Raw genomic sequence first — 1,023,649 nt, forward strand, 5'->3', positions numbered from 1 at the left:
CTGAATGGGGTGCCTCTTCTCGCCTCCCTCAGGAATGTTGTAATCCAACTGTGTTTGTCAGAAAGGACACAGCCAGTAGCTTGAAACAGACTCTGTAAATTTGGGGGGATTTGAAGGTGCTGGCAGTTCCCCAGAAGACCTGCTATGGGTGCAGTGAACTGGGGGGTCTATTAGGGTGTTTGATGCTGCACCTCTAATGATGCCCAAGCCACATACTTGTAAATAAGGACACATTTTTACAAAACCCCATATAACCCTCCGGTGACCTGCTTTCAAAGGAAACCAAACCCCCTGAAACTTCTCATGACTTAGAGAAAAAGTGGAGTGAGCAAAAGAATATCCTTGAGTTGGGGTTGCCCAAACTGAAACTAGGATCTCACTCATGCACATCATGTGATCTTCCATAGCCTTTGTCCTGGATACACTGCCTTTCTTTCAACACATACCCAACAAGCACCACAATTGAAAACCAGCTGGGATGGTCTCCTAAGTTAGTGTTCATCAAACCCCATTGGTCAAACTTTCTCTTTCCTCTACATGGCTTATCTAGAAACACCCTACCCTTATCCAGAATCCTTTAAACACTTTTAAGCTTATTATTGAATTCTAGAGACCGGTCTAATGAGCATTCATTTTGATTTGCTTTGGGAAGACTAGACAACTTGTGCCAAGCAAGTATTATCCCATACTTTCCGGTGCATCTTCTTGTCGCTTTTTATGGCAAAATGTCCGATCTTCTGAGGAAGAGGGTTTGTTTCACAAGAGCTCCAAATCAGCTTTAATTGCTCAGCCTGAGTTTGTTCGGCTTAACAAAATGCCACCTGAAAAATAGCGACAGTCTGGAAGCAATCTTGTGTTGGTAGGATGGGAAACTAGACAGAAATAACCTGTTACACAAAGTACAGTTTGGAGAAACAGAAAATTCAAATTTCTTGCTATTTTGCTTGAAGTTGTCAGACCAGCAAGATGTGCATGGAAAACATGTGAATTAGAGAGAGACAAACCTGTGGTTTCTCCAGTCTTAAGTTCAGTTCACATCAGTTTGCAAATTTCATATGTAAAGTCCCCTACCCCTCCAAATGTCAGCATTATCTTAATGTACATTTCTCCGAATACACACGTTTTTGTATGCAATCTGGCCTTGCACACATTCACAAACAATTTCCCTTAATATAATGTATTTTTATGATGTGTGTGTGTGTATATATATATATATATTCATTTTTTTTATCTAAAATTTTTATTAGGTTTTCACATTTTATAAAACAAAAACAAAAACAAAAACAAAACATATATATTTTTAAACTCTTATTTTCATTACCCCCTTTCCCTGACTTCCCCCCACCCCCTCTTCATACATCCCAATTCCAAAAATTAGTTCAGCAAGTTCTTATCTCCCATCTTTAACATATTATTGTTATTTTTAAACTTAATCCTTTTTACTTATCCAAATTTAATTTATCCAATTCTCTTTTAAACATTAAATCTTTTTTTTTCTAAGGTCGACCTAATTACCCTTCCACGAATTTCTCCCTTTGTATTTTTGTTAATTATATGTCATAATGGCCAAATACAAAAATCATAAAATTTTGAAATTCTGTTCTCCCCTCCCTCCCTACCCCAGTTTCCATCCCTTCCCAAGCAATTATCCTAGCCCGGATTCCTCGCATCAGAGGCCTTCAAGTCTCTGTCAGTCTCTCTCTGCCGATTTTGTTGGTAGCCCTTTTTGTTGGTCCTCAGGTCGCGAAGGAATTCTATCTCAGTCACATCATATTTTCTTCCATCCAAGATACTTAATAGCAGTTGCTGCAAAAAGTCAGTTGATCTCCCATACTCAAGGAGGAAGTCCCAATCATATTTCTTTACTCTTTTGAATTCCAATATTCCAAGTGCTCCCGGGACTTCCTCCTTCATCTTTCTCATCTTTCGCAGATTTGTAATCCAAAGATCTTCTTCTTTATTTCCTGACAATATGGGCTTCTGATTGATATTTTCCTGCACTTTTTCCATTCCTTCTTTTCTCTCCACCGGTTCCAAAAAAGTTTTTTCTGGTTCAGCTGCAGATTCCTTATCAGGCAAATCCTTTATGCATTCAGCAGAGTCGTTTGTTTTGGAATTCAAGGTCATAAGTTCTTTGTTCATAGCCGTACTCTGCTCTTGCAGGATTCCCACGAGAAAAAACATTCTTTCTATCTCTACCAGTAATTTTCCCTCTGCAGCCATTGTAATGTCTCTAGTTCCCCCTAGGGGGATTACAGTTGCTTGATAGTCCTTTTCCAACAGCCCGTTACTTTGTTGTTTATGACTACGTTGTTTCCAGCCACCTCAGTTCAAAAGCAACACTTTTAGTTCAGAAAGTTATTAAATAACAAAGTTCTTAAATTTTAGCCGCCCGTTTGACAGCTCCTTTGACAGCTGTCAAACTCCTTGTTCTTTTTCCTCCGGCTCACACACAGGACGCTCCCGGGTTCAGGGGGGGGGGGGTTTACACAAAAGCTTCCAAAACTCCTCACTTTCTCTCCAGCACAAAGACTTCTTCTGTCAAACTCATGGAAATATTTTTTATCTAACACCAAAAACAGTACTCTCCACCTTAGTCCACCGATCCTTGCTTTAGATCGTTTGTAGATAGGGGGGTGCGGACTTCCCTTTAGCACATCCCCCGGTTGTACCGAATTCAAAGATATAGATTTTAAAGTCCAAATTCCATTCTACTCACGGGTTATTTGTTTCCAGTCCGAATTTTGGGAAAAAAGTCAGCGCTGTCCAGCCATGGCACGCGGCTTCGCTCCACTGAAGTAGCGGTCTACTCTCAGCACCACGCCGCTCCCCGTACCCTCTCCGTAGCCTTTAAAAAGGCTCTTCGTGGGTCAGGGAGGGCGCTTAAAGGTGCCCACCGAGTCACCAAGTCCGCAGGCTTCCGCGCCTGCGGTTTCTGAGGGTCCCCGCGTCACCGGCGCGGTAGGACCCGTCTTCAGCAGAGCCGATTCCCTCCGGAGCTCGGAGGGAATCCGCCATTAGCCGATCGCGCTAACCCGGAAGTCTATATATATATATATATATATATATATATATATATATATATTCAGACTCACTTTCCCCTAATATACAAGAGAAGAGGCCTGCTGGATCAGGCCAGTGGCTCGTCTAGTCTAACATCTTTTTCTCACAGTGGCCAACCAGGTGCCTGTGAGAAACCCACGAGCACCACAGCACTCTCTCTTCCTGGACTTTCCAGCACCAGATATTCAAAAACATGTACACGTTTTGGTACACATTTTTTTGGCTGGAGAAGTGCATTGCACAATTTTGAGAAATACAATTTTTAAAGGATGACTGCATTTCAGTTTACATATTGTTTTGGGAAGTTTGAATTAGTTACGTACGTTTGCATATAAGTGCAAACCGATCCAAATTTCTCCCCTAATATGCACCATTCAGTGATGTATTTCTGAAGCAAGTATTTCTGAAGCAAATTCTTCCTGGAAAGAATCCCAACATGCCCTTTAAAAGTAAACTGCTGGTCTTAGTGGAGTCTGAGAAGGGCCTAAACAGGGGACAATAAGTCGTTCTAAAGCCTATAAAAGGTTTGTGTTAGAAAAAGTATAATGAGAACAATTGGAAGTTTTTTTTTACAGAAAACTTTATTGGATAAGACATGATGTTTTATAAACATTTGGTTCTTTATTGTTATTTTTCCTTTGTTTCAATATTTTTAAACACTTTTTTGTCTTTTTTGATGTGATGAATTCTTTTTTCTTTTTCTTTTTCTTTTTCTTTTTCTTTTACTTTTTCTTTTTCTCTTTCTCTTTCTCTTTCTCTTTCTCTTTTTCTGTACCTAATTTTGTTATACTTACCTTCGTTGTATGACTGTATTTTAAAACAATAAAGACTTATTTTTTAAAAAAAGGTTTGTGTTTGTGTTTATCACAGAATTGTAGAGTTGGAAGGGATCCCAAGGGTCATCTAGTCCAACCCCCCGCAATGCAGGAATCTAAACTGAAGCATCCATTACAGATGGCCACCCAACCTCTGTGTAAAATTTTTGGTTGCAATAAATCTTCTCATTCCACTTGTTTTAAAGACAGTTGTGGAATTTTGATCAGCAAATGCAAATCTGTCTGTCACCCAGGATGGCTGAGGGGAAAAATCAGTATTAAAAAGGGATTAATTTCATTCTGAAAATAAATGGCATGACAGAAGTGGAACATGAGTATGCAAATGTCTAGTACTGTCTGAATCCATTGTGATTTGTAATGGGTAGTTGTATGCAAATTATTCAGAGCTATTAGGATACATTTTCTTGGCATTTCCAAGTACTGTACAAACTATCCACTGCTTTGTAAATAAAAATAGACACGTGCCAACTTGTAATCACATGGAGGACCAAGAGGGAAAGGATGCAGAAAAATTCAGGCAACTTTGTTAGGGGCCGAAAGGTGAAATGCTTGACATTTTTGAGCAATGATCAAGGCATCTTTCCCATAAAAGAAGATTGCATAAAGGAAGGTATAGCAAAGGATACTGTTATGGGTTTGTGAGTGGAGTGTAAGCAGTATGCCTGAGCCCCCTTCAAATTCCTGGACCCAGCAAGGGTTAATATCTAAGCAAGGATTAATATTATTGAAAGAGCCAGACAACTTTTGTGGTAAGCACCATCTAACATGGGCCATTAAGGTAAAAAAAGAAGTGGCTCTATGCCAGTTGAAAATTGGGTGGGTCCCCTCCCTTAGCTCACTGGTAGCCAGAAAGACAAAAGCCAGAATAGAGCTGGTGTGTGTGTGTGTAAGCTAGAATCTGGAAGCAAGACAGAGCCATGCTGGACTTCTGCTGGAACCTAAAGCTGTGGCTATAGGAGAAGAAAGCCCCTCTTGGGGTGTTACTGCTGTGAGCCCCTCCATCACACGCTCAGGTTGCATATATGTGTAAATAAACTATACAGCCTAACGACACCATAGTCTCCACCGTCTCTCATTCTGAGGAAACTGAATCCTTGGTAAATGCCTGGAATCCCACATCACTCAGAGATTGGGGTGGTATGTAACAATACTCTCAGGAGTTTGCCAGGAACCAACATGATACAATCCACAATCAGATTTCCTGAGCTTTTAAGAAACAATCTCAAATGTAGCTGTGAGATGCTCTGCATTTGATCAGATCAAGCGGGGACAGAGAAGTCCTGATCAAAATCACACTCATACACCTGACTGTTGTGTGTCCTGCAAGGCAGGATGGGGAAAAAGGTTTTCAACCTTTTTGAGTCCACGGCTCCCTTGACCAACTGCATTCTTTCTGTGGCACCCCTGTGGGGCTCAGAAAGTTAGTTATGTTTCCCCTTGCCTGCAGAGCTGGCAGCCTCTCACCCTTTTTCAAACACCCTCCTTTGTGGAGTGTTCCCTCAGCCTCCTCTCCCCCCTCCTTGGGAGTCTTCCTGGAAGCCACCACAGCCCCCCCCCCCTGGTCTCTGAGCTGCCTCAGCTCCTGGCTACCAGTGCCCCCTGATCAGCCCGAGAGGCACCATTTGCCTGGGGAGCTTGTACCCAGGGCTGCTGCAACAAACAGCTGTGCAAGCTTTGGGGAGGCAGAGATGTGAGAGGGCATCAGAGGAGGGAGGAGAGGCTAGTGTCGCCCGCGGCACCCCTGGCCATCATTCAAGGCGCCCCAGGGTGCCATAGCACACTGGTTGAAAAACACTGGATTAAACACACCCATGCTACTTTGATCAAATTCAGAGACACCCACTACCCATCAACACCAACACAAAGCTTTGGGAGATCCAATGGCAGGTGTCTCAGACAACCTGTCATTTAGCAATGAGCCCTGGGGAGCAAATTTGTGGGTGCTGAGGGAGCAGAGTGCCTGAAGATCATGGGTTGGCTGTGCTGTTCTGACTCATCCCAGGATGCAGTTCTGCAAGGCACAGCAGAAAAGGAGAAGTCACTGCTGGAGAAGGAGGAGGGTCCTTGCCCCTTGGAAGCACAAACCAGGGAATTTTAGTCTTACTCATCATATTATTTTTATATCTGGTTTTTCAGATGTAAACCTCAAGGCTTCTGTCAGCGCATTAACTCTTGAGTTGACTGCCCCACACCCAGCAGAGGCCTTGATTCCTAATTCCTAGTACCTTTGCCGGGGCAACAGATATACAACTGTTAAATAATCTGCTGTGGGGAATCCAGAACTCTTTCCTCAAGGCAGCTTCTGTGTTACGGGGATTTGTCACATTTTCCCTAGCGCTCCAAGCACAATATTTTGTCACTAGGGGAAAATACTTATTTCTCCCTGCCCCCACAGCCAGTTCACACTGAGGGCTGTGAGGAGTGTGGCTTTGTGAGTATGAAGGGCATCTCCCAGATGGTTGGTTGTTTATTTAAAGCATTTTAACTTTGGTCTCTCAAGTGGCTTAAAAAATATCAGAACTACAATCTAAGGCGGCATACAAAGCACATCTCCCCCACCCCACCCTCAAGTTCTGGGTACTATAGTTTATTAAAGGATGCTAGGAATTAGAACTCTGCGAGGAGTAAACTACAGTTTACTACAGTGGTACCTTGGGTTAAGTACTTAATTCGTTCCAGAGGTCTGTACTTAACCTGAAACTGTTCTTAACCTGAAGCACCACTTTAGCTAATGGGGCCTCCCGCTGCCACCACGCCGCCGGAGCACCTTTTCTGTTCTCAACCTGAAGCAAAGTGCTTAACCTGAAGCACTATTTCTGGGTTAGCAGAGTCTGTAACCTGAAGCGTATGTAACCTGAAGCATATGTAACCCGAGGTACCACTGTACTTGTACAACAATAGTAGAAGCAGAACGAAAAGAGAGAGAGGTGTGGAACCATGGAGTGCTTCATCAGACAAAACTAATTTGGAAAATGGGTATGTTCAGCTTTGGAACTAGGTGTTCATCACGAAGGTGACTTTTTCATGCAAGGACTTTTTAGTGTGTGACAGAACTTCCTCTCTTTCCCCTGAATGCCTGTATGCCGCCCCCACCAAATCTGCTCCAGTGGGTTGGGAGAAAGGGAAACCCAGAACACATCTGGGGGTCAGGTGGTGGGGGGGGAGGAGAGGGAGGGGAAGTTCCGCTGCTCATAGGATGACTTTGCTAGATACTATTCAGTGGTCTGGTAATAATCAGCTGAAATGAAAATAATTCAGGGAGGGGGGGGGGCAAACGTTGCTGGTCTCTGACAGAGGGGCCTTCCAGTGCTTCAGGTGGTATGGGATGCATGTAAATGTCAGGCTGCTGTCAGCAACTTCCACGGCCAGTTGCCCAGGAACATACAAAGACAAGGAATGTTCTTACCATCTGCTTTTTATTCAGTATTTACAGAGAGAGGCCTTAGAACCCAGCCTCTTGGATAATGGTGTCCCGAGTGAATCTCCCTCCCCGCTGTTTCTCCCACTTCTTCATTCGTCATCCTCCACCTCCATAGCTGTCAACTTTCAGATTTGAAAATAAGGGATCAGCAGCCTTGAAAATAAGGGATCAGCAGCCTCACCTATCCCGGAGACAGTCTACAGGATATCTAACAATCTGGGATAGCAGTGGGAAGCAGCGGGAAATGGGGCTGGAATAAGGGAAGGTTGACAGCTATGATGGGTGCTGATGAGTGCCCTCTGTCTGTGAGCTCTTTGCCCTCCTACTTGCAATGCTTGCTGAGTTCTGGGAGAGGGAGGGTCTGGAATACTTTCTAAAGACACTGTGTTTGTCAGCTGTCACCACCACCACCCCGGTGCTTCCTCCTCCTCCTCTCCCATTATTTCCCAGCTTTTCCCCTCATCTACCTCTGAGCTGTGACCTCCCTTAAACCCCTGTTGTAATTCTAAACTGTCTTCCTCTTCTCTGGAAGGGTCAGGCTTTGGAAGGCAGTCTCCACCATTCTTCCTCTGCTCAGTCCCTGACAGTAAAGCAGTAATGCAGAGGTTTTTTATACAGCAAAGCACATGCCAATGAAAGATAAGAGAGCAGAAAAAAAACCAAGAAATTTTGCAAGAAATAAAAAGAAAAGAAAAAGAATCAATACATTCTCCTCAAAAAGAGATAGTGAAACAGGATATCAAGATGTTGCAAATGCAATATTCAATTATAACAAACCAGGAAATAGATCTGAAAATTAAATATTTGAAACAAAAACAATTTGAACAGGTTAACAAGCCGGGGAAACTATAAGCTCGGCAAAGAAAAAAAGAAAAAAACCTGCATTAATAGAATAAATATAGGAGGCAGAATTGTGGAAAATCAGAAAGAAATAGATCAATTTGTGAATTTTTATACAGAACTATATTGAGCCAAATGAGGTAATTTAGAAGAAATGGGTAAATATTTAGAAGACAGTGAACTACCTAAGATACCAAAAAATAAAATGTAATTTCTGAATGGACCTGTGACAATGATGGAATTACAGCAAACAATTTTACAGGCAAAATTAGGGAAGGCACCCAGACCTGATGGACTTTCTTTTTTAAAAAAAATAATTTTTATTAACAGGCCAATCACATCACATTATCCAAATCACATTAGTTCCAAATTATACAGCCAAATTTTAAATTTTGTTGGGGGTACCCATACATCAAGCTCCGCACAAGTCCAAAACTCTGAACGAGTCCAAACATCACTTATATTACTGCTTTAATTAGACAGTTCTATCCAGTTCAATCCAGATAGTCCTTTATTACTTTCTTTCTCTTCTTGTTGTTATCGTATATTCCTTTCTTTGCAATCTCTGATAATCTTCACAAGCAGATTGAAAACAGGCATCCTCTGTGTGGGTTTTGTACTCTTCAAAGATCATATCACTCAAGGACAGCTTCTGTTCAACGCTTCCATAAAAAAAAAAAAAAATCTTCGGTCTGTCCTTTACTTTTCTCAGGCTTGCCAAATAAATCAAATGAATCAGGAGGCTCTGTCAGGTCAAGCTTGCGTTCCAACATTCCTTCTCTTTCGAACGATCCTGATTCTCCTCCCCCTGTCCTTCTTTCTCCAGCAAGCCTGTCTTGGCAAGACGCCATTTTTTAACTGCGTCATAAAAATTTTTCTCTTTCTCACCGTTCACCAATCCTCTCTCCTGTTATAATCCATCCCACACAGTTCTTGAATTCCTGCTTGTGATTAATAAAAACGCAACGATCTTATTTCTATCTGGGGTGAAGGGTTATTAATATCACATCATGCAAAGAAAAAAAAGTTTTTTCCTCCACCCCCCCCTTCATTCCAAACATACAGTCTCCTAGTGGTGATTCATTAGAAGATTTACTTATCCATCCGTCACTCCCGGTCACAGAGATCCATTAATCAGAAGTCTTATCTCTCGAACATTACTTGATGTATGTGCTTCAGCTTCATTTCCAATCATATGTTTCCAATTATAATTCCGAGCTGAAGCAACCAGCACGCGCTAATTGGAATCGGCATCAGGAAGATCTGACTTCACCGAGGGCTCGTGCCAAGTGTTCGGCACCCCCATCTCTCGGATCAGGGGGTGCATTGTGAACACCGCTGGCAAGGCAGCGCCCCCCCCGTCTCCTGGGGGGTTAGGAAGACTGCATACTTCCCATAGCAGCCCCTTAATTACCTCGTATGGGTCAGAGAGATGTTATTGTCGGCCATCTTCCAACGCGCCACCTGGTGGCCCCCCAGACCTGATGGACTTTCAGCAATCTATTATAGAAAATTACAAGATTACCAACTACAACCTTTAAAATATATTATGAATATAACTTTGAATACTTTGAGTTACCAGAATCCTGGAAGTTACCAGAATCCTGGAAGAGTGCATACAGTACACAACTTTGATTGATAAGCAAGATAGAGATCCAGAGCTGGTTAAGAACTATCAACCTATTTCATTGTTGAATAATGACTATAAAATGTTTGCAGACATATTAGCTAGTATATTGAAAAATGTATTTAAAAAGGTAATCCATCAAGATCATGCCAGATTTTTGCCAGGCAGACAAATGAAAGATATTAGAAACATAATTGATGTAATAGAATACTTAGAAGTAAGAAATTAAAAACAAACAGCTTTAATGTTTTTAGACGCTGAGAAACATTTGATAAAGTAATATCTAAAATGTATAAGATGTTATTGGAATGGGAGACAAAAAAGTGAATTCTTCAATGATACACTGGGCAATAGATATTGATCATGATATAGAAATGGATGCATGGGAATGTTTATGGAATGTGGATATAAAATTTACAGCATGTTATAATTTAAGAGAAAACTATCTGAAAATGTTATATAGATGGTACCTAACACCTAGTAGGGTTGGGACGCAGGTGGGGTTGGGATGCGGGTGGCGCTGTGAGTTAAACCACAGAGCCTAGGACTTGCCATTCAGAAGTTAGCGGTTCGAATCCCCGCAACAGAGTGAGCTCCCATTGCTCGGTCCCTGCTCCTGCCAACCTAGCAGTTCAAAAGCACGTCAAAGTGCAAGTAGATAAATAGGTACCGCTCTGGCGGGAAGGTAAATGGCGTTTCTGTGCGCTGCTCTGGTTCGCCAGAAGCGGCTTAGTCATGCTGGCCACATGACCCGGAAGCTGTACACCGACTCCAGTAAAGCGAGATGAGCGCCGCAACCCCATGGTCGGCCATGACTGGACCTAATGGTCAGGGGTCCCTTTACCTTTAACACCTAGTAGATTGGCTAAAATGTATAAATCCAAATCAAATATATGGTGGAAATGTAAAGAGAAAGAAGGTACCTTTTTTCATATGTGGTGATCTTGTAATAAGATAAAAGTTTTCTGGGAAATGATATATAATGAACTGAAAAAAGATGTTTAAGATAACATTTATTAAAAAAACCAGAAGCTTTTCTTTTGGGAATTATGGGATCAGAACTACCTAAACAACACTGCTGTTGCAGAACCTGATATTTCAGAGATCTAAAATAGCATCCTAGTCAAAGCTGCATACATCTCTCTCTCTCTCTCTCTCTCTCTCTCTCTCTCTCTCTCTCTCCTGCTTGTCTTAAAATGTGAGATGAGCTATTAGGGTACACTGGGTGGGGTGGGATCTGATTTTCAGGTTTTATAACATTAAGAAATCTTATATTGGAAGACTACACACACACACAAAAAATGAACACATACACCTGCTTGCCAGCACCACAAAAAGTTTGACCCAAGACATGGATCCTTATATATCTTCATGTTTGCCTATAATGTCAACAAAACTACCATCAATTCCTAGAACACAGATGCGGACACAGAAGTGAGCTATGATTTAATTGTGGTTTCGCAAGTAATCCCGTGTAAAAATTAAGCTGTATTTCTCTCCTTGTGTCCCTCTGGCTGTAAAGGTTCGTCAGCCTTGCTTTAGCAGTTGATTTCTCCTCAGGATTCTAGTTCTGAAATGGTTTGCTTATGCTGTTTTCCTATTTACAAAACAAAGAAGCTCTGCACTGTAGGATTCACAGAGAGCCTAGATGGCACCATGTTGGGAGTGGCAAAATATAACTTTATTGTACATATTTCTCTGCTTGCAAATCTTAAACCTCCATCTGCACAGCGCCACCTACTGGCCCTTGTGCATCACACACCCCTTTCTAAAGTGGTAACTATGACAACATCAACAAATAAAACCCATTCAAATGAACTTAATAAACACAGTATGATTATTATAATGTCCCGTGAAGGTCAGGGAGGATTCTGTCCTATGGACAATCCGTTACTAACTTTTTCTTTTCTTTTCTTTTTTGTGGACCACCCAATGTTATGTAATCTCTCAGGACTGCTGGTGGTTGTCTGAGAGGATCAACACAGGGTACCCTGAGCTATAGGAGTCACAGCAAAATTAGGGCTCTTGCAGAGAAAATGCCTCCACTGATAATGCCTTCATTGCGTGATACGCAAGAGCCAACCCGTGACAGGCTTCTCTTCCCCCAATATGGCTCTTTTTGTTGAGTAACTGATTGATTTTGCAAGAGACAATGACATGAGGAGATGACAGCAGATTCGCACATCCAGGTTGCCATCATGAGTAACAGAATTTGTGGGTTTTCTTTCATTTCTTAGATTTTCATCTTTTCTCGGACGATGAAGGATCTGGAACACACAGGGCTAGGGGTCGCTTTCCTCCTTGCCTGCCCTTAGCCCAAGTCCACTCCATGGATTGCAACACCCAAGGTCAAAGGTTCTCACATCCTCTTCTCTCTCTGCATTCTAGAGTTGGGCTACGCAGCTGCCCAGCACTCCTGACAGAGCCCAAAGGAAGTTATACAAGAACACTTTGTCAACATTCGTTCCCATACAGGCCAGCTCTTGTCTCCCTTGTTACCGTAAATTGGCACAAAAGCTGCTGAATCATGAGATGAAAGAGTCTCAGAAAAGTTATGAGATCTTCTCTCCCCTCTCCACAGCTCAGAGTTTCCCTTTTGTCTAGAAGTAGAGGGCCTGAGTTTGCCTTTCAGCCGCACCTCCCCTTCCCACACAGTTTTCCATCTGTGCAACTCCTTCATTATAAGAGAGCCATTCCATGGTTTCCATGGACAATTACTCTTGAGAGTCCCATGGACTGCAAGAAGATCAAACCTATCCATTCTGAAGGAAATCAGCCCTGAGTGCTCACTGGAAGGACAGATCGTGAAGCTGAGGCTCCAATACTTTGGCCACCTCAGGAGAAGAGAAGACTCCCTGGAAAAGACCCTGATGTTGGGAAAGATGGAGGGCACAAGGAGAAGGGGACGACAGAGGACGAGATGGTTGGACAGTGTTCTCGAAGCTACCAGCATGAGTTTGACCAAACTGCGGAAGGCAGTGGAAGACAGGAGTGCCTGGCGTGCTCTGGTCCATGGGGTCACAAAGAGTCGGACACGACTAAACGACTAAACAACAACAACAACATGGACAATTACTTTTCACAGAATCATAGAACTGGAAGAGATCCCGAGGGTCATCTAGTCCAAGCCCCTGCAATGCAGAAATCTCAATGCATGGTCCTCCATCCAATTTGAAACCATACTGGACCCTGCTGAGCTTTGCAAATGTGTTAGCTGTTTTATTGCTGCACCACTAACACAAATGTGTAACTCCTATGTTATAAGAAATGCAGACATCTCATTTTAAGGTTTTTGCCTCTGTTGCAGGAAAACGGCCTTTTTCTATAATTCAAACCACAAATTGTGGTTGCTGGGAAAATACAATTCTCCTTCCACAAGCAGGAAAAGAGTTGTGCAACTGGTGTTAACTTAGTTGTCCAGAGTGTGAGTCAAGAAGTCCCCCATTCAATTTTTACATCTGCTCTGAACTTGTTAGGCAAGTTGGTGTTAGGATAAGATATGCACTCACATAAAAGGAACAATCTCATGTAAAGATCTGCCTCAGAGAGCTTGTGCCATGTGCCCCCACCATCAGATGCACAGTGGGTGATTACTGGGGCAGGGCCTTCTCAATGGTGGCACCAAAATGAAAGAATTTCCTCCCTAGGGAAACATAAAAAACAAAGGCAGCCATACTGATCCAGAAGACACCCCTGCAAAAAAATTCAAGTTTGCTTTGTGCCTTACCAGGTGGTTTTGGCACTATTTCACATGTGTGTGGGAGGGTCCTCTAGTTGATTGGGTTTTTATTTTTTATGATGCTTTGTGATTTTGTTTCTTTTATGTCATTACTGTTTTATAAATCTTCCTCAGGAGCATGGGCATAGCCAAGGGGGCGTGGGGGCAGCTGCCCCCCTTAATCAGTAAAAATCAATACAAATCTGAGGTTCTGCCTCGCATAACGAAAACTGCCCCCCTAACAAAAGCTTGCCCCCCCCCACAAAAAACCTGGCTATGCCCATGCTCAGGAGCATGTATTTGCTAGAGCATTGCCAGTACTGATCATTATCAAGCTTATACCCTGTTATTCCCCCATTGTGCAAGTGATGTAAAACAACTGAACCTATTTCCTTCCATCAGTGGTGATACTCAAGACTCCAATAAGCTCCAGTGCATGACAGTTTGGAACCAGCTGGTTCCTCTACACTCTGTGTACACACCAGAATGTCTGCGCTAATGTCCACATGAGTTGCACAGAACCAATTTTCCAGTGTGCGATTTCAGTAGAACTCAATGGGTAGAATTCAGCATTGCACGGTTCTTTGCAGCTTGCCATCTGGAACAAACCCCTCTGCTTCCCCACACTGTTCTTGGGGTTCTCCCAATCCTCCCAGAGCCAATTTTGCGGCATGTGGATGGGGGGGGGGCACAATCTGCTGCACAAGTGGAAATCCTTGCGCAGGGCTTCAATGACCAGGCTTGTTAGGTCAATCCTGCCCAATGTTTCCTCTCCAAACTAGTGGCTTGTGTTTGATGGGATGCATTTGCACTGTGTGCCGTTGTCCTCTCCCCTCACTTAGTGCTTCCACAACCTCCCTGAATTCCAGTAATCTAAGGTCCATTGTGTGCACAAGGCCATTAAAAGACAACAACACTGACCCGGAGGCTGTATGCCGGCTCCCTTGGCCAATAAAGCGAGATGAGCACCGCAACCCCAGAGTCGGTCACGAGTGGACGTAATGGTCAGGGGTCCCTTTACCTTTACCTAATACTGTGTAATATTGTGTTTTAATATTAATGTTGTGTTTTAATTGTTGTAACCTGCCCTGGGACCTTAGATTGAAGGTCTAGAGTGTTATAATAACAATAATAACAATAAAAATAACAGAAGAAGAAGTCCAGAGTTGGGTAACATGCAATTTTATGTTGGATTCCTGCCTTCCCCCCCTTACTACATTACCTGCAGATGAGGGGAAATCTGAATTGAACAGGAGAAAAGTACAGGCTTCCATTTGGATGAAGGCAACACAAAAAACATGCCGCACGTGGTATGCATGGTGAGCTATTGTGTGTACACAGACTCTCTCACACACAGCCTGATCATCTATGATGGCATGCACTGTATGCCCTCATCCTCTCCTGTACCCTTTGGAGACAGGCCTCTTGCCACAGTGCTTGTGGGAAAGGGAGGAACTGGAAGCTGTCTGAGAGAGATAAGAGGCTGAGGTTAGGAACAGACCAACTGTTACACCCCAAGGGATTTGCTGCTCTTTGTATAACCTTATTGTGGCTAAGTGATACAGATCAGCACTATTTTGATAAATTCCTTCCACTGAGGCAACCAGCAGTACATTTCCAAACTCTTTATCCCCTCAACATATTAACGCTGGACTCCAGAGGACCAGTACTGTCAATCCACCGCAAGGAAAAGACAAAGAGTATGACAACACCTTAAAGGTTCCTATTTCTTGTTGCATGGATTTCCATAGCAAGGAGGTGTTTGTGTCTCGCACATACATTTGGATTGAAGAACATTTGATGAAAAAATTGATAGTGGGTGCTTACCTGTATTATTATTGTCACAGATTTCTAGCCTGCCTTTTAGGGTGTTTACCTGTAAATGTCTGTGCCTCAATAAACTAATTAGTCTTTACAATATCACAATTTTCTGTGATCCCCACCCCCCCCCCCCCCGTGAAAAGCTATCAAGGTGAAAGAACTAGAATTAAGAGAACACATAGTCTGCTGATGCGTCAGAGAGAATAAAGTATGTAACCAAATGAGAGACTATGCTTTGTTCACTGAGAGGATGATACAACAGATGTGTCTGTTAGAAGAAAAAACTGCTCCTTTTCCCTTAAAGGGTACCCAAGAGCCTATAGAGTCCTTATGTAGGTTCTCTATCGGTAGGAGAAAATAATAGAGGCCAACCATAGAATACTGAGAAGCAAAGCAGCTAGTAAGCCTGATCTTTATTAAACTGTTGCAAGAGGGTGCTCACACACACCCAACGCAGGAAGGAGTAGAGACCCATATCATTGGTGTGCAAGCTCTTACATAGACTTTTGAAATTGCCACCCTGTAGCTCAAGATCACCCCCCCCAATAAATCATACATACATCACAGAAGAGGCAGTCTACAGCAGAATCCTATCTGCCAGGATACCTGATAATGGTTACTGATTGCTTTTACCAGGGCATCCTGGCCATTCTTTTGTGATGGTAAATACTCAGTTCCTGAATCCAGGTCACAGGCTCACCCTATTCATACACAGATATGCCGTTAAGACAGGATTTGTGAGCAAAGAGACAATGGGCAGGCTTTCCCATTTCCTTCCTCCTTGCAGAGAAACATTTGAGGTCAATTTGGGAGAGTCAAAATGGTTTTAGGACGGTCTTGCTGTACTGTTTCAGACATGTGGTTTATATATTTATGTACGTGTTTGCCTTGCACGTTTATGAACCTTTAATTTATATATTAGAGACCTTAAATTCTTATAGCACGTCTATGTAGCTGGCTTGAAGTGGATTGGATGTAGTCACAAGACATCAGTGCCTTTAGCCCACACTGTTCCTCTGCTTGTCCCTTCCTGTCCAAATCATAGTTTAGAATGCCTTCTTTGGCTGGGAAGAGCACCCTTTGACCCTGTAGGGTCAATGGATGGGTGTTGTCTCTCAGATAAAGAGTCCAATCAAAGCACTTCCCTTTCTTTCTTTCTTTCTTTCTTTCTTTCTTTCTTTCTCTTTCTTTCTTTCTTTCTTTCTTTCTTTCTTTCTCTTTCTCTCTCTCTCTCTCTCTCTCTTTCTTTCTTTCTTTCTTTCTTTCTTTCTTTCTTTCTACAGTGGTTTTAAAAACCCACTAGCACAGATCAATTGGTATACATATTCAGAGGGAAACGGTTCTCTATTCTTTTCCAGCACACCTTTCTACCCTGCCTAACAGATTGGCCCTATGTCAACTCTGTCATTAATAGGAGGTCTGGTCCTTTAGACTGGGCGAGAGGTGAGATCACACTTGTAACAAAGCAGGCCAGTCAAGTAACAATGGCCTCCTCGTATATTGTTGGGAATGGCACTGAAAAATTCAGTTGTGGAACCACGAATCCTCTAGAGCAGGAGTCATATTTTCACTGTGACAGTGTGTGACCTATATGGGAGTGTGGAAATGAAATTTATAATTGTGATGAAATTTTGTTTGAGGTGGCACTTACAAACAAAACGAATGTGCTGGCCAGCAAGGATGTCTCCCATTTCCCCCCACAATACTGCAGTTTGCGTGCTGTGAAAATGTGGCCTCCCTCACAACAGAACTGTAATAGTAATGACCAGAAAGACTCTCATGTGTTATTTGGCAATTTCACAGTACCACAGATGTTGTGTTGCAACTTTCTGATGCTTCAGATCAAATTAACTGACAGAAGGGGGGAAATCATAATTAAAACTTTCCAAAGCACGTTCTAGTAAGAGCCTGATGAGGTGGATCAGCAGAGAAAATAAGTAATTCTGAATTACTGATTCAGTCTCTGTTCTGTAATTGATTTATTATTTGCAAAATTTCTAACCCACCCTTATCCCAGAGCAGACTTGAAAGCAAGATATTTTATTTCGAAGTAGAGTACAGAGTAAAAAGCCTCCCAAGAGTTGTCATAAATCCTTCTCAACTGTAAACAAGAGCCTGGCTAAATAATGATGACTAGAAGCCATTCCCAACAACCGCCTTTTCCCTCAGAGGACATCTTCTCATTTGTTGAACACAATCTCACCCATCTTCCTTCAAGACTGCACTTCTGCGGTGAGGATAGGACATTCCCTATCAAGGGGGGGGGGAGATTCTCCCCCAAATTCTTTGACCATGTAGAACTGGGTTAGGAGTGGTTTAATACATAAATAGAAATGCATGCATTTAAAGCACATGGCTTCGCCCAAAGAACCCTGTGAATGGTAGTTTAGCCCTCACAGAGCTAGAATTCCCAGCGTCCCAGAGCACACTTTCCTCCTCTCAGATGCCAGGGGTGGTGCAATCAGCATAAGCAGTCGGGGGGCTTGGGGAACAGATGGCAGGTGTTGCAAAGTCCTCTCCTTGTTCCCACTTCTCTGACTGTCAGTATTTCTCTGCTGTTGTCAGGAGCAGCTGCAGTGCATCTCCTTTTACAGATGGAACCTGGATGTGATGATGAACAGCATTCTATCCACCCAAATCCCATGTACCTTTTTCTTTTTACCTTTACACCACCCCTGCACATTTTCAAGGTTTTCCTTCCTCCATTCCCCATTTCAGATCATTTCTTGCTCCACCTAGGTAAAGGTAAAGATACCCCTGCCCGTACGGGCCAGTCTTGACCGACTCTAGGGTTGTGCGCCCATCTCACTTAAGAGGCCGGGGGCCAGTGCTGTCCAAGGACACTTCCAGGTCACGTGGCCAGCGTGACAAGCTGCATCTGGCGAGCCAGCGCAGCACACGGAAACGCCGTTTACCTTCCCGCTAGTAAGCGGTTCCTATTTATCTACTTGTACCCGGGGGTGCTTTCGAACTGCTAGGTTGGCATTAACTTCAGAGGGTCTACTCTGAATAAAATTCACTTGACTACCATCCCATGCCTTTACTGACAATACAAGACAGGCATAAAAACGAAGAATGGAGCACAATTGGTGATAATTTTACAATTGTTTTGATACCAGGTCCAATGAATAGAGTTCCACCTGTCAAAATTCGGCCCATGAGGCCAGTCCTGAAAAGAATCTGGCCCATGGAGCCGAAAAGGTACCCCACCCTGGTCAAGGAGGATATTGTAGCATTGGGAAAGGTGTAGAAAATGGCAATTAAAATGATCAAGGGGCTAGAGCAACTCACCAGTGAGGAAAGGCTTTTTAGCTTAGAAAAAAGGTGAATTTAGCTTGGTGTGCACAGTGTGGAGGAAATGCACATGGAGAAGTTTTTCCTCTTTCATAATTGTTATGTAGTGAAGTTTCACCCTGGGCCAACAGGGGGATACTGTATATAGTTTTCACTCAGGTCTGTAGATCGTTTTCACTCAGGTCCACGTCAGTTATTTTAGGCGGGAACTCTGGGCTGTTGTTGCTACAATGTTGACAGCCGGCTGCCTATAAAAGCAGGCCGGCTGAGCTGTTTGCAGTCAGTTCTATTCCAGCTTACAAAATAAAGAGCTACTTGGAGAAATCGCTGTGTCGTCTGCTATGTCAACCCACAACTTAACACTGGCGACGAGGATGGGATCGATGGACATCAGAGCACAGCCAGATGCGGCCAGCCTCTGAACTGAGCTGAATCACTGAGCTGAATCACAGAGCGAAATCACTGAGCGAAATCACTGGACAGAACCAATTCAGAGCTGACTGTTCTGGCTAAGAGCACTGTGTTCCATCCATCGCCCTTCACGCCGGCATCGGAATCATGGCTTCACTTGTGCCTCTACCGCCGTTTGCGCCAGCCTCTGAATCATGGGACTCCTACCTCGCTCGGTTCGACTGCTACCTCCAAGCCAACGAGCTGACAGCAGTATCAAAGGATCGGAAGCGGGGCCTATTCCTCAGCCTCTGTGGGCCTGAGGTGTTTGAGACGGCCCGAGCATTGGTTGCGCCTGAAGCAGTCCAGGCAACACCATGGGACACGATCCAAGAGAAGCTCCGCAACCACTACGCACCAAAGCCGTCCAAGATTGCTGCCCGCCATGCGTTCTACCACCGGAACCAGGCAGAGGGGGAGTCAATCAACAACTACACCACCGCCCTGCGACAGGCTGCAATGCACTGTGAGTTCCGAGACTTAGACGATGCCCTGATGGATCGAATCGTCTGCGGGGTCCGGGACATCCATCTGCAACGGCGTCTCCTTGCCAAGCCAGACCTCACGCTACAGAAAGCCATTGAGGAGGCTGTGGCCTCAGAAGCTGCTGAACGCTCCGCCCAGGAGATCCGCAAGTCCAGCAGCCTGCGTCTTGCTAGGGAGCCAGTTCCGGTGCATCATGAAGAGGCCAGCAGTGATGAAGCATCCTCCAGTGAAGACGATGACGTGCACCAGACAAAGCGGGAGCGCAGGAAGTTCCAACAGAAGTCCAAGGGCCAACCGGAATGTGCCGGCTGTGGAGGCAACCATTCCCGTGCCAAGTGTCGATTCAGAGACGCCATCTGTAGGAAGTGTTCCAGAAGGGGCCACATCGCTAAGGTCTGCCGATCGGCTCCGTCTGACACCCCCCCTTCATCGACTCGCAAGTCCAAGTCTTCACTCCAGTCTGCCAAGGAAAGTTGTTTCGCTCTCACCAACTGCCGCTGCCCGTCTGGAACCACGATTGGCCAAACCGACTTGCCTACGCGACGCAAGCTGAACGTCACGGTGCTCATTGAAGGAGCTCCATGTGACATGGAGATCGACACCGGGTCTGCCCTGTCCATTGTGTCATGGAGCACCATCAAAAGACTGGTACCCAGAGTGTCCAAAAGGCAACTCGACTCTCACCGCGTACACCTGAGAGACTACCAGGGAAACGACATTCCCGTGGTAGGCGTTGGCCGGTTCCGGATTGCCTTCAAGGATTTTTCGGGCCTGCTCCGGTTGGTGGTGGTCGAAGGTCAGCGGCCAAGCCTCCTAGGGCTAGACTGGTTTGATGCCCTCGGCCTGGAAGTCACCGGCATCAACTGCATCTCTAACGCAGAGACTGAGGGTCTGGTCAAAGACTTTGCCGAGGTTTTTGATGGCACCTTGGGGCAATATACAGGTACGCCCATCTCCTTTAGCCTTGATCCACAAGTCACCCCTCATGCGGCCACAGGGCGGAGTCCTGCTGAACTGCTTATGGGCCGCCGCCTCAGGTCACCGCTCGACCGGCTACACCCGGACTTTGCCGTGGCTGAACCCCCAGGCTGTGCCAACGCGCCACGGTCATTTGTCCCAGGAAACCAGGTCTTTGCCCGGAACTATGTGGGGGACATTCCTTGGGTGCCAGCCACAGTAGTGGGAGTCACTGGACCTCGCTCGTACCAGGTGGCACTCGAAGACGGACGCTTGTGGCGACGGCACATAGACCAGCTTAGGCGCAGGGTTGGGGACTTGGACACTACCGTGGTGCCCCCAACTGCGCTTGCGGCTCCAGAAGAGACACGTACAGATGGCGAGGCCCCACCTCGCAAACTGCCAGCGTGGAGCCGAACCAAGCCGCTTCAGAGGGTCTGCCAGACTTACCACAGACTCAGACCACTCCACTTGCGGAGGCTCCACCCACAGCAGCGGATCCAGGGGAGTTGGTTCCAACGCCACCTAGGGTCGCACCACAGCCTCAGCAAGAACTGTGTGGCCCTCTGGACTTGGCTACCAGTCCCCGGCGGTCTGGCAGAGTTTCCAAGCGCCCAACTTATTTAAAGGACTATGTTGTTGGACATGTATCACTGTTGGTCTAAGTATGGGAAATGTAACCGATATGCTTTTGTGCCTAATTGAACCATTACGCGTAGTGCTGTATATAAGGAAACCATTACGATTGTAACGAACGCCTTATCTCGGTGGGGAGGGGTGTTATGTAGTGAAGTTTCACCCTGGGCCAGCAGGGGGATACTGTATATAGTTTTCACTCAGGTCTGTAGATCGTTTTCACTCAGGTCCACGTCAGTTATTTTAGGCGGGAACTCTGGGCTGTTGTTGCTACAATGTTGACAGCCGGCTGCCTATAAAAGCAGGCTGGCTGAGCTGTTTGCAGTCAGTTCTATTCCAGCTTACAAAATAAAGAGCTACTTGGAGAAATCGCTGTGTCGTCTGCTATGTCAACCCACAACTTAACAATAATGCCTTGTGTCATCCAAGGAAGTTGAATGCCAGATTCCGGACAGGCAAAAAGAAGCATTCCCATCCCCCCCAAGTGCTTAGTTAAATGATGGAATTCACTACCACAAAATGTAGCAATGGCTGCCAACGTGGACAGCTTTAAAAGGGGATTAGACAAATCCACAGAAGGAAAGGCTAACAGTGGCTATGAATGATCATTGATGGCTGCACACAATCTCTATGATCAGAGGCATCATGCCTCTGAATACCAGCTGCTGGAGGGATGGTCATTGTGATCATGCCCTACCTCATCCTATAGGCACCAGTTTGGCTACTGTAAGAAATGGCAGAAAGCTGTACTGGACAGGCCATTGGACTGAAATGTACCTGTTCTTTTGTTCTTGTTCTTGTTTTTATTATGTATTTTGTGCTTTCTTTCTTGCATTTTTATGTTGTGAACCACCCTGAGATCTACGGATGAAGGGTGGCATACACATTTAATAAATAATAATCAATAATACACAGCAAGCAGGAGAGCAATAATTTTCTAAAGCGATGCTCTTTACAGCATAGTGGAACTAGAAGCATGGTGAAAATCCTGAAATATCATTTTAATTAAGTCAAAAGGTATATACTGGCTAAATGCAATAATTCACAAGCGAACAGCCTGAGCTTTGTTAATTAAGAAGCAAAAAAACCCAATGAAGCTTATTCAAGTGACAACAATCTGACCACATAGATTATTACGGTCTGAAGGGTTGATGCCCGGAATTGCACAGAGGCTGATGGGTCAGCAGATTTCTCATTGCTTTCCCTCTGGAGCTCACCAAGTGTTCTGTTAACGTTTTGCAACAGGTTCTGCAGCTCAGTTCACTGGGAGGGTGTAAGAGCCCACTGCTTCCTGTGGTGGTGGTGCTTCCTGTTTTCTCAAGACTGATGGAGACGAGCTGGCGGGGCTGATGATTTTGAAACCAGGACAACTGCATGATCGCCTTGTGAGAGCCAAGATGGGAACAATGAATCACCACCATCATCCTCACAAAAAAAATCCAAAGTTGGAATTCAGAAGGTGCAGAGCCTCACTTTCCAGTATCAAAGATGAGGAGGGCAATGATAACTGTGGCTAAATCACTCAGATATACGTTCTGTCTTGAGCTGTAAATGCACCTGGCAGAATATTAAGGGGATCTCTTCACCCAATGCAAGGAGCAAGACAAACACATTTTCATGTGAATGCATGTGGCTGCAACTATGGTTAAAATCTTAGTTCCTTTGGAGTTTCCAGTATCACCTGCTGCCACCCAACCCAAGAACCCGAACAGGACTTATTGATGGACAGAGCATAAATTAAAGGTCAACCCAAAAGGCTATTTCTCAGTCCCAAACCAACAGGAATGCTGGAACTAGACAGCTCTCTCTCTCTCTCTCTCTCTCTCTCTCTCTCTCTCACACACACACACACACACACACACAGAGGGGGGGGAGGAGGAGGAGGAGGAGGAGGAGGAGGAGGAGGAGGAGACGACGACAAAGAAGAAGACAGGTCCCTGTCCTAAGAGCTTAAAATAAAATAAAATGAATACAGTGCATCCAAGAGGAAAAGAGCAAGGAAGCGAAAACAGAGGTAAACAAGGAAGCAACATCTCATTTCTACAGTGACACATGCTTAGGCTTATTTTCAGGCTAACAAGGAAAAGATAGGCTACTGTTCTGCCCTTGTCACATTTATTTATTCAGTTCTGTAGTCCACCCACACGCCTCTGCCCCAAAGGCCCATGGCAATTAACAGTAATTAAAAATAGACAGAAACATATGCACCAGATCACATAAGCACATATTTATAACAGAGGATGGGCAGAAGGCATTTGGTACAGATTCATCTGTCTTTTCCCCAGCAGACAGACCAGTGGAGGCAGCCTGAGAAGAATTATTTTTGGCAAGGAAATGGCCCAAGAGGAAAGGATTAAGAAGCCCCTCTCCATCCATGCCAATCTTCTGCATCAGATTACAGTCTCCACAGTCTAAAATACAGTTTTGGATACAAACCTTGGGGAAAGCTACATGCTATTCAGAATGACTTTTAGTTTGGCCCTGTGGTAACAATATGTGAAATGCTTTGAACGTTTTCCCCTCCCCCTTTTTACTCTTTTTAAAAAACAACAACACACAAAACCTTATGGTGTATCTAGTATGGCTGAATGCCCACCTGTGTTCTGAAATTCTATCATGGGCCCTTCCTGACTGTTCAGAAAACAAAGAAAGAGAAGCCTCCAGTTTCCTGTTGGTGCAGCTCAGGCGTTCCACTTTCTCCTCACCTCATTCACTAAAGCAAACCAGAAGCACTCTTCATATAACTTAGCTTTCCGCCCTGCTTTGTTAGAAGGCAAAACATGCTATGATAAAGGTGGGTGAGTGAGGAAAGAGTTAGGCAGGAGGGTGAAAAGTGGCCAAGATGAGAGATACCGAGGCAGATGGAGGCTGAATTTCCCCACACAAATGGAGGTGAACACCCTACAACTTCCTGTGGCAGCATGGAAAATTCTAAGGAACGCCTGACATACATTAGTAGCATTGTGTTCATAACTAACCAGTAGCCATAGGGGCCAACTCTCCCCAATGAAGTATTTGAGGGAGCCGGCCCGCTCCAAGGTTGATGGGCATTGTCATTCAAATGGCGTGTGTGTGCTGCATCTTGTGATCGATTATGCGGGGCTTACCACGCCCCCCCAATATTTTATTCAAGTTGGTACCTCTGCCAGTAGCACAGGTTTTGTGTCTTAAGAACAAGCATATAGCCACACAGTCATTCACAGTACTCTATTACTGTCTAAGGTGGGATAGGAATCACTGCAGTGCAGGAAACAACAAAGCGGGGTGATAATGAATTCTGAAGGGTTATTGTGGTCCTCCCAGGCTTGCCAACTCTAGGTAGCCGAGGTGTCTTCGGCGCCCTTGATATTTGTTTGAAGGGATCCTGGCCCCCCTCAAAGTTGAGGATGTGATGTCACTTGTCGGGAGACCACATGGGGACTAGTGCGGCCTAGCAGAAGGCTGCACCAACCTGTGTGGTCTTGGGAGGCGTGTGTGATGTCACACACATGCAAGGCATGCTGGGCCCTTTCAGTCCTGGGGGCAACTGGGCACCTCTATGTCCTTCAGAGTCCAAAGAAAAAACAACTCAGAATCAGGGCTATTTAAAGGCAATATGTTGGGTTTTTTTCTTTTCTTTTCATTTGCCTTGGTTGTCACTTCCTCTTTTCTCTTCACCAGCTCAGCAGTGCTAGTAGCTTTTTATAAACCATGATTCCTACTGCTGTCAGCTCAGTTAGCAACTCCATGTTCAGTTGTGTTCTGTAGTTTCAAGTGCTCGAAAGGGTGGGGAGAGGAAAGAGGAGAGCAAGAGGAGAAAACAGATTCACCCATTCTGTGAATTTATTCCCATATGCCATATAATTTAATCCTCTGTTAGCACCACTCTCCACCTGCATATCATGTAGAAATTACACTGGAACGCCAGAATGAGCTGCTTCATCAGTATATTTCATGGTAAACCTACAAGTCTCCTAGTAGGTCACATAATGCTTCTGTGGGCCATGCTGTCTTGATGGACAGATCAATGCCCTCTTTCATTCCTGGTAAGGCCTCATCACTGACAACAGACTGCACCTGAAATATGAGGCACTTGCCCAAGGTGGAAGCTGAAACCAATCTTTGCTCAGGCTGGCAGAGCTATTAAGAGATTTTGGGGGAGAAGCAATTTTTGCTTTGGAACTACTGCTGCCTATCTCTGTCCGTCCCTCTGGAGTCTCATTATCTCTACTTATTCTGTTCAGTTGTAAATAAACAGACCTCTTGGTAATCAGACATGTCAGATCAGTTTGTGCTAACCATAGGCGAGAGCCAGCACCATGGGTGGATCTCCCAGACGTATAGTAGTCAAACCATAGTTTAGAGCTATTTGGTTGCTTTCATTTCCCACCTGCTTAACACTTAGCTATACATACATTCCTAAATTCACATCATCTTCATGGCACAGCAACCTCTTGAAACAGGCCAGTGGCCATAACTGTGAATTGTCAATGGTTGTTGTTGCTGCTGCTGCTGCTGCTGCTGCTCCTGTTGTTATACCACCATTTATGAAAAGATCTCAGGGTGGTTCACAAGATAAAAATACAAGGTAAAAGCACAAATAAATAGTTAAAACGAAAACAACAAAACACTAGTCCCCCTCCCAAAAACACATTCATTTAAAAGGCTGTAAATATTAATCAGCAAGGAATGTTTTCACCTGGTGCCTAAAGATATACAATGAAGGTGCCAGACAAAACTCCCTGGGAAGAGCAGTCCACAAACAGGGAGCCAATGCCGAAAAGGCCAGTGCTCATGTTGCCATCCTCTGAACCTTTTGTGGAGGAGGCACATGAAGAAGGGCCTCAGAAGGTGAACAGAGAGTCTGGTTCAGTTTATATGGGGAGAGGCAGTCCTTGCAGTGTTGCAGTCCTGAGCCATGAGCTGACGTGTTAGGACATAAAACAAAGCGTGTCATGGCATCATATCTGAATGCAGTTCTGAAGTCTCCAGAGCAATGTCCTCCAAGCCAAGTGTGACGGTGGCTATTTCATTGTCCCTAGCTTGCAGGACCAGTGGTCAGTGGTCAGGGATGATGGGAATTGTAGTCTCAAAACATCTGGAGGGCCGAGGTTGATGAATCCTGGTCTTCTTTAAATATGCTTAAATTTGGAGGATCTGGTTTTTACAGCAAAAAAGGCGCACTGGTAAGGCATGCTAATTTTGTACCCACCCACAGTTTACTCCTTTGCATTCTGTTCTCAGCTGAGCTGCAATATACCAAAAGCGAGCGTGGCTAGAAGAAAAACATTTATGAGGAGAGGCTACAGGGAGGAAAGTGTAAAATACAGGGACCATTCATCTGCCCCTTAACTATGCATTCCTTTGGTCCTAAAAAAATCAACCCCACACTGACTTCTGCTTTAGATATCTGAATAATCAAGTCTGTGGTGTCATGTCTAGTTTGATTCTAAGCTGACCATGCAAAGTTTGCTCTGAACTTTCCACCGCTTGAGGGGAAGGGGTGCATCGGGGCTGCCCCTAGACCATGAAGGAAAGGCTGTGACACCCCCGCCCATTCCACATGCAAAAGTTGGCCAGACTGCCAGATGGATCTTCCATTGACAATGAAAGAGGGCAGTGTCCCCCATCACACCAGAGGGCTAGTTTAGGAGGTATAGGGGAGGCCACGTGACACACACAGCTCTATTCCCCACCACTCTACATTTGCCACCAGAGGTGGCTGCTACACTTTGGGGCCCCTCCACACGCCCTTTTTATTGCACTTCACGATTATTTGCACTCACAATGCCATTAGGGCGGTCACATGCAATCCTGCTTCAAATAATGTTTGCTCCTGCAAAATGTTTTGGAGTGGTCACACTGCTTCACTTCCAATCAGTGTATATCTCAGAACTTCTTGCTGAAAGCACACAATGTTTTTACCACAAATGTTCTGGTTTATTTTTGTTCCACCTTTGCTGTTCTGTAGGCCATGCAGACAGCAATAATGTGTTAACACTGAGGAAGCATCTCAGAACAGCTGATAAATCCACCACTAATACACTATTATTGTGTGAAGAACATGTACAGGATACCCTTGGAAAAACAACAACTCCAAAACACTCATCTGGAGGGGTTTTCTATGTCATGGGAGGGCCTGCTTCAGGGCTCATGAAACAATGCTCTCTTTCCAGAGCTTCTCCACCTGCACTACAGTTTTGGAACTAAAGCTTTAAAAAACTAAGGGTGAAAGAAGCACCAGAAGTCTGAATTTTCTTCCAGAATGCACACAGCCCTCAGTTTCACATTCATGCTGTTGCATTGTTAAAGGAGGACTTCTTCTCTTGCTTCATCCTGGAACTCACAGGACATGGTTGTGCAAAAATGTCTACAAAGCAGCCACTCAGGCTTCTTACATAGCAAGAAGTTACAGTGTGAAGTTACAGTATCTTGCTTTCCCAGCTGCATAACTGTTGGTCAGCGTCACTGATGCAGAAGAATAGAGTTTCATGTTAATGAACACATACCACATAGCTTCTGGCAAATTGTTATCACCTGTGGAGGAACTACATGTGACAGTGGCAGACCTGCTTCTTTGAACCACTCAGTCAAGCAGCAGTAAAACACGGGTTAGGATTTCCTCTAGAGCTGTTGTAAGTGGATGGGAGGTGCTGAGCCCTTCAGCCATCTCTCCTTCTCTCCCCAACTGCTTTTCTGTTGTTCTCCCAGTCTGGAAATTAGCCCAGACAAGGGAAACTAGGTTGTGGGGAAAGATTTTGGAGGGAAGATGATGGGCTGAGGAAGGATTTGGCACACTCACCTCATCCACCCTTTCTGATTTGAAACAAATCTCTCTCAAAAAGGACATAGGTAAAGGGCCCCCTGACCATTAGGTCCAGTCGAGACCGACTCTGGGGTTGCGGTGCTCACCTCGCTTTAATGGCCGAGGGGGCCGGCGTACAGCTTCCAGGTCATGTGGCCAGCATGACTAAGCCACTTCTGGCGAACTAGAGCAGCACACAGAAATGCTGTTTACCGTCCCACCAGAGCGGTACTTATTTTTCTACTTGCACATCGTGCTTTTGAACTGCTAGGTTTGCAGGAGCAGGGACTGAGCAACGGGAGCTCACCCCGTCATGGGGATTCGAAATGCCGACCTTCTGATCAGCAAGCCCTAGGCTCTGTGGTTTAACCCACAGTGCCACCCGCGTCCCTCAAACAGGACATAGAGACCAACAAACTAGAAATCCTAAAGAGGGATTCTTCCATAGAATCATTGTGGGTGGTGATAAGGAATTTAGCATTGTGGACATGCTGTCATTCCCCTCATGAAAATGTTCAGGGTAATCTTGAGATGGAGAATGAAATCAAGGAGGTATTCAAAAGAGGAGATGCTGTAGTTATAGGTGACTTCCATAACCCTTACATAGACTTAGTATGATGTGTGTTCTGCTCACGACAAAGAGGTAATACTTAGATATACTAAGTGACTGTAGTCTATTAGAGACAAGGTGTGAGAGACAAGAAGACTTCATTTAGAAAATGGAGATCTCATCTGCATGAGGGGAAGGAAAAGGAACACAAACCCTGGGTAAGCATCTGAAACCCCTGGAATCTCACACCACTTGGGAGAGTGGGATGACGTGCAACAATATGATTAGTAATAAATGCAAGGCATGGCCTGGTTCAGAACTTGTGGGCATCATAGAGGTTTGGGTTTGTCTACATAAGAAGCTTTCAGCAGAATTCAGGCTGGTTTTAAAGTGCGCATTCATCTTCTTCTTCTTCTTTGGAGATCACTCGTAGCCAAGTAAGATTGTCTTCCATAAACACGGTTTTAACAATGAGTCTGTAAGTGACTGTGGAGGCCAATTCTGGATCCACACGTCCTTCCACAGTGGGGACATAGGTTTCTGGGTGGGATTTGATCATGGTAAGAGTTTGCCAAGCATGCCTTCCTCTTAGCGCATTTCTCCCTTTTGTCCTGAGTTCGAGTGTCTTCAAAGCCCATGATAACTTTGGTAAAGGCTGTTCTCCAGTTGAAGTGCTCACAGGCCAGTGTTTCCCAGTTGTTGGTGTTTATACTACATTTTTTAAAGATTTGCCTTGAGAGAGTCTTTAAACCTCTTTTGTTGACCACCAGCATTAGGCTTTCTATTTTAAAGTTCGGAATAGAGTAGTTGCTTTGGAAGACGATAATCAGGCATCTGCACAACATGACCAGTCCAACGAAGTTGATGTTGAAGAATGCTTTGACACTTTGCTTCTTTCAGTACACTGGCATTAGTTCTTCCCAAGTGATGTGTAATTTTTTTGGGAAACACCGTTGATGGACTCTTTCGAGGAGTTGGTGGTGGCGTTTATAAGTGGTCCATGTTTCACAAGTAAGGTTGGAAGTACGATAGCTTTGTAAACAAGCATTTTGGTTTCCCTGCGAATGTCCCGGTCCTCAAATATTCTGCACTTCAATTGGGAGAAAGCCGCACTCGCCTAGCTCAGGCGATGCTGGATTTCAGCATTAATGTTGTCCCTTGTGGAAAGATAACTGCCCAGGTAGGAAAAGTGATCAACATTTTCCAACATTACACCATTGAGTTGGATTTGTGGCACTGTAGACGGGTTGTTTTGTACTTGTTGGTGCAGCATGTTGGTTTTATGGATGTTGAGTGATAGACCAAGCTTTTTGTTAGGATGGTTTGAAGGTCATCCTCTGAGTGTGCACACACTACGTTGTTGTCAACATACTGATGATTCATAATGAGCCATTTGCAAACTGTTTTCAACATGCCCAGCTAGGACTTAGTACTAGTTATGGAGGAAAATCCAAAGAGCTTCCTAAAGGTTACCCAAGAGCTTGGGCAGGCCAAGTGGGCCTATTGACCTTTTCCCTTTGAATGGCATATATCTCCCACCCTTCAGTTTTAAAAGAGGTTTCCCCGTGTTTCATTACAAGCAACAAGAAATATGAGTCCAAAGCCCCCTGAGGCATGTCATACTAGTCATGTGGTTATTTGGATGCAGACCTGATAGTAGAATTTGTGTGTGGACAAATTCCCAGACAAAATGGAGAATAGTAATTTTTTTAGTATTAACTGCTGAATACTGCAACAAAGAAGGTGACTAAAAAAAGGTCTTCCTTAATGACCGGATTAACAGGAATTCTGCCTTTGTACAAGAGAAGCCATAAAAATTATAAATATACAGCCTTGGTTTTGTTTTAGTGTTGGCTCCTCCTCGTCTCCTACCACCATCTCCTGCTATGAAACAAACCATTTCCCTTTTTTCAGTGACCACACACATCATTTAGGGAAATTCCAGAATATGCTGTGCAAATTCTGATTCACTTTTACCCCCACAAGGATTTAACTCATTCTGGGAATTGCCACAAGCGAATCCAGTCCAGCACGCTAAAGATATCGCGACTTCCCTTTTCTTTGTTTGATTGTTGTCAGACTTCATGCAACATCTTAATGTCCCAACTTGTTGTCACCCAAGGGCCTGAGCATGAGGGGCAGGCAAAGTAACAGGCCTCTCTGGGGTAGTTTGAATTTTCACACCATACGAAATGTAGAACCAATAGATACAACACCGTGCACACAGCTCAGGTTGTGGGTCCTTTGTACTTTTTTATATAAAAACCACAAAATTCCATAGCAATGTACTTAAATTATTCTCACCAAGAAACTTAAAAAGTCAAGAATTTAAAATGACCCAACATGCTACTGATTATATATTTAATGGCCTTGAATTAGGGATTTAAAGCAGGGGGACCAGCGCAGAGATGAAAAGTAAAAGTGAGGGCGTGTCTGACAGCAGGAAACACAGAAAGATAGAAAGTAATAGTGTACCTGTTTATATTTGCAACTCAAACAGCAGGTCAGGAAGGTAACAGAGCAACATAATTTGAACAGAATGGAAAGGGAGGTAAAGAGAAGAGCAATCAAGGAGCATGTTTCATACAACTCCTTACTCCTCTCCACTTGACTGGCAAAAACAGCATAATCTATGTTCGTTAAGCAAATAGGCTTCATTTTCACAATTTATAGATGAATTTTACGTTTCTTGGTGGAGAAGAATTTAAGTACAGTACACTGCTACAGAATTTTAAAAGCCAGTGCAACTTCTGCATAGCACCCAGAACTTTGTATGCCCTTGAATAAAAATTGGGACAGTCTTATCCCCCTCCTCTTTAGGTAGAAATGTGCACTACTAATTAACCTCAGCATAGCACCTCCTTCACCCACCCCCCAGAGCCACACCATTTTTTTGCGGCTGCTGGCCCCTTCCCCCTGGCCGCCATAGTGCATCCTGGTTCCTGCCAAACCCAGATTTCAATTTTGAACCAATCTGTAGCGGCCTGGGGGCAAGGTCAGGGAACAGACCTTGCTTCCGTAGTCTTCACTCAGGTCTGCTCCCTGTGTATTTAAGCAGGCCAGAGTGGCCTGGCTCCTGGGGTAGAGGGTGCTGTGACTGGGTACGCAATAAGCCAGACTTGCTGCTTTTGGGGCCTTCTTATTCACGCTTCTTACTAGGGCTCTAGACTGCCACCCCAAAGTCCTGGAGTTGGCACCACTGTAATGAATTACCTCTGCACACCAGTGTTGACTTTTATTCAAGGACATACAAAGTTTTAGGTGCTTTACAGAAGTTGCACTGACTTAAAAAAACCCCACACTTTATGATGAACAATTTTATAAATTTCAAATATACCTTCCTTGTCACTCATGGCTGTCTGCAGCAAGATTTTTTAAAAAAGAAACAAACCTAAAGACAACATAAAGCTGCAATAAAACATCAGCAGGAGGCATAAATGACCTACCACACAATCCTCTAATACAGAAAGACATCAAAATACATAATTTCATAGTAGTAGCCAACATTGCAAATGTTTACTGAAGTGAGCCTTGTATGTCTTCCTGAAAGTAAATTACCAAATGGCATTTCTATAACTCAAGAATGCCAGCATACAGAGGATCAAGACGCACACAAAGCTTCCAGCCAAGCAAGCACCAACTGTAAAAAGTAGAATGACGTGTATTTCACAGATGTTTCCTGTGGGGTTGGTGAGCCAGTGTTCTCCACATCCAGAAACTAGCAAAATAGCAAGTAAATGTTTTTTTTTGGGGGCGGGCAGGGAGGGCAGGGGGAAAAGACATATCTACAATATAGACTTAAAGTGATTTAACAGTCATTTCCCACTTCCTGGGAGAGGGAATTCCAGGGACTATAGTTCTGTGAAAGGGTTGGTGGTCTATGGACATTTAACAGAGAATTCCCATCACCATCCACAAATGACATCTCCCATAATTCTTTGAGAGAAGACATGACAGTTAAGCCACATCTGCATGATACATTTAAAGCACCATTATACCACTTAAACTGCAATGGCTTCCCCCAAAGAATTATGGGAGTTGTAGTTAGTTAAGGCTGCTGAGAGTTCTTATAGGAGACTCTCATTCCCCTCACCGAATTATAATTCACAGAGTGGTTAAACAATGGATCACTCTTCCCAGGGAACTTTGGAGAGCAATAGGGAAGCCCTTTTGCATAGAACTCACTAGTTGAATCCCACCCAGTGTTTTCCTCTTTTTCAATCTCTTTTCTTAAAAACTCCAGTATTCCTCTCCTCCCTCAGTCATAAGAGACTTAGAACCCTCATTCAAAAAGTAGGTTTTCTTTAAATCTTGGTCTGTTTATTGGCCTACAACAGCAATTCCTATATTTGGCATAGAGAAGCTTTTGCCAATCTGGTGTGTGCTAGATGTTTCGGACTACAACTCTCATCAGACTCAGTCACCATGCCTATGTTGGCTGAGGCTGTTGAGAGTTGGAGAGCACCCAGCTGGTGAAAGCTGACATACAAGGGCTGACAATTCTTCAGAATCTCAAATTTGCACATGAGAGAGGAGTTTCATATATGACTTCACATTCATTATGTCAACAATCCTTACAACAGCCGTGAGGTATTATTATCTGCATACTGCAGTTGTGGTGGAAAATGTGACTAAGAGATAACAGCTTACCTAAGATCACCTACTGAATTTGTGGCAGAGATTGCTGTATATTTGAACAGGGGACTTCATGGATCACATGTCAGTTTCTTAACCTTTATGCTATAGTAGCTCTGCAAGAAGCATAGTATAAGGGAGAAGAGATACCATGATCTATCCATAGAACCTGGGAGATTTAGGCTGAAATGCTAAACACACTCACATGGGAGGAAATCCCATCAGTTAAGAAGGATTCTGATAAGCTGGAACATGTCTTGAGGAAGGTGTGTGGCTCAGAGATCAACTTCTATGAGGAAAAGTTGAAGGAACTGAGTATGTTTAACTGGGAGAGGAGATTATTAAGAGCTGATATCATAGCCATTTTCAAATGGCTGAAGGGCTGTAATATAGTAATATGATGGAGCAGATCTCTTTTCTTTGCAAAGCAATGGGTTCAAATTACAAGAAAATTGGTTTAGACTAAATGTCAGGAAGAACTTCCTGATGATGCAGGCTGTTTGGCATAGTGGAGCAAATTATCTTGAAAGGTGGTAGGCTTTACTGGAGATTTTTAAAGCAGTGTCTGGGTGGCTACCTATAAGAGATGTTGCAGAAATAGAGTTTCTGCATTGGTAGATGGTTAGACTTCAATGCCCCTTCCAACTGATTCTATGGAGTAGATTACCTTTGATGTCCCTTCCAGTTAAATGATTCTATGAACTGAAGGTGACTAACTTCTGAGTAGGCATGCACAGCGTTGTGCTGCACTGCTGCAGTCCTACCCACATACTTAGCTGACAATAAGTCTAATGGAGCTGAATGGAACTTAATTCTGAATATATATATATATATAGAGAGAGAGAGAGAGAGAGAATCTTATATTCAAGATCACTTCCATGCATGCAGTCACACATGCAATGAGATTAAATGTAATTTTTTGTGTGGAAATATATCTATGCAAATCATGTCAATGAAAAGTGACCTTCAGGATGCTCTGGTCCTCTGCACCTTAACTGTCTTGAAATGTACACATTACCTTTCAGCTGAGAGACATGTAAGCAAGATTTGAATAAAGATCAATAACTGTGAAAATGATGAGATATGAGGAAAATCTCATTCCTATTCCTTTGTCCTGTGACTTGTTTAAACTGTCTTAATACTGTGTTTTAAATTGTTGTAACCCACCCTAGGACCTGCTGTTGAAGGCCAGGTAATAGTAATAACAGTAATAACCATAATAATAATAATAATGGCTGAGAATCTGCACTGTGCAGAGAATATGTCTATTCTAGTACAGAGAAGGCATGAAAGAGGCAAAATCTGATTGTTAAGAAAGTAACTGAAATAAAAATCAGATAGGTGATTATTGATGTGGTTTGGTTGGGAGGAAAAAGAAAGCACCTTAAATTGTGTGCAGGATTTGAGGGGAAACCACCTCAGTCTGATGTGGCTGGAAGCTATTGGGAGGGGGTAGAAGAACTGCTCTTCATTTCTGCAGTGGTATTTGCTTCTGATGTGCAGCACTGGATCATAACTATTCAGTACAGTGATGTTGAAGGAATATGATGTTCCTCCACACCAAATCTAACAACACAGGTGTCAAAGCTTAGACCACTTTCACATGAAACACATCTGCATCACAAACATATATTGGTTTTATTCCAGCCTAACTAGCATGGTGTTTCTGACAGAATCCTGAAAACTATAGTTTACGGAGAGGGCGTTGAGACCGCACCATTAGAGATATGCAGATTGGTTCAGAGTTCCACACTTACTAGAGTTACCTTGACAGAAGTTATAATGAAAACAGAAAATTTAAAAAGCACAGAATGGAAAGGGGTAGAGTACTGGGTGGGGGGCTCATCACTAATGCTGCCCCACAGGCACTGTTCTGTAGGTGCCTATGGCTCTCACACTGACACAATCCCATGTTGCACAGCACTCTATAACAGCAATGTGTGAACTCCCTGCAGGAAGAAGTGTAATGACAAATATATTAATGTACCAATGTCCCCAGGAAGCTACAGTAAGGTAGTCTCTCTTATACTTCCTGTCTAAGCTTTCCTAGTTCTTTCCCTAATTCCTCCCTGCACATCCCTGGAATCTGAGTCTTTTGACACAGTTCCATCTTTTCTATTTTAAAAATGCATTCAATATATAGAAACAATAAATCTTTATACTGTACATCTTAATCAATTCTTGCTTGGGATGGGCAAATCTGTGACTTTCAGTTTCCCAGTCTTAGTTCAGTTCTTTACATTTCCACATCAGTTTGCATTTTTTTTAAAAAAGAAGTCATCGTCAAAATTCATCAGCATTTGAGTGTGAATTTCTACTAATGTACACATTTTTGCATGCAATTTCCCATAATACAAATACACCAGCAAAACAATTTCCCATAATGTTATTTTTGCTAACATATACATTTTCATGGTCATTTTACCCCAGTGTATGCACTTTTGTACACATTATTTGACTGAAGGACTGCACTGCAAAATTCAGAGGAGTGTGAATTTCAAAGGATATTTGTGTTTCGGTTCTTGTATTGTTTTGGAAAGTGCAGATTAGAGAGGCTTGCCTTTAAAACCAAACTGAATCAAAATTCCCTGTCACCCCTATTTATGGCCCAACCCAGCACCGGCTTGCTAGTATGTAGTGGTTTTGCTTTCGTTTTGCTGTTTCATTTTGCTTCAGCCAACATCTAGTGGCCACCATTTTATTTTCCTCAAATTCCCCCACTGTTGCATGATTCCAGGGCATTCGATGTGTGGGGGAGAATTGGTAGGGCAGGTATCTCCAAAAAAATGGCAGCAACCAGTTCCCCTTAGAACATCCTTTCTCCATCTTGGTTCCCACTGGAAATTTTGGACGACAACTTCCAGTAGCCCCAGCCTGCATGCGCAGCACAACATCGTGGGCATTCTAGAAAAATAACATGGTGGCTGCAAGGAAGCAGCCAATGATATCAGCTGCTACCACTGGGAAAAAGTAATTCCCACTGCTGAGTAAGCTATTTATGTGCATAAATGGGCGACAAAAAACCCTCATGCAGACTCATTCATCACTCATGGCATATGTTTTGAATAGTTTCCATATTAATTTTTTTCATTCAGAAGGAATGAATGTGCACAACTGCTAGCACTAAAAATTTCTCAGGGCAGAACCTGATCTCTCTACCTAATAATAATAATAATTTATTATTTATACCCTGCCACTCTGGGCGGCTTCCAACAAAACACTAAAATACAACAACCTATTAAACATTAAAAGCTTCCCTAAACAGGTCTGCCTTCAGATGTCTTCTAAAAGTTTGGTAATTATTTTTCTCTTTGACATCTGGTGGGAGGGTGTTCCACAGGGCGGGCGCCACTACCGAGAAGGCCCTCTGCCTGGTTCCCTGTAACTTGGCTTCTCGCAGCGAGGGAACCGCCAGAAGGCCCTCGGCGCTGGACCTCAGAGTCCGGGCAGAACGATGGAGGTACCTGAAACTTCTTTAGATACACCAGCATGCACTTGTCTTCCCAACACTGAGTGTCAGTGCTGCTTACCAAGAGCAGTAGGGGCAAGGCACAGAGGGCTCAGTGTGGCACAGTGGCAGGAGTGATAGACTGGCTCTGCCATTGCCCCTGCACCAGGCAGAGCTCCTTGTGCCTCACCACCCTCCTTTTGGGTAAACGGCAGCGATGATTGCCGCCAGGAAGCCAGATACGCAAAGCCACCCACCTGTGCCACCCCACTGACCACTGCTGACTGCAACCATTGAGGTGGACCGAGGAAAGGTTTATCTGTATTGGTCTCAACTGATTTGTAATCAGAAGGAACTATTGTATGGTGTGAAATGTACCAGAAGAAACACTTCATTTGATAGCCAATTACATCTTTTCTTTCATGCACACCATTGCTCTGTCTCTGATCAGGATCTGCTTATGTATTCAGCTGGTCGCTTCCGTAACAAGACTGCAATCTCTTTTCAGATGTGAAATTGCTTCTTCTCCTGGAAGATTTGTTTTTCCACTTAGTTGCATTATTCAGGATACAGAGAGTAGGAATTTGATGAACCTACTGGAATATACTGAAGAATCTCAGCCAGAAACACTAGGAGTCAGTTTCTCTCACTTACTCATAGTTACTAACAGGTTTTGTATGTTGAAGTTGGAATCCTAAAAGGGATAATTTTCAGTGCAGGAAGGAGATAAAGGCATATGGGAGAAATGTGCCCCCCCCCAAAAAAAATTATTTAATGCATTATCTGAGGAAGGAACACAAAAGATCTAAAGGTCTCCTCAAAAGTTTGCATATGTAAAGGCATGACAACATCACTAATTTAAACTGGTTTAACAGTAATTCTCACTTCCCATGGAATTATGGGAGCCTGGGAATGGTAGTTCTGTGAAGGAGAACCAGTGCTTTTTTCTGGGGTGTCGCAGGGGTACGCATACCCCTAAACATCTTGTGAATCTTTGTACTTTTGTCCATTTGCGTGGACAGGCGGAGTCCCCAGATCCCGCGCGGTCCCCCCGTCATGTGGAATAACGACTCAAGACAACGTGCTATGGGATTAAATTGGCCACAATTTTATTAAATTTCAAATGTGGGTAGACCTTGGCTCAGGCATTGGGCGTTCTCCCTCCCCAGTCCCCAGCCGGGGACCTAGGGAGCATCAGGGTTATCCAGTGTGGGGGGGAATGGGCTGGCTCTGGAGAACATATGTTCAAACAGAGATAGCCGCCCCCGTTACGCCGCCGCAGGGGAGAGCAATGACGACCTTTCAGCGTACGGCCAAAGCCTCCCTTCAAAAACCCCTTTAACGGGGAACCCTGGTATCACCGCCGCAAAGAGGAAGATGGACTAAAGGATTCCGCCCAAGGCCTGATACCGCCAAAGTTGTGACGTTTTGCTACGGGAAAGGCGAAACCTGCTAATGCAGGGAAATTCCTTTCCGGCCCTTTAACAGCGACCTTAACGTAGCAGCGCCCGCATACCTGTGCAGAAAAATTAACCTGCAAAACCTGTGAAGAAAAGTTAACCTGCAAAATAAGACATTAACTGAGGGTGGGTAGGGTGGGAGAAGCCCTGGAGCCAAGTGAGGATTCCCAGGTAAGATCCCCCATCTATTGTGTGGGCAGGTAATCCCTCCCCTACCTGGCCTGGTCTCCTTGGCAACACTTCCCCCAGGTGGGATTGGACAACTGACTGAGGTAGGTGGAGACCTCCAGGTATCCCACCTGGGGGAAGGCAAAGCCAAGCCTATGCTGTTGGGGCCGCTCCAGATCTAGGGGCTGCACGCGTCCATGCAAAGGGCGCCCCCCATTTTAAGCGGGGAGCGGTGATTACTGTATTTATTTTTCCTGATTTGAAATATAAAATGGTGATTTTCTTGAGTCAAAATGAGAGTACCCCTAAACATTTTTTTAATAAAAAAAAGTACTGAGGATAATTACGATTTTTAACAGATTTCAATATCCCAAGCTGTCCCCACCCCCTTTAGGGGGATAGTGTGGGGAGGGAAACCATGACAGTTGAGGTGGCATAATTCAATATATACTCGCAGTGTAAATAGATAAGGTCTCACTCTTCATGGCTGTCTATTACGATTATGCAAGTTTCCCTCACCATTGTTTGTTAGCTCTCTGAGGAATATTTATTGGTGGATGGCCATATAAATGTAATCAATAAATATTCAATAATATTATTCAAATGGTTCCTAACAGGGCCTCACAGACCCAAGGCCTCTTTCCAGGTCTTAATACACAGTATGATAAATGTTAATTACCCATTCACCAAGTTTCTTTCTAAATTCTTGCACAATTTTAGATCACATTTTCTGTCTTTTATCACAGAATCAGAACAGAATCACAGAAACGGGTTCATGTTCCTGAATGTGTCCTATAGACAGTTGTCACAAATGACAGCCTGCCTAACTAGATTATTCTGGAGAAAAGTGCAAGTATCACAACATAAACTCATCATGATTTCATCTAGAAATGTTATCTATCTGTACCAAGTTGCTAGTTCTTGCCTGGACTGGGCAATAATGTTTGCTGTTGGTTATGAAGCAAGTACCCGATCAGGCTGGCGACAGACTTCCTGTTAACAACACCACAACTCCTTAAATGTAATTTATGCAAACTGGTTGAAAGGCCGGGTTTTGTTCTGATGTCACGCTGGGCTACAACAGCTCAAGGGCTATCTCCATCCTACAGATATGTAGTGAAATCAGGAACTTCAGATACGTCGAAGGGAAGAACTCACCTCCAGACCTTTTGAGGGAAAGTATGAAAACTAATTAGGGTCCTTCCTGTCCTGAGGTCAATCACTGCAAAGGGCCTTCAAGGAGTTCTGTTTTAATTTTAAAAACAGGATCAATGTTTTAATTTTTATTTATTTATATTTTGTTTGATGTCTTTTTACAAAGCTGGATAACTGAAATTAGAAAATTAGTTCACAAAGAAGTTGACTGAATGTTGCAAACTTGCAAGATGGAAGGATTTTCCCTCATTTCCCCTGTGAGTATATGGCATTAATTCCAGTTTTGTGTCTTTGGCTTTGCCAACAGACTGCAAAACAAAATATGTATGATTTGTTGTTGAAAAAATGCTGTTCTTTTGTTATTTATAATACTAGAAAGTTTTCTGCTGGCTCGTGGGTGTATAAAATTAGTGATTTGTTATTTAATGAATGGATGGGAAGTTAGCATTTCCCCTCTGCTTCTTTTATCTTTTCTGCCTTTCACTGATATGACCCCATACAGTATTATTTTATGGGTATAATAAGCCAGCAGGCATCTAGGGGGGGAAACTTGGCTTTGTGGTTGACTGTTGGGTTTTGTGTGATACTGTAGGTATATTGTAATCTATAGCTAAATATAGGTTTTGGTGTTACCATACAGTATGGTTTTAGGCGACAAGGGAGAAAACAAAATACAAAGGAAAGAGAGTTATGTTCTATGCATTTTAGGATTGTCCTCTCTTTTTAGGGACTGTATTTTCTTGTCAGTATCCGGATATTTCAGAGGAATTTCATATCTTTGTTTAGAACTCTTAGCTGTTACATTAAACAGAAGCAAAATCTCTTGAGCTCATCTGGTTTTCCCAACTCCTCCATCTTAAATGAGACAAAGGGGCAAGACCTTCCTGCTTAGGTTGATCAGATGGAATGTTCAGGGGATAAAAACTATTCTCTCTCTTTCCCCTCCTGCAGACTGAAACATTCATTAATATTTTACTATATGCTTGTTCCAATATTCTTGGTCGTTTTTATTTTTATTTATGTTAATTAGTATCAAATTAATAATTAATTTGGCTGGCATTCATAGTTTTCTAAGCACACAAATGCTGTCTTATATATTTGGAGTAGATTTCATCTGTGCTTGGAAAATTGGCAGGCCAGAAGTCCACTGAAATAGGACCCATTGCTAAACATGTTTTCTCAGAAATACGCCTTTCTTGATCAAGTGGGACTTCCTTTTAAAAATATTTAGGTTTGTAGAATTTAAACAAATGCATATTTAATTTCAAAGGTGCCAATGAATCTTGCTTAACTGTGTAGGAGTACATATTAGGAAAAGCAAGATAAGCAAATTTGATTTTTTTCTTATCACCTGACATATGGCTGTGTGGTTGAGCAGGGCAGGCACGTTTTCAGTTGCACTTTAGGATGCAGTGAAAGTAAGTAGAATACTAAATAATTTTGGATGTATCTTCATCAACATCACCATCACCACTGTAAAGTAGTTAGACTATGTAGAATACTAAATTATTTGGCATATAGTTAAATGCATTTGCAAAACCACCCCTTAATAAGTCAATATGAACTACTTTGCATTATCTCAGGCTACTATTTTTGCACACTTAGAAGGAAGCCTCACTAAAATAAGTGGGCTTAACTTCTGAATAACCATGTGTAGGTTTGCACTGTAAAGTACTTTTATTGCAGAAGATTCTACAGGTTAATATATCTCATTGCACTATTTGCCAGAATGGGAATATTCCATGAATACCGAGAGCCAACAAAACATATACCTAATACTCTGTGTTGCTGGTTTACTTGCCTACTTGGTCTTTTTTTATCGAGCATTCACCCTGATTTGTTTGGACAAATTTTGCATTGAAGTTATACCGCACCACTGTAGTTGTTTGTAAACTTACTTTATTTAACTTTGCTGTTCATGGAGCATTCATTAAGACTTGCTTGTGCACTGCAATTATCCCACACTTTCTGGTGCATTTTCCTATCACTTTTCTCATCACAAAAGTTCATGTTTGTTTTTGGTTTGGGTTTTTAAAAAAGCACTACATACACCATATTTGTGCAGCATCTGATTTAATCATACCCACAAAATAGTGGCAGTTTGGAAGTGGCCTTTGAGTATTTTCACAAAGGATGCTTGGACTGCAATTGTATGTAAACTTATTTGGGAGTAGGTTCTATTCTATTCAGTGTTATCAGGTTGCAGTAACTGCTTTGTAATGCGGCATGTGCCACTTATGAATGGTACACAAAATACGTAGCATGACTTTTGAAAATAAAATGTACATTCTAGTCAACGTCATGGGCAAATGTCCCACCCTGGACTCCTCCTTTGGAAGGGTTTGATAGAAATTTGATAAATAATAATTTGTAAAAGTTCAAGCCATTCCTTGCTAAAAAGAAAAAGTTACAGAATGCTGAAAAATTAAATAATGCTTACTCAGTTTAAAAATGCCAAATTGTGGATAGTCATGAGTGCCAATTGTGACAGCTTCCCATGGAATGAGAATTGCATATTGGGATTTTCCTGATTTAAAGATGATTGGAGTTATATTCTGATGAGAAGTTATCTATAATTCATAAGCCCCAACATCTTGTAGCTTTGCATGTATTTACCCTAGGTTGGGGTTGCAAATTCTTGTGTGTGTGTTTGTGTCCACGTCGGATAAGGCAATATCCTGTTTAACAGGATGTAACCAGAAGCAGTCATGGGGGTATATGATATAACCCTTTCCAGTTAAGTGTTACTAAAGTTGCAGCCCTATGGACACTTACCAGAAAGCCGGGCCAGCTCAAAACATATCACCACTAGAGGCAGGACAGCAAATTACACTCTCCCCCAGGTCAAAGAAGTTAATAATACAGAAAGTTAAGAACATAAAACAAACCTGCTGGATCAGGCCAATGGCCCATCCAGTCCAGCATCATATTCTCACAGTGGAAACAGCACTCGGCTCACCTGCAATTCCCAGCAACTGGTCTTCAGAGGCATAATGCCTCTGACAGTGGAGGTCAAGCATAGGCATTGATCCCCTTATACAGTGGTACCTCTGGTTACGAACTTAATTTGTTCCAGAGGTCCGTTCTTAACCTGAAACCATTCTTAAACTGAGGTTACCACTTTAGCTAATTGGGCCTTCCGCTGCCGCCATGCTGCCACCGCAAGATTTCTGTTCTCGTCCTGAGTTAAAGTTCTTAACCTGAGGTACTACTTCCGGGTTAGCGGTGTCTGTAACCTGAGGTGTTTGTAACCCGAGGTACCACTGTACTGCATGAATTTTTATAATCCTTTTTTTAAGCCATCCAAAATGGTGGCCATTACTGCCTTCTGAGGGAGCAAGTTCCATAGTAATTGCGTGCTACGTGAAGAAGAGCTTTCTTTTATCTGTCATGAATCGTCCTACATTCAGCATCATTGGATGTCTATGACTTCTAGTGTTGTGAGAAAGGGAGAAAAAGCTTCTTGACCCACTTTTTCCATGCTATGGGTGGCCAATTTATTTTTCATCTGAGGCAGAGAATTCCACAAGCACGTTTCCCTGGCAATAAAAATGAACATGTCTGAAATCTTAAAAATTGCTATCCTTTCATGATATCCAGAAGGTAGCTGCCCAACTTTGATCTTTGGTAGGTTTAACCCTGCTGCAAAGTAAGTTCCACTGAAGTCACTGCAACTTACTTCTGAGCAAAAATGCATACACTTGGACTGAAAGAGCTGTATGGCTGCCAAGGCAGGTTTCATGATGTGCTATTACAATTTTTTAGTTCCCTCTAAAGATTAAGCATGTTTCTGTGCACTTTTTAAATGTATTTTTTGTTGTTGTTGTCATAGGGGCGTTTAAGTGGTTCTATGTGCACATACATGTAGAAATGTTATGAGAGAATTGGCAGTTTGCATAACTCCTCCTGGGGAGATACATTTTTAGAACCCTAAATATTTGTTGAAACCTGTTCACAGATTTTCACTGGAAATGGGACGTGGACAACTTGGCTAAAAGTTGGGAAACAAATGTAACCAACAAATAAAACAAAGCATCTGAAAAAGCAAGCTATAGAGCTTGTTTTTGATTTTGCAATGAAACTCCTGTTTTGGTTCTAGTTGAGGGAACAAAAGTCTTTTTCTTTTTCTTTTTATAACCGTTTCAGTCTTTAAAAAAGGGATGCATAAGAGAGTGAGGGCAAGGGAAGGCCCATAAATTGTTCTCCACAATCCCGAGGGTATCTTTTTTGACGTAGATAAAGTACTACAGGAAAGGACAGGATAAAGTACTTGAGGCTTCTCTGTGGGAGGGGGGGGGGTAGGGATTTGACTCTTGAATGACAAGCTATACCTGCTGAAATCCCATCTTTTACACAACTATTAAAAGTGCAGGACCTCTGTCCTCTTTTTCACCTGGCCACCCTAGTCACCAGTAACACATAGGTGCAAACCCTGCCTTTCCAAATTGTTGCAGCCCCAAGAAAATGACAAGCTCCAAGCTTTCTGCCATAGAAATGCAAGGTTAATCATACAGCCCTAGTGTAAAGCAACCCCATTGTATATGAGGGCAAGAGTGGTTCTGCGTATTCCCCTACCAGGTGGCCGACATGGCTCACAGATACCCTTGTTGAAGTAGCGTAGATAATATAGTTGACTGGAGTCTTCTGGGGTGGGGTCCTGCCTTTTCCAGGGATATTCCCCACGCTCCCACTTTTATTAGGACATGAATATCTTCATTTCCCCAGGACAGCCCATCTATTTGTCATTAGACCTTACGAGGGTCCTTTGCCACCCCACCTGTCAATGATTAGGGCCAAGCTAAGTAAGTAAGGTGACTGGCCACAAGCCACACATTTTGAGGTACCATTAAATAGCAGTGACTAGTCAATAGGAACATAGGAAGCCGCCTTGTACTGAGTGAGTCCACTGGTCCACCTAGCTCACTGTTGGCTACACTGACTGGTATCTCCTCCAGGATTTCAGGAAGGAGTCTTGCCCAGCCCTACCTTGGAGATGCTGGGCTGGTAAAGGTAAAGGACCCCTGACAGTTAAGTCCAGTCACAAACGACTCTGGGGTTGCGGCACTCATCTTGCTTTACTGGCCGAGGGAGCGGACATTTGTCCACAGACAGTTTTTCTGGGTCATGTGGCCAGCATGACTAAGCCGCTTTTGGTGAAACCAGAGCAGCGCACGGAAAGGCCGTTTACCTTCCCGCTGGAGTGGTACCTATTTATCTACTTGCACTTTGATGTGCTTTCGAACTGCTAGGTTGGCAGGAGCTGGGACTGAGCACTGGGAGCTCACCCCGTTGCAGGGATTCGAACCGCCGACCTTCCGATCCGCAAGCCCTAGGCTCAGTGGTTTAGACCACAGCGCCACCCACTGCGCTGGTACATCCTCCTAATTATTTAAGTTTATGTAGTACTATATTTTAACACCATTGTATGAGACATTTGGCTTTCCCCTGTCAGGCACCAAAATGCCTTGGCCAGACTGTGGCTGGGTCACAAACCAAAGTAGTGGCTCAGTGTTGAAAAACAGTATTGCCAGCAAAGCTCCCCAGGCTTCTCCTCATCTGTCTTCTCATTTGCCTTTCACTGTTTAGTTAATAACTCATTTGTTCACTGGGGCTTTTAAAAAAACACCAAGCAGAAGTTGCTCCCCTTGTTCTGCTGCTATTTAAATGTTACTTATATTTTTTAAAAAAATTGCTTCAGTTAATTTTTTGTTTTCCTTTGTTTTTATTTTATGTATTGTTTTTATTGCAGAGCTTAATGGTTGGTTGCACGTTGCCCTTTGGCAACTTCTTGGGAAGATGATTTTGTACCTATCATGCAAATGAAATCTAACTAATGTTTTTGGCTTCATCACTGAATCCTACCTTTCCCTGAGAAGATGTTTGGAAGTGCTGCTCATGCAGTCAATATCGCATGCTCAAAATGTAAGACTTAGCAGGGAAGAAAGAAATCCAGGACGAATGATGAGAGATGTGCATAATAAATAAACAATATCCAGAAGCCAGGGAGGTTGATATGCTCCGAGAAGGAACATTTAATATGATCTTCTAATCCTTTCTAAAAACCATACAGTTATTTTGTAATTCTTTCCAAGGAAATGAGGTTAGGTCTGTCCGTTAAACCAGCCTCAGCTGTGCATCACGGGGAGTCATGTTGGGTATTTCTGAATCATCTGCCAGAGAAAATTCATATCATAATTTAAAATAGCAAGATTAAAATGTGGTGCATTTATGGAGGAATTGGAATTGGCTGTATCTGGAGATGGACTAATCTCTCAAGTTCAGCTCTCCAAGTTTCTCATTTTACAGTTTTTGATTCAGTTCTCAATATTTCTGCAACAATGTGTAAATTTAAATTTTTCATGAAAATTCATCAGCAAATCTTAGTGCAAATTTCTCCCAATAAACCTATTTTTGTATGCAGTTTTGACTAATATACAAATTTGTGCAAGCAATTTCCCCTAATATAATGCATTTTGTATTCTTCTTTCACTAATATATGCATTTTATGCACACTTTATACTGGTAAGGTAAAGGTAAAGGGACCCCTGACCATTAGGTCCAGTCGTGACCGACTCTGGGGTTGCGGCGCTCATCTCGCTTTATTGGCCGAGGGAGCCGGCGTACAATTTCTGGGTCATGTGGCCAGCATGACTAAGCCGCTTGTGGTGAACCAGAGCAGTGCACAGAAACACCGTTTACCTTCCCACTGGAGTGGTACCTATTTATCTACTTGCACTTTGACATGCTTTCGAACTGCTAGGTTGGCAGGAGCAGGGACCGAGCAATGGGAGCTCACCCTGTTGTGGGGATTAGAACCACCGACCTTCTGATCAGCAAGTCCTAGGCTCAGTGGTTTAACCCACAGCGCCACCCACGTCCTTACTTTATCCTGGTATATACACTTATTTGTTCAGATTCGTTTCCTGGAGAACCTCGTTACAAATCTGAAGACGTGTGAATTTTGAATGGTAGTGAACAGAATCAATTTTCTCCCCAGCTGTATCAGAGGTTGCATAAGTCATATATTGTTGCCACTCACTGTCTCCCATAGTTATGATCTTGACTAACGTTCAGATTGTGCCCTAAAAAAGTCTTCTATATTACAATTTCTCTCAGTGCATAACAACTGACCTGCAGACAGATACTCTTTAAAAACATACAGTCACAAGTCATTCTCGTAGCTATTGGGGGCAGGGAGCTAGCTGGGGGTTTTTTGCCCCGGGTGAAGTCTCCAGAGGGGCACCTTTGAGGCTCCCAGCCTGTGTAAGCAAATCTGCATGGGTATGTGTACCAAATTGGGTATCTGACTCGGGTAAAATAAAGCCTAGTTTCGCCCGTGCACAACATAATATGGGATTCCTGTCTGATAGTTTAAGGACTACCAACTTAGAATAGTGGTAGAACAACTAATGCCAAAAATAAAGTGAATCTGTACTATAATGATTTATGCACTGGTGTGAATCTAGGAGATTTATGCAGCATGCAATAGAGAGCTAATTCTGTAGGGAGGGGCTCGGCGCTCCTGAAAACAGGATTGACATCAAAATAATAACTCCAATTGTACAAAAGAAAATAGGAGCCTAGGAAGAGACCTTCTGGATCAGACCAAAGGCCTATCTAGTCCAGCATTCAATTCTTGCAATAGTCAACCAGAAGTTTACTGTCTCGTGATTAACAGCCATTGAGAGCCTTTTCCTCCATAAATGTGTCCAACAATCTTTTAAAGCCATCCATCATGGCAGCTGTGTCTACAGTCTTGTATTCTTGTAGCTCTGTAATGTGGTGTATGAACGTAAAAGGCTCCTTCAGCAACAGCTAGGATGTTCTCACTGAGTAACCTCCCAGCTCGCACTGTCATGGGGTTCCAGTATGAACTTTTTACAGAGTCACTTGCATTCCAGTTCATTTCCTTGCCAGAATGGCTGCTTGTGCTGTTAATAAGGCTTACGATGAAAGAAAAAAACCTACAAGATGGTTAAGTGTTTCACCTTAACTCTGCTTCTTAATGACAACAGGGTCATATGATTTACTTTACTGTTTGTCACTGTAATGTACTTTATGGGGGAAATACAAGCAGACCCCACCAAGACTAGAAATATAAGCAAAGAATCGGGGGGGGGGGGCAGAATGCAGGAAGCACAGTTGGTGCAACAGTTCAAAGCAAAAAACCACATCAAGCATTACTTTCTTTCTTTTTTTGCATTAGAGAAAGTAAAATCACATGGACTTTAAAAAACTATTATCACAATAGGATGCCTTCTAGATATATACTTTCTTGTGATCTGAATAAGAACTGATATTTAGTTTATGGTAGGAGATGGCTGTTGATCTGCAAGGACCAAATACACAATAAATACATATTTGTGTTTAATATGCATATTTTTTAAAATGCTAACAGCCACTGGCAGGAGCCCGGCAGATAAATGTTTGAGACTGCAGCATATGTGAAGGGAGTGTTTAATTTTTTCCTGCCCTCTTGTTATTCAGATGAAAACTGATCTTCCAAAACTGCACTTGCATTGGGATGGAAGCTCACATGCTTCTCTGTATGCAAGAACCCTGCTGAATCAGACCAAAGGTTCCTTTAGTCAAGAATCCTGTTTTCTAACAGTAGTCAAACATGCCTCTTGGAAGTTGTGGTGGGACTATATTCTATCCCTATGTGTAAGCATAGGAAATGTTGTGGCACTTTGGGGGAAGAGCCATAGCTGAGTGGCTCTGGTCGTGATTTGTATGCAGGAAGTCCCGGCTTCCACCCCTGCCAACTCCAGGTAGTTCTGGGAAAGACTGTTGCCTGAAGACTGGGATAGCTGCCTCCAGTTAAGAGGAGAAGAATCAATGGCCCAATTTGGTATAGGCCAGCTTCCTATATATTGTGAGAATGCCACAGAGCCCAGGTTGCACTCCACTGTGCCCCTCTTGTGTCTTGTGGAGTGTTGCCCACTCTTCTCCAGCCTGGTAACTGGAGCCAAAGCCTCCATAAGGTACAGGAAGTTTCGAATGTAGTGTAATATACATAAAAGTGGCACCCAAAGGCTGCCCACCCATGGTTTCAGAGGTATCATTTTCCAGGAGTCTAGATGTTCAGGGTGTGTGAACTCCTGCTGGTTTCTGCCTGTCCACCAGCTGGCACAGATATGGTCCTGTCAGCAAGGCCTTGCGCTGCCTTCGGGGTTTGTTTCCTCAGCTTGTTACAAGGTTGCCCAATGAGAAAACAGACTTTTCCCCAGCGCATTTCCTGAGCTCCTAGTGAAGGCGTGAGAAGCCTCCATCTGGATGAGCCCATAGTCCACAAAGACTGGCCACAAGACCAGAGAGAGGAAACAGCAGGCAACTTTCAGATCCCTTTCTGACTTACAGTTCTTTGAAACGCACATAGGCTTTTCTTTTCTTGGCATTATAAACACAAATGTTGAATGGAAAAAACCTAAGTGGCGACTTGCAGGAGGGTTTTCAGGGCAGACTTTGTATCACCCAACCTCTCCAGTTGTACCTATTTGATTGCCATTGCATCTGCTATCTAACTTCAGTGGTGAGTAGCACGTTCTTAGCATTTATTTGCAGGGCTTTACTGTCACATTCTTAGGCTGAAGGCGCCTCTTCTTGCACAAAAGGAGTGCGTGCTGCTGACCCACACCTGCAAAAACATGTGACTCACCAAGCCAAATACTGCAATGTACTGTGGTCCAGCAGGTGTTAAGCAACCTTCCTGCTTACACAGTCTTAGTCAGACAGCATGCACAGGTGGTTTCTTGAGCTCCCTGTTGGGTGCTGTGCAGGGACTGATGGCCTCTATTCCTCTTGTTTGGTCATGATTTGTACATGCCCACTTTAGTGCCTGTCACTGCAATCTGATTGAGCCATGGAGCTATGAATAAAAATCCCACTTCAAAACTGCAGAAAAATGCTCAGGGCCTTTAAATAACTCTTTTCTCCTAGAATTACATAGTTTCTTTGGACTGGAAGGCTGTAAATTAAGTTTCTGTTTTGGTTCTAAGACCATGTATCATTTTAAAGTCTTAGATTGGTATATCACACTGAAATTACACAGAGGGTGCTAATGAGATCCACTTTTGTGATACCCCAGAGGGTTCTTCTGAAAAATACCAGACACAGGTCAGTTGGAAGCTTATAGTTTCAAGGCACGAGCTGCTTACTCCATGTGCAGAATGGCTTCTTCACAACTGCTGCATACTTAGGAAGCCCAGCTGCATACTTCTTAGAAGCATCTTGTAGACAAAGTCTAGGAAAGCCACGTCAATGCCAGTGCTTGAGCATGCTGGCTGGGCTAAAAGGGACTGCAGTCAAGCTACTTGGAACACCTCTAGTTGTCCCTTTTATTGTGTGGGGGCGGACCATGTGGATCAGCCCCACCTCCCTGCAGAGGGAAAGGTCATGGAAAAGTCTAGTTGCACCAGGAAGCGATCTGACCATGGCACTTCTTTGTTATGCTAGAACTTAGTATCAGATCACCCACTTCCACAGAGGTAAACACCAGATCTAAGGCATGTCCACGGTAATGAGTCAGGCCAAACTTATTCTGGGACAGCCTCATGGAGGCCTTGCTTTCCAGAAAGTCGTGAGCGGCCCCTTGTGAGGTTGTGTTGGCATAGATGTTCTAGAGCATGAGACATCATTCGCTAGGTGTTGTGGATTTAAATTCCTCTGTCACATCATTGTAACTAACTGACAAAGCCAATTCTTGTTCAATGTACAAAATCATGAATGAAGGGTGGGGTAGACAACAATGCAAACAAATAAGGACAAGAAAGAGGTAAAGAGGCAAAAAGCTAACAGAGCAACCGCAATAAACAGGGTCAAGAAGCGAAAACAGGAGACCAGAGGCAGGGCATATCTGGAGGGATGAGGGTGGGATGGCTCCTCCCCCCTGTTTCATGCTATAAAAGCAGCCCCTCACTCACAAACAGTGGCAAGCAAGCTCAGATGGAGACAGGGCCATCAGACAGACGTAGACAAAGGCAGAACAAAAAGGCTGGAAAGAATCTGCAGCTGCCGCCTGTGCCACTTCCAGGGATAGCAGAAGATGCAGATCCATTCCAGCCTTTTTGTTCTGCCTGTGTCTTCTTCCTTGTGACAGATAGGTAGCCGTGTTGGTCTGCCATAGTCAAAACAAAATAAAAAAATTCCTTCCAGTAGCACCTTAAAGACCAACTAAGTTAGTTCTTGGTATGAGCTTTCGTGTGCATGCACACTTCTTCAGATACACTGAAACAGAAGTCACCAGACCCTTCTATATAGTGAGAAGGTGGGGAGGGGTATTACTCAGAAGGGTGGTGGGATAGGGTGATTGGCAGATAGCTGTGATGAGCCTGTTGACGACTCTTAACGACTGCAATAGGTCTTACAGGAAAAAGCAAGGGGTGAGAAGGTGAAAAATGGCTTTGTCATGTATAATGAGATAAGAATCCAATGTCTTTGTTCAGACCAGGTCTCTCCATGGTTTTAAATTTCAGAAATAGACTGGAAAGAGAAGCTGCTGAATTGCAACTTATCACCAAACTTAAAACCATGGAGAGACCTGGTCTGAACAAAGACATTGGATTCTTATCTCATTATTCATGACAAAGCCATTTTTCACCTTCTCACCCCTTGCTTTTTCCTGTAAGACCTATTGCAGTCGTTAAGAGTCGTCAACAGGCTCATCACAGCTATCTGTCAATCACCCAATCCCACCACCCTTCTGTGTAATACCCCTCCCCACCTTCTCACTATATAGAAGGGTCTGGTGACTTCTGTTTCAGTGTATCTGAAGAAGTGTGCATGCACACGAAAGCTCATACCAAGAACTAACTTAGTTGGTCTTTAAGGTGCTACTGGAAGGAATTTTTTTATTTTGTTCTTCCTTGTGAGTCATGCTAGGTGAAGGAGCTGGGTTGCTGCTCCATACTCTGTCCTTCTCACCATGATTATCAGGTTGTTGTTGTTGTTGTTTTTTACAAAAAACTTTGTCAGATGGTCTAAGGCAGGGGTGCCCAAACATTTTTCAAAGAGGGCCAAGATTTGATGAAGTGCACATGCGTGAGGGCCGACCAAAGTTGCTGAGCTTTTTTTAAGCCCCCAAAATGGACTTTGGACATGCCTGGTCTAAGGCCAGGGTGAAAAGGTGTTTCTTCAGGTGAAAACTACATAATGAGGATGCCAGACACACTTCTGTGGGGAGCAAATTCTACACCTTAGAGGCGATGACAGAGAATGCCCCTTCCTGGACTGCTACCCCCCCCCAGCTTCTAAGGGTGGTAAAATGATCAAGGCGGGCCCCCTCTATCTCCCTGAGCCTCTAAATGCTTATAGTTTCTTATTGATTGACAATTGGGTTGGGGGATGCACATCATGAGATTAAATTCCCCTTCCTACATGATACAGGGAGTTTCAAGAGGGAAGAAAGAGGAAAGAGCACCTTTCCCACCCTCTAGGACTTCCCCTTCCACACTACATAGAAATAAATCAAAAACTCAGATTCAGGGCTGACACTAACAGTCAAAAACCTGAGTCCCAAACCCAAAACAGTCCCAAAACAGTCCCAAACCAAGGCAGGAGAGGTTTCAGAGCAGGGGCAGGGGAAAAAGTATGTTCCCCCACTCTCTTTTCTAAAACTTTTTTTGCCCCTCTGCAAATATCCAACAGTCCTTCAAAGTTGCTGTTCCACGATGACTGGATCCTGTTAGCGTCTGGGAAGTACATTGATATATTTTGTGGTTCCCCTTTGTGTGCGTTTGCAATATCCTATCATTTTGTTAGCCTTTTATGTTACTGTATCTCCTTTATAAATTTTTGCTTTTTAATAACTTATTTGGAGTGTCTATTGCTCCCATACAAACATCATTTTTTCAGCCTTTGTTTACTTGCCTTCTATGGAGAAATCTAGATATTGTCATCATCATCATTTATTTATTTTTATGCTGCCCATCTAACTAGGTTGCCCCAGCCACTCTAGGCAGCTTCCAACAAATTAAAACATCAAACACAGTAAAACATCAAAAAACTTCTCTTACAATCATCAACATCCAACGTTTCCTGTGTTTTCTCTGAAGTGTGTCAATTATTTTTCCGCACAATACAATTGCATCACCAGCCTGTCCAGTGTGGGCAGGGAAATATACATCTCAGGGCTTTTGTGTCTTTAATTTAATATCTCCTGTTTGCAGGTCTAACCTTGCAATTGCGTCTCCTGCAGAGGATTTCTTACAGATAGCTTCCTGTAATTACTCCAGAATCCATTCCCAGAAGAAAACTGCTTTCTTCTCAGTATTCTCTTTTTGTTTTTCCTCACATAAAACAGAACTACACTGTAAAAAATACACAACAAGTTGACAAGGAAAGCAGTTATAAAGACCTCCCCTCTATATAAGAACAGAAATGACTTTGCTTCAAGTAACAGAGGTCATTCAAGAGCAAATGAGACCCTATTCTTCATTAATCCCACCCAGCCACAATCAATACCAACCATCAATCAATAGGAACTCTAAAACAGGCAGGACCTGCAGGAAACTGTCTTGTTTCAGGCTAGACCCAGACTGGTGAGGATCCACAGCAAGGTGTGCCGGCAGTCCAGAGACGGAGTGTACAGCAAGCAGTGCAAGCAAAGTCAAGAGCCATCTCAGTCTGGTCACACAGAGGTAGTAGTTCAATCAAGGGCCCATAAACGGTAGGCCAAGCTAAGTGTCCAAGAGGAAGGCACAGGGTTGATGGGAATACAATGTTCCAGGTTACTCAAATGCAGGATCTAGACACATCAAAGAAGCGTTTCAGTTAAACACGTTGCAAACTTTGTATGAGAAATCAGGTTAGCAAAAACAGAACTCCATAGTTCCATCTGGTGCCACAGTGTTAGAATGCATAAACAACGCATATAAAGCACTTTTTCTTTGCCAGTGCAGCTGAATCCCAAGACTTGTATTGAGGCTTTTAAGACAGAGCCCAACCCAGAGCCCAGCTAAAGCCCAAGTTTTCAGCAGAAAGCCTTCCTTATGAGGAGGGCCCTACTCTTGAGGAGCCTTTTACTCACAAGGAGTCCTTCTGTGCAACTGAGCACTTCTCATTACTGTGAGGACCTCGGTGTGCCTCTTGAGATGCTATTGCTCTTGGGGGATATTCTGTCTCTGCTTCATAAGAGGAGGCATCTAGTGTGAGCATGACAGGCAATGATCTTTGGCTGAATGGAATTTAGAAGTGAGCAAACATAATAGAGGGCTTGGGGGCATGGAGAAAGTCACTGCTGGATAATAAAACTCCATTCAAAGTGTATTGCAGGGCCTCCGTTTTAATTTCACTCTCAATTTTGGAAAAGCAATACCTCAACAACATTAAAGAGCTCTAACATGGGTGTAACCAAACTGCTATACAGACGCATAGTATACACTGTTACTCATTGCATACGTAATACCAAATCTATTTATCTATCATTAATTCTGGTGAGAGCTAAAGCCATAAACTGAAGATTTTTGCTGTATACCCAATGTGGGCATTTGTATGCTATTCTTGTTTTCATAATTTGAAAGCTACAGTGTTTCCAGATCAGTAAAAAATGTCCTTAAAAAAACTTGTAGCAGGTAAATATAGAAATCAGTTTCATAATATTCACAATATTCCAAGCCTTTCTATAACTATTGAAAAATACTACATTTCTGCATTCAGCTTCTAACTTTTAGTTTAGACTAATTTAGCAGCTCTAATAAAATTGCTCAGTAAAGAAAGGTTTTCCATTGCCAAGCATCTGAACAGTAATACTGTTGGGTTATTTCAAAATCTTTATTGAATTCTGAACTAAGTCCATGCCAATTTTGCATGGACAAGATATTGCAATATTTAAAATGGAAAGAGAATTGGAGCATTGAAAAGAGACTTGCAGAAGAGCTAAAATTTTGTGGTAGTTACAAACATAAATCATCTTACAAAACCAAACACTGTTTGGGAATTGTGTGTTACTGGGCAGAAAGTCCCAGAAAACGCATACTGTGACAATTAGCTGTCTACAGAAGCACTAGGGCCAAATTTCAAAATACTCAGAGAAATGCAATGCACTGACTGAAGGATCAAATTTGCAAATGCAGAAAATGAAATGGTTTCATTCATCCATTCTTTTTGATTCTCTGCCATCTCAAAAATGTTTCCCCAAAAGTTGAAAGCCAGTTCGAATCCTATGTTTCTAAGAATGTCCTGTTTCCATGAAGTGAAAGATAACACGAGCTTTTTGCTGTTGTGTTTTATTGGCATAAGAATAAGGAGATCTACAGGTGCTCTGGCAAACTGGGCTGGGACAATCCGCCAATATACTTCCATGGTCTGATTTACTTATTAACCCTCTGCATCTGTAATACCAAACTGCTTTTTAATTTTAGCTTGGATTCTGTAATCTCCCTAATGATGTTATAGTTTGTATCGTTGTACCCTTCTGATTGTGGTGATGATACATATTCTGCCCCCTACTGTATTTCTCCCTACTAATACCACTCTTGTGCTGGATCCCTAAAAATTGCTGATATGCCCCAGCTAAGGCTCTCAGCTATTCTAAGGTCTAAACACATGGGAGAGAGAATGTTTTAATGCTTTCCAGACACTGCTTCAATACATTCTCCACCATTCATGTTAATATGTATTGTTCCAGCCTACATACATATCTGCAGTGTTTTGATCTTCCCCAATCCTATCCTTTTTGACTGGCAGTGGACATAATGTTTGTCTTTGAATGCTCATGTCCAACAATTCCTCCCTCTTGCAGCCCTCTGAAGATCTGATATCCTATGAGTCAGACATCTACAGGCAGTCCCATGACAGTTACCAGTATCTGAACAGTGATGCAGATAGTCATGGCGGTAAGTGAGCTGTAAGACTAGAAGACTAGAGTGATGGGTTTGGGGACATTTGGAGGAGGAATGATGTGTCTTGTCTATTAAGCACATTTTTCAGTAATGATGTTTCATATGCTTTATGCTAGCACTGCTACTTAGTTAAAATAATTCCAGAACACAAGCAACTTTCAGGAAGTAGTTAACTGTTGCACCATCATCTCATAGACCAGGTGCAGGGAATCTTTAGTCCTCCAGATGTTGCAAAACTACAACTCTCATCAACCCCAGTTAGTATGTTCAATGACTAGGAATGATTTGAGTTATATATCAGCAATGTCTAGGGAGTCAAACGTTTCCTGCTCCAGTCATAGACTATAAGCTAGATTGTTTGCTTATTTTCATTGCAGCTCCCACAATACAATATATTGGTGACAAGGGATTGTTTGCTGTAAAGCAGGCATCCCCAAACTCGGCCCTCCATATGTTTTGGGACTACAACTCCCATCATCCCTAGCTAACACGACCAGTGTTCAGGGATGATGGGAATTGTAGTCTGAAACCATCTGGAGGACTGAGTTTGGGGATGCCTGCTGTAAAGGCACCTCTGGAATTGTTAGAACAACATTCAGACTAAAGCTGCGTACACACAAAATTTTATTCCAGAATCCATGGAGTCCAAGTACTTATTTTTTTCCTAGTCCACGCAGTCTAGATCTATTGCAGGCATGGCCAAACTTGGCCCTCCAGATGTTTTGGGACTACAATTCCCATCATCCCTGACCACTGGTCCTGTTAGTTAGGGATGATGGGAGTTGTAGTCCCGAAGCATTTGGAGGGCCAAGTTTGGCCATGCCTGATCTATTGTATATATTTTTGCCCTTGAAAAGCACATACTGAGAAATTATTAAAATTGATTCTGTATTACTTAGCAGTGTATCCATTTGAAAACCACAATAGGGGGCGTATCCACACCTGTCCAATGGCATTGTTGGTGGGTGTATACCAAGATCACAATCACCACTTCCTTCTTTATTCACCTGGGGCATGTTCAGGGAGGAAAAGATGTGGATATTCTAATCAAGGGGAGAATTTTCAAAGGTGTATCAAGAAACCATAACCATCCTTGTAGATGGCAGATCTAGACTCAATCTAGATTGAAAGCAGCATGTTGAGGACGAACAGGAATGATACCGGATTGAGAAAAACTACATTTTGTGTGTGTGCTACAAATGGATTAGTGTGACTGCAGCCTATGTCTGTTAGAAAGGAAGGGAAGTGTTCCCCCCGCCATCTCCACTATGACTAAAATGGCTGCATTAAGCAATATTTAAAGTGAGTAGGCCAGCTTCTTGTGACTATTCTCCTGAGTGGCTTTCCTGTTTCCAATAAGCTAAAATTATTTTGACCATTTAGACCTCTTTGGCATTCCCCTCCACAAAACTGTAACTTTATTGAGAGGGAGAACAGAACTCAATCAACTAGAGTTGACCCCACCATCTTGTTCCCTACTATGTTCCTCCACTCCAATGGAGGACACAATCACATAGAGGATAAGAGAGTGAAAAGGGCTAAAGTGGTGCCCAAACATTTGCCATTGCTAGTTCCCTTTACAGAGCCTTCACGAAATTATAAAGACACAACACAATTTTATTTACTGAAGAATCTATATATTGCCTTTCAAAAGAGAATTTTCTCAAGGTGGCTTGCAATTAACAGAAACATCTAAAACTGATTTCTAAAAATATTTAACTTAAAACAACAGCATATAACACATTCTGATCAGCCAAAAAGCCTTACATTGTTTTAATACAGATAAAAGACATATCAAATCCCACCTCATCATTTCAACTGAATTGAAATAAAAAAGGCATTTCAAACCCACTTAAAAGCGAACAGAGACGAAGCACACATTTCTAAACTGGCAAAAATAGCTAGATAGCCAACCATCTAATATGCATATTGTTGTTGTATCTAATACTCAGATGGTGGTGGTGGTGTCTAAAAATTTTTGGCCTTGTGAAATAATACAGGTCTTCCCCTTATAGAAGAGAATAGGGAATGGAGCTCTAAATCATGGGCTGTTTTCCCCATTCCTGCTAAGGAATAATGCATGTGTCTACAAAAAAGAGCAATCTCTTAATTTAGGTGTTCCTGGACTACAACTCCCATCATCTTTGACCCTGTTGGTCATACTGGCTAGGGTTGATGTGCATTGGAGTCCAACAGCATCTGGAGGGACGCAAGTTCCTCATCCCTGCCTTAATTGGTTCATCTTTAGCTGTCAGACTAAAATGGGTTTATCTGCACACTGTTATCCTCATTGTCAGGAGTCAAGCGTAGGTTAGCAATAAACACCTGGTGTCAGTGAAGTTAACTTTTTATTCAAAGAAGCCAAAACAGCACAGGCCTAGTGATCACAGCAACTCTTCCCAGTAGGTATTGCCCCAGTGAGGCAATTGCGAGGACTGAAGGTCCCTGCCTTCCCACAGCTGCCTAAGTCCCCTCCTCTCCAGCATTTTCCCCAAGCAGTCATAAATTGCGACTGTGTACAACCAATCTCTTTTCATTTCTCTGCGTGTTCTAGGACACCAAGGGGAAGAGGAGCTTGTTGAGGCAGGAGGGGGAGACTCTCTGGCTTCTTCAGCAGCTGCCTCATCGCTGCCTCTTGGCCCTCATCCACTTCTGCCTCTGAGCCTGGACTGCTCTCTGCCACAGACTCTTCCTGCTCACTAAACCCTGTTGCCCCTTCAGCTTCTGACACCTCCTCCTTCCAGTCTTCTCCTTCTGACCACTCATCATTGTCCCCCAACCAGTCCCCTAGTTCTGAGCCTTCTTTCCCTGGGGGTTCCCTTGGGGGTTCCCCAGCTGGTGCCTCCCACCACTCCTTTGTATCCAGTCAGCCCATAAGTCTGATGTGTACAGGCACATGAATATATGAACCTTCTTAAGTGCTTGGAATAAAACCCTGCCTTGGGAACACTTTTCATTTTAATATTTGCACAGAAGGAATGCTACAATAAAGTAGCTCTCTTAGGGGACAAGGGACAACTACATGGCAGTAAAGAATGTCCCCAAATGTCAGGCTCAGTCACTTGTCATTCGCAGTTTTCTTTCTGTAGGACCAAAAAAAAACCTACCCTGAGGTTTAGGGTGCTTTTTCATCCAAGGTAATATAATTTTGTTCTAGACAAAACAAACTAACAAAAACACACACCCTGACCCAGATAGGCAACAATGAGTGCCCAGATTTCAGATTTTTCTGAAAGACACAAAGGTGCCTGGGACAAAAACAAATCCCAAGAAACCTACTGATTTTTGTCACTGGAGTGCTCCCCACCCCACCCTAACCACAGCCAATGGAAAATATAGAAAAACAATTGATGGGAATTCTCAGACAAACTTAATGTATTCTGCCACCACACATGTGGATTTGTTTTGAGACATTTTACTGTCTCTACTGATGCATTTAATTTGACTTAGGGTAGTAAAATGTCCTCAAACACTGTTTGTGTAAAATATTTTGCCCTGCTTAAGAGGCAAGATTTATATACTGCCACTTAGCAAAGCTTCTGAGGGGCTTACCCACACACCCACACCCCCCAACTCCAATCTCCTTTGCCCATAACAGTTGCCCTGTTAATTAACACATGGGAGAAACAAGCCACCTGGGCTGTTCTCTTGTCAAATAACTATGATATACGCAGAGGAACTAGACTTCTTTGAAGAAAGAGAAAAGAGAAAGGTCCATGCTAATTTGTATTTTTCTCTTTTGTTGTTGTTCTTTCTCTTCCCACTTTCTGTATCCTTCAGTCTCTCCTCTTGGGTTAAATCTTGTTACTACTGCCAATATGAAAATCTGACCAACTTTTGTTTGAAGTTCCAAAGAAGGAAGGAAGTGGGTTACAGAAACACCCCGCGTGTAGCAGTCACCTAGAAAGAGGGAGGGGTAGGCCACAAAGAATTTTGCCGATCATACCTGACAAAAGTCACATTTTGATTTTGGATTGTTTTGTAAAAATCCTGTGTTAAAGTTTGATGAAATCAAGAGTGAAATATAAGAAATATGGATGATTTCTGGGTAGCTAGTAGCTAATATTTAATAAAAGACAGAAACATGTAAAAGTCCTCCCGTATGAATGATTTTCTGTGTTGCTGCGGACACACTGTACCTTTAAAGCACATTCAGAACACATCAATTATGGGCGCTGCAGTTTGTTAAGGGTTGCTGGGATTTTTAATTCTCTGAGGGGTAAATTACACTGCCCAGAATTCTTTGAGGGGAAGAATGGGCTTCAAACCTACAGTGTGTACACATCTGAAGTGGGGAGCAAATATACCACCACTCTACCCCATGGGTAGAGATAGAGGAAGTGTGTCTTGTCCTTCCTTTAACCTTTCACTACATTAGACAAACACTTTCCATGTCTCTACAGCAAACAATTCTCTCACATCCTCTTTCATTTCACATGACATTTCTCAGAATGACTCTGGCATTTAAAAGCCACCCAACTTGTACGGATATTTCACTGGAGAACAAACAAACAAAAACTTCACCCTTTCTCCACACCATCTTTAGAGCTGGACATAGGAACCAACTTCTAGAGGCCATAGGGGCTTCAGCCCCCACAATAAAATATTTGAGGGAGCTGGGCCCCCCACAAAGTTGATGGGCATTGCCATTCAAATAGTGTGTGTGTGTGTATCATGTGATCGATTATGTGGGGCAGGGCTTACCTGGGCCCCCACAATATTTTATTCAAGTTGGCACCCCTAGAGCTAGAAGCGAGGGAAAACAGACAACCACCACCACTGAACATTTGTGAATTGCAAAGAATGTGTAGGAGTGTAAGTGTCATAGCTTAGTAGCAAAACACATTTGCATGCACGGGGAGTTTCAGATTCAGTCCCTAACATCTCCAGTTGGAAGGATCTTGGGACTGGAGGGGTGGGAAAGAACCAGAACTTTCAGTTGGGTTTGGAAATGAATCAGGATCCAGCAAAGATAATAAAGTACTGGCATAACATGTTTCTAACACCCGATCTGTTAGCATGCTGACGTTTCCAACCAACTCAAATTTCTGTACCATTTTCAAAGGTAGTCCAAGTGAATAACTCCAACCAGAAGGTTACAAGGTCATGGCTCACTGAAGCCAGGCTCTCTCTGTCTAGATCAGGGGTCGTCAACCTTTTTATACCTACCACCCACTGATGCATCTTTCTTGATAGTAAAATTTCCTTACTGCTCACCAGTGCTTGATGGAAGGAGGATTCAACTTGTGGCGTAGAACCCCCTACCACCCACCTAGAATCCTGAAAGGCCCACTAGTGGGCGGTAGGGACCAGGTTGACAACCCCTGGTCTAGATTGGTCTATAATTGGCATACTACCCTAAGCCAATGAAAGTGTTCTGAGCTTTCTTGTGTCTCTAGGGACCAAGCAGCTCCATACTATGAAACTCCTTCCTTAAACATGAAACCCCCTCTAATATGTTGTACACTACCCAACCAGGCAGACAGATCACACAGTTATGGCACCTATACATTGACTTGGGTTTTGCCATCACCTAATCCATTACCATGGGCAAGAACTGGTTTAGCACCCGACCTGAGTGGAATGAAAAAGAGAGATAAGTGTTATCCATCTACACAAGACAGTGCATTCCAAATTGATGGATCAAAACTGAGATCCAGGCACTGAGTGCTTGTCGTGCTGCTCCCTGTACTTGCTTGGGCCTACCAAACAAGGATTGATCCAGTGGCGGACGATGGTGAGCGCACTGCCTTTTAAATGTCCAACAATGCTCCAGAGTGGCACTTTATCAGGGCACTGTGGGGAATTTTAAGTGGAGAGCAGCTCACAGCTGCCTGCTGATGATTGCAGTGCTGTTGTTCACTGCCAACAGTAAGTCGCACACGCACAAATGACTCATTGCTCTGAGTTTGTGTTTCAAACCTGTTGAGATCTGCAGAAACCTAAATCCTGCCCCAGATAACAAGATCCAGTTCAAATTCCACGTGTTTGTCTGGAAACAAGATCCATGTTGAACGATACTGGAAAGAGTTGTAGCTAGCTCCTTGGTACTGTTCATAAACAGTGAACTGAATGATTTGCTTCTGTGTTTAGCAGGTGAATTGTTTTTATGTCCATCAGACCACTGCTGGGAATATCACCCCCACCACCTGCACCCAGAGTTTGAGACCTTTGGGGACAACCACTTTGCAGAGCTCCAAAACGTCCAGCCACCTCAGTTGCAGCAGCTGTACCGGCATATGGAGATAGAACAGATGCATGTTCTAGATCCTGGGATCCCTGCCACACACTTTGGGATCAACCACAACCATCAGGTACAAGCATCACCCTGTTACATACCTCTGTAGAAATGCCTTATTGCTTTTCTTTCTTTTCTTTTCTGAACACCAGGTTTCAGTATGAGGGAGAAGAGACCCTGGCAGGAAAAGTTATGGGAAATCTGATCCACAGCAGAAACTGTTGCTGTTCAATCAAACCATGATACTGACATAGATGAACAGAGATACCAAATGAGGGTTGAGATAGATGTTGCCTGCAGTAGTTTGTAGCCTTCCCTTGACTTGAACAACAACACAATACAAGCTGTCACTTCAAGAGCCAAATTAAATGCAGCACTTGAAGTTGCATACTTATTTTTTTACTAGAAACAGTAGGCATGAGGACATTAGGACCCAGACTCTAGGGCAGGCATGGCCAGACTTGGCCCTCCAGCTGTTTTGGGACTACAATTCCCATCATCCCTGACCACCGGTCCTGTTAGCTAGGGATGATGGGAGTTGTAGTCCCAAAACAGCTGGCGGGCCAAGTTTGGCCATGCCTGCTCTAGGGCATAGAAGTTTTAATAGCCCCTTTCTTCCTTGCTGTTGTCCCAACAATAATCACCCCCCTGAAGGTGCTATTAGCTCCAGAAGGGAAGTACCCATTGGCTCCTTATGGGGAAATGACAGGATGGAAGGAATTGCATGACATTTCTTTTATCCAATCCAAATCCCACACACCGCTAAGCTTACCCCCCCCCTCTCCATGCCTTCCCTCCTACCCAGCCTTAGTAGGCCTGCAAAGAGAAGTACAGCGGTACCTCGGGTTACATGTGTTTCAGGTTACATACACTTCAGGTTACAGACTCTGCCAACCCAGAAATAATACCTCGGGTTAAGAACTTTGCTTCAGGATGAGAACAGAAATTGTGCTCCAGCAGCATGGCAGCAGCGGGAGGCCCCATTAGCTAAAGTGATGTTTCAGGTTAAGAACAGTTTCAGGTTAAGAACAGACCTCCGGAACGAATTAAGTACGTAACCAGAGATACCACTGTAGAATGTTTTGCCCAGTGCTTTTTTCCTTAAAAAAATGTTTAGAAGTACTCTCATTTTCCTACTCATATTGAAATACTGCCCCTCAATGAGGCCAAACTTTCACAGAATGTTGAGGGGTATGCATACCCCTGCGCCCCCCAGGAAAAAAGCCCTGGTTTTGCCTACACAGTGACTCAGAGAGCAGCTGGATTCATTGACCACTATTGGGTGTAACCAAACTGTTATGGCTACTCTGTTGTAGAGATGGGAATTTCCTTTCCATGGCAGAGAACACCAGCTCACCAAAAAGAGGAAAGGCACTAATATTTTTGGACTGTAAATTGAAATTGATTTTAAAAAGAAAAAAGTGGAGCAGAAACCATAAACAAACAAACAAACAAACAAATTAAATGAGCACACAAGAAGAGCAGCTAGGCAGGGAAGAGTTAAACATCCTTTCCTTGCACAATGCAGTCTTGAAGGAAATCCCCCATGCACCCACCTACCTAGAATCCCTCATTACATAACGTAACGTAACCACTTCAAGGTTTCAACCGCTTTGAGGGTTGTTGTCTTTTTTGCAATCAAGTTGAATATAAATTTTACAAAATATATAGTAAAATAACATGTAGGCCCTCAGAAACTGGCTGTGTGTTTGTGTGTAAATATTACAAATTAAAACACAGTTTCTTAACTCCACACTCACTGGATCCTCTTGTGCCTTAGGGCATCACACTAACTTTATCTGCACTCCTTCCCTCTTGGCATTGCTGGTGAAGGAATACATTTTCATTGCCTCTAAGAGCTTTCATAGGAAAGCATCTGCTGTTCTATGTGAGGGAGAATAAACATGTTACTTACATGGCACAGTGAAACAGTTACATTATCTTGCTGCTATTGTGGGTGAAACCCACAATAGCTTTAATTGAAACCTCTTGAAAATTAATACAGTGGTGCCTCGCAAGACAAAAATAATCCGTTCCGCGAGTCTCTTCGTCTAGCAGTTTTTTCGTCTTGCGAAGCATCCCTATTAGCAGATTAGCGGATTAGCACTATTAGCGGCTTAGCGGCAATTAGCGGCTTAGCGGCAATTAGCGGCTTAGCGGCTTAGCGGCTTAGTGGCTTAGAAAAAGAGGGGGGAAAGGGAAAAAACTCGCAAGACTCGCAAGACGTTTTCGTCTTGCGAAGTAAGCCCATAGGGAAATTCGTCTTGCGAAGCGCCTCAAAAAACGAAAAACCCTTTCGTCTAGCGGGTTTTTCGTCTTGCGAGGCATTCGTCTTGTGGGGCACCACTGTATTCCACATGCTATCACCTCAGTAAATGATGCTAGAAGGGGAAAAGACATGCTGGCTGCATGAGGGGCAAAATTTCACAGGCAACATTGTCTTCCCTCTTGGCAGAGAGATATTATTATTATTATTATTATTATTAATTACACCCTTCGTGTGCAGACATATAGAAGCATATATTAGTTTAAATAACTTACAAAAATGCATGAAACTCTCAACTTCCCTTGCCTCTCTACTACACACACACCCCATCTCTAAGGCTGCAGTTTTGTTTAACTATAAGGTGCTCGGTGTGACTCAGTGGATAAGGTCAGTAGTTTTACCCTTGAATATTTGGCAGGAAATGTGCACACACAGTTACCCAATCCCAGCCCTTCCAACCTTACGCATCTCCAGACAATTTGCCAAGTCATTAACCGCTTGTTGCTGTGCCCCTGAAGCAACATAATTGCACATTCTTTACTGAGGCATTTCGGAATAACATCAACAGAAAAACATCAGATGTCCAATGCCTGACCTACTGGGCAACCAAAGTCATGGGCAAAGTTCCATTACTTATCTTATCTTTCAAGGTGCCCTTTCTGTCCCTCTTTGTTCCAAACACACTTGTGACATATTTCTTGTACATATGACCAAAGACAAGGACCAGGCATTTGCTTTTATGGACAGTTCTCTCTCTCTCTCTGTTTTCCTCAGCGAATACTACTGTGCCTTTTTTGCAGGTAAATGCACCTGTGAGTTGGCATGCCAATCAAAATGACATATTTCTGAACTGCTCATGAGTTGTTTGTAAGAAGGGGCCACATCTACACTAAGAAGAGAGCTCAAAGCATGCTCACAGTGCTACGAGACCCTTTTAGTATTATAATATTTTGTTGGAAGCTGCCCAGAGTTGCTGGAGAAACCCTACCAGATAATAATAATAATAATAATAATAATAATAATAATAATAATTGTTTGTCTGCATGGATCCTGAGCATGCTAATGAAAAGAAATAACTTAAATGTGATTGACTGAGAGTTCTTTAATTTCCCGTGTCACTCTTGCGGCGACATCCGCCTTCTTTAATTGGAGTATTTTCCATTCCCACCACACTCCTTTATCCCCAATACTTTTTTTGCTTCTGACAGGTTACATTTGTGCCTCGTACCGTGTGTGTGTATCCCTCTCACCACCGCAGTTCTGATGACGAAGATCCAGACAGACAGAGTCCACCACTGGAAGTATCAGATGGGGAGACTGATGTTAGGGAACCTGGCCCTGGGATTATAAGTGGAGAAGCAGGTAGGTGATCAGCACTAGGAATGGAACTCACTGTTGTGTACCAGTTCATCTTTTGGTTGCTTTATCATTACTCTAACTTGGTCTGTTGTGGTTCACATTTCATCAAATTTGGAGCATCCCAGCCTGGCATGGTGATTTGCAAAAATAATATTTGTTATTCTCTTGACAGTAGCATGTTCTCCTTTTACATAACGGATATCATTATATTCCTATATTTTTCACTATTTACAATACTGCTACTGCTATTGATTGCCCGTTATCAAGCAGCCGTCCCCTGTCCCCCCCTAGCAGTTTTACTTTAAGCCATATTTACTTGGGGTGGGAAACAAATCTAAAAATTAAAAAACATTGCTTGCATGTAAATGACAGAGATCACTAGCAAGACATCCCTGACGGGAATGGGCATTGTAACACAGCAACAAATCTCTATCGACTTCCCTTCCTCACGCAGAAGAAAAGATGGCAGGGCAATTGCTGCAAAATGCAAAGAAAGCAGCATTTTAAACTGACCTATATTTTGGATTATGGCATGTGTGCAGTGGCAGAGCTTCATGCTTCGGCACCGGGGGGCAGAGAACAGGCTGGGGCATGGCTGGTGTGCATCCTGGGGGTGTGGTGTGCCACCTGCAGGGGTGTGGTGCCCAGCGTGGGCGGAACCCCACCAGGATCGCGCTGCCAGGGGTGGTGCACTCCTGCTGCCCTCCTCTTCCTCTGCCAGTGCATGTGTTTGAGTCTGGTACAGAATGTTCATTGATGATGATGAAAGGAAGGATACAAAGTACACAGATGGGGTAACGTCTCCCTCCGCCCAATGAAATGTTGCAGAGGCTGGATGGGTGGATTTTTCCTTAGCATTTTGCAATAGTGAAACTGACATAGCTTTTGTGCAGCAATGTATGAGACGCTCGGAGAAACTCAGAGAATAATCATTTATTTTTTAAAAAGAATGCATATGTGTTTATAAAACTACTCCCATTCAATGTTATTACTTTAACTCGCTGCCCAAACATTCCCACACACAATGATGCAATGCAGAACTATTTAAGTAGGGAGACAGGGTAAGAAATACAACAATGAATGTTAATGGCTACCATTGTCACCTCAATAAAATAGAGTTCAATTGGAAATAAACTTCAGCATATCTGAATTGCACAACCAAAACAATGACAATAAAGAGAGTAACGTTAGTTTAAGAAATAATTGTTCAATATGGCAAGGTTTTAAGGAAGCAGCATTGTTCATTCCATCAGATTGTGTGTGTGTGTGTGTGTGTGTGTGTGTGTGGTATCAATAAAAACAACCTGCTTGCCTGGTAAGTGAGTGAACTGCTGCAGAGCTCGTGTCCCTGTTTGATTATTGCAAAATTCCCTACCATCCCTAATCAACACCTTGCCCCATTCTACCTTTCTGTCCTTATTTCCTTCTCTAGCCTGCCAATGGCCATACTTCCCTCTTCCAACTCATCTATACTGAAAACCTCCTGTTTTCTTGAGCATCTCCCTTGCCATCCCTTGCTGCACATGCAAAAATTCCAGGTTCAATCCTGGCATCCTTATGTAGGACTTAGACTCCTGTCTGAAACCCTGGAGAGCTGCAGACAGTCATTTTAGACAACACTTCAACAAATTGTCTCATTTGGTATAAAGCAATTTCTAAGGTCCTCACTAGAGCTGTGTGCAATTTGCCTCTCAAAATTCCCCACCTCATTTGTGAGGAGAAAAATTGGGGGAAATCATTTAACTGAATTACCTCAGCATGAAGAGAATTTCTCTAATTGTTTCTTGAGGGTGGTGCTCCCAATTCAACAGTGGCAATAATATTGTACCATTCATTTTTTGTAAGTTTTTGTGTTTGTGCATTGCTGCAAGTGGAATCAGCAGCAACTATGATGGCAGTTTGGCCACCATTTTGCAGCCTCTTCCAGTGCTCTGAATCTAGCGTTGTTCTGGGCTAGCAGCAGCCACAAATATGTGGCCTTTTTTTCTAGAAGAGGGAATGAGAAGAAGAAAAATCCCAGGAATCTTCTTTAAAAGATGTGACGTTTTGGCTCCTTTTCAAACACGGCTTACTTTATTTCTTCCTACAGGCAGTAAAAAGAAAATCCGACTGTACCAGTTTCTTCTTGACCTGCTTCGAAGTGGAGATATGAAAGATAGCATCTGGTGGGTGGATAAGGATAAGGGCACTTTCCAGTTCTCCTCCAAGCACAAAGAAGCACTGGCTCACCGCTGGGGCATTCAGAAAGGCAACCGCAAGAAAATGACCTACCAGAAGATGGCACGGGCCCTGAGAAACTATGGCAAGACTGGGGAGGTCAAGAAGGTCAAGAAGAAGTTGACCTATCAGTTTAGTGGAGAGGTGATGGGAAGGAGTGGTATAGATAGGAAGCACTATAGTCTTTGAAGGAGAGACACCTTAATAATGAAAAGCCAGATAATAAAGACACATGAGTTGGACTTAGCATCAGAGGTTACCAAACACATCTTTTACTATGCTTCCAAAGCCCTCATCTCTATCTCATTGAGGCGAAATTTCAACAGTGTTTCTGGTACGAATTCCCTTCTTCAGCTTTGAAATTCCTACAGAACCCAAATGCAACAGGTTGGACACCGCAGGGATTTTCATTTTTTTAAGGGAATGTATAGATATATTATTTTCAGAAAATATTTCATTGTGCTGTGATTAAAATTTGCAGCTGACGAAGTTTTTTGTCCTTCACAGGCAAGTCGCATTTCACCTTCAAAGATTCTGCCTTAGCTTACAGCTTAAAACTAGCATTAATACAGGCTCTGCTATAGTTCTCCATGGCTAGAGAGAAGTTTGCAGATCTTGGGAATATCTTACTGTGCAAATATTAATAACGTGTAAATATTTAATAAAATCAGGTTTAAGAAAAGCGTATTCCTGAATTAATCTGTAATGGCTCATGAGTAAGTCTTGCAATCCCTTAGTATCTATCCACAACACAGACTTATTATTAATTAATCTGTAATGGTGCATATCTGCAGCCCAGATTTATTATTAATCATTCAAGCATAAAATGGTTAAATTGTAATGTGGAATTATTCATTTACTTAGAACGAAATATATGATGATTTCAGGTTTTTATTTTCACAGTTTCCTGATTTTATGATTCATCAGTGCAATCTTCAGGTTGTTAAAGTGTTGGTTTAACTCTCATAGTCTCCCTTTTTTCCCCTTTAAAAAAACTGTAGAGGAAAAGTGATTCCCAGTAAGAATACCATAGCAATGAAAGATCCATAAGAACACAGGGAGTTGACTTATAGTACAGTGGTACCTCGGGTTGCATATGCTTCAGGTTACATACGCTTCAGGTTACAGACTGCGCTAACCCAGAAATAGTACCTTGGGTTAAGAACTTTGCTTCAGGATGAGAACAGAAATCGTGTTCCGGCGGCACAGCAGCAGCAGGAGGCCCCATTAGCTAAAGTGGTGCTTCAGGTTAACAACAGTTTCAGGTTAAGAACGGACCTCCAGAACGAATTAAGTACTTAACCCGAGGTACCACTGTATACCAAGTCAAAGCAGTGGTCCAATACCAGCAGTATTGTGTATACTCTTAAGGGGTTTTCCAGACAAGGCTCCTTCCCTGCACTGTCTGGACTTGGAGATAGCAAGGTTTGTACCTGGGGTTTCCTTTTTGCATGTTCAGACCCAGAAACCTCCCCCCTAAATAAATTCACACTTGACTCAAATTTTGGTTTTGGTTTTTGGCAGAATTTAGGCCACAACTTTATTGATTACAGAAAGTGAATGGTTGCATAGGCTCTGGTTCGACTAGCTCCCTGCCATGCAGGTAGCGCTGACCCAGGGTTCCAGCATAGGTCAGCCGAGGGTGAACACCTGGATAAGCGGAAAGCCAGGAATGGGCTAACTCTGCCACCCAAATGTCCCCCTGGACTCAGGCACAGGCACAACCCCCTCACAGGGGTTGACCAAACAATCAAGTCCTTGGATTCCTTTAATGGAATACCCTTCACATAGGGATGGCGAGAGCATTCTCCCATCCCTATCACCAGAACCAGAGCCTATCCACAAGCTTACAAGTTGTGACAATTGCTACGCGGTAGACGAAACCCAAATGGCAACAGCCAATCAGCCAAGTGAGGTAAATTCCTGCCGTGCCCCTGTCCCAACGACAGACAACACATGACAGCATAGCAAGGTCAAGCACAAAGCCCTAAAAATAGGGAGAGGTGGGCGGGTGTTCCGAATGCATGGGCCGAAAGAGGAAGCTCTTGGTCATGTGCATGGGTATAAATAGGCCCATTGGCCAGATTGCACCCAGCTACAAGGGACCTACCAATCGGGTGTTGTGGCTGACCACTCGTACCCACCCACAACACAGGGGGTCGGTTGTCCAGGTCTCACCGCAATACATGCCCTCTTTAAGGGAGGACCCGATGTGCAGAACATGTGCTAAAGACCCAGCCCTCCTCAGGCTGTATACGCTTCACCATTGTACCGTGTAAGTATGACAAGCCAGAACAGCCACAGCAGTAGCAGAGCTGAAGCATCTTTTCCACCTGACCTTATAAGTCTCTGTTTCATGCAAACATCAAGATTTCTATATTGTTTCGTTCCAATCTTCCTTTCCGTATATAGGGTGAGAGTTAACACCTGCACTCTTCCCTCATGCCACTGAGTGATATATTTTGGTAAAGGGGTGCATAAAAATCAATATATTAGTAAAAATAACATACAGAAAATGCATTCTATGTGGGAGAAATTGCATGCAAAACTCTAGTACATGCAAAAATGTGTTCACCAGGGAGAATTTCACACTAAAATGCTGAATAATTGTCATGGTAATTTCTACAAATAAAACATGCAAATTGCTGCAGAAATGTGGAGAACTGAACTGAAGAATGGAAAAATGAGAAACTGGAAGCAAAATTGGCAGGATCTTTCCATCCCTTGTTTTCACTCATTAACATTGTTTCACTGAAAGTAACTGCAATGAAATTTCAGGACTTCACTCACTGCATAGGGGAGGGTGGGCACTGCGACAGGTACCGCAATGTCAGATTAGAACAATCAGACATTTTATGATAGCACACATTAAAAATAATTGTGGATATAATTTCATTTTCATTTCAAAGATTTCCCCCCCCTCTTCCTCCTCTTTTCTAAAAATACTACATTTGAGATTGGTTAGAGTTTCCACCACAGCTGTGAAGGGAGCCTCATGCTCTATCCAGCTGCATTTATCAGTCTACATTTGTTTTACACACCTGCATTTTTCCAGACTGGCAACCGTTCCATCCAAGGTCTGTCACTGTGATCTAGTACTGTAGTTCTTTATCCTTACACACACATTCCACTCTCCTATATTCAGGGATTCTTGATTTCTGTGTGCACATTGCTACTTTAGAGCACAGGGAAGTTGTCATCCCACCCCAGCAGTGTGTTTCACAGCTCTTTCTCTCCCAACTGTTCACATCAGCACGGCTTCATTAGTGTCAGATTTATTTCAGTTTGTGTATAAACGAGGGGGTGTTGATGGGGCAGGGATGACTTTACCCTGTGCAAAGGTGTCCACACCTTGACTAGAGGTTAATTAGGAACCACTTAAGGATTCCAACTTGAGCAAAGCTTGTTTGAGAAACAACACATCAAAAAGTTTACACTTCTGTGTAACAAATGCTAAGGATAAGCAACAAAGCAACACCACAGCAAAGTGCTTCCTGTGTTCTTAGAGCATTGGTGTCTATTACTTTCACAATTCCCATATCACACATTGGAACAAACAACCATTAAATGATTATGTTTCAGCCTTATTGAGGAAGACCTTGGGGTTATAATGGATTACATGTTACGTATGAGTCAGCAATATAAACTTCTTCCAAAAAAGGCAAATGCCTTGTTCAGTTGCAGACGTAACACACGCAAGATACAGGAACTGTGACAGAAAGGCTGAAATCTAACACTGAGGCAAGGGCTTCCTTTCACCCTGCTGTTGGTAACATTAGTTGAGAAGTAACCAGAATGCAATTTGCAAGCTTTTAAGATGGGCATAAAAAAAAAATTGATGTAGTTAGGGCTTCTCCACACAGTGTGTGTAAAACAGCGTTACCAGAGAATTGTAACCATAGCACAACACCCATATAAATGACCCTTGAAGGACAAAAAGCCAACTCCCTCTCTGCTGATGAAGTAAAAGGCAACAGTGGAAGCTGGTAGAACCTAGACCTGTTGGGGTGCCTGGGAGGTCCGCAGCCTCCCATCATGAAACAGTGAACACCCAAGCAGAATAGCTGTACAGTACGAGTATTGAGCATGGAAAGCACCTTGGCTGAGAAGGGGTCTCTCCTCTTTTCAGTTTTGCTAAACTATGCTGAAATGGCAAAACTTACAGGAAGAATCAGAAACCAGGAAGAATCAAATTTTAATAAAGAATGGGGAAGGTTTATAATGTATTTTAATAATTATTGTAAACAATTACATTCATTAGTAGGTTTGACAGAAAACTTGTAGCCAAAATCTGAATGATGGTTTAGCAAAGGATTTATAACAATAAGAGTTACTGAGGAGACGCAGAGGGGAAAACGTTACATAAGGACCCACAAAGGGGAGGGGGGAGGGAAGACAAGGGGGAATTATGTTTTTATTGAGTTTGGCTTTATTTTTTCTGTTACTGTATGTAGAATTGAAAATGCAAAAATAAACTATATCTATCTATCTATCTATCTATCTATCTATCTATCTATCATCTATCTATCTATCTATCTATCTATCATCTATCTATCTATCTATCTATCTATCTATCTATCTATCTATATCTATCTATCTATCTATCTATCTATATCTATATAATACTGAGCTAGATTGACCAGTGGTTTGACTCAATATTAGGTTCTGTGTTCCTACATAACACAAAGACACATAAAAAAAGAAGAGAAGGCATCTCTGCTGTCACAGCTGCTTCTCTGCTGGGAGACAAGTTATGTGCCCCATGCCTGTTTCTGGTTCTTTCTCTATCCTTTTATTTTGCAAAGAAACAACGGACACTTAACCACTGCAGTTTTGTTAATACAGTACGTAGCACTTAAGTGTCTTACCTTGTTTCAGAAGGGACCCCCGCTGAATTTCTAGTGTAGATTCATGCCAAGGAAACTGTACATTATTCAGAAGTGAGCCCCACTGAATTCCATGAGATTGCTTCCTGGTAAGTATGTACAGGATTGCAGCCTCAGCAGTTCTCAGACTTTTGCAAGTATAGGAGCTAATGTGATCGATAGTGTGGGGTGGGGCTTACCTGCCCCCCTCCATATTTTATTCAGGTTGGCACTCCTGTTTGCAACAGTTTAACTGCAATTCTTGCAAAAGATTTGAAGCATAGCAGTGACCTCTGCTGCCCCCCCTTCCACCAAACCCCCAAACTTACCCTTGGGAAGATGACTACAGTGGAGGCAGGCACTGCCATAATCTGCCAGATTCTCAATTTCTACAAAGGCTTGGAATCTGTGGAAAAAATGATAAAGCTAGCATCAGCTTCTAGCCAGAATTCTGAGACTAGCCCCAGCGCCTGGTAAAAAAAGGTGATTTCCCGGGATCCTGGGAGTATTGTTGTAACCCCCACCACCTGGGTAAGTTATTGGTTTAGGAGAAGGGGGAAAGGACTTACAGGATCCATGTAGCAGTATGGTATCTGCAGCACCATACTTAAATGCAAAGAATACTGTATAGGATATCTAGCCAAGTCCAACAGACAGCAAGCAATTGCCAACTCTTCTCACCTCTGAGCAGCAGGACTGGGCCTTTCCATCTGTTCCACCTGGCCTGTGAGTAATAGCAGGAGAGCCTTGTGCCCTGGGGGTGGTGATATCAACTAGGCTCTGCAAGCTCACCTGCTGCGATAGGAGTGGCAAGAAATGGACAGATTTGAGCTAGGCCCCAGAAGATTAAGGCTCAGCCCTAAGACCTACTGCTTCTGGTTGTGTTAAGAGTCAAGTTGGGGTCACCATCTTGCCTAGTCTGAGCTCCCGTTGCTGGCCATTTTGGACATGGTAGAGTCCAACTCTTCGACTCCAAGCATTTTCTTATCTAGCTAATATGCTGTTCCCAAGCAGCTTTGTTCTTTACATGACAGCCTTTTCTCACCTATTGTTGTTTAGTCATTTAGTCATGACTGACTCTTCGTGACCAGAGCACACCAGGCACTTCTGTCTTCCAGAAGCATGGTCAAACTCATGCTGGTAGCTTCGAGAACACTGTCCAACCATCTCGCCCTCTGTCGTCCCCTTCTCCTTGTGCCCTCAATCTTTCCCAACATCAGGGTCTTTTCCAGGGAGTCTTCTCTTCTCATGAGGTGGCCAAAGTACTGGAGCCTCAGCTTCACGATCTGTCCTTCCAGTGAGCACTCAGGGCTGATTTCCTTCAGAATGGAGAGGTTTGATCTTCTTGCAGTCCATGGGACTCTCAAGAGTCTCCTCCAGCACCATAATTCAAAAGCATCAATTCTTTGGCGATCAGCCTTCTTTATGGTCCAGCTCTCACTTCCATACATCACTAGTAGGAAAACCATGGCTTTAACTATACAGACCTTTGTTGGCAAGGTGATGTCTCTGCTTTTTCTCACCTATAGTTCCCTGGAAAGAGTCCTACTCCAGGGGTCTCCACCAAACCAAGTAAGTAGGGTAACCACTACAGACAGAGCCTTTTTGGTAGTAGCACTCTACCCCTGGGAGGTTTGTCTGGCACCATCTTCATTGACTTTTCAGGTGAAGCGCTCTCTATTCACTCAGGCCTAGGCCTCCCTGTTTTAAATTGAATTTTAAACTGTTTTCATCGTGTTTCAGCTTCTCAAAAATAATTTATTCCCTTATTTTATACTGTATTTTAAATTAATGTTGTATTCTTTTGCTTTGCGGCAGCTGTTATGTGGCAGCTATATAAATGTAATAAATAAATAAACATCAAAATAATAATAATAATAATAATAAGAAGAAGAAGAAGAAGAAGAAGAAGAAGAAGAAGAAGAAGAAGAAGAAGAAGAAGAAGTAGAAGTTTTTATTTATACCCCGCCCTTCCCGGTTCAGAAAACCAGGCTCAGGGCGGCTAACAACAAATTTAAAAAACTTAATTGATGCAATAGTAATAATTAATAGTAATAATTCCATAAAATTTTACATCACTTTCAAGTGCTCAAAATGCCTCATATGCATTATCTACTTATAATCTTTAACAGCAACAGTGTAAGGTAAATCAGCATTATTAACCCCCCTCCCATTTTTTATTTTTAGGTAGTGGGGTTGAGGCTGGGGACGAGTGGCTTGGAAAAGGCCACTGAGTTCCTGACAGAAACAAGATTTGAGTGGGGAACTTTGAGATTCATAGCTCAGTCTCTTAGCTGTGATAATATGCCACTATGTGTGGTCAATCTCTGGGTGGCAAAAGAAATGTTATCCATTGCACCGAGGCGGATTCTGATGGCTTGAAGCAAACCTTATAAAGTTCAGTGTCCAGTTAATGACCTCAAAACTCCTTACAAAGGGAAATGAGTGAGCTCTGAAAATCGGAGTATGTCTGTGAAGGAACATAAAACTCAGCGCAAACTGGGTAATATGTATTATATCATTACAATGCTGCCATCTGGTAGCTAGCAGCACAGTAGCAGCGGGGGGCGGGGGGGGCATAAATCATTCCTTGTCCATTTGTCCTTTGAGCATGAGGACGAGATCTGAGCCAAAGAAATAAATATGTGTTTTAAAACAGAACAGCTGAGAAGTTTATATAAGAGCCACAAATATGATTGGGCTGCTTGCCAGTTCCCAGCCCAATCTTCATAATGGAGGGAGGTGGAGTTAAACTATTTAAGAGGAGTCTGCATTGGCAAGGTAGATATGGAAAAAAACCTCTAACTCAGTCCTAAACCACAGTTTACAGGTTCACTTTCAAAAGAAGAAACCTTATGCTAGGCAAAAATGATGCCGCTGTCATTCTTTGTGTTCAAGTGCCAATGCACAAAGAGAGGAAACCTTCTGCAAGCATGAAAAGTAAACTTAACTTTTGATAAAAGCCTGACTGCAATCTATAAGGTTGATATAAGTTTTTATAATGTGTGGATCACAGATACCCAACTGAGTGAAGCCCTGTTATATTCCTCTCCCATGCAAGTCTGTCCAAGTTTTGGGAGTCAACTCTCTTTCAACGCTGCTGCTAGTCAGGTTTGGGTACCCAAGTCTACCATTTGTCACTGTCGTTCCAAAAACAAAGGAGACAATTCAGCCAAAGCTAAGCCTGTTTCTATCCCACTGATTTCAGTGGGAGAGATTTGAGCATTCACTCATCACCTCTCCCATTTAAATGAAGGGGACTTGAAAATGCCTAACTTTGACTGGATCATGCCCATAGTGGGCACTTCCAGGCTGTCACTGGTTTTGGATGTGATTAAGTCACATGCCGGCAAATTCAGGTTGTGCAATTAAAGTTCCTCTGACCATCTTCCACATCGAAAACCCTTGTACCCCCCTCCAAAATATTTATTTTTTTACTTCTTGCAATGCATGGGGAAATGTACTGGAAAGTGTAGGAAAACAATTGCTTGGTGCAACATCATACAACCTCCTTGTAAAGAGATCAGAATGAATGCTCAACAGCTGATGTTATCTGACCTCCTCACAAGCTTCGTGCAAACAAATCAGGATGATGCCCAATAAGCAGCATTGCCTGGAAGAAACCAGTGTATTTAGAGGTTCAATGTGCATGGTCACATATAAATATGCAAATTGCATGTGGCAGAGAGGGTGAGGCAAAGAGCATCATGGTGTGCGCTTGGATTTTTCTTCCATCAAATGAGCAGCAGGGCCTGTTCTTGAGTGGTTCACACTCCCTGACGCATGGTACCCAGCTATATTTATCCTGGCTGGAAGAATTCTGTCAAGTGCTCTGTGCTGTTGATAAGGTAGTGGTGCTGACAACAGTTGGGGAACAAGAGGGAGGAGCAGGAGGGGGCATCCCAGTAGTATTTCTTTAGCAGGGGGGCTTGGAAGTCATTCAGTCTCCTTGCAGTCTCACTCAGTCAGCTCCTGGTGAGCCAGCCTTAAGATGCCAGAACCTGTAAAGAAACCAGGTAAGGACTTCAACTAGAGACAGGAAAAAAATGAGCATTGCCTTCCTCTTTGGGAGAGAGACTGCTAGGTGGAGCAGGTTTCTTCATCAGGCAGTGAAACAAGATTCCTTAGCAACAACTGTACTGAAGGGGAAACAAACAGGTGGCTTTCTTTTGAAGTAAGCGCATAGAAGCCTAATTCAAGGATAATTAAATTAACTGGGATTAGCTTCATTTAAACAAACACATATCACCACCACACAAACATCTAATCAAGAAGGGAAAAAAGTAAAATAGTTTTCATTTCCCAGTTCTTAGGTCCTCCTCATCACCTTCAAGTTGGAGGAAGCAGGGTGTGGTACATCTCTTGGAAGCTTTCTTTGTGGGGGAGAAAAGTGACTCCCATTGTTGTTATTTTTTCTCCATCACTTTCTTTGAGGCAAATGTAAGTTTACAGCTGAATGAGAAAACGAGGTATTTTTCCCTATAAGATTGGTTCTTGTCTGCCACTCTGAGATCCCTAAATAGTAAATGTACATCCTTCTACATCCTTCCTCCTTTTTGAAAGGTGGTATAGGGTCAGAATAGATTTTGTCACCAGAAAAGTCACTTTTATATCTTCTCTGAAAGGCTGGGTAATGCAGAGAAAGAAAACAAAATTTATGGTTGTAAATATTCTTCTTCTTTTAATTGTCTACAACTGCAGCATCTAAATAATTTTGGACCTTACCCAGTGCCTTTTTTCTGGGGTGACGCAGGGGTACGTATACCCCTAAACATTTTGTGAATCTACATTTGGCCTCATTGAGGGGCAGTATTGAAATATAAGTAGGAAAATGAGAGTACCCCTAAACATTTTTTTTAAGAAAAAAGTACTGACCTTACCTATAAGTATTTAACAACTGCTGTTCTGAAAACAGTATTCATACACTCTTCTCAAGTTCTGTCTCTGTAATGTAATGACTGGAGAAGGTGGCATTCATTGTTGCATTTGAAATGTTTTATATAATTAATTGTTTAATGTTTGCCACAATATAAAAGCTAGTGAATAAGTCTAGTCTCTTTTTCATTTCCAAGCAGCTGGTAAGCAGAGAAAGTACAGTCACCCAACAACTGATATTTCCCTGATTTAAATTAGTTTTTTTTCATATAGTGCTTCTGAATATTGCACTTTCTTTTCTGTCTGTCTAGCTATATACAAACACACACACACATGATACAGTGTTTGCTGTGTTAACAGGTTGTATCCTTTTGCCTTGTTTGCGTGTAAGTGTGCTTGAAATATATGGTTTGTGTGACTTAAGCTGCCTCACACATGTTTTTAAAAGGTATCTGAAAAAGGCTGTATGCATATACATAAAAGTGTGATGTATAAGTACATATGGTTATGTAAATCTGTTTATTATAGATGATTTTGTCAGAGGGCTGTGACTTACCATAGTTCTTCACCATGCACACTTAATGGTGAAGAGCTTTGATTGTAATGGTCCTGTTCACACTTTGCAGTAAACTAGAGGTAGCCAGTATGTTACCTTCCAGATTTTGTGTACTACAAGTCCCATCATCCTTGAAATGTGTGTGCTGAGAATTTACAGTCCCTTTCATTTCTATTCCCAGGGCTCTTGAAGGAGGAGCTTTTTTTCTTTCCCTTTTGATCCCTCAGATTGCACAAGACCAAAAAAGCAGAAGCAAACCATATTAAAACTTGTGTGCTGAGAATTTACAGTTGCCTTACTGTATGCTTTTGCACGCTTCCTGGATGGGGGTGTTTTTTTTTTAAGACAGTGTGTGCCTGCAAGCTATCTGTGTGCATGCCCATTTGCAACTTAATCAGCATAATTCAATCAACAAATTAGAAGGCAGGGGCAAACACAAAATGTGAACACCTACTGGTGTGAACAGGGAAGACTGAAGCTGTTCCTTATACAGTATGTACATTCAACTTGCAGATAACTTAAACAATAGGGAAATATATCTGGGATCCTAAGGGTATTTAGTCTGCTGTCCTAAAATCTGAATCAATTCCTAGTCTATGGGAACTATGTTATTGCTTCCCTGAGTTTGGCCTGTCATGTTATCCCAAGCATTGTGGAACCAAATGCTGAGCCCGTGTTTTGCATGAGTAAGGTCTCCCGTTAAAATGCTCCGTTAGCAAGTGATGAGAAATATGTCTGCCAAGAGCTCTAGAGAACTATTGCCAGTCAGAGTAGATAGTCATAATCCAGATGGAGAAATAGTCTGACCTTGGATAAGACATGTATCTTCCTGTGTTCCTGATCAACTTCTAAAACCAGAGCATTTGGGTGATCAGATGCAATAGAAGTGCTTCTTTCTGTATCTTCAAATGTTCTAAAAAAGAAGGAAGGTTTTGCAGCTGCACTTCTGCGGGAATGAGACAAGCTGCACCTTTAGAAAATTCTTTCTTCTGCATAACCCTTGAGGTGCAGGACAAGTCCTGCCATTTGCTATATCATGCTGGCAAAAGGGCTTGAAGTCTTTTTCACTTACGTAGCAGCTTTGGTGGAAAATTTAAACCTACAGCTTTTTAGGAGTTGCTTCCACACTAGACTAGACACCAGCTAACTCCATTTTTACAAATTTTATATATAGTGGTACCTCGGTTTATGAACAGCCCTGTTTACGAACTATTCAGTTTACGAACTCTGCAAAACCGGAAGTAGTGTTCCGGTTTGCGAACTTTACCTTGGTCTACGAACGGAATCCGAACAGTAGAAAGGCACTGGCGGTGGGAGGCCTAATTAGGGAAAACGCGCCTCAATTTAAGAATGGTTTTGGTTTAAGAACGAACTTCAGGAACGGATTAAGTTCGTAAACCGAGGTACCACTCGTATGTGTGTATGTGTGTTTGTGTGTGTATGTGTGTGTCTCCAGAGAACATGGCTGCATTCTAGTATTTTTCTACATTGTCCTGTCTTTTCTCAGACCTGATCTGGGGAGAATTTTGTCTCCAAATGCATTTGGAACAGCTTGCCCACTTCAGCCTTGCTACTTGGGGCTTATGCTAGGGCTGGCCCAGGATGGTTTGCCACTGAGAAAATGCCGACCCCCACCTCTACCAGCTGCTCCTCTGCCAATTCTTTCCCTGCCCCTTGCCGATAACAACTCTGCCCCACCCCTGCCCCCTCCCCTGGTGGTGTTGGTGTCAGTGGCAGTGGGGAGGAGGAAGAAGAGGAAGCAGCAGGTGGCATACCTCCTTATACGAGTTGCTGTTGAGTACAATTGCAAGAGTGCTGTTGTGCTCATATCCTTCTTGTGGGCTTTTCATTGACCTCTAGTTGGGCCCTTGTGAGAACAGGATGCTGGACCAGACAGGTCTCTGAACTGCAGAGCTCTGGTGTTCTCCTGTTGTTATTGATGGGGGCTTACCATCTCTCTCTGGGCTCCCTGGTTGTAGTAAGGTTTTGCCCCCTCAAGCAACATACAGTATACAATATCTCCTATCAAATATTACTTCAGTCATGCACACACTATTTTCCAGGCTTCTAGTCTCATCCCTGCACTATAGGATATCTGCAGTATAGGATAAGAAGACATTTCTAGTGGGTTGCAATGATTTCTGAATTAATAAAGTGCTCTGAAATCATTATTATATTTTATTAATGTATCTGTTATCTTGGGAACAATTACAGGGTCAAACAGGGAGGCGATAAAATGGACTTTCCAAATACGGAATCATCTTATAAAGTTTTGTGGGAAGAGCAGTGATACTTAACAAAGTTTGAACTTTAGGCACTGTGACTGGGTTTTCAAGAAGAAAACTGCTTTTGATAAGTAAACGAGAGAGAGACTTGCAAACAGCAGTGGTGTTCACGTTTTTCAGAAAAACCTTTGCATTCTCTGTAATAATTTCCAGTGTAGTAGATATGTGAGTTACATGACTTTATTCCAGTATGCAACAACAGCTGCTAGAATATTAATAGCACAAAATTGGAAGTCAATTAGTATCCCAACGGTAAGAGATTGGCAAAGTAAACTATTCGAATACTTAGAATTGGCAAAAATAACACAAAAAATCAGAGATCAGAAAGAAACAAAGTTTATTAAGGAATGGAATAAATTCATAACATATATTGAAGCAGATTTTAAAAATCTAAAGATCACAGCAGGCTAAATATAACCCTCCGACGTGCAGAAGTCTTAAAGATAAACTGCGGAAAAAATCCTTTATTATATAACCCAAAACCGAGGTGGAGGGAAGTCAATTAGTTATATGTTGTTTTTTGTTCTTTGCTTTTTTTTCTATTTAGCCATGTTGTTTGGTTTATTTTTTGTTTGTGATGAATTTGTCTTGTGTGTATTGGTGTGTAATGAAAATTAATAAAGAGAATGCAAAAAAAAAAAAAAAAGATATGTGAGTTCCATGGCACTTTTAAAGACTATTGCACTAGTTTTAAGCTTTCAGATTCTAGTCTATAAAAGCTTATGCGGTAATACATTTGTTGGCCTTTAACCTGCCGTAAGTCTCTTTGTGCTTTTTAAATTCCTCTTGGAATCTAAGTGAGGCATAATTAGATTCACAGACTGGAATGTTTTACTAGGTTTTCTTTTTGAAGAGCTTGAAGGTTATGTAATTCTTTAGTCATACATTAAGTATTACTTGTTTTTATCTGCAGATTTAGAAGAACTGTAAAAAGGGAGGGGGATATAAATATAATTATTTTGCATTATTGCACCAGTGGCACAACAGATGTACAGAACAATTATATACACAAGGTTATAAAGTAAGGCTCTGTGTGTGTGTGTGTGTGTGTGTGTGTGTGTCCATCTTATTGCTAGCCTTTTACTCATGTTACTGGAATTTACAGCCTCAGCTGCTGAAGGGGAAGAAGAATGTAAGATAGCGAGACTTGACAAGTTGGGATCAAGGGGTAGCTAAGCCTATAAGTGCAGAAAGTGCCTTTGCCTCTTTTCAGCTAAGGAATTTATAGTAACGTTATATAGCTCCAGAGCAAAACACTTAGACAAGTTACTTCACTGACACATTTGGAGCATTCAAATGTACATGCCAAACTCATGGGCAGTTATTTTGTTGATTGGAGGCAAATTGGAAGAAAATACTATTATCATTTATTTTCATGTGTGCCATGGCTGTGCTGGAATTCACAGGAAGTAAAACTAAATAAAGGAACAGGGATTCTCACATTCAAAAATCTAATCTTTGGAGGGGGGAATGCGTATATGAGCATGAGTGAACTAAAGCCCAGAGCTTTGCTGGGGATCATCAAATTAAGAGGGGCCGGAGGGAAACCCCTTTTAAATGGGTGGAGGGGGGACCATGACTCACCTAAAATTGGGGGGGGGGTGTTCCAATAATTCGATTACCTTACTTTTTTCTTCTTTAATTCAAGTCCTGGCTAAGGGAAGAGCTAGCAGTCTTGAGTGGGTCCAAGGGCAAAATTATGCAGGACAATCCAGTGACTGTAGTTTTTGCAGACTGCAGAGCCCAGTGAGAAATCACCTAAGGTATGCAGCCTGCATGGGGTATTTATGGCCCCGGAGCCAATCAGAGGGGGGCCAAGGGGGCATTTGATGCAGGGTTGCAAGCTCAAAGGGGGGGCCTGGAATTAAGCCATGTGTTAATTTGTTGGCTTTCAAGAAGTTCTGGAACTAGTTTTTATGCTCATTGGATGAAATTGTGACAATGCAAATTTAAGCAACCAAGAGATGTGATTTGGTAAAATACACAATTTTCTGGTTAATTGATCCATATTCTGTCATATCCTTAACATTGACTGTGATGTTGCATGAAATCATTTTTTCCCCTCAATAATTAGTATGTTTGCACAGCTAAGGCTAGAGTATCATCTGCACAATAATTGGAAGTTATCTAAACATTTGATTTAAGATGGTAGCAGTCCAGGGGTTCGGCGACAGCATGGCATAACTGCCATGGAAGAACTGGAGACATCTGAGAGGACACAAATTCTCAGTGTCCTTCTGGCTGGAAGCTGTACTAGTTTACCAGAGTACAACACGAAAGCTTTATGGAGAAGGCACTTGACTAATCATTTGGCAGCAACATGTTGACATGGCTATACTTCAGGAAGAACTATTAAGAATTACCTTAAATGGAATAGGACTGGATATTACAGGATGATTAAGAGAAAGAGATATTAGATATCCAAGTTCAGGGAAGGAGACTATTTTTATTTGTTTGTAAAGCTGAGTCATTTCTACAGAATAGCTGAAGTGATGTATGAGAAGAACAATGTGAGATAACATCATGATGATAGAAAAACATAATGTGTGAATCTTACCTGTGAGTTGCAGTGTGTTTCAACTCTACAGCAGCTTGATTTTTTTTAAAAAAATAGTATATAAATAGAAAACCTCCCTCTTGTGAACAGCAGGGAGTTCCTGACTGCAGCTGAAAAGATGCCATTTAAAAGTTGGAACTTTTACAGGCTGCATTGTTGTCAAGCAGTTAACATATTTACAAAAGCTTTTGAGGCTAATAGGATGAGTGATGATGACTGGGCTTCGACAGAAATATTTCCCTAAATCTTTTTAAACCCAATGCTATGGGGAAAGGAGCCAAATGGTAGATGTTTGTGCTTCCTGGTAATCTTCCAAAATGGCTTGACTCCCAATTGTGCTAGAGAGACTGCGAAAAAGCTCCCTGGTGCAGAGCAGCACAGTACCAATCACCACATATGCTTTGATCTCCCTGTGTCCCTGCACCTCCTTTTTCTGTGTTTTAGCATCTGTGATATGTGTAAATTTCTGCATATCATATGAATTTAATGAGTATTAAAAGACCTACTTAATATCCATTGGAAGGGGATTTTAAATATTAATACCCATAGTGCAAACACAATGGATCAAGTTGTCTGGTGCTTTCACTCAGCTGCACAAATAGAGTTCTGCCTTCTGGGGACTTGTTTTGTATGAGTCTTCCCAGATGTTTAAACAGCAAGAGCACAGGGTGGACTGACAGATGCTGCTAGACTGCAGCTCCAGCACTTTGTCATGCTTGCCTGTGGGGCGAATGGGAATTGAAGTCCAATAACACTTGTATAACCCCTTCATGGATCACTGCCTTGCAATGGCGAAGGGGCTTGAATAACTCAGAGAAGCTATGAACTATGCCGAGCAGGGCACCCAAGATGAACAGGTCATAGTGGAGAGTTTTGACCAAACGTGATCCACCTGGAGGAGGAACCGGCAAGCCACTCCAGTATCCCTGCCAAGAAAACTCCATGGACAAAGACAACAGGCATATAAAAGTTATGACGCTGGAAGATGAGCCCCTCAGGTCGGAAGGTGTCCAACATGCTACTGGGGAAGAGTGGAGGACAAGTACAAGTAGATCCAGAGCTGATGAAGCGGCTGGGCCAAAGCCGAAAGGACGCTCAGTTGCGGATATGCCTGGAAGTGAAAGGAAAGTCCAATGCTGTAAAGAAAAATATTGCATAGGAACCTGGAATGTAAGAACCATGAACCTGGGTAAGTTGGATGTGGTCAAAAATGAGATGGCAAGAATAAATATTGATATCCTGGGCATCAGTGAACTAAAATGGACGGGAATGGGCGAATTCAGTTTGGATGACCATCATATCTACTACTGTGGGCAAGAAACCCGTAAAAGAAATGGAGTGGCCCTCATAGTCAACAAAAGAGTGGCGAAAGCTGTACTGGGATGCAATCTCAAAAATGATAGAATGATCTCAATACGAATCCAAGGCAGACCTTTTAACATCACAGTAATCCAAGTTTATGCACCAACTACTGGTGGTGAAGAAACTGAAATTGACCAATTCTATGAAGACTTACAAGACCTTATAGAAGTGACACCAAAGAAGGATGTTCTTCTCATTATAGGGGATTGGAATGCTAAAGTAGGGAATCAAGAGATAAAAGGAACAACTGGCAAGTTTGGCCTTGGAGATCAAAACGAAGCAGGGCAAAGGCTAATAGAGTTCTGCCAAGAGAACAAGCTGGTCATCACAAACACGCTTTTCCAAAAACACAAGAGACGACTCTACACATGGACATCACCAGATGGGCAGCATCGAAATCAGATTGATTATATTCTCTGCAGCCAAAGATGGAGAAGCTCTATACAGTCAGCAGAAACAAGACCTGGAGCTGACTGTGGCTCAGATCATCAGCTTCTTATAGTAAAATTCAAGCTTAAACTGAAGAAAGTAGGAAAAACCACTGGGCCGATAAGATACAATCTAAACCAAATCCCTTATGAATACACAGTGGAAGTGAGGAACAGGTTTAAGGATTTAGATTTGGTGGACAGAGTGCCTGAAGAACTATGGATGGAGGCTCGCAACATTATACAGGAGACAGCAACGAAAACCATCCCAATAAAAAAGAAATGCAAGAAAGCAAAGTGGCTGTCCAACGAGGCCTTACAAATAGCGGGGGAGAGAAGGCAAGCAAAATGCGAGGAAGATAGTGAAAGATACAGGAAATTGAATGCAGATTTCCAAAAAATAGCAAGGAGAGACAAGAAGGCCTTCTTAAACGAGCAATGCAAAGAAATAGAGGAAAACAACAGAATGGGAAGAACCAGAGATCTGTTCAAGAAAATTGGAGATATGAAAGGAACATTTCGTACAAAGATTACCATAATAAAGGACAAAAGTGGTAAGGACCTAACAGAAGCAGAAGACATCAAGAAGAGGTGGCAAGAATACACAGAGGAATTATACCAGAAAGATATGGATGGCTCGTACACCCCAGTTAGTGTGGTTGCTGACCTTGAGCCAGACATCCTGGAGAGTGAAGTCAAATGGGCCTTAGAAAGCATTGCAAATAACAAGGCCAGTGGAAGTGATGGTGCTGTTAAGGTGTTACACTCAGTATGCCAGCAAGTTTGGAAAACTCAGCAGTGGCCAGAGGATTGGAGAAGATCAGTCTACATCCCAATCCCAAAGAAGGGAAGTGCCAAAGAATGCTCCAACTACTGCACAATTGCGCTCATTTCACACGCTAGCAAGGTTGTGCTTAAAATTCTACAAGGAAGGCTCAAGCAGTATGTGGACCGAGAACTCCCAGAAGTGCAAGCTGGATTTAGAAGATGCAGAGGAACCAGAGACTAAATTGCAAACATGCGCTGGATTATGGAGAAAGCTAGAGAGTTCCAGAAAGACATCTACTTCTGCTTCATTGACTATGCAAAAGCCTTTGACTGTGTCGACCACAGCAAACTATGGCAAGTTCTTAAAGAAATGGGAGTGCCTGATCACCTCATCTGTCTCCTGAGAAATCTCTATGTAGGAGAAGAAGCTACAATTAGAACTGGATATGGAACAACTGATTGGTTCAAAATTGGGAAAGGAGTATGAAAAGGCTGTATATTGTCTCCCTGCTTATTTAACTTATATGCAGAATTCATCATGCGAAAGGCTGGGCTGGATGAATCCCAAACCGGAATTAAGATTGCTGGAAGAAATATCAACAACCTCAGATATGCAGATGACACAACCCTGATGGCAGAAAGTGAGGAGGAATTAAAGAAACTTTTATTGAGGGTGAAAGAGGAGAGTACAAATTATGGTCTGAAGCTCAACATCAAAAAAAATGAAGATCATGGCCACTGGTCCCATCACCTCCTGGCAAATAGAAGAGGAAGAAATGGAGGTAGTGAGAGATTTTACTTTCTTGGGCTCCATGATCACTGCAGATGGTGACAGCAGCCACGAAATTAAAAGACGCCTGCTTCTTGGGAGAAAAGCAATGACAAACCTAGACAGCATCTTAAAAAGTAGAGACATCACCTTGCCAACAAAGGTCCGTATAGTAAAAGCCATGGTTTTCCCAGTAGTGATGTATGGAAGTGAGAGCTAGACCATAAAGAAGGCTGATCGCCGAAGAATTGATGCTTTTGAACTGTGGTGCTGGAAGAGACTCTTGAGAGTCCCATGGACTGCAAGAAGATCAAACGCATCCATTCTTAAGGAAATCAGCCCTGAGTGCTCACTGGAAGGACAGATTGTGAAGCTGAGGCTCCAATACTTTGGCCACCTCATGAGAAGAGAAGACTCCCTGGAAAAGACCCTGATGTTGGGAAAGATTGAGGGCACAAGAAGAAGGGGACGACAGAGGACAAGATGGTTAGACAGCGTTCTCAAAGCTACAAACATGAGTCTGACCAAACTGCGGGAGGCAGTGGAAGATAGGAGTGCCTGGCGTGCTCTGGTCCATGGGGTCACGAAGAGTCGGACACGACTAAACGACTAAACAACAACAACATTTATTTAAAACATTATCTCTTTCATAGACAAACTATTATGGAAAATATAAACCAATTCTCTCAATAGGGCTTTGCCAGGAATTAATAGAGCTGCTCAAGCAAAAAATAAACAGGATTTGTAGAAGCTGGAAACAGTTTAGTGTGAAATAGTGATTTAAACAAATACAAGTTGTGAATGAGGAATTCTACACAAAAATGGGATAGGATGTTGGCAAGCATATGTCAAAATGATGTTAGCAATTCAGAATTTCTGTATTGTGCTTTTATGAGCAATAAATTTAAAACTGTCAACATTTCTAACTAGACTAAATGAGATGAAATTCCCGCCATATAAAAAAAATCTTAAAAACGCAGCAGTCCCCCAAAGGAAGATGTTTCATGCTCAAGGTATTCTTCTGATTACTCACAGATTAGTCTTATTCTTTTTGTTATCCAATACAAAGAGGGGGTGGGGAGGGCAGATCTGCATGCATTTGTCAGCCTTGCTGCGGAAAATAAACCTTTTCATGTCCTCTTTAGCTTCTGCATTCATCAAGAAGCCAAAGACAACAGATGTCGTCGCAGGAGGTGTTGCTGTTTTTGAAGCAGAGACAGAGAAGACAGGTATCAAGGTGAAGTGGCAGCGAAATGGAATAGAAATCGCTGCAAGTGACAAGTATGTCATCAAGTCAGAGGGGAACAAACACTCACTGACCATCAATAGTGTCGGAAAAGAGGATGATGTGACATATGCTGTCATTGCCGGAAGTTCGAAGGTCAAATTTGAACTCAAAGTCAAAGAACCAGGTAAATGGGGTTCAAAATGGTTCGTGGATGCACACAGCCTCATTAGAGACATTATGATGGAGTGGTTATTTCATCAGACCTTTCTCAAAATCATTTAAGTCATAAATTATTGAGCTAATGGTTCTCTCCTCACTGGGAAACTACTTTCTTGCTAACTGGGTATAATTTGCAAATAAGGCCATTAGTCCAAATGGGATAAATTATAATGCATGGTACCAGGGTTGTGGTTTTGTCTTGGACGTAAACTCAACAGTCAAGCATTGTTTTATGGCCCTGACAATACGTGAATGACCCAGCACTCCACAGCAATCTACCCTCGCATATTGGTCTCTCTGCAGTCAAGGGCATGATTGAGACATCAATTTTAAGGGTGAAAGGCATTTCAGTTTTCCCTAAGAAGGAACAAGCAAGAATGCTGCCCCAGTTCACTTGCAGTTTTATGCAGCTAAATCATTCCGGACAACAACCCTACAGAGAACAGGTTTGAGAAAACAATTGTACGATACACTCTTGTCTGGGTGTCTTGACAGAAACAAGGCAGCTAATCTTTTTTTCATTTTCATCTTTTCTCTCATTACGGTATATTCCTTCAAAGATATTAAGCCTTCTTCAGAAACTGAGTTGCCTGTGTGGCCAGGGCTTAACTGTTCTAAAAAGAGTCTACTTTGTTCATTGCATAGTTCATGTAAGAGCAGAAAAGAAAACCCAGAAATAATAATAATCTTGTGCTCTACAGCCACACTTCCCCCACTTTTAGCATCAAGTGTTTTAGCTGCTCTAATATTTCCAAGTTTCTAACTTATATCATTAAAGCCTTCTTAAAATAAAATTTCAAACCCTAAAAAGCAAAAATGTAAGACCAGTTCTATTGACAGATGCATAAATGATGCAATTTTGCATCATTTGCTCAAATTTTGCAACATCTGAGCATGCATTCTGCTCAAAAAGTATGAATTTATTCATTGCTTATTTGGATCCTATTGTGCACATACCGTAGGATAATGCATGTAACATGAGACACCATTTAAAATAGTACACTATACTTTGCTGAAAAGCACCAGGTTTTCAGCATGTCCCTTATTCATTCTTATTGCGAAACTGAAATAAAACATTTTTATATATAGAAAATAACATGGGGCTTTTAATTACTTTTCTTTGATTCCCTTCCTTTCTAGAAAAGGTAGAAGAGACCCCTCCTCCTCCTGAATCTGCTCCTCAATCAGCTGTTTCAGATGCACCTAAAGGAGCAGATACTTCTCAGCCAACGATCTCAAATGAACCTACAGGTGATAGCAAGAGTTCAGAAGGTAAACAAGATGTGATGGTAGTAGTCTCCCTCTAGTTAGAATAATGGAATAATGAAAATAATAAAATAATAGGCTCAATGGGAAAAGTAGGAATAGTTAAAAATAGTAACTAGCAAGAGAAGAACAATAATGAACTTGTGAGCTACATCCAGGGCTATTTTTCTAGAAAAAGAGGTGCTGGAACTCACCATGAACACCTCCCTTGTTCTCTTAGAATGGCAATGGCGCCCACCTGAGAGGTGCCAGAACTGAGTTCCAGTGAGTTCCTGCTGGGGGAAAAGCCCTGGCTATATTAAATGTACAAACGGGCACCAGTTCATATATTACTTTGTACATGTGTCAAATAAATGTGTCTTTGTACCAAAGGGAAAAACAGAGACACTTGCAGCACCGCATAATATGTATTACAAAACGCAAGCCTGTGCATGCACTTCAACTGTCCCTATTTACTGTTCCAAATACATTGTAAATCACACAGTTTTCCTTTTACAGGTAGGGGCATAGGAAGCCATCTTCTACAAATATAAGAAGGCATTTTCTGTTCTGCCCTGGATTCGCTGCATGCAACTCTATTTCCATTCCAAAGCCATATAATGGGTCTATCAAACTCATTTGACTAGCAACAGCTAGAGTTTCAGACAGGAGTCTTTCCCAGGCCTGCCTGGAGATTCCAGGGATTGAGCTCAGGGCCTTTCAGTTGCAAATAGGGATGATGGAGAATCAGTCCTCAAACAATATGTAATCTACTTGCATTGTGTTTTCTTTACATTGAAATGAATGGAGTGCAATAATGTAACGATGACATAATGTATGTTACATAATTTTGTCACAACGGACAGCAAGAAATTATATAACATAGATTTTGGTAGAAGATGAACTCCAGTGGAATGGAAATACAGTTGCATGCAGCGAATCCATGACAGAACAGAAAATGCCTTCTTATATCCCTAATTGCAAAGCATGTACTCTGGCACTGAGCTGTCACCCCACTCTAACCTGTCAAAACGTTATCGGTATGCACAAATGTGCACTCAAGTTGTCATCTGTGGAATTTTGGCCCCCTTCCCATAGAATTAAAGTCTGTCAGTGCATTGGAGGGAAGGGGACCATTTTGACAAGTCAACATCTCAAGCACAGCTTGACCAGTTGTGTTGTTGCACCTCAATCTCCGAACAATGTGTGATTCCAGGGGTTCCAGGCAGGGATGCAAACTTGCCCCCCACATTTTGGGGGGTGCTTTATGTGACATCACATGATGCAGCACATGATGCGTCCTGCCCAGTGGGACATGCTGCGGGGAGGAGGAGCCGGCGCTGGGCTCTGCGCTCGGCCTCGTCCCCGCAGCATGTGCCAGGGGTGGGACACGTGGAGGGCAAGATCTGTTGAAACAGTTTAGAAATAGGCCTGCGAAGTGAGAGTTAATGGAGCATCTCAAAGGAATAGCTCTATACGTAGAAACATATACTGTGGGCAGCTTGGAAGTAGCATGAAATATCCACACTGTAGTCTAGAACACATGATACAATGCAGTGGGCTGGTCCTAAAGACCCGTATCTCAGATATCAAAGGCCAGGGTCATTCATTTGCTTTCCAGTTCTTTCTGCAGAAGCCCAGCAAGAGGCGCCTGTGGATCCTATTGGTATCTTTGTGACTCGGCCACAAGATGGAGAAGTGACTGTTGGTAAGTGCATAGCCTAGAGCTGGGATGGGTGGAAATGATGCTTCTGCTGGCTGGCTGGCTCTCTCTCTCCAGTTGTTACACCTCAGATCACACGTTAATATATTTCCTTCTCAAGGTGGGAACATTACATTCACTGCCAAAGTGGCAGGCGAAAGCCTCCTGAAGAAGCCTTCTGTGAAATGGTTCAAGGGGAAGTGGATGGACCTGGGAAGCAAAGTGGGGAAACACCTCCAGCTTCATGAGAATTATGACCGAAATAACAAGGTACAACTCACAGACTGACCCTTCCATCTTTTTATTTTTAGCATTTTTTTTATTTTTATTTTTTGCTGTTTCAAGGCTAAAGAAAATCTTTCCTCTGCAGTAGAAATGCCAGGAGTTGCATACACTAGCTACCCTACATTCCTCTTGTGTCACAAAAAGTTTATTAAAAGCTACTCTTTCTATTGGGCAAAAACTGTGCAGAGTTAAACCGTGAAGCTTGCTCCAACAGGAGACAGTGATGGCCACCAACCTAGATGGCTTTAAAAGAAGATTAGATACACTGCCAAATCTATATGTGGTAATGGTGAAAGTTTGGCAACTGGAAGGTTTGGAGAAGAAGATGCAAAAAACATTTTCAATCTGGAGAAGCGAGGAGGAAAGAGTGAATGTGTAGGTCTTTTATAGATGAGAATGAAGAATGCTTGTTGGGCTTCTCAAAGACACAAGAGGAGTTCAGTGCTCTTGGCAGGCAGGCAGACACACATAGAATCGTAGAATTACAGAGTTGGAAGGAACCGCCAGTGTCATCTTGTCAACCCCCTGCAATGCAGGAGATCTGAATGCAAAATGCCTTGTGTGAAATGGTCCATTTATTTCTTCTTCTTCTTTTAAGATTTATGTCTTTGAAATGCAAATCATTGAAGCAAAAATGGCTTATGCAGGAGCATACAGATGTGAAGCGGCTACGAAGGACAAGTTTGATAGCTGTAATTTTAGCCTCGTTGTCAATGGTAAGATGATTTTTAATAATGGCAGAGGTGCCTTGCATTGCTGGAGTAGCTATCCCTCCTTTCTTCATAGTGATAATATTTCTGACATAAGCACTGATTAGAAAAGCTACATCAACTGGGGAGGGGGATCACTGAGGCCACTTGGTAAAAGAGTAAGAATGAGATTTCTGGGTGGGCGAGCAAGAAATGGTACGATTAACTGTAGTTAAAGATCTCTCCCACTTGTCATTTGAGTTGCCAGACATCCCCTGTTGTGGAGATATTTAATAATTCAAAGGGTAGCATTTATTTTAAGGGATACATTTAAGAGTTTCCAAGATCTTTCATACTAGGGATGGTGAATCAGTCTTATTCTGTTCCATTTCACTTTTGAATCCATCAACTTATACGTCTGTTCCATCCTGTTTCCACATTGATCTGTAAAATTGCACAATTTTTTCATGTAAATACATATTTCTGAACACTTAAAAAAGAAAGAAAATATGCATTTTAAAACAAAACAGATAAATGTTTCCTATCTTTGCAACAGATTTTAAGGAACATAATGACAACTTCATTGTGGATTCAGTTAAGAGAACTATTAAGTATTTGAATATTAACTAGGCTAACCCTTGACACGGTTTCTGGCTGGACTGTCTCTTCTGGAGTCTAATTTAACAAACCTATCTGAAAAATCAAAGTCATGTCTTGTTTGTGGTTGTGGTTTTTTAATCTTGGCAATCTTAAAACAAGCAAATTGTTTTAAAACAAACAATTTTAAAAAATGGAAATTGACTGCAAGCCAATTGAATGGAGATGAATTCTGTATCTCCATCTAGTCCTGGTCAGTTAAGTCAGCAAAAGTAAAAAAAAAAATATGTCAGAATATAAACCCTGGCTCTATTTAGGTTCAGTTCTAAAGGAGGAAGTGCAAAGAAGGGGAAATGAATTTTACCGCACATAGTGCTTCCCCACACAAGATTTGAAAGAGTAAGTAGGACTGTGTTGGAAGCCCAATTATCTGACTCCCCTCAAATACAGGAACTTGCAATATTTTTAGATGACTAGTTTGACCAACAATTTCACTCTAAAGGCATCGTGCAGTTACCGCTTTTAACGCATCTCAGTTGCAAAAGTTTCTGTCGCTGATTAAAAGGCAAATGAAATGTGTGCACTGTTGTTTCAGCACCTTAGTACAAAACCAGAACAATGAGAGCTAGGGTGTGGTCTATTTACCTATTGTGGGGGGAAATAAAGGCACTGATGAGAGAGCCATGCATACAGGAAGAATCACATTTAAACAGATCAAATAGGACAAAAAAAAATCATCACCCCTGGTGTGTTTATCATTAGATATGATTAAAGCATTTGACTATGTGAAACCAAAGTATTTAATTGGAGTGGTTTAAAAAAAGGATTTGGCCCTAAATGTGTCAGAATATTGGAAAATATTTATGGTATTACATCCGTTCAAATATCATGGGCTTTTGGCAAAATAGCAAAAAAAAAACCAAAATAACTAATACTATCTTTGTATACATCTATTATAGATGTTCAATTTTGCTCTCAGCACAATTTGAGAAGATGGTGGGAACTGAATTGGGGCTTAAAAATTGAAGAAGAGGCGTGGAACAGACTGTGGACAAAAGTGCCATACAAAACCATATTGGCAACCCCCAGAGAAAGAGTTCTTCAAATTGTGTATGGCTGGAATTTAACACCTAGGTTTCTAGCCTATATAAAACCAAACAGTTCCCCATTGTGTTGGAGAGGATGTCCCACTATTGGGGAATATCAACACATGTGGTAGGAGTGTCCAAAAATTGAAAAAAATCAGGAAAAATGTATTTACAGAAATAAATTTGATTATGGGCAAACAGTCCCCATGACCCTAGGACTGGCTCAACTTGTCATGATATGTTGCAAATTAAAAACAAGGAACTTATAATATATCTGTTAACCACTACAAGAACAATTATTAACCATGGACATATGGTATATTGAAAATTGGCAAACAACATTATTAGAAGAAGTTGCAAGAGGCCAAAAGAAACATGACGATTTTATGCAGTCTCCTATTATACAAATAACCAGGCATATGGTAGAATGGTATCCATAGTTTGCAGCACAGTCTGGCATGCATGAAATACTATATAAAACCAAACAGTTCTCCCATCAGTTGGTCGCCAATCTAAGCAATACATGTTATTACACATCATTTCATATCTGTAACAATTTTGGCAATTATTATTTATTATTTATTTATTAAATTTTCATAACATCCATCCGAAGACCTCAGGTTCACAACACAAAAGTACAAGTTAAAAAAAAAGCGCACTAAAAACAAGAACATAAACAGGCAATAACCCACTTCATCCCCTTTGGCACAACTTTGGTAACATATCCTGAAACATTTATCTGCTTGTTTATTGTTTTTTATTTTTATTTTATGTAATTGTTGCAGGCCATATGCTCTAATGTAAACAAAGATTTATCTCAGTGCAACCATGTGAATCAGTTTAAAAATGAAAATTAATAAAAACTATCTTGCAAAAAGAAGAATGAAAGCTAGAACATAAGCAAAATGGGGGTGTGATTGCTCAGCTTTTCCCAATGGGGACAACTAGAAGAAAAGCAGGGAAAACATCAATGCCAGAACTATAAAAGAGAAAGCTCCCAAGGCTGAAATCTATACACACTCACCTGTGTAGTCCCATTATGGTTGTGAGTAGAGTAGACACCTATAGGAAGGTGCTGCGGTGAACACAAAAATATAATTTATTCAGCCTCCAAGTTAGTAACCAAAATGAAAGGTATGGTTACTTCCCCTCATGTTTTTTGAGGGAAAGATTTTGAGAATGTTTACAGTGTGGCTGTTGGTGCCTTGGATGCAAATATATTTTCATTACTACAATTTTTCTTTTTTCTTTTTGCAATCTATGTTGTTACAGAGGCACCTGCAGCAGGGGAGATGGACTTCCGCTCAGCACTCCGACGTGGGTGAGTATCCTCAGAAATGTTTGTACGTGAGTGAACACTTTGGTAAAAGTAAACGTGGATGCTAATATCAAATATGTCCCACCTCTGCATACACATGATCCAATGGTAGCTTTGCATGCAGGAAGGTGTTGCATAGAACTGGTGATGCACACATAGTAGCCACACATCAAAGTCCTAGAAAACAGGTGGGGATGTGCAACCCATCTGCGTCACAAAATGGATATGAAAAATGTGCCCCCATCCAAATCATGCAAGGCTGATAGAGACTCCATTGGCTAGGTCAGGGTAAACTAAAGTAGATCAGAATATACTGGTGGGTCCCTGGAGCATTAGTAGGAGACTGGCAAGGGTTTATGACTCCTCATTGTTTAGTTCTCACAACCTCAAGTTGTGACAACAAAAAGGCACTTCTTTGCCCTTAAATGGGCTGCTGAAAGAAAGAAAGATTGGGATAACCAGGACTTTTATGTGAAAGGACTGTGAATTCTGTCTCTTTAAATTCCAACTATATGCCTTTAACACCTGGCTCTGCTTGACTGAACTTGGGGTTGTGAGAAATAAGGTTCTGATTTCTTGATAGCTCAGTCACAATCTACTTGGAGACAATTCCCACCACCCAGTTAATGTGAATATTGCCTCGCGATTATTCACAGAATAAAGCTTCCTTTGCTTTTAGAATCCCTAGGTGTTTGTCTATCAAAGTTGGGAAGATGTTGAGTAAGAAAATGCTGTTGGACTGAGTGAAGTTGTGCCCAACTGAATTCTGTGTTTTGTCACTCTCTTATTCAGGAGCATGATGGGAGGAGGGAGACGAATGACTGGAGCTTTCGCCAGGTAGCCACATTTAATCTGGTGTTCAGCCTCGGTCTTCATGATGAACTGTCGCTCAGTGGCCACACTGCCTAAATTTTGTGTGTAAAAACTACCCAAAGGACTTAGTTGATGGGTAGTATAGAAATGGGACGCAGGTGGTGCTGTGATCTAAACCACTGAGCCTCTTGGGCTTGTCGATCAGAAGGTCAGCTGTTCGAATTCCCGCAATGGGGTGAACTCCCATTGCTTGGTCCCTGCTCCTGCCAACCTAGCAGTTCGAAAGCACGCCAAAAGTGCAAGTAGATGAATAGGTACCTCTCCGGCGGGAAGGTAAACGACATTTCCATGCACTGCTCTGGTTTCAGTGTTCCGTTGCGCCAGAAGCAGCTTAGTCATGCTGGCCACATGACCCGGAAAAACTGTCTATGGACAGCCTGTAAAGCGAGATGAGCGCCGCAACCCCAGAGTCGTCTGCGACTGGACTTAACTGTCAGGGGTCCTTTACCTTTAACTTCTATAGAAATCTAACACTGATTAATTAAAATGCTTGTCCTTTGGAACACATAAAGGTAAAGGTAAAGGTACCCCTGCCCGTACGGGCCAGTCTTGACAGACTCTGGGGTTGTGCGCCCATCTCACTTAAGAGGCCGAGGGCCAGCGCTGTCCGGAGACACTTCCGGGTCACGTGGCCAGCGTGACAAAGCTGCATCTGGCGAGCCAGAGCCGCACACGGAAACGCTGTTTACCTTCCCGCTGGTAAGCGGTCCCTATTTATCTACTTGCACCCGGAGGTGCTTTCGAACTGCTAGGTTGGCAGGCGCTGGGACCGTGCAGCGGGAGCGCACCCCGCCGCAGGGATTCGAACCGCTGACCTTTCTATCGGCAAGTCCTAGGCGCTGAGGCTTTAACCCACAGCGCCACCTGCGTCCCGGTGGAACACATGCATACCTTTAAATCCACTAGCTATACTGCTGATTGGAGCCTTAGCATATAGTCCCTGAATTAGTGTGGCTATCACTAGCCATGTATTTATTAATTTATCACATTTGTTACTTGCTTTTTACAAAATAAAGTCTCAAAGCAACTTAACAAGATAAAATACCACAGATGGAACAATTGGGAGAGGGAGCAGTGGCATCCATGAGAGACAGATTCATTTCCTTGAAGAGAGTGTTCTGGACACACAGTATGGCATGAAATGGTGCTTTCTTAGTGACTGCATGAATGCTTTTTGCATTCACCTATTTCTCTTGAATATGCATGGATTTCACCATTCACATCTTCACCACTACGACCCTGCATTTTGAGAACTGCCACAGAAGCCCTGTTTCCCCCCCAATAGAGTTCCATTCTTTTTGTGATTCTAGGTTGGTATAAACTAGGATAAGGGCTTTCTTAGCAGTTAGCTACAATAATGTAGAATACTGTCCTTGGGAGTAATGTTTGCCTTTATCACTGGCAGCTTTTTGGAAACTGACACTTACCTGTTTCATCTACCCTTTGAGGCTGATAAACTGAAGATGAATTTTAACAGGGAGAAATGTAAAGTATTGCACTTGGGCAAAAAAATGAGAGGCACAAATACAAGATGGGTGACACCTGGCTTGAGAGCAGTACATGTGAAAAGGATCTAGGAGTCTTGGTTGACCACAAACTTGACATGAGCCAACAGTGTGACGCGGCAGCTAAAAAAGCCAATGCAATTCTGGGCTGCATCAATAGGAGTATAGCATCTAGATCAAGGGAAGTAATAGTGCCACTGTATTCTGCTCTGGTCAGACCTCACCTGGAGTACTGTGTCCAGTTCTGGGCACCACAGTTCAAGAAGGACACTGACAAACTGGAACGTGTCCAGAGGAGGGCAACCAAAATGGTCAAAGGCCTGGAAACGATGCCTTATGAGGAACGGCTAAGGGAGCTGGGCATGTTTAGCCTGGAGAAGAGGAGGTTAAGGGGTGATATGATAGCCATGTTCAAATATATAAAAGGATGTCACATAGAGGAGGGAGAAAGGTTGTTTTCTGCTGCTCCAGAGAAGCGGACACGAAGCAATGGATCCAAACTACAAGAAAGAAGATTCCACCTAAACATTAGGAAGAACTTCCTGACAGTAAGAGCTGTTTGACAGTGGAATTTGCTGCCAAGGAGTGTGGTGGAGTCTCCTTCTTTGGAGGTCTTTAAGCAGAGGCTTGACAACCATATGTCAGGAGTGCTCTGATGGTGTTTCCTGCTTGGCAGGGGGTTGGACTCGATGGCCCTTGTGGTCTCTTCCAACTCTATGATTCTATGATTCTAGTTCATTTAATTTTTTTATTGATTTGGGCTATTGTATTATTTTTCACTTTCCCCATAGCAATATATGGAGGCCCAAGGGAAGAACAACTTTGGGCTATTTTATGTGGGTAAGGTCTGAAACAATAACAGAAGCAAAATACTGTGGTTTTCCTGGACTATAATTTGAGTCAAACAGGCTTCTGTTTCCTCAATTCTTCCTGCTCTCTCCTGTCAACACAGGATGGCCTGTTGTAGGAGGTGTAACATTTTGTGTGGATGTGGTTCACTGCATGCAAGATCTTTCCTATCCTGCAGGATCAGAGAAAACAAGGCCTGACTGCATTTTAGCCTGAACAAAATATGTCCATAAGTCACTTTTAGAGAGACGGTACTCATATAATCACAAAATTCTATGCTACTAATGTTGGATCAGCAGAAGTATATTGCTTTTCTTGTGGGGAGGGGTCTCTTAAAATGCATGTGAAACTCATTTGACTTTTATCTTCAGCATGAAGATGCTTTAATCTACATCTTTGTGTGAAGCTATTGTTTCTGCTTTTACTGCATTCTGTTTCTCTTCTGTTTATTATTAATGCTACTTGCTATACTGCACAGTGCGGATGGACATGAAGAAGGCAGAGAGTTGGATTTCAGTGCCTTGCTGAGAAAGAGGTGAGCACGCTGCCATCTGTAAAATGATGGTACAAAAGGCTAAAGGTCTAGATCAGTCTTTTTCAACCTTGGGACCCTAGATGTTGTTGCGCTACAACTCCCATCATTCCTGGCCAGCATGGCCAGCAGTCAGGGACATTGGGAGTGTAGTCCAACAACATCTAGGGACCCAAGTTGAGAGAGGCTGATCTAGAGTAACTGTCTTTGTCATTCTTACATTTGTGTTCACGTGGTTGTACTAGGTCTCTCAAGCCTGTCAGCTGTGGCAATCCGTATGGTCTGTGAAAATTACCTGCCTAATGTGGGAGTCCCTGTTGCTCATTGTGCATGTGCTTAATTATTCAGTTTGCGAAGAGGGAAGAAACTGAAGCTTTTTAGGACCAAAAGAAAAGTGATCTCTCTTTTTTTGTGCACAGAGAACAAACAGGAGAAACATCACTCTACAGAAACTGTTTTACGGTCTCATGTTGGGAGGAGGAAACAAGTTCCAGAAATTATTGAGCAACTGGTGGGGGTGGAGAGAAAGGGGATGAGACTCATAGTCTGTAACAAAGAATTGTCAGCTTTGATTAAGATTTCTTTTTCATTCTGACTCCTTATATATATTTTCATTTTCTTTGTCTCCTCTTCCCTTGCTCTTCTTCGTCTGCCTCTCTCTCTCTCTCTCTCTCTCTCTCTCTCTCTCTCTCTCTCTGCCTTATAATCTTCCTGTCTGTACTTTGCTGTCCTGTTGTGTCTTCCATCTGGCAACTTATCTTGGAATTCTGATGTCTGGAACAGAGAGTAAGATTTTATTTCTTTTTCTGTGTGAACTGCATGGAACAGAGGAAGTTAAAAGGCTATGGGGTTTACAGAATGTACAAACCTCCCCTTTTCTTTTTGAAAACTTGGAACAGCATAGGTTTCCCATCCCAGACATTATTTTAAAATCCAGTTAATACAGATGGAAAGCAATTAGTTTACTTTCATGAATATTCTAATTATCACTTTTGAAGCAATTTTAAAATTAGGACAGGATTTTCATTTATTTTTTATTTTTCTCTCCAAGCTGTAGAAATGCTATTATCCAGAACTTTGAGTTATCTCAGTGCATCTCCCCAGAGTGTCTGCCATGTCATTGCAACCCTGCATAACGTCCAACCTTGTTCCTCTGCCTACTGGATTATGCAGACGTTTCTCAGGTCCCTTAACCAACTGAGGTGCTCCTATTTCCCTACTGAATTCCTCATCAAAGGTGGAAAGAGTTTGCTGACCATGTTTTTGGATTCAATGCAATCCTAAAACATCCCCAATGAAGTAAATTGATTTAAAATAATATTTATCAGTGAAATAGCATCTTCCCTGTGACCAGATCCCATGCTGATCCAGTGGTGTTTTGACTGGATCTTAGTTCAGGTGTGCCGATTTGAGATGCGTGGTCATAGTATAAGCCAATGGACCAGAAATTGACGCCAAGTTCTGTTTAATACGAAACTTTGCCTTTCATTTTATTTTTTTGATACAGTGGTCATACAGGTCTTGATATTTTAGCATCTCCATCCTATTATTCAAGCATATCTCACCAAGGAATAAATTGGTGCGATTCTAAAATTGATTGAAAAGTTAATTTTTTATGTTAAAGTTTCAAATCCTTGTCTGATAGAACTACTTACTTAGTAGTACTTACTACACTGACTATAACTCTATATCCTGAGATTAATAATATGCTGAATAGCGCCTTCCATCTGATAGCACATAATTGACTCACAGTTAGAGAGAGAATCATTTCAAAACTTGGAGGAATTCTACATTACTGGTGTGTAGCCTAGTTCTCATTTGTCTAGGACAAAAGAAGTGACACCATTCACACAATTAGTATTATATTATATTATATTAGCAGGTAGTGTGGTCTCAATCCAGACTGAAATGCAGACAGAGGAATAGGGGGGCTTTAACCCTTTGGTCCCTGCATTTCGTCTACTGCATTCTGTCCCCTACATCCTCCCACTTGAGTTCCAAGCTAGATTGGGTGCCCTCTGCCAGCCATTCACCATAAAAAAACTGCTAATTCTGTGAACGGTGACATGTCTGGTTTGGTCCTTAGAAGTAATCAGCTGGACTTATTTCTAGCTTATTGTGCTTAATTTCCCAGCCTTTGTTAACTAGCCATTACTGTGAATTATTTAATTCAGAAGATGAAGGTTTCTGTTTTAATACTTGCTGCAGCAGAGTATCAGAAGGCGTTCCTGGATTTATATTCCATTCTAGTGGTGTTGCCGGAAATGTGCAATGTTTCTTCAAAGGATAGAAATGCAAGTAGACAGAGGAAATCTATGATAAAGAACTCCCCATAGGTGCAGGATACGTCATGCAGTTGTCACAACTATGGATCTCTCCCATGTTAATCAGCAAGTGACGCTGTTCCTGGAGCTCCTGCTGGAAAGGGTAAAACTTTATTCATATTGTTCCAGAGTGTGGACCTCTATTTAATGGCAGAATAATTTAGATGACATTGACACAGAGGTGCCATAGGCCAGAAAGAGGTTGGGAGGAAAGGGAACAGTTATCACTCTGCTTTGACATGGGATGGTGAAGGGAGACCTTGAAGGAGGTGACAGCTGAGAGGTCTGAATCAGTCTAAGGTAATAGGATAGGAAAGGCCCATCGCTGGAGTGTATGCAACTATTTTTAACTCTCCCGCACATGTTTAAAACACATTGACAGCTTACTTTGTGTGGAACAGGTTCTGTCTAAAACACCTCAATGCCTCCAAGTTCATGGGTAAACTGTGGTGTTCTTACTGCATCTAATACCCCTCCCTCCCAATATAGAGTGACTAGTTGGAGCCAGTGTGGGAAGGCTAGTGTTTTGAAGAAATCCTGTGTTCAACATAAACCTGTGCTAGTGCAAATTCTGCTTGTGACACCCAACCCCATATCTCTACTTGTAGCACAGATAGAGTCAAGTCAGGCACAGGACAATCTGGGTGGACTATGCAGGTCAAATGTGCTTTTGAGTAGACCTGGTGTACAATCAGCCCATTTATTTGTAAAACTCATGCAAGTTCTAACTGTTACTAACAGAAAGCAGTGGAAGAATTGGCAGGAGGCTAAAGCTAGTGGTATCCTTTGCTTATTACTTGCCCTGTTGGAGCTTAGCAATTGCTCTGTCTTCCATTCTGTTCCCTTTGTTTGTGTGGCAAACTGATCCGCATGACATTAGCCCTTTTCATGCTGGCATCATGAATTCTCCATATATACTAATATAATGGATTCTATCTGCCTGATCAGGGGCCCTGCCTTCTGCATGGTTCCCAATCCCATGGACACAGCCTTGATGTATACAAATTGACTCTACATAGGATTTCATACATACCTTCAGCTGAACACATGGACATTGGGGGCACAGACAGTGAGTACAGTCTGTTGTCTCCTTCATGCGTGAAAAGCCATATAATCACTTGGTATGCCATTAGGATAGGTATCATAGCTGTCAAGTGTCCCTTATTTGAAGGGACAGTCCCTTATTCCAGCACCATGTCCCGCTGCTGTCCCTTATTGATGGATGTCCCTTAAATGTCCCTTAAATAATGTCCCTTAAATTTCAAAGGAAGCAGCTCCTCTCCCTCCCTCCCTGCCAGCCAGGGAGGAGGGAGGCTCCAACTGTGTTGCTTGGCTGTGTTACTCACCCAATAAGAAGTCTAAGAACGACTGGGGGTGGAGCTTGCATGCCTTGTGTGTGGCTAGTTAATGCAAGCTGAGGGGCTTTTTGAATGCTGGACGCCATTTTGTTGCACGTGCTGCTGCAAACTTTGCAGTGCAAAGCCAGGCCGGGACGCCATCTTAAGTTGAGGCCTTGTGGTGCATGTGATTCAGATTCTATTCAGTTGAACCTCTGGTTACAAAGTTGGTTGGACAGTGTTCTTGAAGCTACCAGCATGAGTTTGACCAGACTGCAGGAGGACAGGAAGACTGGAGTGCCTGGAACAGGTGAGGCTGCAGGTCCCTTATTTTGGCTGCTGGTCCCTTATTTTCAAGGCTGCCGGTCCCTTATTTTCAAATCTGTAAGTTGACAGCTATGATAGGTATCCTGAAAAATGTCTGCAGTCTATGACTCCCCAAGTGTTTCATTTCTTTCCACCTAAACAAATTGTCAGGGATAGCTGGACAGGAGTTGAAATGGAAATGTCGATCTAGGATTGCAGGCTAGTTAGATTCTTGTTTTAAGCAGATTTTCTCTGCCTTTACAAACCAAGTTCACTAATTGCAGGCTGAGCAAAGTCATAAACCCTACTGTGTAAATTGTGCTGTGACTGGTCCATTGATGTGCATTATAATTAAAAAAGAAATCTCTTCCTAGGAGTATACATAGGTTTCTTCTGCTACATTTATGCTTGTTCTTGGCTATGTGAGACCACTTGAGTAGTGCACTTTCCAAAATCTGAAATGAAAAAATGAAAGACTTCATATCCATGATGTATTCCCATTCCCCTAAATGAGGCCTGTTTCCAGCAAAGCTGTATCTCACATGGTCCCTCTAGGTTGGTATAAATGTAGGGCTGTGAACACGCTATACCTTTAAAGCAGGCACCCCCAAACTTGGCCCTCCAGATGTTTTGGGACTACAACTTCCATCATCCCTAGCTAACAGGACCAGTGGTCAGGGATGATGGGAATTGTAGTCCCAAAACAGCTGGAAGGCCGAGTTTGGGGGTGCCTGCTTTAAAGCATATTCTTTTTCTCAAAGAATTCTTGGAGCTGTGGTTTACCCCTCACAGAATTACAATTCCCAGCAGCTCTTAATAAACTATGGTGCCTAGAATTCTCTGAGGGTGAAATGCGCTTCAGATGTGCTTTAGAGGTGTAGTATGTACACAGCCTAAGACTTGTGTAGAACTGGATTGTTTAATGTGTGCTGTGGCTTCTTTACCATCATTATAGTAAATCCTTAGTCCTTACCATCAAAGGGCTGCCTTCTTCTAGTAATGGCGCTAATGCTAACACATGTTGCCCTCTTTCTTGCTCATGGCGATGCTGCATGCTCATCCAAATGCTTCTCTGCATCGTTCTCAAGTCCAGCAGCTTCTTGCGCTCAGTACAGCGGTAAGCTTTCCATTCCCTCGCCTCTGATAACTGTTAATCAGTCTTTTACATGACTGCTGTTTTTGTTAGTAAATAGATTCACAAAAAGAATATAAACAGATTCATGTGCCTAGAAGATGCCTAAACTGTTTAAGTGAATTATCAGCTCAGGGGGTCCAAAGTTGCTATCTTCCCATCTAGTTTCTTGCATTCTAATTGTTTTTAAAATCTGTACAAGGTTGATAAATGCCTAAGCTTCATTTTGAAGAGAAATTGACACTTTCTACTCACAAGACGGAAAAACCAATTTATTTATTTATGACACTTATATTCCCCTTCATCGTCATTAAACAAATGAGCTCCTATATAATTAAGAATTGTAAGTCAAGGGAGTTTTCTCGCTCAAAACTCACACCCTAAAGCCACACAGAAAACTCGCCTGTTGCCTAACATCATGGTCTCCATGACCCCTGTTGCAAGGTAAGGGAGACTGGTATTGTTGTTAAGGAATTGATTTAGGAACTTGAAAATAAGGGTCCGATCATTGATTATGACACATTATCTGATCTTAATCAAGGCACTTAGTCTTTCTATGCCTTAAGCACCTCACTAACAATGAGTCCCCTAAACTGACAGGTATTTTAATTTTATTTAATATAAATAGGAATAGAGACACAATCTAATACTAACAATCTAATAGGCAGGCTATTTGAAGTCCCTTATGAGAAAATGTTCTATATGCCCCTTTTCTACAGAATTGAGGCAAAAACTGAAGCACAGCCAGATGTTGACGTGTGGGAAATCCTCCGGAAAGCTCCTGCATCAGAATATGAAAAAATTGCTTTCCAATATGGTATCACAGATCTGCGAGGTATGTTGAAGCGTCTCAAGCGCATGAAGAAGGAGGAGAAGAAAAGCACAGGTAAGAGAACATGATTGCTTCTCTTCTTTTTTCCTTCATGGGAAATGCCTCTTTTTAGGGGGGAAATACAATGTATGAAGCAGCTTTCAAACTCTTCCATGGGGGGGGGGGAATATGAAAGACCATTTCACATGTATGTGTCAGTTCCCATGCTTCAATTTACTATCAAGAAAAGAACAGTAGGTACTAGAGAATTAGAAATGAAGAACCAAGATGAGAAAGGTAGCCATTAAAAGGAAGTATACGAAATTAAGAGATAATAGTGGGTGCTTCTGGCAAGTCTTGTGGAAGAATGCAGCTTCACCAGAAGAAATGGAATAAGGGAAGAGAGTCGTGGTTTACCATAATCCAATAATGATTTGAAGATGTTAATTAGCTGAGAACGTAGGTAACTCTCATTAAAACAACACATAAAGCAGAAAGTTGGGAAGTGGACATTATAGTTAACCTTCTGCCCAGTTACTAGGGATGGGTGAACCTGTCAGTGTTGGTTTCTCTCAATTTCTCATTTTTCCAATCTTAAGTTCAGTTCTCCATATTTCTACATCAGCGTGTGATTGGAGTTTTTTAAAGTCCTTGTGAAAATTCACCAGCATTTTAGTGCAAATTTTAGTACAAATATAACATATGGGGGGGCAATTTTGCATAATAATCATATTTTAGCAAAGCAATTTATCCTAATATAATGCATTTTTGTATGTTATTTTCACCAAAATACACAATTTGTGCATCTTTTACCCTACTTTATGTATTTTTGTACACATCAGTGCCTGGAGAACTGCACTGCAACATTTGGAGAATGTTAATGGGTGGGTTTCAGTTCACATGTTTTTATAGAAAATGTGAATCAGATAGATTTGCCTTTATATTTGAACTGAATCAAATTCCTCCCCCATCCCTACCAGTCACTGTTCATTAGCTTTAAACTAAAATAGTACTGTGCTAAATTGTTGTGTGGACAAGCCCTAAAATATAGGAAGATGAAAAGGGTATTACAGGTCTCCTGGTCCTTTTCCCCCACTCAAAATTACAATGCACAATTAGCAGTATTTGAAGAATCGTAGAATTGTAGAGTTTGAAGAGACCACAAGGTCTCTGCAGGAATCGTTAGCCCAATGTAGGGCTTGAACCCATAAACCTGAGATTAAGAGTCTCATGCTCTACTGACTGAGCTAACCCCTGTGGGCAGAGTTTGATTACATAAACTGTTTCATCCCCAGCCTTTGCCAAGAGACTGGAACCTGCCTACCAGACTGACAAAGGACAGAAGATCAAATTAATGGTGGAACTTGCTAACCCAGATGATGAAGTGAAATGGCTGAAGAATGGGCAAGAGATCCAAGTCAGCGGCGGGTATTTAAAAAAAGCAATAAATACTAATGGAAAAGTGTGGGCTATAGAAGTTCAAGTCATTATTAGAAGGGGGAGAAGAAGAAAATTAGGGTCTATCAGAAAGAAAAGTGGAGAGAATAATGAAGGGTCTAATGTAGTGGATATAATTGGATGGGAGGATATTGAATTAATAGGCAGATTTTTAATGACTGTCTGATTTTATTTCCCCCTCTTTCAATCTCTGCACCTGGAACTGAACCCAATCACTGGTCTGTCTCTTAGCAAGTAAGTTCTCACGTCATGCTTTCCCATTTGTGATTCAGTTAATTTGCCTTTCTTTACGATATCCTGGCAAAGTTGTTATAGAATAAGCCCATTATCAACATCAGTGTCGTTTGGTCCATAGTGTTCCTTTGTGCATGTCCCAAGGGATAAATTACTTCTGTTGAGGTTCTGTGTGCCATCAGGGAGGCAAAGGGAGGAAGGGATAAGGTGCGTCTTCTCACTTAACCACACCAGGATGGGGGCACCTAGTCAAAAACTCTGCTTTATGTCATGATAGAAGACAGGGTGATGAAGATTTTGGAACTCCTTCTCTTTTGATACGTTTGAATTCTCTTTGCATTTCACCAGATACATTTTTGAGGCTCTTGGGAACAAGAGGATTCTGACCATCAACCACTGCTCACTGGCTGATGATGCAGCATATCAGTGTGTGATTGGAGAGGAGAAGACTTTCACAGAACTCTTTGTCAGAGGTAAGCATAATTCATAACCACCATTTTATTGGGATCAGAGAAGGGTCCAGCAAATTGGTCTGTAGCAGATTTTGGGGGGTATGCAGGGGTAGGAGATGAAATGGAAGTCCTGTTGTTCCAGTGGAGTCCAACATTTTCATTTGAAGGGATTCAGACACTTAACCTGCTTCTTCCCTTCCACCTTCCCATTCTCTTTCTTTTGAGACTTTATTCTGGTTTACGCCAGAATTTTCTACATTTTAGTTTTAAGGGAGGATTTAGGCAGTCTTAGGTTACAAAGAACAGTCAAGTGTGCCAAAGTTCTGATTTATAGCTACAAAGAAATGAAGGGAAATGGTTTATGTAAGAAAGTCAGTTATGTAATTTGGCATCTCAGCCAAATTGGAAAGAACTCTGGGAGTGTAAGGACCTGCTATTCATATAGCTACAGCTGACCATCAGCTGGGAAAGCTGGATGAGAGTTCCAAGGGTTTTTGTTTTCCTCTGCATTCCTCTCTCTCTGAAATTAGGTTTCCTCCCCGTTTCTAGAGCCTCCTGTCTTGATTACTCATTCTCTGGAAGACCAAGTGGTCATGGTTGGTGAAAGAGTAGAGTTTGAAATTGAAGTGTCAGAAGAAGGGGCTACTGTGAAGTGGTAAGGAACTGGGGAGAAGTGGGGGTTCCTACTTCCTGAATGACTAAGAAGCGAGAACAATTGCCCTCCAGAGTCCTAGGGGCTCGAAACTATCACACAAGTGTCCATCACCCTTCTTGCATGACCAAAGAGAGAAGACAGAACAGGCAATAAGCAAGGGAAGGGGTCCCAAGGCCAGAAAAATATTCTAACTGACCCTCACATTCCATTTTAAAGATAGGTCTAAAGGCTGTTGTGGTTTTCTAAGAAGATCTACAAGTAGGAAAGAAAACATAACACATTTGAAGTGTGGTGCAAGGATTTATTTATTTGCCTTAAGTTACTTAGTTAAGGGGGTGCTAATGTCTTTGGGTCAGTGGGCACATTTTAACTTTGAGAAGGGCCGCAGTCACAAAATGGCTGTCATCGCATAACACAAAATGGCTGCCCAGAGCAGAAAAAGACAGATGACCATGAAGTGGAGTGGGCATGCTCTACCATCAGTACCTCTTCCTAAATCAATCTGGAAAAGCACTAAAATCAGCCACACCCATGCTCACTCACAGAGAGAATATCTTAGCACCAGTTTGGTGTCTGGGAGAAGGACTTGTTGGTTGTGGCACCCAAGAAGTAAAATGACTTCCCAAGAGAGGTCTGCTTAGCCTGTTCTGTTTGCTTTTAAGCACGGAGTGAAGATTTTGGGTCTTTTCAGAATCTTGATTTTGTTGAGTATTTTGCAGTTTCCCAGGCTTTTTTTTTTAATACCTAAGATGGGTTTTTTAACTGCTGTTGCTTTGTTGTTTTGTTGGTATTGCTTATATGTAAGCCACCTTGTGCACTCTCATTAAAATACAGGGTTTAAATTCATCGTCATTATCTGCATAGCAAGCTAATCTGCACCTTCTTTTATTGTTTTAAAAAAGCTTAAATACAGCTTTTTGTTCATAAAAAAAATATCAAAGCAGTTCACAAGGCACAACACAAAATTCAGTGAAGCAGAAAACAACCATTAAAATCAAGTAAATGTACTGCAGTGGAAACCCCACCCCAACAACCCCCATCATTGCCTTACAACTGATGTGTGGTGCCATGTGGCTGTTCTAATGTGTCAACCAGCCCTTCCTGAGGAAAAGGGCAAGAGGGTCTCCTCGTTACACAAAAGAAGCTGACCAAACTGGCACTTAAGTCTTACTTGAACATTGGCAATGGGACAGTGTCCTCCACTGAACTTGAGGACAGCTTGGAGCGGGTGCCGGGCAAGTTCTTTGCCCTAGACAGTTCTATTTGCAACACTTGCTCACCTCTCTACATGATAGCTGCTTACTGCCTGATCAAACAAATACCGCAATGCATCAAAAGTGGCACCAAAATCTGTCATGGCAGCAGAGTGACATACGCATGCACACACACACACAAAACACACACTCACACTCTTACAGGGTGCGTGCTGGAGAAAGTGGACAGGGCTGGCTCCCTCTCTGCCTGCTTGCTTAGTCTGTTTTCATTTCTTTTATGAATTTGTTTAGAAAGATTTACAAACCGCTTAAATCACAAAGCTGTGATAAAACGCAGCCAAAACGAAGCCTACAAAACTGTTTAGAACAAATATACATAAGGTAATTGTTAATAAAAACACAGATGGGATCAGTAAAACTTTTGAAACAAGCATAGATAACTAAATTCTGCAGTATATCTGGGTAGGCTTGCTGAAATAAAAATAGTTTTCAGCTGACATCTAAAACAATATAGCCTCACAAGTTAGCCAGCGAGTCAGTCCAGGCCATTAACAAGCAAGCATTACTAAATTATTTATTTATTTATTTATTTATTTACCCCATCCATCTGGCTGGATTTCCCCAGCCACTCTGGGCGGCTTCCAACAGAATATTAAAAACACAATAAAACATCAAACATTAAAAACTTCCCTAAACAGGGTTGCCTTCAGATATATTCTAAGAGTCAGATAGTTGTTTATTTCCTTGACATCTGTCGGAAGGGTGTTCCACAGGGCGGGCGCCACTGCCAAGTAGGCCCTCTGCCTGGTTCCCTGTAACCTCATTTCTCGCAGTGAGGGAACCGCCAGAAGGCCCTCAGAGCTGGACCTCAGTGCCTGGGCTGAACAATGGGGGTGGAGATGCTCCTACAACCAAGGTGTGGACCTAGGAGGGCAGAAACAACCAGAGAGAAGCATCTGCTGACCCCACTACCCCCTGTCTGTGGCCACTGTCTTACTTTGCCTAATGATAGGGCCAACCCAGAGTGCAAGAACAAAACTGCTAGCTGTTCCTGCAATACTTATAGGATTCATCAAACTTTTTTTTTGGGGGGGGGAGATAAACAGGCCCATGCAACTGGTGACTGTGTGTACATTACATGTGTGAAAATATAGCACAGATGTACATTTGTTGTTTGGTGTTCATATAAGGATGTCTGGAGATATCATACTGTGTGGGGTGTGTGGGTGTATTTGGGTATGGGAGTATCTAATCCTTCCCAAAACATATTGCAGCTGCCACTATCTGATCCTGTGGCTCATGGCTGCTCCCTGAAATATAAATACTCATTATAGAGTATTGATAGCTGTGGAATGGGCAGCAGACAAGGGTAGAAGTGCAGCTGTCCCAGCTTTAAATGGAGTCAAAGCCAGAGGAAGAACTCTCAAATTTTCACCAAACCTCTAAAATAGTTCAGGGTCTAACATCATTCTTCATCATTTCAAGAGTACCAGAAATGAATCCTTGTTGGCGTCAAACATGAAATCAACATGGAGAAAATATTTTTCCCTTTCTGAAAAGGAAAATCAAAACCATAAAATTATTACAAGAGTGAATATTCAGTCATATATAATCTTTGTGTGCTATATATTATTGTAACCTGGGACCCTATGTGGAGGGTGAATAATAAATTGAAGAAATAATAATAATAATAATAATAATAATAATAATAATAATAATAAACAATTAGCCCTATGACTGCTACATTCAAATTTCATCCACACGGAAGGTTTTTCTTTCCATACCACATATCTTGGAATAAACTTGTGCTGATTTTACATATGAAGAAGCAGGGAGACATCTGGTTTCACTAGAATCACACAGGGAAGCTAAGACAGCATTTTGATGAGCTTGCCTGCACAAAATTACCAAAAAATGTCTCCAATCCTGTCCTCCCAACCTGAGGCTGGATGTGCAGGTTCACAGGTGCATCCACTACTTCTGATAATCCCTCAAAGATCATGGGTAACATACCCATGGACCATGAACTTGTGCTATATGAACAGGAGTTGACTGCCCTGTTGCTGAGCATTACAGAGAGGTGTAACAATATTTCATACCTGTAGGGAGAAGGACGGAGTGGAGCTGACCCGGGAAGAAGCATTCAAATACCGTTTCAAAAAGGATGGAAAAAAGCATTACCTCATCATTAATGAATCCACCAAGGAGGATAATGGGCATTACAAAGCAAAGACTAATGGTGGGGAGTCTGTTGCTGAATTGATCGTGCAAGGTGAGATACAAAAGGAACTTTTTTATAATGTATGGCGGCTGGTAAACCACTTTGTGGCTGGGAAATGGCTGTTAGCTAGATGGCTAATTGTAGGACAGCTAATTGTGCAGGCCTTCAAAGCATATTATGGGGATTGTTAGGCCCATGTGCCGGATGTAATAGATATCCTGATAACAACAGGTGCTTGCTTATCAAGTCCTGTTAAAGTCCCACGTGCTCTGGATGTCTCTTCCTATTTCACCTTTCCCAAAACAGTTCCTTTAGCCTCTTCTTTTTGTAAAAGACACATCCACAGCTTCAGTTCTTGGTTGACCTCTGACCTTCTGGTGTTTGTGTTGCTCCATCCACAAAATTCGTGATCTCAGAGAAGAAGCTGGAGGTGTACCAAAGTATCGCAGACCTGACGGTGAAGGCAAGGGACCAGGCTGTGTTCAAGTGTGAGGTTTCTGACGAGAATGTGAAAGGCATTTGGCTGAAAAATGGGAAGGAGGTGATTCCAAATGAGCGGACTAAAATCTCTCATATTGGCAGGTAAGTCGTGCTTCAGAAAATTAAGCCAGGGTGCTGTAAGTTGCTTGAGTGACAAGCTGCTAATAGTAATAGAAGTAGCAATAATAAATTGGTGGTGTTAGTAGTAGTACTTTCCTTCGGGTGGAGAGAATATGTGATAAGATGGCATGTGGTGAGAGAGAGCAGTTGTATATAACCCAATAATATACACTAATTTTACTCAGAGGGAGAATGCAACCTTCCCTCTGAATGGTAAGGAGATATCTGGGAATGCCTTTGTATTGTGCTTTGTGGGTGTTTAAATTGACGTGAGGAGTGTGTGTGTATTAGTTTGGAAGAGTTGTACAAAGGGTGTGGTTATGTTACAGTGAATGATTCACGAATCTCTGGGAACAGATCTTTCTCCAGTTTTCAGACAAGCCCCTGTGAAGGCTGACGATTTTTCCATTCCGGTCACAGTGGCATTTGTGGTAATACAATTGCCCATAATGTATACTGGAAATGGCTGCTACTTTATGAAATGCCCTCAAACATATAGTAATATACCTAGAGCTCAACCAAGCCCATTGCATTCCATAGAATGATGGATTCTCCTATTCTGTGAAATGTATGTGCAGACAGTATGCAAGGTTGTTATAGGGAATGGGAGGTGTGTCTACAGTTCTCAAGTTTTTCTCCTTCAACTTGGCCAAGAAAAGTGAATTCCTTCACTAAGCAGAGCATAGAGGGAGACACAAGTGTGCTGAAGGCACACTCAGACACTTCCTATTCCCTACCATGACCTGTAATGATTCAGCACAGTGTTTGTGTATGGATATCATGGAGGAGGCGTGAAATTAGGCTTTTCATATGCCTTATAAGGATCTCTTTGAGCACAGGTGCCGCACCTGCAGTTCACGGGATTGAAACACTAGTCAAGTTGATTTGAATGAAGTGGCATCTTAATAAAGTTTGTGATATAGGTTCCACACTATTTATACTTATTTATTATAATATAGAATATGCATACGTATATATCCATGTGGCATTCTTTCTTACCTATCCATCTACTCTGGGGATGGGATTTGTCCTGTACAGAGTTGAGTGGGCCCAAACAAAGCTTGTATTTTGTATTTTTGCAATATCAGAATCCATAAACTAACCATTGATGATGTAACTCCGGAAGACGAAGCTGATTATTCTTTTATACCCGAAGGATTTGCATATAATCTCTCAGCCCATCTTCGCTTCTTGGGTAAGTGTTCTGGAATCTAATTTCTGTTCTTGGTGGGAATGTTCACTTTGTGTGAAGATGAAACAGGAGATTCCCGCTTGGTGATGCCTGAGCTTCAAAGCACCTTAGTACTGCGCATCTCTGTGTGTCCACTGTGGCAGTAAGGGTGAAATAAGGTTATTCTGTACCCTAATAGGGATATCTCCAAGCATGGGCATTAGGCCTATGGTGGGCTGGATCAATCCAAATGCTATTATTTAAAATGTCAGCCCACTTTTTGACTGATTTTTTTAAATCCCTCTAATTGCCTTATGTAGCACCACAGGAACTCTGTTGATAAATATCTTATACCTTAATAGAGAAAGTTATGAAAAGAATTGTGGTATTGACCAAAGTATGAGAAGGTCAACACTGGATGCCACAATTAAACTGAAATTAAATATATAGAGAAAAGCGCACACAACAATAATAAGTAGCTTCCACTTTCATATAGTTTTGGCTGTGAACCAGCAGAATTAGGTGCAATTAAGCCTATTGATCTCAGTGGAATTTATGTGCACATAACTGTGCATTGGATTATCACCATGGTGTAAAGGTTGTTTCTGAATTTAGTTCATAGAAACAATTCCAGCATTATAAACTGTTGTTTCCTAGAAGCTAATTCTAAAACCCATAAGAGGAAAATCTATCCTTGTTTTGATAATAATAGGCAGGGGCATCCTTCCAGGAGGATATAGCTCAGGGGTCTGCAACCCGTGGCTCCGGAGCCGCATGTGGCTCTTTTACACCTTTGCCACGGCTCCGGGGCGGATACTAGCGAGGGGAGGAGGCGTATTGTGCGCCCCGAGACTCCCCACTGTGGCGGGCGCTGTTCTGGCTGTGACGTCGCGTGGGGGCGGTGTGTGCATTAGTCACGCACCGTCCCGACGTCACCTTCCCGCCCGATTTCAGATCGGAGGGCAGCGGCGCGCATGCAATGGTTTTGCAGCTCCCAGTTTTTTTTTCTTCGGAAACGGGTCCAAGTGGCTCTTTTTGTCTTAAAGGTTGCAGACCCCTGATATAGCTCATCTGCAAGAAAGTCTTACTCCAAGCCAGCAATCTCTTCTGAATAGCTTTGGTACTGTTTTTGGTGTAGAGGACCAGTCTTTGTACACAGTCTTCTACTGCAATAAATGGAGAGCCTCAAGTCTACAGGTGCTCAATGTGTGCATTTACCTTCCCATTATCTTATGGCAAGTCATAGGACAAACAGTACTGTGCTAGCAATTTATTTCAGCATTTATATGGAAAATCCATTATAGCTTCTGCTCTCATTCATTTTTATAGGTACTGTTCAGTTTCATTCCCATTTGGCAGATATATATGCTCAAAATATAAAGGGTTTTTAATTGTTGATCATTGTGTCATTGGTGCTGTCTAACCCCCCCCCCCCCAAACTAGTACAAACCATATCCATTAACCTCATCTATAGGACTGTTTGAAATGATGTGGATTCTACTGTTCAGGATAAGCCTTGGGCTATCCACACATTAGGGGCATGTGGAAAAATTTGTCTGTTTTGGTTTCTTTCCATTTCTTATTTTTCCAGTCTTAAATCCTCCACATTTCCTCATGAAAATTTAGTAGCATTTTTAGTACAATTTTCCCCCAACACCTTGGTATACAGTTTTGACTCAGATACACATTTTTGCAAGCAATTTTTCCCTAATGTATATTACTTCATGGATTTATACATTTAATGCATTTTTTCCTCCAGTACATTCACCAGACTTTTAGAAGACATCTGAAGGCAGCCCTGCTTAGGGAAGCTTTTAATGTTTGGTGCATTACTGTATTTTAATATTTTGTTGGAAGCTGCCCAGAGTGGCGGGGGAAGCCCAGCCAGATGGGCGGGGTATAAACAACAACAACAACAACAACAACAACAACAACAACAACAACAACAACAACATGTTGTTGTTGTTGTTGTTGTTGTTGTTGTTATTTGGGTGGAAAGCTGCTCTACAAAATTCAGAGATATGTGAATTTCAAATGATAAAATGTGTTTTGGGTTATGTATAGTTGTGAATTAGTTTCTCATTAAAATAGAAAGAAAGAAAGAAAGAAAGAAAGAAAGAAAGAAAGAAAGAAAGAAAGAATCCCACAGCCCTGTTCTAGACCCTGGCCTGCAGTTTCGACTAGCAGTGACCAGAAAAGGAATAGGCATGATCCTCAAGTATGCTGAGTGTCAAGTGTGTGCAAGTGCACACCTAATACGAAACAAAAAACAAGAAGTGCCTCCATCCAACTGAGCAAATGGAGAAACAGCTGTTCAAATTAAAAATGAAAACTCTTTTTATGAAAGAAACATGAGTCAGATGGAATTCCAGTAGAGGTCTTGAAACCAATGGTTGGAGAAGGGTGGTGGCTATCTAATGTCTCAAGAATTTCATTGTAAAAAAGGAGAAGGTGCCAGATGGAGAAGCATTAGGACAGATGGTCATGGCTATGGAAATGTGCAGGTCACTTCTGACGATTCCTAAACTTTGCTGTACTGGCAAGTACATGCCTTAGATATAGCATACTGTGCGCCTGCATTGATGCAGCACCACAAAGCCTGAAATAGAAATCTGGTCTACTTGAGCCAATGGAAAAGATCTCTTTGAGCAATCAGCATTGTTTCACAAAATGCTTTCTTTCCCATGGAAATTTATGACAGTGTGCTAACTCCTGCATACTTGCCTATAAGCTAGTTGATGTGAATTAATTGTCTGAGGGGAAGGGATTGATATAAACTATGACAGATGGTTTGATGTATGGAGAATCCAACTAAGGATAAACATTTGGAGTAGTTAATTTTTTTATCTCTCTCAGCTCCATGGATCTAGAATTCTGTGTTATGCACATTGAACGAATGACATGGTTAGGTTAGCAGCAACAGAAATGCAAATTGGTGAATAAATTAAATTGGGGAGACAAATCTGAGGAGCTTGGATACAGAGAAAGTCAGGAGTGTGAGAGAGTGTTGATTATAGAAACAGGGTCATACGGGATGATAGAAGAAGGCACAATATCAAGTGAAAGGCTGAATATGAGAGAGGTAGCACTAGCTAAAGAAAAGAAGCCAGAACTGAATAAGGTAGAATTCTGGATGGTACAACTCCAAATTGCAGTTGGGGGAGTTATATTTTTGAATGCTTCTTTGTATTTTTTTAAAAAAAAGCTTTTAAGGGGCAGGATAGCCTAGGCCTCTCCTTGATGTGCTTATGTATATGGGAAAGCACTCAAAAATATTCCTGTCTGCAGTCCTATGTAAAAAGTGTAGCTCAGCTCTTATTTACAGCACAGTTCAGACAAAGTTAAGCACTTTTGTCCTTTTAATTTCAACAGGAGAGCTGAACATGTGCTTAAATTTCTCCCATTGAAATTAAATTAATGTGTCTTCAGTGCTTGACTTCGGTGAGATTGTACCATCACATAAGAAAATTATTTGTGTTTGGTAAAGATTCATAAGTTAACTCAAGAAATAAAGTTAACCCCCTCCACCTATCAGGAACCGGATCCTAGCCTGCTTTGGCCAATGAGGATGCAGGATGGGACTTGGGCTATGCCAGGGGATGGAGCCGGCAGAGTGGGTAGGTTTCCCTCAGATCCCTTGCCCATTTAAGCAGCCCGCATCTGGGGCACTAGCTGTTCTCAGTTGGCAGTTGGGGAAATCCTTTATTTTGGATGGAGGGGAGGCTGTAATCTCTGCTTGCCCCTCCAAATACTGTGGTATCCCCTTAAAGGGATCCGGGGAGGGGAGTGCCTGTGGCCGCATGCTGAGGCAGGGCCAGGCCCAAAAGCAAACCCCCAGACAATGGTCCCTGAGTGGGTCACCCTATTTGATATAAGTCTTAGGAACCCCCACCTGGATTGACCACACATCACTTCCAGCGGGTGAGCCGGAAAAATTTAGATGGCCCCATGTCCAAGCCAAACCTCTTTCATCTGTATTCAGTAAAGTTGTGTCCTGTTTTGACCCCAAGCCAGTCTTATTGGTCTCTTATTTATATGGTTTGGAGTATGGGGAACCCGGCGCCTGGTCCCACAACAAGCATGCAGCTCTGGTGGTGAAAGGCATGTGACAGGATAGTGTATGAACTGTTTCAGCAGATAGAAAATATAAAATCCCAAGTATTCGCAAAGTACAGTCATTTGTTGTCATAAAGGCACCAGAATTCTAAGATGAATCGCTTTGGGGCAAAAATTAAGGACAACGTTCCTTACATTGTATCCTGATTTTCTTACCTGCTTCTGCTAGTGTTGACAGCTTTACATCATGAGAGGTTATTGTTTATGCATTTTTAAAATGAGCCTATGAATGGTCCATTTTCACATCCAACAGAGGAACTGACTTGGGGGTGCAGTTCTAAAGATATGTTGTTGTTGATTTTACTGTGTTTTATTGTGATTTTATGGCTCTGATGATGGTTTATTGATTGATTGATTTAATTTGTGTTAGCCACTCTTCTCCTGAGTGGAGGAAAGGGTGGGATATAAAAATAATAGATTATAAAATAAAAACTTTCAGATACATTTTATCCTTTTTCTTTCTTTTCCAGAGGTTAAGATTGACTTTGTGCCTAGACACGGTAAGGGCAATATGTTCCATTCACAAGTCAGTGAAATGGGAGAAAGGCAAAATAAAATTGAATCTTTGAGTAATCCTCAGTAATGCTAGAAAATTCTTCTTTGCCTTTATGCTTTTGCTGCAGAACCTCCCAAAATCCGCCTGGACTGCATGGGCCAGTCTCCTGACACCATAATTGTGGTGGCTGGAAACAAGTTGAGACTTGATGTACCCATATCAGGAGATCCAGTACCCACAGTGATCTGGCAGAAAGTAAACAAGGTAAAAATGTCACTGTGTCCAAGATGGTTCAGCTCAAGCATGTATGTTCTTATGCCTTATTTTATTTCAGAATTATAACTGGATTAATAAAATAAAAAGAAATAGTTACTTTAAAAGATATTGACTTTAATGTGTGTTCTAAAATAATATATATATAACATTTACCATTCCAAGTAATCACTTTAAAAAAAGGCAACTTCAAAATGGTCAAAGCAGCTTCAGTTCTGAGTTTGTTGAGGATAGCAGTCCAAGCAACAAGGTCAAGTCCCCTTGTGATAGTGGATATGTTCCCACATTTATGTTCATTGCACTTATCTCCCATCTGATGAACACGTGGAAATGCTACTGTTTACGTTTTGATCATTTATCATGGATCATTGCTTCTTGTGACTAATCCAAACAGTTACTTAACAATGGAAGATCAATCTATGAGGGAATGATCATATATATATCCTTTCTTTCTTCCTTCCTTCCTTCCTTCCTTCCTTCCTTCCTTCCTTCCTCCGTCCCTCCCTCCCTCCCTCCCTTCCTTTTGAGTCAGGCCATTGATCCATCCCAATGTTTGCTCTCCAGGGTTTCAGACAGGGGTTTCTCCCAGCCCTACCCAGTGAAGTCAGAGATTGAACACGAAGTCTTTTGCATGCAGAACCCCTTCCCCTGGGGTTTCACTGCTGAAATATACTCAGAGTCGCAAAGTGATTTCATGCTCTTTATTCAGCTCATAGTGGTGAGGAGGAATGGAAGTCCCCTCAAAGTATCTGCTTTATATACATTATTTACACAATGGGCTGCACATGATTGGCTAATTCCGGAATTCTACTGTAAGCCAATCAGGTTGTGGATTCACTTCAATCTGGAGCATGACTGGGTGGTTCCTGCCAACCAATCATACTGCTGCATTGTTCTAGGACCAATCAGACTGCTGCATTCTGAATCCTATTGTTCTAGGACCAATCAGACTGCTGCCTTTTGGATCCTATTGTTCTAGGACCAATCAGACTGCTGCAGTTTGGATCCTATTTGACTCAGTACATAACAACTGCGTATAGAAATCTTTAGAATCCCGTTTTTTCTTGTGGGACCATTTCCTTTTTGAAGCATCTTGGCAGCAGTTCTGCTAGACTTTTCCGTATAGCGCTCATCTGAAGAACAAGGATGCTGCGAGCTTCGATTGCTTGTGTGAATTTATAAAATGCAGAAGACTTACCCTCAATGAGACTTGGAAGGAGATTTAGGACTATAAAGTAAAACACCTAGCATTATGTGTTTGGAAAAACTGCAGGAAGTTCAAAGGAATATTCTGGACCACAGAGTAATGGGAGAAAATGGAATGGAATCTCCTAAGATTCTGAAGGCCCTCTCATTTTTTAACATTTCTATTTGTGCAGTGCAAGGCTGACCTCTTGTGGCCCTTATTACCAACTGGGCTTCTCTATCCCTTTGAAATCCTGATGCTGTCAAACAAGATGTGTGGTCTTAGAATGGGGAGAAATGCTCCTACTGTGGCAGTTGCTTTGAGGGTCCAACCCACCTCCTGAGGGTCTTCCTTCCACAGGCTTTTCCCGCTTGCTTGTTGGCAAGGCCAGACACTTCCAGCTGTCAGGATTTATCTCATCTTGGCCCCCACATTGTTTCAAGTGGACATTATTAGAACTTGCACATGCTTAAGGTGAATAAGAGGAGGGGGTGTATGGCAATTATTTCCCATTCTTTACAGGTCTTTCGTGAACTGGGGAACAGTTTTTGACACCACAATTCTTTTCTGCACATCTTCAGAACATGTGGTTTTATTTAAGCCCTAGAACATTTTGGGGGGAATTCTGATATGTGACTTGGCAAATCCACACAGAACCTGCTAGTTCAATGTTTATTTATTTATTTATTTAAAATATTGGGCCATTTAAAGGAGATTCTGCATGGTTTAATTCCTTACATCCAACCTTTATTTTCTATTCAGCTTTCTTTAATTATTATTCTTTCTTTTTTAATTTCCTTTCTTTATACAGTGGAACCTCAGTTCTCGGATGTCTCTGCTGACGAACAATTCAGAACCTGAATGCCAACAACCCGGAAGTGAATGCTTCCATTCCATTTTCAAACGCGCCTCAGAAGTTGAACAGCTTCTAAGGCCCGTTTCTCCATTTTTTCAACGGATTTTGCTGACCGCCCTTTGATCTTCGGTTTTCGAACGTTTCGGAAGTCAAACAGTCTTCTGGAACGGATTCTGTTGCTCAAAGGGTCTCAGATACTAATCCCAGGAAAGACCTCCATCTTGAAAAGCTGTGGTTTGTTAGAAGGAAGACTGAGCTGGATAAGCCAATGGCCTGATTCAGTATATGTTAACTGCATATGGCACTAGGCTTGCTGCTTTTTAAAAACCTGAAGGGAGACTCTTATAGCAATTACTGCAGAGAGAAGTGGAATTAGCTACCCTTCCTTTTGCCATTGTACTTCATGGGGGAGAAATTGTGTATCTCCTTGCTTATATCTCCTAGTTCAGGGCTAGACAACATGGTGCCTTCCAGATGTTTCCCCACTCTTCCTGTGTTTTGTGTCTCTTCCAGAACAACGAGCTAGTGCTGCTAAGTGACCCATCCAAAGATATTACAGGCACAGGGGGAGATTTAAATACCGACAACAAGGCAAGTTCTTTGTTCTTCAACCAGTCGGACAGAGATATCTGGTCCTTAATAAAGAGTCTTGGTGACTCTGTCATGAATTCAGTAATTAACAATGCTGGAGAAAATAGGAAAGCTCATCTCTTGCATAATAAATTGCTATTTTAAAATATTTGTTTAAGGTATTTTCTTGAAATCTGTCTCTCTTTGGACTCAGAGTTTTTGAACTTGAACAACCCTTCTAAACTTACAGGGCTGCCAGCCAAGCACTATTTATCTGTTCCACAGCTAAATGTGCAGAGATCCTTGTGGAGAGAGGGAGGGAGGGAGGAGAGAATCATGTGTATACAGCCTGCTGCTGTGTGCAAGGATCTGTGGAGTGGCAGTAATCTCACACTGGCATTAGAAGAGTACTAGAGCAGAATCCCTCTGAGCCCTTTCTAAAACTGGGCATAGGGAAACTAAAGAACAAAACCAGAAAGTGGTTCAGAACTCCATCCATCCAAAATCACATTGTGATGACTAGGGAGGGAGTGTCTATAGTCACCCATCCAAATCCAGTGTGGATCAGTTTAAGGTCTACTACCAGGAACTATTTGGTCTTCCCAGATCTCTGCTGGTGAGGGAGGAAGTACAAGTGGCTCAATCTGTTCCCAGCGCAGATCAATGACACATACAGTGGTACCTCGGTTTAAGAACAGCCCTGTTTATGAATTATTCGGTTTACTCTGCAAAACTGGAAGTAGTGTCCCGGTTTGCGAACTTTACCTCGGTCTAAGAGCAGAAGCAACATAACAAAACAACCTTTCAACCCATAACTGCTCACAGGTCTTCTCTGATTCTGAAGGCCGAGTCCGTGTAGAGATGTATGAAGACCATTGTGTGTTCACCATTGAAGGAGCTGAGAAGGAAGACGAGGGAGTCTACAGAGTTACGTTTAAGAACCCAGCAGGGGAAGATACAGCTGATATCACCGTCAAAGTGATTGGTAAGCAAGGCAGATGGGCACTTTCTAAAGCCTGGTACAAGTGAGCCAAGTCTTCTCTCTGCCAGCCTAACACGCAGTCACAACCATTGATAGAATAATACATTTTCCAATGGAGCAGGAGACCCTGCAGATGATCTTTCTCCTGCCAATGTCCCTCTGGCCTACTGTGGCCAAGTGTGCCACACAGCAGGCAGAGTGAAAGGGGGGGGGACTTGCCATCTGGTAGTATAGTCAATCAAAAGGGTTAATGGACAGATCAGCTGATCAGTGCAGCCCTAATAAGTAGTTGTCTTCATTGTCTAAACACAACATGAAGCACAGTGACCTTCATAAATGGATGTTGCCCTCTCTCTGTGACTTAGGAGGAGAAGAGATATGAGAAAACTGAGTTTTTAGATGAGATTCACTGTCTCTGTCTTTCTCTTGTTTCCTTCATTCCTTCATTCATTAATTGCTTCAGAGATGTGGCTTTGCCCTGTTGACCAAGCAATATATCATACTCGAATTTATCCCAAAATCAGCTGTGCAATTCATGTATTTGTTTTATCAGGAGGTCACACTTTCTTTGAAATGAAAAAGCTACTTAATGTTAGACTCTTTAGATAAAAGTTGCAATGACAAATGCTTCAAGACGAAGAATGCTTCCTGCAACAAAGAGGGAGCGTTATGCAGTTTGTTAGAATCATAAATAGGGTTACAGCACATTCATATGGGAACCTCTAAAATGAAGGAGTAAATCTGGTTGTGTGAATAGGGAATACTGAATCGTCAGAAGAGCCCTGCTGGATCGGATCAAAGGTCTGTTTACCATCCACTTCCCCACAGTGACCAACTGGATGCCTCTATAAGCAGGACTTGCATGCAATAGCCCTTTCCTCTTTGTGTTCCCCAGCAACTGAAGCTGTGTATATACTATATATTTAAAACATATCACTTCCCCCAAGGAACCCTGGAAACTGTTTTAACCCCCCACAGAACTACCATTCCCAGGACCCTTAAGAAACTACAGTTCCCAGGATTCTTTGTTTAAAGCCATGTGCCTTAAATGTGTGGTGCACATGCATGTAGCCTTATATTGGCAGGCATAACCCTCAGAAGCTGTGTATAGCTATCATGGCCAGTAGCCATTGATAGCCTCACCCTCTCTGAATTTGTGTTATCCCCTCTTAAACCTGGTGGCTGTTACTACATCTTGTGACAGCAAGTTCCATAGGAATAGATTCTGTGGTGAATTAAACACTAGCAATAGAAATACGGTGTGCATGTGTGTTTTGAAGGAAACAGGCAACCTTGTTACCTCTCTTTCTTTCTCCAGATGTACCTGACCCTCCTGAGGCTCCCGAAATCACTAATGTTGGTGAAGATAACTGTACAGTGCAGTGGCAGCCTCCAAAGTATGATGGAGGACAGCCAGTACTGGGTAAGAATTGCTATAGTGAAAACATCACCTGAAGGATGATGATGATGATAGTAATGATAGTAGTAGTAGTAGTAGTAGTAATTTGTTATTTATACCCCACCCATCTGCCTTGTTTTCCCCAGCCACTCTGGTCAGCTCCCAACAGAATATTAAAAACACAATAAACCATCAAACATTAAAAGCCTCCTTAAACAAGGCTGCCTTCTGATGTCTTCTAAAAGTCAGATAGTTGTTTATTTCCTTGACATCTGATGGGAGGGCGTTCCACAGGGCAGGTGCTACTGAGAAAGCCCTCTGTCTGGTTCCCTGTAACCTCACTTCTCGTAGTGAGGGAGCTGCCAAAAGGCTCTCGGAGCTGGACCTCAGTGTCCAGGCTGAACGATGGGGGTGGAAACGCTCCTTCAGGTATATTGGGCCAAGGCTGTATCAAGAATGAGAAGGATTTTCTGTACATTCCCAGAAATACATTTGTACTGTGAATTATTATATTTTACAATATAATCATGACACTGTGAAATAGGCAAAAGTTCCTCAATTATCTCTTTGATTTCCCATCTATCTCGTTTTTCTGTCATTTTGAGGACAATATGGGCATTACTGCTATTTCTTGAAAGGGTGGTTTACTAAATACCCCACCAGCACTGAAAGAAGATTTGTGGGGAGTGAGTCTTGCTTCCTGTGGACCACCTGGAGTGGGAACTGTGTTTTATTTATTCTATTTAATCAATTTTTAGCTCACTTGCTATAAAAACAAACAAACCTTGAATTGGTTTGGAAGAAGAAGAGTTGAAACTCTAACGCATGGGTAGGCAAACTAAGGCCCAGGGACCGAATCCAGCCCAACTGTCTTCTAAATCCAGCCTGTGGACGGTCCAGGAATCAGCGTGTTTTTACATGAATAGAATGGGTCCTTTTATTTAAAATGCATCTCTGGGTTATTTGTGGGGCATAGAAATTCGTTCATTCCCCCCCCCAAAAAAAATATATAGTCCAGCCCCTCACATGGTCTGAGGGACAGTGGACTGGCCCCCTGCTGAAAAGGTTTGCTGACCCCTGCTCTAACACAATTCCTGTCTGCAAATATCTACAGGCAGTAACAAGTAAAATTATTCAGAATATGAACGTGCGTACAACACTAAGCAGTAAGTTTCTAATAAGCATCTGAAATACGCCAAAGTTGGTGTCTCCTGGGTAGCATTCCAGAGGCATCACTGCAATAAAGGTTTGCCTCTGCATTGCTGCTAGACAGCAGTCAGTCCATCATAGCACAACAAACAAGGCATCCTCTGATAATGTTGACTGAACATGTCTGTACGAGGCAAGGCCCCGGGTATCCTGGCCTGAGTAGTTAAAGGCATATGTTAATAAATATGTTAAGGTGGCTCAGTTGCAAATAGGCTAATAGGTAGCTTTTGCATCTTTCTCAGGGGTGCTCAAAGTGGAAACCTGGACTACTGATAAGCATGTGTTCCACATAAATGCCTGCCGATTTCTCCCAATTTCATCTGTTGTTCAGGAAACACACAAAGAGGAAGCTCAGACCACTTCTACTTCCTCTGGCAGTGCTGCAATGTGCAAAGCTGCTCTCACTCTGGGGCACATTCAATGGAATACCCTTGAACAAGGTCACTAATGGGAATATCAAGTATCAAGATAGAAGGACAGGATGAAACGGTTACCAGAACCAGCTGAAGTTAAAGGACACACACTGCTGGCATGGTTCAGCCGTTGAAACCACTGCCAAACTTTGGGTGAAATGTTAGCCAAAGCCCCACAAAAAGTGCTATTTTACAATGGCTACCTGGTTTTAATGGGATAGGGATCACCAACCCTGTGTCCATGGGCGCAAAGTTGGTGGCCTTCGTGTATTTTGTGGAGATTTGGGGGAGAGATGGATTTTTATCTGGGAATAGCAAGTACTTCTTTCACCTGTGGAAAATTTCTCTGCATTTGAGTGTGGATGCTCAAGGTGTGGGGGGGGGGCGGGTAGGGAGATATGTGTATGTGGCATGTGGGGGGAGAGGGGGAGATATGGATGTGTGATCTGTATGTGAACGTGGTGAGCTTGTATATGTGGTTTGTGAAAATGAGGGAGAGGTGTATTGTCCATCTGTTGGTATGTAAAGTGTATGAAAATATAAAGTGGTGTAGAAATGAAATAATAATTTATAATTAATAAGTGTGTGCAGGGAGAGGTGGGGAATGTGTGACTGGTAATCCCAGTAATAAAATAAAAGCTTTCATTAGATAGTATTCTAAACAAAAGAAGTGAATCAAGAGGTGCTTGTATCAGTTTTTGCATTTGTAAATTCCATAAGGATTTATTATGTACATTCAAGTTCCTCTTTTTCACTTATTATATCATATCAACCAGCGCTATTTTTCTAGAAAAAGAAAACTCACCATGAACATCTCCCTTGTTCTCTTATAATGGCAATAGCACCTGCCTGAGAGGTGCCAGAACTGAGTTCCAGAAAGTTCTGGCTAAAAAAAAAAAAAAAAGCCCTTATCCATAGTAAAAGGTGTTGTTAACATCATCTATAGAAAATGGCTCTTAACCCTAAATACGCTTGCTAAGGAGTAAGCCCCATTGAACACAGTGGGATCAGGGGTGGTGAGCATGATAGGGTGGTGCCATAGAGCTTTTCTCCCAGCAGCAGTGTTGCTACCACTTACCAGGACTGTAGGGTTAGGGCAGGCTACCCGTGATGTTAGCGCTGTGTGGGCACAGCGAAAGAGTCAGTCCAGCAGTCATGACAGAACACCTGCGCAGGCATGAGTTCACCACTGAGTTTGCCTTACCCTTACCTCATCCAGGTAACTAGCTGTGATGTTGTCAGAAGGGTGGGCCTTCAGCAGCACCCCACCATGCCACTCTCTTCTGAGTGAGATACTTCTAAGTAATAGTGTGTCAAGTTGCACTATACGACGACCACCTGTTATCAAATTCATTCGTAATCTTCAGTTCTGTGTCTTCTTGCTGTAATTAGTCATGGAAATGGCTACCCTTAAATCAAAGTTTGAGTGTGTCCTAGTAGACTGAAACATTCCCCCACTGCTTTCTGTGTGGTTCTATTTTTAATGCCCAAAGCATATCTCTGAGGCAAGTGAACTTCATTGAATTTACTTCTCGGTAAACGTGTATAGAATTGCACTGTTAATTAAGCACTGACCTAATTGGGCTGGTGGCTGATGTCATATATTATTTTAGAAGATGTGCAGGTGAGTGAGCACTTAATAATCTTGTTGACATTATTAGGTCCTGTAATAGATTTGATGCAGTAAATGTAAAAAAAGGTCTGGTACTTGGGCTTGTTGTAGAGTTTGGTCCCTTGAGCCATATTCTTGACAAGTGATGAGTGGCTATTCTAAGTTGTTAGTCCATCTGTGATCATTAGAGTTTCCTTCAGTTCAACTCTCCTTAAGAAGCTAGTCCTTTCCCAGAATCGTTGTAAGTCGGCTAAAATGCCTCAGAGGTATGCGTTTGATACAATGTCGTCAGCATTTCTGAAAAGTGAGATTAACAGTGTTGATTCTCTTTCACAGAATGCTATCGTCGCATTTTGACGAACAGCTGAACTTAGCACATTAGGCAGGAGAGCGGTTGTTACTGGGATCCAGAGTGGATCTAAAATAGTCCATACAAGGTTTGAATTGTATCCATTCTAGGGATCAGGCTTTAGTTGGTTCAGGGTACAGTCTTAGGCATGCTTACCTGCGAGTAAGCCTCATGGAAAACAGCGGGACATTTCTGAGTAAACAATTTTAGGATCCAGTTTCATGCCAGTAGATTAAGCAAATAAATCTGAAATGGCTTAATAAACCAGAGCAAATGTTAAATCCATAAAGCTGTGAGTTAAAGGCAAAGCTTATTATCTTAAGAAAGGCATAGGCAAAGTTGGCCCTCCAGATGTTTTGGGACTACAACTCCCTGACCCATCCTGTTAGCTAGGGATGTTGGGAGTTGTAGTTCCAAAATATCTGGAGGGCTGAGTTTGCCTATGCCCATCTTAAGAACTAGTAGGGACCGAAGGAGAAAATATTAAAGACGGTCTTTCCTTCTAACCATGTTACTTTCACCTTGTTTTCTTATTAAATGGTAAGTTATCTTGTTCTTTGTTCATTCAATAAAAATGGCATAAACTTGTATATTTTTGTAGTATAAAATTGGGGTACACCCAACCTAGCACAAGCATAGAAAAATTCATACGAAAGAATTTTCCACCCCTCTTCCAGTCATCATCCACCACACCACACCCTGTGCTCTTGCTGAGGATACCCTGATCAATAGAAGATGCTTTTCAGGGATTGCAACAGGGATACAGCAAGGAGAGGGATGGAGAATTCCCTAGTACAAGGCTGGCTTGTGGAAATGTTAGTGTGGATGTAATGTTGTTGTTTAGTCGTTTAGTCGTGTCCGACTCTTCGTGACCCCATGGACCAGGGAACGCCAGGCGTGTGTGGATGTAATACCACACACTTAAATGGAATTGATTGTGTAATTAGCTAAAGGGCAGGTGATTGAGCAGCAAAATATTCTTTAATTTACTGCTTCCCTTAACCTATGTACAGAGCAACTAAATGGGAGAAGCTCTGAAATGTAAATTTGGTAAAACAGAATCTGCTTTGGGAGTTTCCGTGCAGTAAAAGCAAAATGGCCGTACTTGTGTCTCTTGTAGAACAGGCTCTCTATCCGTGGTGTCTCTTTTCACTTTGTAGGCTACATCTTAGAAAGGAAGAAGAAAAAGAGCTACAGGTGGATGAGGCTGAACTTTGACCTTCTAAAGGACCTGTCATATGAAGCGAAGAGAATGATTGAAGGAGTTGTGTATGAGATGCGAATTTACGCCGTCAACTCGGTTGGTATGTCCCGGCCCAGTGCTGCCTCACAGCCCTTCATGCCAATTGGTGAGTGTCAACACACATTGTGTTACTTCTCAAACATCCAAAGGAGATGACACATGGGCACACAATTACCTTCTCTTTCTCCACTCAGTCGGGACACAGAGTCCATATTTGTAAGACAGTTGGCTCCTTCTTGATCTGTTTTATCTTTTCTAACCTTTTTCTAAAACCCTCTTCACAAATGGGAGTAGCAAGGTTCCAATTTCATGAAATTGCTGATGAATTTCTAACTGTTAAAATTAGAGGTGTGAGAGGCAAGCTGGGTCTCGATGAGAGAGGGGAACTAATTGACAGTGACCTCCCATTGCCTCTCAGCTTCCCCCATTCCCTTATGGGTGCAAATATCACCGTATCCCACCCAGTGCTTCATTACTCCCACCCCCTGCGGAGCTGCAAGGATAGCTGATTAAGAAAATATCCATGGAATTATTTTCTATAAATAATCATGATGACCCCACGGTGTTTCTATCAGTCCCTGAACTAAAAGCAAACTGTGGGAGCCTTTGAGGGAGGAAAGAGCAATCTGAGTGCCTGAGGTAGAGCAGCAACAGAAATGACTAAAGTGGTGGTTCAACTCGCAGAAGACCATAAGGAAGGGGATGAGTTTTGTGAAGAAAATAATGTGCCACTACAAAACCCCAGCGATGGGCCAACAGAGAACGAGAAAGAGCAGGAGGAGGCGGTTAATTCTGATCTTCAGCCAACACTCAACAGTTGGGCTGTGCAGAGCGAAGAAAGACAAGAACCTCTACAGGAATCAAGTGAACTAAAAGGTTCAGGGTTTTCTTGCAATAAGAAATGATATACTTGATTAGAAATAAGGCTCCATCCTACAACTATGGAGATGAGGCACTGGTTTGTAACATGCGCCATGTGGTAATCCACCCATACTCCTATGTGTGATGCACATGCTTTTAAAGACTGTTTTGAATGTTTGGCTTTAATTATAGTTTAAGAAGTGAGTAAAATGTTGCAGCAGGATGATGTGGGATGCTAACATTAGGTTCTCCATCTGCTATGTGATATTTATTTATTTTTTAAATGGTGTTATGTGGTAGGGAACATTCTGTATTTTTGAAATATTTAAAATAATGCACACAATGTGTTTAAATACCACAGCTTTCCCTGGCTTATGATAACCACACACATGGCATGGGGGGAAAATTACTTCAGGTATTGTTATTTTTTCTAATACACAGAATCTAAATGATTTGAAAATGAACCAAAATGACTGAGTATCTGTCTCTGCATGCAGAGATAGGCCCTTTGCAGACTTTGTGAAATGTTTTGTCAAGGAGCAGAACAGCTTGGTTTTGCACAGTGGAATCTGAAGGGTGGAAATGGTACTTCTTAAATTCACAGCATCTTTAGATACAGGGAAACTTTTCAGACCATGTAGGTAATAATCTTGAACTTCTCTAAACTGACCCACTGCCCCAAATGTGAATTTGTATAGTTCGTATATATATATAGTTGGTATACTATAATATTTGGATAGTCCTATACTGTATGTAATCCAAATATCTGCTGTACCCTGTCCTACATATTCTGGAATCACAGACACAAAACTCACATAGTGTTTTCACTCTTTCACACATATGCATTTACACAAATTAGGATAGACTCTGGAGTCCCCCTGTGTCAGGGGTGAGGAACCTTGGATCTGGAGGTCCGGTGATCCTCCAGGCCTTTGCAATTCTCCCCAGCCTGCACCCCTCACTGCCCCTGCTTTGCACCCCAAGTGTTTTTTTCTGGATGAAATCCTTAAACTTTTATAATGCCTCTTGTCTGGATGGAGGGTACAGTGGAGTGGGTGAGTTTCAAAACTGCTGTACTGTATAAATTTATATTTGTTTCTCCACTTATTTTTGCCTCTGGCCTCACCCACCACTGGCTTTTGGAGGCAGAGGCAGATTTAGGGCAATGTGAGTTGCATGGGTGCACCAGGTGTGCAGCCAAGGAAGGCGCCTTCTCAAAGCCCAGTAAGCACTTGTCTGGCTTTGGGAAGGAGATGTAACAGCTCTGACAGGGTCCTAGAATTCTGTCTCCTTCCCAAAGCCAGGCAAGAGCTTACTGGGTTTTGGGAATGTGGAAGGAGGGCTCTAGGACCCTGGTAGAGTTCAGCACCTCCTTCCCAATGCCCATCTTAAGCCAACACCGCAAGGGCTGGTGGGAAGGTGTCAAATGGCCTCACACAGGGCAGCATTTTACCAAGGTCCTCAGGAGGAAAAATGTTCCCCCCCCCCCCAGTGTTCACACATGAACACTCTTCTCCCCGGGCTACTGTGGCCAAGAGCAGACAGATGAGCACTGCATATAGGAACTATGGGGTTTTCCACATACCACACAGAAATTATTGTAGATCCATTAGGACTTATGGATCCTACTGGTGTCATACCTGGGGCCCATGCATACTGAATTTCACTGGTCTCATCAATGTACCCTCAAAGTGAGTTCAAAAACTGAATACTGTATTCCCTGTCTTAGACCAAAAGCTAGCAGGAGATTGGCATTCCCCTAACTTAGCAGAATTCCTACCACCAACTGATGTGCACTTTTGCTGTGCATCTACTGAATTCAGGACCTATAGCACTAGGACAACAGCTGCCTTGTATTTATATTCTTTGTTGGCTGCATAAGGCATCGAGGTCTAGTTAGTGGCCATTTGCTAGTTGTGAGGTACAGAAATATGAAGTAAATCACTATTTGTAATTAGTAAAGGTAAAGGTACCCCTGCCCGTACGGGCCAGTCTTGACAGACTCTGGGGTTGTGCACCCATCTCACTTAAGAGGCCAGGGGCCAGCGCTGTCCGGAGACACTTCCGGGTCACGTGGCCAGCGTGACATCGCTGCTCTGGCGAGCCAGAGCCGCACACGGAAACGCCGTTTACCTTCCCGCTGGTAAGCGGTCCCTATTTATCTACTTGCACCCGGAGGTGCTTTCGAACTGCTAGGTTGGCAGGCGCTGGGACCGAGCAGCGGGAGCGCACCCCGCCGCAGGGATTCGAACCGCCGACCTTTCGATTGGCAAGTCCTAGGCGCTGAGGCTTTAACCCACAGCGCCACCTGCATCCCTATATGTCCCTGTTTGTAATTAGGGTACATCTAATTCTTTTTATGCTATTTTGCTTAATTATGAAGTCTTATGCTATTTATTAACCTACAGCATTTCTATACCTCTTATTTGCATTTTAATCAGTGTACACAAAAACAATCCTAATATCTTTTTGAAATAGGATACATGTGAAAAAAAATTGTAAGGCCATTTATATATACTGCTCTTGTGCCTATTATATATCCATGTCATTTTGCCAATATTTTAATTTTGTCTGAAATGCATTCATCAAGAGCCATTCAAGCAGAAGCTTAGTGTCTCATTCAGTTATAAATTTAGCAGAAAACCTTTGTGTCACACGAATTCATTCTAGAGAATGATGTTTTCTAATCTCTTGCTAATGCCTTTTCCCTCCTAATATCTCACTTTGAAGATTAGTACCGTAATTGCCACATCATTTGTTTAGCAGCTATGAATTCATGACTGCAAGGACTGGCTATTGTGGGACTGTTTAGAAACTGCAATTAGTGCAGAATGCAGTAGCCTTGCTCCTGACAGGAACCAATCACCAACAACATTGATTTGTTTTGTTTCTTTGTTTAATGATTTGTTCTATCTTGCGAAGTTTTAAGCATTTGTACGCCATTTTGATAATTTTAATATGAATGCTACAATATATTATTAGCACTTTAAAAATAACCCAAAGGCTCTGGATTTTCTATTCTGTTTAGCTCCTCCAAGTGAGCCAACACACTTCACAGTAGAAGACATTTGTGATACTTCTGTTACTTTGAAGTGGAGGCCGCCTGAACGAATTGGAGCAGGAGGCTTGGATGGCTACAACATTGAGTACTGTAAAGAAGGATGTGAGTAAGCCCCTGGTGCTTTCGGAATTGTTGTCACATGCACATCATACACCAAAAGCCCAAGGCCTTCCCCCAATGACTCCTGGAAACTGTAACTTAAGGGTATTGGGAATTGTATTTCTCTGAGAGATAAACTACAGTCCCAGGATTGATGGAAAGCACCATATGCTCTAAACATATTTTAAATGCATGGTGTGGATGTCACCACTTTAACAGTCATGGTTCCCCAAAAGGATTGGGGGAAGTGGAATCTGTTAAAAAAAAAACCACAGTGCTTAGAGTTGCAAGGAGAGCCTTACTAGAAAGTTGAGTCTTAAAGTGGCTTAAAAGCAGAGCTGCCCATCCATGAGGCAGCAAAAGTGCAAGCAGTGGCGCTACGCTGGCCCCACTGCTTATACCACCAAGAGAGAGGGACAGTATTCTGGCATGCGGCATTGCCACTTGTCTTCCACACCCCGAGGCAGAGAAGCCAAGCAGCAATATTTTGAGGCGTGTCCCAGCTCCTACCAAGTTCATCAAGAGCCAGGGCATGGTGGCATTGGATATGGAGGCACAGTCCAGAAGCAGCAGGTGGCAATTCCCATTTTGCCTCAGGTGGCAAAAAAAGAGCAGGCTGCTGCTGTTTAAGGGTACTTGAAGTGGATGGTGTGAGTGTTATCTAGGTTCTAGGATAATCAGTTTAGCCAGCTTTTAACTGAGAAAGGCAGTAGCCTTGGGCAGATAAAGGAGATGGAGGTTGGTATTGGTACAGAATGAAAAGCAACGTGCATCTGTCTTCAAACATCTGAGATTAACGGGGACAGAAATATTGTTCTCCAGTAGGGTCAAGCCCCAGAGATTCCCTTTTAAAGGAATTAACCATTACCTATATTTCTGTGATCATCACAATCTTGCATGTCTTTGAAACGTTTTGTGAAGTTGTTGTATCTTAGAGTGCATTGGATGCCATGGGTGCTTTAGCTGTTATTTCAAAAGCTTTAGCTGTGATTCCAAAAAGCTGAATGCCACCATTCTGGAATATATGAAGCAGCAGCACAAATAGAAAACATGAGTAAAAATGCTTGGGATTGTGCCTTCAGGCATAGTTCTGTAAACCTCTGCTTGAAAAGCTTTGCCTAACAGTAAGTGATCTTGCTTTTGCAGCCACAGAATGGATCCCAGCACTTCATGGCCTGATTGAGCGCACCTCTGTCCTGGTTAAAGATTTGGTCACAGGAGACAAACTTAATTTCCGCATCACTGCTGTAAACCTGGCAGGTGCAAGTCAGCCAGCTGTTACAAAAGAGCCAGTTACCGTCCGAGAGATCTTGCGTAAGTATCTAGGGAAAGCCAGCACTAGAATCACTGAAATCTCACCTCTTGGAGATCTGGGGTATGGATCCGTATTAACCTGCGGAACTTTGGTTCTGATATGCGATAAACCGGTGGCCCTATTTATTAATACTTAAATTGCACACAGCTTTTAAAAATTACTTTCTTCCTCAGTACAGCTCTCCTTCTCCCTGCGAGGTTACTGTGCATTTATTTCTGATATTTCATGCTTGGTGTGGATTGTTGCTTAGGGGAGTGAGGCCAAACAGCCAGCTGTCAGTCTGGTGAACATTCATGATCTCGGTCATTAATCATCACCTTGTCTGTAGCCCAAGAGTACAAGTGGTCTAATTCAGTTGGCTGGAACCCAGAAAGACGGCTCAACTGATATAACTTCTCAATCCTTATTTCTGTCTGGAGTTCTAAAAGACGTGACCCGGATTCTATTAACACCAGAATGACCCAAAGCACTATTATTAAATTACAAGCACAGGGCATCCCAAACCCAGAGGGACTTACTTAAAGGCAGGGGGATCCAGACAGAGTAGCAGCCACAGATAAAGAGAACCTCCTTCAGTGAGTCAGAAGCAAACAGACAACTCATTATTATCCCCATTCTCCCAGCTGTGATCATCCTATATGTTGTTGGACTCCAACTCCCATCATTCCTAGTCAGCATGAGTAGTGGTTGGGGATGGTGGGAGTTCAATCTGGAGACCTGCAAATTAGCCACCTTGCTCTAAAACATCAATCACTGGAGACAGCCAACTCTGCAAACCACAACAAAATGTTGCAGCATCAATTACTCCTGTCCAGTGTTGCAGCCAGCCATGCCCTAGAACACATCCCAGAGTCCCCTATCGTAGGGGTAGGTGATATGTGGCGCTCTGACTAAATCCATGCAGCTGGTAAGGAGGGGAATGTCAACATTGTTACCAACAACCCTCTCCTCACCCTCCTCTCTCTTTCTCTTTTCCCTTTCCTGAAAGAAAAGCATCAGGGGTGGTGATCATCTTGGCTCCATGTGGCCCACAGGAGATTATGCATGTTAATTGCATGGCTCTTAACGATAATGGCTGTATACTTCTGCCCTGCTGTATAAAGAGGTTCAATGGCTTCTATTTTTCAGATATCATTACAATGTTTGCCACTGGTACAAACTCATTTGAAGTCAATAATGTAGAATCATATTCAGCTACTGAGTATCCCTAGTAGGATCACGACAGCTTTCTTTCAGAATTTCTTGGATTTCTACAAACTTTAATTGCTTGCAGTGGACCTTCAATTTTTCTGATACATATGACATATCTAGTAAATTGGAGAAAAAACCCTGACGTCATAATCCTCTGATCCACAGAGCGTCCCAAAATCTGGTTGCCACGCAATCTCCGACAGACTTTAATGAAGAAAGTGGGTGATACAATCAACATTGTCGTTCCTTTCCAGGTACTCGATTGAATCTGCTATTCAAACTCTTCCCTTCAATCCGGCAATTCCCGGCAGACCACTGTGCTTCAGGAGCTCTCCCCCTGCCCCATTCCAGGTTTCCTTATTTGTTTAAAGGAAGGGTAGCTTTGTGCATCATTAAACACAGAGAGAGAGATGCAGTTTCCATTTCACTGAATAAGAAAACAATGTTCACTTCAGAATAGTCTACATGGCTTATATAAACCTGGAGTCCTGTGCTTTCCTAGCTCGTTCAATTTGACAGTCATACGGTTTCAAAACCTATATATCGGTTTTAAGGTCTGTTCAGATAATCAAATGTTGCTCACTTGTTATGGAGGATTTACTTGGCTTATCTTAAAAGTTGTGCTTGAGAAACTAATCACATTTTCCCAGTTCCCAAATGACAATATTTTGACACTAACAAATATGCTGTCTCATCCAACCACACCACACTGTGGAGATGAAGTTTTGACATATTCTCAGGGAGCAAATATAGGTGAGAATTATTAAGTCAACCATGTCACAGACAAGACAGGTATAAAAGGGATCTGATGTCTTTATGTGTGTGTTATTACTATGTGCAAAAGTGTCGAATGATACAGGGAATGAGCAAAAACGGAATAGTTGAACAAGAGATAATAATTTTATTCAGATGAAATAGGGGATTAAAGGCACAAACTACTCAAGAATCCACAGCTGGGCAGTAACCTTTATGTGAACCAACCAAAATGTCAAAGAATAGTGAGCAAGCTTTCAAGTTCTCCAGAACTCTTTATCAGACTGGATGTTATGCAAAGCAGGAAGTGGTAGGGAAGACAAACAAAGAGCCAGCTCAGTCTGGGTAACTGCTGGCCTTTATGTTTCCAAAAGTGGGGGCTGGCCATTGCTACGGCAAGCAGAGACCTGCAGTCCCTAGCAGACTAATCCAATCTGCAAACTCCATTTTGAGATTGAGTACAGACCTGATGGCAATAACCAAGCCAGTGTTTTCTTTTTTGTTTGTTTTGCCCTCTTTCCCTTTCCTACCCTACTGCTTTGTGTAGCATCCAAGCTGAGGAAGAATACTGGAGGATTCAAAAGCTTGCTCATTATATTGTGACATTTTGGTTGGTCCTACTAAAAGTTTAGTCCAGCTCTGCATTTTGGAATGGCCCAACATGACTTCCTTTGCACTTTATGTGCCAAGTACTCAGTAGCTTTGCTTTCCATTTTTTTCTTCTGCAGGGAAAACCTAGACCTAAAGTTATCTGGACAAAGGATGGTCAGCCAATAGACTCTAAGGAGGTGGGAATTCGAAACAGCAATACAGACACCATTCTCTTCATCCGAAAGGCTGAGCGCCACCATTCTGGAATATATGAAGTAGAGGTGCAAATAGAAAGCATGATAGATAAGGCTACTATTACCATTCAGATAATGGGTAAGGAACTGTTTGGAGTCTTATGAATTTCCCATTTAAACACAGTCACTTTAATGCAGGGATTTGGTGCAGGTGTATGTACAGCACTTCAAGTACTCACAGGAATGATCCTGTTCTTATAAAAAAAGGCAAGTGTAGCTGTATGGTGGCTAACAGACTGAGCTACTTCTAAAATCATCTCTGCCAGGAACCCACTAGATGGCCTAAGGCACCTAAACCTAAATTTCCCCCCTCCCTGATCTGCAGTACAGTGGTACCTCGGGTTAAGAACTTAATTTGTTCTGGAGGTCCGTTCTTAACCTGAAACTGTTCTTAACTTGAGGTACCACTTTAGCTAATGGGGCCTCCTGCTGCTGCCACATGATTTCTGTTCTCATCCTGAAGCAAAGTTCTTAACCCGAGGTACTATTTCTGGGTTAGCGGAGTCTGTAACCTGAAGCGCCTGTAACCTGAAGTGTCTGTAACCCGAGGTACCACTGTATGTTGCTTTACCTTACAGTAGGAGTGGGGAACTGGTTCTGGCCCCTGTCTCCCCCCACCAGGCCAAGTTAACAGGTGGGCAGGGTTGCCCACATGGCTTCAAACAAAGCCATAAGGGCAAAGACATAGCCCTATGCAAGCATGTTGGCCCTATGATCAGATGATCATTGGGGCTTACGAAGTGCTTTGCAAGTGCCTCCAGGTGGACAAAGCAAAAACCAGGGCAGAGAATGAGACTCTGTACTTTCCATCTGTGCTGCTTAGTTAAACCTCAAAGGTTTAAAGCCAGTTTGAATGAGCAGAGCAGCCTTGGAAAGGGCTTTCAAATAGCCTGAGTTGCATTTTGAAGTCTCACCAATCAGGGCTTCTAAGTGCCATATCGTGGGCAGGATGCTGCTTGCCACCCCCCCCTCCAACCTGCCATCTCTCCCCCTCTCCACCCATATGTGGTGTCGGTCAGGTGTGCATAGCCTTGCCCGTCAAATAGTGATGCCTGGCCAGCCTGATTGGACCTGCAGGTCAGGATCACAATTCATGCATGTGAAGCAATTTGACTACTTGAAAGTGCTGTATACAAATGTCAACTGATATTTTCTTTTGGACGCATGGAGCAGCTTCTGTCACTGAAATGAATGGGAACACCCAGGTGTACACAAAGGGTGACTCCCCAGTAACAGGACAATGAACGTCTGCATACAATGAATTCAAAAAAGCTGTGACTGCATGTAGTGACTGACAAAAACATGAACTCTGTTATCTCTAGCCACCCCCACCAGGGTGGCCCATTTTTATCCAGCCTTTTTGGCAGCAGGAGGCTTGGCAGCAATAAAATGCACAATACTTCAGAAAAAAATTTAAAAGCCACTTACACAATTTATAAAGAGAGAGAGAGAGCAATGAGTGACGTCACTCAAGCAGCTTAACAGCATCAGTTCAGCTAATTGCATTTTCTCCTTCAGATCCCATAAAAACCAGCTGGCTATTAAAATTTCTTACAAAGGCTATTCCATGTGTGTGTGTAAATCCTGCTTAACATTACTGACGCCACAGCTCCCAGCTGTAATAACCAATGTAAGATTAGCGCTGTGAGTTTCTTTCTGCTGCTCTCTAAGATTTGAACTACATACATAATGTGAAAAAATATCCATAAGGATGCCAGATTTGGATGAGAGCCACAGTACAGGGTGAAAGGCCTAATCCTTTGCCTGTGCAAAAACATGTCGGGAGCCATGAAATTCACACAACACATGTAGGCTGTTTACACACTCCTGCTTATCCTGCATCCAGTACGCTCCCATTGTTAGTTTGGGACACAGTGTAAACACGGCATTTCCCACAATCCATATATATCCTGTCATTTCTTACAAAATACTGTGTTTTGATGGATTTTCCCCAAACCAGCTTCAATCCCAATTGAGGGTGGGAAAACAACCTAGATGCTTTTTAGGTCGGTAATGTGTACACAGAGCCACAGTTTGACTCTAATTCTGGTTTAAGGAAGTTGCAAGTTCAGTGCTAATAGGCAAGGTTGTCTAAGGCTTGCTTCGCTCAGATTACATTTGTCCCTCCCCAGTACTATCAACTTTCTAGTTTGATTTTTTGTGATATTAATAATCATAGAATCATAGAATCATAGAGTTGGAAGAGACCACAAGGGCCATTGAGTCCAACCCCCTGCCAAGCAGGAAACACCATCAGAGCACTCCTGACATATGGTTGTCAAGCAAATTCCACTGTCAAACAGCTCTTACTGTCAGGAAGTTCTTCCTAATGTTTAGGTGGAATCTTTTTTCTTGTAGTTTGGAACCATTGCTCCATGTCCGCTTCTCTGGAGCAGCAGAAAACAACCTTTCTCCCTCCTCTATGTGACATCCTTTTATATATTTGAACATGGCTATCATATCACCCCTTAACCTCCTCTTCTCCAGGCTAAACATGCCCAGCTCCCTTAGCCGTTCTTCATAAGGCATCGTTTCCAGGCCTTTGACCATTTTGGACCATAATACTAATTATTATTATTATTATTATTATTATTATTATTATTATTATTATTTATTATTATTATTTCTAATGTATATAAAACAGTGATAACAGATCTGTATGATTTGGAAGCAGAAAAGATGAAGGCAGAACTGAAAGAACTGATTCAGTTACTGTGAAGTGGTGTACATATCATTTAGAAGGCTGAGAACCCAGTCCAACATTCCCAGGGGTAACTAGTGAATTACTCAGAGCATTTGGAGAGTCTGTTAGAGAGCTAACTTTCTTTGACAGTTGTCTTGCTAAGAAGGGATTAATGGATGTAGCCAATAGACATATGCTGCTGCCTTTTGGATTCAGACATAAATTAAAGCGATGATATGCTGGACTGAATTTCAAGAGAAAGTATTAATTATTCTAAGCTTCCAAACAACCATGGTTACAGTAAATGAGAATCTTTATTAGTTATGGCAATGCTAACAAAAACTGGCATTCATTTGCAAATTGTTGCCAAAGTGGGAGCAAATAATGGAGCAATATTAATTGGAGGGGACGCAGGTGGCGCTGTGGGTTAAAGCCTCAGTGCCTAGGACTTGCCAATCGAAAGGTCGCGGTTCGAATCCCTGCGGCGGGGTGCGCTCCCGCTGCTCGGTCCCAGCGCCTGCCAACCTAGCAGTTCGAAAGCACCTCCGGGTGCAAGTAGATAAATAGGGACCGCTTACCAGCGGGAAGGTAAACGGCGTTTCCGTGTGCGGCTCTGGCTCTGGCTCTGGCCAGAGCAGCGATGTCACGCTGGCCACGTGACCCGGATGTGTCTCCGGACAGCGCTGGCCCCTGGCCTCTTAAGTGAGATAGGCGCACAACCCCAGAGTCTGGCAAGACTGGCCCGTACGGGCAGGGGTACCTTTACCTTTACCTTTTATTAATTGGAGATGTCAACCTTAAATGTCTGTGGGAGGTATGTGTGCATTGATCTATACAGCAGCCTGCAGGAGTTAGTCTTTATCTTGCCAATATTGTTTTGGGACACTGGCTCAGTTAACAGAACATTTTTTGATGTTTGTCTATTACCAATGGCCATCAGTTAGCAGTAGACGATTTAAGTCTTGCTCCTTTTTCTTCCTGAAGATACTGAGTGGTAGATCTTGAATACCTTTTGTATGACTTTCTGTAGACAAGCCTGGTCCTCCTCAGAATGTAAAGATTGTGGATGTGTGGGGATTCAATGTTGCGCTGGAATGGAAACCACCCCAGGATGATGGCAATGCTCCAATCACAGGATACACTGTCCAGAAGGCAGACAAAAAAACAATGGTAAGGGTAATGGGCTGAATGAGTGTATGAATCCACCCTAAAGTATGTACAGTGAAACTGTAATACCTTGAGTCTGAGCTCATGACTCAAAATCATGTCAGCAGGAGAATGGTGGTTTTAGGCAATTGCACTCCATACAAGTGGCTAGCTTGGAGCTGCACAAAATAGAGAAGCGGGCCATAATTGAGAAGCCACACTTGGACTATTTATCCATGATAAATTACAAGATTCGTTGTTGTTTAGTAGTCTTAGTCATGTTCGATTCTCCGTGAACCAGAGCATGCCTTGGAAACTCACCTTCTTCTCAAAGCTTCTCCTTTTTATGTCCATGGAGTTTTCTTGGCAAAATACTGGAGTGGTTTGCCAGTTCTTTCTCCAATTACAAGATAGGCAAAAGCAAAAATATAAGATGTGAGAAACTCCCTCCCTTCCTATTTATGACTTTAACATCCATGACTGGAGGTCTTTTGCACTGCTGAGAAAACACGAACATACTCAGTGGCAGTCACTGGATTTATTAGAAATTATTCCTGACACAGTGGTTGCCAGAATTCTGGGTTGCCAGTCAGGCTGATGGGGAAATCCCGCTGTTTCCACTACCCCTCCCCCAGCTGCACCCCCGTATTTCGCCTGCCTGTGTTGAACATGTTTTGGGGATTTTGTTCCAAAAATCCAGACTGTGACCTTCACAAGATTTGATTTTCTGACAATGGATTATTTCATTTCAGGAATGGTACATAGTTTTTGAGCACTATCGACGCACTAATTGTGTAGCGTCAGATTTGATCATGGGAAATGAGTACTATTTCCGGGTCTTCAGTGAAAATCTGTATGGGTTGAGTGAAAATGCTGCCAACACCAAAAATTCTGCCTACATTAAAAAAACAGGTAACAGAGAGTACCTAAATTGACGTTTTCAGGAAGGGGATCTGAAGAACTAAAGCAAATTATACTGGTTGCAAAGCTATCAAGTTCTCTGGGCCTTATTGATAAATTTAAAATTCAAGAAGTGGTTGGGTCACAGGACTCAATTTGAAACTGATTTTCAAATGAAAATATGTATCTTGTTCCTAAGATTGGCCTTTGACTGGAAAAGTGGCCAGTTTAATAAGATTTCTAGGAAATTAGAAGTGGATTTGGTTAACATCTGTTCTGGGTAAATTGTAGAAAGCATTTTTAAAGATAACATTGTCATGCACATTATCAAGTCTTGCTCAGGAAGAATCAACTTGCACATTGTGGCCAAAAAAAAAAAAAAAATTCACATAGTGCATAGTTGAACTGTAGGATTCACTACCATAAGCTTAAAGTTGGTTTTGAAACTACCAACTTTAAAGACTGTTTCAATGAACTTAAATGTACACTGCCTGGAGAGAAAGGCACTGGTCCTGTTATGTTTCTTGTGCAAATAAAGTTCATTTCAGATGGGAAAAAGACAACTAGATAAATTCATAGAGGATAAGGCTAACAATAGCTACTAGTCATGATAGCTATACTCAAGCCCTTCATGCTTCATGTATACAAGTCATTGGTGAATAAGAAGAGTGGGAAAGGGCTATTGTGCTCACGGATGCTGTGGCATTCAACCAGGGAAGGGGAGACCCATCCCTCCTTCGGGTAGCACCATTAGCTACTGTAGTTGTTCCTATGACGACATGGTCAATTCTTTGGTAATGCAGATAGGTTGCTTAATTGACTTGGCCACGGCCATTATCTTAACAAAGGACTGATTCACACCTCCTCTTGTGCTGCTTCTTCTCCTCCAACCCCTCCCAGGGAAAGCTGCTCTTTAGCATTCATTCAGAGCAAATGGCAATTCAGGGCTTATTCGGATTGACATTTGCTCCGATTTACAGCTAAGAGCTGGTTTTCCGTGGGAAAGAATAGGGTAATGGGAAAACTGTTTAGACCTGTGCTTGGAAGGTAGTTTTCAAAAGCGGTGGCATTTGATGATTAGCACACCATTGTATTTGGTCTTTGACAGCTGACATGGAATGGAACTTTTTGTTCTTAAATTATTTGATAAGTAACATGCAATAATCATTAGTATTTGATAGTTGCCTGCCAAACTCACAGCAATCAGCAAATGCAAACAAGGCTAAAACATTCCAATTCATAATCTGTAATGCAAGGTAGAATTTGGCCTTGAAATTTATCATTCATAAATATAGATGGCAGAATTTCAAAAAATTCCAAAGCTCATTGTAGCATGATGTTAGAGGAATGTGTGAAAGCACAATGTGGGAAGAGTAACAGCTAATATTAGCTAGTTCCGAACCTTCTGCCACGCCCAGGAGACCTTAAACAAGTGTGATTCTGAATAGCTAGAGCCAACAGGGGATAGGAATCGGATGAGACCCTGTCCTATTGATGCTCCAAATGCTAGATGTAAATGGCCAGCATTCATTCCTACAGGGAAAAGGAGAAGAGAGCCAGCATCAAGGAGTGGGACAGGGGAAGTGAGTGAGTGCTGCAGAGAGGTATGGGGGGGGCACAGAGGAATTTAGGAGTGGAAAGTGCTGGAGTCTCCTGCCCTCTTGCTTTTTCAGCTAGGAGGGCAGGAGACCTGGAATGAAGGGGGATGCAGTGATAGAAGATGGAAAGGGCAAATGACCTGGAGCTCCCAACCCATTCATATTAGGTTCTCCTACTCATGTGCTAAATAAAGGCTGCTGCCTCGCTGATATATCAAGAGAGAGAAGTAGAACACCTTAGAGGATGTTCCTTCTCTTTAAAAAAAAAATATCTGAAGGACAGGCAGAAGATATCATCCTGGTTCTTAATATTTCAGTATAATTTCAGCTGCCAATTTTAAAATTATGTTAAATCATGGGCAAGATTAAAAGAAGTGTGCGTCTGACTTTGTTTCTACCCACCCTAAACTACAGGCACAGATTATAAACCCCCCAACTACAAAGAACATGATTTCTCTGAAGCACCAAAATTCACTCACCCTCTTCCAGATCGCTCCGTGATCTCTGGGTACAATGCTACGCTCAGCTGTGCTGTAAGAGGAAGCCCAAAGGTACACACACCTCTTTTCTCAATATGCAGTTAAGTGAGCGAGGGGAACATTGGTACCCTTAGTGAGCAAATAATGCCATTCTTCCAGTTGACTTGGCTGAATAAATTATATTTTTGAAGCACGGGGGGGGGGGGTAGCTTACAGGCAGGTGGACCAGAAATGGGGTGGGTGAGGTTGAGAGCTGCTAAATAGCAGGGAGATCTCAAGAGAGAGCAGGTGAAATACTCTTACCTGCAGCGAGCTTATGTGCTGATATTGCAAGATTTCAGGACCAGAAGTCAGCCTAGACATTAATATTAGCAGCAGCAGGTACCAGGACAGGTCACAACATTACATGTCTAGGAAGAGCAGAGAGCCTGCACACCTTGTGTGGAGAGCAGCAAGAAAAGAAGAGGGGATGGAATTAGAGTGGACTGCAGGAACAGTACTGACGCATAATAGAAAGTGGTTGGATACAGCCAATGAAAAAGTCCTGTGGCATCTGTTGACTGAAGAGGGCTAATAGGAAGAGGACTTTCATGCTGATGGACTCCCCTCCCCTTTTTGAGGCATTGGTGGGCCTGAACCACCTCCTCAGCAGATCCCCAGGTCTTCTTCAGCTGCATGTTTCAATAATTTTTACTTTGCAAGGTATTCCTTGGAACAAAGCGGCTCAGATGAAACATTTGTCTCTTACAAGGTTCAAAGAAATGTAGGTATTCCACTGGACTCTCAGTTGGTGGTACCCCTCACCCCATGTTTCATCTTTGCTTTTTCTATTATCATATACTTAGCCGAAAATCTTCTGGTTCAAAAACAAAGTGGACCTTTCTGGAGATGCCAAATACCGCATGTTTAGTAAGCACGGAGTGTTGACTTTGGAAATCCGGAAGCCCAGCCCATTTGATGGAGGCCTCTACACTTGCAAAGCTGTGAATGAATGTGGTGAAGCTGAAATAGAGTGCCGGCTGGATGTCAGAGGTAATAAGGAGGATGCCACACACTCAATACTCTAAGCTTAAGCAAAAAAAGTTCCTCCAACATTTGAGGGGTCCCTTTAAACAACAATAGCTAACTAGTGGGGTTCCTTTGGGGTCAAAAGACAGCTTCAATCTTTCTTCCATGACTCGAGTAGGAATGAAGCTGTTTCATAAGAGTGAATGTTGAGCACAACCTATGCAGAGTTGACTGGATTAGATGCTTCCTTGCAGTTTATTAGTCTGTCTTGGAGCCAGGTAGGTATATTACTCATTGTAGAACTTTGCTTACATAGCTTTCAGCATTGTTTCATAGGAGCTTTCCTATGCAAATTCCAATCCACAGAAGAGGGTTGTAGCAACATGCAGAGAACAAAGCTGTGGGCGGTGCTCCCAAAATGTATACGGGGCTTTGTCTATTTTCTGTGCATAGCAGCATACATGGATATGTATTGTGTGCATCTTCATTTGCAATAAAGGACTGAGGAAGACAGTATTCAATTATGCTGACCCCACTCCATTCATATATTATATAGGCCAGTGACATCCCATACTGCACAGCACAAGCAAGTCAACTGCTGGATAAAGATGACTGTGTCAGGATAAAACATGATGGGTAGTGGAGAGTACAGTACTTTACCCACACACAAGGTAGAAGGGTCTTCCCATATTTGGAGGAGCTGTTGGCTGTCCCCCAGATTATAGAGGCCTAGCTGGCCTCAGCTAGGCTACAGCATTTAATATCACCACTCCCATGCTGTGGAACCCTCTTCCAGCAGAGATTCAGGATGCACCCTCGCTTTTGACTTTCCAGCATCTCTTGAATACCTTTATTCATGAGCATAGCCAGGATTTTTGTTGGGGGAGCAGAACTCAGATTTGTATTGATTTTGATTCATTTGGGGGGCAGCTGCCCCCCGCTATGCCCATGCCTTTCTTAGCAGGGGTTCAATTAACTATTCACTTTAATAATTCTATATATATATATATTGTTTTTTAATGGTGTTTTGTATTTTGTTGCTGCAACTTGCCTTGATATTTTATAATATGGCAGCATAGAAATTCTGCTTATAAATAAATAAATAAAGAGAGATTGTGCTGTAACAGTTTTACCTAGCTAAATCCAGCATTATGAGAAATGCAGTTACAGTAGTGAGTGAGCAGCACATTGTGCTCACAGTCCTCTGGATCAGGGACACTCAAGTTAGTAGTCATTGTTAAGAAGAAAATACACTTTGTCTGGTTGCAGCATTGTCAATTAGTATTTCTCTTTTTGCTTTCTGCAGTTCCACAGTAGAATTCTGAACTAATGGCTTTCATCGAGTCCAGATGTGGAGGCAAGTAATTCTGTAGCAATCAGATGCTTCTGAAGCAGGTGGTTTAGCAGCAAAGGGATGGAGAATGAGAGAGATAAAAGACCAGACACAAAACCTTCTACTCATTTACAAATTCTGGCTTCTGGCTCCCAGAAACACAAGCTGTACTAGCCCTATGCTTCCTGTAGGGCTCACTCTCAGGAAAGTTAGAATGTGCCTACAGATGCCATTCAATGAGGTAGAAGACTAGACTACAGTGGTGCCTCACAAGACGAAATTAATTCGTTCCGCGAGTTTTTTCGTCTTGCGATTTTTTCGTCTTGCGAAGCACGGACTTCGGAAAAGCTTCAAAAATCATCAAAGTCTTCAAAAACCTCAAAAAAGGCTACCACACCGCGTGCTATGAGTAGCTCATCGAAGTGAATGCACAATTTTAAGAAAAAGGAAACAAACTTGCAAGACAAAGGAAACAAACTTGCAAGACGTTTTCGTCTCGCGAAGCAAGGCCATAGGGAAATCCGTCTTGTGAAGCAACTCAAAAAACGAAAAACTCTTTCGTTTTGCGAGTTTTTCATCTTTCGAGGCATTCGTCTTGCGAGGTACCACGGTATACTAATTCAGAGTATGTGTAAGGCACGTTTTTAATATTCCCCTACACCAAAAAACAAACAAACAAAAGCTACATCTCTCTGCAAATAGAAAATCCATACAGAAGGGACAGGGCCCTGATGTGTTAGCATTTTACAGGGAGCTTTACATGTGGAATAATATTCAAGAATGGCATTCCCCACTTGCAGTCTGAAATGGCACCACTCTCTCCACTATTTCATTCTACTTTCCATGTAGACTAGGCTTTGCAGTAGTCTAATTTATTAGCTAATTTATTAGCTAAATGAAAATGTAGGAGTCATGATATCTATAGTAAAAAAAAGGGAAGTATTAATTCACTGTTGAAACATCATACATGCTTGCTTGCAGCACTAAATCCTTCATTCTGTCTTTCAGGTCATACCGGGAATGGATCATAGCAGAAATGCAGAAAATAGTGAATAAAAGACAACCTGAGATTATCTAAGTATCTACTCGTCTTTCAGTGTCTCATTTGTCAAGTGTGCAATGGGGAAAAGAGAATATTTTGTTGCCAAGCAAAACCAGGCAAACCTTGCAACACAAAATTCTTAATTCTGCTTAGTCAAAAAATTCTCAACAGTCTGTTCTAGACCATCACATGTGCACGTGGAATGCACCAGCACATCCTTCTCCACTAATCCCAAATGGAGGAGCCCTAGCACACACACTTTGTGCACACAGCTTTGAGTTTAGGGAGACACTCTTGTGGATAAGGCAGCACTTTGCAAGGAGCCTCCTCCAGGATAGTCACTTATTCAGCAACAACTGAATACTAGTGGTAATAGAAGCATCAGCATCCTTAAAAGCACCACACTTAATGTCTGAATTAAAAGACTTAAATCAGTACCCTTGATTTCCACTCACAATCCCTTTTTGAGAGTTTCTGGTTCTGTTATGCAGGTTAATTTTTTCTTTGGTAGCATAATATGCCAAACATTATTGTATCATTACCTATTGTTAAGAATTATAGTTTAATACAGTGAAACAAATAAAATTCACAGTGGTTTCTTTCTGAAAGTCTCCTGCTTCACTCAAGCTTATATTCTAGTGTTCTTTTCACTAGCTGTCAATGTTTTGATTAAAAAATTGGTTTCAATATACAAAATGCAAAACAAGAAAGCGGCAGTCAGAAGTAAAGAGCAACTCTGTACAACACAGGATTGAGTAGATCCCTCCCTTGCACTAAAAGCACAGGAAAATCTGCACTGGTACTGTAGCTTATTTTCCTCATTCTAGAACAATGAGAAATAGGTTTAGAATGTCAAACATTAAAACAAGAGCTTTTGGTGATATAGGTGTGTATCCAGCTATACCTCATTAGTTTCTACCAGAGTAAATCATAACATTCCAACAAAATGTTTAAGGTTGCAATCCAAGATAGGCCTCATTAGTAGAATGCTGTTCAATCAGAGCAATAATTTCCACTGTACGATGGGACTTCCTGTTCTCCTCCTCCTCTGCTCCAGAGGGTTTGGAGAACTCAACCAAAACATACTGGGGGGAGTATATGGAGGAGGAGAACATTCCATTGAGCAAGCAGAAATCTTGTGCTGATAAAACATTCACCTTTGTGCTTATATTATACATTATTTATTCTAATTTAGGTCAATAACCCTTCATGTAAGTTGTACAAATCGTCTTGATTGATTACATTCATATAACATTTATATTGCAAGAAACCACCTCCCCAGGGTATCTTTTTGGCGATTATGAAGGAAACAGTTTTTCTTCAGTGTTGTTACATTTTTAACTGTACAAAAAGGTATGGAAAGGAATGCTAATCTACTTATTACTTTAGCATCTAACCTATGATTCCCGCCCCCCCCCCTTGATTTGTTACTCAGCTCTTCAATGCCAAGGATTCTCAGAGAAACTTAAAATAGAATTTGAAAACATAATAAAAATCAATTGAACAGCACAGCCACAGCACAAACAGTAAAAGTTAGCATTAAACCAACAAATCTAAAATGCCTGTGAAAATAAAAAGTTTTCCAGGCAAGACTAACTACTCACTACGAGAAGTGAGGCTACAGGGAACCAGGCAGAAGGCCTTCTCAGTAGTGGCACCCGCCTTGTGGAACGCCCTCCCATCAGATGTCAAGGAAATAAACAACTATCTGACTTTTAGAAGACATCTGAAGGCAGCCCTGTTTAGGGAAGCTTTTAATGGGCGGGGTATAAACAATAAAATTATTATTATTGGGTGGGAATTCCAAAATCTGGGACATCACCACAAAGTAAACTCTATCTACTCACAACTTGTCTCATTTTTGAGATTGGGACCTGAGTAAGGAAGGATCTCTGAGGCTCCACTGGTACAACACAGACAGAATCAGCCCCTATTTTATGGGCGTTATATATGCCATTAAATAAGTCATGGCACTACGGAATTGGGAGTGTATGTGATACCGACATAGAGACATTGTTACTAGGTAGGTGGGCAAAGCCTATTGCATTAAACAGTCTCTGCAGATGCCTAATGGAAAAGTACAGAAAACTCATCCTTGGCCAGTTCTCTTTTGTACCAACACAGCTGTAGATGTAAACATGTTGCATAACTCAAAGGACCTGTGAGAAACTCCTCTAGGTTTATTTTTTCTCCTCTCCTCTTTGGCTGGTGTTAGTGATGCCTACAAAATGTTGATATACAGAAAACCGCTCTTGGCAGAACTCAAAAGCTTTTTCTCGGCTCGGCACTTAACATGCCATTTTGCTGTGGCCATAGCACAGTGATAAGGCAATCATTTTGCATCTCAGCCAATTCCAGCACCAGTTTTAGCTCATTTTACATGCACAAGCGAAATAGCCATTGGTTAACAACTTCCTTACATGGACACTCTTTAAACAACTGTACAGAGAAACTGCTGTATTACCCTAACCAAATGTTCCACTTTTGTTTCTTAAATACATAATCACTTAAGCCTAAAGAACTGTAAAAAAAATATTAATTACAACTGATAAAGTTTTATATAGCCCTAGCAACATTTTTAACAAACACATAAGCCTTTCAATTGTAGAATCGGATAGCTAGTTATTTACAATCATTGTCATTTGGATGATAGAAGGGAAACTTTGAAGCATACCAGTTCATTCATATTATGTAGATAGATTGGTTAGATAATCTCCAGGATCCATAAAGTATTTTAAATTCCATATAATAATTTTAATAATAATAATTTATGAAGTGGCTTAATCATGCTGGCCACATGACCCAGAAACTGTCTGCAGACAAATGGCAGTTCCCTCTGCCTATAGAGCGAGATTAGCACGCAACCCCAGAGTCGACCACAACTGGACCTAATGATCAGGGGTACCTTTACCTTACTCCGCCCATCTGGCAGGGTTTCCCCAGCCACTCATATATACACAAAGGGCTAAGAATTTTATCAAGGGGAAATTTAGCTGCTCCACTCAACTGTGAACAGAAAAAATCAGGGCTGTTGAACACTTCTTAAAAAAAGATGCAAAGTATATATTACATGGAGGATAAGGAATGGCCTCTCTTCTCCTCCCCAGTTTAAATCTTTTCCCCACTCCAGACAAGTGAAATAATCCCTTTTATTACAACCCACGAATATTAAAATACAGCTTTTGCAAGCTATTGAGCATGAGTAGGCAAACTAAGGCCCGGGAGCTGGATCCAGCCCAATCGCCTTCTAAATCTGGCCCGCGGACGGTCCAGGAATCAGCCTGTTTTTACATGAGTAGAATGTGTCCTTTTATTTAAAATGCATCTCTGGGTTATTTGTGGGGAATAGGAATTCATTCATTCCCCCCCCCCCCAAAAAAAAACATAGTCCGGGCCCCCTACAAGGTCTGAGGGACAGCGGACAGGCCCCCTGCAGAAAAGTTTGCTGACCCCTGATACTGAGTAACAGAACCTTCCCAGGGTAGGAGTATGTTCAGGAAATGGGGGAAAATAGATACCGTATTTCTGAACCTAGATGTGCTCCAGCCTGGCTTACCCTTGGCTGTAGATTATTTTTTTCCACTCCTGAAACTGAATAAAATACTAACAGACTTCATTATGTTAAGGTCTGGAAACTTTTTGAACCACCAAACAGTGCCCTGTACCTATATTTTGATTTAGACTAAAGTAACACTACTTTTCAATAGTTAACTGTGCCCAAAGTGGTCATCAACCAGCAACTTCTCATCAAAATGCATAACAATTTGTTACAAAACGTATCAATAAACTCAAATAAGACAACAATTCAAAAAACACAGGACAAGGTCAACATTATAGTGAACTAGTCTAGACATGCAATTAGTAGGACGGCTGTCCACTTGCCTCTAACCCAGGAGTTGGAGCTGCACAGTTCTACACAATATTTATAATTATACAAGAACCAAAGGGTGTTTATTGTGGTATCAGTGCTCCTCTGGCATGCAGTGGTTTTTTGTCCATCCGTCCCCATCATTCACATGACTTTGTTGGCATAAAAAATGCCAGCCCATATTTTCCCTATTTAATCTGAATTTTCCAGGGAAAGTTTGTAATCAATGACCTGTTTGCAGATTAAAGCCCAGCCTGGAAGCACCCTTTATCTCCTCAATCAAGCCTTCAAACTGGTAATGCTCCCCCCCCCCTTTTCAAATGTGAGAACAGAACAGGGAAGGAAAATTACAATATTATTTAGAGACAAGGGCTTTGTTTTGAATGCCACAATTCTGAGGTCTGTAATGTTCCTGGACCAAGAGTGTATTGCTTTTACACGATTCAGTTTTCAAAATATATCACAGTTTCAAGTCACACAAAGCCTCTGAAACAAAGTATAAACGAATGTGTGTTCCTTTTATTTATTTCTAAATAGTTCTCACACATTATCCTGAACACACTTTCCCCCCCCCCTTATGGTTTGTTTATTTTTTTGAAATGGAACCAATCTTCCATTACTGCTTTATCCCTGCAGCCTTGGTGTAAATTGAAACCCTGGTTAGATGGTTTGACTGTAATTGGATTAAGGCTAAAATCCTAATCCTTCTCAGAAAATATCACACTGCCCCCATCTGCTACTTTCTACCAGCATAAGACTTTTTAAAAAGTCTGCAGACAAGAAGGGCCAGGCTAATGCTGTACCTTGCACAGAAGCATCTCTCATTCATCCTTTTTGCTTTTACTTTTCTTGAACACTCAGCCTGAGGAAGAGTTTTGTTGCCAAAACTCACAAGTCAGTTCTAGCAGGCATAATCTCACTTGTTTTGCAACACCAACATGGACTCCATATTATGTTTCTTAGAGGAAACCCAGATGCATTTAAGCCCTACTGATATAGTTGAAGTGCCACTCAAAGCAGAGACATCTATTTTAGGACAGCAAAGCAGTCGAGTAAGTGGATCCCATTTCTGAAGACCATACATTGTGTGACATAAGGACCACATCCTAAAATGACTTGAAGTGGTGAAAGATTGAAAGTGCTAACTATTGCAGCCTCCATCTGTTATCCCTGAGCTTGAATTGGCATGCCCAAGCAAAGAGGCGGACAATAGAGAAAGTCTTAAAATAACCCGTACTTAAGATACTCAGCCAGCAAATAACCAACAAACTTTACTGAGAATAATGTACTTCAGGAGGGTAGGAAGGGAAATAGAGACAACTAGTGTCCAAGAAAGTAAACTAACCCAGGCTTAATAAAAGACAGAAAATGTAACAGTCCAAAGAAAAAGAGCAAGCCAGAAAACAGCCTTCCTTTCCTATGATCTAAGACAACCAAAGATTCACAACAATACACTTCAGAACATGGCCACAAGCTTTAAGTACTGTCCTCCTTTGTGGGTACCCTGTTTTGAAGAGAATGGGATAGAATCCAGACAAAATATAGAGGATTTGCAGCCTAGTTGCTGCTAGAACATCCATTCCAAAATCCCAGAAGACCTAGAATGACATATTCTGTATAATTTTCAGATAAAAGAGCAACATTTCAGGGGAAATTGTGTGTTTTTTTAAGGAGAAGGTCAAACTAACAAACTGCTAGTACTGTACTATTTAATTCACAATAGACCAAAACTAGAATCTGAAACAAAATTCTGCTTCATAGCTATCTCAAGTTTTATTGTAAGAAAAATCAAGCTTGCAACCTTCACAGTTATAGATAAAAAAATGTTTCGAAGTATGTAGACAGAGTTAACTCCAAAGCAGGAGCAATATCTCAACTTCCTACATAGACTCTCTTTATGTATGCTATGGCTTTTATTCACTGAATCCATCTTTACAATCCATGGGTGAAGCAAGTGGGGGAGGCATCAGTAAAACTCAATAAAAATCAATACAAATCTGAAGTTCTCCCCCCCTCTCTCTCTCTGAAGCTCCCAAACTGCCAATGGAATACATAATACAAACTGTTACAGAAAATTAAAAATTATACAAAATTATGCTGAGAGTATCATATGGAATGTATGCAGGTATAAAATATTTGCCAGCTTTGCCTTTATTGTTAGCTATTGAATTAACAATGAAATCATTTCATATGACTGATTTCTCTCAAGCCTGCTTATTCCTCCCACTTGTGCAAGGAGAGTGCTCTTTTGGCTAGATAATGACCGCTCCCCACTTAAAACGGGGGGGCGCCCTTTGTGTGGACGCGTGCAGACCTGGATCTGGAGTGGCCCCATCAGCATAGGCTTTGCCTTCCCTCAGGTGGGATACCTGGAGGTCCCCGCCTACCCCAGTGAGTTGTCCAATCCCACCTGGGGGAAGCGTTGCCAGGGAAACCAGTCCAGGTAGGGGGAGGGATTACCTGCCCACACAATAGAGGGTGGATCTTAATTGTTAATCCTCACTTGGCTCCAGAGCCAAGATCTATTAGTATATAAACTATGAGATCTATTAGTATATAAACATATAGGGCCTCCTCAGTCACATGTTTTGGCTTTATTAGAAACCTAAATCACTAAATTTTAAACAGTAAGCAAAACTAATGCAGTTCAAACCACAAGAGTCAAGGTGGTTTAATGGTAGTTTATTTTCACATTCACACAACTGTACACTTTTCTATAAATAGATGTGGGGCTGAAATATGTACATCTTCCCTCCCTCCCTGGCAACTCATTCATAATACACAGTCCATTCAACAGCCACACAGACCAAGCTGAATGGAACAATCCCAATGATTTCTGGAGGCAGATTGCCAATAAACCCTGTGAACTCATATGGTACTCCAATATGAGTCAGAGAAGTCAGTCAGATGTTCTACAGTTTGTTATATACTGCAGATGCTCTCCTTCAAGTACCCTGGTGTGTGTTTGCATTAGAGTCCAGTACAATCCATGAAAAAATAAAAGGCATATTAAATATTCATTTTCCAGCTTACTTAGAAATAAAAAAATCAAATGATACTTTACCTGGGAGGGAGGCTTCATTGCACAGTAGCACGGTGTTTGCAAAATTCTTTAATATACATGTACAATTTGACAGAAGCAATGGCTAAAAGGAGACTTGGAATGAGGATATACAGTGCTATGGACAAACATTTGCATCCTCACAACCATTTTATGATTTGATGTGTTTCCAACAATATACAACAGAATTATAGGGTGCTTTAAATACTGAAGCTTTATGTGAGTATGTAATGATTTAACCAATAGCACTGTGTTGATTTTGGTGGCGGTGGGGGTGGTGGTGGTAGAGAGTTACCTTTCTTCACTTAATTCTAGACGTTTACCATGTAGAAGTCTATCACTATGAGCATGTACTACGGAACTGAACTGGAATGTCAGCAAAATGTTAGTCTCCTGTTTAAAGGAATATGTACAGTACATGCACACTGGACTGCATCATCCTTCCTGTGCCTTGATTTCCACCCATTCCTCTGAAGACACAATGACTAGACATGTGTGTAGTTTTGCTTCCACTCTCAAACAACCATGCCTTTCTGTGGAATGGGTTGGAGCAGCTTGCAGACAAAAAAGGGCCGTGTGAAAGGAATTCCATGCTGACAAAGTTAAGTCTGGAGAGCAAGGAACAAAATAATGTACAGTAAAGCACATTAGCAGCAGCAGCAGCAGGCAACACTGAGTTGCTTTCATCGCATACATAACAGAAAATATGAAAACAGAGGCTTGATTCTATAAATAAATAAAAAGTCAAACAATGGTATCACTGTAAAATAAAGACAGCTGAACCTCATGTGAGCAAATCGTCTGGGACAGCTAATTCCAAGAGCATGGCCAGAGCAGACCACACTCAGTTCTAGAAAGGATGCCAATAAGTGCTGGAGAAGAACAGCTTCAGCACACAAATGAATAGTTAAGTCTGATTTTTGTAAAGGGGACTTGCAGGGCCATAGATAAACAAACAAGTTTTCATAAGAGACGGTTATGTGAGCTCCAATAACAGCCATAGAAAAGGGAGTATTACAGGCCAATGAATTTCCAGTGGTGGTGTTGATCAGCTGGAGACTGGGCGAGGTGGCTTGCTTTTGCTTTCTGCTTCTTTCCCACGAACTGCAGCCACATAAGAGAAGAGACACAATACGGAGTAGCAGATCTCATGAGCCTAGAAGACATTAGGAAAGACAACAGTGAAGGTTTGAGTAATTAAAGGTCTCCGGACTGTATTTATTGTATACCTTAGAGTTCCTTTACTTCGAGAACAATTATAGAAAGCTCCAATAGATGAGATGTAATGCTTGAAATTGGTGATTCATCTATCCCATCCACTCATATAAGGCTAAAGAATGCCCACTGTTTCAGCCTCAAATAAATTAAGGCAATAACAGGTGTAACTTTTTCCAGCTGTGGAACCTATCTGCAGTGCCCTTACTTGCATTTGAAATGGAGCACTCAGGTGTGGCCCTCAATGCCTTTTTTAGGGCCCCCCCCCCGGTGCTGCCTTCCCAGAGCCAGGTGAAGCTGGGCTTTGGGAAGGAGGCGTGAGGGCTCTGATAGAGTCCTAGAGTCCTTCTTCCTCATTCCAAAATCCTAGTTTGTGCTTTCCCAGTTTTGGGGAGGCAGTATGAGGGCTGTGCCGGAGGGGCATCATATTATGGCCTTGCTCCCCCCGCCCCATGCAATAAGGCAGTGTGTAGCCTGAGAGTTCTGTGTCAAAGTATTCTTGTGGCCCAGTTGATATGAAAAGTTGAACTGCCCTGATTTAAAACATACCTTTGCTCTTCAAGGTTGAATTCTATAAAGAATGGCTCTGCGTAAACTGTTTATGCATGGAGCTTATTAAATTCTATGATAGGAAGGACGTCTAATTTGGAAGCCCTTTACGAGCGTTCCTGAGGGATCCTGCCTTATGCCACTGAGATAAGGTTGGTCTGGAAATAGCGGAAGCTCTGCCTCCTAGATGACAGAATTGGATGCCAGACCTTGTCTGCTGCCAAAAGGAGGTGCATTCTCAGAAGTCAGACTGCCCTACTGTTACTATGGAGGCAAAGCAAAATCAAGAGATGAATCAGTGCTTAAATGAACAACCATGCAGTGCTTTACAAAAGATAAAGGCAGGGAGGGAGCAGCTTGCTTGAAGCATTATGGAGGGGCAAGGTTGGCATTCCATTCACTGATATGCACATATTTCATTTCAGCTGCAAAACTAGTGCAAAATTATTGTTGTTTGTTTGTTTGTGGTAAAAATTGCTTTTGTTTTTCCATCTTTCATGTACACATCTGTAAGATCACAGTTGAGTAGGTATGATGCCCTTTTGAATTTCTCATGCCTTTTGTGGTCACTTGTATCATAAATACCTATTAACTGTAAACTCAGTAAAAATATTGGGAGGGGCGCTGCAAAACTAGGAGGAAGCTGGGTTTGCACTGCAACTGAAGTGCCTGACAAACATCATGTTTCTGTATTAAATCTGTCTTCATCCTGAGTAGATGACTTCACAAAGTGAAAGTACTAATTACACAAGAATGCACCCATTTTATGTGCCATCCAGACTCTGGCTAGCCGCAAAAGACTTTTATGCAATAAAAAAACAACTCGTTTGAGTTTGCAGCAAAGCATCAGGAGATCTATGGAGGTAATATTTAAAGGAAATGATACCAAAATTCCACCTACAGGTTCAATATTATACACAGAGTGAAAATGGTATGTGGAAGGTCTACTTCTTATTCTAAGTCATAGCCCAAACATATTGTTAACCACTAGACTTTGTCATCTACACAAACATACTTATACAGTGTCTAAATATTTTTTTAATCCTCTGTTAACTGGTAGCATCAAATGTACCCCAACAGGGAAAAAAAACCTTTTCTGCCAGTCTTCTGTAACTGTCTATTAGATCCCACACACCATTCTTGTGGGTTTATATCCTATACAATGTATGGTGTTATTGATCCCAATGATTTATTTGCAACTATACTGTTTTACTAAAAAAAAAGGTGAAGTTTTCAATGAAGGTGTAATTTTGTAGATATGCACTTGCTCTCATGCTTAATACAATCTCACAGTTTTTTGTTTTTGTTTTCTCGGGGAAAAGTTGACCTCATTTGGATATAATAATTTGTTGTTGTTGTTGGAGGGTCAAATCAAACAGTTTTAAAACTCTTAAGATATATGCTTCAATATACACCTGACAATTATTTAAAAAAATTGTTTTCAGATTAATTCAAAAGATCTCAAGTGGTAATCATTAATATAGTTATGTTCTCAGTGATCGTAAGCCAGTACGTGTAGCATCTTAAATACAAGACTTTTAAGTTAATTATAGAATTAAATATTCCCATGTTTTATTAGCTGAAACCGCAAATCCTCCTAGTTTCTGGAAAAGGGGATGGAAAAGTAGACATTAATTAGTAGTTGTCCCATTTTCTAGATGCTGACTGAGGTCTTTAAAAAATCAATTATTTTATACTTTATAATTGAAGTAATCAGATAAAATGGAAACCATCAAATTTTGCTAGTCTCTCTCTTACGCTTTCTCTCTCAGCAAATTTAATTCTGCACAAGCCCTAGTTTGCTTTCTGAAGTTCAACACAAAAATAAGCTGAAACCCATCATCAGAATACACACAAAAACCTGTAGGCTTATACATTCCTGCAGTCCTTATTTTTATTCTCTTCATTTTGAAACTGATCATAACCATACTTCCCCAGAAGCTTCCATTGAAGTGATATTGTCTAACTTGGAAAATTAGCAAGATGGAGAGCAGTCTGAATGCTGAAATGCCACAGGGTGGACATGATAAGAAAACCTTTGAGAAATAACCAGAAGACATAGCAGATGACTCACCATTGGCGTCTTGTACTTGTGGCTCACCACTTCTTTAGTTTCAGGAACTAAAACCGGACGGGCAAGAGACAAAACAAAGAGTTCAAAAAACGACAAGAAAAATTGAGGGATATAGTACAATGTTCCCAAACGCATGAAGAAAGGAAATGTGCAATGAGCTGCAGGGAAAAAAACACTCAGAATCACAGAATTGTAGAGCTGGAAGGGACCCCAAGGGTCATCTAGTCCAACCCCCTGCGATGTAGGAATCTCAACTAAACAATCCTTTTTTTACTAATGCTAAACTTTACTCATTCTTTTTTCTTTCTACCGTTAAACACTGACCTATACCTTTGCTGGTGCCATTAGTTCTTGCTTTAGAGAACATTCCAAAGGAAGATGCATTAGGCAGGCACCATCTTAAGAGCCTAAATACTTCTGTTCAATCCTTTGTCAATGTGACAGGCTTAGTTTCAGGTTTCGCCTGTACATCAGCAACAGCAGATACATATTCCACTCTTATATAAACTGGCAGAAGGAGGCGGCGCGAAACGGCAATGGCGGTCCTCTTCGCGCTGTGAAGAGGGGCTCCGCAGGAAAGGGTCGTCCGCTACGGCAAAGCGGAGACCCATCAAGAAAAACCACAGGCAGAGTGAGCCTGTGGCCGTGGGACTCGGCGGGCACCAGAAGCCCCCCCAGAAACAAAGAAGGAACCCCGTAAGGGGCTCCGGAGCGTGGAAGGGGGAGCGGTGCTGTGAGTTCATCGCTCTTTCTGCGGAAGTGAAGCCGCGCGGCTGCTGCCGATGAGCGCCGACCTTTTTTCCTGGAACATCAGACTCTAAACTACAAACCCGTGAGTAGGGGATTTTTTAAAAAATTTGGGACTAAAGTGATTGAAATTTGGCTAAAAGCGGGAGACGTAACCAGGAAGTCCGTCTCCTTACCGTGCTTAAAGGATTAAAGCAAAGACTTTGACAAGCTGGAAGCATTTAAAAAAGGCTGTAAAAAGTGTGGAATTTCATGCAACAATTGAACTTTGTTTTTAACAATAACAATTTGAAAAGAGACAATCTTGCTTTAATTTTGTTGGCTTTTGATTGGACCTCTCCTTTCCTTTGTGGATTTACAAATAACTGAGAAGCCCAAAGTCCCGGACTGCCGGGGCAACAAAGAGCTGTCAAATTGCTGAAAACGTATTGAATTCTGAAAGTGCTACATTTGAGCGTTACAGTTTAGCTACAAATTGGGGAACTGTATCTTGCACATCTTTTAAGATTTTGTTTCTACATTGAGGAAGCTCTGCAATTCAAAGGGAATCTGAAGGCTCTATTTAAATCTGTTTTTAACTGCTGGGATGTTAATGGCGGAACAGCTCTTTCTTTCTACTGAAGTACAATTGTACTCCCCCTAGAGGACTTTGGATTTACAATTCTTTGGGAACTGTATTTTGTTTTGACTTTCTGCTGCCTTGTTGTTTACTTTTTGGAAATGTCTTTCCCACGGGACTGTATATAACTTAACCTTGGCACGTAGTCAGGATTGGAATGAGTGGCACAGGGAAAGCAAGAGCGGCTAAAACGAAAGCTAAACAACTAGTACAAACAACTTTGACTTCTCAGCCACGCAGATCCTCTGTCCCAGCTGTTCTAGTACAAGAAGAGGTAGTTGCGCAAACTGCACCAAAGGATATGGCATCTGGACAATCTGAGACAGTTTTAAATCAAATTTTGGAACAACTGGCAATTTTGAATAAAAAGGCAGATGAGCATTCGTCCAAAATTGACCAAGCAACAGCCACTATTAGCAAACTGACTGAACAAGTTGCTCAACATACACAAGCAATTGGGAATATTCAGGAAGCAACTGTGGAAAATCGTAAATTGGCTGAGGAAGCCAATCAGAAAGCAGAGGCAGCCAATCAGAAAGTTGATGTATTAAAAGTGCAGGTAAACCCCTTGTACAAACAGATCAAGGAACAGCAGGTCTACCTGGCTATGACAGAACTGAAGAATAGGGAAAATAATCTTAGGTTGAGAGCTATCCCAGAACTTGAACAGGAAGACCTGATTGGCTATCTGACATCAGAAATTACAAAGTTCTGGGGTATAGAAGAAGATAAGGACTTTAAAATTGTAACTGCTTTTAGATTGGGAAGAGTGGTGAGGAAGGACAGATCCAGAGACTGTCTGATCATCTTGAGATCTAAGCAAGAGAGAGATAAAATACTAGGCCTTCATTTTGGAAAATCACTTGTTATTCAAGGCATCAAGGCAGAATTCTACAAAGATATCCCGAAACAACTTTTGGACCTTAGAGATACTTATATAGAATTAACAAGACTACTGAGAAGCAACTCAATTCCCTTTAGGTGGGAGTTCCCTCAAGGACTATCCTTCAACTTCAAAGGAAAGAAAGTTAAAATCAAAACAGCAGAGGATCAACAAAAGTTTTTGAACGACCACGAAGAGGACCTACAGAAAGGAACAACAGGATCTTGGCCACCACCTCCACCTATACCTACAGCTGCACCTACACCCTCGGGACCAGAGGACCAAAAGAAAGAGATTCCACCACAGGACTAACAGACTGATCCAGGATGTCTCTGCAGCTTCTTAGTTGGAATATAAATGGCGGAAATTCCCCAGAAAAAAGAAGAAGAATTTTTCATATATTGAAAAAAGAACAATTGGACATTATTTGCTTGCAGGAAACACATGTGACTAGGCTTCATAGAAAAGTATTAATTAATAAAAGACTAGGTCAAGAATTTATTTCATCGGACAAAGTTAAGAAAAGAGGAGTGGTGATTTATGCAAAGGAGAGCCTGTCACCAAAACTCTTATTTAAAGACGAGCAAGGAAGAATTTTGGCAATTGAAATACAGGTCCAAGGAGAAAAGTTTTTGATATTAGGAATTTATGCGCCGAATGAGGGGAAATCAGAATTTTACAGGAAACTGCATGAGACAATTCTGGACTATATGGACTATACCAACATCATTATGATGGGAGATATGAATGGAGTCGTCTCTACAAATATGGATAAGTCACAAAATCAAAATTTAACAAATGACGGCAGACTACCTAAAACTTTTTTTGAATTAACTGACAATATGGATTTGATTGATATATGGAGGACAAAGAACCCCTTAGGCAGAGAAGGAACTTTCTTTTCTGAAGCCCACCTGTCATGGACAAGAATCGACCAAATATGGATAACTAGAGGACTGGCACCTAAGACTAGAAAAGTGGAAATCTGCCCAAAAACCTGCTCCGACCATAATGCTATGAAAGTGGAAATGAGACTTATTCCAACCGGTTCCTTCAGATGGAAAATGAATGACACCCTATTAAGAGATCAGGAGATTGTCAAGAAGGCCCAAAAAACTTTAAAAGACTATTTTGAAATAAATTTGAATACTACGGTGGAAAAAAGAATAATCTGGGACGCAAGTAAAGCAGTTATGAGAGGGTTTTTGATACAACAGAACACAATAAAGAAAAGACTTTGGAATGAAAAAAAGAATAAGATAATAGACAAGATAAGAGATGGTGAGAAAAAATTGAGATCAAAACCTAAATCACAGGAGGTTCTGAGAGAAATTAAATTTCATCAAGCACAATACGCTAAATTGATAAATCAAGAAGTTGAGTGGAAAATTAAACAGATGAAACAAAGATCATTTGAATCAGCGAAAAAGTGTGGGAAACTGCTGGCATGGCAGTTGAAAAAGAGACAAAAATTGAACACGGTTACCAATTTAGAGATTGAAGGGAGGAATATCCAGAAACCAGAGGAAATTAGAAAGTGCTTCCAGAGATACTTCAAACAACTTTATATGCAAGGGCCGCAGGAAGAGATTGAGATAGACCATTTCCTAAAAATTTATGGACTACCAAAATTATCCCAGGAAAAGAGAACAATCCTAAATGATAAAATAACGCAACAAGAAATTGAGGGTGCCATTCAGAATATGCAACTAGGCAAATCTCCAGGACCTGATGGTCTTACCTCCAAGTATTACAAGACATTGAAAGATTTTTTGACACAACCACTAATGGAGGTCTGTAACCAGATTATGGAGGGGAAGAAGGCACCTGAATCGTGGAAAGAAGCTTTCATCACATTGATACCTAAAGTGGAATCTGAAAATACTCAACTTAAGAACTACCGTCCCATCTCACTCCTAAATGTGGATTATAAAATTTTTGCGGATATTTTGGCAAGTAGATTTAAAAAAGTGCTAAATGAAGTAATTCATAAAGATCAGGCAGGCTTTCTTCCAGGTAGACATTTGTTTGATAATACCAGGAACATCATAGACATTTTGGAACTTTTGCAAACTAATATTAACACAAAAGCAGTGTTAATTTTTATTGATGCGGAGAAGGCCTTTGACAACATCTCTTGGAGGTTTATGAAGAAAAACTTGGAAGGGATGGGAGTGGGACGGGGGTTTGAAAATGGAATAGAGGCAATTTACTCAGAGCAAAAAGCTAAATTGATAGTTAACAATGTGGTGACAGAAGAGTTTAAAATTGAAAAAGGAACACGACAAGGTTGCCCCTTATCCCCTCTGTTATTTATTTCAGTCCTAGAGGTGCTTTTGAACATGATTAGGGAGGACCGGTTGGTGCAAGGAATACAGGTCGGAGTGAAACAGTATAAATTGAAAGCTTTTGCAGATGACTTGGTAATAACATTACAGGAGCCAGAATCTAGTACGAAAAGAGTTTTGGAACTGATATATGAGTTTGGTCGGGTGGCGGGATTCAAATTGAATAAGCAAAAAACTAAGGTTTTGGTAAAAAATCTGACATCTTCGGAAGCAGAAAGGTTTCAGAATGAGACAGAGTTAAATGTGGTTAAAAAAGTGAAGTACCTAGGGGTAAATTTGACTGCTAAAAATTTGAATTTATTTAAAGATAATTATGAAAAATGTTGGTCAGAAATTAAAAAGGATTTAGAAATTTGGTCAAGATTGAATCTTTCCTTGCTGGGTCGAATTGCAGCTATAAAGATGAATGTATTGCCAAAGATGTTGTTTTTGTTTCAGACTCTACAGATTGTGGACAGAGTGGAATGTTTTGGAAAATGGCAGAAAGATATCTCTAAGTTTGTCTGGCAGGGCAAAAAGCCCCGAATAAAATTTAAAATATTGACTGATGCAAAGGAAAGAGGGGGGTTTGCCCTGCCGGATTTAAAGTTATATTATGAAGCTGCAGCTTTCTGCTGGATGAAAGATTGGTTACTGCTTGAAAACACTGATGTCCTAGATCTGGAAGGGTTTAACAATGCTTTTGGTTGGCATGCATACTTGTGGTACGACAAGGTAAAGATTCATAAAATGTTCAAAAACCATATTGTCAGAAAAGCAATATTTATTGTTTGGACAAAATATAAAGACTTACTAGAAAGTAAGACCCCGAGATGGTTATCACCAATGGAGGCTAAGGCCCGGAAGAGACTCAATATGGAGGCCGGCTGGCCGAAATATTGGGAATTAATAGAAAAAATTGGAGACAAATGGAGGTTGCAGAGCTTGGAGAAATTAAAGAATAAGGTGCAAGATTGGTTACATTATGCCCAAATTCAAGAGGTTTTTAAATTGGACAAAAAGATAGGATTCCAGGTGGAGAAGTCGAAATTAGAGACAGAACTGTTGGAACCAAAGACCAAGGTATTGTCGAGAATGTATAACTTGCTGCTTAAATGGAATACACAGGATGAGACTGTTAAATCAGCCATGATAAAATGGGCTCAGGATATAGGGTATAACATTATGTTTGAGGACTGGGAAAGGTTATGGACCACCGGAATAAAATTCACGGCATGTAATGCCTTGAAGGAGAATATTATGAAAATGATATATAGGTGGTACATGACCCCAGTCAAGCTTGCAAAAATATATCACCTGTCTGATAATAAATGTTGGAAATGTAGAGAGGCTGAGGGGACATTCTTTCACCTCTGGTGGACATGCCCTAAAGTGAAAGCCTTCTGGGAAATGATCTATAATGAACTAAAAAAGGTATTTAAAAATACCTTTGTTAAGAAACCGGAGGCCTTCCTTTTGGGCATTGTCGGCCAGAAAGTGTTAAAGAAGGACAGAAGCTTTTTTATGTACGCGACAACAGCAGCAAGAATACTCATTGCAAAGTACTGGAAGACACAAGACTTGCCCACACTGGAAGAGTGGCAGACGCAATTGATAGACTATATGGAACTGGCTGAAATGACTGGCAGAATCCGAGACTTGGGAGAAGAAACAATGGAAGAGGACTGGAAGAAGTTTAAGGATTATCTACAAAAATATTATAAGTTGTATGAATGTTAAGTATTTGCACGATTTAGAAAATACCAGCTCCAGCGAATAGGCTTTGTAAAATAGAAAACTAAGTTATAAGTAAGAAAAGGTCAAAATTTAAGGCAATATTTTGTTTAATTTTAAGGTACGAGCAATTGGTAAAAATTATTTTAAATTTAGAAGTATAATATTTGGAAAGTACAAAATAAGGTATGAAATAAGGTAATAATTTGCTGACATTCTGATTATAAATAATGCAGGGTAAGGAGATGCAAGGAAGTCCAGTTAGTTATATCTTTGTATCTGTTTTTTATTTTTTATTTCTTTCTTTTTATATGGTTTCTTGGTGTATTTGTTTTGGTTTTTTGGTGTAGGGATTTTGTATTATGTATTTTGAAAATTTAATAAAATATTTATAAAAAAAAAGAAAAGAAAAGAAATTTACTTATGGATATTAAAAATTAAATGCCAGGAAGTCCAACTTCTATTCCCTCTGCAATAAGGAAGCAGAAGTAACAACCAAGGAAATATTGCTCTTCTTTTATCACATTCAAATTTACCACATCAAAAGCTTGTGCATTAGTACAATTTCTGATCTGAATACCACAATCAAACAACTACAGGCGTCCCTTCAACTTACACGCGATTGACCACATATGCGAGCAGCACTGATAAATAAATAAGTAGACTCAAACCAGGAAATGGCAGGATTGTGCTAGAGAGTCCCCGTAACTCACGAGGAGATTCTTCCCAGAGCCTGAAGAGGACTTTCAGTGAGGGCAGAGGAAGCCCCAAAGAGACCAGAGGCACAGCAGGGCTTTGTTTAGGCTGCTCAGCCTCCCCGCCTAGCAACTGACATACATGGTAGCAAGTCACCTCCCCTTTTCTGTGCGTCCTCTAGCCTCCAAGTGGACCCAGTGCTTTAACTCTAGTTTAAGATAGAGTTATGTGCAGAGAGAGCTTTTTAGAGAGTATTCCCCACTTGCGTGATTTTTGCTTATGTGCATGAGGGCCCCAGAACATAACCCAAATGTAAGTGGGGGGACGTCTGTATATTCTAAAGTCAAATGATTATGGAATGATTTTGAATCTTTTCTTTGCAAAACATTTCAGATTTTCTAGGTTAACATGAAACAACTGAAGAAAAGAACCACTCTCCCCCACCAAAAGGAATCCATGTATTTATCATGGGGAAAGATAGAGTAAGTATCTTATCATATAAACCCTGATATCACCTACTAAGACGGAATAAATGAATAGGCAATCTATGAACAAATGAATTCAATATAAATCCTTATGTGGGGAAACAATATAACTCAAACAAACCCTTTCATACACGAGAACAAATGCTATCCAGGAGAAGGTCAATACGAAACGATAAAAGACTAACCAATATTACAATGACTCATAACTCTGATACAAAACTATGTGCCAGCAGCTAGAACACAGGGCATTGCGGCATCAACATTTTTGGAAAGTTCTTAGGAAAATCCCACATATTTAACATATGTACATGCCCAAAAGACACTATTCCATGCCACCAGGAACTAGATGAAGAGCAAGGTCTCACTCTAAACTACTTTACTTATTGGTATCAAATAATTCTGGTACCAACTCTGTATCCCCATAAAAATGATTTAAACAACTAAAACCTACTATATCATCACAAAAGGAATAAAAAATGATTAACACATTTCTGAGCTTGGAGTTAGTATGATCATTTGAAAGGCAAGTATATTGGAAACTGAAGTCAAGAAGTTTGGACTAAACAGAAGGAGTCACAAAGTTCCTGACCCTTAAGAACTGGTTTTAGGAAGGGGACCATCATGCTCACTAAATCCCCCTGTTCCCCAACTCCAAAAATGAAAATAGGTTTTTAGAAAGGAAAATGGAAGAGAACCAAGGGGGGGGGGGGTTACAAAGACCAAAAAAAGTTTGGTGGGGGAAGGGGGATAAAACATTACTACTGCATAGTATTAACAAACAAACAAAAAACCAGCTAAAAGGGGGGCATCTGATTTCTGAAGCTTTTACAGTTAGAAGGATGAAAGAAATAAGTACACAAGTGCCATCCTGCTTCCTCTTGCCCTGTGAATAAGAATACAGGTACAAAGTACTAACAAAGGATTGGGACGAGGGGCAACACTTTACCTGCTGGAGAATGAAGGTTTTCATAGCAGCAACAGTGAAGGGGTCACCAAAAAGTTAAGCACAAATACATAGCAGTAACTCAAATCTCAGAGCCAAGGCCTGGTGCTTCCTACTTTCTCTAAGCAATTCCTTCCAGGAACACTTCCTTCCAGCTATACGCCCTAAGATCTCATCTCCAACTTCCACAGTGTCCTTTGTAAAGTGGTCTTGGATTACATGAGAAACATAAAAACAACCAAGCTGACAAAACGAAGATCAAGCAATGTGAAGTATAATCAGTGTGTCCTACAGAACAACCTAATTACTCATTGGTTAGATAATTATTTTGGATGTTAAAAACTACAATTCTTCCTATTAGGAAAAAGGAGGAAAAATCTGCTTTAGCAATTGTGGATTCCATGTACTACCACTTTCATACTTTCATATGCAGCTGATAATGTCTTCTTTTGAAATTATCAAAACATGAGATAATTATATATTATATACAAGGCTTGAGCCTATTGTCTATAGTCATTGTAATTTGGGTTTCAAGGCCTGTGAGACACAAACTGACTGAAACAAAGATGGAGACACTGTGGCTCTTAGCTGGACCATAACTCTTAATAGTCTCTCACCCTTGGCCGCACTTATCAGGTTCTTCCTCGCAGGCCAAATTCGACAGGTGGGCAAAGCTGCCCATCTGCCGATCACCTGATGTCACAAATGATATCAGGTGATTGGGTGCTTTGAAATCAGCCAAGTCCCACCCCTCCCTGCCCTGCAATTGACATCAGGTGTAGGCCACGTGGGCATGGTGTGCACAAAGCAGTTTGCAGGCCAAATAGGGAAGCCTGATGGGATGCATCTGGCCCATGGACCAGAGGCTTCCCACCCCGTTCTAACTTAGTAAACTTAGTAAACAATTACATAGCACAGGGATGCCTGATCCAGATCAGGGCCATATCAAAGGGAAGAAGGGATGAACCCTTTCTTTGGACAGGCCAAGACTGCAACAACTTATTTCTTTCCAGGGGAGTTTCTAGATGGGAAGTTTATTGTGGACCTGATGCTTTTAGAGTGTCCTCATGGCATTGTCATCAAACCATCAGCCCATTTTTTATATTTAATACAGATTTCCCCTTAACCTAGAAAATATACATAAAATTACCGGTAACCTCTAAGTACATCTTCAGTCACTTCTGGTCTGAAAGCTCATTAGCTTTTGGTGGGTAGTTTATTACATGGTGGCATTTTGTTAGGTAGTCTCTGTCACATCCCTAGTCATTTCACTTGCAGTGGTCCCCAGTACCACTGGAATACTGATCGTTTCATGCTGAAGGCTTGCCTGTTTTGGAGGATCTAGTCTCTCAGTACCTTCACACCATGTAGGGAGATTGCCTTTGAGACGAATTGGAGTGCATACACCAGGGTTTAAAAAAATGTTTAATATGGAGGTCTTGCAGAAGACCTCTTTATCATTCTTACCCAAGTATTATGGTAAATCTCACCTCAGTGCTAAAAACTAAAAATCAAGTGAACAAATGAAAATGAATATGGCCCTCACTACCGTAAAAACAGAACAGAATGAACATTGATGACTGCAAATGGAAATGTGTGGCTAATGTGTCAAATGGACAACCAACCAAATCAGATCTGAAGGCCCTATTCTGTGGTATAAAGCCACTATCTGGAAGCACCCAAACAGTACTTTCACAGCAGAAAGGGTCTCCCAAAGCGAAATGAACTGGAATATTGACCAGCAATTGCTCTGATCAGTCAGTCTGAGTATCAGTTGAGCATTTATGTGAATCCCATGCAGTGACTTATGGTGCAGTGCAGATGGCATGGTCTGCTTACAAACTGCTACAGAGCTTTGGCGTAACTGACCTGCTGATTTGTACCAGTGTACATACTCTCAAAAGATGTCTTGGAGAACCATCTTCAGAAGATGGAATTCACTTTTACATTACATGCCCCCACATTTCAATGAATTTGAAAAGAAAAATGATTATTGATATATGGAACTTCATAAATTGGAATAAATTGGAACATCCATAAATATGGAAGTTTAAATTGCCCTGAGTTAAATTCTACACTCACTTCATGTAGCAGAAGTTCTTTACCTAGCTATCCCTTTCCCAGCTCTTCTTTTCCCATCAGAATAAGTTCCTTGTCAAAACAGAACAAATCACTATGCTGAATTTACTCTATTAAATGAAGTTTTATTAAGCAGCAAAAAAGAAGTTAAGTTGTTAGCCTCATTTCACCTCAGATCAAATACAAATCAAAGAAGTGTAGACATTTTAGTCTGTTGCAGAACATACAACAAGAATCCTCTAACACATTGAACTAGCAAATTATTGTGGCCTAAGATTCATGATCCAGAGCCCACTTCATTGAAACCAATGCAATGCATCAATATTCCCTGAATGCTACATCCAGTAACAGCCTAACTACTAAAGAAAGATAGCCTAGTTTTTTTTAAAAAAAACAAAGTACACTAATTGCTGGTCCCCATCCCCATCTGCACTGGACAATCTCAGAACAGTCAGCTATGTCCTGCTGGTCTCTCTCTCTCTCTCTCTCTCTCTCTCTCTCTCTCTCTGACACCTACCCACACCCACACCCACACGTTTCTTCCTGATAGCAACAGGGAGCATTCCTCAGCGACAGGAAAAATATACAAGGCAGTCACACCTCACTCATTCTTGTACCCACATACACTCACCGCACACATACAAACCGCATAATATGCACATGCAACTCTCTCTCTCTCTCTCTCTCTCTCTCTCACACACACACACACACACACACTCTCATACACAACACACTTCATACCTGCATTTCTCCCTGTCTCTCTGTCCAAGTACATCTCTCACAGACATGGGTGTCCACAGGAATTTTTCCATTGGGAGAGGCAAAATAAAGCACTGAAAGGATGAAGCAGCCAATTTCTCCCCCAAAATGGGAAGAATAGTGCCTATAAGTTTTGCCTTATATCTCAGGTTCTAAAATTGTTAGAAATGTACTTTAAAAAAGAAAGGAATCTGGGAATCTGGGGATTATAGTTCATCCTGGGGACACTAAAAAGGATTTCACATATGCCATGGTGATGTATTGTACTCAGACTCTTGGGCAAGTAACTTGTTCTTTTTGACCAGGCAGATCCCCATAGTAGCTGCTTTGTGGTGGTGCCCATAAGAGTTGCTCAAATTCCCAAATATGCCCACAGACCCAAAAGGTTGGTGACTCCAGCTCTAAAATCTTGTTATCTAAGCTTAACAATGCCTCAAGTTCACTCATGTCTTCTTCAGTTCTAATAACCTGTTTAGACACAATTTATGCTGCTTCCTTTGACCTTTCCCTGCCACCCCCAAAAAAGAAAAATCTATCAAAAAGATACAGTTCTGCCTCATGGAGAGGATCAGAAATTTGAGTTACTGCCATGTGAGTACAAACCTAATATCAAAATAATGTAATTACCAAATTCTTCCAGGACAAAGACTCCTCGCACTGTATTGCACTTTTTAATGTGATTCAGCTCTATGAAAACCTGAAAGAAAAGAGGAGGAAGACACATGATTAGAATAAAGAAGGCAATGTTAAAATAAAACAAGAACAAAAAGCACACCACAGCAGTTATAACTTGGAATGTTGTAGCACATACTACCAGTTCAACTATAGTTTATTACTTAAATCAAAAGAAAGAGAAATTGGAAAATAAAAATCCAAAAATTGCCACAATGCTAGAAATCAAGAAACAACTTAAAAGGCTAAGAAGCTAAGACAGCAGAAGATGGAGTACCTTCCGCTCCTTGCAGGAGGAGAAAGCATGGAAGAGAAACGAAAGAGTTAGTAACTCTTGACATATCCAACATTGCTACCCCCTTCAGGCACTCAACTGAGTTACAGCAAAAAGAAAAACCAACACACTTTGAAGTGAAAGAAAAGGAGGGACACAGACTGCTTCCAGATTTGGTCTGTCATTTGTGGTCTTGCCCCATCCCATTAAATGTCTGCCTCTCCATGCATCCTCCTCCGGCACAGAGGGCAGGCAAGAGGTGCCATGCTTCCCACCCAAACCAAGGGTTTTTCTTCTATATTTCCACACGTGACGATGCTCAAGATTTACAGACTGCAAATTACACTAAGTGCTAAAACAAAGGGAGGTTGAGGGAAAAAATGAAGCAGCAGGTTTTCACTTCTCTGACTCAGAAACCCAAGTGTGTGAAAATAAATAAGCTATCTTATTGTAGTAGTCCATTCAACACCCAAAGTAGCTTCTCAAACATCCATGCGCATCTTGGAAAGTGCAATCACAGCTGTTTCATTCAGGACGAGGGGTAATATATGGCCTATGTGGAAAAGTACAGGAGGGAAATCAGAATATCTCTATACTAAGATCTCTCCAAACAGTGGCAAAATCCCAGGTGTTTTTCTATTAGCACTATACTTACACTAGCATACATAAAATGTCAATATTATGATCTGCCATCCCCAAAGAATGGGAGGATAGTCTGTTTACAGGGATATGATGGGAGAGATAAGTAGGAGACTGCTTTATTAAAGGAAGATAGCGTGCTTTGTTCCTTAAAACGCACTTTAAAATCTAGCAATTTCTCATTTAAAAAAGTATAGTACTAATTTCTAGGAAAAGATGCAACATCCCTGAAACAGAAATGCTTCTGGAGGGAAAGATGTTCCCCAACTAACTGAATAACATGTTTATTATGTTGTATATTGCGTAACTGACAAAGTCCTTAGAATCATTCATTTATCAGAAAAATAAATAAAAAGCTTACAAGGGATGATTACACCTATCTCTATCCTTTTCTGTTTTACCAGAATCTACAATCTCAGTGTTTACCCAGTGCATGGCTGCAAAAAATAGGTTGTCAGTCTTCGAGCAATAAGTTTCCAAATCTTGACAATACCACAACAAAGGGCTTGTTATTTGGGCAAAATACAGCAATACCTATCATGCTAGAGTCCATTTGGGTTTACAGTTTTGGGGTGCTTTGGGAATCTACTGCTGCATCTGGGATTACAGATTGCAACAGTGGACAAAGTTATAGCCCCAGAGCATGATTTAAGGATACTGTACTTGATTTTGCTACTTCGTTGGCAAACCATTGGGAACCCTGTGTAAGTTATCTTATTTTCATGATGGAATAAAGGCATGAAAGGTATGTACAATTCAGTTGACACAGTCCCCCAAACAGCTTAAATACACAGAGAAGTGTGAATTAGAATACACTTAGAATAAATGGTGAATTAGAATACACTTGAAAATTTATAAAGAATTGACTTGCTTTATTCCCAAGACTCAAATGGCAAGTTATGAGGCAACTATAGGATTCCAAACTCTGTCATTATAACATGGGTGTAGCCAAGGGGAGGGCAGGGGGGCAGCTGCCCCCCTAAATCAATACCAACCAATACAAATCTGAGGTTCTGCCCCATAACAAAAGCCTGCCCCTCCTAACAAAAATCCTGGCTACGCTCATGCATTATAGTGCTTAAATCCTTCCACTGCCCCTGTATTATCTCCTGAAAATCCCTGCCTTACTGTTGTTAACCAATTTTTCCCCAGGTCGATTCCAAGACCAGAAACCAGACCAACTGGGGGGAACAGCTAGTGGAGGGAGGCATTTACAGGGGGAATCAATAAGTGCCAGAAGGTTCACACACGCCACTTCTGCCCACTGATTCTCCTCAAGAAAAGTCCCAATTCATGCAGTCATGTCACCCTGGCAAACACAGGTTTGGGTAGACACATTTGATGAGATAGCCCAAATGGTTAGAAATTCAAGGAAATCAGGTTTATACACAAAGATCACCGCTTTCTGTGCTTCATTAGCTACACTCCCCCCGCCCATGTATTCAAAGTAGCAAATGCTCAATCATTGTTGAAAAGTGAGTATGTAATCCCACAGAGCCATTTCTGCTAAAAAGCATCTTGCTTCTTGAGCAGTGCAAGTGGCCATACTGGAAAGTTTAAAAAAAAAAAAACTTCCACCTGTATGTATATTTCTCCCCAGCATATGTGAACAGCTTCGCTGAATCTCAGCCTAGGGCTCCTAGGGACACCAACAGAACTTAGAAAAAAACTTAGAAAAACAACAACAGAACACTGCACAAAAGACTGACTGACAAATTTAACTCTCTCCCCATTTCTCTCTCTCTCTCTCTCTCTCTCTCTCTCACACACACACACACAAACCCAACCCTAAAATTGATTCCACAGCATATGCAAAACAAACATGAACACCAAGCAAAAGAAAAACAATGATCAAGAGAAGCAAAAAAGAAAACACATCCAGAGAAAAGAACAGAGTGGCACACAAATCCGTTTGTGTTTCCTCTATACCTAGAGATAATGACAGATTCAAATGGGGAATAAATAATTACATCTGTATCTTTATGAGAAAAATTGTTTCTCTCTGATTTATTGAACAGCCTCCGCTTTCAACCACACTGCCCTGCCCCACCCATTTAGGGGGTGCAGCCACGTGACGCGTCATGTGACACCACCTGGTGTACAACGGGCAGGGGCAGGACTCATGGAGGGCGGCGATCTTTGCGCTTGCTCGTCCCAGCCCCTACCCGGCTCCTGGGCAGAGGCTGGCCAGTGGCAGCCCTCTCAATATTGGGGGGGCACAGCACCTTTCCCCTAAATATTAGGGGGCTGGAGCCCCTTGCACCCCATATACCTAGCGCCGCTGCAGATGAATTACATGTGATGCAGGCTACCTTACTTTTTTAAAAAAAGTTTGCTAATGCCAATTTTAGTTCATTTTTCCATAAAACAATAGCCATGAATTCACCCAAGTTAAATGGTGAGCAAATTGTTCTATAAGGCTGGACAGTTATTTTTTAAAATAAAAAAACCAGTGTTTTTTGCTACGTCCATACAATATACCTCAGTGTTCCAAGACTAAATATTGTTGGAAATTGTTTTGGAAATCCAATGTAAGCGAACCTCACCATCACCTGAATTGCATTTTTTTCTTCAGTTTGAAAGAACAAAATACATCTATAGCATCATTAAGAAGACTGAATGAACAACCCCATATCCTGGTTGCAGAAAAACTAAAGCTCATTTAAAGAATTATTTGGGTTAGGGCCATTATTTTTGTTGGTAATTTGTGAATTCTGCGTACTAGTATATAGAGTTAATATTTCATTCGGAGACAGATACTACATAATTTGAATACTAACATTGAGATTCTCTTAACTGTGGAGGAAAATAATTGTCTTTCTCCTTCACCTCCCCAAGGGAAGAGGAAACACATTTATTGGTGCACTTTAAGAAGCTCCATGCTCAAATACTCTTGTTCAAGGGTTCTTTCCTACCTGACTGTGCATGAATTTCAGGTTAATCCCTTCCAGTGTGACTTGGAGAAGCCCCCCTTCACCAGTTTTCATATCCTGCACTGGGAATTCCCCACCCAGTTCAGGGCCTGCAATGTAAAAGGAAAACAGAAAAAAGGAGGAAAATGCTTCCCGATACAAAGTGATTTACGTACACAGAAAAACATAGGACACTGCATTTAGAGGAGGATCAAAGAAGCAAACCCATTCCTCAAAACGGTGCCATAGCACATCTGATTTCTATAGCATGGAAAACAATAAGCAATATAGAGATGCTAACTAGATGTCTGCAAAGACTGGTGCTTTAGAGATCATGATATGTTTTGTCATTTATGCCTGTTAAATTCTTATGAAGGATAACCAAAGAGCTCTAGCCCTAAGCAGTAGCCTAGCATTTCATTATGTTACTATAAAGCATGGGTAGGCAAACTAAAGCCTGGGGGCCGTATCCAGCCCAATCGCCTTCTAAATCCAGCCTGCGGACGGTCCGGGAATCAGTGTGTTTTTACATGAGTAGAATGTGCCCTTTAATGTAAAATGCATCTCTGGGTTATTTGTGGGGCCTGCCTGAAGTTTTTACATGAGTAGAATGTGTGCTTTTATATAAAATGCATCTCTGGGTTATTTGTGGGGCCTGCCTGGAGTTTTTACATGAGTAGAATGTGTGCTTTTATATAAAATGCATCTCTGGTTATTTGTGGAGCATAGGAATTCATTCATTTTTTCCCCCAAAATATAGTCTGGCCCCCCAAAAGATCTGAGGGACAGTGGACCAGCCCCTACTGAAAAAGTTTGCTGACCCCTGCTATGTCTCACTGACTCACAAGCCTCACAACACAAGGGCCAATCTGTTGATGTTCCTGCAACTTTGTACTGTTTTGTTCTGGCCTGATGGGCAACAATCTTGCTGACACTTGCACTGTTATTTTCAGTGAGGACAAATGATGTGCTAATATTACACTTACAACTGGGAGTGGTTTTAGTCTGCAGAATCATTTTGGCAATCTTTCTGAGCAGGAGAAAGGCTCTGTGAGCAGGAAATAAGTGACATTTCCTTCATTTCCTCATAGGCTACCTACACACTTACGAGTTGTTGAACATATATGGATTTTTTAAAAAATTCTGCAAATGTCTAAATGTGTAGCTGTGTACAATTTTGCTAGTGGAGCTTAAGACTTCTGCAAAGGATCAGGTGTGTATCTTGGAGGTGCTGGGAGATTTTGGGTCTTTAGGACATTTGTGGGGCTTGGTGGAAGAGAAGATTCAAGAGCAACCATGTCCTAGTCATCTGGCTGCTAAGCTCAGTATCCCATTATTACAGCAATATCAGGGGAAATAAATAATGTTTATTTCTCCCCTGGCAATTCCTTGAAGGAAAGTCAAATTCCTTTCTGGCATCAGCATTTCCAGAGTGAAAAGGAGGGGCAGTATTTTCAGACCCTTTAATATAAAGGACAACACACACCCAAAAACTCTTTTAGAAAGTTGTGGCACTTGCCAAAGCTCATCTATGGCCGTTAAGGCTCTTTCTTACCAGGTTTTGTGCTTTGTTGTCTTGCCGCTGCTCGCTCCATACTGTCTTTTACACAATAATATAATTCCCGGCACTACAACGGATTAAAATAAATAAATAAATAAATAAATATGTTTTCTGCAGATACATAATGGAGATTCATAAAACGTAGAGCTAATACAGTGGCGAGAACGTAATAGCGCAAAGAATAATAAAGCATACAAACAAACATTTCTAAGTACATATTAATTATCTGCCACATTTCCTCCAAGCAGCTCAACTTCTTGAAGGAAAGTTGGGGTACAATGCACAGGAAATAATAGTAGTATTTTAGACCATACTTTTTAAATATTTGCTAAAAATAATAAAATATGGTTATTTCAAAATGCGTCATTATTTTGAAATATGTTTGGGATGAAAGGATGGGGAACTTTAAAGGCAAGACATTTTTATGATTATTCTGTTTTAATGGCATTTTATGCTTTTTGCATTTGTAATTTTTCTTGAACTGATCTCTTATATGAGATTTATATGAGATTCTCTTATAAGTATTTTTATAAACAAACAGTGGTGTTTGGTCCACATATATAGCTCTATTTTTTCTTTATTTTATTAAATTTATATCCCATCTTTCTTTAGTCATAGAATCTCATGTCATAACTGTTTCCCTTACAAACAATTTGCATCAGCGGAGTCTGAAATTCTCTATATGTGTGTAAATGAATGCTATCCAAATGTGTTATTTTATTAAAACAATGCACTGTAGCTTCGTCATGTTACAGGCAAAAATGTTACATTGGTCTCCAGATCCAAGATGCATCTATCCCATCATAAACCCAAGATTAGGATGTGAGCATTTCAATAGCAACGTTCTACCCACATCTCTCCACTGGAAACTATGCTTAAAATTGCTGTTATGGGTGGAGAGTGGTGCAACGCAAACCATGGAAACAGTATCTGGTGACACCACTTAAGAAAAGCTTCTTGCATTGTATGTCAGCTGCTGATCATCTCAGCATCAAAACTATGCAGCAGATTCAAAGACAGATGAAACATAAATGGTCCAGTAAAATACTAAGTCACTGTAAACAGAACACTGTAGAAAATGTACCTTTTTGGTGTAGAACTTATTCAATTGTGTCTCCTGGCCATTCCTCCTCCAGAGACAAAGCACTTTTGTTTTGGGACAGTATGTCATGTTGATGAGCTTCTCATACCACCAGCGTTCATACACCGTGCCAATGTTACTCCTCAGCACAATGCAATCATCGCATACCTGGAGACGTATATATTATTAGAGAGGAATCGCCATACAATCCAATTAACAGCAATCATTTTGTTAACTTTTAACCTGGTCTCTACCTCCATGAAGAAGATATCCCCTGTTGTGTCTGTGCCAGCATGTACAACAAATGTTTGCTTCTTGATATGTCTGCTGCCACTGGGTCGGATTTGGAGCTCCCTGCCATTCTAAATAGAAGGGAAAATCCTATTAAAAACCTTCCACTTTAATCTTTACTTCAGCTTCAGCAAGTCAGATCTCACCCATCTCCTGTACAAAAGTAAAATTGGATTAAAACACTGAAAAGCACCAAGTATTTTTTCAGTACAAGGGAGCAGTTTTCAGCCCTGTAAGGAGGGGGAATGGGGCAGGTTTATGAGTTTGTACATGCTCCACCGATGTGCACAATGACCCAGAACAAGACCCCTGTGCAAATGGGGAGTTGTCTATAACTCTGCACCCAAAGTTTTCAGAGTCAGAGGAGAATCTGGCTAGCTTGCACCCAATTATGTTTTTATAGCATACACTTAACACAGTGTATCTACACACTGATGTAACATGCACATGCAACAACTATGCTTTCTAAAAACATGTGTATGGTGGGGGAGGCACAGCAAGCAAAAAGAACATGGGAAACCCATCAACTAATTTCTCTTTTAGTAGCACTATTAGAGAAGTAAAGATGGAATTCAGTGCTGTGCTCTTCCTATTGTTCTGTCTGCACAAGCATTGAAGCTTGCCAAGTGGAATGATTCCCCCCTCTCCCCTACAGCTGTTCTGAGGGTTCTCACTGAATCTCAGGATATAGCATCTTCAAAAAACCCCACAGACACCCACCTTGGAGAAGCAGCCAGCAACTACAGCAATAAAAAGAGCTGTTTTTTCCCAGAAGCAGCTGGTTCAGTTCCTTACCCAGGCTTGTAACAAAACAACAAGAGATTAAGCCTAGAGAAGCTGCTTACCCATTCAGCTACTAAGGAGGAGTTTAGGAAGCAGCAGTTAGTGCCTCCAGTCCAGTAGGAAACTGGCAGACCCCAGCCCAGGCAACAGAGTGAGAAGGCAGCTTGTAGCAAGAATTTCCTTCTACAGCTCCTGAGAGCAACACTATAAAAAGTTCAGAAAGATCTGACCTCTATGTCTACTGTCTTGAATAAAACAGGTGAGGAGTCCGATTCTCTGTCAAGCAAGGTATTGCTGAGTAAATCTATACCATCCAAAGATCTGGGTCCCACTAGCCCTTGCCATAAAAAGTACATGCAGAAGGCAAGATATCAGAATATTTCTATCTGCAGTATTTTAATCTTGTACACAATTTATGAAATACATTATAGAAGAGGAACATAACTCTTTTCATATTTGTAGAAATCAACACTGCCATCTGAACTGCAGTGAAAGATAATCCTCCTCTCCTATCGAAGGAACAGAGATATAGATACAGAGGTAGTCAAAGACTTACTATATTGGCAATTTTGTCGAGTATTTCATTTATTTCTTGACTATGCACTAGGCCAATGTGAGATTTTCCCATCAAACGGCGCACTTTCTTCCTAATATCATTCTTGGACACCTACACAGCAAAATACAGCATTTGGTTACTGACATCTCCCTAGGCACTTGCATATATATTTATATTTAAGTACATGGTCAAGAACTCATTTGCTGTGTTCCAAAAAGTTTAAACTACCATAGAAACAGGTCAAACAAGAGAAGACACTGTGTAATAACAAGTAACTGCAGAAATCAAGTAACTGGGAAGAAAGAAGTGCTCATATACATCCCATTGACCTAAAAACAAAGCAAAAACAAAGTATGACATTTCCTTATTTCTGCACTTAATATGGGTTTGCTCTTGCATAGGGGAGTTAAAAAATTTTGGCCACAGGACACCCATATTTCCCCCACACCCTACCACAAGTCTCACAAAAATGTGCAAAAATTAAATTAAAATATGAAAAAATGGCACCTTCAACATAAGCATGTAGGCTATCATATTGTGAAGCAGCGTAGCCAATAAGCGGTCTTCATCATCTTCTAAACGCTTCCGGTCATGTTCTCCTAGAGACAAATACCTATAAAAGGAACACACATGTACTTGAGTCTCTGGTGGACTTTTAGCCACTAACTGCAAAGAAAGATGCAAAATGCCCTGCATCCTCTTCCTTCTTTTATCTTTTTTAACGAAATTAAATCTCTCCACAGACTCAGTACCAGATGACCAGAAATTAAACTTAGCCTTAAGTTACATTTCCTTTTATAGGCCCAACATTAAAAGACAAGCAAAGGTTCAGGGAGGTCCAAGGTGGTGGGAGGGTTTTTTATTGGTTTGTGGTTTTTGTTCTCACTTTTATCATGTATTTTGCATTTTTATATTGCATTTTATGTTGATATCCACCCATAGTACGGATGAAGGGTGGCATACAAATTTAAATAAATAAATAAATAAATAAATAAATAAATAAATAAATAAATATTTCAAAAGACAGACTTTGTGTATAAAGAAAATTAAATTTGGAACAAAGTCGTAAATGTTTTTTTTTTAAGTTAGAAAAAATTGTAATCTGCTTAATAAAAAAAAATTCTAAGCAGTATACAGTACATAAATTAATATAAAGTAATTATTTATTTCAACAAATTTACTCAGAATAAAATCACATCCTGAATTCCCAGGAAGTTATTAAACTACATAATGCAGAGCGAGAGAAAAATTGCAGAGAATTTGTAATTTACCTGTCAATCATCTCTTGAGGCCCCTGATCCATTCCCATTCCTTCTCTTTCCAACATCACAGCATCCAGGTAAGCATCTTCCCAGAACTGCATGTGGTCCCACAGGGTTGATCGCTCTTTGCCTAGATAGCAGAGAATAAATTAATCCAGAAGACCAATAATTTTGCAAGGAAAAAACAGGATAAAACCTTTTTCACCACAAGATGTGCCAAGTAATCAACACCACCACCATCATCATAGTACCACCACAGCAAAATCAGTTCTGTTAAAAACACAACTGAGATCACAACAAGCCAGGAGATGCAAGGTCCCCTGTCCTAACTCACTGTATATATTGCAAACATTTATGGTCCCATCTTGCTACCTTGCCTAAAGCAGTGCACCAACTTTATTGCATTCTGTGTTATTGTTTTCCTCTATCAGTATTCACCAAATGAAGAATGCAGGAACAAGAAAAGAACAGTGGAGGGTATAGGAATACATGTGAGAAATCTTTTTAATACACACAGAAAAGCAAAAAGAAGAATTATTACTCATAGAGAAGGTTTCCATGGCAGCATCCTCTAATTGGTCCCAGACAGATCCTTTATCCCTCCCTTTATAGTTCCAAGCAAGCAGCAACATGGCAGCAAAGAGGAGAAATGAGACATATAACAAGACTGAGCAACCTTTCTGGAATAATGAGACTCAGGAGAAAAAGTGCAGTGAAAAATATGCTACATATTGCAATTGTGGTCGAAGGCCATGCCTCTTCTAATACATCAGTATAACTTGATCTTTAGCATACTGCGTTATGAAACAACTTCCCTGCTCAGGATACCATTTTAAATATACACTTGATTTGACAGCATGTTAAACCACAGAGCCTAGGACTTGCCGATCAGAAGGTCGACGGTTCGAATCCCCGTGATGGGGTGAGCTCCCATTGCTCGGTCTGTGCTCCTGCCAACCTAGCAGTTCAAAAGCACGTCAAAGTGCAAGTAGATAAATAGGTACCGCTCCGGCGGGAAGGTAAAAGGCGTTTCCGTGCGCTGCTCTGGTTCGCCAGAAGCAGCTTAGTCATGCTGACCACATGACCCGGAAGCTGTATGCCAGCTCCCTCAGCCAATAAAGCGAGATGAGCACCGCAACCCCAGAGTCGACCACGATTGGACCTAATGGTTAGGGGTCCCTTTACCTTTACCTAATATGATAAATCTGTAGCCCACTGATTGTATGCAGCCCACAGGGCCTTCCAATGCAGCCTTCTGGCCTGAACCCCACCCCCATCCTTGACCACATTTTCTTTGCTGCTGAGCTATAATCTCTTAACAGCTAAGCAGGTGGCAGGAGGGAGAAATTCCTGCCACACAGCATAGAAGCATAGGGAGCTCCTTCTTCCCTGCTCCCGAGCTGTAACCTTTTATCAACTGGGCAACGAAGGATCGGGACAGAACCACCATGAACTACATGTACCTCATGCTGGAAACTTTGAGGGCGATTGCACCCCCCACAAATCAACAACTTTCCACTGCCACTACCAAATGTCTGGATTTTCACTTCTATTTTAGAGGGGTTTTTTCTTAATTTGGGGTTCAAAAAAATAGGGGTCGTCTTATACATGGGTGTGTCTTATACACAGAAAAAATGGTATACTAATGACAAGCACTTCTTATAAAATGTTTTGAAGAAAACCATGAGTTTTTAGCCGATAATTTGTCTATGGTATGTTAGAGAATTCAAAACTCATGTATGGAGGTTTAACTTCAATAGATCAGATTGTTGTTCTTTTAATTTCTTTTTGTTTAGAAAATACTACGAAGAAGATCAGCATGTTAAATGCTATTTCACTAAAATGCCTATGCTTTGAACAAATTTGCTTCAAACAAAATAAATGTCAACACGTACCCAGAAGACCCTCATAGAGATAAACTCGTAGGCTTGCATCTTCTGGTGCTCTCCCAGGACTGCTGCATTTATTGTCTTTCATGGTCTGCTTCAAGCTATGAGATTTACCCTTTAAAAAAATAAATAAATGCCAGTTTAATCAGGCATGTTCTATTGCTCTATATTATGTATTTGACTACCAAGATTATTCTGCAAGCAATATATATTCCTTGTAAACAGAAAGATAATTCAGAAGGTAAAAAGTGGACAGCAGAAAAAGCTTAAGCCACCTCTCAAATTCAACTCAGTTCAAAGATACTTCATTGTCATGATATGACATTTGAGGCCATTATGATTTCCAAAGGTCTTTAAGAGGTCTATCACTCTAAGCCAATTTACACTTACAAGGTCAGTGTGCTTCCCACATATATAATTGAGTTTGCAGTGCATGCGCACCCTGGAATATATATGCTGGCTCAGAATTGCTGGTACTTCTTCACTAAGGATGGACCATTTCTAATGTGATCGCTTTCCATAAACTAAATAGGTCTTTTACACTACCCACCATCACTACAATAATTCCTAAGCAAAACCAAAGCATGTTCTTACAAAGATGGTGCTAGTTGCTGAATTTGTCTCAATCTCACTGTCTGACACGGTGCCTCGTGATCCTGTCAGATTTCCACCGCTTTCTCCACCAAGGCCATCACCAGCATTGCTGCTCAAATCACTATCTGCTCCTAACGTCTCCCCAGAGCTGTTGCTCACCTGAAGAGGAAAACAAACTGTTTAAATGGTCAGTCCTTTATTCAATATGAGTAGTTACTGTGGAGACAAAGATTTATTCAGAGTGCCATTCCAGAGAAAGCTAAATCTCAATAATTCCTGCATCCCAACCAAAAGTAAAGGGGCAGGTTTCTGCTAACTCGTGTTACATTGGGACCCAGCACAGTATACTTTAGAATGCAAAGTGACTATTTGCAGGGCACTGTTTAATGTTTTAATGCTTTTTTTCTTTTTTAGAGCTTCAGTCATTAAAAATAAAAGGCTGGGCCTCAACTTTTAAATTAAGTCAGAGTCAGATTTTTTTTAGAGAAAAAGAACATTAATAAATGTCTATTCTTTGGCCCAACAGGACAATTTAAGATAACTGTAGACATTGCCACAATCATTAATTTACAACAACTATTTTCCAAAAACAAATGTCACAATTTAACAATATAAACACAAATAAAACAGACCAGTGGATAGGAGCCCCATACCTACCAGAGCATTTTATGTACAATTGGGGGACATGATTAAATGTAAAACTGGAGAAGGATGGAGAGTGTGTGCCCTAGAGATGCACTCGGCGCTTGCAATTTACACAGGTGTTGAGTAAGAAAGTGCATGCAAATAATCAAGCCTGAAAAACACCACTAAAATAAAGCACAAACATTCCACTTCAGCCATGCCCTACCACTGTGCTAACTTCAGAGTCTTGGCTGGTGCTTCGGATCATAACAGCAGGTCCCACACTTGCCACAGAATCCAAATCACTCTTCTGAAATCATGAACAAAGAAGAAGAAAAATAATGCACATTAGTCATTACTATTTCTGCTTGGAGACTTGGACCACACATTTTATTTGGGCCCAGACTACTAAGGAACTGAAAATCTCATGCCTCATGTTTCTAGCTTCCCAGAATCAACAACACTGGAACATGTGTTGCTTTCACATACCGTATTTTTCGCCCCATAGGACGCACCGGCCCATAGGACGCACCTAGTTTTTTTTTTGGGGGGGGAAATAAAGAAAAAAAATATATTTACCCCCCAGGTGCGGGGCTGGGGCAGGGGAAGCCCGAGCTTCCCCTGACCCCAGCCCCCAGAACAGGCTACTATCCGCAAGCCGTGGGAGAGCTGCGCGAAGCCACGCGGCTCTCCCACGGCTAGCGGAGCGCTGCACGAAGCCCGAAGCTTGGGGCGTGCTGAGCTCAGCGCGCCCCAAGCTTCTGGGTGCCGGCAAGCTCTCCGCTAGCCGTGGGAGAGCTGCGTCTCCCACAGCTAGCGGATAGCTTCCTGAAGCCTGCATTCACCCCATAGGATGCACACACATTTCCCCTTCATTTTGGGAGGGGAAAAAGTGCGTCCTATAGGGCGAAAAATACGGTAATTATCAATGCTTCCCCAAAGTGAGTAAACACCCCCCCCCAATGAAAACCAGAATCTTTGGACAAGGGCACAATGAATTCTCACTATTCTACCCCCATGTCAATCTCCTTGAGGCATTTCTCAAATAATAAATAAAATATTCAAGACACTCACATGAGAGCTGGAAGTTAAGCTCAACCCACTATCTGCACTGATCTGGGATTTCTTCTCATCTGTCTCCCCCAGATCATGAGAGTGTTTTTTACCTTCTGACCCTAAAGAGAGGGAAAGTGATATTTCATTACTGTGAACAAGAAAATGAAAGAACCAGAAGGCAAATGATCGCTTTGGTGCATGAGAATTACCAAGGGGGGGAACCAGAGGATCTTCTCCTGTACTCTTGAAATAGCATCAACCAGAAATATAGCCTGGCTGGTTGCAGCCACCATTCTGTCCAATACATAAATGCACCTGAGAAGCAGACCAACTGCCTTAAACAGTCACCCATTGGAGAAAGGAAAAGGGGAAAAGAGACAAAGCAGGCACCAGACAGATTCCAGTTAATACAAGGCATGCCAAACGGTCGACACATGACTCTGGAAAGCCACTTCCTTATGTCACAGATACAAGATTGCTTTTGTTGCTGTTTGCTTTTTGGAGAGGGGCAGATCTTATTGCTGGACACTTGGTACTTAATCTAATATGCTACCATCTACAGCCGAAGTTATTATTTTTCACATGTTCACCAAGTGACTCATGGTGTTACCATCCAAACAGTCAGCAATAATCATCTGCATACCAGAAATGAGAGCTTCAAATGGGACATTTTGGGGCAAAATAGCAATATTATACAGTCATTGTAGGGATGTATTACATGGCTCTCCAGAGTTTGTAACAACAAAGGTGAAGCAGTGAGTTTCAGCTGCTACGAAGACATGCATTCATCATCCCACCCTATCCATCAAGAAAAGGGATTTATGCCATGATCATGCAGCTTAATGTTTTTTTACCCTCCCGTGATGAGATGAAAGACAGAAAGAAAATGGATGAAAGGAGAGACAGAATTGAGAAGGGTTTGGAAGCTGTGTGCAATGGAAATAAGGAGGCAGGAGAAGAATACACTGCAGACTACACAGGTCACCATTAAGAGCTCGAAGGGAGAAGAGACTGAATACAACCCTTCTGCCATAGCCATATCTGCCAACCGTTCCTTAACAGGGACACATGACCAGCAGCTGGAGGATTTTATTTTATTTTATTGCAGATCTAGGATGTGTACAAATAATGATGTGTGGCAACTCTATGTACACAATACAGCAATACCTTACATACCACTAAATATGATGAACTAAGAGTTAGGAGTGCAAGTGGGATGTATGATGTCTATCACTAGATACTGCCAACATCAGAAAAAGTGAAACAATGTGCAAGAGAGAAAGAAAAATTATATATATATGGTGCGGGTGAAAAAGACTATTGGTGTGCATTTTTGAGATGACCATATTATTCATGAAGGTAGAATTGTCAAAAAGATGGGCAGCTTATCCCAAAGGTTGTATATACTAGCTATGGAGTATATTTAAAGAGAGGGTATTATATTGTGTACATTCCAAAAATCAACTGGCATTTGTTTATAAACCTGACTTTAACATACATTTCCAGACTATGTTAGTACTTAGATGCCTCTAACTATGATGCTAGAAGTAAATAGAAAGTGGAATCATGAAATTCATTGGACTTGTTTTCAGATTCTGTTCACAACTAAGGTACATTAGCAACAGATTCTTTTTAAAAAAAATACCTTTAATCAGTCAAAAGCATGATTTAAAAAGGTGTTATGAAAACACTAACTGGTTAATTTACATATTATTCCTATCAATTTAATAAGCACATAATTTAACTGTGGATTTTTAATCATACTAAAGGTTATGACTGACTGTTATGTACTGAGTACTCAGTACATAACACTGACTGTTATTCACAGTTAAGCACTGTGAATGAATATTCACGATTCAAGGCACTGCTGGAAAGACTCTCCTCCCTGAAAGAGAGGGGAGTGGTTGTGGACGGGAGCCCGAGCACCGCTCCTAGCAGGGGGCGTTGCCCCCTGCCTCCAGCTCACCTGGCTGGCACTCACGCCCCCCCCGGTGGCTGTCCAACCAGGTGCCATGGGGGGGCGTGTCCAGCAGCCTTTATGCTGCAGTGCCAGCCTCCCCCCCGGCCTCATTTCTCTTTGTCGTCCTGGGCATTGGAATAATGTGCTGTGGTGTATCGAAGTGCTAGGTGTGGCCATCGCCTATGCCTTCAATGTTTAGGTGTATTCCGTTAAAGGAATCTGGCGGTCGTGTATTCTGTCCGATGCCTGCTTGGCGGGAGGCCATGGCACGACCCTCGGTGACATCAGGGGTGAGCCTATAGTTGGATTAGCATCAACAGGTGATGAACCCCTGGTGAATAAACCCACTTGTTTCGCGATCCAATGCCTAAGCCAATACCTTTTCATTGCTGTAATCAATAAAGTTGTGGCCTTTTCTAGCCCATTAACCTTATATCACGTGTCCCTGTGTCTTCATTTTACTTCGCGGGGGTCGGGTCCTCGAACCACAAACAAAGTTATACATACAGAGAAGGCAATTCCTTCAAGATGACTTATCTGTATGGATTAGCCAAAAATATACCTTTGTCAATCATACTCAGAAATTCCTTTGTATTTCAGCTAATTGATCGCACAACAGAGAGAGTTAGTTAAGTGAGGAGGGGGGAAAACAAACCTTTAATACTTGGTCAGTCTAAGTCAAAAGTCCATAAAGATGGGAAATAGCTATTTCTTTAAATAAAAAACCCTACACAAAGTTATATTTGACTTGAATGACTACATTTCAAAGATTAAGTGACTAAAAGGGCATAAGGACCATCTTCCAGAGAACAGGGAACACTTAAATTTCACAGAAATCAAGGGGAGTTAAAGTTCCATTCTATACACATTTGTCTGAAAGTAACCCCTATGAGACTAATGCCTGAGTTGATATGCATTGGATTACACCGCACAGCATTCAAATAACACAATTAAATTATTTGACTTCTCAGCAATCACTGGCCCAATTAAAGGTAATTTTGCTGAGGAAGGGTCACTTTTACAGAGTCTAGTTTTAAAACATTCTGCTATCAGAATGAGGCAAAGGCTTCTCCAAGTCTCTTCTACTTCTTCAGTTAAGTATGGAAGTAACGTCTCCACCTAAATACGGAAGTTCTCAAAAAACATGGGCACAGACTTCAGAGATCCCCAGTCTATTAGAATAATTGTCTATTACTTATAAGATGGGATATGGCATAATAAAAACATCCTTGAAAGTTTCCCCACTAGCCTGTCTTTTAAAAGGAGTATTCTTTAAAAGAACCTAGGACCAGCAATGACTAAATCTGGCCAGCTTACTTTATGAAGTAAACAGGTGTCTTGGTTACATACTTCTATAATGTGAATTAATATCTTCTCTATACAACCCAACAAACTTTAATTCACAGTATTTAAGTAGTGATACTCCTTTTTGTGTATTCTGTGTGTTCTCTAAAGAATTATAAAATAAGATTTCTATAGATGCTATAAAATAAGCTACTACAGTGGACACTTGGGTTGCGAACGGGATCCATGCGGGAGGCACGTTCGCAACCCGCAATGCCGCGTCTGCGAATGTGCGGATCGTGATTCGGCGCTTCTGCACAAAGTGTGATTTAGCGCTTCTGCGCATGCGCCGAAACCCGGAAGTAACCCATTCCAGTACTTCTGGGTTCGGTGTGCTGCGCAACCCAAAAATGAGCAACCTGAAGCGTCTGTAACCCAAGGTATGACTGTATACATAAGTTCTTAACCCGAGGTATCACTGTATAGTAGAAACAGATAGAAATACTATACAATGTTGCTTCCATAGTTATGTCAGCAATATTTTTTTCAAATATTCAGTAAGTGGCATATTATAGGATAAACTATATGTTACACTAGAGTTAGGATAAACTGTATGTTACACTGCAGAAATTCAACTGCCTCTCCTTCTTTACAAAGAGCCTGTAGGCACTTTGAAGTGGAGGAGAAGGAACATGGGAAGGCTGGTGGGAGAGTTTCAACCCTTCCCCAATAGCCTATTTTCACCTGAAACTGCAGGGAGCAATCTACTATCACTTTCTACTTTATTCAGGTGCTACTGAAAAGGAATCAGATAGATATATCAATATATTTTTAAAAATCACACACCGTATAGTGAAGATACAGTTTGTAAATTTAAGAAGTTGCAATTTAAGAATGTAAGAAAATTTGAGAAGAATATTGACAAGCTGAAATGTGTGCAGAGGAGGGTGACCAAGATGATCAAGGGTCTGGAAATCAAAGCTTATGAGGAACTGTTGAGGGAGTTGAGTATGTTTAGCCTTGAAAAGAGAAGACTGAGAGAAGATATAATAGCCATCTTCAAATATTTAAAGGACTGTCACACAGAAGCTGGAGCAAGCTTGTTTATGCCTGCTCTGGAGAGTAGAACCTGAACCAATGGGTTCAAGTTAGAAGAAAGAAGATTCCAACTAAACATCAGGAAGAACTTTCCAGCACTAAGAGGTGTTCAACAATGTAGTGGTCTCTCTTGTTGGAGGTTTTTAACCAGTGGCTGGATGGCCATCTCTCATGCATGCTTTAGCTGAGATTCCTTCACTGCAGGGGTGGGAACAGATGATCCTTAGGGTCACTTCCAAGTCTACAATTCTATGACTCTGTTATTCTAACTATGTGCATTATTAAGCACTATCAGTTTTATGCATTTGACAACAACAACAAAAGCAGAATGTTGAAGTGGGGCTTAGCTGGACATTCCACTCTTTTGTCCCAAGGGCGGGAATCAAAGAACAACAACCTAGAAAACAATACATCATCTCTGTGGATGGAGAACTTCACATTCCATTTCCAGTCAACCACCATTCTTCATATTAATCCCCAAGGTTACTCCCAACCTCATACAAAATAATTAATCATCAAACAATAATTGTGGACCTTTCACATTGGACTTGAACTTTACATTTTATATCTGCTATTGGTTAAGAATTCAGGACAAACATATCTTTACACAGAACACTCCATGATGCACATATTGCAGAAAACGTTGGTTTACCACCAAAGTGGGATTACAATTTCATGGGGGAAAGACTGTCCAAAATTTAACTTATAATTCAGTGGTAAGGAAGGATTTGAAACTTGGCTGGAAGAGACTGTATTTTTCCCCTCTCCTCTCCTGATACAAAAAGGGCTATTCAGTGAACCCCAACACTAGATTTCTTTAAGAAATAATGACCTCCTTTGTCTGCCCTATGGCTCATGTGGCATGGGTGTTCAATCAAAGGCTTAGAGAGTTGGCAGTTATGGGGAGGCTTGGAGGAGTGTCAAGTTTCTGTCCTTTTATCATATTCTTACTCAGTTTTTCCAAAGCTTTTTGCTTTGACAGTTCGTTGTGCTTGTTCCACAATTCTACTCAAGATGCAATGTAAGCAGGAGAGAAAGACAGAAAAAATGTCAGATGCTGATCAGAGGCGGAAATGGAAAACAAAAATAAAAAATAAGCCACCCAATCCTGCAGTACCAAAGCAGAAATTAATGATAACTGGCATGTGAATAATTAATCACATCTTCAGTCAGAACAGGGTAGAGACTTCCATCGCCTTCATTCACAAGATTTCAAAATTAATACCTATATATAATTAACTGGCTGAGTAGAACAGCTAAGTGAGACTCACCTACCTGATCTCATTTGCCTTCACAGAAATGACAGATTAAAAAGAGACAGTGTCAGGTTCTTTATGTCCAACATTTAAAGTTTCTTATCAGTGGGTTACACAAAGAATACAGTATGTATTTTATGTATCAATGCGCCCCAAACCACCAAATATATTTCAATTCAAAGTGTAATAAGGGATAAGAAAAACTATTTCTATAAACACTAAAAAAAACTATGTAAAAAAACAATTAGTTTGGGTCTGAATATGCCTGTAATAACCACTGGGCTTCTTCTAGCTTTATGTATGTTAACTATATCAGACTCCAAATCATTTTCATCAGGGCAAAAAGAATAGCAAAAAATGGGGAGGGGATCTAAAAAAGAAATACACACCATTCTGTTCAAATGATACCCTAAATTTTCATCCCTGTGGCAGAAAACTTCAGATAATTCCAGATGCTGGCCCAATGGGCCAGTGGCAGAATCATAATAAGCTTAATGGAAATTCAAGTTGGAAATGCATTACTGTATTTTAATATTTTGTTGGAAGCCACCCAGAGTGGCTGGGAAAGCCCAGCCGGATGGGCGGGGTATATATAATAAATTATAGGAAGGAAGAAGCTGGGAATGCTACAAAGTAAGAAGCAAACTCAGCTCTTACAAGAGCAGAGAAAGGTAAGTGCAGAAAGTTTCTTCTGCTATGGAAACAGGGTATGGGAAAGCACAGATAGAAATGGGAGAGGAAACAGGCTCAGAACACTTCAGAGCAATTCAGGATTTGTCTGCAGTAGGAGAAAGACAGCTAATTATAATTCATCCAGAAAACCTAATCAATTTCCCCATGCTTTATTTGATGGAACAACACCAAATAAACAAACAGCGATAAGCACATTCAAACTGAAAATGAGATTTCTGGAGGCTCCCTCCATTCCCTGGTGCTATTCTTTATTAAAGGTATACGCACCATGGCTGCCCTTCTTTCCCCATCCATCACAATTCTGCTTGCTCCCTATGCACATTGGTACAGAAGGTTACTGTATCCATCACAGGGAATTCATCTCAAACTATGGGAGGGGAGTCATGCTTCAGAAACCCATCTGACAAATATGTTTGCAATTATATAGTTGTCTTTGCACAATCTCTTGAGACTGGGTAGGCTCTTTTTTTCTACATATGCGTGGCATTGTCTGCTAGAAACCCTCAAAACTTTATTTCCTTCTGTCCTTTGGATGGTGAGTGAACGTAGCAAAAAGTATTATATTTGTTCTTGTAGGTTTTGCTTTGGTGGAAAATATAAGATTATACATTATACAGAAACACCCACAGCACAAGGGCTAGAATTGAAGATGAATGAACATGAAGTCCAAAGCTGCAATCCTGCACACTTGTACTTGGGAGCAGATCCCCAGAAATCAATGGCATAGTACTGGGCCATTTTCCTCTCAATAGTAATTTGTTTTTGTGGCAACTAGTCCCTGGTGCACACACTCCCAAGAAACTGTTTCCATTACAGACCAGACTATTCTGCCTGTAAGACTATGTGAACAATGATTAAAGTTCCCTATGCCAGCATCATATGGCTATCTCCACTAGCCTGGCCATAAAATTCCAAAAAGCATAAAACACCAGAAATGCTTAGCCAATATTTCTCCAAGCTGTGAGAAGAGCATATATGAATAGTCTTTGCAGTCCGAGTGAGAGTGAAGCACATTACTGCAGCAATGATAAGGCAAATGTTTCAATGGGAAAGATGCAATCAGATTCTAATGCAGTGCACACTTTCCTGCATTCCATATACACATAAATACACACCAATAGAAGCTACAAAATTTTCCTCCTTTAGACTCCTTGTGTCAAACTCCCTCGGCCCTTTCCCTGCAGGGCTTGGGGCCCTTGGCATGAGCTGGGGTACTGGCAGTTGCACCTTGGGTTTCGGTTCAACCCTTGTGGCTAACATAGGGTCCTTGCCAACCGGAGTGATTGCTCCATCTGTTGGGCTTCGTTTTCTTTTTTCTGGCTCTTTAAAAGAAAGGAGGAGAGAGAAATCAGCAGCCAAAAAAAGAAAAACACATACCAGCAATGGTAAAAATGGAAGGATTAAGAAAAAAAATGGGAGAAGAGTACAGAAGAAAAAGATGGTTCAGATGGCGTTAATCATTTGTTTACAGATAATGAAAAAACAGCTCTCGCATTTAGATCTCAAAATCAATGTTCAAAAGCAGTGCTCAAAACACAGGGTCTGAAGGCTTCATACCCAGTACCTCAAAGTACATTTCTCACACAAGATTGACTGGCTGAAATTTGCTTCAGAAGACTTTCTGCAGGAAAGTCTAAGATCCAGTAAGTAGTACTATGTTATGGATTTAAACAAATTTAATACTGGGCAATATCAAACTACATCTCATAAGGGAATCCCTTTGCTCTGTCCCAGCTTCTGCCAACCTAGCAGTTTGAAAGCATACCAGTGCAAGTAGATAAATAGGTATCGCTGCTGTGGGAAGGTAAACGGCGTTTCCATGCGCTCTGGTTTCCATCACGGTGTTCCGTTGTGCCAGAAGCGGTTTAGTGATGCTGGCCACATGGCCCAGAAAGCTGTCTGTGGACAAATGCCAACTCCCACGGCCTGAAGCACCGCACCCCATAGTTGCCTTTGACTGGACTTAACTGTCTAGGGGTCCTTTATCTTTACCTTACTAATAATTATTAATAATTCCAGCTCTTTGTCTTTCTAGTTCTCATGGCAAGTTTCAAAATGTAAAGAAAAACCAGTTGTGCTGGGGTACAACATGGATACTAGATTTAGATAATACTGCATACTGCTCTTTGCAACCCTCTCACCTCCCACACTCCACCAACAAGGATGTACTCTTTTAAATTTCTCAACCTCCAGTAAAATTTGAATGGGTGCCAGAAGCTCCCTGTATATAATGTTTCCTCTCTCTCCCCCCCCCCCCCCCGCCATTATAAGCTTGATAAGGCAAGACGCTGGGTAACAGGAGCAGGGAATGGCTGGCCTTCCATATGTTGCTGAATTAGAACTCCCAGCAAGCCTGGTCAGTGATGATGGGAGCTGTAGTTCTTATCAAGCACAAGGTCTGTATGCAAAATGAAAGTATATTATACACTAAATATCTCAATGCAAAGGATAATATAACACAAAATAATACAGACTCAAAGAATATATGTACAGTCTCAAATCAATCTTGGAGATATATATGCCATCTTACAAATTACTATTCAATGTCTCTGAGTTCAAGAGTACAACTGTAATGTACTGAAGGGAGCTGTAGTTCAGCAATATCTGGAGGGCCAATGGTTCCCCACACCTGTCATTTATATACACACCATGGCCCTTACATACAACTGTATCATCCCGACTGTGCTTAATAAATAAGTGCTATTGGGGCATGTGCCTTTTCCTTAAGCAGCTAAATATTTGCATTTCTTCTCATGGCTGAACTGCTGAAATGAAATTAATTCAGACAAACATTTGGGCGTGCCAATGAAAACAAAGTAACGGCATTCTGTACTGGAGTTGACTGAAAATACATTAATCATTTTCTCCATGAAACTCCATGAATTATAGATGCAATTCAAAATACTTATTCCAATAATTACTCAAAACCTAAAGCTGTGATAAAATAAATGTGATTATTTGTTGTGCCAGAAAGTCAGACTAGCTCAGCTGTACAACAAGTTGGGCATTTCACAGATTTACATTCATTTATTTTATATATTTCATTAGTTTATCCCATTTTCTTACCTTTGTTATAGTAGTGAGTATGAGCTATTTCCAGCAGACCAAAGACACTTGCCATTCCCCCAAGTCCAGCATTTGCATATGACTGCTCAAGGCTTGACACAGTACATTTCAGCAAATCCAACATCCCTTTGTAAACCTTGCGACTGATCTCCTACAATGGAACATTCATAAGGGTGAGGATGCGTCATTTATTAGGAACCTGTTTCAGCTCATTAACTTCCACTGAAGTAAGCCATAATTCCCTTGCATTCTAATTTATTTTCTGTAGCTTAACTATGCCTCCTTCAGCTTAGGACCACAGGAAGCTGCTTTGTACCAAGTCAGGCCAATAGTTCCTCTAGCTTAGTATTCTCTATGCATGTACCAATGTTTCAGACACCACACCTCAAGATACCAGAGACTGAACCTGGGACCTTTTGCATACAAACATGCACTCTACTACAGAGCTAATCCTGTACCTAAAAGAGAAATTATCTTTATAGAATTACCTCTGTTAACTAAATCTGCGCAAATGCTTTTTCAAGTAGGGGGAGGTTCTGACAGCACTTAAGCAAATTGTTGTGAAGCCTCTCTAGAAAATCCATTACTCAATCTCACTCAATCCCACTGATCTCAGTAGCTTTCATCCTGTTTTTAATTTGCCTTTTTTCAGTAAGTTACTTCAGTGTAATCAGTTCTAGGTCTTCTTGGTTTCCCTCAACTCTCCACAGCAGATCTAGGGGTCACACAGGTGCATGGGGAGAAGAGAGAGGAAGTTCCATTACACAGCCAAAAGTGCTTGTGCTAGTAGAACTGTTTGGTTGGATACCCTTCTGATTGTTAGGATCCTTTCTAATCTGGTTTCTGACCTGATATTTGGAACAAAAATGGCCTTGGTCACTTTGGTAGATGATCTGTACCAAAAGATGGGTATGAGGCATCTGACCCTGTTGATTCGCCTAGATCTCTCAGCAGCTTTTAGTATTGTCAGCCGTGGCACCCATCTGGGCCACTGAGAAAGGATGGAGTTGGGAGGCACAGCTCTGTAGTGGCTCTGGTCTCCCTCATCACCACCACCCCACCTCACAAGGGTCTCAGAAGGTCTACTACTCGGCCCCATGACCTTTGGCTTATGGAGGGCTTCAAAGGCCCATCTTGTCCTCCATGCTGCTTAACATGTCTGGTTGAAGTCACCCTGAGCTTTTGGCTGGGTATCATCAGTATCCAGATGACACTAAGCTCTACCTCTTGTCTGCATTTCCTGATCCCAATGAGGCAGTATACTCACTCCCATTAAGGGAGATGAGAATGATATCACCCTGGTCTTTCATCAACTGCACTGATTATCAATTGGTTTCCTGGCTCAATTCTCTGCCTTGCTCTAAAGCCCTATATGACATGGTAACAAGTTTGTTTCAGAATTACTTCTTCCCATGTGAACCCAGGAACTCTGCTGCACTTCACAGGCCCTCTCCACGTTCCCTTCCCATCCTTTGTACAGGCACGAGAGAAATAGGTTTCTCTATTGTGACACCTAGATTTAGAAACAGCTTGCTTAGGGGGATGCACCTTTCCCATTGCAGCATGCTTGCCTTTTAGGAGGTGATGAAGGTATGTTTATTCTAGATAACCATTCATCTAACTGGGTCTCTAAGTACTGGGTTTTTAACTTATTGTTGTTTTGTAATCTATGATTTATTAGTAATGGTTTTACTGTGAGCACTGCAGCAGAAAGACAAAATAAAACCATTTAAAAGAAAAGAGGAACAGAGAACTGACCACATCCTGGACAACATCCTGCCGTGCATCTTCCTCCGATTGGATGGTGCGATTAAGCTTGCTTAATACAAAGACACGGAGCTGCTCACTCTCCAGGAGACGGCGGACTCTCTTCATGTGAAACCAACCAACTCCTTGTCCATCTAGGACATTGTGCACCACCTCTTTCAAGAACTGCTGGTTCTCACTATATTATATGGATACACAAGCAATAGGGGGCATAACCCTCCAGGACACTTCCATAGGTATATTACACTTTACAATAGGAGGATACTGCCACAACATAAATCTATCTGTATTTAGCCAAGCTGACTTCAACTCTAACCATAATATGCTAGGTATCCTTGATGCAACCTGCATCAGATCCTGCTATATATCTCTATCACTGACTCAAGTCGAGCAGCTGGAATAACTAGGCTGGGGTAAGAATTGTGGCTATCACATTTCCCCAGCCCTTTCTGCCATGTGGAATGCCACTGCAGAAAGGAAGAGATGGGGCTGTACCTAGATCTGTGGCTCAGCAAAGCAGAAACAGCCTTTAACTATCATTTTGTGCCAAAGTTTCCTGCTGCCCATCTAAACTAGACTCTTGAAACCTAGCATCACACTGTTGATGTGTTCCATTTGTTATGAATTACAATCCCTATACTTTTCTCAGTAATATGTCTAACCATTAATACCTCCTTTTATTTCTGCATTTGGCTGTTTCTTATTTGTGCAAACAGAAGACATTTTGTGAAAGTGGGTTTCCTAGTCTGGCCTCAACATATTGTCCCTCCTACCCTCCCTAAAAAGCAGCTTTCAAGAGTCACAAGATATACTGGAATAGGGTTGGATGTGGTGCAAGATCTACTGGGACAGAAACAGCCAAAACTAAGTGGAGGCAACTTGCATGAACTGATCAATTGTGTAACCCATTACCGTAAGATTCAAAGATAAAAGGTAGGTCACCTTCTTTAATTTTTCTTTTTACAAGCATCACCAGATCTTCTTATACTCTGAGCAGACATGCCCAGGGCATGCCATATAAAGCTCATTTTGCATTGTACAGCAACTCTAAGCAGATGCTTTTACCTGGAATTACTGCTTCGTCCCTGTGGTGAAGGAGACTCCCTTTTCACTGTCGGGCTGTGCTTTATAACAGAAGACTTTTGATCCACAAGTGCTCGTCTATTTCCTGAATAAGAGAGGAAGCAGAACAAGAAAACAGTTACTGAAAAGGATGCCCAAGTCCAAGAACAATACCAATGAGACACACAAAAGTCAGCTAACACTTAATTAAACGGACATACAAAGAAACTTGGAAAAGCAGCAGCATATTTTGTATTATTGCATCATACATCGGCAGAAAACAGTAATGGGAATGAGACAGAGACAAAAGAGAAGATGGTAACAAGAGCAGAAGATGAAAGGCAGGAGTTTGGCTGCTCTGCATGCATTTCTGCCACAAGAACCATCTTCTGATTAGGCAACATATGGAAAAGCAATGTGTTACTGGAGTGTGACTAGTAGAAATCACATGATACTGGCTTCCAGTGGAAAAATTGCCCAAAAGACAGGCACAAGAATGCTTGCTGGGAGTTGGTATGTCATGCACAGTTCATAATGCAAGGAACCCACCTTCATTGCTTACTGGCCCAGCTTCAGTAATAATCTCCATTATAGTATTTAGCCCAAATACTGGGACACAAAATAAACAATTAGTAGTGCACTGCAAAATCACCACCATTTTTATATTTGATTAGTTACTTGATTAATCCTCTCTCTTTCAAAAACAGCCCTGGATTAATGTTGGGGAACATCTACACTGGGGTGGTCCAGATAAAAGCTTTCCCCATGGCTAAATAGGAATAAACTAAAAGTGGAAGGAAAACTTAAGGAAGAGGTATTAACTAGCCAGTGTAGCAGGGGAGGATTCCTACATTCCCTGTTCTATCAGGCCACCTGTAATGGTGCTTGTTCTTGATTTGGTCCTTGGATCTGTAATAATAGCACTGGGATTAGCACTGCCCTTGTATGCCTTGTGAGCATTAGCTGTGCTCATTCGGTATGGTAGAGAGACTCAAAACAATCATCTCTGTAGAAGCACATTTTGAAACAAATTTCCCAACCCTAATGGCTTCGAAACACAAAATCACAAGCTCTCATTTCTAGTGTAGATGTGTCCTAACCTGATTTAAGGTCACTTGAAGGCTCAAAAGTTACTCTGAACCCCATTCAATTCAGGAATAATGCTTCTATTTTAGGAATTATTAATGTCATCTTTTATTTCACAGGAACTGCAAAAAATAAAGCTTATCTCCCTTCAGAACATGAAGGTAAATAAAACTAAACATTAATGAATAGTTGAAAAGGGTAATGAAACAATGGTAATGAATGAAATGAAAAAATATCATACCCGTCTTGTATCTCAAAGAATTCAAACATTAAGAAAATTGATATTTACCTGGCATACACAAATCATTAAATTGTAGAGTTGGAATGATCCCCCAAGGGTCATCTCGCCTAAATATCTACTACCATGCTATCCCCACCACCCAACTAGTATGATACCTGTCAGGTCAGTCAGGTTATAATTTTTTCTTTATATATGAAACTGACTAAATTACTGACAATTTTATCCTATAGAAAATTGGAGATGCCACATGGAACAAGAGTCATCAAGAAATGACAATAAACTGCAGAAGATGAGACACAAAGCATGGAAAGACACGGAAAAACCCATCACTGTTTTCTTCCAATGTGTGCTATCAATAATAGGTTTAGCTAACAGAAGATCTCTGCACAAACAAATATAGGAATATGACCAAATGGAAATATCCCCAGAGACCATGCAGAGTCTTCACCAAACTACTCACAGTCCTTCTGCGTTGGTTTCTGGTTTTTCTACACACACACACACACACCCCTAAGAAAATGTTAACTCTTATCCAAAGCAAAGTCCAATGCAGCAACACAAAACTAACTTTTGGCCTTTATTACTAAAAGGTCAAAGGTCAGCGAACATCATACCAACCTTCATCCACATCCCTTCCCACTTCCAGATTAAAGTAATCTTTACCGATGAAAATGGAGAGGGGGAAGAAATAAATAAAAGCAACTTATTAAAAGCAACTTATTAAAAATAAAGCATTCTTCCAGCTGAGCAACCAAAAAGATTCAATGCAAAATCAAACAATGGTAAATTACAGATTATCTTTCCTTTAACAACACTAATGACTAAAACCAACTGTAGTACAGATAACCTGGAGTAATTTCTACAGATTCTACTCCATATTTTTCCAGATTTAAGAAGTCTACCTTAGCTAAGTCCTATTGCTCCAAATGAACGGCTTTCAATAATTTTCCTCTTAAGGTAAGTTTTAGCCCTTTAGATAAGGGACAATTTAAACGTGATAGCCTTTCCCATGAAAGTAACTGGTGAAAAGTTGAAAAGATCCTTGCCAGGTTGGTCTCTATCTGGGCTGACAGTGTCCATGTGCCAGGAGAGCCAACAGCAGTGATATGCAGCTGTATACATTTGAGGCAACACACACAAACACACTAAGGCTATGCTTGCCACATAGACTGTTGCCACGGAAAGGGCTTTTCAGCAGCCTCCATGTGGGGTCTGTGAAATTAAATCAGTCCAGAGGATTAAGACTTTGCATTCACTTTATGCAAAATCTCTTTCCACCAAAGTGCATTTCATACAGCCAGTGCATTAAAATAAAGACAGACCAAAAATAATACTCCCTTCCATACTAAAAGGTGTAATTAATAGTCACTTAAAGAATTCTGCTTAAGAAATCTGAAGCATCACCGAAAATGAATTCCTAATTCTAGAATGCCTGGTTTCCCAAAATGATTTTTTTAAGGGTTGGGTGTAATTCTGTGACTGCTTGGCAATCAAAGGGATTCTGAAAGCAGTAAAAGGCAAGGAAAAGTGATTACCTTTCAGGCTAGGAAATGGAGTGTTTTTGTCTCTCCCAGCTTTGGTTGGAAGGGCTAAATTGGACAGACTAAAGCTTGTGCTGTGGTTCTTGTATAGGCTACCTATAACAAAAATAAAATAAATCAAATGATCTAATCATCCCCTTATCTCATTCAGAAACTCACTGTGCAGTTTACATCTGAACAGCTTTCTGCACTCTGGGATAAACTAGACATGATCTTAAATGCAGCATAAAGGTTTTTAAACATGCAGGTAGCAGCAGCTGGTGGGCACTAATGGGGAATTCCCCCACCCCAAGAAATTCCAGTTTCAGAAGAGGGATTTCATCAGGACCACAGTAGAAAAGATAGGCCTGACGGGCTGCCCTTCATGGCCCCTTCAGCACTTACTGAGCCCTTCCCAGTGCCTGTCATCACTTGGGTCTTCCAATGGCATTGCTACTGCAGAAGCCAGCATTGTCATCCTCCTTGCACTTTTCCATGGGCATATTCATAGTGGAAGCAGCCCTGTAACAGGCCACAAGTTGGGCAGCTACTTGGCTTCCAGGTCACTATGTACTTTTGGCTATAAAGTAAGCTTTCAAGTGAAGGGCAGGGGAAGTTGCTAGTAGCCTCCTCCTTCCTCTTATGTATGGCACCACAAACACCCAGAGGGAAGGGATGGGCCAGCCTGCCAGCCTCCCCTCCCCTTGTGAAAACAACAACAACATCCCCAGCCACTCTGGGCGGCTCCCAACAGAATATTAAAAACATGATAAAACATCAAACATTAAAAACTTCCCTAGACAGGGCTGCCTTCTAAAAGTCAGATGGTTGTTTATTTCCTTGACATCTGATGGAAGGGCATTCCTCAAGGCGGGCGCCACCACTTTGCAAGAGCTCCAGGTGAAGGCTGTGGCCATAGAAGCATCACTACCAGGTAGGCAAAGGATGGCAGGTACAGGGGTGGAACCAGGGCATGAGTCCCAGTGAGCTTTGCTGGGACATGTGGGTCCCAGCAACTGACAGGTCTGAGGAGGAGGAAGGAGGTTTGATCCCCAAAATTAGTAGCCCCCCATCACCTGATACTGTTTCAATTTCAAAAATCTGCATGTTACCACATTTAGCATCATGTGTAGTTTCGCCCTCAACAGCAGGCTCTCTCTCTCTATGAGAAATGGAATAGTTCCTTACTTCTGCTACGATTCATGAAGATATTTTTGAAGTGAGACAAGGGGAGGAGGAGGCAGAATAAACACTTTACTTGTTTATCCTGTTCCTCTACTTCTCCATTTCGTTTATTCAATGAAATGAATGTATTTAATTCAAAATCTTGACATTCCATCATTTACATTCCACACTCTCATTCTTAAAATGTGCAAGGCAGTTAACATTCAAATCATTTAAAACATCAAATCGACACAGCAGATAAAATTTAGCTTTAAAAAAGACTGGGAACTAACACAATGGTTAGGCAGGATCAAGAGCATGTGAGACCACAGACCTGCTGGAATAAAAATTGTTTTAGCTGATGTCTAAATGTCACTAGAGAGGCAGCCACCCAGATCACCCCAGCCTGGGTGCTATTGTGGAAAAAATGACAACTGGTAACCAGAGTAGCTCATTCAAGTTTATTGGCCCAAGGCTTTAAGTAACCAGCTCTTTAAACTGGGCTCTGAAACAGACCAGAAGCCAGTTAAATTGATAGAGTAAGAGCTCATCCAGACTTCCTTTGTGCCATATTCCCAGGCAGAGGTTTGCACTTCAAGGCACTGTGTCCAAGCGCTCTTTTTTTTTACCCAAGCCTTTTCCCACTCTTTATTGTTGAATTGGAGCAAACGGTAAATCGGAATTGCCATTTGTTCAAATTCAGCATTAAAGAGTGCGTTTTCCTGGAGAAAGCTCTGGAGGGAAAAAAAGTGCTCAGACATGGAGCTTTAAAGTACACACCTGTGATTAGAAAGTGCAGAGCCAAAGGTAAGTGTGGATGAGCCCTCACTCTCCCCCAAAATCTGAGTCATGCCTAAATTTTGTTTGCTGGTTTTTGCACTAGTTGTAGCTTCTGTACATTTTCCCCAGGCAATCCACTTAAGCCACCTTATAATAGTTCAAACTTGATGTAACCAGTGCATACACAACTTCGGCTATTATCTGCCTTCTCCAGGAACATGTACAATTGGTGCACTACCTGATTGTTCAAAGGGAGCGGGACCCAACACAAAACACAGGTGAACCACTATTTTTGAGACAGCAGTACTATTGAACAGGATAATTAGTAGCCCTATGACAATGTTGCTCACCTGACGTGATTGGAAACAAATGAGGGAAGACCTGAGCTAACTCTCTCCCTTCCACCGCATTCTCATCTCCTGCCCCTCCATTGTTGGTGTTTTGGAGGGCAAATATCTGCAAGCAGGGAACTTTAAGTGCATGGAGCTCTAGGACAAATACAGTAGGCTGCACACTGCAGTTGTTTGCCATACAAGGAAAGCAGTGGGGCTGTGCAAAGTTAACTAGCACATCCCAGCTACAGTGATTCCTCTATTGCATGAGAACACCACCTGAATAGGGTTTGTGCCCTATCTGAATTAATTTCAAAAAGGAGCTAGCAACACAGTCCTTGTAGAAAAGAGCACTACATAACTAGGGCCCATCACCAAACATGTCTTGTTGCTAGTTTCTGTCAACCTCACTCACCCCAGTTGGAGAAAGCTCATGGAACAGATCCCACCAGAAGATCTCAATGCCCAAAGCTGATTCCAAAGCTATGAAGGGCTTAACTTTTCAGGATGTCATGAGATGAGTGTGGAACTTCTGCTCAATTCCATGGCACTATGTCCTGTGGAATCCAGCAAAGTTCCATCTCCACCCACCCCCTTGCTGTTTAATGTCTATATGAAACCACTGGAACAACTCATCCTGGAAGTGCCATCAATGTGCTTAAGACACTCAGCTCACCCACTCTCTATTCCATCTGAATCAGGAGAGGCTGTGCAGGACTGGTGCCTAGGGGCAGTGATGGACTCAGTGAGAGCCATTAATCTGAAGGTGAATCATTGTAAGATGGAAGCGCTATAGGTAGGTGGTCCAAGTCCAGGAATTAGGGAGACTCCCCATGAAGGAACAGGCACATAGCATGGGTGTTCTTGATTCAAACCTGCCATTGGAGACACAGGTGGCCTCAGTGATCAACTATGACTGGTTAACCATCTAAAGACGCTGTTTGACCAGGATAGCCTGAAATCAATAATTCATGTACTAATAACCTCACAGATGTAGGGGAGGGATAAGGGAGCAATTTGATTCAATTGACATTTAAAGCTGAAAATATCAAATTTGCACTTTTCAAAACAATATGGGAAACGGTCTTCCCTCAAAATTTGCGCTTATCTGAATTTTGTGATGCAGTTCTCCAACCAACATTTACAAAAATGCATATATGAAATTGCATAGAAATGACTATATTAGTGAAAATAACATACAAAATGCATCATATTAGGAGAATTTGCTTGCAGAAATGTGGACAGCAATCAAAAGTATAATCAAATATGTGTTTATGAGGAGAAATTCAGGCTAAAATCGTGAAGCATTTTCACAGGGCTTTTTTCTTAATTTATTGCAAATTGCTTCAGAAATGTGGGGAAGTGCAGAGAAGATTGGTAAAATGAACTGAGAGAACAAAAACTGATAGATTCTTCCATACCTAACCTGAGGTTACCCTTAAAGACAGCCCAGAAGCAGCAGCAACTGAAGAATGTGACAGCAAGGCTGTTAAATAGGGGAAGTAGATGGGATCATTTTACAGCAATCATCAGAGCTCTGCACTGACTGCCTGTGAGCTACTAGGGCAAATTCCAGGTGTTTGTACTGATGTAATAAAGCCCAAATAGCTTGAGGCCAAAGCAAATTGAAAAGCACCTCCCTCATAGGGCCATCTTGGTGGCAGATCCACAACTGACAAACTCCCTCCCCATGGAATTTGTGTTGTTCCCCACATAGTTACTATTTAGACAATAATAAAACATATTTTGCCACTTTGTCATTTTGGCCATAAATTGGTTCTGAGATTGAACAGTACTGTTATCATGCTGCTTTGTTATACTATTTTTAATTATCCACTGTATTTTTCATGTTGTGCACCACCCTGAGCTCCTTTAGAAGGAAGGGCAAAATGTAAATGAAAATCATCATCTTCTTCTTCACACCAGTTCCTGCTATAGCCTTTGCATGTGGTTTATTATAACTGCAAACCTCAGCAATTGTGAAAGCAGAAGCAAAATGTAAATATTAAGGGTCACAGAGGACAGAGCATACTATTAGTACTGAGTAAGCGACTATTAGTACTGATTAGTACACTTCCTTCATTCAATTTGGCACCAAGCACACCAACGTTGCTCTCTGAGCTACCCAGACTTATTTCCAGCTCCCATTTCCAAGGTCTGCTCCCTAGTGCTAACATTTGACCAAACCCAGTCCCTATTCTTCTCTACTAAGCCAAGACTCCTGTTGCTTCCCTTGCTTCTGCTTTTGCAAAAGATGCAAGCAGTAGATGAATGTCATGTATTAAGCAATAGCCAATGACTTTCACAGGGTTGGTGCTTTTGGGTCAAATACTTTATTTCCATTAAGTATTCTTCTTTCTGTGGGTCTCTTCCCCACTTTCTTCCCACCTGCTGTTCAAATTTGCAAATAAGAAACAATTATACATACTGGCAAAGGACATAATGCCCCCAAAACCTTCACTGCTGTTGTTGGATATTGTAGAATTTGGGGAACTGGCATGGGAATCCGATTCCGCATCAGACTCGTTGCCTAGCTTTAAGCTGTTGGGGCGCAGAGGCTGCAGAGGCCTATAAAAGAAAAGACAACGGTGTTACATTGTTGGCATCGTTATGTATCCTGCAACTAAAAAGATTGTTGGGACCCATCTCATATCAGTAACACAAACATCTGATTTAGCTGTGGTGTCAGTTTGGCAGTTGCCATGTCAACTGATGCCTATTTTAGAATAGATAGAGCAAATATGAAAACAAAGGCAACAGAGAAGTAATCTGCAGATTCCAAGTACCACCCATCAACCAGAACAGTAAACATCTTGGAATACTTCCAAGAGAATAATTACAGGCCTCTTCCCCAAGTAATTATATGTCCTACTCAATACAGGGACTCATCAAAGTGTTGTGGTCCCAAGCTGCTACATATGTGGTTGTGAATACTGTAACTATGTGGCCAAATCATGAGACTTTTCCCTCCAAGTTGTCATTGTCCATACCAGCTGGCTGTCACATGGGGAAAACCCACATGAATCCTTCCTTCATGTGTTCCCCCAAGTGGTGCGGGACTGCACCAGAGAACAGAAGCTTCCTTGATACTGTGGGTCCTGAAATGCTGATGTGTTTAATATATATCCCTCTAGGTCTGAGGGAATACGATAAAGACCTAAGAAAATCATTAGAAGATATCTGAACTGCAGGGGGATTTTCTGAGGATAATGCATGGTACTAAGCACAAATAGTAAATAGTAAAGCACAATTAGTAAAATTCCAGTGTGGCCTTCATGGAGTCCTGAATTTAGTGATATCTCACCGATTGCCATTGAGGTTCTGATTGAACTTTGGTGTATAGCTTTCTTCCTGTTCATCCTCTTCTTCCTCTGCTGGGAACCCATACTGTGGTTCAAAGTATGGGTTATCATACTCTCTTTTCTTCACCATTCCATCCACGGAACTCAAACTGTTTGCTGGATTCTCACTATCACGACGTTCAACACTCATTTTGGGAAAGCTTGGTTGTAAAGGCAGACTGGGAAGGTGATTTGAAAATCCAGCTACCATCTTCTCCTCCATCTCTGCTGAATCAGCAGACTCCTTTGTAAAACAAACAAAAATCCAATTTGTCTACAAATACATATCCACATAACAGCTGGTGTCAGGCGCAAGAGGACCCTAAGATTCTGAAGGCCAATTGTTATCTTTATTTCTAACATTGCCTATACTAAATGAGCTTACATCATCTCTCTGCAATTTTGTCTCCCATGTCTAACATTTCACAATTTATTTCCCGCATTAGACCAGCTGTTTTCTATATAATAAACTGTATTAATATTAAATGTTCATCCATTTTCTAACACTCCTTAAATTGTCTCAAATATTGTCTAATGATTTCATCACTGTACTAGCTCATCACTACCTCTAAAGAAACATGGCTGCTCACTTGAAAAATTTCATCCTAGGTACAGTGTTGTTCACAGGGCTTCCATACAGATCTATGTATAATATTTATTTCACATAAAATCCAATAATTATATATCATAACCAGTCTACTTCCCCGCTCTCAGATTTTAATTTTTTTAAGCATTCCTATTGGTTTGGAGAATATGAATATGTGAGCACCTGTCTTTTATTATTAAGGAATGAACCATATGACTGCTGTTCACCATAGTTTTATATCAAATACGTAATTGTGACATATCTCAAATACATAATAGTGACATAAATTCACTGTCATCTACTTTTCTCTAGTCACATTGGCCATGTTTTCACATCACGGTAAGTCATAAACCATGACTTCCCATACATGAGCCAATCATGCCCAGTTTGCTTCTCCCCACAAGAGCTAGGAAGGGAAAAAAGCAAAATCCTTGGCTTAGTGTTATGGATCATAGTTTGTTTCCTCCGTGTACTAGCAGGGAGAACAAAAGAGCCCAGAGAGGTCCATTCATTGTAAACTAATAACCATGGTTTACTGTGATGTGCATATCAATAAATATTATGTGAATACCAATAAATATTAAGAAGACAAAATGACAAGAGTTTTTTAAATTATTTATTCTCCATGTATCTTCCAAAAAGAAGTCTAAAGCAGCTAAGAAATCCTTTCCATCCCAAAGCTTCAAGGAGCTTTATGCCTCAGTCTTTGCCTCAGGCTGATAAGAAGTGGTTCATGAGGGAAAAAATGCCCCAAACAAATCCAGCCTTTGATGAAGACCAAAGTAGTAAAACTCCAATGAGGGTCCTTCCTATCATTCCTGTATCTCTTGCCTCCCTTACTTATACAATAAGCCCCATTACACACATGATTCACTCCATGGATGACAGTGCTGGGGCTGCTGCTGGCTGTAGTGCTTGAACTTGACCGAGGCTGATTGTTGTCTTGGGAGTTTTCACTATCAGGGGCTTGTTCATCCATATCACCCGAGTACTCCTGGAAGTCATCAAATTCCACTTCACTTGCATCACCCAGAGCTGCATGGGTTAGAGGATCCACATCTGTAAATAGATATTATACACATAAGTTCATAGGGTCAACAAAAATCACAAAGGCCCAGTCTGCATGTAACACTAAGGCAAACCATGGCTTAGCATGTGCTCCTCCCTGATCCTGCTGCCGCCATGCTGCCTAGGCTAAGTGATGGTACGGCTTAACATTACGTCTGAATCTAGGCTCATGGTTCGTCTCCTTCAGACAAACCATGAGCAACAGACCAATACCAAACTTTAGTTACAGGTTGTGGTTTGTCTGGAGCAAGAAAAGCCATGGTCCCAGATAAGGCGTAACTCTTTGCCAAACCATGACTTAGCCTACAAAGCAAGGTGGCAGAAGGACCAGTGGTGGGGAGCAGCTGGGAACTTTCATATTTGCTAATTTGCCATTTGAAAACTGGATCAAAATCTAACTCTAAACAGCAAAATATGCAAGCTATTAAAAATGTAGCTTTATAATTCTTTTCTATAGGGGTAGCTAACTATTATTATTTTTTGCCTGTGGGCAGCATTCATCCTTGTCCAACTCTCTAGGGGCCATCTGCCAATGGTAAAAGCGGCCAGATGTGGATGTGGCCACCTAAACTCTCATACACAGGCCCTCCTTGCTTATCATATGATTGATCTGATGAGTGTGAAAGGGAGCTATTTGGATCCACATTAGGGCAAGTGGCCACAGGGCATCTCAGCACTATGTTCTACTTTTTTTGCCACCCTTGCAAAAAACTAGTGGGGTCTGAGTTGGGGGACAGGAAAAAATGCTCGGGGACCACATCATCATGTGCCTGGGTCAGGAGTCAACCACTCCGGCTTTAAAAATGTAAAAAATAAAGGGAAGTAGTGTCCAAGTCCATTTACTTGATGAGAAAATATGACATTTACAATGTAAGTACTGACCAGAAACCTCAATAAAACAAAAGCCAGATTTTCTCCAGTATGGCTTAAAAAAAATATTTCTATACTGCCCTTCACACTGCCTGTCACAAAGCTGTTTACAATATAAAAACACAAAAAATGCATAACATAGTAACAAACAAAAACAATACCACAAGCACCCCACTGTTTAAAAGGCCATAGATTGTAAAATTAGCCAAAAGCCTGGGAGAAGAGGAATGTTTTTGCCTGGTGCCTAAAGATATGTAACGAAGATGCCAGACGAGTCTACTTGAAGAGAGCATACCAAAAAGCAGAGAGGCACCGCTGAAAAAGCCCATTCTAGCTGCAAATGACATTCTAGTCACAACGCTGCTGGTCTATGACTGTAATAAACTGATTGAAATTCTAGTCACAACTGAAGATCCCTGACCAGGTAAGAAAATGTATATTTAACCAAAAAAAAGCAGCCAATCAGCTTTTACCTATGCTGTACTGAATACACTCTTCTACAGTCTTCAAGAGTGATATGATTATAGTAAACAGTAAAACTTTAGGCTGGGTGGCACAAGATGTTAAAAGTGAATATACCTGTTTACCTAAACACAAGATATCTTCCCAAGTCATTCACAATTAGCTTAGGTTGTTTCTCTCTCAAAGCAATTAAATCAGACCAAAGCATGCACGTAGAGTTAATTAAATTATCAACTCAAAGTTACTCACTTGGAGTGTCACCGTTGATGTCACACTTCATCATTTCACTAACAAAATCACCAAGGGATGAATACGAAGAGCTGGAGTCATCATAATCCACACTGTCACTGCCACTATTTTAAGGGGGAAAGGGTGAGAAAGAATTAGAAGTGGCAAAAAAGGAAAGAAAAATATAAAGCAATAGAGAATGAGAACAGACCAGCAATAGAAAGAGAAGCAACTAAATGGAATATTTTATACTACAAGGCTATGGTGGCATAGGTTTTGTTAAATGAACAGCTTCTCTTAAGTAGTAGGTCATCATATATACTGTATAGCTCTGTGTTTGGAAATATAATTTTTAAAAAGAAAGGGTACAACTGATTTTCACTTTACCAGAAGCATTTTTAAAGGGTGCAGAAGATGGAAGGTTAATAAGGAGGTGTTTCGAGTAGCATACTGCAGCAACAGAGACTGGTGCCTACACTTTATCTTTTCAGCACTAGCCAAAACCCTTTTTCTTCTGCCAGTCTTTTAAAAATGCTTTTCAGAATCTTTAGATTTGGATTTTATGATACCCTGAACTTCTGATTTGACTGTAGTTTTTTTATCTTGCATTGTTTTATCTTGCATTGTTAATGTAATTGTCAGATCAACAGAGCCAGACTGATACCCAGAGAGAACTTGCTGCAAGACAAGGCTTGAAAATAACAGAACACCTCTAGTCATCACATACAGCTCCCAAGTTAAAACAGTACAACGCATCATCAGAGATCTACAACCTCTCCTGGACAATGACAGTTCTCTTTCTCAAGCTCTGGGAGGAAGACCTTTCATTGCCACCCAATGAAAGGGTGCCACCCAATCTTAAACAACTCCTAACCCACAATAATACTACAACCAGACTTAACACGGACACTGGCATCAGAGCCTGCAATAAACCCAGATGCCAACTTTGCTGCCACATACACCCGGACAACACCATTACTGGCCCCAACAACATCACACATACCATCTCGGGACTATTTAATTGCTCATCGTCTAACATTGTGTATGCCATCAAATGCCAACAGTGTCCTTCAGTTCTCTATATTGGACAAACAGGCCAAACCTTACGCCAAAGAATAAACGGACATAAATCCGACATCAGGAACCACAAGACAGAGAAACCAGTAGGAGAACACTTCAATCTCCCAGGACATTCTATACAAGATCTCAAAGTAGCTGTTCTATTACAAAGGAATTTCAGAAATAGACTGGAAAGAGAAGCTGCTGAATTGCAACTTATTACCAAACTTAAAACCATGGAGAGACCTGGTCTGAACAAAGACATTGGATTCTTATCTCATTATACATGACAAAGCCATTTTTCACCTTCTCACCCCTTGCTTTTTCCTGTAAAACCTATTGCAGTCATTAAGAGTCGTCAACAGGCTCATCACAGCTATCTGCCAATCACCCAATCCCACCACCCTTCTGAGTAATACCCCTCCCCACCTTCTCACTATATAGAAGGGTCTGGTGACTTCTGTTTCAGTGTATCTGAAGAAGTGTGCATGCACACGAAAGCTCATACCAAGAACTAACTTAGTTGGTCTTTAAGGTGCTACTGGAAGGAATTTTTTTATTTTGTTTTGACTATGGCAGACCAACACGGCTACCTATCTGTAACTGTCAGATTATCCGTTAAACTGCTTTGGAAACCACTGCTGGAAGAAGTATTGAAATTTTTCAGGGGAAAATGGATAAAAAACCAGAAAGACAAAGGCCACTTAGAACCAGCTACATAAAGTTGCTCTCCCCACTAACCTATCATCAGTAGGTTCAGAATCTGTTTCTCTCTCTATTGGGACACTCAGTGCTTCAGCTAGTTGAGAATTGCTGTCATAGACACGGTAATGAATTGGCTGCAACTGATGAGCATACCACTTTGGCTTATCACCAATCAGAGCTGGGTCAAACATGTCTGTAGAAATAGTAAGAAAAATGAAGTTATTTCCATGATGTCATCCCCCAAAGTCTCAATCAAGTGAGGCTGCAGCTGCCCTACAGAAATTATATTGTAAATGGTAGGCAAAACATCAGTCCATAGAAAGATATTTGCTTAATGGGGTTTGAAATTAAACTGAATGTAGAGCTGTTCCTCCTTAGAACAGATACATACATAATTTTATTTGTATGCCAATTTTCCACAGTTCAAACCATGCTCAAGGTGGCTTACAGCATGAAAAAATACATAACTACAACACAACAAAAGTAGTCATGAGCAATAAATAAAACAATAAAAAATACACAACCAAATATAAACTACAGCAATTCCACACATCTGAATTAAGATACAAAAAACAGCAACAGTCCCCAGCCCAAACACACCAGCCCAAGAATCAGTTCAGCAGCCTCAGCTTTTTGTAGCTGGAGTCAGTTAGGGCCCTACCCTTCTATGTCAGGTGAAAAAATGCCTGCAAGGCAAGGGGTAAGTCTTCCAGGTCTCACAGCCAAGATGGTCAGATAGGATGCAGGAGACACTATTTCCTGACACTACTTTTGTATTAGAAGATTCAGCATTAATCAAGAGGTAGCAGTAAACACAAGGCCAAGACTTACTGTTGTGGATTCTTTGGAAAGCATAATTAGTTGGGTTGAGTGACCATTCCCCAAAGTACTCCACTGCCTGTGTCTTCGACAATTTATCTGCAAAAGGTGTCTGTTTTGGTCTTGAGGCTAAGAACGAATTGGCCTGAAATGCAACCACTGGCCGGGGGAAGAGGCGAAGTGTGCGAGTATGCATCTGAAATCCTTGTAAAACATTTGGTGAATTGAAGAATCTCACCATGGCAACCCTAAAAAAATCCAATAGGTTGGTAATATATTCAACATGACAAATCTGAAGGACACAGTACATTCACATATCATGAAAAGCAAATTCTACATTTGCCTCTAGTAAGGGAAGAACAGCAGAATAAGTTCGCCCATTCATAGCTAACATCAACTGCGGCCTCAAGACAAAATATGCCCTATGGAAATAAAAGAAACACCAGTGCCCCTATTGTGCTGTGACCAAATAAAAATATATTTGGCTTCTATTCTCACTTTCTTTGCAGCAAGCCTAGGGTACAAAGATGATACTGAGTTCAATTATCAACTCTGAAGGCAAATAATCTCTTTTACTGTAGTTGGGCCAAACAGCCTAAGCCAATGGAAGGCACTCCACACCACCGAAGTCTCAAGTGGCAGCAGTAATGGAACTAGGAGAAGTCCTAAACTATGATCCCACTCTTTCAGAGGTAGTGTGACCCCTTCTAGAGCAGGCTGGACATTGAAGCTGGATAGAGGAACCATCCACTAACCGTATCTCAGTCTTGTTGGATTATGTTTCAACTTCACACAGTTGAAATCTGGCTGGTTGAAATCCCGCAAATTGATTGCTCACAAGGCACAGAGCTTAGAAGCTCCTTTTGCTTTGGGTTTTCCCAACATGGAAAGAAATTTTAAGCTCTCAGACCTGCTAACTGTGCTCTGGAACACTCTTGAGAGATCTCGTGGAAACTCGGATGGTCCCACAAAATGTCACAGGAGCATCCCAGAGCCCAGTAAGCAAGTCTGAGAGCTTAAAAGCTCTCTGCCTTCCTTGAAAAGAAAGACAACCACACAGGTGTGGTTCCAAGTGTATATGCATTTTTCCATGTACATGTCATTTCTGGAACGTAACCCTCACAGAAGATTCAATCATACAGTACTACAACCTAACAGTGACTCAGTACATTCACTGTCTCGCCTGCAGAAGATGAAAAGGAGAAATGGAGCTGCTTGTCATCAGCATAAAGAGGTCAATGAGCTATAAAACTCTGTATGAACCTACTCAATGGTTACCTCTACTTTTTTTTCTATTTTAAAATTTCAATTAGAAAACATAGTCAGATTTAGCAGAATATATATCTCAAAACAAAAGACTAGGAATAGCCAACAGGATGCTCTCCAAACGGTGTAAATCACATCTTTCATAATCCATGACCCACTGATCGTGCTGGGCTTGGGCCAATGTTAGTTGTTGTCCAAAATATATCTGGAGGGCATCACACTGGCTGACCCCTGTAATGGACTGTGTGGAATCCATATATACACAAGAGAATCTCATCCTCTAGTCTTATGCAGCCTAAGCAGTAGAAAATATTGTTAAAAACTGATGGTAGCTCACATAGAGTGTGTTCTAGTTTATAACAACAAATGTTCATGAAAAAGACAATGAAAAAGCACTTGCTTTTTTACTGGAAGGCCACAGCATTTCAGCTAACATTTTCTGCAGGACGCAGCAGCAGACCTTCCAGTGTATTTGGAAATTTAACAAAAATACATTGCTCAGACTCACCGAGTAGCCACATCCACAGAGTCTACATCATTGCCATAGATCAGGGGGTTGAACTCTGTAGAAGGTGTGGACTGCATGTCATTCTGAGGTTTCCCCGTAAGCAGTGGGATCTCCTGGCTTTCATGAAACTTCTCTAGGTTAAGAATAGGCTGGGTATTCAAGCTCATGCTAGCCAAAGCCTGAAGGGCAATAGGTCACAAGGGTAATAAATAAGAACGGCATTGTCAAAACTGCTTAAACTCATGGACAAACACAACCCAAGTGCAATGTTCTAGTTCCCCAGAATCAAAATACACCTCTTTCAGCAGATCAGTAAACTTTTAAGCACTCTTTGACTAACCTTTGACTGCTCCAAGCACAGAAAAAGAGAGGACCTTACAACCATTTTTCATAACAAATTTAGAATGCTGAATGGTAAATCTAATGACTTATTGGTTGACTAATTTAGTCACTTTATCTTGCCCAAAGCAACCCAAAGCAACTTAAAATCCCCCAGGCTAACTAGTATTGGGAGGAGGGCAGGTGAGTAAAACAAGATTTATAAATAACACCCCCCCCCCCCTAAATATACTGGAAACTAACATGAGGAAGGTGAAATCCACCCTTTCAGTAGCTCAACTGTATAAAACCAGAGGATGGGTGTGTTAAAAATTAATAAACTGAGGCACTCCACAGAGTACCCCAAACACCAGAGATAAGGCAGATGGTGGCACAAAAAAGGACTTTTTTCCACCTGTAGTATTCGAATTGTAAAACACCTTTCCTGAAAGAAGGCACCTGGAGTTCACTTTGTTATCCTGTAGGCACAAGGTTATGCCCCAAGGTATATTAATAATTTCACATTTGTTAAGTACTGGTTGTTTTACAAATTTCCACTGCTGTTTTTTAATGATTAATGCCTTCGTGCATATTTTATTACTTTTTTGGGATTTTTAATTGCATTGTAAACCACCCTGTGATAATTTTATTTATTTAAATGCCACCCTTCATAACAATCCACTCAGTATTATTCTCTGCACTGAGATCCCAACTCCATCAATTTAAAAACTATCTTTTCAATCCAAATAAAGGTGCAGGTTCACTGTGCCCTTTCTCATAACTGCTAGTCAGGGAAGCTCAGATTTCTAGGACAGTGCACTGTTTTAAACTCTACAGTCTTCCTCGGCTCACATGGCAAAGCTAGTATTTTCACAGAACTAACAACTCATGGTCTGACAACATCACCCAGAACATGGGTTAAAGTTTTCACTTCTGCATGTAGTACACAATCTCATCAATCTAATTTTGCCTCGTCCTCCACTTCTTAACAGTTGTGGCCATCCTACAGACCTTGTGCCTTTCCCCTCAGCCTGAAAAGTGAGATGAGTGCCACATTCCATAGTTGCCTTTGACTGGACTTAACTATCCAGGGGTCCTTTACCTTACCTTTTTTTTTTTTTTTAACCTAATCCTCCCCGTTTTTCTCAATGTCTCTCTCTCTCAACGTCCTTGTCCTTCTGTAAAGTTCATTTCCCCACCCCACCCCCAAAGCAAATAAATCAAAACAGGTTAAAAAATAATCCAATGGAAACTTGAGGCAGAAAAGAGTAAAATAAAGACACCTTTTTGTCAGGCGTGAGCAGCTGTTTCTGAGTGATTGCAGTCATGCTAACCAGACACTGGAGGCAAGATGGAAGATCACATGACAACACCAGCGGACAATCAGAGGCAAGACGAACACATGATCACAGAGAGACAGATGGAGAAAAAACTATTACTACTAATACCACAGATGAGAAAGGAAATAAAAAGGGATCATAAACAGTCACAGTTCCTGAGCAAGGCCAGACTGCTTTCACCCCACACATCTGCTTGCATACACTTTTTTTAAATGGACTACTAGCCAGCTGTTTTCAATGTAAATATTTATAATGACACTGATCTGAAAGGGCAATAATAAGCCCATATATATTTGTTAAGTATTTATGCATGCATAATACTGTTGCGCCAATATTTCCCACTACCATCACCATGTTTTGTCACAAGGCAGTCACCTTCACGATGTCACCCACATTTCCTTTGCTTTACCCTGCGGATAGTAAGGTTTTGTGTCTTGCATCATAGAATGAAACGAATGGTTATTATTCTTTTGTTAATTCACTTCACACTACTCAAATGTGTGGGAGTTTTGCTGAATAGCCCCTAAACTGTGGAGAGAGAAAAGCAAACAGATTCTGAAAGAGCAGCTGGGGATTGTACTGTAAGGGTCAATGGCTGTTCACTGCAACAGGTTACACAGGAAATCACAAACGGTTAAATGTGTAGTTCTGCTCTTCTATGGGAGCCAGAAACAGCAGCTTTTGTACTGCTACTCTTAACACTTTACCTTTAAATACTGCATGCAGCATGCAAGGAGGTGGGGGGGAAAGAACAGAAATAAAATCATAAAACCTATTTTGACAGACTCATTCAATCTGACTAAAACCAATAAATAGCTTCACAGGATTAGAGAAAGAGAACAAATATGGGCCTCATAGGCAGCAATATGAAAACGCAGAAAATGATGATTAAGAAAGGGGAAGACAAGACAACTCAAAGCCCAGAGATTCTAAAGGGTGTATCATGCGGGAAGCAGATTTGTTTGTAGATATTAAGTACTGGTTTAGATGGTTTTAAATGTAATGATGAAGCATTTTATGTAGTGCACAATATGCCATGAAGCTCTGATATGTATGATTATCTTACAATACCACAGGTTTTAAATGGGGGTTGATTAAGGATGAGATAAACCACAGCCTACCACAGCTTCAAATACACGAAAATGAGTTAACAATACACAGTAATAACACCTGCTGATTTCAATGTTTCATGACCACACCAAAATGCTCATATGAAAACACACTGGTGGTTTTTTTTCGGGGGGGGGGGGTGTCTCCCAATCCCTCAGAGCCAACTGGGGGAAGCCCTGTTGTGCAAGCAGAGGTCCTTGCACAGGGCTTCTGCTGACAGAACCGATTAGTTGAATCTCACCCAGGATCCCAAAACATAACAAAGTGACCTGGTTTGGATGTAACACTAAATCATAGTTCAGTGTTAGACTCGCATGTTCCCCCTTTTCCTTCTGTCAGGGCTTCAAGGAGTTCAGAAGCTTTCACTTCCATGTTAGATTAACTGCGGCTTATTGTGCCATTCAAACCTGGAGAATGTGTAGCTCATTTTAACTATGATCAGCTGAAACAAGCCAAATTCATACCGGTTTAGGAAGCTGGCTTGTTTCAATTAATTGTAGTTACAATGAACCATAGTTTAGGGATTGGACAACCCACTAAACTCTGGTGGATCTACAACAGAAGCAGAAGCTTCAGTTTTCCGCCTGAAAGTCACACCAGAGGAGAGGCCACAAGTCTGAGGCTTGCTTTCATTTTGTAAATCTAAGTTTGGCCTCATTGAGGGGCAGAATTTCAATATAAGTAGGAAAATGAGAGCACCCCTAAACATTTTTTTAGAAAAAAAAGCACTGGTTAAGGCTATTAGCTATTTACAAATCTGATCCAAACCTTTCTTACTTTTTTTATCTCTAGAGGCTCCTAGGCATTTTTACGTAAGCTTCTCTAAAGTAGAAACAGAAACAGAGGACAGAAAAGTAAGAAAGGCTTTGGATCAAATTGTAAATAGCATGCCACAAGAAGATTATTGTTCAAGAAAAACAGCTGAAAAATGTAAATGGCAGGTCCTGCAGTTTCACAAGCCAAGTCAAATGAAAAAATAAGTGAAGCTAAAAGAATATAGAGAGGCAATTTTTTGTTATTAGGGGAAATTTACAATGTGCTTTGAAAACAAGACTACAACTTCTACTTTGTGCCACTTAAAAGAGAAAGAACTGGGGGGGGGATCAAAGTGTCTCCTCAAGGGAAAGGATACTTATTGGACCTTTGTTCAATAGTATAATTGGACAGAATCTGCACCTAAACACACACCGGCTTTCCCTAGCCATCCTCTAACCAAGACTGACTGTGTTCCAAAGGAGCCATTGCAAAGATATTTTTTTATTCATGGCACAGAGCTACAGAAGCCCCATTTTGGACAGCATAATTTCCTGCATTGAATGAAGTATCACTAATGTACCCACTATCAGCTACCTGAAATAACTCTCTTTAACCACATTTCTCCTAATTTAGAAATGTTTCTTCATAGAAGTTGAAATAGTCATATTTACATTAGAGAGTCCACTTTGAGTCTGAACTTTAGTAATAAGTTGTCCCATTATGATGCTGCAAACTGTCACAGCATCCTTAGTTATCTAATATACCAATAGTGGAAATTATCCCAGCCACATTCACTAGAATCCTTACATACCTGCTTTAAGTGCTTTTTCAATTCTAAAGATTCTGGTTCCGGCAAAACAGGTAATGACTCAGCATTTGTAGGAACAATCACCTGGAATAAAAATTTATAGAGAAAATTGCGTTTACAAAAACTTTTGGAGTGGACAGTCTTTCATGACTTCTTGGAAACAATCAAGAAATAGGGGCAGGAACCTTGAAGTGGATTTAATTTTTCCTATTGCTTATGCATTATTGGCTGTGCTCTAAGATGAATTCAGAACTGTCAAGCAGATGATTTGGTTTTCTAATCTGTCAACAAATTAAAATGTGACCTAATTATTTCACTTTGCTCCTTGGTAACAATTGTTTTAGGAAATATTTCCTTGCCCTTTCAATGAAATAATTTTTTTAAGCATCAGAAACAATCACCATTTAATTATAATTTTAAATTGTTCTTTTAAATATTGTTTTAACATAAAAGGCCTATAAATATATTAAACCAATAAACATATTTTGATTTGTTTTGCACATCAAGAAACATTTAACAAAGGCTGTATGGGTGTGGCTATCCAAAATGTGTATTTGCTAAATTATAAATGTGTTTTTAAGCTGTCTTTTAGGGTCTTGCATTTCCAATGCGGCCTACATAACACAATATAAAATATATTAAAAATCAGTAATCAAACAGTTACAAAGGACAGTGACTTAAAAGCCTAACCAGAACCATTTCAGTAGGTTATTACAAAACAACTTTAAGCAAATCTGCAGTTTAAAAAATGAACAGCTGTTAAAACCCTTTAATACATAAACAAACAAGGCTACACCTATTTTGTGTTAATTAAGAGAAGGAGGTGGGATTAGGAAATAAAATCATAACACCCACACAGTCCCCATCAAGAGGAATTATATATAAATGCTGTTTTATGAATAGGAGTTACCTACCTTATTAGTATCCAGATCAACTAGCCATACATCATCTGGCATTTTAAAGTCTAGTTTGTAAAGAAAGAAGCTGGCTGGGACTCCAATGATATAGGGTGTTGGGGCCAGAAGCAGCTGTAGCAAGCAGAAAATATTAATAAGGAAAAAATCTGAATCCTTACAGCTTTTCTGCTAACAATCCACCCACAATCACTAAAAGCAAACTACTGGAGAGATGACGACACTTAAAAGCATAAGCAAATGTTGCTACAAGAATTCATTAAACTTTGGGCTCAGTAAATTACTGTGAAAACAATAGGTGCTGTAGCATTACTGAGATAAAACAGGTGCACATCTGAATAGTAATCTGGATAGGAGACCACTGTGCATGTAAGAGCAATATATTCACATAAATAAGTATTTTTTAAAAGAATTTATCAAACACTGAGGACAGCAGAAGCTGAGAAAACATCTAAATTTGGGAAGGCCTCCTTGAACAGGTAGAAAATGAGCTTTTCATTAAAGGACCAGATTATAAATGGAAGAAAACTGGTGCTTGGAAAGACAGCCTGTGGTAAAAATGGCAATCAAAATGATACTGTGTTTGGAACAGCACAAAAAAACTGCAGGGGAAATAAGAAGTTTGTGGAGAGCAGCAAAAGAAAATATTTGACAACATAGGCCTTGCTAAGAAATATGTCCTTTGCAAACATTCTACATTCTTGTAAAAGGCGGTAAAAGAATAAGCCTAAAGCTTTAACAGCAGCAAGTAATGTTGCTGGAAATTGTTTCCCCTGTTTTACAATTATTGGCTCTTACAGGAACTACACTTCTTGAATCACAGGTTTCCTGCAGGAGTAACATGACCCTTCAATCTTCTAAAGTAACTGTGGACCAAATTGCCTATATGGCATCAACAGCTTTGGAAAAAAATATAGCATATAACCACAGATATAATATGGAACATCTCAAAGTAAAGTTTGCTCTTTTCTACACTGTCTGCCATTTCTATTCCTATCATTAAGCTTCACTGTGATTTGTAGGAGCATCTCAGTAGTTGCCAGGCACATTGAAAAATATGCATTTTAATTTAGACAGGACAAAACCCAGCAAGAATTCGACTGTTCTCCTGATAAAAGGTTTCAGCAGTGTCACAGCAGTACATCTGTCACTGAAACGATGGCATACCTGCTCTGCAGAAGCCATACAGGTAGGAAGGAGTGGAATCACTGGGAACATGTACTCCAGTGGGTAGATCATAGCCACAAATGCCATGACAGACATAGAGAGCGCATTATAGTCCCGGGACTGCAACACCACCTGCAACCAAGGAAACTCTTGTCAATACATCCACACAATTATTATCTCATGATAATAAGCTCTTACTTAGGCTTCTTCCCATGGGCCTTCATGTGATAAGTATTCTAATACTGCAAAAAGTTTTCCCTAATCAAATACTATTTCATGCAGAAGCCTCAGAATCTTTATTGCTTCTGTTAATAGGAAATTGAACATTGTGATAAAAACATACATTAAGTTTCTGTTGAAATGTTGAGGAACAGACAATGCAGCCTCTCTGTCTGAAATGTCTACAAGTATATTGACACATGTCCCTCTCACCTTATGTTCCAGAAGAATACAGGATAGCACCTGCAAACATGCATCCACACCTAAGAGCTCCAAGGGCAGATGCAGGGGGAAATCCACCAGAGAGAAGCGGGATGGGTCAGGAAGGGCAAACGTCAAGGCTGGCTGCAATTCATGGGGTAAGACTTCCACATCCACGCGCTTCTGGCCAGCAACAGGCACAGGTGAGCGAAGCAGCCGGTAAATCCACGCCTCAATTTCACGCAAATCATGTAGCAATGCACTGGATTTCTCCTCCACTAGAAGTGAACCTGTGAAAATCCGCCATATTGTGTCCCTGTGTAAAAGCAACAAGATTAACCCCAAACACATATACTTGGTAGTTCTACTGAGAAACCTGCCAAAATACTCAGGCTGTGTGAATTCTTCCATAAGAAGTCAGACTAGGGAGTATACGCATGTCCTGTTATTTTATTTTGTTAACAAAATAGATATACCATTTGACTGTAGTAAAACATTTAAGCTATTGTACAACGCAGACCTAGGTGAAAAGAAGTATGGCAGAGCCTTAATTGCATCTTGTTGGAAGCATAAAATTCCTTGCAATGTATGGATCTATCTTTGCACTTGTGTCACTACTAGAGGCTATAGCCCTGCTCAGTTTGCTCAACAATCCCATCTACCCATGCTTGCCAAAGCCACCCACTCTCTCCCTTACAGAGCTTTGGGCTGCCAAACCCTGCAGTGGATGTCTCTCCACAGCTTTCCTGAACTGCCAACCCACCACTTCTTGTCACACTATAAAACCACCTGTTGCCCACCAAGTAAACCGCAGAATGATGACATTCTTACTTTATATTATATTATTATATTATATTATATTATATTATATTATATTATATTGTAAGATAAGAAAGCAATCAAACTCCAAATAAATCAGATGCTTCTTTGACTTCAAACAAGTACCCCAGGAATTGTTATACTGTTGTGCAAGACAGAACAGTCAGGTTGATAGTCCCCAAAGATATTTAAAGGGTTTTATATAGCACATAATTCCTCCACTGTATCACACATATAGTCAATCTATAATGTATATTTTTAGAAGGTTCTAGCAGTTTTAACAGCATAAAAAGAGGGGTGTAGAGTTACCAAGAACAGAAATTGTTTTTTAAAGAAGGAATCACAAATTCACTTTCCTGTGTAGTTTTGTATTAGAATGCTACAACTATATGTACCTAGTTCTCTTTTCATGATGTATTTTTGCACAGAACATGAGACAAAGCAACAATGCTCCCAGCACAGCCTACCAAACCAACTGAAGCTGATCCAACCAAGCAGATATAAGAGCAGGGGAAGTAGTCACTTTCAAAACCACAAAGTAACTAGAACATAGGGAACAACTACAAAACCGAACTGATTACAGACATTACTGGTTCAACTTAAGGCAGAAATGCAAACTGGAAACCTGGTCCACTAAGAGGTATATGACATCCTAGGCTGGCTAAAATATATAAGCACATAGTACATATCTTCTGCAATGGGTGTCAAGTTTTGGCACACTACCAGAATTAAGGAAAGCAGTACCACTAGGTAGGGTGTGTGTGGAAAAGGACAGCATGGTATGATACATTCATGCCTGCAGTGACTATTCCGTTGCACTAACTCTGTGGCCTGTGTACAGCCTGCAAGTCGTCTCATGTGCCTTATGAAAAAACAGTGATTCTGTGTCTACTCCCTTTTTCTTGGAAAATAAGCACACTTCATCAAACCACAATATGAATATGAACTGCATCATCTAGATATGGTATTAAAAGGGACGTTTGCATCCCTTCATGTACCTCTGCACGCCTCGAGGGATCCCAAGCTTCTTGCCCAAGAGTCTCTCGCTGCAGCAGTCCACCAATTTCTTCAGGGTATACAGACATTCGCGAAAAGTAGAGAAAAAGGGATAGTGACTAATGATGCAAAGTGAGGTCAGGGTGCTGTTACGAGAACGGTGGGTGCCTTTTGCAGAACGTTTACTACGAGGTGATCGAGTAACATCTGGCGCAGACTCTGTGCTTGGTGGTTGCAGAGAACCACCGCTCTCTGAACTCTCATTACCCCTCTCTTCTTGGGTAGTGGATGTATCCCCAGACTTGGGTGCTTTCTGCCCATCTTGGAAACGATGTCTGCCACTGCCTTCTCCCTTCTCCTTGGGCACACGCTTTTGGAAAGAACGGTAGAAGTTGACGCATATCCCATAGCGAGTGATACCAGAATCTTTATCAGTGAGTGTAAAGACAAAAGAAGTATCATCTCGCAGGCTCATCCGTTTCTGTCGCACACTTAAACATCCCTCTGGCTGGCAGAAGAACACTACATCAGGAGGAAGTGGAAAATCAGTGTGATCTTCTAATGGGTAGCGGCGCAGTAGTTCAGGTGTCTGTGCCACACTATCACTGCTTGGTTGCCTACAAGCAAAGCAAATGCAAAATTACTTGATACTGAAACGCCATACTGGTTACACATTTGAACAGTGGAAATACGAGAGGGCCTATTTCTGTAAGTGGGAGCTGCAAGCACCATGACTCTGGGTTGCAATGTAATTAGGGCAATGAATAGTAAGATCTGCATCAAAAACAAATGAAAGCAAATTTGTGCTTGGCGAGGCTCTGACAGGGTGGCCAAGGTACTCGACCCAATCAAAAAGCAATGTGTGAAGGTAGGGCAGTAGCTGCTTGCACAGCTTGCTGGATGGGAAAGCTGACACCAAGAAGAAAGGACGTTGAGACTAGTGACAAAAGGAGGCCCCTGCCTTCACAAAGAGAGAAGTGGCAATTGTCAGAGGAGCTTGATAACATCTTCTAAAGTGACAGTTATTATCTGTGTGGTCTGTACACACAGGTGGACATGTTTTCGAACAAGAGCACAACAGTGTTCTGTTTCCCTCTCCTCAATTAGCATATCTCTCTCTCTCTCTCTATATATATATATATATACATGCTGCATGAATGCACCACTGCCTCAGATGCCTCCAATGGATGTTCACTGGTAAAGCTGTAGGATGCCCTCTCCCATAGCTACTCCACCTCACTAGGCATCACTGGCCAAAACACAACTCTATGTATGAGGTGGCTAGCCTGTGGGCTGCATCTGGCCACCTAAGGTTTTTTTATAGTTCCCTAACACCCTCTCCCCTTACAATCTGTCATTAAAAAAGTAATTTTAAAATTATTTTAATTGTTTGCTCGTTGCTCCCTTAAGTACCCCCCTGTGATGCCAAAGGGCTTTTGTGCTACCCAAGCCATCTAAAATTCATTACGTAAAATTTAAAGGCCACGCCCACTTTTGCTTTTTGGCCACACCCACTTTTGCACCCAGAGGGTTGACAATGGGCCTGAAGAAGTTTATGAATATATATGTGACAAGGGTCATTACTGTGTAAATTCCATCTAGGTTGCTACTGTACCTGGCCCCAATAATCACAAGGTAATCAAGTAAGCGAGGACAGCTCCTCTTCTTCTGCACCATTGTCTTTCCTCCTTCACTATGTCATCTCAGTAAATTCTTCCCTCATTGGACCAGCTGGTTTCTGATAGCTGCCTCAGAAAACAGAATGCTCATGGAAACTGTGACATCAACCTACAACAAAAGATATTCAATTCAAGGTCAGACTCACATTCATCAATAACAATGCTCTGATCAGCACTTTCAGTATAAGCAGCATATTTGTCACAGGACAGGCTGTTCAAGCAAAATATCCACACTTCCATCTCTTAGTATGACATATACTTGTGAAGGGTAAACAACAGGGAAGTCTTGTTCACAGAAGACAGCCTCCATGAAATCACTTCAAAAGATTTGGGGTCACTTGCTAGAACCACAGCCGGACAAGGCTTACACAGGAAATGGGGTTTTGTGAACTGACACCAATACGTGAGTGATGTACATACAGCTGTCCCAATTTCCATTGCATTGTGACTGGCACCGTGTGCTACTAACATAGCAGGAGTTGCCTTCACACAACTTAGAATTAACTTGCAGAGTCCACTGTCTCTGGATGGGACTCTGGTTGCTAGTTTAAATCGATCTGGGAGGGAAAGTTTATCATCAATTAATGAGGATGGTTATATCTGAAACTCTGCTTTTCTCTTACAAAAATTAGATCAAATTATTCACTATGTTCAAATTAGGACCTTAAAAATAGGAATTGGTCTAAAGCACAAATTACATGTGACTTTAACTATACTTCTACCCTTGAGTATAGGGTTTCCCTCAAATTGCCGCTGTGAGGGGACTTAACCTGGGTTGCGATCTTAGCAGGCGGGGAGGGCTTTAAGACTTTGCCTCCTGCTATTATCCTGGTCCATATTAGGCCCCATGAGACCATTTTTTGCAATGCAAATTTCAAGTATGGGCTATCCCAGCATATCTGCCTACATTGCTAGGATAACAACCTTGATGGCAATTTTTTAAACTGTATTAACCATAATCAACCAAGGCAAAGATTGTAAAATTATTGTTGAATAAGATAAAAAGAACATATAAAATTGATAACACAACACAATTCTTAAAATACACAATTCATAACAATTCACAAAGCCATTTACTAATAGCAGCGGCAGCAATAATCCTTTTATCTGATTGGGTCTATCCTTCCCTAAAGGCTGCCAAAAACAGTGTATCTTAACCAGTCGCCTAAAGATATAAAGAGATGAAGCCAGATGCACCTCAGTACAGAGGGAGCTCGACATGCAAAAAGAGCTACCGATGAAAAGATCAATCTTTGGGCTCCAAGACCACATTCAACAGGGCATCATATGCTGATCTCAAAGCATAGACAAATTGATATGGAAGAAGGTGTTCTTGCAGATATTTAGGTGCCAGGAAGTTTAGAGCTTTTAATATCAAAGTGAGCACCTTGAATTTGGCCCTGAAACAATTTGCAACTGCTGCAGCTGTTTCAAGAAATGAATAATATGCTTGCTCCTTCCAGCATTCTTGCTATAGCATTTTGCGCTACCTGCAATTTTCAGGCCACCTTCACGGGCATATTATAATAGTTAAGCTTAGAGGTTACCAATGCATGAGTAATCACGGCCAGGCTATCTCTATTCTGCAACTGGAGGAAAAAATGTTTTTTATAAGTGTGATAGGATATATTTTGACAAAATTTTACATCTTTTTGTTGCTACTGTACGTTATAAGTGCTTATACGTTATTAGCTTCTTGCTAATACAGTAGTGAAAAAGAAATGCCTCTGCTGAAAAATAAAACAGGCTGAGATGTGGAAGCAATCTTATCTTGGGCACCTGAAATATTATAACTTTTCTACAAAAATAGAAAAGTACCAAATCTCTATTGTGATACCATCTACAAAGCAACACTTTAGCAGAATGTGTCTTGGGGACAGAATGTGTGTGATTTTCAAATAATCACAGTCCACACAGCAATCATAATCATAGCTTATTAGTGCATAATAATACTGCACTTTATTAGTTGGAAGGAGGGAAGATTGTCTGTGTCTCAAGACCAAATGGAATCAGAAGAACCTTGAATCAACTAGGTACTTTAGATACTCTTGCTAAGCCCAAATGAGATGAAACATGGTTAAATTCTATTTTCATATAACTTAGCTAAAACCACTTACCCTATAAAGCCTAGATAACACATATAGTAGTACACAAATATGGGCTGATTAATCTGATTATCCATTTATATAAGCAAATCCTTTTCGGCTCAAGAAGGTTCTCATTTACTGCCAGTCCACTGCAGCAAGTTCCTGAACCCCAGTTCTATCCACAGATACAGTGGTACCTTGGGTTACAGACGCTTCAGATTACAGATGCTTCAGGTTACAGACTCCGCTAACCCAGAAATAGTACCTAGGGTTAAGTTCTGTTCTCAGGATGAGAACAGAAATTGTGCTCCAGCAGCGCGGCGGCAGCGGGAGACCCCATTAGCTAAAGTGGTACCTCAGGTTAAGAACAGTTTCAGGTTAAGAACAGACCTCCAGAAAGAATTAAGTTCTTAACCCGAGGTACCACTGTATACTGCAGCACTGAGAACTGCAGATGTCAGAAACACATTTTTTAGAAGGAAAAAAATCATTTTTATTATTAAGTAACAAACACATAAAAGTGACCATTAAAAAACACTGAACAGAGAAAAGTACAAGTCATTACCCAGAACAGCACTTGGCATTCAACATTTATTTCTGGAGAGTGTTACTTCACTCAGGGAGAATATTTATCTTTTCACTTTCATCTCACTACGTTCTCATTTCAGTAGTTTCCACTGATACATAAAAAAGCAACTGCTTACTCTTCTGATTTTATATTATGTACATTCAGTTACTTTCATAAACAACAGAAAACAATATATTCATTCATATGTCACATGTCATAATTCCATAGCCTCCATAATTTCAGACAAATAAATTAGGAATACTCTTGCATGCTTATAAAAATGTTTTTACACTAAAGAACATGATCTGATGGACAAACTAGATGGGAAATTAACGATGTCATTGCAGTTAACATATCTAGCCATTTAAATTTAAATAGCCGCTAGGGGACACCAATCAGGTTCACAACCACAGTTCATGGGGGGAGACTAATCTTTCCCCATGCACTATGGTCACAATTCCAACAGTACAGTACTCCCCCTTGCAGTTCCTATTTAAAACTACATATGTTTCTTGAAATCATACAATTAATCTAATGTCTAGTTTTTCTTGAATATCACTGCCTTCTGAAGCAGGAATATTAGTTTTTCCTTGCGAAAAAACAAGCAAAAATGTTTAATGGAACATTTAATTTCACAATAGATCTAGTTGTACTTACTATACAATGGCTTCAACTTGCACATTCCGAAACTTTCCTGATATGCAGGTAAGTGAGGGTTGAAGAGAAAGCATTTTGTCTTAGACAAGCAAAAAAGAATATACTTGGCTCTGCTCAAAAGACTTAAAAGCAAACAGGATGCTGTTTCATATGGCTCCTGTATGGTGCTCCTGACAGGTATGTATCTATCACATTTTGCACCAGTTGCAACTTCTACATCATCTTCAGAGGCAGCCCCACATACACCATTTTCCAGTAATCTAACAGAGAGGTAACCAGAGCACATACTACTATGTCCAAATTATCCCTGTCCAAGAAGGGCTATTGCTGGCAGTAAAAATACTTTTATTCACTTAGCAAGTTTTTTATTTGAGTTAAGCCACAGATTCAGCTTGTTGAGATATGCTGCATATTATTCTGTAAAGACAGGAGTACTGGTATCAACATTTCAGCATTTCAATACGTATCACAATAGGTTGGCTAGAATATAATCTATAGGCACAATATCTAACAAGAAACCTGAGCATCTTTTAAGCTACCCAAGTGTCTGGCAAAAGCCTTAAGACTGCAAACGGTTAAAAACATCAAGCATTAAGATCTGCATTTTAAGTGCTGGATTATTTTTGAAATAAGGGGAAAAGTTTTATTCTAGTTATGTAAATGATAACTAGTTCTTATCAAAAATAAATAAAGCCTTCGGAAATTTCACGAGAGTGCAAGACAGTTAAGAAGGCCAGATATGTACCGTATTCAGTTCTATAATCCATATCATTGCCTCTTCCACAAGAGATGCTCAGCAGCAGTGCTTTTTCCCCCCCAGGGGGTACTCAAGGGTACACAGTACAGGCACCTCTTTTTGTTGTTTTTAAAAAGTGTGACACTTACTGTAACAACTTTAAGATGAGTACTGGCACCTATTTTTATAGAAAAAAAGCACTGCTCAGCAGTGTGCAGGGCAAAATAAGCAGTTGTGTTCCTCAACAACACTCTCACATAGACAGAGTCAATAAGCAATAATTGAATGATAATTCATTTTCTATACTGCTTAATATATTAAAAAGATCTCTAAGAAGTGTACAAAAAACTGAAGCAACAACTGACAACTTTTTTAAAAATTACAAAAACAGAAAGTTATATATAAAATGTTACATTAATACAAAGTTATTAATATATACAAATCATATCAATTCATTTTCCTTCTGACACAACCTCCCTCTCAGCCTCTGTTTGGACGCAGTGTCCAAACAAACTCCCACCTCATACACAAAAGAGAGTTCCTGGAAACAGTAGGAATCACCCTTGTCTCTCACTTTTTATGGGCAGGCCCAAGGTGGATGGTACTTCCTCAAGATGCCCACAACAGTGTCCCATTCAGCTGGGGAGCAAATACCTAAATCAATTAGAAGTGTCACACACTGAGGAAAGCTACCATTCTTGCTTCACTGCTGTACATAGTATGGTTATCATTGGTGTAGTAATTGTTTGGTCTAATATTACCACACATAGTACAAGGTTTCAGCTTTCTTATAAAGTTTTTTTGCCTTTCAGAGCAGAGCATGATGACTGTGTTTTCATCAGCAAGTGCCCTGGCCATACAACCTTCAATTCCATGCATACAGAGACTGGATAACAGGAGCCTCAGGTAATCTGATTCAGATCAGTCTCCATAGCAACTCAGTCTCTTGTCCCTAGATCGCAGCCCATTGCAACTATTTATAGAGCAATTGCAATCTCCCCGCCCCCCCACACACCATGCACACACAAATCTCTCAGCACCACCCACATTACAAACAAGATTCACTTGGGCACAATAGCTGCCTTCAGCTGGCAATTAAACATCACGTTCACAGTATCAGGAGGTGCATATGACAGTGTGACATTTTCACTATGCACTTTAACTTGCAAGTCACAAGAGCTTCCCCCCTCTCCCCGTGGAGGATAGAAATCAGATTAATTATCTCTTATTGTGAACTAGGTTACTTTTACTGAGCTCAACTGGGGGGGGGGGGAATCTCCATGCATCACAGAACTAGTAGAATAGAATGAAGGGGGAAAATTGGTCAAGAAAATCTGGCTCATGACAGAAGTAAGCCTGAATGCCTGTCCTGAGTAAATACATATTTTTCCTCAAAGAACCTAGAAGCAGGAGGAAGAATGTGAGAGGCAGGAGAAGATTGGAGGTCTGGAGACTGTAGGCCAGTGAGCAAAGTGGTCAGACAATTGCCACATCTATAGTCCAGAACAAAAGTAGCCAAGATACAGTAATGCCTTGGCTCCCTTAGCCCAAGTGATTGGGCTACAATTCTCATTAACCCAGTCAGCATGGTCAATGGTCAGGGATGAATGAAGTTTTGATTCAACATCTGGAAGACGTCACATTGGTTATCCTTGTTTTAGAGTCCTAGCAGACTGGCTATTCTTTTAACAATTGCATAAAGATGAAGCTGTGTCAATTTTGGCTTCTACTGTCACTGCAGCATTGTGACCTGATAGGCCTTAAAGGACCAACAAGGGCTAAGAAGCAGAGGAGGATGGATGCTGATTGAACGAGCCAGCTACTTCCTTGGCCGCAGGCTTCTAATATAGAATACATAGAGCAAAACAATCTTGCCAAATACTGAAAGAGAGTCAGTAAAGAATCTGACCTTCAAATTCTTTGAGCTGACTGCACCAAAAACAACAACCATGCAGCCAAAGGAGAACAACTGAAATTTTCCGTAATCAAAAATGGCTTTTCTTTATGCATCAGTGCCAAGAAGCACAGTTCACATCTTCTTAAACGAACAGCTATATAATCCAAAATTCAATCATGGGGTAATCTCATGTTCAAATATTATGTTAACTTAACACCTACTACTTGGATGAGAATTTTGTTCATTCTTCATTTTAAAGTGAACTGACTCAATTCCCACCTCCTGGACATACACAGACCAGAACACAATTATCCTTCAGATTTCACACTTCTCCAAAATTTATGATCCAGTTCTTAACTCAAAGAAATGCATTAAGTGTTTTGGAAGATGGTCTTTGGGACCATATCAGACATCACATCACAACTAGTCACTTTGGACTCCACTCTGGACCTTTTATTGATCCCTCTGAAACAAAGGAGGCAGGTTGTACATAAAGACTTAGTAATACTGCTACTCATGATGGCCATATGTATTGTCAAAAAGGTTAAGATATATTGTCAAAAAGGTCCACTTAATCCCATTATGTGGTTGACATTCAAGCAGTGGCGTAGCGTGGGGGGTGCAGGGGGGGCTGGGCGCACCGAGCGCAACATCTGGGGGGGCGCTCGCACTCGCAGCTCTCTGCCCCTACTAAAATCCACGGGTTAGGGGGCGCAAATTACTTGCCTTGCCCCAGGTGCAGACAACCCACGCTACGCCACTGCATTCAAGACAGACTCAAGTATTGCTCCATTTGGTTGTAACTAGTTAGTGTTGCAACTAGCTAGTGTTAAAACTAGCTGATATTTAAGCATTCAAGAAATGCTCTTTTTCAACATTTTATATTACCTGAAATACAAGATAAAACTCACAAGCCAATATTATTCTCTAGAATTGACTGTAGGAGCATAAAGTATATTTAAATTTCCTTCCCCCAATGTACTCTGATAGTTACAATAAAGGTATCAATTTTTCTGGTTTCTCACAGCTATGAATGACCAGATTAAAAAGTCATTCTGCCTCTTGTGCAGCCACATAAACTTTGTGTGTAAACAGCAGACAGCTTAGCTGTCAGCCGAGATCTAAATACAGGTAGGTAGCCGTGTTGGTCTGACGCAGTTGAAATAAATTAACAAAATTGTCCAGTAGCACCTTAGAGACCAACTAAGTTTGTTCTGCGTATAAGCTTTCATGTGCATGCACACTTCTTCAGCCAAGATCTAAGTTTTATCTGATAACAGTGCAGGAAGATTAGAACTGATCCAGAATTGATAGCTTAAGCACTTGCCAACAGAATTATTCCATTAAAGCATTACAAATTTTGCCACACAACCAATAAATAAAAAGCAGTCAACAGCATAGTAGAATGCCAATTTAGTGACTGTTTGACTCTTGTTTATTCTTTCTTCCAGGATGGAAATCCTCATGGATAATGCAGCAAGAATCATTTATGCTGTATGGGAAACTAATAAGTTTTCCTAAATTAATTCCACACTTCATAAAATAACCTTGTAAGAAATAGAATTAACAGGATCTCCAACAAATGTCAAACTATATAAAATTACTCAACTGGGCAGGATTATATAAAATATTCATTTGCTTCTTTTACCCACTTTTGCCTCATTTTCTCCAGTAGTATTTCCTTTAAATATTATCCAAGAGTAAAGAATACTCCACAAATACTTGTTCTCCAACAGTTAAAGCTCTAATAGTAAATAAGCAAAAAGAATGTTAGGATCCATATACAGCACCACATAAACCAGATTAGCTACCCTCAATTAATTTAACATGATGCTCATAGCATCATTGCATTACATTGCATTAATTCACAATCACAATTAGTCAGAAGATGAATGGTGGAATTGTGGCTCAGCAAGAGGTTTTTTTAATATAATGGTTATGGAACCCTGAGGAGCTGCAGGGTGCTCCAGCCTCACATTCCTAAAGGAAGGTGCAGACCCCCAACATATGCAGGCAGGGTTCATCTAGACAGGCCAGCTTATTAGCTGTGATTCCTGCACTGCAGGGGGTTGGACTCGATGAGCCCTTGGGCTCTTCCAAGTCTACAGTTCTATGATTCTGGCTGTCTGGTTAAGCACAGAAAATAGTAGAAGGGCAGGGGAAAACAACACAGTTGGGGAGTGGGGTTGTTGTTCAAGCTCCCCACCCCCCAGTAACAGTAAGGTCAAATAAATAATATTTATTGTGTTGGTCCACAGACCATAGCAGAATAAAACAAGACACCAAGACTTCCATAAAAGTACAGGAGTCATCATTGTAATGGTGATGGACTCTACTTCATCAGAGGTTTTTAAACAGAGAGTTTGGATGGTCATCTGTCAAGGATTCTTTAGCCGTGATTCCTGTATTGCAGGAATCTCTGGGCTAGATTACCCTTGTGGGTCCTTTCCAAATCTACAGTTCTATGATTCTATGATTGTTCCATGTCAATCACACATGCTATGATTCTATTATTACTCCATGCAGTGAACTGCAATAATTTGTTTGGGCTTTCCTGCAGGAATCTTAAGTGAAACACTGGCCATTATCACAGGCAGAATACTAAGTGAAAGATCAGGATACTAATATTGAACATTTCACTGAATCATCCTACTAAATACACATGGCTAATTTCATGGCTATGTTCTACCTTCACTATCAAAGGCTCTGAGTACCAATTGCTGGGAATCACAAATGGGAAGATTTTGTTTTTTAAGTGGGAAGAGTATTGTTGTAATTTAAGTCTTCCTTGAGGGCTTCCCATAGGTACCTTGATGACCCCATGATAACAGGATGGTGCACTAGTATACACACTTTTTTTAAAAAAAAGTGTATATAGGCTCCAAAATTTCTATGCAATATGACAATGCAAAAATAGTTTGAAATCATATTAAATTTGTTACCTATTTTTGCTCACTTGTCCACTCCCTGAATTTTTACTTTTTCTTATTCTATTGAACATTTTAGATTGTCCTCATAAACTCATACAGTACATCTAACATATTAGTGTCATTGTCAAGATTAAAGTTCCTGCATTTCAAGTACATTCAGGTTCTCTCCATTTGTTACATTTCTATTCAAAACCATCTGAATATTTCATTAGCATGCGATTTGCTGCCAACATTAAAGAATTATGAAAGATGTTAAGGAGTATGAAGGCAACATGTTTTCCTCTAATTTCCTTGCTATCTATTACTTTGTTTCCATAAATGTTGAAAAATATGCAATTAAGATTCTTGAGGAACATGTTCAAGGTTAAGTTGTCATAACACATTGCCAGTATTTCTTCTCACAGAGTGGATATGTCTGCACAGAATTTTATGTAAGAGAACTAAAATGATTCATCTACTGGGTGCTATAGAAATTGTTAGTTATATAACTGCATGCAGCATGTTCACATAATATACAGTCTGATATTTGATTATGTGTTTATCTTGTATCTAATACTGTGGTACCTCGGGTTACATACGCTTCAGGTTACATACGCTTCAGGTTACAGACTCCACTAACCCAGAAATAGTGCTTCAGGTTAAGAACTTTGCTTCAGGATGAGAACAGAAATCATGCTGCGGCGGCAGCGGGAGGCCCCATTAGCTAAAGTGGTGCTTCAGGTTAAGAACAGTTTCAGGTTAAGAACGGACCTCCGGAACGAATTAAGTACTTAACCTGTGGTACCACTGTAATGAAGAGGTAACTGCTCTAGATCCATGAGATCTAGAGTGATCCATGCGACGGTCATCTCCAGGCTTGACTACTGTAATTCGCTCTATGCAGGGCTGCCCTTGAAGCTGTCCCAGAAACTCCAGCGGGTACAGAATGCTGCAGCGAGGCTTCTCACGGGGTCTCTGCCATGGGAGCATATTCACCCAGTGCTTTTCAAGCTGCACTGGCTCCCGTGGAGTACAGGGTCAGATTTAAGGTGCTGCTTTTGACCTTTAAAGCCCTTCACGGCCTAAGACCCTCGTACCTATGGGACCGCCTCTCCCGGTATGCCCCACGGAGAGCCTCAAGGTCCATAAATAGCAACACCCTAGTGGTCCCGGGCCCTAAGGAAGTTAGATTGGCTTCAACCAGAGCCAGAGCCTTTTCAACTCTGACTCCGGCCTAGTGGAACACTCTGCCTCATGAGACCAGGGCCCTGCAGGATCTGATTTCTTTCCACAGGGCCTGTAAGACAGAGTTGTTCCGCCTGGCCTTTGGCTTGGAGCCAATTTTATTCCCTCCCTCCCTCCCTCTCTCTCTCTCTTTTTTTTCCCCTTTCTTTTCCTTCTCCTCCTGCAATGAGGCTACATTTTAATATTTTAATGTTGTATTTTATTTTTGTTTTTAAGTTGTAATCATTCTTCTTGTTTTTATTATTGTTTGTAAGCCGCTCTGAGCCTGGCCTTGGCTGGGGAGGGCGGGGTATAAATAAAAAATTATTATTATTATTATTATTATAGATACACTAAAATGACTGTGTCTAAAAAAATTGGTCATGGACCCAATCAGAAAGGAGGTGAATCTTGACATAAACTTAAGTGGTGCCCAGGATCTGATGCTAGATGTTAAGTTAAATCAATTTGGAACAGTTTCCATACACCTATCAAATTCAACATATGTGAAAGTAAACATCTGCCAAGAAAGTTCAGCTGTCACATTTGACTTCAAAAGAGGAAATTTCTATTTAAATGATGAGATTGGTAGAACCAAATAATAGAATTGTAGAGTTGGAAGGGACCCTGAGGAACATCTAGTCCACCCCCCCTGCCATGCAGGAATATGCCGCTGTCCCATGCAGGAAACAAACCTGCAACCCTGGTATCAGCACCACACTCTAACCAACTGAGCTAAGGCCTATATAGTTATATGTCTAATACAAGTATAACAAGGAAAGAAATGAATTGTTTATGCATAAAGTTTTATCCTGCTTTTTCATGTCTTTCTAAATATCCAAAGCATATTGCATAAAATATATAAGCACACTCATAAAATTATTATTATTATTTTATTATTATTATTATTATTATTATTATTATTATTATTATATTTCTTTATATCCTACCTTTTCCCCCAACAAGGACTTAAGGTAACTTATAGCTAAAATAGAATACATAGCAATCACTAAAAATAAAAACAAAAACATTTAGAGAGAGAGTGTGTGTGTGTGTGTGTGAGTGAGAGAGAGAGAGAGAGAGAGAGATTAAAACATACAGATCATTACAAAAGTATTACAGTACCAGAGCTTTCCTTAAAAACAATCAGTTCCCAAAAGCCTGTTGGAACAAGAAATTATTCATCTGCCAGCAAAAGGCCAACAAAGAGGAACCAGTTTAATTTCTCTAGGAAGAGAGTTTCAAAGTCTGGAAGCAGCCACTGAGAAGGCCCATCCAAAAGAAAAATGACACTATAAATTGTTTCAAAATCTCATTTGTAATGAGGATGCAAGCTATTTCATAAAACCCTGAAAAAAATAGAAAGGTCTTAATATTTTCCCCTAAATGTTAAGCTGAAAGGAGAGTTCAAAAATAAGACACCATGACTGAAAAGGACCAGCTCTATTCCCTTCAGATTCCATCCAATGCTTCGGTGAAAACTAAAGTAGGATGTGGCCTGTCCATAGATGGCAGAATAAAAAAGGCTAGTGTCTTCAACATGGCCCATTAGACTAATAGTAACCAGCACAATTAGTTAATACTGGTACTATATGCTCTCTCTACTACTGTTTCCCTTATCCTTGAAAGGAATTGAGCTGCTGCATTCTACACAAGCTGAAGCTCTGAAGACTTTTCAACAGCAGCTTTATACACAATTCACTGCAAAAATAAATGACAAATGCATTAATCACATGAGCCCTAGGCTGCTTCCATGTTGAGCAGCTACCATGAAACAGCTATACTTTGTTCACTCACTTTATGTACGACACCTACATTACACAGTAAACAAAATACCCTCCTCCCATGCTTTCCCTGTTCAGCTTCTGCTACCCACCCCTCAGAAATGTATTATGTTTTAAAAGTTGCACAATTTTCTGAGGTGTAGCTGACCCATAGCACAGCCATTCCAGCATAACTGGCTGATAATGGCCTGCATATAATGTGTTCTAGCCATTTTCTTCTTTATAGTCTGTATCTCCTCTGTAGGAATTCTCACTATCTTGTCAACCCTTCTCTTCCAAATAGCATTACCTTTACAGTCGTACCTTGGTTTTTGAACAGAATGTGTTCTGGAAGTCCGTTTGACGTTTGGAACGTTTGGAAACCAAGGTGCAGAAGCCGTGCCGGACGTTCAGCTTCCAAGGTAAAGTTCACAAACTGGAACACCTACTTCTGGGTTTGCAGCGTTGTTCCTAGTTGTTCGTGAACTAAGCTGTTCGAAAACCAAGGTACGACTGTATTGCAGTGAGGTGGGTAGAACTGATCTGGAGAGAAGGAAGGAGTATTTAACCCTTTCCCACATATACTATCACATCACTGAAAATTCACACACACACACACACACACACACACACACACACACACACATTTGGAACTAGAGACAAGGGAACTGATCACTTGGCTATGTAATTTGTATCCCAGAAGTATGAATGCAGCTTAAGGCAAAACAACAAAAACTGGGTGTAGATAGATCATCTGTGTTTGAAACACAGCAGCCAGTGTTGTGAGATGGCACTGTGGAGCTGCCCTGACTCCAGAATCACTGTAGTTTACCTGGAAGGGGTTGGGCAGCAATGAGTTCAGGGCTATGCAGATGCCCCTGTAAGAGTGCCAAATTGGCTTCACCAGTACAGATTTTGTAATGCAGACTTTGTAGTTATCTGCCAATTTGTTGACCTGCATTTATGTAAGCACTGAAGCTGCATAGAAATAATTTATAAACTACACCTGATCGTAGCCAAAAGGCTGAGAAGCAATCTTCATTTTTTTCATTTGGCAAGTATGTATGTGAATTCTTTAGTTTAAGCAAATGCCTACTTACACAGAAAATACTGTACAGTGGAACCTCGGGTTACGTACCGTCCTCCTTACAAACGCTTCAGGTAACAAGCTCCGCTAACCCGGAAGTAGATGCTCCTGGTAGCAAACTTTGCCCCAAATTGCAAATGGAAGTCGTGCGGCAGTAGAAGCAGGAGGCCCCATTAGCGAAAGCGCACCTCAGGTTAAGAACAGCTTTGGGTTAAGAATGGACCTCCGGAATGAATTAAGTTCGTAAACAGAGGTACCACTGTAATTGTGTTTTTTTTTTGCCTTCTCCTGCTGGGTCTGATGTTACATATGATTTAGTGTTTTGCTTTTTTCAATATTTTGCTTTATGTTTAAGTAATTTTTGTCATAAGTTATAATAACAATAATATATTATTTATACCCCACCCAAATTTTAATAAAAACTTAGCAAACAAGAAGAAATTTTATAAAAGCAGCTGAATACCAAAAATATTTAATAAAAGTATGATGGGGGAGAGGGGAAACTGTTTTCTTTATGTACAAATATACATAGCATTTTTCTTCAAAGTACTGGGAATCAAGAGATTAGCCTATTCAAACTTGTAACCAAAGAGAAAAGGGAAAATACTATGTAAAACAGATAAAACATCACTTTTTAATTACATCTCTGAGAAGACGAATCAATCATAATACATTGGAGTTATTTTCTCAGTTTTGCCTTGCTATTCTGACATTTCCCCACTGAAGAAGAAGAAAAATGCCTATAGTAGGAACTTAACATATGTGACAAAGTTTATTTAATTAGAAACTCGCAAAGACACAACCAGGAACTGTTTGCATGAGTCAAAACCATACCATTTTGAATATATACAAATGTTCCAAATAAATATTAGTAAAGTACAAAACAGTTTGGAAATGTCCAAGCATACCCCATACTTGGGATTCATGGCAGCCATGTGTACGCCAAGCTTGTTTATCCTTGTACTGCTTATGCTTGTCTGTTTCTCTACCCCATGGCTCTACAGAAATCACATTTTAGATACTGCGACAGACATTTTCTACCTGATTTGTAAGGTAGGTTTGTGCATTTCTCTATGTGATTTATCTAAGCTTTGTGCAATTCCTCGTGACATTAATATAACATATTTACATAGAATATAACCTATAAAACATACATATGATGAAAACAACTGCCAGCTGGACTAGGGAAATAAACTAATGCCAACAAAACTTTTTTAGCTGGAGTGGGTGGGGAGATAGGTTTCCTGATACAGAATGGTAGTTGCTGTATAAATGCAGATCTGTTATTATTAGGCTGCAGAGAAACTAAGGTGTGGATGGCCAGATACTAAAGTGGGCCAAGTGCTCTGATCCAACAACACAGTGCATATTTGTACAATAGTATAGCCAATCCATGAAAAGCCACTCCTAAGCTACTTATTACCTTATCTTAATAAATTCCACCAATGAATTCCTTTATTAGAATGAAGTCACATACACACACCATTAACAAATTATTAATTATACATTAAATGCCTGTTACTAGTTCCAGGTAGTAACGGAAGCATTGATACAACTTCTCTATTAACAAAGGTAACAAAGGTGATTTAGAATATGTCAACCACTCTACAAAGTATTAAGAACATAAGTATTAACACCTGACTACCCTGGAAAATCATCATATCCTATCTGACTCTGGTTTATATATTTTATCATAAATAAGTATCACTTGATGTTTTTCCAATGATTGGTATTATTTTATAATGAATTTTAGGTGGCATAATGTTGGCTCTATCAAAATAAATTATTCATTTTGAATTATCAAAATATGTATTACACTGCTTACTGTAATGAGGTATTGATAGGTAGTTTTATGGTTGCATTGCAAGCCACATTTTTGGGATGCATTTATGTGGGAAACTGGCATACGAACTGAACTAATAAGAATGTTAGTGTAAGCGCTGGGCTCCAGTGCTAGCCGTTAATTCTTGCAGGCAGAATTCAGGTTTTTATTTTGTCCTTCTATACCTTAAATTACTCTCAGTCCAGTGCTCTAGCAAGGGCATCTATAGGAATTTTCTCAGCAACTGTCCAACAGCCATAGAACTTCTCTTCGAGACTCACAAAAGCCTAAGGATCCTAGATTATTTTCACATAGCACACTAAAAGGTGTACTTGAGGTTTTCAAGTATTATTTCTTTCACAGGAGACAAAGAACAACCATTTAAGCTTCTTGTATGAAAGTCAAATACAAATCACTTTAGGCAGTAATCCATGTTTGTTTTTAATGTTTGTTTGTAATTGGTTTAAAAGGATAAAATGAGAATTCCCCAGATGCCTAGATGCAAGATTGGGGTAAATACTCTCTTGGTGAAAGAGCTCCAGCAGATATTGAAAATGACAAATCATGCAGCAAAGCAAAGCAGTAAACTCCACTGAATTCAATAAAGCTTGCTTCCCAGTAGACATGTTGAGGATTGTGCTGTTAGAATGTTTTTGACACATGACCGAAGTCTCAGAATATTTTTACATACTACAGGGCCTCTTGGTGAACTATTTTACATACACAATAAACACAATACAAATTTTAAAAATTGAATATTTTAACCAGTGTTGTATTTTGCATTTGTGTTACAATTACAAAAACTACCAAGGCTAACATGTGAAAATGTCCTTAAGCCAGTAGGGGGTAGAGTTTTGTCTGCTCTGGCCTGTCTTTCACAAATGCTGTCATTCACTTTATGTCGAGTAGACAGATGGGACAGAAATCTAAATAAATATGCTTTAAAGATCTCAGCAACATCAGCAAGCAAATCCTTGGCAGAATTTCCTATCAACATTCCCATCATGTTTAATATACAGCCTAAATGTATTTGTTTTCAAGAACACACAAACATTTTATCATACAAAAGGAGACACTTGATGGGGGTGCATTATTCTAGTCAGAAATACAGTACTGAGAGTCTATAAGTGAATGGCTCCATCAGATATGGATAACTAAAGACAATAACTATTCACTGTACATAAGAAACACATAAATAACATGCTGTGTAAGGGGGGAAATGCCAACTAGATGGTTCTGATGAGTTCCTTGCTTCTGCAAAGAAACCATGAAGAATGGACAGTTTCTGCCACCTCCAAGGCATCACACCTAGTGATGATCAGATCCTAACAGATAAATGGTATTCTTAAATTAAATTTGATCCTATTTTATATTGTTTTGATTGATCTACAGTATGTTACTTTTATTGTGTATTTCTTTTGTAATATGTGTTAATGTTGTTCACCACTTTGGGGTGCTTTGGGCCCAAAAGCATTGCAGAAATGATCACCAGGAAAATGAAATCTATCTGAGGAGCTCATGTGTACAGAATAGATGCTACTCTATTAGTTGAACTTACAATGTGTCACCACACAACTCTTAGTTCTTTAAAGCACACATTCTCCTCTTTCAGATTGTTTCAACACTGGGAGGCCAGCTGCTTCAAAAACCACAGTCCCTTAATAGATGCTGTAATTTTCCAGCTGGCCAAACTCGACCCCCAAAAATGCAAGTCAGAAGCAAGCAAGATCGATCTCCCAACACCTTATTTTGCAAGGCACAGACGGCAAAGACAGACTCTTCATTTCCGTGTGGAATGTAAGCCGACCCCCGCGGCCTTGGGGACGACATACGACCCCTCCGCGGGTGTTGTTGGGCCGAAGAATATCTCTGCTGAGTTGGTCACAGCAACGAGAGCCGCAAACTGCATTTTATCTCTTCCCTCTATCTCTCTCTCGTGACCTTGGACAAGCATCCACCCGGAGCGAGTCCAGAAGAGAAGCTGCAACCGTATCGCATCCCCCAAGGACAGGAGAGATGGATCCACAGAGCAAGGACGGGGCATCTTCGCGTTGCAAGCTCAGCCCAGAGGAGGGATGAGAGGGGGGCGTAAGCCACACAAATCACACCAACATCAGGCAGTTGCCCTCCTAAACCCATCTATACGCACATAAACACACACATCCTGTGTTGTTGTTTTTTTGTGTGTGTGTGTGTGTGTGTGTACACACACACAGAGAGAGTACACACATACAGTGGTACCTCAGGTTAAGTACTTAATTCGTTCTGGAGGTCAGTTCTTAACCTGAAACTGTTCTTAACTTGAGGTACCACTTTAGCTAATGGGGCCTCCTGCTGCCGCCGTGCGATTTCTGTTCTCATCCTGAAGCAAAGTTCTTAACCCGAGGTAATATTTCTGGGTTAGCGGAGTCTGTAACCAGAAGCGTCTGTAACCTGAAGCGTATGTAACACGAGGTACCACTGTACACTGCTCCAGTACCTGCCCTCCTAAACCCATTTATACGCACATAAACACACACAGGCACAGTACCTGCTGCATCCCGCTAATGCCCCTTAAGCTTTATCCCTTTATCCCTCCCTGCCCCCCCCCGGCAGCTCCCCTCCCCCCTCCCCATGCGGCTGCGCCTCATCCAGCGCCTGCCAATACTTCTCTCCCCCCCCCCACACACACACACCACCTTCTCTGCGTCAGCCGTCGGCACCCCCTACCCGAACGCCTTTCCGTTCCGAGCCCCCCAGCTGTGCCTGCTGCCCTCCAACACCCGCGCACTCCTCCGTCCTCCCCTCCCGGCCCACGCGAGCTCCGCGCGCCCACCTGCTCTCCACCGAGCAGCCCCTCAGCCCAGCCGCCACTGGCTGCGTATCCCGCCGCCGCCGCCGCCTCAGCCAGCAGGTCCGGTTCTCTCTTCGCCGCCGCCCCGACGCAAGCGAGCGCGCCTCCTCTGCCTTCCCCACAAACCCTCGCCGCCTCTCAGCCCCGCATATGTCACAGACAGGAGGCCGGGCGGCGCCCCATTATCCGCTTCCCAGCCGTTAGCGCCAGGCCTGCTCGCCTTTACCTGTCAGACGAGGCCGCCTCCTCCTCGTCGCGCACCGCGCAGCTCAGCTCAGCCCCAGCTTTAAAGCCGCCTGGCTCCAGTTCCGCATCAACAGCCCGGGGAGGAGCGAACCAACAAGCCGGAGGAGGGCGGGGAGCGGGAGGTGGGAGAGCCAAACCATTCAGCCGCTCGCAGGGGGAGGGCGGGGCGGAACGGAACGAGGGAAAGCGGCGCGAGACCCGAAAGCGGCGGGAAGAGGCGCTGCGGAGTCGCTCGCTGCTGAGGGCCTTGAGAGCGCCGGGGGCCCCGGCCGGGCCCTGGGCCCTGCAGGAGGGGGTCGAAAAGCGGGCAGGAGCCGCGTTAAGCAACAAACTCCCCACCCCCACCCCACTGTGTGGGACAAGGGCTGTTGAAAGAGGCGTTATAATGAGCACGCAGGGCAACCAAAGAACCATTTCAATCCAAAGGAGATGCCACATGTTCTCCTCCCCCCCAAAAGCACAAACCCGCTACCCAAAGATGTGCACATTTAACAATGGTCGTTTACCAACAGTGAACATTATGTATTAGTTTTAATTTTTTGCATAAACATTAGCATTTTGCAAACAGTCAAAAATACAGAATTAAACGTAAAGGATATTGCAACAGCAAAGTTATATATATAAAAAACAGATTTTACAAATTGTTACAAGTGCTTTATAGAGTGAGTGAAGGCCAGTGGAAAGAGACCAACCTCAAGTGCAAAACAGACACAAGGCCGACACCATAGGTATGGCACTTGCTACAGTCAACAATCACATTGGTTCATGGGCCCAGGCTCTTAGGATGGTTGCAGGGCAAGCAATTTAAATCCCAACAAAGGAAGCACATACTACTGCAGTGCCAGGGAATCGCAGATTTAATTCCCGGCATCAATTTGTTTCTTCTAGGAAACAGAAGGATGGGTGTTTTTCTTCAAGTAAGTTAATCCTCTATGCAAACTTAGGTATGCTTAAGCACATTGATTGGGTGTGCCTAACTCTGCATAGGACCAGGCTGAAAACATTCAACTACCATATTTATAATGGGTATCAACCTTAAAGGAAAGTCCTTAGATAAAAACTTGACATGTTCAAAGACGAGAAGGAAGGATTATAAACATAGACCTCAAAATAGATTCAGGCCCCTTTCTTTTTTCAGTGTAAACTTGGATCACACATGCAAACTTATTTTTCTTCCTGAAGATATCTTATGGCAGCAGAGGAAAATATTGTTTTGTAAGACAAATTTGGAGTGAAGAACCAGGTTGGAGGGGAGAAAGTTCTTAACTCTTTGAATACCTGTCATTTTTTGCTGCAACAGTTCTCCAGTTGCTTTTCTTTCCACATGGGGTCCAAAGACATATGTAACTTACCCTTATAAACATTATGTCTGGAACTCTATAGAGGAAATGGCTGGTAGGGAAGGGAGTTGCAGCTGAAAATCAGTGGGAAGGATAAGGGTTAAGCACCACTCTACCAATTCTGTTCCAAATTGCCTGTTTCAAAGTGTCTCTTCTCTGAGAAAAATAGACATCAGTACCCACATTACACAGATACCCAAGTAATGTTTGATACTATTACAACATACATACACACCCACTGTAAGCTCATACAAATAGCTCAAAAGGACAGGGAACATTCTTGATCTCTGGAGTCCAGGCGTAGAGATACCTTCCCATGCAGATCTTTCCTGTCCACATGACTGAAGGAGTAGTACAAGACATGACAGAACATACAGCTGGCATCCCGAGCTAACCACACAAATCTCTTGGATTTGTGTCCTTGGAATGTTCCTCTGATCCACCTGGCACAATATGCATTCCCCGCAAGCCAAAAAATAATGAACTAGGCATGTTCATATAGACACAACCTTCTACGAAATCATTTGTCATGTTTTCATGTTTATGAAACCCAAAAGGAATACAGGTGCAACAAATGGTATCTACACAGAAACAGTATGGCAAGGGACAGCACTGATCTCCACTATGCCAAGACCATGCCTGACTGCGGGCGAGAGGGTTGATAGTTATAAAGCAAGCATGCTGCTCAGTGCAGATTCTACAGGTAAGATGTGTCCCATGTTGAAGCTGTGCTAATCTGCAAGTTCACAAACTTTATAAGGGCCACTTCACAGATTGCTCATTGAGACTGCAGTCCTATGTGTAATCAAGTGAATGCAAGCCACCCTGAACTCAGCAGGACTTACTTTTTAGTATCCATATACAGGATGGGGCTGCACAAATGCATGTAGTGTGTACATGTGATGTACACCTTCACATTAGAAGCAGCTGCATAGCAGGGATTGGTTATTGGGCATGGCTCCCTGTGCATTTTTGATATACACATGAATGGCCCTAAAATACCAGTGGTGGTATTTGAGGGGCGGGGATAGGAGTTGGGAAAGGAAATATCACTGAGTTTTCTTATGATACAGCTAACCTTCCAACCTTCAGAGCCCCTTTGAAAAAGTCAACAAAATTGCATTATGGTTACAGGTTTCTGAGGGGGGGAAATCCGTCAAGAACCAAAAACTACTCGAGATTGCCAGAAACATCTATGGATGAGAAAATGTATTTAGAATATTGAGTCCAGACAACTCCCAGTAAACTAAACAAACTGGATACATAATGGGGGCATGCCTCTGAAACCCTGAGGGGGGTGGGGGGTGGGTGGGGGGGTGGGGGTGTATGACAGGTCCTTGAAATTAAACACAGGATAAGTGCCTGAAGAAGGAGAGCCACTGGAGAAATTATTAGGGTGGGTTCGTCATCTCTACTACGTTGAGGTGTTTCAGTTGTTCCATTTCTGGAAGGCATTAAAATCAAAGGCTCAATCATTAACTGGTCCATCTCAATTGCCTTCTGCATTGTTTCAGAACAAAGAAACCACAAGACCATAGCCCTCTGCACTGAGCTCCAGTGTTTTGGAGAGGGGAGGACAGCTTCTGGTTAGCAACAGTCAAGGATGGGGTTGCTTCAGCTAGCTGGTGCACGGGGACAGTGCAGTCATTCATTGACATCCCAGATCTCTGAAAGAAGGGGTGGCAGCTTCTTGTCCTGTAGCCGAAGAGCAAACACCTGTTCAGAATGGACGCTACTTAGAGTCCGAAGACTGACCAGTTTCATTAACATCCGTGGGAACATTAGATGATCCTGCAAGGTCATATGCAAAAGGACAATGGTATCAGTCAGAGCCAAAATTCTACTTCAGTCTCAACTTCTCATTAGCAAAGCAGGACTACTAATGACTTGCTCCCATGGTAATAATACTTCAAGGCATTTTAGATATCAGCCTAATTAATAATGTTAAATCTAAGCCTATGCCAATCAGTTCAATTGTAAAATGACTCGGCAACCTCATAGATTGCAATGCACTGTGCCAAAGAACCCCAAGCTCCTTGCTCAGAACAAATTATGCAAATCATGGATAATGAATTTAAATCTTAGTATTTGGGTTTGGTTTTTTGGGGGGGAGGGGGAAATGGTACCATCAAGAACTGGGGAGTTAAATGACAAAGCAAAAATCAAAGGACTACAGGGCAGAAAGCTGAGAATATAGAACTAGGAGCAATTATATTGTGTACTAGGAGGCTTGGACAAGAAACAGTATTATGTTCTGTGCGCTAAAAATCCTGTTCAAGACTTGTGTTAGCTTCCAGGCCTTCAAGCAGCACATTTCAATCAATTCTCTCTCCCCATCCCCCAGCAACTACAGTTCAGAATCAGAATTGTATTATCTCCCAAAACAAGAATGTCTACCTTGTGGACCTTCCAGATGTTGTTGGATGCCCATGAGCCCATGTCAGCATGGTCAATAGCCAAGAATGATGGGAATTTTAGTCCAGCAACATCTGGAAGGCCACTGCACCCCTGGCCTAAAAGACAGCTGGACAGCTCCACATAGGGAAGGTTCCCCAAGATCTTGAGGAGCTGTTGACAGTGCTAGCAAAGGTAACTGACTATGGGTAGTTCCATATAAACAGGAGGCAGATAGAGGTTGTACAAGGCTGCATAATGTATATAGGATTGCCCATCTCTACAGGAGTCTAAGCTGTCACAGAATGTGCAGTAGCTGCATCTCCTAATCTACAGTTCCTTTAGGCCACCTTCATTTTCTGCACATGTAAAGATTAACTTGTTATAGAAAGCAGAAGCATATGGTGGCTGAAAAGGCAGAGGGCCTTCTTGGCAGTGGAGCCTGCCCTGTGGAGCGCCCTCCCATCAGATGTCAAGGAAATAAACAACCATCTGACTTTTAGAAGACATCTGAAGGCAACTCTGTTTAGGGAAGTTTTTAATATTTGATGTTTTATTGTGTTTTTAGTATTCTATTGGGAGTCGCCCAGAGTGGCTGGGGAAACCCAACCAGATTGGTAGGGTATAAATAATTACTGATGAGGAGGAGGTGGCTTACTGTGACAATGGAGCTGAAAGCATCTCCAGTACATATTTGCTTTCTGTCCTCAAGCTCTTAAAGAAAGGGGAACTCTTTGAGTAAGCCCTATTGTTTGCCCCGTCTCTGTTTCTTTTAATAAATATTAGATAGCAGGAAAGGAATAGCAATAGCAGCACTACATACAGAAAGTCACAGGTGCAATTCTTGGCATCTCCAGATAAAAGGATTTCAGCTAACAGGGCTGGGAGAGATGTTTGCCTGTGAGTTTGCAGAGCAGCTGCTAGTCAGAGTATTATTATTATTATTATTATTATTATTATTATTATTACTGAATTAGACAAACAATGGTCTGATTCACGATAAGACAGATTCCTATGCAAACAGAATCATTTGGACATGCAGTCCAAAAGACCAATCAATACAACTTAAAAAAAACCCGAGTACTTTAATCACAATATTATTCTGCACACATATTTTTGGCAATACAATCATTCTCAGAACTCAGCCAGACACTTACGTTTGGTCTGTGGATGCAAATGTAAGAATGAAGGGCTTCTACGTAGGTATGCTGCAACCTTTCCACCAGGGTCTGGTCTTGAACGTTTGGCCGGTCTGCCAATAAGCAAGACAAAAGGTTCATAGGCAGCTGAATGCAGACTAGTCAGACTGAGGCTAAAATCCAAATACTCAAATCCACCAAGCCCCTTCCCAAAGTCCGGCTCCACAACTGTCCATGCGCCCTACAGCTTAGACATGCACAGGTTCCAGTCACGTGAACCATTTTCTCACACCTGCTGGGTTTTATTCATGTTCATTAAGTATTTAACTCCCACCAGTGTCAATGGAAGAAGCAAATGTTGTGAGCTAGGCTGCCTCTACCTTATAAGGTTATTGTTGTTGTAGCAGCAAGTTTTATTTCATCGTAACAAAACTAAAATATCAATAGAAAATAAAACCCAAGAGCTGAAAAGATTGAGATAATATATATGAAGGACTTTGAACATTCTGAAGTTCAGTGAAACATGGAGAGGGGGGCTCTGACCCTCCAGATGTTTTTGGATCATAACTCTCATCGGTTTTGACTAATGGCCATGGAGCTATGGGGTTGAAGGGAAATGTAGTTTGGCACCATCTGCACAGCCAAAGGTTGCCTAACCCTGCTTTAAATTATGTTTAACAATGAGGAGAACTGCTGAGCTTTGGTTAGATTTTTTTTTAATTACTTGCAGCAATACTTTTCTCTGTATCAAAGCATCCAGAAAACAAAACAGGAGAAGCAATTTCACTGTGACATCCTCACCCAACTCATATATTTCCATACACCTTCACACAACTGGGGCTTAGGTGTTTGGGTCTTGGGGGTGGGCACAGAATCAATGGGCCAAATTCTGTAACTCCAAAAAGTGAACCAAAGCTAAGCCACTTCACACATCCATGTCAAGATGACTTACTTCCCTGCCCTCACCATGATATAGGACAAGAGTCACCAGCATAGTTCCCTCCAAATGCTGTTGGACTACAACTCCCATCAGCCAGTGATCAGCAGCTATGGGAGTTATAATTCAACAACATCTGGAGGCTATTGCACTAGATACCCAAGAAATAGGAATACTCCCAAGCCATAAAGTGATTACTATGTCTTCCGCACTCCCTATATTTCATCAGAGGCTTTACGAGCATCTTTTACTTCTCAACCCTCTTTCAGGAACAGATGTATAGTCCCCATGAGAACAATTATATTAAGTGGGTTGTTTTTCTATCATATTGTCACAGTGGACTCTTTCTTGAGTTACTCCTGCTCTCAGAGACTCAGGAGGTTGACAAGTTATATAAGTCAAGACTTCCATCTGGTTCTCGGTATGTTTCAAAGACAGATGATCCAGAACATTAATTCACAGCACAAATTCTCCTTCAGCATCATCATTAGAATCTTATTCTATGCTATATCTATGTGTTTCTTCGTAAGAAAATTGTATTAAGCTCCCATATACAAACTCTTATTTTTTTGATTCAGCAACATGAGCTCCCAAGTTTATTACCTGCAGAAAAAATGCTGATAGCAATTAAAAGTGCATATTCAGCATCATTGAGTTGCAGTTCATTCATTCCCTTTGAAAATCCAAAGATGGGATTGATGAACTCAAACTGAAGGCCTGGGGGGGAAAGACAGCAAGGAGGAAGTTAAAAGTCGACATTGCTTTAATGTAATGCAAAAAAAAAATGTTTTAAAAAATTGAAGGTATTTTGAATCTTAATGGTGCTCTATTATTTCCCATGTTTTTGTTCAGTAGTTGCTACTTTATATTCCTGACACTGTGACACTAGTTCCAATTAGAATAACTGTAAAAGCTAGCCAGTCCTGCTTAATTTTAATTTTAGTAGAGTCATAGAATTGTAGAGTTGGAACGGACCCAAGAGTCATGTAGTCTAACCCCCAAGTGGTTCTCCATCCCATTTGAAACCATACCGGACCCCGCTTCGCTTTGCAAATGTGCTAACGGTTTTATTGCTGTACCACTAGGAGTCCTAACTTTTGTATTTTAATGTTTGTATGTTTTAAAGTACAGTTGTAATTTTTTATTGATTTTCTTGTTTTATCTTCTTGTAAATTGCTTTGAGGTTTTTAACCATCAAGTGGTACATAAATGTTATTAGATAACTAAATCAATAAATAAATTAGTGAAACGGAGCCCTTTCAGCCTAAAAAAAATATATTTTCAAGTACAAGAGAAATCAAACCCCACTGGAATCATTTGGGAATTCCAAAAGCAGAACAGAATGAACCATAGTGGAAACTTCCATATTAAAAGGTGCAGCTGAGAGTAAAAATGCCAAGATAGAGCACTTAATAACTTCTGTTGGAGCAGAGTCTGGACTTTGTTTTTTTTCAGCATTAAAAAAAAGCTGCCCACAGTGAAGAAGAAAAAAGATCTCCTTGATACTCTAAACTGTGTTTAGCTCACCAGCTTTGGCAAAGTCATCCCGATTATAACTCAAGTCCTTCAAAAAAGTGATGCATTCTGTTTCTGGATTGTAGCGCCGAGATGTCTCCAACAGCATCACCTTAAATGTAGAAAACAGAAGTCATTAAACATCTGGCAATAAACTAGCAGGACACAACCCTGCACCAATAAGCCTCAGTAAGATAGTACACAGTGGCATGGATCTTATTAAGTGCTCATAGAAGGGAATTTTCAGACCTGCTCCTTTTCTTACTATGTCAAGATTTGTGGCCTGCAAGGGAAAAGGCAGGCAAAAGTCAGGTCCAGTTAAGTAGGTGAAATTACAACAAGGCAGGTCAGGTTACAGTAAATTGGGTCCAGTTAAGTAGGTCAGGTCAAAGTCGGTCAGCTCAAGACAAATCAATTTACTACTAATTTGGTCATGGTAGGTTCCAGTAAACAGCAACCAGGACCATGGACAGCTCCAAATGAGCTGCTGTAGAAGAGTATTGTCTCAGCAAAGAACCAGGTTTCACATGAAGACTTTAAAACGCTCCTGAGCATTTTAAAAATGTTTATTATCAAAATTACAATTTGGTGAGCAATTCCTACATTTGATTAATCAATTTTACTCACTCTTTAATGCCATTGTTACAGGAAATGGGTATGACACCAAACCCATCCACCTCAATAGGAACACCTGCGAAAGTGGTCCCCTGTAGCTGCCTCTTCTTGCAGTGGCAATCGAGGTGCCTGCCATTCAATTGGGGGCAGATGCCAGTAGCGTAGCTAGGCATCGGTGGGGTGGGGGCCGTGGGGCACAATGGGGGCTTGCTGGGCAGTGCGGGAGTCTGTAGGGCGGCACATTGGCTGGGCACATTCCGCCCTGCCCTGACAAGCTTTCACCAGCCATGTGTCACCATTGTTTATGACTGCAGTGACAGCTGCCATTCCTTCTGTGGAGAGCGGTAGGGTGTAGGTCTTACCTCTATTGTAGATGTCTTCAGAAGTGCAATCTGATCTTCCCTGGTGAGCTCCAGGAAACCTGGCAACTGCTTTGCAAAGTCCACAATCTCCTGTACAGAAATGATTGCCAGCTCCGTAAAATGAGCAAAACGCTGCTGCCGTGCTTCGCGGTGAAGAGGATCTGAAATCTGAGGCCACGGCTGAAGTTTTCGTGGGAAAGCCATGGGGAGAAAAGGAAGAAAGAGACTGATAAAGGTTGGAAGGGAAAAGCAAAAAGTATCCTGAAATGAATGAGAAATATCCCTCTTCTTCTACATCACCTCATATCTCTTATATAGACCCAATCCAAGCAGCCCCAGTATTCTTTCCTGTTCAGCAGTCTATGGCTAGTTATTCCAGAACCCCAAAAGCTACATGATCCATGGTCAGCACCTTAAGTCCACAATTCCATTGGGCATCAGCATTCTGACCCCATCGGCTCTAAGGTGAAAACAAGCTCCTCCCGGGGTCTACAAGCTTGGGCCTTAATGCCTGGGATATGCAGGACGCTTTGGGATCCATGAGAATCATAGAGTTGGAAAGGATCCAAGGGTCATCTAGTCCAGCCCTCTGCAATTCAGGAATCAATGAGAAGTACAGTCGTACCTCGGAGGTCAAACAGAATCCACTCTGGAAGTCCGTTCAACTTCCAAAATGGTTGACTTCCAAAGCTCGGCTTCTGATTGGCTTCATGAAGCTCCTGCAGCCAATTGGAAGCCATGGAAGCCCCCTCAGACGTTCGGCTTCCAAAAGAACATTCAAAAACTGGAACACTCACTTCTGGTTTTCGATCGTTTGGGAGCCGGAACGTTCGACTCCCAAGGTGTATGGGAGCCGAGGTACGACTGTATCAGAAAATGACACTATCCCTGTTGCATATGGGATATCCCCCCCACCCCTACATAAAATTTGATGAATGTGCCAACTTAAGTTATTCAGAGGGGAGCTTTACTGAAGGTAGGCGAGGTCTGTTTTCTCCCTCTAGCTCAGAGCCCCACCTAAACTGTGCTTTTACCGTCACTTTGAGCCTGTCTGTGAAGGAGCGCTGATTACACTGCTGCTGAGCTGCCACAAGCTTTTCTATCATGCCAAGCTGCTCCGGTGTCATTTTAGGAGGGGTGTTTGGGGGGGATAATGAGCTCTGGCGCACAACTACCATCCGAGACTGATCGTCTTCCTGCTTCTTCAACTTCTTCAGCTGGATTTGTTCTTCAGAGAGAACACCTAAAAGTGCAGCACAGAAAGGGAGCAGTGAGGGGACAGCTGGTTACACAAAGTACACAATCACTAAATTAGTGAAAGCTTTGGACACCTACGCAATGCTGAAGGATGGAAGCAAAGTGTCTCAACGTTTATTGTTTCCTAGGTGGCAACTCCACATTTGGGGCTGGCATCCACCTCATCAGCTTGCCCTATACTGACAAACTCACCTTTTATTCATATGGCTCCTATACAAGCAGCCTATTTGAAGGGCAAAATCAGGTCTCCTCAGACTTTCTGCTCTCTCCTCCCCACCCCTTTAAATACAACTTTCTAGATCTCATGGCTGTGAAAGACTTCCCCCCCCCCATTGTGTATGTACAGCTGCCTAAAGGCATTTAAAGGCTACACTTAATGTGCCCTTCATATATCTATCCCTCTTCAGATTTCCTTGCAATTACCTGCTCATCCCCTCACTCTGCTTGAGATTGCCCATCTTTTAACTTGCCCAATGGACCTAACTTAGTCCTGTTTGTTTTAATTGGTCTCTGAATAAAACTTGGTTGAATACCACCCTCTGAACTCAGTGAAAATTGGAATATTATATTTTCAACTTAAGCAAATATTATTATACAATTTCACACTTTTTCTGAGCATACACCAGATTCTATTAACACATAGTCACTGATTTTTTTTTATGCATAAGATGGAATACTGCAATAAGGAGCACCTTATTGCTCTTACAAATTCTCTGGCCTCATATCCCTGCTCTTGTCACCTACATTGCTCTCGCATGCCTGCCTCGTGGCATTTGCGCAACCGGCACTCCTGACACTTTCGCCGCATGTACATGTCCATCTCACACCTGCCGCCATTCTTGCAAACATACTGGGCACCCTTGATGACGCTGCGTCGGAAAAAGCCTTTGCAGCCCTCGCAGCTGAGGACATTGTAGTGGAAGCCTGAGGCCTTGTCACCACACACTCTGCACACCTCGTTGCCAAGCATCTTGGGGGCTGGCCCCTTCTTCCGTTTCAGAGGGGGCGTTTCTGTAAACACAGATAAGGATGAAAGGGGTGGGGAAAGAGAGGCTGTAAGATTTCATCCAGAAAACAAAGGAAGACCATGCCTCGTAAGGTAAATTATAGCAGTGCTTCCACGCAAAAGGCTGAGCACAGATAAACCTCAAACTCCACATCTCAGTCCAATAAAAGCACATAAGGGCCTAGGCCGAAAGCAGGTGCAGATTCTTCCTCCTCTAGTTTAGCCAAGTCTTTCTCACACAGTTCTAGAGCCATGGGGTTACACTAATATTTCTCAGAGTCAATTCAAACAATGAAACATAACAATTAAAAAATATGTGTAATACTTCCACGAACGTCCACCTTGTCTAGCATCCATTCCGGCGAACATCTGCGGCAAACCTGGAAGTACGGGAACGGGTTACTTCCGGGTTTGCCACTCATGCATACGCAGACACGGCGCTTTGCCCTGTGTCCTTTTCAGCTAGCGGCCAGGGCTCCAGAACAGATACTGGTCGCAAAACAAGGTATGACTGTATAAGCATGCAAACAAACCCTTGTGACAAGAAGCATCCTGAACTTCCTCTTTCAGGAATAAAGGACTTGCCAGAACCTGACAGTTAACGTCATACAGTCTTAAGGCTCTGAGGGTCCCTGAGCTAAGTGTGGAGTGTGAGGAAGGGCAAAATAGGTTGGAATTTTACACTAACTACACTTTACACTAAAAGGTTTGCTCTCCTAACGCGGTTCAGAGTTTTTTTCTGTGGACCAGTCACCAGAGGGCAGCATTGCTCCTTCCTCCTTAGCTGAAGTCAGCTATAGCTTTTATGAATGGCTGAGAAATACATTGGGTGGGATTCACCTAAGGAATCCTGTCAGCAGAAGCCTTGAGCAAGGACTTCTACTTGCACAAAATATCCCCCCCACCTTCCTTCCCTGTCTGCCCTGAAATTGCCTGGGAATGGGGTCGGAGAACCCCCCAGAAGAGTGTGTGAGGGAAGGAGACAAGGGCTTGTTCGATCTAGGAAGCTGAAATTTTGTGCAGATGAAACGCTCGTAATAGTGTAACATTGAATTCCACCCTATGCTTCCTATGCTGCACACATTTTTTCTGTTCTTGTTTCTCTGGGCAAACTGTTAATGCAGGCTTTTGAAACAACAAAAAAGAAGTAAATGGGGAACGAGCATATCTCCAGCTTCTCTCTCTTTCTGCCTCCCACAGTTCACCCATCACTTTCTCAAACCTAGACACAAAGAGTGTATTTACTCAAGAGTAGGCCCTATTCACGGCTAAACTTTTCTCTCCATCTTCTTTTCTCTTCTTCCTGCAGGGAGTTGTGCACTTAAAACAAAAATTGCGAGGAAGCATTTAAAGAAATGACATACACACACTGTCAATCTGAGGTGGTCCAGGGCAGATTAATTCCACTACTTCTGTCTGTCACCCTGTTTGGTGTAATATATAAATTTCAAGTCTAAACTCCGCTCAAAGCATTTGCACTGAGTGGCTGAAACAAGGGTCTGGGTCTCACCTATGTGCTCAGGTGGAATCTCTGAGCCATGGAAAAGTGCAAACCCTTTCTCCTCCATGCCAAAAGCACATGCCTTCTTCCCATGATTCTGTGCCACGAGCTGTGTAGGACCCATGATGGTTGCCCTTGTGGGGCTCCTCATCTCCTTCTTGTCTCTAAAGCATGGTTATAGCGAAGCTTAAGACATTTGAATCCAGTGTTACAATATCCTCACAAAATGGAGAAGGCCCTGAAGGAAAGTGGAAGCAGAAGAAAAACAAAACACAATTACCAGAGATACCAGCTAGACATTTTTACACTGTTCCTGTGCAACAGTACCAGCCAAGACTGCCACCCACTCTAATAGCTGTTCCTTCACAATTGCCATCTCCCTGCTTTCAAATAGGAGGCATCTGATTTAAAAGGTGATTTGCCTCCTTTGACATCTGATTTCTCAAACTACTTTTTTGTTCTGTTCAGTTTGATTATTTTACATATTATTGAGTGGCATAATTTATATTCCACTTTCCCCTAGAAATATGGCGCTCAAGGCAGCTAACAATAAATTCTCTTTAAAAAAACAACAATACTAGAACGATAATAAACTGGTCAGAATTAAAAGAGACACTAAAGCTGGTGATTAAAACAGTGTAAATCAATGCTGCTAATAAAAAGACCATCGAAGGAAGGCAAATTTAACCAGATGGTATAAAGTGAAAAAGCAAAGGAGTCAGGCAAGCTTCCAGTGTATGACAGTTTCATTTTCATGGAGGCTTCTGAAACAGCAAGTAAGGTGAATAACTGAAGAACAGAATTGGTTAGACAAAGATTGTGAGATATCTTATCTCCCTGAAAAGTAATTAAAATAAGCCTTGATGGGCACAGAATGTTAAATAAAATCATTGTTTCGAGTCCAGTTCTGTCCAGTGAAGCAAACTGGCCTTCTGGTCATTAACTGAGTCTCAAGAGGCCCTGTGTGCTTGCTTCAGAGATCCAATGTGAAAAGTTTTTTGTGAATCATTTAACCAAAACATCCCTATTTTAAAGAAAGGCCTCCCAGATTGTAAAAGAAGTATTATTATTATTATTATTATTATTATTATTATTAAACCTTGAAACTCAAGCAGCTCCATTGCTGAATGTTTCAGTTCCCAAACTCCGAAAACCTGGACGTAGGTGTTCCAGTTTTCAAACGTTCCTCGGAACTCGAACGTCCGACATGGCTTCCACTTGAGTGCAAGAAGCTCTTGCAACCAATTGGAAGCCGCGCTTTGGAACTTGAACATTTTGGAACTTGAATGGTCTTCCGGAACAGATTACATTTGAGTTCCGAGGTTTGACTGTATTATATTCAGTGCTATTTTTCTAGAAAAAGAGATGCCAGGACACACCATGACTTTCTCCCTCGTTCTCTTAGAATTCCAGCTGAAAAAAAGCCCTCATTATATTTATTTGTATTCCTACACAAATTAAAACACAGGGGGGAAATCCAAAAAGCTAAAAACATATAAAAGATAATGGTTTAACAGTCATTAAACTCTAATAGAATTAAAACAATGTTAATAAAACAAATCTATTAAAATACAGATAATAAAACCAGGATGGCACTATTAAAGCCCTTCCATTTAAAAACAGTCAGTTCCCAAAGTCCTGCTGGAATAAAATATAGATACTAGATATATTAAAATAGGGAAAGATTTTAATTTCTGCACCTAAAAATCTGAACCACATAATTTGGTCTTCTGCTGGCATCAGCACAGAAATTAAGCAACTTTGGGGCAAACTAATATGTTCCAGTAAACACGGAGGAGGGGCAGACAACTGGAGCCAAAGAGAAGGGCAAAGACGCTTGCCTAGGGAGATTTCAAAACTGACATGTCATCAATCAACCAAGAAGGCCAAGTCAAACAGTCAAAGAGAAACTTACTGCTAAATTGTCATTTTAACCCACAAGGGCAGTTTTTGGCACCATGAGGGCTTCAAGTCCTTGACTGACTTGGGAAAGATGTAAAAAGTCTCTGAGGCTGTAGATAGTCCACTGCATTTTCACAGCCCCGAACACAGGTTGAAAGAGGGATTCTTGCCCAAATGATGTGGTTAGTCTGGCTTATGGCAGCAGACCTGACATTTCTGACCTTCATTTTAAAAGTGTCCAAATTCCATTTTGAGTGCTAATAAATCTCATTTGGTTTATTTCCGTCTGTAAGCCAGTCCAGGGGACGCGGGTGGCGCTGTGGGTAAAACTTCAGCGCCTAGGGCTTACCGATCGCATGGTTGGCGGTTCGAATCCCCGCGGCAGGGTGAGCTCCCGTCTTCGGTCCCAGCTCCTGCCCACCTAGCAGTTCGAAAGCACCCCTAAGTGCAAGTAGATAAATAGGTACCGCTTTATAGCGGGAAGGTAAACGGCGTTTCCGTGTGCTGCGCTGGTGCCGGTTCGCCAGAGCAGCTTCGTCACGCTGGCCACGTGACCCGGAAGTGTCTCCGGACAGCGCTGGCCCCCGGCCTCTTAAGTAAGATGGGCGCACAACCCTAGAGTCGGACACGACTGGCCTGTACGGGCAGGGGTACCTTTACTTTAAGCCAGTCCAGTCCGATTCACTTTCCTGCCTAGTTCATAGCTGCTCAATCAACCTCAAATGCCTGTCAATACTGTACTTTGGAGAGCAATGGCCAAGTGACTTCCTCTGTGAGAGGTAAATTAAAATTCTTCCCTTTGGGGTCCCTTCTGCTGACCTAAACACCTGAGAGGATCTGCACAATTCTTTATGTCTGAAGAGGTGACTAAGAAGCAGCTGCAGCCTTCTTAAAGGATACACTGGGTCTGCGATTGGACTAAGCTAGAATGTCTTTTTGCTGCCGCAGAGAAAACTGTGTACAATTCCAAGGAACAGTGCTTTTTTAAAGGAGGTTATGCAGTAAGTATATGCAGTAAGTGTATGCAGTACCAGCACCTCTTTTTACGTTGTTAAAAAGTGTGACACTTACTGTAACAACTTCATGGTGAGTACTGGCACCTAGAAAAAAAGCACTGGGTAGAGTACTTAATTTTTTTGCAAAATGCTGCATTCTCATTTTACCTTTGTGGATCCACAAGCAGTTGCAGTTTGTTCGTGCGTATCTACGGTTGCCAGCCCCAAATTTCCAATATTTGGAGTGCTCTGCAGCTGTCGTATCTGAAACAAGAGGTATTTGTTACTTCAATTGGAAGGCACTGTTGTGAAATAAGGAGAAAAAAATCAAATGTTATTTAGCACCCCACATCCCCTGTGTTCCATGCACTTGTAGCATGATACTTCTTCAGTGCAGAGATGTGTGGCATGGTGCTGGCAGATCTAATGTGCAGCCTGACAGTGAGGCCGTAATGGGCAATAAACCAATGCAAAACCTGTACAATGTTCTTGCTTGTTCAGAAACAGAGTACAGTGGTACCTCGGGTTACATACGCTTCAGGTTACATATGCTTCAGGTTACAGACTCTGCTAACCCAGAAATAGTGTTTCAGGTTAAGAACTTTGCTTCAGGATAAGAACAGAAATCGGGCTCCAGCAGCGCGGCAGCAGCAGGACGGCCCCATTAGCTAAAGTGGTGCTTCAGGTTAAGAATCGTTTCAGGTTAAGTACAGACCTCCGGAACGAATTAAGTATTTAACCCGAGGTACCACTGTACACTGAAAATCCAGCTCACAGAGATGAGAAGGCAATGCAAAAATAATAATAAATGGCTATATTGCTGGAGCAGCTTTGCTTAGCCTGGTGGCCTTCAGATGTTTTGGACTATAATTCCCATCAGTCCTAGTCAGCACAGCCATGGAGGTTGGGGCTGATGGGAATTGTAGTCCAAAATGCCTGGAGGGTACCAGCTTGTGTAAGGTTGTTCTTGAGTTATAGGATCCATATTACAGATCCCTTTTCATATTTTTATCTATAAAACAATGACCAGAGTTAGACTAGTCTAACATACACTGAAAATGAAAATATACAATTAATTTTAAAATTTAAAGCATTCAGAACAGAGACCAATGCCTAACTAAAATGTTTTACTGTTTACTTTGCCTGAAATCTGCAATTCTCAGAGTCAAATCAAATGAACAGTAAGGATTTGTTTTGCTTTTTTAGGCTGGCCAGTAATGGGTTTAAAATCAGCACATCTGGATATAGAACAGCCCTTAAGTATGATTCTTTTATTCTGAATTATGAATAACTTTGTCAACAACAACAGCATACACCCTATTGCAGGGGTCAAAAAGCTTGCAGAAGATTCAAACCATTTTCATCTCATCTATCTGCCTAACAAGGACAAATCAGGATCTCTCAAGTCTCTCACTTGGGCGCAGATCTCAGATGGCAGCAGTTGGCTCATCCTACAGGAGAATTGCCAGGTCCTACCAAGAGATGCAACCTGTCACACTGAGAACAATAGAGTAAGAACACTAATGCTCCCCCCACCCTGCTGTTGAGAATTCCACCAGCTTTTTGCTAAAAAATATTATTGGAATCCAGTTAAAATATGTAAAGCTCAATGTACATTTGCAGCAATCAGATTTAATTTAATTACATTTACTGCAGTTCAGTAATGTTGCATTAAGAGTACCTGTAAACTGGAAAGTTGGTGACCACTGCCTTGACAAGTTGTTGACAGTGCCAGCCCCAGAGGCAAAATGTACAGAATGTTATAAAGCCTTCCTCTCCAAAGTGCAACTAGAAGGAACAGCATAGCCCCATGGGGAAGTAAGTAGGTGAAAGGCTGAGGGAAGCATATATCCCTTAGTCTGTGGTCACATTTGTGTCTCAGATCAGGCGCCAAGTACTTCCAAGTTATGTTGGCACCAGCCCCAACCCCGCCTAGAAACAGCGGAACAACTCAGAGAGCAAAAGTCCTAAGTACAGCAAATTTTGTCACTTCAGGAACATGGTGCTACCAAACAACCCAAGATGTTTCATCCTGTGGCCACCATCCACACCCCTAGCCACAAAATGACTCTCCTTCCCTTCAGAGTAAAGGTTATGTTCGTGAGTAGCTAACCTGTGGCTCCTCAAATGTTGCTGGACTAAAGCTCCTATCATGCTTGACCATGGTCCCTGCTAGCTGGGGGTGAACAGAGTTGGCTCTATTCCTTCATTATTCCATTTCAGTACGGGCTTGGGATTTGTTCTCATAGCCAATTCTCTTAAGGGCCAAATGACAAGTTAACAAGCAGCCATATATAATCTCCTCTCTGATGTTTTGTGTTAACCGGAAGAGCTCTATAGGAGACTACAGTCTTGAGCAGAGCATCAGCTTTGTTTGTTGTGTTGTGTTTATTGTTTATGACTACTGTTTGCAGTTATGTAATTTTTTATATGTTGTTAAGCTGCCTTGAGCATGGTTTTAACTTTGGAAAGGTGGCATAAAAATAAAATGATTGATTGATTGATTGATAAGCCGTTCATTCCCTTTGGGCTGTTCCCCATGCCATAAATTTGCCTCCCAGCTGCTTTTCATCACACAGGTGGAAAAGAACAGGCCCCCATTTGTTCCCCACCCCCATAAGGAGAAAAACAGCTTATACTGGGCTTCCCCGACTGGAAAAAATAGCACAAAAGAGAAAAGTAAATAGCTCCCATGTCTCTTTTTGCTGTGCAGGACAGTCTTCCACCCGTCCTTCGTTTTTAAAAGCTGCTTTTCAACTTTAGATAAGACTGTCAGGGAGAAAAGTAAAATGCAATGGAGTTTGTGCAATTTGGCCCTGGATTTTGCCTTTCCCCATAGAAAAGCTCCCCACAGGCTAGTCTTGTCTCAGCCAGCATTCCTCTGCTGCACTTCATTCCTCTGCTCCCGCTGGTCTAAGAATCTCTTGCACTGATGGAAGCAATCCTAACAGGACTGTAAGACAGGACTGGCCAAAGGCATTTTGCGGCCTAATGCAAAGAACAAGATGGCTTCTTCCTCCACTCTGTGTACCGAAGCCAACTGAATTAACTGCTTATTTCAACACTGCCAATGAGACAATGGTCCTCCACTGCAACTGAGGGCATGATATGGCCTTCAAATCGGTTTTGGATGATATATCGATATATTGGCCAGCCATAGTAATTACTGAGGTGCTACTAGCAGAGGTGAATGAATGCTAATGGAGGAAAATATGAGGTTAAGGATGTATAACAGAAGACATAGTCACACACATTTTCTTGTACGTAACAGGCTGGTGCCACCATGACATTTTGCTCTGGACAATTTCTCTTATTTTTATGCCACCCAGCAAAAATTTTCACAAGCTTCCTAAAAGACTTCCTCACTTCCTTTTGAGTATCTACCATAGGGAAGCTAAATGTTCTCACAGGGCTCTCTCAATTTGTTCCTCTTGATCTCCCCCCCCCCCCAGTACCCATTTTTTCTCAAAGTTTGTTGGAACTGTTCTAATCCACCACCCTCTAACTATTCAGAAGTAGCAATGTACTACTTTTAAATATTTGTGACCCAAACTTGAGGTGGTAGAATACTGGGGAGAGAAGTTAACTGGAAACACTGATTCTATGAATCTCCCAAACATCCTCTATACAGTGGAACCTCGGGTTAAGTACTTAATTCGTTCTGGAGGTCCGTTCTTAACCTGAAACTGTTCTTAACCTGAAGCACCACTTTAGCTAATGGGGCCTCCTGCTGCTGCTGCACCGCCAGAGCACGATTTCTGTTCTCATCCTGAAGCAAAGTTCTTAACCCGAGGTAATATTTCTGGGGTAGCGGAGTCTGTAACCTGAAGTGTATGTAACCTGAAGCGTATGTAACCCGAGGTACCATTGTATAGCATGCAAAGCTGGAACGGAGGCTGTCTCTGAATCCCCTAGCTTGAAAGAGTTCCCCATCCTAACAGACTCAGGACAAATTATAAAAAGTATTTAACAAGTATTCTGTAGAAAAAGATTCTGACCCCATTAAAATCATAGTGCATTCCATGCAGGAACTCATTTTCACGTGTTGCACTATTAATTGCTTCAATTGTTCATCTCTCAAAACTTAGAGCTTTGCTTCATTTCTAATTCAAAATTCAGCAACTTATTATTATTATTATTATTATTATTATTATTATCACACACACAAACATTATATATATAAATTTTATAAATTTTCTGTTTTACAATTTAAAATACTCATTTAAACATCCTTAAAATATCAATGACTTCCATTCTTCTCTTTCCATGGTTCATTTTGCATATCTTAAATCCCTGCATAAACCAAACTATTCAGTATTCCATTACAACCATCAAAACGTATTTACACTGTTGAATTTATCTTACTGCTAAATGCTACCAACGTTTTCAAGTGTACACAATCCCCCCCATATATTCAATAAATATTTTTCAATCTTCTCTAAACATTTCTTCTTCTTGTTCTCTTATTCTGTATGTTAGATCTGCAAGATGCACATATTCTGTCAGCTTAAGTTGGCATTCTTAGTTAGCTGAGACCTCGCTCGTTTTCCATTTTGGGGCTAACAAAACACGGACCGCTATAGTGGCATACATAAATAACCCTTTTTTTGACACCTGGGAATTTCAGTCTGAATTATCCCCAACAGAAGCAATTCTGGGGTTTTGGGGAAAGTACTTTTAAAAGTATTATTACAATTTTTTTAAGGCTGCTCCAATGCCACACGTTAGCCTTATTCACATTTTTAATAAAATGTTACCGTTAGGGATGATGTCCTATGCACATGAAACAGACACTGCACCTATGCTGCTCTACTGCTCTTCACGGCTGCTTGCTCTTTGCAGCAAGGAATGAATGTTCAGCAGCTCACTGCACGGAACGGACCATTTTCTCCTCGCCACTGCAAATACCTGCCACTTGGAAGCAGCTGCCACCCATAGGAGACATTTAACATTGATCCCACAAGGCAGCTACTTCTTATGGTATTCCTTGAAAATGTGACCTGTGTCTCTTGAGATGTTGCTGGATGTCACCTCCAAGGATGATGGGAACTGTAGTCCAGCAACATTTAGAGGGCCTCTGGTTCCCTACACCTAGACCAGGGGTAGGCAACCTAAGGCCCGGGGGCCAGATGCGGCCCAATCGCCTTCTCAATCCAGCCTATGGACGGTCAGGGAATCAGCGTGTTTTTACATGAGTAGAATGTGTGCTTTTATTTAAAATGCATCTCTGGGTTATTTGTGGGGCATAGGAATTCATTATTTTTTCCCCAAAATATAGTCCACCACATGGTCTGAGGGATGGTGGACCGGCCCACAGCTGAAAAATGTTGCTGACCCCTGACCTAGACTAAGAGATGCAAAGCAAAATGGAAACATTTTAGTAGCTAACCCCTTGATAAAAGGGTTTCTACTTGAAACACACCAAGGTTTTAATAGAAACCAAATAATTTGCTGCAGAGCTGTCACTGGATAAACATTAGGAATCCTATTTAAAGAAAGGAAGCTTCAAGGTTACAGATAATTTCAAGGGGGAAGTGGGAGTAAAGTTAGGAAGAACTGTACATGATTAACAACATTTTTGTTCATTTCCTAACAGATACGCAGTCAAACACTATGCATATTTACTCAGAAGGAAATTCCACTTAATTCAGTTGTGCTTACCCACAATTGAGAGTGCACAGGGTTGCAGCCTTAACAGTAATCTTTCTTTAAAAAGCTAGGAAGTCTTCTCTAGGAATAAATGAAAAACATACTTCCTAACACAGAGATGAGAACCAACAGCCAGATAACTACCAAATTCTATTCATTATATCCTGCTGCAGAAGGTTCCATTTGTGGCTTATTGAACAGCTAATTTTTCACTTACACATTGCACATGCAACTGAAATATTTGCATGTTGTTATTTTTTAATTGCTAGTTTTAATAAAATGGGATTGTTTAGTTGAGATGTTTCCCATTGAGTTTTCCCATTGAGTTTTATTGTTGTATTTTATGCAAACAGCCTTGGGGCGATTTTTATTCTTGAAGAGAAGGAAGGAAGGAAGGAAGGAAGGAAGGAAGGAAGGAAGGAAGGAAGTTCTCCATTTACTCCTGCTTCCTCTTCCTATGTTGTTTCCCGTGTTGAATTTTAGATTTTAAGTTCTGTGGGGCAAGGATCTTTCAACTTGTACTTTGCAAACGGCTATGCAGATCTGAGGCCTATAAAAATAACAACAGCAGCCAAGTTCCTAGCTAAATTCCATCAGGAAGAAAAGATTGAAGCAAATTTCAGTGCCATTCTTTCAGTTGTTTCACAGAACACAAAAGTCAACTTTTCCCTGGCTGAACATGACAGGAGATTCACAGAAGCTGAAAGACACCTTTTGTCTGAAAACACTCCCCTCCCCCCAGTAAAAGCAATCCATGTTACAGCAGTAATCCAGAACCATCATTTTGTTCTTTTCACCTCATCCTTAAACAAAAACCTGCTGATTGTGACTCTTTGAATCAATGGGTCATCTCCTCTTCTGCCTCTCACTGCATAGGTGTCTTGGGCAGAAACTCAAAGGAGCTAAAAGAGAGGTGAAAATTGGTAATTTTATAGTAGATAGAAGCTGCATATATACTACTACACCTTCAAAGCACATTCATATCACATTTCTCCCCTCAAATAATTCTGGAAACTGGAGTTTACCTCTCACAGATCTCCATTAACAAACTACAGTACTCAGAATTTTCTTAGGAGGGAAATGTGTTTCACAGGTGCTTTAAAGGTATTGTGTGTACACAGTCACAAGCAGATCCTAGAACTGACAGTATTTCCTCCCCTCTCTGCCTGCAGGATTTACTTTGTCCTCCAATGGACAGAAAGAGAGGGAAAAGAAGGGATTGTTCTTACGTAATCTTTCTGGCTGTTTCTCAGACAGGAGCTCCCTGAATCACAGCCAGTGCTGGTGGTGGATGGCTTACTTGCCTGCAGAGGCAAGGTGAGGCAACTGCCTCAGGCGGCAGGATCCATGGGAGCAACAGATCCCGATGCAGATATTTCTTTGCTGCTTGTTCCTGATACAGATCTTCATTCACTGCTTCTTCCTTGGCAGGGAGGTGGGAGCTATTTTGTGATCCACCTCAGGAGCCAAAATGTGGCACAACCACAACTGCCAGCACGTGAGCTTGACTGCCTCTTATTTTGTTGCACAGGCTCCAACTGTAAGCTCGTCTGAGGGCGAGATACTGGCTTCATCACCCAACTTCAGTCAACATTGTTATTCCTGACCTAAAGGGGGTTCTAAGTGATTTTAATGTTTGTAATACAGGGTCACATGCAGCAGCAGAAGTGTCTTCCTACGGTGTCACAAGGGTCAGGAACAGCTGCACCTGTCAACAAAACTCTTCCTGCTCCACAACTACCAGAGATCCCTGGGAGGCCAGACATCCACAATCTTTAGCTGGCCAGACCCTTTAGACCTTCTTCCTGACACTGCAGGACCCCTATGTCCCCTCTCCATATTGCTTTCCCTCCATCTCTATGTGTTCTCCATGCCTTCTGCTTCCACTGCCCTTAATATTGCAAAACCCCATACACCAGGGGCAGGGAACCTTCTTCAGCCCCAGAACCACACTCCCTTCTGGTAAACCTTCCTGGGGCCACATGACAGTAGTGGGTGGGCGCTCAGGCAAAAGAGGGTGGAGCAACTGTGGTAAATTTTACCTCTGTACAGAAAGCTAGTTTCTACGAACACTAAGACGCACACCTCTCTATCCTCCATCCAGGCAAGGAAGAGATATTATCAGGCTTCAAGGACACATTCCCAACAGGCAAAACATTTAAGGAAAGCTAAAAGCAGGGCCAGTAACCGGCATGTTATAGGAGAGGGGTGTTGCAGGAGAGCCAGACAGGGAGACTTGGAGGGTCACATGTGGCCTCTGGGTCTGAGGTTCCCCACCCTTGCTAAATACCACTTCCAACCAACTCTTGGGCCCTTTTATGTTATTTTCTTGCTGGGTTTAGGGGAATGCACTCTAGAAAACTGCCATAGCCTGGGCAGATTGCTTCTGGCTGGCTGGTCTCCAAGACTTGGATGCACCCATGACAGAAGAATGAATTTTAGGACGGACATTTTGTATCTTACATTTTTTCCCCCTGGTGTTTGTTTTCATTTCTACACAGTTTATCTTGTTAAATCATTTTTGAGACCTTCGCTTTTATAAAGTGACCAATGGGTATAATAAATTATAACAATAATAATAATGTTTCTGCATGCATGCATGTCACAGCTCCAGCGACAACTTGCAGAAAAGGGTTGTGGCACAGTGGCGCACAGATCAGCCCCAGTCACAGGCTTGGAGGCCTCTTCCTGCGTCTCCTGGCACAGTCTGGCAGGGGCTGCTGGCAGGAGAAGGCAATGTAGCCCAGCAACTTCAATCAACTATAATACAAAGCACAATGACTTTAAGTGCTTGAAGCACAGGGCAGGATAGTAGTACAATGTACGGCTCTCTGTTTATGAAAGATATACCTGTGAGGAGCTATTAATCATAGCTAACTCAAGCTTCCATATTCAAGGACAGCATACCTCTGAATATTAGACATGGGAATAAAAGATCAAAATACGAATGCTGTCTTCATGTCTTGCCTGTGAGTTTTCCAGAGGCAGTTAGCTGGTCTCTGTCAGAAAGAAAATGCTGGACCTTATGGGTCTTTGGTTTAACCCAGCAAGACTTTTTTAACAGCTACCAAAAGGGAGAAGGAGAAAAGGCTTGCCATAAAGACACTGTTTAAAAGCAGGGAAGTATAAGCTTAAATCAGGTGTAATCAGCTGCTTCAGAAAAAGTACTTCAATAAATTAACAAATGAGGATGTTGATATTTTTATAAAAGCTCACCAGTTTAGTATTTGTTTCAGTTTCAGAAATATCTTAAAATTAAGAGCCTTATGAAACATAACCATAACTGCAACTCTGGAAATTTAAGAATATATTATTGTCAAATTAGTTGTGTAACTTAAGTGTCTTCTGCAGACTGTTTCCATTTCCCTTTCTCTGCTCCACCCTTTACTCCCACAATTAGGATACAAGGGATGCCTCTCCCACTCCAAAACCATGAAAGACAAAGTCACAAAAGCTCACACAGATGCATGTTTCCCTTCATCCGGTTGACACAAGCTCATTCGCTGCTTAGGTAGCTAAGGGGGCCCAGAGAGAGAAGAGGAGGGTCTGCACTTTTGAAAGTGAACTGTAGTAACCTTAGGTCCTTGGCTCAGCTCAGAGCCAGGTCTGACTCCACTATCAGCGCTGACCTTTGGACGGACAGCAGGAAATGCAATCATGACTTTGACAACTTTGTCAAGGGATTCGAACAGGAAAAATCTCATTAGTGCTCTTCCCTTGAGAGAAAAGCAGGGGTGTGGGGTGGGACACCCAAGAATGGTCCCTACCTCCTCCCATCCTCCACAAGGCAGCTTGAGGCACGTTGACAAGGACAGCCAATATTCAGGGAAATAATAAGTCAGGGAAAACGCCGAGCTGCGGAAAAAGCTAGAAGCAAGCCTCAATGCTGATCCATGTGAACTCTGCTGTTCTGCCATCAGTGCACTCTTGTACCATTTGCCCTGGGACAACCTGTAAATGTTAAAAACCTGCTGGATCAGAGCAAAGGCCTCAATAGTCCTGCATTCTGTTCTTGCAGTGGCTACCCAGATGTTGGGGGAAAGCCCACAAGCGGGTGCAAAAGCTCTGATCCCGAGAGGTATATATTCAATCTGGTCCTGGGGCCAGTTTAAACCTCTCCACCAAGCCCAGTACAGGGGAAATCCAGCAAGTGCTGCGATGGAGAATTCACTCACCACAGCCCTGGGCTGGCAAGAGAGGTTTAAACTCCTCCCTCAAACCCAGCACAGTAATAGGGATGAGCGTGGGGTGAGTGTATCTGTGTGAGAAAGAGAAGCTTACATTCTGTATACATGGGGACATGAGAGAGCTTAAACAGGGCAGAGGGCAGCCTGGGTGGGGATAAGGCTGCTGCCCACAAATATGCATCTATATAGGACTGGTGTGTGGGAGACCGGATGTTTGCTACAGTATGGTTCTGCTTGTATTTATTGGATCAGGACCCACTTGCAATGAAATGAGTAGAGTGGATGATTAATGATGTTGTGCAGGTGTGGGGGACCTCCAGCTCACAGATTTGGACTGCCAGCATTCCCTTTTTGGCCTGTGAGGCCATTCCGGGCAAGCCATGGCTCTGAGCCAGTCATATGTGACAACAGGTGTGGGGCAGGTAGCAGTGGGGTCTGGCCCAAAGGGGCTTTGCAGGCATTGCCAGTTATGAGTGTCTCCAAACAGGTGGTTGTCGGGCACTTGGAAAGAACTGCGCAAAGGGCTTAGTAAGCCCTAATCTTGGCGCTTGGGAAGTGCCAAGCATAGAGCTTGCAAAGCACATTGCACACTGTGTCCCACCCAGCTGATTGTTCAGTGTTTGGGAAGCACCACGCAAACTAGCCTTGGTCAACCATGCCCTAGATGCTTCCTGGTAGATTACTACAATACACTCTACACGGGGCTGCCCATTTGGTCTACGGACTGAACACTGAAGAGAGGGACATGGGAAGAAAACTAGCCAGGCTGCTGAAGTCCATAAGAGAAGTTAGTGGAGGAGGCGGGGGCGAAGGAACAAAAATATGAGAACTTTAAAAGTTCCATATTAGGTATAAGGAGAATGATGGCTAGAAAGTGGGAGAAGCCCATCTGTGAGCCAGGGAATGTGCATAGTCCTAACTGCCAGTGGCACAAGGCCAAATGTGAAGACGAACTTTCTGCAGACTTTGCCCGGCCAAGTTGCGTTCCCTTCTCACAACATCTGACATCACAACAAACTGCCGGCTAGAAAACAGTCCCGCAAGTCAAGCTGAAGTGTCCTTGGCTCCAAGCCAACCAGTGACAGGGCTGCACTCAAGACACACCCACCAGACGAGAAACAAGAGCCTTGAATTTCTCCAGGATGGCTTCAATTACTTGGAGCGTTGCTCTGTTTCTCCCAATGCCCTGCCCTTCCTGATGTCTCGTGTCTGATAAGGCTTTACCTACTTCATCCAGCAACTTGCCAAGGCAGCTTAAAACAACTTCTTTTATTTCCAAAGCTTCCATAGGTGATCACCAGCCCTGGCTGGTGTAAAACACTGTCTGTTGCATTGCAGCAGCCATAGAGATGGGGAACAAGTAGCCCTCCATATGTTGTTGGACTCTCATCAGTCACAACCAGCAGGTCCAGTGGTTAGGGATAATGGGAGCTGTTGCCTCAAAACATCTGGAAGGCCACAGGTTGCCCATCTCTAGTATAATAAAATGGAAAGTGAAATCAAATAACCACATCATTGTATTGCTTTCACAAAAGCTAGAAATATTATGTGCCAAGTTTTTCCTTTATGTCCTGCACACCTCATAACACTGAAAGCCGCAAGTGGATGAAGGAAACATGAGAATAACAAACAATGGAAGGATATATCATCTCTTTCCACTTAAACTGGATAATTAAGACTTAAGAAGTGTCAAGTGCATCTTAGTAAGATGGGACTCCCCTTTGAAATCTAGGCCTGTTTGTGTGATCTGTCTGCTATGTGGGCTCTAGCAGAATCTATCCCACCCCCCGCTGTTACCCTCCCCTCCCCTAAAATGTTGTCCCCCCCCCTACACACACACACATTTTGGAGGTGGCTCAAGCCCTTGCCTCTGGACAAAGCCCTGAGTCATATGATTTATTTTTAAATGCTATGTTTTTAAAATTGCAGAAACAAAGCTCACGGTGTTCTACATGCTTTAATAAAATATGGACAGGATGTACAAATGAGGAACCTGCTAATTTGACAGTGTCCAGAGATATGAAAGCCTGCGTGTGTGGGGAGAATTATTCTTCATTCTGAAGTAATCAGAAGCGTCTACCATGCGAGGAACAGCACACTTGAGTTGGCCGCTCATTCAAACATGAAAGAGAGATCCAGTGCTGGGAGGATCCAGCAGGGGAGGTTTCAAAGCCTAGCAAGATTATCTCCTCTCTTCCACAAGACATTACAGTGCTTCAGTTGCTGACTAGGAGGATATATGTGGGAATGGGCCTAAGATATTAGTTATCTTTCTACAACTAGCAGCTTTTTCTATGGAGGATGGACACTGGGGTCCTCAGCTGACTGCTCCATGCCGTCTGGACCAAGGAATAGAAAACACACACACACACACACACACACACACACACACACAATTATTGGTCTGCCCAACTAGAATGGCTGCAATAGTCACACCAGTCTAAAGACAGGATTAAACATCATCATCATCATCATCATTTTATTATTTATACCCCTGTTCCACAGGGAGGGCACCACTACCCAGAAGGCCCTGGAGGGCCTTCTTCCTCCATGAGAGCCTGGAGGTGGCAAAAGGGAGCCAAGAAAAGTGGAGTTGAGGGAGAAGGATGTGAACAAACTGGGTCTGGGCTGTACATGTGGAGGATGAGTGTCACAGAACTGCTAGGTAATTAGAAAAGAAAAAACCTGAACAACCTTAAGATTGAAAGAAGAGTGGTTTGAAATGGCATCCTGCTGTTGTTTAAGAATTACAGGACACATCTGCCCATTTCCAGCTGGAAAGGAGCAGTAATAACACCCAGGAGCTACAGGAAAGTTGGTGGAGAGGAAGGAAGACAGCTCAAAATCACAGGAGGACCCAAAGACAAAAACAGAGTAGTCCTGTTTCCAGGCATTCCTAACCCTGTGGCTGCCTCTGTGCAGTAGGGATGGGAACCTGCAGCCTCCAGACGTTGTTGAACTACAATTCCCACCATCCCTGGGAATGCTGGCTGGGGCTAATAGGAGTTGAAATTCAGCAGTAATTGCAGGATCATAGGTTCCCCATCCCTGCTGTATAGCAACATACTTTGCTAGGTACTAAAAAGATTCCAAACACAAGCCCCAACACATATTTATATATGTTGAATTGTATGTACAAGTGAAAATTAAGATGGTGGGAGGCTTGAATTTCACTGTGCTTTGCAGCATGCTCAGGAGCATGCAAGCAAAGGTATTAAAACAGTTTGAGAAGAGGGGCAGGAGATCTGGGGCCCAGTACAAAACACCCAGGTTCAGGACCCTCAGGCCATCTCCTAAAGACATCTCTGATACAAAGTCAGCCACAGGGTTAGGAAAACCTGGAAGCAGGTTTTCAAGTCTAACTGCTGTGGGGTAGGACAACAATTTTCAATGAGGGCATAGGGGAAGTACACAGGGGAAGGGTTAACTCTCCTGCCTCCAGGTGCAACCCTCACAAACCAAAAATTTCCCGCTGAGCAGCAATTGGGCTTAAAAAATAGCTTCCATTGGCACTAATGGAAACCCTTTTTAAAGTCTAATTACTGCACAGGTCAGATGGGGAAACTCCCGTAGGCTATATCCGGCTTGCAGGCCAGCAGATCTTACCCCTGTTGCATAAAGTACAGATTTGCCCAACATACGGATCTACTAAATGGAAGGGAGAACTAACTTAGGAAGGGCTGGATCAAACCAAAGGTCCATCTGGTCCAGGGTTCTAGCAGTGGTCAGCCTGATGCTTTTGAGAAGCAGACAAGCGTGGTATGAAAGCAAAATCCCTTTCCCACTGTTTGTCACCAAATGAGGGTATTAAAAAAAAATAGCCAGCTGAAACACAATCAAAATACAGGTTAAACAAAGAGCTGGAGATAAAACAAAATGTCTGTTTAAATAAAAAGGGGGTTGCCTGCTGGTGGAAGGCCACTAACAAGATAAATAGATAAGTCACAATTCCTTGGTAAGGAGTTCCAAAGTCTGGTTACAGCCCCTGAGGAGGCTTTTCTCAAATTCCCATCAAATGCACATCAGATAATCTAGTTTATGGGAGCAAACTAATTGCATACTGGAAAATTAGGTTTGCGCAACTAAAGTTGATTTAAAGTGCTCTGGTGCAACAAATCTACTTTAAGAACAACAACAACAGACTTTTGCAGTCAGTAAAATGAGGGGGATATGCCAAGATGGGGAAATGCACTAAAAAAGTGTAGGATCAATAGGAAGACATTTAATCACTCTGCAAGCAACTCAAAATGAATGCAGGATGAATATTCATTGTCATAAAATCTTCTCACAAGCAAATCAGAATGAATGCTCAACGAAGACCAGACATCGCCTAACATCAGTTTAAGTCTGGTGCAAGAAAATCAGGATGGATTGTGGGCACCACAATTTAAGAAGGCTATTAACAAGCTGAAATGTGTGCAGAGGGTGACCAAGATGATCAGATGTCTGGAAATCTAGCCTTATGAAGAATGGTTGAGGGAGCTGCGTATTTTTGGCCCGGAAAACAGGAGACTGAGAGGAGATATGAGATCCATCTACAAACATCTAAAGTGAAGTCACATGGAGGATGGAGCAAGCTTGTTTTCTCCTGCTTCAAGTTACAAGGAAGGAGGTGGTGGACTCTCCTTCAATGGAGGTTTTAAAGCAGAGGTTGGATGGCCGTCTGTCATGTATGATCTAGTTGAGATTCCTGCATTGTAGGGGGTTGGACTAGATTACCCTTTGGACCCCTTCCAACTCTACAATTCTATGATATTCTGGATGCTGAATAAGCAGGTGGTTTCATGGAGCTCCAAGTGTCTGGGTTCATTCAGAGCACTGCTGCTCGTTCCACAGCTTGGTCAACTAGAATCAACTACCATAATGCACGTGGAATTGATTTCGGTACACAGCACATGCCAAACAAAGGTTGGTCACCACTTAATGCAAGAAGAAAACCCTGCTGGATCAGACCAAAGGTCCAGAATCCTACATCCCACAGTGATCTACCAAATGTCTCTGGGAAACCCTGAAACAAATTATTGTTATTTACTTTTTTCCAGAAAAGTGAAACTCAAAGTGACTTACAAAAATGAGTAATAAAACATGGATTGAAAACAACCTAAAGAGGTTTTTTTTGTGTGTGTGTATGTGTATGTGATCCAGGTGAATAACAATGTTTTTACCAGGCCCGTAAAAACAGATAGTGATGGGGCTAGGCATACCTCCCTGAAGAAAGCATTCCATAAATGAGGAGCCACCACTGAGAAGTCCCATCCTCATGTTGCCACCCTTTTTACTTTTCACAGAAAAGAGCATGCAGGATCCAAATTGCTTCATGTGGGCAGAGGCAGTCCTTGAGGTATTGGGGTCCTGAGGTTATATAGGTCAAAACCAGCACTTTCACTTGATCACAGAAACTGATTGGTAGCCAATACAGTTTTGACAAGATTTTCTCAGATTGTCTTCCCCTGGTGAGCAACCTGCCCACTGAATTCTGCACCAGCTGCCATTTCTGAACTGTCTTCAAAAGCAGCCCTACGTATAACTCATTGCAGTAATCTAACCCGGAGGTTACCAGGGCACAGACAACAAAGGTTAGGCTATGCCTGTCCAGTAGCCTTCCCCTACTGTTGCCCCCCACTGATATTCTAAGAAATACTGCCTCTGAAGATGAAAGTTCCATTTAGCCATTATGGCTACTAGCCATTGTCCCCTATTTAAGCCTCTCAGATACAAAGACCAGGCTTCCAGCTAGCATCCACACACTGATAGCTGGTTAATATCTGCATCTTACAATCTTCCATATTAACCTTGCCTCTCCGCTTAAATATTAATTTCTTCTCTGATATTTCTTGGTGAGTAAAGTGCAACACAATTCCAACTCCAGGGAGATAGACAGATAAGGCCACCTACTGAGATCACGACTGAGCAAAGAGTTCACGGCTGGTTTCCCAGGCTGAAGCAGAAGCCGTGTGGTACTTCTATTTCCAGCCTTGCAAATGGTGGTGCAGGTTTTGGTGGGTCCTGGGCAAAACACCATCATCAATCATTTGTGCCCTCTTTTCCTGATGGGGCTTTTCACACAAACCTCCTAAAAACTCATATAGGCAAGAAGCTGACCGCACAAAGGCATATCTCTCCAGGTCTTGTGAGCTCCCTAGTGAAAGATGTGTCAAAGTTTTTAAATTGCAAATAGTGATGACTACTATGTACTGTATAGGAAAATAGAAATCTGCCTGATGCTGAGACTGAACTACTGATCCATCTAGCTCAGTACTGTCAATATGCTGACTAGCAGCAACTCTCCAGGGTTTCAGACAGCGAGTCTCTCCCAGCCCTATGCAAGGACCTTCTGGATGCAAAGCAGCTGTTCTACCTGTGCACTATGGCCCTTCTAGAGGAAGACAAATGCACCTGCACACTGTATGCCAAGCCCCTTTCATTGACCGAAAGCCACAAGGGAACAGACATCTCCCTGCACATGTCATGTGATAAGATGTTGCTGGAGAAGTGTTTTCTCTCCAACACCCAATGTTCACCCTTCTTTCTCTCCCACCTGGGCCTGAATGAGTGAAAATTTACTCAGAAGGCCCACTGTGTTAAGTGCGTGTATTTCCAATTGCAGTGTAAATCGTACAGCAGCTCAGAGGCATGTGTTTTGTACAGTCACTATTGCCAGCGTTCCATCCATACGTGTCTTGGAAAGCGGAGAAATTACACTCCTTTTAGCCAATCTCCCTCCCTTTTTTTAAATATACATCCCAAAATGGGGGATCCGAATGTGCACGTTCACTTATCTCTTTTAAGCCATTTTTAAAAAATGTTTCTTTCCGCAAATCGGACAAGTAAAGCAGTTCTTTACTTGTGCTTCCGTAACGCTGCAATCAAACAGCAATCCGGAGAAAGAAAAGCACCAAGCGCCCTCTTTATCGCCACGCATCTAGACGCACGTGTGTACGCTGCCCGAGCGCCAACAGGTGGTTTGACGCCGGTAGCTCGAGTTTGGCGCCGCCACGAAGGGGAGCGCAGAGCAGCGGCGGGACGCGGCGGCCAAAGCCCCTCGGTGGGTGAAAATGAATCTCTCGAGCGGGCGCCACCAAACTCCCCGGTTGCCCAGGGCGATCGCGTAAAGAAAGAAGTTACCCGCGTCAGCAACAGCAGCTCCAGGCGCGCCGGCAGCCCCGGAAGGGGAGGCGACAGGGCAAGCAGAAGCCCCCCTCTCGGGAGAAAGAGGGGCAGGTCGGGAGCAGGCAGAGAGCTCCGGCCCCCCAGGAAGGCCCACGGCAACCGGGCGAGGGAGCGATCAGACAGCGCCGAGCGCGCGAAGCCCAACGGCGCGCTATTGACTTCGGGCCGGCGAGAGCCGCTCCGCGCGAGTTGCAGTGATGTAATGTCAGCAAGAGCAGCAGCAGCCTCCGAGTCACATGCCTGAACTTTCCCCAACTCCACCCCCTGGTGTTCCTTTCGCCCCCTCCGATTTCTACATCCTGGCGGCGTGGTGTGCATGAGAACCCAAAACACAAGGGAAGAAGCCCCTCCTTCCTCCTGCACGCCGAATGCTGTGCTTGCGAGGATCATTTGCTTGTTCCACGTTTTTATACCGCCCTTCGTCGGAATCATATCGGGGCGGTGTACAGAATATGTAACATAGGCATGATTATTTATGAACATTTCTCTTTTTAAAGGATCCTGCGCAACCCAAAGCCCTGCTACATTCCCCCACAGGGTCTGCCTGTTAAAAAAAAGCATCACAGTCTGAAATCGTTTGGAGCCTGTTTGGGACCGACACAGCACCCCTTGTCCCAAGCTTCGCTGGGAGGTCAGCGGACTATTCCACACCCATCCACCAGCCAGCTAAGCTAAAGGCAGCTGACAGCCTTTGCTGTCAGTGACTGGAGGGCCCAGCGGACGAAATGCCACCCTGTACTTAAAGGAGTGGGGATATGACTGCACTCCAGATGCTGTTGCCTGCAGCTCCTCTTCTCCACCATTGGCCATGCCGCTGGGGCTGGTGGGAGATGCAGTCCAACCACCTCTGGAAGGCTGCAGGTTTGCTGCTCGGTGCTCTTCCTCGACTGGCAATGTATAATAGGTTGCAAATAGCAGCGCACACAAAGCAAGCATAGGAACATAGAGAGCTGCCTTATTCTGAATCAGAACATGGGGTCCCCTTAGCCAGGGCCAGCCCACCCATGAGGGAACGTAAGGCAACTGCCTCAGGTCTACAGGGGTGGCAGATCCTGCCTTCTGCCTCCTAGGAATTCATGTGGCCCTCCAGATACTGTTGTCCTCCAACTCCCATCAGCCCCAGCCAGCATGTCCAATGGTCAGGATGATGGGAGTTGTAGTCTAGCAACACATGGAGGGCCACAGATTCCCTATCCCTGCATTAAACCACATTGTCACTTATTTTAAATCACTTGATCTAAAACACCAAGGAATTCCCCCACGCTCTCCCTAAATGGCAACCCCCTGGAGAAGTATAGGAACGTAGGCAGAAAGATGCCCAAAGATGCTTCTGACCAACCATTTGCCCCAAAGCAGGATTCTCTAAATGTCACCTTCCACCTCTGAAGAGATCTGCAGACTTTTGAAAAGAGACATTCAGCTCTTGGGCCTGTTGGTCTTTGCTCTGGCTACATGATGATCCAGACAGCCCTCATCAGAGCATGGCTATGCTTAATAATACAATTAGACTTTTCAGAATTGTTGCCTTCCCCTTCTGCTTCACTCATACCAAGGATAAATGAGGAAAAGGCAATATGAGTGTGGCTGCAAAATTAAAACTATTTTAAAACATTACTGTTGACAAAATATTAGGTGAGGAGAACCAAGGTTGCTTCAGGCTGGAATGCCGTCCCTGTATACCTGGACATATGTCCTACTGAACTCAACTGGGCTCACTTCTGAGTAGGCCTGCATCAGATTGCACTGTTATTAACAACACTGCTGTGTGGTCCTCCTCTCACAACATGCTGCTTTAATCTTCATTGGATGTTCTCTCTGGGGAAAGATTTTGTCATGGGGCAATTCCCAGAGGGGTAGTAGCCGTTTTAGCATCTCACAGCAAAAACAACAGTCTTGTGACACCTTAAGAAGTGCATTGTGGCAATATGGCTTAAGATTTCATGGACTACAGTCCATTTCATAAGATACTTGAAGCATTATCCTGAGCTGGGGAAGGGGGATTGTAAACACTCAAGATCAAGGTTCTCATGTTAATTTACAAGGCCCATAATAACTTGGGTCCAGGATATCTTAAGGACTGCCTGATCCCTGTTATCACTGTCATAGCTATCATTGACATCTCTGGGGGAGTCTCTTTAATGGTGGTCCTTGCAGGGGTCAGATGCATGGCTTGTAACGACCAGAAGCCATGCATTTGGTATGGTGGGACCAATCCTGTGGAACTTCTTCCTGGGTGACATTAGACAGGCCCTCTTCCTGCTTGACTTCAGGTGCTTGACAAGGACTTTCATGTTTCAGCAGGCATTTTAAGGTAGCTTTCTGTTTGTAGGATGGATTTTAATTGTCTGTGTTCTTTGTACGGCACTTTTTAAACATTTTATGTACACCACTGAGAAATTATTAATATCAAATGGTTTATAAATACCAAAATATCTATATCTATGGATTGTTTGCACATTGCTTGTCACAAGCAATGTCACTGTGTCATTAGTTTTAGGAAAATTACCTATAGATGAAGGGGCTCTTCCTTCTCATCACTTGGGGTGCTTAGGGCTCTGGGAAGTGAATTAAAGTTGCACTCTCATTTTCCACCAGCAGGGGCTGGGAAAGACAGCTCGATTCCCACCTTTCAGTGGTGGCAACAGGAGCTCCACCAGCTCTAATGAAGCAGGAGCAATAGTATGCAACAGCCTTTGCCAACCTGGTGCCCTCCATATTTTCTGGGATCTATGGATAAAGGGCAGAATACTAATACTAATAATAATACTAATAATAATAATGTTTTGAATGACAACATCAGTATGGCTGTGTTGACTGGAGCTGATGGGAAGCAGTCAATTTTTCAAGAATTATCTTGTTTTAATAGTATTTTATGTTTTATTATATTAGTGTATATTGTTGTACACTGCCTTGCAAGATGGTATATAAATACACACACACACACATACATATATATAAGTAATTTCACATTTGAGGTTTTTAAGAACTCCTGGCATGGGCGTTGCCAGGATTTTTGTTAGAGGGGTAAGGACTTTTGTGGGAGGGTAGAAGCGACATGTTTGACCAAACTGCGGGAGGCAGTGGAAGACAGGAATGCCTGGCGTGCTCTGGTCCATGGGGTCACGAAGAGTCGGACACGACTAAACAACAACAACAGAAGCGACATGATTGGTGGCTTCTGCTTCTGGCGTATTGTGGTTTTTTTAATTAATTAATCTCACTGTTATAAGCAACATGGTCCTCGAATTCTTTTTTTAAACATCCCCGATTGCCTCGTTTCGCGTTTGTGTGGGCGTGTGCATGGGTTTGTGTCAACATCTGTTCCCGTTTGGGCAAGACTTTCATTGTCTTGCTTTTAATAACTTCCTTGCCTCTGCTGTTTATCACGATCCACGCCGACATCTTCGTGCATTCGGTGGCCCCTTTCCCGATCTGCTGTATACTGTATACAGTACTTTATTGTTATTATTGTTGCTGTTATTTTGCATACCCTTTGTGATCGTTGCAGGAAAACCATTTCCGCGATCTCTCCAGGGACTTCCACTCCCTCTAGTGGCTCTTCAAAAATAACAGTAAAACACCCAGCCATTTCGCGACTGTCCCATTTCTAAGCAAAATCTCCCTCGGGGAGGGGTGGGGAGGGAAACCCGCCCCCCGCCCCCCCCCCGCTTAGTCAAGAGGTCACAAAGTTCAAGGGAATTTCTCAAGAGCCAATAGGCGAGATGGGCACCAGCAGCTTCGGTTGCCGATACTGAGCATGCTCGGGGGAGGTGGAGCATGCTCACTCCCTCTTTCCAAGGTACGGATGCCGAGCAAGGGAGCCTCGGCGCGGATAGGGAGCAAAGCCATGGAGGGTGGAAGGAAGCGGCGGAGCTGGCAGAGCGCCTCTTACCCGCTGCTGCTGCTGCTGAGTCTCGCCCCTGAGCTCGTCCTGCCGGTCGCCCAGGCTCGGAGCCTCCGCTTTGTTACCTTGGTGAGCAGGAGGAAAGGGAGGCAAGACGAGAAAGAAAGGGATTAAGGGGGGGGCGATCTTTTGGGGGGGTTGCCACGTGACAGAAGGCTTCCCAAGCCCCAAATGGCCAGCAAGGAAAGGGAGGAAAATCTCGATCGGCCCTTTTTAAAACAACAACACACCCATGAAATTCGTGTTGAAAACAAGTGGCTTTTCTTCGCTGCAGGTTGCGCTTTGCAATCGAAGCCGAGATCGCGATTTCTCCGTTAAGAAAATAATCGAAAATTGCAAGGGTTTGGGTTTAATCATCATCATCATCATCATCATCGCCCTAAGTGTTGGTATAGCAGGAGCCAGGGAGCAACCCCCCCCCCCACGTTCTTTCCTTGCTGCGTATCTCCCAGCGCCTTCGGCTATCTCGAGAGCCAGCTGCAGGGCTTGACAGCAACCTCGCCTCGCTTCAGGGTTGGGGTGGAGCAGGAGCCCTAGTGATCTCTGGCCCGAGGCAAAATGCATAGGAATTGGGCAAACAGGAGAGGTAGAGCACGCCAGCACCTGCTGTCTAACGGTGAACTATTTTGGTTTTCAGTTATACCGCCACGGAGACCGCTCTCCTGTGAAGGCATACCCCCGAGATCCCTATCAGGAAAGCGCCTGGCCTCAGGGATTTGGGCAACTTTCTCAGGTGGGTATCTCAGAAAAAGCGACCTGTGGGAAACTTTGAACCCCAAGGAATCCCATTTCCCAACAGGAGAATGCAGAACTATTTTCTTTGAAGAAGAAATTGTGTCAAAACATGGCATGTTATTATTTGTGGTGGTGGTGGGGTAATTCTCCATGCAGCTCCAGTCTGAGGTTTCCTCTTTTGCTGCTGCTGCTGCTGTTCCTCTTGGGAGCTATTTTTAGTTCTGCTTTCCTTTTCTCTTTCCTACCCCAGGGAAATGACAGTGCCTTTTAAAATCAGATAAAGCAATAACTTTATTTAAAAGACAACAGTTTTCCCTGTTGTTGTTTTTATAAAAGCAACATATGTATAGCTTACAAACCTGCAAAACATGTTGCGGGGGAGGCGGAGGACTGTGTCATTCATTTCAGAACAGATTTTGGTTAACATTTCCTGTGTCAGCAGTGGTCAAGCTGTAACTATTTGTTCTCATTTTCGTTGGTGTGTGGTTGTGCAAGCAAGCACAAAAACCTGCTTTGCTGTTAATTTGTCGCTGTTGATACGCGTAGGAAGGAATGCAGCAGCAGTGGGACCTTGGTCAAGTGCTTCGAAGCCGTTATCATGGATTCCTCAATTCCTCATACAATAGACAAGAGGTTGGTGCATTGTCGCAAATTGCTAGAGGTATCATGACCATGCAGTGTTCTCTTTGCCCTCCTTCCTGTATTAAAATCTCTTTCCTCTCTCTTTCTAAGTAAGTGGCTGAGGAAAATAATGGAACAACATGAAAGCCTGTTCTTTCAAATGGCATCTTCCATGTAAACAGTTTGTCAAATCCCTGCTTGGGTTAAAATAGTAAAGGAACAATAAACAATTGCTGACCAGGACAGTGACGTAAAGGAAAGTAAAAGGAATAAGAAGATGGCATGTGAGATGGACTGAACTTTGTTTGGTCAAACAGGCCACTCAAGACAAAGGGAATCGCCTGGGACACAATAAGAGACTGGGGTACTTGATAAGAGTATAGATCAGATGATTTTCTCCTGCTCTCATGCCAGTGGATGGACATGTTTGAGTGTGTTTGTTGAAAAATCTCTTGAGAACTGTCAGGAGTTCTCTGGTGAGTTGGCCTGTAGTTTTCCACTGCCTTTTCTCAGTGATGAAAGCAGATAATGGAAGGCATGGCCCATGAACCAAATTCAGGTAAATACAACAGTAAGAACATCTCCCAAACCCTGTGATGCACTTCAGCTGTCAAGCAGGAATTTATGACGTCTGGCTTGCCTTGCCACATGCACAAAAACCTGCCCAACTGGATTGTTAACCACCTTCTGGGTGTTTTTATTTAACTTTGTCTCAGTGCCACTCAGTAAAGTTTTAAATGTGCATAAAGGACAATATGAAATGGAGTGATAGGCCTATTTTATTCCTGTTAGGAACATTGTTTTTATTTATTTCTACATTTATATCCCACCTTTTCCTCCAAGGAGCTCCAGGTGGCATACACAGTTCTCCTTCCCCGTTTTATCTTCACAACAGCTGTGTGAGGTAGGCTAGGCGGAGGGACAGCGACTCACCCCAGATCACCCAGGGAGCTGCCTGGCCGAGTGGGGATTTGAATCCTGGTCTCTCAGGTCCTAGTCTGGCAGTCCTAAGTATGGCACCGCTGGTGTGGTGTTATAGCATAGAATGACTGTTCTACAGCAGCATATATTAGACAGTGTTCTTCCTATTCAACAGCTTCTTGTAGGCCCTCAAATTTTCCACCGAAAGCTACAATTTAAATGATGATGAAAGCTCTTCAGGAACATTTTTATTAGCCTTTGTGCCCATCCTGTTAGAGCTCAACCTAGGTAGGCAACAGCAGTACTGCTTTGGGGATTTCTTCCTGTGTCAGTTTCCAAGCTAAGTGCTGCTTCATGCGATGGGCCCTGCAGTTCTACCATGGTCAACTGTGGGCTCTCTTGTGAGACCTCCAGGAGATCTGCATGCCTGGAAACACAGTTCTAGAAACTGTGATTGGCTGAGGCTTCCAGAAGTCTGCTTAGCACACCTAAAGAGCTCCACTAATGCTCTTTAGGTGTGTCTAAAACACAATCAATTCTTGTTGCAAGTGGGGTAATTGCTCTTTGGGTGCAATGTGTGAAGTGGCAACGAGACAGAGAACTGAAAGCCATCTCAACTCAGCCTGGCCACAGGTCACCCCCCATTTATCCGCCTGCTGGCCCAGCCCAGGATGAATTCAGAGTAGGAGCCCTGCTTCTGTTGCCTTCGCTGCTCATGCCTTCTAAGGTGATGCCCTGCCAGTCTGGGTATGCTGCATGTAACTTGCACATATTGCAGAGAGGACGTTTTCAAGCCCCACGTCTTTGTTCCCTTGCCTGCATTAGAGTCATTGCTGACTTAGTGGCTGCACCTGGAAATACAGCAGTAGTGGCAACTGAAGGAGGTGTCAGAGGGGAAGTTGCAGAGGGTTTTCTCTTGTGACATGCAGCTTGGGCTTGCTCTGGAGCAATTTGCTCTCCAGGCATCTATTCTTTCTTGGTGAAACAGCATGGTCAAGTGACTTCTATGGGGCTTGAAGGCAAGAGTCCTGGCTCTTGTACATGGGAGTAGGATTGAACAGCTGTTGAGGCCTGAAAATTGTACATTGTTTTAAATTTGGCTGTAAGTCGCTTTGGGTTGCCTTGGGCAAGATAAAGCAACCAACAAATGTAAATGAATGAATGAACCAGCACTCTATCTCATATGCCTTTTAGAGTGGATATATCGACAAGCAGCACTTTTCTAGTTGCTGCTGAACTTCCTGGAAAAGCCTGTGTCACAGCTGGTCTGATTCAGCCCATTCCTCTCAGAGCTGGAGACTAAATCTAACCCAAGCACCTCACAGCTTCCACTATCTGTTGCTTATCTGCAGGTAGCTCAGCTTGCTATCTTTTTGGAAGACTAATGAAAAAAACGTAATATACTGTGTGCTGACAGTTGTCTTTTTAAAAGACTGCGCCAAGCCCACGGAACTCATTTGAGAGCAGACCAAAATATGTGGAGTAAAGGTTCGCATTCTGAAATGCTTCAGGGAATAACAACATCAGGTGCCTGTTGAAAACAAAGACTAGTTAAAGAAACAGGGATAAATTAAGGGATTGGGAATTATCTCAAAGGGTGCTTATTTCCACACTGTTTGATTACATTATGTGTTCTTAAGTCCTAGGCTATGACATACACTCCCTTCTTAGAACTCAAGTTGTTTATTTGCATAAGTGAAGATTCAAGTGGAATATCCTGTTTGGAGGGAGCCGATTTATTTTGCCCTGCAGGTTTTGTGCTGTCATAGACACACTCCTGTTAGTGACTTGCCCACCGGGGGCATTGAAGCATTAAATTCCTTGTGGAGAATGATACATAGAGGCACATCTGTAGGGCTTTAAGATAGGGGTTACAGACAACATATCTGATTTCCACAGACAACATATGCAGGCTTCTTCAGTCTGTGCCAGTTCCCCTTCATTCCATATGTCCTTTAGATAATTAGGGGACCACTATATGATCTGTCCTTGTAGCTAGCCTAGAACAACACTTTGCATTTTCAAGCCATGATACAACAGCACTCAACTCAGCATTCAGCGTGGGTGGCCTGTAGCCTTGGAAAGTGACACACACATAACTCAAGGCTAGAACATCTGTGTTTTGGATTTGTGAAGTTCCATTGCCATTTCTGTAGCTTCCCTAACCACAGCTATGCTCGATTTTCTAGCTCATCTGCTACCTCTACTTTACTTTCCCTCCCAAGCTCCCATTCTATTTCCTTGCTTTCTATAGCAGCTCAGATATTCAGAATAGCAATGCGTATCAAATTGTTCTTTGATCAGACTCTGTTGGGACCTGTTTATTGCCGGCTTCCTCACTATGTCTCTTGTTAAGAGCATGTCTAAATCAGATCAGCACCGCAGCAGAACCATGAACATAAATGACCTTCTGTATTTGATGCTATGCTCTGGCAGATCTACATACGCAGCACAGATTTTGATCGGACCCTGATGAGTGCCGAGGCCAATCTGGCAGGACTGTACCCTCCAGAAGGGTGGCAAGTGTTCAACCCCAATATTTCTTGGCAGCCTATTCCTGTCCACACAGTACCTGACTCAGCAGAGCATGTAAGTCACTTTCAGACCTAAGTACCAGTAGACTGGACCTTCTTGCATAAAAACACTTCTCTCTCTCTCTCTCTCTTCAATTGTTTTCATCTACCCTGAATGCTACCATTCCACTTCTTCATCCTGACTCCTTAGCGATTCCTGTTTTGGAGCAAGTTGCATTTCTCAGGCCCCATTTCACCTGTCTGGAGGCAGGCAGCCTCTCTTAGAAGTACCACTTTGCTTTCAGCAACTAGCCCATTAACAAGCAGACGCAACAGTTAGCATTGCTTGTAAAGATGGATTCACGGTCAAATGATCCTCTTAGTGAACATCTCTGTTTTGCCTCTGTCCAGCTCCTGAAGTTTCCATTATCTCCCTGTCCCCGCTACGAACAGCTGCAAAATGAGACCCGGCAGACAGCAGAGTATGTGAATAAGACCATCCAGTACATGGTATGTCAAGTTTGATGTACTTCTCTATCTCTTTATACAATGGTGGTGGCAAGGAGAGATGGAAGAGCTGACTGTCCTTTGCTCCTGCAGGGATTTCTAGAGATGGTGGCAAACAAGACGGGAATTCAGGATGTCTCCCTCGAGTCTGTCTGGAGTGTATATGACACACTCTTCTGTGAGGTGAGCTGGCCACCTGTAGACATTAGTCATTTGCCCTACAATCCATTTAAAATTCTTAACCTGGGTAGTATCAGAAGCTGTCTGTGCTCTTGGCTCTAGAACCCAGGCTCAGGGGCCAAATGCGGCCCTCAAGGCCTTTTCAGCAGCCCTTGGCAACATGAGACACCCCACCCAGCAGCCCTTGCACTGCCAGATGAGGAGGTGTGAGGGCTCTGACAGGGTCCTGGAGTCTTCCTGTCTCCTTCCCAAAGCCTAGTTAGTACTTTCCTAGCTTTCGGGAGGAGTTGGGAGGGCTCTGGGACCTTGCCAGAGCCTTGTGCCTCCTTCCCAAAGTCTGGTGCCTTGGTTAGCCGGCAGTATGAGGACTGGGGGTGGTGGTGTCAAATTTGGCCTCGCTTCTCCCCCCCACCAACGGGTGCAACAAAGTCGTGTGTGGCCCACAGGTTCCATGCTAAACTACTCTTGTGACCCACTTGGTATGAAAAGTTGGACCGCCCTACTCTAGGCCACATTCTCTCTCCTCAGGCTACACCTCTTGCTACCCTTGGCTCTGCACCTTCCTTGAGTGTTTTTGCTTGCTTGGAGGATGCAGAGCTAGCTGTATGTGTGTGTGTTTGTGTATAGAAAGCTCTGGTCTCTGTGTGGCTGTAACATAGCCAGCTGCACAAAAGAAAGAGTCGCATCTGTTGTTCCGCCCACTTTTTGCCTTTGTCCTCACCCACCACTGACATGTGACCACCCAAACAAATTAACAAACAGCCTCCCCCCAACCCCAACGATTTTAAAAACTGGGAGGGGGCAAAAGGCCTTAGTGGGCACCAAGGGAGGTGCCCACTACACTAGGGGCTCCATTTCTGGCAGGCCCTTCCACATGGCCCTAATTGTGGTCTAGGGATGTAGGTGGCATTGTGGTCTAAACCACTGAGCCTCACGGGCTTGCCGATCAGAAGGTTGGCGGTTCGAATCTGCACAACGGAGTGAGCTTGTGTTGCTCTGTCCCAGCTCCTGCCAACCTATCAGTTCAAAAGCATGCCAGTGCAAGTAGATAAATAGGTATCTCTGTGGTGGGAAGCTAAATGGCGTTTCCGTGTGCTCTGGCTTCTGTCACGGTGTCCCATCGCGCCAGCAGTGGTTTAGTCATGCTGGCCACATGACCTGGAAAGCTGTCTGTGGACAAACGCTGGCTCCCTCGACCTGAAAGCGAGATGAGCGCCACATCCCATAGTCACCTTTGACTGGACTTAAACGTCCAGGAGTACTTTACCTTTACTTAATTGTGCTCTAGTGGGAAAACTGCATTGAGAAGTGAGATGATTGCAAGAGAACAGAGCAGATTTGAAGCTTCCTTCCGACACAATTTCTGTTCACAGAAATTCTTTTCTGTGGGAAAGGCTTATCCTGTCTACTTTAGAGTCTGCCACAGATGTGCGAAGAAGCTTCCCTTGTCAAGTTGAGAAACAGGTGTTAGTGCAACGTTAAAATTTGCATAATCAGTTTTTACTTAAAAGTGTAAGCATCACAGTCAGACACGTTAGACCTGAAACTCCATGCAAGTAATAATGAATATTGTGTCACTTGGCTAAGTAGATTAATCTGCTTATTGTGAAGGAAAGCTTGGGAGTTTACAAAATGAAGGCTACCGGAGGCTGTTAGGAAAGCACAGTTCCTTCCTCTGCATCCCCAACCCTTGAGCACACCAAAGATTTGAAAGCAAAGTATTTTCTCTTCATGAATTCTGATCATAATGACTGTTGAGTTTTGATCCAAACAGCATTGCTGTACAAATGCATCTGTGGTCCTGGGTTGAGGCATTTAAGTTCAGAGGGCAAAGATTTGCCTTAGATCATAGGGCAAGCTCATTCCAGACCGGCTGCCATAACTCGGGGGGGGGGGTATTCTTGTTCGCCTAGTTTGTATCTCTGAGTGGCCTCTCTCTTTCTTGCGACATCTTTCCAGAAAACACACAAAAAACATCTTCCCGACTGGGTAACTCTCAATGTGATGACTCAGCTGAAGCAGCTGAAAGATTTCAGCTTCGAATTCCTCTTTGGGATCCACAAACGGGTGGAAAAAGCTCGTTTGCAGGGTGGTAAGTGAAAGAACATGGAAGGCAGGTTGGGAAGGAGTGGAGGAACATTCACTCACTGGTCAAGAACTAGGTTCTGATAGTTTGTTCTGTTTCTGCAGGGGTCCTTCTGTCTCAAATAAGGAAAAACCTTACTCTTGCTGCAAATGCCTCCACACCTCGCCACTTCAAAATGCTAATGTACTCAGCAGTAAGTTTGTTTCTCTGTGCTTGCCTTCTCCTTATTACCATCTTGTGAACAAAAAAACCCCAGCTGCAGCTTCCAGCAGAGTTTCTCCTGCTCTGTGAAAGGAATAAGCAAATTAGCACTTCTGTCTCTTTGCAGCAACTATGGATGCTACAAAAAAAAAACTCCAGATGCTTTCACAAGCAACAGAGAACTTTGTCACTTAGCCTCTCCTTGTAGCGCAGTTCCAAATGTCCCGCTTAGTTTATTTATTTACTTACTAAATGTGTTAGTCGCTTTATCTTGTCCAGGGCAACCCAAAGCTACTTACAAACAAACAGGGTGTTGAAATAGGTGCCAGCCTTTTTTTCCATGGTCCTGGAGCCCCTTTCTTAGTCTTCCTACCAGCCCCTTGGGAATCTCTGCCAATCTGCCTTCTTCTGAAATGTGGTTTTAAGTCCCCTTCCATATGCACAAAGATGTTCACATTTTTCTTCCTCTTTCTCAGCATGACACCACCCTTGTGGCACTGCAGATGGCTCTGGATGTTTACAGCGGGAGGCAACCACCATATGCCTCGTGTCATATATTTGAGCTGTATCAAGAGGATGATGGGTGAGGGCTTCATGAAGCATATCAATCAAAGGAAATAGTATTCAGAGGCAATAATCTATCAGCCTGCTGTACCTTAACTTTTGTCCACACATTCACAGGAGATGAAATGAGGTAAAAATAAGACTTGCAATCTTAAGATGAAGAAGGGTTTATACTTCTCTCCGCTGTGCTGATGGAGTTACCAGTGAATATATTAGTAAAGCCTTACATCTGATATGACTGTGATAGAATTATAAGCAGGAGTATCAACAGTACTTTTATGCATCTCTGAATTTAAGAACACCTGACAAAGCACATATAGTATATTCCTGTTAACAGTCCTGTTTGTAACCCAAGGTACCACTGTACTTTTATGAGTTATTTGTAACTAACATCCAGTCTACTTTTTAGTTTTTGCCCCTTGCTCAAAAACAAGGAGGGACAACCCAGCATTTGTTAATTTCTAGCATTCCTCATGCATCTTAGGGTGGAAGGGGGTTGTATGCTGATTCAGGGCTTGATTCCAGGAGAAAACATGATACAGTGGTGCCCCGCAAGACGAATGCCTCGCAAGACGAAAAACCCGCTAGACGAAAGGGTTTTCCGTTTTTCAAGGCGCTTCGCAAGACGAATTTCCCTATGGGCTTGCTTCACAAGACGAAAACGTCTTGCGAGTCTTTTCCCTCCCCCCCCCTTTTTCTAAGCCGCTAAGCCACTAATAGGGATGCTTCGCAAGACGAAAAAAACGCTAGACGAAGAGACTCGCGGAACGGATTATTTTCGTCTTGCGAGGCACCATTATATGAAGACGAGGGCAAATAATCAGAATCTCAGTTCCTCTCTTCCCTGTTTTGCTCCTAGTAACTTTTCAGTGGAGATGTTCTTTCGGAATGAGAGTGGGAAGGAGCCTTACCCAGTGCAGCTGCCTGGCTGCACACAGCGTTGTCCCCTGCTGAATTTCCTGCAACTCACCGAGCCTGTTACTCCACAGGACTGGAAACAAGAATGTCAGATAGCAAGCGCCATAAAAGACACAGGTGAGTGGAGGCTGTTCCAGTAGATAAGCCAAAGGAGGACTGAAGTGATTTCAAGTGCCATAAGCAAAAAAATTTCCCATTTCACCCTCTGCAGAACTTATTGTGGTTTTGGCTGTCTGTGGATCCATCCTCTTCCTGCTTATTATCCTGCTCCTGACAGTACTCTTGCGTTCCAAGTCCCAGCCTCCTGGCTACCGGCACGTTTCCAATGAAGGAGAGGAACAGCCTTGACATTTGCTCCAGCCCCTCCTGAGGCAGCAGGAGAGCACGGTGCTGACTCTAGAGACAAGAGGGGCTTCTTTCAGTGACTAAGGGTCTTCTTCATTTGTCCTGATTGCTGCTTCTAAGCCAAAAGGCCCAGACTCTGTGGTGGAGCTGTTGTGACTATCAGATGCAGTCGAGCTGCCAAGCGAATAATACAGTCATGAACTAGGAGTGAAATGCAAGCATGATTTGGGGTTGCTGTTTGCCAGTACGTGACTGGTTCTATCAAGGACCCCGTCTTGCTTCTTTTGAACACAATATGCTGAAGTCTCTGCTACTGGTGCAGAATGGGCAGCCTTCCGAAATGAAACCTGCTGCTCCTCAGAAAGCCTTGCTTCCACTTGGCAGTTGTTACTTGAACCTCCCTGAACTGTGGGAAAGGGGCCTGGTGCTATAACTGCCTTCTCCAGCTGAGTTATTAACTGGGAATCAAACCACTGCCTCTCTGTCTTACGTACTTGGCTCTTAGCCACTGGGTCCATACAGAAGGATAAGGTTGGGGCTGGACCCAATCTTATATAACAGAGGAAAAAATGACTTTCTCAAAAGCAGCCTTCTTCCCATTTGTCACTGACTACAGAAATTCAGTAAGTGGAACGCAGTACACTTCTTCTGTCTCCCCACTATTTTCAGCCTCAACGTATTCTTACAAAGCAGTGCAGCCTTGTGTTTAGTGGGAAGTGAACTAGCGGAATTTAGAAGTGCTTATTAGCAAAGGCCTGGCTAGAATCATTCTTTAAATGCCCTATATCATGCACAATATTCTGGACCAGCAGAGATTCAAAGAAAATCTGCTGTATTAAAAACAAAGGTAAGTCTCTGAGGCAGAAAAAGATGCAAACATAGCTAAGTATGTTGCCCTATAGAAAGAATCTTTGTGTATCAAGTGTAGCATGAGAATTTCACAGTAAGGATCTGCAGCTTTTGTGGAAAATCCTCCTATCATGCCACACTTTATAGATGACGGCATACATATTCTTTCTAATACATCTTCAAGCACTTTCTCATCATGCATGTTATATCTGACATGCAAAGAACACAAAAATAAGCATCTCTGCTGTTCTAAAAACACAAAGAAATTAAGAACACTCACAGCTGCACACAAATGTCTTGGGCACAAACAAGAAGACAAAGAGCAAGCCCAGACCCAGTCTTGAACAGAAGTGCTTCTGAGCATATACAGAATGTGTTTCCTTCATGTTTGAAAAACTACACATTACCTGCTCTCTACATACACTAGGGAATAAGAGTCCAAGCATGATTGCAAACACAGGCATGAGTTCCCCAGCATACTTTGCAATCAAATAACACAGTCCTCCTCTCCAAAAAACTGAACACACTCTTTGCTTTTCTCTCCTCCCCGCTGCTTCCCATCCCCTTTCAGACATAGCTGCTCAAAACAAGGAACAAGTGTTCTCTCTGCACATTTCTCTGTCCTGCTCCCATAGGCAGGAAAGCCTCATTCCTTCGTCTTCACCCAGGGCTCAGTCCAGGAAATCTAAGGCCAAATCCAGAAAACAGTGTCTTTCCTTTCCCTCCTTAAAAGTAGCCCATGCTGGTTTTTCTCCCCACCTTTCTCAAGTGCAGCAACTGAATTCTTCAGAAAAGAATCAGAGGCTTGAAAAGAACAAGAGGTGCTTAATAAGAACTTCACTTGTTTGGTGTTTTCCCTTGGATGCAGAGAGGAAGCCAGGATTTTTAAATATGGGAGCTGGATGAGAAAGCAGCTCTGCTAAGTGGGAAGAGTTAGTTACTGGGAGAACAGCAATGAATATTTAAAATGGCCAGTCCTATTTTTTTTTTAATGAAAAAAGGGCCAGTACTCACCATGAAGTTCTTACAGTAAGTGCCACACTTTTAACATTTGGGGGCGGGGGGAGGTGCCGGCACTGCGTATCCTTGAGTACCCCTAGGAAAAAACCACTGGAAATAACAGACATATCTAAGCAGGGGATTGTGGGGAGCTGGCAGTCCTAATCTTTCCCCCAGAAAGATGTGCTGCTCATTCTGAGGCTTCAGCACATGCATTAAAATAAAGACAGAGTATTCCTGTCCCTCGCTACATTACCCATCTTCCTAGTAATCATATTTATTGATGCTTCCATTGCAGCTAGCACTACATAAGAACCACCCTCCTAGGTAAGGCCAAAGTTTCATCACAGTGGCCAATCAGGTGCCTATGGGAAGCCTACAAACAGGACCTGAGCGCAACAGCACTCTCCACACTTGTGATGCCCAACAACTACTTTCAGAGACATACTGCCTCCAACAATGGAGGTGGAACATAGTCCCCATGAATTGGTCTTTCAAAGTCACCCAAAGCCACTTTCTGCACTGCAGCTTCTCACTGTTGATAAGAGACCTGAAGAGTTCTGGGTTGACAAAGTCCGTTATATTCTTGCAGAGAAGCTGGTAAAATGTGGCCTGGATGAGTTAATTGGTTAGGGGGATTTGCAGAGGAAGGGGGTACCTGGGTGTCATCCCTGGGGGGGGGTGACATCGCGCCCCCCTGGGATGCTTGCCCCACCCCCACGGGCAGCTAGCCCTCCCCCCGAGTGCACAGCATGTGTGCCGCTCCAGGTGCCAGAGCAGCTAGCTCCGTCTCTGATTTGTAGCTGATTGACTGGCCAAACCCAAAGAGTGTTCACTAATGGTTCCTCACCTTCCTGGATAAAAGTGACGAGTGGGGTGCTGCAAGGTTCTGTCCTGAGCCTGTTGTTATTCAATGTCTTTCTAAACTTGGATAAAGGCAGGACTGTTTGTCAACTGGAGCTCGCCGGAATTCAATTCCAGCACCTCTCAGGTGGGCGCCATTGCCATTATAAGAGAAGAAGGGAGGCGTTCATAGTGAGTTCTGGCACCTTTACCCAGAAAAATAGCACTATATAAAGGTATGCTCATCAAATTTGCAGATGACACCAAACTGGGAGGGGTAGCTAATGCCACAGAAGACAGAATCAGGATTCAACATGACCTTAACAAATTGGAGAACGGGGGTCAAAGCTAAGAAAATTAATTTCAATAGGGACCAAGGTAAAGTTCTGCACTTAGGCAGGAATAACCAATGGGGGACACCTGGCTTGCCAGTAGAAAGTGAACTCAGGGTCTTAGTGGACCACAACCTTAACATGAGTCAGCAGTGTGATGCAGCAGCCAAAAAAAAGCTAATGCTATTCTACGCTGCATCAACAGAAGTATAGTGCCCAGATCAAGGGAAATAGTATTCTGTCTTAGTCGTACCACACCTGGAGTGCTGTGTCCAGTTCTGGGCACTACAATTTAAGAAGGATATTGACAAGCAGCAACATATGCAGAGGAAGGTGACCAAGATGATCTAGGGATGAGAGGAGATATGATAGCCATCTTCAGATATCTAAAGGGCTGTCACATGGAAGACGGAACAGTCTTGTTCTCTCCTGCTCCAGAGTGTAGGACCAGAACCAATGGATTCAAGTTACATGAAAGAAGATTCCAGCTAAACAACCAGAACTTTCTGACAGCAAGAGCTGTTCAACAGTGGAACAAACTTGCTCAGAAGGTGCACCTTCCTTGGAGGTTGTTAAGCAGATGTTGAATGGTCATCTGTTATCGATGCTTTGATTGAGATTTCTGCATTGCAGGGGGTTGGACTAGATGACCCTCAGAGTCCCTTCCAACTCTACAATTTTATGATTCTATGAACCTGCATATATTGCATACATCTGGCAACACGTCGTGCAATATAATTCTGCAAAAAAGGGGGGGGGGAATGGCCAACTCGGTTTGCAGCTGTCAGCATCTATATTTTCCCCATTGCTGATCACCCAACTGCATGGCATGGTTCCTGCAGGGCAGGATGCAAACACAGAGCCAAATGAAGTCCAGCACAATTGGTTGATTACTATTACATGTATTTCCTGCAAGCCAGGTAAAAAATCAAGAGGGGCAAGATTTAAAGTTGTCTGCTTTGGTACAAATTGAGGGCATAGAAGGTTTCTGTGATTTATTGTTTGAGTCTCTGATTGTTGTCTTTGTAATTCACTTGGATAATTTTCTTAGCCTCCCCCTCCCCCCCCCCATTAAAATCCAAGTGGAGAAAATCAAGACTGGACTCTTGTTCTTTCTTCCTGAGCAGGTTTTAGAGCTGGACCAAAGGGGGGGGGGGCAATTGCAAAATACATCTTTTTGCATCATGGATCCTAGTGAGAAAACATTCCCCCCCCCCAAGGGAAAACCTGCCTTTATGAAAGTTGTCTGTAGGTATTACACTTTATTTTACTGTTTCCATATGTAAATTGAAATATTTATAGGAGTGAGTTTATAGGGTTCTACCTACTCTGCACATTTATATCTGGTGTGCAGTTGGAACATCTTGAAACTGCTTCTTTTTAAGGAATCAATCTTGAGCATATGGAAGTTGAAGCATGGGAGGAGATTACGAGGTGAGTTGAGCAGATTTTCAACCAAGTTTGCAAAGATGGGGCTCCTGAACCTTTTTCTTCCTGCTATGGTTATTATTCTTTGATTCCTGCCCAATAACACTTTAAATTGTCCACAATATTTCCCCTTCTTTTGTTCCATAGCTCTTACCAGAGGGTGGGGGAGGCGGGATCTAAAAGGCCTGGTTCTTGAAAGCAAAATTATGGAAGTTACTGAAACTTGCATAATTCATTCTATTCACAGAACTTCATTTTATTTGGGATAAAGTTTGTAAAGCTCCTTGTATCTGGTCTTTGGATATGCCTAGGTCCTAGTTCTTTTTCTTCTTAGGGAGCAGTTCAGCTTCTCAGGCATTACCAAAAAAAAAAAAAAATGTTCCATACAAAACTTTATTGAATGTATCTCAATTTTGTAAATGAGGTGAACAAAACAAAATCCCAATAGCAACTGCTGCAATATAAAACCCAAGCCACCTGCCTTAGTCTCAAACAGCCTCTTCACGAAGTCTGTACTTCTATACCTAGGCCACAAGCAGTTTATCAATCAAGTAAATGCTTCTAGCTTAACAGTTGCCTCACAACATATCTGTTTTGAGGAAGCAGTGCTGGGAAAGAACCCTTGAGAAGGGAAATTCTCACATTTTGAACTGGCATGGGAAGACAAACCCAGCTTGCTCAATACACTGGAAGGGGAAATAGTGTGTTCTGAAAATGCAAACTGAACTGTCAGCATAGCCCAGTTCACTGCACTGTGCCATGTCCCAGACAGTTAAAAATCTGCAAGTGTGCACAAATATGGTGCTCCTTTAATTGGGCCAAATGCATGTGAGTATTGAGTGTGGACCCATTCTTTGCTCTTAATAAAGGATTTTGAAACATACCATCCGTGATCCAGGAACATAACATCCATGATCCAGAGAAGCTGGGTTAGGGTAAGGGCTTGCTTCTCTCTGAAGCCACCATTGCCTACCATGCCAGCACAGGCTTTGCTATAAATGAACACCACATATGCTTGCCTGATCAGTCCTCTGAATATTTTCCTCTCTTCTTCTTCTCTTGTAATTTATGCTCTTTGCCCTTTGTTTTGGTGCTCTCTAATTCAAGACTAAATAGTTTAGTTTTAAGCTTGCTTGTGGTTGATTGTCTTTGGTTCTGTGTCCCCAGTCGAGATAAGTTTCTGCATCTCATTCCCTGCTCTGTCATGGACTGCATGAGACACTCCTGATTCTGGGTTACCATTTCCTCCCGACTCCAGACCAGAATATTAAAACCTGCCAGAAAAAAAGTGACAATTGTAGGAATTCTGCTTTGGAAAGCAAAATAAAAAGTACATTCTAAGAGCTCTGACCATTGCCAGCAAAAATAAAGTAATTGTTCACATGATGCTGACACAAACGCTTTGCTCAAATATTTTGCAAAAGAATGAAACTTTACTATCTCTCCTCTTTCCCCCATCTCTCTTCCCACTTTCTTTCCTGCCAAACCCATATTGCCTGTAACTGTAATGTCTCACTCTGAATGTGACTGACCTGTATGAAGAAATATCTGACTTGAAAACAGAGAGACTGTATGTACTATTGTTACCCAAGTACATATTTTAAATGATGATGATGATGATGATAATACATCCAAGAGCTCAGACACTGTTTGCCAGATCTGCTTAATACTCAGCTACTAAAGTTTAATGGAGCAATTGGCTTTTGATGTTAGATCTACAAAGTCTCATTACAGGAACAGCACCCAAAGCAGTAGCTAATAATCAGGTATATCAGTAATTCATCTTTCCCAACACTTAACAGTACCTTTAAGTTAGACAGCTATGCCTGAGTATTTTTTTTATTTCATATTTTCAAACACCTCTTAACACTTTATAAACCTCTTTAACACTTAAGACAGTTTCTTAGTGGTTTATAAAATTGTGTGTGTGTATGCGCCCCTGCAATTATGTGTAGTATATATATGGAGAGCAAGAGCGAGAGAGAGCAGACAAGGAAACTGAGAAACAACATTAAAATACAATACAATAAAATCCCCCAAAACAGACACAAAGTGGCAAATTATAAAAGCATCTTAAGAGTCAATCATCCCTTCCCCCTTCCTTGACTCACAATATACAGCATTCATCTCAATGACACACACACATTACATCCGAATTCTGTCTTGCATCTACTCAAATCATACATCTGCTGCTCATTCAGTATCACTCATTCCATTCTATTCTCACACATCCACCTGCTCACACACACAATCCACACACTAACTCCCACAATATCTCCCACTCAGTCACTAGTCATCATCACCAATCACACTGTGCACTCAGCTAAAAACGTACTGCAAAAACACCAGAAGACAATGAAGCTATAGCCTGACTGAATCGTAGAAAATAACAAAACTAACTGCAACCCATTAATCACGCAGATTTACTGCTCCTAACAGCAATCTGCCTTTCACTCAGGTTGCTGTCTCCCACCCAAGACTCCCCCCACGCCTCCTTTCTTCTCGCCAAGGAATCCTGATACGCCATTTGCTTATCACCTGGTGTTTCTCCCCTGTCCCTTGCTCTCTTGCATGCATTTATTATGTTGCCAAATAACCTCCAAGCAAGGAAGGGTCCACTTAAGATATGAAGCAGACTGCTGGAAACTAGCAAAAGTGTACAGGTTCAGTCCACAATCCCTGGTACGGTGTAACAGACAAAGGCACTGGTATGCTGGTACTGCTAAAACATTTATTTGTCCCAGGTGCTAGGTAAATTTACTTAAAGAATCCATATAACTGCCAAGGTTAAATTATTCTGGGCCTTCTGTCTTTTGCATTACTGCCTAAAAGGCCAATAGATGGCAGCAGTACTCTCCTTTCAATAGACTGTTCCACCCTATCATTTCTAAGCTAAAGAACAAAGTAGTCAAGGGTCAAAGTACCGAATTTTTCCGTGTATAAGACGATGCTTTTTGTTAAAAAAAAATAAATAGGCAAAAATTGGGTGTTGTTTTATACACAGATAATGAATGCAGAGGTGGGACATGTGATTAATGGCAGCAGCAAGCAGGAGACTGGCAGCGGTGATTGGTGGTTGTGGCAAGGCCTGCTGGTGATTGGCTGTAGCTGCAGTAATTGGGAAGGCAATCGGTGGCTGTGGTGAGGGGGGTAGGCAATTAGCGGCTACGGCAAGTGGGCAGGTGGGCTGTTGGCGGCTGTGGTGAGGTGTGCGATCGGCAGTGACTGGCAAGCGATCAGAAGTGGCAGGCAGGTGGGGGAGCGATTGGCAGAAGTGACCTCCCCCATCCATCACCCAAGCTAATCAATTTCTTAATTTTGGGTTAAAAAAAATGGGGGTCGTCTTATACATGGGGGCATCTTATACATGGAAACATACGGTAGGTATGACGGACAGCAAGAGATTGCATGTGGAAATACACAAAACTGGCCCGTTCACATGCTAAGCAGGGACTGGTATCTTTAGCAGCAAGAGGATCCCACAGGAATGGGGTATGAACTTTCCTCAACCTCATATTTTCTCTGTTTCTGGCTCGCTTCTGGTAACAGAGCCAAGAAGGTGGCTGGAAGGTAAGGCATGGGATGGGTTCAGCACCACTCTCTCTTGTGCTTTTATTGTTAAAGTACCACCTATTCTTCTGTGTATGTAAACCGTCTTAAAATACAACTTTTGTAGTTGTTGAGGAAAGGTAGGATAAAAATGTCCCAAATGAACATCTAGAAAGTGTTATAGGTATAGCCACAAAATCCCACCCCATTGTCAGCATGCTTTTATCTGGAGAGTGCCTGATTGTTTTTATCTGGTGAGAACAGTGGTCCATTATCAAATGTGTAAGATTAAAGCAACCACTCACCCATTCCAGAAGCCAGTGTGTCTCCCATAGGGTTGAACTTATTGAGCTGCAAATGTAAACACAATAATGCATTGTAACAGTGTCGGTTGTTCACTTAACATCTTCAATCAAATAAAAAACCAGGACATTCTGGACAGAGAAATGCCCAGCACTGGATGTGGAAAGAGTTTTGCACAAATCAGCAGAGCTTTGAATAGCAGGTCTCTCCGCCATCCCCCACCTACGTTATCACGAGATGCGTATGGTGACAAGAAGCAAAGGAATAAAAAGATTTTTAAAAGCCTCCTGCAGAAAATTAACTGATGGATCTAACCAGGAGCCTCAGTGAGCGGCTCTCATGAAATCTGGCTTAGGAAGAGGCACCTCTGGCAACAGGAGATAAAACATTTCTTCCACCACAAGAATGGAAATGAGCCTCTGCCTCAGAAACTGCATGGGCGCACAATTAAGATAGATTTTTTTTAAAAAAAACCCAGGGCTCTGATTTCAATTCTGAACATCTGGTGTGGAAATAAACAACTCAGGTATTATTTCCCACAGCCCACACACCAAATGAATTGACATGAACTTTGTTTATTGAAGTTTGGAGACAGCTGTGCATCTCCTCATTTCTGGAGTTTAGGAAACGAAAGGCATGCCTCTGGAGGAAAGGGTGGGGCTATTACAGTAGTCTGTCCAGGCATTCAGTGGAAAGGCTGGAATTTGCAACATTGCAAATGACTAGTTCAGCAGCTCTTTTAAAAAAAAAAAAGCTAAGAAAAACTAAAAAAAGAAAAGGAAATACAAATGTCTCTGCTACAGTTCACAAACACATTCATCAGTGGCAAGAACAAAAAACCGATTCTGATGACCTTGACCCTGCAGTGGAAGGTGCCTCTTCCTCCCTGAGGTCTCCACACAATGTAGAAACTCTGACAGCTCTCACACTTCTTGCTGGTCAAGAGATACACATCAAATGCATAGACACACAATCATAGAATTGTAGAGTTGGAAGTGACCACCAGGGTCATCTGTTCCAAGCCCCTGCAATGCAGGAATCTTTTGCCCAACGTAGGGCTTGAAACCCACCACCCTGAGATTAAGAGTCTCCACCGACTGACCATACCTAAGTCATCCCACATGTACAGAAAACTCCGGGGTGGGGAAGGGGTCTCATCTCTGACCTTACACCATGCTTTGGATGATTCAGTAGCAGCAAGAAGCCTCCAAAGATCTCGCAGGTGCAACATGGGGTCAGAAGTGATACACAGAGGAAGGTCAGAATAATGGGAACCACAGATGCTGGCTACCAAGACAAGCTAAAATGTGTGAAGCCCTGGCCACATCCAGTACAATAGGGCAGTCCAGGTTTCAGAGGATTTCTCTCCATTAGGCACTAGTGGTCCTACCAAAAAGTGGTAACACAGGTTCTCCCCACCCAAGTGAATTCCTGCTGTGAATATGTCTGTCCTTGAAAAATAGCTGTGTGAGTTATTCTGAAAGAGAAGCCCTGTATTGGAGGCAAAGATTTGTCACAAGCAAACCCATCAATCAGTTGCACCATATAAGAAAATAAATAATTATTTCCCTAACCCTCCCACTTTTTTTGGGTTGGGGCACAGTAGCTCTTTGGACATGCTATCTACACTTACCGATATAATTCCAGATGCATTTGGATCGTGCAGCTGGCAAACCATCTCCCCACTGTTTCCATCAAATATGTCAATGGTTCTCAACTCGCCCACTGTGTAGCTTGGGAACCTAGGGTCTGGGTAACGACCCACCACAATGAGGTCATAGCGAGGATGCCATGTTGCCTAAAATAAAGAAGAGGTGGTTAAGCAAGGTCAGTGCTAAACTGATACGTGTTACAGAGGACTAGGATGACGATGACAACAACAATCTTATCAAGTACTGGCATTCTGCGGGTCATTCAGATTCAGCTCGTACCCTTCACATGGGAGCAAACAAACTGCAGACCTTTCAAGGCATCATAATGTAGCAACATAATTTCCATAGGTTCTTACTAACCCTACCACTTGGAACTTGTGTACAAATCTAGGGAGACGTTCTGATTACAACTAGGTGCCACTGCCCTAGGATTCCTTCTGCCCAACCCTGCCATCAATAATGGTCTGCTGTCACTGTAGATTCCAGTCTAAGGTTGTATACTGGAATGCTTATTTATATAGATCCATAATCAGAAGCAGAATGAACCACTCTCCTCAATATCCTATACTTGAATCTATACATATAGAAAGAGCCTGTCCATAAGGCTCCCAGCAATTTTCCATACAGGAGTTGTAGGATGCTTTTCTTCTTAACTCTCTGCTCTCTGCATCACATGGGCCATGCTCCCAGGTCAACACTCCTATTTCTTCACCTTGATAGGTGTAAGGTGCTGGAACTGCCGATGGGGATGTGAAATCAAATGCTGGGGTTTGGACCAATCAGAAGAGGAATAGACCCGGATTTCATTGTACTGGTCAGTACTCAGTAGCTTAGCCCCATCCGTTGGGCTGAAATAAGCTGGGGAGGAGGTGGAGAAAACAGGAATATGTATAAATGTATTGTGGCCAATAACAAAATAACCAATGAAATATTATATTTATAGACATTGCAGCTATGATTACCATCTCACTATGCTTATTATTATTATTAGTCCTGTAGAAGAATTATAATAAATGTGTAATTGTTGAGTGATGGTCTCTTCTAAAACAGACAAGAGCAACATTTGAATATGTCCTAAACACCACCAGTTATAGACATAACTAGAATGTAACAAGCAATCTTATCTGAGAACAAAATGCTGGATTTCCACCAAAATCAACCAAACTATATGCATAAATCCTTAAGTACCACTGATTTCAGTAGGCTATCGGTGTCTCTAAATTCAGTTTCCTTGGACTTAATTAAATAAATTCACACTGACTTCACTTTTAGCTTTACCACGCACTTTTTAAACAAGACTTGCAAGATTCACAAACTAAAAATGTGAAATCACAATTGCAGAATTTGGGGAGGCAGGGACTGGTTTAGAATTCAGTGATTCTGAAGTAATATTTAATATAAATCTTGAATATTGCACTTGGATATCTGAAATACATAGTGTGGCCTGAACATCTCAAGTTTATTTGGAATCTGTTTTCAGATGCCAAAATACTGATTGCAAGTAAATGGCCTAATCAAAGACCTCCTATGTTGAAGGATAGGGAAATCATTACTATGATTTGGAATTTGGCTGAAAGATGTGCATTTATGAGATGGTAGACAATTCTTGTTACCCTTTATTTATGAACACAATTCAGACGTTAAGAATAAGATTTTATCCATGTTATACAAGTGTCGCATTTTTTTTTTTAACATGGAAAATAATAACTAAGCTACTACCTTCATTATTCTCTGTTGTTGTTTTTATCTTGTGGGGCTAACATTTCTATTAAAATTTTGGTTTAAATTTTAGCAAGTCTATAGACACACCCTGTATAGACACACATTTCCTCTTTTTGACAAGACATGTGAAACTATGACATGAATAGGACTAGTGTCCCGTCCTGTCCCCCGACATATCTTCCAATTTCCTTCACCACTTATGCCAAGGTTTGAGGGTACCTTATAATGTGGTTGTATCTCATTTTATCCAAACAATCTTGTGAGGTAGCAGGACTGGCATTGACCTTTACAAGGCCAACAGTTGGTACAGTGAATGCAAGGTGGAAAGACAAAGGCATGTGGCACTGAGCTGAAACACGCACAAGCCAAGAATGGTTAGGTGGCAGAGTATAAGCCATGAGCCACTTTGCTATCTTACCTGCATTAACGGGTTTATCATGTGGAAGTACATGAAGAGAACTTGACTTGTCCTTAATGTTTCTCAGATCCCAGATCTTTACTGTCTGATCCACAGAGGCTGTAGCTAAGAGCCAATCACAGTGAGAATTGAATTCCACGTGAGTCACTTTCTTTTTGTGCAGTTTCAGGTTCCATACCTGCGGTGGATAAAACAAAAGCCAAAATGCATTACAACTACAGAGCAAGAGATTTAGACATCAAACATACTTTTCTAGGAGATGGTAAAACCTCTTTTTAAATTTTTTTTAAAAAAAATAATGATGTGGAAGACAGGAGAATATATGCTTGTATTCTAAATCAGCCTAATAAAGACAATTCCAAAACTCTACCGGAGATCAAAGATTGATCTAAATAAGGAACTTCCAGGTTCTCCTCCTGGGGAATATGATCTCTGCAGTAAAGGAAACCTGTGGTTCTCCAGATGTTGTAATACTACAACTCCCATAATCCTTGATCATTGGCCTTGCTGGTTGGGGCTGATAGGAGTCCAAAATCATCCATGATATATATTCTAAGTCAGGGCAACATTAAAAAGTAAAGGTAAAGGTACCCCTGCCCGTACGGGCCAGTCTTGACAGACTCTGGGGTTGTGCGCCCATCTCACTTAAGAGGCATGGGGCCAGCGCTGTCCGGAGACACTTCCGGGTCACGTGGCCAGCGTGACATCGCTGCTCTGGCCAGAGCCAGAGCCAGAGTCGCACCCGGAAACGCCGTTTACCTTCCCGCTGGTAAGCGGTCCCTATTTATCTACTTGCACCCGGAGGTGCTTTCGAACTGCTAGGTTGGCAGGCGCTGGGACCGAGCAGCGGGAGCGCACCCCGCCGCAGGGATTCGAACCGCCGACCTTTCGATCGGCAAGCCCTAGGCGCTGAGGCTTTAACCCACAGCGCCACCTGTGTCCCGGCCCAGGGCAACATTAGGCAGATGTTAAAAATACCAAAAATCTATGTATGTCTGATCAAAGCAGGCTGTAAGGCAAAGAGGAGGGGCACACTAACCTTTTCGCCCTCAGTACTGAGCAGAACTACGTTGCCCACATTATCACCTGTCGCAACAGTCCGGCAAGTTGCAGATACATCAACACTGCAGTACCAGAAACTAAAAAAGAAAGAAGTACAAATTCAGAATGTTCACCCCCTATATGTATAACTAAGGTGGTTCTCTGTTCTTAGCAGAATGCAAAAACAGTCTTTATATAAATAATGGAATCACAGCTGAGCTGAGCTGAACCGAACCCTAGTGCCATTCTGATGTGGTATTCATTGTTGGATTATTTATCAAGTAGCGTAACAAAGCCAACAGGCATCACTTGGAAAGACCAAGCACACTCTTGAAAACATTCATAATGTGTATCGCATCAGTTCTAAGTATTTGAAATGAACACCAATTTTAAGTGTTGGGAAAGGGGTAGATAAGTTTGGAAGTCATGAAACACAGGAACCCAAAGCTAGCCCAAGACACTTCACTGCCTGAAGTATAGGTCAAGATGGCTCACCACCATCACACACACACACACACACACACACACACACACACCCATTCCATGGATACAGAAGCTGAGCAGAATGGCAGATGACTCTTATTTCAGCACTGGTGCTGAGACAGCGTCCACCACACTTCAGAGCAACAGGCCAGCTTAGGGGGCAGGAAATAGGGGCAGAAGGCAGACCTTGTGGCACACACTGCTCTTATAGGGAAATAGTTGAGGGGCTCAGAAAGTAGAGCAAGGGGCTTCTACTACTGCCCTAAAACATCTGCCAACATGTTCTGCCCAATGGTAGGGTTTGCCTTGCAAGTATGAGAGCCAAGTTACACTTTCTGTGGCAGATGAGATTGCTTCTTATCTTTCACATGCCTTCCAGTGAACCTCCAGAATGCTTGAAAAAGAAACCCAGATCTAAACAAGCATTAGAATTCTATACCTTCCTCTTTCTTTGAGCATATCGCACGCTACCTCCCAACACTAACTCCCAAACATGAGGTGCAATTTATATCTTCAAAAAGTTTCCCTTCCTGTATTACTTTGTTTTAATGGGAGACATGCAGCTGATAAACGTGCCTGCTATATGAAAGCAGACCTTATTGGCTCTGATGCACAGTCACACTCGCTCAGTTCAGGACAATAGGCAGTGTAAAGATAAAACCCCAGAACCTGTCTTGTTCACTCTTCTTTGAGCATACGTGACATGGTTAGAATGCTGCAGTTTGTAGAATTCCTACTGAAAAAGTTGTTTGCCTTCTCTACGTGTCAGGTGTGCTCTAACAGGGTATGCTATGCACCCAAGGAAAGAGGGATTTCCAGGATCCTGCTCAACACTCCATCAAGCAAAACACTACTCAAGTGCTCATGCCCACGAAAAAGCCGAACCACTTCCATTTGCTATTATGCACAACAGTAATCATATTCCAATCCACATGATCAGAAACGTATTGCCTCCAGTAGGCCCGGGGAAACAGCCCAAGCAAATGCTAATAATCTGTCCTGGCACATTCAAAGGAAGGGTAAAGGAAATTTATGAGCTGAACAACGACACTGCCCTTCTCACTCCTCACCAAACATCATGGAATTCATGGTCACAGACTGGGGTGCGGGAGATCACTTGCGCTGGTCGGCCCTCAAGGTGCTGTAGACTAAGGGTGCCATCCCCTGATGCCACATAAAGATTTGCCGACTCAAATGGGCTGAATTTCATGCCTCCAAGAGAGTCTCCTGGGCCTTTCTGGAACACAGATGGGAAGAGGAGAGGAATATGCCTAAGTTACTGCGGAAGGATGGGAATAGGCAGTCAGCACAACCTGGCAGAGATGCACTGAGTTCCGGCTCTAGGTGAATTCACACCTACCTACTTAATACTGAACATTGCACCTTGTACAGTACTAGCTCTGAACTAGTTAACTTCTCAGATGCTGCATGCAAATTTCTTTCAGAAGTTCCACTTCAAAAATGTTGAGAAGCTATACAATATCCTCTTCAAAAGCACCAAGCAATTTAAAAAAAAACTAAGAGAGAAACATTAAGCCATCTGTGTGCTAGTAGACTGGTTTATCAAGCTCCTTCTTGCGGAACTATTAGTATTGACTTTCTACTCTTACATTCTTCAACACTTCCGGTACCTATTTAAACATGGAGCAAACAAAGAACTTTGCAGAGCTAGGATAATTCTGAGGACAACATATAACATTATGTCTCAAGTCACGACACACACCCTCCGTCTTTAAACAAGTATAGTACTAAATATTCCCAACTGTGTATAGAAAACGCAAATAAGTTCTGCACCTTTATGATAAAGCCAGGCAACTTTCCACATATTAAAAAGTTCCCTTCAGCTACATTAAGGTTCCTCTTCTTCCAACTAAAGGATGTGAATGTGGCAACTGCAACTTGATGTCCCTCCACACAATTGAAAAACCAAGAATAAATTGGAACACTATTCCATCCTATTGAACCTCAGCACTGAAATTGTCCATTATATATTTCTTAGAAGGTATTTGTTCACAACTTCTCTGCAGCTGCATCCAGTGCATTGTTTATTTTACTTCTCAACAACCATTGGAGCTTCTGGAGATTCCATAGCGTAGAGGAAAACTAATCTAATTCCATCAATCTTCGCTTTGCTGCATCAAAATGTGAAGACTTCACCCAAAAACTTATGTCCTTCACCCAAAAACTTATGTCCCATTTATTCCTTTACACAAGGACCTCCATCTGTGGAGGGGTATAAAAATATTACATGAGGATATCCAAGCATGTGTCTGTTTTGCTTCTGATATATGCTTCAGATAACTACTGTGAGAATCAGGTTCCTGATGCCTGAATTGGGAGGAAAATAAAACACTCATGCAACCAAACCTACATTCAGGTCGACACAGATAAAAGTTTATTCACACATTCTTCCCAAAGCTGGTGTTAATATCAGTATCAGGACAAAGTAACATCAAATAAAGTGCTCAATGAAGTTTCAAGAGATCCTAAGATAGCTTAAGAACAAAAAATGTGAAACTGGTAAGCATTCAAAATGAACCCAAAAACAAGGGATATGGTATCACAAGATGCTGACAAAATAAGGATGAAAGAAGAAGAAGAAAAGAAATCCTAATGTATCTCAGTCTATTGTCATTGAAGGCTTTCCTCAAGTGTCAAAATGAAAAGCAGCCTACAGAGATCTCTGTTAACGGCATCACTTATTCGCAGCTGGCAACACAGTTGGACTTATTGTGGCAAGAATGTTTGTGAAGAGCCCACTTCATCAGATGCACCTCTTAATAACTTAAAGGTGAAAAAACCCGAAGCTTTTCTTTTAGGTATGGTAGGAAAGGACATCAGAAGAAAGGACTGTAAGCTTTTCCAGTATGCGGTAACGGCAGCCAGAATCCTGTTGGCTCAGAAGTGGAAACAAGAGGAAATACCGACGATAGAAGAATGGAGACTAAAAATGACAGACTATGCAGAACTGGACAAATTAACTGGGAAAATTAGATATACTAAAGATCAAAAGTTCATCGAAGACTGGGGGAAATTTGTGGATTATCTGAAAAATATATGTGGTGTGAATACAACGCTAGCGGGATTTAAAGAGGCACTGTAAAAAAAGAAAATAAGTATTGTTTATGAGAAATAATAGGAGTAAGGAGGAAAAATGGCAATACGAAAGAAGGGAATGTGTATTAAAGGTGTAACCACGGACGATTGTCAGAGACGTTGAAGGAAGTCAAAAAAATAACTATGATTTGTTGTATGCGGGATTGAACGAAGAATTGGAGGGAATTTTATAAAATGTATAATAATAAAAATTATCATAAAAAAAAAAAAACTTAAAGGTGCTACAAGGCTCTTTTTTGTGTTTGCTCATAATCCTAAACACTGGTGCCCAGAATAAATGTTAAGTTATAATACTGAATGTGTGTGTTTCATTTGGAAATATAATTCAAAACAAGCTTAGGAACACAATAAAATAATTTCCACTCCTTTGTCACGTGCACAGGAGAGTTCCCAAACTACCAATCTCCTACCACATTTCCAACACTAATTTGTTATGGCTCTTTATCTATCTATTCATTACAGTATGTTTGTTATTGCTTGGGTATACGTCACATTTACAGACAGATCATGCACAATTAAGGCAATAAATTCAATCTGATGCATATTTGGGAAATATATCTCTGCCAAATGAGAAAGAACCCTTTAGGCAAAGAGATAGGCTTCTGCAAAATGATTCACTATGTTTTCCATAGCGATATCAAATTGTACACTGTTTTCCTCCACATGGTTCTTTTACTTATGTAACCTGCCTAAAGGCCCAGTTTCAGGGGGCTAAAAGATAAAGTACATGATTAAAGCAAATAGTAGCGATTCGAGAAGAGCAAATCATTCACATTCTGAGTGAATAACTCTGGTAAGACCAGGGTGAGGGCCGACCCATGCCGAAATTACACCACTTCCTCTGTTTTGTTGCCTTCTAATACTAGAAGCAGTGAGAGGAGGGGAAAACTTTTATCACATCTTACTCCCAGTTGTCGGTACTGGTGAAGACTCGAATTGTATTTCCATTAAAATCCTGCAGGGCAGTAGTTCCAGCAACTGATGATGTGTACAGCTCACTAGGGTTAAAAGGGTTAAACTTCATTCCTGTGATGGCCCCTCCAGTTCTCATCTATAATGAATGGGATGAATAAAAACAGAAAGCCACTCAGAGATGAAGAAGAAGGAAAGTCCCTCTTGTTATCTCATCTAACACCAGTACAAGGCAGCATTCATCTTTATGTGGCATTAGCCAAGCTGAACAAATATCCTCATAGGGGAGAAGTTCCCTCTGGCCAATACCATTTGTGTTAAATAACTGCCATGTTGAAGAGCAAGCCTGCAGAACTCCTGGCACCATCTACATCTTGAGTGGTTTGGCTCAGCTTCTTCTCAGAGTTGCCACCATGAACTAAACTGTTGAAAGTCACCTACTCCACCTCTTTACAAGAATGGGTTGTTCTGTGAACAGTTGCTAAAGGACTGAACCTAAGGGTACTAGCGGTGGGAGTAGGGAAAAAGGATAAAGGATAAGACTGCAGACAAGTAATGTCCCAATGGAGGGAGGGCATACTATATATGAAGAGTTTCAGGAGCTCAATTTGGGGGCTGAATTATTACCTTCTTGTGAGGATTTGGGAGGATAAAATGCAACATGGAGGTGATGCCTGGAAAGCTGTTCTGGATGATAAACAACAGCTTGGGAACTCTGAAACTTCCATATTCATTGTTGCCATAATACTCCCCCTTATTTTTGTTTGATAAAGGTGCAAATTAAAGTCCAATGTCATGTTTCTGCCCAGAGTATTAGTCTTATGCTTTTGTGAGCTTTTCTTTGGAATGGCTAAGACGATACTATTTTTAAAATATTTGCTTGAATACAGACAGATATTCAAATCATAGCAGCTCAGTATGCTTGGAGAAGACTTGGAATTCTCAAGGAAGTTATTCTCTTCCTCTGGGTTTGCTCAACCTTTAGAAAAAGATGAAGTTCACTCCACAGATAAACACAAGTGTATTTTGCCAAGGCATTATTAACAATTCAAAGCAAGGCCGATGAAAAATAATATTTCATTTGCAGGGACCTCATTCCTTCAACTCAATGAAGTACTTTCACATCTAACAAAACATGAAGCTGAAGAGCTAAAACAAATAAAAAAAGAACCTCTCTAAATACGTATGTATTTTCTATTTTAGAGTAAAAATTATCTAACTCAAATATGTAGCCAGATCATTCCCTTGCATAGAAAGCTGGGAAATTACAACACAGATTTCTCCAGTGCAATAGAGTTCTAACTAGAAGCCTTCATCATTAATCTACATACCACTCTAACACAGAGCTTGCATAGACACTGCATTCGATCTTCACAATGACTTACCCCTTTTATGAAACAGCTTTTATTAAGCATTTCATAGTCCCAAAGGATGATGTCTCCACCTTTGGAGCCCACAGCAACTGTGCTGGGGTGCGTTGGGTGCCATTCCAAGCATGTAACCCTCCTGTCAAAGGGACTTGCTGTGCGGAACAGGCGGTACGAATAGAGGGAACGTACAAAGGGCACCTGAAGACACTGTTACAAAGACAATGAGAGAGAGAGAGAGAGAGAGATAAGCCCTGCAATTCCCATATACTCAAGTCTGTGCTACTCTTCCAACTATACTGCTAACAGGTTCAACTGTGGACCATACAGTGGTACCTCGGTTTAAGTACTTAATTTGTTCCGGAGGTACGTTCTTAACCTGAAACTGTTCTTAACCTGAAGCACCACTTTAGCTAATGGGGCTTCCTGCTGCCGCTGCGCCACCAGAGCATGATTTCTGTTCTCATCCTGAAGCAAAGTTCTTAACCCGAGGTAATATTTCTGGGTTAGCAGAATCTGTAACCTGAAGCGTATGTAACCTGAAGCGTATGTGACCCGAGGTACCACTGTATTACACTACATGCATCCATATGTATTTTCCCTCCAATTTTCTTTTTTAACAGAAAACAACCTCTAGATCAGGTGTGGATCAGGAAGCTTTTTGGCCAGATCTTCATCTCCCCACACCCTGCAGGCTAACTTTGATAGGTGAGTCAATCAGCTGTCAATCAGCTAATGTCATAATGATGTCATAATGTTGTCAACATGCATTTCTGCATCTAGATGATGCAAGCTTCACAGAGGTACAACAAGAGGAGCTGTGGAACTCTTTACCTGCTCGTTTTTCTACTTTAAGTTGTTCCCCTCCCCAGCTGGTTTTCTCCAGAAATGATAAGGGGAAAAGGAATATGGCGAGAAGATGAGCAACACAACAATGAGAAATTATTATCCTGTCCATACAGGGGCAAGAGTGAAAAGAAATGGTACTATGTATTTCCAGAATTAAAGCTTTACATTTGATGTGGTGGAGGAAAGGAAAAGTTTGTAGATAGCCATAGTTTAGCGTTGCCTCTCATCATAACCTTAATGCTATGAGCCTGAACAAAGCACTACAGTCACACACTCCCCCCTTCTCCTTGCCTCCTCCTGCATGGCTAAATCAGCAGAATTTACTTTAGCTTTTAAAGAACCTCAGCTTAGTTACAACTGAACCAAGGATGTTGTTTTTATAGAAACTCCAGCTAGCCTATCAAAACAGGCCAGCTTCATAATCCATGGTTTCGAGGTGACTTGTTATGAAACTTACTAGAGTTTTGTTTTAAACCAGGATTCCTGGTTCAAAAATAATGCTAAGCCAATATAGTTTAAAAGTAGAACTACACTCTGTCCATACCCCTCTCCCAATTGCACAGGAGGAGGTGGATGGAGAGTCATAGAATCATAGAATCATAGAGTTGGAAGAGACCACAAGGGCCATCGAGTCCAACCCCCTGCCAAGCAGGAAACACCATCAGAGCACTCCTGACATATGGTTGTCAAGCCTCTGCTTAAAGACCTCCAAAGAAGGAGACTCCACCACACTCCTTGGCAGAAAATTCCACTGTCAAACAGCTCTTACTGTCAGGAAGTTCTTCCTAATGTTTAGGTGGAATCTTCTTTCTTGTAGTTTGGATCCATTGCTTCGTGTCCGCTTCTCTGGAGCAGCAGAAAACAACCTTTCTCCCTCCTCTATGTGACATCCTTTTATATATTTGAACATGGCTATCATATCACCCCTTAACCTCCTCTTCTCCAGGCTAAACATGCCCAGCTCCCTTAGCCGTTCCTCATAAGGCATCGTTTCCAGGCCTTTGACCATTTTGGTTGCCCTCCTCTGGACATGTTCCAGTTTGTCAGTGTCCTTCTTGAACTGTGGTGCCCAGAACTGGACACAGTACTCCAGGTGAGGTCTGACCAGAGCAGAATACAGTGGCACTATTACTTCCCTTGATCTAGATGCTATACTCCTACTGATGCAGCCCAGAATTGCATTGGCTTTTTTAGCTGCCGCGTCACACTGTTGGCTCATGTCAAGTTTGTGGTCAACCAAGACTCCTAGATCCTTTTCACATATACTGCTCTCAAGCCAGGTGTCACCCATCTTATATTTGTGCCTCTCATTTTTTTTGCCCAAGTGCAATACTTTACATTTCTCCCTGTTAAAATTCATCTTGTTTGTTTTGGCCCAGTTCTCTAATCTGTCAAGGTCGTTTTGAAGTGTGATCCTGTCCTCTGGGGTGTTAGCCACCCCTCCCAGTTTGGTGTCATCTGCAAATTTGATCAGGATGCCCTTGAGTCCATCATCCAAGTCGTTGATAAAGATGTTGAATAAGACCAGGCCCAAGACAGATCCCTGTGGCACCCCACTAGTCACTCTTCTCCAGGATGAAGAGGAACCATTGATGAGCACCCTTTGGGTTCGGTCAGTCAGCCAGTTACAAATCCACTGAGTGGTAGCATAGTCAAGACCGCATTTTACCAGCTTCTTTACAAGAATATCATGGGGCACCTTGTCAAATGCCTTGCTGAAATCAGTCAGTCTTTCTCAAGCTCATTCTAGCTAAACCATCATTTAGCATTATGTGCAAATGCAACCAGAGTGTCATGCAGTCAGGTGGATTTTTAAAAAGGAAAAATCTACACATGGCTGTATTATGCATACTATAGTATAGAGGAGGGAACATAAACATGGGTCAAACAGTCAATAATAACAGAACTGTAACTCTTTTCTCCTCCACACTACTATGCAGAGTATGCATTTAGATAGAAATAGAAACTGCAGGAACCTCAGGTGTTCAGCCAGTTTGTAAGGAAAAACACCAACCTTTCTGAGCTGTGTCCCAATAGCACCACCCAGCATATTCTGATGTAGATAATGGACAATGTTCTTCTGTGTTTCTCGCTGATGGAAGAACACCCCTGTTTTTCTGACCATGGATCCATGGAAAGCTTCTCCTGCCAGACAACAGCAAAAGTTATATTACTACCTACTTACATGCTCATTTAGGACAGATTTCAGGTTTTTAAAAAATAAAATAAAAATGGACACATACCCCAAACTGGAGCCAGGTGCAACGAAACAAAAAACATACTTTAAAACAAATTCTAGTCAGTTTTCAAAACAAGCCACTTCAAATCATGAGTTATAAGTTTGGCTTGTTAAATTAACCAGAGCCTATTTTAAACTTCAATCTCTGGTTAAATTGTAATAACAAGCCAGGATTCTGTGAAATCAAAATAAAACACTGCTGAAGTCTCTTGCTGGACATGTTGAAGGAGGTAGGAAGTATACAAGCCCAAGTTTGGGTTGGACTCATTCCAGCTTCTTACACATTTAATGCTAAACTACTACATGCAAAGTACTCCACTGAGTTCAATGAGGCTTATTCTCAGGTTAAGTATGAATAGCATTGCAGGCTAACTCTCACTACACTAGATTAGGAGCAGCAGACTTTGGGAACCACTACACAGCGGGTGGCACTGAGGTCTAAACCACAGAGCCTAGGGCTTGCCAATCGGAAAGTCAGTGGTTCAAATCCCCGCAACAGGGTGTGCTCCCGTTGTTCAGTCCCAGCTCCTGCCAACCTAGCAGTTCGAAAGCACGTCAAAGTGCAAGTAGATAAATAGGTACCGCTCCGGCGGGAAGGTAAATGGCGGTTCCATGCACTGCTCTGGTTCGCCAGAAGCGGCTTAGTCATGCTGGCCACATGACCCGGAAGCTGTCCGCGGACAAACGCCGGCTCCCTCGGCCTATAGAGTGAGATGAGCGCCGCAACCCCAGAGTCATCTGCAACTGGACCTAATGGTCAGGGGTGCCTTTACCTTTACTTTACACTAGATTAGGGGCAGCAAACATGGGCAACCACTGGTTAGGTAGGCGTATAATATTGAGTGGTTCAAGTTTCTGAGCTACTCAAACTCTTCAGCTGGCTGGGTGTTAAGCAAAAAAAACGGGGTAGTGAGAAGACTATGCAAGGAAATAACAATGGCTGCAACAGGCCTGGAAAAACCACAGAGGCTGTATTTTGCCCCCTTTCTGAACTGAAATAGGTTAGCAGTCAGTATAGCTCTACCAGGTTAAAAATGAGCTAAAAAGTAAGGTAGCTGGAGACATCATTCTTAAAGCACAGTGGAAGAAAATAAGTATTGGCCCAGTTTAGGATAAAAGCACAATATTCCAGATACTTCCAAAAGCATGAGAACATAAACCCCAGCCAAGCCCCCCGGAGTTCCTGCAGAAACAGAATATTCCAGGTTTGTTCTGTAGTCTACAGAAAATGTGCAGAGCTATTGGCAGGCTGTTCTCAACAAACAAACCTGCTGACTCTTCATGGAAAAGTCTAAAAACACTGTTGTCCAGGGAGAATTTTGCTGAGCAACTCAGCTTGGGATTTGTTTTCGAACATTGGTTCTGTCTGTGTTTTCTGTTTAATCACCAGAGACATCTACAGCAACACAGAATCTGACTGCAACATGTCTAATCACCCCCAAAGCAAAGGAATACGGCATACTGCAATTTCTTAGGAGTCAGACAACAACAGTCCTCATCATGAGGTAGAAGCAGATCAAATGAAACTCTTGAAACATGTATTTTTGCAAGGAAGGGTCCATAATAAAACAAAAGTGTTTCCTTAGTCAACCAAAAGGAGAGAATATTAAGGATACAACCCCCATTCTAATACTGTATCATCAAAACTCCCCATGGATTTTAACTGGCCTGGTAAATCTCTATGTCACAGCAGCATACCTGCTGTTTAAAATATAGATCTTCTCCATTCATATGCAAAGCAGTGGGGCTGCTACTAAAAGGGGGCACAAACAGAGGTGTTGAGTGCTCCCCCATCCCTGGCAAGTACTTTTCTTATAGTCAGTCTTACTTTAAATGAGAGATTTCCAAACTATGTGCCGTGACACCGTAGTGTGTCGGCTGCAGTGTGTAGGTATGTCACGCGAACACTTCCTGCGCTCTTCCTGGGGCTGGAAAGGGGGTAGTTTAACCTCTGGTTTCCTAGTAAAACTGAATTGCTGTGTTGCAAATTGATGCATGTCTAAAAAGTGTGTCACCAACATGAAAAGTCTGGAAAGCTCTGCTTTAAACATGGAGCATGAGAGTGCCTGAAAAGGGTTTAAACATTCCACACTTTACTGGCCCTTTCCACCACATGAATGGGGCAGATCCAGATTTCAAAAGATGCAGTCTCATTATTGCCACATACAGTATTGGGTTTCTGTCATTCCGCAGCTGGGAGACTCCTCATCAGAGGACAACCTGTACTCCCCAGCACTACGACAAGCCTGGGATCAAACTCAGGCTGAGGTGAGGCCATCCACATCACAAGTGAGTTCAGCCTCTGGGATGCGTGTGCACAAGTCCTGAGCCTGGAGGAGAGATGGTACCTCAAATGCTAGACAAGATTCACCTCATTAGAAGGGCCTGACTGCTGGCAAGCACTCCATAGGGGCCAATGAGACTTCTGGATGAAGGCAGCTGATAGGAGTCGTCTGGATTCAGGGTGGGAGTCCATCACTTCCAGCTCAAAAACCCCCTCATATTTGGCTGGAAGAACTGCTGGAACAATGCCTTTGTACCAGAACTGTGACAGATTTGGCTGACTGACTAGCCTAAGCCTGACCTCAGACCTGTCACCTGCCATGCCTTTTTCTGCCCATGGATTAAACTTGAAGATGACCTCAGACTATCCCGAACTTGCCTCTCACTAGACTTCTTGTTTTAGGCCCTGATTACTTGGACCATAACCTTGGATACCACTTCTGCTTGTGCTCCTGTCAGTATTGCCTTAACCCTAATCCTGTTTCCTAAAGAATCTAGTGAGAGCAGTACAGCCCAATTTTGAACATGAATATGTCCAATGCTTTTACACTTCTAGCCTTGTCTGCACTATTGAGAGACTTCTAATGTCAAAAGACTTTTAACACAGAGAGTTATATTTGGACCTGCTTATATCATGAAGATTATTTCTTTAAGAGGCTTTATTTTCTAACGTTTTTCGGGTTGTACAAAGCTTCATCTTCTTTTTAAAGCCAGTGCAGTTTTTTGAACAATACTCGTAAAATAACATTCAAACAAAAACTAAGTGAAGTGTTAAAATAAGTCCATAAAGGGAGATATGGAAAAGATAGATTAAAATGCTTTTACCAGATAAATTGGAAAGGCAAAATATACTGGACTGCTGAATGGGATAAATAAGTGTCAAGGAAAGTTGACCAAATGTTCCTGTACTTGTTTTTGTGTTCACATCAATGCATTACTAGTTCAAATAAGGAAAGGGAGTGTAAACCATTCATTCATTGTTATATGGAAAGGAACAGCTTCTCCTTCCAGCATTGAAGCACCATTCATTTCTCTGACCCTGGAGCACACATGACTCAGGGCCCAGTGGTAAATTCCAAATAGCAGGAATGCAATTGTAAAACATGCATATATCTGAAACATAATGAAGTTTGCAGGACCAAATTAAATAATTACCAGAACATTAACTCAAAAAGTGTTACAACTGAGCAGCCCCACATGAAGTGACAAAGAATTTGATTTCTGCTTCACATTGCTGTATAAAGCATACTTTTAAAAATCTCCCAATTTTACTATGTGGGGATTAAATTACCTTTGTTAGTTAAGAGGCAAACCACCAAAACAAGCTGCATTTAGAGCTGATTTCATTATTACTATTTTGGCCTAGAGAGAAGCAAAAGGCTTGCAGGAAAAATGACAGGGGAAAAGATTAAATATGAAGAGATCAAATTACATGTACCCATGGTCTGTTAGCAATAGCAACTATCAGAACACAACAGAATCAAATTGCATTAGCATTACATAGACACATATGAGAAATGTATGTTTTAAGGCCTTACCCATTTTTTCCAGAATCTTGGGGGCTTTTTTCACAAGAAATTTATTTGCATATGGCTCATTTTCCAGCTCTCTGGTGTCTCGCTTCCTTTTCCCAGTTGTTTTTGCCTCTTTTTCTGATGGACACTCAGGAGACTTTTGTAGTTTCTTGTCCCTTGACTGCTTCCCAGGGGCCATTCTGGTAAATCACTGAGAAAGACCAACAGAGTGGGGGGTATAGTCATAGAAGAACTCTTTAGATTCTTAAGAAAAGTAGCATACATTTTTAAAGTAGCTTAAAATGGAAGTAAACAGCAAATGTAACATGAGATTTCAAGCCCCACCATTTCATAAATCCTCACCAATACTTTATTATTATGAATTCTCTTTTTACATTTATATCCCAGTTTTCTTCCATCATGGAAGTCCAGATAGCATGCAAAAGTTCTGAGGAGGTTCTGAGAAAGTGTGACTAGCCCAAGGTCACCCAGCAGCTGCATGTGGAGGAGCAGGGAAGCGAACCCGGTTCACCAGATTATGAGTCCACCGCTCTTAACCACTACACCACACTGACTTTCCTTTCTGCAGGATCCAACAACCCCCTCAGTTTCATTTCTTCCCAGAAACTAAGGATTGCTCGCTTAGTACTGTATAGGTATTCTTCTCCCTTCCCTTGATCTTAAGAGGATAAGAGCAAGGAATATCAGAAAACGAAGAATTGCCATGAAATTGCCATAATTGAAGTTGTTCAATCTCTGAAGCATCAGATGTTAGTAACTGACTGGATGAGGGCAAAACAGACTGAAGCTTAATCCAGACAAGACAGAGATTCGGAACAGATAAAGTACTTCATTATGCAGCGCAGAGTTAAACTATGCAATCGACCTCAATAAAATAATATTCTTGTGTACAGTCTATAGATATTTTAACTTGAAGCAGTCATAAGGTGTTTAATTATTCTACAGTTGCATTTCACAATTATTATTATTTATTAAATTATTATTAAATTTATTACCTGCCCTTCATCAACAGCTCCCAGAGTGGGTTACAACAATTTAAAATTCAGTGTTAAAAACAGGTCAAACAAATAGTCACAGGAAAAGGTTGGTAACTTGAAACACACACACATCTCAGATGCCAAATGCTAGGGTAAATAAACAACAGCCCAGTAATGAGAAGCAGTGGTTGTAGGCAGGGGGAGATGAAAAATCAGAGTGGGGTGGGACTGCGTTCATATCAATTATTCTCAGCAGGAATAAAACCTCATTTAATTCTGAATAAAACATACCAAAACAAACTGACTATATATTATTCTGTAAAGGCAACATGCCTGGGGGGTGAAATAATGTAAAACAGCAAAAGCACTTTGACAAACATACTCCAGTATCCTCAATCCAGCTTCTCCTGTTTTTTCCCCTGCTGCTCTGAGGGGCTTCTCCCAAGTCCCAAGTGGGGAAGAGGAGGTCAACATTCATTCGTCTGATTGCTTAGGGACAGTCCTTAACAATAGTGCTGCCTGCGGAGTGCCAAAGCATTGAAGCTACCTCCATGTTTTGTACCCTTTCTTCAGAAATGGCCAAGTGATTTACTTTTTTATAAAAAATGAAAGTGAAAAATTGGGAGGGGGTTTTCTGCTGGTCTTTGGGCCCCCAAATCCTACCCCTTTTACGCATCTGTTAGTGGTCCTGGGTCAACCTGTATTCAAAAGGCACTGGAAGCAAATGCAGCCAATGGTTGCTAGACAAATTATGCCACTTCCTGCTCTTTCCAAATACATTTATACTGTAATAGTTTCCTAATGGCCATATGATATTTAATGACAAAGCAATTTATTTTACCACGTTTATTATCAAAATAGATAAGTACAAGGAGTTGTGGCGGCGTGCATTTGATTATGAGACCCTCAGAACAAAATCCCTGTTTAACACCTTGTGTTGTCTGTGTCCTTAATAATAACAATGATGATGATGATGATGATACTTTGGGGCATTATTCAGCGGCTAAAAAGCTCCCCTTTCATGATGACTGGGCAGCTCTAGGACGCTGGAGACAGGAACGTTCCTGCAGGAAAAAAACAAAACGGGTCTTTGACCCCTGCAACCCTGAAATACTACACCACTGATCTTAACACATAAAATATTTCCACCAGTCTGGAGAATTGCTAAGTGCAATGATCAGAAATGCCCGGAAGGAAAAAAATCAAGAAACCACCGTATAAGCAAATACTGCAGGGGGGCTCCTCCCTCCTCCTCTCTCTCTCTCTCTTCCTCAAAGACAGCACGTGAAACAACTTTCAGTTTTATGTAAGTTCAATATTATTAGCATACCAGAGGCGGGCCAAATAGTACAAGGCTGCCTAAGTAGAACCGCCCGCCCTCCCCGCCCTGGACCAAAAAGAAAAAAGCCCACCGCCTTTCAAGCGTGAGGGGACTTGGAAATAAGGTTGGGGGCAGCAAGGCGGAGCCTGAAGCAAAGAAGGAGGTCCTTGGCGTCGGATCGCAAGAAGCAGGGAATGCAAGCGAAGGGGAGGGCTTTGTATCCTCCGAGGAGGAAAAGCGCCTCCCGAGCGCGGGAGCCTCCGCCACAAGTTGCAAGGGGTGCAAAGGGGAAGCGGTAGCCAGGGGCGCCCCCTCACCTGAACTCCCTTGACCGCACGCTCCTTGCTAACGAGGCCGCCCCGGCTGAGGAGTGGATGGACAAAAGGCGCGGGAAGAAGGAGCCGCCTCCCCGCCGGTTTCATAACCTGATGGCGGGGGGGGGGGGAGTGTAGAGAGAGGAAGGAAGGAGGGAGCCGAGAAGAGCTTTACGCGGGAAATTAGTCGGGTTCCGGCGTGGCTTCGGAGTGGGAACCGTGTGGCTGGCAGGCGAGCAGGCAGCCTCCCTCGGCTGGGCGCTTTCTCTTTCCTCTCGCCGGAAGGCGGCGCCACGAAATGGTCTGCAGCTGCACCGAGAAAGAGCTCTCCCCGCGGCCTTATGTTTACGTATAACCTAAACAAGCTCAAGCTTAGGGCCCCACTCTCTTGGAGCTCCCCCCCCCAAAAAAAAAAATTGAAGGAAAAAAACCTGGGCGTACATTTCCAAAATACAAGATAGAAAACGAATAAAACCTATATACAGCAACAGTGTTTTGTGTTGTATAGGCTCCTATTGGTTATGTGCAAATGGCTTTAGATACCTATTAGGTCCATAAATTACCATGTAGCATATATTCAACACAAAAAACAGCGACAATTTGTTGTTGACAAAGGACAGCTGGACATAGAAAGGGGCCCTTCAGTAGCTTTGGGCCTCATTAAACCTTAATCCGGCCCTGGTTGCACCAGAATTTGGCCCTGGCGCATGATTTATTCGTTCTTTAAATCGTAGGAAGAGAGCTATAGGAGGGTGGTTGCTTCTTTTAAGTGCCGCCGGGAAGCATCCTGGGGCGGGGAGGAGAAATAAGTTATCTGAGCGTGTGCAGAGTGCCACGGCCATAACCACTGGCAGCTCAAGTGCATAAACAGGTTCGGCCTGCACCATACTCAAGCCCCGGAAGCAGTTAGCATAGGAGCCAACTCCTAGGGGCTGAGGGGGTCTTCGTCCCCTCCCCCCCAAAAAAATTGATGGGCATTGCCATTCAAATAGTGTGAGTGCACTGTGTCATGTGACTGATTATGCAGGTATTTTCCCACAGTGGGGCTTACCTAGGGACCCCCCCCCAAATATTTTATTCAAGTTGGCACCCCTGGCACTTGGAAACAGCTAGTGGGAAAGTGGAGGTTGGGAGATAAATCCCCAAAAGGGAATGAAATCCATGAATATAGTGTGCTACATTTGTGACATTGTTTATTCCAGCTCCTACTGGACGACACTCGTGGACATGGTGCAGTAGCGCATAAAAAGCTGGAAAGTTCCAAGCTAGCATGGATTCATATATGAATGTTTCCCCATTTAAGAAACCCCATGCATGGCGGGGGGGGGGGGGAGGCATGTTCGGAAGGTGTGACAAGAATGGTATCTCAAATACAACAGTTGCTACTTACTGTTTTTGCAATGTTTTAAATAGCTATTTTTAACTGTTTTTACTGGTAATTCCATTGTTTTGTTCTTTTTATAAACAATTTTGAAGGTGTATTTTTTTCTTACAATCAAGGTATAATTTTTTTTATTAAATAAATAACATTACAGATTTTAGGCAGGAACCACTTGAACGTGATTCCTCATCCTACAGTCTGAAGCTATATGGTCAAGTTAATAATTGCACCAAATGTTTCTGATTATGTAGCTCAGTACTCTGATTCTCATGAAGATGGAAGCTTTTCTATGCTTCTCTTAGGTGGCTGTTGTACTGTGAGATTGTGTTGCTGGCAGCCCCTTCCTATACTTCAGGTTATTGACCACTAACTAAATCATGTGCCCTCCTTGCACATTAGGCAGGGAAATCAGCCTGAAACCCTCTTTCTGGCCTGTATACATTCACCAAAACATCTGTACACTCCCTGCATATGTATACAAACTTTTTATGTGTGGCCAGGGATCCTAGGCACACATAGTTAGGTAGCTCATTAAAATTAAGTTTTATTTCATTCTGTACCTTAAAACATGCGGAAGTCACCTAGGATTATTTTTTTACATGTATAATAATTTTAAATTAGCAGCAATCTTTCATGCGCTCTGTCAATGTCAAAAGGAAAAGGACTTCCAGCACAGATTCATTATTAGGAAAGCAAAATGATGGACAAATGGCAATACTCTGCCAGGAAGGAAAGAGCAATCAAGAGCTGCCAAATGAGAGAGGGAAAGAACAATCAAATGCAAATTGCATCAGGCATATTTTAATCTATTATTGATGCTGCAATTGATTAAAAAGCCAAATTAATCAATTCATTATTTCAGCTCTAATTGTATCCACAGTCAAACCTCATTTGAGTAAATTAAAAGGCACACATTGGATGCAGTTTACAAGCTACTTTTTCTAGAATAGTCTATGCTGCTGTTCTGGATTATTCATTGCTCTCATTGTCTTCTTTTCAGAGACCTATGGATTCCCATCCATTGTCGATGGTTATTCAGTAAAAGCAAATTGTGAAAAAAATATATAGATGTTTCCTTTTACAGCCTATTCATAAACCCTGAGACATCAGTTACTTCACCGGCTTGAGAAGGATATATAAACCAACAGCTAAAGGGAATGCTTTGCCATGGACTAATTGGGATTTTTGTCATACTAATTTGCATTTGCTTCATATTTGAAAGCATAAAACGTACTGTATGTTCCTTCAAACTTAAGCTGATGCACACTTACCCAGAAGTCTCACTGATTTTATTTTCTTTAGACAACAGTATTTTTTCATACTTTCTAATATTTGTATTATTCCTTTTTATTTTATATTAAAAAATACAATAAATATCATATTGAAAAAGAAGTCTCACTTTGTTCAATGCGACTTACTTCCAAGTAAATGTGCACAGAACTGCAGCCTTATAATTATGTTAAAAATAATGCTACAAGTGGATGTAGCATTAGAACAGGGGTCTGGATCTGGCCAGCAGGCCATCTCCCCTTGCCCACCCCCACCCCCCAGCCAAGTTTGACAGGTGCATTGACCCACCTAATAATCACTAGATGTCACTTTTCATGTGAAGTGTGCACAACACTTGTCTGCTGCCAACAATCAGCTGGTGGGTGAGAGTGGGGAAGCTCTGTGCACAGGTCTATTTCATTCATTCTATTTCATTAATTAATCCATCCATTTATTTATTTTAATAATTGGCATACCACTTAACTGCAATAGCCTCTAAGCAGTTTACAGAAATACAAGAGAAGCAATACATAATTTGAAACTATAATAAATTTAAAATGCATGCTGGGATAAAAAAAAGTCTGGAGTAGTCACCAGAGGTTCAGCAGGGAGGGGGCCTGTGTGATATTCTGTGCTGTGCTAGGAAGGGATTTCCCCTGTGCCAACAATTAGCTGATCATCGGTGTCTGCAACACACTTTAGTTGGATCAGGGCCACTGCCTCCCTTGTTCCATGAATCCCAATGGCTGCCACCCTTCCTTGTACCGGTAATTCAACACAACCATTGCCTCGGTTTTGCATACCAGAAGACCAGGAACTAACCTTTCTGAGCAAGCACACTTGGCACATCTCTGCTAACTCCCAAAGTGGTTGTGGGTTTGGTTTTTTTAAGATGGATTTTAATATAGACAATTGTCTGTAGACAGAATATTACAGCTGAGCAGCTGTACTGAAGGGGGAAGGATCTTGCCCTGAGCAGTACTTTGATGGGAAACCACCTGGGAATCCTGTGTAAGCCACTCTGAGATGCTTGGAGGAAAAGCGGAGTATAATAAAGTGGAAACATATAATGAAAGACCTGGTGCACTGAACCTGGGTGGCCCTGTTTTTATCAGTTTTGAAGCAAATGGATGCCACCCACAGAGAAGATAGTGGATCCTACATCCAAAGCAAACTCCCCCAGCTATGCGGAAGTATAACAGCGTGTAAATAAATAAATAACCAAGCAAGCTGATAAGGACCTGTGCTAATCTGTTCCTAGGCCTTACAAAATACTGAGAACAACTGTTGAGGGTGTCAGTTTGGTACGGGGGAGAAGGGAAATTGAGCAAGAAGACTTATTTGGCCTGAGATCTTCTATACATTGTTGGAACTCCTATCAGTCATAGCTAGCATGACCAATTGTTAGGGATTATTATTAAGATGGAGTCCAGCATCTGTAGAGCTGCATGTTCCCTGGTCCTGATGCACAGTATCCTGGAGATGGGAATTAGGAAGCTGAGGCTGTGTTCCATGGAGTTCAAAGCTGCCAACCCGCACTCTGTATGGGAAGTTTCAGGAAAGAAGAAATATTTTATTTTCACACTCTTTGGAAGCTTTACCTTTATGTACCAATAATGTGTTTAGGTTCAGAGCTGGATGTCAGTGCTGAACCTGAGACCTTTGAGCATTATAAATAGCATGGGAAAAGGTTTCAGGCAGGCAAGTTGGGGGGGGGGGGAAATAGCGTCTTAAGACTTTTCTCTTTTTTCTCTGTCCCTTCCTGCAAGCTCTGAACAGCATTAAACATCTTCTCTTCCAGCAGTGGCTGGAAGGACAGAAGCATTCCTGTCAGTCTGCAGATACAAGGCAATATTTTGTTGTACAGGGTGAGTCCTTTAAAAGAGGCCCCGTGGATACAGAGTACACATGTTTCATAGGGCCTCTTTTAAAAGACTCACCCTGTATGTTCCATTTCAAGTGTCCTTATTTCAACTTCAGGATTCAGTGTAAATATTTATGAAAGATGAAAAATTGAACTGACTCATTAAATATTAAGAGAGTTATGTGTTTGGAAAAGAACAAAAACAACAACACCCAGATACCTGGCCATGTTATTTGTCTTTTGTGGAAAAACCAGTGAAGTGTCTTCTGGCACCTTAAAGACAAACACATTTCTTATGACATAAGCCTTTGTGCACTACAGTCCATTTTCATCATATGCATGAAGTTTTATTCTGAGTTGTAAGTATATATACACTCTTTGGGGGGGAAGGGTATTGTAAAAAGTGAGGTCAGAGGGAAATGAAATGCAGAAAAGTACAGACATTGAAAATTGCATACTTAACAGCAATAATTCACAAAACAATTCTTGATGGCACAAACATCCTGGCATTGGTAAGCCAATTAATACATATAATGTGCTAAAAATCCTTTGGCTTGGTTCCATCCACAAGTGATAGCATTGAAATTCTTGATCTATTGTAATTCAGCAAGTCTCCCTTTGAACTTCATTTGTTCCATGGCTACATAGAGACTGGCCTGTTTGTCCTATGTTGAATGCCCAAGGGCATCACTGGCTGGTGATGCAGTAAATCACATTGGAAGATGAGCATGTGAATGAACCCTGCATGTTGTGGGTGGCATTATTAGGTCCTGTAATAGTGTTGTCAAAGTAATTATGAGGACAAAGTTTGCATATAAGTCTGTCACAGCAGAATCTCTTTCCAAGGAAATGAAGGTGAAAAATCCACTACTGTCAGCATACTGCATGGACTATTGTGAGAGATCAACAGAATTTAGTTTTAGGGGGTTTAAAAGACAAAGGATTTTTATCAATTTCCATCATCCCTGGCCATGCTTGCTAGGGCCGATGAGAGTTCTAGTTCGGAAAGAGCTGGAGGGTCAAAGGTTACCACTCCTGCTCCAGAGCAAGGCTGAAATTAATGTTTTTAAATATGTGGTTTACTCAAGAGTATGGACTACAAGTCTGAGACCTAATCTTGATCAGATTCCAGTTGTACCTCGGAAGCCGAAAAGAATCTGCTCCCAAAGTCCGTTCAACTTCTGAAACATTCGACTTCCAAAGCGCGGCTTCCGAATGGTTGCAGGAAGCTCCTGCAACCAACTGGAAGTTGCAGAAACCCTGTTGGATGTTCAGCTTCTGAAAGAACATTAGAAAACCGGAACACTCACTTCTGGTTTTCGATTGTTCGGGAGCAGAGGTATGACTGTAATGAGGTATTTTAATGAGATCTACACAGAGAGATACCTTAATGGGGGCCACTAGCCTTTGTCTGAGTCAGTTATCTGGAGTCCGACTTATTATTTGTTGTTTTTCTGGAACAGATGGAGCAACATAAACGAAGTGTGGTGACTTTAAAGGCTGCTGCACAAGTTACATTTTAGGTGACAGTGATATGCATTTAGGATTACATCCTACTGAGTTCAATAGAATTTGTTTCAGAGTAATCATGTTTAGGACTGGGCTATATGACTGAAGTTGTATTTTTCCATTCTGAAAACTTAGCATCTATGTTCCAAAATGTGTAATACCTATAACATACTGCAGGGAAGTTCCAGTTGCCATCAATGTTCAGCGGCTTGTTTTCCTGATGCAATGTGTGTGCAAAGTCTTTTTGCTTATCACCATGTAACCAACCAATGGTTCTCACCCATATGTGATTAGGAAAAAATTGTCCAGGGTGTAAGCTCCAGATAGAAATTAGTTCTGGCAAGTTTTATTTTAGAAACTGAGACTCTATGTGGGCAGTAGCCTTCTTCCACCTAACAAAACAATAGTAGTAAATCCAAACCTATACCCTCTGCAATAACGGAAGTTCTAGATTGTTAGGGCTAGCATAAACAGAAAGTAGACTGGAAAACGAAAATGTTCCCATGCATGTAATGCAAAACCTTGTCTCAAATGTTGAGTCATAGCTAAACTGGTTTAAGGGAGGTGGAGAATGCAGCTCCACTTTTCAAGGATCCCAAAGGGCTGTAAAAGGTAGGAACTGAAAACTGGAGGTGGAGTGTTAAAATGGGAGAAGAGGAAGAGAAAAAGGGTTGTTTAAAAACAAAACAAAAAACCCGGAACCAAATTAGGGGATGAGGGAAAGGAGAAACTTGGCAATAAGAACATGTCTTTTACTGCATCAATAAGCAGTGTTTTTTTCCTGGGGGGGTATGCAGGGGTACACATACCCCTAAATATTTTGTGAATCTAGGTTTGCCCTCATTGAGGGGCAGTATTTCAATATGAGTAAGAAAATACAGTAAGAGTACCCCTAAACATTTTTTTTTTTGAAAAAAGCACTGTCAATAAGGCATCTTTTTAAGCATAGGAAGACACATGGCCTTCAGAAAGGGTGAGTGGGGAAGGGCTGTAGCTCAGTGATAGAGCACATGCAAAAGATGAAGGCGAGGGAAGATCCCAGCTGGAAACCCCAGAGAGCTGCTGCCAGTCTGTGTAAACAGCACTGGGGTAGAAAGGCTAATGGCCTGGGTTGGTACAAGGCAGCTTCCTATTTAAGACTTCTGGTTTCTCTTCAGACAAACATCTCAGTGCTCTGTTCCTGGAAGCCAACAAACTGGCTGTTTGTGCCCAAGGGAGAAGTGGGGAAGCCGAAAAGGTGAGTCGGCTGTTCCAAGAGCGCAGCGCCAGCAGCCTCGTGAAGGAGTTTCCTCACGGCAGTGCCGAGCCCAGCAAACCACTAAAAAGCAATCTGGGAAGGAGGACGCCCGGGTGAATCACCGCTTTCTCCTCTTTTGGCAGGGAAAGAGCCCCACAGCCCTTCGACAGGCTTTGCGAGTGCGACTGTCTGTTCCCTTTTTGCCCCATGGCAGAAAACCCTCCGCCTCGATATCCCCGGAGTCTCCTCGGTGCCTGCTTGTTGCTTCAGCCTGAGCTGTGCTCAGCGGCTTAAAAGGAAAGAGGAGCGACAGGGCTTGCACACCGCACTGGTTGGAACCCCTGCTCGTGTGAGGGCTGCGCCAGAGTCACGCACTCTCCACACGTGCAGAGGCGCTCCCACTATCCCTCGCCTGTCCCGACTGAAACCCGGCTCCTTCGGAAGCTGAGCCCCGGTTGCGGTTATGCGAATATCACCACCCCATTCCCCCACGCCGCCGCTTTAAATGTGCCCAGCTCAGCCTCTCCTGTTGCTGCTGGGCAGGGCCTCCCTTCATCCCCACGACGACAGCGGGATAATTGGATCAGAAGCTCCCTCCCTCTCGGCCCGAGGCAGGAGGGTGGAGGGAGCCTTCTTTTTCTTGCCCAGCGAGCTCGCGCTCCTCGCTCGCTCGCCCGCCCGCAGCCCAGGCCTCTTTGCGCGGGAGTCGCGCCGCGCTCCCCTTCGGAGGTCTCCGGGGGGCTGCGTGGGTCCGCCTACCGCCCGGGAGGCGGGCCGGCCTCCCCCCTCCCCAAACGCTTCGCTGTCCGTCCGGCAGCTTGAAATAGGGGGAGGGGCGACGGAGCGAACGAGAGCGAGAGTTTGCGCCGCAGGAGAGGAGCGAGAGGCGGATTGATCCGGGCAGGGTGGGCTTGGCGAGGAACGTGCCCAGCCTTTCCCCCCTCGGACGCTTCGCTGCTTGATCCCGGCGAGCCTCAGGACTCCTCTCCGAGAGGGAGTCTCCGGAGCAGCAACTTGAAGAGGTAAGTCTCCTAGTAACCGCCTTCTCTCCCTGCGGGCTCTGGACTGCTCGCAGCGTCTCCAACAAGAGCCCATTCTTCTAGCAGGGAAAAGAAAGGGAGATTCTTTTTTGGGTCCCGTTCCCCCCCCCCCCGGTTTTGGGAGGGTGGGACCGAGGAGGTAAGTTCCTTTCTTGGAGCTGTTCCCTAGCAAGGAGCCACAGGATCCCTGTTCCCTTTTTTGCTGCGCTCGACCTCCTGCTCTGCGTCGTGGAAAAGGCGCTCCGAGCCCTTTCGCCTCGCCAGACAGAGAGCGATTGTCCTCGAGGCAGCAGCTGCGGCAGCTTCGAGAAGGTAACGCAGCAGCGACTCTCCAGGGAGGCGGGGGGGGGGTGGGAGGATAACTGAGTCGTCTTTATTTTCCTCTCAGGACGGCTGGCGGGCGCCCGGGGCTGCTCTCGCCCTCTTTCCACCATCGTCGTCCTCGCTCCCCTCCTCCTCCTCCTCCTCCTCCTCAGTCAGGGCTGCTGCGCGTGCGGAGGCGGCGGGGCGCGAGCGCGCTTCGGGTCTCCCACGTTGCTCTCTGCGGACATTCTTTCCGCTGGATTGCGCGGGGGCAGGTAGGTCGTAGCCTCTGTCCGGGGCGAAACTGCCGCTGCCGCACCCGCTTCCAAGGTCTCTCCGGTGAAGGAGAGTGGGAATGGGGGGCGGGGAGGCATGGGTTTCTTATAACGGGTGGGAGGGACAGACGCGCTCGCCAACTTCTTCCGTTTTAAACATTAGGAACTAAGGATTTGGCAGCCTTCTGAACAGGTTTGTTTCATACTTGTGCTCCTCTCCCTCCTCCTCCCCCCCCCTTTCCTGTCATCGCCAAGGCCGATAACTTTCGGGTGGGAACCCCTCTGCTAGGGAGCACCCTCGTCTGATTGGTGCGGAACTGGGCTCGGGCGCGGGAGATAAGATGACAGAGCTCCTTTGTGAAGGAGGATCTGGTGCGAGTTGCTTCCCACCATGAAACTGGAAGCCACAGGCCTTGCAGGGGAGTTTAGGAAGAGGGGCTGCCAAAGAGAGTAAAACACCACTAGGATCCTTCCCTCCACACTTATCATTCCTCCCCTCCGCCATCTACAACTTGATGTTTGAAGGGCTGGGTAAAAACGCTTCTGCTTAGCCACCAAAATGAAATTTCCTCCAGCAGGAGATGGCTGAATATTACAGTTCTGGGCGGATCGGAATTCGATTTGTTTAAAAGGTGGGGTGCCATATAAGAGTATAACACACAATTGGTGATATCAAACTAAGTCATACTCTGAGTAGAGCCATTTATATTATATTATTGGCTAGCTTATACTGTAGTCTAAAATGTAGTTGTTTGTAATATATAGATTGGATTTTTAAACTAATTTAGTATTTAAAGCTTTGGGAATTCCGACTGGAAAGAAGGCGTGGGACAGTTTTAAACTGTATAGCTTGTACACTACAGAATTAAAATGGAAGTAGCAAGCCTTGCCAGCAGAAGGTGAGATGCAAACAGCTGCAGTATTACTGCAGTTTTGTGCTGGGAGGAAAAAGTGGAAGGGAAGGTCCCCTTGTAGATGCTGAGGATATTATCTCTGTACGGTTGAGTGGCATTTTGTTGACGACTGAGGTATGGACATGCAGACACCAGGGGTTGCTCTCTGAACCTGTGTGATCTTGTTACCTGGCTCCACAGATATTTTTATTTTGGGTAACTCTGTCCATAAAGGAAAGAAGCTAATATGCTGTGCTGATATTCTTGTACAGGGAACTTAATACTGGATTTCTGTTGTAGCAAGAGAGAAAAGGCCATCTGTGGTTTGTCCTTTCTTGGTCATGGAAGAGGTCAGAAGCTCCTCAAAGGAAATGTCAGAGGAGCTTTGCAAGCTGTACAAACTGTGAACCAGTATAACAGCTTTCTGTGCCAGCTAAATTTTCCCTACTTGTTGCACTTAACACGATCTATTTATTTGAAGGGCTGGTCAAAAGGAGGAGGGAGAAAGCCACATGCAGCTTTAAATGTGCCCTTTTGGATTTCTCATACAGCAGATGGCTTCCAAAAATCACAAATACCAGGGACAGTAAAGTCAGCCATGAACCTATTTGCATGGAAATGTGTGAGGTTTTTACCGATGGTTACTAATATAACTCTCAAATGCCTCCCATAGTATTAAAGAGTTAAAACCTTGCTTTAAAAGGCGTATGTTCATTCCACTAAACTTTACGTTGAATAACATTAAGAGGATTTGCAATTATGAAGTAGAGCGTTAAACAAATGCTAGATAGAACTGACTGTTTCTAGGTGTGAGCCGATTGCTAGGTGGAGCAAGAATGGAATTTCTGCTACTGCATTACAGAGTTAGATGCACTGTGGCTCAGGGGAGGTTTGTTTGCCTCTGGGTCTTCTGACAGTTCTGGCTGTTGAATAAACTTAAGGGCTGCTTAAGTTGACACACATAGTTGCCAGTTAGGAAGTACAAATGTGTGAAATGCACCATAACTGTCTGTCCTGCCATCAGTCTGCCATAAGTTTTGGCTATTTTATTTTTTGAAATAGTCTTCATACAAAATAATCCCTTCATTATGCCAAACACAAATGAGCGTTGCTGCTTCTCAAACCACTTTGATGTCTGCTAGGTGTAGGACCCCAGGTGCTGTGAGGTATAAGATTGCTCCTCTGTTTCCACCAGCCTGACTTTTACTCGCTGCAGAACCGTGTTGCTGCTTGCCCTAAACCAGTGTATGGGAGAAACTAGAATAGGCGCAAAACTTTGTGGATTGTAGGACGCTGCAAAGTTAACTAGTAGTTTGTCTCAGTTCCTTACACCTTAACTGCAATACTTGTTCGATATAAATTGATGTAATAAACTCATCCTGGAAACAACTGGAATAAGGGAAAATGAGACAACTATACTAGGCTATTTCCAGAGGTACAAGGTAGCTTTTGGCATAATAAACTGTGATACTCAGTTCTAGGTCAGTCTTTGGTGCTTCTTTGCACTGTTAGCATATGTAATCAAGTAACTGATATCTTAAAACTTTGCATGTTTGGGGCCTCGTGCTCAAACAGACACCAACCACTGGTTTTATCACTTAGCATCACCCCAACAGATCTGTAAATCTTTAAAGCAGGCTGAATACACCATTCTAAAGCAGATCTTTCCTCTTACCCTCCTGTCAGGGGACCTAACATTTTAGGCCCATTTACCAGGTTTAATTGAAATAAGGGTTGAATTCCTTTATCTTCATATTCCAACTTGAAACATAGTTTGATTAGCTGAAGAAAAACATCCTGGCGGAGGGCACGTTTCACTGCCTTGTATAGCAAATGGGTCAGTTCTTGACCTGGGAGACCATGGAAGCCCTAGAAGCTCAAAAAGAAGTCACAACATGTATGAAGCATGTATGTGTAGTGATGAGTTTACAAGGTTTAAGATAAAGAGGCATTATCTTTTGCAAGTTACTATGCATGTATTTGTTTATTATTTGTGCTCTGCTCTTCACTGAATGGTCCCAGGGTGAGTTACAAAAATAACACAATTAAAACAGGGACAAATATATATTAAAACCAGAAAATAAAACAACAAACTAGCCAATGACAAAGTGAACAAAACATCACAGAATAATAATGCAGGAGGAGGAAAAACACCTACCCAAAAACACCCTATTTACAGAGGGGTGACCCTCCAGCAAGGAGCTTCTTGATGCTGCAATATGCCCCTTGTGGGGGGTTGTCATCCCACAACCGGGACATCTTCTGGACCAAAGCTGCCATATTGTGCATTTGTGTGCATTTCATAACTTATGCTGTGCGCATACTTTGTGCACTGGGTATCCCAAGTACGAAAGTAATCAACTGCTTGATCTGTGTGTGAGTAGTGAGAAACGTAAGTGTGGCCTGTACTGATTAATATATTTGAAGGAAACTGTGACTACGGTAATCTATCCTGTTGAAGTACAGTATTGTAAATCTGTTCTGCTTTAGCATTGTAAATGTGTATCCTTATGGCATTCCTCCTCTCTCTACTGAACTACTTTCCTAAAAGACTTTTTCTCACTGGAGAAGATAAGCTTACCTTATCCATTCCTGCTGAATGGAATGCTCTATTGCCCATTTGGAATGGTGGCTTTTGGCTTCAGTGAGTGAGATGGGGAAATGGGCAAGGGAAGCTGCTAGAATGCTAGTGATAGGAGGGTGGTTCTCTGCCTTACTGCCACCCAATTATTTTATATGATTTGCGCTGTATTTGTGATGCTCTTTTGTTTTATTTTGTTAGTGTTATTTATCATTTGCTAGCCCCTTTGCATTTCATTTGAATGAAATGTGGCATAGAAAAATAATAAATGAAATCAATCAAATCTTGGCCACTACTGGCTACAAAAAAATCACACACATTCAGCATGGTAGGGTGATGACACTGGACTATTCTACAGGGACACATTTGGCAAGTTAGCGTAGCCCATGCTCTCTCAGCCATATTTCCACATTATTATATAGGTAAAATAATGATACTCTATACCAGCAACACATTGCAAACTTGTGGGATCACTTTTCTTTGGTATGAGGTAAGAGTTGAAAGATCATGAACTCTGTCTTTATTGCTACATTTTTGCTTTTAGTAGACATATTATTGCCTGTTCACAGCCACACAAAAATTCTGGATGATAATAATGTGGGACAGCAATCACTTCTCCACCAGGAAAGATAAAAAAAGGGCTTAATTAAAATTGAATCAGGAAGTTCCTTCTCCAGACTTCTCTTTGTTGAACTGAGTAGCTCTGTTTCTTTGACTATCAGTCATTGTTATTATTTCATTCATTGCTTGCAAACACGGAAATGTGGGAGCAAACCTGACTAAAGCACCTGACTAAACAAGTGCTTTATTTTTTAACAGGCCAGCTGGGGATTATGGTCCATTTGTGGGGTGCTGCTTCGCTTGTGAATTGTACCTCAGATGTTCCAGGCTAAACATGTAGTGTAAGATGAACCAAGGCGCTAGCCTCATTCTGAAAATCTGTGATTTTTTTTCCATTAAAAAAAACTTTTGGGTGCTTTAAATAAAACTGAACTGATCGGTGCTGCCTGTCATTAAAACAACATTCTTCTAGACTTGAACTAAACATGCCCAAGGCGCTAATTGCATTACTTCCAACTTCCTGATGAATTCTAGAGGTAGCCTGCCTAGTATTCTCCATGCTGGGTTTGTTCATACAACACCTGGAGACATATTCTTCCTGCATACAAAAATATTTCTGCATTTAGATAGAGATGGATGTTGGAAGGCAAGAAAACTCAAGCTCTTTCTGACCGGGATCTGGCATTAATATGTTAGCAACATAATATGATAGTACAGTATTAGTGTATGTCTTCTGTTGAGATGGATATGTATCAGTTGGGTAAAAGCTGAAGTACAAAGTCAGCTATTGGGAACCATACAGAACAGCAAAGATGACTTAGGGCAACAGCTACTACTTTGTTTACAAAGCTTTATAGAGGCTTCAGTAAAATCCACCTTAAAGGTGAAGGCCTTGCTATAACTGTATGGGAAAGCTAAAAACAGTGGTCTGTCCTATGGAACTCAGTTGAATTGTTCATACTGATGTTCTTATTGCCTGCTGCTAACCTTTAATGCTTGAAAATCCGTAACAACTTTCTGTAGGTATATTTATAATGGTATAAATAACTAGACATGGTAGCTGCTTCATTCAAGAGCAAAATGTTGAGTTTAATGAGGTGACTAGTGAAGCTATACAGGATTTTCATTCTTCTGTTTGATTCTTAAACTGCATTCTCAGTTGTACGTTGTATGGGTTGAGCTTCGTAGATTATCAGTTAAAAAACCTATTCTGTTTTTCCAAAGACAAGTATTATTGAGATGCTGCATTGTGGGATTCCAGATCCTGAGACTGGATGTTCTGTGAAATACTTTTCATTTCTTTTTGGGGGACAGAAAATAAAGAATTTCAAATTTAGACTGAACTCGAACAGATAGGCTTGTTGCTTATACGGTTGAGAAGTTTGCTTCTCAAGTGACTGTATTTCCTTTAAAACCAAGATGAGTACTCTGTGGTCCTCCTGAGGATATTGGACTTCTTCCCCCAACATGCCTGACCATGGGCCATGCTGGCTGGTGGGAGCTGTGGTTCAACAACATCTGGAGGGCCACAGGTTCCCCATCGCTGCTGTAAAACAAGGATGGCCAGCTGGTGACCTGTGAGTGACCTCCAGTCCTGAAATTAACTTTTTTTCAGGCCCCTACTAAATGTCAATCATGATAATAGTAACATATTTTCTAAAGTTTTCCTTTTGAAAAGGAAACAGTTTTCAAAAGTTGCAAGATGTCATACTGCTATAAATACAAAAGCCAAAGAGAGATGCAGTTCTCGGCCATGTGCGCTATGACTTTGGAGCCCTTACTGTTAGATGATGCCAACGATGTTGCAGAACCTGAATACTGATAAAATGTTCGGACTAACCTTTGACAGATACAGAGTCAGAACGGTTTCAGAGAAAGACAGAATTAAATGTGGTTAAAAAAGTAAAGTACCTAGGGGTAAACATAACAGCAAAAAATCTGAGTCTATTTAAGGATAATTATGAAAAATGTTGGTCAGAAATTAAGAGAGACTTAGATAGTTGGACAAAATTGAAACTTTCTTTGTTAGGCCGAATTGCTGCTATCAAGATGAATGTATTGCCAAAAATGTTGTTTTTGTTTCAAACACTACAGATTGTGGACAAGACGGAGTGCTTCCAGAAGTGGCAGAGAGATATTTCTAAGTTTGTCTGGCAGGGCAAAAAGCCCAGAATTAAGTTTAAGATATTAACCGACGCGAAAGAGAGAGGGGGCTTTGCCCTGCCGGACTTAAAGTTGTATTATGAGGCCGCAGCTTTCTGCTGGCTAAAAGATTGGCTACTTCTCGAAGACACTGATGTATTGGATTTGGAAGGTTTTAACAATGCTTTTGGTTGGCATGCATACTTATGGTATGATAAGGTTAAAATCAATAAGGCCTTTAAAAACCATATTTTCAGAAAAGCAGTGTTCAATGTCTGGACAAAATATAAAGACTTATTGGAAAACAAAACTCCAAGGTGGCTATCACCTCTGGAAGCTAAGGCCCGAAAAAGACCCAATATGGAGGCCAAATGGCCAAAGTATTGGGAAATTTTAGAAAAAGATGGAGACAATTGGAAATTGCAGAGTTTGGAGAAAATGAAGGATAAAGTGCGAGACTGGTTACACTACGCTCAGATTAAAGAAGTTTTCAAAAATGACAAAAAGTTAGGGTTCCAGGTGGAGAAATCGAAATTGGAATCAGAACTGCTAGAACCTAAGACTAAGGTACTTTCAAGAATGTATAACTTGCTGTTAAAATGGAACACACAAGATGAAATGGTTAAATCGGCTATGATAAAGTGGGCACAGGACATTGGGTATAATATCATGTTCGAGGACTGGGAAAGGTTGTGGACCACTGGGTTGAACTTCACTGCATGTAATGCTTTGAAGGAAAATGTAATGAAAATGATATATAGATGGTACATGACCCCAGTTAAACTTGCCAAAATATACCATTTGTCTGATAACAAATGCTGGAAATGTAAAGGGAATGAAGGAACATTTTTTCACCTCTGGTGGACGTGCCCTAGAGTGAAGGCCTTCTGGGAAATGATATATAATGAGTTGAAAAAGGTATTTAAGTATACTTTCCCCAAGAAACCAGAGGCCTTTCTCCTGGGTATTGTTGGCCAGAGGGTGATAAAGAAGGACAGAACTTTTTTCCTGTATGCAACAACAGCAGCAAGGATACTCATCGCCAAACACTGGAAAACTCGAGATCTACCCACACTGGAAGAATGGCAGATGCAACTGATAGACTATATGGAATTGGCTGAGATGACTGGCAGAATCCGAGACCTGGGAGAGGAGAGGGTTGAAGAAGACTGGAAGAAATTTAGGATTTATTTACAAAAATACTGTAATTTGGTTGAATGTTAAGAAGGATGCCAGACCATAAATAATTGAGCACCACTAAATTAGACGTAATCTGGATGATAAGTGAGATTGAGGAAAATATAAACCTTTTGGAGAATTATTAGATTAAATTAAATGTATGAGATTTAAGAATGTAAATAAGATGATAAATTGCTGGAAAAAGTTTTACAATAATGTAAGTGGGAGCGGGAGACGTGAGGGAGTCCAAAGAAGCTTTGAAAATATGTTATGATACATGTCATATTGTTTATTATTTTTGCATTTTGTATTTAAAAAATCTCAATAAATATTTATAAAAAAAAAAGAGAGAAAGGGGAAATTAAAAAAAAAAAAAAATGTTCGGACCAACCAGCCCACCATCTGGAGAATATAGTGACTCAGGACTATAGAAGTTGGCCTTCCCTTCCCTAACCTTTACACTGACATTACATGGGTATGGATTGCTATATCTGGTGTAAAAAAGGGAGAGGTCAGAATACTGGCAAGCTGCCCACACCTCTCTCTAGTCATCTGTGTCAGCACTTGCCTCGCTTGATCCACAGCCTTCAAAAGAGGTAGCTGAGCACAGTATTGACCACACAATGCCTCCTACGCAGTAGTTTCTAGTCAATTACAGGGCCAGTTTCTGCTTGCTAGTACTGAGCTGTCATATCAATAGACTAGCATAGAGTAGGTTTAAATGACTGACACCAGAACTATACTAGAAAATATATGGGATTGACTTAAAAGGTGTTTTTATTTACAATGTTGTAGTATTCACTGTTGCTTCTGTAACGTGCCTTGATGATGCAAATGAACTGCTCTGATCGGTTGGTAACCTTTTACATAACTAACTTTATCACAAGTTAAGACAAGTTCTGTGTTCTACAAGGTCTGAAAAAGCCATTCTGGGAACAGACTTGGTAAATATCTTAAGGTCACACAAAAATGAGAATGTAAGAAAGGTTGTCTATCATCTATCTATCTATAGCTATCTTCTGTTTTCAGATGCTCTCTAGCAGATAATAAACCTAGGGCAGGGGTCAGCAAACCTTTTCAGCAGGGGCCAGTCCACTGTCCCTCAGACGTTGTGGGGAGCTGGACTTTATGGGGGGGGGATGAAAGAATTCCTATGCCCCACAAATAACCCAGAGATGCATTTTAAATAAAAGCACACAGTCTACTCATGTAAAAACACGCTGATTCCCAGACCATCAGTGGGCCGGATTTAGAAGGCGATTAGGCTGGATCTGGCCCCCATGCCTTGGTTTGCCTACCCATGGCCTAGAGTTAAACTCCTTAACTGATTTGTTGTGTATCACCTAGGGCTGTAGAGATTGATGGGATCTGCTACTTTCCAGGCCACTTAGTGTTTGTCCCATCCAGCAGTTTATCTTGGTGATTCTCAAAATAAACCTCCTGGCGGGCCAGTATTATTCTACTCCCATATTAAAAACGGGTGAGAAAGATGAAGCTGAGAGAGAAGCTCTTACTAAGGCCAAGCAGTGAATTAATAGTGGAGCTGAGCATTGGACTAGGGATCAAGCTCATAGCGTATGCTCTTAACCTCACACAGTGTAAAAGTGTGTGCCTCAGAATGTCTGATACTGGTTCTAAGGCATGTCTGCTCACTCATTGGTTCTCTGGTTTCAGAGCATCTCTTCCGTAGTTCCTGATGTGTTTGGATTTTCCCTAAGCTTGACTTGAATAATCAATCATATGGTTAATGTTCGATTTTTGAGAGGGTCGACTGTCATAACAAGTTATTTATATAGCTGTTTATAGCAGAAGAGCCTGACATATGAGTTCCCCAGTACAGTGGTACCTCGGGTTAAGTACTTAATTCATTCTGGAGGTCCATACTTAACCTGAAACTGTTCTTAAACTGAAGCACCACTTTAGCTAATGGGGCCTCCTGCCGTGCCGCCGGAACACGATTTCTGTTCTCATCCTGAAGCAAAGTTCTTAACCTGAAGCACTATTTCTGGGTTAGTGGAGTCTGAAACCTGAAGTGTATGTAACCTGAAGTACCACTGTATTGTATACCTGAAGTCCATGATGGAAAATGTTTCATTTAATCACAAGTGTTTACAGCCCTAATGGAGGGTTAGTAGCTGCTTTTTCTTTAACCATTGCATCAAACAGCCTTTTGCCAGTGCTACAAATGTGTAAGTATCCCACTCCTTTCATCTTTCTACTCCCCAGTAAGATTGAATGAAAACCGAGGGACATAAACATGGTGTTTCGAAGTGGTTTCGTTGGCTTTGATGTGCATTGTAGCCACCGTGACTTATTTCAAAATTAAACATTGATTGATCCTGGTTTAAACAGGTTTTGCTTCAGGTTTAAGTGTACTTGTTTGGCTATGATTGGAATCCTACGAAAAATAAAGTTTTATTGGTGAATCTTAACAGTTGAATTACCAGCTCTAGAGGAATGCATAGTATGCAGTTTGTCTAGTCTCCTCTTATCCTGATCAACTTTTTAAAGTGGTTAACTATCAAGTGGACTTTGCTCAAAGTCTAAACTAATTTCTTCTATGATGCTCCTGCCCATTTTGTTTCACACATTTCTTGTGAGTTTGTCTTGTTACTGCCTGTGCTTGGGAGTAGGGACTGCGAAACAACAGTGCAACCCAACATTGGCATTGTTGAGCTTAGAGGAGGAGTTCTTTCTGTGTACCTTGATAAAGAGTAGGAAATAATCTGCAGTACAAGGTGGCATGGCAAACGTCTAAAAAAAAGCATATACCTATGTTTTCAAGTTGTTTCTGTTTTTGCCCCCAGCCTTTTTCCCTTTATCAGTGTGTGTTCTCTTCTTTGCTGCTCAGGATTTCTTCAAATGACCAGTTTTTCTAGGCTGAAGTCTTTGGCAGATGTCTACACCTGGATAAGGCAATTGCTGAAGGCTATGGGTGGGTCTACTAAATCACATGACCTGCTATGTATAACTTTATCCAGAAATTGCTCTTTGTATATTTGCTATGTGCTTTTGCCAACATCTAAATGGAGGTAGTTGTGGTGGAGAACAGACTTAGTGATCGCAAACTGGAAGCATGTTGATAAGTCTCGCCTGTGCTTATAATATGTCTGACAGAGGGCCGCAGAGATAGTATCTGAAACAGAAAACCTGGGATTAAAAGACTCTAATTTTACAGAATGCAGACTAGGGCTCTTCTTTTGGAGTGAGATCATGATTCTCTATGTAGAAATGGGCAGGGTGTGTGAGGGTGTATGGAGAGAAACAATTTGCCAGCAATACTAACTGGGTGAAAAAAACATTCTGAGGAATGTGCCTATAGGGTGGTAATTACATTCTCAGAAACCAGCTATCAGTCTAAAGGGTTTGGGTTGTAAACCCCGCTAATGCTGGCAACATCCTTCCACTTGAGCCCATGAGCTCAGCGCTTTTCAGAAAGTGTCAATACAGTGATGACAATTTAATGCATATAGTGCAAACTTTGTTTTGCAGTTCTAGAATATTGTGACAGAAGCTGCATGGCCAAGAAGGGAGTATACTTCCCACACCAAGATTCTGTTTTTCTTATAACACTATCTTCTGTTAAAAATTAATGTAAATATTTGTAATAAAACAAAGTAATGAGGAGAAAGCTTTATTTTGCACAGTATTGTGTGCATTACGCAGGCACAATTACTACTGGAACCAAGTGGAAACCAGCAGTGGACCAGTTTTAAGAATTGCCAGCTAACTTCCTTTTTTCCAAAAGGGATGTACCACAGTTAGCTCCTCATGCCCATTGTTTAGAAAGGGACGTTGGAACAGTGTCTTGTTGGGGGGAAATAACACAGTTGCATCCTGCATTCCTAAACATTAAAGCTTTGGCAATGTGGCGAGGAACATAATTGTGCTATAATGTCATCTTGTTTCTGTGAGCTGTTGTATGGCTTCAAACAGTCTTTTTTCAATATTATGTGAAAAAAATAAATTGGCGCGTCTGGAAAAAACTGTCTAGCTTAACTTTCTCAGATCGTCACTTTTAAGTTGTTTTTGTTTTAAATGGGGGAAGTCAGGCAAGCACATCCCACATGCAGCTTGAAGTGGTTCAGAACCCCTTGGTTCTGCTGATCGGCATGAGAGGGTAAATAGATAACGTTATTAGATCAGACTCTGGTTTTATGATGTGCCAAACCTTTAAAGCAGCTGTGGTTGATGGGAGTTGGAGAGCACCAAACATTTGGAAGGCACCAAGTCAGCAAAGGCTGTTCTAAAGCAAAATTCCCATGTGAAGCATGGGCTAAGCAGATCTGGTTGGTGGCATCTCGCTCTAGCCCAGGACAGATCATAAGGAAGAAAGTGGCATCGTACATGGTTAGAGGCATAGACTGCAGAGGAGTGAAAAGTTGTTACTGGCAACTTCTCATCAATCAGTAGGAAGATCCAGATATAAAACATACAGAGATAATAATAATAATAATTTATTATTTATACCCCGCCCATCTGGCTGAGTTTCCCCAGCCACTCTGGGCGGCTTCCAATCGAGTGTTAAAAATAATACAGCATTAAATATTAAAAACTTCCCTAAACAGGGCTGCCTTCAGATGTCTTTTAAATATGTCCATGTTGCACAGCTGGAAAGTTAAAAGCTTTAAGACCTAATTGGGGGAAAGTACAGTGAGTTGGAAGGGCACCTCCAGAGGCTCACAGAGGCTACGCTTTGAAAGAGAGCCGTCATTATACTTTTTAGAATGTAGCTCTAAGTGCTGTACTTGGGATTTTCAGAGTAGTTACTTCCATTCCACTGGCACTAACCATCCTTCGAATGGTGTTTCTGTTTGAGGACTAAGTGGTACATTTTGTTTAATGTTGAGAGAGCTGATAAATCAGTTAAATCTGGGCTCCTTTCCATGCTGAGGGAAATGTCATCATCAATGTTTTTCCCCCCCATAATTTACCATTTATTAAGGAAAATAATAAAACACAGAAAATTAGTAACTATTTGTTATGAATCATGCCAATTTTTGTAAACCAACACTCATAAAAAAATCATGGTAACATGTCTGAGCACATCTAAATGCATAGGTTTTTAACTCCATTCTGTACTTTCACTTTCAGCAAATTTGAATCAATATCTTAACATCTTTTAAAAAAACATTTTTATTAAAGTTTTCTTGGTTTACAAAGGTATGTGCAATGTCTGTTTTTTCAAGTTACATTTTCCATAGGTCAGTTTCATTTGTTGAGACATTAGGGTTACATTAGGAAGAAAAGGGGGGAAGAGGTGGAGGGGGGAAAGGTGAGTGGGGGTGGGGTCAGGAGGTGATGTTTCTAATTTGTTTAATGTATGTGTGGGGTTTTGTGTCAGCATCGCTTGTGCAGGTTCTCTTTGCTATTCGCTTGTGTTCCTTTGGTGGTGAGAGAAGTTGGGGTTGGCCTAAGGTGCGGTTGCTTGTTTGTGATTGGCTGTGTTGAACTTTGTTTTCATGTGTGAGTGGGGGGTGTGTCTGTTTTTGAATCAGGTTAGCTGTATTGATTTGTATGCTGTTGGTGGATTCTTGTCGTTGTCTTGTTGGGCTGTGTATGTGATAAAGGGGAGCCATGCCGGGGTGAAGGTATCTTCTATTTGTCCCCTTGTCAGTTTCAGGTTTTTCATGGATGGTGGGCCCTCCCGACTCAGCTCTTCCATCTGCTGTTCCCAGGCATGTCTCTCCCCGCACTCTTTTTCCCTTCCCCAACCAAAGAGGCCTCTAAATTCTGCAGAATAAGCTGGTGTACAGCTGTTGGTCTCTAGAGTTCTACTTCTGGATGGCTCTGAACTTTGCCTTTCATGTTGTTTTGGATTTTCTTCTTGGAGGAAGTAATTGGGTAAACTAGTTAATAGCAGCAGAAGTGTGAACAATGAATCTCTCCATCATCAAAGCAGAGGAACTGATTACAACGAGTAACAGAAAAATGGAGTTAGAGTAAATACCCCCCCTTTCCTTTCCTTTTGCTCCATTTTGTAATAGCTACACAGCCCTTCATATTAATGAATCCCAATAAATGTATCTTTTTCTTCACAAAGTTTTTTTTAAAGAGTTTTGTTCTGATATAATAGCTTGGAAGTCCCCCCCCCCTCCAAAATACAGTGGTACCTCAGGTTACATAACGTTTCAGGTTACATATGCTTCAGGTTACAGACTCTGCTAACCCATAAATATTACTTCGGGATAAGAACTTTGCTTCAGGATGAGAACAGAAATTGTGCTCCGGTGGGGCAGCGGCAGCGGGAGGCCCCATTAGCTAAAGTGGTGCTTCAGGTTAAGAACAGTTTCAGGTTAAGAACGGACCTCCGGAACGAATTAAGTACTTAACCCAAGGTGCCACTGTATAGGGATTATTATATCAGGCAGTGTTCACCTGGCTGGTGCTTTGAAGTGCTGGAACACATTCAGTTGTTCCCTGAGTACATCGGGCACAGCTAAAGGGTAAAAATGTATGTTCTGTATGTTAGTAATAATAAACAGAGTTGTCTGGCAGTCTGACTGGGAAACTTGCTTGGGTACATGCCTGAAGCAAATATTGAGTGCTGCTAAACCTAGAGCAATTTCTACATTACAGAAATAGGTAAAAAAAAAAATCCTCTGTACTGAAAAGAACCACGAATCTTCACAGTGAAATAAGTCATCAAACTCTCCAAACTGTAAATAGGACTTGGTGGCCAATATTTTCTTCTTTTTGCAGTGATTCCTAATGTAAATAAAACACATTAAATATAGTCCCACAAACTATTTTAAGTCTGTAAATATGTTTAAAAAAATGAAATATCCATATGCAATGGGTTGAAAATTATAAATTTTGCCCCATGGTTTGGTGTTTTGTTTTTTGGTTAATGCACAATTTTTCTGCTCTACTTGGCTCCTCTTGTTCCTTGGCTAGGGCACAGTACACAGATTGTGTCATCATTGTTCATAAAAGCACTTGTAATCAATGAGAATGCCATGGCAAATAACAGGAATTCTAAGGGAAACATGAGGAATGCATGCAGTTTTTGCTACTGATCCAGTTATGTCTTTGGTTCAGTTGTTTTAGGAAGAGGTTGAAGAATGTATGAATCATTTGCAATTTATCAATTAGAGAAAAGCCTCACTGTGTTTGTGTTTGTTGTGCTACAGTAGCTTTCTCCCAACCCAGTGCCCTGTAGTCAAAAATATCTGGAAGGCACCAGATTGGGGGAGGCTGCATTATAACAAGAAAGGTTGGTTTAAATATTGGGGAAACTATCTGCCTCTGATGTAAGCTGCCAAATAGGAAAGCAGGACAGCCAAGCTTTTTGAGGCTTGTCTAGAAGTGAATGGATCCTGTCCTCTGAGGGATGGTTTGGGAATGAACTCACTCCTATAACATAGAGACGGGAGGGAGCAGATTGGTTAAATTTATTGAGCTGGAAGTGATCTGGCTTTCATAAGTAAGTTGACATTGAGGTTAGAAATGTGCATGAAACAAATGGCAAAATGCTTTGAAAGTACTGCAGTGCTGTAATACAGCTGATTCATCTGGAGATGAGTCAGGAGAAGTGATACCATTACATATTAAAGTTAAAAATACCCCACCTTCAGCTGATGAGGGTGGTAACAAGCAAATATTTAGCTGTGAGGACATATGCTATAAAATGGTACTATTTAGGTGCTTGGAGAAAGCTGAGGATTTATTCTCTCACCTATTTCTGCATTAATGAATTAATGGTGTCTTTTCCTTTAGATGTGGCACATTTGTTCACTCTCAGAGATAATGAAAGAAAGGTGGAAGCTGGAGAGCTCTAATTTCTCAATTGAGCAATATCTATCTTGTTCCCCCCTTGGATTGAAGGCAAAATAAAATGTATGGTTGTCTGTAGAACTGCTGTGGACTGCATTCTGAATAAATTGGTGTCTGTTGGCAATACGAATTACAGTATCCTGAAACTAAGAAAATTATATGCTTAATGTTAGAGAAACATCTACGAAGTCATAGCTTTGGAGATGGGCTGGCTAAGCATATAAAGTCTAGTACAGATTTTTGAGGTACAAAAATATATTGGGCCCATATTACCGACTATCAGGAGCACAGAGGAGTGTTGAGTCTTTGATCTGGCAAGCTGGTCTGTTTACACTGGAGACATCCAATATGGTTCCATATGCAGTTATTAACTGCTCGGAGATTTAAGAAGCTGAGTGTCCTGAAATCCCTTAAGTTGACTCTTCTCTGGCTTGCTGTTTTGCCAAGGTTTCTGGTGTGGAAATCTCCTGCTTGGAAGATGTGTCACTTGTGGGACTGGAACACTTAGCTAAATCTTCTCTGAAACTGGATCAGGCATTTGAAATGGGCATAGATTCCAAGGGAGAGGCCGGGAAATGCTCGTTCCTGGCTGCTTTCTCAACCAGGTGACTCTTCCTTAGGGAGTGCCCCCTGGACAAGGAAAAACACCCATTGCACAACTGTGCATGCATAGGATTTACTTGCTGCTGTTCAGCACAGGAGCAACAGCTCCTTCGTTGAATACTAGCTTATCAAGCTCCTCTTCAAAAAGAATACTGTGTTTAAAAGTTTTACTGTGCCATAGCTGCAGCCCGCAAAGTGAACTTTGGGTCACTCCAAAAATGTGAGTACTAGTGTTTCTTTATGTGTCATCTTAAAGGCCTAATGGATTAACTACAGGTGGCAGCAATGCAAATCTTAAAATTTAATCTAAGCAGTACAGGTATTTCCTGTTGCTTTGCTTGTTTCTTTACTGAATGATGACATGTTTCTTGCTTATTGTTTTCTTTGTTATTGGCGTCTGATTTGTATTGCGTGCAATGTACTTTTGTTGGTTTGTTTGATTATATTATATTAAGTCTCAATAATACGTTGTAAAATCTAAACTAAGATGATTTATAATTGAAGTTGATACAGAACAGTCTCTGCTCCTCACCACAAAGTTTGTCATTAGCTCTTGGTGGCTGTTGCTCAGTCACTTGTGCTCACATCCTGGCTAGTATTGTCAGCAGGTCTTCTTGTGACACAAGGTGGCAGGGAAGATAGAGAACACAGTGGGGACCTGGAAAGGTCTTGGAATCCGCTTTCCCAGAGGTCTACTGAAAGCTGGCTTTATTCTTGTTTATTTGCAGAATAATTAATATTAATAGTATAATAATGACTGTGGGTAATGTGGTTTCAATGGAGTGATTGAGAAAATATTCCTGTTGGTGGAAAAGCTTCAGATGGTTGCACTTTTCTTAAACTTTCACTCAAGTGCCCAGGCACCACCTGGGTGTATTGAAGGGTGGTGCACAGGGAGAGGTTCTGTTTTCAGTAAACCTATACAGGTGGATAATTTATAGCCAGGCTTCCTGGAATGTGTGGGCATGTGACGAGAGCAGTCCATATGTTTCAAAGCTATAGGTCAAATAATTCAAGTAATGAGGAATTCCCCCCCCCCTTTAAATTCTGGCTTGTTCTGTGTTTGCCTCCCAGCACAAACATTCTCAGCTTTAACTCTAGAAACTGAAGAACTAGATGCTTTAATTTGTTTGATTTGGCATATTAAAGTCATTTAAATAACCCCTGAGCTGCAGATTCGGGACTATGTTTCTCCTGACTTTGGTGTTACAGAATGGTAGCCTTGGATCTAGAGTTTGTATGTTCAAAAAACAAAAGAAACTCACAGGCAGAGAGAAAGTGCTTATAATTTGAGAGGGAGGAGGGTGTTGGAGGAGCACAATTACTATAGTTAGAGAAACTCAATCCACTGTAGAGGAGTTAACCTTTCCCAAACAAGTATATTTAAGTTCTTAAAGCAAAAACAAAATGACTGGGCTACCCCATGGGTCACTCCTACAGCAACTTGACTTCTTAATTATTACACTCTGGGCTCTCCCTAGTTTAGCTCACAAGGAATCAGCAGTTGTGTTGATGTGTTTAATAACTTAAGTGGTCCCTGTATGAGCATCCCCACATGGTGCTGTGCATAAGTCAATATATATTCTGCCTGCAGAAGTTTGCAGCATTGCTTGGGGCTCAGTCAGAGCAAATCCAGCTGGGTAAACTTCATTTCCTAGCCTTTCAGATAGAAGAAATCATTTGTTGACTCAAATTATGTGGAAGCTGAATTTTGATTGTCCAAAGGATATTTATTGTTCAATGACTGTTGTTTTTATTTAAAAATGAGATGCATCTTTGAAAACCATAAATAAGCGTCTGGGCTGTAGGATGCCCAGACGTGGAAGTAAGGCAGATTAATTGGGGCAGGTGGGAGAGCTGGGCTGTGGGCCAGTGCTGCCTGGACAGGAGATCTATGTTTGTGTTGGCTCCTTCCGGTTGGTGAGGAGCTGTTGCTTTGTACAGCTGTCCTGACCGGGCCTTTTCATACCACCCTGATACTTCTAAACTCTGGGGTAATATCTTTTTACAGTAGGACTTGGAATATTTCCAGTATATTTGCTAGAGAGTGACACCTTGGATTGCAAGGGGTAGCTGCTCCTGTTGCTATATTTGAGGGTGCCCCTCCCTAGATTCTGCTGAAACTGAGAAGTACATTCTGGGTGAGAGGGTTTTCTTAGTTGTCAGATGCAGTAGCTGTATTTGAGTCAGGCCAGTGAGAATTGGCTACAAAGCTGTGTTGACTCCACTTTTTCCAGTGTACTAAGCAAGCACTTTAAGAACCTAGAGACGTCCCTTCCATCCCTTGGTATCTGGCAGCCTTGTGTTTGGGTATGTAAATCTGTAACGAAACTGGGACTCTTAAAATGTGTGTGAGGGAAAGTGAGCCTAGTTAGTTGGGACGGAGTCTTTGGGCTTGCTTGGTAACTTCCTTGGTGGTCAGGTAAGCTAGGCCTGTTAGAGTTTTCAGTACCTAAACCAGGAGCATGCATTTTAAAAACACTTTCCCACGTAACAGGAGAGGGTTGATGTGGCAACATAGCAGTGGCTTAATCTCCTTCTGTTTGGGTGCCAGTTTTTCTCTTAAGGATCTCTCGGAGCATTCAGTATCATGGAAACTATTGCCACAAGCGTTTGAAGGGAGGATGAAACCCAGTCCTTTGTGCCATGGGAGCTCTGCCTTCCCATGGGAGCAAGTTGGATACCTTTCCAGGGTGTGGGGGAGCTTTTTATAGCAAGGAATGTGCAAGAGGCAATGAGCAACAGTCAAGTATGTCCATCAGTCATTAACCATGAGCTAACCTTTATAATGAGCTATGATAATGGAATCCTCCTGTCACTGAAACAGGCTGTGGAGGGTGTCTGGGAACCTCTATTTTTGCTGTGTACATTACATGCATGCCAGCTGAGACCACTGACACAGCCTTACTAGAATTGTAGTGACTAGATAAGCATGTGTATATTGTCGAGTGAATATCTAAGAAAGTGAGACGGAGGAGGTGGGTAGCATGACCAGTGCGCCAGAACAATGCTATAGGACAGAGCACAAGAGGTGGGGGTGCCAGGTGCCACTAAAATTTGAGAGCCCAAAGTCTGCCACTGGAGGCTGCTAGGGTGAAAAGTGAGCAAATGCACTACAGTGTAGCCACTCTTGTGGTGGTAAGATATAACTATGGTCTGCTTAAACCCAAGAGCTCAAGCTCTGACAATATTATTTTTGTTCTGTTAAACAGCTTGGTAAGTTCTTTTCCTTCTAGAAAGGGAACAAACAAAAGTCCTTTGATAATATCGTAAGAATCAAGGCAGTCTGCAGAACCTTGGAGACTGACTGATGATAGTAGCTTTTTGTAGGCAATGTAGTAATTCTGAATATTACATAGGGGCTTGGATGTACTGAAATGACACATCTAGTCCCTTAAAAATCTATATACAGTGTTCCTCAGTGGATTCAGCTGTTGCAGGAGCAGCTTCCAGGTTTCTCCCCTGGGATAGAGATCCCTTACCAGAGATGCCTCCCACACTCCTGACTGTGAACTGAATTGGAAAAGTAGGCAGCTGGGGTGAATGTGCCTTTGTACACTTGGGCATGTCCCAGTCTGGCCCTAACCCAACTCCTCCCAGCATCACGGAAAAGACTTGTCCTGTAAGTACTTTGTGCTGCTAGTGGTATTGTATGTGAAGATTCCCCCACAAGGAACCAGAAGGCCTACCTCATTCTTGTCCCTGTAGATAGTGACCAACATTCCTATATAATGGGGCTAGCCTGTTTGGGTTTGGATGACTCTCTACTTTTCAGTGTCTCATTGGAATTGCCATGTTCTGCTACATATACAGTTATTTTGCTTTTCTTCCCAGCTGCTCCAAAATCTGCAAAAATTCTCTGCTGCAAGGAAACCAGAGTGATGTCATCAGAAGATGATACTGGTGGGGAGGCACCCAGTGGCAGTTTCTGGGAGGTAAGAGAGGGCAAGATGGAAATAAAAGGGTTCCCCTTTGTCTAGAGTCACATAGGATGTGCTAAGAAATACTACATCAACCTTGGTTTCAGTACCTCCTGGCAGAGAAGTACTGACAGCAAGCCTAGGACAAGTTGTCATTGGATGCCCCTTTTTTAAATGGTTCCACGATCCTTAGTGCTGAATAATAATAATAATAATAGTCCCTGGAATGTGTCCATAACAGACAAGCCAGTTACCGCCCTGCCTTCCTTGCTCCAGCTGAGAATTTGGGTGGGGTCCTGAAATAGGAGTGAACCTAGAGCTCAGAAGCCTTCAAAAGGCTTGCTTGTTCTGCCTAAAGATATATCTGAGATGTGTGCAAGAATGACTGATGGTGTTAATCTAATTTCAGCCTGGCAACTACAAGCGGACAGTGAAGCGGGTGGATGATGGCAGCCGGCTGTGTAACGACCTTGTCTCCTGTTTCCAGGAGAGAGCCAAAATTGAGAAGAGCTATGCACAGCAGCTAACAGACTGGTCCTGCAAATGGAGGACTGCTGTGGAGAAGGGTACAGTAGAGAAAGCACATCACTCAAGATGGAACTCCTGTCTTTTTAGGGAGGGGGGGGGAGGGCACTTTGAATTCCTGTGCAGGGAGACCCCAACACTTTGAGTTGGCTTACCCCCTCAGCTAAGAGTTAATGAAATAGAGGTGCTGACCTGGCAACCATGAGCAAGATAACATCGTATCTTGGGGTTAGGCAGGGAAAACAAAAAGTTAATAAATTTGGAGAGGACTGTTTAAGGGGAAAGAGAGGACAGGAACCTTTCCAGATGTAGCAGGGATATAGTAAAGGATTAGATTTAGTTTGAAGTGTGTTATGGGAAAAACTTTTTGGTTTTCATGTTTGTTCTTCTAAGTGTCGTTATAAACATTTTTCTAGGAATAAAGACATACTGGTAACATAGTCTAATTGACAATGTGGCTGGTATGCTCTATATTTCCCCCTTTTTTATTTACCTACCCAGCAAATATTTAACTATTTATTTGTTGGATTATTGTGTGGTTAAAATATATTTTTTAATAAAAGAAAATAAACGGGTTATTTGTTCCTTTTTCCACTACTGTTGTTATGGAGGAATCTGCTCAAATTAATTATCGTACAAGAAATGGCTTTGTTAAAACATGTAAAGCTGATGAAGGATTTTAGTTTTATGGGAATGCCCTCAGAAAGTCTATGGCAGGGGTGAGGTCTCTGCAGCCCACTGGCCAAATTTGGTCCTCGAGGTCATGTTCCCCAAACCACACCCACCTGCCCCCATATGTGACATCAGGTGTGGGACAGATATAGAGACACAACTGGATCAGCTGTGGGACCAGGTTCTCTGTCGAGAACTCAATCATGCAGGTGATCTCTGCAGAAAGCATGGTTGAAGTCACTTCCCTTTAGCTGTTGGACACTTGAGTTCAACCCTGCTTGATTGGCTGCATGACCCATGGAGCTGATCCCTGAAGGAGGCAACATTGCAAGCAACACCCCTTGTGCTGCAGTTCATAAGATACTTTGACAGGTGAGTGGGGCAGCTGCCTCACAGGTGGGTTGATCCACCCACCAGTCAAAAGTTGGCTTGCGGAATGGGGGCATGGATAACCATCTGACCTACTGGGCCAAAACGATTCCCTATCCCTCGTCTATAGGATAAATTCTGAGGGGAAGACGATTTTACTTTCATGGCTTTCAGCTACTGTCCCATTAACTGAGTGCTAAGTGCCACACAGGTCAGAAGAATTCATCAGCCCAAAGAATCTGGTCAACAGAAAGCCTTGTAGGAGGAACAAAAAGTAACCTGGCATAGTGTACTGGGAAGGCTATGTGTGATGGTAGCAAGTAGGCGATGAGAGACTTGGGTGCAGGTTGGAGGACTGCCAGTACAACTCTGGATGATCATTTCGTGGATTATAAAGATGGGGAGTCAATCAAGTCTTTATGCAACAGAGACTGAGCAGAAGTTTGTTGGCACACACTCTAGTTGCAGTTACCTAGGGTTGAGCTCAGCAAACTTTCTGTAGGCGGCAAATGCACTGTCTCACACTACTATCAATATGTGTTTCTCCCACACAGCTCTTTCTTTTTGAGCAGTAAATGTACTTTTGAGATAGATGACTTTGGTAACAAACAAAGCCTGGCTTCCAAACCTGGTTCCTTCTGTACTTGCATAATTACGTTGCCATGTCATCTTTGTTGGTTCATCTAGGCCCTCAATATGGCACACTGGAAAAAGCCTGGCATGCATTCCTGACAGCTGCAGACAAACTTAGTGAGATCCATCTGGAAGTACGGAACCACTTAGCTGCTGAAGACTCGGACAAGATTAAGGCCTGGCAGAAGGAAGCCTACCATAAACAGATGATTGGTGGCTTCAAGGAGACAAAGGAAGCAGAGGATGGATTCCGCAAGGCCCAGAAGCCCTGGGTGAAAAAATTGAAGGATGTGAGTAAGAAGTTGCAAGCAGGAGATGGGGGAATAAACAGCCTATCAAACATCTCGATAGGCACCCTTGAAATTATTTGATTAATCAGCTTTACGGTCTGGGACTTAACAGATGGCAAAACAGCTCAGTCAGCCTATTGTCCAGCCTCATGTTGCTGGTCATAGGTTAGGCAGTGTTGAGATGTAAATTGTACTTTGCTGTTTTCCTGCCACTTCCTCTTGAATACAGCTGCTTGTCTCTGTATGTCATGGGAAATAACACTGCTAATACGTTATTCCATATGATATCTCTGTTAGGTGGAAACTTCGAAAAAAAATTACCATAGTTCTCGTAAGGAGGAAAAGACGGCACAGACACGCGAGAATCATGCCAAAGCCGATTCCTCTGTGTCGCAGGAGCAGATGCGTAAACTGCAGGAGCGTGTCGAGAAGTGTGCTCAAGAAGCAGAGAAGGTAGGTAATGTTGGAAGGTGGTACTTTGGCCATTGACTCTCTTAAGCTGAGGGAGAGTCCTAAAAGCAGGAACAAAAGGCAGGGCCTTTTCTGTGGTGGCCCACCTGCCTATGGAACAGTGCCAGTGAGTAGTTAGGCAAACTCTGTCACAGATCTCTCTTAAGAAGACTTTTCAAAGCTTTTTTAGAATGACCTTTAGAGATTGAAAGGTGATGGCAGCAGTTGCTGGTTTTGTCTTATTTTCATGTTTGAATACAATATGATTTTATAGTTGTATAATTGTTTTGTTTTAAAAAGCATTTTACTGTTTGTAAACTGCTTTGTTAGGTAACCAACCAGAAAAGTGGCATGGCAGTTTAAAAAATTTAAAAAAAAAGAAACAAACTTGATTTTGGATCTTTGTCACTAAATTCTGTGGGTGGAGAGGCAGCCCAGTGCTTCAATGGATAGTCCTTTAAGCAGATGGGCCATTGCCCTTGGCTGCAATGTTTGCTGCCCCCTAACCAGACAGAGAACTCAAAAAGCATCAAGGCCCTGTTGAGCCCCTAAATTGAATGGTGCTCATGGAAGAGAGCTGTATAAGTCAATTACTATACTCTCATTCAAGTGGTGAAACTAAAAGAGTAACAAGCAAGAAACATGGGTCCCACCTCGGTCCCAGTACTCCTGAGCATTATAGGAAGTCAACAGCTCACAAATGTTTTGTTTTGGTTCCCTGCAGTGCAAGGATCAGTATGAGAAGATGCTGGATGAGCTCAATCGCTACAACCCTCGGTATATGGAAGACATGGAACAGGTCTTTGAGGGCTGTCAGGAAGCAGAATGCAAACGGCTGTGCTTCTTCAAAGAGATGTTCCTGGATCTGCACAACCATCTGAACCTGTCTACCAATGATAGGTGTGTGTGTGTGTTTGTATGTGCGCGTGTGCGTGCGTAAAAGAGGGCTTCTCTGCCCTTATTGCATCCTATGGGATGAGAACTATTTAAGGGTTCTTTTTTTCTATTGAAAGGCTACATCTCCTGGTACTATAGGAACATATTTCTGTTTGTCCTTTCCTACATGCCTATGTAGCTTTCCAAACAGAGTCCCTTATGCTTGTTGTGTGTTCCTTCATGCCTGCAGCTTCCATGCACTTTACCGGGATTTGTATCAGGGAATAATGGCTGCAGATGACCAAGAGGACCTGAAGTGGTGGCGTCAAACCCATGGACCAGGCATGGCTATGAACTGGCCTCAGTTTGAGGTAAGCCATCTCCTTCTGGTGGGAAATACTAGGGAACTTGCCCTCTTTAGGTTGTAAAGTAAGTCGTGTATTGTATCATCCTGCTGAAATCAGCACTCGCCACTATTTTTCTATAGAATAGAAATGAAATGTGTAATATACCTGGCATGATAGGAACATGCAAAGCTACCAGCCCAGAGTATTTGTCAATCTAACCAAATATTGACTACACTGCACTCCAGGGTGCAACCTGATTCATTTTTAGTGGAGTTGTCTGGGATCAAACCTGGGACCTTGTTCTGCAAATAAGCAATAAATCCCCCTCCACATAAAGGATGTCCATTGTCTGTGTTGGATGGGAGGGGGAGAGGAAGCATTCAATTAATCTTCTGAAATATTTTTGGAACTAGGGACTGATAACTTTCTCCCCTCTAGGAATGGTCTTTGGAGACACAGAGGCCAATCAGCAAGAAGGAAAAAAGTGGGAAAAGCGGTGAAGATGTGACTTTGACAAGCATTGTGCCTGCAGGTGATGGTGTGAAACAGACCCCTACACCAACAAAGCAAAGGCAAGTTGCAACCTGTAACACTCGGGTTCTAGAGCAGAGAGGGCAGTGTTATTGCAGGATGGCTGACTCACCAAAAATGGGTATAGCAATACCTTCTGCTTCCCTTTGAGAATATGAATTCCCATTAACAAGAGCATACAGAGACTAGGTCCTTGCAAATTGTGAGATAAATGTCCTAGTCTAATGGAATGCAGGGCTGTTGTTAGACCTGCTGGAAGGGCAGGAGCTATGACTGGCAATGTGCCTCTCCTCTATCCCGCCCTGATGTAATAATAATAATAATAATAATAATAATAATAAAATTTATTTATATCCCGCCCTCCCCAGCCGAAGCCGGGCTCAGGGCGGCTAACAACACTAAAACAGATGTAGCTCTACCTCTGCTTGTTCCACCCATTAGTGTGAGGACGCTGGTAGGATTTTCCTCTCCAGCTGTTGCTGATCTCAGGGAAAAAAGAATATTCCTCCAGCTGCAACAAAGGCAGTTCTGGATTCTTGATTTGCATCTGTTCACTATGAAGAGAGATGTCAGCTAGCCAGGCCCTTCTTACTCAAACACAGTTCATGTTAGTTCTACAGTGAAGTTAGTAGATAGCAAACATTCTGGCTTTCGTAGCTGGGTGCTTTGCATTCAAAACCCGACCAGATGGCATACTGAGCATGCTGGTCCAGTGGCTGTTGGCACAAGATTACAAAGAAGGAAAAGACAAGAGAAGTACAGGAAATAATAAATTCCTATCTTAACCTTTACTGCAATGTAGAGTCTGCTTTTGTTAACACGAATATCACCGGCAGTAGCTATTCTGCAGCATAACCTTGCCCTTTTCTCGATTTAAAAAGGCTTGTTTGCCAATCCACAGGTATTCATACCAGGAGGAGCAAAACAGTCACTTCTATGATACCCTGAAGGCCTCGGCCTGTATGAAGTTAGTATGAAACTTAAGACTACTTAGGGTACCTGTTTCCTTGCTTCTCCTTTGCTGTAGCTTCTTAATACTTTCTAGTTAAGGAGATGGGCAGTGTTAGCACACTCTTTTTCAATTTCTCCCAAATAGACACCTTTTTAGCTTTCTTCAAATAGACCACCTTCTCTCTACCCTGATTGTAGTCACTTAGGGCTTTTAATGTAGTTATTTCCAGAACTGGTCAAGGTTACTGGAAAGATTGTGTTTTTGAACACCTGCTATTCTGCTCATTCTCGTTCTTTCTCTCCCCCCACTCCCCCCGGGCTAATGGTGACTTCTTTGCCTTCCGTGTTTTGCATCTTCCTCTTATTTGTTCTTCTCCTAGAAAGATGCATGATTTGGAAATGGGACGCTTTAAATAAAGAAGGAACTTTGGGTTTTAAATGACCTTTCTTCCCATTCTTCCTCTTCCCCTTGCACAGTGGAGGGAAAGAAGAAATCTCAGAGTGGTCGGATGAGGACACTCCCAAGAAGCGCCCAGAAGTCAATGGGCATGAGGACGACATAAAGGTACCAGGCGTGCGGGTGCGAGCACTGTATGATTACGCAGGACAAGAGGCTGATGAGCTGAGCTTTAAAGCAGGTACAAATGCACTAATCTTCTAACTTGCTTGCTAGTGTGCTTTTGGGGTATGGATGGAAATTTTCCAGTAGGACCTGGATGGCCCCAGGATGCCTGTTGCCCAAACACTTGAGTTTTCTGAGAGAATTCTATAATAAACCAAGCCATTTATGAAAGGGGTCAGCAGCATGCTAAGAAATTGCAGAGAGAGAAAGAACCAATGGGGCACTTCTTAACTACTGGGAAAGACGGAGGATAGATAAATTACTTCAAAGTTCTTCCAAAGGGACAGGAAAAGGCATGGACTTGCTCCCAATACGGGCTCTGCGGTATGAGACTCTGAAGGAAAATGGCAATTGCTTCAAGTTGCTATTCCTTTTTTAAAAATGCTTTTATTAAGTTTTGTAGATACAGGAATATAGTGGCAGAAGATAGGGAAGAAAAGAGCCCTACCCTTCCTAGATTCCCCTAATCTGATGTGAGCAATTCTCATCCCAAATTGTCTTTCCATAGAAGTCTTTGCGTTCCAGGTGGGCAGAAATCTTGTTCTTTTGTCTCAATATCTGAAATAAAACATGACCAGATATCATAAAACTTGTTGGTTGGTTGTTCATTTCTTCTGGCATGTAACTCGTGAGTCAATTTTTCCATTAGCGCCAAGTTCCATGCTTGAATATTCCACTGCTGAGTTAGCATCCAGGGATCTCCAATGCTTGGCAATAGAGATGCTGCTATTCCCGAGACTTCCTGTATGTAGCTGGGCCTGGCCATTTGTGCATTTATTTTCCATGCCAAATGGCCAAAAATGCTTCAATATACCAGGACTGTGTTCCCTTGCTCAGTGGCGGTGAAAGCAGAGCTGCATATTGAGAAATAACACATAAAGGGGAACTTGAGAGCAGGAGTCTTTCATGAGAAGCTGGCAAATTCTGGAACTGAGCAGTGATTTAACATAAACTTTCAGCACTATATGCCAGCCCAGATGGAGAGGCAGTCATCTGTTGTCACCAGTGACATAAAATGAACGTTATCACACACCTGTTTCTCTGGATGGTTGTGAGCATGGTAATGCTAGCCTTGCTCTGGGGCTAGTGGCTTGCCACATGGCCAGAGCCACAACACAATAAACTTAAATAGATGCCTTATGGTTAGTGATCATCCGATTCCACACTAAAATAGTTTTTATATCCACCAGCCTGATCTACTGGGAAGCACATAGGAATAGGGGCCACCTGGATCTTGGGGATTTCATTCATGCTTTAAAAATGTATTTCTAGAAATGTGATTTGTTTTTCTTTTTTACAGGTACTAAAATCTTTCAAAACCCAGCACTTGGGTTTGCATGAAACATGCATTGCTGAGTTATCATTATTAAATATTCTTGTACCAACTTACTTTGCTTGATCTGCCTATAGTAACTAATTAAAACAGGAGTACTACAAGGATATCTGTAGTAGATCCAAACTGCTTTTTGGTTTATCATTTGTGAAAAATCCTTCCAGGCACCATCCTGGTTTGCTTCTGCCTGTCATGTTGTCTTATTTATTTATAAAATAGTTGTATACCACTATATCAAAGCAGTTTACAGCAGTAAAAGCATAAAAAGTTAAAATATGTCTATGAAGATAGGGACACTGAGCTTTCTATACTTGGTTTGCTGTGGTTTGTCTAGCTTACTGCATGTGAGCTGAATTTATTGATCTCTGTCAAAGAACAATTCATCAGTTTTTCTTTTTGCTTTGCCAGGGTCGTAGTGTATACCCAAGGGCTTATGGGAACTGGGTCACTCCTCTTTTTAAAACCTATTGGTGCATCTTCCCCATCTAAATACTTCAATAACATGCAGTTGTATAGTTAATGCAGACAATTTGTTATTTCACTGAGTCAGTTGAACTGATGCACTATTTTCCTTTCGTTGCTGGAAATGATATTTTAAATTGTTCTCCTTAAATAGAAAGTTGGAGCAAGTGCTGATGGGTTTTTTAAAAAGGCATTCTCTGGATGGTTACACCCCTTTCAGGTGGTCTTTAACTTCACTAATGTGTGAATTCTGCATGGTGGTTGACTCTTCAGCATGAGTCAATTGAGATGACATGGGCAGCTGGAGGGGGTATCACTGTCTAGGAAGCATCTTCTGGCTGCTAATGCCCAAGAGCTTTTAAGGTGCTTCTCTGTATAATAATGGCTTTGTTCCAGTAGGCCACTATAATATAGTTGTATGGAGAATGAAGGCTAACACTGACCCTAAACTCGTTTGGAAATGAGACACACAGATTTCAGTGGAATTGTTATTAAATAAGTGTGCATGGTATCTCAACCTTAGCTTCACTTCCATTTGTCTGCATTGCCAGCATCTCTGGAAACCAGAAGGGAAAAGAAAGCAAGTCTCATTTCATTTTAGTGAATATCTAAACCAATGAAACCTTGCCTTGTTATTCATTCTGAGATTTTTCTTCCTCTAGGTGAAGAGCTCATGAAGATCAGTGAAGAGGATGAACAGGGCTGGTGCAAAGGCCGGCTTCAGACCGGTCAGGTTGGACTATATCCTGCTAATTATGTTGAGAAAGTCATTTCATGATTGCTTCCTCCCTTCCCCCTTAAGGTGTGCATCCCGCAAGCATTTTCTCCAGAGGTCACCAAATCATTGGCCTCCAACTTGCGTCAAAAACCATGAAAACAATCTGGAACTTTCTGAGGACACTCTTATTGTAACCAATGCTTCCTTTTAAACATCTAGAATTATGGTGATGATTTTTTTCTAATAAAGGTATATAAAATTTTCTGAATCCTGTATGTTATAATGGAATAGAAGGTGGAAAACGCCCCATAAAGCGCAAAGCACCCAAACTCCTTTCCTCTTCTGTGCAGCGATTCCAACAAGCCTATTGTCTGCCAGCTGAATAAGTAGCAGTTGCTCTAAAAACAAACATTAAAGGATAGTTAGAAGCCAACTGTGGAATGGCAACTCTCCGGCAGCTTATTCCTAGGCAAGAGTCAAACTAGCCATCTCAATTGCACCCCAACTACCTCTCTAGCAAATATATTACATAAGCTCCTATCCCAACTGCTGAATCTGTTGATAGTTTGCAGTATTGACATCATATGGAAGCAAGGTATTGAAAACTATGCTGTTAAGAAGTGCAACTAGGATCTGATATGACTTACAGGACAAACCATAGTATCCTTCAGTATAGTCACATTGATTAGATGGAAAGCACTCAAACAGGCATTATGTTTGTGGTAACAGATGTACATCAACTATACATGTGGGGCTCCTGTGCTACATCAGGATAGTTGTGAGAGAAGGTGCTAGTGGTGTTCAAATCCACCCAAGGAAGGTTTGCCCAGAATGAATGGCACAGCATTTCAACCTATAATAGACTGACTGCTAAGAACTGCCTTCGCCTCACTTCTTCACATGCCCCATGGAGCTATTTTTACAGAGCACCACTGTTAGGCAGTGGACCACTTTGGGTCAGGTCCTCAGCAATCTTGCAAAAAGTTGGAAAGATCACTTGCTGTAGTTGGTGTCTTTTATGTAGCAAACATGCTTTGCCTTGGGGTTGAAGTTTTGCAACAGGTGCAAGTCTGTTGAAATATGGAGTGCAGCTGTTGCAACAAGTAATCGCTCTCATTCCTGTGCTGTTTATTGACCTGGCCCAAGGCTTCAGCCACTTGGTGCTGGACTTTGCTTCTTGATAGCCAAAGGTCAAGAGTTATGTTCTAATCTGGGCTGCTGCCTCAGCTTTGCTTCTACAGACCAGAGTGGGGTTGGTAAGAAAAGTGCTGGGGGAGGGGGAAGTCCCAATTTGGGGGACTAGTTGGAAAAAAGGCGTATGGTTCTTAAAACTCCAGAGCTGGGACTGCACAACAAAGGAAGCCATGATAAGTCCATAAGCGAAGTTCCAATATCCACTCGGGGAAAAACTTTATAGAGACCAGCTTTGCCAATGTAAATAGGATACCAATATTCCTGCATTGCGGGGAGTTGGACTAGATGATCCTTGGGGTCCCTTCCAATTCTACGATTCTGTGATCCCCATGCTGTAAGCCCTGCAAAAATGCTTCTCAAAGGCACACACACGTCACTTTCATGTGAAAAGTTAGAATGACCTTCCTGCATGTCAGTTCCGTGTGGACCTCCCTGCCTGTGTCCGCTCCAATAAAAAAGCCAAGTGCAAAGCAGCCTCGTAGTTTTCTACCAGCTTGCAGCATATCATAAGCTACCGCTTCTCTTACAAGGCCATGTAAACATAAGCATTCAGCTTCCCACCACCATCAAATAGGCATGTACCATTCCATAAGTCCACGCGTTTGCTGAGGCCAGTCCCTGCTGGGGCCATTTGCATTCCCTGTCTGCTGCTTATCATTAGCCACTTTCAAAGAGCTGCTACATTCATGAGTCGGTGGCATGGACAACTGCCCTTGCGCTGCCTCAAGCCACAGTTCCAAGAAGGTTCGCACAAGCTCCTGCAGCAGAGTGACGTAATGGTTGGAAACCACAGCATTGCTCTCAAAGAGGTGGTTGCCCAGGGATGAGAAAAGACTGGGCTCCTCACTCACATCTGCCAAGATGGCCAGCTGCCACGTCAAGAACCCGCGGTGGCTGGAGTCTCCAAGGAACAAGGAAGGCAGGCCAACAACCTGCTTTGCTCGGCGGATCACCTTCCGTACGGACTCTGCCGGGAGGTACTTTCTTCCCTTGCTCTGCACAAACAGCAGGGCACTGCCCGCAGGCACACCCTTACAAGGGCACAAGAGGGCAGCACAGCATTCGGCGCAGGAGAGGAGGGGCAGCAGCTTCCCCAAAACAACGCAGGAAATGCAGGCGATGGCGTCTTCCTCCAACTCGGCCAGAAAGGCTGGGGCTATGCCCTGTGTCTCTCGTGGAGACCCAGTGCCCTGAGACAAGTGCCAGATCTGCCCGCGAGCCAGAGGCCAGGAAGCCTGCAACTGGAGGTTAGTTCTTCTGCGTAAGGATATGTCAAGCAGGTTTGGTGGATCGAGGCCCAGACGAGAAAGAGCTCTGTTCAAGACAACCCTGTACGCCCGCTGGAAGGTCCATGCGGGGCCAACACCTTTGTGCCCACGGGCTTGCTGTATGGCTCCCCTACACCACTCCAGAGGGTCCAGACTCCACCAACAGGACAGCAAAGAAGCGGTGGGCTCGTCTTCTGCCTGTAGATGGGTCTGCGCCAGCCACTGAAAGCTGCGCAGGTTCACCAGGAAGCCAATGAAGCCCCATCGATGCCTGCTCAGCCCTACCAGCTCCCCGGTGGCAGTGCGGAGTTTGCGAAGCAGGTTCTCGTACTCATTGCAGAGGTTGTTGAGGGCGCTGGCACTAGCACGGGAGAGGGTTGCCTTGAAACCTTTCCCATAGATGCTGCAGCTGCTGCACGTGTCAAAAATGGCACTCAGCAGCCCAATAAAGTGGGCGGTGGCTTCATGACCACGAAATTGAGGCAGGTCGAGCCTCGCTGCAAAATGCAAGGCCTGAACCGTGCCCTCGCTGAACAACTGCGTGGCCCCATTTCCCCACACCTGCTGTTCCTGCGGGCTGATCGCTCCGGCTTGGCATGCCTTCTGGAGCACCACTTCTTCCTGCAGAGCCCCGAGATGCAGGAGGTAATCCCAGCAGACCGCCTTGCTGCTCACCTGGAGGCTGCCGGCGGCTTGCAGCAAGCGGTGGATCAGCGTCAACAAATGACTGGGATCGAAGTAGTATGCTATTTCCAGCGTAGGAGTAGCTGGATGGAAAAATGTGGACTTGACAAAGAGGCCGTCCACCACCACTCCCAGCCGCCTGGCTGTCTCGATATTGGGAGCTGTGGCATCAGACGTCACAGAGACCACCTGCACACCAATGTCGTACAGTTTGAGGATACAGTGGCATAGGAGCTGGGCTTGTATGTCACCTCTAAGGGTGGCGAGGAGGAAGTAGCCAACAGGCACTATCCACTGGCCTTGGAATCCAACAGCCACAAGCAGGAGGGCTTCTCCGGCTGCCGAAACCTCATCCGCATCATATTTACCAGCACCAAAGTCCATCAAACCGTGCAAATGCCCGGTGGAAGGGTCATAGTGGCTTCTCCTTTCCAAAGGGATGGAGCCCATAAGGAGAGAGCACAACTTGAAGGTTTTCTCCCCTGCTTGAGATCTCTCTGCCAGAGCATCAAAGGCTTGTTGGCTGAATCCCGGCTCGTAATCCAGGTTTGAGAGCCACCTATGAGGGAAGAAGTATGGGAAAGAAAGCTAATCAGCTCCATGTTTGGTTCAAACAAAAATCTTTCTTCTACTGCCAAACCTCGGAGCCTGAGGATAGTATGTTTCTTTGCCCTCGTGCTTATGAAAAATCAAAGCATGATGTTACTTTCATAAACTATTTTAGGCCATGCTTGTGCTAGAGGGCCTGAGAATAGTTCCACGTGGGAAGGCAGAGCCTGCATCAGTTCTGCTTTATATACTCTACTTCTCTTTGCAGTATTTGAAGAAGAAAAAATCTCCCATAAACCATCAGGTGAGCTTGAAAGTCTGTTTTCTTCCCAACACACCAAATCACCCATGTGGTTTCCTTTAGGCTAACAGTGCATTTGGCACAGTTTGTGTGGGTCACTCTTAGGTCCTTATGGGCTGCTAGTGCTATCTAATTGTTGCCTTTCTGTAAAATCTACAAGCGGAATCACAATTGACTTTCCATAGTACAGGGCACTTTGTGCTTTCCCCACGTGTACATCCACCACCACATTATGTCCACCGCTCTCTACACCACTATTTTATGAGTCCATTTTTTAACACCTATATTTTAATTATCACTGAAAGATGTTTCTGGCTCTTGAAATTAAAGAGGCACATCATTATAGCACGGTACTTTGATTTTGTTCCTTCCAAGTGCCGGTTGTGTGGTTCTGTGATACACGCGGCTTTGCTATGTCTGCTTTTCTTGATGTTTCCATAGTCCAAAGTTGTTTTCCCCATATCTGGGCTCTCACAGAATAGCAGAGTATGTTTTCTAGTGACACATCTGATTTTAGTGTTTTAACCAATTTTTACCATTTTGCATTATATCTCTTGTACAGCGGTACCTTGGGTTACAGACGCTTCAGGCTACAGACCCCGCTAACCCAGAAATAGTACCTCAGGTTAAGAACTTTGCTTCAGGATGAGAACAGAAATCGCGCGGTGGCAGCGGGAGACCCCATTAGCTAAAGTGGTACCTCAGGTTAAGAACAGTTTCAGGTTAAGAACGGACCTCCAGAACGAATTAAGTTCTTAATCCAAGGTACCACTGTAAACCACATAGAGACTACTGTAGTTAAGTGGCACGTGCGTCTTATGATATTTTTTCTTTGGTGCCACTGAGTGTTTGGATGGATGGGAGAAGACCAACCAATTCAGACTATCTTTCTTAGGTTGCAATCCTATATGTACGTATGTGGGACAGAGAGAGAGAGAGCATACTTTTTTTGAGAGAGCAAGACATATTTCTGAGAAAACCTTTAGAGGCTTGCAGTGATGCTTATACCTCCAAAGTCTAGTTTTATCAACTAGCACAGCTGTTTCCTTTTCCTTGTGAATTGTCCATTCCTCTGCTTCCTCTTACTAATAAATCTGATCTTACTTTAACCTCCAATGGATGAAAAGCTTAACTTTTCTCTCTCACACACACACCACACACACACGGGGCACACTACATTCAAGTCTTTTTGTTCACCTTGGCTTTCCCCTGATCAGAGTTTTGGGCATCATTTACCTCTCTCAAATTGCTTCCATACAACAATGTGATGCCAAGCCAGTGCAGAGGTTGTACTGTCATGCTGTACTAAACAAGGGACAGCCCAGGTTTAAATTCTGACTCACTCCTGAAGCTCCCTGGATGACCTTGGGTCAGTCACCATCTCTTAGCTTAACTTGCTTCACAGGGTTGTTGTGAGGATAAAATGGGGGTTGGACATAGAACCAAGTATGCTACCTTAGGTTCCTTGGAGGAATTTGGGATATAAACATAGGGCCCAATTCAACTAACCAGTCTCACTTGTGGAAGCCTGTGCAAGGACTTCCGCTAGTGCAATGAAGGTTTCTCCCTATCCTCCCACTGCATGCCCCCTGCACCTCTGATATCAGTTCTGAGGTGGTCAGGAGAACCCCTAGAAGAGCAAGCCTGAGCTGACAGTGTGATCTGTTTAGGGCTACACTGAATTCCTCCCACAATAACCCATGTAAAGTGATCAATCAGTTGGCTAGTACATTACTCAAATCTTTCAAGGTTCAGTTCCAGTAACCATGAAAGATTAACCATTTCCCCCCAGCATGCCTTCAAGGTCAGAGGTTTCTTGACCAATTGCATTTGGTGAAGTAGCAGTGCAATCCTAGCCATGTCTACAGAAGTCAGTCCTATTGAATTCCATGGGGCTTACTCAGCATAAATGGTGTTGGGCGGCAGCCTAAGCTATTGTTTACAAAAGTCCATGCATCGATAGTCTTCATGGTGCCACAGGCATCCGTCTGTCCCTTGCAGGATGTCAAACTCATTTTTATCTCAGTCATCCAGCCCTAAATCCTGGGTTACCAACAGTCATATCCTCATGGTTTGACAATTTCCTCCTTTTGCCCAATAGTGCATTTTTAATGAAAGCTTTTCCAGGGGATCTGCAAATGTCTCCTCTGAGGAACCTGATTTTCAGATTTGGCCTCTTCTTTTTGGAACAAAGGAATTTGCCCTACTTTCCTTGAGGGATTGTTGCATTTCCCTGGAATTTGGTTTCCGGCAACCTGAGTGAAGGCATCCTTGATACAGGGCCTCTGAGGGTGGAATTCCCTTCCCCTCCAGATAACATCTACGGCAGCTCTTAGGAGTTTTTGCAGCTTGTGAAAAACCTTTTTTTCATCTGGACCTTTGGCTGAATTTCTCTCTCTCCTCTGCACCTCAAACTTCATATTTGCCCTTGTGGATTGTTTGATGTGGAATTTACTTGTGTAGCATGAGAACAGAGGAAGCTGCCTTATACCAAGTCAGACCACTGCTTCATCTAGCTCCACAGTGTCTGCTCTGGCTGGCAGAAACCCCTCAGGATTTGGGGCAGGAGCCTTTTCCCAGCTCAGGGACTGAACCAGGGACCTTCTGCTTGCAAGTCAGATCCTCTGCCATTGTGGTCCTTCAGAAGATGGCCCAAGAGGTGTCATCCATGTCTGAGCAGTCAGTGGCAAATCTTACAAAGAAAGCTTGCAGACTACGTTCAGGAGCTCCTCTAGGTCTGTACGCGAGGTGTCCCGACATAATGAAGTAATGTGTTTTCAGGCATTCCCCACCCCTCTTTCTTTTCTCCCATCTTAAAAGTGTCACACTGGAAAAAGTAGTTTCTTCAGCAAGCTAGAATGCATATATAGTGCCTATGTCTGTGCACTGTTGCTTTGCAACGTTTGCCCCTAGTTAACACAAATAAGATACAAATAAGAAAGACATACGTGCGAAGGGTGGTGGCCTCTGGGAGCTGGAATGTCTTCTTCACAAATTCATAGGCCTTGGCTGAGAACAAATGCAGCGAGACGGCAAAGTTGCGGGTGGCAGCTGGGTAGTTCTCGCACAGGGCTCCCTCACACTGCAAAGTGAGCTGCAGGTCTGCTGAAGTAAAGAGGGTTCCTCAAGCAAGGGATGGACAGTGAGGTGAAGCTAATTTGGGGTGATGCTGCAGAGGAAGAGTCTTTAACATTGGCCTCAGCAGTGACTCTGCTGCGTTCAGACTGGGGCCTAGAAGAAGATTCAACATCCTCTATTTTCATGGGGAGGGAAACTGAGTCCAAAACCCAGGAGGACTGGGTGACCAAGAAAGCAGAGAAGGGTGTACTTAAAGTTATTAAGGGTTTGGGGAAGTGGGGGAGATTTGTAGCAATTGCATACCGAGCACAACTGGCCAGTCGGAAATGCTGAGGAGGTAATCAAGTGAGGTAGGGAGGCTGAAACAATGGCAATATATTCCACATCTGGCAACCAATGCGCTCCTTTGGTTTCAGATAGTACATGGGTAGATGAGTCTAAAAAGCCCAGGACACAATTTTTTCATGGCCTTCTAGCATGAAACTCTGGGAATGTCTTCTCGATACTGACCAAACTAAGCCTCCTAAAGCAAAATATACATCAGGAGGCATAGTTTGGTCAGAATCAAGTATACACTTCCAGAGTTAACACTAAATACATTATTTATGGTACATGAGCCACTAAAGGGTTGTGAAAATTACCCCACTCATCTTAACCAAGCCTTGAAGCTGGTTTGTATCATGGCTCCCTCCTTGGAACCTTGAATGATTCTGAAACTGCACTGGTCTTATTGTAAAGGCCCCCTGGCATGAAGAAGAGCCCCTTTGGCAAGGCTTACGGTGCTTACCGCTGAACTGGGAGCGCAGCATGTGTTCCATGTCCTTCTGGAGGAGATGCTGCTCCCGCAGGCTCTCCAGCACACTCCACAGCTCCTGCTGATAATAGGAGAGGCGGCGCTGGGCTGCGTCCTGCTCCCGTTCAGTCCCCTGCACTGGGCCAGTGGGGATCAGAGACTTGGTTCTGCTGCCCATAGCTTCACTCAGACTATACTGATGCTCCGCTTGGATGAGTTCCACCTACAGGAAGACAAAGAAGACCCGTTGCTTCATCTTTTTAATTCTCTCACCATAACTTCCATGTCCTCCTGGCACCCGATGTTTGTCCATGTGGATTTTCCACAAAGGGCTGGATTTGCTTATTCCTGAAAACTAAACTGACTTCACCTTTCTCCTTTGCCTTGATTTTCCTTTTAGCCTCTCACCACAGCCAGAGTAAACCCTTCCCAGACTCCCTTCTCCCATCAGATTCACAATAGTTAGTGGATGTGGCCACTCTCCCTCTTTAAAGCTAACTTAGGATACCGTGATGGAAGTCAGGTTCTGCAGTTTGCTCCAGGAGCAAAGAATGTAAAGTTCTACCTTTGTACAGTAGGCTGGTTTCTACTCACACTTACACACCTCCTCCATCCAGGCCCACAAGAAGCATTATTTGAGGTCAAGGATACATTCCAGCCAGGCACAGACACTCAAGGAGGATGCAATCTAACAACAATGAGGGATGTGGCCTTGGAAGAGTGGGTGTGGCCTGGGGAGTGTCCTGAGGGCCAGAGAGGGACCTGGAGGGCCACATTTCACCCATGGGCCTGAGGTTCCCCATCTCTGCTATAGGCTTTGTCCAAGTCCCTATGGTAATATAAGCTACATGCTACAGCATTTAGTGACACACAGTTTTGTAATTTTAGATTCTGGACTTAACGGTCTCCTGGTGGGGAGGAGGGGCTCTTCATATGGTAATGTGCATTACTTTTTTCAGAATTTGGAGCCAGCTCTGCTGTGTTTAGTGTTCTCCTGCTCATTTTCTGTGTGGGGCCCTTGACCTCTGCCCCAAAGTCCTTCCCAACAGTTGCATTGCTGGCATTGGAGAAGGCACCAGCTACCCTCGCTTGTATACGTACTGCTTTGGCTTGTGCAGGAGATGAGTCAGCTGCTGGAGTAGCTTCGCTGATACTAGCCACTGGCCAACTGATGCCCATGGTTTTGACAGACTTTGATGGATGTTTCCCTTTTGTTGGTTCCTGTATTGAGAAAGAGTTCAAATGAATTAGACATAGCAATTTTACCAAAAAAAGAAAAAGGCCTGGTTGAAACAGACTGGATAAGCTAATGCTGTAGTAGAAGGCAAAAGTGAACAAAAAATAATCCCCAACAACATTGCCATGGTATTACTGGAACTAATTAAGCATACTTCAAACATTAGAGGCTGGATCCAGGTTATGCCTTAGTCCCACACAACTCACTCATGACTATCTTAAGTTTCATCAATTTAACTGGGTGAAAAGTTAACCACTCGGTTGCAATCCTAGATACACTTATCTCAAAGTCCCACTGAAGTCAGTGGGATTTACTTATGTGTAGACATGTGTAGATTGTGGCATTATGTTTGATCCAACATACTCTCTACGTTATTTACTCATTGTCAGGCAAACCCAGATTTATTTCAAATGAAGAAAAAAGGCATTTCTGAGACCAGAATACAGATGAGGGCTTACGTATTGGAATAGCCATCCACTGCAAACCTAATTCACTGCACAATAAAGGTAACATTGTCAGAGACAGTTGTTCTCTTAGCCTCCTCCGTGGTGTGCTGGTTTTCCAGTGAAGTGTCTGACTTCAAACACAGAATTCCTCACCTGTGCTCTGAAATAGTATAGTCTGAAGGTTAAGACACATCCCTTTTCCTCAACACCAGTTGTCAGGCATGGGAAGGGAATGAATTCTGGACTCTTGGAACAGAGACACGCAACTCAGTGCTGCCTACACTGATTTGACAACAACTCTCCATGGTTCCAGGCAGGAGTCTTTAGCCAGCATAGAATCATAGAATCATAGAGTTGGAAGAGACCACAAGGGCCATCGAGTCCAACCCCCTGCCAAGCAGGAAACACCATCAGAGCACTCCTGACATATGGTTGTCAAGCCTCTGCTTAAAGACCTCCAAAGAAGGAGACTCCACCACACTCCTTGGCAGAAAATTCCACTGTCGAACAGCTCTTACTGTCAGGAAGTTCTTCCTAATGTTTAGGTGGAATCTTCTTTCTTGTAGTTTGGATCCATTGCTCCATGTCCGCTTCTCTGGAGCAGCAGAAAACAACCTTTCTCCCTCCTCTATGTAACATCCTTTTATATATTTGAACATGGCTATCATATCACCCCTTAACCTCCTCTTCTCCACGCTAAACATGCCCAGCTCTCTTAGCCGTTCCTCATAAGGCATCGTTTCCAGGCCTTTGACCATTTTGGTTGCCCTCCTCTGGACACGTTCCAGTTTGTCAGTGTCCTTCTTGAACTGTGGTGCCCAGAACTGGACACAGTACTCCAGGTGAGGTCTGACCAGAGCAGAATACAGTGGCACTATTACTTCCCTTGATCTAGATGCTATACTCCTATTGATGCAGCCCAGAATTGCATTGGCTTTTTTAGCTGCCGCGTCACACTGTTGGCTCATGTCAAGTTTGTGGTCAACCAAGACTCCTAGATCCTTTTCACATGTACTGCTCTCAAGCACTACCTCGAGATGCCAGACATTGCACCAGGGACCTTCTATATGCAATGCAAATATTCTGCCCTTGCATCACCTTGCTTTCCCATTATCATCAGTGGGATATGGAAGGAAAACTGGTTTTGGAAGTAAAGCTTTGCAGTCTTTTCAGACAGAGGCCTAATCTCAAGCATGCCAGTTCTTCAGGTGCAGATTATTGTGAACTGTTAGTCGTATATATCAAACTTCCTAAAACATTTCCGATGCTGTTGGGCTACAGGGTACACTAGAAAGGACTATAAAAATCTATGCACAATGACAGCTACAGAAAATACACCAAAGACAAAAGAAAAAGAAGAAAATTGCACAGATGAATATGATTCTTAATAAAATGCTTCTTAATAAAAACTGCTTGGAACATTCCCCCACCCAACTGCAGCACACCTAAGCATATTCCCCCCGCCCCCACTTTGACGTAGCGGGAACCATATCCATCTCTGCAGCTGTCCCTTTTTTTGTTTTAGGACTATGGAAATCCTCTGCTGAGCCCACAAGCCGGTGGCAGAACAGGAAAAGTGCTGGGAGACCTTGACCTTGATCAAAAGCTGCAATGCTAAATGCACTTACACAAAGAGGGGTACAACCAATAGGCTACAATGACACTTAACCTCTGACTAAATATGGATAGGACTGTTGGAAATGTTTGATAACAAAGTGTATAAGAAAGAAGGGAAACTCTGCAATGTGTCTTCCTCTGGGAGAGTTATCAGCTGAAGTGTGGGATACAAATTTTCAAAATAAGATAAATCTTGTGTTTGTGTGTGTGTGTGTGTGTGTGTGTGTGTATATATATATATATATATATATATATATATATATAATTTAAAAATAAATAACTCAAAAACTACTGCTACTTAAAGTGTCCCTGAATTTGGTGCATTTGCCTGACCAGCTTATTCCTCCTATTCCCTGATCCTTCTGTGTCTTGTCCCTCTGTTGAAGTGTGAGCTAATTTTGGCAGGGTGCCAATATATTGAATACTGTACAACACTTAACATACATTTAAGCACTTTAATAAATAGATTTCCCCACTGAATATTGCTCCCAGTACAGCAATCCCTTCCTTGTTCCTGTCTTCCATTTCTACATACTATATTTCATGTCAGGCTATCATCTGGACACCCCTTCTATTGCCAAAAAATGGTCTGTCCTAGCAGGTATCTGGATAAAGAAGTTCTTTTGTGGCTCCTTTTTCACTATATGACCCTTTGTCCGAGCAGCTGAATCAGAGACTCATAAAATGTGTTGGCACTTCTTCAGCTTTCCAGTTCCTGCTATTACTGAGCAAAAAGCTGATGAACCACAGTTCTTCTCTTCCATTCCCTTTACACATACACCCCCAAGGCCCACTACCAATTCCCAAACTCTCATCCTCCCTTACTGCATTTTCCTTCCTTCAACCCAAGTTTGCAAGTTTAAGTAAATGCTCTCCCTATTCTGAATCCTGCTGCTTTTGGCAATGTGCCTTTTTCATTCCCATATTCCCACTTTCAATTCACGCTCTTGCACCTATGTTCAGTGGATTAAAGGTAAAGGTAAAGGTACCCCTGCCCGTACGGGCCAGTCTTGACAGACTCTGGGGTTGTGCGCCCATCTCACTTAAGAGGCCAGGGGCCAGCGCTGTCCGGAGACACTTCCGGGTCATGTGGCCAGCGTGACATCGCTGCTCTGGCGAGCCAGAGCCGCACACGGAAACGCCGTTTACCTTCCCGCTGGTAAGCGGTCCCTATTTATCTACTTGCACCCGGAGGTGCTTTCGAACTGCTAGGTTGGCAGGCGCTGGGACCGAGCAGTGGGAGCGCACCCCGCCGCAGGGATTCGAACCGCCGACCTTTCGATCGGCAAGTCCTAGGCGCTGAGGCTTTAACCCACAGCGCCACCTGCGTCCCTTAGGTTCAGTGGATTACATACTAGGAAATGCGTCTATCTACTCAACTGTCTTCAAAAATAAACACAGTCACCTACAGCTTATTTTTCTTCATTTAATGGATGTTCTTAGAAGCCATTGCTTCCTGAGCAGCAGGGGTGAGGAAACTTGGGCCCAAGAGCTGCACTGCCCCATGGAGAACCTTACAAGGGCCATATGCAAGCCATGGAGGAGGCCAAGGCAAAATTGGGTGGGGCACCGGATGGGACTCTGATTTTAGTATCATAGGCTACATTTAGTATCATAGGCTACATTCACACAAGCAAAAGGCATCATCACAGACATCTTCCAGCCAGGCAACAGTTCTCAAGGAGGGCACAGAACAGGGACAATGAAGGGTGTGGCCTAGTGAGAGTCATGAGGGCCTGAAAGAAAAGCCTAGAGAGCCACATTCACTCTCAAACCTGAGGTTTCCTAACACTGCTGAATGAGAAGGGAAAAGTACCATGGAAAAGTGAGGCTGTATCAAATCTTATTCCTATGCAGAGAAGACCCACTGAAACTAACAGACATGACTAACTTGGGTTCATTAATTTTAATGGGCCTACACCAAGCAGAATTTAGTTGGAGTCAACCCTTAGAGGTTGCAGGTTTTAGACTGGACCAGAACTTGAGGTAGCACATATTTTAGGGACAAAGGAGATCTAGTAGGAGAGCCCTTGAGGTTAGTAAATGAGAACCAAGCTGCAGCTCAGAAATCCCTCAGTATGGCCCAAATTGCTGAGCAAGGCAGACAATTAAAAAGTCCAGCTAAGCTGCCAAGGTGAGCTGCGCTACAGCTTTCCTGACCAGGGAAGAGTCACTAGCAGGAAGCCTTTCCTGTCCTGTACAAGGAAGACAAACATCCCTAATGCCAGCAATTCTTACATTTCTGCTGCCTTCACAGAAAACCAGGGGATGGGATTGGAAGCATCCACCTCTGCAGCTCTGTATTGCCAGAGACTAGGAATGCTGACAGAAATTATGAGGCATTTGAGGGACCTGGGTAAGATTTAGGGACGAGAACCAGCCTTGTTGTTCCTGTACCACAACTCTTTCCCCTCTAGAACAGCATTACTTACACCAAGGAGGACAAGAGACAAGTCCCTGGGAAGTTAGTTTGCTTCTGTGAGTTGTGCAATGTCATTTCCCCACCCCTTTGGCTATAAAAAATTCAAATGACTTTCCATTCAAATGAATTTATTTCAACTTTTGGAAAGAGGCAAGGAGGGTGCACTCTCCCCAGGCGCTCATTTTTTGGACTGAGGTAGCAAATCCAGTTATTACACCAGGGCCTTCTCACAGGATGTTGCGGTTACCTCACTAATCCAAACCAGATGTTGAGGATCCCAGAGACCATTGCTTTCTTCATGCAGTAACCCAGGCCTCTCCCAGATGTGAGCAAGATATCAAGGCTGAGAGAAACCCCCTCAGAAAGTCCAAACAGTACCAAATAAGACGACTCCATTTAGAAAGCATTTTGCATCTGCCTATTTCTTTAAGAGGCCTGTGATTGTTCTACAAAGGCATCAAACTAAACTCAGTTCTCCTTCTGTGAGAAGGATTACAAAACAGGCCACTTTGAAGCCTGAAGCCATGTACAGCCAGGTAGGCTGCATCTGGATAAAATCACTTCTTTTGGGATGCTTCCCACCTCCACCCCCGGCCATCTTCTGTGTTTGTCATTTCCTTCTACCTTCTATGACCCAAGATGAAAGCTTTCAATTGCCATAGGTAGCGCAAGATCTTCTGCCTCAATCCACAAAGGAGATCTACCTAGCCCAGCATCTTGCTTCAAAGAGTAACAAGCCACACGCTGCTAGGGACTTGCTTCAAATCTTAATGTAACCCAGGATACCCTGCCCTCTTGGACATTTTGTTCCTGCTGTAGAATGACATTTAACAACAGCTGTACATACTGAAACTTTTCGTGGACAGTGCTTGCATTATTCAGGGACTGAAGACAAGGAGGCAGGGCACTCTCCTGAAACAAACACTTGGCAGTTAAGAGCAGTGTGCCTATGTTGCAGCTTCAGAGGCACACAGATCACCCATTCTGAAAGAAAACAACAGGAAACACAGGACAGAGAGCCCCAGGGAGCTACGTTTTGGGCAGCCTATGCACTGATGAATACAACCAGCAATAAAGGGGGGGGGGAAGGCCCCACATTGCAGCCAAATCTGATGTTCCCTCTTGTGGCAAAACCAAAATGTTATTCTGTGCAGAGATTCTTTTAGATTAGATCAGCAATACTTCCAGAAAAACACCTCCCTACACCATGGAAGCATGGAAAAAATATTAGATATGAAGCAAAAACAAAGAATTATGAAGTGGATATAAAGAGTGAAGGACACACAGTCTTTCCCCCCCTTTTTAAATGTCTTAGCAAGGACAGAAAACATGATGTTCCGATGTTGTACAGTACTAAGAAACTCTGCCAAAGCCCACCAATCAGGGACTCTAGGTGATGGTGCCCACAAATAGAGGGAGCCAGCGAACTCTTAATGACTCAAACACACACACACACACACACAAAGAGCAGATGCCCCTTCATCACAACATGAGAAACCAGCAGTAACTCTGCTACTGGAAGCCCCAAAACATCCCAATAAGCAGGGGTTCAAGACTCCTTTTGCTGCTCTCAAACACAATTTTGTAGCCAAAACACGCAAAGGAAAGGAAGAAGATCCCACCCAACACAGCACTCATGTTGTTCCCATAGCACATAAAGAGCCGATCCCAAGTGGTGCCGGAAAGAGGCAAGTTGAGGGGCAGTTCAAGGTCCAGGCAAGAAGTGTTCCAGCCTGGTCCTGAGGTCTTTGAGCTGGAGCTACCGGAACCACACCCAGGGGTCCAGCTGAGTTTCATGAGCTGTTGTCAAAGAAAGACTCCCAAATCTGGTACTTCCCTTTTTGGACAGGTTTCCATTTGCTGTTTAAAACATTGTTGCTCCTACAAGCTCAGGGTCCATCCAGCCTTAGCTTCTGAGGCGAAACTCTCCCACTGTGCCAACTGCCCCACAGCAGCCTTGTCCAAGAGTCCCAACTTACTCTCTCCCCAGATCTAGTCAGGTCTGGGGCTTTTCTAAGTACTGGGGGCTCCAGGTCATCCTCAGATGAGGAATTCTCCAGCTAATACATAGCACAGGGGTAGGCAAACTAAGGCCCGGGGGACGGATGCAGCCCAATCGCCTTCTCAATCCAGCCTATGGACGGTCCGGGAATCAGCGTGTTTTTACATGAGTAGAGTGCGTCCTTTTATTTAAAATGCATCTCTGGGTTATTTGTGGGGCATAGGCATTCATTCATCCCCCCCCCAAAAAAATATAGTCCGGCCCCCCACATGGTCTGAGGGACAGTGGACCGGCCCACGGCTGAAAAAGGTTGCTGACCCCTGACATAGCAGCAGTAGTGGGGGCTCTCCAGCCTGCAAGATTATTTAGGCCCACCAGGCTGCCCCATTTGGCCTGCGAAGGCATTTTGGTCAATCCAAGCCCATCTGTCCTACACCGGATGTTATATATGTCATCAGATGTCAGGCAAACAAAGATAAAGCTGGGCCAAAAACGGTCTTGCTTGCAAAGCAGCTGATTGCAGGCACCTACAAAGTACTGTGCCCTTGGTTTGATTTCAAGCTGTGCAGGTCAAAGGAAGATGGGTCACCTGACATTATGGTGATGTTGGCTGACTGACAGGTGGGCAACCCCATCCACCCATTAAAGTTGGCCCCTGGGTGGTGGGGAACATAAGGACCCTCAAGTCTTCTGACCAGCCAATTCCCCACTCCAGAACAGGGCATGGAGCTGAGAAGCAACCCATGCCCACTCAGCTAGTGTCACTGTAGTATCGAATTACAATGAAATTCTCTCCCACTGAATAATATTAATTATTATTATTATTAATTATTACTTAAACCGCAGACATCCAACTGGCTTGCCCCAGACACTCTGGGCATCTTTCAACATAATATAAAAACACAGTGAGACATCAAACATTAAAAACTTCCCAATACAGGGCTGTATTTGGAAAGTTGTGTAATTGTTCATTCTTTGACATCTGATGTGGTGGCATTCTACAGGGCGAGTGCCACTACTGAGAAGGCTCTCTGCCGGATTCCGTGTAACTTCACTTCTCACAATGAGGGAACCACCAGAAGGCCCTCAGAACTGGACCTCAGAGCTGAATGATGGGGGCGAAGCTGCTCTTTTAGGTATACAGAGCCGAGGCCATGAAATCAGTGAGACCTGAAATTTCTTAAACTTGAATAGATTCTGCCTGAACTTGCAAGCAGAAATGGAAACACTGCAACCAGGGTGTGGCGCAAACTCAGTGAAACGTTACACAAAGTGGCCATTGTCTGCCGAGCAATCATGTGTGGGTTTGCATATTGCAGGGTTCCCCACAAAGCACTCCAGTGTTAAAAAAACAAAACCCCAACCTTCTAGATGTCCGTCCCCCCGTTATGTAAACCTAGTAAGCAACCTGGAGGAAACTAAAATCTGGATCAAGTAGAGGAACTCTAAAAAAGAAATAGAAGCATAGAGATACCCTGAAATACACATAAATTGGTCAATCAACACGTTTTGAATTAATGCTCAAGGTGGTATAGAAAAGTTGAATACAATGGAAATAATAGCTAAATATAACCTCCATTCTTCCTGTGTGCTAATATAATGTTACTGTTAAAACCTTCCTACCCTACAGCAATGAAATATGGAGTGACACTGTGACATAAAGAGGAAATGGGGGGGGGGGGAGATGACATTTTATTACAGTGGTACCTTGGGTTACATACGCTTCAGGTTACATACACTTCAGGTTACACACTCCGCTAACCCAGAAATAGTGCTTCAGGGTAAGAACAGAAATCGGGCTCTGGCGGCGCAGCGGCGGCAGGAGGCCCCATTAGCTAAAGTGGTGTTTCAGGTTAAGAACAGTTTCAGGTTAAGAACGGACCTCCAGAACGAATTAAGTACTTAACCTGAGGTACCACTGTAGAAGCAAATCTTCCAGAAGCATAGAAATGAACAGCACAACTAGATAATGTGCAGGGGTGTGGGAAGTGTATTTACAGAACAATCCTATTCTCGTGCTATGACAAAGAGGCAGTAGATAAGTCATCACTTTGTTGGCTGAATAACTGCCACACCCAATGCAAGCTCAACCTGAAACAGTGTGGTGTGGAACACACAGCACAGAAACCCCAAAAGCAGTATAAACACAACAGACACAAACTCACTGCCCCTAGAAACATCCTAAAGCCCACCAGTTAAGGACTATGCCTGGAATGAGAGCCAGTGTGGCGTGGTAGGGAGAGTATTGGACTAGGACCTGGAAGAACGGAGTTCAAATCCCCACTCGGATATGAAGTGCACAGGGTGACTTTGCGCTAGTCACAATCTCTCAGCCTAACCTACTGTACAAGTGTGTTGCAACAGTGAAATGGAGATGGGGACAACCATGTATACTACCTTGAACTCCTGGAGGAAAGGCAGGATATAAATGTAATAGTGAAGGATGCCCACCAATGGGGCATTTGCCTCCCACTCACCCTTCCAAGCCCCAACATCCAATTATAGGTGCTAGGAGCACAAGGGTTGCAGGAGAAGCCCTGGTTTGTTAGAAAAGTGCAGCATGACTTCTACTAAACCCTGCAGCCCCTCAACCAGCAGAGAGCAGGCCTTTTCTGTGGTAGTTCCTCATCTGTGGAATGCTCTCCCCAGAAAGGCTCACCTGCCACCATCATTACATGTTTTTAGGCGCCAAGGAAAAACATTCCTCTTTACCCAGGCCTTCAGCCATTAAATAATCTACGGCTTGTTAAATGTGTTTGTGGCAGGGACTGTTATTGTGAATATTTTATTAGCATGCATCTATAATTATGCTCTGCATTATGTTTTTTATTATTATGCTCCGTGAAATATGTTCTTGATGTTGTACACCACCCTGGGATCTTCTGATAAAGGGTGGTATATAAACTGAATAAATAATAATAACAATAATAATCTTCACTGTAGGATTGTGCCCTTAAGTTTCTGGTATCTTCTTACTCCAAGCACCTGACATGTCCTCCACCACACAGCGTATATTGTATAATAATATTACGGCTCCCTCCAGTGGATCATGCTGTTGATGCACTGGGAGAGGGAATCAAACACTTCTCCAAACTTTGAGGCTACTTGTTGCTGGGAACAGAGCAAGGGCAACAACATGAATTGGTGTGAGATAATCTTCAAGTGTACCAACATAGTGTCAGCAGCACTTTTTAAAATTATGACTGCTTGCAGTCTTGTCTGCCTTGGTAAAAGAAACAGTTTTTACCCCATGAAATAAGGCAGCATGGCTTGGATCATGAGCAAGAACATCAACACACACGAAAAGAAGAGTAGCAATTACTGACAAAAACACATGACCAGCATGTCAAAGATTAGAGCCCTGCTGGATCATATCAAAGGGCTGTTTAGACCAGTAGTGGCACACCTTTTTTCAGACCAGGCTCCCTATTTCCTTCTGAGCGCCACATGTCAGTGGTGGGTGGGGCAGCAGCAAAAGAAAGCAGAGCAATGAATGCAAATTTAACCTTTCTATACACACACATACTCATACACCTCTCTTTATCTTCTATCCAGACAAGCAAGCCACATCATTAGAATTCCAACTAGGCAACAATATTTAGGGTGTGAAGGGTATCACCTGGGAAGAGTTCCAAGTGCCAGAGAGAGAGGTTTGGAGAACTGTGTTTGGTCACCAGGCCTGAGGTTCTCCATCCCTGACTGAGACCAACATCTTGTTTCCCAGTTACCAACCAGATGCCTCTGGGCAAAAACCACCCCCCCCCAGTAAATGGCAATTCAGAGACATCATGATTAGTTACAACTGATACTTTTAAAAGCAAAGTGGGAAATAAGATTATCTAAATCCTCATGTTAAAACTCGACTGTTAGCTGACTGTGCCTCTTCAGACTGTGGGTGGGTGATCAAATGTAGAAATGCTTTCTGATATTTTAGGTATACACTTGTCTGTGCAGAAAAATTATCAGTGGGAGGGAATGTGGACATTCATCCCTCACTTGTAGTCTTTAAGAATTTGGTGGAGCACATGGTTTCTATACAACTGGGCATCATAGGAGCCAACTCCTAGGGGCTGTGGGGGCTTTGGCCCCCATAATGTTGATGGGCATTTCTATTCAAATGGTGTGTGTGCACTGTGTCATGTGATTGATTATGCGGGGCGGGGTTTACCTGGGCCCCCACAATATTTTATTTAAATTGGCACCCCTGCTGGGCATTCAAAAGCATCACTGCCTCTGACAGCAGTGCAGACCCATGAATCCTCTTTTATAGGCACCTAAGCTGGTGGCCTGGGACGCAGGTGGCGCTGTGGGTTAAAGCCTCAGCGCCTAGGGCTTGCCGATCGAAAGGTTGGTGGTTCGAATCCCTGCGGCGGGGTGTGTTCCCGCTGCTCGGTCCCAGCGCCTGCCAACCTAGCAGTTCGAAAGCACCTCCGGGTGCAAGTAGATAAATAGGGACCGCTTACCAGCGGGAAGGTAAACGGCGTTTCCGTGTGCGGCTCTGGCTCTGGCTCTGGCCAGAGCAGCGATGTCACGCTGGCCACGTGACCCGGAAGTGTCTCCGGACAGCGCTGGCCCCTGGCCTCTTAAGTGAGATGGGCGCACAACCCCAGAGTCTGTCAAGACTGGCCCGTACGGGCAGGGGTACCTTTACCTTTACCTTTTTAAGCTGGTGGCCACCACTGGGGGAGTGATCACAGATGGAGGCTAATATTCTGCCTTAAACCATGGTAGAGCATTGGCTACTTGGTGGCCCTGCCTGGCAGCACTCTCCTCCCTTCTCTGGTGCTAGGATACCTTGAAGGAGAACACAGAGGGGATCACGCCCGCCTTCAGCCTTTTCTGTCCTCCATACACCTCGAACTCATCCTGGAAGAAATGATCTGAGCAGATGCAGGCGCCTGAGCCTGGGATCCACAGCTTCCTGGAGCCTGGCTCAATGCGATTCACAGCCAGCATCCACTTCTTCCTCAGTTCATGGGCTTTGGGGAAGCTGGAGGAGGAAGAAGAGATGGCAAACTATAAATCCCACTGACTTTCCCCACATGGGCTGATGGTGCAGGTGACGACACCGACTGACACAAAGCCCCGCCCACAACCCCACACCTGCCCCGCCCCCTCCGCTAATAGGCTTAGAACCAGCCACACTCTCCATGAGGAGGCCCCATTACGGTATTCAGATGCAGACCTGTGGAATGAGAGGCCCTTGGCCCGGTTCTCCCGCGTGTCCCGGTTGGGACAGTTAACGGCCGAGCAGGCTTTAGGCATCGTCTCCGACTCCACGGCGAAAAGCCCCAATCCCGGCTCCCGCCAAGCGCGGTTACTTTGCCTCGAGCGTCATGGCGGCAACGTCCGCGGCGCACTCTGAACTGACCCCGGAGGCGACCCGTCGGAGGGAAACACCCCGCGCGCGGATTGGTCCCCGCGGCGACCTTTTGCCGGCCGCGGTGGGTGCTGGGAAAAAGAAAACATGGCGGCCGGGCCCAGCAAGGCGGAGATTCAGACCCTTTTCAAGCGGCTTCGGTCTGCGCCGCCCAACAAGGTACCGAGCGCGGGGGGTTGAGGCAGGAGGCTCTGGAGTGTCTCTTTGGCCGCTGTTCCCGATGGCAGACGCCCGCCGGCCCAGCGTCTCCCCTCCCCACCGTCCCCTTCCGGTTCGGTTCTGCCACCGCCGCAGTGCCCCGTCCACCTGCGGCAGGGCTGGGGCCGTGAGACCTTGAAGGAGGACGGCACCTGCGTCCCCTCGAAGCACAGCGGCCCGTTTCATCCCCGCAGGCCCCTCGTTTCAAGCTACAGGGTGGGGAAAGACTCGTCATAGTTAGAGTCACTGGCGCCAGACCAGACATACTGGCTCCCTATAAGGAAGCTGGCCTGCTGTCCTTTCTTTCCCGGTGGCTCCCTGTTGGTCTTCCTCCTAGCTTCTCTTCTGTTTCTTGTAGTCCTGCTTTGACTGCGGTGCGAAGAACCCGAGCTGGGCCAGCATCACCTATGGAGTGTTTCTCTGCATTGACTGCTCTGGGGTTCACCGGTCGCTGGGTGTGCATCTCAGCTTTATCCGGTGAGTACTAGGGTTTTGTTTGTTTTTGGAGGGGTGGGAGGTAAGATGAGGAACGTGAGAGATACAGGATCCCTGCTTTAGTCGTACGGGGACCAACGATCAACGTGGCTCATTGTGTGCAACTCCAGTGTCTTGTGTAATTGTGGTACTTACGCTTACTCCTAAAATGGCTCTTGTGCAGTAAAACGTGTTTGATTAGGTAATCTTTGAGGATCCTAAGAATAGCCTAATCCCCTTTCTCTCACTTGTTCATTGTACTGCTGTTTGAAAACAGGCAGGATATTTATATAGTTCATTATACAGATTGGTACTCACCATGAAGTTGTTGCAATAAGTGCCACACTTTTAACATCTGGAAGGAAAAGTTGCTATTACTGGGTACCCTTGAGTACCCCCAGAAAAAAGCACTGTAATATATTTGTGGTGAAGTTTGTTCTTGATGACTTAGAGATGGCTACTTTCGTAACAAGAGATGGCTACTTTTGTAGTTAGACAAGTATTGAATGAACTTCTTTGTAATGTTCCGTTCATCTACAGATGTAGTTATGATACTCAGAAAATGCACTGCTGATTGCTATGATCTTTAAAAATTATTTTGCACATGATGTGTGACTACAAGTTTGCACTACTTAATTTATTTATATACTTCTGCAAATTGAGTGATAGATTTGTGTGTTTCTTTCTGGTATTATTGTCATTTTATAGGTGGCATTAGTTAATATTTTGTGTTGTAGTGAGTGCATGCTTGTTTGTACCTATACAGCATTTGAAGGGAAATTCAAAAAGAGGGAATCATCATTTCAGAAAATGTTTCTGTTTGCCATGCAACAATCCTAGTGATTAGCTATGGAAGGAAGAGAGTTGCTAGAGGCATTCCTTTGGTTAAAAACCTGTTTCCACACCAATGGAAGAAAACATTGGAGTTGGGGGGCGTGTTAGAATTCTGTAAAGCTTCCTCCTTCCTTGGCAACGTATAAAAATAACAACTGTTCACTGTAGTGCACTGAGACTGATTTCATACTTGAATTTTCCACCACTTGACACTCCTCCACTGCTGTCTGTTGAAAGATTTTACATTTGAGGTGATGTGCAATGGTCATAAAAGCTGTCCATCTCTAACACTTGATCTCTGACTTTATTGCACATGTAAAGTATGTTATATAAAAACTGAGCAGTGAACATGCTTGAACAGACCCTTTAACATGCTCTTTTTTTCTTTTTCTTTTTTTTTTTCTTTTTGGCTGACTTCTAATACATTGAAGTATTTGTCTCATTTCAATACATTTGTGAAGCTTGAAAGCCCGCACTTACCCTTTACCTGACCTACTTCTGTGAGAGTATCGGATTACTCACACAGGCTAGCTAGCTAGCCCTAGTTCTTGTTCTTACAGTGTAAGCTCTTTGGCTCTTATAATAGTTCCTTACCTGAAATGCTCTCTCTTTGTCCTCGGTGAACAGAAGGAAAGTAGAATTCTGTGTTGGAGCAGGACCATGCAATTTTGGCAAAGCAAGAAGTACATAGCTTCTTCTGGCTGCTGTGTCATGTGACAGAAGTGAGATATTTGATACATATTGATTTCTGAGTATCTCATGGCTAACAGTACCATACCAGGAGAAATGAAATTCATACATCTAGAGGAAACTTTCATTGGTTAGAAGAGTATCAGCTAGAATCATTTGTATTTCTGTATTTCTATTTTAGTAAATGAATGTACAAAGCATGGGTACAACAGCTTTCCCAAGCTCTGGAGTGCATAATTCTCTCTGGTGGTTTTCATGGCCATTTCTTCCTGTATTTATGAGCCTATAGAAGTATGTACACAAATTAGATAAGGCTTTGAAGAACATGTCAAAGAAGTTTCTGCAGAGCTGCTTGACAGCAGTGCTAAAGCCATCACATCTATTTCAACAGTACAAACACTGCTGCTGCTTTTAAAAATATGTTAAAATTGATTTTCAATAAAAAGAGCATGTAAACATATCCTGTCCTACAACAGACATCCCTCCCCCAATATTTTTTTTTGGGGGGGGGGGAGGAAACATTATTTCAGAGAGTACAAACGCTTCTTTAAAGTATTGTTGACCAGCACATACTGAGATGAGTTTTGTATCTTTGAAATTAGCCATTTATTTATTTAGAAGCTTTCTATACTGTCCCTCCTTTCATTGGATCAGATTTCAGGGCACTGCTAATGTAATTCATAATACAATTTCAAAAAACCAAAACACAAAAGAGCAAATAAAAGCTCAAAACATGTTGAGACATATATACTTTTAAAAATACCTGGTTGAATAAAAGTGTCTGAATCTGGCATCTAAAAGCTTGTAAAGTTGGCCCCTGGCATTCCTCCTTGGGAGATGGTATTCCATAGCCAGGGTACCACCACTGAAAAAACCTTCCTTTATTGTTTCATGGTGCACTCCTGATAAAGAAGTCAGAGCAGGGCCTCGGCAGAAGATCCTAAGAGAAGCAAGCTGTCTTCCTTTGTGTGTGCTTGTTTTTCCCTAATCCAAAAAATTGTCCACTTGGTATTTTTGTGTGTTTCTTGGAAAAAAAGATAAATGCATGCTAGCTGGATACATCTGAAGAGTCTTTTTGCTCGTGTGCTCAAAACATATTCTCCTTGCCAACACTTTTGCATCTGAATTATTGGGTACCCACTACCTTGTATTCAGTCTGAAATTATTCTGGTTAACAGGCCAGACTGAAGGAGTTCAAACAGCCAAATACAACTAGGTCAAAGCTCTGGTAACACATGAGCCACTGCCAGGGGTGTACCTAGAGGTTGGCCAGGTTGGCCCCCACCAAGGACGCAGGGTCAGGGAGGCACAAAAATCACATCTCTCCATCTGGCTTGGAGTGGCTAGGAATCTGGGTGCCCTCACCAGAGGAATCCAGTTGCTGACATGGGCCATCTCAGCAACCCTGTGGTGCCCCCTTCCCAGTCAGAAGTGTGAGTGGAGTGCCTAGCAAGGCTTAGGGAAGAAAGACAGGGAGCGGGTAAGAGTTGCAGGAGGAGGAAAAAGGAAGGGAGGAAGGAGGCAGAAGGGAAAGCAGGGTGTGGAGGGAGGAAGGTAGACAGATGGACCAATGGAGGAGGAGGAGGTGTGGAGCAGAGCAGATCTGACCCTGATGGCCACAAAGGGAGTCACTGGTGCAGTGCAAAAGGCAATGCAAAGCAGACTTTTTGAGTTTCTGGTCCTTGCTCTATCCTGGCTATAGAGGCACTGGTACAACATCTCCTTGCCCAAGGGCACAAGGAAACCAAGGTACACCTCTGGCCACTGCCCTCACCCGGAAACTAATATGGAAGATATTTATTGGTTCAGGGGCACTAATAGTAGCTCATATATTCCCAGAGATCTGCTTCCATTGTGCATTGTGTTGTTCAAACCCTTCTGAGCCTGATCTGGTGAACTTTTCTGTGATAATGACTCCAGGTTTTGTTCTCTTGTCAGGTCCACAGAGCTTGATTTCAACTGGAGCTGGTTTCAGCTGAGGTGTATGCAAGTGGGTAGCAATGCCAATGCGGTAAGGAGCCATTTGAAGTTGATGATCTTTAGTTGCATGCCTGGACCTTTTTACCATGCTCCTCTTTGGTAGATGTCATAGTCAAGTGGTTGGTGTTTTCTTAATAAATATTTGTTTATCAAACTTGCTTATAAAATAAAAGAACATGGTGGCCTGTGTTCCTGAAACTCCTGCTTCCAAGAGAAAGCTGAATTCTTGCAGGTCTATGTCTGGAATCAGGCCCTTTAGTTGCAGGAGGTCACCCGTTTGTTTCATTTGCTCTTCATTTTTCTAATCCTGGACTTCAACTAAATTTCCTCTCCACCCCTGCCAGACTGCCTTTTTCCGCCAGTATGGTTGCACCACCACAGATGCCAGTGCCAAGTATAATAGCCGCGCAGCCCAGATGTACCGGGAGAAGATCCGGCAGCTGGCAACTGCTGCGATGGCCAAGTATGGGAATGATGTAAGTGCAGATGAGCCTCTTTGCTGTTGGGAAGGATCAGGGACCATGGTGCTTGCTACTGAATACGACAAACTATTTTCTCCTTTTCCAGCTCCTGATTGATGGGCTGAGTGGAACTCCAGGCCACTCCCCAGAAAAGAGTGATGCCGATTTCTTCTTGGAACATACACAGGTGTGTTGAGCCAACTTGGATTGCCCCTTTCCATCAGAAACCTTCATTGATGGGGGAACTACAGGTCATGAATGTATTTGATCCAAAACTCTGTAACCTACATAGGTCAAGTTGGAGGGGCCGTGCTGCTCAGTGGTTTGGACCTGCCATATTCACTACGTTTGCCTCCTTGAGGTGGTTGTTTACATTCATACATGCAAACTGGCCTGATTTGCATATCACAGTAATCAAGGTTTGGCTTGGATTGTGGTGAAGATCTTTCCTCCTTGACCACCACCTGTAACCTTAGGAAAATGTTTGGCTACATATCATAGTTAAGGAAGAGAGACATTAACCATAGTCCCAGGTTTGAATGACAAGCAGAGCCAAAACCCTAGCTGAGGTGCTGTGCTGACCTAAAAAGCCTGAGGAGGAGTAAAGCAGCTGCAACCTCTTCCTTGCGAGCCAGTGTGTTCAGGCTAAGCCATGAACTGACTTGGTGTGACAGGGCCACGAAGTCAGAACAGTGGTCTGTTTGGCTCAGTCTTCTTTGATTTGAGTGTTGGCTGTTCTCCAGTCAGAGGTGGTCTTCCTTGCCCTGCTACCCACAACCCTCCAACTGGAGATGGACCCTGGGATTCCTGTTTGTGCAGAGCCTGTGTTCTTCTACTGAGATACAGGCCCTTCCCTTCTTCTTTTTTCTTTTTTGTCTTGTTCACAAAGGATAAACAGAGCTCTTTCCTTAGGATCCCCCCACACTGACCTTGCTCAGGGGCAGTATACTTCCAGATACTGGATCCTGGGTTCAAAGAGATGATAGCTTTTAGTTTCTGCACTGCTTCTGAGCTTCCTAGAAATGGAGTTTTGAACTAGATGAACTCTTGGTTTTGTTCAACAAGATGATTTATAGCTTATGTCTTTCCTCTCTAGAATACCTTCTCTCTCATACAGGGGCAAGACTGGGAGATTTCCACTTTGACGCTAAACTGGAAGTTCCATTGATTTCAGGGTACCATCTACTTAAGCATGCTTAGGATTGTAGAGCTGGTCTCAAGGGATTGGGTTTCCTTCTCCAAAACTGTTTCTTGCCACGGAGGAGATTATATCTAAAGATACGGGACAGCATGGCCTGAGTCTTAAATCGGCTTGGCTCCAGATTTCCCCACAAGAAGCCACCTTGAGGGCATACATTGTAATACTTGAGAACACTGTTAATGCTTACTGGGTGTTATGCGTTTGAAATGCATATCCTGTTAACCAAGGGTTTCTGAGTTTGATCTATTTGTACTGTCCGATCCAAATTGTTGCATCTTCCTGAGGGCCAGTTCATTTTCTTTTAAGGATTGTAATACCTGGGATGTGGCTGAAACAGGCCAGAGAACAGTAGAGCCTTCGCTAGAATTGGAGAGAACAGCAAAGTCTACTGAGAATAATGAAGTTCAACGTGAGTATCGCTATTTAGCTCCTTTGCCCCTTTTGAATCTTCCTAGCCTGGCTGGAAAGACACTTGATCTTGCTTGTTCTCAGGATGGATGATGAGCAGAGGATCTGTGCAGTGTAACACATGAGTCAATATAGAGGATTGAAGAATTGCTTCATTGTTGCATGCATGTTCTGGCATCTCTCCACAACGTTTGGTATCCATACCCATGTTCTCTTGAAGTGAACATTTTATTTTTCTCTTGGAAAAGGGTGTTTACGTTGCGTGACTTAAGTTAAGGAGTTCTGCATTTCCTATAGGGCAGGGGTGGGGAACCTCTGTCTTTCAGAAGTTGATGGACTACAGTTCCCATCAACCCACATCAGTAATGACATTGCTTGGAGCTGATGGGAGCTGGAGTTCAACAATATATAGAAGGCCATGGGTTCCCCACCCCTTCTATATAGATTTTAAAGTATCAGGTGTGTGGAAGCATTTCTGTTGCTTGGAATATTCTTGACCAGGCATGGGCAAAGTCGGCCCTCCAGATGTTTTGGGACTACAGTTCCCATCATCCCTGACCACTGGTCCTGTTAGCTAGGGATGATGAGAGCTGTAGTCCCAAAACATCTGGAGGGCCGAGTTTGGAGATGCGTATTCTTGACGGTCAGTGAGACTCTGGTGGTTTCTACTAGCTGTCCAGTAATTTCCTGCAGGGAGTTTTCTGGATAGTAAGCAGTGGTCCTGGAACATCAACGTTTTGTGGGATGAGAAAAAATCATTTTAATTGTCCAAGATACTGGACACAAGACATGCATCTTCTTTGCTCTACCTTAGTTGCCATTTTAAAAAATAAGTGTGTGTGCTCTTGTCCATAGAGCCTGACCAGGGTCCATCTATTGACCTGCTGAGCACTTCTCCTAAAGGATCTCTTGGTAAGTGTAAGCTCCCTTGTTTCCTATTACGTTAAACATAATGTCTCAGTGGCTCACCATTTAATTTGAGTAATGGTCTGCATTAACAACAGAGTTTATTTCAGATGCTGAATCAGGTAAGGGAGGCCAGTGCTTCTGGCTCTGGAGGAGGAATTGGGTCACTTCTAAGTCTGGCTTTTGAAAATTAGAACTATAGAGTTGGAATATACCTAAAGATCATCTAGTCCAACTGGCTGGTAGAGGAAATCGGCCGTTAGGCATAAAATTAGAGTATTCACCCTGCAACGAAGGAATCTCAATACGTGGTCCCTCATCCAATTTGAAACCATGCCAGATGGGTGATCCAACATCTGCGTAGAGATTTCTAACAAAAGAGAGTCTTTCACTTCCACACAAGTATGTTCACCTGTCAGCTGCTTGTTCCAGAAGGAATCTCTTCATAATTTTTAGTCACAATCCCCTTTCTTGTAATTTTAATTTGTTGGTTTGGACCCTATCCTCCAGAGCATCAAAAAAAGAAATCTGCTCCATCAGTATAACGGCCTTCAAATATGAAGATGACCATTCATCCTTGCACAGAATTAAGAAAAAGATTTTATTTAGTATTGGAGACTCTTCCCATATATGGTATCAGCATACCATATATTCTGCAATTTCTGGATGGCCTGTTCCTTCTGACCTTGAGATCCCAGTGTTTGTTTAGGTCAAAAGCAATAATTCACCAGGGGGACTGGGGTAGTATCGAGTGAATAAATGCAAATTAGAACTATTATTGACTTATTCGTCAAGAGGAACTAGCCATTACTGAAGACTGTGATCTGATTCTGATTTTAACAATCCAGTCTGCTAAACCGTGGTGTATTGGACCAGGAATAGTTACATGCATGTTTGCTCCTCCTCCCCATATCCATTCAACTTTGGCGAAGATACCTTACATTCTAACCACAGTTTCCCTTGATGTCAAAACAGAGAAACTGTACTTTACGGGCTCAAGAATATGAAGCTAGAATCGGATTTGGTTTGGAGGAGGACCTTAAAACACAGTTTCTGGATCAGATGTCACTATGAACTAGGTTGCCTTCATCAAAGCAGTGTGTGTGTGGAGAAGGACAGAGAAAGCTTGCATGCACAGGATCTGTGCCTGGTCTGATAAACCACGATGTCTGATTCCAGCCTATAGATGCTAGTATCCTGTTCCTGCAATTTTGCTTGGGCCTTCTTGTGGAGGATGTGTTTCGGTCTATCCTGAGCCCAGACTATACCTAGAACGTACCATTTTAGTTTCCAACATGTACATGTCTTTTTCTTCCTCAGACGCATCCATGTGTCTGTCTCGGCAAGGGGCTGCTCCTGCCAGAGGTAACTGGCTAAGGGCCTGCACTGGCTACTTGTGGTGCCTTGCCTCTGCCTTCTCTTTCTGTGGTTCTGCCTTCAGGCCAGGGTTTGCCTGTCTTCTACATTCAAATTGTCATTTCAAGGAAGTTGATCTTCCTCACTAGTGAAGTTGAGGATCCATCCTGCTCCTTGCTATCTTTGCAGTCAGCCAAGTGGACACACGTGGCTCGTTTCAAGGAGGCACTTGAGTTGCTAACTGCTTTAGGAATACTGAGCAGCCTCCCTAGAAAATGTAGCTTCAGTCCTGCAGCGGTGCTTTGGTGCCACTAGAGCTCTTCTCCAAGGCCAACCTGAGCTACCAGGCACCCTTTGGCTTCTCAACCACCAGTTTTTTGTTGCAATATATGTAACATATTGGGAAATCAGTCTAGTTTTTCAAACCAGATTCTTTGAAGCACCACTTCTTGGGGTGATTTTATGCTGCTTTTTCAACTCAGGAAGGGGGACCACAAAGCGGCTAATCTGAAATTGCATGGTGTGGCCTGTCATACTGCCTTTGGATTTCTCTATGCTGCTGCCAGAGCTGTTGGGTGTATTAACTATGCATCTGGCACACTTGGCATAGCTGTCAATGTGCCACAAAAGCCTTAAATAACTGCTACTAGTGTTGGGACTAACAGCAGATTTCTTGCTGTCTTTCATGTCTGCTCATTATTTTTCCCTGTTGCAGAAATAAAACCTTCACTCATTGGAAAGAAGAAGCCAGGTGCTACTAAGAAAGGGGTATGTCTGCTGAGAGGGATTTTGTCTAACTACACACATCTCTTTTTTCTGATAAAGATTTGCTCCCCAGTCCACATCTACCCAGCAAATGGCCTTGCCATTTGCCTTGAGTATCTAATAAGGATTTTCTCTAATCAGTTTTGCATTGTATGCTATTTGTGGGTATCAGTGCTTCCAGGGATCTGCCTGATTCTTGACTGGATTTGATTTTAGTGATGGTGCACACAACCAAATACTGTGCATATAGAGAAATATTCAGAATGAGCTTGAAAAAGCTGGGTGGGGGAGGCAGGGAGAGATTACATCATTGGTAAACTTATAAAATTTCAAACATCATATGAAGTACACCTGCTGAGTAAATAGTGGAATTGCATACAGCAAAGCTTGCAAAATAGTGAGCAGCTGTTTTTCTCTGGTGGGGAACCTGCAGCCTGTAGGCCAAATTTGGCCTGTGAGGCTATTTTCCCCAAACCGTGTCTCCCTGGCCCATACCATAGGATGAGATTTGTGGGGCAGTCAGAGATGTGGCAAGTTTGGCTGAACAACCCAAGTTTCTTACGGGGGGTGGGGGGACCTGTATCATGTAGCCAATTTGATTCCTGCAGTGCAAGTGATCCCTTCCAGCTCTACAACTCTATGGTTCTTTGATCTCTGCAGAAAGCAGCTTGGCCAGCCTTGTGCTCAGCACTGGTAACTAAGCATAGCGATGGCAAAGCCCCTTGTGCTGCAGTTCCCAAGCCCTGTGTAAGTGACTTTTAATAGGTGGGCTGCACCAAGCAACTGTCACAGTTGCTCTGCAGGGATGGGGACAGATAAGGATCTGGCCTGCTGAGCACAAAAGAATTCCCACCCTTTAAATCTTCCCTTTCAGCATTTGGAGGGGCCTATCAAATTTGTCTTGAACTGGCCAGATTTGTTCACTGACTCTCTCTGCGCCCCTTGCATCGTTTGCAGTAATTGATCCGTTGGTTTTGCCATTTTAAAGGCTCACTGTGGCTTTTCTTGGAACCTTTATTCTGCTTCTGTTTCTTCCAGCTGGGGGCCAAAAAGGGTCTTGGAGCTCAAAAAGTGAGCAGCCAGAGTTTCACTGAAATTGAACGACAGGCCCAGGTGGCTGAAAAGATGAGGGAACAACAGGCTGCAGAGTGCAAGAAGCAAGCTGAGGAGTCCCTGTAAGTGAGGCACACTTGCAGCATCCTCAAGTTAGGATCTGTATATGTTTGCATGCAGAGTTATTGGGACAAGCTTCCTATCATAGGAAAACTTATATTTGGCATGGAAAGATGAAGCAATTGGCACATAACAAAGTCAGGACTAAATAAGTGTTGTCCTGCCCGGGCCTGAGCTTTTTTGAGTACATAAAGTCTGTCCTGCTTACCCATTTCCTAATTTCAGAATGATGAGATATGTGGGTAGTTTATATGTATTCTAGACTCACCTGCCAGTTGATTTTGTTGTCTCCCTCAGAGTTGCCTCAATGAGACTGGCATACCAGGAGTTGCAGATTGATCGGAAGGAGGAGGAGAAGAAACTCCAGAACCTGGAAGGAAAAAAGCGTGAACAAGCTGAGAGACTGGGCATGGGATTGGTGTCCAGGAGGTATTTGCTATACATGAAGAACAAGGAGAATGTGCCGAATGGGTAGATTTTAGTGTAACATCTGCCCCAGGATCACTTGGGGGTTTAGTTGCTGCTGTCTCAATAGGCAGGAAGATTGTGGTTCAAGAGTACATCATTGGTGAGCTGAGTTCCAGTCTACTCTATTTGGAGTGGCTTGTGAATCCTGAATATTAGCCTTGAATGTAATCTATATTTGCCCCAATCAAAAGATTGCTTCTTTCCAGTAGATCTTCAGCCTTGGGTGGCTCTTCTGCTTTTCCATCTTGTAGAATCTGATCTGAGGTATAATGAAATTTGTATCTTTAGAAAATGAGACACTGTCCTGGCTCCCTCACTGTTTATTTATTACCCACCCAGACTGTATACAGCATAAGTTTTAGCAATAAGAAACCCCTGCTTGCAGTCTTTTAAGTCTCACATCTGCTTTTGCCATGATCTCTACATTCTGGCTAGCTCAGAGCACAGCCTTAATGAAGTGATGTAGCAGCCTTTCTGAAAAGCCAGAAGGTCTGGTTAGTGACAGGATGGGAGGCTGCCTGCAGAATTTGATGAGTAACACCTTGAGCTCCTTTAAAGGGAGGCAGACTAGATTGACTTGGGCCTTATTTTTGAGCCAATGTAGTTCTAATGGTGAGAAGTAGGTGTTGGGCTCTGCCAGTAGAGTTTTATCTTGGTGCTTCTTCCTCCTAGTTCCATCTCGCACTCTGTCCTTTCCGAGATGCAAATGATAGAACAAGAAACACCAGTGACTGCAAAGTCCTCTCGGTCCCAGCTGGATCTGTTTGAAGACACTGGAAGTTTCACATCCGGACCACCCAAGTAAGACTGAGTGGTTGCAGTGCCATTCGCTCTTGCCCAGCTTTTCTTTATCTGGCCTGGATAATCATCTCCTCTCATTTTTTTTTCATAGGTACAAAGATAATCCCTTCTCATTAGGAGATGCTTTTGGCTCACAGTGGGAAACAGACAACACCTGGGGGATTGACAAAGGAGAAGAGGAGACAGACATCACTATCTCCAGTATCCGGCCCATTGGTGAAAGGTAAAAGTGATGATTCCCATCTGGAAAGGAGTTTCTTGAAGGAACTGTTCAGGGACATACATGACTGCTCTTTAACCAGCACCTGACAAAAAGGCCTCTTAGGCTTTCCCAAGGCATTTTGCCTCAAGCACTGTCCAAAAGGCACCAGTTTCAAAATGGCACCGTATTGTGGTCTGATGGACTAAACTTCAAAGATGAGGGTTCAAATTTCCACTCAGCCATGAAGCTCCCTAAGTGACCTTGTTTCTCAGCCTAACCTATCCCACAGGGTGGTTGTTAGGATAAAACAGGGAGGGAGAGAAACCTAATGTGACACCCAAAGCTCCCAGGAGGAAAGGTGGGACATAAATGTAATAATAACAACAACATTTGCAGTCAATACAAATGGATCTCAGAGCAATGCTTTGACTAAGCCACTGATAAATGCTGGTTGCTCGAGTGATAGTCGCTCTGTTGCTGATGAGAGTAGGGGGCTTTTGTCTTTGTTTAACTGAGGAAAATAGTGACCAGGTTTACACACTGCAGAAACCATAGTTTAGAAAAACATTTCACTAAACCTGTGGCTTAATGTGAACAAGCAATGTGCCTTAAATGTACTGCTGAAAGGTTCTCACTGCACTCCCTGCCTGCTCCTGCTCCTGCTGTTCTGTGGACAAAACAAGCCAGACTTTGGCTTCTTGTAGCTTCTGGGCCATGGCCTGAAATTTGTTTGTCTCCAAACCACAAGCAGTAACAAAGGTTTGTACTTGGGTAGCTACTTGTGGGTTCTTCAGGGGAACAAACCCAACTCCGCCTGGTTTTGACTGTGGCACATCAGGAACGGGAAGAGTGCTGTTCAAACTTTGGAACAGCCTGCAACATGACACACTGCTTATTCATTTAAAACTGGCTGGGTTTTAGCTATGGTTTAATGTGCTGTGTGAATCAATCCAGTGTATGACATAGCGCTTAGCTGAGGGGGCTTATGACATCCAACTAACTTGGAGTTGAACAGATGGGGTTCCACTTTCTCACCATGGCCGAATACCTGTGCACTGGGTTGTGACTCTATGGATTGCTGTTACAGGGCTTTCCTTTTTCCTCCACTTAGACCCACCAACAGAAGAGAGACAGAGAGCAAGATCTCAGTAGTAGAGTCTAGTGAAGCTCGACAGAAGTTTGCTGGGGCCAAAGCCATCTCGTCTGACATGTTCTTTGGGCGGGAAGCTGATGCTGAGGCAAGTGCTGGATGATTTCTCTGTCTTCAAGCTGTTGCCACCCATCACCTAGCAACCACCAGCTTCTGTTTCCTGCGTCTTATTTTGTTTTCTCTTTCCAGTATGAGGCCAGATCCCGACTCCAACAGCTCTCTGGCAGCAATGCCATCAGCTCTGCTGATCTGTTTGGAGAGTCTGAGACAGGGAACTCGGGTATGTCAGCAAACAACTTGAGAGACGGGTTTTCTTCTGTCACCAAGGGGCTGGTGTGGCCCTTAACACCTGTTACTCAGAAAGGGATGGGCTTGGCTGGCTTGAGTGTCAAATCATGGAGCAGATTACATATCTGACTCAGGGTTACAGGATCTCCTAGTGGATTTCCCAACCTAGGATCTCAGCCAGCAAGGCCTCTTCCATAAGATGAGCATCTTCCTCATACAGCAGAACTCTCTGATGGTGTTGTTTTACCTTCTGCCTCTCTAGGTAGTGTTTCAATTGGAAATGTACTGCCTGCTGCTGATATTGCCCAGTTCAAGCAAGGGGTGAAGTCTGTTGCTGGCAAGATGGCTGTTCTAGCCAATGGTGTGATGAATTCCCTTCAGGTGAGGTAGCACGCCTGTTGTGTAGTCACGGCAAGAGGCTCTAAATGCCTCACGCAGAGTTCAAACTCTGATAGTGAAGGTTACAATCCTGGAAGCCATGTGTGATGTCCTGTCTCTGGCTTTTGTTTCGTTCTCATTCATGTAGGGGTCAAAAAGTTTCCAACACTTCTAAAGCAGCTGGCTGGTCAGTCCACTAGAAGATAATAAATTACTGCACCATGTATGCTAAATTTAAATTCCCAGCTTTTGCAAAGCTACCTGGACTCAGGTAGATAATGCAAACATATGCAAAGTAACTGGTGTTTTTATACTTTGTAGTTCTGGAACAAAAGTTTAGACGGAAACCTTAATGCAGGCCTCATCCACACTTAACGCTGTGTGTGCAAACCTCAAGCTCACCTGCTTACACACTTGGGCTGTTCCCCTAATGCTCCTGTGTGAGGAGCTGCTTTTGTCAAATGATGGGATGACAGGGGCTACAGCCAGTTCTCATTCTGATCTTTTCTCATGTTTTTGGTGAGAGCAGCTCCTTGCTTACAGTGGAGATGTTGCATGATCTGAGATGGCAGCATGGAAATTCTTTGCCAGCAAAAGTAACCTTTTACATGGTTCATAAGCCTCTTATTCAGAGCTTAGTAGGATGGGCTTGCTTTTGTCATATCTGCTTGTGGGTTTCCCCATATCTGGTTGGCCGTTAGAGAACAGAATGCTGCACTAGATGGGCCATGGACCTGATCCAGCCGGCACTTTTATGTCCTGATATTTGGCCTGAAGTTTTAACTGTTTTGGGGGGTTAGCTGCTGTATTCAGGTGCTGAGAAATATGGCATCATTTCTGTGGGCAATGTGCTAAGTTGCCTCTTTCTGTCCTCCCTCTCCCACCTCTTAGGATCGCTATGGCTCATATTAAGGATTCAGGAGAGACTTTGCAGCTTGTGGCCATCAGCGAAACACCAATTGCACCTTGAGTCCACCTGGAAGAATTGAACAGGATTGCTTTTTAGCCGAGCATGGCTAGGGGCTTCTTGAGAAGGAGAAATGGACATGCCTGGCACTTGCTCAAAAACTCTCTGGACATTATTTTCTATTTGAAATGACCCCAACCTTCATCTAATGGAATATTGGCCCTTCCAGAGAATCCCCCGCTGCTGCTGCGTACTGCACAAGGGTTGCCAATTGACCTCTGTGCTGCTGCTGTTTCCACTTCCCCCAGCCCCTGGCTGTTATTAGCAGAATATGTTTGGGGGGAGAAGGAAGCTGTGTCTGAAACTCTTCCAAGGGAAATGGCAATAAACAGGGGAATGGTGGGGAATCCCCAGGGCCTAGACTGTCTTCTAGAACAGGGGGAAGTTTTGATTTTGGCACAAGGTCATTCTTGCTGGCCATGCCTTGAACCAATGTGATATAATTAGATCCCTTTTTGAGAGCAGCGACTTAAAAGCCTCCATCTGTAGCAAGCAGCAAAAGATCAAGGCATGCTTGGGTGGGCTTGTGCAAGATATTTGCAGTGTTACGCAAATATGCTGGACAGCTGGGGAAACGTACATTTCTTACCCTGTCACACACACCCTGAACCGTGGGTTCTTGTTGTTGAGAAGAGAGCATCTTCAGTTGAGGAATGAAGAGGTTATTGGGCCTGCTGTTTCATATAACCTGTTGCTTCGTCTCCTTGGTGCCCTCTTGGTTTCCTTTCAGACCTTTATGGAAACTGCTAACAAAACAGGGCAGTGGCCGCTCAGTCCACTGGCTCTGGTGCTGTTTGTGCAACCACTGCTGTTGCTGGCCTCCCTTCCCCGGTGAGATCTACCTGAATAGCATGGCCCCATCTGTGCTGTGCTGTGGGGAAAGGAAGTAGTTTCAAGGAAAGCGGCTTCCCCTTGTCGAAGCTTCACTGCTGCCCCTTTGCTCCTTCTAGCCCAGCATTCTGGGTTTCTTTCTTTCTTAAACGACTCCAGTTACAGTTCTGCTGGTGTAGATGAAGAACAGGAGCAGATGAAAGTGCTCTCTTCCATCCCACAATGCTGCTTTGATGTTCAGGACAGAAGCTATCCTGCCACAAAGCCCACTCTTGCATCTGCATGCCTTTCCCCCCTGCCTTGGTTTATGTTCTTCTGTTGGAAGAAGAATCTCTTCATCACACTGGGAAACTCAATCCACGTGAAGCGGTGCTTGCTGTTGTAACCATTTTACATTTACCTTGCATGATAGTTGCTGTTGCAGCTGTGGGTTCATCTGAAGACTTGCATCGTGCCCATTGTACATTCTGTGAAGGTAGCAAGTCTGCCTAATCGCTCTTCACTGGGAAATCAACCACTAAGAGTACACTGGAATGATGACTTTGGTTTCAGTAAGATGCTCTTGCTAGAGAGAGAGAGATGAGGTTTATCAGGGTAGCTTGAGGACCCACTTTATGATGGAGCAACATCTTGCCTATTTCCATATCTGCATATTCATTAGTGCAATTGACCTGCTTTCTCCTTGCACACTTCCCCAAGAAGGTAAATGGCTGCATGGGCTTACTGGAAATCTCTTCCCCGCCCCCTTGGGTCTGCTCCACTTCTCATTTTTTGCTCCCTGGGTTCTGAAAATGCACTGATGTTTTAACTTTGATTATTGCAAATTTGTCTTAAAGTGCTCCTTTCCAAGGCCAGGAGTTTGCAGAGCTTTGGTTTGGCCTGGTGTGCTCTCGACTGGAAGAGGGTTCTCTTCTTGGGCTGTCTGTGTACTTTGAGTTAAAACGGTAGTATTAATGAGCTTTGTTGTGGCCAAGGTTGGGCCTCTGCTGTGTGGGGGAGTCCAAAGGGGAGTGATATGGATTCTCTCCCTCCCACCCCAAGTGAATAAAATCAAATACGTGTGTGTTCCATTTCTGTGACTTCCTTTTTTTAATTCAGATGTAGCTGATGGACCCCAGAGACACTGGGGCAGGCAGAGCTACTCCCTTTTCTATGCCATGGGCTAGGAAGGGAAGTTAGCAGACTTCAGGTGAGGTGCGAAGAGGACACAGTCTGGGTGTGAAAGCAGCCTTCAAGGATTACCAATTTGTGTTGATATTTTCCTTATGAAAAATGAGCTGATTTGAAACACCCTCTGATTAATACAGTTTTTTTAAAAAAACTTTGTGCCTTCCCTAGGAAGACACTTGCCAATGATTTAGTGGAGTTTTGAGCGGTATTGTCACCTTTCGCATTCCCTCAAGGTTGTAATGAATCTCAGACACACATTACTTGCCTTTTACAACATGCTTTATTTACTATGCAGGAAAGTTTAAAGCTTTGCAAATTAATAAATAATGCCCTACTCCTTTCTCCTATGATAGAGCCCAGTAAGCATTTGAAAATGCTCATCGGCAATGGCCATCCCACAAAGTATGGAAGCTTAGCCCCAAATTTCAAATCTGGTGACTTAACTGGGGTCATGTCTTACTAACTTGTTTGAATTTTGAAGTGAAAGCTTGGAAGGTATTGGAATAGCTAACCGACTAGCAGATAGGGCATATACAGGAGGAGAAAGTAAAATAAATCTCACGAGGACAAGAAGAGTGCTTTGAGTTACAGGCTTCATCTTGTATATTTCCTATCCTTGGATGAGGATGAAAATGTTTCACAGTGCATAGTTTTGGGATTAGAATTGATTCTTCAAAGGTAGCTACTACTTGCCCTAGTGCTAGAACGTTTCTACTAATTTGACTTGTTTGCCACCAGAGGGCAGTCGAACCCTGCAGCTGATGTCAGCTTTCATGGCCTAGCCATCCAATTTCTCTGCCAGTACAAGGAGAAAACAACAGTTTCTTGTTAGAATGGGGTGTGCCTTGCTGAGAGGGAGCTCTGAGCTATAATACTGATAAAGAGTAAAAAGGAGTAGGTCACACGTTGAGCTTGTGGAGGAAGGTGCTTAAACAGCTATGTTTCGTCAACGCCTACATGGCTTCAGTTACAAGGGCTGGAAATAAGCTTGTACTCCCATGCATATCTATCCATCAGTTCTCAGAGGAATCTGTCTCTTCGGTGGAGCCGTCGCTTTCCGCATCCATTTTCCGGCGGTGGAGGAGAGGCCTCCAAGGGGAGCTGAGGCGGAGAGAGGGGCGGGAAGGCACATTGGTCGCATCCCCGCTGGCAGGGTTGGAATTGGAAAGGGAGAGCCCGGAAACCTGAGCTACCCTGCAAGAAGAAAAATGGGGCTGAGAGATTTGTCATTGCAGAATCTTGTGCACTAGTACGTGGGGGAAGGGATGTGGCTCACACGTTGCCGTCAGGGCTCTTCTGCCACATGGAAGACTTTATTATGTTTGCAACAAGCCAAGAGCTTCCTCTGCTGGCATATAGCTTCCACTTCCTAAACTGCTCTTGTTTAAATGACAGGACTCTTGACTTGCACAGCTAAGGCTGCCTCCTTAGAAGCCTCTGGGTCTCTTTTAAGGTGGCTAGCCAAACTGCTGTGTGAGACACCTTTTGCACTCTTGCACAGGTGCTGTTTCTTGGGATTAGACTTGGGCTGGAAAATCTTCCAGTCCTCCATGCCAATTAGCAGTAACTGCTTAAAAAGGCAATTTGCCGTCTCATCAACTGCACCACTGAGCTGAGACGGATCCAAAGAGGAGTCATGCTGTATAACCTGTGCCTGTAGCTCAGGGGGAAAATGCATATTTTATAAACTGAAGGTGTTGGGTTCAGTCCCTGGCATCTGCAGACAGGGGTGGAAATGTCCTTGAAGGAAGAGGCACTGCAGAGTAGACTACTGAGCTAGAGGGACATGTTGCCTGACTCTGCTTTCTCCACTGGAAAAGGGACTTACAGTTTCTCCAGTTCCTGATCCATATGTGGGTCAAGCAGCAAGTCTGCCTTATCTGGGAGAGCACCTGGAGGAGGAAAAAAGCAACAAGGTGAAGATCAGCCTGACACTTCAGCAAAAGCTTCTGTCATCCATATGCCATAGGAACTTGACAACTTCTATGTCCATTGTGTGTGCTTTTCAGCTGTTCATAATGCAAATAGAGCCTTCTGCAGAGTGGATGATACATCCCTTTGAGAACATGCAGTTAAGTCAAGGTGATGCTGGTCAATCTCTTTCCCAAAACAATGGGATTTGCGGGTACTCAGTTATGTTAACTGTTTGATTACCTTTTACATGCTCTATTACTTGTTTTCTTGCTTAGAAGGAGCTACATGATCTCGGCCGCTTGTAACAAGGGTGCCTATGCAGCTGTCGTCTTCTGAGGGATGCCTCATAGAAAATCTAACACATAAACTAAAACACATAAGCTGAAAGCAAGCACCCTTGCCGCTGTCTTTCCATTGTGTCTTCACAGAAACTGTGCAATTGTGTAGAATGAAATCCTGATGGCCTGCTTTCTTGCTGCAAAGAAGTATTGATAGGAGACAACTTGCCTTAACCCTTTCTGCTTCCCACAATGTACTGGATGCATGTTTGCAAGAGGGTAAATAAAGATGTAGTGGCTTGGGGTGGGAGCTAAGCTGGGAGAGCCACTAAACTAGATGGACCAATGGTCTGACCACAGGAAGGCAACTTCCTGTGTTCTCTGACGCTCCAAGAAATGGGGTTCTTCAGCACCCCTGGCTCCATGTCACAGAAGCCTGCAGCAGCCAAGAAAATGCTCCTGCCTGCCGCCAGCCTTCCACAGCCTCAATTAGCTGAACCCAGCCAAATGCTGGTCATCTTCCTGCATGTATAAGAAAGTCTCCTGGGACGCCTGAATCTCTTGGGAGAGTCAGTAGGCAGCACTTAGAGGACTGGTGAATCAATATTGACGTGAGGCTGGGCGTTGCCATCTGCCTGAGAAACTCATGCGCTGTGCTCTAATCCCTGTCTCTCATCATGGCAGGGCTAACCCTAACCCTGCAGACCAAAGCCTATTCAAATCAGCCTGCGTGCAGGGAAGATGAAAAGGCACCAGGAGAAGAATCCGGCTTCCCTTGCCAAGACGAGAGCACCTGTTCGACTTGCGGCTGCTGCCCCTCCCTGTGAGAGGCCTCGGCAGGAAGCTGGCAAGAGGCCAGGCCTTCCTTAATGGAAGGGAAAACCCAGGCACTTTGTGCATGGCACAGCAATGGCAGTGGGCAGGGCTTGCTCAGCCCATATGTTGGCTTTGCACCTTTACTGGAAAGTGGCTTTTGCAGACCTGGCTGGGCACAGTCCAGGCGCCCTCTTCCTCCTGTGAATGGATGTCTCTCTAAGCCTGTTTGCAGAGGGGATTGCAGGCTTGTATGCTCTGTCCCCTTTGATATATAATCTCCTTGCTGCTGGGTAAACAGCCCTGCACCAGGAGAGCATTAGCAGCTCAGATGGCTGGCTGAGGCACAGGGAGGGAGAGAGCAGCGCTGGCTGTGCTGTGACTTAGACCCTTGGCAGGCAGCTCACACGGGCCAGAAAACGAGACAGGGCAGAGGGACTGAGAAGCAGCTTCGTACAGGGACTTGCAATGGGTTGAAGATACTCAGAAGTCACTAGTACTCCTCTGCAAGGCCTGGCAACAAGCTCCAGTAACATATGAATGGTTAACTTGTCCCGGAAAGACACTACATTCTCAGAGGGGCACAGACACTTTCCTAGTCTTACCAAACCTAGCTGGAAGCACAGATGTACCTTTGCAGGTATGATGATGAGAGTTCAGGAACAACACAACTCTGGGAAGTGTGTGTAAGTGCCCAGCTAAAGCAAATTCTCTCTGATAATAGAGAGATGTGGAGCTTCTTATTGAGACAGGTGCGTTCCATGTTTGCTTTTACACTTTTTTTTTTAAAAAAGAGACAAATCAGCATTTTTAGAAAAGAAAATATGGGGTCTGTAACCTATATATGTTGGCTAAGAAAGGAAGTGACCCCATATTTACCTACTGGGCACAATTTATCCTTCTCATTAAAGGCAGGACAGGGGATGTATATATTGGGAGGGAGAGGAGGATATATGTACAGACTTTCAAGTCTATATTTGCAACAGGAACTAGGAATTGCTGAATTTAGCATGCCTTACCTAGCATTCTGCATGTAGACTTACAGAATAGACAGAGTCCTGATTACACCTCAGCCCATGAGGCAAGAGAAAAGGAAGACAAAATCACCAGTATTTTGGGCGATGAGAGGCATAGCAATGAGGAGAAATTAGCAGCATCTCTCTCAACTCTGGGGTAAGCCCAGATTCACAACTGAAATGTGAACAGCAGCAAATCAAATGCCAACTCTGTCATCAGTATTGTCTGTTCCCCAGCCTTCCTCTGCTCTTTTCATTTTTAAGATTGCTGCACTCATGCTCACTCATGGGCTTACCAGTTAGAACAAAGGAAACATTTTTAAAGTGCAAGACTGCTCTAGAGTTGGAACCAGGAGCATTTCTTCATGGCACCATGGGGAACCAACCAATCAGCATAACATGGATCAGGCTTCTGCTGCAAATCTGAATACCTGACAGCCAGCCACCCCCATCCCGGGCCCTACCCCCAGTTTATCCCTGGAGAGGAAGAGGTGTGGCTGGACTGAACACAGGGAGGGAGGTTCCAGACTCATCCCAGCTGGTTCCCATAGTTCCCGTGTTACATCTTTCTTCCCCCTTCTTTGCTCAGCCCTGGGACTTATGGGTTTGTTGCGGGAACAGCTCTCCTCCCTATTCTTGATTTCAGGGAGTAAGAGCAGGAAAGAGAGATTTCATAAAAGAAAGGCTTTCAGATCACTAAGCTAGGGAAAGAAATGGGACCATGCTGCAAGGTTTCAGTCTAATATAGGACAGAACCTAACAATAGCTGGAAATTTAGCACAAAGGAATACATGAGATTAAATGTGAAATCTGATGGGCTCACTTTAGCCAATCATAATTCATTTGATCCAGTCCAGGCCACAAATGACTGGGCAAACAATTAAACTCACTTCCCTCATTTTGCAGAAACAAATCAACAAATGTATACTCAGCAGACGGTTGCAACCAGTCACAGCTGCCTGACAAGGGGACCGGTATGAAACCCATGTTTCCAAACACGCCTCTGCCACAGTCACACTTTACAACTAAAAGATAATGCATGATGTGGTCTTTGGGCAACTGGAAGGAATTAAAGCAGTTTAAATGAAGGGTTTTTCTTTCTTTTTTTGTACTGTCCCGCTTGCCTTTCTTGACTGATTCATTCCAAGTTCCTTTACTCCAAAGGGACCTTTCTAAAATTCTCCTACATTGTTTTTCTGGCATATTTGGTCATGGCAAAGGCATTTTTCTCAGTGGTCACTTTAAAACCTGCTGTCAACTTCCCTAGACCACATCATTGCGGGGGAGATGGAAGAAACAGGGTGGGACTTTTCTTTACCGAGGGCTCTGTTGATCCCATGATGCTTTGCAAGAGCCATCAGAAATCCATAGAAGGTCAGTCTCTGCACACTGCTCAGAACTTCCTTCACAATAGCAGATGGGGGACAACTAGGCAAACAAGAGGAAGACAGGAAGAAATTGTGCTGCATCAGTTTCAGCAATTTCAGCTTATGGATGGAGGGATGGATCAGGTGTCACTTTGCAACATGAAGCTGTCTTTTAAAAGGACGCAGGAGGAAATAATCTCCCCATAACTCCCTCTGACTCTGGCCATGCGTGAATTGGGCTGGACCCCCTTGCCTCAAGGGATTTTGGTGGGAGCTGCCGCCTGGCATGTTACCAGTAAGGGAAGACTCATTTCACCATAGTCTTGCCAGGATCCAATCAGTTAGTCCCATTCCCTTGCCTCAGGGGAGGACGACTGCCCGCTGTGGCATCAAGGAAGAAGGACAAGGACAGGAAATGATGCCTGGACAAGCCTGGCTCTGTGTGGACCCTGTACAATTCCTGCTTCTGTACTAGATTTGAACATGGCTTTAATTTTTGAGAATCTTCTGTGAGCTGCTTTGAGAGTGTCTTGGGGCTATAAAGTAGGGTATGAATAAATAATCTCCACAGGCAACCATGATTGCCTTTTAATGTGAGGAGGTGAAAAGTGCTTTGCTGAAGGGCATTTCCCAACAACTTTGACCAGCAGGTACTACAATCCATTTCTGTCAGCGCTGGCATAGCTCTCATACTGAAGGAAGGATACAGTCAGCACTGTTTCTATTGAGAAATGGGCCCTATTTCACGCTCAGCCTGAAATGCCCTCGATGGGCCTGAGAATACTGGGTTACTCTTAAGTCAAAAGACCCTCTGGCAGAACTCAGAGTTAAGAGGGGTCTCAAAACGTGCTCACTTGTTACAGGGAAAACTGCCTTTTTGCAGCTGTGTGCTCCTTGAGAAGCTGGTATCATAATTTCTGACACCCATCTAACTATCAGTGGTACTTAGCCGTGCTAGTTTCAGAGAGCAGAGAGGCAGCATTGGGCTAAGGATACAGGGCAACTTGCCACATCTCAGTTCCTAGATGTGATGAGTGTCTTTGCCTAGACTTCAGGGAGCCCCTCCCCTCCCTGCAAGGTAGGCAAAGATGAACCATGGTTTATTCATGTTAGCCGGTCACAAGCCTTACCTGTATTTGGACCTGTCACACAGAGACTCAAGGCACTGGTAAAATGCAGATGCCTCCACCCCATCGAGCAGGCTGCACTCACTTAGAGTCTGGCGTGAACGATGCTGCCCAGAGGATGATGTAGGCACAATGACGGTGTTTGGGTTCTTGCCCGTCAAGAGCTCTTGATAGATGGCAGCCACACTTTCAATGAACTCTGTGAGAACGGAAAGGCAACTTAGAAATCATGGTTATTGGCACACATGGGAATTCGCAAGGGTTGGGGACATGTGTAGCAAATCGATCCCATTCTTCCTCCTGCAGTTACTTACGCATGATATTGGCAAAGAAGCCTTAGAGCATGCAATACTGTGATTTTACTTGTGTTACTATGTGATGAGGACCCAAAAGGCCTTAGTGCAGGGGACGCCAACATGGTTCCCTTCACATGGTTTTGGACTAATACTATGGTATGTATTTTTGTGTTTTTATATTGTAAACTGCCTTGTGATCCTCGGATGAAGGGTGGTCTAGAATTGTAAAAAACAACAAAACAAAACAAAACAAAACAAAACAAAACAAAAAAACAAGCAGCCCCATCATCCCTGGCCATTGGCCATGCTGGCTGGGCCTGGTGGGTGCTGTAGCCCACAACATCTGGGAGGAAATCACACTGGCAACCTCTGTGCCTTCGTGACACAGCCTAGCACTTAGCCTTTTCAGGATGGGACAAGAAAGCCACAAGAGGATTTCACAGGGCCACCTCTGAAAATCTTGTGGATGAATTGCAGGTCCTGCTCTTTGAGTGTGCTTTTTAAGAAAAATTCCTTCCAACTTTAATTCTACGAAGGAGAGTGAAAGTCAAGGCCACCCAATCAGACCAGCTTCTTAAACACGCAAACTTCCATGGTCACAGAGATAAACACCACCCAAGTTAGGAAGAAGCTGTTTGGAATTGTTGGAGGAGGCAAGGGAGTTGGGTCAAGCAGTCTCCAGCCTGCAGCCCAGTGTACTTCAGCACAAATCCAAAGTAAACACAAGACAGGGTCCAAAGGGAAAATTAGGGGGAGAAGCTGGCCGAAAGCATTTCCCCCCAGGCTCCAAACCTTCCCCGCTGTTTACTCCCAGAATCTAAATTTAAACAAGTTTGTTTATGGACCTGGTCAGCCATTTACAGATGTAGATTCCACACTGAGTGGTTTGCATGCATGTGGGCTGGTAGGGTAGCCTGGAAAGCTGACGTGCGCAGATGAGCATGGAAGTGGTGACCTGTGGTCTGTGTCTGCCGACCTCTACGCACACAACTACAGCCTGGAAGGCTATGATGCGTCACGAAGATGGGTGGCTTTCTAAGGTTATCCTGAAGGTCCAGAGTTTAGAGCAGCTTTCAGAACATGCTGCATTCTTGAAATGGACCCCATTCACGCAGGAGAGAGTGACTGAGAGAGGGGCTCATTATCTGCTGTGCATTTGGATTCCATCCCTGCCCAGAGATAAACAACAGAGAGGTGTGTTGTAAGGATGAAGGAATTTAGCACACGATTCCATCTTCCAGAGGCAATAAAATGTAAACAGGCATTTCCACACGGTTACCATGAATATACACTGTTCCCAAATTTCAGGGTTTTTACCCCTGACAGGTGCTAGAGTTTTCACTCAGACCCATTCTCTCGCTGGTTACCATCAGAAAGGAAACTGCTTTCCAGAAATAAAATACTTGAGGCTGCTTCAAGCATTTTGAATTTGCTACATGTAAAGGGTTTTTGTGAAGATGTGAGAAAACCATGTACATGATGCCTATTTGTGGTCGTGCTGGTTGTATATTGATATTTTTCTTCTCCAGGTGTTTTGGGTTACAATGCAATCTGAGGCAGCATGGCCAGTGTTCAGGTATGGCGGGTGCACATATCAATGGAGGTTTGTTCACAACAGGTTTTTGATGGGGTTACACAGAATCAGGTGTGTGGTTTGGGGGTGCTCCTGGGCATAGTGTTATTTATGGAAGTGACCTCAGTGGCTGGGAGTGGCTTCTATCAGTTTGGGTTCATTCACCAACTGCAGCCTTGTCTGGAGAAAGTGGAGCTGGCCCCAGTTGCACATGCATTGGTTACATCCAGACTAAACTACTACAGTGATTTGCATATAGGACTGCCTTTGGAGACAGTCCAGAAACTTCTGCCTTTGGAGACAGTCCAGAAACTTCAGCTGCTACAAACTTCAGCTGCCAGAATGCTTGTGGGAGTAGACAGTTTGATCACATCATACTGATTTTGCATCAGTTGCTCTTGCCACCAATTTGTTTCTGGGCTCAGTGTGAAGAACTGGTAGGTAAAGGTAAAGGTAAAGGTACCCCTGCCCGTACGGGCCAGTCTTGACAGACTCTGGGGTTGTGCGCCCATCTCACTTAAGAGGCCAGGGGCCAGCGCTGTCCGGAGACACTTCCGGGTCACGTGGCCAGCGTGACATTGCTGCTCTGGCGAGCCAGAGCCGCACACGGAAACGCCGTTTACCTTCCCGCTGGTAAGCGGTCCCTATTTATCTACTTGCACCTGGAACTGGTGGTAACCTTTAAAACCCTGAACAGTTTAGGACCAGATTATTTGAAGCGCTGCCTACACCCATATGAACCCACCCAGGCTAAGGACCTCCTACTAAGGTTGGCAAATACCAAAAACAGGGCCTTTTCAGTGTCAGCTCCACACTTGTAGAAGAACTCTGCTTGTCCCCTTTTCTTGTCGTTCTTAAGCAGACTCTAAAGACTTCTTTATTTCACCAAGCTTCTTATTTTTCAAGCTGGACTCCTGTATATGCTTTTATCTTGTGTATTTTTATTGTGCTATTTGTCCATTGTTTTGCAAAAGCCACCTTGCGAGGGCTTGCCTTTAAAGGAGAGGGTAGAAATATATAAACCAATAATAATAAATATACGGTGAAATGGATGCAAAGTTCACACATGAGGAGGAGCCACATGTACTTTTCATGCTTTAACTTCAGTGTTTTCTGGAAATGAGTTGCGTCCAAAGTGTCTCTCTGACTCAGGCATGTGTAGAGTGAATGATCTTCACATGCAGTTCTCTATCAGGAGGATCTGTGTTGTAGGACAAGGCTTCCTGGCCCGTGTTGCCCACACTCCTGCCACACTCCTGTCTATTGTAGCTGCACAGGAGGACAGTGGCACCATGAGGGCAGGGCCACACTCAGCAGAGTGAAGTGCAGGGCTGCTGTCTTATCACGTTTTGAAGTTAAGTGAAGCAATACATATTACCATGTAAAAAGGGGTGGGTGGGCAATGGTGTGAAACTGCTAAGTCCAGAGTCTACAATCCTAAATGGGTCACCGTAGTAAGAGAGACTAGGTTAGTAAGATGGGTTCACCTGAGTAGTAAAACTGGATCTGGAGGGCAAACAGGAAGTCTGAAAAAGACATCAAGCAGTCCACAGCATCATCCATGAGAACAATCCTGGAATGGAGAAGGAGAGACAGATAGTTCAACAACAGCCAGTTGCTATGCCAGGTAACTTACAGCTGAGGCCAAGTTCACAGGAAGTGAGCAAGGACTCTTCAGAGTCACAAAACGAACTCACAAAGAGGGTCACAGCCCTTTATAGACTAGAACAGATGCACAAGCTTCCATGGACTGGAATCCTAGGAATTACCTCTGCCTATTTCCCAAAGCAGGTGATGGGAGGCAGAGCCAAAAGTGGGGCGAAACACCTTTCCTCTCTCTCCCGGTGTGCCACTGTTCTCTCGCCTCTCTTCCATCTCACCCAGCAGGCTGCCAGGGAATGAATGAACAGAGGTCTAAACTGCCAGAGGTCTAAACTGATCACATGTCAAAGGCTTCCCTGTCTTCCATCACTCCATCTCTTTTGGCTCTCTCCTAGCACCACACACACACACACACACACACACACACACACACACAATTTCCTGCCTCCTGCTCTCTGAACTCCCACCAACCACACAAATTTAGCTTGAAGGCTACAGGTTCACCACCTGTGGCTTCAGCTGTTTTGTTATAAACTGGCTAAATCTTTAAGGTGCCCTGAGACTGCTTCTGCTAAAACAGACAAGCGTGGCTATTGGGTTGATCTGATTTCATGGTGTGTGGAAGCAACATTAGAACCCTGTGGAAATAGAAATGAAACATTGAGAGCTGAGCTGCCTTCAAGAGACTGGGTGCTTTCAAGGAAGGAGGTTCTTAACTTATTTCACTTGTTCCTAAAAAGGTGGTGATGGAGGACCTTCCTGACACCTAAACTTTGGAAACCCACAAGTATCAGTCCTGCTTTGGCCAGTACGAAATAAAAATGTCATACATGTAAGATACAGAATCACTAATTTTCTGACAGCACATTCTGGAATCCTAAAAGAATGAAGGACACATTGCCTTCTGCTATCTTGGTTTAGCAATAATGGCCAAGTACTCTACACTTAAAGGATAAAACGAAGACAAGATTGCAGCAACAAATTCCTCCTGTTCTGACCTTGGACAAACACAGCTAATGCTAGCAGGAAAGAAAAGGGCTTTACTGTGCCGATTTATGCTGCAGTTTCAAATAGCGTTGATATTTATTAAACTAGCAGAACAAGATGAAAGTGAAACCTGGGATGCTCCTATGAAGGATTCAGGAAATAATCCTTTGGTTCCCTTCATGTCTCAAGTCTGGGCTGCTCACTACAATGAGTAGGGAGAAGGGAGCACTTTGTGGGGAGTGCATTAACTGTTTGGGACCCACATCTGTTTAGTGGATTCTGCAGGGAACATGGAACTATCATTTGTGTTTTATGCTTCCTACTTGGTGACAAACACTGGCATGGCTCTTAGTTTGCATCTGTTTGCCAGTTTCTGTCCATATAAAGACCCCATGCACGAAATACACGAATAAGAGCTGACCTTGAGAATGGATAGACAAGAATCATAGAACTGTAGGGTTGGAAGGGGCCACTAGGGCTAGCTAGTCCAACCCCCTACAATGCAGGAATCCTTTGCCCAATGTGGGGCTCAAACCCACAACTCTGAGATTAAGAATCTCATGCTGTACCAGCTGAGCCATCCCAGCCTAGAGAGATCCTGTTAGGGCAGCTGGGCCCACATCACAGCCTACGAACGCACCTATATACAGATATACAATTCACTCTTCATAAAACACGCAGGGTCAAATAGGGTGAGAACTCATTTTGCTTCCATAAACAGTAAGCTCTGTCATGGCTTTGGCAAACATCCTCCAGCATTTGTCCGTTCATATGGTTCTAACACAGAGCGAACTGTATCCTTCAAAGCAGGAATGCCTTTTACTGGGGAGGGTTTGGGACTAGGACCCCCTTATAATCCAGAGAGAAGTCATCAGTCCTGGGTTGCTCCAACTGGTGGAAGAGGCTTGTGGAAGCTGAGCAGGAGGAGGAGACGGAAGAGCGGCCGGACGCATCTGCGGGAAAGGCTTCCCTCTCCGCCACTCGGACCAGCTCAGTTCAGTGAGGCAAATTCAAGCACACAGAGCAGCTTGAATTAATTATTGCCAAGAAGAAAGGCTACGGCTAAGAGGGTCCCCAGGAGAAAAGCCACTATTTAAAACAAAACCCTTTGAAGATGTTGAAGTGCTTCTGTTTTATTTATTATGTCCCAGAAACCGCCTCCTCCTCCTCCTCCTGCTGCTGTCTAGAGCGGCAGCAGCTCCAGTTCTTAATTCCCACTAATAAGCACGTTATGGAGATTGTCGGTGGCCACATCAAGGAGATGGCTTTGAAGCTGGAAGGCAGAGCATCTTCCATCTCCCAGGCAATGCAGCGCAGCCTCTGGCATCCAAAACCACTCTTCAAGCCCTTGGAAGTGCTACAGGCTGCATCGGTGCCTCAAAGCTTTGCCCCCCTCAGGTAGCCCCAACAAAGGCAGCAGGCGTCAGAGGAGAGGCTGAAAAGAAGTTACCAGGAAATCTCTGCTCCTGGAAGAAAGAGGGTGAAGAAAAAGCCAGGGGCACTGAAGTCATGCTGAGCTTCAGTGGTGAATTCAAGGTCTGACCCTTAATGGAGTCGACACTCCTTCTCTCCCCCCACCCCGCCCCAATTCTAGAAGTGCTGGAAGGCTGTGATAGTTGTCTGAAGCTCTGCAAAGGTATTTGAGGAAGCTAAATTAAGGGAAGACCATAAAGCTATGCCAGAAGGTGTCTTGAGGAAGCACCTAGCTGGAAGCAGGTGTCCTCTGGTGTTGGGTTACCGGCTCCAGTGGGCCCGAGTGTCTGTTCTCCAGAGAAGACCAGTTGTGGGTAGAGCCGGCCCAGTTGCTTAAGAAGAGGGTGAGCGACAGAGTTATTTCCCCAAGTGAACTGCTGGCTGCACAGCTGAAGCAACCTGTAAAGCACATGTTTATGCTTCTCCTAAAGAGCTGAATGGGAGGAAAATCTGAGGAAGTGGAGGAGCCACAAGAAAGGGACGTGGTCCTAATTTATGGCGACATCCTGGAGGTGGAAATGGACCGGCACTATCTCTCTAGAAAACAGATGTTTGTGGACAGGGGGAGGAGAAACGTCTCATCCTTCCCTTTCTATTTTTCATATTGCACTCCAAGCACAAGGTTACAGAGCCCAGGTTTTACATGTCCGTGTGATGCTTTGCATATTGTGGAGCACTCGATTTAATGCCTTTAGTTCATGACAAAATCTAAAGAAACACAGAGGTGACAGAAGGACTACTAGCTGAAAGTAAGGCATGTTGTAGATCAGATGTGGTAGGCTGACTCTGCTTTTCTGTAAGTTAAGTCCCCTCTTCCTCCATCCATCCATCCATTTTATCAATTCCTACCTTCAGCATATTGTGAAAGTAGAGTCCGCTAATGGGGACATTTTTCTCCTAAGGTTGCTAGCTGCTGGGGGGTGGGGGCGGGAGGAACCTCTCTTCCAAACATGGAGAAGGAGTGAAGAAATAAGCCTCCCTCCACATCCCGTGCTTTGGCTTCCTAGTAAGAATCACACACCCCTGTAATTAATTAGGGAAAAATAAGATCCATCACTGTATACTACCCATTAAATGAACATCTAGCTTGGCCCTAAGTCAGCGGGTGTCACAGACAGAAATTGGCCATGATATGAAACCCCAGCAAGCCTACTTTTCAGCAGCAACAAGTTGAAACTGTCAAGCGTATGTTATGGGGTGGGGAATGTTTGTTAATCAGCACAATGTCATCAAGGCCCTTGTTGAAATAGCTGAAATCTGATCATTCCTTTGAACAGATGCAGGGAGGGGTCTTGATAAAGCTCCTCATCTGCTATGGACTGGCTGGATGCAGGGAGAGGGAGGCACCCCCTCCAGGGGAAGCAGGCTTAGAGCCAGGGGATTGGTGGTGGGATGACAATGAGTGGTCAGAGGGAGCAGAGGGGGCAGACTGGGAGGAGGGGGTGTTGGAAGCTGAAGAGGTAACAGGGTTTCGTGAGCAGGAAGCGGCTGTGACAGACAGGAATCCAGAATCAGGGGCAGGGGGAGGTCAAGAGGCAAAGTGGAGGCAGGCTGCTGAAGAAGCCAGCAAAGCTCTCCCTCCATCTGTGACCACCTCCCCTTCCCCCTGGTCTCCCAGAACAAGAAGAGGAATGAAGAGGGCGGAGCAAAGAGAGACCAGGGGGAGGAGCTGTAGGCTGCTGGAGAAGGAACCTTCAGTCCTCGCAACTGCTTCGTTGGGGCTAGGCCTACTGGGAAGGGTTGCTGTGACCACTAGGACTGAGCTGTTTTGATTTCTTTGAATAAAGAGCTAACTTACCTGACACTGGGTGTTTTGTTGCTAACCCGCCCCTGACATCAGAACTGAGGGAACTGCCCGGCACTAAGTAGACTTCTCTCACACCTCTGCCACCACACCCTTTGGGAAGGGCAGACTTCAGGTAGTTTCAAGGTTACAAGCAGCTGATGTGTGGGACACAGCCCATCACTCCTTCTGTGGTGCTGGAGACAGAATAGCCTCTGCTCTTCGAGCCAAGCTGGATCAGCTCATGTCTGTGTCCCGGCTCCCCATTCTTCCTGATCACCCCTGTTATGGGACTGGGAGCCCATGCAGAGAGCACTTAATATGAGCAAAGCCTAATATTAACTAGCAGGCACAAATCATTGCTTAAAAAAGGGAGTTAGGCACAGTATATGGTGTGCTTGCAATTCTGCTGCAAGTCCTAATAGTTTGCTTCTAGCCAGATAACCGTCCTCTTTCCCACCCCACAAATCAAAGCAGGTCTATGTCACATATCACTGCCAAAGATGAAAGCCTCCAAACCGCCTGTGGCCGATGCCTTACAGGGAACTCACATGTGGGCATGTGAGAACTAGCCCAGTTCTCTCTGGTTTCGCCACAAGAGATGGAGGCCCAGACTGCACGTGAAGCAGCAGACCTGCATCTTTAAAGATGGGTCCGTGTCTGCCCCTTTCATGTGGGGTGGGGTGTGATTCATAAGGCCAAAGGGGAACATGGGTGAGGGTTCTTGGAACTCCCCCACTCGCCATCACCCCCTCCTCGAGAAATACGCACACAGCCTCTCTCCCAGAAGTTTTTCTAGCAGCCAGGCTTACTCCCTGTATCAGAAGGTGACTAGAAGAAAAGTCTTTGGAGAGAGGGACTGGGGGGAGGGATGGGAGCAGTGGACAGGCAGCTCACAGCCCACCACTCACCTACCATTTGCCCCTTAAATGCCACCCCACGAATGGAGCCAACCAGTGTTTAAAGATGCTGGATCACACCTCGTTCTCTTCTGCACTGCGGCTGCCTCTCCTCTCTGCCCCAACATCGTATGTGACCTCTTTCTTTCATACGGTTTGTTATCAGCACATAGCAACAGGCCTCCAAAGAGCTGGCTGCCCTGTGAAATCATCTCAACCATGCAGCTTCAAGGATTCCAAAAGGCCTGTTGGATTATGAACGATGCCTGCCTATGAAATCATAGCCCCCAAAGCTTATCGATAGGTGCTGTCACTGAGTGGACTGATGGTAAGCCTTAAGTTATATCCTACTTGAAAGCAGGAACAAGAATCCTGGTTGGCAGGGGAGGTGACAAGCATGAGCCTGCTTGCCGATACTGAATCGAAAGAGCCAGCTGCATGGGAAAAAACGATCTGTCCATCTGGTGACACTAATGGCCCATAGTCAGCCAGGGGCTTCCGATGTACGAGTAGGGGGAAACTAAAAGAAAAATGCAGACAAGAGTATCAGAAGGTATAGAAGAGGAAGGAGAGGCAAAACCAGCTTCAGGTTAAGGCAGTATATCAAGTGACTTCCCTTGATTAGCTGCGTGGGTGAGAGCAAATTGTTAGCGCAAGGAAGCTCTCAAACCCAGAAGAGCAAAGGCAGTGAGATCATTCCCACCTGAGCCGGGGTGCCTCAGACACAGATCTCATTTTTCTCTCACACCTGCCGTCCCAAAGCCCCCAGCTTGTCTGTCTCCAAGGCACAAGCACACAACAGAGGAGTTGTGCGAAGCCTGCCCCCCCTTCAGTGGGGCCTCAGGTTTACAATGGCTTTGCAGATTAAATTCCTTGACACAATCTTCAGCACTGTGCCTCCTCTCAGATTTATGTATTCAGACTTATAGCCTGCATTGTGAAGACTGTGGACCAATGAAGTTATTCCTGGCAAAAATTCTCATTTATCCTTGCAATCAGCTTCTGAGGTAGGCCGCTATTAGTTTCTTTTTTCTTTTCTTTTTTTAAATGCTTTATTAATTTTGCAAAAAAACAATCAACAAAAACAAGCCAAGATCAATACAAATTACAAAAAGAAAAGAAAAGAAAATTCATACATCAAAGATTCCATTATGACTTCCAATCACCCCATTGTGTTTCCTGGGTTACATTATCAACTGCACACTTTCCATTGTCTCTCATAAATTGTCTCAAATTGTCTTGGTTTTCTAAAATGTCATGCAGGGGTCAATCAAAACCTGCCAGAGAATTTAGATGTTTACAATGCCCTTTTAGGTATACTCTGTAAATGTCCCATTCTCTAATAAACCTTTGTTCTGTATCATCTCTCATTCTTCCTGTCGTTTTTGCTAATTCTGCGTATTCTAGCATTTTTGCCTACCAATCCAACTTAGTGGGAACAGATTCTCCTTTCCATCCTTTAGCTATTAAAATTCTTGCTGCATACATGAAAATTCTCCTCAGATTTTTCAGAATATCATTAATAACCAGCAGAGAGGCTTCGGGGGTTTTTGCAAAGGAAATTTTAAAAATCTTTTAAAGCTCATTGTATATTGTTTCCCAGAATCATTTTATTTTTTTACAGTTCCACCAAATGTGGATCATCGTGCCCTCTGCCTCTCCAACAAATGCTTGACCTGATTTTATGTATTTTAGCCAGTTTTGAAAGTGTTAGATACCAACAGTGAAGCATTTTCATGAAATTCTCTTTCAGGTTATAGCACGCAGTGAACTTCAAGTCTTCAAGTCACTTTGCAAACTGAACTGAAACACTGCTGACTCGCTCACTTGGTTAAAGTCAGCCGGTGAGTTCATTGGATTAATACCCAGGTTTCACAGGCCAGCTCTTAATACTCTACTAACTGGCTCTTGATTAAACCAGCAGTGACAATAAAGGTGACATGTGCCTTATTTTCCCCCCTTCTGCATGTTGAGTAAGATACTAGAGCATTGCAGAAAGCGTCTCATGATTCATAGAGCCTGCTGCAGCAGGCAAACTTTGTTTTGTCAATTCCCTTAAGACCATACCTAATTCTGCTGAGAACCAAAAGGCAGATCCTCTTGCTATTGACATTGTCTTTATGTCTATTAGACTCTTAAAAAGTGGCTTTCAACTGGGTTCTGGAAAAGCCCTGGTGGTTCCTTGGAGGGTTCTTCATGAGAAGATTAGTAATGACCAAGAAGCCTCCCTGAAGTTCCTCATAGAATCATAGAATTGCCAAGCTGGAAGGGACCCAAGGGTCATCTATTCCAACCCCCTACAATGCAGGAATCTTTTGCCTAACATGGGGCTCGAACCCACAAACCTGAGATTAAGAGTCTATGCTACCTTGACAGTCTTCAGGAGACAAGGCAACACAGAAACATATTCCTGAAGATAAAACAGTTGAAAACCACTGATCTAGTATGACACCCTCCCACACTCAGTTTGCATGCTTTTCATGTTCAAAAGTTTATTTTATTTATTTAAACAAAATTAATATACTGCTTGCTTGACAGAATATCTCTCAAGTGGTTTTAATCTATCAGCACACCAACTGTGACTTGTTTTCAAGCGACTTTACAGATAAATATGCCCATATCCAATTCAACATAGACTCTGCCCCAACTGCGGTATCTAAGCCAGAGTTATGTCAGGCTACCCGTTGCCAAAACTGCTTAGATTACTCGATCATTGGATGTCAACAGGATGCCTGGGGAATCTCGCATATCAGTCTGGAGTCCATAAGGGTTTGGAAATGAGACCAGAGGAGCTGTTCCTTGGAAGATTTCAGACTGAAAGTGGATCAAGAATAAAACCCATTCCCCTTCTCCCAGAATTTGAACATGAGGTTCAGCTCTGAAACAGATCCCTTTATATTAAACCAAAACATGCAGTCCAAAGTAAACACATTGCTTATCGCAAATACTGCAATTTTAAGAGACAGTTCAGTATTCATTCTTTGTTTTAAGTCGGGGTACTAAAAGCATTCAAGTTTAAATGAGTACCGACAGCAATACAGTCAAATGTACAGGCTTCCCTGTATTGAACACAAAAGCAGTGATCAGGAAAGACTTGTGTCCCCACGTCTGTGTTTATCATAGGCAGCCTGCATCATTCAAATTGCATATGCACCATGCACAACTGGCAGTGCCAACACTATTTCAGTACAGGCACTTTTTCTACCCAAGTATAAAGCAGGAGCTGATTCTCGCTGTAGGAAATAACCACAGATCTAATTGCTGAAGGAGTGCTCACCTTGCTGCTTTCTGTGTAAGCTCCATGGGGAAGTCAGGGCAAAGCAGCTGCAGGAGGCAGTGGTACTCCTTGGCTGTCAAGAGGTCTGCAACAGAAAGAGAAGGATATTATTACTATTTGTGTTCATTCAGTTTATGAGTCATTTCCCACAACCATCACAGAACAACTTGCAAAAATTAAAATAACAATGCAGAATGAAGTGTTAAAAGGCAATGTCATACAGACAAGAAGGTGGGTGAAGCATAATAGAGACTCAACCACTAAGGAGTCAGAAGGAAGCGATTTCCATGCCAACCTGTATTTGTCACAATCAGCACCATTTCTGTTTCGCTGCAGTTCAGTTTCCAACAAATACTTCATTATTTACCTCACTGCCTACTAATTAACTTAAGTTATATAACTTACCATAACGTATGTGACTATTTATGTGACTTGCACAACTTGCATTCGTTTCAATGTAAAGGAAATATCATAACAATCTTTAATAAGTCATCAATCACGTATCATTTGCATGGGGGGTGACGATGATGTGAAGGAAAACAATGGTGTTAATTCACTTGGCTGATTTCCATTCCTGACCACAGACAAACACACCAACTGCAGCAATTTCCGCTTTCTTTTCCATTTTTGCTGGAATATGCCAACATTCCTTTATTTTTACATTTTTCTTTATGACATTATTTCCAAATCCTCAACTACCAAAAAAAAATAGTGGGGCTAGTGATGGCATAAAGTGCATAAAGGACTTAGATCATGTTTAGAGTTTGTAGGGAATTCCAGCATTTGGGGAGTGGAACATCTGCTTCCTTAACAGTCTAGACTCTTTCTTTCTTTATCCATAGGCTCCAAATGTTCCTTATTTACTAACACCTCTCCTCCTGCCACCACATTGCTTTCTGCCAAAAAGAAGAATCCAAATTCTGCAAAAAAATATGCATGTATGCAGTTTTCTGAGTTCAGTAAGAATATGTCACATTGTTTGACTTAGTATATTTTAAAAACAAGTTAGTTTTCCTATTACGGGAGCCAGATTTTCTTGCCAACAGAGTATGAACATGGAAAGTGACAATAGGACTTATCTTCATTGGTATAGGTAGGCATTCCAAAAGAAAAGTTGTAACAGAAAGGGCAGGGACGCAGGTGGCGCTGTGGGTTAAAGCCTCAGCGCCTAGGGCTTGCCGATCGAAAGGTCGGCGGTTCGAATCCCTGCGGCGGGGTGCGCTCCCGCTGCTCGGTCCCAGCGCCTGCCAACCTAGCAGTTCGAAAGCACCTCCGGGTGCAAGTAGATAAATAGGGACCGCTTACCAGCGGGAAGGTAAACGGCGTTTCCGTGTGCGGCTCTGACTCTGGCTCTGGCTCTGGCCAGAGCAGCGATGTCACGCTGGCCACGTGACCCGGAAGTGTCTCCGGACAGCGCTGGCCCCTGGCCTCTTAAGTGAGATGGGCGCACAACCCCAGAGTCTGTCAAGACTGGCCCGTACGGGCAGGGGTACCTTTACCTTTACCTTTTAACAGAAAGGGCTGTAGTTGAATGGCAGATTATCAGAATTCATCTCCAGATACGGCTGGGAGAGAGAGACCCATCTGAAAATCCAGAGAGCTGCTTCCAGTCAATAAAAACAATATAAAGCTACATTGATAGATGGTCCGACTCAGTAAAACATGTATCACTTAATGCACAAAACTTCCCCCAAAGAACCCAGGGAAGTGCAGTTCACCCTTCACACAGCTACAATTCCCAGTACCCTTACTGAATGAGAGTTTCTGGGATTCTTTGGGGGTCATGCTTTAAATGTGCTTTACATGCATGATGTACATAAAGTCCTGAGGGCCAAATTATATGTTTCATACGGATATATGTAAAATTAAACCAATGACCAACTTAAAGAGGAAAAGTAATTTCTGGAGAGGCAATCTGGACCAGAAACGATGATGACTAAGCCTGGCCAGCCATTTCCCTGCTTCAGATCTGCCAAGTAGCTTCTCTCCTTTAGACAGTGAGAATAGCTCAGCTGGTACAGCAAGGGACTCTTAATCTCAGGGTTGCGGGTTTGAGCCCCACATTGGGCAAAACGATTCCTGCATTGCAGGGGGCTGGACTAGATGACCCTCGTGGTCCCTTCCAACTCTACAATTCTTTGAACCCTGTGAGGGTGGGGAGCTGCCCATGATGTGGGGTTGGGAAATGGTGGTCATGGATGGGGTGCACACACAGACGCTGCAAACTTCTCCGGACCTGACTGCACACTCTTGAAACATCTTTTCTTATTTAAAAAGGGCTGTGATGGCAACATTACATGCATCTGTGTGTAATGTCTCTTTTGGCCCAGTGAAGAGCCAAAAGCCCAGTGAATTAAAAGTTGCTTAAATTTGTTAAAAATCATTGGCAGGGTAACATTCGCTACCACATGCTAAGAAACCCATCCAAGCAACATCTGGCAGCATTAGGAAAGGCAAACAAGATCTAGGGGCATGTATGCAGAAGTATGGAGCACAAACCCACAGGCATTATTACTTTGGCATCCAGCGAGGCAGCTGGATGGCCTCTTTTGTAATTGTGTGTGCAAATCTGGTCACTATATTAAAGGAAGGCAGAGAGACCAGATCCAAAATACACAAGACAGCCAACCCAATGATTCATCTCTTCGGGAGCTGCTTTGTGAGAGGCTGGCAGAGAATGGCTTCTGTGGCTCAGAAGTGGGGCAGGGGGAGAGACGAAAGAGGTGAAGCTCAGGGAGGTTTATGGGATCTAAGGAGAATGGAAACATACTGATGTCAAAAGCTGCTCATGATTGCATGTTCCCTGTCCAAAAGCCTGTGGACTGAAGTTAAGGAGAGGACTGGCTGAACAACAGTAATTTTGCTGTATTTCTATATGCAGAAGAATGCAAAGTATGGAAGAAAAGCCAGTAGTAGAACAAGGGCCAGGCTGGAAGCAGGCAGGCAGGATCCAAAGTGAACTAAGCGGGAGGACAGGGCTGGAAGAAACTTGGGTCACTCAGTTAGCCCTCTATAGCTCGTCCATTTTCTCACTCCAGTGTTCCATTAATGCAATTGGGATCCAAAGATGTCCAGTCATGTGCACAGAATGTTTACGTGTGTGCACATGGAGCTAGCCAGCTTTCCCTTCTGTCTGCAGTACATGGTGCCTCATTCAACAATGCTCTAGCACATGGCGGTCCAAATTTTCATACTAAGTGGGCCACAAGAGTCCTTTGTCACAGAATCTGTGGTTTGCACACTGCCTTGTCACATAGGGGGAGCCAGGCCAAAATTTGACACACACACACACACACACACACACACACCCTTCGCCAGTCCTTGCACTGCCTTGCCAAAGACAGCTAAGCAAGGCATTAGGCTCTGGGAAGAAGGCATGAGGCTCTGGGAGGGTCCTAGAGCCCTCCCATCTCCTTCCCAAAGGAGGTGGGAGGACTCCAGGACCCTGTCTGAACCCTCACGTCTCCTTCCCAAAGCCCACCACCTTGCTTTCACAACTTTGGGAGGGTGGTGTGAGGGCTGTGGATGGAGGGGGGGGGAGAGCATCAAATGTTGCTGAGAGACCACCCTGCTCTATAGGAACTCTAGACATGTAAGAGCATCTTTTCAGCAGAGGGGCAATAGGAGTGGAGTAGGCTGGGAGGTCCTGGAAAACTGATGGGTGCAATGCTATTGGGGTCCTCACCTATATTTCCAGTCAATATTTCACCTATATTTCCACAAATCATGGGATTTCTGTTTCACAATGTACTCTATTATAGTACTCACAATTTCCCCCATTGTTGTTGAGACTTGACATACTCACAGCACAGCCATATACAGTGGTACCTCAGATTACATACGCTTCGGGTTACAGATGCTTCAGGTTACAGATTCTGCTAACCCAAAAATAGTGCTTCAGGTTAAGAACTTTGCTTCAGGATGAGAACAGAAATCGTGCTCCAGCGGCGTGGCGGCAGCAGGAGGCCCCATTAGCTAAAGTGGTGCTTCAGGTTAAGAACAGTTTCAGGTTAAGAACGGACCTCCAGAACAAATTACCGTATTTTTCGCCCTATAGGACTTTTTCCCCTCCAAAAATGAAGGGGAAATGTGTGTGCATCCTATGGGGTGAATGCAGGCTTTCGCTGATGCCTGGAGAGCGAGAGGGGTTGGTGCGCACCGACCCCTCTCGCTCTCCAGGCTTCAGGAAGCTATCCCCCCAGCCCGGCAAGCTCCGGGAGCAATGGCAAGGTTGCGCGCAACCTCGCCTTCGCTCCCGGATCCCCAGCCCCGAGGCTAAAAACAAAACCAGGACAGCGAGCGGGATCCAATTTATTCCTTTATTCCCCCCCCCAAAAAAAAATAAGTGCGTCCTATGGGCCGGTGCGCCCTATAGGGCGAATATTACGGTAAGTACTTAGCCAGAGGTACCACTGTATAGATGGAATTTTGAGTTAGTTCACAACAGCCAGAATACAAGATCCTTCTCATGGATGTTTGGCAGCATTCTGCTTCCCTTCCATTCAACCTGTATTTGCTTATAGCAGTAAATGGAAGGGGACTGAGATCTCTTCTGTTGCAGACCTGGAAGATGGGGCTTTTCCTTCTCCAGCTCTTTTCTCTCTCATGGGGATTGTGTTGTTTGTACTCCAGTTGTCCCTCCAAACTTTCAGTGCTGAATTTTAATCAACAGACATTTCCTGGGTTCCTGTGACTGCTCAAAGCGGCCATGACTGAGGAGCCTGAAAATCTGACACCATCTCAAGGAAGGCGAACGGGGGAAAAAGTTCTACTGCCCTAACAAAGTTTATAGAAACAGGTGTGGTTCTGCGGCAGAATCTCCCCCCCCCCAAGCAGCAGCTGTGTGTGTTTATGTATTATCCTATGCTGAATGCTAATTCCTGGGGACTGGTTCTCAGTAAAATGATATCAAATAACTTTCCTTTAGCTTCATTGCTGTTCCCAGTTTTGAGAGTTTTTTTGTTTTGTTTTAATTCTCAGAGGTGTAGAAACTTCTTATCGAGAAAAATGCACACTGGACCTTCTTCTGAGGAGCACAAGACAACAAAATGCTAAATGCTCCTTTCTTTATGGATGTGGGGAAAGATGCACAAAAACACTTGCAAGCTGCAGTCCTGCTCTCTTTCCTTGTAAAGTTGTTTTGTGAACCGCCAAGACCTCTGGGTATAGGGCAGTATATAAATTCAATAAACACACAACAACAACAACAACAACAACAACAACAACAACAACAAAGTAACCAGTAAGAAATTCTAAACTCTGCACTGAGAGACTTTGCTTGGTGGGGAAATGGGTACATCCCTCTTTTCTTCCACCACACAAATAACATCATGTGTGATCTTGCTTAATTTTGGGGATGGTGGGGGAGGGGAGAGAAATATGACATGGTGAAAGGGAAGCAAGTACCTCACTTCATCACAGGAGATGAGAAGACAGAAGCTGCTCCATCCCACCACATGAACACTTGCCAGTCCTTTTCATGCCTACAATGGGTCACTGCCTACATATTTCCACACTTTTAATCTGCAGAGAGGAGGGCTAGGAAACTTATTTTTTCACAATCTCAGGCCAGATTCCTTTAAAAGCAATACACGTTTCTGTGGTCCTTGCATAATTATTTATGGAACGTTAATTGTATTGGGAGTATCCACAGAAACACAGAACACAACGTCTTGAGTCCTGTGCCAAGCATCCTTGATTTTAAGGCAGCTGAAACTAAACCACTATATATTCCAGTTCCACTGCAAAATGGGATTTTTTTACATCAGGCTAACCCTGGGAAGTTCATGAACACGATCTCTCTTTGCATCTGATCATCCTATCTAAACAGGCCTAGTCGTTCAGCTCATTTCAGGGATTCATTACATGTACCCTGGAGATAGTCAGGTTTTACTGTCATGATTCAGATATGAATGAAGCACACACAGATTTGAGGTATCACACTACATAATATTGCATTGGGAGATGCTACAGTAATCGTGGCAAGGTTTAGCCTATTATATTTTACAGCAGTTAAAAATACTTGTAAAACTTTTTTTTAATCTTGTGAAAATTATCTAGGATAAAGTCATCACTCACTGTTCAATTATTCTGCAAGGGTAAGAGCATGATACAATTTATGACTGCAAATAAAGTTAGCTATACAGCTGCAGGTGAATTCCACATGGATTTTCATCCTTCGCAGTAATCTGCATCTTTATTAAGAGATATATGATAAAGTCCCAGTTGTTATTGCAAAACAGAAAGATGGCCAGATGTTTTCCTTATATCTTCAGGTCATGTTCAACCTGCTGCCTATCATTTAAAAAGAAGATGGAAGGGGTGTAGGCATCTCTACTGATGTAAGTAATAAAGCTTCACTATGTTCAAAGGTAAGTAAACATGATTCTTCACTGTGTCATCTGTGGATAGATTTTTGTCATGCCTACATTGCACCTAAACTAAGGCAGAAATTCACTTGCATTGAATTGTGAGCATTGCTTTGCTTTGTTTCCTTCTCTTAGCCAGAAAGCACCATTTGTTGCCACCATTCCACATTTCTTCTGACCAGTATTTCACAATGACCCGCTGAATAATTCTGGTATTCTGGTCACTTTGTGAACATTAGAAGAGAGCTCCACTGGAGATAATGATGCAGTAACAACCACTGATATATCTGATGAACTGATATATCTTCTTGATATGCTGCAACAAGCTTCAACATTTATGAAACCTATATATTGATAGGCAGTCTTGACGGATGTTTTTAATTCTGCATGTAAGTCATTTGGAGACATTTTGCATGAGGCAAGAACTAAATGAATAAATTAATAATAATAATAATGACAACAACATAATCATAAGTAGAAAATCTTCCTACTGGATATCCCTACTCATTATCCCACTGGAAATTCCATATCACAGACTGAGAGCTGCAGCCTCATTGGTGTTAGCTTCAAGGGCATAAGATTGTATTTACTCACATTCTTCTCCATAGCCTAGGCAAGTTGGTAACCCACTCCAAGGAGGTCATCAAGAATTGTTCTTGGCTGAGCATTTGTTTTTTCCCCCTTCTCCCTCCCTCCTTGGCACCAACTCATTTGCACACCCAACAGTTTGTTGATGTACCATGGAATTTCCTGGTGTGCTATCTCCTCTGTCTGTTGGTGGCTGCAGATTCCAGCCCCAAAGCCACTGAGTTCTTGCTTGTCCCCATGTCCTCACCACTGTCCCTGCAGGGCTCCTGGTAAGGACCCTGCCATACTCAGAACATGGGACAGGACTTACCACTCAGTCATATCATTTTCTCTGCTAATTGCTCATTACACAAGAAGGGATCACCAGTGCCCTTATGAGATGCCTACTATTTGCTGTGATTACTGCTTTCCAGTTAACTATGGTGAAGTCACGGAGGTCCATGTGGGAAAATGTCATTTGCCCATTGGCCTGTCCAGGCTGCCAAGAGCTGCTGTGAATAAACAGAGGTGGCTTGGGTACATCATGACCACAATTCTCCTTCCTGTCTCTTGGGCACCGAGGCTACAATCCAGGCCGCAGTCAAGTCAACAGGACTCACTGTTGTTCTACAGGGAGAGAGGCTGCTGGATGAATTAAGATATTGGCTGCCACAAATTACCAGTTTAAATGTTTAGTCAAAAACACACATTTGTGATACATACAATAGGCAAGTCAAAACATAAAGCAATCTGCTCTGTACCCCAAGCCTCTGATACCACCCATAAACTCCAAAAGGCATGGAGTCAAGTTGAAATTTTGAAGCCTGAGTGCTATCTAGGTTAGTCTTCTTTTTTAGAAAAACATGGTTCTTAGTCATTCTGCTGCATGGAGATTGTTTTAAAGCAAATATCTCATGTTCCTGTCATGAAGCACACATAATCCTAACTAAGGGCAGAGCTTTTGTTTGAACTGCGAGAGTCCACTGGAAACCTGGCATGCCTAATTTACAGACATGTGCAGGATGCCACAGATTACACTTAATTTCTCACACTGGCTGGTGAAAATCTGAACATCTGCCACAACTTTAGTGTATGTGAGACACAAACTTATTCCTTGGAAGAAACAAATTTCACAAGTGCTTAAAGAACAGCACTTGTGCCAAGTCCACTTCCAGAAACAATTGGAAGTGCTGGTGGTTGCCTTTAAAGTCCTATATGGCTTGGGGCCTGGGTACCTAAAAGACTGCCTTCTCCAACATAAGCCTGCTTGTACATGGGGATAACCTTCAGAGGTCTCCTCCTGATAACTTCACCATCTGAAGTGGGGCATGTTGTGACAGGTGAAAGGGCTGTCGCAGTGGTGGGGCACTGCTCTCCCCTGGGAGGGTTGACTAGTGCCTACACCGGTGTCTTTTCAGTGCCCAGCAAATAACATTTTGTGTTTCTAGGCCTTTTAACTTTCAATTATACCTGTTCTGTTTTATGCTGATTTTATCTGGTTTTCACATGGTTTTACTTCATTGTATTTCAACCTGCTATGGGTGGGTTGTTGTTTTTCAAAAAGCACACACAACAATAATAATGAAGTGAGTTTGCAAGGGCATGCACAGAATATAACTTACACCACCATCTGTACTGCAGTTATTTATTATGAAGATTTAAGAACTGCATTAAGACTAAGCAAAAACTCTGGTGTGCTTATGAGTGGGAACTCTTTCTATCCTTCTCCAATGAGAGGTCACATCCAGCTCCTGAACCTGAGACCTCCTGCAGCTGAACTTGTGCTGTTCCTCTAGCGCTTTTTATGCAACTTACTTCTTCAAGGTACATTTGGTTGGTCTGTAGCTAGCAGATGACAAATGTCCCATAATGTGTCATCTTCCTATCTTCTGCTGTCACTGAGTGATTAGAGAGATGCTGTGAGACCTGTGAGTTCTAGATTTGTCCACTTTCCTCCCTCCACCAAAGCACACATTTAGTTTCTTACATAAATGCAAGAAGTGACTTTGGCTTTAATTTTATCATTCTTCCTGGCCGGGTTTGAAGCCACATTGCCTGTTTTCCATACTTTTGCTCTGATTAGTAAACTAGCAAGGTTTGCTCCCAGGAGAATGTACTTGTGGCTTCCTTCATTGTCTGTCCTCATTCCACCCTTATCCTGTCAGCTTTCTCCCCAGATGGTTATTGCTTCCCCAGGGGGACTTGAACCCCAACCCAGAAAGCCAGTATTTGCTATAACATGAAAACACTGAAATACTCAGTTGGCTAATGAAACTGATTAATTTGCTACAGAAGGCTGATTTACCTCCCCAGTGGGATCTCAGCTCTTGAATTATGGCAAACCTTTGTATCTTATCATTCCACAAAACTCTGAGAGCTCATTTTTTGGATCTGATTGTCAATAGCATCCTTTGGCTTAAGAGATATGATGCACATATTTTTCGTATTCTTTCACTGTTGTTATTGGATACCATTTTGTGGTTTCTTGGCTGCCGCTGGAAACAGGATATTGGATTAGATGAACCAGGACAGCTCTTCTTACGTTCTTAAACTCAAGGAAACTGCAAATCCCAGTAAGCGCTGCAAACGTCTGGCTCAGAGAGAAAAGCAGCACCTGTTGAGAACCGGTACTAGCCTTCCATGACAAAAAAGTGAAGTCTAACTGGGTACAGCTAACGTACATGACCTTAAAGCTCATTCAGATACCATGGACAAACTGGGGTGAGAAATGCACTCTGTATGTAAGAACGAAAGAAGAGCCCCGCTGGAGCAGGACAAAGGCCTATCTGCAGAACCTGAGTGCAACAGCACTCTCCCCACTTCTGATTCCTAGCAACTGGTAAACTGGGGCATGCTGCCTGTGGCAATGGAAAGAGACCATAGCCATCTTGGCTAGTAACTCTTGCTAAACTTAGGCTCCATGAATTTGTCTCATCCTCTTTCAGTGCCATCCAAGTTGGTGGCCATCCCTATATCCTGTGGGAACGAATGCCATACTTTAGCCATGCACTGTGTGAAGAAGCACAGTGGTACCTCGGGTTACATACGCTTCAGGTTACCGACGCTTCAGGTTACAAACTCAACTAACCCACAAATAGTACCTCGGGTTAAGAACTTTGCTTCAGGATGAGAACAAAAATTGTGCTCCGGCGGCGTGGTGGCAGCAGGAGGCCCCATTAGCTAAAGTGGTCTTCAGGTTAAGAACAGTTTCAGGTTAAGAACGGACTTCTGGAATGAATTAAGTACTTAACCCGAGGTACCACTGTACCTCCTTTTGCCTTTCCTGAATAATCCAACATTCAGCTTCACTGGATGACCCCCGATTCCAGTATTATGACACAGAGAGATTAGTTCCCAATTCTGATTGGAGGTAAACTATAGTTAACAGTTGTCTAATTTGGATATCGGGACACGGGTGGTGCCTAGGAGTTGCCAATCAGAAGGTTGGCAGTTCGTATCCCCGTGACAGGGTGAGCTCCCATTGCTCGGTCCCTGTTCCTGCCAACCTAGCAGTTTGAAAGCACATCAAAGTGCATGTAGATAAATAGATACTGCTCCGGCAGGGAAGGTAAACGGCGTTTCCATGCGCTGCTCTGGTTCGCCAGATGGGCTTAGTCATGCTGGCCACATGACCTGGAAGCTGTACGCCGAATGCCTTGGCCAATAAAGCGAGATGAGCGCCGCAACCCCAGAGTCGGCCACGACTGGACCCAATGGTCAGGGGTCCCTTTACCTTTACCTTTAATCTAGATATCACTTTAAAATATTGTTACCTTGAAACAGAAAACACTGGAAGGAATTGGATCATGCAAGGTCGGGGGGGGGGAAGGGGAAATGAAAAGCAGGGGAGCATATCTAATGGGCCAAACCTTGGTGTGTGAATTGAGCTGTAGTGTGTGTGTGGAAATCTAGGGAAAGAAATAGGGGCCTATAGCACAAAGCAGAAAACACTAGGTTGGGGAGATTATTTTAATTTAATCAAAGTGTTAGGGATTAGATGTGGATCCACAGTTCATTGTTTATATACTTTGTTGTTGAGTGATTTTATGAGCTATCGGCAGATAGATCTCTTTCTGCTGGATGGGGTTTTGTTTAAATGAAAGATCTGAATAACATATATGGACTATTCCTGTGGCTAATTTGCTTTTTGAATGTCAAGGCCAGTTCTAAAATAAATAAGAACCAGGGACAGATAGTACATTTGTGGTGCTTTTAAGAACTGATTTCCTCATTTTCCAAACACACAGAAACAGAAACAGCAGTCCTTAATTATTCCCACTACTGAGATTGAAGATTAAACCAGGACAAACATTCAGAAAAATAATACAGTGTTCCAGAAAATACACATACTAGCCAACTTTGCAGTTGATATCTAAATGACTAGAGACTTCAACTTAAGAGCTAAAGACCACTTTGGCTACCTTCCAAGTATGATGATAAGAGCTGCTAGCAAGCAAAGACATGGTTTGCATGCATGCATACATCATTTTATTTGTATGTTGCCTTTCCATACTTAAAACCATGCTCAAGGTGGCTTAGAACATTAAAAAAATTACATAATTACAAACATAACAAAAGTAGTCATAAACAATAAATAAACATAAAAAATACACAACCAATCAATTTCCACATAAATCATAAGGACTAAAAGAAACATACAAAGAATCTATGACAGCAACAACAGCACCCCCATTGCAGAAATAGCTTGTGCTGTGGAAGCATTATACCAGTAATAAAATGCCATTTGTGCACATCCCATAATAGCCAGCACCCTTAAGTCCAACATGTTTGCTTTACTCCTAGTTTAGAGGTGCCAAAACATAAGAGGTAGATTCAAGGCACTCAATTAGCATCTGAAGGTTGCATCCACTCTTAGTCCTACACAATGTAGACCCACTGAAATTAGTGGACATTACTAATTTACATCTATTCATTTCAATGGGTTTGCTCAGAGTAGGACTAACATTAAATACAACCCAGAGTATCCCCTTTCTATTTTTGTTCTTTGTACATACTAAGACATATGCCTGTATTTCCCTCTTATCCCTTAAAACAGCTTAAATAATCTTGGAAATGGATAAGGAAGAAGACAGATAAATGGGGGGACCAAACAGCTCCCCTCGGTGAACTGGCTACCAGTTTCTGACTCCTGTGTCAATAATGCAACATTATTCATTTTATTTTCTTTATTAAATTTATATCCCACCCTTTCTCCCAAAGAAGCAAACTTAATAACAAGTATTTAATAGAGTTATTTTGTTGTTGTTGTTTCATTTAAAAAACAGGATATACTGTGTGTCTGGCCTAGTTCCAATAGGACATATTTCCTTCATGGGAGTTCTAGCAGCAATTCCCATGGAAAAAAAACATCTGACTACTAAGTTTTGGCAAGAAGGACAATGTTTCTGCTCAATAATAATAATGCTTGCTTAGGGCAAGAGCTTAAGGATCATTATGTACTATAACTGCGTCATAAAGCTTCTTGACCCCGCTAGTCTGGAGCAGTGCCTTTGGCCCAACGTGTAATTATGAGGTCTTAGAAGTGGAGACTCGGCAATACAATATTATCCTGCAAAGACAAGGAAATTAAACCTCCCAGATATCCCTTCATAACATCAAGGCTGGATCTTCAACCAGCATTCGCTAAAAAGAAGAAAATAAACAAAAACTGCAATTAAAAGAAACCAGAGCTAATGTGACACCATCTTTCAACCATCCCATTATGCAGATGATTTTTGGGGTACAATCTGCTCTACCACCATGCCATTAACAAAAGGGCCGGACTGGATCCTAAGAGGAGGAAAGTGGCAAGTGAAGAGACTTATTCTCACCCATCAGTGGAGATGTAAGCAGCACCACAGAAAACACTTGAAGCCAATTACAATATGAATGAACAAGGGCAACAATTATAAATGGTGATACACTGCAAAATTAGCTGGAGTGCATAGCAGCATGAATACACTGTGTGCCCTGGAGAACGGGGGGGGGGGGACCCAAGGAAACTCTCCTTCATGAGGGAATGTTCTGGCTTCAGTCCTGGGATCATTCTATCATTTTAAACCGCTACAAGAACAGCCCTTCCTTTAATACAGAGGTAGGCAACTTAAGGCCTGTGGGCTGGATGCGGCCCAATCATCTTCTCAATCCGGCTCACGGACGGTCCGGGAATCAGCGTGTTTTCACATGAGTAGAATGTGCCCTTTTATTTAAAATGCATCTCTGGGTTATTTGTGGGGCCTGCCTGGTGTTTTTACATGAGTTGAACGTGTGCTTTTATTTAAAATGCATATCTGGGTTATTTGTGGGGCATAGGAATTCGTTCATTCCCCCCCCCCCAAAAAAAAAATATATAGTGTGGCCCACAACATGGTCTGAGGGACGGTGAACCAGCCCCCTGCTGAAAAAGTTTGCTGACCCCTGCCTTAATATGACAAGAAAGTGAGTAAGCTTCCCCCTGGACTTCTGAGAGTTTTCATACAATCCCTTCATCCCAGTTAATGTTTGTGGTAATGAAAGTGATACGTCTGGTACAGCAAATGTAACTTCTTCAAGATGCAAGCACCATTTCCTAAACTTCAGCTGATATCTAGTTCAGGTGGTTATTAACCAATGTGTAGAAATTATCTGGAAGGGTGATATACTGTTGCATAAAATGACTGAAATGGGCCCTTTTCTGAGCATTTGGAGGAATTAAATACAGCCTTTTACAATGTGCATTCTAATGGCATTTCTCAGACTACTGTATTCTGTTGCTGCTCTAGAAAGCCTATGTGCTGAAGTATACATAGATGTACAGCATTTTTAGCAGTATACAAGTAATTGTCAATCAAAGCCAGTGATGGCAGCTCCAAACCCCTAGGACAACAGGTATTTATTCTGTAATGTGCTACAATTGCCAGAGAAACAACATTTTGAGGTCTCTTTACATCTCCCTACTCTATCATCAGAGCAACTCATTTTCTATGAAGTGCAATGGTTCTCCTCACAAAGCAGCAATTCAGAATTAATTCGTTCTTCAGTTATTCACCACCCAGAAGGTGGTGCTGGAAGACTACTGCTTTACCCAGCGGCCTTTGGCCTACAGGGTGCAACGAGGATCCATACTTTTTAACACCGAAATGAAACCACCAGGAGATATCTTCTGGAGGTTTTGCCTGAAGTATCATCAGCATGCAGTTCTACCTCTCATTTCCATTTTCTGGTGCTAAGGAGATGGTGGAAACTCTAAATTCCAAACTGGTGTATGGAGTCAATTTTCCTCTGGAAGTATTCATAAAATTGTAGGGTTGGAAGGGATCCCAAGGGTCATCTAGTCCAACCCCCTGCAATGCAGATTGTATTGTGACACAATCTCCCCATTTTAGGCAGAATTAGCTGATCTAGAGGCTCTAGGCGGGGAAGACAAAACATACTTTCCTGTTTGCATATGTCATTATCCATCTCCTGTAAATTCTCTCATTCACCTTTCATACTAACCTTGTACTTTATGCCTTTGCCCCCCCCCCAAAAAAAACCCCTTCCCTCCTCCTTGGTCCTTTTACATTCACTTCCTTCCTTCTATTTATTATTCTTACTATATGCAAAAAATGCAAGGTGTTGCTATACTCTGTATATGTATACTCTGCATATGTATGAGGAAAGCAAGGTGGTCCAGGTCAGCTGTTCAACAGAGCGGGGTGGGGGAATTGTGAAATACCTTCCCCCTTATGTTTAAAGTACCTGCAATGTGGTTTAACAGGGGGTGAGGTGCTTCACACAGTAATTTAGCAAACTGCTTTGTGAAGCACCCACTTCCTTAGAAGAGGGTGGGGCTTGCGGTGTGAGGGGAGGAGCTTGGTGATCTGTGGGAGAGGGGTGGGTTGAGCTATAGGGGGATAGGCAAGGGGATGTGTTAGGTGTAAAGGGTGGGAGGTTGTTCAGGTGTGGAGGATGCGTAGTTGTTCACATTTACTCCATGTGCAAGGAGTTGCTGGTGCTGCCTTTAGTTAAAGCAAAAGATTATGGTATGGCTAGAGGCAGTGCAGGCAAGTGAGGAGGGCACCGGGTAGGTAATGAGACGGAGGCCCTCTTTAAATTGGCCCAAGGACCACTGGAGAGTCCCAGCCCTCTGTCTAGAGAAATACTGCAGTAGAATAAACTGAGCCTTTAAAAGCACATAGAGGTGATAGAGGAAGTTGAAAGAAGTGTCACCTTTTCAGTTTCCTCCTTCGGTTCTATGTGCTTTCAGGGGAGGAAAAGGCAGCCACCTCTATGGCAAAGATGGCCTTGAGGGAGGGGTGCTCAGAAACTTCCTGAGTGCTAGGGAAGACTTCAAGAGCACCACTGCATCCATTAAGTCCCATGTTAGCCACCCCTTTAATATACTGTTACAAAAAGTGTGTTGTTGTGGTTGTTGTTTAGTCGTTTAGTCGTGTCCGACTCTTCGTGATGCCATATTTCAAAAAGTAAAAACCAGGACACCCCGAAAGTCCAGATCTTACAGCATGGTCCTCTCAAGAGGGGCTTGTTCCCCACAGCAGGGCAGCACTAGAGTCCAAGACATCTGTCCCAGCCTCCCTTCAGCCAGCTTATCCTCAAGGCAGGATCACTAGCAGCCTATCTTGGTATCTCAGGCACATACAAGCATAGTTCCTTCTCCGCTTTCTGGTACCAGCATCTCCTAATTCTGCTGTTCCTAAAAACTAAGCCTCCTTTATTCATTTGCATTCTAATGGTCAGTTCTTTTGATGCTTTGAAGTACTAATGGTTAATCCCACCAGCCAGGTGTCGGCCTGACAAAGGAGTATGCCTGACTTCATCAACACTTGTTGATTGACTAGGATTAACGCTGGTATACCTTAGGCGTTTACCTAGGTTAATTAACTCTTCACATGCTAATTGCTGATGCTCAGAAGTAGGTCCACACACCTCAATACACATGGATCTACACATTCTTTACACGTAACTGGATTTCTAACTCAAGGGAAGTGACTCAAGGGTCATCTAGTCCAACCCCCTGAAATGCAGGAATCTCAGCTAAAGCATCCATGACAGATGGCCACCCAACCTCTGTTTAATAACGTCCAAGGAAGTAGAGGCTGGTAACATCAGCCCTGCCATGTGGAAATCCACAGAACCTGGAGACAGACAATCAGGTCATGCATCCATAGCAGTGACCAGAGAAGGAATGACCACTGGGGAGGTGTGAAGAGAGAAGAAACACCATGGTGCATCTGCAGCACCACAGCCGGACACCTTCATCTGCCCCGGCTGCAACACAACATGTCCCTCCAATATCGGTCTCTACAGCCACAGCAAGTGCTGCAACCTTCCAACTGTTTGACTTTACCCCCAAAGGTGCACTTCTCCATTATCTCCTGAGGCAGACAAACACCTATTGAACACCTCAAACCCTTGACATTACCCACTTCTAATACACACTGAGACTGTCTTATAACATATCCCAGTTACAACATACAAGTTCTAATTAAATCCTAATATTTACTAAACCTAAACATTTAGCACCATATATCTATTATAACATGATATAGGCTTTCCTATATCAAGAAACCAATATATGCAGTGGCCTGATTAGCAGCTTTCCTTCACCTCACAAAAAGAGCTGAAGAGTCTGAACCAGCCTATGAATCACTAAAATCTAGTTAAGTAATAACTAGATGTAAAAGGAGAAGGGAACTACATAGACATGAGAGAAGCATTAAAGACATTTTTACTAGGCTAATATCAGGTTACCCTGTCTGAGATTAGGACTAAATATAACTCAAGCATTTAATCACTGTAATAACATCCTAGGTGCTTGCATTTTAAACGACACATCACATAGTCAAAACGACAGTCTACTACAGTCCACATGTTTAGGGGATATATTTCTACTATTGAACAGTATTGAGTTTTAAAATGCCTTCACTGTTATTAGTAGTTTATTGAAATACTAATGGTATGTTTTACGGACTGACTAGGTGAGAAACTATGAACTAAATACAATTCAGTGAGGAGATCTCACATCATGACATACAGGCAGAAAATGGAACTCTAAATAAGATCAAAAAGTTTTAAACGCGTAACCACTCCTATTAAAACATTATTAGGTCTTGTGTCCCACAATAAAATGTGAACTATTAACAACATATATTATTTGTATATGCTTTGTACTGCAGAAACACAATTCTCAGATAGCTGGTTTCTCAAAAGGCCCACCTCACAGACACCAAGGCACCTATTCTGAAATCAGTAAGTATCTTATGTTCATCTTTGTGGAGCACAAGACTAGAGAAGGGTGAACTGAAAACTGCTCTTCTTTGAAAACCAGTTTTGCCAATTCGACATCAATGCTCCTTGGGAGGGATTTCCTGTAACACTCAATGAAGCCCAGTTTCCTTCTGCACCAGCCTCCTCTGGTCCCCACAGGGAGAAAGCTTACCTTGGAGGTTCGGGCAGGGCATTAGACAGCAGGTCCTTTGGGGAGACTCCCCTCATACACCCTTGAACTTCCTTGGAAACTGAAAACAACACAGGCTGTGTAGAGACAACTTTAGTATCTTCTTCCACTTAGAATCATGGAGGCTGAACTTCAACTTCCATCATCCCTAGTGGAAACACCAGTATTGGGTCTCTCCTATATTTAATGCTCTCACCTGCTCCTTTGTGCTGTCCTCCAAGATCAGTTTTCTTGCCCTTGGGAGTCAGTATGGACTATGCTGTCTTACCTACCCCTGTTCTGCTTGATTTCCAACCCTGTTCCCTGATTTCTTGCAACATCCCTATGAGATACAGTGGTACCTTGGGTTACATACGCTTCAGGTTACATACGCTTCAGGTTACACACTCCGCTAATCCAGAAATAGTGCTTCAGGTTAAATACTTTGCTTCAGGATAAGAGCAGAAATCGGGCCCTGGCGGCGCGGCAGCAGCAGGAGGCCCCATTAGCTAAAGTGGTGCTTCAGGTTAAGAACAGTTTCAGGTTAAGACAAACCTCCGGAACGAATTAAGTACTTAACCTGAGGTACCACTGTACTCACTTTTTAAACTGGTTGGGATTCACAGAGCTATTATCAGTATGTGTAAGGGCTTGGGCATACTCAACAGAATTTCAGGCTCAACTGTGATTCTTTTTGATCAGAGGCATTTGCATGTAATGTTTGAGGCATGAATGTGAGAGTAAGGAACACTCACCCTGGGGGCGGGGGGAATCCCAAAATGAATTTTGTTTGCTCACTCATTTGTACAACCCCACCCCGTTCCTGTGAATACACTGCTAATTAAATATCTTTAAATCTTGTGACCAGCGTTTTTAAGGCTTCTCTGCTCAAACGCTTCCTAAAATTTTGCAGCGAGGCAGTAAATAGTGTTAACGGAGAAATCCGGGGGGATTCCTGCAACAGCAGGGATACATGTGTCTGGTGAAGAAATCGTACACTCCCTCCACCCTGCTCCCAGAGTAGGGAAATACCAAGCCACAACCACTTGGCCCACATTCCTCCACTAAAAAATGGCTCTGTGAACTAGCCATAAGATGTGTGGCTTGTGACTGTGACTGTGCAGCTTATGCATGGCTTTGGTTTTGTGGCATGGAAAGTATGTCATAGCCTCAAGGGAATGGGCAGCAATGTTTTGACAACTTTTATGGCAAAGATGGGAAGTGTATGAAGTGAAATGTGATATTCTATTGATGTTTTTGATTCTCCAAAACAATAGCTTGGTACAGTGGTTTTCTAACTATGGGCCAGGAAATGCCAGGCTTCCTTGGAAGTGGTTCTTCAATTAAGAGATAAATAATAGCAGGCAACCATTTGTGAAATACGGCGCACCCACTACTACAAATATTTCCCTGCAATCCATAGCCATGGGGGGGAGAATTAGGTATGCTCTGGAGTGTTTTCTCAAGTTTGCATTGGGTAATAACAAGGTTAATAGGCCTCGCTATTACTCTATGTGGACCCAATGAGAATGCTGCAAAATCCTTTGACACACACAAACATCTATGACAGAAATATAGAGGTTCCTCAGCAAACAAAAGGGAATAGGAGATATTTACTGTAAAATACTATACGGGCAATTCCAAAACGGTATTGGCTAGAGCAGGGATGGGACATCTGTAGCCCGACAGATGGTGTTGGGACTCCAATTCTGATAAGCCCCCAGCCAGCATGGCCAATGGGCAAGGATTATGGGAATTGTGGTCCAACAACATCTGGCAGGCAATGGTGTGATTCAGTATGACTTTCAACATATTTGCAGATGTCTTACATTCTGTAGTATTAGATGCCTAAGGAATATTTTTGGATTATTTAGCAATGACTATTCCACTTTAAGAGCCAACTTACTTCGGAAAGCCTATGGTCTCCCTAGCTTAATATTATGCAATGAGGATGGACCACTTCCAATTAAAAAAATGGAAACAGTAGGCATACACATCTGACTAGGATGGGATGTTACCACAACATCATTGGAGAACACTCCCATTGCCATCAATCCCTTCCAGTCATCCTATGTTCGAGGATCTTCTATAACACAGTAGATATGCAGAATGAATATAGTGTGCTGAAGAGACAGGGTACAGACTGTATGGGCAGCGCAGGTACACATGCATTCCTTGTTGCCAAAAGAAGAGTTTGCACACAAATTCAGCACTGAGAGTTCAGAAGCAGACTGAGATAGCACTTCCTGTGTCGGGCTTTAAGCTGGTCACACAGAAAGCCTTCCAAAGATATCTTTTCCTAAACCAGAATACATAATTAGCATCTGCTAAAGCTGTATGGGGTGGGGAGACTTTAAAGCAATGCTACATGATACTGCATCTAAAAGTGCTCCTGTTCCAGGCTGCGTAATGAGTAGAGGATAAAAAGCAATATTTTCTCTTCATGTGGAGCTCAGTAAAGAAAGTTCCAGGCTGCCACACACAACTTCTTTAATAATGCAACCCAGTGCCTTTGATTCCAGGAACATGGTGAAGAATAAACAACCTATTAATCTGAGTTTTCTAGTTTGCCTCAAAGTACAAAGCAGCAGTGAATAAACCTCTTGGCTAAACCAAATGTACTGAAATACAAAGTCGCTTCTCCCCCCGAATTACTCACAGGGAAATAAAACAGAAATGGCTTTAATGACGGCTGCTCAGTTACAGAGGGTGCAAAGTAGTCTGAACAGAGCTTTTTTGTGTTTTCACATGAAAGCACTTTGATATAACCGGATACACTCAAGCCAATTATGAAAGGTGCAATGCTATCCAACCCAACGAGTGAGAATCATCAGCTTAGCCAGTTCTCAGTGTAGCGTCACTCCACGGAGGGAGGCAGCAATCATTTTGTGTGCTTCACATTCTCAGGGATTTATTTGTCTTGGATGGCTTTGCAATGGCCTGCAAATGAATTATACAGTTTTGTATCCCACCAATACAAGACTATGCATTTTGCTCTCTGCTGTGCCACTACAAGTGAAGCCAGCTGAGGGATAACTCAGCTGTTATTTCAGGATAACTATAAGTTATCCTGAAATACATTTACGGTGAAAACATGTGCCCCCTATAATTGTTGAACGGCCAAAGTCTCTTGCCCCTAGGCACAATAACGCAGCCATCTTGCTGCAATCCATGATTTGGAGAATGAGTGTGTCTGCTTTTTATGCATTTGAATACCAGTAGGGTATGAACCTTCAATACCCTCCTGTTCTTAATCAATTTCAACACAAAGCAGAACAGAGAACACAATGGTACAATAAAAATGATAGTGACTATGATTGCAATCCTATGTACACTTACTTAAGAGTAAGCAATCCTATGTACACTTACTTAAGAGTAAGTACTGTATTGTAGGGTGAGGTTTATCTGCAGCCCCCACCCCATTTATTATTCAAGTTGACCTGCTTGGTTCTGAGCAAACATGGCTTTCAGGAAGTTATGTCCTCTCAGCTCAACACATACCCAGGATTGTGTGTATGGCACAATTTTTACTGATTAGAGACTGTGGCCTTGGGCACACAGTTATTATTTTAAAATAAAAGTAAGTTCCTAGTCTTTATGGAAAGAACTGCTGGAAAAAAGTGTGGGCAATGGCTGCAGAAATCTCAGAAGTCAGATGTTTGGTTGAGTAAGATTTCCAGTTCTTGAGGTTTTCAGTTTTCTGAGCTTGCATAGCTTTCTGTGCAGAATTACCGGTAATTCTACAGAATTGGAGAAATGTGCAAAATTTTATACAAGTCACAGAATTGCATTTTTCTTGGGAAAGGGTTAGGATTATCTGTGTGCAAATATTTCAGGGTTTGGTTTTTTTTATAAAAAGGACTAGACATGAGTACAGTCCTCCAGAAAGAAAGAAAGAAAATATGTATTAGTCAGCAATCCTGCATGTGTGCATTTATCATGTCCAAGAACACTGGCGTATAGCATAGTCTTCTATTGCCTCACTATCTGAAAAGGCATATTTGCAGGTACTGCAATTCCATTATAATTTCTAAAGCTTAATTTCATCAGCATAGAAAGCAGGGAAGTGAAATAAAAAGGGCTGTCAGAAATTAAGGGAAGCCCCATCCATCAACAATTGTTAAGCTATATAATGTGCTCCTGCTACACTAGAGTTGAAGGTTTAATTGTTTGACTATCTAAAGCAAATGGCAAAGATAGCCAGAACTATTGACAACTTTCAGAGACTCCTTCATTAAAAGGAAAGTTATAATCATTAAGTATGAGTCATCAGGTGCAATTTTCATCAAAATGTTGTCCTCTGCATCCTTCATGTTAATGTTTTTATTAAATAGGTCAGAACATCCCTTGCCTTGGGCAAAATAAAATGTTGCAGCCAGTCCCACCCACTTGTTTCTGGGGCACAAGAGGTGTGTCTCCACAAAGTGCCTTAAGGTTCCCTAAGTGAGTAAAAAAAATATTTGCTCCTGTAAGAGTATCATCCATCTCTTTGAAGTTTCTAAATCACATTTCTAGAAAATTACTCACCATGGGGTTTGAAATAAACAGTCTATGAATAAACTACCCATTGTGCAAAATAATAATAATATTAATTTAGTAGTGAATCAATGTTCAGAACCCTAATTTTAAATGGGATGTGGTATGGGCTTTACTTTTTGTATCAATTTAAAATACAGTAATAAGTCTTGAATCGCTGCCACTCTGTTACTTGATTAATCATATGAGTTTTAATCACTTAAATCTATTAAATTTGCAACTGAGCAAACAACCCAAAGTGCACTTCCTTTTTTTTTATGATGCACACGTGTGATTCAGCAAGGATTTACTTAAAAGAGGCAATCCCATTATGTGAGTAAGTAAAAAGGAAGGCCTCTCAAAATCGTGCTTGCCCCTTGAAGTTTTTATAAGCATTTATATATATATAAAAACATGTTTTTAAAAAGTCAATTGGCTAAGTAATCAGGAGCAACATTTCAGTCGATCAGAAAACGTTCAACTTGTATGCTAAGCATGTCTACTGAGAAGTAAGCCCCACTGAGTTCAACTGGACATACTCCCAGGTAAATGTGCATAAACTGCAGTCTTAATTAATCTAACCAATTAATCAATTAATCAATTAAATGTTGCAATACACACACACACACACACACACACACACACACACACTTGCACCACCAGAAAAAAAATTTACCTGTACAACTGACCTTCCCCTATCTCTTCACTCCTTGCACACACACACCCACACACACCCCAAAGCAGATTTGGGCAGTTTCAGAGACATGTGGGGAGAAATGAGAGGGTGGAGAAGTTCCACTGAGCAAGCAGAAGTTGTTTGTTTCATTTATTTCATTTATTTCTTGAATTTATTAGTCACTTTATCTTGCCCAGGGCAACCCAAAGCAACTTATAACTAAACACACAAACAAACTAAAAAAAAACCCACAAAAAACCCACACAGATACACATTAAAACCATTCGCACATTGGCCACGCTCACATATAATTCTAAACCATGACTTATTAAACTAATGTTTAATAAACCCCGGCTTAGAGTTATGTGTGAACGCAGCCCACCAGCTTTACCTATGATTTATCAACTGTAGTTAAAGGTTGCTCGTTAACAAAGGTTTGCAGTTGATTAACATTAACCATGGATTAGGGTTATGTGCAAACCAGGACCTCATACCGTTAAGGAACTGTCACTGCCCAAAAGCTACAGAGCCATGAATGAAGTGGCAAAAACATTCAAACTGCTTTCAAGGCTTGGCTGCTTTTGCTGGTGCTCTTAGCTATTCTATATGTAATAAACCAAGATTTAAGTGACTGCTTGGTTTAAACAATAGTTTAGCAATGCCTTCACTGAATACAACCCCAGCCAGGTGGGTGGGGTATAAATTATTATTATTATTATTATTATTATTATTATTATTATTATCATCTTTAACAAAACCATCAATTTCCAAATATTTATACAGTATATCTTCCCTATGAACTTTCAGAATCATGTTTAAAATCTAAGGTTTTCTTCATATTCTGTGTCAGTAAGTAATTTGTATCATGCCACTGAAAAAGTTTGATTAGTTGCCTTATGCTAAGCTTTCATGGTGTTTAGTTGTGTAGTATATACATTTTACTAACCATAATTAACACAAAATGTTAGGAAAGATGGCAGATAGCCTAGATACACCTCTGCCCTCAGCACACCTTGATCCCTCTGCTATCTGCTTGTAATGCATAATCACTGCTTTTGATTACAGGGCACATTCTTCTATTAAAATGGTTAATTTCTTAAAGAGTTTTAGGGAGTGAATGGAACTGGTCCAGACAATCTTTGAGTCTAATAATTATTTTGTTCTTTGTTAACTACGCAGTCTTCTTAATAATCTGAATACATTTACACTTTCCCCATTATCTTATTGTACACTTCACTGGCAACACTGATATTATTTTTCTCTTAGATTACATCAATATTTCTCAAGCACAATATTATCAGAGAATGTATTAAGTGGTAATATAATTACAGGCAAGAGACAGATTATCTGCTGGTAATGGAGATACATATCAGTATACAGCACCAGTGTAAGGTAGGGCTCTTAAGCAAGTCATGACTCTGTTATATATTGATTTGGGAGTTTCCTGGTATGTATCCTGCCCCATTTACCAGACTCCTTAAACATCCCCTACAGCACAGAAAATAAAGGCTACTTGATCATCCCAAAGGAAAAGATCACTATGTTCCTTGAAGGTACAATTTCAGAATACTGCTATCCTGACCAGTAAGAAGGTAGAGAAGACAATATTAAAGACTGAAGAGGGAGCAGCTCCCAATGGGCATGACATTTTTGGAGAAACTCCAGACTGTCCGGAATTTGTAGGAGGGGTTCAAGTACATATGGGGAAATGTAAGGTAAAGGTGGCCAGCGTGACAAGCTGCATCTGGCGAGCCAGCGCAGCACATGGAACGCCGTTTACCTTCCCGCTGGTAAGCGGTCCCTATTTATCTACTTGCACCCGGGGGTGCTTTCGAACTGCTAGGTTGGCAGGCGCTGGAACCGAACGACGGGAGCGCACCCCGCCGCGGGGATTCGAACCGCCGACCATGCGATCGGCAAGTCCTAGGCGCTGAGGTTTTACCCACAGCGCCACCCGCGTCCCTGCATGGGGAAATGTAGGTTTGTGTAATTAAAGTGGATTAAAGTGTTCTGTCGCCCTAGCACAACTAATCCACTTCAAAAAGAAACTGACCATTTGCTATTAGGAAAGTGACAGGAAATGCATTGTGTGCAGAATGAATTATTAACGGGAAGACATAAACACCCTGCAAACAAATCAGGATGAATGCAGGACAAATGATTATTGTCGTATAACCTCTACCAAACCAATCAGAAAAAATGCTCAATAATGCCCAGATATAATGCAGCCTCCATGCAAGCAACTCAGGATGAACGTTCAACAAACAGGCTGCCTGGAAGAGCCCTACAATCGCTCAGACAGTCTTCCATGTGTGACTTCTGGCTGTCATGAGTCTCATGGGAGTGTTGTGCAGTAGGTGGTCAGATCTGGAGGGGCAAGAAGAGGAACTTGAAGACCTGGTGCTGGCTGCAGGTCATCAATTCCAAGCCTTAAGTGGTGTCTGATCTAAGGTTACCAGATTTTTTTCAAAGAATCCAGGGACACTTTTTTTTTTTTAAAGAGAGAAAAAAAGTTATTTTTTAAAAAATCATTTTTAAAAAATATTAAGAAGTAATATCTTCTCTTCTGGGTCTCCTCTGTCACGCGGCCTTCCTCTGGGAGAGAGAATGGGTGCAGAAGATCCAGCAGCCTGCCCCTGATCCCTAAATCATGGTTTGGTGTCAAGATAGCTTAGTTACGACACAGCTATTGGGATAAAGTTATAAACATTCTCCTGGGAGTAATGGAATCCACCCAGCAGAAAGGTGTCCAGTAACACAGCTGCCAAGTACAATTGTATAGCACTTAGTCAGTTAGAGCCTTTGGAGGAGACTATTAATATTAAAACTATGCAGCACTCCACATCATTTCATGTCTATTTACAACTACTCTTCTCAAATGCTAATGAGGGACATTGGCTCTTCAAAGAAAAGGGAGAAAACTCGCTTCTCTTGCCAGTCTCTGTCTTGGCAGTCTTCTGTCCCTGAAACTGAAGTTTTCAGCAAGGGACTGGAGCCAAAGAGTGGGAATTCAAGGGAGAGCAGAATGATGTGAAAAGAATCTCTGCAATTTTATAGGGTAACGGGCCCAGCTGCTGCTCCAGGCACATATACAGAGCATTCTGTTATGGTATATATTGTATCACATACTTTTAGGAAGAATAAGGATCAGGAAATAATCAGCCCCACCTCCAGCCTCAATCTTGCTCCCTATTGTGTTGGTGTCATGTATGCATGCCACAGTCCTTAATTAGGTCATGAAACAATACAAGGTCTAAGCATCATAATTTTTATTTAACAAAAACAGGCGACAGTTTTCTTTTGCTTGGTTGGCTACATATACAGACAGCACAGAAGTTAATGGTTAGAATAAGCTCTCAATCTGTGTAAACCAAGCCACAATTACTATGGCATACTACATGGAGCGGGACGCAGGTGGCGCTGTGGGTTAAAGCCTCAGCGCCTAGGACTTGCCGATCGAAAGGTCGGCGGTTCGAATCCCTGCGGCGGGGTGCACTCCCGCTGCTCGGTCCCAGCGCCTGCCAACCTAGCAGTTCGAAAGCACCTCCGGGTGCAAGTAGATAAATAGGGACCGCTTACCAGCGGGAAGGTAAACGGCGTTTCCGTGTGCGGCTCTGGCTCGCCAGAGCAGCGATGTCACGCTGGCCACGTGACCCGGAAGTGTCTCCGGACAGCGCTGGCCCCTGGCCTCTTAAGTGAGATGGGCGCACAACCCCAGAGTCTGTCAAGACTGGCCCGTACGGGCAGGGGTACCTTTACCTTTACCTTACTACATGGAGCAACCCAGCTAACCATTTAAACAATATCTACAACCCTAGCGCATGTTCGTTTTTGAAAGGACTAAGCAAAGGAGGCCTCTTCAACTCAACAGTTGTTCTCTTTGCAAAGGGAGATAGTATTACAATAATTGGGTGCCTATTACCACTAGTTTCAGGTGCCGTGGAATATATCAGGAATGTAAGTAAGCGGTAAGAGAAAGTGAGCTGCAATCTTCTTGTTTGGCGTAACCACACAAAGAAGCTGATTTACAGTGGGATGCAACCTTTCTAAGTTAAATACTGGCAAGGGGCAGGGTTCACCTTACAAGTCCTACCAGTGAAAGCCCTGACCTAGATGTTCTGCTTGTACAATGGGACTTCCTTGCCTCTCCTTCCCTGACACTCCTTAAAATTGGCTTGGGGGTGTGTGGCTCAGGAGACTTGCCAGACCAGTGCAAGGGGCAGAGATGGGGGATCATTTTATCTGGCAAGCCACAGTGCTTGCAGTGACAGGACGTTCACCATAGGATGACAGTGAATTCCACCCAAGGACTTTATATCATTCAGATCCTGTTTTTATGTGTGACCAATTTGCTCATTAGCATCCACCGTGAAGACTGTACTAGGGAATCAACAATTTCAGGAGCTCTCCCACATCAGTGTATACTGGAAGGAGAAATTCCTTTGTCTGTTTCAATAAAGGGATTTGGTGATAACTTCTAAGTGCATTTTGTCCTATCTCCCTAGGGACTCAGCTACATTAGTAAAGAAACAACGATTTGAATGCGCTATAAACATGCAACACCAGATGGCGCCAGAGAGCAGTATATTTTTACCGTTTTTCCATAGGGTTTTTGTTTTTATTTTGGTATAACAATATAATTTCTGACTTATTTATAGAGTTTTTTCCTGTGTGTAGATCCACCCTAGGTCTCTCTAGCCGCTTTCCCCACAAAATTGAACCTTTTGAGCCAATGTGACAACACAAAATGGCAGCCGAATAGTGTTCTTCCAGCACTGCAACTCTAGGTGGTCATCACTACAGAGTTACAAATAAATTGCAGGCTAGTCGGATCATCTTAGTGGTTCCAGCAGTCAAAAGAACACCTAGAAACAACCTTATGGGAAGTGAGATTCAAAATCATGAGTTCATCTGCCCAAGTACAGGAGATATCAGCAAGACTATATTGCTGTTGTTTTGATCGGCCTATCCCACAAACTCACACACACCTGACTGCATGTCCAGTACGTAGCTAAGCAGAGTAGCAGAACAGCCACATGGCACAAGGTAGAAATATTCACAATACACCAGCTCAATTGAAGTCTAACAGGATTTTCAAGAAAACACTCTAGTTAAATCATGTGATCCTCTCCATATACACACAGCGACAGCAAAGGAAAGCAATTTACCGTAACAGAAGAGTCTGAGGAACTGCAGGGCACTTAAGAAAGCAAAGGTTCATGTAGAGCCCATTTTTTCCTAGAATTGCAAAATTACTTTTAACAGTTTACTACACCATGAACAGATTTATGTGCCCACTCTTTGTTGTAACCTTGATGATAATGAACATACTAATTATAGTTTACGCACCCATCAAAAATTATTTACCTCAGGCAAGTGGGTGAGAGGAATTTTGCAAGTCTGAATTAATTGCCTTAATTGATGACTATCAAGGCAGAGTAGAAGGGCAGGGCAGGACTGTCTGTACAAATAATTGGATTGGTATTTAGCAAGTTATCTGTTGAGGAGATATTTCATTGCTTGCTTTTGCATAAAATATAAAGATATCTAGTGATGTGTTTGCTGGATATGGAATGAGGGGCAAGGCTTTCAAATAAAATGCAAGGATCAGAAACATATGTAAATAGATCTGTTTTTTACAAAGAGAGAGTACACTGCAGGATCACAAGTGACAACACAAAGAGAGGGTCATATCCCACCAAGAAACACAATAAGGCTCATGAAACAGGCCATCAATGCAAGAAAAGGACAAAAATAATGGAACTTTATGGTTGAATGGCAATACCTTTGGTTTGGTTTTGTACTTACTTCCTTACGTCAGCTAGGTTGTGCAAAAGTCTGCATCCTGTCTTTCCCTGAAGCTCAAAGCTACATACATACGGGCTCCCATTTTATCCCCACAATAATCTTGTGACTGCCCAGCCCACAGTCAGTGAACTTTCTTGCTGAGCAGGAATTTGAACCCAGGCCTTTTGAGACAAAGTTTGACACACTTGCCACACTGGTTCTCTGGCAATTAGCAGTTGAGCTTAGTTTATTTTTAACACTTCCTCTTAGGCTTCAAGATTTTCTAGAGTCAGGATCTTAGTTAACAAAAAGTGTGTCAATAATAGTAGTAGTAGTAGTAGTAATAATAATAATAATAATAATAATAATAATAAATAAATAAATATTCATTTGAAATAACCCTGCAGACTATTTTTTCTCTTATTCTTAAATACTGATTACCTATTTTTCTACCACTTTGTCAAATTATCTTTCTCCTGGACCTTGCCATGCAGCATGGCATTCACGTGGCACAGCTGGCACTCATGCCTATCTTAGGCAGACTTAAAAGTTCTCTATAAAATAATCACGTAATAAGATTCTATGTCTTGATATAATAAACAATGTTAGAGTAGATCAAGCAATAATAATACAGTGGTACCTCGGTTTATGGGACGCGGGTGGCGCTGTGGGTAAAAGCCTCAGCGCCTAGGGCTTGCCGATCGAAAGGTCGGCGGTTTGAATCCCCGCGGTGGGGTGCGCTCCCGTTGCTCGGTCCCAGCGCCTGCCAACCTAGCAGTTCGAAAGCACCTCCGGGTGCAAGTAGATAAATAGGGACCGCTTACCAGCGGGAAGGTAAACGGCGTTTCCGTGTGCGGCTCTGGCTCGCCAGAGCAGCGATGTCACGCTAGCCACGTGACCCGGAAGTGTCTCCGGACAGCGCTGGCCCCCGGCCTCTTGAGTGAGATGGGCGCACAACCCCAGAGTCTGTCAAGACTGGCCCGTACGGGCAGGGGTACCTTTACCTTTTTACCTCGGTTTATGAACTTAATCCATTCCTGAAGTCCATTCTTAAACCGAAACCATTCTTAAACGGAGGCGCGATTTCCCTAATGAGGCCTCCCGCCTCCGGTGCCCTTCCACTGTTCGGCTTCCATTTGTAGACAAAGGTAAAGTTTGCAAACCGGGACACTATTTCTGGTTTTGTGGAGTTTGTAAACCGAATAGTTCATAAAAAGGGCTGTTCTTAAACCGAGGTACCACTATATCTAAAACCGTGATCTATTTGCTGCATATTCTGCAATGGCTTTGAGTGGCTGACTGTTTCGTACATCATTTCCCACAAGGCACATGACTTTTCTTAAGACTCCGCTCCACAACATGTTGAACTAAACATCAGAGCCAAAGATTGACCAACTCTCTTTGTTAGAATGTGAGAGAAACAGGTTATTGGACAATTCTATTGTGTAGAAGCTGTAATTATCAGGGAATTCAGCAACTACACTGTATCAATTTATTTCGCAAAATGCTAAATTATGAGAAATCAACTTACTTGTCTTTTTCTTAAGGTCTAATAATTAGGGGCAAAAGTCAGAATATGTAATAATTACCTGCGGGCATTACAAAACTATATTGGTTTGGAAGTCATTGGGAAACTTCCCCTGCCCCACACTGTCTCTCCACTGAAGTTTGCGTGAGTTGTAATAATATACTTTCTTATTGCAACAATATATGTAAATAACATATTATGGAAAGGTTGCAGGAGATGTATGAGACATGTATAGAAATAAATTATGTTGACTATACAGTCTACTTCTTTACCAAAGGAGGTTGAGTCATGTTGCAAGAAGTGACATTATAGAAACATGCACACTGGTGCTTGATGAACAGACAGGAAATTCATTTTGGTGTGATTAGCAGTATTCTCTCTTCAGAACACAGTTTAAACTTTGTTGTTTAGTCATTTAGTCGTGTCCGACTCTTCGTGACCCCATGGACCAGAGCACGCCAGGCACTCCTGTCTTCCACTGCCTCCCACAGTTTGGTCAAACTTTACAGTAATCTAAACTGGAGTAGTTGCAGCATGTGGATCATTGTGGCTGCATTCTCCACCAAATTCTGTTGAACTCTAGTGTCTTGGCCATGTAGGAAGCAGAAGGGAGTACAATGTTCAAGATGGCTCCTTGTTCTTGTTTATCTAGACTCCGCTTCCATTGTGTCTTATGAGAACGCCCCCCCCCCCAGCTTGTGGGTACCAAAGGTCCAAATAGATTATCTTTCTGTTTTCTACCTCTGGGAAGCTGACAAGCAGGACATTAAAAAAAGTGGCATTCTAGAAATAAGGAATCTCAGGGATGGGCATAGCCAGTATTCAGCCCCTATAAACAGTGTCGGGAAGGAAATTGCTGAAATGACTGGGAAAATCTGGAAGTCGGTAGTGTAGATTTTGGCGAATTTCATTTAAAAAAGCTCAACAACTCTTGTATCTGGATTTCACTTTTTGAAATATGACAACCCTAGGGATGGGCCTTCCATGTGTTGCTGGACTACAGTTCCTATCATTCCTGACTGCTGGCCATGCAGGCTGGGGCTGATGGGATTCTGAGTCCAAAAACATCTAGAGGGCCACATCCCTAAGTGATCCCCTGCTGTTTCTTCCCTACATGTGGTGCTCAGATGTACTGCGGCTTTGAATTTGGTGAATCATGGCAAATTAGTATAAATAGCACCATAACCTTTGTGCCCACTCCATCCTGACGGAATTTTGCAGCTCTTGTTGCTTCCAAAGTTAATTTAGCCTACATAATGCAATATATTCAATTATACTAGGGTGTGCTTAAATTAATCTTGTTATAGTTTTCTGGCACTATTTAAGCTTTATGCTTTTGCGCAATTTCTGAACCTAAATGGAAACTGAATTATTTTAAAATGGACTCTGAATTCCATCCTGTGGTATCCTGCAATGTACCGTACATTTTTGCTGGTTTGAGGCATTCCTGCTTGTTATTACCTTTTGGGTAGTTGCCAGTCCAAATAACAGTAAGATCATGGTATGAAATATACATTTTTATATTAAGTGTGAAAAGATTCTTAATGGATGTTTGCGGAAATTAATGCTAAATGTACAACGAACTCTAACATAATAAATTATGTGAATGATTATTTATTTTTATTGATTGATTGATTCAAATCTATGCATTGTTTGACAGCAAGGCTTGCTGACTTATGACCTTGAAAAGTACTTCTTCCAAATGTGTGTGTGTGTGTTTCCATTTTTGGATTGATTTTTTAAAAAAGCAAATTCTGTGCTTTTGTGCTTTTAAACTATTACTTAAATAGTCTGGACACGGGGTAAATTGTCAAATTATTTTCAGATGACATTCAGGAGACTATTATCTAAAACTGTTTGTGAGGAGTTCCCAAAAGAATCCATTCAAATTCAGTAAAGGCATAGCAAAAAAATGGCAGACAATTAATAGATAATAAGCAATGCACACTGGTAACAATTCTAATGACACATATTGACTGATGAGTTCTGAAGTGGCTGTAGCAACCCAGAAAGAAATCTGGGCATCATCATAGCATATTGACAATATCAACGTAGTACATGAAAGATGGACAAATAGATTTTGGTCTTTATTTGTATTATTTTGGAACAAGATCATGTCTACCCATTTTCTTCCACCCCCAAGCTGTAAATTATTTTTATTATTTAACAAAAATTATATACTGTTTACTTGGACAAAAAACCTCTAAGCAGTTTGTGTGTCTGTTTTGTATTTCAATGTTATGACTTTAAAATAAAAAACAGGCAAAACATTCCTCTTCTCCCCAGCCTTTGTTTAATTAAGCAATATATGGCCTTTTTCAAAATTGTGGGTTTTTGTTGGTTGTTCCCATGTATGTATTTTTGTGTTTTTATATTGTAAATCACCATGTGATTCTCAGATGAAGGATAGTAGAGAAAGTTAACAAATAAATAAATGTATGTTGCATTAGTGAGCTGCCACAGTGAAAATGGCAACCTTAATGTTCAGAGTAGTTATTATGCATATGGAAGGGCTGGATGCAAATGTAATAAGGGAGGGTTTAGCATGTTTTACATTCTACCATGTCAACATTCTAAGTCTGTAATGTAAATGACTGTGTTTGCTTCACTGGAACTGTCAAACAGAATCCTAAAAGGTTATTGTGACATGCCATTAAGCATTCAATGGCTGAACCTGAAGACTGCTGAAATTAGTTCAGTACACTCAACTAATATGTAGGCTCCATAAGCAGAAAGGAGTACATTAATGTTAATACTGACACAAATGTAGGGAATTCCCAAGCTAACAAGATGATAAATGTGGCCGTTGTAGGTTTTGTTCTGGCAAATACTTTGATGAAAACAGATTTGCTTCAGCTGTCCTCAAATTTAGCAGATCATGAGGTAAAATCTTGGCTATTTGAACAAGAAACCACCTGTTAGGTACAACATCTAAAATGCTTTTATATCTTTAGTGACTGAAACTTTTAATTAGGGAATTTGTCTCCCAAGAGGGTGGGGTATAAATTTTCCTTTCTTCTCTGAAAAGAGATAAATGCTAAAAGACTACATGATTTATTTTCTTTACACCTTTTTGCTTGTTTGTTAGAAAATGTGATATGACTGACTTACTATGTAAAATTAAAGCAGAGCAGGGGCGAGGGAGGGAATTTTACATTTTCAGTCCCTTGAAACCTCTTAACAGGCTTTCCTATATTTGGATGTCATCCAGAAACTCTATTGAGGAGTTTTGGTAAGCCCTTTTTCTCCCTGCTAGGCCAGGTATACAGCTGTATGCAGCCTTTGTGTGCAGCTTTCAAATATGGAAATTGCTTTGCCTTATAGCAGTGAAAGGGGTGCTCATTCCATCTTGTTCTCGTCTCTGCCCATCTTTTCAAGGGCAGTTCTGTAAGAATGACTGACTTCTTGGGAAACAGCAGGAGAATGCCTTTGGGAAAATTGTATCCCACACCCAAAGCTCATAGGATTGCCATGAATCCCAAGAAGGGTGAGTCTGTGCCTTTATTTTCTTGGGGTTTCTTTCCCACCCTTTAGCCTTTATGAATAATCATTGGGTAGGGAATATTGCTGACAAGGTACATGTTTACATGAATCTTTTTCATGCAGGACTAACTAGTTCTGAATGTAGATCTCTTTCAACTACATTAACTAGTTTACTGTCAAGCATAAGTGCTTGACAGTTCTTGCAGAAGCGATTTATTTTATATTAGCTCACTGGTGCTATTCTTGCGAGACACACTAAGGGCCAAACTGGAGAATACATTAAATGCACGATTACATTTACATATTTTAATTCCCCCACACCCTTAAATTCGGCTGAGCCCCTGCAATTCAGATCAGCACTGCAGGGGAGGTGTTTGACCCATCTGCCCTGTACCACAGTTCCAATAAAAATAATCCCCAAGAGTAAAGCAGCTATGGGCAGAAAATTTAAAGATAAGGATATGCAAATATGACCCCTTAGTTAGCTTACTGTCTACCATAGTATTGTACAGAAGGAAGTTCCGTCCTACCCATTGAACTGGAGTCTTCAGTATGTTGTATTCAATAATATTTTGACTTGGTGTGGATGGGCGGGGAAAGAGCTATCTTGGTCCCTCCTCTGTTTTCTGTGTTTTCTTACTGGAGGATTTTAGGTAAGCATAAATCTTTCAACACAAATCTGTGAATGTGTTCAGCTCTCATTTAGAACAGGATATACAAAACTCTTCAGGATTTAAGGATACAGGCTGAATGCAGTACAGAAATCCACAGAAAACCATCCCAAATCCCCAACATACCTCTCTAAATAGACCACTTTTTAAGAGAGATTCCCCACCTCTCATTTGCAAGGATTCAAAATATGCCTGCATGAATAATGTTATGAATCAATGCGATCCAGCTTTTTCAGTTGATAGTTGATAAATGTAGCAAAACATTTGCTTGTGCACTGACAAACCATGGTTATTAAGGTGAAAAAACCACCCTTATTTCTCTTCCATTGCCTTCTGATGTTGGAGAAAAGTTTGCATATTATATAAGATGCTAACTTGATGCATTATATTACTGCTGCTCTAGTGGCGTAGGAGTATTTATGTTAAAAGCAAACGAGTTCAGGCATGCTTCATTTATTATTTCTGATTACCACAAATAATTCAATTCATGCAAGTAAGACAAAATGCTCAGGTAGAGCTACACAGAACGCATGTCATGAGTTTTCACTTATCAAAAGCTAGGCTGTGCGCTGGTGAGACAAGGTGTGGTAATGAGCACAGGAGTAGGAGTTGGGAGTGCCGAAATTCTAATCCTATGGCTTTCGCAGCCTTGGGCAAATAATTTAAACATGTTGTTCCTAGGTTATTTCAAGTGTAATCTGAGTAATATGCATGGAAGGCAGTGAATCCATTGTTTTTGGTTTGATGGTTGAAGCCACTAATATACACTATGTACTTCTTGGGTAATAAGGTTTGAGCTTAATAAAACGTGGTTTTCAGTGTTTATACAAAGTTATCCCTGGTTAATCTCCATCAAATACATTTCAGGCTTTTATTAAAATCATGCCACAAGTTGAGAGGGTGGGAAAGACGTGGGGTGTTTAAAAAGAAAGCTACATTAAAAAAAAAAATACTGTATGTTATGAGACTTGTACAGAGATGTATAAGTTGGTGAACATAATGTCCAGTAATTTTTAAGTAGCTCTTTTAATATTAAGACCTTTTTATTGCTTTCAATAAAATACAAGATTAAGGAAGTCATACGTTAGGCCCCTTATCTATCTGTGGTGTAAGATGACTGCTGGAAAACTGCAGGTATCCCAGATGTACTGAGATCTACCAAATTTATTTAGAAAGGACAAATTTTTTAATAACAAGCAAAACACTTTTGCTTCCCTTTTGCCACAGCAAAAGTTAGTGTGCAGAAGCATCCAATGACCAAACTGGATAATAATTATAGGGGAAAAGGTAGAAATAATCAAGATAGGAAACTACCATGTAAAAGGGATAAGCCAGGTGTTGCTCAAGATTCAGTGGTGCTATTTGAGCTCCATGGCTCACCTGGTTTTGTCAGGTTATTTTCAAGACAATAATAATGTCACAGTAATTCTCAATTATGAATAGGTGGTAGGCTGGGTAAGATGAGGTGGTGACAGCTGCAATGGGTAAAACCTTTGACAAAGATTGACATCTTTCTTATCCGTTTCTTTGTTCTCAGTTAAAATTGACAAGTGCTCTTCAGGAAGAACTGCCAAAAAAAGTCAATAGCAACTGCATCTCATTAAAACATAGCAACACAAATACACATTTGATGTTGCCTTAGGGCTGCATCTCACTTTCCTTTCTGTATCCAGGTACACACTGTGGAGGAGTGCAAAATTGTCCTGGCCCTCCCCAGCGAAGGAAGGCACACTTCTGATAGTTAACCCTTTATTGACAAGAAAAGCACTTACAGCAGCTTCCACAGTGCTCTGCATACACACACGCACACAGACTTCTAGCCTCTAGGCAGCTGTCCAGAGATCTAGACCCTGCAGAGCAATTGCAGCAACAGGGAAACCCCTGCTCCACTGTTGGCTTATATACCCTCCCCTGACAGGTTGTATGCTTATAACCTGAGACCTGTTGCTCTTCCCAAACCCCTCCTGTATCTAGGAGGCAGCAGGGCAAAGGAAAGTGGGAAGTCTACTGAACCATCTGTCAGCTGAACAGCCTTTTCTTCTTCTGCCATATCTGGTCTCCTTCCTCCACCTCCGACTGCCCTGACTACGCCTCTTCCCCTGGCTCCTGCCTTGCAGGCAGCATCAAACCCCATAAATCACTGGTCCCCTCTCCTGTGTCACTCTCCGGGGGCCCTGCCTATGCCACACACTGCCAATCCCTGGCAACAATATGTGTACACAGCTAGAGATATGAAGGGTTTTCTCATGTGCAATTTTAGACGCATGCCTTTTTCAACAAGGAAGCACCAACTGGGCAAGAACTGGGCTGCTACTTCAACATTGTTTAAGGAGACTAATTCTACATGTAGGTAGCTTTTCTATTTGTCAGAGTGTGAGTATACTTTTACCCAGACTTGCATACTTTTGTACAAACAAGTAGAAGAGAACTGGGCCTGATATATGCGCCTCATCTTCTCATCTCCTGCAGTGACAATTTGCTTTGTGAAGAAGTACTTCCCTTTGTCTGTCTTGAATTTTCAAACATTCAGCATTCATTGGGTGCCTCCAGGTTCTAGTATTACAAGAAAAGCTTCCTCCAAACAGTTTCTCCACAACATGTGTAATCTTCTACATCTCCGCGTCCTCTTAGTCACATTTCCTCTAATCTAAAAAGGCTCATATGTTGAAACCTTTCCTCATAGAAAATTTGCTTCAGTACCTTCATTGTTTTGGTTGCCTTTTCCTGAACATTGTCCAGTTCTACAATTTGCTTTTCAAAATAAAGCAACAAGAACTGTATACAGTAATCCAAGTGCAGTCACACCATAGCTTTGTAGAACAGTGTTATGATATTGGCACTTTTATTTTCAATTCCCTTTCTAATAATCCCTAGCATGGAATTTGCCTTTTTCACAGCTGCTGCTTTTTAAAAAAGGTGTTATGTTGGCCACTTCCAGTCCTAAGAGGCTGATGTTAGGGACAGGTTACATATTTTTGTTAGAAGAACAGCAATTTCACATTTGAGTTCTTTAACAACTCTCAGGTGAATACCATCTGGACCCAGTGATTCATCCATTTCTAATTCATCAACAAGATCTGGAGCTTCCTTTCTAGTCACTAGCATTCGCCTCAGTTCTTCAAACCCCCTTCTTGAAAAACTCCAGCTACAGGGATCTTCCCCACACCTTCTGCTGTGCAGGCAGAGGTAGATAATCCATTCAGCTTCTCTGCAATCTCCTTCTCCTCCTTTAGCACACCTTTTACTCTCTTGTTGTTCAAAAGTCCAACCACTTTGCTTGACAGTCTCCTGCTTCTCGTGTATTTAAATAATTTGTTGGTGGTGGTCTTAATATTTTTAGCATTGTGTTCATAGATATATATTTAGCATTCCTTATTCTTCGCATGCATTTATTTCCTCAAAATTTGGGCTCCTTTTCGTTCTCCTCATTTTAATACAGCTTTCATTTTCTGAAGGAAGACTTCTTGCCTCTAACAGCTTTATTGACTCTGCTTATTAATCATGCTAGCATATTCTTTGCTTACGTAGCAGCTTTCCTGATCTGTGGTAGACACTCTAAATGAGTTTTTATTATTGTGATTGTGAATAACCCCCAAGCATTTTGGAAGGATTTGACCCTGGCGGGATCTAGACACATTAAAGAAGTGTTTCAGCTTAAAGTGGTGTGAATTTAAACTGGGAAAACAGGTAGAGAAAAACGGGACTCCACATCGCCCTTTGGTGGCACAATGTTATATTGCATATGCAACACATATAGATCGCTTTTTCTTCACCAGTCTAGGTGAGTCCCCTCTTTACTTTCCCTTTCAACATCCTTTTTACCAACCCTCTCATTTTTTTTAGGTTCCTTCAAGTCAAATATGACTGAAACTTTCTTGGGAATTTGGTGGCACTGTGCTCCTTGTTCACAATCCGTTCAACAAACTCTTACAAACTCACACAGGTGTTTGGGCACCACCTAAGATCAAGTCTAGAGTTGCCTCTCCTCTGATCAGTTCCATGAACAGCCGCTATGGGGCACAATCATTTGGAGTCTCTAGACATTTGACCTTTACCAGTCACCTCTTTGTTGCGACTGGAACACGCATTTTACCCAGGCTATTTGAGGCTAATTGATGCCACCCATTGCTGCAGCACTTCGTCCTCTGAATGACTCCTCAATTTCATTCTCTGCCTCATTTTATTCAGGGCGGAGATAGTCTGTCTCCAGCCCTAAATTACTCTGAGGCCTGGTTTTGCCACCCACAGCGACTCTCTGGAGGAGTCTGCCCCTTTGGGGATTTCTTGTTGGGACTCTATGTCGTTCTTTGATGTGCAGAGCAACACCCCTCCAACATGCCCTTCCCTGTCCTTCCTATGGAGCTATTCAGATATGCCTATGTACCACTGGTTCTCTCCAATTATGTCCACTATATCTTAGGTTCTCCTTTAAATGCTCCAGCTGGCCTATTTCAGAAAAGTGTGCAGTGTCTAGAGAAGAATGGCAATAGCCCGTGTCCTGAGAGAAGCAACTGTGGAAAGATTGCTTGCAGCGGAATCTGTTAAATGAACTGTTTCATTCCACACGGCCCTCTGTGTCATTGCTACTTTGTTTGGGTTTTTTTTGTTTTGAGCAGTAGATGACAAATATATACCTTTATATACAGTGGTACCTCAGGTTACATATGCCTCAGGTTACATACGCTTCAGGTTACAGACTCCGCTAACCCAGAAATAGTACCTTGGGTTAAGAACTTTAGGATGAGAACAGAAATCGTGCTCCGGCGGCGTGGCGGCAGCAGGAGGCCCCATTAGCTAAAGTGGTGCTTCAGGTTAAGAACAGTTTCAGGTTAAGAACGGACCTCCAGAACGAATTAAGTTCTTAACCCGAGGTACCACTGTAATTAGTCTTCCTTGCAAGCCCAATTTTAGAAAGCTAAGCTAGGCTTAATATTGATCACGAGTTGTGTTGATGAAAAGTGGATTACGAGGTTGTTAGATTTGCAACGAGCAAGTCAGATGTGACTCTGGACTTTCAAGTTTTGCATTGTCCTTTGTTGGGCAGGGTAGGCCATATGTTACATAGCTTAATTTGGGATGCAGTTGTTTAGCAGAGTTTCATCCCAGAGCTATTCAAATAGCCAATACTGGCCCATGTGGCAGTATGAGCTTCCATTAACTAGCCATGAGTAGCAGCCAATGGTGAAGGACATTTTACTAGCTGCAGCCACCAACAGCAACTGACAGCCATGTTTCTGCTGTGCCTCTACACCACCGGTCAGCAAACTTTTTCAGCAGGGGGTTGGTCCACTGTCCCTCAGACCTTGTGGGGGGCCAGATATATATATTTTTGGGGGGGGGAATGAACGAATTCCTATGTCCCACAAATAACCCAGAGATGCATTTTAAATAAAAGGACACATTCTACTCCTGTAAAAACATGCTGATTCCCAGACCATCCGCAGGCCGGATTGAGAAGGCAATTGGGCCCAGATCTGGCCCCCAGGCCTTAGTTTGCCTACCCATGCTCTATACCGTCCTGTGAGGATATGTGCCAATGCAAACAGATGATGCTATCAACCTGATGGTGTTATCAACAAAATAAATCTCTGTACAGATGCTATGGGGCAGCACATGCACCACCATTAAGTACCTCAAGGGAACAGGGTGCTGTTTCCTTCTTAGCTGCACCTCAGCAGTGGCAGCTGGGAACAAGAGTGTGCTTCACTGCGGGGGTGCATAATTCAGCTGAAACACTTTCGACCCCATTGGCTTCAATGTGAGAGTCACAGAGTTGTTTAACTCTTCCCTGCTGAAATCAACAGAACAATAGACAGTAACCCTGGACAGATTGTGCCTCTGGGAGATGTTTTTGCTTCCTAATCGTTCCAAAAAATCAGCATGTTCTTTGTCCTGATTAAGACTGCCTCCTCTCCTCATGACAAGCCAAAATAGAGCTTCTCAAAGCAAAATGTACTTAATTGGCTGAAGAGCACTAAAAGAAAAATATAATAATTAAAACCAGAGTCACCAAGTCTTGCAAGCCACAGGGGTTGGGGAGAGGCACGTGCTGACCTCATGAAACTCCACAGGAGATCCTGGAGGGACAGTTTATACTGAGGAAATACAATTTTAATTAAACTGTCCCGGGGAACAGACAACAAACTCCAAAGAGCAGGTCACCAAGATTCCAAAGGTCAACTGAAGACAAAGCAGAAAAGAGACACTTCATTTCAGAAAGTTCCTAAGCACAAGCACAAGCTCTTTTATCAGGAGATTTAAAAAATACCCACGATGCAGAGTAAAATGGAATTAATCTGCATCTGCTCTTCACATTATGAGATTTTGTCATCACAAATACAGTACAACTGTTAGATATTTATTGCCTGCAAGTGTCATTATCACCAAAAAGCATTTTTATATTCTAATGATTTACAATACATGCTTTGTCTGTTCTCCAAGCAACCCTAGGAACACAGGATGCTCCTTATTCTGAGCCAGGCAATTGGTCCATCTAGCTAGTACTGTCTACACTGACTAGCAGGAGGTCTCCAGGGTTTCAGACCCTTCCTGGGGATGCTGAGGATGGAACCTGAAACCCTCTGCAGCTGCTCTTCCCTAATAAATGCAGGACACTGGTTCTATTTTACAGATTTGTGTCTGATATTAAGAAGAATGCATTGATCTGCCTATTTCCCTGCTCAGCACCCCTAGATCAGTCACTTTCTAAAGTGCTTCACTATGCCATGGTACTTGTTACAAGTTTGTGGGTGCTAAATGCCTGGGCTCAGTAAATGTTAGAATTTAATTAGAGCTTGTATGTTAAAGTGGGATGTCAGACCCATGTGTCTTAAGATGTGTGTTAGATGCTTTTTTATCCCCTGCAATTAGCATGTGTGAAAAGGCAATTACGTTAGGCAAACTTTCTAAATTGTGTACTAGACAGGGCAAAAGAAGAGGAAATCAACCTGTGTTAAAAAGTTAATTAACTCAAACTAATACCCTTGGAGGTGTTAGCCTGTGGTTAGCACAGCAATGCATCAAAGGGAAACGCTGGGAGGTGACAATGGGGTGGGGCCCCTTTCACTCTAAAGATAAAGGGAAGCCATGTGTTTTAGAATGAAGCAATGTTGGGGAACAGGGAAGTAAGTAGTGGACTGGAGAAACAGTCAAAGAGCCATGGCTGGGGTCTGTTTGAACGCAATGCTGCACTTATGGAGTGGGTGCAGAACATCTTGGGGTATGAATGCTGTGCACCTCAAGGCTCAAGTTGCATATATGTGTAAAGAAACAAGACACCAAGATGAAGCTCTACCAGGCTTGCGTGTTGAGCATGCTGTTTATGGGAAGTGAGTCATGGGCAACTTACAACTGCAAGCAGCAACATCTCAATGCCTTCCACATGTGCTGTGTCAGGAAGATTTTGGGCATTGCATGGCAGGAGAGACTCAAATGAAGATGTGTTGTCCCAAGCCGACATTCTCAGCATGTTCGCAATTCTGCCTCAGCGATGTCTATGCTGGGTTGGTCACGTCCACAGAATGGAAGATGGCAGGATTCCCAAGGGCGTGCTCTACAGGGAGGTGGCTTTAGGCAGCAGGCCCATTAGCAGACTAACTCTGCATCACAACGATGTCTGCAAAGGTGACATGAACGCTGGCAACTTCAACTCCATCATGTGGAATCCCTTGCAGATGACCACAATAACCGGAGACAATCAGGTCATGTTTCCACAGCAAAGACCAGAGGAGGAATGAAGGCTAGGAGGATCGCAGAGAGAAGAAACGCCATGGTGAATCTGTGACAGCGAAACCAAATGCCTTCGTCTGCCCCAGCTGCAACAAAACATGTTTTTCCTATATCGTTCTATATAGCCACAGCAGGCGCTATAACTCTCCGACTTCACTCCTGAGGGAGTACTCTCTTCCATTGTCTCTCAAGACAGATGGATGCCAACCATTACACACCATACAGTTAAAGCACTCTGCGAAAAAAGAGGATCATTGGAACTACAGTTTGTTAACAGCACCGGGAGCTGTAGCACTGAGTAGTAAACTACAGTTGCCAATATTCTGGTGTGGTGGAGAGTGCACTTTAAATGTATGGTGTATATGCAGCTTATATAATTTTGTTTCATGCTATGCACTGAACTGTGGTGTACTATTCAGTCCAATTATGCAAGAGGAGGGATGGGCCACCGATCCAACATAAAATGTAGCATCTTCAAGATGCAAAATGAAAGCAGCTGCTGAAGCCAAGCTGACCAGATGTACTGCTGCGTAAAGATTTAAAAGGCAGCAAAGGAGGTGGACTAAAACAGAAGAGCAGTGGAAGCAGCAATTATTCTTCATTTATTTGGAATTACTTTTCATCTATTATTTAATTATCAAAGCTAACAAATATTTACTTAAGTCATATTTTAAGGTACTCTCCATCAGTTAAAAAGATTCCTTTGTCCATGCATCCAACTGCAACTTTCTACATTCATGGCTAAGTGTGTCTGCTGGGCTTAACCAGGAAGGTTCAGAGCAAACAACACGCATTTTCCAAGTCACTACATGTTTATCCCAAGATCAAACAACAAACAGCAAACAGGGGTTTCTATATACAAAAGAAGAAGCATCTGGCAAGCTGGTTAGACTGGTGAGTCAGTTATTTCCTGCGTTCCCAAGGTTTGAGTGGAAACTCCATTTCCTGGACAAAGTTGGTAGTGGCACAAAATACCATTAAAAAAAACATCCACTGCCCGATTAAAATTCTAGATGGGATCCGAAACTGTGCTCCTGGCTGTTTTTATCATTGTCACCTCTTCTCCTGGAGGTGAAAAGTCAAGGTCATTTGAATATATATTAAATAATTTAAATATATCCAGTTTTGAATTGTCCGTACTATGGAGCCTGCATTTCTAAAACGTTTAGGAGGCAAACAAAAGTCATGTCTGGTTGCCAGATTTGGCGGTTGGCTTCTGGCAAGTAGATTCCCTCCCACCCACCCACCCGCATTATGCCTTGGTGTGGAATTCCCCACCAACAAAGATCCAATTGGCACCTGCATCAACTTCTGTTGACTGCCAGACACTGCCTGTCATATTTACCTGGACTTTTAACTGTTAATTTGGAGGGGTTTGTTTTAATTTTTTGCAGAGTCTTATATGCTTCACCATGCTTTTCTTTCTGGCTTCCACAGCGCTGAATTGGGGATTTGGGCCTTTTTTTTTTGTACGCTGGTGCATTTTTTTATTTGTCTGCTGTTTCTTTTTCTTATGATTCATGATTGTTAAAAACAGAACCATCTTCTGGGTTATTATTTAGAAGACATCTGAAGGCAGCCCGGTTCAGGGAAGTTTTTAATGTGTGACATTTTAATGTATTTTTAATCTTTGTTGGAAGCCGCCCAGAGTGGCTGGGGAAGCCCAGCCAGATGGGCAGGGTACAAATAATAAATTATTAATTATTATTCCTAGATACTCCTGCCCCATTTATGCAGTCCTTCTGTTTGCCCTTTATTTCATTTGAGCAAAATGTCTATGGTTATGGTGTACAAGATGCATGTGTATAAACGGAAGGCCTGTATATTGCAGGGATCACTTGGAAGGGCACTTTGCACAGAGACATACTGCAGCCTCCAGTTGGTGACGGAAGTCACACTATTCAGATTCAGGGGTAGTGAACAGGTTTGCACCTAAATACACACACACACACACACACACACTTAAAGGTAAAGGTAAAGGTACCCCTGCCCGTACGGGCCAGTCTTGACAGACTCTGGGGTTGTGCGCCCATCTCACTTAAGAGGCCAGGGGCCAGCGCTGTCCGGAGACACTTCCGGGTCACGTGGCCAGCGTGACATCGCTGCTCTGGCGAGCCAGAGCCGCACACGGAAACGCCGTTTACCTTCCCGCTGGTAAGCGGTCCCTATTTATCTACTTGCACCCGGAGGTGCTTTCAAACTGCTAGGTTGGCAGGCGCTGGGACCGAGCAGCGGGAGCGCACCCCGCCGCAGGGATTCGAACCGCCGACCTTTCGATCGGCAAGCCCTAGGCGCTGAGGCTTTAACCCACAGCGCCACTTGTCCCCAAAAGAGTAGTCTGATCTTCTCCATCAGACTGACAGCTATTTACATACATAGAAGACACAAAAGAGTGCACTTAGAATCAGCACTAGGGTGCAGCTACACAAAACCATCCGTATTGTTTCTTGGGCATGCTCAAGTGTGACTATACAGTGCAGAAGTACAGTGGTGCCTCGCAAGACGAAAAGAATCCGTTCCGCGAGTCTCTTCGTCTAGCGGTTTTTTCGTCTTGCGAAGCACGGCTATTAGCGGCTTAGCGCTATTAGCGCTATTAGCGGCTTATCGGCTTAGCGGATAAGCAGATAAGCGGCTTAGCGGCTTAGAAAAAGGGGGGGAAAGGAAAAAAAAACCCGCAGGAACTTGCAAGACATTTTCGTCTTGCAAAGCAAGCCCATAGGAAATTCGTTTTACGAAGCACCTCCAAAACGGAAAACTCTTTCATCTAGCGAGTTTTCCATCTTGCGAGGCATTCATCTTGCGGGGCACCACTGTAATCAGGAACTGGCTTTTACATAGGCACATGCCACAGCAATGGAATAAAAACTGACATGTATAAGCACTATTCCAACCATTTCCTGGGAACAGAAAACTATATTTTTTCCTCAGTCTCCTCACTTATAGATTTTGCATGGAAGATGTAAAACTGCACTTACTGAAGTGTTCAAATTAGAAACAGAAGATTGTGAATTTTACCAGCCAGTATAACTTAAATATTTCAACTGTTGTTTCCTTAATTTCTCCACTCCAAGAGTGTCTGCCTCTTGCAGATTCATAACAGAATCCCCTAATGTATCAGAATGTGTGCTAATTCACGAGAGACTGATAATGTAGATAAACCTGCTGGGTCAATAAGTAAACTGTGGTTAGTTTCCAGTCCCTTCCAGTACCGGTTCTGTGCCTCTCAGCTAGCTTACACCTCATTGAAATAAAGAGATGTGAACCAGCAGAGCAATTTGAGGATTTCATATGTACTTTGCATTACATCACTGAAGCTCATGTTTCCTGTGACTATATTTTATGATGCACCACAAGACATCTGGAATTATCACTCCAGCCACTGAAAGGCAAAACAACAATTCCTGTCTCCCAAAAAAACCAAACCAGTATCCCAGTAAGAAAATTTCAAACCCCAAATTTTGGTTGTTAAAAAATTATAAACAAATAACCAAGCTTTAAAAGCATCCTAACTGGAACAAGATTTTAAAAGCTGGAGTATACACTGATTAAACTAAATCATCTTGGTTGGAACAACAGAGAAAACCCAGTCTACTACAGATACAATGGATGGATAAAGTGGTAATTAGCATAAGCTGCTAATGATTATGTGTTTTGAATTGCCTGTGCAAAGACAAAATGCCTGTAAAAGTCAAACCAAGTTTAAAAAAGTCACAGAAAAAGAAGGTTTGAGCATTTCTTCCATTTAGGTTAAAAAAAAGAAGACAAAAATACTTTTGTACAGTGCTGGATGCAATAGTATTGAGTCCTTTTCACAAACATGTCTCTTTTCTTTTCTCTGTAAACACCCCAACAATCTCCCAAATACAGAGTTATGTATCTTTATGTCCCTTATCTAAGCAATAAGGGCTCTCAGGCCAAGCCATGGTGTGTTAAATAAACACAGCAGTCTTAAGGTCTACTGGCATGGCATAATATGTTCAAGGTCTGCATGGCTTAATTCAGTATGGTAGCACTAACGTGCACTAGGGGTACAACAATCAGCTGAACATGTGCAGAAATTATCAAGATGATGGCTGGCCACCACTTACACAGCTTGGTAAGAAAAAAAATCACAATGAAAGCAAACATTGATGACAATTCTGCAAGGATTCTGAAGGAACTGGAGAGGTCAGACAGTTACAACCTAAAATATATTGACTGCCTAGATGTAATGAGTTTAATGGAAAATTCTACTAAATATGTTTTTTTCACTTTAATACACAAATATGTGCTCAAGCTATTTCTAATGATGCAAGTTATAAAACTGATAGACCCAAGTCTCATTTTCTCTAGCACAGGACACCTTTGACCGGCAAGCCCACCTCCCAGTGGCAGAGTGTATTCTCCCGCCGCCTGCAACGGGTGCTCCCCTGAGGCGGGCGGGGCCCAGAGGGAGCCCACTGCACCCAGCCTGACCAGGCATGAAATTGCTGCCTTGGAAGCATCCTTGCTCAGTGCCAACCAGCCAAGGAGAGGGGTGGCAACGCCAATGCTGAATCTCCTCTCTCCATCCCAGGTCAGGCTTGACCCAGGAGTGGAGCTGCTGGCCATGGACCCGCTGCTCATGGGGGTCAAGGGCTGGGCAAACAGAGGGTAAAGAGAACCCTCTGTGCCTTAGCCAGCCCTCACCACTGTTGGACAGGCGCTTGCAGGCCAGGCAAGGAAGGGGTGCAGAGGGTGTGCTTCACCCTCCGCACTCACTTAGCCATGTGACGGGGATCTCTGCAAGGGCGCCTGATTCACACACACACCCCATTGTGTGCCCAGGGCAACAGCCCCCCCTGGCACTCCCACATTACGCCAGTGCCACCTCCTAAAAATTCTATCTTTGGAGAAGCTACCCTTCTTTTATGTAAACTTTTAGAGAACACTAGAGCTGCAAGAGAACATTCATCAATTGTGCAGACAAATGGGAAGTTCAGACAAAAGTCTAGACAACAAACTTCTAGTCATCAGTTCTGCTCAAGACACTAACAGAGTGTTAGAGATAGAAAGTGAAAACACACCTCCATTTCCCCCCACGGTTCTGAAGCATCGCCAGAAGGTCCTCAGAAAGGATGTTCTATTATGGGGTGTAGCTTGAACAATGCGAGTAAGACAACTAAGAGACGTGTGGTGAATGCGGTGGAAGTCTTTTATAATATTTAAACTAAGATTTATATATTGCAGTATTTGAAGCAAGTATTTGGTAATATTCCAGGTTATGAAAAGTATTTTTTCTTTTCTTTTGTCTTTTTTCTATATATTTTTAATTTTTATTTTCTTTCTTTTCATTTTTATTAGTTTTCATTTTGGAAGATATGTATATAAGTGTGTTTACAGTGTTATGTATTGTTCTTTGTTTTTCTTTGTTTAATTTCTATTTTTTGAAAAAAAATTATATAAATTAATTAAAAAAGAAAAAGAAAACTCACCTCCATTTTTCCCCACGGTTCTGAAGCATCGCCAGAAGGTTCTTAGAAAAGATGCTCTATTATGGGGTGTAGCTTGAACAAAGTTGAATTCTCGGAACAAAATATGAGTTCCTTGGCGTACGCTGTTAAAGCTACAGAGGGAAAATTAAAAAATACGATTGTCAGTCATACCAACAGGAAGCTAACGCTAGCAAAAAAAAGTCAGGTGCCCAACTTAAAGAGCATATACAAAACCCACAGGTTTTTGAAAGAAAAAATAGTCGCGAAACAGCTGACATCCAACTGCTCCCTAGAAGGAGGCTTATATTAGTGCGGCAGATTTCAGACCTCCAATAAGCTGGAGAGCCCTAAACTCAGGACACTTCCAGGCTGTCACAATTTTCAGGTGTGAACTAATAACATACAGGCAAATTATAATTCTGCATTCAAAGCTGATTTGGTGTCCTTTCTTCACAACAAACTTCTCCCCCTCAAAATTGGACCCTCTGCAATAAGGAAAGTGATGGGGAAAGCACTGGAAAGTGTGGGATAACAATTGCTCCATGCCACATTGTATACCCAGAATGAATGTTGAAAAAACAGCCCATTTCATCTAACCTCCCAACAAACTTGGTGCAAAGTAGTAAGGAAAAATGCTCAATAAGAAGGTAATCTGAAAACAACCTCAGATATTTTTTCCTAAAGATTCATTCACTAGGTATGTCCAGGAAGAACAAAAGCATCCAATAAATATTTACTTTTGCCAACAGAAACTTGACCGATACCAATGACTTGCAAGAGCATGTTTACCTCTGTTTAGACAAGATCAGTATACCTTTGGATCATTCCTGTGTAATACAAATTTTGACTTCCAACCCACGTTATTGCTATAAGGACTGGGGTTGGGCTAGATGTTCTTTTGGGATCCCTTCCAGTCTTTGGTAAATCTGAGATTTGCAGAAAAAACCATTTCCAATGTTAGTTAGAGAAGATCCACTGAAATCCATGGGTCTATTCTGGGTATGTCTTAGCTAGGTATCATCCCTTGTCAAGTTTATATGAGATAATAAATGAGAAGTGCTTTGAGTACTGAAAAAGGCACAATATGAATGCTATATTCAGTATCCTAAAGGCAAAAATTAAGGCAGTGCATTTACATTAAGAGTGAAGGTACCACCCACCTGCCCCCCCCCAAAAAAAAACCCCTGGAACAAACAAACCCAACTTATGTCAGTTTCAGATTTTATAGTTTGAAGCAGGGTGATGGTGGTGATATAACTGGCCTTTCCACAAACAACATACAGGCTGTTTAGCCATGTTCCCGAAATGAATTATATCACTACATAAGCAAAAGATCAGCCCCTAAGAAAATATATGGCCTGCCCTGAACCTGCTAGACATGAGTACGGCACCAGCAGAATTATCTATCACGGGTTTAATTCATTTTGAGCTGTACTTGCAGCATCGTGTTCCAAGAAGTAACATACACTTTAAAAAAAAATTATTTTTTTGGTAACTTTTGTCATGGAATCCCTGCATAACTGTAGCAAGACTAAAAAGAGAGGGCTAATGCTTTTCATTAGCAGCTCTGTGTAAGACTTCAAAAGATGGGTGGGGAGAAAATGGATGGGTTTCTGGAATTCCTCTTGACCAAATTGACGCTATTCTCTGTAACCAAAGACATTTTCATAATGTCAGACCTGCAAGAGGAAAAAGTTAAGCTTTAATGTCAAGCAACCATTGGTCAGGAATGCGTATAAAAATACTTTCTTAGCTGACACATTCAGCGTGGTGCTTCTTGGCAGACAGGCCACTACAGAAGTCTTGAGTACAGTGGTACCTCTCGTTACGAACTTAATTCGTTTCGGAGGTCCGTTCTTAACTTGAAACCGTTCTTAACCTGAGGTACCACTTTAGCAAATGGGGCCTCCCACTGCTGCCGCGCCGCCGTCGCGCGATTTCTCTTCTCATCCTGAGGTAAAGTTCTAAACCCAAGGTACTACTTCCGGGTTAGCGGAGTCTGTAACCCAAAGAGTTGTAACCCGAGGTGTTTGTAACCCGAGGTACTACTGTATTTCACCTATTCTTCTCTTGACTCCGAGCTGAGAGAAAAATCTACGTATTAAATTTAACCCTCTTCTCTAGTTTAAAATGATTGATTGATTAGCATGCGATTAGTGAGATCACAAGCTCATTTATACAAAGGGCTGTGGGGTTTGCTTTGAGAGCATAGTAACGTGGATGCTACCTGTAGCATCAATTCCAGTACAGCACTGTTGTGAAACAGGAAAACTTGCTTCCTCTCCGACAGAGAACAAAGGGCTTCCTAAATGAGAACAAATAAATATGCTTCTTTGGAACTCATGTCAATTATCATGCTGTGAATTACATTCTACACCTCTAGCAAGGTTTTAGCTAAGTTAGCAAGTGTTTTTAAGTATTATTGTATTTTCTTATATGCCCGATGGTATATTCTGTTCTTTCCCTCTCATAAATATTCTTCCCTCCCTTAAAATATTATCTGTTTTGCTCTGAGTTAATCAGTAGCTTGGGTTAAGGTGGTGGGGAGCAGCCCTGAGCATGGTGTCAGTGTGAAAGACTATGTGTGCGCGAAAGATTGTGAATGGGTTTGTAAGAAGCATGAATTAAACAAAAGTGTCCCTTGAAGTAGATCTGGCTGAGAGCAGGACTTGGGGTCCTTGAATTTGTGACAGACGTCAGCTCAAAATTTCCAAAATAAAGGATACTTTGAAGTAAGGTTATCTGTGTATGGCACTGTAATGTCCAAAATGAGGCACATCTGTTATGTTCTGCAAAGCTGTGATGTTTGTGAGTTAGGAGAACTCTTTGAAATAAGGGCCATCTGGTAACCTGACAGTTTTACTTCCAAGGTCTCTTGCTCTATTACAAAACTTCAATATATAGGAGTTGTGAACACTGCAGGGCAATGTCATTTAATAAGCTTTTTTGGTATCTTCTTTGTTTCTTTTCAGAAGGATCTTAGAAGTCAGCAATATCAAGTTTCATGTACGTCTGAAAGTGCCTTTCTAAGATGCTATTAAAGTTCAATGTGCAAATTAAATAGAAACATTGATACAAATAAAATGAAAAACAGAGGAACAATAAAAGGTCCCTTCACTAAAAGTGGATTCATCTGTGCGTGTCCCTGTTCTTCTTTTAAGCTTGGCAAATGTTTCAAATCCTCCAGAGAGATCATGAAAGCATTCCCCCTAGGACAGCAGCTTAGTGACTCTCCCGAGAGAGAATTAGTGAAAAGATCCATATTCTTGGCGGGGGCAGATTGTCTCCATAGGTAGCTGTTTCACAGTAACTAAAATCTATTGGCTAACTGGATATTGTTTTAGTCCTTTAGCATTTCATAGTACAGTACCCATTTAAAATGCCTAATACATTTATGCTTAGTTACAAGCCAGGCTCTCTCCAGGTAACTTCCAATAAGCTTATCAAGCATTCTCTGAAACGTTACTTAATTTCCAAAAAAAGATTACAAAAAAAGTCTAAGCTAAACATTTTTCTTTGGATATAATGAGCAGACTTAGCTACCAATGCGTACAGACACTTGGTTAGCACTATTTTTAATGCATTAAAAATGTTGCCCAGTGGTCCAATAATGCACTAAAGCAACAGCAAGTTTTCTTCAAGATACAACTAGATTTTGATTCCCCCACCCTTTCAACAACTTGTTATTTTTAGGCAACTGCTGCTGGACGATTATGAATTCTTTTATAATTATCAGGTACTGTTGGTGCTCCACAAATCAGAGGAAGACATGAGTTGTTACATGGTGGAAGATGACAAGATAAAGAGACAACCAAAATCATACTACAATGCCCCAAAGGCCTGATTCAAAGCCCAGGAAAGCCAACAAAAAGCTCAAAATTATTTTGCTAACTTTGGATCAGGTTCCAGAAGCATGAAAATTGTTTAATCACAGAGTGCTATAGCTCTGTATTTAAAAATATATAGCTATAATGTTACTTTGACATCTGATGATCTCAAGATTACTATTTTAATTTATTATAATCTAGGTGTTATAATCTAGGTGCTGCAGAGCTCCAAAGCATCTGTTAAAGGAGCTGTCATAACACATATTATTAAAATAAAATAAAAATGACTGTTCATCCACCATCTGCCTGTGCATGTAGTGCATAGACAATGACCCAGTTTGCATTTCATGGTGGACCATAGTTAATGGTTAACAGAGAATGCAGAGATTCACTCTTCCCCTAGTACAAGGAGGAGCCACAAAACATGATTCCAGGGCTTAGAAGTACATCTGAAACAAAGACTTGGTTTGTTTTGCTAAAAGTAAGCATGGTCAGTAAGCAAAGAACAAACCTTGACTTACATCATTGCTGCTGTATACGGTTATTCCCAAATCAAGACAAACTGTGGTTAATCTCAAATATGTTTTTGGAGGAAATTAAACAATAATTCATGAAGTTTGCTTGTTTACCTAAACCATAATTAAGATTATCCACCGTTTCAGATTCAGATGTAACAGTTCAGTGAGGTTAACTGAAAATGGAAGTGAATGTGTTCCGATTTTTGGACAGCTGTATTCGAGGAAGGAGAAGGGAGGGAGGAATTCATGCGCCTGAATCTTTGGCTTATGATGATAAAGCATAGTTTGGCATTGTGGCCATGCCAAGCCAATGTGTGGTGTGAAAAGCCAAAGACTGGTACTCCTCATTCGGTTTATTTTTATTTTGGACACCAAAACCCCCAAAAGAATGTTTAGAGGTCATCTTGCCTTTGTGGCAAGCAGCTAAATACCATGTTCTGGACAGATCGGGGGGAAACTGTTTTCCTAGCCCAACAGCCTATACTACTGGTTGTTGTTTACTGTGCAGTATTAGGATGTCTCGGGAGTACAAAACGGATGGAATATGGTGAAAGAGAATTACAGGGGAGAAGGCACAAGAGCTATGCCAAGTCTTGGTTTTCCATGGGCTAGTTAAAGGCCTGAAGAATTCTAGTACACCATTTTAGAACTAGTGACCAATAAGTGAGGACTTGGTGAAGAAGTTGTAGTCTAAAGATGATTCTAGCATGTTTTGTGAACCACCCTCCAAAGCAGGCTGCTGGCCATGCCATGTCTTTCTTTTGTTTGGCTAGCACTTCAAATTATCCTCAGATTTATCAGATGAGTTTCTTGGGAGGAAAGATCATGCCAGCAGAACTCCCAGATCCTGCTAGGTGAACTTCAGCCCATTTTTTTCACATGGAAAGCATAAAATCCCCACAGAAAAAGCGTTCTATGTGTGAAGAAAAAGATCAACATGCAAGTTATACATTATTTTCAACACAGAAATTCCCTTTAAGATCTGCTGGAATACTCGGGAGAGGAATTCATCACATTGGACTGGAAAAGGACCATTTTGGACATTTAATAATAATAATTCAAGAGCTACTTTTAGACTTTTTGAGCGGAAGGTGAATCGGAGATGCCTGGGATAAAAGATTGAGAAAGCAACGCCTAGCAGATTGAGAAGCAGCTATATAACATAGCCAGACGTTTCCTGCAGTGCATGCTTTGAATATTTTGAATAATAATTATTACTATAATAATTGGCAGACAGAGAATCAGAAGCTCCTCCTCCTTTTCTTTTCTTTTCTTTTCATCTCTTTCTTTAGTTTAGATTTATTATATCTTATTTCTTTATGATTTCTAACTCAGGCTTTACTGCTGTTGATTTTTGAAGTCCCCTATTTTGGATTAATGAAGATACACACAGGAAGGTGATAATAGATGGAAGATGAAGGGCTCTGTGTGAGAGGCAGGGAGCGAGGCTGGGAGAAGAAGGAGAAACTCCCAGGTGAGAGCTGGGAGGGTTCACTTTTCTGTGTGTGGAAAAATTGTGCTTATTTATTCTGCGTTTCTTGTCCCTTCACTTCTCTATTTTTTTCTTTTCTTATTCTTGTTTTTCTTGATCCTCTTTCTTTATACAGTGGTACCTCGGTTTACGAACTTAATCCGTTCCAGAAGTCCATTCTTAAACCGAAACCATTCTTAAACCGAGGCTCGCTTTCCCTAATGAGGCCTCCCGCCGCCGGTGCCCTTCCACCTTTTGGATTCCATTCGTAGACAAAGGTAAAGTTTGCAAACTGGGACACTACTTCCAGTTTTGCGGAGTTTGTAAACCGAATAGTTCATAAAAAGGGCTGTTCTTAAACCACTGTATTAGCTTGGCTTTTGTCATATTTTATGTTGAAAACTTTTAATAAAAAAAAAAATTCCCCATCAGAATTGTTTTACATTTGAAGCAATGCTAAAACCTATAATCTGGTTGTGTATTTCAGTTCAAAACTCAGTTAGTATTGGGCGAGGGAGGTTAGGGAAGAATTGCCTTTAAATAAAACAAATTTCTTCCTTTAGTCTATAGGTATTGTGCCTACAGGTGTGACCCTTAAAAAAATGACAGGCACTGCTTAGTTGTCAGATCTTCCTTGCCCCATGCTGCTTGGGTCCTCCTCAAAACCACTCAGGGGAGACAGGAAAATTAGCACACTGAGCTGAAGGTTACCATGGACACAATTCCTGACTTGTCTACTTGCAGCGGCAATTAAAACTAAAGCCCTCATTAGTACTCTAATAGACTTCAAGCACATGCATTTCACTCAGAGGTTTTGCTGGGTTGATGGGCAATCCCTTCAATAGCAATAGTTGCCTTTCACATCACAGAAATGTCCATTTGAAACAAAAAAACGCCTGTACTTAGAGACCTTGCCTTTACATGCCCCACCGAAGCCAAAGCAGACAGGAATCTTCCTAGGATGCCAGGACTGGGGAAGACGTGCCTTGCAGCATACTTGCTCTATGCTTGCGGGATGGGCATGTATGTACACATGAGTAAGGCAGAGCAAAGGACAAGGAAGTAGCAAAGCCCCAAAGCTCTCTGAGAAGGATGTGTTGGGAATGCTGGTACTCAGGTGCTACTTCTCTGAACACAGAGCGAGAGCTCAATAGAGCATTGTCTTCTGGGTAATTACATTGAGGCAGCCTGCCAGGGTTTTGAAACTTTCATTTGAGCAAGGCGAGGGGGGGGGGGGGCACACAGACTTTGGACTTTTTGATAGGTTGTAAAAGTCCTGGGATTCTATGGAAACATCCGACTAGAGACCACTACTTGCCCCATGTTAGCTGGAAATCTAAGCAGCAGGAGAGACTCCACAAGCCCTTATGGAGTTTGCCCCCCGCCCAATGGCGGAGGCGGCAGTGGGGCATTTGGCCTCAGGTGTTGAAACACCTTGGGCTGCCCCTGTTTGGAGGTACTCAGAAGGAGTGGCTGTGGAGTGTCCTCAAAGATCAGAGTGACTGCTGAGGGGAGTCTTCCCACCCGTTCCCCAAGCCTGGGAAAAGGGCTGCTCCTGCAGTCATGCTGAGCTTTGGGGACACTCCAAAGTCATTGATTCTGAGCACCTCTGAAGCACAGCATGGGACCAGAGGCAACCCCTTGCCCATCTCTCACTTTACACTCCCCACAAATGCATTTGCTAAGTTAACAAAATACATCCTTGTCACTGGTGGACACCAGTCATGTTTATGGATTCCTGCAACAAGGATACAGTACTTGACTTTGCTCTTCCCTTTTGGTGATAGCACTCACACTACACATTTGAAACTCTTCTCCTTGTATGTTTATAAGCCTATTGGCAAGAAAGCATGCAAAGGCACTCATGCTGGCATCCAACACACACCAGTTTGAGATATACTAGTCTTTCACAAAGTTATAGCTTCTGGATGGACAGGACCTTTTTCAGAATTAAATGATACAGACAACAGTGTTGCCCATTACAACCCTCTCTTAGTTCCTTTTTTCTTGCTGCCCCTATTTCAGGTCAGGAGGTACAACAGCAAAGTAGGTCAGTTATTTAATACCCTAATCTCTCAAATCAGAGCTTGCACGATTTTGCTGTGTTGAATTATTGGGCCACTATGTTTAAAAACAAAAGAGGGAAAGAAACAAAGTAAGAGAAAGAAAGAAAGAAAGAAAGAAAGAAAGAGGGAGAGACTTTAAAAAACAACAGAGGCCTTTTGATCAGAGTAGCGTAGTACAGCTTGCTGTAACTCAAGCTGGCCATTCTTATGTAGCAGGAATTAAGGACTCCCCCTGCCAGGCAGAGCCCTATTAAAAGACAATGGCTGTTTGAAAAGGATAAGCAAGCTGATATGGATATAATAGGCCACATATAGCGCGTCCTTTCTACTCTGAAATAAAGCATTTTAGAGTTATGAGTTGGGAAATCCAGTATGCTGGGAGATAGACCTATCCTATAAAAGGCTAAGTCGCCATGGAGAAATGCTTGGAGGTAGCTCGGGGGGAAGGAAACAGTTCACAGCAACACATCAACAGTTAAGAATTAGTGCTTTCAAGTGCTATGTGCGGCTCAATATAGTCCACATCACCACAGTGCTGTGTAACTGACAGAGACATCCAGCCTTCCACATTCTTATCAGAGCCGAAAACCTACTGTGAGGAACAGTGGAAGATTACTTGATCATCTAATGATCATTGATAGTTCTGGGAAAGCAGAGCCAAAATTAAATTACATTACATTCCCAAGAGTATCAGCTTCCTCTGGGTTTTTTTTTAAGTGCCACTACAGCCCAAGTCACAGAGACATTTAACCCTCCCCTCTATGCTTCACTGGCTATAGGACAGAGTGAAAATACCCTATTATATGTTGCGTAGGAAGGTTGAAGTATCCACAGCTTCATGCCTCTGTTTCCCTCATCTATAAAACGAAGTCAAAACCTTACCTTGTAGCCTTGGATGGAATATATTCCTTGTTTGCGGAATATATTCCTTGCCTGAAATTCCCTCAAGGGCCAGGATAGTAACTTTCATGGGGGAAAAGACGATTAACAAGGACATTGTAAAACATCTCTTGTTTCTTTCAAGAAAGTGACCCAGAGAAAAAGTAGTCATACTGTTCTACAGGTGCAAAACCAGCCACATGATAGGTTGCAATCAGTTATGATCCACCACCGCCATTTTGTAATGCAACACAGCTGGACTGATCTCCCCAAGGGCAGATTTTGCTGTAACATTTTTCTTTCACTGGCAAATACACATTTAAAAAACGTTTATGCTGAAATGCAAAATCCATATGGGAGAAAGATCTACGAGCAAGAGCAAACAAGAGTTCTCATGTTTACGGACTCTATCTGCAAAACCCATGTGGATTCTGCATTCCGATGTGACGGTTTTCACATTTATTTTTTTCACAAAGAAAAAAACGATTTTGGAATCATCCTTCAGTTTCCTACAGGGTATGTTTTGCAATGGAAGGGTAGCCAGTATTTGATGGAAATTCCCATCTTCAGCGGAAGACATTCCAGGAAATTTCTTTAATGAAAACAAAACAAGAAACAACAAGCTGAATCGGTGTTCTATTCTGACCTTTATTCTATATGTGCCCCTTAAAAAAAAAAAAAAAGCTAAACACTAGCTAGAAAGCAGGTAAAGCAAGGCATTTAGGAATAATCAGAGCTCAAAGAAAAGAAATATATAGAACTGAATACTTCATATTTGAGCTCTTAATGTTTTCTGAATATTCTTCTGGTTTCTGGGGCAGAACTTCCAAATGAATCTGAACAGGGAGAGATAACCAAGAACAGGAAAGATTTCCTTTGGCTGCAAACAGTGAGAGTCTATATAGACCAGGGCTTCCCAACTTTTTTTGACCAGGAAATCAAAGGAAATGCCATGGGCATCCAAAAACAACAATTTCACAGGGGAAAACCCCAATAAGGCTCAGAATTCCCACCCACCAAAAAAGACAGGCCAAACAAATGAAACTCAGACCAAAAAAATAATTAGGCAGACTTCCCCCCTCCAAAAAACAACCCCTCATTCAAAAAACATTGAGGAGCCAGGAAGCTTTGGAAAACACCAAAGTTGGTGTCTAGGTCACCATACAATACATGGAGCTATTCACACATTAAATAACAATAAACCCATCATGTACCATCATGTATACCTTAGCATGGTTCTTCAGGCAACCCCAGCTCTCTGAAAAGCATACATCAGAAAAATCTGCTTCTCCCCCACCCCACCCCATGCAAGGGCATCGTCTGAGCAGACTCTGGAACCAATACAAATGCTTCTACAATTTATTTCTTTTTTATACAAACTGTGCCTCCCAATATGCACATGACCTGATGTGTGAAGAGGCCTTCCTTGTTACATTAGTGTGTTGGCTGCAATGTGTAGGTATATCGCGTGAATGGTCCCCACGTTTCTTTCCAGGGCTGGAAAGTGGTTAGTTTAACTTCCAGTTTGCTAGTAAAACTGAAGTACTGTGTTGTGAAATAATGCATGTCTAAAAAATGTGTCGCCAACATGAAAAGTTTGGAAAGCTCTGGCCTAAACTGTGAAACTCTCAGTCATGGGAGATCCATCAGGCCCTCTTTGATGGGTTTCCAATACCACTTCATGACTGTACTGGCCTGTCAGACATTTGAAATCACTGTGCCTACTCTCTCACACACCTTGACATTGTTTTGAATGGGCTGTCCTTCATTCAGTTAATGGCTGTTTTTTAAACTTGTTGGTTTTTTCATTGTTGCTATTAGTTACCTTGGGTGTTTCAATCTGAAAGGCACTACAGTGGTATCTCGGGTTAAGAACTTAATTCGTTCCGGAGGTCCGTTCTTAACCTGAAATTGTTCTTAACCTGAGGTACCACTTTAGCTAATGGGGCCTCCTGCTGCTGCCACACGATTTCTGTTCTCATCCTGAAGCAAAGTTCTTAACCCGAGGTACTATTTCTGGGTTAGCAGAGTCTGTAACCTGTAGTGTCTGTCACCTGAAGCATCTGTAACCCGTACAGTGGTACCTCAGGTTACAGACGCTTCAGGGTTAAGTGACTTAACCTTCCAAACAAATTGTTCAAGGCTTTTGAATTCCAAAAGATTAAATTTGACTGTCCACTAAGTAAGCCATGATCTTCTATATACGATCTTTCATGCAACAGAAAAGGTCAGTTGCTATTGCTGAAGGGTTTTCTTTAAAACATTCCATTTGAAGTTGTCCTAGAGTTTTGCACAGCGGCAGGGGAGTCCCACTATTCAATGCAATTCTGATTGACATGTTGTTGTTTAGTCGTTTAGTCATGTCCGACTCTTCGTGACCCCATGGACCAGAGTATGCCAGGCACTCCTGTCTTCCACTGCCTCCCGCAGTTTGGTCAAACTCATGTTAGTGGCTTCGAGAACACTGACCAACCATCAAAACAAAATAAAAAAATTCCTTCCAGTAGCACCTTAAAGACCAACTAAGTTAGTTCTTGGTATGAGCTTTCGTGTGCATGCACACTTCTTCAGATACGAACACGGCTACCTATCTGTAACTGACCAACCATCTCATCCTCTGTCGTCCCCTTCTCCTTGTGCCCTCCATCTTTCTCAACATCAGGGTCTTTTCCAGGGAGTCTTCTCTTCTCATGAGGTAGCCAAAGTATTGGAGCCTCAGCTTCACAATCTGTCCTTCCAGTGAGCACTCAGGGCTGATTTCCTTCAGAATGGAGAGGTTTGATCTTCTTGCAGTCCATGGGACTCTCAAGAGTCTCCTCCAGCACCATAATTCAAAAGCATCAATTCTTCGGCGATCAGCCTTCTTTATGGTCCAGCTCTCACTCCCATACATCACTACTGCGAAAACCATAGCTTTAACATATACAGATCTTTGTCGGCAAGGTGATGTCTCTGCTTTTTAAGATGCTGTCTAGGTTTGTCATTGCTTTTCTCCCAAGAAGCAAGCGTCTTTTAATTTTGTGACTGCTGTCACCATCTGCAGTGATCATGGAACCCAAGAAAGTAAAATCTCTCACTGCCTCCATTTCTTCCCCTTCTATTTGCCAGGAGGTGATGGGACCAGTGGCCATGATCTTAGTTTTTTTGATGTTAAGCTTCAGACCATATTCTGCACTCTCCTCTTTCACCTTCATTAAAAGGTTCTTTAATTCCTCCTCACTTTCTGCCATCAAGGTTGTGTCATCTGCATTTCTGAGGTTGTTGATATTTCTTCTGGCAATCCTAATTCCAGTTTGGAATTCATCCAGTCCAGCCTTTCGCATGATGAATTCTGCATATAAGTTAAATAAGCAGAGAGACAATATACAGCCCTGTCGTACTCCTTTCCCAATTTTGAACCAATCAGTTGTTCCATATCCAGTTCTAACTGTAGCTTCTTTCCCCACATAAAGATTTCTCAGGAGACAGATGAGGTGATCAGGCACTCCCATTTCTTTAAGAACTTGCCATAGTTTACTGTGATCGACACAGACAAATGCTTTTGATCGACATACACAAGCACTAAATTTCTTGCAGCTCTCCTTCTGGCGAAAGATGGGGTGTGGAAGGGGAAATGATGTTTGTGTTACTTTTAATTATTATATTTAACTAGTTGTCAAGCTAGCTGAAGAAGGGGATTTGGTACCAAAATGATTGTATCTGATAAATAAAACAGAGGTACGGGGGTGGGGGTGGGAAATCATTTATTATCTGCATCCAACTTACGGTATAGCAAGGAAAGGAAAGGCTATTGGCTGGCTACTAGTAAAATTAAATACCAGTGTAGAGAAAAAGGGCAAATTAATTCATCATGTGTCGAGTCTCCATTGTCTACTAACTGTGGAACAGAATTAATGGCAGCAAGACAATCTAACAGTGCTTGGGACCAAAGAACAGCAGAGCCCCATGTGCACAACCCCCCACCCCCAAATATATTATTGCTTGCATTTTGAATACCCCCAGCCATAACTCTGCAACAACGTATGAATAATACAAAATTTAAATACATATATGCACTTGCATTGCATTGCAAATATAATATTTTTCTTTTGGCTCAAACTCTTAACAGCTCACACATCCTAGATGCCATTAAAAGAATTGCAAACATTTATGCATAAAACATCATGTTTTGGGGAAGTTCGACGAAGAGCTCCTGCTGAGATGGAAATCAGTCTTGCCCTTCATCTCTAAAATGAGAACAGTGACTTCTCTCACAGGGCTGTTGCAAGGATGAACAAAATAAGGACTTTAAAAGCCTCTTGCATATTAAAGAAGCAACATTCAGAAAAATAACAATCCCCAAACTGATGGAATTTTGCTTCCGCTATGATTGTGATTTACCATCATGATTAACCTACATATGCTGGTTTACTTTTCTTGCTTGAATCACTTTACTTGTTTCAAGAGAGATACTTTGGGAAGGAGGGAGGGTCAGTCCTAAGGAATGCTAGGCTGGCAAGGCTCTTGGACAAATATAAGATAATATTAAATCCACTTCTGCCATTCTAGTATGCCATAGTGGTATAAGTGTGAAAGATCCCAGTTCAAATCCACCTTAGGCCCCAACTCAGCAGGGGCAAACTATTATTTTCTTAGCTTCAGTGTTCCCATCTGCAAAATGGGAATAACACTGGCCTACCTTATGAAAGCACTGAACTTCACTGAAATGTTAGATGTGAAATGCTTTGAACCATTAAATATGTTGTATAAATGCTGTTTTATTCTTAAAATAAAGGCAGAAAGAGAGAGATATCACTGTCTAGGTCATCTGAAGCATTAAGAGCACTTTAAGTGAAAAGTCTCTGCCTCTTTAGGGATTTTCAGTATCTGTGAAACATTTTTAAGGAATGATGTAAAATCCCAGTGAGACACCTGCTTCATTTTCAGACAAATTTAGCTACAAAACATTTTTACACAGTTCGATGTTTAGGTCTTTGGTGGGAGAGGATATCAAGAGGCGCTCCAGAAATGCTGCAGATTTGCTGGTGTATATTCACATAAGTGTTGTTGTTTTTCTTGTTTTGAGGGAATATGCTCAGGTCTCTAAACTTAATAACAATGGGATTAAATCCACACTATCAACACAGCTAAAACCTCTGGGTCACTCCGTTGCACATTCCAAGAAGGAATGTCAAATTCTCCCCCCCTCCCCCCAAAAAAAACCCTATTCCAGTATCTAAGCAGCATTTTGGATGTGGGAAGAGAGGTATTCAATGACAAATGACTTTATTCCAATGTAAACAAGCTCTGGATTCTAGGAAGGTTGGGAAATAAATCCCAAGCACTCCCTCTACAAGGCAGCCACTCAAGCTGGAATCTGAGCACTACTGATCAGACTGGTTTAAAATATTGTGGTCCTCTCCATTAAGCTAAAATATCCAGAGTCATTATTCACTCAACAGTGATTTTATATAGCTCTCCACAGAGTTCACCAACACTTCCACACCCAAGTAGTTAACAATAACATCAGGCAAGAGGCATCCTAAAACTGAGAATAAAAATAGCTTCATGTCAGACTTCCTATGGTTCATGTTATTCCTCACAGAGGAGTGGTGATCTGAATATTTCATTCGCCATCTTCAGGTATCCTTGTTAGGCAGCGGATGGGGGTTGTGAGGATGAGTGGGCTAACTCTGCCCCACCATTGCTCACCTCCATGAGCTGGAGAATGAACTTCTGAAGTGGGGCCACTCTTGTACTCATGCAAACGCTCCATGCATTTCAGAAAAATGATTTCCCATAGTGTCTCGTTGCTGAGATATCATAGCTCAAGAAGTCAGATTATAGGAGGCTGTCCACTTCAGACATCTGCCTTTCAGCTTAAAGAGGATGACAAGAATGGTGGCTGAGGGACTGAAGCTAGTGCACTTGCCCTTATGTCCCCCTTGCATGCTAACACCCAACAGGAACACCTGAAGGAGATTATTGTCAAATTACTTACCCAGAACTCTTCCTTAGGGCATACATTATGCAAGCAAGAAAAACAGCCGTTCCATTTCTTGCAAAATGGAAGGGTTGTGCCAATAGATGTCACTTTCTTGCTCTATACAGAGCTGGGCAGATGACAAGCAGAAACTGAACAGCCCCACCATACCATGTAGAAGATATGCAACTATTCATCCTGATGCATTTTACTGTTTATTCTGAAGGCACAGAACACCAGCTTTGGCTCACTGAGCACAAGTAAGTGGCTCCCAAGAGCAGGCTGGTCAGAAGATGTCAACATGCCAGCCTTTTCCCTACGTTTAGATTAAATCTTTGTCACATTTTATCAGCAGAAAGGAAAGCCCAATTAGTGGAAGGAAGAGAATATGCTTACAGCTCCACAGTTCTGGCTACCAATTACAGGAAAGCACAACTAGCCAATAGAAATGAAGACTCGGTGGATACTATTCCAGCAAACCTCACATATGTAGAAACCCACTCAGATACTATGCTTCAGTATTTTATTCTGAAAGTAATGAACAAATCTACCAAAAGTAAATCAAAATGCTATGCAGCTAGCTGAGAGTCTGCAAATATGGCAGCCTTTGAGCTTCTGCCAACCTGTTACCATCTTCTGACTGTGTGCCCCACCCATCTTATTTTTGCCAAGCAAAAACCTAAAACCAGTATAACTTCATCAATTCACTTAGAGTCTACAACAAGCTCTATGCATCCAGCTTTATGATGTTACAATAGATCTTTGGCAGCTGTGAACCAGCAAGAGTAGCTGAAATAGCAATGCCATCTGGCTGCTATTGGCTCAGTAGCAGTGACGGCAGGCAAATGCTTGATCAACATTTCTCTCTCCTTTCTTGGTCATACATAAGCGCCTCCTCACTCCACTTCTCATCTACTGTGATTTTGCAGCCCAAAATGCCAGGAAGGGCCTTGCAAATCAGGGTTTGCAATGGCCATGCATTATTCTGAACCCATGAGCAAGCGAAAGAGAGGAAAAGAGGAATGAGCTTGCACACAATCCAGTGGCCAGCTGCCTTAACCCTGGTGACTTCAACCAAATATCTGAACTAGATCCCAGGATTGGAGCCAGAGTGTAGGTTGCACACAGCACAAGAACTGATTCACCTATAAATAGAAAACTTCTGTTACCAGATTGGGAAGCCTACAGAGTCCAGCTGGCTCTTGCTTCTCTAAATCCAGGTAGTGGCTGCTGCCTGCTAAGCCAGTCAGGCACTTGTCAAATTCTGATGGGTTCTGAGAGGGTTCCCTAATATTAGAGAATTGATGTGACATTGCAGAATCAACTTTTTAGTGCATAGTATACATATTATACTGAAATAGGAGTTTATTACTACAATGTCCTTCCTTCCTTCCTTCCTTCCTTCCTTCCTTCCTTCCAAGTGCATGCATTTGGTAGCAGACACAGGAAGAGCTAAGAATATGGTTCTTGTGAGCACAAGCAATTGAATAGTGACGTGGTGAAATACACTCAAGATGAAAGATACTAAACAAACACACCATATCCCTAAACTCTGAGCCAAAACTTCCACATCCTGCTTGAGGGCCGGATCCGGCCCAATCACCTTCTAAATCCAGCCTGCGGGGGGGGCACTAGGGGGCGCATTGGAAGATGGCCGACAATACCATCTCTCCGACCCACATGGGGTAATTAAGAGGCTGTTATGGGAGTAGGCAGCCTCCCTTGTTGCCCAAGGAAATGGGGAACACTGCCCTTGCCTGCTGTGCCCATAAATCACCCCCTAATTTGAAAGAAGGGGGTGAGGGCCCTAGGCAGAATGCCCCCGTGTGGACCTCGGCTCTCCTGGACGCTGTCTCTGATCGCGCACTAGTTGCAGCAATTTGGAATAATTAATTACAAAAGAAGCAAATGCACATATTTCAAATGAAGAAGGGGAGTGAAGTCTGCTAATTTAAGTGACCTCTGCGAAAGAAGACGACGGGCTGGAGAAACAGGAATATTTTATGATGAAGATACACCAAAGGTGGGGTATGTTGACAACGGGGCTGAATGGGGGGGGGGAACCTTTTTTACTTTCCTTCTATGTGATTTACAAGAACCCCTCCTCATTAGAACCGTCGGTTGAACTGACCCAAGCAGGATGATTAAGGTCTGTGTGGAGATAAACTTTAACCAAAAGTATGCTTTATGGAGACCAAGAAGCAATAAGAGCTTTTGGGAATGGCGCAGCAATTAATTCGGAGTCGCCATCTTGCCAAAGGATTTATACCCGGGAGGAAGAACGGATTTGTTTTCAGACTGCATTCCTAGTGAATCTCCTCAGAGGTTTTGAGAAAGGAGGCAGATTGGTGAAGACTAATGACGCTAAGACTGTTTTGATGTATGGAAGTGATGTTATATGGAAAACGTCTGGATATGGCTACCGGATAAAAAAAATAATATCCACGCAGGATTACAAACTGTTCTAAGCAGCTTGCAGAGACTATCAGAGGTCACAAAGAGAAAGGAAAAATATATGAAAATAACAACAAGAGATGTGGAAAAATAATAAGAAAGAACTGGATAGTACTGTGAACATCATAAGGTTAGATTTGTGGACATTAAAACAGCAGTAAGAAGCAAGAAGTTGATTGGATCCCTTCGGAACTTGAAATATGGGTACCCCCAACAAAAATTTAAAATTCGGCTGTGTAATTTGGAATTTATGTAATTTGATTTGATTTGATGTGATTGGTCGGTTAATAAAAAAATACTCTTAAAAAAAAATATTAAAAATCCAGCCTGGATGTGGGAATTCCCTGGTCTGGGAATCAGTGTGTTTTTACATGAGTAGAATGTGTGCTTTTATTTAAAATGCATCTCTGGGTTATTTGTGGGGCATAGGAATTCATTCATTATTATTTTTCAAAATATAGTCCGGCCCCCCACAAGGTCTGAGGGACAGTGGACCGGCCCCCTACTGAAAAAGTTTGCTGACCCCTGTTCTTGAGTGAACAGGAGGATCTGCTGCAAGATCCACCTTTAGTTGCAACCCTATGCACAATATCTTGGGTGTATGTCCCGGTATCACGGCTTTCTTTCTGTATAACACTGGGATATACAGTAGAGGCATACCAAGCCCTTTGTGAGCTAGCTTTTCCTTTTCAGCACTTATGGGAGCAGGGTATCTTAGCTAAAACAGAAGACCTGCCAGGAATCAGAAACAGAAAATCCCAGTGGAAGCTTTGAGCCGAAAGGATCACTTCACAGCCAGGTTGGTGACAGCAGAAGTTTCACACATGCCACACAGCTTGCTGCAGCCAGCCAGTATTGCTGAGATAACATTGTCATCTCTTCACTGGAGCAGGGCAATGCTACGGCCTTGGGGAAGAGTACGGTGGGGAGTGAATAAAATCCTAAAAGAAAGGAAAGAAAGAAAGAAAGAAAGAAAGAAAGAAAGAAAGAAAGAAAGAAAGAAGGAAGGAAGGAAGGAAGGAAGGAAGGCATGTGCCCTGGGACTACAGAATGCTAATATCAAGGTGAAAACACTCAAGAAGCACACCATATCCTGAAACCCTGCACCAAAACATCCACATCCTGCTGAATAGGCTTGATGATGACGAAAAACAGACTCTCAGGCCCTGGGGCTTTTCTCCCATCTTGCTGTCTGGTGGCTCAATCAAAGGCCGGAACATTCTGCTGTCACTACAATTATTATTTTTACTTCAAAATGACCCCCGGTTCCTGTACCCCAACCAATGTTTCTACAAAATAATCTAGAAGAAATTAAGAAATCCCACAATCATCTCTCAGCTGACACAAAAATCTCTCAGCTGACAAACGTGAAAACTCTTGATGTTCCTTTTGAAGAGGTAGATACCTCAGGACAGGCAGTGTATTTCATTGTGCTCTCAGCAAGGATGTTACATTTATTAGAAAAATCAAGGAATACAAATGTACAAAAGGAATTATTTTCCTTCAAAAGATGCAGAAACTGGGCTCACAAAATAAATTATTTCAGTTTGGGCCTTACAGCAATAACCGTAAGGATGTAGACCCCAGTTTGGGTCTTTAGTGTTTACAACTGACACCCTATTTTTACTGAGTTTGCTGTGAAACATCACTGGTCCCGCGTGCCATTGTCTGCTGCTGAGCTAGTGGCTGCAGTACTACTTTTTCACCATCTGCAATGATGGCAGAAGAGACCTCCCTCTTCTGGCTACTGTCACAAAGGTACAGAGAATAAAACAAGAGGGTCTAACTCAGTGGTGGCCAAACTTGGCCCTCCAGCTGTTTTGGGACTACAATTCCTGTCATCCCTGACCACTGGTCCTGTTAGCTAGGGATGATGGGAGTTGTAGTCCAAAAACAGCTGGAGTGCCAAGTTTGGCCACTGCCCAGTTTAAAAGGAGCACCCTGGTCCCTTAAATGGAACACCGACGAGTCTGCCATGTGCTCTGACCCTCCTAGAAAGATTATAGCAGCCTACCAAAGAAATCATTGCCAACCCCCAGAGCTTAAGATAACCACTGACAAAGTAAAACTTAAGAGATGGGGGGAAAACATTTTTCAAGCTATGCCTCAGCTGCTTCCCACTCCAGGTCTTGCCCCTCTTGGGATAACAATATGTCTAGCTATAACTGTCAAAAAGAAAAACAGAATAGCAGCACCTGAAAATGTCTTCCTCTCCTGCATAAGCTTTTCAGAGACTCTAGGGAGAATTCAGCTTGAGCAGAAAACCCTTCTGGAATTTCATATCCTTCCTTTAGGAGTGTTAGAGAAATGCGACCCCACTTTCAGAAAGTCTTGATCTATCTGAGCACACCGGCAATCATTTACTCGTATTCTAGGGCGATGTTACATTCACAGAAACAATCACATGTTTGTTTCACCAGAGTACCACAGCCAAGAGAGGATGTGGAGGCTCAACAGATCAAGAACTGGAGAGTCAGGTAAACGTCTTGATGAGGTGGGAGTGGGACAATACTGCTGATAAATATTTTAAAATGTTTTTAAAAGCAGAATGAGGAACCTTTCATCATTACTTTGCGGTCTTCATACTCTGAAATTTTAAGTACATACAATCTATTTCATGGACAGGGGTGGCGGTGGCAATAGCTAAGCGAAAGAGCATGTGCTTAGCATACAAAAATTGTCCTTTCAATCCCCAGCATCTCCAGGTAGGGCAGGGGGTGTCCCCCTTCAAAAACTGGGCGATGTTACATTCACAGAAACAATCACATGTTTGTTTCACCAGAGTACCACAGCCAAGAGAGGATGTGGAGGCTCAACAGATCAAGAACTGGAGAGTCAGGTAAACGTCTTGATGAGGTGGGAGTGGGACAATACTGCTGATAAATATTTTAAAATGTTTTTAAAAGCAGAATGAGGAACCTTTCATCATTACTTTGCGGTCTTCATACTCTGAAATTTTAAGTACATACAATCTATTTCATGGACAGGGGTGGCGGTGGCAATAGCTAAGCGAAAGAGCATGTGCTTAGCATACAAAAATTGTCCTTTCAATCCCCAGCATCTCCAGGTAGGGCAGGGGGTGTCCCCCTTCAAAAACTGGGCTAAATGGACTCATGGTGCAACTTAGGAAGGCAGCTTCCTTCATTCCCATGCAATTTATGCTTATTCTAATGCTTGCACTGAAGAGGTGCTCAAATGATTATCTCATCTGGGTCTTCAACGGCCAGTCATGACCCTGGAGTCAGATTCCCCATCTTCAGGGAATGAGGTCAACAACTCTGAATTAAAAGGGGAATTACACACAAGATGAGCCTGTGATGCCAGTATCACTGTGACCTGAGGATGTCGAATTGACAACTTCTGATTCAAGAGTACTCCAGTGCAGAATCCCCAGATTCCACCCTGGTGCTGGACCCCTTTAACAGACGAGGCACCTTTCAGTGAAGGTAGATTTTGTAATTGGGATATAGCTGCTGCTCATATATAGGGCTCAGCCTAAGTCCGACTTGCTGAAGCAGCATCAAAGGTCTGTGCTCTTTTATTATCCAGCCTGGACCCTGCACAAGATGAGCTCGTCTCTCTGCAGAGCAGAACAGGGCCTCCTTGATTCCAGCAGGGAGGGAATATGCATTTGACAGAGGCTCAAACCACATTTTGAGTGCTAATATTGTTGTGGTTCTTGTGGTTATTTTAGTTGGGATCTTTGGCGATTATCTTTGTGTTACATGAGGAAATGATATTTTTGTTCATTAGTTATGAATCATGGAGGAATACGTTTAGTGTGTTATGACTGATTTTAAATGTATTTCTATGAACTGCATGAATTTATTTCAGGTATATGATTCTTATTGCTACAACTTGCTTTCAGGTCCTGATAGGAAGCAATGGATAAGTCAAATAAATACTGACTTCCCCCTTTCTTTCTTATTTTTTTCATTTTTAACACAAAGCAGACTCTTAAGTTGGAGCTGGAGAAGGGCAAATGGGAAGAGGTTGATTAAGCCTGTCTTCTTTAGTCCTTTTTCTGCTCAAAATACACCTTCTTCAGTCTGTTTCTCCACCAATTTAGCAAAACATACCAAGGACCTTGAAGGTTCCCCAAACTTTTCCAACTATGGGTAAAACAGTCACTGAGAAAAGGAAGTTTTTAGCTGAGAAACCAAACGGAGAGGGAAGCGTTAAGTTGCTTCTTCCTGTCCATCCATTTTTCCATCAGATGCTGATTTTTTTTTAAAGCGGGGGACAGTATCAGGGAGCTGTACAGAGCATATGTTCGCACCTTCCATACACAAGTTGCTGGATGATTCTCTTCTTTATGTCTTTGCTTACAGAAGAATTCTGCTGGGAAGCAGTGAGGAATGTTAAGAATCCCAACAATGTCCACTACACAGACAGCCACCTGTGCCACACACAGCATGGCATTTCCCCACTTGGCTGGGGGTTTTTCTTCTTCACAAGCTGTGACCTCCCTTATCCCTATTGACCTAAAGACAAACACTTCATTCCTGCAATTCCCCATTATTCCAGCTTGTAGGCTTGAGCAGTCACAGCCTCATTTTTAGGACGCTAAATTCTTTAATGCATTCATGGTGCCCTTCACATTGTCTGTCTTATCTAAACGAAGGGCTAAAAGAAGCAAGACAAAATTCCTATTCCTCTCTCCAAATCCAAATTCTACTTTATTCGGTCTGCTTGCTCTCTTTTAAAATGAAAATTGCATTTCTTCATATTCTGACAAGAGAATAAAGGCTGAATGTGTGTGCACCAGGGGTAAAGCACAGCCTAAAATGCCCACAAAAGAATCTGTTTAAACCAACCCCCCTCCCCCCGCTATATCTGAAAGTGAGGGAATGAAATAAAGGGATGATTCTCGAAAATAAGAGAAGTGCTCGTCAGTCGAGATAATCAGAGGAACAAGGCACTATGGAGAACACCAAGCCTTCTTGTGAAAGAGCCTCATGGTGAGAAGAGCACTTTATACGTAAGATTTTCTGCACTATTTGGGCTGTCGAGAAGAGTAAGAAGAGAAGCACCAATTCCCTGCCTAAAAACCTGTTGCTTTAGGACAAGGATGGGGAACCTGTGACCTTACAGATGTTGTTGGACTTCCAACTCCCATCAGCTCCAACCAGCATGGCTAATGGCCAAGGATGATGGGAATGTAGTCCAGCGACATCTGTAGGGCCAGAGGTTCCCCACCCATGCTTTAAGATTTTTGTCCAAACCTGTTATACATTAAAATAATGCATGAAGACATATGAAAGGTAAGGAATAGTAAAGCTATTATTGTTACAGCACTATGTAACTGATTTCAGTTATTTCAAATACAGCCTTGTTGTCAGGCACAATTTAACATGCGGCTGGATCAAACATGCCAAATCCCATCCACACTAGTCATCCTTGAGAGCAGAATTTCATTTAGATTTGTTGGTGCGTGTTCCCCATAAATTAAGTTTGGGTTCAAGAATCTCCATCCCTACAGGAAGAAAAATTAATTACAAAGATAAACATAACTATAGGTGTGATAGGCATGTTTGTATCAGCCACTTTGTTATACAAATAACCATCAATCTCCAGGCCAGGAGACTTGTTCACAACAATGGTAAAAGATTCAGGTAGGTAGCCGTGTTTGTCTGATGCAGTCGAAATAAAATAAATAAATAAATAAAAAATTGTCTAGTAGCACCTTGTAGACCAATTAAGTTTGTTCTGGTATAGGTTTTCGTGTGCTACTGGACAATTTTTTATTTTTTATTTCAACAATGGTAAAGTCAGGTAATTTCAAAGGACAAGCTAATCCTGTCATAGTTTCGTGCTGCAGAAAATAAAACAATGTAGCAGCATTTTGAGGTGTCCAAGACTTTGGATGAACGAAGAGCTTGGATGTGGTATATGGACAGATAGAGAACCATGACAAGCGGTTCAGCTTTCCAGTCATTCATAGCAAAACAAAGACTTGAGCCACATATTTTCCCCACACCCTCATACAAACATATAAGCCCATGTAAGAAAAACCACTGTGTGTTAACCAGCTCTCAAAACACTTATCTGTGCTGCTGTCCAGTCTTCCTAAATTTCCTGCCCTGAACCTCCTGCCTCTTTACTCACACTGGTATAGTTTCCTGCACGCCTCTTCTGTAGCTTTTCAGTGCCTGGCCTGGCCTTTTCCCACTCTAATTACTCAACCGAACTTTCAGTCCAGTCCCTACTCTCCATTAGACATCAGACTAGATCCTGAATAAAGGCAAAGAACAGAACTAAGAGACTGGTAGTCTACTGTAAACTACTCAAAAGGAAATCCTATTGATTGCAGCCTAAATGTCATGTGTCATTTGTGTACTCCAATGCTACGCTTTGCTAGTTAAGTACAAACCAATTTGGGTCAAATTTGGCATGCAATTTATACACTTCCTCACACACACAAGCCTCACTGGGTCAAATTCAATTTTGTCAACAATAAAGTCAGCTTCTTTGAAACCCACAGGACCTACCAGGTGTGAACTTGCAATAGGACTGGACAGTTGTCACAGCAAAGGAAGCAATAGTTGGTTGTATATATAGTAAGTTATATTTCTAAGGCTAAGCATAGAGTTGAGCTGGACTTGGTGGTTCATTTAAGTGCAGACATGTTATATGTATGGGCTAATATGGTATTTGCTGTCACAGTCCCATTCTGTGTTTGTCCTTCCTGTTGCTCTGATCCACTTTCAGACTAAGTTTGCTGTACTAGGTAGTGATGTACTTACTATTCAGTGAAGAATCTGGCAATACCATATTGACTAATATCGTCTCTGCTTTCCAACAGCTGGCTCACTGCATCTTCCATATATGTGAGGACGTGTTGTTGAGCTGAAAAAGAGGGAACATAAGGAAACTGAAACGTATGACTAGCCTTGGATATAACCCTATGGCTTAAAATAGTGGTTGGCAAACAAGTCTTCAGGACAGTACAACCCACAGCAAACTTCTCCTTCTAAGAGATCCCAAAGGGATGTTTTCTCAGGGACAGTTGGGTACCCATCAAAGTAGCATTTATAAAAGTTGACACATTAGAGTCCAAATGGCTCACTAAGCAGAACTGTACATTTTCAAGACTGCTGGTATAAGGGTTGTTAGAGCTTGACAAAGGACACTATTCATTTGCTGTAGAGTTTTTGGACAAGGACAACTTGGTGAAATGCTTTAGCAACTTTACTGCTTTCACAAAAGGCCACACAAGTGGAAGGATATTGGCATGGATGTGCCCTTCTTTCAGCCACTTTGATGCCAACAACAAACAGAGGGTTTTTCCTGAACTGCTTTAGTGTTGTTCTAGCAGTACATCTGCAGTAATGTTCCTCACCCCATGTAAGAAAAGGGGTGGAGTTATTCCTCCAGCCTAAGAATAACCTTGCTTTAAACTGTGAAGCACAAGAGATAGAGACCAGGGTCTAGTCTGAAGGCATGTGAGACAGTTATTCTCCTGGGATTAAATTGGTCTGGGTCTGGTCAACAGGCGAGGGAGGTCTCCTGAGAACCATATGCATGCCACCTTCCAATTATGTGATTAAAAAAGTGTAATATAAATGTATATAAGAATAATTGTAAAAGCTCAAGCAAGGGAAAGGGTGAGCACACTAACACAAAAAAAGAGGGGGAAGCATTTTTCAAATGGTGGAATAAATAGATTCGACTTCCAGCGAACATTGTGCTGATGTAACTGCTGCATGCAATAAGTACCTCAAACACAGAGCTGCCACATTCTGCGACATCCAGCCAGTTATGCCTGTTGGGCTCCATAATCATGCATTACAAGCAATTCTAGTTAGTGGTGTGTGGATTGCTAAAGAGCACAAGAGTGCTTATTGAAACAATGAAATTTAGTTGGTCCAGCCATGCTCACAGTCCTCTCAGTAGAAGCCCAGTTAGAAAAGGAAGTGCATAAATCTGGACTGATGTATCCTTCTAATTAAAAAGAAATGCAAAAGACACAGTAATGTTCCAGAATCAACTAATAAGGAATGCAGACAAAGCAATCCTATTGAAGTTATCAGAAGGTCCATTCCTAACGCACACAGGTCCATCCTTAAACTATAGCTCAACAGTTCCAGTACAAAATTGTCAACTGAAACTGGACGGTATGGTCATATTTAGAATCTTATCTGGGGTAGCTGTTCTTATCCTGCAAGTGAGCAGCTTCAGAAAGTGGTAAGTGATACACCAAGACATCCACCTAGAGCACCTTATCAGCTGAATCAACCCTGGCAATCAGTGGGCTGACAGATGTTACAGGCAGATAATTCTCATATCCAGATAATTTCAAAATCAGATGATTGCTGGCTGATGTAGACAAGTTTATTACCAACAGCATAGCTTTAAACATGCTAATAGTACAAAAAGTTACCAGCTACTTTTTTCACCCTGTACAGTGTTGACAGTCAAACGGGATTTTTTTCATCTAAAATTATTTGGGGAACTTTACAAATTTAACTTGCATTTCTGATATGTTTAACTCACTTTTTACATTGACTTGGGATTTGCTTGTGAAAGAGTTATATTGTAACAACTGTCTACTAACAATAAAAATCTATCTGACTTTACACATGGGCTTTGTCAATTGAACTGGCTTCTAGTCTGTTTTCAGGTCCAATTCAAAGTGCAGCTTGGGATCAGGTTACTTTTTTAAACATATTTTTATTAAAGATTTCTTGGCTTACAAACGTATGTGAAATGTCTCTTTTTTCAAGTTACATTTTCTACAGATCAGTTTCATTTGTTGAGACATTAGTGTTACCTTAGGAAGAAAAGGGGAAAAGAAGTGGAGGGGGCCATGGTGAGTGGGGGTGGAGTCGGGTGGTGATGTTTCTATTTTACTTAATGTATGTGTGGGGTTTTGTGTCAGCGTTGCTTGTGCTGGTTCTCTTGTGTTTCTTGGCTGGTGAGAGAGGTTGGGGTTGGCCTAGGGTGTGGTTCCTTGTTTGTGATTGGCTGTGTTGAACTTTGTTTTCATGTGTGAGTGGGGTGTGTGTGTGTTTTTGAATCAGGTTAGCCGTATTGATTCATATGCTGTTGGTGGATTCTTGTCATTGTCTTCTTGGGCTGTGTATGTGATAAAGGGGAGCCATACCAAGTGAAGGCGTCTTCTTCCATTTGTCCACGTGTCAGTTTCAGTTTATTGGATAGTTTTTCTAATAATGCTGTTTCCCATACTATTTGGTACCATTGGTCCATGTTTACTCCTGGGGGTCAGGTTACCTGAAGAATCACCTCCACCCACATGTGCCTAACAGGACTAAACCACGTTTTGTGGCCCTTCTACAGGTGATCCTGTATTTTTGTATACGTACAACTGTTTTTAAAACAGATATTTTTAAAAAAGAACAGTCTTCTCTAAGAAAACAGCACAAGGAAACCTACTTCTTGGTTAAGAACTGCTAGTGATACATTTATTGCCATCTTACTGCGACTATCTCTCTCCCCCCCCCCCAATATCTCTCTCACCTTCCTCAACATCCAGTCTGACTCAGAAGACCCACAGTTCTGCAAGCCACTGTAGTTGTGCATGCTAACTTCTTCCACCCACACATGGTACTTACAATGGAAAGCTCTTTCATCTTGTCATAGCTGACAGGTGGGAAGGCAGGGCAGGTGGACCCAAGGAGAAGCCTAGAGAAGACGATTTGCTAGTGGGCACTATGATTAAAACTTCAGATGAGTTCTGATTGTTATCAGGGACTTTTTCTGTCTAGAACATTATTTAGTACAATGGCAGAATGGGTAAAGCACACCCTGGAAAATACCTTGCAGCTGGTGGTAAGACTGTGAGCCAGAGGTTCAAAGATATTATCTGGCAATAAAAGATACAGGGTGTAGCTTTATTTAATTATTTTAATGCAAAGGAATAATTTTTTTTAATTTATGTGAGTGATTAAAGAAAAATAACTCCACGCACCTGTGATGCCTCAGGGAGGAACGAGTCGTGCAACTCAGTCACACTCCTAAGTTAACAGCAACCAGGTTATTTTCTTCTCCTCCTCCTCCCTCCCTTTCCCCTGCGTGCCCAAGTGCTGTGCTCAGTGATCTCCTCCCAGAAATTGTCTGAGCCAGCAACGGCACTCATTAAATCCAAATGCAACATGCTAGTAAAAAGTCCTCACCTCTCACCTAAGAACCTCTTACCCAATTACAACAGGGAGGGATTCCCCCCCACACAAACACACACACTTTGGTCTTGAAGATGCTCTTCCCATTTGGTCTGGTCCTGTGGCCAAGCCCAGAGATCTGAGCACAAGTTAACTGTTCATACACACACTTAAAGTGTGGAACGAGCACCTTGTGATCTGCATCTACAAGATGACACTGCGCAATCCCTATTTACAAGTTTATATATCACAAAGCACAGTCTCATAATTCTGTAATAATGACAGCATTCAGTGTTAGACGATATCTCCCAGCCAGCTGCAATGTCTGATCATCACAAGCAAACACATCTATTAGCTAAATGTTATAACAAATTCACTTGTTTTTAGAAGGTTTTGAAGAATTAGTTAACTCTGAAATTCTTCTATCCACCTCTTTTGAAGTTTCCTTTCCCTTTCTCCACATTTTTTGTTCCTTTCATGGGGTTATTAAAGATAAGTGGTCCATTTAAAGTAAGATGGTACAAGGTTAAAACAGTTAATCAACCAATGCAGATAGCATATTCAAACATAGATATCTATACAAGAAAGGTCAGGTGAGAGAAAACAGGAAGGGTGGTGGGTGAAGCAGACAACAAAGTTATCATAATCACCACTTAGGTCTTATCAGTGAGACATGGTTATTTGTAACATTTTATTTTAATTGCCTCATTAAACCACAAATCTCGCTCTTAAAAAGGGAAATAAATTTAGTATTAGTAAAGTTAATCTGTGTTCTGATCAGAGTTCTAACAAGCATTTTATCACACACCTGTGAAAGTTAAATCATTTGACCACACTGTGGGCAGACAATGGGAGGCCGATAAGAATCAAGTTCTAATACACAGGATCCAAAGGAATCAAATGGTTCTGTTGCTCTGAGGTAAATCAGTAACCAAGCAGATGGAGGCACATCAAATTGAAAATATCACAACATTGTGTAAAGGCTTTTGAGGTCTCCAGAATTCATCATCAGACTAGATGGTGAACAGGAATACCCATGGCAATGGTTTTTGTTTGTAATTACAGAGATAGGGAAACAACCATTGTATATATTTGCTTCCCAAGGGGTCCCAGTGTGACCTGATTAACATCTAACACAGCCAAATCTGACCGTCTGTTGCCTTACCCTGGGCTTGTCCACATTTTAGAATTTTTTAGCTGTTAATCTGCTTTCCCCCATTTGAATTAGACCAGAGTAGTCCACAGCTGCATGTATTTGAATTTGTATATGAAGAACAACCTTGGTCTTTCCTGTTCATACCAGCAAGTATTTCCCCCTGCTTTTCAATTTGTTGATTCTATTATGCCACATATAGCTACGGTCACATATAGCATACGGTCAAATTGGGCAGCTGTAAATTTGCTTGTGCAGTTTTCTGGCTTTGTTTAAACCTGAGGGCTCAAAAGAAAATATCTTGCCATATAATACAAACACAAGAGTGTCATCATTCTACACTTTGCTTGGCCACACACAGGTGGTACTGTGAACTACAGTGTGACAATAGCCTTCAGAGAGCTGTGGGGCCTTCACAGCAGTGTCTGAGGGCAGCGTGGCCTAGGTGAGCCACAGAGCAATAGTCATGACAGGCGAGGGCGGTTCCTCAGCAACTGTCCTGGTCCACTGCCACTATTGTTCACCTCACAGCCGATGCCATTTCAGCCTTCTCCTGTGAGCAGGATAGTTGACCCGATCTGTTGTGACTCTTCCTTTGTGGCTCATGTAGGCTGTTGGCCTCCCTTCATGGGAGAATGCATAAAGGGGGGGGTGTTCCTCTGTGGCTAATTTGAGCCTACTTCTGCTGCAGTTTCCCCCTTCCTCACAGGAGAAGCGGTAAGGGGAAGGAAGGCTTGGCAAGGTCCAAAGGGAGAGGGGAGGGAGATACCATATTTTTCGCCCCATAGGACACACTTTTCCCCCTCCAAAAATGAAGGGGAAATGTGTGTGTGTCCTATGGGGTGAATGCAGGCTTTCGCTGAAGCCTGAAGCCTCCAGGCTTTGCGCAGATCTCCGCAAGCCGTGGGAGCTCGCACCGGGCTCCCGCAGCTTGCGGAGAGTTGCCTGCATGCTGAAGGCTGGACGCGCTGAGCTCAGCGTGCCCAGGCTTCGCGCAGCTCTCCGCAAGGCGCGGGAGCCCGGTGCTGGGCTCCCACGGCTTGCGGAGAGTTGCCTGCATGCCGAAGGCTGGGCGTGCTGAGCTCAGCGCCGGGCTCCCACGGCTTGCGGAGAGTTGCCTGTTCTGGGGGTGGGGTCAGGGGAAGCTTGGGCTAAGAGCACTCTGTTAATGTAACAGGTAAGAGCACTCGTGTTAATGTTCAGAGGTAGCTGATTTGGGGGTTCTCCCACTCTCTGCCTCAGGCAGAAGCAGCAGCATGAGGTGGAAAGGGAAAGGGTCTACTGGGTTACCTTAGGCAATTGAGTAGGAGAGCAAGTAAAGGTAAAAGACCCCTGGGTGGTTAAAAAGGTAAAGGTAAAGGACCCTTGACAGTTAAGTCCAGTTACGAACAGCTCTGCGGTTGCAGGGCTCATCAGTCAAATTCAACTTTGGGGTGTGGTGCTCATCTCTGCTTTCAGGCCGAGGGAGCTGGTGTTAGTCTGCATATAGCATTTCCGCGTCACGTGGCCAGCATAACTAAACCGCTTCTGGAGCACAGGACACCGTGACGAGTGCCAGAGTGCATGGAAATGTCATTTACCTTCCCGCTGCAGCGGTATCTATTTATCTACTTACACTGGTAGGCTTTCGAACTGCTAGGTTGGCACAAGCTGGGACAAAGCAACAATTCATCCCGTTACGCAGATTTGAACTGCCGACCTTCTGATCAGCAAGCCCAAGGGGGTTGTCAATGAAGGTTTTGAGCAGATCTGAGGGATCAATTCTTGGGCTGCAGCCCTCTCCTTGCATTGTTTATTCTGTTATCACCAGGTTGGGCACTGCTTTTCTTTTGGGTGAAGACAAAGGCCAAGTAGGTAGTTCTACCTTCTCTCTTGTCACCCAATAGCATTTCTTAATCTTCTCCACGTAAAGGACCTACTACTACCTTGTTCTTCCTCTTGCTTTGAACATAGCCAAAAAAGCCTTTAAAAATTATTTTTCACCTCTCTTGCAAATGTGGTAGAGCATACTAAAGGGGCAAACACTACAAAGAAACAACTGTTGTGTAACGGGTGCTGCCTAGCTTTAAATGTAAAACAAGAAGATCCAACTATGAAATGAAAATCATAATCATAATTTTCCTGACATTTTCCTTAAGGGAAAAAAACCTACCCACTCAATAAGCTGTCAAGTCCAGTGGGAGGTTGAAAAGCTTACATGCTGCAGGGAGGGGGTAAAAATAAAGCCAGCAAGCCCATTACATATTGCCATATCTCCTGCCTCTCCCTCACAGACATTAGGACTCCACTATTGTATGTCTGAGCACTTTTATGCTGCTCAGTAAGAAAACAGGAGAAAGTGCTGAGGATTATGAAGCAGTTATTACTGGAGCTTAAGCACATGCCGCTCCGCTGCAACTTTACTTACAGTGGAATCGTGTGTCTACTCAGAAGCAAGCCTCCTTAATTTAATGGGACTTACTTCCAGGAATATGGGTGAAGGATTACAGTTTAAGAGCTGTCAAGAGAACACTAAAAAGAGAAGTCAGAGATGGTGAACAACCGCCTCAGAAATGGACAAGGGATGACCATTCAAATCTCTCGTACTAAGTTCTAAAAGGTTTAAAACAGTATCACATAGCAAACAGCACTACTGCATATATCATCCTCTTTCCGGTGGTGGTTTTTGTTCAAGCCTAGCCATAAGAACATTTTTCAGTGTTTTCAAAGCTGCTACTGCAAAAGTCCTACATTTAGAACTTCATCTGTAATTATCTTCAAAGCACATTTTATTAATTATGTTGCGGATAAAAACTGTACCAGATACATTTCCCACTTAAGCATATATTTTCAGGAAGAAACTCGTTGGCTGTTTCAAATAAAAGAATAACTTGGCTCTAGCATCTTGATACACGTTTCCTGGTGCCTAAAGGTGACAAAAGTGATTCATGAAACTAATATTTTGATTGCCAGTCAGGTAACAGTTTGACAGCCACTGTTCCGCAGTGTGTTTTTTGAGCAAGCGTAACAGACACAAACAAAAAAAAATGCAGGCACAAACTGGGTTACTGCATGTAAAATCCTATGTTCTGTCTACAGAGGTACAGTGGTTTCAATCACACAAAAGCACCAAACTATGCTCGCCAAACGTGTCTCTGTATACACACAGGGTGTTAAACACTGCTATTAATATATCTGTCAATATCTGTATTGGATTTGAAACTGTTTACATAGATAAATGTTTTGACTGCTTTTATATAAAAGCTTTTAATTGTTTCTATATATGCAATTGTTTTATAAGTTTTATTCTATTGTTAAATTGCTTTGCAATGCTTCATATGAAATGATTTATACATGAAATAAATAATTGTGCTGTAAAAACTTTTTCAGCTATGAAAATCTTGATTTTTGTGCATTTATGTAACAATCACATATAACCCAGTTGTTTTGCTTAAGCCTGCATAACAGCAGCAGAGCACACAACTTAAATAGACCCCAACCCTATCCATTTAATATTCCACAGTTTTTATGCCAAAATATTAAAACTGCTTTTTAAACTCAGGGAGTCTGGAGGTTAGTGGAACATTACCCTCTGGTCAGTAGGCTGCAAAGCACACATTTATTATAATGCTTTCATTTTCACGGTGCAGATTTCTTCCTTTAAATTGGGCCGTTTTTCAAGGTTTGTGACCTTATCTTCAAATGCCTGTAGCCAGGCTACTATAGCTGACACTCTAAAAACATGTCCTGCCACAATAGCTACAGTCCACTGAACTATTCAAGCTGTCAGCCAAGAGAGTGAGAGAGACATGCACGTGAGGGCAGTTTTGCCTTGGCAGCTGATCCCATGCTGGCAAAGTTGAAGGTGCTGATAGTCAGGAACAAGCTGCGCTGCATAATAAGACCAACCTTTGTTGGTTATATGCCTCACTGACCGCAATGTGACTTACTTCTGAGTAAATAAGTCCTAAAACATGTATTTTTAGAGCACTAAAAATATTTGACACAGTGCAAGTTTATCAGATTCACCATTTCCTGTTTCAGCCACTGGGATTTGGCTAGCGTTACAAGTTTTGAAAGCTAAACCCAGAATTGGAGGGATTAATTTGGTTAGAAGTCCCACGAGGCAAAAGATATACACACCTGGGATGCAGCTCTTAAAGAATATAAAACTTTATAGTTCAGTCTGTTGGCTTGAAAATATGTCCTTTAGGGAAACTGGTTTCCCCCAACAAGTGTTTGTGTGTTTGTGTCTGTAGTGGTGGTGGTGGTGTTTGTGTGTGTTTGTGTGTGTGTGGGGGGGGGGTTGCAATGGTAATAATTTGATATTTTTGCCTCCTCCAGTCAAACATTCTGTCACGTAAAGCACAAAGTCATACCAAAACACAGGAGACTGAATTTCTGAGTATCTCCTACTAAAAATTGCTAGGGTCATTTGATACACAGGCAGAATTATAAATTCTATTCTACTGAACTGATTCTTTCCAATCATGTCTTAGATTCATACCAGACAGCCCTAAAGATTATCCAGGACAAGATGGGCAAATAACCAAGACAAACAAAAGCTCAACTATTGTATGCTGCCAGGACCGATCCTCTCGGTTTTACAGAGTTTTGTGACTCTGACACTTTGTTAACCTCAGTATCACTCTTCAGAAACTCAGGGGGGTGCTCCTACACTGTTTGGCAAATGTGCTGGTCTGGCACGTCATTCAGCAGATAGTGTTACAATGCAGGGTATATGCTGCTGATCTGGGACATGTGTTGTGAGGCTATACAATCTGGCAGTATTTTACCACTAAGGACAACATGGGTCAAATGGAATCTAAATTAAGAACAAAAGAATTTCTCAGTCTTGAGCTCAACTGAAAACAAACACTTCTGTGTTTAGCTAGCAAAGCAATGCCAATGCACAACCTTTTACAGATAGCCCATCCTCATGCAGCCATGCAGCCTGGTATCACACACCCTTTTTTGTGTGTGCTCAGAATCAAATACTTGTATGTTGCTCTCCTCTATGATGGGAGGATGAGTGACTTCAAGTGTACCTAGCCAGTCAGTATATGACGGCTGTGACATATTGTGACAATACAAGCCAGGGATGTCACTTTTCTTTTTTTTAGTGGCCCTGTTTTTTGTGCTGGGCATGTCATTTTGGACTGGTACACTGCACCAAGGCGCTAACACTTCCCCCTTGCCTTTTCTACTCAAATCATTATCCCAGGCCAAGGGTCTCCCCACATTTTTTCAGTCTAAAATATCAGGAACATAGGGAGCTGCACTGGCCTACCGAGCTCAGTGTTGTCTAAAATGGTACAGAAATGGCACTCCAGGGTCTCTTCCAGCCCTACTTAGAGATGCTGGGGATTGAACCTGGGACCTTTGGCATGTAAGGCAGATGCTCTTCCACTGAACCATGGCCCTTCCCCTATTCTCTTAGGACTCAAGAGGACTGGATCCAAACTAAGTTAGTTGCATTTAGGATCCACTGAAAGCAATGCGAGAACTCCAGTCCCGCTACTTTCAATGGGAACTATGTGTAGCTAACCTACAGCACTAACATCCCATACATATTTACTCAGAAGTAAGTCCCACTGATTTTAATGAGCCCCATTAGCCCAAGGTATTTGGGCAGAGAGTTACAGCCTTAGTCTGGAGCCGATGCAGAATCTTTAAGCGTTAACTTTGAATGCAATATTAATTACTATGTTTCTTTCACTAAAGTACTTATTATTTCTAAACTCCTTGCCAACCAAATAGTTAAATGTGCGAAGGCAGGAGAGCAGGCAGGCAAACATGAAAGAAGGAACAGCTAGCTAGAAGAAAGAAGAAAGCATCAAACGCATCTGCAGTGCCCCAAGAGCTCGTTTTCATGCGCTGAGAGTCAAGGGCTCTCTGACTGGCAATGGCAGAACAGCTGCACCCCACAGTGCTTCCCTTTCGTAAGAGACGCCACAACTCTGGCATCAACCAGTCCCAGGCTTTACAAAACACAGACCTTCCCTGGCAGGGGGCTCATGTTCTCACATGTCCGCAGCTGGCACAAGATGAAGGGGAAAAGGATTCTGGTAGAGAGGGGAAAGAGAGGAACTTAGCTCAAGAGAGAAAATAATTAAAAGTTTCAAAATCGCTCTGAGAAGAGTAAGCCCTCCATTAGACCTGGAGTTGGAAAAGAGCTTCACTGAAAGGGCAGCACTTCGTCAAAAGAACCAAGAAATCAAAGCTATGAAGCACATTCAGATATGGTAGAGCTTTGAACTGGGAAAGTTCCTTGTGGAACAGCCATACACTCAAGCCGCTCCACCTCAGCCCCACATCTACAATGGGGAGATATTGATGGGCTGCTACCATACAGAATGGTTGTAAGGATTACTTTAGTTCTATATTTAGAGTACATTGACCACAGCAGGTTTTTAGTTGTGTCCCCTTGGTTTGTATTGTTTAATGCTATTCCCTTTCCAGCTGCTGGTTTGTTTGTTTTTAGCAACCACTTTTCTAGTGGTCCTCTTGACATATTAAGTTAATACCATTTTCATATGATAGCTGGTTGCTATATGTATTTTCAAATACTGCATGATTACAAATATTGATTTCATTTCTTAATGAATCCATTCTTGAAATACATTTCGAAAGGCAGGACATTAGCTTTAAATAAACAATCATACCTAGCATTAATTTCGTTAATGTTTCTTCCTCTGCAACATCCTGAATTTTAACAAGTGGCTGAAATACTGTACTCTAAGCATACAAAAAGGGTTGATATCCTCATCTTCAACCCCATCTTTAGTCACTCCACATTAACTGTTGCTTTCATATCAAAATGATCCTGTTTTAAGTTTACATTAATTTTGCCTTTTCTGCAGTTGGCTTATCCCCTATAGGTCCTTCCTCACAAGTTGTTTCTGCTTCTCTATGGTAAATCTTCCTCAGTGGTGGCTTGGGCCCATTGAGAATAGTATCCAGGCTGAAGGAAGGGAGGCCAACAGTAGGTGGAACCAGAGCCAATGACAGATGGAGCCTACCAATTCTAGTTTTGTCTAGAGATGTGAAGGCACAGATCCATTTTTTAATCAATTTTTCAGGGGGAAACTTAAAAAAAAAACCCTAAACAAACAGAAAATTGGGGTAGGCCTGTTTACCCTTCCCCATTTTTTCTGGTTTTACCAATCCCCCACACCCTTCATATATGTAGTATTGTCCCCATCCACCTCTCTGTTGAGTTCTACAAAGCAACACTGAGACTACAGAGGAGCAAGCTGACAGCCAGTGCTACCTCTAGGCTGCTTGTAAGTTAGACTGCTCGCAAGTAAGAATGCAGGCAGGTGCCGGCTGGTTGAGGCTAGACTGGGAATGGCGAAGCAGTGTCCCATTTGCCCTAATGAACTAGTATCCACTATTTCCCCATATTTAACAGACTCAACTTTCTGGGTCCATTATACTTTGAATAAAGGCAGCTCTGTTCACGACATGGGGGCATCCTATATGCTTTCATATAGGATGGCAGTCTCCATATACAAGGTAAGGAAGAAAGGTTCAGGACAGGTTGCACCACTCCAAACATCTATGCAGTTGATGGGGGCAATTGCATTACCAATAGGAAACAGTCAGGTTTTTTAAAAGCCCCTTGCTCTTTAACAACTGAACATGAATGGCATAAATGAGAACACTGAAATCCAAACACAGGACAGCCTTGTTCTGTTAGCTCAGTTGGTTACAGCGTGATGCTGATAATGCCAAGGTCACATGTCTGATCCCTGTATGGATGCATATTCCTGCATTGCAGAGAGTTGGACTAGATCAGAGGCCGGCAACCTAAGGCCCATGGGCTGGAAGCGGCCCATGAGGGTCGCTTAACTGGCCCATGGGCAGCCCCCAAACCGAGCCGCCCACTCAGTGAGTCCCCGCGCACTGCGCTAAATCAGCGCAGCGCGGCGCAGGGACTCTCTTCCACGTATCCAGAAATCGCTTCTGTGTATGCCCAGACGCCAAAAATCGCTTTTGCGCAGGTGCAATTTTCGGCATGTGTAGAAGCGATTTCCAGTCTCGCGGACATGCACAGATGCGACTTCCGGTGTTGCACTGTGCCAACCCAGCCCACGGAGGATCTCCACAGGAGTGATCTGGCCCATGCCTGGTAAGCCTTGCCAACCTCTGGACTAGATGATCCAGGAGGTCCCTTCCAACTTGTACCATTCGGTATGAATGAGGTTCTAATGCAGAGGTATGGACAAGACCCAGGTGCCTCTGTAGTCCAGGCACCTCCAAGCACAACCTTGATCTCTAGTCCCTGAAAATATGTCACAGAAGGTGTAACAGAAAAATATCGCAGCACAAACTGACACAGGGGGTGTTCACTACAACAGGGTTGGGGTGGGGGTTTAAAAGGACCCAACTTGCTTAGTTCCGTCTCATGTGTGTAGCGGGGAGGGGGACGACTTACAAGACACTTCACCCATCCCAAGAGAGAGGAGGCTGAGCTTGGAGTCTCTTCAAAGAACACCTGATACACAGCCTAGGGCAACAAACAGACTTCTGAATGAGATTAACATGATTTGGTTTCTCTAATCACAATTACCTGTAGTCTCACAGCCAGTTAATTCTATTAACAAGGCCTTGAGAAACACAATAAAGCACCTGGAGAAAGGCTGCTATTCTCTCCAAAGAATTTTTTTAAACAAACCCAGGTCAATGCCGAAAGAGATTCAAAAGCACTTTCCCAAACACTGCTTACTTTTACTGGATTCATATTAATCAAACAAACCCTTAGTCAACATCTTTTGTGAAAATCATATAGGCGCTCCCCCACACCCCTGAAATAAAGTAACTCTTTAAAAAACAACATACCTGAGCATGATCTATACAACACAGGGACGGGACAACCAACTTATTTTTTACTACAGCAGCGGCCTACATTTGAGAGAACTGAACTTCCCAAATTCCATGCAGAACAGAAATTTAAGGCAGGTAAAAGTCAACAGATTGTTCAAAGAGTTTCCAAAAAAAGTATGAATTTAAATGTAGGAGCACAAGTAAAAGGGATGAATGGGCTAAATAGGTAAGTAGATCAAAACCATCCATTATTTAGGAGATTATGACCTAGATTTAAATGTATAATTGAGAACTAAAAGCAGATATTCATGTTTAGGGGATAAAAGGCCAAGATTTGTATGGCTGGGAGGCCTGAACTTCAACATAATGACATGAAATTTTTATTGTCTCCACATAACAAGACCCTAAGATCTGGTAAGTGGCTTAGTCATGCTGGCCACATGACCTGGAAGCTGTACGCCGGCTCCCTCGGCCAATAAAGCGAGATGAGCGCCGCAACCCCAGAGTCGGCCACGACTGGACCTAATGGTCAGGGGTCCCTTTACCTTTAAGATCATCTTCCCAGGTGCAATGGCCAGATGAAGAGGGAAAGGCCAGTAGCTCAGTAGTAGAACATGCACTTTATTTGCAAAAGGTCTCGTGTTCAGTCCCTAGCATCTCCAGGTTGGGCTGGAAATGTCCCCTGCCTGAAATTCTGGAGAGCCAGTGCTAATAGTTTTGCTGACACTGAGCAAGATTGACCAATGTTCTAACCTAATATAAGGCAGCATCCTATCACCCACCCTTGATGTGCGCGGCTACTAGAGAAGGTGTATTTTCAGTGGTGGAGAGGCTTGCCTGGTGCCCAAGTTGTGGTTCTTTTAGCACCTTTTTATTTTCTAAAGCTTTTCAATCTTAATAAAAGTAATAATTATTGTTTCTTAGATTTTTTTTCCACTGTAGCCTTCCTCTGACACTATTTTCACTCTGGTTTTATTCTCCTTTTGTTTTTAGTTTTACATTTGTGTTTTATGTCATAGTTTTATACTTTTGGTCTTAATTTTTACTTGTAAACTGCTCATAAAAGCTGTTTATTGGGTGGTATATACATGTTATAAATAAAACAAAAGGGTACATACTTTTAAAAAATCGAACACACAGAATCATCATATGATGGCTGAGAAATTTGCTCTGAAATACTAGGGGGTAAGGGAGCTGGCTTCAATTGCATGTCCACTCAACAGAGTTCTTGGTTGGCCAAATCAAAACATCTGAGCCTTTGTTTCCCACACATAAGATGTGGCATAACAGTGACCAACCCCACTGGACGGAGCAAGATAATGAGCATTCAACTAATAAAATTAGCCAGTTTTATACTGAGTTAAAGAAGATAACAGAGCTGTATGGTGCTTTCCCACAGACTGGCTTATCCAGTGCCTACAAAGAAAGGCTTTTCCTTATGGGGCTGTTACTTATTTGCTTAAATGAGTAGATTTTGAATTGTGTTACTGGAAAACCAAGGGGTTATCTCCTGATAAGGAGCTTATCGGGAGTTCCTCAATAAAAGTTCAGCAAGGCCAAACAATTTTACCTAGAAGACAGCTTGCACACTACTGCCAATCTGCTCCTGCAGGGGAATATCGGGCTTGTTCTAACCTAAGAGCATTCTCATTTCCATGCAGGATCAGCAAAGACCTGGCCAAAACCATACATGAGTGGAGTATACCTTTTTGATCATTCTGCTCAATCCTCTGCAATGTGCAGGAGTTCCTTGGAGGGAAGCCAATGTGAGAAGGGTTCTTTGAATATAGAAAAATAAATAAATAATTGGTGGCTACATGCCAATCGTGATTAAAGAGATGTTTAAGAGACACACCTCACACTTACCGCTTTGCAGTATACTATAGTCCAGTTTTAATTGTTGGGATTGGGTATAATCAAAGGAGGAACTATGCTATTTTGAAGCAGGGAAATGATGGTGACGATGCAAATACAGATTTTTTTAGTATCTGAACTCAATGTTCCAGCAGGATTAAGTCCCTCAGTGGGAGGCCTGTAGACCACATCAGTCCTTCCAAACTTCTCCTCTTCTTCCCTTACTTCCATTAATCTCATACTTTTGTTTGCTGTGATGCTTCCAGTAGCTGCTAACACCTAGCTCACTCAAGTTGCATTCTGCAACTCATGTAAAAATACCAGTATATCACAAAACACATGCAGTTTCCTAAAGAAACACAGCAGCCATGACAGACATTGGTAGCCACCAGGTCATGAGAGATGAACTATTCCCAGAGCCTATTCAACATGGAAGACAATTTCCCAAAATTTATTTGAACACTAGTTTAGATTACAGGATTACATGTGTATAACATCTCTGCTATCCATAGGCATATTTTGTACTGCAAATACTTTATCTTCCATTGCTTTACACATTTCACACACACTTTCAATGACAGAAGAAGTGTGCCAAATGACTGATGTGTATAGAATGAGGTGAAAGCTGTGATCTTAAGATATATATAAGGAATAAACCTTGTTGAATCCAGTGGGGTTCACTTCCAAATAGCAATGCATAGGACTGTGCAGTAAGGCACACTTATCTGGGAGCAAACCCCATAACCCCATAGAACACAACAGGACTTACTTTAGATTGTGCTACACAAATTTAAACCAGCAAGTTCAAATCTTACCTTAGCAACAAACTCACTAGATAGTCTTAGGCAAGTCACTATCTCTCAGCAGCACATCCAGAAAATAATACAATAACCGTAATACAGTTGTTGCAAAGATTACTGAGATAATATATGTGAAACATTGCAAAACACTTTGGAGCACCCAGAAAATGCTACATAAATACTGTTGTTAAAGGTAAAGGTAAAGGTACCCCTGCCCGTACGGGCCAGTCTTGACAGACTCTGGGGTTGTGCGCCCATCTCACTCAAGAGGCCAGGGGCCAGCGCTGTCCGGAGACACTTCCGGGTCACGTGGCCAGCGTGACAAAGCTGCATCTGGCGAGCCAGAGCCGCACACGGAAACGCCGTTTACCTTCCTGCTGGTAAGCAGTCCCTATTTATCTACTTGCACCCGGAGGTGCTTTCGAACTGCTAGGTTGGCAGGCGCTGGGACCGAGCAGCGGGAGCGCACCCCGCCGCAGGGATTCGAACCGCCGACCTTTCGATCGGCAAGTCCTAGGCGCTGAGGCTTTAACCCACAGCGCCACCTGCGTCCCAAAATACTGTTGTTATATAATCTCAAAAGTGCTAGAACACTTCTTGGGGTTTGTTTGCTTTTTAGTATAAAGAATCCTAACTTGATGCAAGAGGTTGCTTATTTTAGCTTCGTTTAACCCTGATCAAAGGCATCCCTTTTCCTAAGGGATGAAAAAAAATGCCCCAATGCGGTTAACAGAGAGCCATTACTGGCCCACTGTGAACAACAGTCATCCCAGCCCCCAGCCCCGTTTTAGACAATGTTATACTGAAACGTGTCTACAGCGCTTCCACCAGCCAACCCATTCACCGGTAAATATTAACTGGCTGGAGAAGGAGCTGAAAATCACCTTCTGTATTTGCATTACAAGCCTAAAGGATTTTTGCAGGTGTTTGAAATGGAAGACGACTAGCATTGTGTTGCTGGCTACGTCGGCTTTTGCTTTCAAGAATGAATGAACACAGGTTGAAAAACACTGAAAGCAGGATTGGAAACCCGGCTGGCAACCGTCCGACTCCCATCTCAGGTAAAGGAGGAAACGCTAGGGAGACTGCCCCACGCCTGCCCCACCCAAGACACGGCGGGCTGCCTGCCCCATTCACCCCCGTCTTCCTTCCAACCTGTGCCCGGGGGTCTTGGAGTGACCAATGCCCCACCCACCCCAGTTAGGAGAAAAACGGGGCGGGCAGAAATCCGAAGAGCCTCCAGAAGGGAGGGGTGAAGGGAACCCGCCTGCCTCCACCACGCCGCTCCCTCCCTCCCTTCCTCGACTGCTGCAGGGAAGGCGCAGCGGAGGCCGCCTGCTCCGCGTGCCGCGCCCGCCGGAGCCTCACCCAGATACTCGAGCCCCGACGGGGAAAGGCGGTCAGCGTTCAGCATCCTGTCAAACCTCCTCCCTTCTTTTTCCCCCTCACCGGTCTCTAGGACACCAGACGCTGCGGCCGGGAAAATAGTCTCCGGCCAGAAACAAGCTCCCTCGCAACTAGGATCCCCCTTGGAGGAAGAGGAACAGGAGCGGGGAGGCCGCACCCGGAAACCCCCTTCTTCGCGCTCCCCCGCACCACTGTTTAGCCAGGTGCCCAGTCAAGTGGCCTTTCAGGGTTGGCGTGGGTTGCTGCTTTGTATGTTTGTTATTGCTATTAATAAAAGCGTCTGCAGAAGCATCCAGGGTTAACTACCTGCTTTAGATAATACTTCACCAGACCCCTTCTTTTGAAAAGTAGATGGAATGACGGCAGTAGCCGTCAAACTTTTTTTTTATTTTAATTGAACAGTGGAACAATCAAAATCATAGCACGTCATATTATATGATTAACAAATCAACACAGCATTTATAAAAATATAATTCCATTTGACATTAACAAAATTGTAACCAAAAAATAAAGCAAGCACTGAATTTCATACACACTCTCCACACCCCCATGACTCATAATCTTTCACTCTTCAGCTCATTAAATACACATGATGCCCATGGCAACTCCCTTCTGAAGGTTCCTCTGGCTAGAGGTGGGCCAGCACAGGTGAGACCATCCACCACCTCAGGGCTGACAGAGTCTCTTTCCCTGCACAGTTCTTCCTCTGGAAACAGCTCCCTTATGAAGGTTGAAGGGTGGGGGCAAGGAAGGTGGAAAAAGACATTACCTGCTGACCAGCACAGAGTCTCTGTGCATGTTGTTTAAGTAACTAGATTACTTAAACAGTATGCAGCATGCAATAGCAGAAATAACAAGGGAGCTTCACAGTTTCACTTTAGTTCTAGAAACATGCTCCCTCCCAATAATCTCCAGCTCTACCTAGGAATGCTCAGGATTTCGACCTGTTACATGCAAAACAGAGGTTCTACTACTGAGCTAGGTCCCTCCCTAATGTCTTATAGCAAATATTAGAAAGTATTCAAGCCTTTATTTTCTTTCCTAATTGAGACATTACTAACATGTTTACCCTTGTCTACATCTTGGAGCAACCAGTTATCAAATGCCAACACAGGTTACTGCCTGCTGTTGTGTGTATATTTGCCCCCTGGTATTTGCATTGATGTACTAGTTTAGCATTGCTTTGAAACAATCAATTACCCTTCCACACCTCTATTCTACACCTCTCGGTTTCAATACAACAAAACATTTCTTCCAAAAAATGACACCCAGATCTGTACTTTAAACAATATACTATATATTGTTCTGTTATACAGCTACAACTGATACAATAAATTGAAAAGAGATAACTGTTTTGGTTTTCTAAAAAATGTGTGCCTGGAGGAGCTATTTGATCATATGCAATACTTCTTGATCAGTAATTTAAGTACAGTAGTTTCCACAGTTCTCTCTAAGATTCAAAGTACTTTAAATTCCTTACCTTCAGAGCCCAATTCTCTAAAACTACATGAACAGCAGAACTACACCTGCAGGAGCTTTTACCCATACAGATGACACAGTAGCACCCAAGGCGGTCACTCCACACAGCACGATCAGCTCCCAGTACCAAATAAAGAGGATAAGATGTTAGAGTCTGGTGTGGATTTCATGCTCTGCTACTGAAAACAGCAGAGCACAGTTCTAGACTATTTATTGTTGCTGTTTTTAAGTTCTGTCTGTGAGTATGGTGCTTTTCATGTCTCTGTCCTAAGGAATTTGCAATCCAAAATTAGAGACGGGAACAACAGAGGAAGGGGAGGGTAGCAGAGGCAGGAATAAACAAGGAAGCTTTGTGTGATGGTTAAAGTTACATGTGCTTAGGCTTAGTAACAGTTAATTAGTTTGCTCTTTTCAAGATATTGCTGTTTCATCTGTCATTATATGGACCAATCACTTATACATGCTGTTTTGCATGTAGGTTTAAAAGCTACATTTGGAATTTCTGTGGGTATTTCTGTGGTCCTTCTTTTCTCTAGATCTTTTTGCCCAAAATATGTTTTGTTGCTTCTGTGAGGGTTTACTCTCTCTTAAGACCAGCTAAAGGGATGAAATCTTCCTTTCACACACAAAGCCCATTTGTGGTTGTAATGATGATAAGTTTGAGCACTACTGGCGCCTGACTGTTAATGACTCAAAAGAGAACCAAATAAAAACAAGATGTTGCGTCTTGAGCCCTTCACACACTTTATTCTGCTTTGTCACTTGCCCATTGGCCTGCCCCAGCTTGAAGCTGCTTATTACAAGATCCGCTACAGAGATCACCTGCTCTTCGGCAAGTGAGGAGAGTTTAAAAAGCTAAACTCTGATAAATACATAATGAGTTTAATGATAATTGTGTGTTTTCAGTATGGTTACCAGATTTCTTTCAATGAATCTGGGGCCTTTTTTTTTTTTTTTTTTTTTTGGAGCTGAGTAGCAACAGGAAGCCAGTAGTGGGGATGGTGAGGCGAAAGACCCTGGGCCCAAGCACACATGTATATTGTATAAAAGTGCAAAGCCCTTCTTTCGCACCCTGTGAAACATAAATGTGCAGAGTTTTTAAAAAACTCCTGAGCCTTCCCCAATCAGTCAATATAAAGGGGGCAGGAGATCTGTACCGCTGGACATCCCCAGTTCCCCTTCAGCAGTGGTGGTGGCAGTGGCAGTCAGCAGTCTGGAGCCAGCTTGATAGTGCAGTTGGCTCTGGCTGGCTTCAGGAGCCGCTCGCTGCCGTGGCGCCCGCCAGTTTGCCTCCCAGAAGTCCCCATATGATGTGTCTTGTGCGCAACACATCATATGGGGACTTCCAGCAAGGAAAAACAGTGGGTGCCACGGCAGCAAGCAGCTCCTGAAGCCAGCCAGAGCCAACTGCGCTACCAGGCTGGCTCCGGGAGGCTGCCGAGGCTGCTGCTACTACATTTCCCAGGGACAGATTTGCAAATCTGGGGACATTCTGGGGACGGAATTTGTCCGGAGACAGATTTGCAAATCCGGGGGCTGTCCCCAGGAACCGGGGACGTCTGGTAACCCTACAGTAAGTCTATTTCTTACACTGAGAAAAAAAATCAGTCCAAATCAAGACACTGATTTGCATCTGAGAGCCAATTCACATTACATGACATCAGAGTTGTGCTGATTCACAAATGGATAATTAGTTCACTCTTAGTATATAGGAAATCAATCACAGGATTAATGTGATGGCAAAGACAGTAAAACACTTAGCATATACTAGGCAATGCCTAACTATATTTACCCAAAAGAATGGGCAACACTTTTTGTTAGGCTTTCGGTGAGAAACACCAGGGTTACACTACTGTTTCCTGCAGAAAATGTGGGATCGTCTAGCATCTTTATTACATACCTTTAGGCTACAGACAAAAATATTCCTCTTCAACCAGGCCTTTGGCTGATTAATATTGTTCAGCCTTTTAAACCTGTTTGTGGGAGTGGGTGGTGATTGGTTTTGTTTAGTTTTGTTCTAATTATTTATTTGCACTTTTATCCTGTATTTTTATACTGTGAACCAACCTGAGATCTTTGGATGAAGGGCAGTATATAAATTTAATAAATAAAGATATACATGTAGTGCTTTTTTTCTAGAAAAATAGGTGCCAGTACTCACCATGAAGTTGTTACAGTAAGCGCCACACTTTTTAACAACAACAAAAGAGGTGCTGGTACTGTGTACCCTTGAGCACTCCTTGGGGGGGAAAGTGTTGTATACATTTATCTTTAAACACCTCTCTACAGTCGTACCTTGGATCTTGAACGCTTTGGTACTCGTGTGTTTTGGCTCCCGAACGCCGCAAACCCAGAAGTAAGTGTTCCAGTTTGCGAACATTTTTTGGAAGCTGAACGTCCGATGCGGCTTCCGTTTGAGTCCAGGAAGCTCCTGCAAGCAACTGGAAGCCACACCTTGGTTTTCGAACTGTTTCGGGAATCAAACAGACTCCGAGAACAAATTAAGTTCGAGAACCAAGGTACCACTGTACATGCTTATGGAAACCATGACCCAGTCATGATTCCAGTTCCCATACGCAGGCATAAGCCTGGATGATGTCTCCACTTTATGTATTTGCTGCCCAAAACTCCAGTGTAATGTGAGCATTTCCCATGGCATTCCTTAAGTCTCACTGAAAGAGCAAAGGGGGTGCTTCACTGAGTAGAATGGTGGTTAATAGAAACACGTGCAGAAGGCTGTGCAGAGTGGCAATGCAGGGATATGTCTGGAATTTGCTCAAATACAACATAATGAAGACTGCATACCAAGAAGAACATATGCTTAGACACCCTGATCTCCATCTTGTTGTGGGTTGTGGGGTTTTTTTTGCACTGTTTCTTCTGTTAAGTCACAATCTTAGCTCTATGGGATATTTGGCCCGTGAATGCATTCCTTTTTCTTTTTCTGTTTTGTGCCTTGCTGTTTGGCACAACCAAACCTAAGTAGAAAACTCTTTTTACTCATTAACTGAAGTTCCTTAAACACCAGTTCCTCATCCACAGCAGTAGGGTGAATGACAAATAGAGAATAATAACTACGAATTAACATCATGCAACCATTCCAAGGGAAACATCTTGTTTCAAAAAGGCTCAGTCGCTGGAACATTTTCATCTGGCTCACACCACCTTCAGTCAGATTAAAACATTTGATTTGCCTAGGTCTCTGGTAATTATTGCTATAGTAGCTACATAACTGCTGGAAGAAGCAGTTTTCAAAGTCTGTACTATAAAAGGTAAAGGTAAAGGTACCCCTGCCCGTACGGGCCAGTCTTGACAGACTCTGGGGTTGTGCGCCCATCTCACTTAAGAGGCCAGGGGCCAGCGCTGTCCGGAGACACTTCCGGGTCACGTGGCCAGCGTGACATCGCTGCTCTGGCGAGCCAGAGCCGCACACGGAAATGCCGTTTACCTTCCCGCTGGTAAGCGGTCCCTATTTATCTACTTGCACCCGGAGGTGCTTTCGAACTGCTAGGTTGGCAGGCGCTGGGACCGAGCAGCGGAAGCGCACCCCGCCGCAGGGATTCGAACCGCCGACCTTTCGATCGGCAAGTCCTAGGCGCTGAGGCTTTAACCCACAGTGCCACCTGCGTCCCTAAAAGTCTGTACTATAGCAAATGCCAAATATTTTTCAGCACCACAAATAGCCATAGAAATTGTAATAAATATTTAGGAATACTTCCCCCCCAAATGTGACTATGCTTTTCAGATGACCCAAAACAACATTTTCAAAATCCTTCTCTGAAACTATGAAGACTAGAAGTGTTTTGCACACACTCCAAGTGGTGAGAGTCTTCTGGGATGCCTGCATATATCTAGAATTTGGTTCCCTTGATAATGGAGACTGTGGTACCATTATGACATATGGCTTAATGTACACACATATACAACCTAGGCATAGGATGGAAGGGTTCACAGCATTAACACGCCAACAGATCTTGTCTCCTCATTAGGTTAATAGGGCTTCCCACAAGGGCATAGCTTTGGGTTCAACACAGCTGAGTCAGGCCTCTCTTCCAGCCTACCCAAATGCAGGAACACACAGCCCCACTTGGCCTGTCCTTACCATTCCTAGGATACCATGGCATCCAGCATGGTGCTGTGGGAATTCCATCCATTTGTCTCTATGGCAACAGGGCTCTTTAAGATGCTGGTGACAGATGCTTAGCTGAGTGGCTAAGGCAAGGAACTGGTCCAAGTTGTTCAACAGGTTTCTTCTTCTAGATTCAAATCACAGTTTCAGAATCACAGGCCAGGAAGGGACTCACCATTAATCACTCCAATCCTATAACAATAGTAGCATACCATTTTTCCATTGGTGCTCCAGAATTCAGCTGCACAGTACCTTGCTAAACTTACAGTTAAGACAAATTTGTTTCCACAAAGAAGACTTTCTCTTAAAGGCTGTATGAAATTATGACTTACATATATGAAGCACTCATTGAAGATTTGAAGCACTCATTGCGCATATTTTATATTGCCTTATCATCTTAAATACAGTGAGCTTCAATGCATGCTGGTTTGACACCCACATCAGCACAATCCTATACAATGTAAGTCCCTCTGAGTTCTATGCAGCTTATTCCCATGTTTCTGTTTATAGGATTGGAAATTTAGGGTGCAACCCTACACTTGAGATATGCAGAATACTGGTTATGGGGCTATAGGTTATAGTGGAAGCTCTGTTATGTCCTACTGCGTAATTGTAAAATTTGCATTCTTTGCTTTACCCATTTTTGCCTCTTGCCCCGCTTACCCCCTCCATCTTAAAAGGGTCCTGCTTTGGAGCAACCTAAGAGTACTGTGAATATGCCCAGATGCCACCTAGGGTGACAAATCCTGGAACAAAGGGCATTATATCCTTTTGACCTTGTTCCGTCATGCTCTGTGTAAGTGATACAGTATTCCAGAAGGAGAGCCATAATTACGGTTCTGGCCTCTTGAGCCAATTGCGCCTTGGCATACCTTCCAGCTCATGTTTGCTGTACCCATGCTAACCACAGCAATCTAAACTGGGCCTGCAACACCCACTTTTTACTTTTGCGGTTCTCTAGGAAAATTCTAGGAAGCGCGCACTGCAACCTTAGTGACTCTTGGTCAATACATATAACCACAAGCTGTTGTTGCAAGGACAGGAGCAAGAAAGTGGGATGTGATGCATAGATAAAGGTGGGTGTAGATTTTTAATGGTGTTTTTATTTATTTGAATTATTGAAAGTTAGATTGTAATGCAATCAGCAACAGCAGAAGAAACAGAAGAAGGAATAAATATTTAATGTGACAGATGTCTCACCTCCCATCTTCAAACATAGATTTACAGACATGCTGCAGACCACAAAGCTCATAGACCACTGGTGGTCCATTCTGAGAATCCTTTAGGACTGCCATATGTCCGAATGTTCCTGGACATTACTGGGATTTCAAAGGCGGAATAGACGTCCAGCCCAACAATTTTGAGCTCAACAACTTTCGGGGTGTCCTGGTTTTTACTTTTTGAAATATGACAACCTTAAATCCTTGGACTAGGCAATTAGAAAAATAGTACAAGCCGCTTGCTCTGCACCTCCATCCCCATTTGCCAATTGGGACAGGGCAGATTTCTCTTGACCTCCACCTCCTCCCACAATGCAGTTGTAGCAAAATGCAGGCAGGCACCATAATGGCTCAGTCTGGGCAGTGGCTGTTCAATCTGTGGGACAACTGCCCCACCCCTGCCATGGATTCCCATGCAAACAGTGTCCCGTCCCCCCCCCCATCATAATTGATCACTATTTTCTTACCACTTAAGCATAACAATAATCAAGTTCCGAATGCTGTACCAGGGCTAGTTCCACGCTAGTTGTGAAGAAAACATAATCCTGCTGCTCTGGAGAAATCACATGAATTGTTTGAAGACATCAAAAAATCAGATCAGTATGAGGCCTCACTTGTTCCAGACATGGTGTGTAACAGACCAGGATCTGAGCTATAAATCTCTTTGATTTTTCAAGGGTGTTTTTTTTGTTTTTTTTGTTTTTTGCAAAAAGTAGGGAATTGTTTCATTTCTCCCAGGATTAATCAGCCCATTTAGAAAGGACACACATCTGGCCTCACCATGGATGATTAGAGATAGGTACACACTCTGTATTCTGGCCCAATCAAAATAAACACAAATATATCGGTTCAAGCTAGGTCAGGAAAGAGATCAAGATAGACAAAAATGCCTCATCAAACAAATCTAGAGATAAGATCAAGGTGTGAACATAACATTGTTAAATATTTTAAAGGGTGTCTGTAAGGGATGTCTTAAAAAGTTATTTATACATACTAAGACAGGTCAGGATGACTTGAACACCCAGATTATCTTGATTACTTGTTATTTTCTGAAAGCTGTCTTTTATATCTTTGTTCATGTTTTTGTACCCGGAAAATATTAATAAAATTAAGTTGCAAAAGAAAGCTGTGGGTTTAATTGACAGGGCCAATCTAGGTTAAACATGAGGGAAAGCTTCCAAATTATATGAGCAGTTCAGCAAGAGAACAAGCTGTTCAAGGAGACTAGAGAATCTCCATCTTCAGAATGGAACAGGAAGGCTTCTGAACACATTCTCAAGGAAGACATTTTCACCCTTAGAAGTGAGAATTAGACATGAGGATTTTTTTGTAATTCTATGGTTCAAGCCTTTGTAAACTTACCTGTGAGACAGCCCTGCTGGTTCACACATAATCCATTGTTTGCTTTAACCTAACTATAGTTTGTTTGATCATCTAAAGCCAGTCCAGCAGACAAATCATGGTTTGTTTTCTTATAGCAAACCACAATGTGAAGCCATGGTTTTTTTTAACTATGGTTTGGTATTATATCCGCTTGTCTGGCTTAACCATGGTTTATGTGGCCACATCAGACCCTCATCAATATACAAAAGCACAATGCAAGAACTGCTGGAAAAGAATGAAAGTTTTGGAGAAACAATCCACTCCTTGTTTGTTTGTCTGTCAAATAACTTGTGGTTTGTTGAGCAAGCCATGCTTACAACAGTCCATGGCTTAGTGTTTTGTGGCACATGGTAAACAAATCCATTGCAACCGATTTTGGAGTAAAAGGTTCACACCTAGGGTGTGTTCACATTACTGCTTTAGAGTACAGTGAAACTGTTCCCTGCACTTTCACCTTAGCACTTTCACCTTAGCACAGCTTCAAAGGGTTCACACCAGGGAACATTGGTGAGAATACTTGTTTTTACCCAATGCAAAGATGTTCACACCTTGGCTAGAAACAAATGGCTTAAGAGTTCCAAGTGTGAAGCTGGTTTGAGAAACAGCACACCAAACAGCAGCATTTTACAGTACACATATGTGTTTTGGATAACATCAAGCAAACACAGATTTGAAAACAGGAAACCAAAAGAGTGCACACTAAACAGGGGTGTGAACTCAGCCTTAGTGTTTGTAATACTGTGAAGAGCTGGACTGCTTAAACTAAGACTTAGGTCTGCACTTTGTCACATGATAGAGTCCTTTCAAACTCAAGCTTGGAAGCTGAAGAAAGTTTGGGTATATATACTAAGAGGGGCACCAGTTAGCCCCAAACAAATACCAATCTTGAACACAAACTAATTCTATAGTGCAAACAGGTCTCAATTTAAAAAAAAAAAAAAAGGTTTAGAAATTTCTGTCAATCTCACCAAATCACTTCATCTATTGTAGTCCCTCCGGAGCTAATATATTTAAAGCAAACAAAAATGTTTTTCTTTGTCATCTAGAGTTCATAATCTTTGGGCTGCATTCAGAACACAAGGAATCTGTATCCTCAGCCCTGCAATTCTTACAAGGCTGCATTCTCAGAGCCATCTTGTCATGGCTGCTGATCACATTAAGCTCAGTGGAGGTCATCTTTTGGCCATGATGAGTTCAAGCTATGACAAAGGGAGAAGTGGATTTGGGGAGGAAGAAACTGAAGGAAAGTCTCTTGACAGTTTCTGTTCAAATTATCTGTTCAGTAAGGAAAAGGAAACATCTTTAAAAGTACTTAAGTACCAAGTGAGTGACCCTTCACTGCTGGAACGCTGCCTCCCTAATGATGCGGAGAAGAAAAACAGCCATTTCTGGCAGGCTTAGTCTCATGCCAGAGGGGGGCGGGGGCGGGTTTTAAAATGCCCGGTCAAAATAAATATTGCTTGGAAATCCTGGCATAGGAAATGTAACTGACAGCCAAGACTTAGCTCATCCTGGGGGGGCAACCGAGGAAAGCCTGTACTTCTCATCCCTGTAACTCAGCACTGTCTCTCCTCTTGTCCAGATGTCTGGATATGGATGTTTCTGTGTGCAATGTGAAAAAGAAACTGGGGAGAATGTGCTCCATCCTCTTGGGCAGTACTCATGATTCCCAAAAGAACAGTTTTCAGACAGAAGCCAGTTTTCAATATGCAGCCCGCAGAGTCTTAAAAAATTAATTACGTCCTAAATTGTGCTGTGTGTCTGTGATGTGTCTTCAGAGAAAAACACTGAAGAGAGATAAAGAAGGTATGGGAAACATGACAGATCAGAGAGGATCAGTAAAAGTAAGATGTGGCAAGATGGGAAGGGTACCAAGGAAGGGGGAGAAGGACCTCCTTTTCTCTAAACACCTAATAACTTCCAAAAACTCTGTTTCATATGCTCCAAAAAAACACTTTGACAGCAGTGCTTGGGCTAATACAAAAATGTCAATTCTATGTTTTTTGTGCTTTTAAAATGTAAGTGGTCTCTTATGTCATATATATTATTGAGAGTAGTTAAAGAAAGGTGTTTGTTTTCCCTTTCCCTTGTAGGCTGATTTGCAGCTGCTGACATCTTCAACAAGGTTATAGTGTTATCTGGACAAAATGGAAAGGCCTGGAGGTTTTAGAGCATTAACCACAGCTAGGGGAGCGAAGATGAGAAGCAGATGAGGCAAAAAGGTAGGATTGAGAATCAGTTACACGGGAGAGGAAAACAAATAAAATTTAAACCAACCTGAGGACTTTTTAAAAATGGGTCTCCATATGATGATAAGCAATGAGAGGCTTTCTGAATTCCTCCACCCAACACCACCAGACATAAAGGAAAGTCTTTTGGTTTTTATATGATTTCTGTATTTAAACTTTGTAATGTATAGTTTTAACTACATCTAAGAAATAGAACCTGAGAGTCCTTATAGTTGCAAAGAGACTGAGGGCTCTTCATCCTGTGTCTAGAAAGTGTGGGTTCAAGTAGTTTTCTACTTGCCCTGGGTCAAGGCATGGGTCAGACTGGTTTTGTCTTTGCCCCACTGCTTTCCCCTGGAAAACCCTCTCTTTACCACTAAGTTGGAACAAACAGCAATCTGTGAAAAACCCAATTTGTTCCGATTTAGCAGTAAACCTTGGATTTTCCGGAGATTGGGGGGGGGGGAGTGTGAGTGACAGGGCAAACGAAGGTGCGAATCAGCCCTTATATTTCACGGTTTGAAGGATAAATACAGTACCTACCATCTGTAATACTTACTGCCCATCCTACATTTGGACATGTATCTTATAATCATCAGTCTTGTTTGGATATTTATTTGGACATAGAGACTGCTTATATTAATATATACGTTGAAATTAGGATTTATGAATAACTTTTGTTGTTAATATGAGCTGACACTGTTTCTTTCTTTTTCTCTCTCTGATATTTACAATAAAACAGTGCTGCACGCCACCCCAATCTCAGAGCGATGTGAGATTCCAGGGGTCCAAGTGCTTACCCAGGGTCTGTGTCTCCTTTTGGAAATGAGGCACAGCAAAGACTACCCATGTTGTGTTCAGCCCCCTCCTTGTTGCTGCTAGCCCAGTGAAACTATTTCCCCCCCAGCCTACATCATCCAGACCTGAAATCCTAAAGCTTTCTTGTCTCTGCCCACAAACACACAGCTGGAGGAAGGCCCCCATACCTCCTTTTCTGGTACCTCTCCACCCTCTTAATGGCTTCCTTGATGGGTTAATGACTGGCCACCATCCGCCTTGGATCCTCCAATGGCCCACACTCAAGTAGCTCTGCCAATAAGCCAAATCCAGGGGTTTCTATGTTTAATTAGATTAATTCTAACTTTTGCTAAATCTAAAAATTATGGATGACTTGCACCCACAAACTCTGACACCCAGTATCTATAACAATATATATGCTTTTAAAAAATAAAATAAAATACGGGAGACATAGGATGCCTTAAAACTGACCAAACAAAGCCAAGCCCAACAAACTATTCAAATCTTTAAAATCTCACAAACACCATAAAATGTCAATGACAGTGAAATATTTTTTCATTAATAATGAGTTCTCAACTTTGGTGAGAGAGATCAAATACAAATCTAAACGGTGTGACTTGAGACCATATTTATTATTTACCAGCACATTGATATGCTCTGTATAGAACAAAGCAAAAATGACACAACCTCTTCGCTTAGATCAGACAATCCACAAATTTAAAAATGCAACGGATATGCACATAGAGCTCTAGAAGTTTAGAGTATAAAAATTCTTGTCCTAAATATGCTGTTTCAACCCCGCACAATTTAATGTGCAGGGTGTTTTTTAAAAAAGCCTTGCTTCTCCTCATTTTTGTTTACCATCCTCCTTTTCAAAAGTAACCAGGATCTTTGTACTATAATCCTCAAACTGAATTCAGAATGCCAGCAATAATTGCAATGCAAACTCCACACAACTTGCAGGAAATGAATTCCTATTTGATGCCAAGGCTGGGGAACCCTAAGACTGATGCATACAGTAAAGAGATGGGAAGCCAGTGAAAGTCTGGCAGGAGGAAAGCGATTGCTTGGGATGAGTTTACCTTACCCCTCATGTGTCCACTCAACTACTTTGGTTGACAGAATTCAGTTGACACTACTGCAGGTGCCACATTTGTAGGAACTCGATTGTTGGGTGTGCCAGCACCTTCACTTTGGAACTCCCTGCCTATTGAGATCAAGCAGGTGCCTTCCCTGTACTCTTTTTTTTTGGATCCTGCTAAAACCATTCTTGCTTAGACGAGCTTACCCAGATGCTTAGAAAGTTGCGGTAATTTTAATCTGTTTTAGTATTTTAACTTTGTATGTTTTAAAGTACGGTTGTGTATTTTAAATTTTATTGTTTCAGCTTTTGTAAACCACTTGGAGGTTGTTAGGTTTTCTTGACAATTAAGCAGTATATAAAGTTTATGAAATAAATAAAATCTGTGTGGATTTGGAGATTGGGGCAGCGTGCAACAATATGTTTATGTCTGGAGATAACAGGAAAAGCAAAAAAAAATAAGTAAAAAATAGCATCCTTGTTCATCTGATGCATGATGCTGGCTAGTAGTGCCCTGTTCCTTATTTGCCCCAAAGTTCAGAGCATACCAGATGCTGATGGGTCAGAATTACCTTGAACATACAGTAACAAGTTCAATAGCTGTGCCAACATTGGAGGAAGAACTGGAAACAAAAAGAGGCTGTGCGGTATATATATGTAAGAGAAGATGAGAATGAAGAGGGGAAACACAGTCCAGAAATGGCTTGAGGTTCCAGTAAACTGATGATTCAAATGAGCATAATGAGATTTCTTCCATGTTTTGGGGAGCTTATAATTTTCCTATAGACAGACAGGGCATCTTTGCAAGTGCCATACACCTTGTGTACCAACATGGCACTGAACCATAGAACAGTATACAGTTTAAAAGGGAGAAGAACATGGATGCAAAGAGACAAGAGGAGCATAAATTGGAGAGAGACAAAAATGAAGGGAAGGACGAGCCATCCATCACAGCTCCAGACAAGATTTCTTGGACGGCAGTTGCCAAAATCAATCTTATTTATTCCATTGGTTGGTTGACCACAGGAGATCAGGGTTCCATTTCCACCTGAGGAGCAAAGGACTGGCCATCACTCCTGAAGTTGCACATTAGGCTGCTTGGGGAGAGGAGCCATCATCATTCAGTAACTGTTCCCTGTTGTGGGGTAGGTTGTTACGGTTGATAGCCTTGGGAGCAAAGTAATCGTACTGAGACCTACTTGTAGTGATTACGCTGTGAAGTTTGGTTGTATCATTTTCCTTTTTTGGTCTGGATTTCTGTTCCTGATTACATGGTCTGGTTAACCCTCACACTGACCTGGGTCAGTGCTTACACCAGAGAACCACATGCAAACGTCCTGTTAGGCAAATAATCCACCCAGATGCAATTCATCTAGCTCCAGCCACACAGATGTTATTTGAAAGTGGGGTGGTGTTCATTACACATGCACTATACTGACTGGAGAACAGAACCGGGTGGGGTATATAAGGTTGGTGGACATGAAGAACCTGGCCATTGTAAGTACCTAGCCACTTGAGGCTTAGGATAAGGACAATTTGGTGCCGAGCTTCTCTTTATCAGGATACTGAAATACCTCAAGATCCCTAAACTAGCCAAGGTGGCCATGCCTGAACTACCTTCCTGGGGGTGATGAATCTATCGAATTTCTACAAACTAGATGTTAGCAGAAGATATTTACAGTACTTGCCGTGGTTTGTTTGATTGTTTGTGGGTTAACTTCTGGTTAACTCCATGGCTTAAAATAAACCGTTGCTTAACACTGTGTGTGAAATATTGTTATCTAAACTTTCCCATCTGTCACATTCTGGACTGAAAATAAAGGATTCCAATATTTTTTAAAGATCCACAGGTGATCTTAAGGTCACTGCCTTCAGTACCAGGCAACCTTAGTAGCAGCTAAAAGGACAAGTTGGCTTAAATCATAGATAAACATTGAGTTAGGCTAGAGCCAACAGATTTTGAAATAGAGAGAGAGAGAGAGAGAGAGAGAGAGAGAGTCAAACACACCTCTTAGGCCTTTATTCAATAAGCATGTAGATAAAGGAAGAGCCAATCAATATGACACACAAAGGCTCAGAAGCCCTTTAACACCATCCTCATCAACGGCTCTAGGAAAAATCAAGTTATGGCATAAAAAGGAAAGTGCTTTTGTTAAGCACATATATCCAGGCATAACTGAGCACTTTCTGTGGTGGAAATATATTAAACACAAGAACATAAGAAGAGCCTGCTGGATCAGGCCCATGGTCGACCGTGTCCAGCATTCTGATCTCACACTGGTCAACCAGATGCCTGTGAAAAACCCATAAGCAGGGTTCGAGAACAAAAGCACTCTCCTCTCCTGTGGTTTCCAGCAAGTGATTTTCAGAAGCATTGCTTCTGAAGCCTATACTCCATGAATTTGTCTTACCGTCTTTTAAAGCCTTGTAGGCTGGCAGCCATCACTGCTTGCTGTGGGAGGGAGTTCCATAGTTTAACTGTGTGTTGCATAAAGATGTACTTTATCTGTCCTGAATCTTCCACCATTCAGCTTCATGGGATATCCATAAGTCCTAGTGTTACGAGAGAGGGAGAAAAACTTTTATTATCTCTTCATTTTTCCCATGCCGTGCATAATTTTATAGACTTCTATCATGTTACCTCATAGTCATCTTTTATCTAAACTAAACAGTCCCAAATGCTGCAACCTTTCTTCATAGTAGCTGAACTTAAGGATTATGGTTCTGCTCTTTTCAGGCTGTTCCCACTTTCCTGCAAGTATGATCCACTGAACTCAAGTGAAAAAATTCTTTTTGGTTTTTTTATAATATTTTTATTCATTTTCAAAAACACTTTTATACAGTCAATTCACATTTTGTCACACATTCATCTATTTTTTGACTTCCCTCAGTTTCTCTGCCAATCTTTCGTTTAAATTTATATTATTAACGAATTTCTAAATTTAATATTGCCTTTAAAGTCACCTCTCCCCTCTTACTCTCTTTTTTACAATATTCCTCAATTTTTCACAGAGTCTCTTGAAAACCAACAAGCGTTATCTGTTCGTCACAAAAGCATTTCAGATAATCTGTAAATCTCCCCCAGTCCTCGATGAACTTTTGGTCTCGCTGATATAGAATCTTCACTGTTAGTTTATCCAGTTCTGTGTATTCAGTCAATTTCGTTCTCCATTCTTCCACCGTTGGAATTTCTTCCTGTTTCTATTTTTGGGCCAGAAGTATTCTCGCTGCTGTTACTGCGTATTGGAAAAGTTTACTGTCTTTCTTATTTATTTCATTTCCTACAAATCCTAGTAGAAAGGCCTCCGGTTTCTTAACAAACGTATATTTCAACATCTTTTTCAGTTCATTATATATCATTTCCCAGAAGCCTTTCACCTTTTTACACTCCCACCACATATGACAGAATGTTCCTTCTTTTTCTTTACATTTCCAACACCTATTACATGTTTTATACATTTTAGCCAGTTTTACTGGCATTATATACCATCTGTATACCATTTTCATTATATTTTCCTTCAACGCAGTACAGGCCGTAAATTTTAACCTTTCATTCCATAATTTTGTCCAATCGTCATATTGTATATTATACCCAAAATCTCTGGCCCAATGTATCATTACCGATTTGACCTCTTCATCTTTTGTATACCACTCCAGCAACATTTTATACATTTTTGACAAATTTTTGTACTCATTATTCAATATCTCTGTTTGAAATTTTGAATCTTTTTCTCCATATCCACATTCTTTACAATCTTTTTTAAACATTTCATTAACCTGATGGTAATGCAACCAATCATAAACAGATTCTTTCACATCTTCATAAGATTTCATTTCCCATTTCCCCCCCTCTCTTACTATCAGTTCTCCATATGTTATCCATCCCCCCCTCATGTTAATCTTTTTCACACTCATCACTTCTAATGGTGAAATCCAATGGGGGAGTCTTGGTTCCAACAAGTTTTTGTACCTGTCCCATACATCTATCAATGATCTTCGGAAGATGTGGTTTTCAAACCCTTTGTGAATTTTCTTCTTTTCATGCCATAAGTATGCATGCCAACCAAATCTGTTATCAAACCCTTCTAAGTCCAACAACTCCCCATTTTCTAGTTTAATCCACTCCTTTAACCAACAGAGGCATGATGCTTCATAATATAATTTCAAGTCTGGCAGAGCGAAACCACCTCTTTCTTTCGCATCTGTTAGTAACTTAAACTGAATCCTTGGCTTCTTGCCTTCTCAAGTGAAAAATTCTACCAGGATTTCAGCAACCGGCGACTGGCACCCACTTAAACTAAACTAACTAACAGGGTGGAAGGCAGAGAAGCCATAAGTAGTTAAGAGTCATAGCCAATGACACACAGAGCCAACTCATTCCAGTGTTTTGCCCATCCTTCTCCCTGCTGAGTTCTTCTAGACTGACATTGAGAGTAAGGAGGAGGAATCTGACAAGCAATGACACTTCCAGGAGGCAGCCAAGTGGAGTGTGGCAGATGGCACTGTCAGATTGGTGGAGCAGTGCCCCATTTGCCCTAATGGATCATTAGGTCCTGAGCCTGGGCCATTTTGCACAGCTGGCCCATCAGCTTCTGGACATTACAGAGGCAAAGCGATAGGTCACTTGCTTATCAGGATTGGCTGGACACCACAATGCAACCATGCAATGGTCATACAAACACCATCTTATACAGTGCTACCTTGATCCCCAAATGTCTTGGTACTCATACACATTGATTCCCAAATGCTGAAAACCCAGAAGTAAGTGTTCCTGTTTTCGAACGTTTTTCAGAAGCCAAATGTCTGATGTGACTGTTGGCTATTGTTTCTGGGGCACCTGCACCAATCAGAAGCCACGGCTTTGTTTTCAAACATTTTGGAACGGATGAAGTTCAAGAACCAAGGTAACCACTGTATTGGAAACCACCTGACTGCTGCACACATCTACCTGTTTTTCTTCGAGCTACCTCTCAAAGCAAACCAAATGATTCATCATCTATAGCCAAGGAGTATATAAACACATTTGTTCCAGTCCCTAGGAAAGAAAAACCTTAGGCATTGTATAACTACAATATACACCAAATGAACTGAGGAAACAGATCAATAAGGTTTTGCCTATGACTGGACAGGTCCAGAACTGGAACTGATGGAACACATTTTGTTGTCACCCCTCAGATAAAACTGCTCTGGCATATTATCAATTATCAGTAGCCCAACCTGGATAATGATATTTCTCTCATGCAGGCCTTGGCTTGTCCCTGCTTATAGGCAATCTAAACTGACTTCTTGCCCACAGCCACAGGCTACTTAAGACAAGAGGCCTAACCCTAGAGATTAGGCCAGGGGTAGGCAAACTAAGGCCCGGGGGCTGGATGCGGCCCAATCGACTTCTCAATCCGGCCCGCAGATGGTCCAGGAATCAGCATGTTTTTACATGAGTAGAATGTGTGCTTTTATTTAAAATGCATCTCTGGGTTATTTGTGGGGCATAGGAATTCGTTCATTCCTCCCCCCCCCCCCAATATAGTCTGGCCCACCACATGGTCTGAGGGACGGTGGACCGGCCCACGGCTGGAAAAGGTTGCTGACCCCTGAATTAGGCCCTGCAACAAATCCGGACACCAGTTCTGTCCAAGTAATGATGTTACATGACTGAATAACCTCAGCCATACAATGAAGAGCTAATTCCTTACAGAAGGAAGCTGTCATCTGTGCATAATGGGGGCCTGAACTGCACACACCTCAGCTTAACTGGGGCTTGCATTTTCAAATTGGATGGAAGATGGTCTGAGGAGCAACACATGTAACCCCAGAGTATTGTTCAATAAACTACAGGGTACATATGGATTCTGGCTAATATCATGTGCACTCATCTTCAAACACCAGAACTGGCAGCACACTGGAGCTGGAGTAAAAGGTAATGTGTACACAGTCTTCTTTTCCCAGAATAGGTGTGCATGGCATCACTAGAGAGATAGCATTAGCATAGAAGCTGGTGTTGTGAATAAGCCACTCTGTCCTTATCTTGTATGCATTTGCATAGAAATTTCACAGGCAGATTGCTGCATAGATTTCCTGCCCTTTTGAACCCACTGTTTACCAACTATCTCCCCTTCTCCTGCAACTAAGTAAATCTGCCAACTGAAGATAACACTGATGGAGTGAGCTCTTCTCCACAAAAGCTTAGGTCACAATAAATCTGTCACTCTTTTAAGGTGTCACAAGATTATTTGTTGTTCTCAATCTGATCAAGCAACTTTGTGTGTGAGAGACAGACTCCTTGTGGATTACGGGAACTTCACCTCTTTTGGTTGCGGCAAACTGGTTTTTAATAGGGTTCAGAGTTGTCTATCGCAATTCCAGTCTGTGAGACTCTGATTAAGCCTGCTGTCTGGAAGTAGTTTCCCCCCCAGTAGTCTGCTAAGCACTTTAAATATTTAGGAATATTACATATATACAAAATATCTCACCTAGGTGTAGGTAGGGAGTTTCAAAGAATATGTGCTTGCTACACTAAAAGATAGACTCCTCACCAATATAGAAAGAACATTATAGGGCACTTGTAAAAGTACACAGATCAAAGCAGTAAAGTAGACATGGATGGAGCAGTGCGATCCTGCAAGTAAATTAGCCCAAAGTTGTAAAGCCCTAACAGTATACAATAGTATACAACTTGGCCTGTTAACAAACTGGCAACCACTCTGATCTTTGAGCAGAGATATAGCATGCTGATAGAATCTTGCTCCTTTCAGCAATTGTGCAGCAGCATTCTGCACTAAATCCAGCCACAATGGAAGCTCCACAATGAGTGTGTTGCAGTAATCCAGGCATGAAGTTAGCAGTGCCTAAAGTTATCCTGGTTTAGAAATGGTCACAGCTGTCATACTACCAAAAGCTATTCTTGGCCACTGAGTGACACAGCTGGATCCAGGAGCATCCCAGACTGCGTACCTGGCTCCTCACAGGGTGTGTACAGCATACAACGCAGACAACTGACAAATAATTCACTCACAATGCTGCTGTCTTGCCTGATTTCAAGTCCAATATTGTATACAGATTGTATGGTGAAATAGAGCTGTTACGTTTTTAGAATAATTTGTATAGTTTATGAAGCAATATCCTGCAATCTAGTACATTCTCATAAACAAAACTTACAATAACCTTGTAAGTACTATAAATATTTCAACAAATTCCACATTAAAAGGGACGTTCAGTAACTTTTTTCTTGGATGCCTCAAGTAATAGTTATGAAATAGGCAAACTTGCTATTAGAATGTATGGAACCAATGGCTGCCAAAGACCTAAGACCCAAAATTCATGTGACAATCACAGATCAGAGTTCCAGTTGCCTACCTCAGCTGCCTGGCAACATTTACAATTGCAGAATTGCCTTCATTCCAAAGTTATCTCTGGTGGTTTCACTTTATCAGAGGCGCAAGATGTACGCAAATTCTTGATTTCTATACAGAATAGCTGTTGTGGGTTCAGCAAGTAAGTTTTTATTTTCAGATTTTTGCTAAGACCACACTTGATGAAACTTTAAATACAACATATCTCTGAATTTAAAGCAACTGTAAGATGTAAGAGGGCAGGCTGCACGGCACACAGAACTATTCTCTCCAACCAACCCCTCACCATTTACCAGCATCTGCTGTCTAAGGCATCCATCTCTTTCTGCCCAAGGGTAGGGCTGGCCTTGCTAGAATTATTTTTAGGATAACTGACCTATCATTAAAGAGAGGCATGAAATGGCCAGTGGTTTGCTAAGAAGTTTCCTTCCCATAGATTAGTGGTCTGTAAGAGTTATGGGAAAGATTGTGAACATTCCTCTTTTTTTATCTGAACTACAGTATTTCCCCTACTTTCTTCCCTATCTCATGGTACTTTGCACAATATTTAAGAAAACAAAAGCAGCCATGTTGTTCCATAACATCAAAGGAAAGACCAAAACCCCCAGTCAAGCAATACTTTTATTAAGACCAACCAAAATGTCACATAATTTACAGTATTTTGAGGAAACACAGATCCTTGCATGCAGCAAAGGGATGGAATGGGGAGATAGTGTTGTCAAATTAACAATACATTTTTTTGGAAGGGGGTTATTAGTCTCTATTTGTTTTTATTGTAGCTTTTTGTTGTTGTTCACTTAAAAAGTTATTTCTGTGCAATGGTGGCTTTGCACTAGTGGGGAGGGATTTCATCATAGATGTTTTGCCGATCCTGTTATCCATTGCAGTCCTTTGTGTTATATTCCACACTGTTCCACACAACCTCAAGTATTGAGTGAGAGAGGTATTGGTGAAAGTCAGGTACCCTGCCTTCAGGGGGCAGATCTGCTATGAAACTAATGAAGCTTCAGGGTCTTTAGATGCAACTGATGGACTACATGGAGCTAGCAGAAATGACCGGCAGAATCCGAGACCTGGGAGAAGAAGCAGTGGAGGAGGATTGGAAGAAATTTAAGGACTATCTTCAAAAATACTGTAAATTATATGAGTGTTAAGAAGGATGAGAGATTTGAAAATAACAGGGCACCACAAAGTTAGCTGAAAAGATTATGAGAATGAGTGAATTTCATGAGAAAGACAAATTTTGAATGAATATGTTAAAACTAGGTATTTAAGATTTTGATAAAAATATTCAAAGTTAGGGATAAAATATTGGAATTGTGTACAATAAGAATGAAAATAAGGTGATAAGTTGCTGGCTAAAGTTTTATTAACTTGGAATGTAGGAGCGAGAGACGTGAGGAAGTCCAAAAGGGAAAAATGAAGAAAAGATGGTTACTACAAGATGTAAAATCCTATGTTTGTTTTATTTTTTCGATGTTTTCTGTTTATTCTGTCTTTTTTTCTTTATTGTATTATTAAAACTCTTAATAAAAATTATATATATATATATATATATATATATATATATATATATATATATTAAAAAAAAGAAGCTTCAGGGTCTTTAATCCCAAGGGGCCCCAGAAGCGACTTTAGCCCAGGCTGCTTTTAAAAAATGAATCTAGACGACCCAATCTGAGTCGCACAACTCATTTTGATTATTTTGTTGTTGTTTATATTTCAACAATCCTGAAGTTTGAGAGTTGGTAGTGCAGATGTTGTAGAGGTGTGGTGATCTGTCATGGAACAACCCCAGAAGATCTCAGGCGTTACCCAATTGCTGGTTGTGAAGGGGCCCCCATAACAGTTCAAGCTTCAGGGCTCCAAAAATGTAGGTCTGCCACAGCCTGTCTTGCACGAGTGAAGTGCTTTCTGCTAGTGTAAAGCCACCATTGCATTTAACTCACTATATCATTTAAAGTTTTATTGAACTAGCTTTAAAAGTGCATACCACTTTCCCATTTTGATGAAGTACCAAAAGCAACCAGGAAGAGTATGTGTGCATCTTCAATACCTGCAAATTGAAATGAGTGATAGATGATGTTATGCATCTGGACACAGTGAAGTGGAACTGCCGTATCTGAGCTGAGAACAGGGATGATGTGTACATTTGCACCTGCTGATCAGCAAAGGGAGGGGAGTTGTCCTATATGGTGTGAGCGAGGCAGTGGTTTGCCACCAATCTGAGCACACTATGGGAGAAAACTTCCACTTGTGTTCAAAATGCTCTGAGCCTGTAAGGGGTGCAGGTGTGGGGTGGCCTGGTGCTGGTGGTGATTAGAGAGCCAGTGTAGTTTTGTAGTTGAAAGTGCTGGACTAAGATCTGGGAGATCAGGGTTCAAATCCCCACTCACCCATGAAGCCCATTGGGTAATCCCATTGGTAGGTTAGGCTGAGAGGCTGTCATTGCCTCTCAGCCTAACCTACCTCACAGAGTTGTTGCAAGGATGAACTGAGGAGGAGGCAAAGAACCATGTACACCACTTTGAGCTCTTTGGAGGGAAAAGTTGGGATATAAATGCAACAAATAAATTATAATTTGAAGGGCTCTAACCCGGTGGTAGAGCACCTCCTTTGCATGCAGAGGGTCCCAGGTCCCTCTCCAAAAAAAAACCAAACCAGTTTAGAAGAAAAGTGGGTCCCGTGTAGGAAAAGGTCGAAGACTGTTAGCGTAGTAGGGAGTCCTCTGAGTTAGACTACCTGACTCAGTACACGGCAGCTTCGTCTGCTCTTCTGTGGGCTCTTGCTGAGGCGGGAAGGCGACGTCAACTTGGGGAAACGTGCCCGGCCGTGTAGCCGCCGCCGCTCCTGTCGGCGAGAAGCGAAGGCGGAGGTTGCCCCGTCGGGACTCCTCCTCCGAGGGCAGGGCCGGGGGCGGGCAGGCGGAGCAGGCAGCCGGAGGGAGCCCCAATCTCGCCGTCGCGCTCCTGCGGGGTGGAGAGAGACGTCGGCGCGGGGTCGAGTGAAGCAGCAGCCGCCGCCGCCGCCGCTCCAACCAGAGCCAGACTCACCGCGAGCCACCCCGGCCAGTCCTGGCGCCTGGTGGTGGCGGCTGCTCTGAGGAGGAGGAAGGTCGCCCGGCCGGCACCACGGAGAGAGAGAGAGAGAAAGAGGGAGAGGGAGGGACAGAGAGCCGCGGGCGCCGTGCAGCGAGACGACTCGGGAGAACTCAACTTTCTGCTCGCCGCTCGCCAAGCAGGGGAGAGACTGCGTGGTGCAGGGGCTGCGGGAGCTGCAGCAGGGGTCGCCACCATGAGGCGGCTCGGGGGCGTCCGCCCGCCTCCTCCTCCTCAGCCGCTGTTGCTGCTGCTGCTGGGAGCCCTTTTCTACGTGCGAGGTAAGCGCTTCCGAAGGGACCCCCCCCCCCCGGTTTCCCGCGCTGCTCTCAGCCGCCGTGCGCTGTGAACGAGACTTGCGTCGGGGAAAGGCTCCTTTCTCTCCTTTGCCTTTCTGCTGTGCGGCGTCCCGCGGTCGAAGTTGCTCCGGGCTTCCCGAAAGGCGCTCGGCCCATGCTCAGGCGCGCTCGTCTCGCTTCACGTTTCGGACCGAGCCCCGACTTGAGCTCTCGCCGGGAATCCCCGGACTCGGCCAGTGGCTTTTTTCTGGCCCTCATTGCGGGTGCGCCTGTGTTCTTGCCTTGAGCCTATACAGAGCTGCTCCCCTTTTCCTAGACCTGCAGCCCTCTCCGGGCACGTACCTGGGAACAAATCCCGCTGAACAAAGCAGGACTTTTAAATAGCACCCAACGCGCTTAGGTTAGCGTTGCAGGGAACCCCCCCCCCTTTTCTTTGCTCCCCGGGGTCCTTGCCCTCGTGGCTGTGGACCAGAGAAACTTCCCCGCAGTCTTCTCTCTCCTCCTCCCTTCCCCCACCCCTTTGTTTCTAAAACTAGAAGTGATGGCATCCAAGTTTCGGAGAGTTGGTGTGTCGGAGAGAGTTGCCTGTGTTCACTTGGCAAGGGCAGAAAGAGCACTCTGCACATGGTACAACAGCTTCGCGTAATGATTTGCCCCCCCCCCCGGCCAAATCCGGCACACACTGCCCGAGCCGCTGGCTCTGGGGCAAAGCCTGGCTGAACTCTGGCTCAAATTAAGCCCGCTCCCTCCACGCGCAGGAGCAGCTGGGTGGAGCGGCGGCGGCGGCAGCGGCTTTGCTCATTTGCAAGAGGTGCACGAGTGTTTCTGGCGCCGGCGCGCGGGGCATCCCGCCGTGCTAACTACCTGCTTTCTTCTTCCCTACTTGGCATTGTCTTTGTCCCATCCGTCACACGCATGCCTCGTTCTCCGGCGATTCCTGTCCTCCTCAGCCTTCGCAGCTCATATTGTGTAGAGCATGCATCTGTTCGGGCCGCTGATCGGCTTTCCTGTCCCAGCCCTTCAAATGTTTCTTCTTGCAACCCAACCGGATCCCTGCAAAGCCACAGCAAAGGGATCTCCATTTCCTTCATGTACTCTTGCCTTGAAACATGCTTGCTCTCCCCCCACTCCTCCAAAGGGCAGCCGCCGCTTTTGATGCACATACGCCCACCTCCTCCCCTCTGAAGTTGATCTACTAAATTTATCCCTTTCTGTTCACCTCCCCCCTTCTCTCTCTCTCTCTCTCCCTCCCTCCCTCTCTCCCTCTTTCTGTCTTTCCCTGCTGCGGGTGAGTGAGAGACAGTGGCATTGTTAAATTCAGTGCTGGAAGGTTGTATGTGTGCAGGTTATTTCTAGCCTTCTCTTGCGTGTTGGGACAGCAGCCCTTCCTCAGCAGGAATGCAGCTGCTCTTCCTACCAGACAAGCCCCTTAAAGGTACAGACCTGCTAGGGTGGAATCTTGGGCTCCGTTTACTTTCTTTCCCCTTAGATTTTTTGTGGTCTTGGGAGTGCTTTTATAGTAGTAGTAGTAGTAGTAGTAGTAGTAATAAATGCTCAAAGTGAGCATCCATAATAAATGCTATGTTGGGAGCAGGTAAGCATGTGAAGAAGAAAAAAGCAGCTTTCTCCCTGCCTGTTGCTTTCAAGGAAGACTGTGCATCTTAAGTGTTTTGCAGTGCTGTATTTGAAACTGATGTAGAAAATGTGTTGTGGTTAGTGGTTCACAGATGTGTGCTGAGCACATTATTGGTGCTCAATAAACAGTGGCAGAGTAATAGTAACTACAGTATGTTCTTGGAGGGGGGGAGATATGCTCTGCTGTTTATTAATAAGTTGAAGTTGTTGTTTGGGGGGGAGCAAAGTTTCCCAGATGTTTGTGGACAAGTTGACATTTTCTGTAGCAGGAAGTCGGAAGCATAAATGCATCTTCCTCTTCTTTTGGCTGCTGCCTGTGTAATTTCATCCACCTGTCTCTCCAGATGCTGATTGGGAGTTGCAGGAAGTCTCTGCCTTAGAAGTATTGGCTCCCATCATTCTCACAAGCATTGGCCTTGGGGCACAATGAGGTTGTGTTTAGCTTAAACAGTTCCTTTCTGATCAGAATGCTGCTTGCGCTCACACACACACACACACACACACACCCTTGCAGTGGCAGGAGCGATAGTTTGAAAATGCCGGATAGAACAGGCGGAACCTTAATTTATTTTTATTGCTAACCGGAGGAGTTTAAATTTCTCTGGCAAGTTCTGTGAGAGCGTAAAGGAACAATTTAAAGGCTAGACCACTGCCTAGATAGAGGACTGGGAGGGATTTTATTTTGGCTCTTACCCAGGTGCTTCTATTTAATGTGTCCTGGCAGTTAATGACTGTTGGGGGGATGGTTTGCTGTAAAGTGTAGGTCATTTGTCATGCTTGCTTGTTAAGTGGCAGTGTGTTGATGTCTGCAGAAGGCACTTTTATGCCAGGTTGACTCAGGAATAGCAACATCCATAACTGAGGCTTCATTCCAGCATTATTCTCCTGAGTGTCCCTCTGGGGAAAAGTGCTGGCGTTTATGCCTGAATAAACAGTTTAGCACATTTTCTTCCACATATATGCATTCTACTTCAGTTTTTCTACTCACTGATTTTAGTTTTATCTCCATTTGTTCCTGCTTCCTTGCAGCGCTGAAGTATGCTAGATGAAAGAAAATAATAAAAATTAATTGGGAAAAATAATTTATGCTTAAATTTAGGATACTTGCAAGAGCTGGTGCCTCTTTGTTTTTGTGAACAGTAGCTCCAGTGTGATTGTGAAGACAACTTAATATGCTTAAAAGGTTAATAGAACAAAGGGCACAAGCAAATAATTTCAGATAAGAAACTCTTTCCTGTTTAATGTTGTGATACTGTACCGAGCTGTCAGGCTGCACCTTTATTTGTACGGCATCTGAGTGTGTGTACACAGGATATCTGCGCTCCCTATTCCTATTCACAGCTTTTATGTGGTGTCCCTGTTGTGCTGCACCATGCCAGTATCTATGGGAAGATTTAGGTTCTTCAGAAGTGAGGCTACTGTGGCTGTGTGAGACCTGTTGGTTGGCCTTTATGTGGTGCCGTTTGTTCGTAATCAATAAGTTTGTTAACATTGCATGCCTTCATGACTTCCACACCATGCCCCATAGTTAAAATACAGTGGTACCTCAGGTTACATACGCTTCAGGTTACAGACTCCGCTAACCCAGAAATAGTACCTCGGGTTAATAACTTTGCTTCAGGATGAGAACAGAAATTGTGCTCCGGCGGTGTGGCGGCAGCAGGAGGCCCCATTAGCTAAAGTGGTGCTTCAGGTTAATAATAGTTTCAGGTTAAGAACGGACCTCCGGAATAAATTAAGTACTTAACCCGAGGTACCACTGTATAGCAATGATTCAAACAGAGTATAGCACACATACTGCTGCATCTTCTCAAGAATTTTGAATGACTGCCCCTTGACCTTAATTTAATAGTTAATAGTAGAGGGAAGTTGGCACTCCAATCAAATTTTTAAGAGAGATGCTTGAACTTAAGCGCTTGTGGAAGTTGCATCCTCTGTTCTGGTAGCTTTTCTCTGTGACATGCGGTCACTCAGTATCATGAATGTACTAGCAAACTCCCAATTATTATGATGGATGAGATCTTTGTGGAGGAGAGTTTTAAGGACTCCAGAGTAGAAAGGTCAGTGAAAACCAGGTCCATCCAGGTTCTGGCATGGAAGACCCATCTTAACTTCAGTTCATTGTTGTGCCCAGGTGAATCCTTTACTTTTTCTCGTAGGAATTCATGACATCCATTCATTTGTGTGGAAGAAAGTACAGTCATACCTTGGTTGCTGAACAGAATGCATTCTGGGAGTCCGTTCGACTCCCAGAACCATTCAAAAACCAAAGCATGGCTTCCAATTGGCTGCAGGAGCTTCCTGCAGCTAATCTGAATCCGCCCCGTACTTTGGGCTTCCAAAAATTGTTTGAAAACTGGAACACTCACTTCTAGTTTTTGATCATTTGGGAGCCGAAACGTTTGGCAACTAAGCCGTTTGAGATCCAAGGTACGACTGTTAAGTGCATTCAGAAACAGACACCTTCTGGAAAGGGTGCTAAATCTATTTCCTGCCCCATGTAATTTCAACAATGGAGAAACCTGCCTGCTTCCATCTGTGCACTCTCACCATGGTTTCCGTTTCTTGGTCACACCAGAGTGTGAAAGAATATTGGGAACTGGTGCTCCTAATGTTTGAATCTCTATATACTTGTCTGTATTATATATAGTATTATTACCTCCCGTAATAGTTAACTCAGGTGGTGAGTGCTAACAGGGTTGCAACCAAAACAAGGCTGCTGGAAACAAAGAGGAAGGTATTGGTATGCCACAGGGAATACTGAAGTTTTCAGGTGTACAAAAAACCATTTAAAAAAGCCCCAAACCTAAGGCGGCATCTATTTATTCAGCCCCACAAAAACCTGCCATATGAGGGCTGAACATGCTGTGTAGCCACAGAATGAGGTGTGTTAGTTGGAAAAGAAAATCTGTGTATGAGTAGGGGAGGGCCTGACTAGTTGACTAGAACCCTGAACCAGGAGCATTCCTTCTGGAAATTGAGGACACAGTGCTATGTATGTGTGTGTAAGTAGTACAACATTTCCATATATGGAGGCTGAGACTCTTTTGGCAAGGTTCTCTGAAGTCTTCAGCGGATGTTCTTCTAAGCCCTGTTACCTAAAATTTGTTAAACAGCTCCTATCTGGGACCTTCAGCAGCCTATACATACCCTTTCCCTAGTGACCCATAGGAGCAGTTTTGGCCTACCTGTGCTAAAAAGTGGTTGCAAACTTTGGGGGCTCTTCTGAGACTATTGCAGATGATAGAAGAGGAAAGAGACTCCCAGGTTAATTTGACGGTAGCTTTTTGCTTCAGCAAGTACTATGGCAGCTATCAAAAAGAAGGCTGATAAGATAAAAGTTGTTATGTCGGTCCTGAAGTTCAGAATGCCAGATAATAAATTTACCAGTGCACATGTCTGGCTGGTATGAATTACCCCTGCCTTTGATACCTGAGATACTTATTTATAGGACCCATCCTATTCCTGTGACTATACTTTTTTTTTTTTTAAAAAAAAAAACCATTTAATATTGAATTTTAAATTGCTGTAACCCACCCTGGGATCTGCTGGCAAAGGATTGGCAATAAAAGATGATGATGATATATGCAGCAAACCAAATTAATTGAAGGGTTCTGTTGATTGAACCCTTTTGATTTACCCCTTTAAGCAAAAAAGTATGTAGAACAAGGAGCCTAGTGACACCTAGATTCCTGCTTTTTCCTCTGAAAGGTCTCTTAGCTCTTTGGACCTCTGGATTCCCATTTGACTTTCTTTGCTCACAGATTTCCCCCCCCCCTGCTTATTCTACTTTAGAAATCTATTATAGGCAAGCAAATTTCTCCTGGGCTTATTGGAGAGGAGTACTTTGAATTGTACTTAGAATTTACACCTTACCTTGTACAGACTGAAGTAATGGAAAATGATCTTTGTCTGGGAACTGAAGAATGTAGTTTGGAGGTTTTTAAGCAGTTGTCATCTGCCACGGATGCTTTGCTTTGATTCCTGCAATGCAGGGGTTGGGACTAGATGACCCTAGGTGTCCCTTCTGATTCTACGATTCTATGAGTATTGTATAATAGGGTACTTCACAGAGGCAAACTTTTCTAATCTTTTAACCACTTGGTAGACTCTGAAAGGCTACTATTAGGTCAGTTTGAGTTCACAGTTGTAGCTCCTTTTTAAAGACAGTTTTCCTAATCCGGATAAATTAAATTATTCCTGTACCATCTAGTTTAAGTTTTTAAAGGTTATTACACAGACAAAGCATGTGATCTGTAATAGACTCAAAAGGTGGGGTGGAAAAAAATGGTGGGTGTAACATTCCCATCATTTTTAAATGAAAGGTGTTGCTAGTTTGCTGCAGGGTAATAATAGATATTTACAAATATTTTCAGTCTCAAACAAGTTATACTCCTCAATAAAAGTAATACCTATCTTCCCTGTTATGCGTTCAATAGCTTCTCCTCATCCTCAAAAGGAGGTGGCAAGTAACACAGTTTGTGTCTGAAAATGAGGCAGAAATGTAAATAGTTACACTTCTCTTTATGTTAGAATGCAGATTGTCCGGGATATTTATTATTATTATTGTTACTGTTTCTTTACTGACAGGTTTTGTTTGTTTGGAAAAATGCTATTCTAGGAAGCAAATAAAAAGGATTGGGGGAGGAAAACATGGAAGAAACAGGCCACCATTTACAAAAACTGCATGTGTGTGTGATATATATTAAAAGGGTGTACACACATAGTATTAATGGCAAGGCAGCCTTATAATAAGCTTGGGAGATTGGATTACTGAAAAGCCCCACCAGCTGAATCTTGGTAGGAGATCAAATAAATTCTGAGGAGTTTCTCACAATTTGCTTTCCTTGTATTCCTTTTAAGGGGTGACAACCATGAGAAAGGAATACAAATACAGAAAGATTAATTGTCTCTATGTGTTTATATAAAACATTTCAGGTTATCAGAATTTTTGTTTTTACTCATTGAAAGCTATTGTAGTGTTGCTCTATCTTTTTTTTCTTATTTCAATGGAATACATAGAGTGCCCTTACTGGTTTTCTCTTTATGGGCATTGAAGTATGAAAAAAAGGTTACCTTAATTGATGTGGGACTGAAACATACTAATTATGGTGCTCTTACAGCATATTCTCTCTCTCTCTCTCTCTCTCTCTCTCTCTCTCTCTCTCACACACACACACACACACACACACTATATCCTATGTAAAATAACAGACAATAATGCAGATTATACAGTGGAACAAGTGCTTTAAGACAGATACAATATGAAGCTTTGTAAAAATCCCTCCGTGAGATCTCATGTTTGTGTTTCCATGCGATTTTTAAAAAGCTCTTATTCTTTCTTCTTGCTGTGCAAACCTTTTATGCAAGCAGGAAAACTTGGCCATGCAAAAGTCATGGTTTTGAAGATTTAACTCTTTGACTGCCGCTGTGATTTCATTTATTTATTTATTACATAAAATTTACATACTGTTGATTGTCCAAATAACTGAAGTGGTTACATTGCAGTGTTTTGGTGTCACCCCCCCCCCCCCGCGCCCGCGCGCAAATTTTGTAGTGCTTCAAGCGAAAACAAGGACTGGGAAAATAAAAGTAGTTCATAGAAGGATGGCCAGCACCGTTGCTGTATCTGTGCATACCTTTTATTGAGACTGCCACAGTGCCTGCTGAGTATTTGGTGTCTATTTTTTTAAGTACAGTGGAACCTCTCTTGTCGAACGTAATTCGTACCGGAAGAACATTCAACTTCCAAAACGTTCGACAACTGAGGCGCAAAGGTCTGTCAGCAATTTCCATTGAGAAAATGGAAAAACACGCAGCGGAAGCCGTTCGACTTCCGAGGCATGTTCAAAAACGGAAGCATTCACTTCCAGGTTTTTGGCATTCGGGTTCCGAAATGTTCGGCTTCCAAGACGCTCGAAAACCGAGGTTCCACTGTAACACATTCCATTACCCTGTGCCCAAACATTTCTGAACAGTTAAAAACATATACTCTGTTAAATATTTATTATCTTTCTAGTTTGTGAAAAGCCGGATGCGCATCTACATATGCTCATGCTAGAGTGGTGTTTCTTTTAGGAGTGAAATACAATTGGTGTAGATAATTTCACCACTATTGAGTTATATGTGACATGGGGACGTAGCTGCAGTTAGGAACTCCCACCTTCATTTTGCCACTTCTCTTGTATTCTCTTGTATTATGTTTTAAGCTGCCCAGAGTGGCTGGGGAAACCCAACTAGATGGGTGGGATATAAAACAATAATATAACAACAACAACAACAACAACAACAACAGTGCTGGAACAGATGCAGATTGCCTTGCTACTACTGTCTCTCCAGATAAATAATATCCTGGATACAGTCTAATTTTACAGAGGAAACCATGAACCTGTTAATGAATGTACCTGCCAAATACAGATTAGATAAACAAAGATCTTTGCTAAATCCCCTTTCTATTGTTGTTTCTGTGGCTGTTCCTTTAATATTACTTAAGGAAATCTTTTCACTAATATGATAAACCATTTCCTTTTTGAAAGTGCATGCCCTTTAAAAAGTATGCTGCGGGCTTCACCTGATGGAGGAGCCTTTGAGCTGGGCTTCTCTTGGCGTTCAGCATGCTCACACTGCATTAATTGGCATACTGTATTTAGTGGCTGTCTGCATTTCACACAAATCATGACAAAGAACACTAATTGCAGCTGTTGTCCATGAAGTTAATGTGTCTAACGGTTCGGCTTTTACCACTGAGTTTGCAGTATCTTTGGTTCACTGACATGGCTGTTTTGTTAGGCGTCGGTCTTCTATGGGATTTTGTTCCCTGTGCTGAGTGTTAGGGATATCAGTTTAATCCAGGGTAGGCAACCTAAGGCCTGGGGGCCGGATGCGGCCCAATCACTTTCTAAATCCGGCCTGGGTTTTTACAGCGTGTTTTTACATGAGTAGAATGTGTGCTTTTATTTAAAATGCATCTCTGAGTTATTTGTGGGGCATAGGAAATTGTTCATTCCCCCCCCCCAAAAAAAAAATAGTCCGCCCCCCCCCCACGAGGTCTGAGAGACAGTGGACCAGCCCACAGCTGAAAAAGGTTGCTAACCCCTGGTTTAATTCCTCTTCTCCATCTTGACAAGAACAGAGTTTGCTAATATAGAAAGCGAAAGTAAAGTGTATTCCCTTTCATTACCATTGCTAGATTGTAATTCCAGGAATTATTGGTCTTGCTTGTTTTGTATAGAGTTGGTAAGAGCAAAGTAGTGCCCTTTTTTATTGCTTGCTTGAATGTGGATGAGACCATACTTAGCTGTTCCTCCAGCAATTCCTTTGGAGTGGTGAAATGATCTATTTCATACATGGGGGCCCTAGGTAAAGGGACCCCTAAACAATTAAGTCCAGTCGCGAACGACTCTGGGGTTGTGGTGCTCATCTCGCTTTACAGGCCAAGGGAGCCGGCATTTGTCTGCTTCCGCAGACAGCTTTTCTGGGTCATGTGGCCAGCATGAATAAGCCTCTTCTGGTGAAACCAGAGCAACGCACGGAAACACTGTTTACCTTCCCGCCGGAGCGGTACCTATTTATCTACTCGCACTGCATGCTTTCGAACTGCTAGGCTGGCAGGAGCTGGGACCGAACAACGGGAGCTCACCCCATCACGAGGATTCGAACTGCTGACCTTTCAGTCGGCAAGCCCAAGCAGCACAGTGGTTTAACCCACAGCGCCACCTGTGTCCCGCATGGGGGTCCTAAGGTTGCTGTAAATCAAGTGTTGTGATTGCTCCTATCCCCCCAAAACCTAACTCTTTAAAAATAGTTCAAGGGCATGTGAAAGCATACTCATTTGATGATCCAGCATAGTCTAATGCCCAGTTTAAGTGCCTTGAAATCAGGGGGCTTATACATAGTTAACTCTGTGAACTGATGGAGTGTAGTAGATTCTGTAGTGTGAAACTGAGTAGCTTCATTTACAGTGCCATCCTATACTCAGAAATAAGCCCCACTGAGTTCCAACGAAGTTTGGTCCCAGGTAAGCGGGTATAGGATTGAAGCCTCAACCATGCAAGTGTTTTTGATGACTAGAATTGCCAGTGTGGGAACAAATTTATTCCAGTGGAATGCTTTATCATTGCCCCATTGCTAAGTAAGTTGCATCAATATTCGTGACCTTAGAATTGTAATGAACAATGTTGGCTCTTGCTGTTTTGTGGAAAGGTTGGCATTATGCAATTTCTTTCTAGGCTAAAATCATCTGTTTTCAGATGCTTTAATGACCTCCCTCCTCACAGTCCCCATGCATAAGTTTTACTGCTTTAAATATCACCGCAAACTCTCCAGTCATTGTGGAAGAAGGTTCTCTTTCAACCTGCCTGTGTTACCTTATAATTGGATGTGATCCTATCTCAATGCAGTTGGTGATGGTGTGTATCTCCTCTCCGCCTTACTTTTCTGCCTCCTCGGCCACCATTCCTCCTCCCTATTGAAACCAGCCTGATACAGGGAAACCTTTTCAATTTCATAGATCCTTTAACAACTTTCTAAAATAATACCATATGCATCAAGGCTGATGCACATGCATGCTTTTTGAAAGAGAGAAGGCAGTGTAAATTTTTTGGGGGTTATATATTGATATTTCTTTCCACATTTCTTTTTTCTTTTTCTTTTTTTTTGCATTATTCCTTTATAAATGAAAATCTTTCAATAAAAAAACTTTTTATAGTACATGTTGAACTTCATTTTTGTATTTCATATATGTATATCCAAAGCATGAGGGTGGCTCAAAAAATGCTTTAAGTTGCATGTATGAAATGTGCTTTCTTTTATAGCCAGGCTTGGATAATAAATGTGTACATTCAATTGATTAAAATGTCTGCCCAGCTTGAATATGTGTTTGCACTGCCACTTCATGTCCCTTCCTTACAAAACATACAAAGGTTTTAAAATACTCCATCATACTGTTGCCTCACCTAAGATTACCCGTGGCTAATAGATAAATTTATCACTTGCTTTTCTTCCCTAGTTACATCTGCTGACAAAAGAGTCCAGTCAAGCGGTTTCTGACATCTGTTGTGTCATCGTCGGCTCCGTGAAGCTCCTAAATCTCACATAAGCATCGCTGGTATTGGTTATACAGTTGGCCCACATCTTATGCAAGGGTTTGGTTTCAAAGGTAACATGTATTTGCGGCAATTGTGTATAGCCAAAATCATCTTACCCTTGGAACCACCCTGAGGCTAGCCAAGCTAGGCTGCCTTCTAGAAGGCAGGTGGTGAGGGGAAGAGAAAGAGCATTCCTATCCGTCCTAGAGCTGGGGTGCCTTGCCCTGGAAGCAACAGCAAGAGCTTAAAAGCCATTTTCGTGGTGAGTCCGCTCGTGGTTACCACGACAAGAGCTTTTAAGCTGTTGACCTTCCTTCTCAGGTTCATTTGACACACAGACTCTGGGACTGGTAGGGATACTCTCACGAGATCATAGACCTCACCCACCTTGCCCACTTATAGTTGAAATAGTGTAGGTTAAATGTGCTCAAGGTGCACCCTGTTTGTTGATCAGAATAATGATCCTGTGGAAGCTGGATGGATGATACATTATTGTGATTTACTTTGGGAAAAACCAGTGCTTATTGAATAGCAAACAGTGAGTTCTTTTTAAAAACCAAACCAAAGTGATCAGCACAGAAGTAGTCTTCAAAACACATCTACTAATCACCAGCACATCAATTTATTCCTTGTTACTAAGATAGGCAAGAACTTTACTATTCTTTTTGTAACTGGCTGGCAGTCCATCCCAGTTTACGGATTATTCTGTCCCCGTTGCATCATTGTTATTGTTTTAATATTGCATGTCTCATTAGTGTTCAGTCATAATCGGGCTAGCTCTCTGGTAGAAGGTGGCGACCTAGCTTTCCCTGGTTTCCTTCTTGCCACTCCTCTTTATGACCCCTGTTGTCTCTTTGTTTCCCCCTGTTAAATTTGTGCTGGTGATGTGGCATGTGTGCTGTTTTTCCAAATAGCCTGAAGTTGGCTGTAACCAAGAGCAGCAGTTAAATAGAGCCCAATTTCGCTGCTTCCTGGCGTTCAATTGTTTAACTCCATTTTCTGGATTTCTGCGGTTTTGATTTACAGAGAAGCAAACCTCCATGGTGCCTCTGGGCATCTCTTAAAGCTATTAGAACAAGCTCCATTATTTTCTGGTGCTTAGAAATTCTTCTCTTCAGTCCGAGCATCCATCAAAATAATGTATTCCCTGTAAAGGCTTCTGGAAAATGTTTTAATGGGACCTTTTCACACTTGGGGACAGTTCTTGGATGGAAGAGAAATTGGGGGAAGAGGGAATGCGGGTCAGGCTCATAGAGGGTCTGACTCTGCCTTGCACTGAGCATTGACCTGTATCCTCTCTGCCTTTACCTCTGTGCAGAGGGAGTGGTGTGAACAGAGCAGAACCAAAGCTGGCCACAAAAAGCGCTGGGAGGAAGAAGGGGAAAAAAAAGACCCCACTCTTGACAAAGAGGCAATTGTACAAAGGTGCTGTATAATTTATCTCCAAGAGTTTATTCCTGGTTGCTTTTCCTGGAAAGACCAAAAAACTGCCTTCCTCTACTCACTGTTTCCCTCTTCAAGGGATATGCTGGAGAGGAAAAAGAGAGAGAGGAAACATTTATTAGTGAAAGACCCATCTATCTTCCACTCTCCTTCTCATGCCTATGCTCTCCCCACTCCACTTGAAAGGGCAATGCCTTTGGCAGGAAACCTGCTCTTGCTATTGGTCTGCCAAATGATTCAGTTTCTTTTAAGTCTTTGCCTCTTTCCTAGTTCAACTCTTCAAAGTTAAATCGGTCTTGGAAGAGTTGTTTGAGGAGGTCTGCTTGGTGTGCACTTGAGGTCATGGGAACTTTGTTCCCATTGGGTTGGATAAATTGTGCAGCAGATATTTATTTTGGTTAATATGGCATATGCGCAAAATGAGATACAGTCAATTTGCAATTTATACACAATTTAACTTGAATGAATTTAACTTCACATGCTTGATCTAAAAAAATTAAAGGGAACAGGCTTTTTTTTTGGGGGGGGAACGTTGGCAGTCCCACCTGCCATTGCACTCACCTTGGGAGAGCGTTTGGATGTTCGGGGAGCATGTTCAGCAGCCTTTGGAGAGTGTGTGTGGCCTTGGGAGAGAGTTTAAAGGTGCAGGGACAGTTTCTTTAGACTATACACGATTTTGGCTTTTCGCGCTATCCCAGTATGTACTCCCTACATAAGTTGAGAGTCGAATATGCTAGTTAAAAGCAGTGCTGTTGATAAAAATTCATCTTGACATAGGGTACAGCAGGCATTGTCAAGGGGGCACCATGAGTGCTGGGGTGCCTCTGAAATCTTCCCCTGCCATCTGCAAAGCCTCTGAGCACACACACATGCACACACACATTTACTGCCCCTTGGCCATGAGGTGACAAGGGTATATACCTTTTTCTCCCTTTAAATTGACAATGAGCTAAAGGACGAAGTTGGAAGAGTGTTTTTTCCAAGGCCAGGTTAATTTGACTGGATCTTACTTTTACCCACATCCCTTAGAAAAGTGAAGCGTGTATATACACACTTTGTCTCTTTCAGTCTTGTGGGGAAGACCTGATCTAGGGGAGAGGGGAGAGGAAGGGCCAGAGGTGGGGAGGGGAGCCCATAGCACTCACTCGAAAATCCAAATATGTGCATGGGCCAGAAATGGTTGGCAACTCCTGGGAGATGTAGAGTTGACATTCTGGCAATGTGGGAGCATTTATGTATTCTCCTCCATCTGTTTTCATATATGTTCAGTCATAGCCTTTAAGAAAGGATTAGTGTCAGAGCAAAGTGTTTATTTGAGAGGAATAAGAGGGAAGGAAGTTCAGAGACAGAAGGTGTTGCGGAAGAAGATGCAAACTTAGCAGTGAGGGACAATTATAGAGGTGCCTCATCAACAAAGAGAAGAAGGAGCAGAGGTGTTGGCAGGAGCCAGTCTGTCTTCAGGCACAGTAGCGCTAGAGCTTGAAGAGGAAGATTGAAACTGTAAGGCCTGAGTGGCAGGTGTGAGATGCGCTTTGCTGATTGCATATTGAAGTGCTAGATGAAGGGGTGCAAGGCATCAACGGAGGGGAAGTGGAAGGGAAAGGGTTTTAATGCTTTGCATTGAGGACAGATGCTGGCAGAGTTTTAATTGGGGGGGGGGAGTATAGAAACATACTCAGAATTTTGATTTGGTTTTGTATTTGTCACTTTCCCAGCCACAAAGCTGAGAACAAACTGGCTCACGGGAAGAGGCAAGTATTAAAAATAGCAAACCACATAATAGAATATGTAAGAGAAGCCATATCCACACAGGTCAAACCATCCTGTGTTAGGGTGCTAAAATATCAACAACCCAGCCAATGGTTTTGGTGACTGATTTTCAAGAAGCTGAGAGATCAGGGAGCACATGACAGAGGGCTGCAGAGTACGATGTACAGGGAAGGTAATTTAAAAGATAAATACATGAGAGTAACTGCTCCAGCATTGGTTCAGAATTAGGTTGTGTTTACTACATCAGTTCTGTGTGTTTTGTTTTCTAGTGGAATATACAATCTGCACATAATACCATATTTCACCATTAATATTCTAATACAGTTTTTAAATACAAAAATGGTTAACGCTGTAAGTAAAATGTTTATTCTATTTAGCAATATTTTTAAATGTATGGTGCTGTAACAAGGAATATATAGTTTTAAATAATAATAATAAATTGTTGCTATACTGGCCAGTTGTATGATTTGAGTATGGCTAATTTTATTTTAATGTATAATGTTTCTCACCATAAGGTTTCAGAGTGGGTTACAACAATCTAATAATACAGTTAAAAACAAGTAAAATAGTTTATACAATTTACGACATGGTTATTAGTTTTAATGTTGCTTTGTTTTTACCATTGGGGGGTGGCTTTGGATTATGACGCTATCACAAGCTAATTTAATTTTATAATTAGGTATTACCATTACCGAATTGTCCCTTAATTGCTAGCAAAGGCCATGTCAACAAGCCACACAAATTTAACCAAACAAAAACAAGCCACATGGATGAACTAACAACACAGTACAATCAGACTTGGAACAAGGAACGTCCTAGACACCCTTCTCTGTGTCTGATTATATTGTATGTTCATATACAACTGGCTTTCACATATTCCTTGTTATAATGACTCCAAGAACAGAAAGAAGGAACTATTTTGTTTCTTTCAATAAAATTCTGAGCAGTTGCAGTGTGCACATGCACACGTGATACAGTGCTCCCCACTCCTGCACCATTTCAAAGCATGTTGGGAATCGTTGATTTTGCACCATGTTCCTCATTGAAACCTCCCAGCACATAGAAAGCTCATGCATCCGGGGAAAGGTTAGCGTAGAAGATGATGCAGCATGCACTGCTTCGTGTTTGAATCAGCTCTGAGGCTGCATCCACATGAGCCTACCACTCTTTCAGTCTTCATTGTTTTGGCACATAGTAGACATCTCTCAGCCATTCCGTCTGTATTAACCACAAGGAGAAAAATGAAAGCTAAACTTTGCAGATAAGTGTATTAGAAAATGTTTAAAGAGTATACATATTTTTATGAATCCCTGACCCAGATGGAAGTCAGGGTGGTGGACACAAAGAGGTCAGAGCATAGATCAAGGACCTTTTTACCCTTACTGGGTTTTACAAATCCTGTATAGCTATTCCCTTCCCATGGTGGCCATGGTTGCCCACAGTGAAAACAGGATGCTCAACTACATAGGCGATTGGCCTGATCCATCAGGGGCTTCTTAGATTTAAGAGGACCCTTTAAATAAGATGCAAACATGACTAATTGATTCTAATGTGCCCTCTATCTCATGGAATTGTAGAGGTGGAAGGGCCCACGAGGGTCATGCAGTCTAACCCCCTGCCATGCAGGAATCTTTCACTCAACAAGGGGCTTGGGCCCATGGCCCTGAGTCTCATGCTCTACCAACTGAGCTATCCTGGTTCTCTTGTATATGCAGGCCCTATTCTGTAATGGGCTGAGAGGGCATTTTAATTGTTAATAACCCCCTTTTTGAAAGTGCCATAGGTGGCCTCGCACCACAAATCAAACTTCAATGGTTGATGTTCTGGCTAGAACTGCAAAGCATTTGCAGGCAGCCAAAATGCAGTATTGGATCCTGAATTTCCAAGGGCGTACTTTTATGATTTAGGGATGCTTTATTACTTGTTTCCAAGATTGATTCATAGAAGTTATCGTGAAGTTCTTGTTTACACATGCTTGGTATTGCGTGGGGTGTTAGCTACATTCCTTGCTTACTATCTTGGATCATTGCTATGCTACTGTGTTTGCTTGCTGTGAAACACGAACCCCACCTACACCTGCCTGCTCACCTGTGGAAATCACCATGCTAGTATATTGCATAGGCGCTTCTTTCGAGATGAAGTTGCAGCAAGTTTCCTTATTTTCATTCTGGTTCAGCCTTGGGTTTAAACCCATTTGATAGTGTAAACAGATTAAAGTGAGTTAGAGCAGTTGGGTTTGTTAAGTCACAATAAATGATCATGTAAACAAGCCCCCCAATTGGTTGAAAACATGGCCTTTGGCAAGTAGGAAGAATGACGGACTAACTCGCACTGAATGTGGCCGCTTATCCCAAGCCAAGTACTGAATGTTTAGGACTCCTGGGGAGTGTTTAGAGGGGGTCACTGGGGAGATTATTCAGATTTTGAAGTGGTCCTCATTGAGCACTGGCTGACTCCCACACCCCTTTGAGCTGCCTGCCTGAATGGACAAGAGCACTCAGAAGCACTTGCTACTTAGCAGACAAAAGGTGCTGTGCACACTTTCCCCACCCCCTTATCCTTGCCGTGCTATTGGGGCTCTTGTGCTTGGTGCCCTTTCTCTGCTTTGATTGGGTGCTCGCCCAGTGATTTGCTCAGGGAACAGACTCCGTAAAACCAACAATACCGGCTGTGCTGGAGGTCTCCGGTGTGGAGGGAAACACTCCAAAAGGAACTGTGACTTCTCATGGAGCCAGCTGATAAGAGATTTTGAGGCGGACCGCTTTAAAGTTTTGTGGTTACTGTTTTATAGATATCGTATAGATCTGTCGTGTGATTCTCCACATTTAGGCACAATCACATTCCTCCAAGTTAGGAAAATCGGAGTTGCTTTGTTTAGCAATGAAGCACCTCAGTCTAGCAGGCTGCACCCCTTCCTGGCTCTTGCTCAGACCCTGATCTACTTAGGTCTTTCAATGTGGTTCCTCTGCCCCATCCCAATAGCCTCCCATGGAGCTACCTGGGCACTTCAGGGGCAGTGCTGAAGTTCTTGCCTGTCTCCTCTTCTCCTGTGGCCAGGAGGAGAAGAAGGGAAGTCTTGGAGCTAGCCAGGAAGTGAGGTAGGTGATCTGGTTAGTCCGTGTGTGATGGCTCCTCGGGATCATTGACAGGATGGAGATCTGCTGGGGATGGGATCCTGCTCCTCTTGCTCTTCACTTGAGGAGACCTCAAGTTTGAAATCTGGGTAGGGCTGAATCCTGGCAGGCACATACACGCCTTATTGAACCTCTCCAAGTGAACATAGAAGCAAAACAAAAACAAAGATATAGATTGAAAAACAAGGGAACTGAGTCTTACGGTTTTAAGGTCCTCTGTAGAAAAGCGTAAAGGAAGTGAAATGTCTGCTGTAGAATAGAAACTTGGTTGAAACCCACCTAACAATCAAGACAAAGTACAGTAGAATTGGAAATGACTAAAACACCATGCAGGCCCTGTTCCTTAGGCCTTTCCTGCACATAAACATGGAATCCTGAATGCAGCCCACATAGTGCCATCCTGCGAACCTGGAAGAGTGAGAAATCAGTGCTTCTGCCTCCTGGGCCACGATGATACACAGAAAATTGGGCAGAGGGGAGCTGGCAAGCTAAGCTTTGCTTCCTCAGCAGAATCTCAACATTTTTTTCATGGCAAAAACCAGGGGACGCCCTGGGTTCTTCTCCCATGCCTTCCTCTTGGAATTTCCTGATTGGATTTTCTTCTGGACAATCTCCTCTCTTTTCCTGTTTTTTGTATGAATAAACTAATCCCAATCTTGCCATCTTGCCTGGCATTGATGAGGGGGTGGAAAAGAGAAAAGGCTTCAAAACTAAACATCAGCAGTTCTGTTTGTGTGCTGCTTCTCTCCTTCCGTATTTTGATTGCTTCTCCTCCTCCTATGCCGTCTTTTTAAACAGATATGGTATGTTGTACTAGGATATTTGCAAAATGTCTTTGGGTGTTGGTACAAATGGAAAAAAGACAACCCCAGGTGTTCAATAACTTTCTGAAAAATAGAGGCCTTTTAAACCCCTCTTTCGCCTGAGAGAGAGATCTTTTAAACTTCTTGATCATGTAAGGTATTTAGAGCATGCTGGTCACCAGGGTCATGTCTAAACACTTGAGTAGGTGTGCTCAGACTGAATGGCTGAGTGGAAACTTGAACCTCAGTGTCCCTGGTCTTAATCCAACGCTAACTGCAGCACCACACCAGTCCTCTGGATTAGTTCACCCGATGCATTTGTAGCAAGTATTTGGGGAACCAAACAAATCAAAAGTTTTTAAAAGAGTGGGAGTGTTATAGAGTATATCTAGAAAAATATTGTTCCCAAGTAAAATCCTTAATGTGCTTTGATTAATTTTCACAAATTATATAACAAGACAGATAATGTATCTCATACAATACCAGTGAATTACAAGGTGAAAAAGGACGCAGTTAAAAAAAGAGGAAAAGGACCTGTAGTGAGGTGGATGGAAGTCACACCTAAAAAGTAGAAGGTTATTTATCTGTGATTTAATGTATCAGAGATATTTTTGTTGAATTGTGTTTTCTTTTTTGTATCTTATTTTATTTTGAATAACAAATGGAATAATTGTAATACTTAATAAAATCAATAAAGAGCATGGGGGGAGCGGAAGTATTTGGGGAACTTGTGAAATTTCTGCCTGCACATTCACTACCTGCTGCTGTGGTGAGGAAACAGCACAAAAATGTTTTATGGCTTCATCAGGCAGAAAGTTTTGGGTGTCTCTGTAGCAAGTGTCTAGTGAAGCTGCACCTGTAGAATCTCTGCCTGGACATTTTATAATTCCCCCCACTGCCCTGCTTTATAAATTGCTTTGTGCCAGAGTGTCTTTTCAAATATTTAACTTATTCAAACTAAGCCGTGTGTTCTCTCCTCTACCCTAAATTCAGCATGGGCCATACTTTAAAACTTACCTTTCCTGCACTGTCAAGTTTCATATTGGTCACTGGGTTCAGGCATATACTTTGCAACAAGTTGAGCAGTTTTTAACTATAAGTTGAAGAACCTATTCCCCCTCTTTTTCATTATATGGCAAAATGCAGTTCTGCCAACTTGCCCTTTTCAACATAGGTCTGCTACTGTGGCTATATAATAATTGTAAACGGTTCATTGATTTCTTCGCTAATTTTGGAATGCACAAAAATATGGGACACAACAGCATTTGCCCTCCTGGTGCCCTCCAGTTATTTTGGATTACAACTCCCACCAGCCCCAGTCCAAAAATTCTGGAGGGAACCAGATTAGCAAAGGCCCCTCCAAACCATTACTCCCCCCCCCAAAGAGCCTTACTTGCAAGATTCAAATTTCAGGTTTCTGCTTTGCTAATAGCAACTAGAATTACCAGTATATATTTTATATGTATTCAATATACATACATATGCACATACAAATGTCTTCAGCTATAAACAGGCTCATGAAGCAACCTACACATCAGATACTAAAACAGTAAAATAGTCAGTCAAATGAATCATAACAGCAGTGGCACCTAGATAAACAATTTAATCTGATGTTGTCTGCATATAATTTAGGCCCAGATCCCTTTGACATACACCCTCTATTGAATTGTGGTTGGCTATAGGTTTCCTCCTTCGTTTACCAATATCTTCTTTCAGTTACCGGTCTTCAGAAGTTTCTTATGCCCTCTCCATTTTTCTCATCTACGGGATGAGAGGCTGACATTGGCTTTTTATTCTTTACCTCCTGTTTTTTGTTTGTTTGTTTTGTTGCTGAATGGAATGCTCTATTTGTTTTACAAGCCAAACTATAGAATCGACAATGATTTACAAGTCTACAGCATACTTGAGGAATGGCTTTGTAGTGCGCGCGGTGACTTGCTTCACCCATTGTATGAGTGTCCAGTATAATTCAAGGCACAAACCACTGTTTGAAAGCTTGGATAGGGGCACAGTTCCTCTGCCACCTGTACTTAAAAAATAATTCTGTTTCCTATGAGAGCGTGGCCCTTTGCTGTGAACGCTATAGATATTCTGATGACCCAGTAGGCAATTTTGTCACTTTTGCCTATTCTTAGCACAGCCTTTCACAACTTGGCGACGTCAGATCATTTCAACCACAATTTCCATCACGGGGTTTGTAGTTCAAAACATCTGGATGGCAGCAGTGTTGAAGAAGGCTGTCATAGCTGGACTACATTTGCTGTTGCCCATTTGGAGTTGGGTAACTAATCTCAAATAAAATGTATGTGCTGAGACATTAGTCTGCGTGACACAGGATTATTTTGTGCACACAGAAAATATGTCCCACGAAAGCTAATTTATCTTTGTTGCTCATATCCCAATTAACTTTTTTGTTAGAATGCCAAGCTGGAGGTTTGCTGGCCATCCATCATGTATGCCTTAGCAAAGATTTCTGCATTGCAGTAGCTAACCCTTGCGGTCCCTTCCAACTCCACAATTCCATGCTTCTGTGATTCTATGATTCTGTTCAGCTAACAACAGATCAAGAGCAGAAACAATGCCTGTATTAATATAATGCTTAATGCAAGTTTAACTTTTAAATACAGTGGTGCCCCGCAAGACGAATGCCTCGCAAGACGAAAAACCCGCTAGATGAAAGTGTTTTCCGTTTTGGAGGTGCTTCGCAAGATGAATTTCCCTATGGGCTTGCTTCGCAAGACGAAAATGTCTTGCGAGTTTTTCTGACTTTTTCCCCCTCCCCCCCCCCCTTTTCCTAAGCCGCTAAAGTGCTAAAAGCTGCTAATCCGCTAATCCGCTAATGGGCTTGCTTCACAAGACAAAAAACCCGCTAGACAAAAGTGTTTTCCATTTTGGAAATGTCTTGCGAGTTTTTCTGACTCCCCCCCCCCCTTTCCTAAGCCGCTAAGCTGCTAAAAGCCGCTAATAGCGCTAATCCGCTAATCCGCTAATGGGCTTGCTTCTCAAGACGAAAAAACCGCTAGACGAAGAGACTCGCGGAACGGATTCTTTTCGTCTTGCGACGCACCGCTGTACTAACGTTGATACGTGCTCAATTTACACATACACACACAAAAGTTGCTTTCTGGGTGAAGCATGATTGGAGGGAAATCGCTTGATTCAATCTTGTACAAGGAGGCAGATACTACAAATGGAATGGAGGTTTGTAAGTAGCCACTTGCCTAGTTGAGAAGCAGATCCTTATGCAGCCATGCTCACAGGACTGCAGGCTCTCAATGAACTCTTGAGTTTATAGGAGTGGGTCACTGCATCTGAAGGCTGGTGGTTTGAGCCCACACAGGAATGACCATGGGCAGGATTCCTGCATTGCGGTGGGTTGGACTAGATGACCCTCAGGGTCCCTTCCAACAATTCTGTGATTCTGTGACACTCCAGTCTCACAGTTCTTCACAAGCCATGAAGTTATTATATCCCCAAACAAATCCAAACAGACTCAGCTTTGCCTACCAAGTGTGACAGTCTTCACATTTGTACAGAATACCAGTTGCAAATGGATCCACGCCCACTCTGGTGGGATCTTTTAAATCATTTGTGCTGTGCACAAATATCACACACCTCCCTCTTGCATTGCTAGGCCTTCTGGTCTCACTTTGTAATAACATCCCTCCTCCTAGACAGTACTATGTGTCTACGTGTATATGTCAGAGGAAGGTAAAGCTTCAGCCAAGTATCAAAATGGGCTCTTGCCCATGGAAACTTTATCTTAAAAGAGATTTGCCCTTAAGTAGTTTTTGTTGCAGCAGACTTATCATGACTATTTGGAAAGTACAGTAAAAAAAAGAAAAAGAGTTTTCTGTGTTTTTTCATAGAATCATGGATTAGAAAGTGACTGAAATATAATTAATTTTAATCCCTAACATGAGTCAAGATGGTCAATTCAAAGATGAATCACAGTGTACCACAAGTAAGTAGCAAGTGCCTCACTCAATGTACTTCTAGCTAAGGAGGACTGCACCAGAGGGAAAGAGATTTCACATGGCTGTGGATACCGTTGCTGATAAGTAAAGGTAAATGGACCCCTGACCATTAGGCCCAGTCATGACGGACTCTGGGGTTGCGGTGCTCATCTTGCTTTACTGGCCAAGGGAGCTGACGTTTGTCCGCAGACAGTTTTTTCCGGTTCATGTGGCCAGCATGACTAAGCCGCTTCTGGCAAACCAGAGCAGCGCACGGAAACGTCGTTTACCTTCCCGCCGGAGCGGTACCTATTTATCTACTTGCACTTGGACGTGCTTTTGAACTGCTAGGTTGGCAGGAGCAGGGACCGAACAATGGGAGCTCACCCCATCGCGGGGATTCGAACTGCCAACCTTCTGATCGGCAAGTCCTAGGCTCTGTGGTTTAACCCACAGTGCCACCCGTGCCCCTGTACTGTTGCTGATAAAATACAGCAAAACACCTGATCTTGTATTTCTGCCTCTAGGGCTGGTCATATGGTTTGAAAAGCAGAAGAACATAGGAAGCTCCCTTCCACTGAACCTGAACCATTGGTCTGTCTGGCTCAGTTTTGTCTACTTTGACTGGCAGTAGGCACTCAAGCGCTGTCTGGAAACACCAGGAATTGAACCTGGGACCTTCTGAGCTTCCCAAAGATGAAGGGTAGAGTTGAGAAATTGGTTGACTATGTGGCTCCTTCGGCCAGTAAAGCAAGATGAGCGCCGCAGCCCCAGAGTTGTCCGTGACTGGACCTAACTGTCAGGGGTCCCTTTACTTTTACCTTTAGGTTTTCCCCCAATCCTGTCCTCTATGGAATGATGTTAATCTGTGATTCTAAGCTTATGAATTCAGAATTCTCGGGTGGTATTCTTTCGTGGTATCCTTGTAGCTTTTATGTGTACTTATATCCTACTTTTTTTTTAAAAAAAATGCCTTTTCTGCTTTTGCATCAGTATCTGCCCGCAGGCATTTTATTATGGTTCTGCTTTCCTTGGCTTGGGTAGCGCAGCTTTTTCTCTGCACGTGCTCTCTGTTGCTCTTCTAATTAATCTTCCAGACTTTCATTTTTAAAACTCCCTTTTGTTTAATTTGTGAGAAAGGGGCCTCCCAAATAGAACTGTCCTCTGACAACATCTCCTTGGGGGGTGAAGAGTGCCCATGTGTAAGTAAGGAAGATTTAAAAGACTCGGAGATTGGCATAGGAACAGTTGCAAATTGCTACAGGAATATTGTTGTATGGAGCTGGCACACAGAAACCCACTGGGCGCAAATATATTGAAGAAATCCAATGTCTTGCTTTCTTACCAAGAGGGACATGGAGGAATTCACATTAGCTGCCGTGCTGTCCTTTTGAAGCATTGTCTCCTCCCTGGCTGAGCTGCAGAATAGTCACTTATTTTGTTGTCGGAGAAAAGAAACATCCCAGATTTTTTGACCTCTAAATTCTGTATTCCTTTCTTTTGCTCTCTCTCTCTCTCTTTAAAATGTTTCTCCCCTTGGGCATTGTGGGAGAATCTTCGCCTCTGCAGGGGATTGTGGGAACCGTTCTGGCCTCACTTATCACCAGTGACAAATCAATGGCAGGCTTCAGAAAGCTGAACCCCAGGATTCCAGCTCAGCCCAGCCTGGGAGCAGTGGGAGGCTTCCCTGGTGGATAAAAGGCTCCTTGCAGCTCTGACTTGTTGCCTTAAATCTAACGGAGGAAACCTTTTCACTCCCTTTAAAAGCAGCCCTCCCCTCCCATCTCAATTTGTCTTGAGGAGGGGGGGAGGGAGGGGAGGGAGGGAGGGAGGAAAGAATTGCTAAAGAGGGAGAATGGAAATGGGGGTAGGGGGAGAGGGTTTAGGTTGGTAATGGTTTTTCTGTTTCTTTTTCACAATGGCCTGGCCAGTGCATGCAGAGCTGGACTCACAAAGCCTCCCCGAAGCGGCTGGATTCCCGCAGGGCTCCTCACAGTGCAAGTTTGCTGTGTGTATTCCCATCTACAATACAGCAAGACTCTGCAACAATCTCCAGTTTGGGGCAAATATTTCCACAGCTTTCTCCTAATGGCTCTTTTTAAGGGGGGAGTGGTGGTAACAAGAGGAGGTACGTGTGCGTGTAGAAAGAAGGATAAATGCATTGAGGGCGGGGGCTACCTCTTGCTTTGTTAATTTGTGTTTTTGGCAGGGTTTAATTTCAACAAGACTTGCTTTATTTTTTATTAGTGCTTGAAATACAAAGCTGACCAGGTGGCAGCCCTGTGAGATGCCTGTGCAGATTTGGTTCACCCAGGGAGAGGGAAATGAACATGACACATAAGTAGAGAAGCTCTTCTTTTTAATACAAATCCACAGATTCCAGGAATAAGGGCTGCCGGTGTTGATATGTCTTGATTCAGGGCTTTGGCTCAAATGAGTTCCAGTGTTTGAGTTCTAAGGGTGCATTTAAATTAGCTGTTACAGCCAAGTGGCACTTGAAGATTTACTATAAGCTATTGTGACTTATGTTTGCGCTAGCTATGGATATGCAGGTGCCTCAGAGTAACTTTAAGGGCACAGGTAAAAGTTAAAGGACCCCTGACGGTTAGGTCCAGCATTCATCTCCACTTTCAGCCAGAGCGCATGGAAATGGTGTTTACCTTCCTGCCACAGCTGTACCTGTTTATCTACTTGCACTGGTGTGCTTTCGAACTGCTAGGTTGGCAGGCGCTGGGACAGAGCAACGGGAGCTCACCCTGTTGTGCAGGGCCCAAGAGATTCTGTGGTTTGGACCACAGTGCCATTCATGTCCCTGAAGTAACTCTAGCCGATAAAGAAAGGTATATATAGAAACCTCTGCCCATTCCAACCCACGCTGACCCCAGTCAGATGCATGGGGGGGTAGGGTTTGGATTGCAGCCTAAGCTAATTGTTACCCACTTATATCTGAACAAACATATTTATGAAATGCTTTGCCCACTGCTTCACCTCAAGCTCACTCACTAAACAAGTTCTTTAAAATAACATAGAGGTGTGGGTATATATGACATCTTAGGTGTGCATATTATAGGCTCTAACCTTGAGAAAGTTATTTGACACCACAGGAACTTAACTTAGTCACTACTAAATTGTCGCATAGATTTGAATGGGTAAAACATTTTTTTAAATTGGCAAAACATTTAAAAAGATATATAAATCATGCAGTTTTAAATCTTTACACAGAGCTGTAAAATTTTCTGTCTCATAAATTGTGTATATAATTTACTGTCTTTTAGATTATCTGTCTCTCTGAGTAATGGGGTTCAGGAAGATTTTTCTTTTGTTGATGTGTGTAGGGCAGAATTGCTAGGGACAAAAATATCATCTAGAGAGGTAGAGTCATCCATCCAGCAATCCCTCGCAAATAATCCAGCAAAATCCAAAATACAGTGTGTGTTTGCCATTGTGGGAAAGTATGGATGAAGAACTGAGAGGGTGATGTGAGGCACCTGGCACATGCAGGACTAGTGGCTTACTCCTAGCAGAAAAGATCCTAAAGCTGTTAGTAAACTGTGACAAAATCTGAGGGAATCCTGCATATGTGCATGCAGAGAGAGGTACATGCATATAACAAAGTAGTACAAAATGAAGTTGCTGCTATCATTTCCTTTTACAGCTGAGAAGCTAAATGGGAGAGAGTAACTTGTCTGAAACCTCATAAGCAAATATGATAGCACTGCACTTAGAACCTTGGTTTCCCAGATAAACAAAACAAAACATTAGAGTCTCTGTTTGGCTTTTGGCTTAAAAAATATGATATGTACCATATCTTTCCTTTGTCTGTTTGTTAGATAAACAAATGTTGCCCTCATGCTAAGTCCAAAGATTAGTGGTTCTATTTTTATATATATATTATTTAGTAAAATGAATTTTCCCAGGTTCGCACTCATCTGTAAAACCATATGAAGCAGTCTCTCCTTTAAAAAGCCTTGGGACATATTTTCCACCCAAATGCATAACTAGGAACCTGTTTACAAGTTCGCTGAAGGCCTGCCATTTGGAAATTATTGATTTATTTGTAGTATTTATTTACTTTATTGGTCGCTTTCCATTCAGAAATTATCAAATTACTTACAGGGATAAAATTTCCAGTATGCAGTACATTAAAAAAAGCAAACCCAAATACAAAACACCAACATGGTTAAGCTATTTAAAACAAATCCCCTCATTCTTCAAACAGAGGCTTGACCACCAGGCAAATGACCCAGAAAATGGCATCAACTGCTGCAGAAAATTAACATTCAAATGCCTGAGAGAAGAGAAACCTCTTTGTGTGACACCAGAAAAATGGTTAGTGTTTGCCAGGTGAGATTCCCTGAATGTTCCTTAAGGTGGGGGGGGGGCACTACTCAAAAGGTCCGTTATCTTGCCACCACCCTCCGGTCTTCTTGCCTCAGAGTCCAGTATGGTTCCTATGGAGAAAGGTGTTTTGTAAGGCTTTGTAGATTTAAAACAACACTTTAAATCTTCAGCTTGAAAAGCTGTCTGACGGAGAGCTTGAAGGATTGAATTCTTTGCTGTAAAATTCAGAACAACTGAACAGTGTGGTGTAGTGGTTTAGAGCGGTGGACTCGTAATCTGGGGAACCGGGTTCGTGTCTCCGCTCCTCCACATGCAGCTGCTGGGTGACCTTGGGCCAGTCACACTTCTTTGAAGTCTCTCAGCCCCACTCACCTCACAGAGTGTTTGTTGTGGGGAAGGAAGGGAAAGGAGAATGTTAGCCGCTTTGAGACTCCTTAAAGGGAGTGAAAAGCGGGATATCAAATCCAAACTCTTCTTCTTCTTCACTACATAATGAGTCCTTTGGCAGTTTTGATGCTTAGGATCACATTGGTGGCATAGAGCTATATCCCTTTTATGAGCCACTTCAAATGAGAAGAGATAATCTGAAAAGCAGGCAATTGTATTTAAATAGTGTGATTTTCTATAGGCACTGTTTTCCTTCATCCTGTGCCTGTCTGTTGTTTGTAAGCAAAGACTTCTGCAATACTGATTGATAAGAGTTTACCTGACTGGCCTTGTTACACCACTAAATCCCAGAGGGAGATTAATTTAAGGAACCAATAGAAAAGGAAACAGACAATTAATATTGTGAGGTGAGAGGAGCTTCCTCTCCTCTACACAATTACGTTGATTTCACTTGGGACATCGTAAGTGTACAGTTCATAATTTTTGGAATAATTCATATAGTTACCAGCAGATTTACCTGATGTGCAATATTTGGTAGCTGCAGAATGGCAGCAGTACAATTAATAACCTACAATTTCCTGAGTAACTTGATTTTTCGGACCCATTTAAGTGACCTTTACCAGGGGGTAGATCCTGTGATTCTCTTGGACCTCATGGCAGCTTTGACACCATTGACCCATAATATCCTGAACCAGCTGTTTGCATCAGTGGCATTTTTTGGCATTGACAGTTGTATCCATTTATTTATCTGCCTACATATTTATGATCCTCACTTCTGTAAGAAATATTTCAAGGCGATGTACAACATGTGAGAATAAAATGAATGAAATATCCATAAAATGTCGCTAAGAACCATCAACATAACCTAAGTAAATTCTGACATCCACAAGCTGATGGGAATGTGGCTGAAGGTACCGCTGGGGGATTGTGAACAGTCTTGGGAGTCTCCCACCTGGTTCACCGTGCTTTTCAACATCTAAATAAAGCTCCTTGGGGAGGCCATTCAGAACTGAGTGAGTGGCCCAGATTATCCAGAAATGGTTGTTCATCCTCTTTGTGATGAGGACCCTGCCACTGTGATACGTGCCATGGAAACCTCTTTTGGATTGCTGCAGTGTACATAGTGCTACCTTTGAAGAATGTTTGGAAACCAGAGCTGGTCAAAAATTCTGCACCTCAGCTGACTTGAAGTGATTACCATGTTATTTCTGGGCTCACTTTAAAGAGCTGCTGTTAACCTGGCCCCAGGCTTTAAACATCAACTGCATAAATGTATTCTACCATACGCTCTCAGTCATGCCTTAACAACTGCTTAGGAGTTCTTCGTCTTTTTAGTTGTGTTCAGGAATTTGCCTGAACATGTTATGTTGAAAAGTGGGAACAGGTGCGTGCATGCGAACCTGCCCCAACATCCCCATGCGGAATCAGCCTTGCCTGTTCAGTTCTCGAACAGTTCTAGAGCAGGGTCCCTGGTCACATGGAGGGTTAATCCACGACTGAACGCACCTGCAGAACTACCCCACTCAACATAGGAAGGTTGGGTCAAGGTACATGGGGACGGATGCACATGAGGATGTTGGGACATGGCTTGAATGCATGCCCTTGCCCCAGCTCCCCACTATTAGACATTGTTCTTATCTAGAGGTGTCCAAAATCTGGGACCAAGGGGCAGGGTATTCTTGGCTATGGCATCTAGTCTTTGCTACTTCTTAATGGATGTTTGCCTGCACGATTCTGTTATGACTTCTCAAGAATTGTCAAAACACCTGTTTAATATTTGATGCTCTTCTTCAACATGCCAGCAGGCTTTTGCTTGTCTTTCTGCTACTTATTTCCCCTTGATAGTACAAGAGCAGTAGATTGAGAATATGGGATGGTCTGTATGCATCAGGGTCAGCACTGGTTTTGTGTTTATAAAAGTTGCCTGTAGCTGATCTTTCTGTTACCTGTTACTACAACTTTGTGTTTTCTTTAATGATGCAATTTGAAGGTAAAGGTGCGTAAGTGGCTTGTGCCCAAAAAGCTGCTAGCATGCAGAGGCCTTGTCACCACACCTTCCTGTGTGTAGACTTCTGCCCTCCCCGCCCCCTAGGCTTGTGCACATGGCAGATGTCAAAGCATGCATGTAACTGAAGAGACTAGCCAAGCTGAGTAGACCGCAGTTTAAAAATATAGCTGAAGGTGCAGTTCACACCTTGGCCCTGGGATGAAATGGATTCTGGGTGCCTGGGGCAGGGTTGATCATAGACAGGGTATAGGGTAAGGAAAAGTTGACTTCTCCCTCCCTGTGTTCAGCTGCTACTTTCTCCATGTCTACAGCATTCAGGTGCCAAGGTAGGGCCTTGCCTTTCTTATCCAGCTTTTTCATTGTTCTCTGCCTCTCTGAGGATGAAATAAATTACCATATTTATTTCACATGTTTAAAAAAGTCACACGTGAAGCTGCCAAAAGTTGACAGCTGTTCAATTTCAAATGCCAAATAAAGGATCCCCCTCCACACACTTTTCTTCCAGAGCAGTTGGAATTTCCTATGTTCCATGGACTCCCTTTGTGCAAAATAGAATCTTGTACACACAATTATTGTATCATCTCCCTATCTCTAATCTATCTGTAATGTTAGATTGAAAGCAAATATAGCTATATTGTTCAGTGATGTAGCATCATTTATTGTTAACGTTATGAGCTTGTGAGTTTTGGATTTCTAGGTACGTGGTGTGTTTTTTAAGGCGTTGAATGGATTCTGTTTTAGAGTGAAGTCTGAGAGGGCAGAGAGAGAAAAAATGTCAGTCCAGCAAATCTGGGTGCATATATAGAACTGCCGAACCCCATCTTCAGCCTCAGAATGTTCTATTACATTTTGTACCTCCCACTTTCTCTTTTCCCCTCTCTCCTTTTTCTTGCTGTCATCCAACCAGTTTTTATTACATCTGCTACCTAGTTTAAAATCTACATGCACTTGAAACATGCCAGAGATAGTAATCCTTTCTTTGAAATCAAAGTATTTTAATCTTAAGATGTTCTGTGGGCATGTTGCAGAAATTCATCTGATTCATGGGGGCAGCATCCATCTATTGTCCCTGATCTGCTGCAAGTATTAACTGCATGCAAACATATGTCACGGCCCTATTACTTTATTTGAAAAGTCACTTCTGAGTGAATGAAGCAGGTTTGAGCAGTGTCCATCCTCTGTTTAAAGGTGTCTTTGATCTGAAGGGCTGCCTGGCTTAGAGATTTTCTCATTTAGAAAACCCTAAGAAGGGCGAGCAGCAGGGTGTATTTGATTTAAATCAAATCGATTTAAATCACTAGTCAGTAAGACTTGATTTAATTTTTTTTAAAAAAATACAGAAAGACTCTTGCTTGCTGATATAATCTTTACAACCAGAAGAAGTTTTCATTTTTGGAATAAGAAATTTTCAGAGTAGTTTTTACAGTTATACCAAAAATTACTGATTTGTCTATACTACACATAGACAGATAATTATAAAATTATTGTGAGGTTTAATAAGTTAACTGTTTATATTTGGACTTTTCTGTACTTTATTGGAAGGAGAAAAATAATCATTTCCTTAATAACAATTTAAACAATTTATTTAACTAAAGCAACAACATTATAGCATATGTATCCATGTTTGTTAACTGATGTGGTTAAACGATTAAAAAACACACCTTAGACCGAATTTTAGCACATGTGAAAAACTTAAAACAAATCCTATTTCCTGATGAATAGCCTTTGGAGTATAATGTAACTTAAATAGAAAACTATATTTACAAAGATTTTTCCTCCAAAAGCATTTTATTTTAAAAATCCAACTTAAATAATTTTTAAAAAAATAGAAATCATTGATTTTTATCCAAGCAGGGACCTTGAAGTTCCAGGCACCTGGATAGCACTTGGGCAGCAGACTCAGCAAACACTTGGGTCACCTGCTCCCAGGCTTCCCCACTAGTGTGAGAGGTGCTTCCCCCATTTAAATTTGAAATATGCATCTATACATATAAATTTCCATATTCAAAGTACATGCAAATCAGAGTCCCCCTTTTGCCCTCTTTTTTTGTTGATGCAATTCTTTATTGACAACATATGAGAAGGGCCACCCTGATGAAATAATAGGCAAGGAAGCAGTTAAGCATCTCTTTTCTCATTACTTCTCTGCTTTAGATCTCCCCTGCACCAGAGGGTTCTTGGGGAGAGGCTGGCAGGCTGGTTATACAAATTTGCTTGTAATATATAAGTAGGCCCCTGAAAGCGGAAATCACAAGTCCTCCTTTCCCATTCACCCTCTTTTTTTGTATTGCCACGCTTTTTGGTCGGAGGACCAGCTGATGACTGATGACCGGGACAGGCTCCTCCTGCTCAAATGGCTGGCTGCAGAGGGTCACGACTGAATGTGTTCCTTCTGCAGATCCTGTTGGATTCGCTCTCTCTCTCTTCCCTGTTTTAGTTTTGTGTTTTAGCAACTGCCTTTTCATTTGAGCCACTTGGTCAGGGCGGGGTGCCGTTGAACTGCTGCTGGCTTGGTGCTTATGCCCTCCTTCCCTCTCAATGATCCGAAATGAATGAGAGGGAGAGGATGAAAGGCCACATGCTTGCACACAAAACAGCACCAACTATGAGCTGGGATCCATGTTGATTTCCACCAGGAAGCTGCCTCTCAGCAATTATGTAGTCCCCACTTCCTAAAGAAGAAAAGAGAGTTTTGTTCCCCTATGACCCTCACTCTCCAGCAAATTCTGCACTCCTTCAAACGGAGAAACCAGTTCTGGAATGGAACGGGTCAGCTGGGGCCTGAGAACTTTGAGGGGGCGGTGGTTCTGCCTTCTATCTGCTGTGCAAGGGAATGACAACACTTCTTGTCTTTTAACCTTAACCTCCCTTCTGATAAATAATAATAATAACCCCCCGGAAATATGAAAGATTCTTCTTCTTCTATTTGTATTGTTGCCAGTCGGTTGGGCTTCTAAAAGCCCCTCCCTGTAAGGTGAAAAGGGACAAGAAAGAACAAAACAGTCTGGCAACAGGAGGAGATGAATGACACTGGCAGAGACTATTGTTCATTTTAATGCTGCAGCAAGGGCAGAGGGAAATGTTCACACGCCATTTTTGGGCATCCTGCTGGGCAAGCAAGGGAAGGGGCAATCCAGCTGGTCATGAGATTTGGCTGGCCAGATAGAGTTGGGCTGAATAGATTTCTGTCCATTTAGCTCATGTTGTGTTTGGCTTTTTTATATACTTAAATAGTAGTGCACTGATTAACAGCAATGGAACCTGATTATATGAAAAATCTGAGACCATTGTAGACCACTGCAGACACAAAGAGTTGTCAGGCTACTAGTACATGATAACCAGGCTTTAACGTATTTTGACGTATTTTATTCAAGAGCAAAAATACATTGGTTATTAGGATAATTTATGGAAAAACCTCAGTGACCAAATACTTAGAAACAAAAACTGAGACAACTAGTCCCTGGAATGTTGTCTTTGCCAGACGACTTGCAGGCCAGCAATTTCTGTCAAATCATTTCCTTTGGTGACTGTTCTATAGAATTGGGACCTATTCCTATAGCTAAGCCTATTTTCTTCACTGTGTTCCCACATTGTGCAGATCCATGTAAAAATATGGAGGATAAGTAGATGAATGGTATACAAGCAGTATAGACCTGAATATCGGATGCTGGGAGACAAACCACTGGAGAAGATGATCTACCATCACACACTGCTTGCCAATGTGACTAGAAGCACCTCAATGGCCAGGAGCGGAATGGTTGCTAACATTCATGAAACTTGGTCTGAGGAACTAAGGAAAAGTTACTGGGAATCAGCACAGATATCTAGGACCCAGGACTTTTTTTTCAGCCAGAAGTCAGTTCTGGCACCTCTCAGGTGGATGCCATTACCATTCTACTAAGAGAATGATGGAGGTGTTCATGGTGAGTTCTGGCACCTCTTTTTCTAGAAAAATAACACTGCTAGGGCCTCAAATGCTTCCTTGATGGGAGCAGGCAAAGCTGTAAAGATGATCTGAGGGTTTTTGTTGTATATGGGCTACTGGATGAGAATAGCTGTACGTCTAGACTTCCCCTATAGAATAGCACCAAACCTTCTTTTATCAAATGAAAATTTAAAAGGGGGGGGCAGAAGGGCTGGTTGGCACAGTTAGTTGCCAACTTTGGAGAAGTGCCTGGATTGTCAAATTTTCCTTCCCAAGTAAAGCATTTGGGCTACTGGATGAGAATAGCTGTACGTCTAGACTTCCCCTATAGAATAGCACGAAACCTCCTTTTATCAAATGAAAATTTAAAAAGGGGAGGGGGTGGCAGAAGGGCTGGTTGGCACAGTTAGTTGCCAACTTTGGAGAAGTGCCTGGATTGTCAAATTTCACTTCCCAAGTAAAGCATTTGTGTCCTTTGCTTTTGGGCATTTTTAGACCCTTGGGAACGTATATGGTCACGCTTGACAAATCCTCATTGTTCTACTCTCACTCGAATAAGAAAAATGACCGACAGCTAGAATAAAGATGGGGAGCTTGCTTGTCCATGTCTTTCCTGTTTGTCTTATTTGTCTTGGTGCTCTGTCTGAGCAGCTTGTTAGTGAACTGCCGCTGTGTCTGGAGACTGCCTGATCCATGCCCTCTGCTCCTTCTGTCACTTGTTTAACGTGTTGTTCTTTAGTTAGTTTGCGCTGCAGAGGAGTGCAGCTGATCGTTTCACACAAGCTACTGGAGCCTCGTGAAAGGGAGCAGTGTGCTGCAAAGTAGAAGCAGGGGCGGGCGGTCTTCTGCCCTTTTCTCTCCCTCTCCCCTACTCCATATAGACCAGCTTTCCAAATAGGAATGTGGGCGGTGGGGAGGGTGTGCTAACAGATAGGACTGTAGAAACACTCCCAGGAAAGTTATCCAGTCATTCTACACTCCTTCAGTCCCTGCAAGGACACCCCCCCACACACACACGTGTGTGCCCACTGGTTTGGAAATGTTTCCGTAGGGAAGTGAAAAGAGCAGGACACAATTGGGAGGAGAACAAAGGTCCTTTGTGGGAACTTTGGGAACATTCTCAACGGGTTTGTTCAGCGTCCAGTACACATTTGAGGAGGATGGGGAACTGGGGGGACAGATGCAAGCTTCTGAGGTAGGTTATATTGCCTGTCTCAGATAGAAACAGCAGTGTTGCCAGTTACTCCCAACTGGGTGGCCTACCAAATAAATAGCATCTATCTGAAACTGAAGGCCATTCCACCTTGAGTAAAACTTGGAACAGGAGGGTATCACCCACTGAAAGCCCCTCCTAATTATTAAAGCCATTTGATGTTGTAGAGCTCAGCTCACCTATCATGCAAATTTGAGAACATGAATTTCGAGCTGGAAGTACCTGGTAGTTCTTAGTGTCTGCTAGCTTTGTTTTTACTATGATGATGCTAATATTGGGTCTGCTGGCTTCCAGAAAGGATTACAATGAAGTGACAAGCTTTGTGCTCTTAGGAAAAGTGACATATAAATATTAAGTATTGAATGAAATTTGAAATGCATGAACAAAAGCACTGCTATGTTTGTATAAGATATATTTTTTATAAAAACCTTCAGTAGAATCTGACAGATCTTGTTCTGTCATGAATCTCATCCTATGAACCATCTTGAAGTGCTTTCATAGTACAACAAAAACATGCAACAAATACGTATATAAAAACAGTTGAAACTATTGTGTATATAATAAACAATTTCAGATGCAACTCAGATATAGACGAGGACAGAAATATTAACTTAGGGACTATTTGTTGAAAGAGGAAAGTTGACATTCTTGCTGCCCGGCTTTTTCCTCGCATGTGTGTGCTGCACTGTAATTGCTCCTTCTGTTCATATTCTCTCTCTCTCTCTCTCTCTCTCTCTCTCTCTCTTTCTTTCTCTCTCTCTCTCTCTCTCTCTCTCTCTCTCTCACACACACACACACACACACACACACAAATGCACCAGATAGTTTGCTCATTTTGCCCATCAGCTGATTGCCACTTTGGCCTTAGTTTCCGAATTTGCCTACTGCAAGATTACCTTGCAATAAGATCAGTACTAAAACTGTTAAGCACTGAAATACAGAAAAATCACTGTCTGTAAGAGGACCTCCTGTCAGACCATATGTTTCATTTTGGTCATTTGTTTCCTGCTGAAGCTGCTGTTGAGCAGGACCAAAAGAGCAGGTGTGCAAGAATCATAGATACCAGAAATGTGGCAGCTTAAACGATTTTTAAGATTTGCACCAAAAGGTGACCCGAAGTTGGTGTCAGGAAGAGCTGAATTCTGTGTCCTGTATGAATTGTGCTTATTTAGTGGAATTACACAAACATTGTTTGTGTGTGTGAATGTGGGTTGTTGTTATTTAAGGGTGAATTTTGCACCGAGTTGCAAATTCTGTGGTGGCTGCATCAGCAGAATAGTAGCTGGTATGCTAGATTCTGGACTGTGAACTACGCTTAGAGAGGTTAGAAGCACACTTGCTTCACTGTTTTCCTGGAAGTGCAGTAATGGGTACTGAATAAAAATAACTGGTTATGTCCAAGTCTGCAGGAGGAACTAACCCTTCTATCATGTGGCTGGAACTTTCCTCTTCTTCAGTTCCCCCGTTTTGTTTTGTTTTGTTTTGTTTTGTTTTGTGTGTCTTTTTTAAAAAAATTAAAATTTCCCTGTGTTTCTGGGTAGCTTTGCAGAAGTTCCCCTCCTGTGGCTCTGTCAACATTTAACAAATTTTCCTCCAGTTTTCATGTTTCCTTTGGCTCTGGATCAACACAAACTCCCCAAATCCAAAACTAATTCAGGACTCTAAGTAACAGTAGCATTTAAGTTTTGGAACTGTGCCAGTCAGACGGACAGCCTCTTCATGGAGGAACAATCTAATTCCAGTGTCAACAATTGCTGTGGAGCTGGCCTTCCCTTTTTAATGTAAGCCTTTCAGTAATCTAAACACTACTACAAGAGATTGGGACCTGCATCAACATCTCTAGAGCCTAACTGGCCTTTGTTTTCCGGTATCACAGGATGCAATCGCACTTCATGCAGGTCAGAGGCCAAGACAGGAAAGACAGGCCATACTTTGATTGCTGAAGTGGAGCAGGAGGCTTTATTTTAATTTCCTGAGTTAAGTGTGGAACTCCTGACACACAACTGTGACACTGAATTGGTTTCCATTAGGGTTTGCCTAATGATGTGTTTAGTCGCAGAGTAGATAGGGAAGGGTGGGGAGAGGAAGAAAAATGATCTTCTGAATTAAGCTTGGAAATGCCTCATTTCAGTTTCCTGCTCTGTCCCACAGTCCAGGTGGGTCCACAAGCATATCAGATGAGTTTGAACTTCAGAGGTGAAGAATAATAATGGCTTTGGCTTATATGTGCAGCACTCAAAAGTCGGTTTTGCAGTGCTTCTGAAGCAGGATATAAAACCCTGGTCGTATCTGACTGAGGTTTGTAAATGTTGAGGTGGTTTCTTTTCTCCTTGCTGTGTAGCTTTTCTCTCATGCTGAGTCTTCTATAACCACTGAAGCCATTCTCTCACAAGCTCAGGGATGAAACCATGATACAGCCGTTGAATTAATGTTGAAGTGAGGATCATAATGGATTAGAGAACTTCCCAGCGGACAATCAGCTGAAAAGCCCTGCTGAATCAGGCCAAAGGCATCCTGTTCTCACGGGGGCCAACCAGATGTTTGTGGGAAGCCTGCAAACAAGACGGAAGAACAATAGTCCTCTCCCCACTTGTGACTCTCAACAAATGGCATTCAGAGGCATGCCGCCTCCAACATTGGAGGTAGAAAACTATCATTGTGGTTGGTAGCCATTGATAGTTTTACCCTCTCTATATTTGTCTAATCCTCTTTTAAAGCTCTTTTAAGTTGATGGCCATTACTACTTCTCAGGGGATCAAAGTCTAGCTATGCACTTTGTGAAGAAGTACTTCCTTTAGCCTGTCCTGAATCTTCCAACATTCAGCTTCATAGGATTTCCTCAAGTGTTGTGAGAGAGGGAGAAAAGGTTTTGACTGGTGGTGGCTGCAGACCTCTTTGGTCCAGCCACTTGTTTACCTGCCCCACACATGATGTCATGTATCATGTTAGGACTGGTGGATGTGGCTTGGCTAAAATGGCCTTAGCAGGCCAAATGGGTAGGCCTGGCGGGTCTAATTAGGTCTACTGGCCAGGCGTCCCCCAACCCTCTCCTCCAACTGTAGAGTCAAGGACTGGATCTTGGTGAGGGCCAGGGCAAGCTTGTTCTCTGTACTGAGGAAGACTTTTCGTAAGGGAGACTGGAGCCAGGAGGCAGTGAGAATTGAAGCATGACTATTCGCAAGCTCTGTAGAAAAGCAGGTGAGATGTGGGTGGGCTGAATAGGCCTGAACTTCTCTGCTTGTATGGCAGCTGTGCTGTAACTTCCACCACGGTGCATCTTACTTTTCTTTCTGGCAGCACTGCTGGAAACATCTAGCCCCATATGAACCCATAAAAAGTATTTATCATTGTGGTTTCCCCCTGCTCTCCCACAAAAAAAAAAAGGCCAGGATGCCTTTTACTTTCAAGTCTTAATTTCTTCCAGTTTTCTGGTTAGCAGTGGGGGATCTGTGATGACATTGTGGTCGTGCGGTGCCCCTTATTTGATGAGCCTGGCCTAATTCTGCCATAGTCAGCTCAGTCTGGGCAGTTAATAATTCTCCCTATTTTGCTCGTTCTCTAAGGGAAACATAATATGTACTGTGTATGTTTGGTTATGTGTTTAAAAAAACTTTTATAGAGTAATTCTTTTTCCCAAGATAGCTGCATTTATCTTGTGGTTCAGCTTTTGAAGTTCCTCTGCCTGTGGGATTGCAGAGTAGAAGGTTCTGTCTCAATTCTTGCCACAAATGGCTGCCCTCTCCTTCACTGGAGAACTTCTCCTGGAAGGCTAGGCCACTGTGGCTTGCCTTCCCAGATTCTGGTGGAATAGAGAGTAGCAGCAGAGTAGCCGCTTTGCACAGATGCTCCAGCGTTGAAGTGTTGACATTCTTATTCCAAAATAACCCCTTTGCTGACCCTTTAGTATAAAAGATCTGGTTCAAGTTTTGCTTATGTCATGCCACAATGATGAATAGGGTTCTCTTGCAGCCCTCAGAATCCTCAAAAATGTCATACTGAGCCTGAGCTCTTGTTTTCTTATCCTCTGGCAATTGCAGCTCTGCTGGTGAAATGGGTACTTCCCTGCAACACAGAAAAATGGGTTTTCTCCAGGCCCCTAGCGAGAAATATTGTGCTGTGTTGCCAAAAGCACACAGGCAGTTGGGGAACGTGTTACACGGCATTGTACAGTGAAAGGTAAAGGGACCCCTGACCATTAGGTCCAGTCGTGACTGACTCTGGGGTTGCGGCGCTCATCTCGCTTTATTGGCCGAGGGAGCCGGCGTACAGCTTTCGGGTCATGTGGCGAGCATGACTAAACTGCTTCTGGCAAACCAGAGCAGCACACGGAAACGCCGTTTACCTTCCCGTCGGAGCGGTACCTATTTATCTACTTGCACTTTGACGTGCTTTCAAACTGCTAGGTTGGCAGGAGCAGGGACCGAGCAACGGGAGCTCACCCAGGCTCTGTGGTTTAACCCACAGCGCCACCCGCGTCCCAGAAATATTGTGCTGTGTTGCCAAAAGCACACAGGCAGTTGGGGAACGTGTTACACGGCATTGTACAGTAAGTTGGTATAAAACTTCAGGTAGTCTAATATTCCCAGGTACTCATCAGTCTTTGCAGTGCATGTATACCTATTGGTCAGTGCACTGGAACAGAAGACAGGTTTCCTTTTTACCTAAATGATTAAATGGAGTACTGTACTGCCTCTGCTCTTTTCCTTGTCTTTACATTCCACCCCCATATAATCTCCATGGCTACACCTTTGCTTCTTTCCCTTAAATGTCTTGTGTCCCAGTTACCTGAAAGACTCTTTTCTCCTGCATGGACCTCCATTCTAAGACCACCTTCCGAGGCCATTCTTCCAAGTCCCCTGACTTTTGAAGTAAGGTGGGGGTGGCCAAGGAAACTGTCTTCTCTGTTGTTGTCCCCTGGTTGTGGAATACTCTCCTTAGGTAGGTTCGCTGGGCACCAACTCGGATGTCTTTTCAGTGCTTTTTATTTGCCCTGGATTCTGATGCAAATTTTTAGACCTGTTTTTATGGCTGGAATTTTACTGAGATGATTATGTTGCCCCTCTTTTAAATTTACCAGTAGCATCATTTTTCCACTTCTGATTCCAGTCTCTACACTACAGACTCTGAATCTGAAAAGATCCCACGTCAGTTTTGCTGCTTGTGTTGTTCATGGACTGTATCCTTCAGTTTGGTTTCGGGTGTTGGAAGGGTCTAGAGCAGGGGTCGGCAAGGTTTACCCCGTGGATCGTGAGCATGCGTGGTCGCAATTTCCGGCGTCTGAGCATGCACAGATGCGATTTCCGGCACTGCGGAAGCGAGTTCCTGCGCCACGCTTTGCCGGTTTAGCGCAGCATGCGATTTCCGGCACTGCGGAAGCGAGTTCCTGCGCCACGCTGTGCCGATTTAGCACAGCATGCGGGGACTCACTAAGCGGGCGTCTCAGGGGCCGGTTAAACAACCCCTGTGGGCCACTTGTGGCCCATGGACCTTAGGTTGCCTACCCCTGATCTAGCGTGAGCTGCAATTTAGTGTTAGGGAATAGAGTATCACAGCACAATCCCAGGCAGATTAGTTTGGGAGTCCTGCCATGTTCAGTGTGGCTTATGCTCAGCCAAGTGTGCCTGGTATGGCAACCTTGGTAGGCCTCTTCAGGTCAGGCTGTTAGGATCCTGTTCTCTTGAAACAAGATTAATAGGCTGGAGAATACGTATTCCCCTTCATAATGGTGATAATGGTTTATTAATGATTGTAATGGGAATGGTAATTCAAACAAGGTTTGTATTATGGAAAAAAATATGATTAATGTTCCTCAGCAAAAGAAAATATGTTTTTACTCCTAAACTTCTGGAAAAGAATAATAAGAGAAATGGCTTCCTAGATGTGGGAACAGAAAATTTATTTTCTCGAAGAAGGTGTGCAAATTTGTTGAAGCACTCAACATCAAAGGGATTTGTTTGGCTCTGAAGGTTTTAATGCATATCATGACATAATAGAAGAACATCCTGTCTTTTAGATTGAATGGCCTGGGATAGCTCAGACAATAGAGCATGATAATCTTGACCTCAGGGTTGCGGATTCAAGCCCCATGTTTCCAGAATTGCAGTGGGTTGGACTAGATGACCCTTGTGATCCCATCCAACTTTATAATTCTGTGTTTCTTTGCACTTCAATTTTACAGGATATGATAGATGATATGCAGTGTTTGCTGATTATTTCCCCCTTATTCTGTCATATTTTGAAGCTGACATAGTGGTGTGAGACAGCTCAACTTGACTGACATATGCTGAAGAAAATTTATTAGTGGTTTCCAGTTTGATTGGCAGTTCTTTATGTGATATACCTGATAACATCCTAATGTCAAAGCCATATAACATGTTGGTGATCATGTTGGTTCTGAACCTTAGTGCATGGAGTGAGGATCACATTACTGAGAGGGTTGGGTGTTAGAAAATCATTCCTGACTAGTGTTTGTAATTTGAATATGAAATACCACCTAAAGATTAAGTGTGTTTTTCCTGTTTTATTCTCCTTGAAGAGTTAGTTATTGGATAGTTTGCAATGTGATAGCATTTGACATGAATATTTAAAACATGCCTAGTGGTAGGAAATGCATTTGGCAAACAGGAAGTTCAGTGTCCTCACCGCCTGGAGTTCTGTATCCTATCTACAACAAATTAAGCAGCCAGAAGAATCTGACCTCTGTGAGTTAGGACACATATGTGGTGATGAGATCTGTCTTAAGAGGCTGGACTGTAGCCAGTGCCTTGGAAGTGAGTACCAAAATATCAGAGCAGGGAACAGAGAGAGATCAAGCACCATCAAAATATAAGAACTGAGAAAATGAAGAGACTGAGCATCAATTTGCAATGCACTGGAAGCTTAATGGCTGTAGATAATTTGCATAAATTTGCCTGAAAATGGTGGGTGCTGGGCTGCCAGAATGGGAGAAAAATTCTCTCTCCCAGCAAGTTGGATAGACTTTTAAGAGCCTTGTTGTAGTTTCCTCCATATCTTGAAAATTCAGATTTATGCATAACCTGTATTTTAGAAAGCCTTGACGTGTAATATACATTTAGGGGAGGAGCTTTTACTATTTGAGATGCATCTTTCTAAGTTTTTCTCCAGGCGTGAGATACAGAGAAGAATTGTATATTAACCATGTTTTTAAGCTTTCCTTTCAAATCCATGCACATCCTTATAAAATGCCCACTGTACTACAGATTCTAAATTGAACTCTCAATGAATGGTATTAGCAAGTGCATTATTGGTCAATAATGCCTGATGTCATGATTATTAGATTAATTAGAGGTGTTAAACATTTTGTGCCAGTAGTGATGCATACAAAAGTTGGTGCAGAAAATGTCAGGGAGTCAGTGCAGAAGCTGAAAGACAAAGTTGGGATTGCAGCAATGGGTGAGTTAACTTTAGCCTAAGTAGCATTCTGATTTGCCTGAAAAGTGCAGAGATGACAAGAGCAAAGGCTGGTAAGGAGGGAGGTTGCAGTAGTCTACGTAAGATGTGACTGGAACATGAATTAGGGTTTTAGCAGCAAATATAGAAAGAAAGAGATAATTCTTGGATGGGTGTTGGAGAGTAGGAAGTGACAGCACCCTAGGATTTCTGGAAGGCAGAGGAGATCACAGCAGTTTCTGCAACATGATGGAGAAGGATCAGATGAGAAGACTGGAATTTCCATTGCTAGCCTTGTCAGTTCCATGCGTCAGTAGCATAGTCTGGAGTAAATGCCTATCTATTAGTTAAATATTAGTTTCAATATATCAGATTTCCTATATATGTAGATTCCGCCCGCCCCCCTAGATTTTCTTGTTAAGTAATGCGGCTTGAATTTAACTATGCTTGCTGACGTTACGTTGGAATTAATGACCAAATGATGATTCAGTCCTAGGCACATTCATGTGGAAGTCAGTTCCATTGAACTCATAGCGACTTACTTAGTTAAACAGGTTAGGATCTGGCCGAAACAACCTCTCTAAGATTGCAGCATTTGTATATTTTAAAATCATTACTTGTAACAATGACATACCGGCATATCAGGAAACTTTGCTATTGCAGCATTAGTATTTCAATTTTTCTCTCTTCAGATATTTATGTTAGATTGCTTCCTACCGGATGTGAATTATGACACTGAATTTTCTGCCTCTTATCTGATGCTTTTATTTTGCGCTCTCATGGGCATTTGCTGCTTTTCCTGTTTTGGTGTTTTCTGAAAGCACCTCTGTGGATAAGTTCCCCTTTTCTAGTTCACTAATGAAGATGTTTTAAAACAATGGATCTAACAGTGATCCCTGTAGTTTCTAAGAGCTCCATCCCTCCTGCAGTTTGGTATGTTGCTGTTTCTCATTACCCTTTGTTTATGGTTCTTCAGCCAGCTTTTGACTTTTGTATTCATATCCGAGCCAATTATAATTACTTTTCTGAATAGCGGGCCATGATATAAATTATCATCCTGCAAAGCTTTCCCCAATATGCTCTGAGCCCTTGGAGATATTGCAGCATTTTCATTTCTAAAGATGTGGTGACTTACAAGATATTTAAAGGGAAGCTGCTCAACCCATTGTCACACTTAATTAACATAGGGTAGACATGGGAACTCGATCTTGCTTTTTAATCAAAGGTGCAGCCACTTAGTCTTTTTAAAGTGAGGGTGGGGCAGAGTTGTTATTCTTTCAGAGTAGCCGATTCTTTCACTTCCACATGATAGTGTGCTTGCATATGCCTTTCAGACCATTGCTGCTTTACCAGAATAAATTGCATTTTTATTGGCTAGCCCTGACTTCCTTAGAATTGGCAGCAGCTTTCAGTGGGTACTGGAAAAGTTACCTCCAGTCATTGGCTTTCAAGGCAAACGTTTACAAGCACTCTTTTTCCTCTCCTTCCCGTCACTCTTCAGCTTTGCTACCCTTGAGATTTATTGCTTTCCATGCTCCATTCCTTTATCATGGAAAAGTACTTTCCTCGGGTTCCTGTTAATCTTTATAGTATGTGTTATTGCTGCCATTTATGCTTACCCAAGCCATAAACCTTATCTGACCTGTATAGACTTGTTGAATTTCTTTTCCTTGTCTGTATAAATCAGACCTGCTGAATTTGCTTGACATGTTCCCTTAAGCTTTTAAAGAATAAAAAGGGAAACTTCTGAATGTCAAAAGTTTCTGCATCAGTGTCTCCATGAGGTTTAGTTACAGATAGGTAGCCGTGTTGGTCTGCCATAGTCAAAACAAAATAAAAAAAAATACCTTCCAGTACCACCTTAAAGACCAACTAAGTTAGTTCTTGGTATGAGCTTTCGTGTGCATGCACACTTCTTCAGATACCACTTCTTCAGATATGCACACTTCTTCAGATATGCACACTTCTTCAGATTCCATGAGGTTTAGTGAAGGTGAGGGAATAGCTATAGCTCAGGGGTAGGCAACCTAAGGCCCATGGGCCACAAGCAGCCCATGGGGCTTGTTTAATCGGCCCACAAGCCTCCCCCGAACTGAGCTGCCTGCTTGGCGAGTCCCCGCACAATGCTCTTAATCAGTGCGGCACGGGGACTTGCTTCCACTGTGCCGGAAATCACGTCTGTGTATGTGCAGAAGCCGAAAATCATGTTTGGGCAGATGCAGACGCTGGAAATTGTGTCTGCACAGATACCGAAAATCGCGGACAGGCGCGTGCACACGTGCGCGCGATCCAGCCCACAGAGGGATCTCTGCTGGAGTGAATCGGCCCAGGCGAGGTAAACCTTGCCGACCCCTGCTATAGCTGGTCCTTGGTTCAAGCAGGAAAATATTTCCACGAGTGTGTTATGCTTCATGTATTCGTATAGCATTGCATGAATGTGTTGATTGTACAAGGAGAGGTGGAAGCTTGAATGCTTCCAGCTCCAGACTGGGGAGCTAAACTAGCCTTAAAATCTTCCTTCATTATTACCTTATGTTTCAGAAATGGTGGAGTAAATATTTATGTTTAACAACACCACCACACAGGAATTTTAAACACAACACCTCCTTGGGTGTCCTGTGAATGGCCAACCAGGAGTTTAAATCCCCACTCAGCCATGAAGCTCACTTGGGCCTGTCATCAACTCTCAGCCTGACCTGTCTCAGAGCTGTTGTGTGGATAATATGGAGAGCCATGTATGCCACCATGTGCAGCTTGGAAGAAAGGTGGGATAGAAATGCAACCAACCAATCAACGAATATCTTATGACAGAGATACTGTAATTAAGCTTGGACTGTGTCATCTTCCAAAGGTGCCCATGGAGCATGATACTGAGCCAGTGGACCTTGACACCTGTAAAATTATAAGTAGGTGGGATTCTGGTCAGGTGTTGGACCCCTGGTTGAAATTAGTTCTGCTTCTTATGCTGCGTTAACAGATCTTTGTGGACTATATCAGTGAGTGATGTTTCTTCTGTCATCAGAACATATGAGTGCAGTGTGGCCTTCCCAGTTTCTGACAGAAATGTTCTCTGTTAAAACAATGGGTCAGCAAATCCCTCTATTAAGACTGGATTAACTGTACTTTTCTTCAGTGGGAAACTGCTACTTGAGGTTAAAAATCACTGCTTCAAGTGACAAGCGAAGGAATAGTAGCCATTTGCTTCTGAAGTTCATTTATGGAAAGAATATCCCTTCAGATCAAAGAAGACTGTCCTGCTAACTAGCCTGTGTGTAAAAGTACAGCCTTCCTCAATTGTTAAGCTTCCTAAATGAAGCAGTTCTCCAAAGAATGTAGAGCAATGGTATGCTAATGAAGAGCCAGCAATATTATCTTGCTGTAATGATGGCTGATTGATAGCATCAGTAGAGAATTAATGAAAGGTTGTGGGAAGCAGACCCCCTTCTTCAGAGTAAGGGGTGAAATATCTTCTTCCTTGTATCTAAGAAAGGTGATACAATTTTTCGACAAACGTTGGGTAAATTGCTTTTCCCTCTGACAACATGAAAGATTCTAGAGAAATACTTTGCACTTAGAAGAGATACCATAGCTGTTACCGGATTTAAAGTCTGCATCAGCCCAAGCAGCACCAGAAACATTTTGACTTGATTACGAGAAGCGTATATTTTATCCCCTTAAGCACTGCTTTGCTTGCCTAATAGGCAGGTGCCCTGACTTCCTGCTCATTTCCGAATCTCCTTAGTTGACCAGGGATGGAACATGAGATGCTGAGAGGGTCATAATCAGAGGCATGGATCCTATTCAGGGTTTCTGAAACACATGAGTGAGCTATCACACGTGTCCTATTTTTAGAGGCAGAACTTACTTGCAAAGAGTTTGACTTCACTCAGTCCGTTTGTAGCTACTTCCTTGTTTCTATTCTTGATATGACCACGTACCTTGGACATATCTCCTATTTCAGGTACAGTATCAATATAATATCACTATAAGTCTGTGAGCATTTCAGCTGTGAGAAGGTAAAGGAAAAAATGGAAATCAGCACATGACAATGCTGGCTGAGGAGCGGCTGCCTTTTTTTATGAAGCAGAAATGATGGCGTGTGTGCACTATGGTTTTGTGAAATATCCTTCAGCTTATCCCCTTTTTGGAATCAAGGGATGAGAATAAACAGTTAGAAAGCCTATAAAAACCTGCAGGCTTCCCTACTTTATTTAAGTCCTCATATATCTGCCAAGGACTCTGGGAATTGCCCAAATATGGGATCCATGCATGCATGTATGTGGTGGTGATGGGGAGATGGAGGTGTTGTAAATAGGATATTGCTGTAAGCTGCTCCAGATATTTGGCCATGGAACCAACCCTTAGATTTCCCCCCGAATGATTGCTTTTCAGTTGTTGCTTCCAGTCAGTTGCATCTCGGGAATCTTAACACACAGTGGAATGCTGGGAGTGTGTGCGGTTCATAGGAATGTTCCCAGTGTCATTTTGCACTGCATTCATGCACATTAACGTGATGTTAGGTGTCCCTTTCTTTTCCTTACCTCTAAAGCATGTCGATTATTTTCTCCCTGCAGGTGCAGGCAGCAGCAGCAGCAGTGCAGAGTGCGCTTGTGGACGAAACCACTTCACCTGTGCTGTTAGTGCTTTTGGCGAATGCACTTGCATCCCTGCTCAGTGGCAGTGCGACGGTGACAATGACTGCGGGGACCACAGTGATGAAGACGGCTGCAGTAAGCGAACAGTCCATTCTTAAGAGGGAGGGAGGGAGGGAGAGGGGAAGGACTGAGGCGAAAGAAGATTGGTGTGTGCCTGGGTGCTGTGAAAAGTCACAGGTCGCTTTTTGCCACCACCGTGGCTAAGGCCTGCGACAAGTATCTGCCCTAAGAGTTTCTTCCAGTCCAGCAGAGTCAGTGGCATGTTGCTAACTTGGGACGTGTTGCAACATGTCCCTTTTCCAGACATTTCCTTTGTTGGCGTTCTTGGAAGGTTGTGGCTGTGAGGAGAGCTAGCTGCTTGCTTAATTAGCTTTTGTGGCCCATGCTGTCAACAAAAAGAAAACAAAACAGAGTTTGCAGCTGGTTTTTACTTGTGGTCCTAAAACAAAGTAGAGGGTCCTCAAGAGCATTCAAAGCAACAGACAAAATCACAGGATTCCCCCCAAACAAGGAAAGTGGTATAAAAATTGATTTATAAATAGGCAAAACAATTTCACCACCCTTACAAGTGATTCACATAGCCGTACCTTTCAGCCCCAAAAGTCTGAAACAAGAAGCAGGTAAAACATACCTTATCCTTGAATGTGGGAGAATGTGCACTGAGAACATCCACATTGAAATGTGCAACAACCATGAAAAATGTACAGAAAAGCTTCTCATTTTTTTGTATTTGTTTTGCAAAACTATGCGTACCCCTCTCTAGAAAGAATAATCTCATTTCTACTGAGGAGCAAGCATCCTTGCTGAAATAGGAGTTGAACAATGAGACAAGCTACTGCAAAAGATGCCTGTCAAAATCCATAATAGCAAACGGCTCTTCTATTTTAAATGTCTAGTAATGATTCTCCGTGTACATCAGTTGACTTGAAAGTTGAGTTTTAGCAATGCAGAAAAAGGACAGAACCTCCCTCAGAGAGATCTAGACTTGAATCATAATTACAGTGCATCCACAATTCCAAGATTTGCACTTCTGCAGACAGACTGTCCTATTTGCATAAGAACTGCCATCACAGTGACTGCAGAGCCAAAACAAGGATGCTAATTGTTAGTATTTTTAATATCCAGAAGTACATAGTAATGAAATCTCAAAGTAAAAATGCACTTCATCTGAATAAAGAGAGCCCCGATTTATAATTCTCAGCCCTCAGATTATGAAATAAGGAGTAGTGATTCCTGAAAAGTAGAATGTAGCCATTTTACTTTTTTAAAAAATCCATACTTACATGTGTGCACGCACGCACATCTATATATATCTATGTCTGTCTTTCTGTCTACATGTGTGCAGCAGTCATTGTACATGCACACATACATTTCTGGATCCCATTTTCAATGCTGGATTTGTTTACATTTCTAAATGCCTTGGGACAAGGTTACATGAAAGATGTATTTATTTATTTTAATAGTTATAAACGGCCTTTTCATATAAAATATTGCAAGGGGTTATACAGACCGAAAACAGCAGTATGCATTTCAATGAAAACATCATCAAGCACATGGTAAGAACTGGTTGGCAAGGAATCTCTGTTTTGAAACGCCTGTCTGAATAATACAATTTTAAGAAGACTTCTAGAAATGAGGAGGGATGGCTTTTGCTGAACTTTTATTGTCAAGGAATTCCACAGGAGCTGTCAAACTTCCCCAGAAGAAGACATGACTGATCAAGGAGGGGCATAAGGAATCATGTGGTTATGGAATGGCCTCCCCCAAGAGGCTCTGGTGTCTTCATAGTGTCTTTTTAAATGTGGTTTTAAATAAACTTTAATGGTGTGGTCTTAAGCTGTGCTGCAAATAATTTTATATTGTTTCTGAAATAACTGAGTGCACTCATGTGCAAAGGGAATGTGTGAAGAGTTGATTGAACAGATATAGTTATGAAGCCTGAGGAGGAAGTGCACATTTCGGCAAGGGATCATCATGGTGCTCTGCATCAGGTGCAAACCTTAAATTATTGCTGTATATTTGGTAAAAAGGTAAAGGTAAAGGTACCCCTGCCCGTATATTTGGTAGTGCAACTCAATTTTCACCTTTGGTAACTGCCCAGTGTGTCACATGCTGTGTGTTTAGTATGTCTGTTCAAATACTGTGATGTGAGAGTCTCCTAGCTGTGGATTTTTTTTTAATGAGCCTTGCATGTTACTTGGCTACAGTGATAGTTTAAAAAATACATACAAAGCATTTTTCTGAATCTCATAGCCTTGCACCTCCTTTGCAGTTCTTGGTTTCTCATATAAATGGTCTTACCGGTAAGCAGCGTCACTTCCTTTTTCATCTGCAAACTTTACATTTGAAGGATTTTCATCTTTACCAAACCAGTGTCTGTTTAGTTTCCCTAGTTGTCTTCTTTCTTTTCCTCCAACTGAATTGGTCTTTTTTGATGTACTCATTTTCCCTGGGCCAAAAAATAAAAATGAAATCCATTTGCCCTCTAAATATTTAATTGGGATGGGCTTATCTGAAGACACAAGGAGGCATGTTGGTACCAAGCCTTAATTTGGTGTGGGGGAAAATATTTTTGGTTTCTGCTCTTTTGTACCTGTTGAAATGTGCCTATGTGACTGAAAAAGCCATAGAGAAAAAGGAGGTAGAGATGCTTAAATTTTCTGTGGCTTGCACTTCTGCTTTATTAAGAACATAAGATGAGCTTGGTGGATGAAGCCAGGGGCCCATCTAGTCCAGCATCCTGTTCTCACAGCGGCCAACCAGATACCTCTGAGAAACCAGCAAGCAGGATTCGAGTGCAAACCTCTTGTGGTTTCCAGCAACTGGTATTCAAAATCATTGCTGCCTCCACGTGTGGTGGCAGAGCATAGCCATCATGGCTAGTAGCTATCAATAGCTCTCTCCTCCATGAATTTATCTAATACTGTTCTAAAGCTATCAAAATTGGTGGCCCCCACCACTTCCCGTGGGACTGAGTTCATAGTTTAAAACTAAGTAAAATTAGAAGTGTCATTGCTGCATACTTAGAGAAATGAATGCACGAGTCCCTTGCCTTGCCTCTCTGGAGCTGCAGAGTGCCATCATCATTTTCAAGGAGGGGGAGCCAGCAAGAGTCTTTAAAATCAAGTGTGGCAGAGAGCAATGAATTGGAATGTGCCCTTACAGAAACAACAACAACAGCCTTCTTAAAAACAAGGGGAGTGGGAATTAGCAGCAGCAGCGTATGTGAAGTGCAGAATCATGTTGAAGTGAGCAATGAACAGCATATGACAATCAAAGCATTGCTTTTCTTTCTTTTTTCTTTTTGTCGTTTGTCAGAATGAGCTTATGGATGCACTCACCCATGTCTTTCTTGTTAACGGCTGCTCTGATTTGTCTCTTTCCCTGACGTACTTCATCCCCTGAAGTATTCTACTTGTTCTCCTTGTTATCTGATATTGCTTCAGAGTCAGTCCTTGGGTATGTGGCTTTCAAGGAGCACCTCATATCTTAGGGAGTTGGCTTGTCTCCAGTGTCGCCGTTGTGCCATGGGGTTGGGGTGTGCTCAGGAAGCATGTACCTCAAATCGTAGTCCACCATCCAGAGTTCAAGAGCCCCTGGCCCGACCTGGTGGCTTGCAGCCCTTCTCTTTCCGTCCTCTTGATGTCTGCTGCTCTTCCCTCCGACACAGCTCCATCTCTCCCCCATCACCTTCTTCCAACAGGTCCCTGCTGCCTTCCATCACTCTTGGTCCTCACACAACTCCTTTCCCAAACGTCCACCCAGGGAAGTTGTGTCAACAACAAGGGTGCTCGGCCTCCTCATGCCGTAAGGATCCCTCCCACTACCGGGTGTGCCTTGCGCCTAAGGGAGTACAGGTGTGGGAGTTGCACACCCCTCATCCTCAGCTTGCCCACCCACCTGCTGAGCACATGGCGCTAAAGGACTGAGTCAGTCTTTGCCACCTGCACTCAACTGTCAGTGTCATTGTGCTGATGCTCATGTGCTGCCAGACGCCCACTGCATTGCCAGAGCAACCGGCGTTACTCCTCGCTCCTTGACAGGCAACGGGGAAAGAGGTGCTAGGGGTTCACCTCCATCCTGATTGGCTCTGTTGCTCCCACTTGCCCCCTGGTCTGTCTCTCTGATCACTTGGGGAGGGTGCCCCATAATCCCCCCCAGGTCCCGCTGAGGCCCTCCCCAGGGTCCTCCTCCTCGGAGCTGGCATAGAGCGCAGAGCGTTCTATGACAACCACGGAGCTAGGCAAAAGCGCAGAGCTGCCTTCGCTTCATGAGCACCTGGGCATTCTGCTTAGGCCAGGCATCTCAGTTGCTTGGATGCTTGACCCAAAGCGCAAAGTAGAGGAGAAGCACAAAGAGCTGATTTTTGCCATCTTCTGGAAGCCTGGCTGATCCCTTTCTCAAGTCACAGTCAACTGTTGCCTTACAGTTGTTGGGTCACAAATGAAAGCCAGTTATGTGAGTGAGAGAGACCACATGCATTATTTTTGTTTGGTTATTACATTTATATCATTCCTTTCTTCTGAAAACAAAAATGGAACACAAAAACAGTGAGCACAGTGTTTATTGTATTTTTAATAAACAACAACAACAACAACAACATATTATAAATATGCTTAAAGCTGTTCACAATGTAACAGCAGTGTCCATGATCCATGTAGGTGAACCAAAATAAAACATGCCACACAATGATATTCAGCTAAGTTTTACTTAGAATTCCTATTGAAATTCATGGACCCAAGTTAGTCATGGTCATTTGTTTCAATGAGTCTACTCTGAGAGAAAAAAAAGTTGAATGCCATCCACTATATATGATAGTATACATGTTTTTACCTCTCTGCAAAGATTAACCCTTTGATGCAAATATAATGCAAATGAAGCTGCTCTAAAAGATTTTTGGTTGGGAGTGAGAAGCAGATTTAGGCTGAATTTAGTATGTTCGAAAGGGTTTAGTTGTGCCAGCCTAAAGGTCAGCCTTGATAATGAAGTGTTTTGAGAGGAGAGGCTTTTGCTGCTTTTCTGCTTTTTCACCCATCCTCATGTAAGAATCCTTCATGGAACTTATAGTCACTAATGGGATTACTGATTGCCTTTGAAACCGCCTGCTTTTTAGGCTGGAAACTAATGCTAGTTAAGTACAGTTTTTCCCATTGTGAAAATGGGCAATTTGGCACTTGAGAAGTTATCAAGCATAATTATGTGCTTTTAGAAAGGTTTTAGAAAATCAAACACCTAGAAATACAGGCGCTCCTTATAGAGGCTCTTGTGAATGCTGTCTCAGGGATAGGAGGAAAAGAGAAAGGTCTTTTTCATTTGGATTTTGCCGGTTGGTGGTCATTGATGTATGTGGGTATTTCCAGCATGGTTGAATGAAATGGGAAATAATGGAGAATATAGGATATCTGTTTATTGGCTGCTAATCCCAAGCAGCAATATTGGCTTTTTCATTGGTTTCTAAAGCAAGATTTTGTGGTTGGAAGGAAGCCAGTGGCTCCTGAATCTTGGATTGACCAGATGAAAAGCCTCATAACTTAAGTCTTCTTTTACATAAAGTGCCACTTCATGTACTATATGTATGCAATATGTAAGGTATATGTGGACTTTTGAAAAAAGTGGTCAGCTTATGTTATAGATACCATATAAGAACTTAAGAAGGGCTAGCTGGATGATGCCAGTTGCACATCTAGTCCAGCATCCTGTTCTCACAGTGGCCAACCGGATCCTTGTGGGAAGACCATAAGCAGGACCTGAGTACAATACAACAGCACTCTACTCTCCTGTGATTTCCAGCAACCGGTATTCAGAAACAGACTTACTCTGACAGTGAATGTAATTTTCTCTCTGTCTCCTTCAGCTCCTCAAAGTTGGCCGCCTTGACTCTGGCCTCCAGGGTATGTGCATGTTTTTGGAGAGCCAGATTCTTTCCACTGAGCGCATCCTCTGTCATGCTTCTAACTCTTGATGCAAAACAGTATTGAGCTATTCTCCTTTTTTTAGACTTTTGCTGATACCCTTTGACCGCTGTTAATTGCAGTTTCCTGGATGGAACTCTAGCGTTTGGTTTATTTTAATTTTTATTGGCAAGTATGCAATCATTTTATAATTACTATTTAGTCAGACACTTCCCTTGGTTTTTCACCCCAATTGTGTGTACTCCGGGACTTCCTAACATAGGTGGAGTGAAGGAAGGAAGGAAGGGCTTTTGCTTTCATACCCATTGCATCACTTTCCCAGACTTGCTGGGGAGGTTTCTAAAGGGCTAAGGAAAGGTGAATGTGATTTCCACGTCAAAACTAGGGAGTAATTATTTCACTGAAGACCTAGGCTGACATAGGAGTTGGAGCGGTTGGCAATTTCAAGGTAGAAAATCGGCAATGTATCTGGATGTCCTGGGCTGCCCAAACAGTGAGGACCCCACACACACACTTGACCTCACTGAGGCGGTCTAAAGGAAATCAGAGGAATACATTTGGCACCAGCTTGGCTGCAGGAGTTGCCAGAAGGAGGCTCCACTCCGGATTTGTGTAGGATTTACTCCTTAGCCTTTTCTTCTCCTGAAGATACCACACAAGGCAGCAGATGTTTAGGACCCGAGTTTTCCTTCCCCTAGATGGGTCCCTTTCTGTCCATCCCTTCCCTCTACAGAAACCACCTTCTTGACCACTGGACCCTATATTAGTCTCAGCTGCTCAATCCACCAGAACTTGTCTCAATCCCCCGACACACAGGGGAAGTCCTTAACTCACCAAGGGTTTGAGACCCATCAGCTACCCTCACCTGGTTAAGCTGGCCAGTCAGAATTGTTTCCTGGCGTGTTGCTGCTGTCACATGCTGACAGCTTCTGGGAGTTACAGGCGAGAGCTGAGTGCAGGGTGAGGACCAGAGGTAGACCCAGAAGGAGCATGACGTTTCCCCCACCAGAGGTACTATCCCTCCTCTAACAGTCTACTTTGAAAGAAAAAGCCTTCTGTTGTTGCCATTGTCAAGCATTTAGTTGTCAAACTCTTACTGATCTACTGCAATTTATCCAGCAGTTCTAATATCGTAGCACTTTGCTTATGTTCTTCTTAGGAGTTTACGTTCTTCTTGGCATCTGATGTTCTATGATACTGGAAACAAACTCCTGGACTGAGGATGTGCTCGCACCAGCACCCCATTCCTTAATTATAACTGTGTGTCCATCCACCCTGAGCTATTATTTTGCACCTGGCTCTGGTTGGTGGAGCTTGAAGTTCTAGTAAAAATTCAAAATAGATCTTGCAAGTTTGAAGATGGTCCACCCATGGCCAAGTATGAACAACACAGCCTGACTTTGCTGGATTTGCAGACATGCTGAAGAGGGAACAAGGGCCCCTCATTGTGTGTCACTTTCTCTCCCGCCCTCTCTCTCTCTCTCCCCCTAACTTGAAGCTCATTTTTCATATTTAAGGAGGGCATTACATTGGGAGAAGCTACTCCCTGTAGGTTTGGAATTTCATTTTGAGCAGTTGCCTCATGAGAGTAGCAGCGGTTCAATAGGATAATGGTATCCGCTATGAACCAGCGCTAATGGTCTAACCCTGTGGGAGCCAGAAGAATTCTCCCCCAGAGAGCCAGCATGCAAATTCCCTTCCAGGCGGCTACTGCTCAGACCTTTGGTGATTAGTCATGCTGGGGCTCAAGGCTGCATATGTTGGGAGGGGTGGGATTTTGTGTGTGTGTGTGTGTGTGTGTGTGTGTGTGTGTGTGTGTGTGCTACAGCTGAGGCCTGGGAGAGTTTGGTCTGTGCAGAGAAAGTGCTATCTCCTCTCCCATCACATCAATGTGCTCTGCCTTTCTAGGTCTTAAAACACCTCCCCCCCTTTTTATGGAGGGGAAGACAGTATTTCCAGGAGTTAAGGAAATGAAGAGATAGTTCAGAATAAATAGGCTTTCTAGTTATGCCTTACTCTTCATTGGCCAGGATGGAAAAGTAGCTTAAGTTACATTAGATATAGAAAGAGCAGAATCGGTATGGCTTATACATTGTTTTGAAAGTGTCCCAGTCACAAAACTTTATTTTTCATACTGCATTTAACCAGTAAGGGGTTACAGAGTGTTGTAATTGAGCCGAGAATTAAATGTGCATGATCTTAGATTGTCAACCAGCAGGTTTACATTCTTGTTTTAACCTGAAATATATGAAACAACAAATATTTCTTCTGCTGTTCATGCAAGGCAAAATAAGGGGGTACTCGACCTCACATTAAGAGATCTGAAGGGAAAAACCCAAAGCTTGATGGTTTAATCCAAGTGTGCCCTTGCAGTTGTGTTCTAGGAGTTGTGTGATATGTGAAACATTGCTGTTTGGATCTGTGAAGCATTCAATTGTTTCATCATGAGCATAGTTTGCTGGTCCAACCCATGAAAGCAGTCATTTGAATGGTACCTAATTGTTGTCGAGGAAGGACTGGTCTATGGATTTAGAAAGCACATGACATGGGCCTTCTGGAATTACACCAATTCAGAATGCAAATGGAGGCCCCATGTTTGAATGTTCCAACATGTTAAAAAACAAACTAATAACACCGACCATACCTCCCCATATGACCTGTGAGGTGGTTATGAGAAAACAAGGCCTGTCACCTGGAGCTGTTTGACATCAGACAAAGCCGTGATGCCAAATTTGTAAGCAAGTATTGGGAATGTACCAGTGCATTCCTTCTTCTTCCTTTGCAGCTCTGGCTTGTAAAAACCTTATTTTCCGCTTCTGTTCCAGAGCTCAGAGGTGAGTTTGGGGCCAGCCAACATAATCTCATTCCACCTATTCACCTGGTGCATTTTAGAAGAGAGGACTTCTAATTGTAAGGAGTAAGGCCACCCATTGGAGGAGCACGCAACTAATTTTGAAGTTCATCTTCCAATAACAGCCTGGTTATATGTTGTGGTAACTTTTGCATCCCTTTCTCCCTTGGCTAGGAACAGTTTTTCCTTCCTTCCATTTGAGATACGAGTCTTCAAGGCTGGTAAGGCTGGGAACATGGGCTTTGCTTTCCCATGTTAAACTTGCAGCCCTTGCCTTAGATAAAGTCAGGTAAATGGGGAAATGGAAAAGGACAATCTGTATTGTGTGGTTAACTGTTGTTTGCACTGGACAGTGGCAGGCAATTCCAGTTGATGTGGAGCTTGAAGCAAGCAACACTGACCATCCAGTTCCTAGACTGCAAGGGGACTTCTCTTTCCTCCTGCTCCTTGTGTGTGTTACTGCTGCATTCATTCCCCTGCCATTCTCTTGTGTTGGTGGAAGGGAAGAAGCCCAGGTGATGACAGCTGGGAGATAGTATCAGCAGACCAGGCAGGGATGAAAGGGTTTCACAATCTCCATCTTCTCTTTGCTCTGTTCTATTCTTCCTTTCTTTTTTAAAAAATAGTTGGAAGTAACATTGTTCCTTTGGAGAACACACCTGTCAGGAGCAAAGTCCCGGTGCTACTCCCTTCCAGTCATAGTTGGCAGCCCTTGAAAGCGCAGCCCTCCCAAAGGCTGAGAGTTTCTTTCAACCCTGAGGGGGGGAGGCAGGGCTGTGATTGATTTATGCTGTCCTTTTGAATTCCGGCCTTTTACGGATGGCAGCTTCACCTTTCTAAGGGATTATTCTTCTTGCTTGCTTGGGGATGTGAGGCTGCCAGTACTGAATAACCGCTGAGAATTGTGGACGCATTCTCACTGCGCACGTCTTGGGATGTAGTTGGGGCCTCTCCAAATGAACAACTAATAGAGCAACAAGTGTGCCCTTGTGGCTCATTTGTCGTCTGGCATCGGCACGCATTCTCTTGCTTAGTTAAAAGAAGGAGGGGAGAGAAATAGGTTTCCCCCTTTTGCCAGGAATGTAGGAAGCTTCCTTATACTGAGCCCAGACCATTAGCCTGTCTACACTAAGTGACAGTGGCCCTCCAGGATTTCAGGCTGGGCCCTCTTCCCAGCCCCACCTAGAGGTGCCCTACTCAGGGATCCATCATGGGACATTCTGCATGCAAAGCAGATGCTCTACCAACTAAGCTACAGCTCTTGGCATAGCGATTCCTGTTCTGCATTGCTTTTATGTCATGCAGCTTTCACTTTTGGTGATAGTGTGCTTTTGGAAATCTCAGGCTGAGCTACCCTTGAGGTATGGTTGAGCAGCATTTGGGATGCGGTCATCTCAGAGCGACTAACCAGGCTAAGAAGGGTAGCAGAAGGTGTGTAACAAAAAGAGATACCCTTGTTGAAACCTTGTACTCGTTTTACACGCCTGTTTTATAGTTTTGTTTTTCATCTTTTCATTTTCACCAGTTGTTATATCTGTTCTCTCTGTTTTATATTCATTATAAAAAAATGGAATAAAAAATATTGACCAAAAAAAGAATCCTGGTCTTCCTTCTTTTCATATGCAAGGGATAAACATAACAATTCTCTCCCACCAACTACTCAAATTTGTCTGTGGAGAGTGATATTAATCACTAATGCCTTAAGAATATGCTTGAAATGACATTACATAATCAATGTAATGTTTTATTTTTGGTGGAGATTGTATTGCATAACTAGTCTTACACCCAGTTTTTCTTGTAACCGTTTTTATTATTTTGAAAAATAAAAAAATTAATGAAAGAAAAAGAAAAAGAAAAAGAAAGCTTGGATAAAGAGAGCCCTGCCCAGACAGAAGTATCCTGGGTTCATTACTGTTACTAACTTTGTTTTAGTAAGTTGGTCATGTGTAATTTCTCTTTTATTGTTCCTAGTTCTCTTTGCACAAAAGAACAAAAAAACCAAGCCCATGTATTGGTGAAGCCTTTTGGGTGCTCTTAATCAGTTCCCTCTCTCCTCCTCCTTCCATTCTAGTGCTGCCCACTTGCTCCCCCTTGGATTTTCACTGCGACAACGGCAAGTGCATCCGTCGCTCATGGGTCTGCGATGGAGACAATGACTGCGAAGATGACTCCGATGAGCAAGACTGCCGTAAGTTCACTCCTCACCGGTCCTCAGAAACAAGGCAGAGCCACTACTGCTGTTCCACCCTACCTGGTAGGAAGCTAGCATAGCGGCTCCAGAGTCGTGACTCACCTGCCTGGGAAGCTGGCGTCGTGGCTCCACCCCCACCTGGCAATCTGCTTCTGCAGGTCTCGTGTTCAGAATTGTTTTCCGAGAGCACAAAGAGCATAGCTGGTGTATCTCAAGCATTGCTGGCTCTTTGCAGGAGTAAGACAGGTCACTAAAAACCACCGTTGTTATTAGCAGCAGTTGTAATTACTGTGGTGTAGTTTGCAGTTCCATCCAGGCTGGGCATTGTGTGGCCTCTTCTGGTAGGTGGGATGCGCTGCCTCAAGCCCTTGGGGATGGTGTCCTCATGCTGCTGTTCGCTTGATGCTGGGCTCCCGTAATAAGGGCGTGCCCCATAAATTGAAAGAGGACACAGTTCTCAATGATGCTGGGCAGCACACAAACACTTTCTCGGCTAAGCGAACCTGTGTGTGTTTCTGACTTTGCTCGTCGTTTGTGCTTCCTGTGTCCTTTACAGCTCCCCGGGAGTGCAAGGAGGATGAGTTTTCATGCCAGAACGGATACTGCATACGCAGCCTGTGGCACTGTGACGGTGACAATGACTGCGGAGACAACAGCGATGAACAATGTGGTTAGTAGCCAAATCCCACAGAGATTGCTAGAGAAGGGCTTGCGTGGACTTTTGTTGAAGGCAGTGGGCTAAGATTTCTGCATTTCGGAACCTTTGCAGGAAGACTGCTGGCAGTGGGGATTTAGTGTAGCAGATAGGGCTGGTTGGTCACTGCTTCCAAGTCAGTGGGTGAGATCGAAACAAAAAATGCTCATAAAGTATTTGCACAGAGGGAGAAGGCTGGGAATTACTTTCCAACCAGACCGTTATTGTATATGATATGATGTTAAAGTTATATTTATATAACCTGCAAATCCCGCCTTTCCTCCAAGGAGCTCAAGGTGAGGTACGTCTGGCTGAGAAACAGGGACCTGCCCAAGGGCACCCAGTGAACTTCATGCTTCAGGGTGAACCCTAGTCTCCTAGTTCCTAGTCCAACGCTTCCAACCATTACACCACGCTGGCTACCTCAGAGGAAATTAAGATTACACACTTGATTATTCTGGGCCAAGCAACAGGAACTATGCTGCATTCCTTTGTTGCTATAGGCTGCTCCTGGAAGATTGGGCCTCTCCCAGACAAAACCCCATTGTCGTGTTATCACCAGCCTTGTGTGAACCTTCTTGTATTTCTTCAGAATTCCTGAAGGTCCATTCAAAAATGAACCCATTGCCTAGTACAGTGGTACCTCGGGTTACAGACGCTTCAGGTTACAGTCTCCGCTAACCCAGAAATAGTACCTCGGGTTAAGAACTTTGCTTCAGGATGAGAACAGAAATCCTGTGGCAGCGGCAGCACGAGGCCCCGTTAGCTAAAGTGGTACCTCAGGTTAAGAACAGGCCTCTAGAACGAATTAAGTTCTTAACCTGAGGTACCACTGTATTAAAAAGGAAAGAGCACATAAGCAGTGAGCACATTTGTGGGCTAGCAGATGATCAGGTGGGTGTTGACAGGTGGGTCGCCTGATCAGAGTCTGGTTCCTAGGAGGGTGGGATGGGATGGGGGAATGGCCTTTCCATTGAGCTGCTCCTTGTTCTGCCTTGCAGATATGAGGAAGTGTTCGGACAAGGAGTTCCGCTGCAGCGATGGCAGCTGCATTGCTGAACACTGGTTCTGTGATGGGGATACAGACTGCAAGGATGGATCAGATGAAGAAAACTGCCGTAAGTATTCTCTCTCCTGCAAGTTGTACTTTCCACTCTGATGTCACATGGTATCTTTTCTAATGAATGCTAGGCTTACTTCAGTTTTCTCTTGAAATAAGGACCTATTGTGACTCCGAAGCCTTGCAGTGGTGTAATAGAGCATATAGATTAGCAGTGCAAATCTGTGCAGGCATTTTGCCAAATTCATACTCCTGAGCCCAAAGCTCTGCTTAAAATTACATCACCCCTCCTCCCTTTGATAACAGCATGCATCTCTTAAGCTTTGAAATGATAATGGGCTGCAGCTAGAGCAGCTGTAACCTTCTGCAGCACCCTTCTTCTCTTTCTGTCTTAAAAGAGCAACGCGTTCTCCCACACTGATGTTTTTTAGAGTGACTCGTAATAAACGCAAATGGGGAAAAGTCACATTGCAGTTGAAAATCCATATTCATTATTCAAGAAGTACCTGTGAGCAAGGACGAACTTTAAAGGGTCTGATATGCTGCTCAAAGAGAAAGCAATAAGATTTTTAGTTGCCACGTCACCATTTCCGTTCATATTCTTCCTTGAGTGTTACTCCGGAAACACTTAGGTGAAGGGGAGAGTTGTGTTGGACTTGCCCTTTTCTTCAAAGGAAGGGCATGTTAACCACCACCGCCACCCATTATGCAGGTTGGTTATCATTAATAACATTTCTTCCAAGGAGCTCAAATTGACATACATGGTTCTCCCCCCTCCCCATTTTATCCCCACAACAATCCTGTGAGGTACGTTAGGTTATGAGACAGGGATGGGCCCTGGGTCACCCAGTGAACTTCATGGCTGACACTGGATTTGAAACCTGGGCTCCCAGTTCCCAACACTGATCTGCTGCCCCTGTAGAAGCAGGGAGGGGGAATAAACCACTCTGCAAAGTTTTCAACATCTGCAGCCAAACCAAGCTACCAGCCACGTTCTCTTACTGCTAGGTGTGTGTAAAAGTTCTCTGTGTTTCTAAATTTGTGAGACTAAGATGACTGCAATCCCCTGAGCAGCCTGTATCTTTTGATACGAGCTATTGTTGCTCTGTTGGTAGGAAAAATTCGGCTAACCTTTTGCTACCACTTAAGTAAGTAGTGCTGCTTTTTTTCCTTTTAAGTTAGTCTATTTGTTTTCTTGGTCCCATAAAAACCACCATGTTATTCATTTTGTATATCTCTGGTATCTCTTGGCAACTTGAGGGTTGTTCCCCCTATCTGTTTCCTGAGCACTGGGGCTTTGAACCACACCTTGAGCAAAGATTTTTGTGAGCATGGGAAAGCGGCTCAACTTTTTGGGGTGGGCTGGTGCCGGAAGAGGATCAGCTTTAATTTGTGCCAAAGATTCTGAGGAAGCACTCTGGATGAATTCCTTCCCAGGATTTTACCCTTCGCTCCAGCCTATGGAATCATCCCTCACATAATCTCCCTTTGCTTGGTCCTTAAATTTTATCACCAGTGAGTTAAAAGATTTTTGGAGTTAGCTGCTGGGAGTATTGGGGGAGCTGCCTGTAGCCTATTGTGGGGTTGCCTGTCATTTAGCACTTTTTATCAGGTTTCTGTTTTCCCCCTTACCTCTATGTCTGAGCAGTAGCAATGGAAGAACTCTCTCTCTCTTCCTCCTCCTCCACTTCTGTCTCAAGGGCATTTTGCAGAATTTGTTCTAGATAGGAGGAAACTTCAAAAGGTCTGGGGGTGGGGGTGGGGAAGACGACCGGGGCTGCCAGCTCCTGAAGGGCAAGGGTGGGGAACGGTGTTGTGTGGGGTTGTCTTTTATCTCCCCAGATAATAAGAGCTGGCCAGCAGCCAAAGCTGCAAAGACTTCTGAGCCAGGAAAAAGGCTCTGAGAGAGAAAGCCAACCTCTCTCTTTCTCTCCTGTTCATTGGCTGGGCCTTCCCTCGCTGGTTATTAATAAACATCCATGCCTCAGGGATGGGAGAGGAACGAAACTCAAACGTTGCCATGTTTAGCAGCAGGGTAAAAGAGGGATTAGGAAAGGTATCTTCTTAGGCCTGGGTACTTCTTAAAAATCTGCCTTAATAGCTTTAAAAAAACACACACCCAAGGTGAGTAGTGTTTCCTCCTTTTAGAAAGGCGTAGCCTTGCTACATCATTTGTGCTTTTCTGCCCCCAAGTTCCCCATCCCTCTTGGTTATTATTTGCAATGGAAAAAGGTACATGGCCAGAACGGTTGACCCCAAGCATTGTCTGGACCAGAGGTGATGAGCATGCGTTGAGCTTTTAAGCTCTACCCTTTTCCCTACAACCAGAGCCACATGCAAAACATTGGCTTAGTGGGGAGGGAGGACGCAAGCACTTCAAATTGTGGCAGCAGCATGTGTGCGACCCCAGAATTTGTTTGTATTACCAGAACCAAGTTGAATTTTTAATTAAAAAATAAAAAAATCTACTCTTTGATTTTCATTCACACCAGGGTTTCATTCTTTCAGCAGTCTAATTTAGAGAGGGAGGAGTTTCCTCCCCACTCACGCTGCTATTGGTAAATTGGTCAGGAGTCAGATTTACTGATCTTCTGTGGATCACCAGAAGATGTACCACTGCCCACCCTTGGTCTGGATTCCAGTGTGCTAGGCCCTTGGTGGCCGTTCATTTGCCTTACCTAATCTAATGCTGGTGTGTGTGAGTGTGAGTGTGTGTGTGTGAACACTTGTGCATCCCCTACTGTGGCAGTTCTGCTCAGGCTTCCTGCCAGAGTATCTTTTTCTTTTTGTGTTCCGTGGTTCTGGTTTCTTCCCTCTTTGAATCTTACAGTCCTGACAGCGGTGCCTGGGCACATTGTCCCAGCACACACAGAATGTTCTTGTCCTGCCTAATTCTCCTTGGAGGGCTCTTTTCTGTGCCATAAAGAATTGCCGTGGAGAAGGGCTTCATTGTAAAACCTTTGTCATAGATTATGCTGGGTGCTGCACAGGGTCAGAGTTCTTGGGAAGAATTCTTACAATAAAAAAAAGGGGGGGGAGAGATGCTTGTTCTGGCATCATTTTGAAAGAAGCCGAATTCTTCAAAAGCCTGGCACCGCCCAGGATGTCTTCAGCTCAGCAGTGTTAGCAAGATTTAAACTCTCAAATGTGCCCTCTGCTTTTCAGCCTTAGCAACTTGGCTAACATCAGACCTTGGCACAGTCAGCTCTTAGGTGTATATGGGTGTGGTTCCAGGGACAGGGAAAATTATAGCTCTGTGATGGCCTGGAGCTATCTCAAAAGGTTAGCTTGCTTTGGGGGGGGGGCCTTTAGAAAACAGCGGGCTCAGAGCACTTGATGAACACTTGGCATGCTTGCGGATCGCCATAAATCAGTTCACATTATGGTTCCCACATGGATTTGCCCATGTGCTGAAATCTGCTGTTCTTAATAAGTGTACTGTCACACACACACACTGCTGCGTCTGCCTGCCCAAATAATTCTATTTTTGGTAGCATTCATCAGGGAGGGTGCGGCACCACTGAACAACAGCTACAGGGTTACTTTTCAGGGACATGCTATTCCTGCTGCACCTGAATGTCAGGAGGGGACTGCCTCTTCCACGACACCCAAATTTTCAGCATGCTCATTGTATGCACTATGCTTGTTTTAATGTGTGGGACTGCTAGGGGCAGTTACCATGTGGTAACTGGTAAATTAGGCAAATACCCTTATGTGAGACCTGATACGTAGTATTGGGATAACAGTAGGGAAGTGCTGCAAAGCTTTCAGTCTTGGTGGACACTTGCAAAGCAATGAACATTTCGTCCAGAAATAAAGATTTGCCGCAGTGCAGGTAACACTCTTGACACTTTTCAGTGTAGTGGCAGGCTTGCCTATGCGTGATGCCTTCCTCTTTTGTTTTTCTGTATTTGAGAAGGGCCACAGTTTAGTGGTAGGTCATCTGCTTTGCCTACAGAAGGTCCCTGTTTCAATTCCTGACATCTTTAGGTAGTGCTGGGAAAGATTCCTGCCTGAAGTTCTGGCCTAGATTGACCAAGTTGTGACTTGGTTTAAGGCCATTTTCTGCGTTCCTGTGTACCTTCTTGCTCACAGTGCCAAAAGCACTAGCCTTACATAAGTATTCTTCATCCTTTTTTTCAGCATCAGATATTCCAGCAACAACATGTAGCCTGGAGGAGTTCCAGTGTGCATATGGGCGCTGTATCCTGGACATCTACCACTGTGATGGAGACGATGACTGTGGGGACTGGTCTGATGAATCCGACTGCTGTAAGTTACCTGGGGCGATGGCATGCTGGGTGGGTTGCTGCATTGCATTTAAAACAAAAATCAATTTCATTTCTGAGAAGACAAAACTGTGCTGCATCGAGAATCCATAGCTTCTACGCTCAGAAGAAATAGTACAAATCCAAGAATACATTTGCTTCCAGCGATTCTGTTTGCAAGAAGGGATTTCCCCAGAATTAACACTGGGTTGGAAAGGCAAGAAAGGAAATGTCCTAGGGAACATGCAGTGGGAGGTACCTGGGATTTACTCTAATTTGGGCTCAATAAAGAATGGATTGCAATGCACTGTCTTCTCTTTGCAGCCTCTCACCAGCCATGCCGCTCAGGCGAGTTCATGTGCAACAATGGTTTGTGCATTAATGCCGGATGGAGATGTGACGGTGACTTTGACTGTGACGATCAATCGGATGAGAAGAATTGCAGTGAGTGCCTTGGGGCTTGCAGAGGAGGTTTAGTGTAGGGGCAGCAAGGGGATGTGTGGCCCTGGTGATATCAGACAGGGGGCAACTTTCAGTTTTGGATAAGACACGCTGGCTTTGTTGTTTGGATTATATATTTGTGTTTCTGTTGCTAGGTATTCATTAATCTTAGTATGTATTCATTAATATGTTTGACCTATTAATGCTTGCATGGCTATTTAAATTTAGGGATGTTTTGCAATTAGTGAATAATATTTAAACGTTGTTGTGTTTTATTATATAAACTTTTCTCATACATGCTTATTTGCCTTACTCAATATTTGTATTATTATTATACCGCCCTATACCCAGAGGTCTAAGGGTGGTTCACATAAAAAGATCACAGTATATAAAATAAAAATGAGACTTTATTTAAAGTTAGGGATGCTTTCCAATTAGTGAATTCTACTGAAAAGTTGTCTAAACCATTTCTGATGGTGTGAGGCACTTTTGGGTAAAGTGACATACAAAAAAAACATGATGACGAAGAACAGGTGGAATTCACTGAGTTCTCTCATTTTTATTTCCTCAGCTACATCTATGTGCACAGCTGACCAGTTCCGCTGTAAATCCGGCCGCTGTGTCCGCCTGTCTTGGCGCTGCGATGGGGAGGATGATTGCACTGATTACAGCGATGAAGAAAACTGCGAGGATACAGGTGAAAATTGTGAAAGCAAACCGTTGTGTTGCAGGGTTTTGTGTGTCCCCCACCCCAATCCGCCATCCTGTATTAGAATCATTTCTTAAATATTAGAATTTACAGAATTGGGAAGGGAGTTCCAGAATTTGGTTCCAACTACTGGATGAAGCAAACCAGTATGTCCCGATCCTTCATTTTAATACTTGTTTTTATTAAAGGGTTTTCATAGTTAACAATGAAATCCCGTTGAAAATAATGGATCTGAGTTAGTCATGTCCATTAACTTCCGTGGATTTACTCTTTGTGGGACTAGCATTGAATACCACCCAATGTATACAGTATTACTTCAAGTTAACAGTGAAAGTTGAGGCTAATCAGCTAGATACAGTAGGTCAATGTTCTGACTTGGTATTAGGCAGCTTTCTGTATTTTACAGGATGTGGAATCTTCTAGAATGTGACTGCAAATAGAGATAAACTAGTATCCTTACTGTACATGAAAATTAGATTACTTTCTCTTAACTGCTTCTAACTTTCCTTTATGCCCCTTTAGGAAGTCCCCAGTGTGCCCCAGATCAATTTCTGTGCAGAAATGGACGCTGCATTGGTCAAAGAAAGCTGTGCAATGGTGTAAATGACTGTGGAGATGGCAGCGATGAGAGCCCTGACCAAAACTGCCGTAAGTCAGGGCTGCCGTACGTCCGGAATTTCCCAGACATTTTCACATCACATTAGACCATACCTAAAATAAACTGTGGTTTAGTGTGGACAAGAAACATGCTTCCACACACTGCAGGAAACATAGGTGCTTTGTTCCTCCTCTGCTCCTGCTGCGGTGCCCTAAGACAGGTCACGGTCTGGCTTCTGTTGTAATCTGAACCTGTGCCCATGGTTTGTTTCCTGTAAACAGACCATAAGCAGTAAGCCAAGAGTAAACCTTGGCTTCCACTCATGGTTTGTTTGGAGAGAAACAAACCATAAGCCCTGGGTTCAGACAACGCGCAGAGTGTGGATTGTTTCTGGCAGGAGTGGAGAAGTAAAATGCGAGCAGCATGCATACTGACAATTCACATTACGCCATAGGTGGGTTTTTTTTTTTGAAAAGCTATGGTTTAATGTGATGTGTTAACCTGGCCTTTGTAGTGCTTCTGCGACATTTTAGAAAAAATAAGCAGCTGCCTGGTGAGTTTTCAACTTAATGTGCTTCTTCTGCAGGTCTTCGAACTGGAGAAGAAAACTGCAACCTCAACAACGGGGGCTGCGCCCAGAAGTGCCAGATGACTCGAGGGACGGTGCAGTGTACCTGCCACACAGGTTACAGGCTCCTGGAGGATGGGAGGTCATGTCAAGGTCAGCAGCCTCATGCCTTGGGCCATCTGTTGGTAGAATCATGCATGTCTACAATACGAGTGGATGTGGATTTTAGATTCCTGCTCTGGCCTCTACCCCAGTGCTGCCAGGACTGGGGTTTAAACAAGTGTAGGGCCAACGACATAATTGCTCTGGGACTCGTGCTCTTTGCCCACTGGATATACTGAGCTGAAAGGCCTGTTGGTCTGAGCTCCTAAGTTCTTAGCTCCTCTTGCGATCTCTCATGTAGTGAGCTGAAAATTAACAAGTGTGGAATCCAGAGCATAAGGAAGAGCTTTCCAGTCCCTTTTGCACACCTGAATACTTTCTTCCTTTTCCCTGCTTCAGATGTGAATGAGTGTGCAGAGGAAGGCTATTGCAGCCAGGGATGCACCAACAACGAGGGTGGCTTCCAGTGCTGGTGTGAGCAAGGCTATGAACTTCGCCCTGACAAGCGCAGCTGTAAAGCCCTGGGTAAGAAGGGATTCTCCACTCTGGTTGGACGGTCACTGCCTAAAAAACACAACCGTGCCTGATGCAATGTTGTCGGCTTAGTTTGGAGCTTCAGCTTTTATTTGGAGTTCAATTCTGAGTTGCTGATTGCACCATAGAATAAGACCCATGCTCTTTCTTTATCTCCCCCCTGCCTGCATGCTCCTGTTGAAAATAGAAAATGGGTGTGTTTGGTGGCAGTGGTGGAGCTCTATGGCTGTGCTTTGAGCATTTTAGCAGGCAGTTGCACATCAGGGTAAGAAATAGCAGAGTGGGTGTCGGGAAGCCTGGAATGAAGAGCACGATTGGATTTTTAGTGACTGTTTGCTTGTCAAAGGCTTTGAGGTGGCTGAGCCAAGAGATTTGCAGTGCTCATGTGAGGCTTTTTTGCTAGGATTTAGATATGCTGATTCATCTGATTCCTGAGAAACCACATGGCAGCTGTGCCAGTCCCATCAGCAAGGGCTGCAGATTCTGACTTGAGCAAAACAGAGGAGCTATGGGAAGGGAGGGTTGACATGGGTGCTGTGGCCCATATGCAACCCCACCCCAATTGGAAAATTTTTCACAGATTCCCTTCCCCACATTTCAGATTGAGTTTATAAGGAAGGAGTTGAAATGGAAGACGCTTGCTGGTTCTATATCGGCAGAGCATTCCAGAGGGCTGGGCCAATGACACTAAAGGCTCTGTTTCTGTCCAGTGAGCCTCGCCAACATGGGGAGCAACCACCGACTCTCCTGCCGACGTTCTCAGCGATCAAGCTGGGATAGAAGGGTTCAAGAGATCCCTGAGGTACCCTGGACCTAACTTGTTCCAGGGCTTCAAAAATTAATACAAGGACCTCAATGGGCAACCAGCACAGATGTTTTAGCAATGGCGTTGGCAGGGATCCCCATCGCCAGTCTGGCCACTAGATTCGGCTGGAGCTTCTGAACCAGACCCAAGGGCAGCCCCATGTAGATTGCATTGCAGTAGTCCAGTCTTGAGGTTACTGACACATGTACTGCAGTGGTCAGGCAACATCCTGATACTGGTACAGATGTTCTGGTTAACATATTTCTCTGTGTGTTTTAGAGACCCTGCGTTGTCTTTATGACAGTGATGGCATCCAGTCTTACCAGCCCCCCTCCCTTTGTCTGTCCATGTCCTTCAGGGCCGGAGCCTGTGTTGCTTTTTGCCAATCGGATTGATATCCGGCAGGTCTTACCCCACCGGTCAGAGTATACCTTGCTGCTGAACAACCTGGAGAATGCTATCGCCCTTGATTTCCACCATAGCAAGGAGTTAGTCTTCTGGTCTGACGTCACACTGGACCGCATCATGAGGGCTAATCTCAATGGCAGCAATGTGGAGGAAGTTGTGTCCACAGGGCTGGAGAGCCCAGGTGAGCGTCTTTGAGAATTTCAGAGTCACGGGGAATAGAAATATATTGACTGCATATATTGAAGCGGGGAATGATGAATCTCTAGGTCGATAAACTAGTGGTTTTGCTAGTGTAGCGCTGCTTTGATTTGGCAAGGCATGGCGAAGGAAGGACTCTGCTCCCCTTTTTCTTTAGTTTAGTAGGAGGAAAAAAATTATGGTAGTTGCTTCATGGGATTCTCTTCGTTGCACAGAATACACTAATCACCTTGACTTCCCTTCTGTTTTGTGTCCCAGGTGGATTGGCCATTGACTGGATCCACGACAAGCTGTACTGGACAGACTCTGGAACATCTCGCATTGAAGTGGCAAACTTGGACGGCACCCACCGGAAGGTGCTTCTCTGGGAGAACCTGGAGAAGCCTCGCGCAATTGCCCTTCACCCCATGGAGGGGTGAGTGAGGAGGGGTTGGTTTCCAGGGTGGTGGTTCCCATGTTAATTTATTTGTCCAAACATACTGAACTGAAACTGGCCAAGCTGAAATGCAGACAAAACCAGCTGGAGGTTCCAACTGGGGTTTGTGCTGTTCTTCTTTTTTTTGCTAATTTCCCTTTCACACCTGCACCCAACCCTCCAGCATGACTTTTCGGAGGGCTGCAGGGGAAAATGAAATTTGCAAAAATAAATAAATCTTCTCTTTCTCCAGCAGCAGGAGCATCTATTGAATAGAGTTCTGCTCATGAGAACTATTGTCCTAGCAGTGAAGCTCTTCCCATTCTCCTAGGCCTCATAAGTGCTCCTGAACACCTGAATGCATAATCTCTTGTACCAATCATTTTGCCATAGATATGCCTGGTTGCTTTTCACATAATCCACAAAGATCCCATATTTCCAGCCTTTACAACTTTTCTCTTCTCCAATAGCACCATCTACTGGACAGACTGGGGAAATACTCCTCGCATCGAGTACTCCAGCATGGATGGCTCCAATCGACGCATCATTGCTGACACCCATCTTTTCTGGCCAAACGGGCTAACTATTGACTATGCAGGGCATCGAATGTATTGGGTGGATGCCAAGCATCACGTTATCGAGAGGGCTGACTTGGATGGACAGAACAGGAAGGCTGTTATTAGCCAAGGTGAGATAATGGAATGCCCCTCCCTCACCAAATTTGATGGGTTTTAGGTGCCTTTTAAAGTCATATCTTTTCAGTCTGGTGTTTGGATAAATGGTTTCAAAATAGAGTAGAAGCTTGCCCTTGCTGATTCTGATTTGCTGTTACGGATTTTGATGAGTTTTTCCAGTGGTTTTTATTGTTGAGTTTATTACTGTACTAGGAGTTCTTCTTGTGACTTGCTCTGGGATTGAGTTCAACGGAGAGCAGGCAAAAAGTGGCTCTGATGAAATAATGAATAAGGACAGTGGGACTGTTGGCCACTGGACTTCCAGTGCTAAGAAACTACAGACACAGTGCACACCCTGCTTGTGTCTTGCACATTTAATTGTATGAGGCAGAGTTAGCAATGAGAGAGGCCGCTGCCCATCTCCTTCACTAGTCAAAGTGAAGTTTAAACTCTCAAGTCACATAGAATAGGAATGCACTGTATGCAGTTTGTTCACAGCTCTGATCTAAGCTATACTTATCTTCTTAAATCAGCAGTCATGTTTCTCCTTCAAGTGGGCTTCATCTGTGTCTTCTCAGCTCGTGACTTGGCCATGCTTACTCCTTTAATTGGAGACAGTTCTGAGTTAGAGGTAGAAGCACTCAGTAGAAAGAGTGGTTTTGTTTTCTCTGGAGGCTAGAATAATCCATGTGCCTTTACTGCCCTCTTGCTGCAGGCCTTCCACATCCGTTTGCCATCACGGTGTTTGAAGACAGCCTGTACTGGACAGATTGGCATACCAAGAGCATAAACAGCGCCAACAAGTTTACTGGCAAGAACCAGGAGATCATCCGCAACAAGCTCCACTTCCCCATGGACATCCACACATTGCATCCTCAGCGCCAACCAGCAGGTAACTTCAGAAGGAAAAGGGCTATGGTGACTAGCGCCTGCTATCCAGAGACTCTCTTGGGCCAGATTCAGCTAATCAGTCCTGCTAGGAGATTCCAGCACAAGGTCTTCTGCTAGTGTAACAGGTTCCCCCCCCCCTTCCTCCTTCTCCTTTCTTCCACATTTGACATGCGGGGGGTGGGATCAGGGGAACTCCTAGAGCAGAGTTTGGGGGCAGGGAGACAAGGCGAGATGGTTCCATCTGGCAAGCTGAAACGCTTGTGTTGACGGAATAGTCTTTTTAGTGGTATGTTGAACTCCTCCCATTCTATTTGCACTGACATGGTTAAAACATGGAGCCTGAAAAAAAATAGCCATCCCCTGTTGTTAAAAAAACATTTGTAGAGTATGTGTCCTGTTAGAATTCTGAGTGGGTTAGGTTTCATTAAATTAACCGCTATCAAAATAAATGTGGGGTGCTTTCGGACCTCTCAAACCCTCCCTTTTTATTTTCCAGCTTATTTTCACCTAGAAAAATGGGTAGACTTTAAAGGTCCAAATCTTGACTCTTGATTCTGAATGTTTGGGCAGAGCAACTTCAGGGATCATGGTCACATGAGCTATCTTTGAAGACTCAAAGCAGCTTTTCCAAAGCATGCCCTTTTGAAGCCCTGAATCTTTCCCAAACACCAACTAAAGCCTTTGCTTTTTCTACTAGTTTCCTTATATGTGGTTGTTTTTGGCTATTTGAGCAGGGAGAAACCGTTGCGGAGCCAACAATGGGGGCTGCACTCACCTGTGCCTACCGAACAACACGTCGTATACCTGCGCTTGCCCCACAGGCTTTCGGAAGACCAGCAGCCACACCTGCGCTCAGAGTAAGTGTGATAAAGAAGAGCTTTTACACCTTGATAGGTGTCTGTGCACACGCATGCACATGCATGTGAAAGTGAGAGAAAGAAAGAAAAAGAGAGAGGAGGAGGGTTGCAGGCAAAACAAACAGAAAAAAGGCATATTCTATACTATGGATGGTCAGGGAAAGGATTGAAGGTTAAAATGGCAGTATTGTAAAGTGTTTATGTAAACAAAATGGGTAGTATGTAAAGTGCTTATGTACATTGATGGCAGAGCTGCCTTTTAAATGTTGTGTTGGATTCTGGTTGAATCTATAAAAAAATACTATAGAGCTGGAAAAGATGCCGGAGAGAACTTGCAAAATGATTGGTGTAATTGAGCCCTATATGAAAAGGTGAATATGTTTGAAGGTTTTTCGCTTAGAACAATAAAAGACAGCTTTGTGATTTTTTTTTTTTTGTTAAATTGAAAAGTGGGTTACATCACAATAAAGAGATGGAGATGGAACACGACATGAGTTTGTAAAGTGGTGTGGAGAATGTGGATAGAGGGAATGGTTTCTCTTACGTCATACTAGATTTCAGGGTCACCTAATGGAATCAGTCATGATTCGAGACAGACAAAAGACACAATGCGCAATTCACTTATGAAATATACTATCAAATGCCACTTGCATAGTTGTTTCTTAAACAGGGTTCAGACAAATTTTATACTGAATTTATACTGTTCTGTTTCCATGTGGAAAGGATTCACCTGTTTTATACTTTAAACAGTTTTATCTGTTTTATAATTGCATATTCTGTTGTTGCCTGCCCTGGGACCTTAAGGCAAAGGACAGACAGGAAATCTTATAAATAAATTAGTAAATAAGTTATGGGGCATATGTTTATGAACAGCTCCTAGCCATGACACTCCTGATTCAGAAGCAGTATACCTCTGAATGCCAGTTACTAAGGCAAATTTGCTTTCGTGCCCTGCTCCTGGGCTTTCCAGAAGCATCAACTTGGTCACTGTGAGACACAGGATACTAGGCTTGACTGGGCTGATCCAGCAGGGCCCTCACATCCTTATCTCTTATTTATATGGGAGACTGGTGAAAGGATGATTCTCCTCCTTTTAGAAGGGTTGTCAGCCCGCTTTCATTTTGTGTCAGATTTGCTTCCCTTGGGGAGATGCTTTCCCAGCAGCACATCCTCCTCTGTCCTCACCCCAAGCATCCTCTGCCAACGGCAGATGTGTCCAGCATCCTACCCACTTGCTAGCTATGCATTGTCTGTCCTCCACTATATTGGATACACATGTCATAGAAGTCCATGCAAAAGGGGCGTGGATGCAGCAGAGCTTAAGACGTAACGAGATAATTTTCTGTTGTCTGTTACCATGTTGTTGAACTTAGAGAAATTAAAAGAAGACCTTTCGACCTTTGATCAGGTCTTGACAAGTTCCTGCTTTTTGCCCGAAGGATGGACATCCGTCGTATCAGCTTCGACACAGAAGACCTGTCTGATGCCGTCATCCCCTTGGCCGATGTGCGCAACGCAGTGGCCCTGGACTGGGATGCAAAGGATGATTACGTCTACTGGACGGACGTCGGCACTGATTCCATTAGTCGGGCAAAATGGGATGGAACAGGACAGGAGGTAATGTGCTTCTGGGGTGGTGAGGCACCGCACAGCGTTGTTTTGGAAATTTAAGCCTTTTTGAAGATGAATATTACAGTTTGATTGACTTCTCTGTATTGCTGGCTTGGCTGCACACCGGCATGCGCATGCCGCCTTGCAAGTGCCTGTGGGCAGCTAATGCAATCAAACATTGAAATGAGGGCATCTGCGCCGTCCAATAAATGAGTGAAATGAAGATAGCTAGAATATGATCTAGACTGTCAGGAGATAATTACAGTGTACCTTTCTCAAACAGCTGGGACAAATTAAATTTTAAGTCCCGCTAGCGCACATCAATTCTCTAATCATCTTTTGTGTGCGCCCACAATTTATCATTGAAGCAGCCAGATGATGGCATGCTACATCTTAGTTTGTTCTGCATCCATCTCTTTGATGTTGATATTCAGTTATCTGTGAACATCCATTCGTAGTTGAATGTGGATAGTACAAGTTTCTGCTGCTGAGCAGGATCCAGCAGCAAGTCTGTTAAGGGAACCCCTCTCTCCCCCTAAGATTCCTTCTTGCTTTTGTTTCTTGCTAGGTTGTGGCAGATAGCAGCCTGGAAAGCCCTGCTGGTCTGGCTGTGGACTGGGTCACCAACAAGTTGTACTGGACAGATGCAGGTACTGACTATCTAAAACCACCTTAGTCTCTGGAGCATTGCCTCCTAAATCCTAACTGGGCCATACCAAATAATGCATATTTGGAAGTATGAACAATATCCCCTCCCCCACAGACAAACTGGTTGGCATATTACATCCTTCTATGGACATGAAATGGATTGTTTTCAGACATCACAATAAATCTGTGGTTTATCAGCCATGTCCCCCGCCCCCTGGGTTTGGTATCTTCCCACTCCTGTCTTCTCCTCCAGCTTGGTTGTGAGGATAATAATGAAAGCTTCCTCTCCCAAATTCTATTACTTTAATGTGTCACATCTGAACTGTAAACGGTGGTTAATCTTAACTATGGTTTGTTGAAACGAATTGGATTAATAAACCGTGGTTTGAAGTTGGCCGTTTTGAAACAAGGTTCATCAGTTTTGTAAGGTTTGAACAGCACAGTGCGTTGTGGTTAATCAAAAATGGGCCAAACGTCTTGTGACTATGTTGGGAGGCGGGGGATAGCTCAGGAGTAGACGAGACTCATTTTCTTCCCATTAAAAATTAAACCATGGTGTCCAAATGCAGCTTTGCTGCTTTCCTAGAAATTCAGGGAGTATGAGCTCCTGTTTAATAATCCGAAAAAGATGTTCTCAATGGCCGCACAAATGTCCTTGCATGACATTTCAAACATCTTGCCGTGCACCTTATTCCTATATGGATTTGTTTGTATAGACCACAGAATTAAAGCTTTTCCTCAAGCCGTTTCAGACTGTGGCTTGAGGGCTTCATGTCTGGATTCTTCCCCATAGGGGAAGCATGATTTATTTTCTCTGCATGTGGAAAATAAAAGTATGCTCAGGTACAGAGATGATCCAGCTTCCATTTGTCCCTGACATGCTATTTTGCTATGCACAGAGGTCTCTCCCCCCCCCCCCTTTGCTGGACTGCAGCAGGCTGGACTGCAGCCTGAAGTGGTACAGTCCAGGAAATGATTTACATTTGGCTATGCTAATAGCATCTGGTCCTCTGTTTCACTGATTTTAGTGGAAGTTGCTTCTGAAGTAAGCTTGCTTCAAAATGCAGCCTAGTTGACTGAGAGTTTGTACAGATGTGGAGTGGGATTCTAAAGCAAACTTCTCAGGGTCGCTGAGCAATTTAGCTTGCTGATACTTTCAGTTTTGGTGATGGGAGTGAAGTGGAGACTGTACTTTTGTCTAGATGTTTCTCTTTAATGGTCTCCCCTATGACTCTGGAGGCTTATGGTCTTTCCATCCTCTTCTTCTAATCTATGCAGGAACAGACCGGATAGAGGTGTCTAACACAGATGGAACTATGCGGACTGTACTGATCTGGGAGAATCTAGACAGACCCAGGGATATTGTGGTGGACCCTGTTGGAGGGTGAGAAGCTGCTTTCGCAGGAGTCTGCATAGCAGGGTCTCCTTTGTGCTATTGTGTTTAAATTTTTCATGCCACTGCCCTGCGAGGTCCCTGTTGCAATTCCTGAAAGGTTGGGGGGGGCCTGGACGCCGGTGTGGATGGCTCTGCTAAAACAGCAGGGCTGGGAGCAATCAGACTGCCCTAGTCCAGCTACCCATATGCAAGGATCCTCCTCCGTGTCCAACATGTGCAAGCCAAGAACAGAAGGGGCCAAAGCATACCTGATCAGAGTTGCCTGTAGGACAAGGTGTAATTTCAGTAAAAATTTAAAAGAAACAAACAAAAGCCAAATAAGCTCATTGGTCTTTAACTGGTCTGTCCTTATCTGACCTGGAATTTGAAATGTTCTTTCTGGTTGCAAATAGGGACAAATCTCAGTTCGCCAAGGTCCCACAGAAAGAAAAAGAAACCCGTTCCTAGCTTTTTAACATTGATAGCTCAGTCAGTAGACCATGATGCTCTTAATGTCAGGGTCGTGGGGCTGAGCCCCATGTTGGGCAAAAGATTCCTGCATTGCGGGGGTTAGACTAGATCTCAACTTTATAATTCTATGACCTTCACTGTTTAGGAAGGGCTGTAGCTCATTGGCAGAACATCTGCCTTGCATGCCAAAGGTCCCGAGTTCAATCCCTGGCATCTCCAGTTTGCGCCGGAAAAGTCCCCTGCCTGAAACCTTGTAGAGCCACTGCCTGTCAGCGTAGACAATAGTGAGGCTAGGTGGACCAGTGCCTGACTCTGCACAAGGCAGCTTCCTGTATTCCTGATGCTCTGTCTCTGTCTCTGGCCATTTCATATCGCTTACTGTCACTACCTGGAAGGAGACATTGTGAGAAAGCAGTGCAACCTAGGTTTGCCTACAAAAACAGACTAAAGAGAAACTGTGTTGTCTTAATTTTTTGAAGTTCATGGAATGGTCTGATGGCACATGGAAGTTCTAAACTGAAAGTCCTGAAATTCTATTGCCTCATTTTTGCAGAAAAGAGAAGGCCCACATGATAATGGGATCTCTTGGCAGCCTTTTTTATTTTTTATTACTCTTCCTTTGCATGGAGTCTTAGAGTAGGGTGTACAGATTCTGGTTTAGGAGAGTAGTCACTATGAAAGTTGAAAGCACTTGCCCGTTTGTTTGTGGAGCTCATTGGCAGGGGAAAATAATTCTGCCACTAAAGGAACAGAAGTCACGTGCAGTTTTGTGTGTGTGTGTGTGCAGATTCATGTACTGGACTGACTGGGGGGCTAACCCGAAGATTGAGCGTGCAGGCATGGACGCCTCTGACCGCTTGGTGATCATCTCTTCCAACCTGACCTGGCCCAATGGACTAGCCATTGATTATGAATCTCATCGTCTGTACTGGGCAGATGCTGGCATGAAGACAATTGAGTACGCTGGCCTGGATGGCAGCAACAGGAAGGTAAGAAAGCCAAGGTGAATCGAAGGCTTCTGGGAAAGGAGCTGTAAATAGGAATTGCTTTGGGATAAAATATAATAATAATAATAGTAATAGTAGTAATAATAGTAATAATTTATTTATACCCGCCCATCTGGCTGGGTTTTCCCAGCCACTCTGGGTGACTTCCAACTGAATATTAAAAACAATACCGCATCAAACATTAAAAACTTCCCTAAACAGGGCCGCCTTCAGTTGTCCCTTAATAGTAAAATAGTTGCTTATTGCTTTGACATCTGCTGGGAGGGTGTTCCACAGGGCAGGCGCTACTACCGAGAAAGCCTTCTGCCTGGTTCCCTGTAACCTCACTTCTCGCAGCGAGGGAACCGCCAGAAGGCCCTCGGCACTGGACCTCAGTGTTCAGGCTGGATGATGGGGGTGGAGACGCTCCTTCAGGTATACAGGACCGAGGCCGTTTAGGGCTTTAAAGCTCCACACCAACACTTTTAATTGTGCTCGGAAACTTACTGGGATGTGTGTTTGCCAATTGGTCCAATGCAACTTGCTTCTGGTCTCCAAAAGGTCTCGGCTGCTTAGATAATTAGCCCAAGGGTAGGAACCATCTTGTTATTGACCCAAAAAATTAAAAATAAAATAATGCTTTGAATTAATGTCTGTCTGAACCTGCAAATCAATCTACTCCTGAGTGAAGAATGCATACTGCAAAAAGTACAAGGAGAGAGATGGATGCTAGACCGGGGTGGGGAACCTGGGGCCCAGGGGCCAAATATGCCCTCCAGGTCTCTCTGCCTGGTCCTCAGATCTCTTCTCATGCCATAACCCTCCCTGGTCCTATTTTACACCCCATGTGCTTTTACCTGGCTGGAATGTGTCCTTCAACTCTGATGATGCCTGGATGGAGTATAGAGAGGGTAAAATGCAGGCTACTGTACAAAGGAAAAATTTGTTGCACAGCCCCTTTTTGCCTCTGGCAAATAAAACCAATTGCATGTGGCCCCTAGGAGGTTGCCCAGAAGGATTTGCGGCTCTTTGGACTGAAAAACAGCCCCCTTTGGTCCCTGTTGCTATCCCGGCTGTGTGTTGTTACTAAAACTTCTTACGGGTCTTTGTTTTGGGGACTGACAGGTGCTGATCGGAAGCAACCTGCCTCACCCCTTTGGGCTTACTCTTTATGGAGCTCGGCTCTACTGGACCGACTGGCAGGCAAAGAGCATCCAGAGTGCTGACAAAAGGACAGGGCAGAATCGTGAAACTCTGCAGGACAACCTGGAAAACCTCATGGACATCCATGTCTTCCATCGGCACAGGCCTTCAGGTACATGGGAGGGGATACACCATCCCTTTCTGCTTGGCATGTCCCTACAGCTAGAGAGCCTCTGCGGGATGACTGCCTATTCCTGAATTGCGGGGGTTTGGACTCTAGACGATCCTCAGGGTTCCTCCCAACTCTACAGTCCTGTGATTCTAAGCAACCTGCACCCCAACAGAAATTTAACTCAAAAGTACATGCGAATGAATCCTTTGTGACTCATTTTAATGGAAAGCGCTCCTCTGTGCTGTTTATGTTCACATGCATGCTTGTAGAATTTTGAAGCATGCTGTTGTCATCATCATTTTTAATTTGTATACCGTCCTTCTGTCTTACAATACAGTGGTACCTCAGGTTAAGTACTTAATTCTTTCCGGAGGTCCGTTCTTAACCTGAAACTGTTCTTAACCTGAAGCACCACTTTAGCTAATGGGGCCTCCTGCTGCCGCCGCGCCGCTGGAGCATGATTTCTGTTCTCATCCTGAAGCAAAGTTCTTAACCCAAGGTACTATTTCTGGGTTAGCGGAGTCTGTAACCTGAAGCGTATGCAACCCGAGGTACCACTGTTCTCAAGGCGGTTTACAAGCTGAAGAAACAAAAAATGTACATCTTACAACAATCTAATGCAATACAAAAATGTGATAATAAAACATAACTTTAAAATAGGCAACCTACATCAGAAAAGTAACATTCAACAATCATTAGAAAATAATAATATCAACATATAAAAGTTAAACAGAAATCTACTCAGTAGTTACAATAAATAATATCTAAACTATAATCAATAAAACAACGGCAAGCCACAGTACATAAAACAATACAATACACATCGAGAAGCAGAGGATAGAGCAAGGCAGGTGGATGGAGGCCTTGCCTGATGGAGTCTCTCCCTCACAGTTCTTCCTCCAGGACCAGCTCCCTTATGAGGACTCCTAGGGTCAGAGGGTGGGGCAAGGCAGGTGGAAAGAGGCCTTGCCTGATGGAGTCTCTTCCTGACATATTCTGCATTGGGATTCTCCACTTTCTTTTACAATGTTTTTATTGGTTTTTACAATTTACATTTTTATTCAGATGGGTGTGGTATAAATAATAAAATTATTATAAATTATTATATTACTATCCTAATCATACATATAAAGGATTTCCTGAATCTTTGGAATTCCCTCTACCCCTCCATGGGTTCCATCAACATTCCTTTTTCCAACTGCATCTTAGAAGATTCTCCATTTTCTTAATAATAATAAAAAAATCCTGTTTTCCCATAGTTCTTGTCACATTACAGGTATTGTTACAATCCGGCCAAAGTTTCAAGTTGCTTACAGTGTTCTCCAAGATAAATTATATTCCCCCCCCCTTCCTTAGTAAAATTTCTATCTTATTGATTTCTGATCATCCTGGTCATTTCAGTGTAATCCATCATCTTTATCAGCCATTCCTCTCTGGTCGGGACTTTGTCTTCCTTCCATCTCCGGGCCAAAAGCATCAGTGGTGCCATCATCGTGTACATGAATAGCCTTTTCTGCTCCTTTGGTATTTCCGCATCTAAAATTCCTTTTTTTAAAAAAGCTTAATTTTTTTCCACAAAAGTTATTTTAAACATTTTTTTCCAACCCTTTATATATCATTTCCCAGAATGCTTTGGGCTTCTCTGTCTGGCCTTGTCATGATGCATTGTTTTCTTCTCCTTTTTTTCCAGTACATACAGCATGCACAGTTAATAATGGTGGATGCAGTCACCTTTGCCTCCTGGCTCCTCTCCCTAAAGGTCACAGCTGTACTTGTCCCACTGGTATCAACCTACAGCCAGATGGCAAGACTTGCTTACCAGGTAGGTCTCCTCACATTCTGCAGCATCTGGGTCTCTAATCCCCAGAGCCTTCTCTTGATAGGCCTCTAGGTACAAAGCCCTACAGCAGGGATAACCAGTGTTGCTGCACCCCAGCTCCCATCATCCCTGACCAGTAGCTGTGCTGGCTGGGGCTGGCAGGAGTTGGAGTCCAACAACGTCTGGAGGGTGCCACATAGGCTTGGGAAACACAAAAAATGCTCTTGGTATGAATACACCCACCAAATAAATCTTGGCCCAGGGAAACCCAGATTCTGCAATCAGAATACATTGTGCACATTTAATATATGGCATAATTAGCATGATTCAGCCTGAACATTTAGGATTTATGGTAAAGTAAAGAATATCAGAAAAGGACGCGGGTGGCGCTGTGGGTTAAACCACAGAACCTAGGACTTGCCGATCAGGTCGGCGGTTCGAATCCCCACAACAGGGTGAGCTCCCGTTGCTCGGTCCCTGCTCCTGCCAACCTAGCAGTTCGAAAGCACGTCAAAGTGCAAGTAGATAAACAGGTACCGCTCTGGCGGGAAGGTAAGCGGTGTTTCCATGCGCTGCTCTGGTTCGCCAGAATCAGCTTAGTCCTGCTGGCTACATGACCCGGAAGCTGTACGCCGGCTCCCTCGGTCAATAAAACGAGATGAGCGCCGCAACCCCAGAGTCTGTCACGACTGGACCTAATGGTCAGGGGTCCCTTTACCTTTACCTTTAAAGAATGTTAGAAGGCAATGAAACAAAGCAGATTTGGCTATTAAGATAGCCAACAGGGCAAAAGAGACCAAAGGAATGGTAGACATGGCTCGAGATCCAGAAAAGGAAATAAGATGCTGTCCCCTGAAAACCGGAAGTCATATATTTTCTTAGGATGAGAAGTAATGTATGCTCAAAGTAGCAAATTCTATGCTTGTGCCACAAGAAGCATGGAAGATGCACAACCTTTATTTCAGAGCCCTAGAGCTGTAAATCTTGCTTCTACTCTTTCACTCCATATCCTCTTTGTCATACCATATATGTGGTCTGTAACAGATCATCCAGTGACATCCTTAGCAGAAGTGTTTTGGTTTTTTTAATGTTTGGCAATTGTGATGGCAATTACTAATTCTTGAATTGACTTTCACATGAGCCTCAAGACATTTTACAAGCATACAATAAAACTACTAAACTTAATTTTTTTAAAAGCACCAAAAACAAATAAGATTCAAAAACAATATTTGAAAATATCCTTGTTGCTTCTTGGTTAGCTCAGAGATGGCATATATGAAACTGCTGAGTAGAACAGTGTTAACTGTGGAATATATTCTTGTCTTCAACTCCGCAGGCATGACTAGCTTCCTGATCTTTGCTAGAAGGTCGGATATTCGGCTGGTTTCGCTTGACATCCCGTATTTTGCCGACGTAGTTGTGTCAGTCAATGTCACCATGAAAAACGCTATTGCCATCGGAGTGGATCCTCAAGAAGGTCTGAAATGTGTCATTTAACCATCTTAAGCACTGATCCAGTGGGGGCTGGTTGGACTCAAAGTCTAACAACATGTGGAAGCCTTGGGTTCTCTATCCCTGATCTACGAATTGTTAAGATGTAGACTGAGGATAGCAGCCTGCCGCCCGGCACGACAGGCGCCCTGAAGCAGAGCGCCCCTCGCGCCGGGCAGACATCCGCAGCGTGGGGAGCCCTGCGGGGAACTCCTGCAGGGCTCCCCTCGCTGCGGATAGCAGCCTGCCGCCCGGCACGAAAGGCGCCCTGAAGCAGAGCGCCCCTCACGCTGGGCAAACATCTGCAGCGTGGGGAGCCCTGCAGGAGTTCCCCTCAGGGCTCCCCACACTGCGGATAGCAGCCTGCCGCCCGGTGGGCAGGGCGCGCTGAAGCAGAGCGCCCGCGTGCCGGGCAGACATCGGCCAGCCCCACAAGCTCGGGGGACAGCAGGGAGGCACAGTGCCGCCATCCCGCTGTTCCTCGACCTGGTTTGGTTTCCCCGACCTGGTTTTGGGGGGGAAATAAAGGGGGGAAAAATCCCTTTATTTCCCCCCCCCCCAAAAAAAAAAACTAGGTGCGTCCTATGGGACGGAGCGTCCTATGGGCGAAAAATATGATACTTTCCTCATCTGCTAATGCTACTTCTTTAATGCCTATTTTTAGGATTTTCTGTGTAGATGTTGCTGATGTTCTCCTATTTCTTCCACAGGAAAGGTCTATTGGTCGGACAGCACCCTGAGGAAGATTAGCAGGGCTGCCTTAGATGGATCTCAGTATGAAGATATCATTACTACAGGTAATAGATGCTTTACTGGAATAGCCACTCCTCCAGGGTGCTTTCAGAGATGGATTTTGCCGGGTGATGTGAGCACAGTCTTAATAGCATAGTCAGTTCTCTGGAGTTTACTCATGGAGTACCTAGGAATATTTATGGTAAGAAATGCCTGGTGAATCTTGCAGATGTTTTTAAGGAGGGAAGATCCTAAATGTGATGGTTAGCCAGTAGCAAGAAACAATGACATTGCTACTGCTTTTTTACTAGGGTTGCAAACCACAGATGGACTAGCAGTGGATGCTATCGGTCGCAAAGTGTATTGGACTGACACAGGGACCAAAAGGATTGAAGTGGGCAACCTGGATGGGTCAATGAGGAGAGTTTTGGTATGGGAAAACCTGGACAGCCCAAGAGCCATTGCCCTGTATCACGAGATGGGGTGAGTGCTGGCTGTAGTACGTCTTGGTCAAGGGAAAGGCAGAGGATGGGAAGGCATGGGAATAATTCCCATGCTAGCTTCTCAGTTGGTTGCTTACTAGCTTTTCCTCTTCCTTCAGTTTTATGTATTGGACGGACTGGGGAGAGAACGCCAAGCTGGAACAAGCTGGCATGGATGGCTCCAGGCGCACGGTGCTTATCAACAACAACCTGGGATGGCCGAATGGACTGGCTGTGGATCGAGCTGGATCACAACTGCTCTGGGCTGATGCACATACTGAGGTTGGAACTGCTGCAAGGCGTGCAGAATGTTTTCTTGGGGTGGAGTTAATAACTTTATATCTGAAGGAAGGGATGGCATGAGAGGGATTTAAGAGTCCTTGCGGACTAAGGGAATTCATAAGTGCAGGTTCATCACTCAGCAGTAGCAGTGGCACACGCATTAAGCCATAGTTAATGTCTGACATTCAGCTGTGGTGGAGCACAAATGAGCTGCTAAGCCATTCGCTGTCGTGCATCCTGCTCAGAAATTCCCTGCTCTGGTCCTTCATTGGTCCTCCTACCTGTGCTATGCCAAGAGCAACAAACCATGACCCCTTGGCTTGTGTCAATCTGAACCCGGGATCATGGCTTGTTTGCCCCAAAGTGAAGAATAAAGCTAGGCTACCACTTATGTCAAGTCAAGTCAAGTAATCTTTATTGGCATCACATAAGAACATTCAGAATACATTCAGAATAGATAGGGCAGTGCGATCTCGTCGCCACCCCAACAGCACAGTCACCCACCAAAGGGCAAAAGAAGCGAGCAATACGCCTCATCTCTGTGGGTTTCCAGCAAGGGCAGGATCCTGTAGCATACTTCGGCGACAAAAAATCAAATAGAGGAACTTAGCTACTGTCTTCATGAGCTCCTGGTCTCTCCCCTGTAATAAGAAGCGCATAACCTCCGTCTCTGGTTTCCATGTTGGAATACATAGATGGTCTAGAAATTGTTGGTGGAGTTCATCATACATTTTACATTTAAGGGCCACATGAGCTAGAGTTTCTACCACTTGTGGTTTGCTTGGAGACCCTGCGTCTGGGTTCAGACAGCACAATGCACAAAAACTCGTGGCTTCCTACTCTTGGTGCAGCCGGGAGCAGGAGCAAAGCAATGACTTCTGAGCATTGTGAGCAGTTTAACTGTGTTTTATTGTAACATGCAAATGAGGCCAGTTATTGCAACATCTCTTGGTGACTTCCATGTCAGAAATCCCCATCAGGATTCAAGTGCCAAAGGCAAGGCTTTCATGTTGCCTGGCCTTAACCTCAAACACTGCCTTTTGGTGGGTATTGCTCACGTGTTGTCACTTGATGAACTGCAGCTACAGTTGCCCAGTGACGAGATAACCAAGTATGCTTGTGAGATTTTTTCTAATATGGTAGCTTGGAATCATAGCTATCTGAGGCCTTTGTTTTCAGCTTTCTGGGGATTTTCTCTGTCTCTCAAAAAGGGAATAAACATTCCATCTCTGTCCTTCAGCGCATTGAGGCTGCAGACCTGAATGGTGCAAACCGCCGCACCTTGCTTTCTCCAGTACAGCACCCTTACGGCCTCACTCTGCTGGATTCCTACATCTACTGGACAGATTGGCAAACACGTAGCATCCACAGGGCTGACAAGAACACTGGTGCTAACGTCATCTTAGTCAGGGCAAACCTGCCTGGCTTAATGGACATCCAGGCTGTTGACAGGAAGCACCCTCTAGGTAAGCCCCCCCCCTCCCATCAAGCCAAACATTGTTTGGAGAGTCCTCTTAGAAGCTGGCACCAAGGGGGTTCTTTACTTCTCCTCTGCACCCCCAACCACTCCCAGATACTGTTTACTGCAATGCTTTAATTCTTTGCATTTCTTCTTCAAGGATTTTTTCACATCAGAATTCTTACTTGGCCTTTGTGCCTTTTCTGCAGATCTTGCTCCGTTCTCTAATCTAGCCTTGCCAGGCTGTGTGAGTCAGTTGTTGTTGGACTACAATGCCCATCAACCCTGACTATTGACCATCCTGGCTGGAGCTGATGGGAGTTTAGGTCCAGCAGCCTCTGGAAAGCACTGAGTTGGGAAGTCTTGCTTAATCCTAGCTACTCAAACCTTTTTTTTTTTTTAACCAAACTACATTCAAACCACTCAAGCACTTTGAAGCCTTCCATTTTATTTGAATCACCTGTCTTGTCATCCTCACACTTACAATCTTCTCAAGTGCCTGTTCTGTACGTTTATTTAGTTGCCAGGCGTTCATCTTGCTATTTCCCCTGTAGGGCTAGGGTTTCCCCACAGTTTGAAACAGCATTATTGGTGCCATTGTGCTGGCAAAGGATAATGCAAAATCCTTTTGTTGCCCTCTTGTTGCCTATCTTGTTGATCATTTTGGGGGTGCAGTCAGGAGGTGTTTTTTCTTCAGAGACACTGGCAGGCTTTGCTTTCTAAAGTTCCATCTTTCTGTGGTCCCTCTAACTTTTTCTACGACCCTTTAAAAAAATACCTGAGGTACACTGGGTAGTAGTAGCCTTAGTCAGGGCCTACAAATGTTTGTGCCTACTTTTGCTTGAGAATCTCCTGTTTACAAGGACTGTGTAGGAGAGTACTGAATTAATATGGACCACAGGAAAGTCCAATCTGAGAGACTTCCTTTGTTTTCCCATAGGTGCTAACAAGTGTGGAGTAAGGAATGGTGGGTGCTCCCATCTCTGCCTGCCAAATCCTGAAGGCTTCTCCTGTGCCTGCCCTACTGGTATCCAGTTGAAGAGTGATGAGAGGACCTGCGATCCTTCTCCTGAAACCTACCTCCTCTTCTCTAGTCGAGGCTCTATCCGCCGCATCTCACTGGACACTAGCGATCACACTGACGTTCACGTTCCTGTCCCAGAGCTGAACAATGTTATCTCTCTGGACTATGACAGCGTAGATGGCAAAATTTACTACACAGATGTCTTCTTAGATGTCATCAGGTAGGAACTCATTAGCTTCCTTTTGGTGCATTAATTCATTAATTACATGAGACCTAGCTGGTCTTTGTGTTGCAAGATCTGCCTTGCAATGTGGTATTTTAATAGGCAGAAATTCTTATTTTCATTGGTATCTACTGTTTTCCAGGCGAGCAGACCTTAATGGCAGCAATATGGAAACAGTTATTGGTCAAGGACTGAAGACTACAGATGGTCTAGCTGTGGACTGGGTGGCTAGAAACCTCTACTGGACTGACACGGGCCGCAACACCATTGAAGTTGCAAGACTAGATGGCAGCTGCAGGAAGGTGCTAATTAATAACAATCTGGATGAACCCCGAGCAATTGCTGTCTTTCCCAGGAAGGGGTAAGTTGGGGGACAACTAGAGGCAGAATGGGTGGAGGGAGGAGAGTAGTGCTTCAAAGGTTAAGGTCCTCCTTGGGCCTATAGGAGCATCTGGTCTGTTGACCAAGTAGACTCCTTTACCAGCAAATCTTTATGAGCAAACACACTATCCAGCTAGCTGTTCAGCTGTAGCACTTCATCAAGTGGTTGCAGATTAGATTGTTGGAGCCCCTCCTGCCTGTGGTTCTGTTCTTGCCTAGAGGTGAGCATTGCTGGACCGAGAAGAGTTAGGACTACAATCTGACTCTTAGAACCAGATGACCTGTTGGTCTTGTTGAAGAGTTGCAGCTGGCCAGATGGCTGGAGGAAGATGTTTTTCAAAAGGCAGTCACCAGCCCTCTCCACCAGCAGATCTACTCCCTAGTGAGGAGCCTAGTAAGGAGAGACATTGCAAATAATAGCAGCAAAAAGTTTCAGAGGAAACAGCTTCTCCCTTCATCTCCAAAAAAGAACTACTTGGTGCAGAAGCAGCCTGTGGTGTGTGTGTGTGTGTGTGTGTGTGTGTGTGTGTGTGTCATCCTGTGTTTGGTTTTTCTCCAGATACCTCTTCTGGACAGACTGGGGACAAGTCGCTAAAATTGAGCGCGCAAACTTGGATGGTTCTGAGCGCAAGATATTGATCAACACTGACTTGGGCTGGCCCAATGGGTTGACCTTGGATTATGATACTAGGAGGTCAGTATAACATAGTCCCTTTCCATGTGCAAAAGTCCTTTCTCTGCTTTTAAGGCAGTCTGGAGCTTCTGCATCACATCAGTAAAGAAGTGCAAGAAGGATGGGGAATCGTTTTCTTTGGGGTGGGAGGTTATGGTGGAGGTCGGTTTCACTTCCCATACGTTCTCTTCTTCTAGGATTTATTGGGTAGATGCTCATCTAGACCGCATAGAGAGTGCTGATCTCAACGGGAAGCTGCGTCAGGTCCTGGTCAGCCAAGTGTCGCATCCCTTTGCCTTGACACAGGTACAAAGGACCTTGGTGGGAACTCTGCAATGTCACTAGATATATAAGCTCCCAAAGAAATAGTATATTTTCTTAATTTCTGGGTGTTGGGAGAAATTGGTGTTCTCATTCTTCTTCCTGCCATACACTGGAGAAATGGTTTTGCTTGAATAAACTTTTGTTACCTTCCTACATGGTTGTTGTATCTTCCTAACCCTTTATCTCTTCGTTTCTGAGCAGCAAGACAGGTGGCTCTATTGGACGGACTGGCAAACTAAATCTATCCAGCGAGTGGACAAATATTCTGGTCGGAATAAGGAGACTGTGTTAGCCAATGTTGAAGGACTTATGGATATCATTGTAGTCTCTCCTCAAAGGCAGACAGGTATATGCAACAATCTGGGTTTCCTCACTTTATATATAATGAGAGTCAAACAGGGTGCATCTTCCAGAATATATTCTAAATGTTTCCTGCAAAAATTGCAACACAGAGAATCACTTGTTCAGTCTCCCCCTGCCTCCCGCCCCACTTGTCCACATCTTCAGATGTGCCTTCATGACTCTAGGGTGTCATGGGAGGAAGTGGTGGTGAGAATATAACAACTCCGGCTAGTAAGGCTGGTACATGGATAATACGGCATCATGGACTTAGGACTGCTGTTGTGGAGTTACGCAATTTCCCTTCAAACTTAGAGTTTGGGTGAAGATTTGTCATACTAAAAACAGGAATAAGGTGATTTTTTTTCTTTTCTAGTCTGGGATATTAGCTACCCTTCTCCCATACTGTTTAAATAAAACATAGACTGGTATGCAAAACCTGTGTCATGCTAGATGGATATTGTACTCCAACCTGAGAAATCTGTGCCTCCATTGCTGCTTGTGGGCTGAGGCCATCCACCATGTCTCTGAACACCTGTCAGGTTCTTTTAAGACATCTAGTAGAATGAAGACCATTGGTATTTAAAATAGGCATGGGGCAGAAACTTAGAAATCACTCTGGCAAAGCATCAGATTCTTTAAAACGTTGCTATTATCTACATATTAAAAAGCCAGTTCCAAAAGAAACCAAACTCCCTGTAGGGCCTGGTTAGTTTAGTTCTCAATGGCTCCCATTCGCTTCTAGGGGATATAGTAAATGGACTGCAGTCTAGGACACAGCTGAGAAGGAGCAGCCTGCTTCTCTGTCCAGGTAGTGAGATCAGTGAGATCAGTAGGGCAGATTAGCCCCTGCTCAGTGGTAATACGTACACATTCCTTTGTTCATTCCCATATAAGTGAAGGTCTGATATTAACTTTCCTCACCCTGTGGGGGTAAGGAAAATGGCTGGACTCTGAAAGCAACCATGTAGTGGTGGTCGGAGTCCATTACCCCTGACACCTGAAATCCTGGCTTCTGCAGAAGAGGCCCCCGTAGGGAGCTCATAGATACACACACACACACACACACACACACACACCCTCTTTAACACTCTGCCTGTCAGTAATGACAAGTAATTCAGTTATATTTATTAAGAAATATTACAAGTCATCTTTCAGATGAATTCCTTCTTGTCTTTGAGAAAGCACAAACTTAATGGATTTTGTAATATAAAAGAAGAATGGGAAGGTATTGACTAAGGAGCGATATCAAGATAAGACAAGGAGGATACCTGCATTGTGGCCCATTTATTCTCCCTATTTGTATAGTCCCGTGATTACTTGCCAGGGTTGCTGCAACCCTGCGCCAACAAACAATCCAACAGTGACCCAACAAACAGAAATTTTGTGATCCTGTTCTTTTTTATGTTATTTTTGTATATCTTTCAGAGGTTTTTAAATATTAAGTGGTTTAGAAGGGCTTTTCAATAAATAAAATAAGCTTGTGCATGATAGGCTTTGGTAAGAACCATCAGCCACTGTATCTTGCTGATAAGAATGCAAAGCCCCCACAGTTGAGGACAGAAAACGATGTTCTTCTGGTGGTAATGTCAAATACACTGTTTGCATCTTTTAGGCACCAACGCTTGTGGAGTCAGTAATGGAGGCTGCACCCACCTCTGTTTTGCCAGAGCTTCTGACTTTGTTTGTGCTTGCCCAGATGAACCAGATGGACGGCCTTGCTCAAATGGTAAGTTGCTAGAGCTGCAGACCTTCAGAGAGGAATCATGATGTTTTTGCTCCTGCTACATGAGGACTTTTTCTGTGGAGTTTTTTCTGTGAAACCTAAATAAGCCACCTTCAGATAATAGAACAGCCTGTGCGGCAGAATGCAGTCTTGTCAAAGCATTCAGATCAGTGCAAGAAATCATTATCCTGTCTCCTCTGGACTTGGGCTCCTTATGAATTTGAAAACTTCTCTTTGAAATTCTCTTCCATTCTCCAGATGTCCCAGATGCATATTTTAGCATTCTGGATGCGTCTCTGAAGAATACGGTTCAAAGCAGTTCGTTGTATTTCATTGGCATTTTGTGTGCAGTAACTTTAAAAATGTATGTGCATATAACATCGGGGATGGTTGGAGATTGGCAAAATAAGAGCACGCCAATATTTTCTGCTGCTCCCATACAGGCTGTAGCAGCCCAGTTAACCACCTGTAGCTACACTGCAGTTTTTGTTTTCTTAGGAGCAGGTCACTGTTAAAACCACAGTCAGAACCTTAACTGCCTGCTGCTGCGTCTGGCGGAACAGATTGCAATTTCTGCATTTCTGCAAGCTGCGTTTGGCTTAATTATCTCCCCTTCCTAAGCTTCTGTTTCCTTTTCTCTTTGCGTTCTGTGTAGTTCCTGGCATGGGGCCTTCGATTCCCGAGACCACTCGTGCAAGCAAAAAGAGCCAGACTCCCGCTGGTAGATCTGGCTCTTCGACAACCAAACCCCATATATCCTTGGAAACAACAGAAGCAAAGTGAGTGGCTTTGTGGCTTTAAAAGATGATTGTGACAAAAGGTGGTGCCGAGTTCCTCACTGACTCTCCTGCCCCAGCAAGGAGGAAAGAGACTATGCAGGAGTTTTTGCACTTCTTAATAGGATGGTGATATGGGGGGTGGGCAGAGCTGTTCCATTCATGTGTACTGTTCAGCTACTGTATTCTTTCCCCCTCCTGCATGCCATATTAAATGTGATTCCAAAAAACATTAAGTTATGTTGCAGAGGTTTGGACTAGATGACCCTTGGAGGTCCCTTCCAACTCTTAATTCTATGACCTTTCACTGCTTTTCTTTTCTCCCTGTGTAGCTGCTCTGACAAAAAGGTTGGCCAAGGCTTGTGCAGCCGAGCAAGCGAAGCTGTGCCAGCAACCACTGGTGAGTTTTTACATTATCCCTCATTACCCCGGGCTGCACCAGATCTTTCTATGTCCCATGTTGGAGGCCCAGGCACAAGACCGATAAACAACGATAGTGTTACCAAGCCCTCAGTGCGGGTTAAATACATGCGGGTTTATTTTGGCTCATAGCAAAGTAGTCATGCGTTTGCCCAGCTACACACCCACTGTAGCCTTCTGAAATGATGGAACGACTCCAGCAAATTTTGACTTCTAGTAAGGAGATGTTGGTGTACAGGGGAGGGAGGGAGGGAGGGAATCAAACTACTTTTATTGCGAGTCGCAATACTGCATGGTATAATTTGGTGTTTGCTTATCAGCCCTCCCAAAAAAATGCTAATTAGTTACTTCCTGATAAAAGGTCTTGGAACAGTTTTTAGGGAAGCATAATGAAATTAAAATTAAAGAAGAAAAAGAGTTATTGGGAATCGGTGAAGATGGTTTAGCTAAAGCAGATCGGAATTATAAGCAACTCAAATGAATTTTAGGTTGCTTATTTTGTTACCCAAAGGTGTATACAACATTTACACTAGTACAAAATCATTTCGTTCTTTTGGCTGACAAAACACATGCATCAAGAGTTAAAGGGATGGGCTAAAGGAAAACACTCTTGGAATGGAAGAATTGCCACAATAAAAATTAAAAGGCTGCCAATATTTTTGTTGCCTTTTCTGACTTTCTTGTAATTCTGTACAAAAACTAGGGCCCTGTCAGCACTGTCAACAGGCACACATATTTACACACAGGAGCATGGAATGTCATCCTCAATCTAACCTGTTTCCCTCTTTCAGGAGGACTGCACGTCAGTTACATAATCGGAGGCCTTCTCAGTATATTGATCATTCTGCTGCTTATTGGTGCTGTGATTATATACAGGTAATTTCCTTGCCCTAGTCTCTCTGTGCTTCTGAATTCATCTTTTGGTTGGGATACTTCTGACAAAGCCCAGGTCTTCCTTGCTGTAGTTAAAAATGCCTCACTGGAACCAATGCCAGAGGAAATAGGCATGTTGGTCTGCAACAGGTGTGGTGGTGGCATTCCTGGAGACGTAACTGGAGTAAAAAACAAAGTTGTAACCATAAACAAGGGAGGCTGAGATGCTAATGCTCCTAACTTACAGTTCTTGCATAATGTTGTGAGCAGCTCCTCCTCCTCTCCCATTTGCCTCTGGAAAAATGACAGCATTGGTTTCAGGGAGCAGTGAAGAGTAGTTTGCAACAAATACTCAATTCAATTTTTGCCCCGTAGAAAGTTTTTGTTCCCAGGAAATTGTTCAAAGGAATCCTGTGGAAATTTGCACATGCCTTGGTTTGGTTCTTACATATTGACTCTTTGAACTCTGAACATTTTGCATGAATGTGATCTCTCTTGCTTATCAGTGGAATTGCCCCTGATTTTCCCACTGGCATACAAGTAAATAGAATTTTGCTGCCTCCCATGAGTGCAGTCGTGATTTGCTATCTGAGATGTTTGCTATCCGATATAAAAGACTTACTTATGGTTTGAGAAAGGAGAAAATACATGACCATAGTTATTTTTCTGATAGAGTAGTAGTGCAGAGTAGGGCTTTAGCTGTTGAGGCTCTTTGTTGACAGTTGTATTCCTGCAGGCACAAGAAGTCCAAGTTCACAGATCCTAGCCTGGGCAACCTTACCTACAGTAACCCCTCTTACCGTACATCTACCCAAGAGGTAAAGATTGAAACAGTTCCCAAGCCAGCCATGTATAACCAGCTATGCTATAAGGAGGTAAGAGATGCCTTTAGAACGAGTCATCTGTGTCAAGCCACTGTGGTTTTAAACATCAAATTGCAATAAGCCTAACTAATTTGTCTTATTGTCATCAGTCCTAGCAACTCGAAGAACCCTGTCCTTCACCTCTCACATTATTAGAAGGCCACTGACATGGCTCATATAGGTTAACCAGCAATACTGTTTATTTGATGCTTTTGTCTTGGGGGCACCTGTTGCCCAAAGGAAATGAAGAGTTCACTTATTCAGAGTTTTAATTCCTCTATTCAGCCAAAAAAGGGAGTCCAGAGTGGCTTGCAAATCACTGCAACAAGACAGTCCCTGCCTCCAGGCTTAAAAAGATATGGCACAAAGGAAAAATGGATTGGGAGAGAGGAGGAAATGAGACAAATTCTTAGTCACAGTTTCTGTTAATGGCCATTGGGGGTGGAAAAGTTAATGGAGAGGAGGTGCCCGAAGTTGCTGTCCTCCCAGCTGTTGGAGTGGCCCTGCATCTCTTCCCTTCCATCCTCTGCTGCAACCTGATGGCAGGTGACAGTTGATGGAGGGAAGAGTCAGACTTCTCAGCAGAGCTCGGGGTGATGCTGCTGCTGCACCTCTTCTCTTCCCCTTCTCTGGTTCAGGCCGAGATGGCACACTCCCAGTTCCCACCCCAGTACCTAGTGGGGCCCCTGTAGTTCAGTAGTCCTGAATGGCTATATGCAGCTAGACAGATGCGCCTGTGCACTGCATGGATTGCCAGTGGGAGGGAGAGCAGACTAATGGAAAATTGTTGCCTTTGGAAGGGCACATGATGGGCTGTGATGTCTCAAAGCACTTAGTCTCTCTGTCTTTCCTCCTCAGCATCTTTCTCACCCCCCTGATAGCCTTTCACCATTCCTCTTTTGACCTGCCCACAGCCTCATATCAGGTATCACAGCTCTGCATTTGTGCAGCCTCTGCCTGCCTTATTCCTGTAGTGCTGATGAGTGGCCTAATGCTGTCTTCTATTACTTGCTTCTTGGCTGGCTTTCTCTCCCTCTCTTTGTGTGTGTGCGTGCGTGTGCACATGCACCCCTGAAATACTTGTGTGTTTGTGTGCTGGGAAAGAAAAGTGTTTTTGCCTTGGTTAAATAATTTGAAACTGCTTAAAACTTTACAAAATCTTTGTACCCCACCATCATACATGTGCAGGGTATGATCAGTAAAGAGGTTCCCCCCCCCCCCACGAATTGATGAAGCACAGTTATTGCTAATTTTCGTTGCCTCCATGTTTCCTTGCCTCTAATTTTCCTCTCCTCCATGTCGAATTTGTGTGCACCTTGCTGCTTTTATGAGAGTGTTCTCTAAATCTTCGCTATTTTAACATAATTACTGGTTGGACTGATCTGTGCAATGCTTCTTAACTTCAGTGTTTATACCCATCAGACACATTTTGCGTTGAATTAACCAGGGTCGGCTTCTGTGTCCCGCTCAAATATAGACAACATTTTTCAACTGTTTCCACTACATTTCCTGTCCTTTGGAACAAAGCTCAGGATACAGGAGGGTGACTTTAAGAAGCATCTAGTGCACCCCCACCAGATGCTGTTGGACTCAGACTCCTATCATCCCTAGTCAGCATGGTCAGCACCATGGTTGGCTACCCCTGGTGTAGTTGGAGACATGCTTCTAAGAGTCAGTGCCTGCATTCTCATAATCTAATCTGCAGTGGCTATTCTGGAGCTGAATCTTAAGACACTCTCCTAGTTTAACGCTTGATTTCACCAGTGCTCATTTTCACTACTCATGATTTGGGAGATATTACTTGTCCTCCCAGTTTATTCACTACCTGTGTCATCTTTTCATGAGTTGATGGGATGCACAGTTTGTAATGGAATTGCCAGTAGCAGCTGGTCTGCTAGGAAACGCAGCACGTGATGCATTTAGATAGTATTTCATGCACGCAGACATTTGAGTCTGGCAAACCTGTGAAAGCTAGCTCTCTTTTCTGGTGTTCCATCCCATGACCCTGGGATTTTTGCTTCCTTTCTTAAGATAGGTCAGGGACCTCCACAATGAAAGAAAACACCTGTGTGGTATGAAGATAGGTGTCAATAACATTTTTGTCTCCAGTGGGTGGGTTTTGCTAGCTTTTGAGATCTACTTTAGCACCATATTTGGGGGGTCAGAAACTGTTTCTTCTTGCCTCTGCTCAGTTTGGCTAGTGACCTTCTTTCCTTCCCTCCCCTGCTGTGCCCAATATTACCATAGTGTGTGGTTACAGCTGGTTAGTTGGAGCACCTGGAGTCATTTTCTCTGTAAGCACTTCCTGCTTCGTGGCTCTGTGGGCTTGGTTGGTGGAAAGTCCTGTCTAACAAGCAGAAAGTTGCAGTGGTCATCTCTTTGGTCCCTCCCAAGTGTACAATGTGACTTTGTCCACATAGCAGGAAACCGCCTCTTGTGGGTTTCCTGCGCTTCAGTGTTCTGGCACCTGCTTTTTCCTCTTCAGCTCGCATGTCTCATGTTATTGTCTCTGTCCACAGGCCGGCCCTGATCACAGTTACAGCAAGGAAAAGATCAAGATTGTGGAAGGGATATACCTCTTGTCCAGCGATGAATCGGAGTGGGACGACCTGAAACAGATACGGAGCTCTCGGGGGTGTATCCTCCGTGACCACGTGTGCATGAAGACTGACACGGTCTCTATCCAAGCCAGCTCCGGCTCACTGGATGACACCGAAACAGAGCAGCTGCTGCAGGAGGAGCAGTCAGAATGCAGCAGCATCAACGTGGCGGCGACCCCTGAGCGCCGCGGCTCCCTTCCAGACACAGGCTGGAAGCACCAACGCAAACCCTCAACAGAGAGTGATGTCTAAAGCACACAATGAGACGCTTGTCCCTCCTCTGTCACCTTTCGCACTGATGAGATAGGATCTTGCCCGCAATTCCAGGAGGAACTCAAAAGAGACTTGCCTCTGTGTCACACAGAGCCCAGAGACTTTCTTTCTGAGAGGAGCCTGAGCTTAAACTGCCATTGTGGCAAGTGGGAGACAACCTAGAGACTCTTGGCTCACTGTTCATTGATGTTTATTTATATGTCCCCTTTTGCTAGAAGCTGTGGTGCTGAATTCAGCAGCAGCTTTCCCAGCTGTGTCCGAGGCAGCTTTCATTCGGTCTAGTGCACCAGCTAGCCATGGACTCCCAACGCCACCAGGGAGGGATGAGTGTTTCTGAAGTTCCCTGCTCCTGATACTACTACCTTTCTTCAGAGTCCGTTGGCACTAACTAGATTTTGCACTGCGCTCTTTCTATCTTAAATGAAAGGGTTTGGGGCCAGGTAGAAGTGCCTGAAGTGAGAAAGGTGATGTAACAGCGGGTCACTTTTGCAGATACTTGTGTGGGGAGAGCAAACGACAGTTGTAACTTCACTGGAAGGGGCACTAAATTACCATTACCATCTTTTTTTAAGCTATGGGGAAACACCTGTAAAATCCAACCTAGGGTGTCAGGAGTTCAGAGGGTAAAGCATTTAGGTCTGTTGCTGGCAACAGAGGTTGCTCCTGCCACAGTTTGGTGTGGCAGAATGCCCACTCCCTTCCTAAAACATACTTCTGGTTTTTTCAGATTGAACTTAACACATCTGTTCCCTGGAGGGACGACTCGCTGTTTTTATTGCACTTCCCATTAGCTTTGACTTCCAAGGAAAGCGCCGGGTGCAATGGTATTTTATCATAACCTTCCTTAGTTAGTCAAGTCACAGGCCCATCCTGTGGAAATGTGTGCTACTGAAAACAACGTTAGCCTGTGGAACACAAGTGGGCAATATGTTTTATTTGTTTGTCTGTTTTGGAAATGGAATATAAATTGGTCAGTGGGTGTATCTGAAACATCAGGTGCAAGTTCCAGCTCCAACATGCCAGTAGGGGACATTTTCTAAGCCTTTTCTTGCCAGCGTTTCTCTTTGGAAATTCTGGGCGGATGGGTCTGCTCGCACCTTCTTCTAGGATCTGCTGTGTGGGTTGAGTAGTGTGGTGTCAAAAAGTGGGTGTGTGCAATTTGAGAGATGATGAATGTGTGTGGCTAGGCAAAGGCAGGCAGGCGGGGAGTCAGGCAGGGCACCAGAACTGTTTGACTGTGTAAAGTTCCTTTCCTCCACAGTTCAACTAGGTTAAGATTTCCATGCTATGAAGGGAGAACCAAGGCTAAGAAACGGCCTTTTCAAAATGTTTTGCAGGTGGTGGTTTGTGCAACCAAACACTTCCTCCACCAGCTCCAGACATGATTTGGCAAGATAGCACTTACATTGAGGGAAGTCCTATTCAGAGCTGATAACCACATTATTTATTCTCTGGGAATATGCACCACTATCCTCTCACCTTGCTCCTGCAAGTGCCTCTCTTGTGATTAGCACATGATGTATAGACTGTGCTTGTGTGAGTGTGACCCTATTGACAAGCAGCACAGGTTCCCTGTGGCTAAACAGTTACGTGATCTGATTCCTTCCTCTCATCTAGTCCAAGCAGGGAGGAGGGCGCAAGCATTAAAAAAACCAGCGATCCAACTCTAGCAACCTGCCCCCTTGCAGCTTTCCCTCTATAACAGGTCTATATTTCCATCAACAAGGCAACCCTCCCCCTTATGTGTCTTGTTGAGTTAAACATTTTATTGCACACCTAAAACCGTGATACATGAATATGACAATTGTGCATTTTTAATCACATTCATTGAAGGAGTCCATGCACAAGAAAGCTAGGGTGGGTGATGCGTTTGTACAGTGGCAATTGTGTTGGTTGCTGCATAGTGTGTGAAGCAGTAATAAGTAGTGCATCTTTGTCACAGACACCTTTTCTTTCTAGATGGTCCACAGCAGACATGTCGTGCTTCTGCCTGTTCCCTCTACCATCTCCATCCCTGCTCACCTCTGCTATTTCCATCGTGTTTCTTTACATTTGCTGGTGATCCTCTGTTGCCTTCGCCCACACATATTGGGCATGTTTGCACACACTCAGTATTGTAAAAATAAAACAGTGGAATTTTGGGTTGCAGCAGGAACTGTGCAAGCCAGTCTTGGTGCAAGGTCGGCATTCCTGACAATTAACCCCAACCTTTCCCAACTTGTAGCCGGGAAAACCTCTTGCTTTCTCATCTTGAGGAAGGTATAAATTAAAATTACTTTGAGAGCCGAGTTTTGTATTTCAAGGAAACATGCATAAAGCTCTGCTTCTGCAGCATCACACAGCAAAATCAACCTGTGCTTAAAAGTTTCAGTACTGTGAGCAAGTCTTTCTAGGACATGTTTATATTCTTCCATCAAAGACTCTCTCGTTCTGACTGTCCAACCTCAGAACTGTTTTCCTATTTTACCTGCTATTACTCTCTCTTCATTTATTTGCATGTCATTTATTGTGCTTTGCTCTCCTAGCTGTCCTTGTGAACTAAGAGTTGCATTCATTGCTGTCTCTGCATCAGCAGAAAAGACTTTTTTCTCTGTGCAATAAGACTTCACTTTCCTCTCTTCGCCCTTGCATCCACTCAAAATCTGCTCCAGAGTTTGGGGGGATGTGGGGACTGTGGGAGACGAGAGAAGAATGTAAAGTTCTGTTATGCGAGCAGAAGTCCATTTGTGCAGTGTTGGATTCCACCCTAAGTCTCTCATACTTTCAAAGAAATCCATGTATTGAACCACACCAGCTCTTGTGCCTGCATTCATAAGTCCATAAGTGACTTTTTACCATATTCTCTGCGTTCTCTTCCTTCAGCCATTATTTTCCATTGGCATCTGATTCTGACCCATCCGAAAAGATAGAACTTGAGGATTGGAAATGTAAAAACAGCAGCTTAAAGTCCAAATTAAACCAATTAGCTGTATTTATGTTATTAAAATTGCCATCCACACTAGGCTCACTTTATTTTGGGGGAGTCTGGTGAGGGGAGACAAAACAAACAAACAAACCCTGTAAAAGACAATGTGGAGAGCACTTGCAGGAAGGCAAACAGTAACACGCCCTGCCTAGCCCACTGATGTTCTCTTGAAAAGGCAGTAGCATGACAAGGGACTTTGGCTTGAGGAGATCTCTCGTTTACATCAATTATATCAATTTCATGGGCCGTGAAATGGTAATATGAACAAGGGCAAAGTCAAGCATAGCCCTTTTGAAAAAGACAGCACTGGAGATCACATTGTGCTAGTTGTATCCTGATGCCTTTTGTAGGAGACTGGACCAGATCACTCTGGGATCCCTTGCTGTTGTGCATCCCTATGAAAAATTGGTTAGAACTGGGGCTTGGAGCAATGTTGTTATTAGGCTTTCCCCCTACTTCCAGGGGAATATATTAGATTTTAATTTAAATATATTTATTTGGGTTGGCTCCAATGAAGCTTCGTCAGGCTGAAGGGATCTGTGGGGATAGGGTAGCCCTTCTGCTGAAACCATGGACAAAATTAAGGCCATGTGCATTTGAAAAAAAGAGTTCAGGAAAGATGAAGCCAGGCCCCTGGAACTTATGAGGGTCACAAGGCCAGGGTGAAGTGTTGAATATAGGCAGGTGCAATTAGAAGAAACAATATTAAAAATGGAGGCTGGGAAATAATTGAAAAATACTTGTCCTCTTACAAGTTCAGTAAATCAGCAGGAGAGTGCCACTGCCACTAATGTCTCCCCTTGTCTTTCTGTAACTTTTTATTGCACATTCCAGTCTACATAATGACCTCCTTTCTCAAACCCCTTCCCTTGACCCATCTGACCCCTAGCAGCCCTCATAATGGCTGCAGAAGATTGGAAGAATGGTACCTACAGCTTTACTCCTACTTATGAAGTAAACAGCGATGAGATGCGCAAGCAGCCTTTGGCCAATGCTGCTGGTTATATGGGACTCTTCACTGCCAATGCTGATGAAGCAAAGTCTCGTTGCACTTGGACTTTGCAGAATGTGGAAAGCCAGAAGTGGGGACAATCTCGCGAGCACTGATTAACTATGTAAAAAGAACATCCTGCCTCTGTCTGTCTTGAGCTGTTGGCAGCAATTTCCCTACCTTTCTGTGTAATGGTTTTAAATGTTACTCACTGGAGAGATTGGATTTCCCCTTTCCCCCCCAAGTTATTTAACTACTATGCTCAGTATTTTAGGTTTGATGATAATTTAATATAAATTTAGCTTTTCTTAATCGCTCTGCTGGACTTGTGAGTTGTGAATCATGAATGCTACCCAAACAGGCCACATGAAGGCTCATGAAGGCTCATCTCATTTGAAGAAGCGATGGAGTTGGGACCAGAGCAAACAGATCCCATCACACCTCTCCTTTGAAGCAACAACTGGTTTAGGATTTGGGTGAAAGCAGGGGAATGGGAATTAACTTACGAATATTACATATGGCAGGTTATGGCACTGCCAAGGACTAACGCCAGAAATGTCTGAAGCTCAAATTAGTAGGGCTGCTGCTTGCTTCCCTCTGGTATTAACTTGGCATTTCATAGAGTCTATTACGACCCCATGAAGCTTAGAGGGTTTTTGCATTTCTCATGCTGGCAATTTCAATGTTTACAGATGAATCGCTTAGAATGTACACACTTCTGCTTCTTGTCCCTTACATTTCTGTGCTTCCCTTTTAGTTCAGTGTGTGTCCCTGTTTCTCAATATACTGATTGATCCCAGAATCATGAGTCATAAATCAAACCAAATTGAAAGTTTACAGTGCTTTACTACACTTCTAGATGAGCAGATTACAATAATTCAAAACGTGAAATGATTCTTACAAATAAAATGAGAACTTACAGAATAATGACTAATTACCTTATTAGCTTCCTTAATAAATCTAAACACTAGTCTAATTTAAAAATAATTACTAACCAAAGTTTGTAGCTAGTTAGAAAATTAATTTCTATTAACCTGGCCAAGATTGTTCCTAGTTACACACTCCACAGCTGGTATTGATGTAGAGAAGTCATTTTTAGTCCAGAAGCAATTATTTGACCATTTTGGGGTCCATTCTATTAATGGACAAAACTATGACTTACAGCTTCAAACTTTAAACATCGAGTACCTAACTGCCCCAGACTAATTTTGTGGATTTGATGACACCTGCAGCTGCATCCATAACTTGATGGCTTTTCCCCATCTGCTGGTGGTCAGCTTTGACCTTGGCAATGGTGCCTTTGGCATGAGTTTTCTGTCCTGCTTTGCACCCAGTTTCTCAAGTGTAGATGTAAAATAATGTTCCCCCAAAGTTCAATATATCAGTAAATCAGCCATGTACGGTACCTTCTGTGCAGTGTCAACCAAAGAGGCTTTGTGTTCAAATGGGAGCAGTTTCATCTTCTGAAGGCCAGCCTAAAAATCATATTTCCAGCACTTGACAACTAGCCTACATTCATCCTTAGATCTATATATTTCCTCACAGCAAGGTAGCATAGATAATGGCAGCATATATATTTCAAAAATAGCAAAAAATATGTGCCCCAAGCAGCATAAAATATGGTGATGCATCATGTAAGACCCTTGGGATAAATAGCAAACATGATATAACAAGACACATCACATACAGACACTGGCACAAAAAAAAACCCCTATAAGCATGGTTTATATGCAGCAGATCCCTTCATTGGCCCTGTATGAAGTATATGATCAGTATTCACAAAGGGCAAGTTGCAGCGTAAAAATTCACAGTATCATTTATAAAAATGTCCTCATTTTGCATTGATAGCCTTATGGTCAGATGTGGAAGACATTTTTATTAACATTATTTAGCCTGCATTTCCATCTATACACAAGAACCTCAAGACAAGCTTTTGTGTAGCTGCCAAAAAAACACTTGGTATCATTGGACTTTATTGGACTTTTCATTATTGTAGTTAATAAGTTTAATTACTGGGTATCAGATGAGACGAATGTATTTCTCATGCCTGAGTATTCTTAATTTATAACATACAGCCATCTTAAAACGTTATAATCGCTAAAAAAAAAAGATTTGGTTTACTCTTCTTAGCCTGCATATAAATTTTGAAATATCAACTCTGTACCCTTTGCAAGACTATTAAAACAGAAACAACAGTGGACTTCTCCCGTGCTGCTTAGGGATCTTCATATCATTATCAAATGAGTTACAGATATTAGAAATAACTTCTTTTCTCCTAGAAGAGAAAGGAAAAGAATGCAAATATCCTCATACTTGCTTGGTTGGTCCCATTCCCTAGTAGAGTGGATAAGGATATTTCTTATACATACATATTGAAATAACTTTGGTTACTTCCATGTACATGAATATGGACTATATGAGCAAAGATTCTGAATTATGCTGCTAGGTCATATAAATATTCTATTTAATTACAAACCAATATGTTTTAGTTGTTATAAAAACCAGACAGAATCCATGTTTGTTTAGGAAATACATTAATTTCAAAATAGGAAGCTTGATTAAATCTCTCCACCTTTTTCCTTAACCACTGGGAAAGTGCTACTCCAAACACAAAGTGGAACTATCAGCATATAATTCTATGTAAGAACTCTGGCGATTCACTTATGGTAAACCTTTTACATCGCTGGTTCGTGAATGTGAAATGAGGAAACAGCAAAATGCTTCTTTCCAAACAGGAGGATTCAGCTGTGGGACTGGCAACTGTCCATTCCAGTTTGTCTAAAAGGGCTCATTGTTCTTGTATCTTGTTATATCATCCACATTCTGGCTGGAAAAAGCAGCTCTATTCATCCAGCTTTAGAAATTCTGCCATGGTTGACAAGGCTGTGCCTACCACCTACCAAGACAGTAATGGCAATTGCCAAACCACTTTACTTGGAGTAAACAGATTTGAATATTGGTACCAAGGAATCTTGAAGACTGTACTGTTCTTTCATCTTCATATATCACCTTACTGTAAGGTGAAGTTGAAAGTTAATGTAGTCAAATGGTGTTGAGTCTGTAAAGCATTTTATAGAATTGGAAACACAACAATTCACATCTGTACCAGGACTGCCTTACACTCAAAAATGTTCGGTACTAAAACAGGTGAGGCACCCGTAACTACCTGATACAATTTCCAGAAGTAGTAGTAAAGATTGCCTGATGAGGTACGTATTAATTTAGAAGTCCTATTGTGTTCAACAAAATAACTGTATAGGACTGCAGTCTTAATGTGACACAATTGTAACATCTACGCAACATACACAAATGGCATATACAATTAAGGAAACTACAATGGGGAACTGCTCATGTATCACACTCTGAATTGCTTCATCAACTTTGGTATATACCAGTCTGCTATGGATTAAAAAATGGAAAGCAGGATCCACAAAGGGATATAATACCTTTGTATCATTGCATACAATTATCTAATACCCTTCTAGAAGCTAAGGGAGACTCAGTACAGCCTAGATTCCTTCAAAGTAGTCCAAAAGAAATTGAATGCTAGAAGGCTCATAGACAGAAGTGTGTTTATTGTCTTGCCAATCAATCTCTGTTCTGGAAGTCATACTCGTTAACTTACCAGTAAATACAAATAGCCTGGAATCTTTCCAGCAAGGTGCCTCAACCCACCAGTCATGCCATAATCAACAGCTGATTCTGGTAAAAATGCCAATTCTTCATATAAAAAGTTTTTGTATCACCCATTTGTATCACCCAATTAAATCTGAATGTAAACATTCATGGGATAGAGGATATCCTTTTTAGAAACTGTTTTCAGAGTTGCTAATCTTAATTGCCTACCCTAGGCTGATGATGGGCAACTTAATTGATTACTACCTAGGGATTCAGAAAACAGCTAAGTTTTCTTAATGGACCTAACTTGGTCATGTTGATTAATTTCTACTCTGAGTAAAACCTAGTGAAGACCTCCCCCTAAGGTTAAGAGGCAACGATAAATGTGTTAAAACAGAGTGGGTTCATGCCGATAGGTGGCTTACTGCTTAATGGCATCCACTGAGTTCTATGGGATAAAGTTCAGGGAGACAAAGCTTGCATCTCGACAGTGGGATACACAGGGCATCCTTTATTTATCTCTGTCCCACAATGTCTCCTTTATTTTCTCTCATATAAGGGAATGGTGTCCATCATTAATCACTTGCTGGAATTCAGCATTTTATCACTTTATTATATAAAGAAGCAACAGGAACACACAAGTGGGTGGGAGAAGGAAGCAGGACCCCTCTTTTCTTGGGCCCTCCTGAAAAAGGCCAGGAGACAGGAGAGGAAGAGGCATGTTGCCTCCACTCCAGAGGCCTCAGAATAGCTTTTGGCTTAGAAGTGGTGGGAATTAGCAAGCTTTCAATTTTTCCAACACTGATCAGTCCATACAGAACGACACCTTCATTAGGGCAAAAAGAAGTGTGCAAGCTTTTGAGATCCTCAAGACCCTTCAGCAGGCTAGATGCACTGGGTATATACACACACCACTGCATGCATGAGTAGGGCAGAGGATAAGTCACATAGAGTTTATAAGTAAATGTGTATATGACTGCCGCCTTAGGTTAGGCTGCATTTGGTGCAAAAATGACTAGGTTGCACCAAAGACAACAGTGAGAATGAAACATACAAACCGAAAAACTGCTAGTTCTTACTATTCTCTGCAGCGGTAGCCTTTACTTCAACCTGAAAGCTTTTTGCACAAAGCAAAACTAGCCTAATGAGAACCCAATCCTATGCACATATTCTCTGAAGAAAGTGCTATTATGTTTAAGCAAGTTAGGATTGCTGTTTTAGTCTATGTAACATTTTCATGCTGTTTTTAAAATACTATTTTATTTAACATAATTATTACAAAATATAAGCAAAATATTGCAAATACATACATATATTTCAGATAAACACACACATATAAAAAAGAACAAAAAAGGAAGAAAAGAAAAAAGGAGAAAAAGAAGAAAAGTTGGAAGAATTTCTTCCAAATTTATTCTACAAATATCTCAATAATAAAATTTCATTGACTGATTTCCATCGCTTACACTGCACTTCCTATATACATTTTAAGCAAGATTGTATCTGTTATTCCGTATTTCCCCCATACAATCTCACACAAATATTCTAATCCATAAGTTTTCTAAATCTTTCATAAATCTATTCTAAACACAACCAATACCTCACACTTAATCTTTGTCTGTTTTAATTTGGCGGACTTTTTCATCATGTCCTCTCCTCGCCCCTTCATTTGCCTAATCCAATCAGATAAAAGTCTCTTGAAGTTTACATCAACTGGAAAGCTGGCTCACTGCTCTGGCCCTAATACTGTACATTATTACTCTTGTTATTTTTGGATCTCCCCCAATGAAACAACGTGGCTGCCTACAGTTGTGGGCTTTTTAAAAAGGTCTTTGGAATCCACCCCTTCACTTCGGAGGAGGAAGGGAAGGTGAAGCAAGAATAAGAAAGGCATGGCCCCTGACAACGTCATGAGTCAGGAAGAAAGAACCTGTCCGCCCTGATCTTATTATTCTGTCCTGATCGTCATTGTTGTGACGGAGACGTAAGAGGCGGCGTCAATCCAGCTGCTCTGCTTAAAAGACGCAGGGAGAAACTGGACTTCTCCGCTCATCTCTTGATTGGCTGCTCGAATCTAGGAAAATGTCATCTGTGAAGCTTCCATTGGTCATCTTGCACCGTCACTCAAAGCCTAGACGCTGCTAGCATGGCAGAAAGGAGCGCTCTTGAAAGACTGGGCAAAAGTGGCGAGAACTGAGCGGGTGCAATAAGAGTATTTCACGATATTTTATAGCAGAAATTGCTCACCTTTGACCATCCAGGTGATGTTGAATTACACCTCCCAACATCCCTGACTGGCCATTAGCCATGCTGGCTGAGTCTAATGCGGGGTGGGGAGCCCGACAATATTATGTGGTTGATTTCTCTTTTACAGAACTAGAAGGTCCTTGTTCTTGTTGAAACACATACTCAGAATCTACTTTATATATCTTTTTCCAAAATATATTTCCCATTAAAAGATCTCTTAATAAAGATGGCATGTCTTAGTTTTAAAATAATGGATGTAAACAAAAGAGAAGTAGCGCCAATGGGAGTGATTGTCTCGAAAATTATGTTTATGCATTGATACAACAATACCTTTTGCCTCCTTTCTGCCTACGTATAACTGGGCAGCAGCGGAGCGCGAGGTGTAAACTCTCCTGTCCCCAGGACTCAGCTATACAGCTGCAAATAAAACGTTTTAAGTGCAATATACAATGTGATATGATGTAAGGCGATGGTGAGCCTTATGGAAAATTCAATCTATTTTTAAAAAACGCATTAGAAAAACACATTTTCAAAACAATTTTTATATGTGTGTAGATTCCACCAGGTTCACTTCTCTCCCATACAACCACCGCCTTTTCCATTTATTCCCTTGCTATGCACACGTTGCATTTTGAATGAGCGTTCATGCATGCATGACACAGCAGTTCTATAAAGGAATAAGGGAAGGGGGACTGAACAGAGAAGGAAAGACAGCTGAACAGAGCCACATGTGAGTGAACTAATGAGAGATTAGTAAGTGATGCCTCCAACGTTTGAGTGTAGGGATTTGGGAAAGCTGTGAACTAAAATTAAGGGGGGGGGCTCCTAAAGCAGCAGTTCTATGCAGACTTGGCAGTAAACTCAATTGAACCCAGTGGGACCTACTTATGAGTAAACCTGCAAACTAGGCTGACACAATTGTCATGCACTCAACATCTCAGTACTGTGTTTAAATGGTTCAGAAAAAGAGGAAACATCTTATGACTTAAATTAATTTTGGAGGAAATACAATAAACAAGGTCTATTTTGTTTTCACAATAATTAATGCAGATTATAAATATGGCTTTGTGCTTTCAGAGCAGGCGGTTGGGAGAGTTCCCTAAAAATAAATTCCATTGCTGCTTAAAATTTCAAAATACTTTTTTTAGCTCTGCTTTAAGATGTCTTCAAATCATGACAGATCTTATATATCAACACACTTTCATTTTGTTGCCATGGTGTAGTAAAAAGTTGTGATTATTTTCTGAATCCTGTATTAAACCTCTCTTTGACTTTCGGTGTTAACCTGGATTAATTTGACACTCCAGTTGTGGAATTGCATCTTCCATTTCCAATCGATTTAACAGTACAGTAGTACTAGTTCTCAGAGTGGTGAAGTTTCTGAAGGTCTGGTGCTTACCCAAGTTTAATTCCATTTAGAATACTTTACTGGAAGCTCATTACCATTTTGTAGTATTTATGATTATATCCAAATATGCAGATGCACATTAACAAAGAAAGGTACTATCAACCGTGCCAGGATTATTAAGGCAGTCTCCAATTCCTTTTAACCCTCTTCTGTCCAAACTTCCAATACAGTAGTGCCTGTTAGTCTCTTAAAGTTTGTTGCATTGAATTAGCTTCTGCTGGTGAAATGTTTATGGTTTGAATTATGTTTGTCTTACCACTGTCTACTTGGTTATGCCCTCTGCGCAGACAGACTCCTCTCCTATCTGGAGCTTGGCCCCTATTTTTATCTGTGAAATGTTGTGAGAGTAAGCTTTAACTATTTAAATAATAATCAAGAAGGCCTTTGCCCTCATTACTAAGACAACAACCAAGCACCACCCAGCTTCCTCCCAAAACTCCTGTGCCTTTTAGCAAATGCATAACAGGCAGAAACACAAGGGGGGCAAGGAGCTTTCTCCGTTGCACCATCTCCATGCCAGAAAATACACCATCCGAACATCTGCCTGTCACACACAGTGCTGGATTTAGGTTTGATGAGGCCCATAGCTACTGAAGGTAATGGGGCCCTTTATATGTCCAGTTGTCCTTTGTCAACAACAAATTGTCGCTGTTTTTTTGTCTTGAATATATGCTGTGTGGTAATTTATGGACCTAATAGATTTATCAAAGTAATTGTTGAACTGAAATACAATTAAGAAGCAGCATATGAATAGTGAAATAATTTTTAAGCTCTAACTTAAAATGATTGGGGGCCCATTATTTACATCATAGGAGCCTACACAACACAAAACACTGTTGCTGTATGTACAGTAGGTTTTATTTTGCTTTTTATCTTATATTTTGGAAATGTACATCCAGGTTTTTTCCCCTTTACATTTTTTTGGAGAGAGTGGGGCCCTAAGCTATAGCTTGTTTAGCTTATGTAGTAAATCCGGCAGCGGGGGATGGCACCATCTCCATGCCAGAAAACGCACCATCCGAACACCTGCCAGTCACGCAGCTATGAAAAGCCTAGCAGGGATGAAAAGGACATTTTAAGGTAGCTGCGAGGCTTTTATCCAGCTCCCATTTTAGAAACAAAACAGAGCGGAAGAGCGTCTTGGCTTCCTCCTCTGCCACTTCGTCTCCGGACTCTCCAAGCAGAAAGCGGTTGAGCACGAGAACTTCCGCGAAACTCTGGACGTCTCCCTCTCGGCTGGCGGCGGCGGCACCTGCTCCAAGCCGAGCCGGCGTCGCTGGGGAAACAAACGGCCGAGGGGCAGCGCCCGCGAGGCGAGTTGCGGCTGAGGGCAGCCCCCTCTGGAGGGACCCAGGCGCAGGGCCGGATTCAAACCGCCCAATGGAGCGTCAGATTGGGGGCAAGGGCGGGCATAGCGGCGGCCAATGGAGAACGAGGATATTGGGAGGTGTGGCCTGCGTCGGTGATTTCAAACCCACTTGAGGAGCGGCCCGAGGTTTGCCTTACCGCTTGGCCGGTCGCGGCCTAGGTGAGTACCCGCCGCCTGCATGAGAGGGGGGCCTCAGCAGGGGCATGGAAAGCGGGGCTTGGGCGAGGACGGCCGGGGCGCGGAGCTCCGAGAAAGGCCGTTGCTCTGAGGCGGCCGGGCTCCGCCTCGTCCTTACTGCCATTCTGGTCCTTTAGTTGCTGTTCCTCAGGATGGGCTCCACAACACAGCTCCATCCCCACCCCGCTGCTCTTGAGGGGAGGGAGGGTTAGTGGTTTGCGTTTGTTCTTGGTTTTGGTTAAGCATTTTGTGTGTGTGTTTTATCTTGTGTTTTTTATCTTGTGAACCTCGCCGAGATCTACCGATGAAGGGCGGCATACAAATTTATTAAGTAATAATAGCAGCAGCTACGGAAGGCCCTCCACCGATCTCGGCATCGCCTGTAAATCGAGCCCGCGCTCTCTGCACTCTCTCTGAGGTGCACAGCGGAATAGGGCTTCCCGCTCGAGTCATCTCTAACTGCGTGTGGGCATGCGCTCGCTGCTGAGGGCTGCAGGTTTGGGGTGGGGGGGGGGAAGGCTCAGCAGCTTGCTGTCCGGTGGAAGCCCCATGCTTCCCTAGGCAAACTCACTCACTTGCCTCTCCCCTCCCATCCCTGGTCAAATGTGAAGCACGGGGCAGGGGGTAGAATTTTGCTTACTGCCAGTTGCCCACTTGAGCAAGCAGGTAGTACCAGTCGCTACTATGAATATACAAAAGGCTCTTATATTGAGTCAGATCACTGGTTCATCTAGCTTAATTTTGTTCGCCCTGATTGGGAGCAACTTTATAGGGGTTCAGGCAGGTGTCTCTACCTGGGACTTTCTGCAGGCAAAGCAGATGCTCCACCACTGCTCTTCTAGTGAAGGGGAGAAGGCAGTTGAGTGAGCAACTGTAGACACCATACCACTCTGTGATGCTATTGCTGCTAGGTCACTTGCCCGGTAGGGTGAGTGACACTGGTGACTAGAAAGAAACAGGACCTGCTTGTCTGTCCTCTCCCTTTCCACCGGTGCTGCTTGCTTGCTGCATGTGTGAGTTGACAGACACTAGAAGTTCCTATCTGCTTCACTGAGGGATGAAGAGAGGCTATAACAAGCATTGGTGTTCACAACGTTACATACACCTAATCTAGAGGGGAAGAGGAATAGAACTTTAATACCTTCAGGAGGACCCAATCATGCTGCTGTGATGGATACTTCTACAGACAGGTTGTGGTTGGTAGTGGGCTCTCCTGAGACCGTGGCAGTTGCCAGAAGAATCCAGCCCTGGGTAGGGGCTTCCCAGAGAAGTAGAGGAACCCCTGATGGCTCTTTGCTCACCCATGACATAGGGAGCAGTGATGAATGCTAGGGCAGCTGTCACCACTGTGAACTAGTGATGATTGTCAGTAGCTGCTTTTAGGGAGAAGTGGGCAGAGGAGCTCACATCAGCAGTTGCCGTTCCCAGAAACCATTGGTGTTCACTTGCTCTGGTGCACTAATGAGCAGCATTGATAGTCCGCGATACCAACAGCCTTTCCTTTCTTGGCAGTCGTTGAATGTTGTTGCTGTCAGTTTGTTCAGGTGAGCTATTGGTGATAGAAGTGGCAAACAAGGAACAACCTCCATTCCCTACCCTCCAACGCAAGAGGGTGAAGAAGACAGTGAGCCTTATGGTGAGGACAGGGGTCCCCTAGACAGCAAGTTGGCATGGGCCTATCAAACCTGGAGCTGGTTCTAGTGTAGTAGAGACACTTAGGAACTATTCTGTGAAGGATTTTTCCTCCAGTGGGCCTTACATCCAAGCCATTTGCTAGGGTTGCTATGCTTAGAATGTTTATATACCTATAGGTATGAGTGGTTTGATGGGCATTGTTAGTGCCTTCTACAAAGTGAGATGCACATTAATGCTTATTGTGGGCAATAATACTTACATATAATCACAGACCCAAGAGGTACCCCATTCAAAAAGTCTTGCTGGATCATATGCAAAGATCCATGTACTATAGTCCAATACCCCCCTTCCTGATGCCTCTGGAAAGCTGACCTTGATCCCCTCCCCTAATAAAAATTTTAATAATTAAGACCTTGAGGTCCTTCAGTTTAAGATACCTGGAAGTATTACTTGTTTATACAGTATATCTTCATTTGACTTCTCTCTTGACCGGGGAAGGCAATATTCCTTTTGTAGAAGGAGAGGTATGTTTAAATGCCAGCATCTATGTCCCAAGGAGGATTGGATTAATCCTAGGCATCTGTGCACTTACATATTTTATACTGACATTTTTATATTGGAGATAATTTGGCTCTGCAATATTGGTAACTACTTATAAAGAGGATACGCTATTAAAATGTTATATCTGCGCTGACCCTTTCCCTAGGCACCTGCCCTGTTCTGAAAGTAGCTTTCATCATGGTTGCTAAGTGCACTTTATTCCAGAACTTGGAAAGTCCATAGAACATAATGGATCTTCTATTTCAGAACATGCTTGTTCTTTTAACACTCTCTAGAACATGTTACAACTTCAAAATGTCTTACTTTGACATTTTTACCCACTATTGCTACTGCACACTTAGAGACTCCATTGTTTCTAACAGCAGCTTCTTTATGGTCTAGTAATAACATTTCTTCAAGTCTCCTGCAATCTACTGGTGGGTACCTCTTTCATCATTTAGGATAATGAACTGAGAATCTTTAATAGCTTTGTGGGTCTGGACCTGAGGCATTTCCTTTTAATCTCTGAATACAGATACTGTGTTACACTTCTAGTGCTTACAAGTAGGTTACCAATTACTGTCTGAAAATGTTTCATCTGAATTTGGTTGCAAATATAGTGAAAACATTTTTTTTCTGGATGAAGCGAAAATGTGAATATGTACTGGAATATTATTCTGCAGACTATAATTACGTCATGCTCTATTCTGTTTATGGTTTTGTAGGGTTGGGCTTCATCATTTTAATCATTATTGTTTTGTATTGTACCATGCACAAATGTCAAAGGAATTATTTCTGTTTAAGAATATTGTGTTGGTGTATGTGAAATTTCTTGCTCATAGTGTAATGATTTAATAATAATAATAAATAATAAGTTTTTATTTATACCCTGCTCTTCCCGGTTCAGAAACCCGGGCTCAGGGTGATAAGCAACAAATTTAAAACACTTAATTGCAATACAACATAAAAGCAGCATAAAATACAATATAAAATCATGAATAACAATAAAATCCAAAGTTCAAAAATCAATTTGAGGGAAATCCATCCAATAAAGATTGGATAGTCACCTGGGCCAGCTGGCTAAATTAGACCTACAGTGGTACCTTGGGTTACAGATGCTTCAGGTTACAGACTCCGCAGCGGGAGGCCCCATTAGCTAAATTGGTACCTCAGGTTAAGAACAGTTTCAGGTTAAGAACGGACCTCTGGAACGAATTAAATTCTTAATCCGAGGTACTACTGTACTTGAGCCAGCGAGGAGGCCAGGGGAGAATTAGCTGTGGGGTCCCAGAAAGGGTAATTTTCATAAAAAGAGGGGATGGGGGAAGAGAAGGGAAATAAAAGATCAGGCTGAGTTCAAATTAAAGGCCAGGCGGAATAGCTCTGTTTATAGGCCCGGCGGAAGGAGATTAAATCCTGTAGGGCCCTAGTGTCATGGGACAGAGCATTCCAACAGGTTGGAGCCATCACTGAAAAGGCCCTGGCCCTGGTCTGACGTCCTTAGGGCCTGGGACCTCTACACTATGGTTATTCATGGACCTTAAGGTCCTCTGCGGGGCATACCAGGAGAGGTGGTCCCATAAATATGAGGGCCCTAAGCCACAAAAGGCTTTAAAGGTCAAACCCAGCACCTTGAACCTGACCCTATACTCCATCGGGAGCAAGTGCAGCTGGTAAAGCACTGGGTGAATATGCTCCCATGGCAGGGACCCCATGAGAAGCCTCACTGCAGCATTCTGCACCCGCTGGAGTTTCTGGGACAGTTTCAAGGGCAGCCCCGCATAGAGCGAATTACAGTAGTCAAGCCTGGAGGTGACTGTTGCGTGGATCACCGTGGCCAGATCGGGGCGGGAAAGGTAAGGGACCAACTGCTTAATGCGGCGAAGATTATGCAGTGTTAATGACAATCACTAATAGACACTCCGCCCAAAAAACTATTACTAGCTTTATGTATGTATTTATTTACTACAAGCATTTCCACTTAGGAACTCAAGGCAGTGTGCATGATTCACCCTCTTTTTATCTTCTCAACAACCCTGTGAGGTATATGACACAGGCCCAATGTTGCCCAGTGAGCTTCATGGTTTAGTGGGGATTTGAACCCTGGTCTCTCAGGTTTGACAGTCATACACAGAGAATTCCAGCAGAATGAATGAAAACTAATTGTTTTTGCAGTGGTAAATGCTGTTTCCTTCGACTTTGTGGATGTTGTTTATTAACTTTGTTTCCACCTGGTAAGTTCTTGTTAAAAGGGGAATTATGGTTACACAGAACTTGAATGCATTTCAGAAGCATGGAAACATGCTAAGGATGTTCCTATTTTTCTCGACTTGTATTTAAAAAATAAATAAATCTTGTTTGAGGTGCTTTCCCCTTGCTGTAGGGTATTGTAGACATTTGCAGCCATAAAGGGTAGAGCTTACCTAATTTCTCTGACAATGACCTAGTTGCTGATTTCTGTAGTACTGTCTATTAAAGCTGTGAAATGGCACGTGCAAATTAAGTGGTTGTTGCAGTATTTATCCTTGACTGGTATTAGGATTATGAGCTTCATTTTACTATTGTAGGTGGAAAGCATTTCAGCATACTGATGTGTCTGTGTGCACCTTTCATTATGTTCCTTTGAGGTTAGGTGATTGTAAGAAGGCAGGAAAACCAAGCTTTGATGCTTATATAAAACACGTGATTCTAACAAAGCATTGAGTAGTGCTACAGAACGCTGAGCAGTTAAAGGTGTCTCCTGAACAGAATTGTAAATTTGAGAAAAGTTGTTGCACTTTGAACAGGTTCTATAAGGCAAGATGTTGTAGTTGGTTCTTCTTAGGGAGATGGGTCTCTGGACGTTTTTCAAGGGCCACTTATTTTGGCTTACCAGCGCAATGTTACAAAAAATGTTTATTCGAAAGCAGTTGGAGGCAGAGTAGTTCTTTTCGCAATTAAACGTATGCTTGCGGATTCTGTTTCGGGCCACTATTTTTAACAGGTTCAGTTTACAGCCCCTAGTACAGAGATCACACATAAGCACAACCCTGTACTGTACATACCGTCGGGCTCCTAGCCCCGCGGGATCAGCAAGGCTTAAGATACGCGGAAGCCTCTTCAGGAGCACGACCCACCTAGCTCTAGCTAGTCTGACCATAAGTGGACGAATGGCCTTCCTGGCCAGGCCTCTTGTTGAGCATGAGAACCCGTTAGCGACAGAAAGGGAATCAAAAAGGCTTGCGAACTGGTTAGGGTGGGGACCCTCCGCGGCGCGGAAGCCTCGGTAGGAGCGCTCTGCCTCTCTGATCGGGGGTGGGGGAGAGCGAAGGGGCGGAGTGAGCGCATGGTCCGTCCAGGGCGGGGATCCCTGCCTTTGTTTGTCACATGGCCCGGGGAAGGCCCTTTGCTCAGGTGCGGCGGGAGGCGGAGGTTGGTGTCGCCGGCTGCGACGCGCCCCGCCCTTGGGGGAGGCGCCTCCTTCTCTGCCGGTCGGAGATGCAGCTCTCCGCCCGCTCCTGCTGCTAAGCCGGGCCGCGGTTGCTGGGCAAGCGAGAGTCCGGCCTAGTCCGGCCTGGGGGAAGGCGACGTTGTCCGGCGCCCGCTGCAAGGTAGGGCGGCGGCACTGGTGGCAAGGCCTAAATCCCCAGGGTGAAGGCCAGCTGGGGCGGGCGACTGTCATAAACAATGCCGGGGGAGCGGCCTGCTGCCCCGCTGCATTGGGTGGCCAAGTTGTACCGAGCAGCGTCTCTCGGTCGGTCGGTCCGGCTGGCGAGCGGCGTCGGCCGATTTGTTGTGCTGGTGGTTGTAGATGTCGACTGGCTCCGAGCTGCAGTAACTGGGGAAATGTGGCCCTGCTGGGCATAGAGCGGGAAACGGTGTCTGGGGAGCCTTCGGCAATTCCTGTCGCAGGGGAAGGGGACGTGCGTTGTAGGTCTAGACCGGCAATGTGATCTGGGGCAGAAAGGGGATCCTTGACAGGGAAGGGATTCGGATCATCTTTTGAGATTCCCCTGTATGTGCTTGGAAGACGCTGGGGTGAGGTGGGGTGGCATGGGCGCGAGATTGTATTGAATGAAGAAGGCCTGTGTCAGGAATCCCCAACATCGAGCGCTTGAGCATTTGAACGGAGGTGTTATGTTATGAAGGTCTACTCTGTGAATGTTCACAACAACAACAACGCTGGGCCTATTTCAGGGTGCTTGCTTTTTATGCTTCGTAGGAATTTTCATTCTTTGAAATTTAAACCAGGGATGCTTAATTTTTGACTCTCCAGATGTTGGACTACAACTCCCGCTAGAAATCAAGCAGGCACTATCCCTGTTTGAGATCCCTGGTTTAAAAGGTTTTTCAGGAAGTCCTTGTGTTATGAACTTGTTCTAATGTTTTCTATGTTCTGATGTTGTAACTTAAGTGTTAAATTGTGCCTGTTGTGTGTTTTGCTCTTTCCTGTAAACAGCTGTGAGATACATAGTAAAAAGTGGGGTATAAATATCTTAATCATCCCTTACTGGTCATGTTAACTGGAATCCAACATCTGGAAGATCACAGCCTAGGCAAACTTATTTTAAGCTTTTTGTATCTGTGGTGCTTTGCACAGCATTTTTTTTAATTAAAAAAAAGATTTCATGAATAAAAAAAAGTGTTATCTTGCATCCATGTCAGTGACATTGACACATGCATGTAAATACTAGGGCAAGATGCAGGGCTCTACAGCATTAATTAGATTTTAGAAAATAAGAGGTACTAGTGGAGAACCTATATTAGTTTCACTAGAACAGGGTTGGGGAACAAATGGGACTTCCAGCTAGCATTGTAAATGGTTGTGGATGATCTGAAGGACCATGGGCTCCCCACCCTGTTTCTAGGACTTAGTCATAGAGCCTACCTAGAATATTTCCATGTAACAGCTCCTGAATGCAGATGCAGTCAGGTAGAACAACTCTTATTTGAAAGGAAATGTGATTTAAAATAAGTTGTGGAAAAGCTCAGTAAGCAGAGTGGCAGTGAATAGAGGCAAGTGGTCCTGTCTCAGCATAAGGATTCTCTGTTTGCTCTCTTGTTGTGTAAACAACTTGCCTTGCTTCTGCAAGTGGTGGGGGTGTTCTTTTCTTGCGCTCCTCTTCATAAAAAAGTCTTCCAGGGATGTATTGTATCCCAATTTGGTACAAAATTTGAGGAATTATTTTTTGGGGATTACAGTACAAGTTTTTGAAAATGGTACCAAACAATATTTTAAAAGGCTTGTGGCGCTGTGGGTTAAACCACAGAGCCTAGGACTTGCCTATCAGAAGGTTGGTGGTTCGAATCCCCACAACAGGGTGAGCTCCTGTTGCTCGGTCCCTGCTCCTGCCAACCTAGCAGTTCGAAAGCACGTCAGAGTGCAAGTAGATAAATAGGTACCGCTCCAGTGGGAAGGTAAACGGCGTTTCCGTGCGCTGCTCTGGTTCGCCAGAAGCGGCTTAGTCATGCTGGCCACATGACCAGGAAGCTGTACGCCGAATCCCTTGGCCAATAAAACGAGATGAGCACCGCAACCCCAGAGTCAGCCACGACTGGACCTAATGGTCAGGGGTCCCTTCACCTTTACATTTAACAACAAGCAGTTCCTAGAGTTATAGCAGAATTCTATAATGTTTACCCAGAAGTAAGTCTCACTACCCCATGTTTCAATTTTATTAAGACTGTTACAAAGCTGGGTGCCTCCCACTCTCTCTGCTGGGTCGTGGCAAAAGCCCATGGGGATTGAGACACAGGAGAGACTGTTGTAGCTTTAAGAAATATGGGTTATTCATTCATTTACACCTTCAATCTGCATTGAGGGAGTCCAGATTTTACAGCATGGTCTTTTCAAGAGGGGCTTGTACCCCACAGCATTGCAGCTCTGGAGTCCAAGTCATCTCTCCCAGTAATTTTCTCAAGCAGCCTGTCCAAAAAAGGCTCCCAACCCTTCTTCATCCTCCTTCCCAGAACCCCTTACTACCAGACTCCCTTTTCCTGTCACCTCAAACATTGTTTTGCTGGCAACCTTCCAAATCCCCTGTTCACCTGGGGTGGGGGGAAAGGACAATTCCTCAATGACTCTCTATTGTTTCTTAAAGGCCCTAGCTTGGCCAGGTTGTTTAGCATAGGCTAGTCCAGGAATTGATCTGCAGATTGTATTTCTCCCTTCACACACCCAAATCATCAAAATCCTACCATTTATTAAATTCTGAGAGTAACCCTAATCAAGCACTGTGTTTCTGACTTCTGAAAACATGATTACTTTGTTGGAGTGCTCAATTCATTTGTTCTCCCCAGTTTTTTTTGATTGGCTGTTTTCTTTTAGAAGACATCTGAAGGCAGCCCTGTTTAGGGAAATGTTTAATATTTGATGAATTACTGTATTTTAATCTTTTGTTGGAAGCTGCCCAGAGTAGCTGGGGAAACCCAGCCAGATGGGCAGGTTATAAATAATAAATAATAAAAATTATTATTGTTATTGTTTTATATTTGAAACAGCAACTGCTATACTGTAAAATATTTCAAATGATGCAGTCAAATTTAAGCACTTTTAAGTCCCCATTGTCTGAAAGTAGGAAAAAGTTAAGCATGTCTGTTAATCCTGTTGAAATTGAGAAGGCATAAAGGTGCTGGATCATTTAGCTCAATCTGATATCTTTAGCTCAGTCTGAAGATGTTTTCTTTGAAATAAATCTTACGTGTTTCAGTGTGGTGTACTCTGGAATAGCTGTATGTAGGATTGCAATTAGATACTTCAAAGTCACATTGTGTATTTAAAACACAAATAATCAATTCTGTACAATTCTGATATTAGAAAGCTTTTATCATTTGTGTCCTCAAAGCAGCTTCTGTGAAAAGTAACATTTTGTGATGGCTTGGTTGTGTTGTTGTTTGATAGGTTAATCTTTGTGCTGAGTCTTGCTGTGGGTGATGGTGGAGGTCCATCACAATGTTAAACAGTAGAATGCACTGGATAATAAACTCTTGGCTCACCATACTTGCTAGGTGGTCCAGAACAAATTACAATTCCTCTGCCTAGCTAATGTCATAGAATAATTACAAAATTAGATGTGAGTTCCCCATAAAAAGCAAAAAAAAGGAGGGCAAGCTGAATGAACAGATTTGATCTTCAGTTGCTTCATCTTTTAAGCATTGGGTAGCTACAGGCAGTGGCGTAGCGTGGGTTGTCAGCATCCGGGGCAAGGCAAGTAATTTGCACCCCCTAACCCGTGGATTTGCGCCCCCTAACCCGTGGATTTGCGCCCCCTAACCCCCAGATGTTGCGCCCGGTGCGGCTGGCCCCCCCTGCACCCCCCACACTACGCCACTGGCTACAGGTGAAGTTTTGCAAATAGAATTGGAAAGGAAAGTTTTATTAAAAATTAATCTGAGGTTTTGCTTCTAAGTGAGATCTTGAGCAAAGCTTTTCCTTGGTTGCAGCAAAACAATAGTAACTTACGGAGTAATGACAACAGTGGCAGTGATCCAAGTATCAGTTCAAAAGTAGCGATCACAGTGTGTACTGCAATTAAACACATCTATCCTGAGCTACCTTTGGTTCTCCCTCCTTTTCTTCTGTCTTCTTTACTGTCTCTGTTCATATCTCGGTTCATGTGCTGTGGGTTCATTTGCTCCCCTCTCTCACCTCAGTTTTCTTTTTCAAAATCAAGGGGCCTATGACTATTAACAAGGCATTACTTCCAAGCCACTGAAGACTAAATGCATGACATTTTAATAGAGCCATTGTCTATTTTAAGCGGGGGTAGGGGCGCTTATGAAGCTCTAAGATGTCATGTATGCTCATTGTGTTGTAGCAATAGCTGATTCATAAAAGGCCTGCTTCATGCTATGTTGATCATTGGGTGGGTGGGTGCACGACTGTGATTTGCCCCTACTGGTGTCTGGGATCTGCTGAGCAAATGCTGCCTGTTTATGCAGCAGCATGATCTTCTCAGCTTGAGATAAACATTACCAGAACAGAAGTGATGTGGGACAGCTGACTGCATGGTTTTGACGCTACCCCAGCTGCAACATAAGCTGCTTCTATGGCAAATGCAGGGAAGCATCCAGAGGCAGTTTGGTCAGGGAGTGCAAAGGAAAAGAGTCTTGCGCCATACTAACCTATTTTGAGTCTTTCCAAGGGAGCCAGAAAACAGTCTGTGGTTGTGAGAGCAGGTAACCTGTTCAAGGTGCCCCAGAAAGGAATTGGAAACCAGAACGACACTAGAGGGCATCCCAGTTTAACCAACCATATCCTTTTTGAGCACTTGGACACTAACATTAGCTTTCTTCTCATACAGGGAGCTGACTACTTCCATCTAAAGCCAACAGGCAAGGAAAATACTCAAGTTGGTAGTGGGGGGGAAAACTACTTTAAAAGCATTGTTTGTATTGTTGAAATAGCTAAGGACCACAAAATATTGTTTTTTTTAAAAAAAATCATATTTTTTGCAGCTACTGCAGTGCTTCACTTAAAATCTTATGTACTATATTTAAATATAGTAAAGTATAAGAGACGAGTAGCTTTTCTGCATGACATGTAAGGAAACTACCTCACATTTTGAAACTTGGATTAATGACTAGTTTGTTGCAAACAAGCTATATGCTTTTAAAATTATTCTTAAGCTTGACAGTCGCTATCCTTTTTTAAAAAAATAATATTTATTACTTTTAAACACTACAAAAAAGGAAAGAAAAAAGACAGTCGCTATCCTGTTTTGTATGGTATTTTAGTGCCCGGTTCACTGTTGAAATCTCATAAGTGCACTTGTTCTTTATACAGTTTTTAGGGACCTGGTAAGCATTTTCTGCCATAGTTTTAGTTGCCAGTGTGAGGGATTGTCCTACATAACTTGTTAAATTAGGAGCCTGAGGCTTGTCCTTTATTTTTGACTATTTGGAAAGAGAATTGCACCTGCATTCTTTAACATTTAACAACTGACACGAAGAGCCTTTTAGTTTCAGTGCCTATGATCTACTGGTATTAATGTTATTGTTTTTAACTATTTCAATAAAATACTACTATTGAATTTTTATTTTGTTTTATAAGAAAATTATACCAAGAGAAGGACGAGGAGTAAAAATGTGATAAGGGAAAATAAAATAATTCTGTGATCTGTGAAGGTTGTATATATTAGGTGCTGAATATCAATGACTATCTTGTAATCCCTTCTGTAATACAGTAACTGACAGTGGGAATACACTTTTGTAGCAAAACCAGTAATTGGGATGCCTGTGATTCTTAAACTGCTGCATACACAATCCTGAAGTGCTTTGGGGAATTTGCCTCATAGTTGGAAATGGATACTTGTTCCCATTTGAGGTAACTCAAATGCTATTCTATATATAAAAAAATGTAACATTATACAAAGTTGAATTTTTTTCCTTTTAATTCAGTATATGCTATCAATAAAGTAGATGCTGTTTCTCCAAGTTTGCTGGTGATGCTGTTACCTTTTTGCCTCCTTGAGTAGATTTCGGCATGCCTGAATCTTCTAGGCTTTATTGCTAATATCAGAAAATCTTATTTATACTAGTTGGACCAGACAGCCTTCAAATACATTCCAACTCTTTCTTTTTCATGAATAAAAATGACCTCTTTGTAACTATTCTGGAGAACCTTGAAATGTTTTCGGCATTATTTAATATTTTATACATTAGTTCAGACGTTATACAGAATGTGTAGGAGGTGTTGGAACAGGTATTGAAATTATTGGGTGGTGCTCAGCTTCCTGTCCATAATTAATATTAGGTAAGGCAATCTCAACCTACTGTGGCTTCAGTGAAGTAATTCTGTGTAAATAGTTGACTTATTTTATTAGCTTAACCTCTCCTTTCAACCTGGCCACAGAAGTTAGATTAAACTGGTAATAGGTGTATGGTGTTTTTGTTAAGCATGTTCTCTTTGGAAGATGAGAGGTTTTTCCACTGCTGAACGGTCTTTGGAAGTCATCCTAGGGCCTCCTCCAGCTCCAATGTGGTTTGAAAGTAGTTGCTGAATTTGTATTTCCTTGTGTATTTTTTCCTATACACAGGCATTTGGGGGGGGGGGGAATACACCAGTAAGATCACTTGAAGTTGCTTAAAATTCTGTTTCTCTTCCACAGTCTTGCATAAGAAAGCTTTTTAAATCTATTCTTTGGGGCACCACAGACTTGCCGTCCCTTGCCAGGAGCTGTTGTGATAAATTTCCACCAGTTGATAGTAGCCCATTTGGTTATGGTGCAGCAATAATCACTTGACTCTAGGGTTAATATGGGATGAGGGCATGTTGGTGCAGCCGTGTTGAGTTAGGTGACAGAGGGTTGTGGGATTGCATATCAGCAAGTGAATAACAAGACTTTAGTGGTGCAGACAGGAAATAGAACAGGCTGTAGGAAGGTAGAGGTGCTTCTGCAGTCTGGAAAATGCTGGTTGTCGGGATTAAAAGTGCAGTTAATTTAGTGACTTAATAACTTGCTCTGTATTGTGCATCATTAGTTGAATTTGGCATTTAGAAATACATTATTGACCTGATGAAGTTGACTCTATCAGCTCTGAGAAAGGCATTTATGTTAAAATACTACTATACACATAAACTTGCATATGTCTTGGAATGATCTTACAGAGTTGGGTGTGTTTCAGAATATATTAAAAGCCCTTTAGGGGACTGAATGAGAGTCCGATTAACTATGTTCCTTACTACAGAACATTAATTGCTACATCTATATAATTCTGAAGGAGGTTTCCTGTTGCTTTTGTGTCTGCCAAAAGAGGAACAGCAAATTACTTAATGATATATTTTCTCATTTCATTGTAATTTCTATAGCCCTTTTCTGGTGGCATTGATAGTGTATTGACAGTAAAAATTGAGGTTTGTGTGTATTTTGCAAATGCAACTATGACCAGTGACTGTTAATTTTACTTTCCCCCCTCCTACCTAGGAATTACTGATTTACAAGAAACTAAAGCACCATGGGGGATGATAGTGAATGGATGAAATTACCCATTGATCAGAAATGTGAACACAAGGTAAGAAGATTGTCTTAAACTGTAACACAGGTTAAGACAAGATTGAGTATTTGTGTATGTTAGCTGCCAAACTTGTTAATGGATAACTTCAAAATGACTTGTGTATACACTAATCTTTTGGGCGGAGTATAAATTATTATTATTATTATTATTATTATTATTAATTATTTGGTCTTTTTGTATAATTATTTGAAATGTTTGATGTTCTTCTGCATGTCTTCTCAAATGAGACCAGTTTGCTCACTGACTTGCATAGCATGTGACTTTGCTTCCAGCCATAACGGAAGACCAGTTTTACGAATACTCTCAAAATCAGTTATAGAGGCTATAGAAAAATAGCTACTTTGTTTGATTTTTGTCTTATGGGGTCACTGATAAATATTTAACAGAGCAAAATGGAAATGTCTGGTAGTAAATATGTCCGTTATGTGAGAAGCTGTAGGAAAAATTTAGGTGCTAGTTCTCACATGCTGCTTTTATTGTTCTAATAAAGGGGGGGGGGCTATTCTTTTAGAGAGTTAATATCTTGTTCAAGTTAAGCAGAAATCTTCTTGATATCTTTCTATTCTCGTCCTAGTTGTGGAAGGCTAGGTTAAATGGCTATGAAGAAGCCTTGAAGCTGTTTGAGAAGATAGATGATGAGAAGAGCCCTGAATGGTCCAAGTATCTTGGACTTGTAAAGAAATTTGTGACTGACTCTAATGCAGTTGCTCAACTGAAAGGATTGGAAGCAGCCCTTGCCTATGTTGAAAATGCCCATGTAGCAGGAAAGTAAGTTACTTGGTGTTTGCCTTCACTCCACATTTTCTAGGAAGGAACTCTTGCCTTGTTGCAGATAATTCACCAGAGGAAGCATTAATTAAGTGACTCTGACTTTTCTTGAGACTCTAGAAATGCTCCTATGAAAACCTCATTTTTTACCTATTCTCCTTGTAATCTCCCTATTGTAAGATTTTGTTGCTCTTTCATAATTGACCCAAAATTTCATTCCTTTGTAATAAATGCATGTGTTCAGATTTGTATCTTACACACCTTTTAACAATAGTGTTACTTTTCGGTAAACTTTGAAAAGCAGGAAAAAAAGTTTCAATCATAGACAAAGATTTGCAATTAAAAGGGGTACAAAATCCAGTTGCAGTTTTTAAGCGAGCATCACATTGCTGCTGCCTTACATCAAGTGGTTTATGGGTAGCCTTAGAGCTGCTGGTCAAGCAGAGAAAAATTAAGTGTTGCATATACATGTCTGTAAACCAACATTTGACATGTACTCTTGAATTACAAGGGAACCTTATATTTCAGGGTGATCTATTCGCCTATTGCTTAGGGTTGGAATGAGTCATTAAAGGACACCAGATACACTTTGCATGAAAATTGACTGTGATCAGACTAAATGTTTAAATGGCTGCCTTAAGTCATTTAACAAGATATGTAAGAGTCCAGCATTAGACAGAAGAACATGGATGGAGATTAGTGCTGTGATTTGTTTGGAGTAGAGTGCATTCCTGTACATACAACAAACAAAATTTAATTCCCCCAGGGAACAGAATGGTTAATGTTTATGTGACCTAAAAGTGTTGCCTTCTTTTTCTTTTTTTAAAGAACAACAGGAGAAGTGGTGTCTGGAGTTGTAAATAAAGTGTTTAATCAGCCTAAAGCTAGAGCCAAGGAGCTTGGCACAGACATATGTCTTATGTTTATTGAAATTGAGAAAGGGGAGATAGTACAAGAAGAGCTTCTGAAAGGCTTGGACAACAAGAATCCCAAGATCATAGTTGCATGTATAGAAACACTGAGGAAAGCACTAAGGTAAGTTAATCTGAAGAAGCTGTCATTCCAGCCATGTGAGGAGAGGGGTGTTTGTGGTGATTAATAGAATTTGGTATTGGTATCTGAGAGTGCACTGAAGCAATTATAACAGTCTACTAGAACAGAGCAATACACTGAATTGTATGACTCTTGATGAACTCTCTTGTAGCTTACTGCACTGCCAAGGAGAGAAATTGATCCAATTTAACAGATGGTTTCCTTAAAAACATTCCTGCTGGTAGCATAGTTGTTCAACAATTGCTGCTTTCAGATTAATAAAATAATTGTTAAAGTCAAAGCAAAAATATTTGTCCAGAATCAAAGAAGCCACGAGAGTGTCACATGCCCATAATGGCTTTGAACTTTAATACTAGCTCAAATAGCATGCCAGGTCACTTTTTTTAAAAAATGGTGGTTTCAAAAGTAGTTTGTGACTTTAAAAATGGGTAGCTCCCACTCGATCATGTTGTGGATGCATCTAAATAACTATTCTAATTCATCTCTGACTTCTTTGGTTATGTTTTGTCTATTAAATAATTGCAAGTCTAATCACAAATACCGTATTTTTCGCCCCATAGGACGCACTTTTCCCCCTCCAAAAATGAAGGGGAAATGTGTGTGCGTCCTATGGGGCGAATGCAGGCTTTCGCTGAAGCCTGGAGAGCGAGAGGCATCGGTGCACCGACCCCTCTCGCTCTCCAGGCTTCAGGAAGCTATCTGCAAGCCTTGCAAGCCCGGTGGGAGTTCCTGCAGGCTCACAAGGCTTGCAGGCAGCAGCCTGCAGCCCGAAGCACGGGGCGCCCTCCGGAGGGCGCCCTGTGCTTAAGGCGAGTGTCCGCAAGCCTTGCGTGCCCGGCAGGAGGTCCTGCCGGGCGCGCAAGGCTTGGGGCAGCAGCCTGCCGCCCAAAGCACGGGGAGCCCTCTGGAGGTTTCCCCGTGCTTCAGGCGGGTGTCCGCAAGCCTCGCGCGCCCGGCGGAAGGCCCTGCTGGGCGCGTGAGGCTTGGGGCAGCAGCCTGCGGCCCGAAGCACGGGGAGCCCTCCGGAGGGTGCCCCGTGCTTCGGGCAGGTGTGCGCAAGGCTTGGGGCGGCAGCCACAGCTGGGGGGGTAATAATTTTTTTTAATTCATTCCCCCCCCCCAAAAAAAAATACGAGGTGCGTCCTATGGGCCGGCGCGCCCTATAGGACGAAAAATACGGTACTCCATTTTCAAAGTGTTTTTAGTGAAGGAATCCATGAAAAAAACTAATTTCCATCTTCAGTACTGTTCAGTTTTGCACCATTCATATATTCAGATACTGAGATTGTTAATAAACTGTTGATTATAATCCAGGTATCTAAATTATTGTGTATATACTTGATAGTTATAAGCAGGAGTATTGTAGCTGCTGCTAAATTAATCATTGCATGAGCAGAACTTTACTCACATGACATTGATTCAACCCATTGCCCATGTTTGTATGACTCAAAAGTAGGCAAACATGAAATTCCATAAGAGGGGAATGCAGGGAATCCAGTTTAAGCAACTATGTGCATTTAAGCCTGCAATCTTAAATACAGTTGGATTGAATTTGTGTGAGAAATTCTTGCAAGTGCATCTAGTCTTGTGTTATGCATCGTATTCAAAGACTCACACACTTTTCAAATTAAATGTTAAGAGAAGGTTTTACATATTGGCAGTTTAGCATGAGTAATCTCAGATTAACAGTGATTGAAATTGTTGCCAGTACAGATCTGCCAGATGAAAGAGCTAGTATACATAGTTCTCCTATTATAATAACTTAAATAAGCCATGTTCTAATGTCACAGTAAGTCATAAACCATTAAAAAGTGGCATTCTGGTGTATGCTGTTGAATCACTCCTATTTTGCTCTTCCCTTTGTCAAATTTGGGAACAGCAAACCATGAACCTTGGGCTAAGTGTAACATGAAAACCAGCCCTCATTGTTAGTTTTCCCCAAACAAACCAGTACTTGTTCTTGGCTTACCAAACACAGTTTGTTTGGAAGGAACAATGAGTGCTGTTTCGCACATTACGTTAAGCCAGTGGTTGTGGTTTGTTGCTCCTGGCTCAATGAAGAGATTCATCCAAGTTCACAGCTCATTCACAGGAAACCATGGCAGTGGCTTACCATGACGTGCAAGCAGGACCTAAGAACCGAGTCAATGTGATTTATTTATTTATTTATTTGTCTTGCATTTCAGTGAATTTGGTTCAAAAATAATCTCACTGAAGCCAATAATCAAAGTGTTGCCAAAACTCTTTGAGTCTCGAGAGAAGGCTGTTCGAGATGAAGCCAAACTTCTTGCTGTTGAGATCTATCGGTGGATAAGGGATGCTCTCAGGCCTCCATTACAGAATATAAACTCTGTTCAGGTAAGCTTGGCAAGTACTGTTTTCTAGCATTCTTAGTGTAAGAAGCCGCCCACCAGTAGAACAGGGTATATTTTTGTTACATCCTTTGACTTGAGCAAAAGGGAAGAAATGAGTAAATCTTTAACCTAAGCATGAGGGAGGGCTGGGGTTTACCCAGAACTCATGCAGAGTCTTCCCAAACAAGATGCTACTTCACGTAGAGGCTTAATGTGACCAGGTCACCATGTCCCTTTCTTTAGCTTTAAGCTTCAAAAGGTAGAGTATCTCCCAGACCATGTTCTAAGTATGAAGTGGCTAAGTAAAAGCAAGAGAGCAGGCATATTTGAACCCCAGTGATGTATCTGTGTTTTCATCGGGCTTTCCCCCCTTTAAGTAGAGGAGCAATTCATAAATAAGAGCACTATTATCCAGTAAGCAAAGGAGATACTTAGAAGTAGGGTCTTGGTTTTAGGGAAAGTAAAACTGTAAATATTGTTGTACTAGGGGCTACCAACCCCATACCCCCACACTTGGCCACCCCCTCTCCTCTTTACATCTTGCCCATCTCTTTGCCAAGCCCCACACAGGACACCCACATCTCCCTTCACCTCACAGCTTGCCCCAACTCTCACTCCCTTTTAACAAACCACTCTCTGAAACTCCTCTCACCCTTCTTTAAATAGCTGTTGCTTAAACTTGCCTGCTTGCTGCTCTGTCGTTACATTGGCCTTAGGCAGCTACACAAACTTCAGCATGACAGGCTTACAAATTTATTATATAATAATAAATGCCCACCAGACCCTAGCTTGAACTGATGCTTAACTAATATTTTCCATGAGAAATCTCAGATGTAATATTTTGCTGCATGTTTTTAGATCTGTCTCAACATTTTTATCTATTTTTAAACTGGCAGATAAATTCACACATTCAAGTGAAGTCGCAGCATTGTATAATAGATTTATCACTTTTAGCTTATGCCTGCATTGTTAGCTGCCAGACTTGATAAAATGTTGCATAACTGATGTGATAGTAATTCATATGTTCAAGTTAGCAAGTAATAACTTGAGTTGGGAATTGTGTTTGATATGGTCCAAAATTTGTCAGCTCGCAAATAATGAATGTCATTTTCTTGTCTTAAGTGAAAGTATACTGCTCTGAATCACCCCGCCCCCCCCTTAAGACAGAGTTTTTGGAGTCCACTGCACACTAATTAATTTCCCTGAATTTAATTTGGTGAAAAAGCAGTTAAATTGAACCTAGGTAATGAAGAGATGTTAATGATCTTCTGCTCTAGCTTTCCTACAGTAGCTCAGGATTATGGCAAGCTTAAGGAACAGTTTTACTTGTGACAAGGGAGAATAGCAATGCACACATATCAGTAGGACATTTTGTGTTTTGATTCTTGCAGTTAAAAGAACTGGAAGAAGAATGGGTCAAACTACCGGTATCAGCTCCCAAGCAGTCACGGTTCCTTCGCTCCCAGCAAGAAATGAAAGCAAAGTTTGAGCAGCAACAGGCAGCTGGTGGAGATGCAGATGGAGGTAACTGTTGGCTTGGGACTTCACAGTAGATAACTTTTGCTGACTAAGAGTCAGATGAAGGCGGTCAAAAAACATAAGCTGGCATAAAATGTTGATGCACATTAATCTCTAGGAAAAGTCATTGATTGCAGAGTTAATACTCTGCTTCACAGCTTACTATTTTACATATAATAAAGTAAAAATGGTGACATAATTAGCCCATCATGGACTAGTGCCATGCTGTTTTTATTGAAATTATTTGTATGTTTTAAACGTATTTAGAACATATTATAACATATGTTTTAAACATTTTTTAAAAATTCTATTAATGTTTAATCATCTTTAAGCAATATTGAGTCTTGTCAGAGAAGAAAGCGGAGGATAAAATATATATAATAACAGTGTCTGGCTATATATACTAACAATTCTTTCAATAGGAGGAGATGATGGTGATGAGGCTGTTCCACAGGTGGATGCCTATGAACTTCTGGAAGCTGTTGAAATTCTCTCCAAACTTCCTAAAGATTTCTATGACAAAATTGTAAGTGGTGATTCAGTTAACCATTATTCCTTCTGTAACCTTAATAATAAATACACAAATGAATAATCTTTTTCTGAACCATAGACACTAAACTATCTTCCCCATTTTCTTGCACAATTAACTGTCTTGTTCTATGTATCTACAAAACAGCTTCATTTTTCAGCAGTCTTAATTAAAATGGCTTCATGTCCAGGGACATTAAAGTATTTGATGGGAACTCCTGAGCTGTCATTGAATGAAAATAATAAAAGTGCTTCAGTTTATCTTGGGTTTCTACAAGTGTGTGAAGGTGCTTCTCCTGTACACAGAGATGCTGCTTCAGCACAAAAGCGCATCATGTCCAATAATGCATATATATAGACATAAATCATGTTATATATATAAGGCTACATGTTTTTCCAGAAACAGTGCACATCTATTTGGGTCTATGTCTGCTGGTAGTAAAAGTTTTCCCTCAACACACATAGAAAAATCTATACTGTCAGTGTAATAAACAAATGGCTGATGAAGGCTGTGTCTGCAAGTGTTCTGGTTAATCTTACAGGATTTGCAACAATTTCTGAAGACCCAAGATATATATCATTTTTATGTTTTGCATTGCAGGAGGCCAAAAAATGGCAGGAGAGAAAAGAAGCTTTGGAAGCAGTAGAAATGCTAGTTAAAAATCCCAAACTTGAAGCTGGAGACTATGCAGACTTGGTGAAAGCTCTTAAAAAGGCAAGGACCTCTCTAATACCCAAATAGTCTTTTCCAAGCCAAGTATGTGGCAGCACTATTACTGTATTTAAAAAGAGGTTTGATAATTCATTGGTTAACACAGAGTGGGATTATAAAGTTCATTCATGGGATTGATTTGATCATGTGACAGTATTTGAATTGCTGGAATGGGAATAGAAATGCTGACATTCAAATATGTGGGAGTGCAATTGATATAGGTGGAATAAAAAGGGGTTGGGTGGGGAAATGCAGTGTCTAGTATGGTTCTCTTGAGTCTGCAGAGGTACACTGCTGCTGCTTGTTTAGACTATTGAGATCTCAGACTATTGGATTGTAATGTTCCTCTTCCCCCGCAGGTTGTTGGAAAGGATACCAATGTAATGTTGGTTGCTTTGGCTGCCAAATGCCTTGCTGGACTGGCTACTGGTCTCAGGAAGAAATTTGGACAGTATGCAGGTCATGTAAGTATGCAGAATACAACTATTATCTGCAGAATAGAATATCTGAGGTGAAGACTGGGCTGTTACTGGCTCCTGCTGCTTGAATATGCAACTCTTCTGTTAAACTTCTAACAAAGCGAGATGAAAAAGAGTATCTACAGGAAGGCTTCCCCACCTCGCTTTCCCCCCTTCCTTTTTAAAATGAAAAATAAGAGCACTTTTTAATATTTAACCTTATTTTAAAGGGCTATCTTGAATAGGCTACTCGCACAGTGTTCCTTGAAGTAGTACAAGTTCAGTGTGTTTGTTTTTCTGTGTATGGGGCAAACAGGAGTTTCCTTATTGTGCACTCTCTTAGAGCACAGTGGGAAATCAAACATTAATTTCAACTTCTTAATACCTTGGTAACAATTTTTATAGGTTGTCCCAACTATCTTAGAGAAGTTCAAGGAGAAAAAGCCTCAGGTCGTACAAGCATTGCAAGAAGCCATTGACGCAATCTTCCTGACTGTAAGTGCATGGCTAGTAGTGTTTTAAACAAGTTTAGCAGACCATGGTTTCGCCAGAACTAATATCCTTTAACCAACCATTCTAGACCACGTTACAAAATCTAAGTGAGGATATATTGGCTGTGATGGATAACAAAAACCCAACCATCAAGCAGCAGACATCCCTCTTCATCGCAAGAAGCTTTCGTCATTGCAATTCTACTGTCCTTTCTAAGAGCCTGCTGAAACCCTTCTGTGCTGCGCTTCTCAAGGTAAAAAAAGTTCTTAGCGTTGTAGAGGTCTTTGTTTGGCTGAAAGTAGTATGTGGAACTGGAGAGTGTTTCTGTAGTGATTCTTGTGGTGGGATGCACAACAATCATGAACTGTTTCGTAGAAGAATTTTATTTCAACCAGGTAGAAGAGCAGGCAGCTTGTCTTAACTCTGGAGAAGAAAGGAAATCATAGAATTGTAGAGTTGGAAGTGACCCTGAGGAGAGATGAGACCGGTATGAGAGCAGTAGCTCTCCAAAGGGAGGAAAGCCAAAATAAGCCAAATAAGCTTTGTAGCCCTTAACACAATTGCTTTTTTGTGCTTGGTTTACTATGAAAAGGGCTTATACATTGTGCATGCTTACAATAAAAATCCAGGGCTTAAGACAAATTGTAAGAATCAATGCAGTTAATAATTTCTGTCCTTTTGCTGCAATGCTTAATAATAATAATCAGTGGTGGAGCATCATCCATTTTTTTTGGTTAGATTACTGCAATATCTTATATGTAGGGCTGCCTTTGAAGATAGTTCAGAAGCTTCAGCTGGTGCAGAATTTAGCAACCTGGTGCTCACCAAAGCAAAACAGCTTGAGCATATAACACCAATCCTGGCCTGACTGCACTTGCTATCAATTGGTTTTTGGGCCTAATTCAAAGGGCTGCCCTTGGCCTATAAAGCTGTATGTGGCTCAGGACCCCAAGGACCATCTCTCGCCATATGAACCAACCCAGGCTCTGCAGTTGTAATTTGAGGTCTGGAGGCTTGACTGGTGCCAGGCAGAACTTTTCTCTATAACCAGACCTTTGACCTTTAACTACATGTGGCGTTTTAGAAGTGGGCATGATTTTTTAATGTATCTTTCCCCCCTTGGTTTTAATCTATCAATGTAGGATTGGTCCCCCCCCTTTCTTTTCTTTTTGTTTGTTTGTAAGTCGTTTTGGGTTACCTTGGGCAAAATAAAAAAATGAAGAAATGTAATAAATAATAATAGTGTGAACGAGAAATCTAGTTGGCAAACTCTTCAGGTCTTGTGTTTTTGCTACAGCATATTAATGATTCGGCTCCAGAAGTTAGAGATGCTGCATTTGAAGCCCTGGGTACTGCCCTGAAGGTGGCAGGTGAGAAAGCGGTGAATCCTTTCCTAACAGATGTGGACAAACTAAAACTAGACCGGGTAAGTCTCACTGTTTTGACACTGAATCATTAGGCTTTGGCAGTTTCTAAAGACAACAGCAGGGACGTGGGTGGCGCTGTGGGTTAAACCACAGAGCCTAGGGCTTGCTGATCGGAAGATTGGCGGTTCGAATCCCCGTGACGGAGTGAGCTCCCGTTGCTCGGTCCCTGCTCCTGCCAACCTAGCAGTTCAAAAGCATGTCAAAGTGCAAGTAGATAAAAAGGTACCGCTCTGGCGGGAAGGTAAACGGCGTTTCTGTGCGCTGCTCTGGTTCGCCAGAAGCAGCTTAGTCATGCTGGCCACATGACCCGGAAGCTGTACGCCGGCTCCCTCGACCAGTAAAGCGAAATGAGCGCCGCAACCCCAGAGTCGGTCACGACTGGACCTAATGGTCAGGGGCCCCTTTACCTTTTAAAGACAACAGCATTGGTGAAGGCCTGTACGTGGGCTTTAGGCCACTGGTGGGGAACCTCCACAGTCTGTGTGCTGCATTTCGGCTTGTAACCAACTTTCATGTGGCCCATGGCAAAGTCATGCTCTGGGGCCTCCACCCGTTCAATCCTGAGCCTTTCCCAGCAAGAGACAAGCAGTACATAGTGATGGGGAAGGAGCTTCTTTAGGAATGAAGGGGAAAGAGGTGGTTAGGCTTAAAGGAGCTGTGGCTCCATGTCCATGGACTTCTTGTTCCCAGTGCAGAATTTGCCACCTCTGCCTGAAGGAAGCTTTCAAGGAGGCAGTCAAAGTCTTTTCTTTTCCATTCTGTTGAGTTTTCCTGTTGCTAAGTGGCCCTTCATATAAAAAAGTTCCTTACCTCTGAGACTTCCATTATTCACTAAGCTTCTTTGATTCCTATATTTGCTTCAAGAGTGGCTGGGGGAAACCAGTCAGATGGGTGGGTTTCAAATAAGAATTTATTTATACAGATAACACCTCAAAGTAACAAAATGTGTTAGCATTCATAAGAAGCATTATAAGTGAGTCTTGGAGGCCTTAATGGTTACATGCTGAAGATTTATTGTAACTCCTTTGGTCTTCTGATTCTGTCCACTAGATTAAAGAGTCTGCTGAAAAAGTGGAGCTGGCTGGTGGTAGTAGAGCCAGTGGAGGAACCGATAGAAAAGAGAGCAAACCTGTTGCTGGGAAGGCTCCAGCTCTTTCAGGGGCTGCAGGGGACAAAGATACAAAAGATAATTCCAAATCTGGTGCACAGAAAAAGGCACCTGCGGCTAAGGTAAGGGAAACTTAATCAGTTTAAATTTTGAGTAGACCTATGTTAATATAAAGAACTAATTTCATGTTCACAGTGAGAAAGTACACCAGCTGCATTGGCAAATGAACAAATAGGGAGCCAGATGTTTTTCTCAGGGGAAGGGAGTGCTCTATATTGGGAGCTACAACAGATATTGGATCATATGGACATAGACTGACTACTCTTTAATAAGTATTGATGTAAACTATTTAGGGTATTTAAGGGTAATAACTGACACTTTGAATTGTCATCAAAATAGAATTTGTTTTGGTACGAAAAAGGAAAACCATAGCTATTGAATTTTGCACCAAATGAAGTATCCAAATGCATCTTTGAATACAGTCCCAAGGAAAGTTCATGACAATATTCCAGTTGGTGCCTATTGTCATGCATACCTTAGTTGGGTTGATATGCCATCAGCATAAAACATAACATTTCGATGGCTGGGTATATGGGAAATCCAGAAATGTAATGTAGACAGATGCTAGTCTTTTGAGAAAAGGCAGTCTGGAAAATGAGAATCCCTTTCTTTTTTTACTTTTCACTCAATTTCCTACCCTCATCCCAACAGCTAGCATGGTCATCATTTTAAAGCTTCAATCCAAGCTTTGCTTGGATTCAGAACTTGATTCAGAACTTTAATTGACTTAACCTGCTGCTTTCTTCCTGTGTAGTCTGGTGGCCCACCCAAGAAGGGCAAGCAAGCTGCAGCTGGTGGGGCAGGAAGTACTGGAACAAAAGGCAAGAAAGGATCTGAAGTAAAGGAGATATTTGAGCCAGAACTCTCGGTGGGTGCTTCATCTGTATTAAAATTCAGTGTAAAATGCTGTCTTTTAAAAAAATACCTGTTCATTTTTTTTCCCTGTGAAGGGTCAAAGCTCATTAGTAGAGCATCTGATTTGCATGCAGAAGGTCCTGGGTTCAGTCCCTAATGGCATCTCCCCAGATAGGACTGGGAAAAGGCTTCTGGAGAGCTGTTGTCAGTCAGTGTAGACAGCACAGAGCTGGATAGACAAAGAGGTTTGATTTGGTACAAAATAATGTTCACATTATTTGAGTCGCTGTTAGGTCTAAACAGAGTGGTATTTCCCTAGAGTAAGTCACAAAATTAGCAACGGCAGCCTTTCCCCCCCCCAAAGCCAGGTATAATGCGTTTGTTCTGAATCTAAAGATCAGTGGGCTTATGAACATGCTGAAGAAGAAAGGGGGAGAGAACATAAAGGGATTAGAGAAGGCCAGAATGGGAATTGTTTGCTAAATTACATAGTAGTAGTATTCAGGATCAGTTGAAATGTTCTAGCCATTTGTGTGGACACCAGTTTTAGGACATTTTAAAAACAGTCTTGTAGTTTATGCATCTGCCTACCATGGATGGGAAATGGCTTTGTTATTCTTGGCCCAAATAAAAGGGAAAGCATCAGATGTTTTATAGCAGTCCTGCAAGGCACTATACCTAAAGTTTGTGCACCGCAAGTACAGTTCAGTGTAGTGTTAATTATTACACCATTTTGTACAAGTGCTCTCATGGGTATGGTTTACTTTTTAATTTAGGTCCCTTGGCTATATAAAATATGCTGCAGCACAAGAATAAGCTGCCAAAATAAGAATTTTTCCTTTTCTCTTTCTGTTTGCAGATAGAGGTTTGTGAAGAGAAGGCTTCAGCTGTCCTACCAGCTGCTTGCCTACAGCAGCTAGACAGTGGCAACTGGAAAGAAAGGCTTGCTTGCATGGAAGAATTTCAAAAGGTAATCAAGTGTGGTCTTTTGGAAGTTAGCCTGAATCAGGGAAGTGGTCTCTTGAGCTGTAAACACTACCTGTTCATAGTTTTTGAAGTCCACAGAAACCCTTGGGCATCATACTATGCTTCATAACCTTCTGGACTATCCCTTTCTTACTAAATGCAGAGTTTGTTCTGATGGGATATGCAAACATCTTTTTCAAAGCTAGAACACTATTTCTGGGAAATTGCATTTTCCCCTCTATCAAACAATCCTCTTCAAATTCATTAGCTAGTCTTGTAGCTTCGCTGATGGAGAGCTGTGAATTGCTTCTTCCCCCACACCTTTGCTTAGGCTATTTCAAAAACAGTTACATTATTGTTCTGTTTTGGTGTGTTATCTCCTCTTGAGGTTGAGTATTCCTTGCTTCTGCAGTCCAGCAAGTGTTCATGAAGCAGAGGCTTGACAACCATATGTCAGGAGTGCTCTGATGGTGTTTCCTGCTTGGCAGGGGGTTGGACTCGATGGCCCTTGTGGTCTCTTCCAACTCTGTGATTCTATGAAGGGTCTAGGGCAACCAGTTTTGAATCCCCATATGATGTTGGTCCCATCATCCCTGCCTATTGGTCACATTGACTAAGGATGATGGGAGTCCCAACAATAATTATCTTCTTCCTTCTCTCCCCTGCCCACCCTTGGTAATATCTTGCTAGCCTATGTTCTCCCCTTGATAGCTGTGGAACACACATCTCACCTGTTCATGAAACCTTTAAACCAGCCCACACTGTTAGCTTTACAAAGATGGAACCAAAGTGATGGGGTTGTATGATGAAGATTTGATACAGTCTTCATCTCAGTCAGCATATACATTGTGTTTCAAAGTCATTTTGACTTTCCCTTTCCTTAAGATGGGGAATGGGGGAGGATATTTAACAAAACCTGGCTTAGAATTCAAAATCTTCAAAACAGAGAAGCTGCTTTTGATAATTTTCATGTGAAACTTTTAAAATTGAAAACTCCTCTTCCTAAAATGAAGGGCATAATAGATACATCTCTTGTTAAGATAATAGATTATGTGGATGCTAAATGGAGGCCTGACTATAACTTGAAAAAGAGTTCCCTAATGAGTGCTGGATTGTATAATGTTTCACATTTTCTAGAATTAATTATCATCTTCTCCTACTCTTTAAGGCTGTTGAGCTGATGGATAGAACTGAAATGCCTTGCCAGGCTCTGGTAAGGATGCTGGCCAAGAAACCTGGATGGAAAGAGACCAACTTTCAGGTAAAACAACACTGTTGTGCTATTAATGGAGCTACTGCTAGGAAAAGCTGTAGCATTAACTACTGTAATCTTTTATAGCAGCTGAAGTCCTGCAAAATTACATTGGTGTTTAGGAAAGCGTTGAGAACTATTCTCTTGAGAATAGTATGCTGAATCAACCAAATCAGACCTGGGAACATACAGCCAAAGCTACGAGGCATGGGCTGAAGCGGAATGTTGGCTACATTCACATCCTTTACTTTTCCTATGCAGGTGATGCAGATAAAACTTCACATAGTTGCTTTGATTGCTCAGAAGGGAACCTTCTCCAAAACGTCTGCACAAATTGTGCTGGATGGTCTTGTGGATAAGATTGGTGATGTGAAATGTGGAAATAATGCAAAAGAAGCGCTGACAGCAATAGCGGAAGCATGTCAGCTGCCTTGGACTGCTGAACAGGTATGTGGAAGGCTAACAATAGTATGAAACCAGTTTTTACATGTTTATTGGTCATTTGTTTTAGTTAGTCTTACTGCCATATTCTTGTGGCTGCATGAGTTCTAGCTGTATTTTCAAAAGCAGTAATTTAATCAAAGCTCTCTTCATACAATGTTAATAGAAGTTTTTTGCTCCTCAGTTTTACATTGTCCTCCTTTTGAGACTGAATTACTGGGAGCAAGTTGCTGGTACCACAGGAGGGGAAAGTGCTCTTGAGCTCAGAATCCCACTTGCTGGTTTCCCACAGGCATCTGTTCAGCCACTGTGGGAAAAGAATGCCGGCCTAGATGAGCCATTGGCCTGATCCAACAGGCTCTTCCTATGTTCTTAAGATAATTGCAACAAGTTTGTGTGGCCATGTGCCATAAAATGGCTTCCAACCTTTTTTGTCTCATGGGCGGCTTAGGTGAAACTGTCAAAGGTGCCATTACAAAATGGTTGCTGCAGGAGTTGCTGCAGGAGTATGGCTAGCCTCAAAATGACTGGTTCATGGGAAGACCTAGATTGCTCTGTTCATCCACCACCTTCACACTCCCTGTACACAAAACAAAAGGCTTCTGCTTGCCATGTGCAGCAGCTGATATCTGGTTAGCAACGGAACTGCCCCATGCTGCTTCCTCTGACTCCCCCCAAAAAACCTTTTTGCAAAGCATGGGCAGCAACAAGCCAGATCACCAGGTTGGAGGGACAGGGTGGTGTGGAGGTGGGGGCCAGGTTTGTTATCACCAGAGGATAAAGCTCTGGGAAGAGGTCACTGCTTCAGATTCTTCCAGCCCACTGCACAGCTGAGCAATGGCAGGTGCAGGAAGTAGAGGTCTTGTCATTTGGCTAATTTTCTTTTTAAGGCTTTAAAAAATCCAGTCGAAGGGAGTGGAGTGCCTCTTGGGTGCTGTTTGCAATCTCTGTAAGTGCCACTGCACCCATAGGTATCATGCCTATTTTAGAAGGTTGCATGTTCCTGATTTGTGGAGGTGGGTAAAGTCTTACGTTTTCATTCTAGGTAATGTCAATGGCCTTTTCTCAGAAGAATCCAAAGAACCAATCGGAAACCTTGAATTGGCTTTCAAATGCAATTAAAGAGTTTGGGTTTTCTGGGTAAGTTTCAAAATACTAGAATAAAGAGCCTTAATATAGAGGAGCCATTTGACTCATAGATCAAGCACTACAGTCAGATATAGTATCATTGGGCATCACCTAAAATGGGTGGAGAACCTCAGGCCTGGGAGCTGAATATGGCCCTCTCAGTTTCTCCATCTGGTCCTCTGGACTCTCCCCCTGCCACACACCCTCTTCCTAGACCACATCCTTCACCAGACTTGTGTTGAGTATATTTGTCTGGCTGAAATGTGTCTTTGCATCCCCCATGTGATAATTCTTTGTTGTTTTCCTGGCATTTCCAGCAGTCACTAGGATATTCTTGTTGGTGTTATATACCATTAATCTGGTATAATATCATTATTTTATAACAATTTTCGTAAATTCAGGCTTAAGGAGAACCTGTGGGATTCCCTTTAATGTTTGAAGACTCCATCATTACCCCATGGTTTATTAAATTTCTATAGCTAAAGAATTTCTGGTTGGTTCCTGTAATTCAGTTAAAGACTTACCTGGGTCAGAGAAACTACTCTAGAATTAACTACAGGCTTATCTAGAGAGATTTAAGATGGGTAATAATAGTCAAATGATGGTCAGAAAGGACACATGGCCAATAACTTTCTCTTTCTGATTCTTGACATCTAGCCTTTGAAAAATAGTGACAATAAGGTGAGGCAATGTAGTTGTTCCAACTCTGAAAGAAAGTTGAAACAGAAAGAGGTTTTTTTCCCCCTTGCCCTACCTTCCATTCTTTAGTTGGGCTGACATCTAGTCTTTCACTAAAAACTAAATACATCAGGCCTGTTTACCCACTATTTCCCCTGTCCCACGTTTCCAGTATAATGTGCAAATTCTCAGCAAGGAAGCTTCAAACCACCTGCCTCAGGAAAATGGAACTAGTTCAGTTCTCAGGATTATTAAACACATTTTCTTGTAGGTACCATTTGAATTGCAATCCCATTGTGAAAACAGACAAAGTACATTGTGTAAATAAGAGCTGAACAGAAAACTAGAGATTTAAATTCCATAGCAGTTGCTGCTTACAAATTGTTCCAACGCAAACAAGTAGCTGTCCTGTATCTTGCTACTTTATATGCATTGTTGTGCTGCTTTCATCTAATCTGTGTGTCCCCCCCCCCTCCCCAGATTGAATGTAAAGGCTTTTATCAGCAATGTTAAGACTGCTCTTGCCGCTACAAATCCTGTAAGTAAACTTCTCTTCAAACTTAAGTTCTAAATACAGTCTGAATGGTTGAAATTGAGCCTTTCTTTTTCCTATTTGACAGGCGGTGAGAACATCTGCAATTACCTTATTAGGTGTCATGTATCTGTACGTGGGGCCCCCTTTGCGGATGTTCTTCGAGGATGAGAAACCTGCTCTTCTTTCCCAAATAGATGCTGAGTTTGAAAAAGTAAGCTTCTTCCAAAGTGCTGCAAATGATTGTATTCAGCAGCTTATTGCACCAATTTAGGAGCCTTAGCTTGTGTGACTTTCAGTTAAGATAGCGTTGTGCAAGCATGTGAACCAAGATGATGTGACTGTCTAACCGCTGCTGACACCCACCCCCCAAATATGCATTCTCTTTTGACTTTTCAGATGCAAGGACAAACAACACCTGCTCCAACTCGAGGCAATACCAGACACGTGGCTGGCAGTGGAGATGATGGGGAGGAAGGAGATGAACAAGAGGATGCCGGAAATGATGTTGTGGATCTCTTGCCAAGAACTGATATCAGGTTTGTATGGCTTTGGCATGCCGAGGACAATTTTTATAGCTACAACTTCAACATGCAAATTTATAGTTACTCATCTGTAAGCTATGTTGTAAATTTGTATTCTCTGTATGCACTGTTAAGATACTTATACCCTATTTCATCTTGTTTAACAGAAACTATAATCTGAGGTGCTAACTCTTCCTCTTCTTTTTAGTGATAAGATCACATCTGAATTAGTGTCTAAGATTGGTGATAAAAACTGGAAAATCCGAAAGGAGGGTCTGGATGAAGTAACGAGCATAATTAATGAAGCCAAATTCATACAGCCAAACATAGGCGAACTTGCACCTGCACTGAAGAGTCGTCTTAATGATTCCAATAAAATCCTGGTAGGTTATGTTAAGTTGTAGAATTGAAAATAAACTTTTTGTAGTCTTGTCATCTTTCAGTTATGAATACCAGTTTCATTTAAATCTTTCATGGAGGATTGAAATGACAGTGTTATCTAGTATGACATTTTAATGCAATTTAATCCCTTTCCTACAATAAGGAGCTGTAGAGTTCGACAATTGCTAGTTTGTCTGTTGATGTGGATGTTCTTTTGGCACAAACAGTGGAAATGGTACAGCTATAAATATACTCTGTGCACCTCAGAGAACCTGCTCTGTTGCTGTCAAAGCAGAGGAAATGCACTATACTACAGAAAGCACAGCATTAGTACAATTGAGCTTTGTTAATCCCTTTGTTGCACATGCTCCAAAGCACAGCTGGGCAGATTTCATAACTCCCTGTTAATGGTGCTTCTGTTTGTCCTGAAAGTCCACTACAGATTATCGTGGTTCCGTGATTTGAAACAAATGCAAATTTAAATTACAACACTACTTTGATTATAAATGCCCATAAAATATGTGTGTTTGTAGCTTTCCCTACAGTTGCACATGCCGTTTTCCATGTATACACAGCTGTTTTCCAGTGTGTGGACAGTAATTTAATTATTTTGTTACTTTTTCTGCTTCTTATCTATCAAAAACAACAACAATAAGTCTGCCTAAACGGGCATCTGTTTGCAACCAAGTTTCATATGCAAGAAACTGCCTAGACTGCTTGGTTTTGTACTTGCTTGGAATAGGCCTTACACTTAAATCAGTCTTTGGGGAAGCCAGAATGGGCTCATCACCCTATGATATGATCGTTGCTGGTTTTTAAAGTGACCTGTCTTTAAGGACCCTGAATTGCATAGCTCCCTGTTATAATTGTAGAGAGACTGACGGAGGCAGCAATTAAGAAAGAATACTTGTGAGAAAGTACCTGAACTCTGGGTTTTACCATTGTGAACACGTACACACACACACACACACACACACACACACACAGTACGGGGGGGAGCTTGAAGGCAATAAAGAGAGGGAATGCTAACCATTCCACAGTGCTCGATTGGAACCACAACTGATCAGAAAAAACAAACAGTGGTACCTCTAGTTATGAGCTTAATTCGTTCCAGAGGTCTGTTCTTAACCTGAAACTGTTCTTAACTAGAGGCGGGCTTTTGCTAATGGGGCCTCTTGCTGCCACTGCGCCACTGGCACACGATTTCCGTTCTCATCCTGGGGCAAAGTTCTCAACTTGAGGTAACTCTTCCAGGTTAGTGGAGTTTGTAACCTGAAGCGTTTGTAACCTGAGGTGTTTATAACTCGAGGTACCACTGTATTTCTATATAGATTCACAACTCTGCTAGCTTTTATTGTAAGGGTACCTGTACTATCCAGTCATTTGACCAGCATGGGATTGCCAAATGGCTTAAAACCTTAACGTTCCAAAGGTCCCTTGTTCCCCTCACTTCAAATAATCTAGGATGTGGCAAACCCACATGGCTTTAGATTCCTCAGTTCCTTCTTTCTCTTATGTAGTCACCCAGGGAGAAAAACAGTTCACAGAGGGAGCAAGAGATATGGTCCTACCTCTCTTTATAACCTAAAAACCTTGATGATTAGAGCTCCACAGCCTTGGGCAAATCATGAATGACATAAAGCCCTGGAGTACCCTTCTGCTAGTAACACTTCAGTTAAGAATCCCAGGAAAACGCCCCCCCCCCCCAATGTGTGTCAGAGAGAGAGAACAATTGATAGGATTGACACCCAGGGAAGTAAACATACATCAACATTTCCAATTTCCTCTTTTTCTGATGTTTAGGCTAGAAGTGTTTACATGGCAAAAAAAAACTGCATGCAAGAGGGAAATGTTGGAACCTCAGGGTTTGCATAACTGCAATAATTGGGGGGGGGTCACAAAGGGTATGGTACCCCCAAATCAGCTGAATGAGGACAGAGCATCCAAAGTATCCACAGAATACTGATTCATCGCAGAAAATCAAGAGAAGGGATTGAATGTTGTCACTGGGAATGTGAATAGTAGCACTCCACAATGCAACATTTTATTATCTACAAGTTAGAACGTACTGCTTCACAAGCTTCTGAAAAAGAGAGATATGACACACTGGTTTATTAAAATGGCCAGAGGAGGTAGACTGAGACAATTTCAGAGTTAAAGTTCATGTGTTTCTTCTGTTTCCAGGTGCAGCAAACCCTGACCATCCTTCAACAACTTGCTACTGCTATGGGCCCAAATATCAAGCAGCATGTGAAAAACCTGGGCATTCCCATCGTCACAATTCTTGGAGACAGTAAGGTAGACTCACATATTTCTCAGTACAGCCTGTAGGAATGAAGGCTATTTGAGACCAAAATCACCTTGTTTCTTGTTTGAATATGACCTCATTTAACACTGACATATACCACTGTCCCTTATTAAAGTTACTGTCCTCCTCCTCCTCTCTGTAACCACCAGTGTTGTGTGGTGTTGGGGAGCTGGGAAAGCAGTGTGGCCTTATTAGCTGTGTATAAAGAGTGCTGTGCAGAAAGAGTGCGGGGTGGACACACCCACCACTGGCATGCAGTGCTTCTAATATTGGATAGCATTAGTATACCCAGGATTCAAAGTTTTGTGTCTCTGTTGTAGGAAATGTACACTTTTTTGTATGTGCTGTAATTTCCACGTCAAGAAAGAGGTGTAAGTTGAATATTTTGCTGAGTTCAGGTGCTGTCTGTCCACAAAACACTGAGTGTTTTGAAAGGTCACATTAGCACTAATCCTCATTGGACATGCACCATGGTTCATCGTTCAGCAAGTGATTAGTGCATGGAAGCTGAGTCAGGGTGAGAAGGTTTGAGGTCAGTTAGGCAAGAGCGGGGAGTACAAGGAAGACTAAATTCCTTTCCTTCTCCCTCCAAAATTATTTTGTAAGTATCATACACAAATGTGTTAGACAGGTAGGAACTCCTTATAAAAGTCATGGAATCTTTTAATGGCTTTCCACTTGGGCCTGTATAGTAAGAAGCCATTGTTCCCTGATCCTTGCAGTCTTTCAAGCAATCTGCGTACTGTAATAAAAATACCTTTAATGGGAAATACAGAGGGAGAAATACTTGCAAAAAGACCCCCAAACCTTGCTCTGTTGATTTTCTTACTGCTGCTGAGGTTTAGCATATGTAAATCTTTTTTTTCCTTCAGAGTAATGTCCGAGCAGCTTCTCTAACAACCGTGAATGCCTGGATAGAGCAGACAGGCATGAAAGAGTGGTTGGAAGGGGAGGACCTTTCTGAAGAGCTCAAGAAGGAGAATCCTTTCCTAAGGCAAGAGGTAAAAGATTGTTCCATGTCAATGAACTTTGCATTTATCCTTTGTCAAGAGTAACTGAGAAAAGCTACTTTATATTATGTCAAATTAGGTAGGTAAATTATTTATATATGTAATGTAGTGAAATGAGGCCTTTCTTTGTATTGTACTTTTGGATGCTCCAGTTCCTTTTAGTGTCCCAAGAGTGGCAAGTATCAAATAGGAATTAAGGGATCTTCTTTCTTTTCTCCCAGCTTTTAGGTTGGCTGGCTGATAAGCTCCCCACTCTCCGCTCTGTTCCATCAGACTTGGTTTTATGTGTGCCTCACCTATACTCTTGCCTTGAAGATCGAAATGGAGATGTCCGTAAAAAGGCACAAGATGCTCTGCCATTCTTTATGATGCATCTAGGTTTTGAGAAGATGGCCAAAGCCACTGGCAAGCTTAAGGTATAGCAAACAAACAAAATAACTGAGTACAAATGGGGGGGGGGGTGTACATCTGCATATGTCTCTCTGTGTGTAACATCATTTGCTTTATGGGAAATTAAACAGTGGAGAAAATGTAGTTCAGTAGTAGAGCATTTGTTTTAGATGCCAAAGTGTTGAGATCAATCCCTGGTTTCTCCAGGTAGAACTGGGAAAGAATTCTCTCTGAAAACCTGGGGTCAATGTAACCAATATTGAGCTAGCTGGACAGATGTTCTGATTCTGTATAAGGCAACTTATAAAACTGCAAATTAACAACTTTGTACATTGGATGAAGTATATTCACAATATTGTTGGTACTGGGAATGTGATCACTGTCTTCTTTCAATTATGTTGACCCCCAGATGACTGTTAAGAAAAAACTATTTTCCATGTATGTAGTGATTTGCAAAATAGGAGGCATGTGCCATTAGGTGCCTTTTAAATTCTTTCTTTTGCTTTCTAGCCAACTTCCAAAGACCAAGTACTGGCCATGCTTGAAAAAGCCAAAGCTAATATGCCTGCCAGACCTGCTCCACTTTCCAAGGCATCTTCCAGAGCAGTAGGAGCTGCTGCAGCCAAATCTCAAGTTGCATCAGGTAATCTTTCTTCATTCCATTGACATCCCACATTAAGCAAATCTGTATTTTAAGAGGAATAGAGGTTCCATTATATTTATAAACCAGGTGTGTCTACAAATAGACACTGCAAAATCTAGGAGATTATAAACAGGATCCTACTGAAGTTCCTTGGGTCTATGGCATAGAAGCCTGCAATCACAATCTTATGGTCATGATGTGCTGTCTGGGCAAGGAGCAGTCATTTTAAGCATATTGTTTGTAAGTTTAGACCTATCTGAATTATTTCCACAGTGGTTTCACATTGAATAAAATGGAAAAGGCTTTAGTTTTTCGCCTATCATGTTTCTTCCCATAGTATCAGAACAAAAGACTTGGGAGACTTACAAGTGGCTTGGTTCTATGTTACCCTCAGAATATGTGTAATTTGCAGGTTTGTTGGGGTCAATTGACAAGAACAATTTCTTTGTCTATCTTGGAATACTAGCTGAGTAATCCAACACTAAAGGAATGGTGTGTGGGTGTGGGTGTGGGTGTGGGTGTGTGTCCCCGGCCTTTGGAACATTAAGGGTAGAGCAACTCTAAGCACTCAATCAATCTTAGATACTTCTGGATGTACAATTTGCTGCTTCAGCAAGATCCAGACAAAAAGTTTATATTGTGTCTTAGTGATGGTTTCCTTCCTAATAAGAACCAAATGGATTCAAAAAGGTACTTCTCAAGGGTTTGAGCATGTCTAGTATGGATTAAAGGGTGTAGATTCTTTGAGCAGGAGACATATTTTTCATATGTCTAAGAAAGGTGATGTAAAAATTCTGACACAAACAGAACATTACAAAGCATTTGTAAAAGTTGCTTTTAAAAGTAGTTTGCAGTGTGACGTGGTGCAAGCTGAAATCTGCTTTATGTGGAGGGAACTTGTTGCATGCTGCGTCTGTTTCCAGCCTTATTGTGTAGTTAAAATTATGTTGATCTGAAGGTTCTGGTGAAGATTATTCGTCCAGCACCATGGAGTCCAAGGCTGATGCCAAAAAAGCCAAAGCAGGAGGAACAGCCCCCAAATCCAAGGTAAATTCTACTTCAGCACAAAGGAAGTGGTTTACAAGGTTGAAGTCTAGGAAGTTTCATTGTGTTTGTATATATTTTACATTTAGTGTAAACTATATGGAGATTTGATAATTAAGAAGTTTAGCAATCCTGTTCTATAAAATAAACAGTTTTGTGGTAATAATGTGCTCTCTGTCTGGAGCAAAATCTCAAAATATATTGAGGGTGGGGTTTGTTTTAAGGGGGGGGGGAGGACTGGGTAGCTGGGATAGCCAGAGTTTTTGAAGAGCCACTGCTAGGAGTAATAGATATTATTGGACTGAAAGGGACCCATCAGATTCCATGTTAGGCCAGATTTGTATGCCCATTTACGTCCATACTACTTTTAGGAGCTGCTTATTGTGAGTGATGGGAGCTCAAGTTGGTGGGCAGAGCCAGAGCTGATGGTGGAGCACTTTTTCGCTCTGTCTCTGCTGCCACCATCACTCTCTTCCTCTTCCTACTCTGCAGCAGCACACAAGTAACCTTTCCCCCCTAAGCCTAGTGCTTTCCCTCCTCACCCCACCCTGTAGTAATGAGAATAAACAATGAGTGAGAGAATGGGAATTTTATCTCCAAGTACAATTGCCATGTCAGGGAGGGTGATTTGGAAGTGGGGAGAAGGATGGTGGTGTACAGGGAAGGTTTTTTTAAAAAAATAATATTTATTGAAATTTCCAGATATAACAGAAAAAAGAGAAAGAAAGAAAAAGAACATTTACCTAAACCTTATTTTCATTAACATTTTTCCCGGACTTCCCCACCTCACCCCCTCTTATATTCCAATTCTCTTAAATTAATTCAGCAAGTTCTTACCCCAAATTTTGAACTTATTATCATTGACCCAATATTAAAAATATATTCCCCCCCCCTAAAATCGACCCCTGTTCCCTTCCATGAATTCCCCTCTTTAATATGCAGAACAGAATGAAATAAGAAGTAAAGAACAAAGTATAATTTTACACCCTTTGGATTCCAAATTTCCCTCCCCCCTTTCCTGGTTATGATCCCCAATGTCCATCAATATCTGCTGTCGGCCTGGAGATCCCACATCTATGTCCAAATCTCTCTCCGCTCCACTTTGCCGTCTTTTTAATAGTCTTTGCCATCTTTTTGGTAGTCTTTAATTTCGAACACCCAATCTTGGAAGGACTCTATCTCAAGAAGGTCCATTCTTTTTTCCATCCAGATCTCTATATTTAAGAGTTAAACTCAAATTTTTTATTTCTTAGACCTTTTAAATCTGGATGTCTCAAATGTTCCCACTTCCAGCTTTGTCCAATTCTTGTTGTTCTCTTTCCTCACTTTCCTCTGGTTTCTTTCCCTGTTCCACTGCAAAAACGTTCTAATTCCAAAAGCTTCTAGTTCCTCTACAGAGGCTTTATTTGTTCAGGAACAAAAACTTGCGTCAAGTCCCTTCCATTCTTCAATAGATAGATTTATTGTCTCCTTTAGTGTAGAGACCTCTGTAGACAAAATAATGTTTCATTTCTGCAGTTTTCCCAGGAGATAAAAAGTCCTGTCCAATTCCATGCGTATTTTTCCACTTACAGCAATTCTTGTAATGTCCCAAAGCCCCCTCTAGAGGGATTATGGTAACTCAGTTTCTTTCCAAATCACACCCAAAAGTCAGAGTAACTTGTTATCCCTTGTTTTCAACAATTTATATCCAAATTGTAACAAATATAACCGGCAAAGTCATCGTAACAAAGTTCTCTTTTTATTCTTCAACTTTGACAGCTACTTTGACAGCTGTCAAAGCCTCTATATCTCCTCACCAGGTGCTCTCACGGATCGCTCCCGGTTCCCGGGGGGGGGGTTACATTTTAGCTCACACATTCCACTTTTCTCCTCCGGCTCAGTCTTGTAATTTTTCATCGTGAAATTAATAACTTTATCAATAAAAAATAAACCCTTCGCTCGATCTTAGTTGTCAAATCTTGCTTTAAGTCCTCTACAACAGGGGGGAGACGGACTTCCTTTTTGCACCTCCCCCGCTTGTTCCAAATTTAAATTTTTTTCCCTTTTAAATCCGATTTCCCAATTACTCACGGGTTATTCTTCTTAGTCCAAATTTTCAATAGAAGAAGTCAGCGCTCTCCGTCAAATGGCATGCGGCTCCACTCGGCAGGGGAAGCGGAAGACTCATAGCACCACACCACCTCCCGTCCCCCGCTCCGGAGCCTTTAAAAAGGCTCCTTCGCAGGTCGGGGGGGCGCAAACGGTGCCCACCGAGTCACCATGTCCATGGGTTTCAGCGCCCATGGTTTTTGAGGGCCCCCGCGTCGCCGGCGCGGCAGGACCCAGCCCCTGCCGAGCAGGCTCCCTCCGGAGCTCGGAGGGAGTCTGCCATTCGGTGATGGCGCCAACCCGGAAGTTGGTGTACAGGGAAGGTTTAATCCTCCCTTCCCTGTTAGGCAGTTAGGGTTTCAAAACGTCCCATTTACACAAATGGGTCCTTTTTTCTAAACCTAATTGCCACGAGGAGCTGAGGAGAGGAGTCTGTGGGCTGACTGTTCCCCAGTCTTACCTTTAGATGCATTGTAGTTCCTATTTGGAGTTTGTAAGCAAGTACAGCAGGCTTGCACATAACAAAGAATGGTCCATATTTACCTTATGCATCACTCAGAGGGATTAAAAATATTGCTGATGTGGCATACACCAGAAATATAATGGTATGATTTGGAGCCTGCTATTAACCACTGAGCATTTTATGACTTATTTCAGCATTCTGATGCTAATACAAGCCTCACCAAAGGCAATAGCAATCTGACAAAGAACAAGCCTACCAAACAGGTAATAAGTGGGTATCACCTGTGACTAGTGCACTGACCAGGAAGGAAATCTTGCTACACTAAAAACCTGCGCACTATGGTGGGCTTTTTCTTCATAGTACTAAAATATACACCTGAAGGCTTCAGCACACATTTTAACACAACTTATGAGTGGGCAATCTCTTTCTCCTGCATGCTAGCGGGATAGTGTTTCTTCTGCTGAGTAAAACATACTTGGAGTGCAGTGCTGCACTACCTGCTCAGAAGTAAGTGCTATTGAGTTCAATGTAGCTTACTTCCAGGTAATTGTGTAGGATTGCAACCTAGGAGATTGTGATTTTGAAAGAGTGTATTCAGTGTTGTGGTTTTTTTAGGGTATACAGGGGAAGAAAGTACCAAGTAAATCCAACTTGAAGGATGATGATGACCGATCTGGTCCAGTTTTTATCTTAGTACCAAATGGGAAAGAGCAAAGGATGAAAGATGAAAAAGGATTAAAGGTGAGAGAAATTAACAACCTCTGATCTCTAGGACTATGCTGGAACTTTGATTTATTCGGTCTTTAGGTATCTGTGTAAGGATGTTTGGCAAGGGTTATAAGAGTGCTTTTGCAGATAATAGTATTTTTACATACAAATACTATTGTCTGCAAAAGCACTCTTATAACCCTTGCCAAACATCCTTACGCAGATACCTAAAGTTAGCAGTAGCAGATACCTAACTACTGTAAGTTCAATGCTATTCATTTTAGGAGTAACCTGTTAATGCTTTTTCATTTAAAAAAACACAGCTGTGTTTTCCACACGAAAGTGCTAGAGAGGAAACATATGAGCTTGATGCTTACTGCTTGTTTGTATAGCACTAAACTATGGTTGCTGGTTAGGCAGGGTTGTTTGTTTTTTTGAGGCGGTAACTACTGCACTTTGTGGTAGAGGACTGCTTTACCCTACCACAAAGTGTTATGGCTAGAGTGGCCAACATTGCTTTTTCCTCCTTTTCTTGCTGCGTGGGCCACTCTAGCTGCACCACAAGAGTGGTCTGCATGTCAAGTAAATAGCTGCTCTAGCCACGCCACTTTGTGGTAGATCCACTTTGGTGGGTCTTGCCAAAATGCCTCTGGGGGCAGGAAGCAGTGGTGGGGGAGGGGGTGCATACCAGCACCTCCTTTTTTCAAATAAAGCACTGTTATTAAGTATGAAATAGGTCAATGCAATTGGTGTAAGTTCAGTCTAATCAACTTCAAAGGTTATTGTGAGGATAAAATAATACTGTACTAGGAATTGAAACAAAATTTATTCTATCCATATTTAAGTCAACGGATACATTTGTGAAGGAAAATATTTTCCATCTCCCAACATGAATTTGTTTTGATATCTATATAGTTAGAAGACAGGTACTATTTACATATTTTTTAACCTAAACCATCTAACACCAGATGTGTTACCAACCAGGTAAATCATTATAGGTATATTTTCTTTAAAATAAGCAGTCTCCCTCTCCCCTTCCTAACCTTGAGGTGATTTTGTTAGGTTCAGGGACTGAAGTTAATGCTGTTCACACCTTCTCTTGAGCAGGGTGCTGATACTGTTTTTCCCCCTCGCAGGTTTTGAAATGGAACTTTACTACTCCTCGTGATGAATATATTGAGCAACTGAAGACTCAGATGTCCAGCTGTGTTGCCAAGTGGTTGCAAGATGAGATGTTCCATGCAGATTTTCAGCACCACAACAAAGCTATTGCTGTTATGGTTGAGGTGAGAAGACTGTATTTGTGGTTGTAGATGAAGAATTATAGTAGCAACTTTGGTGGTGAAAGTATAAAGGAGGTTTCCCAGAGCAGGCAAGCTTTGGAAACTCCCTGTTCAACGCAGAGCCCTACATTATAGTCTCGTAAGAATAGGGCAATTAGTATCAGCCTCCCAGTTTTCTCGTCTAGGCCTTGTGCAACAGGTGTATACAGTGAAGCTAATTATAGGAGCCGACGCAAGTAGCTATTATGCGTGTGCGGGCCAGCCATCTTTCAGTGTCTGGTACCAGGAAAGTTTCCGAGTTATTGTTTGGCTTGTCAGATGACTCTTTAATTTTAAGTGCTGCCTATTTGTCCAAACTTGACACTGCAATTTGCTTTTTCTTCTAGCATTTGGATAGTGAAAGGGATGGAGTGATCAGCTGTCTGGATCTAATCCTGAAGTGGCTCACACTGCGATTCTTTGACACCAACACAAGTGTCCTGATGAAGGTCCTGGAGTACCTCAAGCTGCTTTTTGCCATGCTGAACCAAGAAGAGTACCATCTAACTGAAAATGAGGCCACCTCCTTCATCCCCTACCTTGTTTTGAAGGTATCCAAATCTAGCAAAGGTTTTTGAGTCACGTCACTTACAAAATACTTAAGGCACCCTTTCTCTGGAGCCTTCTGTAGGAATGAAAATCACGACAGACGAGTAGTGGGTGCCATGTGAGGAGCGTCTGCCGGGGAAGTCCCGGGAACTCTCTTTTATTGAATATTACAAACATTGCCACAGGTGTACTTGTGGCTGATTGGTTGATACAAACACAAAGAAACTCATTGCCTATTGGTTAATGCAAATGCAAGGCGGGAATTACATGTGAGGGGTGGGAATTACATGTGAACATTAATCACCGGTAGATTAAAGGCTGGGAAACGAGGTTGGGACTAGACAAGCATGAAACCTAATTAATTATAACTAAAGATTAATATAACATGAACAATTACTAATGATTGATCATAACATGAAAGAATATAATAATCAAATTCTATAGATGTGGTCAGCTATGCATGGAATACAAGTCACCATGAACTTAAGGTGAACTGAGCGATGAGGGAATGTCTTGGTGTTTGGAGCAGGTTCGTACAGTATGTGCAGAAACAGAGAAAAGATTATAAGCGAGAGTTCCCAGAATGCAAGAGAAAAGAAGCAATGTTTTCCCATAATGCAACAGTTATGTGCAGAGGGAAAACATATGTGCAGAAGGAAAACTTCCCTTTAGCCTTCAGATCCAGAACTGGAAAACAGTTACCATTCTAGCCAATAGGAATGAGTATTCCAATTTCCATCAGTTCTGCCTTTCATGGCATTTCCCACTCAGGGGGAATATGAACCTTTCTCCCTCCTTGCTGTATCCAGTGGTCCAAATACCCAGGGTGTTCTTTTTTTTAAATGGATTTTTACAACTCGTATATACATCATACAATATCCATCATTTATCCCTTATCCTCATACTTCCCAGTATTCTTTTTCCCCAGTCACTGGAAGGCACAATGTTTGAGAGAAAGACTTGGCAGGGGTGGACTAGGAGCCAGCTCCCTCCAGAATAAGCATACTAATGGCTTCTTCCAGCTTCTGTAAATCTGCAAATATTTCCTCCTCACTTTCCAGGTTGGGGAACCAAAAGATGTTATCCGCAGAGATGTGCGTGCCATTCTAAACAGGATGTGCCTTGTCTACCCAGCCAGCAAGATGTTCACTTTTATCATGGAGGGAACAAAGTCAAAGAACTCAAAACAGCGGGCAGGTGAGATGCTTTAGCACAGAGGTTTCCAAACTTTTCATATTGGTGACACACTTTTTAGACATTCATCATTTAACGACACAGTAATTCACTTTTACTATCAAACCAGAGGTTAAACTAACCCCTTTCCAGCCCTGGGAGAAGTGCGAGGATCATTCATGCAGCACACCTACACACTGCAGCTGACACACTCAATGTGTTGTGACATAGTTTGGAAAGCTCTGCTTTAGCAGAAGCTGTTGGTCACTAAAATGCACTGCAGATTAGGATATTAAGTTTACAGAAACAAAGCCTTGTGGTCCCTTATACTACAATAATTACGGCATAAGAATTTGTGGACTTGAATCCATTTCAACATAGGAAGCTGCCTTATGCCATTGGCCCACCTAACTCATTATTGTCTACCTTGAGGGTATGGCTAATGCAATGCCCTCCAGATGTTGCTGTACTAAAGCTCCCATCATACCTGACCATTGCCAATGCTGGCTGGAGCTGATGAGAACTGTAATCCAATAATATCTAAAAGGGACCACATTGGCTACCCTGGTCGACACTGGCAACAGTTCTCCATGATTTCAGGAAGGTGCATCCTGATGCCAGGATATCCTGGCATTCGTAAGCTAATTTTCACCCATTATGCATTTTTTACAAAAATCATTATTTCTATTCAGCTAAAGGAAACTGAGGTTCTTGATGAGTTGTAATTCAGAGGCTTTATGCCGGAGTTTTGGATTAAGTTTTTTAAGCAGTGCTTTCTTGAAAACTTTTAAGCAAATGAATGAAGAATGTGAACTAACAAAGACTTAATTCTGGTTTACTCAGCATTCTTGAAGACAAAGGATTGCATCCATTTTTCTTCATATACACAGTAGAGCAATTGAAAGTAATGTACATTTGCTAACTAACATAGATCTATTGATTTAATTGATTTTGTACTCTACCTTTCCCTTGCAAACACATGGGGTTCATAAAATTACTATAAAAGATTCTATTTTTATTCATAATAAATCAGATTTAGAATATACAAAAGCATCAACAAGTATTTCATAAACCAAATGGGTGTAGCCTTTTGTTTTCATAGATGTCCATTTCTGTTTGGTTTCTCTGTAGAATGCTTGGAAGAGCTGGGATGTCTTGTTGAATCATACGGCATGAATGTGTGCCAGCCAACTCCAGGCAAAGTCTTAAAGGAAATTGCCATTCATATTGGTGACAGGGACAACACTGTCAGAAATGCCGCACTCAACACCATTGTAACAGTTTACAATGTTCATGGAGACCAAGTGTTCAAGCAGATTGGAAATGTGAGTAAACCAAAATGGACAGGCAATATTTAAAATATTGAATGTTTAGTAGTGTGTCACTCAGGTAATGTCATGAATGGATAATCAAGTTCCTCAGGTCAGTTGCGATTAATGTTGAAAGCTCTGTTTGAGTGTCAAGAGCAAATATACAAGCCACTTATCCTCGTCTCACAATCTGGCCGTGGCATACTGATACAGTGAGACAGCTTGAGACACAAAGCGGAAGCACATAATATATTCCATGATTCTTGTCTGCACTGCGAGGTGCACTGGGAGTAATAGGAGCACCTGGAATGCACCATAGGTAACTGCAAGGCAAAGAGAATAGGTTGGTTTCCAAAATTGACAAGGAATTTGGGGAAGCAGTAGCCCCTTTGTTTTATTACATAGTTGTGCATATAGGAGAAGATAAAGTTGCTCTCAGATCTTATTGAAAAGTAGCTTCACATGGTTGTCCTCTGAGGTGCCATTTGATAAGAGGGGCTGGGGTGCACTTGCCTACAGAAAACTAGAAGAGGAAGTTCCCAAGGGAAATGACCGCCTTCAGTCTTTGGTTCCTTTTAGTCCATAACCACTCTTTTGATTCCTAATCAGGATTATATGGGAGGCAATGAAGCTTTGGCTTTTCCTTCCTTCATGAATACCTATTTCTCTAATTCCATCAAATTCTTCATAAATAGATGTTGCTTTTTCAGTGGTTCAGACTATATAATTCTTCACTAAGCAAGTATTATTGGAATCATATTTTTCCCCCAAAATTGCTGCTTCTCCAAATTCCTTTAGCCTGTTTCCCAAACTGGACTATGTTTCCTTCACAGTGCTGTAGAGGGTGGTGTTGTGTTGGTATTTTATTTAATTAAATGCCAGATTCTGCCTGTTCCTACTTGATGCTTGAAGGAATTTTGGTACACTTTATAACTAAACAGGCAGTACAGCAGTAGGCATAATTGCTGAGTACAGGAACTAGGCTAAGGGGTGGGGTTAGCTGTATTGTAAGTCTAGTAGTACACAGGAACAGCAAAGGTTTTGAAACACTCTTAATGGCATTGGAGTCTGAACTAAGGAGCATACCTGTCATGGCACTGAAAAGTTGCTGCTCTTGTACAGCTTTCGGAGAAAGACATGAGCATGTTGGAGGAGCGAATAAAGCGGTCTGCTAAGAGGCCAAATGCCACTTCAGCAAAGCAGGTGGAAGAGAAACCACAGAGGGCTCAGAGTGCCAGTGCCAATGCTAACATGCTGAGGAAAGGACCGGCTGAAGACATGTCTTCCAAACTCAAGTATGTAAAGTGGGAAAATGCAGTGTTTGCCTGACATTTCCACAGTCTGTGCAAAAAGCATACCTTGCTGTTGCCTTGTGTTTTTGTCTTTTGTTTTAATCATCTATGTCTGCATGTGTCGCAAACTGCAAAAAAAATGCTGCAAATCAAAATGTTTGAACCTTACTTCATTTGTTTTGTCGTGTCTTGAATGCTTTCTAAATGGTATTGTGCCTTTTTTCACTGCTTCTCCATGGACAGAATTATGTATCGCACTTATAGGATGTAAGTACTGACCACTAAATCCTTGGTAGCAGGGCTCTTATAGCTTTGTCTTACCTTTCCCATGCCCTAATCCTAAACATACTTGAGAATAAGTCCCATTGATTTCAATGCAACAATTCATATTAAGTGTGCTGTTTGGGAAGCCTGGCTTCAAGTTCCATCTTTGCTGTGAAAATCATTGAGTGGTGTCAGGCAGGTTGCTGTTTCTTGGCTGTGTTTGTTTTTTTAAAATAATAATGATAAAGTGGCTTACCTCTCAGCTGTAAAAGAGCTAAACTTTGCAATTTTCAGGAATCTGACTAGTGTCAGCAGGGATACATTGTAAGACCAGATTGTTTTAACCCTTCCAGTCTTGAGTCACTGGTAGAAGATTTGAGATACCTGGAGCCTGACCAGCATCAAATGTAATGCAACAGCTATTATTTGGGAAGCTCATATAAGGAAATTAAGAAGTAAATCTAAGCTTAAAACCACTTCTGGAAATGGAAAGCTTCTTGTTCCTAATGCCATGTGCTTTTTTCTATTCTAAAATGCCCTTTTGTGTAGGCAGGCTCTAGCAAAATAGGCATAATGGGGAGTTGAATTTGGAGAGTGCAAAATTCATTCTAGGGCATTTTGTGCTTGCTGGGCTGCATTTACTGTAATGTCTTTCCCTTATATGGGAAGAGAACCGAATAATGAACCTACCAGGATTGTTTTACTCTCATATTCAGTTTAGCATTGTGCAGTAGAGCATGTCTTTGCTGCTGCCCCTGCTGCAAGGCCTATAGGTGTTGAGGGGAAGCCAGCAGCACAGTATCAAAAAGTTCTGGATTCCCAGCACCTACGGTAATTGCTGATGGGGCTGAATAGATTTCCTTATCTATGTTGATATGAAAGATTAGGAACTAGTGATAGATGCTAGCATGGGTTTTTGCATCAGTCATAATAATCGGGTCCACAAATGTTAGCTTGGCTTAATAGCCAACCATTAGTTGTGATCACTATGAACTTTTCCCCAAATCCTGCAAAAGCCCAGAGAGAAAGAGAAACCTATTTTCTCTCTAGAGTCCTCTGTGAACCGCAAAAAACTTGGGGATAGGATGGGTAATTGATTTGGCTGTGCCTCTTGCAAAATCCTATCAGGAAGGGAGAGAAGGCACTGTTCTCCAAGTTATATGCTGCTTATGGAGAACTTGAAAAGGTTTGTGTGCACTGGGGGTGTGGGATGGAGGGGCAGTCACCACGGGTGATGGGTAGGTTTGTGGAACCCTGATAATAAAAAATGCTTTTCTTGGTTTCTGTAGCCAAGCCCGTAACATGAGTGGCCACTCGGAGACGACGCATGCAGTTCCACGGGAGTTTCAACTGGATCTAGATGAGATAGAAAATGATAATGGCAGAGTGCGATGTGAAATGCCAGCACTTGTCCAGCACAAACTGGATGATATATTTGAACCAGTTTTGATCCCTGAACCCAAGTGAGTGCAGATCAAGGGCTGCTAATGAGGCAACGGGGGGGGGGGGAGAGAGAGGGGTATATCAATCTCCTATATGAAGCCAAGTTCCCTTATATAAAGGAAGCTTCAGGGAGAAGCTTTAAAATGTGGAAACTATGTGTCAAACCAGGAAGGCTTTCAAACTGTACTTTATATAGCTGCTTATTCTTTCAAATATCATCTCCCTTCCCCAAATATTTTTATTAGCCACATGTTCAATGGCTAATATCTTCATTCACATTTCATGCTAAATTCTTACCAGAGGTATGTTCAGAATGGTGTGCATTAAACATGGTATTGCTGTGCAGCTATGGAATTTACATGTTGCTACACTGGGCATCCTGAGAATGGTATGGTTCCCATTGAGGTCACAGGGCATATTTTTTCTTTCTTAAAGGCTAAGGCAAAGGTTGGAGGTTGGGTTGGGGTATGGAATCTTAAAGCTTATTGTGGACAGTACTATCTCCTGTTCATAGCCTTTGCCAAAATGTTCAAACTCTTTGAAAGCCTGGATCTTGAAAGCAGAATAATGATGGAAAGGGTCAGATATATCAACATTTTATCTGCATAAAAGGTTTTATGGTTTACTTCGCCAGTTATGCATAGCCATTGTTGTTATGTGACAATACTCTCTGGTAAAGAGTACCAACACCCCTCTTTTTGCTGCCTACAGCAACCTTTTTCTGCTGGCACCCGCAACATTTCTTTAGCAAGATATGAGTACTGGCACCTTTCCTTAACCCCCCACTCTACGCAGCCCTTGATAAGAGAGATCCAAACATAACTCTGGGGACAACATACTGAGTGGGGTAGGGTTGCCCCCATTAAGGTGGCTTTTGTGTAATACCACAGACATTAATCAACTTGCTCCATCCACTTTAAAGAAAATGGGGTGCTTTTAATCTGAACTGCCTGGAGATGACAAATTGCTTCTAATCTTTTAACCCAGGGGCCTAAGTGACTTACTGAATCTACTGCCCTTTAAGCTATAACACTGTTTCTCCACCCAGGATCCGTGCCGTCTCTCCACACTTTGATGATATGCACAGTAACACAGCTTCCACCATCAACTTTGTCATCTCCCAGGTAGCCAGTGGTGATATCAATACTAGTATCCAAGCTCTAGCACAGGTGAGTGAAGGCCTCTCTGGTTGGCAGCTACATAACACTGATGGGGTCAGCAAGTAATATGCGAGAGTGATGAGTTGCACATTTGGTGGAGCTGAGTGTTGGTGACACAAGTGCCACTCAGAACCTCCCTGGTGACAAAGCCAAGTGCACAGGGGCCATCTGACTCGCTGTTCTCGACGAGAAAGAAAAGAGGGTGTTAGTGCAAAATGTCCTTTTCCATCTCCCAGGTGGATGTCTGATGCTTGCTTCAGCAGCACATATACTAAAAATCTCACTACCATAACATTGGCTGGTTTAAGCTTGATGGGGCCTTGGGTTGCCTGTTGATGAGATACAGGCAAGATGGGGCAGGCTCATTGCTTGCCTTGCTATGTGTTGCAGCAACGGAGCAGATTTCATGCATGAAAATGAAACACCAGAAAATGTTATAGAATCATTGATAGGCTCTTAATTAAGCTTTAGGTAATTAAACTATGGTCTGGCTTACTTGGGTTGTAAAAGTGGGTTTTCTTAGGACGTAAACAGTATGTCTGTTGGTACAGTAGATAACAGGAAACTATATGGAATAATTTCTAGTTTATTGCAGCAAAACCAGAGTTTTATGGCAGTTTATATATTTGTTATACTAAATTATTAGCCTTTAAGGGGCCACAAGACTCTTCATTTTTCATGCTATTTATGGAAATGATACCATTATTAAAAACTTGCTATAATGTTGGGTTTGTCTGCAGATTGATGAGGTTTTGCGACAAGAGGACAAAGCAGAAGCTATGTCAGGCCACATTGACCAGTTTCTAATAGCTACCTTCATGCAGCTGCGACTCATTTACAATACGCACATGGCTGATGAGAAACTAGACAAGGATGAGATAGTCAAGTTGTACAGTTGCATCATTGGAAACATGATTTCGGTAAGGCTTTTGATCGGGAAAACGTGGTGGAAGTTTCAGCCAGTAGAACCAATTAATAGTGTCTTTAGTTTTTGTTGCGCTATACAATTGCCTCTTAAAGTACTGTAACACTTCTGTGCTGCAAACTATTTTGGTATCTAGGTAGTTTACAGCCTTGATCCACTCTGGATGGACTCCTGTACCTGCAAGTTTCATCCTGCTTTGTGAAAAAGGAGGAAAAGTTGCAGCCATTAAAAAAAATTCTATTATAGAGCTGGGGACCTCTTTGGATTTAACCGGAAAGCCACAAGAGCAGTTCTGAAGCATATATGGTTTCTTACAGATACAGATTAAAAGCAAATCCTATACTGATGCTAATCCCTAACTTTTATCAGTATTTTTATCATTCTTGGCAGTAAAAAGCTTCAGTGAGATGTATGAAAATAGGTATTTACTTCCCTCAAATCAGTAAAAATGTAGGTTTTTCTCTTGTAACTTCTAGGTAGCAGCAAGAAATGGAGTTTTGGGGTGCTAATCTAGACTGTAGTGTTTTATCCTGAATATATCCTGGTATCTAACACTTGAATTCCATTGGCAGTTGTTCCAGATTGAAAGCTTAGCCCGGGAGGCCTCTGCAGGAGTGCTGAAGGACTTGATGCATGGCCTCATTACCTTAATGCTGGATTCGAGAGTTGATGATCTAGAGGAAGACCAGCAGGTTATCAAATCAGTCAACCTCTTGGTGGTAAAAGTTCTGGAGAAATCTGATCAAACAAACATATTGAGGTAAATAGATTTTTGCTAAGGGCAAACATCTTAACAAATCCCTCATCACTGCAGCCTCTTACCACAAGACTTAGCATGTGCTACAATTTGAACACCTGCTTGATGAGATATTATTGGTCTAGTTTATTACCGCATTGTCAGATCTTTCTGCAGTTGCTGATCAAGTTACACTAAACCCAGGCAGTCATTTAACCCTGAGGTTTGTTCAAATCTCTGTGCTCTACGGGTACAAATCTGAGATCTGATCCAGTCTTATCTCTAAAAATGCTGAATGATATCATTCCCTTTATCGGTTTTTGAATAACTTGAGCAGTCTGGACCTCTCTTTAAATCTATTTTAATTTTGATGCTCCAGCAAGTTTTGTTGTATTTATATTGGATTCTCTCCCCACTCCCTTTCATGGTTTTATGTTTTACTTTGTATTTCAGTAGTTTTTTTACCTATTTATTGTAAGCCACCCAAAAAGCTTGAAGTTTTAGAACAGCATGCAAATGTAAATAAAAATAAAATTACATTAAATTATAAGATAATAATAATGAAAATGTTGATATTGTGCAAGAAATTGCATAGCACTGTGTTAAGAAGCTGAACTGGCCAATCAATTTGTGTTGTCCCATGTATTTCTGGAGATATTTGTGGAATTTGTATAGTTAATGCTTCATTTTTTTTTATCCTAGTGCCCTGCTTGTTCTTCTCCAGGATTGTCTATTAACAACAGCAAGCTCTCCCAAGTTCTCAGAACTAGTAATGAAGGTGTGTATTGTTCTTGTTCTGTTTTTTATTTCAATTTTCTATTGCATAGTGATTGTGTATTAGCAGACTCACTCATTACTCCTATTCATGGTCCTTCTACAAAAAAGTGTGGTTATTGGCTGTACTGGAAATGACTCTAGCATGAATGTACAACTTAATATTGCCTGATTTGCAAATCACATTAAACCTCAGTTTAAAACAAGCTATAATTGATGTGAATGCAGAACATGCTTGTTTGTTCTGTTGAGAACTTCTTGCTTCTTTTCTGCACAGTTTCTGCTCTTGCCATGCTTCTGGGGAACAAGCCAGAATCTGACTTCTTGTGGCCCCTGGGTTTGTGGCTTGTCTCTCTCCAAACAAACAAGAGTACTAACCAGGGTTTGTTCTTTCCTTAATGCCTGTGATTTGTTTGGGAGAAAACAAACTCAGGCCCAGACATCACAACATGTCAGGTTCCTGCATTTCCCTAGACATGTGAATGCTCAAAAGCATGAAAGGGGACATCTTCATGGCCATTGTGCCCTCCCCCCACTCCCCAACCTTCCCTGCATTGTGTGGGAAGTCTGCAGGGGGCCTCCGCTCACAAGTGCAGGATGAGTCTACTCCTATTCAAGCAAATGCAAGTAGAAGCCCCCTGCAAACCTCCTCACACAATGCAGGGAAGGCTGGGGACTGAGTGGGAGGCTGCAACATTTACAAAGATATTGCAGACAGGACTTGGGGCATTCTTATGTTTGGGCAGGCACCAAGCCCATTGTGAAGGAATAATCCACATGTTATATCATTTTAAGCTCAAAGAACCAAGTTCTTAGATTACTGTGAGGACTTGCTTTGTCTTAATGTTTATCAAAGAAACCATCTACCTTTCCCCCCTCCCCCACAGTGTTTATGGAGAATGGTAAGGCTTCTCCCTGAAACTATCAACACTATCAATCTGGACCGAATCATGTTGGACATCCACATCTTTATGAAGGTCTTTCCAAAAGAAAAACTAAAGCAGTGCAAAAGTGAATTCCCAATACGGACGCTGAAGACTTTGATTCACACCTTGTGCAAGCTGAAGGGACCCAAGGTGAGAGCAGACTGCTTCACCCCAAGGTGCTTATGATCTCTGGAATAACAAAAGGTTTCTTAATTAAAAGGTATCACACTTCTTCCTAGCTTTTGGATCATCTAACAATGATAGATAACAAGAATGAGTCGGAGTTAGAGGCCCACCTGTGCAAAATGATGAAACACTCCTTGGACCAAACTGGAAGCAAGTCTGACAAAGGCACAGAAAAGGGAGCTTCTCGCACAGTACGTATTCCATATTTTTAAAAATTGTTAAACATGACACCCAGGTGTGAAGCTTGTTAGTTTACTGAGCACACAACTGGAATCTTTTCTGAATTGTGTCGTGCTTTTACCTTGGACCATTCAGAAGACTGATTGAGCTCTTCAAGTATCTCTGTTCACTTTTAAAGGAAGGAGAATGCAGCATGATCTGCCTGTCTTGCCTTCCTCTTCCCCTTTCATGTGTAGCCAACAGAAGAGAAAGCTGTGTGAAGAGGCAGTGGCTTGCTTCTTGGCATAAACTGTCTCCTCTAGAACAGTAACATTGAAATTCAAATCCATACAAGCTTGGTGCAGCACAACTGCTAGCAAGTACTAATGTTAAAATGTACATTTTTAATTTAACCTTGTTGAATCTTGTGTCTCTTTAATTACAAGGTTAACATCTTATTCTTACTGGTGTGTGCTAGTGCTAATGCCCATTAGCCCCTTATTATCTCAGCTGGTTCCTTGAACAGCTGGGTGCTAGGACTCCCCCACCACCACCACAAGGTTAAAAATGTCTATGTTCTGTCCAGAGGTTCATCTGAAACAGAATGTGGAAACAGTGATTCTCACCACTCCATATGTATGTATGTATGTATGTATGTATCATAGGTTGTAGAGCTTCAGAGCAGGATAGCCAAGAGGTGGAAGAGGGCACATCTGTTTCTTCGTCACAGTACATCTTTATTCCTGCTTGGGGTTGGATTCTCACACAAACCTACAACTGACCATAAACCTGTATCATTGCACGGTGGTCGATGCAAGTTCTTCCCAGTCCAGTAATCCTGTGCCTCCAGGTCACCTAGTGCATTCATGGTTGACCAGGTCTTGACTTATATTGCAAGACCTGGTACAGTTCTTGGCTATTAAGCACCATGTCATTGCATAGACTTACTACTTGTTGGTGTTGGAGATTCCTAATTGTGCAAAATGTATGGAATCTGCAGCTGACCACTCTTACTCTAATAGCAATAGCAACCAACACCTACTGGTTCAATTAGGACAACTTTTCTGCCCTTTATTATATTTATAGAAATGCTTCAACTGTCTAAACTGTCACCCCTCTATTTTGGTAATATGTCTCAATTTCTTTTTATAGGATGAAAAGACACCAAAGGCCAAAGTGAATGATATTTTAGCAGAGATATTTAAGAAAATTGGGTCTAAAGAAAACACTAAAGAGGTGAGGGCTTTATTACCATGGTGGGAGGTGAAAAATTAGGAACATTGGTACTTATAATGAATTCCCAAAGGGCTCATTTGGGAGTGTTGTCCATCATGAAATAAAGAATATAGTGAATGAATTTGATTCATGAGTCTTAATGAAAACCAGCTATTGGTTGATTAGCAAAAGAAGAGTGGATCCTAGATGCACTCTGCATTCCAGCAGGAGGTAATCTTCACGGTAAGTACCAGTCCTCCTTTGCCTGTTGAAGTGGGAGTCTTTCCAGATTGGGATATTTTTTTAAAAGCACTTTGATCACCTGGATGATCTAAATCACTGTTCTCTCATGGTCAGAGCACTTTCTGTAGCGCTCCAGTGCTACTATACACAGAGATTGGGACATTTTAATGAGAGGGGTGCTAAGGTGGCAGCTGTTGGAAAGTGCTATGATGCATAGTGCCACAGGGTTACATTGTGCCTTGCATGCCAGTGTAATGTATGCTGGCTGATTCACCTGGCTAAGGTAAAGGTAGATATGATTGTTTCCTCATCTGGATGGGTTAAAGGAGTCATATTGCTCTCTTGTTGAAAAGCAAATGTTCGTTGTGTGAATGTCATTCTGTGGACTAGTTATAATTACAGTGGTATCTCTGATTAAAAACTTCATTCGTTCTGGAGGTCCATTCTTAACCTGAAATTGTTCTTAACCTGAGGTACCACTTTAGCTAATGGGGCCTCCCGCTGCTGCTGCGCAATTTCTGTTCTCATCCTGAGGTAAAGTTCTTAACCCAAGGTACTACTTCTGGGTTAGCGGAGTCTGTAACCTGAAACGTTTGTAACCCAAACCGTTTGTAACCTGAGGTACCACTGTATTGTTATCAGTGCTCTGGATGGTGGTAGATGTTAGGAGTGTATACCAACCACAAGTTTAGGTTCAGACCCTGATATGGCACTTTGGAAAACAGCCTGCCTCAGTCTGAGGTGCTGAGTCAGTCCAAAACCATTTCACATTTCCTCGTCCCAGTTAATTAATGGGAAGTAATACACACACACACCATTTGACAGACATGGATAAAATTTGCTGGCATATAAGCCCCTCCAAAGCAAATAAATCCTGCCAAATTAAAAGCAGTTTGGCCCTGGGCCTTTTGTAGTGGACACCTTCAAACTCTGTTGTGTTTACCAGTTTTGCAGCACACTCACCTTTAACCCTAAAGCTGGTGATGATTTTGTAAACATGTAACTTTTGAATGACTGAAGCTCTTCTTTCTGCAGGGTCTGGCAGAGCTTTATGAATATAAAAAGAAGTATTCTGATGCAGACATTGAGCCCTTCCTAAAAAACTCCTCACAGTTCTTCCAGAGCTATGTGGAACGAGGTCTCCGACTGATTGAAATGGAAAGGGAGGGCAAAGGGCGCATTCCTTCTACAGGTAACTCCCAGAGCACTGTGACAGCGTGGACTAGAGGGAGCCAGTGGCTGCCATCCTAATGCAGCTGTCAGGCTTTCTCCGAGTTAGTAATTGACTGTAGGCGGCTTCAGAAATAATTCACCTGTTCTTTTGTAACTGGTGGTATGAAATATAGGCATGAAATTAAAACATTATAGGGCAATTGCACAATAGTCTCTCACCAAGCATATTTCTGTTGGCCTCAGGAGGTAATTGCATTTGACTTTCCCCCCTAAGAGCTGGTTCCTGGGCTACGTAGAAGCAAAGAAAATTGTATGTCCCGATCCACAAGCTTCAGATCAGCAAGTCCCACCATCCCATGTTAGAATGCAAGAGGGGAAAGCAGCAGCACGAGTCATGGGTCACTTGCGCATTGCCTTTCCTAATTGCTTTGTAACATACGTAAAGGCTTGTTCTCAGCCTTCCTATCCACGAAAACATTAGTAAAAGCAAGTAGTCTGCAAAGTCACAGCTGCTGTGAATCAACAATGTCACTCCCACTACAGAAGTAGGCATATTAAAAGACCTCTGAACCGATAAGGACACATCCTGGCATCCGAACTACACTGGGGCCACTGCAGCTTGGCTCATTTTTCTCCACCTCTTAAAAATCATCAGAAACCTCAGACTGCTACATAGGAAGAACCCACATCTTGGTTCTTTCCCATAGCCAGTGTTGCTCCCGTTTCAGGAAAGGCAGTGCTGGCAGGAGGAGGAGCCATGCGGTGGACTCATGGTCCAAGGCTTCTGAGGTTATCCCCGGAGCACAGAAATTGCAGCAGCTCCTACACCACATGGACCCTGAGAAACATCACAATCCTCAGTTGGTGTCTGCTTGGACTCATTTTTTGTGTTTGTGTTTGTTTTTTGTTTTTGTTTTTTTCCATATTCCAGGGGTTTCTCCACAGATGGAGGTATCGTGTATCCCTACTCCCACCAATACAGTCCCTTCATCTATAGGAAATGCCAATGGGGAAGAGGTGGGGCCTTCCGTCTACTTGGAAAGGCTAAAAATCCTCAGGCAACGATGTGGCCTTGACAATGCAAAGGTATTCTCTCGATTTACGTATGCGGCAGTGTCTGTGTTTCAGCATCCTCTCTCTTTCTCTCGTCCTTGGTGAATCCTTGTCTCTCATGGCATGTTTGCTCTTGGGGCAGAAGGCTTGACACATCTTTGCTTGCAGACTACTTGCTTTCGCTAGACTCCTTGGGGCAGCCAGGTGGGACAGGAAGCTACTTCAGGCGCTGCACAGAACTGAGGAAAGACAAAGCACGAGTGATATCACTTGAGCTGCTGTTTTCCCTGTAACATAGGAGGGGCTTGCTGATCTTGCCTGTCATGAAACCATTGAGCCTCTTGGGTGATCGATTCAGAGGTTCATTGATCTCTCAACCAATGATACACATTTTTCTTTGTATGTAGTGCATAAACTGTCTGATAGGAGAAGGCCTAATGTATTTTTGCCTCCAAAGCTCTAAACATCAGGCTTTTGCACTACTGCTTATTGTTCTATGAGTGTGTGTAGGCTTGGCGTACTATCATATCAGCATAGATGGGCAAGCCTGTGTATAGACTGCACTTGAAAAGAATAGTCTTGTGGCAATAAAATATTTGATTTGCAAAATAATAATAATGATGATGATGATGTGTAAAGGTTACAGAATTAATCAGTGCATATTGAGCTGTGACAACTAATAAAATTGTAAAGAAACATACTGTTTATATGGGGCAGAGATGCTAGAACAGTGTTCAGTAGTTCCTTAGATGTGTGAACCATCCAGAAGCTCCAGTTGAGCACTTTCTAATGAGAGTGGGGAAAATGGAAGCTAACAAGTTGTGACCTGATTTCTCACACTGCCTTTGAATTGTTAAGATGTTTTTGGTTCAGTCACAAAGGTATTGTTAGACGATTGTTTCTACAAAGACTGGCTCCCTCTCAGAATGGAATAGCATCAAAGCTTCAGCTTTGTGTCTGATGTGGACTCAAACAAATGCCATGTGTTAATTTATTATGCATCAAGCGTGCTTGAGCAAATTCCTTTCCAGCTGACAGATGCTGTATGTGGTGAAAACGCAATTGGTGGAGGAGCAAGCCAAGATGCTGGATCGTTCACTTTAGCAATCCCATAATCAGGATTGCACTATAAGCACAGGTGTATGAACCTACTCATTATTCTAAACTCGTGAAAAGATCGGCACACTACCTTTTTTTTTAATGATTCCCAAATAGCAAGCAGAACAGAAAATGCTCTGGTATTGATAATTTTTGCTTTAGAACAAGTGTTTTGAGCATTGTTTCTGTCCACAGCAGGAAGACAGAGCACCCCTGACCTCCCAGCTGTCCAAGCCATCAGTCCCTACAGTTGCATCCTCCACAGATATGCTCCACAGTAAGCTTTCGCAGCTCCGTGAGTCACGGGAACAATACCAGCACATCGATCTGGACTCCAATCAGACCCACTCTTCTGGCATTGGAACCACCACTTCCTCCTCTGCAGCATCCAATATTGATGACTTGAAAAAAAGACTGGAGAGAATAAAAAGCAGCCGCAAGTGAAATTGCATCAGACAGCGTGGCTGTTGAAGAGCTGTCCATCTTTAGTTTACTAAACTAGAAGTCTTCATAGTTAAGTGGCCTCATGTAGGCCTTCTGTATACAAACTGGTTTATGTGTATAATACAGCAGATCTTGGAGGAGGATCCAAGTCATTGTGGCACAAGTCTTTGTACATACTTTGCTTCTCTGTGAGCATTTATTGACCGTAGAAGACTGTCTGTATTAGTTTTAGTGTACAGAGCTGTAAACAACCATTCTCTTCAATCCAGTTTCTCATAACTTTATTTGTAAAGTTGTCTTCTCTTTCTTAGCTCTTAACTCTTAGAAGCTCTTCAGTGGTTTTCCTTTTATTTTTAACAACTTCTTCTCCATATAATCCTTGAACAGTTTCTGTACGGACGCATGGCATGAATTAACTAAGTGTCTTTTTGTAAATAAAGTTTGCATTAACTCTCTCTGGGAGCAGCAGTGGCTGTTGGTGAGAAATGTCCATCCATGTTCTTAGTTACAAGTGACTCAGCATTTCTAGTTTCCGTGAGCTGCTGTCTAAAACTTCACAGCAGATTTACTTTCATGGAGAAGCTGAGACACTAACATTGCAAGCATGCTTCAGGTTGAAGAAATCTTTGATTTCTATTGAGAGCACTGTTAGTCTTGCCATGGCTTCCAGAATAGCGTGGGGCAGAGGCAGAACATTTCACCCCCTAAAAACCACTTTCCAAGCCCTTCTCTGTATTTTAATCTAGTTAGTTTACAAGTGCTAGAATGCTCAGGTTCCTTTTAAGGATTTAGTTTCATCCATTTTGAGAACTGATTTTTTTTTACATGGTGGATGATCAGTATCCTACACTGAAGACATGTTGGCCTTTCCTCATACATGCTGGAGCCCAGAATATTTCAATGTGCTAATTTGCTCTTAGATATATTTTTAGCTCTGCTGTCAGCCTGAAAGTTTTGTAGTAAATGTATGATCAGTGATTGCTGCTAGTGGTTGAGAACATAGTCTTGGGGACACTGTTTCCAAAATACATGTGTTCTCAGAAGGTGAATTATACTGTGGCAGTTGAAGGTCACGTGGATGTGGTTGTGGGGAATTGTTCTGGAGGACTTGCTGCTTTTATGTATGGGTTATGCATTTGTGTGCCTCTTACAATCTGAGACTCAGAACTGCTATAGCACACAGTTGTTGGAGTAATTTCTAGGTTAATCTTCCCTCCTTTGCCCCTGCCTTGGATATTTTGACATAAGTGGCATTGCACCGGCTTTAACACACTCCCAGAAATACCAGCTCTTTCCTGTGGCTGACAGAGATTTAATTTCATTTGCATTTCTTCGTGCTTGTTAGACGTTGATTAAATAGCATTTACTATTCACCATAGTTTAGTGTTGCATCAAATCAAATTGGTTGTCTTTATAAACTTCGTTGGTCATTGTGTACACATTATGATGTGTATGCTGATTTGGAAGCGATGCCCATAAGAGGGCGCATCCCAGAGTGTGCATTATTTGCCTTCTGGGAGGACTCTGCACACTTCCCATTTTTAACTTGCAGTTTTTTTCAGTGGATGCCACTTCATATTGAATCAGCTGCCTTAGCTAGGGCTATGAAAGATTGAATCAGCACCTGTCAGCCACATCATTCTATAGCACTTTGGTGTGCCTTGCAGTGGTGCAAAATGCATACAGTTTGTGGGGCTCTGAGTTGCTGCTTGTGCACATCTAGTGATAGCCTCCTCTTGTAGCTGATGCCCTGCTCCTTACTCTTATGTTGGGGCTCACACTGGTATAGTAAGTGCAAGGAACGGAGAGGTAATGGTCATTAGAAATACAATTTGCAGGGGGTGTGTATGTGTGTCATTAGTGAGATTTGGAAATGCAATGAAGTCTCTGGCAAACTTTGTTTTCTCTAAAAAGATGCTCTCCCCACCACTAGGTGTGGCTTTAGTTTTGATACATTCTCCCCTTTCAGTGCTGGTTTCAGAAATGCCCTATTTAAGCCACGTTTAGCTTAACCTAGAGCCAATGGAAATGTTTCTACAGTATGTTTGAATAAATGTTACATTTTACTACTAAAATTCTCTGTACTCCCTCAGTCTTGGTGATCAACCTATGATTGGTACTCAAGGAGAACTAGCTCCTTTGCCTACCTGTGTCTGAAAGGACAACGTCTCATAACAGGTTTTTTATGAATATAAACTATATTAATGGCGTATGCACCATATCTTAATAGCACATCCGAAGCACATTCTTTCCTTCAAAGAATTCTGGGCAGTGTAGTTTATCGTAGCCCGATTCACAATTCTCAGCAACCCATAACAAATAGGGCCCAAAATTCTTTGAGGCGGGAAATTAAAGATATAGTATGTATGCAACCTTTGTCAATATTAATGGAATTTGACTAGTTTTCTCCATTGTATCTTTTTATGATGCCTCACTTAGAAATGGTTTCTACTGTAGAAAAGGCTCAATTTAACAGCTGTGGCAATGGTGGGGTACATTTCTTTGCTTGCAGACACTACTGTTTTTTGTTTAATGGGATTGAATAAAACTGCATCCCACAGCAACCGCACCAAAGAACACAAAAGCTGCCCTTTGGTTTACTCCCATGAATATCATAGAGCGCTGATTGTAGTTTCACTCTGAACTTTGAACTATATTTTTTGTATTGAAATTGCTGGAAGAAAATGTACTTCAATCAAAATGTATCTGCTTTCTGCCCAGAGCCCTGAAACCGATGAACTATAGGCAACTTCTTTTACTCTCTCCTTTTTGAAGGCAAAAACGCAGGCTAAGTGTACTCCTACCTTTGTTACTCTAAGATAAATAAGGCCACATAACTTACAACTTCTTATACTAAGGTTGTAACCCTAGCCACACTTGAGGATTTCCCATTGTATATTGTGAGGCTTGATTCTAAAAGATCCTGCGTAGGGTTATCCTGCACAGCTATTTAACTTGCTCATTCAACCAGATACAGTACATTCACCTTAGTCACAGTTTTGCTTTGGTAACTTTTCAAGTAGTACCTGTACTGCTAAGTTCACTTTTTTGCAATTGACAACAAAGGAGATTGAGTACTTGGTCCAGAACCTTTATTGAGGTTTGTGCCAAAATACGTTTTCTTCCTTAGGCTTTTAGTTACCTGTCATGTTTGACCAATATACATACATCTCTAAATCATTGTGCAGGTGCTGAGCTTAAGTTCTTTAATGCCCATGTTTCTCAGTAACCTTTTGCAACCATTTCTTCAGGCGGAAGACGTGGGTGTAGAAGCCGTATTTGCCATCACGATCACAGCCTTCTCCCCATGAGACGATACCCGTCTGATACCACCGATTATCAGTTGGGTTCTGGAGAGAGGAGAGTGCAAGAGCACCAAGGAAGAGTCAGCATACTGGGAAAAAGCATATAGGTCACATAAAAAGGGCAAGCAGCGGCAGCAGGACTCTCATTTTTCAAGACTTTCAGAGCCCATAGAAGGTCCAGATCCAGGTATTTCTTACAGTGGAGCTTTATGAGTATCTCTTTTCTAAAAGGAAATCTCACCCTTAATTGCAAAGATGTGGGATGTTGGGCTTGTTGCCCAACAATGCGTGTGAAGATTGACTTCTCAATATAAATTGGATCCACAAGCTTGTTTCTATGTCAGGTGGAAAGCTCCCCCCGCCCCCCACAGAGGGTGGCATCCACTCAGGGCTGTAACGAGTGATCTGCTGACAGTGGGAGGGACTGAACCCCATAGTGAGTAGGGCCAACCAGTCTCCACCCTGACCAGCAGACTGCCAAATGACAAAGAGGTTTCTCTTGCCAGAGGCTGAAGTGATTGCTTTGCTTACATCCTTGCTGAAATGTGAGCACTGTTCCTCTCTCATTGATCCAGTATTTTAAGCTCGGGGCCCACCAAAGAAGTCATGACATATGTCACCCTTTTGCTGCCACTTGAGATTGATGTATTACGTCACTTTGAGCATTACACATACCTTCATGACAAAAGGGCCTCCACTGTCACCTTCGCAGGCGTCTCCTCTTTGAGAATCTTCAGGACTGTACCCTAAACAACAAAAAGGCATTTGAGGTTGACTACAGTGGATTCCTGAGGGACGTGGGTGGCGCTGTGGGTAAAACCTCAGTGCCTAGGACCCGCCGATCGTATGGTTGGCGGTTCTAATCCCCGTGGCGGGGTGAGCTCCTGTCTTCGGTCCCAGCTCCTGCACACCTAGCAGTTCGAAAGCACAATTAAGTGCAAGTAGATAAATAGGTACCGCTTTATAGTGGGAAGGTAAACGGCGTTTCCGTGTGCTGCGCTGGTGCCGGCTCGCCAGAGCAGCTTCGTCACGCTGGCCACGTGACCCGGAAGTGTCTGCGGACAGCGCTGGCTCCCGGCCTCTTAAGTGAGATGAGCACACAACCCTAGAGTCGGACACGACTGGCCCGTACGGGCAGGGGTACCTTTACCTTTACAGTGGATTCAATCTCCTGTTTTCCTTTTGCTGCTTTTCGCCATCTGATACTTAATCTTTTAGAAATCAGGGCCTGTGTACTGCCTTCTCAAGCAACCAGAAATCTCTTTTTCCAAAAATGGGGGATCAGCCCTTAGTTAACTAAAACTGGGATCTATCTCCATAAATTTCCCTGTTGCTTTCACTATTCTTCCATTTATTGTCATTTCAGTATGAATTGGGATCAGACTGTGTGTGTCTGTACAGCAATGTGAGGTAGATCAGATATGGTAGGGGACCCAATTATGGATCTCTGTGGCCTGTTTTGATCACTCCATGCATTTGTTTCACCATGTGTGTATCTGCCTCTCATGTGTACAGGATACAAGCAAATACCTGCTAAATGTATGAAGCACTCCTGTCTCACCTCTTGAGCTTCAGCCTACTTTGTGTTTCTTCTCAGCTGAGCTTTGTCAAAGGCACAGCCTGGTGTCTAGCCTGGATTTTCATCACACTGCCCACACAAATACATTATTTTCTCTCCCCACTCCAGGCTGGGAGTTCCTGGCCTGTTGCAATTTTGCTCAGGGCCTGGTGCTAGCTTGGACAAGTTTCTCACCTGACTGGTGGTGCCTTTCTTAGCATTAAATTAGAGGACATCATGTAGGCTTATGGGTCTTCCTATTTTGTGCAGCAGCTTCACTCGGGGAACAGTACTAGCCAGACCAAAGGGAAATATCCCTCCCTTAGACACAGCTGGAGGCCACTGAGGTGTTACCCAGTTTGTGATGGGAGGCCACTTGTCAAGATTCTCCAGTCTGGGAGTTCAGATTGTCACCAGCCAAGGGGATTGGGGGTAGGAGTATTTATATGGCGAAGGAGAGTTCCGGCTGTCTTACAGTGGTAATCATCTCTCATCCCAGTTCAGATTGGCTCATACTCTCCTTCCCTTGAAACATGTGGCTTGGGCTCACTTCCAGTTGAAATCATTAGCATTTCCTTCAGTATTCCCAACCACACAGATATATAACCTCACCAGTTTCTCCCTCGGTTGAAAGAACGTATCAGATGCTAAGGAAAACGTACCTGCACAGAACATGTTGTCTGTGACTCTAATCTTGGTGGATGCCTTGCAAGTTTCCCGTGGCACAATAGGGAGGTTCACCTGCTGTAGTATGCCAGGCAGAGGTGACCTGCCAGAGGTCCATGTCTCTTGTAGGTTTCCCCAACCAGTCACACGCCCTTTGTATCCTGTTAGCATCAGGCTACAGAACAAAAAACAACACAAACCCCAGTAGCTTAAAATCATTTTGGCTGACATTTGTAGGCAAAACATGTTTCCTTTTGTTATGTATATGTAATGATTTGTCTTAATCCTAATTACACTGCTCCAAACAAAAAACTGGTGTCTCTTGTGTGTGCTGAATTCTTCAGCAGAGACCAGGGTGCTACAGGAAGGAAGGCACCCATGGTGAAGTCCTCTGTAGGTATCTAGAGCACGTAGGGAAGGAAGCAAGGCTAGACTCCAGCAATACAATGGCAAGTTACATCAAACAGGATGTTTCCATTTTGCTCTTTGCAAAATCCCGAGTTTTCCAGACTGTCTGTGCTTTCATTGTTTTTCTGCAACCGTGGGAACAGAAACACTCTTTAAACACACACTGTCTGTCTCACGTGTGCATGACCCCTGGCCTACAAGGTGCAATGGCTGTGGGTGTACAATCCATGTGTACTTTACTCTGCATTTGGCCTCTTTTGCACACAGCTGCCACATGTGCATTCTATTAGGCAAGAAGAACAAACACCATCCCTACCAGTAAATCCATCATTTGTCTTAAGGTTCATATCTTCCACCCCAGGTCTGCATATGGGGCTCCTTTTGCAATCAGTACTTTGGACTAGGTACTCACAGTTAAGATCCGTCTGAACTTAGGCTCCCTATTCATTTTGCACTCTTTGCCCATCTACTTTTTAATTCAGCGCAAATGGCTGAGAAGTGTGTGTCCAGCCAGCTTCCTAAAATCCTTTTGCTAGGATATCAAGTGTTCTACCCATTCTCTTTAGGCAACCCACCTTCTGTTGCAGGCAACTCCCTTCAGGAAACAGAACCCTTAAAGCAGGGGTGGGGAAAGCTTTTCAGCTTGAGGGCCACATACCCTCATAAACTGTCTTCTGGGGGCCACATACCAATGATTGGTGGAACCAGAGGCCAAAGTAGATGAAGCAATTGAGTTGTAACGTTCTGCACACTTAAATTGGAAGTAAGCCAAAGTGGGACTTATTTAAGGTTACTTTTAAGCTCTCAATATCATGTACCGTATTTTTTGTCCCATAGGACGCTCCGTCCCATAGGACGCACCTAGTTTTTTCTGGGGGGGGGGGAATAAAGGGGAAAATTTTTTCCTTTATTTCCCCCCCATAACCAGGTCGGGGAAACCAAACCAGGTCGGGGAACAGCGGTATGGCGGCGCTGCGCCTCCCCGCTGTCCCCCGAGCTTGTGGGGCTGGCCGGTGTCTGCCCAAAGCGTGGGGCGCTCTGCTTCAGCACGCCCCGTGCTTCGTGCAGCAGGCTGCTATCCGCAGCGTAGGGAGCCCTGCAGGAACTCCCGCAGGGCTCCCCAGGTTGCGGATATCTGCCCGGCGCGAGGGGCGCTCTGCTTCAGGACGCCCCACGCGCCAGGCGGCAAGCTGCTATTTGCAGCCTAGGGAGCCCTGTGGGAATTCCCGCCGGCTCCCCAGGCTTGCTGATAGCTTCCTGAAGCCTGAAGCCTGGAGAGTGAGAGGGGTCGGTGCGCACCGACCCCTCTCGCTCTCCAAGCTTCAGCGAAAGCCTGTATTCGCCCCATAGGACACACACAGATTTCCCCTTCATTTTTGGAGGGGAAAAAGTGCGTCCTATAGGGCGAAAAATACGGTAGGTTAGCCGCACCCTACCCTTATCTAACAGTTATCTTGCATGCTGTTTTCTAATAAAGAACCTATTGAAGCTACTGCTACTACTGGGAAAATATGAACAGTTGTGAAGACTGCCCACCTTCAGTGGAAGGCAGAAAGGGATTCATCAGTCAATCCCAAGGTTGCCTTTTCCCAATGTTGCTGCCATTCCAGATTTTATCAGTGGTAAGACTGGGAAGATGCATGTTTGAGGACACTCACAATCTACTTAGGTGATGACACAATGTCTGGATGGGCCAACTGTCCCCCTCACCAAAGGTTTACAAACCACTGACTTAGCTTGACAGGTTCCCTATCATTTTGAATGGGGCTGCTCCCATTACAACCATCACCTTCTGTCTCCTTACCTTTGAACAATCTCTTTAGTGGGTAAACAGACTGGATGTATATAGTTGCTGAACTCAACGGGCTTCTTCAGTAGTAACAGTGCAATGTCCCGGTCTAGATTCTCCTTCCAATTGTACTTGGGGTGAATGATGACTTTCTCTATCAACATAATTTTCTCCATGGTCCTCTCATAGCTGAAACATTTCCCAAAAAGAGAGAGAGAAGCAATTGACATATTTAAATACTATCATCAAGATGCCTTCAACTTGACTACAGTTTACAATAAGCCCAAGCCAAGTAGATGGTGAAATAGGACTTCTGGAGGCTCCTTAATTGTGGCAAGGGGGAAAAAAATGCAGGTTGTATGTTCAGGTAATGTGTCTCCATGTGAACTAATTGCTAGAGAATTACTTTTTGATACAGGAACACTCTGGGATGTACTGGATAGGAATGAAAGATCATAGAAGTGGGGGCATAAGCATAACCCCCTCCCCTAAGTAAGAATGATGTAATCTAGGTCTGTTATTTTTTTTCTGGACAAGGGAATGAAGGAGACTACAGAAAGAGCTGACTTTATGGGCTATTCAAGTTCAGAAAAATTGCCTTCATTAGAGTTGCCTCTCTCTGGAGGTCAGGCAATCAAACCGGCTTTCTGTTAGTGTGTTTTCCCTAAATCTATGCTCAATCTGTATATTTGTCAATAAAGTTTAAAAACACCATAACCTTCCAGAGACCTCCATAAAAAGAAAACCAAAGCTGGGTAAATGCTAAGCCCCTGGGACTTCTGACCATTTGGCATAGTGGGGCAAGCCTAAGAATGATATTTAAAATGTGCATACTTTGAATTTAGTGTGTGGATGCATGACACCTTGGATCCTGGAAGATTTCCCTTGACACCAAAAAGCATGGTTAGTGTTCTGCATGCCCAGAATCAATTCTGACTAAACGTCAGGAAGAACTTTCTGATGGCAAGAGCTGTTTGGCAGTGGAACAGACTCCCACAAGAGGTGGTGGACTGTCTTTCCTTGGAGGTTCTTAAGCAGAGGTTAGATGGCCATCACCTCATGGATGCTGAGATTCTTGCATTGCAGGGGGTTGAACTAGATGATCCTCAGGGTCCCTTCCAACTCTACAATTCTAGGATTTTTGTCTGTGTCCCCAAATGGTTTCCCTTTTCCCATATAGAAAAGAGGCATTTATATAGAGCTCTTATGGCCTATGGTCAGTATGTAATTTGAAAGATTTATAATTTCCTTTCCAATCTCTTACACCTTCCGGTCGTGTTTGCCAATCCGTACAATGATGTCATCTTTAGTGAAATTCTTATCCCAAGGTGGGTAGAAGATGCAATGGGCAGCAGTTAGGATCCAGCGATTACTGATGAGACTGGCTCCACATAGCAGCTCCTGGGGGCTCTTCCTGAACAGCATCACTTGCCTAGAACAAAATAGGCAGGGAAAGAGAGGCAAGTCTCAGTGTCTTAGCCGAAATAGCACATGACCAGAGCACAGGCTGCAGAGAACAAAACAGACTAGCATCTTTCTACTGCACTAACAGGCTGTTCTTGTGCTTCAAAGGAAGAACGAGGCAGAAACACAAATTGCGAAACTCTCTTCCTAGAGTTGCTAGTGCCATTTACGGAGTTCCGAAAGGTCACCCATCCATGCAAAAGAGTAGACAGGCATGGGAAAGGAACATAAGCAAACCTCAGTTATGATGCTTACCACGGGGAACTGCCTTTTTCAGCATCGGATCCCTTCACAATTCGGCCTGCCAGATAGGAGTCCAGCAGCTCCTGCTCAGTCTTATCAGATACGTGCTGCTTCTCAAACAGAGGACGGGAACCACAGTCTGGAAATACAGATCCATTCTTCTGTAACTACCCAGTTCTCAAATATGAACATATATTTCATAAGCTAGCATTTCTGCTACAAGAAAATAATAATTGATGGTGATTAAGACATTGACCCAGAGCTGGAATTTTATCTCATCTTGTTGGAAAGGTGAATAATGGGAGTTGATTTGGAGCATAGGTTCAGTCCTGGACAGTCTATATAAAATGCTGTTTTTATTCCTTTCAAAAGGTTTACATGAGTGCCAGCTAGATTATCGGACTTATGCTATTCCACCCTTAAGTTAAAGGATGCTAAGAAACTCTGGCTGGATAGGACCATGTCTGAATGGATGGGGAGAGCATCCCCTTGTAGCCCACCTCCTGAACGTTCTGGGGGATCTTCTGGTTAGATGCTTCTGTTATAGCTCTGATCTCGCTGGGGAATGGACAGGGTCATCAGCAGTATCACCCCTAAGTGCCCACTCTGGCACCGCGAAGCCTGAAACACACTTGGTTCTCCAGTGAGCTTTGGACAATGAAGCAGGTCATGTGATTGCAACAGTACAAGTGGGATCTTGCACCAAGGCCAACCAAGTACAGGTCAGAGCATGTGACACCATTGTGTCCTTGGGTCTGGCAGAGGTGTTTTTTGTTTTTTTGAGCTAGTGAATGTTGGCTCCTATTATTTAGTTAGTTAGTTAGTTAGTATACCGTCTTTCATTCACAACATAAAAATACAAAATGAGAACACAAAATACATAATAAAACAAACAAACCAATAACCCCCTCCCACAAAAACACTTAAAAGGATATAGGATGTTAATCAGCCATAGGCCTGGTTGAAAAGGAATGTTTTCGCCTGGCATCTAAAGGTGTACAAGGAAGGCTGTGAGTGCTTGGAAAGTTTCTGATCAATTAAAAAGGTGCCACTGATTATATGAGGGGGGGGGTATATTCCTAATACCCCCTCCTACACACTGTGGTTAGCAGCCACTGCCTGAAAAGAGACATTTCCCTCCCCCCATTCACTCAAGAGGAATTGCCTCTTCAAAAATGATAGTCTGCTTCTTGCTTCAGCAGAACCGGGTTGAGCCATTCTCAGGCAGTGTGTGCTTGAGAAGCAGCAGGCACTGAATTGACATCAGGTTCTTTCATCAGACGGCATCTCCCTCACCGAGGCAAGTCAGGGCCACAGGAGAAATGGGATTTCATCAGGTCCAACCCATGCCATAATTTTCCAAAAATGAGATAAACAAGAACATTGACACCAACTAGGAAAAAATTAGCCTGAGGAGAGTTTGGAGAGCTAACCGCTAACCGCTGCTTCAATGAAGGCAGGAAAGCAAATTGGATTCTAGAAGAGCCTGCTTGCTTTTCTGCCTTTGACCACAAGGTGGAGCCAGTAACCACAATCAGCAAGAAGAGAAACCATTCCAGCCCCTGTGCCAATACAGTATTAAAAAAGGGTCCGACAATTCAGCAATGTGTTGTACAAAGAAGCTGTGGCTTAATTAATCGTTATTTTTCTTTCTTTTGACTTTATCTTGGCCCTCTCACCTGCTTCACCTTGACCAAACGTCTTAGGATCAAAGAAGGTTTTGTGTTCTTGGACAGTAGTCCGGCCTGCTCTTTGCTCATCCTCATAATCGAAATCATCCACAAAACTTTCTGAAAGAGAAGACCAAGGCGGAGAAGAACTTAATTCACAGAAGAGTCAGTCTCTTCATTCCTGCTAAATCTACAAGCAGGGGCGGGGGGCTATCTCCTGCACTTTCAAAAGTTATGTGTGTGTGTGTGGGGGGGGGTGTTCAGCAGGTGTTTCCTGTATAGCCATCTCCTTTTCTAAAAGAGGGGTAGGCAGAAGAAAGATTTGGATCTGTGGGGAGGTCTTGGGGTGATTCGCAATCTCACTCCCAGTTGTCTAGCAATAACTTAAGCTTCCCATGCCATGTTCTAAAAGGATTAAAAAGAGTGATTGGGTGAAAATCCAGAGCAGGTTTGTGGTTCTGTTTACTGATCACAACCTCCTGGGCTCAACATGCATTCTTATCATATGTCTGCCTGGCTGGGACATTATTTTGCACTTGGCTGTGGCTGTGGACCTCTGGGTTCAAACAAACAAACAAACAAACAAACAAACAAACAAACAAACAAACAAACACATGCCCTGGTAGATCCTGCAAGCCTGCAATCTGCCCATCGCAGCTCTACATAACCATTAAAAGGCACAAGAGCCCTGCCTTCTGTTCTTCCTGGCCCCCCTTTCTACTTCCTACCTGCAGGCCACCAGAGAAAGCAATTAAGTTAGTGGAAGCCCATCAAATCCGTGTGAAGCTTTCAACACGTGCACACCAATACCAACATGCATACATGACTCCCAGCATGCATCTGGCTCTCCCACATAAACCATCCTCCCGTCTCAAGAAACTCCTCTTTACCACAAAAAGCAAAGGCCCGTCTCTTGCAGGCTCCTTACCGCAGTAGTTCAAGTCACAATAGTCAAAGGTCACGTTAGGACGGTTGATGTAGCACCAGACGCCTTCATCGTCCTCATCAGGGTTGCGGCAATAATTCTGCACCAGGTTAGGATTGCCATGGAAGGGTTTCCCGTGGCTCATCGCTCTTGCTTGTTCTGAGGCCCATGGCAAGCACTGAGCCCCGGAAAGGGTGACGGAGAGGGTCCCCGTATACTGCAGCCCCTTGTTTGGCACACAAGGCCCTTGCTTCTTTTGCTCTTGCGCTGGGGTCCTTGGGGAAATTGGAACCGAGGTCCGGTTCTCACCTGAAAAAAGAGGAGCAAGGGAACCATGACCATCGTTTTGTTTAAGAAGTTCTCCTTCACCGTATCTATATTGGTTTTAGAAGGGAAGCTGTGCACATATGCCTGGAATTGAAAGGAGGGACCTAATCAAACTCTACCTCAGACATCTTTAGGCAGCCGTGTTTAGGGAAATTTTTAATGTTTGATGTTTTATTGTGTTGGGAGCCGCCCAGAGTGGCTGGGTGTCAGGGACTGTGCTGAGGAGGGCTGCACTGAAGAGGAATGGTGGGAGCCTCCCCCCTTCCCCCTGCTCCTGAATCTTCCCAGGAGCAGGAGGACAGTATAGATTTAGAACAGCGGTTTGCAGAGGGACATAGTTCAGAAGGCAGAAGCTGGGAAATACTGGATGGGGAACAGCTAGGAGAGGAAACACTGAAAGAGAGAGAGTTAACAGACCCCCTTTTACTGGAAAGCATCCATCCACTCAGCCCAAGGTCAAGGTGAGCAGATAAGGTGGCTGCTCAGAAAGCACAGTGGTTGCAAGATCAGGTTGCAAGATGCGAAAGTGACGTGGGTGACTGGGGGGAAGTGGGTAGAACCCTTAATTGGGAGCACCTTCATTCCTGGAAATGGATTCTTTGTTCTCTCGCTGTGATCATTAAAAATTATAACTGGTAAGAGACGCCTTTTGCTTTGTTCTGCTTATCTACTGTCAAAGGGGGAGAGGGGGAAGCTGAGTCCCTGAAGTCTGACACTGGGGAAACCCAGCCAGACGGGTGGAGTATAAATAAATTATTACTACTACTACTACTACTATTATACCTGGCGCATCAGCACTAGACTCACCACACACAGGTACAGCACACTCTTCTGCGCGCACGACTGGGTTTCGGGTGTAGCACCAGGGACCCCTTGTGTTGTTGTTTGGATTCCTACAGTAGTTTTCAGTGAGGTTGGCACCTGGATGGCTTGTTGTGTTGAAGCTAAAAGAAAGCAGGATACATTAGAGCGATACAGGGAAACAGAAAATCCCTCCTCTTATAGTTAGGCTTGCAGTAAGGGAACTCTGGCTCATGCGCCCAAAAGGACTGCACTGCAGTTTATGGCATATTCTAGATGAAAAGCACTCCCTCGGAAGAAGAAAAAGAGGTGAAGGCCAGACACAGATAGTCACGTACAGCAATCACATGTCTGCATTTCACTGTGCACGTACATCAAGAACAGCTATGACTGGCTATGGCTTCCCGCCCAGCATGTGCACACCGCATGTTCATGTACACCAAAATGCACATATGCGTGTGCACAATTTCAGATTCCACCCCCCCTTCCCCTGATGCAATTGGCTGGGCATGTCCTCCATTGGCTATCTTGCAGCTCACGGCTATTTGGAAGGGCCGCTGTGCTTATCTGAAGACATTCAAGCTTTTACTCAATTGTCCCTGTCGTCCGCATTGTTTTCATTCCCCTCAAACCACATTGCTTACAATTCCCCCTACCAAGGATAACTGAGGACAACACTTCATGCGTTTGATGACGTGGGTGCTAATCCTTGAAAGTTTTGTTTACGTGGTTAACTCAGTGATTCTCAAAGTTTTCGTCTCCTTTCCTCAATAATTTCTCTTCCCAGGAACTGCCATAGAAATCCTACATATTTCAAAGGGGTTTTTTTTTGCAGGGGGGAGGTGTCTCAGGGTTCACATTTATTGTCATGCTACTCGCGCCTTCAAATCCCCCTTTCCCCTAGAGCACACTACTATTCCCCTGTACAATACTCCCTTGCACTTTGTGCTTCCAATTAAAATCCAAGATGCACAAGATGCAATGGGCAGGCGACTGGATCCTTATTCTCTGCTCAGTCTCTCCATCCAGTGTTGTGTGAAGGCAAGTGGAAGTCAGGCTTGAGTTGTCTCCAGTTCAGAGGCTGGCCCTGCAAGCAAAGGGTGGCACAGAATTTTTTTTTTCCCCCAAACAAACAAGCAAACAAACAAACTTACTCAGGCTTGTGTGGAAATTTGCTCGACCAGTACTGGCATTCAATTCCTGACTTGGTGAACGAAATGGATCCCCTATAATTCTGCCCAGCATCTTTGACACAGTCACCTGTTGGAATGAAAAATACAGGATGCAGTGAAATGGAACAGCTAGCAGCATATTCAGAGAGTCAAGACATCTCAGTGGTTTGGATGTAGGCTGATACACATAACAAGCGCTAGTTCAGAGGTGCTTCTATGTCCCCTGGTTTAGCTACACTTGATTGCTCTACACTTCAGAAGGGGCAGCTGAATCTGGGAACTGACTCCATTGAAAAGCATTATGTTTAATGGGTCAGTAGAAAGAACACACAGAGAAAATGCTGTGCTTGAAAATACATGTTCTATCAGTGGTGAGAGTTTGGGATAGACCATTCACATAGGCAATCGTTCCTTGATCAAGACACATTTGGCACCCAAGCCAAACACAGGCCTTTATATTATTGTATTTATATCTGATTATATATATTTTAGGTCACCTTTCAGGGTGCTACTCCTTCTGAAGATAATATCAACATGGAAAACCATTGAACTATTTTCAATATACAACATTTGCTCCTAGGCTGCCCTTGGTGCTGAAAAGAAAATGAAGAAAGTGTTGGGCAATTTTTATCTTGATTTCATATGGGGAGGAGGGCTGGATCCATGCTATACTCTGGAACAGCTAAGATGCCCCACAGACTTAGAAGGACCCCAACTAACTTCATAGGCCAGCACAAGGATTTCCATGTGCACAGTGGAGCATCCCCTCTTCTCCTTTCCCCACCCTCCTCAAGTCCCCCTCCCTCCCCAAATTGCTCTGGAAGGATGGGGGAAACCCCAGAACAGGTTCAGGAGTGGGGTGGAGAGAGGAGAGGAAGGGAAAGATATGTTGAATAAACAGGAATCCTTGTACTGGTGGAATTGGTTAGATATTCCTGCAATGTGTTTGTTACAGACTATAATAATATTATGCATTTATTATATTTGCTAATTGGTTTTCTTAACAGATAACCCAAAGTGATATTTGGACACATCACACATTGCAGGAGACAAATGTGTTTTTGTTTTTAGAGATACGCATGTTCAGCAAGGAACCAGGCTCTGGCTTCATCTCTTTTATACTACATTTGTGAATTTCAAAACCCATCCTGTCTCTCTCACAAGTTACAGTATTGTTAGTGTCTACATTAGGCAGCAGATCTCCCCCATGCCCCGCTCTGCCACCAGCTGCCCTGTGGGCAAGAATCCTGATGACTTGTTCTATCTTCATATTGTTTATTGTGAAATTATGAGTGTAGTTCAATGTTCCTTTAAGATACCTTGCAAGGATTTGTATCCTGAAAGCAGGGGGTGCAAGTAACTGCAATGAATATAATAAATGGTATATAGATCACGCACATCTGCTAAAATGTTGTTTGCAGCAGTGTCCCTCTGCGAGTTTAGGAAAGAGAGAGGGACTCTCCTGAGAGGAATGTTTCTCAGTGATCTTGCCTTATTTAGAATTTGCCTCCAGTCTCTTCAGAGAAAGCAGATTCCTTGCACTCACCACCGCCAGGGCATCACAGACTCACTGTTAAGCTGCTTACCTTTCAGGCACTCATCGAGAGCTGTTCTGGGCTGCTTCTGAGACTTACATACTGGGGAGAGAATAATACAATTCAGCTTAAAGGGATCTTCAGCTCATAAGAACAGCTCAACAGGATTGACCATGGGAAGCTTGCAAGGGGGACTGAATGCAACAGCCCTCTCTGCACTTGTGATTTCCAGCAACTGGTACTCAGAGGCATGCTGCCTCTCTGATACTGAGAGCAGCACACAGCCATTGGGAGATAGGAAAGCAACTCTCATTTTTCTGGCTCCAAAAGCCCCCAAGGGGTGAAATCCAACTGTGGCTGTCTGCCAGTGTAACCGACTTCCCGTTTGTGCAGCAGGAGATCTCCTTCCTCTCTTCTCTACTCCCAATTCCACAAATCTGATGTGGAGGATTAGGAGACCACCCACAGCAGATTTATGGGAGCTTCAGGGGGAAAGAGAAGCAAAAATTCCCATTGCACAGATGTCACGTGACACTGGATTTCACCCAAACATTGGGCAAGGATGAATTAGGGAGAAGTTTCTGTTTCTCCATTTTAAAAACAGATGAACGGTCCAGCCTTGCTTTGGCAGCTGCCATCAGTGCCATCTTAATGAATATGATGTGTTGCTTAGGGATAGGCAAATAGCAAGGGAGAGAGGACTAGCGAAAGGATCAATCCTATGCAGAAACAGGGATCTAGCCAATGGGTGGGAGGACATTGGCAGCAGCAGGAGATGCAAGTTGACCAAGTCCAGCTGACCAAGAACTAAACATGAATGGATGAAGAGCAGCAACATGAAAAACTTTGAAGCTTGGTGTGGTGATAGTAGTTACTGAAGGGACAGGAAGAGAGAGGAAACTGGAGGACAAGGCTGGGGGAAATTAGTTGACACAACTGTGGGGAAAGTGTGTGTGTGTATGTTATGGCCAAAGTAGTTGGGTCAATTTTAATGGTATGACTGGATTAGTTTGTGCAACTGGACTTCCACAGCAAGAGCTCCAAGATCAAATATGGTAAGAGAAGAAGGAAGAATTAAGATATGCTACGATTATGCTTGCAACTTTACCATCCTATGCATGTTTATTTGGAGATGTTCTGCTGATTTCAAAGGATTTAACTCCAAATAAGTATTTGCAGGAACTGCTGCTCTGGGATATGCAAGGCTAATACTGGCCATTGACGTAGAGACATAATTCTCCAGAGCCTGTGAAAGCCAGATCTTGGAATAAGGTTCAGTGGTAAATAATATACAAAATAGCAAGGGTATTTGACAGGAGCTTTAGACATGCATACCTGAGTATTGTGCCCAGAATATATCCTGCAAAACAAAAGTGCTCACTTAGAAAGAAATACCCAAGAATGAGTAAGTCAACTGATGCAGTTCTACACTACTGCTGATGCTAGAAAGGTCTTACCCTGTAAGCTGTCAGGATGAGACACCACTCTGAGCAATTTGGAGGCAGCATGAGATATGATTGTCATGACTCAGCAAGAGAGAGGACACATCTGATTTTGCTTCTGCCATCAAATTAAATCTATTGCAATTATGAGATGCATAAAGCTCAAGGGTAACTACTGCATGAATTAAACAAGCCCTCAGCCAGCCTTGCATATGTTGTTAGACTCCAGTTCCCATCAGCCTCAGCTAGTGTGGCCAGTGGACAAGCGATGATGGGCGTAGTACAGTGGTGCCCCGCAAGACGAATGCCTCGCAAGACGAAAAACTCGCTAGATGAAAGAGTTTTCCGTTTTTGAGGAAGATGAATTTCCCTATGGGCTTGCTTCGCAAGACGAAAACGTCTTGCGAGTTCTTGCGAGTTTTTTCCTACCCCCCCTTTTTCTAAGCCGCTAAGCCGCTAATAGCCGCTAAGCTGCTAAGCCGCTAATAGCCGTGCTTCGCAAGACGAAAAAACCGCAAGACGAAGAGACTCACGGAACGAATTAATTTCGTCTTGCAAGGCACCACTGTAGTCCAACAACATCCACCCATTTTAGAAGTACAAATTTAGATCTTTGACATGGCTAGCCAGTATATTTTAATAAAACAACCTTTAAGGTTTGGCTGAATAGGGTGGTGGCATCTGCACCAGGCCTGTCCCCACTTAAATCCTACAGCAGGCTTCCTCAACCTTGGCCCTCCAGATGTTTTTGGCCTACAACTCCCATGATCCTAGCTAGCAGGACCAGTGGTCAGAGATGATGGGAATTGTAGTCTCAAAACATCTGGAGTGCCAAGGTTGAGGAAGCCTGTCCTATAGTATCACCCAGTCTTTAGGAACAAGGGGAAGTCTTACGATAATGTCCTGTCAACTACATTGCTTAATGGATTATTATTTACAAAAACCGTTCCTGTTGTCTATAGCATATATAAAAACATGTATGGGGATAAACGCTTTCCTTGGTTATTGGGCTTCCAGTGGAGGTCATTTCTCATCTGTTCCTCTAAGAGAAGAGATGCTACCAGACAACGGACTCCTTTTGAATGACTGGTCAAAGATACGACACATTATGTAAAGGGAATGGTTTCTATATTATACAAATTTATTATTAATGCCTCATTTGGCGCCCAGAGTCAAAAATCATGATGGGAATTTAATTGGGACATACATCTGAGAAATGTAGTGGTGTAGAAGAGCTGGAAAAAGTGTCACATCTGGCTACCAATGTGCCCCTTTGACTTCAGATAGTACATGGGTAGATGAGTCAAAAAAGCTCAGGACACAATTTTTTCACAGCCCTCTAGCAGCTATGGTGGCTAATTTACCAGAAGTAACGTATTTAGTGTTAACTCTGGAAGTGTATACTTGATTCTGACCAAACTAAGCCTCCTAGATTTATTTTTATAACTCTTTATTATTTGTAAAGGGTATCTTTGTTTGAACAATTTATTATCCCTTTAGAGCTCCGCTGGGTCTTTGTACTTCCAAGCTGTGATGCATTGTGGTTTAAATCCCTTATTATTTGTTTCTTTTCTTTTTGCTATGTTTGCACTTTTTGTTGTTATGAAATTAATACATTTTTTTATAAAATTACAACATCTGGAAGGAGACTGGGGAATTAAAGAAGAAATCCACTGTGAAATCCTCACAATGGTTGCTGGGCCCTTGAATATGTGACTTAACAGGCCTTGTTCTGCAGGAAGGAAAATGGAATGATACCTACTGTTTGGGCATTAGACTCAATGGCTTCACGGGCTTCTTCATAGCTGCACACTTCCTCCAGGCACTCCCGTTCTAGGTTGCCTTTGCGCACCTCTTCTAGGTATCCTTTGTTGGCTCGCCTTGAGCGCTTCAGCAAAGAGAGTGCTTGCTTCTGATCGAGAAAGACTAGCAAGAGCAGAACACCCATCAGTCAGTCCTTAGTGTGGAGGCTCATTCACTGGGGCAATTGTAATTCTGAAGGACCATTGAGTGGAAAGGACCCTACAGCCAACCCTCTCCTCCAAGACATGATTAACCACCACAACACAAACACAGACAGATCAGATGACACAATCTGGACCTCAGTGGTCCAGAAGCAGAACTGGGCACCTGCAGAAAGCTGCTACGAAGAAAATTTCCAGATGATTCAGCCCACGGAGGTACACCACACATGGTGGAGAAGGGCAAGCCATTGTCATGTTTTCAGTATAATGTTGCATGTTTCAGGATATCAGCTCTGCATTCCTACAATGCTCTCCCCTTTGTAGGCTCCAGCTGCCTGATTACAGATGTAATGCATTGCCCAACCGTTGACAGTCTTGTGTTACAACAGACAAAACAGGAAGTTCTGTCAAATGCCCAGTTTTCACTTCTAGATCTCAATGGGGCTGATCCAACACTACTGTCAGTGGAACTCCATGTGTGCAGTGCTGGATACAACCCAGTGTGAATTTCTCACCTAATCTTCACCTTTATGGCATTTATTTATTTCAACCATTTGCATGCCTCTTGGTTGCAGTCATTTCTAAGCAGCGTGCAGGAGACCCAATATATAGGAATAAACATGAGTTTAAACTATAAAATCAGAATTCAATAAAAAAAGACTGCTGGAATATGAAAAAGAGTATTCACAAAGCACCAAATAGAAAATAATATTTCTAGTCTTATGGTGGTAGAACCAAGACTCTTGTTCAGTTTAGTATCAGGGTTGTGCCCAGAACTGACCACTTCCAAATGGCAGGTCTCTTTCTGCTCTCTGGACACTTATCCTATTCCTGTTTGCACAGAAAAACATATTTACTCAGCCCTCGTCCTGTGTGCCTCTTTGCTGGCACGTGTGCTGGTCTCTGTTTGCCCACCCCAGAATCTGAACCTTTGTAGTCCTCTCATTTCCCTTTTTCACATTCAGACATTAGAACTTTTCAGTCTTGGTCAGGGGTGGGGAATGTCTGGCCTATGAAGCTAAATAATTAGGCCATGTTGGTCAAGCCATGCCTACCTGCCATTCATCTGATGATACTAGGCTTTGATACTAGGTGATACTAGGTTTGAACAGGTAAAAGGGAAGCTAGGCTGGAACAGAAGAGGCTCCTTAAGATGATTGTTCAGTGTTTCTGAAGTCCTGCCAACCAGCTGATTGGTGGGGCTTCAGAAGAGCTGCAATAGACTAATACAACTGCTGCTTAGGAAGCTGCCATTGCAGGCATAAGGCTGTATCCAATGCAAACCACTGAAATTGATCGACGTGAACAACATAAGACAATTCTTTTCAATGCATTACTTGATGTATTGCTTAGTTGGATACAACCCAGAGGGCACACCCTGCTTCTGAAGTGGTTAAACTGCATACACATGCCTCTCCTCAAAAAGGTACTTGAGGAGTACATTTTAATATTTTGGTAAGTGCCATGTTCCTGCTAACTCTATTAAGAGTAAAGAAGAGCCTTCCTGTTAAGATAGATAAAGAACTCCAACAAAGAGGCATCCATTGGGGAACCTCACCTCCCCCCCCCCGTCCCATCAATCTTCCAGCAAGAAGCATGGAAAAAGACACACTATCATGGGATGTAACTCCCGTGTGTTTGGTTATTCAGGTGGGCATACTCAAATACAAAAGCTAAACGATAACTGGTCTGGAGAGAGTTCTGGCACAGCGCTGCCCCACCTCCACCATCTTTGCTCAATTATCACCTGAGATCCTTCCTGCTCCAAAGCTGTGAGTCTCTGAAACATGGAGTGACATGCCTGCCACATCCTCTCCATCTCAGCCATGCCATGCCAGTCTTTTTCAATAGGGCTGCTGCTGGGATTCAGGGCTGTAGCTCAGTTGTAGAGCCTCCCTTAGCATGCAGAAGGTCCTGGGTTCAACTGCTGGCATCTCCAGATAGGGCTGGGAGAGACCCTGGGGAGCCACTGCCAGTGAATGTAGACAATAAGAGATAGATGGACCAACGGTCTCAGTATAATAAAGCTTTCTATTCTCCCTGGATGCTTGATCTGCCACACTGAACTTCCAGTGTAGGAGGCCAACAGAATGAGTATTGCTATCTGCTCTACTAGTCAATTGCAGCACAAACCTACACATTTTCTTAGAAACCGCAGACTTCAACATTAATCCCCTTAGCACATGTTCTTAGGATTGCTGCCTGTTCACTGCTGAGCAGGCTGATTTCTTCAAACTCTCCCCTCCCTTCCTCTCCTTACCCTGGTTGTAGCTCAGTGAGAGGTCCAGAAGAATGGCAAGGAGAAGGGTCCTCAGCATTCTGGTTCTGCTCTGTCCCATTGCCTGACTGCAGGAAGATTGCAGAGGAAATGGATGAAGAATGATTGCAGCCCAGCCTGGGTTAATGTTGAACCAGGATGAAGAAACAGGAACCAGGTCACAGTGTGTCAGGGACAGTAAGTTTGAGGATCTCACTATCTCACCCATCCTGGTTTTTCTCTCCCTCCCTTGCATTTTTGCTTTCAGGTGCCTTGGTGGCACAAGCAACCAATGGAACAAGAACAATTCCATCCATACATTTAGATTGTTTGTGGTCTCAGACCACCAAATAAACATGGACTGATATTAGGAAACAATATGCACATCTTATAATTACGCCATTATTTCAAAAAGCAGAGGACATTTGGCTATCCTGGCTTAAAATAAGGGAACTGCCATTTGTTTAGAAAATCCTCCTGTTGCAGATATTTAATCCAAATGCCAAAAGGTCTATTTCCTGTCTTTACTTCTGTGATCCTGTTCTAGAATACACCAAGAGACTGAATTTCTTATCCCTTCCACAATTTATAATTCTTTGATTCTTGGATGTCTCTCAGCAAAAATCCAATGAGATCCCCATGACTTCTTTCTGAATGCCCAAAGAGAGGTGCTTGATTATATGTGTGTTGGAGAGGAGTCAAAGAAGTCAGAACAGATGGAAGACACCAAGGAGTCAAGTCATTAAATATTTGCATCCTGTTTCAGTTCATTTGTATTTTTTTAATTTTTTCCCATTTAATTGTGGTTTGGACATAAATGAACTTAAAACAAATATTTGGTACATTGACCAGCCACTTTTAATGGGTAAATGTAATTTTCAAACAGATGCATGTCATAAATTCTTCAAGATTGTAGTGCAAGTCCTGTAAGGTGAATACAGATGAATAATTATTGTATTCACTGAACACGATATTCAATATTCATTGAATACAATATACAAAACTGAATACAAAAACTTCATTGGGTTCAAATGGGTATGGAAAGGCAGCTAAACTCAAAGGCCCAGAGCACCTTTCAAATGAAGATAGGCTTGAGAACATGGGGTTTTACTTTATGAAGGAACACAGAAGTTTGTAAAATCATGATTGCTTGGAGCGAGCAGCTAGAGCGAAATGTCTTCTGTTTTCATAACACTTATGTACACTCAGTGTAGCTGACGGACTAGGTGCAGGACTTAAAAAGGAAGCACTTCTTCACACATAATGTAAGACAATAAGATGTGGGGATAGTCACTAGCAGCTTGGCAACTTCTTAAAAGGAGTAGGCAAATTAATACAGTGGTGCCCTGCAAGACGAATGCCTCGCAAGACGAAAAACCCGCTAGACAAAAGGGTTTTCCGTTTTTCGAGGCGCTTCGCAAGACGAATTTCCCTATGGGCTTGCTTCGCAAGACGAAAACATCTTGCCAGTCTTGCAATTTTTTTTGCTTTTTTCTCCCTTTTTCTAAGCTGCTAAGCCGCTAATAGCCGCTAAGCCGCTAATAGCGCTAATCCGCTAAGCCGTTAATAGGGTTGCTTCGCAAGATGAAAAAACCGCTAGACGAAGAGAATCGCGGAACGGATTCTTTTCATCTTGCGAGGCACCACTGTAAAGGCAAGGTTCATCAAAGTCTATTTTAGTTAAATGCAGTGCTATTTTTTGAGAAAAAGAGGTGCCGGAACTCACCATGAAAGCCTCCCTCATTCTCTTAGTATGGCAAAGGCACCCACCTGACAGGTGCCAGAACTAAGTTCGAGCGAGTTCCCCCTGAAAATAGCCCTGGCTAAATGGAACCTCCATTTTCAGGGGCAGCGCAGCTCTGACTATCAGATGAACAAAACACCACAGAGTGACTATTACCTTGCTTATGAGCTTCTAGAGACATCTGACTAGAAACAGAATGCTGGACTTCGTAAATCCAGCAAAGCAATTATCATCTTCAAATTTATTGAGATGAGTCTCACTGATAAAATAATTAAATCAGGAGTCAGTACAGTTAGATCTTGAAGTTCTTAGTAGCAGCCTAAGGCCATAATCTGAGCCATATACTCTTGATCAAAAGAAAATAGCAACATCAAATTCATCACTTGGAATTTAGGTCTTTGGAGATTCCAAATTAGTCCACCGTTTAGTAAAACAGGTCCCTACCCCGTCCTCATCTGAGACAAACTGTAAGTGTGGGAGGAGCTTAGAGAACTATCAATCTCACCCCCCTTTCTCTTGCTCTTCTCTGTCTCTCTTCTGTAATGGTCTTCTAGTCAGTATTTGTTATCTCCATCGTACACAGGTAAATATTAGCATTAGGGTAGCTGGGAAGTGACTCTATGGCCACTTGTACAAAGAGCAATTGCACAGTCCCCACCTCCAACAGATTGCAGAGTTTGAAGAACACAGAGTCTCTTTCTAACACAATAAAGCAGAGAGATTTGAGAAATGTCCAGTTCTGGGTCTAGCTTACTGGGATATTTAGGCAGAGCCTTAGTTCAACCACAGGAGAACATCCGGACAAAGAGTTCTGGCCCATGTATGAAGGGAAAATTTTGAAGAACATTCATAAGCTGTCAAGACTACAACATTGCTTCCTGTAATATCTTCTCAAACCTGAACCTTTGTGAAGGCTGAGATAAGACTAGTAGCCCTCCTTAGTTCAGCATTTCTAACTTCCTGAACAAGTCCCCTTTTCACCTTATAACATCTGCTACAATCTCTTTCCCATTCCTACATACAGATCTAGTAAATATTAATAACTACCAATCCATCAGGTTGCAGCAGAAAGAAAGATGGGAAGCAGGGCCAATCAATTATCTCAGCTGAGAGGCTATCTCCATTTGGCTCCACCTCTCCTTGACTTGTTTACGTTCAGGCTGGTCTTTGCAATAACTTCGTAACTTAAAAACTGGTACCCAAGTCTGCTTAATTCTCGCCACCTTTTAAACATGACACAAAAGATAGTAAACTATCTTGTGTGTTCGAGCTCTTACAGAAGTGGCTCAAAGAGTTTTTTTGTCTGAGGCATTATCACAGGACCGCCAACCCCTTGTTTTCAAACCATGTGCACCATGCAAACAAGTGCATATGCTTAAAAAACTGCCATAAGACACCTCCCTCCAATCCGTGACTGGTTGGGATCAGTGCAACCAACAAACGTGCTTGACACCACATCAGCAATGACAGAAGATTGAGACTCATGCGTGGATTTCTTGGGTTTTGGCATCAGCAAGTCACTTTGCAGCTATGTCAATATTGATACATGCAAAAGCTGCACCACTCTCTTGGAAAAGACAAAAAACTTACATGCCAACCATTCTAGATCACTGCTCCAAATCCTACTGCCTCAAAAGACTGCTTCCTTTGTGACTGCTTGTAAATGTACCAGTGGGTGAGCTCAACAGCAGGAAGTCAGTACTGTAGTCTCAAGCATCTGTTTACTTTATCAAAACAGTTTGGAAATGTGGGGGTAGCAGAAACATAGGAAAAGCAACAAGTGTAGTTATGTGACCTATTGCTACCAGAACCAAATGACAGCTGGTCCATCCTAAGTATCCAAGAAGGAAGCATGTGCTAAATGAAACCACTTTGCAGAGGCTGTGACCATATACCAGTAATAAATGATATTGTTGACAATGGGAGCCACCTAGCGAACCTCAATATATTTTCTGGAAATAGCAAAGCACTAAGGAAGAACTGTTAAAATGTCATATTGGACCACAGACACTCGCGATCCAATTTCTACCCGGTCGTGAAGTTTTGATTTGGCTTTTGGGCAATTCAGACTCTCTTGGCTCAGTTTCCTATGTGTTAAAATACCCGACTGGCCTATCACCACAGAATGCTGGGAAGAAGAAAATTACTCTCACGTAGTGAATACAACAGCATAAAGTGATATAAAAAATGGAAAATAAAAAAAATCCCATCCAACATTAATTCAAATTAGCTTGGACCAAAACTACTAACTATACATTGCAACACTATGGTGCAACATGACCTCCTGACAGGAAGTCTGTGATACTCACTGTCAAGGAAATGCTAAACAAAAAAAGTAGAAAATTTGGCAAAGTACTATGTTAAAACGAGACAATGTAATTAAGCATCATTTTCATTTGTCATTGTTTTTATATACTGTAATGAAATGCATTACAGGCATAGCAAAGCTCTTCCTCATTGATTTACTTCTATGTGAATGAAAACTGTCACCATTAGAATCTTGCTCCTGCGATATGAAGTGGTCTAATCCGGCAATGTTATCATTTGCAGATCCAATGAATTTACCAGATCCAATGAATTGGTTTTATTTTAAAAGCAAACCTTTGGATTACAGTTACAGCCACTCTGGGATCTACAATTCTCACTCAGATTGCTATGTGTTGACTTGGGCAAAACCCAAACACTGTCTTTGTAGGTATCAAACAAATGTCTCTGGGCAGTCAGGACCCCACATCATGGGAACAATATGCATAACCAGCAACCACAATTTGGCTAGATTGCACGGTGACTATCACAGCATCACCAGCCCAAGCCCATGGAGAGGTATAACTGGCAAAAGAAACACCTTTATTTTCTGTCTGAGTCACACGATTGACTGCATGTGCTACCACCGCAATGTTTTTGAGAGCTGCTTATATCACCAAGAAATGTGGGAGTTGGATCTTAGCCAATGTTGTCATTAACTGTAATTAAAGCAGGCATCTGATGGCTTCATCCCCTACTCAGATGCAGCAAGTATCAAGTTAAAGCACATCTAAGCACAGCTTGGGCAAATGAGTCAGGAGCAGTAGCTTCCTGTTATTTATACCTTTGAAGCTAAAGAACTTTGAACCCTCACTGGTGTTGACATAATCCTTGCACACCTCAGAAAACTGTTGGAAGTTCCTGCTCTTTTACTTAAAAAAAGATATACTTCCATACTTTCTATTGCATTAATTTTTGGACCATATGTGCATAACCATGTGGAAATCTGCAGACTCTTCACCACTCAGTCAGTTTTGCCACGTTTTCACTAAACATAAGTAACACACAAGCAGAACTGGTGCAGTTGCTGACACTGGATCAATTTGAAACAAATTCTGATACTGTAGTATAGAAGAGATGCTTAGTGAAGGCTTTCTTCCAGGCATGACCTCATCTATCAGGCTTTTGCCCAGGCTTACGGGCTTTGGAAATGATGGTGGGAATCCAGCCTTGGCCAAACTGAAGTCACCTATTCCCTTCTAAACATCCCAGTATATATTTCATAACCCGCATGCTGTTTTCTTGCAAACACATAGAAAGAGCACATTTAGACTTCCAAAGATGTTTTAATGCCATCTGCAAAAAGACTGATGGTCATGTCCCCACCTCCACCACCTCCGCCACTGTGCTAAAACTGACACCCTCTTGAATAATGAACATGTCACTGGCGGAGCCCTGCTCCTGCACAATGAGGCATTCTTTCTCCGTGTCCAAGACAGCAATCTCAATGACGTTCTTGTGCCTGGCAGAGCTCTGCTGTGTGGTAACATAGTGCCCATCATTGGTGATAAGGAGCTCTGTGTGGTTTCCAGGCCCTGCCCTGTCCACAGAGTGCACTACCAGCACAGCTGGCTGATCTAAAGCTGGCAGCTCCTGGGGGGCTTTCGTGCCCCTTTTGGATGGATCCCCATCTTGGTTTCCTTTGTGCTCTAGCTGGTGACGTCGCAGGCTCTGGGGGAGGGCGTAGCCCATGCCACAAATTTGGCACTGGTGCGGCTTGTCAGCGTGGTGGGCTTTCTGGTGGCGTCGCAATTTTGTGGCCAGAGGATAGGATTTGGGGCACAGATGGCAGCGGAAAGGGCGCTCGCCTGTGTGCAAACGTTCGTGAGCCCGTAACGTGTGGGGATCACGCAGTGCTTTCCCACACACTGTGCACAGGTGAGCCTCACCTGTGTGGGAGATCAGGTGACGGCGCAGCTCAGGGCGCTGTGGGAAGGCATCTCCACAGAAGTGGCAGCGGTAGGGACGCTCCCCTGTATGCAACCGAAGGTGCCCACGGAGATTGCCCTGCTGGCGGAAAGACTTGGGGCAGTAGGGGCAGGTATACGGGCGTTCCCCTGTGTGCAGCCGCATATGGTTGCGCAACGACCCAGGGTTGGCCAGCTGCCGCTCACATATCACACACTGGCAGGCGGCGGCGGCAGCAGATGGCCTTGGCTCCTTAGCCTGGTGGGTTTTGCGATGGATCCGAAGAGAGGGCCGGCGGGCAAAGGATTTCCCACAGTCAGGGCACACAAAAGGGCGCTGGCCTGTGTGCAGCACCTGGTGTTCTTGAAGGTCCCGTTTGGTGCCGTAACTCTTGTGGCACTGTGAGCAGGGGAATGGCCGCACCCCTCGGTGGCCCAGTGTGTGCGCTTTAAAGCTTTCTTCCGAGCTATAGCTCTTGCCGCACTCTGTGCACAGGAACGGTTTGTGATCAGTGTGCACAAAGTGGTGCTTCTTTAGGTGGCAAAGCTGCAGGAAGGCTTTGCCACACTCTTCGCACCGGTACCGTCGCTCGTGGTCTACCTCCTTGAGCTGTGGAGCACCACCCATGTTGCTTGGAGACACTTCCTCCTGCTTGGGATTTTCACTCTGCTCCTCCGCCCTGTCCCTGGGTGTAGACATGGCACATCCACTGGGGGCTCCTTCAGCACAAGATTGGCCCCTCAACACCTCCACCTTCTCAGCCAAGTGAGCACTGGGTTGAATTGCACTGAATGGAGGCGGCTGTGAACAAATGTCAGTCGGTTTTACCTTGGATAGTGTCTCATTCACTTGCTCTGTTTGAGGATGCAGCACACCATCCTCTTTACTTCCACCCTCCTCAGCCACAGAGCAGCTCACAATGGGATGTTTCTCTCCATGCTGCTCCTTAGAGTCCCTGAGCTCATGTTGCAGGAACCCATCTTCATTCCTTTTCTTGTGATCATTTTCCAGGCCAGGAGGTTGCTTGACTGGCAGCTTCTTATCCAGCAAAGGAAGACAATGGGTTCTGGCTTTCTGCTCCACAACCTTGGGGATATCAAGAGCACCTGCAATTTGAACCAGTAACCATTAGTTCCCTTAACAAAGAAAACAAAGTAATTATTGACACTTCAAGGTGAGACTTCTGTTTCTATGCACTGCTCCGCACCCCACTCACTGCCTCAATCTTGCTGAACAGAGATCTTTTGCTGAGCACAGAGGCTCGAGAAGTCCCACTAGTTATCAAAGCAGTGCTTCTGAGAATTGAAACATAGCTGGTTTTAGCTAGGGAACTCTGCTTGAATTTAAATATCCTAAAAGTTTAGACTTTGGGGAGGAATATTTCAGTATCTTCTGTAAGGCTCACTTTGGAAGCAAAGCTTCATTAATCTTTTTGACGCAAATTGAATTTCTCTAAAGTGCTTTACTACATAACTTAGAATGAGGTTACAGAAATGTGTAGAAACAGCAAATTTCAACACTCTTATCATTCGTAATCTTTGCTCTTTTCTTTAGAAAGCAAGAATTGCAAACTAAAACAGCTTATCCACACAGTCACAATACCATGGACCTGTGTTTCTCCCTTATTCACAACAAGCAGAGTTACCTTGAGCAGTTTAATTCACCTAAGAAAATTCTTAAGGAAACAGACATGGATATAGAATGTCATAGGGAAATGAAGTTCTGTGTACACATTTGTGTGTGAGGAAACAAAGAGATAGTAAGGAGCCTGACTGATTCTAGCATTATAGACAGGAGTTGCCCACATATCTTAAAGGGCCAGGAACATAAGTAACTAAATAGGCTCCTCACAGTGTATGAACATGCAAATAACCATAACTTAAAAGGAGGAACCATAATCTGTGCACTGCACCTAAAGTCAGGCATCTGGATTCTGCATCAAGAGCTGAAGCTTAAAGTCCGAATTAAAATAATTCTTAGTGCCCCCACCAAACTATAACTCTCAAAGATTATTTGTGGGTTCCCATGATTGTTAAAATGGTATAAAACTAACACAAGCTTCTAGTGCAGACATACCCTCAGATACCGGATCAAAAGTACTCTTGTAGCACCCTGCTTGTGGTTAACGCTTAGCTGGAATGAAATATTCAACGCAGCAATAGAGAAATTAAAATAATAATTTATTTGTCAGACAAATAAATATGAGGCACAGTGGTATATGGTTACCAAGCTCTGGCCTGGCCTCCTGCCATTCTGGCCAGCACTTATATTTCCTTAATCCAGCCCCCTTGCTCCTCCTGTGGCTGCCTCTGTCCAATCAGCCTGGTTGAAATTCCTATTGGCTGTTTGCTAGAACCAATCACAAAAGATACACCCATTTCCTCTTGTCCTTTTATGGGAAACAAAAAGATATATATTCTTCTATCTATAAATGGCAAATAAGTAGTAATATATCTTACATGTGTCTCAACAAGGAACCTTAATTACCAGCTCACCTCGCCCTATTGCCCTCCAAAACAAATGGTTTAATCTTAAATTTTTATCTTAAACAGATGTCAAGGATCTTGAATTCACATCATCATTGAAAGATCTCCTTCTCTTGAAGGTCTTTTAAACAAAGGCCTGACAACCATATGTGTGCTCTAATGATGTTTCCTGCTTGGCAGGGGGGGCTGGGCTGGTGGCTGATGGCCCCTGTGATCTCTTCCAACTATATGAAATAAGAATCTAGCATAAGGATTTAACATTTCTTAGCTTCTAATTCCTTTGCATAATTACATTTAAGCCAATATATTTAATACATAACATAGATAGCTTTTTAGAAGAATAAACCTTTTCAAAGTAAAAAAGGAAGGAACAGTTTCCAGCCTCAAAATAAGATAGGAAAAAATCTCTCTTCTCCAGCCAAGCCAGTTGCCTTCTTCACTGCTCTTGACCTTTCAACCTTAGGAAAATATGGCTCAAGTTTAATGGGAGGCACATGGTTTTATTTTACTATTTACCCACTCTTAATTATGTTTATCTCTTTTTTTATCTTCTGTAATATGTAGGGTCAGTGTAACCTTGGCTGTCAGCCTGTAATTCCCTTTGACTTTGAGAACTGTTTTCTGCTATAAATCAGGGGGCCCCCTTATCCAGGAGAATAAACATCTTGCCAAGGTTCTTAGGCAGCTGGTCTTCTGCCTGGCATGAACATTTGAAAATCTTTAAGCTCATTTTAAAATACAGGCCCTGATCAAGCCTTAATAAAAATGCAGGCTATGATTAGATGCCTCACTCTGGCATGATAAACATTCTGATTCACCATGTGGACTTCTCAAAGAAATCGCCTCCTCCAGCACTGCAATAAAATAGCAAAGCACTGTTTGCAAGGGTGGGGCTGGCCAGTGCTGTTGAGCAAAATAAAGGTCACTGGCTAGAGGAGTGGACATTGGCCTGAGTTCCACTTCTGCCTGGCTGTGGGCTGATTGAATTGTTCTGGGCAAGAATATGCTTCCACACTTGGTTCCCATTCTCTGTACTTGGGATGCTGAAAGCCAGCCTCTCAGGGGATTGTACCCTGAAAGCACTGCAGAAATATTCCTTATTCACAGCAAGAGAGTGTATACATTCTGAACAAGTTGCCTCCCACAGTATCATTTGAAGGAGAAAAAGGAGCCCCTACCTTTCAAGTTAAAATATTACTATCAGTCTGAGTTTGTTCACAGATGACAATTTAGGTCTGTGAAAATCAAATCATGTACCATAAACTCTTTTTGTGAAAGGAAGGACAAAACACAGGGTACTTCAACTACAGTTGCCTGGGTGTGCAGAGTTTGGCAGTGAAGTTCTTTGCTTAAGGAACATGCATTTTTCTATTACCAAGTATGTTAAGTCATTTTTTAAAATAAAAACCCTTCCTGTTTCTGATGCTGCTTAAATCACCTGTGATACCCCCTTCTGACTAAGATTCTAGGAATTCAGGTACAGTACCTGCAAAGGAATCTATTGCATCGCCATCTAGGGAAGCATCTCCTTTCTGTGTCAAAGTCTCTGCTTCCACAGTGGTGGTCTTAGCTAGCTGCTCCTCTACCATTTTCCTCTCTGCGACAAATACCCCATCTGATATATTTGCTGGTGCATTCTTTTCCAGGCAAGCGGGACTGGCCTCTGCTAACCAGTACAGCAGTTCAGTGCCAGCAGCAATGGGACAGGATACTCGGATGTGGAGCTCCCCATTGATCCATACTAATGCCACATTTGCCTCATCTTTATCCCGGCTTTGCTTCACCAAGCTGTAAAACATATTATGCCAAGCATCAGTATCCAATATGGGCTTTGTCCGAAGTACAGGGGCATTACAAGGCCCTAGAGAGGCAGTGCAAGTGGGTGTTATGCGAGACTTAAGGGGGCCTCAGTCAGGTCTATCAACTAATATGTCTATAGATCCTGACGGTTTTTTTGAGCAGACTCCTAGGAAAAGTCAATTCAGAATACTTTTTCTGAAGTTACCTTTTGTTGAAACAGATTTTTGAGTTCATCTAACTCAGCATTGTTCACATACACTGACTGGTAGTAGTTCTCCAGAGTTTTAGGCAGGGGTCCTCCTTGGAGGTACAGTGATTGAACCTTTAAACTTTCCTGAAAGGAGTTTATGAAACCATACAGGTAACAAAACACCTAGTTCATACAAAATGGATTCTGATAGTGGCCATGCAAGAGTACTGATTAAGGGTACAAAAGACTTGCGGCTGCTTCAACGTTTGTTATATTTACAGTCACATATAGGACGTTTCATCAGCACAAAATTGCTGGCTCATGACTGATTGGTTAAATTGCCCTCTCCAAAGGCTAAATGAATATATTTAGCTTTACCATCCTATTTTTTAGGAAGATGAATAATTATTTAAGAGATCTTTCTTAAACTGAATAGAAATTTATTGCTAGCTGCAAAATATTGAGTTGTATTCAATTAAGTCCAGGCAGAATAGAGCCAATGAAATTAATGAGCCTAAGTGAATCAAGTCAATTAATGTAAACAGGTCTACTCAAAATAGGACTAGCACCGAATATCACTGACTGATTTTATTTATGTTTTTAAGGGTGGAATTCATCATAGAGATATTACAATCCTATCAGCAAAGGCATTTCAGTTGCTGGACAGAATAATCTCCCCTCTCCTTCCCCTGGACACTTTTCTGGGGATTCTCCTAACCTGTTCAGAGAGAATTTGGCATGAGAGAAGGGAGGAAGTTCCAGTGCACTGGCTCTTATTAGAACACCTGCTTACTTGAATATGTCCCACTTTTTCCTTCTCAATTTTATGAATTTAAGTTTTTTTCTATGTAAATGGAGTTCATTTTTTAAAAAGCTGTAATCCACTTAGTTTCCTTTCCAGATGAAAACATGGAATGCATGTATCATAATTATTGATAAGAGGCAACTTAGATGGATTAACACAGAGGTTTTTTGTCAATATAGCCTAAGAGACCAATAAGCCTGACATTTCAGCTCGCCCGAGAATTCTCTAAGGAAAACTTGACCATCCTTCAGGGAGGGTTCATGTTTCTGATTCTGCTCCAAGAAAACACAAAGCATATACTTGTTTATTTTGCATAAATGTATTACATTTGTAATATTTCTTTGCCAGTATTTTAAAGGAAGTTGAACAGGATGGGAAGAAAAGTGAGATTCTGGGTACAGTGGTGCCTCGCAAGACAAAATTAATCCGTTCCGCGAGTCTCTTCGTCTTGTGGTTTTTTTGTCTTGCGAAACACGGCTATTAGCGGCTTAGCGGCTATTAACGGCTTAGCGGCTTTAAGAAAAAGGAAACAAACTCGCAAGAACTCGCAAGACGTTTCGTCTTGCAAAGCAAGCCCATAGGGAAATTCGTCTTGTGGAATGACTCAAAAAACGGAAAACTCTTTCGTCTAGCGAGTTTTTCGTCTTGCGAGGCATTCGTCTTGCGGGGCACCACTGTATGGGCAGGGAGTACCAGTGAGGAAGAGAAAAAAGGAAATCACAAAAGGAACTGAAACTTACAGTGCATTCTATATATCAGGAGTAGCCAACATTGTACTCGGTAGGTGCTGCTGGACTCTAATGCCTACCATCCCTGATCTGGGGGGAGTTGCAGTCCAATTTTGGGAGGGATTATTCATTTGCTTTTATATCAGGGGTGGGGAACCTCCAGGCTGAAGACCAGATTTTGACTGCCAAGGATTCCAGTTTGGCCCAGAAGGCAGTTCCCACCAAATTACACCCACCTGCCCCATACATGACATCATATATGGGGCAGGTAGAGACACAGACGCCAATGCACATTGGGAGCCTGACTGTGCATTGGTTAGGGAAAGCAGGCTTCATCTCTACTGCCCAGATAGGTGAGATCCAATGCTTCCCCTAGAGTTCCCTGCAAGGAACTTGTTCATGCAGCTGATGCCTGCAAAAAGTAGTATTCGGCTCTCCTGCCCATCAGTTGACGGGTGGAAGAATAGAAGCCTGCTTGTTGCAGGAATCAGCTGCCTGCTGCATTGCTGTGGGGGGCTTATAGAGCTCCTTGCAAGCCCCGCACAGCAATCCAATTTCTGCTTTCCTGCCTGTCAGAACCACATTACAGCTTCTGTGACACAAGATAACCCAAAGAGAAAGGACAGTGACTCTGCTGAGTTTCTTCCTCATTCTGTTGGTTGACCTGCATGCCTACCCTGTAGCTGATTTCCTTCAGCATTAGGGAAAAGTTGCAAGATGAGAAGAAAGACAGCAGAGGAGCTGCTCAGCTCCTGGGGTGACAGAGGAAAAGAACAGAGCTAGTTGCTATTAAACAGGCCAGTTTCTACATCTGCAGCAAAAACGTTTATTGATCACATATTTATCACCCATTCTTCAGTGGCTAACATACCAGAACCGATATATCCTCTCACAATATCACCAGTTACTTTTGGATTTACAGAGGCATACAGAGTCATCAGAAATAAATTCCAGGATCATATCTGATTTTGGCTTACTTCACTGCAACTTGGTCCCAGCCATGGAGCAAAATTTATCATCTCATTGCTCTGTTATTTATCTGGATTGATTTTTGAGATGTGTGAGAATAAAGTCATTCACATCATCATATGCTGAAAATTCATCTGGCTGCTTGAAGAAACCATCAAGTGATCACTGCACTACGGTTTGTGATAACAAACACTGAGCTTGTGGTGCAGGCACAAGCTTTTCAACAGAAATGGCCCCATGCTGGTTGCCGGAAAAACGTTAAGTGCTGTTGGTGAGATAAATACTAAAGTCTGATTCTCACAACTTACATAATTTTCAGCCTGACTCAAGCAGGATTGATAGTAAAACATCTATGTGGTTTACAAACAAGTTAAAAAACAGTTTGCATGAATTGACCCTAACTTGTTCATTATGGTTTGAATGATCGTAGCCAACAAACCACTTCATTAGATGTATGAAGTTTGCTGAGAAAGTTGTGAAGCGGAACGCACCTTTTCCAGCTTGCTATCCTGTTGCAAGCAGAAGCCTCTTTCCAGCAGGCTGGTGGAAGTTCCTGAAACACGAGAGTAAGGGGAGTCCCAGTTAGAGAGGTATTTTAATTCCCACGGGCAGATCTTAAGCCCAGAACTAATGGGCTAGCTGTCCTTTTCACCTGAGGGTCAATTCAACAATCAAGCTGGCATATTAAGAATGAGTGTGGTGGCCTATGCCCTCAGGGCCAACATACATATAGTGTAGGCAATATGCTGTTAGGTCTTCCAATGTCTTTTTATTTACTTGACAGCAGCTATGCACCCTCACCTGGATCACGGACTTCACACTGTTCACCATCCTAAGTTTAAATGCACAGCTCACATCCTCTAGCAGCTGTGCGTTCAGTACTGTGGGCCCAATTTTATGGAACTCCCTTCTATTTGAGGTCAGACAATCTTCCTCCCTGTTGAACATTGGGTGCCTACTGAGGAGTTTTTATTCTGGCAGACATTTAAATGAAATTGACGGATTTATGGTTTCAAGTGATTTTTATCTTTATTGTATTACACTATTGTACTTTATTTAAGAGACTACCATAATTAAGCAATACATAATTTGTCAAAATAAAAATGAATGAGCTGTTGTTTGCCCTCCAGGAGGTGGGGAGGGAGTCAGGTAATGTCACCCACTGACAAATACCCCTTCCTCTTGGTTCATGTGGGAACCAATGACACTGCAAGCAATAGCCTCCAGAAGATCAAAAGAGACTACGAGGCTCTGGGCAGGAAATTGAAGCAATTAAATGCACAAATTGTCATCTCATCTGTCCTCCCAGTTGAACGATGTGGCCCAGGGAGAGAGGGAAAAATAGTGGAAGTGAACAGCTGGCTTCGCAAATGGTGTAAACAGGAACGGTTTGGATTCTTAGATCACGGACTGCAGTTTCTTGAAGATGGACTTCTGGCAAGCGATGGGCTGCACCTCACAACGGTTGGGAGGAATGTTTTTGCCAAAAATCTCAGAAACCTCATCAGGAGGGCTTTAAACTGACTAATGTGGGGGAGGGAGACAGTGCTCCTGAAGGTAGGAGTCTATCAATTGATGAAGATGATCATCCAAATGTCATAGACCAAATGGAGCAAACAGCACGCAGACCTAGTGGTGGGAGGAAAAAATCCTTAAATAAGAGACACGGGGGAATGATTAATGGACTTCAATGTCTGTACACTAATGCGCAAAGCATGGGAAATAAACAAGATGAACTTGAGCTCTTGGTACAGCAAACTAAATATGACATAATAGGTATCACTGAAACCTGGTGGGATAAGTCCCACAATTGGAATGTAATAATGGAGGGATACAATCTATTTCAGAGAAACAGACCAGACAAGAAAGGAGGAGGAGTGGCGTTATATGTCAGGGATGTGTATACCTGTGAAGAGATCCAAGATTTAGAACCTCAAAGCCAAAGTGAGAGCATTTGGGTCAAAATTAAGGGAGAGAAGAATAACACTGACCTCATTGTGGGAGTTTACTATAGATGCCCAAGCCAAACAGAGGACATAGATGATGCCTTCCTGGAACAGATGGCCAAGTATGCAAAAGGAAGGGAGATAGTAGTAATGGGGGACTTCAATTACCCGGATATTTGTTGGATGTCAAACTCAGCCAGGAGCATAAGGTCAAACAGATTCCTCACTGGCCTTGCAGACAACTTCATTGTCCAGAAAGTGGGAGAAGCAACAAGAGGAACAGCCATTTTAGATTTGGTCCTAACCAATGTTGATGACCTGGTTAGTGGGGTAGAAGTAGAAGGGTCATTAGGCGCGAGTGATCATGCTCTTCTGAAGTATACTATACAGCGGAAAGGAGCAGCCAAGCATACTAGGACTCAATTTCTTGACTTTAAGAAAGCCGACTTCATAAAACTTAGGGAAGTGCTGGGTGAGATCCCATGGACAGTAATACTAAAAGGAAAGGGAGTTCATGATGGCTGGGAGTTTGTTAAGAGGGAGATAGTAAAAGCACAACTTCAGGCAATACCAATGAGACGGAAACATGGAAGGTGCCTAAAGAAGCCAGGGTGGCTATCTAAAGAACTTTTAACTGAGTTAAGATTAAAAAAGGATGTGTACAAAAAATGGAAAAGGGGGGAAAACACCAAAGAGGAATTCAAACAAATAGCCAGCACGTGTAGACACAAAGTCAGAAAAGCTAAAGCACAGAATGAACTCAGGCTTGCTAGAGAGGTTAAAAGCAACAAAAAAGGCTTTTATGGGTATGTTCGTAGCAAAAGGAAGAAGAAAGAAACAGTGGGGTCACTCAGAGGAGAAGATGGTGAAATGCAAACAGGGGACACAGAAAGGGCTGAGCTCCTCAATGCCTTCTTTGCCTCAGTCTTCTCCGATAAAGAAAACAATGCCTGACCTGAAGAATTTGGAGCAAATGATTCAGCAGAGGAAACACAGCCCAGAATAACTAAGGAGATAGTACAAGAATACTTGGCTAGTTTAGATGTATTCAAGTCTCCAGGGCCAGATGAACTGCATCCAAGAGTATTAAAAGAACTGGCAGATGTGATCTCAGAACCACTGGCAGTCATCTTTGAGAATTCCTGGAGAACAGGCGAAGTCCCAGCAGACTGGAGGAGGGCAAATGTTGTCCCTATTTTCAAAAAGGGGAAAAGAGAGGACCCAAATAATTACCGCTCAGTCAGTCTGACATCAATACCAGGGAAGATTCTGGAGCAGATCATTAAGCAAACAGTCTGTGAGCACCTAGAAAGGAATGCTGTGATCACCAATAGTCAGCATGGATTTCTGAAAAATAAGTCATGTCAGACTAACCTGATCTCGTTTTTTGACAGAATTACAACCCTGGTAGATGAAGGGAACGCAGTGGATGTAGCCTACCTTGATTTCAGCAAGGCGTTTGACAAGGTGCCCCATGATATTCTTGTAAAGAAGCTGGTAAAATGCGGTCTTGACTATGCTACCACTCAGTGGATTTGTAACTGGCTGACTGACCGAACGAACCCAAAGGGTGCTCATCAATGGTTCCTCTTCATCCTGGAGAAGAGTGACTAGTGGGGTGCCACAGGGTTCTGTCTTGGGCCCGGTCTTATTCAACGTCTTTATCAACGACTTGGATGATGGACTCAAGGGCATCCTGATCAAATTTGCAGATGACACCAAACTGGGAGGGGTGGCTAACACCCCAGAGGACAGGATCACACTTCAAAACGACCTTGACAGATTAGAGAAATGGGCCAAAACAAACAAGATGAATTTTAACAGGGAGAAATGTAAAGTATTGCACTTGGGCAAAAAAATGAGAGGCACAAATACAAGATGGGTGACACCTGGCTTGAGAGCAGTACATGTGAAAAGGATCTAGGAGTCTTGGTTGACCACAAACTTGACATGAGCCAACAGTGTGACGTGGCAGCTAAAAAAGCCAATGCAATTCTGGGCTGCATCAATAGGAGTATAGCATCTAGATCAAGGGAAGTAATAGTGCCACTGTATTCTGCTCTGGTCAGACCTCACCTGGAGTACTGTGTCCAGTTCTGGGCACCACAGTTCAAGGAGGACACTGACAAACTGGAACGTGTCCAGAGGAGGGCAACCATAATGGTCAAAGGCCTGGAAACGATGCCTTATGAGGAACGGCTAAGGGAGCTGGGCATGTTTAGCCTGGAGAAGAGGAGGTTAAGGGGTGATATGATAGCCATGTTCAAATATATAAAAAGATGTCACATAGGGAGAAAGGTTGTTTTCTGCTGCTCCAGAGAAGCGGACATGGAGCAATGGATCCAAACTACAAGAAAGAAGATTCCACCTAAACATTAGGAAGAACTTCCTGACAGTAAGAGCTGTTCAACAGTGGAATTTGCTGCCAAGGAGTGTGGTGGAGTCTCCTTCTTTGGAGGTCTTTAAGCAGAGGCTTGACAACCATATGTCAGGAGTGCTCTGATGGTGTTTCCTGCTTGGCAGGGGGTTGGACTCGATGGCCCTTGTGGTCTCTTCCAACTCTATGATTCTACGATTCATGGGCCCCTTGGTCCTATCAGGATTGGGCACCTGGAGGTGGAGGGTGTGGGTCTTCTCCATACAACTTTAGATGTCAGAAAACGGGGAAACAAAGCTACATCCTCTTAGTTCTTGTCACCGCTCCTCTTGAGAGGTGCAGATAATTATTAGGGAGGGAGGACGACTCTGACTAGCCAGTGGGAGGAGCTGAGCAAGAGCAGCTCGAGGGAGAGGGGCAGGACAGTCTTGTGGCCACAAACCTGGCACCACTTTTGTAGGTGGGATCAGCTGCATCTACCCCAGAGAAGCACACACAGAAGCTGGCTAGTGAGGCAAGAGAGTCTCGTGAGTGAACATACTCCACCTAGTCTTTTTAAAACTTGGTGGGAGGGGTGTGACAACCATTGGGACATCTTCTAGCGTCATTCATAGAATCAAGAATTGTAGAGCTGGAAGGGAACTTGAGGGCCATCTGGTCCTGCAATGCAGGAATCTTTTGCCAATGTGGGGCTTGAACCCACAACCCTGAGATTAAGAGTCTCATGCTCTACCAACTCAGTTATTCAGTTCTGAATCACTTATCTTGCTCTTTTAACTTGAACTCTTTACGACTGAACCTGTGCTTGCTGCTAGCCTGAGTAAAGATCGCTTCCTTACTCTGAAGTAAGCACTGTGTGATTTCAATCATGGAAATAAGGGGAAAGAGTTAATCACCTTCCCTAAGCACTGCTTCACCATCTCATTATCCTCCCTCTGCAGTATGTTTTTTAAGATATTAAAAAAATAATCCTAAAATACAGTGATTGCTACTATATCACATACAGTTCAGCCCTCAGATCTACAGTAACAATTATTGGCAACTACTGTAATTCAACACATGTTCAACTGAATTGTCAGAAATGGGATGAGCTTAGATATTATCTATAAAATCACTTTGGGGAAATATAGCCATGTGGTGAACTGTTTGTCTATAGAGCTTCAGCAGCTACAAACTATCCCCCCATTTTCATTCAGTTGTAGTAAATACTTGCCTCGCTAGATGGCCTGATACTACAGATGACCAACTCTACCTACACAGTTGCGGTCACTCTGCAGTGACCTTCTAAGCAGCTGGGAGTAGTGCGCAGTAGTGGCTAGACTATGTAGGAGACTAAAACTGCAGATAATAATAGAGGAGTAAGTGGCCTTGGGACGCGGGTGACGCTGTGGGTAAAACATCAGTGCCTAGGACTTGCTGATCGCATGGTCGGCAGTTCGAATCCCCGCGGCGGGGTGCGCTCCCGTCGTTCGGTCCCAGCGCCTGCCAACCTAGCAGTTCGAAAGCACCCCTGGGTGCAAGTAGATAAATAGGGACCGCTTACCAGCGGGAAGGTAAACGGCGTTCTGTGTGCTGCGCTGGCTCACCAGATGCAGCTTGTCACGCTGGCCATGTGACCCGGAAGTGTCTGCGGACAGCGCTGGCTCCCGGCCTATAGAGTGAGATGAGCGCACAACCCTAGAGTCTGTCAAGACTGGCCTGTATGGGCAGGGGTACCTTAAGTGGCCTTGAGCAACAATAACTTTCAGTGCTCCTTCACAGAATTGTTGAATGGATAAAAATGTGTCTGACTGTAAGTCGTCTTGAGTATTTACTAGTAAAGTGGAATATAAACTAAGCAGACATCATGCCACATTCAGTCAGTTTCAACCCATGCAATGAGCAGGGGTACTCCAAGTGAGGGCTGAGTTGTGTGCATGATGGAGCAGATACACGACTGCTTCATGAGGAAGGGAGAGACAAACTTCACCTCTGAAGCACATTCTCAATGGGACAACTAAGTAACATGAAGTGACTACAGTTCAGACTTCTATAGACAGAAAGAGGAAACAGTGGCACCAGAGCTAGATGTGTGTGCAATTACCTTCTAACATGAAAAACCTTGCTAATTTGGACAAAAGGACGATCTAGCTTAGCATTCTAACAAGTCTGATATGAGGGCAATAGCCCACTCTGTCATGGTACTCAGTGGCATTCAGATGCTGAAACACTGTGGCTAATAACCATTGGTATATATTCCCTCTGAACTTTTTAAATGATCTTTTAATGTCATCTAAGCAGGTGGCACTGTGGGTTAAAGCCTCAGCGCCTAGGGCTTGCCGATCGAAAGGTCGGCGGTTCGAATCCCTGCGGCGGGGTGCGCTCCCGCTGCTCGGTCCCAGCGCCTGCCAACCTAGCAGTTCGAAAGCACCTCCGGGTGCAAGTAGATAAATAGGGACCGCTTACCAGCGGGAAGGTAAACGGCGTTTCCGTGTGCGGCTCTGGCTCTGGCTCTGGCCAGAGCAGCGATTGTCACGCTGGCCACGTGACCCGGAAGTGTCTCCGGACAGCGCTGGCCCCTGGCCTCTTAAGTGAGATGGGCGCACAACCCCAGAGTCTGTCAAGACTGGCCCGTACGGGCAGGGGTACCTTTACCTTTACCTTAAGCTAGTGGTCCCCATATAGTGTGACAATGAATTCTGCATATTAATTATGAGCTGTGTAAGTACAGTACTTCCTTTTCTATCCTGTTCGTTAGCTTACTGGGAAGCTCTAGCATTATGAGAGAGGGGGAAATGCCTTCTACCCCCTTTTTCCCACCCATGTGCAGGTGTCAAGGATACCAGAAACCAATCGAAACTATTTTTTGGCCACCAAAAAGTGACTAGATAACACTAAGACCAGGACAGTTGCACTTTGAAGAGAGAAATTGGGCAAGCAAGCTGCTTTCTTAACTGGTGGATATAACAAGCTGCGCCTGTCAGAATCCCTTCTCCCGGCAACCGAGAAGGGTCGGGCGTCTAGATGTGGTCGGCCGGGCAGAGGGTCGCGAGAGGGCGCCCCCACCGACCTGAGGGCTCTGACTGGAGGCCCAAACTTGCCCGCCCATCGCTCACCGCCGGGCAGGCGCCCGCCTCCTGCTCCTCTTCCTCCGGACCAAGCAGGAGCAGCAGCGCCCCCGGCTGCAAGGGGCTCCCCACACACCACACCCCGAGGCCCCTCTCGGCGGACAGGGAGGGGCCCAGGGCTAAGCCCCGCGGAAGGCTCCACACTGGGCAGCAGGACCAGCCGCCGCCGCCACCGCCGCGCGCGTCCGGGGGCCAACCTGAAAGGGAAGCAGAGACACGAAAGGGACGGTGAGAGCAGTCAAGGACGCGGGGCGGCAAGCGCTCTCCGCTCCCTCCCGTCTCCCGAAAGACACCCGCTCGCCCTCACTCTGGCCGGGGCTCTGCTCCATAACAGCTCCTGGGCGGAACGTTCCGCGCAGCGCGCCGTGTTTGCGCCCGGACGGCTTTTCCCTTTCTCTCGCCGGCCTTTCCCCGAGTAGGCGGGAGCGTGTTGCCACGGAGACTCGTCCTCTTTCCGGTTCGGAGGCGGATGTTTGTGAAAGGGGGGTTTGACAGGCGGGAGTGGCGGCTGCTGGCGAGCGGAGGAGCGCTCAGGGAGCGCGCAGCGCAGGAACTCCGTACTGGGTGCGCGTCGTCGGCGTCGGGGCTGCATCTCTTCCCTTCCTCCCACCGCGCACACCTTCATGAGATAAACAGTGAGTGGAGGCCCAGGCGCCGCTTCGAGGGGCGGGGCTCCTTCTGGGTTTATTCTCTTGCTTATTGGGGGGGGGAGCGGGGGGGCTGGGGACGAAGTTGAGGGAGGGCGCATGCGTCGACTCCAGCCTCAGCGTGACTTTAGGTGGGAAGGAGGGAGGTCTCTTGTCAAGCAGGGGCCGCTGCCAGGCTTCTGGGCTGGGCTTCTGTCTCGACCCTCCCACCATCTCCGTGGGTGTCGTCGTTCTCAGGGCTGCCAGGTTCAGATCTAGGTCAAGATTTTGGAATACGCCCCCCCCCGCTCCCTCAGCAACTCAAGGGGCCCCCATGCCTTTGTTGTTAAGGAGCCCCCCCCCCCGGCCTCGGTCCTTTCCTGGAGATCTTTTTTGGTGCTGGAGGTGGAGGTGCCTACACTGGGGAGGCTTTTAGAGGAGTGTGCGCGTGCGTGCAGGTGCTTAAAGGCGGCGGGGGTGGGGAGAGATGGGAAACGTTCGTTTACGTTAAAGTGAACTGATTTTAGGACCCAAGCCCTTGCCACCTGTGCACACTTTTTTGGGGGGAAATACTTGCAATTTGGGAAATACTTGCAACTGAGTTAAGCAGGGGTAGTAAGGTCAAGGGGTGTGGGTTGCTTAAATGCAAACATATAAAGACTTTCCCGCCACAAAAATAGTGCCAGAACTCCCCCATTTCTATTGAATGGGGCTTGTCACAGAGTACGTTAAAGTGTCGGATGACTGCGTGTTGGCCTCCTGTCCGTTACACAGAAGGGTGCTGGAGTGAATTGTGATGTCTCCACTGCCATCTGTATGAAGCTGTTCCACTAGGGACCCCATTTGTACCATGGAGTTAAGCATATTCTGATGGTACTCCATTTCTCTGTTACATCTGAATCAAGTGTGACTGTGCAAGCCCTGGATGAGTATGTGGTATGCACAGGAAGTGGGAGTGAATCCTGTTAAGACCAAGGCCCTGTAAGCGACTAGCTCTGTGCATGGATTTTGGGAGTTTGCTTTTTCTGGACCAGGGTTCCACTCCCTCTACTGGAACTGGAATGTCATATGGGGGTGCTCCTTGATCATTCTTTGTTTCTGGGGGTACAAGTGACCTCAGTGGCTAAAGGTTACTTTTGTACTCTTGCACTAGCTGTGACCATTCTTGGACCAGTGCAACCAAGCTACAGTGACCCATGCATTGGTAAGCTCAAGACTGCATTATGGCAGTTTGGTCCATGTGGGCCTGGCCTTAAGGCTAGTTTGGAAGCTGCAGCATATAATATCTGTGTTGAGGGAATTGTGCTGCTGAGCGAAGTTGAAGGTTTCATTATACCTACATATTCCTAAACTTAAAGGAAAAACAGTTATTTGAGAGACTGCCTTCTCCCATATAGATGTGTCTGCTCGCTAAGTTCTTCAGAGAAGGCCCTGTCACTTATTCTGTGGCCCACAGAGACTTATCTCATGTTAAGCTGGAAAAGGGCCTTCTCCTTTTTGGCCTCCAGCCTGTGAGATGCACCTGCTGTGGTGAGCTTTCATCTGCTGTTTTTAAAAACACAGCTACCTTATTTGAGGCTTCCCTGGCCTCTGATACAATTACTTGAATGGTTCCCAGTTCCTGTGTTTGTGTTGTTTCTTTTATCGGACTGTTTCTATTGTATATAGAATTGCTTTGTTACACTGAATTATTTTGTTGCACTTCATTTTGATATTTTAAAGAGGTGGTATGTAACTATTTTAATTTAAACTTTAAAAGTTTCTGGAGCCCTTTGGGGGTTTGAGTCTGGTAATTCTAAATGTATGCTTTGCTAGTTTGCATAAATCATCTCACAGAAACTGCTTTATCCTGCTTTTATCAGGATTCGTACATCATGCTTCTGTGGTAAATGTAACCCCACAAATACTTGAGTCTACTGCAGAAGACTTTGTGGCCCATCACAAGATTGTCACTAGGGCTTTGTGGTTTATGTATTTGAGCTGGAAAGAAAAGGGGGAGTTGTATAGTTCTGTAAAGGAGAAGAGTGGGAAGTGTGGGGTGTGGTAGGGGCTCAGTAAAACCAGAGAGGTGTGATAGCACTTGTTTAAGGAGAAATCATTATTTATTGTGTGTTGGTTCATGCATGTCCATAAACAGAGCATTGAACTAGGATGAAGCCACTTATAGGATTATTATGTCTGACTTGTGAAGAGCATTCTGAAGACGGAAATATGACAGGAATGCCCACTTTCATGACAATTTTTTGCTTTGAGATAATGAGTGAAAGAAATTAGAGGGATTATATAGCCTGCTTGGAAGTCTTTGATGTTCAGCTGTTCCTGCTAAACAAAAGCAGTCAAATTTAAATTTAAATTCAAAATTAAATTTATTCTATGCATCTATGTTTTCATGTCCTTTGAGCTTGCAGTAAAAATCCTAAAGCAAATAGACAGAATTATCCAGGAAGCAGGGTAGGCATGTGCGTTAAACATGTGGCACTATTCTCCCCCACCCCCCACCCCATGATTGAATTTGTGTAACATTTCCAGAGTCTCAGTGTAAGCTCAGCAGCTGGAAATGGTTGGCTGAGGCAGGGACTGAGTAGTCAGGTTTATGATCTGACAGGAAAGGTGTGGTGTCTTTTTAGTTCTGTCACCTAATTCAGTTCTGGGTGTTCAGCAGATTGCATTGTTCAGTGAGTGTATCCTGTTTGATTTAAGCTGGTGGCTTCTGAGGGGAGGGGGGATCTGAGGGAGGGACTACTTTGGCTTAACACTTCTGCTCCCTCCCCTTGAGGTTGACAACAGTGTTGGCTAGGTAAACATAATGGCTGCCTTTCTTTACCATACTGAAATATGGATAAAATTAAGTGGATTTCACAATCAATGCAGCACTGGAGGCCCAAACAGCTGTAGTGGACACTTCTATATTGAGTCAGCAGGGTTGTTGATAATATGAAAGAAATAGGGTGTGATGTTCCCATGACCTAAAAGCAGGAATCTTAACTCACCAGCTGTTAAAACTATGATTAGTTGAAAACCTCTCTTGCAGTTAATGTCTTCAGAGAGATCCCTTTTCCGGTTATCATTTAAGGACATTTGGTTTATGGAAGTATGGAACAAGTTGTTATAACACTGCATCTATGCAATAGTTTCCCTGTGGAGATTTGCTGTACAGCAACACATAAATGAGGGTCAGAGTAGGTTTAAATGGTGGTGTGACTGATGCTTTCAGAATGTTGCGAGGAGTGAAGCAAGGTTGCATTATGGCTCCCACTCATTTTAGCATTTATATGAATTATTTGGGGCCATATTGAGCCAATGCAAACACCCCTCTCCAGTAATTAGGAACAATCTCAATCTTGATGTATGCAGATGATTTAGTGCTCCTCTCTCATTCCTGATTGGGTCTCAAAAAGCTCCTGGAGGTGTTCAGCAAAAACAATAAATTGGGAAGCCTATCCATAAAATACTCTAAGACCAAGATTATGCTTTTTGGCAAACACAGTCCTAGGCAGTGCTATTTACAAAAAGAGGTGCCAGAACTCACTATGAACACCTCCCTTGTTCTTATAATGACAATGATGCCCACCTGAAAGGTGTGAGACCAAGTTCTGCTGAATTCTGACTTTAAAAAGTGCCCTGGTTCTAGGTATAAATGGTGCTTAGATCAGAAAACTACAGAACACACTTGCTCATTTAGATACCATACCTGGGTCTACTCTTTAGTGAAACCCTCTTTTGGAAGTGCCATATGGAGGCAGTGAAAGCCAAAGCACAAAAAACCAAAGCGGCATTGATGAAGTTCTGTTACAATAAGGGAGGGAAGCTGATTGAACCTGCCGTAAAAATATTTGGTAACAAACCACTTATTCAAATCCTCTTTGTAGCATTGAAATATGTGGCTTTGATTCAGCTCCATTAAAGTTTTGGAAATTGCGCAGAATGTCCCCCCCCCCCCCAAAGCTATACTCTCTACAAACAGGAATACAGTATCAGCAGCTCGTCCTCATAAAGAACCAGTTAAGGCAAGAATGGATAGTTAAAGTATATTTTTAAAAATACTACTATGCCTATTGAGAGTTTTCCTGTACTGTGCTGTATGGAATTGGGTGAAAACCAACTCTGGAAAGCAGCTTGTCAAGATGTTTTAGATCATTATTGTTTTCTAGAACTGAGCTCTGCTTTGACCTTGAATAACTGTCAACTAAGGGATTGGCTCTGCTGGATAGAATCCAGAAAGGACCTGCGGCTAATTAGAAATACCACATTCTCTCCCCCCACTCCCCGGTATCCACGCTTGATAACTATTTCAGTGAAGCATAGATTAGAAAAAGCCTACTGCTAAATAATACAACAAATGAATGGCCATGGTACATGAAGCTTAGGGTGCTTCAAATGTAACACCAACCATAATTTGGTGTTATGAGAACATAGTATCATTTTCAGGCAAATGGAAATGATGGTTTTCCAGTTTGGATGAAAAAGCAAGCCAGCTAAGTTTCAGTCCTGATTTTCAGTAATCAGTTACTGATTTTCAGGAATCAGTAATGTACAAGGGAGGAGAATGTGCAAGTCAAAGACTCCTCAGGCATTCTTACATTCCTGAATGTAAACCCATGGTTGAATAGCCCATTAAAGTTGTTCAGATCTCAGTGATGTTTGTCACATGGGGCGAAAATGAAGTAGAAACACAAAGTCTATATGGCTAGGCTGTGGAATTTTCAACACAATATTCAGCAGTCAGATTCAACCATAATCTAAAGTCCTTTAACATCTCATGCCTCAGGAATGGTGAGCCTGTGACCTTTCAGACGTTGTTGGACTCTAACCTTCATCTTATCCAGCCAGCATTGTCAATGATCAGGGATGATAGGAACTGTAATCCTACATCAGAAGGATCACAGGTTCACCATTCCTAGAGCATGGGATGTTAAAGGAGTTTAGATTATGGTTGAGTCTGAACGCTGAATATTGTGCGTTGGTGGAGTCTTGCGCAACTCTTATTTTGCTGACTTTTGTTTAAAAGCATTTAGATCTGGATCAGATTTTTAAATGAATAGGCGTATTTAGCTACAACACTACCTGACACTAGGGAAAATGAGATTTCAAAAAATATTTTCACTGTGTCTGCCTCCAAATGGAGAACAGACCTAAGATCCAGAGTAAGAGGAATTATTTCATAATATGATAGGAATAATTAAGATATGCTTAACTCTCTGCTAGATGTAGGATCAGTCTCCACTGAACACTCAAGTTTTTTAGGTGGTATGAATTTTGTCTATAGTGTTTGGTCTGTGGTGGTCATTTCAGTAAGCTTCTCAGTCATGTGATACCAACCTTTTTTTGGACCTGTGGTACACATAAATTGGATAAACTGTTGAGAGTGCCACACACCTCATCCAAATGCACACCACATGTTCTGTTAGCTACAGTCGGAGTCCTTTTTTAAAGCTTAACTTAGCAGGGTAAGGTGCTCCAGGGAAGGCTTCTGTAGGTGTATGTGCACACCCGGGAACCACATTGGTGATCCCAGTTCTAAGTCATCAAGTGAGGAAAATGTATATGTAAATTCGTCCATAAAGCTGTATAAACAAATACCACATGAGTTTTGTCCACCAGAATCCCAAATACCCAGAACTCCAAATTCTTTCCCATCCACTAGTTTGGCAATGTCTACATTCAACAACCAGTTTTCCATGTTTAGCAAGAGTCTTCTTTCTGTACATGGGATGTAAAAATAATAAATTCTCCTGCTAAAAAGAATATCAGTAGCATATTTGCCTCATAGAGCTCATAACTTATTCTTAAGTGCTTTGCTAGTGCAGATCTGGCAAAACTGTAGCCCCCCAATACTGCAGTGATCCAGTTGTGCACCACGAGTTGGGAATATTCAGAATCCCTTGGTAGAAGAAAGCTTGGGGCTGTCTGCATCCTGCTGCCAGGGTAGTTTTTTTTGGACAATTTCAGTTAACTGTGAGAGTAAGTTGCTAGAATTAGAGTTGTTTCAAAACGAATGAGTCACGGCAAATGCTGGTTAGAGTTTCCATAGAAACTGGGTATATTGCTAAGGGCAGATGGTTGACTGCAATTTAAGCATGGTTACAGCATTAGCTAATAGCTCAGAGGAGCAAAGTGTCTTGCTCTTTACCCCCACTGAGGTCAAGCATCTCCTCCAGCCTGGAGAGACTAGCAAAGAATAGCTGAGGCTGACTTTGCTGATCTGCTGTGCCCTGAATACTTCCTGATCTGCCTTGAAGATCATCTGCCCATATATGTCGTGTTTTGTCTGGTTACAGGAATGCGATTTGACTTGCTGCGCAATATGCTTACAGCCATCTGGAAAATAAGGACAATGAAATAATTGTGTAAGCATTGAAGGAGAAGGGAAGAGGTCTTGTGCAAATCGCAGCTCCCTTCAACACTCAGAATTTGGACAAACACTGGTGAATTTTTTGGGAAATGTCCAGAGATTCCCTTAACAAAGCATGAGTGACATTCATTTGACCTTCTCTGACCATATATTTATTTAAATGCTAATATTGATCTCTGATATTAGCTGTAGCATTAGCTTTGGTCACAGTAACTTAACTTCTCTTTGAGGGCTGATGTTTTAGACCGGTTGTTTTCGGAGGCACTTTCTGTTTCTTCTTGTTTCATGATAGAATTGTGTTCATGTCCTACCTCTTGAGAACAATGATTAACCTTTCTAGTGATCTCATATATGTGGTTATTTATTGACCAGTGGTGTGCCTCCTTTGGTGGTGACTCTAATCAGGAGTCCATTAATGTTTTAGTGAACATCCAAAATTCCAAAACTGTTGTCTTTCTCAAGCTAAGAATGACATTTCTTCATGGAGAAGGTCCAAAAGTACTAGGAACTGAATTCTTCTCAAACTCCAGAACTCTTTGGCTGCTTTTTCAACATGCGCCACTCAAGGACAACCTGTCTATTGTTGAATCTGCCCCCTCACAGTTCTGCTTGTAGCACTGTGAAGAATCCTCATGTGTGTCTCTGTTGTTGGTTTGATAGGCCAGTGGGGGAAGGAGTATTTGGGCACCCTTCCAGTGCAACACCTTGCTGTGCAAGCTGTTTGGCTATTTGCCAACTCTGCCAATGGAGTGCAGGAAATGGGAGCCTTTAGAATCAATGCGTCAGGCAGGGGGTTGGTGTAATCTGTTGCATTTCCCTGCCGTTTGGGCTTGTATGCTACCAACAGAAAGCAACTAGGCTGTATTTGCACAGGAGGGGGAAATGGATGGAGTACAGCCAGTGGTATTCCCCTAGCCAGCCCCCTCTCACCTTTGATATGAGGAAAGGTTCTTCTGGACAAGACATCTGTGGCAATATATAAAGGAGCAGCTTTGGGAGATGATATTGAAGATTGCTATGTATTTGCTTGCTTGATCTGTGAATCCCTGTGCTCTTCCTTCTGGGGTTTTTAGGAGAGCAGTTAAAGCTTGGAAAACATGGAGCAATACCCAGATCTACAGGAAGACCTGAGTTTGGAGGATACCAATGAATCCCTTAATCAGCTCAAATTGGCCTCTCTAGATGATAAGAACTGGCCACCAGATGAAGTGCCTGTTTTTCCTAAGTCAGGTGAGTACTTTTACTAGCAATGAAGTGACTAGAAAGGAATCTATATGCTGCAGCACTAATATTAAAATATACCTTTAATAGCTTTTTATTTATTAGATTTATTTATATCCAGACTTTCAGGATAGGCAGCATCCAAATGATATCAAAATAATTAATAACATAATAAATAAGCGGAAAAATAACAAGATTCAGGGTTCAGCAGGTTCTTTTTGTGTTATATTCTTGCATGATAGTTGTATACAGTATAACCCTGTGGGGGCAAGGGTAGTCTAGTGGAGCGCACTCTGAGGTCTTTGCCTGTCTGTGTCTCTTTCCTCTTTAAGATGCTGCAGAAGTACTAGTTAGCCCCTGTATCTAAACTGGGATGTAGATCTTATCTAAATGGGGTGGTAAGAGCATGGAATGCTACAGACCTTATATGCCAGAGAAGTATCTGTTTCTCTGTGCAGTGTAAATAGTTTATTCTAGTGGATGAATGTGGAATTCTGTAGTGGAGAATTTTAGATCATTGATTACTTTCCACTTATAGTGTGTTTATACATTTGAGGCAAATATTGACAAATAAGCTAGCACAATTGGTCTGAATGCATGCAGTGTTTTGTATTGAACATAAAATGAACAATTGCACAAAACTAATGCTATTCATCACAGTTCCTTCTGGTTCCGTGATATACCTGATCCCTTCTCTGTGTTTTTGTATCTTCGTATAGCTGTGCTGGTTTTTATGTTCTCTGCATTTTCCTCTCACCCCATCCCCTTTATTTTAAAATGTAGATGACTTCAAGGGCTCCCCTGACCCTGTCACTCACTTACGATGGGATGACCCATACTACGACATTGCTAGACACCAGATTGTGGAAGTGGCAGGTAATGGGTTCTTTTCATTTCTTTGTCTTCTACTTCAGAAAGCATTTTGATACAGCATAATGACTTGGGATATAGGGTCTATTTTATTGTTTTGCTGTTTTGTTTTATTTATGTTCATGTTTTTATCCTGTATTTTATTCTGTGAACTGCCCTGAGATCTTATGATGAAGGGCAGTATATAAATCTAATAAAAAAGTAAATAAAATAAAATAAAATAAAATAAACCAGCCCAGCAGTGGCCCAACAATAGGTTGGATCCCAAGTTGTCTTTTAGTGAATGATAGGATTCCTTCTGTTTGTAGAAGGAGCCAAGATCCAGCAGAGGCTCCTGCTGGAGGAAGCAAGCAGGGAGGAAGCTGTTTTTGCCTGTTCCCCTTGCAGGTCACGGCACAACTGTCCATGCTGTCCTGGAAGATTCTTTGACTCGTAGGTGCAGTTCTGCCCATGGGTAGTCTGGATCCAGCCAAATAGCTTGATTCACATAGTGGTCATCGTCGTTGTGAAAATATCAATTGTACAGAGGAAGAGAACTTTGAGAACCATGGGCCCATTAGAGTTATTTGATAGTCACTTGAAGCAGCAGTCTGACCCCAGACTTGCAAACTACGTTATGAACTCCTCAGTCAGATGTTCCATTGGCTGATAGTACCATGAGTTACTGAGGTTTGGTTGGCTGGGGTCTGGAGAAGGGCCTTTTCTATTGTAGCATCTGCTCAATGGGATGCATTCCAGGGTGGATGAGTTCCAAAAGTGGGATGTTTCCACCAACTGTTGAAGACCTGTCTCTTTCTCCTGGCATTTCCTGACAATGTCACCAGTTTCTGTTGTTCCAGTTACTGTGGTTATTGCAATAATGTTTTTACTTGATTTTAATTGTTTGTTTTACTTGATTTTGATGGATTTTGTGTATTGTGAACTGCATCAGTATTTTTGCTAATGAAAAGTATCACATAAGCTTTGAGAATACATTCTGATACATAGTGACTATAGCATACTGGACTTAGAAGAGTTCAAATCCATGGTCTGCCATGAAGTCTACTAGATGACCTTGGGTCATTCATTGGCTTGTATCCGACTGAGTCATACTCAGAATAATTTAATTCCATTGATTGCAATGTGTCCACTGTCAGTATGACAAAATCAGATAGAACCCTTTATCCCTCATCCTGACCTACCACATAGAGTTGTTATGAGAATAAATAGGAAGGGAGGACCACGAACACGTACTGTACTTCACCTTGAGTTCTTTGGAGAGAAGAAGGTGGGAGAAAAATAGTATGTGCAAACCTGAAAACTCATTCTTCCGAAGAAAAACTGTTTTAACTTGTTTGCAGGCTAGAAGAGACTCTGCATGTGTGCCTCTAATTTTCCTGAGCCATGGCAAATCCCTCAACTGTCTGAACAAATCAGTCAACTTTAGGTGACTGCCAAGTCACACTTGAGTCCAGAGCATCAGTGGGCAACCTGTGAACTTCCCTATGTTGCTGGACTCCAGCCCCAACCAGAATTGCCAATGGTAATGGAATATGAGAAATGTAGTCCAGTATCACCTGGAATGCCACAGGTTCCCCACTTCTCCTGCAGAGCATCCTGGAGTGTGGAATTGTGCCACAGCTGCAAGGAAAGAGTTAAATCTTAATTATTATTTTTAAAAACTTATTGATAAATGCAATACGTACAAACACAAAACAGAACACTAAACAAGCTTATTATACATAGATACACACACCTCTCAAATTAGATTACAAAAAAGAAAACAAACAAACAAAACATACAAACATAAATCTTGACTTCCCTCCACCTATGTGTGGCTTCCTTTATTTCTTTTCTTCTTTTCGCTGTGTTATCACTATTAGTTTTGACTATCTCATCTTATACCCATTTCTTCTTAATTTTTTACTCTATAAGATTCATTCATTGCATATTGATATATTAATACCAGAACAATGTTTTTGATGTATTCCTTCACGCAAGTCCACTCCTCTATCAGTTTTTGGTCTGATTGGCCTCTTACCACTGCTGTAAGTCTTGCTGAATCTATATATTCACAAAATCTTATTTGCCATTCTCTTATTGAGGGAGTTTTTTCTCCCTTCCAATTTTTTGCTATAATCATTCTGGCCGCAGCGGTTGCATATAAGAAAACTTTTTTCCTAGTGGCAGGAATGTCAGTCGATATAATTCCCAAGAGGAACGCCTCTGGGGTTTTTTACATGATATTTTAAGCATTTTTTAAAGTTCCTCTTGAATGTCACTCCAATTTTTTTAATATACACACACTCCCACCACATATGATACATGGTTCCTATCTCTGTTTTATATCTCCAGCACAAATTAGATTTTGATTTATAAATTTTCGCCAATTTGACCGCGGTTAAATACCATTGATATATCATTTTCATTATATTTTCTCTGATTGTGACACAGGCTGTGAATTTGATATCATATTTCCATAATTTCTCCCATTGATCTAAACAAATCATGCGGCCTATATCTGTGGCCCACTTAATCATAACTTCCTTCACCTCTTCATCTTTTAATTCCCATTCTAATAATAGATTATACATTTTAGATAATATCTTTTTAGGATTTTTTAATAACTCTCTTTGTAGTTTTGATTCTTCTTTGCCAAATCCGATAATCTTATCCTGCCTGAATAGGTGATCAATTTGATAATATTGTAGTCATGTATTACAATATTAGGGGACGCAGGTGGCGCTGTGGGTTAAAGCCTCAGCGCCTAGGACTTGCCGATCGAAAGGTCGGCGGTTTGAATCCCTGCGGCGGGGTGCGCTCCCGCTGCTCGGTCCCAGCGCCTGCCAACCTAGCAGTTCGAAAGCACCTTCGGGTGCAAGTAGATAAATAGGGACCGCTTACCAGCGGGAAGGTAAACGGCGTTTCCGTGTGCGGCTCTGGCTCGCCAGAGCAGCGATGTCACGCTGGCCACGTGACCCGGAAGTGTCTCCGGACAGCGCTGGCCCCTGGCCTCTTAAGTGAGATGGGCGCACAACCCCAGAGTCTGTCAAGACTGGCCCGTACGGGCAGGGGTACCTTTACCTTTACCTATTACAATATTGGCCAAGTTCTTCATAAGATCTTAACCTTAATTGGCCTTGATCTTCTTTTACTAATTGCTGATATGTGACCCATTTGCCTTCCGTATTTTTCTTTTTTCTTTTTTTCCTTACGTTTGACTGACATTCCTGGGTTGTCCTATATTGCTGCTTCACTTAACATTGTTTGCCGTTCAGTTACTGATTTTAGCAAACTTGGTTTCCTGCAAAGAGGAATTATGCTGTGTAAATGATTGCTGGCAGTGCTGTTCAGAAACTGGAGGCAGGAATAAATGCTGGGAGTTTATTCATCACCAGCTTTTGCTTTTGACCATTATGCAACAGTACATCCTCTTGGCTATACAGACCATTATTCCTTATGCACATTGATAGCTACTGCCAACCATTGCAATTATAGAAGTGAAGACTGGTTAATTTATAGCAAGCAATTGATCGTTAAAAAAGGGAAGAAATTGAAATGGCAAATGATCTGGAAGAAGTAGAAGCTGTGCTTAGCTTTTACTTACGCTTTTACTTACATTTTACTAACATCTGCCTGGAGTTCATCTCCTCCCTTCTTGGTAGCAATGTTTGTTTTGGGCTCTAAAATTACTGAATTCTCTGGAGTTTCTCTGCTCCAGACATTCTGGCTGCTCAGGATAGTTCAAGGAATTGTTATTTCCTCTGAGACAAAACACATCTTAACAGTTTTTGAATTTAGTTTTGATTTTCAGTGTGTGACCTGAGAAGTCCTCAGGATGGGATAGTTCTCCCCTCCCATTGCAGATACATTGGGGATATCTTTCTATTCCCTGGGATGGTGAATTGACATTAAACAATTAATCAAACAAAGATCCCCAGTGTTAAGTTACTAGATGAGTTCAAACAAGGTATTTTCTGATACGCATTGTATTCAAATGTATAATAATAACTCTATTGCTGACATCCCAGGATTTCAGCCAATTGAATGAGCTTCATTAACATCATGCCCAGCTCTGGCAGTATTGCACATTCATATACTTTGATAAATAAAGAATTCCCTAACAACTGACATATCCTTTTCCACTATTGATAACATTAGTTATTTCTTTGTTCATATGTATGTATTTTGAAGTGCTTTCCCCTGTAGGACTATGTATTACTGAAGAGTCATTTCATTTAATATTTTTTTAACTGGCAACCACATGCCTTAGATTCCTCTAACATCTATCACCCAGAGCGCTAGTACTGTGTTGGCTTCTGACATATTGAATGATGGAAAAAATCTCTTCACTGTGGGCTCCCTTAGCTCTCAACATGGTTCTGTGAATTTTCAGTGCCAATTAGGCTTGTGGGTGGAGTTGCAGTGTGAGTGAAGAGCAAGCTGGAATTTAACTAATAGCTATATATCTTTAAAATGTGGATTGCATAGATGCATTTCTAGCACCACTAGTATACTCAATATTTAGAGAATCATCTCAGAAAGTAAAAGCTTTGAATACACATAAATGTGTAGGCTCTTTATTACTATACTTACAATAGAAGCACATTGGCAAGGGTTGTGTGGGATTGTATACACTGCCAATAGCCTCCATTTACTGAAATTCCCTGTTCAGAGTTCTTGTCCTAATTAGGAAAGGTTAATTTGTCCACCTTTTGCCAATTTTTTTTTAAAAAAGCACAACTAAACTAAACAAAATGACTGCAAAGAAATAGTTTGACTATGTAGCAGGAACCCCCCACCCCAATCATTCAGTTTGTACAAACTTCACACACGCTCACACTCACACACTACATACGCCTTGCTTCTGTTATAAATTCATAGAAAATCAACCATACATTGGATTTGCACTGTTCCACTTTTATTTTACTCCATGAAGGAAGGACTACAAAATGGGGAAGGTTTGATACAGGGCAGCCATAATCCCTTCAGCATCCCAGCACATACACAGGAGCCCTGCCCAGTTGCTATGCCAACCCTGATGGTCCCAGACAGAAGACAATCAAGATCACAAAGAACTTGCATATGGGAGTGGATTCAGCATGGACTGAAACAAAGGACACTGATCAGATCTTCCCTCAGGGGGCAGGAAACTGCAAACTCCCCTTTGTCTCCTGGAAGTGACTCATGGGGAGGGGGAGAAGGGAACCAACCAGGTGACAAGACACTCAGGTTACCACCAACTCCTCCCTCAACCCCTCCTTTCTGTAATGTATGCATGATGTTACCACCACAACTCCTCCCTCAACCCCTCCTTTCTGTAATGTATGCATGATGTTTCTGGGGGTGGGCTAGACCTAGAGGAGGGGAATTTCAAAAGTTTTTATAAGACCTTGCACACTATTTTTCTGTGTCTTTTCTCTCACCTGCAAGTGAGGGGAGTACCCTGTTGCAACAGTTCAATAAAGGCCAAGCCTACAGGCTGCTGATTTGCTCCAATTTACTCTGGTTGGTGTCTTTACTTTTTGTCCAAGGGAGCCCTCGGATTTTTCCGGTAACAACTAGATGCTGTATCTGTTGGCAGCTATCAATGTCTTGAAGGCATTTCAAGGCTAATTTTGTTTCTTCTATCTCCAGGTGACAACCTGAACCACTGCTGCTACTGATTGATAGCTTGCACAATGGAAGCAGGAGGCTCTTTTTAATCCTCTAACCTGTGCCCTTTCAGATGTTGTTTGACTCCCACCACAGCCAACAATGCCTGTGGTCACAAATGATGGGAGTTGTAGCTGTAGCTAAATATTAGGCTAGTCTAGGTAGATATGCAACTTCCTTGTTGAACTAGGGATGGTTGTCTGAGGCAGAGACGCAACCTGAACTTTGGGGAAATGTGGTCATTTCTGATACCAGGCAGTGTTGTAACTTTGGTTTCAAAAACAATGGAAATGCCATGTCCTTATCCCAAGTGATCATCCAGATTACATGCCATAGGCTATTCTGAATTTAACCTTTGGGACGCCTATCTTTTATTACTGTGGGCTTGGGGCCCTTGAGATGCCTTGACAATTCTGGGGTTCTCTGGAGTCTAGAAGTATGAAAGTTGCTGGAATAACTTGTGATGGGAGCATTGATTAGTAAATCTTTTGGTTTCCTTTCTTTGTTTGATTCTGCTTTAGGCTGAATTATTGGAAATGATTGTTAATACTTTTGAATTCAATTATTTCAGTGTCTGATGAGCAATTAACATGCTGTACTCCAGTGATTGATTTGGGGAAAGCCTCTTAAGGCTTTCTTTCTGTGTTCTTGCAGCAGCATTTTTAAAACTGGGAGACTGCCATTGAGCATGTGTCTATGTGTTTTAGTGGGACTTTGGGACACTCTAGGTAAAGGATAGGGAACCTTTGGCTCTCTAAATGTTGTTGGTCTACATCACCCATCAGTCCTGGCCAGCATGGCCAATGGTCAGGGATGATTGGAGTTGTAGTCCCAACAACATCTGAAGGACCCAGGTTCAGCATCGTTGCTCTAGGATCTGGCCTAGGGCTGTCCTTTGGCGATGTACATCCTTTTGCCTCAAATGGAGCATGCTTACTTTCCTGTAATCTACAGGAACTTCTCTTCCTGCTTCTGCCTCTGTATGTTTGCTGGCTTTTCAGAGGTATTGACCAAGTAATGAGGGATTTGATTTCCTGAATTATTGTTTTGTTTTGTTTTTTAGCTCTGCCAAGCAAGAAGCAGTCCTTGATCCCAGAAGTGTTAGGAACTGAAGTTATTTCTTAAACTCCCCTGTGACTGGCTACTCTTGGGTCTCAAAACTTGTGTGAAAGAGGAGTGGGACAGGTGGTGGATCTGAGTTCTTAAATCCTAGAGCATTCTATTTTCTATTTTCTATATATCAGGACCAATATTAAGGACCTTGAAATGGACATAGGAACATTCAGTTTTGTAACTGAAAATGGGTTCACTGACTTTTCAGTATTAGCAATATCCTGTTGTTTAAGTGTCTGGTAGTATGAAAAAGCTACTGTTTACCTTTTCATGCATACCTTGTATAGGAAACCTGACATATAAAAAAGCAATAGTTCATCCAGATTGCAACAGAGTCTAGAAAGGGAGGAGGAGGGGAAATCAACTTCTAGATTTATCTAGTTAACAACTAGGTAAACATGTTTTTGAGCTCATTGTAGTTGTGAGTGTATACAACTCTGTGTGTGTGTGTTGAAACTTTTCTGTCCAGCCCTGTCAGCTCAGTCCTTAAGCTTATTCTGGTTAAAGGACTTTGGTTATTATGGTATAATGTAACTTTGTTTCTGTTCCTCCAGGGCAGGGTGCACTTCATGGGGTCCAGCCAGGTAGGTGGAATACCTGGGGTCATTGGCATTTAAAGAATGTGGCATTCTTTAGCATGACTGTGGCCTGTGGCTGGGTTATCTCAGGGGAGCCCAAATTCTGCAAAGCTGAGGGTGGCATCCCAGAACCTCAAAGTTGCACTTGATGTGCATTATGTCAAGTAGATTGCAGTCATGCTTCTCTAAGCTGGTGGTATAGCCATCTTGGTAGCTTTCCAAACTGGATATGTGGCTTGGAAATTCCCTGGCAGAGCTCTGTGTGGACTTCAGCTTGCGGTCTTCACTTTGGGTGCCACAGTTCTCATTTGACGCTTCAGCCTGCCTTCTTTTTTTCTTGAATGGTGATGGGTATACTATCCATCAGGACATATCTCCCAGGCAGTCATTACTGCTAACTTTCCCAATTGGAAATCTTTTGCGGGTGATTTCTTCTGCAGCTAAGTTTGCAGGATATTGCATGACAGTGATGTGTGATTTATCTTATTAGGAATCTATGCAGGATGGAATGGTTTTTGCTTTATTCCCACTATGGCATCATTCAGACACAAATCTTTGGCAGAACTTGGCCTTCTTTATCCCCTGTGACCCAGCAGTAGGCTGAACCTATTGTTTGCGGAACAACCTATTCAAGTACATTTGCCTGCCATTCTCTGTTTATTCCATAGTAGTCCTTCTATTCTTCAGCATCTCTTCTTGCAAGTGGTCACTGGCCTGCTGTATCTGCAGATCATGTCTCTGATTCTATGCTAATCATTTCTCCACCAATTTAGATGCAAGTAGATGGTTACTTTGAAACACTGACAAGTGTCAGTTCTCCACTGTACTATTTTTCTAGAAGAAGAGGTGCCAGAACTCATCATGAACACCTCCCTTGTTCTCTTATGATGGCAAACTGAGAGGTGCTGGAACTGAGTTGTGGCTGAAAAATGCCCCTGTTCTCCATCTCTAAATGTAGCCATTGACTTTTGGCTTCCTTAGGCATCTCTGCATATATCTAGAAGCTCGATGAAGATCATTTTGATCACAGAAGGTGGTGTAGGGGAAGCACCTTGAACTGCCAAGAACCCTGAATTTTTCAGCCTTGTTTATGATGACAAGACTGTTTTTGTACCTTCAGAAATATAAATGCCCTAGACAAAGAGGTGCTGGCTCCTAACTATACCATCATTGCTTTCATTTCTTTGCCTGCGTTATGTCTCAAGCCATTTCTCCAATCACTTTAAGGGTCATGTCATCAACTTGATAGTGCAGGAAAAGGAGCAGCTGTAGACTTCCTGTTTAATCAAGATATATGACAACTCACTGTGTTACTTGCAACATGCAGTTCTCCACATTCTGCATTCTGAGAACTTTTCTGAGGCTTTTTAAACAATCTGTTGTTTCCTTATTCACTTAGGTTAATTTAGATGCATTCCCCCCCCCCCCATGGAAAGAATCCCTGCTGTGGAAAGTGCGGTTGTTAACCAGAGTATTCTCAGAGGAATAAAAGAACTGCTGCACGTCAAACAATGTGACGTGGACATGTTTTCCTAGATGGGGAGAATGTCAGTGTGTATGTGTGTGTCTGTGTGAATTATAAAATGGTGCTGTGTTATAACCTAGGGTATTTTACACTTTTGTACTGCAATAGCAGAACATTTCTAATTAAATGGGCTGTCATGTGCAGATGAGTACTGTAACTCCACACCTGAGGCATTAATCATTTCATTAAAAAAACAAAATCTTTTCTCATTTGATTTGCATAGAAACTTGACACATGGGTTATTGTTTCATAGTGTTCCTGAAGTTTATCACACTTTGGACTTGTTGCTCAAATTTCAAATGGCCTGGGCATTTTTCTAGATAATGCACAACATGGAAGTGCTTTAGTTTATTTGAAGATAGTCTTGTAGAAGTTGTTGTTATCGTTAGCTTTGCAGCTGTACCTGGTAACAACAGCGCCACACACCACAACTGTGCAATGGAATTTCTAATGCATACAATATTTTTATGGTTCAACATCAGCAGGGGCTTTATTTCAGATTTAAGCAGGAGCTTTTATGATAATTACAGCTAACCCGTTTGGGACAAAGGCAGTTGAATAATTGCTTAATGTTGGGTGCATGCTCAATGCTCCCTGCATGGACTGATGGGACTCTAGTTGTGTCATACAAGAATAGTGTTAGGGTGTATATTTGCATTTATTGGAATGTTATGCTACCTTGACTAGAGCTTGGTCTAGAAGTAGAAGCCTATAGAAATAAGCCTTGCTTAGTCTATGAAAAACAAATACTGGAGAACAATCAGGAGATGAACTAGAAAGAATCAGTGACTATTAAGAGGCTTCATCACTTGATTTGAGATTGCATATGGGATACTTACTTCAGGTAACCAGAAGCTTGTGGGGCAAGTGTAACCATAAACTGGCTTTTAATTGTCCAGGTCCTGAAGAGCTAGGTTTGACCTGAAGTTGTAGTCTTTCCCAACTTTAAGACCTTGAAGTGGAACCATAGTTATATATGTACCTTTCTCTTGACACTTACAGCTGGCAATTTGAAGATCCATCCTAAATACCCCATCTGCCTGATGTTGTTTTCTGACCCACCAGTTGGAAAATGCTGCTCTAAAGCAGTAGATATCAATATGGTTTGATCTTGCATTGTGTTCTATTTATACACTGCCAAGTTTTGAAAATCAATTTCTCAAAAACATCTGCACAGGACTAATTATCATAATATGTTGCATTGGTGAAAGTGACTACTATAATTCCACACCTGAGTTATTAATCTATTCAGGTTCTTTTCCCATTTCCCATTACAGAAATTCACATTGTCTGAAACTACCTCTTTGTCAAAGGAAGATTCTCCATTTCTTAATAGAACAGCTGTGGTTTGTAGAGTCAACAGATACTACCATTCAGGTCTTGCCACTCAGATTTCCTTTGGGCAGGAGCATTTCTTCTTCCAACCTAATAGGGTTTCTTTTCATGATATATTGCACCATCATGCGTACCGGGAATTATTTTTGTTCTCATCAAAAAGGGGTGCAAGGCTGCAAAATATCTCATAGGAGCACCATTTTACTACATTGGTCACAAGATTGTGGCACCATTCAATGTACTGCCAGGAGCATCTGCAATCTACTCCAGTGCGTACACTGGATGTGCGTACACACAGTTTGTGGCCATTGAATATATGGGAAGCTGTTTGGAAGTCCCTTGGTTAGGTACTCTATTTTTGGGCAACCGTGGGATAAACTGTTGGACATTGGTCTTGTGATCTGGCTGTAGTTTTGTACGGTCGTTCCAGATGACCTCTGCATTGCTCTTCTTTTTTTTCTGTCACTGGTGGGTGCCATGTTGTCCTGCAATGTCTTCTACCTTCGCATGCTTCACATGTGTTCATGTGATGGTATATCATCCTTGCATCCCCATGGCATTTACCTGGTGCTTCCCCTCTACCTTAAGCATGTCTTTGACTTCCCGTGCTGCAGCTGTTTGCATATTTTTTTTGGGGAGGGGTGGAGTAAGTTTTATAGTTACATAATCTCTGTTTATGTGTTGAAGGAAGTCAAATGAGAAGAGGAAAATAGGCAGGATGAAAGGAAATCTCTTATTATGGTTAGGGTTTTAGGTGGGTAGAGTAGCATACTAGATACATAGCTTAATTGACTCTTTCTGTTCCTGTGATGTGCGGATTGTCATTCCTTTTGTGTATATACAACATACTAGAGACTGCCACTCCTACTTTCTCTGCTCTGTGAAGTAAAACACTGAAAGATGTATCCATGACTTTTAGTTACAGTGGTGCCCCGCAAGACGAATGCCTCGCAAGACGAAAAACTCGCTAGACGAAAGGGTTTTCTGTTTTTCAAGGTGCTTCGCAAGACGAATTTCCCTATGGGCTTGCTTTGCAAGACGAAAACATCTTGCGGGTTTGCTTCCTTTTTCGTAAAACCGTTAATACCCGGGGAATCCGCGCTCCGCAAGACGAAAAAATCGCAAGACGAAGCAACTCGCGGAACGAATTAATTTCGTCTTGCGAGGCACCACTGTACTTCCCTCTCATGAAGGCATTTGATTTGTTTGGATCATGGCTTGTAGTTGGTATATTTAAAGCTTTTCTACCTTGCTTTTTAGTAAAAAAAAAAAAAAGCTACTAGTGCAGCTTAGCCTAGAGATAAAAAAAACAAGACTGTCCCTGCTTACTTTCTTAAAAACACAGAGAAAGGGAGAGAAAGTGATAAGGAAGGAAGAGGAAAACATGTAAAGTCTGGCACCAGATTGTAAAGTTACAAAGCTATTATGAAGACTAACTGGGATAGCAAGGGTCCAGGGAGAAGAAGAGCCAAAAGGAGCTAGTTCCTTAGAGTTTATGGAATGCTCCTGCTTTCCATCTCCCTCATTTGTAACTTAATGGAATGGTTGCTGCTAAGTGACGGTTGAGGGTAGAGGGAAGACCAAAGGGTTGCCTTCTAAATTAGATAAATCTTTATCACCCATGAATGAATTTTATTTACCATCCAGTATGTGTACTGAACAGACTTCATACTTTTTGTTCTTTTGAGTATGTAGAACTCACAGAATCCTGAGGCCATCTTCCTTATTTTATTTTACTTTTTAAAAAACAAAACTCTATTCCCTTCTGAGCCTGGATTAAGTATAAAGTGGGCTGGTAGTGGTAATAAATGTGAGGTAAAGGTAATAAATGATGGTGGCTGACTTTGCAGCATGGAAGGTGTACATTTTTAACATCTTCAGTGTTATGATAGTGAAAGCCCCAAAGAGCTTTGTGGCACAATCTAGTCCCTCCTCATATGCAGAAATGTGTACCTTTGCACACATAGGAGATGGTCATTGGTACACAATTTCTTCCTCATGGGTACAGGTTTGTGTGCGTGAAGAGATTGATCCTGAGAGAGGGTGATTCAGACCAAAATTTATTGTAGCATGAATGTTCTTAGAATAGAGCTAACATTATCAAATGCAACCAGCTGCTGATGAGGTAACTTCTAGTGAGAAGTCCATGATCAACCAGAGCATTTAATGGCCATTCATTAATATGACCCGCTTCCTTCTACAATTTTGTCTTACTTATCAAATGCTTTTAGCTCTGCTCATTGTAAGTAGACAGAGAGGCAAGACCTGTGTTTATACGTTGTTCTACTGATAAGTCATTATTACTGCTCTCAGCCATAGATTATTGCAAAGGCTTTTACTGTTGTCATAAATTTCACATTAGTGGTAATTTCACTGTCACGAAATAACCAGAAAAAACCCATGGTAAGGCATTTATTGGACTTTCATGTGACAAGAGCTATATATCACCCCCAGGCCTAGTTTGTAACACTGCTGAAGCAGACTTACTAGGTCATCTGCCTCATTTGGGACTGGGGAAAAAGTTAAAGGTTATTTTACAGAGTATTTGTTCCAGGCTGATAGCACAAAATCTTGTGCTTCTGCAGTTTGCTGGTGGCTTCTTCTCACAGCTGATTCACTTTCTGATCCATAGTGTTTCAGGCCAATTCGTCATTGTGCAGTCCTTGATTTTGTTTGTGTTCCAGTTCTTTCCTTATCTACAAGGACAGCAGGTGGTATGGAACTGTGGATACACTGGGGGGAAATGATGGACAAGGCCAATACTTTGTAAAGGATCAGTGACCTATTCTCTGAATGTTTGTGGGGGAAGTACTGTCTTTCCTCCCCTCTCCACCTTGGAATCACAAACCTCAGCAATGCTTACTAGAATAACCCTGTGGATACTCTGCTCCTCTGGGGGTATTTTAGGCTATTTCCTGCTTGAGAATCATTTCAAATTGTCTGCTCGTGATCCAAGAGTATGTGCCCCTCATAATTTATTTTCATCATGCCTTGCTCTATTCCACTTCTCACCCTTGGGTCCTCTCAAAATGCAGCCTTCTCTCCATACCGGTGAAGTTTCATGTTGCATTGTTAACTTTTTTGACAAAGCAGAGCCTTTGAACTTTCCACTAGTATCACCTTGGAATAGTTGAGTACTCCACAAGCAGTGCTCCATTATTTGCCTATTGTGGTGTCTTCATGCTTTGTCTTTCAACCTGCTGTGATGTGTGGCATTTTTTGTCCTCAGGTGACGACAAGTATGGGCGGAAAGTAATTCTGTTCAGTGCCTGCCGGATGCCTCCCAGCTATCAGCTTGATCATGTGAAACTGCTGAGGTGAGTGCTGCTGCAGTGAACCACCTGCTTTGGCGAAGATTAGACCTGAGACTCTCCCCTGATCATTCAAATCTGTAATGATTTTGACTACATGAATTTGGGTACCAATTAACCCCCAACTAAGATTTAAGTCAAAATTCCTTAAGCACTTGGTTAGGAGTGCCCTTCATCAATCTGACCCCACCCTCTGGCTGTATATTCACTACCTCTGTGCCTGTGTTACCTATATTACTTTCCTTATGCTGTGACTGCAGGAGGCAAAGAAGCAAATACATATTTTTAAAAAACTCTGGAGCTTAGGTATGTCCATCTCTCCTTAGCTATTTGAAGTATACATTGGACCAGTATGTTGAGAGTGATTACACCTTAGTCTATTTGCACCATGGCCTGACCAGTGAGAACAAGCCATCCCTGAGCTGGCTGCGGGATGCCTACCGGGAATTTGACCGCAAGTAAGTGTGTGTGGCTGTGGATTTTGCAAGGGTCAAATTGCTGTGCGGGAACTTTTTTGGGTGAAAGGGTTGGCTTGGCTTCTCATCTTTCTCTCATTATTAGATACAAGAAGAACATCAAAGCATTGTACATTGTGCACCCAACGATGTTCATCAAGACACTGCTGATTCTCTTCAAGCCCTTGATCAGGTAGGAAAGTGCAAAGGTACTTTGCTCTGTGGTGGAACTCGCTTTGGTATGAGGAAGAGTGGCTTCCTTAGGAGCCAAGTGGGGTTTTATCATCAGAATCCTGAGACTTTTTTGTTAAGTAGGTTGCTGGTAACTTGTGTATATGTAAACACTTACTGTGATGACAGCATCTGATAACACCTTTCATTTAATTTTACATTTTTATCCATGTCCTTCCTCCATGAAGCTTGAGGGTAGCATGCATTGTTACCCACAGTTTTATCCTCGTAATAACTCTATGAGATAGTGTTAGGGAACTGCCATCGGAAAGGCAGGAGGTGGAGGGTCTCTCAGAAGTCAGGAGAGACTCAGCAGCGGAGGAAGGCACCAGCAGGGGGAGAGTGGCCTACAACAACGCGGAGAATGTGTCCACAGGGATAAGTCCCTTCCTGGCCAATTATGGGTGTCATCCCAGGGCATTTCCAGGAGAAGGAGGGGAGAGATGGAGTGTCCCGGCTGCGGAACACTTTGTTGAAGAGATGGAAGCGATCCACCGGCAACTCCAACTTAACTTAGAGAGGGCCAAGGAAGAATACAAGAAGCAAGCAGACAGAAGCAGAAGGGAAGGTGAAACCATAAGGGTGGGGGACAGGGTGTGACTATCCACCCAAGGACTGCCGTTCAAGGGAGGGTGTAAGAAATTGAGACCCAAACGGCTGGGACCCTTTGAGGTCATACAACAGGTCAACCCGGTAGCATTCAAACTCAGATTGCCCAACCACATGAAACTGCACCCAGTATTTCACAGGTCTCTACTGTCACCATACCGAGAGGGGCGAGAGTGGGGGGAACGTGAGAGGGGGGTTACTCAAACACCGGTCATAGAAGAAAGGGAACGCAACATGCATGTGGCAGAAATCATTGATTCCAGGTGGAAAGGGAATCAGGTGGAGTATTTGGTAGAATGGGAAGGGGAAGCGGAGTCGGAAAACACATGGGTGCCGGCAGAAGAGGTCAACGACGAGGTTTTAATAGAAACGTTTCATCAACGGTTTCCAAGGAAACCTCAGCCCATGGGACGGTTCAGGAGGGAACACTTCGGCACCACCGATGAGGAAGAGGAGTTTGAAGGGTTCCCAGAATCAAGGCTGGAAGAGGGAATAGACTCCGACGAGGAAGAGGACACAGGGAGAAGAGACGGGAGGCAGTGGAGAGAAGTGTTTGAGTCCTCTGATGATGAGGAGTGTTCTTTCCGGGGTTTTCCATCCTCACCGCCAGCAGGGGAAGGGGCGGGAGGGGGTGAAGGGGGCCCTGGAGGGGAGGTGGATGTCAGGGAACTGCCATCGGAAAGGCAGGAGGTGGAGGGTCTCTCAGAAGTCAGGAGAGACTCAGCAGCGGAGGAAGGCACCAGCAGGGGGAGAGTGGGAGATCAGAGAGAGAGAGAAACGAAGGAATGGCTCAGGGAGTCTTCCAGCGATAACAGCGGAGAAGTCTCAGGTCCTCCCATAGGTACACCCACTCTTCGCCGGAAACTGTCGCGCCGAGAATCCAGACGACGCGTTTCTGTCAAGGAGCTTTTATGCTGGAGTAGATTCCGTAAACGCCCACTGTCGGATTCTGCCAGCGATTGAGGGAGCCACGCTTAAGGGCTCCGCTAAAGACAGAGTCCTGCTAAGCTGAGCAAACTCTGAGGGACTAAGCTTTTACGCACAAGCAGCTCATCATCCCATCACAGATAGATTAGATTGATTGAGAGAGAGAGAGAGAGAGAGAGAGAGAAAGTGAATCACAGTTGCAGGTTCAGATCCCCACTTTGCATCTCCGTGGCTTGTCAGTACACAAAATATTGGCTCTAATTTCTATAAGCTATAATTTCTATAATGTGGGGCTCCTAGAGTGTTTGTTCATTGCAAGGATATGCATAGATGGCTCATCTTGTATATTCCATATCATTTTTAGACAGCTGTTGCTCACTGATGTCAGCTATATCCTGTCATAGTTGCAAGATCCCCTCCATTTTCTGTCCAAAGCTTTCAGTGTGTGCCTTGAATTGCATTATATAGTCCTATGAGGTAAGAGGAAAGTGGGTATCATGTTCCTGCATACTCTTGATCTCTATCTGAGAGTGTGGAAATTGTCCTGCAGATTAGTACTTGACTGGAGCTTGTTGCTTCCTCTTTTCTGTCTAACTGAAGAATTAGGTTTGATAAACTTTGTTTCTGACTTATGCTGAGTGACTGACCCTGACATGCAGGCCCCTGCTTGCATTGTTGTCCTTTAGTTGGCTAATAGCCCAGACTTGTTTCAGATATTTCCTGGCCTCTGCCAGAGAATGAGGAGGAAATAACAAAGGACATAACTTGTATTGTCAGCAAAGTCCCCAGGTTGAGGCACCAGAGAAGTACCTTTTAGCACATTGCCAGGCCTAGCTGGGGTATTTCAGTAATGGACAAATCCCTGCCTATGTGTTGGGGAACTGCAGAGTGGTCCAACTGGCACACAAGCATTGCCTCACAGTTCTCAGTACCATTTTTACCTCTTCATCTCATCTCTACAAGCCACCCAGAGATGTACTAGTGCTGCTACTCTGTACCCTAATTTCTTTCTTACTGGTTTGTCACCTGTCTTGCAGCTTTAAGTTTGGACGGAAGATTTTCTATGCAAACTACCTGAGTGACCTGGAGGAGCATGTGAAACTGGAGCAGCTGGGTATCCCAAGCCAGGTGCTAAAGTGAGAGCATGTTTAATTATTTGCTGGTGTTTAATTTTACTGTTTACTATTAGATTCTGATGGATTGTTTAATGTTGCTTTGTTTGACATAAGTTGTTTGTTTTAAAGTTATTGTAACTTTTTATATTGGATTAGATTGTTATTGTTTGATGTTTAATTATGCTTTTATACCTGTTATTATTATTCTTATCAACATCATCATCATTATCCACTTTGCCTACTAGCTTACCTTTTGTTTCTGTAGAGGAGGCTGGAACAGGGAGGAGAACAGGGTGAGCAGAGAGGGAGTGGGGTGGCGAAGGGACACTGGGAGTCTGACTTGTCGGCTCATACAGTATGATGTTGTGAGCTGCTGAGATGGCTCTCTCCTCTGCATGGCTTGCTCTTTATTGTCATGTGACCCTCAGAAGGTTTCCCAAGAGGGAGTGTGGCTTCGGGCTAAAAAAGGATCATCGCAACTGATGTAGCAGAAGTAGCTTGTAAGTACTTCTTACAAGAAGTAGCTTGTAACTAGCGTAGTGCCAGGGCCTCTGGGCTTGTGTTTACAGGATAATGGGACACTGGACACCAGCTTAGCACTTTTTGGTGTAGTTTAGAATGATTCCATACATACATGTTTGTGTCTGTCTCTCACTGTAGGTATGATGAATATCTGAGATCCCTGCAGAAGCCCTCCCAAGTGCCTCAGAAAGTAACCCCACCACGCCCACCTCTGCCAAACCAACAGTTTGGAGTTTCTCTCCAGCAGTGAGTATCCTCATCTTTTTTCTTTTCTTGGTGGACCAGTGATACCTATAGTCTATCTGTGGGTAGTTCTGGAAATGCTTTCCAATCATCTTGAATCAGCACCTGTGGTTAGCTTGACTTTTGCCAGCCTTGAGCTTTCTAGATCAGGGCCAGTGATACACTGGATATATTATGTCTGATTCAAAGATGTTTCTTTGGGGGAAGTGACAGGAAGAGTCTAAGCTTCTCCTTTCTCAACAGCTTACGGGAGAAGAGCTTGGATCAGAATCCCATTCCACTTGTGGTAAGGGAGACCATTGCCTATCTGCAGCAGCATGGTGAGTGAGCTAGGAGGAACCCTCTTCTGACTTGTCTTGTTGCTACATCCACTGTCCTTTGTCTCCCAACAGCACCCTTCTGTTGCATCAGCCTAGCCTTTTTAAGATGCCTTAGCACAGACTCATTCTTTTTCCACTGCCCATCTTACTATCTTTCTTGTCATTTGATTCTGGTCTTCAGAAAGACACAGCAAAATTGAACACTAGGGAGCTGAGGGATTCTACTAACCTAATTCCCCAAGTCCCTTCTGCATAGCTGTTCCCATGCAAGTGTCCCTGTGCATGTGGCTTTCAGGATGTCTTTGTCCTGTGATATTGGAAAGACTTGCTGTTATGTGTGGTAGGTCTTCCCTGAGACTGTGCTCTTCTGTTTCTCTTTGTCCCCAGCTCTTAACACAGAGGGGATTTTCCGACGATCAGCAAACACCCAGACAGTCAGAGAAGTTCAGCAGAAATATAATATGGGTAAGTGCCTGCATTAGGTTCCAGAAGTCTGCTTAAGCTACTCCACTGCCCCTTTCCACCATTCTTTTTGTCTAGGCCCCAAATCTGCCCTTAGCACTTTGGACTTGTGCCCTCCCACAACGTGCTTTAACGTCTGAATAGATCTCTGTTTGAAACTTGGCTGGAATCCAAGGAGTTTATTCCTTTTGACATAAACCTATTCCAGTCTAAATCTATACCCCCTGGATAAAGGAGGTGCTTAACCTTCCACAGCAATTATGTTTGATCAATGTATAATGTGTTTCCTCTGTGTCATCCTCTGGGGGGTGTGTGTCTCCATTTCCCTAATATTTGCTGGAATCCTGTTGCTGGTATTTTTGAAGCAATTCTTCCAATGCTCCTAATGATTGCTGCTTTGGAGGAGGATTGAGTACCACTGATCCTTTTTTTTTTTTGACAGTGTGTTTACTTGCTCCTGCCATGCTTCTGCCTCTAGTTCCTGGTCTTTGGATAAGTTCCTTATTCTGCCAGGTGGAGGGGGTTCAACCCTGGTGCTCTAGTTATGGCTTTGAACCTATCCACTTTCTTACCAGGGCTGCCTGTGGACTTTGTGCAATATGAGGACGTGCACCTGCCAGCTGTGATTCTCAAGACCTTCTTGCGGGAGCTGCCTGAGCCTCTCCTCACCTATGGTCTCTACAATGACGTCGTCAGTTTCTACAGTGAGTGGCTACCAAGAGTGTCCTGATCCCAAAGCAGAAAACTCCTCTAAATACGCTCTACCCAGAGTTGTGCTGTACTCTCACAGCAGATTGGCTGTATTATGCTTTCCCAGGGCAGCATAGTAAAAGTCCTAATTCTAGTACAGTCATACCTTGGAAGTTGAACGGAATCCATTCCAGAAGTCTGTTCAACTTCCAAGCTCCTGCAGCCAATTGGAAGCTGCGGAAGCCCCATCGGACGTTCGGGTTCCAAAGAACATTCACAAACCGGAACACTCGCTTCCGGGTTTGCGGTGTTCAGGAGTCAAAACGTTTGACTTGCAAGGCGTTTGGGATCCAAGGTATGACTTTTTGAGGGCTTTTCCTCTGCAATCCATCTCTCCACATGAAAGCTAGGACTTTGCTTGCTGGTATAAATGCCCCACTTGCTTCCCTTTCCAGGTGTAGAGGAAGAAAAGCGTGTAGATATTGTTCGCAAAACCCTCCAGAGTCTCCCGGAAGAAAATTACCAAGTGCTGTGTACACTGATGTCCTTCCTTGTGCAGGTGAGCTGTCCCAAAGCATTTATTTGCACAGCATATATGTAACATCTGAAATTCGCTGCCATAAGATACGGTGATAGGAACGGGCTTAAATGGCTTTCAGGCTGAATTAGGCTTTTCTCTCTTGTGAATTTGCGAACTATAGTGACTAAATGGCTCCTGTGTGTTCAGAAGCAGAGTACATCTGGATACTTGATGCTGGGGACAGCCAATGGGGTGGGGTTGCTGCTGTTACACCCCGCAAAAGGCTATGATTTACAACATCTGTTTTGCCATTTAAGTAATCTGTTAATGCTTTTCTCTGAAAGCTTGAAGCCTAAATGATTAAAGAAGGAGTTGGTGCAAAAGTAGGTTTTATTTCCATTAATCAATAGAAGAAAACAGTTTCAGGCTAAAATTTCCAGCCTGTGAAGAAGCAAGAATGATTGCTGCCACATTTTAGTGTCTCGTCTGCAAGTTATCTCTTCATGCATGCTTTCCATTGGATGTTCCTTTGTGTATAAGCCTAGAGTTCTCTAGAGGCAGATGGTGAGGAACTAGGGAAGACAGAATCAAAATATATTTGTCTCTAAAGTGAAGTATTTTCTTCCTCCCTCCTACATAGGTCTCTGCTAACAGCGACATCAACAAGATGACCAACACTAACCTGGCCGTCGTTTTTGGCCCAAACCTGCTGTGGGCCAAAGATGCAGCCATTACCCTCAAAGCCATTAATCCTATCAATACGTTCAGCAAATTCCTACTGGACAACCAGAGGGAGCTTTTCCAGAGCCTGGAGGCTTGATTGAGAGCCTGTTTGTGCTGACACACCATGTGTCCACTGTGACCACTTCCTTCCTTCCTTCCTTCCCTCCCCCTCCCCTTTTCCTTTCTACTTTATCTTGGAACCGTGGCCAAGCTTAGAAAAGCATAAGGTGATGAGTGGAGTGAAAAAGTAGTAGGAGATGGCATTGAGTGTGTGTGTGTGTGTACACGTGTGCATGAAAGAGGGAGAGAGAGAGAGAGAGAGAGAGAGAGAGAGAGAAGGGGTGGTCAAGTGGGCTGGGAAGCTGGCCTCCCCATCTCTAGAAGTGGAGTGTCCAGATTCCTCTTAATTCCTTCAGTTCCCTTCCTTTCCCAAATTGCTCCCATCAAGTAGCTCTTCTTGTACCCCAGCAGAATCCCTACCTCTTGGTGCCTGTGTGATCTGGACTAATATGTGTTGCTGCAGTGGCCCTTTGGCTGAGAGGAATCTATTTCTACTTCTCTTCTTTGGCTCACATTGGTTCTCCACATGCACCCAAGTCAGTTCTGAGCATTCCCATTTTGGAAGGCTGCGGCCGCTACTGAACACAACCAGCTTGCTACCCTTGATGGAAAAGCTGACCCCATAAGCCCTATGGAAAACATGGGGTATAAAAGAAGATTGCTTTGTCCTGGAAGTGCCCATGTTTCTGAATAGAGAGCTATTTGTACATTTCAAGGAACTCTAGTACTTGTGGTAGTTGCTGTTACAATTTCCCTGCCATGATTTAAAGGTTAGTGCCCTCAGATATTGTGGAGACCACTCTATCTTTTTGTAATGCCCTTCTGAAGAGAGTGTCTCTGTGAAACTGGCCTTGCCATTAAGGTTTTCCATTGGGGGGGGATAGTGATTTTGTGTGTGTTTTGCTCTCCCCCTGCCAGACGGTAGGAGTCATGCAGGGGGTGTCTGCTGTCGTGGTATTAGCTCTTCAAAATGCCAAAGGCCAGATTAAAACACTGCCCATTCCTGTAACTGAAGCACAGACATCTGTGCCTCTGGTTGCTGCTGCCTTACCATTGTGATGAGAGCATACTCAAGCAAAAGACAGATCACTGAGGCCAAACTCAAGAACCTTATGCAGAAACCTCCTTGCCCCAATCTACTGGGCAATCTTGTGCCAAAATTAGGGGAAGGTGAGTTTTCTCATTGAAGGATCACTGCCATTGTGTCCTTGTTGAGCTGAAATATAGTTGTTTTACGAATACCAGAATGGCTCTGATGGACCCTTTGTTTCCTTGGCACATGGAGATAGGAAGCATTGCTGCTCTTTTCTCTCACCTGAGAAAGGTTATGCAGCCATGCAGTATGGTTATTCCATAGATTCTTGCCTATGTGAGTTGTTCCCCCTTTCAGATCAGAAAGCTGAGTTATGCTGAACTCTAAACTAGGCTAAGCCATTGGCCTAAGCACATAAGTTTTAAGCCAAATGTGTTCTCTCAAAAATAGCAGTTTTCTGCTGAGCCTATAGAAGCTTTTGCTTTTTAATAGTGTTGTAAAAGTGCATTTTCACAATGTATTACTGCCAACTGTCGTAAGGCTATTTTGTCCACACCCAACCCATTAGTTGGCCCTGTAAAATAGCAAGCTTGGAGTTTCACAGGATTACAGAGAAGTTGGAGGTGCTTTTCTCCACCTTCCCAGAACCTGTGGCTTCCTGTCACAAGACAGTTAGAGGGAAGCTGGCAAGGTGTGTTTTGTAAATGCACAGTAGGCTACTGTTTAAAACTGAATAAAGGAAGGCCTGTGCTATGGTTTTAAAGTAACAAATGATCAGCACTAAAATCTGCATGTGAATTATCAGTGCCCGTAGCCCAGCCAGATCCGGTGAATTGGATTCCACATCTGTCACAGATGGCTGGAAATGGTGAACCGAAGTGCTTGACACTATTATGAGGGGCTGACTAATGTGTTGGTCAGAGTTCATCATCCTACGTAAGGTACAGGATCAGTCAACATATAGGAAGTGTTCAGTCTGATAACATATAAACTTAGTTCGAAATTTTGGAACAACACAGCAGTTGGGAATATTGATTTTTCTGTTTAGCTGAGACATGGAGAGGCTTTCACCAAGAACACTAACAAGTGAACGGCAATGGGAGGAGCAAGAGCCTTTTGCCTTCTAGTGTCTCTTGTATAGAATAGTTTAGCATAGTTAACTTGCTTGCTCCTGTTCAGAGTTCCCAGGTTGGAAGGAGAAGCAGCTGGTTTCCATGGAAATCATTGCCTCGGAAATGGAAGGCCCAGGCACTTTAGGACACAAGGCTGCAGGTTCAGCCACTGCACTGTAACATTAATTCCTCATCTTATTTTAGGATTAGGAGCAAGATCAGGCAGGAGGGAGAAAGTGCTGTCATAGCTGCCCAGTAACACTTTTATGAAGTCCACAGATTCCCAATTTGTGTGCTTGTGTGATTTCCCCCACCCCCAAACACATTGCAAATCTTTGTATTGCTAGCTACTGCACACAGTTAAAAGTGCACTCACAAAGCCCTGCAAGTAAGCCAGTGTAAAATAGCTCTGTTGCTTTCCCTACTTCGTGGGAGCTTCCAGGACACCTGGAGTACATACATGGCAGCAATGTCTGCTTTGCCTCATTGCCCTCTCCCCTCACCATTTTTTTCCCATTTTCAAATCTCTTACCATTGTGGGCGATTGGTGGAGCTGCATGCTAGGCCTGACTGCACCCTACGAATTAAGTTTGCATCTTTGGCCAGTTAACTCCGAACTTCCTTCCCCTTCCCTTTTTTTGATTGCTGCCATGTGTGCTGTCTGAATTAGGATGGTAGGCATCCAAGCAAGTGCTTGGAATTACTAGAAGACCAGCATCTCAAAGGGCCAATTATGTCCTTCCATGCTCCTCTTGTAATAGAGGCCAAGAGCTGGTTAGATCGCCATGGCTGCACATTTTTTTCTGTCCTCCTGCAAACTTCCAGTGCTACACCTGCTTGGCTGCCTCCTTGTCATGTAGCTTCCATGTTAGATATTGGCCACAGTGCTTCTGTGGGTGGAGCGCTCCATCTCTATTGTATCCTTTGCTTGCCTAATAAAGCCCATCAGTGTCTTGGTACCCCCTGAATACACTCTGTGCTCTCACCTCTAGCAGTCAGTCATGTATCTGTAGTGAGAAAAGCTTATGGGTGCTGCTGCTGCTTATGCTGAAGCTAATTGGATGCCTTGTGGTAGGAGTGGGGAACCTGTGGTCCTCCAGATGTTGGACTCCAGTGCTCATTAGCCATAGCCAGCCTGGCCAGTTTTCAGGGAGGATGGGAATTGTGATCCAGCAACATCTGGAAGGCTGCCGGTTTTCCACCTTTGCCTTATGGCAAGTCTCTTTGCTGACTCAGCAGAGGTCTTTGATGGCCAAGTGACCCCTGGTTGCGTGTTCTCCGCTGGGGTCTGTATGCAGAGTTTACAGCTTTGCTTTTTGTTGCTGTTATCTTGCATTTTTGTTCTCATTGATGTTTATTGGGAGCAGGGCTGGGTTTTTTATTTTTATTTTTACTGTGACATTAATTTACACACCCATGTTTATTTCCTTCTAATGGTACCAATCTTGTATTTCACAGTTTGCACTTTTTGTACTTCAATAAAAACCCAAAGCCAATACCAGTTTTGGTGTTTTTCTTCAATGTGTTGTTCTAGAATCAGTCAACAAAAGAGACTGATTAGTATCATCCACCTGGTGCCTATACAACAATACAGTAAGTGGTGAAATGCATATCTAATCCCCTTCAGGGAGAAGGTTATATGTTCATCCTTTGCCCAGTGTAGCACTGTCTGGTAGGTGTAAATTGATCATGGGACTTTTCCACCTTTTATTCAGGCTGTACTTTGTTACATTACTTGCTTCATAGCTGTCTGTGCTATATACAGTAAACCTGCAGCTTGTGCTTGTTTTACTTGTGCAATCACCTTATGCAGATGAGGAATAGAGCTGGGGAAATCCTCCCCTGTGTATATTTATCCCGCACCCCACACCCCCAACAGGGTATTCCTTGTTTACTGGGCTTAGGGAAGGAAGTGCATAATCTTGACTTTGAGTGAGGAACTGAATCCTCATGTAGACCACTGTATTTAATATAGTATATTCATCTTCAACATCACTAGCACCAAGTTCCTAGTTTTAAGGTTTATTCATCTTACGTTCACCAACCTGAACTCATAGCTGATCATTTCCCAGGCAATCATTTTCTCCCAAGTGGAAGCTGGTGAAAACCAATCTTTGCTAGATAATGGGCATGACAAATGTTTTCCCCTGTGTGAAGGGAGGATGTGCCCCTGCCTTTGACTCCCCCCCTTTTTTACTGGCTTTTGGTTTAAGAATGACACTACCACCAACTTCTGTGTTGGTAACCTCAAGGCTTGATCATTCCAATGAACTTTCTGTGGCTGGCCCTTGGGCCTGATGCAGAACCTCCAGCTGGTGCAGATTGTGGTAGCTAGACTGATGGGGGCACATGGCTGACAACACTAATTAAAACATCTACACTGGTTGCCTGTTAATACAAGGATGTTGAACTTGGCTTGGTAGTTAATTTACAAACACTAAACAACTTGGGCCTGAGGTACCTTTGGGACCATCTGAACCAGCTCAACTACTGAGTGCCTCTGTAGGCACATTGCTGGTCATCCCCTGGTATGGCTTATTTGACACCAACAAGAAACCAAGTCTTTCATGCCATTGGCCCAATCCTGTGGAATACTCTTCCACTGGAGATTGAATAGGTATATTCAATATTCACCTTCAAAACCTTTTGATGGCATCAGACATATGCATAATAAGAAAAACACTGTGGAATATAGGTAGTTGATGACCTGTGATTTTAAATGTTTTTATTGTGTATATAGAATTGCTGTAAACCATGTTGATTTTTAAAAAAATGAAATTGTATTTCAGTAACTAAAGTAGTTGAAGAGTTAGCAGCTCCACCACTTATCTCTTTAAAATAAGACTTTTCACTAGGCCTCTGGCTGACAGCTCAAGTAAGTTACATAACATTTTTATTGGAAAGTATATGAATACATGTTGAAGTAACTCTTGAAAATTAGTTCCAAAGAAATATAATTGAGGACCCTTTTCCTTTTAACCAAAACACTTGTAAATTATTAGCTATGTACAGTGGTACTTCGGGTTACAGACGCTTCAGATTACAGACTCTGCTAAGCCAGAAATAGTACCTTGGGTTAAGAACTTTGCTTCAGGATGAGAACAGAAATCGCGCAGCGGTGGTGCAGCGGCAGCAGCGGGAGGCCCCATTAGCTAAAGTGGTACCTCAAGTTAAGAACAGTTTCGGGTTAAGAACAGACCTGCAGAACGAATTAACCCAAGTTCCACTGTATTCCCATTTACTGCAATAAAGTACCACATAAGGGGCAGTAAGATATCTATCTTTGAAAGTCTGAAAAAAACTGGATCCCCGTTCTACATTAGTAAATTAATATCTTGATCAGGTCTAACTAAGGAATAATTTACTCTTAAACTGAACCAAGTAGCAAGACTTGGAAAACCACAAAGAAAGCAGTATAAAAAACCCAGCAGCGCTGCATATTCCGTGCATAGAGGCACATCTGTATTTATTGGGCCCTTCCATGGCAGTTCTGTGCAGAGATATATTGGTCTGAAGCAAATGGGACAGGCAGCAACTGGCTAACTTCCTTTAACTATTGCAGCATCTTGGCGCGAAGAGGAGAAACTATACAGGCATTGCCATCATATGGAGAAACTTCAGGGGGAAGCTGCAAAAAATAGTTACGAGTGATCTAGTAACTATAATTTGGCTGGTAGGGAGGCAAATGTCACTTGATCATTGCAGCGGGATCAGCCACTCTGCAAGTAACTAACCAGAGAGCAGGCAGATGTTCCCTTAACAGATTCTCTTGTCAGTGCACTAAAGCCAACTTATGTAGACATTATCTCCATAGCAGTACAGTGGTACCATACCTCGAGTTACAAACGCCTCGTTACAAATGATTCAGGTTACAAACTCCACTAACATGGAAGAGTTACCTCAAGTTGAGAACTTTGCCCCAGAATGAGAATGGAAATCGTGTGCTGGCGGCGCAGCAGCAGCAAGAGGCCCCATTAGCGAAAGCACGCCTCTAGTTAAGAACAGTTTCAGGTTAAGAATGGACCTCCGGAACGAATTAAGTTCGTAACTAGAGGTACCACTGTACTATCATCATCAGCTGGTCTTGGGAAAACCATTGGTCACCTTGTAGGTCATTATAGGAATATAATTTCATTGTGCTATATTCCAGTCTGGCTAGAAGGATGAAGAATTCCCAAAGCACCTAACAAACCACAGAAGGCCCTGGATCAGACATTACACAGTTTGTGGCATTTTGCAAGAGACTTTTAGGGGTAGTTTTGATATTGATATTACTTCTGCCAAAGACAACTACCCAGGAGCACTTTAGGCCAGAGACTGGGGTTAGATCATGTTTTTTCATGGACTAGTGTCATGCAAAGGTATTGCCAGTAGGTATTGAGAGTTAGTAATGCAAAACAGCAACATGCTTGAAGGCAAGAAATTGGAGCTTCAGCTCATTTCTGTCCAGCAGTAGGGGTGAGAAACCTAGAGAGGTTACATGGTTAAATGATGACTGTTGCCTAAAACAAACAAACCCCCTTCATCAACAAGAAATGGAACCATATACTTCAGGAAGTTAACATCTCATTACTTTAATCAGGAAACCATAAATGGTCCTTCATGTCCACAGTCATAAGAAATAGTTTATAAGATAACAGGTTGCAGGGAATGGTCTTCGGCATTTTACAGTACAATCCTAAGCATGTTTCCTCAGAATCAGAGTTTAATGGGATTTACTCGCAAGAAAGTTTGCACAGGATTGCAGTCTCAGCCTGGTTTCTAATGAAAAGGAAGAAAGAAGTTGTGCCCAGAGTCTAACTTATCCCTGAGCTGATGCTTAGTATTGTTTTTCCTTCCCCATATTTGGTGAAGAACAGAGCAGGCAGATCAAACACATAGCAATGTCAGCCAATCACACTGCTTAATGGCTAAGTCATTACAAAAATAAACTTTTAGCCAATCAAAACCCCATCAATTAAAACAAGTACCACAAACTTCTTTAAAATGTGCTTGTCTGAAAAAACTACTTTCTAACTAAGTGCAGATCACAGCGAATGTATAAGCCTGTCAGAGACAATCATTTTAGAAACTTTCTACCAGTGCACTGCATCAACATGTGCATTTTTATTTATGACATCCACAGACCCAACAGGGCAGAATGGAAATCGAGTCACCAGAAGAGATCACTTTGAAAGCATAACCATGTCTGTTTCTGAAAATAAGTATTATAGTTTACCCTGCAAACGGGAGCGGGGGGAAATGACAGCTGTTTGGAACAACATACTTGCAGTGACAAAGGACAAAGCAGCCTATATGGCTACTTTACAAAGTGAAAGCATCCACATACATTTTTTTTAAATATAGGTTTCCTTTAGAGTAATAAATATTTCTTATTTTATGATAGAGCAGCAACATTTGAGGGGAATAGAGGAAATAACTTTGGACTAAAGACCCCCCCCCCAAATTAAATAACCCTAGAGAATTAGGATTCCTAATTCATATTTACAACTGCTGACTGTAAACACAGCCTACAAACTCTGGATCTTCTCCAAATGCCACAGACCATGCTTGTGGTCTTGGGGAGGCAATATATTGACACACCGTGTTGGCAGGTAATATGCAAAAAACAATTCTTTTAGCGTCTGTGGCTTACTTTGAAACTGCACTAGACAATCAGGTCAGGCCCCTCAATTCTTGTTTCCACACAGATGTGCAACATTGTGTTTGCTTTGTTTAGGGCACCACTGGTGAAAAACGGCGCCTTGCCCTTAGGTTTTAGCTGCACTTGCTGAAGGCAAGCCAGTGTTTGAACCACGCTAGCAGAATCTACAGTGCTCACAAGACAGTTACATTTAGTTATTTCTGCTTGGCGTTACTGTAGATGCAGGGAAAAAGACTGTCCCCAGAAAACCAGATTGTAGAGCCCTGTTGAGGGAGGAAGAAGCATCGGTGTCTCTCAACACATGAGAAAACGGAAGAAGAACAGGCCTTGATCTTGTTTCCTAATGCACTGTATTCAATACGAACCTCCCACGGGTAGGAAAGCAAGTCACACCCTTCCCAAGGACTAGTTCAAAGAGATACAGAGCACTGTTTCTGCACCTGACAGAGCAAAGCAATAGTGCCTACGAAATTGGGGGATGGGGACAGTACAAGACACTAAGGGAAGAAAGGCAGAATGCATGGGCTTCCTTTTCCAGGGTGTCTAAAAAGTTCAATGCTGCTGTAGAATAAGCCGTTTTACTGTAAGGTCTCTACAAAGGCATCAAATTCTTTGACATTTTTCTCATGGACAGCCAGTTTATCTGGTAGAGAATCCTGTGAAGACAAAGAAAAATTATCAGTAGCTACTTTAGCCAGTTCTTTTTTTTTAACATAATACACAGCAGGTGTGGGGGCCCTCCAGATGTTGTTGAACTCCAACTCCCATCAGCACCAGCCAACATGGTCAATGGTAAGGGATGGGGGGTAAAAGAGGTAGTTCAAAAAACATAAAACAGAAGAGCAGAGTAAGGCATAATTAATAATAATAATGCCTTATCTGAAGACAGATTTGATTCAATAGATTCAGCACAACATTACTATCAAACTATGAAATGCTCTCAAGATCTCCCATCCTGTATGCACAGCTACCCGGGAAAGGAGTAAACAGCATCTATCCAAGTCCATGGCTTGTTTATAGGTGTGAGATGCATGAGATTGTGACCTCTGAAATTTGCTGGAACAGCTTTAGCACAATTACACTTGTCAGCCTGCTGCTAACAGATGGCAACTTGCAGGGATTTTCTTTAAAAACCTTTTATACATTTTACAGAGTTTCAGAGGCAAAAACAAACATGTCATTAACCATGAAGAGCACATGATCTATAATAAAGCAGAGAAAACAAAAGGGAGGGAGAGAAGAGTGTGAGCAAATGCAGTCAGACTTGCTTGGCTACAGTTGGGAATGAAGACTGAAGAGTTAAGACAAAGACCTCATGGGAAAGATATGCTCAAGGGGCAGGGCGAGCACTGTGCTTAAGGAATCAGTTCTGCACATAGGAGAAAATATGAAGTTGTGACTGAGTGCAGGATACTGTCTGAGGGAGCTACGGATAGTACAATTCTGAGGATGTAGGGAAGCAGGGAAATGAGAAGCAGTGTCAGAAAACACCTTAGATGATCTTGTAACAACATATTTATGTGGTACTTCAAAATGTTACTTCTTCATATACTGTGCTTTATCTCAAGGAACCCTACAAAAACCCTGTAAGGCATGTCAAAATGATTATTCCAATACATTGTGTGGGTGGTCACTGGGGCGGTCTAAGGTGATGAGAAAGTGGCCTGCCTAAGGCCATGTATTTTTATAGCACTTACAAAAGATTTGAACATGGCGCTTTGGCACTTTTGAGTTCACAGCACAATTATCTAACACATTAAATAATGAATGACCTGTTTGATCAGTCCTCTCAAATAAGGCATATTTGGTTTATGTAAGGCAGGGAGCAATGTCCCTCAAACTGAAATCCCATTTTTGCATACCAGATCTTCTGCCATGGACTGAGCCCCAATGTCAATGGAGAGGCTGCTGAGCTGAGGAGGATTCTGAAATTCACGGTAGAATGTTCCAAGGTCTATTGGGAGAATGTCATCCTTAGAAAATGCCGGTTTCTAGAATTAAATGGACAAATATCAGTCAGCTGTACATTGACAACACAACAACGCTCTGTTCAATCATCATGTGATAATGTATTTAACCACTATCAATGAAATGCATTCCATTGTTTCACCCAACAACAGCACAATGTACGGCATATAGTAGAACATGTTTTCATCTTTCTATCAAAACTGGTCATATGGCTATTCTCTGGACTGCAGGTGAACCTTTAGTTTGTAGTGTGTGATGTTATATTGCTTTTACTATTTTTGTTGGGAGCCGCCCAGAGTGGCTGGGGCAGCCCAGTCAAATGGGCGGCATATAAATAATAAATTATTATTATAACCTGTGTTGTAGACCACCTTCTTAGATGCTGCTCTTTGCTCATGTCACCCCATAATCTGAGTGATGTAGAGAATTTGCTGAGATTGATTTGGGGTGACAGTTTGTAAAAAGGGCCACTTTTGGACAGAAGGCTGCATCAAATAGCCTTTGAGTTCTAGTTCTATGAGTAAAACTCATCATGGGTTCTTAAGAATAAAAGTTTCAGGTCTCTCAAAAGGGTCCAGTATGCTGGAATTCCTGCAAGCTCAGTCCTTCAATATTTTGGGAGGCCACATCAGTACACTTCTGCTTTTTAATGAAATAATATTCAGAGCCATTTGCCCCACATTGGTTCTGTGAAGATGCCTTTTCCCAAGGAATTTCATATATTTTAGCATTTCAGTTCTGCTTCAGACATCGAGGCGAAGGATGTATGTGTATGTAAGGGGCTGCATCAACTTACAAAATCAACCATAACAAAATCGTCATGGATGTTCCCATTGCTGCTGCCACTGGAGCCCACTGAGTGTAGGCTGCCCTGAAGGGGAGACTCTATTTCTGGAGAGTCAGGAGGATTCACCTGTTGAAGAGATCCAAGTGTCAGACCAACATACCCAAACACTGGCATGAGGGAATTAAATGGATGCTAAAAGTTACGTTTTTCAGTCAGAAAACACAAGCATGCTAATGGCAGAGTTAGGAAATTCAGACCCACTCAAATCTGAGAAGGCAGGACTGAGCAAGACTGGCATTTCTTACCATGGGGTCATTATCTTCTGGCTCAATGTTCTTGGGAGCAAACATAGCAAAAGGAATGTCCAAACTGGCCATGGTCACCTAGAAAGGATCAAAAGACAGAATCCCAAATGTTCAGTCAAATGCCGCTCCTCTTACCCAGCATGCAACACAGCACTGTGAATCTTCAAACTATGATCAACTAATGTTCAAAAAAGAAAGAAATAGAAAGGCTGCTGTTGTTTTCTGCCTCCTGTGTCTTGAGAGGATATTCCTTGTGTTTTTTCTTTCCTAAAGAACAGCACATCATAGAATTTCGGAGCTGGAAAAGACCTTGTCCAACCCCTTGCTCAATGCAAGACTTGCAACCACCATATTTCTGACACAAAGTCTCCAAGAGCAATGAACTTAAATTACCTGGTTGATAGGTTTATTGACAAAGGCTCCCACCTTCCGCACAAATATTGTCTCCCAGAGATCATGTGGGGACCCACTCTTTCCTTCACTGCTGTTAGATACAGTTTCTGTGTCCTCACTGAGAGAGAAAAGAGAAGGGGTATTAATTGATTTCCTTTTGTTTTTCTTGCTCTGCACGAGCTCTGGAATGAAGCACTGGTACATGAGAGTGTATTATTTGTTTACCCATATGTTGTACTGCAGGTACAAAAGGCAGTATTCTACACACAAAGGACAATGCATAATGTGTAAAAAGTATCAGCAAAGTTCATGGTGAATCAAAGTTATCTCAGTAGTCATCCCAAATAAAACTGAAAAGGCCCTCTCCTGGGTACCCACTTGCTGTATTTCAGATAGTGGTGAAGATGGAGGTCCCAAAGGAAGGTCTCCAAAGTGGAGTAGAAATCCTGGACAGACTCATTTGCAGGGTGTGTGTGTCTTAACATATTGTGGTCCCAAGATTTTAAATATCTAAGCCAACACTTTGAATTGAGCCCGAGAACAAACTGGTAACCAGTGAAGTTGGTGGAGGATTTGTGTAATACAATTTGAACAGAACCCTCCCAGCCACATTCTGGATAAAAGACTACAAAACTATTCCCACAGAATATTTCACTACTCTTTTCCTTAATGGATTTTGTTTTATTAATATTTTCATGGGTATCTCCCCACTTCAAGTTGTGATTTGAATGTTGAATTAATATCCACACTATAAATGTCTTCAAAAGGCAATGTCATTCCAGGCCTTTACAGGCTCCTGATCATATCCCTCATGGATACAGGTACAGGTGTGGAGAGGGAGATTACAGCCATATGAACAGGGGCACTACCCAGAGATTATGGAATACGCGTGAACAAGCCTAGACCAAATAGTGCCCCCTACACCTGTTCAGCTTTTGAAAGCCTTATTTGTTATTGCATTTGTATCCCATTTCATGACTTTGAGGTGTAGGATGCATGGATGATTTATTCCTGTCAAATATGGTGATTAATTGGCACATGTGGATCTGTCAATCTGTATATATTGATATCACACATAAACATAAAAAACACTAAATTGGCTTCTTCTAAGCTTGTGGGAGCTTCCTAACATTAATTGAAATGTACTAACATCAAGAAATTGAACTGTACAGAAGTGCTGGCTGGACCAGTATTAAATAGTGTTACAGCTTTACAAGTGAGGATGAAGTGTTTGCATGTTTATTTAAGGGAACAGACAGTGGGCAATTTGAGACTAGCATCCCAGGCGCTTGTCTAAATTACATCCTCAGGAAAAATAGAAATGTTAAGTTTGTCAAATGATGGGAAGTCTTGCTTCTACACATGACTCTGGCTAAACCATTTTAAGCTGAGACGTTCCTTCATCACCCTAGAATGTTCAGTTCACATTGAGTTCATGAGACATTGCATCCTGACCTGTTCTTAGTGCTTGGTTGACCACATCTACGGATGAATGCTATATATTAATCACTAGTAATAGTTTAACAAGGAGGTTTTCATGCCTGTCCAATTCTGTGTTCCCTTTCCCAGCCTTTGGTCTATTGATGATTGATGCCTGTGTGCAAACCTTGTATTGTATTTGTGTTAACCAATCAGCAACAAGCACATATGTGGCAATGCTGTAATATTCAATAAAAGGGACTCTGTGAGACATGCTCGGCAGATGCCTCCCATATGTCACTTGTCACTCGTCTGTCGTTTATTTCAACCCAACAGTCAAAGCTACCAGTATTAAACTGCAAATGTCAGTGTTGGTAGTGTCCTCAACTCTAAAGGGCAAGGTTTGTGCTTAACCCTAACAGAAGCTCAGCAGGAATTGGTGTTTGGGGTATTCTTGTTAGAAGCTACAACTATGCTTTAGTACCTGCATTCAGTCATTTTACAGAAATGAAACCAAAACTACTTTATTATTACTAATGAAGAGTCTAGTATGTGGAACTAATGAAATGTCACAAGGTGGAAATAGTGGCATTAAAAGTAGCTGGATCAGACAGATGTAGATCTTACCAAGAGTACAGCTCCAGTTCTTACATTTTTAGCTGCTACTGAAATTTGTAAAGTTTCCAAAGTCCAAAACAATGCTGAACTTTAGGTGCTGATCCATCAAGAATAGTGAAAGTTACTGTAATTACTGAATACTAAATAACTGAACTAAATAATGCTGATTTTATGTGTGTAGATGCATTTTACTATGAAAACATTCTATCAACAGCTGTTGGATTTGGAAAATTACTGTCCTATCTTCCTACAGGGCTATAGTTACTACAAATGTAGGAGAACCCTACTTACACATGCTGTCTCTGCACTTTCACTTTGGGGAGAAAGAAAGGGAGGAAAAAGAATCTGAATTAGGGAAAGTTAAAATCCTCTAACGATCTTCCTAACTGCCTCTTTCCAGAAAGCTGCTTATAGCCTAGCAAATGAATTATTATTTTAAAAACTTGTAGTAAGACTATGAATCACCATGAAGAGATGGAAAACTTACCTGCTAGCCGGAGTAACTGCAGAGTAGTGACCCCCATCCAAAGGGGTGCATGTGGCCATTCTCTCATGATCAGCCTGAGTGCCATGAACTGGTTGGCTAGGAATCAAGGGCACTCCTCCATCCTTCCCTGGAACCATCAACTGGAGGAGAAAGGGATAAGAAAATTAGGTATTTTAGTATTCATTTAAAAAAGATCTAGGCTCTTTTATTTTCAAGTGTATGGTTGCCTGACTCTCAATGATAGGTAGCTGACAGCTGGTTACATGTTATACTCATGATATGAGAAACAGCCTGGTTCTGCCTGAAGGCTTCCTACCAACAGGTAAAGAGAGCTGGAGAGGATCTCAGTCACTTACAATGAAGTTAAGACAGGGAGCACCAGAAGAAATTATCAACTAAGAAGAGTGATAACCAGACACGAGAAAGAAAGCTGGGCACTGGCCCCACATTCCCAGCACTTGACTAGGATATCCTCCAGTTTTCTTTGCTTTATGGCAGAAAGCCTTCAAATTTCTTAACAGGCAAAGCAAGGCTGCTTCTTATGTTGCTCAGCTCTGTCTGTACCCTACAAGTAAAATAATGGGGTAAGAATGGATAGAGAAATATGTCAACAGTTAAGGAACAGAGTTAGCTATGAGACATATAAAATGGTCTCAAACCTCTAAGAATACCTGGTGAGGATGTGCAGCACTCAAGCCGCCAGCAAAGACTACTGGGTAGGCCAGGTCAGCTGATCCAACTCCCAGGGCTGTAGGCTGATAAGAAAGACGAGAGCTGGAGAGCTAAGAAATGAGAGGGGGAAAGGGAAAGGGAGAGAAAGGGAAAACCCCACACAGTCTGAATAATTTTCAGAATTACTGGAAAAGGCCAGGAAAAGAAATCAGATTTGCAGAATAAAATACTAGGCTGGAACTGAGGTAGTCTGAGCCACATGCACACACAAAACCAAACTAAACCAAACCAATCCTAAACATCTTTACTTAAAAGAAAAAGTTGCCACCAATTTCAATGGAACTTATTTTCAAGTTGTGTTTAGGATTACCAGGGACCACTCTCAAGCCTGGATTTTGCTTTAAAATGATGCTCAACACCTACAAATGATGGAGATGACATTCATATAGGACTGAGAGGATAGTATGAAGTATGTTGACCAATAACATGCTGGACAAGAGAGCAATTACTTAAAAGCTGTGTTTATTATTTGTTTTCTATGAGGGTTTTTTAAATGACTGTTCTGTGTTTTATTGAAATGTTTTATATATTATTGTTATATGCTACTTCAACTTCCTATTGATTTTCACTGCCTTTATTAATAAATGCTACAGAAGAAGCCTGGAAAACCATTGCTCTGACAGCAGACTCTAACTGTGGATATAGGTTCATTGTCAAACAAATCATGTGACCAACTGCATGCCTCTCTTTGACTCCCACACCAAAAAGGGCAAAGCCCAAACATAAAGCTTCACATTCTGCATCTCAGTTATAGAGGCAAAAGTTTCCCTAGCAGGTATTTTATAGTCCTCAATGTGAAAGTCCACCTCATAGGCCAAACCTTCTTCTGCTTAATATTTTAAAAATCTTTAAATTGTATATATAACCTAATAAACAATATCATTAAAACAATAATACTACATCAAACTCTTAAAAGAACAGTTGTGTAAAAGCATATAAAACAAATGAAAACAGGATTTCAGGGAATTCAAACAAATAAAAACAGGACTGTTTTCAAAATGACTCAGGTAACATTAAAAAATAGAATCTATTGGTATCACACCCCCAAAGCACAGTCTGAAACAGCTACAGAAAAACATTGGACAACAAAATATTAAATTCCTCACTGGGCTATCGGAAAGCTCTGGAAAAGAAACAGAAGAAATGCCTATGTGGAATACTGAGCTCACAGTAATTAATTAATGTGCTCCAAAAGCCAATGTCTAAGGCCAACTGTAACAAAATTAATCCACTAGAATAAAACTGACTCCTGAGGTACAATAACTGCTTCAGCCCTTTATAATGGTGACAATAAACTTTTGATTTCTTCAGAGGTGAAAAATACTGTTTATTTCCTGTCCCCTGGTCAACTCAAGAAAACACACAGCAATTTCCAGAAAACTCTATTCCATGAAGCGATCAGTATTCTACGATTGCTCTATAAAGTTTGCCCTGTAGTCTAAACTACATATTTTCATTGCTTCTTTGCAAATTTCCTGTTCAGCAATAAAGACAATAAATTTATAACTTCAGAGATGTTTGATTCATTTTCTTTTCTAAAAGGTAGTCAGTAACTGAACAGATTTTGCAAACCTCTAAGCACATTAAACTCAAATGCATGTTTCATTTTAGGCTAACCAGCCTAAAGAGCCAAATCTAAGGAAAATGATTTACTAGTTAGTGAAAAAATACTTTTGTCATGCACCTTCTTTATTTTAAAGGTGTTGTCAGGCCAAACATATTTTTTTCTACTATGAACTCACTTGATGTGAAAAGGTCAGCCCCATCAAAGGGCCCTTCAATGTATCCGTCACGACAGGAGGAGGGGTCTGAAAATGTGCTTTAGTGACAGTAAATACACACTGAACACAGACACACAAAAGGAAAAGAAAGAAAAAGACTTCAGAAAGAAAAACTGAAAAGAGTTGGATGAAGTGAATGTTGGTGAGGACTGTGGCTACAGCTATGAGAAACATTCATACATGTCAAAGAGCTGCAGAATTACAGGGAAATAAAGGGTTTAAAATGTCAGGAAACTGTTGTCCGCTTTTTTAAAAAAGTGTTCCTAGTTGTAGTCTTTATCAATGAATTCACTGCTGATCATATATATCCAACAGCCTGAAACTCTCTTCTAAAGTCAGATGTTGTAGGACTTTTATTGATCATCTTAACAACTAGGCGTGAATAGCTGTTGGTGACAACTGAGCAAAGGGGGAGCTATATAAAGTGGAGATCAGTCTAAGTCCTCATGCATCTCAGTGATCAAAGCAATCTCTAGTTGCACTAGGCTTGAAGGTTCAATACAAACAGTAAGACAATAGGCTTTGTCAAACACTGTTTTTTTTTTTAAAAAAGATACCTCACCCTGTTACAGAGCAGCTGAACACAAACCCTAGCAAGAACAGAGAAAAAGCCTTGAGCCACAAACTCATCAGCTGTGCTGGCTGTCAAAGTCAGAAGCCATGTGTCTTCAGACTAGAGTTTGATTGAGACAACTGAAGTAATAGATTCAGAACCTTTTATAGGAACATGTTTCTTTTGTGATATTTGACTGGGCAACCAGGAGAGCTCCTAAGCATAAGGCAAAAATCTTTAGAGTGCCCCAAAACATACATAAATTGGAACTGGACACTTTGATCCAGGAAAACAGGGGTGAAGCAGAAGGCTGTGCCCAACCCACAGCTGCCTGTAGAGCATGCCCTCATCCTCTAGCCTGAAGTTAAGATATGATCCTCAGCAGTTTCCTAGGATTATGTGCACCACAAGTGTTACATGCCTTCTCCTTCCCTAACAACATCTGTTTACATATCTTCTCTTCTAGAAATGCAATCAGAAACTCATTTCCACACCAGGTTTGCCCTAGTGAAGGAGATTCGAAAACTAAACCTTCAACACCAACTGCACAGCTCCAAAGGCTCTTTGCCAGTCTTTTAAATCTATGGAATACATCGGCCAGAGTATGCAAAGTTTTAAAAGGAAAAGAGAAGAGAAAAGTGACCCAATCTTTAAGTATTTTACACTTGCCAGGTATAGAGAAAGGTTTTTAAATTGCAGCAGGATGGAAACAGGTGAATACTATGCAATCAACAGATTGTCAGCAAAACTGATTCAGAACTTAAACTGTACTCTGTGCAATCAAGTGTGACCAATACCACATTGTTTTATCTATAAAGAGACAGAATTTTTGTATGCACAAGGAAACTTATCATTAGGCACAGATGTAGTAAACTATCATTTAGTTTTCAGTAACCTTCATTTTTGTATTTGTCTAACAATCTGTAATATTCAATTTCTTAAAACGTTAACTAAAAATACAAGTGCCTGTAAACTAAAACGTGCCTTGTTGGCAAACATGACAGTACACCTAGCTGCCTGAAAGAGGCATGTTGGAAAACATACAATGGTCTCTGAAAAATTGTTTACCTGTGATGGTGGAGAAGTAGAAAAAGAGGTGGTGCAGGCTTCTTGAGAATCTTCCACTGATGGGTATGCATTTTCCTCACCAGCTGTTCTGTAACAGAAGGAGGAGATAAACTTCAAAATGGGAATGTTCAATAAAACGCAAGATTTAAAGTACATACAGAGACAGACATTGTAGACAGACCCAGAACATCTGAGTGGAGTTGAAAGGAGAATTATGAAGGAGCTCTAACTCTTTCCTTATCGGGGTTTAAATAAATGCTACTAGAGTGGATTAAGTCTGGATTTTATTTGTCCAGGAGAAGTATGAAACATTATTCACCTATCTGCCTTTTAGTTTTTGTTAGGAAGATTCTTCCTGATAAATGTTACCTATGCTACCAGCTGTAGAACATAGCTGTCAACATTTCCCTTTTTTAAAGGGAAATTCCCTTATTCCGAATAGGATCCCTCACAAGAAAAGGGAAATGTTGACAGCTATGCTGTAGAGATGTACAAAATGTAGCTTCAAAGCCAGTTTAAAGCACCTTATCATTGCTTTTGGTCTGACTGCAAAGGAAATGTTTATAAAATAAAACCTTTTACTAAAAGAACCCTTTGATTTTTATGACCACATGTTATGTATGCTTCAGTTGAGATTCCTGCACTGCAGAGGGTTGGACTAGAGGACCCTTCAAACTCTAAAATTCTATGATTCTTTGTCAAAATATTATACATTGCAATGGGTTGGCTCTAGGCATCCCATAAGTGGAATTCCACTTCCAAGATGCTTCCGCTGGACAAGGAGGGGGTAGCTATTCATCAGTTCCTAGTTTCACTGCTCCTGAGGGTTGCAAAAAGTGAGGGAGATGGCATACTTCCAGTCCCTCTTCCTCCAGCAGAAGCATCTGCTGGTAAACATTCCCTTTCACAAATTAAAGTAGATCCAGTATTTGAAAACTATATGAAATAATGAACCACGGATGCTTTTGAATGCTGACACTTGAGTGTACAAACACTAAAATCAATGCTTGCAATGCACTGTGTTAGCTTTCTTCTGCAACTCATTTCACTTAGCAGTTAAGAGTTTTCACTCTGCATTGTATTTTTTTCTGAATATATACTAATGATGCAAACGAGAATTCATGTGAACCACTGTCTACATGAACTGGAGAGAGTCTGAAAGTCTAAGAACCCTCTAGACCATATGCCATTCACCCACTTCTTATAGAATAGAAAATGCAGGGTTTTCCATTTCATGTAAGGACTTTTTCTTTTCTCCACCCAGCAGTGCATGATGTAGAGGCTCTGTATTTGGGAAGAACTGCCTTCACCTATGATCTGTGATTTGCATTTCCTCACCTGTAATTGCAGGGATGCATGGGTGAGGAGCTGGGGTAGGGACGGTCCACAAAGTGATCAATGATAATCCCCATGATAGGTGGGGTCCTCTCAAACTGCCTGCAATGCAACAAGCAAATGGTGTTATTCATAAGACTGTGTTCTCTTCTCTGCTGCAACCCCAGTTCTGACAGCTAGACTGCTCTTCTGCATCAGTTAATGGGAAGCACAGCATCCCCACAATTCAACCCTGCAACTCCACACATGAACAAGGAAATTGGTGTACAGGAGCATGACTCAGGGCTACCAAACAATATCACTCCACAAAATCTGAGAAGCCCAGGATTTTGGGCTTCAGAAATGGAAAGTGTCCTGGAAAATGTGGATTAGTTTGACTCTCATGCTCTCACCTGGTAGACATGAAAGCTAGGTTGATTCTGTAGGCACAGGACAAAGTGATGGTGCCTAATGGAGTACCCACTGTCCCAACACGGACGGTCTGAAATCCTATGGAAATAGAAGAAAAATTACCAATAATAAGAAGAATAATAAGAATTTAATAGTCAGCATTAAAGATAAAGATTGATTTGCCATTTCTCTGTTGCTGAATGACAGTTTATGTCATTCTGCTAGCAACAAAGGGATAGCAATATGCTCTCCTGCCATATCCCTTACTGAAGGCATACCTCTTCCTAATAAATCTCTCAGCATCTTTTTAAAAAAATTTATTTTACTAATTGTGCTAGTCCATGTAGGGACAGATGCACGTGCTGCTGATAAATGTTATATTGCTATTATTGACCTCCAGTAAGGGACTCTCCTAATTTCCCCTACATCCAAAATCCATCATGTTACTGGTATATAGTAATTGGTTTTTTTTTAAGTCTTCAGCTAGTTTGTTCATTGCCAAACCATACCTTCTCCCAAGCCACTCAGCTGAACTTCTCCGAAGTATATCCTATGAGAGAGAGAGAGAGCACATTAAATATAGTCTACTAGGTAGTATAAAGTCAGGTGCACTAAGTGTTTATCATTGAGCTGGGTCTTCTGATTTACAAAGTACTTTACAAGATTAAGATTCTTTACCTATACAATATTTATCTGAGTATTATTGCCTTTTACTCATGAGTACATTGTTGTTAGCCGCCCTGAGCCCGGCTTCGGCTGGGGAGGGCGGGATATAAATAAAATATTATTATTATTATTATTATTATTATTATTATTATTATTAACTGGGACTGAAAGACAGCAGTTTGTCCAATGCCGTCATCCAGTAAATTCATGGCTGAGCTGGAAATCTGAACCCACAGCTCATATTCCATTCACTGGTCATCAGATGAACCAGAAGTACCATTGCAAGACCCAATTCAGGCTTGCCTTTTCTATTTAAAAAGGATCCCCCCTCACCTGCCAAACCTTTAGCAGTTCGAAAACTTTCTACCAGACATGTTCTAAGACAAAGATGGGAGAAAAAAGTTCTGTTTTAACTAAGGATCCTTTTAAAGGAAACAACTGAGGAAGCAAGTTGGCTTTTAAAGGGAAAGATATTCTAAGAATATGGAGAAGCTAAAGAAAAATAATGAAGTGTTGATCAAGAATTGCAAAATACCATAGGAAAAAATAAGTGGGAAAAGTGCATAAGAGCCAATAGTTCTATTGTTTCTATTTCAATATTTATTACCTGTACAATATTACATATTCATGACCTTGTTTCCTAGAGAGTCTGTAGGCAGGAGTCACCCTTGTTATAGCAAGTAAAGACTTCAGTAATAGAGACAGTCTGTTGTACACAGTGTAGGAAACTTTGATTTCTTTATCACACCTAAAAAGCACACAGAAATGAGTTAGTCCAATATTCTCAATGAAGTGACACAAAGTACACTAATACAAGCTAGAGACAGTGACATTTGTGGTCTACTTTAGATTTAGCCATGTAAAATAGAAGCAATTGAGATTACAACCTGCCCTCAGAAACACAATCTATTCATATAGCTTATGCAATTTGTTCCCAAAGAATATTTATCTAATTGCAAAAAAGTATTTGCAGAAGTTACAAATAATCTTGTACTAGAATTAATCACTGTTAAGTTTTTGAGCATTTTGTAGCTTATTTTCTTATATAGCTTGTAGATACCTATATAATTATCTTGCATAATTCTTATTTCTAATCAATTAGAAATCCTTGTACTTCAGCACCTAGCCAAAAAGATACACATGACTTTAAATACTGAGCAGGTATGTTCTGTGAAAAGACACTTGAATTTCTCAGCTAACAGATACCAAGAGTTCTCTCTTACTTGAATGATAAATGTCATAAAAGTCCCTTTGCAATTTTTCTAGTCTAGGAGACAAGTAAAAGCTACGAAGCAGCAGATGCTTGTGGCTAATTATGTTTGCCTGATGCAGAATTAAAAAAAAAAATCAGAACTAAACTGCTGACTCACTGTAGATAATTTAACTCCAATGTCTTCTACAACACTGTTAAATCAAAACAGCCATTTAAATCATGGGTCAATAGGAGGATTTATTTTAGAGCTTTCTGCCATCTAATAATAACTGCCCTTTTAGATCCAGGGCGAATTGATTTAAATTAGTCATTTAAAATCACCAACAACCAAAACAACCAACAGAAAACAACCTAATTTAACTCAACTTTCCTATTTCGTAATTGATGCATTTCCTAAACCTGAGTGCACACAGAGTGGTTGCTATTACCATTTAACCATATTGGCTTGCAGCTATAAGTCACTGAAGATAATCCAAACCTCACATGGTTTTAGCTCTACCCTGTTATATCTGCTTCAAGGCAAGTGGGGAAACTGTGAACATGACTAAGAACATAAGAAGAGTCCTGCTGTATCAGACCAAATAACTATTTAGTTGAGTATTCTGTTTCCCACAGTGGCCAACCAAATGCATATGGGAAGCCCACAAACAGAACATGAGTGCAACAGCCCTCTCCCATTGTTGTTTCCCAGCAACTAGTATTCAGATGAAGTCCTGTGCCCTTATGCACTCAGTCAGCCAAGGAATATCTGCTTATTGGACAAGAATCAGCAACACACACTTACTTTTCATTCATTTCCAAACACCAAATTTCCAACTCCATGGAATCCCCCTGCAGTGGAAAAAGGAATGTTTAAATAACATCTTTGTGAGATGCTCAATGAATGGGAAAAACCTGCAAAATAAGTTTATCATCATATGAATAATCTTTTTTTATCTTACTGTGGTTCCTTTGGAAGTTGAATGGAGACACAAAATTCAAAATACTTCATGTAATAATGAATTTGTAGCTATGGTTTGCTCCTTCTGATTCCTAAGATTAAAGATTTGTATATAAAAACAGAAGCACCTTTCCCCACTTGTGAGATGCGCTCAGCTTCCTTTTGACTTCAAATGACAAATATACTTACAAATGGCCTCAACAGTTTGGCCCCAGCCCACATGCTTCTGGTGGGCTGTTTGTTGAAAGCAGTTTGTTTGCTTGTTTAAAACTCAACCCTATATGTGGTAACCATCATACAGTTCATGTTTTATTTTTCTAATGATGATTATTTTAAAAACAGATACTGTATTTAGGCTGAAAAACTATTTTGGATAGTTAGGGTGCCTCTACACAACCCTCTATAAAGATTGTGACAACAACATAGTAACTGCAGTTTATGACCTAGGGTGGCTCTTTTTTATGTATAGACTCTCCTTAACAGTGTCAGTAGTGGTGCGCTAAAAAACGCTTGCAATAGATATCATGTGTATAGTATGAAGACATTGCTGACATGAGCCTTAAAGCATGAAGATGGCAGAAGTATAGTTTTGCTTAGGCTTTACCTCAGAGGTTTTGAGAGAGATTTCCACACACATTGACCGCCCAACAGCAGGCAGCTGTCCTGCCAAGGCTTTTTTTGCTTCATGGGTAACTTCTGGGATATCTTTGATTGCCAAGTTGAACTGCAAAATTAAGAGAGTTGATTTTACTTTTGAGGAACTTATTTGAGAAATCTACCATGTATCACACAACAGGAATGTATGTATTGGAACTTACAACTTACTGTATTTACTCAAATGTAATGCACACCTTTTTTTGCCAAATTTCATCACAAAAATTAGTGTGCGCATTAGATTTGATACATTCGCAAGCAAATACTTTTTTGGTTTCCAGGTTTTGAAATTTGAGGTACACATTAGATTCGTATAAATATGACAACAGGACAAAATATTCTCTGCTGTCACACACTGATGATTACTAATAACAGTCTTGCTTTACTTTTTTTTTGTAAAGCAGATAATATCATCACAAAAATTTCCCAGCTCCTTCCTTGTTCTCTCTATTTACAGTTACTCTCTTGAGAGCTTTTATCAGAGCCACAGATGAAAAGCAATTAAGAGAAATCTACCCAGAATCAGCTGAGGTAGAAACTATTCAGACATATATATTATTTTTATATCCAGTACCACAAGATGCCCAAATAGTAGTTTTATGTGGTTAAAAAGAAAAGGAATGCTGTTTTAACATTTTTGCATGGTTCTATGTCTGCAGTTCTGCTTCAGTCTTTTGTTTCCTGTATCTTAACATGACACAAGTATGGGAATAATGGGATTGCTATGAGGAATATAGTTTACCCAGTCAGAGCCTGTTGGCGAGGATGATGATCGAGTACAGATTTTTTCACCAAGTCGGGCCTGGACAATCACTTGTACAGTCTGAAAGAGAAAATATGAGATTTGTGAGAAGTCAAGATTTGTTACTAAACAGGAGAGAGATGAGATGAAACACAGAAACAAAAGTAACCGCTTTCACTACTTCAGTGTTTTTGTTGGTCTTCCATGATTTTATCCTTCCCCTCTTGCTGTCGAGATCATTCACCTCTCTTGTTGGTAAAACCATACATTTCTCCTTTAATCTGTACATACGCTTTACCAGCTTGCTCTGCAACATCTATACTAATCTCAGTCAATCAGCGCAGGACAATCAATGGGTGCTATAGGATGCTGTCTATAAGCAAGGCTTTGATATCTAGATACCTCCCTTCCCTTCGCTAACCTCACCACTGTGTGGCTTCCTGCTTTGTCTACCTGGAATCCCAGTTCCAAACTCCCTTTCCTTGACTCTTAAGCATATGTGATTCAGTCCCAAGGTCTGCAGACAACTCACCTGACAGTCAAATAAGAGCTTGTCATATTCAAAAGCTGGATGACTATGGGGCTTTGTTTTGCTTTGATACTATAATCTATATTTTTAGAAATCCAAATGAAGTCAGAGATCGGCAGAAAATGTTGTTTTAAAAGGTTTTGACATTGCATCAATCAACATTATGGCACGGCAGCATGTGGCACTGCAATAAGTACAGGGAGTTTTGGTTTGTCACAGTGCAACAGGAATGTGGATTTTTTTTCTTTTTTACTTCTATTCCAAAAAACAAAAAATTACCTTCAGGGCAAAAAATTTGATGAACTTGTCCAGGTCCTTCCTGTCCTGGGAGCTGAGATCAGTGTCCATTGCATATGGAAATCTAGAATAGAACAGGCATAAATATTCCAATTTGTTACTAACAGGAGAGCTTACTATATTATTTAAACTAATCAAAGTTAATGAACTTCAGGAAACTATGGTAATCTTAAAGAGACATAAAACTAATCTTAACCTTGCTGAGATAAATTTGTGTGATTTACATTAATAAACTACTAGCCACGAAGAGAATATGCACCAGTGAAAAGTTTATGTGCATTTTCAGAATCAGCTCAGTTGTTATGGGAACTGGAGCAGGAAAAGATCACATTTCATTTAAGCTGCTGAACTTGCTAGAACTAAGTGCCAAATGAGTTTGGTCACTATATGCATTTAAAGAAGCACATTTGTACAAAGCAACGAGAGTCTACACATGGAAGTCATTCTTTGCATAAAAATTGACCTATGTAGGCAGCAGAGCAGTACTGGCAGGTGACTGACCCCCTGATGGCAGTATAGCTGATGATATTTTTATTAAGTCCTCCAATTGTGTTGCTGGAGTGGATATGTGGGCAGAGCTGGCATTTGTCATGTCTGTGAAAGTTCATGCCATAATAAATGTCTTCAAGATACCCCCAGACACTCCCCACCATCCCATCTCTCCACCATCCCAGAATGCTTCACAGGTACATTCCTTGAAACAATATAATGTTAAAATGCAATGGACTCAGCACTGGGCAAAAGTGCAAAGTACACCTGAATAATACTGTCTCTTTCTCTAAACAGGTGTGATATTTGATAAACTATTTCATTTCTTGATAAATGAACAATGATACCTACCTAGTTATCATGAAACTGTGACAGATAAAATGCAGTGTAGAACAAAAAGGGCCAACAGATTTGACCCAAGCTGTAGTTAGGAAAATTTGCATGTTTGCTTGCTGAAAATAAAGTTTTATATATCAGAATTTGACCAATATATGAATCATGAGCTGGATACAGACTAAGTCGTGCTTGAGAAGACCCACTGAAATCAATGGAACACAAATTGACTAACTTGTCCCATGAATTTGAGTGGATCATGCTAAACATCACACACTATTTTTCTCAGTGATCTACCAATGTTACTGAACACAGCTGGAGCCTTAATGTCAGAATATTTATTTTCAGCCCAGAGGATAACCAACATTATCTAAAAGGTGATATTTTTTACCTATGAGCTAGTCAGGTCAGGGAACTATTGGGTTCTAGGCTTCAGAAAGCCTTTTTGCAACTGACATCCCCATCCTCACATGAAAATCAATACACACAAACTGTAGCACTTATCAAAATTTTCATTTTTGAAGTTTTGAAGAAAAACTTCCATTATATAATGGAAATCTAACACAAATTCACATATGTGACACACCTTCTTTGTGATGGTCTATTGTATATTTCAGACATGCTTGTGCTTTACTGCATGGTGGTAATTTCCACGGGACCAATCCTACTCTAAACCCTTGTTGCTTTTAGTGCCTCTTTCCTGAGTAACTATAATACACAGCATATCTAAAGCAAAATATTTCATTTATTATTATTTATATAACACTTTTCAGGTAAATCTCACAAAGCGGTTTACAAAAAAAATTAAATTAATAAGTATTAATTAAAACGGAGTAATAAAGCAGCAAAAACAAATTACAATGACTTTTTTTCCAAAAGCTAGATATCGCCTTCTCTCAGATCAAAACTGTTCTTCAATAACACTGTGGTGGCAGGTTTCTTTTTACAGGGTAAGGAAACAGCTTTCTTTGCTCTCCATTCTGGCAGACACATTTAAAACAAAGGGTGTTAAGAAATGAGTAACCTCAACCCATATAGTATTTCAATGAGAATACAGAATGGACAATAATACTGGTTATGTCTCTCAGTGCAGTGATTCTAGAACCTTCACAAGGTACTAGAATATCAGAGATACTTCATGATTCTCAGGTTACAGATCATTCACTTTGGGCCAAGCTGTAGCTCAGTAGTAAGGCATTAACTTTGGAGGCAGAAAGTTCCAGGTTTAATCACCAGTTAAAAGCACTTGGGTCACAGGAGGATGTGAAAAACTTGTTCAACAACTTTGAAAGCTATTGCCAGTCAAAATAACCAATACTGGGCTAGATGCACTCAGTATAAGTTTTCTATTTCACAAGGCTTTCCAATTAACAGCAGCATTGCTTTCTCTAGTACAAACTCCTTAAAAGCAGGAAAACATTTTTAAAAGAGCCCAATAAAAAAATTCAAATAAAAGCCAAACACATCTGGGTGACACACAAAGCATTTATGAACCTGCTCCTCCTTTGCCTGTTTACCATGTTTTGAGAGTAGGGAGCAGTTGTCTTGGCAACATTTGCATCACAATCTCCTAAGAGGAACAAGAAACACTAGATAGAGCTCCAACTTAGGGGTTGATTCTTTCAGGAGAAATAATTATCCTTGAATTCAAGTCCAGGCAGATCTAATGTATGCCACCTCACCATTAGTCTTTCTTGGACCCAGAGAACTGAGTGTAATGTTAAAGGCAAGAAATTTCAGCCTGCTCAGTACCTAGAAAGGAGAGTTTGTGGGAATCCACTGTAAGTTACTGATTTTCTGAATTAAAAAACAACAGCTACATGTAATAATAATCATAAATTATTTAACAACATTAGAAGAAAACTGAGTATATAATATTTTGGGCCAGTAAGAATATGTTGCAGTATGGAGTGCTTCTGTATAGTGCTCCAGTCAGCCAAGCTTTCCTTCCTTACACTCCTGGCATCACCCACCTCAGTCAATGTACTCAGCCTTCAATGGGCTGTTTTGACTCCCCTGTCTCAACCTAAAGATTTTTAGTACTTTTGCAAGCTGGGATACCCAGAAGCCTGCTGATATCTTTCTCTTGTGCATGCATGGTAATGTTTTGATTACATAAACACTGGCACTTGGATAATTGAATTTGCTCTTAGTACAGATTCTATGATAGAAAGCATATGTCTATAAACTTGACAAGCTGGATCTCATTTTGTTCTGGAATGAAAATTAATACTGTTACATCATGAACATATATTTCTAAATTTGGAGAAAATACTAAATATGATGTCCTAAAGGCCTATGGTTCACTTATCCCCATTTATTCTATTTCCTAAAATAGTGAGACAGCTTACAAGAATTCCCCATTTTGTACCTCCTGAGGGCTGCTTCCAGTGTGTCTAGTATAATATGTGTACCTACAACACTGCCCACTATGTGCAAGAACCATGTAATTCTGTTTGATACATGTGCTCTCTACAGATGTCATCAAACGCCACAGCTGGCTCTGGGGACCCTCAGTGAATGCAGCATACATGAAAATCAACTAGAGCAGACATAAAATTCTAACACTTTACAAGGAATCCTATCGGCAGATATAGTACACAGAGGCATATGCCTTAACTCCTGTAAATATGAAGCAGCCCTATTTTAGGTTTTGTGGTAGATTTTCTTCTTGATAGGAACCAAACTATGATTATCAACTTTTTTATTCTTGTTATTACAACAAACTGGAAGGTAGCAAACACTGCTTAGTCCCTAAGTTAATATAAATTCTAGGGGAAAAGAAATGAAGAAATGTAATTTTAAGGCAAATAAAAGCATGTTTCTAAAATGCCTTTTCTCTGTTATTGAAATACAAAAAAGCCAGTGATTCTAACTAAACTATTTTTTGTTTATGCGAATGGCCTAGTTTTTCCATTATGCAATAGGTATTTTAAAGACCCAGAGCCACATTCCAATACAGAGTTAGGCACACCAAGACTGAAATACTAAACATATTAACTAGAGAGAAAGTCCCACTCCTCGTAGCAGAATTGCACTGTTTTGGTTAAGATTTCAGTGAACTTAAGCATACTTGAATTTGTGTTGAATTGTGGCCCAAGAGTTAGAAAAGTCTCACATTATTACAGTCACATTGTTGCCTGAAAGATTTAGAAATATCTCTAGATCAAAAGTCCATGAGGTCAGATCACATGATGAAGACAAAGTATGCAGCATAAAGACTGGCAGCTTGATCCTCAAAGGAACACATGATGTAGAACTGGTTAGTGAAAATCGGTCCTGTGTGGCTGGAATCATTTGAAGACTGTTGCTTTAAAGCAGCTTAATCAGTTATCAGCAGCAGATCTGAAACAACCTCAGTCAACAAAACTCCCTTTTGACAAGGTCATGAAATAAGTTACAGATATATTCAAGCTCCGACATCACACATGCTAAGAAATTTAGTGGTGTAGCTGGGTTTAAACCCAAGGTCATGCACGTGCCACGTCATACGTTGATTACAGCACATCCTCAAGGAGGTTTTATTTTCAGTACTCCTTAGGTTCTGAAAGGTTTGTCTAGAAGTAAACAGTCCTCACAGCCCTATTTTCCCTACTACCCACAACTCTATACAATCAGACTGTGATCCGCTGCTCTCCCCACCCCTACCTACTCTGTGGGAGCAGACCCATCACCCTACTCCAGCAGATGCCTAGTCGAAACCCATCAAATTATGTGCATCTGAGGTGCAGGGGGGAATTACCTGTGGGGAGAAGGCTGAGGTGACGGCTCGGGGTCTCATTCCGGGGACGAGCCCGGAGGCTCTCTTAGTCCCTCCTCATGGTCAGACCCAGTGGGCCTCTCCGAAATCCTCGCGGCTGGTTGCGACTCCAAGGGCTGGAAGGTGCCGCCCTCGCCGCCTCCTGTGGCTTCTTTCCTCGGAGAGGAGACGTGGCAGTGAACGTCCTTTGCTGGGGTCACCTCAGGAACCCCAACGGGGGCTCGCAGCACCAAGACCCCTCCGGCCCCGCAGACTTGAGGGCCGCCCGCCTCTCGTCTCCCTTCTTCCTGGAGCACCTTTCGCGCTCGGCTCCGCTGCCCAATTCCCGCGCGGGACAAGGCTTTTTCCTTAGCCCCGTCTGGGAATATGGCGGGGGGGGGGGTGGTTCGTAGATTCGTAGCCCAAGCCTGCCGGGAAAACAGCGCCTGCTGGGGAGAAGGGCTGTTGGGACCTTGAGTCCCGAGGCGGGTGACCAATATCCGGCCTCCACTCGCCGCTGCCCAGTGCTTGGTCCAGCCCAGGGAAGGGGTTGGGAATGCCCGAGGTTGGCTGGCCCGCGTACGAGTGGAGTCTCCGCTTGCGCCGCCCCTTCGAGGAAGGCTCTGAGGAACCGGCGCCGGCCTTCGAGGAGAAGTCGCTCAGGCCCTACGAGCCGACCTGCCCGTCGTCGCAGGTGACACATCCAGGGTGTCCCTCACGGCCGTAGACTCCCCCTGCAGCCGCCGCCGCCGCCGCCATTGCTGCTGTTTGTTTTCATCCGCTCAGGGCAAGCGGGGAGCGCTGACTCCGCATCCGCCGCGGCACTTTCCACAGAGACGAGGACCCGCCTCCCGTTATCAGCGACCCTCCCCCCCCCGCCCCAATGGGCCAGCCCGCAGCCGTTAAGTACCGGCGGGAGGCGAGAATGCCCACCTGGGAGGCTTAAAGGGGTGAAGGGCCGGTCTCGTGAGGAATCTGCGATTGGGAATGAACAGGCCGGGCGTCGTGAGAGGGACTTGGAGCTCCGCCTCGGGATCCGGGTGCTGGGAAGGGACTTCAGGACAGGCTCCCTTGCGCTATCGGGGTAAATCGGGGGCCCGGCGGAGAGGGAGGTGTGGACGCGTAGCCGCGCCGCGAAACATGCTTATATCCTGCGCTTTCAGTCTTTCTCCAAGCGCAGAACCCCTCTCCCGCTTCCGTCCTCCCTGGAAGACCCCCTTGCGCCACCCCCCAGTCTTCTCCCCGCTTCTCTAGGGAGGAACTTGTAGTACACCACAGGGCCGGATTTAGGCTACTGAAGGTAATGGGACCCTTTATATGTCCAGCTGTCCTTTGTCAACAACAAATTGCCGCTGTTTTTTTGTGTTGAATACTGTATATACTATGTGGTAATTTATGGACCTAATAGGTATCTAAAGCCGTTTGCACATAACAAATAGGAGCCTACACAACACAAAATACTGTTGCTGTATATAGGTTTTATTTTATTTGTTTTTTATCTTATATTTTGGAAATGTACATCCATTTTTTTCCCCTTTAAATTTTTTTGGGACCCCCAAGAGAGTGGAGCCCTAAGCTATAACTTGTTTAGCTTATACGTAAATCCGGCACTGGTCCACCAGATGGTGTTGCACTACCGTTGCCACCACTGGCCATGCTGGCCGGTGCTGATGGGGAGAGTTGGAGCGGGTGAGATTTCCCACAACTACTGTTGGGTTACCCTGCTGCATGTTCCGCTTTCACAGCATCCTCCAATAAGGCAAATTCATGCCCCTTTCGCAGAGACCTGCCTGCTTTTCAGCTCTCTTTTGCAGTTCCTGCTTCATCAGGTGCCCTTCACTTCCCACCACAAACAGTTTAATGCCTCGTTGCCATTCTTCTCCCTCTCTTGCATCCTTCACCTTCCGTCATTCATGCTTTGGGTCCTTTAGGAAAGTCATTCCTGGTGGCTCAACCGAGAAGCGTGAATGAAAACTTGAGAACCCAGCTGGATTAGACCACAGGCCCATTTGATTCTGTATTGTGCTCTCACACAGTGACTAACCAGATGCCTGGAGATGGCCTCCTTCTTTGGGTGTACTCTCTTCTTCAAACATAGTCTTGAGTGTCAGACGTGTATTTTGCTGCACAAAGGTTATTGCATGTTTTTGTAGACATACTCATATAGATGTGTCTCATGTATGTTACAAGACAAAACATTGCATTCTCAGACATTGATAATGATGCTACATTTCCTCCTAAATCTATTTATCTCAAAATGATGATAGGGATATTAATGACATATCAGTTACAACAGTTAATTGTGGGCTTAACAACTAGCTGCTAAATACCAGGAATAATTTTTTTAAGTAGACATATTGCCTCAGCTGTTACTGAGACAAAATAATATATTACACATATGTCAGTTGCAACTACTTTTGTATTCATTGCTGGAAAAAGGAAAGCATTTATCTTTTAGTCTCTTGGCTGGAATCTACACACATTTAGAAAACACTATGAAAATGCTTTTTTAAAAAAAGTTTTGAAAAATACATTGAATTTGGCATAGCTCACTCTCGCCATCTAGTGTCACATTTGTATATTGCACTCTACAACACATTTAAAATATTTTATTTGCAGCTGTGTAGCTGAGTCTTGGTAGCAGAGTCTGTATGTATGCTGGCACGTCTTCTGAGTTTGTTTATTGACGTAGGTAAAACCTGCCTTGTTTTTGACAACTTGCCTGGTACTCATGGGTGACCAGGAAATTCATGTAGGTGAATGAACAGGTTGGTGGAGGAGGAGTGGGTTACTTGGTCTCTTTTCTGCCAGTCCACTTGGTTTCTTTGCTAGCCAGGCAGGAAGGAAAGCCTATTCTTTCATAACCATGAAATAGGCTAGTGAAGGAGGAGCAGATATACCCTTCCTTCCTACATGCCCTTTCACTTAGCAAGCTGGTTAAAAAAGCTGCCTTCTAAGAGTCTAGTAGCTTGCATTTTCATGTTGGCCACAGAAGAGGGGACTTTCCCTCCTCCATGGCCACCATGGCAACACAGACTTCTGGCTTCATAGTAAACTGTGGTGGTGAGCTAATTACTTTTGTGGGCTTATTTTCAATGATGGCTAATACTAGGTAATCCCTCAGTTGTTTGGGGGAATTCACACCTTTGGTATCAGATGTTCATAGAGGAACCAGACCAGATTCAATCCATTGGTTTTTGGTTTTTATTATTATTAAATTGTTAATCTTGTGAGTGCACAATAACACAACTATTATGAGAGAGGGGATGACAATCAAGCATTGTCCATACATTCAGAGGGACAGAATGTTATGTTTATGTAATGCAACACATGGATATATGAAGAGGGGGAAATGCTTATTACATACAGGAATGAGGAGATAATGCAAACTATTAACATTTTGGCTCTTTCTAACAATGGACTCCAACTGAGAACAGAAAAATTCTCTTGTAGAGATGCCACCCTAAACTTATAGGCTATATCTGATACCAAAGTGCCCCTTACATTGCTATTTAATTAGATACCTACCTGCCTCCTTTGTATTATAACTACTGGGAGTAACCCGTAGACATTAAAAAACAGGATACAAGAAATACAGTATTACTTTGTTGAAACTTTGATTTTGCAAGATTGGAACTCCTTGGTTCTCAAGACAGCTCCTTGCCACTAGAATATGACTGACTTGCTTAGCAATGGAAAAGAGTGGTTGGGTGAAGCATCTCTGTTTATATAACTTGCTCTTCTTAGGCACATAGTTTCAGTACATTTATCAACTCCAGTTGTTCCAGAATTCTAGATTTTGTGTGCACTTGGACAAACAGAAAAAATATCCTTGAGGGACAGCACAGCTTATTAACAAGCATTAGAACAAAACAACTCTTTGTTTTTCAGTGCTGCACGTTTCTAAAAATATCACCAGCTTAAGTTTTGCCAATTCACACCCTCATGCCTCATACAGCCAATTAATTTTAATGCAGTAACACATAAAGAAAGAAATTTTCCTAGTCTTGTTTAACCGGTTCAGAGAGAGAATGTAAACATAGCACTAATTTATTGTGAAATACGTACTCAACAGTTCCAATTCTGCATATGACCCAAGGTCAGTACTAATTGTGCATTCTTGCTTTCTCAAGAATGTCCCACGACGCTGTGTGAAATTATATACAGCTCAAAAAAAAAAAAATTTCCACTGGAAATTTCCCAGAACTACGACCATGATTCATTGGCTCTTTCATTGAAATTAATAGCAGAATCCCCTGGAGATAATATTGTCAACTTTTCTGGTAGAATGTTATCTGGTAGGACTCAGCCACGTTAATAGGACTGTGGGAAAGTTTTCTATATTTCTTTTCCTTGTGTTCTCAGTTGTATGATCTGGTCTCATAGCAATTAGTGTAAATGCCAAGTTAAATTAAAGTGTACATTTGTAAACTAATTTCAAAACCCTATTTACTTAAGCCAATAGGTTTATTTGTGTGTAATTAGTATGAAATTGACAGTAGAATCAAGTAGGCTGTTAGGATCCATGTCCTCAATTTTCCTTTTTTTTGGCTCCAATGTAGGTGAGTAGAGAGAAGAAAGATCAACCCATCATGGCTGTTCCCATAGCCATTCTTGATTGTGATCTCTTGCTATATGGTCGTGGGCATCGAACACTTGATCGTTTCAAACTGGAGGATGTGACTGATGAATATCTGGTGTCTATGTATGGCTTCCCACGTCACTTCATTTACTATCTGGTGGATCTTCTGGGTGCCAGCCTTTCTCGTCCTACACAACGATCAAGGGCCATTAGCCCAGAGACGCAAATTCTTGCTGCATTAGGTTTTTACACTTCTGGTTCTTTCCAGACTCGCATGGGAGATGCCATTGGCATCAGCCAGGCCTCTATGAGCCGTTGTGTTGCCAATGTTACTGAGGCCCTGGTGGAGAGGGCATCTCAGTTCATTCATTTCCCAGATGATGAAGTGTCGGTGCAGCATCTGAAAAATGACTTTTATGGGCTGGCAGGTATGCCAGGGGTACTAGGGCTAGTTGATTGCAACCATGTCGCAATAAAGGCACCCAGTGCTGAAGACTTGTCATATGTGAATAGAAAGGGCCTTCATTCTTTAAACTGCCTGATGGTTTGTGACTCCAGGGGAATGCTACTGAGTGCGGAAACACACTGGCCAGGCAGCTTGCAGGACTGTGCTGTGCTGCAGCAGTCAGCCCTCAGGAACCAGTTTGAAGCTGGCATGCACAAAGATGGCTGGCTACTTGGTAAGTTCTTTCTCATGACTGGCATCTTTGAAAGTCTATTTTGGTGGAATTTCTGTTTGGTTCTGTGACATGCCACATAACATTTATGTGTCAAAACTGCAGATTTTACAGTTCTCCCTCTATAAAGATAAATCAAACAAAGGTAGCACAAAACATAGAATCATAAGGTAGCATAAAACATAGAATCTTAGAGTTGGAAGGGACCCAAGGGTCATCTAGTCCAACCCCTTGCAATGCAGGAACCTCCACGAAAGCATCAGTGACAGATGGCCATCCAACCTTTGATTAAAAACCTTCAAGGAAGGAGAGTCCACCACCTCTCGTGGTCAACAGCTCTTACCGTCTGAAAGTTTTACTGAATGTTTAGTCTGAATCTCCTTTCTTGCAACTTGAATCCATCGGTTTGAGTCCTACCGTCCAGAGCATGAGAAAACAAGCATGCTCCCTTCTTCATGTTCAGGCCTTAAGATATTTGAAGATGGCTATCATATCTCCTTTCAGTCTCCTCTTCCAGGCTAAACATACCCAGCTCCTTCAAGCGCTCCTCATAAGGCTTAGTTTCCAGACCCTTGATCATCTTGGTTGCCCTCCTGTCTTCATACACATATCTGGCTTCATATAGATGCCTGGTTTTATTATCAGATGATGGAATTATTTGCACTCTCCTGTCCCTGTTTGGTTTGTGATTTTTCTTTTTCTTTTGGCAGGTGATAGTTCATTTTTTCTTCGCACTTGGCTAATGACCCCTCTGCATATTCCTGAAACGCCTGCAGAGTGCCGGTATAACATGGCACATTCAGCCACTCACAATGTCATTGAACGTACATTCAGGACAATTCGGTCCCACTTCCGTTGTCTGGATGGGTCAAAGGGCACGTTGCAGTATTCTCCTGAGAAGGCCAGCCACATCATTCTGGCTTGCTGCGTGCTTCATAACATTTCTCTAGAGCATGGACTGGATGTGTGGTCTTCCCAAACGATGGGACAGATGGAACAGCCAGAGGAAGAATATGAACATATGGAATCACTTGACTCTGAAGCTGATCGAGTTCGTCAGGAATTATTACTCTCTCATTTTAGCTAACATTACAAGTTGGGCATATTAAAAGACATGCAAACAATTATGATAGATCCTGATTTTCCTCTTACATTCAGCAAGAGAAATAAATGGGGATGCAACTATTGAAATTGAAATTTTGTGTTTGTATAATATTTTGCATTTAATATACTATTTTGGTTTCATTGTGCACATTGTATCTGATTCCATCAGTACTCAGTATTTCAGTACCTGCTACTTTTTAGTGTCCAGCCTTATTGGAGGACCATTTATCAAGGACAATATGATATGGGAGGAATGCATATTCAGTTTAATATTGTAGTTTTAAGTACTTAAAAATAAAAAAAATGTATCTTGTGTATGGTGTAACAGATTCGGAACACTTTTGTTTCAGTTATTAACTGAAGTTCACCCATATTGGTCTGTACAGACACAGCAGGTGCTGTAATTCACCCAACAGTTTAACTTTACCCTTGATGGCACACTTTTCCATTGTCTCTTGAGACAGACGAATGCCAACTAACTAAACTGTAAAGGCAGCTTAAACATGGTTAAAAATAGAAGCATTCCTCTTTTTTTGCTTGGTAACTTATCACTCTTGTCTATCTTTTTTCATCCAACAGCAACTGGATTTGTGTAACGGAAAGGGATGTTGTTATTACATAGATTGAGGCAGGAGGGAAGGAATGGTTTGTGGTCCATTTTGTTGTCCCAGTTACAAAATGGGAAAATGGCCAACATTGAAATGGACATGTAATTCCTGAGTCATCAAGAATGAGAGGTCAGAGCAAAAATAGCCTCAACAAATCTACAAAAATATTCCCTATGATCAAATATACTTACTTCTGCCCAATGTACTAACACAAATCTATGTAAAGTCTTAGTAAACATTAACCTAGAGATTAACCTCTCACTGTGGGTGTAAGAAAGGTTTATTGTAGAAACCCCTACATTCTTCACAGAGACTTGCACCCCATGGAGTCTATGTTGGTGTCAGATTACGGAGTCTTCTTCTTTGGCGATCACTCATAACCGAGTAAGATTGTCTTCCATAAACACGGTTTTTGTTTTTTTATAACAATTTATTAATTTTCCAAAAAGAACATAAAAAATAAACATAAAAACAACAATATATAATGGAGAAAAAACCCATCATAATCAAAAATTTTAAACCATTATTTTTGCTTGACTTCCCTCCCCTCCCCCTCTTGGTTTCATTGTTTAATACTTGTTCGTGCACGTCCTTATAACCTTATAATCTTAATAATTCAACTTTTAAACTTTGTTCATCTTAATACAAGTGAGTTTTAAAAGTTATACTAACGTGAAAGTCTGTACACAAAGCTTAAAAGATGAGCATTAAACCTTTACCCCTTTTTTATTATTCAAAGTCCTCTTTCTGTTTTGGGTTCTACATTAACTAGTTTATCCTGTATAGTTCAATAGTTTAGTTTACCAGTCTTCTTCGTCTTCTTTAACGGAGGCTTATTCCTTCTGTAGGGGCTGGCTGGTCTTGGCCTGGCGTCCAATCTTGCGTACTGGAACAATGTCTTTTGTTCAATAAGTCCAACAAGTTCTGTATATCTCCATGTAATAACTTCAGTTTTTTTTAACAACAATCATTTCCCAATTTGTTTTCAAATCTCTATATGTCTTATCCCAGGCTTTTTAATGATTTTACATTGCCGCCACATATAATAACCTTTTATGCTTTTTGCTCTCCCTTTCTGTTTTTTCTCTATCACAGTCAAAGCCTTCTCACACAGGGTATCATTTTTATCTTGGACCAAGTCATAGGCCTCCCAAATCAATTCACACAAGGTGTCATTAACTCATAAACACGGTTTTAACAGTGAGTCCATAAGGGACTGTGGAGGCCAATTCTGGATCTACACATCCTTCCACAGTGGGGACATAGGTTTCCAGGCGGGAGTTGATCACTGTGAGGGTTTGCCAAGTGTGCCTTCCTCTTAGCATGTTTCTCCCTTTTGTCCTGAGTTTGAGTGTCTTCAAAGCCCATGACACCTTTGGTAAAGGCTGTTCTCCAGTTGGAGTGCTCGCAGGCCAGTGTTTCCCAGTTGTTGGTGTTTATGGTTTCCAGTGATGGGTTAAGGATTTGGTTCCAGCACCCTTTTTCCATTCTTAACTACTTCTACCCCAGGTGAGGCCCTGGCCTGGAAAAGAAGTCCTGATGTCACTCCATGCTCAGTACAATCTCAACAATGGGGGGGGGGGAACCTGCCCTCTCAAAAAAACCTGAGGTGGCGCAAAGAGACTTGGCCCCTTGAAGCCAGTGCTTATGATGGGAATAAATTCTGACCTGCTTATTTGCCCTGCTCTAGATTCCATTTCTAACAGTGTAAGTCAATGCATGTCTACTCGGAAGTAGAGTTGACTGGGACTTACTGCCAGGAAAATGTACCTATGATAGTTGGTTTCCAGTCTTGGTAATGTTGCTCATTTGTAGATAAATTGACTCCATATTCCAAAATTTATTTTACAACATATGTAAAGTACCTACTTCTGTAATTTAAATGTGTCAGAGCTGCCTCCAGGTCCCAGCTCACAGAGGACCAACGCTAGGCTGTAGTTATGTACAAAAGTCTTTATTGAGGTTCAGTTCCCATTTTAAAGCCACAGCGTGCAGCTCTACGTCTCGACCTTAGACCGGCGAAGTCCCGTCTGAGTCTCCTCCCCTTCCACACCAGTTTAAGACTCTCGCCTTGCTCCACCTCTTCCTAAGTTCCTTTCTCCTCTGGGCCCTCCTGCCCGCTAGGGTTTCATCCTTCCTGGACTCCTCTGACGCTGACCCTGATGATTCTTGCCCCTCCTTCCGGCGGGCTTTAGGACCTGGTTCCCTATCCGGGCTACCTTCTGTGCCGCTCGCCTGTACATTTGAACTTGGCGCGCGCGCCCAGCCTGCAACTTTCCTCTTGACCGTTAACTCGCTCTCCGATGGAGGCGTGGTCAACCCTGATTCATCTTCTCTCGCTGGTGGTGCATATGTGGGCTCTGACACCTGGGACTCCTCCCCCCCACTACGCTCTGGTGGGGAAGCTGGTCCTGATTTCCAACTGCTGCTCTGGGAGTCCCCGCTGGCCCCTTGCTTCTGGGGTGTCCCCCTTGGGTTGCCCCTTGCCCTGCCCATCGGCGCCCCCTTCTGTGAATCTTCTGATTCGCTGGAGAGGCTCATGGAATCTATCGGGCTGCTGTCATCTTCTCCTACGCTGCCCTCGGATTGCTCCCCCTCGCTCTCCATCTCCTCTCCTCCCTGCGCTCCCGCTGAGTCCCTGACATCCATCCCCCCTCGAAGCCCCCCCTTCCCCCCTCCCCCTCTTCTGGCGTGGGTTCCGGGTGCTCCAATGCTGTGGGGGTGCATGCCGGATACAGTTCTTCCCCCCTGGCATGCTGCCAGTCCGTGACGGGTACATCGACGTCGCTCTCCTCCGCTTCCATCTCGTTGCCGGTGTGCTTGAACCCAGGGTCCTCCCCCAACCCGTCCATGCCCCCTTGTTCCCCCATTTCCTCTGGGGAGTCTGCGTGCCAGGGCCCTCTGAGCAGTCTCCTGCGCCACTCCTCCTCGGGTTGAGTGTCCCACCAATAAGAGCGTTCCGCACCCAAGTCTGAGATCGACCCCTCCGGCGAGGTAGTCTCTGGAGCCGTCTCCTCAGCCGAGGAGAACCCCTGAAACGTACTGGCTGAGAGTGTGGGGGTGAAAAGATATTCGTCAAAATAATCCTCCGGCATGGGCCTGTGTGGGAAGAGTGCATGGAACTCCTCTTTGAGGTAGTGCTCCTCCACCGCATAGTACGGTACCCAGCTGTTGGCGCTGGCCGGGGCACCTTCCCTTGCGATGAGATATTCTACCCCCTCTTCCCCCCATCTTGAGTCCAAAATCTCCGTTACCTCATTGAGTGGCTCCGCCCTCGGCGACCCCCCTGTTATGGGTGCGTCTCTAAGCGGACTGGGAGCTGTCCCTGGCTCCTGAAACCTGTGAGGTGCCTTGTAGGGCGTTAGCACCGATCTATGAAAGACTGGGTGCATTCTGGAACCCTCCGGTAGTGTCAAACGGAAGGCCACTGGGTTGATCTGTGCCTCGACTAGGTAAGGGCCTAGCTGCTTGTGTCCTAGCTTCTTCTTAGCTAAGGATCTGGCCGGCACTGCCTGGGCCGCTAACCAGACCCAGTCCCCTACCCGTATGTCCTCCCCCACTCTTCTGTGTTTGTCTGCTTGCATCTTGTATACGTGTTTTGCTAGGTCTAACTGCCTACGGAGCTGTTCATGGACCTCCTGTAACTCCTCTGCCAATGCCTCTGCTCCCTGCGGCTCCCCCTCCCCCTCTTTCTCTAAGCCCGGGAAGGTCCTGGGATGTCGCCCGTTGTTGGCGAAAAACGGTGCCACCCCGTGGACACGTGTTGTGTGTTGTTGTAGGCAAACTCGGCCAGGGGCAGGTAGTCCACCCAGGTCGAGGGCTGCTGGTTGGCGTAGCATCTCAGGTACTGCTGCATGATGGCGTTGACCCTCTCCGCTTGTCCGTTGGTCTGCGGGTGTCTTGCCGACGCTAGGTTGACCTTGACGTTCAGGATCCCCATCAGCTTCTGCCAGAAACTCGAAATGAACTGGCGCCCCCGGTTGGACAGGATAGACCGTGGCAGGCCATGCACCTTGAACACGTGGCCTATGAACAGCTTGGCTGTCTGTTCCGCTGTGGCCACCTTCGCGCAAGGAATAAAGTGCGCCATCTTGGTGAACATGTCGACTACCACGAGTACTGCTGTTTTGCCCCTCGAGCTGGGCAGGTCAGTGACAAAGTCCAAGGCCACCCTCTCCCATGGTTCGGACGGGGTCTGTAGCGGTTCTAACAGTCCCGCCGGCGGTCTGTGTACTGGCTTGGCCCTTTGGCATGTGTCGCACCTCGTGACGTAATCCGCGACTTCTCCCCGCATCTTGGGCCACCAAAAGTCTCTGGCTACTAATTCCACCGTCTTGTCCTTGCCGAAATGTCCGGCGCTGGGTGCGTCGTGTAGCTGTTGCAGTACTGTCGCGCGGAGTTCATCTCCCGGCACGTAGATGGCCCCCTTGCGGAGGAGCAGTCCGTCGCGTATCTGGAACTCGTCGTCCTTCGCCGTGCCGCTGCGCACCTCCTCCATCTTGGATCGTGCGAAGGAATCTGTTCGCAGCTCGCGCCGTATTGCTTCCAGGTCTACGGTGGCTGAAGCGCATGCCCACGCCTTGGGTGCGAAAATGTGTTTGGCCGCTACCGGTGCTGCTTCCTCCAGATACTGCGGCTTCCTGGATAGCGCATCAGCCATGATGTTGTTGTCTCCGGGGATATATTCTATCCTGAAGTCGAAATCCGCAAAGAACTCCGCCCAGCGGATGTGTCTCTGGTTCAGGAACCGCGCCGTGCGCCAGTACTCCAGGTTCTTATGGTCCGTGCGAACTTGCACCGTGTGTTTGGCTCCGATGAGGAAGTGCCGCCACGCCTTGAAGGCTGCATGAATGGCCAGCAACTCTCTGTCCCAGATGGTGTAGTTCTGCTCCGACTTGCTGAGTTTCCTGGAGTAGAAAGCACACGGCCTCCAATCCCCTTGCGGGTCTTGCTGCAACAGGACTGCCCCCACGGCTCTGTCGGAGGCATCCGTCTCCACCCTCATGGGTCTGCTGGGGTTCACATGCAGCAGCTGTTCCTCGGAAGCGAAAAGACACTTGAGTTTCTGAAAAGACTGCTCCGCCTGCTCCGTCCAGATGAACTTCTTCTTCTTGGAGCTGAGGGTGTCCGTGATGGCCGCCGTCTGCATAGCGAAACCCTTGATGAACTTGCGATAAAAGTTAGCAAAGCCGACAAACCTCTGGACCTCCTTCCGATTGCGCGGGCTTTTCCAGTCCAGTACTGATCGTACCTTGGCGCTGTCCATGGCGATTCCCTTGTCGGACAGCTTGTAGCCCAGGAAATCCACCTCCGTCATGTCGAACTGGCATTTCTCCAGTTTGGCGTAAAGCCTGTGCTCCCGTAGTCTTTGCAGGACTTCCTTGACATCTCTCTCGTGAGCCTCCTGCGATTCCGAGAAGATCAGAATGTCGTCCAGGAAGCAGACGCACTTCTTGTAGAGGAGCCCCGCTAACACGTGATGCATGAAGGCTTGGAAGCAGTGGGAGCCATTTTGTAAACCGAAGGGCATAACCCTATACTCATAGGTGCCCAAGGGCGTGAACATGGCCGTCTTCCACTCGTTGCCCTCCCGCATGCGTATAAGATTGTACGCCCCTCGTAGATCCAACTTGGTGAAGATGCGTCCCTTCCTCACCGTCGCGAGCAAGTCGTCGATCTTGGGCATCGGGAAAGCCGTGGGCTTGGTTTTCGAGTTTAAGATTCTGAAATCAACTACTAGCCTCTTTTGGGGCGTGTCTTTTTTCTTCACAAAGAACACAGGACTGCCCCCCACTGCTTTGGATTCTCGGATGAATCCCCTCTTCAAATTGTGATCTATGAACTCCCTGAGCTCTTGCAGTTCGTCTTCAGACATGGAGTACAGTTTTCCGGTCGGCAGCGTTGCCCCCGGCAGGAGGTCAATCTTGCAGTCGTAGGGTCTGTGGGGAGGCAGCTTGTCCGCTTCCTTCTCGCAGAAGACCTCCAAAAACGCCTTGTACTTGTCGGGTACCGCTTGCAGCATGCCCAGTTGTAGCTGTGGGTCATCCTCTTGCCCCTCGTCCTCCTGGTTAGTCATGATGCAATGTTCTGCGCAGTAGGAGGAGCAGAAGGTCAATTTACGCTGGTACCATGCCAATGCCGGGCTGTGCCTGTCCAACCAGCTCATGCCCAACACTATGGGCGTGTCTGACAGTTGGGTGACATTGAAGCTGATGACTTCGCGGTGATTTCCAATGCGCATCACCATTGGCGGCGTTTGCTGTACCACCTGTCCCCCCAGCAATTCTCTTCCATCGACTGTCACTACTTTCAGGGGCATTGTGGCAGGCAGGAGCACTATGCTATGTTGCTTGATGAAATCCACTCCTATAAAGTCTGCATTGCTACCAGAGTCAATGGTAATAGGGACTTCCATGGTGAGCCCATTGGGAAGCTAGAGTGTTGCGGTGAGCTGCACCACTGGTTTGGGCGGGAGGGGGTCTGTGGGCTGCAAGATTCCTGGGGACTGCTTTACTGATTCGTCTGGCTGGGCCCCAGCGGCTCTGCTTCCAGCCAGACTTCGTCGTTTCCCTGCTGCGGTTCCCTCTGCTGAGCTGCTTCTGTTACTTTTGCTGAGGCTGCATTGTGCTTGCGGAGCCTCTGGGGGCACTCTTTTGCCATATGCTGAGCACTTTCGCAGATGTAACACTTCCTGTTCCCTCTAGGAGGCTTCACTTTGGCTGCTCCCGGTGTGAGGGCTCTGGCTGCTGACTGAGCCTTGGCACCACCTATCTCCATCGGCTCCTCTCCCCCTCCCAGTGGAGGCGTGGATTGAGCGCGCGCTGAGTCTCTGGGAAAGAAAGGAGGTGCCCTTGCTGGCGTGCGTCCCCCACGCCCTTCATCTTTGCTCCAGGGACGTTCTTCTAGCCGCACACCAATCGTCAGCGCCTTCTGGACCACTTCTTGAGTGCTCCGTGGTCTCTCCCCCCTTGCGATTTCGTCTTTCACAGCCCCGTTCAGCCCCTCCCAGAACAGGTCCCTGACGGACACTGAGTCTTTTTCCCATCCCAGCGCGTTGACCAATGCAAAAAAGCGGGAATGATATTGCCTTACAGTGGCTCTGCCTTGTTTCAAACTGTGAATCTCTTTTCTAGCGACATCCACATCTATCTCCGATAAAAAACAATCGTCCATTGCCTTAATGAAGGCTTTTGCGTTTTGGAGGGCTGGATCATTATCTCTCCACAGATTGCGCAACCACGCTTTAGCTTCTCCATGGAGATGCGTTAGTATGAAGCCTACTTTCTCCTGCTCATCTCTAAAGTCCTTCTCTAGCAACTTTAGCGCAAAAACTACGTCTGCTCTGAAGTTAGGATATTGCTGCAGACTCCCATCGAAATGCGACACAAGGCTCCCCCCTCTCTTCCCGAGCCCGATCCCCTCTGATTTGGCTCCCGGTGGCCCCTGTTTAGTCAACATTTCCAACCTGGTTTGCAGATCCTTGCAGACAGCATCTGATTCCTCTTCTCTCCTCCTTGCCGCTAGTATTTCTGCGTTAAGTTGTACCACGGCGTCTTGCAAAGCTGCCAGTCGTTCTTCTGTAGTCATCTTGTGCTGCTTTTGTGAGCTCGCGAAGCACCAAACGCTAGGCTGTAGTTATGTACAAAAGTCTTTATTGAGGTTCAGTTCCCATTTTAAAGCCGCAGCGTGCAGCTCTACGTCTCGACCTTAGACCGGCGAAGTCCCGTCTGAGTCTTCTCCCTTTCCACACCAGTTTAAGACTCTCGCCTTGCTCCACCTCTTCCTAAGTTCCTTTCTCCTCTGGGCCCTCCTGCCCGCTAGGGTTTCATCCTTCCTGGACTCCTCTGACGCTGACCCTGATGATTCTTGCCCCTCCTTCCGGCGGGCTTTAGGACCTGGTTCCCTATCCGGGCTACCTTCTGTGCCGCTCGCCTGTACATTTGAACTTGGCGCGCGCGCCCAGCCTGCAACTTTCCTCTTGACCGTTAACTCGCTCTCCGATGGAGGCGTGGTCAACCCTGACTCATCTTCTCTCGCTGGTGGTGCATATGTGGGCTCTGACACCTGGGACTCCTCCCCCCCACTACGCTCTGGTGGGGAAGCTGGTCCTGATTTCCAACTGCTGCTCTGGGAGTCCCCGCTGGCCCCTTGCTTCTGGGGTGTCCCCCTTGGCTTGCCCCTTGCCCTGCCCATCGGCGCCCCCTTCTGTGAATCTTCTGATTCGCTGGAGAGGCTCATGGAATCTATCGGGCTGCTGTCATCTTCTCCTACGCTGCCCTCGGATTGCTCCCCCTCGCTCTCCATCTCCTCTCCTCCCTGCGCTCCCGCTGAGTCCCTGACAAAATGTTTGCTATGGTATTTGAGATCCGGGACACGGGTGGCGCTGTGGGTTAAACCACAGAGCCTAGGACTTGCCAATCAGAAGGTCAGAGGTTCGAATCCCCGTGATGGGATGAGCTCCCGTTGCTCGGTCCCTGCTCCTGCCAACCTAGCAGTTTGAAAGCAAGTCAGAGTACAAGTACTGTAGATAAATAGGTACCGCTCCAACGGGAAGGTAAACGGCGTTTCTGTGCGCTGCTCTGGTTTGCCAGAAGCGGCTTAGTATGTATGCTGGCTCCCTTGGTCAATAAAGCGAGATGAGCGCCACAACCCCAGAGTCGGCCACGACTGGACCTAATGGTCAGGGGTCCCTTTACCTTTTACCTATGGTATTTGAGAACATGCTGCAATGCTAGGATGTGCTGCTGTAACTGAATGTTTGTCAGGTTAGCATTTAGGCAACAATGAATGTTTGTCAGGTTAGCATTTAGGCAACAATGCTAATATATGCTAAACTCAGAAACCAGATTGAGGCAAAACTCAGGGACAGACTTTGGTAATCTGTTGTAACGTGGTGCCTCGGGTGGGGACAAAATTTGGTGCCATTCAAAATGGATCTTCTCAGTTATGGATCTTCTCAATTTTTCTCCCCCTCAGCTTAGTGCCCTGTGCAGGGGGAATCACCAACACCACCCTAAATCTGGTGCTGCAAAACTGATTAGAAACGAGAGGGCCTTATGAAACTCAGACACCTACATGTACAACATATTGTTGCACAAGCAGGTGATGCAGGACCTTCATTAAGTACCTGTCCTTAATTATATTTGTGTTGTAATTATGATGCATAGCTCCTGGTGAGATCATGGCAGAGCTGTCAGTGACTCTGAGAGCTAAGAGGACTAGATGGGAAAAGATGGGAAAAGCAAGCCTAAAGAGAGCCTAGTCTTAATGCAATCCTAACTTTGTCTACTCAGAGAAAATCCTATTGAATTCAATGGGGTTTACTCCCAGGTAAAAGGGGTTATGATTGCAGCTGTTGCACAGGGAGTAGTACATTTTGCTTTGTGAGTTGTTGAATACAAGCATTTGCTTCTTGTGCCTTTTTTTAGTTTATTAGCAGAACTAATATCCTCAGACACATCTAGAAAGTCATGCAGCACAACCTTATGTAGGCTTACTCAGAAGTAAATCACAATGTGGTAGCAGTAGGAGGCCTCTTAAGTCTCTGTTTCAGCGTGGATCTACACACAGGAAAAAACACGATAAGTCACAAATTAAATCGTTATAAAAAACGGGAAAAAAAACCACTATGTAAAATCTCATAGAAAAAGTTTGTTCTACAGCACCATCTGGTGTTGCATGTTTATAACATTCAAAACACTGGTTTTTTTTTACTAATGTAGGTGAGTCATCAGTGCCACCAGTTTTAACAGCAACCCTGTGCATATTTACTTCATAACAAGTCCTGGTGAGTTCAGTGGGGCTAATCCTAAGCCAACAGCCATACATATAAAGTGCATGGTTTCCCCCAAATCCTAGCACAAACTACGGGGAAAGCTTTCAATGTATGGTGTGGATGTGAACCTTTTTTTCTGCACGAAAGTGTGCGTTCATTATAAAAAGTGGAATTAATAGTGTATGGGGAAATTTGGGAAATGTGATTTTTTTTTGGGGGGGGGGAATATCCAGTGCGCAGTCATGGTTTGCCAAATAAAGTTATACTGATTTTTTTTTTTAAGTCTTACAATAAAAATGTATTGGAGGCAGTGGTGGTTCTTTAAAAATGGTGTAGCCATTTTTAAAGAACATGTGTTGTACTTTATGGAGGTCCCTGGCAGATGATTACCAAGGGGACGAGGGCGATGTGAAGGTGAACATATCCCCTCCACGTATCCCTCGGCTAAGAGCTCGTTTCGCAGCAGACGATCTCAGAGCCCCGGAAGGAGGCGCCTCCTGACGCAGGCCTCTCCGTGGGCCCCTCCCCCTGCCTTCTTTCCCCGCCCTCCCGGTCGCGAGGACAGCGCCGATCCCGCTCTCTGCGTTCCATTCGTCAGCTCTGCTCCGCTTTTTGCGCCTGCCGTTCGATTGGCTCGGCACTCGGCATCTCCGCACTCGGCTGCTTAGGTGCTCGGCTAGGCGCCCTGGCCTTGGTAGTAACTCGGAGCAGAAGCAGCGGCGGCAGAAACTACAGGGGGAGAGGCTGCCGTCGGATTTGGGTTGTCCCTCCCTGGACCAGGCCCCGACCAGCCCGGAGCGTGCCTCACGCCACCGCTCCGGTCCTTTCCGGGATTCGAGGGCGCCAGGCCTTGGCCAGCCCCCCCCCCCGCCGCCTCAGGTAGGCTCTGGGCCTAGAGGCTCCGGGCCTGCTTCCTCTCTAGGGGGGTTGCCGGGCTCCCTCAAGCCGGCGGGGAGAGAAACGCGGCGGGTGGGGCCGGCCGGGGAGTTGGGGAGCCTGAGGCGAAGGGCGGGACGCGTTTCAGGAAGGGTCTCCTGGCGGCGTCGAGTTCCTCCGCTCCACCCCGCCCACCGCGGAGCCTCCCGCGGCCGCGTCTTTCTCGCGAGGAGGCTGCCTGGCTGTGGCCCCCGCGTCCTCCCCGCTCGGAGAACCGGCTAGCCAGACTCCTGGCGGCCTTGGCCTTCCTTCCCGGGACCCGCAGAGCGAGGCTCTGAAGGCCCGCCCTGTGTTGTTTCCGGAGCCGTCGGTCTGAATACGGGGAGCCAGCGCTTCCTTAATTTAAAATACATTCGGCTCCCCTCCGCCCACGTAAACAGTCGGCCGCACGGTTTTTTCCCTTTTTCAGGGATGCGAGGAGGGATTTTCGCAGCGGGATGTCTGTTTTCCTGTGCGAATGTGGCTCCGAGCCTGCCCGCGCTTCCTTGAGAGTAAGGCCTGGTGGGCACGGGGACCACGACGGCTTGGCTCTGAGGAAACGAGCACGAGATTGCAGGGAGAGTTGGCTGTTAGCTCGCTGGGGTCTCTCTGTACACGGGTCTTAATTAATTATTATTAATTAAGAATAATTAAATGTGAAGAGGGTTGTGAGGCTTTCTATGTAGAAGAAGGTATTTGGTTCGGAGAACTCAAGCCTGTTTCCCCCAATGTTTTTATAACTCCATCCAGCCATATATTTAACACCATAATTGGGATACAATTGTTTTTTCCGGTCATCGGGATTTTACAGAATTGTGGACTGGTATATGTTGGTGTGTGTGTGTGTGTGTTCTGTACCATGAAATTGCTTATTAGTTTTCTAAGCTGTGTGTGTTTGGTATGCTTTAAGGATTTGGACTTCACTGTGTATTGCGAGGAGAGAGTATGGCAACTAAGAATAAATGGGTTATGGAGATAGAAGACAGGTAGCTTGGAGAAGAGAGTGTGCTAAATAAACACTGAAGCCCTACTTAGCTCCCCCCCAACCCCCAATTCCAAGTTTTATTCGAAAATGGTTACTTTGCCCTCCTCACAACAAAACACATTGCAAGTTTGCAGGAAAGTACACTTAATTTTAGATAAGTTAGTTTGATGCTTTCTGTCTGAAACATGGCTAAAATTAAAATGCCAATTTGGTTATACTGTGCAAAACTGGATGTTGCAACTTCTATAAGCCATGAGGTGATCCAAAAAACGTCTTTCTGAGGAAAGTGACAACAGAGCATACGTTTTCATAAATCTTATCGGTTTTGCCTGTCTGCATAAACCTGTAGTATTTGAAATCTCAGTATTTCATGCTCACCTGTCCTCCTTTGTTTTTCTGTAAATCTCAAAGTAAATTCCACAAGTGCCTTTCACATTTGATTCAGATTTTTAAACACTTAAAGAAATTTCCTAACATGTCACCTAAATATGTTTTCTTGCAGTTTATATTAACTGCTTCTTAGATCCAGAAAATATTTTTTCATTTACTATTTTCTGGAAGCTTGTTAATATTTGAATACTGGCAGCATGTTAGTCCTATCTCAGTTCTTAAAAGGCAGATCCTTTTAGTTTGTCTTAATGTGACTTGCTTTCTGGACTGTTTATCACTTTTGTAGTTTTTCTCTGAATCCTCTTCTGCCTATCATCATCTTTCTTTAACTGAGGTATCTGGGTAAACATAACACACTGAATGAAACTTCTCTGCTCAGCATTGGGTAGTACAGAAAGAACTACAGTACAGTGGTGCCCCGCAAGACAAATGCCTCGCAAGATGGAAAACCCGCTAGACGAAAGGGTTTTCTGTTTTGGAGGCGCTTCGCAAAACGAATTTCCCTATGGGCTTGCTTCGCAAGACAAAAATGTCTTGCGAGTTCCTGCGGGTTTTTTTCCCTTCCCCCCCTTTTTCTAAGCCGCTTATCAGCTGATCCGCTAAGCCGATAAGCCGCTAAAAGCCGCTAATAGCGCTAATCTGCTAAGCCGTCAATGGGCTTGCTTCGCAAGACGAAGAAACCGCTAGACGTAGAGAATCGCGGAACGGATTCTTTTCGTCTTGCGAGGCACCACTGTACTTGATACAAATCTAATGCAGATACAGCTCTCAGGATGGCATTGTACTTTGGAGCTGCATCATTGCCTTCATTGCTCTTTTTATTTGTTTACATTTTTCTCAGAAGTGTTATTGAGTATTGGAACATCTGCTTTTATAATTGTGTATTGGATGGGTCTCGTATATACATTTTACATTTAACCTTGTTGAATTTTACTTCATTGTTAACTCCTCAGCTCTTCATTTTGAAACTATCTGGAGTTGTTTTGCTTTTCATCCAACATGTTTACTGTTACTCCCATTTGTGTTGTACTTGCAGATCTGAATGAATGGATAACTACTTCATCCAAGTATTTTTTTTTTAAATAAACGTGCTGTTGTCACCACTAAAATTATTTGGTGATATACCCTAAAACACACAAATGGTTTTGTATGATAAAACCAAGCAATAGGCACAGGAAGAACCAGCAGAGCAAATATTTTAGGTCTAAAACTGATAAATAATTTATTATTATTATTATTATTATTATTATTATTATTATTATCTACCTTTTCATCAGATTGTCCCAAGGTGGCATACCACAGTAACAATAGATTAAAACAGATTGATGTTGCTAGTCCCCTCATAAAGCAAATGAAACTGAACTATAATTGCATTTTAATACAGTTTAAAAAAAAATATTTGTCTATATATGCACAGTTGTAAAAGTTAGAGGATTGAAATTTTTGAAGGGTGGTTATATAGCTGGCCTTCTAAGGGAAGCTGGGTGAGAAAATTTATGTTGAGCTTCCTTTAAGGATGAAATCTTGAAGGAAGTGCCACTGAATTCTGTAGGATTTACCTTACTTCTGTAATTCTGTATTAATTCTGTAGGATTTACCTTACTTCTGTAATTCTGTAGGATTTACCTTACTTCTGTAGGATTTACCTTACTTCTGTAGGGGATTGGAATGTTGCTTGATGAAGCTCCAGTAAGGCTGAATGGCCAAAAAGACTAGGTTGTTAAAAAAAGAAATTAAACAAAGACATATCTACAGTATTATAATCTTAACTTTGAAACATAGGCAGGTGTACAGATAGATTCAAAAGGGTGAGCAAAAAATCATTACAAAAAAGGTAATGGAAAGTTTTATTTAATGTGAAATTGTCAAATAGCACTATTGTGCTCTTGACTGAGTATTTATGAGAGGCCCCTTTTGCAGAGGTTGACAGTATTGTGGAGTGCCTTGTTTAGGGTTTTCTACTGCTGCAGTCCTTCAGATAGCGGTGCCCAAACTTTTTTCAAAGAGGGCCGGATTTGATGACGTGAACATGCATGAGGGCTGACCAAAGTTGTTGAGCTTTTTTTTACGATTTTACCCCAAAGTTGTTGAAGTTGTTTTTTAGGATTTGACCCCAAGAAATAAACTGCCACAGGGGCCGAATTAAACAAGCCAGGAGGCTAAATGAGCCCCCCCCCCCAACGGACTTTGGACATACCTGCTTTAGAACAGACCACACTAGTGCAGTTTGAGTGTCATTAAACCATATTTTAAAACAGACAACGGCTGCATGTGTTGGTTTGTGCTGCACAAAATTTCCCCCAGTGCCCTTTCCCCATTTCTGCCATGTTGCAGATGAGATCAGCTGGCGTCTGTTTTGTCATATTTGAACCTGAGCTTATGGTTACTTCTCTTCAAACAAACCATGAATGGTAAATAAAGCCAAGAACAACTTTGGTTTGGAGAGAAGCAAACTGAGTCCGGGTTTGGACAACACAACAAGCTAAGCTCTCTGTCTTGTTTCATTTTCAATGCAACAGGAGCGGGGATGAATGCTGTGGACTCTTCTGAACAGTGTGCACCAGCACGTTGCTCATTCACATTACAACATCATTAGTTTAAAATATGGTTTAGGATGATGTGTAAACTGGGCCATTGTGTAGTATTACTGCAGTCTAACAATGTAATGTGTATATTACGTTGTATAATATATAGTTTTCACAAGGCCTTGTCTCTCAGAATGTTCTTTCTGAGTTGACAAGTTCCAGTCTGTGTTCTGTTGCCTTAACCCAACTCAGCAAAGTGCTATTAAAAGTGTGCTTACTAGAATGATCGTTTTATTATCTCTTTTTCATTTTGTCTTCATCATTTTTGCCACTGTGAAGTATAACCCAAACTTACTTTCCCTCCTTCATGTCTTCTTCAGATTATCATTCAGGAATGCACTAGTTCCAAACCTGCCAAGTTCTATCATCTGTGGATCTACTTTTCCTTTGTTTTGGTAAGAAAAATCTTAGAACTATTCTTTGATCTTTTATGTATTGAGTTGCATTGTAAACAACTGCACAGTCTCATCAATTCACATTCAGTTAACATAAATTTTAGGCTTGAGAAACTCCATGGTAAGTATCCCCCTTGAGTATAGGAGCTGGCTTTTTCTGCATTCATTCTTTGTAGATTTTTAAAAAAGATTCTCCTTTTCTTAACCATGTGAGCATCAGCATTCAGACTTAAAAAGAGATGCATTGTTTTTCGTGTTTTCTCTGTTGGCTTGAGCCTGACTTTAAGAACTTTCCTCCCTTTAAAAAAAAGTACTATATATAACTCATTTAACTTGAGTAGTCCCTATTAAAAAGAAAGAAAGAAAGAAAGCAGAATCAGTTCTTCAAATGTTGAGAAAATTATTTGGCAAGTGTGTGTATGTGGGGAGTTTAGTATCATTACCAAATCCTCGTGATTCAGCAAACTTCTATAGCAAATGGTAGGACCAAGTTTCCCCTGACTTTTGTCTCTGAGGAGAAGATGGCATTTCAGACTGTAATGATGTAAATGTGCATCCAAATGTGCATCCACAGCAGGAACATCTGGGCACATTTTAAAACTAGCTTTTGCTATTGCAACATTGATTTTCTCTCAGAAAACTCAAAATTGACCAGGCCTGCACTTACCTGATAAGAGAAAACTTATTGTACTTCACAGTTTGGTAGGAAATTGTTTCTCAAACTGAGAGTGCCAAACCACAGCAGAGACATTGCATGTGGTTCCACAGAAATAAAACTTGCCTATTATGACCTATTACATGGATACAGATGCATGGATTGTATGAACTGAAATGGGACAATTAGTTGCAGCCCTCCAGCTTTTTAATACAAAAGCCTTTGGAAAATACAATCTCATATGTGGGAATATGACTTCCCTCCCTTTTTCTCTAGAGTTGAGGCACTTGCAAGAAGTGGTACTGGAACTAATCTAACTCCCACTGTGCCAGAGGCTTTGATTGTTTTATTGTTCACTCATCTCTAGCATATGCTTCAACTGAAGTAGTGTCCACAGTTCAGAAACTATAATAAAACGTGGTTAAAACCAACCAATGTAACAAGATATTAAAGACATGTAAAGCAGCTGCTGAAAGTAAATTAGCTCAAGAACAGATCTACAGCTGCTGCTATTTTAGCCCATCAAAAGCACCTTCTTAAATATTCACTGCCTGTGAACAGTCATCAAAGTAGGGGCAAAAGAAACTATTGTTAGAAGGGTATTCCATAGACTGAATGGTACAGTGGAGAAGACCTGGATCCATGCCTTTCTATTTCACATGTGTGTAAGAAGGGACATGAACAGAGTCCCTCCAGCAGGTTGGGAAATTAGAGATGGGGAGGTATTTATGGAGGAAGAGACTTTCACTGGTATGTAGGATCCAAGCTGTACACTGCTTTAAAACTGAGAACCAGCACTTTAAATTGGGCCTGGAAGCAAATAGGCAGATAGTGCAACTGATAAAACAGGAATAATATGTTCTTTATAAAGTGTACCCATCATAAGGTGAACGGTTGGCTCTTGCACCATCTGCATCTTTCAAACAGGAGGCAGTCCTTTGTAGAGTTCATGGCAGTAATCCAAATAGGTTACAAATGACAGTGGCTAGGTGCCAGTTTGAGAGGAGCAGCCAAAATTCCCTCAGATGTTACTAATAAAGTATATTAGGGAATTTGAACACTTGTTCACATACATACAGATATCTGCCATTTTGCTTCCTATTCTCAGTTCTGTGAACAGTTTATTTAAAAAATACTTTCTTTTCCACCTTTGGATCCAGAAGGATTTTCAAGGTGGCTTATATAAAATAATGGAGTATAATTGCGTTAGGGCTGCTTCTGCGCCTTGCAGCATGTGCTGTTCTACAGGCAGTACTACAAGTTCTTCCAAAACAGTTTTCATTACTTCATTCTTTCCTTTCATCCTGCAGAATGCAGCTCCCATGCTTATATCTAGGGCAGCAAGATGGAGTCATGTATAACCAATCCTAAAAACTGCACTGGTGGTTTGTGTTCCACTGGGCCTAATTCAAGTTATTAGTAATGGCTTGCAAAGTCTTCAACAACTTAGGACTCAAACCTCCATTTCCTGCCAACTTGATCCTTAAGATTAGCAATGGGAGGCTATTGCAGCCCCCCATCAGGATTTGGGGAGCAAAGATCTGTAGAAGGGCCTTCTCCATAGTGGGACCCGAATTCTAGAATTACCCCCATAGGTATGCCTGTCACCCCCACTTTGGTTTTCAGACGTCAATTAAAGACATTTTAATTCATCTAGGCTTTTGTAGTTTAAATGTTTAACCCAAGGCAACAGTATTGGAACCAGTGTTTTAATGAGTTAATAATTGTTTTAGTGGTACATTTTTACTGTGTGTGTTATGATGGATATATGTTTGTACATCACCCTGGGCTCCTTTGGAGGAATGATGACAAACAAACAAACAAACAATAGAATGGCATCTCATTCTCATGGTTGGCAAGTGATTGGTCCTTTGTCTGGTTTCATGCTTATTATTCTCTTTCCCAGGACTCTAGGACTTGTTGCTGAGCAGGGGCAGAGAGGGAGGATCCAAGTGCAGCAGCTGTACATTGGGTCATCCACTAAGCAATAGTAGTTGGTCCTGTAACTTTTCTCAGTACAGTGGTACCTCGGGTTACAAACACTTTGGGTTACAGACTCCACAAACTCAGAAATAGTACCTCAACTTTACCTCAGGATGAGAACAGAAATCGCGCAGTGGCAGCGGGAGGCCCCATTAGTTAAAGTGGTACCTCAGGTTAAGAATGGTTTCAGGTTAAGAACAGACCTCTGGAACGAATTAAGTTCGTAACCAGAGGTACCACTGTATACTTTTAGACTTGCATTTCTTTGAAACGCTGCTAATTATTTTCATACAAAATGCCATTAATGCACAATTTCACTGTTCAGATGCTTTTGCAGGTTACAATTCATTCATTCATTCATTTGGAGTATTTACACCCCACCTACTAACCAAAGTAAGCAACTTACAATGTATTTAAAATATAGCAAAATAGGCAAGAGTTACCAGACAGGCAAAAGTGTTACCACATTCCCCCACCCCCAAATGTCCCTGCTACTACTTTGTTTTTGAAAATTTGGGCTACAGCAGATCTCATGTTGGTTAATAAGAAAAAAGTCCATTTCAGAGTTTTGAGGTGCACACCTCTGTCCATCACTGTAAATTAATGGTTACCTTCTGCTTACTATCTCTAGAGCCATTTACTGTTCATGTTCTTGTTGTCTTGTACTTTTATTACTGAAGAGCTATAGGACTCTAAATTTGATTTGCTTTCATTAGCTAATCCAGTTGCTCACAGAATGTTGTAAGACGTCTTTGAGGAAAACAAGAAAGCAGATGCTGTTGCAATCTGTGTGAAACTACTGGGACCTGTTTTGGCTATTGGTAGTTTATGCTAATACTGGCCTGCTGCTGTGGACCTTAAAACAGTGGGTTATAGCTTCAAAATAACAAATGAACTTCATTGCATTAAAGAGTTATGGCAAGAAGCATGTTCTGATAAGGGAATTAAGTTATGCATGGCAGGGAAATAAAATGTTGCTGGAATTTCATTGTTTAAAATTTGCAGTTTCTTCCATTTGGTTGAGTGAAATTGAGGTGCTCAGCCTCTTATTTAACTTTAGAGGACCTTGGTGGGCACAATTGCCTTGGAAATACCAACTGCTAGCAGGGGACAACTGCCTTCATCATGGGGCTGAGTGAGTTCCAGCTGCTCGCCTCTACTACTATGCCTCAAAGGACCTGCTGCCTGGCAACTGCCAGCAAGAAAATACTGCTTCCCTCATGGAGTGAGCAAGAGCCAGCTGCTCGGCCATGCTCCTTTGCCTCAAGATTTTAGTGAGGGCTGTTCCTGGTATGACACCATGGAAGAGCAAGGATGCAAGCAGAAAATGCTGCCTAAATAATTCTGGTTTCATGCAGTTACTGTGTAGTTTTTATTTCTGTAAGCCACTTTGAGAGCATCTCAGGGAGCATCTTGGGATTATAGAATGGGGATTGAAGTACGGTGGTACCTCAGGTTACAGACACTTCAGGTTACAGACACTTCAGGTTATAGACTCCTCTAATCCAGAAATAGTACCTCGGGTAAAGAAATTTGCTTCAGGATGAGAACAGAAATCATGCAGTGGTGGCGTGGTAGGCCCCATTAGCTAAAGTGGTACCTCAGGTTAAGAACAGTTTCAGGTTAAGAACGGACCTCCAGAATGAATTAAGTTCTTAATCCGAGGTACCACTGTATTTTAAATAATAGTAAATATGGATAGGGATCTTCACTCTCTCTTGTAATGTGATGATTTATTCTCTGTTATTAGGGGACATTTGGTCTGCTTCTCCCTGTGTTCTAAAAGTGGCTATAAGAATAAAAGGACAACTTTCCAGTAGGAATTTTGCAGCTTGTGGGGCAGCTTTTGATTTTTATGGCAAGGATTTATTGGGTACAGGAAATGCTGTCAGGGAGTGTGGAGGTTAGCAATTTCTCAGTGCAATACTGCCTTGCCAAGTCATCCTTGTTCTGCCCCCCCCCCCTATAGCCATTTATATAGCTGATGAATGCTGTATTGTGACCAGTGTCTTGGGTTTAACCTTGTGTAAATTGCCACTTTTGACCTGATATTAATATGGATACTACAATGTGCTCTGAGATACAGATGTCTGAGACGTGTGCAACACAATTCTAAACACATTTACTGAGAGGTAAGCCTCATTACCCTCAATGACTTATACTTCCTATTAAATATGGTTAGAATTGCAGCCATGCAACCCATGCCAGTGTTTTTGGTTGATTGTTCAGATTTCATGTTGGTCTTGCTCTTTCTGTGTTGAACAAGTTCATGGATTACATGAAACAAATGAAGTAGAAAGACATAGGATTTAAGTTTTGAAATAGGGATAGCCAATGTGGTGCTCTCCATATGTTCTGGGCTCCAGTTCCCATTGGCCTCAGCCAGCATGGCCAATGGTCAAGGTTGATGAAAGTATAGTTCAAAAACAAATGGAGGGCATCACATTCACTACCCATGTCTATTAGTGAAAGAGGCTTGGATTAGTCAATAATTACAGCAAAAGATATTAAGATTACTGATTGCTGAATGTTTCCTGCAGAGCAGGGGTAGCCAACATGGTGCTCTCCAGATGTTGTGAACTGCAACTTCCCATTGTTTCTCACCTTTGGGCATGCTAGCTGGGACTAATGGCAGTTGTAGTCCACAACATATGGAGGGCGCCATCTTGGTTACCCCACTGTGTGTTTGGTATCCCTAAACCTTTTGTTGCTGTTTCTGATTCATTGTATGCTTTGTGATACTCTCGGTTTATAGCAACATTGATTTCCCCTTTCCTACCTTTGTTCACTAAATAAATGTGGGCTGATTGGGTAAGTTGCACATGAAGAGCATTGGAAACATGCATGATATGAATTGGAGTCCTATGCTCTCAAGTGAGCCAAGGCTCTTCCATGTGCTTCTGTTAACTTATCCTTAATTTGTATTACCTGTTCCCAGGTGTGTGGGAGCCTTGATTTGCACCATCAAAAGCCTGGTGGAAAAGGAAAGTGTTTACTTGGTGCCAAAAGTATGTCAATAAAGGTATCAAATGGATCTTACTTAGAGATCAAGGCAGGGCTCATTATATGGTTGGATGGATGATTTTGGGTTCCAGGCAAGACATTCATGAGCTGAGGCACTTTGGATTTTTTTCAAGTTCTTCCAAGTATTAAGTATTAAGGACTGGGGTGCTCCATGACATCCCATGCTTCTTCCTCAGAGGAGGTCTCTGGTGTTTTTGTTGGCAACTGGCATCTGCATTCATTTATTCTGCTCTTGATTAAACAGGCTTTCACACAATTGCTAGAACTGTTCTGTATGTACCTGGAGTTGAAAGCAGTAGAAACGCTTTTCCAAAATCTGATAAACATTACCAGGTAGATATCTAGCATTCTTTCAGAATATTGATGAGTGAAACCAATGTATAATAGTGATGGGATATCCCTTGGAATGTCCAGGGCACACTCTCATGCCAGATCAGATTCCCAAAGGGGTTGATGTAAGTGTATTTGCTTTTGAAGTGGAAAGAAAAAGTGTGAGTGACTCCAACTTCTTCCTATTATGGAACAAGTGTGAAGGGGGAGTTTTCTCTGTTCCCAATTTGCACAAGGAATAGAAACAGGACATGAGGAAGTGCAGTTGTAAATGGTTGAGGGTAGAATGAACACTTTAATCTTCTGCATAATGGTATTTGTATTTTCTTTGTAAAAGGTTTACTTAGATTAAATCTTAAAGATGACTGGCTTTACCCATGTGATCATACAGTTGCGTAATTCTTTTAAAAACTAAAAACATCAGTGTTTGAAACAAATTAAGCCTAGGTGTTCCGCCCATTCAGAGCACCATCACCCCCGGGGCCAGTCATAAAGGAAGGAAGAAAAACCACTCTCAGATTGCACTCAGAATGGATTATGAAAGTTAATCAAATGTATACACATTAACTTTATGTAAACTTGATTTATTACACTGGTGAGCAAAGCAATTCCTCAAGAAAATTCCCTTGAGAACTCTCTCTGTTAACTTTCCTTAGTAAGGAAAGTTTCTTTTCTTGCAATTGATTAAAAATATCCGTCTTGGTAAGCAGCTGTTGTCTTGGGTCAGCAGTCTGGAAGTTGTTCTCAATAAAGTAAAATTTGTAATGAGAACTCCCCAGTTTCATATTATGCCTTTTTAGTTTGTAGTATTTGATGAGACCTGCTTTCGTAAATCCAGTTGATAGTGTGCTTGACCTGGAAATATCTTCACATCCAACTTGGTGGTGTATTTGCTATGTGATTTGGGTTAGGTCACTTTATTCGGCCTGTGACATAACTCATATGGTGAGTTTTATGATGACAGGAAGTGATTTAGCAGCAGTACAGTGGTACCTCGGGTTACATACGCTTCAGGTTACGTATGCTTCAGGTTACAGACTCTGCTAACCCAGAAATAGTGCTTCAGGTTAAGAACTTTGCTTCAGGATAAGAACAGAAATTGTGCTCCGGCGGCGCAGCAGCAGCAGGAGGCCCCATTAGTTAAAGTGGTGCTTCAGGTTAAGAACAGCTTCAGGTTAAGCACGGACCTCCGGAACGAATTAAGTACTTAACCTGAGGTACCACCGTAAATGTAATCTGTTTATGTTCTATCTTTCTCAAATATATTTTTTTTAAAGCTGAAACTGTCTTGACTGGAAAATACTTTTATTCTAAATATTACAAAATACATTTGAAAATGAAATTGCCACAAATCAATTCTTACGAAGAGTTATTTAAAAAAAGTTTGACAAGAGTATCCATGTAGTGAAGTGAACATGAATCAGGTGTTCAGTGAACCATAGCTAATAAGAGAGTGACTTGCTGTTTGTTAAATCTCCAACCACACAAAGTTTTTCTTGTAAGACTTTGCAGGCCATCTACTATGTGTTAGATTTGCCATGAAAATGCTGGACCTGGGCCCATCATTCTGCAACCTGAGGAAGATCTGTCTTGAATGTGCTGCAAGTACAGTGGTCTCTCTTGAGAATCTGATGATGATAATAGTAATGCTATGTTGGTGGGGATGGAATGTTAACAATTACACAGAGAGATACCAATTTGTATTGACCTCTTGGAAACTTCTGACTTGGGTTCCTTGAAATATATCTTCACTATCTAGATTTCCATGAGGACAGCCTTGCAAGGAGTGGATGGCACTTGTGTAGATTATTGGCACTTGTGATCTGGTGTCTCTCGGTGACTCATTCCCCTGAGACAGTAAAAGCCATGAAGGTTGTACCAGAGAAGAATGCTGTTCGAATCCTTTGGGGCCGAGAACGGGGCACGCAAGCTTTGGGAGCACAGCGTCTTCTGCAGGAGTTGGTAGAAGACAAAACCCGTTGGATGAAATGGGAGGGCAAGGTAAAGCTCCTTATGACACACTTACAAGTCAACTGAACTTAGGAAGCTGCCTTGCACAAAATCAGAACATTGGTTCATCTAGGTCAGCATTGTCTACACTGACACTACTTCAGGGTTCCCTATGTGGGTCTTACCCAGTCCTACCTGCACATACAGTGATCTAGGATAGTTTGGCATACAAAGCAAGTTCTTAACCATGGAGCTTCAGGCTGTGTATGACACTTCTGCCTGTGGGTAATTTGAGTTATATATACTTCTTAGGTTTCTGAATTTGAATTAAATATTTTTATCTGGTATGTGCCAGATTCAGAATAAATGGATAGAACCTTTTAAATTTTTTATAACCCTTTGATACTCCTGGAACAATTGTGCAAAAGTATCATTTCTTCTATCAAACTTCACACGAGGGAGGGGTGCTGGTATACTTCACTGATACTTTGAGCTCAGAAAATGTTTTGTGCTCTTTTGACTTTCAGAAGGTTGAGTTGCCAGACAGTCCACGCTCCACCTTTCTACTGGCATTCAGTCCAGACAGGTACACATCTATGTATATATTTTCTGTTCTCTTTTTATTTATTAATTATTTATTTTATGTTCCCTTTTATCTGTTAGAAAGATTTGTGAAGAGAAATGTTCCTCAGCATACCTGTGAGAGCTTCCAAAGAGTCTTTCAGCTTCGCTATACCAAGTGCTGCTCACTCTTTTGATTATTTGAAACTACTTGTGTACATGGAATACTCTTTTTGAACTATGATAATGACAGAATGTAGACTTGCAAAGAACTTGGTAGCAGGAGATGTTCATATAAACTGGTGAAATGCTTGTTGTGTTGGTTGGTTCAGGGACCCTACAGGGAAGGCGCGAAGTCCTTGAGAGCCCTGTGCAGGTTTTGTCCCTACTGTGGTAGTATCAATTTTCCTTTAGTGAATACAGCTTTTGCTCCTCCACCCTCTCAAATGTCATTGTAGTCTGCTTGCTTTTTGTTTCATAGAACACTATGCAAGGCAGAGCCAATGAAAACTTACTCCATCCCTGTTTGCATAGTCACCTCATGTTTTGTTTTAATTGGTCACCCCAGAGCAGGGGTAACCAACATGGTGTCCTTGAGGTTGTCCCTATTATCCCTGACTATCAGCTATGCTGGTTGAGACTAATGATAGTTTGGAGTCCAGGAGCATTTGGAGAGCATTGCATTGATTACCCTTTTTCTAGAGTGTGACAGATGAGAACCAGGAATTGGCTTTCATATACAAGAGAGCTTAGGGCCTGGCTACTGTCCAAATGTACCACAAGCAAGATTGTTGCAGTGCATATCAGAAATAAGTGATGTTTGAAAATTGGGAGTGACTCACCCTGTAGGGATGGTAGGGTATAGATATTAAGGTGGAAAGCACAATTTGGAGAACCTATCATTTTATGAGCATTTGACCAGTTAAAAAATATAGTTGAGTATACTACTCTACTATTCTTGAGTAATGGTTAAGTCTTTTTGGAGTATTTACTATATTAGAATGACAAAAATGTACTTTAATTATTAACAGGTAACTATTCTCTTACCTGTTAATCTTGGAAATACAATTATTAACTTTTAACAATCTTATGTAAGCTTTCTAAAACTCAAGTATGTGTGCTGTGAGGCTGGTTAGATTGAAGTATCATTGACTTATTTTTAGAAAGTTGGTCTTGGAGCTGTGATGTCTTGGTGGTTTGGGTGTTGGGCTTGACAGCCAATGAGGCATATCTGTACAGGTTCATATTTTTCTCTCCTCTGTTTCTGCATCCAAAATTGCTTGCTAAACAACCTTCTCTTCCCATCCTCCCTCCCCTTCTTTTATGTTGCTTTTTAATTTCCCCAGGACCCTTATGGCTTCTACTCATGTGAATCACAATATTTACATCACTGAGGTGAAAACGGGCAAATGTGTTCACTCTCTAGTTGGGCATCGACGCACACCATGGTGTGTAACCTTTCATCCTACCATTCCAGGGCTTATTGCTTCAGGGTGCCTTGATGGAGAGGTTAGAATCTGGGATTTGCACGTAAGTTCCTTTTAATGCTCTTTACCTCACTCTATGCCAGGCTAATACATGCATTGCCACACTGGTGTGGGACCTTCTTCACTGTAGCATTTTCTCATATTATTCTGGTAATAGGGATAAACCCAAATACATGGTTCCATCCCTCCAAATATTACCTGTTTACCTTACTGTTATGGATTTGTTTTATTTTCTGATCATGAAATGCTAACTCTGCCAGTTGAGAGCCTTATTGGCAAGCTGTAGCAGAAATCTTGTGCTAGTTAATGATAAAGCCTTTGGAGGACCTATAATTATTTCTGCAAACATTTCAGTGAAAGATTACTGTAGGTTTCAAGAATTAAAAAATGCTTTCTAGTAGTACTGTAGTGTGTCATGACCTTTATCCATACTAATGTTGAAGGGCTGAAATGTTTCTACATAATCAAATTCTTTTAATTACTCTGGAACATTCAGTGAGTCTCAGACAGCCTATACAAACAGTATATAATGATTTTCCTGTAATTAGTGAGACAAAGGTCTTTAAAATTTGGCTATGCAGTTGGGGGTGATATAAAACGGAAGCACATGTGATGATGCTTGTGATATAAATCTAGGTCACCATATAGTGTATATGGGATCCTGTTTGGAATTACTGTGTTTCAGTACCATTGACCATAGATTGGTTTGCTCCCAGGGTGGAAGTGAGAGCTGGTTTACAGATAGCAACAATGCCATAGCATCTTTGGCTTTCCATCCAACGGCCCAGCTCCTGCTAATTGCAACAGCCAATGAGATCCACTTCTGGGACTGGAGTCGCCGGGAGCCTTTTGCAGTTGTGAAAACAGCCAGTGAAATGGAGAGAGTCCGGTGAGTAATCCTTCTGCATGAGTGTATCTAGTTGAAGACGAAGATAAGAGGGAGCAATCTTTAGGAGAAATCCTCAAGATAATTGCTTGGGACACAGTTTTAGCCAGAAATGGAAAAAAAAAAACCCTATGACACTGGAGACAGCTTGGAAAACTCTTAATTGCACCCCAGGGTTCACTAGTAAACCAGAAGATGAAAGTACGGTCTTGAAGGCACACAGTGTGGTTTAACTGCTCAAGTCAAGTAGGCCTGGCCCTATAGACTGCAATCATATTTATTTATCTGCTTACTGTGTTTCTAATTCTAAGAAGTAGCATTAAAATAATAAGCTCAAAACAGATAATTATGGCCATAGAAATACCACCTTAAAAAATAAGGATAAAAGATAAGATTTTAAAGGCCTGTGAGAATAAAAACATCTTCACCGATTTTGAAAAGCATTCCGAGCAAGGGGCCACTATCCTGGCTTCCTACCTTTCTTTAGCTTGTGGGGGCACACAATGATAAGAGGTCATTGTTGGGTACATATGGGAAAAGAGGATCCTTTGGCTACTGTGGTCCCAAGCTTATGAATGGCTTTAAAAGTCAGAACCTGGAATTGAATTGGAACTGGAATTGGGCTGGGAGTCAGTGAAGATGATTAAGTCCTTGTGTAATACAATCATAGTTAGTACTCTTTCAGCCATATTCTGTACTGATGGCAGTTTCCAGCAAGCCTTCAAAGGTAGCACCACATATAATGTATTACAGTAATCTATAAGGAAAATTGTATAAGCTAACTCTGATGTTACAGGACAAGTATTAGAGTATTCTGCTGCTGTGATTTGATACGGTTTTAATTGATGGTTTTATTCTGTTAATGTATTCTAAACGTATTTTGTGTTCTTAGCTGCCATGTGCTCTTGTTATAGGAAGGCTGGGAGTATACACATGATGGACAAAAGCAAATATTTTTCCAGACAAATAGCGGGACAAACTTGGCACTATTTATAAAACCTGCCATAGAATATCCCTGGTAGTTGCTATTACCAGTGCATTTATTATGGAGCAGCAAGAGACTAGTTATCCAGAGTTTTACTTGAGCAGAGAAATGTGTCATTTTTTACAGGCTCACCTGTTACAGTTTTTCATTGTGTAGGTACATTTTTCATACAACTGTAGCATTTCATTAGTACTGTTACCAGGCAATTGGGCAGTAATATGGGATTCATTGAATGTTTTACTTAGAATCATGTAGGGCAGAGATTGCCTGAATTATTGTTAGAATGTATACCAGAGCATGAATATCTGTTTAAAATCCAGACATGGGAAGGCATTTTCCAGTTGTTACTACTATTTCAGGATCTCTTGGTAGTCAGAGCTAGCTTAGCCCAACTTTTATATCTCAGGCAGACAGTGTCAGGTTGCATCATGTGACTTGGTCATGCAGCCTATAAAGTTAACAGAAAATAACTGAAGATGGCTAGAAGCAGCTCTGTGCTATTAGAGAGAGGGGTCTTATGAAGGAGTGCAAAATGATGTAGACAGGTGAACATGTGGTTGCTCTTTTGGAGGCTGCTACTGTGGGTTGTCTTAACAAATGACGAGTTCTAGGCATTCTAAGTAAGGTCAATGCTAGATTTCCCCACTAGTTTCTTGTTAACTATAAAGCATAGTGGTGTTTAGCCTTTGTTGAACAGGAAGAAAAATACATTAATGACTCATTAGAGGAAGAGAAGCTAATTGTCATATCTGTTTTGAAGTTTTGGTAGTGAGAAATGGCAGTTAGGAGTAAAATGTAGCCATGAAGTAAGTAAGTAAGTAATTTGTTTGTTTGTTTGTTTGTTTACTTAAATTTGTATACCAACCTTTATCCATAGACCTCAGGGCGGTCCTGGAAGCTAATGGAAGGTTAATTCTTTGCTAATATACTTAGCACTATATACAGGAAACATGAGATTATAATGACAATACATTGGGCTAAAGTACTGTATCTACCATCTGTAAGACTTAAATAATTAAGCTAAAGCACCATAAAGCAAGTTTATATCTTGGGAAGTAAAATTTTATTTTCTTCAAATTTTGTAATATGTATAACTATTCATTTTGGAGGTCCTTCTTTTTTACACTTGGAAGAGTTTACTCTTGAATTGGAATTCATGAACAAAAATTGAACAAAGTAGTGTGTCGAGATCTTGCTTTTTGGGCCTTTGGATACGGTGCTCAGATTCCTGTTTTCTTAGCCTTCTCTTCAGATTTCTTGCTCAGATATGGAGATATAAAACCAGCCAGTTGTTTTCTTTTCTTTCTAAAAACAATATACCGTGGAGTCTGAAACGCGGCAAGCTCACATGCTTCTGTGGCCATTCAGCTTCCTCAATCTACCATGCAGTCTTCTTCCTTAGCACTTCCTGCTATTTGAATGTTCATTTTGCTAAATTGTGTACAGTGTTTCCTCATTCACATGCATGGCAGTGTTTGGCCATTGTGGGAATTGGGTACACTTCAGGGATGGATGAACATCTCCCACTCCCTGTTATTTGTGAATCTGAAACTTGGTGTTTCTTTACATTGTGGCACACTACAGAAATGCAAGAAGTCCTTCTCGATAGTACTATTTGATGGAACAGCTTGTTCTGTTAAAATTAAACCTTTCTTCTTTGTTTCAGACTAGTTCGGTTCGATCCTCTTGGGCATTATTTACTCACAGCAATTGTTAACCCTTCCAATCAACAGGTAACTTTTTTATTCCGTTATTAGATGTATAACTGGTGTTTCCTGGTGTAGAGTTCTGTGTCTTATTAAATAGACAGTGGATATTTGCTGTTTTTTTTAAATTTCTTTTTATTGAGTTTCACTTAAATAACCAAAAGAAAAAACAAAGCAACAGTTTTAGGGGGGGGGGAACATACTCCCAAAAATGTTATTTTTGTTCCAAAACATTCCAGTGATTAGAGGTTCCACAATGTTTAAGGATTGGCAGAAAACTCTTTCAAAATTTATATGGCAAGGGAAAAGACCGAGAATTAGATTCAAATTACTCACAGACTGAAAAGAAAGAGGGGGATTCTCGGTGCCAAATCTGAAACTATACTTCGAGGCCTCCTGCCTTTGCTGGATCAAAGATTGGATCAATTTGGAAAACACTGACCTGTTAGACCTAGAAGGTTTCAACAACAGGTTCGGTTGGCACGCCTACTTGTGGCTAAATAAAGAAAAGGTACATAAAGGGTTTTCATTAGAGGACCACTATATGAAGTTTGGGAGAAAAATAAAAAACTTTTAGAATGGAAAATACCCTGGTGGTTATCACCAATTGACATTTTAACTACCAAAAAAGCAAATATGGAAGGAGAAAGATTGACCTACGTAGACCTACTGATAAGATCAGAAAGCGGCTGGAATTGAAACATATGAGGAGTTGAAAGACAAATTAACAGGCTGGCTGCAATATCATCAAATAAACGCAATATGGATGGAAGATAAGAAAGTAGGGATAAGTGAGAAAAAATCTAAATTTCAAATAGAAATAATTGAAGGCAAAACCAAGTTATTATCCAAAATGTATGATATACTATTGGAATGGGACACTAAAGACGAAGAAATAAAGGAGGTCATGACAAAATGGGCAATGGACTTGGGATACAATATAGAATATGAAAAGTGGTCGAAATTATGGAGCAGTGGAATGAAATTCACGGCATACATCACACCAGCAAAATTAGGAAAAATGTACAAAACAGGAAATAAGGCCTGCTGGAAGTGTAAAATTAAAGAAGGCAATTTCCACCATATGTAGTGGACTTGTGAAGAAATGAAAAAAAAATGGGATCTAATTTATAACGAGCTAAAAAAAATATTTAGATATTTGCTGTTTTTAAACTGACTGAATATGAATGGTCTAGGTGTATTTGATGTAGAATGCTTAAATCTAAATATGTGTGAATCTGGTGACACCTGGATAGAAAACCACGTGGTTATTTGGTCTTGGCTTTCTTTGAAAAGAAAAAAGGCTGTGATATAGTACTACAGAATAAATGTTTATTCATACCCAAAGTTCTGAAATTTTCAAGAATACTTGGCCTTGCTGTGCTGCTGATTGCTTTGCTGTTGTAGCTATCCATACTGGTCAGCCCAAAGCTTCCTTGTCTGTGATGAAGTTTATGAGTTGCATTAGCGCTTCACTCCTGTGAACTGTGTAAGACTAATATGGTGCCCTCTCCCTTGACAATCTTCTGCTTTCTCTCTCAGGTCTTAAAATGGTACCTATTGCTTGTTCAGAGAGAATCTGGAGCAGGGGTACCTTATTGTACTGATGGCTGACTGGGTCATATTGCTCAAGGTCATGTCCTATACATATAACTTGTGACATCCTATTCCTCGAGGCGATCAATTTAACTCTTTCAGCTACTTCCCCCCTCAGGCAGATCTCAAGCAGCCTCGTGGCTTCTGTTTGGTTCAGTTTGCAATAAAAGCAGGATTTTAAAAAAAAAATTAATATAGACGTTATTGGAGTGTGGTGTCTCCCAGGCTCATGAACTGGAAGCCTGGCTCTTGTAGCTGCCAACAGCACCCCCACCAATTTTGGTGGCAGCTTTTTTTAAAAAAGGGATAGCTCTGAGGTGGGCAGATCCAGTCCCTGAATGGGGATATAAATCATTTTCTCCCTCGTCATCAGCTTGATCATTGGAGCAGAGACAGGGTATCCTCAGCTGATCTGCACAGAGCAATTGAGGAGGGAGATCTGTGGGTGGGTGTGTACGCGTGTGCGCGTGCGTGCGCATGCACGCATGCACATGTGCATATACGCTACACGTATATGGTTCCAGGAGGGTTGACTGAGGGTGAATGTGACCCTCAGGCCAAAAAGGCTAGCTGCTCTTTGTATAAAATGAAGTTGTGGTCCACCTTTGGCAGAATTGCCATTGTTGGAGTTAACTGTAACAACATGAGTTACCTTTGTGTTTCTTTCCTGGATCTAAGTAGTTAAAAATAATAGTAATAGAGAGTCTCGCAGTAACTTTGTCCTGCCCAAGGGCAGTCTCTGCTTTGCTTGTGGCAAAGTGCATCCTGTTTTTGCATCATCTTATTTTGATGCAAGGTAATTGATCACTTGCACTTTCTTCTGCAGAACGATGAAGAGGTGGAAATACCTGTGGATAGTACCGAAATGCCACACTATCGTCAGCGTTCCATCCTCCAATCTCAGCCTGTGAGACGCACACCACTCCTTCATAACTTCCTGCATATGCTGTCCTCACGTTCTTCTGGTATCCAGGTGGGAGAGCAAAACGCCATGCAAGACTCGGCTACTCCCTCCCCTCCTCCTCCTCTCCCTCCTCCTCCACCACCACCACCTCCACCTCCACCACCACCACCTCCAGCTAGTGAAGCCTCTAGAGCATCTGCCTATAATGGCCTCAGTGAGCCTGTCAATTTCCCCTCAGTAAAATGTTGCCAACATCTGGGGGTGCTGTGCCTTTGCAGGCGATGTTCTAGTGCAAGACTTCCTTCTCTTTTTCCGTCCCAGGACAACACCCCTTCCACATCCTCTGGGTCCACTGGCACTTCCTTTTCTTCTGTGCAAATGGAGCCTTACCAGCCCCAGGAGCAGGCAACTACAGCACAGCAGGAGCAGGGACTCCTTAACCGACCATCTGCTTTCAGCACTGTACAAAGCAGTACTGCGGGCAACACCCTGCGCAACCTTAGCCTCGGCCCCACTCGTAGATCCCTTAGTGGGCCTTTGTCTGGCCACTCGTCCAGATTTCACCAGTCTACAAGAGAGATGGCCTCTGGGTTGGAGGGTTCTGAGTGGACTCGAACAGTGTTGAATATGGGCCCTCGCTCTGAGTTGGAAGGTATGCCTCCTCCTAGAACCAGTGCCTCTTCAGTGAGCTTGTTGTCGGTACTGAGACAGCAGGAAGGAAGCTCCCAGTCCTCTGTATATACTTCAGCTACAGAAGGGAGGGGTTTTCCAGCTCCTAGTGCTGAAGCTGAAAGCACTAGCAATGCTGGTCCAAGCAATCCAACCAGCATTCGCAATGAGTTTCAGTGTGACTTGAGGCGGTTCTTCTTGGAATATGATAGGCTTCAGGAGCTAGATCAGGGGATAGGTGGTGAACCCAGTCAGTCACATCAAGCCCAGGAGATGCTTAATAACAACATCGAGCCTGATAGACCTGGTCCTTCTCATCAACAGACCCCACATAGCAGTGAAAACAATTCCAATTTGTCACGGGGGCACCTGAACCGCTGTCGAGCCTGTCACAACCTGCTGACTTTTAACAATGACACACTTCGCTGGGAAAGAAGTACACCTAGATATGCACCAGGGCAGGTCCAAAGCACATTTGAAGGTGTGCCATCCAGCAGTAGCCAGCTACCACCTTCCGAGAGAATGGAAAGTAGAACTTCTCCCTCTAGCAGACTGCCACTGGGAAGATCTTCTAATCCGCCAGAGGAAAGGACCGTGGGAGTGGTCTTTAACCAGGAGACGGGGCACTGGGAAAGAGTTTACAGCCAATCTGCTTCAAATAGACCTGGGAATGTATCACAGGACGCCTTAAACCAGGAAATGCCTGAGGAAAGTTCAGAGGAGGATTCGCTTAGGAGGTAAGATTGCTAGACCGTTCTAATTCCTCCTCAGTCTTTCTGAAGCTGTACCATTGAAGTGTGAACTACTGAAGATCTGGAGGTACTCATTTCTGATGCTGTCATGAATCTGGCTGGTAGCAGTATTGGATTCAGGGATCAGTTGCTGGCTGCAGTGGGGCTCCTATCTAAAGCATAGAGTAAGCCTGTACACATTCAGAGGAGAGAACTATAATTTCTAGCTGAAGGTAACTATTCTCCCTAAGTCTCATTCTTACGTCATTGAGGCATTGCTTGGAGTAGCTAACTGTAGCACTTGTTAACAATGGCAGCAAATGCAGTCCACTAGGCTTTTCATATATTCCCAGTTGTTAAGAATAGGGAAAACTCGATTTTCTTAAAGATGGGATGAGCAGCGCCTTACTTTTCAGAAATAATTCTGAATCTAAGATGGTTCAACTACTTATCATTACATCTGCATGTGACAGTTATTTCTCTGATAGTAAGAAATAATGCCAATTCTTACGTCACCTTGTTCTTGAATTGTATGTCTGCCAGTGACTTGTAGGTGGTTGAGATAGTATCTGAAACATTTCTTCCTGGTATTGGATCATGCCTGATCACCACAAAAGAAAACAAACAGGAATGCTGATGGTATATTTTGAGGGAATTATATCCCTTTCCTTTATTGCTTCAGGAAATCTGCTCCTGAATTGATTTGAGAATAACATTTCTCTTTGCTGCATGATGAATATTGGTGATGACAGAATAACTCCTATTTTAAAGTTACAGATTTTTTTCCTATTTTAAAATCCCTGCCTCTATTCCCCCACTTCCCTGCATTTTTCTGGCTGCTTGTAAGATTACATTTTCTTTTCCTAAGTTTACCTAACACTCATCTTGTCAGGTGTCCGTTGTTCATGAATGACTAATCTTACCTTGAATGCCTTTGAAATTGGCAGCTGTCCTCTTCATACCTATACAGGCCCTCACCCACCAAATGGCATGCAGGTATTGCATCAGTTCAAACCATTTTGCAGCAACCAAGGGGCTTTCACCTTAGGCTGAACTAGTGATGTTCTTTGAACGGCAAGGAACAGTGATTACCGCATGTAGGAGGCCCTTCAGCATTTGCTGTGTTTAACAGGCCTGGAAAGTGATCTGTAGACCCTCTTTCCTAGAGGACTAAACTAGAAAGAATGGGATTGCATTTAATTAAAGTATTGATGATGTATAGTCTCAGAGAAGTATCTGTTTGTTATGCTGCCCCATTGTCTAATAAGAAACCAGAAGAGGCGGTCAGTGCTTTCTTTTTCCAAACTTTTATTAGGCATTACAGATATATATCATCTTAAAACATTCATATATGTTTTTTAAAAAATAAATACAAAGAAAAAGCCATATAAGAGACATAGTAACAGGGACAAGGGGACTGAGTGAAAGAGTGCCTGTGCATGCAAACAAAAAGGAAAGCTGTGGAGAGTATCTGTGGGGCCATGGAATTGGATTGGGGAAGAGGAAAGTAGATTTATGAGAGAGAAGACTTGGAAGACTTAAAAGCCTCCAAGGCAGTCTTTTCCAACCTGGTGTGCTGGCTGGTGCTGATGGGAGTTGCAGTGCAAAACATCTAGAGAGCTTCGGGTTGGCTCCTTTTTCTCTAGTGCAGTTATAGTTTAGAAAGCAAGCTGGTTCTTTCTTAGGGATTGGTCATTGTGACCTATTTGGACTTCTCTTTCTTTGTTGCTTACGATCCAGCTGATTGAATATTTGGGGTGACTTAACTGTCATAGATGCTTATGTTCCTGCCATCCCCTCTGAGGTGCTGGCAGCTGTGACTGACATTTTATCTCTCTGACCAGATGCTTCTTGCTATGGTAAATGAATTTATAGTATGCAGCCTAGTGCTCAGGCTTGTTTTTGGTATTCAGTCCTTAAGAATTCCAGTAGCACAAAGCTTCAGTAGCTTTTCGCTGTGCAAAACACTATTTCACATTCTCTTCACTTCTGACTCTAATGAATATTTTCCCTTTTTCAGTATGAAACAGGAGCTGGTGCCTCAGTTACTCTTACTGTTACTAGTGTGAGTCCTATGCCAGGAGTATTTAAATCTAGGAATGTATTTGAAGGGACAATTATATGGGACCTCTGGCAAAGAGGGAGAGTAGTGATCAGGTGGACAGGACTCTGGGAGTATGCTACTTCTCTGTTTCAGACGTTACCGGCAACAGTGTTAAGTAGAAACTATGGTAAAACTTTTTGTGCAACTGGAGGTAGAAGTGAATGAGGCCAGAGGCTGTGACAGGATACTACAATTGTCAACAGGGTTCAAAATTAGCAGGGCGCCAGGCACATTTTCCGCCTAAAGATTCACAATTTGTGAGCACCTCAAAAAGTCTGGGTGCCATTTTTTGTACCTGGCTGTCACTCAAGGATTACTGAAATGTATGTTCTTTGAAGTATATGTCAAGGATAGACAATATGTTAAGGAGTTTCATAATAAAGAGTAGAGTGTTTTGAAAACTGAAGCATGGTACCAATATTTTTATTGTAAACACCAAATTAAACATGTATTAACAATTCCTGCTAAAAATGTGATATTAACAATGTGTCACTTAAGTGAATTGCGTATTCGTTCATGTTTATCAAAATAATAAATACAAAGTGCTGCCAACCCCCCCCCCCATGGCAACTAGACATTCTGTTTGGGTGCCCACAACCCAGGTCCCAGAAGCCTTTTGGCTCATAGCTTTTTTATCCCAGTTTCTAACACTGATTGTGAAGGGACGTGATGGAGTGAAGCTGTTCTGTAAAGTTATACCTAGTTTAACTTTCTGTAGTTTAATTGGCGCATTGAACATTGCTAGGAAGGCAATAGAAAGCCAGTGACAAGGCTGAAACCTGATTGTTAATGTGCCCCCACTCACCCATCCCTATGGAGATGTGAGCTATTATGTCCCAGGTCTAGCTTCTGAGCAGCGTTCCAGGGCAGTTCCTATTATAGACCAATACTTGAAATCTTGAGCTAATGTTGTTGATCTAAATAATTGCTGAAATGTCAAAGTGGGAAATAAGGCACTGCAGTCCTCTATCAATTCATAAAAGCCAAAAGTGTGTGTACTATACTGCAAGCTTCTTTTGCTGTCAACTAGAAATCCAGGATATGGGAGTTCTCCCAGACTGAGAGTTTATGAATGGCTAAAGGAAACCAGAGTCTACTATTGGTGACCTGAACCAGCTCTCAGCAGCAGCAGCCTCTGAATATCAAAACTGCTAAACCAAGGTCAGAAATGAAGGGAAGAGCTGGTTATTATTTTACTATTGTTACTTTTCTAGATTACTCTAGTAATCTAGAGTAATCTGTGGTGTCACACACATTTTGAGCAGCAGACAACACGAAGGTGCAGAACTCCCAAGGAAAGTCATGTGGCTGTGATGATGTACTAGAGGTGAGGGATCAGCAAATAAATTCTGGTATTAAATAGTGTCTGTTGCTAGTTCATCCAGCAGATGTCACACTTAGCAATGCAGCTGTTCAATTGGTAGCTGAAAGCCTTAAAAGAAGGTTGAAAGATGAAGACAGGTTGTGCTTGCTACCTATGCGTGGGCTTCATTTCCTTGACCTCGTTTATCTGTTTGAGAAATTCCTTATTTGTGAAGTGTGCGCCTGCACCGGGTAAATGGAGCTAATGATGACTAAATGAAGGCTGTCCCTCTCTGAATCATGTTTCACAGATTGGCCATGTGTGAAAAGAGAGTTCTGATTTTTGACTGCTCTGGGCTAATTATCTGAAGCTAATAACATAGGCATTAATAAGCATCTAATTGGTTTTCTTGATCTTATCCTTGGTCTCATTTTGTTAATCAAAGGAGATAAGCGAGAACCCCAATGAAAACAGCACATGCCCCTTCCAGACAGTTTTATCGGAAAAGACAGGGTAGGCTGCTTAGCATGACTTGGCACAGACACTGTGGTCTAGCCATGGGACTTTGGTCTCCAGGTAATGCATAATGCAATATTTTGTGGATGTGTACACTGTAAGGTGAAATAAGGCCATATGTCTGCTTCAAAGCAATGAGGGATAAGAAGACTTAATTTTCTCCAGTGATCTTTTGATTGGTGCTGTTTGAAGGACAGGACCTCTTGTTTACAGATGCTTTCACCATCTGCCTGTCTGTCTCTCTGTTGGACCCCAGGGTGACTGAATTTTGGAAATACCGCTGTGTCAGTGCGCAAGCTACTTCATTAAGTATGCTTGGTGGATGAGAGGAAAATCACTAAGCAAGACACAAAGTTGGTACTCTGATCATCTTTTGGCAGCCTTTTGCAGTGTTCTTATCTTTGTTTTTCTAGGCATGTTTACTTGGAAGTAAGTCTTGCTGACTTTGGGACTTATCCCTGAGTAAGTGTGGCTAGGATTGCATGTTAAGTGTTTTCAAATAATGAGATAAAGCCTATAACTATTTTCCATGTTATGGGATAACAGTTTGTAACATTACATTTCTTAAAAGTGTTGAGCTAGCAGATTGTGACTGCCTACCCTCCTTGTCAGTTAATTTTTGTTTTAATTGCAGGTTCATTTAGCATGAAACAGTAATGTTTAGTTCACACTTGCAATGCAATCTGCTATAATTTGTAGATGCAGATTTCTTCATTTACTAATCAATACTGCCAAGGTTCCTTTTTTTTGGCAGCTCATTCAACTCTAATCTAAGGTGAACATTATGATTTCCAGGTTGTTCTTTTTTGTTGGCTAAGATTGTCCAAGCTGGAGATAAATTATCTCCTTCCCACTCCTGCTAACTTTTTTATCTGAATAACAGAGGCTGAAAACTGGATGTCAGGTAGAAGGGTGAAAATGATGGGTAGTTTCATTGGGAAAGGGCATCCATGTGATGGGGAACTGCAAGAGAAAAATAAATACAGGTGGTGATAGAATGTAATGAAGGAAGGTTTTTTGTGTGTTGCAAATATTGGGGTTCCTATAGGCATGCTAATACCTCCCTGTTGTGTGTCCATGGCATAATTTTGACTACATGAGGACTGGCACTTGGATACTTGGGTTTGCCAGTAGCATATATGATGTTCTGCTACTCTAGCATATTGGAACTGATGGAGCAAGGTGATGCCTCTCATACAATGTCTGCATGGAGGAGGCAGTCAAACCCCAAATTAGGAAGGAGTGCACATACATTTGAAATTTGCCAGGCACTAGGCGAATTTGCACCTGGCTGTTGGCCTCTTACAACCAAGTGCAGATGCCTGGGCACCAGGATTGTGCCTGACATCTCCACCATCTGGAGGTGCATGTCTGGGGATCCTTAGATCTTGCCTGTTTTTGCACACTAACAACACATCCTTTAGCATTCTATCTGCAATATTTTATCTGCACAATGTGAACAAATTTCAGAAACCAAAAACTCATATTGAAATGTATGGCTTTCGAGCCGTCTGGCCCCAAAATGGCAGCTAGACATTTCATTTTGGTGACTGTAACCCTGGTTTAAGTAGCCATTTGGTGCCTAGCTTATATATCTGAGTTTCTAACACTGTACACATAGTTGGAACAGAAGCTTACGAATCTTACAGCACCCTACCCCAGCTATCTCTTCCCACCAGTGCTAAAGAGAGCAGTCAAAAGCTTGAGGTTCATTTCCCCCCTTTTTTTCTTTTGCAAAAAAACACTTTGGCAGATTGATGGTATGATACCGAACTTGTTCCAAAACATCTTAAGTTCCTTTCTGGAACAGTCTTGATCCATGCAGGCTGGTATTTGTTGCAAAAATACTAACACTTAGCAAGTGGTAGGTAGTCCTCTGAAAATTAGAATGATATGAAGCTGCCTTTCACCAAGTCAGACCATATTACTACCCCTATCTGGAGATGCTAGGGATTAAACTAGAACCTTCTGCATGCAGAACAGATGTTCTACTATTTAGTCAGGGCATTAGCCACACAATTAGACATGGAGCACTGGCCTGACTTCTGCCCACCACCACAATGAGATTGTCAGTTGCTGGAGCTGAGCGCAAGATTTCAGATCTTTCTTTTTATGAAACAGAAGTAACCAGCTTATAACTTGGCCTGGCACCAGATGAGATGAGCCAGACACAATTCTCAAGCCAAGCTGCTGGCATTGCTACTGTTCCTGCTTAGATAGGGAAATGTTAATATTTATATTCAGATGTTTTAATACATTTATCTCTGCCTGCAGCAATTGTTTATTGATGTTTCTTTTTATGCTAAATGATGTTCATGTTGCTTTCATTGATGAAGGTGAACCCTCCAACTTTTGGAAGGGTTGTAGAAACTTGTACAGCATGACTAGAAGAGTTGGGAATAAAACAAGAAGTTTGGGTGCCTTTTGATTTGACTGTACTGGCCTTCTCATACCTTGATTTCTGTATTTTCTGGCCATCTTGAAATGTCATTCAGATTTGTGACTGAAACTTAACAGTACTATTGTATTGAATTATAGAATGGAAAAGGTCATCTGGACCAACCCTTGCCAGTGCAGGAAATTCACCAGTACAGCATCCTGATAGATTGTCATTCAATATCTGCTTTAAAAAGCTTTTAGAAAGAGAGGTCTGCCATTTTCCAAAGCCATAGGGGTACCTTGCTGCTAGTGACTTCTTAGTACTTTATATTTTCCCTGTGTATTCTTGAATGTACATATATGTTTCTCTGTGTGGAGACTTTCCTCTTAAATTTCTGCATGTTTTGTGGGAATTCCTATCCAATATTTAATTTACTTTATATAATTGTTTACATCTTCTGTCTGACCTGAGTGGCTTAAAGATTTCGTGTAAAGAAAGTTTTGTTGCTTTCTAGTTTTTTAATTAGTGAGACAGACAGGTTGTGTATCCACAGTAGTGACTAGAGGAGGATGAACAAACCGCTGAAAGGAGCATAGAGAAGAAACGCAACAGTGCACCTGTAGCACCAAAACTGGATGCCTTCATCTGCCCCACCTGCAATAAAACATGTCTCTCCTGTATTGGTCTCTACAGTCACAGCAGGCGCTGTCAGTCTCCAACGGTTTGACTTCACCCCCAAAGGCGTACTCCTCCATTGTATCCTGAGGAAATGGATACGAACAATGGACAAGCCACCACCAACAAATTAAGCTCAACTCAATCCCACTCGAACTAATTCATCCTTTCTTACAAGCCATATTTCACTTTCCAGAGCTCCACTGTCTAAAATACTAAACAAGACATACATTCTGGGCATGACATGCAAAGAGAAATGCCTGGTTGCCATTATATTTTAATTGTTCGGTAGTTTTCCCCACCACCGAGCAGATCACGTTAATACCAGTAACATTTCTTCTAATGAATTAACATGCAGAAATGTGATGGGAAATTTTATTTTCAGCCTCAGGCCTGCATCTTCCATTGTCTCCTGAGACAGACGAATGACAGCAAACACCCCTGGTTCTTAACCCACCTTTTAACACTGACAAAGATCTATAGACCTTAATCTCCATGTATATTTGTGTTAAAAAAGCATGATTTACTTTATGCAAGACAGTGTTCTTTACTTTTTGCCAGTAGAGGGTGCATCTCTCAAACTCAATGGTGGGTTGATAACATCTTTAAAGATGGCACAAGAATACTGTTGTGAAACAGTATTAAAGAGCAAATACATAGCTTTTTCTCCAGCTGAATATAATTTTAAGAACTCTTCATTCAAGGTCCTCCTCCAAGGGTCTTCTGCTGGTTCCCTCACTGCGAGAAGCGAAGTTACAGGGAATCAAGCAGAGGGCCTTTTCAGTAGTCGCACCCTCTCTGTGGAACACCTACCCTTCTGATGTCAAGGAAATAAACAACTATCTGACCTTTAGAAGACATCTGAAGGCAGACCTGTTTAGGGAAGTTTTTAATGTTTGATGTTTTATTGTGTTTTTCCTATTTTGCTGGGAGCCTCCCAGCGTGGCGGTCATCTGAACCAACCCTTTGCCAGATGGACGTGGTATAAACGTTGTTACCTTCTTTGTAGCAAGATCACCAGGTGCCTAGTCACTGTGCATGTATATTTAGATGATACATTCCTAAACTTTTCCCTTACAGCAGATATTTTCAACCTTTTTGAGTCCACGGCCCCTTTGATCAACTGCATTCTTTTCTGTGGCTCAAGAGCCCAATTATGTCACCCCTTGCCTGCAGAACTGGCAGCCTCTCATCCTTTTTCAGACACCATTCCTTCTGGAGCGTTCCCTCAGCCTCCTCTCCTCTCCTTCTTGGGAGTCCTGGGCAGCCACTGCTGCCACCCCTGGTCTCTGAGCTGCCCCCCCCCAAAGAGAGGTGCCTCCTCACACTGTCCCACAGGGGCTTGGGAAGCACCCCATGGCCAACCCCAGAGGCACCTTTCGCCTGGGGAGCTTGTATCCAGGGCTGCTGCAACAAACAGTTGTGCAAGCGTTTGGGAGGCAGAGATGCAAGAGGGCATCAGAGGAGGGAGGGAAGGAAAGGAACAGAGGCCAGTGTTGCCCGTGGCACCCCTGGCTATCATTCAAAGGCACCCCAGGGTGCCATAACATACTGGTTGAAAACCACTGCCTTACAGGATCTAAACATAATTTGTTAAGTGGGGCCTGAACATTTATTTGACTACATCAGTTGAGTTTTTAAAATAATTGATCTTGATTTCTTAATACAAGTGCTTTACAGAAATTTAAAATGGCAGACACAAGCTTAAAAACAGTCTGATTCAGCAGGGATCTTTTATCCAGTTCAGTGTCCTATATTTCACAGGTGATGGGCCCAGAGCTTCAGAGAAGCCCACAAACAGGTCATGAAGGTTTCAGTCCTCTTGTGCTGTTTCCTCCCCCCACTCCCTTTCTCTGCCCGCCCCCGCCCCCCAACTATGCAGTTATTCAGTGGAAGATGGAGGTTCCACAAACTACCCTAGTTAATAGATAAGCTCATCTTCTGTGAATTTGTCTTAGCCTCCTTTAGAGTCATTGTGGCTAGCACCACAATTTGTTTCAGGAATTTACATAACGCATAATAAATTTTCTGTATCTCTGGTCAGTTTCATCGGATGGCCTGTGGTATTATGAAAGAGGGAGATAAATGTTTCTGTCTACTTGCTTCATGGTATGTGTAACTTTATAAATATTACTTTTGGTTGTCATCTTTTCTTCTAAAACTGAACAACAAATGCTTCAGCATTTTCTTGTGGGGGACATGCTTCAATTTCTTGATGGTTTGGGTTGTTCTTCACCTCTGCTGATAATCCCATCTCAAAAAGACTGTCTCACATGTATCGAATTCTAATTGTAGCTGCATCCAGAGATTGATATAAAATTATTATGAGTCTGGCTGTCTTATTGTCAGTCCCTAATCCCTAGCATGGAATTTTTTCTCTGTTCACATCTTCCACATGCTGTTGACTTTTTCAATGAGCTGTGAAACACAGACCAAGATCTTATCTCACTAGTTGCTGCTAGGTGAGACTCCACCAGTGTAAATGTGAAGTTAACTTTTTTGCCCCATTGTGCATCACTTACTGTGCTTATTTATTTTGAATTTCTCTTGTCATTTCTTTCTCATTCATTCAATTTCAAGAGATCATTTTGGACCTCTCCGCAGGCCATTTGGATTTTCACTATACTGAATAATCTGGCATCATCAGCAAACTTAGTTGAGCAGTTAAGCCAAAAATTGCATTATTTGGAATAAAAATATGAAACATGGCACACACCAAACACTTTTTTAATATGGATCTTTATAAGCAATGCTCCCTGGGGGCGCAGGATAGGAGAGTAACAAAAGTGTACTTTAAGTTTTATGCCTGCTCTATAGTTTGAAGAGTATGGAAGAGTATGCAGTGGTTTCTACAGGCTGTCCCAGCCTGTAGAAACCACTGCAGTGCTTCTTCAGCAGTCCTTGCAAATGGCATTGAGTTCCATAGGATATTCCCAGGAAAAGAAGCATAGAATTGCAGTCTTAAGTGGTGGTTAACTGCTGTTGACGGTACACTGAATGCTCAAGTACAAAGAGAACAATGAAGTCTTCCAGACAATGATATAACAACATGTTCTTGAATTGCTCAAGAAGAGTGACCATAGTATTATCAAATTCAACATAAATGCAAAGGGAAGGTTGTCCAGAAAATCTATCACCGTTGTATTTTTTTTAAAGTTTTCTTAAAGAATAAAATTAGCTATAAGGCAGTTGCAAGGAAGAGGCAAGAGGTCAAATATCTTTAGGATGGTTAGAGCTTGATTAGGAACCAAAATAATATAATCAGAGCTAGAATATTTCCCACAGATTCAGAAAGGTGGAAACAAGTACAGGGAAATGGTTATTGAGAAAAGCAAACAGCAATCAAAGGCAAAAAAGTTTCCCTCTAAATATAGAAGGCTTGATCAACTGAAGAAAACAAAAATTACCACAAACTAAGGCAGAAACTAATTTAAGTTGGCAATAAGGCAGATGAACAAAGACTGAGAAGCATACAGCTAAAAAGACACAACATATATATATATATATATATATGTATGTATGTATGTATGTATGTACTCATTACCAGCAGTCAACTAGCCAGTTCGATTTTTGGATAACAGAAGTGTGAAGGGTTGCAAAAAGAGGAAAGGATAGTTGAAGGAAAGCTGAATTATTTCTTTGTACCACCTTTGCCATATTGGGCAGATGCTCATGCCTGAACCACATTCATATTCTCCATCTCTCTGGTAGAATGTACACACATTAAAAAGAGGCTGTGAAAATGCTTTTTAAAAAAAGTTTTGAAAAATACATTGAATTTGGCATAGCTCACTGTTGCCATCTAGTGTCACATTTGTATATTGCACTTCACAACACATTTAAAACACTTTATTTGCAGCTGTATAGCTGAGTCCTCACTCTCTCTCACACACACTCTAGCTGAAACTAGAACTAGAGGTGATGAAATGAAGCTGTACACCTAACTGACAAATTATCAAGTCACCCAATCTGGACAGACACAACTAAGAGTTTTTAATACACTGATATATTGATTTGGTATACATCTCATACTTCAACTTTTCCCTTTCCTCTGTCTCACAGGAGGGAAAGTATTTTTCTTCTAAAACTGTGTGCTGCAAAACACAGGTTTCATGTAAAAACAGTGCTTTCCCCTTCATAATAGGTTTAATCATGTGCAGATACAACTGATTTGAGGTTCAACTAAGTTTTCTTAAATTTGACACATCCCTATTATGAAACTGTTTTTAGTTAAGTCTCCTTTCTTTGTCAACACGCTGTTGTCAATATAGACTGTCCCAGCTTGATGCCTTTTGGATTATAGAGTCACAGGGTATTTGGGAAATAATGTGCAGAATCTATCCCAATGAAGTCTCTCTAAATGTATGTTAAGCACCTAATACCATCAAAAAGGATGAAATAACCATAGGCTGGCATGTGCTAACTGTGCCAGTCCAGTGAACATTATAGGGCAGACTTTAAACTTAATTTGCTTTGTATGCGAGCAACTTGATATGTCTTTAGATATAAAGGATTTTCTGTTATTACTACAAGACATTCTTTGCTGTGAACTCATAGTGAGGTTACTTTTATTTGTGTTAAATGCTCACACAGATAGCGCTGAAAGCTCTGTATTCATACAATTGTGAATTTTTTTTTTTGCCTTTAAGAATCTTCTTGGGTAGTGCTGTGGGTTAAACCACAGAGCCTTGGACTTGCCGATCGGAAGGTCGGCGGTTCGAATCCCCGCAATGGGGTGAGCTCCTGTTGCTCGGTCCCAGCTCCTGCCAACCTAGCAGTTTGAAAGCACATCAGAGTGCAAGTAGATAAATAGATACTGCTCCGGCGGGAAGGTAAACGGCGTTTCCGTGTGTTGCTCTGGTTCGCCAGAAGCGGCTTAGTCATACTGGCCACATGATCCAGAAGCTATACGCTGGCTCCCTCGGCCAATAAAGCGAGATGAGACCACAACCCCAGAGTCTGTCACGACTGGACCTAATGTCAGGGGTTCCTTTACATTTATTCAAGTTAAAGAGCTTATCCACACTGTAGATTTAAACTAATTTTGAGAGTCACTCCCTCTTTGAACAGATCTACACTGGCTTCTATTCTGTTGGATGATGGATGGGCAGCTAAGGATTTCTAAAATTTCTTTGCTCTTAATCAGTTCAGATTCTCATGATTCTTTTGGAGGATGCCTTGGCTGTTAAAAGTGTTATAAACACATAGCTTCATAGTGTAGATCATGGGTAGGCAAACTAAGGCCCAGGGCTGGATCTGGCCCAATCACCTAAATCCGGCCTGCGAAAGGTCTGGGAATCAGCGTGTTTTTACATGAGTAGAATGTGTCCTTTTATTTAAAATGCATCTCTGGGTTATTTGTGGGGCCTACCTAGTGTTTTTACATGAGTAGAATGTGTGCTTTTATTTAAAATGCATCTCTGTGTTATTTGTGGCGCCTGCCTAGTGTTTTTACATGAGTAGAATGTGTGCTTTTATTTAAAATGCATCTGGGTTATTTGTGGGGCATAGGAATTCGTTCATTATTATTTTTCAAAATATAGTCTGGCCCCCCACAAGGTCTGAGGGACAGTGGACCGGCTCCCTGCTGAAAAAGTTTGCTGACCCCTGGTGTAGATTGCAGGTCGTGAATGGCAGACAAGAAGCACGATAAATGAATCTATCTGCGCTTGAGTTCTCTTTCCTAATAAGCCATCTGAAATGATCCACAGACTCCCTTAGAATAATGGGAAGAAGGAAAGTGGTTTTGCTCTTGTGTATGTTGGAAGCATCTATGCCTGTTGGAATATTGGCATGTTTTCATTCACAGCATTTTTAAGGCTTTTAGAAAATATGAACGTAAAAAAGAACTGTTAGCATTGCCATGTGATATTAAAATAATGTGATATTATTTTAAAAGGAGGTAGAGGTAGACTGGATACAGAAGTCCAGAAGCTGATATAAGAGCCAATACCTGAAAGTTGAAAACTGAGCAAATCCATTTTGTAATTAGAAAATAAAAAGGTGAAGTAAGATTTCACTTCCAGTGGGCAGAAGTGAGGATTTTGTTTATACCTGCCCTTTTTACTTGCCATTTTTATGTCCAAAATGAATGTTTCTCTAAATACATGTTGTGTTTAAATAAAAAGGAATGGGATTAAGATTGTAATAAAATCTTCAGATTGATAACATAAGATTGATGTTCTTATATAGAATGATGTAGACAGCCAAATTAAATTCCAGCTGTCCTACTCTTATGGATTCAGACCTCTTACATTTGAAGTTTTATTTAGTAAATCTGTAATTAATACTCTTTAAATCAGAAGTTGTTTTTCACTTGAATCCCAGGGTCTGTCAACCAGAGCCAGATGCAGGGTTGTGGTGAGGAGCTAGATACAGAATGATGATTAAGGGAATGAAGCCAAAGTGACCTGGTCACTTGGTAGGTAAGGCATACTGAGTCAGGAAGATAAGTGGTTAACACAAGACCATTCATGGCAGATAAGTCACTTTACTTGCTTTGAATAAACAACTTGCTGATCTACTGCAGATCATCCAGCAACCTACCAGAAAATCTTTATCTACCATCTGCCTGCCCCAGCTTTAGGTTGGTTACTACTATATTTGCACTTGACAGTTCATATGGCTTGCAGTAACATCTTTAGACCAGGCATACCTGACTTTCGTGCCTTGTATTGAAGGGTTTTATGGCTTACTCTCTTGTTCCTGTTTAAGCTGGGTATCTGTTAACTGGAATGGTCTACTGTGTTTCTGTTGTCTGTCTTTTGTCTTAACTGTACACCTTGCAACATGTGCAATCTCTGTTCTGTGCAACATGTGTAATTTGTACATGGACACCTTAGATATTGGAGAATTCTAGATATAAGGGTATTGGTCTCTCCCACTTTATGGTGGTTGTTCTCTATCTTAACTTAATCACCATCAGCAAAGAATAATTGTAAGGAGGCCAATGGAGCTATTGGACACTAGCCTGAACACCAGATATTTACTCATTGCATTCCCTCTTCAGATTTACTTGTGGCTTATGCATTACTTGTGCTCACATGTTGCTTACCCACATTCCAACTCCAATGCAGTAAACAAACTGAGTGTGATTGCAGAGGGCAAATACTACAGGGTGAGTCCTTTAAAAGAGGCCCCGTGGATACAGAGTACACATGTTCCACTGGGCCTCTTTTAAAAGACTCATCCTGTAAAAGTATGATTGAAAGAAAGTGGACAGGTAAGGAAAGATTCACAATTTGAAAGTCTGTCAAGAATGTAGAGTGACACCTTCCCCAATCCAATGGCCTCTGAATGCTTTGGATTGCAACTCCCATCACCCCCCAACCACCATGGCTGTGGCTAATGGAAGTTGTGGCTGATAGAAGCCACCAGGCTGGGGAAGGTTGATGCAGAACATTTCACATAATTTTTTTAAAAAGTGAATAAGCATCAGTCTTCATCACAAAGAATTAGGGAAATGGTCCTTTGTCCACCCCCAATTGTGTTATAACAACTTCTGATAGAAGAAAGATAGGCTTGTATTATTCGCAATTGTTCCTTTTTGACTCATGGTTCTGTTTGAGATTTCTCTTTGCGCAATCTTTTCTGCACCCACTGTAGCTTCCTATTTTGGGAACACTAACGCTACTGCTATTTCACTACTTTTGCCCTTTTACTCTGATTCCTTTTGTTGAAGTTTGGTGGGAGAAATACATGCTTCTTCCTCCCTCACTTTCATAATGACTAATAGAGGACTTTATGCTTCCGTGCCTGCTTCTCTCTGAGCTGTGCTATAAACCGATAAGGGAGGGGCAATATCTGAACCATTCCTGGCCTAGATGTGGTTTCATTGTTATTGTATCTAAGGTAGAAGCAGGAATCTTGTTCCTGTCACTCTGGTAATTGCTCACAGTCTGAGTTGAAATGCATGGGCTTTTTTAAACAAGGTGTTTGTGAAGGTTCCAAACAGCCTCCAAACATATCAAATTTTAGATTTGTGAAGACTGATTTCTCCTTTTTATCCAGTGAGAACAGGCATTTTAAAAATCAGTTTTATGCAACAGAGATAAGAAACAACCATGTACACGAAACAACTTTCCTGTTAAAAATATAGTATGTGCCCACAGCAAATACTGTAATGGAGTGAATATATATGTGTACACTGCAAAAACAGTGTACAGTGAACTGGAGCAATGGCCAAATGAAACAAGAATAAGATATTTTGAGGCTTGTGTTTTAGGAACGTACTCTGAATGATCGAACACCATCTCCTCAGGCTGCAGCTGAGCGTCCAAAAAGAGAGGCAAGAAAGTTGCTGTAGGTCATCTAGGAATTCTTGAAACATAGAAGTGAATGTGCATTACCGTATGTGTAATAGACAGCCCTCCTGAGAGAATTAGCAATTAAGAGGGGAGGTACTAGGTGAGATTGCAGTACAGTGGTACCTTGGTTTACATACGCTTCAGGTTACATATGCTTCAGGTTACAGACTCCGCACACCCAGAAATAGTGCTTCAGGTTAAGAACTTTGCTTCAGGTTGAGAACAGAAATCGTGCTTTGGCGGCGCGGTGGCAGCGGGGGCCCTATTAGCTAAAGCGGTGTTTCAGGTTAAGAATAGTTTCAGGTTAAGTACAGACCTCCGGAACGAATTAAGTACTTAACCCGAGGTACCACTGTACCGATGAGTGTTCTTATATTCTCAGTCCAATGGGCTCTTTTATGTATCACAATACAGGAAACTCTCCGTTTATGTGGGGGTTGTGTTCCTGGTCATTGTGTACATAAGCCTGTTCTGCTTCCGCCCTGTTCTGGGGCTGGGCTGAAAATGACGTGTGTGTTGGAGATTGTGTGTGGGGAGCATGCAAAATATATACCACAAACAATAGAAGCATAATAATGCTGACACTGCACCAGGGACTATCCTGATGGGGAGTAGATTGCAAACTAACAACTGACTCTTCTAACTGAATATTGAGTACTTACTTGGTACATTGATTAAACTGTTGGATACAGGAGCTATATTTTCTCTCCTCCAAAAAGGAATGCAAGGTCAGACTTTAGTAACATCTAGTCTAACTACAGCCACCTTGTCACCTTTTTAACCCTTCTATGTGTGCTCTGCCTTGGGTCAAAGCACTAAAATACATTTCTTGGCATATTCTGTTTCTTCTAAAAAGATGCCATTTGGTAGCCCACCAGTTCACTATGGTACAGTAATACCTCCTCGAACGTCCGCCTCGTCTAGCGTCCATTCCGGCGAATGTCCGCAGCAAACCCGGAAGTACCGGAATGGGTAACTTCCAGGTTTGCTGCTCACGCATGCGCAGAAGCGCTAAACTGCGCTTCGCGCATGTGCAGACGCGGCGCTTTGCCCTGCGTCCTTTTCGGCTAGCGGCCGGGACTCCGGAACGGATCAGGGCTGCAAAACAAGGTACAACTGTACTAATTTGATATTTTGAAGAGAGGTAGTGTGAATAAGGGTGGTGGTGGATTAAAATGGGCAGGATTTAATTTAGCTGTAAACTTGTTTTATTTTTTGTACCTGGCTATAAAACTTGCGCAGAGCAGCTTTTGTCTTACTGGAGCATGTTGATGTAATTATTTGCTCATTATAGAATTTTGCAATGGGGAGAGCTACAGCTTTGGGATCCAATTACCTGGGGACCTTACTCCCAGCAGGGTTCTGCCTAATGCAAAGGTGGGTGGAGATATCTGTGGCTTCACTTGATGAGTTTAAGTGGAAAAGTGATGACTTTGGCTTTCTCCAATTTAGCCATTCTGGTCTGTTGGGTAACTAATGTGCATTCTAATTATTTTTCCATATGCTTGTTTAACTGATTGCTCCAGATAGCTTTGAGTCTGCAGTGATATAACTCACCCCATCCTTTCTTTATTTCTTTATTGAACCACAGAAGCGGAATTAACACAGGACATATGCTAGTTCTCCACTATCTTAAAGAAAAATTCCAAAAGGGATCAATTTTACTAATGGTTCCTAAATCTCTCACAGCCAAGAAACATTTGTTTTTATTTCTGAATTAAAATGAGAAGTGCACTTCACTATTGCATTTGAAATGTTTTATGCTTAAGATTATGTAAAAGTAAGAATTGCCTCTTGTATACCTGTATGTGCTGCTGTTCTTTGTATGCCTGATTGGAGGAAGACTAACTCATGCTGAAATACAAATAGACGGAATCTTCTGAGTGCTGGTAATTCTGGCCATTGGGAAGAGGTCCCAAAAGAACTCTCCAAACTGTGTGAATGGGTGGTAAAATGGCAAATGTAATTCAGTGTAAATGAGTGTTAAGTGATGCATGTAGGTGCAAAAAATTATTATTTTCACATATATGCTTATGGAGTCTGAAGTGGCAACGATTGACTAAGAGCAAGACCTTGGGGTTGTAGTGGATAGCTCAGTGAAGATGTCACCCCATCATAATGTCAATGCCATAATGCCATTATACACATTTATGGTGTGACTGCAGCTGATCTCTTCATCTCAGAAAGGATATTGTAGACTTGAAAAAGGTTCAGAAAAGAGCAACTCAAGTGATGAAGGGGATGGAGAAACTCTTCCATTAGGAACGATTACAGCTTTGGAGGCTTTTTACCTTAGAGAGAAGGAAAGTAAGAGGAGGCATGATAGAAGTATATAAAATTATGCATGGTATGTGTTCTCACAACACTAAAGTCTGTGGATCTCCAATGACACCAAATGTAGGAAGCGTCAGGGTAGACAAAAGAAAGTACTTCTTCACTCTCATTTGAGACAGTGATAGCCTCCATCTAAAATGGCTTTAAAAGAGGATTAGACAAATTAGATTACCAGTGATTACTAGGTAAAACTACTATACTCTGCCTCCATGATGAGAGGCCATATGCATCTGAATACCAGTTGCTGGAAACTGCAGGAGGGAAGAGTACTGTTGTGCTCAGGACCTGATTGTCTTTTTTTTTATAATTTTTTTTATTAACTGTCCAATCAAATCAAATTAAATCACATCACATAAATTCCGAATTACAAAGCCGAATTTTGAATTTTGTTGGGGGGACCCATATTTCAAGATCCGAAGGGGGATTCTGATCATCTTCTTGCTTCTGCGTTAATGTCCAAATCAATCCAAATCAGTCCAAACAGAGTTCATAATTCTATCCAGTCTTATCTTGCTGTTTCCACATCACATCTTGTTCACAGGTTTTCTCTTTTTTCTTTATGATCTCTTCTGATAGTCTCCTTAAGCCGATAAACACCAATAATAATCCTGTGTGAATTTTCCGTTCGTTCAATCCTCAAATCGAGATGGTTTCCATATATCATCACCTTCATAGATAACATCGCTCTTTCCATCATTGATCTCGTAAAACTGTCGCTCTTAAGCCCCTCTGAGGAGTTTCACCCACAATATATAAACAGCTCTATTTCTTTCTTTCTCCTCCCAGACTCAAGACCTCCGACAGAACTTCCCAATATGGCGACGGCATTTTTAACTGAGTCATTCCAAAGCTCTTATACATTCCACGCTCTTCTTAAAACATGCTTTGGTTCGAAAGTTTATCTCCACACAGCCTTACATCCACAGCTTAAGTCCTTAAAACGACAATTCTGACTCATGAGGGGAGGGGATTCTTGTTTAATCACATAAGGAAAGAAAGGAAAGTTTTCCCCCCTCCCTCATCAGTCATTTGCCATACCGTATCTTGGCGTATCTTCTCATGTTTTATTCTTGTCTTGTTTTATCAGAGATCTCTTCTGTTAGCAGTCTTTACTCCCCCTCCTTCCTTGAGATATGTGCATTCCTTCATCCAAATTGTTTCTTTTGAAGTTCTTGCAGCTAGTGGCGCGGATCAGGGACGGCATCCAGGAGTGCCAGAATCCCACAGGAGGGCTTTGTGCCTAGTGCCCCCATCCCCACAAATTCGGGGGTGGTATAGGGCACAGCAGGCAAGGGCAGTCCCCCCCCATCCTGGGGGGGGGGTAGGGAGGCTAATTACTCCCATCATAGCCTCCAAATTACCTCGTGTGGGTCGGAGAGATGTTATTGTCAGCCATCTTCCGATGCGCCCCCTAGTGGCCCCCGACCTGATCGTCATCTTGTTGTCAGGACCATTGGCATCTTGTTGGCCACTGTAAGAACAGGATGCTGGATTAGATGGGCCATTGGCCTAATCCAGCAGAGCTACTATTGTTGTTTATTTTGTTTCAATGCTACATTTAATCACACTACTTAATGTGTGTAGTGCTTTCAAGTGTTCAAAGTGCTTCACATGAATTATCTAGTTGTAGCAATCCATACAAGAGCCTTCCAAGGTAAATCAGGATTATCTCCCATACTGCAGATGGTGGTGTGGTGTGCGCACTGAGGCTTAAGACAATCTAATGATTTCACTGCAGAGGCAAAATGTGAGCTAGCTATATCCTGATTTTGCACCTCAGTATTGTTGCTGTTATACTACACTATCTTTTCTATATGTTTTTATACAGTGGTACAGACGCTTCAGATTACAGACTCCGAATTAACCCAGAAATAATACCTCAGGTTAAGAACTTTGCTTCAGGATGAGAACAGAAATCTTGCTCTGGCGGCGCGGCAGCAGCAGGAGGCCCCATTAGCTAAAGTGGTACCTCAGGTTAAGAACAGTTTCAGGTTAAGAACGGACCTCCAGGACGAATTAAGTTCTTAACCCGAGTTACCACTGTATAGCAGTGTTTCTGTGCACCTGATAAACCTTGGAACTGTGGTATCAGTCATAGTCCTTTTGCTCTTTGTGTGTTCAACTAATGTCTAGGTGTGAGAGCAGAGCAAGACTGAAGCTTTCTATATAAGCCTTCAGTGTTTAGGCATTTAATCAGTAATGTATTTTAAAAAACCTTTTAATTGGGCAATTAAAGTGCTTAAAAAACCCTGCAGATAGGTGCAATCTTAGAAGATGCATGTCTCCATTTACACAGAAGGGAGTATCATTTTTCAGAGAGTGTCACCCATATTGTGATAGACACATCTAAAAACAAGGTGAGCTTTTATTATCTGTACATGGTGTCATTTTTACTATATATGGATACTTTGCTTGGAGAGTGAGCTAGCTTATTAGTCTAGAGGATTAAGAAGTTGCAAAATGAGCATACATTGCCCAACACAAAATCTTATGTTTAAGATGGCATTGGTTTAGTTTCTCCCCTACTTTCTGGGCATGAAGAGAAGGTCTAAGATGCTATCTCTAAATATCTTGTTCTGCCAGGAAGGCCCGATGTTGAATGCCTTTAATTCTTTAAAGGTGACCATCGCCTTTCTTGCTCCATAGCATCTTAGGCAGGTATGGAAAGACTGCTTCTTGCAGTGTTGTGAAATGGGAACTGCTTTTAAAGTGACTCTCCCATGAAGAACTAAAATACTGGGAACAGTGTTTATGTTGACTCCCTTTTTCTAGTTTTACCAAGGAAAAATCCATTCCATTGCAATTCAGATCACAGTGTTCTTGGGCAAAGAGAAGCTCTCAGAAAAAAAATCTTTTGAAAAATTATTAGCAGTCTAATTGGGACTTTCAGATCCTTTCTTCTGTTTTCAGCAGCAGTGTATGCTTCCAGCCCTCGAAATAACACTGAGCAGGTGCAGTGGTCTTGCAAAGCCCTTTCCACAGGTACTAATATCTGGAAGCAGACAATTTGTTGACATCGCAACAGAGAGCACTATTGAACAGACAGCAATTTATGCCTCTTGATAGTAAAAGAATTTTAAAAAGACAAAGGCTAATTTAGTAAGCCAGATCTACAGCACCTCTCACAGTGCGTAGAGTTAATCTTCATCACTGAGGCATTGATTGACAATCTGGAGGATGCTAATGTGCGATTCTTCTGCTGAGCGGGGGAACAGAATGGAAACTGCAGTTTCTCGGCTAATTGTGCTTTAGCTGTCATTTGTGACAATTTTCATGTTGTCTAGACAGCTTGCAGAGCAATTGGTTCTTGAGCCTATTGCTAGCCAGATGTAGATCTGGGCAGTCTGGCTGAGGAAAAACTTGGAATTCAAAGGGGGCACTCCTGGTGTGACATCAAACGTAAAGGTAAAGGGACCCCTGACAGTTAAGTCCAGTTGCGAACGACTCTGGGGTTGTGGCGCTCAATTCGCTTTACAGGCCGAGGGAGCTGGCATTTGTCCGCTCCACAGACAGTTTTTCCAGGTTGTGTGGCCAGCATGACTAAGCTGCTTCTTGCGCAATGGAACACCGACACCAGAGCAGTGCACGGAAACACCATTTACCTTCCCGCCGGAGTGGTACCTATGAATCCACTTGCACTTTTTTGGGTGTTTTCAAACTGCTAGGTTGGCAGGAGCAGGAACCGAGCAACGGGAGCTCACCCCATCGCGAGGATTCGAACTGCCAACCTTCTGATCGGCAAGTCCTGGGCTCTGTGGTTTAACACACAGTGCCACCTGCATCCCATTTACTACTTTAAATTGTGTTTAATTTAAAATGGTAAGTGTTATGTACTGAGTTGAATAGGATCCAAACTGCAGCAGTCTGATTGGTCCTAGAACAATGCAGCAGTAGATTGGTTGGCAGGAACCACCCAATCATGCTCCAGATAGAAGTGAATCCACAACCTGATTGGCTTACAGTAGAATTCCGGAATTAGCCAATCATGTGCAGCCCATTGTGTAAATAATGTATATAAAGCAGATACTTTGAGGGGACTTTCATTCATTCCTCCTCACCTCTATGAGCTGAATAAAGAGCATGAAATCACTTTGCGACTCTTAGTATATTTCAGTAAGCATTCAGTAATTTTATTCTGATTTTAATTGATTGTCCTTGGAGGAGTTAGGAAACATGCAGGGCATTGATGCCCTGTCCCCTGACACTAGAAAACTTATTTAGGTGTTCCTCTGGCTTCTGAGGTTTCAGTAGACATGGCCTGTATACTTTCTGGCATATCTTTATAGCATAACAGCTAGACACTCACTGGTTTGTTTTTGGGAATTCTCAGCAGAATTCTGCACCCAGTTCTGCCACTTGCGTGTCCCCCATCCCCATGCTCTGTGATTGAATACATCCCTGGCTATGTATCTCTTCTCCCTTCTGTGTTCATAAATCAACATTTTACACTAGGCGGTATACCAGCTTTCATTTCTTATTGCAGAGGCATCAACTGGAAAGGAGTGAAGGGCCAAGCTCATCACTTGGAAGATATCCCGGGATCACACATAGCATAATTTTTCACTCTGCCACCAAAGAAAATACTGGTTTTGATGGGGGAGGTAGTTAGGTCCAGTAGCTCACTTATAAATATGCTTCACATAATCCAGTCTGAATGCATCAAAATCCTTGCACTGGTGCTGCTCCCATTTGCCTTCTCTCTACTTCAGGCCTGACATTCCTATGTGCTACCACTTGCTATCCAAAATCTTCTTTCATGCCAAACAGCCCATCTCTGATGTGTCATCCCTGTCTTCAGTTTATTTGTCAGCTCGCGAAGAACATCGCTACTACCCTTTGCACACCCTTCCCACTTGATTGCTACTGCTGGCAGGTTGCAAATTCAACACTCCTATACACCTGCATTATACAAATGGAATAGACAAGGGGCTGGTGTTGAGCAATGCAGTAGTAGCTATTGGTAGATCAGCTTCTTTGTCCTGTGCTCTCTAGCACTAGGTGTTTTGTTAACTTGTGTGGAATGAAGTAGAGGGGTTGTCTGCATTGGAGCACTGAAAAGGCTTGGGGCCCCCTCCCACCCTTTGTTTGATAGTCCTTGTGCCATGGGTAGTGTTGGGTTGAGAATTCAAGCTTTATAGCAGGGTGGGAAACCTGTGGTCGTCCAGATGTTTATGCATTCCAACACCTATCGTTCCCAGCCAGCATGGCCAAGGATCAGGAATGCTGGGAGTTGTAGTCCAGCAACATTTGGAGGGCCACATGTGCCCTCTTCCTGCTTTAGAGTACGTTAAAACTTGTGTTGCTGCTTGCAGACTCCTGGAGCTGGACATATTCCAAAAGGTAATGTCTTTGTCATACCCGGCAACGCATGGGCCTTCTTAAAGCAAGGCTTGATTCTTTGAATGCTTTTGATGACTCTACTAGTGTTACAGGTCACAGAGTCTTTCAGTGTAGAAGCATCTGCATTATTGAAGCTATTTATCAGGCTTTTAGGAAGTGCTCTTTAGTTTAGCTTGACCCACAACATTAGCTTTAGCCCTGAACAAATTTATTTTAACTAATAAAATGTTGGTGTTGGTTTTGGGCACAATAATAACAGTCCTTAGCAGCACTGTATAGAGATTATCTGAATTCTGCAACTTAGTTTTCTCCTTGTTGGACCCTGGCATTCATGTGTCTGTTGTTCATAGCATGTCTTAGTGTCTCTTGGTATTTTGTTAGGGCCCTTAACAGAAATAAGGGCACATAAGTTCTCTTCAAGCTGATTAAAGGAAACATTGGAAATGCATGAAGGCTTTTCTGCGTGAGTGTGAATGCAGGGGAGACAATGTTTTGCTGGTGATACTGTCAAGTTTTCTGTTGCACCTCAACTCTATAGCCTTTACTATTAAAGAGGGGTGTGTGTGTGTGTTAAGCATTTTAGGCTACCAAGAGAAGAACACGGTGGAATTGCATGTTAGCTTTTCTGTCTCCATGGAGGGGAATCCCTTGTGTATAGGGAAATCTCTCAAGGAAAAGGATTTAGCCTGCCCTTCTCTGACAAGCTACTTCTGTATCTGGGGATTTTAGGGTGTAGAGGAGAGACAAAGCATTCAAATAAGCACGCACCCTACTCACCCCTGTGCATGGAAATGCTGCTGTTTAGGAAAAGCTTTACTGCTTGATTCTACTGATTGTATAAATGGGCCCTCAGAGGCCAAGGGATAAGGGGTTTTATTTTAGTATGTTTACATACATTTTTTATGATGATGTTTTATAAATGTTGCCCACTCTGAACCTCCAGGGATAAGCTGGGATATAAATCTAAATAAATGATAGACTGTATCTTGAAGACTGTTGTGAAAATGAATCTTCAGCAGAATGTTTCTGTTGGAAACTCCTGGATCATTCAGTGTGCATTGTGGGGTGCTAGTTTAAAAAGTTATGCAGAGGCCCTAGGCTTGAGCTTTGTGAAGCACTCCAGAGATCGTTTTGTGTTAGATGGGGAAAAGGATTAAACATGACTGGTTGATAACAACCTGTTCTTTTGAATATTATTCAAAATGAGATTAGGTATCCAACATTGATTAGCAACAGCATCCTTGAATTGCAGATATTTTTAACTTCCCCAATTTCTGGATTATTCTTTGGTATCCCTACTTCTGATCCTTCACTGTATCTGATAGTACATGGTAGCTAGCCAGTTTGGGTCAGATATTTGAGATGGCCAGCTCTCCTTTCGTTTTAAAGAGATGTCTATATTGTGCTAAAAGCACAACAAAGGAACATTGGGACAGAAATAATTTGAGTTAAGGTGTCACAAAAGGGGGAAATGGAGGGAGGAAGATTTAACAGTTGCTGCCTCATGCTGAAATGGGAAATTGGGTGGTTGTTGTGAGGTGAGAATGAGGAGGAGGGTGGGTGCTTGTCATTCAGCCGTGCAAGCAAATGCATGTCTTCTCAGAAGTAAGCCCTACTGAATTCAGTGGGGCTTACCAATGAAAGTAGAAGTAAGTTTAGTTGAAATAAGTGGTGCTTACTCATTCATAGAATTACAGTTGGTCCTCTGAGTGGGGAAAAAGATACAAGTTGACACTAGTAAATTACTCTTAAATTGGTAGAAAACAGATTAAATTATTAATCATATGCAAGTTTAATTAATATTTATACTAAATCTACTACTTCTGTTAATTTTAAATTTGCTCCTAAAACTCAATATATTCTCCAGAAATCTTTGTTTATATGAAGCATGCTATCATTGAGTTAATTTTCATATAATTATATGCATCAAATTTAGATTTTTTTGTTGTTGTTCAACATTTCCCCAGGTTATTTGTATTCACTATGACTCATCACTGTATTTCGGATTGTCCTGGACCTGAATACCACCATTTGGTATCCAAACCCCAAACCAAAGTCCTGTTTGGATGCATTTTGCCTTGCCTGCTGTTGAAGTGAAGATTTCATCAGTGTGTGGTGATTTAGACCCGTAACTTAGTAGCAATTGCTAGGACATTACCATGTTCGCCTCTACAAAGCTCCATCTTATTTCAGATCGTGATACAGTGGTACCTCTGGTTATGAACGCTTCAGGTTACGAATGCTTCAGGTTATGAGCTCGGCTAACCCAGAAGTAGCTGCTCCTGCTTGTGAACTTTGCCCCAGGATGCAAACAGAAATTGCACGCCAGAGGTGCGCATGCAGCAGGAGGCCCCATTAGCAAAAGTATGCCTCAGGATAAGAACGGTTTCAGCTTAAGAACGGACCTCTGGAACGAATTAAGTTCGTAACCAGAGATACCACTGTATATCGGTATATTGTGCTGTGATGTTTAGCTGGCGATATATTGTGATATTAAAAACCAGATATCGCCCAGCCTTACTATGCACTTGTGTGCAGTAGAAAACCACATTTTGATATTTCTGTTAAGCTGAAGCATAAAATACAAACTTTTTGAAGAGTAATTATAGTTTTGGTGTGAAAACAAAACTGTTTTGTGGGAGTCTAGTTTACATTAATTTGCAAGTGAAGACACACAATGAGGAAGGGTAAAACTTGCTGTGAGCACATAGAAAGAAGTTTCAATTCAGCATTGTGGTTTTTGTAGCTCATAGGATATCATAAAGCTGATGTACTTAAATGACCACTGACTGACATTATGCTTTGGGTTGAAGCAGGTCCTGCTGAATTCAGTGTGACAAATTCACAGGGGGTTGAACATTAAATTTGGGAAACTCAGCAGTTGGCAAACACCTCTTCTTGAAACTTTCTAATTAATGTATTCCATTCTGTGGCATGGCCTATTGTCAGGGAACTGCCATCAGAGCCAGAGGGAGAGGGAGGGCTCCAGAGGGATTCCGGAGAGGGAGAGAAGCAGCCCATCTTCTGGGGAAGGAAATCAGCGTAACACTAGTGGAGAAGGGGGGCAGATGGGGGAATCGGCGAGGTGGCTCCATGACTCTTCGCTGGAGACCAGCGGGGAGAGCACGGGTCCTCCGCTGCCCACACCCTCCCTGCGCAGAAGGCTCCCGTGCAGGGAGAGTAGGCGGAGACTAGGCGTCAAAGAGCTTCTTTGCTGGAAGAAGTTCAAGAAACGCCCACTGACGGATTCTGCCAGTGATTGAGACAGCCACGGGTGAGAGGTTGTCCGGACAGAAAGGGTTCACCCAGGTAACTCAGCCAAGTGTGGTGCCGATTTACGCACGAGCAACCCCTAGAACCATTACACCTATGAACAAGTGTCAACACATAAGATTTGTTTGTGGAATCTGCTTTTGCTTCCGTCAGTAGTATTAGATGCCACAGGTCTTTAGCTGTAAGCTTGAAAATTAAGCTTGGCAAATGCTTGATTTGCTTTTTTCACAAACTACTGAATGAAGTTTGTGAAAAAGGAAATCACAATTCCTATTAACCCGTAACCTATTGATGTCACAGTCTTTTGCATACTGTATGTGATTTCCCTCTATCAAAGTGCTGACTTGTGATCTCTCCTCAGTCAATTAACAGGACAATGTGGGTTGTTCTTTAAAAATAAATATATTGTCCCCTAAGGAAAAACACATTCAGAGCTCACAAGAAATTTAAGTATGTGTTATGCAATAGATTTAGTTTGATTTTGTATAAATTCACCTGAGAGGAACTGAATTTTCAAAATAATATTTAGTGTTTCCTGGCAAAAATGGAATGGGGTTATAAATCGAAAGAAATTATCACTGCCTATCTATCTATAGCTATTTATTTATTTAGAATATTTCTCAATAGCTCTTCACCTGAAGATTCAAGGATAGCGTACAGAAGTGTGTTAATCATTTATACAGCACATGTAGACATTATTTAAAAACAAAATAAAGAGTTGGTTCAAAACAAAATTAAGGAATAGAAAAAGCAGTTCAGACTAAAATCCTATCTAAATTGTCTGAGTAAAAATGATGGCTTTATCATGCCACTGAAAATATTGTGTCTCTTTGGTATGGCATTCCAAACTTTTTGCCACTTTCACAGAAAAGGCCTCCTCATGGCGGTGGCAACTGAAGTACTTTCAGTTGCGCCTAGAGTCTTTGCAGTATAAATAATTTTGTCAGAGGTAATAGTCGTTTCTTTTCCCTGGAATGTGGAGTGTTTGTCCTTTGCCTCTGAAGGGAATCCGTTATACTTGAATCCTTTTAGGCACAAAAATAGAAAATTGGGGCACTTTTGTAAATGAGTCATATTTTTTTCCTTCAGCGCCTTGTGAAGTTTGTCCCTTTTTTATTTTCTTTCATGTCCTATCCAATCTCAGTCTGAGCCTTAACCTGAAGCATTGTCTGCAAGTGTGATTGATGGAATTAAAACTGCTAAGGTTCTTCAGATGCCAGATTTCTAGCTTTTGTAGTAAATTCAAGAACTGATAAAATAATTCAGTGAAACTTCTCCTTGGCTCTTTGGTCCTAAAGTCTGGTTGGATGCTGGGGCTGCTCTGAGAGCCTAGCTTGGTTTGCTTGCCTTGGCAAGAAATCCCTTTCCCACTTCCAATTCTGTACATTTTACACATGTACAGTGGTGTTCATGTTCTTCGAAACCTGGACATCATCTAATGCTTCCTGTTTGTAGTATTGATTGTTAGAAGTCATGTTGATTGGGACTGGCCATTCCTTTGGGGTAGAGATTCTAGACCATAGCCTCTTACAGTTCAAACAGAAACAGGCTACCAAAGAAGGAGCCTTTAAGGATTGATGCATGGTCCAGAACAGGTGTGGAGAAGCTTTGGTCCTCCAGATGTTGTTGAATTACATCTCCCATCATCCCTAACCATACTTGCATGGAGGGCCAAGGGTCCCTGATCCATTATCTAGAAGGATAACTGAGATGTGAAATACAGTTCCAGACTAATTATATTTGCAGTGGGCTATTACTCAGTTAGCATTAAAACTTTGCTTTATGCACCATGTCAGGGGCTGTGTATGCACATAGTGCCTAGCTGAACCATGGTTTAGTGTGAACATGTGAGCTACCATGGAAGAGATCACATCTGCTTTGCTCCTCTTGGGTCCTTTTTAGTTTAGCGTAGCATGGCAACTAAGTCAAGGTTTGTTCTTGGCTACTGCTTGTGATTATGGAAGAGAAAGTTTTACCACAAGATGATGTTTGGACAACACCTTGACTTTACTTCCTTACTTAGTTAAAAGGACCAGGGAATGTTGTTTACTTCCTTGTGTGATCCTGGCCTGAAAGAGGCCAGGGTCATCTCTTTCAAATTACCAAAATTATCTATCCTTAATATGCACAACTTGCAGACTTATCATATAGAATAAGAAATGGGTAGGCAACCTAAGGCCCATGGGCCACAAGTGGCCCACGGGGGTCATTTAAGCGGCCCATGAGTCACCCCTGAACTGAGCCTCCCGCTCGGCGAGTCCCCGTGCGCTGCGCTAAACTGGCGCGGGGACTCGCTTCCACGGTGCTGAAAATTGCGTCTGCGCAGACGCCAGAAATCATGAGCATGGGCATGTGATCCGGCCCACAGAGGGATCTCTGCTGGAGTGAACTGGCCCAGGCAAGGTAAACCTTGCCGACCCCTGGAATAAGAGAACAAGATTGAAGAAGATTGGAAAACGTTTATTGAATATATGGGAAATAATTGTGTACAGCTGAAAATGCTGGCAGCATTAAGATAAATTCAACAGTGTAAATAAGTTTTGATGGATGCAGTAATGGAATACTAAATGGTATAGTTTTTGTAAAATATGCAGGGGTTTATGATATGTAAAATGATCTATGGAAAGAGAGGAAGGGAAGTCATTGATATCTTAAGGATCTAAAATAAGTATTTTAAATGGTAAAACAGAAAATTTAATAAAAATTATATATACAAAATTATCTATCCTTATCCATGATAGCTGTGTGTGCAACTCACATGTACCGTATTTTTTGCTCTATAACACACACCAGACCATAATACGCACGTAGTTTTTAGAGGAGGAAAACAAGAAAAAAAATATTCTAAACGAAACAGTGGATATATGATTTTTGTGGTTCATGCTGTGGCCACAGACATGTGATCTGACAGTGAGTTTGGAGTAGCCCAATGCAAAAATCCTGAGGATCCATGTGGATCCGTGCTTTGTAACCACGTTTTAAGTGGGGAAAGAAGGAAAAGCACTCAATGGACAAGGAACACGTGTGGGGTGTGTGGAGAAGGATGCTGCTAATAATGAAGAAGAGGGGTATAAGGGGAGAAGGCTCCTCTCCCCTCCCGCTTTGCTCCTTTAAAGAAGCAGGCTCTCTGCCCCTCTCTCCTCCCCACTCCGGAGCTCTTCTCCTGCTTTGCTGTTTCAAAGCGAGCCACGGAGGAGGGAAGGAAGGGGAACCATGGATCCTCTGCTCACGACTGCAGCAGATCCCCCCCGCCACCCATAGGCATTCGCTCCATAACACGCACAGACATTTCCCCTTACTTTCTAGGAGGAAAAAAGTGAGTGTTATGGTGCAAAAAATATGGTAATTGAAATAATTGTATGTACATAGAATGTAGTTCTATGTGAAAGCTTTGTTCTCTGAAAGAACACGGTTGCTTTTTTCTGTTAACAGCCAGTTTCGCTGAATCATTAAACTCAAGAGACTCCAAAGTTATGTTGAGCTTGTTCAGTTATGCAAATATTTGCATTTTTAATATTGCGATATGATATTAATCCAGATCCATACTACACTATGGTCAGTTATTATGAAATCAAGAGTTCCATATTTTTAATGGCTTATCTGTCTTATCTGTCTGTCTGTCTATCTATCTATCTAGCTGCCTTTCCTTTCTATCAAAGGACACAGCAAGGAATGTATAATAAAATAAAACATAATAAACAAAGTACCATAAAGCAAATCTAAAGATGACTTTCCCAAGAAAGTTTCAAAGAATATCATATGGGAGGAGATGTTTACATACATACATCATTTTATTTGTATGCTGCCTTTCCATAGTTCAAACCATGCACAAGATGGCTTACAACATGAAAAAACACATGATTACAAACATAACAAAAGTAGTCATAAACATAAAAATACACAATGAAACCGAACAATTTCCACATAAATCATAATAAGATCTAAAACAAAGATACAAACAATTAATATAAATAACAGCAACAACCTTCCCCTAAACAATAACCCAGCCCAAGAGTTTAATGTTTAATGTTTAATCTTAAACCTAATAAATTTAACCATATTCCAAGTCTGACAAACCTGCTAAAGGAATGTAGCACTAAGTTAAAGTCATTAAGTGGTATTAGATTAGATAGATTAGATTAGATTAGATTAGATAAATTTATTGTCATTGTCCGTATATACACAGTATACACAACAACGAAAATCAAACACCCAAGACCGGATTCACATACACATTTGCACGTATCTCCAACACTCTCATCCTATTCAGACATAATCTATTAAAACATACATAATCCAGAATATAACACAACCTATTAGAAGCATAAAGGTAAAGGTAAAGGTACCCCTGCCCGTACGGGCCAGTCTTGACAAACTCTGGGGTTGTGCACCCATCTCACTTAAGAGGCCAGGGGCCAGCGCTGTCCGGAGACACTTCCGGGTCACGTGGCCAGCGTGACATCGCTGCTCTGGCGAGCCAGAGCTGCACACGGAAACGCCGTTTACCTTCCCGCTGGTAAGCGGTCCCTATTTATCTACTTGCACCCGGAGGTGCTTTCGAACTGCTAGGTTGGCAGGCGCTGGGACTGAGCAGCGGGAGCGCACCCCGCCGCAGGGATTCGAACCGCCGACCTTTCGATCGGCAAGTCCTAGGCGCTGAGGCTTTAACCCACAGCGCCACCTGCGTCCCTATTAGAAGCATAGCATAACCTAAAACCTATCTCATTCCTTACTACTCACTGCTTGCTATTTCTTACAACTGGCCCTGAGATCATTGTTTAGTGCAATCAGAGCTCTTGGATAGAAACTATTCAGAAGGCGTGTGGTTCGTGTTTTCATTGTCCTATATCTTCTGCCCGAAGGCAACAGTTCAAAGAGGTTGTGAGCAGGATGGGTGGGATCTCTCAGGATATTGTGTGACTTCTTCAAGCTGGGAGACGTGAAGATCTCATCCAGGGTTGGTAGTTGGAGCCCAATAACATTCTGGGCAATTTTAATTATTCTCTGTAAGGCTTTTTTATCCATTCCAGAGCTGCTCCCATACCACGATAATATACTATAGGTTAAGACACTCTCAATGGTACTATGATAATAGGACAGAAGTAGGTGCTGAGATAGATTCAATCCTCTGAGCATTCTCAGGAAATACAACCTCCCCTGCACCTTCCTCACAACCATATTAATATTTGCAGTCCATGAGAGGTCCTCAGAGATGTAAGTGCCCAGGTATTTAAAACTACCAACCCTCTCCACCTCCTCGCCATTTATGTGCAATGGTAAAAATACACTTTTCTTTCGCCTAAAATCAATTATGAGTTCTTTGTTTTTTTTGGTGTTAAGCATAAGATTATTTTCTTTACACCATTGAATTAACCCCTGTACTTCTTTCCTATAAGCAGCCTCATCATTCTCACTAATGAGCCCCACCACTGTTGTATCATCCGCAAATTTGATGATTGTGTTGGACTTATACAGTGGGGTGCAGTCAAATGTGTACAGGGAATAGAGGAAGGGGCTTAACACACACCCCTGAGGGGCTCCTGTGCTTAATACTAGAGTAGAAGAATGGTAAGGTCCCATTCTCACTGTCTGCGGCCTATCGGTCAGGAAATTCCTTACCCACAAGCAGAAAACAAGGTATACTTGTTTTCCTGATGAAATTGTTTGCATCAGCATAATGTTCTGCAAAAGAATGCATAAGCAGAATGCTGGTAATTTGGTTGCACAATAGATCCATCAGTCTCTAGAAGCACAACTGTGGTATTGGATCTCTCTGTTGTGCAACAATAAAGGTCAACTGTCTGCTAGCACAACAGCACTTGCATTAGTGTACAGTGGTACCTCGGGTTACAAACACTTCAGGTTACATACGCTTCAGGTTTCAGACTCCGCTAACCCAAAAATAGTACCTCGGGTTAAGAACTTTGTTTTTTTCTTTTTTAATAAGATTTTTATTGAGTTTTCACATTTTATAAACACACACACACACACACACGGACAAAGACAACACATATAAAATTTCATATCCTTACTTTCCTAACCCCAGTTCTTGACCTCCCCCCACCCCCCCTTCATACATCCTAATTCAATTAAATTAGCTCAGCAAGTTCATATCTCTCATCCTTTACATATTATTATTATATATATATATTTTTAATACTTAATTCTTATTACTTGGCCAAATTTTACTTATCCAGTTTCCTTATAAACATTAAATCCTTTTCTAAGGTCGACTCGAATTCCTTCCACGAATTTCCCTTTTATCTTAAAAATAGGTCATAATAATCAAACACAAAGGTCATAAACATATTTTTAAAAATTCTTTCCCCCCCCCCCGCCCCGGTTTCTGTCCCTTCCCAATGTCCCCATGTCCACAAAAACAGTCTTTAGCCTGGATTCCTCACATCTGAGGCCTTTAAATCTCTGTCAGTCTCTCTCTGCCGATTTTGTTGGTAGCCCTCTTTGTTGGTCCTCGGGTCTCGAAGGAGTTCTAGCTCAGTCTCATCAGATTTTCTTCCATCCAAAGTACTTGACACCAGCTGCTGCGAAAGGTCAGCCAATCCATGCTCAAAGAGGAAGCCCCAATCATATTTCTTATTTCTTTTAAATTCAAATATTCCAAGTGTTCCAGGGGCTTCCTCCCTCCTCTTTCGCATCTCTCGCAAGTTTGTAATCCAAAGGTCTTCTTCTTTGTGTTCTGACAATGTAGGCTTCTGGTTGGTACTCTCCATCTGTACTGGCCCTTGTTCCCTCTCCTCCTGTTCCGAAGTTATCTCTTCTAATTCAGCTGCAGATTTTTTCCCGGTCAAGTCCATTGTGCATTCAGCAGAGTCACTTATTTTAGAGTTCAAGGTTATAAGTTGTTTACTCATAGCCGTAGTCTGCTCCTGCAACTTTCCCACAAGAAAAAACATTCTTTCTATCTCTGCCTGTAATTTTCCATCTGCAGCCATTGTAGTGTTTCAATGTTTCCCCTAGGGGGATTCTGGTTACTTAATAGTCTTTTCCCAACAGTCCGTTACTTTGTTATTTCACTGCTTTGTTCCCAACCACTTTAATTCAAATATAACAAATTTAGTCCAGAAAGGTGTTAAATAATAAGATTTATAACTTTCACTGCCCGTTTGACAGCTCCTTTGACAGCTGTCAAACTCCTTGTTCCTTTTTCTCCAGCTCACATACAGGACACTCCCGGGTCTGGGGGGGTTTAAACAAAAACTTCTAAAATTCCACTCTTACTCTCCAGCACAAATCTTCTTCTGTCAAATTCATGAAAATATTATCTTTTAAAAAACACCAAAAAGAAAAAACTCTCCACCTTAGTTCTCCGATCCTTGCTTTAAATCTTCTGTAAGCAGGGGGGTGCGGACTTCCCTTTAGCACATCCCCCGATCGTACCGAATTCAAGGATAGAAATTTTAAAGTCCAAATTCCATTCTACTCACGGATTAATTAAAGTTCAAATTTCAGGGAAGAAAGTCAGCGGTCTCCGGCCATGGCTCGCGGCTTCGCTCCACTGCAGTAGCGGTCCACTCACAGTACCACGCCGCTCCCCGTACCCTCTCCGCAGCCTTTAAAAAGGCTCTTCGTGGGTCGGGGGGGCGCTTTAGGTGCCCGCCGAGTCACCAAGTCCGCAGGCTTCAGCGCCTGCAGTTTCTGAGGGTCCCCGCGTCGCCGTCGCGGTAGAACCCTTCTCCAGCGGAGCCGATTCCCTCCGGAGCTCGGAGGGAATCCGCCATTAACCAGATCGCGCTAACCCGGAAGTCCCGGGTTAAGAACTTTGCTTCAGGATGAGAACAGAAATCATGCTCTTGCGGCGCGGCAGCAGCGGGAGGTCCCATTAGCTAAAGTGGTGCTTGAGGCTAAGAACAGTTTCAGGTTAAGAATGGACCTTCGGAACGAATTAAGTACAGTGGTGCCTCGCAAGACGAAAAGAATCCGTTCCGCAATTCTCTTCGTCTAGCGTTTTTTTCGTCTTGCAAAGCAAGCCCATTGACGGCTTAGCGGATTAGCGCTATTAGCGGCTTAGCGGATAAGCAGATAAGCGGCTTAGCGGCTTAGAAAAAGGGGGGGAAAGGGAAAAAACCCGCAGGAACTCGCAAGACATTTTCGTCTTGCAAAGCAAGCCCATAGGAAATTTGTTTTGCGAAGCACCTCCAAAACGGAAAACTCTTTCGTCTAGCGAGTTTTCCGTCTTGCGAGGCATTCGTCTTGCGGGGCACCACTGTACAGTGGTACTTAATTCATACCTGAAGCGTATGTAACCTGAAGCGTATGTAACCCGAGGTACCACTGTATGTAAACAGAGGTACCACTGTACAGAGAATGTTGGATGCAGCCCATAGACTTTACTTGATATAGAACAATCCCTTTAACAGCAGCCTTGCATAATTTGTTTGTATGTCCATTATGGTATTTGGTAATTTTGGCTGCCTGGACAAAAAACAAAGTAATGTTTTTTGTTATTGTTAGTGGAATACTAAACAGTTTTAAGTAATGTAAGTGGCTTACACAAAATTAACATGAATCATTGGGTGGGGTGGCAGTGGCAGCAGCTACGTACACCCAATAATTCCATGTGCATTTCTTTTGCTGCCTGTTCCTGAGATGTGTATTCAGTGGAGGAACCATGTCAAATGTTATTCCAGCTGTGTGTGCACAGGGGAGAAAGTGTTAGATTGCAAGTGTAACTATATGTATTCTATTAATGTTTTTAATGGAACTTTAACATCTGAAACAGCCCTGTGAGGGAATGGTATCTGGAAATTGAATATAATCTGATTTATTTCCATGCTCCCAGCCTATGTGCATTGTGTGGTAATCTGTGTTTGTTGACATTGTGCTGAAATAACCCATAGAGGATGGTACTTCATTGAATGTTAGATTATAAAGGTCCTTTTTTTTTACTTGTAAGGTTTTTAATATCGTGAACAGTGAAAGAAACTGGGCCATGACTTCACTAGAAGGTGAAATTAATTGAGTTCTACCATTGTTACATTGGCTATGAAGATGTGGTGGGTGGGTAAAAAAATACTAAATAATATATGGACTTTGACATTTTAATTTGAGAGAACTCAAGAAGGTGGACACATGGGATGCTAGTAGTTTCAACTTTCCAGTTAAAGCTTTTTGTTTTCTTCCTTAGGAGGCTATTGGAGTCTTCACTCATTTCATTATCCCGTTATGATGGGGCAGGATCTCGGGAACATCCAATCTATCCTGATCCAGCTAGGTAAGGACAGAATTGAACCCAGAGATAACTTTGTAGGCTCCTGTGAACCACAAAATAAGAGGAGTATGTGATGTTCTTTTCATTGTATTCAGTCTCTGACTATTCCTTTTACACTACCAATCATTTAAAGAAAAAGACATACCTAGAGAGAAGAAGAGAATGCAAAGGAAAATTACTGTTTGTTGTCTCTCCCTTCAAGACACACTTGTTCCATAAAGCCTTTAGCTTAAGCCATTTCCCCTTTTCCTGAAACGAGTCTGAAATGGAAACTAAGTATATACTAGCATTTGTTCACATTGGTTCGTTGTTATCTTTGCCTGTCAGTTTCTTTGCTTTTCACTTCCATGTTGCAAAAAGAAGAAGAAAAAGTTTCATACTCTTTTCCGGGCCTAAAGCTGCTTCTTGTTCATAGTTACAGATGACGTACCAACTATGTTGTTGCTATAAAACATACTAGGGATTTGTGTTTAAGGAACCATCTCCTGCAGTGGTCTGGACTGTGCAGAGCCTGTTTTGAATAGTGTTAGTGAAAGAGTAGAGGCATCTATAGAGCTAAATAGAGACTATGAACTCCTTATATAATGTGCAAGATAATGCTGTGATCAGAAGCACATAAGTCTTCTTAGATATGCTGCATTATTAATAGGATGGGAATGAATGATGTAGTAACAAGGAATAATGTTGATGATGACTTATTTGGATCCGAGTAAGACATGGAAATTCAGAGTGCAGAAAGAGGGGTTTGTAGAAAGCATCTTTTGAAAAAATTAAGAAATAATAAGGTAATGAGAGGACGTGTTGATGTAGGAAATTCTTTGGGTGCTATAATTAAGGTGCCACTGACGACAGAGCTTTTTGAAAAACACAGCTCTACAAAGAATAAAGTGAACAGTGTAGCTTGAAAAAACTGAATATTACTGGTAGAAAAATTCACAAAAACTCCTTACTAGGCATAGACAAGTAAGGGAAAGGAGGATAGATGGTTAAGTAAAGAAAAACGCAATGTAACATGAGTAATGAAACAAGCTTTGTGTGAATGAATTGGTAGCAGGGCAAATCCTACAGAAAAAGTAGGCTGATCCATATATGGCCGAGATAAAATCAATTGTGTCTAAAGTGATTGATTTAAATCTCTGTTCCAAGAGGAGAAGGCAAGGTTGGCTTTTTTTGAGATAATGGGAACTTTGTAACTATTGTTGGAATCAAATGAGAGTGTTGAAAAATTGACCATATGAAAGGTGATATAATTAGAGTGATAAAGGAATTGGCAAAAAAGAATTGCTGACAGTTATTCCTGAAATGTCACAAACCACTGGGATTTGAAATAAAAATACTTAAGAATCTGTTCTTCCTAACCTACAAAAAAATTCTTAAAATTTGTTGCCGCCTGCTTACAATTAAACAGAAGGCTTACAGGATAATTGGCGTGTTTGAGTTCTCCATCCTGATAGCACTTTAGGTCCGTCATTGCACATATATAAAGAATGATTACCAAAAAATACAAACAAGTAATGTGTTTTGCAAAGGACAGCTAAATTCTGGAATACAAGTGTATTTCTTAAGAGATGCCAATATTACTATGTCTTGGATACACTAATGTTATTGGATGGTAGGTTCAGTGGTCAGTTCATGACTATTCTTCTTTGACTCAAACCAATGGATTTGAGTTACAAGAATCTGAATTATTTTCTAAATGTGAGGAAATGTCTATTACACAAGAACACAAAAATTGACCTGGAGTTCAGATCAAAGGTCCATCTAGTCCTCAGCCCTCTTTTCCATAGAGGCCAACCAAGTGCCTTTAGGACGTTCTGCTTGTGAGTAATAGCTCTCCCCAGCAACTGATATTTAGAGGCAGGATATAATCATCATGACCAGTAGTTATTGACTCCTCGGATATAGCTGATGGGAACTATTCTGTCTGAGCAAAGAGTTAGGGCCAAATTAGGCACGATGGTGGTAGATCATTTGTTTAAACATAGATCTTGCCTGAACTTGTAGAAAACAGGTTAAGAGATTCATTTTTTAACATCAAAAGAGAAATCAACATTCTCCATGCGTTACATATTTATAGGGATGAAGGAATAGGAAGGGAAAGAAAGAGCAGAAAATTGGGGAGGGCGGGGAGAGAAATCCAGGTAGTTGGCTGAATTTTTGTTTATATTTTAGTGGGGTGAGGAGAGACTGAAACGGAAAGTAAATTTTATGGGGTCTGAGACACTTTTTTAATTGTCCCAGCTGGCTGTCAACAGGGCAGCCAAGAATGAAAGTTGGAAATATGAACTGTAGATGTCACCTCGGTTGGTGAACTCACTTAGATGGCAATTCACTATTTCTCAGTCTCTACTCCTCAACAACAAAAGTAATAAGGGTAATAATAAGGGTAATAACACTGACCTACCTTAGATATTGGTTGTATGAATTATGGATACAACAAAGTTCAAGAAGTGGGAGAAATCTTTTAACTGCAGATACAGATTTGGACAGTAAAGTTGCTGTGCTAAACATTTAATGGGAAAGCAAGTTCATTTGTATCTGGTGAGACTTGCTTCTGAACTAACAATGGTCTCTCATATTTTCAGGTTGTCTCCTGCTGCTTATTATGCCCAGAGAATGATCCAGTATCTTTCACGCAGAGATAGTATTCGTCAGCGCTCCATGCGATACCAGCAGAATCGGCTCCGTTCATCTTCATCTTCTGCTTCCACTTCTGAGAATACAGGTCCATCTGTAGAAGGAAATGATCTGGAATTTGAAGACTTTGAGTAAGTGTCCATTCTTCTTATTTCACCATGCTTGACTTTTCCTCTCTTCTTCTGTTCATAAGCACCTTGAGGTTTTTTTTAATAAGATAGTAGGTTTCATTCATACTTCTCAAAGACCATGGGTGAAAATCAACTAGTGCTGCAACTTGCCAGATGGAATGATCCCCACTCTCCTCCTGCTGCATGCTGTTCTGGGGGTTCTCCCAACCTCCTGCTATAGCCAGTTTGAGGCGAGAGGAGGAGAAGCCTTGTGGAGTAAGTGGAATCCCTCACCTTGCGCTGATGCAGCTTTTTAGATGAATCCTTCCTCAATTACTGAACACATTAACCAGTCTATTTTTAATAAATGGAAGGCAACTGCAGCAACTTTTCAAGTTGTTGTGCATTTGGATGGGTAAGTAGACACATTAGCTGGCTAAACTTGAATCCTATTCAGCTTTGCAAGGTTAGTACTGGTGCAGTGGAAGAGAATGGTCATTTTGGTTTTCTGTTGTCTATTCATATTTTCCTTAAGAATCACTTATTTAACTAAAGCTTCTGTCAGTTCCCTGAATGTATTAATTCAGTCATATGTTTTAATATGCTACAGAACTTATAATTATCAAAAGTGTAGAGCACACCTGATAACTGGTAATGTTCATTGCCACAGTAACCCATAGTTGGGGTTGTTGTATGAGCAGGGGGCTGAAAGAAGAGAAAATGACTTTTTGGAAATAGGGCTTTAGATTCATATATTCTGAGTATATTGATTCAGTGTAAAAAGCCCCCTAATCAGAGTTGAAGAGTACAGTAATTCCAGGCTGGCTAGATATCCCTATCTGATTTGCTCAGTCTCTTATGTTATGGCTTTCATAATGAATATGTGCAACCCTGCTGCCTCCTTAAGTTGGTACTTTTGCTTCCTGAATTTCTTGATGACAAACAGATAAGTAACAATTTACATCAACGATAAAGCATCTTGTAGTGCCCTAAAAGCTAACAATTTTATTCATCGTCTAGAATCTACTTCATATCTTAGTCTTTAGGGTGCCACAAGACTCTTTGCTTTTTAAGTGAATGAGTGTTGTTTTTGTTTTGCTTCCTGTTTATTCAGTTTCTAAGCCAATAAGGACACTTTCAAGTGATCTTTCTTGTGGCAGTTCTAATCTCAAAGTACAAGTACAGTACAGCGTGTCTCCACAATAGTCTTCTCTGTGGTTCTTAGCAATCATATGACCTGTAAACTGCTTGACTGGGATAGATATTTCATACCTCCTCAAAAATGCTCTCCAGCTGGGACTGAGTAGATGGAGTACTCCATCACAATCCATGTTGATTCTATAGTGCCATCAGCTCAGGTAATAATCTAAACTGCTCATACCCTTGAATTCCAGTTGAACCAGGTAGTCTGAACTGGGCTTCTCCTAGAGCAGCAGGAAATAACCTTCTGGGGAGAGAATTTATGGTGGAGGCAGAACCCTTGTTCTTTGGAGCTGTCATTTCATGCTCTAGCAATTAACTACTCTGAAGTGCAGGGGAATGAGTGTGTCTTCCCCCTTTCATTGTGGTTTTGTTTGTGTAAGATGTAAATGAGGGGAGATATGTAGAAGCGTCAGCCGCCTAATAGCTTTCCCTAAGCAGCACTGCAGGCTGGAGGAGTAGGAGTGAGGCAGCCTGCTGAGGCCTATTGTGATGGGGAAAGCTCAGCAAGAGCAACCCTCAGTTATTTCCATTACTGCCTCCTATTCATCCTCTAGGGAAGGGGGCTTGACTGCTAAAAAGAATTGGTACATTCTTCATTCACAGGGCTAGGCAGATACCTGTGGAGAAATGTGTTCTCCTGCAGATAATATTCAAACAGGGAAGGGGTCCATTCAGGAAAGTGATTCAGTCAGCCATACCCAAACTGCCTTTTATTTCATGCTGAGTAGGGAAGGGAGTGCATTTGTGTCCTATGCACTAGCTGTGCTTTTTGGTAACAAATGTTCCATTGTGATCTCTGCTCCTCTATGCATTTGAGGTATTATCTTCTAAGCGGTTACCCTTCTTGGCTGATTGGGAAACTGGTAGAGGGGCCCTTTTAGGTGGAACCTTTCCTTTCCTCACTGAAGGTTTTGCGTTTCTGAATTTCTTGGCATCATTTTTTCCCCCTTTTTGCATTTATTTATATAAATCATAAATTATGGATAATTATTTAAACAACCTGTTTATAGAGTGGAAAGGTGATAGTCATGGAGCATAAAGCTATCAAGGATGCTATTCACGATGACTTTATAGCCATCTCCAGTAGCGGAGGCAGTATGCTGGGGAGCACTAGCCATAAAGTGGTTCCTATTGGCATTTGGTTGACCACTGTGGGAACAAAATGCTGAACTTACTAAGCCTTTGGTCTAATCCATCAGGGTTTTTCTTACGTTCTACAGTGGTGCCTCACAAGACGAAATTAATCCGTTCCGTGAGGCTCTTCGTATAGCGGTTTTTTCGTCTTGCGAAGCAAGCCCATTGACAGCTTAGCGGATTAGCGCTATTAGCGGTTTAGCGGCTTTTAGCGATCAGCTGTTAAGCGGCTTAGCGGCTTAGGAAAAGGGGGGGGAAGGGAAAAAAACCTGCAGGAACTCGAACTCGCAAGACATTTTCATCTTGCGAAGCAAGCCCATAGGGAAATTCGTTTTGCGACGCGCCTCCAAAACCGAAAACCCTTTCGTCTAGCGGGTTTTCCGTCTTGCGAGGCGTTCGTCTTGCGGGGCACCACTGTAATATGATACAGACTTTTCTCATCTTTTCCAAGTGTTCATTCTTGTGTGATAGCAGCAATATTGTACACATCCTTCTTTAGGTAGTAGTGTTGCTACTGGTGTTTGGGAAAGAGTTTCTGTTCCTGAAACTTCATACATTGCTGGTCAGGATAATAATTATTGCTACACTCTTCTGTGTATTACTTTACACCTATTTGTTATTGCATGTACCACCTTTCTGCCAAAGTACCCAAGATGGTCTATTATTAAATTTGTTTCCTGCCTTTTACTTCAAAGCACCATGAGCTTTGGTTGGCTTAGAGTTCTTTACACAAAGTTACCTAGCCCACTTTATTGAGGAGTGGAGATCCTGAACGTAAGTCTCCCATGTTCCAATCTCTTATCTAGCTCCTATACCTTGCTGGATTTTAAAAAGAAGAGAGAGACACAGACCTACAGTTTGACTAGATTAGTGTTAGAAACTGAGATATGAAAGCTAGGATCTAAATGGCACCTTAAACCTACGTTGTGGTTCAAGGACCCGATCCCCACTTAGTGGAATGAAGACACACGGACACGTAATATAAGGTTAATGGGCAAGAAAAGGCCACAACTTTATTGATTACAGCAAGTGAAAAGGTATTGGCTTAGGCATTGGATCACGTCAGTTGACTCCACCCACTCGGAGAGGGGTGAGTCTAAAAGGGGCGTTTATTCACCAGTAGGTGGAGCCTGTTGATGCTAATCCAACTCTTTGCAGGAGGAGAATCTTTATAGAGGCAACAACGGAATGTCTAGGCGCACTTTTTTATAACCAGAATACAAAGCTGAAAATGAATGAACTGCAGCTAAAATATTACGTTCATTTTTCACATGGTCTACTCCTCCCCCTGCCCACCCCCCTAATATTCTTAAGAGGGTCTCTTCTCCAGTCTTCAGACAGTAGCTGAAAGTAGGGATGCAGCAAACGGTTTTCCTTTCCTTCCATTCTAGTTTTAATCTGAAATCTTAGGCACAGTACTGTATCCAGAGCTCAGAAACTGCTCATGCTAATGAAATTCGCTGTCGCAAAATGCTCCTTCGAACACTGACTAGATCTATATCTGTTTGGGAATGGGAAAAATCTCTTCAACATAACCTTCAAATTATTATTTTCTCCAAGAAGTCACTGTCATGCACAGCCAGCGTGCAGAGTTTCATTCATGGGATTTTCCAGAATTCTCCAGCACATTTTTAGTATTAGGTGCATGAGTTGTGAAGCTCATAATCTAATTTTTCTTGCATGTGTGTTAAGTATTATGCAGTAACATAATTGTTCCTAAGTATCTCACAGGAGTTGGACCTGCTGTAAGTAGTTTCCTTGAGCACAGAAAGGTTACATTCTTAGACTGAAAATTTACACATATAAATATGGCAAAGTCCCGAATTCTGCCATCTGTCTTCAGCAAGCGATGGAAAAATATGCAGATTTTATTGTGTTTTGACACACACTGAAATACAAATTCTCAGGACCATGAGTTGCTCTGTCTGAAAACCTCTGAAATTTCTCATCACTGTTTTATAAAACATTCCTGTATTCAAGAGTGAGCTACTTAATAGAAACCACTTCATATAAAATATTTTTTTTGGAAATTGTATCTCCTCTACTTTTCATGCCCTCTCATTCATTTGGTTGTTGGATCAGTGGTTGTATGACATCTAAGTTACTTTCATATTCTTCAAATGATGCTTTATAGCCAAACTATTTTGTGCCTTTCCTTTTTTTGAATATTTGTCTAACATATATGAGACAAATTAACCATTCTGAGTGGTTTTCTGTTGTGAATGGAGTACACTGGGTCTCGCCAGCTTTTTTGGACCAGTGGACCATTTTGAACTTTGAGTGTGCAGTGGGCACCAGTCACAAAATGGCACAACACAGAATTAGAGAGAATACAGTTGTTGTTGCTGCTGCTTCTCCCTTATCCCGGGCAACCTCATATTTACCACAGGAAGTCAGCTATATCCTGCTGGTTCTGATTGTGGAGATACAGCTGTTAAAGACACAAGAACCCTGTTTTCCTCAATGCCAACCCAAAACCAAAGCCTAGCCTGCTGTACTTTAACCGCTTACCTGGGAGTAAGCCCATTAAACATGAGGTAGGCATGTATACTACTGCATTGGGGCTTCTGTTTCCACAGTGGGGCCTCCCCCTTCCTCTCCCCAGTGCTCCCTGGATTGCGGGGGCAAGAGAGGTTCCAAAACAGAATTGTTCCACCTGGCAAGCTGCAGTGCTTGCGCTGGCAGGATGTTCACTGTATCACAGTGTTGAATTTCCTCCTATGTTCTCTGTATAGTAAAGGTAAAGGTAAAGGTACCCCTGCCCGTACGGGCCAGTCTTGACAGACTCTGGGGTTGTGCGCCCATCTCACTTAAGAGGCCAGGGGCCAGCGCTGTCCGGAGACACTTCCGGGTCACGTGGCCAGCGTGACATCGCTGCTCTGGCCAGAGCCAGAGCCAGAGCCGCACACGGAAACGCCGTTTACCTTCCCGCTGGTAAGCGGTCCCTATTTATCTACTTGCACCCGGAGGTGCTTTCGAACTGCTAGGTTGGCAGGCGCTGGGACCGAGCAGCGGGAGCGCACCCCGCCGCAGGGATTCGAACTGCCGACCTTTCGATCGGCAAGCCCTAGGCGCTGAGGCTTTAACCCACAGCGCCACCTGCGTCTCTGTATAGTACAAGTTAGTATTTTTTAATTTGCACAGAACTTGTTCGGCCTGCTCCCCCCCCCCCATGGAATTCTATTAGCAGTAGATGTGGAAGCAACCAAAATCTAGAACTTCTAATGAATTCTGAGAAGAACATTCTTTTGTTTCTACAGACTAAATCTTCCTTTCTTTGGTTTTTGTGGAGACTTAAACAAGTGATCTCAATTCTTTATACTAGACCTGCAGGGATAGAAATTGTTCTTTCTAGGCCTTTGACCATTTGAAGCCCTCTGCTAGAGTCTGCTGTCCAATATTTGCTGATTTTCCCTGCCAGCCACAGTTGCTACCTGCTTGCTGTGAGGTAGGGCAGGGGAGAGGACGATTTCAGACAAATAAGGGAAGAGTATCTGTTCACCATTGCAAGCTCCCTCTTCAGAGGAACATCCCTATTACCATTTTAATCTGTACTGATGCTGCCTTCATATGGTGTCTATTAACACTTCAGCTTTTTAAGGGTGTGTTTTTGCCAAGTGTTCTGCTTTTCCCTTTAGAAAACTTCAAATTGCCATGGTATCCAGTGACCCATTGCTGCAGTTGAATATAACAGTTCATTGTTGTCTTGCTAATTATTTATCAGTGAGACAAGTAGGATCAGAGGAGACTCATTTAGTTTCTGGGTCAGGACGCAGACTTGTGACTTCATTTTTTCAAATTGGCTTTCCTATAGCAATTCATCTTCGGCATTTAGCAGGGCTCTGCTGCACTGCATATCATTTGACCAGGTGATGAATCCTCTTGTATTTGGTACTTGTCAGAGGTACTTGATCTTGTGAAGTGCTTTTCTATGTTGTAGAAATCTTTTTATTCTTTAAATGGCCATGTGAGACGTAATCAAGGCTGTAGTTTAGTGTTCTTCCCCAGCTCTTTGCGAGAACCATTAATAACCCACTATCTGCAGCCCTGCTGGCTTAAAACTTTAACTGATAAATTGGCAAGTTTGGTGTTTCCCATGTCACAGGTAGGGAGGGAATGACATTTCACAAGTGGGAAAGGCTACCTAAAACTTGGTGAGCATCTCAATCTGGCTCTACCTGGCTGCTACTTTATAAATTAAATTCTGTACGAAAATGAGATTCGAGTGGCAAGAGGAGACTCTAATCTACTAGCATATTTACAGCCAATATGAAATTGTTCCTTGCATTTTTCTAGTGTTCTCCCCCTCCTCTTAAATTTTATTACATTTTTAGTCCATCTCTTGGGAGATTGCTTCCACAGTCTAATACATATCCTGTCAGGAAAATGCTTTTGTGTAATTTGAATGTTCTTTTATTCAGCATACTTCTCTCTTCTTTCCTCTCCATGGTGATAAATCCTTCAAAATCTTAGCAATTGTTTTAAAAGTTTATTTTTAACTTAATTATTTCCTTTTAACTGATCAGCACAATTTTTAGATAATTTGGGGAGGAAAATCTATTTAAGATTAATCTGTTAAGATGCCTCTCCCCTTTACTCTAAATGGACTTTCTGATGATTTGGCTTTAGATGCATAGGTAAAGGTAAAGGTACCCCTGCCCGTACGGGCCAGTTGTGTCCGACTCTAGGGTTGCGCGCTCATCTCGCCCAAGAGGCTGGGAGCCAGCGCTGTCCGGAGACACTTCCGGGTCACGTGGCCAGCATGACTAAGCAGCATCTGGCGAGCCAGCACCAGTGCCGCACACGGAAACGCTGTTTACCTTCCCGCTATAAAGCGGTACCTATTTATCTACTTGCACTTAGGGGTGCTTTCGAACTGCTAGGTGGGCAGGAGCTGGGAACGACGGGAGCTCACCCCGCTGCGGGGATTCGAACTGCCGACCTTGCGATCAGCAAGTCCTAGGCACTGAGCTTTTACCCACAGCGCCACCCGCGTCCCACAGCGCCACCCGCGTTTAGATGCATAGCAGTTGTATTAATTGGCTAGTTGTATAAATTAGTCGCCTGCCAACCTAGCAGTTCGAAAGCACCTCCGGGTGCAAGTAGATAAATAGGGACCGCTTACCAGCGGGAAGGTAAACGGCGTTTCCGTGTGCGGCTCTGGCTCGCCAGAGCAGCGATGTCACGCTGGCCACGTGACCCGGAAGTGTCTCCGGACAGCGCTGGCCCCTGGCCTCTTAAGTGAGATGGGCGCACAACCCCAGAGTCTGTCAAGACTGGCCCGTACGGGCAGGGGTACCTTTACCTTTACCTTATAAATTAGTAGTTTAGATCAGTGTTTCCCAACTTTGGGTCGCCAGCTGTTTTTGGACTACAACTCCCATCATCCCTAGCTAGCAACACCAGTGGTCAGGAATGATGGGAATTGTAGTCCTCAAACAGCTGGAGACCCAAGGTTGGGAAACACTGGTTTAGATTAATCCTCCTTTTGCTTAAAGAAGGGAACCTGATAACCTAAGAATATTAGAGTGGACTTAACATTTCAGCCATTTTGATTTGAATGAAGGGAAGTTACTAACAACAAGAGGGATATTTAAAAAGGGTTGGCAAGAGGGTTAGGTCAGTTCAAAAAACTTAGGTATTTAAAATATTTAAGTTGTGGTACTTCTTTTAAGTTTATAGTTCAGTCCATTAAGAAGACACTGTATACAGAAGACACAATACAGAGGTCAACTACAGAATGCACATTTAATACAACAAAGTTAATTTAAACGTTTCAAAAGGAAATCAAATAAAAAATGCACATTTGATACTGAATAATTGGCAAGAGAATAAAATATTATAAGTATAGACTATGTCTGCTGCTGTTGCTGCCAGTCCTGCCAACAGTGGTTCTTGACAGGTTCATTTATAGGTATTTAATGAAAGTTAAATACCTATAGGAGTCTTGTCAACACTTTTATTTGTATCTCTCTTGGTGACAGTAATACTGGGCCCAGGGCAGAACATTGTAACAAACTGCCACACACCCAGCTGTTTTATTGAAAAGGGCTGAACATGGAAGTGTGATTTAATTCTAAAGAGATAATTTTTTAAAAAATAAACTTGCTGGAAAAACTGGTTAAGAACTTCCATGAATATATCATTCTTTTAGCTATTTATAGGGCCCTCTATAAAAAGCAGGCAGTTTTCGAATGGCTTCAGTTTTCTGAGCTGCAGAGCACTGGTTTTAACAACATCAACAATAACAACAACAGAAGAAGAAAGAGAAGAAGAAGGAGGAGGAGGGAGGGAAAGTGGGGAATATTGATTAAAACTCAGAAGCTCCTGGAAGACTGCGGTACAAATTAAGTATGAAAGGGGAAGTGGAGAAGAAATAGCAGGAGCGGAGTAAAAATACTTTGAGGCATGTTGCAGCAGGAAGAAAATATAAAATAAAAAGCTTTCATTGTTTTGATCATCTTCTGGATCAGCAACTTCTGCCTAAGATGAAGAGAATGAGGCACAGTATCTTCAGAACCTGTGAGCACGATTCAACTAATGAGTCCAATAAGCAGAAGTCCTGCTCCAGGATTTCTGATTGCACAATGGGGCTTTCCCCCATCTCCTCCACTGTGCCCCATGAAATTGGCTCTCATGGGGTTGGAAGAACCCCTGGAACACCTCAGGGCCGGGGAGAGCAAGGATCATTTTTTCTGGAAAGCTGAAATGCTAACCCGAACAAAACGATTGTCATAGTGTGATGTTGAATTCCTTCCAGTATTTTGACTTAGCATAAGGAAAGCTGAACTATACAAGTCCCTGCCACAAGATAATTCAATGAGGAGAAAAATAGCAATTTCCAAATATGCAAGTTCGACCTCAATCAGCCATAATTTTGTGATTGGTTCATTCTATGGATGGCCATGTTGTTGTTACTGGTGGGCATCAGTAATTTTCAGTGTTCTCAAGTGAGCCCTGGGGGTAGAAAGTTTTGAGAACTTCTGCTCGGTCTAAGGGATCCTTCTCTGCCTACATTCTGCAAGACTCTTGATTTCTCCTTATTTCTCTTTCCTGCTTTTGGTACCCTGACCTTGAGTGGCCTTTTTTCCAGATGTCAAAACGCCAGTTGGTTGCTGGTTTTCCTGTTCTTCTATGTCTCTTGGGATATTTATCCCAGGGATTTGCATTTTACCCTATTATTTGGGGAAACCCGATGGCTATCTTTACAGTAGATTCCTGCCCTCAGGTATTACTTGATTCAGATGGATTCTCAGTTTCTACGCCCTGGGTTACAGCTTAGGGGCAGGAAACCCCTAAGATTCCTATCCTGTAGCATCTTTTTATGTTCTTGGGAAAACCTTCAAAATATTGCAGTATACTATGTCCTGCCATTTTGCTGCTAAATTGCCTTTGCAAGCTTACATACATAATTTATTCAATGTTTGTATATGCTGCGATCCCATATACATTGCCTTTAGGGTAACAGTCCCAGTGAACTCTGTCAGAGTAAAAATTAAGCTATTAAATTTACTACAGTGGTACCTCAGGTTACATACGCTTCAGATTACACACGCTTCAGGTTACAGACTCCACCTGTGAAGATCTGATAAGATCTTAATTGCACTGGCCAGCTAATTGCTTTATGGTCCCAATTAGCTCCAGCATAATGCGGTCCGGCACGCTTCCCAGCCAAGCTGCTCCCAGACCTTCTTCGTCTCCGGTTTCGTCTAGCAGAGTAAAAACACAGCGGATCAAAACCGTTGCAGTCTGCTTCAGATCCAGACAAACACCAAGCACTGTGTATGTCCAAATTCAACAGTTCTTTATTGCAGCAAATATTTACAGCTCAGCATTTCCCAAATTCTCCTGGACTGCTAGCATTCATGGCGTCCTCTCTCAGAGACACAGAGAGAACAACAAGTAGAACTCCTCCCTCCTTCCAAACGTCAGAGAATGGGAGGCACACTCAGAACAAAACATTAACCCAGTAAGTTCTGAACCCCAACACCCCCTCTTGCCTCCATTCCTGACAAGACCTGTGGATGTACCTTTGCAGACCTCTGTGAGATCAATCCCTTCCCCAATGCCTTGCGCCCTCTCCTGGCGTTCCTGTCAGGCATCTGTGGAACATCCTCACAACTCTCAGATTCGCACTGTGCGAAACTTACCCACGCACCTGTGGCCTGATACCTCTCAGGTGGAATTCCCTTCGTTGTGCGACTGGACCTCCTGGGCACAAACTCAGGCACTTCCTCTGACGCACTGTGGTCAGCAGGTGTGTCCCTTGCATCCTGGGATTCCCCCTCTGACTTAACGCGTCTTCGAACCTTTGGAATTACCCTCACAGGAGAACTAGGCTCACTCTTGGGCTCCCTTTTTACAACTTGCGGAGATGCCCCATCCTGCTCCTGACTTTGGTCAGTGAGCTGATCGTCATCAGCAGACTCAGCCCCTGGCTCTCCTTCCTCCTCATCAGAACCTTCCTGCTCTGAATCGGAAAGACATTCTGAAAGAATATCGCGTCTGGCATGGGTCTTTGACCTTTCCTCCTGCTTACAGAACTCAGCGTGTTTACTGATCAGCAGCTTACTCTGATCACCTGACGGGTACGCAAACCTCCATGCACGAGCCGTTGGCTCATACCCACAGAAGATCATTTTCTGGAACTTGGGTTCACCTGGCCCTCGCAAAGCTTCAGGCACCAGCAGCGAGGCCGTTGATCCGAACTCACGGAGGAAGTGTACCTGCGGTTTCCTCCCGTGAAGCATGAAAAACGGTGTGTCTCCTACCACTGAATTGTAGGATCGGTTCCAGGTGAAGCTCACATATTTAACTGCCTCCATCCAAAACTTTGGAGGTAACCCAGAATCTGACAGCATCACCTGTGCAGCCTTAACCAGAGCCTCACTTCTGAGCTCTGCCACCCCCCTCTGGTCAGGAGAAGTCACTGTGTGACTTATCCCTTTCTTCTGAAAGAACTTCTGCAAAGCAGACCCAGTAAACTGTGAACCTCTGTCACTAGCAATTTCCCTGACTCTGGTGGAGAACATTAGTTCCACCTCCTCAATCCAACGACTAATCAGCTGTGCTGCATCTTCCTTGGATTTGAGACCATGTGTCCAGGTGTTCTGCGTAAAATCATCCTGCAGTGTCAGCAGAAACCTGGCCCCTCCCAAACTTGGTTCCTTCATGGGACCCAACAGATCTATGTGCACAAGATCAAAAGGTTTTGTGGTTACCCTCTCCACCCTGGGGTAACTGCACCCTCTTACCTTTGCCTGTCTGCAAGCCTGACAATCTAGGACACTTGCACATTCTGCAATTCTACACCCTTTGGAAACCTCAGGTAGCACCTGTAGTTCTTCAAGACAGGCATGCGCTGTCTTCTTATGCCACACACACGAACATGAAACATGAGTGGGAACTGTAGCACGCAAGGCTTGTGCTTTCTCAACCTTCCCCTCACCCTCCAGGGACGTTTTAAGAATGAAGAGATCATTCTGCCCCTTTGCAACTCTGACCAGTTGCTTCCCTCCTTTGGAGATTGTACAAACATCGTGTTCAAAGCAAACCTTAAACCCCTTTTTCAACAAATAAGGCACAGATAAAATACAGTGTTGCACTCCCGGCACAATGCAAACTTCCATCTGCTCCTGCAAAACAGAAAACAATACATTTGCAATGTTAGTCACATTTTTCTTTGTCCCATTTGCAAACTGAACAGTTTTCCCAGCCGGAATTGCCTTGCAATTCCACATCTCGACTGCAGGGGTCTCTGGGATCAGGTTGCAGTTAGCTGCTGAGTCGATTACAAAACGAAAATCAGTGTGTCCCTCAGAGCTGTCCTCAAACAAAGCCATACTGGCAACAAACGTCCCGCTGCCCCCTCTCTTTGGGCTTTTGCAGCAGTTCTGTCTGGTTGTCTTGGCAACCAACTCCCCCTTGCTCAGGGCCTTGGCAGCTTCCGTAGAAGTAGCCTCCTCCGTTGCCTTGGAGACCGGCCTGGCCTCTGCGTTCCCACGCGACTCTTTAGGCCTTATCTTCACTTTGTCCAGGTGGCCGACCTTGAAGCGTCTAGCTCTCTGCCGCCTTCCAGACTTTTCATGACGACGATCCCCAGTGGAAAAATACTGCCCAGGGCTCCTTTCAGCTGGCCTGGCCCCCCTGCTTCCGGAAGAGCACTCTGTGCCAGCCCTGCCCTCGCTGAAACTGCGTTCCACTTCAGCACTCACAGTGGAAAACTTTTGAAACTTGCCTTTGGAATTCTCAGCCCCCCCGACTTGCACCTCAGGGACAGGGGCTACAGCCATTTCCAGGCTCTGCATGACTCCTCCAGGGCTCTGGCATCCTGCTGAAGTTTCACACAAACTTCTCAGCACCTCCCAGGCAGCCCTTGCTGACTTTACGCCCTCCAAACTGGGCAAAAGTGATGCATGTACACATGCCTTTAGCATAGCAAGCTCTCTTTGCATTCTCTGCTGGCTTTCTTCAGGCAACGCAGCCTCAAAGCCTGTAATGTCTGTCCCTTCAGGATTCAAGGGAAGTGGTTCTTTCTGGCTTACATCCCAAAGCCCAGTAACCAGAAACCAACCCCTTACTCTTCTGGACCAGGTTGCCCAACTTCTTAAAGTGAGCTTTTCAAGCGGAACGTCCTCAAAGACCTGGCTGTCTGCCATTCTCTCCTCTTTCCCGGGGCCCCAGCTGCTGTACTCACGTTTCACCAGTCAGCTCTCCGGCACCCGATTCCTCACAGCTGCTTTCCCAGCTCTCTGCCTCAGCAACTCTTGCCTCTTAGAAGCAGGCAAAACACAGAACGCAGACCTCTGCCGCTTCAGTAGCGTCTTCCAGCTTTTGCCAAGCTGACTTCAAAACTTCAAAGCTCACCGGCAGACTCTTAGCAACAGTTTTATTAGCGGTAATTAGGTCCTCCATAACCTGTGAAGATCTGATAAGATCTTAATTGCACTGGCCAGCTAATTGCTTTATGGTCCCAATTAGCTCCAGCATAATGCGGTCCGGCACGCTTCCCAGCCAAGCTGCTCCCAGACCTTCTTCGTCTCCGGTTTCGTCTAGCAGAGTAAAAACACAGCGGATCAAAACCGTTGCAGTCTGCTTCAGATCCAGACAAACACCAAGCACTGTGTATGTCCAAATTCAACAGTTCTTTATTGCAGCAAATATTTACAGCTCAGCATTTCCCAAATTCTCCTGGACTGCTAGCATTCATGGCGTCCTCTCTCAGAGACACAGAGAGAACAACAAGTAGAACTCCTCCCTCCTTCCAAACGTCAGAGAATGGGAGGCACACTCAGAACAAAACATTAACCCAGTAAGTTCTGAACCCCAACACCACCAACCCAGAAATAGTGCTTCAGGTTAAGAACTTTGCTTCAGGATGAGAACAGAAATCTTGCTCTGGCGGCGCGGCAGCAGCGAGAGGCCCCATTAGCTAAAGTGGGGCTTCAGGTTAAGAACAGTTTCAGGTTAAGTACGGACCTCCAGAACGAATTAAGTACTTAACCTGAGGTACCACTGTATAGCACTTTAAAAACCTGAGATGCATTGTTTTGTCTTTGCACTGCAATCTTAACATCTGCTTTCCTTGCCCTCTCTTGGCAGTGTTGAGATGCTACATAAATGCCATCTACCAATCTGGAGCAATTGGAAGGTTCTTGAGTTTTATTTTCTGGAGGGGCTGAACTAACCTTGAGCTGGCAACATAGCAACACCAGCTTCTCCATTTCCTTTTATTGTTGTTGTTAAAAGCTGAATGTTTTCATACCATAGAACCACTCAAACAGGCATAAGGATATTGAAACTGCTTTGCTGGATCAGACTAGCATTCCACCTTCCGGCAGTGATCACCCAGATGCTCCTGCAGAGCTATGGGAAAGGCACTGGTGAGCAGCTAACTTGAGTGCCACTTTGAGAAGGTGCACTAAGGCACCACTAGCTTGTGCCTGGTGCTGGCTGAGAAATGTACAGCTATCCTTTCACACGACAGGGCAATAGCATTGCTGTATTATATGAACACTAAGTAAGAACTGACTTGTTGAATCCTGTGTATGAACCTTGTATGAATAAATGACTTAAGACTCAACATAGCTGGGGGCGGGGGGCAGGGGAACTGCCTCTTTCAAGAAGAGGAGGAGTTCACATCCAGAAAGGATGACATTTTCTACCTCTTTGAGCAAAGACCTAGACAATACCCACCTGGTGGTGCTCTTGTTGCCTTTCAGAAACACTCTTCAGAGGAGTACGAATGCCACCATCTTTCACTGGGGTTTATCTTAGGCATGGGAGAATCAAAATGAAATGTTAATGTTTGAATTAAATAGAATAGAATAGGAGCCTTTAAAATTTTAGTAGTGGGCTCCTGAAACATACCAGGGTAAAGTGTTAGGAAGAGAATTGTGTAGGTTTAGTGTTAAACTGTATGGCATATGGCGCACATGTCTTCCTTGCAGGTGCTCTTAAATGGTGGTGCACAATTGATCTGCTGCTTAATGAGATGGAGATGTTTTGGAATGGGAAGCATGAACAGTAACTTGTTTTTTCTCTGCAAGCCTGTGGAGCCTTAGCTACCTGTGTAAGGTGTTGGAGTAAAAGTGCATTTTATAGAACCCATGTTCATTCAAAGCAATATGTGGAGGCAACTAAATACTGTATGTTCAGGACATACAAGTGTCTCTCCTGTCTCTCCTCAGTTTTAATATTTTATTTAGGAAAATTGCCAAAATAGGAATATTGGTCCAGATTATAATGGAGGGAGTAGTGGATTATTCCACAGTTTGTCCTACTTCTTGCTCACATGTGAGGCATGAGTGAGATCAGTGTATTAAATTGGTGACCTTTACTGTAGCGCAGTAGAAATGGGAGTAGATTTTTAAAAGTTGTAAGCAGATTGCTTGACATTGGTTCTGTATTGATCATGGTGGCTGGCTTAGAAGAGTTCTCGTATCTTAACCTGACAATGTGGAATCTGTAATTAACATATTCTTTATTCCTCCTTAAGGGACAATGGAGACAGATCAAGACATCGAGCTCCTCGGAATGCCCGCATGTCTGCCCCATCCCTTGGGCGCTTTGTCCCCAGGTAAGACCTGCACATGTGGCATTGCTTTAACCCTGGTCTCAGTGGTTTGGCAGTATTTTTCATGGATTCTGTCTCCCCTTCTAGGCGTTTCTTGCTGCCAGAGTACTTGCCTTATGCTGGGATTTTCCATGAGCGGGGACAGCCTGGTTTGGCCACTCATTCCTCTGTTAACAGGGTTTTGGCAGGTAAGGATCTCCTGCTCTTTTTTTTTGAATCTGATACTTATATAGGTGAGCTAGGATGGGTATGAAAATCAAAACTGACATGGCTGTAATCTATAAACGCAAAGATAGACTCCAGAATGACTGTATTATCCATTTGTGCACATTTTTCGTAGTTACTGATAGCACATTCTTTTGGAAAGAAAGCTGCATGCAGGGAAATCCTAGAATTGAATTCAAGAACAAGGATAAGCAGAACAATTTTTGAAAACTTCTTTTCAAAAGCATAAGTGTTTCTGTTTCTTTTTCTCTTAAAAATTAACATTCTGACAAGCTAATGATCAGTTTGCTGCAGGTCCCTCTAATTCAATTATAGGGCTGTAAAATGTTCTGGGCTGTAAAACTTCTCAAGAGCAGTTCAGATTCAATTAGGATCCTAATAGGTGCATATTAAAACTTTGGCAATATATACGAATATTGCACAGCCAACTAGAAAGTACTTTGTCTGAGTAGGTAGAAGGTAGATAAAATGAGATTTTTTTGTGATGACAGAATTTCTATAGAGGTGGTTCATAGACCTTGAATTTGGTATTTGTTAGTACCTAATGCAATAATGATCTAATGTTTGTCTAGATTAAACTTATAGCAATGTGCTCTTGGATTTTAAAGGGTGCTGTAGTAAGCTAAATAAGCATATTCTTTTTCAGAGACTTTCTTGCCTTATTGATCTCTTGGAAATCCTCTAACATAGAGATGGCCAACACAATGTCCTTCAGATGTTGTTGGACTACAACTCCCATCATCCTTGATGGCTAGGTCTAATGGGAGTTGTAGGCTAACAACATACAGAAGTCTACCTCTATTGTAATATATTTATTCTGTGGCATTCTGATGAAAAGGTATAGAGCTGGTCTACGTTTTGTGTATGCTGTTAGTATAAGAAGACTATAACCAAGAGCGTGATGTCTGTGAATAGGTATGCCAAATAAAATCTGGGCACATATTTATTAATGATAATAATACTGTTGTCCACTTACTAATAATGTGTTCCTAACCTCACTTATGTGGGACTAAGACCCATTGAATAGGAGTAGACATGATATGGGGATAGTTTGCTTTGTCTTATCTAGTAAATTAAACTTCTGGGAATAAGGGGAGGGCCATTCCATCCACCCCACCCTTTCAGATTCCATATGGTTCAAAAATTTTTGAGAGGCTCTTTGTTTGACTGGCATTGTTCTTTAGTCATTAAAGTTTTTTGTTTCAAGTCTTTTGCTATTCCAGACTGAGGGTAGGAGTCTCCCTCTACCAGATAAGGGCACTTTTAACTTTCTCCCTCCTCTTTGTTGAGGAAGTGATCTTGTCACTTTGCTCATCTGTAGAAAGGAGACTTTACCAGGTATGATACAATATCCCCATTTCTTACATTTTTCTTGCAACACTTTAAGGTTGCTAAGCACCTCTTTGCTAGTGCTTGTTGCTTTTCGACTAGATGCATCCTTTCCCTATTCTGGTTTTCTGTGTGGGATTTTGTCGTAGGAATATGGAAATAGCTCACCAGGAGATGATGATAATTTGCTGCCAGGCAACGCTGCCGAATTTCCCCCCTGCTCTGCTTAGCTGGAGACATCTGCTTCTGCTCCCTGTTAAGAATCTTTCAGCTGCTTGTGGTGATAACAAGAAATGTTACCTAGTTTTGAGGGTGAAAGGCAAATTCTTCTAGCTGCTAGTAGCTGTCTCCTTTCATGTTCCTTTGATGGAGTGTGCTTATACTTGTTGATATCTTTGAACCTAGGCATTGGATACAAGTAAATATTTGGCACCCCAGAAAGGCATTTTGGGAACCTCCCCATCAGAACAAGATAACATTTGAATTGCCTTACCTACCAACAGTGCTAGGCATATAAATACCATTACTTTAAATAAAAATACACTCTGATTTTCTAGGTACTCTATTGTTGTTTCCTTATGTGATCACTACAGTAGAGATTAACACTGAACTAAATTCACATTTGAATTATCCAGCTACGGCAACACCGTTCATACTCGCTTTAATATCCTGTAGTTAGCAATGGGATGACTGGGGGGTCATAGATTGAAGCTGAATTCAGATAGCACAAGTATTCTTGGGTGGAACTATACCTGCAGGTATAGGGCGGTATATAAATTCAATAAATAATACAGTGCTACCTTGGTTTACGAATTTAATCCTTTCTGGAAGTCTGTTCTTAAACCAAAGCCGTTCTTAAACTGAGGTGCGCTTTCCCTAATAAGGCCTCCCGCCGCCAGTGCCCTCCACCATTCGGCTTCCGTGCATCTTCTGAAGCAAAGTTCACTAACCAGAACACCTGCTTCCAGTTTTGTGGAATTCGTTCACCAAATAGTTTGTTAACAGGGCTGTTCGTAGACCAAGGTACCACAGTACAGTGGTACCTCGGGTTACATACGCTTCAGGTTACATATGCTTCAGGTTACAGACTCCGCTAACCCAGAAATAGTGCTTCAGGTTAAGAACTTTGCTTCAGGATGAGAACAGAAATTGTGCTCCGGTGGCGTGGCAGCAGCCGGAGACCCCATTAGCTAAAGTGGTGCTTCAGGTTAAGAACAGTTTCAGGTTAAGAACAGACCTCCGGAACGAATTAAGTACTTAACCCGAGGTACCACTGTAATAAGGTTGAAGCAGTTTTTCGGAAAGGAGTCTCACCCCTGTGATATCAGAGACCTCTTGACAGGGATCCCCTAAAGGGCCACCACTCATGTCAGTCCTTTCAGTAAAGAGCCTCCTCTTGGGGAGGCATCTGAGAGTAAGTTGACTACTGAATCAGTATCCAAGTCGCCAGGGACACACGAGAGGCTGGTGCAAACAAATCTCCCTGGCCCAGCCCACTAGCAAAAGTGTCTATTTGCCCAGACCAGAGATGCCTGTTGTTTGCCATGCTATGGCTTGTACCCACCACACTTCAAAAGGAAGAGACAGGGACTATGCAGGCAATATTCTATCCAATTAAATTGCGATGCATCCTACACCATTTAACCATTAGCACCACCAGTTCCTCCTTGCAAACCACAGCCTCTTCTCATAGACTAGAACAGGAGAGCTTTTGTGTAATATCACAGTTGATGCTAAGCATATGACAAAACATATCATTTAACAGCAATAAGAAGAGTCTTGCTAAATTGCACCTCTTCTTTTAGTTTGCATCTCTAAACTGGGAGTGTGTGTGTCACAATTTGGTCCAGCATGCAGAAAAACAAGTTGTGAAACTTATCAAATGCCAAAAAATTAATGTGTCTAAATTTTTTGGCCCAGGCCAAATAGCCCTCTTAGGCCCCCACCCCCCTGAATGACACTGTGTCTGCCTACCTGGCAACTAAGAGTGCTATTAGAGATCTTTCTCTGGGTGCCCTTTCCAGTGGTATTTAGGTTAGGTGATGGCTGCCGGAAGGAGGGCCTTTTCTTTTATTGTATCCCATGTATGGAAGGTGACATCTGCCTTCCACCTTCTCTGTAATGCTTCGGAAGCCAGACAAACTTTGTCCTGATGCTCTGGGCTTTTTGTAGCTGATTTATATTCAGTTATGTTCTCACAATATCTGTATGCTTGTTTTGGCTTAATAGTTTGGTTTACGGCTTTGGGGGTTATTTTCTTTGTTTGATGCAGTGGTGTACTTTTTGTTTTATCTACTGGTTTATCCCTTCAGTAATGGTTTTGATTTTTTTTTAAATTGTGCTCATGTCATATATGTTGAAAAGGCTCATTTGCAGTATTCAAACCAGGATTTGGAAATCATCTGAATACAGCAACTGTGGTTTGTAAGAAATGATTTCCTGTTAGGGAATTCTGCATCTGTACATGGCTCTTTAATTGATTATCCACTCACTTTTTATGTAAGCTACTCATTCAAGTGAATGAGTTGTGATACATTTCACCCCAGTAGGAATCTGAACTGCTGTTTAAACGCCTTAGGTAAATGGACAATTAGTGGTGGTATGCTGGCTATATTCTGGCTGTTGCTTCAATAATTAACCCAATTACCTTTTACTTTTTTCTTTAATGATGAAAGTGAGCATGTTAACAAGCTGGTTTAGTTGCCTTGGAAACCATATTCCAAGTAGCTACTCAGACTTTCTCAGTGTTCTGGAATGACACTTCTTCTGCATTCAACCCTTTTAATACTAAATTTTCTCCCTTCAATTAAGGGTCTCTGGTAAGACGGATTTTGTGTTATAATCTCCTAGGTTCTATTACCCAGAGCCAGTTTCTCTGGTACTATTAGTTGGACAGCAAAACCAGTATGTGGCATTTTATTGAGCATTTCACCTAGTTTTGCTAAGATGGTGTTTAATTAATGAATGACAAATGTACAAGGTCACATGTACCCTTATATAAAGCACTGAGTTCAACAAATATTGCAAGTTCCTGCCTTTCCTCTCTTTTGTTTCTCTGATGTCATCTTGACTTGTTGGGACTTTCACCATAATGTTATGTCACTAAGTGTATTATAAAACAGGGCCAACCATCACTTTTAAAATTCTAAACCTGTTCTGTGTTGATACCTGTATAGAAGTGAGTCAAATACTACCAAGCCTATTGTAAGACAGGTTTTCTGCAAATGAAATAATTGATGTAAGATATTTGATACTTCTGCTGTCTCAGATGACCTCTTCTAAGCAGTAAACACAAGCTGACACTTAGTGATCCTTGATAAGGTAGTTGTAGTCCATGGTGCAGCTAGGCCAATTGGCATACTTAACTTTAACCATCTGCTGTGCTGGGGGCAGAATCACACAGGATGTCAAAAATGAATTGACAAATCATCTGCATATTAATTAATGCACTGAGACTCATTGGGTGAATGCATAAACTTTAAGTGTTGAGTTTAATCCATAATAAACTGGCCAGTTCCCATGGTTTATAGTAGAGCATAGCCAACTTTTACTTACATCAATGTACAGTGGACAAAAACGGAATCTGGAGAATGGTAAAACTAAAGATGCACTTTACAGTACAGTGGTACCTTGGGTTACATACGCTTCAGGTTACAGACTCCGCTAACCCAAAAATAGTGCTTCAGGTTAAGAACTTTGCTTCAGGATGAGAACAGAAATCGTGCTCCGGCGGCCCGGAGGCAGCAGGAGGCCCCATTAGCTAAAGTGGTGCTTCAGGTTAAGAACAGTTTCAGGTTAAGAACAGACCTCCAGAACGAATTAAGTACTTAACCCGAGGTACCACTGTGTTTAAAGTGATGTCTGAACCCAGCTTGTGTCTTAAATGTGCTGATGTTCCTGTTTCCCTGTTCTCCATTTTGATCTTTGCATTCTGAAGATTAATGCAACAGTATGGAGGATAGTCTTTTGAGCAGTCCTGGTTTGTGTTCAGAAGGATACACCAAAAGAATCTAGGAATATGCAAATGTTTTTAGCATTCCTGTGTCTCCTTTTACATGGGAGGAGATATTCTGTGACAGCATGTCTCTGTCACTGTAGAGAGGAGAACGTTAGGAAATTATTAGCTTTCTGTTTGGTAATTATCACTATCATATGGGGAAGTGGATACTGGCATCATGATTACATTGCTAATGACAGATCAGAGGATGTCATTTCACTGCTTTTTCAGACTATGAATATAGACCTTTGGCCTTCCTGTTTACTTATTCAAGAATTCTCTTACTAGGAGTTAAGAGAGACTTTTTTGAAAGATCTAAGCAAGGACAAGTTGGTCAAAAGGTTTTTGAGGTGCTGCATGCAGCTTTCTTCAGTGAATAGTTTTATTTGAATGAATATAGCTGCTTGTTGAAGCTTTTTTCAGATGTCATTAGTTTAGTTTGAAGTCCAGAACAAAAGTATAGTAACTGGCAGAAGCTAGCTGAATGGCAAGGCTGCTTCACTGGAAATAAACACCTGAAGAGTGAGTAAACCGGTTGATCTTTTGCTGTGTGTTGCTACTTCTGCTATTTGAGCCAGTAGTTCCTCCAAGTTCTTCGCATTATTTTTTTCTTAATAGGGACCTAATGATATGTTGAAGGCAGCTGACCACCAACTCACCAGTCCCTGCCTTACTAAGTGTCTTATGGAAGTTTTTTTTAATGCTTTCACTCAAGACTTAATCCCAACTTTACTCTGAGGAAAAGATAGGCAGTTGCTTGGTTTTGTTAGCTGTTTTATCTTTTAAAAAGTTGACAGTGTTGTCATTCCTGTGGACTAGATAAAGCAGGTGGGTATTTCTCTGTGCTTTCATATTCTACAATTGGTTCTGAGGAAAGGGGCTGAGGTGAGAGTCAGGAGCCTGTTTGGAAGAGAATATAGCTCACAGGCCCCTTTCTAATTAGCATCCTTCCTCCTGATCTTTACATTGCTTGCTATTGTGACTTGGGGCTTATGCCAACCAAGTATTATTTAATAATTCTCTTTGATGTCTTTTGAAAGAAACTAACGAGCAAGGCCTAATTATGGAGAACCTTTTGTTTTTCAATCCTTAGGCTGGTGTAAACATAACACTGGCTCTCGGGTTTCTGTTTTGCTAGGTATGGTAAGCAATCTCTAGAATGTGTCATCACAATCACAGTAGCCAACAATGCAAAATAATTTCTTAATCATTGCTAATCATTATGAATTTAGGAATTATTAATCATTACAAATTTCCTAAGCAGGCTGGAGAGCCAGCATTGCACCTATGCTGCCCCTGTTTCAATGAGACTAAGCATTCAATTAGATGCACTAATGGAAGTTCTGTGTTTATACATGATGGGTGGTTCCATGCATAAAGAAGGGAATAGGGGCTTGATTTTAAAAGCAAAAGGGGCACACAGACAAGGACTTCAGTAGAAACCTCTGTGTACATCTCAATACTGGAATTGTTCTTGGTTGGTTTTGCACTCAGAAAGCTCCTTTTATCTTTAAAACTGAACTATTCTGGATAGTGGTCATGATGTGCATGTTTTTTATTCCACCATCTGTCACAAAATATGTGGTGTATTGTGGGCAAGCTAGGGTTTACAATTCCATCATTATAGTATAACATGCTGGATCCCTGTCAAATAACCATATATTTAATGTACTTTTATTAAAATAATAATGTATTATTTATACCCTGCCCATCTGGCTGGGCTTCCCCAGCCACTCTGGGCAGCTTCCAAAAAAATATTAAAATACTGTAATAGATGAAACATTAAAAGCTTCCCTAAACAGGGCTGCTTGCTTCTATTGTCCTTTTTGTGTTCTTGCTACAGTCATTAGGATTTAAATAAAAATACCAATATATAGCCTTCTTAAAAAACAAATAAACCCATATAGTACTTGTCTATAGGCATGGGAGAGACAGACCAGGGCTTGAAATAGAAAACAAATATATTGTAATTATTTTGAAATAGTTTTTATTAAAGATTTTCTTAGTTTACAAAATTATGTGCATCGCTTTTTTTCAGTTTGTGTTTTTTACAGATCAATTACATTTGTTGTGAGACATTGGTGATACTGTAATTTGTTAAAGCTTAAAAATAATATAAATAATATTTATTCACAGGTTGATTACATAGCAGTAGTTGATAACTGCATATAGTACTGTTGCTTTAAATAGGTGTTTGTGCAGCAGTAACCACCACCAGCACCACCACCACTAGCCCATTACCATTTCAGCTCTACCCTTAGTTAAATTACAGACTGGTAAGGATGCATCAGGTGGCGCTGTGGGTTAAAGCCTCAGCGCTAAGGGCTTGCCGATCGAAAGGTTGGCGGTTCGAATCCCTGCGGCGGGGTGCGCTCCCGCTGCTCGGTCCCAGCGCCTGCCAACCTAGCAGTTCGAAAGCACCTCCGGGTGCAAGTAGATAAATAGGGACCGCTTACCAGCGGGAAGGTAAACGGCGTTTCCGTGTGCGGCTCTGGCTCTGGCTCTGGCCAGAGCAGCGATGTCACGCTGGCCACGTGACCCGGAAGTGTCTCCGGACAGCGCTGGCCCCTGGCCTCTTAAGTGAGATGGGCGCACAACCCCAGAGTCTGTCAAGACTGGCCCGTACGGGCAGGGGTACCTTTACCTTTACCTTTAAGGATGCATCAAAGTCTTCTCTTCCTCACAGACTTTTTACATGGTCTTCACCAGAAGTCTTGTCTCTAGTTGGATATTTGCTGTTTTTGCTACCTGCTGATATAGTGGCCTTAGCAATTCCCAAAGGAGGGCTGTTGCAGTCTTCTTCCCTTCTTTGCAAACTGTCTTAGCTTCTGCCTTTATTGATTTCATCTTTAGGGCATTGGCGCTCTCCTCTTTGTCATCTGCTAGTTAACTACCAGACTTCTTCATCTCCGGGTCCCTCTGTGGGCTCCCCCTGGCGGTTGCTATTGCTTTTTCCAGTTTCTGACTCTCTCAGGTTTGATTTTCACTTCTTAATAAGTCTCTTGTTAAACTCATCTTTGAATCTCTTCATAGTCTCCCAAAGACTGGCCAAGTCGTTCTCTGACTTCAGACGATGAAACAGTTCGGAGCTTGTACTTTGCATTCTTTCCAGCCACAGGCTTCCAGCAATTCACCAAGTTCACACTGGAATTCCAAAATTTCATTGGTGTAGAACTATTAAATAATAGGTTTGAAAGGAATATCCACATATCATATTCCATTGAAACTTATAAAGGCTGTGGTGTCTAGCATAAATGAAACCTTCAGATTTCAGCATCGGAATCATTGGCTCTTGGTATACAGCAAGCTGAACCCCAATACAACTCTGACTTCTGTTTGAAGTACAAAACCAGGCTTTTCTTCTTTCACACACTTAATTATTTGCAATTTGAAGTTTCTAAAACAGAACATTTTAACATTTAAATTTCTCATCAGAAATATGAGGGTCACAATGGCGTAATTCCTTATTTGAACACTCAGAACTGCCAGCGTCTCATCTAGTTTAGGCTTAATGTTTCTCGTTCATGGATCTGCTGAGTGAGAGACTTCACCAAGTTCTTTTTGTTTTGTTTCAAAGAATCGTAGAATAGTAGAGTGGGAAGTTTTTATTTTACAAGGTTTGAACCCACTGCATAGCATTTGTCTCAGAGCGGTATACAATATAACACTATGATTCATTACAATTCATTACAATCAAAACATGACCAGTTAAAAACAGCAGAAAAGGCAGAATAAATAGCATCTAGTGAAACCAATTTCCATGTCAAAAGAGCAAAGGCATTAATACAGCTGTTTGGATTGCCACTTAAATTAAACTACAAATGCTCTGTTAGGCTTTGCAATAGTTACGTTAGCGGGGAAACTATTTTTGGGGAGCTTGGATCACAAGTTTGACCTGGAGGAACAGATGCAACAGGTTTGAGAGTCCTGCCAGGCTGGAGGTTCCCCATGTTTGACCTAAAGGTTGCTCAGTATCAACATAGTGAAAGAGTCAAAGCCAGAGCTCTGCCTTGTTACAGGTTTTAAAAGTGGAGCTTCCAGAGTTTTGTTCTCTGTGATTGTGTAAATAGGGAGCTGCACAGAACAACTTCTAACATGATACTGATATCGTTAAGAGAGGCTGATCAAGTGTTGTAAAGGCGGAAAGGTATTTGTGATCAAAGGGTTGCATTATTCTAAAGGTAAAGGTAAAGGTACCCCTGCCCGTACGGGCCAGTCTTGACAGACTCTGGGGTTGTGCGCCCATCTCACTCAAGAGGCCGGGGGCCAGCGCTGTCCGGAGACACTTCCGGGTCATGTGGCCAGCGTGACATTGCTGCTCTGGCGAGCCAGAGCCGCACACGGAAACGCCGTTTACCTTCCCGCTAGTAAGCAGTCCCTATTTATCTACTTGCACCCGGGGGTGCTTTCGAACTGCTAGGTTGGCAGGCGCTGGGACCGAGCAGCGGGAGCGCACCCCGCCGCGGGGATTCGAACCGCTGACCTTTCGATCGGCAAGCCCTAGGCACTGAGGCTTTTACCCACAGCGCCACCCGCGTCCCGCTACTGCTTTATTATTCTACTGCTTCACTATCTTGCCAAAAATGCATCTTTCTAGTTATCAGTAAGCTGGAAGGGATGTGTATTTGCAGCATTGCTCCAATCTTTGTGGGCGATGAAGCCCCTTGGGACTTTGTGTCTCTTTGTAGGCGTTAAAGCTCACTTAGTCAGCCATAAAAGTACTTTCTCACATTCTGTTGGATCTTTTAAGAGGGCATTACCCGCAGCACACAGTTTTTGCACGGAGGAAAATAATGACTAATGCGCGAAGCCCCTTGAAACTACAGTATGCATGAGTTTGTGATCCCCCCCTCCCTTAGTGGTTCACAGTAGCACCATAGATGGGCAATTGAAAAAGCATTAAAAAAAACTTTTTCCATGCAAACTTGAAGGCTAGCAAAAAGATAAAGGTATACCCCACTCAATCTATCAAAATTGGAGGGCACTCCTATTTTATTCACACACACAGTATATCCTTTCTAAGTATGAATGCTCTCAAGATGACCTTATGACCAGGGAATTTGTACACTTTATAACTTTATTTTAAAATGTATGGAAGCCTGTATTTGAATATTTTGTGCAAATATTGTTATTCATTTCTGTTCCTTGAGCAGGCAGTGAATACATAACTCAGAGATGATGAACAAAGGGTAGGATCTTAGTTGATCATTACAGTGAAGCTTCACATTGATCACACCATTATTTCTTTGTTTTACAGAGCTCATAATCAGGTTTAGGGAAGCTTTTTGTTAAACAGAAATGAAGATCATATGGATTTGATTAGGCCTTGAACAATGCTGCATGTACAAGCCATTGATCTCATAAACTATTTCTTTTAAAATTACAGTGGTGCCCCGCAAGACGAATGCCTCGCAAGACGGAAAACCCGCTAGACGAAAGGGTTTTCCGTTTTGGAGGTGCTTCGCAAAACGAATTTCCTATGGGCTTGCTTCGCAAGATGAAAATGTCTTGCGAGTTCCTGCGGGTTTTTTTCCCTCCCCCCTTTTTCTAAGCCGCTAAGCCGCTTAACAGCTGATCCGCTAAGCCGCTTAACAGCTGATCCGCTAAGCCGCTTATCAGCTGATCCGCTAAGCCGCTAAGCCGCTTATCAGCTGATCCACTAAGCCGCTAATAGCGCTAATCCGCTAATGGGCTTGCTTCGCAAGACGAAAAAAACGCAAGACGAAGAGACTCGCGGAACGGATTCTTTTCGTCTTGCAAGGCACCACTGTAAATGATCTTAAAACGCATCTGGTGACCAGTCTTTTGTATTTATTTCTGCCATCACATGTGATTCCCCTTGTAGCTGTATCCTTTTCATGTGTTCACACGGAAAGACTTTAGGTTGGTAGTATATGGATCCTTTCAGTCCGGCTGTAGGTAAGACAACTGCTCCATAAATATCTGAGGCCAGTAAGATTATTTAGGGCATGTACATGCAGGACTAGCTCTAGGATAGTATGTAGTTCTACCTCCTAGACCAAAAGGGTTAACAGCCTCCAGCATTTCTTTAAGGGCGATATGCTGCCTTTGAACAGCCCTGTTCATCTTGACTTGCAGGTGTGTAACCCACAATTGTACTGGGAGACCAGACCTTGGATTGGGAGAACTACATTTCAGTATGTACAACACATTGGTCTTCAGCAAAAGGATGCCTACCATCTTGCATGGATCCACTCCATTTCTTAACTGCAACTGGGGGTAGGGTGGAGAGCTGATCAGCAACCATTGGAGGAAACCCCGAGCTCCCGCCAAGATTAGCGAGAACTGGAGCACCATGGTGTCAGAAGGCAGGGCAGTAGGCAGCAGTTTCCATTTAACTCAGGTGATGAAATGGAACAGGCTGTCCTTGTGTCTGAGGCTGCTGGGAACTCTTCTCACTATAAGTCAACAGGCACTCATCCCTGGCAGGTACAGTGGTGCCTCGCAAGACGAAATTAATCCGTTCCGCGATTCTCTTCGTCTAGCGGTTTCTTCGTCTTGCGAAGCAAGCCCATTGACGGCTTAGCGGATTAGCGCTATTAGCGGTCTAGCGGCTTTTAGCGATCAGCTGAGAGGCGGCTTATCAGCGGAACAGCTGATAAGCGGCTTAGCGGCTTAGGAAAGGGGGGGGAAAGCGAAAAAAAACCCGCGGGAACTCGCAAGATTTTTTCGTCTTGCGAAGCAACCCCATAGAGAAATTTGTTTAGCGAAGCGCCTCCAAAACGGAAAACCCTTTCGTCTAGCGGGTTTTCCATCTTGCAAGGCGTTCGTCTTGCGGGGCACCACTGTAGATTGGTGCATACGTGCCGCTGAGTTTTGCTGTTGCTTCTCTGCTGCTGCTGTTACTGTGTTCCCTGCCTCTAGTTTGGTTGGACTTTAGTTTGGGAGCTGCAATGAATACATGATCTGAAAAGTCTTCTGATAATTCACAATCAAATATTGTCCTTGTGAAGAGAATTCCATGTGTAGAAGAGCATTAATACACAGTCTCCTGGTGTCTTCCATGCTGTGTGTGGACATCTGAATAAATGTTTTTTTTTTTTATTCCACGTGCACCATGTAACTGTTGGCAGGGCCCAGGGAGCTTTTTACAATTGGAAGCAGACTCTGTATGGGTGCGTGTGTTTGCTTCATGCGAATAAAGAGCCACATCTTCAACTTTCTATTTTTCTATTGTTTCCTTATGGGACTCCATGTGGCAATGTCTTATTTGTTTGCATGCTTGAGTTGCTATGCTTTTAATTTGTGTTGGATGTTTGCTTTACCTTTGTCTCTTCAGTAAGTTCTCTCCTTACATAGTGCTTTTTTAGGGGTGGGTGGGTAATCTGCAGTCTCTTATACCAGATTCCTTCCTTCCTTCCTTCCTTCCTTCCTTCCTTCCTTCCTTCCTTCCTTCCTTCCTTCCTTCCTGTTCTACCAAGTCAACAGGCTTAGCTGTCTTTTCTTTAATCTGCTGTTATTCCTACTTTATTTTAACTTTGTTTCTTTTGGAATTGCCAAGAGTGCAAAAGATATACTTGTGGTCAGGTTGACAGCAGCATTTTCTGGGTCAAGTACTGTGATGGGATAATGAGCTGCTTGTGCGTAAAAGCTTGATCCCTCAGAGATTACTCAGTGTAGTAAATCTCTGCCTTGAGCGGAGCCCTTTGGCATGGCTCCGTCAGTCGCTGGTAGAATCCGACAGTGGGCGTCTGCGGAAACGTTTCCAACATAAAAGCTGTTTAACGGAAACGCGTCTCCTGGATTCTCTGCGTGACAGTTTCCGGCGAGGGATGGGGGTCCCTAAAGGGGGTCCTGATACCTCCTCACTGTTCTCACTGGAAGTATCCCAGAGCCTCCCCTCCGACTCCCGTTCCCTTGGAGCTCCTGCACCCCCCCTACTGGTTCCCTCTTCTGCTGTAGTGTCTCTGCTATTCTCCTGGAGCCTTTCCACCACCTGTTCTTCCGATGGCAGTTCCCTGACAAGTACACTCTATATGCATTGGGCCCTCCGACTCACTTGCAAAAGAAGACACAGATTTACATAAAATTTCCGTACGTTTTGTGTCATATACAAACTTGTATCATCTTTTGCAGGTGGAGAGGAGGGTCCACCACATACAAACTGCATCAGTGTCCTTAGACTTTTAGAATGAGCAGGATGCTTGGTGGTCCTAAATCTGTAGTTTCTTGGCCTGTGAAAAGTTAATTTATTTTTCTTTTTTATGTTGCTCTGTACATTCTATTATAAACTACTATGGAATTTATAGTCAGTTATCTTGATAGATGTAGCTGTAGTAGACATTTTTTTCTTACTAACAGTAGTAGCTCATTTCTTTTCCTGTCAAAATTTCTTACTATTTCCTGTTAGCAACTTGTTCAAAGAAAAATGTTGCTGTTATGCTGGATAGCCACTTTGTGGTCAGTTCTGCTTAGTGGTGTTTTGAAATATGTTGAACTAATTCAAGTTGGATTAAGGTCAACTCTGCCCTGAAAAGAAATTCAACTTACTTGAAATATGCTTTTTTTGTCTGCCAAGGGCTAAAAGCTGAGTAGCTCCTATGTATTTTGCCCTAAGCTGAGGTTTGATTTATAACTTGCCTGAGACATATTTTTCAACTCTATGACTTAAACAAAAATAAATAAATAAATCCAACCCCAACCCCTGGATCGTGATCTGATATAGACAGGCACTCCTAAACTTACTGACTTCCAATGGACTTAAGTCTGTTTGAGATTGTGGTCATAATATATAAAGAGATAACATACTTCTCTCCTGGCTTGTGTATCTATTATTCAATTCTGTTAAATCCTGCTGAGTTGTAAATTCTGCTGAGCCACTAGCATAAGCAGATATTGGATAAATTAACCATTTAACTAGGTACTGACATGTAATTCTACCTGTTGTCCTGAACTGTACATCCAAGCACTTTAACTCGCTGGATTTTCTGCCTGTTAAGTAGCTTTCCTTTTCTTTTGTATTGGTATAAATTTCACATCACAGATGGCACTAATGTTTATTCAGGGCCTTCCCTAAAGCCCACAGATCTTCATCCTTCCAGCTTATTTTTATTTTTATTTTTAATGCTTGTATCATTCCTTTGTATCACAGGTAGTCAAGTTTAGCTCATAAATTTCCTTTCCCCACAAACCAGAATGAACAGTGACCATGTTAAAACAGTAAGTATGGTCACGCCTTAGGAGCTAACTGGTTTATGGTGCCATGAGATTTTTATAACTTTAATTTCTTGGGGCAATGGTATAAATTGGGACACTATGAATCTACTTCCTGAGATGGAAAATAAAAGTTTCCAGCTAGGCCCCAGAAGACCTAGGTCCCACCCTGTACAGTCAACAACTTCTGGCTGCATTTCAACCATTTTCAAGAAGGTTGAGTCACCTGCTACTTTTCAGGTCCCGAGAAGGCCCTGTTTCCATTCCACCTGGTTATTGTAAGAACTTCGCAATAGAGTGGTGCTTTGGGTTAAACCACAGAGCCTAGGACATGCCAATCAGAAGGTCGGCGGTTTGAATCCCCGTGACAGGGTGAGCTCCCATTGCTCGGCCCCAGCTCCTGCCAACCTAACAGTTCGAAAGCACGTCAAAGTGCAAGTAGATAAATAGGTACCGCTCCAGCGGGAATGTAAACGGCGTTTCCGTGCGCTGCTCTGGTTCTCCAGAAGCGGCTTAGTCATGCTGGCCACATGACCCGGAAGCTGTACGCTGGCTCCCTCGGCCAATAAAGCAAGATGAGTTCTGTAACCCCAGAGTCAGCCACGATTGGACCTAATGGTCAGGGGTCCCTTTACCTTTACCTAATGCAGGAGTTTGCTGTGTTTTCTTCCTCACTTGTCCCTTATTCCTTTTGTGTTCTGTATTTTTAGATTATAAGCCTGGGGACAGGGATTGTATTGTGTTAGCTGATATTTAAAATACTCTGGGAGTTTCTGGCTGAGATTGGGGTATAAATGCTTTAACTTGTTTAAAACCAGATCTTTTGAAAGGTGTTAGGAGTTGCTGAGGCTAGAACAGGGAACATCATTAAAACATTATCGACTCATAAAATACAGAAATATTAACAAACACAGAATTTCTTGTACTAATGTGGTCTAGTAGTTATTTATTTATTTTACTTTTTACCCACTCTTTACCATAAGGTTCCAGGGAGGGTTACAACACTGCGAAGAGGCTCTGTGTTTACATACTGGTTGTATAGGTCATTGTCAGATTGCTTAAAACTTTAGGACCAGTAGATCTTCAGATTTTTCTTACTTAAAGCTGCACTGGCTCCCGGTGGAGTACAGGATCAGGTTTAAGGTGCTGGTTTTAACCTTTAAAGCCCTATACGGCCTAGGACCCTCGTACCTACGGGACCGCCTCTCCTGGTATGCCCCACAGAGAAACTTACGGTCGTCAAATAAAAACATCTTGAAGGTCCCAAGCCACAGAGAAGTTAGGCTGGCCTCAACTAGAGCCAGGGCTTTTTCGGCTGTGGCTCCGATCTGGTGGAACACTCTGTCACAAGAGACTAGGGCCCTGCGGGACTCGACATCTTTCCGCAGGGCCTGCAAGACAGAGCTGTTCCACCAGGCCTTTGGCCAGGGCACAGCCTGACTCCCTCCCTCGGCAATCTTCGCGGAGCTCTGGCCCAACAGTTGCCAGTGGCTTGATTTGAATCAGTTTTATAATGAATGATTTTAGACTGTTGTTTGTGCTGTACTTTTGTACTGTTTTATTGTTGTTAGCCGCCCTGAGCCCGGCTTCGGCTGGTGAGGGCGGGATATAAATAAATTATTATTATTATTATTATTATTATTATTATTATTTATTTATTTATGTGCCATCCTTCATCCTATTAGAATTTGAGGTGTACAACAATTTCTTCCAATTGGGATTCCTCCTAGATATAGTCTGCTGCCCTTTGGTCTTACCTAATCACTTGATACCTCTGTTTTTATTGTCTTTCCCACTTATTTGCCACTTTTCTGTTCCTATACTATTCTGCTGTCTTGTCCCAACTTTCCCATACGCTAGCATCTGCTCAAGCTCCCTTGCCATCAAATTTGGGAAGAATCGTAAACTACTCCCTCAGGCACTGTCCTTCAGCCTAGTGTCTTTCAGACAAGGTGAATGATGCTGCTCAGGCTCAGCAGCTGGCCTGGGAGCCATCACACTGGGTAGTGGCTCTTAATGAGCACAGAGTGCTCTAGGTGTGTAATCTATAGTAGGCACGAGCTGTCAGCACTGGTTTCCCTCATGACCATCTTTACAAAAGCGGGTTTATTTAAGTTGTCAAGAACTTCATTTTTATTAATGAAGCTCCTATTCCCCTATGGGTGTGCTATTAGCCTTAACATCCCCTCACATTAGTATGAATTCAGTTCAAGTAAATACTTGTAGAGCAGAACTACTCCAGTCATACAATGCTAATCGGCTGTTGTGTATATATTTTAACTTGGGCATGTTGCTCACTGGCAATATCTTATCTTGATTTGTCAGATTTTGACTGTATGTAACTTAGAAAAATCAACCATGGGCAGGAAATCTATAGAAAGACTCAGCAGAGGAACAGAGGGGAAGGGATTGTTTGTTGGATTCATGCTACCAGTTGCTCTGCATTTCATTTGCTGCTTCCAGCATTGAAAGTTGGAGGCAAATCTCAGTAGAAAGAAAGGGACTCAATAGACTGAAAGGAAACTCAAGTGTCCTGCAGCCGAGCAATACAGGCAATTTCTTCTTCTGTTGCTGCTGCTGGTTCTTTGGTGATCACTTGTAGCCGAGTAAGATTATCTTCCATGAACATGGTCTTAACAGTGAGTCCATAAGTGACTGTGGAGGCCAATTCTGGATCCACATGTCCTTCCACAGTGGGCACATAGGTTTTTGGGTGGGAGTTGATCATGGTGAGGGTTTGCCTAATGCGCCTTCTTCTCAGCACTTATCTCCCTTTCATCCTGAGTTTGAGTATCCATGACACCTTTGGTAAAAGCTGTTCTCCAATTGGAGCGCTCACATGCCAGTGTTTTCCAATTGTCTGTGTTATACTGTATATTTTTAGATTTGTCTAGAGAGAGTCTTTAAACCTCTTTTGTTGACCACCAGCATTACGCTTTCCACTGTTAAATTGGGAATAGAATAGCTGCTTTGGAAGACGATAATCAGGCATCCACACAACATGACCAGTCCAACAAAGTTGATGTTGAAGAATCATTGCTTTGACACTGGTGATCTTTGCTTCTTCCAGTATACTGTCATTAGTTTGCCTGTCTTCCCAAGTGATATGTAAAATTTTTTGGAGACATCATTGATGGAATCTTTTGAGGAGTTGGCATTTATAAGTGGTCTATGTTTCACAAGCATACAGTAAGGTTGGTAGTACAATAGCTTTGTAAACAAGCATTTTGGTTTCCCTGCGAATGTCCTGGTCCTCAAACACTCTGCACTTCAGTCAGGAGAAAGCTGGGCACGGTAATCCAGTCAGGGGGGGTAAAAAGGCAGACTATGTTTAGGAGACCTTTTCTAGCCCCTCCCCCTATTCGGGGTGAGCAGAGTGGATCCTAAATAGGACTGCTTAGTCATGGATACAGCTGCTAAACTACTCAACTGCCTCATTCCTTGAGTCAGAACGACTGAATCTGTATCCACTGCCCATGTGCGGGTTCATGACTAGGGTCTTCCAGATTTCACGGTCCTGCCCCCGTTACCATTTGCCAATCGCCATGGGACTTTTTTTGGGTTTGGGTTTCGGATGGGTTTTTGGAAGACGCCTGTGTGTAAATTTGTTTTATTTGTGTAGGTCAGTGCACGCTGACCAACGCACAGTCTTCCACCTGTTATCTTCCACCTGTTCTGCTGCTGAGGACTTTTTGGATCATTCTTTGTCTAGCTGCTACCCTTTCACGTTACCGCCTTGGGTGACCTTGCTGGGAGTACAAGACTTCCGATGGCTTCGCTCACAAGCGTCATAGGAACATGCAAACCCACTCACCATGACACGGTGATGATCCAGTGTGTGAGATAGGCAATGTGCATCCACTGCGACTCACCTTCCATTTCTTTCTGGGGGCTACTTTAAATGGGTACACAGTGCACCTGATAGTGAGGACATAAAGCCCCAAATAAAAACTCTCATTGGGGCAAGAAAAGCATTGAGACAAGCCTTAAGCCTAGTAGGGAAGACATCTCTTTTGTCCCTCCCTTACCCACTCTAAATCGAAATGCAAAAAACAGCAAGAAGGCAGCCCTTAAAGTAAGTGAGGAAGGCACGTTGCCTTTACACTTCCCCTCCTATCAAAATGCTCTTCATGTCTGGAAAGGCATCTCCCCTCACTGCTTCTCCCACCCCTACATCAAAATGTCATTTGGGTTAAGAAAAGGGGGAAGACAGCCTCCTCACTCCACCCCCCCCCATAAATACACTTTCCGGTTGTAGTAAAAGTGGGAAGGCAAACCATGAGTGGGGCAGGGAAACTATCACCACTCCTTATTGGTCCCTCTGAGGAGGGGAAGAGTTCACTGCCCAATTAGTTGGAGTGGAAGAGCACAACTCTTGCATCTGCAGGAATATAATATTTCTCTATAGTTAAAATTAAAATTAATTAATTTTAATAAAGCTCAGAGACTGTGGACGGCAGTGAAGGCCTTTGTGTGCAACAGGTTGGTGACTCCACCATATTCCTTCAGTCTTCAGAATCTTGGGTAAGTTTAACCACTCTCTCAGTTATGCCCACACAAGCTGAGACAATGAAACAATGCAGAGCACCTTTTTGTGTGCTTCTATGAACAGATGTAGAAGTCCCCTGAGGACCTGGAAACACCTAAGCCAGAGCGGAGTTTGGAAAGGCAAGATAGCTTATGTGTTGGAACAGCTTTCGGTGGTTCACGTTAGGTTCTTAGAAGTCTGAGCATTTGGCATGTATTTTGCCTCATTTTTGTCTTGAGCTAAATGCTGTTTAAAACATCAGCAATAGCTCCCCCTTAGCATTAAGGACAAGGCAGTTGAGAAATTGGGACAAAAATAGTTACATTTGCTCTATGGAATAGTTCTCTCACACAGCCCTTGATATTCTTCTTTGACAGAAATAATGCTTTGTGGGAGAGAGCGCTCTCACAATAATTTGGTGAGATTAGAACATTAACATAAATATTTTGGACTCTGTCATCTTGAGCCATTGACCCTACAGCAGGAAAATGAAGAGTTCTATAAAGATGGTTTGTCAGTGAAGCTCTATAGTTAGTTAAAGACTCTATAGCAAGCTTCCCTTATTAGTAGTCAGTAAAGAATAGCTACTGTGATTGCTCTCCAGTTGTTTCCTACAAGAAGAAAATATACAAATTAAAGTTTACTAGAAGAAGGGTAGTCCCTTTGTCCTGCACTGCAAGGCTTGCCATGTGAAGCATTTAGAATTACCAGGCATATTTCATGCTCTGAAAAGTCAGAAAGAAGGAAGAGAGAGCTTTACACAAAGAACTGCCTGCCAGGCATAGATCTTGCTCTGTTTTTGTGCAAAGTATAAACAGTGATGTGTAGACTAAAAACCAGATTTCTACAGCATTTAATGAAGATGGAAAAGTAACCAGGCAATGAGATCAAGGGGTTGAACTACAGAGAGCAGCCTTTTATATGAGAGGCTCTGTAACAACGTACAGATCAGTTTTCTAAGACCCTGCCAGTTCACAGTGATTTCAGAAGCCTGCAGAAGAACTTCACTTCTTTGCTTTCACCTATAAGTTGAAAAGGTGAATAAAGGAGATGTGTGAACCTGTACTCTTGTTAAGTGCTAGATGAGCTAGGCAAATATAAATGTCTTTAAATTTGTTTGCAGTTAGTATGAACCCGTTGTTGTTAACCTTGAATTGCAGGATAACATAATCTTATTCATTTTCCATTGTTGTCTATATCTTGTGATGTGAAAAAGGGTGGCTAAATGTGATGTAACTAAATGGGACAGTGTCTGGGTGGTGAGCCCTTCCAAGAACTCAGATTGTAGTATAACACATGCCTTCTTGCCTATATTATTACATGGAATTGAAGCTGATTTAAGGATACGGTGGTACCTCAGGTTAAGTACTTAACTGGTTCCGGAAATCTGTTCTTAACCTGAAGCGCACTTTCCCATTGAAAGTAATGGAAAAGTGGATTGATCCGTTCCAGACGATGAAAAACACCCCCTAAAACAGCAATTTAACATGAATTTTACTTTCTAATGAGACCATTGATCCATAAAATGAAGGCAATAATCAATGTACTGTACTATAAAATAAATAAGATAGTATTGTAGATGAAAAAATTAACATTTATTTTTTTCTTACAAGCACTGATTATAGTCATTGTTTGGATGGGGGTCTTTTATCCATTTTTGTAGTCACACAATCAACCAGTAGCTGAACTGAGCTCCACACAATCCCCAAAACAATGGCAGAAGGCAGAGTCCCCCAGAAGTCCCCCAAACGAAGGAACAAAGCAGAGACAAAGGCACAGGGCAGACTCACATAAATAAATCCCTTGCAGAATCCCAAAATTTTGCACTCCCCCCCCCCCAGGGTAGGTGGGCTTACCTGGTTAGGTGCCACCCATCTTTCTACAACTGAGGGTGGGGCAAGGGTTGGTAAAGGGCTTTTCAGCCAGGCTCATCTTTGTTTTCTTAACAGCTTCACTGTTCTTGGTCTTCGTTAGGTAAGTGTATCTTACCTAACTTCGGGGCTGGGATGTGACCTGCGGGGCATCCTGCAGATATCGGGGCCTGGCTCTCAGCATTCGCGGAGGCCTCCAAGAGCTCCCGCTGCTGGAGCCCAGTCGTGGAGCCTCTGCAGGCCCCGTCGATGTCCGGGTTTGACTCTGGGCAGCAGCGAGGCCTCCGAGAGCTCGGAACACTCACTTCCGGGTTAAAAACGTTTGTAACCCGAAAAACGTAACCCGAGGCGCTCGTAACCAGAGGTACCACTGTATGGAAAAACAAACTGTTGCTTGTAATAATTTCATTTACCTGCACTATCAATGGTTACCTACACGGTTCACATAGTTCCAGAGTTGCCTTGATCCAACCTGATGCCCTCCATGTGTTCTATGTTACAGTTCCCATCAGCTCCTGCCACCACAATATAGTGTTTGAATGCTACAACAATGCAGTACAGTGGTACCTCGGGTTACAGACACTTCAGGTTACAGACGCTTCAGGTTACAGACTCTGCTAACCCAGAAATAGTACCTCGGGTTAAGAACTTTGCTTCAGGATGAGAACAGAAATTGTGCTCCGGCAGCACGGCGGCAACGGGAGGCCCCATTAGCTAAAGTGGTGCTTCAGGTTAAGAACAGTTTCAGGTTAAGAACGGACCTCCGGAACGAATTAAGTTCTTAACCCGAGGTACCACTGTACATGTGAACTATATTCCACACGAGTGCCTTCCAATCCTGATTTGTAGGATTATTCTGGAAAGACTGAAATGTATTAGCAATATGCTTTCAGTGCATAAGCCCTTAATATGTTGATACTTGTTTAGGTGCTGAAAAAATAGTGTGTGCTCCCTTCCCTGAAATAAATCAGCTTCTGGTCATAGTGGTTGATAACCTTTGCGAAACTAATTCTGAGCAAGATACTATGTTCAGTTGCCTGGCATACATGGTTGACAGAGAACTTAATTTTGGCAGCCAGATATGTTGCAGTTCTAAGAAATTGACTTTTCCTTTATAGCAGGCTTCATCAAACTCAGCCCTCCAGATGTTTTTGGCCTACAACTCCCATGATCCCTAGCTAGCAGGACCAGTGCTCAGGGTTGATGGGAATTATAGTCTCAAAACATCTGGAGGGCCGAGTTTGAGGAAGCTTGCTTTATAGCCTTCCCAATGTGATTTTACGGTAAGCATCTTAAACACAATAGCTTTCCTACACAGCACTTCTGCATGGGAAAAAGGCCTGTACGGTTTTCACATTGTGGCTGCGCATGATAGATCTACATGTTACCTTTATTCTTTTGTTTTTTTTACAAGCAAGTACTTGCAGTTTAGCAAAACTATACCGGCTGAGGTCACCTTTGGTGCTCTGTGCCGCTAGTGCATGGCAAATGCCTCAGTAGCATATAGAGATACTGCAGAGAAGTTGAATCTATACCTGTTAAACTACAGGCAAATAATTGCGGCCTGGCACTTATAGAAAGATGCATGACCATTGCAACATCAAGGTGTATGGCAGTGATGAATCGGATGGCGGGAGGCTGCACTCCCAAACAATGGTGGGGACGGTGTGTGTTTGTGTGAAATGGCTGGTGGATATTTAAAAGGAGTACATGGCAATGCCAAAAATGTGCTCTTTATATGAAGTCCATGTTTTATGAGCACTGTTGTCCCATTTGTACTAAAAACAGATAGAATCATCATGTCCCGTGATCAAACACAGCCAGTTGTTCATATCACTAGATTCTTTCCTGGTGTATCAAGAAGAAAGATTGGGATTAGACCAATAGGAAATACAATTGCTGCAGAACACATTGTACAAAGAGCTAACAATTAATGGAATAGAATTCTGGAAAACAATGCAGCACTTCATGAATACTCTGGAGAAGTGTTGAAGAGCCTACAATTTGCTCATGGAAAACAAATGTTACAAATAAAATTAAATCAGTTGCATTCAGTAGGTCCCATCACAAATCATTGCCAAATAAAAACAGAGAAACATCTTCATCTAAATAGGAATCTATGCTATAGCAGTTTTAGGAAAAACATCTCTTTTTGAAAACTGTTCTTGTCAGGCAAGTATCATTCAATATTCTGGCAAATCCTTCAAACCTAGAAGCAGGGGAGAGCACACTGATTAACTTATTCTTTTGTTTCTTGTCTCAAGATCCTACTGAAGAACAGGTTATATAGCAACAAACAGCCTGTGTAATTGTTTGAAAATTTGATTTTTTTCCTTGTGTGAAGCTTCTGTCTGCCAAATAGTATTCCCCAACCTAATGTTTTCTAAAATGTGCCACCTTTTGGGTAATTGAACATGCCTGCACCATTTGCTGCATGTCCCAGAGTTAGGTTTTCATTCCCTAATCCTTTATCAGGCTGCTCTCAACATATCAGTAAGGGCCAACAGCCTTTTGAAATGGCTGTGTGGCTGTACAACAGGGGTATATATATACTGTGTGTATATATATTCATAGAAAGTGAAAAACTAGTTAAAAGCAAAAATAAATTGGAAACAAACATCAGCAGACCGTTGTGGGGGATGTATTTAATACACAAGCCAATTTTAAAATACCTAACTTGAACTGAGTGACAGTTAAACAAAGTTTAATCAAGCTTTTCCAAAGTAAGAGAAACTAGCAGTTTTTCTGAGTAATTCTTTTAATGACATTGATAGGTTTTTGCTAGGAGAACAATGCTGCACAAAGTCTTCCAAATTCTCTATACTTGTGAATAATTGTTAGTTACCTTTGTAAGTTGTGTGATGGTGTGAGGGGAGAAATTATATATGGACATAATACTAAAGCATGGCATTATAGTACATGAACAAGCATAGGACATATCACATCTACAGTAATAATAACAGTATATTTAAAACTAAAAATGTGCGTCTTTGGCAAGACTGTATTTTTTAAAGCCATGCTTTCCCCAATCTGGGAGATCCCCCCCACCCTGGTAGACTTGCATCACCTTCCACTTCCTATAATAATTTAACATTATTATATTTGGATTAAGCATTTGATATTTTGCATAAACCATATTCCCAGGTAATTAATTGGAAAATCTGTTCATGGGATTGTACATTTGGGTATTTTTTTCTTTCACAGGCCTACCCATGCTAAAGCTTTCCATTTGGGTTTGTAAAATTGTTTTTATAAACTGAGACTTCACTAAAATCTTTAATCAAAATTATTAACTTTTAAAGTGAATTATCGCTATTAGTTACAAATAATGCTACATAGTCTGTGAATAAGTTGACTTTACGTTCCTCGAATCCTACTTTAACCCCCTTAATTGTTTTATTACATTTTGTGGCTTCAGCTAAGGATGCAATAAAACAATAATGGAGTGGGAGAAGCCCTGTTGTGTTTCTGTTTTTAAATACAATATATTTGAGTTTATCTCATTAACGGAAACAAAAGCACCCTGATTTGCATAGATTATCCTAACTCTTGTTGAAAAAGTTGCACCTAATCCAATATTTTTATATATTTATTAATAAAGATTTTTTTTAAGGCTCAGTTTACTGTTGCTGTCAAATGAGCCTTCCTTCAGAGGAAGTGCAGCCCCATCATATTGGTTGGATATAACAGATCCTAATGTACTATGTTTTACAAATGGACTTTCCATTCCACTCCTGAAGTTTAATTTTTGGAATAGTAAAACTGTCAAATCAGTCAAATCGCAGAAAATTGTCATAGAAGGAAGCTGTCAAAGGAAACTACTCCTTTCTCTGCTGCCCCCGTCCCTACTTTTCTTTCTAAAATGGTTCTTCACCTTAGACTTCACCTTAGACTGTGGCTAAGGAAAAAAATGCATAGACTTTTTTACCATGAAGGCCAAGATTGCTAAACCAAAAGCAAAGTATTCTTGGAATTTTCTCTTTGGATCAGAATGTCCATTCTTTACCATCACTTGGCTGTTCCAAAGGCATACCATCTGGGCTGGTCCAAGTTTATATACATGCACATGTGATGTATCACTCAAATGTTGTCGATTCCACAATATGCTTCAAAAGCACACATCTTCTAAATGATGGGTGGATGAGTTGCATGAAGGCATTGCGCAACAGGGTGAGCACAACCCCATTTTGTTGTTGAAGTGCTGATTCCTCCCATGACTCTTCTGTCATATGTTGACTGAGAGCTGTTGGAGAAGGAGGGGTACTGCAGAAAGGATTTATCTTCATTTCTGTCATCCCCCAGTGTTTATTATCCAGTGATAGACAGACGCAGGAAAGTTGCCAATCAAACCCACGTTTACTGCATTTCAATTGCCCTTCAGCTTCCACTTCAGCATTTTGAAATCTAAATAATCTTTGAATAGAGGTTGTGATTTTTTTTCCACAGTAGTGGCAAGGAGCAGACCATTGAGCTTTCATCAGTGCTAAAATACTTCTACTGGTCACTTTAAGTTAGGAATGGTTGATGCTACACTTTTTTGGATTACAGCTCTAATCATTTCTGACTATTGGCCATACTAATCGGGGTTCGAATACAAGAGCACCTGAAGGGCCACAGGTTCCTATCCTTGCTTTTATGTAGTTGCAGTTAATATTTTATCCCACTGATTTCTGCTAACAGTCCACGTAGCCTTTAAGGTCCTGGGCCAGGAAGCAACATGGCTGAGTAAAATGATGTTATCTCCTTATGTTTGCTCAGTACTGTTTGGTTCTTACATTTGCTTTACCTGCATATCCTACAAATGCAACTGAAATTACTATACAGTGGTACCTTGGGTTAAGTACTTAATTCGTTCTGGAGGTCCGTTGTTAACCTGAAACTGTTCTTAACCTGAAGCACCATTTTAGCTAATGGGGCCTCCTGCTGCTGCCACACCGCCGGAGCATGATTTCTGTTCTCATCCTGAAGCAAAGTTCTTAACCCGAGGTACTATTTCTGGGTTAGCGGAGTCTGTAACCTGAAGCGTATGTAACCCGAGGTATCACTGTATAGACCAAGCAGTGTATTGTGGAGGACAGGTCTGATGTGGCAGAGTGCACATTATGAAAGCCCTTATTTTTGCTAGGACATACTGTATTCCTTAAACTTGTTGTGGAATTAGGTGGCTGCCCAAAATTGACTAGTTCATGCAAAAGGGCTGATAGATGCATTTTAAAAATCTCCCTCTTCAATTCATTGTCTCTCTTTCCTTTTGGCTTTCTATTTCATGTGTTTTATATATATATATATATATATATATATATATATGGACATTAGAGTTTCCCCTCCCTGTGCCTTTCTTTCACAGTACTCTGCTTCTTGCTAGGTTTTGATAAGCAGAGGCCAAAAGGAGAGAAGAATAGAAAGAACATAGACAACTAGGCCTGTTCACCTTGTATGCTTTCATGCCTAGCAGTGCATAGCAAACTTGAATCATCTGCCAAAGCAATTGGACTGTCTGGCATGTAGCACAGTCTGAATTACCTGGATTATTTTTGTTCAGCATTGGAGTTGCAAATTCTCCTGTAGCTTCCTTCAAAGAATATAGTGATTGGAATATAATGTTCACAATGTTTTAGCTAACTGCAGGCTTCACAAGATCTAAGGGGGCAATTCAAACTGCCAGCTGGCATCATCAGGGCTGAATGGAGAGGGGTAGATGGGCAGAAAGTGGTGGAGAGGGGAAGGGAAAAAATATTTGCTTCTCCAGCTCCCAGGCTGATGCAGTCACATGTTGATATCAGGACCAGCTCAGGATCCAGCAAATCCTCTGCTGGCGGAGCCCCACAAACACCCCTTTTAGGGAGGCTTCCAGCCAACCCTGCCGAATACCAGTTCTGATAACCACAGGAAGGGAGAGTGTTGTTGCACTGTTGCTCTCAAGTCCTACTTGTGTGCTTCCCATATGTATCTGGTAGGCCACTGACAAAGCAAGATGCCTGCTCCAGAAGGCTCTTCTCATGTCTGGGCAAGCACTTTGGAGCACTGCTCAGTGATGAAACCGGGCAGGGCTAGGAGGATCACCTCTCCCTCATCCAAACACCATTCTGCATGGTAAATTTTGGTGGGGTGGGATGGGGTGGATTGTTCTGTCTGACAGACATGGCACTGCCTCTTCTCCTCAAAACTCACCTTTTCCACATCACCTTTAGCTTTATCACATTTATGTTTATTTTCAGCTGCAACTGATCTTTGAAAAATAAATGTAACTGTCTTTTCCCATATTCTTCTCAACACTTGACTCACACCTTTTGCATTCCCCATTGTCTTATTTTAGATTGTAAACTCCTTGAAGACAGAGACCTGACTATTTTTGCCCATGTATTTTTGCCTGTTTTGACCATTCTACGTTAAGGCATTAGGTAGTGTATCTGTATGGACAGAAAACTTAGAAAGTTATGCTTCCCTGGCACTAGGGATGCCACTGTTGGAACCTTGAAGGTTCCAAGATGGCAGAGGTATTGGCTGGCTTAGATGGCAGTCTGCGTCAGGGAGGAACATTTTAGAGTGAATATATGCTTGGTTCATAACACAGCAGCATATTGGCACAGGCACAGGTTGACTGTGCTATGAAACAATAAAAATAAAAGACTTTTGAATACATGCCCTGTGGAAACTTGGATGACACCAATAATTTGTTCTTTAGCCTGGGTTTTTTTCTGGGTAACATTCTTGGATATTGCTTCTGTTGGTTTTACAGATGGATTTAATGTGTTCTTTTTGTATTGATGCTGTATTAGATTTTTTATTTTATAAATTATTTAAATAAAATAAATTCACTGTCATGTTAGCTTCATTTTAGTGCAGGATTATTTATTATAGTTACTGGTTTTGCAATTTTTCAGTATTTTTCACAATTCCAGGGTGAATACAACTTTGTAATCCTGACAATTTATTGTTGCTTACCATTTAAAGTCTTTCAATGATGTTATCGTTTGACTGGATTTTTAGATGCATCTTTCTTATTTCTTTGGCTTTCATGCGTCCTCTGACTTGCCTCTTTGATTTTGCTAAGGAGTCAAAAAACCTTTGGACTTCATCCCTTCCAGCTGGTGTGTTTTGATTGGTTTGTTTACTAAATCAGTCGCTCAACTTCACTAATCTTCTTTTTGTTTTGTCCCTAGGGGCTGTGATTGGAGATGGGCAGTCTGCTGTAGCGAGTAATATTGCCAACACCACCTACCGGCTTCAGTGGTGGGATTTCACCAAATTTGACTTACCTGAAATAAGCAATGGTAAGCTGGAAAGGGAGCTGAATTGCAAAGGCAACTTGTGAAGCAGGAGGAGAGGGAGATTGCCGTTCTGGCAATGACAAACCTGTTGTTCATACAGACATAGCATACATAATCCTTTATAATTTCAATCGTTAATTGGATTTTGAATAGAATTTTGCCAAATTCTCCTCTTTAGCATGTTAAGGTGAGAGGGCAGCTTCTGCACGTTGTAAAACACCACTCAAGCTTTACGCAGCTCACCTTTTCACAGTACTTGGCAGCAAGCTGTAGTTCTTCATGATCTCTGTGCAGTCTTATTTATGAGTTCTTCATTTTGTTAACTGTTTTACCTCAGTGATCAGTGCACTTGATGCCTGTGGGGTACAATCACTGCTTCAGCTGGGTGCCTGTGGTGCAATGAGCACTGTGGGTTTTGTTTATTTTTAAGTGTACGCGCTTATACCAAGTCAGACTACTAGTCTTATCTAGTGATGTGTATATTGACTGGCAGCAGCTGGCCAACATTTCAGATGGGATTTTTTTCTCGGCCCTCTGGAAATACCAGGATTTGAACCTGGCATATTCTGTATTTAATGCATTGAGTTGTTGTTGCTGCTGCTGCTGCTGTTCTGGTGCCATTTGGTGGCAAAGGGGTCACCCTCCCCCCCAGTAATCACAGCTAGTCAGGGATTAATGCTGACATCATGATGCCATGATGCAATTTATCCAGTCAGCTTTGATTAAACTGCCGTGTTGCTGAAGGCAAATAAAGCCAATAGTTTGTGTCATTTAAGGAAATTGACTCAGCTGAAGACTTGGCAGTGTGCTTGCTCCCTGTCTTTGGGAGCCACATACTGCTGCTCTACCACACTGACACATAGCCCCACTCCTCTGCGGATCCATGTAGATCAGATGGGGAGCATGGGTTATCACTTCCTCCCTGCTCATGAAACGATCTATTTGATGGCTGAGGACGGGGTGATTTGCATCCCCAATGGAGTGCTGAGCTGGGTGTAGAGGTTTAACCCTAATCTGGTTACTAGATGACAGGTGGGGAACTTTTTTGGCTCCATGGGTCTGATCTTGTCAAAATTCCCTCCATGGCTTAGCAAAGCACCTTTTGAAACATCCTCTCCCCTCCTTTAAAGGGGAGAATGTTTTAACTGCATGCTTGCAATGGAAGTGAGATAATTGTTTTAAAACAATAAAGCAGCCTTTGAAGCAGCCTCCCATCACCACTCTGCCTTATAGGAAGGGAATTCCTGTTTCAAATGGTGTTTTACGTTGCTGCTCCTTTAAGCAGGTGGCAGCAGTGGTATGAACTCCAATGCCACCTCCCTCCAATTTAAAGAAGAAGGACTTTAATTTCTGCTCATCGGTTGGGTTGGTGTGTGGAGATTAAATCCTACTCCCTGCTGTTCCCTGTTGGTAAAAAGAATAAAACAATAAAATTATCAATAAAAGAATGACTATTAAAAGCATTAAAAAAACTAATTACAAACCAGTGATATACTGAAGACCAGATTAAAACACATGTCAACATTCTACATCTCTGGATTTGCTTGCCTAAGCAAAAATGTTTTTAGCAGGCTTTGAAAAGAGTACAGTGGAGGTGTCTGCTTGATGTGTCAGTAGGCAAGAACTTCAGAAATCAGTTCACAACAGTACCTCTAGAAAATCTTATTATAAAACAGTTGTTTCCAGGAGACAAACCAGAAAAGGTGCGGCCTCTAACAAGTATGCAAAATGTGTTTTATTTCATAATTGAGGGTTGTTGTTGTTTTACAATCAAGTGGTATTTAGATTTTATGAAACAGATAAAGTAAAATAAAAATAGCAGGTACAGAAGGCAGCACAGAGGTTCACCTTCATGGACACTTACAATTTGGCGGCAGTAATCTTGCTAAAAAATTAGCATATGTCACAGCAGCTTTGTAATAGGAGCGGCTGTCAGAAGACTCAAGTAGTAGACATTAAAAAGCTGATGTGACTCACAGCTAATCATGACTGCTAGAGTCATGCTTTCTGAATTCAGGAAAGCTAGATATAGGCTTGAACAGAGTGAGAATGGATTTTGGTATGAATAAAACAGACCCCTTTTGAGAAGAGAAGAGAAACTTGTATTGTTAATTAAATAATCAGAAATTTTAAGTGTCTTATTTAGCAGCCATATCATAAAATGTCATCCCATCATGTGCTTATTTTCCTAATACTAGAGTGAATAGTATATGTCCTTTCCCTTTAACATGGGATTCTTAGTCAGAGGGGTTGAATATGTGATCTTGTCTTCCATGGAACAGTTTAAATGAAAGTCTTTTAAATTCTCTTAAGTCTTTCAGGATGGGGGAGGGGAATTGGCAATTTCAGAATTTGGATTTTGACTTCAATTCCAGTAAACATAGTGCAGTCCTTTGCCTGCATTGATGTGATTTCTACCACATTCCATGCCTTCTCAGATATTAGGTGGTTAGTGTTACACATAATTGGTTGCATGTGCACCATATTAAGTTTAAGTGGTGAACATGTAGCTAATGCTACTTTGAGGCCATCATTCAACTAGTAGCTAGAAATCCTGTCTCTCATGTTAACATAAGTCAGGGTTTAATTGAGAGTCAATAGTGGTTATTTGATAAATGTGTCTTCTGCTAATTCACCACACAACAGATTGAAAATAACCCAATTAGAAATGAAATGTTAAACAGGAATTGAGGTGTGTAAAAATAAACAGCCCATAAGAAATGCCAGTTGTTGAGAATCATCAGAGTATTGTGGTTGCCACTAATATTTGTGTTTTCACAAGAAACAGAGTATGTCTCTTGCTGATAGTTCTGGATCTCCCTCCGTTTTATACGTAAGTGTTCCTTGGTGTCCCAATTGATCTTTGATCTTGGCATCATTAACAATGTAAAAGAAAACCAGAGATGAAAGGCAGTCGAGTTGCAACAATTTCCCTGATGTAGACAATTCTTCCTCCTCTAAATGCTTATGTTAGCGAATGTTTCATTAGCGCAGATTCTTCACTTCTGAAAGCATCTTGCTAGAAACATATTAGTCTGTATATTTTAATGTGAGGGTGGGGGCATCAGCAACAGTGGCATTGAATGTTAGGAAAACAAACTAGGCAAAATGGAGTGTGAGGGAAATTACATAGCTGGTTTGGCTGACTCAAAACCCTAATGTTGATTGTACAATAGCAGAAGTTGTGTGGATAAAGTAGGCAGACTGAGTGACAAGAGGTTCTAGAAGGAAGAAGAAACTATGGGGCAAAAGGGGTGGATGACCAAAGTGGGCTGAGTGAATGAGGTAGGAGGAGGTTGAGGAAATAAAAAGGTAGCAAAGCCAAGGACTGTATAAGAGGAAGGGTAAATATAGGGAGGTAGAGAAAAACCTCAAAATAGGGCCTAAAAGCAGAAACTGAGAACCAGTGTAGATTAAACAAAGCAAGACTGATTTAGACAGCAGGACGAAAAAGCAGGAAACAGTGAATAGTAGAGTCACGTTGCTGAAGAAAAGGCCAAATAAAAAACTTGCACTGGGGACCAACAGTTGCATAAGAATAAGAAGGTTGAATAAGAAGGGCAGGAAAGAATTGAGTGTGCAAGAAATCTCTGGAAGACAGAGGGCTGTGGGGCAAATAGCCCAGTTGGATACAGTAGTACCTCGGGTTACACACACTTCAGGTTACATACGCTTCAGGTTACAGACTCTGCTAACCCAGAAATAGTACCTTGGGTTAAGAACTTTGCTTCAGGTTGAGAACAGAAATCGTGCTCCGGCAGCGCGGCAGCAGCAGGAGGCCCCATTAGCTAAAGTGGTGCTTCAGGTGAAGAACAGTTTCAGGTTAAGAACGGACCTCTGGAACGAATTAAGTACTTAACCCGAGGTAACACTGTATATGGTTTCCAAGTCTGTCATGCAGAAGCAGCATGTATCTTTTAAAAGATGCATAGAAGGAGAAATTCTTCCAGCTCCAACCTTTTCTGCTGCTTCAGCAACATGATGAGCTGGCAAAAAAATAAATAAATCGTATGCAATTTTTTCCTCTTGTGGATTAGAAACCGTAGGGAGGGAGTGGCAACCTAGTGGTTGTGAGGTGAGATCAAATCCACCCTGGAATAAAGATGTCAAGGCAAGACCTAGGCTGAGCCAAGTTCAATCTATAGGATATGAAATATAAGCATTGTAAATGGTGATAACAAGCTTGGCTTTCTGTGGCCCTATCCTATAACAAGATTAGTCCTCCTGTGGTTGACTGATGGTGTGTGGGGGGGGGGCAAATTTGGAAGAAATTCCCACTTCCTTTCAGGTCCCAACTACATGTGAGGGAAAGAAGCAGTGCAGTATCTACCCTGCCATAAGATTGGACCCAATCTCTAATGGTAGAATTGTAGCAGTCCTCAGAACATAGCTCCCACAATCCCCTGGGCTTTATGTCTCTATCAGCACGTAAGGGTAACAGTGAGGAGTGGTAGTGGTGGGAATGGCAGAAATCCCCCTGTGTGTTCACCACTTTGTCTCTTCCCTATCACTTGCAAGAGAAGGGGAGAGTAGATTTTCTGAAGGGTGAGCATTGGTGGAGATGGCCATGGGGTGCAGAAGACTTTAGAGGGTTGTAATACTCATTTCAGGTAGGTTTTTCAAATCCATAATGTTATTCTCTGAGCCTGTACTTGGAGAAGTTCCCAGACATCACTAGGTAAAAGTGGCAGCAGTTGGCTGGAGTTTGGATGTTGAAGGAGAAAGAAATGAGTGTGTTTAACTTAACAGACATGACGAACCTGTATGTGCTGGCACCAAAATGGGCTTTCTCCCATAACATGTTTAATATGTTCATTTACTACCTATGTATGTAATTCCAATACTTCCAAAAGAATTTCTTGGCTTCTCCTGCATTGGTCGCAGATGTCCACAAATTCTTAAATGTGCCAATTTGTCATCATTCTGCCCTTCATTGCATTGTCATAGCAACGACTGCAATTGATATTATGCAATAATATAAGGAGAGTAACGAGGCAAGAAATGCTTTTTTTATTACTGTCAGATCTAATGCTTTTAATTTTCAGCTTTGTGAACAGCTATTTCTCAGGGACCAAAGTGCTTCATTCATGCTTGGTTCTAAGAGCGCATGGATCTCCAATCCTCATGTTTGCCAACTTCTTCTTGAGAGATATTGTAACCCAGCAAGACAAGTAATGCCTCTGAACAGCTTTGGGAAAGCCCAAAGTTCCACAGCCTTTTGTATAAAATGCAGTGGTTTTTTTATGGGTGTATTTTCTATTCTCCCTTATTTCCAGCTGAAATTCTTGATCCTTCTTTTTTCTTTTTCAGCCTCTGTGAATGTGCTTGTTCAGAACTGCAAGATATACAATGATGCCAGTTGTGATATTTCTGCAGACGGGCAGCTCCTGGCAGCCTTCATTCCGAGTAGTCAACGGGGCTTTCCTGATGAGGGAATACTGGCAGTATATTCCCTAGCACCACATAACTTGGGCGAGATGCTGTACACAAAGCGATTTGGTAAGAGCTCATTGACGGGTCAAGTGGTTTAGGGCGTGGGGTGGGGAATCAGGGTTTTAATACTTGGATACACTTCAAAATGAAAATGTCATGTTCCAGAGATCAAACTGATAAAACAGTAGATTTCATACATCACAGCATACCATAAACCATGACCTACCATGAGCACGAGTACACACTACTGAATCACTTCTGTTCTCTAGACCTTTCCTGAAGTTTGGAGCAACAAACGGCAAGCCCTGGCTTTCTGTGAACTGGAATATGATCTACCTAAACAATGGAAAATTGCTTTAGAGTCCATATAAAATGTTTCTTTAGATTTAAAATTGAGATTGATTCTGCAAAAAGGCATTGTCTAATTCAGATAGATGCTGGAAATGCAGTGCTGAAACACATGTTGTGATCCTGTAGGAGGAAATTTAGGGTGGCGGGTTCTGAAGTTGTAGTCACCTCCAATTTTGTATTGGCAAAATCCTTGAAATTTGTAGGTGTTTATGTACTTCTAAATTATATTCCTCTAGTATGGAGATCAACAACAGGATGGCAAGAATGGATCTTATATGCCCTAATAATCACTAGGAGACTTATATTATGAGTCTGGAAGGATAAATATCTGCCACCTCGAATGCAATGTTTTGATGACCTTAATACTGTTGGTACATTTAGTGTACTTTCTATAAACACCGACTTTGCTTGGATACATATTTGGACAGCATATATTGATCTTCACGTATAAACTAAGGTGGATGTATTTATGTTTAAAAGTTTTGTTAATGTGAGCTGCTGGGTTTTCGTCCCCTCCCTGTATTTTTTGCCTTTTTGTTTTCTATTTCTTTTGTCTTTAATGATTCTGCAATAAAAAATAATCTTCTTGCAGATTATTAACTGGTAATCTTGTATGGTTGTTTTTACAAGGATTCATAGAGTGAATTTCTTACAGCCCCAGTTGCAGAAATTGACATGAAGGAAGGTAGAAATCATCAAGCAGGTCCCTAAGTGAAGAAAGCAAATATGTATTTGTGTTTATCTCTAGGTCCCAATGCTATTTCTGTGAGCCTGTCCCCAATGGGCAGGTATGTCATGGTAGGACTGGCATCCCGTCGTATCCTCTTGCACCCTTCCACAGAACATATGGTGGCTCAGGTCTTCAGGCTGCAGCAGCCACATGGAGGAGAGACCTCAATGAGGGTAAGTAGTATAGTATTTCTTTGCTTCTCCAGCTGTTTATCTCTATGTCTGTATTACTGTTTCATTGTCTTACAACTAGGCATGTTTACGTGGAAGTAAATACTACTGTGTTGTGTAAGGCAGTGGCTTCCAGCCTTAGTTATGTGTTTAGTTTTCACTGTCCAGTGTCTTAGTTTCACATAATAAGCAGCGGCGGAGCTGCCTGAAGTGAGTGTGCATGGCACGGCCCAGAGAGGGGTGGGGCATGGAGAGTCCCCTCCGCGTGCCCCAGGTCAGGGTTAGGAGAGGGGCGGGGAAGCTGCTGCCCACTCTCCTCCTACTCTCTGCCGCCGGTTCAGGCCTGACCCCGCAGTGGATCTTCTGCAGCCAGGCCAAGGAAAGCAGACAGCAGCTTTGCCACCCACTCTCCCCCTGCTCTCTGCTGCTGGGTCAGGGGGAGGCACTGCTGCTGCAGCTGGATGTGCCTCGCTGCGGCTGAGGTAGGATGTTCTCTGCCGCCGGGCCAGAAGTGACCTAGTGGCAGAGCTGCTGCCACCGGACATGAGGCATGCCTGCTCTCCTCTCCTGGGTCAGGCCTGACTCAGGGGCGGAGCTGCGCCAGGCACAAGCACCATAGCCAAAGCGCAGCTCCTTTGGCACAGAGCCAGGCTCAGATGAAGGAGCCTGCTGTAGGGATGCCTGTTTCTTTCTCCTCTCAAAATTGCACCCGGGGCCACAGCACCCCCCCCCCCCCACGGTGTACCTCTAATAGTAGGTACCACTGTGGAAAAATCAGTTTTCTAAACCAAATAGCATTAAAAGGCTATATAACTTGAAAATGAGTAGATTACCAGCTAAGCATTTGATTATGTTTGTTTGTTTGTTAAGTATTTATTTCTTGTCTTGCTTCCATCATGGAATCCAAGGTGGTGTGTGTATGTTGTTCAAAAGTAGTAGCCCATCCAGGCACCAACCACACCAAGTCCTGCTTAGCTTCAGCAAGGTAGTGGTCTCATTTGCCTTCAGACCATATTGCAGGGCCATTAGTTTTATCTAATGGTAATGCTCTGTGTTTCGTTATATCAGTGGTCTGCATGGTCCAGTCTGAATGGAGGCAATTCTTTTTTTTTTTAAATGATATTTATTACTTTTAAAGCTTACAAAAAAGAAAGAAAAAGAAAGAAGAAACAAAAGAGACAATACAAAACGCAACCTTAACATCTAAACACCATAAACTATACAAAACAAAACAAAAACAATTTAACACACATCATACCTTTACGATAATCTATCTTTCATTCCCTTGTTTCGTTGACCTCCTCTCACCTCCCTCCTTGTATTCCACTTCTATACGTTATCTCAGCAAATCCTTTATCTTAAAATATTTTTAATCTTATTCCCCATTAAATCTAATATACCTATTTACACTTAACCTCTTAAAACATTTCCACTAAGGCCAAAAAAAATTCCATTCCAAGATTTTTCTATCCCTCATTAAATTTTACAAAATTTCCCTATATAGACTTTAAATTTTCCAATCTTCTTCACCGTCTCCTCTTCCTGGTCTCGGCCTCTGCCAGTCCTTTCCGTCAATTCCATATAGTCCATCAACCTGGAGATCTTATGTTCGAGGCTCTTAACTCATCTCCACATCCCTTCCACCAATCTTCTTCATATTCTTTAATTCTAGAGAGCAGATCTCGGGGAAGCTCCGACCCAACAGCACTTTTATTCCATCTCAACAGGTCAACCAGATTTCCATAGTTAAAACTAAAATCCATAAAATATTTCAAATCTTGTTTCAAGGTTCCTCCAACTCCAAAGGCTCCCAAAGCTCCAATCCCCTCCCGGCCCAAACCCATGTCCCAAATGTCAATTGACCCCTGCATAAGGGGATCTCTCCAACCTTCCCCCTCCAGTCCAGGCCAGGCTCCAATCCTCAAAATCTGACCTCTTCCAGTTTCAGCCACAAAGGCCCCGACCTGTAACCCTCAACCTGCCTCTGTGAGGTTAAGGCTCCCCCTTGTATTACTTTAAGTTCGACAACAGCAACTTTCTCCTTCTTCTGTTCAACGATTTGCCCTGTTGAAATAGATTCCTGTGCCAGATCCTGAGTTATTTCTGTGTTGGTATTCACTTTTAGTCCCGAAATGTCATTTTTAGTAGCCATAGCATCTATCTTCTTGTGAAGCTGTTTCAGCAAATGATCTATCCTGCAAAATGCAGACACTATTATCTCATCTGCCGACATTTTAGTCCAAGGTCAGTCTCTAGTTCTCACAATTATCGTACAGCTGGATTCCTCAGCTCGACTCTTGTAACAGTTTCAGCTCAACTCTTGTAACAGTTTCAAAGACTCCCTCTAGGGGGGAGCAATCTCCACTTGTATCAATCCTTTCCGACACAATTCCAAAAGTAATATAGTTTCAGTTTTCAGTTACTTTTTCAGTTGCTTTTTCTTCCTTTTAAAACGCAGAAGCGGACAGTGAAAGCAATATATTTCTCTTACTAACTGACTGTTTTTCACTGTCAATGAACTCTTCCAAACGTCAATCTGTTGGCAGCCCGTTCCCAGGAGTTCAGAGCAGTGATAATTTAGTTTTTATCGCTCTCTCCTGCAGGATGCACAGTCCACAATTTCCCCCCTCTTCCCCTGCTTCCAAGGGGGGTTTAATGGTTTCAATCGATGGAAGTTTAATCCTTTACATGAGGCTTTCCAAGACCTTAGCTTGCAACCTCTTTGCTTCAGTCTATTTACAAAAAGGGAAGGCGGACTTCATGTTTTGAACCTTCCCTGCTCGTTGCCAAATTAAGGTGTTTAAAAATCCAATTTTCCGTTCCACTCACGGGTTGTTGTTTAAAGTCCAATTGTCCACAGGAAAAAAGTCAGCGCTCTCCGACAATAGCAATGCGGCTTCACTCCGTGAAAGAAGCAGTCGATTCAAAGCACCGCGCCACTCACCCCACGTTGCTCCGGATCCCCAAAACAGGGTTTCCCCGCGAGTAGGGAAGGCGCGAAAGGTGCCAGCCGAATCCCAAGTTCACAGGCTTCTTCCGTCTGTGATTTCTATGGGTCTCCACCTTCGCCGTGGCGGTCAGACCCTACTTTTCACGGAGCAAGTTCCTCCCGATCGGAGGAGCTCCGCCATTGCCGGAGGCGCCAACCTGAATGGGGGCAATTCTAGAGCAAGGAATCCATCTTATCATTCAGCCTTAGTTATCCTTCAGTAAAATAGAAAAAATCCACTTCTGAAGTACCACTTATAATGTGCTTTATAAATGAATAATATTTATTTAGTCGGAACATAAATTAGAAGGGTATTATCTGCTTTAAGATTTCCTATTTGCAACCAATGTTGCTTTCATCATCTGGGAACCAGTAAACTTAGACTGTTAGCCCTTCAGTGTCAGGGAACCACATCTCAATATAATTGCTACTTGCCCTGAGCCCTTTCAATAAAGGAAGCTGTAAATCTAACTAGAGCTCTTCCCTGAACAGACCAATTGATTAAATTGGGAATTGCCTGAACTTTAAAAAGTGCTATTCTGAATAAAGTTTCCTATATTATTTATGGGTTAATCAGCCCATGCATGCATTATCATTTTGACCAGGAGAATAAACAGCATCTCCAAGAATATACAAGTGACTCCTGACAAATAAGTTGAGAAAGAATAAGAATGTTGTGTGTTAATGCTTGTATATACACAGCAATTCCCCTGCACACAAAAACAGTTAGCACAACTAAGTTCTTATCTGTTACAGCAACTTTATATCTTGCCTCTCTACCAGAGATATGTGAAACCTTCAAAAGAATGTTTTACTGTAGATGGTTTTGTTTTCTACTGATGGTGGAGTTCCCTTAGTATTGAATAATACTTTTTTTTTGAACTAATAGTACTTCATAACATTCTCATTCATACACTCTCATATATTGTATTCTCAAAACAGAAAAAATAAACACTTTTATTTTTATTAGATTTTTGTTTGCAGGTAGGTTTCGTCAGTGGTAGTGGTAGTGGCGATGGTGTTAATTCTGGCCATCTATAACTCATGGAATTATTTGGCAATGTTTCTATAGTTGAGTGGAACAAGAATTTAGATACAATAAAGCAATGCAATCTAGTTAAAAGAAAACAAAAAAGAGAGCCAGATTACAATTACATAATTGCTTTGGATGTGTGGCATTATTCCGAACTAAAGACTTGCCTAAATCAAGTGTTCATCACCAGTCCCTGAAAAACCAGAAGAGAAGAGATTGCAGCCTGGGAAAGGAAATTTACCCATCTAGATTCAATAAAAACCCTGGTAGGGAAAGGACTGAAATAGTTCCTGAAACATCTTAGTTATTTAGTGTTCACCTTTTTAGAGAGAGAAAGGAAGAACCCTTTCTCTGTCAGTGGCCTCATTCACACATAATGCTAAGCCAAGTTTAATGTTACTTTTGAACCCAAGTTTCTTCCCCCCCCCCCAAAAAAAAAAAATGTTATAAGAACCAAACTTTGGTTAAAGTTTGTGGCTTGTTTGGACTAAGACAAATGAGAAGCCTGAGTTTGGACGTAATTCTCAGCCAAACTGTGGTTTAGGTTTGGGTAGCGCAGGAGAAGGAGGAGAGAAGTGAAGTGACTGATTTTTTTAACTGGGCACTAGCATGCTCCTTGTTCACACTAAGATATACCTTGGGGTGGCATTATGTGAGGTCCAGGTTGTTGCTTCCTCAAAATCAGCCATTGCTTTGGCTTTTCTCTTTCCCAGGCTGATCCTGATCAGTCATGTGTATGATTTCACAGTGCTTCATAACCAGATTTGACTATATCCTGTTCATTTGTTATAAATATTTATTACCCACTGTTCATAAAAAATCAAAGGACAAGGTACAGTAAAAATAAACATATAATTATATTTAAAATAAAGAATAAAACAGAAAAGTTAAGAGACTACAGCATCAGTTACAGAAGAGAAAACTCACATTCAGCCATCCCTAAAAGTGTTAAAAGGTGAGCCCAGCTTGTTACCATTGCGTGGAAAACAAGCTGATTTTAAGCAAGGACAGTGATTCCTGGACTTGTCATGTTGGCCAGTTAGGAATGTGATGAAGTCACTGAAGGCAGAAAGAGAATTCAGAACAGTGCTTCCTCAACAAATATATACTTTGTCTCCTTTTGCAGTGGTTTCTCAAAAATTACCCCCATTTTAATCTCAGTCTAGTTCTGACCTCTGGCTGGCTGGCAGCTGGACACTTCGGAATACAGTGGTGCCCCGCAAGACGAAAGAGTTTTCCGTTTTGGAGGTGCTTTGCAAAACAAATTTCCTATGGGCTTGCTTCGCAAGACGAAAATGTCTTGCGAGTTCCTGTGGGCTTTTTCCCCTCCCCCCTCTTTTTCTAAGCCGCTAAAAGCTGCTAAACCGCTAATAGCGCTAATCCGCTAAGCCATCAATGGGCTTGCTTCGCAAGACGAAAAAACCGCTAGACGAAGAGAATCACGGAACAGATTCTTTTCGTCTTGCGAGGCACCACTGTAGATTCCAGAATTAGAACTGCATAACTGATAAAGCAAGAAAAAACGTTTTTCCCTAATGCTCAATGTCTCTTCTGAACTTTTCATCTATTTTAGCAGCATTGTTCCTACCATAAATTTAGCTCTTTGGGGAAATGCAGGGAACATACCAGCTTCTTACGTTCTGGTTAACTGCTTAGATTTCACGCTTATTTCTATTGTTAGTTTGCAAACTGTTCAAAATGCAGAGAAATTAGTACTTTAGAACTGCTCACTTAATGATTTAACAAAGTCTGGGGCAGATCTCAGTGTTGTTGCCAAGGAAGAAACTGCTGCTTGTGACTGTTATTGGAACCTTGAAGTAGCTTTCGCATTTCCAGCTATTTGATTTCATTAATCTTATGATCTTTTCCATGTAAGTATAGATAAGATCCTAACATCGTAACTCACGTATTGTGGAATAATTTTAGAGGAGCACCCTGAAGATAAGATTATTCAGTGAAAATTGTCTTCACAGACTTTACTATAAATTAATCTCTTTGTAGATCTGTGACGAGCATGATCCCTGTAGATTAATTATTCAAATAACCTGTTGTATTCAGCCTGAATTATCATTTTGAGTTTTATCTCATTGATTCTTATCTAGTTTCATTTTTATTATGAGTTTAGCATTCAATTTTATTGGTCACTTTCAATCTCTCTTGAGAGCTTCCTGTTTCTGGCATGTCTCAAAAATTTAATTACTATGCACACACTAATACCCACACCAGTTTACAATTAATTGTGAAAGTTGTGCTGCTCACACTTTCCTCCAGACCTTTTTGAACAGATAATCAGACTATACTTGTGGAACTCCAGTTAATCTGCTGTAATACCTGATTATGCTTTGGAAAACCACACTTAAACAATGTTGTGTGCCCCTTCATGCTAACTCCTTCAAGTCTAATGGTAGTGTGGATTTGTTCCTTATTTCTTGCTCTAAAGGTTACATGAGAATTTGATTAGGAAGTAACATACAGTGGTACCTCTAGTTACGAACTTAATTCGTTCCAGAGGTCCATTCTTAACCTGAAACTGTTCTTAACTAGAGGCGTGGTTTCGTTAATAGGACCTCTTGCTGCCACTGCGCCTCTGGCACATGATTTCCACTCTCATCCTGGGGCAGAGTTCTCAACTCGAGGTAACTCTTCCAGGTTAGCGGAGTTTGTAGTGTTTGTAACTCGAGCTACCACTGTATTAGTTCCACACCGCCACCAGTATACATTTGACTTCTGGTCTTTTCCAGCCTAGTACTGTCTATTCTTTAAAAATGTTAAGAGTATTTACTTCCACTAATATGATGTTCCCTTTGTACATATGATGAACTAAAAAGTTAAATACAATTGGTTCCAAATTTAGGGACCTCTGTTTCTGTTGTTTGGCTCATTTATTAAAATCTCATGTTTGTGACTGTGTCAAGTCTGAGAAAGTTTGAATGACGTTTCTAGATTTCATGGTATCAAGTGTTTCTCTGAAGTTTTTTTCCTGCTTCATTTATTTCCCTCTCACTTTGTAATCAAAGACCTGACAAACAATTGGGAACACAATAAAACTGTGATTTATTTTTTAATGATCACCTTTGAGCGCAACAATAAAAAGTGCATAAACCGATAATTGGCATACCTTCTTAAATGATGAGTTTTGAATGTAACTCTGTGTACTTTCAAGTTTTGTAATAAAACCGCAATATTAATTAAGGTTGTTTTTCAAATGTTTGCTTGTTGATCATGGAAGTATAGCCTGAATAGGTAAGCTAATCATTTGGTGGGGCCACAATGTGTTAGATGTTGGTTTTGGCATGTAGGGGGATTTTGGGTCTATTGCACATTCATTATTTGTATTTTATGAGGTTTAAATTCTAAAATTATGAAATAAGTCATGTAGGTCTGAAATGTGCTGGCTGTTGGTGGGATAACTGAGAGACCATATTTTGCTATATTCGGGCAGGGTGCAAAGAGGGATTTGGAATTGTTTGCTTCTTCTGCTTTCCCTACTCAGTCACAGAGCTTCCTTCGCTTTGAAATTGCCCGAATCTTGAGCATCTTTCAGAAAAATATTGTAAGATGTAATTTTTTGGGGCTGGATTTCAGTACTAGGGTTAAGCTTGCAGGAAGGTTAGAGTTTTAGTGTGTTGTAATAGGCTTTAAATTGCTACCTGCATGAAGCTTTGTTAGGGGTTGAGGTATAAATATAGGAAGTCGAGCTTGCAGCTAATCTTGGCAAAGATGTACTCTATTGTTGGAACTGAATTTATCTGAAAGGCCAAACACCATGTCCTGATTCAATTCAGGTTAAAGTATTTTAACTTAATGCAGCAATGGGGAACCTCCAGCCCACAGGCCAAATTCGCCTGGCAGGGGAACTAATTTGGCCTGTGAGTTTGTTTTCACCAAACCATGCCTACTTGCCCCACACCTGATATTATCTGTGACACCAGGTGTGTGGGAGCCTTAATGTGCACGTCCAGTTGTTCCCTGGCAAGTAGGAGTTGCATTTGGCTCTTTTTAAGTTTGGTGCCAAAGACAAGTCCATCTTAAGATCAAACCAAAAGGAACGTTTTTTCCTTTGAAGTGACTGCTTGAACTCAGGCCAGGCTGCAAAGGAATGTGCTGCTGATCCTTTCCTTTGAAGTTGAGTCACTTGACAGTCAGGCGTTTGACAAAAAAGACAACCCTGTCCACCAGTTAAAGTGGCCCAGGGAGGAAAAGAGAGCTCAAGATCTGCCCCAACAAGTGTTTCCCACTTTTGACTTAATGAAATAATGTCATCACAAGACTCAGTGGTTGTTGGGTGTTCCCCAATTGTAGCTCAGGAAAAGCTAGGCAAGAAATTTGTAAAGTATTTGGAAGGAATTCAACGACAAGCCCTTCCAGTAGTTCCCTCAGAGCAAGCATTTCAGCTTGCCAAATGGGGCAAATGTGCTGTTCCAGGGCAGTGGGTTCTTTAAAACTCTCCCCAGAACCCACTTTGATATACATTGTGGGGGGTGAAGGAGCACCATTGCACAAGTTTTAAGTCCAGGCTGGGGGGGGGGAGGCAGGAGAACCCCCAGAAATGCTTGCCCTGCAGAACGATCAACATAGTGCAGTGTTGAATTCATCCCAAAAACATTTCAAGCCCTGAAAGCAATTGGATTTTAGAATGATACATATCAAGAGATTCAGTAAATTCCTTCCTATGAAATGCATGCCATGATCAATTGGGTGGTGTGAAAGACTTTTATCATAAACTAACCTAAGGCAGCTTCATATGTCCAAATTATAAGCGTGCTATCCTGTAAGATACTATAACTCTGTGTCTTGCAGTAACAAGCTAGCATGGTTATTCTAGAATACAATGGTATATTTTATAGGAGGACTACCTGAGTGTATATGCTTTGCACATAGAACATCCCAGCTCCACATCCCTGCATCTCCAGTTAATGAAAATAAGGTCAGATAGCAGGTCTGCAAAAGACCTTTGGAGAGCTGCTGCTTTATACCTTGCACAATATCCTCTTTGCTTAATATTGAGAGTCGGATATTTGCATAGGAAGGTGATATAGGAAGGATGACCTATGTTTTCATAGGTTTTTTTTTCATGTTTTCTCCCTTAGAGAAAATGCAGAAGTGAGCTGAAGAATTAGTTACTATAATTATTATTCCTGTAGTGTTGTAATTTATTTTTTTAGAATTGGTTTGTTTTTATTTATTTATTTTCCAACAGGAATGAATGTAAAATTTTCTCTTCTATTAATAAAAGAGGATTTGCTACAGCTAAGCTGCAACAAATGCTCAAGCTTAAGGTAATTTGATCAGAACTCCGTAGACAGCAGGAGGAAGAAAGTCGGGGAGAAATGACCATGAACACTTAGCCACCTGTGAAATAGCCTGCATATAACATTGTCTCAGAATCTGAATGTTTCTCACCCTTAAAATTAAAATAAAAATAATTTCTCAATGTATTTATATCCTGCCTTTCCTCTAAGGAGCTCAAGGTAGTATACCCGTGCTAGAATTAGGGTGGGGAGAGATGTTGCCTGTTCCCTTTGCACAAAATGATCTGTGTAAAGTAAAAAAACAAAACCCCAGCATTTCCAGCTGCCACCACCATCCTAGCACTGGGATAGAGAAGGCTAGAAACACTATGTGTGCACTTTTGTCTGCCTGCATGTTTATGTGTGTATGATTGTGTATCTAAGAAAGAGAGGAAAGAGAGCACAGTATATGCATGTGAATATACATTTGCTGCACCAACCACTGGCATGTGACCATGGAAGGCTGGCTGACAGTCAATGCAGCCCACAGGTTGAAAAAGGTTAGCTACCCCTGTGCTGGAGAATGGGAAGATTTTTCAGGCAACCTAAATGTACACAACCCTGGTCGCTTACAGCTTGTTCAGATTGGAAGAACACCTGGGGAAAGCATTCATATATGGTTTCTCACGTGCTTTGGTTTTTGTTTTTTTGTTTTTTTTTTGCACCATGAAAGGCATAATAAATTCCCTGCTTTTAAACCCAGTTGAACATTGTTTACCACCACTGTCCTGCCTATGGGGTAAATTACTGTATTTTTTGCACCATAACACTCACTTTTTTCCTCCTAGAAAGTAAGGGGAAATGTCTGTGCGTGTTATGGAGCGAATGCCTGCGGGTGGCGGGGGGGATCTGCAGTCGTGAGCAGAGGATCCATGGTTCCCCTTCCTTCCCTCCTCCGTGGTTACAAAGCATGGATCCACATGGATCCTCAGGATTTTTGCATTGGGCTACTCCAAACTCACTGTCAGATCACATGCCTGTGGCCACAGCATGAACCACAAAAATCATATATCCACTATTTCGTTTAGAATATTTTTTTCTTGTTTTCCTCCTCTAAAAACTACGTGCGTGTTATGGTCTAGTGTGTGTTATAGAGCGAAAAATACAGTATGTGCCATGCCAATGTAGAAAGCCTCTAAATCTCAACAAGGACCCTGTTATAAAGGAGTTTTAAAAGGAGCAAATTTATTTGTTCAAAGGAAGAATAGTGAAACAGATCATCCCCCCTTTATTTTGTGTTTATAAGAAGTGGGGTGATGGCGGAATCTATGAATAAGTTAAAGCAAGAAAGAGGGAAAGAAGACAGATAATGAGGCTTCACAGGAACACTTGCCTTTATTCCTTTTGAAATTCTAGTAGAATTTTTTGCTGTAATGGAGGTACTACTCATTTACAAGATACTAATCAATCTTATCGCCTGCCAACCTAGCAGTTCGAAAGCACCTCCGGGTGCAAGTAGATAAATAGGGACCGCTTACCAGCGGGAAGGTAAACGGCGTTTCCGTGTGCGGCTCTGGCTCGCCAGAGCAGCGATGTCACGCTGGCCACGTGACCCGGAAGTGTCTCCGGACAGCGCTGGCCCCTGGCCTCTTAAGTGAGATGGGCGCACAACCCCAGAGTCTGTCAAGACTGGCCCGTACGGGCAGGGGTACCTTTACCTTTACCTTTACCTTTAATCAATCTTATTAAATGCAGTCAAATGAAACTAAATTCATATTGAGAAAGGTAGCGTTAAGAAACTTTATCCGTATTTGTGGCTGTTGGCTTGTTTATGTTGAATCATAGTCCATCTGGAAGATTTTGGAGAGAGGTGCTGAATTTAGTAGTCAGCTTCCTGGGGCATTAGGACAGACAGACAGACAGACAGACAGACAGACAGACAGACAGACAGACAGATGCTCTGTTCAACAGATGCCCTTACTCCACTAATCATTGGCTAGGAGGCTATATCTAAATTTATAGGCATGCTAACCATCCTAAGCACCAGAGTGACTCCTGGATTTACAGCATCCTCAGGTATCATAACAAATTACAATTAGATTCAAGCCTTCAATATAATGTATATTCATTTTGTCCTTAGGAAGCATGGTTTGAATGAAGTGGATTTGAGTCTGAAATTAATCCTTAGAAAATCAATAAGATGTGACAAAGCCAACTTCAAACATAAAATGGATGGGTGCATTATTTTCCCAAAACAGCTGAAACAGTACAGCCCCGAGAATGCTAATAGTTGCTCAGAATGTTTTATGAATATATGCTATAGAGCTATGTGCTCATTTATTCTCTAATATATGTATGGCCTATGAGACGAATACTGCACAACAAATACAGCTAAAGCACTGCCATCTCTTGGTAGTTGTTTTTTTTTAATCCTGCTTTTAAAAAAAAATCATAGTTTATTGCTGACCTGCCAACTGTTGAGTCACTCATTAAGCTGTCTCTGAGGGTGCTTTAGGAGGCACCACATGGTATCTCTTAAGAGCAGGGAAATAATCATTTAAGGAGGTATTTTTAACTGACTAGCAAGCAGTTAGAAGGAAATTGACAAGGACTGGTTTTCAGGGGAACAGTCACACAATGTAACTTCCACTGGGAAATGTACTTGGCTTGTGACTAACTGAGTGTCTCATTGGCTCACTTTCTTGCCTGTTTCTCCCAGTAGCCCAATTGCAAAAGCAATTCCTGAAACTAAAAACCGGAAAGCAAGTGAATCTAGAAAATAGACCTAACCTAGACAATAGGCTGTGTTCATTGCGGGGGTGGAGGGCAGATCAAAGAGGAAATGCAGCAGAAATCTTGAAGATCCTGCCATTGAATGACAGGAGATGGATGAGTGTTTGGCAGCTAGTTCAGATAGAAATAGAAACTGAGCCAAACAGGATTCTGCCCCAAGCTACTGCTGATCTCTAGCAAATTGTTCTAACAGCCACTAATCTTATAATAGGCTAGCAAAAACTGTCATTTTACGGGAAAAAATATTGACAGTCCTTTTTCTTAGCCTTGTATGTACAACAACTTATGAACTACACCTTTCAGCAATTTGCTTAACTGTCAAAATACAGAATACAGCAAAAATCCAGTTTGGTGAAGATATGGCCAAAGTTACAATGGCAAAAGCAGAGGATGTACTTACAGCTGTCAGTTCATCCTCCCCTCTCAGCCAGCTGGGCCTCAGTAGAACAATATGCAAGACTATACGTCAACCATATATTGATGACGTAGTGATATGTATTCATCTGGGCAGAAGTTCGTAGCAGAATAAGTAAATGAAGAAAAGAACTGAAAATTTCTAGCCTTTTTAAAACAGAAAGTACTATTTTTGAAAAAGCTGAGTCATGGTGTCTTGTTCTTAAATATCTTGAGGTCACCATTACCTATACTTGGCTTCATAGCTTCAGGGAAAGCCAAGAAACTATTACTCCACTTTTAGCTATCCTGAAGTGCACAGTGGATTTTAAATTTCTCCCTAGCTAGGAGAAAAGGAGAAATGACCAATGCTTATTCTATTGCAAACATCACTTTGTTTTTTGAGTCTATATCTTTCTCTTCACAGACTTCAGTGCCTGCCTTCAAATGTTGCTTTAAGTGGCAAGCGATAACAATGATTATTAGGAATAATCTGAGACATACATTTCTAGTGACACTATGACTGCTGTGTCAAAAAGCACTAGTGCATGGAGGCACAGTGGACAAGAGAGAAAAAACTGTCCATGGCCTCCAAACTTCAAACTCATCAGTGAAATAATTTAACCAGCTTATCACATAAAGTGCACATGGAGAATTGCTGTTCCATTTCCAACTTACTTGCCCCTTCATTTTCTCTTTCACTGACCATGTCACACTGTCCTCTGCCATCTATCACTGTTCTCTTCTTTCTGCCTTTGCCATCAGCTATTCTATCCATCAACTCCCTTATAGCTCCACGGGGTCTGATACTGAAATCTTAGGCACTTCTGCTACTAGATGGAAAACATTCATTATGCCTGCATTTAGTGCCAGCAGAACTGCTAGTTCAGCTGCCATCATGGAATATGACTGCTAGTCAAACCTAGATGGACAGGAAGAAATGGGAGGGGTTCTCCCTCACCAGTGCAGGGGTAGGGAATCTGTGGTTCTTAGGGTGATGTTGTTGGATGACAACTTGCATCATCCCTGGTTGTTGGCCATGCTGGCTGGGGCCGATCAGCATAGTAGACCAACATCAGGAGGGCCACAGTTTCACTATCCGTACACTAGTGAACAGTGACTGCTTAACTCTCATACACTCAGTTAAGTCATACTCAAGACCTTGACCCAAAGTTATATGGATTTTAAGATGATGACAAAGCAGGCACTACAGATTCGCTACAGATTGGTGAGCACTGCTGTGTGACTAAATGAACCCTCACCAGGTAAATTTCCTTACTTGAACATAATTCTTCTCAGTCATATATTTCACATTATAGCATCAACACTAAGAGCTTATTATGCCATACAGTACTGTTTTACTATGAAATCAATCTGGTTGAGAGTTCTGAAGTGCCTTACAAACTTCGTATAGTTTTGTGACCAGGAGTGTAGCAAGAGTGTACTATATAGTCTTACGAAGTATTGCAGTTATCGGTCCCTGTATTAGTAAAGTGAGTGTTGTACTTGTAGAACAGGCTTCCTCAACCTCATCCCTCCAGATGTTTTGAGACTACAATTCCTATCATCCCTGACCACTGGTCCTGCTAGCTAGGGATCATAGGAGTGCAGGCCAAAAACCTCTGGAGGGCCACGGTTGAGGAAGCCTGATGTAGAATGTATTAAGCCACAATGGGGAAAGGGTAGAAGGGGGTAGGGGTGTGGGGTTTGTGCTGCTATCATGCTGCTGGTAATGTGGGGAAAGTAGGAAAGTTATCTCTGCAAATAAGAAGTTGTTGGTAACTTTTATGTGCATGCAAGTGAAATTCATTCAGTTTGGTGTTTTTTTAAAATCATGTGCAAACTGTTAGGGAACACAGTTGTTAAATTTAAGTATGCCAGCCTGTGAGTAGGTGTGTATATATGTTAGTTGGCCACTAACCTAAAGCATGAACCCAGATAAATGTTCTTGAGAAACCTGAGGTCTTCAATTGGCGGAAGATGTACAGCAATTAACAATGTAGCAAACACTCAGTTTGCATATCTGAGTAAACTACAGTTATTGATGTACTGTGATAATGTTCTTCTGGTCTGTATGTCTGTTTCCCACTAGCCTGCAGAGGAAATAAGCCATGATCCCTGACTTGGCATTACAGTCAGTTAGGGATTATGTATTCTTTTGCTCCCAAAAACTTAATTCAGTAAGACGAGACCCAGCCTTAGCTACAGATCATGCTTTGGGAACTTGAGAAAGCATGATCTCTGGTTGAGGCTTAACACTAAACTGAAAATTATGATTTGCTTCTTCCTCATGCTAGCAAGGAGGATAAACACAGATCATACAGGCATGATCACAATAAATCCATTCAGTATGGTTTAGGTGACATGTGAACAAGTGAGTGTGTAGTATAGCAAATGCAAGACATGGAGGCAAGCCTTGGAAACCAGATCTGCTAGCTGCTGTTCCTTAACAGGAGGCAATTGCCCAAAAGAAACTGTTTGTTTATGAAATAGGTTTGCAGTATAATCATGGGGTGTGTTCTTTTCATTCTGTCACACTTCAAACAATGCTTGTTTTCTGAATAAGTGCTGCTTTGCTCTTATAAATGCCTTTCTGCTATCATAACCCCATTAAAATTAGAGTGCATAACATAATCTCCATGGCAACTGATGCTATCAGTATACATAGGATTCTTCACTACCTAGTCAAAAGAAGAAAAGAATAGGCCAAATATGCTGAGATTGTGTAAGTATTGTAGAGAACACCAGGGACTAGACAGCAGCTCAGTTGACACTGAATGTCTCTTACTCTGCTGAGCAAAATAAAAGGCCAAAGAGCACTGATGAATATCTTTTGGCAGAAACATTTGAGAAGAGTCACTTGATATTCTAGTAGGGTTGCCTTTTGTTGGTGTGCAACATTATTGATGTGCCATTGTTGTTGCTATAATTCTATAGACAATAAATGTTGACCTACAAGCTCACTATGGTAGGTATAGTAGAAGATATATTGCAAAAGAGATTCCTAGAGGATCAGAGGGTGGATGGAAAGCAGTGGTAAGGGTGTTCATCAAGATACAGTGGGATATGAGCACTGCTGGATATCAGCTGTCACAATACTTATACCGCAATATGCTATTGCCTTGAACACCTCTCCTGATTTCTGGCCAACAGTATTGTATTCTCTGCTGCCTCATTCTGCTGGTGCATTCTAACTTCTGCATTGTTGTGCAGTAGTGAACTGCATACATCACTAAAGTTCTCCATCCTACATGTATTATTATTATTATTATTATTATTATTATTATTTATACCCCACCCATCTGGCTGTGTTTCTCCAGCCACTCTGGACGGCTTACAGAATACAGTGGTACCTCGGGTTACATACGCTTCAGGTTACATACGCTTCAGGTTGCAGTCTCTGCTAACCCAGAAATAGTGCTTCAGGTTAAGAACTGCTTCAGGATGAGAACAGAAATCGTGCTCCAGCGGTGCGGCAGCAGCAGGAGGCCCCATTAGCTGAAGTGGTGCTTCAGGTTAAGAACAGTTTCAGGTTAAGTACGGACCTCCGGAATGAATTAAGTACTTAACCCGAGGTACCACAGTATATAAAACATAATAAAGCATCAAACATTAAAAACTTCCCGATGCAAGTAGCACGTCACATGGTTAACTTATGGTTGGCCCCTGTGAGAAAGAGGATGCTTGACCATTAACCTGATCCAGCTCTTTCCATCTTCTTACCCCAACGGCATCTTGCAGTCCCTTTCCCCATTTCAGAAAGACTGCTGTGTGGCTAACTTTTTATTCAGGTTGTTTAATGTTTATTGTCCTTGTTCCTGAATTGCTGACATAATTTTGGTCTTTTGGCAACTTGCTGTTACCTGTTTGAAGCATTAATGTATGTGGTTTTTTTTCCCTTTCAGAGAGTATTCAACGTCTTGTACCCAATGCCTGCTGACCAAAGGAGACACGTCAGCATAAATTCTGCTCGCTGGCTGCCTGAACCAGGCTTGGGATTGGCATATGGCACTAATAAGGGGGACCTGGTGATTTGCCGACCGGAGTAAGTGCTTGGTTTAGAGCCTGAGGGCCTTCTTCCCTTAGTTCATAGGAATTTTCTATCAGCAGTTCATCCTCAATTATAACGAAACTTTCAGAGATTAATTTTCCCCCTGATAACTATTGTGGTGCTTGTTTCCTCCTTTAAAATTACTATAACTTCATATTTCATCTTTAATCTTTGAAGTTTATGAAAAGCAGGAACCATTGAGCAAATATAATATACCTATCAGGTATAATATAGCTTTCCAAAACTCATGTGTCAGCCTCCCTGTTTTTTCTTCCTTTTGCATTTGATAATACTGTACCCTTCTCTTACCCAGGTGACTCATAATATAGCTATGAAGTTAACTTTTCTTGTTTGTTTGTTAAGAGGCAGCAGCTTAGAAATGGTAAATGAGTAAGTTAACTGGAGGAATGTTCATTTAGGCTTCTATATTTTCTCACATCTTTGTCCGTGGGCTTAAATATGACTTCTAATAGGAAAGAAGCCCCAATATGTATGTAGTATTCAGTACAATGCAAATCACACGTCCGAAGTTCCCTAAATTTTGGGTGACCTTGTTAGTCGTTATTTGGTTTGGCCTGTCTTAATTGAACACACTTTTTTATGGCGCCTTTGAAAAGTTGACATTCATTTATGTGGAATTACAAATGTTGCTCATGTGTGGATGTCTGTTTTCTATGACCCAAACCAAACTTCGTGCTAAACATGCAGCTGCTGTAGGAAACAGCAGTCACGTGTTTAATTACCCCCTGTGTCCTGTTATCAACAATCCTTATTTCCTCACCATCCATTCTCATCACTGGCTAGCAAGGGGAGTGTGGAATATTATGGTGTCAGATAATAGATAAATATGGTTCGATGTAACAAAGCTAGATGCATGTCTGCTGTACATCTAGCTTCCCCTGTCATAATGTCTAATAGAAGAAAGTATGAGATTGCAAAGGAAGTTGATTTCTTCCAATAGCCTAAATATACAAAAGAAGTACCATGGGGGAGGGAGGGGGAGGGAGAAAAGAAAGGAATTGAGTGTGATTAAAAGAACTTCATTAATCCATTTGTATCTTGGCCAGGGTATATTGTGGTGTCAAAGTTGTTTGTTTATTGCTGTGTGGGCTACTTGGTGGTTACTGTATTTTTCCCTCTATAACACGCAGATTTTTTCTCCTAAAAAGGAAGGGGAAATGTCTGTGCGTGTTATAGAGCGAATGTGTGGTCCCTGGAACCGAAAAATCAGGCAAAAATCAAATCGCGGCGCTTCACGGAGAAGGGAAATCTGAAAAGAGGAAGCGGCTGCTTTCCTGCATTCTGCCTCAGGGTCTTACTGCCCACCCTCCTCTGTCTTGTTGCTGTGTTTGCTGAAACGGAACAAAGAGCAGGGAAAGCCCCTCCCCTCCAGGCAAGCAGAGGGGAATTCCTCTCTGTGCTCCAGTGCTGCTGGGGGAGAGGGAGAGAGATGGGGGAAGGGAGAGAGAGGGGGGGAGGGAGAGAGAGAGGGGGAGGGAGGGAGGGAGGGATGGAGGGGGAGAGAGAGAGAGAGAGAGAGAGAGAGAGAGAGAGAGAGAGATGGCTGGCTTGGGTGGGGGGAAACATTTGCCTTTCTTTCCTCCCTCCCGTTAAATCCCTCTCCTGCATTCTTAGCCAGCTGCTTCTCTGCACACCCCTCTCATGTCCCTTCTTTGTTTTTCCTTCGCTCCCCACTTAAAATGTGGTTACAAAGCATAGATCCACATGGATCCTCAGGATCTTTGCATTGGGTCACCCCAAATTCACCATCAGATCACATAGCATGTCCATGGCTACAGCCTGCCCCCCCAAAATCACGCACCCACTGTTGCCTGGGGCTGCAATGGTGCAAAAACGTGGTTAAAAAGCATGGATCCACATGGATCCTCAGGATCTTTGCATTGGGTCACCCCAAATTCACCATCAGATCACATAGCATGTCCATGGCTACAGCCTGCACCAAAAAAATCACGCACCCACTGTTGCCTGGGGCTGCAATGGTGCAAAAATGTGGTTACAAAGCACGGATCCACAGGGATTCTCAGGATCTTTGCATTGGGTCACCCCAAATTCACCATCAGATCACATAGCATGTCCATGGCTACAGCCTGCACCAAAAAAATCACGCACCCACTGTTGCCTGGGGCTGCAATGGTGCAAAAATGTGGTTACAAAGCATGGATCCACAGGGATTCTCAGGATCTTTGCACTGGGTCACCCCAAATTCACCATCAGATCACATAGCATGTCCATGGCTACAGCCTGCACCAAAAAAATCACGCACCCACTGTTGCCTGGGGCTGCAATGGTGCAAAAATGTGGTTACAAAGCATGGATCCACAGGGATTCTCAGGATCTTTGCACTGGGTCACCCCAAATTCACCATCAGATCACATAGCATGTCCATGGCTACAGCCTGCACCAAAAAAATCATGCACCCACTGTTGCCTGGGGTTGCAATGGTGCAAAAATGTGGTTACAAAGCATGGATCCACAGGGATTCTCAGGATCTTTGCATTGGGTCACCCCAAATTCACCATCAGATCACATAGCATGTCCATGGCTACAGCCTGCACCAAAAAAATCACGCACCCACTGTTGCCTGGGGCTGCAATGGTGCAAAAATGTGGTTACAAAGCATGGATCCACAGGGATTCTCAGGATCTTTGCATTGGGTCACCCCAAATTCACCATCAGATCACATGTCTGTGGCTACAGCATGAAGCCCAAAAATGATACACCCACTGTTTCATTCAGAATGTTTTTTCCCTTGTTTTCCTCCTCTAAAAACGATGTGCGTGTTATGGTCAGGTGCGTGTTATAGAGCGAAAAATACGGTATATTGATTTAGAATTACATTATTTTTTAACCAGGGACTCCAGGTTAGCATACAGAAATATGAATAATATTCACACAACATAAAGATACAATTTAAAACTGGCAACAAAATACAAGATAAAAACCCCAAAAGCTTAAAAATGGAATAAAAGGATGCAGTTCCTCAGAACCATCAATAATCTAAAATGCATGGGCAAATAGCAGCGAAAAATTTGTAATGTTGGTGGCAGGGTGCCTCCATATTTCATTCCAAAGTTGGGCTGCTACCACAGAAAATGCCCTCTCGTTTGTGGAAGTAGCTAATATACAGCTAATAACAAGGGTTGGTGTACCCCAAATTAATGCCCAAGGCTCTCATCCTTTTCATGAACCCAAACCCTTGCCTGTCCTGTGCACCAGGTCCTTCTTTCATTTTTATCTGTAAGATGTTTTGTGAACAGGAGACTAAGTAAAAATGGTTCTCTAATTGTACTTAGATGTGCACATATGTTCCCTGAAGGGCAGTAAGGAAATATATCCAATTATCATGAAGTGACTCCAAAGAGAGAAGTAACCATTATTTATTTCAAGTTTGTAAAGTTTTCAGCCAAAGTTTGGATTTCCCCCATGTATTGTTGACTAAGCTGAAAAGAATAATCCTAGCTTATGGGCTGGCGTCAGTGCTCTAAATATTATATCAATATGCATGATATAGAATACAGAATTATCATAAGCACAAATTTAAAAAATGTAATTTAAAATACAATTATACTATGATCCTGAGATTGCTTTTCTGTGCCACTTCATTTCTTCATAACCACACATCATTTTGTGAGGGCAGCTTATTTTTCACCTAGTTTTTGGTATATAGCCCCAATGTATTTATCTGTCATGTGTGTCTGGTGACTAACACCATTTACCTGCCAGCCTCTTCAGTCATTAGAGACCCTGATGCATTGTTTACATTTTAAGTGTAAGCATTCTTGGCCAAGGTGACTGTTGAAGGCTAGATGGAGGTTCTGTAACCACCTTCGCTGCATCAAGCAGTTGGTCCCTTACCTTTCCCGCCCTGCCCCGGCCACAGAGATCCATGCAACGGTCACCTCCAGGCTTGACAACTGTAATTCGCTCTATGCGGGGCTGCCCTTGAAGCTGTCCCAGAAACTCCAACGGGTGCAGAATGCTGCAGCAAGGCTCCTCACAGGGTCTCTGCCATGGGAGCATATTCACCCAGTGCTTTTCCAGCTGCACTGGCTCCCGGTGGAGTACAGGGTCAGATTTAAGGTGCTGGTTTTGACCTTTAAAGCCCTTCACAGCCTAGGACCCTTGTACCTACGGGACCGCCTCTCCTGGTATGCCGCACGGAGAGCCTCAAGGTCCATAAATAGCAACACCCTAGTGGTCCCGGGCCCTAAGGAAGTTAGATTAGCTTCAACCAGAGTCAGGGCCTTTTCAACTCTGGCTCCGGCCTGGTGGAACGCTCTGCCTCATGAGACCAGGGCCCTGCAGGGTCTGCTTTCTTTCTACAGGGCCTGTAAGATGGAGTTGTTCCACCTGGCCTTTGGCTTGGAGCCAGTTTGATTCCCTCCCCCTCTTTCTTTTTTCTTTTCCTTTCTCCTCCTGCGATGAGGCTACATTTTAATATTTTAATGTTGTATTTTAATTTTGTTTTTAAATTGTATTCATTCAACTTGTTTTTATTATTGCTTGTTAACCACCCTGAGCCCGGCCTTGGCTGGGGAGGGCAGGCTATAAATTATTATTATTATTATTATTATTATTATTATTATTATTATTATAGTGGTCTCATTCTTAGCTGACATAGGTTAGCCATCCGACCCAACAAATTGCTTAGAGATCCCATAGATTGAATCCTTATTTTCAAAGTTACCATGGCAATAAAAGGTTGGACCAAGCATTAGTATGTTTGTCTTTGCGGACAGAACACAAAATGGGAGAATTTTGTGGCATACTTACTTTTATTAAAGTGGACACAGGCATTTAACAGAAGGAAATTTTGCTTTTGCATTCCTGTGGTACCTTTCCTACATGTTTATGGATTTAGGATCAGCTTATTTAATAGCCGCAAGCTTCTTGTACAGTGTGTATGTGAATTATTTTGCTTGCTGCTTTCTGTACCCCTGGGATATGTTAAAGCATTGACTAATGTGATGCTCCTTGCTTGTAGCTAGACAGCTCAGATATTTTCAATGTAGAAGTAAATGGGCAACTTAGCAGTCCAGTCTGCTTGTCATGTTGAATATAAAACCCTGGAGTCTTTGTGGATCTTAAATCATTTCAGTGTGCTGAAGAGCATTCACATATTGAGCAGCTTTCTCTGAGTATGCCAAGGACTTTTCTGAGTATATTTGGCACTTGGTAGTTTATAGTAATAATATTAACATATCACTACTTTCATATCTAATGGACGCGGGTGGCGCTGTGGGTTAAACCACAGAGCCTAGGACTTGCTGATCAGAAGGTCAGCGGTTCGAATCGTGAGCTCCCATTGCTTGGTCCCTGCTCCTGCCAACCTAGCAGTTCGAAAGCACGTCAAAGTGCAAGTAGATAAATAGGTACCGCCCCAGCGGGAAGGTAAACGGCGTTTCCGTGCGCTGCTCTGGTTCGCCAGAAGCGGCTTAGTCATGCTGGCCACATGACCCGGAAGCTGTACGCCAGCTCCATCGGCCAATAAAGCGAGATGAGCGCCGTAACCCCAGAGTCGGCCACAACTGGACCTAATGGTCAGGGGTCCCTTTACCTTTTTTTACTTTCATATCCATATAGCCAAATAAATAAACAAAACAAACATATAAATCTTTCTGGTTATTCATTCTCCTTTTAGATGTTAATGGATCTATTTTTCTCTTATTTGGTTACTTTTTTAAAAAGATCCAGGAGACTGCCAGTTGACAAATTCTGTCTGCCATTTCCTTATGGAGTTATTATTCATATGTGGTTCTGAATATCACTCCAGTTTTATATAATGACAGAATCAATAGGTAAATCCAATGCATTTCATTTACCAGCTTTATTAATACCCCTTTGTGTTGTGTACTTACTATCAAATACAAGTTTGGTTTATTTGATTACCTCCTTTTGATGATAACTCTTGTCATTAAAATTCTTCCCTTTATTGTGCAAGATGCTCTAGCTTTTTTGTTTTTGCTAAATAAAGCCACCTGAGTCATTTTTCCTTTTCTTCACCAATGAATGGACGTTCTTATTAACTCACCTTTCCCCTAACATATTTAGAATACTCTTATTTCACCTTGGCAAGCTGAAGTCCTTCTGTGTAGTTCTTTCTTTTCTTTTCTCAGTAGCTCTTTTGTTACTGCTGTCAGAAAGTGGCACGTTCCTGCAGTCTAGGTTTCTCAAGCTGTCCAAATCCCAGCCTCCCAGGATTTCTCCCCTGATGGTACAGATAAACTGTGTTAGTTTATTCAAAGGACACATCTGGAGCATATGTTGACCGTTTTTTACAGGCATTTATCCCAAGATACTATGAAGTCACACAAAACAGCTTTCAAAACTCTTTTTTCTTAGGTAATAAAATGTGTAATGCCTATTCACTTGTGGCAAATTCACAATAATTTCTAAAAAACTCAAACCCTCTTTAGGTATTTTTTTTTTTAAAGTAAACATGTGTGTCAGGTGGGAGGTAGCAGGGATGAATGCACTAATGCTTTCCTCATTACTGTTTCATCACCCTTCACAAGTTGGAGGACAAACTTCTGAAGCTGGGAGCCTCTATGTGGACAGAAGAGTTACAGCATGGCAACAGGGGACAGAGCTAGCCCCCTTTCCCCCCTTTACAACAAGATGGATGCCTGGAGAGGGCTTTAATGACTCACATTTTTAATATTCTAAATTGTGAGCAGCTGAACGTTGGTCTTGTAATGTTCACTGAATACCTAGAAAACTTTTTTTTAAAGATGACATTAGAGCAAGGATGAGGAACCTTTGGCCCTGTGAGTGTTGCAGGACTACAACTCCCGCCATTCCTGACCATTGTTGTCCAGTTGCTGGGAGTTGTAGCCCAACAATTACCTGGAGGGTCGCCACTTATCCAGCCCTGCATTAGAGGATATAACCTATGCAACTAGGCACTTGGCAGAAACAAAATAGACTGGAAAGAAAATGCCAAAGTTAATACAATAGCATCTTAGTCATACATTAGTAAACAGGTGAGGGAAAAGATTCAATTCACCAAATATCAGGTGGTAATGTATGCTTTAAATAAGGAATAGTAAGCAAAAAGGCACAAACATTTGAAAACAGAATTAGAAATAAGATGTAAAGGCTAACAGAGGGCCAGAAGACCAAGAAAGTGAATATACAAAAATAAACAATGAAATGGAAGCAAGAGATGGAGGATGGATACATATAAAAGAAAATGACATCTTGCTTGAATATCTCTTCCCAAAATGACATATTTGCGACTGATAAGTAGTTGGATCAGCCTTTGCTTTCTGTGCCACATGAATAGACCCCTCTTTCAATGGAGCAGTAAGAACCTCGGTCATTCAGAGTCTCCCCTGCTCCCAACCTCAGCCAGTCTAATGTGCCAGAATGAGCAAGGATCAAGTATGCAAGTGGTCACTTTTACCTCTCAGGCTGCAAAAGGTTGCCAAAATAAATCCATATGAACATGTCAGTCGGAGACAGTTTGAACACCCAAAAGCAATTCTCTAATTAATGTGGAGTCTGTCTGAGCGAATGAAATTGTTTTATCCACAAGGAGCTTTGCATATTGGTCACAACAAGCAGCTTAGGACGTTACTATTTCCCTCCAAGGGTCAGATTGTAACAGGTCTTTTGCCTTTTGGAGTAGCTCCTCTGGAAGGCACTGTGCAGACAAAATGGTGGCAGAAAATTAAACTCTTGTCTGCCATCACCACTGTGGAAATAGGACTCAAATGCACTCTAAGCCATATGTGAGTGGCTTATGCAATAGCTATAACTCATAGTTTATGATGCTATTAACCAATCAGTATATATGGTGGGTTCTCCATTTCTCTCTGACCCAAGCTTGCAGCTTTTGAGGGAAATTTTAATGTAAAGAGTTAGGTTCTGCATGTTTCTCTATAAAGACAAATAAGAACACTAAATGAAAATAACGAGGAAAGCGTAAATAGCCCTACTTTTCCATAGTTTTAATGTCTGTTGCTTTTTGCCATGTCCTCCTCCACTCCCAAAAAATGTCATCCCTGAATTTGGAGGTGTAATTGGAAGACAGCATATGCTGATCTGTAATGTAATTTTAGAAATTGGGGTAACAACTGGAATAGCCAGGTACAGTGGTACCTCGCAAGACGAATGCCTCGTAAGACGAAAAACTCGCAAAACGAAAGAGTTTTTCATTTTTTGAGTTGCTTCGCAAGACGGATTTCCCTATGGGCTTGCTTCGCAAGATGAAAACGTCTTGCAAGTTTGTTTCCTTTGTCTTGCAAGTTTGTTTCCTTTTTCTTAAAACCGTGCATTCACTTCGAGGAGCAACTCATAGCACGCAGTGTGGTAGCCTTTTTTGAGGTTTTTGAAGACTTTGGTGATTTTTGAAGCTTTTCCAAAGTCCGTGCTTCGCAAGACATAAAATCGCAAGACGAAAAATCTCGCGGAACGAATTAATTTCGTCTTGCGAGGCACCACTGTAATGGGAGGAGAACTAGTTCTACAACGTGGCTGCGTGGTGAAGAGGAATAAGGGACAAGGCAGTTTCTCCATTTGCTCAATTGAGTAGGAGACAGAATGGCAAGAGAAACAGCCCCCTAACTGGAAATGAACGTAATGTGACTGGTGACATGACTCAAATCTTAGTTACCAATTGGGACGATGCACAAGGGAGGGATTTTTCCTATACTATCTCTTTCTGTTATAGAGAATGTGTATATGTGTGTGTGAAGACATCTAAGATTCAAATTACAGCTTACTTCAAAGATCTTGCTACTACTTGTATATAATCATGGTAATAACTTGGGAGCTGTAAGCTGTGTGCATTATTCTCTTGAGGTATAGGGTTACTCTTACAGTTTGTAATGTTATTGACTTTGCTTTGTGCAAATAATTTTCTTCTATTTTGAGCTAGTTTTTTTTTAAAAGAAAAAAGGTTTTGAAGTTGTTAGCCTTAAGTGTTAAGGTAGTGTTGATCATTCTTGGAACTTAAAATCGGCTCAACACTACCTAGCCTTAAAGAGTACATTGAAGTTTAAGATGCTCTTAAGAGCATAACACAATTTAAAATATGCTGTAAAGCTTTAGAGCAGTTCAAGTAGCTTAAAGATTTTAAGTAGCTCTCTGCTCTGACAGGACCTAAATAGCTTAAGCTATTCCAAGGGATCAAAACAATGTAAGCAGTGGTAGCATTGTTATCATCTTAAGTGGTTGAAGTTCTAGGCTATCAGCATGGTTTAAATGGTTTGTTCAGTTTGTAGATTCTGATTTTTAATCTCTCCAGTAAACTAACAAGCTCCATGCTTTGTAGAACATCTATGCAATAAACTTGGACTGTGGAGTATACAGTCAAATATTGCAACACTCTTTTTCTAGCCCGGAATGAGGCCATTTATTTTCTTATTTACACATAGACACACACACTCCCCCTGGGCAAGCTTAAGGCTTGCATCACAAATTCAACTGGCTGCAGTAAAAGGACTTGCTTATTTTTCACGTTTTATTCTGTTGGGTCAATTCAGTGCCTATCGGTATCAAACTTTTCATGGCATCATTTAAAAACATGTTTGTGAGTTACCTTGAGCATCTGAAAAATGTGAGAAATAAATACCATATTTTTCGCTCTATAAGACGCACCAGACCACCAACAGACGCACCTAGTTTGTGGAGGAGGAAAACAAGAAAAAAAATATTCTGAATCTCAGAAGCCAGAACAGCAAGAGGGATCGCTGTGCAGTGAAAGCAGCAATCCCTCTTGCTGTTCTGGCTTCTGGGATAGCTTCGCAGCCTGCATTCGCTCCATAAGATGCACACACATTTCCCCTTACTTTTTAAGAGGGAAAAAGTGAGTCTTATAGAGCAAAAAATACAGTACATATTGCCTATCTTTTTTAGCAGGTTTTGAGGAGAAGCTGGGATTAGATTCGAGCAGCATGACCAGCTCTAGTGCTGTAGACGTTTTCATTGTGGTGTGAAAATTGCAGGCACTTACTGGATAGTGCCCTTAGAGTGAGTCTTGCATACAATGCAGGAGTAGTTTTGAAATAGTTTCCTTAAGTCTATTGAAAACAAGAATGTGTGCATTTACACTAGTTCTTTAAAGATGACTACCTGGACAACTTTGGGAGGAAGAGTGGGATATAAGAGTGTGTGTGTGTGTGTGTGTGTGTGTGTGTGTGTGTGTGATACACAGTTGTGTCTCCTTTCAGCAGTTCCTTGCTGTTTAAGAAAATATTAATTCTTCAGAGTGAAATTGACTAGAGTAGAAGCTACTTGAAGTTGAATTCTGCCACTTCATCACTGTGCATGGGGACTGGAAATGATTGCAATTAGGAATTAACAGACACTCTTCAAACAGCAAGAAGAAGCAGAAAAAGTTGTTGCTGGAAGTCCAGTATCTTCATAAAGTGTGTGTGTGTAGGGGGGAATCACTTCCACTGTGTATAGATTACAATCTGAGAAGCAGCCGTGGTCCCTACTACCAATTATTACTATGATCCAGAGGAGACATCTCCCATTCATAATATAGCATATCTCAGAGGATTCTTGGAGGTGAATGGGTTTTTTTTATAAAAAAAGATGTGCCTTCAGTGTCAACTGTTTGGGCTTCTGGAGACTGTAGCAATGCAAAGCAAACTCTAGAGGGTCAGTTTAATAAATGTTAAATATGACATTGAACATAAAATCAGGAAGTTTAGCATTCGAGTCCAGCAAGTTTTTAGACCTCATGGCTGCTGAGAAAAGGTTAAAGTCATACGGGAGGGTTTTTTTAATTAAAAAATATATATCAAACGTGTAGATAGCGTTTCTAGCAGGCAAGAGGTCATACCTGCCCCATCATTATAAGTCTCACCTCTTTACTATGATTCCTGGGCCCTGCTCACCCACTGTAGAACACCTTTTGCCCCTTAGATGCTAGTGCACAGTCTCTAGTTACTGGGTAAATTTACTGGGTAAATGAATAAATGGATGCATATCTTTTTGGTTTATAGATTGGATTTCTGATCATGAAGGCACATTTTTTAGTATACTTCTAGAAACGCCCTACAACCATTCCATTTGTTGCTACTGCTGCTATTGTTCTGTGAATGGTTTTGAACTGTCCTCCCAAATATCTCTCTCTCTCTCTCTCTCTCTCTCTCTCACACACACACACACACACACACACATTTTGCTTGAATGTAGGGCATCCTTAATGCCTTGGCAAGGGATTCTCACAAAAATGTTGTTTTGACACGGCTAAAATTTCTATTCTTAAGCCTTGTTTGGTAAATTTGATCCAAGCAGTAGCTGGTGTACAAGGGCTGTTAGGAGAAGATACAGTATGCTGCTATTAAGGCGATAAAATGTCAGTGGTCACCTATGCCTGTTGTGCTGGTCTTGATTTAAAAAACAGCATGAGTTTGAACAGAATCCACTTGCTAATCCTATTTGTTTCGTTAGCATGCCTGTTTGTGCAGTCACTTACTGCTCAGCCAATTACCTTAACAGTATTGGCGTCTTTCCTAAAACAAACACCAAAACTGCAGGATATGGGCTTCTTGTTTCCTTTGCCTAGTGTTTCTGTACACATGCACATTAGAAGGGAACGACTTATTTGGATGAGTGAAACAAGTCCACATTCTGCACATGATGGGTCTTAAGTGGAAGCTTTTGCATTAAGAATCCATTATCTTCTTCTACCTTGAAGCCCATTCACCACCTCAGCTCTTCAGACAGGCACAGCAATGGCATTTCTTAGCTTCACCCAGAATGAAGACTGTATCTTCATATGGCAATTCCAGGAATGTGCCTTGTGACCGTAGGTCTGTATGGTATCCAGTTTGCTCTAGGTTGCCTTTATTCTGAAACCCTGAAGCCTGCTTCAGTAGACGCTAAATGTTCAGTTCACAAGGAGGCAGAATTGCAGCTGTATATTTGTTTCCTATAGATCTTGCCTCATGTTTAAATCTCCAGTTGTCCCTGATTTGTGTGTGTGTGTGTGTGTGTGTGTGTGTGTGTGATATGAGCAGCAGTATTTACCCCACAGCATGGAAGAGCTGCTCACGTGGAATGTAGCTGAGATTAATCAGGTTGCATATGTGATGCCAGATAGCTACAAGTGTTTTCACCTGTTTCCAAAAAGAAACACAATTTGAATCACCTCTGCAGTTGCATTATTTACTCTGCCAATCAATGTACTTGGGAAAGCATGGAACAAGCATGGAATAAACAGTTATGGGACTTATCCTGGATACTCATTTGTTTTGGGGGGTTTTTCCTCTGGCTTTCCTTATGCCTTTTTAAATTTATAGTTCCCATCCTTTCAAGTAAATCTAACCTCTAGGTTAGATTTCTGCAACAGCTTATATGTGGGGTTTTCTCTGAAGATGGTTCAGAAACTTCAGCTAGTGCACAATTCAGCAGCCAGGTTGCTCACCAGGGCAAGATGGTTTGAGCACATAACGCCAATCCTGGCCCTACTATGCTGGCTGCCAGTTAGTTTCTGGGCCCAGTTCAAAGTGCTGGTTTTGACTTATAAAGCATTAAAGGGCTCAAGAGTGCAATAACCCAAGGACCGCCTCTCCCCATGTTAACCAACCCAGACACTGCGACTGTCACCTGAGGCCATTCTTTTGAGTGCCGCCTCTGTGAGAGGTCCAGAGGGTGGCAGCACGAGACTGGGCTCCCCACTTATGGCTCCTGAGGGAGCTTGCCTGGCACCTCCAATACCTGCACCCTTGATCTCTGCATCCTGCCTAATTACCATTTCCAAACTAGTGGTCTGCTTTTAGCCCCTTCAAATCATTCACATGATTGGTCCCCTGCTTTTTGCAAGGGCCAAAATGTTCTTGTAAAGTCCCCCTTCTTTCAGTTGGCAGCAGAGCAGCATTCAAAACGCCCATTGTTCTAGGCGCGGTTTGTGACTGGGAATTTCATTAATGCGAGCAGTTTCTGAGCTCTGGGCCTTAGTACTGCGCCTAAGATTTCCTTCTCCCCACTTCCAGCCGCTCTCTGAGGACTGGGGAAATAATAGTAATAATAATTTATTATTTAAACCCTGCCCATCTGGCTGGGTTTTCTCCATTTGAACCAACATAGTAATATTGGGGGAGGTGGGGCGGTGGCAGGGGACGTATGGATTTGTTTTTTCCCAGTCTTCAGATGAGGACTAGACCATGTGAAAAATGAATATAAGGTTTTAGTTGAAGTTCATTCATTTTCAGCTTTGTAATCTGGTTATAAAAAAAGCACGCCTGGACATTCCGTTGCGGCGCCCATAACCTAGGTTTAAGGTGAAATTTAGCTCCTAGCTTTCATATCTCGGTTTCCAACACTGCAGCAGAGTATAGAGGGGTGTTAAAGGCTGTGTTTACAGCATCCAGCAAAAAAAGCAGGGAGGGATGATAATGCTTATTTTACATTGCCTTAAAACTATGAGGGCAAGTAATGACACTGGATTCTTTGCTTTCTTGCTGGTAGAGCAAACTTAGTTCCAGATCACCTATCTGAAAAGGTGGTCAATCTGTACCTCCTTTATTCTGGCTGGGATGGTGTAGTGGGGGAAATACAAGCTCAAATAATGACTGGATTAAGATCCTCACAGCTGCCGATATTTTGTGTTGGGAAGGGTGCCTGACAGAAGCTTATTATGGAGCCACAGGCTCTGTTGGAATACCTTGTTTGCTGCAGCCCAAAATTAAAAATGGGAAATGAGGGGTTTTTTAGTTTTTATTTTATTTCACTCTGTGTAAGATATTATAAATGCAGAGATTTTGATTTACATCTTCCTCAGATTTAAGTGACAGATGGCAACCTATTCCTAGTATCCTGCCAAATCACCTCGGTGCTTGCTTGTTACATTGAGACTGCAAATATGCTAGTTAATCTACAAGGGGAAAGTTTGAGAATTTGGAATGAAACCTTCTACAGAGGCCTGCTATCTTGATCTTTTGTGCTTTTGACTGTCATAGCTGAATCCAAATTTGCATCCAGTAGGAGTTGTTTTTATAGCATAAGCATTTTAGCACCACATGTGAAGGTAGCTTCAAAGGTTACAAATTTCCCACGTGGAAGAGCATTTGTTGGGACAGTGTGGAAATTGTTACATGACACATCTGTAGTTTATGTTCAGTTGTTGCTCTCCATTTTGTTTATATGTTTCACAAAGTACAAAACTTGTGTGAGTATCGCACGAAACAATCTTCACACAGGTTACACATTTTTTCTCCACTGAAATACATGTTTAGACAGTTAGCTTCCAGAGCTCAGGACACTTGTGGAACACTTCTTCAGTGGTACTTCATGTGTCTTAAGTCAACAAGGGACCTGTGCAATCACAAAATTTGTCAAGCTGACCTTGGGGACCTTTCACACCTGACTGAACTTCTCCCTACTCAGAAGCTCTTAATATATGCCCTCAATATGCCATACTTCCAATTTTTGTTGCTGTGGGCAAGGCTAGGCTAGGGCTGCTGCTTGTCACATGGGTTCAAAGAGTGACTACAGAAAGCATATTATGTCTGTCTTAAATTTTAGTTCCATTAGGTTAGTTAGATGCGCTTCATGATTGTCTAGTTTTCTTGCTCCCACATCTTGGAATGTCCCTAATGGCACTATCTTGAGGACTCCACAATTCCTTGGAGTCTTGGGTGGGTAATTAGCACAGCTGTTATTAATTTCCAGGACTTCAATGCAGAATAGATGAAATTTGAAGAGGAAGTGAAAGCATACTGAAGTATGTGTATGTGTGTCAGACAGGTGCTTCTTGAAAAACCTAAAGTAAAATAAAACTACACTTTCTTGACTCAGGTAGGCCTAATCCATTTGTCAGTCAGCTACCAGGCTAATGGTAATGCCATAAATAAGCCAGACAATAATTATCTGGCTGCTTATAAGGGTCACACATACGAACAGTCTTGCATGCAAAATTCCACCTGAGCAATATGGTCCTGTTTATGGAGCTTTACGGATGCATGTGTTCCTCAGTAGTCCTACTGCCTGATCCTTTAAGAAGCCCTTCAGCTGCCATTAGGCATCATAGGGCTCTGCCACTGAATCTTTTGACAGGGTTAGTTTATATGTAGCTACCAAAGTTTACAGCCGCTCTTCACGCAAATAAGATTTATACCTTGCTACTTCTGGGCATTCATAGCAATGTGCTGAAAATAACCAAATCCAAGTAGAAAATCTCAGAATGCAAATGACTCTCCACATAGGAGCAACCATGATCACAGATGAACAGACAGGTTTGTGGGACCCGGCCTGATTATATAGTTCACATTTTGACAATATATGCTGCAAGTTCTGAAACTGATTATTTTGCCAAGTATAGTAGCATGGTTACGTCTTCTTATAGAGGTCTTATGGAGAAAAATGTCTTAATTTCCCATTTTCCTTTTGTACGGCAGGGCCTTAAACTCTGGGGTTGAGTACTACTGGGACCAGCTGAATGAGACCGTCTTCACTGTGCATTCCAACAGCAGGAGTACCGAGCGGCCTGGGTGAGTCTTGGGGGATGAGTGTAGAGGCAGTCAGTCATAGCTTGGGAGCACATGCTGAGCTGTATGTTTCTTCCATCAAATTTACAAGGGCTGGTTATGCCTGTGTTTCCCTCTTATGATGGCTGAATATTTAAAACGTATCTTCCCTTTGGCACTTGACTGACTACCAGTGGTTACGTTTGGTCTATTCACTGGTGCAGGCTGAAATTTTAAAATACATCTGTCAACTGCGGTCCTTCTAGCTGCCAATCATACCCTCATTTAAGTCATTTGAGAAGCTATATGTGCTTTGTGTGAAAATGTTACATGAAATAGAAATAAATGATGGTAAAGGAAATGCTGCGAGGCGAGACTAGTTACAACCTAAAACATAGAATTTGGCACTAACATTGAGGTCTTTAACCAAAATCATTCATAGAGATAAAAGGTAGAGGATAGCTAAATAGACATTTTGACTACCCTCTAGATCAGGCATGTCCAACTCCCCAGAGACTGTGATCTACTCCCAGTATAAAAAAACTGGCAGTGTTCTACTCATTGTCCTTGGAAGGAGGAGGAACGTGCATGGGGTGGGTGGATTGCCCAGAGTTGTTGAGCTTTTTTGGGGGGTTGGACATCCCTTTTCTAGATCATGTTTAGCCAGTATAGTGTCCTCCAGATGTTTTGGATGACAACTTCCAGCATTGCCAGTGGTCAGGGATGATGCACAACATCTAGATCATTGTACAAAGAAGATGCTTATGGTGTTCACTGAAGTGCAGGATAAATTACTGTTTTCAGGGACATAGAGGATGTTGTGTGTTTACCCTTCAATTTCCCTCTCTCTCTCTCTCTCTCTCTCTCTCTCTCTCTCTCTCTAGAACTAGCAGAGCCACATGGAGGACAGACAGGGACATGGGTCTAATGAATGCCATAGGCCTGCAGCCACGGAACCCAACCACTTCTGTGACATCACAGGGCACACAGACTCTGGCTCCTCAGCTGCAGAATGCAGAGACACAAACGGAGAGGGAAGTTCAGGAACCAGGAGGTTCTGCTTCAGGGACTGCAGAAGGTTAGAACTGATGTAAAATAGCCAAAAGTTGTCGTCTTAAACACTGTGTAAGGGAACATGAGATGTGACATTCTTAAAAGTAGAATCTATCTACATATAGAAGCTGCCTTATCCATAGCCACAGCCTTCCTTGATAGAGTGAAAGAATCTTGTAATTTTTCCAATATAGGTTACCTTCCTTTTGGTCTTCACACTTCTTGAGCTTATTGTGTCCAAAGAGGCTTGCATCTAAAACATTATCAATAAGCCAACAAATTGCTGCTCCTTCCTCAGATTAAAAAGTGCCAAGATTCTAGCAAAGGAAACTTTTCCTTTCTGTGTCACATGCGGAGGTTTAGAAAACATTTCTCTCACACATAACAGACCACAAACGTTGTGTCAATTGCAAACATTAGCAAGTATGTTGGGGACTTCACTGAATGATGACAAGCAACTGATGGAAATCAGTTGTTGGTCACCAGCACTGTGTCTCCTCCTGCGCTCTTCTCTGTTGTTGTTTTTCTGCCAGCAGGTGCCCACATCTAAATAATGTTTTGATGCTTAGCTTCTGAAATAATGCTTGCCACCTACCCATAGTCTCTTTGGGAACATATGTTTCACTTAGACCTTAGGTATACTCTTTGAGAGGGGAAATAAGTACCAGAAGGCCAGACCTCAAGAGATACTGAAGAACTGGCTTGATCTGGACTGTCAGAATACTAATCATTCCCTTCCACTAGCTGTTTGGAAACACTGCCCACCCTATGTTCTGAATTCAGTAACTTGATTGTTTTTATTATTATTCCTGTGCAACTCTGAGAGCTAGAGACTTTTAAAAGTTAAAGCTGGGATTCTGGAAATTCCCGTGAACATGCTGGGTTTCAAGCTGGAAGCCAGATTCCTCCCACTGGTGTCATTTGTGAAAGGCCACTGACACAGAATGCATCAACCTGTGCACATAGGAAGGTTCACCAGAAAATCAGATTGTTTGGAGTCATTCATACTAAAGTAAATCCTTAAAACAATTCTATATTGCTCCTGTTTATCAGCTGCCCTATCATAGATGCTAGGCTTCCTTTGAACAAAGATATAGGGGTCTTTTCCACTTGCATTAAATAGAGATAGAGCATGTTAGTTTGTAGGACATAACACCTTGACTTATCATCTCAGTAAACAATTCACTTTTTGTTACAGGCACAGCTTCCGCCCGCAGCAGTTGTAAAATCAGTTACTGTGAAGTGATTGCAATCTTTCCTTCAGGTTTCTATTTGAGGATAAATTCAGAAAGTAGATTTGCATCATATATCAGGAGCCACCACATTTGTCAGTAGATTGAGTGGATAATAATTGTGTTTGCTTCTAATGCTGAACTGTAGCTCCCCTACCCCCTGCTCTCCCAGCATGACCACCAGGAGAAAATTGGAAGCTTGTTTTCCCTATTTTTTATTATATATAGTTAATGTTACTTGAGAACCCTAAATTCTGCTCAGTCTTTAGTATAGCTTAATAAAGCAAGCCCTCTTCATAAAATGCAGTTTGAGGTTGACTTCTTTTAGTAAACCATAGGTAAGACAAACCACAGTTTGTCCAGGTTTGGATGTCACAGTCTGAAGGAGAAACTTAAAAAAAATAAAATGATATTTTATTGAAAACATTTCAAATATAAAGCAGTAAATGAAAAAGAACAAAACATACAACTGGGGGGGGGGGGACATTGTATGAATATATAAAAAAAAGAGGAGAAACTTTCCAATTTCTCTTTCTGACGTTGACCAGAGGAGGAGGGCTTGTGAAGTCCTGAGGCTTGCTGCAGCTCATCTTTATAATATTAAAACATGGTTTAATGTTACATGTGACCACAGAAACTGACTAATGCTATGGGTTGGGGGTTGGTGTAAATACTATAAAGTTATTGTTTCTTCTCTGCATAGCTATGTGGCAGCAATTTTACCCAATTATTATTTTAACTGAAGACAGATAAACACTAAGGGTGAACCCACACTAGTATTCTACATGTATTTCATTTCACTTTTGCTCCTTATGAATCTCCACATGCTTCTTCCTCCCAAAATTAGACTCAGTAGCATTTTGTTTCCTTGATATTTTTTCACAATAAACATTGAAAAAGAGATTGAAGAACTTCAAGAAAATATGATACAGTGGCCAGTGACCAAGATCAAAATTAATGATGTTCTAAAGTGGCCCTTGGAATGTAAAATGCCGTTTACCTTCCCGCCGGGGCAGTACTTATTTATCTACTTGCACTTTGACGTGCTTTCGAACTGCTAGGTTGGCAAGAGCTGGGACCAAGCAATGGGAGCTCACCCCATCGCGGGGATTTGAACCGCTGACCTTCCGATTGGCAAGCTCTAGGCTTAGTGGTTTAGACCACAGTGCCACCCACGTCCTTGTAATGACTCATATTCACTGCTAAAGAATAAATGTAAAAATAAAAAAGTGTGATGATGATGCTGGGATAAGCAAATACATAGGAAGGACAAAACATCAGTCTAGACCTATCATACTAAAGCACGTACTAATTTAAATGAGGTAGAAAATTTCTTAAGGCACAACTAATGCATACAGTGATGGGTCCTTGGAATAGACTCCACCCTCACAAAAATATCAGTAGCCATTCACACAAAGTGCCACATCATAAGATAAGCAACCATGTTCCACTCTCAGCCACAAGACAAAATAAGAGTCAAATTTTGTGTTTCCTTTATTTGAAATATGTCCACACTAACTAATGGCAACTTACCCTGGAGCGGGGTGGGGGGAGTGGAGGAGGAGAAAGAAAAGGCAAAATTGAAGTTACAAAGAAGACTGACATGGAGGACTTGAAACAGTATTCACACCTCATCTTTTAGAACTAAATATTTACTGTTCAGTCTAAACATGCTCAGATTGCTACTGGGTAGCAGAGTTCCTAATGTCTTCCACTTTAATCCATTAAGCTGAGAGAATTTAGAATTCCTGTTTTCCAGGTTTCCCATCAGTAATTTGATAGTTCATAAATATAAGGTGTGGATGCCTCTGCAAGTCCTCACTACTACAGTTTATCTCACCCCCAATAGAAGTGGAATACAAAAAGGGAGGTGAGAGGAGGTCGATGAAACAAGGGAATGAAAGATAAGGCATTGAAATGGTATGATGTATGTTTTTAAATTGTTTTTGCTCTGTTTTGTTTAGTCTAATGTGTTAATGTTGCGTTGTGTACTGTTTATATATTGTATTGTTGTTACTTCCGGGTTGGCGCCATCGCCGAATGGCGGACTCCCTCCGAGCTCCGGAGGGAGCCTGCTCGGCAGGGGCTGGGTTCTACCGCGTCGGCGTCGTGGGGACCCTCAAAAACCATGGGCGCTGAAACCCATGGGCATGGTGACTCGGCGGGCACCATTTGCGCCCCCCCGACTCACGAAGGAGCCTTTTTAAAGGCTACGGAGTGGGTGCCGGGGGGTGTGTGGTGCTATGAGTCCTCCGCTTCCCCTGCCGAGCGAAGCCGCATGCCATTTGGCGGAGAGCGCTGACTTCTTCTATTGAAAATTCGGATTAAAAGAACAACCCGTGAGTAATTGGAAACTGGACTTAAAAAGGGAAAAGATTTTAAATTTTAAATTCGGAGCGAGCGGGGGAGGTGCAAAAAGGAAGTCAGCCTCCCCCCTGTCGTAGAGGAGTTAAAGCAAAGGATTTAACAACTAAGATCGAGTGCTACCTAAGTTTGATAAAGTTATTAATTTCACGATGGAAAATTATAAGACTGGGCTGGAGGAGAAAAGTAGAACCTGAGCTAAAATGCAACCCCCCCCCCCCGGGAACCGGGAGCGGACCGTGAGAGTGCCGGGAGAGGAGAAACAGAGGCTTTGACAGCTGTCAAAGGAGCTGTCAAAGCTGAAGAATAAAAAGAAAGAGAACTTTGTTACGAGGACTTTGCCGGTTACATTTGTTACAAATTAGATATAAATTGTTTAAAACAAGGAATAACAAGCTATTTTGACTGTTGGGTGTGATCTGGAAGGAAACTGAGTTACTATAATCCCTCTAGAGGGGCTGTAGGACATTACAAGCATTGCTGGTATGGAATTTGAATTGGACTTTTTATCTCCTGGGAAACTGCAGAAATGGAACACTATTTTGTCTACAGAGGTCTCTACACTAAAGGAGACAATAGACTTATCTATTGAAGAATGGAAGGGACTTGACGTAAAGTTTTGTTCCTGAATAACAAAGCCTCTGTAGGGGATTTAGAAGCTTTTGGAATTGGAACATTTTTGCAGGAGAGCAGGAAAAGAAATTGGAGAAAAGTGAGGAGAGAGAATAATAAGAATAATATGAACAACAAGAATTGGATAAAGCTGGAAGTGGGAACATTTGGGACATCCAGATTTGAAAGGTCTAAAGAAACAAAATTGGAGTTTTTACTCTTAAATATAGAGATCTGGATGGAAGAAATGGTCCTTTTTGAGATAAAGTCTTTCCAAGATTGGACGTTCGAAACTAAAGATGATCTAAAAGACGGCAAAGACTATTAAAAAGACGGCAAAGTGGACTTGGCAAGGATCTCGGCCTAGATGTGGGATCTCCAGGACGACAACAGGCATTGATGGACATTGGGGAACGCAACCGGAAAAGGGGGGAGGGAAATTTGGAATCCAAAGGGTGTTAAATTATACTTTATTCTTTTTTCTATTTTCTTTTAATTTAATTTGTTCTGCATATTTAAAAGGGGAACTCGTGGAAGGGAGCGAGGTCGATTTTTAGGGGAGGGAAAAACATTTTTAACATTGGGTTAATTGTAATAAGTTTAAAATTTGGGGTAAGAACTTGTTGAATTTATTTGAAGGAATTGGAATACAAGAGGGGGTGGGGAGGGGAAGTCCTGGAAGGATGTTAATGAAAATAAGGATATAAAACTTCTTTCTTTTTTCTTTTTTTTTCATTTTTCTGTTATATTTGAAAATGTTCAATAAAGATTATTATATATATATATATATATATATATATATATATATATATATATTGTTTTTTCTTTTGCTTCTTTTTTTCTTTTCTTTTGCTTCTTTTTTGTAAGTTTTAAAAGTAATAAATATTATTTAAAAAACAACAACAAGGCAAGCCAGGGGTGAGGAGAAGCTCAGCCATAACTATAAAAGTGAAGCAATATTCTCTGCCAATCAAGTAACACAGTCAGGATTCAAAAATTCCTGAGTGAATATCCCAACTCTGCCATGAACTCGCCATGCAGCCTTTGAAAATGATTGAATTTGTCTGTAAAATGGAATAAACATTTCCTACAGTATTTCCCCAGGAGGTTTTGTGGATTAATTAGTATTTGTAAAGAGCTTTGTTGATGTAAATCATTATGAGACTGAATAGTATTGGTGGCACTCAGCAGGATGATAAAAGACATTACTCAGTTGGTTCAGTGACTACTTTGGAAGAATACAGAAAAGGAGAAATGTGTATTACAAATGGCTTGGATTGCAGGCTTTCTTAATATGTATAATACTTTGCCAGGGCAGGGCACTTTTTATCACAGGTGTCATGTGGAAAGACCTACAGCATAGCATTAGAAACAGGTCTTTGTCAGATTGGTAAATGTAGCCCATTTCCCCTTCTGCAGGGTTCTGCAGAGATTGTCTTTCTGAGAGTCTCTGCTCCTTCTTTGGAAGGATGACGATAATGTGAGTAAACTTATTAAAAGTGAATCCCTCTAGTGCAGATGTTTCCTTTTCTGTCAGTTAATTGTTGTCTTGTGTACTCTGTTGCTGCTGAAGCCTGCATCAATCAAAGAAATGTACCGTAAGTTTAGGCAAATGAAAATGACAAATGTTAGGCTCAAAGATCTCTTGCTGGTTAAAAATGTTTCCAGTACAAAGCAATATCCAATCCAGTTCCACACTTTCAGTCCCATTGATTACATGGGGGAGATTTAAGCACATGTTTAACTCTTTCATTGAAATAAACAGGACACAGATTTTGCTCATAATTGCTATTATTCTTATCACTTCTGGCCAAATACTGAGGTTGTCAACTTACAAATATGAGGGCACTGGCAGAACAATGAAGGGGAATTGATCATATACCCAATCCTTGGCAAGTTGTCAAGCCTTTGACTTAATAATGAGAGCAATTGTTCTTAATTTTAAAATCAAATTCCTAAATAATTTGCAGTGATGCAAAGGGAGATGGTGCAGCGTCTTGTCATCTTGATGTCAGGGTTTCTTCCATGACTTGAGATTTGTAGCCAAGATATTTCAGAGTCCAATGAGAAGTCATATGGCATATGATAATCATCCTTGAATGAGTTTGTGGTCTTTTACCTTGAATATCTTTGTCCATTTCTGGGGGTCTCCAGTGCAGGGTGACTCTTCATTTTTCAGAATTTACTTCTGCAGTTATTCAGGTTCGTGTAGAGTGTGTTGAACACATGTAGGAAAATCATTCTGGATGTAAAAGTTTCCCCAGTTCCTTGGGAAATACCTCCTTTAACTGTAGAGGCCTCCAGTGTGGTTGCCAATTGCTTTGGAATCAAATTTTCAGGACTTTAGTCCTCCTTCAAATACAGTTAAAAAGGTAAAGGTAAAGGTACCCCTGCCCATACGGGCCAGTCTTGACAGACTCTGGGGTTGTGCGCCCATCTCACTTAAGAGGCCAGGGGCCAGCGCTGTCCGGAGACACTTCCGGGTCACGTGGCCAGCGTGACATCGCTGCTCTGGCGAGCCAGAGCCGCACACGGAAACGCCGTTTACCTTCCCGCTGGTAAGCGGTCCCTATTTATCTACTTGCACCCGGAGGTGCTTTCGAACTGCTAGGTTGGCAGGCGCTGGGACCGAGCAGCGGGAGCGCACCCCGCCGCAGGGATTCGAACCGCCGACCTTTCGATCGGCAAGTCCTAGGCGCTGAGGCTTTAACCCACAGCGCCACCTGCGTCCCTTCAAATACAGTTAAGTCATTTTAAATGAGGAATCTGGTAGTTGCTTTCTGAATTTTGTATCCGGTACCTGATCATTCTTTCAGACTGAGCAAAATGGATTGGAATTGTGGACTCGCACCAGTGTCCCTCTCTGTGGAATGAGATACCATGATGGTGACTGTGTGTATAGGCAATAGGGTTTTGTTTTTGTGTTGCACTGGACATATATATATATATATATATATATATATATATATATATTTAAGTTGTGCTCATTGAGAGGGTGGCTTTGGGCTGTTTCAAAAACTTGGTGGGTCCGTTCTCTGAATGACATCCACCTAGAGCAAATGGCAGAACAGCTCAGGTGTTTGAAGGGTAGATTTTGCTTTAAGGTGATTTCCAATGTGGGAACAACCAAAGTGAAAGGACAGCAGCTGCTTTTCCCTCTGTGTTACATCAGCTCATCAGCTCACATCACCCAGTGTTGTCTTTCCCGAGTTGGTTTTTCAGCTGGTTTGAATTTAGTCATTTATTTGCTGTCATTTTCCCTTCTAAGATTGATTGAAGTTTAAGGGCACATAGCAAACTTCATTTTCACCTTTTTAGAGAGTTATGTCAAGGATGCCCCTAGGCACCCTTTTTGCTTTACTTATAGAACCCATTGCTAAAAAAGATTTATGGGTAGCAGGGGAAAAGAGGATTGCATATTTAGGAACTAGTGAACTTAAGATGTTCTAACCATTTTAGAATTATTAACCTTTCCCCCCCAAGTATTATGAAAGAGACGAAAAGGTTCCTTGTCATAAAATTATTCTAAATCAAAGTTATTTACTTCTAAGGGTAAAATGCATGCAGTGAAGCACAAAAATTAAATACCTTGCAATCATCTTATCAAATAGTATAAAAGATCTATAGAACTCAACTTCCTACCTTTAATTAAACTTTTAAAATCCCCTGTAATATTAAAGAAATTATACTGTATCCTTCCCGAACAGAATTTCATGTATAATAATGAATCTGCTTCTAAAAATCTCTCCCCACCTGCATACACATACACACATGCAATTAATAAGCAGTCTTTTTTTTTTAAGGGGGCACTCAAGGGTACTCAGTATTGGCACCTCTTTTTTGTTGTTAAAAAGTGTGGCACTTACTGTAACAACTTTATGGTGAAAACCGGCACCTATTTTTCTAAGAAACCACCAAAAAACCACCAAAAACTGGTATCAAATACAGTAATGTTCTTTTTTCTAATAGGGTTATAATATATGGACTACTGGCGATGTTGATTTTCCAAATTATTGTTTCTTTGTGGGCCATATAAAAGCTATGGCAGTCTGATAGCAAGGTGATCAAAACAAGCAAGAAGACCAAAAAGTACCCAAGCAATCATTTATGTTGCCCAGTGATTTGAGTTAAGAATCCCGCAGGTCTCCATGAAAGGAGTATCATAAAATGTCGCTGCTGGATATCCATTATCACCAGTGGAGGAATTCTAAACATTCAAAACTCTGCTTTTTTTTAAAAAAAAAACTAACAAGAAAAAGGATGCAACAGGACTGCAAATGTTCTTTCACCATGGAGAAACGGAACTTAAATATATATGAGTAATACAGTTGTTTCCACTTTTTCATATTTGCAAATAAATGTCATGCAAACAGCAGTAAATTATTGGTTTTTATAACACCAAGCAAAAGGACTCCAAGGGCTAGTTTAAGTAGATAGAAAACTAATTAGTCTTGTTTTAGATGCAAGACCAGTCTTTGTCATGTTGGGGGGAAATAATTGATGCTGGTGGTTTCTTGTCTTGTTGTAAACAACCCTAGGGTGTTTACTGAAGGCTGTTCATTGAGAAGATCAGTAATGGTCAGCAACAATCCTAGTAAGACATTTATTGATCCTACTGTAAATGCAAAGTTGCATGTGCAGGGTATACGGTGTGTTGGGTTGCAAATTTTGTATGAAGCAATGGTGAGTCCCAGTGAATCGAGCCAGTATTCTGCATGGACAGAATGTGTGTTCTAGAGCTCTTTACATAATCTTTTGCAACATGCATGGTATTCCACGGCAGATATTAGTGTTCCCTTGGGAGATGAGTTTGTGTAGACAGGGCTTTTTAAAGCAAGAACTTTAAAAACTACTCGATTAGAAAAGTATCTCCTGAACAATGAACCATATGGAACAATGCTATTTCATTTATTTATACAATCATGATTAGAGGCAAATTTATAAAACTGTGATCTAAATACCATATGGCACCCACCTGCTTATAATTTCATTCGTTATAAAAAGATATTTAGGACTCAGAGCTCAGCTGCACTTTCATTAGCGCATGGGAGTTGCTTCCTTATGTTGAAATTCCACTGTGACTCAATACATGTTCATAACCAGGAGCCATTTGAATCACTCTTTCCCACCTGAATATATGATCTCCCTCCCTCCTGGCTCTGTAATATCCCAATAACAAGCTGCATAATTGGCTTAGATTAACAAATTTACAGGAGTTGCAAGGCACCATAAAGTAGTAGATTCAGGTAGGTAGTTGTGTTGGTCTGACGCAGTCGAAATAAATTAAAAAGTTTAAAAATTGTCCTGTAGCAATACTGTAGCTTATACCCAGAACAAACTTAGTTGGTCTCCAAGGTGCTACTGGACAATTTTTTAATTTTTTCATAAAATAGGAGTTCTCATGATGTTCCAACTGATTATATTGGCCTTTTTTATAGGTGGGGCATCAAAATTGTTACGTATCATCAATACATAAGCATGGTACATCTAAATTACTAATAAAGCCTGAAAAGGGGATAGTGTCCAGGAATGAATATCTATGCAAAACAGCATTGGAAAACCTCTTGAGATACTTTCTTCTATTGCTGCTGCTTGTTACCTTGGGTAATGGTTGACATTCAGCCAAACATTCAGCCTTTAGATCATGTGCTGCATCCATTTCTCTTACACTGAGGAAAGAGTGCTGCACCTTTTTATAATGTGCAATTCAATTCTTGTCATCTGGGGAAACACCTGTTGCATTTGCTGAAGTTGGCTCATGCCACAATAAACGTGTGCATCTTTAAACGTGCCGTGGGACTCTCTGTTCTTGCAACACATGATGAAAACTGCTTCCTGTCTGAAATTTGTTAGATGGAAGTGCTAATACATTCAGGGGAGGGAGAGGGGGAATGAGCTAGGCCAAAAGAGCAACAGGGCAAATGTTGATGCCTTGTGGGCCTAACAATGCTGCTGAAGATGAAACCCTTGGTAAAAATGCTAGCTTCGGCTTCTCTGCATTTCCTATTCTTTATTAATCAGATCACTCCTGACATGATAAATTACCAAGCAGCCAGCCCTGCTGTGAAATCAGCACCTGCTGCTTCTGGGACTAGGCAACAGCCCCAGCCCCTGGAATTTTGCCCTTGCCGCAGAATTAAAACAGATGACTTGTGTGGAAGAGGAAGCCAGGAAGGAAGAGCATGTTGGCATGTTCTGCCTGAAAGGCTCAGCACATCCTAGGGCTTGCAAGTGAAGCAATAGCTGACAAGTGTGGTAGACTTACATTTCTAAAAAGGATGAGCTCCTCATTTTATATGACAAAGATGTACAAAGGGAAGACGTCAGGTGCTAAGAAATATTTAGATGGTTTCTAGTACTTGGGGCTGGTTTTGTTCACATAAAGCAGAAGGTCTATGGGTGTAGTTAATATCTACCTCACTCAAGTCATTCCACCAGTATCCAATGAAAGATGCTAGATTTAGCTAAAGCTTGAAATGCCCTTGAGATAAGGATAGGATTTGCTAATAATAAGAGAGAATGCCTGAAGGTCTTCCTTGCTTGAAGATGGTCACCCTTTCCTGATGTATTCTCAGCAGATGGGTAAGTGCAGTGAAGTTTTTTGCTATGAATAGCTTCAGAGAGGAGAAACAACATGGACCCCCCTCCCCTTTTCCTTGTTGTTCACTAGCTATAGTAATACTGCATTAGTTACTGGACTGGAGTCTTCTTGAAATGAAAAGGCTGTTCACCTTCTCTGTGCCATGCATAATTTTATAAACTTTTGTCATCATGTCACTCCTTACTCGTCTTTTCTCATTTGTGTAATATAAGTTGCTTAAATGCAGCTTACATTTATAGCTGTGATTCGCATAAACTGGGATTTTGGTCACCAAAAGCTATAGAAGGGTAGCTTCCCAAAATGTAGATGTTAATGATGGAGAAAGAACAAAAAGTCTTGTAGCACCTTAAGGTCTTAAGAAAATTATTTAGGCATTCCAGTGTCTTGTAGCCATTTTAGTACTTTGCAGCAACAGTCTTGTAGCATCTTAATGACTAACATGTATTACTATATACCATAATATTTTTTTAGTCTTGAAGGTACTACAAGACTTTGTTGTTTTTCATGTAGCAGACGGTCATGACTACTCTGAATTTTGGAATGTTTAAACTAAGCACATGCTGACTGGGGTAATCTTTTCTTCTGAGTGTATTGGGGAATGCTCTGAGAAACTTGGGATGCCAAACTCATGGTCGAACATGGCCGTAAACTTCTCCAAGTTATCACCAGGGCTGCTCTGAGTGTATATATTTTGTTCTACAGCTTAGGATAGAAGATATATTTGTATAAAGGAAGAGAAGATCACCTCTAGGAGTGTCCCTCCTTTTCCTGCAATCTCCCAGTTGGTTTTTTTGGCCATTTTTTTCATAGAGCTACCACCAGTGATAGCTATTCTATACCTCAGCTGTAGGAGGCCTGCTTCAAGTCCTGTTTGTGGGCTACCCATATACATCTCATTCACCACTGTGAGAACAGGATGCTGGACTAAGTGGGCCTTTGGCCTGATCCAATCAGCAGGTTCTTACGTTTTTATATGCCACAATGTCAACATCTCTTTCCCAGCTACCTCAGATATCAACTGAAGTGTTATCTTTGTCTCAGTATGTATGTAACTTGCCTTTAACCTCATCCAGCATTTTGTTGCTCATTCATCCAGTTTCAAGAGGTTTTTTTTTTTTTAACACTCTTCACAGTCCTCTTGGGTTTTTGCTATCCTGAATAATGTGTCATCCATAAACTGGACTAACTTACTGCTCACCTCTGACTCCAGATCACTTTATGAATAAGCTACATAGCATTGATTCCAATTAAGATTCTTTGTCATTATCTACTTTTAGAGCCTAATGTCAGTATTGCTTATTAACAGTTTTCATCCCAGGGGAAAGCTATAGTGTAAACAGTATGTAAAAAGCATTTTCCTTAGAGAAAAACATTCTCATGTAGCTTACTTGAACTCCTTTCTGTTTGCTTAATGCTATGGGAACTTAGAGGAGCATTTGATGGTACATTGCATGCTTTCCTAGTACACATTTGACAGAAAATCTGCTTCCATGCTCTGCACACCTGTGCTTCTAGTATCTTTGTACTGTGGCAAATAATTCCAAGCTATATTGGGTACATAACTGTGTGTTAAGTGTTAGTTTATTTTGCTTTTCATTCAACATTAGTTTTTAAGCTGTTGTTTTTTCCAATGTTCTGTTCAGTTTGCCTGTTGCTTAGGAAGCATTTGGCCACTTCTTCCTCCCTTGTAATTGGTCCTGATGGCTCTTTGAAGGCTGGAAGAAAGATTTATATCTTTAATAAGGATCAGGTAGCCTGTGGCTGCTGCATCCCTCTATGGAGCAATTCAGAACATTCCATTGAATAAGGATATTTCTTTTCAGCAGCCTATAAGTGAGAGGCAGCTAATTGCTGATCCTTCCACCAGGCTGTTCCAGTGAGCCATTTTTTTTCCTAGCTACAATTATTCCTTGGGGCACCATTCTTTCCACAATTCATGATTCTTTGAGGGCTTGAAAAATAGGCAGTGCTTTTTTCCACAGTCTGAGAGGAAAGGGGGCAGTGACTTGTTTAGTAAGCAGACAGAATTGAAAAATGTGCATATTTCTTATTTCCACTTTTGGCTGAGCAAACCAACAGCGGACCAGTTTTTTGGATCACATTTGGATACAGGTTATGAGTGTGTAGGCCTTGGGACTGTACAGCACATTGTTCTGCTAATCCAATTTTAAAACGTTGATTTCAAAAAGGATGCCTTTACTTGAAACCTGTGTTGAGTTGTGCACTCCACAGCTTAGTTGACTGCCAAATGATTTTTGTGGTTGAAAGGTAACTTCAAAATGTTCAGCCAATTTTCAAGTATTTATTGGGACAAGTCTCATGCTATGTGGGAACCTATAAATAAGAGCTCATCTACAAGCGCGCGCGCGCACACACACACACACACACACACACCCTAAATGAATTTGAAATTAGATTATATATATATAACAGTGTGAAAAATTATTTTCTTGGTCGAAGGCTATATGCTGGTTCCATACTTTGCTGTCCTTAAGGTAGCAACATTGAAATAAAAGAAATTTAAGCTAGTCATGATTTCAGTGGTTCTATTCTATGACTACATTAGATTCAACCCTGTGAATCTATTGCTGGATATTATCTAGGTGGAAGATTTGCTAGGATTGGAAGTGGTTGGTATCTTGTTTCTGTAGTAGATGTTTTCATGAACCACTTAATGTTGCAACATGTACTATTTTAAGCAAAAATTCAAATTAAATGTTAATAGGAAAGAAATTGGTTATTTACCACTGACAGTAGCATGCAGTGGTCCAGTAGGCTGTCAAATAGTACTTTAGTGTATGCTAGTTGCATTAACACTTGAACTTCCTTGGTCCCAATCTTCTACCTCTTATGTGCAATATTCCATCACTGTTGGGAGAATAGGCTTGATGTGGTGCTGGGCTGAGGTTGCTGCTGGCCTTTCAAACAGTAGAACTGAAGAGGTCTCGGTGGGGCACACAACACTTAAGAAATGTTGGTTGTTACCAACAGTCTCACAGTCTTATCCAGTAGGTGCCCATTTTGTGAAAACTTAGCCATGTTCCAGAACTTAAACAGAGGAGCAGAAGCCCCATATGATGACACTGTTGCAGGATGACCCCATTGCATACTGTGGGTGTGGTGATGGATGTTTGAATGTTTCACCAAGTGAAGTACCCGGAGCTCTTACATAATTAGCTAGTTAAAGAGAAGGCTTTTCATTAGCCTTCTCTTGACATATTAGCTTTTGTGGTCAAACAATCAGTTCACACACTTGTGGAAGGTAATGGTGCAGCCCAGCAATAAATGTGTGGCTGCTGCTTGTCTATTTTAACTCCTACATATAAATTACAAAAGAACAGTGCTGTGGCTGCTGCAAAAAGGGGTTTGAATTTTTCTGAAGTACAAAAGATTATGTACTGCTCACAAAGTTATAGACATGTAAAAGAACACATTCCTGAAGGAAGATATGTGAAATGAGTACAACAAATGAGTACTCAACATTCAGTGATTATACGAATGCTCTTTGGAACCACCAGGCCAATTGTAGGCAATTAAACATTTGAGAATTTTTTAGGACATAGTAGCATCCTATACATGCTGCTTGCTTTCCCAACTTGGTGTTCATCATCCTGTTCTCTCCTTGCCTATTTCATGGCCTTTTTTGTGCCACAGATTTCTGCCTTTCAGGCATTGGCTGAAAGCTATTTGACAGCATTTAAGTTTGGTGAGATTTTATCCATACATTTCCTGTTATAATATTATTTTCTGTTTTACCTTGTTGTATTATTGTAATGTGTGTGTGTGCGCGCGGCTGTTTTAAATAATGTTGTCAGCTGCCTTTTTGATGAAAATATAGGGATACCAATCTTCTAAACAAAAATTAAGCTGCCTCCCTCTTCCTCTCTTCCAGGTGGTCCAGAATATGGGGCTTCTGGGGAGGATGCTCTGATCCGAATCCAAAGGCTGATGGCTGAGGGTGGCATGACTGCTGTGGTCCAGCGAGAGCAAAGCACCACCATGGCATCCATGGGTGGTTTTGGCAACAATATCATTGTGAGTCACCGGATCCACCGCAGTTCTCAAACTGGCACTGAATCCATTGGAACAGATGGTAGCTCAGCTCAGCCATCCACTTCCCAGGAGCTGTTATCTGAGCTTGAAGGACGAACCCTTTCTGAGTCCATGCAGGTGACAGAGCGTGGCTTGAGCCCACGGACGTCCTCTGATGAGGTGGAGGGAGAAGAAGCTAGTGGGCAGAGCCTGTCAGAGCAGGCTCAGTCCTTAATGGACACTGAGGGACCAGTTGAGTACAGTGACCTAAGTAATAATAACCATCTTCCTGACAATACCAACTTCTACAGTAATGGTGGCACCAGTGGAGAATCTCGGAACAGGTAGAGGTGAATTGTATGTTGGTGCTACTCTTGTACTGCTAAGCAGAGACTTGTACCTCACAGCTGACCAGGAACTGAAGGAGTAGGAAATTTTGGCTCTGACCAGATGCTGGTAACTCAGTGGGCATTGGTATATAGGGGTGGGAGATGAGAGGGAGACCATCAGTTGTATAGGAGGATCCTTAAAGAGGTTTTATTCTGTGTCTTAGCTTCCCGCATCCGTTTTGCTGCACATTTTCTACAGTAGCTGTAATAAACCTTGATATTCAGCTGAGCCTTATGTAAATTTCTCAGCTCACTGGCTACAGGAATCCATTAAGCTTTGCCCTAACCCTGCAGTGCTTTTAATGTTACTCTTTGTTTTGGGTTTTTTATTTTTTTAAAAAAACGCTTTCCCTTCTTTGACTTACCAGCTAATCAGATAAAAAAAGGACTGTAGTCTCTTCCTTTTGGAGACCTGAAACCTTTATTGAGTGTGTATGTTTAAGTGCTACTGTGGAGGGGATTTGCACCCCAACTCTGCTACCAGAGTGGATTTATCTTCCAGGCCAGAGTTCTACTCCCTGCCACCCTGCTAGCAAGCGCTAGGCAACCCTTCAGGAGTTGAAGATTTGGATGGCTTGAGATAATGCAGACTGGATGAGGCAAGGTAGTCTTCTCCAGGGCTCTGTTCTATTCTTCTTTCCAGCCCAGAACTGGAGGTGGGGAGAGCTGTGCTTGGGCTTCACCATCCCTTCATGCTCAGGAACCTCTCGGGAGTGTGGGCCTTTTGTTTTAAGAGTATCTACTTTGTATGCAAGCAGGACCCTCTTAGGGGCTGCTGTGGGTGGGGCAACATTATAGTTGTAAAGCATGTGGGTAGGGTGGGAACCGCACCCCAGTAAAGATGGCACTTAGACAGAAGTTGCCCAGGACTTCGCACCCCTTGCTGTGCCAATAATAGTAATTCAACCTGGTGAGGCTTGGCGGGATCATGGTGCCATGGCCAGGTTGCACTTCCCTGTGTGGGGCGGGGTGGGGCGGGTGGGAAGAGAGGGTTAGCTCCGCGTCAGAGCGTGAGGTATGTGTCTGTGATGTAAGGTGTTGCATGTGAAAAACCTTGACCTTGTACATGTAGTTTCTAGTGGAGAAATCAAGGCGCTGATATTTTTTTGTTTCTAGTCTAAAATGTGATTTTCCTTTTCGTTTGTAACTCTCCATCCCAGTGAGCTTGTAGCAGGAAGGTAGGGGGAGAGTGTGCTAATGAGGGAAACACCAAAGATCAACGTCATTAAAATATGACAAACCCTTCTCTGGACTCCTGTCTTCTCTTGTGGGTAAGGGCTTGGGTTGAACGTATTTGGAATAATGGGCTCATGCTTGTGCCATCCTGTTCACTTGACCATACTTTGGGGGAAGAGGGGAGCTTTCTCCTGAAAGTCCCAGGAAAAATGTGTGGGAGAGGTTCTTCTCTGCTTGGCTCTGGAAACAAGCAGAATTGACCTGCTTTGCTAAGAAACTGAATTCTTTTAAGCTTTGGGGTTTTTTTATTAAAACAACAGATCTTGGAGGAGAAGAAAGGAAACAGCCAGTTACCCTGCTGGTGCAGGAAAGTGAATTTACCCTGATACTTTTGAGAAATGCTTACACAGCACCTGCAAGAGACTGCCCTCAGCCTAGCTCCTGTGTCTTCTCAGCACCATGAGTTCATGACAATAAATAAAGCCTATTGTTAAGTAGCTCTTATGCTCACAGTCAGAGGAGTCTGTTAGAGAACATTAAGCAAACGTTTCCTTAAATCACAGCATGGAAATGAACTTTAAATCAAATCAGCTGGCTGCCAGGCCTCATCAGAGTGTTAATGAAGCACTAAAATCTGCCCTGTGCCAGTTGCACTTCTGAGCTACAGGAGCCTCGGCCAGATAATGGAATTCCCATCTATAGCTTTGCCGCATGCCTACATGGGAATAGACCAATGCCTAGAGTTCACAAATGGTTCACTACACTGGAGGAAAGCGGGTATGTGAGATGGGCGTGTGGTGGATTGGGAAGGCTTGCATTACATTAGCAGGAGAGTGAATCAGAGTGTTTTATGCAAAAGACTACATTTTTTCTAAAGTCTCCTTCTTCCCTAAGAACTTGCAGAGAATACCTGCCAGACGAGTTCTTAATTGCCTTTCCCTGCCAGTGGTGACCAAACAGCAAGGCTGAAGGTCCTGATGTTAAATAGAAAACTATTATTTCTTTTGGTGCCGTTTCTTGAAAGGAATTTGGAGCCTCAGGTTTGTTTTTTTCTTCTCAGAAGACTGGCCAGGACTTTTGTTTTGTTTTTGCAATTATTGAGCTGCACATAGATTTTAAATTTCATAATGAGCCAGTGTTTTCCAATATCTGGGTTGAGGCAGCACATTTTTGACATGGTTGCTATTATCAAGCCAGGAGACAGAACAAAAATACTGAACATTATGAAGTGATATTGGTGGGTCTCTTATTTAAAATACACAGGTTCTGGTGATAAGTGAACTTCTTCCCTCCCTGGTTTTGATCACACTGAAATAATATCTGAACAGTGCAACGCACATGGTAGGGTTGAACACATAGGTCCGTCTTACGGAATTGGCATCCACCAAGGGTGCTGATTCCATGGGAAGCCCCCTCCTGTGCACAATTAGACCTGCCCATGTGATGTGCTGCGTTATTTGTAGTGTGGGATCACTCCATATTCAACTCAAGTGCTGTGGAGTGTGAATGTGAAGGAAGCCTGACCAATCAGATCTTCTAGCTGCAGCCTAATCAGCTTTTCTTAATGGACTCTCTTCCTCTGGAAAAGGGACATGAAAACTTTCTTAAGAGCTAGGTAATGTTTTAAAAAACATAATAATATTGAATCCTGTTGCATGGGGTATGAAAAGCAGGTAGGATCTGCCAAGGCTGCAGACAACATTTGTGATGAAGATGCAAACGCTGGATGGATGGACTGCAAAATGTGAACAACCCTAGGAGGCAGTAATGAGCAGTTGGTAGGTACCACTTCTTTCCCCACTCCTCCCAAGTTGTACTGATTACAGCCAATTTACTTTGTTGAGTCGGTGGGTAGACTTGGTGCCTCTAAAGTCTGGTAGTGCTTGAATTACAGGGGTGCCAGGGGGACCCAACCCCTTTTGTGATGTCCCCCTTAGCTACTATTTTTTAGAAATCTAAAGCATGATGGAGCTAAAACAGGGAGGGGGTGTTGATTACATTAAGCCAGCTCACTTTCCTCTATAATTCAAGCACTAATGCTTGGGATGACAACAGTGCACACAAAGGACACATACATAACCATGTCATATTGCATACTTTTGCCTCTGGTATATCTGAGTTGGTCCTCCAGCTGCTCTGGAAATGCCTTTTGATGGGAGGGATATAAATAAAAGGCAGTCGGAACCTCTGAGCCCACCTCTTATGCTAGGGAAGTGCAACCTGTGGTCCTGTGCAGATGTTGTTGAACTCCAGCTCCCTTCAGCTCCATGTAACATGGCTAATGCTCTAAGATGGTGGGAATTGCAATCTAGCAACATCTGGAAGTCTGCAGGTTTACCACCCTCCCCTTACACTGTATCTGCACCTCTACATCTCCATAGCTTCTTGCTGCATTCAGTTGCATCACTAGCCTTTTGCAGATGTATTTTGTTTGTTTTCTCACACATGAGCAGGGTAGTACCAAGGAGCTACACTTTTGGCATTGACTAACCCTTCCCTTGGGACGCAGGTGGCGCTGTGGGTTAAAGCCTCAGCGCCTAGGGCTTGCCGATCGAAAGGTCGGCGGTTCGAATCCCTGCGGCGGGGTGCGCTCCCGCTGCTCGGTCCCAGCGCCTGCCAACCTAGCAGTTCGAAAGCACCTCCGGGTGCAAGTAGATAAATAGGGACCGCTTACCAGCGGGAAGGTAAACGGCGTTTCCGTGTGCGGCTCTGGCTCTGGCTCTGGCCAGAGCAGCGATGTCACGCTGGCCACGTGACCCGGAAGTGTCTCCGGACAGCGCTGGCCCCTGGCCTCTTAAGTGAGATGGGCGCACAACCCCAGAGTCTGTCAAGAGTGGCCCGTACGGGCAGGGGTACCTTTACCTTTTACCTTTAACCCTTCCCTTGGTGTCTAGTCTGCACAGTGAGTCACATACCTATTAGCTATTCCTTCCACAATAAATGGGAAGGATGGGTTTCATAAGACCAACATTATTTATTTTGAGGACTACTGTCTGACGAATACATAGCTCTGGGTGGTGTACTTGTCTTGTGTTGCACCACTAGAATATGCAGCTTTCCATTGGCTGGAGGTGACAACTCATAACATTTAAACGAAACCTGGCCTGGTAAAGCTGACTATACCCTCCTACTGTTTGCTGATGTTCCCAGATTCCACAGCTGGGAATGAAATGAGAGATCTGTCATTTGGGTGCAGGGAGTCATCTGAAGACTCAAGGCTTTTCTTGGCTCAGCCACCTGCTAGACATCTTAAGAAGCATGGATGAAGGAGAAGGCTGGCGAGAAAATGTATTAAACTTTCAAAAAGCCTTTTGATAAAAAAAGCCCCACACAAGGCAGGTGTTTAAGGAAATGTGGCCACCTTTAGGGTTAGAGGTAAGGTTCTCTTGTAGATAGATTAAAAACAGTTGTGATAGGAAGCCAAAATAAATGGCCAATTCTCAGCATGAAAGGTTATAATAGGTTGGGCTAAGGATCTAAACCAAGGGCCATGTTCTATAAATGTCTTAATGGGTGGCAAGAAGGGTGCTAGCAGACCTGAAACTTGCTGATGACACACAGTTATCTAGGTTACTCAAGAGGAGGAGGGAACTGGGAATGCTAAGCTGTTGTAGAACTCTGGTTAAGAGCTGGCAAAAAGGGAAAACTACTTAATGGTGAAAAAGGCAGAGTAGAACCCTCTTACGCAATGACTGGAAAAAGGTTGGCTAGAAACCCCTTAAAGCCCGAGGAGCAGATGTTCAGAGGCCAAGCCAGCACTGAGCCCAAATTTTTGAACATGAACAAGAGTGTAGATGCAAAGAAGGCAATTGTTGGCATCTGTCTCAAGAGACAATGGAGTATGCCTCCGGGGGTGAAGTCAAACCGCTGTGTTAGCAATACTGAAATGACCTCCCTGGGACACAAGCCTGGGCAGCCTGTATGGAAGTGCTGGGCTGCCCAGATTCCCCCTCTCAACCTTTCTGAGATAGTCCAAAGGAAAGCAGAGCAATGCTTTTGGCACCAGCTTGGCTGCAGGAGTTTCCAGAAGGAGATGTACAAGGCTATCTTCCCAGGTTGACAAGCTTCCCTCTAGAGTGCATGCAGAAACTGTCTTCTTGCCTGTTGGACTCACTTTTGGTCTCGTCCGCTCCATCTACCAGAGCCTGTCTTTGCATACAGGGGAAGTCCTTAACTCACTTAGGGTTTGAGACCCATCTGTGGGATTTAATCCACTGGGAGCAGTCAAAAACAACATTCCTTGTTTTGCTAGAGTGGACATGCAAGGGAGTGTTTGGTCCAGCCAGTCGAGACTTCATGTTCCTCCTGGCCTGGAGCATCCTCCCTTGCATGTGGCTAGTGGGTGGGCGTGACCTTTCCAGACCTAGTAAAAGGCCAAGGCATGCTGCCTTCTTTTCGTCCTGCATACTTCCTGGAATGAACTGCTGGCTGCCAGCCAAGCAGTCCCTCAGGACATCTCCCTTATGGTATAAACCTGTTTTGTAACTTTAAGCCTAAAGCCTGCCTTCAGGGATTGCACTGTGCTCTGCCTGATAGTGAGTAAACTTTTTTTAATTGCTTATGAATAAGACTGTGGTGTCTTTATTCTTTTAGGAGCGATTCAAGGGGTCTTACCAGGAAAATATTAGAACACATTTCAATCTGGACAAGCCAGATTGAATTGTTTATTGTCTTAAGAAACTCACACAAGTTTGCAACTAATTTTCTGCTGTGTGAAGGGGAATGCACTCTGCTAAGTAAAGGAACTTGCTAGCACAAGTTAGGAAGGATATTAGTAAACAATATATGCTCTCCTACCACTCTGAACATTCCCACACCATCAGCTACCCTCACCTGGTTTAGCCTGCCAGTCAAAACCATTCCCGTGGTGTGGCCGCTGTTGCATGCTAGGAGCCACGGGAAAGATCTGAGTGCAAGTTGGGGACCAAAACTGGGCAAATTACCCCAGGAGGAGTCCCCCATGAGAGGTACCATCCGTCCCCTAACCATACACCCCAAAGCAATGGCTGAATGCTTTTAAGAGAGTTCTTCTGGAGTGTGTTGGTTCTTTACCTCCTAGTAATACAGGTGTTTGTCCATGTCTTTGTTTTCACATTCCCTTGTCTCTGTTTGCTTTGCCACTTCTCTCACACATCCTTTTAAAATTCACCAAAGTCCAGAAGCTGATGATGGTAGGGAATTTTTCTCTTTATTTACTAGTAAAATGTCAATCTTAATAGCAAACAGAGGAATATGCAGACCTTCTGACTTGGGTGTCCATGGTGGATGGCCTCTCTCTTGCTTGCTCTTTTTCGTTTTTATTTTTGCTTCATCAAAAAAGAGGCAGGCTGTCACTATTTTTGAGCCTTCGTTAGGGGCTGCCTTCTGAAGTCCATAGTCCTTCTGTCTTTGGCCATGATGGCAGGTTACTAGGGAGGAGGAGGATAGAGAGGGTGTGGGTGGGTTCAGAAACTAGCCTACTGTCTAAAGGTACAATTTACATTCATTTCTCTGGCCCTGCCCAGCTCTGCCATGTGCTCCCTCAGAAGAAAATGTGGCCCTCAAGCTGAAAGTTTCCCCACCTCTGTAAGATTGGATCAGAATCCGCATAGTGCAGGCATGTCCAAAGTCCGTTTTGGGGGCCTAATTCGGCCCTTATGGCAGTTTGTTTCCTGAGGTAAAATCCTAAAAAAAACCCTCCACAACTTCAATCCTAAAAAAAAGGTCAACAACTTTGGTCGGCCCTCATGGCCCTTCACTTCATCAAATCTGGCCCTTTTTGAAAAAAGTTTGGACACCACTGGCATAGTGCAACCTTCTGTTCCTGCCCCAACTGCAGGCTCACAGCCTCAGAAAACCCTGGTGCATCAGAAAACTGGTCAACTATGGAGTTCACCAGAGCGATATTCTATGATATTAGGCTTCTATGCTGAAATTGGGCTTGAACGAAGCATTCCATCATAATCAATAGAATAGGTTGTGGAGTGTTGCTTGGCTGCAGTGTGCAGCGGTGATTCTCGTGACAGTTTCTCCTGTCCGAAAATGTGCCCACAGTCCCTCCAAAAGGTTGGTGCACTAGAGGCACCACACCTGGCTTCCTTCCTTGATATGCATCCAGTGGTTTGCAAGATTGATAACTGTTCCATCTTTTTCGTTCCCCATCAAGTCTTTCCCCCTTGCTTGCTTAGCTTCCCCCATCCTACCCATGCTGCTTTGTGTGTGTGTGTGTTGCATTGTTCATTCAAGGAGGAGCAGAGGTGTGGGGAGATGGAATCCCCCACTTCTATTCCCACAGAAATGCAGGTAAATGAACAGAACCCAACAACAAGGAATACATACACCATGCACTTGTGTTTGTGTCCAGTGTGGGGTGTGGGGTGCTCTTACTGTCCCTGTAGACTCAGCCTGGATGGGCATTGGCTGTTCCTCGGATCCACGCAGAGGAGGAGCTGCCACCCTGCGGAAGGGGGCAGACCTGCCTTGCTGCCCTGCCCTGGACTGAAGCGGATGGAAGAAGCAGCCCTCCTCGGAGCAGCTGCTCTCTCTCCACTTAGTCCCAATCTGTCAGCAAAGCTGTTCTCCAACAGGAAAAGGCATATTAATTAAAGCGTGCCATGTGGTGAGCTGTCCTAGCTTTAATTGGGATCTCAGCACACAGCATGTAAATGTCATTCTCCTCCGAAATCTGTGCAAGGGGAGCTCTGTGCTGAGAAGGGGAGGGGGAGCGCAGGCACCAAGGGGGCCACGAACCTTGATTCCCAGCCAACGTCCTCTGTGGAGCACAGACCAATTACTGCCTCTTGCCCCTTCCTTTCCTTTCCCATCCCCGCTCTCCTTCCCTGAAGGAGCACTGGCCCCTCTCTCCCTCCCTCCCTTCCTCTCTCCCTCCCCACTTCCTCCACCCTGCTGTCACTGCCTGGCATCCCTGCCATGGTAGTTGGGTGGGAGGCTCATTAAAACATGTTCGCTGCGTTCCAGCAAATATACGTATTTGTTTCCCCACAGCGTCCCTCGTCGAAGCACATCTCATCTGTTCTTGGTTACTTCCCTTTCCTCATGTTTGTTTTTCCTTTCAAGTTAGCGTTGCTAGCCTGCAGCACATACTGGAGCAAATGGTGCCCAATCTGTACAGCCTGGCACACCAGACATCCAGGTTTCTCATGCTCTGGTGTCCTGCCTGTGGTGCCAGGAGGTGAAGGGGGCCATGTCAAGTTTAAAGCTGATGAGGCTTTGACAGGAATGTTTCCACCCTTCACTGTCTCTTTTCCCCTTGTCCGACTCTCCTTTGTGTGACTTGAACAACACAGTGGGTCTTCCACAGGAGTAAGCTAATGTGGGGCCCTCCAGAAGTTGCTGGACTCCAGTTCCCATCAGCCTCTGTCAGCACAGCCAATGGCCCAGGATGATGGGAATTGTAGTCCGAGGACACCACATTGACTCTCCTGGTCTACTATCACAGTGGTGGCCTTCTTCCTAATGTGTGCATGCATGTTTCTCCCAACAAAGCTGTTCAAGAGCTGGATTCTCAGCCACGACAACATGGCCATAGCCCAGGGGAGGATGACTGTGGGACGAAAATGCCTTTTCTTTCTGGACATCTTCACTGAAGATGGGAGTACTGTCTTCTCTCTACTCCCTCTTAGCAATCTCTTAAGCGAGTTTGGAGTAAAGGAATTCAGGAAGTCAGAAAAGAAAGCCAAGGCAATTCTGCTCTAAGACTCCTACAGATCTCATCCAACAAGGTACAGGCTTGTGACTTCAATGAGCTGTAGGTCAGACAAAATCTTTGGAGGCCTGATGCTGACCACCAGTCACCAGCTTGCTGTGATAATGCAGGTGCTCTGTTTTCCTTCCATCAAGCTATGCTTTTTCAGGTGGTTCGCAGTTTATCGGAACCACCTGTACCACCGGGGCCTGGTAGGGACCCCAAGATCTCCTGCAATGCTTTTGCAAAGTTTTTTGCAGATAAAATCGCTCAGATTCAGAAGGGGGTAGACTCCACAGTGGGAGCAGGGCCAGGGCGGGAGAGTGCTAGAGTTCTGTCTGGTCCTGTTATATGGGATTAATTCCAATCTGTTACCTCCGAGGATGTGGACAGGCTGCTTGGACAAGTGAAACCGACCACCTGTCTCCTTGATCCTTGCCCATCCTGGCTGATAAAAGCGAGCCGGGAAGGGCTGGGCGATGGGCTTTGCGGGGTGGTGAATGCTTCCCTCTGTGAGGGAGCCTTCCCAACCCGCTGAAGGGTGGTCATTCAACCAGACCGTCTTAAACATCGTGTCATGAACCCGCCATTTTCTTCAAATAAAGCCCATCTCAATACCGCCATTGCACTATCGCCCAGTCTCAAATCTGCCATTCTTGGGCAAGGTGATTGAGCGGGTGGTTGCTGAACAACTCCAAGCACGCCTGGAGGAAACGGACCATTTGGATCCCTTCCAATCGGGATTCAGGCCTCACCATGGGACTGAAACTGCCTTGGTCGCGCTGGTTGATGATCTCCGGCGGGCTAGGGACAAAGGTGAGAGCTGTTTCCTAGTTCTGCTGGATCTCTCAGCGGCCTTTGACACCATCGACCATAACATCCTTCTGGACCGTCTAGAGGGGCTGGGAGCTGGGGGCACTGTCATACAGTGGTTCCGCTCCTTCCTCCTGGGCCGTGTCCAGAAAGTAGTGGTGGGGGGTGAGTGTTCAGACCCCTGGGCTCTCACTTGTGGGGTGCCTCAGGGTTCTGTCCTCTCCCCCATGCTTTTTAATGTCTATATGAAGCCGCTGGGAGAGATCATCAGGGGGTTTGGACTGGGTGTTCATCAGTATGCAGATGACACCCAGCTCTACCTCTCCTTTAAATCAGAACCAGTGAAGGCGGTGAAGGTCCTGTGTGAGTGCCTAGAGGCGGTTGGAGGTTGGATGGCGGCTAACAGATTGAGGTTGAATCCTGACAAGACAGAAGTACTGTTTTGGGGGGACAGGAGGCGGGCAGGTGTGGAGGATTCCCTGGTCCTGAATGGGGTAACTGTGCCCCTGAAGGACCAGGTGCGCAGCCTGGGAGTCATTTTGGACTCACAGCTGTCCATGGAGGCGCAGGTTAACTCTGTGTCCAGGGCAGCTGTCTACCAGCTCCACCTGGTACGCAGGCTAAGACCCTACCTCCCCGCGGACTGTCTCGCCAGAGTGGTGCATGCTCTGGTTATCTCACGCTTGGACTACTGCAACGCGCTCTACGTGGGGCTACCTTTGAAGGTGACCCGGAAACTGCAATTAATCCAGAATGCGGCAGCTAGACTGGTGACTGGGAGTGGCCGCCGGGACCACATAACACCGGTTCTGAGAGATCTGCACTGGCTCCCAGTACATTTCCGAGCACGATTCAAAGTGTTGGTGCTGACCTTTAAAGCCCTAAACGGCCTCGGTCCTGTATACCTGAAGGAGCGTCTCCACCCCCATCGTTCAGCCCGGACACTGAGATCCAGCACCGAGGGCCTTCTGGCGGTTCCCTCATTGCGAGAAGTGAGGCTACAGGGAACCAGACAGAGGGCCTTCTCGGTAGTGGCGCCCGCCCTGTGGAACGCCCTCCCATCAGATGTCAAAGAGATAAAGAATTACCTGACATTCAGAAGACATCTTAAGGCAGCCCTGTTCAGGGAAGTTTTTAATATGTAATGCTGTACTGTTTTTAACACTGATTGGGAGCCGCCCAGAGTGGCTGGGGAAACTCAGCCAGATGGGCGGGGTATAAATAATAAATTATTATTATTATTATTATTATTATTATTATTATTATTGAAAGAAACTCTGGTTTCTTCATAAAGCTGAAGTATCTGATTATTAGTAAAATGTTACATAACAAAGCATTTAAGCAGGGGTATGCACAGACCATTAAAATCCACAGAGACACTGAAAATCGAAGAAGGTAGTCTATTAAGAAATAATGAGTTTGGCATTCAAAGTGTATGATAAAAGTAGTATTAATCTGGGTGACTGACTGAATTCAAAGAGTGCTCAGTAATGGTTCCTCATCATACTGAAAAAGTGACAAGTGGGGTGCTGCAGGGTTCTGTCCTGGGGGTTTATAAACAACTAGGATGGAGGTATTAAGGGGATGCTCATCAAATTTGCAGATGACACCCAACTGGGAAAGTGTTCAACTTTTATTAAGGAAATGGTGCAGCACTGAGCAAAAGGATATTGCCCATCCTCAGGACATGAACCACTCCTTGTCATACAAGATGGCAAGAAGCAGGGTCTTGTGAAAGACAGTCAGGAAACTTTGTGCAAATAAGATTCCATTCTTCGTGCTAATGAAAGCAGAGTAAGTAGCATGTTTCTACCTAGCAACAATGTTGATTAGAAAGCAGGAGGAGAGGTAGATAGAAAATGCATAACCACTTCCTGGAGTGCCTTTCTGAAAGAGACCAGCATGACAACACCCTGCCCTGCAGTCTATGCCTGTCAGATTGATCCTGCAAAACAAACGGATCAGATACCTGCAGTGGCAAGGCATGAAACTTGGACAAGCATAGTTATCTCCTAAAGAGGGTTTGAGCCCTTTTCTAAAATGGATGTTATTTATGTTAAGCTGCAACATACAAGTGAAATGGCAGCCCTAATATCACTTACCTGGGAGTAAGACCCATTGACTTTAATAGGACTTACTTCGGAGTAGACATGATTAGGCTTGTGCTATACGCTTTTGTGGCCAACACAGGCCTAGCTCAACATTATAAACATGCCAGGCCAGCAAAACTCCACAGCGAAGAGCCCAAAGAAGAGAGTTTGGTAGGCAGGGGCACTCACAACCCGTGCTTGTCCTTATGCTGTTGTAATGAGGCAGCAGCCGAGGCAATTCTTTCTGGTGGTTGGGGGGTTTTGGGTCCACTTTCAGGGGAATCTACACTTAGGCAACTGAGGAGAGAACAGTTAAGAACATCTAAGGAGCCCTACTGGATCAGGCCAAAGGTCCATCAGTCTAGCATCCTGTTCTCACAGTGGCCAACCTGATATCTATGGGAAGCCCACAAACAGGAAATGGGTGCAACAGCACTCTGCACATTTGTATTTCCTGCAACTATTATTCAGAGGGGGTAGAGTAGAGCCATTGTGGATAGTAGCCATTGATAGTCCTGTTCTCCATGAACATGTCCTAATACTCTTTTAAAGCCCTCCAAGTTGGTGGCCATTCCTACGTCTTGTGGGAGTGAGTTCCACAGTTTAACTATGTGCTGTACTTTCTGAATCATCTTCCAGCATTCAGCCTCAATGGAAGGTCTGAAGTTCTTCCATCATCTTATGCACCTTTGTCTTATACAAACGTAACCCTTTCTAAAAAAAATTCAAAGTCCTCATAAAGTAGTGGCCATGAAGAGAAAGGAAATTGGGAGGGTGAGGGTCCTCAAACAGAAAGTTAGTGAAGCACACGTCTTACTCCATGGTTAAGATACCATGCCTTTGTCACACCTGCTGCCAAAGACTACACTTCAGGTTATTTTATACAACCAAATCTTTTTTGGGCTGTTTGCAAAGCTCTCCCCACGTTGCTAGTACTACCATGTAAATAACACTGGTTGCCAGTGAGGGTTCAGGTGAATTTGGAGGCAGAGAGTAAAACATTTTTACCCTCAGGAATTCGGTGTGATTTCTCTGCTCCCTTGTAGAAAATGGAGTGTGGTCTTTTTCCTGTAATTTTAAAGCTAGGTCCTGATAAGATCATAGCTATTAAAATAGGTTGCTCAATTCCCAGTTCAATAATACAGTAATACCCTGATAGGATCACAGGTTGGCTCTGATCACAGATCAGCTCTAATCTATCCTTCAGAGCAGAGCACTGGGCAAAGCTGCTGTTTCAGAAGCGAACTTTAATTTGCAGATTATTTATTTTTGTGTCAGATTTAAGACGGAGCTGGGGATAAGCAAGAGCCTGTTATCAGCACAGCATTCTCTGGCTGCTGACCAGGCATTTCAGCAGACTTTTTTCCTCTCTCCTCCCAGAGAGGTTTTAATGGGCTCCAAAGTGCTTTGATGTATGGTTTCTGAAACCAACCTCTGTCCTTCCACCTACTCCAGCAAGATTTCTCATCTTTTTTTATTATACTGCTTAGAGCTCCACTTCTATAGAAAGCTTGTGCTGCATGCAACTTGAAGCCAAAGGGGGCCCAGTCCAGCTGAAGTCATGACTAATGCTGCCATCTTTATTCACATTTACTTGAAAGTATGCCTCACTAATCACAGGAGAACATGGTGATGGAGTAGCCACAGGCTGGAATGTGCTGCGGGTTTTATTAGAAAGCAGTGGAACTTAAGGCAGTCGTCTTGTCCTAGAGCAGCTTTACCCCAGCTTGGTGCCTCGTGATGTTTTTGGACTACAGTTCCCATCCCATCCCTTGACCATTGGCTCTGCTTGCTGCTGATGGGGAGTTGCGGTCCAAAACACCTGGATGGCACCAGGTATGGGATGGCTGTTGTATCCGTTCCAATGGACATTGGGCCCAGTCGCTTACTTCCATTTCTTCACCTTCTCCCAAGAGATTTTATTTGCTTTCCTGTTGTTTTGTTTTTCACACGGGAAGTAGTTGAGCAAAACGTGCAAACCCCCTGGAGCAGTTTGCAGACCTCAAGAACATCTCAGTGTCAAACTCTTTTGTATCATGTAAGTTTTTTAAAACTTCAGATAGATCTGTATGTCTAAAATTGATTATTAGTTTTACCCTGGGGGAGTTGCTGCCTGCACCCTGTTTTGGCACAGATCACCAGTGGTGCACCCCCTTCCATTGTTTTGTAACTAACAAATAACCTCCTTGCTACCACTTAGCTTTCTGAAGGTAAAGATAGCATTTACCTCTTGCTCCAATGGGCTAAAGCACAATGTGTGTCTTTTGTTAAGTTGCCAAACAGTAGGGAAAACATAAATAGGCAGAAGACTGACCATGGTGCTGAAATGGCTATAATGATTCTTGCAGAGAATTAAGGACACAACGGATCCAAAATAAAAGTTACTTCCCTAATTTGAGGATTATTTTGCTACTGCCAGGAAATCACCTAAGAGACATCATGGCTGAGAGACATGTAGGATTGTCTCCAATGCTAGTCCTACTCAGAGTAGATCCACTGAAATAAATGAACGTGACTAACTTAAGACGCAGGTGGCGCTGTGGGTTAAAGCCTCAGCGCCTAGGGCTTGCCGATCGAAAGGTCGGCGGTTCGAATCCCTGCGGTGGGGTGCGCTCCCGCTGCTCGGTCCCAGCGCCTGCCAACCTAGCAGTTCGAAAGCACCTCCGGGTGCAAGTAGATAAATAGGGACCGCTTACCAGCGGGAAGGTAAATGGCGTTTCCGTGTGCGGCTCTGGCTCGCCAGAGCAGTGATGTCACGCTGGCCACGTGACCCGGAAGTGTCTCTGGACAGCACTGGCCCCTGGCCTCTTAAGTGAGATGGGCGCACAACCCCAGAGTCTGTCAAGACTGGCCCGTACGGGCAGGGGTACCTTTACCTTTACCTTTTAACTTAAGAAATGTAAGCTTAACACAGATGTCGCCTAAGTGTTGTAGGAAATTTCTTCCACACTGTCTGATCCCATCTTGCTCAGGTTACTTTAGGAAAAAGAAATTACTTGTGCCATTCAAATGGAATGACTCTTCACATCAGCACCTCTCGGGAGAAGAAACATGTAGTTTGGCTGGCCTACATTTTCCCTCCTTATGGTTGGTGCTGCAGCAGTCTGGGACTTAGCCTTGAGGGAAAGAGGCTGTGCTGCTAAATTAATGTGTGAGTTGGACCTTAGACTGATTAAGGATGCAATCAAATACCCACTTACCTGAAAGTGAGCCTCATTTAACTCAATGGAACTTACTTCTGAGTAGACATATGTAGGATTGCACTGCAAATTTGATAAATGTTTATGTTGTTATAAGACTTATTACTTTGATCCTCACCATCTCATGTTTTATCTTCAAAGAATGTCACTTTGTCTTTTTTTGAAGTGGAACATATTTGCTATTTATGATATTTGGCAGCATTTTTATACCACTCATTAACAATGAATTATCTGGGCCATGTACATTTTAAAAACACACACACCAGGAAACATAACACCACACACCAGTTTTGCTATGGCTACCCTCCCTCTCCAATTTTACTCCTGCCAAATCCCAGTGAAAGTTACCCAGAAGCTGGTCTGACTCCAGGATGATGAACTGTAGTTGCCACCTTGACAAAAATGACAGGTAAGTTTCTACTCCACTCTTTCACCTGCCCCTTTCTCTGTGAAACAGACAAGGCATGGCTCTTCTTCAATTATCCCTGGTAATGAGACAGTGGAGATAATTAACAAGAAGACAGCAGTGTTATTCTGTCACGTAAATATCATGGTTGTGTTCTCAAACTTGATCCTGCTGAAATGTTCAAGGCCATCAGAAAGCCTCTTCCGTTACCAAGTGCAGTGGGTTCAGCCATAGGCATAATTAGAAGAGCCTCAGTTGCCTAATGAAGACTGACTGGTAGCTATTAGGAGGGTGACATTAAAACGCTTAAATGCTATGGAAGATGTGGCAGGCCCACATCTGCCTGCCCACTGTGAAAGTGCCCAAGTTGCACTGCCAGAAGCCCCCCTGCTAATCACCTATATCAAAGCAAATACTAATTAAAGCAATTATTTAAGGAAGAAACCAAACTGATACTTTCCAAAAGCAGCCTTGCTCAGCCACTAAGTTTCTGCTGCTGGGCTCTAGGGGCCTGGAGTAAAGAACGGCAACAAATGGAATTACCAAGGACAAAGCCATGTTTTATAGTATGCCTCGAAATGCTCCAGCTGCAGGACTTTGGTCGTGGCCATGGACTACGGAGAACAAGAACAGCATCAGCACTATGCACTCCCTCAAGCATCTCTCTAGTCATTCAGTTTTGCTCTGTTAACTGTGTGCCTTTGTCTTGCCCAATATTGGCTCAATTCAGACATAATGACAAGCCATAGTCTGTCATTACGAGGACAATTATGTGCAAGCCAAAGGCTCACGTGCTCCCTTCTCCCCTTCCTCTGCATGCAAAGGGAAGGAGGGGAGATTAGAAGCTTCTGCTTCTAGCTGATGATACCACAACACAAATTTGCATCCCAGTAAGCAAAGTCTACTCTGCTTGAACCGTTGTCTGTCCACAGAAAAATGAAAAGAGAGGGTTTTATTGTGTTGGTCATTTGTTATGTATTCTGTTGTACACTGCCAATACACTTTTTATGAGTTGGCTGTTTATATATATTCAGATAAATTAATTAATAAGGGGGAAAGAAGATTCCAGACTAGGATCAAAACATGGTTTGGGATCCTGGTTTGTGGGCAAGCTACAGTTTGAGCAAACCAGAGTTTCTTCTTATTTCATGATGCTAGTGCTCAGGATCATCCAATGACTGGAAGTGATTCAGGGCAGACCAAAGAAAATACTTCACACAAGGCATAACTGAATCCATCAAATTCAGTTCCATAAGATGGGGGTGATAACTAACAGCTTAGGTGGTTTTCAAAGGGGACTTAGACTACTTCATACAGCCTCAAGCTTCAGAAGTAGTGTGACTCTGAAGAGCAGTCACAGGGGAACAACAGATGGAGAGAGCTGTTACTCTCATGTCCTTCCTGGGGACATCGGTTTGTCTACTGAAGAACAGCCTTCTGGACTACATAGGCCTTTAGTCTGATCCAGCAGAGTTCTTCTTCTGTTCACGTGAAGACACAACAGCAAATCACACTCTCCTGCTAACTAGAAGTGGAATCTACTAATCTATTCCACTCTTACATAGAAAAGGGGGGCAGAAATGGGAGAACAAATGAGTAGGGATGACTTTATGAGGTGATGAGAAGTAGTACAGCTGAAAATGCTGGCAGCATTAAGATAAACTCAACAGTGTAAAAAAGTTTTGATGGATGCAATAATGGAATACTGAATGCTTTTTGTAAAATATGCAGGAATTTATGATATGTCAAATGAACCATGGAAAGAGGAGGGAAGTCATTGATATTTTAAGGATGTAAAATGAGTATTTTAAATTGTAAAACAGAAAACTTAATAAAATTCTATGTATATAATTTTACATACGAGATAAGTATTGGCCGCTTCCCCTGCTACCCCTTTTGCTCCCAGCCACAGTATATTAAGGTCCTATAGCATTGATTAAATCATTGATCTTCCAATAATGGGCTAAGCCACCTCTTTTCTCCCCCAAACTAGTTTCTCTGGGGCCATCCCTGCACCGACGTGCACATCCCTGGAGCTTGCATATGCTCATCTTTGTAAGCATGATTTGTTACTGCATCTGAATTCAATCAAAGTGTAACCTAAGCTGATGTTTTCGAGGAAGATGGCATTCATGGTGTTCATTACTGTCCTTTATGTATCTGTGGCCAGAAAATTCAGAGCTTTCCCATCTTAATTTCCTGGTGTCATCTATCACTCAGAGCTATGAATATGGAAATTCCATTTAACTTAGAGTGTCTGGAATCAGTCAGTTTTGATACCCAGTCTTCTATTTTATTTAGTACACCTTGGTTATTAACCCAGCTGGGTCTGAAATGCAGCTGACGTAAGGATAAAACATATAATAATAAAAAATAAGAAATTTAGTTAATAAACAACAACACCAGCACACTAGCTGTCAGTCAATAATTTCAGTAGTTTCTTGCAGCTTGCCATATGATGTTGGGGCAACCATCTGGCCACTTACTGTTGTGTAGCATATTTGTTAAATATGTGGGATATGAGCCCAGAAATTCATGGTTTGATTCATGAATGAGGGGCTTGTAACACCCACCCACACTCAATACTGTTGGATTCCAACTTCCATCACTCCCAGCCAAGATGGCCACTGGCTAGGGATGTAGGGAGTTGTAGTCTCATCACATCTGAGGTACCCAGAATTCCCTATCCCTGATTTCAACCTCACTTCAGCCTTACCTTATAGCCACCTAACATAATAATCCAAGTATACTTTACAGGATTGTTTTTAGGATTACCAAGGTATTAAACATGAAATGCCTTCAACCCTTGTAATGTACAGTGCAAATGCTATGTGCTGCATAGACCTCCCTGTCTCTGTGCCCAATATAGCTTCCTTGCTCTATAAAGCCTTCCATCTAAGCACACAGAAATACCATTTTTCACACTAGAGCCCTCTCATATTACAGGTAAATATCACGATCTATAAAAATGTCATCTATGCAGATTTCTCGCACTCGGTTCAGGGTCATAAGCAGATAAACACAGGAAGATGGATAAGCATGTCCCAGGCTACCTCTTGGCATTGTTTTTGTTGCATGGTATCAGTTCTGCTCTCTAAAATGTTTAGGTAGAAGTTCCTCATAAGAACTGGAGTGACAAGCATTATCCCATACCATGAACAGATTCCAGTAATGGGTTTGTTTGGGGTTTTTTTTTAGATTGCCATGCCCTGGCTTTATGTCAGATTCCTTTGGTTGCCTGCCATTCTCTTGTGTTTGAGCAGGGCTGTGCTTCTAACAGTTGCAGTCTAGCTTGGCAGTGCCTTTGTGGTGCCCTCAGATGAAAGCATCATAAAGCCTGGTGTATTCCAGTGACTGGGCAGGAGAATGGGGGGAAAGAACAGGTGCCCAGTATCACTTGATGCTGAATAGTTGTCCAATTACCACTTTTTTTTTTTAAAAAAAGACATTTTTATCCATGCAATCAGGATAATAAAAAGGTGGGCTCCATTCTTCTGAAGAACAATTATAAAGGACCAAAATGTAGGCTTTAGAGGGGCCCAGTGGATCAGTTAGTACACACACACACACACACACACACACACACACACACACACACTGCCTCAGATGTAGGGCCACCCTACATCTACATCTATATCTGTTTAGTAATATAATATAACATTACATCTACGAAAAGGTCACATGGGAAGTGATCTTGTGAACGGTTGTTGTCAAAGGTTAACTCATTTGTCTTCAGTGATCTTGACAACATAGATCTTAACTTCTGGAGAAGCAGCTATTCTAAGACACGCTTGGAATTTTGCAAGGACAGAAATAGTGTTGGATGGGGGTAACTTAATCAGTGAGAACAGTGATTTTAATGAGCCATGGAGCCCAGTCTGTTTACTTGGAAGGAAGTCCCTTTAAGGAAGTGCACATGGGAGCCCTGCCCCGCCTCATAATGGGGAGCAGCCTCAGCCAGACTTTACATGAGAGCAGATGACCAGTCTGCCAAGGCCACTTTCTCCCTGCTTGGCCTCTCATGCTAGTCCCTTGCAAAGAGCTTTCTAGGTTATTATCCCTGGAAGAAGTACAGATCTGTGCTTGAAGGCAAACACAGTTTTGTCCCAGCCTGGTGCCTCCAATATGTTTCAGACTACAATTCCCATCAGCCCCATACAGCATGACTGGGTTAGCTAAGGTTTATGTCACTGCTGTCCAAAACAGCTGAAAGGTACCAAATTGGGGAAGGCTGAACTAGAGGATAGCTTAGATCTCCTCTTCTAGTGATTTCTCTTTGTATTACCCAGCTGCTGCCTACAGAGACACCTCCTCCCTCCTGCCTGTGTTCTGGCTTGACAATGCTCAAGTAAAACAGGAATCCATTTAGGTTCCAAATGTCTTTTTCAGCTCCCATGCTTGCTTTTTCATTTTGCTGAAATGCATACTTTAATTTTCTGAGCGAAGGTGCTTCTTCCAGCTGGGAGACTCTGCGTGCTTGAGCAGCTGAAATCCATCACATTCATTCCAGTAAAAAAGGCAACGAGTCTTGTGGCACATTAAAGGTTAACAAACTGATTATAACATTAGCCTTTGAGGACTAGGGTTCACTTCATCAGATGCATGAAGTATTATTTTGAGTTACAAGGGGTGGGGTGGGGAGGTTGTTGACTGTGAGGTCAAGAAAGAAATGAAATACAGAAAGTGCAGGCAGTGATAATTATGTTATTAACATTCTCCTTTCATAAAATGATTGTTGATAATAATACAGACAACATAACTGACACAACTAACACCGCTGGGAAAAAAATATTCCAATAAGGAATTAAGGCCACTTCCATAATATACAGTAGGTTTATGATTAATTGTGTAGCATTTTACCATGTGCAAAGTGCTCTGCAATTGCTAGGAGTCTGTTTTCGTATTCCTTTGCTTCACCTCCAACATTTTAGTCATCCATATAAAGAAAAACAGTGTGCTTGCTTCTGCTTCCTAGGAGATAAGTAGTCCATAATGGTGCATGCCTTTCACTAAGCAATATGCAGAAGGAGGCACCTGTTGCTAGAAGCCGTCTTTTCTGATGCAACCCTCTCTAGCTTCATGGATGACATATGCGAGGGTGATTGAAGAACGCAACAGCATCTCTCTGTGCCAACTCTTCTCTTTCTCGGAGAGGTAGAAGGGAGGGAGGTGTAGTTTCTTATGTGGGTAGGAGGGCTTGTCAATGCCACAACTGGGAGATGATTCAGCCTAATGCAAACTTCAGCAGGGAAAATATATTTCAAGACCATCAAAGCTCTAAAGAGACCCATAGCAGTAGATGGGCATGAGCTCATCAACCCATGAGAATTAATGGATCTCCTTCGAGAGGTGGGATAGTCAACATGGTGACCACTGGTGGACCACAATACCCATCCCTGACCATTGGCCATGCTGGCTGGAGTCTAACAACAACAGCTAGAGAGCCACACCTCATCCCAGTTCTAGACATTTGTATAATTCTGTTCTGCTAGATCCTACCTAAGGTAAAGGGACCCCTGACCATTAAGTCCAGTTGTGACCGACTCTGGGGTTGCGGTGCTCATCTCGCTTTATTGGCTGAGGGAGCCGGCGTACAGCTTCTGGGTCATGTGGCCAGCATGACTAAGCCGCTTCTGGCCAACCAGAGCAGTGCACGGAAACACCGTTTACCTTCCCGAGGGAGCGGTACCTATTTATCTACTTGCACTTTGATGTGCTTTTGAACTGCTAGGTTGGCAGGAGCAGGGACTGAGCAACGGGAGCCTACCCCGTCGCGGGGATTTGAACCGCCGACTTTCTGATCAGCAAGTCCTAGGCTCTGTGGTTTAACCCACAGCGCCACCTGCGTCCCATCCTACCTACCTACCTACCTACCTACCTGGGTCCAAACGTTTTGTCGGTAGTAAGATTTTTATTAATGTTTTTCATACTACAGTAATAAAATAGCTACCAGCTATTTTTAGAATGTGGAGTCCTCTCTGAAGGGTAATTCTTAGCTCTTGCCACCCATAGAAGGTAGTAGCCCCTCCCAGCTCCCAACTGGGATATTTCATTTCTCCTCCCAGCCTCTCGCCCTGGCATGCTGACATTTCCTCGCCTCTCACCCAGAGTCCTCCATCAACCATGTACCACCGGGTCCAAACGTTTTGGAAGCTTTCTCCTAGCCTACCTCACAGGGTTATTGTGAAGATGAAATGGAAGGAGGGGAGAACTATATCCCTGTGGATAGCTCAGTCGGTAGAGCATGATGCTCTGAAGAAGAAGAAGAAGAAGAAGAAGAAGAAGAAGAAGAAGAAGAGGAGGAGGAGGAGGAGTTTGGATTTGATATCCCGCCTTTCATTCCCCTTCAGGAGTCCCAAAGTGGCTAACATTCTCCTTTCCCTTCCTCCCCCACAACAAACACTCTGTGGGGTGAGTGGGGCTGAGAGACTTCAAAGAAGTGTGACTGTCCCAAGGTCACCCAGCAGCTGCATGAGACGCGAACCCGGTTCCCCAGATTACGAGACTACCGCTCTTAACCACTACACCACACTGGCTTACAGGGCTGCGAGTTTGAGACCCATGTCGGGCAAAAGATTGCTGCATTGCAGCTGGTGGGACTAGATTACACTTCCAACTCCCCTGTTCTATGATTCTATGTACACTGGCTTGAGCTCCTAGGTGAAAAGACAGGATGCAAGTATAGTTAATAAAGAGAGCAGTTCCCTTGCTGTTCCTATCCCTCCAATCAACACATTGCTGTCTCTGAGAAAGTACAGAAGTGAACCAGTGACTTAAGCTGAAGGGGTGCAGGGCGCATGGAGACCATTCCTTTTTACCCACCGATGTGACTTTGGATGAAAAGAAACCAGCAAATGTATGTCAGGCAGGTGTGCTTTGGCTTCTTTCTTCATTCCCACTCCCCAGCTGGTGGAAAGGCATCATGTGCCCCCCCCCCCCGCTCTTTCCAATTACTTAACATGAATAGTTGAGCTGAGGGCAATAATAAATGAGCTGATGCTACCAAGATTCCTCTTTGCTTTAAGCAGCCCCTGCTCCATCTCAATTAAGGCTTTTTAAAATCCATCCAGATGGCCTAATAGGCCTCATAAAAGTATAATTTGTGTCACAGTTCAGCGCTGTTTGAAGAATCCCAGCTCAATCACGACAGTAACGTGTCAGCTGTACCTGTCACACATCCGTCTCTATTGATCAAGGAGACGGATAGCAGAGGGACCCCCTGACCCAGGAGCCTCTGCAGCAGTCGAGAGGAGATGCCGAGAAGCTGTGCTCACGTGCTGGGAGGCTTGTGCCGTCGCCGTTCACATTTCCTGCGGGGTGCGGTTGCTTGGTTTCTCCAGCTACTGGCAAATATTGGAGACAAAGCAACTCTTGTGCAAAAATGGACTCTGTGGGAATCAGCAAGAGGACAGGCATCCCACTGCTGTTCCAGAACCACAAGCAGGTAAAGGAAGTCTGTTTCCAGTATTTATTTATAACCCTCTGAATAGCGCAAATGGTGAACTGGGTTCTTCTTTCTCCCCCTCTGTTTTATCCTCAGAGCAACCTTGAGAGGTAGGCTATGAGGTTCATGGCTTGGTGTGGTTTGAACCTGAGGCTTCCCAGAACTAGCCGAACACTCTTAACCACTACACCCTACTAGTGCATGGTTTCCCCTTCCAACCATGCAGCAACCACAGTCAATATGAAAACAGCTGGGACAATAGTCTTCCACTATTGAGAGCATCCCTTGAGTCAAGTTCCACACCTGGGATGCTTCTGCAGGCAGGGAGCACCACTGCATGGAGGCACCAGTCCTGCACCTATATGGCCTCTCCTGGAGACATGGTCTATATCAGGCTTCCTCAACCTCGGCCCTTCAGGTGTTTTTGGCCTACAGCTCCCATGATCCCTTGCTAGCATGACCAGTGGTCAGGGATGATGGGAATTGTAGTCTCAAAACATCTGGAGGGCTGAGGTTGAGGAAGCCTGGTCTATATGGTATGAAAAGCCACAAAGATATCAAGAAGCAAGAGCAAAGTCACACTCCCCTTGTACTGTTCTCTGTGAAGATCATCCATCAGGTGACTGAGGACAACTCAGTCCCATGGCGAGGCTTGAACCCAGATGGAAATAGATCTAAATAATCAGAGTCATCCAAGAATTCTTGCAGCTGCCCCACCACATCTCTCCCCAACACCTTCTCCAAGAAGGGGGTCTTTGTGACTGGTTGGTAGTTTCTCCAGTCCAAGAGTTCCAGTGACAGTTTCTTTCAGAGTAGTTGTACTGTAGCCTCTTTCAAGGGAGCAGGGACTACCATCACCCCTCACACAATGAAACATTAGCCACACTCCTGTTCCACCAAGAACACATGAATGCAGCCACACCTGTGGCTTGCCTCTCCTTTGCTCTCGCTCGCAACCTTGTCAGTTGCCATCAGGCCAGCATGGCCTTCCTCAATCTTCGATCCCCAGATGTTGTTGGAGTACAACTCCCATCATCCCTAGCTAGCAAGACCAGGGATGATGGGAGTCGTAGTCCAACTACATCTGAGGGCCCAAAGTTGAGAAAGGCTGAGCTTGCACCTCCTAGTACAAAGCCCATCCTAAGATAGCTCCCAGGGTTACTTCCGACGAAAGTGCACCAGGGTAATTGAGCCCCTAAAAGTATTGTCACCCCAAGATACTACTTGGGTTGCTCATGTAGTCAGGCTGGCTCTGGCAATGGAAAGGAAAACTCATTCCTCCTTTTCACAAGTTGTGGAAAGAACCCTTGCAGTAATTCTGAGGTTTCTCATAGAGTAATGGATAGGTTAATTGGCTAAAACCATCCTGCTAATTTACTAAGAAATACACACTGGTGGTCCATTAATGCAATCGTGTCCTGCTGATAGGTAACCATGTTTTGTCAAACTGAGCTTCTGGTATGCAGGTAAAACCTGATGGGCAGATTTTTTTATCTGAACCATGTGCTGCTCACCTCTCCAGCTGGCCCTAATCCAGTTCCTACTGAGTGAGCAGAGTTAGCTGCTGCTTTGAAAGAGACAGGAAAGAAATGGGGTGCTCTGCAGGACACTTCAGACAAAAGCAGAAGAGAGATTTTGCTTCTGGAAATAGGAAAATCCAGACAAAGCTGAGTCCTGTGTGCCTGAGATGGATCCAGGCATCTGAGTTCCTTAAGGATCTGGCTGCCAGCGGACATTTCTCCTCCTCGGAATCAAGGGGAGAAGAATTCAGTGAGGCAAATGCCTTTGCCTTTGATATATTGTTCCTGTGAAACGTAGAATCGGTTTCATTGATTCTGTTGTGGGTCAGGCTTTAAGCCAACTAGTTCCACCAAGAGCACATCAATGAAGCCAGAATTTTTCCTAGGCAAATTAAAACCCCTCCCACTTGTATCTTATGATATGCTCAGCAGTATAACAGACTGAATGGAGTATGATACCCTTCAGTTGGTTTCATTTTGAATGTTAGACATTTCTTCACACCCTTCCATCTTACAAGTACGTCTATGCAACAGATGGCAATTGGAAGACTCTCCAGAGGGAGTCTAGTAATGCAGTGGATCTCATTCAGCTGTCTCTGTGCATCGTCTCCGAAATAGTAGGCAATCTCTTTCTTCCTTTATCTTTCTTTCTTTGTTTCTTTCTTTCTTATGGCTGAGCAGACAACCCCAAACGTTTTGACATCCCTAAGCTTTACCTAGTTTGCCTCTATGGCTTGTTTTATTATTTTCACCCTGCTTTTCTATCCCTGGAGACACAAAGTGGCTTACAAGACAGCAATAAAACTAAATATGATAAATAACAATCATCATGCAAACAAACAAAACAGTTTAAAAGAGCAATCAAGAAAAACAAGGCCAAAACACCAGCTTAAAAATCCAGGTGCATCAAATTGCAAAAAAACTCAAGAAGCAAAAGCTTGCCAAAAGCAAAACCATTTCCATACTATCATCTAAAAGGCTAAGTAAGAGAGAGAAGGGGCTCCGTAGCCCTCCAAGAGGAAGGCAGGGAATCCACCATTCTTGGCACCACCACTGAAAAGGCCCTGTCATGGGATACCTGCCTATCTGAACTCATACAAAGGTGGGGTCAGAAGCCAAGCCTCAGATGTCAATGTTACCTTGCAGGAAGTCCTTTAGAGGACTTTAGTCCTTTAGTCCCTGAGGTAATCTGGATCCCAGTGGTTTAGGGCTTTAAATGCAAAACTTACCCTTTGAATTAAACTAGAAAAAAATATAGTCAGCTGAAGCAAATGGTGTAGGATTGGGGTAATATAGCTGGGTCAGCCCTGGTGAAGGCGAGGAGATTGGTAGCTGGAGAATCTTCCATAGAAGGGCCTTGGAAAAATGGATGTTCTGTTCAAAACCTCTTGCACGGAAACAGAATCCTCCTGGTAAGTCATGGCGCTTTTGTCCATTTCACCATAATGAGTTTATTTTTTTATTTATTAAAAGCCTATTTACCCAGCTCTTCAGCCAAAAAGGCTCCCAGAGTGGTTAATTAACACGACGCAAGCAGTGAACAGCAGCGATCAATATCCCTGATCCCGAGATGCTGCCTAAACACCCAAGAAAAATGTCTGGCAATAAAATCCGTCTGGCTCAAGGAAATGTCATGAGTTAAACGAAAAGCAGGCTATTATCATCATCATAATGCACCATAAATGTACAGGGTGCTTTACATTAACAGATTAAGAAGAGCAAAAAGAAAAAGGGAGAGAGCCAAGCCCCTGGTATGTTGGAGAGTTCATAATCTTCATCTCAACAGAGTGGATGGGGAGAAAAAACAGAGAGTTCAAGGAGGCAGGCAGAGGCCTGGGTACCAGAGGAAGAAATATGTATTTTCTGGTTTGGCTTTCCAGTAGGGGAGGAGAACTAAGCTGCTCCAGAAGCAAAACAGAACTGCCAATCAACCTTGCTTATGGGAAAACTGGTTCTTGTCCCTGTCACAGTCCAGAGACCGCTCTGGGTGAGCCCACCAGGTTGCTACTCTCCGAATGGCTTTGAGGTGACTTCAAACACTATTGAGGCCAGCCAGATTCCCTAACCCTGGTAGCTCCAGCCATCTCTTCCTTTCTTTCCAGTACTCAGAGGGAGGCAGTGCTTCCCAAGCACCAGAAAAAGGCAGGAAATTGTGTATAACTATTTGTCTGTGCTTATAAATGGAAGAGAACAGCTAAGGGGTGCTATTTTGAACATCCAAATCCCCTACCCGAATTTTTTTTAGGGTGTGAACTTGATGTTGTTTTCTTTCTTTATACAAAAAAATTACCTCAGTTCCCTCTCCCCTCCGTAACTGAGAGGCCTGAACCGGCTTACAAAACCACACTGAAACAGAGACACGACAAATTATAGGATAGGGAAAGGGAACCTGTGGCCCTCCATATGTGATGGGACTACAATTCCCACCATCCTGACTGTTGACCTTGCTGGGTGAGGCTGATGGGAATTGAAGTTCAACAACATCTGGAGAACCTTGCTTATTAGCTGTACATGTGAAAAGGATCTAGGGGTCTTAGTGGACCAACAAGCTTAACAAGAGTCAACAGTGTAATGCAGCAGCAAAAAAGAAAGAAAGCTAATAATGTTCTAGGCCGCATCAACAGTAGCGTCCTGATCAAGAGAAGTAATAGTCCTGCTCTATTCCGTGTTGACCAGATTGGGCACCACAATTTAGGAAAGATGTTGACAAGCTGGAAGGTATGCAGAGGAGGGTGAACAAGATGATCAAGGGTCTAGAAACTAAGCCTTACAAGGAGCTCTTGATATGTTTAGCCTGGAAAAGAAGAGACTTGATAGCCACCTTCAAACAGGGCTGTCACATGGAAGATGCAGCAAGCTTGTTTTCTCCTACTCTGGAGGGTAGGACTTGAACCAGTGGCTTGAAGTTACAAGAAAGGAGATTCTGACTAAACATCAGGAAGAACTTTCTGACCCTATGAGCTAATCGACGGTGGAACGGTCTCCCTCGGGAGGTTGTGGACTCTCCTTCCTTGGAGGTTTCTAAGCAGAGGTTGGGTGGACATCTGTCATGGATGCTTTAGCAGAGATTCCTGCCTTGCAGAGGGTTGGACTAGATCAGTGTTTCCCAACCTTGGGCCTCCAGCTGTTTTTGGACTACAACTCCCATCATCCCTAGCTAGCAAGACCAGTGGTCAGGGATGATGGGAATTGTAGTTCAAAAACAGCTGGAGGCCCAAGGTTGGGAAACACTGGACTAGATGACCCTTGGGATCCCTTCTAACTCTCCCTATACAATTCTATGATTCTAACTGCAGGTTCCAGATCCTTGGTTTGGAAGGATCAGAAAAAAAACACTCCATGAAACACACCATTCTAGAAGTGCATATCACAAAAGAACTACATTGGTACTCCCTCAGCAACGACTAGATTCCTGACACTTAGGGAAACAGAGGCTAAGAGTGGTTTGCTCAAGCTCATTGGCTGAACCTTAGAAGAAACCTCATGACTATGGAACCAATTATCTAGGGCAGGTATGGAGAACCTTTGGCTCTCTAAATGTTGCTGAACAACAACTCCCATCATCCCTGGACATTGGCCGTGCTTGGTGGGGATGATGGGAGTGGTAATTCAGCAGCACCTGGAGGTACAAAGGTTCCCCACAACTGACCTGGGATGAGAGGTGGGCTCTCCCCCTCCAGACAGCCATCTGCAGGAGATGCTCCTCTAGCTCTGGATTCCCTGTGTCACTTATATGACCCCCTCAAACTCTGTGATTCTATCATATGAATCCATAATGGATTCAAAAGATTTAAGCCCAGGCAAAGCATTCATTTTTCTAAGGGACCACACCACTGGCTTTTAGATCCTCTCCAAAATGAATGGGAAGGGTTATTCCTGTTTGGGTGGGGTTGGTTTCCACTCAGTGTGCCTTTCTTGTGCAAAAACTGGGTGCTGCTTTTTTTGCTGATCCTACACATGCCTGAAGGTCAGCCACCCTCCTCGCAGCTGGCTGACATTTTTGTGCCTGGCAATCAAGCTTGATGGGTTCTTTGATGCAGCTGGAAGAGGGCACAGAGTTCTTTTGGCCATTAACAAACTGAGCAGAGCTGCCTGGGCAACATCTAGGAGATGAACTGCACAAGCACTGAGATGCACAGGAGCTGTGACGGAAGGGCTGGGAAAATCTGTGCAGGTTCAGCCCTTGGTGAACTATTTGCATGCATCCACTGCAACGCGAACACATGGATAACTGAGTTTGTGGTGCATTGCCATAATTATATGTGCTTCACCATAGTAGGTGCCCACTGCCTTGCCGTGTGACAGAGGCCATCCTGAACATTGTCCCTGCCTCACAGACACAGCTATTGCATGCATACACATAGTCATAAGCCTCAGACCTTGGTCAATCCTTTACTCCAGTAATCATGGCGCAATGTGGCCTTCTTGGCATACTGTCAGTATAATCATATGCATCTTTACTTACAAGTAAGTCCCATTGTGTTCAGTGGCGTTTACTCCCAGAAAAGTGTGCATAGAATTGCAGCCTGTGTTCAGTCAGAGCAGTAAATGCTTCCCCTAGAAATCCATTCCTATTTCTTGTGGTCAGGCAAATGTGCAGCCTTGTCACCTCCTGCTCCACTGATCTTGTGGAAGAGGCTAATAAGTCCTGTGCGCTTCTCTGGCCAGCAAACTGGAGCATGTTTGCTAATGGCTCCCGGGCTGTCAGAAGTTCTCCATCCAAAGCCCTTACTCCCGATTTGCATTTTGCAATGAGCCATGTTCAGTGACACAAACTTGGCTCTCTCTCTCTGTTTCTCTCCCAGGAGGCATCTCGTCTGGTCCGCTTTGTCCCACACGGAGCTTTCTGGTCCTTGCATTACAGGATTGGTGAGCACAGCTTCCTGAAACAATGCTGAGCTACTCGCACTGCAGGGAAAGAGAAAATGGAGACCACATGCTAGGCATGTGGCAGGAGATGTGCGCTGAGATTTAGTGAAGGGTGTCATGACAGACAGCAGCATTTAAATGTTCAGAAGAGAAGATGTATACCAACACTGTACAGTAGCGAGGGTGACATCAGGCAGTCTGTTTCAATCCATTTATCAGGGTGCCTGCAGCGGCTCTGATTTTAAAGCAAAGAAAAACCAATACCCAACAGATGCCTGCAAAGTTACTGGCGGGAGTTCATAGAAGAGCAGTATTAGTGATGAACTACCCAAAGGATTGATTGATGAGAGTGAGAAAAAAAAGAGTGACATATGCACAGCTTGACTCTGCAATGACAGGGGCTTCCAGTCCATTTCCAGGTACAGGTTCTGTCCCACAAAATCTTAAACAAGGATGGTGCAGTGCTGATGATGCAGAGATGCATAGACCAATGGTCTTTGGCAGTACAATGCAGTTTCAGGTGTTTCTGTGCTGCCTATTGAAGGCAGCTGCCTCCAAATCTTCAGACAAGCTCACTCAGCAGAGTCAGGTAGATGTAAAACAACTCTGGTGGGGTGGGGGGTGGGGATAAAGCAGAACCCTGCAAGAGAGCCATGATCTCCCAGCACTACCTTCTGGAATGGAAAGTCAAAAGCTGCAGCATACAACTGTGACACCTCCTCCAAAAGGTTATCATGGTTGGTTCTGAGAGCTGCAGAGACATTCAGGAGAAACAACAGGGTCAATCCACTGCATGGTGTGCTCATTCTATTTGCACTTCTCTATCTTGCACAAGGGCTCCTCCCTCCAGTGACCCGTAGCTCAAAGGATGCAGCTGTCTTCAGCAAGCCCCTCTGACCCTTGCTAAGTTTCAGCCAGTGCCCCTGTTCCTCACAGCGATCACAGCAGCAGGAGGCTCTCATAACTTGGACTGGTGGCCTCTGACCCCTGATGAAGGAATTGCTTAATACATCTTCTTAGTCCTGTGACTGCAAGCACATGGGGTCTGTTCCTGCTGTCGCTTCTTTTGAGCATCAGATGCATGATTTGTTCATCTCCGGTGGCACACGCCTCTGTGATATAAATAATAGCAAAACTGCCCCAAGGCCTGGAGCCAACCCTTGGCCTAAGAAGCAAGGAGCAGAGGCACTGGGCCATGTCCTCTGCTTAACCTACCAAGAGTGCAGTTTAGCACTAGTGCTGGGAGTTCCCTCCCTCCCTCCTGTTCTCGTTCCTCCGCATCCTCCACCATCTGCTGCCAGGTGGATCTGCGTCCTTCCTTTTGTTTGGCTGAAGGCATCTCTGTGCAAAGCCAGCGATGCGAGGCCAAGGGACAAAGTGATGGTGCGCTTTGTGCTCTGCCAAACAACGGCTTATAAACAGAAAACACGGCCATATCAAATGGATCCCATATTTCTGGGCCTGGCACGGATCCAGCTGTATGGGTTGGGAAACAGCGATGCCTGCCTGTAGCTGCTATAATTAGAAATGTGGGAGAGGGTGTGTGTGCCAGAGCTGTGCAGGGATGGGGCAGGTTTGTTGCACCAGCCATATTGATCGCTCCTTGTAGGATGCTATGTACACACACACACACACACACTTGGGGCTGGCTGAGCAAGGTTGGCCTCACCAGCTTTTTTTTTTTTTTTTTTTTTGCTACACTCGCTGCTCTGAGCCTTATTTAAATAAATGATGCAATTACTGGGAATTAACTAGAGGTGAGGGATTACTGCCAAAACAGAGGCTTCCAATTTTCACCTTCATTGGATCTTCAGGGATTTGCTTTGCAGCAAAAGGAGAGGAAACTGCTCTTCCAGAAAAATCTTAGGTGGGATGTTAGCATCCACTTAGCTGCCAGCTCCTCTCTCCGCCCCCCCCGCCCCCACCTGCCCAGCCTCATGGGCTCCATTGCCTCTTTAACTTCCATCTCAAAGTCCTCTTCCAAATTTCCTCCTTTCTCCTCAACTGCCTCTCTGTCTGCTTTTCATAAAACCCTTCTGGTAGAATATTGCAAAAGTTATGGGTGGGGTTGGGGTTCCTATGGTGCTCCAGAGGTTGTTGGACTACAGCTGATCATTGGCAGAACTGAATGAGACTTTTGGAGTCTAACAACATCTGAAACATAGGAAGCTGCCTTATACTGAGTCAAATCATTGGTCCAGCTACTTTAGTACATTCTACACTGACCAGCAACAGCTCTCCAGGAATTCAGGCAGGATTCTCTCCTAGCCCTGACTGGAAATTCTGGGAATCAAACCTGAGACCTTCTGCACACAAAGCAGATGCTCTACCCTTAAGCCACCGTCCTTCATATGGCTACAAGTTTCCATTCCCTGTCATAAGGGCACCTAGTCCAGTCTCATCAGAATGGCCTTGTGGGATGAGAGCAAGTTCTACATCCTATTTCCTCCAGCAGCCCCCAAGATGCCCACAACAAGGTGACAAGCAGGGGATGAAGACAGGAGCAATCCCCAGTTTTTTATTCTCCCCAGTACCAAAGTTTTTATTCACCCCAGTACCATGTATGGAGCTCCTGGGCTGCCCAGACAGCAAGACCCTCCCCCTCTTGACCCTGGTGATGTGGTCCAAAGAAAAGCAGAGCAATATGTTTGGCACCAACTTGGCTGCAGGAGTTGCCAGAAGGAGGCATACAAGACACCATCCAACCCAGCGGTAAACTGCCCCTAAATAGGTAGGGTCTATTCATCTGTCAGAGCTCATAGACCTTGTAGGGCACCTAATCCATCTCTGCGCTTGGTGCTGGAAATGCAATGTGCGAGCATCCCTAGCAGGTGGCTGTCTAGCTTCTGCTTTGAAACTTCCAGGAAGGGACTCTTGGTCTCTCTGTCAGGATACCTTCTCCTTCCAGAACATCAAATCCTTTTTCTAAGCACAGTGGTACCTCAGGTTTCATACGCTTCAGGTTACATACGCTTCAGGTTACAGACTCCGCTAACCCAGAAATAGTACCTCGGGTTAAGAACTTTGCTTCAGGAAGAGAACAGAAATTGTGCTCCAGCGGCGCGGCAGCAGCGGGAGGCTCCATTAGCTAAAGTGGTGCTTCAGGTTAAGAACAGTTTCAGGTTAAGAACGGACCTCCGGAACGAATTAAGTACTTAACCCGAGGTACCACTGTAGTCATCTAAGTTGGTGAGTGACTCATCAAAACGAATGCCAGAAGTTGATTCAGCATTATGTGAAGAGGTCCTTTCTTCAGCCAGTCTCTTGGCCATATCACAAACCAGCTTGGTGAAGGCAAGGGTTAACAGCATGAGGACAGGGCAAGGCTACGGCCCATCTGCCTGAGAATTCTATTTCCAACAGTGGCCAGAATTGAATCAAGCATTATTTAATTTTCTCCCATTGCTAGATCTCCCTTAGGTAGAAAAAGGGAGGCTTCCAACAGAGGAGAGGAATGGAATTTCACAGTTCAGAGGCACCCAGTGGAGGGATTGATTATGCCTTTGCTTTATGAAAGTTACTGTAATGCCTTTATCTGGCCTTGCCCTACAGGATACCTGGGTACCCAAGATGCTTAAATGGGTTAATGTCTAGCCCTCAACTAGTCTCCCCGCCCCCTGCACCGGGGTTCATGCCAAGTCTAAAATAGAGCTCCTGTCGATTCTTCCCAGGTTTCCATCTTGGGTTATTGTAGGCTTGCAATACATCTGGAAAATTCCTGACACGTTCTGGTTTACGGGTGTAAAAATGGCATCGGGGGAAATGTTGTCGAATTGGCAAAGTGTTAGGGAAGACCCAGATGTATGGCGACATGATGGAAAAAGCAGCGGAAACAGCTTAAAAATCTTAAAATCACTATTTTTGGGGTAGGTTTCCCCCCAAAAGCTCAACAATTTGGGTTTGTTCCCAAGAAAAGCTTAACAATTTGGGTGGATTTCCTTATAAAAGCTCAACAATTTTGCAGGCGTCAGGAATTTTACTTTTTGAAATATGGCAACCCTAGGATTATTGGGTATAACAAAGAATGCTGCTTGGCAAAGACAATGGGTTGCCTCTTTTCTGGTTCCATCTTTTTCTCTCTAGTGCGAATTCTTGATTGATCCATCTACTTGATTTCTTTATGTGTTTATAACCCAACATTTCATTAAAATATATCAAGGTGTTATGCAAGATATGAGACTAAAATCAGCAAAAATCATCCATAAAACTTCATTTAAAAAACATCAATAAAATATCAATAAATACTGGTGGGTTAAAAAGAGAAAATTCATATTGCAAAGGCCTGTCTCTTATAGTGCTACAGCACAAATGCATACCAAGGGATTGCTGTGTGCAACATCTGGCTGCCCAGATTACCTCTCCAACATTTGCTCTCTGAGCAACAGGGGCAATTTCTGCAGGCAAATTCTGTCAAGGTTCACTTGGATGCACATCTCATAGTTGCATCACCATTCAGGTCTCCAGTGTCACAGTTTCCCACAGGATGCAACTTGTTGGGGGATTCATCTATCTTGCAAGGCAGATGAGGATGTGACTCCCATCTTCTAATTTGGACCACTAACCATGCACAATACTGTATTGTGAAGGACTCTCTCTCAGGTGGGTTGATTAACTAAGACAGTGTTCCCCAACCAGGTGCCCTCCAGATGTTCTGGACTTCAACTTGCCCATTGCACCTGATGGGCATCATGGTTCAAAAACACTGGGAGGGCACCAGTTATGGGATGGTTGGGGTGAAAGTGCTTAATTAAAATTGTGCATGCTCTCTGCTCTAGCCTACACTGAAAGGTGGTTCAGATGCTCTTGCTAAATATCTCACTCTTTCCGAGCAGTCATGACTTATACTGTTGATGAAATCTCCTTTCTGCAGTCTTTGCCAGTTAGTAGGAAATATTAAATAAAGAAGTTGTCTTTTGTTAGATCATCATCTCCCATAATAGTACATTAGAAAGTGTATAAGCTTCCAAGTACATTACTGTAATAATAAGCCAAGAATGTCACATCTGCAACCTCCTGCTGGTGAATGTCCTATGTTTCTATACTCAAAGCAGCTAGCAATCTAATTAAAACAATTAGCCACAAAACATAAAACTTTCAAAGCAAGAAAAACATCACATTAAAAAACTATAACAACAACATCACAGACAGCAGCATCAACAAGTCACTCCATATTAAAATACAGCCACCAGCAGACATAAAAAAAATCTGCTGGGACAAATGGGCCTTAACTATCTTTTTGAATAAAGCAAAGAAAGAGCCTGGCATATCTCCCTGGAGAGGGGAGTTCCACAATCTGGGAGCCACTGCAGAAAAGGCCCTGCCTTTCACTTCTACCCATGATACCTGCAATGGTGATGGGACAATGAGCCAAGTTTACTGCTCAGTTTCATGAGCAGCCGGTTTTTTGTGTGCTTACTCAGAAGCCAGTCAACCTGTTCCAAGGTACTCCATGCTGTGGAGAACGCCAGTTACGCTCTTCTGCCATACAGGAATACTTAAATATTTTTCTGTAGTTTCACTGCATATTCAAGAAATGTTGTGCTTTCTCCACCTCTCCAGGCCTATCCTTGTAGGTCCCCACCCACCACATTTACTCTCCCCATTATCCGTTGATGGATAATGTAGGAAGATGATTATAATGATCTCTGACAAGGCAGGATCAGGAATTACGCTGATAAATCTAAAGAGGCAGCTGATACACAAATCACAGACCATAATGTAATATAGGACTATTAGCTCGGCCGGCAAAGAACAGACCCATTCTCCTGCACCCTGAAGATCCTCTCTCCCTGGTCCCTCCAACTGAAACAGGCATCTGATTGAATTCTTATGGTGTCTTCATTACCATTTGCTCTAAGGATGCACCAGGTTTAGCCTCAAATACGCAGGAAGTGGAATACACAGCAAAAACAAAACAAAACACCCACCTGCCAGCATAGAAGTTTGGACTCCTTTTGCTGGGTTTGCATGATCACCTGTGCTGATCTTGCTGGTTCATTTGGGACATTATCTGCACTACACACTTACACTGTACACTGTGTATCTGCCTACACAGGCTTTTCAAGCAGAATTAAGCTTCTTTCTAAGGGCATTTCCAGGCAGATGATTTGCTTGGTGTCAGACACACCAATGCAGTGCATCTGACACTCAGGACAGATAATTCTGTGCTGTAAAGGCTTTATAACAGCTTAGCTTCCAAGGCTTCCCCCAAAGTCTCCCAGGGATTCTGTTTTTTTGTTTTTTGTTTTGAAGTGCTGAAACTTCTCTGTTAGAGATCCCTTCTCACAGAACAGCTGTTCCCAAGGTCCTTCAAGAGAGATGGAACGACTATTAAACCAATTAAGTCCACAGTGTTGATATGCCCTCAAAAGCCGTATGAGAACTGTGCCAATATTGATGCCCACTTTCCAAATGACAGACTCAAGGCAGGATGAGATGGGATCTGCCAAAGGATTGCCCAGGGATTGTCTTGCAAAACCCAGTGGGCCTTTGTGCTGGAGACCATGCAATGGCAGTAAAGGACTCTGCCGTCTCTTGACACAATCTAAACCACAGCACCCGTGAACTCAGTGACAAAACAAGCACAAAAGCGAAAGGGGCAGTTCTCTGGCTCTCACAATGATGGAGCAGGGCATTTGCGAAGGGGCATTCTGGGGCATTTGACAAGGCTCCAATGCAGCATCTCTCTTTTTTAGAAATTCATTGGAGACCATGCTTCTTATGATGGCATTCTGAAAATAGAGTCTAGATTCTAGAACACTGGGGGGAAACTTTTAATAGCAGTTCTGTCAATTGGCAGTTCCAAGCCTTATGCTGATACTCTGTACACACACACTTTCACAATGGAATGTATTGAACCAGTGGGTCCAATCTCTGATAATGTGCATTCTTCCAGAGCTGCCAACTTGAATAAAATATTGGGGGGGGGGCAGGTAAGCCCCACCCTGCATATTTGATCACAAGATATGGAGCCTGAAGAAGAAGAAGAAGAGTTTGGATTTGATATCCCGCCTTTCACTCCCCTTCAGGAGTCTCAAAGCGGCTAACATTCTCCTTTCCCTTCCTCCCCCACAACAAACACTCTGTGAGGTAAGTGGGGCTGAGAGACTTCAGAGAAGTGTGACTGGCCCAAGGTCACCCAGCAGCTGCATGTGGAGGAGCGGAGACGCGAACCCGGTTCCCCAGATTACAAGACTACCGCTCTTAACCACTACACCACACTGGCTGCACACCACTTGAATGACGATGCCCATCAACTTGAGGGGGACCCACCCCTTCAAAATTTTATTAGGGAGACTGAAGGGACCCCGGCCCCTAGGAGTTGGCTCCTATGTATCGTATGGATATTTGTGCCTGGAAACCGCAGGCATCAGCCAGTACTGCCATCAGAACAGGACTTTGGGGCGGACGTCCAAGACCCCTCTCGACATCCAAACACAGCAGCGTTTGCTTAGCACATTTGAAGCAATTAAGGTAATTCACATTGCACACCATTAAGCCGTGTCTAGAATTACTTAATTGCCCCACTACCTCCAGTAGGCAGCTCCAAGTGCCAATTGCCTTCTCAGTCAGTGGCAATTTTGTGTGGATTGCCAGCTTTCCAGCAGCACACTTCCCCCCTAAGATCTTCCATATATCAGATTACAGGCTTAAAGGGCTGTTTGTGGTGCACCGAAGTCTCTGACCCCCCCAGCTGTGGGTCTCGCCCCGTGCGCTGTTACCGCCCATCGAAAGGAGCCGAGAAGCCCTTTCTGCCTCGCCTTCCACGTTTGTCCATAATCCACTCAGGGCGACAGGTTCTTATTGCCAGGGAGCCAGGGAGGGCACGGCACGGACAGGAGAGGATTTCATAAACCGGCCATGCGGATAGAAATTGCCAGCTCACACACGACGCCTCCCTCCCTCGATCTCTGGAGCCTGCCTTTCCTCGGGAGGGGAAATTACATGCTTTCCTCCGCCTGCCTTAAACTCTGTATTGACACAGCAATTGCCGGCTGTTTTTCTAGCGACTGCGGTTTTGCACACTCGTGCAAAAAGGTCAAGGCGACGCTTTGCAGCCTTTGAGCAGCAGCAATCCTCCTGGTCTGATTGCCTTTGAACAGTCCTGGGGCTGGCATGAATATTCATGAGCTCTCTTGCTTAGGTAAATAGGTGCGGGGGCGGCGCAGGGCCTGTCCAAACCTCGGCGCGAAGGAGCGCTGCCTGGGGTGAGGCGCACCGCCCGCATTGTGCCGGAGCGGCGCCAGTGATTACATCCAGCAGAAGGGAACCCGGAACAATGGGCGCATCAAAGCAAATAGTTATTTAGTGGCCTGGTTATTAAAAAGCGGGTATCGTCAGGCTGCCTTGCAAAGAAATTAACCATGAATGGGAGAGACGGGGGGTGGGGGGGTGGAAAGAGGGCTTGGTGCAATGGCTGACGGAGTGGTTAAGTGCCCTTCCTCCAGTTGTGCGTTGGCTTAGGCAGAAAGGTGCTGGTTTGTACTGAGCCAGAGTTCTCCGTTAGGTCCAAATTGGCTTAAAATGCTGGTTAACAACCCATGAAAATAAACCTGGAATGTTTCCCCATACATTGCAAGCCAGGATCTGTGCACCAAAGCTGGCGCATCACGGTCAAAGGGGAATGTTCTTAGTACCGGACTGATTCTCCAAACTAAGCTCTTGGCGCAGAATTACTAAAAGATGCACTCAAAGCACATTCCCCTGGCTTGCTCCTTGCACATCGTTTGCTGATATTTCATTGTTAAGAGAAGTGGGATGCTGTGGAAATGTACCCTCCACTCCAAATATTAAATCTGTTTCCCCCATTCATTTCTCCAAAAACCCCAAATCCCCAACTGCAGCACAGCTGATTGCTTGTTTGTTCATTAGATTCCTAAGTAACGCTCCCCCAAGAACGTAAATGTGCCTTTTCTGGCTTTGCTGTGAACATGGTAATTATGCTCACAGTGCCTGAAATCATCACAGTCCAGGTTCTTTTGGCGCTGATACTCAAAGTGGGCACTCTGCCAGTGCAGTTTGCATGATATTGATTGCAAATGAGAATTTGTGGCATTTTGCTCTAAGCAATATTTTGATCTCCTATTAGCCCTCAGGCTCATACATGCTTGGTGACTGCATGAAAGAGGCTGCAGGCTGTTCCTGCCTGTCTTAATAAAGGACTTGATAGATGCCCAGCATCCGCTAATCTATAAAAGCTCCAAATCCACCATTGCAAACGGTGATCTCCAAACTGGAACTCTGTGGGATATGATTGCGCCCACCCAGCCCCCCTTAAATAGCACTAAGCAGCAAAGTACTTCACCTCCATGGGTTCAGACACACTACAGTGAGCCAGAGGAGTTTGTGACCCTCTGCCAGTGAAAGCTGGTACATTAGGGCCAATCATCTTAAGTCTGTCTCCAGCTGTTCTCCCTTCTTTCTTACAACCAGCCCCGGGAGGGGCTCTGACTGTCAGGTGCCTCCTCCTTAGTCCCTGTAGAACGCAACAAGGAGGGGGACAAAACTAGAGTTAGTTGGCTCCACCTGTCACTGGCTGTGGTGCTGCCTACTGTTGGCCTCCTTGCTTTCTGTCCAACCAGCCCCAGGACACCAGCCACCACTGCCTGCTGCCTTGCTAGTGTGGACAGGACAGTAGTGCTCTACTGCTGAAGTTACACTGAGAGTAAACTGCTGCTATCTGAGGTGCAGGGCATCCTTGGTTGCAATATAGAATTTAGTGGGCTTCTGTGGTGCAGCAGTCTGCAAAGTAGGCATAGACATGCTCAGGAAGTTGCTAGATCAAATTCAGAGGGTTGCAGGGGGGGGGGGAGCCATAGATCAGTGATAAGATCACATGCTGCTAGGTTCAACCCAAGGCAGGCATCTTGAGATAGGGCTGGGACTAGGGCCTCTGTCTAAAACTCCAGAGACCTGCTACCCAGCAGTGGTCGCAATACTGAGTAACATACACCAGGTCAGTACCTAAGGGAGCTTCCTATGTTCCTCTGAATTGGAATAGGCAGATCTAGGCAAAGTTTCCACCTAGGATGGTGGTTCCTTTGGGTCATTTGGACCTGTCTCATCCCTCAAAAGCTCACCTTTCTATCACTTTATGGACTGCAAATAACTGGGAATTCTAATGCGGGAAGGCTCCCTTGAATATCCTCACCATGGCAGTAGACACAACAGCTTTGGGTTTTCAATAGAGAAAGGAAAGAGCATCATTGATAGTTTCCAACCCAGATATTTCCTCTGTACCTTTAAATTCATGGCTGCAACAGGAGACAAGGCAACTTCAGTGTCTGCTGGCTGTTTTTCTTTTGGCCCTTTCATCTGCCCACTTCCCATTCCATCTCTGCTGTCTGGCTTGTTAGAGCAGTTGAACAAGAACAGCGCATGTAAGGATAGCAGGAGAACCAAAAGGGAGAAGCCTAGGCTGCCTCATTTCCCGATTCCACTGAGGATTTAAAAGAACAGAGGCAATCTCCAGACTGAGTTCTACGGAGGAATCTTCCTGACACCTAATTAGACCATTGCTCCATGTAGTCAGAATTGCCTGCACTAGCTTTCCTCAGTCTCCTGCCCTCCTGACATTTTGGATTCCAACTCCCAACACCCAGCCAACATGGCCAATGTTCCGGGAGGATGGAAGCTGTAGTTCAAAATATATGGAGAGCACCAAAATATAGAGAGAGTCTGCTCTACAGTTCTCTGGGGTTGCAAACATGTGCTATTTTGAGCTTTACTTGGAGATGATGGGGAATTGGGCTTTGCCACTGAGCCATGATAGCCCTTCTTCATGTATGGAGAAGATGGGTGCATCTGTGCTTCATTGTGAATTCCCATCCTTTCTGGAATTTGAATGATGGGACAGTAGCACACTTTTGCAACACCTCTGATATAAGCAGCAGCTGCATGTTAGAGTACCTCAAGGGCCATCAACCTCCATGGACTACAGTTTGGAAGTACTAGATGAATGAGAGTGGTATGTCCATCAAGCAAAAAATAAGAACCGCTCAATATTTTCTTTATGTTGCCCACCAGCTTTGCTCTTGCTGAGTGAGGCATTAAAAGACGTAGCATTTTAGCAATAGATTCTTGTATCTCATCATGGACAGCTAAACAGCCTGATGAAGATTTGGAGTTCAGCTTTTTGAACACCATAAAAGGAGTGATTGAGAGTGCTGCACCTCTCCCTCCTTCTGCCTACAAAAGTGAGAGTTGTAAGAGCCAAGTCTGCAACAAAACAATTATATTGAAATACCTCATGTCGTGCTTATATGGCAAATGTGACAAGAATTGAGTGCATCCTTAAAATAGCATCAGCCGTCTTTTTAAAACACAAAAGTGGATGATTATTGATGGAAATGAGAACACAGCGCACAAGAATGGGGAAAAGAATGCTGCACTTAACTCTAACAGGAGCGATAAATCCTCCTTCCCAGAGCACCTGCAGAGATCTGGCCAGGTTTGCCCTTGTTGTGCTCCTTCACCAGCTGAGCTTGGGTCTAGGAATGCAGCTGATGTCAAGTCCCAGGCAGACCCTTTCTCAGATGGCCCTCAATGAGACACACATCAAGGAAAATGCAACATGACATACTGAGCAGTGGCTTGCAAGGTTCATTAGCCATAAATGGGAAGGCATCAATGGCATGAAGGGAGGTCTCAGTCATCGTGTCCCTCATTGTGTAATGCCACTCTCAGAGATTCTTTGAAAGGCACATCAGAAAAAAGGCATTCATTTGGTAATAGGGACTGCTCTTCTTGCTTCCAGGCCAGGGAGAGATAAAAGTGGAACTCTCTGGCACTACCAGGAGAGAACTATGACCTGGAAGTAAAATTTAAAAAGCCATGATAGTAGGAAGGGAAATGTTTGCGTATGTGTATGGATGGAAGTTGTTCTGCTGCCAAAACAGCAAGGGACCTGTCCAGCCCAGTAACTAGATCATGAGGCTTAGAGGCAGAGCTGAACCAGAAGAGGCATTGCAAGGTTCAGGATACTACTGGAGGTCTTTATAGCTGGCTCTGCAGACCCATCCTTTCCCGGTGCTAATCACATGCAAGTCAAAGTCCTTCTTTGGAAGCAGAGCTAGCAACTGGAAGACTTTCCCCAGCACAGGGAGTGCTCTTCCTTCTCATGTTTGCTTCTGCTGGAGCCCATCAGCATAGCTTTTTCTTGCAGTCTAGACAGCAATCCTGAGTTTTCCTGTATTGGGGACAAATTAAAGTACATGACAAGGGGCACATAGCAATGAGTTTCAGCTGGTGTCTTCTAAGAGTCCTCTGCAGGGCATGAACTCCTCTTCATCCCTGCAGGTACTGGGGCAGCAGTGCACTCTACCTCTGGAACTCAAATTGCAGAGTCAAGGATGGGATGCAAGCATCCTGGTGATCCAGCCTCCAAGGATGTCTCTTTTGCATTCTGGGACACCACATGTACAAGCAACAGGTCTGGCATAATGCGTTATATTCAATGTGGTGCTAAGGAGGACGTTCCACCAGCACAAGGATTTATCATTGCATGCTGAAATGTTCTCCCCCTCTCCTCCACCAGCACCCCACTAGATTTGTTCTGGGTTCCCCCCACCCCACCCCAGAGCACATTTGGGGGACAACCTACAGGGTGCGTGCAGAAGGAGGAGAGAGAAGAGGACTCGGTGCACACGTGCTAATCTAGTGCTTTTATTTGGTTGAATGCTGCCCAATGTTTACAACGCAGGAAAGTTATTGATTGGTACACCACACACCCTGCCACAAGCCATGCCACAAACTCTCCTGCTGCCTAGTTAGATCAGGCACATGGTCTTCTTTTGATTATGCCTCCTTAACACCTTCACATATAGGAAAAATGGCCTTGATTCATCCCAGTTCTTGGACTCCCAACATCTGATTTCCTGAGGAGGGACCCCAGAAGGCCCATAAGTTTACTGTGGCTTAGCACCTATTTCCCACCTTGGTCCATGTTTACTGAACACACACAAAATGGGCTGTGGCGGGAGTTCTCTTGCTAGGCCAGTCTGGGGCTGGTGTAATGAGATATGAAAGTACAGCGAGTTCTTCTTGATTGGAGGAAGAAAGATGCAGCTCTTTTCCTATTGCAGTCATCCAGAAATGATATCTCTGGAGACTATTGAAGGAGGACATTTTAAGCGTAGGAAGGTCTATAATTTTCATCTGCCTCTTTACTTAGAGCTGTCATCCATATAATTCTCCAATGGGCGCTTTACAAATGTTTCAATGATTTTTCTTCTCATCTGACTGATAAAAATGAGTAGCTAATTGCTTAGCATTAATGACAAACAGAATGACATGCTGGCGGCCTGTTTGCAGACGCTGCTACCTGATGAGAAGGAACTAAATTCAGACCGTGGAATGAGAAGGCTCCAGAGTGCAGTCTTGTACACACAGACTGGGAAACTGGGCCCACACAAGCCACATCACTGATGCTTTGAATACTGCTCTTAAAATACCAATTAAATCACATTCAAACCCGATGGGCAGCTTATTGCCCATTAACCATATTGTCATGATTCCCTTTTGTGCCTCTCAAGTGGAGGCCTGGTTCTTGCCTTTTGATGAGCTCCCGCAATTATACCCTCATTATCAACAGTCATTGGCTTTCTTTATTAGTAACCTAAGGAGGAAGTTGGAGTACGCTTGATCTGTGGTGGAAACTATTCTGCCTACTCCAAGATGGCCTCTGTGGGCAACAGTAGAACCCCACAGTTGGAGGAACCTGTATGGCTGTCCATATTATTGCCTGAATCTTACAGTCTTCTGTGGGTGATTGGTTAGGCATATTTCCACAGCATGAAACGTCATAAAATAATGAAAGATTCCACACATATCCCCTAAATAGACACCATATTTGTGTATCTGGTAAAGATAAATAAGTACAGTAGTACCTTGGGTTACATACACTTCAGGTTACATACGCTTCAGGTTACAGACTCCGCTAACCCAGAAATAGTACCTCGGGTTAAGAACTTTGCTTCAGGAAGAGAACAGAAATTGTGCTCCGGCAGTGCGGTGGCAGCTGGAGGCCCCATTAGCTAAAGTGGTGTTTCAGGTTAAGAACAGTTTCAGGTTAAGAATGGACCTCCGGAACGAATTAAGTACTTAACCCGAGGTGCCACTGTACACAAATGTGGTGTCTATTTAGTGTGTGTGTGTGTGGAATCTTTCATTATTTTATGTTTACAAGGAATCCAGGAAATGGAGAGGAAGTTGAGCTTAATGCTACCTGCTGAATACTGCTTTCTTGTGAAGTGTTTGCATTGTTTTCCTCCCCTGTTCCTCGTTTTAACAGAAAACATGACAGGGTTAGGTTGTGCCAAAACTGGCCTCCTCCTGGGAAGCTCTGAGGAGGCTTTCCCCTTCTCCTTCCCCTTCTCCTCCTTCCCTCAGATCAATTTTTGACAGTAATTAAGACCCTTGTGGTATCCCAGCTCCATTGGTTAACTCCTGGTGGGATTCTCTCTATAGACAAGGAGCACAATAGTAGTTTTAACTGCTCTGCTGTATGGGATGCCCATATACCACAATCAATTAACTTGGTGTTATGCTATCTCTGCATTTAAGTTCTGTAAGGGACAGTGTCCATAGCTGGTGCTTCTGATGATTATCAGTGATAAGCAAAGGATGACAATATAACTACCAAAGCCAACTTTATGGTGAAGTGGACACTGCGGGCAACAAATTTTAGAAGAGCTGTTATTTCCCTTCCTCTAAATTCCATCTCCTGTGTTTAATCTGAAAAAAGACAAAAATGAATTGTAATCCAGAGTGCGCTCTCTCTCTTTCTCTCCCTCCCCGTGCGTGTATGCATGAAAGAGAGGGAGAGGGAGAGGGAGAGGGAGAGAGAGAGAGAGAAATGGTTTTGCTTCAGATGCAAAAGTAACCAAGACTGGTACTCCTGAGTGCTGCATGTAAGGAGAAGTTCTGCAGTTCAGCCTTATGCATATTTACTCTGTTGTCCCATTTATTTCAGTTATATACTCATGTGTAAGTGTGCATCTGATTGCAGCCTTAACTCCCTTATGTTATTTGTTTGGAGATCTATGCACAAACAACAATTACAGAATTCTCCAGTAAAGTCTCCCAGGGCTAGGAGTGTAGCTCAACGATTCCCCTTTGCAGTACATTTATAAACTGCTGTGGCTTCTTGCACTTGGTCCTCAGGATGCCCATGAGCTGCATTGTGATGGTTCTCAAGCACAGGATCATCCTCTGCTCTCTTTCCACAGAGAGGCTGGCAGTTTCCTCAAAGTGAGGTGCAGCAGCGCCTGAAGGCTGATGGACAGGACAGTTTTCCGATAGGAAACAACATCCCTATCTGCCTGCAGATTGAATGGGAGAACAAATGCTTTGTGCTAATACCTGTCTCTGTCCCTTAACCACGGAGGGGGGACAGGCAACAGCCTTTGTGCTGCTTTGATGGCCCAACACAGATGCTGCTTGCTGGCCACTTTTATTTCTCTGCTCTAATACTTTCGTAAATGGTCTCCCAAACCAGGCTCTTGTTTATTTGTTTATAATCTAGTGAATGGGGGTTTAGGGCTTGGACATCAGAAGGCTAATGGGGCCAGAATTGCTGTCAGTATTAACTTTATAAGTATTAGAGGTCCTTTGCAAAGTAGTCCCAGAGTGGGTTACAGTAATTTTTAAAATGAACTATTAAAATAAGTTAAAACTAATTACTTTCTAAAATACACATTTAGCTGTGATTCCTGCATTACAGGGGGCTGAACTACATGGCCCCAGGGACCCTCTTCCAACTCGGTGATTCTATGATTCTATATCTCAGGTGTAAAAAATGAAGAGGTGCATCTTCAGTGTGAGATGAGAACTAAATAGTGAAGGTGTTAGGTACACCTCTGTGGTGAGTGAAGTCCACAGCTTAGGCCCATGGTGTTGGACTACAACTCCCATCATTCCTAGCTAGTAGGACTAGTGGTTAGGGATGATGGGAGTTGTAGTCCAACAACAGCCAAGGACCCAAGTTTGAGAAATACTGGAGGGGATGCCGCAAAGAATGCTCCTCTCCTCTCCTCCCCATCTTCTGTATGTGACGGACTCCAAGAGACCCCACCACTGCCAGTCATGACACTCAAGAGGGTCTGTAGGGAAGGAGACCATTTTCAGAAGGACTGCACGTGTCCCATAATATGCACGGGCAAAGTTGCCAGGCACATTTTCTACCCAGGGCTCTTACATGCAGCCATTGCAAGGGGGCAAGAATAAGGGTGGCTAACATCTCCTGTGGCCACATTGACCTCTGGGGAAACTTTCTGGATCCCTGTGCCCCCCAAAGTGGATGTGGTCCCCCCCGCTCTTGCCCACCCCAGCCCTTCATACCGCACCCCACTCCCTTACTTTCAAGACTCAGTGGCAGATGGGGGTAAATGAAAGTTATGGCCAAGTCCCCTGCAAGTAGATGAAGTGGATCTTCTTTGATCCATCTGCTCTCCATTCTTATATGCTTTGTGGCATGTAAATCAGAAAACAACTAAGAAGCATACCAGTGGTTTCTCTCCCAAGGCCCAGCACCACTTGCCCCCCCCCCGGTCCCTCTGCTCTAGCACACTACCACATGAACATGCACGCCCATTCCCCCAGACCAGCACCCCATTTCCTGCTGAAGCCACACTGTTCTGGGGCTAAGAGAGCCAGTGTGGTGTAGTGGTTAAGAGCGGTAGTCTCGTAATCTGGTGAACTGGGTTCGCGTCTCCGCTCCTCCACATGCAGCTGCTGGGTGATCTTGGGCCAGTCACACTTCTTTGAAGTCTCTCAGCCCCACTCACCTCACAGAGTGTTTGTTGTGGGGGAGGAAGGGAAAGGAGAATGTTAGCCGCTTTGAGACTCCTTAAAGGGAGTGAAAGGTGGGATATCAAATCCAAACTCTTCTTCTTCTTCTTCTACTAAGAGAGCTCTTCTTTCCCCGGACCAACGCTGCCTATGGAGACATTGGTGGGAGCGAAGAGTAGACTGGAGTCCATGAGAAACAGAAAGCAGTGCTCTAATCTGCTCCAATGATTCATAAGGGCATCCAAGCAGATCACAGCACTCTTTCCTTTTTTCCTTCAATCTGCTCTTCCTTGCCATGGAAGCTGCCACTATTGCCAGTTAATTACATCCAGGGCTCATGGGCCAGATGAGGCCCACAGGCTGCTGTTTCTCCAGCTAGAAGTTAGTTGGAGAAGGTGACTCATCCTTATTCCCCCCCTCCCCCCCCAACTTATTTTCCAAGCCAGAAGGAGGGGACATGATAACAGAAAAAATTTTGTGAGACAGATTGAAAGTTGTGGAGAGAGACAGAGAGAGCAGGCTCTGAGAGGTACCTTTATATTTTTTTGAGGGAGGCTTCTCTGGTTATCTACTGGGGGGCTGTGTAATTTGCTGTTTGGTGGCGTGTATAAGCTATGTCTCCACCTATGGTCAACCTGTACATTTGTAAATAAACTCAAACATTTTAAAAAACACAAATACGTCACTTCCTTCCAAAGTAAACTTAACCTAGGAAAGCACTGAACTGCTGGAACTAGCACCAAGCCCTCACAAGGTGGTTTCCATCATATAAATATAAAATCGCAATAAAAGCAAAAACAAAAAACCCACAAAACATACAGAAGCTGCATAAAAGTCAGGAATAAAAATCAATAAAGCAACAGCAGGCAAGAATAGAGGTAAGCAGCAGCATGGGACTTGGCATAATATAATTGCAGTGAATAAAATAAATTCAGCACCCGATCAGTTAACAGCAGCAAAGTATACGTATCAAGAAAAAGCAATTTGGAACAAATAGGTATTTAGTTCCCTTGTGAAGTGTCCCCCCCCCCTTTTAATTGCATGTTGGGATTAAAATGAGTCCAGGATCTGAAAAGGTTGAAAATTATTGCTCTGAAGTCCTGATCCACATGCAAGCTCTTTTCAAATGTAATGAATGCATATGGGGGGAGGGTACAAGATTGTGGTGTCGGGTTGCAGTCTGTGCCCCCCAACAGTTGCAATTTCATTTTGAAAGTCTGCATTTATTCAAGGTGGCCAAAGTTGTTTGCATGCAGGCTTTATGTAGATCTTGAAATTAAGGCATGTAGGGTGGGGTGGCAGCTTTGCTGCAATTTTGCTCCCACTATGCATTAACAACATCTGAAAGAATTCTCTCTCTCTCTCTCTCTCTCTCTCTCTCTCTCTCTCTCTCTCTCTCACACACACACACACACACACACACACACAAGCTGCTTGACAGCCACTCAAAGATTTTGCCTTTTGCTGTCAAAATTTCAAGGGTAAATATAAAGTCGCTGGCAGAGGTGGGCTTAGGGGAGTGTGACCGGTTCGGTTGTACTGGGTGCGGAGTCCTTGGGGTGCTACAGTGGGTGCGGTATCTATGATGTAGACTGGAAGGCAAGAGGCTGGGAGGCGTGGTGTTGAATTTTGGCACTGAACAGGGTGCTGCTGAAATTTGAAAACCCAAGGTCTGCCCCTGCGGCTGGGTTCCCTGTCCACTCCTGCACTGCTTCACTTTCCCACTTATTTTTGGCTCAGTGCGGCAAGCATGGAGTAAATGAGACCAGAGGTGTAAGAGGCTGGAAGAGATCACAGATGCATCTTTATTCGCAGCTTCAGAACATTTAAGGCAGGGGTGGGAGATTTGTGGCCCTTCGGCTGTTGTTCCATTCCATCTCCCCACTGACAGTTAGGAAAGAGGATGGAAGTTGTAGTGTGGCAACATCTGGAATGCCACAGGTTCCTCCCTGATTTAAAGGTACAGGCAGGATCTCTGGGCTGTTATGTGCCAAAGCTACATACACCCTAGGCCAACCCCAAACTCTCTCACCACCAAAGGAACACAAGTGAACAACACAAACAACGCTGACACCAAACTCTACATACATTAAGCATAATAGAAACACCACCAACTGACCCCACCCCCATCCATCTTCCCTCCCTCCACCCCCTTTCTTTTTCCTTTTTTTTCTTCTCCCCCTAATGCCTCAACAAATGAAACGGATTTGTAAAAATGTTACATGGAAAAAAAAATACGAGGCAATACACTTCTGTAAAACAAGAAAATCCTAAATAAAATATTAAAAACAAAAATAAAGTTTTAGCAGCACATTTCCTCTGCAATTCCCTCTCTGCACATTCACCTGACTCATCGATGCCAACACATTTGTGCAAAGATCCTCCCTCTTTTCTAATCATGCATAGTCTCTGCTTGACGTGTTCACATTTTCTGTCTGCATCTCTCTCTCTCTCTCTCTCTCTCTCTCTCTCTCTCTCTCCACCATTATATATATACATGTTTTCTGTGTTCATTCCCTCCTTTCTTTGGGAATAGGAATGAAGTGCTGGTTCTGCTATACAGGGTCTCAGTTTCACATTATGAAGAAACAGGTGTTGATGACAACATTTGGCACAGCCTCCCTTTGGAGTCTAAAGTGGAAGGGGATTTGATTCTTCCTTCTCTCGCTCTCTCTGCTTGATAGAAGGATTAGCATGTATCACAAAGCTGACTACAGGAGGGTTATTTAATGTGATTTGCAATGTAAATACTTTCATCATCAACCACATGTTTTCTTTAGACCCGAGTTGACTTTTATGAATATTAAAGACGTAGGAATTGGTTTAGCAGGTCTGTTGGGGAGTGTGGGGGAAGTGGGGAGCAGATGGAACCAAGAATTTCTACAAGTGCATGACATGTGCGAGGCCAAGAGTAAAAATGGAAAAAATCTGCATGTGTGTGTTGAGGAGGAGGGACACAGTCAGTGTGTGCAAGAGGGAGAAAATATTTGAAGTGCAGTGTGCGAAGCTCAGAAAAAAGGAAGCACAAGTGTTTGTATATTGTGGGTAGGAGAAAATACGTTGGAGGGTGAGAGAGAGGGCTCACCTACACTTCTGGTTGTCCCATGCCTAGAAAGCACAGGTTCAAGATGTTTTCTGCTTGTCCCATGTTTTCTAGGCACAAGTCTAAGTTTTCCATTTGCACCATGGCTTTCCCCAGGAATCAAACACTGAATCAGAACAAACATAAATCCATGGAAAACCAATTGATGTTTGCTCTGATTCAGCAATAAAGAGTGGGTTTTCCTGGGGGAAAGCAGTGAAACCAGCAGATGTGCGGATGAGCTCTTTCTGCTGCTACAGGCCACCATGGCTACCTCTCTGGAACACATTCACCAACTCTTTTTCAGGTAAGGAGATATTTTCTGAATTTACCACATCAAAGAAAATACGTATCTCTCTGGTACAAAACTGAGGCAATAAAGTCTCCACGGAGAACGTGCAACTTCCCTCCACATTCCCAGAGTCCAGTTGACCGTGTGCCTTTTTGCTATGCCAGCAGCTCCCCCCCCCCCCAAAAAATAAAAGAAATATTGCTTCCCCTCTCAAGTTTGGAGTGGGGTCTAGGAAGGAAAGTCCAATACTGTATAAGCTATTATGGGAAAGGAGGGTAAATATGCCTGTAGAAGATTGGAGGTGAGAAGGCTATTTCAACAACAGCTTCCCAAAGGTGCAGGATCCTGCTCAGGAGAAAGGAAGGCAAAATCTGTCTCAGGCAGGTGAATAATGATATATGTCCAGAGAGCCTCTCGCTAATTACTTCATTATCTTTCTGAAATGGCTTTCATTGCTTAAATCACTAGAGTGGCAAGTGATAAATGCCTCTTCAAGTGGAAAGTACTTTGAAAAGGAATTATGTCAAGGCATCACAATGACGTTTTCATGTCAAGGCAAACTTCAACATCTTGAGTTCAGTGTCATTGCAGCATCCCTTCAGAAGTCACTATCAGCTCATGATTGGTGTCAAATTCTCTCTTTGGTGAGATCCACTGTGCCCCAGCCCCTCTAAAGCTCCACATCTGATGTGATGAGCGAGACTCAGTTTCTTATTAGGCAGTGTTAGGATGCAGCAACAGCTTCTCTTTGGGTACCACAACCACCACCCCATCTCAGCTTCTTCTATGGTAATCTGCTTTGGACATGGGTTGCAAAAGCCGCCCACCGACGCAAATGGTGAGTGGTCATTGCTAAATGCTTCTAAATTGGGGGGGGGGATCCCCTTTCATACATACAAAACTAGCATATATGGAGAAGACTAGGATAGAACTCTTTTCTTTGACAGCTGGTTTTCTAGAGTATTACTAGCTAATAGCAAAATAGGAGTGAGTGTGTGTTGTATGTGCAAAACAACCAGCCACTGTGCACATGAGACCTCATGGGGAATGTGCACATAGTCCTTCCATGAAGGGGGAATTGTGCACATTTTCTGGGCAATATGCATTATCTCCAATAGGCCTTGGGATATGAGCATGTGAATTTTGTACATTCCTGAGCCATAATGCATACTCATACATACTCATACACACAAATGTTAACTTCTAGCACCATCACTGGCGTAGGCCAAAAGCTGTTTCGGGCACTTGAAGAAGGGGAGCTGGATTAAAGCAGTTTGGGAGATGTCCTGTTATATGGAGGTAGGTAGGATACCATATGGATACCACATGGTCATCCAACAGGGTTGTCATCACTGAGTCCTTGGTCAGCCTTCTTTCTGGTTCTCTAGCTGCAGTCTGAATACACACAAAAGGCAAAGCATTTCTCATCCCTTTGGGCCAGTGTATGCATTCACTGCGGGAGGCAGTGGAAGACAGGAGTGCCTTGTGTTCTCTGGTCCATGGGGTCACGAAGAGTCGGACACGACTAAACGACTAAACGACAACAAAATGCATTCACTGGGATAGGCCTTTGGTAGACATGGGATGTCCATGATTTGCCTGCCTAAGGTAAAGGTAAAGGGACCCCGACCATTAGGTCCAGTTGTGGCCGACTCTGGGGTTGAGGCACTCATCTCGCTTTATTGACCGAGGGAGCCGGCATACAGCTTCTGGGTCATGTGGTCAGCATGACTAAGCCGCTTCTGGCAAACCAGAGCAGCGCACGGAAATGCCGTTTACCTTCCTGCTGGAGTGGTACCTATTTATCTACTTGCACTTTGACGTGCTTTTGAACTGCTAGGTTGGTAGGAGCAGGGACTGAGCAATGGGAGCTCACCCCCGTCATGGGGGTTGGAACCACCGACCTTCTGATCAGCAAGTCCTAGGCTCTGTGGTTTAACCCACAGCGCCACCCGCATCCCTGCCTACCTGTGCCTAATTCTGCCTGCCTACCTGTGCCTAATTCAGGGCCAGCCCAAAACACTTTGCTCTCTGAGACAAAAATGCCTCCACTCATTCCACACACAGAAGTTGAGCAGATTGGCAGCTGACTCTTATTTCAGCACTGGTGATGGGACAACATATACAGGCAGCATGCTGGCTTAGTAGGAGGCCTGTTAGGCTATGAGACACATACAGTTCTGGTCTCTGATACTTTGCTGCTGCTTGCTGATCCACACTATTTGCAGACTGAGGTGTCTGCCTCATTCTGCCTAATGGCAGAGCTGGCTCCATATGACAATTCCCAATGTGAAGCCAAAGATGGCTGCCTCATATTGCCTCATGGTTAAGCTGCTTCTGATTGGTCAAATGGAGGCAGTGCCAGGTCTGAGTCACTCTAAACTGCAGCTTTGGGGAGGGGGGGGGCTGTATTATTTTATTTATTTGTTCAGTTAAAAAAAACTTTCTGAGCAGTGCACATAAACATAACAACCAATTATTACAATGGAAGGATAAAAAAGTAAAAGGTTATAACATATTTTTAAAAGGTTAAAAAAATAAAATGATATAATAAATATGCACAATATAATATATAACATAATATATATGCCTGGTGTCAGAAGGACGTCACATTTTGTGCTGTGAGAGCTTACGTGAGGAAAGGACTTCCACCAAGAAGTAACCACCCTTTTAAGAAATGGGGGTGGTGGCAGTATGGGGAACAAGCCCCTTGGCCGAGGCCTAAGCTACTTAAAACTTTTAAACAGGTGTGGGTGCCGCATCCTGTCAGGGACTGAATGCTGATGATGAGCAGGGACCAGAACTACCTTTTTTACTTCTCTTTCTGACACTGTCCTCTCCCCCTCCCCTCAGGGGAAGGACAGAGAGTACCCCACACCCCGAGGCCTGAACTGATCACTTACAGAGAGCTTTCCCATTGTTCCATTGCTCTGTTCATTTTGTCTTCCAGCAGCCAGCATGAATATAGGTTTTCCTCCCTGTTTTAATAAATTCTTAGCACCCTCAGTCTAAATTCCACTCTGAAACAGAGAAGCAGTCAGTGCACCTCTTTAAAGTTTGGCAATAGGTGTTCCAGTTGGTTGGTCTCTGTTAGCAGCCTAGCAGCTGCTTTGGAGACTAATGAAGGTTTCTGCGACGTCTTCAAAGGAAGCCTTGCAGTGGTCCAATGCTTATCACCGCCTGGGTGACTGTGGCCAGGCTATTTAGGTCACAGTGGGTGATGGAGGCAGCCAAGGATGCTGTTTGGTGATCAAGCTGGATTGATCAGCACCCCAGACAGCGAACCTCAAGAGCAGGAATGGAGAATCGGTGGTTCTCCCAGATGTCACTGGACTATGGGCAAAACTCAACTTAGCCCTGCAGCAAACATGTCAATGCGAGCTTTTCAGTTTGCCGCTTTTCCGCTTGCAAGACAGAACAATCCCCCCACATAACTGTTCTAGGGATTCCCCCAGAAAGAAATTTAGAAATAGTATGTCAGACGTAGTATATTGTTCCAGTGGAAGTGAATGTCTTTCAGAGACAGGTGGGCTTGTTTTAACATGGCTGGAGCAGAGCTTGCGTGAAGTTCTGCTGGTGAACCCGTTGGACTTTATAATCCTCCATTATTATTCCTTTGGGCTTGTTCTATCTTCTTGAGCTTGTTTCCCATCACCACATCCCCCTGGTTGCAATTGTTAATGAGATGTTGCAACAAGTAAATGAGATCAGTTCCCTTTCAAGACAGAAGATGCAGCTATATTTCTATTCAGCACCCATAAAAGCATACCTCCTGCTGTAAGTTCCCAGATTTATCCACTGAATGTGGGAGTATGGTTAGGGAAGTTTTAAAGCGAAAGGATCTGGCTAGACCTGGGCCAGCTGATAACAGAGACAAAGTAATAGTGAAGGCAGACAGGAGTCAGGGAGAATTTTATGGGAAAGGCTATAAAAGAGAGAGCATCTTTAGGTTCCCAGGATTATAAATTGCACGTGGGAGCAAGAAAGAACGAAGGCAAAAGGAAGCTGGTGGATCTTTGCCAGTGGATAATGGAGACAAAGTAATTGTTCGAAGCAGACAAGAGGCATAGATAATTTTATGGGAAAGGCAATAAAGAAAGGAAACATCTGAAAACAGATAATAAAGTATGATAGCAAATATAATATGCACAGATACTTATGCAGAATATGACCAACCTCATGACTCCTTTTATACCCCAACTTTACTGTAATAACTGTTTCCCCCCCTTAATTTGCCAACCCAAATTGTTTGTTAGTCGGAGCTGCATAAAAAACAATCAATCAAAACCCTTTAATGCCTGAGAGGATTTCAGGACCTCGTTTTCAAACAAGAATACCAAGATGGTTTCTTCTTCTTCTCTTTTTAGGGGCATTAGGCATGAAGTCAAATTATGTCTTAACGAATGAATGCATCTGAGATAGATATTAATGGGTGCAAGTTAAGTCCAGGAAGAAAACTGTATGAAACGAGACCCCAGAGAGCGGCTGAGAAGAGAAGTTTCAGAGCAGTAAAGTTTATTAATAATCAGCTTTTATTAGATTGTTTTAAACACTGCCAAAGACAATTTAATAAGGATCCAACAAAAACTGTTTCACGGAATACGCAGCTTTCAGTCGCATGCACCGTTGTTTGCTATGAAAATGACTTTTCCCAAATGCTCCTGGAAGCAGCCAGTTGCAGAACTCCCTTTAAATTTAGTGGTGTTTGTCCCCTACACTACAAACCTTTAATCAGGCCTTGAAGACTCATCTTGGTCACCTTTTCTTGAGGTTTTTTTTTTTTTCTTTTTTAAGTTCTGCTGGTTGGTTTATTTTATTTTTATTTTTTGAAATTCAGAGCTCTTTTAAATCTGCTTTATGAAAAATCACTTTCCGTGGTATCTTTCTGGCTTGACTTGCTGTTTTATAGTGGTTTACTAGGATCTGATTATTTCAGCGCATTTTCCGAGGTCGGTGCTCTAAATGGTGGCTTAGAAATATTTTAAATACATAAATGAAAAGAACCAATAAGAGGGCAAAATGAAACAGCAGCAATAAAACAATCCTGTATTAAAAACTCACCAGATGTTAAGGAGCAAAGGTCTTTGCCTGTTGCTGAAAGCAAGTTCACAGAGACACAAGGCAAGGCTGACTGGTGGGAAGCAATTTCCAGGGCTGGCGCCAGCATGGTTAAAATATTGACTGAGGGCCCACCCACACACCAGCAGCAATCTTTATTATTTTACTATTTTAATTTTTTGTTATACAATTTCAAATACTCATTTTACATCCTTAAGATATCAATGATTTCCCTTCTTCTCTTTCCATGCTTCATTTTACATATCTTAAATCCCTGCATATTTTAGAAAAACTATATCAATCAGTTTTCCATTACTGCATCTATCAAAACTTCTTTGCTCTGTTGAATTTATCTTAATGCTGCCAGGGTTGAGCTGTATAGAATTATTTTCCATATATTCAATAGACGTTTTCCAATCTTTTTAAACATATGTTCTTCTTGTTCTCTTATTCTATATAGAATAAGTCTGTGAATTATGCATACTCTGTCAACTTAAGTTGCCATTCTTCTTTGGTTGGGACCTCGCTCATTTTCCATTTGGGGGCTAACAAAACACAGGCCGCAGTTGTTGCATACATAAATAACCTTTTCTGACACCTGGGGATTTCAGTCTGAATTATCCCTAAAAGGACTCTGGGGTTTTTTTTTGGGGGGGGGGGAGAAGTACTTTTAAACATTTTTTTCACTTCATTATAGATCATTTCCTGATAATCTTTAACCCTTTTACATGTCCACCTAAACATGCCAGCAGCACTCTTGATGTTCTCCTGGCAGGGAGTTAAGGGGCCTCTTAGAATCATAGAATTGTGGAGTTGAGAGTCATCTAGTTCAACCCCCTTCTGATGCAGGAATATGCAGGTGGCCCATATGGTGAACAAACCTGCAACATTGGAGTTATCAGAACCACACCCATGTCAGTGGGTCCCTTGATGGAGTGGAGGGCCTTGCCCAGAGCTCACACACTGTCCCTCCCCCTTCTTGCTCCCCACCTCAAATGGCAGGGGATGCCCAGAGTAGAAGCTCCAAAGATGATCTCCCTGCATGGACAGGTTGAGGTGCTCCTCCCAGGACCCAACCTGTGTAGGACTTTAAAGCTAAGTGCCTTCACTTTGAATTGTGTTCAGAAATGGCCAGGTAATCAGGGAAGTTCTTTAAACATAGAAACTCAGCATCTGTATTTTGTACTGTACCAAGTACAGTTTCTGAGCAATCTTCAAGAGAATCTCCATGCACAATGCATTACAGCAGTCTAGTCCAGGCTTCCTCCAGATGTTTTGAGACTGCAATTCCCATCATCTCTGACCACTGGTCCTGTTAGCTAAGGATCATGGGAGTTGTAGGCCAAAAACATCTGGAGGGCCTAGTCTAGTCTCATCCCAGCCGCACCTGCCTCCACGTTGATAAACACAGGTTGATAAACACAGGCAGGCCAGATCAGTGTGCCAAAGCACTGCATCATCTTGCCTTGAGCTGCGGCATTTATTGATGTCACAGAGCAAGTAAAAAGTAAAACTTAATTGCTGGGAGCAGCTGTCATTCCGAGCAGTGAAGTGAACATGGCGCCACCCAAAACGTTAACAACTCCAGATCTAGGATGTAAATGCTGTAAAAAATACAGGAGGAAATGACAGTACATATAATAATAAAAGAGAAACACCAGATTTGTATAGGAGGGGTGCAGTTAAGACTATTTTCCACACGTAGCATCTGTGGATCAAGCAATTTCATTGTTTGCTGGGTGTCTTTTATAGATGCTGAGGTGATCATTAAATGGCACTTCCACTGTGCAAAGGACTTTGTCATTCCTATCTTATTTTATCCTCACTTAAACCTTGTGGCATCAGCAAGAAAGAGAATCTGCAACACAATGGAATTTCGCAAGAATTGGTGAAACCAGCCCGTTAATAAGATCAACCAGCGCAGTCCTCAACCATGTATACTCCATTTGATTTCAAATCCATTTGATTTCAGTGGCATTTGGCATTTTCAGAGGCATTCAAATCCATTTGATTTCAGTGGCATTTAGATTGCAGCCCAAGCACACTTACTCAGAAGTAATATCCATTGCACAGAGGGGAAATTGCTTCTGAGTAACCCTGCTTTGGACCTGCATGTAAATCTCCCAGAATGCTAAGCCGTGTCATTGTGTCCACCCAACAACATATGCAGGCTGATCCTATGCAAGAGGGAGTCCTGCTGAGTTCACCAATATTGACTGCTAAGCAAGAGTAAATAGGATTATGAGCCTAAAGGCATTTCTGCACCTGCTTCTATTAGAATTCCATCCTGAGTCAGATCCTAAGAGGGTGCAGGAGGGAGGTTTCTATTTGTCACTCCCTGCTAAGAAACTAAGAAACAAAACACGTGGCATTGGCATAGCCCTTATTTGAAAGGAGGCTATCCTGAAAATTGCCAGTGGTTCATGCTAACACGGGGATCACCATCCTTTTTGGAACCATGTGTCAATTGCAAACCAGAGAAACCATTGTGGGCATCACACACACAGCCCCTGCAACTACTGTCTTAAACAGAAAGCTTCCGTCAAGCCTAATTTCAGCCGGTGTGGAGGGCACGCAGTGGGTGCCAAGGAAGACATTTGCAGGCACATGGGCACACACAGGCATTACGTTGTTGACCCCTGCCCCAGCAGGTCTCCTGTGTCTTGGACAAGAACTTCACAGGCAGCAAAGGAACAGGTGTGTAGTGGCGACCTAGCTCTATGTTGAGACACCTTCACCTCACCTGATGCAAAGGCAATTTGTTGTGGAGTGTGCAAGGATACACAACTGTCCTGGAGCAAGCAGGTTACCAACTCCAGGGATGACCAGCTGGAACCAGCTTGGTCACAACTGCTGACCATGGGCAATGGATCCTAGGGTGACCCTATGTAAAAGGAGAGGGGGATCCTGCACATTTAATAGATATGCAGAAGGTGTGGCTTACATAGCAATGCAGCACAGTGGTTAAAGGTCGTCCCCTGACTACCCATGCCCTATACTTGTAAGAGTTCAGCCTGCAGAGAGAAAGGAGAGAAAGAGAACAACTATGCCACCACTTGAATACTCCACTAGGTCTTATGCTTCAGTTTTTCCCTGCAAGGGGCAGCAGGAGTGGAGTGGGAGACTATAGGAACTCTGAATGGAGTGCTTCCCCCTTTGGGGCTGTTAGCAAAACCCAGATGGGATTTGTTCTGCTGCAGATCCCTGAGCATTGATCCTCACACGTTTTTAGCCTGCAGTAGCAATGGGTGGAGTCGTATGACCTGCACATGGGGATGAGTGTTTCTGTTGTAGTGATTATGCTGCCAACTGCAATAAGAGGAATGTCATTCAAAGAAGACAGAGTATTCATATCTAACAAAAGCAGGTATGGGATGCCATGGCAGCAGTTTGACACAACAATATGTGCTTCTCCCCACTTAGATACTGGTGGTGGTTGTGTTGTGATTGGGTGCTGAGTTCCGTCATAGCCTAGGCTTTGTCGTGGTAATGCTGACATTTTGGACGATGATGCTGGGGCAGCTATTTTTTAATCCCCCCCACACACTGAAGTTTGAAGCATGCACACGAAAGCTCATACCTAGAACTAACTTAGTTGGTCTTTAAGGTGCTACTGGAAGGAATTTTTTTTCTTTTATTTTGTGTTGCCTTCACCAATGTAATGTCTACCTCCCAGCATGCTCCACCCACTGGCAGACGAAGGTGGGGGCGGGGAGAGCGGTCCACCCCGGGTGCCATCCTGGGGGTGTGCAACATCGCGGCCACCCCCTCGGGATGCGCGCTGCCCACCACGCACCCCAGGGACATGCGGCACGCGACACACACACCCGCAATGCATGGTGCACCCCCGGGACACACACCAGCCATGCCCCCGCAGGTTCGCCACTCCGGGTGCTGGGGCATGTAGCTCTTTCACTGGCTCCACCAGCATATCTGTTTGGGCAAAAGGCATAGGAAGTGGCCTTATATACTTAATCAGATCAATGGTCCATCTACCCCAGTATTGTCTGCACTGACTCACAGTGGCTCCCAAGGGTTTCAGGCTGGAGTTGCTTCCAGTCCTCCCTAGAGCTGTTGCAATTTGAACTGCAGACCTCTTTGCTTGCAAAGCAGGTGCCCTTTACCAAAGCAGCTTAAGTGGCCAGTTTTGAACCTAAGACAGCACCTTTGGTTTCACATTTTTAAAAGAAATGTTTTCAGTGGTTGTGAGCTTGCCTGCTATGCAAACGCAAAGCTGAAGTACTTGTCCAGCACTAGTGGTTTTTTAATAAATAAAAAAATACACAGAAAACAGCAAATGTCCTTCCCTACCTTGTACTTCCTTACCATTTTAGGAACTTTCATTGCAATTAAATTTTAAAACGTCCTTGTTTTCTGTATGCTTCCTTGCTGTGCAAAGGCAGCACTGCAGTACTTACTCTGTTCTACCGTGTTGTGTGTGTGTTTTTTTTTAAAGTTGATAACAGCAATGCATTTCTTTCTTGTTCCCCACCTCCATGCTACAAAATAACTTCTATCTATTCTATGAAGACTAAATATGATGACATTGTTGCTGGACAAAGGGAATATCTGGGAATATATAGCAAATGGTAAAATGCAGTTGGGATGCTATTTTTTTTGTTTTGCTACAATTGCGAAGAACAGCCCTTATGTTGTGGCACCCAGGTCATCAAACCTGCCTTAGTCTTTTTTGCTTGCTGGATTGGTGTATTATCCTTGCAGAGCAGGCACAATGCAGAAGAACAGAGGCAGCTGCCTCATTCCAGGTCAGGATGCCTGCACTATCTGCTCTGACTGGCAGTGGTGATCAGGAGTCTGAGCTGGAGGTATTTCCTGTTACCTGCTACTTGAGCCTTTTAATAGGTAATACCAGGAACTGCCTGAACTTTCAGTTCCTTTTAAAAACTAGTCAAAGGGGCATGGATATGTGCATGTGTTCATGTGCATGCATGTGGGTGCAAGCAACGTATCTAGTTTCCTCAGCAGTCTGCATATGGGCCAATGAGCGAGGGCACTGCTCTTGGGTCCCTCTTCTAGCTACACAAGGGGGATAGCTCAGTGGGACAGCACCCATTCTACATGAAGAAGGTTCTAGGTTCAATCCCCAGCATCTCGAGATAGCATTGGAAAAACTCCTCCCTGAAATTCTGAAGAGATGCTGCCAGCCAGTGCTGGATGCTGACTTAGATGGATCACTTGTCTGAATCTGTATAAGGTACCTTCCTATGTTCCCACAAGCTGTAAGGAGTTCTCCTGCAGTAGTCCTTTTATGCAGTTCCCATTGTCTTCAGGGTTTTTTTTTTTGCCAGAGATTTCCCCAGTGGATTGTGCACAGAAGCCATCAGCCGTCATTAGGATCAGGGAGTTGGATAACAATGGTTGAGTTTTCTGCATGTCTTTTCTATAGCGAGCCATCTATGGAAAGTTCGATTTGTCTTCTGTAGCTGCTAACATTTCCATAGTGATTTATTCAATTGTGCTAAGCCAACAAAAGAATCAATTTCGAAGCATGGTAGACTATAAATTTTTGAAAGCAATCATGTCACTGCATCAAGCATCCACCGGTATCATTTGCAAACGGGTCCGCGCAGCAGGCTCCATCTTCAATCTCCCCAAATTTGGAAAAGTATGTAGAAGTTCAAGGCTTTCTACAGTATACGTTTTTAATCAGGGGACAGGGCTGAACTGGAACTGGTGCAAGGAGCAGCCAGCCTTCAGTGTTTGCTTTCAGAGACATCTAAAAGTCACCAGAGACATTACGTTCACAAGTTAGCTCAAATTGTACCCTGTTGAAAAGCAGGAAATGTTGACGTACTAATGCAATATGGTTAGGAACAAGAGTGCCTCGTTTAGCTGGTGCTGCCTGTGGCTTTTATAGTGATTTTATTGTAATTTTATTGATGCGTGTTGTATTTGGTTTAGTTTTATATTGTTAATTCTTGGTTTTAAATGTCTATGCATCTTCCACCTTGGGAACTTTGGGTGGATTATAAATGGTCATAATAAATAAATAGCCCTCTCAGCACACAGTGGAAGAAGACAAGCGCTGCAGCCAAGTCTGAGTTCATTTTACAGCTATTCAGGGAGCAGGTTGATGGACGCAAAGGCAAAGCAAGCCTGGAGAACCAACTCTGGGTTGCAACAAGATGCAGTACCAGCAAGAGGAATGATGGTGGTGTGCTGGGAGAGAATGGCAGATGCAGACCCCCTTGTGGGTCCAGCTCATTTTTCTGAATTTTTTTTAATGGTGTTTGTGAGAGAGGCAGTAATGTTTCTAAATGCCAGTTGGTTGAAAGTGCAGGAGGGAGACTGCCATTGTGCTCAGGTCTTGCCTGCAGGTTTTGCACAGGCATGTGGGGGACCAGGTGGGTCACCGGCCTGATCCAGCCAGCTCTTCTTGTGTTCTTGGTAATTCTGTTTTTGAGTAAGTGGGGGACATTCTCCAAGGGAACTTCGTAATAGCTTCTGAGACCTGGATAAGTGCATTAGAATTCTTGAAAGAGAGAGAGAGAAGCAGCAGCAAATTGTACTCTGATTGCATTTGCTGAAACATTTACTTTTGCACGCACAAGAGAGCCCCAAGTTCTTCTGACTAATGAGGGTGGGTGGAACTAGTGTATGAGAGTTAACCATGTAACAGCTCAGGTTTTTCCACCCAGTTTGATTACACTTTTTGATCTCGGTGTCTGATCAGCTCTGGAGGAAGAATCCATGCTGTTCATTATGGTCTTGTGTCTATCCGTGGGGAGTCAAGGCTTGAAACAGGAATCCAATCAACTAACACGACTCCAGTGTAATCAAACTGTCTTTGAAGCAGAGCAAGTTGAGCTTCTTTCCCCTGCTGCCTTCAGATGAAAGTTCTCGTAGTTTCTGTCTAGCTTTGTTGTTGACATTGGGGAGGGCTCAAGATGGGGAGAACAGACAAGAAGCAAATTAGTTGGCTTGAAGTTAACTTAGAAGAAGACTTGACAGGAAATGCTTTTGTCAACAGGTGTTTTTATGGCAACCATCCCATCAAGACCACAAGCTGAAAGAGGTTCCTTGGAGTTCTGAGATCTGCATGCAAGTTTTGGTTGCACCCATGGATGGCCTGTTGGCAGGATTGCAGTTGTTTTTAATGATGTGGGGGAAATGATGTGGGGTCAGTGGTTTTGTGCTTCACACACAGAAGACTCCAAGCTTAGGTTAAAAAGACCTCAGGTAGTAGGACCGAGGAAGATTCCTCACTGCCCAAGTTATTGGAGAACCAATGCCAGAGTATATAATACTTTTCTAGAAAGACCAATGTCACACTGGGCACAAGGCAGATTTGCATATGTTCATTGATGCTGGAGAAGATAAGGAACAGGACACATGGACAGAAGCAGACTTGCTTGTTCATAGATCTGCACTATTTCTCAGAAGCTTATACAGCAGGGGTGGGGAAGCACTGGCCCTCCATCTATTGCTGAACTCTCACCATCCCCAGCAAGCATGACTAATAGCCAGGGATGCTGGGAGTGGTAGTTCAGAAACATCTGGAGGGCCAAAGTGTTCCCCACACCTGTTACGCAGTTGGTAAAATTTTAACATGTTGGGACCAGTTGGTCAGGCTTGAACGAAAACCATGCTTTTTTTAATCACTTGGTGTAAAATGAGATGGCTTCCCAGTGTCCAGGATGGATGGAAAGAAGGATGTGAGAACTGTGGCATGTGAACAACAAAGGGGTGAACTGTGGGATTGCAGCTGGCAATGCTAGTCCAGCATTTGAAGTATACTTGAACACAGATGAAGGGTCCCTCCTCAGCAGGAACACAGTGTTTCCTGCTATGGTTCTTTTCTTCCCAAAGGTTTTTAACCCCAGATGACTCACCAATATAAGCAGCGCTGAGAAACAGCCTAGCAATATGACTCAGCATGGCCTGGTCTTCTTTTTTTGGCAGGCTTGTGAAATGTAACATTCTGGGTAAGCACACGAGTGCCTGCACCACTCATTCATCCCAGCAGATAAATCAACTAGATTTTCCCTGGTGTACATCTCCAGAGTTTTTTGGATTCAAGGAACTGGAGATGGAATTGGAGGCTGAAGAAACTAGACGCAGCAGGGAAAGCCATTTTTGATGCTCCACGTGTCACACAAGTGTGGGGTACGGATATGTTGTTTGTGTCTGATTTTGACATCAAAAGGGGCAGGAAGGGGAGGTGAGCTAAGCCAAGCCTTCCTTCTAGGAAGCTATCAGGGCTGGAACCAGAATCTGTTAGCTTTGCATGTGACTGTCACGGTGAGCCCAGAAGAGTTCTGGTAGATCAGACCAAAGATCCATCTAGTCCAATATTCTGGCCAACCAGGTGCCTACGGGAAACCCCATAAGCAGGGCACAGACCCCAATAGCCCTCTCTTCTTTGTGTTCCTCAGCAACTAGTATTCAGAGGCATACTGCCCCTGATCCTAAAGACAGGGTGTGGCCATCATGACTAATAGCCTTTTGAGAGACAGATTTATGGAGGATGAGATCATGGGTAGGCAAACTAAGGCCCAAGGGCTGGATCCAGCCCAATCGCCTTCTAAATCCGGCCTGCGGATGGTCTGGGAATCAGCATATTTTCACATGAGTAGAATGTGTCCTTTTATTTAAAATGCATCTCTGGGGTATTTGTGGGGCATAGGAATTCATTCATCCCCCCCCCAAAAAAATATAGTCCGGCCCCCTGGCCTTAGGGACAGTGGACCGGCTCCCTGTTGAAAATGTCTGCTGACCCCTGGATGAGATGATCAGAACTGCTGTTCAGAGTATCTTCCTGACTATTCTCAGGTTGTAGAATGGCCCACCCAAGCTGGGTGCTGTTACACCCCAGCTTCCCAGACAGGAAGAGCTCTTAAAAAGAGCCTCTTTTCTGGGCTGGGACCTTATCTGAAAGGCAGGCTCCTTTTGCTCCAACATGGTTCTGTGCAACCCTTGACCCTGGCTCAAGTCCCAGTTCCCAACCCCAGGCTCACTTCTGGCAGATGCCTATAGCTCAGCCTTATTGCTAGCCCTGCTTACCTCCTTGCACTTCATACACTTTACTCCCAAATTAGCTGATATCAGAGCCACACTATGAGAAGAGTGCCTGGACTATGGAGCCTGGGGAGGGAAGAGGAGGTTAGCTCCCCTCACCCCTGCCTCATTTTCAGTGTAAAGATGACCTACAATGCTCTTTTGACACAGGAACGACAAATGCAGTTGCTATTGTTTTTCATCAGATTAGGCCCCTGGTTTACGCCAGTCTTGTCTCTCACTCTCTTTTGCAGAAGAGCTTCCCCACCTCTTCCTAGAGGCTTGCTGGACAATGTAGGGAACTTGCCTGTGGTGAGGAGAACAACAAGCATTTCTGTGCCTTGCCTCCAGTGTCCAGGGAAGATGGATTTGTCCCAGGTAGGTGGAGAGAAGCACAATAGGAGCTGCGGCAAGCAGTTTCTGTGCCTGACCTTTCCCAGAGACTGAATGATGCATCTGAAATGTCTAACGCTGAGAAAGTGACAGGAGTGAAAATGGCCTCTATTACAATATGTTATTATCTTTGCTGTGACTCAGAAATGTCTTCGTCTCTCAGGGCAGGAAACTCCAAGCAAGGGCACAGCTGAGACAGCAAGCTCAGCCTCCCCCCATCTCCTTAGCTGATGTCCCTTTAGATTCTGGGTTCTTGAAATAATGACAGTCTCTTAACAAGGGGTTCCACAAAATCTGCTCCATTTCTCAAAGGAGAGGTTCTGGGGCTCAGACTTGCGTGGGAGTCCTGTAATGAGGCAAGATGAGGCAGCAGCCTCAGGTGACTTGTCTTGGGTGTCATTAAGGGCAGTAGAGTGAGAAGCAGAGAGTTCAATAGATCTCAGGAAGAAATAATCAACCAGGAAGTTCTCCTGCACAGACCTCATTGCAAAGAGCTGGAGTTACAAACAGACAATGCACCTACTTTTCCTTTCAATAAACTTTGTGCAGCTGAACATCTTGGTAGAGTAATGTTCCCTACTAATTAGTAGGAGAGAGGGTACCATTTGGATTTTCTGCCACAGGCACCAAATTGTCTTGGAACTGGATCCACTGGGAATGCCTATAAAATATGTCAGGAAGGGAACTGAATTTTGTCATTCCTTTTATTTCACTAACAAACCACCACATGCAAGTGAGGAATCGACATAAAGGGAGCAAAGAAGCTGTGTTTAGGTGTGGCAACTCCTTTCTGGAAAAGTGGACTTTGTCATATAAAACTTCATTCCGTGTGAAAAATACAGAAGTCTTTTTTTTTTTTTTTTAATGGATAGCCTGTTCCCTGCGAAAGTCTGCTGAGCATTGTCCATGATTCTTATTCATTCCACTCACAATGCAATTTCAACTTCGCTAGTTTTATGGTGATAGAGAGACTGGGTTCCACAAGAGAGAGGGAAAGTAACCAGCCCAGTTTGGATGAGGAGTATTAATCTGGCTTCCAGACACTTGACTCCCAAATCAAATTAGCTAGACCTGGTGGAGCGAAAAGAGACCATTGATCTTCCTCCTGTGAGGGATCTGGAAAGGCAATGCCCCTTCAGAGTCTTGTGGTTCAATGGACTATATTGGATAAGATGAACTGGTACCTATAACTCTTATTGTGGTTGCCCTACAAATTGGAGGAGCAGGTTGCTAGGTCTGAAATGGCAGGGAGATCATTTATTTAACTTAAAACTTCTGTTTTATTTGAGGTACATCTGGTGTACATCTCAGAAGACTCCTCTTCAAGAGCTGAGTAATGTATATGCTTCCACTTCATTCACACTTCAAGGGGTGCTTTTATTATAAACCAAGCAATGAATCAAAGCAGTGTCTCTTTCAGCTCCCCACATTACAAGTTTCTCTGTTGTGTAGGTGTGGACCCTCTGTCCATGGTGCTGAATTGTGAGCGGCTGTTCTATGGAGAGATATGCAGCATACTGAATTCCAGAGTCAGATTTCCCCAGTGATGCCTATCCACAAGTGTTCTGTTTAAGATGACCACTAAACAGTTTGAGTTAAGAATACTTTTGTGTGTGCATAAACCTACAATGACATTTGAGGCGGGGAGAGGGGGAGAAAGGTGCATTGAGAGAGAGAGAGAGAGAGAGAGAGAGAGAGAGAGAGAGAGAAGAAAAAATTCCCCCATCAATATTTAAAATGAATGTCAGGTGAAATTGCAGGGTTTCAGATCAATGTGTCATCTGCTGAAATGTGAACAGCTGCTGCCTTTGTGGATGTATTTCCCTGTTTTTTTATTATAGCATCACTGATCTCTCGTCTGCCTGATCTGTTGTGCTGACAGGAGTATTTGAGGAATCCGAGTAGGAAAGCAGAATGAGAGACAGAGAAAGAAGTGATAAAAACAACTTGATGCTCTGCCTCTGGAGTGAAATTTTATCCCCAGAGCTGGAGGATTTATAGCAGGTTCTGCTGCAGTGATGGAATCCTGCTGTTCTTACCAAGTGGCTCCTTAGAAGAGATTCTCTTATAACTGAGGGATTTAAGGTAGATCCTATTGCATCTCAGGGGAATGAACAAAAGTGTCCTTAATAGGATTGCATGCATTGCAAGTTTTCCATTCCAGCAATGCAGGGCAGGGTTCAGACCTATAGAGGGGAGCTTTATGGAGGAAGGCCATTGTAACTCAATAATAAGAATAATGATAACAACAAAAAACTTTTATTTATATTCCGCCCTGCCGGGCCAAAGTTAGGCTCAGGGCGGCTAACATCAAATATAAAACACTGGATAAAATCAAACAATAATTAAATTACCTCCTAAAAACAGGTCAGAATCAAATTAAAGTCTAATTAGATGGCTTCCTGCAGGGTTAGGTTTGGGAACAGTAAGTGCTCATCGGCCCATATGCAACAGCAAACTTCTTACTACAAATAGCTGGGTAGATTTAAAGTGGTTTAGACCACATTCCTCCCATAGTTAATCACAAAAATATCTTTCACGATAAGTGGACATAAATGTGCCTCTTTATGGCTAGATCTTGCCTTTAACTTACTGACTACATGTGTGCTTACTTGGGCCCTGAGCTCATCACCAGAGGCATTCCCTTTGGCAGAAGCTTGGAGAGCCTTTTCAGTGATGGCTCCTCACTTGTGGAATACTCTCCCAGATGAGATTTGCCTGGCTCCTATATTAACATATTTTCAGTGCCAAGCAGAGACTTTCCTCTTCTTTCTGGCATTTGATTATCAATATTTTTTGCTTTCTTTTTCTTTTTCTACTTGGTTAACCTATTGGTGATCAGGCTTATGCTGTTTATGGGGAGGGGCAGTTTTAGTTTGCTGTCTTTTTTTTTTTTACATTTGTGTTATAAGTTGTTTTTGAGACTCTCTTGTCATGAGCAAATGTAAACAAAACAAAACATACAAAAATTCAAACATATATTCAAAGTGCTTGTCAATCACATTGCTTTCATTCAGGAGGTATGTATCATATATCTCATTAAGTACAAAGGCTAAGGGGTTACTTCTTCTAAGAACAAAACCTGAATATTCAGGGAAGGGGGCTGAGATAACCTGAACATACAACCCCCCCCCCAAAAAAAATATTGTAGGTGGTCTAGGGCTTGTACAATGATAAATTGCTAAACACTGCACAGTTTCTATGCTGGTTCATATTCCCAGTATTTTTCATCTTCAACACAACTGTGCTGTGCTAGAATTGGCTCTGAGTCTTTACTCATTACCCAGCCTTCCCTAAATAGTTCTAATAGTGAACTGTAGAGGTCTTGGTTGGCACCATTAGAAAAGCCTTTCCAGACTGCTGTGGGCAGGGGGGGGGGGCAGTGAAGCCAGTTCATTCACCTACACTGGTACTCCCTATCCATTGATATTAAGCAGGTGCCTTCACTGCATTGTTTTCGGCAGTTCGGTTTTTTCCCCCTTAAAAACATAAAGTGGTCCAGAAATGAAATGTGTTTTTGTGTGTGTGCATATGAAGGGTTACACTTGGTCCCTGAGATCCCCAGCCCACGTTTTACTGGATTGACTGCTTCGATGGCAAGCTTTCCACACCAACAGTGGTCTTCCTTGGACAGAGCTGGCCACTGTTATATGTAGCACTTCAGAGGCCATCTCTTATCTCAGTAACCTCTGCACCTGAGACAGGTCCGCATTATCTCCATATTATAGGTTGCATAAAGGCCTGAGGCTAATACACAGCAGTATCCCTCACTTGCCATGTACGCTATGACAGAGGGACTCCCAGTCTACCCTACGAAGGCCTCTTGCTAAGAGTGGGTCCACAGAGTCAGTTGGGTCATATTAGATGCCTGCCTAGTAGTAGTATTAGACGCCAGGCTAATGGATCGCTTTGTTTTATAGATGGCACCGTGTATTACTTCACTTCCTTAAAAATGCAATAAACGAACCTTGCTGCGTCTGGGGCCTTTTTCTGCAGAATGGGACCTTGAACTTCTGCCCCCAAGTCCTACAGTGAGGGCTCTCTTGACGCCAACAGCCTCAAAACCCAGCCAAGGGGAGATGAGGAAACCTTGAGAGCGAC

At 42.7% G+C, this 1,023,649-nt stretch overlaps 17 protein-coding genes and 6 long non-coding RNA genes across 95 annotated transcripts; 11 read left to right on the top strand and 12 right to left on the bottom strand.

Moving 5' to 3' along the window:
- The first annotated feature begins 39,264 nt into the window (after nt 1-39,264).
- SPI1 (Spi-1 proto-oncogene) lies at nt 39,265-67,950 on the top strand. Of its 4 annotated transcripts, XM_079952595.1 has the most exons (6): nt 39,339-39,373; nt 39,516-39,606; nt 55,089-55,182; nt 61,282-61,502; nt 64,901-65,054; nt 67,141-67,950. In XM_079952595.1, the coding sequence occupies exons 2-6, from the start codon at nt 39,562-39,564 to the stop codon at nt 67,455-67,457; spliced, it is 831 nt and encodes a 276-aa protein (XP_079808721.1). In that variant the 5' UTR covers nt 39,339-39,373; nt 39,516-39,561; the 3' UTR covers nt 67,458-67,950. The 4 variants fall into 4 exon arrangements, with proteins under 4 accessions (XP_079808722.1, XP_079808723.1, XP_079808720.1 ...); XM_079952596.1 differs by having other exon boundaries at nt 39,265-39,606; nt 61,285-61,502; XM_079952597.1 differs by having other exon boundaries at nt 39,265-39,606; nt 61,309-61,502.
- LOC307202855 lies at nt 45,302-73,008 on the bottom strand. Its single transcript, XR_013833035.1, has 3 exons — nt 72,815-73,008; nt 72,463-72,539; nt 45,302-45,519 (listed from the first exon to the last, which is right to left on the bottom strand). It is a non-coding gene; the product is annotated as an uncharacterized lncRNA (long non-coding RNA).
- Nucleotides 73,009-75,994: 2,986 nt separating this feature from the next.
- On the top strand, nt 75,995-143,991 carry MYBPC3 (myosin binding protein C3). Its single transcript, XM_079996071.1, has 32 exons — nt 75,995-76,149; nt 86,879-87,145; nt 88,321-88,452; nt 90,047-90,133; nt 90,249-90,397; nt 91,011-91,128; nt 94,059-94,107; nt 94,897-94,941; nt 97,810-97,866; nt 102,924-102,947; nt 103,682-103,848; nt 105,069-105,201; nt 105,814-105,938; nt 106,467-106,572; nt 109,892-110,058; nt 110,424-110,589; nt 111,696-111,802; nt 116,365-116,394; nt 116,518-116,654; nt 119,150-119,407; nt 120,074-120,260; nt 121,576-121,680; nt 126,400-126,588; nt 130,372-130,506; nt 131,650-131,817; nt 133,175-133,263; nt 134,491-134,686; nt 138,321-138,460; nt 139,189-139,348; nt 141,349-141,485; nt 142,259-142,445; nt 143,728-143,991. The coding sequence occupies exons 1-32, from the start codon at nt 76,125-76,127 to the stop codon at nt 143,736-143,738; spliced, it is 4,053 nt and encodes a 1,350-aa protein (XP_079852197.1). The 5' UTR covers nt 75,995-76,124; the 3' UTR covers nt 143,739-143,991.
- Nucleotides 117,017-117,789, top strand: LOC307202778. Its single transcript, XR_013832994.1, has 3 exons — nt 117,017-117,159; nt 117,192-117,316; nt 117,684-117,789. It is a non-coding gene; the product is annotated as an uncharacterized lncRNA (long non-coding RNA).
- Nucleotides 143,992-151,331: 7,340 nt separating the features above from the next.
- On the bottom strand, nt 151,332-237,509 carry MADD (MAP kinase activating death domain). 37 transcript variants are annotated; one of them, XM_079950479.1, is made up of 37 exons: nt 237,387-237,509; nt 219,514-219,686; nt 217,901-218,515; nt 216,096-216,399; nt 215,664-215,795; nt 214,497-214,610; nt 213,586-213,666; nt 210,852-210,908; nt 209,251-209,429; nt 207,489-207,724; nt 206,694-206,850; nt 204,915-205,018; nt 203,131-203,324; nt 201,643-201,923; nt 200,767-200,906; nt 196,078-196,179; nt 193,765-193,824; nt 193,219-193,321; nt 192,145-192,331; nt 190,387-190,537; nt 188,436-188,642; nt 186,323-186,376; nt 181,048-181,148; nt 180,212-180,283; nt 179,350-179,508; nt 178,762-178,870; nt 177,408-177,470; nt 176,876-176,996; nt 176,112-176,217; nt 175,605-175,715; nt 174,229-174,336; nt 173,978-174,142; nt 172,888-172,960; nt 171,336-171,442; nt 167,463-167,532; nt 155,564-155,610; nt 151,332-152,881 (listed from the first exon to the last, which is right to left on the bottom strand). In XM_079950479.1, the coding sequence occupies exons 2-37, from the start codon at nt 219,573-219,575 to the stop codon at nt 152,774-152,776; spliced, it is 5,040 nt and encodes a 1,679-aa protein (XP_079806605.1). In that variant the 5' UTR covers nt 219,576-219,686; nt 237,387-237,509; the 3' UTR covers nt 151,332-152,773. The 37 variants fall into 37 exon arrangements, with proteins under 37 accessions (XP_079806605.1, XP_079806583.1, XP_079806614.1 ...); XM_079950457.1 differs by having other exon boundaries at nt 180,200-180,283; XM_079950488.1 differs by lacking the exon at nt 193,765-193,824 and adding an exon at nt 195,161-195,199 and having other exon boundaries at nt 180,200-180,283.
- Nucleotides 182,709-184,541, bottom strand: LOC307202864. The gene is made up of 3 exons (XR_013833037.1): nt 183,493-184,541; nt 182,828-182,914; nt 182,709-182,792 (listed from the first exon to the last, which is right to left on the bottom strand). It is a non-coding gene; the product is annotated as an uncharacterized lncRNA (long non-coding RNA).
- A 397-nt stretch (nt 237,510-237,906) lies between the features above and the next one.
- On the bottom strand, nt 237,907-269,640 carry NR1H3 (nuclear receptor subfamily 1 group H member 3). Of its 6 annotated transcripts, none has more exons than XM_079952098.1 (10): nt 269,331-269,640; nt 252,538-252,633; nt 249,482-249,710; nt 247,710-247,976; nt 246,743-246,951; nt 245,709-245,888; nt 244,744-244,843; nt 243,820-243,933; nt 242,298-242,392; nt 237,907-240,441 (listed from the first exon to the last, which is right to left on the bottom strand). In XM_079952098.1, exons 3-10 carry the CDS (start codon nt 249,621-249,623, stop codon nt 240,391-240,393), a joined length of 1,158 nt encoding a protein of 385 aa, XP_079808224.1. In that variant the 5' UTR covers nt 249,624-249,710; nt 252,538-252,633; nt 269,331-269,640; the 3' UTR covers nt 237,907-240,390. The 6 variants fall into 6 exon arrangements, with proteins under 6 accessions (XP_079808224.1, XP_079808220.1, XP_079808223.1 ...); XM_079952094.1 differs by having other exon boundaries at nt 237,907-240,537; nt 269,331-269,637; XM_079952097.1 differs by lacking the exon at nt 269,331-269,640 and adding an exon at nt 259,323-260,408 and having other exon boundaries at nt 237,907-240,537.
- A 3,434-nt stretch (nt 269,641-273,074) lies between these two features.
- Nucleotides 273,075-286,989, top strand: ACP2 (acid phosphatase 2, lysosomal). The gene is made up of 11 exons (XM_079946677.1): nt 273,075-273,348; nt 273,917-274,012; nt 274,561-274,647; nt 277,993-278,145; nt 278,481-278,579; nt 278,670-278,759; nt 280,716-280,848; nt 280,947-281,035; nt 281,520-281,626; nt 282,467-282,642; nt 282,737-286,989. Exons 1-11 carry the CDS (start codon nt 273,133-273,135, stop codon nt 282,871-282,873), a joined length of 1,383 nt encoding a protein of 460 aa, XP_079802803.1. The 5' UTR covers nt 273,075-273,132; the 3' UTR covers nt 282,874-286,989.
- Nucleotides 286,990-287,700: 711 nt separating this feature from the next.
- Nucleotides 287,701-311,650, bottom strand: DDB2 (damage specific DNA binding protein 2). 3 transcript variants are annotated; one of them, XM_079946646.1, is made up of 11 exons: nt 311,407-311,650; nt 308,795-308,981; nt 304,749-304,879; nt 301,904-302,095; nt 300,512-300,657; nt 296,005-296,104; nt 294,966-295,143; nt 293,538-293,683; nt 292,807-292,971; nt 291,176-291,221; nt 287,701-288,595 (listed from the first exon to the last, which is right to left on the bottom strand). In XM_079946646.1, exons 2-11 carry the CDS (start codon nt 308,967-308,969, stop codon nt 288,345-288,347), a joined length of 1,530 nt encoding a protein of 509 aa, XP_079802772.1. In that variant the 5' UTR covers nt 308,970-308,981; nt 311,407-311,650; the 3' UTR covers nt 287,701-288,344. The 3 variants fall into 3 exon arrangements, with proteins under 3 accessions (XP_079802772.1, XP_079802770.1, XP_079802771.1); XM_079946644.1 differs by lacking the exon at nt 300,512-300,657 and adding an exon at nt 297,560-297,726 and having other exon boundaries at nt 311,407-311,647; XM_079946645.1 differs by lacking the exons at nt 300,512-300,657; nt 311,407-311,650 and adding exons at nt 297,560-297,726; nt 311,099-311,231.
- A 7,631-nt stretch (nt 311,651-319,281) lies between these two features.
- Nucleotides 319,282-348,983, top strand: PACSIN3 (protein kinase C and casein kinase substrate in neurons 3). Of its 4 annotated transcripts, XM_079952225.1 has the most exons (11): nt 320,259-320,281; nt 339,851-339,951; nt 340,346-340,502; nt 342,190-342,425; nt 342,723-342,878; nt 343,600-343,775; nt 344,002-344,122; nt 344,537-344,670; nt 345,531-345,596; nt 346,058-346,218; nt 348,660-348,983. In XM_079952225.1, the coding sequence occupies exons 2-11, from the start codon at nt 339,898-339,900 to the stop codon at nt 348,773-348,775; spliced, it is 1,377 nt and encodes a 458-aa protein (XP_079808351.1). In that variant the 5' UTR covers nt 320,259-320,281; nt 339,851-339,897; the 3' UTR covers nt 348,776-348,983. The 4 variants fall into 4 exon arrangements, with proteins under 4 accessions (XP_079808348.1, XP_079808350.1, XP_079808351.1 ...); XM_079952222.1 differs by lacking the exons at nt 320,259-320,281; nt 345,531-345,596; nt 346,058-346,218; nt 348,660-348,983 and adding an exon at nt 319,282-319,685 and having other exon boundaries at nt 344,537-344,894; XM_079952224.1 differs by lacking the exons at nt 320,259-320,281; nt 345,531-345,596; nt 346,058-346,218; nt 348,660-348,983 and adding an exon at nt 319,993-320,015 and having other exon boundaries at nt 344,537-344,895.
- Nucleotides 348,984-349,114: 131 nt separating this feature from the next.
- THAP9 (THAP domain containing 9) lies at nt 349,115-369,694 on the bottom strand. 2 transcript variants are annotated; one of them, XM_079951088.1, is made up of 6 exons: nt 369,492-369,694; nt 369,101-369,296; nt 357,684-357,803; nt 356,577-356,805; nt 355,660-355,813; nt 349,115-352,420 (listed from the first exon to the last, which is right to left on the bottom strand). In XM_079951088.1, the coding sequence occupies exons 1-6, from the start codon at nt 369,569-369,571 to the stop codon at nt 350,476-350,478; spliced, it is 2,724 nt and encodes a 907-aa protein (XP_079807214.1). In that variant the 5' UTR covers nt 369,572-369,694; the 3' UTR covers nt 349,115-350,475. The 2 variants fall into 2 exon arrangements, with proteins under 2 accessions (XP_079807214.1, XP_079807213.1); XM_079951087.1 differs by having other exon boundaries at nt 355,660-355,816.
- Nucleotides 369,695-369,717: 23 nt separating this feature from the next.
- On the top strand, nt 369,718-386,287 carry ARFGAP2 (ARF GTPase activating protein 2). 2 transcript variants are annotated; one of them, XM_079951705.1, is made up of 17 exons: nt 369,718-369,845; nt 370,243-370,361; nt 373,821-373,893; nt 374,207-374,338; nt 374,430-374,510; nt 375,831-375,933; nt 376,788-376,844; nt 378,159-378,203; nt 378,910-378,962; nt 379,998-380,134; nt 380,430-380,561; nt 381,273-381,401; nt 381,493-381,624; nt 382,715-382,841; nt 382,943-383,033; nt 383,304-383,422; nt 384,311-386,287. In XM_079951705.1, exons 1-17 carry the CDS (start codon nt 369,774-369,776, stop codon nt 384,329-384,331), a joined length of 1,623 nt encoding a protein of 540 aa, XP_079807831.1. In that variant the 5' UTR covers nt 369,718-369,773; the 3' UTR covers nt 384,332-386,287. The 2 variants fall into 2 exon arrangements, with proteins under 2 accessions (XP_079807831.1, XP_079807832.1); XM_079951706.1 differs by lacking the exon at nt 378,159-378,203.
- A 390-nt stretch (nt 386,288-386,677) lies between these two features.
- On the bottom strand, nt 386,678-501,217 carry CSTPP1 (centriolar satellite-associated tubulin polyglutamylase complex regulator 1). Of its 4 annotated transcripts, XM_079952427.1 has the most exons (10): nt 493,267-493,347; nt 478,942-478,988; nt 475,909-476,011; nt 451,986-452,116; nt 404,793-404,877; nt 396,259-396,344; nt 392,906-393,101; nt 391,727-391,836; nt 388,216-388,279; nt 386,678-387,581 (listed from the first exon to the last, which is right to left on the bottom strand). In XM_079952427.1, the coding sequence occupies exons 3-10, from the start codon at nt 475,986-475,988 to the stop codon at nt 387,401-387,403; spliced, it is 933 nt and encodes a 310-aa protein (XP_079808553.1). In that variant the 5' UTR covers nt 475,989-476,011; nt 478,942-478,988; nt 493,267-493,347; the 3' UTR covers nt 386,678-387,400. The 4 variants fall into 4 exon arrangements, with proteins under 4 accessions (XP_079808553.1, XP_079808550.1, XP_079808552.1 ...); XM_079952424.1 differs by lacking the exons at nt 478,942-478,988; nt 493,267-493,347 and adding an exon at nt 501,128-501,217; XM_079952426.1 differs by lacking the exon at nt 478,942-478,988 and having other exon boundaries at nt 493,267-493,395.
- Nucleotides 501,218-515,826: 14,609 nt separating this feature from the next.
- On the top strand, nt 515,827-613,745 carry LRP4 (LDL receptor related protein 4). Of its 3 annotated transcripts, XM_079950435.1 has the most exons (39): nt 515,827-516,351; nt 562,055-562,210; nt 572,970-573,086; nt 573,646-573,759; nt 574,785-574,901; nt 578,987-579,115; nt 579,436-579,555; nt 580,124-580,249; nt 580,784-580,909; nt 581,446-581,580; nt 581,929-582,054; nt 583,227-583,457; nt 583,733-583,889; nt 584,360-584,577; nt 585,279-585,455; nt 586,186-586,311; nt 587,720-587,928; nt 588,491-588,572; nt 589,849-589,954; nt 591,204-591,405; nt 592,528-592,717; nt 594,408-594,539; nt 595,873-596,013; nt 596,738-596,824; nt 597,071-597,242; nt 597,361-597,523; nt 598,764-598,989; nt 599,923-600,226; nt 600,372-600,590; nt 601,170-601,304; nt 601,481-601,589; nt 601,809-601,953; nt 603,562-603,675; nt 604,328-604,451; nt 604,781-604,848; nt 605,660-605,744; nt 606,478-606,616; nt 607,463-607,529; nt 609,124-609,260. In XM_079950435.1, exons 1-38 carry the CDS (start codon nt 516,267-516,269, stop codon nt 607,505-607,507), a joined length of 5,457 nt encoding a protein of 1,818 aa, XP_079806561.1. In that variant the 5' UTR covers nt 515,827-516,266; the 3' UTR covers nt 607,508-607,529; nt 609,124-609,260. The 3 variants fall into 3 exon arrangements, with proteins under 3 accessions (XP_079806561.1, XP_079806560.1, XP_079806559.1); XM_079950434.1 differs by lacking the exon at nt 607,463-607,529 and having other exon boundaries at nt 586,189-586,311; nt 609,124-613,745; XM_079950433.1 differs by lacking the exon at nt 607,463-607,529 and having other exon boundaries at nt 515,916-516,351; nt 609,124-613,745.
- On the bottom strand, nt 609,585-620,435 carry LOC307202850. Its single transcript, XR_013833034.1, has 2 exons — nt 618,649-620,435; nt 609,585-617,945 (listed from the first exon to the last, which is right to left on the bottom strand). It is a non-coding gene; the product is annotated as an uncharacterized lncRNA (long non-coding RNA).
- Nucleotides 620,436-621,181: 746 nt separating this feature from the next.
- LOC307202775 lies at nt 621,182-635,423 on the bottom strand. The gene is made up of 3 exons (XR_013832992.1): nt 635,325-635,423; nt 621,730-622,227; nt 621,182-621,243 (listed from the first exon to the last, which is right to left on the bottom strand). It is a non-coding gene; the product is annotated as an uncharacterized lncRNA (long non-coding RNA).
- Nucleotides 635,324-680,831, top strand: CKAP5 (cytoskeleton associated protein 5). 4 transcript variants are annotated; one of them, XM_079950387.1, is made up of 44 exons: nt 635,324-635,416; nt 635,994-636,187; nt 637,016-637,222; nt 639,427-639,598; nt 640,986-641,118; nt 641,535-641,638; nt 642,242-642,355; nt 642,712-642,816; nt 643,216-643,305; nt 643,391-643,555; nt 644,600-644,728; nt 645,780-645,959; nt 646,652-646,765; nt 647,612-647,722; nt 648,887-648,979; nt 649,232-649,417; nt 650,457-650,551; nt 651,698-651,755; nt 651,838-651,963; nt 652,149-652,288; nt 652,482-652,656; nt 654,839-654,952; nt 655,835-655,963; nt 656,194-656,388; nt 656,873-657,005; nt 657,964-658,052; nt 660,798-660,866; nt 661,219-661,344; nt 662,448-662,597; nt 662,981-663,184; nt 664,244-664,379; nt 665,487-665,680; nt 666,788-666,960; nt 668,511-668,684; nt 669,713-669,833; nt 670,565-670,744; nt 671,322-671,509; nt 672,188-672,263; nt 673,147-673,335; nt 673,425-673,562; nt 674,683-674,766; nt 676,024-676,180; nt 677,093-677,247; nt 678,508-680,831. In XM_079950387.1, the coding sequence occupies exons 1-44, from the start codon at nt 635,360-635,362 to the stop codon at nt 678,754-678,756; spliced, it is 6,171 nt and encodes a 2,056-aa protein (XP_079806513.1). In that variant the 5' UTR covers nt 635,324-635,359; the 3' UTR covers nt 678,757-680,831. The 4 variants fall into 4 exon arrangements, with proteins under 4 accessions (XP_079806513.1, XP_079806514.1, XP_079806515.1 ...); XM_079950388.1 differs by having other exon boundaries at nt 678,511-680,831; XM_079950389.1 differs by lacking the exon at nt 660,798-660,866.
- Nucleotides 680,832-681,831: 1,000 nt separating this feature from the next.
- Nucleotides 681,832-721,061, bottom strand: LOC307227006 (uncharacterized protein). Its single transcript, XM_079996075.1, has 20 exons — nt 720,954-721,061; nt 720,635-720,843; nt 713,708-713,769; nt 710,211-710,512; nt 705,657-707,344; nt 704,036-704,154; nt 700,286-700,371; nt 697,824-697,987; nt 695,955-695,979; nt 694,671-694,721; nt 693,067-693,172; nt 691,919-692,055; nt 690,788-691,093; nt 689,869-689,979; nt 688,202-688,328; nt 687,747-687,914; nt 686,498-686,671; nt 684,282-684,460; nt 682,737-682,807; nt 681,832-682,106 (listed from the first exon to the last, which is right to left on the bottom strand). The coding sequence occupies exons 1-20, from the start codon at nt 720,973-720,975 to the stop codon at nt 681,963-681,965; spliced, it is 4,251 nt and encodes a 1,416-aa protein (XP_079852201.1). The 5' UTR covers nt 720,976-721,061; the 3' UTR covers nt 681,832-681,962.
- On the bottom strand, nt 718,643-720,623 carry LOC307202835. The gene is made up of 3 exons (XR_013833027.1): nt 720,168-720,623; nt 719,266-719,798; nt 718,643-718,906 (listed from the first exon to the last, which is right to left on the bottom strand). It is a non-coding gene; the product is annotated as an uncharacterized lncRNA (long non-coding RNA).
- A 59-nt stretch (nt 721,062-721,120) lies between the features above and the next one.
- Nucleotides 721,121-753,729, top strand: ARHGAP1 (Rho GTPase activating protein 1). Of its 2 annotated transcripts, XM_079951954.1 has the most exons (14): nt 721,121-721,281; nt 728,698-728,854; nt 729,629-729,721; nt 737,017-737,046; nt 743,130-743,217; nt 743,538-743,669; nt 743,773-743,859; nt 746,471-746,569; nt 747,209-747,316; nt 747,557-747,633; nt 748,021-748,098; nt 748,671-748,799; nt 749,241-749,344; nt 749,946-753,729. In XM_079951954.1, exons 2-14 carry the CDS (start codon nt 728,722-728,724, stop codon nt 750,123-750,125), a joined length of 1,338 nt encoding a protein of 445 aa, XP_079808080.1. In that variant the 5' UTR covers nt 721,121-721,281; nt 728,698-728,721; the 3' UTR covers nt 750,126-753,729. The 2 variants fall into 2 exon arrangements, with proteins under 2 accessions (XP_079808080.1, XP_079808081.1); XM_079951955.1 differs by lacking the exon at nt 737,017-737,046 and having other exon boundaries at nt 721,122-721,281.
- A 3,062-nt stretch (nt 753,730-756,791) lies between these two features.
- ATG13 (autophagy related 13) lies at nt 756,792-780,443 on the bottom strand. 11 transcript variants are annotated; one of them, XM_079951571.1, is made up of 19 exons: nt 776,436-776,623; nt 775,595-775,695; nt 774,737-774,818; nt 773,929-774,009; nt 773,137-773,256; nt 772,377-772,423; nt 770,987-771,127; nt 770,223-770,263; nt 769,716-769,812; nt 769,327-769,425; nt 767,989-768,076; nt 766,329-766,427; nt 764,526-764,609; nt 763,855-763,994; nt 761,331-761,448; nt 760,938-761,015; nt 760,642-760,758; nt 759,740-759,868; nt 756,792-758,533 (listed from the first exon to the last, which is right to left on the bottom strand). In XM_079951571.1, the coding sequence occupies exons 2-19, from the start codon at nt 775,684-775,686 to the stop codon at nt 758,456-758,458; spliced, it is 1,731 nt and encodes a 576-aa protein (XP_079807697.1). In that variant the 5' UTR covers nt 775,687-775,695; nt 776,436-776,623; the 3' UTR covers nt 756,792-758,455. The 11 variants fall into 11 exon arrangements, with proteins under 11 accessions (XP_079807697.1, XP_079807693.1, XP_079807700.1 ...); XM_079951567.1 differs by having other exon boundaries at nt 764,526-764,636; XM_079951574.1 differs by lacking the exons at nt 775,595-775,695; nt 776,436-776,623 and adding an exon at nt 779,319-780,443 and having other exon boundaries at nt 764,526-764,636.
- On the top strand, nt 780,443-785,991 carry HARBI1 (harbinger transposase derived 1). The gene is made up of 3 exons (XM_079952772.1): nt 780,443-780,615; nt 783,878-784,577; nt 785,285-785,991. The coding sequence occupies exons 2-3, from the start codon at nt 783,908-783,910 to the stop codon at nt 785,659-785,661; spliced, it is 1,047 nt and encodes a 348-aa protein (XP_079808898.1). The 5' UTR covers nt 780,443-780,615; nt 783,878-783,907; the 3' UTR covers nt 785,662-785,991.
- Nucleotides 785,992-796,778: 10,787 nt separating this feature from the next.
- AMBRA1 (autophagy and beclin 1 regulator 1) lies at nt 796,779-956,960 on the top strand. Of its 3 annotated transcripts, XM_079950768.1 has the most exons (20): nt 796,784-796,940; nt 801,257-801,331; nt 809,083-809,324; nt 809,801-809,859; nt 811,181-811,364; nt 812,038-812,210; nt 814,859-814,925; nt 817,321-817,467; nt 818,392-818,804; nt 854,175-854,261; nt 856,844-857,026; nt 872,340-872,420; nt 872,505-872,605; nt 900,705-900,815; nt 906,123-906,311; nt 907,345-907,499; nt 923,841-923,980; nt 939,364-939,456; nt 940,317-940,510; nt 955,187-956,960. In XM_079950768.1, the coding sequence occupies exons 3-20, from the start codon at nt 809,190-809,192 to the stop codon at nt 955,672-955,674; spliced, it is 3,000 nt and encodes a 999-aa protein (XP_079806894.1). In that variant the 5' UTR covers nt 796,784-796,940; nt 801,257-801,331; nt 809,083-809,189; the 3' UTR covers nt 955,675-956,960. The 3 variants fall into 3 exon arrangements, with proteins under 3 accessions (XP_079806892.1, XP_079806894.1, XP_079806893.1); XM_079950766.1 differs by having other exon boundaries at nt 796,779-796,940; nt 817,321-818,804; XM_079950767.1 differs by lacking the exons at nt 796,784-796,940; nt 801,257-801,331 and adding an exon at nt 806,908-806,991 and having other exon boundaries at nt 817,321-818,804.
- The last annotated feature ends 66,689 nt before the right edge of the window (nt 956,961-1,023,649 follow it).

This window comes from Podarcis cretensis, assembly GCF_951804945.1.
Source record: "Podarcis cretensis genome assembly, chromosome: 1".
Classification (NCBI taxonomy): domain Eukaryota; kingdom Metazoa; phylum Chordata; class Lepidosauria; order Squamata; family Lacertidae; genus Podarcis; species Podarcis cretensis.

Coding starts and splice junctions, on each gene's coding strand:
- SPI1 (XM_079952594.1), top strand. CDS start 39,562: ATGTTGCAAACTTGCAAGATGGAAGGATTTTCCCTCATTTCCCCT. Junction 61,503..64,900: donor GGATCAACCACAACCATCAG/GTACAAGCATCA, acceptor TGCTTCTGACAG/GTTACATTTGTGCCTCGTAC. Junction 65,055..67,140: donor GATTATAAGTGGAGAAGCAG/GTAGGTGATCAG, acceptor TTCTTCCTACAG/GCAGTAAAAAGAAAATCCGA.
- HARBI1 (XM_079952772.1), top strand. CDS start 783,908: ATGGCTGTTCCCATAGCCATTCTTGATTGTGATCTCTTGCTATATGGT. Junction 784,578..785,284: donor CAAAGATGGCTGGCTACTTG/GTAAGTTCTTTC, acceptor TTCTTTTGGCAG/GTGATAGTTCATTTTTTCTT.
- CSTPP1 (XM_079952424.1), bottom strand. CDS start 501,212: ATGAACAAAGATATAAAAGACAGCTTTCAGAAAATAACAAGTAATCAA. Junction 452,117..475,908: donor GCCAGATTCTTCACTGAATA/GTAAGTACATCA, acceptor TTCCCTCTGTAG/CTTTAACAGCGTACGCCAAG. Junction 387,582..388,215: donor GATCAGGAACTGGAGAAACT/GTAAGTCCCTTT, acceptor TTCTTCTTGCAG/GGTAGCTCAGGTTTCCGGGC.
- MYBPC3 (XM_079996071.1), top strand. CDS start 76,125: ATGCCAGAACCTGTAAAGAAACCAG. Junction 130,507..131,649: donor TGAGTACTGTAAAGAAGGAT/GTGAGTAAGCCC, acceptor TTGCTTTTGCAG/CCACAGAATGGATCCCAGCA. Junction 139,349..141,348: donor TGCCTACATTAAAAAAACAG/GTAACAGAGAGT, acceptor CCTAAACTACAG/GCACAGATTATAAACCCCCC.
- ARFGAP2 (XM_079951705.1), top strand. CDS start 369,774: ATGGCGGCCGGGCCCAGCAAGGCGGAGATTCAGACCCTTTTCAAGCGG. Junction 376,845..378,158: donor TTCTCCTAAAGGATCTCTTG/GTAAGTGTAAGC, acceptor TTTCTTCCTCAG/ACGCATCCATGTGTCTGTCT. Junction 378,204..378,909: donor AGGGGCTGCTCCTGCCAGAG/GTAACTGGCTAA, acceptor TCCCTGTTGCAG/AAATAAAACCTTCACTCATT.
- AMBRA1 (XM_079950766.1), top strand. CDS start 809,190: ATGAAGGTTGTACCAGAGAAGAATGCTGTTCGAATCCTTTGGGGCCGA. Junction 809,325..809,800: donor GGATGAAATGGGAGGGCAAG/GTAAAGCTCCTT, acceptor TTTGACTTTCAG/AAGGTTGAGTTGCCAGACAG. Junction 939,457..940,316: donor AGGAGTACCGAGCGGCCTGG/GTGAGTCTTGGG, acceptor CTCTCTCTCTAG/AACTAGCAGAGCCACATGGA.
- THAP9 (XM_079951087.1), bottom strand. CDS start 369,571: ATGCCTAAAGCCTGCTCGGCCGTTAACTGTCCCAACCGGGACACGCGG. Junction 356,806..357,683: donor CTCCTGCACAAGCCAAAGCA/GTACGTATACAA, acceptor GTCTTCCTGTAG/GTGGAACTCATCCAAGCGGA. Junction 352,421..355,659: donor GAGGCCACCACCCTTCGCAC/GTATGTCTTTCT, acceptor CTTCCCTCATAG/GTGGCTCTCAAACCTGGATT.
- CKAP5 (XM_079950387.1), top strand. CDS start 635,360: ATGGGGGATGATAGTGAATGGATGAAATTACCCATTGATCAGAAATGT. Junction 637,223..639,426: donor ACACTGAGGAAAGCACTAAG/GTAAGTTAATCT, acceptor CTTGCATTTCAG/TGAATTTGGTTCAAAAATAA. Junction 674,767..676,023: donor CTAAAGAAAACACTAAAGAG/GTGAGGGCTTTA, acceptor TTCTTTCTGCAG/GGTCTGGCAGAGCTTTATGA.
- LOC307227006 (XM_079996075.1), bottom strand. CDS start 720,975: ATGGAGCAGAGCCCCGGCCAGA. Junction 692,056..693,066: donor AAATTTCCACACAAGCCTGA/GTAAGTTTGTTT, acceptor GCTTTCTTTTAG/CTTCAACACAACAAGCCATC. Junction 684,461..686,497: donor ACTAAAGAGATTGTTCAAAG/GTAAGGAGACAG, acceptor TTTGTTCTGTAG/CCTGATGCTAACAGGATACA.
- ACP2 (XM_079946677.1), top strand. CDS start 273,133: ATGCTCGGGGGAGGTGGAGCATGCTCACTCCCTCTTTCCAAGGTACGG. Junction 278,580..278,669: donor ATAAGACCATCCAGTACATG/GTATGTCAAGTT, acceptor TTGCTCCTGCAG/GGATTTCTAGAGATGGTGGC. Junction 278,760..280,715: donor ATGACACACTCTTCTGTGAG/GTGAGCTGGCCA, acceptor ACATCTTTCCAG/AAAACACACAAAAAACATCT.
- DDB2 (XM_079946644.1), bottom strand. CDS start 308,969: ATGGCCCCTGGGAAGCAGTCAAGGGACAAGAAACTACAAAAGTCTCCT. Junction 295,144..296,004: donor TCAGTACTGAGGGCGAAAAG/GTTAGTGTGCCC, acceptor TATCCACCGCAG/GTATGGAACCTGAAACTGCA. Junction 293,684..294,965: donor TGATAAACCCGTTAATGCAG/GTAAGATAGCAA, acceptor CCTCCTCCCCAG/CTTATTTCAGCCCAACGGAT.
- ATG13 (XM_079951567.1), bottom strand. CDS start 775,686: ATGCAAATTTTCCTAACTACAGCTTGGGTCAAATCTGTTGGCCCTTTT. Junction 774,819..775,594: donor CACAGTTTCATGATAACTAG/GTAGGTATCATT, acceptor GTTCTATTCTAG/ATTTCCATATGCAATGGACA. Junction 774,010..774,736: donor TCAAATTTTTTGCCCTGAAG/GTAATTTTTTGT, acceptor TTTCTCTTTCAG/ACTGTACAAGTGATTGTCCA.
- ARHGAP1 (XM_079951954.1), top strand. CDS start 728,722: ATGGAGCAATACCCAGATCTACAGGAAGACCTGAGTTTGGAGGATACC. Junction 743,218..743,537: donor GATCATGTGAAACTGCTGAG/GTGAGTGCTGCT, acceptor ATCTCTCCTTAG/CTATTTGAAGTATACATTGG. Junction 749,345..749,945: donor TGATGTCCTTCCTTGTGCAG/GTGAGCTGTCCC, acceptor CCTCCTACATAG/GTCTCTGCTAACAGCGACAT.
- NR1H3 (XM_079952094.1), bottom strand. CDS start 249,623: ATGAGGAGCCCCACAAGGGCAACCATCATGGGTCCTACACAGCTCGTG. Junction 243,934..244,743: donor GGATGACTTTGCCAAAGCTG/GTGAGCTAAACA, acceptor TTTCCCCCCCAG/GCCTTCAGTTTGAGTTCATC. Junction 240,538..242,297: donor TTTGCATCCACAGACCAAAC/GTAAGTGTCTGG, acceptor ATGACCTTGCAG/GATCATCTAATGTTCCCACG.
- LRP4 (XM_079950433.1), top strand. CDS start 516,267: ATGAGGCGGCTCGGGGGCGTCCGCCCGCCTCCTCCTCCTCAGCCGCTG. Junction 584,578..585,278: donor GAAGGCTGTTATTAGCCAAG/GTGAGATAATGG, acceptor CTCTTGCTGCAG/GCCTTCCACATCCGTTTGCC. Junction 598,990..599,922: donor TGACAGGAAGCACCCTCTAG/GTAAGCCCCCCC, acceptor GTTTTCCCATAG/GTGCTAACAAGTGTGGAGTA.
- MADD (XM_079950457.1), bottom strand. CDS start 219,575: ATGGTGCAGAAGAAGAGGAGCTGTCCTCGCTTACTTGATTACCTTGTG. Junction 176,218..176,875: donor CCTCAAGAGATGATTGACAG/GTAAATTACAAA, acceptor TTCCTTTTATAG/GTATTTGTCTCTAGGAGAAC. Junction 171,443..172,887: donor ACAACAAAGCACAAAACCTG/GTAAGAAAGAGC, acceptor TTTACATTGCAG/GCCCTGAACTGGGTGGGGAA.
- PACSIN3 (XM_079952225.1), top strand. CDS start 339,898: ATGTCATCAGAAGATGATACTGGTGGGGAGGCACCCAGTGGCAGTTTC. Junction 342,426..342,722: donor GGGTGAAAAAATTGAAGGAT/GTGAGTAAGAAG, acceptor TATCTCTGTTAG/GTGGAAACTTCGAAAAAAAA. Junction 344,123..344,536: donor TGAACTGGCCTCAGTTTGAG/GTAAGCCATCTC, acceptor TCTCCCCTCTAG/GAATGGTCTTTGGAGACACA.